Source organism: Xenopus laevis, chromosome 5L (genome assembly GCF_017654675.1).
Source record: "Xenopus laevis strain J_2021 chromosome 5L, Xenopus_laevis_v10.1, whole genome shotgun sequence".
NCBI classification, from domain to species: Eukaryota; Metazoa; Chordata; class Amphibia; order Anura; family Pipidae; genus Xenopus; species Xenopus laevis.
This window is the reverse complement of record NC_054379.1, coordinates 3,981,086-5,105,560: the sequence shown is the minus strand read 5'-3', so window position 1 is coordinate 5,105,560 and position 1,124,475 is coordinate 3,981,086. Positions and strand designations below refer to the sequence as shown.

The following is a 1,124,475-nucleotide window of genomic DNA, read 5'->3' as shown; positions in this document are numbered from 1 at the left end:
AATATTCTTATGTATGTTCTACTGGTCGGGATCCAGTACTGTTAACTGATTGTCAGTAACAGAGTAGGTCATTCTATGTTTTATCATTTACAGAATTATATGTGGGATTCCTCCAGGTACTCTGGTTTAAAGGCTAACTGTCACCTTAAACAGTCTCACCCACCTGAGGAGTGGACTAATAGAGCCCACGCTATGATTGGGGGAAACTATAGATATATATATATATATATATATATATATATATATATATATATATATGGACAGCACCTCATTCCCAGCAACTTGATTATATCTGCCCCTGTGCACGGACCCAATTGCATGTACAATAAAAAACAAAAAATGCCAGCACCAAGGGTCTTGTGTCCAAAAAACTTGTATTAAGACATGGTATGGTATGGTTTTTTACATACCGGGGCCGATTCACTAACTTCGAGTGAAGGATTCGAAGTTAAAAAACGTTGAATTTCGAAGGTTTTTTGGGCTACTTCGACCATCGAATGGGCTACTTCGACCTTCGACTACGACTATTGAAGGATTCGAAGTAAAAATCGTTTGACTATTCGACCATTCGATAGTCGAAGTACTGTCTCTTTAAAAAAAACTGCGACCCCCTAGTTTGCCATCTAAAAGCTACCGAAGTCAATGTTAGCCTATGGGGAAGGTCCCCATAGGCTTGGCTAACTTTTTTTGATCAAAGGATATTCCTTCGATCGTTGGATTAAAATCCTTCGAATCGTTCGATTCGATGGATGTAATCGTTCGATCGAAGGAATTATCCTTCGATCGTTCGATCGAACTATCTGCGCTAAATCCTTCGACTTTGATATTCAAAGTCAAAGGATTTTAGTTCCTAGTCGAATATCGAGGGTTAATTAACCCTCGATATTTGATCCTTAGTGAATTGGCCTCACCATGTCTTAATACAAGTTTTTTGGACACAAGACCCTTGGTGCTGGCATTTTTTGTTCTTTATTATATATATATATATATATATATATATATATATATATATATATATATATATATATATATATATATATATATATATATATACTCAAGAAAAATGCTGCTGCACACCAGGATTCCAATGCCTTCCATTGCATATATATTTATATATATATATTTTTTTTTAAATTGCCATTGCCAGAGCTAGTCTGCCTGCACTGGAAGGCAGCTCCCGGCTCAGGTGGCCATGTTGGGGTACATGCATGCCCATAATGAGCGAGTGACGCTGCCGTTGGCTTCAGGAGGAGCCCTCAGCTACTCAGACTTAATGTGAGAGGACCACGGAGAGAGTTCTGGGCAGGCTAGGGAACTGAACGTTAGAGATGTCGCGAACTGTTCGCCGGCGAACTTGTTCGCGCGAACATCGGGTGTTCGCGCTCGCCGGAAGTTCGCGAACGTCGCGCGACGTTCGCCATTTTGGGTTCGCCATTGTTGGCGCTTTTTTTTTGCCCTCTCACCCCAGACCAGCAGGTACATGGCAGCCAATCAGGAAGCTCTCCCCTGGACCACTCCCCTTCCCTATAAAAACCGAAGCCCTGCAGCGTTTTTTCACTCTGCCTGTGTGTGCTGAAGAGATAGTGTAGGGAGAGAGCTGCTGCCTGTTAGTGATTTCAGGGACAGTTGAAAGTTTGCTGGCTAGTAATCGTTTTGATACTGCTCTGTTATTGGAGGGACAGAAGTCTGCAGGGGTTTGAGGGACATTTAAGCTTAGGTAGCTTTGCTGGCTAGTAATCTACCTTCTACTGCAGTGCTCTGTATGTAGCTGCAGTGGGCAGCTGTCCTGCTTCTGATCTCATCTGCTGACTGCTGCAATAACAGTAGTCCTTGTAAGGACTGCTTTTATTTATTTTTTTGTTGTTTTACTACTACTACTACTACTACTATAAGAGCCCAATGCTATTAGTCTAGCAGTGTTGGGGAGTGGGACTGGTGTGCTAATCTGCTGCTCCTAGTAGTTCAGCAGCACCAACTTTAATTTTTTTTTTTAATATTCATTTTTTTTTTATTTTACTTTTTTTTATTTTACTACCGCTGTAGTAGTGTATAAGTTGACCTTTTAGGCATTATTTGCCCTGTAGGCATTTTTTGCCCAGTGTGTTATTCAACCAACTGCCATCTAGCTGTGTGACCTTGTTCACATTCTGTCTAAATATCCATAATATTACCGTCTCCAGAAAAAACACCGGAGTGACTTTTTTCAAGCAGCCATAATATATTTTACGTAATCCGTATCCATCGCTGTAGTAGTGTATAAGTTGACCTTTTAGGCATTATTTGCCCAGTTTTTTTGGCCGCAGCCACTGAAGCACAGAGGCCAGAAAAAATATGCCATATAAATGCTGAAAATAGTCATTTTTTGCCATACGTTGACTCAACGTATATGGCAAAAAATGACTATTTTCAGCATTTATATGGCATATTTTTTCTGGCAACTGTGCTTCAGTGGCTGCGACCAAAAAAACTGGGCAAACAATGCCTACAAGGTCAACGTATGGCAAAAAATGACTATTTTCAGCATTTATATGGCATATTTTTTCTGGCAACTGTGCTTCAGTGGCTGCAACCAAAAAAACTGGGCAAACAATGTCTACAAGGTCAACGTATGGCGAAAAATTACTATTTTCAGCATTTATATGGCATATTTTTTCTGGCAACTGTGCTTCAGTGGCTGCGTCCAAAAAAACTGGGCAAACAATGCCTACAAGGTCAACGTATGGCAGTTGTTTAAAGAGAACAGTAGATTACTAGCCAGCAAAGCTACCTAAGCTAAAATGTCCCTCAAATCCCTGCAGACTTCTGTCCCTCCAATACAGAGCAGTATCAAGCAGATTACTAGCCAGCAAACTTACTATCATCTGTCCCTGAAATCACTAACAGCTCTCCCCCTACACTATCTCTTCCAAGCACACACAGGCAGATTTTTCAGATACATTTTTGCCCTTGATCCCCCTCTGGCATGCCACTGTCCAGGTCGTTGCACCCTTTAAACAACTTTAAAATCATTTTTCTGGCCAGAAATTTTTTTTTTAGATGTTAAAGTTCGCCTTCCCATTGAAGTCTATGGGGTTCGCGAACCGTTCGCGAACCGCTCGCATTTTTGCGCAAGTTCGCGAATATGTTCGCGAACTTTTTTTCCGACGTTCGCTACATCCTTACTGAACGTATCTAAGGGATGAGGGATCAGGCAGCATAGACATGGAACAGGCCCGGGTCAATACCAAATGGCCAAAACGGTAGCAAATCAGAAAGCAGAAGTGTAGTCAAGGTCACAGGCTGGGATCAACACCAACCAGTAACATGGTACAGAATCAGGATTCAAAGAATGGTCAGTAACAGGCAGGGGTCAGTACAGGCAGCAGAATGGCAAAGTCAGGGACAGGCAAGGGTCAAGAACAAATATCAGACTTGGAAAACACACCCAGGAACTAGGGAATAGACATTTACTTTGGGAAGTGAATGTTTGGTTGAGATCCCTTTAAATGTTCAAATTTCACACCAAATTTGATGATGTCACAAGACACGCAGAAGTAAAAAGACGCAGGCATCATACACGGAAAAGACACGCATCGGCATGCAGGAGAAGTCAGCACTGTGAGTGTCCTCACAGGGAACACAGCGGATGTCCCCCCGGCCCACTGGACCACCAGGTACTCTTACACTGAGTTAATGTGATAGGGACTTAAGGGCATGTTTACTAACATTGGAGATAGATATCTGGAGAGATCTCTGGAGATGTTGCCCATAGCAACCAATCAGATCTTTGCTTTTATTTAAGTTATTTTATTTAAGTCTTTTTATTAAGTTATAGGTAGCTGTCTAAATCTAATTGCTCTAAATCTAAATGATTGGTTGCCATGGGCAACATCTCCAGATATTTATCTCCAATGTTAGTAAACATGCCCCTTAAGCTGGCCATAGATGCAAAGATCCGATCGTTTGAACCCTCAAACGATCGGACTTCCCTATCTCCAGACCTGTCACTAACCTTTCAGATCAAATAAAGTAGAAAAAGAACAGATCAGCGGATGTTCTGCCCCTACAGCAATCGTACGAAAGTTATGTCTGACAAAAGCTGGTGACACTAAAATTGTCAGATCGGCAATACACGCAGAGATATTATCGGCAGCGAAAGAAATTTTCTAAAGCGACCGATCGGCATGGCAGGACAGATGTTGGGACACTCCACACACGATCCGAAAATTGTACAAATCGAGGATTCGTATGCTCAGATCTTTGCGTCTATGGCAAGCTTTAGATTGTAAGCTCTGCTGGGGCAGGAACTGATGTCAATGGTTTAAGGAATTGAAATATCTAGTTTCAGTAATAGCTCTAGTAATTTGAATTAATCAAAACTAGCAAAAGTTGCTTAGTGCCCCACTGAGTATAACAGCGTGGGGGTTAAAAATCCCCAGGTGACCACCACCAGTTTTAGGGGTAGCACTCAGTTTCCTAGGAAGTAAAAAGATATGTTGAGGCTGAAAACATGATGGTGGGACTTAACTTAATGAAAAAAAGTTCTTTATGCCTCCATTTTTTTCTGTTGAGCTGTAACTGATCTATTGAGTCACATTGATGATGTATCATCTGCATTGCCAAGAGAGAATTGAAGACAAGAACAAAAGAATTGAGCACAGGCTTCTGTGTAAGGTTTTATGGGCTAGAAGTCTGAAAGGATTTGGACAAAACTGCAGAATTGTGAGAGTGAAAGCAAATTGGAATGTAGGAGGAACAAGACTTGGACAGGTGTCACCAACGACAAGTTAAAGCAGGAGAAAGAGGGCGAGAACATGGGAGAAGGATCTGAAATGGCTGTACTTTAGAAACATAGTAGTAGTTGGCAGTGTTACATTTTCTGAAAAGTGAAATAGTGTATAAGAGCAGGAATATGTAACTGGAAGTTGTAAGGAACATATGACAACAAAAAATTGTCCATCAAATGGAAGGTTTTAGCAAGAAAGTACCTTTGATAGCACTGAGCAGACACAAAGAGTAATCAAGAGTAATGTGACATTCTCAGCAGAGTCTTTAGAACAAACTGCTTCTACTTTTCTGTGAAGTTTATATTCAAAGGAGTTTCTACATTCATAGAGTAGGTTGTCAGTGCCTTGTGGCTTAAGGATTGGATTCAGGACCAAGGAAGAAGCTGTTGTACAAGAAATAGTCCGATTCGCGGTATCCAAGGTGTTTGTGGTTGTATCCAGGCAAAGATCAGGGCAGGCAGTGGTCAATCATATTCAAGAGACACAGAAGAAAGATCAGACATAGTCAGATATAGATTCAGAAGTAGAACCTATAGTCAGTCATTAAACCTGGGAGGCTGGTGTCTCTTTATTTAAAATTTTCGCACCAATCTGCAATGAGCTGACATCACATGGCAGTGTGTTGTAAAGTCATTCACATTGGAGCCACCTCTTTACTTCTTCACACAGAGCGCACCAGAGCACTTCCAACATAGGCAGGCTTTGTTCTATTTCTAAGTTAAACACAGACAAGCAGAAGTCCATTATGCAGAGAGTTTAGCACTGGAAATCCAATTATCGACCTTGGAAGGACTAAACATGAAGTAGCTTCCCTGTTCTCAGTTTAGCACAATAAATTACAAAAACCATGGATTTTCTGTGATTGAAACAATAGGCAAAGAGTATGTTTGCAGTATGCACAAGCTGTTTTTTAATTAATTGCCTTCTTCTTCTGACTCTTTCCAGCTTTCAAAAGTTCTGCCGCTGACCCCATTTAAAAACAAATGCTCTGTAAGGCTACAAATGTAATGTTATTGCTACTTTTTATTCCTCATCTTTCTATTCAGGCCTCTCCTATTCATATTCCAGTCTCTTATTCACATCAATGATTTGGACCCTAATAACCAGACTGCTGAAATTACAAACTGGAGAGTCAAATAAAAAGCTAAATAACTCAAAGACCACAAATAATAAAAAATGAAAACCGATTACCAATTGCATCAGAGTATGACTCTTTACACCATTCTAAACAAATTAAATGTGGCTATTTACACAGTTTTTTTTGGCATTAAACATTTTACATAGTATGATAAATAGGCCCTTTAATACACAGGGTTAACGACTCAATGCTTATGGCTTTATGGCTTAATTTATTACTTTGTATTATTTTTTACATATTATGAACATGTAGGGGCCGATTCACTAACTTCGAGTGAAGGATTCGAAGTAAAAAAACGTTGAATTTCGAAGTGTTTTTTGGGCTACTTCGACCATCGAATGGGCTACTTCGACCTTCGACTACGACTTCAAATTGAACGATTCGAACTAAAAATCATTCGACTATTCGACCATTCGATAGTCGAAGTACTGTCTCTTAAAGAAAAAAGTTCAACCCCCTAGTTCGCCATCTAAAAGCTACCGAACTCAATGTTAGCCTATGGGGAAGGTCCCCATAGGCTTTACTAAGTTTTTTTGATCAAAGTATATTCCTTCGATCGTTGGATTTAAATCCTTCGAATCAAACGATTCGAAGGATTTAATCGTTCGATCGAAGGAATAATCCTTCGATCGTTCGATCGAACTATTTGCGCAAAAATCCTTCGACTTCGATATTCGAAGTCGAAGGATTTTAATTCCCAGTTGAATATCGAGGGTTAATTAACAAACTATTTGCGCTAAAATCCTTCGACTTCGATATTCGAAGTCGAAGGATTTTAATTCCCAGTCAAATATTGAGGGTTAATTAACCCTCGATATTCGACTGAGAATTTAAATCCTTCGACTTCGAATATCGAAGTCGAAGGATTTTAGCGCAAATAGTTCGATCGAACGATCGAAGGATTATTCCTTCTATCGAACGATTAAATCCTTCGAATCGAACGATTCGAAGGATTTAAATCCAACGATCGAAGGAATATCCTTCGATCAAAAAAACGTAGGAAAGCCTATGGGGACCTTCCCCATAGGCTAACATTGACTTCGGTAGCTTTTAGATGGCGAACTAGGGGGTCGAAGTTTTTTCCTTAAAGAGACAGTACTTTGACTATCGAATGGTCGAATGGTCGAATAGTCGAACGATTTTTAGTTCGAATCATTCGATTCGAAGTCGTAGTCGTAGTCGAAGGTCGAAGTAGCCCATTCGATGGTCGAAGTAGCCCAAAAAAAACTTCGAAAATCGAAGTTTTTTTACTTTGAATCCTTCACTCGAAGTTAGTGAATCGGCCCCTTAGTGTTTTTGTTTATTCAATTAGTGTTTTTCTTTTTTTAACTCCGAGAGGCCTATTTATCAAAATCTGAATTTACATGTTGCCTAGGACAGGTCTTTTTAACTTCTACATGACCTTGCAAGCTTTCAGATGCGTAGGAAAGCCTATGGGGACCTTCCCCATAGGCTAACATTGAGTTCGGTAGCTTTTAGATGGCGAACTAGGGGGTCGAAGTTTTTTCCTTAAAGAGACAGTACTTTGACTATCGAATGGTCGAATAGTCAAACCTTTTTTTAGTTTGAATCGTTCAATTCGAAGTGGTAGTCGAAGGTCGAAGTAGCCCATTCAATGGTCGAAGTAGCCCAAAAAACACTTCGAAATTCTAAGTTTTTTTTACGATATTCGACCCTTGGTGAATCGGCCCCGTACTATTTGAAAGGAATCCTTCTTCTCCAGAATCCCCATCCTACCCCATACCAAGAGTGCTCAATGTTTACATTTCCATTGAACAGAGATGTGTGAACTACCAGGATTAGCCTTTCCGATTATTATCTCTCTGTTATAACACAATACATCTGTCTATAATTAAACGTCTTTTTATAAGATGTCTTAAGAAGCGACCAGCGATCTGTCTAGAATGAACTTTCAGAACTATCCACACTCAGCTTAGGTTCAGAAACAAAACGCTTCATAAATATTGTTCCTTTAAATTGACAATAAAGGCATGCATCAAAAGCAAATAATTGTTTACTCGATGAACTTTGCACGAGGAAACGTGACTCGAATGCCCTTTTTTTATTATTAAACCTTGGACTAATTTCAGAGGAATGAATCTGTAATTCATGGAACTTATTAACAAGCCTTTTTTATATATTGTTTTTAGAAAGAACTGCATGTCCTATTTAAACAATGTTCTTAAAACAGATTCAACTTTCCAATTTTCCCAAGGCAATGAAGAGCGTCAAATGGTACGAGTCTAGAATGACTATTGTCATGGGTGCATCGGTTGCTCTTGTGTTCAGCAGTTGCCGCCCCAGGACATATTAATAAAGATGAAATTTGTAATTAACAACCTCTAAAGTTATGGTTTATTTTGCAACTCTTAGATTCGAGGTAGTATAAGTAGGGTTGGATTTGGAATTGTATTTCAATGTCTTACCATCATTTGAGCTAAAGTTTTGCTCAACACTAAACAATTTTCAATCATTAGGCTGCGGTGCAATGAGGATGTACAACATCCATGTAGAGACAAGAATCCTGTGCACTCACCTATATTAATAACGACCATTTATTAAGACATTTTATGACCAATTCATCTCACAAGTGTTCAGCCGAGTTGAGACCAGGGTTCTATTCAAATCAGTGAAGTAGTCGGTCAAGTTATTCCATTTCCATCTAAGTAAACCCATTTTGTACAGACATTGCTTTGTGTGTGGTGTAATGGTCCCTAAAACTGTTTCCACAATGTAGAAAGCACAGAATTACCACAAATGTCATTGTATGCTGTAGCCTTAAATTCTGCTTTCCCTGGAACACGGCCCAAATTGTGAAAAACAGCCTCAGACCATCATTCCTCCTCCATTAGACTTTGCCATCAGCATTAGACATATAGGCAGGTAATGTTCTTCAGGCATCTAGCAAACCCAGAATTTTCCTCCTCCATTAAACTTTGCCATAAGCATTAAGGGTATAGGCTGGTAATGGTTTTCAGGCATCTAGCAAACCCAGAATTTCCCTCCTCCATTAAACTTTCCCGTCAGCATAAGGTGATTAAACAGGTAATGTTCTTCAGGCATCTAGCAGACCCAGAATTTTCCTCCTCCATTAAACTTTGCCATCAGCATTAGGGGTATAGGCAGGTAATGATTTTCAGGCATCTAGCAAACCCAGAATTCTCCTCCTCCATTAAACTTTGTCTTCAGCGTTAGGCGATTGAGCAGGTAATGTTCTTCAGGGATCTAGCAAACCCAAACTTTTCCTCTTCCATTAAACTTTGCCATCAGCATTAGGCATATAGGTAGGTAATATTGTTCATGTATCTGGCAAATCCAGAATTGTCCTCTTCCATTAAACTGTGCCATCAGCATTAGGCATGTAGGCAGGTAACGTTCTTCACGTATCTTCTAAATCCAGAATTTTCTTCCTCCATGAAACCTTGTTATCAGCATTAGGCATATGGGCAGATACTGTTCTTCAATCATCTACTAAAGCCAGAATTTCCCTCTTCTATTATACTTTGCCATCATCATTAGGCATAGAAGCAGGTAATGTTTTTCAGGCATCTAGCAAACCCAGAATTTTCCTCCTCCCTTAAACTTTTCCATCAGTATTAGACACAGAGGCAGGTAATGTTTTTTAGGCATCTAGCAATCCCAGAATTGTCTTCTTCCATTAAACTTTGGCTTCAGCATTGGGCATATATACAGGTAATAATGTTCTTCATGTATCTACCAAATCTAGAATTTTCCTCCTCCATCATCATTAGGCATATGGGCAGGTAATGTTCTTCAGTTCTTTGACTGTTTTGGGGTTCAATAGCAGTGACCTTTTCATCACTCCAATGTGCAGGGTGATATTGTGTGTGGCTGTTCACCCATAAAAACCCCACGCATTAAGTCAGGAATTCGGGAACTTGGCAGTCAGTGTTCAAACTGAAAACATGTCATTTAAGATACAGCGCCCTCATATGTTTAAATAAAAATGTGTCCATGGCCAAGGGTAATGAGCTGAAATAGATTAGTAGGAAATTCTGTATTTTACTGAAATATTTAAAGCCACATCCCATGAAAGTATTCAATCCAATTTATTGCCATATCACTGCATTGACAAACCTGCAAGAAAATGTCACCACTCCGTGTTTTCTTTATGCACTAATAATAGTTTTAGTCTTCATTTCAAAGTTTCTTTGCAAATAAGAAAAAAACATTAGCATGTTATTTTTACATTAATTGTATTTGTGTATATTGGGATAACATATGGTGCGGATAAGCTCCTGCGATGTTCAAAATTAAAATCAGAAATGTAGTTGCCAACTACGAGATAGCACTTCTGTGTTATTTCTTGTCTTACTAACCAACATTATATTTCACTGTATGTCTACTAAGGGACCAATTCACTTAGGGTCGAATATCGAGGGTTAATTAACCCTCGATATTCGACTAGGAATTAAAATCCTTCGACTTCGAATATCGAAGTTGAAGGATTTAGCGCAGATAGTGTGATAATTCCTTCGATCGAACGATAAAATCCTTCGAATCGAACGATTCGAGGATTTTATTCCAATATCCTTAGATCAAAAAGTTAGCCAAGCCTATGGGGACCTTCCCCATAGGCTAACATTGAGTTCGGTAGCTTTTAGATGGCGAACTAGGGGGTCGAAGTTTTTTTTAAAGAGACAGTACTTCGACTATCGAATGGTCGAATATATGATTTTTATTTTCTTTGTACTTGGAAAACACCAAATCCATATTCTTTTTTCTGCCTGGAGCTGACACCTGCCATGCGTCTGGGCCTTTTCTACCTCTCCTGCCTTTTTGCCTGTTGTTGAACCAATTTCTGGGTTTTCAAGGTTGGCATATTCTTGTTGTTGCTGCAGTAGAAATGCTGGGGCCCTAAAAGAATACCAGTGAATACACGTTGGTGTCCTATATTGTTAGATGAATCACTGGTCTCCTATAGCACTTAAACCCCTTAAGCCAGTGATCCTCAACCAGTGGCTCTCCAACCCAGTGGCTTCAAAGCAGGTGCTTATTTTTGAATTCCAGGTTTGGAGGCAAGTTTTGGTTCCATAAAAACCAAATGTACTGCCAAGCAGAGCCTCCTGTTGGCTGCCAGTCCACATAGGGGCTACCAATAGCCAATCACATACCTTATTTGGCATCACATAGGAACATTTTTCATACTTGCATTGCTCTCCAACTTATTTTACATCTGAACGTTGCTCATGGCTAAAAAAAAAAGGTTAGGGACCCCCACCTTAAGTCATAGGTGCAAAGCTGTAAGGTAAACTCAAGTGATATAACTGACTGTTTTGTATGTATCTGCCATATACAGACATTGATATACTGTATGATATGTGTGTTGTGTCTATTTTCATCTAAATCACAGAACACAATGACAAGTTATGTACCATTTTGCAATGCATGGATTTGCAGAGATGATTAGTTTGTTTCTTTTGTGGATGAGATCTAACAAATAATTTTGTAGACACATCAGCAGTCTTAACTAGGTTGTCATTTTAGGATGTTAAAGGTGATGGATTTTGGAGGGGTTACTGTAATGATTTTATCACTTAGCCATAAATAGGTTAGACGTTGTCAGTGCCCTGCAAGTTTGCAATTTATCAATGTTAGATTTTACATTCACACATCATCTATGACACAGCTGCTGGTTGCAGGTTACAGAAGAAATGCTAAGAACTGGTTTATTAATCGTGAACATTTGACTTTCATTAGAAATTGAGAAGAGTTTTACAATGATCAACAGTGACAATAGGATAAGAGATTTTGTGCTCATCAGGGTGTGCGGTTGTATGGATGATACTGTATGTGTAGAGATAAGTCAGGAAAGTATGTCTATATATGTGCACTGGGGATCATTCAAACGGGTTTAGCTTGATGAACTTTGATCTTTTTCTGGTCTAATTATGAAATATACTGTATATCGGCATTCATTTCTGTGTAATTGATTTTTATGCCACTTATGTTATTTCCTTATTGGAATGCGAGGATAGTGTTTCCCTGGAATAGAAGTGTGGAAGCTAGGATGGCCCTCTGGTTTATGAAAGAGAGGAGGTGAGTCTAAAGGTGGCCATACACGGGCAGATAATGCTGCCGATATTGGACGTTTAGACCTATTTGACAGCTAATCTGCCATGTATGGAGGCTTCTGACGGGTCTTTCCGATCCATATCTGGACATGATATCGATCGGGAAGGTTTGATTTTTCTCCCGACCGACCCATCGGAGCCCATTGCGCTTGTCATAATCCCATCATTCGGCCATTACCCCCGATATAGCCCTGCCGTTAGTGGCATATCGGGAAAAAGATCTGCTTGTTTGGCGATGTCACCAAACGAGCCGATCTTATAGTGTATGGCCACCTTTACTCTTTAAAACCCTCAATAAAGAAGGATGTAGTCCATAGTCTGGGTAGTAGGGCCCAGGTAGAGAAGCCTAAAGAACTCAAACCAGGGCAAGGGAACTATTTGTAAGAGGGTTCAAAGATTAAAACAAGGTAGTGATGGTTTATTTAGCTAGCAGCCTGGAGGTCCCAAGGTGAGTAATCCACAACCTTAGGTAGCCATGTGCATAAACGGTTCATTGAGTGCTGTAACCCAAAAATGACAGGTGGGTAAAGAGGTACTTTTGAAACCAACAACAAAACACTAGCTGTATCAGTGTTTGACATTTGTCCTTATCTCCAGACATAGATATGTAGAGATGATTGTTTTGATACTATAACTGAATGATTATTTTATACTACTTATGAGTTAACAGTAGGGGAGGGGTTGGACACTTGTTAGATGGAAAAGTCTGAAAACCCACTGCTGTGTGTACTTTACTGATTTAATAAGTGGCACTCTTATTGTCCTAAACTATATTCCAGTCTATAATTGTGCTTCTATTTATGGACTTGTGCATTTTAGTTGCAATCTTTAAAGCCACCCTACCACAATATTGTACTAATCAAGTACTATCCCAACATTTAGAGCACTTGCTACTGTGACTTGTAGTGGCACCTATACCCATGTTCCTCCATTAGTTCTCAAGATATCATTAAGATCAAAGGATCTGAGTTGCTCTTAAAGGAAAACTATACCCCCAAAATGAATACTTAAGCAAGAGATAGTTTATATCAAATTGAATGACATATTAAAGAATCTTACCAAACTGGAATATATATTTACATAAATATTGCCCTTTTACATCTCTTGCCTTGAACCACCATTTCGTGACTCTATCTGTGCTGCCTCAGAGATCACCTGACCAGAAATACTACAACACTAACTGTAACAGGAAGAAGTGAGGAAGCAAAAGGCAGAACTCTGTCTGTTAATTGGCTCATGTGACCTTACATGTGGTTTGTATGTGTGCACAGTGAATCTTACGATCTCAGGGGGCGGCCCTTATTTTTTAAAATGGCAATTTTCTATTTATGATTACCCAATGGCACATACTACTAAAAAAGTATATTATTATGATAATGGTTCATTTACATGAAGCAGGGTTTTACACATGAGCTGTTTTACTCAGTATCTTTTAATAGAGACCTACATTGTTTGGGGGGTATAGTTTTCCTTTAAAGTCAAATTTGGACTCCAGTTAAAAACGGACATTTCAACATATGATAAAATAAATCAGATTCCAGGTACAATTTTATCCTCTGTATAAATTGTTGTGATTAATTTAGCTGGACACGGTGAGGGTAATGTAATAAGAGGTGCAATATTTGCAACAGTTTCAATATCACATAGCAACTAATGAGCATATAGTTAATACTCCCTCCCTTGGGTCTAAATAAACCAATAAGTCACTTATTAAACACAGTATAGCTATAGGAATAAAGCCCCAAGAGTCCAGAAGTATTAAGTACATACATAAGTACAACCCTAACCCTAAGCCTAATATGGCATCATTCTTTTGAAATAAAGAGTGCAGCCATGTCAGGCCTTTCAAAGTTGATTATGATGGTCAGGTCCATGCAACGAATAAAGAGTTATAGCATGCCATATTATATATGGATTGTCCCTCGTCTCCAAAGGGCTATAGAATTTGTGAAATATTCTTGCATTTACTTGATATGTGTTTATAAACCCAACATGTGTCTACGTGATGATACAAAAAACACATGAAATACGAAAAGCATCTAAACTGAATATCAAATCCCAACACATAATACAATATAGTACCCTTTGTAACACTGTCTGGTAGGGTTTCTTATTTTCCAATACTATTCATTTTATGCTTACTGATAGAGCAAGATTTTTAACTTGAATTCCTATTATTAGTTAGAAGTCTATTGAAACTCAACTGTGCTTATCTCCCTGTGTGCCCTACATATCCCTTACTTAAAAGCACTAAAAGCAAAAGATGGCATTTTTATGCAGGTAAAATGCTCTCTAATAGGTTTCTTATGAGGGAGTGTTAATGATACTTTAACTGGCATCCAAAAAACATTGATGGTACAAAGCCATTTCATCATCACATAAGGGAGAATGAAAGTTTAAACCATGGGGAAGGGTGCAAAATGCTAGGCACCCCACAGTAATTATAATCAGTTACCTGATACTCCAGTTTGGTCCTCTTGTCAGCAGAAACTGCAGAGGACCAGGGTATATCTGTAGAAGCTATTTTAGCATGATCGTCTTCCCCTTTGGTCTTCCTTTCTTTGGGTTTGGGCTTGGGCCAGATTTGAAGAAGTGAATATGGAAAAAGACAAAGAAGATGGTGACACCTTCTTCAGAAGTACCCCGGCCATGTGTAGTTTTTAATAAACAGGAGCATCAGCCTGGGGTAACAGGCAAGCAATAATCACTGGGGTGTTCCATACATTTTGGGACAAGCCTCCCCAGCAGTTATCTTTGTATTGTACTTTACTCATTAAAAGCACCAATCTATGGGCACCAATCTTGTAGGGCAGGGGTGTCTACCAGTAGACCTTTAGCTGGGGATCAATAGATCTCAAGACTCTGTCAACAAACAGCTTTCCTATATTGAACATTTCATTCAAACACTTATTACATTAAGGTTAAATTAGAAATAGTTGTTTGTTAAATAAAGCAATATATATTTTCTCATAAATTAATATTACAAGTAATATTTTCCACGGAACAGAATGCTTACAATACTTTTACGGATGTACAGTAGATCATGGAACAACATTACTAAAAGTAGACCTTGCATTAGAAAAGTATGGGCACTCCTGTTGTAGGGAAATCATATTTTACTTTATCACCATATGTGAAAGGGAAAATTATATTGTTTAGCCTATGACATAAATTAATTTGTCCCTTGTACACAAAATACTCTATTCTAAAACAGTTCATTTGTGTTAATCCCCAAATCCCCTTCTCCTAGTTAACTATTTTCCCCCTCTCTATTGATCTGTCGAAATATGAACATGGATATAGAGTAGAAAATGGCGTAGGTTAAGTAGCTCAATCCATGAGTCAGCTACCATTTCAGAAAAAAAGAAAGGAATACCGTAAGCTTCCTAGCTCTCATAGAACAGACTGAGTTATGCAAAATACTGTATAAGCACATGATAATGACGAATCCTATAGAATCACAAAGCAAACACATCGTTTTATGAGCGCCTTCTTTAAGAAGAGAGAACTGGCCGAGAGGCATTTCATGAAACACATATTCATATTGCGGCAACAGATTATGAATTTCAAAGAGCAATTGATCTTAAAGAAAGGCACTTTATGCATGTCCTGCAGTTGTTTGAGTGCCTGAAGCAGCAGTTACATCAGAAGGAAGAGGCAGCTGAGGAGTTTACTACAGGATCTGGCACGTTGCTGTAGGGCATTGCTTCTAAAGAAAGCAACATGGAGCTCAAAAAAAGCAACTCTTTTAGCAGGAACAACTGTAAATGTGTCCTAGTGGAGGAAAAGATATTTAAAAAGCACTTTTGTATGGATTTACTGTAAATGTAATATGGAAAATGTAAGTAGTACGCACATTTTCACTCTATAATATTTCATATTCATTCTCAGTAGTTTGCATGATCCCAATCAGTTCCTGACTCCATAATGGAAAGTCTGGCTATAGTAATTTGGTCTTAATGTTTTAAAGAAATCGATATCCGAAGATCAATGCTTTCTTTGTTCTCATTACTACATATGCCTTTGTGTCCTCTTGAATGAACTATTATTGGAGATGTCCACCATTTAAGTTCAGTAAACTCCTTGTATCTGCAGGGTATATCACCCTCAGGGCCTGGAAAGTTCCTGATAAATCTCAATAGCTGTTGGACTTGACTTCATTAATGAAACATCAGTCTCAAACAACTCAAACCTAAAGGGGTTATGAGTCTAGCTTCAGATAAAATCCAAAACCTGATGCGGGTAGGCCTTCTTTACTGCAAAACTGTTAACAGAGATGTTGTCAAAGATATATAAAGTGTTAAAAAAAGGTCGTTCATCTCATGACCACCAACCTAAAATATCTCCTTTCTTACACCCTCCAGTCCTGATGGCATGACAACATAAAATTTATAGAGCTACCCAAGCTCTAGGGTGATGGTTGAGGAGAACTAAAAGTGCAGTGAATTGCCAAAGGGAAGAAAAAGAACCCAAAGAGGGTGTCAATGAGCTCCACTGCACTTACTCTGCACTGATACATGTGCAATGTGTTTGGGGCGATTTCAGGGGTTATGAACTATACGTGGGGAAGCAGGGTGGGGGGACTATCTAGGGTAGTAGGTAGGGCTTTACTTATTGGGGGGATTTATTCTTCTTTAAAGCAAAAGTGAAACGGAATGCTTGGTGCACATGCAGCTTTAGCTTTATCAAAGTTGGTGGCCTTTTTTAGCATTAGCATAAATAGCACTAGGTGCTATGGCCATGGTCGAGGCCCAGGGTTCCAAATGCCATAGACCAGCCAGTACAGGACACATCATTGCATTTTGTTGCACTTATAAAGCAGAGAGAGATGAAGGGGAGCGACATGATGCATCATGAGCACATTTTGCACCTATGCTGGAATTTTGTAAAAAAAAACTGCACAGTCAATAAAACCATTAAAAGTTGTTTGCATGCAGTCTCATTTCTGTTGTGCTGAGGTTTGACATGTGTTAACTGGGAATCCCATAGGAATCCCAGTGCCTTTCCTATATGATTTCTTCCAACACCCGCCTTCAAACTGCTCTTCATATAATATTCTTTTTTTTTCCCTTTCTATGTGGATATGCCAGCATATTGAAAGCTAGGGCAGAAATTACCTGTAAGCATTAACTCCCCATAGTGCCTACATTTCATTATAAAGGAAGGCTCCAAATTAGACCTATTCATGTAGGACCCAAGGTTGCTCTGGAACAGTAAGTAGGATATGCTTTGATGCAAGTGACAAAATGCAACTGGCTTGGTGCAATATGGATGGCTTGAGTTGTAGATGTAGGAGGTTTAAACTTCTGAGGTCTGAGTCAAATTCTCTAAAAAACCAAAAACTAGCATAAATGTTTTTTGCAAAAGTGTCCAGATGAACACTCTCTGTGTTATCTAAACAGACTCCCTCCTATCTCTGAAATTTCCATTGCTTAAGGCAAGGTATATTCTGAATATAGCTCAGATCTCATTATTGCGTCTAGTAACCACAGGGTGGCATCAATGTACTTTGCAATTAACATTGTAAATGACAGCGTTGCTTTTATTAATGGGATTTTTCCCTTCCCAAATTATACACCTCTTTTTGTTTTTCATTGTATTTGCAATCCTAAAAAAAGATTCAATGATATAATTATTCACATTTTGAAATAATGTTATTTATTCTTCAGTCATTTCTACAGAAGAATGCACAACTGCACGTACAACTGTATCTGCCTATCTATCTATACACGTTTATAATGAGGCTAATGGCACACTCTGCATTTTCTGCAGCTGTGGATTTCTGCCAGTGAGAGAAATGACAGATAGCACCAGTGCAGACTGTGATTGATATTAATGGTAATGGCCTGACACTGTAATCATAGGGCAAAGTACTGACCAAAAACCAGTGTGCATTTTAAGGCTGAAATCTCCTACATATGTGACAAGCAGCCGCCATTAATTTCAGTCTCAGTCTTTATTGCTGGTATTGAGCCAAGAGGAGCATCAACAATATGCAAAATGGACCTCGGCTTTCAGCTTTTACTGACATACCCTTATTGACTTCAGTGCTGTTCAATGGGTGTTTTGTCACTTGTGGTTTTGTGCAGCCCTTGTGTCATTGCTCTAAAGCAATATTGGAAGTAAAAGGTCTCAAAGCTGTACTATAAGTTTGAATTTCAGAAGAAACCTTGGGCTCCAGTGGTTCTTAAACAGGAAGACCATATTTATTGAAGAACAAAGAAACTCAAAAAGAAAAATGTAGTATACTGGAATAAGCTCAACATATCACAGGCACATTACAGAAATAGCTTATTGACTCTCATCAGTTTCACAATGGAGGTTATGACAATTCTCTCATAGGGTAATATCATGACAGTTGTTGAGACCAAGGGTACGGGATATCCAGTCTATATCCTCTGAAGTCTTTTTTCTGGTGGGTGTTGGATATGGAAAGGACCTCACACTTGTCAGTAGTGATGTTTCAGGTCAGGAAAAACTCAACCTGCACTAGACCCTAACCCACAAAACTTTAACCCACACACCCAACATTATCCCACAAAATGTTGCCATAGTAGGGGTTTCTTAATGCAGAAGAATCAGTTTTTTTTGTGGATAACAAGTTGTCTAATTATTTAGCAGTGTCATTCTGTGGCTACTAAAGCAAATAAAGTTCTGTCTTGTATAAAAAAGGGCATTAACTCAAGGGATGAAAACATAATTGTGTCTCTTTATAGGTCCCTGGTGAGGCCTCATCTGGAGTATGGGGGCAGTTTTGGACTCCAGTCCTTAAGAGGGATATAAATGAGCTGGAGAGAGTGCAGAGACTAAGTGCAACTGAACTAAAAGATTTTAATTATGAGGGTAGATTGTCACTGTTGGGGTTGTCTTATCTGGAGAAAAGATACTTGTGAGGGGACATGATTAGTCTTTACAAGTACATTAGAGGACATTATAGACAGATAGCAGAGAAACATCTTTCCCATAAAATGAATTGCCGCACCAGAGGCCCCCCTTTAGACTAAAGGAACAGTACTTTCATTTGAAGCAGAGTAGGGGGTTCTTCACAGTGAGGGCAGTGAGGTTGGGGAATGCCCTGCCGGATGATGTTGTGATGCTGATTCTGTTAATGACTTTATGAGGGGCTTGAATGATTTCTTGGATAAGCAGAATATCCAAGGCTGTAGTGATACTAAAATATCTATAGTGATATTTTTTCAGCCCAACTTCACTATGTAACGACAGTATGTATGCCTTGCTTAATTTTATAGAAGGATAGGGTCCCAATTAAAAATATCTTTTGTGTATGGTTATTGTGTTATAGTAGATATTGAAGAGGCTCTTGGATATGACAATATAGACATTTTCAGCATAATTTTGCCAAGAATTAAAGTTTCACTACAAAATAAAAACTTAGTGTCTGTATCACTGCTGTTCTCGGCTTGAAAAACAAATTCTAAGTGCACAGATAACATGTTGCAAGGTTAAATGTCGATCAGTCTAGAGGCATACTGCACACTCTGCATCATAACATCATTAAAATGGAATAGATGAGGGGACAATCAATACGTTCATGACACCTACAGACTTAAGATATTAGCTCCAAACTTCAACATAATATAGTGCAAATCTTTACTTCACTTAAATGCAAATTGGGTTCTAATCTGTGGTTGTATTTATTTTTACACACATTCCATTAGATGATGTTAAAACCTGCAAATGAAGAAAAGAGAAGTCCGAATGGTCATCAATTACGTGTCCTGAACTTATAATACTATCATTTCTCTGATCTCTTATGCGGTTATTCTATTGTTCCACTGCTGAATTCAGACATGGTGCAATGTCATGTTAAGATCATAAACACAGTGAATGGCCACCCACAATTGTTATAAAATCCTCAAAAAATTGTCATGGCCTTAGACTGGGACCTCTAAAACATTTTTATCTGTGAGAAACATTCAGCTGTTAAAAGAGTTGGGGAGCAACACAAGTTTAAAAAATGTTTCTGCTGGTTCAAAATAAGTGAAATGGTTGTCCATTTGGAAGTCCCTATGTGGCTGTCCAGCATATAGGAGACTCTGTTTGGCAATACACGTGTTTTTTATACAACCAAAACTTGCCTCCAAGCCTGGAATTCAAAAATAAGCTCCTGCTTTGAGGTCACTGGGAGCAACATCCAAGGGGTTGGTGAGTAACATATTACTCATGAGCCACTGGTTGGGGATCATTGCCTCAAATATGGTATGTGACCATAAGTTATTGTCTTCTTTAAAAGTATAAAAAAATAAATGACTGGTAAGAAGATTTTTCATTGGCATTATCCATGTTTACCCAAATTGCTGTTCAGGCAAATGTCCTGTTTGACATGCAACCTTGTGAAGAAACCCCAATTTCTTAAAGCAGACATTAAAAAGAGCCCCTTGCAGCTCATTGAAACTGTTATCTCACAACTACAAGGTCATCATTTTTAATAAGAATTCAGGTTCCTGATTAAAGTTTAACAGTGATCTCTGATATTGAAATGAAAGTATCACCAAATAAGAAGTGTTGGGAATGCCACCATCCTCCTTGTCATCACTTCTTGCTCTTTTCCAGTGTTCTGGATATTTGATATCCAAACCATTGTCATGTATGGACTTTTTTTTTATCATCTGACAGTTTAACCTCAACAGTATCATTTACACACCCCTCATAATGTTACAATGTCATAATATTCTTTATGGATTATTGCACCCATGAAATAGAGTGCTTCTTCACATACAGTATAGTCAATTAAACATCAATGTTTTGCTTTCTTGTGTTATACATGTATTTCAATTTATTTCAGCATCTGATGTTTTTAAGTCACTTTGAACTAAACTTTGTTCCCAAAGATTGATTGTGTGATTCAACAGAGCTTCATTGCATTAACTGCCACATGTTTATAGTCAACTTTCATTTAGGGGCTGATTCACTATGGGTCGAATATCGAGGGTTAATTAACCCTCGATATTCAACTAGGAATTGAAATCATTCGACTTCGAATATCGAAGTCGAAGGATTTAGCGCAGGAAATTCGATCGAATGATCGAAGAATTATTCCTTCGATCGAACGATTAAATCCTTCGAATCGAACGATTAAATCCTTCGAATCGAACGATTAAATCCTTCGAATCGAACGATTAAATCCTTCGAATCGAACGATTAAATCCTTCGAATCGAACGATTAAATCCTTCGAATCGAACCATTCGAAGGATTTTAATCCAACGATCAAAGGAATATCCTTTGATCAAAAAAACTTAGGCAAGCCTATGGGGACCTTCCCCATAGGCTAACATTGACTTCGGTAGCTTTTATCTGCCGAACTAGGGGGTCGAAGTTTTTTTTATAGAGACAGTACTTCGACTATCGAATGGTCGAATAGTCAAACGATTTTTAGTTCGAATCCTTCGATTTGAAGTCGTAGTCGTAGTCGAAGGTCAAAGTAGCCCATTCGATGGTCGAAGTAGCCCAAAAAAACCTTCGAAATTCGAAGTTTTTTTACTTTGAATCCTTCACTCGAATTTAGTGAATCAGCCCCTAAATGTGATGTCCACCTTTTGCAAAGTCCTACCAGTGGTAAGACTTTAGGAAACAAGTACTTTTGCATGTATGACCCTTTAAAATAATGCCTCCTTCATTGATTTTGGGTTCAGTGTGGATCCACAGCAGTGTGTGTGTGTGTGGGGGGGGAAGAGAATCAGTGAAGATAGAGCAGTGTTAAGAACTACTGTACATATGAGGGCTGTAGTCATAAGCTCATAATTAAATGAAAAGAAAACAGATAATTATTATATTATATTATTATCGCATGCTATTTGGGAATCAAGCTGTGTCTGTGTTTTTAAAGTTCTAACGTTAAAAAGGTTCTGTGCATAGAACATATTAAGGATAATTCACCCATTCTCTTAAGAAGGAATCTCAGCTGTTGTTCTCTGATGGTCTACCATCCACTAACCTACTGATCCATGACAAATATTTACAAAGACTCCCTCAAGCAGAAGATGAAGTTTTCTTTAAGAGCCAGGGGAAAAGGGATACATATGTATAGAACCGTTCATGTGCAAAATATTAACAAAATGAATTGGAAACTCAAACAAACACACAAACATGGCTGTAACCCTGCAGCTAGAAGCTTATATTTGTATATACGCTCATATGTAATAAATGTGCCTACTGAACTCCAGAGCAGAGCAGCAGATCCTGATGTAAATGTTCCATCAGAGATTGAGGGTGAAAATCTGCTGACCAAGAGCATTATTCTCTTCATAGTCAAGAGCAACGTTTGTACTTAATTCAATTCATACTTTTTCCCCCTGTTTTGGTCCCTGTATTATTCAGCTAACGGCTTTTACATTGTTGTGCTTGACATTTTTTTCACGATGGAATCCAGCATACCATGAAGTATACTGTCTCTACATCACACGCGATCACTCACATACAAAGCAGAACAAAACAGTCCTTTGTCTCCAACTGCATTATGCTCAGTATATTTAGAGATAAGTCTTATTCAACACTTATTTAATTATTTTTTGGTTGCAAATTACCTGCATTTTTAGTAAGACATTTTATTACACACACTGCATACTGGCATGCAACAGTTTTGAAGTTTGCAGTTGAGTCACTATGGGTCACGAGTTTTTTTTAAGCTAAAACTCAAAGAGGCTCATTTATTAAAGATCACTTTTTAGTGAAATCATTTTGAAATCACGATTAAGCTCTTTTCATTAAAAGTTCAGAGTATAAAAAGTACAGGAAAAAATACTGAATGATGCACAAAAAAATACTAATACCTTTAAAATCTCAAAAAATTTGTGTTTTCAAACAATCGATAGTAAAAAAAACCTCTAAGGGGGTTATTAATCAAAGGTTGAATTTTAGAGCTTTGTGAGGTTTTTTTATGAACTCGACTGAACTCACAACTTGAATGGTTTCTAATTTAAGAAAAAACTCTAATGGAAAAAACTCGTATCAGTGAATTCGGGGTTAAAAACCTGAAAACTTTACTAATCAATTTTTCCGTTGTTAAAAAAAAACTAGAATTGCTTGAATTGATTGAGTTTTTGAGTAAAACCCACTGAAAAAAAATGAACAGCATCTTCAAATGGTTCTAGGGGCCTCTCTCATTAACTCCTACATGACCTCAATAGGCAAATACAAGAGGTCCTCTGCACTCAACCGAATATCATTATATTTAGGACATTGTCTAAAGAGGACCTCTTGCATTTCTCTATATGACCTCAATAGGTTTTAGATGGTATATTTTCGGATTCAAGCTTTTTCCAGCTTCAGCATATAATAAATAATAAAAAAAAAACAAGTTTTTTTAAAAACCCAGAACATTTTTTGTTTTTTTACCCGAAAATTGGAGTTTTGAATGAAAAATACCCTTAAAAACTTGAATCAATGTTACCTTTGATAAATAACCCCCTAAATGTCTGAATGGCTAAAAAAAAGGTCCAATATGATCAGCGCAGCTCCCACTGACTTCTATAGGGCCTTGATTGCATTTACTTGCTAGTTATGTTAAATCTCAAATTTTTAGTTTTAGAGAAATAAAGAAGTAATTTTTAGAGCTAAATATAATTATTGAAAAAAAGAAATCTAAATGTAAGTAAATCGGCCCCACATACTGTACTCTAATTAGATTTACCGAAACTCACATTTTTGAGATTTAAGTGAAAAAAACTTGAATGGAAAAATGTGTCATCTATAAACTGCCGAGTTCATGTAAGAGCCAATAGGAGCTGCCCTAGCTAAAATGTAAGTGTTTTTTTTTCAATGTGAGTTTAATTCTCGTTTTTTACACATTTTGAGGTGAGCAGAATGTGGTTTTGCTGTGTTCAAGTTTTTTTTAGGTTTTAGCCTATTGAGTTTTGGAGATTCAATTGTTTTCATAAATAAGCTCTTGTTTGGGTTCAACAAATTTTTGAATATTTTCAACTTACAAAAACTAAGGCTGAATTAGTTTGGTAATTGATTTTGGCACAATTGTATTGAAATATTTTACAGTATATATTGATATATTGAGAAGATGGGAAATTACAATTCAGACTAATTAATTTAGGACTTTCCTTATTGGGGACATTAATGACAATATCACAGGAACTCATCTGCTGCAATTATCTGGCAACATGGAACACTTTTTAATTATAATTCATTGCAAACTCCCCAAGGTCTGAATCAAATAGTGGGGTAAATTAATAACGTGCAAATCTTCAGCGGTAGGTCAGCAATTTTCATATGCAGATGGCAATGAAAAAGAAAACTCCTGAATTCCACTGTAAAATGAATGTACACAAGTAGATAAAAATAATCAACGGAATACATTTTCCTATTTTATAGCTTATATTGAACACATATGTAAATAGCCCCATTCAAGCCTAATTTTTCATGTCTTTAGATGTGAATAAATACACGAAACAGACCTCAGAACTTAATTAACAATGTTAGTAGATAATTAATGCAACTAGTAAAACATTAACAGTATAATTTATATCTCAGTAGGTGCTGGAAGATTTGTGAAAATTATATTTAGATAACTGCTGTTTGTTTGATCTATTGCTTTGCTCAAATAATGACTAGTAATGCAAACAGAAACAATGCTTCGGAGCGATGTAAAATATTGATCTGATTGCATTTTCCATTCCGTGAGTATTAAATAACTGTAAAGGTTCAAACAGAACAGAGTCGTCATTTCTTGGACATTATTTATTACGCACATAAGCTCAGTTATCAGATTTAGCATTTTTCACCTATTTACAAGACTATGAAAACAAGACTATGAAAGCTGGAAAGAACAATCTTTATGTTTCAAATCTTCACTTTATTTATTAAGTGTCCATTTATTAAACATTAAATTTATCTGGTTTTCAATGGGAAAACTCAAATTTTTCGTGGAAAAAGAAAACTCAAATTTTTGGAGATTTAGGGGCAGATTTATTAAAGCTCAAGGTGAATTTCGAGCTATTTATTGTGTACTTGAACTAGGGAATAGTCCAAATTCGATTTGAGTTTGTAAAAAAAAATTTATCATGTACTGTCTTTTTAAAAATTCGACTTCGACCATTTGCCATCTAAAACCGAATTGCTGTTTTAGCCTATGGGGGTCCTCCTAGGACCAATTTGGAGTCAATTGGTGGACTTTGAAAAACTTTTTGGGAAAAATTTTGAATCGAATTTGATCGAATGCGCTATTCCTTCCATTCGTACAATTTGAATTCGGCCGAATATGTACCTATTCGATAGAAAATGGACTTATTCGACTTAATTTTGGTTGGTCTTTTTGAATTTCAATGTTTTTTCAATTCGAAATTCAACACGTAATAAATATGCCCCTTACTATACCCCTAAAGCTGCTTAACATACAAAACTGAAAATTCTCCATCTCAAACCTGTCGAGGTCACATAAAAGTCAATGATGTCCCTGAAGTTATTTCTTGATATCGTTGATTGGCGATGGACAATCCAATAAAGTCAATAATCCGAAAAAGTTAAATTTTCACAGCAAAAATCTGATAAATTCGCATTCCCGATGCATCAATCGTACAATATGAATTTACACTTGATTTTGTCGTGATGTTTTGTTGCTCTGACTTTTTCAAGAAAAATTATTGATAAATGAGTTCAATTCGTTGAAGGTAGTTTTGCCGACATTGTTTTCATAAAAAACGGAGATTAATTTGAGTTTTAATAAATAACCCCCTAAATATCTACTGTGTTTTGAGATATTAGAGGTAAGATGGCCAGAACCATTCTAATGTTTGTCGCATACAGAGAGAATACCATTGTTTGCAGCAGCAGTCTTAAACCAACGTCATGATTTTGCATATGTATTGACTTGATCCACTCCATTGTTTTTATGTTAGGTGCTCATCAAAACAGACCTCTGTGTCCATAAAAAATGCACAGTGCACAAATAAAAACCATGTACTTTATCAAGTTCACAGCCCTAAGTCTGATTCATCTAAATATGTATGATGTACTGCGAACAATTCTGTCCTCCAGGTCAGGTGAAATCTTTCTGCTTAGGTTTTAAGTTTAAGGAAACTGAAAGAATTTTTTTTATCTGTTATTTTTTAATATTAATACTAGTTAAATGCAAACATTCCAGAAATAGACTTACAGATGGTGCTATGGCTATTTCTCAAGATATCCCTGGCAGATTTTCTAAGATTTCATTAAATTTCAAAATTAAATGGCTTAAAGGTTGAGGCTGACATTGATGTGTTTTAGGATATGTCTCCCAAAAGGTTTCAGATTTTTCGATCATCGGAAACAACCCTAGGAATTAGAAAATCAAACAATATGGGATATTCCGAGAAGTGATAGATAGCCTGAACTGCATCCGTATGTCAGAATATCCATTTGCATGGATTATGCTGTGTATATGCAATAAACAAAATCATTTGGCTTCACCCAGAAAATAATTGAGCAACGTTGAAGTGTTTTGGGATATGTGTCCCAAAAGGTGTAATATTACGTTCAGGAATCCGAATGAAATTAACACCTTGGAATCCACCATAGAAAATTAAACTGTCTGGGATATTCCGAGAAATCATGGATAGCTTGGGCTGCCTCTGTCAAAATATCCACTTGCATTCATCATCCTCTGTGTGAGCAATAAACAGAAGGAGCCAGTTGGTTTCACCAACAAAACAATTGTGTTGAGTAAGGAAATCAATAATATCAGTGATATGTAATAAAAACAGAATAAAAATATTTTTTTTTCAAAAAGAAGAATCATCATCATATTCACTGTACACTAGCATGAAGAAAATACCTCCCATATGTAATAAAAGGCACAACATTTGCCCAGGAGTAGTAACTCATAGCAACCAACAAAAGCTGCTGGTGATTGGTTGCTATGCAAACTTTTCTCCAAGATATTGTTGTATATAACCTGAGGGGCAGATATACTAATATTTGGATTTCTACTTTTTTTCACAAATCTTTTTTTCCTCTAAAAATTTGTTTTTTTTCCCCCATTTCTCTAAAACTTAAAAAAATGTAGATTTATTAAGGGGCCCATTTATTAAACCTTGATTGTTTTTCTGGTCAAGGTTTTCAGGGGAATTTTAGAGATTTATCATACCCCAAAGCTGAGAAAAATCTTAATCTAAAATACTCCATCTCAAACCTGTCTAGGTCATGTAGAAGTTAATGGCAAGTGTCCCTGAAGTTGTTTCTTGACATCGTGACCTATGCTGGATAATGCAAAAAAGTCAGGGGTTTTGTGAAATAATCCGAAAAAGTCGAGTTTTCAGATGGGTCAATCGTGCAATTCAAATTGATGCTTGATTTTGTCACTCCAATTTTTTCAAGATAAATTATTGATAAATAAGTTCAATATATAGAAGGGAGTTTGGTCAACTTTGTTTTCATAAAATTAATTTGAGTATTAGTGAATAAGCCCCTAGTTTAGTGAAAAAAACAGAAAAACTCTAATATAAAACTTCACCAAGTAAAATCAGTTGAGGTTGCATAAAGTTAATGGGAACTGTACTAATCCTTTTGGACCTTTTTTTAGCCATTCAGGGTCTTTGGATTTTTTTTTGCTAGCATTTGTCATAAAAACTCAAATTGTTAGAGATTTTCATATTGATTAGCGGATCTATCAACTTTTTATATTCAGATCTTTTAATAACTCTCATGTTCTTTGTGGTTTTAGAGAAAATTAGTTGAATTGTGTTTTCAAAAAGCTTTAATGCAACTAAAATTTGTTCTTTGTGGTTTTAGAGAAAATTAGTTGAATTGTGTTTTCAAAAAGCTTTAATGCCACTAAAATTTGACATTTAATAAATGGGTCTCCTCATGTATTTGCAAAGCATATCTTAACTATACTCAGAAAATCAAATGTTTGTGCATATTTTTCGCTAACACTGTTTACTACATATCAGGGAATATACTATATATCCGGTATCTCATATATCTTGTATCACAAACATCTATACAACAAGGAAATATGCAACCATAAACAGCACCCCTCTATCTGTTTACAGCACAGCAAACTGCAGGGTAGTGGTAGTGGAAACTTAGCTTTTCTCCTTAAGAAGACCATGAGCTTCAATACAAAGGCCATCCATATGAAGTATGCCCATGCAGATTATCATTATTTCATATTTTTTCTACTGAAGACTGCATCGGTTTCTCTTCAAATAAGTGGTTTACACATGTAAATGTACTGTCAGAAGCTCTGATCATCTTCATAATTTGGCTCTTTAGTAGCAGTGGAGACTGTTATTCAGTAGGACTTGGCTCACTTTTCAAAGAAGAAAGAACTCAGATATACATTTGGTTGTTGTTTATTTTAGTTACTAACCATTCTTTGATGAATGAGGATGAGACCTCTAGTGGTCTCTAGCTTGGTGCAGACTTGGGAACTCTTCTGTATTTGCCAGGACCTTGCTTATATTTAAAAATCAAAACAGGGGTTGAGCAGAGGCCTGGTCTGGGCAAAATGGGGTGTGGTTATGGATAAACAGGGGTCTAGCCATAAAATCACATGTTCACATTGAGGGACATTGACATCTTTGTTGGTAGTCATGTTTTCATGTGCAACTTTTGATTGGACATCTATGTTAAGTAAACCAATCCTTATATTAGTGGTAAAGAAAAAATGATTCTCCAAACACTAGTTTTCAAGTTTAGCTTGTTATTCAGGAACACACCCCTGCATGTTGAATTTAGTGAGAATTATTATTGATTATGCCATCAAGATAATGAACTAACAATTTACCGTTCCTACAATCATTCATTAATGGTGAAAAATCCTTGCATCCTTTTGTAGACTGCTATCTATTAACAACATGCAATGCATGAATGTGCTACAGAGATGATGTTCTTGCCATAAAGTAAATTGCATATTTTGTCTTTTCACTGCGTGCTGATCTCTTGCTTTAAAACCCCTTGTATCCCAAAAGAGGTAATAAAATGTTGCTGTTTTCATGTGTCTTGCATTGACAGGTCTTTATTTTTTTATGACCCACTTTATTCATAAAGAACAACTTAGCTTTTATGTTGTATAACACAGGTTGACAGCTATGGATTTAAATTATAATTGAGGTATGTTCTGAGGCACAGCTGAGTACGTGAGTCACATGGTCAACCAAATTTAAAAATATCAACATATTTCTTGTGTTAAACTTGCGATGGGCAAAAATGTACTCATTCAAAAATAAATTGAGATTTAACAAACTTTTAAGTTGACAAAGTTTACAATTACCAGCACTATTTGTTGCATTTGTTGATGATGTTGTATACTATTTTCAATGGACATACAAACACATACAGAAAACTCTGGGTAAATCAACTGTGGAATATAGAAGGATTTATCAAAATGTCTTCATATTTATTTCCTTGTTAGTAAATAATTAATGAATTTGGAAATGACAATGTAAATATTGATGAACTGCAGATTTAATGTATAATTTAATGTTAAGAATTACAGCTGCACAATGTGAGGTTCCATATTGTACAGGGTGGAATTGTCGTGTAGTAGATTTAAGTAGATGTATTTCACTTGAGGTTTATTGTGGTTGGTCACACACATAGGAGGTAGGGGGGGTATTTACTAAAAATCAACTTTTTCTCCCTCTAAAAAAATTTGACCAAACCCAAATCATGCTTCAATTCAAATAGTGCAACTTTTTTGAATTGACTCTCCAAAAACTCGGATTTATTGAATTGTTTCCTCAACAACTCAAATTTATAGAAATTATCACACAAAGAACAGCGCAGAAAATATCTTCATGAAACATCTTCAGGGACATCTGCCATTGACTTCTACATGACCTCAACAGGTCTGAGATGGTGTATTTTCAGATTCAGATTTTATCAAAGGTCAAATGTTTTTTTTACCTCGAAAGACCTTGAAACTCAAATGGTATCTTATTTAAGAAAAAACTCGAATGTCTAAAATTCTAACGAATGTTACAGACAGAAAACTCAAATAGAATTTGAACGCATTTCAAATTGAGTTTTTATCAGAAGAAAAACTGTAATTTCAGGAGGGGTATTTACTTCTTTCAATAGGTCAGCACACCTCTGCCATTGATTTCTACATAAATTTGCCAGGTTTTAAGGAGTGACTCAAATTCGAGTTACTCCAGGGTAGGGGGATGACAAATCTTGGATTTGAATTTTAATCTGAATTTGAGTTGGTGGTTTTAAATTCAAAATAGTGAGTTTTGATCAAAAAACCAACTCGAAAATTAGAATTGGAATTTACCATTCAAACCTTAAATCTTCCCCTTAAAGTCAATTCTCTAAAAATTCAAGATTTAATTCTCAAAAAAAAAACCTATCATTTGAGTTTAACCCTTTAATAACTTGGCCAGAAAAATTAGAGGTTCATTAAATAGGCCCTAAGTGTTTTTAAGGGTGCATTAGGCTGAACAAAATGCCTTTAAGTTTTAAGAAATACAGCAAAATTCTGCCTCTTTTTTCAATGTTAAAAATAAAACATCAAGCAACATACGGGGAGTACACAAAACAGGCACAATTTTGTTTCTATGTCCTTCTTTGGTAGGGGCAACCTTTATGGGGTATTTCCATTTTTTGGTTTTGGAGATTTTTGAGGACTGTTTAATAATAAATTCCTAAATGCAAGTAAGATAGGGGAATGGTCAGTGGAGGAACTCCATGTTGTAGGTCTTAGATGGTGATTATATGTAAGTTCAGTGTGAAAAAAAACAATATTTCTAGCCATATCATTTTGAGGTTTCATTTCTCCTTTAAAAGGCATCTGCATTACACTAGAATTCTAGTAAAAAAACATACATTGTAAGTAAAAAAAAAATGTTTTCATTTGAACACAAATTTAGCTCTTTTTAGTCTTAAGTTGGGATAGTAAATATTAGTATGTTTTTTTGGGTTTTACAGCCCAATCAAGGGTGCCTAATGCTTTGCAAATAGAGATCTATTTTTCTGCCCGTTCATTTCAGGAAAATGATGTCTACTAAGCCTGTTAGGGAAGAGCTAGAAATGGATATCATTATGGATGCTGCTTCTTGAGATTATAAATGTAGTGAAATGTCTCTCTAATCTATATTGTGCTATACACAGTTGTATGAATCAGCTATAGTGTAATGACACTTCTCTCTACTTTATGTCCTTTAACCTTGACTGGAGCTTTCAACTGTTCAACAGACTTAAAGAATAAATAAAAAATAAAAACAGGTAATAATCTGACCAGTCATACTACACTTGCTTCTCACCTAAGTAAGTTTACTAATGGAATCAACCCTAAAGAATAGGCACCCACAAGTCTTCCAATTAAAGGAGCAAATCACCAGCCTGTTTACACTGTCAGGCTCAGCAATACTTACTGAACTACAGACTCCTCGGCATCGATGCCGCTACACGGAGATAGAAAGAGCAGCAGCTGCAGTGATAGATAATATACACTATACAGTTTCAGGAGAAATTAGATACGTTTTATCAAATGCATAGGGAAATACATCAAGGGTATATGCAATACTTGCATTCTGGGAGATTACTAGCAACTTATATGAAATAGGCTGGTGTTTATCTGCAGAACATTCTAGCAAAAAATAATGTTTACTTGTACAGAGGAGATAGATTTGGTTACGTGCAGGATATGCATCAACAAACCGTATGTGACTCAACTCCCGTGATCATTGCTTGGCTGTTAGACACCAGTTATATGTCAAGGTCTTGCTTTCGGAACTTCAAAACTTGTTGCATTTCCCTAAAGCCAAATCTAGACTTAAATTCAGTTACTTTGTCATCAAAATTGATTTATTCTGGGCTAAGGCCAGATACATGGCACTGACATATAGATAGCTAGCATTATTACAAAAAACTTTATCACCTTCATTTTACTTAACCTCAATTTTCTCTGATCAAGGTTTTTGGGACAAAAACTCAAATTTTCGGTGGAAAAAACTTAATTTTTTCTAGATTTATCATACCCCGATGCTAAAAAAAAAAAATTCCACCATCTCAAACCTGTTGAGATCCCATTTAAGTCAATGGGAGAAGTCCCATATATCTCAATTTGAAGTTATTGTGGTCTGCACTGGGCACTGGGTTTCGCCCAAAAATCAGACTTTTTCGAGTTTTCTGGCAAAAAAAACGAAAAAAAAGTGCAATTTGGAAAAAAAGGCCAAAGTTATTGGGATTTTGCTCAGTCTTTTCAAGTTTTTCATGATCCGATTAATTGGGGTAATATTGTTAATACATAAAGTCAAATCGAGCATGGGAGTTTGGTTGTTGTTTTTGTAATAAAATATGAGATCAATTTGGATTTTAGTAAATAACCCCCTCATATTGTCTTATATAGAATCTCACCAGGTTTTAGCTACCACATTTTTTCATTTGACTCTATCAACTTGCTGAATCTCAAAAAGCTTAAAAATATTGCAATATATGGAAAAATAATCCCTGATTGTTTAAAGGGAAGACATTTTTAATAGCTGTATGCACAAAATGTTTCAAGATCTTAAATATATTGATAATGGGTTGAGTGCAGAGGACTCTTGAATTTGTCTATATGTATTTTGTGGTCACAGCCTTATTGCACCCCCGCCTAATGGTTTTTAAAAATGAGTGGCGAGCACATCTTTTCCTTGTTTATTATAGTTGAATCTCAAAAATGTTTGAGTTTAGAAAATGTGAATTCGAAAAATTTTAGATTTCTTTCGTCAACAGAATTTTCTGAATTGCAAGAAAAAAACATGATTAATGTTACTTGGCCTTCCCACCTCTCCAGTCCATAAAGAACACTACCGCCAACCTTTTACACCTCAGCAACTGCTCCTCCTTTGCCATTCCACTCTGCCAATCGATGCACTGGCTTCCACTACCTTTCAAAATCAAATTCAAACTAATGATCCTGATATTCAAAGCACTTCATAACTCTGCCCCACCCTACATCTCTGAACTCATCTTTAGATACTCACCCAACCGCTTACTATGCTCCTCTACTGACCTGCTCCTCAACTTTTCTTTCATTACCTCCTCCCATGCTCACATTCAAGACTTTGCAAGGGATGCACCCTTCTGGAATTCTCTCCCACAGTCTGTCTGACTTTCTCCCAACCTTTCTGCTTTCAAAAGATCTCTTATACACACTTATTTAGAGAAGCCCCCCCTCACTCTGTTTAGTTACCAAATGCAATACCATATGCTACATCTCCCACCTGCTTATTTCTGAGCTTTCCTACTCCCACACCTTGTGTATCATTCCATTTCCCATTAGATTGTACAATAACAATAAAATGACAATAAAATATTCAATGCAATCCATTTTTTTGTTTATGGAGACATCTTGGAATAAAACAGATGGCTCAGTTCCCTAAAATACATGAAAAACAACAGTTATTAGTAAAAAGTCATAAAAAGGTGAAAGTATAATGAAAAACAACATCTCTTGAGTTGACCTTTCCATGGAAGAATGCTCAACTAAATGCTCAACTAAATCCCATTCATTCTTTCAGCCAATATTAGAAACTATAATGGTCCATTGACACATTCCCCTCAATAATTATGTGATTGCATCAACCTTTATAATGTCTCATTAAATTTAGTTTTGTAAGTTGCTCCGCATTACACACCCACACACACTGACCCTTGGCGGCATATTTATAAAACAAAGAAGGAAAAAGGATCTTTTTGTATTTGTTCACTCCCTTTAGTATATAAACTCTCTAATGCAATTCTTTGTTCAGATAATAGTAATGGAATTTCATTTATTAGAGTAAAATGACAAATATATGAGAAAAAACAAACGCTACAAATGCTGCGTGTGTTAAATTATATATATAAAGAGGAAATGGTAAGTAAGAATACAGAAAAATTACCAGCCATAAAGAGCTTGTGAATTCTAACACTGGTTAATGGATTGTGACTGTGCTTTGCTGCCCTTTAACTGCTTTTAAAAATGTTCAGATACATTAAGGATTCCTTTAATAAAAGAGGCTTCACAGTGTTCTGTGTTTAGAAAAGTTGCAGTTACTCGATGGGAGGTTAAGGTGCCATATTCAAATTGAAGCTGCTGACAGATTTAAACTCATTTGTTACATTTCAAATTTGTGTAATGTATATTATGACATATTTGCATGATATTGGAGAATATATAAATACTATAAATATTGTAATAAAGAGGCTATTTCAAAGTTGCATTGCACCCTTATTTCTATGCATTTTCAGTATATGTCTCAAAACAATAATTAGACACTGGGTGACAGAATTAGCTGGGATTTTGAGGTCTTCACTTCTGTTTTGAGCAGGGCACTATCTGTCTGTTCATCATTGCTATCTGCTATTCGTTCTGTGTATTTGTGGTTTTCCTCTGGTTTCTCTTCACTAACATAAAGGCAAATTCATTGCCGTATAACAGAAGATAAAGCATGGGAGGCAGGACAATGTAGATTTTAACTGCAGTCATTGTTTCCTAATTGAGTTGACCCTAGTGTGTGTGTTAATGTGATAGGGATCTGAGATTTGAAACTCCACCAGGGCAGGGATTGGTATGAATGATATACAATCTTTGAGTACTGTGCTATAATAGCATACTAATTATGAGATATTAACCAATAAGGGTGTGAATGCTGTACAATCTCTGAGTACTGTGCTTAAGGGGGTTGAGTTGTGTTTTTACTAAAAAACTTGAGTTTTCGAGCATAGTTTCAGTAAAACTCGAATTTTTCAGAATTGAAAAACTCAATTTTTTTGAGATTTATTATGCCCCCAAGCTGCCTGAGCCCCAAGCTCGAAACCAAAAATACTCAGCTAAAACCTGTCAAGGTCATGAAGAAGTCAATGGCAGAGGTCCCTTGAACCATTTGAATATGTTTTTAGCATTCATGATTTTGTTTTTTTTTCTCAGTGATTTGCTCTCTAAAACTTGATGAATTTGAGCCATTTTTCTTTCCCGATAACTCGTTCAATTTACGTATTCCAGTTTTCCCCCAATTGCATTAATTTAAGTTTTTTGCATTCAAGTTTTTTCATAAATAAGCAAACATTTGAGTTGTGAGTTTATCCAGGTAGAAAATACCTCACAAACCTCACAAACTCAACCTTTGATAAATAATCCCCGTAAAGTTGAGTTTTCCCTGTTTATTCCATATAATAATACGCAGTAATCCAACTCCTTATATTAGTCCCTCAGGAATCAGGTCTGTATTTTTTTGAATGATGTTGACAAAACGAAACAAAAAAAATTGAGAACAATACCTGAAGAAGTGCAGCAAACGGGTTGATCCCAACTTTATTGCATGGTGCTCGAGACTCTTCAAACCCAATCAAAGGGTTGGGACCCAAATGGTCCTTCCTGAGAAAGGAAAAGCCATAAGGGTCCATGTACCATTGAGTTGTCATGCAGAAGATCTGCCAGGCTGAGGTCAGGGCAGGCAGCACATAATCATAATCAGGAATCATGCAGATGAACTGGTCAGGCAGCAAGTAAGCAGAGTCAAATCCAGAAGGGTCCAAAGTAAATCAGCCAGGATACCTGGAGTAGAAACCACCTGCTAGCTGAGCAAGGAAGGCTTGGCTTTGAATCCTCATATAGACCTGTATAGGTAAAACCAAAAACTACATCATGTCTTCTACGTGCAAACCCTACAAACAACAGCCAGGAAATCCTCTTACACAAAGATGTTTTATTACTACCTGGTTCACTTACTGTATAGACTATAATGAAAAAAGGGAAAGTTGTGCTCACAAATCATTTTTTGCATGGTTGCTAGTGTGATTTGAACCCTAGCAACCAGATGGCTGATATTGCAAACTGGAGAGCTGCTGAATGAAAAGCTAAATAAGTCAAAAACCACAAATAATAAAAAATCAAAAACCCAATTGCAAAATGTCTCAGAATATCACTCTCTACATCATACTAAAAGTTAATTTAAAGGTAAAGAGCCCCTTTAAGATAGAAATAACAAGTAATGTTAAGAATAAAAATCAACTTCTGAACAGATCTGTACAGATATTTTTATGATAGTATTTTAAATCTCAGAACACAGATAATAATTAAAAAAGAGATAATAAAATATGAGCACCAATTGCAAACATTCTTAGAATATTTTCACATGCAAAAATTAATTCTGAAGTGAATCTATAATTTTTTCAATATGTCACCGGTTTGGCTCTAAAATAGCCTGTGTTTAAGGGATCAAGTAAATAAAGTAGGGGCCCATAGGGGTTAATCTGCCCCTATGGCTTTAAGGCCCTACCCTTTTCTCAGTTAGCAGGCAAAATCGTGTGTAGCTCAGTGTTATTGGTCAAGAGGTGTAATGACCACTTCCTGCCACACTGCAATATAGTGTGTGTAAGGAGTGGCCTCTTCCTCTTTGGCTGCTGGATGGTGATCCAGCTGGGTGTGCCCAGGGGAGCCTGGGTACAGCAAGGCCCAGAAAGCAATGTGCTCTTGAAAGAAGAAGTAGGGGACCAGGAAATCCTGTGAATGAGGTTTAGCTATAGTAGGGCAGACTTGTAATGAAAGGTAGATTGGGAAATAGAAAGAGCAGTTGAGGCTCCAACAAGGATTTGCAGCATGGAGTAGCTTCCCAGAGGCTCTGTGTGATGCCTCCAGTGCAAGGACCTCAGAGAAGAGGGTGTTAGGTTAGCTGCCAGCCTCCTGAACATTGCACTAGATGGGGATGGCATGCTGAACTACTGCAAATGCCTAATGGATGTCCTTCCTCAGCTGAATACCTATTACCTGAAGCTCTGTGTGCGTAATATGTGCCTCTCCATATGCTGTCTCTATCTAGAGCTCTTGGTGAGCCTGCCAGTTCTGTGTGAGCTGTGTAGTGTGTGTCATGTGCTAATACCTCATCTGTATACGTGAGTAAACCTGGGGACATTGTCTTTGACTAATAAACAGTTCTTTGTTTGCATCATAAGAACCTCCTGGTGCCCAATCATTGTATATTTTGTATGCACAGTAGCCTGAGTGTTTTAGTTGCACTACACCTTAGAGGGAAAGCTTCCATTTAGCAAAGGCCCGGATCCTGAAGAGAGAGTCCAATGTAACCCATGCTCCTACCTTAGCTGGACATAAACTATCTGTGGTGTGGATAGCCCAGATAAGCGTTACATAAATATCACATCTTTACTATTTGGGCTTTTGAGAGAAATTCTGTTTAGTCAGTTCTTGTTATTTCATCAAAATTTTAAAACCTTAATAGAGGTGAATTCATAAAACTCGCAAAGCAACCATAAACAGAAAGCTGTTTTTTTTAAGGAAAATAAAATCAATAATTTCCAATATTTTCCTCTGCATCCAGTCTCAGATGCAGAGATACTGGCATAATTATGTCTCCAGCCTCTCAAATTTTAAGGGACTAAACTCTATGGAACATGGTATTTTGTGTTGCTAATCTGATCATCTGATCAAAGCAGTTCCAGGCATGTTTTATCACTTATTTTTATTAGGAATACCTGAAACCACAGACAGTAAAAATGCCTGATGTATCACTGGCTAAAGCCCTGAAGACTCAAATCGCCCAAGTGGAAGTTACTTAATACAATGGTATTTTTCTTTGTAGGATTTCTCTTTGATATTGTTATCTGACACCCCAAACTGCAGAGAAAATACACTGAAATATTTATTATCCTGAATGCTTATGATAATATTTTGGATCTCCACACCTTTGGTCTACTGAAGAACATTTAAACATTAAATAAAGACAATAGGACTGTTTTGCCACCAATATGGATTAATGTAGCTTTGTTACCATCAAGTACAAGCTACTGTTTTATTGGTAAAGAGAAAAGGGAAATTGTTTTTTAAAATATATTATTTGCTTAAATGGGACTCTATGGGACATGGCTTTAGAGCTTTCTGTATGACAGGATTCTAGATAAGGGATCCTATATGTGTACTACTATCTATCTACACAACGTGCACCAGTACTTTTGTTTCTGGAAACCGCAGTTGGTTAATTTTACTCAGTAAATTATAAATTGATCTAATAATAAGGACCATTTCGCTTTAGATCTTTGGTAGAGTTGTTGGCCAGTTTGAGCCTCTTCTCAGGTGAAAACTGAAAATAGATAATTTAGTGATTATTGTGTTGTAATTGTCCCTATGTGGCTAAATCTAGTCGAGAATGGCACTACATAGTAGTGTTTGACTTCCATTTAATAATAGACTTTTCTTTTCATATGTAGCACTTGATTTTTCTAATTTCCTCAAGAATCTCATTAACACCTGGCATCACATGACATCAAGACCATTTCTCATGACTAAAAAGGTGTTTACATGCATACATATAGACCTACTAAATATAAATAATTGCTTTAGTTACTGAATACCATAGGGGAAATATAGCTTGCAGTAGAAAACAATTGAATGCAGAGTTTCCCTAAAAAATCATTAATTAATTTTGAATAAAATGGAGGATGCAGGGAGAAATGTACTTCAAAGTGTTTTCCACTTAAATTCACCTCCAAAGTAAACAAGGATATAAAGTATAGGAACTACCGTATAAAGGATGGAATCGTTTCCTTTCATAATGAAATTCATGTGAAAGTGGGAGAGACAGGCACATTTCCAGGAATATCTATCAATAGGGATAAGTGATGTGCACTAGAATCTCAGCATGCATTTTTTTTGAGAAAAAAATAGCATTTTTTCAAGGAAAAAAATATGGCAATTGACTCTATTACATTTGGCGCAAAAAACACCCATTGACGCCAAAACATTTGGCGTGAGAAAAAAGTGCCTAAACGTTTGCATTCACACAATGGCAGCTTTTTGACAAAATTGTCCAAATTGTGGAGTCAAAGGGCTTTTTCTCTATGTAAAAAAAATTCCTTTTGAGTTCACAATGAATTTGGGCAAATACTGTCAAAATTACTCCATAGCGTGAATTTTATTATGGTTTTAAAAACTTTCTGGCAAAGCATAACAGGCCAGTCTATCTATCTATCTATCTATCTATCATTATTATCTATCTATTTATCATCAATGTATCTATTTATCATCTATCTATCACGTGTCTATCTTTCTTTTTAACTGTGCCTTGGTTTTTATAGTCAGCATATCTTTCTTTGTAAAGAACTTATTTTTATTTGAAGTGTAACTATTGTATTTCCATTTTTTAAAGATTTACTTACCTTTTATTCTGATTTGTTCCAATAGCAATGTTTCTGACTGCAAGCATGCAGAATTTTAAAGTGCTTTTCATTTCCAAGCAAATTCTAACCACAGTCCATCAGTTTTTAAAATGCTCATTATTCACCTTGATGAAATATATTTTAAAAGCCATATATATTGTTGATGGCTCGTTTCAAGGTAGTTCAGTTTTTAAAAAAACCCTATAGATTATCTTGACAATCATGTTGCTTCAGTGTAACTACTCTTATTGCGCCTCATTAAAAGAGGTTTGATTTTTTTTTTATTAAGCAATTCACACAATATTCCATTTATAATCAAGAGTTATCATCTAAACTATTATGGATGCCATTGTATGGTTTAATAGACACTTTTAGACTGCTTCCATCCACTCCATTCACTTAATAAATCCACTCAATAGCACACTTGGATTTCAAAATTTTATTACATGAAAAAAGTTAATGCAAATAAAAAAGGAAATAGAAAAAACTCCACTGTGAGCTGTAGAGACAAAAGAGCCTTGCTGCCCTGTAATAGAGGAAAATGCTTTTGCCAAGTATTTTAATTGAAAGCTAAAATCATGGAAAAAACATGGAGGTTTAAGGAAATAAGAAGGTTTTGTCTCCATATTTTTAAGGAAATAAGGAAGGTTTAAGGAAATAAGAAGACCATCGTCTCCATAGTTTACTTTATACTTGGATTAGCAACATTAGTCTGGGCATTTCTTAGAAAGTATTTAAAATATCTAGCCTATGATTGTTGCTGACTGCTTTTTAATTATATTTCTTCAACTTGCATATGTCATAAACATGTAGAGGTCTATTTATCAAAAGTTGGATTTAAGTGGCTTTGGAGGTTTTTGAAACCTGACTAAACTCACAAACGCTAAAACTACGTATGTCATGAAATTTGTTAAAAAATCTGAATAAACAAATTTGAGAAATTAAGATGAGCGATACGCTAGAAAATACAAATACCTCGAAAACCTCCAAAAATCTAGTTTTTTGGACAATTCCTAGTAAAAAATAAGTTCAAAAACCTCTAAAAGTTCGAATTGATTTAAAGTGGTCCAATAGAATCAGTGCAGTTCCTATTGACTTCTATAGGACCTTGAAGACTTTTATCTGGCAAAGTTTTGTATTAGTGTTTTTTACACTTAATAAAGCTCAAATTTTTAGAGCTCTTTAAAAAAAAGAAAACCACAAATTGTTAGAGATTCATGGAAAAAAAATAAATTGAAATTTGATTGTTAGTAAATGGGCCCCTTAGATTTTTTTTTTTGGTAGTTGAAAAGAATGGATCGGTCACTTGGCATAGCTATGTGTAAATGAAGATTATAAAGAGAGAAGTTGGGTGAGTAAAGACTTGGGTATATACAATAAGAGGTCAATAATAACAGGGATCAATTATGCAAGTCACGCTAAGGGGTCCATTTTTAGGTTGTGAAGTTATCCTTTGTTAAAAAAGCCAGGTTGGGCAAACTTCCGAAGATTGCTACATTTTTTTTCAGAACGAAACCTCACATGATTAGTAAACTCACAAAGGGATTCATTAAAGATTGTTTGTGCCGAAATGATCCAATGAAATTCCAAAAATTCAATGTTGTAGTGAAGTACAACTTAAGGGTATGTTTTATCTGTACTCATAGAAAAAAATGTAAAACATTAACCCAGTACAGTGGGAAGAGGATTTGTGATGGGTGTTAAAATGGAAATGTCCCAAATAGGGAAATGTTTGATACAGGATCAGAGTGTGACTATTTGAGATGAAAAGTAACACCTCTGCAGGAAGCAATTTTGATGTAGAATTCACAAGTGATGCCAAGCTTGACAAAGAGAGATATTGCAGTTTTACATACAATAATACAATAACAAGTACAATAAGAATAAACTGAGTGCACTGCTGGCAATTGTGATATCAACAATCAAAGCATTTCAGAAAATGTACTTTGTTCATAGTAAGCAACAGGAATTTATAAAAACAAAAAGTGATGCATCCTAGCTAAAAATAAAAAGTAAAGTATTCTAACCACCTAATAAATTTATAGATTAGAACCTATTTCTGTCTTTGGGTTCCCACAGATTCAACGTGTGCTCTTTGCACATCCATATAGTTGGACAAGGAACCACTCATTCCATTCTGCCTCCTGTTTTGAATTGAATGCAGAGGGTATATTCAGTATCAGACTGGCCCACCAGGATACCAGGAAAACTCCCGGTGGGCCCAGGTGTTAGTGGGTCCTCTTGTTTCAAAACATTTGGCCTATTTCTTGGTCATTCCCTATTTCTTTATCGGGAAAAATGCTTAATAATGGGAGAATATTGTAAGTCTATATAAAAGACATACGATAATAAAGAGGTTGAGTGAGTAGAGGATGAATAATAGTTTGGAAAGGTCTACTGTCTAAGGTTTACTGGTGGGCTCACGGTTTTAGATTTTCTGGTGGGTCCAAGGTCTAAGGTTTTCTGGTGGGCCCTGGCATCCCAGTCTGACATTGGGTCTATTTATGTAGAAGGACCCTGAAGCTACTGCCACCTTTAAAGCAGTGAGTGTTTGATTCTGTGTTTGATTGTGTGTAGACATTTTTACTAGGGATGGGACAACATTTTGCCTTGTAAATTCTATCTACAATTTAAGCCTTGTATGCTTTCACTGAAAAAAAACTGCAACTTGGTCTTGTACAATGCAGAAAAAAAAACTATTATGCCATTATTATGCACTTCCACGTCAACCAATCATATCAGAGCCCTCCCAGACCTCCCCTTGTATAGGAGCTGTCTGGGCACAGGTTTGGAAGAAATTGTCCCTTTTCCTATGAACAACAGTTGTAGCATAGTAGTAAGAAGATAGGGCAATGTTGTGCTATTGTAGAGCTAATAATGCCTTAGACACAATATAATGTCACCTTCCCATTGTATTCAATGAATTTCAGCATCAGTTGACAAGGAAAGTGGTTGTTTTTTTTGCATCTATTTTCTGTTTGTCGTGCAACACAATGTACGGCAATTTTATTGCAAGGATCTGTAGATTTTTCCTGCTGGCAGAACCGTGAAAATGTGAAAATCCCTAGTTTCTTCTTTTTACAGGCAAAATAAATCTTGAACTTCTTTTAACATTTAAAAGTGTCTCCAGCACTGTAGTTCCTTTCTACAGCAGTACTTACAAAGATACAAGGAGTGCAAGGAAAATATTAAGGACACAGTACTGGAAGGAATATCCAGTAAGGGTTGTTTTTTTCCTCTTCCAAGTAGGGAATTAGTAGTCACACACCATGTGAACTGAAATAAGTGGCACATTAATTAATAGTAAAATTGAAAAAGGGCACTTTTTTCTAGAATATTCCAATCTCACAAAGTGGTGTATTGAATCTATGTAATAATACTATACTATATTGGAATTACTCTTTTAGCCCCCTTATTTTGTTTAAACCTCGTGCTAGTGTGCACTGCTTCTTTCTACAAATATTAACTGAATCCTGTGTATAAGTCAGTGGCAGAGGTCCCTATCCTATTTTAAAGTTTCTGTGGTCTGTGCTGGAATCAGCCTGAAAATCCGACTTTTTCGGGGAAAAATCTGAAAAATTATGGCTTTTCGGAAAAAGCCTGAAAATCGAGCAATTCTGGAAAAAACTCATACAAATCGCACCCAAACTGATTAAATCAAGCTTTTTCAATAATAACTAAGGTTAAATAGTGGATTCTGGTTTGGTCAGACTTTTTTTATTTAAAAAAAACAGAAAAATTCAGATTTAAACCCCATCATGTCAGACCATATCTCACACATAATACACACTGCCATCAAGATCAACAGGAATTCAGTGAATGAAATAGTTATTTTAATAGATTGCATTAAACTGTTACTGCATTGTCAGTTTCCAAAAGGTTCACCTAGCTTTTTTCAAATATCTGTGCAAGAAAACAATGTAGCTTTACTCACCAAGGTTGTTGGAAAATGTAAGTCCATCAGATTTAACGTTATACAGATTTGATCATTATTGACCCAGAGGAAGAAAACAAAAAAAACCCCTATGACACATGAACCAGTTTAGCCTCAAGGATGGAAATTAAGAAGCTTCCTGTTCCGGCCATGAAATTAGATTTCCTACCTGGATCAATCAGCATTTCATTGTCTTAATCAAGTGTACAATATAACCTTGAACACCTCCAGCTGCAAGAAATTCTCCAGTTTCCAAGGGAAGAATGAACAATTTCAATTTGTTCACAATGAACTCTGAATGAAACAGGAGATGTTGAAGCCATGTTCGTAAATGCTGTGGGAAAACAATGTAGAAATACACAACAGGGACAGAAGCTGATTAAATCATGTATGATTAATTATTAAAGGGGAAAGGTGAAAGTAGCAGAAGCAGCTTACTGATGAAGGTTACGTTACATTCATGGAAGATATATCCACTGTGGGATGAGATGAGTAGAGGGCAACTTCATGCCATGTAACATGGGACATGTTGATATATCTGACTGCAAAAGATGCCGAGTCAGTGGTTGTAACTGTAAGGTAAAACAACAATATTTCTGCTTGAGATGACAACTGATTAAATTAATGTATGCCATTTTGGGAGATAAATACATACATTATTAAAGGCAAAGTAAATATGGGTTAATTTAATTTAAAAACAGAGGGTTTCTGTACTCCACCCCATTACTTGTATTTAGGGATGGGCGAATTTGAACCGTTTCGCTTCGCCAAAAATTCGAAAAAAGGCGAAATGACGCAGACGCCCATTGAAGTGCAAAATTGTTTTGACGCGCATCTTTTTTTTTTGACGCACGCCACCATACAAGTCTATGGGCGTCATTTTTTTGGCGAAACAAGGCGCAAAAATTTGCCCATCCCTACTTGTATTAACCTTGTATATCTTCCAGGTGGTCAGGGAATTGCACCTGTATGCATACAGTATGTACCGTGCACATGCAAGACTTAAAGAGGGAATAGAACACCAACCAACAGCTGTAAGTTAAATTCTGTTGTATAGTTGGAACAAACTTTATGTAGATACCATGACCTGACAAGTCAGTACATTAAAATAGATCATTATCTGGCCTTAATACCAAGGATAAAGTTAGTAACATCTATTTACCATAACTGTATTTATACCTACTGCATTGTGTATTCCTTTTCTTACCACAAGGTTCTGGGGTTCACTCATTTATGACTTCAGTAAATCTTTTTCTGTTCCTGATTCTTTTCATAAGCAGCATCTGCTCTTGCTTAAGCATCAATTAAAATGCTCACACAGGGACTATCTATAAGGCTAGTCCCACCAAACCTACCCTAGTAGACAATAGGTCTCATTCTTTAGTTCCTGCTTTACAAATTCTGATATGCTGCTTTTGCATTCTCTGTAGTGATGGGCGAATTTGTGGCATTTCGCTTCACCGAAAAATGAGCGAATTTCCTTTGAAATTCACGAAACGGTGAAAAATTAGTAAAACGGCATCTTGTTTTTTACGCCAGTGTCCGTTTTTGACGCCGGCATCCGTTTTTTGGACGCCGGAGTCCGTTTTTGATGAAATTGTGCCGGTGTTCAAAAAAACGGACGCCGGCGACCATTTTTTTTATAGCCGGAGATTTTTCGCAGGTAAATTTTAGCGGCGGTTTTGCGAATTTATTCACGGGAATTTGCTGAATAAATTCGCCCATCACTAATTCTCTGTTCACGTTATTATACTTTGTCTTTATTCTGGAGGTCCCTTTTCCCTGAGTTGTCTGCTGCTACTTATTGTGTTCCTCATTCCATCACTCCATGTTTGGTCTTCTCTTGTCTTGCTTTGATTTCCTGGTTCTTGACCCTTTCTATTAATTATTATTAATTTTATTATTTCACTTGCCTGATGCTTAGTACTAGTCAGTCCAGGTTTAGACCTTCTGCCATCCAATCAAATCTTTGAATTCTGCACCCTCGCAGATGATCAGGGAATCTCATACAGTAGAACCATACAATAAAGAAATGGCAGAATACTAGGTTGGACCCAAAAATGATAAGCACACAATCATGGTTGATTTGGGTTCTCTTCACATCCCTAAGGTGTAGCTTGCCAAATTATTTAAGCAGTTGTAGAACGGGGGGGGGGGGGTGGAATTTAGGATGTATAGGGAACACCATGGTAAATGACACACCAGCCTAAAATAATCTTGATATCTTATATACTGTAATGCGGTGCTATTTTTTCCAAATGACTTAGATGTGGGAATTTACAACTGCACACAGATTCTGTACATGTCCGGTGTGGGAAGATGTTCTTTGGACCAGATGATTGCAGGCCTTGCAAAGTCAATGTCAATTTTTATATTAGAGAGGATATTAAATGCACTGGTTAAATACTGAAGAGTAATTTGTCTTATCACGGCATTTAAAACAAATACAACTGATTGTTTGCTTCCTGACACCTGTCAAAATGTCAGCAGTTTATTACAATTAATTACTATACAACTGTCATCAATCTATTAAAAGACATCTTTGCTTATGAAAGGAAGAATTCTAGCATACCGAGTTGCAGTGGAAGAATGTAATAAAAATTATCAACAGAAAATAGTTTGGAAACTAAGAATTAATATTAATATTGTTAACACAGATTTTTACATTAGGGATTTACAATGTACATGGTGCAATTTATAAAGCCTTTTTTAAGAACTTAAAACCTTGTCTGCTGAGGTGCAAATGATGTTTTTATTATTTACTGCCATAACAATTTGCATTAAACAAACATACACACCAAGATAGCAACTAGACATCAGTGACATCTGCAGAATGTACTGTGTAGCATGACATTAGGAGGCCCATTTAACAAAATTCTCAGTTTAGGTTTTTGAAACCAAAATTACTAATTTTCTCTAAAATCACAAATGCCATGTACTGTATCAAATTATCCAAATATAAAAAAACACAAACCAAAAAACACCACTGAACAATCCAAAAAAGTATGAATATCTCTAAAACCTCAAAAAATTTGACCATTTTGGACAATTGCTAGCAAAAAAAAAAAAAAAATCACAAAACCTATAAAAGTCCAAATGGCATAAAAAGGTCCAATAGGACTAAATCAGCTCCCATTGATTTATATAGGGCCTAGATTGCTTTTATTTGCCAAAGTTTTGTATTAGAGTTTTTTGTGTTTTTTACACTTCATAAATATCAAATTTTATAGTTTTAGAGAAATAAAAACCACACACTGATTCATGATTCATGGAAAAAAAAAGAAATTTGAATGTTTGTAAATGGTCATAATGCAAGTTTACAAAAGGATTCACTTTATCCATTTTTTTCATGCAGTTTTTTAACCCATACATTTTTTGCTGTTAATGAAAGGAAAAACAAATAAAACACCTTTTTTTCTCAGAAAAGTTCAAACATTCAAAATGTTCTTTTTGTTTTGTATATTTACAAGTTTATCTTTAAGAATATGTTTAGGATCAGTGATGGGCGAATTTGCGACGTTTTGCTTCGTGGGAAAATTCGCAAAACGGCAAACAATTCGTGAAAATTTTTTTTGATGCCGGTGAATTTTTTTGGGCGAATTTTCGCGGGCGTTTCGTGAATTTATTTGCTGATGGCGAATCGTTTTGCTTCGCGGGAAAATTCGCGAAACGGCGAAAAATTTGTCGAATTTTTTTTTGATGCCGGTGAATTTTTTCTGCCGAATTTTCGCTGGCGTTTCGTGAATTTATTCGCTGACGGCGAATCGCGCAAATTCGCCGCAAATTTGCGCCTGCCAAATAAATTCGCCCATCACTATTTAGGATATTTTACCACATAATATTAATACAATGGTCAGAAGTTACCAAGGAATTCCCTGATGATGATCACTGGATTCCTCTATGAATTTGAATATTTGTATATTTTGGAGGACAGGTGGCCTAAACATTCCAATTAATGAATGAGAAACATTAATTCACATAGAGGAATGAGTGAACTTTTTTGTCTGGTAATTTTTTTTTTGTTGAAAATGTTTCTAAATCCTTGGTAGAATTTTGCCATGTGTTTTGTTTCTTCCATAAAGAGCAGTTGTAGCATAGTGGAAAGGAGCGTCTCTAACAAGGTAGGGCAATTTATATGCTATTTCAGATTTAAATACTAGGGATGAGTAGGGATGGGCGAATTTGACCAGTTTCTCCAAAAATTTGCCGCCGGCAAAATGTCGCCGAAGCCCATTAAAGTCTATGGGCATCAAAAAAATTTTGTCGTGCGTCTTTTTATTTTGACGCACAACGCCATACAAGTTTATGTGCGTTATTTTTTCGGTGAAACAAGGCGAAAAAATTCGGCCATGCCTAGGGATGAGCCAAAATGGTCTCAAGTTTCGCCGTAAAAAGATGCCCATAGCCTCTAATGGGTGGGAAAATGGGTCAAAATTTTTTTTGTCACCCATAGACTTCAATGCATGTTGGCAAATTTTCACCATTTAGCAAATTTTTGGACAAAGCAAAATAGGTCAGATTCGCCCATCACTAATAAATACAGCTTGAATGCATTGTAATTTCGCATTCCTGTTGACTTAAATTGATTTGGCGAAACTGCTACCAAATTTCACCAATTTGCTGTTTTGCTAATTTTATATAGTAACATAGTAAGTAAGTTAGGTCGAAAAAAGACACACGTCCATCACGTTTTAAGTCTATATATAACCTGCCTAACTGGCAGTTGATCCAGAGGAAGGTGAAAACCCCATCTGAACCCTCTCCAATTTGTCTCAGAGGGGAAAAAATTCCTTCCTGACTCCAAGATGCAATTGAATCAGTCCCTGGATCAACTTGTACTAAACTAGATTTGCACTAAATTAGAATGATTGCGAATCAAATACAGAAAGCCATTTCATAAGTGTAAGGTGAATTTAAAATATAGAAACTTAAACATAATTCACACTTCTATTTTATACTTTAGCGTTTTGGTCTGCTTTTTTATCATCAAAGTTTTGCAATGTATATGCATTTTCTTCCTATCAATTTTAAGCTACTTAATGTTTTATTTTAGGAAAAGTATCCTGGAGCTGCAACACCTGCCATATCATGCTGTTTACTTTGAGATGACTGCATTATAATAGAGACCTATTCAGATTATAGAAAAAAAAGTTTTGATTAAAGTTTTCAGATAGCTCTTTAGAATGAGTAATATTGTGACTTATAGATGTATAGACGTATAATAGGTGAAATATAGTTTCCACAATTTAGCACAGTCTGCTAAATTGATACATTCAAGTTTATTTTCCAGAGACTAAGGGGCCCATTTACTAAAGATTTGTGATTTGTAGTGATGCGAGAATTTATTCGGCAGGCGCGAAATTCGCTGCAAATTCCCGCTATTCGCCACCGGAGAATAAATTCACTAAACCGCCGTGAAAATTCGCCAGTATCAAAATAAAAATGGACGGCGTCGTCCGTTTTTTGGACTCCGGCCCATTTTCGCCGGTGAATGCCAAAAGTGAGACGCCGGCGCAGTTTCGCAAATTTTCTTCACCGTTTCACAAATTTCGCTGGAAATTTTTCGGCAAAGCAAAACGCCCCAAATTCGCCCATCACTAGTGATTTGTATTGTTTTTAGAGGTATTTGCATTTTTTGACTCATACAGCATTATTTTCCATTCATACTTTTTTTATTTGGATCTTTTAATAAATGACATGACATTTGTGGTTTCAGAAAAGTTAAGTGAGTTTAGCCATGGTTCCAAAAACCTCTAAAATCACTCAAATTCAATATTTTAATAAATAGGCCTCCATGTGATGTATTAAGATTTTCCAGCTCAGAGACAGCAAGGGATGACTGGTCTTTTAGAATGTGCCCGTGAGATGTATGGTTTAGGGAATAGTCTTCAGAAGTCTTCTCCCTGACCTTCCAAAACCAGGTCTTCACACCCTCTGTCTCTACGTGTAAGAATTACTTAAATTGTAAAGTTACAGTCTTACTGACCAAAATAGGGGTGTGTTCTGTGTGGCTAATTCACAAGTTAATCAAGTATCAAAATCTCATTCTTTCAATCAAACAAGTCATTTCCATAGATATTGCTTTTTCCAATAACAACTTTCAAGTCAAACTCACTGCCTTCCCTCCCTACACTACATTCCAGACACACCTGAACTGTGAACTCTAATTCTGCCAATATTTTGCACATTTCACATGTTTGCATATTTATTGTGTATTCTAAGTGCCTTTTTGTGATCTGTACTAGCTGGAGCCGTCTCATCTCACTGTGTATTCGTATGCTGCTGAGATGACAATAAAGTTTACTTTTACTTTGACACTCTTAATTTATTTTGCATTTGATTAGAATACAAGAATAAAATGAAGTAGATATACAGTCAAGTTTGGCTCATACAAACTCAGGAACTCAGTATCCATCTACTACCTGACTAGGGGTTATTAACAATCCTTCAAAGGACCAGTAACATCAAAAACATTTTTTAAAAAATTCGTTAGAATACAACGAAAAAAAACACCAAGACAAATTAAAATTTCAAATTGCAAAGCCTTTATTAAGAAATAACTTACCGAAACTCCACTTCCTGTCCTCTTCAGAAACGGCGATATGGCGACTATCCATAGTGCAGTGCTGGATTTGTCCTCCCTGTGTAGCTCCCATAGTCTGACAACCGGAAGACGGTGCTGGAAAGCGGCCTGGCTGGATGAAGAGCTGAGGTGCCCTCACAACATGGTATCTCCCTCCCCGGCCCCTGGGTGCTTCACATGCAGGCGGCAGTTGTCGTTGGCAGTGACCGGGAGCTGAAGTTTATTTATTGGAGCTGGAATTTTTTTTTTCTCACTGAGCGCTCGTTGGTTTACTGAGGAGCTATCGTGAGTTTCCGTGGGATGTAACTTTGGCGGCGTACAGTGAGGAGGATTCGCTGCTGGGGCTGTGTCTCTGCTTGGTGGCTGAGCGGGGGAGACGGGAAGGAGCCAGAGCCATTGGAATGTGTACAATGCCACTCACTTGGTGGAGGATCATTTCTTTGCTGCTGCTAGAGAGTGTGCGGCTGGTGTCGGGCCGGTGTCTATGTGAGGCGCAAACGTGAGCGCACACCGACAGCCGCACGCTTTTTTCACAGGCAGCAGCAGCAGCACTCGGCCATTGTCATGCACGGATCTGCATCCCGCCGCTGCTCAGAAGCCTCCTTAGTCCCGCTCTGGAGAGAAGCCTATGGGATTGTACCGATTCCCCCTTTTGGTTCCACTCAAATCACCAGGGCTCACCTCCTCCTCCTCCGGTTTATCACCACTCCTCCTTTCACCTCCGTCACTCCGGCTTCAGCTCCCGGTCACTGCCAACGAAAACTGCCACCTGCATGTGAAGCACCCAGGGACCGGGGAGGAAGAGACAATGTTGTGAGGGCACTTCAGCTCTTCATCCAGCCTGGCCGCTTTCCAGCACCGTCTTCCTGCTGTCAGACTATGGGAGCTAGCCAGGGAGGGCAAATCCAGCACTGCACTATGGATGGTCGCCATATCGCCGTTTCTGAAGAGGACAGGAAGTGGAGTTTCGGTAAGTTATTTCTTAATAAAGGCTTTGCAATTTGAAATTTTAATTTGTCTTGGTGTTTTTTTTTCGTTGTATTCTAACGAATTTTTTAAAAATTTTTTTTGATGTTACCGGTCCTTTAAAAACAGTTAGGAACTGATAAACGTTTAAATTAATTTATACAGCTGTGATTGGTAAATACTATTTTAATGTTAGCCACCATATGTAGGAAAGATATTCATATATTGGCCCCATACATATTACTACAAGGTCATGCATACAATGTTTATACTCCATGGCAATTTAGTGAGATGTATGTCTGAAGCTATGCTGAAATTGTTGCAGCCAAGCAGTATGGTATGTATATTAATAAGTATATTAATAAACCACAGGGAAACAAGCCATGGCTAGTGATGGGAGAATTTGAGCCGAAAAATTCACGAAACGGCGCTGGCGTCTCGTTTTTGACGCCGGCGTCCGTTTTTGAAGCCGACGTCTGTTTTTTTGACGCAGGCGTCCATTTCTTTTGGATGCGGCAACATTTTTTTTGACACCGGCGAATTTTTACCATCTAATTTTCGTGCCCGCTTTGCGAATTTATTCGCCGGTGGTGAATCATGCAAATTCGCTGTGAATTCGAGCCTGCGAATAAATTCGCCCATCACTATCCATGGCAAGTGATGGCCCTGTTTGTGCATAGACATTGAGGAAGGTGCTGTTCTCTCTCAGTACTACAGCACTAGGTAGTCATAGAAGGATGTGCCTGAGGACTTTTTATATTATATGTATATTATGTGGGTCTTTCTGCAGCAAATTTCAGATTAGTTCAAATGTGCAGAATCATTGATGGATATAATGTGATTTCATTTTGTTTTTAAATGTTTTTACAGTCAAGTAGCTTGGCATGCAGCATGAGAAATTTACATGTCAATTTTGAAGTAAATAAGTTGGGTTTCATACCTGTATTAAATTAATGTGATGCCCAAAGCTGCATCTTTTATTCTCAACATTAGTTACCCTGGTTCCTCTCCCTAACCACAAATAAGAGAAAAATGTAAAAATACTGATTTAGCTGCACCAAATATTCAAGTGGAGATAAACTGTTATAAATTCTGTTTTGTCTCTTTTTCTGTTCTAATATACAAGAAGCAACTGAACATATTAAATCTCAATATATAATTATAATATTTATTATTATTAGTCATATTCTATGCAACTTTTTTTTTTTCTGAAAGTTGGTTGCTGTTGCTATTAATCCATGTATTTGAAAATCATTAAATTATGAAACATAATTCTCCTTTTTCAAATTTAATTTAGATTTTTTTCAGAGGTTTTCAGAGGGTTTTATTTTTACTATGTACACATTTTAAGCAAGCAGTTGAAGGCATACCCCTAATTAACATGTTAAAAGGAAAGGAGTAAACTTATTAGATGCGTGTTGCTTCTCATTTAAAACAAAAACATACAGCTATCATCAAAAATGTATGGAATCATGGGCAATTGATAACCACTTAGAACAATGACAGAAGATGAAGTAGCAAAGTATCCTCCCATAAGTGCTCTTCAGATCTCAAACGGGAAATCACTCACAGATAGAAAAGTTCTTAATCAACATGATTCTCTCAAGTAAATGAGATGAAACAGATCTTGAGGAATCAGCCCTTATATTTCTTCTTTCTGTAAAAATAAATAGAAATTAAAATAGCGTACAAATTTTATGTATAAACATAATGGCATGGAAAAAAAAAACCTTACAGAGTCTTATAATAGAGGAAGGGTAATTTACATAGGTGTGCCAGTTTACCCATTTTAAAATCTGCATCTGGCTTCATTGTGTGTGGTATTCTACTACATAAAAGATAAATATCTCAATTAAATTCTGAGGTGCGTATTGGGTGATACCAGTGACAACACTGTTAAGGCAGCTTTCTTTGATGGAGGTCTCTCCTTCTGTCATACCCGTAAACACTACTGGCTGTGTGGGAGGAGTAGGAATTCTGCTCTCCCCTCATTGCTGCTTTAAACTAATCTCTATACTATGTTCTGCTTGTCTCTTTCTTTTCAGGTGTATACAGTTCATCTGTTCCATCCTCTCTCTGCATGGGTGGCTGTTATTTACAGACCTTCTGACAAATTTCTCTGAAAGCACTGCAAATATTTTGGGTAACTTCAATTGTCATATTGATGACTCCTTTAAAACCTGTCCATCCCACTTTCTCTATCTAACCACCCCTTTGATCTCCATCAGTGGACAAATACTCCCATAAGTATGGTCCCATCCTAGATATGGTTAGTGCATAACACTAACACTGATGATGCAACTGTTCTGCCCTTTCCTCTTTCAGTTTTTCTTCTGATCCTTATTCACTGGTAAATACCTACAACTCAGTTCTGTCTGCTGCCATCAATACCCATGCCCCTCTGCTTCTACAGCCACAATGCAGTTATGGATAAAATATAAGACATAGCAGCATAGTAACATAGTGTAGGGGATCAGAGAAATCCTTCTCCTGTTTTTCTGTCTGTGACATCATCCAGCCCATACAGGCTGGAGAGTCATCCGATTGGCTGGGCGCCCCAGCGCATCCTTGGGAGAGAGGCTGTGACTGACTTTGGAGCCTTTTGTACAGGGTCTCTGACAGAGTTTAACAGGGGTTGTGTGGTGAAAGATCCAGCCAGAAATAAGTCTTGTGAAACTGTCCAAGCTGTTGAATCTGTGGAAGTACAGAAAGAGCCCATCCGGTTCCCTGCCAAGCTGCTAGAGACTTAGAAGGAGAAAGGTGCCACTGGTGAGATTTATCCTGCTGCAGAGCTGCCTGTGATCTCCAGTGTGACTGCCTCTGAGAGCAGCCTTGTGAGTGAGCCACCCAAGGGAGGATACTGGCAAGGATCCAAATGTAGGGCCCCAACTTGAAGACAGGTCTTTTGTGCATTTACATGCTATGTGGGAGTGTCTGCTAAGTTCCAAAGGGAGAGGTCCTTTTGTTAAAGGTAGAGCTCTGGGGAAGGGACATTTCAATTGAACTGAACTGTATGGTTAACCCCTTCCAGAGGATTGGGAGTTTGATAATAAAAAGGACTGTGTTGGCGAAACAGTAAGGTACCGAATAGTCAGTTAGGTAGTGTCCTACATGTCCCCAGTGCAGGAGTGCATTGTGTATTAGATTGCCCAAGTTCACTATTGTGTTTATATAACGTTTATATCTGTTTAATTTGCAAACTTTGTGTTTTATCTGTCCTAGTGGAAATTCCCTGAGTTGTGCTCCTCAGTGTTCCCTAGCTGGAGGCACTGCTCTGTAAATACCAGATCCCAGTACTTTTCATATGCAAAAGGGACTCAGGGCCCCTGGATTGCCAAGGGTTAATTGCGATTTTAAGAGACAGTAACCAAATTAGGGTTACAAAAGTAAGTTAGGTTGAAAAAAGACACTCACCAATCAAGTTCAACCTTTTAAGTCTACATACAGTATAACCTGTCTAACTGCTAGTTAGGCAACACAACTAGCAGACATAAATTAATATTAGGCTAGAGATAATGCAGGTTGGAGTCTTTCACTCATGAGCATATGTAGATATGCAAAAGCATTTTGTTTGACACAAAAGTTCCATGACACATACTTTACATAAATAAGTGAAAATAAATGCAGGTTTAATCATGCTGAGAAGTATATTTTTGGTTTAAGACCAACAAATAGGGTAAAACATGTTGACAGTATGATAGATGCAAAATGTATTACCACCAACTATTGGACTATCATGTTTGTTTGCATCCACAAAGTCACAGAACTATATTCATCAGTGGTACCCCTGGTGAAATCCCCACAGGAGCCATTTGGTCCTGATAAGCAAACACATAACTGCTTCAGAGATAAAATCAATAAACTGACCGTGTCCAACTCAAACAAATGGTGAAACCTGACTTCTGTGCTTCTGTATGCAAATGGCAGAGCGAATGTAGAGGAAATTGATTACAAAAGTGGATTTCCACCACTATAAATTTCTTATAGCCTCCATTAATGTTGGGATACCCAGGCTAAAAAAGACTTATATAGTACACTTATAAATAACAAATAAATCCAACCCATGGTGCTTATTTTCCATATTCATATTACTTCCTCATCCCTCTACAAATGAATCACTGACGTCTGATCATACCCCCCCCCCAGGACTTTGCTGACTTCTTTAGAAGCAAAGTAGGTTCTATCCAGAAACTATTTTCCCACCCTTCAGACTGGCTACTAAAGTCTTTAAACAGAGAAGCCATTCTCTATTTGCCAACTCCATTCCTGGAGCATATCTCAATCCCCGGGGAGAAATTACAGGCCAGAGTGACCCTTTTCCAGCTTTTCCTGGTCACTATACCACAATACATTGTTTTTAGTGGCACACCTACTAATGACACATTTTAAACTTACCCCAATATATAGTTTAAGAAATAAAACTAAATACTGGAAAATAGATTGTTTTTGCAAAAAAAAAAAATACCTTAAAATTGCTAATCTAAAAATTGTTCTGCAACATTACAATGTTAAATGTTGGTAAATATTACACTGCAAAATGCAAATTCCTTTCTTTATTTTGGCCAATTTTTATTATGTATTACTCCATTTTTTCTTTACATTTCCCAATACTTTCAGCACAAATTCCTTTTTATGCTCTTTTCTTTCTACCACATTTTACGCTGTAGTTTTTAAAATGCACAATCCGTCTGTTGTTGACAATTTTTTTCTGCACCATTTAATTTGTATTTATCACTACCCATCTCTGGCTCCAGTTCTAATTTTGTTATCTCTTGATATAATGCTTTGTAACAGTCTGTTTTAAAATACTGAGTTACAATATTGAGTATTATGTGATTTGTATTGTCGAACTTTCATTTCTAAGTTAGCTGCTATGGCTAAAATGTTTGAAAATGTTGAGGTTTTATGCTGTTCTTGTATACCAACCAAATGGAGCTAAGTGGAGTTCTGAGGCAAACAGGTTTTGTAATGTCAAGCTTTAAAACTGTGATTTACTATAAATGGTCTGCTTGAGTTTTAAGGTTAAAGGATCTCAATATATGTTTTTGACAAAAACAGTCTAGAGTACAGTGCAAAATTATACAATTCATGTTACCTGAGTGTTTGTTATTTATTAAGCTATAAAAACTAAAAAAACTTGAAGTAAAGCCATTTTTCAATTCATATTGTTAAAAAAATATATTTTAGAATTATTAGACCTATTACAAATGATAAGTAGAATAAGAAGATGATGCTTTTTTAATAAATAAGCAAACTTTTGAATTTGGTAAAATTTTTAGTTTATTTGATTTTTTTTAAAATCAGAAAATTCATATATTGATAAATAAGGCTCCCCATGTAAGAAATGTAGATATTTGGCATTAGTTTGGTATAAGGCTTTATATTCACATTTACAAATACAAATTCTGTGTGATGGGATTTTGTTGATGAGTCACTGATGCAGGCAATTAATTTGTCCAAAGGTAAACAAAAGCTCAGATTTTGAAAAATAAAAATATTTTGTAGCTGCAGAGGGGAGTTTAATTGATGTTTGTTGTGCGTATGTCCTTTTAAAAAGAAACAGCCCTGTCCTGCTGTATGATGGAAATTATCTTTATAACAAAGAATAATGGTACAGCTTCAAGCTGGTTAAACCACTGGATGATTTGGTTCCCTTAATGGCATTAACCAGCAGAGGATGTGAGATGAAACCAAAAATTTGTCCTGGGGCAATGTTTTCCATCATTTGTGAAGAGCTAGAAATGCCCCCCACATACTTTATAATTACCTTTCAACTTTGCATCCTCTATAATAAGTATTTAGTACATTTTTATATACCCAGCTGAGTTTCTCCAGGGTTAGAATGCAGTATTTTCCTAGATGTATTCATTTTAGAGATTCATTTTAAAAATAGCTTAGTCTAGGCTTGACTTGAAAGGTGGTTTCCCATATTTTGCAGTCTTAATCATTTTGATGGCCAAGCAAATGTATGTTCCACCCTTTACAGGTTGATTGGTTCCAGGCAGAAAGGTCCCTAACTGGACTATGTGCATCAGAATTAAACAAATGGAAATATTGGTAGAATGCAGATATATGTTGTTTCATTTTATCTGCTTGGAGACAAAGACGTTAATTGTAGACTTTAGATAAAGTCCCCATTTAACAAGAATAAGTAACTAAGTGGTTGAAATAGGAATTGGAATGGTGATTACACATATTGTAATGGTGAGATGAGTCTTCACTACATTGGATCAAGCTAAGGCTTCATTTTTGTCTGATAGAAAGAGTTTCAGTGGTTACTGCTTTCTCTTGGCTCTGCCCAGTAGAGGAGTCAGAAGTCAAGCTTAGTCTAGCAGAGCAAATTTGTCATATATGTATGTCTCTGTTCATGATGTCTCAGTGTTGAGATATATAAAGAATTATGAGATGTCAATATTTTTTTTACAGGAAAAAAAGTTTTAAAATAGTTTGATCAATGAAAATGAATATATTTTAGTATTTTTTGCCATAATAAGAGTACAGAAAAGTGAAACCAATTAATTTAATTACTTTTTCATCAAAACATTGTAATGAATACAGATAATTACTGTTTTTATCTGAAGCAGTAAGGTGAGGTTGTTGGTGCAAAATTAGCCTTGGTGCTTTCTTCAGCTAAGAAAATGTCCCTCCATCAGAACAAATGCACAAACTGAAATTGATCTAGTTTGTGAAAAGACAGAGTAACACACTCTAAAGTTTTGACAGCTTTCATCAGGCAAACTTCAAGAAACAAATGCCTTAGGGAATGTGTACAAACTGCTTCAGTAAAATTGCCTTTGCATGGACTATAAAAATGTAACATATTCCAAACAAAGGGACACAATAGAAAAAAAGATCATGCAACATGAACAAAAAAAGTTGGAAAAAAGGGGCTTACTTCTAAAATTGTGTCTAAGTCCTCTAAACCTACACTTGCTATGATTACAGTGTTGATTCATAAATTGCAACTATGTACCTATTATATACCCAGTACTGGACAACTTTTTATAAATTTAAGAATCAATATATTAAAGCTTACATAATAAATACATGTTCCTTTTATCCTATTACAGAACTTAAAATTTTTCTGTTAGTTTTTTTTAGAGGGGGGAATAACAATTTTTTGAGATGTATTATACCTCAAAGCTGCAAAAAGTCCAAAAGTCGAGTTCATGTAGAAGTCAATGGCAGATGTCCCTGAAGATGTTTCTTGCCCTTGTGATCTAGGCTGGTTTTCATCCCATAATCTGATAAAGTTGATTGTTTGCAGTTACAATTTGAGTTGAGTTTTTGCAGCATCAGTACAATAAAGTTGAGTTTTTGGAGTGTCAAAAAAAAACTTGAATGATTCAAATTGATCCCTCAAATGTTGATAAATCTTCCCCTAAGTCTGCAATGAATAGCATTTAAGAGGATTCATGTGCTACCTTTATACCCTTATACCTTTATACTGGCAATGTTTGATGTTTGCCAAACTCTAATGGTAGGTCATAGGTAAAATAAAATAAATACAGTCTGGTTAGAGACTCCTTAAACCAACTTGTAGATGGTTGTTGATGTTCAAGTCCCAAAGTCTTAATTCGTTTTTGATGCTGCTATCCGAACATAGAGAAAAAGGGGACATGCAGAAATCAGCCTAGAACAAAAAAAGAACAATATCCCTATCACCAAGAAAGCAGAGCCTGAAAGTGATCAAAGGTCTGTAAACCACAAGATGATGTTGGTGCACCTTTGAGGCCTCAGCATTTTTCAGAATTCTTGCAATGGCTTAATTGCATCCTTTCCCACATTTAAAAGAACCAATTAAATATTTATATTCTCTTGATGTACTAGATCTCAATTCAAGGGGTTGCAATCTCTCACAGCCCATGTTAACAATTAATTAATAAAACACCAACACAAATGTTCTCAGACAGTAAAATGTTTTTTTTTTTTTTTTGAAGACTACAATTGGTCCATGCAGCATTAAAAAGCATTTCAAAGGGAATAACATGAAAGCAGCAAACAAATTTTAACCAGTAACCAAATGTATTCAAAGAATAGGAAAATACAATTAGATTTTCATGAGCACAGGTGGCATAAGACATTATCTGCAATACAAAAGATAAGTGAATGTGCTCCTAACTTATTGTTTTTATTAATAACAAAAGAACTTCCAAGAAAATGACATCGATTATTTGCTGTGTTTTTATGGGTTCTCTTTTCACCTGAGGCATTTATTCACTTCAATAAACCTGTAATAACTCTGATCAATGGCTCTGTTCTGCCTTGATCTGTAAACATCTTGATCAAAACACAGCTGACATAAATGCAGAGACCATTTCAGTAAAACTCTGCCAGCAGTATGATCATCAACATGTCAAAGTCAGAACTCATAAGGTCAGATCCTGCATATTCACTGCATTTGAATCAAATGGAGCTATCAAATCTGGCCAAAGCAAACAGGGAGTAATTTGGAGTAAAATTATTATGTGTTATCTCATGTCAAGCTTCTTAAACAAATGTATTTTTCTTCATATTCCACCAAAAGAGAAAATGATATGGCAAACAACGCCAATCAGTTTGTCATCCTTTGTCTGAAAAGACTTGGCCAATATGCAGTCCCATTTTTTAATGAACCTGTTATGCGTAGAATCAGTAAAGCTTATTTCCATTATTATGTTAATCTATACATGATGACCACCTCCGTTAATGTTTCTATTTGGTCTGTTATAATTAATGGAAATTAATGGATAGATTTATCAACATTTGGATTTGACTTAAAAATAGCTAATTTGAGTTTCCAAAACTCAATGTATAAAACGTAAAAACTCAAGTATAAAAATGTGGCATCTAAAAGCTAGACGCTTCAGTGCCACAAGACCTGGAAGAGAAAATGGAACAACTCCAACAGGATATCATAAAGGTGAAATTAATAAAATTTACACGCGACACCAGGGACTACGGAAAAGGCAAAATCTACTCGTGGAGAGACACAAGGCACTTGCATCGAAAATTTCTGGCCTCCTCTGTGTCTTCAGTCGTCAGGGCCTAGGTGGGTACATCTGAAGGTGGACGAAATTCCCCGCCTCATTGCAAGATTTTGCGGTTCCTTTTTTAGGGAGAGGGCATCCAAGATGCACTGGAAAACCAGGAAGGGACAACACAAGCGAGCCAGTCAGCCTGCCAGCCGGTCACAAGAGATAACATCACAGTTAATCAATGTTTTGACCTAACGCACCCTGCCTTTTTGGTCAATGTGGACCCTGCCTTTTTGGTCAATGTGGACTTAATCAAGTTCATTAGGGAATTAAAGCTAAGCTAAAGTGACCAATAGTGTCCAATGTTGGATCAATCTGGCAACCGTTGGCAATATATATCTATATGTACTGTATCTTCAGGATGTTTTACCTAATCTGAAACAGTGTTTAAGTGATACCACTGAATATTTGAATAGACTTGAGAATATAACCGTGCCACCAGGTGAGTTTGTATTGTGTTCCTTGGATTACAAGAACCTTTTTACTTCAATACTCCATGATGAGGGGATTGAAAACATCCGAATGTACCTGCCCCATGGAAGTCTACACAACCATATGATCAATTTTATATGTGATTTGCTTGATAAGGTGTTGCAAAAAAAATATATATATAATAATATAATATAAAATATATAAAAAAAAAACTCTGTTTTAAAGAGGAATATTATCTACAGCTACAAGGCTGTGAAAAAGGGAAAAAAAGAAAGGTTAGTTTGTCCTTTAGGTTTATCTCCACTTCCACTCCCCACTGTATATAGAAAATCTCAATCGCAAACGTGGACCAGCGCATGGGGCAACTGAGAGATCAGAAACACAATACTTACAAGTCCCAATCTGGGGTTAGTACATATATTATTTCCCCGGTATGGATCCTCCTCACAGTGTACCTTTAGCTCCAGAAAGGAAACATAAAAATTTCCATGTAAATTTTCTAATTGATTACCCTATATATATTTTCCACACCATGTGTTCCTTATACTTGACAAAGGGGCATGGCCCTGAAACATTGCACTTCCTCATAATTAAAAAGCAAGGGTCTGCCCTGGAAGGGTTCTTAAAAATCAATGTTAGCTACAGTGGTTTAAAAAAATATTCGCACAAAAATAATAATTCCAAAAACAAGTATTTTCAAACCAGCATATATTTAATTTACCATTTTGTAATTTAATAAACAATTAAAAGAATTCCATGGTCCTTTAATATACACTGCGCACTGTTGACCCACAATCTGTCTTGATCACAGGTTCAAGTGCTGCTATTGCTAAATAAAAGCTGTCCTACTGTCAAAAATTTGTCCTAGTGAATGACATTATGAGCAGTAATCAGCATGGCTTTATGAAAGATAGGTCATGTCAGACAAATTTGCTTTCATAAAATGTGATACTGTGCCACACAAACGACTGCTTTCTAAATGAAGGTCTGTTGGGCTTATTGAAGTCGTTTGCACATGGATAGAAAACTGACTACAGGATCGGGTAGATGGTAGTTGAATTCCTTAATGACTCCAAGATGCAATGGGACCAGTCCTTGGATCAACTTGTACTATAAGCTATCTTCCATATCCCTGTATTTGTAGAGGCTTCCAATGGTTTCTTTGCCTCTGGATCAACTTGGAATTTGTCTCTGAAAACTTAACAGCACAGCAGGCTGTAATATACAGTATATAACAGATATATTCAAATTTATTTATAAATGTTCTTAAAATAATATAAAACTCTTTGAATTGTTTTATTAAATTTGTGTTTAATTTGCATTTATTTCCACAACTTTTCTCCTAGAATGGAAAGGTGTAGCGCTTCGTTTTTAAATTAGTGATGTGCACCAGTAAACTATAAATAAGAGATGCCTTCTGTCTCTAAGGTCACTAAGCACCCGTATGATGATTTGCTGCTTCACGCTGCGTGACTGGAGCCAGGATGCGTTTTACCTACAGATCATATACTATGAAGGGAATGGTAGTGAAAACACATAGGTTGCAGTTGACAGTGCATCACAAAAGCATTTATAGCTTGAATGCCAATCCTAAATCTCTATCTAGCAAAATTAATTTAAATTCCATTGGTCTCTGAAGGCACCTTATAAAATATATTTTTGAGCACCTGCTGAAATGTAATGTCTGTTTTTATATTTTGCATTTATGTAGGTCCTTCAAAGATTTATTTTCTCAATTACCAATCAAAAGTACTCATAAAAGTGCACTCAGTGAACTGTGAAGGATTAGGTCTGTCTGTGAAGACAGATGCACATACTACACCTTGCACATTAAACTGTTTTATTCGAAACCATTCATGTGCCAAATGATGGCTGACAAACTAAACGGCTCATAATGAACTGTTTTGAGACACAGAAAACCTTAAGTTTGAGTTTAATTAAGTCAGAGATCAATAAAAATTGCTTTAGGCCTCGTTCTATGAAGTTTAGAAACCTGAGATATTTTACCGTTAATCAGAATTTTAATTATGAAAACACTATATAGTACGTATGATATTTTACCCTTTTTTTGGCATGAATAATCCATCAACTTCCCATCCAGTTTTTTAATAGTACCTTATGTTCTTTGCTAATAATATACATGCTCCAATGATTTATTTCTTAATAAAAAATATAGACCCTTTGAAATATGTTATTGCTTTCTTTTCATTTTTTTTTTTTGAAGAACTGAACAGGTAATGTGTTTTTGCAGTTGGTCAATATGAAAATGAAAATTGTGCTAGTTCAGATGTTATTAACCTCTTGAAATTGCAAATTCAAGATGTATATAACTGAACAACAATCATACACAATAGGGTAAACAGGAAAGTTAATCATTATTAAAAATAATTTTAAATGACATGGCTATAGACTAATAACATTGAGTTTTTGCATATTTATAAAACAGTTAATTAGTCTTAATTAAAACATGAATGATAACAAGTGAATATGTTTCTATAATTTATTGTCATTTCAGGGTTTGACATTTGTAACTGTGTTATGTTTCTGTCACGGTCGGCACCCTAAATCCAGAACCAATGCTAAGCACCCTGTTCTCAGCTCTTGCTTCTGCCTTTAACAGCAGCTTTTCACCTTGGAAGGAGCCCTCGGCAAATCAGATGCCGCCAGGTCTTATTAAGAGAGGTGTGAAGCAAAGGGTTCTGGACAAGCAAAGGGGCACAACTATAAAGCAAAAGTCTTTTTGGCAGAAGGTCACAGTACAAGGCGTAGACAGAAAGCGTAGTCAAATCAGGCCGGGTCGGGGCAAGCAGAGTCAGACAGGCAAGGGTCAAACCAGGAGTTCAATCAGGAGGGATACGGATATAGAAGAGTCGGTTACCAGGCAGGGTCAGGATTTCAAAGATCAGAATCATCAAAACAGGCAAGGGTCACAACAGATATCAGATAACAGAATCACAGATCAGAAGCACCAGGAACTCAAAAGAATGAACATTTAGTGGGCAGTGAAAAAAATCCAAAATGTCCCTTTAAATACATTTAACTTTCTCGCCATTGCGCGCTGGCGCACATGCGCCTATAAATACAGAAGAGGCTCGCCGCGTGCACCCTAGTTACTGGTGAATACTGAAGTGGAGCGGCGTGACAGGCGTCCCCAGGGACCACTAGGGCAGTCAGTTATTACAGTTTCTCTTCTTGCAGTAAAATAAAGGTACATTATGAGTATGAGCGGCTGGTAGTCACAGAATTCAAAGTGTGTAGGGGAATCATTTCCATTAATGACGAATTGATTAATTTAAAATGTATGCATCAGTATTAGTACTTGTTTCTAGGATGTATGTATCTGCTGATGATAGTGCTTGCCATAGATGTAGATGTGCAAAGCAGAACGTTTCATCAAATCTGTGGGGACATGTTGGAGGGAGGTAATTAGTTAAATTTCTGAAAAGAAGATTCCAGTAAGCTATGCTCTTGGGATGTGTTTGCTAGGAGCAGTAAATGCTGATACCCCCTCCAAAAACAGGAGAATACTCTCTTGTTGACCCCCTTGGTGCCTATGTTGTACATTCGTACAAACTTCCAATGCAGATCCTGAGTCCCCTTTGCAAGGTGAAAGGGTACTGGGAATTTCTTTTCCTGGCAGTGCCTCCACTTAATGGGATCTGGGTATACACCTGTGGGTGACCCCATTAGGAAAACATTCAACACACACTTTACATTGTGTAACAAATATAACTTTATGCAAAATTTAAAGTCAAAGTAAATCTTCATTTATATCAACATAAATGAACCACTACTAGTCCATTCTGGTACCTCCTTGCCAGGCAAAATTACGCACTATACTCCCTTTGGCAGACAAAGAGTCTCAGTCCCTTTTCCCAAAAAGAGTACCAGTGTCCCCAGGTAGCACTACCTTCCCAAATACCATTACTGTTGGACAAGGCATTTGCTCCCATGTGGCAGACACACAAAAAGCCTGAATCATAACAGTAGACCCGCTGGATCCTTTTCTTTTACTACCCTCCCTCAGACACAACTCACCCTTCAGTTTGGGACCTTTCTGGCAGGTTTGAAGCTTGGATGAACATCTTGTGTGCTCGTACTTTGGAAAGTGATGGGAGCTGTAGTTCTGCAGTTTCAAACTCACAACAAAGGTCCCAACACTGTCTATATCACAAACACTGAGAAAGCCTCCTCTGCAGAACTACAGCTCCCATCACTTTCCAAAGCGCGAGCACACAAGATGTTCATCCAAGCTTCAAACCTGCAAGAAATTTCAGAAGTGCAACTAAAGTCAATGGCCATTTTTGTTCTTGTGGTTCTTCTTGAGCCAAATGTATTGACATGAGTGGGTTCTTTTTCTCTCATTTTTTCTTGCCCCGAATGCATTGGAGTTAATGGCCAATTTTTTCTTGAGGTTCTTCCTGAGCAACACGTATTGACATGAGTGGGTTCATTTTTGTAAATGGCTAAGTTTGTAATAAAAAAATATACTCCCCCTGTATAAAAAGTCATATAGGGTAAGAGAGATTTACAGTAATATGGGAAAAATGGTGGAATAATAAAGAATGGTATATGCTAGTATATGGAATGGTAGTTAAGCCAATAGGTTGATTGTCTCAGAATAGTCTCAGTAGGAGGCAATATTTGTTGATTTATGTAAATATTTTCTTTTTTTTATACATTTAGCTGCTATAATTGGACATATGTAAATGACAATTTTTGTATTGTATGACAATTTGTATGTATGACAATTTGTATGACAATGTTTTTATCTGACTTTAATATGTACTAAATTGTGACAGAAAAATCGAGGTACACCAAGAAGCTGATTTATTACATTTGATAAAATTGCGAAGAAAAAAACCCAGGGAAGAAAAATGTGCTAGCTAAAACCTAGAGAACTTGTATGTATGTTAATGAAAGGTGTGTACAAGGTTTTTTTGTAAAAAGAAATGGAGCTATATGATTTTTGATGAAGTTCTTTTTAAACTAAAATTTCAAAATAAGTAAATAGGGATCTTACATAACTAGAGTGGATGTTTATAGCTTTAGTCTTGGGTGCCAATTAAAAGTAAAAAAAAATTATACTAAATGATAGATTTCCCACTTAAAAAATAGCCCTATCTTTATGGTACTTGTATTACAAATCCTGCAGTGTTACTGAAAACTAAGTATAAGTAACTAAGTATAGGAACAAAAACAAAATTTTGACAATAAGGAACATATGATTTTTGAGCGGTTACCTGTTGGCATGGCAACACGGCTATATTTTAGCAACTTATCATATACAGTATTCTCACTTTTTATTTAATAACTTTTATTTGTAAAAGTAAAAAAAATCCTCCCCCAGACTGCATAGGCAAATTTCTAAATATAGTTTAGTCTTGTTATGAGAAAAGAATTCATATGACTGATCAATACTTAGTTGGGGCTATTGGTTCCGCACAGTTGTTGACAGGAGAGACCTTTTAGTGAACTGGCACATAACTGTCTCAGAGATTCTTGTTTTATTTTTATACTTTAATGTTCACCTTTCTGCTTGTTCTCTGTTCTGAGAGTTTTATTCAAAGCTAGAGATTTTTTTTTGTAAAAGAATTTCTAAAAATTAGATGCATGTAAAGGAAAAAACAATCTTGGATTTCCATGGCAAATGTAACAGCTTACTCTGGTGGTCTAGTGGGGGGACGGCAGGGACGCCTGCCGCCCCCCTCAGCGGGAACGCCATGCGTCCGTCCTGGTCCTGCGCTGGCTAACTAAGGGCACGCGCGGCGCATCTCTGCTGTATTTATAGGCGCATGCGCGCTGGCGTGTTGACACCAGCACGCAAGGGCGCGAATTTCAAATGTATTTAAAGGTTTCACTGCCCGTTATATATCATATCCTGGTGCTTCTGAGCCTTGTGCTATTGTGTTCTTGATTCCTGACCTGATTCTGATTTCCTGTTTTGACCCCTGCCTGGCTTTTGACAATTCTGCTCTCTGAAACCTGACCCTTGCCTGTTATCTGACGCCGATCCTGCTAAATCCCTTCTGATTGATCACCCGGTTTGACCCTTGCCTGCCTGACTAAGTTTGCTAGCTGCCTGCCCCATCCCAGCCTGATTTGACTACATACCTGTCTTAAGCCTTGTACTGTGACCTTCAGCCCAAAGACTTTGCTATCTGGTTGTGCCCCTCTGCTTGCCCAGAACCCCTTGCCTTGCACCTCTCGTTTTAAGACCTGGCGGCATCTGAATAGCTGAGGGCTCCTCCCGAGGCCAAAGGTGGCTGCTACAGGAGGAAGCATGAGCCGAGACCAGGGTGGCATCGGTTCTGGGTGCCAACCGTGACAGCAAACTGTAACGCCACATTATTCATCATTGTTTCAAAGGTTAAAATATAATGGGGCACATTTAAAAAGTGTGACATCTCCAGACAGACTCAGTGTTGGAACGGGACACCAGGGGCCCACCAAAAAAATCTTATATCGGGGGCCCACTCTCAGTACTATTTTCTGCCTCTCCTCACTCAACCTCTATTCTCTTCTTTTCTTTACATACTATAATCTATTATTACATATATTTAGCCTCTTTGTTATGGAAATAAGGAATTGCCATGAAATAAAACAAATGTTTAGGAGCAGGTGGGCCCACTGACACCTGGGCCCACCGGGAGTTTTTCTGGTATCGCGGTGGGCCAGTCCGACACTGGACAGACTTCAGGCTAGGCAGAAGAGGCATATGCCTAGGGTACAATGATTTGGAGGGCACTAGAAACCTAGGCATGTAATGAACCTCTTCAGCCTAGTCCTACTTCTAATTCTAGTCCTGTGAATAAGAAGCAGAATTATCAAAATGTGAGTTCAGAGCTCAACGAAAAATAAACTCACCCACTTTCTGTTCAATCCAATGGGATTTTTAAAACTATGCATTAGAGTCTATGGATAGTGATGGGCGAATTTGCGCCGTTTCGCTTCGCCGAAAAATTTGCGTCTCGTTTTTGATGCCGGCGCCCGTTTTTGATGCCGGCGCCCGTTTCTCCGACGCCGGCGCCCGTTTTTTCGGAAAATTTTTTTTGACGCCGATGAATTTTTGCCGCGAATTTTCGCGGGCGAATTAACGCCTGGCGAATAAATTCGCCCATCACTATCTATGGACGCTTTTTCGAAGTGAAAAACAGTGCTCATCCCTAGTGAACTAGAATTGGAAGTGAGTGAGTTTTTCTATGGTGAGATCTCAGTTCACATTTTGATAATCTGTCCCTAAGAGTCTTCTTTTCCTGCTACCAGATCGCACAGGGAAAAAGGTAGAATAGTGGGAACCAAGGATAAGGGGGTAGAGTCGTTTTGGGTGCAGCATATTAATTGACCCAGTTGTGACACTGACAATTTACTAAAAAAAAAAAAAAAAAAAACATGATTATGCCAGATTTCTGGCATCTTAGCTCTCACTGACAAATTCTTGTCTTTTTGTCAAGTGCATTATTAATTATTGTTTTATGGAGTTCATTTGTCAACATATATTCACAAATACAACTGTATGGAAAAAATCCGCTGGCATATTTAACAAAGTATTGTGTAAGTGAATTTGCAATGTCACCACTGAAAGCCTACTGATAAATTGACTTGAACGTTGGCAGAGTTATATGAGAAGAAAATTCTTACTTTAATATGTTCCCCAATAGAACTGGAAAATGAATTTGTTACTGAGAATTTTATTCTCTTTGTTACATATAAATTTGCCGAACCACAACAACGTACTGTACTGTATGTGACCCATAATAGGTCATAGTGTACATGTTGCGATAAAAAAATCCATACTAAAAGCCTTGCATGTGCCCGGCAACTACAGATGGTTGACAAATAATATAAACAACTTGCACATTGCTATTGAGTCATTTTATGGTTTATAGGTTTTTGTAACTGCATAATATATGACTATATTGTACCTGTAAAGTATATTATATGTGTAAACAAGAAAACAAAATAATTGTCTGAATTCTACAAAGTCTTATGCTTCTCCAGAAGGAACATCTGTAACACAAGCTGTGACTTTGTTTTGTGTATTCAGAGAAACTGTATGGCGCCATTCAAACAAGATGCCAAGGCCATAGTTGTTTGAATGACCAAGTTATAGTAGTTGAAATTAACTGACTATCATCAAAAAGCGCTGTGTCCATAAATAATAAAACTACTGCATCTGAGGGAACTGCAGAATTCAGTACTCAACTGTAACATAGAGTTTCCAGCAGATCAGCACAATCGGAGCTTTACAAAGCTGAATCTAAAGGGCTACAAAGAAGAGAAGTGTAGTAACCATAGGAACCAGAGATGAGTCAAAATCCTGTGTATAATATGATCAGACAAATAATTCCTCCTCCTCCTCCTCATCATCATCAACTAATGCCAGTTTTAGATAGTTTTTATGTGTTTTCATGCTGTACTACTTAGTACTACATGTCTTATTAGTTATTTGTGGTTCCAGTTTTCTACTCTTGTTGCAGAGTAGATTGTGTTGTTATAGGACTAGATACTGTCATGTTCGGCACCCTGATTCCAGAACCAATTCTAGGCTCCCTGGTCTCGGCTCTTGCTTCTGCCTTTAACAGCCGCCTTTCACCTTGGGAGGAGCCCTCAGCTAATTTGATGCCACCAGGTCTTATGAAGAGAGGAGCAAAGCTAAAGGTTTTGATGAGCAAAGGGGCTCAATCATTTCACCAAGGATACTGGATGGAAGACAGGCCAGACAGACAAGCGTGGACAGGCAGGCTGGGCCAGCACAAACAGATAACAAAAATAGTCAGACAGTCCGGTTCGGTGCAGGTAGAGTTCAGGGAATGGTCAGACAAGCTAGGATCAGGATTGGAGAGTATAGAATAGTTAGCAGGCAGGCAAGTGTCAGATTGGAGAGTTCAGAATAGTCAGCAGGCAGGCAAGGGTCAATATCAATAGATCAAGCAGGTTTCACAAGGAATAAACACCCAGGATGCTAACAAATAGAACCTAACAACAGGCAATTTCCTCAATACAAAAATGCCTTTATACACCATTTGAATTTCACGCCAAGCATGATTATGTCATCACGCCAGCGCATAAAACACAGAAGTGCGCGCTGCAGGCGCCACTAGAGGGAGCAGGACGCATGCGGCGGGCGTCCCCGCTGGAGGCCACTGGACCACCAGGGTAACCTTTCGTTACAGATACTGATAATTGTGCATTGTGTTTTTCGATCGTTCAATGGCCAAATTCGGTGAAATATACTTTGATATTTGAAGTTGAAGGGGCACATTCACTAAGCTCGAGTGAAGGATTCGAAGTAAAAAAAACTTTTTTTGGGGGTACTTCGACCATCGAATAGGCTTCTTCGACCTTCGACTACAGCTTCGAATCGAACGATTCGAACTAAAAATCGTTCGACTATTCGACCATTCTAGTCGAAGTACTGTCTCTTTAAAAAAAACTTTGACTACCTACTTTGCCACTTTAAACCTACTGAGCACCAATGTTAGCCTATGGGGACCTTCCCCATAAGGGTTCTAAGCTTTTTTTGATCAAAGGAAAATCCTTCGATCGATGGATTAAAATCCTTCGAATCATTCGATTCAAAGGATTTAATCGTTCGATCGAACGATTTTTCCTTCTATCGATGGATAGAAGTAGTTGCGGTAAATCCTTCGACTTCAATATTCGAAGTCAAAGGATTTTACTTTGATGGCCGAATATTTTGGGTTAATTAACCCTTAATATTCGACCCCTAGTAAATGTGCCCCTAAGAGCCTCTAAAAGTCTGAATGGCTAAAAAAAGTCCAGTAGGATCAGCGCAGCTCCCATTGGCAAAGTTTTGCACTAAAGTTTTTTGTGGTTTTTACAATTTATTAATCTCAAATTTTAAAGTTTTGGGAAAAAAACAAATTGGTAGAAAAATATTGGATTTGGGAAAAAATAAATAAATAAATTCAAATGTTAGTAAATAGTAAATTGTGGTGTAAAGCATACAAAATATTTTTAACATCAATCTCTCAAAGAGGGGGAACCATTGATTTCCTTTACCTTTTTATGATATCCTAGTAGGTTAAGACTTTCCCATATATCAGGTATGCAAAACTAAAATAAAACATTTTGGGGCACATTTACAAAGCTCGAGTGAAGGATTCGAATTAAAAAAACTTCGAATTTTGAAGTGTTTTTTGGGCCACTTCGACCATCGAATGGGCTACTTCGACCTTCGACTACTACTACGACTTCGAATCGAACGATTCGAACTAAAAATCGTTTGACTATTCGACCATTCGATAGTCGAAGTACTGTCTCTTTAAGAAAAACTTCAACCCCCTACTTCGGCAGCTAAAAGCTACCGAAGTCAATGTTAGCCTATGGGGAAGGTCCCCATAGGCTTGCCTGGGATTTTTTGATCGAAGGATATTCCTTCGATCGTTGTATTAAAATCCTTCGAATCGTTCGATTCGAAGGATTTAATCGTTCGATCGAACGAATAATCCTTCGATCGTTCGATCGCAGGATTTGTGCTAAATCGTTCGACTTCGATATTCGAAGTCGAACGATTTTAGTTCCTAGTCGAATATCGAGGGTTAATTAACCCTCGATATTCGACCCTTCATACATCTGCCCCTTAGAATTATCAGTAGTTGTACTATCAATATAGGAAACATTGTAATACTATAAGCAATGTTATATAATTAACTACTTGCAGACGGTAAGCTTCTCATGATTAGACAATGTTAAGCAGGGCTTTAGTTGCCCTTTACAAATAACACACACAGTACAGTGTATAACTAGCAAATAATCTAATAATTCATATTTACTTTACTGTAGAATTATTCCTGTTTGCTCCGTTCAAGCCAATTATATATGTAAATGACTATTTCATCCATTATGAAAAGGTCATATTAGAAGACGGCCTTGCTTAACTTCACAAAGTCTTCAAGTAAATGAGTACAAAACAATATAAATGATTTGGCCAGTAAAAAAAAATCAGCGTTCCATGCCTCTGTGAATCAAGTAAGTTATTCAAGTAAGAGTAAGAAACTGTCGGCAATCCAGCAGTATCAATACCATAGAACTCATCATCGTACTGATAGATAAGCTGGTGAAGGTTTCAGTACAATGGTAAAAATCATACCGGAATCATTGCTACAACTGTATTGTTTACACTCAAGGTTGTGTTTTTTAGAAGATGTAAACACTGTAAAGAATTCCATTCAAGTTCTGAATATGTGGTCTACTGAATTAAATTGCTGATCTGCCCAATGCTGTCCTGCATTCCAATGAGATATAATAAGGACTTCTCCATAGGATAACACAAATTCAGAATCCTTGACCAAGGGTAATGGTTATTATTATTCCTCAAAAAAAGTCTCAGGATTGAAATAAATAAATAGGAATCACGTATGGCAAACCCAGGGGAGTGACTGGATTTCTGTCTAGATGTGCTCTTCTGCCTATAACATCCACCTCTGGTTTGGGCCTGGCACTCAGCTACTTAGGTGCCACCAGGACTTACCGCACAAGAATCCAGCAACTCCCACAAAGGCAGACAAGGGTGACAAACTTTACTCTGGGGAAGGAGCTGGCTATAGTCAGACAGGCCAGGTCAGAACCAGATAACAAGAGCAAAATGGTGAGGCAAACTCAAGGTCAAAAACAAGTCTGGGGCAGAACCATGAAGTTACACAGGGGACACAAGCAGAAGTCAAAGGACCAACAATCACAGGGAACAGAGCACCTAGCAACATGCTTGACCTATAACCGACACTGAGTCGGTGCAGAGCAAGTGGTTACATAGCCAGACTAATGGCTAATACTGACCACCTGTGCCCAGATTAACAGCAAACGAAACAGGCATGCCTACTTGCAAATACAGGGATAGCAATGGTGTAATAGTGTAACATACGGTATCCCAAAACCCAGAACAAATTCCAAGGTTCCAGTCTCGGCCCGCTCTTCTGCCTTTAGCAGCTGCCTTTGACTACGGGTGGATCCCTCCGCTACTCAGATGCCTCCAGGTCCAGGGAGAGCTAGGGAGAGTGTCCTGAGCAAGTACAGGGACTGAATGTGTACACATAGGACAGGGGAGCAGTTAACAGAGTCAAGGAACAGGCTGGGTCAAACCACACGGGCAATGCAGTACCAAAGGGAATAGCAAGAGCAAGGTCAAGGCCGCAGGCTAAGGCCAAACATTGAGAAAATCCAATGCGTTATCAAATCAGAAAGCAAGAGAGTTGTCAAGCCAGGCAGGGGCCAGTTCAGGCAGCAAGAAACAACATCAGGGACAGGCAAGGGTCAATACATGAGAAGCACACTTAGAAACCAAACTAGAAAGCACCCAGGAACCTAAAGGGACCTTTATATTGGACAATGGAATCTGGACAGATTGCCATTTAAATATTTGAATGATATTTCTGGATTTCCCGGGAGCCCTGCACTTGGCAAAGCACACATCACTTATACAGTTGGCGGCGGTGTCCCCGCAGGCGACGTGATGGGCGTCCCTGCCACCTGCCAGGTACTTCTATTACAAATAGCAGTGAACTAGGACATTAAGGGGCAGATTTATCAAAGGTCAAAGTGAAATTTCTAATTATAAAATTGGAATTTTGAGCTAATTTTTGTGTACTTCGACTAGGGAATAGTCCAAATTCGATTTGAATTTGAAAAAAATTCGAAACCTCTAATTTCGAAATTTATCATGTACTGTCTCTTAAAAAATGCGACCATTCGCCATCTCAAACCTGCCGAATTGCTGTTTTAGCCTATGGGGGACCTCCTAGAACCTATTTGGAGTCAAATGGTGGAGTTTTTTACTTCGATTCATATGATTCTTATTTGATCAATAAGGGACCTATTAGATAGAAAACTGACCTATTCGGCCAAAAAAAAAACTTTGATTTCATTTCGGTTGATCTTTTTTAATTGGAATTTGACGTTTTTTTAACTCAAAATTCGACCCTTAAGGTCAAAGTGAAAATTCTAATTAAATAAATTAGAATTTCAAGCTAATTTTTGTGTACTTCAACTAGGGAATAGTCTAAATTCGATTCAAATTTGAAAAAAAATCGAATTTCGAAATTTATCATATACTGTCTCATTAAAAATTCGAATTTGACCATTCACCAACTAAAACCTAAAATCTAATTGCTGTTTTAGCATATGGGGGACCTCCTAGAACCCATTTAGAGTCAATTGGTGGACTTTGAAAAATCTACTTTTTTTTTTTTCAAATTCGAAATTTGACCCTTGATAAATCTGCCCCTTACTGTCTGCTCATATAGAGTATAGAAAGAGAGACAGCATTGATAATACCAGGTCACTGGTTCAAGCCCAGGCAGGAAGTTAAAGCATTGCCCACAAGTGGAGCACATTGACACTTTCACCTAAAAGCACCCCTTCTTTTAAGGAAATAATAAATTAGCTATATCCATTAATTATATCTTGAAGCAAGTAGCACCTTCAAATTTGATTGCGGAGAATATTACAACAGGAGCTTAAGCCCAGGGGCGCTTCGCCAATGAGACGAGTTGAGGCTGTCACCTCAGACAGCAGCGCACCACTAGGTACCAGGGGCAGCTCCTGGTACTTTAAGAGCCAAAATTCAGCTCTTCTAGCACAGAGAGTGCAGATAGGCTCTCTGCGCTAGCGTACTGGCCCTCTTTGCCGCCCTCGTGGACCCCTTGGACCCCCTCAGGTGCAAAAAGTTAAGCGCGTGGGAGGGGGCGGCAGCAACTGCTGCTGCCTCAGGTGGCGGAGGGGCCAGGATCGCCCCTGCTTAAGCCTCAAAAATATTTTGCTATGATTGTATTATTTAATAAAAATGGTTTATGTCTCCCTTACTGTATCCCTATGCAAATACTCTTGCCTTGTCATGCTCTTGCCTTGTCTACCACCTGGGTGCCCTCTTTGATGAGACTGGTTTTAAGTACTGCTCAGCCTAAGCATTGGGAATAGGTTGTACTAAACCCATATAAAAGAAGAGGACCTTTTGCTAAATATTTTTACTATCTGGTCGGTGGTGGCATCATTTAGAAATGGGGTCTATAGATTTAGGACTCATAGCACTTATAATAGTACAGTTTTTTAGATATATAAACTGAGAACTTTCTAAGGCTTTCCGTTTTTATATGTAATGTATTTGCATATCTTCCTGGTAAAAGATTCTTCAGAGCACAGAAAACAACATTTTTCATACTCAGGTCATTGGCAGTATTAGTTATTTTAATAGACCTGTCACAAATGATGACTAACAATCTGCTGAATTTTCTAATTAAATATGCAAAAACAATGTTGTTCTGAATAGCAGCAGAATCTAGCAGAAAGGAAGTGATTTAAATGCATGGACAGGTCCCCTCCTCCAACCCGCATCCGCTGTGATTCTCATTATAGTTGTACGTTTTTGCAATAGTTGAAGGAAAATGCTGCATTGGATTAACCAGAAGGGGAAAGAGGCTGAGATGGTTAAGGCAACATTTAATGGTTTCTTTTTGGTTGAGGTATGAGCACCTCTATGGACAATAGCAGGTACATCTTGGGTTTCTCAAAAATGATTTAATATGCGATATCCACTGAAGGTCAGCTCTTTGGTTTATTCCAGTTAAAAAACATACAAAACATACAGTGCCAGCACTATGGTCTTCTTATGTGATCTTAGTTGAAGGGTTCCGCAATTACCAGATTGATCAAAAAAAGTGATGAACAAATCTGTCCCGTTTTGGTGAAAAATCATTTTTGTAGCACCTTGTTTCTCTTTTGGGGCTATCAAATAAAATTGTGAAGGCAAAATCACATGCATTTTTTGCTCAGTACACTGCTTCACACATGCCTTACATTGTTAGAGGAGATCATATCCACTAGGCTACAACTAGTGATGGGCGAATTTGTCCTGTTGTCAAAACTTTTCACTGCAAATTCACAAATGTATTCGGCGGCGGTGAAACATGGAAATTCGCCTCGAATTCGCACATGCTAAAAAAATGTGCTCATCACTAGCTACAACTGCTCTTTTAATTAAAAAAAAAAGGTTCCCATGCTGCCAGTTTTTTTAAAAACACGTCTGTGATATGGACAAAGCGATAAATATAGAATATTAAAGACATGACATTATTTATTAGTTATAGGGGCTGATTCACCAAGGGTCGAATATCGAGGGTTAATTAACCCTCAATATTCGACTGGGAATTAAAATCCTTCGACTTTGAATATCGAAGTCGAAGGATTTTAGCGCAAATAGTTTGATCGAACGATTAAATCCTTTGAATCGAACGATTCAAAGGCTTTTAATCCAACGATCGAAGGAATATCCTTCGATCAAAAAAACTTAGGAAAGCCTATGGGGACCTTCCCCATAGGCTAACATTGAGTTCCGTAGGTTTTAGATGGCGAACTAGGGGGTCGAAGTTTTTTCTTAAAGAGACAGTACTTCGACTATCGAATTATCGAATGCTCGAACTATTTTTAGTTTGAATCCTTTGATTCAAAGTCGTAGTCGAAGGTCGAAGTAGCCCATTCGATGGTCGAAGTAGCCCAAAAAACACTTCGAAATTCGAAGTTTTTTTACTTCGAATCCTTCACTCGAAGTTAGTGAATTGGCCCCTAAGTATATGAAAACAAAATTATACTGTCAATGGTCACGTGCAAACAGTTCATAACTTGTTTTGTCCGTATGGTTTCAAACTCAAATATGAATTCCATAGAACTTTTTGCAATAACTGTTTCTCTGTTTTACAATGAAACCGTCAAAATGAATATTTCATAGACCTTTAGAATGTTTACTAGTCTTGGCATGTTTTCTGCCTAGAGCAGTCACCTTAGGTCTTGCATTCATCTGCTAAGATATTGCCAGGATTACAGCAATAAGGTTCCTACAAGGGCAGCCAAGGATGTCATATGTAAATCACTTAAGTGGAGTGGAGCAGGAGAAGTGAAGAAAGTAAGCCTAAACAAGAAAGAAATGGAGCAACCAAAGCTTTTATCCTTTTCAGCTCTACTACAGGAGAATTATATATATACTGTATAGAGAAACATTACAATAAACAAAAATAAATATCGAGTTCCAATGATATTCATAGGCTAATAGACTCAGGAGGAAGAAGGGTCCTGCCCTGTAGAGCTTACAAACGAATCAAGGTGCGTAGCCACTTCTTGGTATATTATTTGAATATTCCTATTCAGACTTTTGCAGACACATTCAAATGTACCTTTAATTAAAGTAAACAGAAGACATTAGTAACAATTGTTGGTTTCCTTGCTAAATGGATATCAGGACTTTTTGTTTTGTTGTATCACGAGAGCAAGTCGTTTATGTCCCAGGTATTATCTAGCAAACAATGGAATTCTAATATTTCTAATTCTAACTGTATAAAAAACGTTACATTTCTTATAAAATAAAACATATTCACATTGAAAGCACAGTAACATATATTCCCCTGGACATTTCATGGCATACTCACGGGCAGTGTCGGACTGGGGTCCCTGGGGCCCACCAGGAAACCTCATCTCAAGGGCCCACCCCCGGTACAAAATAGTGTCCACTAATATCAAAATTAATATTTTTATTTTAAAAAAACTGGAATGGCCATAACAATATTAAATTAAAATAGCAGTTTCATAGTGCAGCACTCGCTCTTTCTGAAAGCACATGACCAGATGGTAACCATCAGCTGACCGCCGATTTTCTACATTTTCCCTTCCCAATCCGCATCATGGTTGGTCACACAACACAACCACATTCCCAGCAACAACAAAAGAAGATTCCATTGAGCAAAGCAAAAACCCACAGATGGAGTGAACCCGCAGAGTGGAAACTTGTATTTTAGGTTTTGCCCCTTTAAGGAAGTTTAGTCATTTTGCAGGTCAGGTAGCTGCCAGTACATGCATAATCTAGTATGTATGGTGAAACTTGTCTTATCCTAAATATTTAAGGGAAAATAGAGAGTAGGGAATTGTAAATGTGAAATGAACATAAGTACTGTGATCAAGAGACAGCAGTTTCTTTTAATTTATTTACAGTATAGACAAATATTCCTGCCAATATAGAATAGATTATCCTGCATTCAACCCTGTTTATTTACCCATACTGCAGGAAGAAATGCCACTCTAATGAATCATTAAAACCTAATTTCAGATACAGTAGCTTGTCAAATCTAAAAATCCAATAACTTTCTCTTTGTAAAATCGCTACATCTGTATGAAAACTTCAGCTACCATGAGCTCCTGTGACACCGTGCAAGAAGGAAGGCAGAGAGAGAGAGGGAAGAAGGATTTAGTTGCCATCTCTAGCTGTCAATGTTATCTCTAGTTGCTGCTAACAAATGGTGCTGTGCTGACCAGACACGCTGCCAACGGGAGAGAGGAGGACAGACGGGAAGAAGGAGGGAGGCGACAGGGGGTCACAGGGCAACACAGTACATGCAATTTCATGGTCAAATGCAGTGTTTTAAGGGGGGCATCGGAGGGGAGAAACAAGGGGGGAGGTAAAATGAAATACCAGAAATACTTGACTGTGCTGCAGATGGCGATCGGAGTGACTCCTTCCAATAGAGGGTATGTGCTGATTGTGGAGCTGCTTTTGCTGGAGACTTGTGCGAGGGAACAGGACGGGCCAATGATTGTCAGGACAGCCCTTACACTCGGTTAATCTAAAGCCGCACCTAGAATTATGTGGGAGGGACTCCGACTCTTGTCTTGGCTGCCTCCTGCCTGAAACGTAGAATTTACTTGCAGGCTGCAGCCAGGCACACCGCAGACAGTCCCTAGCAGAGCAGGGTCCTCAGCATGCAGGCAGCTGAGGGCGGAAGTGATTGAAGCGGGCGGCGGTGGGCCCTATGGCAAGTACTTACCGGTAACATTTGTGATTTAATTTTAGTGGGGCCCACGCCGCCCACATATGTGTCACTAGGATCGCACAGTCAGGGGCCCACCGAGGCTAGGGCCCACCGGGACTTTTCCCGGTACCCCGGCAGGCCAGTCCGACCCTGCTCACGGGATAGCCCCATCCCAGTGCTCCCAATAGAAGGACCCTCTACAAAACTTTAAAAGCCCAACCCCAATCTCAATCCGGTGTCTTTTTGTTCTTCTGCCTCAGAAGGAAGCAAGTTTTTCTTTTTAGCCTTGGGAAAACATTATGGACTACTGGGAACCGTCCTAGAGATTGGGGGTTTTGGTTGTGGAGATCTTTTATCCCCCTAACCTCATTTGTATGGAGTTCTCAGTGTTCCATCTTCAGGATCAGGTGGTCATGGTGGTGTTATGGCTAATATCAAGTCTTTTGCTCTTTCCACCATTCCTGTGCTCTGATATGGAACACAGAGACGTGCCACTGCCCCCATGAATTCACAGCACCTGCACCCCTTAGTGTCCCTGCAGTTCTGCACATAGTCTTCCTATATGATCCCTATAAAAATGTGACATTAATAGGTTATTTAGAAATTTAAAACCATGTTCTGAAGAATAAAGAACATCGCTAGTTTAAAAACCCCTGTTTTTATTATTTCTATAAATTTCACTTTCTTTTTCTGACATCCCACTGAGGAATTATACTTTATTACTGTCTGTGTTATTTTATCCGATGAAACATTACAAGTTTCTTTCAGATAATGCATTCTACTCATTACAACTCTCCCCCCCCCCTTTACTGGTTTTACTACTAGTCCTTTATTATTCTGTAACTCTATTATAGCTTTTCTCTCTTTTTATTTGTAATAATATTATTCCATTTTTTCCTTTCTAAAGGTTTCATTTCATTTTGTACTAAATCACAAAATGTTCTTACATATGGGCATTTACAATGTTTTAGGCAGAATGCAGCCTTATTGTTCAATCTATATTCCTTACTTTTCTGTCCTGTTTTCCTTATAAAAACGTTATCTTAACCATTCTTAAATATATAGCCTTATATTATCACATATCATTAGCTTTAACTCATCAGCTGTGATGTCTTTAATTTATTATTCCTTTGCTTGCCTTACATATGTATGTTTCTTTGGTCTTTGGTTTTATCTGTATTATGATACAATTATAACGTTTAAGTTGACAAATGTAAGATCTGGGGTGGAACGTGTTTGACAACAATAGCCCAATGTTGGGAATTTAAGCAAATTTAAAGTATTGTAGGAATGAAATAATGGAAGTTGTGTGTTCAGAGGTAGAGTTTGCTAGAAAACCTTCTGAACAGAATAAAGAGCACCATGGCTTCCCAGTAGTAAGTGCTACTAAATACAATTTCTGTTGCGCTTCTATAATATAATGTTTCTTTTAATTCAGACAAGTATTCAGATTCAATTTAGTGAGAAAAAGTTATCTCATGGTTTATCACCTGAAAACTCATGGAAGAGATTCAATTCGAGGAGAAATAGCTTATCTCCAAATTCAGTTCCAGTATTTTCCTATAGACATTTTCCCGTAGAGTTTTCACTAGTGATGGGCGAATTTATTCGCCAGGTCTTGATTAGCAGTGAATTTCCGCATTTCACCACCTGCAAATTATTTTGCGAAACTGATGTGAAAATTCACTTGATAAATCTTCTTCTCACTGAATTGAATCTGGCCCAACGTTCATTGATGTATTGATGGGTGAATAAATTCGCCAGACACAAATTTGCTGTGAATTTCCGCATTTCACCACAAGCAAATGAATTTGCGAAACTGTGGCGACAATTCGCTGGAGAAAAATCTGGCGCATCAAAAAAAAATTATTTGGACACCCATTGATTTTAATGCATTTGGACCAAATAGTCGCATGTATAAAAATTGTCGCTCACGTCAAAATTATTCGGATGCCCAAAATTGATGCACGTCAACATTATTTTGATGCCAATTGACTTCAATTTGTTTCACTAATTTTTCGCTGTTACGTGAATTTCACAGTAAAAGGGACAGATTCGCCCATCACTATTGACATGCCCAAATAACACATGTATATATAGTACAGCACAATTAAATTACAGATTAACCAGAATAGAATGGGAGATGGTCTTCCCATAGTTTGGAACTTTCTGGATAATGGGTGTTTGGATAACAGATCCCATTCCTGTAGTTATTTAAGATCAATATTCCCAAGATCAGTCTTGTTGCAACCAAAAGTTGTGTGCACAGTGTACTGTACGGTATACTATACACAAAAACAGTTACAGAAAATATAAACCATTGTATCATTGATGCAACGATTATAATAGTTAGTGAAAAGCAAATCTGTCCCATTTTGCTTCGCCAAAAAATTTGCAAAACTGCGAAACAATTTGTACAATTGCGGAAAATTCGGCAATGGGCATTTTTCCTTATGGTGACTTTTTTTTCCAAATGCATTTAAGTCAATGGGCGTTTTTCTTATGGTTATTCTTTTTCTGCTGCAAATTTTTACCGCAGTTTCGCAAAAAAAATTAAAAATTCGCACATGGCAAAACCTTTAATTTGGGATATGTACATCTTCCATTGACTTATACATGACCTTGCCAGGTTTTAGATGCCAGGTTTTCTCAATTCTGACTTTTTGCAGCATTGGGGTATGATAAATCTCTAAAAAATTTTTGGGGTTTTTTTCACAAAAAATTCGAGTTTTTGCTCCAAACAGCCGGACCTGAAAAATCTGAGCTTTAGTAAATACAATATAATGTCCACAATCATTTACTCATTCACCACAGTCATTGTGAAAACTCCAATCCAGTTCTTCACCTGAATCTCAAGTTTCGAGGTATGGCATTCCGCAAACACTCAAAGGAATATGCAGGACTTTACTGTGGGGCTACAGCCCCTTTTAGTTTCAGTGCTCACCAAAACATTATCAAAATGTGCCTATAGCCCTAAATAAAGCTGAGTGAGCCCCCATTATCATTTATTTTGGCCTCAGTTTTACATTTTACTTGGATGTAATTGTAAAACGTGTGGAATGACAGGTCACTAGCTATATATTGCCAGCTTTGAAGTCTATGAAACTGATATTCCCTTCTGACTGAAGTTCACCCAATCTATTGTTTTTTCCCCTAGCTCTCTAATCAAGCTTTTTCTGTCTTCTCTGCAATTAATTTCCATAATGCAATTTATTTAGTTCCCAACGCTCTTGTTATCAGCATTTAATTAGTAATCTGTATTATAAATACATTGTAACAATGTCAAGGGATGAGTACCCTGGTGGCAATATACATTGTACATTCAGTACATAAACTTTGACGCATTAAAATATCAAAGACGTTGTTAATATTTATAGCTACACAGCATACCCTGTAGGTCAAGTGGATGGATGCAGGTATGGGATTTGTTATCCAGAAATCCATTGTCCAGAAAGCTCCAATTTATGGAAAGGCATCTCACATAGATTCTATTTTGTTAGTCCCAGTCAAGGTGATATCTAGATCCAACAGCTAATTCCTAGCCTGCATTATTGGAGGTGTCCACTTTGAATTACAATATATACACATCAATATGGGATTTAGCCTCCAAATGCAATCCAAATAGTATTAGGTAACAAATAGCCATGCAATAAAAGTTAAGTTAAAAGGCAATATTTATTCTCCACCATGTCATATGTGTTAAAACCATTTAAAATAAGCAGCGCTGCCTTGGGGATAGGGATCCCTCTACCCCACTTATCTAACACTATTAGATACAATTGGATATGGGGAACTGCATGAAATTTATATCCCCAAGGCAGCGCTGCTTATTTTAAATGGTTTTAACACATATGACATGGTGGAGAATAAATATTGCCCTTAACTTAACTTTTATTGCATGGCTATTTGTTACTTAATACTATTAGGATTGCATTTGGAGGCTAAGTCCCATATTGACGTGTATAAATTGTAATCTATTTATATCTATTTTATCCAATTTTTTAAAATAATTTCCTTTTTCTCTGTAATAATAAAACATTCGCTTGTTCTTGATCCAAACTAAGATATAATTAATCCTTATTAGAAGCAAAACAGCAAAAATGTAATTTATATTATACATGTAATTTTGGGGGATATTTACTAAAATTCGAATTAATCTCAGTTTTTTTATGAAAACAAAGTTGACCAAACTACCTTCCACAAATTTATTTATCAAAAATTTTTTCTTGAAAAAATCGAAGTTTTTTTTGGCTACTTCGACCATCGAATTGGCTACTTCGACTACGACTTCGACTTCGAATTGATTGATTCGAACTAAAAATCATTTGAATATTAGACCATTCGATAGTCGAAGTACTGTCTCTTTTAAAAAAAACTTTGACTACCTACTTTGCCACATAAAACCTACCGAGCACCAATATTAGCCTATGGGGAAGGTCCCCATGAGCTTTCTAAGCATTTTTTGTTCGAAGGAAAATCGTTTGATCGATGGATTAAAATGGAAATGCAGCAAATCCTTCGACTTCGATATTCGATGTCGAAGGATTTAACTTCGATGGTCAAATATCGAGGGTTAATTAACCCTTGATATCACAAATTTTTCCGATTTCGGGGAATTTCGGGTATTTGGAGCTTAGTAAATAACCCCCTTAATATTAATAAGTGTCAAGGAGAACATCTGAATACAGTGTTGGCCTTTTCTCAATTAGGGAGCCACAAAAAAATCTTCTATTCGCATATGTTTTTAGGTAATTAAGACAATGCAATACAATGTACCAGTGGTGGAACTAGATGTTACTAGGCCCTGCTGCAAATTCAATTTAACAACCCAAAACAAAGTTTACCTATCCTACCAAGATACACTAAAAATTGTTTATTAATAAGGGCCTTACTGGGCCCAAAGTTCTACATCTAAATGTTGTTGAGGTCATAAAGAAGTCAGTGGGAGCGGTGCTTATCCAATTGTACCATTTTTATTTAATTTGAGTTTTGAGGGTTTTTTTGCTAGTAATTGCATGAAAAATAGGTTTTAGTGTTTTTTGTTGACTTATTCGGATTATTCTGCTTTTTTTTTGTTTGTGCTTTTTATATTCTGATCTTTTAATACATATAGGGCCAGATTTATCAAGGGTCGAATTTCGAATTGATAAATACTTCGAAATTCGACCATCGAATGGCTTTACTTCGAATATCGAAGTCGAAGTTTTTTTCACTGAATTTGACCGTTTTGTGGTTTAAGTAACGATGAAATCCTTCGAATCGAACGATTCAAAGGATTTCATCCATCGAACGATTTTCTTTGACTAACATAGCACTTCGGCAGGTTTAATTTGGCAAAGTATTGAAGTTGAAGTTTTTTACAGAGATAGTACTTCGATTATCGAATGGTCGAATATTCGAACGATTTTAATTTGAAACGAATTCGATGGTCAAAGTATCAAAAAAAATTTGTTTGAATTTTGAATTTTTTTACTTCCAAAATTCCCTCGAATTCACTTCGACCCTTGATAAATCTGCCCCTAAATGACATTTGTGGTTTTAGAAAAAATACATTTTTTTCATGGTTTCTAAAATTTCTAAAGCCTCTAAAATAGAATTGTGGTCTTTAACGGGGGATTTCCTAGAGAGATCCAATTTTTTTAATTTTTATGTCTAAAAAACACAAATAAACTAATTTCCACAAATGTCAGTCATTTATCAAAAGATCCAAACTGAAAAACCATGAATGGGGAAAAGTTGCAGAAAAGCCTTGAAAACCAAGACTTTTTTGACTTGTCACATAATAACTATAACTTTTTTTTATTGTCACACAAAAGTCAGCATCAAAAACACCCAAAAACCTCAAAAACCACAAAGCAAAGAAAGATCTTCCAGTTGTAAAAGGGCAATTATTAAGTCCTAAAAAATTGCTACTTGTTGCACAATAACTATGACTTTTTCACATTGTCACACAAAAGTCAGCATCAAAAACACCTGAAAACCTCTAAAATCATGAAGCAAAGAAAGCTCTTCCAGTTGTAAAATGGACATCTTCCATTGACTTCTACATGATTTCAACATGTTTTTACTGGAGTATTTTCAGATTTGTAATTTGTTGCAGTTTTGTCACAATGGGGCACATTTATTAAGGGGCCGATTCACAAAGGGTCGAATATCGAGGGTTAATTAACCCTCGATATTTGACTTGGTATTAAAACCTGGTTAAAGTCAAAATTTTAAAGAGACAGTACATGATAAATTTCGATACTCAAATCTTCGAATTTTCTTCAAATTCAAATCGAATTGAAGAAAATGGATTTTGGACTATGGACTATTCCCTAGACAAAGTACACAAAAAATAGCTAAAAATTTAATTTTTTTGAATTTGAAAATTCACCTCAACCTTTGATAAATCTGCCCCATAATAAATCTCGGTAAAGTTGTGCTTTTTTAATTTAATTGTTGAACGGAATGGCACTTTGAATTTTGTGCCTTTTTTACCCTGCCTGTACATCATAAGTGAAATTCACAGAGCAGACTTAAAAATGGAGGGGCAATACAAAATACAAGGATATATCTAGCTGTTCTTTTGGGAAAGAAACAATTTAAAATAAGCCAGCAAAACACTGAGAAATTCTGTTCTAGGCCTGGTAGTAATATACAGTATGCTTGAACAGCTTGCAATCCAGTAACACAAAGTCTCAAAATAATTTGACAAGAAACTAATGTAATATTTATACGGTATGCAGTTTCCCTTTGTCATATTAGAAATCACTGTGCACAAGACTTGGCATCACACCAGGGGGTTACTGAAGCAGAATATTAGCCCTAACTTATTTTTCCCCCCTGCAATAAAATCTCATTGAAAAAATACAGTGTTTTTCTTAAAGTGACAATGTCAAATGGAGAGTTGTCCAATGACTGGAGAAAACTCATCTAAATGTTTTTACACTTGACTAAATAGTGAAATTATGAGAGGGAGAGAGCTAATACGTTACTGTGTAATCACTTACAGGAGCCGTTTAGAGAAAATGAAACGAGCTGTGGATCACTTGCACGCAGGAATGGATTTGTTATTGTCATTTTTTTAACTGCTTATTGGTGCCAACTAAACCACAGAGGTATTATGGTATTAATTCTGCATGTGCTATGTGCAAATTATTCCGAAACGCAAGCTAAACATTTGATGGGATTCTCATTTCAAGTTCTTAACAGACTACTAATAAATTAAGCTTTTTAATACAAATGTTTCCTTAAATACTTTAGAAATGCACCATAAATCCATAAAGATACCTACAATGCTAAAATAACATTAAAGACACAATTAACAATGGAAACAATGAATTATAATTAGATTAAATCAATTAAAATTCAAAAATATATTTAGCATTTGAGATGTTTAATGCCTAAGGGGCATAAAGTGGTATAAAAAATTAATCTCCACTAGTGATGGGCGAATTTGCGCCATTTCGCTTGGCTGAAAAATAAGCGAATTTCGCTGTGTTTTTGATGCCGGCATCCGTTTTTTTGGCGAAAATCATGCAAATTCACCGCAAATTCCCGCCTGGCGAATAAATTCGCTCATCCCTAATCTCCACTAACATGCTGGCTTAAAAAAGTCTGGTAAATATTTTCTATGCAGCCACCTTTTACACAGGTATTTTGTACCACTTCTCACTTCAGAAATTCTTTGGTACCACAATTTATCACCAATATTTTAATAGCTACACTGGGCAGCCTATTTATTAGAATCATATGGGGTTAATTATCAACATTCATTTTTTTTCCATCCCAATTTTTTTGAGCTAAAAATCATGAATTTCAATAATGATTCTAAAAACAGCTAAAATCATGAATTTTAATAATGATTTTAAAAACACATTGTTTACTAAATATGTTAACAATGTCGGCATCGGAAAGCTTGCAAGGTCATGTAGAAGTTAAAAAGACCTGTCCTAGGCAACATGTAAATTCAGATTTTGATAAATAGGCCTCTCGAAGTTAAAAAAAGAAAAACACTAATTGAATAAACAAAAACACTAAGGGGCTAAGAGTTTTTTTTGGGCTACTTCGACCATCGAATGGGCTACTTCGACCTTCGACTACGACTTCGAATCGAAGGATTCGAACTAAAAATCGTTCGACTATTCGACCATTCGATAGTCGAAGTACTGTCTCTTTAAAAAAAACTTCGACCCCCTAGTTCGCCATCTAAAAGCTACCGAACTCAATGTTAGCCTATGGGGAAGGTCCCCATAGGCTTGGCTAACTTTTTTTGATTGAAGGATATTCCTTCGATCGTTGGATTTAAATCCTTCGAATCATTCGATTCGAAGGATTTAATTGTTCAATCGAAGGAATAATCCTTCGATCATAAGATCGCAGTATTTGCGCTAAATCCTTCGACTTCGATATTCGAAGTCGAAGGATTTCGATTCCCAGTCGAATATCGAGGGTTAATTAACCCTTGATATTCGACCCTTAGTGAATCAGCCCCTTAGTGAATCGGCCCCTAATTGAATAAACTTGTGAATTTCCCAACTCAAAGATGTGCTTATTTTTTTTTAAAAAAACTTGAATATAAAAAACTTGATCAAATACAAATGTAAAAAAAGCTTGAATGCAGCAACTTCATATTCTAATCATCATTTTCAATGGGTCTACCAACTCTCAATAAAAATTCTAAAAATTCAAAAGACTTGGAAAAACTCAAATTGAAAAAAAAAAGTGTACATTTTGCCTAGGACAAGTCCCGTTAATGTCTACATAAATAACTTTTATATTTGGATTTGAGTTTTTTGCAGTAAATCTCTAAAATTTGAGTTTATGAAACTCTAATTTGGATTTGTGAGTCTACGTGCAAAAATCTTTTTGGTAAAAATGTCGATAAATCAGCTCCAACGTCTTAGGTGGTGTACTGAGTCATTATTTTGCATAGAAAAACACTATATTCATCATCTTTTAAATGTAATCAAATACTGAATCATCCAAAAAAATATGTGTCCTACAGTATATTGATAGGAATCTGAACCAGTGCTTCCAGTGACATAACTTCTGTTTTGGTTTGACTCAACACTGGATACTGATATACTGGACTCATTTTCAAGTTTGAGGTTTTTCTGAAAATAAAAGAGTTTAAAAAAAGTTTTTTTGGTGACTGACTTTTTTAAACAGAATGCTGCATTTTTTTGGGAAACTACAAATCTTAAAAAGTCGATCTCTAAAAATCCCATTATTTGTAAATGTGCCCCTCAGTCAGCCTCTTAGGGGCCTACTTACTAACATTCAAATTTCTATTTCTTTTCCTCTAAACATTTGTGTTTTTTTTTAAATTCTCTAAAAATCTACAAATTTAGATTTATTAACAGTGAAAAACTCTGATACAAAAGTAAAAGCAGTCAAGATACTATAGAAGTCAGGAGGAGTAAAGTAAAATAGGAGCTGAGCTGAAACTATTTGATATTTTTTAGGCATTCTGACTTTTAGAGGTTTTCTGATATTTTTGGCTAGTAATTGCCAGAAAAACTTGAATTTTTAGATGTTTTTGTATTCTACAGCTTTTTGTATTGTATCGTACTTTTTGTATTCCGGTCTTTGAATAGATTACTCTGCATTTGGGGTTTTAGAATAAATGAATTTATTCATAGTTTCAAAAACCAATAAAATGAGAGCGTTGAGAAATGGGCCCCCCTGTCTCTTCTGCTTGTTTATGATTCAGAAATGTGTGTTAAAAGTTCTTTCATTATTCCTTTAGCTATTTTGCATTAATAACATTGCTGTTATTTTTAATAACACTAAAGTAAAAAAAAAAAACAGTGTTAAAATAACAGAATACTCACAGTAAGGGCTGTTTATTAATGTATTGTAATGTATTAATTCATGTTAACAAATAAGTTGTGTGGATGTATTTATCGTGCAGGAAGGGAACATATTGTGTTTTTTTCTTGCAAGTGAAATGCAGACGCATGAATTGCAAAAGTGACATTTTGATGCCCCACATGACCAAATGCTTAAAGACAACAGACCTGTTCATTATGATTTAGTGCAGATTAGTGAGAGTATTCGAGAGCACTTGATGACATTTTGAAATTGAGAAATCTTTTCAGAAAAGCAGAAGAGGCTCTACTCCAAGATCTGATCCACATACAGTAATTTGAAATACTAGGCCATTATGTTCAAGGACAGGTCCTTTCGGACCACCTGAAGACAACTCAAACATTTCTCTTTAGTGGAATAAAATATTCTCTTTCCCAGTGATCCTGCTGTAAGGATTCAGCTTTACTCTCATAAACCTTTATTATCGTAGGTTTTAGTCATCTAAATAAATGGCATTGTTACTGCATGGAGCGTGGTGTAGTCTAAACCGTTTGTGAATTTAAATTCCCATTTGCATATAAAGCATCTGTTTAAAAGTGAGCTCCTTTGCTGTATGGGACAGACAGGAGACGAAGATAAAACGAGACACTGCGGAACAGAGGAATATATAAAGAAAATGGCATAGAGGGGAAATTGGCCTATTTTCTAGTGAACTGTAGGTAGTTACTGAGATTTTACACAAATCAAAATTGTCAAGGCATCAAAATACCAATCAATTCAATGTTTTCCCTTGTCTGAATGAAAAATGCAACATTGATTGGCAATGCATTTGCTATGACATTTATACACTACATTATTGACTAAGTTATAGCAAGTGCACGTTATATTACACTATAGGACTTGATAATTGGAATGCTTGGGATTTGGGTTTTCTGGATAATTTGGAGCACCATTTGTTAAGTATACTAAAAACATTTAAACATGTGAAACCTGATAGATAATTGGAGTGTATCATGGACAGAAGGCCCTGTAGCTTTGCCTCTTTACCTGCCCACTGGGTGAGGAATAACTCCCAGCAACTCCCTGCAAAGCAAGCAAATTGCAACTCTCAAGCTCAGGCTGGGCCCTCATGGAGTTAGCAAAAGAAGGGTGATGCTGAGATAGATCTCTGAATAAATAAGTGAATAAATAAGTTGGGTGCCAGTGGTTCTTCAAAATTAATAAAAACTATGTGCTATAGAATAAGAATAGTGATGCCAAACTTTCCTTTGAAGTATACATCTAGGGGCAGATGTATCAAGGGTCGAATATCGAGGGTTAATTAACCCTCAATATTCGACTGCCGAATTAAAATCCTTCAACTTCAAATATCGAAGTCGAAGGATTTTGAACAATTCGTTCGATCAAACGATTAAATCCTTCAAATCGAACAATTTGAAGGATTTTAATCCATCGATCGAAGGATTATCCTTCGATTGTTAGCAAGCCTATGGGGACCTTCCCCATAGGCTAACATTGGCCTCGGTAGGTTCTAGGTGGCGAACTAGGGGGTCGAAGAAATTTTTAAAGAGACAGTACTTCAATTATCGAATGGTAGAATATTCAAACGATTTTTAGTTCGAATCATTCGATTCAAAGTCGAAGGTCGTAGTCGAAGGTCGAAGTAGCCAATTCGATGGTCCAAGTAGCCAAAAAAACCATTTGAAATTCGAACTTTTTTCCTCTATTCCTTCAGTCGAACTTAGTGAATGGGCCCCATAGTATTCTGACTCCAATTGCTGTGGCTGATGTCCCGTGGGACCTCTCTGCCTGGCCTATATGGAGCTGGTAATAATCACTGAGGGCAATCTTTGCCATATAACTGAACTCACAGACACTTGTAATCTACAGTATAAAGGTGCTTTATTTGTGGTTGGTGGACAAATGTTGGCGTGGATGTACAAATGCTGAATATTTTCCTTCCTAACCTTTGGAGACATTGCTCACTCCTGGAAGGCAGGAACACAAGAGGGATGATGGGAGGAACTGACATCACACATAAGGAAAGGAAATAGAAGGGTTTTGGAAATAAGGATAAAAACAGCTTACAATATAGCTTTGATCAGTAGGTGGCAGCACAACAATGAGTATCGCCACTTTCCATTCATTTCTATGGGATTTTTAAAAGAGTATTTATCAATGGGGAAAGTTAACCCTTTGATAAATACAACTTTTAAAACCCCCATAGAAATGAATGGAGAGTGGCGGAATTTCACTCTAGTGGACTTAGTTGATGAAAGGTAGAACAGTGGAAGCTGAAACATCCTTCACCTTTTCTCACTGCTTCCCATAGTAATCTAGTGTATGGGGCACATTTACTAAGGGTCGAATTTCAAAGTTAAAAAACTTAGAAATTCGACCATCGAATTTTATACTTCGAAGTATTTTTTTGATCGAAAACGGCAATTTTCAAAGCTAAGTAAAAATCGTTCAATTGAACAATTTAATCCTTCGAATTGAATGATTCAAAAGATCATACAAAAAAAACCTTTGACTTCTAAAAACTTAGCCAAAGACTCAGAGAGGTTCTAGGAGGTCCCCCATAGACTAAACAGCAATTTGGCAGGTTTAAGGTGTCGAAGTTGAAGTTTTTTAAAGAGACAGTACTTCGATTTTCGCATGGTCGAATTTGTGAAGTTTTTTCAATTCAAATCAAAATTTTGGCCTATTCGATGGTCGAAGTACCCAAAAATTACTTTGAAATTCAAAGTTTTTGAATTTGAAAATTCACTTCGACCTTTAGTAAATGGGCCCCTATATGTAACTCATTCTCATAGATTATAGGGCTTCACCCACACCCTCAAGAGGTGCAGGTTATTAGACCACTGCCTGAGTGGATCCATCATTAAATTTAATAGCAAAAGATTTTATGGGAAGATGTTAAGTGATAAATAGTATATGTACACTGTTTACAATCAAAGAGTTTGTAGTTCAATGTACTGGAAATAATCAGTGTTAGTGAAGCAAAGAAAAATACAGATATAGAGGCTTATTTCTCAAAATTGGAATTTGTGAATTTTAGAGTTTGTTTTAATATGAATAAACTCTAAGGGGCAAATTCATCAAGGGTCGAATTTCGAGGGGTTAAATCCCTCAAAATTCGACTGGGGAATAGAATAGAATAGAATTGAATAGGCAATTCGGGCGAATTTACGCGCTGGCGAATAGTCGAATTGGCGAATATTCGCCAGGTGAATAGGCGCTCGATCGAATATTCGCTCGAAGGATTTTCATTCGATCGAATGCCTTTTTATTCGATCAAAAACTTGGAAAACAAGCCTATGGGACTTTCCCATAGGCTTTTAAAGTAATTCGGTAGGTTTTAGGTGGCGAAGTAGGCAGTCAAAGTATTTTTAAAAGAGACAGTACTTCGACTATTGAATGGGCGAATAGTCGCAGCGTTTTTGCGCTCAATCCAGTACTTCGACTATCGAATGGCGAATAGTCGCAGCGTTTTTGCACTCAATCTATTCGAATCATTCTACTTCGATAGTCGAGGAGCACAAATTTCAACGTTTTTTTACTTCGAATCCTTCACTCGAAGTTAGTGAATCGGCCCCTAAATATTACCAGCCATTTATGCTATGCTTATTGTTATGGTATGCTTATTTGTTAAAAATACTTGACTTTACAACAACTCAATTAAAACTGTGAAAAAAACTTGAATGCATCAAATTCTCATTCTACTCATCATTTTCAATGGGTCTACAAACTCTCAAAAATACATAAGAAATCTAGAAAATTGGGACAACTCGCATTGAACTCACAAATTGTCACAATCTTTTAGATACCCGAAGTTTTTAAAAATTTTTGTGCTTAGAAATATTGACCATTTGAGTTTTACAAACCTTAATTAGAGCTTTGTGCAAAAAAATTCCAACCATGGTAAAAATTTGAATCTGAACATTGATAAATCAGCCCCATAGTTCCTAAAACGAGGGTAAAAGAAAAATAGCTGCTAATGGATTCACATTAATAGGAAATGATTAAGGGGGTTATTTATCAAAGGTAAAATTTTAGAATTTTATATACCTTGAATGAACTTGAATGGTTTCCTTAAAAAAAAACTTGAATCAGTGAGTTTCGGGGTAAACAAGAGAAAACACAAATTGACCGAGTTTTAGGGCAAAACCTTTTTGAAATAAAACTTGAACATCATGAAGGCTATTTGCATCTTCAGTTGGTTCAAAGGACCTCTGCCATTGACTCCTACATGACCTTGACAGGTTTTAGATGATGTATTTTTGGATTCAAGCTATTTAGAGTTTTTTTTAACCGGAAAATGTGAATTTTGTCCAAAAACTCAAACCTTAAGAAATCTGCCCCCTTGTGTTTCTGGAAAAAGGGGTTTGAAAACAAATTACTATCCATCCAATATTAACGAAAAGCACATTATGATGCAATAAGTCTTATTCAAATCAGGAATTTGCAAACTGTACAATAGAGGTAGAATCAACAAGCTTCCAGTTCTTTAATAGGGATGAGTTGACTGAACTATAAGCACTACAGCACTATAAAAGAACCATCATTCTGACTTTCTTTAAAATGCTTGGAAAGGCTTTGTGCCCCCCGCCCCGCATACATCTTCAGAGATTCCAGAGCCTTAGGCAACAAATCTTTTGATAACGTAAGCAGTGCTATGGTTGATGCATGAGGGGTGCTCGCATTATTGCCATTGATTTGTGTCACTTAGTACTCCCTTGTCCCCTTATTTATGTTGGATAGAAAGACAAGACATTATATTTTATCCAAGTCATATTACATTATGACATTGCACAGGATTTCAGATCTGCAACATAAGCCTTTATTGATTGCAAGAGCTTGCATTTTTTATTAGAACTAGAATCTTGATCATGGAAAAACTCTTTCTTTGATACTGGCACTGCTTTGAGATTTTTACCTCTATGCCCAGCTTATTACAGAGCTGCTCTGTCTTTTGTGCCAGGAGCTGGATGCACAATGCCAACTCTCTTCATACACATTTGCATTTTTCCTGCCAAAAAAAAAAATCTACCCTTCAAGCAGGCTTCACAGATTGTTGATAAACCTTAAATGTTAAAAAAACAAACACATATATGACTTTCTTTGACCTCTAATATGTCCTTTCAAATGTCAATTACACAACAATGTTCCAATAGCTAAAAAATGGAACATGTCAGATAAAACTTAAAAGTGCTTAAATACTGTAAGGGGCACATTTACTTAGGGTCGAATATCGAGGGTTAATTAACCCTCGATATTCAAACGTCGAAGTAAAATCCTTCAACTTCGAATATCGAAGTCGAAGGATTTAGTGATATTCGTTCGATCGAACTATTAAATCCTTCGAATCAAATGATTCAAAGGATTTTAATCCAACGATCAAAGGATTTTCCTTTGATCAGAAATTGGCTAGAAAGCCTATGGGGACCTTCCCCATAGGCTAAAATTGATGTTTGGTAGGTTTTAGGTGGTGAAGTAGGTGCTCGAAGTTCTTTTTTAAAGAGACAGTACTTTGACTATCGAATAGTCGAACGATTTTTAGTTGGAATCGTTCGATTAGAAGTCGAAGTCTTAGTCGAAGGTCGAAGTAACCAATTCGATGGTTGAAGTAGCCAAAAAATACTTTGAAATTCGAAGTATTTTTTATTCTATTCCTTCACTCGAGCTAAGTAAATGTGCCCCTAACTCTTGAGGGGGATTTATCAAAGTTTGTGTTACAGTTTTTTATGCTCCAAATGAACTTGAATGAATAGGAATTCAACTCACAACTTAAATGGTATCTTATTTAAGAAAAAAAAAGTTTAACTTCTGATTGGTTAAGGTTGAGACAAGTTAAATATCAACTAAATATTCGTCTTTAACTCTGGTGATGGCATTATTTCATACTGAAGGTGGATTGCTTCAAGGGTAAAACATGTGAAATGGACAGGCCCAGATTTGTGGAGAGGCAAAAAAAGGCCCCGGTCTAGGGCAGCAAAATTTTAGGGTCCGCCCAGCCGCATCTTAAGGAGCACTGGGGACTTAATAGAGTGTTACAAGCAAAAACCACTCTATTGTGCACCCAGCCTGGACATGCAGCCTAGGGTCCCAAATAAGTAACTACTCACAGGGTGGTGCATGATACATTGCCACCTCCATTAATTACATACAGTATCCTACTCCTTTAATACGATATTCTATTTTTTTATGGGTTCTTTGTTAGCAGATGAGTTGTTGGTTGTTACTACATGAGTAGATACTGAGTGGATTCTCAAGCTTGAAATGTTTTGTGCTTTTTTCTTGTCCCAGCACTGTTTAACTGTGATGTTTGACTGCATTAAAATTACTGCTGCATCATAAAACCTGTTTTCACTTCTGTCCTCAACTGTATCAGTTGTGAAATAGGTCATGTTGTTGTCACTGAAGCAAATAATTGTTGCAAGAATGGTTGAATTTGTGGCGTAGAAGATGTTCAAAGCATTCTGGTGAGTACATTTTAGGGAGGGACTTCAGGTCACAAAGAATAAGGAAATCATTGCTCATTGCCAAAATCTTCTTCTGGGCGTCTTCAACTTTAGAAAAAAAATCACATTATCTGATTTTTTCGTAGCCACAAAGCAGAAACAAGGTGCCATGGGAAAAACACCCAAGGCCTCTAATGCAGATTGCTAAAAAATGATGTGCGACAAAAAACTGTAAACTGTAAATAAATTTTCACCTATAGATTATAATGTAGATTGCTACAAATTGACGCACATTGTCATGCCCATAGACTTTAATGTAGTTTCCTACAAAATGCTGCAAATTTTTGTGAATTTTTCGCTGTATCACACATTTTTTGTCAGTTTCCCGAATTTCCCAGTGAAACGGGACAGATTCATCACTACTCATTGAGAATTTTAGGATTTTATTTATCATGTTGTTCATTAAAAAATGCAGAACCGTCTATCTACCTTTAAATAAACAAACCCCTCCCTTCTCTAAGCAGCAACCTTTGAGCAGCTCATTATCAGGGGTTTCTCGGTGAACTGGAAATTAGTTTTATCTGTTCTGTGGGACTGGAAGTGACCGTAATTACTAAAGTGAAATTGGGTTTATATTCTTATTTAGTGCCAGAAATAACAACAACCCTCTCACCCCATTTAAACACATCATTATTATTTTTTATACATAGAAATGATTGTTGTGACAATGTCCCATTGTTATTTTTAAAATAATGTTTACTACACATATAGCAAAGTAAAATATGATTGTAACCCCTTTTTGGCCATTCCCCTGTGCCATAGGTTATATAAATAGAGTCTCAGTTTCCCCAAAGAGCTCTTAAACTGTCCCCTTGTAGAGCTACCTGCCCAAATACCTCTCCGGCTGGACAGAGGTAGTTGCTCCCACATAGCAGGTGTATGAACAACACCTATACCTTTAACAGGGAAACATGCTGGATCCTTTCACTACCCTCACCCAGGGGCTCACACAGAGCTGGAATAGGCATCCACAGCAATGAAATCTTCTGAGACTCCAAGCTCTACTAGCCGAGCACACACCATGAATCTTTAGTTAGGGCATGCTCCCAACAGTAAAGCCCATCTGACTGGCTTCCATCTCCAGGAATCTCTCTCTTATTCTCAGTGCCATTTCTCACAAACATCTCAATTATCAGGGTCCCATTATCCTCGAGCCCACACAGGGCATCTCCAACTATGTGGTGTCTCTCCATAGTCCCAGGGCCTTGTAAGGAACCAAATCACAGCTCCATTCGACTTAAAAGTAAAAACTAGCAATGGCTGTTAGCACATGGCAACAAAGCTATATCAAACAGTTACACAGCAGCCACACCTTCTGGAAACCTCCAGTATCTGCCAAAACACAGTGCACTGAGAAAAGGGCTCCTTCCCCCTCCCTTCACTCTAGGTCCAACCTGTAGCTGGCCAGGCAGGAGATTTCCCACCATGCAGTACTTTATAAAGGACCAGATGGGAATTAACCCTGTGGATCCCTACATTATATTAATTTCCTCCTCAAGCTATATTTTGTATTCCATCAAATTGGAGGTTTGAGGTTATTTTTCAAAGGTCAAGTTTGTGAGGTTTATTCGAACTTTGAATAAACTCACAACTCGAATGTCTGTTTATTCATGAAAAAAAAAAACAGAATGTGAAAAACTCGATTGAATGCAATCAGGACTAAAAACTTGAATTGATCTCGTTATCGGTGAAAAAAGCCTTGAAGATCTCAGACTGATTCAGTCCACCGAAAAAAACCTGAAAATCATGAAGGCTAAAACATCTGCAAATGGTTCAAGGGACCTTTGCCACTGACTTCTACGGGTTTTTGCTTGACATGTTTTAGTATTTAGTATTTTTGGATTCTGTTTTTTTGCAGCTTCAGCATAATAAATCTCGAAAAATGTGAGTTTTTTATTTATCCCAAGTCTTTACTGAAACTACCAGCAAGAAACTCAAATTTTCAGGAAAACACAACTCAACTTTTATTAATAAACCCCCCTTAATTATTTCTTTGTCCAAATCTTGTGGCTCACAATAGACATGTAAGTTACATATTGGCCTCTTACAGTCAAACTTGGCCTTGCATTCCCTGGAAGATGAGACACCATTACTACTACTGGTTGTAGCACCGGCTCAGTCTTAATTGTCTCATTCTGCACCAGCACACAGGAAAAACTTGTTTAATGGCTTCTGTTAAGTGAGGCTCATATTCTTCATCCTCCATGAGGCTGAAGCAAGAGTCAGTCTCATTTGTCTTATGCCTTATATATCCCATCCCCTTACTATTTATGGGGAATTAGAAAAGGGAACATTTTAAATTCTTTTCATTCTCTGTTAGTCTTTGCTGCAACTATTTAATTTGGAACATTTACAAATTGGACAGGAAAACTGGAGCGCTCAATTTCACTGTAATATTTGTTTCAGAGACCACAAATTTTGTTTCTTTCAAATGCAGTCTGAAACAATTTACCTGCTGACTTTGTTCCAAAACAGCTGTTTCAGAAGAGAAGCAGCTGTATCTGCATGTTGGCCACAGTGCCAAGTGCCATTTAGTTGGCAGGATATAGTTGCTGTTTTTGCACCTAATGCTCCAAATTATGAAAATGGATCCAAAACAAGTTTGGCTCGAAATAAACAAACAGATTTTAAAGTTTATGAACACATAGGTTCAGGCAACACTCATAGATTCCAGTAAAGTAGTAAGACAAAATGTCCTATGCTGAAGTGTGTCCTCAAACCTCAGATTTATTGAAGAGTTTGTCTTAAACATGAAAGAGTTGCTTAAACATGAGATAAATCACATTCATTTGTGCTATTTTCTGCCCCAGAAAACATTTTTTTCCTCTTAAAACTTCTTTAGCATCTCTTTTTTTTTATGCCAGTGCCTGGGCATTAAAGTGTTGTCTTTGATTCTGCCTTCAAAAGCTGCTGTTGAGGTTGGATGGATTGAGAAAAAAAGGACAAAGCTAATCAAAGTATTCTCCCTGCTAGAGAATTGAACTCTCAGGTCATTTATCACAGCTCAGAGTTTTATCTAATGTGTTTGACTACATTCTTCTTTTGGGCAGATGGCTACATTCGTAAGCTATTAGTCTGTTAGAAAAAGTCTTTGCAAACATTTTTGATATATTTGCAACAACATTTTGACCACATCCTGCTTGTGGTTCTGTAGGACTGTGTTGGGTCCTTGCTGAGGTTGGACGAAGGGTTTACATAACATCAAACACAATAACCTGGGTGTGCTTCTGAAATACTTAAATACGAATGTATTTTCTGTTACAGGTATGGGGCTGATGTCACACAGACAATGTTCTCAAGACATTAAATGCCATAATTATTTGTTATAGATAAGTGAATTTGCACCAATGAGCGAAGGTGGGGGAAAGCTGGGGGCTGGGGGTGGAGAAAGAGAGGGATGTGATGTCAGGGGAAGAAGCAGTTCACTTCCTGATCTTCTGAGCAGGAAGGAACATCACACCCACCCTCCCCCATTGTGAAATGTCAGGAGTTTCTCTTCTTTATGTTCTCATATGTTCTCTTTATTTATTTATTAACAACTGAATGTGGATGTTTTCCTGAATGCACTATTATATTGTGGTGTCAGTACAGTTATACAGTATTAATGTGAGAGTCTGCATTGTATTAATTCATGTTAAATGAATGTCAAATGCTTCATCCAAGGACCGTTTAAACCATATGGGGCAGATTCACTAAGGGTCGAATTTCGAAGTTAAAAATACTTCGAAATTCGACCCTCGAATTGAAATCCTTCGACTTCGAATATCGAAGTCGAAGGATTTAGCGCTAAACGTTCGTTCGATCGATCGAAGGATTTTTCGTTCGATCGAACGATTAAATCCTTCGAATCGAACGATTCGAAGGATTTTAATCCAACGATCGAAGGAAAATCCTTCGATCAAAAAAAGGTTAGCAAACCTATGGGGACCTTCCCCATAGGCTAACATTGACTTCGGTAGGTTTTATCTGCCGAAGTAGGGGGTCGAAGTTTTTTTTAAAGGGAAAGTACTTCGACTATCGAATGGTCGAATAGTCGAACGATTTTTCGTTCGATTCGTTCGATTTCGTTCGTATTCGAACGAATTTAACCAATTCGATGGTCGAAGTACCCAAAAAATACTTCGAAATTCGAATTTTTTTCATTCGAATCCTTCACTCGAGCTTAGTGAATGGGCCCCTTAATGTCAGGAAGGAAGTTTTTCCCTCTTGAGACATAATTGTCAGTGGCTTCAGGCATGGTTTTTTGCCTTCCTCTGGATCAAAACAGTGGATATATTATAATATATTTTAAGTTTTATTTGTCACAGCAGCAGTAGGCACTAGCTAGAGTACTGCATGGGTACATTTAGAAGAGGAAGAAAGGAGGTTGGGTTGGGTTGATTGATACAGACGCTACTAATGCTTGTACTATATTTCCTATCATCGACACACTGCAGATTCAGGACCAACAGCAGGGCTTCTGAACTTCTTTCCTGTTGGGAGATGTAGCTCCTGCTAGTAGCTGAATTTGGGGGCCATCCTCTCTGTAGGTAGAGGCAGCTTAATGCTCAGTGCTGGATATATTGACATAGTGCTGATCTCAAGTCTTCAGTAAGGAATAGCAGAGCATAGTAGCAATCAGGAATTCTGGTTTTAGAATAGTCCATTGGGTTAGGCTGGCAAGGTCTTAATTGTTTAATAAAATGTAAATACATGATGTGGCCATTTATGGCTCCTTGTGTTTCAGTAAGGAGCCAGTGGGATGGCTAAAACGAAGAGTGAATTGAGGAGTACCATTGTCACTGTGATATGAAATTTTTTGTATGATAAGTGGCATATACCCTATGCAGTTCATAGTGCTAAACTCTTATCGCATTAACCAATTTTTCTTTTCATTATGAGAGTTTTTGCAAACAAACAGCCCATTGAAACTGTCAGTAAAGCTAACTTTTCACAACTAGATTCATCCTGAAAAGTCTTAATGCAAAGTTTGTTGCGTTATCTTCTTATTTCCCTTACACCAACTTAAACTGGCAGAAATGCATTTTCTTGTAATGCTTCAACCTTTTTTGTTGTTTCTGTCTTTTATTCTTTCACATGTGCATTTTCACAGGTGTTGTAAGGGGAATTCTAACTAGGCCAATCTATATTTTATTTCCATCAGTAGTTAATAAGTATTTTTTTTTATCATCTAGGGGGCAGATTTACTAAGCTCAAGTGAATAATTTGAATAAAAAAATATTCGAATTTCAAAGTAATTTTTTGGGTACTTCGACCATCGATTTGGTCAAATTCGATCGAATTCGATCGAATCGAATGATTCGAACGATTCGAAGTGAAGACCGTTCGATTATTCGACCATTCGATAATCGAAGTACTGTCTCTTTGAAAAAAACTTCGACTTCATACTTCACCACTTTAAACCTACCAAAGTCCAATGTTAGCCTATGGGGACCTTCCCCAGCACTTTTCTAAATTTTTTTGGGGTTGAATAAAAATCCTTCGATCGATCGCTTAAAATCGTTCATTTCGAACGATTTAATTGTTCGATCGAACAATTTTTATTCGATGGTTCGATCGAACGTTTTGCTCTAAAATCCTTTGAATTCGATATTCGAACTTGAAGGATTTTACTTCGAGGGGTTTTTAACCCTCGAAATTCGACCCTTGATAAATCTGCCCCCTAATGTAGTTCCCCCTTTTCTACTAAATATAATTAATTCTCAATGTCTAATTTTTTTCCTTATTTTTTTAACATAAGTATGTGTATTACATTTGAATAGTACTACATACATGTTTCTCACAAACACCTCAACACCTTCAACTATCTCTGTATCTATCTCTTCCTTATTTGTCTTCCTTATAGTGTCACATCACCTCTAAATTAACTGTCATTATGCCTCTTAAAGACATGCAGTACTGACCCATCTTTTAGGGTGTGCATTTTATATGGTTATATTACATATTTATATATTTTAGGACATAAAAATATGTATTACAGTCATTACTACAATTACATATTTTAACGTATTATCTATTAATCATTTCTGAGAGTTGTTAAGTTTTAAGGCACAGGGACTAAGGACTTTGCAGATTTCTTGTATTTTGATGCCCTGCTGGTATTGCTGAGCATAGTCAATTATTCCATGTTGCCCGGAGTAAAGAAGGTTGTTTCGTTGAAGCCTTATACTGTATGTGCACCCAAGAGATTAACATTTCAGATATAAGTCCAGAATCCTGTTATAAAAGGCATCATTTTAGATGATATTTCCATTTATTTTACATGTAATGTATGAACAATCATTCATAATGTATTGTTTGCCTTCTCACTTGTTTGGGTGACCGATTAAACATATGAAAGGGACAACAGAGCTTTTTTAACATACTTCTTTGTATTTGTTTGATGAAATTTCCTTTTTTTTCTTAATTATCAGGTTACAAATGTAGCTGCAGTGCAAAACTAGCCATCAATGTGACTGTCAACAAGTTTCTTTTGTTACATCTAGGGATGAGCAAAATATTTTGCTGCATTTCACCTCGGAAAACACCCATAGACTCTAAAGATCTGTAAAATATTTCACACCGTTTGAAAAATGTTGCACAGCTTGAAAAATGTCACAGGAAAAAACCCCATGTTGACTTCAATGTGTTTGACAGTTTTTTTGCAGTTTTGCATTACACTATTTGCACTTTACATTGTCACTGAAAGGCACCGGTTTCATTGTGCCAACACCACCCAGGACATAACTGCACCAACCCAATACTAAATTCCAAATATGTATAAATAGTAGACACTCTTAAGAGTGGGGAGATTAACCTGGGTAGCTAGAAAGAGCAGACTGTGCTCCACTGAGGAGGTGGAGTAGTTCCCCAGGTGGGAACTCATGGGTAGTTATACATGGAATTCCTTATCTTACCCTTGAGGCAGCCTGAAACACTAATATCTTTGTGAGTAATACCCCAAAGTGAACGTGGTGTATGTTGTACCAATGTACCTGATTTATTGACTGACTGAGATATACAGTATTAACTGCTACCTGTTTAATAAATGGTTATTTGGTTCAAGAACCAGTGATACCCATGATTTTATTAAACATTATGTGCTAATAATTACAGTTTAGTGGCATCTGACCCCTTCCTCCAACTGTGCAAGGCTCATCTGATTGGATCATAAATATAACGCAGCTTGTAAAACAGCCAAGAAAGGGTTACAGTGGATTTTGCTTACAATGTTCAGACTATAATATTGTCTTCAGAGCTGTGAATAATAAGATGTTTTGCAGAATCTGAATCTGACCTGTGACATTTTGCTTGTTCAATATTAGTCTGGGACTTCCCATTGACAGAGAATTCTGCAAACACTGTATTTAGAGCATTTCGTTTATATATTTCCATGTTGTATATAAAAAAGCCAATACAGTTGGTCATGCTTGGTTCAGAAGGGCACGACCATGTCATTATTTCCTGTTTTTTGGAGCTGTTGTTGCTGAACCCCAAGTGCTGGGGAAAATGGTGCCAAATGTTACCAAACTGCAGCCAAATTGTGTTTCTATTATACAGAAAGCTCTGAATTATAGGTGGGCCTTCTCCCATAGACTCCACATTTTTAAAAAATGATTTCCTTTTTCTCTGTAATAATTAAACAGTAACTTGTTGTACATGATCCAAACTAAGATGTAATTAAATCTTACGGGTGTCAAAACAATCCTATTGTATTTTTTTAATGTTTAAATGTTTTCTTTTTTTACCAGACAATGTATGAAGGGCAAAATTGTGGAAAGATCCCTTATCTGGAAACCCCCAGGTCCCAAGCATTCTGGGAAATAAGTCCCATATATGTATTGTACCAAATGATAATTATAATTCTTTATTTTATATCCAAATTCTGGCATACTTGGTCACACCAGTTCCCTTGGCATATTTAATGTGTTGTTTACTTCCCCAGCCACTGTGTGCAACGTATAATTCCAGATGCATGCCACATGTAGTATTTTCACCTTAATCCCATAGATTTAGCGGTTCCTCAGTTAGAATAAGCACAGAAATAGGTCCAGTTGCTATCATAACCTTTTCACGAATAGTCATATAATCGTACACACAGAGGCCCATTCACTAAGTTCGAGTGAAGGAAAAGAGGAAAAATAGTTTGAATTTGGAATGGTTTTTTGGCTACTTCGACCTTCGACTACGACCTTCAACTTCGAATCGAACAATTCAAACTAAAAATCGTTCGAATATTCGATAATCAAAGTACTGTCTCTTTAAAAATTACTTCGACCCCCTAGTTCGCCACCTAAAATCTACCAAGGCCAATGTTAGCCTGTGGGGAAGGTCCCCATAGGCTTGCTAACAATTTTCTGATCGAAGGATAATCCTTTGATCGATGGATTAAAATCCTTTGAATCGTTCGATTTGCGCAAAAATATTCGAATTAGATATATAAAGTCGAAGGATTTTAATTCGGCAGTTGAATATCGAGGGTTAATTAACCCTCGATATTCAACCCTTGATACATCTGCCCCAAACAGTTACTATTTTTCAAGACATAGTAAATGTTAATTTTTGTGGTGACGGCAAATATCATGGCTAAACTATATGCTTTATGACTACTACTATTTGCTTATATAAAGAAGTCAGCTAAATTCTTTAGCCTCCTTATGGAATGTAATAAATGTGGGAAAAGCACCCCCTAAAGAGTAAATGAGCTGCCAATCCACTGAAATCAAACCAAAAATAATCCCAATCCATTTGTCAAGGATTAGGTAGGGGGCGCTGTAGAGACTGAAGGGAAAGGGCGAGTCCTTGAGGCAGGAGCTGTATGTGCCTAGGGAACACTTGAAGGGAAAACAGGAACAGGTTGATGAGGGCGAAGAGTCAGTCTGGATCAGGTGCAGAACAGGACGGAGAGGGCGAAGATCAGGAGTGGACTAGGCAGGAAGAAGAGGGCGACGACTCAACAGGAACAGACTGGACGGGGCAGGAGTGGAACCGGAACAGACTGGATGGGACAGGACGGTGCGGGCGTAGATCAGATCAAACTGGGGATAGAGTGCAGAGGGAGACCAGAGCGGATAGCAAGACAGGAGCGGATAGCAAGACAGGAGCAGAAGGAGACTAGAGTGGATATCAAGAGGAGACTGGAGCAAGATAGCAAGAGGAGACTGGAGCAAGATAGCAAGAGAGGACTGGAGCAAGATAGCAAGAGAGGACTGGAGCAAGATAGCAAGAGAGGACTGGAGCAAGATAGCAGAAATCAGGAACAAGCAAGGCAGGGTCAGATCAAGGTCAAGGCTGGGAAGGTACAAGATAAGGTAAAGCAGGACAAGACAAGGACAGGCAGACAAGGCGGAAGAATAATAAGGGGCAAGAGCTAGAACTACCTAGTTAGGAACGCTGCCGCAGTACTAGGAAAACCATGCAATGCTCTGGCAAGGAGTGGTCTGAGTGCTGCCCTTAAATAGGGAAGAGTCAGCCCTGATTGGCTGATTAAGCTAGGCAGCAGCTGGGTTGGGGCTGTAGATGCCAAACAGGCTGCAGCTGAGCTGGGGCTGGAGAGGCCAATCAGGTGGCAGCTGGGCTGGGACTGCAGAGGCCAGGTTACACATAGCGAGCAACCCTACAGGCTGCTCACCTGGCCAGATGGTTAAGGCATCGAGCCAGAAACCCAAAGGTCCCCGGCTCGAATCCCAGCAATATCTGACACCATTAAACAAAAGAAACCAAGGGATTTCACACTCCAATATTAGAAATATTAAAATATTTATTAAGTAATCATATCATAAAAAAGGCCAATGCATTTCAACCACAAAAAATGGTCTTTATCTTTTCTATATTTTTCTCCTGATTTTTGTGGTTGAAATGTGTTGGACTTTTTTATGATGTGACCACTTAATAAAGATTTTTTTTATCCTTATATAATCCCTATCGTTTATTTTTATATCATCCCTTTGCCTCTTTGGTAACCTCCTTTTGGAAAATGGTAATAAAGTCAACAATGTTATTGAGGTAAATGCATTAACCTGAATATTTGGAGGTATGGATCTATACAGAATTATACAGTTTTCCGGATCAGATGTTTTCTACAATATGGTCAACTATTTTTCAAGGTTAAAAAAACAAAAACTGCATAACACTTTTTCTACAATACGGTCAACTATTCATCAAAGTTACAAAAAAAAAAAAACCCTTAAAAAAACCCCATTTTTTTTTATCCTATATGAAACATATATATGTTTGTGTTTCCTTTAGCTTGGCTTCATGATGATTTACTGGAAGGTAATTTCCCAGAGAGTCCATTTTAAATAATACAAATTTTTTAAAAATAAATTGGGCGTAAATAAATTGCTTATTTATCCATATCGTCGGCAAAACAATAATATTTTTTACAGTGGATATAAATGATGAAATATGAATCTAGGGCTACAATTTAGTACCCAACACCCTCATCTTATCACAGGGTATATGTAACAGAGCAACATCTGAAAGGCATCAGGCCTGAAATTCCTGTGTTTAGTTAATTAATAGAACAAGTTAATAAGGCAAGCACTGGAACAGTGGTGGCGTTTTTTTTAGGAGATTCCCTGTTTTTTTCTAGCCCTAGATTCATTTTCACTATCAAGATCAAAGTGAATTAAACATAGAAAGCCCAGTGGTGCTGAATTTCAACTCAAACTTTCAAATCTACAGGAGTGACATATTTTGCAGAAGTTGAGTTTTTATAATAAGGCCAGATTATCAAAACTGTCCATATTTTCCAACTTCCTTGTCTTATATATAGTTCCCTTAAGGTCAGCAAGAAAATTCCCCTCGGCAGTAGTTGGCAGGAATGATTTTGTGGTACAGGATGTAATTTGGCTTATGCAATTTATTATAAATAGACTAGTTTTGTGATTGAGTATCTCTGCAACTTTTACTATATTTTCCTAGTGATTTTAACTGACTGTGACTTTCTTATCAACAGACCTGATTTAGCTGAACTGGATGAATGCTTCAGTGAACTGGTACACAGACAGCTAAGCCACATTTCATTCATCTTGACTGCGGAACTTTTAATGCAAATCTCCCGACTGATGGCACAAAAAGTCTTGAGATGAAGGAAAAGAGGTTTGACCTTCAACAAAAGAGAGGGAGGTTTTGTTGACACATACATTCAGTAGCTTAAAAAAGAGCTGAAAACCTTTTATTACAGAAGGACACTGAAAGCTATAGTGAGTAATTTAAATACTGGTAGGTTATTGATTGAGGAAAAAACCCAGATGTCATGTTTTCTCAGCACTGCAATACATACCAGCAACTTAATATTTTTACATACTGCAAATTGTGCAGAACATCATTTTCTTTATTCTACTAAAGCTAATATTTGTACAATGCAAAATCTCTTTTTTACCTCAGCAGACAAACTTTGTCTTACATCAACATTAAGGGGTTATTTATATTTTTTTTCTGACCTTTTGAATAAAAAAGTCCAACCAAACTAGAATCCACGATGTGCCCTTATTTATCAATAAAACAACTCTAACAAATCAGAAAAAATCGGGAAAAAACTAAACTTTTCTGGATTGTCCCGCAAAAAAACTGATTTTTTTGCATTTGTTGCCTGAAAACCATGAAAAATGTGCATTTTCGTGGAAAAAACAGCTTCAAACACCATAAACGTCAAATATTTTGTGAGGCTTAAAACATCTTCAAATGTTTAAATGGAGAGTTTTAGATGGTGTATTTTCAGATTTGGACTTAGAATGGATTTGGGGCATAATAAATTGTGAAAAAAATTTATCCTTTTTTTACAGCAACTTTTCCGGGTTTTCAGCCTCAAAACGGATGCCGCAAAAAAAATTGTGCCTTAATGAATAACACCCTAAATGAACAATGCAGTTTTATGATGGTCCAATATGTGAATTCCAACTGGTCATCAATTTATGAACAGGGACATTTTCAAACTGGCTCCAGTACACTCATAAAATAGTATTTTTAGCTAGAGCAATTGTTTTGCATTGGGTTGGTACTAGGCCTATTTTGAGACAATTTTACAAAGGAAGACACCCTTAAATTGTGTACATTATGACTAACCCAGTATCGTACCAGGAAAAGTCCTAATGTGCACAAATTTAAGTGAAAGTGGCCTGTTTCTCTTTGTCAAAAATTTGTGAAACCACACCAAACTTTACCACATATGGTAAGTCATGTAATCATTGTCATTTCCAATATCTATATAAGGAGCATTCAGGACTAGGATAGATAAGAATACTGTATGTTAAGAGACTAATTGGAAACTAAAGAAGTTAAAGGGAAGTATGTGTGATCTAAAGGTTTTTGGACCTGCCTGACTAGTCTCACTTTTTACTGTTAATACAACCTCGATGAAACTCTTCAACTGTTGCTATCAGGAGATCAAAGCTATCGGTGGGGAGCTACATTGGGTGAATTCTGAGGGTGAATGGATTTGAAATCAAAACACTTATAAGACATGATAGGTCATCAAAATGTTATGATAGGAATCCATTTGCGTTGACTGTCACTGGTACATTTCTTCAAGGAACCCTTGAGATTTTGGAATAATAGAGACATGTCTCAGCACAGGCATTTCATGCAGATGCAAGAAATCTTCAATGACCATAGTAATAAATGCACCATGTAGGGTGCCAGTAAATGCAAATGAAGAAACAGTTGGCTGCAGAATCTGAGCCTTTGAAGAACTGTTCAGATATCCAGAGACCCAAGTGTTTTGCTTAATTTATGAATCTAGTTGCAACACTGAGCTAAGCAGAGTGAATTTATTTATGTGTAAATGAGCATTAAGGAGCATTTTCATAACCAGCATTGTGTTTCACATACAGTATATTGTATATACATGAACATATCTGTAGAGGATAGATATTGCTTTAGATCTGCCCTATAAGCCATATAGCTGATTAAAGAAGGCTTTTTGTTTTAACTGAATTCAGAATTGTTAAGGCTTGTGCCTGATTCTAAATGTTGTGTTGCTTTATGGAAACCTTCTTTCCTTTCTGGTCAGGTCCCATAACAATATGGCAAACACTGAACGCAATTCCTGCCTAAAAAGACGCTTATTTGCAAATACTCAGCTCTTTGTCTCTCTGCCCTTTGCAAACATTGTCCTTATTAAACTACAGTTCTATGAATCTTGCCCCTGTCTTTATTGTGTTCCTTGTTCCTGACTGTATTTTGCATCTGGTAAAAGGAGCCATGTCCTTACCAGAACAAAACATTTGACTGTCAGAGCAACACAGCCATCTAGTAAAAAAATAAAAAAGGGTCTTACCTGGTTCCTCAAACAACAAAGGTCACGGCACTTCCCAGTGTCTGCTACTTCCTGTCTGTTTGTTTTGTAATATCCTGCCTGGAGTTGAACTGGGGACCGGGTGTTCCTGTGCTGTCTGTGTTGACATCGCTCTATGTGAGCAGACAAATAAGGCCCTGTTTCACTTCTTGTTTCACCTGTTACCATTCTGGCCACAGGTGGTCTGTGTAAGCCATTAGTCAGGCTATAAAACCCCCTACTCTGCATGCACTGCCCAATATAGGTCTAATTCCTGATAGTATGATTTGTGTCTGAACATCTGTTCCTGACCTTGTCTGTTTTGACATTTGCTGTATCACTGCCTGAACCAACCCTTGCCTGTTATTGACCATTCTTATGGATCAAAACTTTTTACCATGTTACGATTGGTTTTGACCGCTCCCTGTTTATTCTGACTACACTCCTGGTTCCTGATCCTGTACTGAGCTGTCTGATTGTTTCTGACCCAACCCATTCCATGACTAAGGTCTCTGTTCCCCCTCCTTCCTGTATACGTTACAGTTCCCTTGCCTGCCCAGAACTACCTCCTCAGTTCTCTCACCTGGTGGCATCAGAGTAGTGGAGTTCTCCTCCTGAAGTGAAAGGCGGTTGTTAGAGGCAGAAGTGTGAGCCAATACCGGGACCTTGGGGCTAGTTCTGGGTTTTGGGTTACCATACGTTACAGATTTCTTTCCAGGTCCTGTCTGACCCAATATCTTGCTGCCTTCTTCAACATTGTTGTGGGCCTTCTGTTTATAAATTAAGCCACATTTGGGGGTTTTGATACTATTCTGCCTCCATTTCCTCAATGTTTTAGAAAGTTGCAATGCAATAGGTAAGAGAGAAAAAGGTTCCTCTCTTTAGTCTTTATTACACTTGTCTATAAATATAAGACAACATAATGATTATTCTATCACACAAGAACATAAGAAGATTTCACTGTATTTTAAATGTAACTGAGCAGCCTGCAGTCCTTGAGGAATTCACATGGTAAGTCAAGGTAAGCAGACAGACTTAGGACTTAAATATATGATATACTTCATCAGTTGTGGGAAACGCACTGTTGAGCCATACAGGGAATTGGAATATTTTGTGACAAAGTGACCCAGTTTGTTCATGAGGGGAAAGAGTCATTGGATCCACTTTTATTTAACTTGTTCATTAATGATTTAGGGGAAGGTGTTGTAAGTAATGTATCAGTGTTTGCAGATGACACAAAACTATCAGCCCAATTAATTCCATCCAGGATGTGGCACTTGCAACAGGATCTTGACAAACTGGCAATCTGGGCAGCTAAGTGGCAAATGAGATTCAATGTTGATAAATGTAAAGTCCTGCACCTGGGATGTAACAATATCCACTTATACCCTTAATGGGACTGCACTAGGCAAATCCATAATGGAGACGGAGCTTGGAGTCCTTGTAGATAATAAACTTGTCTGTAGCAAGTAATGCCAGTCAGCAGCATCAAGGGCAAATAAGGTCTTGACTTGTATTAAATGGGGCAGAGAGTCACGGGAGGAGGGGGTCCCACTGTATAGAGCACTGGTAAGGCCCCATCTAGAATATGCCCTACAGTTTTGGTCTCCATCACTCAAACAGGACATTATTGTATTAGAGAGGGGACAGAGAAGGGCAACTAAGGTGAGTATGATAAGGCCAGCAATGATACCTGAACCTTTGTTTTTTCATTCCTTTTTTTGATCATTGTTTAAGCTTGCATGCAGCCCCTCTTTTCAGTCCAGGGGGCAAATTTACTAAAGGGCGAAGTGACTAACGCTGGCGAAAATTCGCCAGCGTGACGCCATTTCGGAACTTTGTCGATTTAATAACGGTCGCCGGCAAAACTTCGTTAGCAAAGGAGATAGACACTAGCGGTACTTCCCTCCCTAACGGCAGGCGAATTTTCGCTCTGGCAAATGGACATAACTACGCACATTTACTAAATTGTGGATTTTACTGAACGTTTCCTCTTGCTCCACACTTGTCTTCTCCATCTCAGACCAGGCGAAGTGCAATAGAGTATATAGGACAAAAAAGAAAATAGAGTAGGATAGGACAAAGTTATCTGAAAATTTTTCTAAGTCCCGAAAAATGCTAGCGTCTTTTCCGTTTTTCCTTTTTTCAGAGTGATAGACTGCAAAAGATCGTAACTTTTTTTGGGATAACCCCCCTACATTTCCTTGCATATGGCACATAAACTATACACTGGGCTCATGTGTAGGGCAATATAACAACTCTATTGTCTTTATTAAGGTTTCCCTGGGCTTGTGTAATGTAATGTATTTGCTGCAACATATACGTCCATTCAACTTTAACTTCCCGCTGTATGTAAATTAGGAATGCTAGAGCAACTTCGCTTGGCACAGTAACGCTTGAGCAACTTCGCCAGCGTTCGGCGCCCTGGACGCAAGCTCGGATTTTTGTGAATTAGCTTTGTCCTGGCTAATCTACATCTGGTGAAGTGTTGCACTGTGGGTGAAGCCGTCACTGGCAAATTTTTGGAGGTTAGTGAATTTGCCCCCAGGTCTCTCCTGTCTGTAGGGTGTACATAGGAGCTGGGAGTTGCAGATCTACTCTACCACAATCTGCTAAAATCAAGTAGGACTGAGTGGGAGGTGGGGTGGTGGCTGAGCTTCCTAGGGCACCTGGCTGGCTTGGCCCCTCACTGGCACCAGCGCTATTTAATTAAATTACACAGTACCATGTTTATTAACTGTGCACATAGACCCTCCTGCAAGTTGCACAACTTATTGCACACCCATAATGGAGTACAAAAGAGACTCCTCCCAAATTATGCAATGCTGGCTTTGCTCTGCAGACCTGCAAACTGGAAGGGTGGGACATCATCAGCACATGGGTATCCCAAGGAACACCTTTAAGTTTGCTCGCAATATAGAACAAATGCTGGGGTAGGTGAGGTGCTAGGGAGCCCATAGTTAGCTCCTACTTATGATGATTTTGGAAATCACAACCATTAATAAATGTGTGTGTATATGCAAGTGCAGTGCAGTCCTGTACAATCAAGCTTGAATTATATGTTGTTTTTGTCAGCTGTGCATCTAGGGGTATCATAGTTTTACAAAATTAGCCTTCAGTACTAAGCCTTCAAAACGAATATGGGTAGAAAGGAGGTATTTTTATACTTAACTTACTGCACCAGTGTAAAGTTTTTGAATCTCTATAACAGTAATGTCCTTCTTGGATTTCCTAGGAGTGTCAGTGGCACTGCACATGCTCAGTGTGGTCGGTCTGGGCAGCTGTAAAGAAGATAAGCTTTGGGGTCATCACAAATCATCAAGCAGAAAATGAGGTTCATCTGCCATAGAAGCAGATGCTACAGACTAATTATTCAATCCTGATGCTAATTGTACAGCTTTCTGGGCTAATCAGCTGTACTGTGACTTTTATATTGTATATATGTACTGTATATTGTGAGTGGGTCCCTAAGCTTAGTAAGTGACAGCAGCACAGAGCATGTGAATCAGTTAATCAGCAGAAAAGAAGATGGGGAGCTACTGGGGCATCTTTGGAGACACAGATCTTTACTTTAAAGGACAGGGGGCCTTGGACAGAATTCAGCAATTATATTATGTTAAGCTTTAGTTCTCTTTTAAATTCACATAGTCCATAGGCCAAGGATACTGAATTGACCCCATTACTGCTTTATACTCATAGAAAAGAAAATAATAGAAAAGGTCTCTGAATTTTAGTTCATTATATCAGTTTGCTCTATTTAGAAAATCAGTTTCTGGAGTCTATAGTTAAGATCTTCAGTGGATCAAAACGATATTATGTGCGGGGGCCTCAGGAGCAACAGTCTTTTATAATGCAAAGATACCAAGGAGTGCAATGCATTGTGCTTGAAATGGAAGGAAAGATTAACAGTTTTCAATCACATGATGGTGAAGTTGAAGTACATGCACCAAATACCAAATGGCAGTCCACAAGGACATATTTATACTTAAAGGTGAAGCTAACTGTTCTAAGTCACTTTTTATTTGCTCTTCATTAATAATTGTCAATGTTATTGTCTATGTTATTTCCTCTTCTGCTAATTTTCAGCATGCAACTGAAAATGATATCTGGTTGACAGTGGGCTACCAACATTAACACCCAATACACAAACTGACTGTGAGCTTTCAGTGTTATTTTTATATTTTATATCGGTAGGAGGGTAAAGGTTTCGCTAACCTTTATGTTCTTTGGTTTCATTTTTCCTATGTGAAGGTATTCTGTTGGCAGTTCAGTGACTATAGAAAAGGGTAAAGGTTTTTCATGCCCCAGTGAAAGTGTTAGCCAGCTAGGCTGGGTCCTTAGCCAGCTAGGCTGGGTCCTTTTTCCCATAGTGGAGGGGGAGTTGTTCCTCAGAGGTTATAAAAAGGGATGTTGCCATGTGTTCTGTCTGTGTCCAGAGCACCCATTGGAAGTGGGGTGTTGCTATTTGAGCCTGAGGTGAAGGTAGGCCTCAGTATAGAAGTAAGTGAGTGTCAGGTCAGAAACTGTAATAAGTCACTACAGGAGTGACAGATCAGTTCAGGAAAGTTAGTGAGCAGCTCAGGCTCTGACAACGAGCTAGTGAAGGGTTAGCACCCTTCGGTGACATTGCCGGCAGGTTAGGGACTCAAGTGGTCAGGCTCAGGGATAGAGAGATCCTTGGAGTGTGAGACCAGCTGTGAGTTTGCCTTCAATGGGGAATGTGCACCAAAGGCAGGAAAGGCGGCTCAATTCACAAAGCTGACTAACAAAGGATCAGACAGTATCTGTGAGTAATACAATTGTGTAAATGACCTGCTGCCACTACTTGCTTTGTGAAGTGTAACACCATTTCAATAAATGTTCTGCTGTTTTAAAGAACCACTGGCGCCCAAAGTTTATTTGATCAAGAGTGAATACTGTGTGTGCTTATACCAGTGTGGTAATCCCTTCCTCCATACCATAAGTGAGGGCCCCACCTTAGGATAAAGAGTCTAATTATATTGTGCCTACCGCGAGTTGCTGGGAGTTGGACCCCTTGCCCGAGTACCGAAACCAGTGGATAGTAACCCAAGGGAAGGTTTAGGAAGACCCTGACCCATCCACCTGTTACATATCTTATATTTTTTTTCAGACTTCTTGTTTTCAACTTCTATTCTGACTAAACTTCAGACTGGTTGGAAGGGTAAACGGCACCACAATCACTCTAAAGTGGAAAGCTCTGAACAAAAAGTTACATATATATAGAAAAAAATTGAAAATTCAAATTGAAAATTGTCTTACAAAATCATTGTCCTCAGGGCTGGATTTGTGGTGAGGCCACAAAGGCCTGGGCCTACGGCAGTGAAATTTTAAGGGCTGCATGCTGCCCAGCCGCATTAGCTACACAGAGTTCTCCAGTGTTATGGCGCATGCAAGCATGCTCGCATGAGGCGAGGGTGCATGCGTGGATGGCGGGTGCTAAGACCTTGAGGCCTCAGGGTCCCGTGGGCGCACATCCAACCCTGATTGTCCTTGATCATACTAAAAATAAATAAATATAAAGTTGACCTACCACTTTAATGCGCTGAATTCACTAATCAAAATAGCTTTTCTAAATATACCTTACAGCTATGAAATTTCTCCTGTAGCAATAAATGTATCTGCTACCCTCTCTCCAGCACATGACATAACTGTCAATTCTAACTGCCATCTCCATATTTACCTGCCTGGCTGGGATGGCTCAGCAAAAAAATTAAATGGCAGAATAAGCTGGGAACTTTGTGTAGTACCAGAACACATAGGGGGAATTTTACTAAAGGGTGAAGTGACGTCATTTTGGAACTTAATGGATTTACTAACAGGTGCTGAGATAACTTCCCTAGCGAAGGCGATAGACTCTAGCGGTACTTCGTACCCTAACGCCAGGCGAAGTTGTGCTCTGGCGAAAGAACATAACTATGCGAATTCACTAAGATTGAGATTTGACTGAAACTTTCCTCTTGCGCCAGACTTGCCTTCGCCACCTGAGACCAGGCGAAGTGCAATAGAGTAGATAGGACTTACTCAAAAAATAGTTAAAAAACGCTGATGTCTTTTACTTTTTACAGGGCGATAGACTGCAAAAGATTGTAATTTTTTTTGGGGTACCCGGCTTCCCCCCTACATTTCCTAACATATGGCATATACACTTTACAGTGGGCACATTTGTTGGACAATATAACACCTCTATTTTATTTTATTAAGGTTCCCTGGCCTTGTGTAGTGTAATGTACTGACTGCAACATATACGTCCATTGAACGTTAACTTCTTGTCGTATGCAAATTAGCCAACGCTAGTGTAACTTTGCTTTGCTTGCTGCAGTAATGCTAGCGCAACTTTGCAAGCAATCGGCGCCCTGGACGCAACTTCTGATTTTCGTGAATTAGCGTTGTCCTGTCGAATCTACGTCTGGTGAAGTGTTGCGATGTCAGCAAAGACCCCACAGATCCATGAATTGTTGCAGGACTGTCCAGCTGTGGGCCCATGAACCAGATGTGACCCTCCAAGAAATTTAAATGAGGAAAATATTAACACTTTAGTAATCACTTTCCAGAGCCCTATTTCCTATCAAATTAATGGTAGCATCATGAAGCATGTCACAGACATTCTTTGAGTAAAACACATTGGAAATATGGTTTGTGCATCTTCAGAAAGAAGGTTGGCCAGATACAGCATGTCGCTACTCCCACATTAAGCAAACCAGGTTCTTGTAATTAACATCTGGCAAGCCTAACCCTGGCATTTACATCACTGTGTCTACTTCTCATAGTTTTTTGACTGCAAGGGTTGGCATGACCCATAAAAGTTCCAATGTCATCATTTATCTTAAAAATACAAGGGGTCACTTATGGATGAAAGTGAAGTTGCATTTATGCAAAGGTTCCCTACATTCAGTTGCATGTGAAACCCCATTCATTAATGTACTTGTAATTCCAGAATGACACTGGATTTCTGGGGAGAAAAACAATTGCAATCGAAATTGCTCTTGTTGTCATAAATGAACATTATGGTATATAAATGCTTCTGTGTATAACCTGTAATAGAACATTGGAGCAATTAAAGTGTCCTTTTTTGGTTATATAAAATATCCCAAATACAATCACTGTACATTATTACATTAATGGAAGGGTGAATGTCTTTATGTCATGGTTTTGCATGAAGTAAATAGTTGAGCTCATTAGAAACATTATGCTCTTATCAAGTCAATGTGATCCACTGAGGCAGGACGTCAGCACAGTTTAAAGCAACTCAATGAACAATGTGTGGGGGGAGGCGGCTGTAAGTGCTCCGTTATAGCTGTAAACTGTCAGTCTAAATGAGATCATTTGAAAAAGGCATATTGAATCATGTTCTTATGAGTAAGCAACAAACCTAAAAACTTTAATACTTTTTTAAATTATGAAATTAGGTCCAAAATCCCTGCCGTATATCTCTCTATATATACTGTAAATACTATCTCTTGAGAATAGTCCCATGGTTAATGTGAAGAACATGTAATATTGATGTGGATTGTCTGTTTCTTCATGGAGCACATTTATATTCATGTTAAGCTGTGAAACAGGCAGTTTTGATCTGGGCAGTTACTCTAAAAACCTGGATAGGAGGCAACCCTACATCACCATGACCACAATTCAGTAGAAAATAAGAAAAAGAAGAAAAACTGATAATGGTTCATTTTGCAGCAACTGGAACTTCACCTAGATGTCATGGAAGTAGGGTTGATGCTTCCATTCCTAAGCACTTTCACTAAGTTGTGTTGGAAGTCTGAATGGCTGTACTGCCAAAAATCATACGTACTGTAAGTGTGATTCTCAGGAAACTGGGTCCTGGGTATGAAAAGCAAATTGTTTTTTAAAAGGAGTCAGCATCTTTTTAAGGACACCAATAATTTTCCGTCCCAGTAAATTACCTTCTTTGACTGCCATTGACCCACCACTGACCTTCCCTTGTGCATATGGTGGAGAATTAAGTCCCTAAAAGAAAGGCCACAAGGCCATTGGCACCAGGATTTGTAGACTTAGGAGAAAGTGATTGAAAAATTTTGCAGAACAAGATATGATCAATAGGGTGGTTGCCGAAGGGTCAGTAAGAGTTGTAATCTCAATATCAGATACAAAGTTGGGCAGAAAAAAGGCAAAGTCCAGGTCAGGAGTCAAAATCCAGAATTTTAACCATATAAATCACACCAAAAACCTATAGCAAAAGGAGACCTACCATGGGAATTAGAGTCCAAACAGATCTTATACCTGGACTTGGGCAACAAAATATCAGATAGGAGTGGAAATTGCAGCATGGGGGCAATGAAATCAGCCAAAAAAAAAATATATATATATATATAGGGGCCAATTCACCAAGCTCGCGTGAAGGATTCGAAGTGTTTTTTGGGCTACTTCAACCATCGAATGGGCTACTTCGACCTTCGACTACGACTTCGACTTCGAATCGAAGGATTTGAACTAAAAATAGTTTGACTATTCGATAGTCGAAGTACTGTCTCTTTAAGAAAAAACTTCGACCCCCTAGTTCGCCACCTAAAAGCTACCGAACCCAATGTTAGCCCATGGGGAAGGTCCCCATAGGCTTTACAAGGTTTTTTTGGTTGAAGGATAATCCTTCGATCGTTGGATTAAAATCCTTCGAATCGTTCGATTCGAAGAATTTAATCGTTCGATCGAACGATTATTCCTTCGATCGTTCGATCAAAGTATTTGCGCTAAAATCCTTCGACTTCGATATTCGAAGTCGAAGGATTTTAATTCCCAGTCGAATATCGAGGGTTAATTAACCCTCGATATTCGACCCTTGGTGAAACCTACCGAGGCCAATGTTAGCCTATGGGGAAGGTCCCCATAGGCTTCCTAACAATTTTCTGATCGAAGCATAATCCTTTGATCGATGGATTAAAATTCTTCGAATCTTTAGATCGAATGATTATTCCTTCGATCGTTCGATCGTAGGAATAGTGCTAAATCCTTTGACTTCGATATTCAAAGTCGAAGGATTTCAATTCGGCAGTCGAATATCGCGGGTTAAATAACCCTCGATATTCGACCCTAGGTAAATTTGCCCCTAAATAAATGGAATATGGTTGTTCTGTGTCCAATAAGGATTAATTATATTTTAGATGGGATCAAACACAATGTACTGTTTTTTTATTACAGAGAAAAGAAAATAATTAAAAAAAAAATGTGAATTATTTTATTAAAATGAAAAAAAATCGTGAAATGGCAAAAAATTTGCAAAGCGCATTGAAGTAAATAACCTGCAAAATTATTTTGACGCACAACAATTTTTATGCACAAAATAATTTTGATGTGCAACATTTTTTTTATTGCAGTTTCGCAGAAACACGGGCCAAGAGACGTGAAAATTCACCATGCTGGGTGAAAAAATTCACCCATCCCTAGTAATGGTGTTTTTAAGAGAAATTTTATGAAACGTGTTATTGTAATAGTAATAGTCTAAACCCCGTCTGCTTTTTTCAAAACATTTCATTGATCTTCTGCTTGAGAATTTGATGTTTCATAACTAAAGGCAAACATTCTACAAACAATGAATAAATGTATTACTTACTGTCCACAATACAAATGATATGAAATAAAAGGAAATCATAAAGATGATTTCTTTTTAACTCTGCATCATCAAACCTGCTTAAGAAGGTTATTTATAGATCTGCATTGACAGATTAGAAGATGCCTCCATTATACGTTCAAATGTTTGTTGAACTTCCAGTGCCCTTATTAAAGACCCATAATAGATACATTCCTGAAAAATGTGTGATGCTGCCATTAACAATGTGCTATTGTGTGCGCAAGGATATTAGAAAAAGGTTTTATCTTCATTTCCTCTTCATTGAATTATAATGTATATCATAGTGTAAAAACTGAAGCCGCGGCAAATAGCTAAGACACATATAATAAAGGTTGAATTTTAGTGGTATTAAAGCTTTTCAAAGCCAAAATTAAATTCTATTTCTCTAATACAATGAAAGCCATGAAAATTATTAAAAGAATCGAATATAAAAAGTACGAACAGAAAAAAAAACAATGAATGATCTGAAAGAAAATATTTGTATATCTCTAAAATCTCTTAAAACGTTTTTTGACTGTTACAATTGAAAAAAAACCCAAAACCTCTAAAAGTCTGAATGGTTAAAAAAAAGTCCAATAGGATCAGCACCCCTACCAATGAGTTTTAAGGAACCTTGACGGCTTTTAGTTGGAGGCATTTTGTATTTGAGTTTTCTGTGGTTTTTACACGTAATACATTTCTAATTTATTAAACCAAGCTCGACCAAACTCACATCCATGATTTTATCTCATTTATCAATAAAATAATTTGAAAAGGTCAGGTAGGGAAAAGACTCAATAAAATCGATTTTTTCACGTTAGTCGCCCAAAACCCCACAAGAACACCATTGTTCATGTAGTGGTTTGATATAATTGTTCTAAATTTATAGATCTGGCTTTTCGATCAAAAACTGTGATATACCATAGTGTAAATAATTAACTAATTATTGGATCCCAAGGAGACCTACTGTATGTCTCATTGGGATCCGGACTGTATCCCAAGGAGTTATTATGAAACTATTACATAATATGCACATTGCCATGCTACTGGCTGCAATCAAAGTCCCATTTTCAATTAAATTTTTTTTATTTTTTTCTTTGTCAAAATAAAACAGTACTTTCTAGTTGATTCCACTAAGATATCATGGATCCATATTGGTGGTTAAACAATCCTACTAGGTTTAATGTAACTGATTTTGTAGCAGTCTTAAGGTATGGTGAACCAAACTACTTGAACTTATCCAGAAAAACCTGAGTATTCTGTATAATTGATCTCATACATGTACTGCAATTTAAATTGACCCTGTTCCACCCCACACACAGTTTAATATGATCATATAATAAAACCCTTGAAAACCAGGTAAAAGCATTTCGCACATGAGGATAAATAGTCACATTGGAAATTAAATTCAAATGTGCACTTATGTAAATTTAAAATAAAGACAACTTATATCACCTCTGCAATTCTGAAGCTTCATAACAACCTTTGATGTTAACCTGATGCAATAAAATGGCATAGATATTGCTGTAAACATAATAATTTTACATTTTGTTACAAATTGAAATATTACATTTTGGGCTGAGAAGTTTCATGCAGTTCAATTTTTTTTTATCTTTCAACACGTTTTCTTTTATTATTTGTAAGCCCCCTTTTCCGTTAAACATTGACCCATACTAAAAGACAAAAAAATGAATCCATAGTTATGGATAAGTTAACTTCTCAAATAGAACAATGTATTTTCTATAATATCATTTTATAATGTTGTATGTTGCAATTTAGACATTATTTCTGTTTATTTATATTTATGAGTCTTTTTAATGAAAAGCAGTTATATAAAAAAAACAATAGTTTCTGAAATCTATGGAAGGAAAATGTGCATTTAAACATTATTTGTGATTAATATTTGCTTAAAAACATACCAGTAGAGAATTACCCTTTGTTAAAGGATTTTCATGATTTTCTTAGAATAGTTTTTATTACTAAATTATACTGTGTACATTGTAAGTAATTCATTCTACCATTTAAAATTATATTCTTGAAGCAATAAATGTATTTTTTTAAGTTGTTTGTGGGCAGCCATCTTAGGTTAATGTGCCTGTCATGTGCTTCCAGAAAGAGCCAGTACTTTTATCTGAACTGCTTTCAGATAAGCTATCGTTTCTCCAACTCAATGTTACTGAAGGAGTAACGACTTGTGCTCTTCCCTGTTAAAGTCTGCATACTGTACAAGTTACAGTGACACAAGTGGTTGTGTTGAATCTGATTTCAAAGGAATTTTCTGTATTTGTACATTCAGTAACCTTTGGAAACATGACTTGTTTTGAAAAAAGAACTTGAATAGCTCACAAGTGCTTGATTAGTCAGAAATGATGCCATTTTATTGTGTTACTGTTAAACAGGCACCGAATGAAATAAATGTGTCTGGTTATTGTTTATCTTCACAATAATCCCTTCCTTTCTGAAAGCACTGGGGAACTGCTCGACATGAGGAATTCTAGTGCATTATTAGACATGAGCAATGCAATCGTTCCCCATGGGTAATGCTTCGTGCTGTTCCAGTTAGGAAGGAGGTTCTGCTTCGAGAAGCTTGTTGACAGGCTCATAGATATGAGAAGAAATTCTTCTCTAAATATACAATACCATCGTTGTAGAGCTAACATACAATAAAAAAAAAAATTTAGATGAAAATGCAAACTCATATATTCATGTAACCGCCAACACTGTAAGTTCAACTCTCACTTGTAAGTTCAAGTCTCATTCTGGTGCAGATCACAGAACTTGGGCAGATGGAACAGCATATTAAACTGGGAAACTCATTAAAGCTTAGTCTTCATCTGCAACTTTCTTAAGGTTGGAAGAGTTCAATTATATGCCACCGGTCTAGGAGATACAGCAACATGAATCATTATAATGACACCAAAGAACCATAAAGGGCAAATATAATAGCAGATCAAAGGTAGGGGTTGGTTGACTTTTCCTTCATGCTTTCTTAACACAGAGCTGTGATAATTATCCAAGTAACTAATTACAATTAACTAGAAAGTATTGTGTTAAAGTTACTTCTTTACTACTGACTAACTTTTTAAAATAGTTTTTTTGTAATATTTTCAGTTATATGAAATCTTGTGCTTTCATTTTCTATTAAGAACATACTTAAATAAAAATTACACAAAACCCAATGCATAGACTTTTATATACTTTTTTTTAAGGCAAGATTTTGTCACAGCAAATGAAGTACAGTACATTTAGGTAATATTATATTCTGTAAAATCATACAATGGCTATTTTTGACATAAACGCAATCGCATGTCGACATCAGTTAGGAATTTTTACAAATTGAACAATTACACAGAGTCCAATTCATAATTCTAAGCAATATGCACAGATTAATTATATAAAAAATATGTCTGAAATGTGACATATTACATTTGTATTAGGTTTTTTTATCAGGTTTTTAATGCCAAGTGTATGGGTGTGTGTATTGGAACAACTGGTCCTTTAGCTGGATAAAATGAATCTACGGTAAGCTAACCCTTACGTTTCTGATTTAGCGAGAAGGTATATTTAACATGTCTTCTTCTATTGAACAAACAAGATACTTCGCTATGCTAATGGTCTTTACATAGTTAAATAGTTAAGTCGGGTTGAAAAAACCAAAGTCCATCCAAGTTCAACCCCTCCAAATGAACCACACAAAGATGCTCATACCGACCTATCTATACACTCACATATATAAATTATATATACACTAGTATATATATATACTTATTGTAGATTTTAGTATAAAAGTAGCCTTTGATATTATGTCTGTCCAAGAAATCATCCACACCATTCTTAAAAGCATTACTGAAATCTGCAATCACAACATCACCCGGCATTCCACAACCTCACTGTCCTCACTGTGAAATACCCTCCTTCACTGTTGAACATTCTGTTCCTCTAATCTAAAGGGGTGGCCGTTGGTGTGTTGATCATTTTTATTGGAAAAATGATTGTCTGGTATCTGTCTATAATGCAATCTAATGTACATGTAACGATTAATCATATCCCCAGGTAATTGTACAAAAAACAACCCCAAGTTAACCTCATAATTTAAATCCTCCATCCCTTTAATCAGTTTAATTGCACTTAGGGGCACATTTACTAAGGGTCGAATTTCAAAGTGGTAAAACTTCGAAATTCGTCCATTGAATTGTAGAAATTCTATAGTCAAAGGTTTTTTTTTATTAAATTTAGCCATTTTCGATCTAAATCGTTCAATCGAACGTAGAAATCATTCGAATAGAACGATTCAAACGATTTTCCAAAAAAAACTTCAACTTCTAAAAACTTGGCCAAATACTGCCTATAGGTTCTAGGAGGTCCCCATAGGCTAATAAAGCAATTTGGCAGGTTTAAGGTGGCGAAGTGTCGAAGTCGAAGTTTTTTAAAGAGACAGTACAGTTTCGAATGGTCGAATATTCAAAGTTTTTTCAATTCAAATCGAATTTTGGCCTATTCGATGGTCGAAGTACCTTAAAATTACTATGAAATTCGAAGTTTTTGAATTTGAAAATTCACTTCAAATTCACTTCAACCCTTAGTAAATGGGCCCCTTAGTCTCTGCACTCTCTCCAGCTCATTTATAGTCTTCGTAAGGACTGAGGCCAAAACTGCACTGTATAATCCAGATGAGGCCTACCAGGGACCTAAAAAAAGGAAAAATTATGTTTTTATTCCTCAAGTTATATCATATTTTTTATCCAGACAGAACAGCCACAAAATGATACTGCCTGGAATGAGTGTCTTATCTACAGAAATCCCTTGATCATTCTTTATTAAGGAAACCCCCAACACACTGCTATTTTGGGGATGATTTACTAAAACTCAAATTGATATAGTTTTTTTCTGAAAACAAAGTCGAACTCCTTTCCACAAATTGAAATAATTTATCAATAATTTTCTCAAAAAAAATCGGAGCAACAAAACACAGCAAAAAAAAGTGAGCGTCAACTTTTTCAGATCAGCGGATAAAAAACCCCACTTTTTTGTATTATCCAGCACAAATCACTATATCAAGAAACAACTTCAGGGGCATCTGCCATTGACTTTTACATGACCTCGACAAGTTTAAAATGTAAGTTTATTCCACAAAAAAATTGAGTTTGACCCCTAAACACCATACAAAATTGAGGTTTAATAAATGGGCCCCTTGATGTATAAGTGGCATTTATATTATTTTTGTCAAAGTGCGTAACCTTGCATTTATTAACATTGAACCTGATATTTCAGTTTGCTGCCCAATTTTCTAGTTTAATCAAATCTCTCAACTTCAATTTACTCAAATCACTGGAACTTATAGTTCTGTAAAATTTTGTATCATCAGGAAAAATAGACACGGTACTTCAATGTCATTGATAAACAAATTTAAGAGCATATGACCAAGGATAGATACCTGCGGTACTCCACTAACAACACTGGTTGAATTAGAAAATGCTCCATATACCACCATTCTTTACAACCTACTCTTCAGCCAGTTCTCTATCCAAGGTTGGCTCAAGGTCCCAAATGGAACAAGCCCCACAGTTTGGAATCAAGTATTACAGTATGCGTTGTGTTTTGCAGTAATATATCAAGGAGAAATATATTCCCCCTTTTGAAATGAGCTTATTGAGTTGGGCTTGTGTAAAAAAGGCTCAATAAAAAATATCTGAACCTATAGTTGTTTTTTGACCCTGAGGGGCATATCTGGGACACACAACTACAGACAGTGCAGGATCAGTCCACTCTAAAACTATTAGGTCCACCTTACTTGGAAGTTGTGTTATGGTGACTTCCCTTTGCCTAAAAATCATAGCATCTGTCAGTAAATCTAAATATTCTAGAGCGGTCAAAAGATATCATACAGATCTTATAATTTTATTTCGTAAAGAATATGTAGAAACTCTATATAAAGTAACGGTTGTAGACACCTGATCTTAGGTCTTGCCAATGATTTGTATGTGAAATCTTGCTAAAAACATTTGCAAACCCAAGCCAAGGGGTATACAGCCTGGGTATCACTTATGACAAGATTTATAGAATATTATTTTCTAAGTAAGATATTTCATATAGCTCAGACTGAAGGTCACATAGTAAAATATTTGTGTTAAACGCAATGTTATTGCTTTAGACCAGGGATCCCCAACCTTTAGAACCCGTGAGCAACATTCAGAAGTAAAAGGAGTTGGGGAGCAACACTAGCATGAAAAATGTTCTTGGGCTGCCAAATAAATGCTGTGATTGGCCATTTAGTAGCCCGTATGTGGACTGTCACCCTACATTGAGGCTCTGTTTTGCAGTACAACTGGTTTTCATGCAACAAAAACTAGCCTCCAAGCCTGGAATTCAAAAATAAGCTCCTGCTTTGATGCCACTGGGAGCAACATCCAAGGGGTTGGAGAGCAACATGTTGCTCGCGAGCTACTGGTTGGGGATCACTGCTTTAGACTGTCACGGAACTATATCAAAATGTGAGAAAGAAAGTTGTCTCGTATATTTTAAACCTAGCTATTGGGTAGGGGTGCAGTTGGTCAAACTGTAAGAGTTCTTCTAAACTGTTGCGCATATTCACTCTTGAGAATTATAGAAATTCTGTACACTAGAAAGCCTATCTGGAAAGCAATGCTCTGAGCATCAGTATATAGTAGTTCTTCATGTACACTTCAGTGCATCACCAGGCTTGGTTATTTCTCACTACTCACTCTAGCAATATCCCAGCAGGATGTCCTGTCTATGGTTTGGCATCTGTCAGGCCCGGGATTTAAAAGCAGGTAGTAGTTTTTTTAATGCTGGAAGAAAAATGTTTTAACCCCAGGAGAAATAAAGGTTTCTTTGGATGGAGAGTAACGGTGCCTAAATATTACATGTGAAAATAATGTTTAAAGTCTCCTTTCTCAAGATGTAGGTTTTGCCAAACACTGATACTGTATATATAATAAATATTTGTGAAATCCAAGGCTTAATCACACAGGCCAAATGTATTATACACTACAGTGCACAATTGCATCAGCTGGTTAATATAGTGATATCAAAAACCTTAATTTCCCTTTGTTGGTTATTAATAAATAGCATCGATTTACCTTTATCTGTGCTGGTTATGCTTTATCTTAAATCTGGGTTTTAGAAACTGGTGGAAACTCCTGCCTCCTTCTGCATGTCCCATGAATCTCTGTATGATAGCAATGCAGTGATTGGACCGGGAAGTTTTTGAAGGCCAGCATAAGTAAAGGGTGTGGGTCACAGTTATTCTCCCTATATCAGCTATAAGTAGACACAACAATTCTCTATGACCCAGGCATTTGACACCAAAACAACTCTAACCTTAGGATTTTTGTTAAACCGCCTTTATAACAATGTAATGTCTGTGTTAAACATAGTTTATGTTAACAAGCAAAGAGTGACTTATTGGAATGGGTTGTAGGTTGCTGTGCTGTGGCTTAAACTGGTCTTATGTTCTACCACATTTTGGCCCTTCTTTTAAATGGGCATTAAGCCTGACACCCACAATAGGAGTGAATATGGGTGCTATTGGTACTATGAGGATTAGTACATTGACAGGAGTGTTTATTAAGAAGATAAATGTTACAGTGAATTTATGTGTATGAATACTCACTAAATATTTCTGGTTTGCAAAAGGTTGAATGAATGAATGAATGATAGGATGAAAACCCTTTGGACTGCACCAACATGCTCACCAGGAGTGTTTCATATGATATTGAAATTTATAAATGTTTTGTGACAGGGGAACTAATCGTCTTAATTAATATTATAGACTACAATTATGGAGACTCTTTGTCAGGCTGTATGTGTTTAATGGACTTTCCTTAAACCCCCCTTGTGTATGCTGCCAAATGTTCTGGCCACATCCCAGTGCATTAAGATCTATACCAAAGATATGATTGTTGTTCCTGTTCGGTTAAACGCAGTGTATTAAGATCTATGGAAGAGGTAGGCCGGTGACCTTGCTGTATTAACGACAGTTAACATTTCCCTACTGTTTTATAGTACTCCAACCAAGTGTTTATGTGTTGATTGAGTGTAGATTGGGTGGCCAAACAGGTTAGCGTGAAGAATACAGAGGCTGGAGTTGCTCTGTGGGCCCCAAACGCCCAGGACTGCTACATTCCCAGGTTCTGTGAGACCCCAACCTGATCATTTTTTAGTAAGCCAATGTTACTCTGGGGTGGGCCCGGCAGATGGTAAGCGGTGCAATAAGTTACAGCTGTGGAGGGAGTTTCCAGCAGTGGGGGTTTACTACTGGGTGGTGGCAGTTGGCCCTTCTTGTGGGGACCTGGTGGGCCCTGGATCCCCAGTCCAACAGTGTGTGCAACTGAAAATTAGATTTATGGATTTTCTTAGAGGGCATCTTAATTTTGGGCAGAAAACCTTTTCTTTATCTACAGTATATGTCTAGGTCAAACGTCAGATATAATCATCAACTGAATTGTATTTTATCTAAATTAATGAGCTCTCCAAAAAATACTTTCACCTTCATAGACTGACCCATTGCTGAGCTACTGGAGCTGCAAGAAAACTCTGAAATTGCAAAAAGTTGCTCATGACCATTTACTGAGCTCTCAAACATGTAGCTAGACAAAAAAAATCTAATTTGCTTAACAAACTGTAATATTTATAGACAGGGTGTCTGTAGTTTCTTAAAACTGTAATTAGAAATTTACAAAGGGGCTAGTAAGCAAAAAAAAAACCAGTACTATACCTATTCTTTATCATTGAGTTTGCCTTAATGAAATAAGGTATTTTCTTTATTGAATTCTAATCAGTTGGACAAATCCTTGTTTTCAATTAAATCCCTTGCAATATAAAAAAGCAATTAATTTCACCATACCATAATAAAAGCAGCGTTCCACCCGTTAAAAAACAAATTGTTTGAAATATGTTTGTATGGCTATTAAAATGGGTTGCCTGTTCAAACATCTCTTCTGAAAATGTAGCATAACTGCAATTAAAAAGTAAATTAATAAATAAAATCCTCGTATATGAATCATTACTTTGATGATTAAAAAGTAATTGTTTGTCTAAATAAACAGTGTGACAATATTATTCATTTATTGCACACAAAGGTTGTACACCTTGTGCGGCATGAACCTTTTGTCCTTTTTACTGATCGAGATTAAGCATAACTCAATAAATGCTTCTATTTATTATCTAGACAGAAATATCAGAATAAATGGTCATGGCAAATAAATTGAATCAGTGACATTATTAAAATATTATTGTCGGTCATCATGAGCACCTCAGGGAAATCCACAAATGCTACTTTGAAGAATTGTTTTGAAATAATGGGTGTGGCAGAAGAAGATCAAGGCCATGACGTTGTAAGTAATTTCTATCTACCATGGTGATGTTTATAAACTTTTACACTGTAAGGAGTGTAACTCACCCTGGTGGTCCAGTGGTGCGGCGGGGACGCCCACCGCGCTGCTCCTAGTCCCGTGCCCATCCTTCGTCTTAGTGTGCGTGCGGCGCGCACTTCCGTGTTTTATGGCGCATGCACAAAGGCGCGAAATTTGAAAGTATTAAAGGGGTATTTCAATATGTTGTCAGTTGCCCCTGATAGGATTGTTATCCTGGTGCTCCTTAGCCTTGTGCTTTCTGTTCTTGAACCCTGATCCTGTTGTTAATCCGTGTTTGACCCTGCCTGTAAACTGACTACTCTGAACTCTGAATATTGACCCTGCCTGAACTTTGACCACTCTTTGCCTGATCCCATCTGCCTGATTGATACCCGGTTTTGACCCTTGCCTGCCTGACGATTCTGTTATCTGCCTGCCTCGACCTGGCCTGTCTGACCATCCGCTTGCCTTGACCTTTGTACCGTGACCTTCGGCCTAAAGACACTGCTAAACAGCCGTGCCCCTTCGCCAGCCAGAACATCTCGCCTTGCACCTCTTGTTAAGTCCAGGTGGCACCCAAGTAAGCTGAGGGCTCCTCCCGAAGCCCAACGGTGGTCACACTACTGGTGAAGCCGAGACCAGGGTGCTTGGCACTTGTTCTGGTTTAGGGTGCCGGCTGTGACATACACATTTTAAAATTGCACTTTCCAGTTTTAGTCACTCATTTGAAGGTTATGAGTGCGGAGCAAAGTGGTAAGTTTTTTTTTTCAATTTAGGTAGGTCATAGTAATACTTGATGCTTAAACCTCTATTTCACAAGTATTTTCCACAAAAACACACTTCAAGAATATTTCTCTCTAATTTGAGATTTCAGATATTATGAGAAAATTTGATCTATTGCCAGATGTTGTAGCTTATGTGTTGTGGATATAAGCAAACCCCAAATCCTTTCATATAGAGGAAGGCATTTCAGACCTAATTAAGCTGTGATAGCTGTGTTCTTGGCTACCTTGCCCCAACCCCTTTAGTTTAAGGGCACTTGGTGGCCTGCCTTGGGGGAGTTGCCAAGGTACTCTGCATATCTTTAGGAGCATTATAGTTCAATTATTGCCCATGGTCTATAAAATGTTTTCTATTAATTCTGATGCTGATGAGACCTCTGGTATCCAACCACATCCTAGTAAAATGCATATTATCATGCATTATTATTTTGCAAAGTGTAGAAGTCAAAGTTTTTTTTAAAGAGACAATACTTTGATTATCGAATGGTCGAATATTCAAACTATTTTTTTTAAAGGTTTTTAATTTTGCATTTTAAACATAAAAGAAAACAATAAAAATTAACAATAATAATAATAATAATCGTACTTGGCATTTTCAGAGAAGACTGGGTACAAGTGATATCATAACACAGTGATTGACATTACCAATTCAATATATCGCAGCTTGCAGTCAAAGTTTAATCGTCTGACAACGATACCTGGGGGTTGACATCCAACCAAGGGGTCCATATTTTCCCAAACTTGTCAGGAGTTCCCCGAGCATTATAGGTTAACTTGATTAGTGGAAGGGAGACATTTATTAAATCAATCCACTGCTGGAGTGTGGGGGCATTAGGACTCATCCATTTCATAATAATTAGCTTTTTTGCATAAAACACCATAGAACGTTGTAAAGTTCTAGTTTTTTGCAAGGGCACCACTTCGTCAATTATACCTAGAATACAGACTTCAGGAGTACAAATTCCAGGGAGAGACAGATGTTCATTACTATATTGAATTACCACCTTCCAATATGACAGTACCCTGGGGCAGTCCCAGATTAAGTGCAGGAAGCCTGCCTCTGCTGTACTGCACTTGGCACATTTAGCCCCTTCTGAATATTCAAACTATTTTACTTCAAATCAAATTCGAAGTCATAGTCGTAGCATCCTATTCGATGGTCAAAGTATCCAAAAAATTACTCTGAATTTCAAATTTTTTTACTTCGAAAATTCCCTCTAAATCACTTTGACCCTTTATAAATCTGCCCCTTTATGTGTTCAGGGAGCATTTAAAGGAGAAGGAAAGGTACCAAAGCAGTTTATTGTCAATAGATTAGCCACAATAGTGCAAACTATAACGCTATTTATTCTGTAGATGCTTTACCATACCTGAGTAAACAGCTCTAGAAGCTCTCTGTTTGTTTAGTATAGCAGCTGCCATATTCACTTGGTGTGACATCACTTCCTGGCTGAGTCTCTCCCTGCTCACTCATAGCTCTGGGGTCAGATTACAGCAGGGAGAGGGGAGGGAGAGGTAGAGAGGTGCAAACTGAGCATGCTCAAGCCCAAGCCCTGGAGGTTTAAGCTGAAAACAGGAAGTCTGATACAGAAGCCCATGAGTACACAATAGAAGGAAAGAAATGCTGGTTTATTTCGACAGAGGACTCGGAGCAGCATTACTTTGAGGGTTTACTGATGTATTTATATAGACCTTTCTGGTAAAGCTTATTTAATTTTAGCCTTTCCTTCTCCTTTAAAATATTTTTAGACAAGGGCCAAGTTCAATAGAAGACAGTAAAATTAACAGGTATTCAAGCACACTTCCAAAGCAGTTTAAGGTAAAGGTCATTAATCTTTTCACATATGTACACCTCATCTGAAGTATAATCAAAAATATTTTGGAATGAAAAGAGCACTCTTTATGCCAATTGCAGGCTTTTTTGTTGTTTGCACATGCATGGGCCATTGTAAATGACTCCTAACATTTTTAGTTATAAATAGTGATGAGTGAATTTGTCCTGTATCCCCAAAAAACCTCGTAACGATTTTAAGTTAATGAGCGACACTTTTTTTGTCTCACTGAATTTTTGGTAACCATTTGTCCATTAATATAATTTTGCTCAAGTTTTTTCTCACTCCAAATGCATTAGCAATGGGCGACTTTTTGTGGTGACAAATGTTTGCAGCAATTTCCTAAAAAAAATTGCAGATGGCAACATGTGGAATTTCTCTTAGGATCCATGCCTGATGAAAATATTTGCTCATCACCAGTTATGAAATTATTGGACACTTTTTAATATAATAACTATTAACCATACCCCCTAGGTTTGGTAATAACAATCCCCTCAATGTTAGAATCTTGTTTATTATCCTTCCCAAAACTAAAATAGAAGGTAAGAAGAATAAAAAAAAACCAATATTACAACAGGTTTACCTTCCACCTTGGAATACTAAATAACTTGGAGTAGTTAAGAAATTATTAATCACAACCCATTACAGACTTATTTCTTCTCCACAGACTCCAGTTCATTTACATTTTGGTTCTAACTTCTGTGTAAAGAAGCTGTGAAACCATTAACATTTACAGCACTTGATAGGGAATATGAAATATAAGATGACCTACTTTGCCAAAGAAGTAATTAAATATAACTTCCTTGCCCCCTGGGAATGGTAATATTACCACTGCTGGAGCCAAACCTGTTAAAATACCCCAAAAAAATCATAAATGATGTTATTCGAGGCATATGCTTGTATGTTCTTCATCAATTAGGGACACTTTACTCTTAAATGTGATGGACTGGTATTTACATTAAATATAACTGAGCGTTATCCACATTCTTCGTACATTGTGTTCCAACTGTATGTTTTATATGAAGACATTTAACTTTAACAATTATTTTGGATTTATAAAAACTAATTTATTCTCCTCATTAAAAAGAGAGAATGGTAAAAGTCTTTTCTAGCTCAGTCTAGGGTAAAAGGGGAAGTGTTATCAAGAGACAATCACCTAAAAATGTACAGTACCATCTTTAATAATACATTGGGTTATTAAGAACAAATATTTAAGACAACGGACAGTCTCACTGACTGCCAATGCTAATCTAAGATGAGATGTGAATGGGCTATTTAGGACATGGAAAATAATCATTTAAGAGTTTAATGTTAAATTCTAACATATATAATTCACGGAAATACCATTTTTTTAATACTGTGTGGACAGCCTCACTTAAGGCTCATGTCATGCCCGGCACCCAATACCAGAACAAATGCCAAGGACCCTGGTCTTGGCTCGGCTTCACCAGTAGTGTGACCACCTTTGGGCTTTGGGGTGCCACCTGGACTTAACGAGGGGTACAAGGTGCGGTGTTCTGGCTGGCGAAGGGGCACGACCGGATAGCAAGAGTCTTTGGGCAGAAGGTCAAGGACAAGGCATCTGGTGGAAACGGAACAGACCGGATCAGGACAGGCAGATAACAGAATTGTCAGGCAGGCAAGGGGTCAAAACCAGATAATCAGACAGACTGGATAAGGCAGAAGGATGGTCAGACAGGCTGGGTCGAGGCAGGCAGATATCAGAATCGTCAGGCAGGCAAGGGTCAAACCGGATTGTCAATCAAGGGGTTAAGCAGGAAGAGTTGTCGTAGGCAGGCAAGGGTCAGGATACAGAATGCAGAGTAGTCAGGAACAGGCAGGGTCAAACACGGATAATCAGTCAGGATAGCAAATTCAGGAACAGGTAGCACAAAGCTCAGGAAACCACAGGATATGATCCTATAACGGGCACTGGCTACAGGTCTGAATGGGTCTTAAATAGGGATCCAATTGGCGCCAAAATGTGCACAATTTCGCGCCGTTGCGCGCTGGTGCAATCATTCCAGCGAGCCTGCGCCATTAAGAGACACGCAGGCGCACCACACACCCTAGGAATCAAAGATGGCGCCGGCAAGGGCAGGACAGGAGCGGTGCAGCGGGCGTCCACGCCAAGGACGCGGCGCGAACCCCGCTGCCCACTAGACCACCAGGGTAAGTTTCTTACAGCTCACTTATAATTGATGTGAGAGTTCTAGAAGTATGTAAGGTAATAACAGTTTATTAATAGTCTGCTTAATTTACAGCAATATATATGTAAAGCAGATAACCAATAAATACTACCTTATTGGTTACTAGATCTAAACTTTGTTCTCCTGGTACAACTCTAGTTGATTTTCTCCAGTAGAGGAAATGTATATTATATGATATCAATGTTAGTAGATGACCATAACTGTATATTAGGACAGGCATACTGTACAGTATCTACAGAGGATGCAGGGGTAATGAATTCTTCCCTCTGCTATTGAATAACTTTGAATTACTTGTTGGTTTTGAAGATCTCTCCCCTATAAAAGTGACAGCAAAAAAAGATCCTATGAGAGCAAAGTTTGGCCAGGTCCCTTTCCTCAAGGAACACAACCAACCAAGAACTGCCAACCTAGAAAAGTATGACCAGAGAAAGTTTTTCCCCAAAAAGACTTTGATTTTTCATAGTCCACCAATTGAAATAGGTTCTATAAGGTCCTCCATAGACTAAAACAGCAATTTGGCAGGTTTTAGATGGCGAATGGTCTAAGTTGAATTTTAAAAGAAACAGTACATGATAAATTTCGATATTCTAATTTTTGATTTTTTTTCAAATTCAAATTGAATTTGGACTTATCCCTAGTCGAGCTACACAAAAATATCTCAAAATACGAATTTGTTTAACCAGAAAATTCACCTCGAACTTTGATATATCTGGCCCTTAAACTCTATCCACCATATGTCAGAAAATCCCTAAGTTTGCCAAGGAGCAGTTGCCCATAGCAAGCAATAAGATAATTGCTTTTAAACAGATGAGGCTACCTGCTGATTGGTTGCTATTAGTTACTGCACCTGGGCAACTGTAGAGACTTTTATTACATAACCCCATACTTTTCTAAAACCAGGAATGCCATGAACGTTATTAAAAGATTCCATTATAAAAAGCACGAAAGGAAAAAACTCTGAACGATGAGCTAAAAATATGAATATCTCTAAAATCCTCTAAACTCTGAGTTTTTCAGAAAAAATTAAAAGCCAAAAACCTCTAAAAGGCTGAATGGTTTAAAAAAAAGTCCCATAGGATCAGAGCAGCTCCCAATGAATTCTATCGAAACTCAACTGCTTTTTCTTGGTGCAGTTTTGTATTAGAGTTTTTTGTGGTTTTTACACATGATACATCTTGAATTTTTTGAATTGTAGAGAAAAAATACAGTTCATGAAAAAAAGGAAATCCTAATGTTATTAAATCAGCCCCTAAATGTAAAATCATCTAAGTAAAATACACAATCCTCCAGACTAAATAAACAAGTTATGATAGAAATATATGACTATCCATTTGTAGGTAAAAGTTATATGAAACATTTATTAAACCCCCCCCCCAGAATAGTCCTTAATCTTAATATTTAATGAAGATATAGAAAATTGCTATTCATTTTGCTTGTTTTTGTGCAATTTCCTTTTTTTAGCCAGTTTATCATTCATGACAACTTGATTTTGAGCGTTCAGTGTTTATATTTACTCTCTGTGATTGCGTGAGACTAATTCCTACTTATTGAGCAAGCAATAAAAGACTGACATGTGGAACATGACAACCTTTGGAAAAAATGATTAAGGCCTTTAAGGAAAAGCTATTCACAGAATAATACATAAGCTTTTAAGCCATCTAAATATTTGGAGCAATTGGGGTCTACTTAGTTTTATCACAAAGGCTATATATTCTTGCTCTCAGCAAAATGTTTTTTCAATAGACCAGAACAATACAGAGTAATGGATGCCCAAATCCTTGATTTAAAGACGACTGACATATAAAAGTAGTATGGTATTTTATACCATTTTAACCTCTCATCATATTGAGCACAGGCTCATGAGACAATAATGTACAGAGTGTAAGTGCATTGGACTAAAATGAAATAAATACACAAACAGACATTATTAACACTGGTACGAATTCAAAGATAAAAGGGCAATATAAACCAAAGTTCAATGTCAGTTCACTGCACTGAGAATTTGATGAAATTATGCTCTGTCTATCACTAGGAATAAACTATATCATTGACAGCCATAGTATTTATTCATCTGTAACTTTATAGCACTAAATTGTAAGTGGGGCAGGCATGCCAATGCTTAAGGATTTGATGTCTCAGGCATTGCATGGAATAAGCTGTAGGTATTCCATTGTTAACTGTTGCAACATGTCCCCACTTGTATATTCTTTACAGCCACACTGCTCTCTAACTTTTCTATAACCAACAGCAGTGTTTCTTCTGGTTCTGCCCAATCAGCCCAGCTTTCAAATAACCTCATGACAGAGCAGCCCATGAGCAATGGTTAGGGTACCCCATATGTCCTATAATAGGTCCCATCTTCCTATCTCTTGTGTGCAAACCACCTGGAACACAACATTTGTTTCAATATAGAATAGAGGGACACTATTGAAAATAAACTTCTTGTTAGTGCCTGGGCTGAACAACTAACTAACCAGACTAACACCCACATTTTCTCCACTTATTCTCTCACTTTATACACCTGAGGAAGCTACACTTCTTGTGGGAAAGATCAGACCAAACTTAGGCGCTGCCACCTAAAGTAGACAGTACAATGCATAGATCAATGAAAATATAATTCACCTCTAGTGATCAGTGAATTTATTCAGCAAGTTTTTCTGCAAAAATGATGCCCATAGACTCCAACGGGTGAAAAAAATTGTTGTGTAAAAAAAAAAAAAAAAAATACCACCCATAGACTTCAATGCAGTTTGGTGAATTTTCGCCATTTTGTGAATTTTTGCTCATCACTATTCATCTTTTTACAAACTGTTTTCCATGAAAGATCTCACCCTGAACTCATTTCAGATACAGTAGAACTCCAATTTTACATTTTCCCTGGGACCGCTAAAAATCTGTGTAAATTCTGTGAAAACAGAAAAGTTTTATTTCCAGAAAACATACATTTCAGGGTATGTATGTTCTATTGTACAGGTATAGGATCCCTTATCCGGAAACCCGGTATCCAGAAAGCTCCGAATTATGGAATGGCTCCCATAGACTCCATTTTATCCAAATAATCCAAATTTTTACAAATGATTTCCCCTTTCTCTGTAATAATAACAGTAGCTTGTACTTGAACCCAACTAAGATATAATTAATCCTTATTGGAAGCAAAACCAGCCTATTGGGGTTATTTAAGTTTTAAATGAATTTCTAGTAGACTTAAGGCATGAAGACCCAAATTATGGAAAGATCCGTTATCCGGAAAACCCCAGGTCCTGAGCATTCTGGATAACAGGTCCCATATCTGTATAGGATTTTTGGTCATTACTCTCTTTGGCACCAGCCATACGTTTTATTTTAGTGTCTGTAATCCCATACTTGTTTATGAATCTCTCACTAAGTACACTACTTTAGTGTGTCACAGTAAAACTCAGAACTCAAATTTGAAATTATGCCACAATTCGATTTTTTTTGCACAAAAACAAAAAGTTATGTTTTCAAAAACTTTGGTTTGGTTTTTATTAAGCACAAAATCGAATGTAAAACTTCAGTATCTAAAAATTGACGAGTTCATGTAGAAGTCAATGGCAAAATTCAGCATTATCATTGTAACTATTGTTACAAAATTCAAGCCATTTTTTAATTAGAAATTATCAAGTTTTTTGAGTTTTTTTGAGCTTGTAAATTCACAAATTCAAGTTTTTTTAAGTCTATAAACTCGACAAATTAAAGGTATTCAATTTTTTCCACGATTGTCGTTTTTCAGATTCAGATTTTTTTTAAATAAATGAGCAAACATTTGAGTTTTTATTCAAAGTAGAAAAAACCTCTAAAACCTCAAATTTTGATAAATAGGCCACCCCATGTGAAAAAACTTTATTTATTAAAATTCTAGATTGTGCTTCTCCCACAGTTCAAGAAAAGTGTGTCTAAAAGTGCAAACTCCAATATTTTCAAATTGCATTTTCCCTAACAGATTTTAGTTTCAATTGTCAAATGTTATAAATTCATAAGTAATCAGTAGTGTAGCTCATGTAAAAGACTAGTACATTTTCTTATTGATATTTGAAGACAATTGGAAGACATTCTCAGTGCATTGTATTGCTATAGGGCAAGGCTATTGCAATAACTATACAATAAGTGCGCTCACAGTAGTTACAACGATAATGCAGAATGCCATATATTTTCTGTCAACTAAATTAATGTCATGTAAGTTATTAAAGAGAATTAAATCTAATTAGTGTTAATAGGTCTTATCCTTAAAAATGTATGTTTCAATAAACACTTATAATGTGTTCAGCAACTTGCTACATGCTCTAAAGAGAAATTTCAGAAAATCAAGTGAAACAACAGTTTTCCGTTCTCCAAATTATGTTCAGAATTTGAATTTGAAATTTAAAAAAACAAATCAATGGCAGGTGTATTTTCTGCATTCAAGCTGATATTCTTTTTTAGCCAAATTGTAAAAATTGATGACAAAACAAAAACGGTGGTACCATGTTTGGCAGTAGCAAAAATAACAAATAAAAAAACAAACAAATACAAAAGTATTGTAGGAGTTATACCTATGTTGGCTAACAATTAAAATACACTGCAAGCTTTCGGAGCACCAAGGTCCTGTAAATAGTCAAGGGGTCAGGATTTAGTCAGGTCACATAGTGTGACATGAAACCTGACCCTAAATTAAGGCCCTGTTGAATAACTCCATACATTTGAATTCATAAATCTTTTTTTCCCTTTTTAGAATTATTATGTCCTGAAGCCAGTGATTTTGATTGCAGAAATGTTGACCCACTTGTGTGTCACATGATTTGGTCTTGATCTTATGTCTGTGATGGTTCATCCTTGTGCGTAATTTTTACCCTGTTTCGCCAATGTAGTTGCCTCCTGTAGAGCACTTAGTACATGTATTCATGTCTACCACATTGGATGAAGCACACAAATAGTAGTCCTGAATGGTGTAGACTTTTTGTCTATGTATTTGGATGTATTTGTACATTGAACATCTGTTATAGGGAAATGTACCTGCTTTATTTGCTTGAGGAAGAACCCTTCTAGCAATTATTTTCTTCAGATTAGGAGGTTGTGGCAGGACTGCCGGAAGCACACGACGGCGCTGCATACCTTCCTGGCGATCGCTATGAAAATCCAAGATGGCGTCGTCCATGCTGAACACATGGGTGTGGCGTCACTGCATGATGACATCATTGCTGGTGCCAGGAGCATCTGTTGCAGGTCTCATTTTTTTTGTCTTTTGTTTTTATTGCAAGTGTTTCTCTGGGTAGTTGAGTTACTCTGTGGATTTGATCATCAATAGCCTGCTGATGGTTTCACTAATTAACAACAGTTTTCTGTAAGGAATGGAGATGTTTATCTCTGTCAATAAGGTTCGAGCAAATCTGGTTGTATCTCAGAGCCTGGCTAAATTAAATTAAAATTAAATTGCTGTGTTTATCATTTGAAGTTGAAATATTTAACAAAAAAAAAATACAGAAAAATAAAATACCTTGAATGCTAAAAATACATCTTCCACTGACTTGTATAAAAGTTTGCCGTTTTTTGCTGACTTTTTATTTAATTGATAAATATCATGGAACAACTTTAATTTAAAAGAAATTACATATCTGATCATGAGTGTTAGTAATTAGTCCCCAATAAGCCATGTACAATTCTAGCACACGTTAGAAGACAAATCTGAAGACATTGAAATATATGCTCAATACACTATATTGCCATTGAGCAATGATATTGCTAAATTCTGGGGTCACTCACATTAGTTGCAATGATAATTCTGAATTCCAGACATCTCCTTTCAGCTGAATAAATGTCACTTTGGGATTAACAATAATGTACATTATTAAAGAGAATTTACTTTAAGTAATGTTGATATGCCAAGGCATTCTTTTTACTGGATGGATAGGGTTTATAACTGTGGAAAACATGCCAGTTGTGAGCATAATAAATGATGTGTATACAATAAATATACAATAAAATTACGTGTTTACACATATTAGTGTACTGGATACTTCTTTGCTTTCATGGAAATTTGTGTAAAGCAGTAAACAGCATGTTGGACAAAGAATGAAAAATCAGCACAATCTATCCAGGGGCCCTGGACATGGCTATCTGGGGCTCATTAGTGTGGAACTGGTCTATTTACTATGCTGAGTGAAGATGGTCACTTCCTGCAAACCAGCAACTAAATGAGGTTATTATGAAGAAGAGCGTGGAAAAATCCCCTGCAGCATACAGAGCTGTAGAACTGACTCACATACTTTGATTCATACTCTATGTTGGAAAAATGTGTAAAAAAAATGTTTCCACAGCAAAACTGGTCAGAGGCACAGAAATGCATAAAATTCACCTGGCAAGAGACTGACCTGAATGGATTTTCAGACCCCAATAAAGTAGAATTTGCAAGGAATTTTATTCTGTTGACCATATCGTATATTGACTAGTTTCTAGACACTTGGGGGCAAATGTATCAAGGGTCGAATATCGAGGGTTAATTAACCCTCGATATTCGACTGGGAAATTAAAATCCTTCAACTTCGAATATCGAAGTCGAAGGATTTTGCGCAAATCCTTCAATCGAACGATTCGAAGGATTTTAATCCATCGATCGAAGGATTATCCTTCGACCAAAAAAAGATAGCCAAGCCTATGGGGACCTTCCCCATAGGCTAACATTGACTTCGGTAGCTTTTAGGTGGCAAACTAGGGGGTCAAAGTTTTTTCTTAAAGAGACAGTACTTCGACTATCGAATGGTCGAATAGTCGAACGATTTTTAGTTTGAATCGCTCGATTAGAAGTCGAAGTCATAGTCGAAGGCCGAAGTAGCCCATTCGATGGTCGAAGTAGCCAAAAAACCACTTCGAAATTCGAAGTATTTTTTCTTCTATTCCTTCACTCGAACTTAATGAATGGGCCCCTTGTATAGAGAACATGACATGAGGGGGATATTCTTTTTATTGTTGCCTTCCTAAGTTTTTGGCTTTTGTTCTGTTGGCTTTTGTGGGTTTAAATTACATACAGAAAATTCTAATTAGATTCTCTGTATTGCTGAAACTCCACAAAGATATTGGCAGGTAAGTCCTACTGTATATACTAAGGGAACAAATGCTGTGTGCTTAATTATACTGTAAAATCCCAGGAAACATCACTTCTGAGCATTTAGAATAACAGATCCATACCTGTACTAACCAATGTATTCATTCTCTGTTGCTTTTTGTTTAAGGAAAAGTAGCAGCATATTTGCTCTTCTGAAATCTTCTCCATAATTCCTTTTTATAAGTAATTTGTCCCTTTTACCTTTCCCATTCTAGTATGTGTCATTATACAGACCTGTAATAGTTAATAAAAACAGGCAAAGGTATCATGAAAAAAAAAAAATTCTTCATCTAAATCAGACACGTAACAGCCCCCTCCCTTCACTAAGGTCTGGAATCAGCCATGTGGAAAGTGGTCACAGCCTGTGATGCCCTTCTCCAAACCCTGGATGATAACAGCCATTCCATGTGGAGGGGTTAAAGCCCAAGGAGGGGGAACTTAAATTTCACAGCAAGGCCCCTGACAGTTGAAGTGGAGGTCACATATACATATACACAAACATATTTATCCTCACAAAACACAGACCTGTTGTACCAACAGAATAAAAAACTTGTGATGGGTTCAAGGTAATATCAGCTTTCAAACAAAAAGTCCAAACATGAAAAGGTTGGATACTCTGTTTATCAGATATAAATATCTGGTCAGGGGCAGATGACACAGTATTGATGTTTAGTATCTATGGAATCCATGAGAGAATTAATAACTGAAGAATATATCATCTCTCTCCTATGTTCCTATAAGGAGTTATGGTCATTATATTCTTGGCCCAGTTCCTACTCAGAGGAGATCATAAAAAACTCAATCTGTATCCTGCTAGGCCATGACCCCTTGCATTTCTGAGGGAGGGGGAGTGTGCAGTTACTCAATAACTCATTGATAAATAGTCAGCTCTTCTGACTATAAATTGGATTTACTTGGATGGACCAATTGCTGTTGGAAGTTCATCCTGTTTGTTTTGTCCTTGCCTCCAGGACCAGGGATTCTATACCTTTAGATAAAAGTATAGGTCTCTATGTTTTCTCCTTTGCATTGCACAACTGTTTGTGATTGTATTATTGAATGTATGTCTTTTTGTAACATATTTTGCTGATTTGCACTGTTTTACCTTTTATAATATTAAATCTAAATTTAATAAGTTTGTCTCTGATGCCATAAAATACCCTAGTCCAAAAGCGTTTACCTGTGATCCTTAGCCCTCTGCTGGAAATGCTAGTCTGTGTGTTTGCTAGATAACTCTTTAGTGCAGGGGTGTCCAAACTTTTTGCAACAAGGGCCAGATTTGGTGAGGTGAAAATGTGTGGGGGCCAACCATTCAGCCTGACATCCATTTCGAAGTAGCTAGCTTGTGATCAGGATCATTCACTCATGGAGATAGACGCGTGCACAGCATTTAGGAAGTGGAGTCTGTTTGGCCCCCGGGCCGGACTTTGGACATGCCTGCTTTAGCGGCTGTGGAATGTAACTAATGAAGGTATCTCTTTTGAAATTGGTGGCAGCAAGTTTGTTATGAGTTTGTGAGTGTTGTTTGGTGTTTGGGGTGCTGTGGTGCTAGTCTAACCTGTGTGCAAGGTGTGTGAGAGACTGAGTTAGTGACCCCTGATAGCCACACCTAAAGTCAGAACCAGAAGCACCGTAATTGTGATAGTTTGCTTAAGTCATTTGTTGCTCACCAAGGAATATCATTTTCAAGCTACTTTTCTTATGTACATGAAAGTACCAATAGAACCTATCTGCTTTCATGCATTCCCTTACAGTACTCTGCACTTTGATGCCTGAGATATACCTTCAACTGGCCCACAATAAAGTGATCATCCTTGTTTCTCTCTCTCAGCAAGTTAGTCTCTTCATGTACAAGGCATCAATCCTACATATTAAAATGCTTAAGAAAATTCTCTGCCCATCACCTATTCCCTAAGGTATGCATGTATTTCATCTAACAAGAGTCTGTGCGACCTCTTCTGCTCTTACTGTCTTCATTTCTATTCAGTTCATTAAGTGGATTCCCTTTTGTCTGCTGCATTTAACAGCATTTATGGGTTAGACTGGGGCACACTGTTTTGTACCTTTCTCCTATTCTGGCCTCACTGTTTCACAATGAAAAGAAATTCAAACAAATGTCTCAATGATATTTTGGCTTCTTCATTGGGGGGGGGCAGACTTTTTCTCTTGGCCTTCTTGTTAACTTTGTACAAAGGTTGGCATTTCTTGAAGCCATGAAATTATGTTACTCGTTATTGTTCTTATTACTGTATGATGTACAGTACCACATGTTAGCTGTGCAAACCACTCAGTTCCGGTCATTTGTGCAAAGTCCTAATTTCAACAGTTTGCCAAAATGCTTTTACTTGAAATTGGCCACTGGAGGCCACCGTTTCACATTAAAGCAGAGGTTTGTAGACTTTTTCTTGGTTCAAGCTCTCATTTATGGTAAAACATTCTTTCAAATACTCCTTAACTGTTTACAAAGCTACAGATTGATGGATCTATAATCTCAACTGTCTCTTTGCTATCATTTTTGTAATGCTACAAGACAGCAAATTAGAATTCAGCCCCATATCACAACCTATTTGGCCTTCAGAGTGGCTTCAATCTACAGATTTGGTTTTGTATCGAGGCTTCAGTACCACATTTGGGGAACCTCTTCAGTAGAGTATAAGGATAGGTGATATATTTGTGCTCATCCAAATCCGCAAACTAGGATCACTTGGCAGAATAACCCCATAATAATACAATACATAGAGAAAATATATCTTTAATGCAAATATAAAGCAAGTACCTACAATAAATAATATATTTTCTCCCTTTTTATGTGTGTTAACATATTTACATTTTTGTTGCTTTCTGAATTGGTACTTTCCAAATTACACTGAATTACTGGTGGTGGCGGAAGAGTTTGCTAATCCCTAATAACTATAGTTGGGCTACACACATTCAACAGAAACCTTCAGAATTTGAATTGAGAATAAGTCAGTTGAATGAGAGAACATGATTTTACATGCTTAAATAAAATACTTCCATAGGGTCCATCATTAAACTTGCATTTTCCAACAGCCAAATTAAATTTTATGGTGATAACTACGTTTGGAACCATTCCTTTATTGTTATCACTAAATTGGATATTAGTAATTCATTATTTTGCTACCAAGTATCATTATTTAGCTTAAAGTATGGAGGACTAGTAAAAAAACGGGTATCAGGTAACTTATACCTGATAGAAGAGTGCAAGCAACCAATTCATATTGTGTTGTGTATTACACTTGAACACTTGGTGTTCCTTTGGTCTGTAGTAGAAACATCTCTATTAAGATTCTGTCTCCCATGCTATATAATGCTGCAGAGAGGTCAGAAAATATTAGCATTTGAACAATCACTTCTATCACTTGTTATAAGAAGGTCAGTGATTGCATGAACCAGAGCTATTTCAATGCAATGCCAGTCCCTCAGGCCTTACAACAATAGACCATATATTTTATGTCATGAAATGACAAGTGCATAACAATTTCCAGCTTGTCTTTATTATAGCATGCTCTGGAATAATACAATCTTTTTCCCGGCACAAGTTGCAGAGTGTAGCCAGCAGGGGCGTAACTATAGAGGAAGCAGACCCTGCGGCTGCAGGGGGCCCCAGGAGGTATATGGGGCCCCATGAAGCCCTAATTAATTAATAATTTCAAGGTAAAATGGATAACCTCTGGCTATGTTGGGGGCCCTAAAATTAATTTGCTGTGGGGCCCAGTAACATCTAGTTACACCACTGGTAGCCAGACCCAGACGCAAGCGTTTTTTAAATGAACACTAAGGGGTGAGCTTATTTCTGGGGTCATAGTAAATGACCCTTGTGGTGTTCAACAAGACTGGAGAGAAAAATATATCCTACTAGTGAAATCATCATATTACCCACTCAAAATAACCTAGTTAATTTCCTTCGTACAAATCTCATGCCATGTATTAGAATATAAAGTATCAATAGAGGTCAGGTGATTTTGGAAAGCACTTGCATGTGTCTTCTCTTCACTGTCTGATGAAGTGGATGTTTCAGCAGTTTGTGAGATGAACTTCTAATGAAATGCATTACTGATAACACAGAGAGTGGATCACTGCGATGCTATCTCAGCTAAGTAATTAATCATTTAGTCACTTTGTATCTCAATTACTTGTAAAATACTGGATAAGTCAGAATGCTATTTTTGTATTATTGTGATGTTCAAGCAATCAATGGAGACTGCAAATCCTGAAATGAATACTTATCTTTCAGATTGGTAACATAGCTGCACTTTACAGCCTTGCAGAAATGCAGATAGGAATCGAATTATTTCATTTGCACTTGCACCCAAGGTAGGGTGCAAAGTGCGAATATAGGTGCAAACTGCATTGTTTTTTGTACATTTCCTCCCTATTATACAGGTTGATGAATGACCACAAGACCTCCATGAGCCCTCTCTTTGCCACCAGCTAGTGAGACGTGCAGACAGCATCAGATTAGGCTGGCAGGACACTGCGGAAAAACCCAGTGGGTCCCCAGCCATGCTGCCTTCCCTCTCCAATCATGGTGAAGTCTAGGTGTAGGCAGGAAAGTGCTGGCAGGGAGTGAGCTAGAGAGTGGTGGGGCAACCGAGTCTGTGTGGGAGCCCTGGTGGGGGCCCTGGTGGGTCCAATGCTGAGTGTCAAATACTTTGAGATTGATCACCAAGGGACATAATTTTGCTCCCGTTAGTCATCCTGCACTTGCAGCAGGGATACAACCTCTTTACTAAATAATAAACAAGAGAGCTACATGTACATGGGTCTTTCTGACTTTTTAGTTTTTTCCCTTTTTTGTCACTATTAGAGCCCAAAAGACTTGCATATGTCACTTAATTCCTTACATGGACTTCAGGAGCGATCCTGTCCCTTTTGATTGACATCACTAGAACTTTCACTAATGGGACTTCATGACCAAGTATTTACATCTATTTGTTGCAGCACTCACAAAGTGACCAGTAACTTCTACCTGCTGATTGGTTGCTGTGGGTTAATAGAGCTGGAGAAACCTTACTGAATTTTATAACATAAAGCATAACATATAACACCTACAGTATATTTGTTAACTTCACAAAACAGTACATCTATCTTCTTTTTGGGGTGGGATTTGCCCCATTGTAAGGAACCCAGACCACATTGGTTAGATTTCTTATCTTAAAACCATACTCATCCTGCTGGGCTTAAGACTATAAAGCCCATGACACACACAATGTTCTGACCACTTTGGTGATCTCAGGGAGAGCCCCCATGGTCAACCATCAATCCCCAACAGTCATTTCTCATTCAAATGCGTTTCATTTTAATTCGGTTAATATAATCCACACTGATTGCAGAACAATTCTATATTTTGTTTAAAATATTTCAGAAACTCAAGGAAACATGCTCCATGCTACAAATAGACTCTTCTTCTGGATACATGTCCCATGCATTCTAGATAATAGGCCATATGCCGGTATATAATCCAGCTTCCCCAAACATGTATTAAAATAAACAAGCTTAAAATAGAAAGTGAAATGAAAAACTGATTCTGACTTATTTCTTTCTAGATATCCTCAGGAGGCTAAAGGAATACTGATTTTTCTTCTTCTGCATTTATTGAATTTTGACTGTCATCTGAGTTGTTTATCAGGGACTTGTTTGTCTCAATATAACAGAACATATTTCCCTCACAGCATGCACCATCCTCAGTTTGTCCTATTTCTTTAGAAGTTTCTGGCTTAAATTTTCCTTTCAGGCCGATTGTGCAGACAAGAAACGGTGAAGTTTTACAAGTAAAAGTAAAAGGCTCACTTTTCTTTCTTGGCTTCACAATTACATTTGTGGATCATCACTTTCCTTTGCCCAGAAATAAGTTGACTGGATGTATAGAAAGATGGATACGGTGTATCCCAACCATCAATCAAAGGGTGTTAACACACAAAAATGTTATTAGTTTCCCCAAGAAACCCCATTTACAAGATGATGTAATATAATTACCTGCATTATTTTGGCAGAGCTGTGTGCATTCCAGAAATTCTGTAAAGAAATTTCTTATTGCATCTATGAAAGCACAAAGAGTGTGTATCTTCTGAATGGATTTAATCACTTTACATTCATCATCATCTTGCAAGAATGAATGATCTACTTGAATTGGTGTTTTTATCTCTTGTTACCTTTACTGAAATTCACTTTAAAGAATAAAGGTTCAAAAGGGTGACTGGTTTTGGTTTTACTCAACAGTAGCTGACTCTAGTCCTTTACTAGACTGAACCAACTATGATGTTCTAATAAGTGAGCGTCACTATTTTGGTTTAAATGGTGTAAACAAGTACATTGAGGCCTATTTATCAAAATTCTCATTTCAGTGGTTTTAGAAAGACAAAGCAAATTTGTGATACCAGCCCAATCCTTGGCTGATATTTCACCAGCTGGGACTTGAAAATGCTGCCCAGATAGCAGCCCTAAACTTATATATTAAAGCTGCTGCTCCAATATATTGTTACACGGATCTCATCCATTCAGACTTAAAGGGATACTGTCATCGGAAAACATGTTTTTTTTTCAAAACGCATCGGTTAATAGTGCTACTCCAGCAGAATTCTGCACTGAAATCCATTTCTCAAAAGAGCAAACAGATTTTTTTATATTCAATTTTGAAATCTGACATGGGGCTAGACATTTTGTCACTTTCCCAGCTGCCCCTGGTCATGTGACTTGTGCCTGCACTTTTGGAGAGAAATGCTTTCTGGCAGGCTGCTGTTTTTCCTTCTCAATGTAACTGAATGTGTCTCAGTGAGACAAGGGTTTTTACTATTGAGTGTTGTTCTTAGATATACCAGGCAGCTGTTATCTTGTGTTAGGGAGCTGCTATCTGGTTACCTTCCCATTGTTCTTTTGTTCTTTTCCCATTGTTCTTTTGTTTGGCTGCTGGGGGGAAAAGGGAGGGGGGTGATATCACTCCAACTTGCAGTACAGCAGTAAAGAGTGATTGAAGTTTATCAGAGCACAAATCACATGACTTGGGGCAGCTGGGAAATTGACAATATGACATGTCAGATTTCAAAATTGAATATAAAAAAATCTGTTTGCTCTTTTGAGAAATGGATTTCAGTGCAGAATTATGCTGGAGCAGCAATATTAACTGATCCTTTTTGAAAAAAACATGTTTTCTGATGACAGTATCCCTTTAAAGACCAGCAATGTTTAATTCAGATCCAATTGTTCCAACAAAAGAAAACCCCCTCTGAGAAGATTCTAGATTATTGCCAGGCCCTAAACTCATACGTATCCTTCCCTGCACCTTATTTTCAAAGTGAATTGTACCAATTACCAGTGTATTCAGGTTCTATAAAACAGCCAATTATCCCACTAGAAATTCCAATACACATGCTCAGTTCAATTGCCAGAGGAGAGGTCATCAGGATTGGACTTAAGTTAAAGAAAACAAAGCAGGGTGACGCTGACACATTGCTATAAAAATAGGAAACTGACAGTTGCACTTTAATTGATATGGTATTCACTGTTTTATTGACAGGAATCTCCTCCATGCTTCATTGGTTTTGCTGTAATACAAGCTTGCTTTTATATGATCAAACAATACTTCTTCTAGGGTTTATTGCTTAATTACTTGCAACTCAGTGTATTTCCCAGTGTATCACAAGCAGTAAATGTCAGCCACTCGTTCATGAGCATCCCATAACAAAAGGATCTGTTCACTCTGCACGCTGTTCTTACACTGATGGCTAGAAAATAATAATTTAGTGCTGATTCCTTACATTCTACCAACAGACTGAGCAGCAATTCAAAAATGCCAGATCATATCTTATAAATGTTAGTACAGGTATAGGATCCCTTATCTGGAAACCCGATATCAAGAAAGATCCGAATTATGGAATGGCTGTCTCCCATAGACTCCATTTTATCTAAATAATCCAAATTTTTAAAAATGATTTCCTTTTTCTCTCTAATAATAAAACAGTCGCTTGTATTTGATCCCAACTAAGATATAATTAATCCTTATTGGAAGCAAAACCAGCTTATTGGGTTTATTTAATGTTTATATGATTTTCTAGTAGACTTAAGGCATGAAGATCCAAATTATGGAAAGATCCGTTATCTGGAAAACCCCAGGTCCCGAGCATTCTGGATAACAGGTCCCATACCTGTTATTCATTATTGCCTTAATTGAATAAAGATGTATTGGTGGATCTTGTGTTATGATCTTGTTGCATCAACAATCTCCATAAATTTAGGAGCAAATGTGTTCAAAAGTAAAAATGCATTTTTCACGTGAGTTTGCTGAAGTTGAGTTTTTGAGTATAATCAATTAAAAAAATCTTAAAATTTCCAAATTCAAAGTAAAAAAAGAAAATCAGCCTTCCCAAATTAATATATTTATAAAATCATTGTTTTAAATTCTTTTGTTTTAAATTGGCGTGAAAGTGGAAAGCACGGCTCATTGCTTGCTTGGCAGCAAAATAAATGCAGGTGTTCTCTTTCACTAGGTTCCACTGGATACAAAGCATTATTTTGTGGTAATTATCCAATAAATCCAAATGAAAAAAGCAAGTTTGGGAAAAAGTCACGACAAAATCACGCGTCAAATCATATTGTGCAAGTTTTTCAATTTGACACTCGAAAAACGCAATTTTTTCAGATTATCGAATGAAAACCAGCGTGAAACACTTGAAGATCATGAAGTCAAGAAACATTTTCAAATTGTAAAATGGATATCTGCCATTAACGTTTACATTGACAGATTTTAGCTGGGGTATGTTCGTTTTTTTGTCTCAGTTTTGACTCATAATAAATTCCAAAAAGGTTTAGTCTTTTTTTCCTGCACCTTTTTCAGATTTTTTGCAACAAAAAGCCTGACCTGAAAAATTAGAGGTTAAATAAATAAATAAATAAATAAATAATAATAATAATAATAATAATAATAATAATAAACTATTATCTAACATTTGTCCCATCTGATACTCCAATCACTGGAAACTCGAAGCTTTGCATTCAGTCTTGACACCTGTAGGTGTATTTTATTTGTTCAAAATGTGCAGTTTGCTGTAATACATATACTATATGTCTAAATTATGTCAAGGGAGATTGATTTTTTTTTTACTTCAGCCAAATTCTTTGATTATTCACTTCATTACCTGATATGTGGGACCAATGAGAAAATGCCTTTTACTCATTACTTTGTATACAACTTCTGGAACCAGTGGGACTTCCCTAAGCCCATAAACTGTCATATGCTCACAAAACACTACCTTCTAGTCAATGGTTCTTCATAGGACCGCTATATTTAAGCATATGCATTATAGTGGGCTTTATATTTATTACATGCCTACAAGAACATTCAGCCACTAAGGGACCTGGGCAGGATGAATGAAGGTGGACAAACTCCCAGTAGACATCATTAATGAATTCTCAGACAGGCTTGGTGTGAAATTATGTACAGTAAGCATAATATGCAACTTCACAACATACTGCAGTGATGCCTGCAAAGTTATATACGAGTTTGTTAATTTAAGAAATGAAACATTTATTTTACGTTTAAATCCCAGAACTGAAATTCAATAAAAAATGCATTATATTTAGGCTGTAAAACTCTGTGAAAGTATGTTTATTTTTGCCAGAATACTGTACATTTAAAATAACTATCCTAGCCAAGTTTGCTTCCAGCATATATATGTTTTCTGATAATAACCCTGATTCATTTTGGCACATTACATTAACAGAAAATTCAGAATATTGGTAGGCTAATGTAGTTTGCAAAACAAAAACATTTGGTAACCACCAGCCCAGCTTGTACCTGTATATAAGTATACATTATCATCTGTTTTAATTCTCTTTTGCTTTAAAATAAGAAAAAAGTTTCTTTTCCAAAATTAAAATAAATTAAACAATATTGGTACAAAGCCATTTAATACAATTGTTTTTAAAGACAGCTAAAAAAATTCAGAAGTATTTCCAAATACACATGTCCTTAAAACGTCCAGCATTACAAGTATAGTATATTGCTTCTGGGTAGTATTTGCATATTTCGGCGGATTTGGCAAGTGTTACATTTTTGAAAAATATGCTGAAAATGTTTATGTCACATGTTTAAATTCCAGATTTTAAATCCAATTAAAATGTGTTATATCTGTAGGCAGCAAACAAAATGGATTATTAGTATATTTTACAATGTCATATTGAAAAAAAATCTAATTTTACTAACTTTACATTTTTAAGCATTTTCCTTCACAAGCTTAACGGGCGTGTGGGACTGGCCTGTTGGGGTACCGGTACTTTTCCTGGTGGGCTATGACCTTACTGGGCACTTTGCTCTTTCCGGAACAAAGAACATTTACTCTTTTTCCTTTTCCAGGTTCTGCTTGTGTCTCATTTACTCCCAGCAGTCAGAAATATAGGAAAGAACTTGGTTAGGTGTCTGTGAAGGGGTCAGGGAAATGACATTGGTCAACTATATTGCCACAGAGAAGCAGGAGAATCCAGGGAGGCTGTAAATTATATAGAGTGACAAGGGGAGAGCTAATAGATTCCTTAAAAAACTTTATTCCAGCACAGGAATAGAGATGTTCCACATGCACATTGTCTGTCTGTATTTATTGTACACCTACAAAGCTTGTCCTAGCAATAATGTTACAAATAGTGATGGGTGAATTTCTGCATTTCGCAGGTAACAAATAAATTCATGAAACTGCGGTGAAAATTCACAGGTAAAAAATCAGCCGCAACAAGAAAAAATTCACGCGTCAGAAAAGCTGCGAGCATAAAATTGTTGCGCCTTTAAAATTATTCGGACTCCCATCGACTTAATGCATTTGAACAAAATAGTCGCAAGTATAAAAATTGTCGATTGTGTCAAAATTGTCACACGTCACAATAATTTTGATGCCCATTGACTTCAATTCGAATTATTCACAGTTTAACAGCACAGATTCGCCCATCACTAGTAACAAACAGTACATGCAGGACAACACAGTTCTCCACATCGAATTAATCCTGAAAGTGTCTTAGGGATATCAGGGTTTTTTCTCAATAAGAAGAAAAGTTTTTTGGCTGGTGGTCCCTTGATATCAGGAACTGTGGTGGGCCCTTGTAATACCAGTCTGACACTAAGCATACATTTTTGCTCTGAATAACCGCAGACAAATTTTTAATACAAACCAAGTGCAAGTGCTCCTTCACACCAGGTGTTTTGTTGAGTTATCATTGTTGCCAGTTGAAAATGCAAATAGATGTACTTTGGAACTTGCAAGGGTGGGCATAACATTTCAGCTGAATGAAGTTATGTGGCCTGAGGAAGCTGTGTGTCTGTTTTCTACTAACCCAAAAAGGAATGCACCATTCATTATCTTTCATTGAAGTTTTAAGTGAGATCAGACCATCTAATAATGCCTAAAAATAGGCAACCCAAGACCATCAGCCAAAAATAGTGGTGACCAATTCCAAAAAACCCTAATTTTAAATATCATGTTGTAGATAGACAAAATAGAATGCCAAGTTAAAAAAGTATAATATAAGAAAAGTATTGCAAACTTGACAGCAAAGATCCAAATAGGCTCATAGCCATACATGGGAGGGTGGCAGTCAAAGGGTTAACCATACAGGTGTTAGTTCTGTCAATTAGCTTATAGGATAACAGGTGTACCTGATTGCTAACAGGTAAGCAACATGATTGGTCAGGTGGTAACAGTGAACCCCTCCATAATCAGATCCCAGGGCGGGTATACTTGCCATTAAGGAATCAGCTCTTGAGTAGGGATTGGCGAATTTATTCACCAGGCATGGATTCGCTGTGAATTTCCACACTTAGCCAAAAGTGTTTTTGTGAAACTGCCATGAAAATTCACCATGGAAAAATTTGCCATTGACTTTAATGCATTTGGACAAAAAAGTTGCAAGTATAATAATTGTCGCTCTGGTCAAAATTATTTTGACCCCTATTGACTTCAATGCGTTTCGCTAATTTTTACGCTCATCCTTAGTCTTGAGACATCCCTTAAGAATCTGGAGCATGGTGAGCTTCATAACAGTGGCAGCTGAGAGGTAACAAACCTTCCTCCCTTCCCTAAAAGAAAAAAAAATTTATATGTATATTTTAATAAAAAATTATTTGTAGTAGCCTGAGGAAGTTTCTGTTTTGAAAGAGATTTATGAATAATTTGTCAACTGCTTTTGGCTGAGGGCTGGACAGAAGTTTTAAATATTGTTAAGGCAGCCTGAGAACAAGGGTACCAGGTGGGCTGGTTGAGACATGTTTCTGGAATTGTATATATGTTAAAGTTTAATAATAAATTTAAATAAATCAGGCTGCCGGCTTTTCCTCCAATAAATTGGTGTGTTGTTTTTATTTTGGTATCCAGCAGTGCTTACCATTAGGGATGTAGCGAACGGCGGAAAAAATGTTCGCGAACATATTCGCGAACTTGCGACAAAACATGCGAATAGTTCGCGAACGTCGCGAACCCCATAGACTTCAATGGGAAGGCGAATTTTAAAAGCTAGAAAAGACATTTCTGGCCAGAAAAATGATTTTAAAGTTGTTTAAAGGGTGCAACGACCTGGACAGTGGCATGCCAGAGGGGGATCAAGGGCAAAAATGTATCTGAAAAATCCATTGTTGACACAGCGCTGCGTTTTGTGCTGTAAAGGGCAGAAATCACACTACGTCACTCAGGTGATGTTTCTGGACACGGAATGTGAAAAAGCTCACACAGCTAGGTGGCACTTGGTTAAAGACTGGGCAAATAATGCCTGCAAGGTCAACGTATACACTACAGCCGTTGGATACGGAATATATTATTGCTGCTTGAAAAACGTCACTCGGGTGGTGTTTCTGGAGACGGTATTATTATTGATATTTAGACAGCTAGGTGGCAGTTGTTTGAAGAACAGATGCAGATGAGAGATCAGCAGCAGGACAGCTGCCCACAGCAGCTACATACAGAGCACTGCAGTAGAAGGTAGATTACTAGCCAGCAAAGCTACCTAACCTAAAATGTCCCTCAAATCCCTGCAGAGTTCTGTCCCTACAATACAGAGCAGTATCAAGTAGATTACTAGCCAGCAAAGTTACTAGCAACTGTCCCTCAAATCACTAACAGCTCTCTCCCTACACTAGCTCTTCCAAGCACACACAGGCAGAATGAAAAAACGCTGCAGGGCTTCAGTTTATATATGGAAGGGGAGTGGTCCAGGGGGTGTGGGGGTGGTCCAGGAGGGAGAGCTTCCTGATTGGCTGCCATGTATCTGCTGGTCTGGGGTGAGAGGGCAAAAATAAGCGCCAGCTAAGGCGAACCCAAATTGGCGAACGTCGCGCGACGTTCGCGAACATTCGCCGAACGCGAATAGTCGATGTTCGCGCGAATTAGTTCGCGGGCGAACAGTCCGCGACATCCCTACTTACCATCCCGTGTTCTGGGTATCACTGTTATGTCCTGCCCAGCTTAATCTAAGGTGAAGCTTTATGAACTGTAAGTTTCTTTAATTAGCTCCTGTATGTTGTGCCAATGTAGAGTTACAATTTTGTCAGATGCTGTAGCTGGCATTTACAACTTGTTATAAAAGGGGTTTATTTACTGAGTTCCAAATAATTATTTAATATTTAATAATTTAAAAAACTTGATTTGAGTTTTTGTCTCCGAAAAAAACTAGAATGTCAGGAAGGCTGCATCGCCAAATTGATCCCTGGACCTCTCCCATTTATTTTACAGCAAATTTGAGTTCTTAAAGGGCCAGAGTATGATAAATCTCAAAAATTTTATTAAAACTCAAATCGAGTTTGGATAATTTCCAATTCAAATTTGAGAGTTTTGACCAAAAAAAGAAATTTCAAAATTCAAATTTGAATTTTTCACTTTGACCCGTAATAAATCTGCCCCAAAGTGTTCAAAACTTATATGCAGAATTGACTAAAACGCTTTCTTTTATAAATATCCTGTCAAATTTCAACATCAGGTAAAAAATTTTTGACTGGGTATCTGTTTTTTTTCTCACATTATCAAATGGTAAAAAACAGTGTCCTATAATTCTATATAACCCATTTAAATTCTATATATCTAAGTTAGTAAATCAGACCCTAAAAATTAAAAGATGAAATTCCTCTTTATTTTTAGGCTACTATAATTAATACTGCATGTTTTCAAGGATACAGTCTCATACTCTCTCTTTACCCCTTTTCTTAAATTTTTTGAAACTAGAGGAAACTGTCAGAATTCAGCAGAATTTAACTGGTATCTGGAATCACTGATATGCAGGGGTAAGAGCTCTGTAAAACAGACATTTGCAGCGTGCATTGGTTGAATTGCATACAGAATAAATTGCCCAGAGATGTCCAACTGGACACTTGTGGGCAAGATTTAATCCTCCAATTACTTTTTACAACCCACCTACACTCATGTTTTCTACAGCCTGCTGTGTATGACATCATTTTTTTATAATCCAGAACCCAAACATGTATTTTCAAAGGTCGAATTTCAAATTTATGTAAATTTTTTTTACTCTAATAAATGTGAATATATTCACAACTCATATGGGAGTTATTTAAGAGAAAAAGTGAACGTCTAATATTCAATTGAATAGTCCCAACCAGAAAATTTGAATCAAATTTCGAATTGAGTTTTCCCTCTGAAAAAATTCTAATGTAATGAAGGCAATTCAAATTTTCAAATGGTTCAAGGGACCTCTGCCATTGAATTGTAAAAGAACTCAGCAGGTTTTAGGTTGTGAATATTTGAAAGAGAACTGTTTCCATGGTTGAGGTGTGATAAATCTCACTTTCAAATTTAACTTCAAATTGGGGGATTAAAATTTGAATGTGTGAATTTTGACACCAAAAAATATTTCAAAATACTTTGAAAATTCAAATTTGAATTTTAATTTACTATTAATCCCTTAATAAATCTGCTCTACTACATGGAAGAAATTAGAATGATGATTGGCATGAAAAATAATTTCTTAACAAGTTGTGGTTTACTGTTTTGCTTTTGACTTGCTTCATTCTACTAAAATAAAGTTAGAACCAATTGCTGACATTTAAAATAAGACTTATTATAATTTTACACTTTGATTTAGTATTTGAAACAATCAAGTTTTATGTATTATGTCCCTCCACTTTATGACATCTTGTTTTACAATATAAATGAGCAGTATTTTTTATAATTATCTGAGAGAGATGGAACAACACTACGAAAAGTTATTACCCTTTACCTGTTTCTCTAATGTATGGGGAAAATGACTTCAAGTCCTTGTAAAATCTTAAATAGCTTCAATAGATAATTATGAACATGGAATCTAACAGCAGAAAATACCCGACTGTCCCATCACGTTATTCCATATAAATCCAAAGACTGGTTTAACAGTGCATTATTTATTGTTATTCTACAATGTGGTCATCAAAAAAGATGAAGAGTAGAGCTTCTTGATCCTTTGAGTAATTTTACAATATTTTGTCTATGTATCATCATTTATTATTAATCCAATTACAAGAAACCTAAAAAAAATAAAAGTAACCTAACTAAAATGTATTTATCTCATATTTAATTACCAAAACAGATGGGAAAACCTTTCAACAGCACACCAAAAAAAATTACAGCACAGGACATGGTTATCTACTCACACTAACACCCAAACAAGTTTTTTTTAAGAGACATGCATCTCCAGTGTGATAAAATTAAGAAGTAGGAGAACTGATGAGAGAAGCTAAATAATATCAAAGAAATAAAAGTGGTGGAGCAAAGAAGAAGCGGACAACAGGGCACATGGCAGCAAACAGAAAAGAGACAACGTCACAAGAAATTGAAAATGTTAAAACATAAATAAACAAATCTAACAGAGAGAACACGAACATAAAAAATGTAGTGAGATGCAAAAACAAGGTAATATTCCATATATTCGATTTACATATTCTCTATTCAATTTTACATTTTTCTAAAAAAAAAGTATAGGGACATTCTCAAAATACTTCTGTAAAAACAGCAACTTCTGACATTGTAGATGTGTAGACAGTATTCTTATGGCTGACACACTCAAATGAACTTACTATGCAAAAAAAGTCCACATTGTCAAAATACTTCAACTCAAATCCCTTTAATTAACTGAAGAGTCAAATCACTTTATATATTGTCTCCAAAGAATTATGTCCAGTGCTTTAAAGATGGATCGCACTTGGGGGCAGATTTATCAAAATTCAAGTCAATATTTATTCTGTGATTCCAACTTTTCAGACACAAAAAAATTGCAACTTGAATGTACAGGATTTAAAAAACTTGAAAACTTGAAAAAATTTATTTGGCATTTACTATAAATGCTGGCAAATGTTTATAGAAGTTGATGGAAGGTGTATTTTCAAAATTCAAGCTATTTTAGCTTGAGTTTTCAAGAAAAATTGGTGATTTTGTGTAGACTAATTGAAAATGAATAGTAGAACGTGTTTTTTTTTTGCACAATTTTACATAATCGGTTTTTATTCAGGTTTTTTCATTAGTAAACTAGCAATGGAGAAATTCAAGCTTTAAAGTGTTTTTTATTTGAGTTTTTACAAATTTAGCAATGCCTGTTTGGGCAAACAAAGATTGGCAATTTTTTTTTTTGGTGTGATTAGTAAACTCACTTGGGGTTGGTTTCTTAATGATTGCCTGAACATGAAAGTGTGGGCAATCATAAATGGGCCCTGAAGTGTCTGTGGTTATATATATATATATATTGTAGAGATGCAATAATTAACATATTATGCATTAGAGCAACTAGAACTAGAACTGCCCATATTGCTTCTCATCTGCAAATTGTGGCATTGCCAGAAATGTTTACATTGTATCTGTAGGCAGCTACAGAATGCAGCATGAATAAAGTTTAACAATGTAAATAAAATGTTATTGTTAATTATCTCCCAACTGTAATATATACTCTTTGTGTGACAGTGCATTATACAGCAAGAAAGCTGGTTGGACTTTTTCCAGTGTTTAGATCAACAAAACTTTCTTCAATAAAAAAAAAGCACATTATGTGATAAAATGAAACTGGATGAACATGTTTTTGTAAATTGTTTTCTAATTAAAGAACACATTGAGAACTCATCATGGAACATTACAATATTATAAACAAGTGGGAAACGTCATTTGTTGCTTTATATCCACTTAGATGCCTGGTATCACTTGTTGTTTGGAAAGCAAGCAATTTCCTGGAGCATATGGCTCTAAATATAAAAAAAATTGGCTTTCCTAAAATAAAACAAGTCTTAATTGCATATCTGAGTGAAGGGCATCACTTATGCCTCAGACCAGTCTTTGGATGCAATGCAAAGGCTATTGTGCATATAACATGATTTCCATCAACATGCCAACTCCTACATGGAGTTTATAGGTTTGATAGACTATTTTGATGATAAAATGCTGTTGAAATGTGACAACCATTTGAATCAGTTTAAAGAGATAATTTTTGTAGCATAGAACTGTGGCTACTCTTCTGGCTGCAAAAAAAAATATCAAATGTGTTTATCCTTTCTACTGATCTGAAGATAGGATACATTAAAGGAAAACTATACCCCCCAAACAATGTAGGTCTCTATAAAAAGATATTGCATAAAACAGCTCATATGTAAAATCCTGCTTCATGTAAATAAACCATTTTCATAATAATATACTTTTCTAGTAGTATGTGCCATTGGGTAATCATAAATAGAAAATTGCCATTTTAAAAAATAAGGGCCGCCCCCTGGGATCGTAGGATTCACTGTGCTCACAAACATACCAACAAACCATACATGTTAGGTCACATGAGCCAATTAACAGACAGAGTTGTGTCTTTTGCTTCCTCACTTCTTCCTGTTACAGTTAGAGCTGCAGTATTTCTGGTCAGGTGATCTCTGAGGCAGCACACAGAAAATCACAAAATGGTGGCTCAAGGCAAGTGATGTAAAAGGGCAATATTTACTTAAATATATATTCCAGTTTGGTAAGATTCTTTAATATGCCACTTAATATGATATGAATCTGTTGCTTAAGTGTTCATTTTGGGGGTATAGTTTTCCTTTAAGGGGCAGATTTATCAAGGGTGGAATTTCAAAGTGTAAAATACTTCGAAATTTGACCATCGATGAATTGGAATATCGAAGTCGAAGTATTTTTCACAGAATTTGGCAATTGAACGATCAAAGTAAAATCGTACGATTAAATCGTTCGATCGAAGAATTTTCCTTCGACCTCTAAAGACTTAGAAAAATGTTGTAGAAGGTCCCCATAGGCTAACATAGCACTTCGGCAGGTTTAATTTGGCAAAGGATTGAAGTCGAAGTTTTTTTAAAGAGGCAGTACTTCGATTATCGAAGTCGAAGTAAATTCGAAGTCAAAGTAAATTCGATGGTCGAAGTATCCAAAAAATTACTTGAAATTTAAAAATTTTTTCAACCCTTGATAAATCTGCCCCTAAACACAATATTGCCTCAAACCAGGCTACAATATTCTTTGTTGCCAAATGTCTTTGTGCGATTATTTGTGGTAGAGGGAGGCACATAGGTACTCACCTCAGGAGCACAGATCTGCACCTGGCTTCAGCTGCACATATTCATGTCCATGTTGTCCAGGTCCATGTTGTTCATTACACAGAAGAAAACCCAACTATCAAGATGGTGCACAACAGCCCTGCTACTCTGCATTTCTTAAACAATTACATAGTTAAAAACAGTTCTGATACTTTCAATTCATGGAATTCTTTATGGGGGAGAATGAACATTGGAGAGGGCCTGGGGTTGTAAGCATGATTTAGTTTTCCTTCAAATCCACTTTTTCAGGTTTTTGTATTGCATGATACTGTTTATCACTTAATTAAAAGTCATTTGTAGCAGTTCTTTCTCCACCTTTCATTAATTTGGTCCCTCGTCTGAGTTGTCAGCTTCTATTTCATGTATCATGAACTTTATTTACTGATTTTTATCATGGGATTCAGTTACATTTATTCATTTGGAGCACAGTTTAGCATTAATTTCAATAATGTATATATTTTAACAAAAACAATATCCCATAAATAATAATTCATTAGCAGGTTTTGCATTCTACCACTTGGTGGAAAATGTCATAAAATAACAGTTTTTTTTTGTTGTTGATAAAATCCCAAGTAACTGGAATTAATAAAAGCAGTCATTTCAGTATTCTTGCTTTTAAACATAACAATAGTTTCCCAGGTATGATCTACCCTTGCCTGCTTCGAAGAACTAAGTACTTGTATCCCAAAATATCTAAAGTTAGTGCCTTTAAAGAGTATAAATAGTATGTCCATGTGTTTAATATGAGTACTGTCCATCAAAAATAATAACAGCTCTTTAGCTGCAGTGCATACGTTATATTTTAGTAGAAGAAAAGGTATTGTATAATGTATAATGCATGTCAATGCACATATGACTCAATGAGAAGTTTTCTGAGAGAAATATAATTCACCATTTCTTGCTCTCTCAAGCTAGAATTGATAGCTTAGCTTTGTCATTTGGAATGATTGACAGTGCCAATTTTTAGTATTCTAGTTTCACTTTTAAATGGAATAAGGTTTGAAGCAAGTCAGTATAAAAAAATTATTTTAATGCACCTATGCTCTTTAAACCCTTATTTACTCCCAACCCACCCAATAATGCCATACTATACCCCTTTAAACTGCCCTAAGGAAGAAGCCATGGAAATGCAAGGACTTAGGGGCCGATTCACTAACTTCGAGTGAAGGATTCGAAGTAAAAAAACTTCGAATTTTGAAGTGTTTTTTGGGCTACTTCGACCATCGAATGGGCTACTACGACCTTCGACTACGACTTCGAATCGAACTATTCGAACTAAAAATCATTCGACCATTCGATAGTCGAAGTACTGTCTCTTTAAGAAAAAACTTCGAACCCCTAGTTCGCCATCTAAAAGCTACCGAACTCAATGTTAGCCTATGGGGAAGGTCCCCATAGGCTTTCCTAAGTTTTTTTGATCGAAGGATATTCCTTCGATCGTTGGATTAAAATCCTTCGGATCGTTCGATTCGAAGGATTTTATCGTTCGATCGAAGGAATAATCCTTCGATCACACTATTTGCACTAAAATCCTTCGACTTCGATATTCGAAGGCGAAGGATTTTAATTCCCAGTCGAATATCGAGGGTTAATTAACCCTCGATATTCGACCCTTTGTGAATCGGCCCCTTAATGTTAAAAATTCCTTAGCAGATGTCATTTATTTTCTGTTTGAGATAGATAATTGAAAGAGGAATTATTTTATCCCAAGGGAACACGTAAGGATGGTTTAAAAGATATTTTTTTGGCACTAGTCTTGTTCAGAAGTACTCACCTTCCAATTCTAATGTCCATATATCAGCTAGTGGAAAGAGTTGAGGAGAACTTAAGATGTCATTAAAAGTTATAGTGATACCTGTCAAGAATTGTAGCCTATTCAGTATATAATCTTTGGGGGCACTTACTGTAAATTGTTGTTAAGGATAACTTCTGAAAGGTTCAGCTGCACTTAAGAAGCAGAAGAAGTTTGTACTTGACATTTTTCCAAGGCAGCAGTTCAACACCAGTTGTTCAACTAAGGAACCAGAAGATGCACTTGAGACCAATGCAGTAAGCACAAGGTTAAGGTTCATAGTAGACACTTTAATTATTGTATGGAACTAAGACTGTGTTGAATAATCTGTACATAGGTCATTTGTTGCTTTATTTGAGGGGTAAGTCCAACTTGGTAAGCAGTACTACTAATAAGCAATAAGTTCACTTCTTTAGGATTCTCAGCCAACTACAACAGGGAAGAATCAACAATTCTCCTTTTTTCCTGGGATAATTGTTGTGCTTGCCAGAATATTATGTTAGTTGTATTAAGGATTTGATGGTGAACTTTTTCTATTTGTCCGGTGTTTTAATGGCTGAGATATCATTTCAATGGAAGTAATAAAAGTCAAATTTTAGGATACTGATTCTTTACCATTCCATCTACATATGTTACTCATCTCATACACATCTCATTTTGGTCCTGGTTCAAATGAATGGAAAATCTGCTGGTTGATAATATGTTTATGGAAACCTATTGGGAAATCTGGAACTCATTAGACATCTTTTTTTTACTAAAGTAGATCTAGGCCTTTGTGTTTTTTTTTATAAAATAAATCTCTCAAGAACCACATGTTTTATAGGATTCATACAAAAAGGACATGTCCTCTTTTATATGCCCTCCAACTATACCAAGGTCACTCTATCATCCATTGTTACTGTGGTTTGTTTGTAGCCATAATAATTTGTCTTTGTTCTTGGCAGGATGCGATTCTGTTACTCGATAGTAATGAACTTCTGAGTATTTTCTTTATGTATTAAGTTTAATATTGATAAAATGTTCACGGCACTATAAAAACAAATAGAAATTAGCAAATACTTTATATTCATCACAGTACACGCTTCACATAGTGAAAGGGTAGCAGCTGTTAAGCATCCCTTTTATAAGCAGCCGCAGCTTGATAATCTGCTTTCACAATCCCAAATCAAACTTCTTAAGAGTATTCTTAAGAAAACGTACCAGGAATAATTACTAACAGCAGAAATGAGGTACACCATTGGGGACAGATGTTGTACCTGATTATACATGAACCATAATACATACGAAGCAACATAGCGTTTGTTTCATTTGGTGACTTTAAATGATGTTAGGACGGCACTATTTTAGCATAAAAAAATGATACGTGTAATTTATAAACCAAAGTAAAAAAAAAATACATTATGATAGGGTCAGGTTAAAAGGATAAATTTTTATGTGAGTGGTACAGAAACTGCTTTATTAAGTTCTAATGAGCATATTAATAGCTAAATGTGATCTTGTGAAAGCTCAAAAAAATGAGAAAAGTAGTTCTTTTGTCCCGTTGCTTATAATATAAATTTCTTCTTTGTTGCTAGGTTACAAATTCTAATCAAATTGCAAAGTCTCTTTAAGGTCCTGTTAGCACAACAGACTTGAGAACACAGACAATTTGTCTGCATCTGGTGATGTATATTGGTTTTACTATTCCAGTATGTGAGTAGTGTATTTAATAGCCCCTCAGCGGCCAGGAACTGTGATGGGTCACAAACACACATTAAAATGCCCAGGGAGAAGCAACCTTAATACTCAATGGGAGGCATTTCAAGCCATTGTTTAGCAATAGATAGCTAACAACAAACATATTTGTACAACATTCTTTGTTACTAATGAATGGAAAATGGAAATGGCTTTGTACTTTCAATGACAATTTTAACTAGCTATGGTTACAATGCTCAAACCTGAACATAAACCTCATGTAACTCACCTATGGGATGTTGACACCTCTGTAGAGCATGAAAAACCTTTCCTATAAGATTGCTGAAATATTGATTTTATTTGTAGCTGCTGTTGGCTCATCAACAAAAGCAAGCAGAAGAGTAAAGTACTAATATAGGTGCAAAATTGTGCTCTACACAAAGATGCTTTGCTCCTATACATGGCCCTTCCAACTAGTCAGTGGCGTAACAATAGAGGAAGCAGACCCCGTTGTTACAAGGAGGCCTGGACTACAGGGTCTGCTTCCTCTACAGTTAGGTGGAACCCTCCCCAGTCACTCTCTTACCTTTGGCTGGGGAAGGGTTGCAGGCTGCTCCGGAGCTGGGTGTGGGTGGGGAGTGGGCAGGGTGGTGCAGACAGATGGGTGGGTTGGGAAGTGCAGTGCCCACTGTATATGACAGTCCCAATGGTGTATAGCAGATATGTGCAGGCCTGCCCAAAACCCAAGAGACCCCTTGGTTTTGGACTGATGGTTCCCAGGCTCCCACTCAGCCAGCAACTTTACTATGTCCTGCTTCTGCCTCCATTCACTTCTTTTGTTAGATCTGCTCATGTGTGCCCCCCCCCCATATGTGATATTAGAGAGGGGGCAGGTGCAGGTCTGTAAATACTGAGGTAACTGGGTTATGGTTGGGTGTGGAAAATAAATGGCGGGCTGGGGACGGTCGACTTTTCGTCAACCTGCACATCACTAGCGTATTGATCGACTTCAGTGAGTGTGCAGAACCTGTTCAAAAAGTATTACAGCTAACGGACGGAACATTTAGAGTTCACTAAGTGAACATTTGGAGCTTACAAAGATCACAGCTAAATAAGTACACACCTACTGCTAACCAAGAGAACATTTGGAGTTAACCAAGTAGACATCTACAGATAATCAGGTAAACATCCAGAGCTAACCAAGCGAACATCTAGAACTAAGTTCACATCTACAGCTATATTGGAGAACTGGGCAGAAAACTGGAATATGAGAATTGGCGCCAAGACTTAAAGGTATTTAAACTAATTTTTGTATTTAATCTGTGCCTGGTTATCATGATTTGTCCTGAAACCTAGCTATATAGACTGTATCCACTTTTGGTTGATTCTTGTGTATGACCCTTGATTGTTCCGACTTCTGAATCTTCGCTGCCAGTCCAGACTTTGCTTGCCTATCGTTCTGCTGAATTGCTGCCTGCCATTGACTATGGACCCGACTTAACTACTCTCTCTCTCTCTACTCCCTGGTCCCTCGCCTCGGCTTAGCCTCACTGGCTTTTCTCCACTCACGGCTTCCCCCATATCATCCCCGGGTGGGTTCTGTGTTGTGTGAGCCGCTTGTGGGTCCTTATCATCCAGAAGAGGTCCATCGCCTAAACTATCCGGTAAGCCTGACACCCCCATAAAGTCTGCAACTACAGGGTCGGTCTGCTTCCTCTATAGTTTAACTCAAAGGATAAAAACATAATTTTCTCTTTAATTCATCTCTGGTAAGGCCTCACCTTGAGTATGTAGTCCAGTTTGGGGCCACAATCCTTAGGAAGGATATCAATGAGCTGAAACTTAACTGGCAAAAAAGAGTGGAAGAATTAATCTACCTGTATGAAGGACTATCAAGGTTCATTTTGTTTGCTCTGGAAAAAAGGTACTTGTGAAGGGACATGATTACGCTTTAAAAGTACATTAGAAGACATTATGGATGGACAGTGGGGGTTTTTTTTTCATAGAAAAGAACAAAGAGTGAGAAGCCACCTCCTCAAGTTTAATTTAAAAAAATAATATTGGTTCTTCACAGTGAGGGCAGTGAGGCTGTGGTATTGCCCTGTTGAGTGATCGCAACTTTTCTCCACCTCTTCTTTCCCCTTCTCCACCCCCTCCATAGGATAATTACAAATGAAAACAGGATTCCAGCCTATGGAGGGATTGCGGCGGCCCCAGCCCAGTGTGACTGAAACAACTCAGGAAAATGATTTAATGGTGTCGGAGGGTAACCTTTACTGAGGTTTGCCGGGCTGGGGATGGCTTTTAGCTGCTTATATTCCTTGTGAAGCTTCTTTTCACTGATACCGACACATTCTTATTTTTAAACTTGTCAGGATCACTTCAAGAGTAGCTTGGGTAGCTTCTTAGATAAGCATTATAATGAATGCTATTGTCTTGTTTTAGAATGTCAATATTTTTGCCAACATTACTAGATAGATAAAAACATTTGCAAGCAATAAATAGCAGGTAGTTTTGCTTTCATGCCTTCAAGATGCCTACTTTCTACGAGCCAGAGGAGCAGCTGTGTCAACCACAATATGCAGTGCACCAAGTAGATATGATCTGAATTTATTTAGGCATGATATTAATACAACAAGATTCTCACAGACCCTTTTCATCTGCTAGTTTACATTTTGTATTCATCCATAAAGCATGCTGGAGACAAGTCTAAAGAATGCCAGTAGTATCATCACCTCTATTATAACTGATTTGTTGTTGTCATTAGATGATTATTCATCTGCTAAGAGTATAATTGACTATAGATTTACAATCAGTGTTGAATCCAGTGAATTCAATATGCATGTATAGCTTTTAGTAGACATTCTGCAATCTTGTTAATAATCACAGTGCTCATTGGTTTGTATAGATTCTTTCTTAAATAAGAGTATACATGTTTTTTCAAGCTTGCCTGGTTCTGGGTGCAGCAGTTAAAGCTCATTATATCATCGGGAGTGTCAGGAAAATATTTGTGCATTCACTGATTGATTGACACCAATGAAAATTCAGCTTTCCCACTCCATTAACCTATATTTCTGCTGTTCGAATGAGCAAACAGGGTCGGCATCTGATGCATGGTTTTTACCATGTCAAATAAAACAGCACTTAATAAAACCCTTTGTTTTATTTTAGAATTGCGATTTGTTTTGTTTTTTTAATCCAATTAATTATCAGTAGTGATGGGCGAATTTATTCGCCAGGCGCGAATTTGTGCGATTCGCCGCCAGCGAATAAATTCGCGAAACGCCCGCGTAAAAAAAAAAATCGCCAAAACGGACGCCGGCGTCAAAAACGGGCACCGGAGTAAAAAAAAATGGGCGCCGGCATCAAAAACAGGCGCCGGCATCAAAAACGAGACACTGGTGCAGTTTCGCAAATTTTTCGCCATTTCACGGGAAATTTGTGAATTTTCCCGCGAAGCGAACCGGCGCAAATTCGCCCAACACTAATTATCAGAAAAGAATGACTCCAATCTACAGTAGACGATAGTTTGAAGCTTATGATGTTCATCTAAATTAGTAATATTCCTTTTTATTTCATTTTCATGGAAATGAATTAAAAGATTATTATTGTAAACCATATATAACAGCTTCTGAAAAATATTGTTTAATCATGAATTCCTGCATTTCTCCATAATTAGGCAGGATCACCACATGTAAAGTGATTTTCATCTGGAGATCCTCATTCTTCTTGATTAAGAGGTATCTTTGGACGTTAAACGCTAGGTCATCTCTGCCGGACAAATTATATTTTATATTATATTATATATAGCCAATAGTAAGTTTGGTTGGTTTGGGTACTTTTCCACCTGGTGAAACATGCTGAAAGAGAATATATCCCAGACACCTCCAACCTTTTAGATGATGAACTATTGATTAGAGAAGGAAATGGTACATCTATTCGACAAGACATCTTTATGGAAGCATAAGGTCAATGGCACATTAAGTGATTTTCAGAAGTTTTGAGAGTCACATTTCTGGCACAGAATTGACATCTACTGGTCAGATGTACATACACCAAAAGAATATTTCTGAACATTTTCTAGATTTTCTTATGCTGACTTTTTTCAAAGTCTTTTAACAATCAAATACACATGAGGAATTCATATTTGCAATATGCATCTCACTTTTTTTACATGTAAATCAAATTTTTGAATCAGATATCCTGACATAAAAAAGTTTTGGTTTGGCTAGAAAGATAACCAATTAATACAGGTATGGAATCTATTATCCAAAATTCTTAGGATCTGGGGTTTTCTAGATAAGCTCTGAATTACATTTATGATTTCATATTGAAGCAAGAAAAAAAATAATACTTCTAAAAAGTAAAATTAAAAAAATGGCACTTGCAATATCAGCATCTGTTTAAATCAAATTTTAAGATGATGTGTCTCTTTAACTATGCCAGTAATAGAAATATATGTAAATCTGTTCTGGTGAATGGTATCTAGGATTTCAAGTGCATAGTTAGTAATATATAATTCAATCCTTTCAAAAAAGAAGGAAATTAATCATTGTTTTTGACTTGTTTTCTCAACCCATTAAATATTGTCAGATGTCAAAAATAAGCAAATCGTTCATAAATCTATCTTGCAATCCCTGGATGTCACAGCACAGTGTAAAATAATACTGCATCAATGTAAAGTGAATGGCACTCACATACTAATTTATGTCCAACTATGATCATCCATCATAGCAAAATCACTAAGTTGATTTTGTGACAAAACATCTTCTTCTAGTAGACAGTTTATTCTTCTTATAATGCAACTGTGGTTAATTGAACCCATCACTATTTTCTGTCCCCTGCAAGGAAGCTGTTACAAACAGTGTCCCAAACCTAGAACAAGAGTAGAAGATAGAAGAGTACAGACGGAGCTTAGCAAAGCATATCAAGTGGCGGGAACCTTATGTAAACTTGCAGTAGCCCTAGTTTCAGTAGCAAAAGCAGTCTCCTTATGGATCGACAGCTTAAGCAAAGCTATCTCAGAAGGTACAGATACAGCCAACATTAGTGCGGGATTATCTGAATTGAAGATGGCAGTAGCTTTTATGTCAGAAGCAGTAGTACAGTGCCGGGCCATGCTGGGCAGGCGCCCTAGGCAGGCCCGGCAGTCTCAGCGCCTATTTAGTGCGCTTCTGCGCATGCACAAATTTGCTCTTCTGCGCATGCACGAATTTGCGCTCATGTGCGCATGCGCAGAAGCGAACAAATTGCAAAAATTACATTGAGTCAGCCAGAGAAGGGAACCGGACTTGGGGTAGGCGACAGAGGAGGTACGTGCCTGGCGCCGTCCCAGCTTTGCGCCCTAGGCACGTGCCTACTCTGCCTACCCCTAGTTCCGGCCCTGAGTAGTAGATTTAAAATGTATGGCTTCCTGACCCATGGCAGTGTCGGCATCAGCAAAAAGAGCCCTATGGCCAGATCTTGGAGTGCAGATGTGGCGTCTAATCTGCGTCTGTGTAACTTGCCTTGTGTTGGAGTAAATTTATTTTGATCTAAGTTGGAAGCGGTCATAGCAGGGGTGATCCTACACAATTTTCCGCCCGAGGCGGCCTTAGTTTTTGCCGCCCCCACCTCCCCACGGCACTCACCTTCAGCACCAGACAGGGGTCGGGGGGTCCATGTTGCTAGTGCAGAAAGCGCAATTGTGCTCTCTGCACTAGAAAAGCTGAATTTCCAAGTTGAAAACCGGTGAGGTCTCCCAGAAATGGACCTCATGGCTTCTCCAGACAATGCTCAGCTGCCAATTTTCTTTTCAAGAGTTTTCATCCCTCTAGCTCAGGGGACAGATGCATTCCTTCAGCCCTGGACGTTCCTTATAGCCTATGTGTTTTCGCCAATACCCCTCCTCCTTCAAGTCTTACTTAAGGTTGTTCAAGAGGAAGCAGATGTCCTTCTCTTGGCCCCTGATTGGCCTCATTGCCCATGGTTTCCCCTGCTCAGAAGACTGGTAGTAGTGGACCCATGGCCTATTTCTATGAGGGAAAATTTACTAACCCAAGGAACCAGTGTCTCATTTCTGACCCACGCTCTCTCTCATTGATGGCATGGAGGCTTGTAGCCTTGGGGGTTTCTGAAGCAGTGGTGGCTTCACTGCTTAAGGCAAAAAAGAACTCCACATCTACCACATATTTGAGAAAGATTTATCCTATGGAAATTGGAGAAGGCAACTCCCATTCTTTCCACCGCCTTTACCTCAGGTTCTAGAATTCCTGCAGGAAAGATTAAACAAATGGTTGCAATACAGAATGCTTAAAGTTCATGTTGCATCACTTTCAGCTATGATAGGGATAAAATGGGCAGAAGACCCGTTAGTGAAATGTTTATTCTCAGCCACAATAAAGATGTGTCCTCCAAAGAGTCCTTGCCATTAATATCACAGGGATGTTTATCTCTAGATAGGGCTGTTTACTAGAACATTCATTTGTTAACATTAGGGTGTCTTGGGAAGCCGCCATGACGAACCAGCAAATAGATCCATGATATTGATGATGATATTAAATACACAGTATGTTTTCAATTCTAATGCTTTCAGCGCATATTCTTTACACACACCCACTAAAACTATATATACCAATATTAATATTCATGTAGATTTTAGTATCACTATAGCCTTGGATATTATGTTTGTCAAAGAAATCACCCAAGCACCTCTTAAAGGCATTACTAGAATCAGTCCTCACAACCTCATCCGGCAGGGCATTCCACAACCTCACTCCCCTCACTTTGAAGAACCACATAAGTTGTTGCAAATTAAAGTTATTTTCCTCTAAAGGGAGGCCTCTGTTGTGGTGATCCATTTTATGGAAAAATAGATCTCCCGCTAGCTGTTTGTAATGCCCTCTAATGCACTTATAAAGAGTAATCATGTTCCCTCAAAAGGGTCTTTCCTCTAGAGAAAATTAGCCATGGATCATGTGAATTTTTTTAAACAAAAAAAAAAATGAGTATTGTGAAATTTATGAAAATGCCACATTGTGACAAATCCATAAATTCCTCTTTATTATTAGCTATAAACGTAATAGTTTTAACAGTATTCTTTATAAATGCAATTCCTTTGACCTGGTCCTCAAGTAGGAGTAGCTGAGGGAGAAGTAAAAGTTCTAAAAAACTTTGAAGAAGCAAATAGCTATTAAGAATGGTCCAATGAAATCTAAAAAAGGTTCAATGAAAGTGTTTGATTGATAAGGTGACTAGAAAAAAAATACATCTAAAGATAGATGACTGCTCTTCATCTACTTCCAAAAGTTATATTACTTTGTGAGGAAAAAAGGGAGAAATAACAACTGTAAATTATTTAGAGTACAAAGTGCACATCAAAGGATCTAAATGGATTGATTTATGGATTAATTCATTAAAATTCTTTGTCAAGGAGAAAGAGAGCAATTCAATTATGGTAACGTTTACTGGACATCACCCTTGAAGTTAAAGTTCTGTATATACAAGTACAGTCTATGAAGGTTTTAGTATTTTATCCTTGTGAAAGCAAGGTATTTAGTTAGGTTTTCTGGAAATTATTCAACAAGTCCCTTAGATCTTTATTTTTTCTAAATTATTATGCCTTTATGTTCCTTTGTGTTCTGGGAATGACATTGAAGTAGCTGCAAACAATTCCATGCTGGTACTGAAAATTACCCACAGTCAATACAAATGCCGAAGTACTGTAGAGATCCAACAAGGGGTTGCATGCATTGCCTGTAGACAGTTACAATTGTGATAACAAAACATTCAGAAATACAGTAGGGGATTGCATTAAGATTTTATCTCTTTCTTTGTATTTGTTGTTAAAAAAAATACATTTTAAACAATACTATACTGCACTTGATCACAAATACTTTATAAAAAATGGAACTACAGTAACTATAATGTCTTCTCTAGTACAGTACAGGTGACAAAACCTCATCCACAAAGATAAGGGTATAATAAATTGTATGTAAAAAAGATCATGGGGCAGGTTGACATTTATCATTTATCAAAACAGATCTCTGTGTGAAATCATCGGAAATCATCCCTGAATCAGTTGAACACCATTCTGTGCAGTGGGTGTTAAAGCTCAGAGTTGTTTGCAGTCATATGGTATGGCTACGCTTGTCCACACTGGAATAAACCATTCTAGTGCAGAAAAGAGATTGTTATATTGTATGTGGAAGGATCTGCATTTTCTTCTTAAACCATGACCATTGTGATGATGAACTTTGTAAACTGAACTGCCAAAGAGTAAATCAATGGACTTTAAACAGGTTGGCAGCCCGTTTTGAAGAAGAAAAAACACCTGCTGTGATTTAACCAGCAAGTTACTTAATTTTCTTAGGAGGAAAGGAAGTATTGACTCTTTGTGATGATGAGTTGAGATCAGTTGCTCAAACATCATTGTGGTCACATGATTTAACTTCAAAGGTACCTGATTTTCTTGAACCCTGGCCATCATGATGATGATCTTGTAAACTGAACTTCCAAAGAGCAAATCAGTGGACTTTAAATGTTTTTGGTTTTTTTTGAAGAGGAAAAAATATATGCTATTATTTAACTGCAAAGGTACAGGGACCTGTTATCCAGAATGCTTGGGACCTGGGGTTTTGCAGATAACGGATCTTTCCCTAATTTTGGTCTTCATGCCTTAAGTCTACTAGAAATTTATGTAAACATGAAATAAACCCAATAGGCTGGTTTTGCTTCCAATAAGGATTAATTATATCTTAGTTGGGATCAAGTACAAGCTACTGTTTTATTATTACAGAGAAAAACAAAATAATTTTTAAAAATTTGGATTATTTGGATAAAATGTCTATGGGAGACAGCCATTCCATAATTCGGAGCTTTCTGGATATTGGGTTTCTGGATAAGGGATCCTATACTTGTACCTGATTTTCTTTGGGTAAATTAAGTTGTGACTCTTTGTGACGATGAGTTGTGATTGATTGTTCAAGCATTGTGATCACACCTGTATGGGCACTCTTGAGTGCCATGGTGGCCTAAACTCTGTTGTGGTTTGTTTATTACCTAGTATGTATTTTAATAAATACTCAGTCAGTCCTGCACCCAACATTTGTATTTTGATATTTGCTTGTTATCGTTATATGCAGTGTGCTTATCCCATGGCTACTATCTTAATTCACTGGGGGGAAGGCAATATATAATTTAAAATGTTTTTACACTTGAGAATAACACATAAAAACAATCCATGGTTTTAGGTGTGACAGGTTCATCTTAAAGACATATCTGCTGCTGACAAGTGAAAAACAGTTGCTTGCTTCTAAGCAATGTAGGTCACAAACATATAAATATTTGTATGCAGTGAGATTCTAGAAAGATAGCTGTGCCAAATGAAAGAAGCTGTAAATTACAGGAGGTTTTGGAGATTTTTTTTTTTGCATGCTAATAAAACTCTCAAACTTCGTTTTCCTAGATTTGCATGCAAAGGAGGCAAATAATGACTCATATGGGAAGGCATTAGTAAAGGGTGTAACAGATGTTTTGTTTGATTACCACAGCATATTGCTCCATAGGCCTAATTTTGCAGTTATGTTGTGAGACAACAAATTGCAGAGAAGTAACTTTTGAAGGAAACAAAGCATTTATACAGTGTATGGACAGATAAACAGAGCCGTAGTAAAAAACAAACAAACTGGCTTAACCATTTGTGCATTATATCGACACAAAAAGGGAAAGTCAATCAATCCTTAACAATGTCTATATTTTTTGAAAAATTGTTGCAGAGCATTTCTTATGTTTTTGTATTGTACGATGTATTATTTTGCTGCTTATTTTTATGCTGAATGTAAAAACATTCAGAAAATATTTAGGCTTAGGGCTTCATTGACTTTAATAGTAAATAAAATCAAGATTGCTACAGATCAGAAAAACTGATGGCTAGAAAAAAAAATCAAGAAATTTGGAGTATCCGGATTCCAAACTCACCAATTCACAAAGGGGGTCCATGCCACTGGTCCCAGACCCTCAGTTGTGGGAGAAGACATTTATTAATGGAGCAACAAGGATTGGGCACTCAAGTCCATCCACAAAGACCACATAAATAACCTCTGACAAAGCCCTATGCGTTTTTTGCTAAAAAGGATATGACCTGTCAGTAATGTTATTGTAAATACATTTTTTACTTGCCCACCTCCTTGTTGCTTCTTCTACACATATCCCAACCATTGGCCAGTATAAAGGCTGTCTTCGTATAGTACATATAGTATAAATACTAATGGGGGCAAGGGCCTTTTTAACTCAATGAAAGATACGGACTGGACAAAATACAGAAAAACGAGTAAGAGAGAAATATATTTTGAAAAAGGCTATGATAAATGTTCCTCTGCATGTTTGGTAGGATAAATTACTTGTTATTTACTCTTTCTTCAAATTTCAATTTAGTAGGAAAGGGGGTGGCTATTAGATCTGTTTTATAATTTATTTTTTCATTTTTAATTTATTTTTTCTTTATTAGAATTATTTTTTCTATTTGCTTATATTGGTAAAAATGATCACAGTTGCTGTAATGTTTACAGACGGTACCATAAGATGACATTTGTCCTTATGTTGTCTCTGGAAAGCATTTTTGACACTTCTGCTGCTGATTGGTGGAACTCTTTTGCACTCCACCAATTACTAAGGAGATGTGTCAATAGCCCCATCTGTTCCCCTTGAATCAGCCCTCTGTCTCTTAGTTGTCTGTGCAAAAACGCACTAACTGACAGATTTAACTAGTGATTTGCGCCCAATCAGCACAGGATTTTTTTTTAAAAAACGGAATTAAATAAAAAATGTTCTTTATATTATCGATTTTTATTTTCTCGTTTGATGTCATGAAATCTCCCAACTAAATGGTACAAGATATAGTACATTAAAGTTTTACAAAATGAATAATATAGTGAAACAGGGAGCTAGAGGAGATTTGAGTGTTTCTGAACAAAGAGATATAGCACATTTGGGGATTTATTTGTAATGTCTGAAGGCTGTTTTCTTACACAGTCACTCAGTCTGCTTTTAGCTGATAAAAGAGCCGACTGGAAGGCCAGCTGTAGGAGTTATATATTGACCTTCACTGCAAATGTCTGGGGGAAAAATACAGCTCCTCATAGCCACTAGAATAGCTTCACTCCAAAGCAGATTATTGAGCATTAAGATCCTTGTGATATATTGCTTTGTATATGAATAATAATCCATCAATTAATATACTTTTATTTTTACAAGTTTTATTCCAGATATTACAAGTCATTCTCTTATTCACAGAATTGTTTCCCCACATTAAATTCTGCACAAATATTTTATTCAATTTTGTATATGTAATGTTTGCAGAACCTTGGCCAACCAAAGCTATTTAGATATAAAAGACCTTTAAGTTTGTGTCATGGTTTGATATTAAAAGATTATTTTATATTTTCAAGTTTATTGGACCAATATTTATTCAACTGAAACATTTCTGCTTGGTGCATCCACTGCAGTCATATGAAATGAATCTTTTTTGTGAATCTGTTAGGTCAATATTTGAATTCAGGCAAATTAAATTAGCTATGCAAGCCACTATTGAATTAATGCCAGAATATAAAGAAACTCTGTTACAGCATGTGATATATAATCCTGTTAGTGTTAGTTAAAAAGAGTCTCCCACTCCCTGGTACATATAATTAAATGGAATAACTGACTCCTTTGCTAAGACACTCAAACAATTCCAATGTAATAGATAAAGTACAAAGATAATTTCCATATGTGTTATAGTATATAGTATAAAACCATGTATCAATATTCTAATTTTTGTGGTTTGCCATGTAATTTATTAAAACATCCGAATACAAAAAGTACAAATGAAATTAAAGAGGCTGAAAAATTCAATTACTAGCCACAAAAGTATGAATGGCAACAAAATAGGTTTAGTAGAATCACACCTCTCCCATTGACCTCGACAGCTTTTACTTGGTGAGTTTTGTTTTTTGTGGTTTTTACACTTAGAGGCACATTTATCAAGATTTGAATTTCGAATTCATGTGAGTTTATATTTAACTCACATAAATTCAATTTTACTTGAATGTCAGGACGGCTACAAACATCTCCAAATTGGTCACTGGACCTCTCCCATTGACTTATACAGAAATTCAGCAGGTTTTAGGTAAATAGTCGAAATTGAATTCTTAAAGGGCCAGAGTAGGATAAATCGTTTGGATAATTCCCTAGTCGAATTTGACAGTTTTGACCATATAAAAAATTCAAATTTAAATTATTAATTTGACCCTTAATAAATCTGCCCCATGATAAATCTCAATTAAAAAAAAAAAATATGAGAGAAAATATGATTTGTGAATAAAAATAGAAATTTGAATGTAAGTAAATAGGCCCCTTTTGAACCATTAGTAACAAGAACATCTACCTGATTTCTCTTATTAATAGTGAATTTAGCCTCTGGATAAAATCAGAAATACCCGGTTAAAATGATGTCAAGTCATGTCAAGGGCTACACAAAAGAATATTAAATCAAAGGCAATTTATAGTGTATTCATCTCTTTCAAAGATCCTTATTACCAAGTTCTTCACCAGGACATTTGGCGCGTAGACTGGGGGGAATCTGGGTTCTTCATGAGTGTGATAGTATTAGCTGACATATATTAATATTCTCTTGTAACGTTTAAAAAAAAATACAAAAACCTCATGCTTTCCATGACAGACTACTGTAACATGTCACTAGTTGGCCTTGCAGAATCACATCTCCACCCATTGCATTCAATCCTCACTGCTGCTGCTGCCTAAATGATCTTACCTGCATCTATATCTCCTCCACCATCTTACTACTACTAAAGTCTGTTTTTTGGCTTATTAAATTCTTATCCTGTGTTTAGAGCCTTTCATTCTTCTGCTCTTCTTTATTTATCAGCTCTTATCCCACCCCCCCGTATACTCCCTTCTGTGCCTTGTTCTCAACCAAGGGCAATCTACTGACCATACAATTCACCAAAACTGTCATACATAAAACATTTCTCATTGATTGCACCCCACCTCTGGAATGATCTACTGTCAGGAAAGCTCCCACACTAACATTTTTCTCTAAGCTGCTTAAAATCACCTTCTAGATTAAGAACTTTGTGTTCCTCTGCAGCAACACACTCTTGACCTATGCACTTATACCTTATCCCCTTTTTGTTTTTGTTTGTTTCTTTTTTCCTTATATGTTGTAAGCTCTTTGGGACAGGTATATCTTCTCAACCTTATATATATACTGTAGCTATTTCTTATTTATAATAACTAAACCCCTGTTTGTGGAAAAGCCTTGTAAAGCATTGTGTACATGTGTGGTGCTACAAGAATAAATACATGCTGTGTCCTAAAATTGCTCAACCCAAAATGAATGGTCAATCAAGAGATGGGGCTTGACATGATTGATAAGTACATACGGCATGCAGAAAAAAAAAGTTTCTGATGTATCTCTTTACTGCAAACCTTATTAATTTCTACAGAAATAGTGTTAACTGCATTCCTCAAAAAATATTTTATTCAATGCTGTAGACATAGTTCATCTTATTGTATTTTAGCAAAACACAATGTTTGTGTATACTTACCTTATTTTCCAATCATCCTTCTACTGGTTATTGGTCACAAACACATTACTGTTATCAGAATTTTCCATCTGGGCTGAAGATGAATTAAAAATTGATGACAATGCCTCAGTGTTATAGAAAAATAGGTTTTGTGCACATATATTTCCTCTGACACTCTCAATAAGTGTGAATGTTGCTGCTTCTGATCTTTTGATATCATAAGACTTAATATTTCATGAACCCAGGCAGGCAGATCCTGTATTGAATTTCTAGGGATGTTCCTTTTCCCACAAACATGGAGGTAAAATTTGCCTTTCCCAATTCCAGCCAAAAACCTTCAATCATCTATGGCCACCAGCCTAAGTAGACTAATGTATAATGGAATCAAACATTTAATCATTCAGCATGCAGTAATAAACCAGTTGTGAATCATAAGGAATCGTAAAATGCCTACTTAATTGGCGGAATCTAATAAAAATTGCAGAAAAAATATCTGCAATGTCAAAATTTTTTCTTTGTGCCTATTTAAGATTTGCAAACTCCAAGTGCCTAATCCACCAGCTTGCCCACCTGACTGCAAAGAACCAGCTGGCACAATGGTGGATGAGCAAGGATTTAAAGAAGAAGGATTTAATCACTTATGTAGTGTTGTTTTTTATTGTATGTTGTCCATAGGTTTAACTTCTATGTTGTGGAAATCCCCTACTGGTTTGAAATCCCCTGGTTTTGCCAGCTAAGAGCTGGGCCTATGTAGTATACTGGTTAGGTGTTTTTATTTGTTGGGGAAGTTTGAGTTCTCCTTTAAGTTTCTGCCCTACAGATGGAGTGATAATGTGTATGAGGCAAAGATAACACAGGCAGCACACACTCCATCTCAGAGTAGAAAATAATGTTTGCCAGATACATGGGCACAATTGCTCCATCTGTATGTTTTCTTTTTCAGGTAATCTTTCCTCCAAATATTCTTCATGTCTGGTGCTAACATAAGGAAGACCATCATCAAATGGAGTCTTGTCCATATTGCCATGGTCTACATGTCTTTGTCACTCGACTGGGGCAATACATTTAGTTTATTCATGTTTTTGTAACCAAGGCTTAAAGAGGGAAATACACTTACATGTTTTTTTAAAAAAATGTATGTTTTATTAAATATTGGACCAAATTCACTGTTTATTATGTGGAAAATCATGGATGAGATTCAATTTGAGGAGAAAAAACTTTTCTTCTAATTCAGTTGCAGTTTTTTGCAGTTGCAGTTGTAACGTGATAAATCGTAAGATCCATTTTTCTGAATTGAATTGCACCTCAAATTGAATCAAGACTTTTCACTCCTTTTTCTCATTGGACCTGGCCCATTATGCCATTGGCCAAACAACATCCCAGTATTAATTAATTAATTTAAAAAATGCCGTTACAGAGAATGTTGTGGGAGTCTTCCAAGTTCAATAGATGAAGTAATGTAAAAGGAAGTGCAACTGGCAAATGTGCTTCAACACAACCAAAAGATGCATTGCTCATTCCCTGCCCCATGTACATAATAAATGTAATGCTAAAATAGGTATGTACCATTATTATTTATATTTTTTACTGGTGCATGTTGAAAAGAATTGCGTTATCTTTCATTGTGCTCTGTTTCTTATTATATGGGTGGTGTTCTCTATTAGGTGAACAACATGTGCCAAGACTTTTAGAAATTTTGATTTTTTAGTACCTTGAGGGTTTTCCATGGCAATATCTCTCTCTCAGGGAGGATTCCTGAAACAAACTGTGATCCAATGCTTGTCATTAGTTCTATTAGATACCATATCTGCTGAAACCAGCAGAGAAACATGTAATCACTGTAGTGTATCAGGTTCCAAATGAGAAGTAAATGTATTTTCCAAACTATTAAATGAACCAGCCTATTAGATTGATATCATCAGAATCCCAGTTCCCAAATTCATCATAGAAAGGACATCTATTAAATGCAGAATCTGGAAAGGTCCTGTCTGAAAAGATGAACCAAGAAATGTGTCCTGACGTAACACAAGCACAAATGGAAGATACCACCTGGCCAGCCATTCCTGGCACCAGTATAGACCTTATAACCATTGAGTTACTGGGCTGCATAAACAATTGTGTAATTTATGGTTCAGTGCAAATTCACATAGGATCTGTTTCTCTTCTGGATTCATTCCAACTGTAATTTAGCAGCACATTTTTCTTTATTTTGAATAACATACATATGGTCTTTGTAAGGTTCAAATTAATGGACCTACATCATCTTTCAGCATTAGCTCTTGTGTATATCTGTGTTATATCTCTTTCAAGTCAATTCTGAGAACCTTGTCTGCTCTTGGTGCAGAGACTGCCTGTGACTGAATATTTCATATGTACTCGTAGAAACATTTTCTTCACCATTATATTCCCTTAAATTTCTCATTTATATTCATGTGCCCACATTCGAATAGTGTCACATTCTAAATATATAATGTAATCCTTGCATTATCATGGCTTTTGTCTGAATATATTTCTGAGTTAAGCTCATGAACTTATTTACAATATGCAGAGTAGACTGCAAATAAGAGGTGCAATCCATCATGTTTTTCACATTTTACACCATAACTTGTGCATAGTACCCATTGGGACAAGTCTTTGCACTGCAGAATGGAGCACAAATATCTATAGCTCCCCAGAGAATACAGCACTGCCTGCATTCAGAAGCAGTATATTTAGAAGGGGTTTGGCTGAGGCTGGCATGTTGAAAATGGTGCTTCCATCCATGATGTTGGCGTCTATGGCCGCAATGTCTAGCCGAGTCTGCTAGCCCTGTCCCCCCATGAGTCCGTGCATCGGGAGGGCAACTAAATGGCAAATGTAAGGACAGGGGAGGGACAGAGGGGTGAACAACAGGGATAGGCAAGAGCTGCATATGGGAATGAATCTGAACTAGGGGTAGGAAGAAGAATAGGCAGAAAACCTACCTGCGCCCCCACATCATTGTACCCTAGACAGGTGACTCTTCTTCCTACCCCTAATTAAGGCCCTGGTAATGACACATGATGTTATACTGTTCCAGTTTGACATGAAATTCAAAATAAAAATACCTAAATTAAATGACCAATCATAGATCTTACTTAATAAGTTACTGTGAGTGCTTTAATTGTTATATTGACTTGATCCTTCTTCTTTGATTCTGAATATGCCAATTTCTGCCTGCCTTGAACTTTGCCTGACTTCGACTTTGATGCCCTTGACCTCTTAGATATCATGTATTGGACCTAACCTGTCTACCAGAACTGAACTTCCTCCTTGTTCCTGACTTTTACCCCAGTAAGGGACATGATGACATCCCCTCTCCTGCCCCCAAACTTATGTGTTAAACCAACATGGATGAAAGTACCATGTAAATGAGAACTAAGGGGTATGATTGTCTGCTCCTTAGTACTCTTATACTTGTGTCTGGGTCATAAGTAGTTATTAGCCCTATTAATAATTAGCACTATACTGTTTTAATTTTGCATGATTGTGAAAAGGATGCCTCGCTTAAAACAGCAAACAGGGCCTGATTTATCAATAAAGATGCTAAAATAATTACCCGTCTACTAAAAGCAAAGATCTGATTGGTTGCTATGTGAAAATGTAGCATCTATGGTAGCCAGTTACCAACAGCCTTTTACCTGAAGTCAATATGTGTTTGTTTTGTTTTTTGGTATTTTTCTTATTTTTAGGTTATTATGGCAAATCTTGATTTAATACACTGCTATTGCTCTTTTGCCTTCACATTGAACCCCATAATTGATTCCCAGCTGCAGCAATTATAGGCAAAAATGTAACCATAAATTATGTTTATACTATCAATGCTACTGAACTCTTGTTTTCTTCATTGATTGGGTTTTTGGTAACAGCATAGTAATTAGTCATAAGTACTGGTTATTTAGAAAATGTGTTTTTCCAATAAAGTTTCAGTTTTACACAAAGGCTTTTTCATGTTGTCTGTATTAGAAACCATAATTTTATTGAAATTAGAGTTAAGCAGTTTAAAGGCACTGTATGGCCAATGGCAAGTAGGTTTGATCTCTTATACTCCCTAAACATATCAACAGAGATAAGAGACCCAGCAATTGCTGGAGGGTAAATAGTATTTAAGGGGTCTGGTTGGTATCTAAAGGCTCACAAAAAGCACACATTGATCATATTGGCCATTTGTGGTCTAGGCTATTTTTCTTCCAGTCACTTAGGCGCAGATTGATCATGGGTCGAATTGAAAAATGTAATTTTTAAATTCAAATTCCGAGGTAATTTTAGTGTGCTTCAACTAGGGAATAGTCCAAATTTGAATTCAAATATCAAAATTTATCATGCACTGTCTCTTTAAAAATTCTATGTCGACTATTCGCCATCTAAAACCTGCCAAATTGCTGTTTAAGCTAGTTCTGGGAGACCTCCTAGAACCAATCTGGAGTCATTTGGTGGACTTTTAAATATGTAATTTTTTGGGGGGAAAAACTTCAAATCGAATTTGATCCAAATTCAATTCAAACGATTGAATACAGCCCATTCACCCTGAAGTTAAAAAAATGTATTTTTTTAAATACATTTTGGTTGGTCTTTTTTTATTTGAATTTCAAATTGATGGGAGTTTAAAATACCTCCCATAAACTTGAAATTCGACCCTTGATAAATTTGCCCCTAAATATCTTGGCTACTTGGACTCATAGAAACCAGTAGGAAGCAGAAGATTTCTTTGGAGTTGTGTACATACATATGTTGCCTTCTACTGAGCAGCTTCATGTTCAAACAAGTAACATTATAATTCAAAACAATACATGCTTTGTTTTGTCTTCCCTGGAAATGCCTCAAAGAGATTTCATTTAAAAAATACCATCATTGCCCCCCTTCATCAGCAATGGAAGATGGGCTCCTACACCAGAATAGACAACTATTCCTCTAGATACAGTATATAAAAATGAACAGCTATAACTCTATCACATCATATCCTTCCCCTTTGAAATCCATAATATGGTAGATTTTATTGCATTCATTTGCCCCAGAATTGGTTTAGGGCTCTGTGGCCCCTTCAAAATCTATGCTGCAATTCCAAACATTATATTGTGGTTATGCCGGTGAAGGCTACAAGATGGTTAATATTTGTTTTGCAATGTATTTTGACTTCACTTTTCTTCCAAGTTGTTTGCTTGAGACAGTGATATCACAAAACAAAATCACCAGTAATTACTGTGGCAGGAATGTGTCTTCTAAGTAGCATTCTTACAGATTAAATTGCAATTTCTGCAGAGATACAAGATAAACCAGCTTTCCTTTTGCCTCGTTATATCTTTCTACTGGACTGCTTAAAGATCAATACCTCAATAACAAGTTTCAGAACCCTGTAGCATTACCTAAAATGTTTATTTTCTCTCCAAATAGCATAAAAGAATATACTATGGTATGAAGCTTTCTAGCTTTTAAATATCTTTTTAATTGAATCCATTTTAGTAAGAAAAATCTAGCAGAAAAAAAAAACTCTTTTTGGTGAGTAATGAGATTAAAATGTGATCCAGCTGTTTGGAATCCCAATGACAACAACGATAAAAACATGCTTTGCTAAAAATACAAAAGGCTTTGGAATTTAGAATATAAATATCTTTACAATGTTTTTATTTGATTTGTAAAGCTTCTTAGTATATTTATGAAAACAGATGTCAGACACAAACTAACTGATTCCTGGCCTATGGGTTAAAAAATCTGATTATTTGTGATTTAGCTACCTGTATTGATGTATTGATGTTGATGTATTGATTAAACCAAACCAGATTACCATTAACTAGATAGATAGATAATCTACTGTGTAAACATAGTGCATCTTTGTTCTACTGCACCAAGCCCCAACCAGTGGCGCATGAACAACATGTTCCTCTCCAACCCCTTGGATGTTGCTCCCAGTGGCCTCAATGCAGGGGCTTATTTTTCAATTCCAGGCTTGGAGACAAGTTTTGGTTGAATAAAAACCAGGTGTACTGCCAAACAGAACATCTTGTAGGATGCCAGTCCATATAGGGACTACAAAATGGCCATTCAAAGCACTTATTTTGCACCACCCAGTAACATTTTTCATGCTTGTGTTGCTCATCAACTCTTTCTTTATCTGAATGTTGCTCATGGGTAAAAAAACCTAAGTTGTGTAAAACCCAACAAGAAAAGCCAACAGTTTTGTTGAAGGTGCACTGAGTATAAACATATAATCCATTATAACACTTTCTAGCTCCCCACAACAGTGGGCCCCTGTTATTTATTCTTCTCTGAATCATCTAACCATACTTAATACATTGGGCTGAATCAGGTTTTGATGCAGAAAATATGCGCACCAAGTTTTAAACAGTTGACCGGCAAACTTTACCTGTGTTTGGTTAAGAAAACATTTAGAGACCAATTTATAAACATTTTCATGGTTTTAGAGGTTTTTGAAACCATGAATAAACACATTTTTTCTAAAACCATGAATGTCATGTAATTTATATTAAATATAAAAAGTAGGAATGGAAAATAAAACTGAACAATGCCCCAAAAAAATATGAAAAGCTAGGTTATTGCACAATTACTAGCGACCCCCCCTGTTAACCTGTAAAAGTCTAAATGGCTAAAAAAAAAAGTCCAATAGGATGAGCACAGCTCCCATTGACTTCTATGGGACCCCGACTGCTTTTACTTTTAGTTTTTTACACTTCATAAATTTTGGATTTTTTGAGATTTTTTGAGATTTTTAAAAACCACAAATTTTTAGAGAAAAAAAAACATAATTCATGAAGACTAGAATAAGAAATGTTTGTAATGTTAATAATGTTAGAATGACCATGAACCTCATTTACTAATTGCAAGTGCAGCACTAGGTCATCATCATCATCATTAGAGTTTAATCGTAGTTTTAAATAATCTCTAAAACCACTAAAATAAGACTGTTAATAACTGGGCCTTTATGTACAAAACCCTTATATCTCAGTATTGATATCCTAGTTGATAGTAACTAAGCAGATCAAGTCTTGTAGTACTTGCACTCAACCATAAAAAAGGTTCAGCCTTTTAACTCATTCAGAGGCCCACATCAAAGGCATGAAGAGTCAAAGAACATTTCACAAATCACAGCAACCTTGACCAAAAAGATTTAATTGAACCAAATACACATGTCTCCTTTTAGTGATCAACAGGGGGGGAAATTGAACAATATCATATTGGTTGATGTCCCTGGTGTTTGACTTACTTCTCAGATATCAAGTAATCCATTAATAATTAACATGGGGAAATATATTTACTAAACACTGTGTTAAGGTGCACGATACATATTATTTGTAGCGGCATTGTATTAAATTCCTTTCTTCTAATATATTCTGTTCTGCGTGTGCTCGAAAGTTATTTTCTGTTATAATAACATATAATTATTGAAATGACTTGGCAGGTTGTTATCGCTGTATGTAATACAGTTTATAGGTCTATCCAAGAATGTGCATTAGAACATACAGTGGATTAAACTACAAGAATAATGAAAAGCTGTCAGTCCTGAGCTGCAAGTTTTACACTGAACGACAAGCGAGAATCTTTCTACAGTATAATTACACCAGTGTTTTGGAAGGTAATTGTTAGGTATAAGTGTTGAAATAAGTGAATATAGATTATCCTGTAAATTGTATACCTAGTTGGATAATCCCTTGGGTATTTGAGTAGGTCTGGGACAAATCGTAGCTTGACTGTCAAATCGATAGTTTTTCTAATAACTAAAGATATCAATCTGAATAGTATTTTTCAAACTTATAATGACTACATACATCTTAAATACATATCAACAAAAAGGAGCATTTTTATAAATTCCAATGCCATTTCAGCTGTACAGGTATGGGACTTGTTATCCAGAATGCTTGGGACCTGGAATTTTCCAGATAATGGATCCTCATACCTTAAGTCTACTAGAAAATCATTAAAACATTAAATAAACCCAACAGGCTGGTTTTGTTTCCAATAAGGATTAATTATATCTTAGTCTGGATCAAGTACAAGGCACTGTTTTATTATTACACAGAAAAAGGAAATATGTTTTAAAAAATTTTTATTGGATAAAATGGAGTCTATGAGAGACGGCCTTTCCGTAATTTGAAGCTTTCTGGATAACGGGTTTCCATATAATGGATTCCATACCTATATTATAATTTAGAAAAATTTTACATTAATACAAAACTTTAATTCTAGGATCAGGGAGAAGCTAAAAATAAAAAACGTGAATGTAAAACTATATTGGTGCTATTCAACGAAGGTCAATAAAGCATGAGATTAATTATCAACATCCCTTATGTATATATTTATATATTTCTTGATATCACCCAACTCGCCGTCATTTAGCATCTCCAAAATCAAAAGTGATGAAAAGTAGTAACGGACATGTTGAATTGAAAATGTGAGTTCATAGCTTAAATCAGAAAATATAAGGTATTAGGGCTCATTTTTGACTTCAGTTGCCCCTCCACAATCCCCCCTTTAGTTAGTTGCACGCTAAGCCCCATTCTTAAAGGTATAGGCATTAAATGTGCTTTATGCATTTCTGTATAGTTACATTTGCTCCGGTAAGTCCTTTCTACCTTCCATTCCAACTCAAACCCTACTGCACCTATTGATACAGGGAAACCCTGGAGATATTGCCACCTCCTGACCAGACTGTAGCTCTAGGTACAGCACATTTGAATCAGAGGCAATGCCCCATTGTGATCTCAAGGATGATGGAATTCCCTGCAAAGCAACTGCATTATGGGGTCATAATCTTGTCTATTGCACTCAAAATTGCACTTTGTAAGCAGCAAATTAAACATGTAGAATTTCACACTTTTTCTACCTGAAAAGTGTATTTTATGCCATTTTTATACCTTAGTAGTTCTTCCCTTATGTCAATAAGGTGATACAATCAGTTAACATTTGCCTTGTTATGCTATGGACTCTTTGCCAATGGCTGCATTGACCTAATGTCAGCCATGAGCTACATATTTACATCCAGAAAAAAAAATCCATACTTGAATAATGAAAAGGTACCTCAGATAGACTTGTACTGTATAGAGGCTTGCTAGGTTTTACCACTATTTTTTATAAAAATTGTTTTTCATACAGATTTTTATATTGATAAAGCTCAGCAATTTGAGTTTGTAACAATCAAATTCAAAAGTATTCAAATTTGCAATTTATTTCAAAGATTTTAGAGAACCATGTAAAACTCTAATTGTAATAATTCTGTCCCTTTTGAGTTGCAATCATGTCAAATTCAGTATTAATTTTGGTTGGCCTTTCAAGGAAAAAAAACACAAGAAGTCCAGTTGATTTGACTTATTTCTACAGATATTCCATGACCTGGTGATGAGAATCTTCACAAACATTAATTTTGGTTACACACCAAAAGTCACCGTAAAAAAAAGTTGGAAAACTTTTTGACTGATGGGACACAGCAAGGAAGTAAGTAAATAACAGAGTGGTACATGATCTCAATGTATTCATGGTACTGACACATGTCTACATATACAGTAGGAAGTATAGATGAGATTGTGTTGTTAAAGGTTGATTCCATTCTGTATTTCACAGCATATGGGCACAGGTATCAAGCTGAGACAGAGGTGCAGGACCTATCTAGTTCTAGTTCTAGTTCCCCATTCACAGGGACCCTGCTTGGCAAGGACCAGCCACTTCTTGCTCCTCGATAGAACCTCACCCGCTAAATTAGCTGGCCTACCACCATCTCTCACCACCTACAGTGATCTTCATGGGACTAACCTGTCACTAGCTCACCTAAAGTTGATCCACTATATGGTACCTCATTGGTACCTCATTGAGGTTGTAAGCCTCAGGATCCTTGATGTAATTCACATCAGTCAAAAGGAGATGGCCCCCAACTAGCCCTATTTAGCTAATCATTGAACTTCCAACCCAAATTTCAAACTTTGACACTTTGAAACAGGATTGAGTTTACATCAAGTTTTATATTCCAGTATATATTCTAGTATAGAGCAACTTTCATTGTAATGAACATCAATAAACTCATCTCCTTAAATTTAATCAAAACCAAGGCTTCTAGCCCTTTCCTAATGTACAGACTCAACTGACTTGCCTTTGATCACATCCTTTTTAATACAGTCTCATTAACATTTCATTACTCACATTGCTTGTTGCATTATGTGCACAATACAGCAGGATACGCTTTGTATAAAAACTGGCCACATTAGCTTCTTTTGCAAAAGGAAATGGACCCCAGTGTCTATCAGTAATGCATGTATTTTCTTCAGTTATTCAATAGTGTCATTTTTGTTATTTTTTAACCACATCTGTTGAAAAAAAAAAGCATCTCTATTCTTTGTTTGATTTTATACCGTTATTTGAAAGATGTTGTATATTCATGGCGAAACATTTAAAGGCATGTAATCAACTATTCCAGATAACTATCCTGGACATTCACTATGAAATTTATTTATGAAGTTGCAGGAATTGTGTAGGCTCACAATGTTAGAGCTTCTAATTTTTTTTTTCTTTCCAATATTACATTGCAGTGCATACTATAGTTCTCTTTGGCATTGTCTAGTATTCCCTAAACATTTAACTTTTTTGTTTTTAAACTTTTTTGTAATTTTTCGAGATTTATTAAAGCCTGATGCTGCAAATAGCCCAAATCCAAAAATATGCCATTTCTGACCTGCCGAGGTTGTGTACAAGTCAATGGCAGAGGTCCTTATCCTATTGTAAAGTTTCTGTGGTCTGCACTTGAATTAGCCTGAAAATTCAACCATTTTGGGCCTGATAAATTCTGGCTTTTGGGAAAAACATTGTACGATTTGGGGTTTTGCTTGATTTTATCAAGTTTTTAACCCAAAGCAATTAGCGTATATAATCGAGTATAAGCCGTCCCGAATATAAGCCGAGGTACCCAATTTTACCTCCAAAAACTGGGAAAGCTTATTGACTCGAGTATAAGCCTAGGGTGAGAAATGCAGCAGCTTCTGGTACATTTCAATCAAAAAATTGAGGGTTTCTGCTCCCATTGGAGGTGCCGGCATCTCATTTTTGGATGCCGGCGACCATTCTTGGACGCCGGCGAATATTCTTGGTGACTATTTTTGGACGCCGGTGACTATTCCTGGACACCCGTGACTATTCTTAGGCGCCGGCGACTATTCTTAGACCCCGGCGACTGTTAATGTAGGTGCTATAAACCTGCCATTGACCAGGCACCAATGGAAAAAGATGCATGGACTCCCAGAAAAGAACAATATGATGGGGCTGCAGGAAAAAATGCACTAAATGGTTGGAAAGCAGTAAACGTTTAAGAAAAAATGCATGGTTACAAAACAAGTAACAAAAGTGATTATAGTTTGCCTACAGTATCAGGTAAAAACAAAGCAATATAGCAGAAACAATACAATTTTAATCTATTTTTTGTTCCCCCTTTTGTTTTAATAACATTTACCTTCTTTCCCTGACATTGGTAAATCTCCCAGGTCAGGTGAGTAAAAATGTCAATATCTTGTAGATATTTGGAAAATGTCTTTCTATGTAAATATATATAATTTACATAGAAAGAATCCGTGTCTGCTTAATTTCATGTGTTTATTTTAGCATCCAGCCATGGGATCTCTCATGAGGAAGCGATTCCAAAATTAATTATGAAGCTGTGAATTCAGATGGCCACTATATCATGGAGTATGGCAGCCCATCAACTATTAACAAAGAATTTCTGCGACAATGATCCCCGAGGGTTACTGGGAACTTCAGTTTTCTAAATCCATACCAGGTTAGTTTAATGTTCATACTGTCATCTAGCTAGTATTACCAGCACATACGTACAGATAAGACTCCTAGTGCAAAATATCCATACTAATAAATGCTTACACAGGTTCTAGTAGTCAGCAATGTACAGAGAATATTTAATAATTCAGATCAGTCCTCGTCCTAGTGAAATTTACAATATAATTTCCGTATTGAAGGTAAAGAAACAAATAAAACACAGTAGGCAAATTTTATCAGCAACTTTTTTAACTAGAAAGAAACTGGAGCACCTGAGAACTAGAATAAAAAACCCATGCAAATGCAAGGTGAATAGATAAACTCTATGCAGCAAGTGTGTAATGTGGAGAAAAATAACTTTTGTAGCCATTGGCCGAATGAACCCCTTAGGGTACACATCACTGTCACAAAACAGAAGGAACTTGTAGTTGCATAGCTTATCCTATATTAATTGTTATACAAACAGAACAAGGTTTCCTGCCTCTTCTCTTCAGGACAGAAATGTTGTACTTCACAGAACAGACACAGAAATCAACCTGCAATAGAGGTGCCCTCTACAAAATAACACAATCTATCTAGTCCTTGTTCCCTATACATTGGATCTCTGTTTAGCAAGGTACTGCCAGGGTACTGATCCCTAACTTACTCCTTATTGAAGCCTCAGCTGCTCAACTAGCTGGCCTACCACTATCTCTCCCCACCTACAGTGAGCTCCATAAGTCTGACCTATCACTAACTAACTCAGTGATCCCCAACCAGTAGCTCGCGAGCAACATGTTGCTCTCCAACCCCTTGGATGTTGCTCTCAGTGTCCTCAATGCAGGTGATTATTTTTGAATTCCAGTCTTGGAAACAAGTTTTAATTGCATAAAACCAAAGTATAATGCCAAAAAGAGCCTCCTGTAGGCTACCAGCCCACATAGGGGCTACCAGATAGCCAATCAAAACCCTTATTTGTTACCCTAAGGGACTTTTTCATGTTTATGTTGCTCCCCAAATCTTTTTGCATTTGAATGTGGCTCACGGGTAAAAAAGGTTGGGGAACCCTGAACTAACAACTGTTGAGTCAACAGTGAGGTTATCAGCCTCATACTCCTTGGCACCATCCACTCTTGTCTTTTAACATCATTCAAAGAGGAGGTGGCCCACTACTCTTCCCCTTAAATAGACTAGTTATCAGGACTGCCCCTGCCATGAGGCAAGGTGAGAACCTTGCCTCAGGCAGTAGCAAGTGGCCGGGTACAAGGCACATCAAAAAACGAAATCACTAGTAACTAGTGATTAGTGAGTTTTTCTAAAAGGCATGTATTCACTGTAAAATTCTGTTTTTTTTGTAAAACCGTGGCAACAATTTACACTTCAATACATTTTGAAAGATAAAAAACACCTACTGACTTAAATACATTTGGAGTGAGAAAAACTCCCATTGAATTTAAAGCATATGGTGCCCATTGACTTTAATGCTTTTGAAATGAGAACAATTTGAGAAAAATGCCCACTGACATTTCGCAATGTACAGATTTGCTCATCCCTACCGGTAACTTTATGAGCCAAATTTCTACCTAGTTCTAGGTCTTCACTTGTGGTGTGCCCTCTTGTGTCAAAGAACTTGCTCTAGAATCTTCTCAAGTGGGTTCCCATATAGTATCACTTCTACAATACTTTTTGTTTTTTTATTTGCTACATATAATGCCTGGAACAAAAATAACAGCTATTTGCACAACAAATATCATATAATATATTTTTGAACTATTTTACCCCCTATGAGTGCTCTAGTAAAAAATAAAAAAATAAACCCCACACTTCCAGTCAACAATGTTAGTTGCAATGTCAGTATAATTATATAGCTTTCATAACTGCATAGGTATATATAATTGTGAACAAATTATTTCTCTTTATATTTTTATTTGTGTATAAGTTGCAGCATGTTTAAGGGTCATGCTCTAAAATCCTGAAGTAGAATAAACGATCTTTCCTAGACTAAATTAGAACCATTCCTACATATCCTTAAAGATTGTTCTTAAATATCCTTACAGATTGATCTACAGGTTCTGATATTGAGCAAACGTTGGCTGGTAGCCATTAATAGATTATTGAGTGTTGCTGTCTTATCTTTGGCACCATCTCAATCAATCATTTCAATATATGACCTTATTACCCACTAAAATACTAATTACACTAACATTTAATTCACAAAGCAATTATGCTGCACTTTCACATCTGTTACTTTTTACCACCTGTTAATTGTCTTCTTCTCTAGAGATTTTTCACTGCAGACTAACTTAAATTCTGTCAGGTCCATATGTCTTACTAACTACTTGCTGATTCTGATCCTTCTTTAACTTGGTCCCTAAAGCTTTCAGAATTCATTTCTGCTGCTATGAGAAATAGTAAACTGCATTGTGAAGTCAATTACATTCCTCATATAACAGATTTTTCCATGTCTTCCTGTTGCTATCCTTCAGCATGGTCTTCCCAGATGGTGGGTTTCTGGTGGAAGCCTACAGCCATGTACCTTGCCTGGTGAAGTTCACATTTTCAAATAAATTATAGGCCTTTTTGTTCCAGTCTTGACTATTGCCTTTGTCTACAGTATAAGTCAAATGGTGCCTGACCTGTGATAAGGTACCTTTTTATTCCCCAGATAATTATCATTGTGCACTAGGGCACTTCTACATGGACTGACCATATCCTCATATTTGAGCAATGGAGGATAATAATCTACTCTAAACTCTAATGTGTTTTTTGACTATCATTTTAACTGTAAATGTGATGCTTCCTTTTTTCTCATCATATATCGACTTCCTTCCTTATTATTTTTTTGACTTCCCTACATCTCTTGGCACTGCTACATCATTCCCATTTTTCCTTTTAAAAACTTGCCAAAGTTTTTCTTGTTCATGACATTTACTCTTTTGTTGTTACTACTTCTATTTCTTTTACCCCACAGAAATTGAAATCAAGCAATGATCAGCTGACTTCGCCATGCGCTTAGAAATTATGTGCTGAGCACATATATGGTCAGAAATGTTTACCAATACAGTTTTTGGGAATAATGAAGAACCTTAAGAAGCATCTATCCTTGATGAAGAATATTCTGAAACATATGGGACAGTGATAAGTAGTGGCACATTTTATACTTCTTAAATGGTACAACTAGCAGTGTATATATGAGGAGTTCCATGTGCATATCATATTGCTGTCCTTTTTGTAACCAAATCCTGCAAAAGTCTTCCATTTTTTTTATTAATATTTGCAAATATGTTTATGCATGTTTATAAACAACAGAGCGAGTTGAATTAATTTGGTTTACCTCAACTGGAAAATTTTAACTATGTACAGCCAGTAACTTTGTCTATGAGGAGTCAAACATACTCCATGAATGAGCACTAAGGAGCATGCACTTGCTTAAGTGGTCAATTTATGTGCATTATCACACTTTTAAAAAATACAATTTAATTTTGTAGGATGATACTTTAGAGAAATCTGAATTACTACTAAAATGGAGCTTTCACAAAGTGAATAAGTACAGTTAGTTGCAATGTTTTTCTAATTCACTAAGAAGAATAATTTCTGTAAAAAGACCCACTAAAATACTTTTCTGGCAGATACATTAGGCAAAGCAGTTACAGAAGCACACAAAGACTGAAGGCCTCTGCAACTACTTTCAATATTGTGTATATCTCCAAAATCAACTTGTTCTACACTGAGTGGTCAAACATCATGGACAGAGGAGCAAGAGTAGTGGTCCATAAGCAGGCTCCCTAGTTCTAATTCAGGAGGACTTCTGTCTGGAGTTGGTTGCACTCTGCCGTGTCCTTGGTACAAGGCCTAGTATGGTTTGCACCCACTGACATCTGAATGACATGCAGTTTACAGTATGAGTATAAATGGGAGGGGACTTATACATTCCTCCCCGTGCCAACCCCTTATAAATACAGTTCTGCTGAACACATGCAGGGCTGAATTCATTGGGGCTCTGGCAGATCTCTGCTTGCAAATGGGTACAAAGCATTCAAATTGCAAAAACATGGAGGATTGGGTCAGTTTTTTTGGAACTTGCACCCTAACTTGCATGTTGTAAATGACCCCCATCAAAGTTAGTGAGATTGGTAATTCTCTCATCAATTACAAGGGCATCAAGGGAAGCTACAGTATATTTTAGTCCTGCAGACAAAATCCATTAACGTGAAAATCCTGCACGCTCAGCCATGTACAAATAAATTTACAATTATTTAAAGCTGTGCTATGTCAGTTTATAATATCCACTTACAGAACAAGAGATTTCCGCTGCTGCACCTGATTTGTGATCTATCACAGATGACATTATCTCCTTGGTTGCACGGCTTGCTCTCTTTCTACAACCGAGTGAACATGATTGCTGTGAGTTTTAACCACGTCCAACAGCATTTAGATGTATCTGCTCCTATTAAATTAAACTCTTCAACCAAGCAGCTTTTAATCACTTTAATTCCAACATATGTAAACAGTACTTTAATTGTAATTACATTTTACACCCATTATTTACTATTTCCTTAGAATGATGTCTTGAAAATAATGATACACTGGTCTCATACTTCAAATTGTTTGTCCTCTCTCCCTAATAAGAGAGCCTTAAGATTTATAAACAACTACTGAAATTTGGTCATTTTAATTTTTATCTGAATCATTACTTTGAGCAACTTCTTAGTGGAGAAATTAAATATCGTAAATTGTGATTTCAGGTTTATACATTAACATAACTAATTCATGAATAAAAAGTGCATCAAAACAAGTTTAACTGATTTATATTTGGTGAGTCTTTTTTAAGATATGCCCACTGCAGTTGATTTTTCAATAAAAAACTGCTAAAATTATTCTTAATTGTTTTGATTCCAAAAAAATGTTGTTCTGATTGTACCTTGAATTGCAGATCTTTAGTGATGTTCCTATTTTTATTGACTTATGGGTCATTGTATGATATGTACATTAGATAGAGTTTGAGGTTTTTTTTTCTCTCCCAGATTATTGTACATGAGAAATATCACCAAACTTTCCTCTGCTTTTTTGTTATCATTTGTCAGTTGAATATTCTAGTGCATGAAAATGTCCAAGAAATTTTTTTGATATGTAAAGTGATTCAACAACTCTTGAGGAGTGAAGTAGAGTAAGAATGTTTTCCTTTCAAACAAATGCTTATATATTTCCATGGCTTTTAAATCCTCTTGGCAGCTTTAAGCTCCCAAATATGTTTGTGTAAATATTGCCAGTGAGATGGCAAAAGAAAATGTAAAAAGAATAATGGCTAAACATCTGAAACTCTCTATTTGTTGGTGAAAAGTAATTTTGTGCTGCAATCAAATTACATTTTTAATTTTGATTTTTAATAAATATTCTCTTCATTTGTTTAATAGGAGAAAGAGCCCTGTAGTTAAAAAGCCTTAATTAATTTAGGTGTCAGTGTTAAATTGAGATGGTAGCAATTAATATTTTTGTCAGAATAAAACACAAAGCAGGGTAATGTACAGTACATTTTACACAGCAATTTATCACCCAAGTCACCAGGGCATTTCACTTAGGGGCAAAATCATGTAGAAGTCAATGGCAGATTTCTCTTACTACATCTGGAAGATCTTTCTTTGATTCATGGTTTTAGAGGTTTTCAGGTATTTCTGACGGTGGTTTTTGGCGACAATATGGAAGTCACAGGTTTCGCGACTGTTCTGCAACTTTTCCTGTTTGTGCTTTTTCAGTTTGAATTTTTTTAATAAATTTCATGACATATGTAGTTTTAGAGAAAGTGAGTTTAGTCATGGTTTTACAACCCTCTAAAACCACAAAAATGAGAATGTTGATAAATAGCCCTTCACTTGTCCACACCATCCCATATATCAAAAATGTATTTTATTTATGAGTAAATATAATGTATTGTTATTGCTACTTTGTATTACTTATAGGCCTCTCCTATTCATATTTTAGTTTCTTATTTAAAGCAACGCATGGTTTCTAGGGTAATTTGGATCCTAGATTGCTGAAATTGCAGCGGGAGAGCTGCTCAATAAAAACCTAAATAACTAAAAAAAACACAAAAATTAAAAATTAAAACCAATTGCAAATTGTCTCAGAATGTCACTCTCTATATCATAGTAAAAGTTCCTTTAAAGGTGAACAACCCCTTTAATTCTGCACTTCATTTTCCCTTTCAGCCTCGAAGGAGTGTTTCATCATCCAGTCATTTCTCCAGAGAATATTATTCCTTTTTTCACTTCTCCAATTTGCTCCAAGATCCTGTGAGATGACAAGTCCCATTTTTGGCAGTATTTTTGCTATGTATTTCATTTTTATTCCTGGCCAAAAATATCCAAGTTTATTGGAAAAATTTGTATTGTTTTAGAGTTCAGGGGTGATGTTTTTGTTTCCAATATCAAGTTATGAATAGTCCAGCTGTAGCTAGGATGTGAATAACTAAAACCTAGTGAGCAAATTTTAAGTGTGATAAATCAAGGTTTTAAAGAGCTCATGTGTAGTGATGGGCGAATTTATTCGCCAGGCGCGAATTCGCGGCGAATTTGCGCGATTCGCCGCCAGCGAATAAATTCGCGAAAATTTGCGGAAAAAAATTCGCCGGCGTCAAAATTTTTTTTCGAAAAACGGACGCCCGCGTCAAAAACGGGCGCCGGCGTCGGAAAAACGGGCACCGGCATCAAAAACGGGCGTCAAAAACGAGACGCCGGCGCCGTTTCGCGAATTTTTCGGCGAAGCGAAACAGCACAAATTCGCCCATCACTACTCATGTGGGTATAATATATATTTCATGTTATCATCTAGCTCACATGATACAATATATAGTAGAGGATGTTGTGCTCTGTCTTGCAAATCAAGACTCCAGTTCTCAAGTGCCTTGTATGTTAAATGACCTTTGAAGAAAGAGAATTACAAAAGAGTGCAAGGCATTATGGGATATAGAACCTTGGAAGAAAAAGAGCTGACTAATTGTACATTGTTTCAAGGATACATGTAATCAGAGTTGTGCAGAGAATGTAAATTGGAGAGAAAGGTACTGCTTTTGATAGCAATAACATTTACAAACAAGTTTAAAATTATTGAACATTTTTAATTAATTTATATTGGATAGTTGCTTAGAATTCCATTTATTTTACTATGCAGTTTATTTGAGATTGAATACATCTAAATTTCATCTATTCCCATAAAACATATAGCAGTCATAACTTCAGAAAGTGAGAACATTTAGGTAGTACTTGCATTGAAGCAGCACATCTGTACAAAATGAAGAAATTGAAAGAGTCATTACTTCAGAACAACATTTTGAAGAATAGCTGTTTTATTATATTTTTAAGTGATAATGACTGTTTTATGACATAGTCATTTTTCATGATTTATTAAAAAGTGTCAAAGTGTAATAAATCAATCAATAGTTTGCAGCTTCTAATGCTAATACTTTTATTATACTTCATTTAAAAATCACAAATGACTTTGAAGAGGGATATACTATTACTTTTAAAGTGAAAATCTAAACAAGAAAATATTTTTTCAAAGTGATTGTTGGGTCATAAAAACTGCAAGGATGAAATATTTTTAGCTTGCCTTAGATGAGGGATAACTCTAGAGATCAACAATCACATCCTTCTCGTATTCTAACTGGTCATCTACTGTCTTCGATGCAGCCTACTTACCACTGTTCTTTCTGATGCCACAAGTGTTCATAGTCTGCCATCAGCGTGGCTATAAAAACCCCTACTCTGCACTCATTGTCTGTTGTAGGTGCTTGGTCCTTGGTGCTAATTTCACGTTCATGATTCCTGATCCCTGATTCTTGCTCCTTGTTGTATTTTCTGGGTCTGGCCCTTGCCTGTTCCTGACCTAGCATTTGTCTCATGTCTCAATGGTTATTTTCTTGTTATGACCCCAGCATGTTCCTGATCTAGCATTTGTCTCACGTCTCAATGGTTATTTTCTCGTTATGACCCCAGCATTTTCCTGACCTAGCATTTGTCTCATATCCTGACCTGGCCTGCCTGACTATTAACAATGATTTAGGGTAAGAATAGGATGCAAATTTCCTGTTTAAGATATTCTCAACAAATTGGCCTGTAGAACAGGTAAGAGGTGGACACTTACTTAATGTTCTATACATTTTTTAAAATGAGGGGTTATGTTTAGTTTTACATCAGATATGGATATTCCAGTAAATATTATCATAAGGATTTTAAAAGTTTTAGTCCTCGCTCTAGGGGTCAATACCTAACTTTAGAGACTTTTGTGGGCCCCATAAATAAACCATATCATACCCAACCTGAGTTTAATCACTTTAAAAATTTTGATAAGGTACTATAGTTTCAATAACTACTTAGAGGGCTATTTATTTTATGTAATATAAGAGATCATGCCTTTTACAGAGATTTAAGAAAACTGCAGTAAAAAAAATTAAATCTTCGATTTTTTTTTCAAATTTGAGTATTAGAAATTCAATTTGCAAGATAAAAAAAATCTAATAAAAAAATTCTGATAAAGTACTATAGTTTCAATAATTACTTAGAGGGCTATTTATTTATTTTATGTAATATAGGAGATCATGCCCTTTTCCGAGATTTAAGAAAACTGCAGTAAAAAAAATTAAATCTTCGATTTTTTTTTCAAATTTGAGTATTAGAAATTCAATTTGCAAGATAAAAAAAAATCTAATAAAAAAATTCTGATAAGGTACTATAGTTTCAATAATTACTTAGAGGGCTATTTATTTATTTTATGTAATATAGGAGATCATGCCTTTTTCCGAGATTTAAGAAAACTGCAGTAAAAAAAATTAAATCTTCGATTTTTTTTTCAAATTTGAGTATTAGAAATTCAATTTGCAAGATAAAAAAAAAATCTAAACCATTTGAGACCTGGCAAACCATTTGAAATCTGGCAAACTTCTATATACTGTAAGTCAACGTGAGGGGGCACATTCACTTAGCTCGAGTGAAGGAATAGAATAAAAAATACTTCGAATTTCGAAGTATTTTTTTGGCTACTTCGACCATCGAATTGGCTACTTCGACTACGACTTCAAATCCAACGATTGAACTAAAAATCGTTCGACTATTCGACCATTCGATAGTTGAAGTACTGTCTCTTTAAAAAAAATTCTACCACCAACTTTGCCACCTAAGACCTACCGAGCATCAATGTTAGCCTATGGGGAAGGTCCCCATAGGCTTTCCTAGCTTTTTTTTGATCGATGGAAAATCGTTTGTTTTGAAGGATTTAATTGTTCGATTTTTCCTTCGAACATACGAACAAAGGAAATGCGGTAAATCCTTCGACTTCGATATTCGAAGACGAAGGATTTTACTTCGACCCCAAGTAAATGTGCCCAGAGGTGTATATTCAACCTTCAAGCTATTTTATTTTAATTTTTTTTAGTTTTATTGAGCATTGATATTTCTAAAAATTTATGTAACAATTTTATTTTCTTTACTGTAAATTATTTCCAATAAATTGATTAGATCAAGTTTTTTCATTTTAGCTTTTTTTCAGAAATATGTTAGCAGTCAAGGAAAAAATCTCTACAAAGTTTTAAATTTGAAAAAACGTGACTTCAAAAAATATTGAATAGACCTTCCCGTGTTAATTGATCTCTTGCATTGATATAAATATTTATTTCACACTTTAAATAAATAATTTATGAATATATAACAATTGTTTGCATTGTTTTACCATATTACTGTGTAATTTGCAACAAGGTGCACTAACAAAAGAAAAATAACAGAAGGCAAAGCAATTACTGTATAAACACCAGTAAACAAAAGGCATGACAAAGGTGGTCCCAGTGTTTTTAGTGGGTAATAAGAATTACATGGGGACAACAGGAGGGTGATAAAGCAGTTGCAGCAATTTGCATTGATGGTCAAGCTGGCAAATGCATGTAAAACTAAGCTGCCAGGATGCTTATCTACTCATTTTAATTAGAGATGATAGTTTGTGTGAATTCATTTTAATTAGCATTAATTAGCTTTAGAGAAGTGAACGAAATTGGGTGACTACAGGCAGTGGAGTGAAGAGGGAAGTAGTAAAGTGAGGGAATTGAGAGACATATAGGGGTTGGGAGTAGGGATGTAGCGAACCGCCGCCGATGTGTTCGCGAACGCCGTTCGCGAACACCGGCATAATTTGCGAACTGTTCGCGAACTGTTCGCGAACTTCGATCATCCTAAAATCGTTCGATTCGAACGATCGAAGGATTTTAATCGTTCGATCGAACGATTTTCGTTCGAATCGAACGAAAATCGTTCGATTTTAGCGATCGAATGGTCGAATGGGCGACCGATTTTGACGCGAACGCCTATTGGCGAACGTCGCGCGACGTTCGCGAACTTGCGGCGGACGCGAACAGTCGAAGTTCGCGCGAACTAGTTCGCCGGCGAACAGTTCGCTACATCCCTAGTTGGGAGTGGTGGTGTATGACTGACATTTTTTGATGAAAAGAACAGCCTTTTCTGTACAAATACAAATTATATTCTGCATTAAATATTATTGTTGTGCTGTACTGACACACAAAGGGGCACATTTTATATGGAGGATGAGAATAAGTTTTATGTTAATGCCATGCTGATGCCCCTGTACTGATAAACTGAAGGAGGCACTTACATACCAAAGGTTTCAAATTATTTGATGGCAACGTTTGAAGTATATTCAGTCATCAAACAAGTGATCACTCAATAGAGAGCCAAAAGAATGACAACTTGGGGCGTATTTGAGATTGTTTGTGCCTTTCGGAATGAGTAGTCCTTAAGGAAACCCTGAGACTTTCATAACTCATGCTGGATTTCATGCCAAAATATCTCAGCATGGCCTCTCAACGTCAGCACCTAAAAGCCGCTGAAGTTTTTCTTCGTTAAAAAAGCCTGATCATTTAAAATGATTAAGATTGCTGAGCATGAGCAGTGTTAAATACCACCACCTCCCAGTAAGAAAGCCAGGGGTTTCCATTCCAATGAGAATTAAGAATATAGAAGATGAACTGGCCAAGAGTGAAGACCAGGGAGCCTCAAAGTTGTAAAGGCCGTCCTTAAATACCTAATGAAGTTGTGCATATGCCATGTGTGTGCCACAAAGTACAATATGATGATGCCTATACTTGCATGATGGTGGTGAATACTCAAGCAGAGGCAGTATAAGGGAAACACTGCAAAGGAAGATACAAAGGCAGTCTGCGTGTGTCTATTGAGAGGCAACAAGGGACTCACACACTCACTCACACTCTTAAACACAGACAGACTGCCTTTGCAACTTCTTTTGCAGTGTTGCCTTCTACTTTATAGATACTACTTGATGTATGGTGAACCTGGTCCTGTGGCCTGAATGACCTGCACCAAAATGAAGGAAGTTTGGACACAAGGGGTGAGTGTGGTTACACAACTATTTATGAATTCATGCTGAGTGCATGCCTGTGCTACAACACTACTGGAGACTATCTGAACACAAAAGCAGACAACCCAAGGAACCCAGTCACTATATGCCTGACATACCTGTTGAGTACCCATGGAACCTGGCGTGCCCCCCAAATTTCTCAAATGAGCATGCATTCCAAACACAAGGTCAAATCAATTTTGCGGTCAACAACAACACAAGAATGTTCTACAATAATCCAGTCAAAGCCTTGACTTTAAGGGGCAGATTCATCAAGGGTAGAAGTGAATTCGAGAGTTAAAAAATTCGAAATTCAAAGTAATTTTTTGGATACTTCGACCATCGAATAGGATACTATGACTTCGAATATTCGATAATCAAAGTACTGTCTCTTTAAAAAAAACTTTGACTTCCAAATTAAACCTGCCGAAGTGCTATGTTAGCCTATGGGGACCTTCTAATGCAAAGTTTTTTGTAGTCGATCGATTTATAGTCAATCAATCGCTGAAATCGTTCGAATAGTTCGATATGAACGATTTCATTGTTCGATCAAATGATTTTACTTTGACCACAAAACAGTCAAATTCGGTAAAAAAAACTTTGACTTCGATATTTGAAGTCGAAGTATAGCCATTTGATGGTTGAATTTCGAAGTATATTTCACTTCGAAATTCAACCTTTGATAAATCTGCCCCTAACTGAAAATCTGTGGCGCTATTTCTATGTTCAGCTGCACAAGTTTAATAAATATAACTGGGAAATGGGTTGCAAACAGTGTGCAAACCTGGCACAAACATACCACAAAAGACTCTAAACTTGGTATTGCTGCATAAAGGGGTCTCTAGAAAATGTTAAAGACATTGTTATAGTCTTTTTAGAATTTTTTATTATTCTGATTAATTTATCCTATTCTGTTATTAATACGTGCATTTGCAAAAGATTAGATTGTACAGAATACTAAACAAATGAATTCAGCTTTTGTACTTGGACAAAATAATGTTCTTTTTTTCTGGCTTTACCCAGTAATGATGCTTGTGGTGCGATATCAGCGCCAGTATATTTTTCACTTCAGAACTTGGCTGGTAGCCACGCTCTTTCAAAGTACTGTAGTGTAACTTGCTCAGGCAAAAGAATTGTACAACTGGGATGGAATTTTCCTGGAGGGCAATGTAGCAATTAGATTGATGAATGACCATAGGTTTTAATTAGAAGGCCAGGTACACATTCCATATCATTACTCCAGGAAACAAAGCTAATGCAGTGCTTAGTGGCAGTTTTCTTTATACGCAGTCAATAAGTGACAGATATGTAATCTTTTTTTTTTTTTTCCTTCTACATAGTTATGCTTTATATTTTAAATGGGAAATAACCACATGTTTATTTTTTCAATGAACTTTTCAGCGCCGATACAAAAGCATATTGTAAATGAATAAAGCTGTTACATAGAGTTATCTCATGAAGCTCACCTGAAACACGGCCAATAAAATAAATACATTTGCAATGTAATTGCATTTCAAACCAACCACTGTTCATTTCGCATTCTTTAGAGATACTGCATTGGCTCGTGGCCCTGGGCTCTAATCACATTTTGAAATCTCTTATAATAAAGTAAATAGTGTAAGATAAAAATGTTCTCACAATGAGAGGATTAACTGGGGCCATGGTGTCGATACACTAACGCTGATAAACTGATGTCTTCTGCTGCTGTTGGGCAGGAATACCAACAAATAAAATCATGTTATAACAGCAACAATAACTGATTAAAAAGGAGAAGCAGAGCCCTATAATAGGTCTGGGGATTCACCTATTTAAGGGTCACTGTAATACAAAATTACAATTATTGTATTTTGTGTTGTATTTTTCCACAAGCTTTATAATTTCTGGGTTATTTTCTGTGACGGTGACATTAGGGGGGTTAATTATCAAAATTCAAATGCTAAAAACTCGAAAAATTTGAGTATTTTTGACTATAAAAAAATCTCAGACCTACCGAGATTGTATATAAGTCAATGGGAGAGATCCCTTCCTATTTGAAAGTTTCTGTGGTCTGCAATGGGATCAGCAAAAATCCAAAAATTCTGGCTTCTCTGGGAAAAACTCTACGATTCGAATATTCACTTGTTTTTTTTTTTGGGTTTTCCCCGATTCGATTAAATCTGTGATTTTTTTTAAAATTAAAAATAAGGTCTAATCATGGATTCTAGTTTGGTCTGACTTTTTAGATCACAATAATCAGAAAAATTTGGACTTTGATAAATAGGGCAAAGATGTTAAGGTTCCATATCTTAATAACATTTTTCGCCCCATGATGCCTTATGGGAGAATCAAAACTCTTATTTTGGTATCTAGGCAATGCTGTGTGTATGGTATGAGACAAGTAAATAGCTTCTGATTTCAGAAGGCTTCACATTGCATATAAATTGCTAGTGAAGGGCTTTTTGGCTCCTTTGAGCCCTTCTCCCTCTAACCAGGTTCAGTTTCCCATTCAACTAAAGTGAGTCATTCATCAGTTGACTTAGGTCTACAAAAGTCTGTAGTGGTGCAATAGTAAAAGGTTGATGAGTATAAACAAACTACCTAACCAAATCTGGAAATTTGTGGCCACAGTCCCATGAATAGGTGACCTTACAATAAAATTGATACACATGGGTACTGACCATCTACAAGAAAAAAAAGTATCTCACGGTAATACAGATAATTTTGAGATAAAAATAAAGCTGTGTGATATCAATGGGAATAGCATAAATGTCAAGTGACTATTACTCAGCAGAGAACAAAGTACTTTTAGAAACTCTTTCGCACCATCACAAAATAAATCCATTAAACAAAAATTATACAATTTTTATAGAATACAGCATTTCATTATTTAAAGAAAAAAGACAATTTTAAGGAAAGCCAAACTAAATACATCTGGATATCTGATCAGGATAGATGGACCAGGTGACTCTTTTTCTCTGCCCATATACTGAACATATTGGTTTCTTTATTTTAATGCTACTGATAACATTGCAGGTTTGAACATCTATACCCCGGCATAGGCTAAAGACTTCTATGGATTTTTGTCAGATGTACATTCTGGGAAAATGTATCAATTGTGTCTGGATGATAATGGATAAATCAAGAGACATGCTAGAATCAGAGATCAACGCTAAAAATATCAATTTACTTAATATGCTCCTTACCCTCTTTCTAAGTGAATGACATGTTGACTTCTTCTAAACAACTTTGTATTAAGAACAATAAACTGAGGATTAAGTTACTCAGACAAGTGAAGATGTTTATGGGATGCTTGTTCAATACCTTTCATAACATCTTTTCCAGTAAACATAAATTTAGAGGGTCTAAGTAAGAGTTCTTTAGAGATGGAGCCAGCGCAGAACATGAGGTTTTTAATACATATTATTAAGGAAATTGCAAGAACACAAAAGGTCATGTCAAAATAATTTTCTAAAGGACTCTCGTATTTCTGTAACAAGGAGAAGCTTTAGCAGCTGAAAAATTGCATGAAATATTTACCAGCTTATGTGTAGGTAGATAACTTAAATAGCATTCAAGGGGTTATTTACTAAACTCTGAACTTATCTCATTATTTTATTAAAAAAACCATGACCAAACGCTCTTGCCTTATTTGATTAATAAAAAAAAACTCAAATTAATTGGATTGGGGAAAAAACAGATAAAAGCAAGCAAAAAATGCTTTTTTTTCAGAATCACTCTATTTTTTTGGGGTTTTGCCTGAAAACCCCTGAATTTCTAGGATTATCGTGCTAAACCCAGTGCAAATCATGATATCTTCAAATTGGGATAGGTGCCTCTCCCATTGACTTATACAGGACCTCGACAGGTCTGAGATGGTGGAATTTTGGGCCTTTTGCAGCTTCGGGATATAATAAATCTCAAAAAATTTGAGGTTTTTTTTCCACAAAAAAAGTTGAGTTCTTGCCCCAAAAAGCCTGACCAGATAAGTTTGAGGTTTAGTAAATAACCCCCTCTATGGGGCAAATTCACTAAAGCGTGAAGTGGCTAACGCTAGCGTAAATTTGCTAGCGAAGTGGACCTACTCTAGCGCTAGTTCGAACCCTTACGCCAGGCGAAGTTGCGCTATGGCGAAGGGACGTAACTATGCTAATTCACTAACTTGCGGATTTTCATGAACGTTAACTCTTGCGCCAGACTTGCCTTCGCCAACTGAGACCAAAAAAGTCCCAAAAAACGCTTTATTAAGGGTGATAGGCTGAAAAAGATCGTACATTTTTTTTGGGGTACCCTCCTTCCCCCCTACATTTCCTAACATATGGCACCTAAACTATACAGTAGGCACATGTATAGGGCAAAATAACAACTCTATTTAATTTTATGAAGCTTTCCCAGGCTTGTGTAGTGTAATGTATTTGCTGCTTCATATACGTCCATTGTACTTTAACTTGGCACCGTATGCAAATTAGGCATCGCTTTGCTTGATGAATTAACGCTAGCGCAACTTCGCTACCATTCGCCTCCCTGAGCACAACTTCACATTTTAGTGAATTTTAGTGAATTTGCGTAGCGCTGGCGAAACTACGCCTGGCAAAGTGCGGCGGAGTGTGGCGAAGCTGTCGCCGGCGCAACTTCGGATCTTAGTGAATTTGCCCCTATGTATCTTGGTGTGATTAATAAGTCATTTATTTGGAATAAAAAGATTGCCCTACAATGAGCTTGAAATGTATTTACTCATCATTGCACAGAACTCTGTATGTCTGATATACGGTAAGCTATTAGACTCAGCTAGTGTGCCTTGTTCTTTGGTACTGCCTTTCACCCTTTCACCTGCCAATGATGTAGAATCTGCACTGCTGACTAGGGAGTTACCTGGTGCCAATGGAAAAACATCTTCTTCAAAAAATATGGTTTCAGAGTGGAATGTGGTCCTGCCATGAAAGGCTGGATGCTGTTGGAGAAAAATATTGTGCCTAACCTTGGGAGCGTTCAATGCAAAATTACTCACAACCATTTACTTAATATGAGACAGTTGGGAAACTGATTTTCACATTTTTTGTGCATGTGACTTGTTTATAAATAAAGTATGTTCAGCATTATCTTAAAGAAAAAAAAAATATAAGGGCTTTGATTATTGTCATAAATAATATATGTGTGGGTGCTGCCATTGATATTGGCTGAGACAAGAGAGTTCATTTACTTAATCCCCTGCCTCAAGAGCTATAGCACTAAGGACCTGGACACCCAAGCAGTTTTTTGGCGTATTTTCGGCGCGGTCCGCTCCATGGTTTTTAAAAAAGCTGACCACCGCGGTTACAAGCCTACGCAATGGCACATTACTCTATCGTACAGTATTTATGGAGTAGTCAGCTTTTTAAAAAAACACATTGCAGACTGTGCCGAAAAAATGCATGTGTGTCCGGGGCTAAAATTGTGTACACTGTGGGTACAATACAGTATTGTACTTATAAACTGACATAGATAGGGTTCCCACCCAGCTTGTATTTGACCAGCCTAGTCAGCAAAAATCCAGCTAGGGCCTGGTTGGTATTTAAATTTAAAAATTTAAAAACCCTATAAATCCCTCCCTACACTGACTGTCTCTGCTGCCGATTACACCTTATAAAGAAGAAGTCTCTATCCTCCCATTTCCCCACCCACCACACCCATTTCCCAGCCACATCCACCCTTTTTCCCTGCCTAGCCCCTCAATTTCCACACCCTGTAACATCATTACCCCACCCCCAAGCCGCCCCTCAACCCAAAGTCTAGTGAGAAAAGGTGGCAACCCTGGTAAGGACAGATTGACATTGCACCAAGATGCACAATTTAGTGGGAATCTATTGGGTGGGATATGGGATGCCTATGTTCCTACCCCAGCTTGCTCCTTGTTAATGCAGTATTTTTGTTTTTGTTCTCTGTCCAGCTGTTTATAAATGACCACTATTGTCTATAGACAGGTCATCCTGTGAAAAAGCAAATTAGATTATAATTTTCTTTAGAGAATGCTTCAACTGGGGAAAATTCTGCTCCAACAAAGTGCACTGATATAAGAAAAAAATTATGACAGTATGGTAATTTTAGTTTTGGCTCTCCAGAATGGAGTTGGCATCACTAATCTGATTACACAAAGATTTGCCAGTGTCTGTTACATTTTAGTCAGTCTCTAAAAGATCTGTAAGATTCATTATGTTTGTTATCCCCAGCCAACCTCAGGTGCAATTGCACTAAAATTTAATGAATAAAATGAAAAGCTGAACAAACCAATTTGACCATCCCTATGTATGACGCTAATATCTGGACACTTATCTTAATTGATAGTTGCTTGGCTACCCAGCCTGAGTGTGGCCAGCATTACATGTGAAGATTGTTCCTTAAGTAGAAGAATCACTTCTATTCATTTGGATTTTTGATGCTTAATTTTTTTGCCACTATAACTTCAACAGAAAGGTCATTGCTTCTTTTTTGAAAGACTTTTTTAGACTCTTGATTTGTTGGGATTATTTGCTGAGCTAAAGATTCAGCACAGGCTTCAGGTTAAATCACTGCAACAAGAGAAATAATGGTTCAAATTGAAATAATTTATCATCAAGGGAATGAACATTTTGGAAAAAAATCCTTCTTTCTGTCTTTTCTTAAAGAAATACAAATTTGGAAAGAAAATAAATGTAAAAATAAAAACCATCATATCAAGTTCAGGTACAATCAGAAGCTAATGTTCACACATTAATTCATTTTTTTCATACTTTTGAAAATATTAGCAGTTTTTAAATTTCTAATACACTGAATTGTTATTAACAGTGTGATCTGATGGACATTTTCAACAACTGTCTACAGCAGGGCTGGAACTAGGGGTAGGCAGAAGAGGCACTGCCCAGGGCACAACAGTGGTGGGGGCACAGGCAGGTACAGCCCTTGTCCCCACTCTGAAGCTTTAAACATTCCCACTGGCAATTTGCAAATACAAGTATGGGACCTGTTATCCAGAATGTTTGGGACCCGGGGTTTAACAGATAATGGATCGTTATGTAAATTGGATCTTATTCTTCATACCTTAAGTCTACTAGAAAATCATGTAAACATTTAGGGGCAGATTTATTAAGGATCAATTTGTGTTTTCCATGAAATTCAAATTTTCATGGTTATTTTTTTGATCAAAAATGAAATTTTCAGGTTAAAAAACCCAAATTTTTCAAGATTTATTATACCCCAACCCTGGAAATAGCTTGAATCTGAAAATACACCATCTAAAACCTTTCAAGGTCATGTAGGAGTCAATGGCAGAGGTCCCTTGAACCATTGGAAAATGTTAATAGTCTTCATGATGTTTGAGTTTTTTTCGGAGGGCTTTGCTTAAAAACTTGAGCAATTTGAGTTATTTTTTTCCGCCAAAACCTCTATTAATTTGAGTTTTCAGGTTGTTAACCTCAAACATGAGTTTTTTCCACTAAAGTTATTTCTTCAATGAGAAACCATGCCAGTTGTGAGTTCATTCAAGTTTATTCAAGGTCTAAAAAAACTCTAAAATTCAACCTTTGACAAATAACCCCTAAATAAATCCAAAAGACTGGTTTTGCTTCTAATAATGATTCATTTTATCTTAGTTTGGATCAAATACAAGCTACTGTTTTATTATTACAGAAAACAGCAAATCATTTCTAAACATTTGAATTATATGGATACAATGGGGTCTATGAAAGATGGCCTTTCTGTAATTCAGAACTTTCTGGATAATGGGTTTCTAGATGACAGATCCCATACCTGTACAATGAATAAAAGTAAAGAACCATGATACCTATGCCCTCCCCATATAATGTGGGCCCATTAAAGAAAATAACATTGAAAAATGTGCAAACAGTAAATCATATGCTCCAGACCTCTAGCTGTTTCTGAACAGCAACTCCCAACATCCTACCAGGGTTGCTGAGAATGGTACAGTAGTTGAAAAACAACTGGAGAGGCTGCTGAGTCAACATCTCTGATCGACTTAATTTCCAGCACAATGTGTGTCCCACACTGCCCACAAACACCTGTTTTAAATAGCAAGACAAAACATGGGAACTAGCAATTAAGTCCAATAACACTTCCCACATAATACATCTATGAATAAAAATATACTTGACTCTCATTTCCCCTTATCTAAATGGAGTGCCCTCTAGAAGTGATAAACTTGTGGATGAACTGGCAGTTATTCAACATAATTTCCATTAATGCTGCAAAATTATTACTTTACATCCTTCTCAGGTCACAGGGGTTCATGGTCGTCATCACCATAATTTGACAATGGCAACTTCCACTTCCCAGAAGCTTTAGAAATCGCTGCTATTATTTACGGGTCCAGCTGCAGAGAAGTTTAACCATCTTTTCATGGAATCAGTATATTAATTAAATGACATCTGGTTTTTTTTCACCTTCAGTTGCCTCTGTTCCAAAATGATATTCTTTGCACCCATAAATAACCAGACACATCATCAGCGGAAGAAAGGATAATAAAGAGAACAACAAGCTAATAAATAACCAATAATATCTGAAATCACATTACAATGATGTTGAATATTTATACAGATATGAACAATGATTTCCTAAAATAGTAAATAATGTTTTCCTCCAGGTAGGAGAAGGCAATAACTAATGAATAACATATATAGAATAACAAAGACATCAATGAATTCTAAAATTCTAAATTTTTGCAGCATCTCAAAATTACCTTTATGCTATACAAAACCAGTATTGATTTGCATCATTACATCATAGAACGGCCTTTTTAATGACAGCATTGTGCAATTTCTTCCAGTCTTTAGTTGACATAGCATTAAGGTAAATGCTGTATTTAGGTCCTCTGGCATCCTAGGCACCAGATCTAAGCGTGCCTCCATTGTACGGAAGTGGCTTCATGCACATGGCTCAACACGTCACTTCCGGTTATTTAGGACTCATTTACAAGAGCAGCGTGTAAAGTGCAATTTTGGGTGCAATAAGCCATTTTCTTTTCCATAATCAAGTCTTTTCCCCACAATTCAAGTTTCATTGCATCCGAATATGGGTTGTCTGTGGTCTGATCTAGTGATGGACGAATTTGCGCCGTTTCACCGAAAAATGTCCGAATTTCGCGCGAAATTCGCGAAACGGTGAAAAATTCGCGAAACTACGCCGGCGTCTCGTTTTTGATGCCGGTGCCCGTTTTTGACGCCGGCGCCCACTTTTGACGCCGGCGTCTGTTTTTTCGGAAATTTTTTTTGACTCCGGCGATTTTTTTCCACGAATTTTCGCGGGCGTTTTGCGAATTTATTCGATGGCGGCAAATCGCGCAAATTCGCTGCGAATTCGCGCCTGCTGAATAAATTCGCCCATCACTAGTCTGATCCTTAAAAATGAAGGGGCCCTATTGGCTTGTTAACAATTGCAGCCTCTATTGCACTCATGGTAAAATCAACACAACTTGTGCACATATTGACACTATTCATTGAAGTTACTTGCACCTCAACATGATTCCTGTATTTGTGTCAAGTGTCATTGCATATAACCAGTCAATTTTGATGAATTCTGAGCAAATAGGCAAAGGTTGCTGAAATTGATGCAATGCCCACCACAACACTTCTGAGCACAACTGTGTCCAGTTCATATGCATGAGAGCAATCCAGGCACCAGATCTAAGCGTGCCCAGATTGCGGCTTCACACACATGTCTCAACACGTCACTTCCGGTTATTTGTGATATCACTTTCATCTACATTTTTTAGTACAAAAAAATGTAATCTATTATATAGGCACCTGATGGCCACCCCTAAAGCTGCCACCCTAGGCACAGGCTTCACCCAAACAGTTGGTTTATATTGTTGCAAAAGTTGGTCTATACTGACTTCTTGAAATATAGATGGAACTCCTTTATAATCACAAGAGCAATGTGTAAAGTTCAATTGTGGGTGCAATAAGAATAAGCCATTATTTTATCAATAATCCAATCAATATTGACCAACTCTTGCGATCAAACTAGTACTCCTTCACAATCTCAAGAGCAGTGTGTGAAGTGCGATTTATGTTGAAATTCTCCATTTTCTTATCCATAATCAAGTCTTTTCTCCACAATTCAAGTTTCATTGCATCCACATTTGGGTTGTCTGTGGTCTGATCCTTAAAAATGAATGAGCCCTATCGGCTTGTTAACAATTGCAGCCTCTATTGCACTCATGGTAAAATCAACACAACTTGTGCACATATTGACACTATTCATTGAAGTTACTTGCAACTCAACATGATTCCTATATTTGTGTCAAGTGTCATTGCATATAACCAGTCTATTTTAATGAATTCTGAGCAAGTGCACCTGTTGGCACAGGCTGCGTCAATAGGCACAGCAGATTTGTGCCTAAAGAATAACACGCAGATGTCATTTGAACACTGCTGAAATTTATATGATAATTATGAATTCCCAGATGGAAGGAAACAACATTCAAGTACTTTTTACAGTGAAATAGCTTGACTAACATAATAAAATAGGATTTGAAATATTTTGGGTGATGGGTCCCCTTTAAGAACTGTGAGAACAGATTATAATACTATATGATACTCATGTTTTATGTCCATGATTCTGATCCATAATACATCTTCACACCCTGGAAGTAAGGACTGTTTTTAGATTCGTTGATAAGTTGATTTTATGATAATAAATTTACCTAAAGTTCATTTAACTAATCAAATGAAGGTTGGATTTCAATTGTTCAAGACAAAATACTTGGACCTTCATAGGTTTTCTGCGCTTCTGATTAAATAATTAACCACCTCAGTGCACCCTATGATCCACTGGGATCTCTGACTTGATATATTGTTTTGAAGTGCAACTATTTGAATAAATGCTGTTATTGATGAACCAATTATTGTCTTCTCTCTGGTTCGTTAACTTGATGTTCAACAATTACATTCATCTTCAGAATTTTGGAATGTGATTTAATTTTTGACTTGCTGCATTTTATGGCATCCCAAGACAAAAAGCCAGTATTTTGGTATTTAGTCTTGCCGAAAATACATTATAATTTAGAAAAACTATTTAAAAAAAGTATTATACATATTTTTTACATTAATGCAAGATAAATACAATCAACAACAACTCAAAAGGGATTTTATTCAAATTTGCTCCAAACTTAATAACATTTCAAAAAAGCATGTATACTGTAACTTCAACATGACAATCAAATCTTTTATTGACTCCCTGAGACAGCCCTGCTTTAAACTTCTACATTCCCTAGAAAAGCAATTTTACCAGTTATTAAACAATTAAAACTAATGAACTTTCTGCCCCGACAGGCTCTCCTAAACGTATAACTAAAATAAGAGAGAGATATTACCTCATCCTTTTGTTTGTTTTTTTCCCTGAAGGATTGTGTGAAAACCAAAACAACATCTAAAGAAATGCCGGTGGGAGATGCATCAGAATTCTTACTGAGTACATTTCAGACTATTAAAACATCGGAATGATAATACATTGCACTTTTTTTTTTGCATGTGGCTCTGTACGAATGCATGAAACGCTCAAAAATATTTGGAACTTAGACTTTGCCAATACCCTCAATTATTCTCTGGTGCACTCTTTCTTTTGCTGTGTCCCCAGCAGTTGAATTGCACAAAAAAGAATGAAATTTTCCCCTAGTGTAATACTTATGGGGTTATTTATTAAAGTCTGAATGCCCAAAAAAAAAAAACTTAAATCTTTTGAGATTTATTAAACCCAGAGGGTGGAAAAAGTCTGAATCTTAAAATCCGGCATCTCAGACCTGCTGAGGTTGTATATAAGTCAATGAGAGAGACCCCTATCCTATTTGGAAGTTTCTGTGATCTTAGAAATTAGAAATTCAGAAAAGTTTGGAAAACATCCTAAAAATTCAATCGATTCGGGGAAAAAAATCTAAAAATCGCATGATTCGGATTTTTGCTAATTTTTTTTGTTTGTCCCCGATCCAATAATTTTTTTTTTCATAATACATTAGGTCCAATCGTTTATTCTAGTTTGGTCTGACTTTTTCCAATTGAAAAAGTCCAATAAATTCGGACATTGATAAGTAAGGCCCCCGTGTGTACCTTCTAATCATACAAGATCATATAGGAAATCACACAGAATACTGAGTAACATGAAAGCATCACCATGCAATCCCAAGAGTAATAATAATGATAGAACCCCACAGAAGGATCTTCTCCCATATGTGACTACACGCATCAGAGGAAATAACAGGAAGGTTGGCACTTATAAACACTGGTAATAAAGCTGTAACATATGGTATTCCAAAACCCAGAGTAAACCCAAAGGTCCTGGTCATGGCTCGCACTTCTGCCGATAGCACCCATCTTTGGCTTCGGGAGGAGTGGCCCTTTGCTACCAGGATTTAACTCGAGAGGACCAAAGGGAAAGCTCTGGGTGGGCAAAGGAACCGCAACGTACAACAGAGAACAAGGAGTGAGGTCCGGGGACAGACTGTAAGGTACCAATACAGGAAGCAGAAGCGTAGCCAAGGTCACAGGCCAGGGTCATACACAGATCAGAAGCGCAGTATAGAATCAGAATCAGAAGAATAGTCAAACGCAGACAGGGGTCAGTTCAGGTAGTAGATTGGCAAGGTCAAGGTCAGGCAGTGGTAAATAAACAGGATCATATGATATAACGCACCTAGGAACTATGGAACATAGACCTATACTGGGAAATGAGTTACAGCAGAGTAAATGGTTTTATAGCCGCCGGTGAAATATCGCAGATGGCCATTAAAGTCTATGGGCTTCAAAAAAAATTTGTCCTGCAGCAAAATTATTTTGACACGCGTATTTTTTTTTTTTTGATGCACAACGCCATACAAGTCTATGGGCGTCATTTCCTCGGCGAAACAAGGAGAAAAAATTTGCCCATCCCTAGCCAGTCAAATTGCTTACACAAATCACTTGTGGCCAGATTGGCAACAGGTGAAACAAGCCATGCTTACTAGCAATTACCAAGTATAACCATATGAGTGAACCAGGGGCATAGCTGTCTGCTTGCATATACAGCAGTGGTAATGCAGAAAACACAGGAACACCATGGTCCCTGGTTCAACTCCAAGCAGGTTATCACAAGAGCTTCTTAAAAAGCTTTCTCAAAACTTCAAGAATCTCTAAAGGGGTGACAGGATTTAGAAAATATTTAGGACACAATTATCTTTATATATGAATACCAATTCATACAAGAAGATAATGTTACCACTTTACATGAGTCCAAATGAATATCAGATATGTCCTCTAAATCCTGTAGAGCAAGGAGTCCTCTCCCCTCCATCGTGCCTGTTGAGTCCTGTACCATGACTGTATGCACAGGGCTAACAAGTATGTAAACCCTCAGTATTATTATTATTATTAGGATTATTATTCATAATTAAATATTAAGTCCCTGCAGCCTTGTGAATGTCACCTTGAAATAATATACTAAATCTTTCTGGTTGAGCACAAAACTGCCTAGTTTACACGACATCTATAGAATGGAGCCAAATATTTTTTTATAAAGCTCATTAGAGAGAAAGGTGCATTTGGGGACCTTGATAAAGCTCTTTAGAGCAAAATGTATGTTGGGCACTTTTTTATACATATTCTTTATCTGACAACTTTCACAGTAACTTGTGTCCAATTCATGAAAACACTTGTACACAATTGTCTGTGTTTTAACACATCAGATTCAATTGTTCTAGGCCCAAACTTGATCTTGGCTTGTGGTTTTAAATGATTCTTTAGCAATTTAAGTCACTAAGATAATAATTTCGTTTGCGCCCCCAGTGATTTGGCAGCTTGCACCCCCAGTAAATTAAATTTTATAATACATTTCAAATATTTTGTGCAGATGTCATTACAGCTTTACAGGGGTTGAACAGTAGTACCAGGTAGAAGATACAGCTTTTAATAAAGCTTTACATAATATATTCCTTCTGTTTTTATTAAAAAAGTAATAATCTGGACTAAAAATGTATTATATTATAGTGCATATAGTCAGCACATGACATGGATGTGAGACTTTAATTTAGCCCTGCGTTAAAGCAAACACCATGAATAGTTACTGTAAATCTAGATTGGAAAGTGAAATAAACAGATAGTTGTATTATTTATGAAGTATTGTTCTTCTTCATACTTTGTCTTAATAGCGAGTAAAATGATTTGTATATGCATATGAGGGCACAGTAATCGGAATAAAAGACAGAATCAAGAAAAGAATGGTCGGATTGATCACGGTATTAGAAAACAAAACATGTAGGTAAAATCTATTGTCTTCATGTAAAATGAGCATTTTAGGAGTCCTGCACTCTAGTTTCCATGGAAACAAAAGCTAAAGCACTGCGTTATACTGGATGGGGTGTTGAAATCTTGCAGTAACTCTTTAGCAGACTATGCAATATTATAAAGAAAAAATATATATATTATTAATAATTCAATGAAAAATACAGTTTCTTTCAGCTCCTCTATTGCTAATTAATCATACCAAAAGCATCACAGAATCATTAACATGATCATCAACACCCAGGGTTAGAACTGTAGTCAGGGCTGGATTTACATAGTGGGCGCCCCTAGGCCCACTTCCGTTTGTCACCCCTGTCCCCTCCCCTTTATTTGTGCATATTTTCATCATCTGGACTGGAGAAATGGGGACCTGGTGGTCCAGTGGTGCGGTGGGGACGCCTGCCACGCCTTCTTGCTTCCCCTGGATGCACTGGTAACTAGGGCTCACATGGCGCGCATCTCCTGTATTTATTAGCGCATGTGCGCTGGCGTGTTGACGCTAGCGCGCAATGGCGTGAAAGTTTTAAGTATTTAAAGTGCCAGTTTTTCACTGCCCATTATAGGTTTCTTATTCTAAGTTCCTGGGTGTGCTACCTGTCTGGTTTTTCTGTGATCTGATATCCTGTTGTGACCCCTGCCTGCTACTGACGATTCCGATCTCTGTAATCCTGACCCTGTCTGGTAACCGACTCTGCTATATCTGTATCCCTTTCTGATTGATCTCCTGATTTGACCCTTGCCTGCCTGACTCCATTTGTATTCTGCCTACCCCGACCCAACCTGATCTGACTACACTTTCTGTCTACGCCTTGTACCGTGACCGTCTGCCCAAAAAGACTTTGCTTTACAGTCATGCCCCATTGCTCATTCAGAACCCCTCGCTTGGCACCTCTCTTAATAAGACCTGGCGGCATCTGATTAGCCGAGGGCTCCTCCCGAGGTTAAAGGCGGCTGTTAAAGGTGGAAGCAAGAGCCGAGAACAGGGTGCTTAGCATTGGTTCTGAATTCAGCGTGCCGACCGTGACAGATTAATGATATCTTAGTTGGAATCAAGTACAAGCTATTGTTTTATTATTACAGAGAAAATGGAAATCATTTTAAAAAATGTGGATTATTTAGATAAAATGCAGTCTATGGAAGGTGGTCATTCCATTTGCAGCCTTCTGGATAACAGGTTTCCAGATAATGGATCCCATACCTTTATAGCTATTCTTGCATATATACATATTCCCCTATAATAAGCAAAATACAGCAAGAACATTTTTAGGAACTGTGAAAATTGCAATCATAATGTCACAAATATGAGAATACCTTAATTTAAGCAAGCAGGGAAACGGACAGTAATGCATTTCCTTCTAAATCTAAATTAAATATAATGGAAGTTTAGTGCTGATTTGATTAATTATACAACTTCAATTAATTGTGCCTCCCCACACAAACACAATTTGTAGCAATTACTTTATTTGTAGCACACACTTCCTTCATAAGAATAAAAATACTTTAATATTATATTACCATATCGGTTTTTTTTTGGGTTGCAGCTTGTGTATGCTTACTGCTAGCCAGCTAATAGCCTGACTTGTTATTAATTAAAGGTATCACTCCATCAGTCATCTTTGATGACACCAGGATAAAGGTTAGCAGCCCCATAATCAACAAAACAATTCAGCAAATCAAGAAGACGTGCCCTAGTAAGCTATGTATCCTTCGTTTCATTAAAATGCAATTATCCCTGATGGACTGACAGCTATTAACTCAGTGCCTGATTCATATGACCAGGAATGTGTCAGATTTAGCACAAATCCACAATGATGTTTGCACCCAAAGCAAATCATTGGAATTCTGGGACTCTGTTCTGTATTATACATGTGTCAGTATTTGAAACTTTAAATAACTGCTTCATAGAACATACATAATAGTATTACTTCCACATAAAGCCATATTTACTTAATTAAATTGTTCTTGTACTTAATCCCCCCCCCAGTATTTTCTAACCTATACAATTTGGGAGTTTAGAAGTGCCATGCACAATTCTATCCAATTGGACACCCCAGCAGTTCTTAAATTAAATAATCCAGTAGATTTGCTAAAAGATAGAATTATCAAGTAAAAAGTTAAAAAATGATGCAACCTGAGAAAAAAATTCTCAAGTATTTTTGGATTTAGGATAATTGGTTCAAGAAATATGTTGTGATTTCTCGCTCATGAGGCGAAACAAGAGAAAACAAGTAACTTTTGCTGATTTTGATAAATCGGTAATTTAGCTTTATCCTTCTAACATTGTTATATTGTTATATAATTATATAATTTTAGACAACAGTGTCCACTGTGACCCATCTAGCAATTCCAAACACTCATGTTGTTATGTTATCTCCTTTTCTTGTAGAAGAATGCAGGGATAGAAAAAAAATCCCACTCCATAACACTTGAGCCTAATCAGTTACCGGAACATGGATTCTGTAAGCCTTGCTACATGTTTATATATCAGTTTACAAAAAATTACTATATGAGCAACTTTTTTATTATTGGGACTTTAGAAAGTGTTATGACAAATTTTATGACAAAAGCTGACAATGTTTTAGGATTCAAACAAATTTAATAGGAAACTATCATTTTTCTTTAACATAACAAAGAGAGCATATACAGGTATTAAAAAACTCTGTTGAAAATTTGATTTTCTTCGAGAAAAATTACTGATAAATGAGTTAAAATCATGGATGGTATTATTACTTATCAGGGAATGAAAAGAATATTGAGAGGGTTGTGTTTAAAGGGGACCCGTCACCCAAAAAAACTTATTCAAAATCCTGTTTTATTACATCAGTCAAGCAAAATTAACTTTAATTACACTATATAAATTATTCGAATCTTGCTGCCTTCAGTCTGGGAATTCATAATTATAACAAGCAGGCAGGAGCCATTTTGTGGGACACTGTTATTAAGACAAGTCTTGTATCATCTCAGAATCTTGTTTGTGCACCAGAATGGGGGACCTGATGTCCATCCCCATGTCCTGGTTACACAATTAAATGGTGAAGAGATTGGGGGGAATGTGGGGAGAGCAGTGACATGTAGGAAGTGCTGAATGGAAAGTGGAAGTAATTGTCTGCCCGCCTCTATGCCCATGGCATAGAGGAGTGGCAGACAATATTTGATTGACAGCTGAGATTTTTAAATGAGCTTACAACAGCTATGAATGCTTTAATAAAAAATAGAAATTGGATTTCATGTTTAATTTGAAAAGGACTTTTCTTATGCAGATTTTTGTGTCTGGGTGACCGGTCCACTTTAAGTGTGTTGATAACCTCTGCATCAATACTGTTACCGCTTTTCTTGCATGATCTACCTAGTTTCTGAAGTTAGAGGTGCTGGCTCTGAAATGCTAGGTAGGTTACCTGACATGTAATGTAAATACCTTAGAGGATTGTGAGTATCAAAACCCTGATTTGCGCTTAAAGAGAATAATCCTGTGTTTTGTTCAAAAACCTTCTGGTGTCCAATTCTTTTATTTTTTCATGCAGCACAAGTGAGGTGTAGTTGCACAATACCATGTCCTTCGCCCTGCCATGTAGCAAAGGCTCATCCTGTGTAAAGAGGGTCAAATGTAACCGGTGCTTTGTCTGTTTCCTAGCTGGGCAAAGTCTATCCTAGCCTAGATGTTGTTACAGTTAGTTAGGGTGAGATTTGGGATGATACATCAGTACTCAATTCAGTTCATAATATAAGGGAACTCCTGATTATAGGCTGAACCTTTCAGCTGACCAACGCTTGGAACTTCAAGTGAGCCTTGAACTGCAAAAATATGACAACTGCTATAAAAAAATTTGCCCCATTTTGTGCCCCAAGATTAACAAACTAAAAATCCTGATGAACTCACTGTTCCAGTTGTATATGTTATATTTTTTTTACCAAATCTCTCCAGCAAAACATAATATATGATGTTAACATGGATTTTGAGTCCTTCAAAGGCTTAATGGATTGAAACAAAAAAGCTTGCAGGGCAAGAATCAGCTCTGCTTTATGTTCTCTTTGGCTATTTCTGTAGCATGAGTTAGTTGCCAACCCTTGATTAAAATATGAAATTTTTATCATTATCAATTGTTTTGCCCCAAAGCTCAATTTATATCTAATGGTGCTGCCCTCTTGTGGTCTGTGGAAAACAGTTGCCTCCCAGACAAGAAGGAAAGTCTCAGGACACAATTATTAGCATTATCTTTCAACCATTGTAAGTTTTGGATAAACCATTTCCCTGTAATAGAATTCAGCTTTAAGCATTTTTACAACAGGCAGTATCTGTTTTGGGGGAAATTATATATTTTCATAAGAAGCAATATACAATCTTTAACAGACGTTTATGTTTATTCATACAGCCCTTGAGGGAGCCATGTAGAATATACACCTAGAGGTTCTTCCTGATCATATAGTGCCATATCTTCACACAGTCTTTACTACTGATCTGTTTTTCTTTCAAGTTTTTAAATTCTGCAAAACAATTGCATTTTGTGCTCACAGAGGATTTATTACCTAGGAGTTCAAAGCCTCCATAAGAGTTATATTTATGACAATTTAACCAGTCTCACTATGTTCTTGTCTTTGTATGCTCTTATGTACCCACTCCTTGCCTTGTATGATTTGTAACACCGAACTGGTGACAATATATATTCTAAGACTTCTTCATTGTACTTTTTATTGTTCTATTTTTAACATGAACAGATGAAGTGAATAATATTTTACCCTTCAACAGAGATGTGCTAATACAATATAACATCAACTACATTGTTGAAAATGTTTAATGTTTAAAAAAGTTACTCTGGCATTTTAGCTGTCACTACAATGTGGATTTATTTTTAATCACCTGTCGGGATTGGATTAATTTTTTTTAGAATATGTTCTAACACCCTTTTTTTACAAATTGAGATTTTTTTCTTTAAAAAAAATAATGAGCTCACCATCTAAAACCTGGTGAAATTTTTATTTTGATTGTTTTTAGAAAAAACTAAAAAATAGCAACGATTATAAAGAACACAAATGTGATTAAGAACATACACACTTAAAAAAAAAAAAATAACCCAACTCTAATGGTCAATGCCTATCAGTTTTTTACCTATTTTTGAAACACATTTATTGAACATTCTCTACAATTTAGTTAATTTTTTAGTTGATATGTATTATTTTTTATTAGAACACCCTTGTTTTTATTTCAATGACCCCACCCCAATGATCAGTTTTTCTCACAGTTTTCCCATGCAAGAAAAACCCCTTAATTTTTTTCAAAAGCCACAGCTAAACTCATAGATGAATCTCTATCATGCAAAAAAGTAGTTCTGGCAAGAAATTTTGCTAGGACTACTTTAATTACAATTCGTTTTCTTACTGCCTCTTAAATGTTTTATATTTTATTTGTGAATATCTCAATTTAACAGATTTTTCCAAACAACACTCATGTTGTATGTCTCCGATTTACTTTTTTCCACCATTTGGAAAACATTCCTCTATAATTGTTCTTAATCTGAAAAGTTGAAAAATTTCTAGACTTGCATGTGCTATAGGAGAAGACTTGCATTTTATTTAAAGGGTTTCTAACCTTTGTGGTGTTTAACCAACCAACCAGCCTGAATACATACAATACAGACATGCATTTGTTCTACTGCTTATTTATAAACGTAAAAGTTTTATCACATTTTGTGAGCAATTATTTTTCTTATTCACAGAAAATATATTCAGTAGTACTGTGCTAGAGAAGGATGTGTACATCAAACATATAAATTACATCAAATACTTATACAAGACCACCCTGCTGGTAAAGCTCTTCTTTGTTTGGCTGCAATTGTGTTACAGGGGCTGCTGTAGTCTTCTATAGAATTACACATACATTGGACCTGTGTGGGACAGGCAGAGCCAGGCATGATTTCCGTTTAATCAAAATAAAAAAATTGGCCAGTTATAAATATAATTTTATTGCTGTGATATTTATATAGTACTGACCATTCACATCCCCCTATCCCAGTGGAGCTTACAATCTAATGTTCCTATCACATTCACACAATAACCCTGCCTGTATGGGTTTTTTGGAGTGTGGGAGAACATACAAACTCTTTTCCAAGTCTGGTGCACCCAGATGGAACTCAATGTTGGAACCAAGGATCTACAGCCAGGTCCAGGGTTGTGGTAACTCCAAGGTTCCCCAACATCAAAAAGTGCAGTCATTATTCATCAAAAGATGCAGGAATAATGTGTTCGTCATAATGACGCATAAATCTGTCCCATTTCACCTCTCCAAAAAATTTGGGAAAGAGTGAAAATTTGCAAAACGCATTAAAGTAATTTGCTGTTTTTTTCCAGTAACTTTTTTCAAGCCACGTGACTTTTTTTTTTCAATACATTGTAGTCAGTGGATTTTTTTTTGCGGTGAAACCTGCTAAAGTTTCATCCATCACTAGTTGGCAAACTATTTGCTTAATAACGGATAAGATACTGGACTTTATAGCAAATCATAATACTAGGAGTCTCTGCCAGCATGGTTTTATGCATAATAGATCTTGCCAGACTTACTTAATTTCTTTTTTATGAGAAGGTGAGCAGAGACCTCGATTCTGGGATGGCAGTGGATGTGATTTACTTTACTAGTTTGCTAAATCATTCGTTACAGTGCCACACAGAAGGTTACTGGTTAAATGAAGGAATGTTGGCCTGGAACATAGTATTTGTACCTGGATAGAGAACTGGCTAAAAGATAGACTACAAAGAGTGGTGGTAAATGGAACATTTTCTAATTGGACCAGTGTTGTTAGTGGAGTACCGCAGGGCTCTGTACTAGGTCCCTTGCTTTTCAACTTGTTTATTAATGACCTGGAGGTGGCCATTGAAAGTACTGTTTCTATTTTTGCAGATGAGACTAAATTGTGCAGAACTATAGGTTCCATGCAGGATGCTGCCACTTTGCACAGTGATTTGTCTAAGTTGGGAAACTGGGCAGCAAACTGGAAAATGAGGTTCAATGTTGATAAATGCAGGTTATGCACTTTGGCAAAAATAATATAAATGCAACTTATACACTAAATGGCAGTGTGTTGGGAGTTTCCTTAAATGAGAAGGATCTAAGGGTTTTTGCAGATAACAAGTTGACTAATTCTGGGCAGTGTCATTCTGTGGCTACTAAAGCAAATAAAGTTCTTGTATAAAAAAGGGCTTTAACTCAAGGGATGAAAACATAATTATGTCTCTTAGGTCCCTGGTGAGGCCTCATCTGGAGTATGGGGGCAGTTTTGGACTCCAGTCCTTAAGAGGGATATAAATGAGCTGGAGAGAGTGCAGAGACTAAGTGCAACTAAACTGGTTAGAGGGAGGGAAGAGTTAAATTATGAGGGGAGACTGACAAGGTTGGGGTTGTTTTCTCTGGAAAAAATGCGCTTGCGAGGGGACATGATTAGACTTTACAAGTACATTAGAGGACATTATAGACAAATAGCAGGGGACCTTTTTACCCATAAAGAGAATCACCGTACCAGAGGCCTCCTCTTTAGACTAGAGGAAAAGAAGTTTCATTTAAAGGAACAGAGTAGGGGGTTCATCACAGTGAGGACAGTGAGGTTGGGGAATGCACTGCCGGTCGATGTTGTGATGCTGATTGAGTTAATGACTATAAGAGGGACTTGGATGATTTCTTGGACAGACATAATATCAAAGGCTATTGTGATACTAAACTCTATAGTTAGTATAGATATGGGTATATAGAATTTATGTGAGAGTAGGGAGGGGTATGTTTTTGAATGCTACATTTTTATTTGGAGGGGTTGAACTTGATGGATTTTGTCTTTTTTCAACCCGATTAACTATGTAACTATATAAGTATGTGGAAGTGCAGGAAGATGTTCAGACACAAGTACCAATATAGGCCTCTATTGCATCTATTTTAGAGATCCCACATTCATATCTAAATCTATTTAACCCCTTATAGCTTCCTCTTTCCCACTTTTTTTCCTTCTTTTCTTGAATTTACTTATAGTGTATTTAACACTGAAAGCTCTAGTGCACCAGTGTAATTCTGGAATTTAGTTTAAGGTCATTCTGTACAGTTTTGCTTCAAACATTGTTCATTACACTACACGAGGGCTCATTATAATTGATAATGTCTTTTAACCTATCTTAAACTGACAGGCCGATATTTATTAAAGGGCACATTCAAAACATGCAGTCAATATATGTACCCACACGATCAGCATATATATCAAATATTTTCTCTGGTGTACAGTTGTCATCAGTACACACAACATAGACTGCACCTTGTGAGCTGCGAAGGTCAAAACATAGCATAGCACTCGCATTTGTATTCAACTTTACAATTCAAAGATTCCAGAAAATATGCAGTAATTCGAAAATTGAGTAGACTTTTTTTGTATTTGATTTATTAGAAAACAAAATTTTTCCCTCACACATAGAGCTGTACACGTACAAGAAGAGAAATTGTAGGCATATTATGTAGGGGCAGATTTACTAAGCTCGAGTGAAGAATTCGAATTTCAAAGTATTTTTTTGGGTACTTCGACCATCGAATGGGTCAAATTAGATGGAATTTAATCGAATCGAATGATTGGAACGATTCGACCATTCGATAGTCGAAGTACTGTCTCTTTAAAAAAATACTTCGACTTCATACTTCGCCACTTTAAAGCTACCGAGCTGCAATGTTAGCCTTTGGGGACCTCACCCAGCACTTTTCTAAGCCTTTTTTGATCGAATAAAAAATCCTTTGATCGATCGCTTAAAATCGTTTAATTCGAACGAAGCAAAGTAAATCTTTCGAATTCGATATTCGAATTCAAAGGATTTTATTTCCAGGGTCGAATTTGAGGGTTTATTAACCCTCGAAATTCGACCCTTGATAAATCTGCCCCGTAGTGTCCAGACTGGCTAGGATTCAAACATTGGTTTGTGTATTGTCTAACATGTGCATTTCCCGGTGGAGGCAGTGGAGGCTTTTGGAGTTCAATTCTGCTGTCTATCCTGACAGACTTATGCTACCTCCTCTGTCTCCACCTCCTGCTTCATTAAGGCCAATTGTCTTTTAAACCAGACTTTTCCTACTCCCCATTGCTTGATCACTGAGTCATTTCCCTGATGTTGTACTTTTCTCCTGAATTCCTGAACTTTTTGAGTTCCTTGGTTCCAGAATTCCTTAGATTCCTGAGCAAGTCAATTCCCTTTTCTTTTCTGCATAATTGATCTCCTGGTTTTAGTATAGTATATACAGTGCCCCCTGGAAAGCTTTGTGGAAAAGGAAAATGAAGGTGGAATAATTGGTTATTTTTCATGGATCTAGTTCCATTGAAAGCAAACCTCAACACCAAAGTGTTCAATGACATTATTGAAGATAAAGCCCAAATGCACAAAATGAGGTCCATACCAATTTGCATAGATGCAATCGGAAGACTTGACTATTCCACACCGAGCCCTGACTTGAACCCAAAACGAAGGCAATAATTCAGCATATAGTGAAACATCTTTCCAAAAGAGTAGAGACTGTAATAGCAGTTAAGGGAGGTTCAACTTCATATTTTGCCGTAATATGTTAAACATAAAAATGTCTGGATATTTTTAATTATAGTGTATGTCAACTTTTTGATGCAATTTTTGGGAATGTTATTAAACTAAATTTTAGTGGGTAAAGTGTAGGGTAGAGTGTGTGAATGTTATAACTCATTTACAAAGAAATGAGTAAAGTGTGCACTATCCTTATATCCACTATCCATATACCCAAGTGTGTGTTTTAGAAATTAAGGTGTCCTTGGCATATCAAAATATCCATCAGGCTAGGACCTTTCATTTTAGAGTGTCATTTTGCTTCGTTTTCCTGTATTTTAAATCTTGTAGAGCTTTTCTTCAAATATTGTACCTTTTAAACTGTGAGGTCAGTCTCACTAGAAGAACTTGGAAATCTAAATGTATAAAACAAGCAAGATGACTTCTGAATATTTAATAGTGAAAAAACAGGAATTAATTTTAACAAGGGTAAATCTTCAGTAATATGACAAACATTGTTAACTGGTAAAAACATGTCATGAAATGAAAAGAACATTCATTTTGGGAATGTAAGATGGTGATAAGAAAAAAGTTTTCCTATTTCCAGTTATAGCAACTTATAAAGTGGATTTCATTATTTTAAATGGACTAGACCAGTAAAAACCTGCTGCAATTATAGATTACTGAATTAGTTACTATACACATATAATTATTTCTGTAAGCATTAATGATGAGTACATTTCCTCGAAGTATGATTGTACATTATATCTCTACTTTGCAGGTGTATTATTTTAAAAGAGGGAGCTGCAGCTAGATGTGGGTAACTTCATTGTATTCATGTATTCATACATAGATCAGAACTTAGGGGCAGATTTATCAAGGGTCAAATTTCGAAGTGGAAATTCGACCATCGAATCCTCCGACATTCAAATTCGAAGTCAGAGGATTTTATTCCTTTGAATACAAAAATTGTTCTGGAAGGTCCCCATAGGCTAACATAGCACTTCGGCAGGTTTAAGTTGGCGAAGTATTGAAGTCAAAGTAGTCAAATAGTTGAACGATTTTTACTTTGAATCGAAGTCGAAGTAAATTCGAAGTCGTAGTATCCTATTCAATGGTCGAAGTATTCAAAAAATTACTTCGAATTTCGAATTTTTTTACTTCGAAAATTCCCTCGAATTCACTTTGACTCTTGATAAATCTGCCCCTAAGTGTTAGCCTTAGCAAGTAGAAAGGCAGCGATATTCAGGTAACTTTGAACATAAATCCATCTGTTACATTCACAATATAGATTTTGAATGAGAGTAACTTGTAATATTGTGTAGCAACATTTTAGCCAGACTTAGGGTAATTAGTCCATATATCTGTTTCAAAAATCCTTGGTTTTCTCCAGATTTTTTTTTTTGACTACTCACTTAGCCTGTACCTCCCAGACTCCTCCTTTCTGATTCCCCTGGTCAGAGAGCTCCCCCAGTTGGTGGGTCATTACTTAGTGTACAGCACCTGTGCTAGTTGATTTACAGACAGCCTCTGGTATTCTTCCCATAAGATGGGTCTCTCATTCTGGGAGATACTGTATGTACCTTCCCTCTAGTGTTTTCCCAGCCACTATGTCACAATAATAATATATTTTTATTGTATTTATTGAGTTGTGTCTATTACTTCAGACAGGTCCCAGCTTGGCTAATTATAGAATAGAGTGTCCTGTTGCCCCTGAATTTTAATACAGTAGAGGCACCTGATATACATGGCTGCTTATCCATAGCAGAAAAGGGCTCTTCAGTGGTTTATTATTATAGTGATTCTTCCTGCCTGTCTTAGACTTTGTGCTAGAGCCTGTTTTATATTTAATACCATTGTTTACTTTCATATGTTCAGGCAACTTGTATTTGTATAAAACATTCATGAATCAGGATTAGGAAGTTCTAGTGATCACCTGTTCTGGAGCAATTAGTGCAAAGGGTAAACTAGTCGACTCTAGTTAAATAAAAACTTTAACTGGGACTAGATTTCCAAGACTCCTTCCCTGCTTTGATGAGGAAGAAATACTTTTAAATGTTGTGTTTTATTACCTTGATAAAGGCCCCATGTTGGTGCTGCTAAATATGATTATATGAAATGTACTTAAAGGGGTGCAAATAATATGCAATAGTATAAACACAAAGGGGCAAATTTACTAAGATGCGAAGTTGCGCCAGGCGCAACTTCGCAGCACTTTGCCGCACTTCGCCAGGTGTAGTTTCGCCAGGGCTCCGCAAATTCACTAAAATCCGAAGTTGCGCACAGGGGTAGCGTAAGGTTGCGAAGTTGCGCTAGCGTTGATTCGCTATATAAAGCGAAGTTACGCTAGCTAAGGCTAATTTGCATACGAAATTCAAATTTCAATGGAGGAACACGTATCAGCACTACAAATGCCTAGAAAACCTTCAAATCAGCAAATAAAAATTTTATTTTGCCCTACACATGTGCCCACTGTCTAGGTAAGTTGCCATGAGTCAGGAAATGTAGGGGGGAGGAAGGGGAGCCCCAAAATATTTTCGATCTTTTTCAGCCTATCAGCCATCATGTAGAAAATACGCCAGCGTTTTTTGGGACTTTTTTTTTAAACAATCCCTATCTACTCTATTGCGCTTCGCCAGGTCTGAGGTGGCGAAGGAAGTCTAGCGTAAAAGGTAGCGTTCAGTACACTGCGCAAGTTAGTGACTTTGCGTAGTTTCGTCGCTAGCGAAAATTCGCTGGCGTAAGGTTCGTTCGTTAGTGAATTTGCGCAGTAGCGAAAATGCCAAACGATAGCGAAGTAACGCTAGCGTTCGGCGCTTCGCGGCTTAGTGAATTTGCCCCAAAGACACTCACATACTGAATCTTCTCTTTCTCTGAGACTTAATTTTTAACGCAACACATTTTCCCTATTTAGTTTTTTCCCTTTTACAATATAAAATCATTACTGACCTTCTTTATTGATGCAGGTAATAATAATAGTGCAATGCAAGGTGCTAGATTTTCCGTTTCTATGTTTTATTGCTATTGTAAATAACAACTATCTTCAATACTTATACATGTGAAATCTGCATGTTTACTAGTCCCAACTCCTGGAAATGGTTACTAGTGATGGGTGATGGGTGAATATGAAATGAATCTCTGCATTTCACTGCCCGTCTTCATGAAACTGCGCATAAAAATTGACGCACGTCAAAATTATTCGGACGAACATTGACTTTGATGCATCTGGACAAAAAAATCGTGCATATAAAAATGTTGCTCGCGTCAAAAATAAAAAATGAATTTTTTAGAATTTTTGCTGTTTCGCCCATCACTAGTGGTTACTTGTACACTCTTACAAATAGAGACTCCAATTGAAACATGTTTTCTTCAGGATCATGTTAAAATCTTTGCTTTCTTTATTTATATAAATATATTAAAAGTTGTCAGCATTGTCTGAGTGCAATAAACAATTACTGACACGTTTTGTGCCCCATTTTCTGGCACTTCCTCAGAGTATGACATAATATTCACAATTTACAACTTTATCCCTAACTTTAAACAAAATCTTAAAGGCATCATCACTTAAATGAATTCATTTAAGTTGTATTACCACTTAACTGTATTTAATATTTTTTATTTTACCATTAAAAATGTAAAAACTGTTCCAAACCATACCTACAAAGCTGGTTGAAATATGTGTCTTGATTTCATTGATTTCATTGTATTGATATATGAAATACGTAATGCTTAGATAGCACATAGTTCCATTCTCATTTTATTTTATCTCACTCTGCCATACCCTCTTCTATTTTGCACCTCTCTCAATCTTTATAATATTTTATTTCCCAATCTTTATTAAGACCTGCTGTTTCTATGTTGGTGAACATTCACCACAGCTCTCATCTATTGAGTAGCTTCTCTATATCTCCCTTCCTTTTCCCTAATTTCACATGTTCTACACCTTGAAAGGAAATATATGTTTCATTACCATTATGTACATTTAAAATGTGTTCTGCTATATATATTTAAGCTGTGTTCTACAATTCTATCTTTTATCCTCTATGTACTTCTTCCAAAGTACGGACATCCTCACTTGTAGCCAGATAGATCATATTCTTTGTACAGCAGTTCATATAAAACCTACATTCATATTCTTTTCCTATGACCATACTCTTAAACATACTGGAAACATTGATGTAACCCCATGCCTTACATATCCATGTTTATACCTTAAAAAATTCAATGGATTGTATCTTTCTGGGAGCATACTAACAGATAGATATCTAGCAGTTTTTATTATCAGTATTTTTCCAATACAGTGAACCATGGCTTTTCAACTTCCATTAATGGGTCTGAAAGTATCAAATCTCAATGTTTCATAATTATTCTCTTAATATCAGATACTTCACTGCTTTAATCATATAATAAACCTTACTCCTCTCTCTTTTCTTAACAATATTATAGCTCCTGTTCTTTTTTTCTTTTTTTCTTTTTCTACTCTCTATTACTACCTGTTTCAATAAAACTCCCTGGTCAGTACTGCATGTTCATATGCTTTTTTCAGAGTTGGCACACTATCTCCCCTCTCTACTAGCCTATCCCATATATACATATGCCCCCTCTGAAAGGGATTGCAAGTGGAACACACTCAACTCAGCTTGAGAAACTGTCCAATCCAGATGCCCTACAGAAGAGGCTCAGGGTGACAGCTAGTTCACAGAAACAGGGAATTCCTTTATATATGTAAATTTAATACCATATTCATTATTATTACAATTTGTCACAAAATGTTGTACCTGCTCTGTACTCCCTTTTCAAATAGTAATCAATAAACCAATAGTACATAGCTATACATCCCTTCAGGGTTGATCCGTCTCCAAAGATGTGGCACCTCTCTACCCACCTCATGAAGAGGTTGGTATATGAGAGTGCAAACCATGCCTCCGTTGCTCTGCCACACCTTTGGTGATGGAAATGCCCTCCGAACATAAAATAGTTGTGAAATTGTATAGACTCTAAAATAAATTCATTCTGTTCTAGAGTATAAGTTGGTATCTTGAAACCAAATTCTCATTGCTTGTAATCTTAAATGTTCAATAGATGAATATAATGCAGAGATGTCCAGTGTCACCCAAAGAAGGTAATTGTAATAACTTACCCTGGTGGGGGTCATTGAGGGTTCCTGGGAGCTAATCTGTATCCTGTTTTGTGATCTGATTTGTGTGTTGACCCCTGCCTGACTTGATACTGCTGTCTTCTGTGATTCTGACCCCTTGCCTGGTAAACCGACTATTCTACTCTCTGTAATCCGACCCGTGCCTGTCTTGACTCTTCTTGATTGATCTCCTGGTTTGACCCTTGCCTGCCTAACTCCGCTTGTACTCTGCCTGCACCGACCTGGCCTGATCTGACTATGCTTTCTGTCTATGCCTTGTACCGTGACCTTCTGCCCAAAAGACTATGCACTACCGGTGTGCCCCTTTGATCGTTCAGGACCCCTCGCTTGGCACCTCTCTTAATAAGACCTGGCGGCATCCGATTAGCCGAGGGCTCCTCCCGAGGTGAAAGGCAGCTGTTAAAGGCGGAAGCAAGAGCCGATAACAGGGTGCTTAGCATTGGTTCTGAATTTAGGGTGCCGACCGTGACAGTGATCTCCCCACATCAGATTCTGTAACTTGTTAATTATATCCCCACTGTCTTTGACAAATGAGGGAAATTTCATATATAGGTTTGAGTAATTTTTCTACATACTCCCCAAGTTTCTCATTAAGGGACCCCATTAAGGGGGCAATAGGACTTCCTCTGAAGATCTTTTCTCTGAATATGCCTCCCAAACTAGCATTAAGATTCTCTGAGATCTGTCATTTAAAAATTAGGTCTTCTCGTCAATCATTTTGAAAACATAATGTAAATTATTTTCTAATTAAAGTAATTTATTATGACTTCTATAGAACCTTGCTTTTACTTGCAGGGTTTTTTCATGCAAATTTTCATTTTTTTTCTTTAATAAATCCTGATTATTTGATGTTCTGAAGAATATTCAAGAATATTTTAGAACATAAAATGTCAAAATGATTTAATGCAATAAACCAGATGCCAGTCTGTGGTTCAAATTCATTGTAATATAGCTAGGCAAAGGTCTAGGGAAATAGAAAACCTTATGGCTCTTTTATTTTTGACTTGGTAAATTAACTGGCTTGCTAAGGTCATTAAATGAGACAATGCATGCCTGAATTATCTATCTAGGTATTTTGCTAGGTTGGGCTGATCCATGAGTGTTGCCCCTAGGCAGGTGCAGACTTTGAAAACATTTTACAGATTTCTTAAAGAGCCCTAATCATATATTGACCTGGGAGGTCATCATTATGGCCAAATACAAATACAATAATCTGACAACTTGTTGAGGGAATGGAAGCTTAAATCTGTATTTGTATCTGTTATTTTTGGCAGCATGGTTCTTTGACAGACTTATCAAAAGTCAATGTAAATATTCCCTTTTAAAAGTGTTTCCATCTTTTTGTGAATGTACTATGCACTGACCATTTATGTAGCTGATTCTGTGCACTTCTTTATGAGATTTCTTTAAGTACTCACTAAATTAGAATAATGCAATGATTTATGTCCCAAATAAAATGGAGTTAAATAAAAACAGCAAATATTGTATTAAGAAACATTTTATTAACAAAACAATAAATTCCACTTGCTTAGCATTTCCAGTAATGGATAGATTGGCCTTGCAAATAAAAAAAAAAGAAGGAAAAAAAGATAAACAAAAATAAATGTAAATATCTATCACACAGAACACATTAAAGGGGCATTGGGCCTCTTGATTTTTCATTTTTTTGCGAATGGATCAGTTTACACTTTTGTATTTTGTTATAAAGGCAACACATTACAAAATTGGGAAGCAGCCACCTCATCCAGACAAATGACAGCATATAATTGGGCAATGAAACATTTGCAGGGTATAGAAGGTCATTAATTACCCTTGTATTACCAGAAGTACTGTAACGCATTATATCAAAGATGTGCACTACACCAGGCAAGCAGATGGATAACTCGAGATAGTACCTGTACCATGAAATCTGATAAAAAGATTCAAACATACAGTGATATAGTATTTCCAACACATATTAAAGCATCATCTTTTAAAATGTTAATACAGTCTGTTATGGTGTTCTTTCCCCAAAATTAATTTAGAAGAAAATAAAAAAATGAATTTATATATATATGTTTATATACACATAAAATATCTTGATAAAAGTGACTTTTTTTTGTAGTAGCATTAAAATACTCCACATTTGATACATTTTTAATATATTTTTTTTTTCTATGATAAATTTAAGGTATAGTTTTGGCAAGACTAGTTAAGGGCATTTGTAATTACATAACCTTTCACCTTTGCTAAGACCTAACACTTTTTCCTACCTATAAAATAACTGTCTTTCCCTGAGTACAGCTGGTGTCCAGTTAGAAATTCTACACAGAGCAAGTGCGAACATACGGTGTTCTCTCCAATATACTTTCCATGAATACAGGCTATTAGGTTTAGGAATTGAACAAAAAGCCCTTTTATATAGTGTTCTGAAGTATCTAACATATTTAGCAACCCCTAACAATGAAGGATTGGTAGTATTTTGGTCAACAGTTGGTATGTTGGCTTAGTGATTAGCATGATTGCCTTGTAGATCTGGGTGCTGAAGGTTCTGAGACATTTTGACCTGACCACTGTCTGCAAGGAGTTTCCATGGTCTCCTCATGTCTGTGGTTTTCCTTCAAGTACTCTTGTTTCCCCTCATACTCCTAAAACATACAGGCAATTTATGGACTCCTCATGAAATGGTTCCAGTGTATGTGTTGTGTAAATGTGATCGGGACTTCAGACTTTATTAAGGCAGGGGCTGATGTGAATGAAGAACAAGCTTTGTACATTACTGTAGAACATTTCAGTTTGATATAAATAAAGTATAATAATAACCATAACTTTTGATACAATTTTAATCATTGTTTTGTTTGCCTGGTTATTAAAAGTCATTTTATTCATTTTGGCTGATTTATTCTTGTTTCCCCCATTTATAATATGTGAACATCTCTGGTGCTGCCAGAGGAGCTTTATTTACTATCTAAGGTTAAATTATAATAATCACTGTTGGGTTAATATATAAATAACAAGGCTAAATATTGAAAAGTTACCTTTTTATTTGTTCCTCAAAGAAATAAAACTAATCTAAAAAATCTAAATTGTGTTAGTTGTTTTAATATCATTGATAAACACAACAAAAAATTTTTGTAAACAAAAAATATTTTTCTTTTTTCAAAGAGTTTATTTGTCCCTCCTCTAATGTCTGTCATACAAAAAATGTTTAGATTTGTGTAACTAAAGGATATAACCATTTTAGGAATGTTTAAAAGGGTATTTTCATTTAAAAAAATGGGGGGAAGTTAAACTTACTTGCAAAGGTATAGATCTGTAAATTTTACTTAAATTTGGTCATTTTTACAGGAGACTAAAGACCCCTTTATACGTCCTCACCCAAAACACACTGTAACTTGGCTGCAGTGAAAATTAGGCTATTGTGCTGTAGATTTACATTATTATATACATTCATACTTATTCCGCTGCATACTAGAATTCAAATTAAAAAATAAAGAGAAAGAGATTATCTGTTTTGGATGACTGCAAAAAGAAAAGAAAAATGTGTCTGTTGCATCAGACATCAGAAAACTTTCTATACCTAGCAACACAGAACATTTACTTACCAAAAATGGCTGAAGAGCAGATATATTTTGCATTGTCTATACAACAGGCTATAAAACATCACTTATCACAGTTCAGAAAGCACATATAGATGTGTTTTATATAAACATATGTAATAACATATTAAGCGTGCATGAAAATCTCCCAAATGATTGCATCTATCCTTCTTGTTTATTTTGAAAAAGTGCCTTATATTTCATATTTCGGAAAATAAGGCCTCCATAACACATCCCTTAGCAACCAGAAAGGGGCTTTGTGAAAGTATTTAAGTCTTCCGAAAAGCCAGCACGTTTTTTTTTACTTAATACATTTCAATCATTGTTTCATTGCACAGTACAGCAAACCACTGACGTTGGCAGGCTCAGGCGATTCTTCGCTGGCACCAGAATAAACTTACGTTTGGAAAAAGCACTAGCACTTTGGCTGAATCCAGAATCATAGGTAGCTTTTTTTGTTTGTTTGTTTTTGTTTTCTTAAATTGTGCCTCAATGCTGGAAATAACTCCAAACTTGAAGAATGTTTGGAGCCGCAAGTGTCTTTCCAAAGCATTCCTGCGACATTAAATGACAGGCAGAGTAAATGAACACTGTGGATATTCGGAATTTTTGTTTGGCTCCTGTTTCTGGCAACCTAGACCATGATATCTTCTTTTTTTTTTGTTTGTTTTTTAAAACAGTCTCTCTTTACTAATTTCACCCCCGTCTCTTTTTCAATGTGCTTCGTAAAAAGTAAAGTAAATAAGTTTGTTAATTTTATGTCTCAGATAAAATGAAGACTATTTCTATACATTTGTCCATTAAGTGGCTGGGATCAGACATAATATTCTTTGTCCTTGTTTTTCTTGTTTTTGTTAGAGCTTTTAGCACTACTGGGTTGTTTTTCCTTAATCACAGCCCCATTGGACTGCGCTGAGTTACTGATGTAGTTTCGACTCTCATCCACATGATACGAGCCTTCATCCCTGTTTCGGTATTTGTACATGGCGTAGAGGAGGATGAGGATGCACAACGCAGCTGCTGCCACAATGCCAACTACCATGCCTGTTGTACTGCTGGATTCTCGAATGACTTCAGATGGGCCTGGAATTCCATTGGCTTTAGTAGGATTTGCTGAAAAAGTAAAAAAAAAAGAGAACTTTTACAATTTGGTAAAATTTCAAAAAGACAAATTTAATGGTAAAACAAAATTTTAATGTATAGTTATGGAAACCAAATAAAACAAAAGCAGTATTTACTACTGATAGACAACTGATTTGTGGTTGGGGTGGCCCAAGCATCAAACACAATGACTTCCTATGATGTTTTTGTGTATAGGAAGTGCCAATTTCTAATCTCTGTTAAGATAAATTTTGGGATATTTTAATTATTTATTCTTAGCTATGATAATAAATTGAAAACCAGATACAGCTTTAAGTTCTGAAAGATTCTAAACTTCTGTTTTTAATATTGTAATGCCGCCAGCTTCCTATTTACTCCATTGGGCTTATCAGTCTTTCTCTGCCGCATTGCTCATAGTTTCCCTCCCCCCACTCTTGCTTTTCTAGCCACTTAAATGATTTGGATTTATATATTCTGCTTAGCTGTCCTTTTGATGTTAATTTAGTTAACATATTAGTACAATGAATGGAGTAAACATAGTTATATCTAATCTAATGTTTGCATTGAAGAATGGACTTATTTCTCTTTATAGATTCAAAACATGCCTTTTTAATGCCAAACATGTTAACATTTCCAAGCTATTAATTTTTTACTATCATATCAATTCACTCCCTTTGCTCATTTTTCGTTTTTTCTGCTGCTTTAATATAAATGTTTTTTTCAGGAACTTGTTAAAGGCCAAAACAGTATTTGAAGTAAATGAAATATGTTTTTCATTTCGCATATCTAGACTTATATTATATATACTGTAGTAATTACAGTTGTTAAAAGTATCTCTATTGGGTGGCAGAGGTCTTCTCATGTGTGCCATGTAGACAATTGAGACCTCAGAAAGATTTTTTGTAATGTTACAATAGCAGGGTCCATGTCAGCCAGTAAATACGTGCCTTGCTTTGGTGTAGCTTGGCTTGATACCTCTCAAACCTTCAGAAAACATAACTTCAGCATGATCATTAGGGATGTAGCGAACTGTTCGCCCGCGAACTAGTTTGCGCGAACTTCGACCGTTCGCGTCCGCCGAATGTTCGCGAACGTTTGGGAACGTTCGCAGTTTGAGTTCGCGTTCGATCGTTCGACCATTCGACCATTCGAATTCCTTCGACCGCTAAAAATCGAACGATTTCCATTCGTTCGAACGATTGTAAGCATTCGATCCAATGAAAAGCATTCGATCCAATGGCTTCGATCGTTCGATTCGAATGAAAATCCTTCGATCGAAGGATTTTAATCATTCGATCGAAGGATTTTCATTCGAATCGAACGATTTTAGCGGTGTTCGAAGTTCGCAAACTGTTCGCGAACGTTCGCATTTTTTGCCGTTGTTCGCGAACGGCGTTCGCGAATAGGGATGTAGCGAACTGCCGTTTATGTGTTCGCGAACGCCGTTCGCGAACACCGGCAAAAATGCGAACAGTTCGCGAACAGTTCGCGAACTTCGAACATCCGCAAAATCGTTCGATTCGAACGATCGAAGGATTTTAATCGTTCGATCGAAGGATTTTCGTTCGAATCGAACGATCGAAACCATTCGATCGAATGATTTCATTCAATCGAATGGCTTTGATCGTTCGATTCGAACGAAAATCCTTCGATTTTAGCGGTCGAAGGAATCGAATGGTCGAATGGTCAAACGATTTTTGTTCGAATCGAACGCGAACACATATTGGCGAACGTCGCGCGACGTTCGCGAACATTCGGCGGACGCGAACAGTCGAAGTTCGCGCGAACTAGTTCGCCGGCGAACAGTTCGCTACATCCCTATTCGCGAACACCAAATCGGCAGTTCGCTACATCCCTAATGATCATACTCAATAGCAAACGTTTAGTAAAACTTTTCTAAAATGCTATAATGTATGTCTGTGCCATGACCACAATATATCATTTTATATTTAATTAATTAATTCAAAAAATACTTTGCCCATTTCAGTAAGACATACCAACTAATGTTTGTTAAATGTTCTCACTTCCATAGTTGCTGGTTTGTTTGTATGGCTGGATTGATGTTAAACTGTTCTAATATGTAACCCCCTTGAAATGTAATCAACTTAGTCATACGCCCAAACGTATAATTATGACCAAGACTTATTGATGGCATTGTCTCTAAAACAATCTTACAACAGAAACAAAAGGAAACATAACTTTTGGCAATTTAAAATGTATCTATTAAACAGCATTTTCTTCAAAATGAATCAGTTAATAGTGCTGCTCCAGCAGAATTCTGCACTGAAACCCATTTCTCAAAAGAGCAAACAGATTTTTTTATATTCAATTTTGAAATCTGACATGGGGCTAGACATTTTGTCAATTTCCCAGCTGCCCCTGGTCATGTGACAGTTTCCCTTTAAGATATCAAACAAATTTAATGCAGCAAAAATTAGAACAGTTTTTCCCAGCTTGGCCTTATTCAAGAGATTCTATTAAATAACACATTCTGGTTTTTATTACATTTTATAAACAAGCATTGCATTAAAACCATTCTTCCTTTTTTTAACATCCTCCAGGAAAGAAACGTCAATTAATGTTCACTTTGTGACATCTCAGCTTGATTTGAAAAAGGCAAGTTTCTATTAACAATTCAGATTTATAATAGGAACAAGGAAATGCATTTAAATGCAAGCTAAATCAATGTTTCACCTGCTGGAACGTCTCTCAAAGTAGGCACATTTCCACAATTATCTCACTTACCTCTTCAGTCCTCTTATGGAAACAATGATTTGATTGATGTTACCTACTGCCTTTTAAAAGTGGCATTGAAATGGCCTGAATTAATTATGTAAACTTGTTTTTTGGCCTTTAAAGTAAATTATACTTCAAGTTATGAACTCAATGGACCTCCACTTGGGTGTAAAAAAAGTAACAACATGCAGAGCTCTATTTATAAAGCAGCAACTACATCACTATAAAACTGATGTCTTCATTTGAAGTTGTTTTTGCCTATTTATAATGTTTGAATAAGCTTCTTGTAAGGGAGGGGGCGATATGAACATGTTAATGGAAATGGTGTTTGAAAGAATTGGCAAAAAAAATGTGTTCCCTATTGGCTTTAATGCATTTTGCTAATTTTTTGCAGTTTCGTAACTTTATCAGCAGTTTCACAAATTTTTCGGCAAAGCAAAGAGGGACAGATCCGCTCATCACTAGTAATTAACAGTAATAAACTCTTTCCCTCCTGTATCAGTCAGTACGTGTATGTAGCCTGTATGTATGATAATCTCACCCTCTTATTAACAAAAATAAAAATAGACAAGTTGGAAAAGTCTTCTACCATTTTTTCCAACTTTGATGTGTAATGAAAAGTCCCATTACTATTTCTGGTTGTTTGCAGGATTGATAACATTTGTCAAAACAATTGAATGAACAATTAACGTACTTGGCACACCATCATGAGTACCATGGAAAGAAACTCCAACTCAGATTTATATACTCTCAAAGATTATGAATGTGGACTCACAGCCCTTTACTCACTGTCATTTCTCAATAATACACTGCACCTACTGTAAGACTTGGGGGCAGATTTATCAAAGTGTGAAATTAGAGCTCACCACAGAAAAAACTTGCCCACTTTTTTTTTTTTTCTTATGGGATTTTGAGAAGCAAATTTATCAAGTGGTGAACTTTTAACCATTGATAAATCCACATCAGAAAATTGCATAGGAATGAATAGAAAGTACATGAGTTTTCTGCGGGGAGCTCTAATTTCACATTTTGATAAATCTGCCCCTTAGTCCCTTTGCATATTGCCTATGTATATTTCTCTGTCATCTACAGAAATGAATAGTGTTCTGCAAGCACCAGGTGCAAATGACTAATTATTATGCTGATTTGTTTATTTTCAAAGAGGTCTACATGGCAAACCTGGTCAGAATCATCCAGCTTTTTAATACACAGAAGAAAGACAATATTGCACATATGTTCAACATTTTTAAAATGATTAATATTTAATAATGAAACCACCCATGCAAAAGACACTATTTTGTATAGCTGACAATTTTGTAATCTAAAGGAATTGTTTACGGGCAATACTTTAATTTGTGGTCTCCTGGTTACCAGATCAAGATCTGCTTTTTGAGGACCAGTGACTTACAGAATATGCATATCAATAGATCTTACATAGATAAAATATCCAGTGATGGTAATAGCTACACATTAATACAAAGGGTATGCTCCATACCTTCTCGAAAATTAAGGTATTCTATTCTATTCTTCCTGAAAAAATTGTAGCTGGATCTGACATTTAGGAATGTAGCCAATAACATGAACATGAAAATCCCCATGCATAGCTTTTATAATTAAATATATTTTAGAGATAAGCTGAATTCATAGTTCTTTTTAATTAAACACCATGTTTTTTGTATGCAAATGATCTATTGATCTTTATTGCATGCCACTAAGCCTTTCAAAGTTATTATAATACCTGGCTGTTCTTGAAATTGGACTTGGTTTCAGGAATAAGCATTGGCCACTTCCACATGCACTTTTCATTAATATTGAAGAAAGAACATTGCATATTCAGGCTCCTGCAGAGTTGGTGAATTGAAATTAGTGTAATAGCATTATTTTAAATGAAGGAATCATTTTTCTTACTGTGCTCATACTGGGATTGTGTAAAAGAGATTGAACAGAATATTTGTCTGATTACTATGAAGGAGAATGTTTTAAGCAATAATGCATCATTGTCAGCAACTGAATGTAATCATCTACATAGCTCATTACTTACTGACGGATGTATTAGTATAATAACCTTCAAACAGAAAGTTCTAGTAAATTAGAATCTTTTGGTACATCATTTTTCTTTATATAATTCTGATATGACCACTTGTATACATACAGTGAGCCCAGTGGTGCTAAAATCTGGCAGCTAGAGCTAGTGAATAATCACTAATCCTAGCACAGAATTAGCCAAAAAACTGATCCATAAGATCATTCTCCTTGAGCTTTCCATTATTCAGATTTTAAAAAATGACTAGAATGATGAGTATTGTACATTTAAATGTCTATATGTCAGTTATATTATCTCAGTTTTAACAGGTAAAATATCAGCAAAACTAGAACCCTACATGATGAAATATAGATATTTTAGTTCAAAAAGGAGTGTCTATATATTTCCATGAAAGGCTCACTTAATTCCTAGGCTTCTCCAGCCTTGAAAAACCCTTCCTGAATTTAAGAAGATTTGATATATCAGTATGTATTTAATATATCAGTAAAGCAGTTAAACAATTCCCTCACATTGACTGTCAACTTGACTATATTTGCAGCTTATAAGTCATGATTGAGGCAAAAGGGATTGCCTCCCAAATGTTTGGCTGGGGCCTGGAAGGCTGGCGAATTCCATTGGTCAAGAACCATATAGGTGCATCTTCTACCAATGGATATTCAGAAGGCCTTGTTTTATATGATCTTTGGCTTAGAGCTCAGCCTATCAGATCAGCTCAATTCTGGCTAATATTTCTGTGAATAAAGGTCCAATTAGTTGGTAAACTTTACAAATCAGTGAATCTACCCATGTTTAGCAATTTAAACGTCTTCATTTGCACTTTCAAATAAGTTAGAAGTGGTAGGACTTGCATTTATAATGATTTACAGTACATATAAAAAATCTTTACGAGATTTTTCTCTTTAGGAGCATGCAATAGGAAATATTTTTGTAATTAAATAGTGATTTAAAGGTTTTTTTTGCATTGTATTTTCCTTAGTTGTTTATGTAAGAAAACAGATACAAAATTATTTTTTGAATTTGCAAATTTAGTCCAATATTTGCTTCTTAAGTTTCCATAGAATTAAGAGAGTCCTCCAGAGTCAATTGATTTTTCCATAGAATTAAGAGAGTCCTCTAGAGTCAATTGATTTTTCCTGATGAGTACATATAAAAAATCTTTACTCAATTTTTCTCTTTAGGAGCATGCAAAAGGAAATATTTTTGTAATTAAATAGTGATTTAAAGGGTTTTTTTTAGCATTGTGTTTTCCATAGTTGTTTATGTAAGAAGACAGATACAAAATTATTTTTTGAATTTGCAAATTTAGTCCAATATTTGCTTGATTTTTCCTGATGAACCCTTAACGCAATTGCACGTAGATCAGTTCCAAACAGTTCACCCACAACAAATTGTACAACAAATTTCACCCTATTTCAACCTATTTTAATGACATGAACATTACCTTGAAAGCACACATCTGCAGAATAAGAATTTGAAAAAAACATTGTGTAGGGCTATTTTCATTTTACCAAGTATCAATTCACATTGGATGTAGGGTCTAATTTTAAATAGTAGTTTCATAAAACTCTACCACTACAAAAATTAGTTACAATGCCAATGAAAATGTAAAAACAGCAGGTAAATGCTCCTGAAACCACGGAGTGTGCCATTTCCATTGGAGTCAAATGAGCAGTGTGAAACGAGTTAAATGCAGAATCAGGTTTTATCACGCTTATCTAAAAATAATTTCTATAAAACCTAGTGGCTGTAATGGTTGAGGAGCTGCAGGATGAGGCAAGACACCAACCCACAAGTAGGTTTTTTTTTAAATTTCTATTTTTTGAGGCTTTTTCTTTTGCTGGAAAAATAAGAGCATGTGATGGAATGGGGAAAGATCTTCACACTAAACGGGCAAAGGGGCAGCACACAAATGCAAGGTTAGTAATCTATATAGATAAAAGTTTTAGGAAAGATCATCCTTTGTTGGTTGTGAGTGACAAGGCCCTGGCTTTCAGCTATTTTAGTGAAGAAATCCATTAAAAGGATTCCTATGCTTTATTCAATAATTGACAAGCTTTGTGTTGGACGTGTAACTGTTTCTCAGAGAATAACAATTCTATCTTTTTATGGATCAAAGTTTTCAGTTTCATGTGCTATAAGTGAGTTACAATTCTTTTATCTTCTGTTTTATTATTGTTTGCCTGTATTTTAAATGAAGCATAAAAATGTGTCACTGTGGTCTTGCTTATCGGTTCTTCCGCCTACTGAAAAATCCCTGTTTCAGCTCCCATTTCATTTTTATGGCCCCCATTTTATAACCAAAGGTCTGCGTGAGTGTTTTTATGATTTTATTTTATATTCCTATTTATTTATTTGTATTGAAGCAAAAAAGTGAAAGTCTTTTTTCCACATTTCTTTTTTAAGGTAATATATAATATTTTATGTGTATTACTCTATAAAAGCTGAGTCAAACATTTGTCTCATACCTCCGTCTCCTTTCACATTTTAAGTTCTACTGAGGAAGGCCCTCTTTAACTGCTGCATTGGTATATAAATGTAATGCACCCTTCTGTTATACCGTGATGATGAATATGTTGGTTATTTATAAATACATCTCAAATACATATTAAAAAGAATAATAGTAATAATAATTTAGTTCATACTAATTAGTGTAATGGCGTATATGGGGGAAGAAAAAGTGCTGTGCACTTGATATTTTCACATTTTCATAAATGTTTTACATCTCAATATATAGTGATATCACTGGAAAATGTAATGTAACCCCCCCCAAAGGCCTAGGTGAATATACAACTGAATTATTTCGGAAATTCGTATCCTAGGGAAATCAAATGGCTGTGAATCATCTGATTTTATTTTAGCAGCTTTGTTCAAAGGACATATAACAAAGAAATAATTTACAGAATGAAGGTGATTCATTCATCCTTTTGTCAGATGTGGTGATGACACAATATGGATCTGCTTTTTTAATGCACATTGTCGCCTTAACTACTGTGCAATCTCAGTTGCCATTTTTATGTTTTACCAAGTTGTATATACAAAAAGGATAATTTGAAGTGATTAAAGTAATATTGGCGCAGGTTTTCTCCTATAAAATTGACTTCAATTTACTCTAATCTCTTTTCAACTTTGAGCCAGTCCTGAAAGGGGATGAAACCTCTTGTTTGCATATAAATATGGTCACTGTCCAGGGTCCTACTAGGTAGGGGTGCTGCTGCCATGAAGTGGATTGAGAAACAAAAGACCACTAGATGCCAAGGGTGGCAAAAAGCCACACCTGGTTACTTAAAGGAGAAGGAAAGCTACAGAGGCATTTTATTGCCAATAGATTAGCTGCAATAGTGCAAGCTAGAATGCTATATTTATTCTGTAGAATGTTTTACCATACCTGAGTAAAAAGCTCTAGAAACTCTCTATTTGTTTAGGATAGGAGCTGCAGTATTAACGTGGTGTGACATCACTTCCTGCCTGAGTCTCTCCCTGCTCTGGGCTCAGATTACAGTAGAGAAGGGAGGGGGGAGAAGAGAAGCAAACTGAGCATGCTCAAGCCCAGGGCAATGAGGTTTAAGCTGAAGGCAGGAAGTCTGATACAGAAGCCCATGAGTACACAATAGAAGGAAAGAATTGCAGTGTTTCTTTTGACAGGGGACTCAGAGCAACATTACTTTGGGGGTTTACTGGTATATTTAGATGGACCTTTCTAAAAAGGCTTACTTAGCTTTAACCTTTCCTTCTCCTTTAAAGAGCTGAAATTCCAATTTTTAAATCAGAATCTCTTCTAGTGCAGAGATTGCAGAATCGGCCCTGTTACTAGGCCACGCTTGAGAATAGATAATATTTTTCCCGAGTGGAATTGCTGATTTGCTTTTCTTTGTAATGCTACACTAGTTCTACCATTGACCAGACAACAAATGGACAACAACTCATATTGTAAATGTGAATTTTGGATTACGGTGAAGGTCTTAAATAGAACCCAATTAGTTGCTTTTTAATATATGTAATATATTAAATACAAGTAAAAATGTACTTTTGCAAAAAAACACATCCCAATATAGGCATTCAGCAAGTGTCTATCATTCTCTGGGTTCACTGAACAATGCCCATACATATTGTAAGCAGAAAGCACAAACCAGTGATATTTTCTCACTTGATTTACATTGCGCAAAATATTGACACGTTTGGATTCCCATAGGATTGATGCCAATGGGGATTGAAAAGCTTTGATGTTTTGTGCTTTGTAAATAAGGTGAGAACAAATCACTTATGCTGGTCCATGAATGCTGAAAACTCTTTCATCCGTGATTTGAGTTCTTTGACTCTTCTTTACTGTTCCATTGGCCACAGTTACAATACAGCACCTCATGCAGCTAACTAAAGAAACAGCTCCAATAATTTTGCTTTGCACTTCCAACGATGCAATGACATTTCTTATACAAGAAGAAGCAGCCTTAAAAATTGGTTTACTTCTCCAAATTCACCTCTTTCTGGTGACCTTCAGAGAAGAACTTAGAAGAATGCTAGGTTTATGTGTGGGCATTGTGTGTGTAGCTTTGTATTGAATTTGTTGCAGTCAGTTACAGAATTACAGCTTTTAAATCTGACATTCAGCACCAAGTTGAAGAATCTTTCAACGAAAAAAAAAAAAATCAACAATGGGGTTTTATACTGACAAGAGAATGGAAAAGTAAAGCGTCTCTTTGATTTCTTTAAACAACTGTGGGCATTTAAAGTTTTCTTTCAAACCCCAGAATAGGAAGTGAGGGCTTCCGAATATTTCCTCACTTAGAATTTGTATTAAAGGGAGCACAAAAGAGCATAGAAGCTTTTAGAGTCAAATTATTCAAGTGAGCACTGGATTGTACTCATAAGTTCACTGCCACATATAAGAAATGACACAAACTTAATGACAGTGCCAATGAATAAAATAGCATTTTGAAGGGTGTGATTCTGTTGGAGTTTAAGAGAATGATATAATGAGCCATCGCAACAGTTTCCAGACAGATTTCTTTATTTCTCTTTCCCTGCTATAAGCATAGATGGTATTGCCTATTTAGATTCAGAGGACCTACTGTACATACTGTGCATTATATTATTTTCTGAATTTATATTCAAAACCTTTTTGTTCACACACTGTGTGCAGAACAGTGGAATAGGACATATGGAATATAAGTGCCTCTTTATGGGTATAACTTGGACATAACTGAAAGAACAGCTGTCTCAAGACTAGATTCTCTCTCTCTCTCTCTCTCTCTCTCGGGCGCATATTTACTAAGGGTCGAATTTTGAATTGAAAAAACTTCGAAATTCAAATTCAAAAAGACCACCAAAATAAAGTTAAAGTTTTTTTTGGTCGAATAGATCCATTTTCAATCAAATATGTCCGTATTCAGCCAAATTTGAATCATTCAAATCGAAGGAATAGCGCATTAGATCGAATTTGATTCAAAGTTTTTCCCAAAAAAAAAACTTTTTTCAAAGACCACGAATTGAATGGTCAACGTCTTATTTTTAAAGAGACAGTACATGATGAATTTTGATATTCGAATTTTCAATTTTTTTTCAAATTCAAATCCAGACTATTCTCTAGTCGAAGTACACAAAAATAGCTCGAAATTCAAATTTTTTTCATTTGAAAATTCACCTCGACTTTTGATAATTCTGCCCCTAGGTGTCAGGAACTCAATGGTTTCAAACCAGGGACCTGTTGTATACCTGCCACTGCTTGTTGTATACCTGTCACAGGAGGCAGTGTGGCAGTCGCCTGACCCTAACATAATATCTTCTGTGACACTTCCTCCAAGTCTATCTTCTCTGAGTCACACCCCCCCTATCCAGCTATGGGCAATAGCTTGACAAAGAGCTGTTTAATTCCCCTTCCCCATCTCCCCATTGCTGGATCATTGACCAACCTGTCTTATCCTTGCTTTGTGTCATGTTTGTGATCTTGATTTTCTTCAGTTCCTTTGATCTTGTTCCTAACCCTGTTCCTCTTGTTTCTGTGACACTGCTCCTGCCTTGTAAGTCCTGCTCCTGTCCTTCTACTCCATTGTCCTGGTTTTGACCTCAGCCTATTTCTTGACTCCACAAGTCCTCTGCCTGTCCTGACCTTTGGCTTATTCTGAGTAACTTTCATCTGCCACCCACCCTTGATTTTAAGCCTGTCTTAAGGATTCTTGCTGCCATCTCTTAACCTTGGCCTGTCATAAAAACTTTGTTTTTGTTTGCTGCCCGGCCAGACCTTTTCCTTAACTTGGATTTGTGTTTCTCTCTGCAAGTCCATTTTTTCATTCTTTCTTTAATAAATATTCATATAACTTGCAGTTCTTGTATGGGTGTGTGACTCGCCACACAAATCAGCATTTATTTGTAACACTAGGTCCCACAGTAATGGATGGTTTGGATATTATTTAGGGCTTAATGGTTATTTTCTGTTCTTGGAAAAGGAAATTTAAGAAATATCTGCAGTTCAGATGTTACATCATCAGTGGGGATAAGGGATAAATCCTCTAATTCTCTTTACTGTTTTTCAGAGAATCCATAAGATAAATCCAGGAATATTAGTTCATCTCACTAAATGCTGTGACATCACTGCCTAGTGCTCCACAATGGTGGACTGCAAAGTCCTGGGCAGTTGAACAGAACAGAACTGGTTCATAATCTAATCCAAGATGATGCCATGTAGTATGTTGAAATAAGCATTATGAAATGATGAAATGTTTATGATCCAGGTAAGTATCAACAATAAAAATATAGTATTTTGAGGGGAGAATCAATCATTTGCGAAATTATGGAAAAATAAGTAGACTTGTTGCTGTCCATGGTACCGAAGGGATTAAACAAGCAAGTAGTTGGAGCACAGTTTATTGCAGACTGCGCTATGCAGCTTTTGAGTATACAGCGGGAAAAACTCTTTTTCGACCAACCAAAATTAAACCCTCCCTAAACTTTTGCTCACATCAGTCATGCCGTGGAATAATGTTTTAATGACCAGAAATAATTGCAAAAGAGCTATATTTAATAACCCGTTGCTGCTCACAACCAGAGGGGATGGTTGAAATAAATGTATTTTGATAATCAAGTTTGATTGTTAGAATTGATTATCCACCATTTAATTGAAGCTGATGCTAAAGCACTTTCAAGATCAGAGATCAGCACAACGATCCTGCAGGCAATATCCAATCTACTGCTTCGTCCAGCTATTTTAATGGGATTTCTACTTGCAAACTGCCTGGCTTACTTGATTTTCAAGATCTTTTTTTTTTTTAATATCCTCTGCCATTGTAGTGTCTTCATATGTAGTGTCTGTAATTCTGTAATCTGAGAGCATTTTCCTTTGCTTGATATTTTAATCAATTGCATTATGTATGTCAAGTTCTGTTACTGAGGGTATTATGTAACCCACGTCATGGTGGCAAACTGGGATAGCTGGGAATATCGCTCCACATATTATTTGTCTATTTGTTCTAAAGGGAAAAGTATGATTAACATTTAATATGAGCTTTATTTATGGAAGTAAGTAGCTTTCTTAATATGGCCAATTAAAAAGTCAGTGCTGTTTCTGAAACAGTCAGGTTACACTTTATATTGTTAACTTGGGCTGAAAATGGCACAGAAAAGACACTTTTCTAGGATACCATACATCTATGCCTGCACTGATATTCTCCTACACCAGTGATCCCCAACCAGTAACTCATGAGCAACATGTTGCTCTTTGACCCCTTGGATGTTGCTCCCAGTGACCTCCAAGCATGTGCTTCTTTTTGAATTCCTGGCTTAGTTGCATAAAAAAACATGTATACTGGCAAACAGAGCCTCCTGTTGGCTGAAAGTCTACATAGGTGCTACCAATACCCAGTCAAAGCCCTTATTTGGAATCCCGGGGGAACTTTTTGCATGCTTGTGTTGCTCTCCAACATTATTTTATACTTGAGTGTGGCTCATGAGTAAAAAAGGTTGGGAACCTCTGTCCTACACTATTTAGCAGGGAAGTTTAAGGGCATAGAAATAGTTTAAAATAGAGTCCATTCATTTATATAACATCTTTATATCAAAAATATGTTATGAGGTGCATCTGGGCATGTTGTTAATTATATAAAATAGTAAAGGAAAATAGTATATTTTAGTGATGGGCGAATAACTTCTCCTAGCACAAATTCTCAGTGAATTATCACATTTCGCCTCCAGCAAATACATTCTCGAAACTGCTGCGAAAATCCTGGACGCCCATTGTCTTTAAAGTGTTTCACTCATTTTTCGGCTGTTACGCAAATTTTGTGGTAAATTCACAGATTTTTCAGTGAAGCAAAATGGCACAGATTCGCCCATCACTAGTATATGTCTCTTTAGGGTAGGAAAACATATACATCATAGGGATAATGACCATGAAAGAACAGATGCAAAAAAATAAAATAAAACCAATATATAAATTTCAAATTGGTAATTTAAATGTGTATGATTAATATTCATTCAGTCATAAAAAAACCACTTGCCAGAATGAAAGACAAGGAGACTATTGTTTCTGTTTAACATTTGCCCAATTTGCCTCCTGCTCAAGGGTTTGTAATTACCCTAACCCTGAAATATTGTCCCTGGGGTGAAAGAAGGCAAAGCATTTCAGAAGTGGCAATTTACTTCATAATAAATATGCTCCGTGTAAGTTATAGTAAGTTACAGTCTGTGTTTTACATTTTTTTCACCCTCCCCTTCCAAGCTAATCTAGGTCATCTAATTTAAAAGAAATGGCCTTGGCACTAAATGATTCATTTATTATCTAATGTTGTTAAGTGCTTTTTTCTGCATCTATTAGGAGATATTCTTTCTTACTATGACATTGTTTAAATGTCTTCACCTTGAGATATTTAAGCCTTCTTTAATGTATGTTACTGCTCAGAAATATGGATACAGATAAAGTAATCATTACATATAACACAGGTGTAAATGTGGTTTTTAAAAGAAGTATGTCTTCACTGGTAATTTCTACTATGTATATCTATTTAAATGTATACTGTTAAGTTAATAAATAGTTTAAACACACAAACATTAGAGAAGAATTGTGCCCATTGCAAAATTAAGTTCAAGCATTAAGTAAATAGTACCCTTTGTGTGTGGTACCTACAGACACTCAAGGGGTTATTTATTAAACTTCAAATTTTTCTGGTCTGGCATTTTGGGACAAAACTCAAATTTTTGGATGAAAAAAAGAACTAACATTTTTTGAGATTTATTATACTCCGATGTTTCATAAAGCCCAAATCTGGAAGTCCACCATCTCAGACCTGTCTAGGTCCTGGAGAGGACCTATCCCAAACTGAAGTTATTGTGGTCTTCAGTGGGTTTAGCCCAAAAATTCCAACTTTTGTCAAGGTTTAGGGGAAAACTCGAAAAAATCAAGCTTTTTGGGAGAAAAGTCAGAAAAAATCAAACGATTCAGGTTGATTTTCTACAGATCTGATTAAATTGAGTTAATTTATTAATAAATAAGGCAAAATTGGACATGGGAGTTTGGTCGAGCTTTTTTTATTGGACAATAAGATAGAACTAAACCCAATTGTAGAGGAATCATTACATGAGTGGGAAATTCTGACCCACTCATGGATACCGATGAGTGAATGTCGAAAAAACATGATAAGCCTCATTTCTTAATGTTCTGGGTGTAAGAGATAGAGCATCACTCATGTCATATTGATGACTGGCTCTTACTTAAAGTCATAAGGTTGATTTGCCAGGTTCTGTAATGTCATCAATGGTCTGAAAGTCTTGATCTGGGCTACTGGTTAAATCTAATTTTTAATGACTACCCCAATTGCTTATTGACTTAAACCAGCAGTTATGACACAAACTGACTGTACATATAACAATCAATCAATTTTTGTGTTCCATTTGACAAATTTATATCTTGGCAATGCTGTACGCTGGACCTTCTTGGTGTTCTTTAGCTTGGGGTGGTATTTTTGCTTGGAAACACATACATTGCTTATTGTACAACAGTTTTAAGGTAAAAAGAATAAAAAAGATGACTAACCTAACCCACCTGAGCTCGGCTCACATGGATCAATGTCCTCATCATCATCACTGGGACACTCAGCAGAAGCCACCAAGATGTCATCAGTGGTCTGTAAGAGAATAACAAACGGGAATGTTAAAATAATGTGGATCAGTCATTTTCTCTGTAGGGAAACCAAGCATCTAAAATGATTTCAATATATTGAACAAAAACTAGCAATACTTTGAGAATCAATTGTTAAGTATAAAACGTTCTTTATAGGAATCACACTCAACATTACTTTTCCTCCAGAACAAGGGTAACTAGGTCCAATATATCAAAGTGTAGAAAGTGCATTTCCAGGGCACTCAGGATTTATTGTTTACAGCCCTGAACATGTTCAATCAAAGCACAGTGTATCAGGGTCATGTAAAAAATGTTTTCATTAAACAAGGTTTATGGAACATTCCCTTTTTTCCAATGAACTCTAAATTTTAGGGTGCAGCTGACTTCACCTACCATTGTTTTCCTTTATAATGAACACAGTCAAATTCATCGAATTAAAGAGCACAGAAAGCACAGCAACGGAACTGGCTATTTTGATATTCAAAGAAATACTTATTTTCCAGCATAAAAATGTGGCTAGTTGACCAGTGAATTCTACCTGATGATTAGCACATACTAACCATGGCCTGTAGGATCATATTTGTACATAGGTTCAAGCCAGTATAGAGCATAAAAAATGCTGAAATTGAAATAGAAGAAGGAAATAACTGTAATCCGCTTGAGGAACATAATCGTATTCACTAATTAGAGTGCATTGTTAATTTCATAAAATATACAAGGATCTGTTCTACACAATGTCAAACCATACCAATTTTGACTACAGAGCCATAGATCTTGCTGCATATTAACTTTGAGATGCAAAGTAGCTTCATTGGAAAACACAGATCTGTGTGAAAATGATTGATGTTCTTTACAGTTTCAGTTATGGAAGACCAAAATCTTTGATTCTCTCTCTTTGCACTGGGGTTTTCTATAAAAAGGACAAGTGGACGGTTCCCTCTTTTTTGCCACTCTCGCTAAACGCATAATAGCACTTGAAAGGAATGTTCTCTGTCGACATTGTTCTTGGTGGGAACCAGAGATGTATGTGGTGGTGTCTAATCAAAGGTAAATTGGACAACTCCAACTGCAAATTATTGAAAGTAGCAGAATAAAGCCAGAATAGATTATCACATTGATTTTGCCATACCTTGCACAGCATCTGTGTGATTTGTGACATGTTAATCAATATACAGTGTATTTCTTTAAGCTATTTTTGGTGTACTTTGACTAGGGAATAGTCCAAATTCGATTAGAAAAAAATAAATAAAAAAATTTGAATATCGAAATTTATCATGTACTTTCTCTTTAAAAATTCATCTAAAACCAGCCAAATTGCTGTTTTACCCTATGGGAGACCTTCTAAAACCTATTCGGAGTCAATTGGTGGACTTTGAAATGATCAAATGCGCTATTACTTCGATCCAAATTCGGCCGAAAATGGACCTTTTAGATCGATAAAAATGGACCTATTCAACCAAAAAAAACCTTTGTCTTAATTTTGGTTGGTCTTTTTGAATCCGAATTTCGAAATTTTTTCAATTCAAAATTCGACCCTTTATAAATTAGAATCGTATGATTCGAAGTAATACCAATTGACTCCAAGTAGGTTCTAGGAGGTCCCCCGTAAGCTAAAACAGCAATTTGGCAGGTTTTAGATGGCGAATGGTTGAAGTCAAATTTTTAAAGAGACAGTACATGATAAATTACGATATTCAATTTTCGTTTTTTTCTTTAAATTCAAATCGAATTTGGACTATTCCCTAGTTGAAGTACACAAAAAATGGCTCAAAATTAAATTTTTTTCATTCGAAAATTCACTTCAACCATTGATAAATCTGAACCTAAGTGTAGTGTAGTGCTCCTAGAATACATACACTCACAAAATTTAGGCACTGTGCTATATTTAATACATTCTGCACTCAAACATGAGTTAATACATATAATCTAGACTAATATTTTATGGCACACACTCTCAACGCTCTATGATTAATTCTAGAGCATTGTCTCTATTACCTTCCCCTTTACTTGAAGGAAATAACTGTGGGTTGTCTGGCATGCAGAACCTTTAAATGCCAGTAAACTTAAATGTTTTAATCATATATAAGAGATGCATAAAAAAAATGTTAATTTTGCTTGGGATTTATGTGCCAGTTAATAGGGTTGTAGCCTGTAGGCAGTTTGACTGATGAATAGACCAATTATGATTTCTATATTGTGGACTAAAAGTTCTGTAACTTTCTTCACATTTCTCTTCATTAAGCTACTGAAGAGACTGTATCTGTGATCTCCCTCACCGTCTCGCTCTTTGGAGGCTAGTGCTACACTGTAAGCAGCAATAATACAGATAATCATTTATCTTTATTACAGAGCTTTCATTATAAATGACTACTTTTCACTCTTTTTTTGGGCAAAGCAACAATTGGAGCGTGAGAAGTGAGCCAGGGACTATACACAGAGACACAAGACACAAGATATAGTTTAACTAATAAGTAAAACAAAATAGAACTATTCAATATTTTACAATTCGTTTATAGTGTAATGTAAGCAGAAATATGTGTACAACCGCCCACCAGGAAAACACGGTTTCTAGGTAAAATAAGTGTTTCTGGGAAGTAATGTTCTAAGCATCAGTATAAAAGAATGAGACATAGAGGGAATATCTTTAAAAACTACACATTGGTATTTACATTTTATTAAATATTTTCTGGATCCCTAAATTGTAGCTCGTCTTACCTTAGAAACCCACTCAGTCCTCTGGATACCTTTAGTAGCAGGACACTTTGGTTACTCCTTTCTTCTAAAATAGCTGCCCTGCTTCTTAGCAGTAGCTGACCTACAAGTGCCACCTTTCCAATAAACCCGAAAGCTGTGAATCATTTATTTTGTAGTTCAATTGCAGAAGATCATAGGGTTCACGTACAACTAAAAGCTGTGGCCAAAATTTGAGTTGGGATTGCGTCGCTTCAGTCACTCGCCATTTAAATGTGATAAAATCTGCCGAATCTGTTGACACAGCCAGTTGTGTGAGTATCAAAGGCACAGTATCAAAGGCACACTGGTTTGAACCAGGGACCTGTTATATTTCTGCCACTGCTTCTTCTGCTTGGGCCACAGGAGTCAGTATGGTGTTAGCCTGACCCTGACAGAATATCTTATCTGCCTCCATGTCAATTTTCCCTAGCCACCTGTGGGCAATACCTCATTAAAGGGTTATTTAAGCCCCCTTCCCAAACTCCCCGATGCTAGATCATTGGCCATTCTGCCAACTCCAAGCCCTGAGTTCCTGAATATCTTGTTCCTGATTCTGTGACCATGTTCCTGATCCTGTTTCTGATCCTGTTCCTGTCTTGTCCATGCCCTGTCCTTGTTCCCAGGGGCGTAACTACAAACAGACCCTGTGGATTCAGGGGGGCCCAGGAAGTATAGGGGCCCCATGAGACCCTAATTAATGAATAATTTTAATATATATTGGCATCTCTGAGAGTTTGGGGGCTCCTCATACTATTTTGCTGTGGGGCCCAGTAACATCTAGCTATGCTACTGTGTAACGAATATAGTATACACTGGTGGTCCAGTGGCCGTCGGGGATACCCATTGCGTGCCTCTTTCCTCCTCTGCGCGTGATTCCTCTATGGCCCTATATTGCCTGCCTGCTGACTATTCTGAACTCTCCAATCTGACCCTTGCCTGCCTGCTGACAATTCTACACTCTCCAATCCTGATCCTAGCCCTTCTGACCATTCCTTGAACTCTGCCTGCACTGAACCGGCCTGTCTGACTATTCTTTTAATCTGCTTGTGTTGGCCCGGTCTGCCTGTCCACGCTTGTCTGTCTGGCCTGTCTTCCATCCAGTATCCTTGGTGAAATGATTGAGCCCCTTGGCTCATCCAGAACCTTTAGCTTTGCTCCTGTCTTAGTAAAACCTGGTGGCATCCAATTAGCTGAAGGCTCCTCCCGAGGTGAAAGGCGGCTGTTAAAGGCAGAAGCTAGAGCCAAGACCAGGGAGCCTAGAATTGGTTCTGGAGTTAGGGTGCCAAATGTGACACACTGCTTGTTCCCTCTGGTTCTGACTCCTCAGTTTGACCATGGCCTGTTTCTTGATTGACTTTTGGCCCATCTCAAGGACTTGTTTTAATGCATGCCCTTATTTACACTCATTTGCAGAGATCTATACCAGTTTTTTTTTTATTAAAAGTGTTAGTTGCACACAGCAAATTAGCTCCTGTCCATTTAATCTACAACAATAGCCCTAACAAATACAGAAGTGCAATAAGTGTGTCTGTCGATAAGACAACATTTGAGTGTATTAACGCCACTGCACTTTTGGCTGAGTGTGTTTATATAGAAGTGCTTATTGAATCTACTTTACTCAATGGTAGACTTTAGCAATTTGCTAAGATAAGATAAGTTTGAGCTGGGTGCACATTTTCGCTTGTGCAGAGCATTGAAGTACCATGCAGATTTAATTTTATCTAAAACTGAGAAAAAGTTTGTAAAGAATTTTCTGCAAAATACACTTATGACTGTAGAGTTTATGAAGATGTATTGACTTCAGCTGGATCTAATCGCAAAGCTTTGCAGACATCACGGCCCTTTACAGAAAATTCAATATTATCCATTAACACAAGTTTGAGGACCAGGTAATATATTTTTAAATTGCTCCTCCTAATATAAAAATAGATCAAAGATATCTGTCATGCTGCAAGAGTGGTTGGTTTTTATTTAACAACTGCTCCTGCTTTGTCTCTAAAGCAATTAAAGAAAAATATTAGAACAGACCTATTTATACATAGAGTAAACCCTCATTATATCTTCAGATGTTCAGCAAAACATACCGGCATAGGTGTTTCTGTGCCGGGAACCTTATTTAACAATACATCTGAATTCATATCATATATACGTGCACAAGCAGGTTAATACAAAAAACATGGTCCTCTAGTGGTCAAACTTAGTGATGTGCGAATTTATTCGGCAGGTGCAAATTTGCGGTGTAAAAAAAATGGATGCCGGCGTCCGTTTTTTTTGGACGGTGGCGCAATTTTGGCAAAAATGGATGGAGGCGTCCAAAAACGAGATGCTGATGCCGTTTCGCGAATTTTTCGCCATTTCGCAAATTTCGATGGAAATTCGCAAATGCCGAAATGCCACAAATTCGCCCATCACTAGTCAAACTGTCATAAAAATGGTAGACTTGCTTGCTCTTACATTCCCTTGAGAAAAATGATACACATCCTGGTTTTTAAATACATTTTAAGTCAGTAGAATGTCTTTTTGAGTGGCCCCATACAGAAAGTATAAAACAAACAAAAAACATTTAATTAATGATATTTAAGACTAAATGATAACATATTATGTTTCTCCTAAAGTTAGGAGAAAGATTATGCTACAAGGAAGGTAACTTGGCTTCCCCTATTTGTCTTCTTTTCAATCAGGAAGGCAAGGGACACATTCTTCAATTGAAATATCAATACAGACTGAACCGTCATTCCGATAACAAGATTTTAGATGTAGAAGAGGACCATCAAAAATGTAATAAAGCCAAGAGCTTCCTGTTCGATGTAGAGCTTAACTAGCCTAATTTAAATCAATAATCATAAGGCCAGGGAACATGGTGATTAAAACTTATTGTGATCCGTTTCTAACACATGTTCAGTCTTTAACTCTTGGTGGCCTTCAATCTTAAGCAAGTATAACAGAAAGGTACTTTAGACTAGGGTAATGCAAAACATTGCTCCTTGTGATACATTAACCAAAATGAAAACACTCATTTATAAATTCTGAAAGAGAAGAAAACACAAAAAATGGGCAAAAATGCTAGAATGCAAGATAGGAAAAATGATATCTGCTGCAATGTGCATCTCATATTGTAAGAGGTTTAACTGGACTATGGTAGGGTACTAAGATAAAGCTTTTTTGCTTGTTAGCTTAAAGTAAAATATATTACTCCGTTTCCATTCATAAACATTTACTTTTCATAGATTTTATGAAATGTAAGATATTTTAAAAAAAACAATCCCGTTTTTTAACTAGTTGACAAGGAACTTTTTTTTCTGTTCTGTTAGTTTTATGATCTCAGTAACATCCTGCTGGGTTCTATTACTATCCACAATGCGAGACCAGAGCCAGCTCCCTGTTCTGAAGTGAAGAGGAAAAATGAATTCAACTTCTCTCCAAAGAACAAAAACATAACAATGTAAAACTAAAATTAAATATAGTAGGGGCTAAAAATGTATTATTTTTACTCGAAACCAGTGTTTTCAACCTTTCGTTTATCCATTCTGCTTATCGTAGTCTCAACATTTTCAATTATATTTGGGTTTCCAGGCAACAATGACTATTATATAAATATTCAAATTGATTTTACAGAAACACAATGCGTTGGCATTTAAAGTACACTCAGTGATTTGCAAATTTCCTATTTTGAGAAGCGCTAATTTACAGAATATTTAAAGGATTTAATGTCCCAGTTGATGGTTAAGAATGATATTTTCCCCATACTATATTGATTCTGGAACACTCTAGCCATACAACTCAAATAGCCATTTTTATTGGAGGAAAAGGGGGTTTCTTATTATTCTTTATTTATATAGTCACATGTACCTAACTCTTTGCCCCAGTGGAACTTACAGTCTAAAGGGAGCTTAGTATTATGAAAATGGAGAGAGGAAATCTGCCTGGGGAGCAGGGATTCATAGAAAATGGCATTTATTTCCCAGGGCAATATGCTATCAAAGATCGGCTGCTTGACTAGAATCCCAAGGAATATTTGAACCTAATTTTTCATACTTTAATTTGAGAGTTGCCTTGCTAGGTGGCCTAGCTGTATGCAACACTTCAAGATGTTCCTCTATCCTCAAGAGATTGACTCTAACCAACTAGATTATATTGGGTGAACATATAGAACCAGGAAACAATATATTACATCAAGTCCTATCATCATGATATCTGTTGCCTAGTTTTCCCTTTTATGACTGACTCTACATTTTGATTTTTATTTGCATAGCATAGGCAGACTTGTTTCTCTTGTGCTGAAGTGTCAATATGATGTAGCTTTGCAGATATGTTTTCCTGCCTTGGCACTTTATGTTGTGAATTTACGCATATAGAACATTTTCATCCTCTGAAATCCACTGGGCTTTGCCAACTGAATACTAATGAGCAGAGTTATTCTTTCATAATGAAAATGGAAGGGAAGCATTCCTTTCTGGCTAATTAATGCTAGCAGTGACAAACACATTTTAACAGTAGTTTGAAATAAAGTATGTGAATTCCCCATAGAAATTCTAAGAGCGGCACTCAGAACTGGGAAAAAATCATCTGAAAGTGTCTTTCTTTTCAAGCTTAATGTCTCAAAATATTCATCATCCTTTTTTTATGAATATAGTATAAAATGGCTGTCTTCAGTTCTGTTTGGTTTGAATAGACACATGCTATGGGGTCGGCACATTATACGAACCATAGGTATAATACAGAAATGGACAAATTAAGTACAATTCATATATTGTATATCCTTCTAAATTGATTTTATGTATAAAATCAGAATTTTCCACTGTAAATGAATAAAACATAAAGCTGCTTATATTCAATTTATTCTGCTATGATAAAATACATTTTCCATAAAAGTAATGCCCTTTGTGCATTTTTTTCAGGTAGATGTTATTATTTTACCTCTTAAACGAAAACAAAAAAATTCTTGTCTGTTGATTTTTATGTATACAAAATGATTTTGACTTTAGAGAAACTTCCTCCATAGATTCACAACAGCAACGACTATCTTAGCGGTCTTTGATCCCCTTAAAAGGTACCTCACCTATAAAGTACATCTAAATTAGATCGTATGTCCTCTTACTAAAATACCCTTATTAATTAAGTAGTCATTTCCTATACTTTTTCCATTTCATCTTGCCAACTGTAGCAAATTTGGTGGGATGGTCCCATCAAGTGGGCCACAAAGGGCAGTATATAGGGGTTACAACAGCAACAAGTTTGTTGTAAGGCTAAAGCCAGGAGCAACAATGTGAGCTCAGATAAAACAAATCACCAGTAGAAAAGCATGGTCCGGGTGTGCAGTCGCTAAGGGGAACCTTTCACCAAGGATATTAGTAACTCCTATATATATTGTATAGGCCAGAATACACTACCTGGTGAACTAGAGTTAAATGTATGTTTTCACATTATCTCAGCAACATCTTGTTTATTATATTATAGCAGTATTGTTTACTAAAGGTAAGGCATTAAAAGGACTTTAAGAAGAAACAAAATTATGCTTTTCTCCTTAAGCCTCTACCCACTGCAATTCCATTCATTAACATAACAAATATAGCAGCAACAAGGCCCATTTATTGACAAGCACTGTTCATTATATCATAAAGCAGGTTTTTAATAATCACGAGAACATTTATTTATCATGTGTGTCAGCTAATAAGCCAAGAATAGCTCTATTTAATCAGGCGCCTACATAATAAGAGAAAACATGTTATTTTCTGCCAGCATTTCTGGATCATTCAGTGATAACAAAAATGTGTCCTTTTCATACATATAGAAACCACTGCAAGTTTATTATCTTATGTATATTGTGTATATTGTGTAAAAAGAAAGAACATAAGTGCAGTTTACTTATTTTATAACCTTGCACCATAACGACTCAATTATTCAAGCTGTTTTCTGTCTGCATGGTCAAGAGTTAATTATTATATGAAACCTAGAGGAGTTCTCTCCCATGTCCTCCCTTTTTTGCAATGTCTGAGAGATTAGGTTAGGTTTAAGGTCTTACTTAAGCTCTCCCAGCCACATCATCCCATCCAGAAGCCAAGGACACATTGAGCCATCACATACTGTATACACTACATTTTCTTTCTCATTATTCAGTTCACTTTATTCTTTTGTACATTTCCTGTATAAATTACATACCCAGATGGTCCCTTACATACACTAAACACAATCATTCACTCAGAATTCCTTCCATAATGGTTAGTACATATTTTTATACATAGAGCCTAAAGATGGCCATACATGGGCCAATAAAAGCTGTAGATTGTGTCCTTCTGGATATCAGGCACATATTAGTCAAGCAGATTTGATTTTACCATCAGAGTGAGAACCACATTGGCGTGTTGATGAAGTCCTCTCTCCAACAACCGGCAGTGGTGGCAATTATGATCAGATTTTTGACCCGAGTGCCAAATGATTGCATCAGCCCAATATTACCAACCTCAAGGTGGGAATATCAGTGAATAATCTGCTCATTAGTTGAGGTCACCAAACTAGGTTACATGTATGGCCACCTTTCACTTCTTCCCTATTAATGGAATTAAATTGAATTTATTTAACACAAAACACTGGCTGAAAACTCCTAAAGCAATTAATCCTTTTGCTCCCCCACAAAGACCCAAACCCACAAAACAAATAAAAATAAAGAAGTGCAAAATAATCGGTTCAAGGTAAAGATTTAGTCACCTGAGATTATAAGGTAGAAAGGTAGGCATTTACACAGAGTATTGATTCAGGTCGCTAATGGAAGTGACATTTAATTCCTTTTTTTATCAGTTACAGTAGATGTGCCTTAATTGAATAGAATTGCAATAACTATGGCTTTGCATCTCCTTACTTATTCATCTCTTTACATGAACAGTTAATTGTTTACTCCTACCATTGACTAAATCAAATTTTATTGGATGTGATGCAGGATTAGTGGTTAGAGTCTCAAAAGGCATAGTGTCTCTGTATGGACATATTGAAAGTGACATATTTAGCAGGTAAGGCCCTCTGCTGATTTAAGTGCAAAAATCACTAATCTCTTTGCATAGATTTGCTGTGAGTCCTAGTTCAGGTTGTCTGTATTTAATGTTTCTTTAAGTGACTATAGTGTTGTTCCTGAGTAAAATCTTTTCGATTTAGCAAGACCAATCTAGACATACTTTAGTTCAGGAGAAGTACTTAATTATAAAAGAGTATTAAAGGGATACTGCTAACGTTGACTGAATAGCTGGATACCTTTGCAAACACCTTTCACTTGGGTAATAAATGACTCTCTGTAGTTTCTGTTCCTCAATACCCTTAGTATAATTGAAGTTTAAATTTTGCAATCTATTGTATTAACATACAAATGAAAAATTAAGGGAAATGTTGTTTTCCCATACCATATAGACCCATTTGTATTCTCTGCTTCGTACAGCAGTTAAGTGTTTATTTTTTATTTTGTAACATGACATGCATATTCGCAATGAGTAATATCCTTTTACATAATACATTTAACTCCTAACAATTTACAAAATAATTTAAAATAGGGGCATATTTATTAAAGCAAAGCAGAACTATAACAGATGCATCAATGACCAATTTTTTTAGTTCTGTCATTTTAAAACATATTTTTTTTTTGTGTTAAAACATGTGGGATTGTTTGGAATTTAAAAGAAAAAGTCTTCAAAGCTCAACATGTATTTTAAGGAGTGCGGAGTTGAAAGCATAGCTTTGAAATCAAACAAGTTTGCTTAGCTAATTAAAAATGTTTCAATGATAAAAACGATTAAGACTTCTGCCGCATCAGCACCAGCCCTTTTATCAGAGAAGCTCTCGACCACATGTTCAGCAAATGTTGCCAATGCGTCATAGGGGCATTTCTAAAATAAGCTCTAGAGATAATATTTTTGCATTTGATGTATTAAAAAAAACTAGAAATGTACAAAATCTCTACCTTCTGGCAATCATAACGACAAGTTGGTTTAAAAGTAATTATATATATATATATACATACAGGTATGGGACCTGTTATCCAGAATGCTCAGGACCTGGGGTTTTCCGGATAATGGATCTTTCCGTAGTTTGGGTCTTCATGCCTTAAGTCTACTAGAAATTCATGTAAACATGAAATAAACCCAATAGGCTGGTTTTGCTTCCAATAAGGATTAATTATATCTTAGTTGGGATCAAGTACAAGGTATTGTTTATTATTACAGGTATGGGACCTGTTATCCAGAATGCTCAGGACCTGGGGTTTTCCGGATAATGGATCTTTCCGTAATTTGGGTCTTCATGCCTTAAGTCTACTAGAAATTCATATAAACATGAAATAAACCCAATAGGCTGGTTTTGCTTCCAATAAGGATCAATTATATCTTAGTTGGGATCAAGTACAAGCGACTTTTTTATTATTACTGAGAAAAAGGAAATGATTTTTAAAAATTTGGATTATTTGGATAAAATGGAGTCTATGGAGCCATTCCGTAATTCGGAGCTTTCTGGATATTGGGTTTCCGGATAAGGGATCCTATACCTGTATATTTTTATAGATACAGTCCCAGCCTAAATATATTGTTTTAAAGTAAAAAGAACAGTCATGTTGGGCTTCCATTTTCAATATGGAAGTTGGTAGAAGACCATGGATCAAATTTATTTCGTTTTTACAATTACTTGTGCCCGGATTGCAGAGAGAAAAATAAACAGCTTTCATGAGGAGCTACCAAGAAAAATGTCTTGCTTTCCGACAGACATAATTCTGCCCTACTTTGCAGACTTTCCACCGGGGAACTAGACACTGATGCCTGTGGTTGTTTGCCCTTAGGCTTTCAAGTTAGTTGAAGACATACACAGAGCTTTGGGTTCAATTGTTGTCCCACAGCATGCTTACAGATTTAATGTTTGAGGGTTCTTCCTTTCCACTTAATACTATGGTCGGGGAGGGGTTGGAGAGTTTTGTATTTCAGGAGATGATATTGAAGACACACTTGGGTAAGGCAGAATTTTAGCAGAGATACAAAAAATAAATTGAATGGAAGATACACATAAAAATATAAATTCTCTTGAACACAGAATTGTATATTTATTACACTGTAGTGCAAACATACATCCAAAATATATTTAAGGATGTAACTAACATTTTGGGGTGCCTGGTTTTGTCTTTACTAATAAATAACCAAGGTTTAGTGTGTATGTGATTCCTATCTTTTGCCATTTAATATTTACACGCACGCATATACACTGCTTTTTATCGTTTGTGTTGCTTAAAAATGTATAGTTTAGCCATAGAATGATGACATTTGTGCTGTCGGACTTAAGAAATGCTGGCGCTCTAGTTCAATGTAAAAATAAAGTAAAAACCATGATATCAGTTTTCTTTTTCTCTCCCGTTCCCAAAGGTTTACTCTTTTTCCTGCAGGTATACAGAAAATTTACTATTGATAGTATCATGCCTAAGGCTGGCCCATGGGCAGAATCCATAATTATGGATGGTTCTCTTATACAAGATCTCCATCCGAGAAAAGAAAAAAAAAAAAAATATTTCTGCCAAAACAGCCTGTATTTTTAATATTGATTTTTTTCCCTCCAATCTATTTTTTTCAGATTTTGCTTTAGATATTCTGAGATTTGCAGTGGCACTTTTGGTTTATTTAATGACATTGCTTTAAAGGGAGTAGAGTGCAAATCTTAAAGGGGTTCCTTAGAAAGGTTATTGAGTAGTGTAATACAATACATGACCTCTATTGCATGTTTGGGAATAAAGATTCACAGATATATCCAATAACCTAGTTTACAATTGCTTTAGGTTCAACATTTTGCACATTTAAACTTTTTTGTACCTGCAAGCTTACTTATACAATACATTGCTGTTTACAAGCGGGCAATCCATTGCATTCTAAATTCAGAATTCAATGGATTGTATTGACTTTGTTCCATCAAGTGCAATGTTTTTATTAAGGGACCTTTTTGAACACAAGTGTAGCATGCCAAGTGCAATTTTGACTGCAATTCACCATATTATTTTACCCACAATGCAGCATAATTTTGGTCAGGTGTAGTGTTGCATCTGGGGCACTTGATGTGGCCATTGCATGTGTTTTATGCAAATTGGATGCAAATTGAGTTTAGCATTCCAAGAGTACAAGTTGCTTTACTTCTTGAGCACATGTTCAAAAATAGCATTTGCCGGATGCAAGTCTGGTGTGTCTATTGATGCAACCACAGTGGGAAGCTTAGAACTACAGCCAGGTCCACAATGGTTGTGGCTCCAGGGTTTTCTAGTGTCAATTGGTTCAATTGTATACTAATATTCATTGAAGAGACAAGAGGGACATAATTTGAACCTACAGTATATGGAAATACAGCAGCATGAAGGGACACAAGGCCATTAATAAATTGTGTTAGCATGTACTCTCCATTGTGTCCATTTTGGAGCACCCACAGTTACAGTAAGTAAATTTAAAGTGCATTTGTAAGTGCCTGTCCCTGGGATATATATGAAATTGACTTACTGAATTTCATTTGGCCAAAAAACAATAGACACCATAGGTTGAAACATACCAATCATTATAATTTCAGATCATGGCCATGGGACAATTAATAGAATAGCACTCATTCCCATCATCTACATATGATTGATAGAGGCACAGGAGGCACCCACCACATTTCATTGGCTAAAAGGTGTAATTTTGACTGGCAGGTGTTTTGGCTCCATCTATTTGAATTCAACGACATTGTAGGTACATGGGGAACTTGTATTTATATTTATGTTGAGTTCTTCTCCTGTTACCTTTTATTTATAAATATTTATTTAAGATCACTAAATTTAGCATCATATCAAACATCCAACCAGTAGCCTATAATGGAAAATTAATGTTGCATTTTGCTCCAAACAAAGCAACACAGTCCATTTGGTTCCACTATAGTGAACTATGATCAGCTTGTGGCACCATGTTGAGCCCTCATTTTGCTTCATAGTCTACTCCATTTGTATGTTGTAGGCAGCACAAGGAGAGAGAAGAAACTATTAGCGCTTGCTACTAACTGTGACAAAAAGATTAATGGCACATGTAGAAACACCTATACATGTACAGTACAGAACTAGACATTATCTTAATGTATGCTGTTAACACATAATGAATCCCTATCTGGCAATTTATAGATCAACATGAACAATAGGCATTCCTGCTACTACTATTTTATGGCCACAGGAAAAAAATATTCAAATCTGTCTTCCAACTGGGAAATGTTTCTGGGTGTCTCTTGCTGTGCAAGTAAATAAGCTGTCACTGTGAGATTTATATAGTTAAGATTCAAATCCATATATAAGCTTTTTACAAGCATGTCAACGAAAAATCTACATCTGTTTGTCAGGTTATGATTTATACATCAAAGCCCATTTGCACAACTGTTTCTGCTGCTACTCAAAGTTTTCATTTATAGGTGAACTAGACAGAGCTTTTATTATGGCCAGGAGGGTGCATTAAAGAACATATTACTCAGTGCTATACCCCCACTATCTCCTGTTTTCTCTATGAGTGTCCCTTCCTCCTTAGAAAGCCTATCCCTGGTATTGTTTAGTAACACTTTCATTATGGAATTTACAATGCAGAATATCATTCTTTTAAACAAACCTGTATTCAGAATAGTCAGCAGTTGCCTCCATTACTTGGGAGGTGGTCGCGCATTCCACATGGCAAAACCATACAATACATACAAATGAAGGGGACTTAAAGGAGAAGGAAAGGTTACAGCTTTATCAGAAAGGGCTATATAAATACACTAGTAAACCATCAAAGAGGCCTCTGTCAAAAGAAAACCACAATTATTTCCTTCTATTGTGTACACATGGGTTCTGTATCAGACTTCCTGCCTTCAGCTTAAACCTCCAGGGCTTGGGCTTGAGCATGCTCAGTTTGCTCCTTTCTCCCTCTCCCCATCCCTCCTTCCCTCCCTGCTGTAATCTGAGCCCAGATCTATGAGTGAGCAGGGAGAGACTCAGGCAGGAAGAGATGTCACACCAAGCTAATATGGCAGCTAAACAAACAAAGAGAGCTTATAAAGCATTATGCTGAATAAATATAGTGCTCTATCTTGCAATATTATGGATAAACTATTGTGAATGAACTGCCTTCTTCTTTAAGGAAAATGGAACATAGAGCACATGGCATTTTATCAGTGGTATTTCCAATAAATTTTTCTGAAAAAAGCAAATTCATTTCATGTCTCTGTTCTCTCGGGCAGATTTACCAGAAGGTGAAAAATAAATTTAAAAATCAGTTTTTTTGACATTTTATGAATTTGAAAATCTGCAGACAGAGCTAAATTGTGTTGATTTCAAATGAAAAAAAGGTTCTACCCCAGAGTTTGTACTGTTGTCATGGTGGTTCTTTAAAATGCCTACTTTGTATATGATTTGCCATGTACTTTTCAGTATGCTGTGCAGGATGGTGGATGAAAACCAAGATAAGATGTCTGAAAATTCCAATTGCCATACAATTCATAAACAAGTGTTGGAAATTCATCAATAAAGTGTCCATAACATGAAGCAAGTTTGGAAGTCTTATTTATCAAATTTTAGAAGTGTTAGAGGCTTTTGAAAGCATTACTAAACACATTTTCTCTAAAATAACAAATGACATTTAATTTATTAAAAGAAAACACACGAAAACCTCTAAAAATTTGAGTTTTTCATAAAATTACTAGAAAAAAAATGTTGAATGTCCAATAGGATTGGCGCATCTCTAGGATTGGCGCATCTCCCATTGACAAAATTTTGCATTAGAGTTTTTCATGGTTCTTACATTTAATACATCTTAATATCTTACACTTAGGGACATATTTGTCAGGGTCGAATTTTGAATTTGAAAAACTTCGAAATCCGAATTCAAAAAGACCAACCGAAATGAAGATAAAGTTTTTGTGGCCGAATAGGTCCGTTTTCAATTGAATAGGTCTGTATTTGGCCAAATTACAATTGTACAAATCAAAGTAATAGCGCATTCGATTGAATTCAAATCGAAGTTTTTCCCCAAAAAAACTTAGATTTTTCAAAGTCTACCAATTGACTCCAGATAGGTTATAGGAGGTCCACCATAGGATAAAACATCAATTTGGCAGGTTTTAGATGGTGAATGGTGGACGTCGAATTTTTAAAGAGGCAGAACATGATACATTTTGATGTTCAAATATTTGCATTTTTTTAAATTCAAATCAAATTTGGACTATTCCCTAGTCGAAGTACACAAAAAATAGCTCAAAATTATATAAATTCTCATTCGAAAATTCACCTCAACCTTTGATAAATCTGCCCCTTAATATAATTTTTTACAGTTTTACAGATTACTAGAAAAAAAATGTTGAATGTCCAATAGGATTGGCGCATCTCTAGGATTGGCGCATCTCCCATTGACAAAATTTTGCATTAGAGTTTTTCATGGTTCTTACATTTAATACATCTTAATATCTTACACTTAGGGACATATTTGTCAGGGTCGAATTTTGAATTTGAAAAACTTCGAAATCCGAATTCAAAAAGACCAACCGAAATGAAGATAAAGTTTTTGTGGCCGAATAGGTCCGTTTTCAATTGAATAGGTCTGTATTTGGCCAAATTACAATTGTACAAATCAAAGTAATAGCGCATTCGATTGAATTCAAATCGAAGTTTTTCCCCAAAAAAACTTAGATTTTTCAAAGTCTACCAATTGACTCCAGATAGGTTATAGGTTTTAAATTCAAATCAAATTTGGACTATTCCCTAGTCGAAGTACACAAAAAATAGCTCAAAATTATATAAATTCTCATTCGAAAATTCACCTCAACCTTTGATAAATCTGCCCCTTAATATAATTTTTTACAGTTTTACAGAAATGTAAAAAAAAATTTAGAGAAAAAAAAATATGATTCATGAAAAAAAAAAGAAATCTGATTGTTAGTGAATAAAGAAACATAAAGATAACACATCTTCTTCAGGACAAAACGCTTGCCCCGAGGAATATGCTATGAATGGTGAAAGCAAAACTCATTAATTGTTGAAGACCACTGTAATATTTATGTAATAGTTATTATTAAATAGATTGTTTGCCTTTGAGTTAAACTTCAGTATTATACAGAGAGTGATATTCTGAGACAATTGGCAATAGGTTTTCATTTTCAAAATTTGCGGATTTTTTTTACTGCACTTTTTGCGCCAGTGTCCATTTTTGACGCCGGTGTCCATTTTTTGGACACTGGTGTCCGTTTTTTTGAACGCTGGCTCACAATCGCCGCCGAAAATGTGCCGGCGTCCAAAAAAACAGACGCCGGCATCCATTTATTTGCCGGCGGCGAATCACGCAAATTTGCGCCTGGCGAATAAATTCGGCCATCACTAAATTTCAGCAATCCAAAGTACTCTAGTAACCATGCATTGATTTAAATAAGAGACTGGACTATAATTAGGGGAAGGTCTGAATCGAAATATAATTAATACAAGTTTCAATAACAATACATTTGTAGCCTTACAGAGCATTTGTTTTTTAGATGTTTTTAATGACCCACATTTGAAAGATGGAAAGAGTCTGAAAAAGAAGGCAAATAATTAAAAAAATTATGAAATGAAGACCAAAGGAAAAGTTGCTTAGAATTTGCCGTTCTATAACATACTAAAAGTTAACTTAAAGGGGAACCACCCCTTTAACTACCTTGTTAAGAATAATGGCTAAAAGCACATTTGTGCTACATTCCAACACAATATGAACTAGAGCCAAAATAAGATTTCATGATCTAAACATCTCTCTGTGCCCGTGGTATATCTTTTCTATTTACAACACCATTTTGAAAAGAAAACAAAGACTACACTGTACATTAAATCAAAGTCCTGATAATGGCAGTGTCTCTTAAACACACGTAGCAGTCACCAAGTCATCCACTCGGTCTATTCCTACGAATCCACCAACAAATAGGTTGTATATTGTACATTACACACATATCTGTTAGACATTTGATTTAGGCATGCTTCATTGCTAACGGCAAGCAGGTGACATACACAACTTTTATCTCTGCCAACGGTAACGAGAGAAGAAAAAAAAAAGGTTACGCATGACTCCGACAAGAACGAAAATGGTCAGAGATGAAAGCTTTTCTGCAGATATAATAGGATTAGCCATGCAGACCGTCTATCAGAAGCTGTTTGAGTCTTTGCTGCCTATACGTTGCTGGGGCAGACATGCTCTATAATAATCAGAGAATTCTAGCAGGGAGCAAATGTCTCCTGCTGAAAGCTCCAATAAAAGCGGATCTGCTCGTTCCCCAGTACCGTGAAGCACAATTGGAAGCTATAAACCATCCTTGCATGCACAAATGTGATTTTTTTAATATTAATGACATGCAATCGCTTCACGTACGTTTTCCGTTTTACGGATATTAAAAAGCAGAAATCAACATTTTTGTTTTCACTTGCTAGTCTCTTGCCACCCCCTCCCCGGTCTCCATGTTGGACTATTTTTGTCTTGTTAAACATGCTCATCCCTGCATGCTGCAGTGCTCGCTCTGTGCTCTGTATCGGCTGTGATAGAAGAAGCTACCTGGGAGGATTGACAGTGCCATCTCATATCCATGTCTGCCTGGCTACCCTGCGCGCTTAAAGGGTTTTTTTCTTAATTCTTAATGGTAATCCTAGGAAATTTTAGTCCATCCTCTGAAATCAATACTGGTGACAGAAGAGCTCCCTTTCTCAGTGGGAGATCAGGATGATAAATTGCCTGCGCATCAGCCTGGCCTATCAGTGCCCTGCTCACAGATTGGAGTCGGAGCACACAGGGAAGCCTCCGTCTGCCACGTGTCATGGGGTAACCAATGGCTGGCAGGGAGCTGCGGAGCAAGATGCTGCATTTTGCTGAGATGGTGAGAAGGGCTGCAGATCACAGTCATGTGTTTTAATAAAGCAGTCAGCTTCTGACTTACAGACGCACGCTTCAATTCACAGCCTCTGCTTGTGCCGTTCCCTTTTGTTGGGCAACCATACTGCTGCCTAAAAGACATTCTCCAGTTATTTTTACTATTATTCCCAGCATTCCAGTGGGCTGAAGATGCTGGGAGTTGCATTCTAATGGACGAAAGGAAAATTGCCATACAACGTGAAAGTAAAGATGCTCAATTCTACTCCCTAACTGCTGTTAAACTACAGCTCCCTTTGGTTCTCAGTGAATGATAGAACATAAACTGGAAAGTGGCCCCTACACTGGGTATTTCCCTAAAGGCCCCACCATACAGTATCCAATGATGACCTTCTACATGTTGAACAGGCAGATGGGCCCTTTTTAACGCTAAACTTCAAGCAATTTGCATGTTGATCACTGAGTCCTTTGTAGCCAAGTCAATGTCCCAGTTTAATCAATGGGAAGCATGTATAAGCTTTTAAACATCATTGTATAGCAATTAGAAAACAGTCATTCACTACATTAATATTCCCTGACAAAAAAAATATTGATCGATTCAGGGCTCACACAATTACGCTGAATTATGGTCCTTTGCTTACAATCTGTTTAGTTTTCTCCCACAAACTACAACAGGATAAATGGGATTCCCCTTCAAAGTTTCACAAGTGGGTGTTACCCCTATTTAATACACAAGCAAATTATTCTCCTACCCTTCATGAATGGGAGAGAGTTCTCTTATGAATTGGCTTGTCAATAGTTTTACAGATGGAGTTGTTTTATTTACACATTCAGAGAGTAAAAAACACAAGGGCAGATTTAAAGTGGCCAGAAATACCATCCACAGGGACATTGCCAACTTACTAACAGGCATAGAGGACAATTCGTTAAATAAACCATTGCTAATGAAGTTTCGCACCATATCGCCAGGCAAATTTTCGCTCAGGCAAACGATCATTACTCCACAAATTCACTAAAGAGCGAAAGTGTGAATTTTACAGAACGTTACCTTTACCAAGTTATACCTGGCAAACTGATAAAATGAAGCTACATCCTCCTTAATGTTATGTCAGTGACATCATATCCTGTATGCTGAAGAGATGAAGCTACATCCTCCTCAGTATTATGTCAGTGACATCATATCCTGTATGCTGAAGAGATGAAGCTACATTCTCCTCACTCTTATGTCAGTGACATCATATCCTGTATGCTGATAAGATGAAGCTACATCCTCCTCAGTCTTATGGCAGTGACATCATATCCTGTATGCTGAAGAGATGAAGCTACTTCCTCCTCAGTATTATGTCAGTGACATCATATCCTGTATGCTGAAGAGATGAAGCTACATCCTCCTCAGTATTATGTCAGTGACATCATATCCTGTATGCCAAAGTCTCATAAAAATAAAAAAAAGTGGGATTATCTTTAACTAATTGTAACTATTAAACATTTTTGTTTTAACATTTTGTTTACCATTTGAGGGGGTGCCACATTTGTTTTAGGGTGGGCTCATGTCTAGGACATTAGAGGATCTTTTTTGTCTTTATTTTGCTTCCTTGGATATGTGTAATAATAAGTGGCCACTTCAAAAATTTGCACCAACGTCTATAATAAAGATGTCTATACAACCTATATGTACCCGCCCTATTCAAGTTGACCTAACAAAGTTTGCTAGCCAGAAACGAACATTAGCGAAAGTTCACTATGCAATGCTTTCGCTGACAGTTTACGCTAGGGAAACTTTGCCAGCGTTCGCCAGTGATTGGAAATGTACAATAGCAGCAATTATTTCCCTTACTTGTTGATAAATAAGCCAAACTGCATAAATAATAATAATAATCACAAATGTAAACATTTTGATTTGATGCCAACAGTATCAAAATGTAATTCTCAAAATCTAGACCAAAACAATTGCTCTATATTTAAATACTTGATTTATTAGTGGTGCTCACTGTCTCATGGTGACCTGACAAGTTCCATTATTTATTTTGGTCTCAGTAGATTCAAGGTTAATTTTTTTTCATTTGTAACATGATTATAAGATAAGTCTAAATTGTGGCAACCAGTGAGCGACATATAGCGAAGTTGCCGGACCTTGTAAAATGTAATTGAAGGCCATACATCAAACTGCGGTGGGCACAATGCAATACATTTGAGTTACCCAAACACATGCTTTACCAATTAGACATGCCATCAGTGAATTGTAGTGCTCCTTTAGGCTGTTAGTTTAGAAACGTTCTACTATGTCTGATTCGAATTGTATCATACAAAAATACTTATGAACCTTTTGGTCTGCAGGTATATTTCATACAGAATCCAGAACTGTGGAGGGTCCAAACTACAGAATAAAAAGTGCTTGTCTTAAGCCATTGAACATTATTTTACACCAAGATGGAGCTCAAAAATTGCATAGTCCTTGTGGGTTATGTAATAAAAGGCACCAAGTTTGCCCAGGAGCAGTAACCTATAGCAACCAATCAGCAGGAAAGATTTATTGGTCACCTATTAAAAAGCAATCTTATTGGTTGCTATAGGTTACTGGTCCTGGGCAATCGTAGTGCCTTTTATTACATATGGGAGCTTGCCTTTTGGCTTCCAATAAACATTTAAAGAGTAGAGGTCCGAATAGACGAGTATATCTTCACTCAAGAAAATAATACAATAAATAATACAATAAAAAAAAGTCATCCAAGACTCAGCAGGACATTTTAAAATGATTATCAAAATGTGTTGGCTCTGTTACCAAACCTTCATGTGCTGCATAGTCCAATAGATTTTAGATGATCCTGCGATCCTGCTCCGTGCTAAATCCCTCTCTAATATCAATAGATATTCTAGAACATTCAGGCATTATAATATATATATATATATATATATATATATATATATATATATATATATATATATATATATATATATAATATATATATATATATATATATATATATATATATATAAAAGGAAGACATTTTTTCCCCCTCTGAGGCAAATTGGAGAGGCTTCAGATGGATTTTTTTTGCCTTCCTCTGGACCAACTGGCAGTTAGGCAGATTTAAAAAAAAAAAGAGGTTGAGCTTGATGGATGTGTGTCTTTTTCCAACCTTACTATATATATATATATATATATGGCATACGACCAGGTAAAAATGGTTCACTTTCAGATTGAATTTCATGTTGCACTTGATGTGCTTAATTCAAGTTCATTATCATTTGTTACAGTGAATGAGCTTGGCAGGCTGCTCCAGTTTGGAAATAACGGTGCAACGTGTGACAATTTTCCCATCACCTTGTGCTCATTCTTTTTCCCATTGAGCCAAAGCTGAATAAAGAAGCCAGAGAATTTAATGGGAAGGTGTTTTTTTTTTCGACATGCCGGTGCAGCGTATTTCCCATTAGGAGATATATGCGTACAAATGTATCATGTAAGTGAATACATCTTCATAACCTATTTACACAAAATAGAATATTGAAGCTAATGTAATGGGGGGGGGGGGTAATTGAAGTCAAAAACTCCACATATTACATATGAGTTAAAATCAGAAATATGTTTTCCTTCATAAGTGAGAGCAAACCCCTAGCTGGACTAACATAACGTTTAATGGATCCCAAGTGATGGAACAACTGTTTCTTGTAGATAGTATAAACCTATATGACTATTATAAATGGTTTTTTTTAAGTAATTTCTAAATTGTGAGATTACTGGTGGATGTTGCTGTGACACACTGAGTCAATATAACATTCCTTTAAATCACAAACTATATTTTATACTGCCCTTGTAAAATAACTGTAATCTATGCCACTATCTAAGCAATGTCTTGTGGTTGTCTCAGTAAATGCAGTAAAATTTAGGGAGTTATTTACTAAGCTTTGAATTTATCTGGTTGGGCTTTTTGGGGCACAATTCAAAACTGCAAAAAGCCTGAATCCGAAAATCTTCCATCTCAAACCTCCCAAGGTTGTGTATAAGTCAGTGGCAGAGGTGCCTATGTTATTTAAAATTGATATGGTCTGCTCTGGAATTAGCCCAAGAATCAAAAAAATCTGGGCACATAAATTCATAAAATCTACTGATTTGGGAAAAAACCTTGGAAAAAATGTATGATTCGGTTTCGCTCAATTTCATCTAGTTTTTACCTGAACCAATTAAATCGAGGTTTTTTTAATAATTAATTAGGTAAAATCGGGTATGGGAGTTTGGTTGTGTTTTTTTATTTAAATAATGATATAAATTAGGATTTTAGTAAACAGCCCCCTTTGTATTATATATTCCCTGCAGAGGAGTGCTTTGATAGCTTGTATGCATTCTATAGTTTCTATAAACACATTACCAGATGATTCTAAATTGTGGTACTGGTACAACTTGTGGGTTCAAAGATATAAATAAGAGCTTAGGTTAATTATAAAATGATTAACTAGATAATTCTAACGCTGAAGTATTGTGGCTCTTACACCACCTTTTGATGTTGCTGTAGTATAGTTATGCTATGTATACAACAAACAGGGAAGGTGATCTTATTACAGAATATAGCACCAATGGTGGCTTATCCAAATCTGTAAGGGTCATTGACGTTGGCCACCTGGTGCTGATTTAAAAATTCTCAGCTGTTACACATAGAGTTGGATTGGTGCCTAAGGGCAAGAGCTAAGAACAGGGCTCCATGGTTGGCCTGAACTAGGTGGCAATTCCTAACTTATACATCTGAATGATGCACAGGTTGGGAACAGGTAGTGGGTAGAAGGGGGTGACATCTATTTTTCTGCGCCTCATGAACACAGCTCTGCCAAAAGTAGGAATTGCTGTACTCATGAGGGGCCACACAGTCATATACACTCTATTTTTCACATTTCTGCTCTGTCTTTTACATTTTTCTTTGCACTTTGCCTCCTGTGCTTCATAAGAAGGACCGATCTTATTAAAGAGGGAATTTAAATACTGCATTTATGGTGTGCTCCATGATAACGAAGCTCATGCATTGGGTGCTCCATTAATAAAACAAATGAAACACCCAGCTAGAAGAAGAGGCCCTTAGGGATTATAGAGCACACTTTTGTGCTCCCAATAACTGCTCTTGTGTGTATGAAACTGCATTTCTTTGGTATTTTATTTTAATCACATATGCTAGTATTTATCAAAGTGTGAAAATAAAGTTCAGTACAGTTCACCAGAAGGTAACTCCCTAGCTCTCTATTGACTTGTATCACATTTTTAGGGACACATTTTGTTTCCCTAAATAAGAAAACTCTATATTCAGCCCTTGATAAATAAACCTGTATGACACAGGTCCATCTGCTTTGTGCCAACTTTTGCTCTTCTGAGAAAAATAATCATTCAGCAAATGCAAAAATGTATCAGTTTCAAAACACATTTTTTTTATTCATCATGCAAGCACTAAATTATGAGCCTGAATCCTATCTCGATTGCTAATTTCCTGGAATAGCGTTTTCTGACTAAAATACATTGAGATGTTCAAAATAATTTAAACAAATCCCTAACTTGTAGGTGGAGGGCTTAATGCGGAAGGTTGGTGGGAACAAGAGAGCTAATTTGACATGAATTAATTTGCAATGAAGGTGCCTCGTGTTAGAAGATAGTTTCCATTATCTTTGATGCACTATTTTTTTCTCCAGAATAACACAGTGACAGATTATTAATATTCATTCTTCAAAGTACAGATGGACTTACAGAACAAATTAGCAATAACTTTGATTTGTTTGCTGCCAGAGATTTATAGACTGGCTAATAGGCACTGCTTGTCGAGCTGTATCCAGCCATGCAGAACATCTGCTGAATACCCCAGAAAAACAATCTCAAAAAAATTAGCGTTTATTTTAATTTTTAGAATATCAATTGGGTTTTTATGATTTATTGACAAGAAAAAAAAAAAAGCTGTTTCTTCAGGTTTGCAAACTATGAAGCCAAACTGGAACAAGGAAAAACAAATATTCAGGCACAATTGTGTATACAGTATAAAAGAGTCCTATGTCAGGTCAGCTCTTAATTATGGGACTCTCCATCTAAGGGTGATACCCTATATACGAAAAAAGTAAAGGGTTTCATACTTTCATTTTCTGTAGAATGCATATACAGGATATTATGCACTGCATTATTAATATGTTTAAATCATTAATTAAATCATTAATATGCCATAGGGTTTACTCTGTGGAGGCTAAATTAATCTCTCTCTCTCTCTCTCTCTCTCTCTCTCTCTCTCTCTCTCTCTCTCTCTCTCTCTTTCTCTCTACATATATATATATATATATATATATATATATATATATATATATATATATATATATATATATATATATATATATATATACCGATAATGTACTATGGGGGTCATTTACTAAGAATCAAATTTTTTCCATGAATCGCAAAAAATGTGTGGTTTCCTAATTTAAAAACAAAAACTCAAGATTTATGAAGTGCAAAACCATAAAAAATACTAATACAAAAGTAAAATTATCCAAGAGAAGGAACTATCAGACGAGTTATTAGTGTCACTAATACAGAACTTTGCCGGATAAAAGTTGTCAAGGTCCTGTAGAAGTCAATGGGAGCTCTAAATCATTTGGGACACTAGGAATTGTCTGAACAACTCAATTTTTTAGAGGTTTCCAAGGCATTCATATTTTTTAGAGCATATTTTAGCGTAATTTTCCATTCTTACTGTTTTTCTAAATAAATCTCAGAACATTCGTAGTTTTAGAGTTTGTGAACTTAGTTGTGGTTTCAAAAACCACTACAACCAAAAAAATAAGACCGTTGATAAAAAGGGACCCAGAAGTGAATGTTTTTAACTCAGCAAGACATTACATATACAATTATTAATTCAGGAAAGCAAAGTGAATCAAGCAGCTCCAGGCAGTATTTTTAAACTGCAATGTATTTATTTAGCAGTGTAGGCACCCTACATGTTTCGGGCGTAGCCCTTTATCAAGTGTCATGTAGTGTGCCTACACTGCTAAATAAACACATTGCAGTTGAAAAATACTGCCTGGAGCTGCTTGATTCAATTTGCTTTCCTGATATCGTATCCCAAGGTGTGACACAGACACCTGAACCTGCAGCCATAAGGAACTGAACAATAGGGTCTGAATCAGAAAAACCTCTCTATTACAATTATTATTTCCCCAAAAGTATGGAAACATTTGAGTTAAGCTAACAATGTCAAAGCTCTTATATCTCTTTCTCCCCATTGCAGTCCCTTTAAATCCCATTCCTCTGTCTTTAATTCATACATAGGGGATTTGAGAACCCTTCATATGATCATAACTGCTACAGTCTGATGGGTTGATATGGATTACTAGATCTAGTGCAAACTTAGCATCTTTTTTCATACTGAATAGGAAGATAAATTGACTTTCCTCAAATCCCAGGGCAATGGCACCAAACCTCCTCATTACTGTATCCCAAGCAGGGATTCTCAATGTCACCCAAATCATTTACGTGCGATAAATCAGTAACTAGTCACATCACATTTCCTTCTTCATTAATGTTCCTAAAATATTGTTCGACTCTGCTTTCCCTTCAGTATTGTGCAGAAAATTGGGTTATGCCACATAAATATTAATTCATTTGCTGACTGGTTTAAGGCAGAATTGCATTCCTCAACCTTATGGAACAGGTGTCTAAAGAAAAAAACTTCAGATTACTGATGGTATCATTAAGAGAAATCCTCTGTGTATCCCATCAGGAGAATGTACCCTTGAATCCAACAATGCTCATCATTTGCTTTCTAAAATCTCTGCATTTCCATTACTAGAAAACTGAAATATTCACAGTATATTGACAATTTCTAATATTTATTTATTTTTCCTTAGCCAGATGTGTTACATTTTCTTAATAAAATGAGTGATTAAATCTTTAAAATGTGACTTGAAGGCAATTAAACCCACAAAACAGTCTACCTGGTCAGCCTCCAACTAAAAATAGTCAAGGGAAAAAAATACCGTACCTTCCTAAAATATCCAGACTCCTCACAATTTTTTTATGCAATAACAAATCAATGACATTTTTGTTCTCTGTGATATTTTTGTTTCTTGTGATAGTGATAGATATTTTTTTTATAAATATATCTATATCTTTGTAAATGTGATATTGATTTAGATTTAAAACTTTTGAGACTCGAAGCATTCAATTAAGCAGAATTATCAAGGGTCCGAGTGAAAATTTGAATTTCCAAATTTGAATTTTTAATTTTTTTTATGGCCAAAACTGTCAAATTCAACTAGGGAATTGTAAGAATTCAATTTGAGTTTTATAAAAAATTCTAATTAGATTTTTGAAATGTATCATACACTGGCCTTTTAAGAACTCAAATTTGACTATTCTCCACCTTAAACCTGTTCAATTGCTGTTTTAGCCTATGGGAGATGTACTAGGATCAATTTGGAGTTGTTTGCTCCTTCCTGAAAATTGTGTTTGTTTTTCTGAGAGAAAAATGTAATTGAATTAGATTCGAATTTTGATTTGAATTCATTCAAGTCTGCGGGCTGATCCTAGTCACCCGAGTACTAAAAATTAGATTTTTTTAAATAAATTGCAGTTGGTCGAATTTCGAGTTTATGGGAGTTTAAAATGACTCCCATGAACTCGAAATTTGACCCTTGATAAGTCTGCCCTATCTTCTTTTTCACGGTAATACTTGTACTTGATCCCAACTACAATATAAATCAGTGATTTTTTTTTATATAATCTGACTTTTAAAAAATCATGAATTTTTCGGAAATTATTAAACCCCGAGGATGAAAAAGTCTGAATCAGAAAATTCGGCATCTCAGACCTGTTGAGGTTGCATATAAGTCAATGGGAGAAGTCTCAATGATTTTTTGATGTGAGCTGGGTTTCGTGCAAAAAAGCATAAGAAATCTGAGTTTTCGGGTGAAAAATCTCAAAAAAATCGTGAAAACCTGATTTTTTTTGCAGCAAAGCAAATTTTTGGGAAAATGTAATAACAAAAAAGCGTGAAAAACCCGAGCGGATTTGATCGGAGTTTGTAGCAGAAAATATTGAGATAAAATCAGACTATGATAAATAATCCAAATTACAGAAACATCTCTTTTTAATAAAACGCTGAGCATTCTGGATAACATGTCCCATAATTGTACTATAGTAGTGTTTCTGAAGCAAACACATTTTTTTACCAGTGCAATATGAAAGTATCATATTTAAATGCACGCAAAACACGTTGACATTACTGTTCCTTTAAGTCTTTGGGTCTCAGGAGATTTTCTCCAGATTGTTGTGGTTAGTCGAATGATGCCTGAGAACTTTAAATAGAGTCATGGGTTCTTAAAGTGGATTGAGATCTGAGCATAAATCCATCATTAGACACATTTTTTGTTCTTCAGTATTTGCCTTATGTTTGGAATCAATTTTCTGGGAGCAGTACATCAGCTACTGTATATAATTGTTTTTTAACTCTTATTATTCAGTTGTTGAGCACTAAAGTAAGTGGCTGCCCTAATGCAGTGAACTTCATAACCTCGCCGGAGACTGAGGCAATCAAACCATCAACTGGTTGGAAATATGGAAAGATAGCTATGAAACATTTTGTGCCAATTTGAAGACATGAAATAAAAGGTTTCGATTACGCCTCCATGGCTACTTTGTTAAAAAAAAATGCTAGGGAATAAAATTGCTGTCTTTGACAAAATGTAACTATTGCCACTGCGTTCCATTTGCTCATACAAATGATATGTTTTAAAAGGAATCCAGTTACTAAATTACTAGATGGAAATTACAGATGGCTGGGAGAATATTATAGCAGCATGCTTTTTTTGTACAGAAAGATAATTGGGAGAGGTAAGGTAACACAAAAAGCTGTTTACTGAGCCATGTACCATAATCATAGTACCTCAAACCTCCCCATTGTGTTGGCTTCACCGTGTAAAAAATGATTTTGAAGTATTCAATAAGGTGCTTATTACTGTGATTTTTTTACATTGTTGATACATTAATTGTTATTTACAGTGCTTGTAAAGTTTGTATTCAGTGTCTTCGAATTTTCCTCTTCCAGACCTCTAACTCTGTTTATTTTCCTCTGCCTTACCATGGTCTACTACTAACTTTTTCCCAGTCTGCTCCTGCTCTTTCAGTCTATAACCCTTTTATTTTTTTCTCCTATGTACTCTCTCCTGCTCATGTAGTTTGTTCTCTTCCATTATACTTCATAGGATAATAGAAGTTGCACCCATGGTGATTGGTTGCTGAGTATTACTAGAGTTAGGGGGTTATTTATTAAGGTTAAAGTTGTGTTTCTCATGAAAAGTCAAGTTTTCTACATTATTTTTGGTCAAAACTCAAATTTTTTGGGTTGAAAAAAAACCTTGAATTTTTCAAAATGTATTATACCCTCAACCCTGGAAATTGATTGAATCTGAAAATACACCATCTAAACCCTGCCCAGGTCATGTAGGAGTCAATGGCAAAGGTTCATTGAATCATTTGAAGATGTTATTAGCCTTCAATCAATTCGAGTGATTCAAGTTTTTTCCCTTGGAAAACTCAATTAATTCAAGTTTTTGGGTTTGGCAAATCGAACTCGCTGATTTGAGTTTTTTCCATTTGAGCTTTTTCTTAAATAAGATACCATTGAGTTTTGAGTTCATTCGAGGTACTGTATAAAAAAAACTATAACATTTGACCTTTGATAAATAAACCCCTTAGTGTAAATTGTTCTGTTTTCATCTCAATTAGACTTTGCTGCACATTTGGGGGAGATTCTATTTTGTGCATTGGGAGTGACAGAATCAATCAACTCTAAAAATGTCAACCTAAACTTGGACCCAAACTGAACTGAATGTATTTTGTTGCATCAGGTGGAAATGCCTGCCAACTGCATGCTTCTCTTTCCAATTTTGTATTCTGTTTTTTTTCTGTTTAATGACCTGCAGTCTGAATTCCTATACAGAAATAGAAACATGGAGCTAAGATGTTCCACATACTATAATCATTATAAGGTAGTCATCATCAGATTTCACAAGGGCTTTTGCTTCATGAAAAACAGCTTGGGCATATCATTCCGAAAGGAGATAATGTCACTTTGCTATGTTATGAAACTGTGGAGTCAGTACGAAAACCCTTCCACTCAAATTCTCAGTTTATAGTTAAAGTAGGAGATAACATAAGCTGAGGAGTTGGAGTTAAAGAATTTATATATTGACAATTTACTGTAGCAATTCAAGTTCTCCTTCTACTACTAAACCTTTCATATTTAAGGGGCAGATTTATCAAGGGTCGTATTTCGAAGTGGAAAATACTTTGAAATTCGACCATCGAATTGGATTACTTCGACTTTGAATGTTGAAGTCGAAGTTTTTATTAATCGAATTTGGCCATTTTCGGTTGAATGAAAATCGTACGATCGTATGATGAAATCCTTCGAATCAAGAGACAGTACTTTGATTTTTGAAGTCGAACTTTTATTTTGAATCAAAGTCAAAGTAGAATTTAGGCCTATTCAATGGTTGAAGTACCCAAAAAGTTGTTCGAAATTCAAACTTTTAAACTTTGAAAATTCACTTCGACCCTAAGTAAATCTGCCCCTTACTGTTAGATTTGATAAGCTCATACAAAATATCTCACATTACCTCCCATCACATCACCATTTCTTGGGTGCACATTATTTCTGCTTCATATCCTCCCTCTCTACCCTCCATTTGTTACCTCCAGTAACCACACCAAACCATGACTTGCTCCAAGTCCTCCACCTCTTAACTTATCCTCTTCCTAATATTCTATTGTCACTCTAAGTTATTTCAAGCCTTCCACTTATGGTAACAGTTGCTATCCCTCATGTTTCTCTGAATGTGTCCTGTGCTACCACCCACTAATCTTTTTTATTCCATGTTCTCATGTAGCTCCATGTAGCTCATTATTGTTCTTCTTATGACACATCTATTTTACTCATGTACCTGCTCAAGGTCATCCCACTTCTACTTTGGCTTTGTCATTTCTCTTTCATTCATCAACCCTCTATCCTCTCCAATCCTAACTTTCTAACTTTCTACCATTAATCTTTTCTGCCTTTCATTTACTTTAGCTTATCATGCAGAGCAAGCTATTTTCTGATGGAGGTCAGAGGATAATGTACATGTTTCTCCCCTTAGCAGTAAGGATTGACTTTGAAACTTTTTGAAACTATTGAAGCTGCTGGTCTGCTGATTTGCTTTTATTATGCATGACAAAATATAAAATAAAATAGTACTAGGCAAGATGGGGAACTTTCAATAGTTCAAAAGATTGCAGCACATGTTTTAGCACAATTGCTACAAGTGTGTGCCATCCTACTACTTTCAACATATTGAGCAAGATGGGGAACCAGATTGACACTGATTACTGGCAACAAAAGGGTTAATTCTACCACTATGTTCCCAAATGGCAAAAACCCCAGCAACTTTGCATTATCATATGTGCGCAAGTCACAACTTCCACTGGCAACTTTAGTTTCCGCATCAAACTGTGCTAAGAACATTGGGGCATCCAGAAGTTCCATGATTATTTGTTGACCTATAGGATTAGCAGTTGCCATGCTGTCTGTTATAGTTAGAGGAACTCAAGTCTGTATGACAGTCAAATTGCCTTTTAATTAATTTTGTCTCAGAGTCTCTAAGCGCACACTTAGCTCTGTGCCGGGATCCTTCACTTTACAATTAGCTGTTGTGCAACATGGGACTATGTGTCCTTTGTCTTTCCTAACCAACGTTCACTAAAGGAACAAGGATAAATTTAGTTGAGCAACTGAACCCACTACTGTGAGACCTTGCGAGAAATATCTACATTTGAATGTCAATCTAGTTAATATTCTTGGCTATGATACAAAGAGTAACTTCTAAATCATTGTCAGAGTGTTTGTTCTTGTCCTTCCCAGTGATGGAAGTGTTGTACTTGGTAAAACAAAGCTTATATATTGGTTTACACATGTCAAACTGTCCATAAAATTGCAACTGCAAAGTCAGCTTTATTATTTTTTGTCAATAATAGTTGTTTATAACTTTTTTTTTAAATAATACATATGCAAACAAACATATATATATAAAAGATATATAAACGTGTCACATTGGGTTCTTATCACTTTCATCTCCATTTCTATCATTTGAAATCACTCTCTTGTTGCTATAGTGACTACAGAATGTGGAACAGTGTGTTTATGGAGGTTGCAGTTGTCATAGTAACCAAGTTGTTCAGGTTTTTCCTATATAACATTGACAGCGAAATCTGAAAGCAAGGAATTTTACTGGTAGAAATCAAGCTGATTGATTTGTTCTTTTTGTTTGTCTGTCTGCCACTTGGTCTATTTATATACACACATGACCCTTTGAATGTCAAATTTTGTGTAACATAAAATAAAGCCTTAACATTTTCTGCTGCTTCTATGTTGCTCCATTGTGCAAACTAGGGATGCACCAAATCTAGGATTCAGTTCAGGATTTGGACATTTTAAGCAGGATTCAGATTAGGCTGACTCCAAGGGGTTTATTTATCAAAGTCCGAATTTATTTCAATATTTTCTGCCACAAACTCAGTTCAAATCAGCTTGGGTTTTATACGCTTATTTATTATTAAATTTTTCTGAAAATTTGCTTTGCGAGAAAAATCAGATTTCCACAATTTTTTTAGATTTTTCCATCATATTTTCATGGTTTTTACAATTTTTTCAGAATTTTCACCCGAAACTCTGAAAACTTTTGGGTATTGCATGAAACCCAGTGCAGATCAAAAAATATATATACATATGAATCTAAGTGAGATATCAGTGAGTATTTTTGTTTTTTTCTGTAAGGAGAATATTGATTATCAGTATTGGGATGACAGTTGCTTGCTAAGGACTTGGGTGTCCAAGTCATTCTGAAAACTAAGAGAGTGTAGATGTATTTTAAGTTTTTGGGAGAACTTTGCAATCTTTTCTTACTCAAGCACTTTCTTTTGGGACTGAGCAGCTATCTTTATTGGAAAAAGACAAAAGTCCATCCAATTTAAACTCTACAAATGTTGCATGACAATTATATTCTACCTGTCAGGGCAATGCATATGACAGTTTTCAAATCCTGGAAAATGTAATTCTAAATAAGAACATATGTTTTATTTTATTAAAATTTACTCAAACCAATCACATTTTTCTACTGACTTTGGGGCCCATTTACTTAGCTCGAGTGAAGGAATAGAAGTTCGAATTTCGAATGTTTTTTTTGGCTACTTCGACCATCGAATGGGCTACTTTGACCTTCAACTATGACTTCGAATCGAACGATTCAAACTAAAAATCGTTCGACTATTCGACCATTCGATAGGCGAAATACTGTCTCTTTAAGAAAAAACTTTGACCCCCCTAGTATGCCACCTAAAAGCTACCGAAGTCAATGTTAGCCTATGGGGAAGGTCCCCATAGGCTTAGCAATTTTTTTCTGGTTGAACAAAAATCGTTCGATGGATAGATTAAAATCCTTAGAATCGAACGATTCTAAGGATTTAATTGTTCGAACGAATAGCGCTAAATCCTTTGACTTCGATATTCAGAGTCGAAGGATTTAACTTTGACTGTTAATTAACCCTCGATATTCGACCTTAAGTAAATTTGCCCCTTTATGTTCCTATTTCCATAAGAACTAGTTGCATCTGTAACAAAAAAAAAAACCTTTCACTGGATTTCAAGGATGTATAAATTCAACACAACAAGATGGCTGGTTCCCCCTAATCAGGTCAGATACTCTGATCTTCCCCAACAATGAATGTTTTGTAGATCTCACAGTAGAATTAATCAGCAGGTAAGTCAGAAAGATATATTCACCCGCAAACATGATTGATCTGCCAGCACCCATGAGAGGATGAGCTTAGAGCGTACACTGGTGGTGGTGAAGCTTGGAGACAGACTTTGAGTATTTTTGCCTGAGGATATTTACAGAAAATAAAAGAGAAATGCATACTTCACACAACCCGTGTGAAAACATTCAGGAAATAAAGTGATTACTGATGTAGCAAGTGCATGTTAATGAGTTATGCTAAAGACGTCAGCTGCCTCAACTGGAATTAACTATTCACAAATTATGTTTTTCTTCCTGTTGTTGGAGTGGCTTCACAGTCTCAATAATTATCACTGGGAGGGATGCCTCATATTCCAGATTGTGATATACGCTAGTATACTGAAATAAAATCAGACTGCAAAGCTATATAACTTGGAGAACTTTCCATTGGAGTTTCAGTAACAGTTGGAACAGACTTGTATGGTGCATTTGGCTCAACACACTTTGTTATGTTCTTGTGCACTGTGAGCTAAAAAGTGGGTTGCCATTGTCTATAGTTTACCCAGAGAACACTTAAACAAGGCAGAAACATCTAAGAAGAGAGAAATACAGTCCTCTTTACTCAGGAGATGTTAATTAAAAGTATTGCACTTCCACCTCATATGCCATAAAACTGCTTATTTTATACAATAATATACCGTATATACTCGAGTATAAGCCGTCCCGAGTATAAGCCGAGGTACCTAATTTTACCTCCAAAAACTGGGAAAGCTTATTGACTCGAGTATAAGCCGAGGGTGAGAAATGCAGCAGCTTCTGGTAAGTTTCAATCTCGTTTTTGGATGACTATTCTTAGGCGCCGGCTACTTTTCTAAGCGCCGGCGAATATTCTTAGGCACTGGCGAATATTCTAAGCGCCGGCGACCGTTTTTTGCGCTTGACTCGAGTATATACGGTACACACTGAGGGGCCTATTCACTAAAACTCAAATTAATCTATTTTTTTCTTAAAATAAAATTGACCAATCTCCCTTTCATACATTGAACTCATTTATCAATACTTTTTCTTAAAAAAAGTCAAAAAACACTGCGCCGATTTGTATCATACGATTCACACTTTGAAAACTCAATTTTATGAAATTGTCGCTGTGAAAACTTGACTTTATTGTATTATTCCCCTAAAAACTTGACCAGAAAAAAATCAAGGTTCAATGAATGGGCCCCTGATTTATATAGTCAGTGAGCAAAGTTAATGCATTTTAGCACTGAAAGTACACTTCAAGTGTTTGTTTTTGGTAAAAAATAATATGTGTTGAAAAAATATTTTAAACAAATGGGTACATTATTAATTCCAAACAACTTATGGTGATGAAAAAAATAAAGAGTTCATACGTGCAGAGGTGATAATTATAGCTAATTTACGGCAAATTCTTGGCTGCTTGCTAATCAGGCTGGAAAAAAATAGGAGAAGCACATATTAGTTGTCATATGTTAATGGAAGCATTTGCTGGATCTATTTATCAAAAATGGAAGTAAATATACAGTCAGGAAACATATGTTCTATGTTGACATAAAAAAGTAGATTTAAAACAGATAAGGATCTATTTATTAAATTATATTGATGCAAGTTAAATCTTTCAATGGCAGTTTTTGGCATCAACTTTTTTTTCTCAATCTTTTTTGTTTTCATAATGGCATTTTATAAAAAAATAAAAGTTTGCCACCTTAAACCTGGTGATCATGGGAGGGGGAAATTGATGTAAAAAATTGCATTTGTTTAACATAGATTTCCCAGATTAAGTCTTGAGTATTAATAAATTAGCCCTACAGTATATTATTTTGCTTAATTTCTGTTTGTGCACTGTCAAGCTTCTTCTATACACAAATAGTGTTATACAGTGTACTTTCATATGTACTGTACACTCATTAGTACAGAGGCTTAGAGAGTACAAAATGCTAGCATAATAGCAGGGGTTTATTCTTAAAGTGATTTTGCTTGATTAAAGGGATTATTTACAAAAACTGCCTTTTTGTGGCAAAAACATTTTTTTATGGAAAAAAAACTAACATTTTTTGAGATTTATTATACTGTTCCCTGATTCTTCAAAAAGCCCAAATCTGAAAATCCACCATCTCAGACCTGTATAAGTCAATGGGAGAGGCACCTACAGTATCTCAATTTCAGGTTTTCGCATGATCTGATTTATTTGGGTTATTTTATTAATAAATAAGGTCAAATCGAGCATGGGCATTTGGTCATGGTTGTTTTTTAATAATATATGAGAGAAATTCGGATTTTATTAAATAACCCCATAAACTCTCTTGATCTCTAGGATCAAGTAACAGCAAGAAGACTGACAAGGTTAGGTTAAGCAGACTTCTGACTGGTGAATTCTCATACATACCTTTTTTTAGTTTTTGATCATCTACCTTAGAGAACTAGGGGGTACAGTGGGACAACATTTACATCTTTAGATTCCCTTAAAGCTCTCACATTGCCAAGGAGCAGCAGCGGCCAGCTGGTAAACAATATCACTATGGAGCAATCACAACTTACATATTTATGGCCTCTCTTCATAGTATGGGAAGCACATTACAGCAACAGATGTGGTCTACAGTTGGGGTCCCCAACCTTTTTTTAGTCGTGAGCAACATTTAGATGTAAAAACAGTTGGGGAGTAGTGATGGGCGAATTTATTCGCCAGGCGCAAATTCGCGGCGAATTTGCGCGATTCGCGTTGAGCGAATAAATTCGCCAAACGCCCGCGAAAATTCGCCGAAAAAAATTCGCCGGCGTCAAAAAAATTTTTTCCGAAAAACGGACGCCGGCGTCACAAACGGGCGCCGGCGTCAAAAACGGGCACTGGCGTCGAAAAAACGGGCGCCGGCGTCAAAAACGAGACGCCGGCGCCGTTTCGCGAATTTTTCGCCCATCACTATTGGGGAGCAATACGAGCATGAAAAATGTTCTTGAGTGATGCAAAATAAGTAATGTGACTGCCAATTTGGTAGCCTCTATGCGTTTGGTAGTACACCTGTTTTTATGCAACCACAACTTGTCTCCGAACCAGAATTTCAAAAAACAGCATTTACTTTGAGGCCACTGGGAGTCAACGGGAATGAAGAGCAACATGTTGCTTGTGAGCCACTAGTTGGAGATCCCTGCCCTAAAGAATGGAGCAGATCATGTGATAACATGTGTTGCATGGTGGTTTCTGTTTAATGGGTAAATATGATTTGTTTATAGCTCTTAAATTTTAAAGCATATGAAATTATCAGAACCAATAGTACAAAAACAGATTACAAATAACAGAGACAGACCTATCTCATAACATAATATCATTTAAACCTTATGTTGTTCTTGATTTTTGCTTAAAATGTCCCGATTGAACTATGTTTATGCTGAATATAGTTACAAAGGTAGATTATAACTATAATTATACATATAATAGATAATAAAGTAGCACTTTCCTCAAAAATATAGATTCTTGTCTGCAAATTGCATTTTGTACAGTTTCTTTATATGCATGAAAAAACATTTGTTGCAGTGCTCAAGACAAAAATCTGACATATCTTTGGATATAACAATCAGAATAATTTAAACTAAGCCATATCCATTAATATATAAAATATGCATAACAGCTCAGATTGATATCGCATATGGGAATATGCCAGCAAATGTGCTGAGATTCTAACGTTAAAATGAGATTGTTAAAAGCTTTGTTATGGAATATGCTCTTGCTCCAGGCAGAAAGCTCTGATGATTCTACAATAAGTTCATTTGAAGCAAGTCATTACTAGACACCACTCTGAAATAAGAAAGTGCCATATTATCCATCGTGATACTAATTCGGCAGTTAGAAAACAGATTCTTAAACTCAAGCATCATTTATCAAGTCTATTTATGTGGAGGGGGATGTCTTTTCTAGGGGCAAAATGTGGAAATGTGTTTAGCATGAAATGTGGTCTCAGAGTTCTAAAGAATAAGTCAAATTCCTGTTGTAGGAAATGGTATATGTGTATTGGTGCATGTGAGCAAACACTAACAGATCAGTAAATACATATCACTACAGCAGTGTATTTGGTTAAAAAATGTTTTTTCCTCAATGCATCATGTAGTTGTGCTATAACAAAGATAGTGGCTACACTAATGAGTAGGCGTAAGGAATCATGGACAGGTCAATTGTGGGAATAAAAGTGCACTAATTATTTAATACTTTTATTGACTTAATGGAGACCACTAAAAAAAACTCTGTTCCTCTTTCTACAGTACCTACATTGCATTCTTACCTCTATGTTGGTGCTCAATAACAATGTATAAATTAAGCAGAAAAAAAACCCATGTCTTGACTAGGGATGTCGCGGACTGTTCGGCGGCGAACTTGTTCGCGCGAACATCGGCTGTTCGCGTCCGCCGCAAGTTCGCGAACGTCGCGCGACGTTCGCGTCAAAATCGTTCGACCATTCGATCGCTAAAATCGAACGATTTTCGTTCGATTCGAACGAAAATCGTTCGATCGAACGATTAAAATCCTTCGATCGTTCGAATCGAACGATTTTCAGATGTTCGAAGTTCGCGAACTGTTCGCATTTTTTGCCGGTGTTCGCGAACGGCGTTCGTGAACACATTATCGGCGGTTCGCTACATCCCTAGTCTTGACCCGGTGTTATATTTTGACCCATCAAGCTAAGCTCATTATATGGTGGCAGAAAGCAGCTGCTTTGAAGAGTGCAGTGCCTTTGTTTGATTCCTACTTCAACTCAACACCATCTTGAGCATTGAATCTTTATATGTAATGAACATCTTCCCCTTTGGGTAACATAACTGTCATTTTTAATGAGCAGTTTTAGAGAAAAGTGAAATGCAATAATTTCTGCACGTTTCACCACCTTGAACCCATAAACCTATTACAGTAATAATTCATCTTTCTAAATTCCATTAAGTGGGGTATAAAATGGGATCTGCAGTAGGGATGGGCGAATTTGACCCATTTCGTTTTGCCAAAAATTCGGCGCCTGCAAAATGACGCAGACGCCCATTAAAATCTATGGGCGTCAAAAAATTTTTGTCGCGCTGTGAAATTGTTTTGACGCGCGTCTTGTTTTGAGTCTATGGGCGTAATTTTTGAGGCGAAACAAGCTGAAAAAATTCACTCATCCCTAATCTGCAGTAAGATCTATTTCCAAGTAAGAAAGTATTTGTTAGTGGCACTACCCCTGTATTCCTTTGTTTACAACATGATTTTAATTTATTCAGTCAAATATTTGTGTATGCTATTTGTGTTATTTTTATAATTTATTATTAGGATTTGTTGTTGTAATTTAATTAGTGCTAATACAAGAAAAATATAGTTTGCAATGAATTTTAGATATCAATAGTAAATCAGTAACTGGTTTTGTTTGCTCAGAATCCTCCATCAATGTGTGATGGGGAGGCCCATATATCAACATTCTCATTTTAGTAGTTTTCAAGGTTTTTGAAACCACGAATAATCAAATTTTCTCTAAAGCCATGAATGCAATGTAATTTATTAAAAGACCCAAATATAAAAAAGACTAAAGGAAAAAAAAAAAAGAATGCTGAACAATTTGCTGAAAATATGCAAACCTCTAAAAATGTCTAAAATGCCTCTAATAGTCCAAATAGCTATAGGACCAGCTCCCTTTGATTTCTACAGGACCTCAACTGCTTTCACTTCAACTTCCATAGTTTTGTATTAGAGTTTTCTGTTGTTTTTTAACTTCATATATCTTGAATTCTTAGGGGGTTATTTACTAAAATCGAGGGATGCACCAAATCCACTATTTTGGATTTGGCCAAACCCCCGAATCCTTTGCAAAAGATTCGGCCAAATACCAAACCAAATCCGAATCCTAATTTGCATATGCAAATTAAGGGTGGGAAGGGGAAAACATTTTTAGTGATTTCCCTCCCCATCCCTAATTTGCATATGCAAATTAGGATTCAGATTCAGTTCGCCAGGGCCGAAGGATTCAGCCAAGTCCGAATACTGCTGAAGAAGGCCTAATCCTGGCCAAATCCTGGTCAAATCCCGAACTGAATCCTGGATTCGGTGCATCCCTACTAAAATATAAATGTATCTCATATTTTATTTAAAAAAACCATGACCAAAATCCCATGTCTGATTTTAGCTTATTTGTTAATAAATAAACTCTATTTAATTTAATCGTGGAAAAACTTGATAAAATGGAGCGAAAAACCCAAATCGCCCAAAAACGACGAAAAAAGTCAGATTTTCCAGCTAAACCCATAGCAGACCACAAAAAATGAAAAATGAGATAGGTGCTTTGACAGGTTTGAGTTGGCAGATTTTTGGATACTTTTTGCAGCATCAGGGAATAATAAATCTTATAATAAATCTCGTCTTCAATGATTAATCAGCGAGTCCAGTTGTTTTGGCTTTACCTATACTAGATATTATGGTCAATATTTTCTAAAAATTCAATGGCTTGCATAAGCTGTGTTATCTATGCCAAGCTGCTCAATGCTAGTTAGTAACATCATTGAGGAGTGGAGGGAAAATAGAATATGGAGTCTTACGTATATTCTTCTTTTTTATAATGGAATAAAAATCCGGCTGCAGCAAAGAAAACCTGTTTACAAGAAGCAAAGACTCGAGCTGTTAATATTACTGCAGCTTTGCGTAGATGCCTTTTCAGTGACTTTGTTTCTATAGCTTTCACGGTCCAACTTTATTTTAATTGAAATGCAAAATCTTAATGAGATCATAAATGTTTACTGTATATTGTTATCGAAGAATTGACTATTGAGAAGCATACAATTGCTTAAAAAATGTAAAAAGCACTCATTACAGTAAAATGGATTCCCTTGTGCAGATAAAGCCGAGATTAACATAAAAAGAATGTCTATCTTTACCTTGTAATTTCAGATATAAGGACATGCATTGATTTGTTTAGAAATATGCAACCATGAGACCTCGGAAAGCATGATTCTATACATATTAATAAGCAGCTGAGCACTCACGTGCAGCATTATGTGTGTTGCTTGAGGGCTTCTTCTAAGATTTAAACTCACTCTCATTTTCCAACACATGTTCTGCCTAAACAAGCTGGATAAAGCTGTATGAAGTGCATTTTATATAGAGTACTGTTTCATGCATTCCATGCAATTGGACACTTAACTAAAGAACTTAATAGGGGTAATTTACAGACCCCCTGGGCCCAAGTGCTAGAGCACTATGGGATGCAAGAGCACATGTTGTGTTTACTTAACAATCACTTGTGCCCAAGGAAATGATGCACTCTACACAAAGTTCTCGATATCTGGTGTAGAAATGGTCTAGACCATCTTTAACTTATGTGTCAGACTATTGAGGGCAGTTAGGGGGCTGGCACCCTCCAATGAGTTGAGTTTGTTAATGTCTATCTATCACCTTTCAATCATATGCATGTATATTCTTCACCTTGGTATGTATTAATGCAGAAACATTGTGCATTTGGAGATCTTAAGCTTTTATCCTATTTAGGTTGCAGGGCACAAAGCAAAAGCTGCCGTGAGAATATTTTGATAGATCTTCTTCAAAGCTATTGCTTCAGTATAAACACAAATCCATCTTTCCTCACAAATTTGCCCTCCAGATTCACCATCATGCTCAGTTCCTTCATTTAAAATGGAACCAATTTAATTCTGCTTGGCCAAAAATCTGTTGCTTTTGTTCCAAAACATGCGATCCCCACGGGGCATGCTGCAATTTCTGTTTAAGTGGCTCAGTGTTATCATGGAAAGCTCCATTTGACTGAGGAAAACAAAACACCATGACAGAATTATTTTTGGTAGAGAACCATTTATAGAAACTGTTTGTAACAGATGACAGCTGCTGTGTATTGAGCTGAATATCTTACATTCAAGCTTCTAAACTAGGTCAGCTATTAATTGGAACATGTAATGGAATTCAATATAAAACTTTTCTGATTTCCGAGGTTAAATATGTGAAATTTGTATACAACACTTCAAGTTCATACTCTAGACAAGTAGACTTAACAGCATATGCAAAAAAAAGGAAACATTAATAACTTGAATTTGTATTTCTTGTTTTTCCTCAAATACAATACAATCCATTGACACTAGATAAATGGGCTGCACCCAGCATATGTTTTAAACTCTAATATCACTAATATTATTACTGTATTGAGAAACAGAGTGGATAAGGCTGAACTCAATGCCAATTTCAAGAATAAATCTGTTTGTATGTTCTACCTGCATAGTTTCAAAAGATTCTTTGGAAACCTTCATAGAAGACATCTTGCTGGATAAGGTGCCCATTAAAAGAATCAAACCATTCTTTCAGGAACCAGCCAAGTGACTGGATTGCAGTGAAGGATAGTGGGTCATTCAACATATTATCAGTTTAAATTCAACCAGAAAAATGGTGGAAGCAATTTTATTGGCCTAAAGTACTGGCCCACATAGTTTCAGTCAACAGAGAGCTTCCAAGATAAAGTTACTCTACCTATTGACTATGTAATCAATCAGTCTCATTCTTCAGAACATTCACCCATACTATCCCCTGATTTTACCAGTTATTTGTACAAATATACAATCAATATTACATATAATTAGAAAGTCTAAGATTTAGACAGCACTACTAACCTGACCAACAGGTTCCCTTGTAGGTGATTTCCTAGTGCTAGATGCCAGTGTTGTAGTAGTTTCCATAATGGATGTGGACATTTCTGACTGCATAGCAGTGGCGGTTGATTCTGTAGTCATAGATGAAGGCAAATCACCAACAAGCCTGACGTTTCCCTCTATTACGATGTCAGGATTATTTTCAGCTGCCATATTCAGAACTTTCAAGCCATTGTAGTAAAGGCCAGAAAGTTGACCTTGAAATGGTTGTCCCTGGTCCTTCCCACCGATTTTTATTGTTGCTTGGCTATTGAAGATTGTGAGCTGGCGCCCTGTAAAGATAATATTACATACATGCAAAAATGTTGATTGTGAACTTTATATTCTATAAAAATGAAAAACAGATTTTTATGGCGTGATTAATGAGGCCAATAAATTATAAGATCGGAATCAGGCTTATAATTCATTGAAATTTGTGAAGTGACCATGGAATAGCTATATGTAGATACTGATATGCATATGAACTTTTTGCTTAAAGGCCAATCAAAGTTTTACATACATTTGTTTTTATGGTATAAATGTGTTAATTTCAAACTTTTTTGGAAAGGCTAGTTGGGTATAAAACAGGTCAATATTATATATTTTTTTTCCATCCTAATATGTTGGTTGATATAATGATTTATATATATATATATATATATATATATATATATATATATATATATATATATATATATATATATACTTGCAGAACATAGCTCTCTGATTGGCATTTAGCAAGACTATCAATTAAACCTAAGTGGCTTCAGTAATGATAAACATACCAATGGTGAGTTCATGGCACAATGGCATTAAACAAAAAAATTTGTTTAAAAAACAAATACCAGTACTATCACAAATACATTTTAAGCAGTTTTCTGCACATGAAAAGCATGCACACAATTTTTAATTATTTCTCTTTTTCTTTTTTAAATTACGCTTTGCTCATAAAAATCTCCTTAAAAGGATGCTAATGTTAAAGGGACTTCATTTTGATTGGCAATCCATTTTGCCCACTATTTAGGATTAGTTTAAGCCAAGATTTTTTTCTGGACCATAAAAACGGCATAAAAACTACAATATTTAGTTAATAATTTAGATGCTAGAACAGGAATGTAGTCTGTAAATGATTTAACATGATTGGTTAAAGTTATCTATAGGTTCCTTCATGAATTGAGTTAGTGGGAGGTTATATTTTCAGTCCCTTTAACCTTAAGTTAACAGGGTACGATTATTAAACATCAGATGCTTCTAAAAAGGCGTCAAAATTATTAAACACCGTATACAAATATTACTGTCTACATTTTTACTGTTTTAAATGTTTTTAATTTAGTTTTACTGAAAATTTATGTTTTAGGTTTATTAGAGTTACAATCAAATACTACTTGGTTATGTTCAAATTATTTTTATTTGAAGTTTTAATCAATGTTTTTACCTTTGTCGAGTAGCCAATCATCAACTACTCGACCAAGTCGATATGGAATTCGCTGTCTAGCAATCGCCAGGCGTTCGTTATCATTGTTTCCTTTAAAGTTTAAAGAGACATTTCATTGGTTAAAATCTGTAAGGTCAAAGGTTAAAAGTTAATACTTAAAGCTTGAGCTACACAGTTGCCACATGACTTTTTGAAATTTGGATTTTTTTAAAAAATTGTAGCTAGAACATATCATGGTTCAGACTTTTCATCCATTCATTTATTTTATTTTAGCAAACAAAATTATGCCTACGTTAATGGAAAATTAGAAATCTGCACTTGAGCTAGGTTATTAAAATTATGTTATCGACAGACCCAAAAACATATTTAAGCATCATATAAATGGCTTTACATGAAGAGTCACTGTTTTTGGTATTTGTTATTATCTAGTTAAAAAAAGTTCAGATATAACATATTTAAGTTTCCAGGATACATCCAACCTCTTCATTCAGGTTAGTCATTAAATAAAAAAGGCCACAGAACAGAATAACTTGTTTGGATTATACCATCAATGCATCCATGTCATATAGTTATAATTAAAGTAAATTTCTGCTCAGAAAAAGTAATCCACAAGATTCAAAAAATCACATGGTATAAATGCATATAGATGTCTTTATTGGCGTTAATTTTGTATGTTGGTACAATCTACCATGGAAAAAGGATTTGACAAAAGTTATTCCTGCAGGAATTAGGTATTGATCTGATTTCAGTGAACTGTGTACTAATTATGCTTTACATTTCAGGTATAGGATGTGCTTGGAAATACACTGCTATTATGCTTAATGGGTTTTGCCTAGACTGTAGATGTAGGCCTGCACATTGCAGAAGAACATACAGCTAACTCTTAAAGATATCTCACTATCAACTAAATTGAAAACCCTATTACCCGATTATTAGGGTTCTTAAGAACAATTGCATTCCACTGCAATTTTAAAATACATATTTATATGCATTTGATCCACATTAAAAATATAGAAATACATGTTGAATCCATAAAAAACACACTTGTTGGTGTTAAAAATGCATATGCTGTAATTTCAATATACGTGTTTGAAATTGTTCAGCATACACTTGACTGGATGCACATTTCAGTGCTCATGTGCGAGAGCCCTCACAATCTAAGATGTGTATAGTTTCAGGTAGAAAATATGTGTTACAAAGTCTGTTTTGCAAGCATGGGTGAAAAATGGATGAAAAAAAATTGTTGTGCGTCAAAACTTTGTCGCACAATTTGTCGTGCGCAAAAAAATGTTGTCGTCCATAGACCAATAAATTACAGCAAATTTTTGCAGTTTCGGAAGTTTTCGCCCATTGATACAAATCACATGAAGCCCAGATATGAACAAGGGAAGAGAATGCTGCACAAAATACATTAAATCTCTACCAATCTGCATGCGACCAAGTGCATACATGTATACAAAATATGTTGGTGCTCCCTTTCACCAATTGGGCACAGGCACGATTCATTGTTCATATATGTATAAATATGTAACAAGTAGGGTGCTAGCTAATAAACCCCAGTAGGGCTTTTTGAGTTTGAATTTTTAGGTTTATTTTTAAAACTCAAATTTTTTAGTCCAATGCAGCAAACAGCCCGAATCCATAAATCCACCATCTCAGACCTGCCGAGGTTGTGTATAAGTCAATGGCAGATGTTAATATACTATTTTGAAGTTTCCAACATTTCCGGTCAAAAATCGGTGAAAAATTCTGGCTTTTCAGGAAAAAAAACTAAAAATTCAAGTGATTCAGGAAAAAACACTGAAAAATCATATAATTCGGGTTTTTGCTTGATTTTATAGAGTTTTTACCTGAACCGATTAAATCAAGCTTTTTTTAATAAGGTCAAATTGTGGATTCTAGTTTGGTTGGACTTTTTTTATTTAAATATAAATATTTTCCTCTTCCCTGCTATTATGCATAACAACCTTATATCCACTTTGTTATGTTAGTGTTGCAAGTTCAAGCCAAAAGTTTTGTTTTTTGACTCAGCAATCAATAAATTACATTATAAACTGGAAAAATACCATTTGCATGCCTTTCCTTATTATCCACTTTCCGTTCCTTGCTTATGAGAAAGAATAGAAAATCAAGAATGCACTTTGTAAAATTGTTGGGGGAAGTAAAAGCAAAATTACAGAGGATTATGAAAGATTCATTTTGGTCTTTACATAAGTCAGGAATGATTAGGCACAGTCAAATTATTACTGTGGAAAAGGCCGTCACAGTACATAAAAGACAAAGAGGTAATGTCCGTTGTGAAGGGCAGAGCTGTTCTTACATACATTTCCATATAACGTATTCCCTTTTAATTAACTTATTGCACTGAGAAGCACTCTGAAATGCTTAGGACATAGTTGTTACTAGTAATCTCTTCTTTAACTGGATTTTAACATGGCATTTTCAAAAAGGACACCATCTATTCATTTTTCTCAGTTGCCGATCCCCATTAATTAATTCTATGTATATTTCCCCTGCTTTGGAACCAGCCCTTATTGTCCAAGCCCCACTCTCTGTAGCACACACACACATATATATATACAGTATATATATATATATATATATATATATATATATATATATATATATATATATATATATACACAGTATAAATAAATATTTAAGTTGGACTGAAAAAAGACCAAAGTCCATCAAGTCCAAGTCATCCAAATGAACCCCAGTGGTGTTGGTCAACTCAGTGGCATTGCATTGGCCAGCTTCTGCATGGGGATATGCATTTAGAATTTAAGGGCTTTTATTACATATATAAATGAAAGGTTACATTTTAATTTATTTAGGCATACTCCTCTTCCTAATTAACACAATTGATGGTGCAATCAGTATGTGGGGGCACTGTATTGGAATTTCTTTATTCCTCATATTAATTCCAGAGGGGCACCTATTTGATTGGAGTGACAGAATGGCAAGCTTGGGTATTGTGCCAATTATCGGAGGTCTCTTATGCAATTACATTGCTCCAGTGGGGTTAAAAATTAATTGAAAGATGAACATACATTTTGACTGTAAAGAAAGGACGACTTCATGCCACGAGATAACATCTTTAGTAGCCAATATGTTTGTGTTTATATATCTTATCTATATATAATATATTGTTGTTGCTGTTGCTAAAGTGTTATTATTACCAGGCCATATGACACACAGAATCAAATTATTCTATACACAGATAAAGCCTGGCATGTTGCAAAGAAATACTTGGCATGTTCTTGTAGCTTGGTGCCAGCAATGCCAGTCTTTGAAATGAAATAAACATGCAACTCCTACTCCATGTTCCAAACAATGGCTTGGGAATTTATAGACAGTTATTAATAGGTATCCATACCTAGCTGAGCTTTAAGTGCCAAAAATCAGTGAAGCAAATAAACAAAGGCTGCAGCCTTCTATTCCTTTGTTCTTCCTTTGCCATTAAAAGTGGCACCATCCATCAGAGTGCTGCCTGACTGCCAGCACTCTTCTAAGCTGCTCAGTGCTAAAAGTATGAAATACATTCTGTTTAGTGTAAATAAATGATGTTCCTTTAGCCCTCCTCTCAAATGAGATATGTGTCAACTGATATGAAGCAGCAGCCCCCCCCCCCCTTCAGGATGGGGATCTCATTATTATAGAACAAATACTGTCAGGTTGGTTGCAAAGCAGTTAAAGGGGTAACAACATAATTAAAGTCCTTGTCCCTAGGAGCAATGCGGTCTCTCTCTTCAACAGTCTGTTGACCTTCAGTATATCTGACATACAATGTATGGTCTAATAATAAGTCTGGAGAACAATTTCTGTAGGATTCTAGGAGCTGATGTCCAACAACAACTGGATGTGGGGACCCAGTGGCAAAGACATTTTCTGCACCATTGTAAAACCAACCTGGACCATATCAAGACTTTTTATACTGATCTCAATATCTCTGTTTGCATGGTGAGAAGCATTAGACCCTTTTTCTGGAAGTCCAATCTTTGGTGAGACTCCCACTTAGCTCATAACATTGTTCTCCCAAACTGGTCCTTAGGCAGGTGTAGGAACCATTCTTTTTCACACTTTTTTAGGAACCAGTGGTTTAGGCCCTGCCTGTGCCTTAAGCATAGTTAGTTTGTATCTTTCTTATATCTTTCTTATTTTGTAGCAATATGATTTTTTGCCACTGGGAAATACATTCTCTACACAATTGTAAAACCAACCTGACAATTTGGATCATTTCAAGAGTCTTCATACTGATTTAAATTTGCATGGAGGAAAGCTCATCAAACTCAAGACATTATTCTTGAAGCCCCAGCCACTGAAGTCAAATCTGTGGTGAGACTCCCCCATAGATCATAACATGGTTCTCACAAACTGATCCTTAGGTAGGTGTCGGAACCAGTCTTCACACATTTTAGGAACCAGTGGTTTAGGTCCTGCCTGACCCTTAAGCATAGTTGTCCTGTAGCCTTCTTATTTTATAGCAATATGAAATTCAAGATGCATCATTGCCTCCATTATACATTCTATAAGGAATGTTCGGGGGGAAAAAATCAAAGATTTCCTAAGAGTACAGAATGCTTTAGATAATATTTTATTGTGTTTGTCTTCTTGGATTAACATGGATTTACTTGCAACATTAATCCTAATAAAATGTATCTTTCAAAGGGATCTTGTTCTGTATTATGTTATCCATCAAATAAATGTACTACACAAAAACGTGAAACGGCAATACAATGCACAAATTAACCTATCTGCTTGCTTTCATTTTCTATATAAAATATCCAGTGTGATGTTCATTTCAGCAAAAGTTTTAAGTGCTGCGTATTTTCCAATATTCATTCGTGTCAGTGCTGATAGGAATGAGAACAAGTGATGTGCATAAAGCTTTCTTGGGGACATCTCTTTGTTGCCAAGATAAAAATCATCTCTGATGTGTGAATACATTTAAATGAGACTAAAAAATTACAAGTTCGTTTTTTAGGAATTATGTTTGAAAAGGGTCTACTTTCACTTCTGGTTTAGCATATTAAAGATTTATCATGGACATAATAAAATTGGCTGCCATGCTAAAATGTTATGCAACACAGTGTAGAGCAATGTGTTGACCCCCCTGCCTGACAAATTTTTGTCTGAGGCACAGGGTGATTATGTGAATTTCTTAATAATAAAAAGACACAACCAAATGAAAGCCTTCAATACATATCAAGAAGCAACCAACCAATAAATACATGTCCTCCCCCATGATATAAAATCCTTTTATTATAAGATGTTGAGGACTTTGTTCAACAGTTCTATAAAGTCTATGATCCTGGAGATCCTAAATCATTCCCAAAGCCTAATGTATTTGACTTATTTTGGCATTATTCCAGCCCTATTCATAAGTAGGCATTACAGTAAGTCATTCATTTTGGCCAAGAATGGAACAGGACAAAATTGTACCACTATCACTATAGTGAATGTATGTTTTATAGTTGTATCCCAAAATTCTACTGCCCAATCTCTTCTAAAAGCCAAGAGAATGGGCAGCACCTTCTTAGGACATAACAACATGGGCAGCCAATCGAACTGTCTTGTCTAACAATGAATAATAACTGACCTGAACATTGGCTATTGTTCTGATTTAGCACTTGTTTAAAGCAGAATTAGGGAGATCTGAGTTTGGATTACCAAAATATTCACAAGGTTTCTATTTACTAGAAGAGTAACAGAACACATCAGAGAAGTGATGATGCACCAGAAAGATCATTATACATCAGACTGACTATAGTTCAGGATATAAGTCTCCTAAATGATACCTGTTAATTTTTATTGATGAAAACTTGGTAATAACGATTTTTTTAATTTTTAACTTTTGACTTGAAAGACACTTTTTCAACCCTTTGTTTTGCCGATTGGAATATGAATCTGACTGGAGCTGAGAAGAGCTAGTTGAGGTGCCAACATGAGTTGAAGTGTGCTTGTTTCCAAGGAGAAGTCCTGAGTGGAGACATGCAAGCTCTCTAAGCTAAACAAATTCCAAGATCATGGTTGAACTGAATCTGAACCCTTTTTTATCTTTAAAAAATCGTCACAAGATATGCATCAAGTATTCCCACCTGTGCACCAGCTTTGCCATAGCTGATGAAGGGTTCAAATTAGGTTTTCTATTCAACTGAATCCATACTCCTGAATTTAGGGGTTCAGCCAAACTGCATCCCTACTTAGAAGTTATATGACAAGTAGGGATGTCGCGGACTGTTCGCCCGCGAACTAATTCGCGCGAACGTCGCGCGACGTTCGCCAATTTGGGTTCGCCTTAGCTGGCGCTTATTTTTGCCCTCTCACCCCAGACCAGCAGATACATGGCAGCCAATCAGGAAGCTCTCCCTCCTGGACCACCCCCACACCCCCTGGACCACTCCCCTTCCATATATAAACTGAAGCCCTGCAGCGTTTTTTCATTCTGCCTGTGTGTGCTTGGAAGAGCTAGTGTAGGGAGAGAGCTGTTAGTGATTTGAGGGACAGTTGATAGTAACTTTGCTGGCTAGTAATCTACTTGATACTGCTCTGTATTGTAGGGACAGAACTCTGCAGGGATTTGAGGGACATTTTAGGTTAGGTAGCTTTGCTGGCTAGTAATCTACCTTCTACTGCAGTGCTCTGTATGTAGCTGCTGTGGGCACTGCTTCTGATCTCTCATCTGCTGACTGCTGCCTGTAACCTAATAGTCCTTGTAAGGACTGCTTTTATTTTCTTTTTTGTTTTTTTACTTTGCTACTATAAGAGCCCAGTGCTATTAGTCTAGCTGTGTTGGGGAGTGGGACTGGTGTGCTGCTCCTCCTAGTAGTTCACCACTACCAGCACCAACCAGAGTCAAAATTGTTACAAAGTATCTTATTTGCACCTGTTAGCTGTTCTGAGCTCTCTGCCAAAAGCTAATTAAGTTAGAAACTGTTTTTTTTCTGGCTGTTCAGTTCAGAGAAAAGAGGGACTGGTGTGCTGCTCCTCCTAGTAGTTCACCACTACCAGCACCAACCAGAGTCAAAATTGTTACAAAGTATCTTATTTGCACCTGTTAGCTGTTCTGAGCTCTCTGCCAAAAGCTAATTAAGTTAGAAACTGTTTTTTTTCTGGCTGTTCAGTTCAGAGAAAAGAGGGACTGGTGTGCTGCTCCTCCTAGTAGTTCACCACTACCAGCACCAACCAGAGTCAAAATTGTTACAAAGTATCTTATTTGCACCTGTTAGCTGTTCTGAGCTCTCTGCCAAAAGCCAATTAAGTTAGAAACTGGTTTTTTTCTGGCTGTTCAGTGCAGAGAAAAGAGGGACTTTCCAGTACAAAAGAGGGACAGGGGGTTGAGTGGTCAAAAGAGGGACAGTTGGGAGGTATGCAAGTGCCACCTAGCTGTGTGAGCTTTTTCACATTCTGTCTAAATAACAATAATAATTCCGTGTCCATAAACATCACCTGAGTGATGTTTTTACAGCAGCAATAATATATTCCGTATCCACTACTGTATACGTTGCCCTTGCAGGCATTGTTTGCCCAGTCTTTAACCAAGTGCCACCTAGCTGTGTGAGCTTTTTCACATTCCGTGTCCAGAAACATCACCTGAGTGACGTAGTGTGATTTCTGCCCTTTACAGCACAAAACGCAGCGCTGTGTCAACAATGTATTTTTCAGATACATTTTTGCCCTTGATCCCCCTCTGGCATGCCACTGTCCAGGTCGTTGCACCCTTTAAACAACTTTAAAATCATTTTTCTGGCCAGAAATGTCTTTTCTAGCTTTTAAAATTCGCCTTCCCATTGAAGTCTATGGGGTTCGCGACGTTCGCGAACTGTTCGCATTTTTGGACGCATGTTCGCGAACATTTTTTCCGCCGTTCGCTACATCCCTAATGACAAGCCCTGACATAAGATGATAGTCTATGATATAAAACAATTGGTGTATAAATAGGTAGATTTCAATAAGCCTTTATGCCTTCTACATACATTTCCCTTTATCTTTGTCATGTACAATGGCTAGCTTGGTTCTGATTAAAACAGTGGGGGTAATGTATTAAAGGCATAACGTTTGTTACTGGTCTAGTAACCCACAGCAACCAACATTTGATGATACATTGTTGATACATTGGGTTACTAGACTTAAGCCTTCTATAACATAAATGCATCAACTTCCTAAGGTCAAGATGCACTTAATCATTAAAATGAAAAAAAAATAAAAATAGCCAAAACATTTGTGAGGTGAAAATAACATTCACGATAAAACATTTTGGGGCTCGTTTATAAACTTTGCGCAGGGCAGAATGATTCGCACATTGAAAATATTTGCCCTACGAATGGTTATTTTTATAAAGCAGGATGAGTGGTGTACTTACAAACAGAATTGCGAATTTTTTTCATACTGTGTCCAGAAGAGCTTTTTAAATATGGCGAAAAATGCAAATTGCAAACAATGCATCTGAGTTACACCACAACTTTGGTGGTGGAGAAAATATTTGCAAAACAGTTTTGCAAATTGTGAATTAAAGTTAAAACACCTGTCTCATTTGCAAGCCATTTGAAAAAATTTATTCACAATGAGAATTCGCAAAAACCAGAAAGACAGCAGTGCAATATTTTAGCTTGTATTGATCTAAATAAATGTCAATTACCAGTTTCAATATATACAATAGCTGATAGGGCTTTCACTTTAATGTGGCTCGGATTTACAAGATTCAAATGTGTTGCCTTCAAGCTTAATAATTTATATCCTTCATAGCCAAGGTTTAGTGTCATAAGTTAAGTATTCTGGTGGTGTCACATTCTTGTGGTATTTGAAATGAGATGACATTGATCGATTTCGTTCTTGTTCCGGAGTAATGAGCACCTTTGTGTAATATGACATTTAGAAAAAACATGCCCACATCATAAGTAGCATAAATGCAGTTCATAAAACAATCTACTTTATTACATCTTCCGGCTATATTAACTCAAGTAGAACTTGTTTTTCTATATGAATCCCATCAATGCAAAAGTGCATGGTAAGTTGAATAAGTGGCATTGCAATAAGGAAGCTTCCCATACAGTTTGTGACTGTTGTATCTGTATTACAGGTATGGGATTCATTATACAGAAACCTGTTATCCAGAAAGCTCCCCATTATGGAAAGGCCATCTCACATAGACTCCATTTTATCCAAATAATCCAAATTTCTACAAATGATTTCCCTTTTCTCTGCAATAATGAAACAGTAGCTTGTACTTGTTCCAATCTAAGATTTAATTAATTCTTATTGAAAGCAAAATTAGCTTACTGGGTTTATTTAGGGGCCAATTCACTAACTGCGAGTGAAGGAATAGAAGAAAAAAAAACTTCGAATTTCGAAGTGTTTTTTTGGCTACTTCGACCATCGAATGGGCTACTTCGACTACGACTTCGAATAGAAGGATTCAAACTAAAAATCGTTCGACTAGTCGACCATTCGATAGTCAAAGTACTGCCTCTTTAAGAAAAAACTTCGACCCCCTAGTTCGCCACTTAAAAGCTACCGAACCCAATGTGAGCCTATGGGGAAGGTCCCCATAGGCTTGACTAAGTTTTTTTGGTCGAAGGATAATCCTTCGATCGTTGAATTAAAATCCTTCAAATCGTTCAATTCGAAGGATTTAATCGCTAAATCGAACGATTATTCCTTTGATCGTTCGATCGCAGTATTTGCTCAAAATCCTTCGACTTCGATTTTCTAAGTCGAAGGATTTTCATTCCCAGTCGAATATTGAGGGTTAATTAACGCTCGATAATCGACCCTTGATGAATTTGCCCCACAATGTTCTCACTATTTTCTAGTAGATTTAAGGTAGGAAGATCCAAATTATGGAAAGATGCATAATCTGGAAAAAGTTTTTTTTACTATAAAATCTGAAATTTTCTAGTGGAAAAAAACTTCTAGTTTTTTTAAATTTATTATACCCTGAGGATGTAAAAAGTCCAAATCTAAAAATCAGCACTTCGGACCTACCAAGGTTGTATATAAGTCAATGGGAGAGGTCCCTATACTATATGGAAGTTTCTGTGGTCTGTGCTGGAATCCAACTATTTCAGACTTTTCTGGCAAAAATCTTAAAAATTTTTGCAATTTGAGAAATAATTTGAAAAAAAATGGATTCTAGTTTGGTCTGACTTTTTCAGACTTTTTCCATTAAAATGACTTTGATAAATAAGACCCCCTATGTAACATATGTATTGCAGGCATTGGGTCTATTACCCAGAATGCTTGGAACTTGGGAGTTTCCACATAAGGGAATGCACCTTAATTTAAACCCAAGATTGTAAGTATGGAAGATAACAAAACCCATACCTCTGGGGTAATATACACATATGCATATTTTCCTTGTGTAACTAGACAGGAGCAACAACACATAATTGTGAGGAAGAAGCAAGACTATATTATGAGCCAGCTAATAACAATTTCTGAATACTTTCTTCTGGAAATTTTCTTCTAAGGAAGAGCCTTTCTTTATGCCTTAAATCATTTTGCTGATTGCTATTGGTACAGGTAGAGGATCCCTTATCAGGAAACCCGATATCCAGAAAGCTCCGAATTACGGAATGGCTGTCTCCCGTAGACTCCATTTTATCCAAATAATCCAAATTTTTAAAAATGATTTCCTTTTTCCCTGTAATAATAAAACAGTAGCTTGTTCTTGAACCCAACTAAGATATAATTAATCCTTATTGGAAGCAAAACCAGTCTATTGGGTTTATTTAATGTTTAAATTAATTTCTAGTAGACTTAAGGCATGAAGACCCAAATTACGGAAATATCCGTTATCCGGAAACCGCCAGGTCCTGAGCATTCTGGATAACAGGTCCCATACCTGTACATTTTAAACCTTATATATAAAAAAACATTCCATCAAGGTCTTTATTTACTAGCAAGTGACTCAACAGTTCCTTGAGCCTTCCTCACAATTCAGATCCAAGTGCTCAACAGAGGGGAAGCTTAAAATACCAAGCTACTATCACATATTAAATAAAAGATCTTCTCTGGTAAGAATATGTTTTTTAAAGGGTTTCCTTATAGCCTTAATAACAAAATTTACAAAAATGTTTATAAAACAAAACTTTATCTGCCCCAAAAGAGCCTTTTTGTGTTTTCTTATTCATCTACATAAATAGATGCCCATTTACTTTATAGCTTAATATATAAATGCCATAACCAACAATATGGAAACAAAATGTGCCTTAGCATTCACTCTTTGGAGACTGAATGCTAAGGCTGCAAAGAAATGGCAGTGGTTTATAAGAAGACTCCCTATGGGCTGCCTGTTGTGGTATCTTGCATGTCACTATTATAATTAGCTCTGTTATAAAGATACTCTAGATCAGTGGTCCCCAACCTATTTTACCAATGAGCCGAACTCAACTGTAATAAGTGTTGGGGAGTAAAACAAGTATGAAAATGTAACTGGAGGTGCTAAATAAGGACTGTGATTGGCCTATGTGGACTGACAGCCTACAGGAGACTCTGTTTAGCAGAACACCTGATTTTTATTCAACCAAAACTTGCCTCCAAGCCTGGAATTCAGAAATAAGCATCTGCTTTGATGCCACTACGAGCACTGCTATCTATCTATCATCATCTATATATTTAGATGTATATCATTTCCCCAAAATAGAAAAGGCAAAGTTGTTATCCCATTAGGAATTTAGACATAGGCTGAATTTACAATACTTCCTATTCACACCATTTCACTTTCTCAAAAGGCAAGTCTAATGCTCCCCTGACGGGATTTCCATCTTGTCTTTAAATGTTACTTCCATTGTATAATCTTTAGTATAGGGAACAATCACAAAAGGATTGATAATCAGCAGGAACTGGGCTTTGGGATTGCAGTCAGTTAACAGACTATGCAATCTTCGTCTTACTGACAGATAGCTTTCACACAATTCACCAGTGTACAGAAATAATACCTGCATTATAGGTACAAACAATGGAAAATAGAAATACTGTGTCCAGCTTATACTTACCATTCACATCCATTCCATTCAATCTATTATGCCATTTTAAAAAATTGACCATGCCTAATTATATACTCTAGAGTTAAGATATGATGATAAGTAATATTAAAAATGCATAAAAGGTAGCCAATACTGTTGACGTAAACACTATTGGTGTTATATAGGATTAACATACATATAAAGTAATATGGTGCACTATTGTACAACAGGTCGCATCATTTATATCAGTGGAAATAAGTGTTCTTCTGCTCTATTTTAACATGTTGAGCCATGTGAGCCAAATTACTTGATAAAATGTGCTTTATCTGTAGGCATTTATGTTTGAAGTCATTACAAAGAACATTTTACAGGTTTTTACATATTACCCTGGGTGTAGCTTTGCCGTGTTAGGTTTGACAACATCTGCAGGTGTTGGGTCCACAAGCAGCCCACATCGTTTGAGGAGATCCTCTTTTTATTTATATGCAAAATAAATGAAATCTTGGAAAAATCCAAGTGGCATTTTTGAGTTTTTCAGAAAAATCCAAGTGGCAATTCTGACTTTTTCTCTTTTGTATCACACACTATAAAACAAAGACCACCCACTAGGTTTACAGCATCCCAAAGTAGATGGTGACCAGATCCCAACTGCAGACTAACTTTACCATATTATTTATCAAATTCAATGTTTACAATCAACATATGAAATAATGGACGCAATGGAATAAAAGAGACCCTTCATGATTTGTTTGTAAAAGTCTTCTGAATCCTATTGTGTCATTAAAGAACCATATACCATCACAAAGAGTAGGGAGAGCTTACAAAAATACATGCAATGGTATAACATACCTATATAATAGCATTACTAAAGTTGACCAATGACAACTTTTGAGAAGCTGGCTTTCATTATTCTAACTGCAGTAGGCCAATTAACATTGATTTGTTGCTATGGGATTCTAGAACTGAAGCAAATTTTGTACTTGACATTTAAAGAAATGTTAACTCTCAAAAAAAAATGCATGACTGTTTTCACTTTTGCAATTTATATTAATATATATTTTATACTTCAACATTTTTGCAATTTTTACACTGCTAATATAATGACATTGAAGCAAAAGTGTCATCTGCTGGTCACTTCTGCCAAACAGCCTGACAGTTGGGAGAAAAAGAGTAAACTCTTCTAATGCTTCTCTACTTGGAAAAGACCAAAAAAATCAGATTTTCTGTGGTCTTTTCTAAGCATAGCAATGTCAGAAAAGTTACTTCTTCTTCTGAATGTGTTTTCCAACTGTCAGTCAAATAAGTAGAAATTACCAGTAGATGGTGTTGTTGTTTCAATTTAATTTTATAAGCTTTTTAATTACTGCTATTCTAGGGAAAAATAATTTATGTGAATTGAAAATGTACTTAAAAGAGCACTTTAATGAACTTTATATTACTTTGTTTTGAAGGTTTACATTTTCCATTCAATTTCCCCTATACAATGGATTCTGGGTGTCTCTTTTCAATATGGAAAGTAAACCAGTCAATTGATGTACCAGAGCCAATGAAACTCAAAATACATTGGACTTGCCATATTGTGTTTAGAAGTTTAACATATTGTGTCCAATGGGTAATAGTTTTTCCTATTTATCCTTAAAAAATGCAGCCAACTTAAGAACATCTGTCTTGTGCTGTGCAAGTTCGCAGCATGCATCTAATTATGCAGGTGCACAAATACAAAATGACCTTTAAGTGAAGCAAATCTGCTGCAAGTCAATAGGTTACACTCGGTGTCAGCAGGAAACAAGCAATAGGTCTTGGTCTGATCTGCTGTTGACTCAGAATGTGGTGTTTTCATTTGAGAATTTATGCCTTAGAGATATTTTACTGTAAAGCTGTGATGGGGATGCTAAATTTTGCTCTCACTGTCTTTGAATGCTTTTGGCAAGGTATGTAGCTACTCTAAGTAACAAAACAGATGCTAAGGGAAATTACAGCAGATGGGAGTTTTAGTACTATGGAACTATTTCGAGCAGTCCATTTAATGAGCCTATGACATTGAATGTCCTTTTTTTTAACTTTATTCTGGTATGTTCTTAAAAATAGTGATAAATATCCCCTCCTTTCAGAAAAAGTTGCCTTGGCAAATGATAGTCCATATATCCTATAGCAAGCTAACATTTGCACTGCAGCCACAGAACACTTCCAAGTGCTCCACCTAGTGATTCATGTTGGATTTTTACAAAGTTATAATACATCACTAAAACACTATTCAACAAGATCATCTTCCTTCATGAATGTCAAACAGTAGAGTAGGATTTAATGGTTCAGTATAGATCAGCAAAGTGTAGGAGCCCCTTTATTGCTTGACTTATGCCATTTTTTTAAGGGAAATCTATTTCAAATGCTGTAGTGTCTACAAAATTTGTGGTGCTCCATACTTAATACCAATACAAATAAAACAGAAGACAGTAGAAGGCTACCAATAGAACATCGTTCACTTTATCAGTGTAGGCTTCACATACATTTCTTAAGTAAGAGGGAATAATATTACTACTTAAGACAGGGACTTTCTTATTCCTTTGAAAGATCTAAGAACGCTGAATGAAAAGCTTTTTTTGTGTGTTCCATCCTAATTAGGTAGTTTAAACTAATAAAACATTAGTACTGGGTTAGAAGAAATAGCATTTACGCTAAGTCCTTGGAGTGAAGGATGGGGTCAACTAAAGGGTCGCGAATTTATCTTGCAATAGAATTTAAAAGTTTGAGAAAAAAAGCCCCAAATTCATCAATTAATAAAGTGATAATACATTTATTATATGTATGATATTTATTACTTTTCAGAGACAGGTAACAAAACTGGGCAACTGTATATGCATTTTTTTTTACACAGGCATCACCATATCTACACAGCAAGCTGTTCTTTTCTTGTATTTGCGTATCTTTCTCTGCCTACCTTTCCCAGCCTTCTCCTCCTCCACCCACATCGTCAGTAATCTGTACCAACATGACAGCTGCAGCACAGGCTTTACTAAAAATATTTATCACTTTGAGATGAACAAGTAGAACCGCCCTAATTCAAGGCTATCCTTTCCCACACATTCCCATGCATTCATTTCCAACCTTGCCTTTCTAGTGGGCATGCAGCCTGCTAAATATTTGTAGAATTACAATTAAAACATGTTAAATGTTGATATTTTTATAAACCAAGGAAGCTGCTGATTTTCTCAGATTGGAATGTATGTGCCAATGAGTTTTGCACTACATATTGCTCACAAACATCCTGAAATCCTTTTACTATTTGTAGATCCATACACTGACATAACATGTTGGTACAGGTATGGGATCCTTTATCTTGAAACCTGTTACTCAGAAAGCACAAAATGAAGAGCATCTCTTGTAGAACACATTTTCAGCAAATAATTCTCATTTTTAAAAAATTATTTCCTCTTTCTCTGCAATAATAATAATAAATCATATTTACTTGATCCTAAATAAGCTGCATGAATGCAAACTGGTGCAAAAACAATTGTAATGGGTTTATTTTTTTTGTTTAAATGATTTTTCAAGTGCAAATCACGTTCAAAGTACAATTTCAGATGCAAATTGGACAGAATTGTTCTGAAAATTCTGAGGTTCACTAAGGTTCACTGAAACACATTTTTAAACTGTAGGGGTTGCAACTGCGGTTGTGGTTCATAAATGAGCCCTTACAAAGCAACGTTTTCAAGCCTGCATGGGTTCAAGTCCTTCCTTTATGGTCAGAGCACATGGGGAGGCCCATTTATCAACATAATATCGTATTGAAATATCTCCATGCAAAAAGTAAATTAAATAAAATAAAAGCTGGATGATCCGAATAAAAATATGAAAACCTCTAAAACCTCTGGATAAAAATCCAAAAATGTCTGAATGGCTAGCAAAAGTGTCCAATAGGCAGAGTTTTGTATTAAAGTTTTTCATGGATTCTACACTGGGAGGCACAGTTATCAAAGGTCGAATTTCGAAATCATGTGAGTTTTTAAAAACTCCCATAAACTCCCATGAACTCGAAATTCGACCAATCGAAATTTATTTAAAAAAAATGTAATTTTCTAAACTTGGGTGAATAGGACTGATTGACCTGAAAACTCAAATTAAATTTTAATCAAATTCGATTTGTGTTTTAAAAACTCTGAAAAAAACTCGAATGTCAGGAAGGCTGCAAACAACTCAAAATTGATCCCAGGACATCCACCATTGACTAAAACAGCAATTTGGCAGGTTTTAGGTGGAAATAGTCGAATTTGAGTTCTTAAAGGGCCAGTGTATGATAAATCTCAAAAATCAAATTAGAATTTTTAAAAAAACGTTTCAAAATTTCAAAATTTTCAAAATGTTAACAATTCCCTAGTCGAATTTGACAGTTTTGACCAGAAAAAACGTGAAAATTCAAATTTTCATTTCAAACCTTGATAAATCTGCCCTTTTTGAGAGAAATAAAAAACACAAATGTTTAGAGTAAAATTTTGACTCTTGATTTGGTTTTTTTAAAAAATAAATAAATAAATAAATAAAAAGAAGCTCGTATACGCTATTTATTGTCATAATGAGGTCACAGATATATAGAACTATTGCTGTATAATCCTGGAATAATTCCAACAATATGTAGCACAACAAATATTTGATAACCCTTAAAATCTGACTGTATTTGGTCTCAAGGCTGTACTACTAGAAAGATACATTAAATACTCCATTGCCCCACCCACCTTCCCTGTCCTCTATCCAATGTTGTTTCAGGGCTTCTGCTACAATTTTGTCTCCTCTGATTTAAAGAAACATACATATGCAATACAGTTATAAAGATGTGTTAGCTGAAAAGTCACAGATTTCGGCAAGTTAAAAAATAGCTAGAAGTTTAAATTGAACTTAAGTCCTACAGTTTGGGTGACAAACTTTGTTTTTTGTTATATCTTGAAATTAATGTTGCATAGTAAATATGGATAACCCTTTTTAACATTTGCTAAGGACTAATGTAAAAACAGTGGCGCCGATATATTAATATTCTGCTTTCACCACGGATCTCATTATTTGCAGTATGTCAAGCAAATCCATAGGTCAGCTGTATCATATGTGCATTCATGCTGCACAGTGTGAGTTGCGGAGTGAGTGTAAATTAATTAATTAGCTCAGGGAAGGCAAAACAGATTGATCACAACAGAAAACACACAATAGGAAATGTATGAGATATACATTACGGCAGGTTTAGAATGGTTATCTTTTAAAGAGTCTTTTAAAGTTTGGAAATAACTGCAGGATTCTTTATTATTAAAGAAAAAATGTAATATTGTAAGAGAAAAAAAAAATCAATACTATTGTAGACTAAACATAAGAACTTATAAAGCCATTCCCATGGTGCACAGGAGTATCAGGGCATATGCTGGACACAGGGGGAAGCATCTATTTGAAAGTACAGTCATAAGGGATCTACAAATGAAAAGTACCAAGAAGCTGTGTCTGTTCTACATTTCCTTACTGTGGTGAAATGTTTGTTCCTTCAGAAGTAGAAGAGACCTTCCCTGCAGCTTCACAGTAGAGGCTTTCTCACTCTGTTGGGAATCTGCCGGAAAATGTCATTTCTAGCACCCTGTCAACTCTGGGTGCACCGGCCATGCAGCTGGTTACTCAGAGGGGGCTGTCACTCACCATATTGAAACTATGCTGATAAGTGCTACAAGGGTTTGCATCTGTTTTGTACATTGTCACTATAGTTTTATGATTTAAGGACAAACAGATTAGATATGGACCACCAGGGGTTTAGAAAAAACAACATCTAGTAAATCTTTATAGAAGCTAAGAAAAACCTGTGAATGGAACATAGGTATGTTCATATATATATATATATATATATATCTATATATATATATATATATATCTATATATATATATATATATATACATAACACTCCAAACTCAATATTTTGTGGGTTATTTACTAAAAGCCTAATTTTACTAAAAGCCTAATTTATCTCATTATTTAAATGAAAAACCATGATCAAACTCCCATATTATTAATAAAAAAGCTTGATTTAAAAACCCAATAAAATCAAGCGAAAACCAGAATAATAAGATTCTTTGGGCTTTTCCCCCGAATTGCTCGATTTTTTTCCCCGAAAAGCCCAAATATTTCAGAATTTTGCCTGAAAAGTAGTGATGGGAGAATTTGGGGCTTTTTTGCTTCACTAGTAAACTATCGAATTTCCCGCGAAATGGCGAAAAATTCGCGAAACGGCGCCGGCGTTTAATTTTTTTGACACCGGCACAAATTCAGCAGAGAAAATTTCTGTTGGAAAATTTTTGCAGCGGTTTCGCGAATTCGCACCTGGCGAATAAATTCACCCATCGCTACCGAAAAGCCCAAAATGGTTGGATTGTTGGGCTAATTCCAGCGCAGACCACAGAAACTTCCAAATAGGATAGGGACTTCTGCCATTGATTTATATGCCATTGAATTATATTCGGATTCTGGCTTTTTGCAGCATCGGGCTTTAATAAACCTTGAAAAATGATGCTTTACATACTGATGCTGACCATCATGAGTAAGCTAGGTCTACAACCAGCTTGAGGTGGTGGTAGCTCCAGGGTTCTCCTGTGTCAATATATGCAAAAGTATGCTTACAGAATGTCCACATAGTGGCTACCAAATTGCCAATCACAGTTCTTATTCGGCATCCACCTGGAACTTTTTTTATGCTTTTCTTGCTACCCAAGAACAATTGAATGTGGCTCCCAAGTTAAAAAAGTTGAAGACCCCTGCTCAAAGGTCTCTAGGGCAGCATCAATAGGTGCAGCATATTTGCTCACAAAGTATCATATACAGTCATTCATTTCTCATCAAAATTGCATCTGATTTGGAAACACTCAAGCACAACTACCCTTTGCCCTTTAATTAAGCTAGAATTATGGGTGGAGAACCACTAAATTGTAGGTAAAAAATGCATCAAAAAGTGTCTGAAATTGCAGTTTACACTTGCAGTCATAAACGACGCTTATATTTTTTATTAAAACAGTGGCCCCAGAGCATTTATCAGTACAATTTCTTATTAGCTCTTAACAGGTTAGCTGGGAATTTTGCTGTTGGAAATCTAAAGGTTGCCTACGTGTCACAAAGACTATATACACCCATAGAAATATTAGTAACTTGATTATCTTAGATATAGATGGTGATAGGTGAAGTCTTAATTAAAGGAACAAAATAAAATAATCCAACGGAAAAAAGTGTTTGTGTCACCGAATTCCACATCATTTGTGATTTAGTGTTGTCTGGAGTCCCAATGCTATTTGTACCTGGGACACATATATATACATTTACTTATGTCTTTTTATAGCACTGAAACATTTGTATAGACAACACTTATAAAACGATATAAATGGAAGGTGACAGGGAAGTGTCCTAGATTTAAAAAATAATTTCTTTTAAATTGCTGGTTGGTGATTTTAGGCAGATGTTAGCGGTGACTGATAAAGAGTAATGGTTCCGTACAAAAGTGCTGATTGTACAGTACAGGTTGGCATCTAATACAGGCAATTAAAATGACATACTGTAGGTTTTCCCATGATGTGCATTCATCAGAATAAATGGTGTGGAAGATGGCTTGGTGTTACTTAAATCACAAATATTTATCATCATTATGCGGCGGCTGAAAGGCAATGTATGCAAAGCTACAGAAACTATTAACCCTTGAAATCAGGATAAACTTGCAACCAGGACCTTTATTGCATCCACGAATAAGAAACGGAGTCTGTGAATGATTTTATACTGGATAATAAGGCAAAGCCTAGTGGTGCTGCATTTAAATCTGGGTCAGTTGATGAACGGAAATTTATAATGATCCTAGAACCTGAAATAATAACAGTTGTTCTCCACAGTGTCAAAGCTCTTGACATTACTGTTCTGAGAAAATGATCTAATTATGGTTAACTCTGAATAAACAAAATCATGATAAAATGGCCAATTGATTTTCTGCTTTGCTTGTTGGGCAAAAACACTTTAGTAATTCCCTGCCCACCTACTGCTTGAGGCCACTACACTCATGATGAAACATCAGAGGACTCATCAATTTAGCACACAGATTAAGGATTAAGAGACAATGAGGTGAAAGCAGGTCCTCACAACCAACAAGGTCAGCCATGTTAAATATATTCTACATGGACATTTAGATAATTCCATTATCCTATCAGATATTACAGTTGGTTTCAGTATGTTGAGCATTGTTAATGATCCATAGGAAATCTGATATTTGGTGTCCAAACATTAGGTTTATAATTTGTGGCTGAATATTACATTCACACTCATAATACTCATTTCCAGAACATAGGACTCCATAAGGACATGCTAATTGCTAGTATTAGACATATAATGACATATTTATTAATATTTAATGCATGAAGAATAGATGTATTTACTGTAGCATGCTACGTATTGATGCTAATAATTTGTACCTCTCAATTATAATCAATTTGGGGACCTGTTTACAATGCTTTTCTACTTGAGAATAAATTCAGAATTGAAACCACTTCAGTGTATTATAGGTATTATAAAATGCCAAGATCTCAGGATGATGTGTGTCTTCTGTCTCCTTGTTTACTTAATTCCGTAGATTCAATGGATTTGGAATTAGAGATGTCTGAAGAATCTATGATTATATTTTTCAACTCAGACAGTGCCAGTCTAGGATGCCAGGAAACCTTTGATTCCAGAAAACCTTTGGCCATAGGCCCACTCTCCAATCTAGTTTTCCTCCTGTCCTTACTTAACCTATTTATTGCTTTAATATTGGTTCTAGCTCATGCTCTATCTCAAAAGGTTCTAGCCCAATGTAATGCAAAGGGTACCCATTCCTAACTTCATCAGTAGTGAGTAGTGGGCCATAATCTTTCAGCTAGTCATGGGCAAATTTATTTGCCAGGCATGGATTCGCTGCCAGCAAAACTCACGGTGGAAAATTTGCCGCAATAAACAAAAATTGTTGCATGTCAAAATTTGACTTTAATGTACAGTATTTGGACAAAAGAGTTGCACGTAAAAAAAATTGTCACTCATATCATAATTGTCACGCATCAAAATTATTTTGATGCCCATTGACCTAAATGAGTTTTGCGAATTTTTTGGTGTTTTGCAAATTTTTTTGGAGTTTCGCAATTGGGACAGATTTGCCCATCACTACTTTCAGCCCCTCTACTTTAGGGAGACATTCATTAAGAGGCAGGTTCTACATATCATCTCTGAGAAACTAGCCTAGGGACATATACTATGAAGGGGTTGTGTGAATAAAGCAAGTTAATGTAAAAAAAATATATCTTCTGGTACTTTTTTTTAACTTCTTTACAGTTAGTTATAAGACTTTGCCATTGACTAAAAAAGCAAATAATTCTATCAAGACATGCTGAGTTTCCAGATACTACGGGCAAGGAACAGCAGTACAAGTACCCAGGATTAAATGCTATTACATACTTAAATTATGTGCCATTCTTGCTTGGTGTACAGTTTGATCCAGTTTATCCCTATATACTTGATTTTTTACAGAATATGAAAAGAAATCTATGGCACTGCAGCTGAGTTAATATACAGGTTGCCTAAAATGAATAATGTGGACTTGGAACATTTTATAAGCCTGTTAGAGTTCTATGCATACTGTATGTAATTTCCAAAAAAATTTATTATTTAGTATTTCAGTTCAAGACATTAGAGATTTGTTGTTGGCCCCAGATTTAGATTAATTCTCAACAAATGGTGGTAACCATGGATACTCAAAAAGCAGAGGTTTTCATGCCTAAATGAATGTGCTCTTATGTTGAAAGTGAATGGTACATGTGTTTATCTAGTTTATATTTCATGAACACTTCAAATACATAAAGCTGCTGTAGAATATATACATCAGAAAGTGAAGACGATGAGATCTTCTCTTTTATATCGTCGTTAGGGAAGCAATAAATCTCCTTTGTGATTTTATTGGTAAATGGTAAAATTATTTTTTTCCAGGAACAAAACAGCAATGGGCTTCCTTTTAATTCTAACGTGTTCATTTTGGAAGTAATTATCATGCTTGGAATGGTGGAAGATATTTCCAATTTGGAAGGGAACATCAAGACCAACATTGTCTTTTAGGCTGCACCCAAATGTCTTGTTAACCTGGACAACCATTGGTATAGATCTGACATCTGTTGGGTCCACTCTGTGCATATAATAAGTCTATGGGAGCTCTACTGGACTGTGCTTCTTGAAGCAATTCTATCTTTAAAGCTATTACAGTACACTTATCTGAGACAAATTACATGAGAACCTGCACTAATGCAAGCCAAGATATCGCCAGGGTATTGTGCACATTCAGCACTATCCAGATGAGCTTTTATGCTTTTTAGTTTACATCCATGACATGCTGGGTACCTACAGAAAACCCAGCAGCATAGCCTTTAAAAGGTGTTCACATCATTATGATGCTTCATTGCCTTGATATATGAACCTGTCAAAGTCTGATCTAAACTAGTGCTCATGAGATAAAAACTCGTATGTGATCAAATCATAGGTTTACTTTTGAGGTGTATGTACCATTATCTTTCAACAATTAACTATTTTATAACTTGGAATACTCTCATTATGGGCTTATGTATTAACTTGGTGTAGATTTTCTAGAATCCAGGTACCTATAGCAACCAACCAGGTATTTCAGTTCATCGTATTTGAATAAGAGTGATCAAAGTTGCTGATTGGTTGCTGCAGGCTAATGGACTGAGGGACGTTTGCATTAGAATCCCACATGGATTTAAGTGCTTAATAAAACCTCACAACACACAAAAATTTTTTTATAATGGGTAGATAATTATATGTAACTAGAACATCCAAATGGAAACTTCCAAGTTGATGATCAGGGACTGTGTAGTAATTATCAATTGAAATCAGCACAGTTCTGAATCATTGATTAAAGAACGCATTATAAATATTCTGTCTCTCATGCTAGAAATTATTAGTTATCCTTCAAATCATACAAATCAGTAGAGCTGATATTTAGGGGGTTTTATACTAAACTCTAGTATGGCTTTTTTAAAACTCTAATTTTTCAAGATTTATTAAAGCCTAATGCAGCAGACCTCTCAGACCTGCAGAGGTTGTGTAAAAGTTAATGATAGAGGTCCCTATCCTATTCTGACGTTTTCAGTGGTCTGAGCTAGAATTAGCCTGAAAATAGAACCTTTTTCTGTCTTTTTTTGGGCAAAAATCCAAATAATTATGGCTTTTCTGGAAAAAGGTAGACAAATAGGGCAATTATGTAAAAACCTAGAGAAAAAATCGTATGATTAAGGTTTTCGCTCAATTTTATCATATTTTCCTGAACCAATTTATACGTTTTTTTTTAAATAATAAGGTCAATTCGTGGATTCTAGCTTTGGAGGGCTTTTTTTTACTTAAAGAGAATGTAAAGACAAAAAAAATAAAATCCCATTTTTACTTTCTTTAATGAAAAAGAAACCTATCTCCAATATACTTTAATTAAAAAATGTCTACAGTTTTTATAAGAAACCTGACTGTATGCAGTGAAATCTCTTAATTTACTTGCTCTGACTGCTGCAGATAGGAAAATTTAGATGGTCCCTAACTGCTCTGCAGGGAGAGGATCATACTTTCAAATGGCAAGGGGGAGGGACTTTCCAGAACTCAAGCAGCTTTTTTTGTTTCCTGTAGAGCAGTCAGCGATTCATATCTGCAGCAGTAAGAGCAAGTAAATTAAGGGATTTCACTGCATACAGTCAGGTTTCTTATAAAAACAAATTACATATTTTTTAATTGAAGTATATTGGGGATAGGTTTCTTTTTCAGTTAATAAAATAAAAATTGTTTTTTTATTTTGCCTTTACATCCTCTTTAATGTTTCCAACTCAGCTGCAGGGACAAAGATTATTGAGCAAGATTTAAACAGATAAACCGGAAATTCTATTTGGAGTATTTTTTTGCTGCTGCCACTGGTTCTGGAGAGTTGGACAAAGTTTGAATTAAATAATATGAAACCAATAAAATCCACATTAGATTACATAACAACATGGGACCAAGTGCAGTCTGTATATTCTGATTATTATATAGTGGATAATGTACCCCCTACTGTAATTTATAAAGATATTATGTTACCGAGGAGTTATGTGACCATATAAAAGCACGAGGCCGCAGGCCGAGTGCTTTTATACAGGTCACATAACTCCGAGGTGACTATTAATATCTTTATAATTTTCTGTAGGGGGTACATTATCCATTATAATCTACAGTGTTTTTACTTTTTTTATTGTCTCCCTGTGTGATTCTTCTCCTTTAAACTAAGTTCTGTGGCATTCTGACCACATGGTTGCAGTTGCAGTCATTTGGCTTTAAGCTAAAAAGTGGCAGAAGGGGAAAGGCACGAAGGGTGTAAAATGCAGGGGGGTGGGCACCTCCAGAGATGAACTGAGTGAGATAAAGAGGAGATTGATGGCAAAAGAGGTACGTGAGTGGGAGGGACAGACGCAGCGAGACTAAAGTTTGAAGCTGGGGGGTGGGAGCAGCAAACAGATCGAGACAAAGAGTAACAGGGTGTGGGAGGGGCAGATGGAGTGTGACGAAGAAGGAGGGGGAGCAGTAGAGAGAGGCAGACGGAGAAATATTGAAGTTACCTGGATTGGAGCGCTGAAGAAACAGGAGCAAACGGTGACAGGGTGTGGGGGGGCAGAGGGAGGAGCAGCGGAAGAGGAAGCCCGAGGCAGACGAAGCAAGATCAGTAATGGAGGGGGAACAGAAGAGGAAGAGAGACAGAGGGAGCAAGCATCAGAGGGTGGGAGACAAATGGAGAACGGGGAGGTAGGAAAGGCAGCACGACCTTAATAGGAGGCGCGAGAGAGCACGCATCGTGAAGGCGGAAGTGAGGCAGACAAAGCAGGAGGAAAGCTGTAGGGAGAGTGCAGCACTGATAGCTGCTGATGCATTAAGCTATAATCGGCGCGTTACGACGTCAGAACGCGCCGTTTATAAGGATATAATTTATAGTCTGGTCCCATAGGGAAATGACCAGACTGTAGATTATATGGCACATATTGTTTGACTTTTATTCTTATTATTATATGGCAGATATTGTTTGACTTTTTTTTATTGTTTATTGTGCTTTTATGTCATTTATGACGATCCCTAAGCATAAGCCCAGACCACACTGAGCATGTGCATGGTTTGGTCTTGCAAAGATGGTTTAACAAACTTTGAAAGCACAAATCATTGTTTAATTATGCTTCTGGTGCAGTAAGTTCATGTTTATGTTTAGTATACAAAATACAGCATTTCTAGCATTGACCTATTTTAGACTATAGTTTCCCTTTAAATAATCAGAAAAATGGATTTTAGTAAACTACCCTCTGATACTGTATAAACTGTATGTTATAGTACAGCACTGAATCAAATGCATGTCTATGACAGAATATGACTGCTACTTTGTGTATTGTTTCCATCTTTTCTTAATGTTTTCTGATGCCAACTATATGAAATCTATTCTTAGGAGGCAGGCTAGGGTAAAGTTGAAGGTTTGTTATGGCTTTCTGCACCAGGTAATCCCAGGCTTCAAGGTAATTCATGTTTTATCTTCAGGTATCCGTAATCCTAATTAATGTATCATCTGTACTCCATTTTCATCTCAACCGAGCACAAAGTCATCATTTGCATGCATGTATTGTACTAATGTGTATTTTATATACATATGTTATACCACTCCCACAACCTCTCTAGAATCTACCATGGCACTGCTGTTGACTGGCCATTTGTTTGGTTGCCTGATATCCTAGGATTTGATCTAAACTAGAATATTTGAAAATGTTGGTCATCAGAGTGAATTAATATAAAGATATTTAGGCATTGTACTTCTGTGATAAGCCAAGGAACTGACACTTTTCCCTTTTTTGGTCTATTTTGATCAGATATATGGCATAACAGAACTCAATGGGAAGCAGGACAGGAACACTGTCATGATGGATTAAAGGAAAAGTGTCAGCTAGTCCTTAAGTTACTTAACTATGGAAACACCCTAGTAGAAAGCATTATCTTTTAAGCAAGATTGGGTGCTACATAAATCCTTTTGTTATATAGTACACTTCCAGTGAAAACACCATCAATAAGCGGTCTATTTACTAATATTCAAAAAAAAAATTTTAAACAAATCCTATTTGTCTCTATTTGTCTCTAAAAAAAATCATGTTTTTTAAACTTCTCTAAAACTCTAAAACTTCAAGATTTATTAAGTGTAAAAACCACTAGTGATGGGCGAATTTATTCGCCAGGTGCGAATTTGTGCGTTTCGCCGCCAGCGAATACATTTGCGAAAAGCCCGCGAAAATTCGCGTCAAAAATTCGCCAGCGCCGTTTCGCGAATTTTTCGCCATTACGCGAATTTCGCGAATTTTTCGGCGAAGCGAAACGGCGCAAATTTGCCCATCACTAAAAACCACAAAAATCTCTAAAACAAAACTCCTCCAAGTAAAAGCAATCCCATAGAAGTCAATGGGAGCTGAGTTGATCCTATTGGACCTTTTTTTTAACCATTCAGACTTTTATAGGTTTTCTTATTTTTTCCACTTGTTATTGTCAGAAAATCTTTATTTTTTTGATGTTTTAGAAATATTCCTATTTGTTTTCAGATCGTTCAGCACTTTTTTGCATGTATAATTTTTATATTCAGATCTTTTAATAACTTTCATGGGATTTGTGGTTTTAGATAAATAAACTTTAATTGTGCCTAGTAGAAGTAAATCTAGAGTAACTGGACTTGCTGATTAATTATTGAAGACATTTCAGTACTCATCCGAGCAGCTTCTTCAGTTCAACTGACTTTTGAAACCTCTTCAATGATTAAACAGCAAGTCCATTTACACTTGCTGTTTACACTTTATTTCTACTAGATATATCGTGACCTGGATGAACGAAAACCTTCAAAGACAAAGTTTAATTGTGGTTTCAAAAAGCTCTAATACCACAAAAATTTGACCTTTAATAAATGGGCCTCCATGTGGTACTCTTAGCATTAAAACATGCAAAGAGAAGAAGAAAGGAAAGAACCTTGTTTTAATAGTTTGATATTTTTAATTTGTACTTTTAGCATTGTTACGACTAAACTGAAAAATATATCATGAACCTTGCTTATAATCCACAAAGGTTGTTTTTAATTTATGGTTTGATTAATGAAAACTGTATAATTCTGCAAGTTATTCCTCCCCAAATATACATGAAAATGTGACAAGATTTCTAGGGGTTATACTACATCAAATATAATGAGATTCGGTACCTGAGGGCATCTGCGTAGACAGAACATTGTATTCCACAAGCTGTTCATTTTGCACAAAGCACTACCTAAAATCCTATAATTATTTTGCAAGTAATTTTTTCCTCAGAGAGTGATATTATCTAAAAGACTAATGTTGGACACATTGGCAGGTTAGCATAGTTAATTAACTTAGACATGATAGTCTCACCATGTGACTACCAAAGTCCACCCAACATAGGTTTAACTCTAATTGATGAGAAAATACTGTCTGTTTATGTATCTACAGTAAGTACTGTCTGTAAAAATCTTATGAAATTGTGTATTCTTCTATATAGTTTTGGAGCACTGTACCTATGCATTACTTGTATTATAATTTGATATTATAATTGCTCTACACAGAAAATATGTAAAAAATAACATTTTGTCAAGCAAGTGGACTGAGGCACCAGGCTTAACAATAGCTAATAGAGTTTAGTCTAAAGCAACTGGACTTTCTGAGTTTTCTTGAATAGTTTCACCACTCATCCTAGTGGGTTCTTCAGCCTTAACTCTACTAGACTTAACTCTACTATGTACTGTATGTCATGACCTGGATAAATGAGAATCTCCATAGACAGGCTGAACCGGTTCCTAGTGCACTTGCCCAACTCTCAAAAAGGCTTTAAGTTACTGTAGAGTTTAATTGTTAATGTGTGCATTTTACTTGTTTTTTTTTGCATTTTCACTTTTGTCAAAACCTTTGCATTTATGGTAAATAAAACAAGATGTGGAATACTGGAATTAATCTAGCTGTAGCACAACAAACTTATATCAAAGTATTTTTGGCCAACAATGTATAATCTAAAGAACTGAAACCTATGTTACTTCAGTCAAATGTTCTCCTTTATCTCAAGCAAAATGATAACTAAAAATGTTACTATTCTTCAAGTATCTTTTTCAATTACATTTCTTACCTGCAGGATAACGTTCTATTACCGGCCAGTTGTCTACGTGCAAGGTGGCATTACCCCCACTTCTCGTAAAACGTACTGTATGGTATGTCCCATCATTTATGATTGCATTAACTTCTTCAATTGATATGTCATCTGTTCCCACATTAAATTTCACTCCAATTTTCCCTTGGTGCTAAAAAACAAAACAACACAACAGTAAGTAATTAGCATTTGTTTAGAGAGAAGGCAAATAGTTATATTTTTATTATTTGTTTTATCTAATCAATCTCTTCTATTGCTCTCTTATATATACATATATTTATGTATATATGAGAGGAAATCATTCCAGTAACAGTTGCACAATACCTGGGGGAATAACCTTGTGGGTTGTGTATTATTTAAACTAGAAATATGATGTTCCAAAATTCTTTAGAATATCATCACCATCATCAGACCTTCATAAGGATTTTGAATACTAAAAAACATTTGCTAAAATTCTGATCAACCACTGTGAAGGATTGATACAATACATACAAAAAGAAGAATACCATTCCCAATGGATATCACAGCTTGGCAGCATATAATTTTGTCAAGGAGGCAGTATACCCAATTTTCAGTTTTACTTAAATGGGTAGCGCTTGTGCTGTACATACTGTACTTTTTACATATTGATTGAATTATGAAATAGCTCTGTTATTTCTTGGACTAAAACAAGGCAGAAACTGAAAGCAGTTTCACCTTCCACTCACCAGTACAGTGACCTCCTCATTATCTCAAATACTGACAAAGATTTCTCCTGGGGAGGGGTGGAGTTTATTTTACAGAGCTCATTATCTCACAAGGTGAGAGTTGTGGAGATGGAGTAAATGTTATGAAATGTTACTGCTTTTCAGTAAGGCAAATCATTTTTTACAGATCCGTGAGAAAATTAATTTTTTTTAAAAAATAGGCAGAATTTTGTTTTCACATTTGGAAAATTTTAATATACCAGGCAACAAGGGGGAGATTTACCAAAGACTATAGATATCACAAAAAATGTGAGTTTTTCCATGCTCGCTAAATTATTTAAGAAAAAACATTTCTAGAATGAGAGCAAAAAGGAAAGTGAAAGAGTGGAGTTTGTTTTTACAAAGCGCGTTATCTTACAAGGGGAGAGCTGTGAAGATGGAGTAAATGTAATGATATGTTACTGCTTTATAGTAAAGCAGTTACAGATATTTTTTTACAGATTTATAGGGAAAAATTAGACAATATGGATATTTCAAAAGAATAGGCAGAATACATTTTAAACACAGATTCTACTTGTTGTGCTCATGTTGAAGAAAGCTGTATATACAATTCTCTAGTGCCCTTTAATATTAAGAACAACAAACAAATGCAGGACTCTACCAAGAAGAAATGACATATCCTAATTCTCAAATTCCATCCTTTCAAACCTGTGTCTTTGTTTTCAACTAAAGTTTTCTGACGTGATGGTAACATACAGTATACTTTATATAAATATAACTATGGTTGGTCAATACTAAATGAAAGAGTCAAAGTAAATGAAAGAGCTAATTAGAAATAAAATCTTAATGAACTAATGATGTACTGAACTTTATTCAGTGGTTGCCCTAATTTTAAAATGGATATTTCCTTGCAAAAAGATACATAAGTAGGTCACTTATTTATTGTAGCTTAGGATAGTTTTAAATTAACATGGAACTTCTGTTTCAAATGTTGGTTTAAATGGATCTCAGCTGTAGGTGCAATGAAACTCAGCCCTTATTAAAAGGACAATTCTGAAAATAATGCCAGTTCATCTCCACTGTAAAGAGAGTTGATTGCCCCATTCTCTTCTTTTATCTTATGTGTAGGTGGTGGTTTTATAAGATATTATGCGAATGGACTTCTTTATTATTTGCTGCACTTTGATTCAAGTTTATGCTTCAGTTTATGCTGCAGTTCTCCAGTTGGGAATTTAAACATAGCTTCCCTATTAAATGGTTAGTTGTTTGGAAGGTTAGAAGTTGAAATAAAGAGGTCAACTGCTTTAAAGCAAAACCCTAAGGATCAGATGACATTTAGTAATAAGCATACTGTATGAACATCACATGTTGTATTTGTACAACAATTTTCAATAAACCTTTAATACAACTTTTAGTGGATAAAGGGATATTGCATTATTTCATATAAACCATCTCTGTGGTCTACTACCATATGCAGCTGCAATGCCACATCACTCTAAAGATATAGTAATATGCAGTACCAACACCACCAGGGTACATTACAAACTCTTCAGTGAAAATCATTGGTGGCTACACAGGTTTGACATTCAACACACTCTTTCTCTCTGATACATTAATAATATAATTTAATCCATTGTGTTTACTCATTCTACACTGCTCATATAATGTAACTACTCAAACCCAGATTTTAGGTGCAATACAGATATTTTGCCATAATTGATTTATAGCTAATTGCCCAAACTCTTTGCTACTGTTGAACTTAACTGTATCGGTCATTCTTCTTTCTTTCATTCACTGTTAGAATATTCTGACTTGAATTTTAAAAATGTTTAATGCACCAGGTAATAAGGAGGAGGTTTACCAAAAAAGCTGGGTATCACAAATTACTAGATTGAAAAAAAAAACTTTTCTAGACGGCAAAAGAGTGATCTAGAAGGAATGATACAGCACTTTTATTTTACCCAAGTGACACTATAAAAATATACATACTGTATGTGAGTGTTTGAAAAAAAAAAATCTTGAGTATGTAAAAAACTGTTACGTATAGTAAAACCATCAATATATACTCAATTTGAGTCATTTTCCTACACATGTGCTTTGCTGATATGCTGTCCTTATGTTTAGGTGTTTGTGCCAGATCAAATCGATCATCATTAGTACAAACTTCAGTAGGCATATGCACACATCATCAACCTTCATCACAAGTGAACGTTCGTTTGATCAGTGAGTTTGATGTTTCCTATCCTTTTTACAAAAAGCAGCCATCGTCCAGATTCCAGATACACAAATAGCTTAAAAAGCTTTGCCTCGTTAATTAAAATTGCTTAGGGTTTGAATTCCCAGAAAGCAGAGGTGCCTCTTTTTAAAGGGACTTTTAGTAAAATTCTTTATTTAAGGAGCAACATTTTGGAAATATTGAATATGAATGCTAAATATTTTTCAATATATTTTATAAAAATTGCTCTAACATAGATGAAAAACACAGCCAGGGACTTAGGATCTATGGTGCTGGCATACTGGGGCATTTGAGTCAGCACCATAGATGCTACATTGCCTGACAGGTAAAGGGATAAATATAAAAGCTAAAATGTTTTGTATAATGACTATAACAAAAAGATTTTATGACAACCCCATGAATTCCCTACATTGTTTTGTAGAATGATGCCCTACTGAAATAGTTGCATCTCGTGGCCTTCTTCTCGTTTTCCCAAAAGTCAGGGATTGATGGACTATTGATGGAAATGTGCCAGGATCCCTACCCTAAAATGTATAATTGGGTAGGTGGTAGACCTAGAATATATCAGCATATACTTAAGTTTGAAATGTTACTTTATAAGCCTTCCCTATGAATGGGATATTATTTAGACCACACACTTTGTATCCATTATTGGCATCTAGGATATGAGGTCCTAATGTTTATGTAGACCAGACACTTTGTATCCATCATCGGCATCTAGGATATGAGGTCCTAATGATTGCTAAAAAAATATATACTGTATAAGTGAATGCTAGGTGTGGTGTATTCTACAAATATTCTACAAATACCCATCATCCTTGTTAAGAAATAAAGGAAAGACAGGCAAGTTACAGGCAAGCATCTCCAGGCCTACAGCCATTTTTAACTATCCTAAAGGAGCTACTATATGCGAACTTTACATTTTTCATACTGTAAGTAGATAACTTGAATTGTTGGTTACTAAGGAATGCTTAGTTCTATAATGGAAAACATCCAGATATCTCTGCATTACAGTTGTAGAGAGAGCAAAGCATTTGATATACCTCTGGTGTTTTGCTGTTATACTAAAAGAATAGATAAAGTCATAATAAAATTATTTTGCCACCAATACTTATACATGCAGGCTACACATTTCATCCTGAAAATCAATCAGCTGCAAAAATATAAAAATTCAGCTGAGGTTGAGCTATGAGCAGATGCATAGTGAGGGGCTGAGGGTAAGAAACACTGGTGAATTTAAAAATATCAATGGAGAAAGCTGCAAGTTTTGTTTTACAAAATATGGTCAGTTTAGGTTTCATTTACATTTCTAATTTGCTTTCAGTGCAAGGTAGCAAATTAAAATAAGAATGCCATTAGACAAGACTGAATTTGCAATTTACTTCCGAAGGAAAATCTGCATAAGCTCCATAAAAATTACTATAAATCAGCAAATTGCGGAAGGTATTTTTGTTGATACAATAAGTGTATTTATCATGACTACCTGCTTAATTTATGTATTCACTACATGATAATGATACTTTGCATAGTTAATGTTCCTCTGTAATCAGGAACAAGGCATTCTTTATGTAAATATCTGGATTTTGACTAGAAGGGATGGTCTGCTTGCTCTGTTATAAAATTCATACTAAGCAAGAATCCTGCTTAATATGATGATTTTCTATGCTGACTCAGTATCATGTTCTGCTAAATGTGATAGGGAATGTATTTTGGAAATACATTAACTCTGTATAGGAGCCAAGCTCTTCTGCTAAAATGAGCCTTGTAATAAAAAAAAATGTTTACAGAATAAGTAAACAATTTTATAATCACAAGTTTAATTTTAATGAAACATCAGGATAATGTTAAAAATGAGTAATAATTAAAGCCAACACATGAAAATCAACATGGCATGAAACCAAGATAAATTATTTTTCTGTGTAAGATTCCCTCTCAGCCCTGAGCAAGATAGAGCAAGGGGCTGATTCACTAAGGGTCGAATATCGAGGGTTAATTAACCCTCGATATTCGACTAGGAATTAAAATCCTTCGTCTTCGAATATCGAAGTCGAAGGATTTAGCGCAAATACTGCGATCGTACGATCGAAGGATTATTCCTTCGATCGAACAATTAAATCCTTCGAATCGAACGATTCGAAGGATTTTAATCCAACGATCGAAGGAATATCCTTAGATCAAAAATACTTAGGAAAGCCTATGGGTACCTTCCCCATAGGCTAACATTGACTTCGGTAGCTTTTAGCTGCCGAACTAGGGTACTTTGACTATCAAATGGTCGAATGGTCGAACGATTTTTAGTTCGAATCCTTCGATTCGAAGTCGTAGTCGAAGGTCGAAGTAGCCCATTCGATGGTCGAAGTAGCTCAAAAAATACTTCGAAATTCAAAGTTTTTTTACTTTGAATCCTTCACTCGAATTTAGTGAATCGGTCCCTAGCTAATGTAGACTTGCAGGACCAAATGATAGAGACTTGCTAGTTGTAATAGCTATGACAAACTAGAGTTCAAAATGTTTTATATACATTAGAAAACATGTATTGTAATGTATGAACTGTCTTATCACTCAATGGCTCCAGCGTGGTTATTGTCTTCTGCTCAACCAGTTCACTTATTTATATCATGTTGGAGAAACTTCATTTTAACAATAACTAGATAACTTGCTTATGATTTCTTAGGAGGAGCCATGCAAAGAAATGGGTAAAAGATCATATGAATGATGGACAGTAATCTATATAATTTTGAACAAGGATGTCCAGGCAACTCTACAGCTGTAGATTCTCAAATCACCTACAAGCTACTAAAACATTTGCATGCCTCTAAACATTTTTTTTTAATTGTTTGAGTATGTTATATCCCTAATCAGATATTATTCTATATACAGGTTCAACAGTTTATCCCAGGAAATTTGAATAAGGTAGAGTTGTATGTTGTTCTTCCAAATGTACATGTTTTGGCATATGTTAATAAATACTGGTCTAATTAAAAGCAATGAAGAAAAGAACATGTTCAAGTTGGCTTTTCTCCAGACTCCAGTGACACAAACAAACTTTCTGATCTGTGAAATATTCAGGAAGATAGGCCAATATAAAATACCATTTTGCAAATGACAACAGCAAGTCTGTATTTAATTAAGAATGATTCTTGAATGTAGGAGGTGATGTTAAGTGGTGAGCAGATGCGAAAAGCTCTTTTGGCCCACAGCACAATATCACTCGCATTAAGAAAGTGCAAATGATTTGCAGAAATGCATAATTAAATCTCTCGCTGTGAAATACAGTATTTACCCCTTCAGCACTGACAGATAATGCCCCGTAAAACCCAGCACCTTTTCGTGATAATATCAGGTTAGTGGAATAAGATTTCTACTCAAATGACCAGAACATCTTAACACTAGCCAACAGCAATTGTTAATGGAAACTGTACAAATGTTATAGCTTCAAAGAGATTAAGCATCGTGTGTATTAGATATAATATCCTATTTGTGTTAAATGACTTCCTCTGCACTGGATCATTATTTCAAGAAATATGTAGCATGGGTGTTTGGCTTCAGCTGGTATTTGTGTGATGAACTGCTGATATTTCCACCACCCAGCAACCACCTTCAAATACAACTGTTTTAGAAGTCACAACAGCACAGGGCTTCCAACGGTACCAACAGGAACCCACTAATCCTACTAAATCTTATATTCAGGTAAAGAATCTCTTATTCAAAACCCGATTCTCCAGAAGGTTTTGCATTCCAAGAACGTCATCTCACATAGAGTCAATTGTAGCCAAATAATCCTAATATACTTTTATTTATTTTCCTTTTTCTCTGTGATAACAAATCAGTACCTTGTACTTGATGGCAACTTGGTTACAAGGCTCCATAATAGTGGCAAAACAATACTATTGGGTTCATTTAATGTTTATATGTTTTTAGTAGACTTAAGATACAGTGATCCAAATTACAGAAAAAAACCTGTATCCAGAAAATACAATCATTTTCTAGATCTTATACCTTTAAATAAAGAACAATGCTAGTAGGGATGCACCGAATCAACTATTTTGGATTTGGCCAAATCCCTGAATCCATTTTGGAAGATTCGGCGAATACCGAACCAAATCCTAATTTGCATATGCAAATTAGGGGCAGGAAAGGAAAAAGTGGGAAAAAATTTGTTTGTTTCCTTGTTTTGTAACAAAAAACACATAAAATCCCGCCCTGCCCAAAATTTGCATATGCAAATTAGGATTCAGAAGAGTCCTGCTGAAAAAGTCGAATCTTGCCCGAATCCCGAACCGAATCCTGGATTCAGTGCATCCCTAAATGCTAGTTATTTACTTTTACAGGTATGGGATCCATAATCTGTAAACCCATTATCCTGAAGGCTCCAAATTAAGGAATATCTGCCATAGACTCCATTTTTCCAAATAATCCAAATGTTTAAAAATGATTTCCTTTTTCTGCAAAATAATAAAACAGTAGCTTGTACTTGATCCCAACTAAGATATAATTAATCCTTATTGGAGACAAAACGAGCCTATTGGGTTTATTTAATGTTTACATGGTTTTCTAGTAAACTTAAGGTATTCAAATTTTAGATAGATGCATTATCCAGAAAACCCCAAGTCCCAAGAATTCTGGATAACAGATCCCATACCTGTACCTCAATTAGAAAAAGACATGTGAACCCAATGTATTTCATGAATGCAGGATACCTATGTACTGAGATAAAACTAATATGTGGTTATAGTTGACCAGTGCAAACAAATGTTTGTATGTTTTGTTGAAAAAGGTCACCAAATTCTGAAAGATCTTCTCTGATATATAATGGATACTGTGTGGTCCAGGAAGAGTGTTCATATTACAGTAAACAATTTGGCAATAAATTACACCATTACATATAGGGGTTATGGAATAAAAGGCACTAAGTTTGCCCAGGAGCAGTAACCAATAGCTACCAATCAACAGGGGGCATTTGCTGGTCACCTGTTTAAAAGCAAATCTCAATTGGTTACACATCCTGGGTAAACTTAGAGCCTTTTATTTCATATGGGGGCTAGAAGGTAATACTTGTGCAGGAACAATCAGAAATTGAGTTTTCAAATTTTTATGTAAATAAACATGCAATAAATGTCCCTACCTACTGAAAAATGAAGGCCGCTTATAAATAGGATATATCTTATCTACATTCACTCCATCCCCACCTTAAATCTTTACATTAAGGGGCAGATTTATCAAGGATCAAATTTCGAATTGAAAAAACTTCAAAATTTGAATTCAAAAAGACCAACTGAAATTAACTCAAAGATTTTGTTTGGTCAAATAGGTCCGTTTTCGATGAAATAGGTCTGTATTTGGCCAAATTTGAATCGTACGAATTAAAGGAATAGTGCATTTGATTCAAAGTTTTCCCAAAAAAACCTTTGAATTTTCAAAGTCCACCAATTGACTCCAAACAGATTCTAGGAGGTCCCCCATAGGCTAAAACAGCAATTCAGCAGGTTTTAGATGGCGAATGATCACAGTTGAATTTTTAAAGAAACAGCACATGATAAATTTCTATATTCAATTTTTTTTTTCAAATTCGATTCAAATTTGGACTATTCCCTAGTCACACAAAAAGTACACAAAAATAGCTCGAAATCTGAATGTTTTTCATTCGAAAAATTACCTCGAAATTTGATAAATCTGCCCCTATTTGTTAGTATGATGTAGAAAGTGATATTTTTAGGCAATTTGTAACTGGTTTTCTTTCTTTATAATGTGAGGTTTTTGAGTTATTTAGCTTTTTATTCAGCAGCTCTCCAGTTTGCAATTTCAGCAATTTGAAAGCTGAAAAGAGTCACAAGAAAAAGGCAAATAATTAAACAACTATAAGAAATAAAAGTTTCTTAGAATTGGCCATTCTATAACATATTAAAAGTTAACTTAAAGGTGAACCACCCCATTAATGCCTATATCCTTCTGGTTCTACACAGTCACCAATTTGCTTCTAAATATCTATCCATAATCAGTTCAAGAAGAAAAATGTATATTTTCGATCACTCTAGGAAAGGATATAATATAACGAAAAGTTCCTTTTGTCTTTTAAAATGCGCATAACACACTGTATTCAACTTCTTCATATATTTAAGTTTCTACTGGTAAAGGATCTCTTTCATTTAGTTCTTATAGGCTTGACTCATATGTTTTATGATACATTATTTACTTCCTGTCCCAGAGCGTGTATTTTAAATTGCTAAATATGTTATTTTCTGCGTATTTGCCTTGGGGTTTATTGAATGGAAATATCTTCAGCAACACTGATGACATTTCAAGCTACAGTACAAGTACAGGAAGGAATTGTGAATGTGAACAATATTCCCCTTCGCTGACATAACATTTTATGAACAGAAAGATAAAATACCTGCTGAAAAGTATAAGCGAACCTATAAAAGTTATAAATGATTAAAACCTATTTTCTTACACTTTGAATGTCTTTATTAAAGTCCTACATTTATGGAGATAATGTTCGTAATCTTTCCATGTGTCAATAAATCCAGGAGGAATAATTCATACTCTGTGATTCTTCCAGCAACTATTGTACAGGAAGTGAAGCCTTTTTTTTTTTTTTTTAAAACTCAGCATTATTTGTATTTTTATGAGTTTCCCTTTGTTACAGTATTTATTACAGGCTTCATATGGTGGACCAAGGAAAACATTGCATGCCTGATACATTTTATATTGTTAGTGACTTTTCTTGATGCCTGGTGGCTTCTGATTGAAAGTGATGCTCCTGGGCAGTCATTAGAAAACCATTTACAGGTAACATTTGTAATTGAATTGGTATGAGTCTGTTATGCCCAATGGGGCTGTTTACTGTTATTCTTGATAATAATTAAAGGCACTCTTGCTTAACTGTACCTCATGTAGGGAAATACATACATATACCAGCCATCATTGTCAAATATACTTTGTATCAGTAATGGCTATAAGACAATTTCACACATCTGTGAGTTTCAGCCAACACCTTACTGTGCTGAGTTTGCCCTTGCTATGCTGTCCATAACAATTGGTTTAGTTAGAATTGTGACATGAAAAAAGGTTATTTACTAAAATCCAAATTTATCAAATTGTTTAAGTTAAAAAAAAACTCAGTCCAAACAATAATACATGATTTGACCTTATTTATTATTAAAATTCTCAATTTAATCAGTTTGGGTAAAAACTCAATAAATTCCTGCAAAAACCAGAATCTTTCAGAGTTTTTCCCCCCAAATTGCTTGATTTTTTGGGGCTTTTTCATGAAAAGCCCAAATTTTTCAGATTTTTGCCCAAAAACCAGAAAAGGTTGGATTTTAGGGCTAATTCCAGCGCAGACCACAGAAATTTCAAAATAGGATATGGACCTCTGCCATTGACTTATGCACAACCGCGCCAGGTCTTAGATGGAGGATTTGTGGATTCTGGCTTTTTGCAGCATCAGGCTTTAATAAATCTTGAAAATTTTAAGTTTTTCCCCTAAAAGCCCGACAGAGTTTAGTTAATAAACCCAAAAATATCTAATTGGTTGCTATGGGTATTTGAACTGGGACAAACAATGATTCATTTTAGAGTAAACACCTGGAAGGACAAATAATGGATGGATTGCAAGAAATATTTTTCTTAGGACCTTATTTAATGATATAATATCACAGAAGGCAGCGTGAGATCTTACCTATTTATACATCTGTATAATGATTTCATGCCATTGTATAGCCAAAATGAAATCCTTATTTCAACAACGGACAACAATGAATGTGCTATTTATTTTACTTTTAAACTTACTTTTTAGGGGTGTCAGATATTTGACACACACTTTTATAAGGATGCCCTTTAATATTGGAAACACAGACTTCCAAAATGCTGCCACAATTAGCATTGACTGTTTTGCATATAGTGAACGGCCATCAAAGAGGAACTGCTAATCAACATGTTTGAAGTTTTACCAGGGAGGAGTATTGGCACTAGTATTAAATAAATCTGCTTAGAAACTAGGACTTGGCTGGGTGATGTGAAATTAGCATATATATGAATTCAACCTTATTTTCAGGTTAGGAGAAGGTGCTGCATGAAAAATCAATTTTTGTGTGTTATTAATGTTACCTGGCATCCTGAAACTCAATAGGGGACACAAGCAATAGTATTGTAAAGTCACTATTTCAGTAAGAAAAACATCTGTAAAATGATGTTTCATCCATACAGCAATAATCATCTTTGCTTTTTTTTTAAATTTACAATAAATTTAAATTCTTAAAATATCTGACAGTAATTTGTCTAATTTCTTTGAACTAATCTTTTCTGAAATAGAACAGGACACATTCTAATACTCATTTTGAGATAATACCTTCTCTTATAAAAATTCCTGCTGTAAAACCTGAAGCTTTCTGTGCGTTCAAATCCTCCTCCACATGTCAAAGGACTTGCAGACATGACAAATGACAATATGTCTCCTTTTCTCAGCAGACCCTTCGGGTTCTACACCTTTAACTCGTCTGCAACCTGTCAATGTATTCCCTTACTTCACCTAATTAAATGTCTGGAAGACAGAATGCAGGCTTCTTCAATGCTAATTATGGCTAATTACCTCTGTTTTACTTTCCTCCTTCCCTAACTGTGCTTCTATACTAAAAATGGCTTGAGACCTATGAAGAGAAAAATTTGACATCTAGAATAGTTGCGTCTGATAAGTCTCAAAATAATAGCTCAGAAAGAAGGTACAGCGGCAAACCTTGTAATGTCTTGTGTTATACCAGTTGGCGTGTGCTATAGCCATTAAATATTTCTTTGATATGTATATAAAACTAGCATTAGCAGGCATGTGCAGTTGTACCTATAGCTAAATTACAAGTATCATATCAATATAAATGGATGCAAACACAACTTTCACTCAGTGTGCTGTGATTTCTAGGCTGAAATAGAAGCAATTAGAAAACACAGCTCATAGTGGTGGTTCCATCCCACAGGGCACTATATCTAGCACTCAGCATGCAGGTGAAACAGTCTTGATGGCTCATTACTGCAGGTTTATAGCTCTTTTTTCTCAGGATCGGTGCAGAAAATGTACAATAATCTGAAGACCTAAAACCCAATAAAACACAAATGCTCATATTCACATGCATTGACAACACACATACACTCATGGTATTCTGGACCATTTTTGGGGTTATGTAGCATAAATGTGACCTTTTCCTGTGACATTAAGGGGCACATTTACTATTGGTTGAATTTCAAGGGTTAATTAACCCTTGATATTCGACCGTCAAAGTAAAATCCTTCGACTTCAAATAAAGTTGAAGGATTTACCGCATTTCCTTCGTTCGAATGATGGAAGAAAAAATAATCCGTCGATTGAACAATTTTCCTTCTATCAAAAAAAGCTAGGAAAGCCTATAGGACCCTCCATAGGCTAACATTGGTGCTCGTTAGTTTTTAGGTGGCGAAGTAGGTGTTTTTTTTTTAAAGAGACAGAACTTCGAACGATTTTTCATTCAAATCGTTCGATTCGAAGGTCGAAACAGCCAATTCAATGGTCGAAGTAGCCAAAAAAATACTTCGAAATTCGAAGTATTTTTTCTTCTAATCCTTCACTTGAGCTAAGTAAATGTGCCCCTATAAGTCACTTTCTGTAGAGCAAATATAACAATATACGGTTAACATTCATGTTTTTTTATAGAATATAAACTCCTAAATAAGTAGTAAAGCCAGGAACATAATGGGCAGTATTTGCAGTATTTTTGAACCCCCTGATTTCACCACAAAGAAAATGACAAATGTGAAAAGTTGGCATAGAGGAGGTGGTTAATGACATACAAAAGTGACTTCTCTATCTTTTAAATGGCAGTTGGACAATCTGAACCTGGAAAACTTTCTGTTGGTAATAATTCATTCTTGTGCTCTCAATAAATTGGCGAAGATTCACTGGGGAATGTTGCCTGGTGAAAAGGCGCGACTTTACGCCAAAGCAAGACAATTTTTACCAGTGAGAAGATAATTTGTGATGTTTGGGGCATTTTGGTCCTGACTGCTAAACTACTATAAAATGTAGGCACTGTCCCACTGAAATCAACCTATTTTCCATTACCATAAAAGTAATCCTGTTACAGTTCTTGAGATTTAAAAGAAAAATCTAGGTACTGAATCCAAAATCCACTGTGATTGGCCATAATGCTTTAAGTCTCCCAAGGGGGATCAGTACAACAAAAATATAACCAATGGGACATTCACTTTAATTATTGGAATATGCACCATTGAGGTACCTATTTAATATCCTTAATTTAAAAAAAAATATATTTTGAAATGTAATTAGATATTATTCACTGTAACTGGCAATAGCCATGCAGAGATATGGTTGCTAAGTAGCGGACAGTTTAAACCTTTAATTTTAAAGGAGTAATTACTGTTGCTAAGTTATTTTAATAATGTAGTTTTCCTGTTTAATCTTCCGTTATATTTTTTTTAAATGAGTTCTGTTCTATTTAGTCAATCTATTATAATTACTTCTGTGCATACCCCACAGAGGGCAGTAGTGTTACATTCATACTACCACTTTCAGTTTAAAAGGGTTATTTTCAAAGGTCGAATTTTAATTTTTCAAACTTTATTCACAATTCAAATGTCATGCTATTTATAAAAATATTTGATTGTCTAAAATATGAGTGGATGGTCCCAACCCAAAAACTTGAATCAAATTCAAATTGAATTCTAATCAAGTTTTCCTCGGTAAAAAATAACCTTGACTTTTGAGCATCCAATTTTTTTTTTGACTTGCAACATTTTTTTGACGTGCAACATTTACAATTCGAACCTTAGTAAACCTGCTCCTAAATAATATCCTTGAAAGTGGTATTAGTTTAAAATTCTAGAGGTGTACAATCATGACTTTGTTCTAAGGTGCAGTGTTTTATCAGATCTGGAATGCTCACCCTTCTGGTGTACACCCGTTATGGGTGTCAGGTGCTTAATCTGGATGACCTTTTCCTAGCCAACAGGTCCCGTATCCGATGCAAAAATAAATCAGTAACATACTGTACATAAGGGTCCTTATCTTGTATGTACATGGGCTAAATAAACAAGAAATCCACTTGCTTCAGTGGGTTTTTTTTGCATTTGTTCTAAAGTAAATACTTGGAATATACCCACTTAACTTTATAGACAATTAGCCTAATGACATTTTTCAAGAAAACACCAGTGAAAAGCAAATATGCCATGCTGCCAGGTCAACTTCCAGAAAGGATAATGCAATTTGCCTTTGCCATTCTAAATACCAGTAGTGATGGGCGAATTTATTCGGCAGGCTTGAATTCGCATTGAATTTGAGCAATTCGACACCGACGAATAAATTCGCAAAATGGCCATGAAAATTCACTGGCGAAAATTCGCCGGCATCAAAAAAATATTGTCGCCGGTGCTGTTTCGTGAATTTTTCACTGTTTCGTGAATTTCACAGGAATTTCGTGAGAATCACGCAAATTTTTCGGTGAAGTGAAACGATGCAAATTCGCCCATCACTAAATACCAGTCCTCCAGTCACATGGAAATGATCAAGTCAGATTATTAAATGTAGATATATATCTAAAAAAGACCAAAAGATCTGCAACAATTGCATTTGTTAATACTGTTTAACATGTGCCTCTGCATGTAAATTATACAGTATTTATATTGAAAACTTACAAACATGAGCAAATATTGGGTCCTTGGGATGACTTACTGTACCTCCAAGTTCTTGTTCTAAGAATTTATATTCTGAGATACATTATAAATATATCGCAAAGTATACAGCAACAACAGCAATAATCAGTAGGGAACACATGTTGATGGAGATAACACCATGCATGGGAAAGAAGGTTGGTGCTTTATTGATTGCTAGCTAAGCCCAGATGGGTCATTACAGGCTGAACATACAGATACATATTTTTTTCTTGCAAAGCTTAGATCTGCTTCCCAGAAATACAAACATGATCAAAACACAACATATCATTACACTGCACCAATGTTGTTATCTATGAGTAAGTATTGTGGAAATATTGCTGAATTCAGCACTCTGTCATTCTATATCAATGAGAGTAAAGTATCAGTGAGTTGTAGGCTCTACCACATGATAGCATGGTTTAATGAGCTCAGAGACAGACATTGGCGTCTCATGTTACCACATTCTAACACCCCAAATACTCTGATACAAACTCTGCAGTAGTTTCCTTTGGTTACATGGAAAGAATACTTCGAAGGGAATAATATAATAACTATGGATTGGGTCAATAGGGTATGACTGTGCACCTCTTTGTATAGAGAACCATGAAATGTTACTAAGGGGAAAGTTTCTAAAAGTCAAATGCTAAAACTGTAGATGGTTATAGGAATAGTAAGGAAATGGTAGTAAAGACCCATATCCTTTGGGGAAGGCTTTATTTCTTTGTATCTCATTCCACAAGCTCAATACCTTGGTACCACCATCAAAATTGATATACATACCAAAATGTTTATATGGTTAAAGGAAAACATAAGTTTGTATTGATGCAGGGCTGATGTTCACTTTTTTCTATCTAGCAGAGAACAAATCTAAAAGATTGTATTATTTGATAAGCATCTTTATCATCAGGGAAAAATATAGCCAATTTAGCACCATATATATATGTTTAGCACCATATATATATATATATATATGTTGTTTTTTGTTTTTTTGTTTTTAACAATGATTAATTTTGAGCACTGTGCAAAGTTTTTCCAGGAACCAGCAACTCTGCAATCATTAGTACTGTTTCTATCAATATTGACCAATCAGTCCTCTTAATAGAATTCATGACTTCTGACCTTGTTTTAATACGTAACAAAAAGTTCCAGCTCATTCAGCTGCAGGCATTTTGCCCATTCTCAGGAAACAAAAATTCAAATGAATCATTGATAGAAAAGGTAAATTAAAACAGTATCGGTGTTGCTGAGCTTTCGAACCCATGAGATCATGAAAGGTCCATTAATCTCGCAAACAATGAACCTGTCTCACTTTTAACAAAATCTATATACCTCAGCCTTATTAGAGTCATTTATCCACATTTTTTTTCAAAATAAAAGCTACTGGGTCGTCTACTTTTAGATTACGGGTGGAAAAAAAGACATTCTTAAATATGCCACCTGAATACATACAGTAGATTTCTACTTACATTATTTTGTACTTGGGGAAATCGCAACATAAAACATTATTGGGGTTGAGGGTGATCCATATTTTAATATGTGCACTTGATAGCATGTTCTATATCATTTTCCCAGCCAGAGTTTAAAAAACAAAACAAAACGTCCACTGTCTACAATAAAGATGTTCTCCAATTTGACAATGGACTCATGGTAGCAGTAGTAAGAAAATTAAGGGATCTTATTTGTCTAATAGTTTCTTTAGGGTAATGTATTTATTGGGATTTAGCTGGGTTTCCTTCCTCTAAATACCAGGCTGGCTTTTGTTACTTTTACAAGCATGTAAGTCAGTATTCATGTTCAGCCTCATTTAGCTATGGGTATGTGTTTTCAGTGAATTCGTCATAGACACAAAACGAGCTTATTCCTAGTAGTCTTTTGATGCTCTCTTTAGGGGATCATCAGTAGAATTATTTGTAAGTGAAATGATAGTGTCCAAAGTCTTCTGAACAACCTTGATTTCTTTTTGAAGCGTGCACTTCACAAAACACACTAGATAAAGAAACCTTCAAAGCGTGCTACGCTCACAGGCTACTTCAAGAATACTTGTGTTTCTCTTCAATAATAATGCGGCAACTGCTCTGGATTGATACCCAATGCAGTAATTCCTATATGTATCTCATCTTCTTTAAGGCAAGGGCCATTTAATATATCAGATATATTATTGCATAACAGTGGACATCAATGGAAAACAGACAGGCTAAGCGGATAATAGGAACATGAAAAATGAATGTTTGCCTTTTTTTTCTTTTGCTTCAAAACTGTTTTTTTTTTTAAATACCCTATTGAATGATGGGTAACAGATCCTGTACCTGCACTCCTTTCTATACTACCAAGATATTAGGGACAATATCTATACATTTTCTAAAGACACTAATTTATAAAGGATCTGAAAGGTTATCTGACAAAAATAAAGGCAAGGTATGGATTTTCAATGTGAATTACAATAAAATAGTAAATTAGCACTTACATCCATTTATTTTTGTATGTATGAGTGACACATGCCATGATTTCCTCCTATGCGAAAAACAGTTACTATTTAGTTCAAGGTCCATAAATGTAAATATAATCATGTATGTAGTCCATGTCCAAATCAAAGCCAAACTAATATTTCAGCATGAGTCTAGTGGGAGAGAAGTATCATATCAATGTGCTAAACGGCAATCGGTATCACATATTTAAACCATCACATATTTTTGCATTGTCATCTTATCCTAATGTTTCTCATAACATTCAATCAAAGTCACAAACAAGATGTTCCCTCTGCAGGGGATTTCCATTCTTATCTTGGTCAAGCAAATGATATTGTCAGTAATTCACTCTATTTCCGTGAGTTGGCTACGAGCCATTTGTCTTTCTGATAGACACATACAAGGTTGTTTCTCCTGTCCTCCACAGACATATGCAAACATGGCATCAGTTTTGGCTATTCATTTGATGATTGTACTTACAGAGCAATATTTGAATGAAAGTTGTAACTTAGATCATTGTCATATGCAGAATTTAGTCTGATTTTCATGACATATATGGAATATAACTGGGTAATTACATGTGATTTCATCTATTAGTTATTTGTTCTTTAGAATCATTTATTGATTTTAAAAATATTATACAAGGCTTCACATGTGGCCTTTGAAGCCCACAGGAGAATTGCATCCATCTCAATACATTTAACCTTCTTAAACTTAACAACGGAAAAGTAGTAAAACTGTAGCACAAGCACTTTCTTTGACGTCTCCTTAACATTGTTTCTGATTAAAAATATAATACAGTTGGAAAATTGGAGTTGAATGACCTATATACATAATACAAGCATAGCTTTTTGGGTGCAACCGTCTGCAATAGCAAAATACAATAAATCTTTAGTTAAAATTGAACTGTAGGCAGAATATGGTTACATGAACAATTACTGCTGCAAAACCTTGAATCATAGCTATTTAGGCAGTATCTAGTAGAAAGAAGTCAAATGCAAATAAACTTTTAGAGCTCTCAATAAAAACTCGAAAGGGTTATTTACTAAATTCCGAATGCAAAAATCAAGAAAAATTTTTTTTTGATTTTTTTTTTTGTTATAAAATCAGACTTTTAAAAAATCACAAATTTTTCAGAATTTATTAAACCCAGAGGATGGAAAAGTCAGAATCCCAAAATCTGGCATCTCAGACCTGTCAAGGTTGCATATAAGTCAATGGGAGAAGTCCCAATGATTTTTTGATGCACGCTGGGTTTCATGCAATACCCCAAAGTTTTCGGGTTAAAATTCCAGAAAAATCATGACTTTTGTGAACATCGGATGAAAAAAATCCGTGAAAATCTGCTTTTTACCCGCAAAGCAAATTTTTGGGAAAATGTAATAAATAAACGTAAAAAACCTGAGCAGATTTGATTGGAGTTTGTAGCAGAAAATATTGAGATAAATAACCCCCTAAAATTTCAGTAGCCTTTGACTTGATTCTTCTAGATACTGTTCATCATGACCTGAATAGATGAGAATCTTCATAGACACCTATTTGGGCAATTTCCACCTGAAAAAAAAGGAACAACTTCATGGGTCCCTTGAACCATCTTGTCTTTATCTAAATATCAGCAATGAATTACTGGTACATTTACCCTTATGAATCAATTCTAGTACCCCATCACCTTGCTTCCATCCAAAGCGGTCAATACATAAATCCAATGTGTAGGTGTAGATAAAAAGAAGCGCAGCGTTTCTGCTGCAAAAGGTGTCTTTATTCACAAACACAAATCTAATGTAGCTTTAGGTTTAGCTTCAAGTAGGCCAGTATATGATTTTTTGATTTTTCACCAGCTTCTTATATTAATTAGATTAGGGGTTTGTAAGTGTTGTTATTTGTAATGTTACTAACTAACTGATTTCAGCTGCTAAGGACCACAAGGGTCACACTCTTGAGTTATATGATCAATGCTCCATTTTGTAAAAGGATTAGACTGATAGAAGGCCTTTGTGAATGGATAAGAAAGATAATGTGAAAAAAAGGTTTAGGCCATTTACAAATTAAAGCATCTTTAAGTATTGTTTTCAATGTGGTCTAGTGCTACCCATCACATCAACATCTCATTACCAGGGGAAACTCACAAGAAAATCCTCTTAGGAAGAATCAGTGATTCAGATTCAGAATCAGATTCAGAAACAACTGGTATTTCATATATGTACAGTATATGGAATCTAATACTAATTTGTTTATGAAAATCACTTCACACTTCTGGAAGAGCATCTTTCCTCACATGTACAAAAGTGACAATTAATGAGAAGTGCCTTATCTCCTGTTATCTGAGGTGATAATGGAGACTGGCTGAGCATTGCTAGATGGCTGTAGGATGCCTTTTCAGGGCTTTCACAAGATCAGCAAATGAAAGGGGAGCTCTCACTAAGGAGTTGTTTTAATGAGGAATGGAACAGTTCTGCATTGTGCTAATTTTCAAGAGATGACCGCTAAGAATTCCAGATCCTACCGACCATTCCAGGGAGGGGACAATTACAAAATATTTCAGCCTCTAAAGAATTAAAGATTGTTTGTTCTACCTCAAACACCTGTGAAAGCATTTCACTGCATTTATTCAGAAGGTCTTTCATGTAATCAGAATGATACATTTAACATCAGTTGAAGCTATCTGGGTTTAAATGAAAAATTTAATGATTGCAAAAATTCGGCTTTCATTTTTTTTTTCAAAGGTATTAATACTTATAATGCATTTTTACCCTTTTCAATCTCATAGATAATTTCTGTGGGTGTTTTCAAGTATAAAAGTAATATCACACGGATAACCTTCCTGCAGTCATTATGTTCATGCAGAAATCAAATAGAGAAAAATGGTTCCCTTTGAATCGATGCACACGTTGCACATGTTTGTTCAGAATATCCGCAGTGAACCCAGAAAAATGTTACTTCCCCACACCAATTGACAATCACAATGAGGTTATAGCCACTTTGATTTGGACCTACAGTACTAGACACACATATGATGGGCCAGTGATGGGTGAATTTGCGGCGTTTCGCTTCGCCGAAAAATTTGCGAAATTCACGAAACGGCGAAAAATTTTCGAAACGGCGCCAGCGTCTCGTTTATGATGCTGGCGCCCTTTTTTTTACGTCGGCGCCCGTTTTTGATGCCAGCGCACGTTTTTGACAGATTTTTGCCGCAAATTTTCACCGGCGTTTTGCGAATTTATTCGCTGGCGGCGAATCGCGCAAATTCTCAGTGAATTCGCGCCTGGCGAATAAATTCGCCCATCACTAATGATAAAGATACGGAGAAGCAGACGGCAGACGGCACTTCTGAAAATGGGGTTTATTGGAGTAACTGCTGATGACACCTTACACGTTTCGGGAGTTATCCCTTAATCATAGGTAAAGGCCATCACTAATGATGGCCTTGATGAAGGTATCTAGGAAAAAGTAAAAGTCTATAAAGTTGCTGTGTACCACTGTATAAGTCAAAAGTTTATAAGTACCACTGTATTTACACAGCAGTTTAAAGAGATTGTTCATCATTGACATCATTCTCTGCCCCATTGGATGTTACAATATAAGGTAGCTATCACATTCATTTTACGGTCATTTTTATCCTGAGTCAATACATTTGTCTCTATGTTTTTGGACTATGAGAGGAAGGATGAAAACTTACACTGACACACATGACAACATTCAATACCTAACACATAGTGCCCAGGTCAGAACTGAACTCAACTTGACAGTTAAAAGCTACTGGATATCTTGTTTTAGACATCCCAGCATTAAATCAAAGAGTTCAGTATATTCATTAAAACCTTTAAAGTTATTGAAGAAAAAAAATAATTTGAAATTATAAAATTCCCGGAGAAATAATGCCTGTGGTTTTGGACATATAAGACCACAAAAAGAGTGTTCGATCAAGACTATGGTGTATAATTTTTTGCAATGCATAGTAGCAGTCATGTATTCTAGTGATGGGCGAATCTGCCCCGTTTCACTTCGATGAAGAACATGTTGAATCTTTTTTCTACATGTTTCACCTAGTGTGCCTGGACCTACGGTACTTATTGCACCTGTCTCCATGGCATTCACACACGTTGAGGCTACAACGATAATGATTCATGGAAAGTAATTTAGAAACTGCAAATTCAGAACCCCCCACACTGCATATTTGGATGTAGAAAAGGTAGACACATGCAATTTGCAAACCTGGGTTTTTAGGGCCCAACATACCATAAACCCTAAAATAGAAAGCTGCATAATGGTATGTCCATGCTCTATACTTTTATTAAGTTTTGGATAATGCCCCATTTTACAGTATATCCATACACAGATGTATTTTGCATTCTGATGTTAAGCTGTCATAGATGCATAAATGTCATGCAGAATTTGTAGCGGCACAATAGCCCTGGTATGTCACTCTTCAAAATTTCCTTCAAAATTTTGCAACTACTGACTGGCACTCCAATGGCATATATGTGCTAGAAAAGACACACATTGATAGAGAATTGCATCACTAATGTTCAGGCACTTAATTATACTTTATTATATGGCGAGGTAGCTGCAGATTGCAAGCTTTGTAATTAAGGTGAAAAAAGGACTGTGTGAAAACATGGAGAAATAATTTTACCTTGGTCACTGCATCCTCGTTAAAAATGACCACTGCTAAATAATATTAGCAACCACATGGATACACATATTAAGGATAGACATAGAATGCTTGGGTCATCCAATCAGTCAATGGTTATATAAACCATATAAACCCTAACTCCCAGTATCCTTGGCTAGCCAGAAATTGTTAGAGCATATGCGATTTAGAGTTCATAACTACCAATTCATCATAGCCTTGAGGATTTCCAACCTAAACACACTGGCAGTTTTTGACAGCCAATGAGAAGCTGGAAGCCTGCTCATTGTACATGCTTGCTCATATATATTGTTATATAGTTAAGCTGGGTTAAAGAAAGAACAAAGTCTATCAAGTTCAACCCCTCAAAATGAACCCCAGTGCACATATTTACATATGCACATTGCACCGACCCCTCCATACACTCACATACTGTATATAAAAAACAAGAAAACTACTAATACAAAACTTCGCCAGGTAGAAGTTGTCGAGGTCCTATAGAAGTCAATGGGAGCTGCTCTGATCTTATTAGACCAACCTCTTCATACACTCAAATAAACTCTATACACCATATGTAGAATACTTGGTTCCAATTAAGCCTTATATGCACCTGAAGCTCTGCCTATGTCCATATAAGGCAGATAGATCAATATGAGAGAGTTGAGCCATGCACTAGCAGGTTAACTGCAAAAGTTTTAATCACAACTTAAAAAAGGGCTTTGCCCGAAACATTTTGTGTGATTAAAACTTTTGCGGTTAACCTGCGAGTGCCTGGCTGTACTTTCTCATATTAAACTATATACACCAATATCTATACTAAGGAGCCCATTTACAAACAAATGAATTTAGATTTTTTTCCATGAATCTCTAAAAATTTGTGGTTTTCTAATGTTTTTTAAAAAAAAAAGCTCTAAAAATTAGAGATTAATTCAAATATAAAAACCATGAAAACTACTAATATAAAACTTCACCAGGTAGAAGTTGTTGAGGTCCTCTAGAAGTAAATGATTGCTGCGCTGATCTTCTTGGACCTTTTAAATCAATTGGAACATTAACGGTTTTTTTGGATTTTTTTTCAGCAAGGAGTTGGACAAAACAACTCAAATTTTTAGAGGTTTTTTGAGGCATTCCAATCTTTTAAGGAATCGTTCAGTGTAATTTCATACTTTTTTATTTGGATTTATTAATAAATCTGATGACATTAGTAGTAAAACCACTAAAATACGACCTTTGATAAATAGATCCCCAATTGCAGATACAGCAAAGTCTGAAAATCTAAAATGTTTCCGCTAAAATTCAGCACCCATGCCTCAACTAATGCTATCAATATTCAGGCCTGCTTTAATCAGTATCATTAACAAGTTAAGTAGCCTGTTGTTTTTATCCTTCATCTATAATTATCATCACATTTATCTCTGTAGGCAGATGAGTTAATGAAATATATGATATTTTCTCCTGCTTCCCTACTTTTCCTTACAATTCCTGTATTCAGTTTAGTTATGCACTTGGTGGTTCCATCTGCATGTTTTCAGTATGCAATCTGTCTTGCTTCAGAGTTCTAAAATATATCTCATTACCTTTAGATGAGATCAACTTTTATTAAACAAACACAATCACTGTACAGTTAATCTTCTAGCTCAATGTTATCAAGATGAGAGATCTGCCTACTAATCTATTTGTAATTCACAGACTTTTGGAATAAGAAGAAAATAAGAACCTTCTCCCGACCTGCCTCTAAAGAATGTGAGGACTTTTGATGAATATTTGAATATCTTTACCTTGTACATGACTGCAGTCTGCAAATATATGGTTCATTAAATGGAAACTATTCTTAAAACAAAAAAGTTTCCATCATATAGGTTACTTTCATATATACTCAGCTAAAATTTTATACCATTTCTGAAATAATCCAGTTACTCTTTACTAGTCCGTTTCTCAGCAGTCAGTTTATCTACATGAAGGATTTGTGTTAAAGTCAATGTTTTCTAGATGGACAGTAAGCTCTAATACATCGTTGGTCTGGACTCCCTTTAATGCATTTGCAGTAAATGTCCATCAAAAAATTTGACTCCAACACAAAAGCCTTCAAGCAGAGAGACAGATTGTTGAGATGGAAATAGGAAGAAGTAACTTGATCATTTCCGAAACAGTACAGAATTTTAATTGATTATATGTAGAAAGTGTCTTATTTCTATGAGATGATGCATGTATTAAATGTGTTTTATGACAGTTCCCCTTTAATATATCATTAATAATGACTAATTAAGGTTGAATAACATTTCAGCAAGCCATTGTGACATTTGATCATCATCTTTCTTTATATAGCCTTTCTGGCTTGCAGTACATCTTATAGCAAATATTTTAAAAGGTTATCAAGAGCAATATACAATGTATGTACTGTACCTCAACTAACCAAATAAAAAGTGCATAAATGCAAATCCTCAGCCACATATAAGAGATGCATTTAGAAGATTATTTATGGACAATTAAAATTCAATTCTAATAATCCCATGATTGGAACAAAAACTCACACATTTGAATTATATTTTCAAAAACTCAAATATTTGGCATGAGAAACATAAAAAAACTTGAATTTACAACCTTGGCATCAAAAAGCATTGAAGTTGATGTAGAAGTCAATGGGAGTTGCTCTAGGAAAAATTCAAGCAATTTTTTAATTCAAGCTCACAATTAATTGTATTCAATCGAGGTTTTTATATTATATTATTTAGTAAATAAGCAAACATTTCTGTTTTTTAATTTTTTTAATTTATTTGAAGTAGAAAAAACCTCTAAACCCTCAAAAAAATGTTTTTGATAATTAAGCCCATTATTAAGAGTAATATAAGAAATTCCCCACGTAAGATTACAATAGGAATCCAAAGAAAACAAATAAATACATTATCATAAGCAAAGAACTTGGGACTCCAGTAGCATGGTGGTTTAATATAGAAACTGATGTACTGGGAAGGCAGAACACATTCGATGGCTCCTCTGTTAGGTATTAATGTATTTAATGACCTTGGTTAAATGTCAGGACAAACATCATTTTACTTTCCATTTAATATAACACTTTTGAGAAGAAATATATGTGTGTGCTTCTCTTTCAGTCAGAGAACTCGATTTCTTTATAACAAATTAACCACACCTCTTCTGAAATATTAATGCTTCCAATAAATGTTATTAAGAGTACTGGAATCTGGGCAATCATGCATATGTATTACCATCTATATTGAAAGCCTTTATCAGTGCCAGAACTTTTGATTAAGTTATGATTCCCTTGTCATCTGGCTATAATATATTGTATATAAAACTTTATCAATGTTATCATTGAATAGTAGGATATATAAATATATATATATATATATATATATATATATATATATATATATATATATATATAAAACGTAGAAAGTGATGGCACTCACAGGATACAAAAACAGGCAAATGAGGGTAAAAATAAAAGTACGTTTACTCATCCAATGTTTCGGTCCCACACAGGAACCTTTATTAAGGAAACACAGTGCCGTGTGAGAGTTCACATTAAATATCCAAGGAGAGGCTAGGTGATCATAGAGCCCACCCACAATGATGACATCATAATAGCAAGAACACACCTGTGAAAGTAAAAACAGCCCTCTAGTTATAACAATAGGCCCCCAAATGTTGTTACCCATATGAAGGCCAACTCAGGCATCTTAGAAACTCACTCTTGAGGTCATAGGGTAGCACGTAGATGAGGTCTCAAGATACTCTCACCAGTGTTTTTTACAGTAGAGGTGGACAAGCTGCCAATCGGCAAGCATCAGACTAGAGCAATACATACAAAATCCTCCCCTCTTGGCAGGAGGCATTATAGACCTCTGACCCAAAGCCATGAGGTCTGGAAATTACCTAAACTGCCTTGTGAATTATCATGGCTGCATGCCCCAGTGTTGTCTACACTGGAGGTGTGCCATGGATTGAGAATAAAGTCCCAATAGTATCCAGCAGCTTAAGAGGGCAGAAGCATAAGGTTATGAGGTGAGGGTATCTTGATGCCTCATCTACGTGCTACCCTATGACCTCGGGAATGAGTCTTTAAGATGCCTGAGTTGGCCTACATACTGTATGGGTAACAACATTTGGGGGCCCATTGTTTTAACCAGAGGGCTGTTTTTACTTTCACTGGTGTATTCTTGCTATTATAATGTCATCATTGTGCGTGGGCTCCATGATCACCTAGCCTCTCCTTGGCTATTTATTGTGAACAAATAAACCTACTTTTCTTTTTAACCTCAATTGCCTTTTTGAGTGCCATCACTTTCTACGTTCTACTAATTATTTTATGCACGAGCACCCAGGTATTGACTATCTTCAAGATGTGTGGCCCATACAAGCTGTATATATATATATGTTGCATGTTAAACTGGGCAGTGACCTTTAAAGTACTAAAAAGAAAACACAGATGTAAAAATGTAAAATGATATTATTTTTAAGTGATACTATATCTGCTTCTTTCATTTCACAGAATTTCAAAATATATTAAAATATCAATATTTTAGTTTTTTTCAGTTGTACCTTCTGTATATATTCTATAGAAGATTATATGAATTATGTAATGTGAAGAAACACCAGTGTTCTGCAGGAACAAAAAACGAAATACTGTCAATGGAGACAAATGTATTACTATCTTCTGTTTTTATTTGTGTTTGGAGATGGCCTTCCCATAATTTGGAGCTTTCTGGATAACAAGTTTCTGGATAATGGATACCATACCTGTATTAATGGGAATAGAATGTCTAATCAACACAGTAATACAAAATCCAGAGACAGGAGCAGAAATAGGAGTTTGAGAATTATCATGAAACATTTTCTTCAGAAGTATTTCCTGATACTTACTTGTATTGTTGCTAAGTTGTTTGCTTTGAATGAGACATTCTCTGCAGCAAATAATTAATTAATAATGATGGGTGAATTTGCGCTCGTTTGCGTCTCGTTTTTGACGCCGGCGCCCGTTTTTTCGACGTTTTTTCGTAAAAACATTTTTGACGCCGGCGAATTTTTGCCTCGAATTTATTCACTGGCGTTGAATCGCGCGAATTCGCGCCTGGTGAATAAATTCACCCATCACTATTAATTAAGAATTGTCATGTTTTACATATGTGGATTTAGCCTCCATGCCCATTCCATGGTTTAAAAAAAATGCAAATATGAAGAAATTGTAATATTTTAAGAAGGCAGACACCTCTAAGGGGTTAATTTTGGGAAAAAATGTCCATGGCCCTAATTATAAGTCCAGGACACCCACTTATGTTCTACAGGCATTTAATATGCAGACAGTCAAACAACTAGAGGAATATATTAACCAAGACAGGTGTGTCCTATTTAATGTATTACTAAATTAACGATTAAATGTGGTTAATTTATATGTACATAAACTGCAAGCAATATTTCTTTATTTTTTACTGCAGGCAGTACAAATTGTAGCTGAGTATCTGCTAAAAGAACACAGTGAACAAAATCATATCTGTCAGCAGTTTTACCATATTCTCTGAATTATTTTATTTGAAAATATGTGATAAGCATGGTATATTTCCTTATCATAATAGTGCAGAGCGGAAGATTTTTTGAAAGTAGGGACAGGGGTATATCTTGGTAGTCTTGTTACTAAATCTTCTGCCATGCTTTGAAAAAAATAACTCAGCTTTCTTGAAAATGATTGGCGGGAACCCATATGACTGTAGATAGTAGCCGCACAAAATTTGTTTTTGTTATGCAACTGTGTTTCCTTGTTTGTTACTGAAGAAACCCCAAGTTTTGCTGCCCAAACAACCTGATCTGATATTTAATATGCATATATGCTATAGCTGTTAGACAGATTGTTAATCAAACAGGTCTAAAATGTCATCTGCCTATGCATCATGTCAGCCAATAGATGGTACACTGGAAGGTTTGGTTAGTTGGATACTAACTAAAGTAGTTGTATCAGCCAATGCATGATTGCCTTTAAGCACCATTAGCAATGTAAGTTGATAGTCGACTTACTCTAGACATCTAGTGCTCAAGTGTTCATGGTACAATCTTCTATATTACCATCAATAATGACTAGTGATGGGTGAATTTGTCCTGTTTCGCTTTGCCACGAATTTCACAAATTTGCGAAACTGCCAAAAAATTATCAAAATGCCTATTTTGACGCCGGCAAAATGGGCACCATTAAAGCCAAAAAAACGTTGACGCCGGTGTCGAAACTGTCGCCGGGGTCAAAATGTTCTCTGAACATGTGTTGTTCTTTGACGCTGCAAGATTTATCAAACAGAGCAAGATCCAGCAGTTAGTATATCAGCTAGATACAACACTTTGGGCATTAATACTCTATATAGAGCATTTGGGCATTATATATCTGCTGGCCATGACCTTATTCAAAATGTTTCCCTAGTTTCTGTCCTGATAGTATGCAAAGAAAACTGATTTTTTCCGATTAAGTATAAATTAGGGGAAGTTTTCTTAATTTAATCAAATAATTAAGAAGGTTTAATTTAAATACACTGAGTGGTCTCCTGTTTAATAATCTACATCAGCAAGATATTGGATTAAATCAGCTAGAAGAAACACTTTGGTTATAATGGAAATTTATACTTTATAAGAATCTGCATGGCCAAATCTTTATTCATAAAGTGCCTATTTTTCATTGGTTTATGTCCTGGTATTATGCAAAGATAACTGTTGTTTCCTGTGCAGTTTCAATTAGCTAAAATGTTCTTAATTTAATGAAATCATGAAGAAGGCATCATTTAAATACACTGAAGGATATCCCTTTTAATCATCTACACCACTTACCAGCAAGATATTGGATTAATGCCCCAAAGAAACCTCACATTCTTATGCCCGAAGGAGAAGCAGTATAAATCATTGTCCTTTGTATGAACCGTCACCTTGTCTTTGCAAATCACTTAGTTATTTAGCGGTTAAATTGCCCACAATGTAATGTAAATGAACAGGTAGCCAAAATGAACAAATATCTCAAATTTTTGCTTGAAAAATGTTGGTGCTATATTTGCCTTTAGCTACTTACTGTGTTAATTTGTCTTTCAATCAACTAAACCATGCAGAGCGTTTACAAGTATTTATAAAAATACAATTAAAAATTGTAAATAACATTTATAAATATATTCTGACATAAAATTGACACCGTTTATAAAACAAGAATGATAAATATTGAGGAGAAGTTACAGTATATAAGCGATCAGATTGTAAGAAATATTTGCTTGCAAAAAAATCACTCCTAAACATGGTCATTTTAAGTGAAGACGTGCATGAATTTAGAAGCTCATAAAGTTGAGACCTAGTAAAACACATTTAATTACTTTTATTCTATAAACTTCCTAATGAACATTGACTTTGTTCTGCTCAGATAGATGAGGCGAGAGTTATCTTGCTTTCTCATCTTTTTAGATTCTACAGCTGAATGCGCAAAAAGAGTCAACTGTAATGTCAATGGGGACATGGGGTCACTTTTCACTTACAACCAAACATATGTGATACCTGATGGGATACCAGATGTGGCACCATATGTGATAACAGATGTAACTATGTAACCTACTCAAGTCTATTTAACTGACCCTGACCTTTAGATTAAGTAGTAGTAGTCTACAACAGGGCAGAAATTAAAATTATTTTAAAATGTAGAAAAGATTTTATTAATTCTGGGTCAATGTATAAATTAATATAATTTAACCGGTTTAACACTTACTATTTTTTTAGGATAATGTTTGATTACTATTCCTTGCATCATCCATTGGTAGATACTAAGTTAAATCTTTTCTTGTCTCTTCTATTTATTTGGGCTACTTGACTTAAAGGAAAACTATACCCCCCAAACAATGTAGGTCTCTATAGAAAGATATTGCATAAAACAGCACATACATCCTGCTTCATGTAAATAAACCATTTTCATAATAATATACTTTTCTAGTAGTATTTGCCATTGGGTAATCATAAATAGAAAATTGCCATTTTAAAAAAAAGGGCCGCCCCCTGGGATCGTAGGATTCACTGTACTCACAAACATACAGATGCAGCCACTTTGGTTTGTCTGTTTGACACAGAATAACTAAACACAGATATCCCATTTATCTCATTTAACACAGAAAACTGCGTCACAACATCCCATCTAATTAAAGCATTCACCATTGTTCACAATGGTGCTTTGGTATGCTAATGGAAAGGTTAAATGCATTAAATGAGTTAAGATAACTTTAGATAACGCAGTTTCTTCAATTAACCCTGAGTCATGACGCATTTATCTCACAAATCCAAGTGGCTTCATCTGTACCAACAAACCATACATGTAAGGTCACATGAGCCAATTAACAGACAGAGTTGTGTCTTTTGCGTCCACACTTCTTCCTGTTACAGTTAGAGTTGTAGTATTTCTGATCAGGTGATCTCTGAGGCAGCACACAGACCATCACGAAATGGTGGCTCAAGTCGAGAGATGTAAAAGGGCAATATTTACTTAAATATATATTCCAGTTTGGTAAGATTCTTCAATATGCCACTTAATATGATATGTAGTAATGGGCGAATTTATTCGCCAGGCACGAATTTGCGCGATTCGCCGCCAGCGAATAAATTCGTGAAACGCCCGCGAAAATTCGCGGCAAAAATTCACCGGTGTTAAAAAAAAAAAAAATTCCGAAAAAACGGACGCCGGCGTCAAAAATGGGCATCGGCGTCAAAAACAAGACGCCGGCGCCGTTTTGCGAATTTTTCACAGTTTCCCGAATTTATCGGCAAAGCGAAATGGCGCAGATTCGCCCATCACTAATGATATGAACTATCTGTTGCTTAAGTGTTCATTTTGGGGGTATAGTTTTCCTTTAATAAACACCCATAAGAGGACTAACGTTTAGACATCAATAATGTCTTTTATGACCTTCCCAGATAGAGCACAAACTAAAAAATGTCCTTGCTGACTTAATAAGATAAGGTACAATGATGAATAATGCATGAGTAATAGTGAGGTTAATTTACTTAAAATCTCTACTTCAATTCCTTCCCAGATAGGGGCCACATGTCCACATCAATGCCAATTATTGATGGATAAATTCAACCCAAAGTTGACTATTTTATACCTTCAATTGCATGTTAGCCACAACTCCCTGCAATGGGGACATTTTCCAGCAGAAGAAGTTGTACACCATCTTGAGAACCCATTTACGTTCCTCCATAAAAAACACATAAAAAAATGCTACTGAAATTAGAGCATAGCCACACTGCTATATTTCAGAAGAAAATACAATTTCATTATGAATCTTGTGCTATTTCTTTATTTAATTAGAGCATCAAAAGTCGTTCTATCTTTGCATCCTTTCAGATGAATTAATAAAACCATCTCAGCGCCACAAATTTAATTCTGCTTAAATTAACCTTATTCTGTTCAGCTCGTGCTTTTAATTCTAGTGACAGGATGAGGGATGTGCAAAGTGAAATGATTTCTGCAAAATAATGGGGAAAACATGCTGAGTGAAAGATTGACAATGATATGAGTTGAGATAATGAAATTACTCCTGAAATGCACTAGAAAAAACTAGATTTATATATAAGAAGGCTCAGATTCATCATCCTCTTCTAAATTTGTTTATTTATGAATCAAGAGTTAGGTATAAAACACTCAAAATTTTTCCATGAACTAACACCATGGGCCAAATTTAGCACCAGTACTGGTAAAGCCCCTGCAAGTTCCAGCATGTTTTTCTATGCATTGACTTTTCACTAATGTCATCGATACAAACAGCTAAGCAAACTTTGTAATTAGTCAGGTTCAGACTGACAGTAATTCTAAGGTTCTCTTTAGTCAGTGAATGCAATTGTATGTGACTCATCAGAGCCGGCTAATGGTGTATATTGGTTGCAAAAAAACTTGTATAGACGCAATTCTCTTCATACGTAGTGTTAATGGTTGTCCATTTTAGGTTAGCCGTTGCATTTTTAATGGGCTATTTAAACACCAAAGCATGAAGGAAGGAGAGCCTTGACAGGGTTTGGAAGGCAGGGAGGAAACGATCATAGTTGGGTGGGAGAAGACCTACCACATAATCTTTCAGCCAGGATGTGCTTTCAAGTTCAGTTTGTCAGAAAAGAGAGAATTTCCACACAAAACCACATTATGGAGGAAAAGATGCTTATGTGGTTGTTGGGATGTTTATGTCTTTCATCTGGTGACGTATTGAGATACTGTAGTAACAGCTATAGGCAGGGCTGGAATGCTTGTCAGAGTTGGAAGGGTCTGGTATTCAACTATGCAATTGAGTTACGATTAGTCTACTTGTATATTGGTCCCAGGAGGTAGGAGTTCAAAGTTAGACCTACCATGCTTTCACTTGCCCACCTAAGTGCAGTTGAGCTTGGAGTATGACATGATAGGTGGCCAGTTCACTCCAATGGTGTAGGCTAGAATTCCTGATTATTGATATTATTGTATTATTATTTAGTCAGAAATGTGAAGTTTATTAATTACTGTGTTAAAAGTTTGTGACCTTTCACCTTTCTTGTTTATGTTATACAACAGAAGAGATAGAAGATGGCTGGTTTTATTTAAAAAATAACTGAATGACTGGGAGACTTGATGCTGCCCTCGTCAATGAGCCCTCAAGTGCACCGTAAAGGACAGTAAGAACATAAGTGTCACAAAAGTATATGATTAAATTTAAAAAAAAAATACAGCTAGGCTATGATATATCAGGGTATGTCTCAAATAATATTATTAATTTCCGTTTTCCGACAATAATCAAATTCATGTCACAGAGATGCCACGGTAATGTATTTCTAAATTATCTTTACTTAATTACTCTCTGACTATTTTGTCAGCTATGACTTAATGCAGGCAGTACTACCTTCTCCCCATCAGCATAGCTGATCTCTTCATTAGTCAGTGCTTCTTTTGACCTGTCTCAGAAATATGTAAAATAATCAAATCATAGAAATATTTTTAGCAGTTTCAGGGAGACTCAAAAACATTTCCATATCAGAGTTAGACTATTGGAAGATGGAGATGGCCAGGCATCATAAAGCATCCATCTTTTTGTAAGGTAACAGCCATCTTCAAAATTCACTCAGCCAGAAAATGAACAGCTGCCAGTGTTGATCAAATAGAAAGAAATGAGCCATTCTTGGGTTTAAAAACTGTTTTCTTTGTTGTGTTGGAGAGGAATACAAAATGCAAACTCATTGTCAAATGACACACTTTTCGGTAGGGTTTTTAGATCAAAACCTGCTGTGGAATAATAGAATTAAAAACTGATGAGGTCTAAGGGTCTTTTTTTTTTGTCTTGTTTTAAATTTTGTATATGTCAATACAGGAAAGAAGATCATTATACACATAAATTCATGAAATGTACAGTTTGTTCCTTAGAAGGTAAACGAGTGTAATATGTTAATTTATGTTAACGTATACTGTATCACTTATAATGCTGCATAAATTATTTAGGAATAGAGTCCTATATATTTTTCATTTAAACTGTTTATTTTGGACAACTTTACTTCAAAGACTTTTTAATGTTTTCTTTCATCTGTCTTTTTTCAAATGTGTTGGCTAAGGTGGTCATGGACAATCAACTGCTGTTCTACACTACTGGCTAGCGACTGGTGAATCGGACCCTTTTTGCAAATTTTTGACAAAGTGAAAATTTGCAGAAATGCATTGAAGTTTATGGGCAACCAAAATAGTTTTGATGCGAGACAAACTGTGCAACACATTTTTTACGCAGTCTGTGGACGTCATTTTCGCTGGCGAAAACTTTCTACTGGCTGGAATTTTTATTAGTAAGAACTACAGGTACCCCAAGTAAGAAAATATATTATTTATTAATGAAGCTGAAAATCTGCATGGAAGGGAGCTTGTGATCAAAAATATTTCTCACATTATGGATTAACTTTAATTTGTGCATATTCCTATTTTGAATAAATTGAAAAGTGCCCCATGTCATAATTAAAACATTCCCCATGCTGTGGATGAAACACATGAATGAAAACGATATTGGGTGTTGATGTGTCCACCTTGTGTCCATGTATTGTTACTTTTGCCATTATATATATATATATATATATATATATATATATATATATATATATTTTTTTTTTTTTAATTGATAGCTATTAGTAGTGAACACGATGCCTTGTAAAAGCCTTGAATCGATGCCTAAGTGTGTAGTCAGGTTAAATTCTTGGCAAACCACCATAATGATTTAAAACTTAATACACATGCTCCTGTTTAATTTCCCAGTGGATGTTGGTCACTTTATTTTTAATTGAAAAAGGCCCTGAAATGATCTTTTGGCAGATCTTAAGATGTGAGCAGCATGAGCACTTTTAGCAATGAGTATTTCTGAGTGATAAAAGTTTTTAAAACAACATCTGAGCTGTAACGAGTAACAGAGTAATCCATGGTATGGATAACCGAGTCATATTTGAGCTAAACACGGTATCTTTTGAATGTCGGTAAGAGATTTTATCTACAGATAGTATCTATATGTCTGAGTGAAGCTACTTAGGGATCACTGTAATCTCTGAGTCTCTAGCTGTAGCCTAGATAAAGCTTTCAGTTTCTAGTGGCAAATATTAGAAAATTCCTGACATATGCAGTGAATCAGTAAGTGGAATGTTCTAGATAGGCCCATATTTGAGCATTTCTCATTAGTAAAATGTAAAAAAATAAATATGTGAGCTGAAACATGATATTTTAGGTTTCCTTCTACTAGGAAAATATAAAAACATCCAATTAGACTTTTTTTAATTTTTAATATTCACTCCTTTTAATACATGACAATATTGTACCAGCTCTGTAAATCTTAATCAATTGCTATTAGAAAGAGGGTGGCTGCCCTCCCTTTGGTGTGAGTAAGTGGGCAAAAACAGAAGGCACTGAAGCAAGTATGAATGACACATTAGAATGAAACACCTTATAGTTCTCATATCCAACAATAAAAATGCTACAGAAGTTTAGGAATAAAAATAGAGCATCCATCTGCTAGTGCAGGGACACTGATTAAAGTGTTCCAGTGAAAAGTAGGGCAGCCTTGTTACAGAAAACTTCATCTTGACTCATTGATAAAGTGATCTGCAAGAGATCTAATGAACAATTCCATTGTTGTTGGCTTTGAACTAAATGCTCAGTCAATATATATATACATAATATGTATACAATACCAGCACTAGTGTATCCATTTTCTCCTTCTACTATTTGGAGACATACATACAGTATATGGGGTTATTAACTAAAACTAAAAGTGTTCTTATCATTTCAACAAAACAAACTCGCCAAAGTCCCATCCATGATTTTACCTAATTTATTACTAAAATAATTTGGTTTGGGAAAAATCTCGATAAAATTGTGAAAAACTCAAATTGTACGAGTTTTTTTGGATTGAACCCCCAAATCGCTCAATTTTTTCAAATTATTACCCTAAAACCCTGAATTTTTTTGATAATCGTACCAAACCCAGAGCAGACCATGATATCTTCAAATTAGAAAAGGGGAATCTGCCATTGACTTCTACAGGACCTCCACAGGTTTGAGGTGGAGCATTTTCAGATTTGGACTTTTAGCAGCTTCTGTGTATAATAAATCTCAAAAAGTTTTTCTCAAGAGCTTTGTTCCTCAAAACATTTTGCATTTTCCCTTTTAAAAGCCTTACCAGAAAAGTTTGAGCTTTAATAAATAGAAAAAACATAAATAAAAAAAACCTTTAAGAGCAAATTCTAAAAATTATTAATCAAAAAGTTAAAAATTATTATCGAAAAGTATTAACGTTAACTGTAGCTTGGTAGATCTTGTGTTACATTGAAAGTTTCTCTTTAAACATCAGAACACCAAGTTGGGTGATCTACTAGAAATGCTTTCAGGTTAATCTAATTTGAGTTCCACTAACAGAATTGGCGACCCCCGCCATGTGTATTACTCGTAATAACCCTGTTCTGGTATAGGATTGAGACTGGGGAAAAATTCCACTATACACATCTACTGCATATTAGTGATGGGCAAATCTATGCAGTTTTGATTCGCTGAAAAAAAAAACCGGTAAAAATAAACAAAAAGTCAATGGGTTTCAAACTAATTTTGATGCGCATCAATTTTGAAGCAAGCAACAATTTTTATACATGTGACTATTTGGTCCAAATGCATTAAAGTCAATGGGTGTTCAAATTAATTTTGACGCCGGCGCATTGTTGTTGCAGTTTTGCAAATTAATTTGCTTCCGGCAAAACGTAGAAATTCACCGTAAATCCGTGTCTGTCGAATTTATCCACCCATCACTACTGCATATCATTGTTGCTCATTTTATGGAAAGTGATATCATGTCTTTCCCAGCTGCACTTACAGCAGTAAATAATAACATTACATTCCTTTATCAAGTAATACTTCCTATATCTCATTCTTGGCAAGGCTAAAATATTTTTTGTCCTTTTTAATTAAATATTAAATAAACTATAGATTATATATAGACTTTTTCAATTTAAAGATCAAAGCCATGCATTCCTTGATGCTCATGTTCTTCTACACAAAATCCATAGTGTGTGTGATACTGGCCCTTGCATACACACAAAAAAAAACTATTAAGATTCTCTATGGCCCGTTCTTGGATTTCAGGCAACACTTAGAGCCATAATCAAAGGAGGCATTACGCACTGGGGTGTCAGAAATGGAACTGAGAACATATTCCAACCAAGGTCAGAAAGTTCAAATGAAAGCAAAATAGAACAGACAACCTGAGCTGAGAGATAAGAAGCAGAATTCCTAAAGACTGGACAGACAGCAGCGAACAAAAGAGCTCAAGGAAGCAAAGATAGAAAAATGGGGAGGGGAGGAGAACAACACACAGAAAAGAAATATTCCAAGACCGGCTGCTTAATTCACGTTTCACTTCCTAATTAACATTGTAACCAGATGGTTCTTGGCTTCTGTCCAAAGCCCAAATCACCGGTATTACTGGGGTGCCAGAATGTGCAACACTCACGGCTTTGAGATGGCATTCCATTAGCTCCGAGCAAGCAGCATTTCAGTGTTCAAACAGAGTGGGAGTTCCACATAGATATTAAACCTTTAGAGACATCACTTGCATATATTGTCATGCTGGAAATACACCTTGAAATGTCATGTTTAACAGCTGCTTAACTCCTTCAGTGTCATGTAGAACAAATGCCAGCTTCCATGCGAGTGGCTCTTGCATTACCAACAATGTTATTGTCCTTTTGTGCCCACAGAGCATATGTGGTTCCCATTACGTTCTCACGAGTCAACAAATGGAGTAAATGATCTCATTAAGAGGGACGCCATCAGCAAAATATAATATTTGAATTGTTGCTTAAAATGTGTACAGTTTATTTGAATAGAAAGCAGTGATTTAATTATACATTCATTGATATACTTGAATAGGGCAGCATATTTTATGTTACTCATGTAGTTATATTTAATTTAGAACAGCAATGTGTCCTGCATTGAGCAGTTAAGATAATATTTACACAAGGATTTGTCACAGTGAAAAGGGCAATTATGTACAAAAATTAACCTGCTCAGAACAAATGCTACTCTCAATGCACATAGGCATGGTTCTGCTGCTATTAGGCCAAAGGATTTCACTAGCATCCGACTAGGGAGACCAGGGCCCACCAGGCCAGCAGCCTCAGGGGCCCCCACACCATCCCCCAGACCCCCCATCCTATCTGCAGCAAACCAAGCTCCACCAACCCCTCAACCCCCACCCACCATGCTGCTAAGCTTTTTCTGGCACGTCAATGTGACTAGGTCATGGAGAGAGTCCAGGAAGTGGAGCTGGGCTGGCGGGACCTAAAAGAGCTTTGATTGGCCATATGGTAGCCTCTATGTGGAGTGGTAGCCTACAGGAGGCTTTATTTGGCAGTATGCAACCAAAGCTTGTCTCCATGCCAGGAATTTAAAAATAAGCACCTGTTTTGAAATTACTAGGACAACATCCAAGGGGTTGGTCATCAACATGATGCTCACAAGCCACTGGTTGGGGACCACTGCTCTAAGCAAATATATTTTCAAATTTAATTGCTATGGTTTTTCACTGGGGATATCCTATAAGCCAAGGTTCCTCAACCTTTTTTACCTGTGTCACATTCAAATGTAAAAAGAGTTATAGAGCAACACAAGCATGAAAATGTTCCTGGGTGGTGCAAAATAAGTGCTATGATTGGCCATTTGGTAGCCTCTATGTGGACTGATAGCCTACAGGAGGCTTTATTTGGCAGTATGCAACCAAAACTTGCCTCCAAGCCTGGAATTCAAAAATAAGCACCTGCTTTGAGGCCACTGGGCACAACATCCAAGGGGTTGGTGAGCAACATGATGCTCACAAGCCACTGGTTGAGGAACACTGCTCTAACCAAATATATTTTCAAATATATTTTCAGGAAAATTCAAGGGTTACAATTGTGTCTCTCAATTTATGTAAATAACAGCACCCAAGGCATAGAGTGTTCCTATTTTAAGCTTGTGTGCTTGGTCAGCATAGACACCATTGTCTCATGGAAGCCAAAGAAGTAGGCTATGGCCATATGAAGAATTTTGCACCAGAAAAAAAAAACAACTGCCTCCCTTTGATATGCAGATGTTTTTTTAAGCAATCTAGAAATATATTTCATTGTTTTCTACAGAGCACAATGCTTAGAATACATTGCTATCAACCCACCTTGGAAGTTATGTGGGGGAAAGGGCACATCGGCAAATGGTTGGAGCATATCAGGGCATGGCTAAAAACCTTCTGAAAATTACATTCAGGAAGATGACATCTCTGGGAATGCGACCACGTGAAACATAAAGACTATAATGAGCTTCATGTTACAGTTATAAGTCTCTGTGTGAAAGCCTATTGTTTCATTAATCTAAATAAAGAATATATAAATATATACATATTTAGTATATATGTGGCATGCACATGTATGCTTTGTCTATAGCTGGGAGATCCTGAATTTGGATGAAACAGTGTTTAAAAGTTATCAAAATAAAGCTTTGTCACAAACCCCAGAGGTTGAAGGCTTTTGTACCTTTGTGTTTACACATTAGCTGCTGGAGAATTAGTATTAGAAAGTAAGGCAGAAAATCAATAGTATTGTCAACACTGCAAAATAACCTTTGCAGTAAGCACTGAACCAGTAAACACAGAGAATTGCGACAGATCGAGGAGAATTATGGCAAGGAAAAAAAATGTAATTCCCCGAAATTGGTGAAAAACTGGAAGCAATTCAAACATGTTTCAAGTATAAAACTGATAAAGTGATTCTAAAATGTATCTATTAGGTACAGTTCACTGACATTTAAATATCACATCAAAAAAATCTATCACAGGTATTCTGTCAGAAAATCAAACATAATTCAGACCATTTCACTGTGTCATTTCTCAACTTCAATAGCTCAATTTACACAAAATTAGTAATAGTCTAACTTCAAAAAACAGATTTCATTATATTAGCACTACAGATCTGCCGAGAAGCCTTTAAAGGAAACAAATCCTGAAAAATAAGGCAAGTTTTTACGCCTGTGATGAAAAAGCTCCCAACATATTGCACTTTCAAAGCAACTTTTTACTGCAACATAGATCATGGAGCAATTGCTCAAAATTGTCTATCTGACAGTCAAAATCATGGCTGTTTCTGTGTAACTAGCCACAATATATTCTTGTATGCTTAAAAAACAATTGGAACGCGCCAAAATAATGGTTGTGAAAGTTGCAGACTTCTCCTTCAATACAAGTGGTCATACATTGACTTATTTGAACCCACAAATCTGAACCTATTGGAAAGCAAATTCCAAAAACCATCTTGTGATACTGAGAGAGAATAAAATTCTGTGTATGCAGATTCCCCTGACTTGGATGGATTCTGTTCTCAGGCTAGACTTGGTAGCACTACCTTGACCTTGAGGAAGAGCCATTTCATTGGTTATTTGAGCAGTTCTTCGGTGCTGTGATATCTCTCTGCTCTTAGAATGGTAACACCCGTTTGTGCTGTAAGCTCTTATGTCATATTTATAAAAACTCTGTGAGTTCTTTGTTTAGAAGTTCTGACTCTTTGTGAGTTCAGAATCCACAGAGCTCATGTCAAGTAAACGTTCCCTTTTCACCTCAAGTGGTCTCCTATTGTCGTAGTTCACAACAATCCCATAAGAGCACAGCTGGCCTATTCAAACAGAAACCCCACTCTGCCAATGTCTCCTACTGGATAGTGATGGGCGAATTTTGCGAAACAGCGAAAAATTCATGAAACGGCACTGGCGTCTCATTTTCGATGCCGGTGCCCGTTTTTTTGACGTAGGCGAAAAAAATTTTTTTGACGCCGGAGAATTTTTTCGGGCAAATTTTCACTGGTATTTTGCGAATTTATTCGCTGGCAGTGAATTGCGCAAATTCGCAGCGAATTCGCGCCTGCCGAATAAATTCGCCCATCACTACTACTGGACCATGTTGGAGCAGGTCAAGATTTCAAAATGATGCACCCCTAGGCCAGTATAGGATGCCCCCTTCCCTTGTTTGTGATGCAAACACACTCCTTTCACATGCACATGCATTACCCACTGCATGGGGCTCACTTCACCACAAAACCAGCCCTCCCATCACCCACTACATTGCTCAAGAGGGAAAACAGAGCTGGGACTGAAAAGTGTGACGAAAAGCACATAGCCAATATAACTACAGTCTTTGGAATGATATAATAAAAGATGCACCAGGTAGAGTAATACATGGCAACAAATTCGAAAATTGGGGGTAATTTACTGCCCGATTTTCTATAAAATGGGTGGCCAATAAATGCTACTTGCTGATTGGTTTGAATGGGTTACTATACTCAGTACAAACTTTGCAACATTCATTACATTACCCAAAAATACCTCATCTAGTTTAACAAGGGAAATATAATATGTTAAGAGATGTTACACTGAACCAAATCAAATTGGACTAACTAATGAATATTTGATAAAACACTGGGCCTATAAGGTGAGATTAAAAATAAAAACTCACAAAAACATGATGTTCTTTTGATGGCTTCAGGACAGAGGAGGAGGCTTGAGAAAATATTTGAAGATGTGTTAATTGCTTGATAATTATGTAAATGCATGAAGATTTACAGCTTTCACTGAACCAAGGAGTCACAAGGTACCGTGTGACTGAGCTAAAGCAGTGTCAGAAAAGGCTTACTCCAAAAAAGGGCATTTTTTAAAATCTTGTGAATGTGCAAAAAGTCTACTAATGTCCTTAGTAGCCTTTACACTGATATGTTATTTGTTCTTAATAAAATAAAAGATTCTAAGAATCAAATTATGGGGTCTTCTTTTAGAAATGAATTGTTAGGAAGAAAATTTGACGTACGGACATCCAACACCTAAAATATTTTCGGTGGCCCTGTTTTCCCCCCAGATGGGGATTATTTGTGTTGTTTGGCCTCCTTTAATAACTATGGACCACAAGCTGCCCATAAAAAGGTCTAGGGGAAGAAACTGGCTCTTTCGGTTATGTTACACGGACATTTTCGGAGTGATCCAACGTGATGTGACAAAATGCATGCGACAAATCGCATGTGACGGAAATTAGGTAAGAGATGATGTCGGATGAAGTCGCAGCATTGATCCGACGTGACACGACTCTCGGATGCAGACGCTGCACACTGCGTCTACATCTGACAGTCGTGTCGCGTTGGATCAATGCTGCGACTTCATCCACCATTTCTATCTCTTACCTTATTTCCGTTGCAAGCAATTTGTCACATGCATTTTATCGCAGCATGTCGATTCAGGTCTACAGATGACCTTCCACATGTGTAGACGCACCATCCAGGGATCAGAAATCCCATAACAGACTATTCAAACTGCAACCCTGGAGTCCAAACCCCCCCACCCAAGGTATGTTGTGTCATTCCGGAGAAGAACTGTCGCTAATGTATAGTGATTTTAATAATGGAGTCAAAATCTTATCCTTAATAATGAGGGGGACAATATCTTTCTGTTGAAGGAGGAAAACTGAGTTGAACAGTTGAAGAATTAGGAAGGCAAAGAACAAGGGTTCTATTAATGGACTGTTGATAATTTAGGTTAAGAAATAAGTAGTGATGGGCGAATTTATTCGCCAGGCGCGAATTCGCGGCGAATTTGCGCGATTCGCGGCAGGCGAATAAATTCGCGAAACGGCCGCGAAAATTCGCCGAAAAAATTCGCCGGCGTCAAACATTTTTTTTTCGAAAAAACGGACGCCGGCGTCAAAAACGGGCGCCGGCGTCGGAAAAACGGGCGCCGGCGTCAAAAACGGGCGCAGGCGTCAAAAACGGGCGCCGGCGTCAAAAACGAGACGCCGGCGCCGTTTCGCGAATTTTTCGCCGTTTCGCAAATTTCGCAAATTTTTCGGCGAAGCGAAATGCCGCAAATTCGCCCATCACTAGAAATAAGAAAACACACAAAAACTTTCCTAGTGTTTTACTCTTATTAGAAATACATATTGGTGGTCCATCTTTAATACCTTTCCTCCATTAGCCATTTATAATAAATTAGAACAGTTAAAATTAGAAAGAAAATAATTGTAATGAATAACTAGCAATAACTTTATATCATGTTGATACAATGAAGCAGTATGTACTGACCGCTGACTGGCTCTTAAATGGGGACAAACAGTTCTTTAGGAAAAATGTATTTGGTTTTACTGAAGAAACCAGGTACGCAAATCTATGGGTTGAACATTCCCCTACTAAACTTGGTTCTCTACTAGGATTTATGGTAGGAAACAAACCCCAAGCAGTCTATGCTACCTCTCCATGGAATATATCTCTCACTTCCAGAGTCATTTTAGTAACAAGTAGGTTTATACACTACTCCTGGATCCCCTGACACTGTGAGAGCTAGTGAATTTATAGCGAGCTAATTATCCTTTAGGTTAAGGACTTTAAGATTTTACCCTATGAAGAATGCTATACAAATGGGAATAGGAGAGGATCCTGGATGAAATATGCCTACCCACAAATAATTCCCTGTAGGGACCTATAGGATATCCTATCCCTATAGAGTTAATCCCTACCTTTTGTATGTAGTTCTCTTTTCCCTTGTTATTGGGCCAAGCCCTTGTAACTGGTAAAGTGTAACACCCACACCTATTGGACAAAGAGTGTAATGACACTCCCCTGCCACACTGCTATATAGTGTTGTGCAGGGAGTGTCCTCTTCCTCTTTGGCTCCTAGTGCTGCTGCTAGGTGAATCTCCACTGAGCCTGGGATCACCATAGGCCCCAGTAAGCATTTACCCCAGAGGGACCTGACACCTTTGGTGCTAAGTCGGGGACCAGGTAACCCCGTGAACGAGGACCAGCTAAAATAGTAAGATACTGTTATAGTTCTCTCTAGGAGAGAAAGACAGAGAGGTGTAGCATAAAGAGCAGCTGTCGCTCCAACGAGGATTGTAGTAGGGAGTAGCTTCCCACAAGGCCTGTTTGCCTTTAGAGCAGGGAACTCAGTTGATAGGCATCTAGGTGAGCAAAGGACTACCTGTACCCTACCTGATAGATCCCGATCCCCTCACTGGCAACGTCGGTTGAACTGGGAATTGATGTACACCTATCTGCAATATCTTTTGGGAGTCGCACCTGTTTGACTGTGAACCTTGTACTGTCCAAAGTGATTCCACCTGCTGTGTCCTCAGTATATTTGTAAGTAAACCTGTGGTCATTTGCCTCTGGCATAATAAATCTGTGCTCCTGTTTTACCTTTTTAAAGAACCTCCTGGCGTCCATTATTCTATTTGCACTTATATGCCTGTGAGTTGTAGTTCAACTACAGTTTAAAGGGGAAGCTTCCATTTGGCGAAGGCTCTGCCCTGGGTGAGGATTCGCAATGTAACCCATGCTCACTACCTAGCTGGTCACCCTTAACTTCTAATTGGCAGATTAGGCCAAGAAAGCGTTACATCCCCATCCCCATTTACCAGCTCACTGGCTCTGCTATTTCTCCAATGACATCATTGCTTCAGCCATGCAGTTGGACTATTTAAACTGCTATAAACAGAGCTAGTGCAAATCATGTAAAATGATTCAGCAATAAATGTATTCTAGAACGGAAAATAGTAATTTCAAAACTGTATTCAATCAGTAGGGAAGAAACCACCTAGTCATTATTGTAATTATAAATGCAAGTCGATATTCTTTCTATTGCATCTGTACTACCATGACTCGACTCCCCTGAAAACTGGGGAAGCTCTACAACTCTATTGAACTCTCAAGCTGACAAATTCAATATTTTGCCAAACATTAGTTCTTGGTGGCCCTAAACAAAGGTTTTTGGACCTTTATGTTCTAGATAGGTCACTTCTTATCTTTCTTCAGTGATGAAATTGCTCTTTAGTCCGACACAGAGACAGCAAGGACAACCCTGAGAATACATTGAACTTTGCATTCAAATCTAAAGAAGTATCAGTGGATCCCCCTCCATTTAAAAATGTATAATTTGTAACATCTCATGAACTGTGCTAACCAGGGTTACTTGAATTAAAAATCATAAAATAAGGATGTCTAGACTGTTGCTCAACTTCTTTTTTCCAGAATTTATGATAGGCCAATTTTTTCCTAATGAAGAAATAACACATTAATTAGCAAAGTGAAACTTCAGATTATTCTGCTTGCCAAATGTGTCTGCAAAATGGGCCTGTTGAAGGAAACCATTTGGTGTTTTCAAACACAGAGAGAGAAAAAAAAACCCAATGACTAATCAAGCAGAAATGTATGAACATCTGTGTGTAGTCAGAACAGGCTTTGAAGTGATTTCCTTTTGAAAGTCAGAAAAGTGGCAAATTCCCTATAAAGAATGAGCAACATAGTAACATAGTAAGTTAGGTTGAAAAAAGACACACATCCATAAAGTTCAACCTTAAGTCTATATATAACCTGCCATAACTGCCAGTTGACCCAGAGGAAGATAAAAAAAAACATTTGAAGCCTCTCCAATTTGCCTCAGAGGGGGGAAATTCCTTCCTGACTCCAAGATGCAATGGGACCAGTCCCTGGATCAACTTGTACTATGAGCTATCTCCCATATCCCTGTATTCCCTCACTTGCTAAACACCATCCAACCCCTTCTTATACCTATCTAATGTATCAGCCTGTACCCCTGATTCACTTCCCAGCTCTCCCTGTAACACCCCTTTCCCTCCTCTAATCTCATTGGCTCCCTCCTGTCTGCTGGGAGGAGCTACTGGTGAATAAAGCATCCGACCCTTCCTTGTACCTATCTAATGTATCAGCCTGTACCACTGATTCACTTCCCAGCTCTCCCTGTAACACCCCTTTCCCTCCTCTAATTTCATTGGCTCCCTCCTGTCTGCTGGGAGGAGCTACTGGTGAATAAAGCATCCGACCCTTCCTTGTACCTATCTAATGTATCAGCCTGTACCACTGATTCACTTCCCAGCTCTCCCTATAACACCCCTTTCCCTCCTCTAATCTCATTGGCTCCCTCCTGTCTGCTGGGAGGAGCTACTGGTGAATAAAGCATCCGACCCTTCCTTGTACCTATCTAATGTATCAGCCTGTACCACTGATTCACTTCCCAGCTCTCCCTATAACACCCCTTTCCCTCCTCTAATCTCATTGGCTCCCTCCTGTCTGCTGGGAGGAGCTACTGGTGAATAAAGCATCTGACCCTTCCTTGTACCTATCTAATGTATCAGCCTGTACCACTGATTCACTTCCCAGCTCTCCCTGTAACACCCCTTTCCCTCCTCTAATCTCATTGGCTCCCTCCTGTCTGCTGGGAGGAGCTACTGGTGAATAAAGCATCTGACCCTTCCTTATACCTATCTAATGTATCAGCCTGTACCACTGATTCACTTCCCAGCTCTCCCTGTAACATCCCTTTCCCTCCTCTAATCTCATTGGCTCCCTCCTGTCTGCTGGGAGGAGCTACTGGTGAATAAAGCATCCGACCCTTCCTTGTACCTATCTAATGTATCAGCCTGTACCACTGATTCACTTCCCAGCTCTCCCTGTAACACCCCTTTCCCTCCTCTAATCTCATTGGCTCCCTCCTGCCTGCTGGGAGGAGCTACTGGTGAATAAAGCATCTGACCCTTCCTTATACCTATCTAATGTATCAGCCTGTACCACTGATTCAGGGAGACAATTCCACATCTTCACAGCTCTCACTGTAACAAACCCATTCCCAATATTTAGACGGAACCTCTTTTCTTCTAATCGGAATGGGTGACCTTGTGTCAGCTGGAAAGACCTACTGGTAAATAAAGCATTAGAGAGATTATTACATGATCTAGAGTCCTGCGCAGGTCCATTTTCTGGAACCCGTACATGAGCTATACTGCAATCCGCAACCCGAACCCGCATTCTTACCCGATTGGACCCGATATCTGACCCGCAAGTACCTTATCCGCAACCCAGACCTGCGGCCCGCTGACCATCACGGATCAGGAAGTGCTGTCATTGTAAACCGGAAGTGACATCATCAGAAGTAGACATGGTCGGAAAAAAGGAGTAAAAATCTCTATTGAGAAGACCCTCGGCCTGACCCATGGCCCGCAAACCCGCAGAACCACCGTCCCGATTCTATACCCACACCCAGAACTTCTACACACAACCCGCAGGGTACCGCAGGTTTTTGCAAGTCACCCGCGGGTACCCATCCCACTGCAGGACTGTAATATGATCCCCTTATATATTAATACGTAGTTATCATATCACCCCTTAAGCGCCTCTTCTCCAGCGTGAACAACCCCAACTTGGTCAGTCTTTCCTCAGTAGCTCATATTCAAATTTTGCTGCTTTGAGGGAAGAACATATTCACAGAAAATATAAAAAAAAATACACATGCGATATAATATTCAAAAGTATTCACATGGATTTCTATAATGTATGGTATGACACTTAAGTGTGATCATGAAGCTCTATACCATAGAACTAGATCCATCTTATTCTAGTAGAATATAACATATAGAAGAATGCTGTTGGCTCTTATCTTGTACCTTATTCTCTGCTGATTTGATCAATAAACAATTGAACAGAAGTGTTTAAATGTTAAATGTTTAGAAGGTGTGTTTTTACAAAGTATATTAAGGGTCAGGCGAGCTACAAGGGCATCATCTCCCAGTGGATCAAAGTGGACCCCAGCCCTTTGTTATTTCCATAACAAGCCCATAGATCATCTGTAATATTTATTATAATACACAAGAACCATGAATATCCTGTAAATTATATCCTTATAAATGGTGAGTTCTGATGTCATTTCTGTCACATGACTCACTGAAATTTGTGTATTATAATAAATAAAGTACCCCCAGTTGCAAAATATGAGGATATTAAAAACTATCTCGGAGTTCCATGACCTGTATAAAAACACTCGGCCTTCGGCCTCGTACTTTTATATGATCATGAAACTCCTCGGTAACTTATAATATCCTTATATTTTACAAGAGGGGCTACTTTATTCACTATATAATATTTAGCATAGGTATGGGATCCATTATCTGCAAACTCTTCATCCAGAAAGCTCTGAATTACAGAAAGGTTGTCTCCCTTAGATTCTATTTTATCCAAATAATCTACATTTTTAAAAATGATTTCCTTTTTCTGTGTAATAATAAAACAGTAACTTGTACTTGATCCCAACTAAGATATAATTAATCCTTATTGGAGGCAAACCAACCTATTGGGTTTATTTAATGTTTACATGATTTTCTAAAAGACTGAAGGTATGAAGATCCAAATTACATAAAGATCCATTATCTGGAAAACCCCAGATCCCAAGTATTCTGGATAACAGGACCTATACCTGTATGAGAGAGGCTGTATCACCTAGAATGCCTGAATAGTTTTTTTAATTGTGCACTCTAATGTATGATCATTAGGGTCACACATTCTGAGCCTTCCTTCTTCTTGTTATTAATGAATGGCCAGAAGTTTCCAGTTCATTTGCATGAAATATTAATTAGCTAACCAAACCAACTTGTATTTCTGCTAACTGGTATTCACTTTCCATCGTTCATTTAGGAGGCAAAAATGTGACATCGATTTGAACAAATGGCTCTATAATCTATGACTATAAACAAAAGGACACCTCGAAATAAAATATACTGCAGAAGTCTTCTCTGAGTTCACTTTATTATCATGTGAAATAATTAAGCCATAAATCTCTATGTGCAGAGCATTTCCTGGCAATTGCTTGCCTGACGGATTGGAGAGTAAAGACTCTGCAACGCAGTCACAAATTTTAATGGGAGTAATAGACAAAAATACACTGCAGATTAAAGTCCCAAATTCCCCACTCATCTTATTATTTTGAATTCCACTAAAAAAAAATATAATATCACTTTTAACAAGGAAGGACAATTCCAGCATTTTAAATGCCAAGAATGACTGATAATATGAATTCCAACGAGGCAGCGGCTATTCTTTAGTAAATCAAAGCCCTGTCATAGGCTCCAAGGCACCTTCTTAGACAGCCATTAATAAAAGTATCCATGTGTATATAGTGTCTAAAAACATTTGGCTTTAGCTGTTATCTATGTGTATATATCTACTTCAGTAGATGTTGGACTTTTTCCAACATTTCAGACTCTCCTTAGAAGAAAACATTGGGGTTATAGTCCTCCCGCCACAGTTTCATGTATATCTAATAATATTTGTGGCATTCAGGTAGCTAAGTATTCACAGCACAGATTAATAATAGAAATGGAGACTGACAACACCTTTAAATGTTCAATGAAGCTTGGCTGGCTTTTATTTTTAACAAAATCACAGCTTCATCATACTCGTCACATAGAATTAGCAGTCCCAATTTAACACCCACATTGGTGTACAAAGAAACACAAATTCCCCCGACTTACAGCTTCAATGTACACAAGTACTCAAAGTCCTCTGTTAGACTTTCACTGACACTCAGTCTCTAAGGAGGGATTTTACCTTCCTCTCTCTACTCAATTGGAGCTCTCTCCAACACTTCAGCTCAGTGGGGAATCCCAATCCCACCTCTTTCCTGTACATGGAGGTGTCCACAGGCCACTCACCCTCTTCTAGTACAAGACGATCTCCAGGGGGTGCACTGAGGTGTAGTCTCACCCCTCTTTTTAACTGCAGCCTAATCCCCTAGTTACCTTTACCTGGGCAGCTGCAAAACACTCAGAGGCCCATTTATCAAAGGTTGAATTCCGAAGTCATGTGATTTTTTTTTTTTAAATTTGAACATACTCACAATTCGACTGGGAGGTTATTTAAGAAATAATTTGAATAGCTAATATTCAATTGAATGGTTCCGACCCAAAAATTTGAATCTTATTTGGTTCATATTCTCACATTCCAATTTACATTCCAATAAGGGGATTAACATTCGAATGTTTGAATTTGAATTGACTATTCAACCCTTGATAAATGTGCCCCTTAATGGAGCATGGACTGGAAGGCCCACCCTTCTCTCCTCCATTCACTCCAGGGACCCGTTATCCAGCTTTTCCTGAGCCGGCAATATACAAATACAATACAGCCACTCTAGCTACAACAACAACACACATATCTTCCCTGGAGTTTTATATTTACAAGTCTAATACCGATGAAATATATACAACATTGTGCACTTTTCAACCACATCTCTTACACATTCTATACAACATTATAATTCTATTAAAAGCTCCAAATCCTCTTCATTTTATTTTTTGTAATAATGCCACAATACTGCACATGCTTTTCTTTCACACACATCGAATATTTCTGATCCAAGTTAACATTTTGGTCTTTGGAAAGCAGGGCAATCAATTTAATGTCATTTCCCATCAGAGAAAGCAAATGGTAAAGGAGCAGACTTGGTACGACAGTTATGGTGTTGGTGTTACTTACACATTTAATTCATTACTCTGTTGCCTTAAAATTAATCAGAAGAGTGACAGGACCCTGAGTGTTAGCCAGATCCTTCTACAGCTTCCCTCTGCTCTCTACAAACAGCATTCATTATTCATGGTTCTTCTGGAAGTTTTCTAAGTGAAATAATTCTTCTGCATTGTGGAATGGAAAGGAGGTTGATTGACAATTCTGCTTCACAGAAGAGTTGGCAAGAAACAAATTAGTAGTAAAGCCAGCCAAGTCATTTTCTCGTTAGTTGTTCGTTGACACGACAGTGCCAAATGTCTTATCAAGAGGAATAGTCAGGACAATTTCGATCAAGGCTACAATTTGCCCCAGCCCAACCTAGCATGCTCAAATTCATCCAAACCCTTTTGGTGTCCACAATTCACACACCCTAAAATGGAACCACTGTGGAAGGGTTTACTAATCAGGCAAAAAAGTCCCCCAGTTATTTTCCTCCCTTTCCCCTGCTTCAAAAAATACAATTAACATGTAAACAATCGATACATTCAAGTTCTCGCAAGAATAAACATCTTTACAAGCATTCTTCCGCACTTATTTTTGCAGATCTAATTGATTTTAACAGTTTTGCAACAATATTGTAACTTTCCTGTGAGAATTAGAGGTGCAATATTAAACAGAATTATTCTGACACCCATGAGACAAGTAATGCAACTTCTTTGAAAATAAAAACGTTTTAAAATTCAAATACTGTTCAAAATAGCGCAGGTGTTACGAATCTCAAGTGTTTCGTACCTTTTTTTATTTCTAACTGTTATTTCAGAAGGTCACTGTCCAATCAGAATAAAACTTTAATGTAGTTAAATTGCCGCAATTATTTAAAGGACCAGTAAGAGAGGTAAACTTTGAAATGCCATCCATTGGATAATCTATTTATCTATCTATCTATCATCTATCTATCTATCTATCTATCTATCTATCATCTATCATCTATCTATCTATCTATCTATCTATCTATCTATCATCTATCTATCATATCCGTGTGTGTCTCTCTCTCTCTCTCTCTCTCTCTCTCTCTCTATCTATCTATTATCTATCTATATCTATCTATCTATCTATCTATCTATCTATCTATCTATCTATCTATCATATCCGTGTGTCTGTCTGTCTGTCTGTCTGTCTGTCTCTCTCTCTCTCTCTCTCTCTCTATCTATCTATCATCTCTCTCTCTCTCTCTCTCTCTCTCTCTCTCTCTCTCTCTCTCTCTCTCTCTCTCTCTCTCTCTCTCTCTCTCTCTCTCTCTCACAATCTATCTATCTATCTATCATCTATCTATCTATCTATCTATCTATCTATCATCTATCATCTATCTATCTATCTATCTATCTATCTATCTATCATCTATCTATCATATCCGTGTCTCTCTCTCTCTCTCTCTCTCTCTCTCTCTCTCTCTCTCTCTATCTATCTATTATCTATCTATATCTATCTATCTATCTATCATATCCGTGTGTCTGTCTGTCTGTCTGTCTGTCTCTCTCTCTCTCTCTCTCTCTCTCTCTCTCTCTCTATCTATCTATCATCTCTCTCTCTCTCTCTCTCTCTCTCTCTCTCTCTATCATCTCTCTCTCTCTCTCTCTCTCTCTCTCTCTCTCTCTCTATCATCTATCTATCTATCTATCTATCTATCTATCTACTTATTCAGCCCTGGCAATTGTAGATATCCACCAGTTATTTTTCTGTACAATGAAAGAAAATATACACGAGTTATACATCAATTGAATCATCATTTCAATGGCTTTAAAGCAGCATCTGTCTGTTCATATTCACTGCTCTGCTGGTTGGGACAATGAAGTCAAAGCCAACTTATTAACAGAGCTGGAGAAGAGTTGACTTCTGCCTCTTGTTTTAGAATGTGAACCAGAGATCAATTACATTTCAAAATAACTTACAACCCACAGAATGCAGGTATGGGACATGTTATCCAGAATGCTCAGGACCTATGATTTTACGGATAAGAGATCTTTCCGTAATTTCTTAACTTACTAGAAAATAATTGAAAAATGAAATAAACCCAATAGAATTACTTTGCTTCCAATAAGGATTAATTATATCTTAGTTTGGTTCAAATACAAGCTACTGTTCTATTTTTAAAATCTTTAACAATTTTTGATTATTTGGATACTTATGCACAAATCATGTTCATTGGAAAGTTGTAATGCGCTATTTTTTGTGCAGATATCAGCTTTATTTATTATACCAGCACTATGCATGGATAGCCTCATTATCAAGTCTTTGTCCTGGGCGCCTTAAGAGAAGGAGAAATACACTTATGAATATGTGGAAAAAGTAAGAAAACATATAACAGCAAATGTCATGTTAGATTTTGTAATATAATTCTGTATAGCTTTCCATTCATTGATTGGTAAGAGGATCAAGATCAAGATAAAGAAGCAAGATAAAGTCTGCTTGCTTCATCCCCATGTCTCATATCTCATGTCATCAACTGTCAAATGTCATCTAATACACATTTCTTTTTTTGTAAGGAAACATATACTCTTTTTAGAGTTTGTATGTATTTCAGTAAAGTCTGTCATAAAGCTTATCTCATCAGAAGGTATCAGTGTTGCAGTTTGGAGGACTCTTCCAATAAACTGGACTTTTCATAGCCATTGCAAGTGACCTTCATATTGTAGTTACTCCAACTATTAGCTTACCCTGATATTTACGATCGGTGTAACCATGGTGGGAATCAATCTTATCCTTATAACCTGCCACTCATTCCATGACTATGCAACAATGCCCATGGGAATCTAATCACTTCTAATACTTCTTGGTGGAGTCAAGAGCTGCTTATCTAGGTAGCCATAAACCTGTCAGGAGGACCTTTCACATGATCTAGCTGTCCTGTACTAGTTCTGCACTAAATATATGCTCCACAAATGACTATCCTCCACTTAGGGAAGTCTCTGGCAAAAGCCTAAAAAAAACTAGGGGTCATGCCTTGACCCAGGAAGGGGAGCTCAACTCCATCCATAAACTAAGGGCCCCTGCAGTGGTAAAACCTTAGGGGCATGCACAATTAATGAGGAAACAATTTACCAGTCCCCTACAATATAATGACATTGACTCCTGTCTCAAAATGTGCAAGTATTACATTGCTCTCTACATATGCGATGGTCTTGCTGTATTGCTTAAATCATGAAGAGAATTCAATGGAGTGAGCTCACCAAGACAAGTGGGGGGCTCAAGTGCTTCAGACCTTCAGACCTTTCAACTCAAAAGAAAAAGAATCTCAACAAAGACAAACTTAAATGTTTTTCACCTGAATGGACACAAAGGGGCCAATTCACCAAGCTCAAGTGAAGGATTCAAAGTAAAAAAACTTCGAATTTCGAAGTGTTTTTTGGGCTCCTTCGACCATCGAATGGGCTACTTCGACCTTCGACTACGACTTTGACTTCGAATCGAAGGATTCGAACTAAAAATCGTTCGACTATTCGACCATTCGATAGTCGAAGTACTGTCTCTTTAAGAAAAAATTTGACCCCCTAGTTCGCCACCTAAAAGCTACCGAACCCAATGTTAGCCTATGGGGAAGGTCCCCATAGGCTTGCCTAACTTTTTTTGGTCGAAGGATAATCCTTTGATCGTTGTATTAAAATCCTTCGAATCATTCGATTTGAAGGATTTCATCTTTCGATCGAAGGATTATTCCTTCGATCGTTCGATCGAAGTTTTTGCGCAAAATCCTTCGACTTCGATTTTCATTCCCCAGTCAAATATCGAGGGTTAATTAACCCTCAATATTCGACCCTTGATGCATCGGCCCCTTAATCAACAGCCTATTCTGTAAGAAAAGCAGGCAACAGAGCCTTTACTTTACAATATACTTCTAACTTAATCATTAAGTATAAAAAAATATATATATTTTTTTTTTTGAAAACAGCTGAAAATCGTGAAATTTTCTCACAACTCTCTTCTTTACTTAAGTTAATATTTCGACTTTGTAATCCTTATCCCGAACCTCTGAGCTTAGTTTCAAACACGTCAATGACTTCATATTTTATTAAAAGCCTTGCGGAAAAAAAAATGGATGTGATCAGAGTCAACTCACACTGAAAGCTGCAAGCAGCCATACGCACGGCTTCATTTTCATATATTTACAAAGTTCCAAGCTTCACACAAAAGTTTGTTTTCTACGTTCCATGCCTGACTGGCGCTACTTCCCGATTCTAGACACACTTTCCTCCAGAGAATGTCATCAATAAATGAAGAGACATGCTGCTAACACAGCTGCTCTTCACCTAACCGAACCTTCATTAGCTGATAAGTGGAAGAGAAGAACAAAAGATAGTTGGCTTGAAAGAAAATGGAGATCTATTTTAACACCTTAACGCTGTTCTTTGCGATAGTCGCGTAGGGAACGGGTTAAGAAAGTGGTAATTTCATGCAGTACTCTGTTTGAAATATTTCACATTATATATTAATAAGGTGTGTGTGTGGGTGGGGGGGGTAAAGCCTTATTATTTTCTAAAGAATTGAGGAATGTGCAAATGATCATTAAGTAAAAAAAAAGTCTAATTTAATAATTTACGAAGAAGCAAAAAAAATGGAAATGATGATGCTATAACATAAGGTAATTAAGTCATGTAAGACAATGCCTGTGTTTTCCCATCCTTTACAGTTATTTTAATTGCAACCCCTTGAGTCCGATTGTTTTGAAATACTGACAATATGCGTTGGATATTTTAGAACAGAATTTCCTCCTTAATGATAACTGTTGGAACAATCAATCCCATGATACCACGGTTGTGAGGCATTCGGCTATTTCTCCATTGATCATGTTTAACGTGGGTAAAATATTGGACTGTTCTGTGCTATTTGTTTCTAATTGCTATGTTTTATTATAAATACTTGGCTAAATTGTTGCAACGTCCCCGAGATACTCATTCTGATTTTTACAATAGCCGTAATATACAAAAGATTAAGGCGGCAATTAGAAATCAGGTATTTCTCCTAATGTACAACTCTGATGAATGCCGCGGTTTTTATGAATGTTCTAACCTATTAATTAGGGACTGTTATGCATCTTCAGTATCTGCAGCAATAAGTACTGGGCATCAGAACATAATAGAAATCTAAAGTCTGTCTCCACGGATCTCTGTAATGAGTTTAAAGAACCTCCATTGTTGATTCAAGGTATAGCCTTCAAATGTAACCCCTACTGCTCTACAGGATGCAATCCAATATTGAAAGCACTCAACTGTAATGCACCTCCGTATTAGGATCATGGAAAAAAGAAAAGTGAGACCTGGGCAGGGCACCTTTTAATAACATTTTTAATATTTTTCATTTAGACAGATGAATGGAAGTAACATTTAAAGAAAATGGTGCAAGATGCCAATAGAAATATAAGCCCTACCAAAGTATATAGAATTCCAGTAACAAAAATAAACAATAATGATGGGAGAGCGAATACTCACAGTTCACCCCAGTCTATGGGTGCATGTATATGAAGCAAAAACAAAAATAGTTTCTTCAAAAAAATCAACGAAAACTGCTTAAAAATACAAAAACATATATTAGAACAGAAAAGATGAAAGCCTAATGCGTTTCATGCCTATTGGGGCACTTACTGGTTGATTTTTTTGGAGAAAATCACAATTTTTGTTTTTGCTTCAGACAAATGGCGGTTCCTAATACCTTGCCAAAAAAATCTCAAAATTCTCCTTGATGACCCAATATTGCTGTACATTATATTCTGAAATTACAGTCTTAACTCAGCAGATCCAAGCAATACCAAGTAGGAAGAGTATTAATACTCTTGACTGAGTGATATGACAATACAATATCTATAAACATATTGTGAGAGATGAGGATCCAGAGCTACTGATGGGCAAAACTGTGGTGTTTTGCTGAAAAATTCACAAATCTACTGAAAAATTTGCTAAACAGTGAAAATTTAGTCAAATGTATTGAAGTCAAAGGGCGTCAAAATAATTTTGACATGCAACAATTTTATACATGCAACTATTTTGTCCAAATGCAATGGGCGTCCAAATAATTTTGATGCATGCGACTATTCTGATGCACAAACATTTTTTTTTTGCCATGCTGGATTTTTCGCAGGCAAATTTTTGCAGTTTTGTGAATTTATTTGCTGAAATTTGCCGCAAATCCATGCCTGGCGAATATATTTGCCTTTTACTATCCAGAGCAAAAGTTGGATCACAAAGGGGGCTTGAACTAAATTCCTTTATTTCTTAAAAACATACAATCTACTGTATAATAGGGCAGCACTGTGGCTTAGTGGTTACTACTGCCAGAAATTCGTATGTTTGATTAATTGGCTCAGTGATATGTAAATCAAAAACACATTTTCTTGTTTTTGAAGCCAGTCTATATTTGTACTCAGGCAATGGTAACAGGCTCCTAACAATAATATTGAAGTGCAGTGTATCTGTATTAATCATGTTATAATATCTCCTAGGAGGGAAACAACAATTTCAAATACATATTTTCTGGAGAAGTCAATTGCTTATAATTTGATCTGGCGCATCTTATATTATATTATTTTCTAATTAGAATGCTTGTATGTACCACTCCAAAGGGCACACATGGGGCTGAAGCCAATAATAATACAATAGTTTGTCTCTTGCTATATTATTCTCAATGGGTGTTCATTCTGAAATTCTAATTTGATGCATTTTGCGATTTACCAAAATTGCAAGGCAGTCTCATTCCTGACATAAATCTGCACAGGTACCATAGCTGGTCATGAATGCTAATAGAGGAAAGTGTATAATACCAGGTACTTTTTTTTTTATAGTTCTTGGCACAACTTAATTTCATGCCCAGAGAGCTTGTTTATTTTAAGATAAGCACCTACTAGCAGGAATAAAGGGAAAACTAAAATACAGTCAATTACTGAGGATATTGTATTCTGTGTGGAACATTTTATATATGCATCATAATAAAACATTACCAAATTGACTATTTTTATACTGTTTTTTTTACCCCCTCCAATTCTAAACTCAATTCTTCTATTTGACACAAAACATACAATATGAATGCCTCATTGGGGTTCCACTCCAGCATGTATGTAATGCCTCATTTGATGCTCCGTGTTGATCCTATTGTTATTGAAGTCTCATCTTGAAAACAATTAGAAGGGAGTAAATCTCAATAAGATGAAGAATAAAACACTTCTGCAAATGGTCATTGTAGCCCCATAGAATCAAAGTCAATGTTCATGTTGGGTATCAAAGAAAAATAAATGTTGAGTTCCTCAAGGCTCTGTGGTTCTCACTTACTACCACTTTGTTAGAAAACGTATTCACTTGTTTGGACTTCAGTATTACCTTTATTCTGATGACACCCAATTCTACTTGTTTATTCTGACCTCTCTCCTTCTGTCCTTTCCCAACTTACAGACTGTTTCACTGCTGTCTCCTCCTCCATGTCACAGCACCACCGGTAACCGAATCTTTCTAAAACTCATTCGATTTTCTCCAAGATCCTCCCCTGTCCCTCAGATCTCACTCACAGTTAACAACATCACATTTCACTTGACCACACAGACCTAGGAGTTATCATTGACTCTCTCTTTTTCACCTCACATCTAAACACTCGCAAAATCTTGTTGTATTTAAATACATAACCTTCCCCGAATATGTCCTTAACTCAGTTCAAATACAACCAAAACACTTAAAACACTTATCCGGTCTCTTATCTCCCACCTTGACTACTGCAACTTACTTCTTGCAGGTTTTCCAACAAGTCCACAACTCCAATCTGATCTAAATGCTGCATCTAGACTCATTCATCTATCTCACTGCTCAACATCAGCTGCCCCCCTATGCATATCCCTTCACTGGCTCCCAACTACAAACACTCACATTCAAGGCCCTGAACAAGTCCCTGCCTATATTTCATGTATGGTCTCAAAATACACCCCTTAACGCAACTTTCACTCTGCTTGTGACCTTCTCCTCTCTTCTCCTCTCATCCCTTCAGCCCATTCTCATCTACAAGACTTCTCTCAGGCTTCTGCTTTTCTCTGGAACTCTCTGCCTCAAGCTGTTAGACTCTCTCTCCTTTCTTCCAAACTTTCAAATGCTCCCTAAAAACCCACCTTTTTAGGGAAACAAATGCAATGTCTCTTAATTAATCAGTCATAAATCAGTTATAAATCACAAATTTGTTCCTAAAATCCCTATGTCTCAATAATAACCTAACCCTTTAGTTTGTAAACCTTTGCTAGAAGAGCCCTCTAAAACTATTGTACTCTGTAAACCCTTGTTTGTTATTTACTATTTGTTCCCTGTTTGTTATCTAATGTAAAGCACTGCTTAACTTGTTGGTGCTATATAAATAAATGATGATGATGATAAATGACAAGAGACCCCTTGAAAGGAAAAACTCTTTGAATTCTTAAGGGAAGAGAAAGTAGATGCAAATGAAAGCTTGTGCCTTATATTATCTGGTATGAGATTAACCAGTTATACATAGATCAGAATAGCCTGTTTTGATATATTTTCTATATCTTTCATTAAAAAACACACTCCGAGCCTTACAAACGAGGGGTTAATGAAAAATTCCAGACAGAGAAAGAAAGGCCGTTCTTAGGACATGTTGACGCAAGCACTTGTGAATGTTGCCGCTGCATGGTGATAGAAATCACGCTGATTTAATCAGGCTGAAGAAAGTCCGCGTTGTGTTAGAAAAGGCTAGAGTTGAAATATGAGTGAATAATTGCAATAAATGCAGTTAAAATTACAGTTAAATCTATGAATCTGTGTATATGTACATATTTTCATCTATATGTGTCTACACCTTTTCATATATATATATAAATCCCATCTACGGGGCATCTATTTATCATCTACCTATTCCATTAGAAACACATGTAGTTGATAATGCAAGAAATCAGGCATTAGCCATTTCACTTTCAAGGGCAGCAAGAAGAGATTTAGGAAATGGTTTCTCCTTAAGGCCAAAGAATATTGTTTGGCAGTTCACAATTTCAGTGAAATAGATGCTAGAAACATATGGAGTCAGAGTTAGTCGTTACCCAGTTATTTATTTTGAAGTAACTGTATTCTACCGGCAGATTGAAAAGCAGAAAGAGATGATTTTGCTGGACAAAACACTTTGCCAGTTAATAAAATCCACCCATTGCGGGGCTTAGATCATCCTGACAAGTCAATATGTTCATGTGACCTTAGCGCTTTGATTTTATCTTCATCTTTTTTGTCCGACTTCCCTTTTGGCATCTGGATTTCTCATACATCAAGCAACAATTCTGACTGCAATTTAAGATCTCATCATCGGGTTATTGGTTCTGCAACAATACCATAGTTTTCCTTTTTTACTGTGAATAATGAAATCTGCGCCTTTCTGTATTCATTGGAAAATGGCATATTTTTTATTTATTTTCGGAATATAAACACATTTTCCGGTAATATGAGCAAAGAATAATACGTACCTTCCCTTAACGGAATATTTTACTTCTTATGGTCTGATTTAGAAATAAATATGGCTTCTAAATCCAATATTCCAAGAGTCGTGTTGGATGAGAATTATTTATTCCGATATAAACAGTTGGAAGCTTGGAGATGTCAACAGCATTACCAGTTTTGGCATATTTCATCATGTAATGCCAGCTTTGCAACTGCTTCATAACAATTATTAAGAGTCTTGGTTATCAATTGACACTCATCAGACAGAGACTTTTAGAGATAAGCACATTCCCTTTAATGAGCTGTATATTTAGGATGGTTAAATTGACTTGTTGTGTCTGCATATTTATGGTTACAAGATAAGAAGCAGTGTTGTTCTTTCAGTGAACTCAGTATATTAAATTCTTGTGCCCTTGCGTAAATCCATTTATCTCACTGTGTCTTTTATTCTTGTTATAGGACCAGTATATTAAAAAAACAAAAACAATGACCAAAATGTTGCATGGGGCTTAAGTTGTATACCTCCAAAATATTCACATTGTTTTTGAAATTTTAGCTCTTAAAAATGGGGTGCTTTCAAATGAGTTGGGCTTGGGTTGAATCAGGATATGGATAGACAGGTACATGAATGAGGCTTAGGTTGACCAAGTACCTCTAAAAAAATGTGTGGTTTTCCTATTTCTTCAAAAGTTCTAAAATTTTGAGATTTATTAAGTGCAAAAACGACAAAAAACACGATTAAAAAAAAAGGGCCTAGTAAAAGTTATCAAGACCCTATAGAAAACTGCGGGAGCTGCAATTATCCTATTGGAATTTTTTAAATCAATTTGGACTTTTAGAGTTTTTTGGATTTTTTAACTAGAAATTGGCATGAAAAACTGGAATATTTCAAGGTTTTTGAGGTATTCTTATTTTTTTAGTGCATTGCTCAGTGTAATTTTTTATTTGAGTCTTTTAATGGAGAACTAAAGCTTTACCAAAGAAATAGGCTATAAATGTTGTACATGATGTTTTGTGCTTCTGTACCAGCCCAAAGCAACCACAGCCCTTTAGCAGTAAAGATCGGTGTCTCCAAAGATGCCCCAGTAGCTCCCCATCTTCTTTTCTGCTGATTCACTGATTCACATGCTCTGTGCTGCTGTCACTTACTGAGCTTAGGGACCCACTCACAATATACAGTACACATAGAATAGAAATGTCACAATATAAGGCTGATTAGTAATTAATACACATAATTACTACATGGCAGCACAGAAACCAGTGCAATTAGCATCAGAATTTAATAATCAGCAAACCTGTAGCATCAGCTTATATTACAGCCAGGGAAGCTCATTTTCTGCTGGATAATTAGTGACGAGCCCTAAGCTTAGCTTCTAAACAGCCAATCAGAGCCCACTGAGCATGTGAGTGTCACAGACACTTTCCAAGATGGTGACCCCCTGTGACAAGTTTGAAGTCCTGGATCATTGCTGCTATTGACAAGCTCAAACTTTAGCCCCGTGCAATAAGTTCACTATATAAAATAGGCCATTTTTAGCCATATTCACTTTTAACAGTTAGTTCTCCTTTAATAAATGTCATGACATTCTTAGTTTGTGAGTTTAGTTGTGGTTTAAAAAACCTCAAAAACCACTATAATCCGACCTTTGATAAATAGGCCTCCACGTGTCCAGATGTTTTATAAATCAAGAAGGAGTAATGAAATTTTATGTACAAGAAACAATGTCTTATTTATAGGTAAATAGCAGAAGCTGTTATAATTCTTGGCACCCCATAGATGTCTACTTAACTGCTCCATCAGGTCTTCACAGATGGCACTTTCCAACTGTCAATGGAGAATTCCTCTGGTGAGTTAAGTAATAAACTGTGAATTCTGACATGCAGTTTAAATGGCTCTATGTACAAAATGATATAAGCTGACCATATATTTGTAGCTTTACTAGATTTCCCAGCTCTCAATAACCTTAAGACCAGTGTTGCTTTACACGGACCATTAAGTTGGGAACTCAGCTATGAGTGGCTGATTAGGCAGCTTATATCAACCAATGCATGTCCAGCTATACTTTCCAGTTCATTTATTCATTCATTCATTTTAACTTTGAATTAATATTAAAAGGGAACAGGCTTCACAGTTGAGTGACATGTATTTATCAAGATTGATGGGTATTATAAATTCTTTTTAACGTTTTTTGCACATTTTGTACAAGGCATTGATCTAAAATATATCCACAGTAATATCACAAGTCATGAATGCAAGCTGACCAGTCCAAGATGAAAAACACTCTACCATGTTGATTATGTTGTCATCAATATGTTCTGCTGTCTAAATGTACTTTATCTATAATGAAAAAAAAGTGTGTGACGTGTGTGATGTAATTCACTAAGATATATGGGGTAGAATTAAAGTTGTCTGCAGGAACCAATTTGAGATACCATTTGATGGTAAATTGGATATTGGCATTTTTAATAATTTATCTGCACTTTGATGGTGATTTACCAAGATGGTAGAAGACATTATGGAAGTGAGTGGTCATTAAAGTTATTGCCCAAAACACAAATAATAAACCTTAAAGCTCGTAAGTATCATGTGCATGCCTATGAAAATGTTTTATTTCCAGCCACTAAAGCAAATCATAGATCAGTAACCTTCAAAATGAAAACAATTAGGCAATGGCATATCATATAGCGCTGTTAGATTCGATGCAATATAACATTACAGAGGCAGTAAGGAACATTTCATGGATATTATTGTACGTGGTGCATTATTACAAAAGTGATTGATGTTGTTTAAGCTGGTTCTCCTGCCCCATCTGAGCTTGTTGTTGAGAAATTGTTTATACACATTTTAGTTAGATAATAAAAATAGCCAAGATAGTCTCAGCTAAAAACATCTCCCAAGCTGAGAAAGACATATAAGTAATCAGTAGATCTACATTGTTGAAGAAACAATTTAGAAAACCATAGTTTGATTGCCTGGGAATCTTTAAAGGGATACTGTCATGGGAAAACATGTTTTTTTTCAAAACACATCAGTTAATAGTGCTGCTCCAGCAGAATTCTGCACTGAAATCCATTTTTCAAAAGAGCAAACAGATTTTGTTATATTACATTTTGAAATCTGACATGGGGATAGACATTTTGTCAATTTCCCAGCTGCCCCAGTCATATGACTTGTGCTCTGATAAACTTCAGTCACTCTTTGCTGTACTGCAAGTTGGTCTGATATCACCCCTCCCCCCCAGCAGCATAACAACAGAACAATGGGAAGGTAACGAGATAGCAGCTCCCTAACACAAGATAACAGCTCCCTGCAAGATCTAAGAACAACACTCTATAGTAAAAGCCAAGTCCCAAATAGGGATGTAGCGAACTGTTCGCCGGCGAACTAGTTCGCGCGAACTTCGACTGTTCGCGTCCGCCGCAAGTTCGCGAACGTCGCGCGACGTTCGCCAATAGGCGTTCGCGTCAAAATCGGTCGCCCATTCGACCATTCGATCGCTAAAATCGAACGATTTTCGTTCGATTCGAACGAAAATCGTTCGATCGAACGATTAAAATCCTTCGATCGTTCGAATCGAACGATTTTCGGATGATCGAAGTTCGCGAACAGTTCGCGAACAGTTCGCAAATTATGCCGGTGTTCGCGAACGGCGTTCGCGAACACATCGGCGGCGGTTCGCTACATCCCTAGTCCCAAAGAGACTGATTCAGTTACATTAAGTAGGAGAAATAACAGCCTGCCAGAAAGTAATTCCATCCTAAAGTGCAGGCACAAGTCACATGACTGGGACAGCTGGGAAACTGACAAAATGTCTAGCCCCATGTCAGATTTCAAAATTGAATATAAAAAAATCTGTTTGCTCTTTTGAGAAATGGATTTCAGTGCAGAATTCTTCTGGAGCAGCACTATTAACTGATGTGTTTTGGAAAAAACATGTTTTTCCATGACAGTATCCCTTTAATGATAATGTGGCATATTAGTGATGACTAGTAATACCATTCCCCATGATTGGGATGCCCATATACTAAAGGTCTAATTTTAGTGGTATTCAAGCTTTTTGAAATCACAGTTAAACTCTATTTATCTAAAAGCAGGAATGTCATTAAAAGATTTGAATAAAAAACCTTCAAATGAAAATAGCTGGTGAAAAAAATCATAAACAAGAACATTTTTAAGAAAAATTTGTACAACAATGAGGGTTTTGAAAGAATGAAAGGCTGATCTTCAAAAGAAAAGAAAGGAAACTTCCATTGACTTCTACATGACCTCAACAGCTTTTACTTGCAGTACTTTTGTATTCATAGATTTCATAGTTTTTACACTTAATAAAGTATGATAAAATCACGAATTACGCAATTATACAAAAAATGTGTTCGTTTGAGCTAAAAAGTATGATTCAAAGAATCAAATGTTTTAGGAACTTTCATAAATTGGCCCCTTAGGGGGTTATTCATCAAAGGTTGAATTTTAGAGCTTTGTCAGTTTTTTTATACTCACAACTCAAATAGTTTCCAATTTAAGAAAAAACTCTAATTGAAAAAAACTTGAATCAGTGAATTTGGGGTGAACAACCTGAAAACTCAAATCAATCAAGTTTTCCATGAGAAAAAAACTTGAATCGCTCAAATTGATGGAGTTTTTGAGCAAAAAAAAACATAATGAAAGCTATCAACATAGTCAAATGGTTCAAGGGACCTCTGCCATTGACTTCTACATGACCTTGACAGGTTTAAGATAGAGTATTTTTGGATTTAAGTTAATTTTTAACAATGGGGTATAAATCTAAAAAAAAAAATCATTTTTTTAACCTAAAAATTTTAGTTTTTGACTGAAAACTACCCTTGAAAAACTTGAATTTCTACTAGACAACACAACAGCCTTTGATAAATCTGCATCTTAGTGTTGAATTCCCAAGCTTTTAATTGGTAGAATGACCAAAAGCACTACATTTAGCTAGCTCTACCGAACATGTCATTAGATTAACATCATGCTCGACTCTAATAGGATGATGAGATATGGTTGCATTCGGTGTATCGTTATTGTTTACAAATAATATAAATATAATTAAACATATTTATAAAAATGCAACTTATTATGTAGCACTATACAACAGAAAGGACTATGCATCAAGTCTACAAGTCTAAATACTGATATATACAAGAAGTACATTCATATAGAATACTGCCATAATATCCTTGTGAGATTTTAGATTCTCTCTAAGAGGTTTAAATGAAACTTCTGTTTGAGCAAATAGCTTATGCTTGAATCAGAAACTATTAAATCCATTCAATGTAAATCTAATTTCCTGCTCAGTGGATTTGTCTAAGGTTCACACAAACAGTAGCTCTCTAAGGAAGGTCTGATTGACTTTATTAACCTAAAGTATTCTTAGATGCTCTTCTACTTAGAGGTACTTGACTTTTTGGTTGGGTACATACAGACATTTAAGGAGGAAGCCATTTTACTCTCCGAGCCATAATTAACCAGGAGTAATATAAAGGATAATAATACATTGTCATCTATTCAAATAGAAAGAAGATGGATTTGATTAGCTCAGAAATAAGCAATATATACCATGAGTGCTACTAATAATAAAGTGGGGACATTTTTGGTATATTTCTGGAACAAACAGTAGATAGAATGATTATCTGCAACTATAGCCTTGACCTCTTTGGTGAAGCTTCAGATAAATCCTACCAAGTCTTAATCCTATTCAATAATTAATGAATGAGATTATGTGTGTTTGTGTTGGCTAAGTCATCACTTTGTGGATCCTGAGGGCTTACAAGTTTTCTGCATTAGATGTGTTTTGTTGTATTATTAACAAACTGCCACAGGGAATAAGAGAAAAAAAATACAATACATACACTAGTTACATTTCAAACAATATGCAAGGGGATAATGAAAGGAATAGTTGCAGGTCTTTCAAGTTATGGGTCTGAGAAACACGCAGCAGCCAATTATTTTTCTTTTCCCACTTTTTTTTAATACCACCTTTGCAGTGGGTCATTCATTATATTTATTTCCTATTATTTTCATGGCACAAAGGAAAAATAAAGAAGGCAATTTTGAGTTCCTTTAGAAGACAACAGTGACACAAGTAATTCCCACTGTCCACAAAAAAAGCCAACAGTATGACCAAGAGATGACAATTCCCCTTGTCAACTGGCAGTTAGGCAGGCTAAAACAAAATTGTTAAAAGGTTGAACTTGGTGGATGTGTCTCTTTTTTCAACCTAACTTACTATGTTACTATTACTACTGTCTTAACGAATGTATTGAAGACACAGAGGAAATCTAGTGGTGCGTCTAGTTTTTGACTACTGTGCTGAATAAGTAAATAAGGAAATATTGGAAGAGACATGGGGCAATTGACCTTGTCATGAGTTTTGTAATGAGAATTAAGATTATGGCATGTAGACCTTTGATTGACCCTACTTAGTAGTGGTGTCATTTCCTACTGCCATATAACCTGCAGTTTTTTTTTTCCTTCAATTTGAGAAAAGCGTGTTTTTGAATTTGAGTTTTCCAAATTCAAATGAAATAACATCCTGGCATTTTATATAAGTCAGCCTGACATAAGTTAGCTTAAATTTGAAACATTTGTCAGGTATTTCCATTTGAGTCATTTCTCGATATTAAGTTTGGAATCATGGAAAAAACTCAATTCGTTTTTGTGATAATTTTATGTGATCAAATATCTATGAAAGTCAAAATTGAAAATGTATAAATTTATGTGATGTATATATATATATTAAATATAGCTAAATACTCAGTAAAGCAGTTGTGAATCTTAGCAAGTCTTACCCTGACTAAACTCACTCCATCATTCTCACCAGTTATTGCATTAGCAGATTATGCAAGACAATTCCATTGATGCACTGAATCCAATATTTTGGATTCGGCCGAACTCCCGAATCCTTTGAGAAAGATTCGGCCGAATACCGAACTGAATACTAATTTGCATATGCAAATTAGGTTTGAGAGGGGAAAACATTTTTTACTTCCTTGTTTTTTGACAAAAAGTTATGCAATCTCCCTTCCCGCCCCTAATTGGCATATGCAATTAGGATTCGGATTTTGTTCGGCCAGGCAGAAGGATTCGGCCGAATCGAATCCTGCTGAAAAAGGCAGACTCCTGGCTGAATCCCGAACCGAATCCTGGATTCGGTGCATCCCTAATAGTTATAGATGATTTGTTCTACTGCTGTTTACTTTGCTATGTTGCAGCAGCACTTGACATCCAAGGTGTACAGCTGCAGGGATCAATGCATAACCAGTTTCAGATGTTTGTTGTACAGTACAGTACAATACAAAGCTGAAAATGCAGGACTAGGCTTTTTTTTCCAGAAAGGGATGACATTATGCTTTTAACTTGCAAAGGCTCTAAGCCTGTGTGAAACATTCTGCAGTGGTCGAAGGCAATTAACTTTAATACACGGTATTCATGGTGACATCCATCACTATTGTTTGAGTTTATTAAGCATGTAAATGATCAGACGAGGAGACCAAAAATAATAAGAAAAATATAAAAACATTCAAATTCAATCGAAACCCCTGTTTCATATTAATTCCATTTCTGCCATGAATTTCATAGGAGAATTTAATTGGCAACAATAAACAAATTATTTGCTAAAGTTAATGAAGCTCCAAACACAAGGTTAGACTCCAGAAACAACTTGTTCTTTTATTAAACCTCTAATCAAAAACAATTATATATTGCTTTTCCCCTTCGAATTGTGGTGTCCAGGCTAACTTGATGGTCCTTGTCTCTTACACCAGCCTTTCAGACAAAGTAGCATGAGCATCTACAGAAAGAGCAGGCTTTAATAATTGAGAATTAGGCTTAGTGCCATGTAACCTGATGAACATCTTCTCCATTGTAGTAATTGGTGCTCTTCAGGATTACAGTGTTAATCCATAGACTCATATTGAAGTCTACTCCATGGATAGTGCAGGTGAACATCTATTGTTTAGGTTTACATAAATAAATGTATACATGGTCACAGGAAGGAAAAAAGGAAGGAAGTGAATAAAGGAAGGAAGGAAGGAAGGAAGGAAAGAGGGAAAAATAAGGAAGGAAGGAAGGGAGGGAGGGAGGGAAGGAAGGAAGGAAGGAAGGAAGGGAGGGAGGGAAGGAAGGAAGGAAGGAAGGAAGGAAGGAAGGAAGGGAGGGAGGGAGGGAAGGAAGGAAGGAAGGAAGGAAGGAAGGAAGGAAGGAAGGAAGGAAGGAAGGAAGGAGGGGATCAAGATCAGTTGTGGGTTTGTGAGATGCTGCTTTCTTTTCTATAATCCAGGGCTGTTTTAATTATCTCTTGCCTTTGTTTTGCAACAATATTTGTCTAATTGCTTTAATTGCTAAAGGATGACAAATATGTGTGAAAATTTTCTTTTGAAGGTGTCCAGATTGAATTTGTTTAATGTGTTATAATAAAGTAGGAATAAAGATAAATCCAGATAGTAAATAGGTGGACATAGCCAGATAGTAGACACTTTTTATAAATGGACTTCAGGACCAATATCTTATGTTACAAATGCCATTTTTATGCTGCCTTCATGTGCATCACTATTGCTTATTTGTATGTTGCTGGGTTATAGTCCCTTTGCTGTAATCATACAGTGTCTTACAAACATCCCAGGCATTAAAAATGCAAATACAAACTCACATATAAAATCTAGCCTCAAGCTGTAAGCCTAGGCAATGTATGGGATTGTAATAAAATGTCTGATTTTTATGTGAGGGAAAATGGTAAAAAAAAACAATGTATTATTGATCTTTTTGTTTAGTCAGCAGCTGCTATATGTTTGTACAGCTCAATACATATAAATAATGCTTTTATTCCATTTTATGAAAAAATTGTACATCATCATTGAGCTGAAGTGCTGGCTATCGAGCCATTCTTCACTTTACCTTTTCTCTGTATTTGTATGGCCTATTACCATGAACACATATCCAAAGTGATAAGGGTATAATGAATAACAACATGGCAACACACAGTTCCCAGTATTCCTCATCAGCCTAATGTAATTCTTTGAGTTCCAGTCCAGGTTGGATTTTACTAGTGAAGGGCGAATTTGCGCCTTTTCACTTCGCCGGAAAACGGCGAAAAATTCACGAAACGGCGCCGGCGTCTCGTTTTTTTGACACCGGCTCCCGTTTTTTTGACGCCGGCGCCCGTTTTTTAGGGCGAATTTTCGAGGGCGTTTTGCTAATTTATTCGCTGTTGGCGAATCGCGCAAATTCACCGTGAATTCGCGCCTGGCGAATAAATTCGCCCATCACTAGATTTTACCTAAAATATCTAGCAAGTATTAAAGAATATATGTCCTTTGTGCTTTTATACTGTATATGCTTTGCCCCCAAAAGGTCCCAAAAGGCCCAAGGCAAATGTACTTTTACCCTTTCCTATAACTGTCCCTATGTCCCTAGTGATAGTTTTACCACACAGGCGACTGGCCAAGTCAGCTATAAAGAAACAATACGTTCAGCCTACAGTGTCCATATTTCCCTGGCTAATCAGAGAAGGCCAGATATGGAGAATATTGCAGAGTATCAGAAAATGTTTAATTGGCTGACTTGCTAAACTCCTGATCTACATAACATATCTTATCTTTTCTCATGCTCTTGTTTTTGCTTTTCAGATCCAGTATTTTGGAATTTTGGACACCATCCAACCATTTGCCCTGCAATGTATGCAAGACTTCTCTGTGTAGAACGACTTTATCTATTCACACATATCACACTTGATTACCCTTACCAAATTTGCTTTCTCTCTCTCCAGCAACACGACTTGAAGGACAAATTGTGCATGCAATAAAGATGCTAATAGCAGGTTGAAGAAAAAATATATATATATTGGGAAGAACTTGGTTGAAAACAGAAAGATACACGATAGTACACTTGCACACTTACTTGCAATTTGCCGAAAAGTACTATTACTATTACCTCCAGTAACAAAAGGCACAGCTGCAGGGAGCCAATTAGGTTTGTCGGGAGTCCAAAATGTTTGCGACTGAAACACTCCCTCACTAATGGTTCTAAGGATCAACAGTAATAACACTGTCATGTAGCCACCAGTCTGACTTTCAGCCGCTCATCAGCCTATAGTGAAGATTAATATGGGACTCTGACTGTAACTCTTCTAAGAGCAAGTTTTTCTGCTGTGTTTTGCCTTTGCTTTTTTTTTATAATTCTATTAAGTTGTACAAGTGAAGAATGCATATGTAGAAAACAGGTACATTCCTTTATTTATAGAAGATACTTAGGGTTCATCAACAGTATAAAAATTAAGTATGTGTTTTAAGTATTGATGAGCGAAAAATTTATTCGCTGGCGGTGAATCGCGAAAATTCGCCTCGAATTTGCGCCTGGCGAATAAATTCGCCCATCACTAGTTTTAAGTATGTGTTTTACAATGGCAGATGGAGCAGTCCTAATTTCAACATGATACACATAATACGTAAGGCTTGTTACTCATTTCTTTATTGGAAAATGGTGGAGCTGTTAGATGCTAGATTGGGAGTCCCCAACCTTTTTTTTTTTACTTGTGAGCAACATTCAGATGTAAAAAGAGTTGGGGAGCAATGCAAGCATGAAAAAAATGTTCCTTGGTTGTACAAAATAAGTGTAATTGGTCATTTGGTAGCCCCCATGTGGTCTAGCAGGCTACAGAAGGCTCTGTTTGGCATCAACCATGGTTTTATGAAACCAAAACTTGTCTCCAAACCAGGAATTGAAAAATAAACATCTGCTTTGTGGCTACTGTGAGCAACATCCAATGGGTTGGTGAGGAACATGTTGCTCACACGCCTCTGGTTAGGGAACACTGTGCTAGAGGCTTCATTGCAAATTGTTCCATTATTTTAACTGTGCTATCACATTAATGGAAGGAATTGTTCTTCACCAACTATTCTTTCTACTGTATATAAAGTCTCATGACCACTGTGACAGGTAAGGGCAAACACAAAAATACATACAATTTCGGCTATACAGTATATATATATATATATATATATATATATATATATATATATATATATATATACACTTCTGTACATTCAACTGTGTCCACCAACAATCCAATGAGCAACTGAATGTTAAGCATAGACTGTATTTGTGCTGTTTAAATGTGTACATTTATAAGAATTAAGACACCCTCATCAGCAGAAACATCAGCAATGGTACTCTTTCATAAATCCAAATGTAACCACTGACCTTTTCATCATACTTTTAAGTTGACAGATAATACAGGATGGATTTCATTCAGAAATATGCTGTGAGCATATGGATGAAATAAAAGGTTTGTGTGCATATGCTGATGTTCACATGGAAGGAGACTCTATTGAAAGCTGCCTAAAGGCAGATAGAAGGAAATACTGCATAGAAGGCAGCATAGTGGGAATCTCCCATATCAGTGTTCCCATCTAGGATTGTTTTTTTACTTCTTAGGGTGTCAGCAGGTTCTAGTTCAGATTAAAAAAATCTCAGATTTACTGTTGATAAATTTAAATTCAAGGTTTCCTACATGTGAGTTCTATCTAGTTGTTTGGATTTTTTCTCTCTATTACTGATATAATCAGCAGACTTTGGGGTTATTACACTGGAAGTCTTCCATCCTTCCTAAAAAGCACAAATGAGTAGAGATGTCGCGAACTGTTCGCCGGCGAACTTGTTCGCGCGAACATCGGGTGTTCGCGCTCGCCGGAAGTTCGCGAACGTCGCGCGACGTTCGCCATTTTGGGTTCGCCATTGTTGGCGCTTTTTTTTGCCCTCTCACCCCAGACCAGCAGGTACATGGCAGCCAATCAGGAAGCTCTCCCCTGGACCACTCCCCTTCCCTATAAAAACCGAAGCCCTGCAGCGTTTTTTCACTCTGCCTGTGTGTGCTGAAGAGATAGTGTAGGGAGAGAGCTGCTGCCTGTTAGTGATTTCAGGGACAGTTGAAAGTTTGCTGGCTAGTAATCGTTTTGATACTGCTCTGTTATTGGAGGGACAGAAGTCTGCAGGGGTTTGAGGGACATTTAAGCTTAGGTAGCTTTGCTGGCTAGTAATCTACCTTCTACTGCAGTGCTCTGTATGTAGCTGCAGTGGGCAGCTGTCCTGCTTCTGATCTCATCTGCTGACTGCTGCAATAACAGTAGTCCTTGTAAGGACTGCTTTTATTTATTTTTTTGTTGTTTTACTACTACTACTACTACTACTATAAGAGCCCAGTGCTATTAGTCTAGCAGTGTTGGGGAGTGGGACTGGTGTGCTAATCTGCTGCTCCTAGTAGTTCAGCAGCACCAACTTTAATTTTTTTTTTTTAATATTCATTTTTTTTTTATTTTACTTTTTTTTATTTTACTACCGCTGTAGTAGTGTATAAGTTGACCTTTTAGGCATTATTTGCCCTGTAGGCATTATTTGCACACTGTTTTCTTCAACCCGCCATCTAGCTGTGTGACCTTGTTCACATTCTGTCTAAATATCCATAATATTACCGTCTCCAGAAAAAACACCGGAGTGACTTTTTTCAAGCAGCCATAATATATTTTACGTAATCCGTATCCACCGCTGTTGTAGTGTATACGTTGACCTTGTAGGCATTGTTTGCCCAGTTTTTTTGGCCGCAGCCACTGAAGCACAGAGGCCAGAAAAAATATGCCATATAAATGCTGAAAATAGTCATTTTTTGCCATACGTTGACTCAACGTATATGGCAAAAAATTACTATTTTCAGCATTTATATGGCATATTTTTTCTGGCAACTGTGCTTCAGTGGCTGCGACCAAAAAAACTGGGCAAACAATGCCTACAAGGTCAACGTATGGCAAAAAATGACTATTTTCAGCATTTATATGGCATATTTTTCTGGCAACTGTGCTTCAGTGGCTGCAACCAAAAAAACTGGGCAAACAATGTCTACAAGGTCAACGTATGGCGAAAAATGACTATTTTCAGCATTTATATGGCATATTTTTTATGGCAACTGTGCTTCAGTGGCTGCGTCCAAAAAAACTGGGCAAACAATGCCTACAAGGTCAACGTATGGCAGTTGTTTAAAGAGAACAGTAGATTACTAGCCAGCAAAGCTACCTAAGCTAAAATGTCCCTCAAATCCCTGCAGACTTCTGTCCCTCCAATACAGAGCAGTATCAAGCAGATTACTAGCCAGCAAACTTACTATCATCTGTCCCTGAAATCACTAACAGCTCTCCCCCTACACTATCTCTTCCAAGCACACACAGGCAGATTTTTCAGATACATTTTTGCCCTTGATCCCCCTCTGGCATGCCACTGTCCAGGTCGTTGCACCCTTTAAACAACTTTAAAATCATTTTTCTGGCCAGAAATGTCTTTTCTAGATGTTAAAGTTCGCCTTCCCATTGAAGTCTATGGGGTTCGCAAACCGTTCGCGAACCGCTCGCATTTTTGCGCAAGTTCGCGAATATGTTCGCGAACTTTTTTTCCGACGTTCGCTACATCCCTACAAATGAGTCACAGTTGGAGATCCCCACCATACTAACTTCTATATGGTATTTTCTTCCGGGTCTATTTCCATGTGAACATGAACATCTGCATATGGATTTATCATTTCATGCATACGTTCCCAGTTGGTCACAGCTCTTGTGCAGTCTATAGTTGTAGTTCCTGTTTGAGACCTGTCAGGAATACCATCAAAAAACAATTTTTGGGCACCCAGTGGTATAATTAACAATACAAAATACTGACTTTCTAAGTCTCAGCAATGATTAGGTCTCCAACAGTATTCATTGTTTCCTCTGATGGTTTTTCAGCTTAAAGGGCTGTTAAGAAAATGTACAGAGTATAATTGTGTTACAATGCTAAAAGCAACACTGTGCTGCTTAATAAATTAAATATCCATTTTGCATTCATACTAACACAGAATAGAGCAAACAACTTTTTCTTACGTTGAAATCAAACTTTGCTAAACTGTCTCTATAGGTGAAATCTCAATGTTTTGCATATTTACTTTCGACAGACATAACCATAATAGTTAGCAATGCTAATGTGTTACTGTGTTCTTTTTAATAAAGTTCTGCTGCTTATGAATATACAAGTGTGTAGGGAAATGTCCTGCACTAATGTAAAATTAATGTACAAAAATATGCCTACATCATCAATATTTGTAATTATTTTTATGCCATTTGTTGGTATGTGAATTGGTATAGTGAGACAAACAAACAAATGGCAGACTTATTAAAACTTTCAGACCATAGTATTTTTTTCAAATATTTGAAACCTCTGGTCAATGATTATGCCAATCACCCCTGGGCACATAATTTGGCAATAACAGAGGTCAAGAGAAGAAAACCCTTTTTGTTTTTGTTTTTTACACAAAAGAATAGGTTGGACATTCTTTTATTCAGGTTGTATATTAATAATAATAATAATAATAATAATAATAATAATAATAATAATAATAATAATAATAATAATAATAATAATAATAATCTGTTTATTAAACATACAAGAAAAATGCTTCAAGCTCTATTTTCCAATCCCATCTTAGCCTTTGTACTTACAATGGTAATGGAGTAAACTGTGACTTAATACTGGGGGAAGGGAAGATTAAAAACATTTTGACCTTCATCAAACAGTAAAATAATTAGCTACTAAAATAGATTTCTCTCTTCATCCCGTAATGTGCTTACTACTATCTCACAATTTTGGCAGTTATCTTCATTTAATTATACAATACACCAGACACCAATTGTGTCATGAAATTAGAAATTCACATAATACCGAAAAAAATGGATCTGCCCTACTTTTATCATTCTTTGTCCTGCGAAACTAAAATCGACAATAAGGTCACATTATCAGCACGTGTCTAAGACAGCAACATATATATATATAACCACATTGGGTGTTCTTGATGCCAGAAAGGCAATATAAGCACTGAAAAGAAAACCCTGAGCAAAAAAAGCAAGCACGTTTGGTCGATACGGGCCTGCTGATTTGGTCTTCAAGAAATGACCCTCAAAAGTAGGACATGGACATGGTTAGGTTTTCTGCTGTGTGATGCTGGTGTCCTGGGTCCATCAGGTCCCAATAAACATTTGTTTGGCTTTCCTATCACATTCCAAAAACTTACTCCACAAACACACAGGTAAGTTATTCATCTCCTGTCCATAGTTGAGGTGTGACTTTGACTTTGATTGCTCTACAGGGGTATCAACTAATATGAATAATTAACAACCACAAGACTCCATATAGACTAAATTTTGGCTATAATTTCTTCATCATATTATTGCAAGTAGTCAATTAGCAGTAGTTTGGATTTAAGATGTCAAAGCTTTATCTCCAGCATCCTCCAATATCTAATAATGGATCACCAAGTAGAAATTAAAGGTGCTAGTTCCATAACATATCATATATCTAACATGTTAAAATGTTCAATAAATAACCACACTCCCATCCGGACATAGAGATAGGACTATTCTCAATGAATAATTTAGATAGATCTTATATTAGCAGCCTATCTGTTAAACAGCAAATGGAAAGGAACGAAAATGATATATAATGAGATTTTTTTTAAAGCCTCAATTTCTATAAAGCAGTAGTATTTTTTTTTATATGACTGTGACATCATTTTCCATTTTTCAATGTTCTTTTTCGCTGCCTGTGCAGTGGGTGAGATAAAATCATTTCTGCTCACTTGAAGGGATCATCAGAGGATCTCCTGGAATGCACAGGTCATTAATCGCCATGCTTTCACTCCAGAAACAACAAGCTTGAGTGAGAAAATAAAAAAGAATATTGAACATGCCAATCCCAACATCGACAGATTGCAAGCTCTCAGGAGCAAGCCTGCATCCATGTTTTATTTAAGCCATGTTTGTGAAATTTTCCAGAGTATTATTCAGTAAAGGACTCTGACACTGTTGGAATCCTGTATTAATTTTATCTTCATCTTTTAATGTGTCCAACAAATTGTCACGGTGCCATTGAAGGAATATGGTTCACTGAACTGGAGCAAATGACCTCAATGCTTTATCACAGAACCGTCAAAAGCAAATGCAACAAGAAGAAATCAAATAAATAGTTTAGATTAAAATGAAAAATAGTTGGTGGGGGACGGGAATTATGATTTGGGCCACCTAGAGATGGAGCTAATTTTGGTGAGGCATCTGGTGCATGGGAAATCAGTAGGGCTGTCTGTGTCTGAGGCATCACTTGAGTTTGTTTTGTTGTCAGTGAACCAACAAATAATTCAGTGGGAGCTTCCCAGTTTTAGTTGACATGTTTTTTTTCATTTAAATTAGTTTTAGATTGTTTTCAAATAATAAATATCAAAACTGTAAGCTTTAAAAAATTACAATTTCGGAAAAATAAGATCTGATGGACCTGCTTGACCAAAATCTTGTCAAAATCATCCAGGTATCAAGGGAGGTTTGAAAACGGTATTGGACGAGGAGTATTGATGCAATTCTTGTCCTACTGTTTTCCATAGACACCAGTGTATGATCTTATCATTTTCCCCATGGCTAAATTGGGCCCTAAGCCTTGCAACCTCACCATCAAGCAGATCTGAGAGTGTTTTCCCACCATTGAGTATCTTTCAAAAATGGCTGATCATTGGACCATTTTTTAGAGGGTCCACAATGGCACTCTTTGCAGGAGGGAAATTTCCTTGAAGTTCTTCTAGTCTGTTCAGGGAAACTCCATAAATGTATAGCAGCACAAGTATTCCCCTATAACAGGAACAATTTTGCTGTAACATGTAAAGGCCCTTTAAATACCCGATCTAAACAAACATAAGTAAATCTGTTGGAGACTTGATTATGTTGAAGACTATCCTTTCCAAATAAGATATACAATACCATCAATAACCTAATCTAATTTGTGGTACGCAGAACAGTATATCCTGTATGTATATGCCCGGGTCACAACTGTGGATATTACACAATAACTAGTAATGAAATCTGTTGTGTGAAAGTTAATGTTCTGCTATTGCTATTTCTGGATAATATTACCTAAGCATGTCACAGATTTCTCCTTTTCATCAATATATTCAAACATTTTTTTTTTTTTAGCCGCCTCTAATCTTAGATCAGCTCTTGTCTCCATCAATTTTGATTTACAGGATAGTAATTGATTTTGTAAGGCATACTGCTTTCAAAGCATATAACACTTTAGGGATCGATTTTCAAATCCTCAATAAACTGAGGCATATTCATAAGAACAGAATGTTTATGTTTCCTAACCTTCTGTTGTGCCAAGGTTCTAACCACTGATTTTTTTTTTTCCATGACAAAACAAAACAAACAAATTTGGCATTGGGGGAATTTAATATGATACTGGATGCTTTGGGACAGAGAGAACTGTTAGTAAAGTTTCATTTTGGCACAGTGATGTCAATCAAGTGACACATTGAATGATGTGATTCTACGGTTCTGTGGCACCCCTGATTCTAACATTCACTATCTGCTTAATTTTGAATTTCATAACAATTATCAGGCCCGGATTTGTGGCAAGGCCACCAAGGCCCGAGCTTAGGCCGGCAGAAATTTAGGGGCAGCAGGAGTGCAGGAAGGCGAGGGAGATGGCGAAAGGGAGGGGGCGGGATGGGAAGTAGAAGGGCGCTGGGAAGGGGGCAGGGCGAAGAACATAGCCTGCCTTGTGGTGCCCGGTATGTAAACTGGTGATGCTCACACAAGAATGGGAAAGACAGTATTTTAAAAGACAGAAGGACAAAAAAATTAGCATAGACTCATTCCATTCTTGCATGTTAAAGGGGTTGTTAATTTTTAGTATGTTATAGAATGGCTAATTCTAAGTAGCTTTTCAATTGGCCTTCATTATCTATTTTTTTTTATATGTTTTTAATCTTTTGCCTTCTTCTTTTGACTCTCTCCAGCTTTAAAATGGGGGGTCACTGACCGCATCTAAAAAACAAATGCTTTGTAAGGCTACACATTTACAGTTATTGCTACTTTTATTACTCATCTTTCTATTCAGGTGTCTTATATTCATATTCCAGTCTCATATTCAAATCAATGTGTAGTTGCTATGGTCATTTCCAGCTGAAATTACAGGAGAGGAAACAGGAGAGCTGCTGAATAAAAAGCTAAATAACTCAAAAACAAGTAATAAAAAATGAAAACCAATTTCAAATTGTCTCAGAATATCACTCTCTACATCATACTAACAGTTAATTGAAAGGTGAACAACCCCTTTAAAAGAAAAAAATTTCCCCATGCAAAAAAAACCCCAAAAATTATTTTCCATCCTAACAAAACCCATATCGAAATTGTACTGCAGATTTGCACAATTGGCCCATTCACCAGCACCACCCAAACACTGCCTTATAGTTTAATCAAGCTTAGAGACTGTAACATCCATGCTAACCTTGCATTTCATTTGCCTTTCAGATGGAGAACTAACAAGAAAATAAAACCGATGGGCATCTTTATGTATTATCTGATTTACATAAATATAATGACACTGCAATATCGTTAAATTTCAATTAAAATCATTCTGTGGCTACAATTTTGATTTTTTTTCCCCAAACAATAAATATGAAGAAATGCAGGCAGCGAGCACATTTTAATGATCATTTATGTGATTTCCAGAAAATATTAGGTTCCGAGCCATCTTATTTTATCTTTGGACAGTAGATCAGGTGTTGATTCCAGACACAAGCAATTAGAGGACTGGAAAATATCACAAGCAATGCTCCTAAGGATTGTTCCACTGAGAGAAAGTGAAGGGGGTGGGTGGGAATAATAGCACCAAACCACTGCATTCTCCCCTGGTGCAAGAGCTCACAAGAATTATTGCTTGTCAAGCAAAGCTACATGCAGGAATGCACAGCAAACCTTGCAATTAAGTAGTTTAGCTGTGGCATTACTCGTTGGATAGCAGAAGGTATTTCTAAAATAAAAAGAGCAACTCATTTAAAATGTTTGCATTAAATCATAAAAGGAAACATCATGCCATTAGTAAGACTCAATAGACATAAAAAATACATTTCTACTGTATGGTGGGGAGATAAAATGCACTGGGCATGTGTTTATCCCAATTTAATTGCCCACATGTCAGCTCCCTTCAACACCTTATTTTTCCATACCTCACCCACAGTAACAGTCCTGTAATATACACCTGAATTATCTTAAAGGGCATGTAAAGGCAAAAAAATGAAATCCCATTTTTACTTTCTGTACCGTTTTTATAAGAACCCTGAATGTATGCAGTGAAATTCTCCCTTCATTTACTGCTGTGGATAGGAATTGTCAGACGGTCCCTAACTGCTCTGCAGGGAAACAATCATACTTATGAACAGCAGGGGGAGCCCCCGCCTTACTTCCCATCCATGCAGAACTCAAGCAGCTTTGTTTATGACGATCCCTAAGCAGCCCAGATCACACTGAGCATGTGCACAGTCTTGGTCTTGCAAAGATGTATAACAAAGTTACAAGATGGTGACCCCCTGTGGCCAACTTTAAAAGCATAAATTATTTGTTTGATTAGGCTTGTGGTGCAGTAAGTTCATGTTTATATTTAGTATACAATATACAGCATTTCTAGCCTTATTCTATATTAGACTTTACATGCCCTTTAACCCACCTCCAGCACTGAAGAGACCTAAATAGCACCCTAATATCCTGTAACTCTCAAGCAGGAAGCTTTGGGCAGAATATGGGGAGATGCCTTCCTATTGGCATTATAGGGCTTGGCCATGGTGTTATTGGGTATAAACAAGGCACATCCAAAATACAAAATCACTAGGATAGGTCCAGTAGGTCTCTGAAGTTGCCATTCAGTTACTGGTAAGTGCATACTTTTGCCAGTTGCCAGCGCAGTTAGATATATTGTATTTATTCTCAGCGACAAACTTCAGTGTTGTGGGTTTTCACATAATTAATTCTTCTCCTTGGAGAGAAGAAGGACTCATTGCATGGAGAAAGAACAAACCCTACACTAAAATGTTGCAATATTTTTTTCAGAGCATAGAAAACCCAACTGTTTTATGATTTATTAAAGATTAATTCAAGTATTTAGTCACATGCTTTAGTAGAGCCTAATTCCACTAAAATACCAGCTTTTGGGGTAAATGTGAACCAACTCTGTGTTGGGTGAATGGTAAATGCACCATTTGCATAAATTTTATCTCTTTCTCTAGCTATCTCTCAACCATCCTGGCCTTAAAGGGAATATTATTTGTGTGTATATATATATATATGTATGTGTGTGTGGCTTAATAACATTACATTCTGGTTAATGCCAGAAGGTTAGTATTGGATTTCCACCAGCTCAGCAATAAGCAGCTATTATCTTCAAACCTGTATTTGATGTGACTCTACTGTAAGCTCCATTTCAAAGAGCTGCATTGTGCTTTATCCTATGCAGAGATTATTAGCACTGCTGCATAATAATAATAATAATGTCGACTACAAAGCCTGCCCATGTGTTGCAAGCAACTCCAAATAACATTTGCAAGGCAATTTAGAAAGACATCTTGTAGAGCCCAAACCTTGCAGTTTGCTAGTGAAAGGTCATTATAAAACCATTTTGCTCTTGGTTTTATAGCAACAATTATTATTATTTTTTTTACTTTGCTTTTCAAGTTATTTAAAGATAAAATGAAGAGACCCATAAAATCCAGATTGGGTATGCTTTTAGCGACTTCTCTTCTTTCTCTTATACAAGGAACTATACAAGGAACTACATCTAGCTTCTAGCCATCAATTACAGTGACAGTTTCAGAAAAGCAACACACAAAAGGCTCTGTCTGTCGTCTCACAGAGAAAATGGTCTCCGTGTTGTAGATTGGAACTTAATGCATCACCTACAGTACCATTATCCAATCATCTCTGTACAGATAATGCAACATAAACACAGAGCGTTTCGGGTGCCTATGTTCCCTGAGTTATTTTTTTCCCATTTAACAAAGCAATCACTGCATGCCTCGGAACGTGGGAGTTTCTTAATGCAGTACCCCCTAAGGTATAAAACGTCTGCTATTTAAATGACCATTAGGAATTTAGGTATCTATGATTATGAATCACTTAATCACACATCTGCTCAGATTTTTGTCTTCTTCACCTTAACAAATGTAATGCAGGCGGTGGTAATTAATATTAAAAAATCTGCCATTTTCCCGCTGTCTCATTACAGATACAAATTGGAACAGATTAGTGATATTGTAAAACTAAATTGCACACAGTGTCATGTAATGTAGGGTTACTGTTATGACACACTGTGTGATTTTCCAGCAAGAATTCATTTTAGGAAAAAGTTACACGAGAGTGATGCCATCTTCTAGCTAATAGCTCCTTCTCATGGCTGTAGAAATAAGAGAAACCTTGTACTTGGGGACGATGGGACATGCAGATTGGTTTCCTGGTACATTAGAGTGTTTTACAGAGTGTGGGGGCAACTAAAGGTAGTGATATGTGTATTGACAAGGTACTGACACGTAGTTGGGCATAAAACTGCCATACTGGCTGAGCTTTAAGGCCTCTAGCCCTTAGACACAAACGCATTTTAGAAAATCCAACCAGATTAGACATTATAGACAGCAAACTGAAAAATATATTCCCTGCACTCACTTATATCAGCATAGGTCCCCATTCTATTTCCACCACAATCAGTGAAGCTGAAACATGCCCTTATACATTCAAATTCCAACTACTTCTTGGCTAGTCATACCTCTTTGTGGTCCATGATTCAGTACTGTCATGCCTAAATCAGAACTAGTGATGGGCGAATTTATTCGCCAGGCGCGAATTTGCGGCAAATTTGTGCGATTCGCTGGCAGCTAATAAATTCGCAAAAAAGGCCGAAAAAAAATGGGCGCCGGCGTCAAAAACGCAAAATTCCCAAATTTTTCGGCGAAGCAAAATGGAGCAAATTCACCCATCACTAATCAGAACCATTAGGGGCATAGGCTAAAGAACATTAATGCATTTAGTAAGAACATGCTATGTATTTCTCTCCACTAAAGAAAACAGGAATTAGGGTGCATTTTGGCCACCGAATTGCTTTCCTTTGGTTCAATCTCCTAAATCATTGGCCTATTAATTAGACATTATTATGGGTGCTACAACATGGACCTGGCCACTGCACAATATCTGTGTATATTATATGATTGTACCCTCTATGCAACACCTGCCTGTCTGACTGTTTCCTTCTTCAGACATCCAGATCAGAGGCAGATCAATGTTCTTTTGTCACTCCCATAGATAGTTGATTGGGCACTATCCTACAATCAGCAATGGCAACACTAATTCTGGACAGTCTCATAAGGTTCATACAGCAGGGCATCCTCCATAGAGAGCCTACATTATGGTCCTCCACAGACCAGTAGTGATGGGCGAATTTGCGCCGTTTCGCTACGCCGAAAAATTAGCGAATTTCGCGCGAAATTCGCGAAACGGCAAAAATTTTGCGTTTTTGGCGCCGGCGCCCGTTTTTGGCGCCGGCGTCCGTTTTTCGAAAAAAAATTTAGCGCGAATTTTCGCGGGCGTTTCGCGAATTTATTCGCTCAGCGCGAATCACGCAAATTCGCCGCGAATTCGCGCCTGGCGAATAAATTCGCCCATCACTACAGACCAGCCATATATATGTATTTTCTAATGGAAGACACATATTTTGTGACAATTTAGTCAGAAAGGTGTAATTAGGGAGAACCTTAAAGAATTGAATACAAACTTCTATAGGTATAATTGGAGAACATGCAATATTGAAGGCAAATGCAGGGATGGGTTTAAGGTAGGGCAGCAAAGGCATTTGACCATGATATCTTATAATGTTTAACAAGAAATGTTTAGTAAATATCTAACCTGCAGCTCTCCAGTTTTTGTTGATCGCAACATCAGTTTCAACAAAAGTCTTAGGTTTTATGCAATATCCCCCTACCAAGTTAGGGCACAGCTTTGTTGCACCACCAGGGGTCCATTGTTCTCTAAATATTGCACTGGGTTAAGGGATACTATAATCATTATAAACTATTAAAAAACTAATATAAATGTTTCCACTTTAAAACACAAGGAACAGCTTAAAATATACACAAAAGCCTAAACAAATGAAAGAATTAAGATAATTGAAAAATATAAAGAAATGTGATGGCAGCATGACCTTGCTAGGGTAACTACTGATGGTAGAATCAATTAGGAGAGGCCTAATGTAGTGTGAAAAAAAGTAAGTTGGTGCAGAGCTTGACAGCAAGACTAGTGGTAGAGGGATTGAAAATGACTTTGAAAGAATGAAAGGTGAAGAATAATGAGCAAGCATTGGAGTCTGATGGCGGGCAGGCCAACCTTCTCTAGATATTAAGGAGTTTGCAAGTTCAGCGAGTGCTACCAAGTTCTCCTCTTGATAATGGAGTTCAAGGGGCAATGTTTCTGAAAACTTGATTATATCTAAATGGGCACAGTGGCAGCATTATGTAGCATCTGTCCAGAAATAAAATGTAAGGATTTTGTTCTCGTTTTTATAGTCATCATTATGCTGTTATTTCTCTAGTCTTCCATGAAACAATACATAGAGGTAGATTAACAGGGTGCTATCCTGTTGAAGATGGTAACTGTCACTGCTGAAGCAAGCAATTTGGGTGTCTACACCTATGCCAAATCTCAGTATGGCTCAGCCCCAATGCTCTACAAGTCTTGAATAACCTTCACAGACATGTCCTACCTCTAGGTCATGGTGCTATACAATTCATATTTTTAAACCAGGTGCATCAAAGCAGAACAAAAGAAGTTTTGTATTGCATATATAAGAGAAAAATGAACTTCATACCTAGCACAGCATGCCATCATGAAATTACTCCTCCACAGTCAACTGTGTAGACTGTAATGTGGTGCATGGCTAGGTTGAGGGGTTATCCTGGGCCAAATGAAACTATACCTACCCCAATGAAGATCCTTCCCTTAACCCCTATACAGACCAACACTTCAAACTAAAATGCATCTCATAGTTCCCCTATTTATAGTTAAACTATGCATGCAGAAAATGAATAAATTACCCACATGTCCTCTGCTGAACATTTGAAAGGCATATTAACACAAAGAAGTATCATGTATCTTGCTTCCCTAAGAACTTGATCAACCAGGCTACCTCCTTTATGTTAATTGTTTTCCAATTGATTCACCATTATTTCTATCATCTCAACTGAAACCTTAGAGGCTGAGGATATCTTCCATGGCCCATGTTATTAATAAATCAACAACATTAATGGCAGAGTTGCATTTATAAATATAAACAATGCCATGTAATAACCAGACCAATCGGAACATTAAACCCAGGAATACCAGTGATTCTACAGTTTATATAGTTACTGATAATGTCAGGTCTTCTGAAGCAAGTGTCCTGGAGGTATTGTCTGGCTCAAACAATACCATAACATTACTGTAGCATAAAATGTTTTTTTTAAATTACATGAGTAAATGGCTTCAGATATAAAAATACCACATGCGATTTTATTCACACATAATAACTATTTATAGTCAGTAATTCATAATCCTGTGGATTTCTTGTTAACAGAGCATTGTTCCTATATTCCGCATGCCTTCTCAGTCCTGAATGCAGATTGTATTATTGCTCAGCTATGGAAATTAGTTTGAGGTGAAAGCATACCCAAGCGGTAAATCAGGCACAAAATTTAGCTTTATTCTATGTCTCTACACAATAATTACGGACAGTGCATGTATTATTTGTCTTGACCCCCTCACCCCTAGAAAGCAAGCGATACAATATATATATATATATATATATATATATATATATATATATATATATATATATATATATATATATATATATATATATATATATCAATAAACTAGACAAAGGACATTCTTTAAAGGAGATATATTGTGTAAAAACAAAAAGCTAGTTAATTATACTATACTATTATAATTGTACTGTACTAACTATAGAAGGAATGTGCTTAATTACACAATACTGTATGTGTTTGGAGCTGATTGATTGAAAAATTCCACCAAAACCCAACTAGTCCTCTGTCATCTGTTCCACTTCCTGCCCCCTGAATTCTCTGGCTGTGAAAGGAAGTTGGCGGCACTCAGAACACTGCACTGTACGACAGGAACCAGCAGCTACGCTGACCTGATAGGGAACTGCAGCCTGTCTTTGCTTGTGTGACTGCAGGGCTGTGATTGGCTCCTCCTCCTCCTACTGTGCTTCTGGCAGGGACCGTTAGGGCACACCCACCTCTCATTTGAAACACAGACATGGACTGTTACAGACCTACAGGGAGCTCCAATAATGGGGGCATTTTTTTAGCCTCAAGTAAAAGCAGAACTGTTTGTTATTCATTATTGCCTACAAAATTATGTTTTTTTTGCATATCCTATATGTCTCCTTTTATTGATATCAAGATATAACCTTAGTGGTTCACAATGTACTAACTGCTGATTTGTAGTTTTTTTTTGTACCCCAATATGAATAGGGATGTAGCGAACCGCCGATAATGTGTTCGCGAACGCCGTTCGCGAACACCGGCAAAAAATGCGAACAGTTCGCGAACAGTTGGCGAACTTCGAACATCCGAAAATCGTTCGATTCGAACGATCGAAGGATTTTAATCGTTCGATCGAACGATTTTCGTTCGAATCGAACGAAAATCGTTCTATTTTAGCGACCGAATGGTCGAATGGTCGAACGATTTTGACGCGAACGCCTATTGGCGAACGTCGCGCGACGTTCGCGAACTTGCGGTGGACGCGAACAGCCGATGTTCGCGCGAACAAGTTCGCCGCAGAACAGTCCGCGACATCCCTAAATATGAATCCGATCAAAAAAAAAAAAAGACTGGCCCAAGACTGCTGATTCCTAAGTAGGACTGTTTGGTGGAAACTTTTTTCAATATGTTTTCTATAACATTAATGATGACCCTCAAGCTTGGCTGACTTCTTACTTCCCACCCATGTTATTGCACAACTTAAGACGCCCAGAAAGCCCTTCTTTTATAGAAACCTCTGCAGTCAAGCTGAAGAATCAGGCAATCTCCAAGCATGTAATCACATACTGTAAATCTATTTTTCTCAAGACCCAAAGCAATCAAAACATCTTTCTTCACCGGCAGCTTTCCCCATTCCCATGCTGCCTATTACAGGCACTAACAATGTCAATTGGGCATTGCTTAGGAATATGGAAGTCAGCATTAGCAAGCATCTGTCATGGACAACATATATCCCTTTTATATGAACTGGAAATGTCAGCTAGTGAAGGTGGTTATTTGTTTGCCATCATTATCCTTGAAAATGGTCTGTTTATGTACAACCTTGCCCTTTAAAGATGTCCCTTTTTTGTGTTTATAATGTGAAATTATTTTACCTTGTGGCTAAACATACATTTAAATCTTCTAATTGTGTATCTACTGTATATACATGTAATTGTCCGAATAAATGGGTTGTGCCTATTATCTATCTATCTATCTATCATCTATATATCTGTCATCTATCTTTCTATCTATCTCATTGCCTCTGTTTGGCTACATATCACATCCAGTTGCATTTAGGGATGCATTGAATCCACTATTTTGGATTTGGCCGAACCCCCAAATCCTTCGAGAAAGATTTGTCCAAATACTGAACCGAATCCGAAGGGGAAGGGGAAACATGTTTTACTTCCTTGTTTTCTGACAAAAAGTCATGTGATTTCCCTCCCTGCCCCTAATTTGCATATGCAAATTAGGGTTCGGATTTGGTTCGGCCTGGCAGAAGGATTCAGTGGAATCCGAATCCTGCTGAAAAAGGCAGAATCCTGGCCGAATCCCGAACTGAATACTGGATTCGGTGCATCCCTAGTTGCATTACTTACATAGTTCTACATTACTTGATGATGAGTCTACGTGAAGCTTTAATTGCCTTAAGCACACTGAGGTAGAAAACATTTACAGATGCCCATTGATCAGTCTTAGCTTTCATGCATTTCTCTAGCATGTTCTATTATTCAAGGCAATTAATGCACCGTATAATAGGTTAAGCTCCAGCCAAGTGTAACATCTAAATGTATGCAATATTTATACAACTAATTTCCCTGATGCAAGAACGTTGTTGTTTTATTTTCACCTTGACAAAGGGACAATAAAGGTTATAGATATTTTGCATTTATATCTTTGAATGTATGGTTCTAGACAGCATGACAATATGTTCACTCTTATAGAGATCCTTGTACCCTTGCAGGTACTTATACTCAAGTTTTGCATCTCTGGCACCATACAATGCTCTGCTCTACTAATTATCAATGCTCATTGGTACTATACATATGGGCAAGGAAAGTGATAATAATGTGTTTTATGTAGTCCAGTGTCCCAGCTACTACTATACAGGTAGATTGGACAATTACATCCACTGTTAAATCTGTTTCAACAACAACAATTGCATACAGTATATCATCAACCTAGAGGAAAGTAGCAACTTGCCAAGTCTCAATGTTCACCAAAAGGTCTACATTTTTTGAGGTTCCATATCTAGAACCTCAAAAACCAAACATAGAATGCTTAACATTAAATCATGTCCTTATAAGTCAAATAGCTGTTTTACCTGGGAAAACTGTTTTTTTTTTAAACACAAGATTTATGTATTGACTGCAAAAAAAAGGTTTTCCAAAAGAAGAACATTTTTACATATATTTACAATGAATATTTTCAAAAGCTATGGGTTTACACATTGCTACTTATCTTCCAGCTTCCTACAGCACAATAATCACTTCTCATCACATGAACCAGTTATATGTCTTGCTCTGATAATATATAATCCAATATTAGTGATATGACACAACTACATGGAAGCATTACTGAGAAAATATGCTTATGCCTTTATCTGTAGGTGAGATTCTGATGGAAAGCCTAAGGTTGTTCTTAACCGCAAATGTATCTACCAAGAATTACTCAGTATCTGTCCTTTGCACTTTTTCATGAATACATAAAAACTGAAATGCATATTGTTTTTATCTTTGGGTCTTTTGCAGCCGAAAGCCTCAAACTGTTTATCACTCTTCATTTAGTGATTCTGGTGGCTTATATAGTCAAGCATAATCAAGTGCATATAAGCAAGAACGTTATAGAGCTAGTGGAATACTTAGGTAAACCCATGATAAAGCACTTACAGGTGCAGCAGACTGGCACATAACCAACTAACACCAGCAATGTCAAACTAAAATCATTGATGTTATAGCTTTAAAGTCATTCTATCATGCTGAGATTTATCTGCTGTTGCATTTGCATATAACATTCTGAGAAATGCACAAATATTATAGGAATATATCACCAATCTACTCGTAATTAGATTTATATAGCCTGACCATCATACATTTATATAGTCTGACTATATAGTGCCCAGTTTGTTTTTAGTACAAAACAACCTTTTTCATCCAGGTTATTCTGGTTCTACATGTCCTGACTGCCCTTGATTATACTCACACGGCACTTGTCTCTGCCCAGGGGGGCTGAAGCCATGAATAGGAATAAGAAATTGTACTGTTCCATCAATGTCCCGGTGATTTGTAATGTTTCCTTTCTTGCAGCAAATTAGATAAACAGCAAATTATAAACATGGAATCCCTGATAATATTTCTGGTATTGACATTGAATGTAGTAATGGAATGCGTTCTTAATTCCATTTACATTGAATGGCAATGGGAAGACTTAGCACAAATTGTTGCAAGTATAACATTAACACATTATTTTTTCTTCATTCGAGTGTTGATGTCACTTTAAACAAAGGGCATCAATAGCGCCAAGCCTGCCATTTTATATTAAAAATATCTAAGATCCCTATCACATTCCCACACAAGAGTCAATTTAATCAGAAGAGTTAACTACCTTCAGGTTTTGGAGTGTAGAAGTTCCCAGATGAAGCTCACACAGACACAGGGAGAACAAAAAAATTCCTTGCATATAGTGCCCAGGTCATAATTTAACTCAGGACCCCACCAATACAAGGCAGGAGTGCTACCCACTAAAGGTGGCCATACATGTATAGATCCGCTCGTTTGGCGACGTCGCCAAACGAGCGGATCGCCCTCCGATATGCCCACCTTGAGGTGGGCAATATCGGGCAGATCCGATCGTGGGTCCTAGGGCACAACGATCGGATCCTAGCGTTCGCAAACAGGCGGTCGGATCGCGGGACCGCATCAACAAACAACGAACTTTCAGCCAGATCTCGATCAGGGAAGCCCGTCGGGGGCCCCAATACACGGGCCAATAAGCTGCCGGCTTCGTCTGTCAGCAGCTTTTATCGGCCCGTGTATGGCCACCTTAAGACACCTTGCATTACAGATTGGTTGTTGAGTGCTATGAGTAATATAATAAAGGCAAATTTTGCCAGTGATTCACAAATACTAACAAATACATTATAAGGACTTCCTATCTCTACATCTATCTATGTATCTATCATCTATCTATCTATCATCTATGTATCTGGAAATGGGTCATGTATATAAAAGCATTGAATGATCAACACAAGCTAAAATTAAAAGGGTTAAAATCATTTTTTTTACCTTTTTGATTTCCTCTTTAATTTTCTTTAAAAAATATTCCTATACATCTGCTTCAGTTAATATAGCCATGTGTGATACCGTAAATAAAGATCATAAACTAGTTTAATCTATACTGCAATATGAATGCTTCACTACTTGCTCTCTTGCCAAACCCAGCCTCTACGATCCTTTTATATTCATAAACATCTATTACTTTCTATCATTTCTCAAATAACCCATATGCTACACACAAATTATATGAAATCAGCAGGCTGCGATACATTTCTGAAAATAACAATTTTGTCCACTTTGAACCATCTTACTGAATCCATATTTCTAAAAAAGCTGAGTTTGCATTCCAGGCAGATAAAACCTCTGGTCAAGTAAAATGTGGATTTACGAAATTGAAAATAAAATAATCCATAAAAAATCTATAGCAATTTGTGGTATGCTGGCAAGTTTCATGTTATTTTCAGAAACTTTCTAAAATATATTAAAGGAAATAAATTCCAAATATCATAAAGTTCTGCTTAAATACAACCATATATTCTGGGTAATGGAAATATGGTATATGCATAAAAGGCATGTAAAATCATGGCATAGCAATCATCCGAATGCCTCTAATTAAAGGGCAGTTAGCCCATGAAAAATGGCACCAAGATAAAAAAAATATGGAATTAGTATGGTTCTTACTTTAAGACATACGTTTTTTTTATTCTGTTGACAAAAATATGAGACTGAATGAAGGTTAAGATGAAGTGAAAGAAACTTGTAGAATTTCACTTTATTTTACATTAAAGGATTTACATTTATCGGTAAATATCTGTTATTCATATGAGTGGGAACTGTCATCTTATCCCTTGCCAGATAAACCAGTTTTATGTTGTGCATTGACTTCAATAGCCAATATATGATGAAAATGACAGAATGCTTGCTTTGTGTATTGGGCACCACTATTTTCAGAGTTCATTGTTTTTATCATCTATCATGAACTCATACTCATTGTCTCTGGATAGGGCTTTAGAATGTTATAATGAAAACACTTGACCCCACCAGAGCTTTAAGATCCAACTGCATCCAACCCATCTTGCTCTGTATCGTTTACCCTTGTTCTTTATCATTGGTTGTCCTACCTTCTTTTATGGAGACACATACTAGATACTTAGGGGCAGATTCACTAAGCTCGAGTGAAGGATTCGAATGAAAAATACTTCGAATTTCGAAGTATTTTTTTGGTACTTCGACCATCGAATTGGTTAAATTCGTTCGAATTCGAACGAAATCGAACGAATCGAACGAAAAATCGTTCGACTATTCGACCATTCGATAGTCGAAGTACTTGCCCTTTAAAAAAAACTTCGACCCCCTACTTCGACAGGTAAAACCTACCGAAGTCAATGTTAGCCTATGGGGAAGGTCCCCATAGGCTTGCTAACCTTTTTTTGATCGAAGGATTTTCGTTCGATCGTTGGATTCAAATCCTTCGAATCGTTCGATTCGAAGGATTTAATCGTTCGATCGAACGAAAAATCCTTCGATCGATCGATCGAAGGATTAGCGCTAAATCCTTCGACTTCGATATTCGAAGTCGAAGGATTTCAATCCGAGGGTCGAATTTCGAAGTATTTTTAACTTCGAAATTCGACCCTTAGTGAATCGGCCCCTTATTGTGTACACATGGAGTGGAGTGCTCTAGGTGCATATCATTGCTTGGATTGGCACACAAGGCAGGGGTTATTGGATAAGCTGGACCACTTGCATTTCCAAAAAAATAGCATGAAGTGGTGAAAAGATGTGATGGTAAAATTCTCTGAAGGCCTTCTGAAGTTCAGAGTAGTTTTGAGCCAGTAGTTGATTTTACTGTTTTATCCAGACAGAACACAACCTTCATTGAGACCCCTAACTGTTCACATTTCTAGAAAGTACTCACTGCCATCAGGGAAGGTCTCTACCCATCGAGCAGTCTGGTAATAAATATAATTATTGGTCATAAAAGGTACAAGAGTTTTGGAGGAAGGTTCCATAACATATTAAATTGTGGTGGTAATTTTTCTTAACATAAAATCAATGCTTCTCTGCTTATTTTGTAATTATCAAACACTCTGACCGTTGTTTGGGTAGCAAGCGGATGATCTTATTTTTTGTTGCATCTGCAGTTATCTCTTTCATTCCCCTAATACAAAGCCAGTGGTCTACAGATCTAAAATGGCAGCAAACTGTAAGTGATTTTAAAAAAGAGTCTTAATAACATGCATCTGGGAAATTGTAAGGGGCAGGAGATGGGACAATTATGCATCCTTCCTTGCCCCACATGAATACATGGCACAGTAGTGATGTATTCATAGTGGAAGTGTAGGTTTTTCTCCTCAATGACAGCAGAGCAGAGTGTGACGTGGCTGCACAAAGTTGGCTTGTACCTATTTTTTTGCACTTTGTACCCAACCTCAATTACTTTAAATGAGGCCTAATATGTTTTTTTCACTATAGTTATTAAATATTTAGGCCATCATTCACTTTTCAACTTGAACTTCAGGGTCATGGATTTTAAAACACTCGGCATAAGCTTTATTGGACCTCATTTTTGAAAAATAAACAAAATGCACAAAAGAAAAAACTGAAGTAGAGGTGAAAAAGCTTTAACTTTTTATCAAGGAGAGTTCATCAGTTTGCAATATAATGTTTACTGGTGTGGTACTGCAGGCAATTAAACCAAGGCTAATTCATTTATTAAACAGTAATAAAATCCCTTCAAGCTCTGCATATTCTATAGGGCTGACTTTTATTAAAGTCTAAAAAAGAATCTATTATGCAAATTACTTCTGTAGAATAATACAGATTTTGAATAGAACATTTTACCGAAGAGGTTTTATTGGAGTTATAACATATAACTCTTTGTAGCTAAATGCAGGTATGGATCATACATTTTTTAACAACAAAAGTCAATTCTCAACAACAGAAGCTATTTGAATGGCTGCATTATTGTGCATTCAGCATTTAGGAAATGGGCAGCTATTACAAGCAATACATGGATGCTCTCTCAATAGCTTCAAGGAAGATCAGACAAAAACTAATAAAATGTTTATGTTTTGATTCCAAACATTGTAATTTACAATTTATGGCCAATGCAGTACTGTATGTAACAAACATCAGGATTCATGACTACTACATGACTTGTAAAGACCCAGAGAAACTATTGGAAAACATCCACTAGACACCCAAAAATGAGTGTGTATTATTTGTTCATTATGTTGTTCCTTGTCTAGAAGCCTTGATGGCAAACACCATCATTGGTACTTGATATCGTAAACTGACTACCTAGATCCCCAGTCTTTGCAGTGACCATTCCTCCAGAAGCTGCAGTGCTGAAACAGTAAGAACAACTTCTATATTTACTTTCCACCCCATTTATTTCCATATTTTCCATCATTTGCATTCAACAATAAACTTCTACAATAATAGCTCCTTTAAAATCAAATAGCATAGAATGAAATAGTGAGTGGACTTTAATGGCAAATGCGGTTATTGAAACAAAATTATGACCCATAACCATAAACAGACCTCATTCACACAACTCTTTCCAATATATCAATTCTTCAACACAAATTAATACAGTCAGTGATTACTGATCATTGGACACAACCCAGCACCCTACAAAGAGTATTATTAAGCTGATTACTGATTCATGTGTTGAATAGAAATAATGTAAGACTATACATAACAGAAGACAAGCCAAAAGCTCTGTTTTTCTTAAGCTTTCTGTTTCTACACTTCCTTTTTAAGTTTTGTCTCTTGGCTTCCAATGATTTGCTCATACACTTAACCAACCCAGAGGTAACGTTTCTTGAACCACAGCCATTTCTTTTCATCAAACTGAATTACTGTATGCATCAGTAAATGAATGCTGAGTTCCGGGAACAAGCACAAGCTTGAATCAAAGATGGTTCAACAAAACATAAGTGGAGGTTAGTTTAATAAAAAAAGAAATACCTGTTGATTATAAACATGAAACGGCAGAATACACAGCATGATTATTTGTTGTGATATCTTTTGTATTACTAAAACAACAAACCCTATTAGACATCAAAACTAGATGACACTTGATAAACAATAAAGACCCAACCACTCTATTCAGTGGCCAATTGTCCCTTGAATTTCATCCCTATGTATCTATTTTACAGTGTACACAATCTTTTCAGCCTAGTTGATGTTGTTTTTAGATACGGCAAATTACACTTGAACTGATATGCACCTGCACAGTTTCTCCTACAATCAGCTATTGTAGGTGTCATCCTTATTTTTACTTTGTAGGTGTTGTAACACCTAAGTTGTCACAGCTCTCGTTGTGATACTTTATTTATACTCCCCAAAATGTTACCATATTTTCTAATGTCAAGGGACGTCCTCTTGAAGAATCTCATGCAAAAAGAAAGAGTTTATTATATGGTAACTAATTTTAATTCCATTCACTTCTAGGAAAAAACTATTTTGCTCCAAATTCACCTCCTGTTCTTCTCTTTTATCAATAGATTTCACGTGATAAACAGTGAGATAAGTTTTTCTCACTGAATTAAATCTGGTAACTTGTCACCACTTTCCTGACTTGTGCTCTTGGTATTCCCAAATACTGGGATGATTACTGTCCAATATCGATGGGCAAATTTGTACCGTTTTGCTTCGCCAATAAAAATTTGCGAATTTCCTGTGATATTTGCGAAATGCAGAAAAATTCGCTAAACGCCGCTGGCATCTCATTTTTGACACAGGCGTCCATTTTAGCCAGTAAAAATGCGCCAGCATCCAAAAAAACGGACGCCGGTGTCAAAAACAAGAACGCCGTCGGTTTCACAAATTTTTGGCCGTTTCGCAAATTTCACGGGACGCCGAAGAATTTTCACAGCAGTTTCACAAATGTATTTGCCCACAGCGAAACGTGGGAATTCGCAGCGAATTTGCGTCTGGCGTATAAATTCACCCATCACTACTGTCCAATAATTGAGGGGAAACATAGAAGATGACCTTATCTGGCCCCTGAAGGTAAGCTAATATTAAGAGGCACATTTATCAAAGGTTGAATTTGGCATTCATGTGAGTTTTTAGAAACTCCCCTTAACTCCCATTAATTTCAAAATTCGAAATTTATTAATAAAATCGAATTTTTAGAAACTGGGATGAATTGAATAGACCCAAAAGCTCAAATTGAATTTGATTTAAATTTGATTTGAATTTAAAAAAACTCGGTTTGAGTTTTTTTTCTCAGAAAAAAACTTGAATGTCAGGAAGGCTGCAAACTCAAAATAGATCCCTGGACCTCTCCTATTGACTTAAAGAGTGATTTTGCAGGTTTCAGGTGGCAAATAGTCAAATTCGAGTTCTTAAAAGGCCAGAGTATGATCAATCTCAAAAATCGAATTTGAATTTTTTTAAAAACTGGAATCTAATTTGAATAATTCTCTAGTCAAATTTGACAGTTTTGACCATAAAGAAAAATTGAAAAATGTTATCTTGAATTTTTAATTCAACCCTTGATAAATCTGCCCCCAAATATTGCTGAATTTGTTAACCATGGTTGTGTGTTTTGTAATTGTAGTGTCATCACATCTGCATGGCTTTTTAGTTTTATATAATGGATATTTTCACAGCACTTTTCATAATTTTCATTATTAAGAAGAACTTTTCATAAACAAGTGACTTGAGTCTTATGTTCAATAACAAAGGAATTAGAGAGGCTTGTTTAAATTCAGTTTTAAATCATAATGCCTGTAAGTCATGTTCTATGCTTGTAGATATTTTAAACTTGGGACTTGATTACAATGTTTATATCTAAAGATGGACCATACATTTGGCAGTGTTTTTTTTATCTTTACTGCTTCACTGTCTGTTCCTATGAATAAGGGTTTTGCTATCGGATATAGGGATTAATGGTTCATATATGAAAGAATATTCAATCAGGGATGAATTTGTTGAATTTGGGTTATTTATGTACAGCAGGTTTGTGTCAATGACTTAAGGTGCTGCATTTGCTTATTAATTATTATAGATGACATCAAAAAATATAAAAGAAATAGGGATGGGCGAATTTGACCCATTTCATTTCGCCAAAAAATTTGCCGCCGGCGAAATGTCGCTGACGCCCATTAAAGTCTATGGCTGTCAAATTTGTTTTGATCAGCATTTTTTTTTTTTTTACGCATGCCACCATACACGTCTATGGGCGTCATTTCCCATGGCGGAAACAAGGAAAAAAAATTCACCCATCCCTAAAAAGAAACAAAAGAGAGGTGACTTGGGAAAAATGTTCTACACCAATCCCCATTGCTTTGGTCCCGATGATGAAAATTTGATTGAATTAAAGGGAGGGGATGGGGTGATGAACAACATAGCCAGCCCTGGCGACCAATTCATTAGATCAGTCTATGTGAGAAGCTAGAGATGTGTATCTAATTAGACTTTTGGATGATCAGACTCTCAATCTAGTTGATCAGTCTCTGAACAAGAGGGTAGCTGCTGAGTTGCGCTTTAATGGGGCCAGACTCCCATGTTGTGCCACAAATGGTCAGGGAACAACAACTGCATAGCTCATATGATTTATTTTTAGGGATGGGCGAATTTATTGCCGTCGGCAAATAAATTTGCAAATTTACTGTGGAGATTCGCTAGCAGAAATTCTGACACAGGAGACAAATCCGATGCTGGCGGCAAGTATTCAGACACGTCTTGACGTTAATGTGCGTCAAATCTCGCCGGCGTCTGAATTGTCGGCTGATGCCGGCATCAAAATCAAAAATTTTCGCCCTTTTTCAGAACTTCGCGGGAAATTCGCTAATTTCAAGGCGAAACGGGACAAATTCGCAAATCACTATTTATTTTCCATAAAACTCTGATACACATTATTAAATAATTAAATGTTTTACAAAGTACTTACAATATGAAGCTCTAAGTAATCCCCCAGTCCAGAAGAACTGTCCACTCGTACTAAAACTGCTTCTTTTTGAAAAGTGCTAAATCCAACTGCCAGCCTGTCAGCGCGAGTGCTCGGCCTGTCATTAGGAGGCCATGTATATGTGATTTGTCCTCCTCCTTTGCTAAATATATATGATATGCCAGCTGTAAGAGAAAAGAAACAACAACAACAGCATAAGACAGGAGCCAATTCTGCAGAATACAGTGATAATATACTGTACATGTTTTCAAGTCACAGCAGGTATTGCTTCTCATTTGTTTCAAATTAAATAATCTTGATTAAAGGAATGTAAGAAATATTGACAGCCTCTAGAGAAATAACTATTTACTTTAAGTGGTGTAAGCCCTGCATGCAAATGCCATTGTATTGCTTCATTATCAGTACTTTATAATAGGGAAAGGAATGGACCAAAAAATCACTCAAATGCACTAATTCTTGTAATACAAAAACAGCAGGACAGATACAAATCTGTTATCCCTTTTGAAGAAGCAGATAATAACGACCAAGAGGCTTTCTTTTTAATTACAGAAAACGCATTAATATGCCGCCCTCCATCTCTAATTGGAGAAAAAGGCCCTTACACAAAGGAAACTGTATTCTCTTCAATTTGAAAGAATGGCAAATCCGCCAACAAAAATATCTGAATATGGCACATGCTTCAACCTATCATAGCATTTTTTCCAAAGGAAACATGGGACAACAAAAAATACAAAAAGCGTCTATAATTATAATAATCAATGATTTAAAAAAAAAAAAGAATTTAAATGTTGTGCTCTGCATGGAAGAGATTATGCAATTACTTATACCCAATACATTTTTGGTTGATGCTTACAATTACACTGTACATTTTGAATGTTATTTTGAAATTGAAATCCCTTTTATTTTTAAATATATTTTAATATATTATCTATAATTTTGTGATTAATATCTGATATATTGTGCTTGGCCATTAGCTATGGTGTGAGCCTTCCTTTTCCTGTCCCATTTGTTTTAAGGGTTTGATTTCAACACAATATAGAATAGAATACAATTAGTTTTCAATAAATGTAATGAGTATGTTTAAAAATAACTTGATGAGGTTAGCAGTATCTAATGTCCTAAGAAACTATCATGTTCAAAGAGAAGTGGCAACAGTTTTTATAGAATTAAAAGCCACAGAACTTTTTTTACATTTTGTTAAAAATATTTTTCTTTTTTTTCCCCAGTTTTATTTTTGGTATACTTCTGCCCTTTGACAGCGATGATCTTACTATCAGCCCTTTTTGTCTCTGGCTTGGAGGACAGTGAGTGACTGGTGAGACAGAACCATCATTCACTCCTACAGAACCAATCAATCAATGTCAGCTTCACGCTGAAGCCGATTCGGAGAGAGAAAAAAATCTTTTGAGGCTTTGCTTTATGTCTAGCGTACCTCAGAGCATAGTTGTCCATACCATGCTGAAGAATTTGATAGCTCTATCAGATAGACTCATCACTCATTCCTGCAGTCAGGTTAGCTTTAAACTGAAGCAGATATATATATATATATATATATATATATATATATATATATATATATATATATATATATATATATATATATATATATATTTTATAAACTTTACCTCTAGTTGTCTGTGAGCTGTGTTGTATAAAGTCCAGTTTTTGCTGGTCAATAAATGCACTTTTTTCTTAAAGCACTTATTTTTATATTTACTGAAATTAGACTTTCTTTACAGTAAACCCAGCAGCATGAAAGGACTCCTAGTGGCAGGGCACTATTCATGCTTTATTTACCAGTAGGTCTTTTCAGCTGACACAAGGTCACCCATTCCGATTAGAAGAAAAGAGGTTCCGCCTAAATATTTGGAAGGGGTTTTTTACAGTGAGAGCTGTGAAGATGTGGAATTCTCTCCCTGAATCAGTTGTACAGGCTGATACATTAGATAGGTACAAGGAAGGGTCGGATGCTTTATTCACCAGTAGCTCCTCCCAGCAGACAGGAGGGAGCCAGTGAGATTAGAGGAGGGAAAGGGGTGTTACAGGGAGAGCTGGGAAGTGAATCAGTTGTACAGGTTGATACATTAGATAGGTACAAGGAAGGGTCGGATGCTTTATTCACCAGTAGCTCCTCCCAGCAGACAGGAGGGAACCAATGAGATTAGAGGAGGGAAAGGGGTGTTACAGGGAGAGCTGGGAAGTGAATCAGTTGTACAGGTTGATACATTAGATAGGTATAAGAAGGGGTTGGATGGCTTTTTAGCAAGTAAGGGAATACAGGGTTATGGGAAATAGCTCATAGTCCAAATTGATCCAGGGACTAGTCCGATTGCCATTTTGGAGTCAGGAAGGAATTTTTCCCCCTCTAAGGCAAATTGGAGAGGCTTCAGATGGGGTTTTTGCCTTCCTCTGGATCAACTAGCAGATAGGTAGTTAATAAAAAAAATAAAAGTTGAACTCGATGGACATGTGTCTTTTTTCAACCTTACTTACTATGTTACTATGGTACTATGTTACTATGTAATATACCAGATGTTCATTTTTGGCAATTGATGTATGCATGAAAAATTATCATTTCAACAGAAAAGTTGAAAGCCATATATGTTGGAAGCCATACATATTGGTGGATAGGCCCCCAACAAGTGCCTTTCCTTATTAATAGCAAAGCAGACCCAATTAGATGTCAATGGGACAGTATTTCAGTCCCATACGTGGACTAATCAGATGCCAATTTGGTCAAGAGAGGTCATATTCTAATCTGGAATTTGCACTTCCCATCACCATCAAAGTTGATCTTCTGAGCCATTATTGTAACATTCCTAGCATCAGATCACCTAAGTAGCATCACCTTAAACACCCTTAAGAATTGCTCTATTTCTGTATTTTTCCAAAATGATTTGATATACACCTGGTATGCAGACCACAAATTGATTGAGCTTCTCTGGAGCTCCAAGTGTCTCTAAGTATTTTCTTTTTTGATGCTGTTGCGCTTTCAGCTTTGTCTACTGAAGCACATTCCGAATGATCTCATTGGGAATATTTACTTCCCCGTGCACCAATGACACTGGTTTTTATGTGTAATATGATTCAGACCTATTGATAACACTGGTTACTTTGTAATTCAGTACATATATTATGTTTGATTTACGTTTGATCAACTTTCTCAATTGTTTTCCCTAATAATCTTGTTTGATTGCATAACATCTCTATTATTCCTTCATTTGGCATTCCTGGCATTTGTTCTTTTTTCTCTGTTCTTGTTTTGCCTTATTCGGCAATGTGTTTTTTACTGCTTTGCCTCTACCTCATATAGATAAATGTCTACAAAGAAATATCTACAGATATCTATATGTGTCCCAACCTTTATTACACATGAGCCACACTGAAATGTAAAAACCAGTGGGGAGGCACACAAGCAAGAATAAATTCTTTGGGGGGCCAAATAAGGGCTGTGATAGGCGAATTAAGAGCCCCATTGGACTGCTAGCCTGCAGGAGGCCCGGTTTGTGTAAACATGTGTCTTTATGTCTCCAAAACTTAAATTTAAGCCAGGAATTTTATGATAGGGACTTACTATGAGGACACTGGGATCAACATCAATGGGATTGGAGAGCAACATGTTGCTCACCAGCAACTAGTTGGGGATCACTGGTGGAGATGACTGCAGATCTGGAAGCATCTGCTTAAACAAAATATTTTCAAAGAGAAAATCTACAGGATATTCTTTATGAAATCACATTAAAAGTCCATCTCATAGATTTTATATGGATTTCTTTACTCTTATCCCAATGTTATCATCGTTTTTACACAAAGAGGGTTATTTACTAAAATCTGAATTTATCACATATTTTATTTTAAAAAACCAAGACCAAACTCCCCTGCCCGATTTTAGCTTATTTGTTAATTGAAAAACTCGATTGCGGAATAATTAAGCAAAACTGAAATAGTTTTATAGCTTTTTCCCAAATTGCTAAAATTTTTGAGTTTTTCCACAAAACCCCCGAAAAAGTTGGATTTTCAGGCTAAACCATGTGCAAAGTACGAAAACTTCAAATTGAGATAGGTGCCTCTCCCATTGACTTATATAGAACCTCAACAGGTCTGAGATTTTCAGATTTGGGCTTTTTGCAGCATTGAGGTATAATGCACCTTTTTTATTCTCTAACGATTTGAATTTTTAAAATTTTAACATGCAGATTTTTATAAATAACTCCCATAATGAATCTCGAATTTTTATAGTTTTAGAGAAATTTTAAAACCCATGAATTATAAATATAAATTTGTGAAAAAAGGAAATCCAAATGTTAATATTTAGGCCCCTTAATATTAAACAGTGTCTCCAAGAATGCTATTTACCATTCACTATTTATGCTAACTTGCTGTTAAATATCTATATTTCTGTTGGCCCCTCTGAGCTTTAGCAATACTGTTTATCTCATTTTCCATGTAGGCTTTCACCTTCTTTTGCTAAATGATACAATATGAGCCCCAGTTGCATTTGAAATTGCATTTCTTGACGACGGCAGTCGTTTTAATCCCTCGTCAAGTGACAAAGAGAAAGCATTAAAGCCCCAAACTAACACCAAGATTGGCATCATGATGAACAAAGCTTTCTTTCTAAACAAATTCACAAAATCTAATTTGTAATCTGCTGGGATTTCTATAATCCCCAAAGCATGCTGTTCTTATGCTATTACTCTGGGCTGATTTGCAATGCTCAGCTCAAGGTTAATTTTGGGTAAGATTGCACATTTGTTTATTCTTCTACTGATACGCTAGGTTGCACTCAGTACACTCTTAGCTCAGCACTAAAATATTAAAAAGAAAACTGGAACTTTAATATAACTTTAGAATCATTACCGGAGTAAGGCTGAATAGCATTTCAGTTACAAATACACAAATTACAGCTCTAGAAGACAAAGCAATAATTTCTGCAGTATAATTTTATGTTTAGGAATCAACTCATTCTGAATTTCAGTGTTTAACGCTATAATCTTATTACTTCTATATTTATATGCTGTATGCCAGAAGCCATTGTCTGTGAAGATCAACATAAAATTCTTTATCTATATTGTTTCAAACTTGTTTTCTTTTTAACTACTGGGGGATTGTCACTCTTCTTTCTCTTAGGGGGTTGAGCAATGCCACAACTAACAGCTGGGTACCCCCCAAAAACAGAAATGTAGCATGTCCTCCCTACATCCTCCTGTTTCCCAGTCAAGGTGAGTGGGAGTGGAATTCTAATCCTTCAATGAATTAAGCTTATAAATCACCTTATTATAAAGCTGATTGATAGCACTGGCTAGTTTCATGTCTGCTTAGCTGACTGAAAATCAGTAATGCTTTCAGTACTGGCCTTGGACCAAGCAATCCATCCATTTGTTTTGTCTATTACAGATGTAATAGCACTCGATCAGTGAATAATTCAGCACATGTCTGATTACTTTGAGATTATTATCATTATTTCTACTACACATTATACAGTACTTTTAAGACTAATTTCTAAATTACCTGAATCAGATGTGTGTGAGTATTAAAGGGAGAAGGGTTAAAGTTCTGTTTGCAGAGGCCATCAACAGTGGCCCTTCAATTGGAGAACATTTGAAGGAGGTTAAGCCTCCTCAAATCCTCTTTATTCCCTGCCTAGGAAATTCCCCATTACAGATAAGGAGTGAAATTTAAAGAGAGTCTGTCATAGGAAAACGTGCTTTTTTTCCAAAAAACTATTTTGTATATTGAATTTTGAAATCTAACATGGGGCTAGGCATGTTGTTCGTCTCCCAGGTGCACTCAGTCATGTGGCATGTCTTCAGTTCTGCAGCCATGGTTTCTCCTAACCATCCCTTTCCAATGGTTCAGCTCCATATTCTTTATCGAGAATAATGGATCATACAAAAATTTTGTAAACTACATCTAGACGTATGGCTCATGTTCTAAAGGGGAAAAGCTTTCTATAGCATAAGCTTTAATATACTGAATGTACATTACAAACATACTATGGGTTATATTTAATCAGATATCTCTCAACCCAAACTATGCTAATTGGATTGTGTAGGCAGCTCTACCAGGTTACAAATAAATGAATAACTGGTAGTCAATAAGCTTACAAAGACTTCTAAAAGAGAAAGATTTATATTGTCGAATAGCTCTTGACCTCACTAACTAAATGCAGTTCCTACCACTCAGCCACTGATGTTCCATAAAAACCAGTAAATTTGTTATACAGGTATGGGATCTGTTATCCGGAAACCCAATATTTAAAAAGCTACAAATTACAGGAAGGTCTCTCCCATAGACTCCATTTTAATCAAATTATTAAAATTTTTAAAAACAATTACCCTGTAAAAAGAAGACAGTACGTTGTAATTGATCCCAACTAAGATATAATTAATCTCTATTGGAGGCAACAATCCTATTGGGTTTAACTAATGTTTAAATGATAGTAGTAGAGATAAGGTATGGAGATCCAAATTATGGAAAGGCCCCTTATCCGTAAAACCCTAAGTCTTGAGCAGTCTGGATAATAGGTCCCATATCTTTAACATATTAGCTTCATATGAATAAGATACAGTATGGCTTCTCCATAAATTAAATATGTTGGTAATGCTCTTGTCTTACTGTTATCTTAATCTCAATTAAAACAAATGACAAAGGGCAACTGTTAAGCCAAACCATTGTCTAATTTGCTGTTCAGTCATGTCACTTTGTAAACATTCAGGTAAATAAACCATGTCACTAAGCACAACACATTTTATTTTTCCCTAATAAAATACAGAGCATGTCTGTGAGTAGTCAGCACATGCAAAACAACTCTACCCTCAATGTCAAGATAAAGAAAAAGCTAAAAATCAAACTCTGAGCCAAGTGATCTGGAAAGTGCACAGACCAAACGAATCAATCAGAAGGAGCTCCCTCGATACAAAATGTAAGACTGGGACACCTGAATATCTTTACTGTTCAGGAAAGCTGTAGACACGTGCAAGGTTAATAGTATACAGCAGGCTAAACATCACTTTACATCTATTGCATCTTCTTTATCATTTTCTTGAGAAAAAACATACTCTCTGCGGGTAATTTGTTAAGACTATGTAAATGCAACGATTTTGCCACAAGTTTCCTATTATTATTATTATTTTTATTTTTCCTAACACAGCGGTTGCAAAAATAAGCTGCTGACTTGATCAACCCATCATTGGGGCAAATTCACTAAGAGCCGAAGCGCCGAACGCTAGCGTTACTACGCTAGCGTTTGGCATTTTCGTTACTGCGCAAATTCACTAACGAACGCTGGCGTAGATTCGCTAGTGTTACTTCGCATCCTTACGCCTGGTGAATTATCGCTACGGACGTAACTACGCAAATTCACTAACGTGCGCAGTGTACTGAACACTACCTTTTATGCTAGACTTCCTTTCGCCACCTCAGACCAGGCGAAGCGCAATAGAGTAGATAGGGATTGCTTCAAAAAAAGTTAAAATTTTTTCTAAGTCACAAAAAACGCTGGCGTGTTTTCTACATTATGGGTGATAGGCTGAAAAAGATCGAAAAAATTTTTGGGGCTCCCCTCCTTCCCCCCTACATTTCCTGAGCGCAACTTCGGATTTTAGCGAATTTGCAAAGCGCTGGCGAAACTACGCCTGGCAAAGTGTGGCGAAGTGCGGCGAAGTGCGGCGAGGTTACACCTGGCGCAACTTCGAATCTTAGTGAATTTGCCCCATTGTGTTTGAAAAGTTGATCATACTACATATTAACTGTAAAATGAGCTTTTCCTACGTACAGTATCCGTTCTGTCAGTTGGATTGTCACATATTACAATCCTTTGTCCATTAATCTTTGAATTTCCCAGGGGGCCAATCTGATGCCGGGTTAGCCGAGGCGAACGTCCATTCTGTAATACTCTAAACTGTGATGGGTCTATAAACACTAAAGGACTGCAGATTGGAGGCCTTTTCTATCTGTATTTGCTTGCTATCTTATGAAATGTGTCAGATATGACAAAAGGGACAGGGACCAAGATTAAAAAAGACAATGAATGATGAAGCAAACCGTGTCGATCGGAGGTTGCTTTACCCACGCGCGCTTAGCATGAGATGTACAAGGATAGAATTACAGTCTTACCGTGTTCTTGTTTCATGAGTCAGACAAATCAGATTGGAGGCAATTAGAACAGGCCCCAGTGACTGCTGAATTGTATGAGTTTGGAAGTCTTCCAGAGCTAAGAAATTCCAGAACCCAGAAGCTAAATATTCTGTTTTAATTAAAAGTCTACACTGCAGAAGCTAAAAGGTGTAACATCTTTGTTTGAAGATGCCTACCTAGTTTGAGAAAAGTCTCACGGCAGCCTGAAATGTTGTTGCTTTTGCTGGTGCCTATTGTGCCTAGAGCTTCAATAATGTATATTTCTACTCTTGATAGATGATCATTATGGTATGTGCATCCTCTTTTTTCGATTTTTTTGAATGAGGCAAGCGCTGAAGACACTTAGTTCGGCACTTAGGTTCCTACCTATTTCAAGTGGTCATGCACTGACTCACCATCCAACTGGAAGACCCCTTTGGCTGGAGAATTGGCAAGAGGGGTAGCAACCTCTACATATACAGGTATGGGAACCATTTTCCGGAAACCTGTTATCTAGAAAGTTTAGAGAGGGCTGACTCTATTCTATCAAAAAAATGTAAAAAATATTTTCTTTTTCTCTGTAATAATAAAACAGTACCTTGTATTTGATCCAAACTAAGATATAATTAATCCTTATTGGAAGCAAAACACGCCTATTATAGTTTATTTAATATTTACATGATTTTTTAGTAGACAAGGTATGATGATCCAAATTACAGAAAGATTCCTTATACGGAAAACCACAGGTCTGGAGAACAGATCTCATACCTGTATTACATGATAGTTGTGCCTTTAGACTCACAGACTGACTCACAGACTTTATACAAACTGTTGAGACAATGTCAACCTAGAAATTTACCTAAGCAAATATCGAGAGAGTCAAATGGGGGTCACTGACCCCATCTGAAAAACAAATGTTTCATAAAGCTACACATGGGGAGGCACATTTATCAAGGTTCAAATTTTGAATTCATGTGAACTTTTTAAAACTCCCATGAACTCAAAATTCAAAATGTATTAATAAAATCGAATTTTTAAAACTCAGATGAATAGAATCAACCTGAAAACTCAAAACAACTCAAAATTGATCCCTGGACCTCTACCATTGACTTAAACAGCAATTTGGCAGGTTTTAGGTGGTGAATAGTCGAATTTGAGTTCTTAAAAGGCCAGAGCATAATAAATCTTGAAAATCTTGAAAATTGAATTCTATTTAAAAAATTCTCAAATCGAATTTGAATAACTCCCCAGTCGAATTTAACAGTTTTGACCATAAAAACTCAAAAATTTGAATTTTGAATTTTCATTATCAATTTGACCCTTGATAAATCTGCCCCGTATTGTTGTTGCTACTTTGTTTTTTTTTTAATCTTTCTATCCAGGCCTCTCCTATTCATATACAAGTCTCTTATTCAAATCAGTGCATGGTTGCTAGGGGAATTCGGACACTAGCAAGTTGAAATTGCTGGAGAGCTACTGAACTAAAATCAAAATAGCTACAAAAACCACAAATAATAAAAAGTGAAAACCAATTGTAAATTATCTCAGAATATCCCTTTCTAAATCATATTAAAAGCTATTTTAAAGGTGAACAACACCTTTAATAACACTTGTTATAATAACTGTAGGAACATTAATGACATTTGCAGGCAGATTTATCACTTGACCGAAGAGCCTACAATTTATGTATATAAGATTAAAGTGAAAAACCAAGTGCCAATTTAGCATAGTCCTACAGGTATTATTACACCTAGATCAGAAAAAAATATCCCGCTGCCATGGCTGCATTTGGGCTCATGAGAATGTCAACTTGGAACTGGAGATTATCTTTTTTTTCCTCCCTCTCTTCAGTGAAAGCTGATTATGTATTCTAACATAGAACAGATCTTTGAATGAACATTGCTGCCGTCCTCTAAAGCTTGCTATCTCTGCAACACCTAATAGAGCTGGAGGCTGAGCAATATTCTGCTGATTGTTGTGCTTGTAATGTTGCAAGGGAACATCAGATGGGGTCACTGCAAACAAGAAGAAGAAAAAATGGGGTCAAGGCCCTAAAAACGACGCTCATCACTGCTCTAGAAAATGTAGGTCAGACACCCAAATGCAATTGCCTTGGCTACGTCAAGCAATGGAGCAGATTACTATATACTGAATATTGTACACTTACATTGTAAGGCAACTGTATGTCTCTTGCCCATTTTAAGGAATAAACAACAGTAGATGAAGTCCATGTTGCTGTATTTTCTTGCCCTTTGCAGGAGGACATTGTGCATGAAAGCTATTCACTTCAATGAGATGATTGGGTGTGTATTAAATACTGATGTTACTAGAGGATTCATAGTAAAATCCTATATTTTGGACACCCCTACTTTCACAAAACCTACAAAAATATGATTATAGGGCCATTAACATAGAGCCCAAATGTGAGGTGCAAGAGCACTAAGGGAAACAAAGATGCTGCATTGTGGGTAGAAAACGTGAGGACCCAGGATTTGAGTTGTTTGCAAAACAGGATTCCCTGGTTAATAGATGTAAGATGGTTCAATATATTGGTCCGATCTGCCTATTGTAACTTTTCTATAAGACATTGTCTCTTGCATTGCGTGTACAGACCCATTAATGAGGCACAGAACCACACGCGCTTAGAAGCACAAAATCCCCGGAACAAAGCTCTCCAGGTTTATATCCAGCATTTTAATATTCATGCTGCAGCAGCTCCGTAATAACTTAAGCAGAATGTGACTCTTTTATTGTACAATAGAGCTCAAAGTGCCATTCAGAATAGAATATCATTGGACTTTCTCTTATAGGTACAGTTTTTTTTAACCTCATGGTGATCGGCACAGACGAGACACAATTATCTCTGTCCATAGTAAAAGTGGGACTGCATTTACTAGTATTCCCATGCCTAGTTTTAGGGTAGGACATAGAAAAACTCCAAGGGCAAAAATATCAATTGGTCTCATTGAAATTTTTAAACAGGACAGCCTGTGGGTCATTGGCTGTTATTGAATTACAATTTCAGAAATCCTGCTGACAGCTGAGGGTGATGGGAATTGTAGCTGTATAAAAACTGCAGTATAATAGTTTGGACATTTGTGGTGTAATTTTTTTTTCTGCTGAAGCTGAACCCCTAATTTTGCACTGTACAGGGCTCCTTCTTCTCTGTCTCCAGCCCTGAGCACTTGCTATATTTTAGATCTGGGTGTAAATCCTCAGCAGTTATATTTCCAATAAATATAAAACACACGCTCATTTAGGGGTAAATTTACCTAGTGTCGAATATCGAGGGTTAATTAACCCTCGATATTCGACTGCCGAATTGAATATCGAAGTTGAAGGATTTAGCGCAATTCGTTCGATCGAACGATCGAAGGATTTTAATCCATCGATCAAAGGAGTATCCTTCGATCAGAAAATTGTTAGGAAGCCTATGGGGCCCTCAGTAGGTTTTAAGTGGCGAACTAGGGGGACGAAGTATTTTTTAAAGAGACAGTACTTCGACTATCAAATGATTTTTAGTTCGAATCGTTCGAATCGAAGTCGAAGGTCGAAGTAGCCCATTCGATGGTCGAAGTAGCCAAAAAAAACATTCGAAATTCGAACTATTTTTCCTCTATTCCTTCACTCGAACTAAGTAAACGGGCCCCTTAGTGTTACAGAACACTGTGTATCATTCACCAGTACAGAATAATTGAATATTAAAAAAGTGTGACAATACAGGCCTCATCTAGCCCAAATTCAGCCAATGTAACAACATGGCAGCCCAAACACATGCACATAGTATTACAGAAGATATAGATTTAGTTATACCAGCCCCTGTCATTCTCAGCAGTGGTATGGTCCAGGGCAGAACAGGCTTTATGTTCCTACCTATGGCGTTTCAGTTGTAGTTGAACTATAATTCCCAAAAAGCTTTTTTGTGGGTTTTGTGGTGTTCTGTCGGGTTCTGTATTAAGCCTCCTCTCAAATTTTCTTTAAAGAGGAAGTTTTTTTTATTAGCATATCTCTGGTACAGCATGCTCGTGCTCATGTGCCTCTCAATTCCTTTTTATTCATGAGTGCCTCCTTGTAGATTGTAATTTTTTTAGGACAGAGACCATGTTACCACCATGCAAAAAAACTCTTAGCATGTACACACTTCATTTATATTAACTGTACCCCTGTTTATTTATAAATAAATACAATACAACAAGGATATAATATGTTGCTTTCATAATATTGTCCTACTGCCAGCATCTTGACCTACATCATACTTGCTTCTCCTACCTCCAGCTGCTGATCTGTGAAGAGCCTTGACAGTTGCCCCAATTTAGAGAAGCCATAAACATTTTTCATTGCATAGAGTAGGTGGTAAGACAGGGCCCCATTGTGGCCAGGCTATCTCACCACTTCATAACTTATGCCCCAGATTGACACACAAGCAAGTGGGTGGGTGCATGTGTGCCTCTAAGGGATGCCACCTTTTCCTGACATACGGGCTGGGCAGGGGGCAAGACTGGTGATGTCACAGGACCGGCCAATGATGTCATGGGGTGAGCCAGGTGTCATCATGGGGCAGGGCTATAGGGCTATGATATGGCAATCAGTGATTGTTCAATCGTCCCATCAGTCTAGGATAGGCAGTTTTGTCCTGGGCAGCCCTTCCAAAAACCTGTCTATCTGGGTCACAACCAGACAGGTGGCAACCCTACTGTCTCCCCTGCCCGCACTTCATGAATACTACATTTCCAATACTGTATTCATGGGGATGACCATAGGTATGAAGAAATTCACCAGCACACAAGATGTGCATTAGCAGGGCAAGCCTTTGCAACTTTATTAAAGGAAAACTATACCCCCAAACAATGTAGGTCTCTATAAAAAGATATTGCATAAAACAGCTCATATGTAAAACCTGCTTCATGTAAATAAAACATTTTCATAATAATGTACTTTTCTAGTAGTATGTGCCATTGGGTAATCATAAATAGAAAATTGCCATTTTAAAAAATAAGGGCCGTCCCCTGGGATAGTAGTATTCACTGTACTCACAAACAAACCAACAAACCATACATGTTAGGTCACATGAGCCAATTAACAGACAGAGTTGTGTCTTTTGCTTCCACACTTCTTCCTGTTACAGTCAGAGCTGCAGTATTTCTGGCCAGGTGATCTCTGAGGCAGCACACAGACCATCACGAAATGGTGGCTCAACGCAAGAGATGTAAAAGGACAATATTTACTTAAATATATATTCCAGTTTGGTAAGATTCTTTAATATGCCACTTAATATGATATAAACTATCTGTTGCTTAAGTGTTCATTTTGGGGGTATAGTTTTCCTTTAATGCAGTTTGACATTAGTGATGATTGACAAAGGGGAGTGTCCACGAAAGATTGCACAACTGTGCCGAAATTGAAACATGTCAAAATAAATTTGGCGCCCATTGCATTTCGCAAATTTTGCATTTTGGCGCCCAATGGATTTCGCAAATTTTTTGGCGAATCGAAACGGAACAAATTCGTCCATCACTAAAGGTTCTATTCCTCTATTATTGAGCACCAAGATAAGACTTTTGGGTATGTAAGATGTGCGATTACCTAACCGAACCCTTTTTGGAGATGACCATAGGTCTCATGCACCCTGCCTTCCTCATTGTAAATGAGCCAATTCAGTTCAATTTACTTGAACATTTCAGGGATCATAAATAGCCCATAAAGCCTTCTTATTAACACAGTACATTTTCCTTCACTGTATCATCAGTTAAAGATCAAATGCAATTTCTCTTAGTGAATCCTGTTATTTGTCACCTCGGAATTCAGCTCTGAGAAATGACAGCCAATTAACTGATCATTGATTAATTATCTCATCGATCTGTAGATCATGCAAAAACCCTGGCTGGGTAAGTCAGCTCTGAAATCCCAGTGAGTAGAGAGGGAGAGGGAGAGAGGGAATGACTGTGGCTCTGCATTATGTGCAAAATGTTAATCTCTTTCCCATGTCTGACAGAGAAGGAAGCTGCTGATAAAATGAAGATTGAAATCAAAATTAAAACTGTCAATATTACAGGAACTGGAGTTTTTCATCTTTCCGACACATTGCCGCTGAGATTGAACATTTCTCCAAATAAATTTTAGCAAGTGACAAGCTGCTTTTTATAAGACCTGATAAAATAATGATAGATGTGCCCCTATTGCCTGAACTGATTAAAAAAGAAAGAAATAAATAAACATCCCAAATTGCAGCATATCGAGACATTTTGATAGGGGCAAATTACCTAATGGTTTTTTTTTTTTTACAGAATTTACATTGGAAAATAAATATATATTTTAGCATATTTTAAACATAAAAAGGTAAAATGGATTTTCAATGGAAATGTCAAAACCGATGCAAATTTCCATCCATTTTAACAAGCAACTTGGGCTGCAAAAGTTGCCTCAATCCCAATAATGTTTTTTTTTTCTCCGTTGTTTATGAATGAGCCCAAAGGTATATATTGGGGTATGTGTTTTACATGGTAAAATCAATTTAGTGCTGCATGTCTTCTGCAAGGGTTTTATGAGAATTGTAAAACAATGCTTTTTCAATCAGAAAACATATTATATTTCCGACGGCAGAATCATAACTCTGAACTTCTCATAAAAAGTCAAGTAAGGTAAGATATTATTATATACAGTGAATATCAGGTGTACTGGAATGGGATCTTTTATCTGGTAACCCGTGAATCCAGAGAGTTCTGATATAAAGCCATTCCTAGTCATTTCCAGTATAAACAAATACTTCTATAAATATACTTTCTTTTACAGAAAATTCTTTAACAAATTCTTACTTTTCTCCTTTAGCTATAGTTGTCCTGTTCAATTTCCCTCAGATGTGGTATCTTCTCAGAATCCTTTAAACACACATATATTACCTCCATAATTAAAAAAGGCATCCCTTGGTCCCTCTCAAATTTACAATTATCCAGCTATTCCTCAGCTCCCCATCTGCTCAAAATCATTTGAATGTACAGGATAATTTATAACAAACATCAATCTTCTAGACAAAAATCAATCTGTTTCCCAACAATTATATTGCACTGAAGCAGCCCACATCAAAATTACAAATTATATCTTCTCAGCAAAACAAGGACATGTAACTGTTCTACTTCTCTGTTGTCCCTCTGCTAGATTTTCCAGAGTACATTGCCATAGTTAGCCAATATTTAGCATACCAGCTGTTGTACAACTATAACTCCCAGAAGACCCTTTCTACAGAAAGAGTGTGTGTGTTTTCAAAAATTGAGGAAACAAAGGTGATCTGACCAAATGGATCAACCTTTTACCAGTTCAATGTCTTAAAAGAGTGCTTAGACCCTCAAAAAATGTTGCTTCTTAGAGCACGTGTTTGCTGCTGTCACTGGAGCCCAAATATGATGGATCACAAAAAATATCAATGACCAGTTAGTAGTCTCCACACTAGCCTGTGCCCCAAGCATGAGTTTTAGCTTTATTGTTCTCCCTTTCTCATAAATTGGATGAACATCTCCTGACAGTCTGAAGCCTTTGTTTTTTAAACCAAAAGTTTTTGCATTTCCCCAAAACAATAACCCAAAAATATAAGATGGCAACATCTTCCAACATCAAACCCAAAATTATAAGATGGAAACATTTTTTAATTACCTCAAAAAAACGTACCCAAAATCATAAGATGGTAAAATATTTGAATTTCCTCAAAACAAGTGATGGGCAAATTTATTCGGCAGGCAAAAATTCACTGCAAATTTGCGCGTTTCACAAACATAAATTTGTGAATTTGTCCGTGTCAAAAAATTTTTCCGACGGCGTCAATGGTTCCGACGCCGGTGCCAATTTTGACTCCAGCAACAATTAATGGATGCCCAATGATTATAATGGGCTTCTAATGTCGCTGGTGGCATCAAAATTCACATTTTGCTAATTTTTTGCTTGCTTGCCGAATTTTGCGGGGAAATTTGCGAAAATTCCTGATGAAGTGAAACGGGACAAATTCTTCCATCATTACTCAAAACAATAGCCCAAAACTGTAAGACAGCAACATCTTCCAATATCCATGGTCCATGGTCCAGAGGAGCTTAAGACCCCTATCTCAATTTCATAAGAAATCTATTAACCTGCCTGTATGATTTTGGAGTGTGGAATTATATCCGAGTTACGAGTACTATGGATGTAATCCCAACTGCAGTGCTAACTATTGCGTCTCAATTCTAGTGCCAAAGGATATATTTCACCAGTCATCTTTATTATTCTGGGATCACACATGTAGGATAAAACAGATAATGGATTCCACCTTTTTCACAACCCGTAAAATGCATCACATTCAACAGAGAAATTGAATATAATATTAGCTACACAATTAAACATGGATTGATAGTATGTTATGATTAACAAGTCCTCCTGCCAACAAGAAATTTGGAATATTGCGGCATTTTACTACAAAGCTGATAATTTAATCTTATCTCATATCTGAGAGAATATTAGCCTCCACACTACTTTCACACTGTCTTTGCTGAGAACCTGTTTAAAATGCATATAGATAGTTGACTTACAATTCAAACATATTTTTCCATATTCAGGGTACATTCCAGAGAGATGCCAAGCAGTTATATTGTTTTACTTGATTTTGATGAGATGTTGCTAATAAGAAAAATATTTTCATTTATACATTCTACTGGGTAACATCTATTATCAATATATTATAACACTGAGCCATTGTTTACATTTTTTAGCTTTATATAAAAATTGTCTCAATGTCCTTAATATATTGATAATGGATGCAGAGGACCACTTGTCATTAACTGCATGAATTTTGTGGTCATAGCCTTAATTTACCACCACCTAATGGGGGGGGGTTAAAATTTAGTGGTAAGCACAACTTTCCCTTTTTTGCTATAATTTATACAGGAGCAGTGGCAAGCTCCATGTTGTAGCTCTCATCATTCTCAGTCCCAGTCAGGTTATCCCAGTGGTAACCAATTAAATTGCAACCATTTGGGAGTCTTAATCTTGAAAACAACAAGTTACAGGTAAAACATAGTCCTTGTGTAAAATGCATAATGAAGCAGTAGAATTTGTAATGAATCAGATGAAAGTGAGTATAGGACTGGCCACTGGCCAGACTAGGGATGAATGACTTAGCTGGCCATCTTAAATATATTGCAATATATGGACAAGTAGCTTAATGCAAAAAATGTCTCAACTTCCTTAATATATTGATAATGGGTTGAGTTTAGAGGACCTCTTGTCTTTGTCTGTTTGACAATTCCCACTATAGTTTTTTTGCAACTTGCAACCCTACAACAGCTATTGCAGATGTATATATGCACCATATGGCCAACAGTCAGTGGACATTAATTATTGAAGTTGATTATTTATACCATGCACTTCACTGCTGACACATGTGCTACATCATTCAATGACATTCTTGGCAATACTGTGTTTCCGGTTGCAGCAGAATAATAACCCAAAGCCAATAGTAAGGGCTCATACAGGATGTGTTTGCTGATATAGGAGAAAGGGAACAAAATGACCTGCAGAGCTCTGACCTCAACCCAACTGAACACCTATGGGATGAATAGAAATGCTGACAATACTCTTGTTGCTGAATGTACACATATGGAACAGGCATCCATACAATCAATAAAAACACAGCACAAAATGCTTAGGTGGGAAAAAAGCCACAGCCTACTAACCAGATCACATCTCCAGTCTTACTTCAATGCCTTCTAAAAAACAATGAACACTCCATAAACCATAACATTCCAATCTCATAAATTTAGTCAGCCCCTGGTAATTGCCCAATGAATACACTTGTATTAAGAGTTCCTTCCTATGCCCAGGATGGCCTAAACCTCCCTTCCATTCCATAATCTAGTAGAAAGCCTTCCAAGAAGAGCAGAGACTATTATAGCAGCAAAGAGAGGACCAGTGATATGATGTTACTTGACTAACCAAAAAAATAGGTACAGGTACAAGACCTGTTATCCAGAACGTGCGGGACCTGGGGTTTTCCGGATAACTGATCTTTCTGTAATTTGGATCTTCATACCTTAAGTCTACTAGAAAATAATAAATAAAGGCTGCTTTTGCTTCCAATAAGTATTAATTGAATGTTGGGATCCAGTACAAGCTACTGTTTTATTATTACACAGAAAACGTTTTGATGATTTGAATAAAATGGAGCTTTCCGGATAATGGGTTTCCAGATAACGGATTCTATACCTGTATTTTAAAAAGTAAGCCACCTTAACAGAATATGATATTTGAATTGATCCCAAAGTGCAATGACCTTATTTAAGTACATAACCTGCAATGTTGTTCTGGTAGGTAGGCATCATGGATTGCCTCCATGACTTCTAATAGATTAACATTTTATAAAAGATTATAAATAATAGAGTTATGGTTTATCAGTAACATTATTTTATCTACAGACACATTTCTAATTTACGATGCTTGAATAGTAATGCTTAACTGGTTGGACGGGTTTCCGTTGAAACTAAAGGACTCCCATTGAATTGGTAGTCATTGTTAATCTGGACATTAAATGAGTTTAAATTAGCATAAATCCCTATAAACAAAGACAGATACACATAATATAATAGATACAGAGAGAAGTAAAACAAGGGCAGACACGGAAGATAAAAAACGCATGCAAGACAAAGTGTAAGAGTATTTACAGTCACTCACATAGAGAATTCAGCCATTTTATAGAATATAATCCTATAGACAGGTTAATATTGTGCAACTTCATCAAATTGACAGAATGTAATGGCTTTCTTTATCAAAGTCCCAATTTATCTGACTATTTAAATGAAAAAAAAAAGTCCTACCAAACTAGAATGCACCATTGGACCTTATTTATTATTAAAAAAAAAAAATCACAATTTTATTGGATTGAATCTATCGTAAATTCGAATAGTACAATTACAATACAGTTTTTTTGGATTTTTGTCGGAAAAGCCTGAAATATGTAGTATATTTTTGGGAAGTTACACAATTAATATCTATATATTACAATAATGAAAAGGGACACTTTTGTTCCAGTTCTATCCAAATTTTCTTAAAATTGAGCATAAATAAACCCTCCAAGACCATTTTAAAAAAAAAATCTATATTTTAAATATAGATTTTGAATGCATATTGCGTTCATCAATCATTCTCCCGAACAGTTTCCAGCAAACAAAAAATTAACATTTTGCTGTTTTTTTTTTCTTTTGACTATTCTGTTTTGTTGTGCGGTGAGCAGTGTACTGGCACAATACTCTCTATTACCTCCACTGGTTTTTCTAAAATTCACATGCTGATTGCTTGAGCTGTAGAGGGTAGACATTTATTATTCTATGATTAAGTGACAACTGATTTCAAACTGTGGTCTGGCATACAGAACATAGACAGGTTGTTCACTTTGCTGGCATTAAGAACATTGTTCTATGCATATTGCTTCATTATTTGAAAGTAAAAACACTCAGGAAACAGTATTGATGCAATTTAGGAGAAAACAGGCAATTATGTGTTCTGTTTCTTGAATTCCTGTGCCTGGAACATAGCATTTAACCCTGACTTACCAGGCATAACCTGGCAGTTGCAGTACCTAATACCTCTCAACAGACTTCAGGCTCTTCAACAGGCAAATATCTATATTCTATTTATGGGTTGCCCTATAACTATGAACTATGTTATTAACTATGATATTAACAGATCCTTCTTAATTCACTGCCCAAACATCTTCAGCCCTAATACTGCAATATACTCAATTTTCAGTGTGCAGTAGAATAACAGACAAAACAGAAGAGAAGAAGAGAGCTGAGCCCCCTGATACATCTATATTACAAAAATAATATATAACAAACATATAAAAATAGAGAGTATGAAACTAGAAGTAATTCAAATGGAAATATAGGAAAATAAAATGTTAATTCATAACAGCATCAGTAAAATAAACTGGTACAGGTATGGGACCTGTTATCCAGAATGCTCAGGACCTAAGGTTTTACAGATGAAGGATATGTCTGTAGTTTGCATATTCATACCTTCAGGCTACTAAAAAAACATGAAAACATCAAATAAACCCAATAGACTGGTTTGCCGCCAAAAAGGATTAATTATATCTTAGTTGATGTGTGTCTTAAAATGTAAATATTTGTAAAGAGTACTATGTACTATATCTTCATAAATTGAGCTACATGTTATTAGAGGGCTCTCATCTGAGTATGTTATATAGCCCTGGTCAACTTTTTGAAAAAATATATAAAATGAATGGTCATGGGTAACTACATCCGTTTATTTATCTGAATATTTGAGACTTGTGCTGGTCAACACCAAACTGATTAGATCCCCTTTAGAGAAGAGGAAGGAGGTATGAACCAAGATCAATTTCAAAAAGTCTGAACATGGCAGAGGTTTGGAAAAAGAAAAAAGGGAGGAAAACTGTTGAAACCAGTGCTGGTACCATGACTTATTCATAACATAAATTGGTTTTGTAGATAGAGGGTCACAGTTCAGGAAGTATTAATAGTGTATTAATAGTGTCCAACTGGAACCCATAATGGATTTGTATTGTCCTCAGGTCTGTTCAAGGCTTTTTTTATTTACTTAATACTAAATCAGTTGACCACCATTTGTAAAACAGGACATCTACACCATATTCAGACTTATTGAGATTGATCCTGGTTCATACCTCCAAAAGATATGAAAATGAAAGAGCAACAATGTTAGAAAAATACATTTTGTTTGTACTGATGTATTTACAAAAACAATATTAATACCATTCCTGCTTCATTTACCCTGCAGAATAATGCATGAGGCACAAGACAAACGTTTAGGGTTGGGGCACAGTCATTGTGTTTCTCATAACAATGGGCAAACCTCAGTGGGGTTTCCATTTCTTTGTGAATGGCATTGATTTACCCCTACCCCCAGCAAGCTGTCTGTCAAAAACCCTGTAATCAGTCACACTTGTAAAGGTGCAGCATCTCATCCTCTGCCAAAGCTATAATTCTAGCTGCTATTAAATCTGTGTAGCCTGTGCAAACGAGCCCTAAATCTGTCACTCGGTGAGTCATAACTCAGCTGCATGGTGGGAGAGTGATCATGCAGGGGTCAGTAGACTCATTAACCAGTCAAAATGCAACCAACACTTACTGCTGTCACCAAATGAGACTTCTGTCAGGTTGCTGAAAAAGCCAGATAATAGGCTATAAAACTCAGAATATTTTCGTCCTTTTTTTTTTGCAATTTCCTAAAATGAACTCTTACAAGTAAACTTATCGGACTGAAAAAGCCTATTACTTTAAATGCCAAGGCCACATCATATAGGGACAAATGGACCTGTCTTAAAAACGTTCTTCCCTTAAAGGGATAAACAAATAAATGCTTTCCTTTGCACTTCCATTTCCATTTGTGAACCTTTTCCCATTCCTGTTTTCTTTTATTTGGAAGTAACATTTTGTGGGTGGATTGATGCCTCCCTGTTGATATTACACCAATTGGTCTAAATTAAGAGGCCCATTTAAAAAAGGGCAATTTTTGTGTGGTATTAGGGCTTTTTGGAACCACAATTAAACTAATTTTCTTTAAAACAATGAATGCCATGAAAGATATTAAAAGATCTGAATATTAAAAGTATGAACAGATGAGCTAAAAAATGTGAAAACTATCGATGAACTAATTTTTTTCTCCAGTCATGGATTTGGGCGGAATTCCGCAATTAGTGATCTGCCAATTTTTCATGAAACCACTGCAAAAATGTTCAGTCGCAGAGACAAAAAAAAAGTTGCCACAAGAACAAACTCCCATTGACTTTAATGAATTTGGAGCAAGAAGAATTGTTGTGCATGCAAAAAAATGTAAAAAATTTTGATGCCCATTGACTTCAATGTGTTTTGCAAATTTTATGCAGTTTCACAATTTTTTTCAGTGAAACAGGACAGATTTTCTGATCACTAATAAAAAACTCTAAAAATTATCTGAAAACCTCTTAAAAAGTCTAAATGGCTAAAAAAGGTCCAATTGAACTAGTGCAGCTTCCAAGGACCTTGGCTCCATTTACTTGCTGACGTTTTGTATTGGAGTTTTTGGAGAGCAGTAACCCTTAGCAACCAATAAGATGTTTGCTTTTAAACAGGTGACCATTAAATTCTACCTGCCAATTGGTCGCTATGGGTTACTTTTCTTGGGCAAACTTAGCACCTTTTATTACATAGCCCACTTAGGGTTTTAGAGAGATTTTAAAAACGACATTTTTAGAGAACAAATACAATTTAATAGAAAGAATTTTAGTACATCAGCCCCTTAATAGTCACTGTCAGGACACTCATTCTATCAGGACTGACTGTACATGTTGTTGAGAGTGAACTTTTCCCGTATTAACATTAACTTTGATTCCTATGTACTCGAAAACCGTTTTACTTCCAAATAATTTGTCGTATAATTGTCCCTTTTTTTCCCTAAGTGCAATTTAAAAGCTGAATCTAAATAGGATGGTTGTATTCTGGGAACAGTCATCCTTTTAAACGTGTGTTGTGAATATTAACATACCCCAGTAAATTAGTTTGCACTCATTATCATAAGCAATTACTTACTGTTTAGATGCTTCCACTGTTCTTCTGGCAAGTAATTTGCAAGAATTAAAACACAATCTGAAATACTTTTCTACATGGAACAGAGAGATTGTGTTAACTACAAAGGTCAGGTCTGTATGGCTACCTCCTACATGCCGATCTTAAGAACATGATTGGGTACACTTTTTATACCCCTGGTTTATGCAAATGAAATTATAGTCTTCATAACAATGACATCTTCTTAATCTCTATGTTTACAATATATGTGTTAACTTCATACAGCAGTGGATAATTTATATCTACACAGGATTTCATATGTACATGAAGCACCCACACACTGCAATGGAATAATGACAAGACAACTCATACGGACACAGAAGAATATTGTTTCTAGGAGCATGAACAAAAGAATGTTTAGCATTTGCACAATGTCATTTAAAAGGAGGTGGCAGTCTAAATTACCCTAATCTAGCTGTCATTTGCATAGACTAAGTGGGTTATTTATCAATGTTCTGTGCTTTCGGAGATTCAAATTTATTTGAGCTAAAAGTATGAATGTGAATAATGGTTTAAAAAATCACAATTTTATCATATCTATTAAGCAATAAACCTAAAAAATACAAAAAACTTGAATGTAGAACTTTGGCATCTAAAAGCTTGCAAGGTCATGTAAAAGTCAAGGGAGTTGTCCTAGCCAAAATATGTATGTATTTACATTGTATATCTATATCACTACTTATGTACACAGCTGTAGAAGATTATCTTTTTTTAAATTTCCATGAGCTCACTAAAATACAAATTCAAGATATTGGCGTTTTTGCCACTTGGTCAATTTTATTTTCAGGTTTTTTTAAATAAATAAGATACATTCATGTTTTTATAAATTGTGAGTATATTTGAACTAGTAGAACACTAAAAATGACCTAAGTTATTTTTTTTTTGATAAATAGACCCTTAAATATATATAATCAGTCATATAATGTCTAAAAGAACTGAAGTTTAACAAAAGAAGGAAGACCCCAGGTTGACTATTCGTCGTAACTAGAGCAACACAAATTAGCAGAGGAAAAATTCACTGCCTATTCACTGTGGAAAAATTCACTGCCTATTAACTTAAATGCGTTTTGTGAATTTCTTGGCATTTCACAAACTTTTTGCGAGTTTCACAAATTTTCCAGCGAAGCGAAACTGGACAAATGCCTTCATCACTAATCGTAACTGAATAACTCAAACTTAGCTTGTTAATATTGGTGTAACCTTTATAGTCTTCTGTAACATTTTCCAGTTCAAGTAGGCTTAATCAAGAGGAATTCTGGTTTAGGGCATCTCTCTGAATAATGTGACTATAGAATTTAATGGCTCTCCTGCTGCCTGGATAATTCCACCACTGGTATATTTTGACTAACCACCCGTTTTTGTGCCTCTTGGAATGCTGACTGTGGTCTAGCAATTATAACAAAGCAGAAAAACGAATAAGGTCAGCGTTAAAGAGGGTTAAGGGCAACCATGCCTGGCTGCTTAGGCATGAGCACAACTGCAACCCAAGTCAGTAACAGTTTCTGAATTGGCTGCCAGAAATGTTAGCCTCATTCAGTCTCATACTGGGACGATGGGACACTGGGAAGAACTCCAGTGAGCTCCAGCCCTCGTGGGCCGAAGGGCCCAGAACTGATCCTCACAGCCCCGGTGGGCTCAGACCCTCCCAGTCAGACAATGGTCTTTGGATATTATTTGTAAGTTGCCCTATGTCCTAGTAGTTGACTAAATGGATAATAAATTGAATAAAACCTAGTGACTGTGATTCTACAGAAAGGTATGATGTCAATGGTGTCATCGGTAGCATAATGTAATGGAGCTACATACAGAAATATACATTTGCAGATGGATTTGATGTTTACTTGCCAAGCTACGCGTTTAATTCTGGATCAACATAAGGGAAAAAAATAACAAAATGGTAGGAAATTGTAGGAAATTGTAGCAAAAGCAACCAGGGAGACATACAGTATTATTCAGAAGCCAGCAACTAGACAGACAGAAATGATTTCATAAAAGGTTAACCTGCTAAAGACTGCAGTAGCTGGAACACGATATGCCACCGTAAGGCTGAGTCTTAATACTAATCTTGTTTGAAGAGGTTTATAAAAAAAAAATTTTTTTCTTTGATTAGTGAATATTATATGTTTTTTTGAATTTAATTATGTGACTTTGAGATAAATAGACAGCAACAGACAGATAGACAGATGTGGTCATTTGCGGTTGAATAAAAAAATAATGTTAGTTGGTAATAAAGTAAAATTCACTTATCATAAATCACTTATCAAAGGCACTGATTGCAACCCACAAGACGGCCTGATTATTTCATGAAAAATCTAGTGGTTTGTTCCGTTGGCTCTCAGCATGCTCATAGAAGACACTAATGAATGCAATCTGTATCACTGTGCTTGGACTCTACTGGACTGCCTTCATGTTATAAATAATTGTGCGTTCTAAAATATATACAGGAATATCTTTAAAGCTTGATGCCTTAAAAAAAGGAAAGGAATTGAGTAACTGTTAAAGGACTTCATTTTACCTCATAACTCATATACTAACATCAATGTAGGAATTTCTATATACTGCCATTCTTTAATACTTAGGTGTATTTGTGGATCTGCTTATTTTCTGTTTTTTTCTTTGCGTTATAGTTTCCCTTGAAGGGACACTAAATTTTGAAATGTTCTAACTCATTTGTGCTTAACACGTTGGAATATCTGTGCTAGCATTTTGTTTATCTATACGTATTACTGAGGAAACTTAGATTCAGCTGTGCTTGGTCTTTGTCATGACTTCCAAGTTTTAAAAGAGAACCTACAGATGACCCCAAGCCCCTTAAAAGGCCTCCAATCCTGCTACCAAACTTAATTCTGAACCTTGTTAAGAAATGTGTCTATAAAGGCTTCCATTCATCCAGGGCATGGTATATCTAGGAGAAGTAAACCTAGGGCAGCTGGATTTGCTAAGTAATCATTGAAGACACTACTCATCTGAGCACCTTCTTCAATTCAACTGAGTATGGGAAGTCCTTGGCAGTTAAACTCTTCCAATAATATAATCACAATGGTGCAAGAAAACTATTCCGAGAGTTGATAACTGAAACTCATAGAAGTTGTTTATGCTGTGAATTTACTGTGATAGAATTAGCAGGTGTTTCAGGCCTTAAGGCCTTGAGCTTTAAATAGAAGCATGAACAGTTAAAGTAGATCCACACCTAGCTTCAACTGATGATGCTTGGTGATTGCAGGGGACCCAAAGCATGTGACCATCCCACTTTTCTGCTCTGTATTTTTTTAGCCAGGCACAGTAATGCCGCAAAGAAAGTAGCAGGTCATGTCCCCCCATACAATTGTAAGCAGGTATCTCTTTAAGGCTACCTGCATATTATTAAGTATGGGCTATTGGTCTGTAAGGGGCAGATTTATAAGGTCAAGGTAAATTTCCCAATGAAAATTTTTTTTTTCAATTTCAAGCTATTTTTTGGTGTACTCGACTAGGGAATATTCCAAATTCCATTCAAATTTGAAAAAAAATAGAAAATTTAAATATTGCAATGTATCTCTTTAAAAATGTGACTTCAACCAAATGCCATCTAAAACCTGCCGAATTGCTGTTTTAACCTATGGGGGACCTCCTAGAAGCCATTTGGAGTCAATTGGTGGACTTTGAAAAATCAAAGTTTTTTTTGGAAAAACTTTTCATCGAATTTGATCGAATGCGCTATTCCTTCGATTCGTATTATTAGAATTTGAGCGAATACGGCCCTATTCGATCGAAAATGGACCTATTTGACCAAAAAAAACTTTGACATGGTTAGTTTTTTTAAATTCGAAATTCGACCCTTGATAAATATGCCCCTAAATGTTGCAACTTTTATTACATCACCTCAAAATACCAAAAAAGAAGCTTTAAAAAGTCTCAAACAAAAAAATATAATAGTAAGTAGATTTTTTTCTTATAATTGGAAGGTTTTTTTTTTTTAAGACTAAATGAAGCTAACAGGAACATATTCATCTCAAGCAATGCATGACCATGACCTTTAACACAGGCATCACCAAGTTATATCAGTTCCGTACAGTCATCCCCTAACGTGTATTCTGTGAAACCTTAGTAAAAAAAGGATTCTCCAGTGGCTCTAGAAAGGCTGTCACTCACATTCAACTGCAGTTGGCCTATTCTGTAATGTTAAAAATATCTGCAATATTAATCCCATGACTGCACTCATAATCTAGCAGTTTCTTTGGCACCAATAAATTGCTTGGCTGGCAATATCTACAAGAACATCACGCCGATCTACATGCGGTGTTTATAAATAGATTCTTTTTTAATTGTAGATCCATAGTTAAAAAACGTCTTTATGTCTTAGCTGTGCAATCAATAAACAATGTCACTAATTTCTGCTAATTACATAGTCCATGATTCTATAATGATTATTAATGATGAAGAGATTAATTGCAATTATCACTCAGAGTGGCAAAGCATGAATATCGCAAGTGGGAAAGTTACCTCTACCCCTCCCCAAATTTACTGAGTGCCTTTAATGTTTCTTTTGCTATTCAGCCAATGCGAACTTCTCTTTGAATGACCTTGCTATGTAAAAGCATCTAGATGTCTCAGGGTAGAATGCATGAACGTATCATGCAATGTGATCATGGCTTAGACCTTGAAGCTTACATCTTCAATATTTTAATCTGACTGTTTCATTCTCAAAGGAGAGCCTACCTTTACCTGAGGAAAATCTTCTGACCCTCAACGGTTTTCATAGAAGCTAACTAACAACGTCCTTAAGCTACATTCTCCTTGAACATAATTATGTTGAATTTCCTTGTGTAAGTCACCTTTCCTGGATGTACTGATAAGAGAAATAAAAAAAGTGATTTATGGCTGCCTTCTAGGAAGTTGCTTATGGTAAATTAATCACCAGCCTTAAAATGTATTTACTTTCGCATGTACACAATTCTGGAATATTTATTGTGCCTGCAATGACCATAAACTGAAAGCAAGCACAAGAGGCCCCCACATTTCTAACGGGTGATATTTGCTAAAATATAGTCATCTGAGCTACAGTATGTGAACAAAGGAGGGAGGAAGAAGCAAAAACAAAACCATTAAATCCTAAAGCGAATTCAGTCATGAATTTGAGACATTGTTTACAAAGATTCACCCAACAGGAATAAGAATTTTCATGGGTTTGCAGAAACAGCAGCACAAAATACTTGACATGCTCTTTATAAGTGTGACACCATGTTGCTGCAGCTTCTTTTAATCAGGCTAGAAATTTAGGGGCAGATTTATTAAAGTTCAAGTTGTGTTTCCCATGAAATTTGAGTTTTTCAGTTTTTTTTAAATCGAAATTTCTGAGATTTATTATACCCCTACCCTGGAAATAGCTAAAATCTGAAAATACACCATCTAAAACCTGTTGAGGTCATGTAGGAGTCAATTTCCGAGGTCCCTTGAATAATTTGTTAACAGCCTGCATGATGTTTTTTTCAGAGGGTTTTGCCTGAAAACTCAAATTATTCGAGCAAATCAAGTTTTTTCGCTGAAAACATAATTCAAGTTTTTGGATTTTCGCAACTTGAACTCACAGAATCGAGTTTTTTCCATTCAAGTTTTTTCTTAAACAAGAAACCATTTGATGCGAGTTCACTCAAGTTCATTCGAGGTATAAAAAAAATTTGACCTTTGATAATCCCCTTTATGCCTCGTTGATGAGATATTATATTGAGTATCTTCTCCCTTCTGTTTCTCTGTGGAGCAGAAACCTTATTGGGTAACAATTTTTCAAACTTCAGTATTTAGAGGGTCCAAGGCCTCCAAACCAAAACTATCTTGAAATCTTTAGATTTGGGCAGAATGGTGACCCAGTGGATAGCTCGTCTGCCTTACAACACTGTGGTCATGAGTTTGATTCCAGCTTAGGTTTGTATGTTTTGCCCATGTTTGGCTTAGCTTTCTTCCACATTTTTAATCATTCAGGCCTCATAAAACCAAACTGATTGTGATAGGGACCTTACATCAGCTCCACTGGAGAAGTGATTGATGTATGATATCTGTAAATGTGTTTGTGCTATATTATAGATAATAATGGTGCTCTATTTAAATCTTTCATTCACACCAGTTGCCCCTTTATCTGTTCTTGTCTGTTACTCATTGCCTCCCACTGCCTAGTTCTCAAAGCTTATCTGCATCCCACTCCCACCCATGCAGGCAGGCTGAATACATTTCCATTGACAGACAGCTCCTCGTACTATCTGCTCTACTAAGTAACCTATCCATATCCACAGCTGCTTTGCAGATCTGTTTTTATGACTGATATGGTTTAAACTAATCTTTTATCCAGAACTTCCATTAGTTACGCACAGAACCTGTCGCTATTTTAATAATACAAGTGGGAGACAGAAGCAAAGGGATAGCACAGGAGTATATATATATATATATATGTGTGTGTGTGGGGGGTGATACACATATCTTATGAATTGAATCAATAACTTAACAATGTATAAGTATAGAGAGCCAGGCAAAGAAAACTAATCATCCAAGGTGATCTACTTAAGCATAATTATTTTCAAACATGGCTGGCCTTTGACCTCAAGACAGTCGCTTGTATTTATGTGAGGTCTGCATTATCACATCACTTTTACTTCAATAGCTAGATTAAAGGGGTGGTTCACCTTAAAATGAACTTTTAGTATGCTGGAGGCAGTAGTATTCTAAGGCATCTGTTTGCTAAAGTGCAACAGAGCGTGTTAATGACTTGAGACAAAAAAATTGACAGAGCTGGTTCACTAAACCGCCATCACTTCTTTAACCACAGATATGTTTGGGCACATACACTATCCAATGATTTTGTGCAGTACTCTGAGCTACATAAGATGGTTTGTGAGGGTTATTAAATCTAGCACAACAATGATCTCCCAGCCATGGCAAAATTGATGCCCTTTATGTGAAATGTCACAAAATGACTAGTGAGTTCAATGTTATATTGGTTTTTCAACTTGACCAGTGTCCATTTTCTAATTTGGGAAGAATGATGCATCTACTTCTTAGAATAAGTATATCTGTAGCATACTAAAAGATAGTTTTAGGGTGATGCTCTCCAGCCAGGAAACCATCTTCAAGGTGTTTGTATGTCCTTTCTGTTCTGTGTGTGTTTATTGGGCTCTTTAGGTTCCTCCCTTACTCCAAAACAATTACAGGCTGGGAAATTGGCTCCTAATAAAACTGACACTAGTGTGGGTGTGAATGTGATAGTGACCTTAAATTATAAGGTCCTCTGGGCCCGGGACTTATGTGTACAATAGGAAAGAGCCACAGCAGATATAACGGCAAAGTGAGTTTATTTACACAATATGTTTTGGGTGTAGTACCCTTTATCAAGTGCCCACCTGCTGTGGATCTTTCCTATTATACAAGTTAAATTTGGATCTGGACAGGACATGAAAGGAAAAGCCTTGATGGAAGGTATTGGTTGTGTATGGAAAAGCATTTGTTTAATCTCTGTTAAGCGATGTGGAATATGTCAGCACTATACAAAAAAAAGATATTAATAATAAATCCCCCTTTATTTACTTGAAAAAAGCCACTAGTTCTGTCAATCCCTGCACTGGCTTCCGTTACCTTTCAGAATCAAATTCAAATGAATGACCCTGACATTCAAAGCACTTCATAACTCTGCCCCACCCTACATCTCTGAACTCATCTCTTTATACTCACCCAACCTCTTACTACGCTCCTCTACTGACCTGCTCCTCAACTCTTCTCTTATTACCTCCTCACATGCTCGCATTTAAGACTTTGCAAGGGCTGCACCCCTCCTCTGGAACTCTCTCCCACGGTCTGTCCGACTTTCTCCCAACCTTTCTGCTTTCAAGAAATCTGTTAAAACACACTTCTTTCAAGAAGCCTCCCCTCACTCTGCTTAAATACCAAACGCAACACCACATACAGTACCACATTTCTCACCCACTTAATTCGATCTTGTCCACTCCCAAACCTTGTGTATTACTCCCTTCCCTTTAGAGTGTAAGCTCTTTTGCACAGGGCCTTCCTCACCTTTTGTACCTGTATTGATTGTGATGTATGTAACTCCATATGTTCTATGTATACAATTCATGTGATTTAGTTGTATAATCACATTTACTTTACAGTGCTACGCAATATGTTGGCGCTATATAAATACATGTTAATGATAATAATAATAATAATAATAATAGTTCAGAAGATTATTGCTCAAAAATGTGCTGCACCCATTGAGCTACAGTATAAAACACATAGATGACAAAATTCTCAAAACTGCCATATTGTTGCCATATTATAAAAAATCTTCCATTGGTCACATACATAACATTCCTTGAGCTAAATACATATAATTAGAAATGACCTGTTTGGCCGGTCAATACAACTATAAATGTGTATGTTCTTTCTATGCAAAATACAATTATTGATACTTACATTGCACGTAGAAAATATATCAAACATGTCACAAATCATAGTCTGAATGGAACATAATAGAATATGATTAAATAGCTAAACCATTTTTCATTTTGTCACAGTAATTTATAAAACACTAACAAAGCACATACTGTATATGCCGTAGCTATTTACAACAAATTCAATATATGATTGTAATTTATATACAGCACAGATGAATGTTGGATATTTTGCAGAATGTTTTCTATTGGAATACTGTAAATTCTCATTATTATAAAGACTTCTACTTAATTGAAATGCTTAAGAACATATCCCTGTTCTAAGGACTTTCCACTGTTAATGTGATTAGCATATTTGGTATCTGTGAATGTATTAATCAGCCAATATAGGCAATTATTGCTCTGCAAAAACAGTTTTATCTCCATTTCTTGCACCAATCAAAACCGCACAAATTTGCTAGTCACAATAGCTATGTTTTAGTGAATTCAAATGTTACTAATAAAGTAATTCATGTAATTTCCAGGGTGACAGGGTTTTTTCCTAGCAGGAAAGGGATAACGTAATCTTACAGAACAAAAAGATGTGCCGAGAACATATTAGAAATGCTGCCTAAAATGACACGCATTATGTTAATTCTAATGAAATGCAAGTCTATGGTGGAGCTTTCAATTCATTACATTTATTTTTCTGTGTGGTGGCAACATAGTAGCAGGGGCAATATTAAAATACTCCCCAGAACGATATATAATTCGTCATTGAAGAAAGATGATTTTTAATTAAGAGATAACAAAATTACTTCTAAATCAATCCATTAATTTTGAACAAACAGCTATATCCCCAAAGGAATCCCCTTGAAAAATGCTTGTCAAGTGTAAACACCACACAACTTACGGGGCTACCTGAGATGCTAGCCAATCAACCCTTAGTGAGTCAGGTGGCCAAGAGAAGCTAAGCATTATATTGTCCTTTTTGAGCAAACTAAACTCCCATTAACCCTGTATATAAATCAGTAAGCCAATATAATAATTGAATATAAGATTTCAAGTGTCAAACTCTTCAAGTCCCAACTGTAGCAAAGGTAGTGACCCACCAATTACTTTTCCTTGATTAAGAACTCCAGCAGTAACCTAAAGTGACTCAATGGGCAGGTGTGAGGGACAATGTTCTGCATGGTCATTGGACAGCTATAGTCCCTGTCACTTCCTGCTTTAACCAAACTGTAACTCCACCAACCTCAAGCCTAGTATGTAACTTCATTTCCTGTACGTCCTAACCCAGTCATGAGTCTCCATCCCATAGGCTCCACTCCATGTTTGGTAAGTATAATTATAACTAGGGATGGGTGAATTTTTTCGCCTCGTTTTGCCGAAAAAAGGATGCCCATAGATTTGTATGGTGGCGTGCATCAAAAAAAAAAGACGCGCGTCAAAACAATTTCGCCACGCGACAAAAATTTTTTGACGCCCATAGACTTTAATGGGTGTCTGTGACATTTCGCCGGCGGCAAATTTTTGCCGAAACGAAACGGGTCAAATTCGCCCATCCCTAATTATAACAATAAAAAAGTCAAAATTTTCATAAACCTGCCCCCATTAGTGATGGGCGAATTTATTCAGCAGGCGCGAACTTGCGGCGAATTTGCGCGATTCGCAAAAAAATTTTCGCCGGCGTAAAAAAAACTGGCACCGGCGTCAAAAACTAGATGGGCGCCCATTACTAGCCCCCACGTTTCATCCTGAAATGAGTATATAATCTAAATATATTTTTAGATTATATATATAATTTTATGGTGACATAATGAGCAATCATAATTTCAGCTACTCAATAAAATGTTTCCTGACATTTACAGACAGAACAAGTCCTGTCAGAAGAAGAAGTCACTGGGAGGGCAAAGCTGACAAGATCACGAGTTTGTGGCAGGAGACTCACAGCAAGTGTGGAATTGTGTCACTTGGCACAAGCCACTGTAACGTTTCCTAATCTTGTCTGCCAGCTGCTTCTACACAAAGAGAAAAGGCAAATTAAAATGGAAAAAATCACCTGAAAAAAATGTTAATACTTTTAAGTTCCAGTCATCATCTTACATCCCACGTAGAAAATGATAACAGATATTGTCTCTTTCTGCGTTTCTCCTTTTTTATGGTGTATTTATGGATCAGTGAGAAGTGTACTCAGTGGAAAACGCACCATGTACATGTTCCCAGAGAACCTTAAAATGGATGCTATCATGTATAAGGAACAGCTCAAGCGACAAAATTTGAAAATTACATAGTAGCGCAGAAGCACAGCAACCTTCAATAGAAAGAAAATGTACAGTTGCTTTATTTGGTTTATTAAAGCGGCAGAGTGTGCTGGATGATAATACATGTATAGGCTATATATTCACTTAATTACTGATACTGCTCATACCTAATAACAACTACACAATGTCTTTGGAATTACCAGCATCACAACATATTGGGTTTGATTATGCTGTAAGAAAGTATAAAGCTGGGAAGCCAAACAGATATGTAATATTTAAATACACAAAATTAAAAATGGAAACCACTTACAACTTCTCTTGGAATGCCATTGTCACTATAAATATGGAAATATAGTATAAAAAACTGTCCCCCACAGTGGTATGATGTCCATGGTAAAAAAACAATGCAGCTTAAAAAACAGCTTGAATGACAACAGAAGAGTAAGTTCTTATCTAGTTATATTAAAAAGAACTAGTGATGGGTGAATTTATTCGCCAGGCGCAAATTCGCGGCAAATTACCACGATTTGCCGCTGGCGAATAAATTCACGAAACTGCAGCAAACATTTCAGGGCGTCCGAAAAAAATGGATGCTGGCGTAAAAAATGAGACACCAGCACCGTTTCGCAGATTTTTTCGCCGGGACAAATTCGCTCATCACTAGTGGCTACCCTATTGGGCCACTCATTGATTTCATTTCCATGAATGGCGAGCATGTACAGTACATGAAAAGCGATTAAAAAGATCCAAGTAGGCAACTAATTTGTCCCCCAGCCAATGCCTGTATCTCAGGTTAAAAGATTTAGAACCATTATACTGAAGGTTACCGAATTTCTGGGACAGTTTTGTGGCCAGATATCTGTTGGAGATGCAGTCGAGGAGGCCCATACATGGGCAGATGAGCTGCTGACTTGGTCTGAAAGGGTTGAATCCACCCATATATGGTAAGTTAAACCTTTTCCTCCAACAATTGCTCTGAATAACCAAACAAGTGGGATCCAGTAAAAGCAGAATATGATTGTGGCCAATGTGGTGTTTGCTTCAACAAATAACAAAAACTAAACAAGCAACAGACCTTTCATTAAACATCTTTGAAACAACACAATATATGCTTCTCACTATCTATCTCTCTCTCTATCTATCTATCTATCTATCTATCTATCTATCTATCTATCTATCTATCTATCTATCTGTCTGCCTATCTATCTATCTATTTACATATCACTTTTTCCACACCAGTTAAGTCAATTCTAAACTTCTGCTCCCAGCATTCGTAGTTAATTGAGATTGTGGATGCAAGCGTCAAGGGCCAAAATACACAACAATCCTTCCATTAGGCAATTTCCATTTACCTGCATTGAATTTAAGATCTGAACACTTATGCACACCACAGGCTATTGTTAATATAAACTAGCATATCTCTTTGTTGGGGTAAAAGAATAATCCCACATGAAGACCACCATAATTCCTTTCTAATTCAATTCTGTTCTAAATTCCTTTCCTGATCCCTCTGACAGTGTCTTTCAGGATAATGTTAACTGGCTTATCTTAAACATGGTACTGTGACTGCCGCCATTAGGAAATGTATCACTATCTTACAAAACACTGGTTGGATTACTGAATGAAGGGACATGTTTTTTGCTTAGATAAAGTACTTTTCAGAATCGTACAATGTCTCTTGATTATTTCTTTAATTTTCTATTAGCAGAAAGAATTCCAAAGCATATACCTTTGTGTTTAGGTGTACAATATTTACATATGAATGCATGTAGGCCAGTCATCACTGCAATACCAAACATTATCATATAACATTTGCAATGTAAGGTTCAAGGCTCAGGGGTATCTTTATGATACACAGATTTCAGGTAATTCAGAGATTTCAAAGAGACACAATTATAACAATATTGAATTACAGATAATATACCGCTTATTGCAAGATAAGAAGCTGTACGACTAAATAAAGGCACAAGCCTGCAAGCCAAGCATATTTTTTGGAGTCATAGAAATCCAAAATTATTTCTAATATCCTTATATTTTAAAGTAGGGGGTATAGTCTTAATTATAATAAGCTAATACGTTTCAATGATTCACATGACCCAAGTGACATTACTTTTGGATACATACAATACACAATTTGTGTATTATAATTATATTAAATACAGGTGGTTAAAAAGAAGTTCTGATGAACAAAAATAAAAGTGATCTGAATGGGGTAATTTATCAAAGGTCAAATGTTCACGTTCCGAAACCAGAAAACTCAAATTAAATGAGTTTTCTGCAAGAAAAAACTCTAATCGCTCAAATTATTCTAGTTTTTGGGCAAAAACCTCCAAAAAAAACTTGAACATGATGAAGGCTATTAACATCTTCAAATGGCTCAAGGGACCTCTGCAATTGACTCCTACATGACCTTGGCAGGTTTTAGATGGTGTATTTGTGAAATTTGAGCTACTTCCAGGGACGGGCATAATAAATGTCAAAAAAATTTAGTTTATTTTTATTTTTTTTTAAAAAACTCAAAAAATCCACTCGAAAACTTGAATTTTTGTGAAAAACAACTAAAACCTTATTAAAGAACCCCTGCTATTGCATCTGCAGTAATTAGTACATCATTTGAAATTGTTGCCTTAGTTCTATAACTGGCTGATTATTATGACATTGATTCTTTTTTAAAATAAAGTACAAAAAGTTGACTTTGCTTGTTTTTACATACTTTATAACTAACCTAATTTCCCCTAAACATATCATGCCTTTTTATGGACTACTGACAACTGAAAGTCACAGCTACAAGTTTGGAGAAATTTGTCACCTTCTTAGGCACCAGAGGCGGTATAGATATTCTGTCCAATGGAACATTAAACTTTATTTTTTTCAACAGATTTTTTCTCTACAAACCTTATATATTCTGAAAATGTGATATGAGCAAAATTCCCTAATATGACTTATATAGCTTTCTGCTTTTTTAACAGTTTTATGCTCTCTTGTGAATTTTTCAACATCTTTTCATTTCTTCATTAAAATTTCAATCATGCCTGTGCTAGGGGGAAAAGATAAAAATAATATAAAACTACAGTGTGGAGAAGACTTTAAGCCCAAAGGATTAGAAGGATCCGATTCAGATTGCAGTGCTAGTCAATTTAGCATTAGAAAAAGGAAAGAAGTGTTTAGGGCTTGTGGGAAGTACAGGAAGTAAGTTACCCCCTTTAGCTTTGTTTCTCATAGTTAATCAATTTACTTCTGATATACTGCAGATACTGTTTTGAAAACCATCTATTATTTTTCAGGTTAATGTCAAAAGGTTTAACTCCCATGACACTGTAATGTATTTCCTGAGATAGCCAGTGAACATACACAAGGGCTGAGCTCTTACAATACCAATGGTGTAGGATATTATCTATAAATTGTAAAAAAAAAAAAAAAAAAATTCTCCTTGGTGAAGAAGAGTCTTAAGTTTTCCTTTAAGATTTATTTCCTTCAAAATATAGCCTTTTCTTTTCAATTATTTTTTTATCTTCATACTTTGAAAGACAGAGGACACGCCACGGGGTGTACATACTATAAGAATCTCTTAAAAGAATCAGCTTTCAGAAGACCTTTCTATTTAATTGAAATGCTCAGCATGCCTATAGTACTATGTATCTATGTATTTAGCACAGTCACCAGCAAATAAAAGTATATTTCTAAATCTAAATCACACTGTGCACAGAAGAGCAGATTATAGCACAACTTTTAGTGAAAACAGAGCAAAATTGCCATGAGATCTGGATAAGACTACGCTAGTAGATGGTTTTCAAGTCAACAGATGGAGCACAAGATATTGAAAAGTCCCCTATGAAGTTTTCTGATCTGCACAAGGCAAATGTAATCACTCTGAAGTCTTTCATACTGAGGTTTAGATTGTCATTTCCCACTGTCCTCCTATAATGTATGATTTAATGTGAAAAACAGGAAAGGGACTGTTAGAATTTCCTCTCTTAAATAGTTTTTCATTTCATATGCAATTAATATTGGGTAGTTAAGTGCCACTTGGGGGCACATTTACTAAGGGTCGAATTTTCGAAGTGGTAAAACTTCGAAATTCGACCATCAAATTGTAGAAATTCGATAGTCAAAGGTTTGTGAATTTAGCTGTTTTTGATCGAATTCAAATCGATTGATTATAGAAATCGTTTGAATCGAACGATTCAAACGATTTAATTGATCGAACGAACGATTTTCAAAAAAAAAACTTAGACTTCTAAAAACGTAGCCAAATACTGGCTTTAGGTTCTAGGAGGTCCCCATAGGCTAACATAGCAATTTGGCAGGTTTAAGGTGGCGAAGTGTCAAAGTCGAAGTTTTGTAAACAGAGTACTTTGATTTTCGAATGGTTGAATATTAGAAGTTTTCTCAATTCGAATCAAATTTTGGCCTATTCGATGGTCGAAGTACCCAAAAATTACTTCGAAATTTAAGTTTTTGGATTCGAAAATTCACTTTGAATTCACTTCGACCCTTAGTAAATGGGCCCCTTAATGTAAACATGTACATTAAGGGGCCCATTTACTAAGGGTCGAAGTGAATTCGAAGTGAATTTTCGAATTCAAAAACTTCAAATTTCGAAGTAATTTTTGGGTTAATTTCCTTACAATTACAGATTTTGACTGCAAATGAAGTTTTTCCCCTGTTTAATTTTTTTTAAATGAATGTAAAGTGGGATAAAGTTTTTTCTAATTTTAGTCAATTTAGTCAGCATGTTTTCCAATTTTCCCCATTGAGTTCTTTCACCTAATAATCCATTTATACCCCTGAGTAGAATTGGGCAATTCTAAAAAAAAAATCTTTAATTTGACCCGGATGAAAAAAGTGAATACAATCATGATAAACCCAATAACAGCAAATTTCTGGGAAATAGAAATGTTACTGATTGTTGATAAATATGCCACATGATGAATTAAATAAGTATTTTATTTAAAATTTTGCTGCTTTGCTAAATATTAGACATTAGTTTTCATCAAAACAAATGGATTATACCAAGATAGTAAACATACATCAATTAATTTTTCATGAGCACCGTCTATAACGAATAGAGAACACTGCTCTATAATTTCAACCCAAAAAAGTCCACGTGCACAAAATGATCTGCATTTTCCATAATTATAACAGAGCAGAACTTACGCTTTATCTTTTCACTGAGTATTCTCATCTTTTTCTCTCAAGTACTGATATTACTAAGGCTGTGTTTTGTAGCAAGGTAATGGGGGTCCTCGCTGCGGCAGAAAGGGCAAACAAAAGCCTAGTATACGGGATGAGTTTTATCAAAACAATAATTTTGCAGGAAAGTACAGGTATAGTTCTATTACTTCTACAAACGTAAAAAGAGATCCAAAAGGACAAAGTAAAATCATGGTTACAGCTTGCAGTGCAAATATAACATGAACGACCCTTTTAACATATTATAAATGTACACTCTACATGTCATTTAGAGGCCTGACTTGCCCTTAGATAAAAAAAATACCATTAATTCACTGGTTGTTAATTTTCGCCTAGTGCCTGAAATGATTTAAATATTATAGGTGACTAGAATGTATACACCTATCACTATAAACTAGGTTTAATATTATGAACCATAACAAGGCATATAGGAGCATACAGAAGCATAATGGTCCACCTTAAGCAGGAAATAACTGAAGACTAGAAAATGTAATGAAACTCATAATCACTCATAATCAGGCAAACCAGTAGCCCCGCTGACCTATATTATTATTTGTGGAATGATTTATAGAGTGTGGATCTGATTTACTCAGCACTGATCTCATTGAAGTAGAACATTTCCTTTTGGAATTGCTTCTCCCTTCCACTAAGGGTTTAAATATAACTAGATATTCCCTAATTGCCCATGATTCAATGAATTTTAGTGGTGTGTTCACCCAGTACTTGCAACTAATGGACATAACATTAAAATGGTTCAAAACTGTATGTGGGAATACTATGAAATGTCTTTATATTCACTGTTTCCCTAAAGTCATGGATCTCTGCCAATTCAAAAGGTTTTGATATCCATGACCTAGATTTGTACCCCCTATTCCAATAAGCCATTGCCATTGCATATCAAAATTAGAAGAAGCATTCTCAGTAGACTTTTTAGAAGGCAAAATCCATCAATTATTTAATTTTAGTCTCAAGAGCTAACTGAAGAACATTTAATGAATTTGTGTTGTAATTCTCTGAACATGGTTTCAAACAAGCAATTTTGTTCCAGCCAATGTGAATCAATGCCAGTCACAGCAAGATAACATTCAAGAAGCATCCACTGAATTCATAAATTTTACGTATGTGTGTGGGGAACTGTTTAATCTTACATTCCACATAAAAATGGAGAGCATTTTGCTCATAAGTTCTAGTGAATGACTATAATTTACATTGCAGGTTTGCATCGTTATTCTACTGCTCATCTCTTGAAGGCCATAGACCAGGTATCTTTTTTTTTTACAAGCCATGGAACTATAGGGATGCATATTAAATCTGAACAGTGAAAATATATAAGAAAGCAGAGCAGGGTGCGTTGGTGCATATGGGTATTCAAGAGGATTCACAACTATTCAACACTATCCATTTAAGAGAAAAAATGGGGTCAGATGCTTCACAGAAACCCAGTTCATGTGTCAACTAGTGATGGGCGAATTTGCGGCGAATTTGCCGCCAGCGAATAAATTTGCGAAACACACGAAAAAATTCGCCCGAAAAAAAACGCCGGCGTCAAAAAAAAATTCCGCCGGCGTCGCAAATTTTTTGCAGTTTCGCAAATTCACTAGTGTCAACTATGAGATACATGGTTCTCCTCAAATCCAGTAAAGTCCGTAAGTATCACTTATGATACAAGATAAATTACATTTAAAAGTCTAAATTTTCAGGTAAGTATCCCTATGTCTTGAGGCCATATGCCATTGTATTTTAAAAATACCTGAAGGATCTCAGCGTAAATATGTATAATGGTATATATTGATATCTACAGTACCTTATATAACTATTAATTTAAAATGAGTCTGGATACAGTGATTATGCACTGGTTAGGTATGCATCTGCAATGACACTGTAGGGTTTCAGAGATTGATGCAATGTCCCCTTTAATCTGAATAATTCTAAAGCTAGTTGCTGGGATCATAAGTTTATCATGTAGCACAGCCGCCCATCAATACCATACAGGCCCTTAGGGAGTGAAAGTAATAATGAGATGGCATGAATGGTGTTTCAGGCTCTAGGGCTAAAAATGTGCTAATAATCTGGGTGTAGAATTTCTGTATAATTATTTCTCATGTTGAGTAGAATTTGGATTCAGTGACCTAAATCTGTGGCACTTTGTCACTCTTGTTTTCTTCTCGTCTCTATTCAACTGACCCAGCATTCTGACTCTCTCCCCCTTTATTCCTTTCTCTTCCTTCCTACATGCTGCTTCTCCTTTTCTTTCTTCTAGACACCGCATAAATCAATCAAAATATGAGAAGTCTGAGTGTCTTCCAATTAACTGTGTAGAGATCTTGGAGGCCACTGTCAGCACTTTGGTCCTAAGGGATTTAGCTATATAGTAGCTTGCGGTGTCCACTAAAATAATTCACCTTTTCCTAATTCCCAATACTCTGTGTTTTAGCTAACATATTTAACTATTCTACGGGAGATATTTTGCAACCTCTTGCAAATGGAACTCTCATTTCTTATACAAAAACAATTTGTCAAATAAGGCAGATGCTATGACATTAAGAAACTCTGCTCCTTGGTGCATGTGTTGAAATCAATAAAAGTATGGCCTAGATCTGGGAAGCAGCAAAAATATATAAACTTCGGTCCAACTGGATGCTATTCTAAGGAGAAATTGAGACATTTAGATAAATCAGCAACAAAGAAAGGTAGCAAGCTTGGAACTCATTATTTTTCATTGCATAAAGAGATAAAAATAGTCAACTTTGCACCAATATTAAAGAATACCTATCCGTCTGTCTCTCTTTTTCTTTCTCTCTCAATCTAAATCTTTCCCTTTCTCTAGCAATCATCTATCTATCTATCTATCTATCTATCATCTATCTATCTATTCATACCTAGAGACCTGAGATGAAGCTCTTTGCATTTCTAGATTGGAGGTCAAAAAGTTGTACCTCATTCTGCCAAGACATCACCAAGGTTTCCATTGCACAACTTTTATTACATTCCCTCAAAACTTTTGGGGAGGTATTTTGAAAAATCAGAATTTTTCTGATTATATAATTTAAAAAAAGTCAGACCAAACTAGAATCCATAATGTGACCTTATTTATTATTAAAAAAGCTTGATTTAATCGGCTTGGGTAAAAACTTGCTAAAATCAAGCGAAACCCCGAATTTTTGTTTTTTTTGTTTTTTCCCGTAAAGCCTGAAATTTTCAGATTTTTGCCAGAAATGCCTGAAAAGGTTGGATTTCTAGGTTAATCCTAACGCAGACTGCAGAAACTTCAAAATAGTATAGGGACCTCTGCCATTGACTTATATTGGCAGGTCTGAGATAGCGGATTTTCAGATTCTTACTTTTTCTGCATCAGATTTTAATAATCCTCTAAGAGATTTGCCCTAAAAAGCCTGACTGATGTTTAGTAATTAACCCCCTAATGTCTAAACATGTTTGCTCAATTTGCACCTTGCCCAATATGGATTCCAAATCCACAGCAATTTGCTTTCACCAATATGAGTGTACTGTAGGATACAGACACCCCCTGTCTCCCTCATTCAGAGGCACAAATTAAATTTTTCTTACTATAGTTTCATAATTGCAAAAATTGCTTCCACAATTGCAAAAAACTTTTAACATCCTTAAATTCAGTTAATGAAAACATCTCAAATCAATACAGAAAGCAGACATACAAAACTGTAGGTGTTTTCTATATGAATGAACAGAACCTGAGATACCAGAAGGAGAAATAAGCCGCATGCTGTACTCATCTGGCATTGATTCGGAATAGGACATTTTTGAATTATGTAAAACAGCATGCTGCTGCAAGAAAATGCATTTTCAATTAATGCATATGTCTTTGTGTTTCAACTTTTGGGCATAAAAGAAAATGATTAGATTCATATCACAGCTTCCATGTACCGCAGATAAAATCTAATCACAATAAGGGCACCAGCTACAAATGAAGTCTCTCCCTGACTTATATTTATTTGGAAAACTTTTCAGAAATGATATATATGAGTCTCAACGAGAACGATAAATCCTAAGCAGGCAGATGTAGTAGTGTGTCACATGTGGAATGGGCACGATGCTGTAGCTGAGATTTGAGGAATCGGCCTAGGAGTGCAATGTGACAGCTTAGACATAGTTGTTCTTGAGTGCATCTCATATATCTCAAGTGTTAGATGTACAGTGTTTCTGCAATCAGGCAAGTGCCATCAGATAATATCTATGCTCACATATGCACTCAATCACAGAGTAGAGGCATGTCAGCTGTAAATATTTTATGGCTGCATTTCTCTATATGCAGAAGATTTTTGACCAATTTTGCAAAGGGATTCTAACCTACAGCATTGCAGCAGGTGAGCTACTCAACCCTGCACCCCCCAAAAAAATGTACAATGCTGATTTTATTAGTCCAACCATCGCCGTTTTATTATCCCTTTAGATATTTGCATGTTGATTGAAAGATGTTTTCCAATAGATATGCAAAAAAATCCTAATGTCATAGGATAACTGTGGTGTCATCAGCCTCACTGTAGGGTCCCTTCCCCTCGTAGCCCCCAAACCTGTGGGAAGGTGAATTGTTTCACACACATAAACTAAATTATGCATCGTTCAGGACCTCCACAAGACTCTCTATGCTGCTGAGCCCCTGGCAGCTGCTGGTCTCTTTTAGAGACTTATTTAAATATTAAATATATATTTACTAAACGGAAGGAGAATATATAGGGACATTTGTATTGATATAAATATGAGGTTTATTATGCTGTAGATGTTTCAGTACTACAAAGAGTATAGTATTCTATAGCTAATTCTAAGCCTTCTAAGACTTCACGTTGCAGAAAACAGATTTAGTATTTAACAGATCATCCAGGGTATAGTGTTAATTACTTTAGAGAAGTGGAGAAACCTTTTAATTGGATAATATGGATCTGCTCAGAGAATAAATTTGCCTGGAGAACATTTAAATGTATTTATAGGTGTGACCAAAGGGACTGAGCTAAAGCTCAACAAAGAATTAGTCTAGACATGTTATACCATATATTTTGGACTTTGATAACACACCAAGGCCATCACAATCATTTAGTAGTGAAGATGTGCCTTCAAAAATGCTCCCCATCTTCTTTTCTGCTAATTAATAGCACATTCTCAGGGCTGCTAACAGTTATTTGCTTATTTGTCAGCATATTTACCCAAATCATATAAATCAGTGCCCCAAATCTTATCCTAAGTGATCTTCAGTCTACTGTCTTGGACTCCCTCTGTTCAAGTCAAGTTCAGAGTTTGGTAAACTATACAGTAAATGAAGAGATGACTGACAGCTCAAGCATTGGACTGCATGAATGCCAAAGTCTTGTAGAAACCATCTTTACAGATGACTTTATTGTCTTTACTTTAATCAGGTTTAATACCTGGCTCACAAGAAACACTACTCAAAGTTATCTTATTTGGCAAATGATGAGTGCAACTTGATATTTGCAATTTTGGCCACCTATCTAAGGTAGTTAAAGAAAAATACTAAGACTATAAGTAACCTTGGAAGAAAAAAAAACAATGAAACTCTGAAGACCAAGAACCTGATATTTATTTACTGTGGTTATAGTTTGGACGTCCTACATAATCTTCTCTTCCCCTTGCCTCACAGACCTCCACAGAAATGCAAGCTCCTGCATCTGACCTGGCATAGAGTTTTTATGTGTGAAGACATCAAAAATAATCCGGATGTCAATGCACGGGGGAATGGAAAGGAAATTTGAAGCAGCATTTACCTACGTTTTTTACTAAAGCACAGCCCATGTGATATCACAGAAAAGTATCAGATTTTGGGAAACAGAAATCACTGCAGAACAGTTATGCATTATAGATGTTTAGATTCCAGCTCGTTGCTCTGTGTATTCTTTGTGGAATGAAATGAGATACCCCAAAGGGAAAAGAGCAAGCAAACTGCATAAAATATCCAGGGCTAGTGTGAATTCTTAATGAAACACAAAATAGCTCCTTTCATAATGCTTAAAAGGGAGCAATTATTTCAAGAGCTTTCAGTTAATCCCCAACAAATTAACCGAATAAAACAATTACTTTTATCTATATCTGTCAAATAAAATCACACATGTTGTGTTCACATAATAGTTACATTACTAGGAATGGATGTCAGATAAGGCTCTTGCATGTTGGTTGGTTGCACATAATCGCTACAACATTGGAAATGAATAGCAGAAAAAAAATGAAAGGAAGAAAAAAACAATAATGTTCACACCGGATGGAATTAATGTTAATTCTGTTGCCCCCTTTCCTACTACTTTTGAATCCAAAAGTGAAGAGCGGAAGCCCAAGGAGCAGTGAACGTTTTCATTCTAAATCCCCACCGTATCATTTTGTATCCAAAAAAAAGGGCAAAAAAGTTTGTACTCTGTGCCTTGAAAATTAACCACAGGCTATTTTTAGGCAAAATAAAACACAAAGACCTGCAACCCCCACTCCATGAATACAGCTTTGTTTGTAGCTCTGTATTCATGAGAGGTGGGCAGGGGGGGTGCAGATCATTTAGACTCGAAAGTGATGTGTAGCCTACAACAGAGCCCTGTACTTACCTAATGCCATTGGCGCTATAGGTTTAGAAAGAGCTTTAAGGGTACATTGTTGTCCCCTCTTAGTGTTCTTCTACTTGTATCAGGGGGTCTCTGTAAATTATCCCTAAAATGTATTTACTTTCAGGTGTTGTTTTATTTTAATTTTACCACTTACTGTACCTGTCTGCCTATTTTCTTCTGTCCATCACCAGGTTTGTGAGAGTTTTAAATCCTAGCCGATACTAAAGCTTGTACAATAACATTTTAATATCTTTGTTTCTCTTACATTTGAATTGTTTACTGCTCATAATGAAACAAATATTGTTTTACTGGTCTGCTTTACTGTACATAATGTTCTCAGGCCGGATCTCCAGGGGACCATTCATTTCCTTAAAATTTCTCAGCTGCATTAAGTCAGCTCTCTATTGTTTCACTTAACATGGACCACAGAATTATGGCCCATCATGTCCATGAACGAAGTTAATTGGCAATATTCTTCCCCCAAAGAAACAATAATGTTTTGCTGATGTGTACCTGTAAAGCCCTCTATGGGAAAAGCGTGGTTGTTGTTTGTGGTTGTCTATGGAAATGTACAACTCATACAGTATACGTGTGTGTGTGTGTGTGTCTGTGTGTGTCTGTGTATCATTTGAATGTGATGTAAGGACACTCCAACAATTATCAGCAATGTCCAAGAACAACTACATGACTTCTGGCTGGGCAACCCTATGCCTGGGAGTTTGGAAGTCAAGTATTATGAGTTGTTGTAGAAAATTAACCTCCAGCCTTGTTCTTGGACATTGTTGATGGTTGTTGTACTAGTAGTGCAACCATACAGGTGTACCTACTTAATCACGTGTAGCTTAAGACACAGTGGTAGTGTGTTCACCAGTCTACAACAAGGTCCCTAAGAAGTCCATTACTTATCAGCCTACAGAAATATGAAATGTTACTGTTTTTGTTTTGTGTAAAAGGTGTAAACATGAACAGAGACATGCCGGGTGATGTTGTGATGGCTGATTCAGTTAATGCCTTTAAGAATGGCTTGGATGATTTTTTGGACAGACATAATATCAAAGGCTATTGTGATACTAAGCTCTATAGTTAGTATAGGTATGGGTATATAGAATGTAATTAAAAGTAGGGATGGGTGTATGTATGGATGCTGGGTTTTCATTTGGAGGGGTTGAACTTGATGGACTTTGTCTTTTTTCAACCCAATTTAAGTAAACACCTTTGTGTTAATTTATCCAATCTCCTTCTTTACTATATAAGACCATGATTTATATATACTGTAGAAATAATGTTTGAATTTAAAAAAAATATCTAAGGTTTTTTTCCTCCTCTCAGTACCATAGATATTCCGTTGAGTAATGAATTTCCATTACAAACAAGTCAAACACCTTTGCGTTTTGCAACACAAAGTCACAAAGTGCAGAAGATGGAAATGTGATTTTGCGTTGTATGGGTATGACCTGTATTTTCAATCACAATGGCACAGGGTGGGGGAAGGATGGAAGTTCTTTGGCACCTACATTATATTCGGCACATTGAGTTCTGCTGCCATTAAAACATGCAGTTATTTCCAAGGTTCGCACTCCATCAATAAAGAAAGGGAAAAGGTGATTTAAATATAAACAAAGTCATTTCGAAGAAGCTACGCTCTGCTCCCTGCATTATCTGGAGGAAGACAAGATGTAGATAATATTCTTTAAAAATGCTCAAATTCACTGTTAGAGAGGAAAATGTTATCTGCATTTTAGCAACAAAACAAAGTCAGCTTTTTGCTTATTTCCTTTTTTTTTTTTTTTTAATTAAAGCGGCTCTGGCATAGAATCATTTATTAAAAAAAACATCAATAATCTATTATTCAGCAGTAAACCCTACAAAGCAGGTTTCTTAGCAGAACGGCTTTATGTCTTTTAATCCTTCCATTAGCTACATGGGCAATCATGATTACAGATTAAGGCCAATTTATTTATTTAGCGTACAATAGAAAATGTAATACATTTTTCGAGCAGTCAGTGAAAAGGATATTGTCTCGTATTCCTCAAAAGCCACTGCAGTCTCCCAGTAACTGCCTTCCAGTTTCTCAGTTTCATGTATTATAATCTATCTGCTTCATCGGGCCTATGCAGCTTCATGGTATCTCACTAGGAAATCTCATGTTCCTGGTTGCTTTCAGGTGTATAAGATGAAACATGAAAGAAATTAATGACAAAGGCGATCAATAGGAAATCTATCAGCAGAGAAATCTGCATCTCTGTTTGTATCTGGAATAACAGTTGCAATCAAGTAATTTATAGACCCTTTCATTTAAATGATTTGCAATATAAACAATGCAATATTATACCTAATCATTCTTTATACTTCAAATGGCGCTCAAGTCTCCAGATCCCAGCAGCAGAACTTAAAAAGAGTACTTAATAATAAATCTGTTTGACAAATATAGATGGAGCTTTGCCTATCTCAGATGGTTGGATATTCTAAAGTGGATTTCTAATTTGATGAATATGGCTTAAAATAATATGAATTGTGATCTATTGTGCCAATATAAGCTATCTTAGAAAATATAATTATGTGGGATAGGCAGAGCTCCATCTGTAGGTTCCATCATTTTCATATCGTTTTGAAGATATAAATGGTTTATTGCATGTTTTGAAATTGATGACTATTTCTTATCACTGACTCATGCTGGGAGCTTGTTAGACTCACAATTGTTTTCTCTCTTGATTATAAATCTTAGAAACCATGGAAGACACAAAATACATACATCTGTTTGCGAAAGAGGTTTATGAACAACCCAATACCCTGTTTTTGTTGTTGTAAGGACAATTGCAACAAAAAAAAGAAGTGTAAAAGGAAAGGAAGCGAGAATTTTTCTAAGGGCTGTTTATTGTTATGTAGGAGATGCTTATTATTTAAATCAAGGCTCTGCACAGGGACCTTGATAAAACAGCAAGACTTAACACTCTTAATGAGTAATCAAAAAGCTGCTTTATTTGCACTGAGCTTTAAATTTAAGGGGGGTGCGTATAACTAAATTTCTTATTACAACCATTCATTAACTTCTAGATGGAATCTAAAATCCTGCACCCTATTTAAACACCGCAATTATCTCTTTAGGAGGGCACATCACCCAAACAGAGAAACGTTTCCATCTGAATGTAAATGGTTTATAGTTAATAGACTTGATGAATTACAGTTAAAAACTCCAATTTGTGCTTCGTGGCACCGCTGTGTACAAAGCCATTGAAATTCTTGCCTCCCCCTCAAATGCTTTGGTAAATGACAATAAAAGCCCTGGCACTCTATACCTTGCAATATTCTGTAACATGTTCATATCAGCTCCAACTGTTGCATATTAATGATTAGTTCATTGTAGGTGGGAAGCAATATACTCCTTATGCTGTCATTGTGCAATGCCGCTAGAGGCTTCATTTTAATGCATTTGACAAAACCCCCGCCAAGGTGTTTCAAAGATTTATAGATTTATTTTTTTATAACAGAACCTTTTACTCAAGGGTTGTACTTTAGTGTGTGTTAAATGTATTAAAAGTGAGTTGTCTGCACAGCCACAAAGAAATGGCATTGAGATGCAAGTGTGTAAACATGTTTATTGAAACTCAATCTGACAAGTTGCCACTGCTCATAAAAGAGAACCGCAAGTTAACAATTTTTTCAACAAAACAATTAATGGCATTAAAACCACAACTTTTTGACATTTCTTTAATAAAAAAAAAAGCACAAAAAACTTTCGTACATATAGGGGCCGATTCACTAAGTTCGAGTGAAGGATTCGAAGTAAAAAAACTTCGAATTTCGAAGTATTTTTTGGGCTACTTCGACCATCAAATGGGCTACTTCGACCTTCGACTACGACTATGACTTCGAATCGAAGGATTCGAAGTAAAAATCGTTCAACTATTCGACCATTTGATAGTCGAAGTACTGTCTCTTTAAAAAAATCTTCGACCCCCTAGTTCGGCAGATAAAAGCTACCGAAGTCAATGTTAGCCTATGGGGAAGGTCCCCATAGGCTTGCCTAAGTTTTTTTGATCGTAGGATATTCCTTCGATCCTTGGATTTAAATCCTTCGAATCGTTCGATTCGAAGGATTTAATCGTTCGATCGAAGGAATAATCCTTCGATCGTACGATCGCAGAATTTGCGCTAAATCCTTCGACTTCGATATTCGACTGGGAAGGGGTTAATTAATCCTCGATATTCGACTGGGAATTAAAATCCTTCGACTTCGAATATAAGGATTTTGTGCAAAAACTGCGATCGAACAATCAAAGCAATAATCGTTCGATCGAACGATTAAATCCTTAGAATCGAACGATTCAAAGGATTTTAATCCAACGATCGAAGGATTATCTTTCGACCAATAAAACTTAGCCAAGCCTATGGGGAACTTCCCCATAGGCTAACATTGGGTTCGGTAGCTTTTAGGTTGGCGAACTAGGGGGTCGAAGTTTTTTCTTAAAGAGACAGTACTTCGACTATCGAATGTCGAATATTCAAACGATTTTTAGTTTGAATCCTTCGATTCGAAGTGGTAGTCGAAGGTCGAAGTAGCCCATTTGATGGTCGAAGTAGCCCAAAAAACACTTCGAAATTCGAAGTTTTTTTACTTCGAATCCTTCACTCGAAGTTAATGAAGAGTTTTTCCTATTTGTTTAGTGATTTAAATGCAAATAAGTAAATTACAATTTTTATGTCTTTTCTCGAATGTATTCATTCGTGTTTATTATGTTCAGATTTTTCAATAAATATATGGAAATATATGTGCTTGTTTTAAAGTGTGAGTATTTGTGGTAGAATACAAATTTTGATAAAGAACCCCCTATTCTTGAGCACAGATCGACTTTTGATATTGGCACTTTGGCTAACAAGGTTCGGTTTTGAATTATTATTTTCATTTTTGTTTACATTCATCTTGGTATAGTGGTTATACTGTACTTAGACAGCCAGGATTTGAGCTTCATGTGAAAGTTCCCAAACTATTGGATTCAGAAATGGTATAGCAGAGTAAGAGGGTGGTAGTAAAGCAAGATGGCATTTGTAGTTCAACAGCAGCTGTTTAAGCCTGCTTTTCCACAGGCCCCATCAAAATTTAAAATTGCCATGGAAGCATATTATGTGCTCAACAACACCAGGAGGGGATAATGTTGATGTTTAGGTAAATCTTTATCCTGAGTCTTTTTAGCTCCTACAGTTATAGCAGATGGCTTATAGAAATGTTTTGCACCAGCTACGGGAGGTCTAGTATAATGTTGGACAGCATAACAGAACTTGAATCCAAAGAAATCTCTGGAAAATACCTTGCCTCAGTCATCAATATGGGAGGACACTGAGCTATTCATGAGAAAAGTCTGAAAAAATCATACAATTCGGGTTTTAGCTTGATTTTATAAGTTTTTACTCAATCAAATGTATTCAAGTTATTTTAATAATAAATAAGGCAAAATAGTGGATGGGAGTTTGATGGAGCTTTGTTTAATTAAAAAAATGAAATAAATTTGGATTTTAGTAAATAACCCCCATAATGTTAAACCTTAAAACTTATTCTATCAATTCATTCTGTAATTACTGGCTATCTCACTCTCACATAACAATGGCTGTTCCCTTATCTTCTCCCTTCTTTGAAGAATGTGCACATTCTCTTATGCACATTCTCTTATCACATATGGACTGACCTAGCAATCCCATTCAGTCAACTGTGTCCTAATTAGCTGACCATCAATCCATGTATTGGGCCCCACAATCAGATAGGTGTTGATTGATCATGAATGAAAACCTTTTATGCCCCATGCATTAGATCATTATCCAGCCAGGTTGGGTCTACAAATTCCCAACAAACTGGCCATTTGAATGATGAGTTGGATAGCAATAAAATGACCAACATGTTCCCAGCTCAGGGCTTATTTTTGTCAACAACCTGTAATCCTGTTTTTCTATTCTGTCTTACATTCAGGTTGTAGAATGATCCAGCTTCTCATAACAACTATGGTTTAGAAAAACAATTTTATATGGAAAATCTACCCAACATGCTAACACAGTAAGACAAAATAATTTACTCCTATACATTTCCTTAACCTGAACTAATTGTTTTTATAGTTTTTATTAATTCTTAGACCACATCACATCTTTAATCTACCTTTTTCAGCATCCAGTGATAGAAAAATAGCATATTGTAGGTCAAAATGCCTTCTGACAGAAACAAAACATACTTTACCATTTGATTGTTATTACTTAATAATTTCCTTTCTCCAGACACACTCCCATATACTTGAAAGATCAATATCAAAAAGAAAATGATAACTTTAATCTGACAATTTATTTATTTCTCTCCTTTGAAGCAGAGATTCAGACTTTTATAGCAAAATGTTTGTCATCAGTTCTGCTGTGTTCAGCCATCTTTGATCTAATGTTTGGAAAAAGGCCCACATAGGCTGCCGAAGTGCAATTGTTAGCCGATGGGGACCTACCAGAGCACTTTTCTAAGTTCTTTTTGATCGAATAAAAGTCATTCGATCGATCGCTTAAAATCGTTCGAATTGTTTGATTCTAAGGATTTTATCGTTCGGTCGAACGATTTTAATTCGATCGAATTTGATCGAACCTTTTGCACTAAAATCCTTTGAATTCGATATTCAAATTAGAAAAATTTTACTTCGAGGGTTATTTAACCCTCGAAATTTGACCCTTGATAAATCTGCCCCTAATTGTACATGATTTCAGGGCACATTTATTTCCTGTTGGTGCATTTGACTTTAATTGGGGCCTTATTTATCAAAATCCAAATTTTTCAGATTATTTAAATAACTAAAATCCACTTATTATTAAAAAAGCACAATTTAATCGGATTGGGGACAAACTTGATAAAATCAAGCAAAAACCAGAGGGTTTTTTTCCAATCGCTCAATTTTTTTTCAGGCTTTTTCCCAAAAAGTCTGATATTTTTTTAAGTTTCTGTGGTTTATTTCTGGAATTAGCCCTAAAATCTGACTATTGTGGAATTTTTGGACTAATTTCAGTGCGGATCACAGAAACTAATAGGCTAGGGACCTCTCCCATTTACTTACAGTATATACAACCTATACAATACGGCAGGTCTGAGATGCAAAATTTTCAGATTCTGACTTTTTGCAGCATTGAGCTTTAATAAATCCTAAACATTTTAGTTTATTTCCCCAAAAAAATCATATTTTATAGTAAAAAAAAACTTGATATTTTTTTTGAGTTTTTAACATTCAGACTTTTATAAATAACCCCCCCAAATGTACTACCATTTGTGTCTGATATTCTCAAGTACCTTTTTTATAACTGACCCAACTACCAAAAAAAAATTTTTTTTCCAACCTTTAATTGTCTTTCAATGTCTTTCCCATTGAAAAATCCAAGGACTCTTCCCTAATCCCCCTTAATTGGCCATGCCAATCCAAACTCTTGCTTGCTGTGTGTCTGCATTTCACAGCTCTTTCATTATATATTTTACCTTTCCAATAATGATCACATTGTCTCATCTAGAAATTCTCTGCCTCTCTCTTCCAATTCCCAGCTGCAGGACTGAACCATCATTTGCTATTGGTGTTTGGATCCACCTTGAAGAGACTTCACTGTACTGTGCCTTCATTTCCCGAATTTAATGTTAAATTCAGTAACTCAGAATAATATCTTCAGACCTGCATGTGTTCATAGATGTCCCCATCTATTAAATAAATCCTGTAATTGTCTACTATGATCTTTAATTGTATTCCACTCAAAGATCATTCCAAAGTATAACTGCATAACAATTAACTGAATAAGGAAATGTTGAATAAGAAATACTCTTCGCTAGCAGTATATTAGACTATATGAGACTAATTTATGAACACAAATGCAATTTGCAAAGTGCAACAATAAATATGTTTTTAAAACCTGTATATGAGTGCTTTACCTTTCTGAATAGAAAGCATACAATTTGATATTCATTTTAGCTCTTGTCCTTGCTTTCATAAATTAACCTTTCTATCTCTGACTAGAGCAATCAATTGTAAGTAGTGTGCAGCCTCTTTTATCTGCTTTAATCTTCCCTTGTAAAAATAATAGTTTTATTTAGAACATGTTTTGTACCGATACACATCCTATTATTATTGATTCCAAATAAAATCCTTTTTCTTTGAGTTTGGCCGACAGGAAGGAAATAGAATCTCTTTGCATTCCATAATCAGCCGGCATAGGGTAAATTCATTAATTTTTTAAAAGGAGTAGAAGGATTGTATGCAGAATTAGAAACCACAAATGGCAGTGATATTTCCTGGGCAAACCTGTTATTGTTAGCTCCTGTCACGCTGAGAAACTATTAGAAATTAAATTTTAAATGGAAATGGAAAAATGACTTGCAAGAAGCTTCAGGGAGATAATAATATATTGAAAAGGGAGACCAGCTTTCATACTTCTTATAATGAAAAGACCAGCTGTCATCTTTTTTTCTCTATATGCTATTGGGGACAGGGCAGAAAATGGAAAAAAAAAACATAATTCTGTCACACCAGGTACCACCATGCGATCACAATATAGACTTGTAGTTGGGTAAAATATCCAAGATTTTCATTAAAAAATGAAAAGATCTTGCTGTAACTGTAATTTAATAAATGCATGATTATTCTAAAGGTAATATAATGTTTTATTCTTCTGGTCTGAGGCAGACTGAATGCCAGCTAACTTTAGCTAAGGTCAGGTTGCTCTAAATACTAAATATTTTAACAAGGTGAAAACTGATACGGTTGTGTAAAATAAAGGACTGTATCTAACGTTGTATCAGGCATTGTATTATTATGACAGGCTGATCCCTGAAGATCAGGGCAGAAGCCATCACAAAGGATATTTTTACAAGGTATCTGGCTATCCGATATCTCTACATTAATTGTCCAGACCAAAATAATAATAATAATAAAAAAAAGGTTCTTTGGTGATGTAGCCTTCCATTAGAGTGGGACATCTATAAGCAAGATGGAAATCTTATATTTTACAATTTTACCTTCATATGTGGACTATGATGATTTGCCAAAATGCAAAAAAAATGCAAATTGGTGAAAAGTTTGCAGAATGAGAATTGCGACTTTTTGGTAGCAAATTATAGTGGAGTCTATTGATGACTTTTTTTGTAGCAAATTATATTAGAGTCTACGGGCGACTTTTTTTCTCCCTACAAATGCTTTAAAGTCAATGGGAGTTTCTTTCTCAAGTTTATTCTCATTCCAAATGCATTGTCAATGGATGATTTATATCAGCAATTTTTTATGGCAAATTTTTGTTGCAGTTTCATGTAAAAATGCACCAATGGCGAAATACGGAATTTCGCAATGAATACATGGTTAGTGAAAAAAAATCGGCTCATCACTATTTACTAGTGATGGGCGAATTTATTCGCCGCCAGCGAATAAATTTGTGAAACGCCCGTGAAAATTCGCCCGAAAAAATTCACCAGCGAAGCGAAACAGCACAAATCCGCCCATCGCTACTATTTACCATAAATATTGTCATTGTTCAAAATGAAGCTATAAAGATTTAAAATCCCTTTCATACTTCATGCTGATCAAGTATGAGAAACCAATTTTATGGGGGGGTATACAAGGACATGCCAATATCTAAAAACTAAGGGTTTGAAGGGTTGAAGTGAATTCGAGGGAATTTTCTAAGTAAAAAAATTCGAAATTCTAAGTAATTTTTTGGATACTTCGACCATCGAATAGGATACTACGACTTCGAATTTACTTCAAATTAGTTTAGAATTAAAATAGTTCGAATATTCGAAGTACTGTCTCTTTAAAAACTTCGACTTCAATACTTTGCCAAATTAAACCTGCTGAAGTGCTATGTTAGTCTATGGGGACCTTCTACAGCATTTTCCTAAGTTTTTTGAAGTCAAAGTAAAATCATTCGATCGAATGTTAAAATCGTTTGATTAGAAGTATTTAATCGTTCTATCTAGGGATGGGCAAATTTGACCTGTTTTGTTTCGTCAAAAATTCACTGCCGGCGAAATGTCGCAGACACGCATTAAAGTCTATGGGCGTCAAAAAAATGTTGTTGCGCGTGAAATTATTTTGTCGCACGTCTTTCTTTTTTTTTTTGACGCACGCCGCCATACAAGTCTATGGGCGTCATTTTTTCGGCAAAACAAGGTGGAAAAATTCACCCATCCCTAGTTCTATCGAATGATTTGACTTTGACTGCAAAATACACAAATTCGATTGTTTAGTAAATCGTACTTCAAATTTTTGAGTATTAGGCTGTTATGGTTCAGTATGGACAAGTTAGAATTGTTCAAGTAATACAGGTACAAGATCTATTATCTGGAATGCTTAGGACCTGTGGCTTTCCAGATAAGGGATCTTTTCACAACACAGATCACCATACCTTAAGTTTGCATTTAATTAAATATGAAGTATCCCAAAAAGATACAACATGGATTTATCATCTTAGGTAGAATCAAGTACACCATGCTGTTTCATTATTAAAAAGAAAAAGGAAATCATATTCAATTTTTTTTAATTGTTAGCTTAAGATGGACTATACACACACACATATATATATATATATATATATATACAGGTATGGAATCTGTATTCTGGAAACCCATTATCCAGAAAGCTCCCGTATTCCATTTTATCCAAATAATTCACATTTTTGAAAATTATTTCTTTTTTCTGTGTAATAATAAAACAGGACTTTGTACTTGATCCCAACTAAGGTACAATTAAGCGTTATTGGAAGCAAAACCAGCCTATTGGCTTTATTTAATATTATAATGATTTTCTTGTAGACTTATGGTATGAAGATCCAAATTACAGAAAGATCCATTATATGGAAAAATCCAGGTCCATTTGGGATAACAGGTCCCATACCTTTATATCCTTTTTTGAAAACAACAGCCCCTCTTGTTTTATGGCAGATACACATGGCAGGTAATATTAAATAGCAATTGTTATATTATAAATAATAATAACTATTCATTCATCTATACTGTTCCTTTCACAAATAATGTTCCTGTTTTGTTTAGCAATTCAAATCCTGAGGGTAGAATGAGACTTGCCACCTTTAATGGAAGATTATCTTTGGAAATAAAGCATCTGCTGTTTGTACGGTGTAGACGGAACTGTTGTGTGTGTCTTTTAGAAGGTGATACCCATTTCCAGACTGTACAGAAAACCTTATCAGAGCCCTCTGCCTGTGAAACTCATCTAATCACATAATGGATCTCTTTCCTAAAGCGTTTATCCTTTTATCTTACGTTTTATTATACCACCAGAAGGCAAACAGCAACAATGGAAACATCTTGCACCTGAAAAAGGGTTTTAAAGCCTTTCACAGCACAGGTCAAAATAAACCCGAATAAACACATAAGCAGATTGATCATTGATATTATTAAAACACTTTGCTCCAGTCTTTAATAATTTTGCAAGTCCAGCATGCTGCATATGTCTTCTACTTTTGTATTATTGTATCACTCTGTTTAGGCTTGCTTCCTCCAAAAGATCTCAAAGCAGAGAAAAAAAAACCAAAGTATTGATGTCCAGTGTTAATCGGATTTTCAAAGGTGTCCAAAATGGCACTTATCTAATTCAGCAACGAAAACAGAGTAAATTAAATTCTCAGAGGATCAGGACTGTATTATGCCAACATGAAGCAGCAGACTGGGTTATTGCTTTGGTGCCAAAATCCCCTGGCAGCACTGACTGAATTATGTGGGACTAATCGCATCAGCTATAGGGAGAATTTCCAGGAACCTTACTCAAAAGCTAGAATGTACCAGATCGCTGAAGAACAAAAGCTCCTGCTAAAGAATTGGCCAGAAGGGCAATCAAAGAAATGCTGCCATATCCTGAGAAAAAAAAAACGATTAACGTGATTCTGAACTTAAAATATCACTGGAAATATTTCTCTCCGGAATAAGTCTCAGCGCTACACCGAAACAGGGAGTCTATTGGTTTAAGTGCATTTCATCAGGGAAGTGCTGCAGAAAATTGATGGTCTTCTATTAAAATGCAAGGAAATTCATTCGTTTTTAGATATATTTATTTTCCTGGCTTTGCTTCAGTGATATTTTTGCATTTTACTTAAAATAATTTTATAACAAGAGATAGACACAGTTTGGCTGCAGAATGAATGTCTTGGTTGACAAATAAGCAATTACTGTGAAAACAGCAAAAGGACATAAGGCTAAATTTCAATCAATCTCTCATTCAGGTAGAAGAATAACCTGGTGTCTCATTTTGTACCTCAAAATTATTAGATATTATATTATCCCAGTCTGTTACTGAACTTCCTGGTGTATATGAGCTCTGTCAAAGTGCTGTGTACATTTGCGGTGGTATAATAATATATGTGTGTGTGTCCTTCCCTGAGCAGAACATTGGAGGTCAGTGCTATTCAGTTTTTCTATACAGTAATCTGATTAACCGACATGCTTCATGTTTACAGGCTGTATTATATTTAAATGATGCAATATGAAGTAGTCTCAGGAGGTCTTATATCCCGAGTATTTATTGCAACAAGCGTACGCAGCACTTTACAAAGCATTAGAACATACAAGAGTTCAGATAACACAGATAAAACATTACAGTACATGAGTGGTAAGTCATTAAAAACATACTGTAGTTGAAATGAGTTCTCTGTCCTAATGAACTACCAATGAAGTAGAGGAGACATATAGAAACAAACATCAGATGCATTTTTTATGAGTGGGTTGGCAGAGAGTAGGGGTCCCCATGAGTTTTTCCCGTGAGCCACATTTTAATGTAAAAAGAGTTGGAGAGCAACACAAGCATGAAAGAAAGTCTTTGGGTGTGCCAAATAAGGGCTGTGATTGGCTATTTTGTAGCCCCTATGTGAACTGGCAGCCTACAGGAGACTCTGTTTGGCAGTACACCTGTTTTTTATCCAACCAAAACTTGCCTCCAAGCTAGGAATTCACAAATAAGCCCCTGCTGTGAGGCCATTGAGAGCAACATCCAAGGGTTTGGTGAGCAACTGGTTGGGGATCACTGCTCCAGAGGAACATACCTAAAGTTCCAATTACAAAGTGTTTCCTAAGAAGGCTTGAGAACAGAATGTGGGAATTTTCTGACACAAGATTGTAGAGAATTCAAAATGCAAGTAGCAATCAAGGAATTGGTTTTATGTGTGCCTCAACTGTAGTGATGAAATGATTGGACAACACCTGAGTTGAGGCCAAGGCAGAGAGGGAATATATAGGTAGAGTAGACATGATATACTAAAAGGACGAAAGGAATACAGAGCCTTGAAATGAGGATGTATATCTTCTGCATCACTTGACTAGATAGCAAACAACAAAATTAGAGGGTTTTTTACTAAAATCCGAATTACTATAAAAAAATCTCAACCAAACTCCCATGCCCAATTTTGCCTTATTTATTAATAAATAACTAGAATATATTGGATCTGGAAAAAAAAACAATAAAAACAAGGGAAACCACGAATCGTACTTTTTTTCAGACTTCTCTCCCGAATCGTTCCATTTTTTGGGGCTTTTACCCAAAACCCCTGAATTTATCGGATTATTGGGCTAAACCCAGTGCAAACCACAATATCTTAAAATTGGAATAGAGACATCTCCCATTGACTTTTACATGACATCAACAAGTCTGATATGGCAGATTTTCCGATTCATTTTTTTTTCTAGCATCAAGGTATTATAAATCTTGAAAAATTTGAGTCAATTTTTTTCTATGAAAAATTCAAGTTTTTGCCCCAAAAAGCCTTACAAGATAATTTTGAGTTTTGTAAATAACCCCCTTAGAGGAGTAAAGTAATTTGGACAACAGCATTAAACGTGGATAGCAGTGGGTGGAGAATTGAATGCAGTAAGGGTAGGGTCAGATTTTTTAGCAGTACATGTACATAGAAAAGAACATATGTTTCAATGCCCATGCAAAAGAAACAGCATTTCTGTGTTACTATGAATCAATAGTAAGGAGGGCTTGCAAATCCCTCTTTTTTTACTTTAGCCTGAACAGCAGTACTGAAATCAGAGAAATAGAAGAGGAATTATTTGTTGTCTGTGGTAAGAGAAGCCAAAGGATTTGATGGACATTTTAGAAAGATAGAACATTGGGGAAATATTCAATAGTTGATTAGGATCTAATGCTGTAGTGCTCTCGGAAAAATAGGAAGAGAACCAGGGTAGAGCAGAACCATTGAAGATGAGTGACTGGAGGTTATGTAGAAGGATGGAGTAGTCAACCCTATCAAACACTGCAAAAAAGATAAAGCAGCATGAGACTATTATAGTGACCTTGGGTCCTTTGTAGAATGAATATAATTGGTCACCTTGGTTTAAGCTGTTTCAGCTGAGGCTCTGTTTGGAAACCTGGTTGAAAGGGATCAAGGAAATAGCTGACATTCAAAAAATTCTGCAATCAGATGTCAGCAATCATTTCTAGGAGGTTTGGATGACAGAAGAGAAGGTACATTGGCCTGTAGTTAGCAAGTTGGATCAAAGGAAGGTTTTTATGGTAATGAAGGCATGCTTATTGCCCCATTCCCTACAATACCACTAAAAACCTCAGGATTTACTGTTACAGTTATAACAAATCTTTAATTCTTAATTGTTTCAATCAAAACAAACATAGACAATGAATGTCAGCAAGAATAATTATTCCTCCCCAAAAGATTTTCTTTTCTTTTTTTTTTTGCCGCGTTGAGCTGTTTCATTACATTTCCTAACACAGAAAGAATGGAAATCTTCATTAAACACTTTTTCTATTATATAAAGAAACAATGCCACAAGGAGAAGCTAAAGAATGGAGCAACTGTTTGTGGCTTCCCAAAATATAATTGAAAGGACTTCAGCTTTCAAAGGAAAGCACAATGAAGTAAAAACACTTGAAATGACAAAATGTATTAAGTGAGACCTAGCTGACAAAATGAAAACGGTTCCAAAACACTAGAGAAAAGGTTATTTAAAATACAGGAGAACTTTAGAGCATAAATGTGCTTCTAGTGTAGGAAAGAGTCTATTAGGACAGCCTCATGGAATACTGTTAAGGACACTGGAAAAGCAAAGTATCAACATACCATACATTCGCTGCTTGATAACCATCAAACCATACTAATAAGTGAATACTAGTCAATTATTAGAACCAAGCTTTAAAGGAAAACTAAAGCCTAACTAAAGAAGTAGGTAGAAATGTTGTACATGATGTTTTGTGCTTCTGTACCAGCCCTTTAGCAGTAACGATCTGTGTCTCCAAAGATGCCCCAGTAGCTCCCCATCTTCTTTTCTGCTGATTCACTGCTAGTGATTGGTAAATTTCTCCTGTTTAGCGAAATTTGATCATTTTGCGAAAAAATTTGTGAAACTCAATGAACATCTGAATAGCATTGACGCACATTAAATTTAAAGCGATCGACTTTTCACACGTCCAAAATTTTTTGCCGCCCGGAGTTTTCTCAGGAATTTTGCAAATTTATTCGCCGGCAGCGTAACATGGAAATTCTTGGCTAATTTGAGCCAGGTGAATTTATTCGCCCATCACTATTCCCTGCACATGCTCTGTACTGCTTGGGGACCCACTCACAATATACAGTACATATAGAATAGAAATGTCACAATATAAGGCTGATTAGTAATTAATACACATAATTACTACATGGCAGCACAGAAACCAGTGCAATTAGCATCAGAATTGAATAATCAGCAAACCTGTAGCATCAGCTTATATTACAGCCAGGGAAGCTCATTTTCTGCTGGATAATTAGTGACGAGCCCTAAGCTTAGCTTCTCAACAGCCAATCAGAGCCCACTGAGCATGTGAGTGTCACAGACACTTTCCAAGATGGTGACCCCCTGTGACAAGTTTGAAGTCCAGGATCATTGCTGATATTGACAAGCTCAAACTTTAGCGTCATGCAATAAGTTCTCTATATAAAATAGGACATTTTTAGCCACATTCATTTTTAGGGTTTCGTTCTTCTTTAAGAATTGCCTCTTAAGCTAGACTGTAATAACAACTACTACCCATTCTGAGTATGGTTCACTAGTTATCAATGAGTACATGCTGTATGATTAACGTAATACCAGCAACCAAGGTTAATGTTGGTTATTACTTTTTTGTAAAACAGGGCCTCAAGCCATAAAGAGTAATATGTTCTAGTGATATAGTATATACTTAATAATAATACGTTTAGCCTGATGAAAGAAATAATTTTAAGATACTTTAAAGTCACTCATCAGTTGCAATGAATACACAAAAGTTGCTTAGATTCAATTTCTTTCAATTTTTTGTGTTGTATTCCTTTTACATACCCTTTACACAACCCTTAATCATTCCTTTCTTCATATTCTATGTAACAATCATTGTTAATGTTTCTCATTATCAACAAACAGTGAAGCTGATATCTCCTCTGCGGAGTTACCTCTATCCCCAAAAGACGTTGCCTTCGTTTTTTGCTGAGATAAGACGGTAAAAATGTCAGCAAAGGAATCAACAGCAAATAGTTCTATGATCACTTGTTATTACCTTACACTGAGTATTTTATGATCATGTCCCACTAGTGGAAGCCATAGAGCCTTCTCATGTATAAATGCAAACATACTGCCTTTTTAAAGGGGAAAAATATACTTATGGTGTACAGTACGTATGATATAGATTTGCTTTAAGCCTGGGGCATGAGTAAAGAATATATGACCACTTCCTCATGATATGCTTCGTGACATTGTAGCCAAGGAACTTCAAGTGCCTGAAGGCATCTCTTGGGTGTTTTGAAAATATTTGTATTGAACAGTAAGGTCTCTTTAAAAAAAAGGCTGGTTTAAGCTGATTTAGTAGCATTTGTGGCTTTTCGATGTGCAACTCTGATCACGACTTCCATTCCATTAAATTAAACGGGAAACATCATTAAAGCTTGAATGTTTTCTGCTGCCTTAAACCCCTTTCTTCTTCAAAAACGAGAGTATAAAAAACCTGTCTATAGTTTATAATGGAAGACATTTTATTTATTCATACTTTCTAAATTTAATTCAACTGTTTGTATGCACTTAGTCACAGTAAATATTTATGCACCTGAATTAGAACCTGTATGTTTAAGCTTTTCACATCATCAATTCATATATTAATTATATTATTGAATGCTTTTCCTATCTATTAGAGCCAATATGATTTGAAATGTGTCTATATACAAATATTTGTGTGTGTTTGAAGAATTTCCAAGGGTTTCCCTTTTCCCTCAAAGGATTGGGACCCAGGGTAATTGCTCCTTTTGATTGCAGCTCTAAATACATGAATTACACATTATTGGTTTACAATCCAATCCTAATAATGAATGAGAGCAGAGAAAAGTCTTCTTTAGCCTAAACAATTTAAAAATATATTTTCTGGTTTTAGGAAGGTTTAAAAGATCAGATTACATCTTCAGTGACTTTAAGGGTCAAGTCACATGATTTAAAATAACTAGATTAATTTCCTTGGTCATCTTCTTTTGACCTTGACCTTGTAATATAAACTCTTTGAGCATAAGATACCAATTGTTTGAGTTTAAAGTCTTCAAGGCTGGTACTTAGAGAGCATTAATTCTGAAAAAAATCCTTAAATGTGGGGCCATTTTTTAAAGGTTGGATTTTAGTGGTTTTAGAAGTGTTTGAAAACTCAACTAAACTCCCAAACTATAAGGGGCCCATTTATTAAACCTCAACTTAATCTGGTTATCTGAGGTTTTTAAGAGGAAACCTTGAGTTTTTTGTGGAAAAAAATCTAAAAATTTTTGAGAGTTTTGTATCAGAGGTTTAAGTGTTTTTTTCATGTAATAAATATCACATTTTTAGAGGTTAAAAAAAAACTAGACTTTTCAGAGATTCGTGGAAAAAATCCAATTAATTTGTTAGTAAATGGGCCCCTTGTAGTCCCTGTATTTAAGGTCATGATAAAAACTGAATACCAGAATATTTTGGGGCACATTTACTTATTTAGGGGTACATTTACTAAGGGTCGAATTTCGAAGTGAAAAAAATTTGACCATCGAATTGCAGTAGTTGGATATTCAAAGTCAAAGTTTTCTTTGATGGCCATATTCGATTGAAGTCAAATCATTTGATCAATCGATTAAATCCTTCAATTCGAACGATTGGATTGATTTAATCAATCGATCGAACGATTTTCAAAAAAAAAACTTTGAATTCTAAAAACTTAGCTAAATGTTGGCTATAGGTTCTAGAAGGTCCCCATAGACTAACATAGAAATTCTGCAGGTTTAAGGTGGCGAAGTGTCGAAGTTGACGTTTTTTAAAGAGACAGTACTTAGATTGCCGAATATTCAGTTTTTCACTTCAAATCAAAGTCGAAGTCGAATTTGGCCTAGTCGATGGTCGAAGTACCCAAAAATTACTTTTTTTTTTTTTTTACACGTTTTTGAATTCAAAAATTCACTTCGAATTCACTTCGACCATTAGTAAATGTGCCCCTTAATGTATTATTTATTTGCAAATTAGAGTTGATAATTGTGTCAGGCACTAATGGTGGTATTGGTTATAATTATGTTTCCACTTGTTTTTTTGTTTATTTTATACACTGCAAGTTGCATGTTTGTTTCATAGTGTGGCACAATTTTGGAGTTGCTAATTTGCATACAACTGTAGATTTCAATGTGCTACAGGTTGGTTCTAGCCCTGCCCACCTCAGAAAGTTTAACATAGAGGACCAATTACATGAATATGACTTCTCCCCTTAGTAAAGTACTTTAAAAGAATTGTTCATTAAGCCTGAACTCACATTGTACCTTACTTCTTGCAGATATCTTAAGTGCTTTATCTGGATATGAAAAGATAACTCTTCTGAATTAACGGATATGTTATTGGCATTCATCTTTAGAAATAATTAAGCATTCAATCAGATTGGAGCTCACATTAGCAACTATGACAAAAGATCTTTCAAGAAAGCTGAGAAATTATGCCATACAGAGAGAGAGAGCTAATTATGGATCAGATTTGCATTCTGAGCCTACAATAACTAGTACAGATTTTTAGCATGTTTATTGTTATGAAATCAAATGTGTCAACTAATGACAAATATTCAAAGAGGAAATAAATACAGTGCGCTAGAAGTACACAATAATCTGTGTGTGTGACTTGACCCCTAATGAAATGTAGCCATGCTCCTGTATCGTGTGCTTTGTTTCACTTCTAATGCATCGAACTATAAAGGTAGGATGAAAATCTTCACCCAATGTCATGACCAAAATGTATGACATTATTTAGTATGTATTTCAGGACTTTATTTCAAGCTGAGTCTCTGCTGGTTGGGAAAGAAACAACTCATTCCTTTAGTAAAGCTGCCATTTGTGGGAGAATTTAACAAACATTTCCCAAAATATTTCATAAGTTCATAAGTCTCCAAAAAGACTTTGGTATGACATTGGTAAGTGCTGATTATAACCGATGACATCGCTATGCACCAGTTCTGAAGATATAATTTACATGTTATTTATGGTACTTGTTTAAAGTACCATAAATTTGCGGCGAATTTGTGCGATTCGCCGTCAGCGAATAAATTCGTGAAATGCATCAAAAATGGCCGCCGACGGCAAAAAATGGGTGCCTGCATCAAAAATGGGCGCCGGTGTCAAAAACAAGACCCTGGCGGCGTTTCGCTAATTTTTCGCTGTTTCTTGAATTTTGCGCAAAATTCGCTAATTTTTTAGCGAAGCGAAATGGCGCAAATTCGCCCATGACTAATTATAACTGCGACATCACTTAGTACCAAGGATATCATTTACAGGGTATTTATGGCTCTTGTATCATGGGGCAGATTAATCAAATTTCGAATTAATGTGACGTTTTTTTTTTTACTGTAATAGATTTAAATGTACTCAAAACTCAAATGTTATCTTATTTAAGAAAAAACCTAAACGTCTAAAATTCGAACAAATGTTACTGACCCGAAAAAACTCAAATTCAATTTGAATTGAATTTGAATGAAACTCGATTTGTTTTTCCTCAGAAAAGAAACTTGAATATCTGGAAGGCTATTACCATCTTCAAGCGGGTCAACAGACCTCTGCCATTGACTTTTAAATTAATTCGGCAGGTTTAAGGTGCTGTAGCTAAAAGCAGAAGCAGCAAATTGTTTTATTAATGCACTAATCTATGCAAAATAGTGACTCAAATAATGGCAGTACCACTTAATTGCAAGAAAACAATAAGATAACAACACACTGTACAGTTGTTTCACGTTCCTGACAATAATTGGTTTATTAGCATCTAAAGCAAGATGTCCTAAATGTTTCTTTAGTACATAAAAAAAAATAGTTTGAAAGCTTTAGAATGTAAATGCTGCTGTCGTGATTACTGTCACTTGTTTTCTTTAAGAAGGAAATCCAACAAAGCAGTAGTAATGTTTACTTGAAAAAAATTAACAATTCCATAGTTATTCAAAAAATGTAGGTGTCATATATATTTATATATAATCAATATTATATTGACAGTCACTTATAATGTGATTGTCAGGCCTGGGTGTATTACAATGAATGGTCAGTAATCCCCCAGTCAATTCCTCAGGAATGGGACAGCAAGATTCTTCTTAGGGTTTTATCACTCTTGGGGGCAGATTTATCAAAGGTTGAGGTGAATTTTCTAATTCAAAAATTTTTAATTTCGAGCTATTTTTTGTGTACTTCGACTAGGGAATAGTCCAAATTCGATTTGAATTTGAAAAAAAATTGAAAATTATAATATCAAAAATTGATCATGTACTGTCTCTTCAAAAATTCGACTTCGAATTCACCATTTAAAACCTGCCGAATTGCTGTTTTAGCCTATGGGGGACCTGCTAGAACCCATTTGGAGTCAATTGGTGGACTTTGAAAAATCTACTTTTTTGGGGGGGAAACTTTGAATCGAATTAGATTGAATGCGCTATCAATTTGATTCGTACAATTGAAACTAGTTGACTAAATATGGACCTATTTGGCCAAAAAAAACTTCAACTTCATTTTGTTGGTCTTTTTGAATTCGAATTTCTAATTTTTCAAATTCGACTCTTGATAAATATGCCCCTTAGACTAAGAACTAAAAGCAGAATCCAATAAAACTAAGCTACTGTAGAACCTCTCCCAGCAATCACAACTGTATGCATTGAGACAGTGAAACTTCGTCAGCACTAGCATTTCTAAGCAAACTTTCTTCCTAGCAAAACTTCAATAGCACACTTACACTCTGGAGAAAAGGGGAACATATTGTAAAGTTCGCACTTTAGTGAATTTGTTGAGTAACAATCATTCGTCGGAGAGAAAATTTGCCTTGCGAAAGGGCGCAAAACGTTGTACCTTCGCTAGCAAATTGTCCTCTACGCCTGGCGAATTTTTCGATAGCAACGGCCACTTTGCCCTTTACTAAATTTGCCCCTTAGATGGATAATTATACAAATCAAGCCTTAAGTAATGATAATTACTGCAAAACCATAAGCACGGTCTCCGTGGGTATATGTAAGTCATGTGACCAATCAGGATTTAATGCTTCAGCTTACAAACATTTCATATTATATGAAGTCAACATTACAAACTCCAATATAACTCAGCGTGTAAACAACATACCTACTGGGAGTAATTACAATTATAAATTTTACCCATTGTCATTTGGTAGCAGCCAGACTGTGCATGTTAGATATGTATTTCTTATGTTTCAAGCTTGCATTTTGAATTAGAAATCTTCTAATTAGTGCAATTAGTCTAATAAAATGTGTTTTAAGGAGACAGTTTATCCAGAAAGTATAGGAAACAATTACACCACGTTTAATTACTCCAGACCCAGCTGTTTTGAGTTTCCCAGTGTTTATCTCTTGACATACTTGGTTTAGAGTCAGGAATTATCAATCAATAAAATAACTTGTGATTTTTCAAGTTAAATATTCAGCGCAAAATAAAGAACTTTAAACAAACACTGCAGAACAATATCCCTTAACATTTCCAAAACATAAAATTACACTTTCATAATTAGTTTGGACCAAAATCAGAGGCATCAAAACCATGGTCAGACACTACACGTATATATCATGGCATTCTGTTAAATGATTGGTGTTTTGATTAGTTATGACTATGAAACATCTCTCCTGAGTCATTGGACTGATGGCTTTATCTACATCAAAATTATACAGAAGATCGAGAGAAGATTGAAAATGTTCTTCTAATGCACCCAACTGTTGACAGGCTATATGACCATATATTATTCCAAGAATTGTTGACATTTCTGGTATTTTTTATTTAAGGATTTAAGGATTTTTGGGATTTTGTATTTAAGGATTATATTTTAAGCTGTGACCGCTGGGAGTGAAAAAGGTTATGCTCACCCTTTTGATACCATTTGTGGGAGCTCTTGAACATAAAATCACTGATACATTACAAGCTCATAATTCTACTTTGAGGCTAAGGCCAGAATGACTGTTAGAAAACTCATAAAAATCCCATCTGTCGGTGTTACATGTAAAATCAGGAGAGGTAGTTGCAAATAGCATAACAATGTATTGTGGCAACAAGAAAAACAAAAATTTAAATATTGTAGTTATGATCAAATAAATCAAGCCAAAATTCTCATCACTAAAGTCTGTCCAACATGTTTACCATATTCCTATATTTAACACATAACAAATAAAAAAGTATGCAAATTAAAATATATGTTCATCTGTAGTGTGATTATATCTTTATTATTTGAATCAAGCGTACAGGACTGATAACCTTGTGTACTGTTTACTAGAGCACTATAAACATAAATGACTTTTATAAAAAAAAATTTTATAAATAGAAAAAGTCTATTTACTGACAATATTAAACAGGAACCTAGTACAGTGTGTCTCAAATTGAGAAGCAAAGCTCTCTCATTCTTGCAACATTGGTGAGATTTGATTGGCCACTTTCATCCCCAGAAATATCACATTCAAACAGGAGAGAGCTGGGTATTGACTATGACACATGTCCAAGGTCTTGGTTTTAAGAGGTTTGAATCTCTGGTGTAGTAAAGAAAGGGTGGCTAGAATGGAATTACTCAGTCTCTATTTATTTAATTAAGACAACCCTTTTTATTGTTTCCATAGTTGACAATAAACAAAGCATTATGATGAGACACATTGTCTGTATAGAGAGCACTTTCAATTGACCTTCCATGAATACCAGCTGATCAATGCCATTTTGTCTTAAGACCAGTCTGCTCGTGCCTACCATTCATGATCTTTATGTTTTCTATAGTATTTATATCACCCATAACAGCAGAGTCGAACCTATGGAAGTCTTGCAGGCCCAGTTATAGAGAGCCCACGTGATGATAAGCTTCTATAAGTCAAGCACAATGAGAAAGACTGGTTTAACAGCTGAAATGTTGACTTTTTATTAAATTCATCTTTTTAACCAAGATAAGACCTGTGAGTATGGATTTCCTTCAATACATAATCACAGGTACGTGTATATCCAGATAAAAATATTTTTTAATTAGAAAATACTTTCAAATTACTGAATATTTTTGAATCAGAGTTTTTCAAGCTCAACGGTTCACAATTTATATTAAGAAAATACTTGGAAGTAAAAAAATTGGCAGTTAAAACCGGGTACGTTTCTACTGAATATCTCCTAATGGCCTTATATATTTTGTGTCCCTTAGGAATTAGGGACACAAAATGTGTAAGGAGATGTTCATTTCTTAATGTAAACTAATAAAATTCGATTTTTTTTTACTTTTTAATGGTATTGCTGTAGGTTTATTCCTCCCCCTGAGCTGAGTTGCGGCTGGTGCACATGGACCACCATTTCAACTTGGTGAGTGTTTCAGCATTAGTTATTTGTGACACCTTATACGTTTTGATTATAATAAGCTTATACTGAAGTAAATGGAAGGTATTTTTTTCAACATCTAAGATGTTTTATATTTTGCGTTTTTTTCTAAATGTGCATTCAGCTATAAATATTTCCATCCATCAGACAAATCCATAGGGAACATTTTTAAAAAGTCAATGGCATCCTTTTAATAAAACTTTCCAACTAAAGCAATATTTGCATTACGGTGATAGCAAGAATTTTACCCATCATGACCTAACTTCTCTTCCAGATGAATTATGCTTCTCTCTCTCTCAGCTCTACCAAGCACAACCAGTGAATGACTGTTTTCATGCTGTTTAGGGAATTATTACTGCAAAACATGTTATTTCTAAACAATCAGCAAAAGTGTATGTTCCATTATTCTGTTCCTTCCACTGGAAAGCTGAAACATATCTTTGCTGTTTTGTTATTAACAAATAATTTCACTTAGCAGGTACATTGCAGGCTCCTGACTTGACACATTATGCATCTCAAATATACTGCACTGTATTAAATAATGCACCGTGCAATGATTTATAAACCCGGTGGTTAGAATTAAAAGCACAGCATGCTAAATTCGGACCTTTTTTTAATGCTTTTAAGCCTAATTTCCTGTAAATTGTACATCTACATTTAACCCTTAGGTGGAAATAAACACTGGATATCAAACATTTCTGCTGACACTATGCACTTTGTATAAACAAATGATTTAAAAAGACACAGTCATCAAAGTATAGTTTTTTCTTCTGAAAAACCATGTTATTCTGAGCACATTAATAAAGGGTTAAAAAATAAACTTGGGTATTTCAATGGGTATTTGCTTCACATGTTAGTCATGCTCGGCTTCTCCTTTCTCCTAAAAAATGCTGCAGTCCCGTTATGCTTTAAAATCGAGATGATAGCTTTATTTGGAATTGAGAATTATGTCACAGTGGTTATTGCTCCTGTCTGAAGCCTATTGCGTACAACATTGCAGCCTTTAGGGCAATGGCACATCTAGAAGATGGAAAATCGTGGATATCCTACGTAAAATATAACTGGAAAGAGCAAATGTGTGGTCCATAAAACAGAATAAGTAGGACACAATGAGACATTAAAAAGGGAATGGCATCCATTTTAAATAGAGATGTATACTGTTTAAGATCCAGCTAGATAAAGTAAGAAAAGTCACAAACTTTCCCCGGTCTAGTAACCCTTAGTAACAAACCTTATGTTTGCTTTTAAACATATGAGCTTCCTGCTTATTGGTTGCTATAGGTGACCTTTTATTACATAGATACTATATTAGTAATCTCTAGTGATGGGCGAATAAATTCGCCAGACTTGAATTTGCCCCGAATTGAATCATTTTGTTGGCGCGAATAAATTCGCCAAACTCCTGCAAAAATTCACCAGCGTCAAAAATATTTTGACGCACTTCGGAAAAGTCGCTCGCATCATCACTATTTGGATGTCCATTGACTTCAACGCAGGCGTCAAAATTTACATGAATTGACGTGGGTATCAAAATTCGAGTTTCCTGAATTTTCTAGTTTTCGGCGAAGCGTAATGGGAGAAATTCGCCCATCACTAGTAATCTATCTATCGGTCTATCTGAATTTATTAGTAGGCATGGGGTCCTAAAATTAGTCCACTCATCTTTGCATGTGTTCCACCTGACTAGTATTTGCCCATTCCAGGTAGTAAATCATCAATGTACCTTCCTGTAAATCTTTCATTCCAGGTCCATTTCTTTCAACCCTGAACTGCTCTGCTACCCTACATAGCCTTTTCAGCCCCACATTCTTAGCTCCAACCATCTACAGCTCTCAGACTCCTTTCCCATCTTCAATCTGCTCATGCAACTTCACCAACCCGCATTGCAACTTCACCACTCCGCATTGTGATGTCACCCCCCCTGCCCCTCTCCTGCATTCCGGTAATATGCAGAAGAAGACCCTAGTGTTTACCAGTACACATGCAACCTCCTTGATTAATTTCATATTTTTTAAATAGAGTCATCAATTATTATGGAAATCTTTTGTTAAAAAGGGACCCTGCAAATAACTTTTTTATTTCTACTTTTCTTTCCTATTAATTACATTGGCATCAAACATCATACAATATCATCAAGGTGGAAACACTATAATTTACCCCAGACACATCTGTGTTTAGTTTTGATTCATTTTCGTTCTGGTTTTCATATCAACAAATGATTCTGCTTTAATACAGCAAATTGGCAAAGACTTGTATGACTGTTTACCTTGTAGACTCAATAATCAGCAAGTGACAGAAAGTGCTCTGTGCTGACAGTTGCTTAGCATCAGAAGTCATAGTTGGCACCAAGACACCTACTCCTGTGATAACTAAAGACGGTGGGAGGTTGACCATCTGACATTTGTCTTGGACTCCGAAGAAATGGCCTTGCTACCCCACCGTGCTGTTGCCAATTTCCATCAGTAATTGCATATGATTTTCTGTTGCATTGTCTCCAACTGTAGTTTTTTAAATCACTAAAGAGCTGTGTTTTCTGTACTTAAAGGGATCCTGTCATCGGAAAACATGTTTTTTTTCAAAACGCATCAGTTAATAGTGCTGCTCCAGCAGAATTCTGCACTGGAATCCATTTCTCAAAAGAGCAAACAGATTTTTTTATATTCAATTTTGAAATCTGACATGAGGCTAGAGATTTTGTCAATTTCCCAGCTGCCCCTGGTCATGTGACTTGTGCCTGCACTTTAGGAGAGAAATGCTTTCTGGCAGGCTGCTGTTTTTCCTTCGCAATGTAACTGAATGTGTCTCAGTGAGACATGGGTTTTTACTATTGAGTGTTGTTCTTAGATCTACCAGGCAGCTGTTATCTTGTGTTAGGGAGCTGTTATCTGGTTACCTTCCCATTGTTCTTTTGTTTGGCTGCTGGGGGGAAAAAGGGAAGGGTTGATATCACTCCAACTTGCAGTACAGCAGTAAAGAGTGATTGAAGTTTATCAGAGCACAAGTCACATGACTTGGGGCAGCTGGGGAATTGACAAAATGTCTAGCCCCATGTCAGATTTCAAAATTGAATATAAAATAATCTGTTTGCTCTTTTGAGAAATGAATTTCAATGCAGAATTCTGCTGGAGCAGCACTATTAACTGATTCATTTTGAAAAAAAAATTTTTTACCATGACAGTATGCCTTTAATCAATAACTACCTTTTGTTTTTTGCAAGGCCATCTTATAAAACATGCAACATTAGCTGAAAATATACATGAATATTTCAATTTCATGAAATTGTAATGACACCATTTAAGTCATTTACCGTTGATTACTTGGTGAAGCGAATGTAAACAAAAGCCAGAAGTGCCCCAACAACAAAGTGTTCAGTGAATAACTGATAAGTGCAGTTCCGAATGTCAGAAACACAATAGGGCTTATTTTTTGAAGATTTAATCCTTTATTTTGCTAATCTATTTTTCACATTATCAGTTTTTCTTTAAATTCATTCTTTTTTAATTTTTTTTTAAAGCCTGTTAATTCCCTTGTAAAATGTCCTTTTCTTAGCACACTAATAAGATTCCAGCGAAGCTCGGAGAAAACTTTATTACCACGGGTATATCAATTTTACGCTAACAGGTTTAAAAATCTGATCCTATCTCCTGCGCTGTTGCTAATATTGATTGTTCTTCAAACAAGAAGAATTTTCATGACTTTAGAACCAAAGAAATGAAATAGGTTCTGCAATGTCATCATGTGCTAGATCCAATTGCTTTATCTAATTGTCACTTGATTTATCCCGCCTTGCCGTGTGTCTTTATAGCAATTTTCCATCACCACAGCATTTTGTATTACATAAACTCTTCATGCACAGCAGAGCAATAGACCTGAATGATTGGTCGAGATATTAAAATTAATAATAAGCAGAAAGAAATGAGGGGGGAAAAAAACGAAGCAAATGCAGAAATGATGTGAGGAAAGCTCAAGAACATCAGTTCTGATTAACGTGGAAGAAAAAGAGGCATTTCACATTTTTTGAACTCATAAAAGATTAAGGAGGAGATGCATAATCTAAGCTTTAAATATATGACTTAAAATACTATACTAAATTAACAGCTGGAACATATTAGCAAAGAAAAAAAAGAACCTGATTACTGGTTTATCCCTTACTGTCTAACAGTAAATTCAGTATGTGTTTTGGGTAAAGTAATAAAATGTACTGCATTTCCACCAACCAATCAGATGTCTACTTTCAATCAGGAGTCCATCAAATGCTACTGTATTATTATATTATTATTATTATTATTATTATTAGACTTGTATATTTGGCCACAATGTGCTATATTTTCTACATCCACAAGGCCAGCATAATTGTGCCACATTGTGCAATTGCATTGGATGCACTAAAATGTTCACAATTTTGATTGTATGTCTTTTTCAATTGAAGGTCATTACCACGTTCAGGCTGGAGGTTGCTCCAGGTCGGACTGGGCCGGTGGGCCCCGCTGGCCAGACCCACTATTGCTGCTGCCCTTGACCTCCCTCCCTGGCCCCAGCCATGACCACAAGCAGAAACAAGGTACACCTGGGGGGCCAGAGGTGTCTTTTTGGCTGGGGGATGGGGGGGGGTTTGGGGCCCTGATGCAGCAGCCCCAGCCCAACCCCGATAGGCATAATTACATGCAACTTATCAGATGCATTGGGAGGGTGCAAATACATGCAAATGCTACAAGTATGTTTAGGCACAAGTACAACAATGTGATCAATGATTGCCTCTAGGGATGGGGAATTCGACCCGTTTCATTTCGCCAAAAATTCGCCACCGGCAAAATGTCGCAGACGCCCATTAAAGTCTATGGGTGTCAACATTTTTTTGACGCGCATCTTTTTTTTTGACGCACAACGGCATACAAGTCTATGGTCTTCAAAAAATTCACCCATCCCTATATACTTCCATTTTGGGTGACTACACTTGTGGATGTGTCCCTAAAGGGGTCTTATAACTTTTATTACATTAACATCATAATGTTTCCCATGTTAAAAGAGTATAAAAAACAGCAACTTTTATTTATGATTTGGTTCTAAGGTAAAAAAAAATTAATAATTGACTTGGGAATCAAAGTTAGGAATCAAGAAATTTCAAAATGATTCTAAAATGATGCATTATTTCAACTTGATTTGCTGCAATTAATTATGAAGTGATTTGTCCTTCACTAATTTACAGCAGAGATGAATGAATCGGTTGGTAATTCCTGCAGACGCATTTCTGAAGTTTTGGCTGATATGCACTTTTTTGGGATCAGCGAAAGAATTGGTCATTTTTAAATTAGTTTTAACTGATTAAGTCCTTTCTGAAACTGCAATGACGAAGACAACAATTACATGCAAAACTGAAATTGTTTTCTCTTATTTATCAAATGCATCATGATTAGCTCTTTGCTCTTTGTATACAGTATCAGTCTCTCCATATAAAGCATGTGTGTGTGTGTGTCTATTTTTAACACATCTATGTTTTGTGTATTTGTGTGTGTATCATGGTATTCATTAGTGACGGGTTGGGTTTTTCCTGACCCGCAACTGACCCTAACCTGCCCTCCCTCAACCCGCCCGCATCTGACTTCCTGGTTCCTTATGACATCACAAAAGTGGCGGGGTGAGCAGGTGCTCGGCTATAAAACCGAAAGTCAGAAACAGGCATTTGAAGGTGGCGGGCGGGGAGAGCAGGAGAAGAGCTCAACCCACCACCCACGAAGAGAAGTGCAAGGTCAGCCAGAACTTGTCTGACCCACGGGTCCCGCGCATATCGGGCCGGCCCGCACACCACTAGTATCCATGTACAGGTGTGGGGCCTGTTATCCAGAATGCTCTGGACCTGGGGTTTTCCAGATAATGGATCTTTCCATAATTTGGATCCTCATACCTTAAGTCTACTAGAAAATCATGTAAACATGAAATAAACCCAATAGGCTGGTTTTGTCTCCAATAAGGATTAATTATATCTTAGTTGGTATCAAGTACATCTCTGGAAATGAATACAAAAGGGAAAAGCAATTAAAGGCAACTAGAAAGGAAGAATAAAATGAAAACTATAAAAAGAAGGTGATAGAGAGAAAAACTGGGAGTGGAGACTGGAGGGACTGAGAAAAGAAGCAAGATAGTAAAGTTACACAAGTAGATAGCAAGAGATTGAGTGGGTGGTGTGAAAAAAGGCAGAGAAAAGCAGAACATCTGAGCCAATGCAAGATGGAGGGAAAAAATACAAATAGATAGTTAAAGAAAGATTAAATATTATTACTTGAAACATATGGTGTGCCCAGAAAGAATACTCCTCCAAGCCAAATGATGTGATATGAAACAAAATAAGGACTTCAATTCAAGGTTCTTTTTCTGCCCTACCTCTTGTTATCAGGTGTTATCATTGTTTCCAAACCCTTAGTACATACAACCGCAAATATGTTGTTATTATTATACTATGAGGAGTGTCTGATGGCTCTTTTTTCCTCTTCAGCACCATATTCAAGATGGTGGCGCCCATACTTTATGTGTGGCGCATAACGCCAGAATATAACATCATTGCGCTGTGGTTTGGCACTATATCCAAAATAAAAGGATGCCAAAGACTTGGGTATAATGCCCGAATATAGGTCTTACTTCAGTGAGTTCCTGAGTGCACTATAATTATTATATTGACTGATTTCTGATTGGTTTCTGACTCTTCCAATTAAATCTGATTATCCTGATTCACTGCCTGTCTTGATCTTCTTGCCTGGACTTCAACCTTCATCTGTTTGACCCTTTGTATACCAAGCATTGGACTATTTCCGTCAGTCTACACAAACTATTGTGCAATAGATATACTAATATGCTGAAGTATTACCTAGAAGTAAAACATGTAGTAACATTTATATATTACAGAAAAAAAACAAATGGCTTAAAAATGAGCTTGTCCCTGAGCATGTGCCACACTTCCTTATGGCACAGATTGTGTTTTTAAAAGAACAGCACAGTCGATTCAATTCCTTATAGGAAAAATAATTGTATTTTCTAATTAAACTTGGCTTAACAGCTTGTTCTTTGCCACATGGTCATCCTGGAAAACATTCTGTGGACTGTTCATTGCCTAAAACTCAAGATTTTCTTGTAATTCTTGTGTCACTCCTACAAAGTTCTATCTTATTAATACTTATCTCATCTAGGCATCATTTAATGTGAACTCAGAAATGGATGTAAAGTTAATGACTAGGGCGAACCAGTGCAGCAGTTAGTTATAAATGAGCAAGGTACGTCCAACTGTACTTTCTAATTGCTTTTCAAGGTCCTCTCGGATCTTCAGACCATTGCCTGTATTCAATTGATCAGAGAGGCAGACAGTGCAATACTAATCGTACATGAAAGGCTTCTAGACGTTAGATGTCCAATCTCTTTTCTTACCCTTAATCACTTCTCTTCTCAAAAACATTTCTCTTTTAGGCCTTGAAGATAAAATACTTAAGGGGAACACAACTGTTTAACAGAAAGTTGTGTGTCTGCCATTGATGAAATGAGCACTCTAAATCAATGTATGAGAATGTAATCCCTCTTAAAGTGGCCATACACGGAGAGATCCGCTCGTTTGGCAAAGTGGGGGTTGGATCGTGGGACCGCATCAACAAACAGATGCGGCCGCGATCCGATGGGATTTTTCTTCCCATCCGATCTGGCCGACTTTCGGCCAGATCTCGATCGGGGAAGCCCATCGGGGGGCCCCATACACGGCCAATAAGCTGCCGACATGGTCTGTCGGCAGCTTTTATCTGCCCGTGTATGGCCACCTTTAGAGTATTCAAAGCAGCATTTGCATCCAATTTATAGGGCTGAAGTCCGGAGCACCTATTGATGCAACATACTATGGGTACCCTGTGGCTACCACTTGAACAAGTTGGGAAACCCTGGTAATACAGGAGCAGGTTTGGCAGCAAGTTCCTTACATCATTGAAATGTTCCTTCCAATGCATCTTCCATTGCAACTTTGGAGCACATGTCTGTTCCTAAATGACCCATGTAATGTTTCTAAACATTGTAAGAATAATTATATTAATTCATTACTAAATTACCTTTTAGAATACCCTCTAGCTATAGTTTTGCTTTAATGGTGACCTTAGGCACACTGCTTAGCTCCAGCGAGACATGGGGAGGCCCATTTATCAAAGGCTGAATTTCGAATTATTGTGAATTTTTTTAATTCGAATTTATTCACAATTCGACTGGGAGGTTATTTAAGAAAAAATTTGAATGTCTAATATTCAATCGAATGGTTCTGACCCTAAAAATTCTAATTGGATTGAATTAGTATTCGACTTGTACGACTAGCGTTTTTCTAAAAATTCAAATGCCAGGAAGGCTATTAACATCTCCAAATGGCTCAAGTCTTCTGACATTGACTTATAATTGAACTTGGCAGGTTTTAGGTATTTTATACTCAAATTAGGATTGTTTTCATAGTCAAGGTGTGATAAATCTTATATTCAAATTTACATTCGAATAAAATGATTAACATTTGAATGTGTGAATTTTAGGGATACACTGAATCCAGGATTCGGTTCGGTATTCGGCCTGGATTCGGCCATTTTCAGCAGGATTCAGATTCGGCCGAATCTTTGTGCCTGGCCGAACCAAATTTGAAGCCTTAAAATCATGTGACTTTTCGTGACAAAACAAGGAAGTTAAAAAAATTTAGGCGCACACTTCTCTTTTTCCCACCCCGTCACTGATTTGCATATGCAAATTAGGGTCGGATTCGGTTCGGTATTAGCCCGAATCTTTCACAAAGCATTCAGGGGTTCAGCCGAATCCAAAAAAGCGGATTTTGTGCATCCCTAGTGAATTTTGACACTCGAAAATTAGAATTTGAATTCAAATTTTCTATTCGATCCTTGATAAATCTGACCCTTAATTATAACCAGTAATTTCCGAATTCTCTTTATTTTATTTTTTTCCAACATGCCAAAAAGCAGACTGTGAAAGGAATATACATGAATCTAGGTTAAACTAGCTCTTTTGTTTCGATGTATTACGGAACGCGATGAGGGACAAATAAAAGTAAACTTAGGTGCAACTTCTACAATCAGTTTTCATTATCATTGCATTTCAGTGTAGAGCCAAGGCAAGCGATTCCTAACAGGATCATATTAGCATTTAAAAGGTTTGCAGCTCTGGCTTATAGGCTGGCAGGTGCCACATAAATTTAAATGCTGGCAGAATTATAGGAAGACAAATTGGGTTTCAGTTCATTGCCATTCACATTCGCTCGTTGAAAAAGTGCCATCCAGTGTGACAAAGTTACCTTTATGACTTCAATCATTTAAATCACTTTCTTCAGTTGGAAAACCCTGACTATTTAAAGTATAGCAGCCCCCAGAAGTTTGCATGATGCTGAATGATGCCGGCAGAGAATGTGTTTTGTTTGTGGAGATTTCTATGTTGCGTTGGAGCGCGTGTGTTTACACTCAATCACTTGGATCCTCGCCAGTCACCTCTCACAGGCCTATTGTCTTCCAAGGAACAGCAGATTCATTCAGAGCAAATGCGGTGGAACATCTTTTCTCTTGATTCAGCTCTTCACAGTCAATAGGACAATAGAAGGCTTTCTATATGGTTATTTGTCTCAATATCCCAATCTTTCTACAATGTGATGGTCATTATTTACTCTACTTCATTTTAAGCCGAGGAAATAAACTATGAAGGTTTATAGGCTTACCACGCTCTCTCATAATTTCTTGCAGCTCATATATATTTTTTATTTTAAGTGCAAGATTATAACTACCATAACAATCATTGCTACTCAGAGCGATATCCTGCCATTGAATTTGAGGTGCTGGTACAGGTATAGGATCCCTTATCCGGAAACCCGATATCCAGAAAGCTCCGAATTACGGAATGGCATAGACTCCCATAGACTCCATTTTATCCAAATAATCCGAAATTTTTAAAAATAATTTCCTTTTTCTGTGTAATAATAAAACAGTAACTTGTACTTGATCTCAACTAAGATATAATTAATCCTTATTGGAGGCAAAACCAGCCTATTGGGTTTATTTAATGTTTAAATGAATTTCTACTAGACTAAAGGCATGAAGAACCCAATTATGGAAAGATCCGTTATCCAGAAAACCCCAGGTCCCGAGCATTCTGGATAACAGGTCCCATACCTGTATTAGATTATTAGTGATGTGCAGTAGGAAATTATCTGACACTCACCCTATCCTATTCCTTCTCAACCCTAGGTCTGACAATCTGACTATCTGTCTACCTATCTCTCTCTCTCGGGCAATGTTTCAGGCTCCGTATCCTATAAATTTAGCTTTCTCTTTAACACATTCCATTTCCTGACACCTGAGGTGTATTTAACCCTGTAATTCACCATAAATGATACTTATATGCCATGTGTCTCTATCCCTGAGAGATACAAACCCACATATGAAACCTCTTAGCACTTCAGCACTTCCACTATACGGTTTCTAATTTTAATGCAATTTACTGATTCTCTTGACGCATTGGGAACCACATTCCACCTTGAATGAATATATTTAACCCTACGGATTTCAGCCCTGTGACTTTGCCAGCTGTTGTTGAGTTACAGATCTCAGCATCTGTTGCCGGGGAGGTTAGTCACTGTAATTCAGCAAAACTAGAGATGGGCACGTTTGAGTTACAAGAAGCAGTAACATGGTACTGGATTAGCCCAAGAGCCCTCAAGAGCCCCTGCAATGTATTTATATGCGTTTGAAAGCCTCCAGGTGTATAAGAAGCTGAATGGAAGTTATTTACAATCGCAGCACAAAGTACATATCACTGAATTTTCAAAGTCTTTGGCATACTCACTTGTTATCCCTTTTAGAGACATCACAGAAAAAGGAAATTACCGTATATACTCGAGTATAAGCCGTCCCGAGTATAAGCCGAGGTACCTAATTTTACCTCCAAAAACTGGGAAAGCTTATTGACTTGAGTATAAGCCTAGGGTGAGAAATGCAGCAGCTTCTGGTAAGTTTCAATCAAAAAATTGAGGGTTTCTGCTCCCATTGGAGGTGCCGGCGTCTTGTTTTTGGATGCCGGCGACCATTCTTGGATGCCGGCGAACATTCTTGGATGCCGGCGAACATTCTTGGAGACTATTCTTGGACACCGGTGACTATTCTTGGATGCCGTCGACTATTCTTAGACGCCGGCAACTATTCTTAGGCACCGGCGACCGTTTTTGCGCTTGACCCGAGTTTAAGCCGAGGTGGAGTTTTTCAGCATATTTTGGGGGCTGAAAAATTCGGCTTATACTCGAGTATATACGGTATTTTTAAAAAATTTGGATTTGTATAAAATAGGGAAACGGTCTTCCTATAATGTTGGAGCTTTACCAGATAAGGGATCCTGTACCTGTATTATTATGAGGAATTGCCACTTCTAGCACAACGTCATCTTTTGAGCCGGAGAAACAGGTGGATGCTTCTCGCCTATAAATTCAGCATTGCCAAAAAGAAAAAAATGTATTGAGCAGCAATCCTGATAAAAAATATTTGCTCTGCATTAAAATATACAAAGGTCGAAGCTTTACACGTTTCATCCGCAACCCCTTAATTATTATTGTTTTCTCGCACGCGAAACGCGTAAGGTTTGTATATTTTCATGCAGAGCTATTAAATCTCGTTTTTTATTGGGGTAAAAGAGATGCTGCCCAGTACATTTTTCTTTTTGGAAATGAGTGTGTGCATCAATATTTTGCATGATTTTTTTTTATTGTGCAAGGTGAAAGAAACAAATGGCAACCCGTTTTTGGCTAAATAACACAACAAATCTCATCTGTGGCCAAGCGAGTCCTGATGCTAAATATGACTTGTCCTCCCATGAGTGAGACTGATTCCAAATGAGCCTTGACAGGCTTGAGTCCTTGTGTGTTTGCTGCTGCTGCTGCTGATAAGCTACAATGGATAGTTGCTATTTATTTAGACCTTGTAAAGGCACAACAGTCAATCAATAGCTCCTCTATGTTCTGAGGCAGCAGGGCTTGTATTGAGATGTTTATCAGAAATCCATCAGCCGTGTTCTACTTCTGAATCCAGGACTGCAGCCTGTCCGCCGACTAGATCAAACCCCTCGCATTCCTCATGATGACAAGTCATGCTGACAGGAGCTCCAATGTTATATAAACCTTTATACATAATATGCATATTTAACAACGCATCCAATTAACTACTCTGCTGACTGAGATTAATTTATTATTCATTTTACTCAAACTTATGTTAATTCTTTCGCAGCAGACATTAAAAAAAAAAAAAAAATCAACGGATGCAGCATATTGGGATTGTTAAACACTAGTGTAAAAAAAAAGTCTATGTAATTAAAATTAAGGCTCAAAAAATGCCAGGCGAGGAGTGAAGTTTTCCGACGACGTCAGATTAATTTATGCGCGGCGTGTCGTAGTTATTGATGCAAGGCCTGCTCGGCGTGACCGAGTAATCCACAAGATTTATGCTCAAACAAGGAACATGTATTTGAAGACTGGGATTGGAAACATAAAGACAAATGTAAAAAAATATGTTTTATATAAAAATCTTATTGTCACCTCTGGGTTCCACCACTGATTTCATGGAAGCGATTTAAGCATGTGGCTCAAGTAGAGCTTCTCCACCAGCATTGATTGCAGAGGTGAAGGAACACTCAACTGATATGAATGCCAACTGCCATCGACTGATGGTTTCCAAGTGCCCCTGATCATTGCACAGTAACATTGGGTTGGTGCAATGAGGCTCCATGCACATTCTGCAGTTCAGTTGATCACTACTGATCAAAAATGGCGCCGGCGTTTCGTTTTTGATGCCGGCGTCCATTTATTGGATGCTGGCAAATTTTTTTTTTTGACACCAGTGAATTTTCACAGCAGTTTTGCAAATTTATTCGCGCCTGCCGAATGAATTCGCCCATCACTATTGATCACTGATCTATATGGAGTCACGTGGAAATAAAACGGGACTTGGTTCCCAAGCGACCACACTGACCTGTTTTCAGGCTAACAAATCTGTTTCTCCATTAAATAAAATCCAATGGCATGAAAGCTGGATGTGGCCACATGATGACTTAGGTTTGAGCAAATTCTACATACACCCATTCTATGAAACCTTTTCCTTGCTCTACATTTCTTATATTTTTTCCAGTTATTTATTTTTTGACTCCTATTCAAGCCTGAAACTGAAAATGCCCGCGGCTTGTTGGGATCACTGGCTCCGAAAAAAAAATTAAATTTAACTTGAGGTTTCAATTTTATTGTTATTTTCTCAACTGATTCTCTTTATTTTGGTCACTGTGGTACTTATCTTGCCTGTCCAAACTGCTGCCTGGTTGCTAAGGTATTTAAGATCTGGCAACCAGATATCACACAAAACCTCAGGAGATGGTTCGAGACTATAGAGAGCACACATTCCCCTCACCTACCACCCGTGAATACAACACCGCCAAATGCAGTTTTGGAGAAACATGACCTTTATAATGTAATTAAAGGGATACTGTGAAGGTAAAAATGTTTTTTTTCATCAGTTAATAGTGCTGCTCCAACAGAATTCTGCATTGAAACCATTTCTCAAACAGATTTTTTCATATTTAATTTTGAAATCTGACATGGGGCTAGACATACTGTCAGTTTCCCAACTGCCCCCAGTCATGTGACTTGTGGTCTGATAAACTACTGCAAGTTGGACTGATATCACCCCCTCCCTGCCCCAGCAGCCTAACAACAGAACAATGGGAAGGTAACCAGATAGCAGCTCCCTAACACAAGATAACAGCTGCCTGGTAGATCTAAGAACAGCACTCAATAGTAAAATCCAGGTCCCACTGAGACACATTCAGTTACATTGAGTAGGAGAAACAACAGCCTGTCAGAAAGCAGTTCCATCCTAAAGTGCTGGCTCTTTCTGAAATCACATGACCAGGCAAAATGAGCTGAGATGCACCTACACACCAATATTACAACTAAATACACTTGCTGGTTCAGGAATGACATTTTATATTGTAGAATGTACAGTTTAAACTGTGTAATTTAGAAATAAACCACTACACCATAAAAATCATGACAGAATCCCTTGAAATGGGTTGTTCACCTTTAAATTAACTTTTAGTAGGATGTAAAGATTGATATTCTGAGATAATTTGCAATTGTTTTCAGATCTCCAGGTTAAGATTTCAGTTATCTAGTTACTAGGGTACAAATTCCCCTAGCAATCAAGTATCAATTTGAATAAGAGACTGGAATATGAATAGGAGAGGACTGAATAGAAAGATAAGGAATAAAAAGTAGCAATAACAATAAATGTGTAGCTTTACAAAGCTTTTGTGTTTTAAATGGGGTTAGTGACCCCCATTTGAAAGTTGGAAAGAATCAGAAGAAGAAGAAGGCAAATAATTCAAAATCTAGTTTCTTAGACTTGACCATTCTATAACATATTAAACGCTAACTTAAAGTAAACCACCCCTTTAAGGTGCATGGCACAAGGTCCAAAAACATGATTATACCTATTTTTTTTTCCAGGTTGTACCCTTCCCTGCGCTCAATATACAACCAATTGTATTATTAGTAATATTACAGAAGAAAAGCAAGTAAAAAATGATCTTTCTGTATAATAGATCCATGCCTTGATCTATAGTAGGAAACGGAAACAATAAAAATCACAGCTTTTTCTGGAGTGGAATAATACAGGTATGGGACCTGTTATCCAGAATGCTGAGGACCTGGTGTTTTCTAGATAATTGATCTTTCCGTGATTTGGATCTTCATACCTTAAGTCTACTAGAAAATCATATAAACATGAAATAAACCCAATAGGCTGGTTTTGCTTCCAATAAGGATTAATTATATCTTAGTTGGAATCAAGTATAAGCGACTGTTTTATTATTACAGATATGGGACCTGTTATCCAGAATGCTTAGGACCTGGGGTTTTGTGGATAAAGGATCTTTCCATAATTTGGATCTCCATACCTTAAGTCTACTAGAATATCATATAAACATGAAATAAAGCCAATAAGCTGGTTTTGCTTCCAATAAGGATTAATTATATCTTGGGATCAAGTACAAGTTACTGTTTTATTATTACAGATATGGGACCTGTTATCCAGAATGCTTAGGACCTGGGGTTTTGTGGATAAAGGATCTTTCCATAATTTAGATTGTCATACCTTAAGTCTACTAGAAAATCATATAAACATGAAATAAACCCAATAGGCTGGTTTTGCTTCCAATAAGGATTAATTATATCTTAGTTGGGATCAAGTACAAGTTACTGTTTTATTATTACAGATATGGGACCTGTTATCCAGAATGCTTAGGACCTGGGGTTTTGTGGATAAAGGATCTTTCTGTAATTTGGATCTTCATACCTTAAGTCTACTAGAAAATCATATAAACATGAAATAAACCCAATAGGCTGGTTTTGCCTCCAATAAGGATTAATTATATCTTAGTTGGGATCAAGTAGAAGCTACTGTTTTATTATTACACAGAAAAAGGAAATTCGTTGTAAAAATGTGGATTATTTGGAAAAAATGGAGTCTATGGGCAACGGCCTTTCCATTATACGGAGCTTTCTTGATAACGGGTTTCCAGATAACAGATCCCATACATGTAATTCATTTTAGGTGAGCCTCCTTCTTAATAACGTAGCCTCTACAGAGAGCCCTATACCCCAAATGTCCAACCTGCTCCTGTTCTCTATTTGTCTAATAAAAAAATAAAATTTTTAGCCGATCATGCAATAAAGCTTTGTATAGCAAACATGTATCAATTCCATGCAACGACTCTATTCCCCATTCAGTTTACTTACTTGGACTAATTGCCTGGCAATATAATAGCCACACAGCAGAATGGAATGGGATCATTAAGGATTTATAATTAACTGATAGTGAAATTCATACCATGGCTGTCAGTGCTTGAGAAAAAATAAAAAAGGCCGAACAAGCGGCGGAATGGAAAGTCTGGCACTGATAGCAATATTATTATTATTATACTTGTCTTGCTATTAATTGTAATGGATTCCAATGGACTATGGTCTGGGGTTTTGTCCAAATTATGTGTTTCTGTTATTGCTTTTTCCACAGTATAATCAAAAAGAAAAAAAATAAATAAATTGTATCGAAATCTCCCAGCACTGAATTCCCTCCCCCCATGTCTCTCAAGCATTGTCTCCAGGACCTGTTGTAAAGATGGGGGGCTCCTGAACTAGGTCCTTAGCATTGCAGGGGCCCCTTGGAGGGAACAATATAGAGAAAGACTGATATTTTTAGTATACAGGTGTCCCATATTGAGGGCTCCACTGGGAATGCTGGGAGTTGTAGTAATGGTCTGCGGGTTGGACAACCTTGATTAATGTGATCAACACAAATAGAAAAAAACGTACTCAGCCAGCAGCCAATTAGCATTCTAATGCAAGGGATATGTGTAGTGACCAATCAGAGCTTAGCTGTCATTATTCAACCTGCTGATATTGGTCACTGCACTGGGGCAAAATTTGTTAGGGCTCTTACACACGGGCATTTTTTCTGCACCCCCCATGCAGGAGTAGACGCAGTCAATTATTGGTAAGGGGCTGTACGCACACAGACGCATGGAAGCACCAAAAGCAGGTGGGATGCAGCATGTTGCATTTCACCTGCGTTCGGCGCATACATGCGTCTGTGTAAATACAGCCCCGTGACAATAATTAAAGGGATACTATCATGGGAAATATAATCAAATCAGTTAATAGTGCTGCTCCAGCAGAATTCTGCACTGAAATTCATTTCTCAAAAGAGCAAACAGATTTTTTTATATTCAATTTTGAAATCTGACAAGGGGCTAGACATTTTGTCAATTTCCCAGCTGCCCCCAGTCATGTGACTGTAGATCTAAGAACAACACTCATTAGTAAAAACCCATGTCCCACTGAGACACATTCAGTTACGTTGAGAAGGAAAAACAGCAGCCTGCCAGAAAGCATTTCTCTCCTAAAGTGCAGGCACAAGTCACATGACTGGGGGCAGCTGGGAAATTGACAAAATGTCTAGCCCCATGTCAGATTTCAAAATTGAATATAAAAAAATCTGTTTGCTCTTTTGAGAAATGGAATTCAGTGCAGAACTCTGCTGGAGTAGCACTATTAACGGATTCATTTTGAAAAAAAAACCCATGTTTTCCGATGACAGGATCCCTTTAAGTGCGTTTACTCCTGTGCTCCCCTGCGGGTGAGCGGAAGAAAGCGCAATGCAGGGGAGGGCAGCAAAAAAACGCCCATGTGTAAGAGCCCTTATAGAATGAAACGCAACATAATCAGCCTCATTCACTAAAGCTTACATGTATCAATGTATGCAACCAGGGAACACCCATGTTCAGCCCAACCCCCTGACACTATTAAATGCAGTACCATTATTAAAGCAAGGCACCCTTTTTAGAGTACCATGTAGGGCCCTAAGGGGAGACATTCTGCACCCCATAGACAGGGCCATCCTGCCTGAGGCGGCCTTCATTTTTGCCGCCCCCACCTCCCTATGGTACTCATCTTCAGCACCAGACGGGTCCACGTCGCTAGTGCAAAGAGCGCAATTGCGCTCTCTGCACTAGAAGAGCCGAATTTCCAGGTTGAAACCCGAAAATTCGGCTCTTAGTTACCAGGAGCTGCATTTTTGCCACCTCTGGCAACCGGGGGGGGGGGGCGGAGTGCCCCTACCCATAGAGCTCTTACACAGGAGAATAACTACAGAGGAAGCAGACCCTGCCGTTGCTGGGGAGCCCAAGAGGTTTAGGGGCCCAAGAGGCCATTATTTATATACAATTTCAATAACTATTAGCAAAACAGGTCATCTTCTTGACATTTTGGGGGCCTGAAAAATAAAGTACTATGGAGCCCGGTAATATCTAGTTACGCCACTAGTAAACAATCCCTATTTTTGAATACATTTGAAACATCCCCATTCATATTTAAGGCCCTGGATGTGCAACATACTATAGTGAAGGATGATTTAAATTCGGCAATAAAGCTGACAGTAAGATAAAGAGATGCGGCTGCACATACTGCGGAACGGCTGCGTAACACTCTGTCCTCAGTGTCATAATGGAGAATATTAGTCCATCTTCAATGGAATCTTTCAACTTGTGACAGGCATTTATACGGGTGTTACGGTTTGTAAATGAGTGTTTTGTTACATCGAAATTAAATATGACTGCCTCAAATTAATTTCCTTTTCCTTGAGAAGAACCTTTGCTCAGCGCTGGAGACACAATGCTCCACCAGAGTCGGATCTGGGTAGAGTTCGGCTTTATTCAAAGGTAAAAAACGTGTGTCAGCAAAGTGAAGAGCCCATAATTGTGTACACTGGTCTTATCTCAGGGCTTTTGTCATGATTTGTCCCAGACTCTTTCTTTCTCTGGATACTGGTGTGGGGAACGGGCGCAATGGGTTAGAGACTCGCTGGAAGCCAAGTCAGGCTGATAAGAATTTGCAAAGGTTCTTTTCTTTTTTTCTATCTTTAAAGGACTAGAAATGCCTGAAATAAAAATGAGTCATTGGGATTTACATAGAATTAAATTCAACTTGGTACATGTTAGGATGTTTTACAGGTTGTAGTTCTGTTTGAACTTGTCGTTTGATCTTGCTCCATATTTTCTAGCAGGGGTAGCAGAGCAGTACAGACCCTGAACAGCAGATTTTTAATGAGCCCCTCACTGCTCTAGCAGTTGCCTGGGGTCTCAGGAAATAACCCATAGGTTATGGACACACATGGTGACCGCTGTGTAAATACGCTAACGTAATGTGCCATTGCCTAAGCTTGGACCAGCTAGCGTATTTACGCAACAATCATCTTTTTTTAAAAACTGTGCAGCTGACTGCACCGATCTGCGGCGAACATGCGCACGTGTGTCCATACTCATATAATTTCTTAGATATGAAATAAGATCCAGCTTCTCCTGAGTTGTTAGCCCAGAACATGCTATATAAGTCCAGTAAAATATCAAAAAGGGTTGGCCAGCGGGACACCAGAAAAAAGCCCAGTGGGCCCAGCTGACCCAGACTAGATGCCCATCTACCCTCTGCCAACACTCCCCTGCCTACTGTCCCCCAATCATCAAAAGTAAGTTAAGGTGTGTGCAAAGGAGGGGTAGGGGCTGAGCAGGTGGCTGGTAGGGTCCCAAGAGGGGGTGTGGGGGCCCCTGGTGTACCAGCCCCGGTGAGCTTGACCCTGATGCCTAGTGTACCTGCCATGACAAATCAGAGTGGCCAGTGGTGGCGGGTGATATTTTTTTTTATGAAGGCCAACAATAGTAATCTTCCATAGGAGAACGCATTTTTAAATGCACATACAGTATATGCGGTTTGTTCTCTTTTCTATTCATTTCTATGGTTTTTGTTAGAAACCTACTTATCACTCATTGATAAAAACTTTTAAAAATCCTATAGAACTGAATAAAGAGCAGAGGAATTTGACTATAGCAGACTATTGAGAGCTCTAAATGCACTCATTCATAAGTATGCTCCTATGAAAAGTCTGAGGTATGTGCAATGGAGCTTGAGATGATATTAGTTGTGGAAGTGAGTGCTTATTTCAGTTACAGAGAGCTGCATTAGAAGGAAGGGCCCTGTGTGAGGAAGGGTAGGCAGGAGATAGAATGTTAGGGCAGTGAAGGGTTAAGGGTAAGCCAACTAGAGAGGAAGGGATGAAGCAGGAGAAGGGGATAGTGTGATAGAGGGGAGAGCAGGAGTGGAAGTTCATGCCTTTTCCAGTAGAGAAGGCCAACAAGCAACATACCACCTTCCCGCCTTGTTGTTTGGGTTAACTGATGGGGAAGGATGGGGTTCAGTATGGGTTAAGTTGTTTGTCACAGCTGTGGAGGAATGCTTGTCAGTGGTGGGGGGCTTATGCCCCAGTTTTACACAAAAGTGTGTGCCAAGGATGATTATAGTCTCCTCGGGCAAGGGTCCCTGGGCGATTTTGTCCGGCATGGCAAGTAGCCCAATTGGTGGTGTTTTTTTCTGCTTGGCAAGCATTCCATGTGGGGGTGAATATTGCTCTTCTAATATTGCAATTAAATGTAACGTTTAATAACAATTTTAAAAATAAAGCTGTGGCCTGTTAAATCCCAACATGGTTGTCTTCATTGTTACCAGCTTAACGATGCTCAGTCATGTCTGGTCCTTACAATTCTCTCTGGATGCTCTCTAGAAGCTTTAAAGAACTTTCACCACCTTTTCTACTACAGCTACTGGGCTCTTCAACCCCATAAACCAGCGGCGAACATTTGTTTTGATTTTGACAGTTGTTAAATACTGAATTAATCAATGCCATTTTGAGACTGCGGCAAAAAAAACCCCAAAAAAGCTGTCTAATTAGTTCCCAGTTATTCAGAAAATTATGACTTTTTTTCTCCCCTCTTCGTTTTACGTTTTAAATCCAAGTGGACGTTATACATTTTAATGGCCATCTGTTTCGAGGAACTTGGGAAGGGGGGGAGAAAAATCAACACTGAAAATTACAGTTTTACTGGAGAAAGGGAAAAGATGGCGGACGACAGCACAAAAGAGCAGAGGTCCATTGGCAGATGAAAAGGTTATTTTGGAAGGAGGTCTCCTTGTATTTATCACTTTAATAGGCGAGTCCATTATTCAAAGGCATGAGTTACATTGCATACACTGTTTGAGCATATCTTGAGCAAACGGCTAATAAGTCCTCTTTATTACAAAGAGCTAATTGCTGCTGACGAGCAATGGATCTCGCAGAACTTCACTGTCAGAGACGGCACAAAATATGTGGGAGGCAGGAATGGTGAAGACAGGCCATTCTTTATTTCTGACATAAACACATTACTCTTAATAACAGGATTCATGTCTGTCACATCATGATCAATTGTATTTTCTTTTTAATAATATTTTATGGCCAAATTTCACTACAAACTGAATCAAAAGTTCACCTTTGGGATTGGCGCTCTTATTATTGCTGCTGTTGGTACTGCTCTTGTTTGGGGGGGTTTTAGGCGGTGAAAGCACTGCAGTATGGGGTGAGTTCAAGAAAAGCATTTGATATCTGCTCCCTGAGCACAAAGATTTCTGTTCTTGCTGTCTATACACAAAGTTCTAGTTTTCTGCCCACCCCCTTTAAGGACAACTAAACCCTAAAAATGAATGCAAGTAAAAATTTCCTATTTTCTATAGTGAACTTATTGCACGAGGCTAAAGTTTGAGCTTGTCAATAGCAGCAATGATCCAGGACTTCAAACTTGTCACAGGGGGTCACCATCTTGGAAAGTGTCTGTGACACTCACATGCTCAGTGGGCTCTGATTGGCTGTTGAGAAGCTAAGCTTAGGGCTCGTCACTAATTATCCAGCAGAAAATGAGCTTCCCTGGCTGTAATATAAGCTGATGCTACAGGTTTGCTGATTATTCAATTCTGATGCTAATTGCACTGGTTTCTGTGCTGCCATGTAGTAATTATGTGTATTAATTACTAATCAGCCTTATATTGTGACATTTCTATTCTATGTGTACTGTATATTGTGAGTGGCTCCCTAAGATCAGTAAGTGACAGCAGCATGTGAAGCAGTGAATCAGCAGAAAAGAAGATGGGGAGCTACTGGGGCATCTTTGGAGACACAGATCTTTACTGCTAAAGGGCTGGGGTTGCCTTGGGCTGGTACAGAAGCCCAAACTATAATTTACAGTAATGTACAACATAAGTCTACTTCTTTAGTTAGGCTTTAGTTCTCCTTTAATATACAGCTTATGTATAAATACACATGGCCAATTTCCTCCTCTCTAATTTCAGGCATTCTTCATTGCCTTCTCCTAAAACACACTGTATATCACTAATGTTCTTCTCACTCCACTAAAGGACTTCATCTTCTAAGTCAAGCTTCTCATCTACTCTTCTAAATTCTGTACTCTAAACTCAAGGACTCTTGTCTTCTAAACAAAAGGAGTTTGGGCCCTTATTATAAATGCAAGACTCTTGCCTATACTATAAGCACAGCGTAATTCTTTTCTCTTGTCCAATTTAAAGGTGTTTATCTTCTACACTCTAAGCAAAAAGACCTAGAGACAGAAAGCTCATATCTACCTGACGTACAGAGTATTTTGTTTTTAATCTTAACAGCCATAAAGAAGGCTCTGATATAATACTCTTTAACTGGCTCATAAAATATGTTGGTATCACAGTGATGGACTGTCTAAATGGAAGTTGTCTCCTAGAGGAAGATCTAGGATATTTGAGTTAAAAGGTGGACAAGGGGGAGAAGGGCACTATTGTTAAATGAAGTCTAATTTTGGAGGGTAAAGCTTTATAATATGTGTGTAAGTAGTAAGTACCAGTATTGGAAGTGAGAAATGAATGATGATACCAAACAAACAAATGCAGGATTTGCTAGTTGCAACCCACTTAAGTTGCATTCAGACAAAAATACCAATAACATTTGTTTTCATTCATCCCATCCGGTTATTCTATGACCAAAATGTTCTTCTCTGCTACATTATAGACCTATGGTTCTCCGCTTCTTCTCTCTAATTATCATCTTCTGCTATTCAGGCATAAAGCACTTCGTATTTGTTTAAAGGTAAGGCAATAATCTACTCCTAACACACATCTATACATATAATTACTCACCTTCATTTACATATCTGAAGTACAGTAAGTTGTACTCCATAAGCACAGATGTCTCATATTCTTCTCTATAAAGACTAGACTCTTATCTCCTGTTCCTCAAACATAAGTCTTACATCTTCTTTGTGTTAGCCATACATTACTAATCGTAAACACATGGCGCAGAAGTATCTTATAGAGACAACTAGATACTACCTGATGTTCCTAAAACAATAAAACCTTAAAATGACTAGAGCACAGATGCCCCAGACTGTAGTTTGGAGCAATCAACAGCCACAGCTTATCAGTACTGAACATCAAGATGAAAAATGACTTTGAACATGTGTTTATTGTCACCAAACAACAGGTTGGGAGGAAAGGAATTGCTCTTGTCCATGCTTTCTGTCAAATGTGATCTAATGTGATTTGTTCATCTACCCGATGACACATCTTTTGCATGCCTGAGCTTGCCTTCACTTATAAAAATGGAACAATCACCTAGCATTACATGCTCTTTGGCCAGGACTTGCTGACTGTAAATTGAAATGCTTCCATTATATCCAGGCAATGACTTTGTTTGGATGCCTAAAATAACTCAAAATCGGACCCTTTCTCATTAAAGAACTACAAAATGTCACATCCCGCATCATATCATTGTATACTGTCTTGAATCATGTACAGTGTACAACATAATATTCTTCTATTCGCTCAGCTTGCAAAGAGAAAGATCATTTGACATACTCCTGGCATTATCTCAACCAACAAAGTAGCATTATAGTCCTAGAAGCTTTTCATATCCACGTATATACCACAGCTACATCTGTTTGGCTTGTATCTTTTCATACACATATTCAAGACCTTTAATGCCTTTTGAAGGTCTCTCCAAACCTTCACATACCCTCCATAGGAGTATCTTTGTAGCACCCCATCCCATTCCTTCTAGATGCCACTTGCAACAGTTAGACTCTCTCCAAACCTAGACTTATCTTAGTATATATACATCTCATTCCTTCCAGATGCCACTAACAACAGTTAGACTCTCTCCAAACCTAGGCGTATCTTTGTAGCACCACATTCCATTTCTTCCGGATGTCACTAGTAAGAGTTAAACTCTCTCCAAACCTAGGCTTATCCTTGTATCATCCCATCCCATTCCTTCCAGATGCCACTAGCAACAGTTAGACTCTATCCAAACCTAGGCTTATCTTTGTATTATCCCATCCCATTCCTTCCAGATGCCACTAACAACAGTTAGACTCTATCCAAACCTAGGCTTATCTTTGTATCATCCCATTCTTTCCAGATGCCACTAACAATAGTTAGACTCTATCCAAACATAGGCTTATCTTTGCATCATCCCATCCCATTCCATCCAGATGTAACTAGAAACATTTAGACTTTCTCCAAACCTAGGCTTATCTTTATATCATCCCATTCCTTCCAGATGCAACTAGTAACAGTTAGACTTTCTCCAAACCTAGGCTTATCTTTGTATCATCCCATTCTTTCCAGATGCCACTAACAATAGTTAGACTCTATCCAAACATAGGCTTATCTTTGCATCATCCCATCCCATTCCATCCAGATGTAACTAGAAACATTTAGACTTTCTCCAAACCTAGGCTTATCTTTGTATCATCCCATCCCATTCCTTCCAGACGCCACTAACAACAGTAAGGCTTTTTTCTTCTATCACCACATTCCTTCTGGATGTCACTAGTAAGAGCTGGGGGCACATTTACTTAGCTGGAGTGAAGGATTAGAATGAAAAAAACTTCGAATTTCGAAGGTTCTTTTTGGCTACTTCGACCATCGAATTGGCTACTTCGACCTTTGACTACGACTTTGAATCAAACTATTCGAACTAAACATCGTTGGACTATTCGACCATTCGATAGTCAAAGTACTGTCTCTTTAAAAAAAACTTTGACTACCTACTTCGCCACCTAAAACCTACCGAGCACCAATGAGGACCTTCCCCATAAGCTTTCTAAGCTTTTTTTTGATAGAAGGAAAATCATTTGACCGATCGATTAAAATCCTTCGATCGTTCGATCAAAGCATTTGCGGTAAATCCTTCGACTTCAATATTCGATATCGAAGGATTTTACTTTGAGGGTCGAATATCGATGGTTAATTAACCCTCGATATTCGACCAATAGTAAATGTGCCCCATAGACTCTCTTCAAACCTGGGTGTATCGTTGCATCACTTTATCCCATCTTGTGTCTTTCCTCAGCCTCTTCCTGATGTTCTTATGGGTAGGTCTAACTACTTTGTTTTACTGCACAATAAATGCTCACTCAATAACTAATAAACGCACCTCTTTCATTCATTCAAAAACAATGAACGCGCCACCATTATTGAGATACACAACTGACTAAGACCTCTGCACTGCATTTGTTCAAAAATAGAAGGAAAGTACAAATCTATTACAAAAGTCTGGTATGATCTGGCTTATATATTTGTAATCCAATTTTATGCATCAGGAAATGCAAAACATAAACTACCTCTGCTTTACAAATAGGATAAAACTGCTAAATATGTATTAACCTTGTAGCACAGTTTTTATCTTCTAAAAAGTATTGAAATATCGGAAAACCTCAGGTGAGAAATAAACGTTCGAAAATAAATAATAGAGGGAAAGCGGCAAATAAATGTAGCACTATGTTAAAAGAACCTATTTATCAGAAAACATTTCCCCCCCATTCACGCAGCAATTTTCCAACTGATTGATCTTCCCAGTTCAGCACAGGCTTAAGCAGAGTATCCTGTGGTGAAACAGTGGTTTAGCAATAAAACCTGCGATTGTGTGTCTCCACCAATCAGATAATGGCAGTGCTACAGTTAAAAGAACTTCTGCCACTGAACGTAATCAAGGTCATTATCTGAATGAACACCCACATTATCACTGCAAATGCAATAAAGGGAGCTTTTATATTTTACCTAGAAAATATAACAGAAAAAAAAGAATTTTATCGGGAAAAATCCATTGCAATATAATTTGACACCACGCTATTCATACAGTTGCCTTTTGTATATAACTGGCAGAAAGCGTTACTACAGTTTAGATTATTCCTCCAGACATCTTAAAAAGGTATCCGCCATAATTATCTAGCTTCCAGCTCAGGGGCAAATTCACTAAGCGCCGAAGCGTCAATTCGCTAGCGTTGGTCATTTCCATGAACGTTGGCGTAAATTCGCTAGTGTTACTTCGCACCCTTACGCCGGGCGAATTTGCGCAACGGACGTAACTACGCAAATTTACTAACGCGCGCAGTGTACTGAACGCTACCTTTTACGCCAGACTTCCTTCACCACCTCAGACCAGGAGAAGCGCAATAGAGTAGATAGGGATTGTTTAAAAAAAAAGTTCAAATTTTTTCAAGTCCCAAAAAACGCTGGCGTCTTTTCTATATTATGGGTGATAGGCTGAAAAAGATCGAAAAAATTTTTGGGGCTCCCCTCCTTCCCCCCTACATTTCCTAACTCATGGCAACTTAACTATACAGTGGGCACATGTGTAGGGCAAAAAACATTTTTTATTTGATGTTTTGAAGGTTTCCCAGGCATTTGTAGTGATTCTACGTATTCCTCCATTGAAATTTGAATTTGGCGCCATATGCAAATTAACCATCGCTAGCGTAACTTCGCTTCGCTTAGCGAATCAACGCTAGCGCAACTTCGCAACCTTACGCTACCCTGAGCGCAACTTTGGATTTTAGTGAATTTGCGGAGCGCTGGCGAAACTACGCCTGGCGAAGTGCGGCGAAGTTACGCCTGGCGCAACTACGAATCTTAGTGAATTTGCCCCTCAATCTCTAGTAGAGTCTCAGAAATAGCAAGCCGGGTTTCTTATAAAAATGCAATGCCTTCTAACAGCCACCGTCCCCGAAACTGGGTCAGCAGCCATAAATATGCAAAGGTTAAGCAGGAGATGCAAGTCTTGTAAATGACAATTCATGAGCGTGTCAATGAGGCATGGCATAAAATGAAGAAAAATAAAACAATGGGTATTATTAAAGCCCATTGAAAGGGAGGAGGGACGCAATACAGTATGAAAACTATTGGAAGTATCACATTACCGTGTATGTAATAAAATCAATCAGATAAACACATTCCTTTATACTTTGATTCTACGTTGATTTTGTCAATCTTCTGGTTATCCAGATGGTTTTAGCCAAGCGCCAGGATGAAATGCCCATGCAAGCCATATTTTTTTTACGTGGCATTTAAATAACAAGGGACTTGCTGTAGTGAAAATCAATGGCAGAGAATGCTGCGAAACGTTAGGTTAATGCAAAGAGCATACATGTTTCTTCCTCTGCCATAAACCACGTAAATCTACAGCTGAGAACCAACTCCTTTGTCTATTTTCTTGTGATTTTTTTTTTTTTGGAGCACGGCTTCCAGACTGGGAAAAGGACAAAAGAGAAGCTGTAAACTAGACGATTGTACGCCATCTCCCACTGGCAGCAAACACAGCAGCTTACACCTACATTTACTCTATGAGACGTACGCTAAGAACGTGCCTTGTCTGTTTTGGGTATGTAAATATGTACGGCTACAAAATCAAACCACGTCGAGAGAAATAATAGTATGAGAGATCTTACACAAGGAACCTGCGTTATCTCCTGTATTCATTAGTACAGATGACTGCCTTTCTCATAAACAATCAATCATTCTCATTACTGAGAGAAAAAAAATAAAAAATAAAAAAACACCTGGAAGAAAATGTAGATGGATAAAAAAAATATGGAAAATTCAAAAAAAAATAATTTTACTGTAAAAGACAGTAGGTATTTGTAAAGTGGACAAGGTTGGTATTATTTCTCGATGTGCTCATCCTCTAGAGCAGTGGTTCCCAACCATTGGCTCATGACCAACCAACCCCTTTGGATGTTGCTCCCAGTGGCCCCAAAGCAGGTGATTATTTTGAATTCCAGACTTGGAGGTGCATAAAAACCAGATGTATGGCTAAACAGAACCTCCTGTAGGCTGACAGTTTACTTAGGGACTACTAAATGGTCAATCAGAGCCTGTATTTGGCATCCCCCATTAAAATATTTCATGCTTGTATTGCCCCCCAACTCTTTTTACATCTAAACACTGCTCATGGGTAAAACCACCTCTCAAGAGCTTATTCCTTTACACTGCACTTCATGAATAAATTAAACTGATGGAATCAAAGACTCAAGGAAGTCACATCCCATTGTTATACTGCAACAGACCAGTGTTTAAGGAGATAACACTAATCCTGTAAACCGAGGGCAGATAGGACACCTCCATGTGCCACAAGAAAGTCTCCAGAACGGGTCTCTAAGGATTCCATATTGACTGCAGCCTCAGCTAAATGAGTTATGACTGTACTGTGTGTCTGTGGAACAGTCAACTTCTACAGGGCTTGAGGCAACATAAGAGATGATGTTGCAGTTTTTTGTTTCCTGCACCCAATTATGTCATATAGGGCCATGCATGTGTGACCCTGGCTGTGAGGATTTCGATGGTTCAAGCAGAGTAATCTCATGTCCGAAAGATTCTTTGCTTGGCAAACATGCAACTAAAATAAAAAAGGGTCTCAAAGGAAGTATCATTTCCCTATATAAGTTTATTTACCGATTTTTAGCTGTAGGTGAAGAACCTTCCGGAACATTCAGATGGAGCTGAATGCAGTGCAGCGGCTCACAGTTATGATGTTAACAAGATGACCCATGAATACATTGTGAAGTGTTGTGTAGTAGGACCCAGGGACAGGGAAAGTCAATCTACACCTGCCTCCTACTTTGTGTTTAACCTGGGGTGCCACTAAAGGAGCAACTATTGTATGTATGAAATCTATTATACGAAAACCCATTATCCAGAAAGGCCTTGTGAAACACGAGGAGGCCAAATTCAGTAGAGAGAGTCCATCTTGCTACAATTTTCTAAAGTGTGAATGTCATCCTTTCTAATTTGCCCCTCTCTAGTGATGTAGATGAGCTACATCTGCCCGTAATTCCTTGCGTGAAAGATAAAGCCTCTCATTTTTGGTTTTAAGCAGTGCTTTGTGTGTAGCAGAAGACATGTGCATGCTTTTTTGACTTCAGAAGACTTTACACTTCCAATGTGAAGAGCTCATTGACTCCTTGTAGACTTTTTTTTCTCGCCCTAACCAGAAAGGTTTCTCCACTGACCTATAATAATAATAATAAAACGGTAGTTTGCACTTTGTAACTGTAGGGTTTGTTTTATGTTTCAATGTTTTTTAGTAGGTTTAAGGTATTGTGACCCAAATTACGGAAATATCCCTTATCCAAAAAGTCCCAGGTCCCAAACATTCTGTAAAATAGATCCCATACTTGTAATATACTTCCCTCTCCTGTTGGAACTGATACTGAACTCAAAGTTTAGGTGGTAAATTTACAGAGACAACATATATTTTAATGGCTTTTCTAAAACAGCAATAGTCTGGGTACCATTTGAATTAATATTTATATCACATAAATAAATTCTAAAAAGAGTGCGATTCTTGAAGTTTGACATTACTAGAGATGAGCTCACTGCAAAGGATTATGTCCAACAATGGTAATCATTGATACGCTGCTATGGATTCTCTCTGGGTGTGACATTGCCCCAGTGTTTATAAATGAACCTGACATGTGTAGAGTTTTGTCCAGTTGTACTCAATGCCTCAGAGTCAGTTTGAAAGATCAGGGATGAAGCTAATGGTCTATAACCCAAGTGCAAAACATGGTGCAGCTCCCTCTACTTATTGCCCCTCAACTGAGTTAATAGTTCTAATTATTTATGCCAATGTGGACCTAGATCCCTGGGCCTGTGTAAGGTTTCAATTTCTGTAAGGACCACACTTATATAATTATTTCTCTTTGGTCAGAAGAATAATGAAATATGATTATTTTTTTCTAGCCTAAGGGACTTTAGTGTTAATGTGGGCCCATGAGGGGTTTGCTATGGACACATGAATCTAAGAGCTGTCAGTGATAAATGACTTGCTGCAAAGCATGAAAAATCAGCTCCAAGAGTTTCACCGAAAAGCCTTCGGTCAACTCAACACACAAGTGAGAAGGTTCAATGTACATTTGCAGTGATTAAACAGAATTATCTGGAATGCAAATGACATGCTAGGAAACTGCAATAGGCCAATTTATGTTCAGTGCAGGCTGAGTCAGAAGTTGGACTTCAATTTCCAACATGTTTTAATTATTGTAGCTACCAGTTGCAGTCCATCAACATCTGGAGACTCTGGGTGTGGCCTTTTCATAAGCTCATGTTATTCTCATATACCCAAACTACTTATCAACTTCTAGAGGCCTTCAGAGAGGATGAATGGTCAGCATTGCCTCACAAATGAAGACCCATCTCCCCTAATTTGACAGCAGAGATCTCATTGGCTATTAGCTTGAGGAGTGACATCAGTTTAAAACACACCATCTGGAATAATGAAGGAAAAACTGAAATGGCGTTGAAAGACTAGGTAAAGCACACCTAAACCACAGAGGTCCATCGGCTACATTTTTTCTAGATTAAAAAATAGCTGGAGAGTACGGCAGTGACCAACTGAATATATCATGGCTTTGAGTTTCTTTCATCTGCCAAACAGATCTGGAAACGGAAAGAAAGTGGGGGTGCAGTTGTATTCTGTATTCTTTCTACTGGAAATTATGCCGAAAGACAGAAAGACAGATATGGACAAGTCAGTCATAGCAAGAGAGAGAGATGCAGAGGCAGAAGAGAGAAGGATAGATGATAGATAGAGGCAGATGGAATAAATATAAACCTAGAGAATATAAAATGTACTAAACTACAGTATAAAACAGTCCGTTGTTCTAATGACCTAGTTTTCTTCCACCCCCACCTTCCTTTTTCTTTAGCAATAATGTTCCTAGAAACTGTACAAAGGCCTCCAGACTCCAGAGAGTAAGCTCTTTCTGCACAGAATAGAAATCTGCATTCCCAGTCTATTCCCCCTTGGGAAACTGCATCAAGTTCCGTATGAAAGTGATTCTGATTGTCTCCGACTTGCCCCGATAATAGGCAGGAAGACTTGGTTAACGTTAACATTTTTCAGGTTTCGAGCCTCCGGGTCATGCAAATACTATTGATGCACATTGGGCAGAATCATTTCCTAATTTAACCATAACATTAAAGGGCTGCGAGTTGCGCTTTTCCTCTTTCTCTCTCCGACACCAGCCGTCTGCCGGTGCTTTGCCTGTTATTATTATTAGTATTTGGCTTTATGTTCGCCCTGACTTATATGAGATTGCCTTCTGTGAAAGCAAATGGGGGGTAATTAGGTGAAATAGGTGCAATGGGCGATGCCTCTGTACAAAGGCAATAATAAGACTCCAGGCAGGAGCCGGCAGAGCCCTTTGTCTGTGGGAAAGATCCAAACTCAGCTGCACGTAAACAAATCTCTGACATTAACGGAGCTTTTATCTATAGATATTACAGCACCTCGTCTTTGCCGGCAATAAATGAAGGCAGAACAACGGGCAGGTTGAACCAGTGGGTCAAAAATATACAGAGATATAAATAAATAAAGGAAAACTATTGGTAATAATGTCAGATGGACAATTAGAGTGAATAGCAGTCTCTAGTAGGCACTTTACAGAAGGAATATCTACAGTAAATCTCAGTTTCCATTTATGGCAGTCCATGCAATGCTCTGCACAGCCTCCCTATGTCTGTGTTATGTAATGTAACGCTCTGCAATTATATGTAAATAAATATATATATGTACAGTCTTGCTGTGAGTATACTGAACACCAAGCCATACGTTTAATAATTCAATGTTCCTCGCTGAGCCCCAGTGTCCAAGCGTTAGATGTCAGTGCTCTGCTCTCTCTCTGGCTTGCTGTGCACTCCTGTACTCTCTATTGTAAGGCTCTGCATAGCTTTGCAGATTTTGGGGCTTTTGACTAAGGATTAACTCTTGTGCTTTGCAGTGCAACGTTCTGCATATAATTCCTCCCATGCTGGGCAATAAATAGAGTGCGATGCTCTGAGCTTATCTTCATAGGGCAGTTCTCTGCATACCTGTTTTACCTTTATAAGCCGCTGTGCTGTATAATATAATGCTCTGCATGGAGTTCGGGCTCTGCTGTACAGTGCAATGCTCTGTGTTTATTTCCAGTATTCCCAGTACATGCAATGTATGAACTATGGGCTTTGCACATGGTGCAATGTGCTGCATAACTTCAGAAGCTTTGTGTGCAATGCTCTGTGCCCAATTCACGCCATGCAGTAACATACGCCTCCCAACTGATGCTCATCACTACAACATTACAGTCCACTGGACAAACTATAACTCTCAAACACCTCCCCAATGGTCCCAAAGCAAACGTATTCTCTGTGGTAAAACAACCACCTAAATAAACGGATTGACACACTTTTGATAACTGACGACTTTCCTATATCAGAAATATAAATCAAAGGTAAAAAACAGGGTCTTGGGAGCAAGGGAAATCCACGGCCAAGGAGGGATTAGATCCATAAAAAGACAGGCAATTGCTGTTAACCCTTTCTTTACTGGCAGTGCAGAGAAAGTTGGGTGTAGCCTACATCTACCAGGTGATGAACATTCAATTGGTTGGCTGTGCAGTTAACCCAAGCAGATTCACATAATCTACCAAATACTTGACCCCTTTTTGGCCAGAAGTCAATGGGAATTTAGAGGACCCCTAATCTTTCTATGTTTCATATTTGAAACTTCTAATGGGTCGGTCAAGCCAAGAACCTGATTTAGTCTCTGTGGACTGGCAGTGCAAGGGTTAATCCCTATATCTAAAGGTAACCAGATCTGTAATTGGCAGTGGATAGGGCCCTTAAACCTGACACACAATTAACCATTTCATATTTGAAACTTCTCATGGGTGGGTCAAACTAGAAACCGGATTTAGTCTTTGTGGGCTGGCAGTGCAAGGGTTAATCCCAATTTCTAAAGGTAATTAGATCTGTAATTGGCAGCCTGACACACAATTAACCATTTCATATTTGAAACTTCTCATGGGTTGGTCCAACCAGAAACCGGAATTTAGTCTGTGTGGGCTGGCAGTGCAAGGGTTAATCCCTGTATCTAAAGGTAACTAGATCTGTAATTGGCAGCGGGTGGGGCCCTTAAATCTGAGACACAATTAACCATTTCATATTTGAAACTTCTCATGGGTGGGTCAAACCAAGCCGCTGATTTAGTGTGAGCGGGCTGGCAGTGCAAGGGTTAATTCCTATATCTAAAGCTAACTAGATCTGTAATTGGCAGCCTGACACATAATTAACCATTTCACATTTGAAACTTCTCATGGGTGGATCAAACTAAAAAACCTGATTTAGTGTGAGTGGGGTGGCAGTGCAAGGGTTAATCCCGGTATCTAAAGGTAACTAGACCTGTAATTGACAGCAGGTGGGACCCTTAAACCTGAGACACAATTAACCATTTCATATTTGAAACTTCTAATGGGTGGGTCAAACCAAGCACCTGATTTAGTGTGCGTGGAGTGGCAGTGCAAGGGTTAATCCCTATATATAAAGGTAAGTAGACCTGTAATTGGCAGCCTGACACATAATGAACCCTTTCACATTTGAAACTTCTCATGGGTGGATCAAACTAAAAACCGAAATTTAGTGTGAGTGGGGTGGCAGTGCAAGGGTTAATCCCTATATCTAAAGGTAAATCGACCTGCAATTGGCAGCCTGACACATAATTAACCCTTTCATATTTGAAACTTCTCATGGGTGGGTGAAACCAAGCCGCTGATTTAGTGTGAGTGGGCTGGCAGTGCAAGGGTTAATCCCGGTATCTAACGGTAACTAGACCTGTAAGTGGCAGCGGGTGGGGCCCTTACAGCAAATAATCATTTCTCCGTTTCAAGCGGAAGAAATACAAGAGATTTCGGGGTGCGTGTGTGTTTGGGGGGGACCCACCGTTTCCTCCTCTCAGAGAAGCCGGGGACCTGTAGATGGCGACGGGCGCAGACAGATGTTTCCCGCCGTGATGAATGTGATGAGATCCGAGGTTGGAGGCCCCCCAGGACACCCCGAGGATCCAGCTGAGCGTTAGCGGCACAATCCACATGGCAAAGCGCAGACTGGCGCCCCCTGCACCCGGATCAGCGCTGGAGTTAAAGTGATAGTGTTGCTGCATGGAGTAGTCAGACCCAGCTCAGCCTCCCGGCGCAAACTTTTCCTTTTACACCTTTCAGCTCTCCATCCAAACAGACATGTGCGCGACCCCTCCTGCTCTCAGACATAAGGGGGCTCCTTTATTTTATTCCCTTCGATTTCTGGTCCAACCAAACCAATCCCGGCTCAGGCTCATAGTCCCAAAACAGCCCCCGACCCCTCTCAAGCGTCTCTCCAGGTCACTAGAGGGGACCCAGCTCCCCAGAACAGGTGCCAAACTGAAGCTCAGCCTTTTCATCAAAGATCCATAGTTTGTACAAGTTGCAGCAGAAAAGGGATTTCCTCTAGATAAAAGCCAACCATAATAATCCACAGGATATCCACAGCCAACACTGATACACAAGCCACTTCCTAAAGCTTTGCTGAGAAATCACAATTGATCTTCTCTCCTGGCTGGAACATCTCACAGTCTTGAACCACAGCAACTCAATGACCAGCCTTCCCTCCCCAAACAATGTGAGTGGTCTCAGAGTCACAGCAGAAGACGTAGCCAGACAATAGTGAGACCTTCTGAAAGAATCAGGGGAGAGAATATGCTTCCTAGGAGAAGCCTATGCAAATCTGCAGTCTTCAAACAGCAAATCACTGAAGCCTGGATGCAATGCAGAGGAAGAGCCTATGTGAAAGAGGGAGGCTGAATAATGGTGTGAAAAAAAAAAGAAAAAAAAAAAAAGAAGCTTCTCTGATTCCCCCGCTATTATTATACACCTAGAGCATGTGCTACTCAGTTTTCTGAATTGTTCACAGAAAGAGCACCAGGTCTCTGCGCAAGGCAATGCTGCAGATGGATTTATCTCCCCTTCTCTGCTATAGATCAAATATTCTAGGATCCTCAGATTACAATAAATATATATACGTTAACCCTTTGAGATTGAGAGGTTCAGCAGCGCACAACAAAGACGGCACAGCTTGGCTCCATCCAGAGGTAACCCCACACCTACTCTGCTCCCACTGGAAACTAACCAGGTGTGTAGTTAGGAGAGCAGAGCCCAACACTATCAGCAAAGCTCCTAACAGCACTTTTGACTTTTAGAGAGAGTGACAGAGCGCAGATTGTTTATTGGCGCAGTTTGGGACTTCCTCTGTTTTAAAACAGCCCCAGTATTATGTTTATTATTTAGAGGGTTACATTGCAGTATTTCGTTAATGTGATGTGCTTCAGAAATCACTGCTGAGTTTTTATTCAGCGCAGAATCGCTGTGCTAATTCCAGCAGCCGCTGAACACAGCTGAGGTGCTGAAAGGGTTAACGCAGGCAGCCTCTTTCTCCCTCAGCACCTGCGTTAGCAAGTCGCTGAATCGGTTAACACAGGCGGCCTTATCCCTATATCATTCCCAGTTGCTATCCAGAGCTGAGGTGCTGAATCAGTTAACATAGGCAGCCTGGTCGCTATAGCATTCCCAGCTACTGTCCAGAGCTAAAGTGCTGAATTGGTTAACACAGGCAGCTTCATCGCTATATCATTCCCAGCTGCTATCCAGACCTGAGGTGCTGAATTGGTTAACACAGGCAGTCTCATCGCTATAACATTCCCCGCTACTGTCTAGAGCTGAGGTGCTGAATCGGTTAACACTAGTGATGGGCCAATAAATTCGCCAAGCACGAATTTGCTGTGATTTTCTGAGTTTCGCAATAAATTCGCAAAACTGCGGAGAAAATTATCCAGCGCATCAAAATTGACGCGCATTAAAATTATTCGGATGCCCATTGACTTTAATGCATTTGGACAAAATAGGCGGGCATATAAAAATTGTCGCGGGCATCAAGATTGACGCGTGTCAAAATAATTTTGACGCCCATTGACTTCAATTAGTTTCAAAAAATTTTCGGCATTTCGCAAATTTTTCGGCGAAGCTAAACCGGACAAATTCGCCCATCACTAGTTAACACAGGCAGTCTGATTGCTATAGCATTCCCAGGTGCTGTCCAGAGCTGAGGTGCTGAATCAGTTAACACCGGCAGCCTCATTGCTATAACATTCCCAGCTACTGTCCAGGGCTAAGGTGCTGAATCAGTTAACACCGGCAGCCTCATTGCTAAAACATTCCCAGCTACTGTCCAGAGCTGAGGTGCTGAATCAGTTAACACCGGCAGCCTCATTGCTATAACATTCCCAGCTGCTGTCCAGAGCTAAAGTGCTGAATCAGTTAACACCGGCAGCCTCATTGCTATAACATTCCCAGCTACTGTCCAGAGCTGAGGTGCTGAATCAGTTAACACCGGCAGCCTCATTGCTATAACATTCCCAGCTACTGTCCAGGGCTAAGGTGCTGAATCAGTTAACACCGGCAGCCTCATTGCTAAAACATTCCCAGCTGCTGTCCAGAGCTAAAGTGCTGAATCAGTTAACACCGGCAGCCTCATTGCTATAACATTCCCAGCTACTGTCCAGAGCTGAGGTGCTGAATCAGTTAACACTGGCAGCCTCATTGCTATAACATTCCCAGCTACTGTCCAGGGCTGAGGTGCTGAATCAGTTAACACCGGCAGCATCATCACTATAACATTCCCAGCTACTGTCCAGGGCTAAGGTGCTGAATCAGTTAACACCAGTAGCCTCATTGCTATAACATTCCCAGCTGCTGTCCAGAGCTGAGGTGCTGAATCAGTTAACACAGGCGACCGCTTACTTCCCCGCAGCAGCAGCAACACCCAGGCCTCCGCTGTGCTTAATCGCATCCAATAATTATTATAGAGACTGATCTACCCATTTTTTTTTCTTTCTTTCCAGAATGACTTATTGTGGAAGCAGATGGGGTACATTATGGAATTACTTTTGTTCCTGAAATCACCCCCATACACAGTTAACACATTCACTGAGAGGGGTGGGGGGGATCTCCGTGTAAAACGCACACCCCCAGAGCCACATATGCTTCTCTTACAGAGACGTGGGCTGCTTGTTGCTTGTAGGCACTGCAGAGGGCATTGTGGATGAAGATGGAGTTCCATCACTTCACTAACATAATCTGTTACTACATAGATACTATAGAAATGTTAATTACTCATCCGTCCTATGTAAATATGCCAACAGAGCATGTATAGTAATAGAGTAATAGAGCAATAGAGCAATAGAGTAATAGAGTAATGGAGAAGAGAGGGCATTAAATTAAACTCACTTTCTTCAAGGAGACATACGTTTATACACCAGGCAGGTGCGTTAATATGAATTTCATGTCTCCGCCCACTCCAACTACCATTCCTACACTGCCAAACTGCACTCGCGGGTAATCCTTTGAATGAATTATTTCGTGAAAGTCACATATTTGTGTGTTTGTGCGTTGCACTTTTTTTTTTTTTTTTACACGCACACATATATATATAAATGCGGAAGGGCAGAAAATCATTAGGGTAAAATTGATCTGAACTAAGGTATCAATAAAATTTATGAAGCATGTCATTAGAGTGTATATAGAACTGCAGAGGTCCAGGGACCCAAAACTAAATGAATGGGCTCATTTTGCCTTTAATGAGCAAGACCCATATGTGCCAGTAAGCTGAGTGTATATTGGAAGGCTTGTGCATGGCAGACTGCTAATTAACTGTTTGTGTCTACAGTAACAATATATGCAACTTCACTAATTAGTAAAACCAGGAGGCAAGCCAACAGCCGCACAGAGGAGGTCATTATTAATGGGCAACCAAATGATTATTCGACTAAGTCCATTGAGTTACTGTCAATGACACAATTTGTGATGATGAGACAAAAAGTTTTGCCTAAATTCAGGGCTTCGTGCTCTAATCACATAAACAAGAGCTAGAGATTAAGGGGTAATGTCCTTGATAAAATCGTTGCTTCGGTGACACCCATTGGGCTGCATAAGGCAACTTTAGATTGGGGCTAACCCCTATATCTTCAACTATGGCCAAGCAGAAACTGACATTAATGTTGAAATTTGGAAATTGGTTCAGTTTCTTGATAGACCTAATTTGTTATTGTTTTTGAGCCAGGGCTGCTTAGTAACAGTTTACCTTTAAGTTTTTAATTTCCTAAATACTGCGAGTGGGTGGGTGTTTAAAGGGATTCCGTCATGATTTTTATGATGCAGTTTTTATTTCTAAATTACACTGTTTACACTGCAAATAATTCACTCTAGTGAAGTTGGAGCCCGAACTGGTTTGCTAGTGGGTGGGGGATAGCTGTCCGACTACTGCGGAACTGCAACTCCCTACATCACAACATTCTCTTTTTTGTTCTTAGTCTTTTTCAAACCTGCGGGAGTCCTCCAACACTTTCTCAATTGAATTATCTCCTACCGCTTTCTATATTGATAAATAATTCACTCTACCATATAAAATTTAACTCCCGAATAAGTGTACTATTGGTGTGTAGGTGCATCTCAGGTCATTTTGCCTGGCCATGTGATTTCAGAAAGAGTCAATGCTGCACTATGGATCTGCTTTCTGGCAGGCTGTTGTTTCTCCTACTCAATGTAACTGAAGGAGTCTCAACGGGACTTGGGTCTTTACTGTTGAATCTTGTTCTTAGATCTACCAGGCAGCTGTTATCTTGTGTTATCTGGTTACCTTCCCATTGTTCTGTTGTTTGGCTGCTGGAGGGAAAGGGAGGGGGGTGATATCAGTTCAACTTGCAGTACAGCAGTAAAGAGTGATTGAAGTTTATCAGAGCACAAGTCACATGACTGGGGGCAGCTGGGAAACTGACAATATGTCTAGCTCCAGGTCAGATTTCAAAATGTAATATAATAAAAACTGTTTGCTCTTTTGAGAAATGGATTTCAGTGCAGAATTCTACTGGAGCAGCACTATTAACTGATGTGTTTTGTAAAAAAACATGTTTTCCAATGACAGTATCCCTTTTAAATACAGTACAAATGAAGGTTTATGTGCCCAATGCATTCTGATACTGATACTGATACTGATACTGATATTGATACTGATATTGATACTGATTGATGTAGGGTGCCTGAACCGGTGCTGCTGAGATCTCCCATGAGCGGTTGGTGATCTCCATGTAATTAAGCTTGCACACCCACCATTCCCAAACTAGACATTCTATCAATGCCTTTTTCTTTCTACTCTATGTGCTGTTTAATGCCTTATTTTTTACTCTTTCTTCTCAGTTCACTTTCTACTCTCCATTCATCCAAGGTCGGACGGGACCATTGGGACACTGGTAAAAAACTCGGAGGGCCCCATGGCTTGTGACTGGGGTTGGTAGACCCCCAGTGTGCCCTGGTCATACCAGTCCAACACTGGATTCATCTATAGTGATGGGCGGATAAATTCACCAGACAAAAATTTGCGGCGAATTTCCGCATTTGTCGCAAGCAGCTAAAAAAAAACCGCACCGACAATTCGCCTGCGAAAAATCCGCCACGTCCACAAAAAAAAATATGCGCGCACGTCAAAATTATTTTGAAGCCCATTGACTTTAATGCATTTGGACCAAATAGTCACGTGTATAAAAATTGACGCTCATGTCAAAATTGACACATGTCAAAATAATTCTGACGCCCATGACTTCAATGTGTTTCACGAATTTTCAGCTGTTTTGTGAATTTTCTGCACAGATTCGCCCATGACTATTCTTCGATACTTCTCTCTCCCACCTAACTTTGCAGGGTACATTAACTTTGCTCGAGTGAAGGAATAGAATAAAAAAAACTTCGAATTTTGAATGTTTTTTTTTGGCTTCTTCGACCATCGAATTGGCTACTTCGACCTTCGACTACGACTTCGACTTTGAATCGAATGATTCGAACTAAAAATCGTTCGAATATTCGACCATTTGATAGTCGAAGTACTGTCTCTTTAAAAAAAACATCGACCCCCTACTTCGCCAACTAAAACCTACTGAGGTGCAATGTTAGCCTATGGGGATGGTCCTCATAGGCTTTCTAACCATTTTTTGGTCGAAGAAAAATTGTTCGATCGATGGATTAAAATCCTTTCGAAGGATTTAATCGTTCGATCGAACGATTTGCGGTAAATCCTTCGACTTCGATATTCGAAGTCGAAGGATTTACACTCTGCAGTCGAATATCGAGGGTTAATTAACCCTCGATATTCGACCATATGTAAATCTGCCCCTGGGTTTTACCAATTCTCCCCTGTTTTATACCAGTTGTTTTGCTCCCACATTGTAGAAGCAGGTGCAATTTTCATTTTAAGGTCAGAAACAGCAAAATAAGATTAATTCTAAAATGATAAAAAAAAACAAAGCCAAATGAAAGATTGGGTTGATTAAGTCTATGGCATTCTTATTTAAACAAATACATACATTCTTAAAAAGTCTAAAACTCCCTTTTGTTATGTGGATTTCCAGTGCCTACAGACATCAAGGGCAACTTAAAACCGTATTATTCTGGTATTCTCTGTAGTGCTGTGTATGCAAAATATTTGTTTAGTCCCCAATTCAGAAATGTCCTCATCCAATTCTTACTTCCTAAGATCATTTCGCTTTGCCTTTATGTAGAAGTGATTTGGAAGGTAAGCTTTATGCAAGGACATGAAAATAAATACAGAGAGAACTGGAGAATCAGCCGCAAACACTATGAAAGGCAATGGCTCATGAAAAAGAAATATTTTTTTTTACTGCCGGGATTAAGAAAGATCCTCTTTTTACTCCTAAATCAAAGTTTTTGTTATTATTTCCCCAAAGAAATATCCGCATAAGTATTATGGTTGGAATAAATTGTCTCTTAAAGAGCACCAGCGGAGACACAAACAAATTCACTTCCCTTCCGATCAATAAGGCAAATAAAGCCCCTTTTTTAATTGTACCTCCTTCAGCTTTATTGATAGATCACGAAAAATGCAACGCAAGAGAAAGATAATGACCTTAACTAGAATGGATTTTCAAGTTGACGTTCCCATACGTTGCTTTCCGGACAGCCGAATACTTTATAGAGGCAGTAAACGAAACAATTCAATCCTCCATGTTGTCACCTGACTCTCTATGTATCTCATGTGACATTAAACAACTGGTATCTTTCATTTTCATGCTGGAATGAGCCAGAATTATGCAGGGGATGGGCCACATACACAGCCAATGTATAGGTAACATGATGTCTTATGGTTGAAGGATGGCTTGTCCTCCCAAAAACATTGCTAACACCTACCCTTAATGAATAGGCCATTCTACATCCTGGTTGGTTTCTTGTTTTCCAAGGAGCAAGTGACAAGGAAAGTTCCAAAACCCTAAACAGTAGTACCTCTTACCAGTTGCTATACTTTTTTATATAGCCTATATCATGCAGCTTTCCAGCACAATCTGCCTTCAATGTATATATAATGCTTTCATCAATGTAAAGTAAAAGAGTGTAGAAAGGATGGAAAGTATTGGACAGGTGATATATGATGGCTATTGGGCTGAAAAAAGAACCATACATATTTTGGGGGGATTGGTAAGTGGCTATGGACTATTTTTTAAGCCCCCTAAGGGATGGCCACAATGAGGTTTACTTGTCCTTTAAAGGAATTGTTCAGTGTAAAAATAAAAACTGTGCAAAATAAATAAAATGTTTCTAATATAGTTAGTTAAGCAAAAATTTAATGTATAAAGGCTGGAGTGACTGGATGTGTAACATAATAGCCAGAACACTACTTCCTGCTTTCCAGCTCTCTTGCTTTCCACTGATTGGATACCAGGCAGTAACCAATCAGTGACTTGAGGGGAGGCCACATGGGTCATATCTGTTGCTTTTGAATCTGAGCTGAATGCTGAGGATCAATTGCAAACTCACTGAACAGTTATGTCCCATGTGGCCCCCCTTATAGTCACTGACTAACTCAGAGTTAGAGAGCTGAAAAGCAGGAAGTAGTGTTCTATTCTGTTATGTTACACATCAGTCACTCCAACCTTTATACATTACACTTTAGATTAGAAACATCTTTTCTTTCTATTTACCCAGTTTTTATTTAAACACTGAACTGTTCATTTAAGAATCTCTCATGAAATGTAGCTTAGGTGAAAAAAGAAGAGGGATTGAGTCATCTGAACTCCCACAACCCAGACCTATTCATCTAGTGCAGTTATTTCCAACCTAGTGGCTCATGAATAACATGTTGCTCCCAGTGGCCTCAACGAAGGTGCTTATTTTTGAATTCCAGGCTTGGAGGCAAGTAGTGGTTGTATAAAAACCAGATGTACTGCCAAACAGACCCTCCTGTAGGCTGCCAGTCCACATAGGGGCTACCAGACAACCAATCACAGCCCTTACTTGGCATCTCCAGGGACTTTCTCTATGCTTGTGTTGCTCCTTAACTCTTTTTACATTGAAATGTGGCTCCCAGGTCAAAATGGTTGGGAACCCCTGATCTAGTGTATCTTCACAAAGACTGGTTTCAATTGCTTGTAAGATCTAGACAGGAGGTAAGTTTAGTATTTATGTGTGGTGGTGACAGTTGACCGTAGCTGACACTTAAGCTGGCCATAGATGTTGAGATTTTTAAAAGATCAGATCCTGATCGTGAGACCACGATCTTCTCAGAACGATCGTACGAATTTACCATCAACTAAAAAGACCAATTTGCCAGGAAAACAAAGGGGAGCTGCCTGCTTGGCCCTGCAAACATAGAGAGATTGCACTGGGACCGACAAAGATTGTAGAGCTGGCCGATCAATTTCCCGACAGATGTCGGCCGAAAAATCGTAAGATGTACGATCGTTCGAATACCACTAACCACACGATAATTGGTCGGGCTTCCCTAAAATCGGTCGTTCGGCAAGAAGAATCGTCGCATCTATGGGGAGCTTTACACATTTTATTTATCCAGCTGTGAGGATTGTAATAACAGCAAATAAGACTTTTCCACCCGAGACCATTCTTAATCAAGTCAACTGGCACCAGATGCATTAACCATAAAAGGCCACTTTTACTACACATACTATTAATTATATATAAGGTACTCATTGAAACACATTAAGTATTGAAGATAATCTCAAAGCAAAGAAAAGCCAAGAATAATTGCATGTCTATGATAGTCAAGGCAGGGGTTTCAGTTCTTCTGATGAGAAGCCATTCCTAAGAGATCTTCTGTTAATACATAAAGCCATTGTGTTTCCTGCAATACTCACTAGTGTTTTCATTTTCTTCTAATTTTTTTTCATCTATATACATTTATTTATTTATTAAAGGGTTTGATTTCTGGATCATACCCTCATCAGTGTTTCAGTAGCCGCAAGTATCACTTTTATTGCAAATATTTCACCTGTCACACCATATAGCCTACAAGCGTTTCTTCCCATTCAATTTGTTATTGCGAAATTAACCTGTTAGAAACCTGAAGATAGGAAACAGCCTGGGTTTTTAGTACATCAATAAACTCTACGCGATTAACAAAACATAGAGGTGTAGGGATATGATTTCTTATTTCATAAATTAAAAACAATTCTATCAACACAGCATGTTGGAATGTATTCTGTGTAATCACATGGTTGCTAAGGCTTTATTTCGTTCAAATCCAAACGAAATGAACTAGTTGAAACAGTGTCATTTCAATATCTCCATTAGATGACGTGTGAACTCTACAGGCACCAGGCTATTGAGGGAATGATTAGAAAGGCTTATAATCAGCTTCATTCATCTAGTACCAGGGAGAGCTCCATACTCTTCTACTTAGCTATTTATTAACCTCCTTAGCCTGTACAACTTCCCCTATAGCTTTTTTTAGGAAGTACTGTATAAATCTGTGTAGATATCTAATTCCAGCCATTCTACTTTCTTTATCTACTGTAAGGGCAGTTTTGAGTGGGGTGCAATGATATAGCTGCATGGAGTTCAGTGATTCCTGTAGACCTGCCTTATTTTACAGATAACAGAGGCCCCAAGTACATCATTATCTATCTTCCTATCTATCTATCTATCTATCTATCTGTCTGTCTGTCTGTCTGTCTGTCTGTCTGTCTGTCTGTCTGTCTGTCTGTCTGTCTATCTATCTATCTATTATCTATCATCATTATCTATCTATCCATCTATCTATCTATCTATCTATCTATCTATCTATCTATCTATCTATCTATCTATCTATCTATTATCTATCATCATTATCTATCTATCCATCTATCTATCTATCTATCTATCTATCTATCTATCTATCTATCTATCTATCTATCTATCTATCTATCTATCTATCTATCTATCTATCTATCTATCTATCTATCCATCCATCCATCCATCCATCCATCCATCCATCCATCCATCCATCCATCCATCTATCTATCTATCTATCTATCTATCTATCTATCTATCTATCTATCTATCTATCTATCTATCTATCTATTATCTATCATCATTATCTATCTATCATCATTATCTATCTATCTATCTATCTATCATCTATCTATCTATCTATCTATCTATCTATCTATCTATCTATCTATCTATCTATCTATCTATCTCTCATCATCGCTCTCTCTCTCTCTCTCTCTATCATCATTATCTATCTATCTATCATCATCACTATCTATCTATCTATCTATCTATCTATCTATCTATCTATCTATCTGGACAAACTACCGTTGTTCTCTTATTTTCTAAATTCTGTAGAATGACAAGAACTCTGCTTTGTTATTTTGGGGAAGTACAATAGTTGGTGGTCCAACTCAATACAAAGTAATAATGATGGTGCTCTCTGCAGGGGGACACCTGTAAGATCCCCAAGTATCACATAAGTACAGAAAAAGCGGGGCATTCAAATAATGAAAAAGTCTGGGAATGTTTATTTACATAATACCCAACGTACTTTGACCCCCCCCCTAAATAGTGGGGGTCTTCTTCAAGGGCACAGAAAAAAGAAGACAATCATAATGTGTAAGTTTGCTGTGCCGCAAGCAAGAGGGGGAGATGATGTCATTATTTAGGGGGGTGGAAAGCACTTTGGGTATAATGCAAATAATTATTTTCTGATATTTTCTTTTTACAATTTCAGTGCTCTGCTTTTTCTGTATTTTGGAGGGTCTATGGTCAAATTTAGAAGATCACTCAGTACAGAAGGATCCCCCCATCATGATTTTATTGAAAGGCGGTGACAAATACCTTTGTGGCTTCAATGTGCTCAGACCCGAAATGTCATTAATTAGGGCATTTCATGGGTTTCTGAAGGACAGATTTGAGGGTCAGTACAGCCAGTCAGATCAAACAAACAGTGACATGGAGCATTGCCTTGATGGGATGTCTGTTAAAGGCTGATTGTTGCAAAATCAATCTAATGGCTAATTCATTCAAGATCTCAGGGCCAGCTCATTTAGGGATTCCTCAGGAGTGCTACTCAGTGATCATTAGGCAAATGCAAATTTGAAAAAATGCTTTAAAAGTGAAATGTCAAACTACTAGGCCATCCCAGCTGCTGTTAACTGATATTCCAAGTATCTTTAGACAGTGGTAGCACCAGTACTTCTTAAATGTGAATTCATCATTCTGTAGAAACTCACTGTATTCCCTTGTCATGTCTGCACTGTCACATTCACCCAAGATACAAAGCAAATTCTATTAATACAAATCTGGAAATGCATTGTTGAGAAGATGTTCTTGCCTTCTATGGGGATGAATAGCTTGTGCTTTTGGAGGATCAAACCTTAGGGTTTATTTTACCATTATCTCCTGCAATTACAACTGTTTAAACAATGAAAGATCTCAGTTCTGCACAGGTATAGGATCTGTTGTCCAGAATGCTCAGGATCTGGGGTTTCCGCGTAAGGGATCTTTCTGTAATTTGGATCTCCATACCTTAAGTCTACTAAAAAAAGAATTTAAACATTAGGGGCCCATTTACTTAGCTTGAGTGAAGGAATAGAGGAAAAATAGTTAGAATTTCGAATGGTCGAATATGGCTACTTCGACCATCGAATGGGCTACTTCGACCTTCGACTACAGCCTTCGACTTTGAATCAAACGATTCAAAGTAAAAATTGTTTAACTATTCGACCATTCGATAGTCGAATAGTACTGTCTCTTTAAAAATTTATTCGACCCCTAGTTCGCCACCTAAAACCTACCGAGGTCAATGTTAGCCTATGGGGAAGGTCCCCATAGGCTTCCTTACAATTTCCTGATTGAAGGTAATATCCTTCGATCGATTAAAATCCTTTGAATTGTTCGATTCGAAGGATTTAATCGAACGATTATTCCTTCGATCGTTCGATTGTAGGAATAGCGCAAAATCCTTCGACTTCAATATTTGGATTTTACTTCGACAGTCGAATATGGAGGGTTAATTAACCCTCCATATTCAACCCTAGGTACATGTGCCCCTTAAATAACCTCAATAAGGATTAATTTGATCTTAGTTAGGAACAAGCGTTTTGTTTTATTAATACAGAAAAAAAAGAAATAATTTTTAAAAATCAGAATTATTTGCTTAAAATGGAGTCTATGAGAGATGGCCTTCCCATAATTCGGAGCCAACTGGATAATGAGCTTCAGGATAATGGATCCTATACCTCTGTATAGGTTTCTTAAGAAAATACAACTAAATAAAACAACAAGGTTCTGCAAATATCAATGTCACTAAACTGCTAATTGCCCTTCTCTGTGCAATAATTTGCTCTATTTGATTGATAAACTGCTGGGGTATAAAGCTATTAAGCGTATTCACCAGGGTTTCTTTTAGATATAAACAAATCAATGAATTCTGAATGCAACTTTTAGCTCACAGTGAAGCATTAACTCTGCATGTCCACAATAAGTCTCCGACCCGCCATGCTTGTGAATAAAATACACGGCATGTTGATGTACTATCTCAGGGAAAAAAATGCATCTTTAAAGTATGAGCAAAGTGCCGAGGAATTCTATTTTCATGTGCTGTTAGATAAATTTCACCCAGTATAAAGCTGTCATGAATAAATTAATTTTTTGTGATCCTTTATTTACAATAACCAAAATAGTCTGAGAGTGAAATGTAGGGTCTGATTTACCAAGATTTGGGTTTCTATTGGGTTTCATTTTCGTAAAAAACATTTTTTTTTAAAAAAAAATCTCTGAAACCTAAAACTCAAGATTTATAAAGTGTACAAATCCTGAATAACTGAATACAATAGTTTGCCAAGTAAAAGTAGTCGGGGTCCCATAGAAGTCAGTGGGTGCTAAACTGATCCGATTGGACTTCTTTTTTTAAACATTTAGAATTTTAGAGGTTTTCAGATTTTTTTTGGTAGTAATTTTCTGAAAAACTCAAATTTTTAGAGGTTTTAGAGATATTTGTATTTTTTAGCACGTCGTTCAGTGTTTTTTTTCTGTTCGATATCGTTCTTGATATTTTAATAACTTTCATAGCATTCTTGGTTTTACAGGGATGAAGAAGATGCATTATTTTAGGATTCGGCTGAATCCAGAGTTCTTTGTTAAAGATTTGGCCGAATACAGAATAAAAGCTGAGCCCTAATTTGCATATGTAAATTAGGGAATGAAGGAGCAAAGAGAACCATGTGCACCTCTAAAACAATTTTGACTTCAGTGGGTTCAGCCCGGCATTTGGAATTGGGCAAATCCGAATTCTGCTGAAAAAGGCAGTATCCTGTATTCGGTGCATCCCTAGTTCAAAATGTCCTAATATAATTAAAAATTGACCTTTAATAAAAGTGAAAAGTGTTGGTTTCAAAAAGTAGAAACATGAAGGTACCAAGGAGTTGGGAGAAACGGGAGAGGGATCAGAATTTTGTCAAAAAGAATCCAAGGAGAATCAGCATTCCAGTATTATTATAATGATGATGATCATTCATTTTGGATAGGAGGTAGGATACTTATCTTTTTGGTTACTTTAATGTAATATATCAACTGATTTTTCTCAGAGTGTTTGATTTCCTTTATCTTCATTCATTTTCGAATAAACCTTGATAGGGTTTTTTTGTCATGCAGCAGTGAATAATTCAGTTTGATGTGTGATATGGCATGGCACAATATAGAGAAACAACTGAGAGCTGTCATTAAGCAAGAACTTGAGTTTAAATACGGTACATCATGTTGAAAGTCAACTTCTATTGCATCTGGAGTGATCTGCCTTCCTTCTGTATAAAGATGGGAAACCCCCAAAACATATAAATATTCATAAATAAAGCTGGCTGGAGTAAGGGGTGGTACTGCAGATTCCTTGATTTAACAAATATATCAAGCATGTAAGAAAATAAGACAAGAAATAAGGAGATTCTAAAATATCTTCCAAATAGAGAGGCTACTTTCAATGCAGACGAGCTGGAAATCAGGGATATTCCAACTATGACCCACCTCATTAAATGCCGGGAATTGCAGATAAAACAGTTTGCCAAAGGGCTGCAGTTTGGACATTAATTATGTATTATATCTAACAATTGTTAAACAATATATCATATCCACATTCTGGGAATCCAAAGCCAAATGCCCTTTCTGCTGAACCCAAACACTGGGCCTGTTCTCATCAAGAACTGAAATTTTAACTAGAAACCACATATAAATAAATACATTTTAATCAATCACCAGTGATTAATGAGCACCAATATATAATAAATAAGTGCTGCCACAGAAAATAAAATCAATAATTAATAAAAAAAATGTTTGTTTTGCATTAGAGTCTATATTGTTGCTGCGAAGACCACAAAAGGACATACCAAGTACGCACACAACACAGGGATATATCCTTGAGAGCGCTTACAGGTATAGAAATAGAAGCCAGACTTCATGTGAATGAATGGAATGTTCTCCATTTTCAAAATAAATGGCCATCAAGCAGGATAAAAAGCAAACTTCATGTGTAAATAAGATAAATGTCCATTCAATCACATTCCGCCCTTCTAACAATGACCATGTGCCATAATATACATTGCTTTTAGAGAACTCTAGGATTTATAAAAATCCACAGGTGGATTAACCGATAGGACCAGTGGATCGGTCAGGAGACCAAGGGAATAGGCAGAGGGTTACAGTCTATAGAAATTTTGACCTAAACATTCTATTGTCCCACTATGCTGAAAGTGGAGAATACAACATTAATCATCAACTGGGTATGGTGAGCAACAGGCCACCCAAATATACTGTCACATTGTTAAGGTTGACGGTTGCATTTTTCTGCTTTTTGGTACTGGCAGTCTGTTTTGTCTGGAGCTTGTACAGATGTATTATAGCAATTTCATTCTTGCTCCCTAAACCTGAGTCCTTTGAATGCAAACTCAATTTTGATACATACTGTACATACATTTTCATTTCTAACTACAAAATCACAGGACAAAACACTGGAATCTGTGGCGTCAGTTAGATTATTGGAAATTCCAATAATTTTCATAGACTATTGAATTTTCTACTAGAATAATTCTACTCTATATTCCATTGGGTATGTTCCAGGATCCCAACAGCACAATGAGTCCATTAAGCATTAGACCAGCTTTGGGTTGTCTATATGAAGCATGGTGTTGTCATCTTTTTAACTGTTTCCATGTTTCCATTGTCTTTATAAAAGGTGTTTTTCATGACAATCAGAAGTTTATAGGAAAAGTAATTTATCAGAGAAATTGTTCCTCTCCTCTCCAAGGCATTAAGCCTGCAGTAAATGATAAATATAACATGTCTCCAATAAAAGGATCTTTACAATCAAAAACAATGGGAATGTCCCTAAAAAAGTGATACAACATGTAATGGCCATTTGGATGGCAAACTATGCAAAACAGTTCTACTGCGGTTCCAGTGGTGCGAATAAAAGTAACAATTATGATAATAAGGACCATTTTTATAAATGGGCTATAGGGACAGGCCACCAGAACAGGGGTCCCACCATCACACATTTCATCAGGCTTTGCAGCATGGCCATTTTAATTCAATTTAGTCTACTTTAGGGTAATTCTATCACAATTTTTTTGAAGCAGTTGGAGTCTGCCAATGCAGTCTTTACTTTGGGCCCACTGGTACCTTAAAGCAGCCTGGACATTTGCTGACCTTTTTGCCAATTTGTAGCTCTTTGCTAATTAATTAAACTGTTGTCTTGATTAATTCACTTTAATTTTTTTTGGTACAACTATTCTAGTTCTGGTGGGTAACCTACTGCAGTTGGCGCACATACTGCACCCACCAACTGTCCCAAAATTGGGCAACTGAAAATAGGGTATTGCTGAAAGTTGGCAGGGTATAGGCAGAGTGAGGTGTTGCTCAGTGCAAATGGACATGGCCTGTGTCATTGTCGTGATTCAAAATGTCATGATTAGTGATGGGCAAATAAATTCGGCAGGCGCGAATTTGCAGTGAATTTCCACAAAACCGCCATGAAAATTTTCCGGCGGAAATACAAAAAAAATTTGGATGCACGTCGGAAAAGTTGCGTGCGTCAAAACCGCCGCATGCCAACATTATTTGGACACCCATTGACTTTAACGCCAGCTTCAAAATTGATGTGATCGTCAGAATTGACGCAGGCGTCAAAATCCCCGTTTTGCAAAACGGGACAAATTCGTCCATCACTAGTCATGATTTTAGGAACCTGGAATGTTGGAAGACATGGTTGCAACTGATATCAATATACACTGCATCAATATACTGCAGAAGTTATGAACACCACAGCATCAAATACAGAACTTACAACATGATCGAGTTGATTATTGGAGAGCAATAAATTGTGCTCCATCTGTACATGGAATTTCTTCTGATTGTCCAAGCTCTTCATTTCTAGGTGTCCTTCACCAAAAGTCTAACTGACAGTTGGGTGCCAATAACATCACAAGGCAGCCTACCAATTCAAGTGCTAATAAAATGTTCCTCTAAATAAAATCATTCTCTCCTTTCACCGGTTGCTTCTTTTTCATATATTCTGTCTATTTTTTCCTTTTATTAATACATGTATAGTTGTTTTTCTGATAACACAAGTGGCAATAATTGGAGGATAACACACAAGAGTGGGGGGAAGACACACATCATTCATCTCACAAATAAACGCAGTAACATAACACACATGGTATGAAACAGAATAATATAATAAAAAGCTCCATGAGAGATCTGTCAGATGTTGAAGAGGATGAACAGCTAGTGCTCTGAATTGCAAGTGTGTTGGTCGCACAAGCAGCAAAATTAATGAATGCATCAAGGGAAAATGGTGTCAAAGATCATAATAACTTATGTCAAGAAAGGAAAAAACTGTATTAGAAAAGAAGAGCAGAGGTCCCAAGTATAAACTTAAGGGATAGACAGATTGTTAACTGGATAGTTACTTAAAACCACAAAACAAACAACAACAAAAAAATAGATTTTTTTTTTTAAATTATCGACCTTCAACTGGAAGCAGAGTTAACCATAAGTCTGCAATGTATCTGCTTTCAAAGAGCTGAACATAGTGTGAAATATACAAACTACAACATATTTTAATTGATAGCAACATATCAGTAGACAGCATGATCATTCTAATTCAATTTATTCTACTTTAGGGTAATTCTATCCCAAATTTCTTGAAGCAGTTGGGGTCCACCAACACGATCTTTATCCTGGGCCCACTGGTACTATAATGCAGCATGGCCTTTTGTTGACTTTATTGCCAATTTGTAGCTCTTTGCTAATTAAATATTACAAAGAATTTTAATTGATAGCAACATATCAGTAGACAGCATTTACAGGTCAGCTGATTGAAATCAAGGATCTTATTGGTTACCATGGGTTACTAGACCTGGGAAGACTCAGTTTTATTGTGTTGCTATAATAAAAACCAGAAGCTGAACCCCTTAGCTGCAGAAATGGTCTGTAACTGAGCCTCCATGATTCACTAGCTCTGCCAGCTTCCATTTACTAAATGGGGCGATGTTTTAAATCTCCAGTGGAATTACTGCTTGACCACCTGATCTTGAGCTTTTATTGACTAATTCACGGGTATAATGTGAGCCTCTTTATTTATAGAATTGGAGTCATGTATCCAGCCTTCTACTAATTAGACCTAACACATCACTGTAATGCCATATACAAATTTGTTTTAAAACATGAAATATTTCGATGAATGCAGTACATAAGAAAAAGAGGCAAAAAAAAATCACTATTATGAGTGATATATCACAGTTTATTTGCCCTTTGTCTCTGGTATATATGTTGATTTTTTTTTTGTTTTACATTGATTGGATTTGCTATAAATTTCTGTATTTTCTATTTTTAGAAACCTGTTATTCATCAGATATACAATCACTTCTCTGGACTCTTTCACATAATATCTAATTAGTCTGAGTAATCTTCAAATATATCGCAGCTCATACTGATGTTGTATTGAACTCAACTGCAATCGATGACTTGTAAACACAAACCCTGAGGTTTTATTTTTTTTTCCATTGTCATATTTTTTGAAGTTCAGTTTTCTAGTAATCTTACAGACAGAACTTTGGCATACGTCTTTATTTTTCACTTTTTTTGTTTTTGAATTATTTAACTGGTTTGAAATTTAATTATTTAACAAGCAGACAGTGGATTGGAAGCTAGAATGGAAGAGGGGAAAAAAGTTCAGACTTTGAAGAAAAGCAATTTAAAAAAAAAAGCATACTCAGCTGAACTAGGAAGCAAGGAAAAAACCATGGTAAGGAAATGACAGGAAAAGCCTCAAATTGCTTCCTATTATGGATAATAAGCATTTCTGGACTAAAAATACTAGTGAGCAATGGAAAATACATATGTGTATTTTTTCATTGGAAAGTTGTTAATGTATGCGGTAAGTATAACTATTCCCATTTTTTGTAATTGGATGGCATTAGATACAGCTTTTCTGTCCTGAAAAAAATGCTAACTTAGCCATTTTGGATATGAGGTTATTATTATTTCTAGTGGTTAAGGGTGAGCAATTTCATCTATTGCAGTTTTGCAATGTTTTGCCCAGAAATTCCCACTTAAAATTTGTGCAAATTTTGGCCTGTGTTTCACAGAGGAAATTTTTTTTTCAGAGGGAAAAAAATGCAAGAAAAACAAATGTTTATTTTATTTTTTTTTATATATATATTTAGTATGCTTTTCGGCAAAAGGTCTGAAATGAAGCCACTAATATTGTTGTTAATTAGAAGTAATGAACTGTGTTCATTTGTATCAAATAATAAATGATCACAATAATCACTGGGATTTGTACTGATTAGGGCTCTAGGCTAGAGTACTGCAGCGGGTCAGGTACCCGTGGGTTACCCCAAAAACCCGTGGTACCCTGCGGGTAGAAGTTCTGGGTGCAGGTAAAGACGTGGTTCTGCGGGTTTGCGTGTCGCGGGTCAGGCCGCGGGTCTTCTCAATAGTGATATTTACTCTTTTTTTATGGTCACGTCTACCGATGACGTCACTTCCGGTTTATAATGACAGCACTTCCTGTTTTACTCCTTTTTTTCTGATCACGTCTAAGTCTGATGATGTCACCTCCGGTTTACAATGACAGCACTTCCTGATTCTTGATGATCTTCGGGTCGTGGGTCCGGGTTGCGGATAAAGTACTTGCAGGTTGGGTCGGGTAGCGGTTCCAAGCGGGTAAGAATGCGGGTTGAGGATTGCAGGTTGCGGGCATGGGTCGGGTACAGGTCCCAGAAAATGGACCCACGCAGGACTCTACTCTAGGCTTGTTTTATTTAGCTAGACACTTCTGCACAGCATTGTGAACATTTTTCATAAATATATAGTGTAAAAGTATAATGCCTTGCTCTAGGTGATGAAAATGTATCTGTTATCCTTCACTAGCAAGAAAAAAAGTGCAATAAAATCTCAAGAGCTATTTTCCCATTATAGTTAATAAAAATCTTACAGTATACGGATGAAACTGTAATAAAACTAATGTCATCAAAACTGGTAAGAAATCATAGCAGATCGTGATGAGCTAATCTGTCCTGTATCGTGGGAAGATTTGCAAAACTAAGGAAAACATTTACAAAAAAAGGTGAACATTTGCAAAATGCTTTGAAGCAATTTTTTCCATGCAAATTACATCTCAGTGGGGTTTTAATTTTGGTGGCATATCAATTAGCACAAAATACATTGGGGTCTATGGGCGTTTGCTACTTTTTTCTAAACAGTTTCGCAAAAATATTTGTTGATGCTTTAAAAGAGGAATCCATATCCGGCAAAATTTTTTGCTAATCACGAATGTTGATAATGATTATCATAATGAGGCAAAATAAGGTTTATTGAGATTATAATACTTCTATGAACATGTGTTCTACATGGGACCTGATTTACCTTGTTTTCTTACAATTGTCTGCAGTTGGAATGGACTTTCCAAGATCAGCGGGTTCTAATCACCGAACTAAGAACAGTCCGTATCCACTCACTCACAACCCGCACCAGACCCAAACCCTACCTGCACTTCTATTTATAGATCTGCACCTGCCCCATCCATCCCAACAGGATGCCCAAAAAAGGCAGACATGCATCTATAAATAGTGGCTACTGGAAACAGAAACTGGCACTGTAAGGTTGCTTAACCCACACCTGCCCGTGACCCGCAAACAGTTTGTGGAAGTTGGTCTGAACCCACCCAACCCATGGGTCCCTCATGTATGGTGCCAACCCACACATCAGTATGGAGTACAATTGCACACCCACCTACTTTTTATCCCAACTTACAAAGGTGTCTCATAATCCACTACTAAAAGCTCTGTCTGTAGGAAAGCCCAATTAAAGTCTGTCTTTCTACCATAAATATTCAACAGGTGTCATTGCCATTAGGGTCACTGTGGTTCAAGAGAAAGTTTTTATTGCATGATTTCTTTTTATAACCAACTCCTTATTGATTATCCTTGTGACCTCCACATGCAATTAGGGAGGAGCTCATTATACAAATGTCTTTATTTCTCCTTGTGCTCAAGGGAAGCTTACTACAGGGGGTAGACGGATTGTACTAACTAAACCAACATTCACAGCTAAAATATAACTAAAGCAACAGCTCTAATGCATTTTTTATTACCAGCTCTATTGCGTGGCCTGAGGTTTAAGATAGGAGCACATTGTCCCTTTAATTTAGCCGGTAATGTTGTGGGCAATTTTACATTTAGATTTTCATGGGCAGTTCCGGATGTTGCCATTTACAATCCCAAGGCAAGATCAATTAAGCAGTCATCCTATGCAAAGTATTGTCTTAGCTACACAATGAGTGCAAAGAAACCCTGACCAAAAAGTTGTGATTGCTAGACCGTAAAAAAATAAACAAGGTCTCCTTTTTTCATAATTTCATATTTCAATCTTCTGAATATCTATATCATTATTACCTGCCATTATAGATTTAGACCTGGTATGGTTTTTTTTCCCTACAATGATAGTAGGGGTCCCCTTGTAAAAAAGACTTTGGTTAACATATTTTTAAAGTAATGCAGTTGCCATGTTTGTTATAGAAAAAAAAAAGAAAAGGGTGCTTTAATTATTGCTAAATTGCCATATACCTGTCATGGTTGACAACAGAAGATGATCTGATAAAAGCTGTTGGATAAAAAAGGAAAGATTTATATGTTGCTGGAAAATCAATCGTACAAAGCATTAGGCAGCACATGAAGCACACATCAATTGTTGTACGGCAGCGAAAAGTGACATATGGAATTATTGCATAATTCTTCTACCCTGCATAATAAAAATTTACACTTTCATTTATGGGGAGTCTAAAAATGGAAATAAGTTCCTTGTCTGCATCTCTGCCTGAATAAATAGTAGTTTTAGCATCTTCAGTATCCCTGCAGAATATTGTTTGACTACCCAGTGTCCCTTCACATTGCTCTCCTCTTGCACATTAATGGGCAGTGGGGATGGGCAAATATTTTCTCCTTGTTTTGCCGCAAAAATGACGCACATTGACTTGTATGGCGTTGAGCGTCAAAAAAAATGATGTGTGTCAAAAAAAAAAAATGTTGACGCCCGTAGATTTTCATGGGTGTAGGCTACATTTCGCCGGCAGCGAATTTTTGGTGAAACGGGTCAAATTCGTCCAAGCTGAATGGGCAGATTTATCAAAGGTCAAATTCATGTGAATTTTTGTTTTACTCTAATAAATTCAAATATACTCACAACTTGTATGGGAGGTTATTTAAGAAAAATGAGAACATCTAATTATTGATCAAATAGTTCCGACCCGAAAATTTGAATACAATTCAAATTGAATTTGAAACGAGTTTTCCCTTCGAAAAAAAACTAGAATGTCAGGAAGGCAATTAACATATTCAAATGGTTCAACAGACCTCTGCCATTGACTTGTAAATCACATTCAAATATACCTTCAAATTGGGGGATTAAAATTTGAATGTGCGATATTTGACACCAATAATTAGAATTTACTATTCAACCCTGAATAAATCTGCCCCTAACGTCTATTGATTAAACCTCAAATTATTCTAGTCAAGTTTTTAAAATGGATAAAAAAGAAAATTTTTTAGAGATTTATTATACCCTAAAACTGATAAAAATCGAAAACGCTCCATCTCAAACCTGTTGTCACTTTCGGCACCCTATATCCAGAACCCAAGCTAAGCTCCCTGGTCTCGGCTCTCACTTCTGCCTTTAACGGCCGCCTTTCACCTCAGGAGGAGCCCTCGGCTTATCGGATGCCGCTAGGTCTTAATAGAGTTAGGAGCTAACGGTTCTGGACGAGCAATGGGGCACGATCGTCTCACCAGAATACTGGAAGGAAGAACACCACCAGGAACAGGCAGGCCAGGCAGCAGAAGCAGAGAGTCGTCAGACAGGCCGAATCAGGATTGGAGAATGTAGAATAGTCAGTGAACAGGCAAAGGATCAGGATTGGAAAGGTCAGAATAGTCACAGACAGGCAGGGTCAGGATTGAAGAGGTCAGAGTAGTTAATCAGGGACGTAAGGGTCAATACACTAAAGAGCAATAGGATTCACAAAGAATATAATACCCAGGAACAAGCTAATTGAACCTAACAACGGGCTATGTGAAAATTAACAAAGCCCCTTTAAATACTTTTGAATCTTGCGCCATTGCACGTGATGTCATCACGCTGGCGCATAACCCAAAAGAGCGCCACTGCGAGCACCATAGAGGGACTGGACGCAGGGACAGCAGGACACATGTGGCAGGCATCCCTGCTGGAGACATGGCTGGGGACCCCACCCCCCACTAGACCACCAGGGTAAGGTAAATTCCTTACACCAATTGAGGTCATGTAGAAGTCAATGGCAGATGTCCCCAAAGTTGTTTCTTGACATGGGGATCCACTTTTGTTTTCGTCTGATAATCCAATAAACTTGAGTTTGCTGTGACAATACGATAAAGTCGAGTTTTCGCCGCGTCAATCATATGATTCAAACTGACACATGAATTTGTTGTGAGGTTTTTTTCACACCAACTTTTTCGAGAAGAATAATTGCTAAATTAGTTACATTCATGGATGGGAGTAAGATTGACATAGTTTTAAAAATACCCCACCCCCAAAAAACACATTACAGATTTACATAGACGGATGTTCAAGTGCACTTAGAGGCAGGTTCACTGTCCTGTCCTTTTCCTGTACAAAGATTATCGTGGTCTGATCCCACAGGAACTCCCTGACTTGTATAAGTGACATGGGGATGTCTACCTGCCTCTACCTGCTTCCCCTCATGTCTACATCTCTTGCAATCTCCTGCAATGCTGCAAAGACAGGGTGAATGTAGGTCTCTGTATTCTATTTTGAAGTGCAAAGACCTACATGAATGTTTGTATATACAGGGCAAGGCACAAAATGCAAAAAACATGGCAGATATCTCATTGTAATCGTTGTACCCTCTGAAATGTTGAGTCTGTTTATTTGCTATTTACCTATCAAAATTAACTTTTTGTACTGAATTGCGGCAGTCTTCAAAACTTAATAAAAAAGCTTTGTTTTATTTTCTTATCATGATTTGATTTTTTTTTCCTGACATTAATGCTCTGAGCTCCTTCATTACTAATGACTTTTGTCTTGTCCCAGTAAAACTGCCTGCCATCCCTACAGCTGTACTGCAATCTAATAATAAAAGATTAAATATTGATATTGTTTCCCAAAATGTGTAACTAGCTACGTCATGTCTTTTAGTGCTTCGTAACTCAGAGACAAAGGCTCTAATAAACATAGAGAATGTTAGCGCGTTTTCAGGACAATATTAAAGGCATACGGCAATGCTGAACTCACTCTTTACAAAGTCTTGTCTGGTACTGAAACCTCAGGGAATAAAATATATTTTAAACAGCTGCAGTTTTACTGGCTCCAGTTGACCTAAGCTTGTGTATCTCTTCTCCCACCTTCATGCTGGATTTGCATGCTTTCAAAAAGGAAGAATGAATGATTTGGACATTAGTCTGGAGAACTATTGCTCTGTTCTGAGGTAACCAAAAATTCAGTCATAAAACAGGTGTCAGGACTCTATGGAGATTTGCCACAATATTTCTTTGTTCAGCCACCGGAGGCTTTCAGAGAGCTTCACATCTGCATCATTTTCTTTCTTATCTTTCATCTTATTAAAGCCAAGTGCCAGCAATTCTTATATCAAGGGTTTATTTAAGTCAACCTCCTCGTCCTGCTCTTTGCCAAATCATTAAGCCAACCTGTGCTCTAGCTCCTTTGTTCCAGAGTTTCAGGGTTCCTGCTAAACTTTTCTGTCGAATGTTCATGAGTTCCCTCTAGGGATGCACCGAATCCACTATTTTGGATTTGGACGAACCCCTGAATCCTTCGCGAAAGATTCGGCCGAATACCGAACCGAACCCGAACCCTAATTTGGATATGCAAATTAGGGATGGGAAGGGGAATTTTTTTTTACTTCCTTGTTTTGTGACAAAAAGTCACGCAATTTCCCTTCCCGCCCCAATTTGCATATGCAAATTAGGATTTGGATTCAGTTCGGCCGGGCAGAAGGATTCAGCCGAATCCGAATCCTGCTGAAAAAGGCCGAATCCCGAACAGAATCCTGGATTTGGTGCATCCCTAGTTCCCGCTACTGTATCTTCATAACTGATCTCCTGGTTTTGACTCCTGGGGGCAGATTCACAAAAGGGTGAAGTGGTTAATGCTAGCGACTTTTCGCCAGTGTTACCGCCCCCAGGGACATTGCCAATTCACTAACACACGCAGGCGCCAATTTGTTAGCCAACAGGACCATTGCTAGCATTCATTCGCACTCTATTCCCATTGTTTTATTAAATTAAAAATGATATCTTAGTTGGGATCAAGTACAAACCACTGTTTTTTTATTACACAGAAAAAGGAAATCTTTTAAAAAAATCTGAGTCTATCGGAGACTATGGGAGATGAACTTCCTTATCCAGCTTTCTAGATAATGGGTTTCAGGACAAGGGATCCCATGCTGGTACAAGAAAACACATAAGACACCTTGGTGAAATTAAGGTTTTGCCAAAAATCAATAGACTCCCTTTTAACTAATGATTTTTTTGCAGTTGGTATTGATGATGTTGTTCATTCAGTTTTAAGTATAACATACATACTGTATATCATTTTGTATGGTGAGGTCCTTGAATGCATGATTTCCTAAATAAATAAACAGTTTGTTATTATTGGATTTTTTTTTTCCGTTATTGGACAAGACCTTCACTTATGTTTTTTTTTTGCAGAAAAAAATACTTCTTTCACTTAAAATAAAGAATGACATCAATATATTGTGTCATTTCATATAAAGAATGCTTTTATTTTTCTCTTTTCAGTCATACAATTTAGATTTTTTTTGTGAGTCGAAATGGCAAGTACATCTCCACTTGCACACTGGGACAATGGGAGTTGATTTGAGTAGTAAGTAACACAGTGTGATCACACATTTGATGTCTTAAGAGAGTAAATGAAAAACAAACACAAATAATGTTATAAATAAATATATACATATTTAGGTTGAACGGATTAGGGGATGTTTACACTCATTTTAACACATTGGATGATGTCATAGTGGATGGCAGTGGATGTGATTTACTTAGACTTTGCTAAAGCATTTGATACAGTGTCACACAGAAGGTTACTGGTTAAATTAAGGAATGTTGGCCTGGAACATCGTATTTGTACCTGGATAGAGAACCGGCTAAAAGATAGACTACAAAGAGTGGTGGTAAATGGAACATTTTCTAATTGGACCAGTGTTGTTAGTGGAGTACCGCAGGGCTCTGTACTAGGTCCCTTGCTTTTCAACTTGTTTATTAATGACCTGGAGGTGGCCATTGAAAGTACTGTTTCTATTTTTGCAGATGAGACTAAATTGTGCAGAACTATAGGTTCCATGCAGGATGCTGACACTTTGCACAGTGATTTGTCTAAACTGGAAAACTGGGCAGCAAACTGGAAAATGAGGTTCAATGTTGATAAATGCAGGTTATGCACTAAATGGCAGTGTGTTGGGAGTTTCCTTAAATGAGAAGGATCTTGGGGTCTTTGTAGATAATACGTTGTCTAATTCTGGGCAGTGTCATTCTGTGGCTACTAAAGCAAATAAAGTTCTGTCTTGTATAAAAAAGGGCATTAACTCAAGGGATGAAACATAATTCTGCCTCTTTATAGGTCCCTGGTGAGGCCTCATCTGGAGTATGGGGGCAGTTTTGGACTCCAGTCCTTAAGAGGGATATAAATGAGCTGGAGAGAGTGCAGAGACTAAGTGCAACTAAACTGGTTAGAGGGAGGGAAGAGTTAAATTATGAGGGGAGACTGACAAGGTTGGGGTTGTTTTCTCTGGAAAAAAGGCGCTTGTGAGGGGACATGATTAGACTTTACAAGTACATTAGAGGACATTATAGACAAATAGCAGGGGACCTTTTTACCCATAAAGTGGATCACGTACCAGAGGCCACCCCTTCAGACTAGAGGAAAAGAAGTTTCATTGGAAGCAACGTAGGGGGTTCTTCAGGGTCAGGACAGTGAGGTTGGGGAATGCACTGCCGGGTGATGTTGTGATGCTGATTCAGTTAATGCCTTTAAGAATGGCTTGGATGATTTTTTGGACAGACATAATATCAAAGGCTATTGTGATACTAAGCTCTATAGTTAGTAGGGAGGGGTGTGTGTATGGGGCTGGGTTTTCATTTGGAGGGGTTGAACTTGATGGACTTTGTCTTTTTTCAACCCAATTTAACTATGTAACTATGTAACTATAGTAGTTTGGAGCCAAAAAAAAACACACTGGTGGTATATATGGTTTGCTTTTGGAGTGTGAGGTATCTTGACAAAGGTCTGAGCTATAGACTAAAACGTTGCTCTTCCCAATAAATGTTTTTCATTTTCTACAAAATCTGGTAGTGCTTTCTGCTTACTATACACACACACACATATTGTAGCACATTAGCTGGGAAAACTCTAAAGAGGCAATTTCTCTCTCTCTCCATAAAGGCACTATGAGACAAAGCAAATGTGAAGAATAAAAGGGCCTGTATTCATTGAGGCTGGAAAAGCTAGTACATGTGTTGAGATTAAATTCACTAGACACAAGTTAGTTGGTACAACATGCTAAGGGAACCTATAGCTGCTCAAAAAGCTGGTAATTCCTAGATCCCTTGCTTTTACGCACCTTGTAGGTTTCACCTGATAGTGTGAAAGAAATTCACCGGCACACAGGTTCAATCCAAGCAGGGACAACCCTTGCTATTTTTATTTTGCGTAGGTGCAACGTTTCGGGGGTAAACCCCTTTGTCAAGCATGCTTGACAAAGTGGTTTACCCTGAAATGTTGCACCTTCGCAAAATAAAAATAGCAAGGGTTGTCCCTGCTTGGATTGAACCTGTGTGCTCTTATCGTATATCTACGATATACAGTAATAATCATACTGGTGCAGGATATGTCTTTTGAAGAGCAGGAGTTAATTTTTTTAAAACTATCACTTCCAAATGGTTACAATAGCCTCTTCACTGACAAATTATCAAGGGGAAGCGGTTTAATAAAGGCAGAAGTGTAAAACCAGTCTTTCATGTCAAATAAATAATACTGTCAGCTCATGCAGTGGAGATATTTGGCTTGAGCTTTCTGCTGCAGTCTATTGTTCTGTAGCTTTTAAACTCTTTCTTCCCTAATAATAAAGTTCTTCCAGAAAGCTGCTGCTGGCATGCAGTGTTTATTTCACTCGGTGATTCTGTTGATTTACAGCCAGAAGTTGGTCAAATCCATTGTATATTTTTGATAATGCACATTTATGTACTTCTTAATAGCTCATCTAAGTTTAGACATTGAATATTGTGACTTAAGTGGCACGAACTTGTTATATAATTGAAACAATAACATATAAGAAATACGTCTAGTGAACATTGACATATGGGCTTCTTTATAATAGTGTCTATTTTTGTATTAAAATTCTATATTGTTTAATGTGCTGGTTGGTAAATGTAATCCATTTGGCTGCCCCTAATAAACAATGTCTTATTCTACTTGTGTCTTAATGATTCCTACTTGGTTCGTACTTGGAAAAAAATTAGTAGGAAGTTATAAGCCAATAGGAAAGGACCGGAGACGCCATAACGTCTTTCTTCCCTTGTTATCAGTTGACATGTGAGTGGGCACATTTGTGGGCCAAAATATAAACATTGTAAAGGGACCAGGTGAAGTGTCTCCGTCACCAATAATGAGTGAATTGACAGTTACCAAAATTAAATATTGATTCATGTAATAAAGCAATTCCGCAAAGTATGAGACCTGTGTACATCAGGATGTGAATCAGTTCAAAACTCAAATGCATTCACATATGCCACATCCCTGTGAATCATAATTGCCAGTATTCATCCAGTGGTTAATGTCGGCCTTGAATTGTACTCTGCAAAAGCTATATGGCTGTCTAACAATTACTAAACAGTGGGGGAAATTTGTAAACATTAACACAGAAAGACTGGAAATTGTATGCAAAAGTGCAGCAATTATTTCCCCCTGTTTTGCAGTCTTTTTACATCTAATACATGCAGTAAATATGTACACTGGGTGGAAAACACTATGAACATTTGCTTGGTGTTATGCTAATCACATATTTTGTTAAATATAAATATTTCTTGTTTATTGCTTGTACTATGAACAATGTCTAATCTGTGGGGCCCTGTCAGGTAAGGGGTCCGGGCAAATCCCTCATTCCCTAACAATTCTCCTGTAGATAGAAATGCCTTATTGGCATCTAGTTTTTCATGGTTAAGGGACAAAGAAAACAACTTTAGATAATGACCAAATGAGGAATGTAGATAATTGTTGACACAATGGATAGATAGAGATATATAGACACAGAGAGAGAGAGAGAGAGAGAGAGAGAGAGAGAGAGAGAGAGAGAGAGAGAGAGAGAGGGGGGGGAGGGATGGATAGATAGATAGATAGATAGATGATAGATAGATAGATATTGATAGATAATAGATATTGATAGATAATAGCGAGATAGACAGATAGATAGATAGATAGATAGATAGATAGATAGATAGATAGATGATAAATAGATAGATAAAAATAAAGAGATAGATAGATGATAGATAGAAATAAAGAGATATATAGATGAGAGAGAGAGAGAGAGAGAGAGAGAGAGAGAGAAATGATAGATAGTGATGGGCGAATTTGCGCCGTTTTGCTTCGCCGAAAAATTCGCGAAATTCGCGAAACGGCGAAAAATTCGCGAAACGGCGCCGGCGTCTTGTTTTTGACGCCGGCGCCCGTTTTTGACGCCGGCGCCCGTTTTTCCGACGCCGGCGCCCGTTTTTCCGACGCCGGCGCCCGTTTTTGGCGCCGGCGCCCGTTTTTGACGCCGGCGACTTTTTTCGGAAAAAATTTTTTTTGACGCCGGCGAATTTTTACCGCGAATTTTCGCGGGCGTTTCGCGAATTTATTCGCTTGGCGCGAATCGCGCAAATTCGCCGCGAATTCGCGCATGGCGAATAAATTCGCCCATCACTAATGATAGATATATAAAAATAAAGAGATAGATAGATGATAGATAGATAGATAAAAATAAAGAGATAGATAGAAGATAGATAGATAGATAGATGATAGATAGACTGATCGATAGATGAGTCTTAAACATGGTAAGCATCTGTGGTTCCATGGAGAATGGTGGATTATTATAAACCTGGTTTCTATGGTTACCAAGAGAACTATGAGACAAGGTTGACTTTAAGATATCTATATATACATGTACAAAATTCAATGGAATTGTCCTGTTTATACTGCACTGAGTTTAATGACATTTTGTACATTAACATGGTCAATACCAGGTGGCCCTCTGTTGGTAAAGAGTCCTCCCTCTTTGGTTTTCAACTTATATAGGTGTAAGGCTTTGCCTGCCAATATATTGATGGGACTGTAGAGAGAAAAACGGTCACAGGTTGCAATAAAAATATCAACAATTGTGAAATAATGTAATAATGTGCTTTCTGTGCTTTCACTAATTATGTTTCCTAATCAAGGTTATCAGAAGGTTGGGAGCCCAGGCAAATGGTCCCCTGCCCTGCCTTAAAACTCTCAGTGGCCGCTGCTCAATAAGAAAAAAACCCCATATATATATTCTCTGAGCTGTTTTTGCACAACTAGGAAGTGACCCAATGAAAAAGTGATAGTGCCCTTCAATCAGACATGACTTATATTACGGAATAGATGCGAAACTTGACAGGTTACAGCTTCATGTCATTGATGGGGAACTGTAAACTTTAATAATTTGCTGTTAAGAGTATTTTAATGGGAAGTTTCTAAATAAGTTTTCCAACTTCCAGTAAAGAACTCTGTACATTAAGGCTGTTATTTATGATGCTGTCTGCAGATTGGCAATTGCTTTGTTTCACCGTCTGCATTATATACAAATGCGGATCCTCGTCATCTTCAATAAATTATCCCCAAGCTGTTACTCCAAGTAGCTTTAAACACTAGTTCCCAGCAGTTCCTGTCAAACCCTATGAGACCTTTCTGCTAGGCCAGTTTTGATTTCTCTGATTGGCTTATTGATTACATGCACAGGAAAAGCCTCATTTACAATGTGTGGCAACCTTGATATGAGCACATTAACTAGTCGTAAGCTGTTCTCAGGAAAGCACATACTTTCTTTCTGTGGAAAAAGCTAATTATTGGTTATGCTACTTTAATGACCTTACATCTATCACTATAAATGATTTTAAACCACTCTTTATGCATATATGCCCTTTAATATAAAGTATAATAAGATCAACCACCCATACATTAAAGTTGACATTGCAATGTTTCAAGAACTTTGCAGCACTGTGTACTTTTAGGCTCTTGGTGTGAGGACTTGACTCCAGATCCACATGAACAACTGGGTCATTGTGACCCTATATGAAGTACTTTACTTTAGTGTGAAACAGAGTCATTTATGGCTAAATTTGGTTTTATTCTGGTGATTGAGGCTAGTGTTGATAGGCGAGCCATTGGAGCGTCACTACTAATAATCTGACTAGGTTCACTTGAATTATTCTGTACAGTTTTATCTCTAAATTAGACTGTCTTCAACCACAAATAAAGTTTGGTGGCTTAGATTTCCCTTGGTTACAGTATAAAGAGGGTGGCAATGTGACCTAGAGCACCTGTAGCAAATGTCTAAGCCAGTCCTACACTTTGTATCTGCAGATGGACTTGTTGCTAGTCTTGCAATTTCTACCAATGTTCTCATCCATTAAAAAGCCAAAAGAATGCTATTTGGTCAAACCCAAAACACAAAGGGGGCTACTGACTAATATTCAAATTTCTCTTTTTTTAACAAATAAAATTTGTGGGTTTTTTATTATTTCGCTAAAACTCTAAACATTGTCATGTAAAAGCTGTCAAGGTCCTCTACAAGTCAGTAGGAGTTGTCCTTGTCCTATTTGTCTATTTTTAATCAATTTTACCTTTTAGAGGTTTTTTTTTTTTTTTCACTTGTAATGACCCAAAAAACTAAAATGTTTTCTAATTTTAAATTTCAAAGATTGTAGGGAAATAGAGTTCAATTGTATTTTTAAAAAAAACTCACCAAACTAAAATCACCAAAATGAGATAAATGGGCCTCAAAGTGTAAAATCCTGTTTGCTAATGACTTCATAAACAAAAAATCAGCAAACTGCAAAATCTCGCTGCATTTTTTAATTTGCTAAAATTGTTTGAGAAGCAATTATAATGGATATTTCCCCGATGTCATCAGATTTTATTAACAAGGTACCTGACTGAATATTACTAGGCAATAAAGATCCCCTAGCAACCTCAGCAGCTCAGTAGCTTTTGCCAACTGACTGTTCTCCAGGCCTTCTTATTTTTAGTTCTATGAATAATCGTTTTATAGGAATTCCACTGCAGCTGCTGGCTTGGATCCCACTCAAAAGCACCAGAATTTATATGTACAACTTCGTTGCTATGCTACCAAAAACTATTTACTGGAAGCCATGATTTCATTACATATGATTGATACTTTGTACAACCAATGATTAATACTAAAGTCCCATCAGATATAGTAGGGGCAGTGGGAGAGTTTTTTTGGAGAGGTTAGATGACCTCTAAATGTTTATATTATTGTGTGTCTGGTAGCTAATGTATATAACTTTACAGTTATCTTTTCTGTCATTTTTACCACTTGCTTTGGAAGATGTGAATAATTGTTGGTAACATTGAGAGGTTTATTTACTAGGTGCAAACCCCACAGTAACCAGCAATTAGTTTTTTTTTAGTGAAAACTCAAAGCAAATTCTTCAATATGGGTAAATGCACTGGCGCACTCGAGTCTCTTCATTAGAAATGAATTCTTTTGATATTTACTTTCTTAATTAAGATATTACAATATAATAAGTATATTCCTATCAACAATAATAAACAGAACACCCTGATATGCTGCATTGAGCACCTACTTTGCTAACAATATACCACTTAAATAATGAATAAAGTACAGTATTCAATAAGCATTTTGCCTGACTCATTTCCCCATGCTAAACAACAATAAACCCCCACACCCATTGTTGACCATTGACCATCAGACCAGTGTGTTGGATAACAACATTTTGTAGTGGCCCTTTGAAAATCTAGCCAGTTATGATATTTCAGGGTTTTATCATTTCAGCTCCAAATATTGTCACCATCACACACACTTTGCATATTCCGTTTCTTCTAAGCTTTGCTGAAGCTTGGATATTTTCTTGCATAAACAGTTTATTTACTAAAGCTGCATGAAAGAATAATTGGTAAGTGAAAAGCACAGTCCCAAGGAGACTCTCATATTACAATATGTTGATTGTTCCCAACAGCATGTTAAAGTTATGCAAATAAATGTCATTTAAATGTCAGATTGCCCATGGGCTTAAACCACTGTACAATAATTTTCTAAAATGCCCCAAAGACTAAAGGCATAGAGTGAGTACAGAGCTTGTATCCATAACAGTGAATCAGTTTAAGACTGAAAATGTATTCCCGTTCTCCAAAAATCTGTTTTAGCCAGTTACCAAACATCTAGGGTTCTCTATCTAAAACTACCAAGGAATAATGGACCTGCTTACCACGGCAACATTTCTGTAAAAATATTATGGACCAAAATGATTCCCTCCCAAATCAATATTATATTCTGTGTGCCTTGTTAGAATTTACCCTCTATGCCCCTGCCAAGAACATAAATCATTTGCACTATTCTTCCTTGTGTCTACACTATATTATCTCTATACACCATTCCAACAAACACAATGTTTTCTTCTACAAGTGGATGCAAGAACATACAACTCCATTGCCTCATCACATTTAAGTCTGTTTGTCTTTTAGGTCTGAACTGGCCATTTTATATCATTTGACAAGACCAGCACCATACATTTAGAGCTTTGCTATGCATAATATTTTAATTACGGTATTATATACGTATAGTGGCGATTTCCATTAACATTCAAATTTCTATTTATTTCGCAAATCTCTAAAAATTCAAGATGTTTTCTAATTTCTATAAAACAAAAAAAACTGAGACAAGTAACAGCTTTTGAGGTCCTATAGAAGTTAATGAGAGCTGCACTGACCCTATTGGACCATTGTTCACCAATTCAGACTTTAAGGTCAGATTCTGGGAGATTAATCACCCCGGCGATAAATCTCTTTTTCGGGGTGACTAATCTCCACAAACTGCCTTCCCGAAGTTGCCTCACGAGGAAACTTCAGGCGACTTTGAAAAATAAAGTGCTACAAGTGCCTTCCCACCGGCGATTTACATTCTAGCCGGCGGAAGGGTAGGGGGTGGCAGCTCGGGGAGATTAGTTGCCCCGAAGAAGAGGGGATTTTGTCATCAGGCGACTAATCCCCCTGAATCTGACCGTATGTCTTTGCCCTTACTACTAATTATCAAAAAAAAAAGCTCAAATGTTAGAAGTTTTTGAGGTATTTGTAATTTTTTTTGGATTGTTCAGTGCTCTTTTTCGTTCATGCTTCTTAAATTCCATAGCATTCATGGTTTTAGAGAAATAAATTTTATCTGTGGTTTCACAAACCTCTAAAACCACTAAAATGAGAATGTTGATAAATATGCTCCAGGGAGGCCCATTTAATAATGGTTGAATTTTAATGGTATTAGATCTTCTTGAAAAAAAAATACCTCTAATATCTCTAATAACACTAAAATTCAATTTTTTTGGCCAAAAAAATATACCAAAACCTCTAAAAGTCAGAATGTTTAAATACAATAGGATTAGTGCAGCACATATGGAGTTCTATGGGGCCTCGAATACTTTGACTTGGAGAAGTTTTGTATTAGAGTTTTTATGGTTTTTACACTTTCGTGTTATAGAAAAATTTTGAAAACACATTTTTAGAGAAAAAATATGATTTGTGAAAAAATAGAAATCTGAATTTTTGTAAATCAGTCCCCTATAAGTATAATCTTGGGTTCGAATTATAGCAAACCATAAGCACTCTGTACTGAGTGCTTTGTGTTGGATTGTCCACTGCCTTCAAGGAGAGCCCTTACATTATAAACCCTTTACATTATAAACCGGTCCATCTAGACCACGACTACTGAGCAGAAAAAAATCAAAATTCTATTTGTTCCTCGTTTCACTGAATTTAAGCCATCTTTTTCCCCCTCTTACCTACACGTCAATTGTTATTTAACATTTTCAACTCAAGAAAGATTTTTGTTTTCTTTAATTTTTTCTAAAGTGATGAATTATACTTAATCTTAGCAGGAAAAAAAGCAGAAACCCGAATCGCCTGCCAATTCAGCAGCCTATTTTACATTCTGTGTATGTTGAAGTTAATGCACGTTGTATGTTTTTAAAGGTCAGCTAAGTTTGTTGTTTTTCATCTCCGTTGAACAAAAAGAGTATTTCAAAGGTGGGAATAAGTGATTTCTACATTAAGGTACAACACAGTGGTGCTTAAGGCTAAAATTACCTAACCGGCATGAAGAAATAATTGGTTAGTGAAGTACAAAGTTACGAGGAGCCTCTCATGTTAGAATATGGCCATTGCCCCAAACAGCTTTCACAACATATTTGGAGGAATTCTTGAGTTTTTTTTGTTTCATCAAAGAACCGTGCCTGTTTACAATAGATATCAACCCAGCACAAAGGGGATATGTAAGGTAAAGCAACCGGTGAAAAGGCAATTTAAAAGTTAGTCGCTAATTATGGTATAATTAATTAGGAAAGATAAGCATCAAAATTGCACAGAACACAGTGGCCTGGTTTTCCTTCTGATTGAAACAGTTTCTATATGACCAGCGAATACAAACTGTAACAATTAGTCAACGATGTCATGTTGGAAATTGTTTTTTTCTTCACCAAATTGAAAGGCAAGTCATAATATTATGTCTCTCTCTATTGTACCATGTTTTTGATCTGGGGCTGAAAAAGAACTGTCTTTGTGCCAGATCTATATTCCAAAGTATATTTCATTTTAATGAGCTTTCGAAAGCTCCGCACTTTATTTAAGCTATTCACTTCCAATTTGAATTGTATTAGACTTTCAATTTATAGTCATTATGTTGAATTTTTTTTAGAACTGCGCATGTAATTTTACTTCAAAGCTGGGATAACTATGAGCAGTACTTCTAAATTCAATATTATTAAAAGTAATATGTGTGTGGATGGAGTACAGTCAGCAGAGGCAAATAAGGTTAAGGGAGGAAAACAACTTTAGATCCCATTTTTATCTTTATTGCAGAGATCGTGGACTGTTATTTGGTAACTGTAGTTTCCCTTGTCGAACTTCATGATAGCACTCATCGGGATAGCCCCTCCCCCTGCTCAGAAAGACCCTCCCCAAACCTTTTAAGTGCCAACCCACCAAGAGACCCACCTACTGGCATCATTTTTGTCCCTTTTGCCTTTGCGCCCATTGGAAGCAAAATTTTCTTTTAATTTGGGAAAGCATTGGGCCTGCTCATAAGGCAACCTAAGGACAGGCGTTTTGGTCCATGGGACCTTTTTGTTCCCCAGCACACTATCTCGTATCTTGGAGCCTTCTGCTTTAACTCCTGGATCAGGTAAGGCACTGGTGGGCAGTGTTTGGTACTCCTTGACTGTTTCAGTTGCCTTCCTTATTGCTGTCAGAGCATTTGGTGGCAAGTGCTTGTACCCTCATTCGTGTGCCCTCTCAGCCTGCCCAAAAGGTGTCCTGTTGCAGTGGTGTATGTGGCCCTACACCCCATTTTTGTGGTTGGGCGAGGGAGGTGGCAGTTAACTTAGGGACAATCCGTAATTAGGCATAGTTAGTTAGAGGCGTGAGCCTTACTGCCTTCTGTTAAGTCTTTTGTTTTCTTTGGTGGAGTTAGTTTAAAAAAAAAGTTGCTCTATAGCCTTCAGCCAAAATGGCGGCAGACATGGGCCCTTGCAGGAGGCGCCAACACCAATTATCCAGTTTGCCTCTGTGTAACCTCAGCAGTTGCTTTTGGCTACCTGCATTTGGAGACAGCAGCTGAGTATAATCAGTCCACTGGCTATGTGACCCCCCCCCGCTGAGTGCAACCAGGTGATTCCTGTGCCACACCGATGGCCCTGCCCAACTCAGCAGACTAGAATTCTGGTTCAGGTAAGTGCTGCTGTTGTCAGTAAACTTGTGAGGCCTGTCTGCCTGTTAACATTGAACCTGGTGTCCTGCAATATGTAGCTTTAAGGGGCATTTGCTGCAAATTTTCGTGTTTTGCAGCCGGCGAACAAATCCGCAAATTTGCAGTGGAAATTCAACGAAAAATTTACTTTAATGGGCGCTGGCGTAAACTTTGAATCCGGCGCCTATTTTGACACCGCCTAATTGTCAAAATCCGTGTTTCGCTAATTTTTCACGTTTCACAAATTTTGCGGGAAATTTCTGAAATTCGTGGCAAAGCGAAATGGGACAAATTCGCCAATCACTAGTGGGCTGGAATTTAACATGATCTTATGCTGACCTGCAGTGTGCTGAGTCCGGACTATTTGCAAACCTGACATCAGTAGCCCTAATGAATATAAATAGTGATGGGCGAATTTGCGCCGTTTCGCTTCGCCGAAAAATTCGCGAAACGGCGCCGGCGTCTCGTTTTCGACGCCGGTGCCCGTTTTTGACGCCGGCGCCCGTTTTTCCGACGCCAGCGCCCGTTTTTGGCGCCGGCGTCCGTTTTTCGAAAAAAAAAATTTTTGACGCCGGCGAATTTTTACCGCGAATTTTCGCGGGCGTTTCGCGAATTTATTCGCTCGGCGCGAATCGCGCAAATTCGCCGCGAATTCGCGCCTGGCGAATACATTCGCCCATCACTAAATATAAATAAGTGGGCTGGCAAGAAGTGCGCTCCTATTTTGTTCTGCAGTATGATATGCTTTGGCCATTGCTCACCTTTAACAAGTAGCCCTAATGGATGTAGATCACTGGGCTGGCTGGCTGCTAGGTCCTGAAGCCACTTGGATTTGTGTGTTAAATGTGCCATGACTCGAGATAAACTGAAGAAACTGTGTTATCTAAATTAATTTAATGCATTTAACCTTTTCATTAGCATACCAAAGCACCATTGTTCACAAATGGTGAACTCGATAATTACAGTTTTCTGTGCTAAATGGGATAAATGGGATAACTGGGTTTAGTTATTCTGTGTCAAACACACAAACCAAAGTGGCTTCATCTGATGCTTGAACTAAACAGCAGCTAATATAAACTATGTATAACATGTTTCTGTGACATGGGGTACATTGGGGTCTAATACCGATGATATGTCTTATCATGCAAATGCGTTGCCCTTTAATAAGGTATGGCTTAATCAATTAAGCAGGGAATTTAATTTATTACATGGCAGTATTTCTCCCTGTGGTAGGTAAGTTTTACATATTGTCTTGATAAACACAGGAGGAGTTTCTGAAGCCCATTGATTGCGTGGGTCACAATAATAATAAGTATTCCACAATAAAGTGTTTGGGGCCCTTGAATGCAAGTTTTTCCAGATTCAGTAGCCTTGTATTGCAAATCACTATCTGCATCAATGGAGGGCCAAGCAGTTTGCTTCTTATTCCAGTCAAATGTGCAGTATAATTTATTATCCATTGCTGGGGCTCTGGGGTTGGACATTGTGCTCTGCCAAAACCAGTATCTCAGGGCCCTGACCGAGGCATATGTAATAATCTGCTTTTATAAAGCACGCAGTTTAACACATGCTAGCACCATGGCTCCATGCCCTGCATGTGGATTTTTAATGGATAATTTTATGTTTTGCTCTGATATGGTTAGGATATCTACAGTCATCTAGATTATAAATGCTCTTCCTAAGAAAGTGAAAAACTTTGAAATCATGGCCAGTACAACACTTTTAGGGTTGCATCAGATACCAAAAAATATTGTATTTTTAAGACCCACATAAGAGATGATAGATAGTGAAGAATTCGTGGCGATTTTGCGCGATTCGCCGGCGGCAAAATTTCCTTTTCGAAAAAACGGACGCCAGAGTCAAAAACGCAGTTTCGTGAATTTTTCGCCGTTTAGCGAATTTCGCGCAAAATTTGCTAATTTTTCTGCGAAACAGCGCAAATTCGCCCATCACTAATGATAGAGTACGTATTAGAAGGTAAAATGTAAAGGTCTGGCAGTAATACCAAAAAATACTGCTTTGTACACAAAGTCCTTGGTGCCAGGGATCTTTTAATTGCATTATCTATCTTACAGTCTATATGGACTTATTCTCATGTAACTGTCTGTAGGCAGGTATCTCCTGTGTTGTGTGTGGGGGTGTAAAGAATAAGGAAACACATTTTTTCTGAGCAGAACAGAGAACATAAGGGGTTGCCAACAAGGTTTAAAATTAGATTACTCCCAGCTAAAGAATTGTAGTTCAGTTCCTGCTATTTCAGTGAAAGTATTCATTTCTCAAGCTGGGAACTTTTCTGGAACAATGAGAGGGGCAACCAAGTGGAGCTTTTTAATACATAGATCTTCTATCTCTTGTTTGGAAGGTGATCGATTGAGAGCTATATCTTGAACAGTATTTGTAAGCATGGTAAAATTAAAATACCATTGATGTTATACATATATATATATATATATATATATATATATATATATATAGAATCCGTAGAAAAAGGTGCACACCAGGATTTTTCAATAAAACTTCAAATTTATTAAATAATTTTAAAACAGGAACCGGCCAACGTTTCGGTCATTCTCTAAGACCTTTATCAAGACCCTGTTCACATTAAAATAACAGTGCTTAAATACCTAAAAACATGACACTCACCACTTTGTGCACGCCCACATGGTCATGTGACTATGGAAACACCTGCACCAAGAGAGCAGAGAGACAAATAAACATTGTGGCAAATGTGTACACAACACTTAGACATGGTCTCTTTCTTTCAGACTATTACAGGGCCAAACGAATACCACGTGGTTTTCGTATTCACAACGTACCCACCATCGGGAGAACGAACCCCGACTTCTGTCGAAAGTGGATCGGGGTTCTAAACCGCTGCTCATTCGACCTCATGATATTGGTCGTTGAGGAGGTGTCAGGGGAACTAACGAAGGTGCGGAAGTCTTTGGCGGAGTTTGAAGCTACACACGCTAATGAGCTCAAGAACGGAAGTGACAGGGAACTCCTGACCCGCACGGAAGCTAAGGTGGAAGCGTACAAACAAGATTTGCTAAAGTTCAAGCGAGAAAAATTGCGCAGAGTAAACGAGGATTACACTAACCATCGCGTGTACCGCTGGCTGAGCGGTGATCGCCAGCCATTTCAACACAACGTCCGGTTTAGGAGAACACCACGTTACAAGCTGAACAAACCCCTAAACTCGGTGGACACCAGTTCGGGTGATTCAGAGGGAGATGAGTCCGCACTTCCGGGAGCCCAGCCGACAACAACACCGTTAGAGGCAATGGAGCGCCCAGTGGCCCCCCTTTTTTTAGAGAAACCTCAGCATATCAAGGATCGGCCGCCTACAGGCCGCGGACGCACAAATACCCCACGAGGAGGGGAAAGAAGGGGCAGAAGCCGCAACAGGGATTAGATGTCCCAATCTTCAATTTATCGCAACACTCCTTGACAGCATCAGAACTTAAGCTACTACAAAAAGGTTTGTCTTTCGTTCCTACCCGTAAATTTGATGTATTTAACTGGGAAATAGACTGTTTCAAATTTTGCCGTACTCTATGTCTTAAGGACCACTTTAAGAATACTATTCAAATGGATATGGCCACACAACCTTTGAAGTTAAAAAGTCTCTTCACACCGCCAATGATTAACCCCACGATAAGGTTGTTCAAACAGGGCATTGAGAAAGTGGGGGCTTCTGGGGTAGATAATGGTTCCCCTCACGACAATCTTTCTAAGGCCGAACGTGCTGCCATCAAATCCCTCAGGATGGACAATAACATTGTGATCCGCTCAGCGGACAAAGGTGGGGGGATAGTTATCATGAACTATCAGGACTATAGGGATGAAATACTGTGTCAGTTATCAGATGGGTGCATTTATAAACAGCTTACTGGTGATCCTGTAATGATATTTAAACGAAAGGTTGATAACCTAATTAACACTGCATTTGATTGTAATGTGATTGATAAAACTTTATTTGATTTCTTGAAGCAGGATTTCCCTAAGTGCCCTATTCTATACACTTTGCCAAAAGTACATAAGAGTCTGACTAGACCTCCGGGCCGCCCTATCGTATCTGGCCGTGATTCCCTTCTTCATCCAATAGGGATATATCTTGACAAAATACTCCAGCCAATAGTACGTGATACGCCTACATATCTGCGTGACACTCCACATCTACTTAACTGTATCCGTGAGTTATCTATCCCCCCTGACACTACAATATTACTTGCAAGTAGAGATGGCGCGAACTGTTCGCCGGCGAACTTGTTCGCGCGAACATCGGGTGTTCGCGCTCGCCGGAAGTTCGCGAACGTCGCGCGACGTTCGCCATTTTGGGTTCGCCATTGTTGGCGCTTTTTTTTGCCCTCTCACCCCAGACCAGCAGGTACATGGCAGCCAATCAGGAAGCTCTCCCCTGGACCACTCCCCTTCCCTATAAAAACCGAAGCCCTGCAGCGTTTTTTCACTCTGCCTGTGTGTGCTGAAGAGATAGTGTAGGGAGAGAGCTGCTGCCTGTTAGTGATTTCAGGGACAGTTGAAAGTTTGCTGGCTAGTAATCGTTTTGATACTGCTCTGTTATTGGAGGGACAGAAGTCTGCAGGGGTTTGAGGGACATTTAAGCTTAGGTAGCTTTGCTGGCTAGTAATCTACCTTCTACTGCAGTGCTCTGTATGTAGCTGCAGTGGGCAGCTGTCCTGCTTCTGATCTCATCTGCTGACTGCTGCAATAACAGGCAGATTTTTCAGATACATTTTTGCCCTTGATCCCCCTCTGGCATGCCACTGTCCAGGTCGTTGCACCCTTTAAACAACTTTAAAATCATTTTTCTGGCCAGAAATGTCTTTTTTAGATGTTAAAGTTCGCCTTCCCATTGAAGTCTATGGGGTTCGCGAACCGTTCGCGAACCGCTCGCATTTTTGCGCAAGTTCGCGAATATGTTCGCGAACTTTTTTTCCGACGTTCGCTACATCCCTACTTGCAAGTATGGATGTGGTTAGTTTGTATACCATAATACCACATGAGGATGGGATAGCTGCAGTTAGGAAGGCGTTAGAGGAATTTGATTCCTATACAGGCCCCCCTATCTCTTTTGTATTAGAACTACTTGAGTTGGCTTTAACGTTAAATTACTTTCGATTTGAAAGCAGCTTTTATTTGCAGGTGGCAGGCACGGCGATGGGGGCAGCCATGGCGCCCTCATACGCCAATCTATTTATGCACCTATACGAGCAGAAAGTGATTATCCCTCGGTTTGGCGACAAAATGCTGTTTTTTCATCGCTACATCGATGATATGATTATTCTCTGGACGGGCACCTTGGATGAATTTACGGGCATGGTCAATGACTTAAACTCACTAGACAGTCCAGTTAGATTTACTTACGAGATTAATTTACAAAAAATACATTTCCTGGACATTGAGTTGTCTTTGAATGACCAGGGCCTATCCTATACCCTCTTTAGAAAACCTACCGACAAAAATGTTTTACTCCATTATGGTAGTTGCCATCCACCTAATATGAAGCGATCCCTCCCAATTTCACAATTCTGCCGAGTAATACGCAATAACTCTTCAGAACAACAAACTCAAAAACAGCTGCGAGACATGTGGGTCCGCTTTAAGGACCGTGGCTATCCAGATAAGGTATTAAATGATGCCTTAGTGATAGCACGGAACAGGATAAGAGATGCAAGTAAGGCCAAGAAAAAAGAACCAAAATTGGTCTTTACTACCACCTTTAATGCAAGCACTAATAGAATTAATGGTGGAGTGAGGGACCATTGGAAAATCATTGAGGCAGACTCCGATTTATGTAAGGTGACGTCTGGTCCGCCAATGATGTGCTATAAAAGAGGCACGAACCTCAGAGATCTGCTTGTTAAGGGGGATCCAACTGATTGTTACACCAATAATCCCAGCAGCTGGCTAGGCGAATTGAAGTTAGGCTGTTTTCGCTGCCCGTGCTGCACTTCATGTAGGTTCATGTCTCCAGGCACATCTTTTCTCCATCCACAAACAGGTAAACGTCTAGCTATTAGACATCACATTACCTGTATTACCACGCATGTGGTTCATTTAAGTACCTGTCCTTGCGGCCTGGCGTATGTGGGGAAAACAGATCAGACACTGAGATTGCGGATGGATGGACATCGATCTGCCATCAGCACAGCGTTTAGGGACGGTGTAACCAATAAACCTGTCGCCAAAACATTTCTTAGAAATGAACCATAGATTACCTACCTTCAAGTATATAGCTATTGATCACATCCCGCCTCTGAAACGCGGGGGGGACAGATCCAAGGTGTTACTCCAACGTGAAACATTTTGGATACGTAAACTAAATACTTTAGCCCCTTTGGGCCTAAATGAGCATTGCTCTTATTTATGCTTTCTAGAGCAACGTTAAATGCCTGGTTTCAATGTTACAAATACCATATCCTAATATGTTTCAGTTTTCTGCATATGTCTAAGTGTTGTGTACACATTTGCCACAATGTTTATTTGTCTCTCTGCTCTCTTGGTGCAGGTGTTTCCATAGTCACATGACCATGTGGGCGTGCACAAAGTGGTGAGTGTCATGTTTTTAGGTATTTAAGCACTGTTATTTTAATGTGAACAGGGTCTTGATAAAGGTCTTAGAGAATAACCGAAACGTTGGCCGGTTCCTGTTTTAAAATTATTTAATAAATTTGAAGTTTTATTGAAAAATCCTGGTGTGCACCTTTTTCTACGGATTCTAGATCATGCAGCTTTTCTAGGGTAGCACCCAGGTATGTGATTTCTATTTTTGAAACTCCATTGGATGGTGTGCGTTAGAACTTCGAATTTGTATATATATATATATATATATATATATATATATATATATATATATATATATATATATATATATTGTTTTATTATTATTATTGGCCTGTGAGACTGTGCATAATCATTATTATATTTAAAGTTATTAGTCAGGCATAGTCTATGGGACTAATAAAACTAACAAGAAACACTGCAGGGCCGATTAACAAAGACAGGTGCTAAATTGCAGCAATGCCCATTGAAACCAACTTTGCTTTCGTTTTTTAACTAGTAGCTGACTAATCCAAGCTAATTGCTGATTGGTTACTATGGGCAATTTTGCACCTATGTTAGTCAATGAGCCTTGAATGAATAGTATGCCCCTTTCAGTTCCTAATTTAGTTAATCGCAACTGTCTGTTACCTTAACTATCTACATAATGCAAATACTGATTAAATAAATTGTTCCTGAAGTCAAATTCATCTTCCAATAGGACACAGGGCCACGAAGATGAATCAAATTAGTCTGGATTATAGTGGATCAAATTATAGTATATTATATACATATCCACCATCGTTGATCCAGACTTCACCCTCTGTGCTCTATAACTAGTGATGGGCGAATTTGCGCTGTTTCGCTTCGCGGAAAAATTCGCAAAATGGCGCCCATTTTTTACGCCGGCGTCCGTTTTTTGGGAAAAATTTTTTTTGACGCCGGCGAATTTTCGCGGGCGTTTCGCGAATTTATTCGCTGGCGGCGAATCGCGTAAATTCGGCGCGAATTTGCGCCTGGCAAATAAATTCGCCCATCACTATCTATAACATAAAGGAACTGTATGGCACTATATAATATTTACTTTATTTCACATTGCAAAGTCATCTGTCCATGTTCAAAATATATACATAGATAAGTCTGGTTGTACATAGCTATAACCATCTACTAAGGGAAGACTTGTATCTGTGGTGCCTCTTAACATGGCGCAGGAAGTTGAACATTTCACAATAATATTCACATTGTAATTCTGCCGTTAAAGGGTTCAAAGAGTTGTGCACTTTTTCCTTCATCAACTAAAGTTAACACCAATATAAATTTTACAGGTATAAGAGCTTTTTGAAACCACAATTAAACTATATTCCTTTAAAATCACAAATTCCATAAATGTTATTAGAAGATCCGAATATATATAAAAAGTGTGCACACAAAAAAGTGCTGAAAAAAATACAAATATCTCTAAAAACCTTTAAAAACTCTCAAATGATTACTAGCGGAAAAAAACTGAAAACCACTAAAAGTCTGCTGTTACTTAGAGAAGTTTAGTATCAAGAGTTTTTTGTGGTTTGTACACTTAATAAACCTCTATTTTTTTGTGTTTTAGAGAAATTTAGAAAAACTTTCTTTTTTTAGAGAAAAAAATATAATTTTCGACAAAAAGGAAATCCAAATGATAGTAAATAGTCCCCAATGTTCCAGCAGTATATAACTGTGAATGTATGTGGACTCTCTTTCCTTTGCTATTTATTCTCCTTTCACACATTATGGGTCAGATTAAATTCACTGAGAACAAGTTATCTCACGGTTTATCATGTGAAAAGTCAAGGACAAGTTTCAATTCAAGGAGATAAAAAACTTTTCTCTTAATTCACTTCCAGTCTTTTCCCATAAACTTCAATTTAAATTTCACGTGATAAACCGTGAGATAAGTTTTTCTGAATTGAATTGCATCTCAAATTTATTCTCTTCCATGACTTTTCATATGATAAACCTTTTTCTCACTGAATTTATTCTGGCCCTACGTCTGAGGTTTCACTGGATCCTTCTGATGTTGAACAGGTCTTGTTTTTTTAATATTGAAGTTCAGCTTATGTTTTCTGGAGAACATGTGTTGCCAACAATATGAAAGATGTCTATTTATTATGAGTGTCTCTAGGAATGTCATTATTTCATAGCACTACAAACGTATACTCTTTATTGGAATTATAGTTCCATCACGGTTGAAAGGAAAAAAGTTGGACAGCTCTGCTCTAGAGTAATGCATGATGCCCATGAGAAAAGTTTCATTTCTTGTCAAATCATGTTATATTCAAATACTATTTACATGTGGCATTTATGACTAATAGTATTATGGTTCATGGGAGTATATTATGGCGGTACCGTCTCTTTTTAGTCCCATTTTAGGTTAAAACTGATTTTTTATGAACCTTGAAACCATCACACAGTTGTAAGGTAGACTCTTTTGTATCTTTCCAGGCAGCATATTTATTTGTTATTTATATCTTGTTTGTAACACAACCAAGGCTATTGTAGGACTAATACTAACTTTCAATAACTCACTACATTAAAGATGTTTCTTTAGTGTAAGCGGTCAACCCAGGACAGATTTTTCACAAAGAGCTAAAAATAATACACTCAGCTTGGCGGCATCCTTTTCATGTGTTTTAACTTTGAAAAGGCATAAAGAAAAAAGCTCTTTGCCGCGGTCAGGAATCTAAGAGGCACTGTCTCTTTTGATAAGAAATTTGCTACAATAATTAGAAAAAACATTCAGAATGCAATTGACTTTCTTCTTCCATGTAAATGTCTCTGTAGATTAAGTTCTGTTGATTCCTAATGAGGCAAGCTATTACATTTGCTTATCAATTTATCAAACATTCCTCATTGCAAGTAATTTTGGAGGTGTTCTTTTCTTATTTAATATCTTGCTATCATTTACAGGATGGTTACAATTTTAAGTTAATTGATCCTGAGATGTGTGTAATGGCGTGTAATACGCTACAACAAACCATTTTAAGCTAAAGTTCCATTTGGCAGTAAAATTAATATTTTGGGCTTTTCATGGTTAGATATCTTTGTAATTGTCACTGTTTTAAAGGGAGTTCTGACATGTACAGCTACAATTTAATATATTATATGAAATATTCCCTATTTTCTAATTAAGAAATGGTGACTTCCAGTGTACCAATGTAGTTGTAGTCCTGTTTATACAGGAGTATCACCCTTAAACTGACAATTTTATGGATATTTTCTCCAAGTTTGTCCAGTGGATCATTTGTTGTATTAAAACACATTAACAATTCATGCACAAAGGTCTTTTATTGATTGGCTAGACTTTATATACACTTTTCTTAATATGCTTCCTTCTATAAAATTATTTGAAAAAAGCAAACAAGGTTTGCAAACAAGCTGCTTGGGTTGCAAGGGCCAAATGTATTAAATCAGGGCAGTATTTATCCTTTGAAAATTATACATTCAGGGAGAATTTTATTTAAAAAAAAGGTGCAAGCCCCTAAGTAACTGGCTTATACAAGCCAGAAGACAAAAAGACAACTTCCACTGGACTATAAGTGATCTCTAGGGATGAGTACATATTTGTGGTGCCATGGGATCCCCTTGCATTTTGTTTTGCCCCTTGCCTTCTACATCAACCAATCAAATTGGAGCTCATCCCCAGTCCTTCTCCTGTCTATCTAAGGAACAATCCAGATGCCATGTGTGGAAGACATTAGCAACATGGAGCCACTTTTTTATGAAAAACAATTGTAGTGAAAAGAAGCTGTCTAACAAGGTAGAGCAATGTATATTTCATTGCAGGACTAAAATGCCTTAACTGCAATGTAATTTCACTTTCCAATTTGGGGAAATTTCACGGTTTCACGGTTTCACAATTTTTTTTCACGGTTCTGTGTATTTTTCAGTGAAACAGATCTCTTATACCTTTAAGCAAAATAAAGTATAAAGATATGTGTCCTTGGGTATTACTTTCTTGGCTAATACAGGTATAGGATCCATTATCTGGAAACCTGTTATCCAGAAATCTCCAAATTATGGAAAGGTTGTCTACCCTAGACTCTATTTTAACCAAAGAATCCACATCTTTAAACATGATTTCCTTTTTCTGTGTAACAATAAAACAGTCGCTTGTACTTGATCCCAACTAAGATATAATTAATCCTTGTTGGGGTGAACCCAGCCTATTGGGTTTATTTAATGTTTCTATAATTTTCTAGTAGACTTAAGGTATGAAGATCCAAGTTATGGAAAGATCTGTTATTTCGGAAAGCCCCAGGTCCCAAACATTCTGGATAACAGGTCCCATACCTGTATGTGTACAAAGGTATTATTAGTGATGGGTAAATCTGACCTGTTTCTCTTTGACAAACATTCATGAAAACTTCAATAAATCACCAAATGCTTTGAAATTTTTTCAACTTTTTTTTTTTTTTTTACTGTACTTTAGAGACTATGGGCGGTTTTTCGCCATGAAAAGCTGCAACATTTTTCATGTATCCGTAATTATTATGTTTTTTAATAGAAATTACCATAATTCATTAATGTATATACAATATTTTCACATTTTGAGTTACTGGCTTAATACAGGGCTGCTGTTATTCTTGCCCTAGGCCCTGTTGTTTTCTTGTTGAACCTATAGTAAGCTTCTTCTATTCTTGTCTTCTCCTCTGCATTGAGACATCAGACAGCATTAAAGAAAGTCTCCCACTGGCTAATCAATTAACTACAGAGGAAATCCAGAGACAGCTTAAAAGCAACAAGGCTCCTCCCATGCCAATTTGTCTGCTCCTCACCAACATTAGAGAAAACAATGGCTGAGCAAGCTGGAAGCTGATGTTCTGCAACAGCTGTTGTGCCCCGGGGAGTTTACTTATTAATTAGTTTATACAGCTTTACCTTTGTTCCCCTGAGCTTGTCATGCATAATTACATACCTAAGAGATGCAACCTTTATCTTTGCTTGTATTGAGTATGCATGTATAGAGCTCTCTGTCATCCACACAATTGAGCAACTCAGTGTCCTTGTAAAAAAATAATCTTCAAAAATTGACCTTATATCGAAGTGTATAGAATGTGTTCTAATCTTACATATTTCTATCTATTAATAATTCTCTATAGGTTTATGAGTTGCCAATCAATGCACAAACATACAAGCATACTTAATTCTGCATTTAACTTTTGTATTCTTCAATATTTCTGCTATTTGTGTCTTTCTAAGCAGTTCTGGATTTTATAGATAACCCTCAACACACATGCTCCAATTTGTCATACAATTCGGTTGATTTCCATCCAAGCTGTATAAGCATTTACTGGAAAACCAAGAAATACTTGAGCTGCATTGTCCCACATTTCGAGATCAATCTAGACCAGGGATGCCCGTTTCAACTATAAAAGAGTTGGAGAGCAAAGCAAGCATGAAAAAAGTTCCTGGGGGTGTGAAATAAGGGCTGTGATTGGCTACTGGTAGCTCCTATGTGGACTGACAACCTCTAGGAGGCGATGTTTGGCAGAACATCTTGTACAAAACTTGCCTACAAGCCAATGATCCAAAAATAAGCACCTGCTTTAAGGCCACTGAGAGCAACATTCAAGGAGTTGATGAGCAACATGTTACTCACAAGCCACTGGTTGGGGATCACTGATCTAGAGACTGAATGGTTGCATCAGAACAAATGCATTGCATATTGCATTGATACCTTGCAAATTAAAGTTCGATAAACCTTTATATGGCCCAAAAGTTCAGGTAAGGAATTAACACTTTGAAATGCTAAGATTATCTTGTAAAAAAAAATATAACATCTTTCAAGAGACTTTAGTGTTCCATTTGTTGTTAGCCTCCCTTAAATTAACAACAGCTTATGGGTTTAGCATTAATTTTGAGTAAAACAAAGGTACTTATGTATACTTGTGACACATTAAGGGGCCGATTCACAAAGGGTCGAATATTGAGGGTTAATTAACCCTCGATATTCGACTGGGAATTAAAATCCTTCGACTTCGAATATCGAAGTCGAAGGATTTTAGCACAAATAGTGCCATCGAACGATCAAAGGATTATTCCTTCGATCGAACGATAAAATCCTTTGAAACGAACGATTCGAAGGATTTTAATCCAACGATCGAAGGAATATCCTTTGATCAAAAAAACTTAGGAAAGCCTATGGGGACTTTCCCCATAGGCTAACATTGAGTTCGGTAGCTTTTAGATGGCGAACTAGGGGGTCGAAGTTTTTTTCTTAAAGAGACAGTACTTCGACTATCGAATGGTCGAATAGTCAAACGATTTTTAGTTTGAAACCTTCGTTTCGAAGTCGAAGTCGTAGTCGAAGGTCATAGTAGCCCATTCAATGGTCGAAGTAGCCCAAAAAACACTTTGAAATTCGAAGTTTTTTTACTTCGAATCCTTCACTCGAAGTTAGCGAATCGGCCTCTAATTGTTCAAAAGCCATCACTTCCAAGCAAGTATGCTACCATTTTTCATAAATTGGCTGCAGTTTCATTATTACATCAGAAAGCCATGCTTCTGAAAAATAGAAGTATGCAAGCATATAAGGCTCTTTGTACAGACCCAATTCCAATATGTTTAAACAAATCTATATTTTTAAATACAATTTGAATTGTTCCTAGCTTGTTTCCATAGACAATTCCCTGGCTCAATCCCACCATATGGGCATTGATAAAACTGTAAGGAACTTCATGCCCTTACATTTCATGTACGGAAGTTTTTTTATTCCATTCTGTTTGATTCCATTTTGTTGCATTTCTCCTTCTGTTGCTAAATACGGAAAATCTGTATTGAAATGTCAAACTGAATGGTGCTTGTATTGCTTAGTTTTGATTTTTATGTGGTTGGTTTTGCATATTTTCCTGAAAATAGGTTCTATATTATATGGATAAAATAGTTTAATACAATAATATTTTATAAAATATTTTTTTTTATAAAATAAATGTTTTAAAACATTTTATCAAATAAATATATTTAATAACATTTAAGATGAAGATGTTTTCTGCTCACCATCCCTACCCATTGTAATGGAAAAAAAAAACTTGGAGAAGTGTAAAAAAGCTCTTTGCAGATGGTGTTTCAGCTGAGCCAGACACAACCAATTGATTTGAACCATTTGCCTGTGAGGCCCATCTGTCAGAATTGGGTTCATTGATCTAATGGTTTGTTAAATCTTCAGTCCACATCATGAAACGTTTACTATCAGCTACATGTTTTATGTATGAAAGGCATCCTGTACAGACCACTTTAGTACATTATGTTCTTTAAGAAGAAAACTATTTAAAGAGTTTTTAGACAGCATTTGTCTAAAAACTGAAAAAAATATTATTGATCTTTGAAATTTATTTTATTCAAACAAAAAAAAAAACAACAAAAAAACAAACTAATCAGGACTCAGGTCCAATGTTAGACCCAATAAAATTGTTTTGGGTCCTGTAAGGATTCAATATATCTTAGTTGGGATCAAGTACAGGTTATTGTTTTATTATTACAAATTATTATTAAAAATCGGAATTATTTTATAAAAATGGAGTAGATGGACTTCCTGTAATTCAAAGCTTGCTGGATAATGGGTTTCCAGATAACAGATCCCACACCTGTAGGTAAAATACAACTCAGTTTAATTTTAAATAGATAACATCATAGGACGAGCTGATAAAAATAGATATCCCAGGATTTAATTTCCACGTGTTTATGTGTTTTCATATATCCTTTCTCACTGTTTATTGTCGAGCTGTGATCTGACTGGAGAAATGCATTAGTATAAGATACTCATCCGAGAAAAGCCTCCACCTGTGTAACAAGCAAACAGTAGGATTAACCATTTGTCTGTGTATTTGTGTGCTCGAACAAGGAATAAAGCTGAACAGCCCTTCCAGTCTGTTCCATAAAAATGTAATTGGCAGTAAACCAATGGAACAGCCTCACATCTGCGTGCTAAAGTCAAACTAAATAGCTTTGTGTTTTTTCTTAAATTCTTTTCCCACTTAAATGACTAGAATGCTGAATTATTGTACAGGTATGGGATATGTTATCCAGAAACCTGTTATCCATAAAGCTTTAAATTACAGAAAGATTATCTCCCATAGACTCCAAATTATCAAAATGATTAAAATGTAAATTGTATTATATGTATTTCCTTATAGCTCTGTATTAATAAAACAGTACCTTGAACTCGATCCAAACTTAGATATAATTAATTGTTATAAGAATCAAAACCAGCCTATTGGGTTTATTTAATGTTTACATGATTTTCTAGTAGACTTAGGGGCCCATTTATTAATCCCTGACTGTATCTGGTCAAGGTTTTTAAGGGGAAAACCTTGATTTTTTTGTGGAAGAAAAACTACAATTTTTAGTGGGAAAAACAACTTAAATTTTTAGATTTATTATACCTGAAAGTTAAAAAACTGAATCTGAAAATACTCCTTCTTAAACCTGTCAAGGTCATGTAGAAGTCAATAGCAGATGTCCCTGAAGTTGTTTCTTGATATTGTGATCTGCACCGGATAATCTGATAGAGTTCAGGTTTTCATCCAATAATCCGAAAATGTCAAGTACGAATTGACATTTAGGGGAATATTTATCAAGGGTCTAATTTAGAGTTTATGGGAGTCTATAAAACTCCCATAAACTCAAAATTTGAAAAAAACGGCTAATCAAAATTTATTAAGATATTCAAATTTTTTAAATTTGGGCGAATAGGATCGACCTGCATACTTTAATTGAATTTGAATCGAATTTGATTTGAGTGTTTTCACCAAAAAAATTCTACATTTTTTTTTTAAAAAAAATTGATTTTCAAAAGTACAGCAAACGACTCCTGATTGATTGTAGGAGGTCCCACATAGGCTAAAATACCAGTTCACAGGTTTTTAGATGAATAGTCGAATGCAAATTCTTAAAGGGACAGTACAGGATAAATTTCAAAATTTGAACTTTTTTTAAACTCAAATTGAATTTGGACTATTCATTAGTTAATTTCACTAGGATAAACTTGAAATAAAAATTTAAAAATTCTTATTTTCAATTCCCTTGATAAATCTGCCCCTTAATTTTGTTGCTCCCACTTTTTTGAGAAAAATTATTGATAAATTAGTTTTCATAAAAAACTGAGATTCATTTGAGTTTTAGTAAATAACCCCCTTATGAAGATCCAAATTATGACAAGATCAGTTATCCGGAAAACCCTAAGTCCCAAACATTCTAGATAACAGATCCCTGTACCTGTATGTGCATTATGACTGCTAAACTTACACATTTTACAAAATATAATAGGATTGTAATACGATTATGTCTAAATTCTTCTTACAGAAAGGCTAATTTTATGTAACAGTGTCATATGATTTAATTAATCAAAGTACAGAAACACAAAGAGCACCTATTTCTTAAAGGGATCTATATGGCTTTATGGTTAAATTTAACCAGATGATAAATTATAGAGAATATATATTATAGAGAATATAAATTATTGAGGAGTTTCATGACCATATAAATACACAAGGCCGGAGGCCTCGTGAGGTTACTTGTATTGTTACTTATATTACTTGTAATATCCTCATATTTTGCAACTGGCGGTACTTTATTTATTATAATACACAAGTTTGAGTAAGTCATGTGACAAAAATGACATCAGAACTCACAGTTTATAACCGATGACATCAGAACTCACCGTTTATAAGGATATAATTTACAAGATATTCATGGCTTTTGTGTATTATATGTTAATATGCGATCTATACTATCTATGTGATCTTATCAAATGGTCTCATATCAATATTTCCATTTAGTATCTTTTTCCAGAAGCAACAGGGATGGACTATAGAAAGGGTGTAATTTCATTTTGAATAATCCAATCATATATATTAAAAATAAATTTATATAAAATATTTTCAAAGATACCTGTTCAGGGGACTAGTTTCTCTATATCATTTATGGCAAGTGATTGGGGGGGATTTTCATGGTCGGGTTAAGAAATAACGATGATAAAATTAAACACATGTGTGTTGGCACCTACAAATTACAGTAAATTACAGACAAAGACTTTGAATTGCTAATATGGTGCATAATTATGCAATATGTTGGTTAATGCTATGTATATAACTAGCAGATATCAATATTTATTGCAGTATTTGCCAGCGAGATGCGTCAATAGACCTATAGAACATGGATTTCCCAGATCAAAACAGTTTCACACTCTTTGAAATGCATTTCAGACGCCACATTAGAAAAATTTTTAATTATTGATGATGACATTTTTCCACACACAGATTTTTATCCATTTCATTGGGCCAAGCCAGATGTTCTATTATTGTGAGTGTTGAATAATTTGGGGAGCAAATACATAAAATTAAAAATTAGAGCTTTTATTTCACATTTCACTTTGGACTGGGGACCTTTAGGGAGAAACTTGTGGAACACTTATCCCTTCCCCCTTTAACATGCAACTGAATGCCAGTAAAGGGACTGCCCCCTTGGAGAAACAGGGAATTTTATATTTTTATTTTAGAAAAATCTAAACCTAAAACAACATGAGAAAATGTAACCTGCTCATGGGAACCGCATATAATATTGGTTATTTTTTTTTACTACAATTCCATCTGTATCATGTTTAACAAACCAAATATTTTTGCAGACTTCTGTTTGTTCAAGAGAGCTCATGCAGTTTACTCACTTCCAAATACAAACAAGCCAATAAATAAAAAGCAGCAATGTTACTGCTATTCCCTTATGTTGGAAATAAATGAACAAGGTTCGTGTGGAGGCTGAACAGTAGTTAAATAAAGCACCAAAGTGTCTTAGGGCTGTAAAACAGCCTGGAGGGGATTAGAACAGATGGACTTTCTACTTAATGTCATATTTGTTCTATTACTACTTTGCACATAATTATCAACAGACAATATGTTGGAAGCAAGACCTTTAGAGACAAGGCACCAAAGTAGGCAATAACCATTAGGTACATGTGGGAGCAGAAATCAAAGGTCAAGTGACAGTTGATAATGATAAATGTATTCTATGCATTACTTCTGATTAAAATAATCATTTGTGTTCTTTAGTTACATTGCCTCTAATTGACTGTGCCTTATGTCGTTTAAAAAGGTTTCTCTTTGTGGATGAAGCCTTACATGTCAGTTTATACCCAGGAGACAGGGTAGACAGAAGGAAATCAGCCTGAAGTCATGCATAGGGATGAATGAGCTTTTTTGTCTGGTATTCGAGGCAAAATTTACGTTTTGCCAGCAGCAAAAATTTTCACGAATCCACACTAGAATTTTTTGTATTTTATTTCTCTGAAAGATAAAAATATATATACAGATGAAGCCACTTGGATTTGTGAGATAAATGCGTCATGACTCAGGGTTAATTGAAGAAACTGCGTTATCTAAAGTCATCTTAACTCATTTAATGCATTTAACCTTTCCATTAGCATACCAAAGCACCATTGTGAACAATGGTAAATGCTTTAATTAGATGGGATGTTGTGACGCAGTTTTCTGTGTTAAATGAGATAAATGGGATATATGTGTTTAGTTATTCTGTGTCAAACAGACAAACCAAAGTGGCTGCATCTGTATATATAAAAAAAAAAAATATATATATATATATATATTAGAGCTTCTCATGGCTGCACCAAAATAATGATTTTTTTTGTGCAGGAAAAAAATGCAGCGAATACATCAGTGTCATTATTAATATTTCACCATGCATTTAATTTTGCAATAAAATGCTTTTTTTGCACCAGAGCCAAAGCCTTCCCAATAGTTCCAATGCATTTCATGAAATTACAATGGAATTTTTGCCATTTTGTAGATTATTCCCAAAATTGGTCAGTTTTGCTCATCAGTACTCATATGCCATTGAACTGGATTTGGGTAAATTAATAAATTGGATTTTTAGAGATTAAAGGACTGATTTATCAAAATCTGAGTTTGGGTTTTTTCACAATTGTAAGGAAGAGGGCAAGGAAAAAACAAATATTTTTCAGAACCTCAAATAGTCAATATTATAAAAGAAGAAGTAAAGCTGTTCAGGTTCAATGTAAGTTAATGCAAATTGTATATAACAACTTATCAATTTATTTATTTTCTCAGTTCATTAGAACATTCAAGTTTTTTAGTCTCATTGAAAGTGATTTTCAACCCTTTCTGTAAAAAAAATGTGCACAGGAATATGCTGTCACATTTTTAAAATAATAAGCAAAAAATCAAAAATGTATTTGAGCATACTTTTTTTTCTTCAACTTCTAAAATAAGTAAATAGGCCTCTTTTCTCTTTATAGTACAAGTAATACTCCTATTACCATTGAAATAGTATTCATGATATTCAAGTTTAATTATGCTATTTAGATTTTATTTTGGGTTTCCACCTTGAAATCAACTTCAAGTTGTCAACAATAAAAATTTGCAACTGATCTGCTTTAGGGATGTAGCGAACTGCCGATTTGGTGTTCGCGAACGCCGTTCGCGAACACCGGCAAAAAATGCGAACGTTCGCGAACAGTTTGCGAACTTCGAACACCTGCTAAAATCGTTCGAATCGAACGATCGAAGGATTTTAATCGTTCGATCGAACGATTTTCATTCGAATCGAACGATCGAAGCATTCGATCGAATGCTTTTCATTCGATCGAATGCTTTTCATTCGATCGAATGCTTACAATCGTTCGAACGAATGGAAATCGTTCGATTTTTAGCAGTCGAAGGAATTCGAATGGTCGAATGGTCGAACGATTTGTATTCGAATCGAACGCGAACTCAAAATGCGAACGTCGCGCGACGTTCGCGAACATTCGGCGGACGCGAACGGTCGAAGTTCGCGCGAACAAGTTCGCCGGCGAACAGTTCGCTACATCCCTAATCTGCTTCCCTCAAACTTGAAATTCTAGATTATTTATTTTTGTGACTTTGTACTTATACAGTATTTCTGATCAGATCATCTCATAATCTTGCAGTCTTTCCTAACTACACCTTGAAACGATCAAAAGAAAAGTAACTGAAAATTTATAAAGATTTCTCTGAATAATCTGAAAGAAATGAAAAGCCATTTTGGTAATTTACATCAACTTCCACAACAACCTTATTCAGAGAGACAGACAGGACTGCATACAGTTTGTCTTTTTCTGTGTCTGCCATTATATTTGGGTTGTAAAACCTAGTAAAAACATTTCCAAATACATAGTCGAAATTCCTTTATATATCTTTTTTCCGAAGTATCCCTTCATTCTTCCTCAGAGGGCCATAAAGAAGACACATTGTTTAGTTTCTCATGGATATTAATAGTGAGACATATACACCGCCTGTGAATGTATGCATAAAAGTATGCCTGAGTGTACTCCAATGAGCAGTTTGCATTTCTGCTGGAGCAGCTGCTCCGATAACGGCCAGTCAACCATTACTTATCTAGAGAGGATGTTCCTTCCTTTGAGCAGATTAATGCAACCTAAGGAATCTTCACGGGATTGTTGCATTGACAGAGGGGTTGTCAGTTCTTTTACATCATATTACAGTTTACTAGTCCTGCAGTCTCATATGAGCGCACCTATTACTGATTAGTGCAATGTAATATATTTTAATTTCAACTCTGCAGAAGGCTGCATGGTTATCTCGCTCAGGTTATTAAGATTGCTCAATATAAAAAGGCAATTGCCTCATTATGTGTGATGATGTTTTTGGGTATTTGCTGGTGGCCACTAAAGGGTCATGATTTAATAGGAAAAATCAAGCACTGTATAAAATTATATAAAAAAAGACGGAAAGCTGTTGTTTTATGTTTCATAAGTTTAAAAGACTACAGAATATTTTATGTTCCTGAAGTAATGTGGCACTGCTTGCCGTGCATTGATTAAACTTCTTTATGGATTTCTGTAACAAGAAACTATTCTGGCCTCTTGTTTTAAGAAAAATACATTGTTTTTACCATTCTGGCCCATTCAGAGATAGACATGATGATCAAAACACCCTTCTTCATGTGTGGCACTTTCCATTGTGACTTGATTGGGGAAGACATTTACAAATTTAAATGCGGTGAGTAAAGTACCAAATAAAGACCACAGTTGGCTACTTTTGCCCATTGTTGCCCTACTTTTCAATGGACAGAGGCCTGCTGCTTTCCCTGACTGCAATAAAATGCACATTTCTTATTCAAATGAAAAGAAAGTGCCCCTCCCATGGCAAATTGAGTTTATATTTCAAAACATGGTGCTACAGGTCTTTGTAAACAAGTTTTTAATTTCTTCCTAAATACTGGTTGCATTCTTTGTACCTTTTACAGTATGTCTTCTTAAGTCAACCTTACCACTAGATTATCTATAAAACATAGGTGAATAACCTTTATAGTATTAGGCTCAATCTGACTTGTGCTATCTATCTATCTATCTATCTATCTATCTATCTATTATCTATCTATCTATCTATCTATCTATCTATCTATCTATCTATCTATCTACAGTATATACATATTATTGAATCTATAAATTCGTCTTCTGGATTCACATACAGGTACGAGACCTGATATCCATAATGCTTGGGACATGAGGTTTTCCAGATAAGGGATCTTTCTCTAACTTGGATCACCTTACTTTAAGTCTGCTAAAAAATAATTTAAACATTAAACACAATATAATTATTTTGCCTTAAGGATTAATTATACAGTATCTTAGTTGGGATGAAGTACAATATACTGTTTAATTATGACAGAGAAAATGGTAATCATTATTAAAAAATTGAATTATTTAATTAAAATATAGTCTATGGAAGATGAGCCTCCCATAATTTGTAGCTTTCTGGATAACGGGTTTGCAGATAATGGGTCTCATACCTGTAGTATATTGTGTTTTTGTTGGTATATAATATTTAGTTTTTCTGAGTTCTTCAATCTGTAACACCCCTGAATGTTTGAGCCTACCCTAGGTGGAATCTTACTTATTATGCCAAAAAGAACCATACTCATCTGTAGTTTCTAGCCATTTAGTGTTTCTCTCTTTTAGTTAATTATATTTCTTTTGCCCTACCTAAAAAAATAGATTTTATGTGTAGATTACTATGTACCAAATGACAATTCTAGACTTTGTTTCCCCCAAAATCATACATAAGAATAATTTTATCATAGTCTGGTAGATTGCATGTTGATGTAAAACAGATTGTGGATCCTACAGTTTCTTATACAGGAAGTACAATGGTTTAGGTTTCTTTTGAGGCCTATATTTTTGAACATAAACTGTGTCAATTGATTCTTTCAAATAAAAAGTATATTCTATAATCTCTGGGAAGATTACAAGTATGTAAGAAAATAATTTTTTCTTGTATCATGGGCAGATGGCCTCAATGGCTCATAAAATGAGTACCGATATAAGAAATTCAGTCATAGTTTTTAGGAGCACACATAAATATTGACCCCAAAAGCGCCCTTCAAGCTGGACTTTAAGATGTCTCTGAGAGAAGAAATGTCAATTCTCACCATAACTAGCCATTAAGCCGAGCCTGCTGTGCCACTGCACCAGTCCTTCCCCAGCCAGAGGGGGCAGCATCATAATTTGGGAAGCTTTGTTCATGTACTGGATTTTATTTATATGATGATGTCACACAGAGAAGTCTGTGGAGGCCTTAATAATAATAATAATAATAATAATAATAATAATAATAATAATAATAATAATAATAATAATAGTAATTCTTTGGACAGCTAAATCTGGCCCATGGACTTCCAACTGAAATATATTTTTAGGTTGTAAAATTGTGGAACAAGCTTTAGTAAATTTGCCCTCTTGCTTTTTCTCTAAAAAGTCTGATACTTTTAATTCAGGATTAAAACTATTTCAATTCTAAGATGGAATCTCCTGTTAACCATTATGCCATATAGTTACATATAGTTACATATAGTTAGTTACATTTCTGGTGGAAAGGTGCCAATACATATTTTGATTGCTGTCAAGGGACCACAATGCAAGGAGTTGAAGACATAAATGAATAGAAGATCTCCACTCAGTTATAATTACTCTAAAGTGAATCAGTAGCATTGTGCTATGTGTATAATACAAACATTTACATAGATTAAATCTCTAAAGTCAATAATTATTCATGGTTCTGCTGTGGAAGTGTTGCATGTTGAATTTGTACATGAATAGTATATTACATGCACGGTATGGGTTAGTTAATTTAAAGATTATTCATTTTCTGCTTGGAGATCAAGAAAAAGCCCCTTGTTGGAGCTCAGTGTCTTTGTGGACTCATTGTGCAATATACTAAACCTGATCACGGCTAATTTTCCCTGTTTTTCTCTCTTAACATGTCAATTAAAAATTCTCATAAAGCTGCTGCTTTGTACTAAGCTTTTACACTCATCCTTCAGGAAATAATGTACAATCAAGTTCATCTATCAAATATATATATGTAGTAAAAAGTTTCTTGAACTGAATTGTTACCGTGAGTGCTCTCATTTTCCATTGGATGCATGATTTTTCGGTTAGCACCCGACTATTAGTATTGATGAGATATATATATATATATATATATATATATATATATATATATATATATATATATATATATATATATATATATATATATATATATATATATATATGTTGATGAAGGGTCAGCACAGTCTGTAATTTGTGAATATATGCTCTTTTATTGATACAGCATCTTATCCAATGTTTCGGTCCCACCTGGGAACCTTTTCAAGCATATATTCACAAATTACAGAGTATGCTGACCCTTTATCAACATATACCACAACTATTGGTTGTGCACCTCAGGCAACTCCAAAGTTTGAGTGGGGACACTTTTGGGATAATTATATATATTGCAGCATATTTATTTATTTATTTATTTATTTTAAAGTCCTGAGTTTGATTCTGACTAAGCAGAGAGTCTTTATGTTTCTGTTATCTTGGGCAGGTTTCCCCTTGGTTCTCCAGTTTTCACCCACAGTCCCTGAACATAAATGTACTGTAAGATACTATAATGAAATTGTCGTTAGTGTGTTCCTCAATGGAACAGGAATTCATTTGTTTGTAGAACAACAAATGGAGCAAGCTTAAGTGAAGCATCTGTTACATACCTCCACACCCTTTTTCCTTTGGAATCAATGGCTCCATGTCAAATGAGTGCACCAGATGCATCAATAAATTTGATATTTTTGTGAACAATGGAGCACATTATTATTATTAGCACCAAGGACTGAATTTGCACAGACATCAACCGCTTAAAAACCTTGTACAAGGTAAAAGCCTTACATTTAGGGGGTTATGTACTAAACTCTGAATGCAAATTCTTTTTTATTTTACCACTACAGAAATTCAAAGAAGTAAGTGGGCAGCGCAGATGGAAAATTAATTGGGTTCAAGCCTAAGCTTGTTTGTTTCTTCACATATAGTAATACTACATATTCAAAAACAACAATGCAACAGTCACCCTAGTTTTAAAGATTATAGAGCACCGATCTCCAAACATTCAGAAAAGGTTTGCCTAATTTTCACTGATGTCTCCTATATCCTAGCTTGGTTGACTGGACCTGACCAACATCTTAAAACATGATCCTACAAAATAATGATACTTCATATGAATTGCTTAGTTGGTTTAGAGGCACCTGGTCTAGCCTTAAAATAGCTAAAACAGCTGTAGAATTTTTAATGTCATCATGACTCCATGTAAAAATGTTATAAATACCACACAGCTATGAATACCTTTAGGCTGTCAATCCTGTGTAATAATAAATACTCTAAAGTTCATATTTGGCTATGAAGATCAAGAGTTAAAATGCTAAACGTCCTTCAGAAAGAAAGCTATTACTATTGACATGCAGAGAGTCTGCACCTTACGTAACCAAGGCCATCTCCCAATCATCTCAGCTCCACAGCCTGGGAGCATATCAGAGAGCCAGCTGCTCCAGTTAGAAAATTGTTTTCTCAGACGATGCATCTGGATTCATTGATTTGCATCCAAACTGTCACTTAATAAAAGTGCCTTTTCTGTTGCCCCATGCATAACATGAAGACAAGCTGGACAAGACAATATTTTCTTTCCATTTCTCTTGCTGTAGAAGGTGAGATATTTACTTATACTTGGCACAAGCCCAGTAAAAAAAGATGTCACTGAAAATGTGTTTTTTTTCTGAAGTTTAACAATAAAAGTCATCCAAAGTAATGTCTATAATTCTCATTGATTAAATCTGAGAGTACAATCTTTTTTTTATAATAAAGAAGAAATAAGAAAAAAGTTCATGTGACCCAAGAAACAATATGAACATCACTGATTATTGAAGGCATTAAAAAGAACAATATATACAAATACCTGTATATAATTCACACGTTCTTCATTGGAGTTGCACCATATGAAAGAACCAGCTGAATATCTTTATTTGGAACTGTAAGAGGCCTACTTATTACAGGGTGAATTTTTGAAACCAAAAGGTTTTTGAAACCAGTCATGCATATATAATTGCAGGCAACATATCTCCCTGCTGGCTACTGCCCTGAAACCACTAAAATAAGACTGTTGATAAATAGTCCTCTGTATAAATTGGTTAAAAAATATTCAGAACTGGATCCACGTCAGCCACTGCCCTTAGAGGTTTTTTAAAGCACTACTAAACTAATTTTCTCTAAAACCATGAATGTCATGAAAATTATTAAAAAATCCAAAGCACGAATGGGAAAAGATGCAGAAAAGTCACAAAAAGTTTGACTTTCGTATCCAGTGTCAATAATACAAAACCCCTAAAACCTCTAAAACCATGAATCAAAAAAAGATCTTCCAGTTGTTGTAAGGGTCATCTGCCATTCACTTCTGCGTGTTTTGACATTGAATCCCCAAAAAGTCAGCCCTTTTTCACCCGCAACTTTTTCAGATCTTTGGTGTCAAAAAGCCAGATCTGAAAAATGGCGACCTATTAAATCAGCTCCCAAGATGTTTTCTGCATTATTTCTTGTAAATTGGTATTATTTATTATACCTTGGTAAGATCCAAATAGTTAAATAAATATATAGAATTGCTTTTATGGTTCTTTCTAGATAATTTGTAAAAATGTTGCCTAATAAGTCAAACTGTATTAAAACTAGTGGGTTTGTCTTAAAAAGCTTAATTAGATAGAAGAGAAAGAACATTTATTAATGCCAAAAACTCAAACGATTTGAGTTTTTATTACTACAAAATCCAAATTTAGACATGCCGAGGTTGTATATAAGTCAATGGGAGAGGTCCCTATCCTATTTTAAAGTTTCTGTGGTCTGCGCTGAAATTAGCCTGAAAATCCTACTATTTTGAATTTTTCTGGCAAAAATCTGGGCTATTTCCAGAATTCAAAAATATCAAAAGATTTGGGAAAAATCTCCGAAAATATTGCATGATTTGCTTGATCTAACCGAGTTTGTCCCCAATACGAGTAAATCATGCTTTTTAACAATAAATATGATCCAATCTTGGATTCTTGTTTAATCTGACTTCTTTTATATAAATACTCAAAATGTCTTTCTCTGACTGCAGAGATTGTGAAATATTAGTATAAATGGGAAATGGCATAGAAAATGAAAAACTGCATTTTGCAATTTATGGTTGAATAATAGAACTTTTATCATATTCATTTTTTGGAATATATTTTATATTTTTTTAATCATTTTTTTTTTTAAAAAAATGATAAAATATGCCACTACTTTCCTTGGTGGATGAGGTGCTACAAGCCAATTGTTACAGCATCTACATCCTACTATGAACGATTCATAATAATTAAAGCATTATACAGGTTACTATTTTAACATAAGAACTAATAATGAATTTATACTCCCACTTAAAGAATGACTGTATGGAGCATGGCATCAGCATCCCTAAAATATAATAATCAATGCATAACTTTAATTAGTGTACATGACTTCCATCATGGACAAAATAATAGCTCACAATTAAGGTCATTTCTACAGGACTTTTTAAAGGAAAACTATACCCAAAAATGAACAATTAAGCAACACATAAATTACCAAACTGGAATATATATTTAAGTAAATATTGCCCTTTTACATCTCTTGCCTTGAGCCACCATTTCGTGATGGTCTGTGTGCTGCCTCTGAGATCACCTGACCAGAAATACTGCAGCTCTTTTTTGAAGCAAAAGACAGAACTATGTCTGTTAATTGGCTCATGTGACCTGACAAGTATGGTTTGTTGGTATGTTTGTGTGCACAGTGAATCGTACAATCCCAGGAGGCAGCCCTTATTTTTTAAATGGCAATTTTCTATTTATGATTACCCAATGGCACATACTACTAGAAAAGTATATTATTATCAAAATTGGTTTATTTACATGAAGCAGGGTTTTACACATGAGATGATTTATGCAATATCTTTTTATAAAGACATACATTGTTTGGGGGTATAGTTTTCCTTTAAGTAAAAAAGAAATATAATGCACTTTGTGCCCAGCATCCACTTTAGGGAGTCTTAATGAATGCAGGTAGTGATCATGTTTTTATGTACACAGATGCCAAAATTGACACTCTGAGATGGGATAAGCCGACCGGTGTCCCATTGGCAGGGGGTATGGGATTTTGGGAGTTGTCAATCAGCAAAGAGCCCGACAGCCTGCCCTTAGGACTATTTTAATGCATCAAATCAAACATGTATGTAGATGGAGAAGGTGTTTGTTTATCCTTCTGAGAATGACTGATACATGAACTTATTCTCACACACATGTAATTATATCAGACTCCGTAGGAGGATGCATTGAAATAGCTGCCAGTTCATGACTGTTTTATTTGTATTTTTTGAAACCTGTGCCTTGACACCGGCAGGCTTTTTATTGTGTGCAACTGTGCAATTAAATTTGAAAAATGACATAATTAAAAAGAATCAAGCACAAAGGACAACTTTAATTTGTTCTTTTATCCTCTGTTAATCATTTTTCAAAGTTTAATTTTGTCCCTAGGGGGCCTATGTACCAAAGTCTAAAATGTTCATGTGTTTCCCCATACTGTAGCTGCAGGGAATGCTTATGTCAAAAATATTTTCATGCAAAATTGTACTTTACACAGAAGAGTGCTATTATTTTTTGAATCCAGTGCATGTTGCATGAAATGACCATGAAATTATCATAAAATATGAAACCTGCTTCGATAGACACAATAATAGATGTATCCTCGCTTTTTTCCTAATATTTAGGGCAACCTCTAAGCTTAACTGCTTAACAGCAGCCCGGAGCACACTGAGCATGTGCAGTGTCACTGACTAATCACGTCAATGCAAAATATATAACAGTAGGGCTGGAACTAGGGGTAGGAAGATGAGGAACCTGCCTAGGGCTCAACATTGGGTGGCACTAGACAGGTATCTCTTAAAGGGGAAGGAAACCTAGTCGGCGCAAACCCCCCACCCCCCCTCCCGTTTGTTGCCAACCCTCCCTCCTCCCCCCTGGCCTACCCGTCCCACTGGGCAAATGCCCCTAACTTGTTACTTACCCTTCTGCGCAGGTCCAGTCCAGGGAGTTCACCAACGACATCTTCTTCCACGCGATCTTCTTCCTGCTGTGAACGGCGTTTTGGCGCATGCGCAGTAGGATCATTTCGCCGGTACGGATCTACTGTGCATGCGCCAAAAGTCACGCGCATGCGCAGTAGATCGTACCGGCCAAATGATCCTACTGCGCATGCGCCGTTCACAGCAGGAAGAAGATCGCGTGGAAGAAGATGTATAACAGATATATAACAAAAATGGAATATCTATGCCTCTTTTTTTTCTCTTGAAAGGAGCTCAATACATGTTGGGCTGGTACCCAAGATAAAATACATGGCAGGATTGTATCCTGAAATACCAGGAGTTTGGTTTAGAATATTTTGCTTCTCCACTAAGCTGGTTAACTATAGCTTGTTATCTTTGCACATAAAACATTAATTTTCTTATTTTCCTCTGCACAAATGTGTAACTTATATTTCTCTCTTCTAACTTTATACTTTTACCTAATGGCAGTTCAACAACCAGTAGTGCTAACTATTTATTAAAGGCTGCATTGGAGTATGCATAAATCATGCTTTGTCAGCTTCAAAGCTGTCATTCGGAGCGGCCATGTTGCCTTTCATGCCGAGAAATTCAGCAAAACACGGGGGCTCTGCTATGTGGATCTGATTTGCATACGGTTGTCTCCTTTTAATATATGCTTTCATAAAAGCAATGTAATTAGTGATTTTCAATTTAACTTCAAAATTGTCAAATTTCATTTTGATTACCTCATAATTACAGTGCAATTGCAAGCTGAAAATCATTTGGACTCCTGCATACAACACGTCTGTGAGGTTTGATGGGAACTAATGAAGCATGGGAATTGAGAGGTGCTGAACCATTACATTTATGGTGCATAATTCCATGATATTAGAACTATGTTAGACTGGCTCTTTTACTAAATATTTCTTAACAAATCATTTGGATGAAATTCTAACATACTGTAGGCTCAAAGAATGCAGCAAGGTTATCAAAACATTAATCAGAAGACAAGGATGGAGTTTTTGTAATAATAAGTTGCTTTCTCCAGGAAAAACCTTAACAAGATGATGCTTCTAAGCCTGAACAACAACTCCTTTGATGTTTCTCCCAATGGCCTCAAAGTTGGTTCTTATTTTTGAATTCCAGGCTTGGCAAGCAAGGTTTGGTACATAAAAACCAGGTGTACTGCCAAACAGAGCCACCTACAGTTTGTTAGTTCACATAGGGGCTACCAAATCACATGTTTATGTTGCTCCCCAACTCTTTTTAAATTTGATTGTGGCTTATGGTTAATAAAGGTTGGGGACCCCTGCTGTAGAGGAACAATACATTTCATGCATTTGAGTATCTAACTTTAAGGAGAAGCTCCCGCAGGCTACAATACACATCACATACGTTCCTCTGGATTAGCCATGGAAAGTTCTCCTCATTTATAAGGATCCAGTGTAATCACTAAAGCAAACTTTAGGGTTGGACTTTCAGGTATCATAAATACAGGAAAATTCATACAGTATAGTCACATACTAGACTTCCAAACAGAAATGCACAAAACTATCAGACAGGTAATGGATACAGATACAGAAATGGTTGTGCATTAACAGGGGCAATATTTATTCCATACATCTGGTCATAGAAAGAATATGTTCATTAAAACCAGCTCTTGAAATACATGACATGTCAATCAAGTATCATTCTTCACAGACATCCTTTTGATCAACTCTGACGACACACAACAAGATTTTATAATTTAGGATTTTAGTGTATGTTTATTGGTCCTACCTGAGAAGCAATTAGGGTGATCAACCTACTATAAGTTTTAAAAATGTAAAGCTAGGAATTATACATGCCAGTACTGTCCATAAATACAGGTATTGGACCTGTAATCCAGAATGCTCTGGATCTGGAGTTTTCCAGATAAGGGATCTTTCTAATTTGGATATTCATACCTTAAGTCTACTAAAAAAATAAATAAACCCAATAGCCTTGTTTTGCCCCCAATACAAATTAATTCTATCTTAGTTTTGAATCAAGAACAAGGTACTATTTTATTATTACAGAGAAAAATAAAATAATTTTGAAAAAAAATTAACTTTTGGATAAAACAGTTTAAAGGAGACTGCAAGTTGGAGTTTTCTGTATAAAGTGTTTTTGGATAATGGATCCCATGCCTGTCAAATCATCCAACTCATCAACCTGCAGGACATTTTGTCAGATGAGTACATGGTCAATCATTGAATTATTATCTGACTCTGTCTCCTGTTCCTTCCAGACTACAGAATTTGAAGCACAGCAACACACAGGCACACACAAAACAATTGACTCGGGTTAACAAAGAAATGCATACATACACTATTCATTGGCAGGCTATACAATATATTAGTCTTAGGAATCCCATCATGTGGCTCTATTAAGGAAAGTCTGATTTTCAACTAAATTGTTTCAATCTAAAAAAGTAAAGAGTCCTGAAAGGTGAGCTGAAAATATTCTGTCTGTCTATGTGTCTTTACTCATGTATGTAGCCAGTAGAGCAGCACAATCTGCAAACTAATAAGTGCACATTCCACAGTGACCACTTTCCACTGGACCGTCTATAGAGCTATAATATGAAAGAGCACTTGTATAAATAATAAACTGCCTTCATTGTAAAAAAGGCCATGAATCACAGGTCACACAGCTGCACAAGTGCTGTTTATTATTATGACTCTTTATTCATATACAGACACAGTAGCTATGACACTCCTGGCCTTTGGGCTGTAAGTAGTTTTGGGGTATTGTAGTTCAAGAACATATGATGAGCCCCATGTTTGACCTCCTCATTTTGGGACATTTGTTGTACAGTTAGTAAACAAAGTGCTAATTGGTAAATATTCAAGTGAAATGACTTATTTTTGTGGATACTCTATTTATCAAAGCCAACATTTCCATGAGCCATGTTGTTTGTATGTCGGAGAACAAATTGGCAGGATTTATCGAATATTACACTGGCACTATATCTGTGACATGATCTCTCTTTTTTTTTGGAGAAATGAGGATGACAGAGTAACGACTTTACTCATAATAAAGATGCTCAGCACATGAAATCTTAGGTTTCTGAGGATTAGATCTGCAGTGAGGACCACTGACCTGGAATGGGTTCTGGAATACCCTGAGACCAGCATCTGTGAAAATCAGATGGAGTGTGATAAAGACTTGGCGCCAGTATTAAGTCCTGGCACAGCTTTCTATCTTCTGCCAACAAATTTTTTTTTTTCAAATACAGTGTAACAGTAATTAATCTGTTTGTTAATTACCTTTTGTTGTTTAAATGGCAGTGTTAATGTTGTGTAACAATTCATTAAACACCTCTGCTTTTTCCTAGTTTCATACTAATGTCAATGTGGTTTTAATTTATTAGCTGGAACGTAGCATCTCTATCTCCTGTAATATCTGGGTGCTATGAGTTCAGATGACCTTGATCATATACATGCACTTGCACCAAGGTTTTAAGCCTTGGAAACCTTCATTTTATTAGGCTTCAGGGTACTATATGACACCATAATACACATTATAAGCCATTTACCTTAAAAGCCAAAGTGACAAAAGGTGTTTAGAGCTCAAAATGCTTATTAAGTGCATTTTACAGAACCATTTGACAAAATGTTAAAATTTTCTGCAAAATCCACCTCTCCTGTGGAAAATAATCACAATTCATTTAATCATACTCTTCATCCATCAAAAAGTAAAATTATTTTTTTATGAATACATATGGCAGAACTGCTCTGTTATTTCAAATGTTTTGCATTGGGAGCTACTCTATAATTATGTTCCAGAGGCAGAACAGGAATATCTATACATCACTAGTACTAACCATTCAAATAAACACTTGCAGAGGCATTCAGCAGCCTGGGATATCACATTAATTGAGTATTTTAAGTAATAGATCACATTTGATGAAAAGAACTCCACTTTTTTTTGTCTTTAACTTACCTCCTAAAAGTAAAATGTTGCTCAATTAAGATCTAAAACAACCTACAAAACTGACAGTAACGAATACTCTGTTGGCCTAATCTGCCAAAACAGAAAACATAGAAAATATAGCTTATCTTTATATACTGTGTTCATCTTCCTTTTTATTCCAACTGAAACAAAAAGTAAAGGGGGGATGAAGAATGTTTAAGACACATGTTTACGACACATGCAATATGTGGGTTTCAAACTGTTTCAAAGTCATCTCATGCACTGAATATATCGGGACAATGGGAAATGAATGGACAGAGCTACTAAAACTTTAGAAACCTTCTTATTTTCACTTGCCCTCACAAGAAAAAAGGTCAAGTTCAATCTCTGGGTTTCTTGCTTTTTTGTGCTTTTACTATTTCTCAGAACAATTTTCTCTGAGAGAATCGTTCTTGACTTGGCAAGTTTCTGGTATGCTTTCCGGAAACTAAAAATTTCAGCTAATAGAATTTTCCTGCATTTCTCCCAACTTTGCCCATTGATTTTATTTGTCTTGTTCATTTGAATTCATAAGGTTATTCTTTAGTAGTGATGGGCGAATTTGCGACGTTTCGATTCGCCGAAAAATTTGCGAATTTCTTGCGAAATTCGCGGCAAAAATTCGCCGGCGTCAAAAAATGTTTTTCCGAAAAAACGGACGCCGGCGTCAAAAACTGGCGCCTGCGTCAAAAACGAGACGCCGGCGAATTTTTGCTGCGAATTTTTGCCACAAATGTATTCGCTGGCGGCGAATCGTGCAAATTCGCATCGAATTTGCGCATGGCGAATAAATTCGCCCATCACTATTCTTTAGTTAAAAAGCAATGGGCAAAGTTAAAATAAAAATGATTCTTAAATAGGTATGAGATTGACCATGGGATTCTTGCTGAAGGGATGGAAAAAACAGAACTTTTTGACTTTTGAAGCATTTTGGCCAACATTGATATAGGAAGAAAAATATTCCTTAGCCCTTAGCAACATGTCAAGGGTGCAAGGAGATACTTTAGGGGTTATGTAATAAGAGGCACTAAGTTGGCCCAGGAGCAGTTACTCATATCAACCAATAAGCAAGTAGAATTTACTGGCCACCTGTTTGAATGCAGACATCTAATTGGTTGCTATAGGTTACTGCTCCATCACAAACTGAGTGCCTTTACATAAATGGATATAAGTTTAACCAAGGATAAGAAATTGTCTCTTGCACAGTGCTAACCTGTTTTTCTGTTGTTGGTGGCCCTTGGAGGAATAAAAGATACCTTCTTTTTTCTTATAACTCTTTTTGAATCATCTGCCCAGCGTTGTTGAGACATGGTAAGAAGAAGAGTGCAAGTTTAACCAATCAACTGAATCACTACTTCTTAGAGGCCATTTACAACCTTGGGGTGCAAGTGCAAGAGCATGCCCCTCAGTGGTAATTTAAGAGCACTTTAATTGCCAGGGGCTGTGGCTCTCAACACAGATTGTAGCCCTTTTCTTCACTTTTCACACTGTGTGGGGCATTGTGTATGTGCCCCTTGCATAAAAGGATTACAGATGTATTTGATGAATTTTATATGTGTGAGATCATTACAGGAAGAATGATATACACAATATACACACTATAAACCTATAATTTGACTTCTGCAATGTAGACTTTTCCCAAAAAGCTTCAAACTGTAAGCTTTTTGCTGAACTATCCCAGAATGCATTGGGTTTGTAAGGGAGGGGGAAATGAGAATCATGACAACCACAGCATTTGAAATACTTAAAGAAATGGTGAGTAAAACCTACTGTGTTATTCTTAAAAAACTGCCCATTGCCTGTCTACTTCACTTCTTTTACAATGATATGACCATATTAGAGGCACTTAAAGGGAAAAAAATTGGAAGAAAGACTCTACTACTCACAGGATAGATTTTCTTTTTAATGAAGGGGTTGATGTATCCAACTAACAGAAAATAATAAATAGCTAAAATAAAGATGTACATTCTGCGATGACTAATTTACTGGTATTTATGAAAATGCAATAAAAGTCAGTATAAAAATAGAGTTGAAAGCCTTTTAATGGCTCTTCAAAATTATCAGTGGTATAAAATGAACAAGAAATATTGCATATTTTAAATAATCATATTTGTGTGTTTTATGTATTGTGCCTACAAATTATTTTATTGTCTGATGAAGCTGGAAGATGGTTATAATAGGAATCCTTTTTATCATAAAATGTGGGATGTGCTTTAAATAAAGTGCATTGAAAATACATGAAATTTATACCCATGGCTGATGCCTGTGGTTGAAAACACCCCCTATCTATAACCCCCCTCCCCATAAAAGTTGACAGCAATTAAGAAGCATGATATTTTGTGTTTGTAAAGCAACCAATATATATGATGGAAGGCTTGCAAATAGTTCTTAATTTTGTGATCATCAAGAATATTTTGGGTACCTTTCTCATGTTTATCAATTTAATTTTTCTAGCCACAGTAGAATATAATCTTAATGATGCTACACATATTCTTGACATAAAGAGCACTGAACACTGTACATCTAGAAATTGATGAGGGATCAACTTTAAATATCAAGTAAAGGTTATTTAAAGTAAAATACAATCTTACAAACTATGCCAAGCATGATGGAAAAATTCCCCGACACAAAGATTTTTGTTTTGCTCATTTTTTTTTTTGAGAATTTTCTTCAGGAGGTTTTAGAAATGTATTCATTTTTATATTTCTATTATATGCAATATCCTTTAGTGCCTGAACATTTTTTCTCTAGGCATATTAGTAATAACATTGCTTTTTTTTAAAAAAAAAAATGTAATGTTAATGTAATATTTATTAAATTGTCGACAAAAATGAAAAAAGTCAAAATCAAATTTGCTTTCTACTTAAAAGATTATTTAAAGATCAAAATGTTATTAATTTTACAACAATTTATTTTAACGTTCCTCACAGATATACGATTTTGGATGTTGCAGTTTCCTTAACAGAAACAGTAAATTTTTGCTTCCTCAAAAATTCTACTGTCTATTTCTCAAGTGGATTCTGAAGACAATTCAATGGTCTCCCACAATTTCCTTTTCCCCAATAAGGTATCTTTTCTCTTCAAACACAGCTCAAAATGGTGGTAAATGAAAAGAACAGATGAACTTGAGACACACCCTAAAATGATGGATGCTTTTTAAACCGATTTTTAAAAAAAAAAAATCACCAAATTACAATTTTTGGTAATATACTGTATTTATAGATTGTTTAGCAGGTGATAAATCACTTAAAACCTGCTTATTACTATTGCTCATAGTCTGTGGACACTAAATTTTGATTTGTGCTGTTCTAACAGAACAGATGTCAAACAGTAATCTGAGACATTCTAAATTCATTATACTTTGTGGAAAAGATATGCAAACCCACTGTATCTACAGTAGCTCTAAAGCTTAAGGAATTTATAGCTATATGAAAACAGCAATTACAGAATACATATTTAACAAAGGAAAGATTTTATAGTTTCTTTCTAGTATAAATATGTTTTCTAGCCACAGGGAGAAATACAGTACACAACTTTCAGTTTCAAACTGAGAGGCTTTGAAGATAAATTATTACACGAAATGTATTAACATTCTCATTTTTTTAACCATAAAGAATTTCTAACAGAAAATGGATACTCGTTACATGACATGGCTTATTCAAAAGGCAAGTCATTTGTGTGTTCAAGCAAAAAGTAGAAGGGTATTAATGTAGAAAAAGCACAATAAAAACAGATCTTGAAGGAACAGACAACAGCTTTGAAGAACATTGATTCTAATGAAATTAGACCAGCGCTACCTCTTAAGAAAGCAGATAGCTAAACAGGTTAAAGAACATACTTAATTTAATGTTTCCTGTAGAATTTTAATGACATGCTAAACAATGACTCCACTAGAGGCAACATTTAAATTACTCAGGCCAATGACATTAAATTTCCCATAAAGTCACAGACCTTATCACCCAGAGGATGCAAAAAAAAAATAACTAGGTTATCAAAATTAAGTACCAGAAAGTCAAAAGTCTATTGAAACAACTGCTTTGGCCTGAAAGCAAAGAATGAAGATTCACTGTATTATCTCTGCAGATTAAGATGTTAATATTCCACATGGCTTTATGGAAAAAAGAGCATCTGTCCCATGTTCACCTCTAGAGTAAAAGGCAATTGAATCTAGAATCAAGATATGCAGGATTGAGAATGCAAACTCATATTGATGTCCAATCAATGGTACATTTGTTATGAAAAATTCAGCAAATCTGAAAATAGTCTTTGTTAGACAGACCAGCTGCATATGCTTGGTTCCAGAAGGAGGACAATTTTTTAAAATAAATCTTTTTATGACCTTGTTACCACCCTTCTCGTACTTGTTCCCACCTTCTTTATGTAAACTTCAATCTGTTTCAAGTTTATGCTTAAATGTGTTGTAGCCAAGTTGCTCAACTCAAACAGACTTGTTTGTAATCCAGGGGTATTATTTTTGTTGGGGTAGTGAATAAGAATCTGTGAGAGAAGTTCTACTAGGGACACAACTAACTTTAAGAACTGAACAGAAGGTCCAGCTCTTATATCTGCAGGAAACTGCAAAGATCTCCCTTCTACCATATGGAATGTTATACCATGTTCAACACAAGATGGTCTGAAACCTTCCAAGAAGTAAAAATGATATGGTGTGTTGAGTCAGTTGACCAGCCTCTACAGCTAAAGGAGTGACAGGACGGACAGGCAGAGTCCTGACTGACATGAACACATAATGCTCTGGTTGTCCAGCATATTTATAAACTGAAATGCTCAATATGAGCCCAAAACTGATAAATATTATTTTTTTTATGTTCAGCTTGCTCTCTTACACTCTCTGAACCTGTCAAAATATATTTTTATTGCTTTGCTGGACAACAATTATATTTGTCAAGCAACATAATTGGCACTGAAGGTAGAGAGAATCTCTCATCATTCCAAATCATTTGGCAACCAGTTGTATTTAAACCTGTGTTGTCACTAGCACATTTTTCTCTTTTTGAATGCCGGCTTTGTTACATTTCCCCATATGGTGAGAGGGTATAACACTTAATATTCTGTAAAATGTATCAATTGCCACTAGTGTATGGTAAAACATGAACAAGGGTATTGTCCATATTGAAGTTAAAATGATGGTATAATGATAAAGATTTATAGAAAGAAATTTCAGATATATATTTGTGGATTTACATTTTTTTTTTAAAGAATTTAAATATCCAGTTAATAATCAGTTATTTCAATTGTTTAGATAAATCAATTAATGTGGCATGAATAATGAGTATATTCATATGTTGCCACAATTCAATTTAGCAGCAATTTCAATAAATGCCAGCACAAATTGATCCTTGGCCATTATGAATATGATTTAAATATCACATAACCTTAAGAATCCAGCCATTTGTGTAAATGGTAAGTAAACAAGATTTTTATAGATTTAAAATGTCCGACAATAGTTTTAATCTAAAAACAAATCACCAATCCATCCTTTTCTGAGGTCAATGATAGGACATGTTAATTTGATTATAGCCATGGCAGTTGGGGGATCCTTCATAATGAACATAGAAACCATGATTGTTAAGAGAATTTAGGAGCCAGTAGTTTATTGGGAAATGTACAACACTGATCTATTGATCTGGAATCAATAGACATATGCAGAAAGCTGGATTTGACAGTTGACTCTCAGGTATGTATTTGGGTCCATTTCCATGTTGATTAAGTTACAAAATTCTGCTCACGGTTAACTTTATCTCTTTTTCATATAAGAAAAACATTTTGGCTCTCAGAGATCTCAGTGATCTCCCAGGGTGTACATCTTGAACCCACTTATATTCCTCAGGTTCACCCTAGCATTGACATATATGACTTACTTTATCTGTTTCAAAAATTACTATTAATTAGGGATGCACCGAACCCAGGATTCTGTTCGAGATTCTGACTTTTTCAGCAGGATTCAGGTTGGCAGAATCCTTGTGCCTGGACGAACTAAAATCGAATCCTAATTTGGATATGTAAATTAGGGGAGGGTAGGGAAATCACGTGACTTTTCGTCAGAAAAGAAGAATGTTTTCCACTTTTTCCTTTCCTGCCCTAATTTGCATATGCAAATTAGGCTTCAGATTTGGTTCGTTAATCTACCGAATCTTTCACCAAGGATTCGGTTATTCGGTTGAATCCCAAATAGTTGATTCGGTGCATCCCTACTATTAATCAGATCAAATTTTAGACCACTTACGGAAGATTCAAGTCAAAAGACTTTAGAGTTTATCGTTGCCTAAGTAATACTTCACAAGGATACTTTTCCCAGTTGAGGTCCTAGATCCTATGTAGTGACTCAAAAGAAATTGTACAATGGTTCCCTTCCAGTCCTGCCAACTGTTGCATACACAGACAGCATAATAATAATAATGTAATCATCACAGACGTATACTGTACAGATGACTTCACATCTTTCTTTTCAAGGTAACTCATATGCATTGTAGTGTAGATAATGAAAAGTTAATATGAAATCACTGGAGCTTAGCATTAGCTAAAGTTTAAAGTGTCACTAATATAAAAATATATTGTAATGGGGAAAAAATTATATTATAACCTTTAACCCACGCATTTTTCAAGCTTGGTTTACATGATATTTCACCCTGATAATTAGAAATAAAAACCTTAAATATTTATTACATTTAAACCATTTCATGTATAAGTTGATTGGAAATTTCCTATCAATTCTTTGTAAATTACTTCAATTAATGCAAAACAATAGATATACAATAAAGGAATTAATTAAATATGATGAACTTTACAACTTGATATTGATTGAAAAGAATGAGGTAATGAGCCAATTGCTGTGATTCTTATTAGTGATGAGTGTATCTGTCCACCAGAAAAAAAATGTGTTTTTGGCTATAAGCCAATGGAGTTTTTTCTAAAGTAATGGGCGTTTGTTGCTTAGCTTTTTTTTTAAGCATTATGCATTGAAGCCAAAATGCTTTTTTTCCCACTGTTTTTTTTTTGTGCCAAACATTTTTCCTGTGAATTGCTGCTGTTTTGTAAAAAAAGTATCCCTTGGCTAAACATGGAATTTCACGACAAATCCATGACTGGCGTGTGTTTTTGCCACTTTCAAACTCGTGACCTCAGTCAAAATTAGCGAGTATTCTGCATTTTCACAGTGTGTGTTCTGGGAAAGGAAAGAAGTTTTGGTTGGCCAAGATGAGAAATGATTCTGATACTATCCCAGGACTCACAGGGCACCTGATTTTGTCAATTGCCACAAGCCAAACATTTTTGTTCATGCAATAAAATAGTTGGTAGTGATGGGCGAATTTGCGCCGTTTCGCTTCGCCGAAAAATTTGCGAATTTCGTGCGTAATTTGCGAAACGGCGAAAAATTTGCGAAACGTCGCCGGCGTCTCGTTTTTGACGCCGGCGCCCGTTTTTTCGACGTCGGCGCCCGTTTTTTACGCCGGCGCCCGTTTTTGACGCGGGCGTCCGTTTTTTCGGAAATTTTTTTTTTGACGCGGGCGAATTTTTTCCGCAAATTTTCACTGGCGTTTCGCGAATTTATTCGCCTGCCGCGAATCGCGCAAATTCGCCGCGAATTAGCGCCTGGCGAATAAATTCGCCCAGAAAGTATGGCAAACTCGCACAGGTGCTCAATTGCTTGGAAGGATCGGCACCCTCCTCATACAACGAAGGAAGAAAGCAAATGGCACTCACAGCATGTTCAAGCAGGGAAACCCTTGCGTATATTTATTTGCACACGATGCAACGTTTCGGGGAGGTCCCCTTTGTCAAGCATATTCCAGTGAAACAGTGAAAAGCTTTTAACACCACACGTTCACAGTGATTGTCAGTTACAAAATTGAATAATTAATCGTGTGACATCACAAGTGAAAAAGCAAAACAAGTTTAAAAAGTCACAAAAAAATCCAAAACAGGACGCATAAATACAACGTGTAATGCATAAATACAAGTAAAAGTGAAGTGAGATCAAAAATTCACGTAAAACATATAGTACAAAGAATCATTTCGGCAATCTCATAAAAAATCCAAAACAAGACCAAAATGTATCTATTCCACTAGTTTCTTAAACAGTCTTACAAGTACAGGATTATTAAGAGATAGTAGCAAAGCAATCAGCCACAATGTCAAATATTAATTATAACTAACAATACTTTGTTGCTTTTTCATTTTTCTCTTACCCTACAGGAAGGGAATGCAAAAAGAAAAGTCTGACCCTGCAGGGAATTCATGGGACAGCTTGTCTTGATTATCTAGAAAGATAAAACATACATGTAAAATCATAAATAGCAGGACATACTAAAGTCCTCATTTAACCCTTTAGGGTACCTCGTCTGCAGTAGCCAAATCCAATAACATTCGCGTTGTAATAAACATTTCTTAATATCACATCCTGGTTTACGTATTACTTTCTCCAGTATCTGCCATCGAACCTGTGAGGTCCTGTGGCCGTGACTAAAAAAATGTTTGGCTAACAAAGTTTCTTTCTTAAATTTATCACCTAGTCTGTTCTTTTGCTGCCCATCTGTTTTAGCATCAAGAGGCAGGGGCTGGTAAGTACGTATATTAGACTTGTGTGATAAATTTAAGAAAGAAACTTTGAGTGCCATTTGCTTTCTTCCTTCGTTGAAAAAATTCGCCCATCACTAATAGTTGGTAAGATATTAGAATTTTGTATTACGGTTAGGGACTATTTGTTCCAGATGGGATAGTTTATCTCACTATTTGGGGCATATTTAGGGAAAGAATTCCACATCTTCACAGCTCTCACTGTAAAAAATCCCTTACATCTAAATATTGGGAAGGGGTTTGTTACAGTTAGAGCTGTGAAGATGTGGAATTGTCTCCCTGAATCAGTGGTACAGGCTGATACATTAGATAGGTATAAGGAAGGGTCGGATGCTTTATTCACCAGTAGCTCCTCCCAGCAGACAGGAGGGAGCCAATGAGATTATAGGAGGGAAAGGGGTCTTACAGGGAGAGCTGGGAAGTGAATCAGTGGTACAGGCTGATACATTAGATAGGTACAAGGAAGGGTCGGATGCTTTATTCACCAGTAGCTCCTCCCAGCAGACAGGAGGGAGCCAATGAGATTAGAGGAGGGAAAGGGGTGTTACAGGGAGAGCTGGGAAGTGAATCAGTGGTACAGGCTGATACATTAGATAGGTACAAGGAAGGGTCGGATGCTTTATTCACCAGTAGCTCCTCCCAGCAGACAGGAGGGAGCCAATGAGATTAGAGGAGGGAAAGGGGTGTTACAGGGAGAGCTGGGAAGTGAATCAGGGGTACAGGCTGATACATTAGATAGGTATAAGAAGGGGTTGGATGGTGTTTAGCAAGTGAGGGAATACAGGGATATGGGAGATAGCTCATAGTACAAGTTCATCCAGGGACTGGTCCCATTGCATCTTGGAGTCAGGAAGGAATTTCCCCCTCTGAGGCAAATTGGAGAGGCTTCAAATAGGGTTTTTTCCTCTGAATCAACTGGCAGTTAGGCAGGTTATATACAGACTTAAAAGATTGAACTTGATGGACGTCTGTCTTTTTTTCTACCTAACTTACTATGAATGTATGTTAATACTTACTATGTATTTATTATGCTATGTAAAAACAGCAGAATAATACACCACACATCACCAGGCTTCCCCGTATAAAAAAGCCATTAAAAAATGTAGTTTTTTCTTAGAGTGACTTGTGCTGTAAACAATGTAAAATAACAACGGCTAAGCTGGCATTCCTATGGTGTAAAATTACACATTATTAGTGATAAATTTGCTAATACATATGCCCCTTGGGCTTTGACCTTGTCCTAGTCTAAAACATCTCTACCACCTCGGTGTATATCCATGAACCTTCTACTGACATCATCAGTATGTGTAATGGCTTTGTAAATGTTTTTCCATAGAAAATATAAATAAATAGTTTTCCTATATCAAACCATTGTTCAAAAATATAGTATGTGGAGCAGATATTCATTTCCGCTTTGCACCTGCATTTTGTTCTTTTTAGATCTGTGATTACAATGACTCCTTTCTTTATCTGATTAAAACAAGCATAATTGGTTCTCCTCTGTTGGTGGGAAGAATCTGCGGGCACACGATTACTGAGAATGACAAGCCAGCTTGTCAGATGCATTTGTTGTTGGTTTTTTTTTTATAAGCCACTGAGGGCAATTGATGAAGGTTCTTAATGTTAAGTAAACAATGGGAATGACAGACACCACTGAGAGGGATAGAAAAAAAATGTTACATACATCAAATGTATCTTGATTTTTTTTAGATTATTTTGAACCCTATAGTAATAAAATGTAGCATTAATTATGAAGTATTTATAAAGGTCTGACATAATTTACTTGCCTTCACTAGTGATGGGCGAATTTATTCACCAGGCAAGAATTTGTGGCAAATTCCCGCAATTCGCCGCCAGTGAATAAATTCACGAAACCGCCACAAAAATTCGCCGGCGTCCGTTTTTTTGGACTCCGGCACATTTTCGCCAGCAAATTGAATTGAATACCAATTTATAGACTTAAAGGTGAAGTCTAGTGATGGGCGAATTTGGGGCGTCATGGGCGAAATGGTTTTTGATGCCAGTGTCCATTTTTTTCAAAAATTTTTATTAATTTATTCAATTTCCAACTAAATCCTGAAGCAGAGTTATTGGGATGATGCATAGGGCTCTGTTTGGCTTCTGAACTCTTTATGTGTTAAATATATACTTAATCCTGTTCACACAGTCAATCATTTTATGCCCAGGGGCAGGACAACTTATGTACTGGTATGCTTCTTCCCCTAGTAAGTTGACCCGAAATGAATAGACCATCTCTAGATTCATCTTTCTGTGTGTGTAGGTTTCTACTTGATAATCTTAAAAGAAACATAAGATGGTCATGCATCATTAGAACAAATTAAAATACAAGCAGATGATAACGGATCCTACCTATGAGATTACATTTTGAAGAAAATCAATATATGAGTGAGACTTGTCAATAAACTGCATCATAAAAAAAGAGGGGGTCTTCAATAAGAGACCACAAAGTAAAAAAAACAGTCAAGAACTTGTGTTCTTCAAGGCATCTGAAATAAGCTTCACTGGGATTTTTCTATGCCGAAGTCTATACAACTAATAAAAATGAAGACATATGGAGTGTAGGAATGAATTTTTAAGACCGTACGCAGCTCAGGCGATAAGTGGGAGGAGGTTATGAAGGATCTGGGTTGTGATAGCTGGAGAAAACCACAAGAAACTGTTGTAAATAAAATATAAAGTGTCTGGAAGCTCATTTTTTTACATATATAATATTATTAATATATAGTTATATCTTGTAGACAACATCATACAGTATGTGGCTATAGTTTGTCCGTAAAGAAAATGTCTTCTCTTTGGATTTGAGTGTGACCTGCCTGCTATTATAGATATGTTATCTATGAACACTAGTGGGATTATTTATCAAAGGTCGAATTTCGAATGTATATGAATATTTTTTACTATAATTAGTGATGGGCGAATTTGCACCGTTTCACTTCGTCGAAAAATTTGCGAATTTCGCGCGAAATTCACAAATCGCTGAAAAATTCACGAAACGGCGCCCGTTTTTGACGCCGGCGTCCGTTTTTTTTCGGAAAAAATTTTTTTGACGCCGGCGAATTTTTTCCGCGAATTTTCGCGGGTGTTTCGCGAATTTATTCGCTGGAGGCGAATCGCGCAAATTTGCCGTGAATTCCCGCCTGGCGAATAAATTCGCCCATCACTAACTATAATAAATTTTAATGTACTAACAACTCGAATGGGAGGTTATTCATGAAAAAACTCAAATGTCTACGATTCAATTGAATAGCCCCAACCCCTAAAATTCGAATCAAATTTAAATGTCAACGAGGCAATCAATATATTCAAATGGTTCAACAGTAGTGATGGGCGAACTTCTCCTTGAATTTTGCGAAATCGGAAAGTTCACGAAAAAAACTTGAAATTTGGCTGTTTTCATCAAAAAATCGTGATATTTGGAAGTTTTTACAAAAAAATCGTGAAATTTGAAGGTTTTCACAAAAAAATCGTGAAATTTGAAGGATTTCACAAAAAAATCATGAAAATCTGAAATTGATGCCGGTGAATTTTCACCCGCAAAATTTTGCGGGAGATTCACGAATTTATTCGGCAGTGCGAAACGTGGAAATTTGACGCAAATTTGTGGCAGGTGAATTTATTCGCCCATCACTATTCAACAGACCTCTGCCATTGACTTGTAAATGAACTCGCCAAGTTTTAGGTGGCAAATATTCTAAATAGAACAGTTTCCATAGTGGAGGTGTGATAAATCTCACATTTGAATTTACTTTCAAGGTGGTGCTTTTAAATTCGAATTTGTGAGTTTTGACAAGAAAAATTAATAAATCTGCTATAAACTCTATTGAGAATGTCCCAGGTGAAGCATACACTATATCAGCTTTCACCCATTCTGTGTGTATAGCGGCAAGTAATATAGATTGCCTTTCACATTTACAAAAAAAAATACCAGTAGAACAAAGTAGACTTGGTGACACTTTGGTGACATTTGCTTATTGTCAGATAAGTATTTCTATACAGGTAAGCCTTTAGTGAAAATCTTTACTTTATTTTTGTCCTTGGAACAAAAAGGAAAAAAACAAAAAGAAAACGCATTTCCATGGCACATCTGACTAGAGTATGTTCATTGTTTATAAGAAGAGGTAAAGCCCCTGTGTTTTGCTGAGAATTATCAGCATGGAAAAGTAAAAGAAACAGGCACATGAATGGTGAGGCGAGAATGAATGGGAAAGGAGATTTGTTCTGTGGCCAATTCCTATTTAAAGCAACATAGCAAAAGTGACAGAGATAAGTCCTGAAACAATTCAAGCTCTGCGCCCGCACACCTCTCTGCCAGGCGCTGCCAGATACCCTCATTCCTCTTGACAAGCCAATGTTGTATTTTTTCCTGTTTTTTTTTTTTTTATTTCTACTGGACAGTTGAAAGAAAATATGTGGGCATCTGTTCCATTCTGTTTCTGTTTAGTTCCAAATGCACAGAAAGCTATGACTTGGCAGCTGCACAAAAGAAAGGCAGGCGGCATCATGCCAGGCTGAGCACAGACAAAGCCTCACATTTCAGTAATGGCTGCTGTATATCTGTTTTATATCTGTATGAACACACATACTGGTAGAAAACCTAACGGCATAATGAAGTTAGGAGAAATGAGATATATTGCATACATATTGACACACATACAAGCATACAATTAGGGTGCATATATTAGTATTTTGGGAGGTTTGCCTTAAAGTTCACCTTGGATTTACTGTGTACAACTCTGCAAGGATGAAATCTTCCAGGTTCAATAAATCATATTGTCCACATCAGTGTCTGAGTACTGGGCTTTTGCTTAATGGACAACTAAAGTGTAGATCACAATCCCTACTGTACTTGTCAGTGGACAAATCTGTCCATATTGGGCAGCCTGACTCGAAGTTCACAATCAAATCTTGGATAATTTGCTCACCTCTAACCCCATCCCACATCTATGTTGGTTTCAGAGGAGCGGGGTGCAACATGTTTGCCTATTGCTAAGAATTGTTACCCTGAACTTTCCTGGAAATCCACCTTGATCTGTGGGCTCAAGAGAACCTCAGTTTAGTCAGTGACGCCAATGATAATATTAAGATCAGTATAAGAACAACCAAGACAGCAAATACACAATATTGTTTATATCAGCATAGCACCATGAGTGTGATCCAAACCACAGGCCACATTTTGATCCCTGAAATAACTAGGTTGAATTATTTAGCTATATCCCTCCTTAATAGTGATGGGCGAATTTTCGCCATTTCGCTTCGCCTGAAAATTCGCGGATTTCGCGCAAAATTTGCGAAATGGCGCCAGCTTCTCATTTTTGACGCCAGCGCCCGTTTTTGATAGACGCCGGCGAAATTGTTTTTGGACGCCGGTGAATTTTTTCGGGCGAATTTTCGGGAATTTTTCATGAATTCGCTCCTGGTGAATAAATTCGCCCATCACTACTCCTTAATTCTAGATCCCAGGAGCAGTTTCAGCCTCTGTTGCTATGTGTTCATAGCTATGTATTGTCTAAGTCTAGTTGCCCTAAATTACTGTAGGTAACTAATCTAGTAGCAAACCTTAGACCTGTGATCCACAGCCAGTGGCTTATGAGCAACATGTTGCTCACTAACCCATTGGCCTCAAGGCAGGTGCTTATTTTGAACAGCAGCCTTGGAGGCAAGTTTTGGTTGCATAAAACCAGATCTACTTCCAAACAGAGTCTCCTGTAGGCTGCCAGTTCACATAGGGGCTATCACAGTCCATAACTGGTACCCTCAGGCATTTTTAAAATGGTAAAAATTGGGAATTACTTCCTTAGACAATGTCTTAATATTCTGAATAATGTTGGAGAAAAAATCATCCCTAAATACTAACTCCTGGTGACTGCAACCAAAATGCTTCCCAGAATTTTAATTCACAAACAAAAAAAAAACATTCTTAAGCCCTGAAAGGTTAAGAATTCTCTGAGTAAGGAATATTTTAAACTTTCATGCATCATTCATGAGCAGTTTCTCTAACAAGAGTTGGCATTCAGTGGCCTGGTTATATTCAATGTTCAAACACATTGCTGCTTTGGTTTATCAGCAAGGCACTGGTGTCAATAAACTGCAGACGTGATTTTGCATATCACAATAGATCCAACATTTCAGATTTGCTCAGAGTATATGGGAATATTTAATGTGCAAATTGAAGCATTAAAGTATTGGAGAAAGCATGGTCAGATGTTTTAAAAAATATTTAAATTTCTTACGGAAATATCCTGTCCACAGTAATAATAAAGCATATCAGCATTTAAAAACACTCAATATTTATTAGCAAAGCGATGGAAGGAATGGATGACTTGATAGAAACTTTAAAATGCATTGCAAAATTAAGAATAATCTAGGAAGCCAAGATGCTTTCAGAAAATGGCGTGCCAAGGTCATGCTCCCATTGTTTGGAACTCCCTGGTTTCGGACCAGGGACCTATTGTATTCCAGGCACTGTTCCTCCTGCTTGGACCACAGGAGGCAGTGTGGTGACAGCCTGAAATATAAAATTTTCTGTGATGCTGCCTCCATCTTCCAGGAATCCTCAACCTCTGGATGAAGGCAATTGCTCATTTAAGGACTATTTAAACCTGCATCCCAGACTCCTCTGGATTATTGGCCTTACTGCTGACTCCAAACCTCTAGTCATGTTGTTCCTGACCTTGATCCTAATCTTGCACCTGACCTTGTTCCTGGCCTGGTTATTGTGTTCCTGATCATACTCCTGTTCCTGAAACTGTTCCAGTAATCTTGTCCTGTTGCTTTCCTGTTCCTATCTGGTCCCTGTCCCTTCTGATTTTTGATCTCCCAGTATTAACCTCAGCTTGTTTATTGACTCTGCATGTACTCTGCCTGTCCCGACCTTTGGCCTGTCCCTGATACATTTGTGTGCCACCTGCCCTTGACCCATGGCCTGAACCTGAACTTATTTTTGCTGCCTTGTAATATTCCTCTTATCTTTCTTTATTAAAACTGAAAGTTATACAGCACATTGGCACCTGTGGGTCAATCCTTAAGGTGGCCATAGACATAACAATTACAATCGTTCTTAGAAAAGATCTTTCCAAGAAAAATCGTTCGTTTCAATACACACGTGTAGAGCTGAATAGTCAGATATACATATAGAAACAATAGAATTCTACCTGTATCTGACGATTCAGCACTAACAATGGCCAATATTTGGGTCCCTTCAAAGGCACCCGATCAAAATTTTCCGTCCAGCCCGATTGACGTGCTGACCGATGTCCAAGTCTTCTGCCGATATCGGCGAATATTAGACGAAAATTAGTTTTGTACGATGTTATCTGTGCGTCTATGGCCACCTTTACACCCACGTGCAAGTGAAAGTAAAAGTAATAAAGATAAAATAGGACCATGCTTTATTTCTAAAACAAAACATGATGTGGTCCAACTTGATTGGTTGCAAGCAATCATGGAAACAAATCAGAAGGCATAACTTATTGATATCTGTAGAAATATGCCATAAAGGTAAAGAACAAAACCACTTTTTGTTCATTCATTGTGGATGTGGCAACATTCTTAGTCACACATATTGCAATGAGTTTGTAAGAAGATGTTAGCAGACTTACCTCTGGACTTCTAAGGCTCATTTACAAAAGAGAAGCAAGGTACAAAATGTATACAACTCTTGAAAAGCCCCATGTTATGTAAACTCAACAGATCATATACTTCACTCTTTGCACAACGCTATAGATATGAAATTGTTGGCATGTGGGCAGGACTGGCCATCCTATTGTTTATCATTACTTGCTTGTCATGTACCTTGGAAGATACAAGGACTCATTGAACTCACGTCCCTGTCAATGCTGGTATTACATACAGGGCTCTGCACTCTACCTTTTTTTAAACAGGCCCTTAGTCCTTCTGGTAAGTACCTGATGATAACTATGATCTTGAAATACATTTGTGCATAAGTTTAATATATGTTATGTCGTATTCAGTCATGTAAGTAAGATGATCCAGGGTCTGCTGAATGATATAAAGTATGGAAGTATATGTGCAAGTTCAAATCTAAATATTTTCTGAGTACTTACCTGCATATAGGTTATGCCTAGATCTGCCCAATTTCTTAAAATGAACCAAAAACTCAGGGGGGAGGAGGGCATAAAGCAACACTAAAGCAAATATTTGGTTGCCCTACTTGGAAGCCCCGGTGGTTGTATCAATGGTTTTCTCCATCTGTATATTTCCAGCTGTCATGCCTTTCATATAGTATAAAACTACATACTAAAAGCAGGGTGCCATAATCATGTATAAAAATACAGAAGAAGGTTATTTGTTTTGTACTTCTCTCCATTCCCACCATATGGGGCACTGCAATCAAGAAACACCTTAAGATGTAATTCCAATCTGCGGAATATGTATAAAAACTGCTACATGTTCCCAGCTTTTAAAAATTTGCTGTTTGTGCTGTTGTGCCCCCCCCTCCCCAGTTCTCAATGAATTTATTAGAAGCCCAAGCACAAAATAAATGTCGTGATCCTAACAGGGGATAGTTGAAATACTTTCTTTATTTATACAAGAGACCAACACACAACTGAGACCATTGCTCTCTGACTTTGATTGCTGCTTTTGTATTTAGCTCAGTAGTCCCACAAAAATCATATATCAATGACTGCCTATTAATGGTTTCCATTTAAGGCAACTTAAATATCCCTTTTACCCAGTTTTGCATGGGTTTGATTCATGAAGGGACCTAAAAATATCTCACACGTGATGGATTACCAGCTGAGACGAATAAAATTGCTTAGCAACTGGTTATATGAAGCTTATGTTAATATTAAAAGGACCCCCTGTTAAATATATCATTAAAAAGAATCACGTTAACATTTTTTTTCCTACGGTGAAATAAAATCTAACATAGAAGAAACTGAAATTCTAGCCTCTTCCAAGATCTTATGCCAAGCCGCATTAATCTGGAGTAAATGTCAAACCAATATGTAAAAAAGGTTAGTTCACTTAACATTACTTACATACGCGAAAGACAAAAGCCAAGTCTACAAAAGGGTAGGCATTTGAGCTCTGCGTGACTGCGCGGCTAGTGGGAGTGCAGTTTGTTATTCTTAATTGATTTTTATGATGCTTTCGGCAAAATGTAGCATGCATATCTTTTACAGCTCTAATAGTTTTATTGCCACTGTGAGGATTGTGCATAATTTTGTATAAAAAAAAAGCATATGTGGAAATAATATGATACCTTTTGGAAAATCACTGGAATGGATTGCTATGGCTTCCCAAGGTGAGCATGCAGAATACAGTCAAGATAATTATTACAAGCTTGTTGCTGCCTGACAGTTTCTTTTCTGGGTAAAATGCCTAAGGTTCCAAACGATGTATTTTTTTTTTTTTTATAAAAACATGATCGTAAAAAAATCCATTGGAGATGCCAACGGGGAAAAATGCGTTTCTTTTTATGCAGGAATGGTCATTTATTTGAATTACATTCTGTAAGAACACCAGATATATAGAATGTATATTTGTTTGAGTCTAGTCAAATACAATGAACATAAATGTATATTCAATGTAAGTTGTGCCTATTGATCTAAAATTTTGCCCCAGGAAGAATGATTCCGAGTCAGCAGGTGTGTGGGATGGTCTATGTAGTTTCAACTCACATGGCACAAATATATGGGGGCAAAGATCTTTATATAGTTAATATTAGGGATACATTTAATCCACCTTTTTTGGATTTGGCAGAATAGTGAAACAAATCAAAATATTAATTTAGATATCAAGATTTGAGCTAAATGCCCCTTAATCCTGCATAAAAATATGTTGCCTTTGTCATCCAGTACTTTAAAGTTGCATGGATTGAAGGATTTGGATTCAGGTTGACGGACTCATTTGGCCAAATTAGAATTATTTGCTGGTATTCAACTGAATTCCAAACTAATTCCTGTATTTAGTGCATGCAAGCTATTACACACGGCATTAGCACTAAATTACTCCAGTGCAGTTAGCTATAGCTGCCAATCAGATATTTTCTTTCATTTTCCTGAAAAAAATGTTTCACCACTCATCTGAGCAGGGGAAAAAACTTAGCTTTAGACTTAACTCTCCTACATACTGTTTATCACTGAATGGTTGCTATGGATAACTGCCTGTTTAACAAGGGCTTCCCACAGATCTGAAGGCTCATTCATAGTGATGGGCGAATTTGCGCCGTTTCGCTTCGGCGAAAAATTTGCGAAATTCGCGAAACGGCGAAAAATTCGCGAAACGGCGAAAAATTCGCGAAACGGCGCCGGCGTCTCGTTTTTGACGCCGGTGCCCGTTTTTGACGCTGGCGCCCGTTTTTCTCGACGCCGGCGCCCGTTGTTGACGCGAATTTTTTCCGCGAATTTTCGCGGGCGTTTTGTGAATTTATTCGCTGGCGGCAAATCGCGCAAATTTGCCGCGAATTCGCGCCTGGCGAATAAATTCGCCCATCACTACTCATTCATGATTGCATGCACAAGTAAGTGCAAAGCACTATAGTGAACACAAAATAGCTGTCAGGGTCTAGGGGTTCTAGTAAAGTTGGAGTCGGGACCAAAGAGGAAGCTGTATACAGAAAGTCCAATTTGCGGTATCCAAAGCGTTAAGAAAGTTTGTACTCATATCCAGGCAACAGATCAGGGCTGGCAGTGAATAGTGAAGTCATAATTAAGGCAGAAGGTCTGGAACCAAAAGAATCAAATCAAAGTAGCAATTTAGGGAACTTCAACAATAAAGGCCTACATTCGGGCATTGAACCTGGGCCTCTGGAGTCCATTTATTGTGAATGTTCATGCCAAAACATGATGAAATGACATGACACCCCCCCACATCACAGCGCAGCACAATGATGTCACGATGCAGCCATGACCATGAGCACGGCCATCTTAGAATAGAAGCGGAACACTCTGCAACTGAGCACTCCTGACAATTGCATGCACATTGACACCATTCATTAAAGGTACTTGCACCCATATAAGATGCTTTCACTTGCGAGTAGGGGTGAGCAAAATATTTCACCACGTATTGCTACAAAAAAGTCTAATGCAGTGGTCTCAACCTCTTTTTTTACCCATGAGCCACATTGAAATGTAAAAAAATGTTGAAGAGCAAAAAGTTCATGGAGGTGCCAAATATGAGCTGTGGAAAAACACCTATTGACTTCAATGTGTATGGCAATTTTTTTGCCATTTTGCAAGTGAAACGGGGCAATTTTGCACATCACTACTTGGGAGTAATTGACGGGGGTGCCTAAACTACTGCCCTGTTTGCTTTGCTGAATATTGTGCAAGTGCGTTCTTCAGTCCAAAAGTACCCTGGAATTACCACCAGACTGGATGCTGTTAATATCAAATTTGATAATTTTCCACCTTGAAAATATTTGCCGCATCCATAATGAGAGGGATGCATCTATCAGTTCACTGTGGGCAAATACAAATGAGATACAAACACGGTTGTGTGAATCCAGTCCACTTTGCACCATGAAATCACAATTGTAAACAAGCTCTATGATTCTGACATGGGTTTGATGCTTCATTTAGCTCTATAAAATGCTGTTCGTTATGAGAAAGTAATGAGACCAATGTGGTGAATTCTAATCTGACCATGTGCAGACACTTTCTGGTTCACATCCAATGCCACAGCAGTTAGTAATTTATATTTTCATAGCTTTGGGGAAGGTGACAGCCATCAGCAACAAAACTTTAGTCAAGTGACTGCTCATAGTTACTTTCCCCGCAGTGAAAATTCACCACGGTCAGTTTCCTCAACAGCAGGCAACGGCTTTTAGAAAACTTTAATTGGCTAGAACAATTTAGAGACATCATTTTCTATTGAAAATGGAACAGAAATTACAAGTATAGCAACTTTTCAAAATTTTAACCATTTCTGAAAGATATGAGTTGTATGCTACACTTATGCTAAAGAAAATACAACTGTAGTTTTCTCATACTATATGAGGAAGCAAAAAAAAAAAGCTGATTGAGGTAATTAGTGTAATCATGAGTTAAACACCCTGCAGGGTCTTCAAAGAGCCACATTCCCAATCAAATGGCTCACCTGACACTCTCTAATGAGCTCCATAGGCTGCTATTGAAATGAGTTTAGACAAGTTGACAGTGGAGAATATACATATAAATGAATGAAGTTGTCTCTTGTAAACATTGATCAGGGATCCATGAAAATAAAAAAAAGAGATCACTACCCATAATATATCAACATTTCAGGGCACCTAATTAGCCAAACAAAATAACTATTGCAATTATAATCACTCGCTAAAGAGATGGCACGTCTAGACCACAGACCCCAACATCTGGTTCAAACAGTCAAAACAAAAGCTATCAGGCCTTTCTTTAAGAGATTCGAATAATGTTTGTGGTTTGAGCCCAACACTGTTGAGTCTGGAATCCATTGCCGCATTATTGTCACAGGACTCCATGTAGACATTAATAAATGCATTGCAATTGTAATTCCTTCTGTATTAGTGCAATGTGCATATCTTAATTAAATTTGTGGTCGCAGACCAATTTCTCATGATTCAATAAGACAATGGATTGGATTTGATACAATGAGTTTGAAAATCTAATTATTTTTACATTCTAGTTCCACTAGAACCTTCTGTGTTTGTAGGGTCATCAATCAGCATTTCCAGTAGCCATAATACATTTCTCACTCATCTTCTTTAGGGATGAGCAAAATATTTCTCACATTTTCGGTGAAGCAAAATGAATTCGCTCACCACAGATTCGCTCACCACTAACCTTCTCCTGTTTCTTACCATGTTATGGGAAGATGTCCATGATGGGGTGACCATGTGTGTTTTCCAACACGTTACTGGATTCGAATTAGGAAAAAGACATTATCTAATAATCAACTGATATAGATGATTTACCCATTGCTACAATTGATTTTATAGCCACCATTCGTTGATTTGAATAAACCAATTATACAATGGTCTCTTGAAATTTGAGCAAAAATCAGGGCTGAAGCTATGGGTCGGTAGAAGAGGCATATAACTAGGGTGCAACATTGGAAGGGGTATGAATTCCTTCCCTAAAAAATATGAATCGTTCTTCTCTGGCGAGTGGGAGTAGAGCAGAATAATTGTGGTTAGCAGGTAGGTGAGTGAGAGGACAATAGCAAGCAGGGGAAGATCTGCTGGGCCAAGAGGCAGGGTGGTGAGTAGAAGTGGGTGCAAAAAGTGTTTACATTGGTTGCCAATACCTATTGGCCTGGCTCTGGTTACAATCAAACTTCCAAATCCCTGTCCCCCAACTGTCTCCTTCTGATCTGCCAATTGTCTTAGAATAGCATTGTCTATATCTAGAAGTAACTTTATGGAACCTTACATAACTCGTTTTATGCAGAAAAAGGAACACTTCCCTACTCTACTAGTATGTGTTATACTAACGGTATCAATAATACATCCAATAAACTCCAGTAGAGTAACAAGCAGAGCTTTCTGGATTATCCAGAGGATGTGCTCGTATGATTCTTCATCCGCCATCACCCGAGTGACAGTGAGCGTTGCATTATTAGCTGTAGATGCAGGAGTTTCCTGATTTAATTTGGTTTCTCAGAAATAAAAACTGCACGTTTGGGACTGTGATTTAGAATCACGGATCCGCCAGACCCTGAATACAATGCTCCCTGCTCCTTGGATTAAAGATATTGTCAAGTTAAAGCTCTAGATATATTCTATTTAAATCTCAGAGACACTTCTTTTCTATCAACTCTAGGCCGTGTTGACTTTTTTTTGTTTAGGCTCTTATGTTGCTGAAAATCCGCTTTAATTTGATATGAATCTGCTGTCCAGTATCTGGACTACATTGCGCCTAGCGCTTTTTCATGTTAAGGTTCACGTTCAATCTTGGCTTCTTTCAACAGAGCTGCAAACATAACAGGACACAACGATTTAATACACAGTATTCTCAGCCCAGTGCAAAGCAGAAGCCCAGGTAGACTAAGTCTTTAATAGCTGTAACCTGCTGACTGCCGAACAATAGATGCAGTGCAATAGAGTGCGTTCCGCACAACAGCCATTAAGATAATTACAAATAGAGAAAGATTCCCAATAACCATTATTCACGTTTCTAATGTTTGGGGCCCAGCAGTAAAGAACATTATAATAGGTCAGTATATTGAATAAACCATGAGGCGTTGCAAAGCTTTGCAAATATAACCCAATGTATATCTCTTTATTTCTCAAATGAACTTTAAATTATTCATTAGAGAGGCACGTGCGCGCTGGAAACGTGAGGAATCCAAAGGCGACCAACTTCGTCTTTTGGAAGGCAGGCGTACAGATTTTAATTAGAGTCATTTTTTTCTTAATATGGGCCCGGTGCTCTTGTTATTGAAAGAATTAGATCTGTCATATTTGTTTGATACAAATGCTGATCTTTTTCTAAAAAGGTTTCCTCTCAAATCAGGCTTGTTAAAGTAAATACCATAAAGAGAGAATTCTGTTCTAGTTAAAGTAATGGATATTAAGATTAATTTACTAATAGTGGGGTCGGGGTGCTAAATGCAAGCAAGGCCTGCAAAGCCCAATGTTTTCAGTCACTTTCACCCTGCCTCAAGGGTTACACCTGCCATGTGCTTGACCACAGTCAATTGCATCAAAAATGCAAAAAAAAAAGGGTAATTACATCAATATGGACTCCTTGGAATCCTGTACAGCTGTGATACATGCTATTGTCTTGCTACCACCTCCTGCTGGAAATAACATCAACTGATCAATTTTCAGTGCAATACTATCAGATTTGCATGGAAGTACATGTGCAACTCGGCCAATTTTTATGCATCAGCTGCAATTGTGTTCAGTACATCTCCCCCTAGCATCGGATTCAACAATTATGCTGGAATCATGGGGGAAAACACTTTATTGTGGGAAAAAATATATATGGCGAGCTTGAAATTGTACTTGTAATTGTAAATGACCCCTTTAGACACAAGTCTTTGTTTTGCGGTGATATTGCAGAGACCTGTGACTTTCCCATGAATGCTGCACCACCTTCATTTAGAGGAATTGGAGTTTTGGAGCAGCACGTGGGTGCTCCCTGTGATCCCCCCTAGCTTGCACCACCAGATCCAAGGTACTAGGGAGCCCTGCACTTAAAACTGCATGTGGCAGGCATTGAACACAAGACTCCATTGATCCCTGAGTGCTGTGCTTTCCACCTTGTGTCGGGCTTTTATAATGCACAAGGTGCAGAGTTCAGTAAGTCCCATGGGTATTCAGGGGTTCTAAGGGATGCAATTTTGCACCTCTTTCAGCTCTACTGACTGGGGATGAGTACATTTTTTCGCCTTGTTTCGCCCCGGAAATGACGCCCATAGACTTGTATGGCTTTGCGCGTCAAAACAAATGACGCATGTCAAAAAAGTCTGACTCCCATAGACTTTAATGGGCATCTGCGTCATTTTGCCGGCAGCAAATTTTTGTCGAAACGGGTCGAATTCGCCCAACCCTACTTGTGACTAGCAATTAGTAAATGAGGTCCATTAACCTGTGAGCAAGTTTTAAGGGGTCATTTATTAAGTGCAATGCAGAATGCACAGCACAAACTAACGCAATAAGAGATGTTTGTCAAACTTTGCACATTTCCCTGCATTCCTTTGATTTTTTTTTTGTAGGGCAGAGACTTGCATTCCCCCACTGAATAAAGTGCAGCCTGCATGTGACTCAAGAGGAATGGGTGGGGCAAGGAACAAAGGTGCCCTCCCCATCGCTCATTCAGATCCACAAGTCTGGTATTAGGGGCTGAGCACAAACAGACCCCAAAATGAGCAGTAAGGGGCATGCTTTTGCAATTTGTTTCTAGCATTTGTATCAGTGGTCCTAGTCCAGGTTTAAGTCCCCTGGCTTTAAATTGAAAGGTTCTAGGTTTAAATGCTATAAACAATATGACAAATCCCACAGTTATAGTGTTTTCATTGTTTCAACTTATTTGCTCAGTTTTATTTCTTTTTTTTTTTTTTTGTCTGACAATATCTCCCAAGTTAAATAAGTCTTAAGCTCAAATATAGTCTCGTTGTCATACCTTACCTCCATGATTTGCTTGTTGGAAATGCAACGCATTTCAAGTGAAACAAACTATTTCACTACATGGAAACACAATTAGTGGGATGGGATATGTACTGGTTATCTAATAAGAATTATTTGCATATATCTAATCAACTCAGATTAGGGTATAATTGTTTCAGAACAAGCTTTCATTTTCCTTCTACTGGTTGCATCCTTACAATGAATATATCATTTTTAGTGCTGTGGGACATAGTTAAATTCGTCTGAAGAGAGAAGTAAACACGATAGTCATTTCATGATACCCCGGGCTCTTGAATAAAATTCATCCAAAAATGAATTTAGCAACAGGAAATCTGTTGGCGTTTGCATTTTTATTTGTTATCTTAATTTATAGTACTCTCCTTTGGTCTGTGTTCAGTAAATGCATTATGTAATTATGTCTAAAAGCAAGTCATTTTTTTCTTTGGGTGTGCAGTCATGTAATTATCACTTTGGGGAGGAATAAGGGACAGAACTATCTCAAACAAGAGTCACAGAGTTTGCTCCAGGTTTAGTAACCCATGGAAACCAATCAGCAAGGATTTGCTAGTTATATTTTGGAAAGTATATATGTATTATTAAAACCAAATGAAACTTTTAGCAGTTTACCAAGTCTTGTACACTAGATTTATTATGGCCATTTATTTTCTGTTGAGTAGGAGGTCTCTTAAACACAATCACATTACTCTATATAAATATAAAAAAATGTCATGACAACTGATCGATGGTACCATTGGCTGCCTTCACTGGTCCATGTGGACATCTTGCCTTCGTATAGAAACAAATTCTACATTACACAGCACCTTTGAGTTCAGTGGCGTGGCAAGAAGCACTCACATGTGGTCTTGTCTTCTGTATGGTAACATGTCTCCTCGATTTGATTTCTTATATTGCACGCCATCAAATAATTTAAAAGAGGACTACATAAACCAGTGTCAGTCTGTTGAAAAGATCTTTAGTGGGTTTAGATTGGAGCAAATGTCCTCACATTGTGGAGCTTCCCCTACAAAGCACCAGATTTAGGGATAAATGTTTATTTTTGTATTGGTTATTCCTTTATCTAATGTTGGATGAAGGCATTGCGATGGCATTGAAGGGGGTACACACATTTTAATGGTATTGAATCTAAAAAAAATCCTGCCTATAAGATTTCCAAGATTGTCATGCTTTTGTAGGACCAGAATGGACTCATTGTTCTTTGCCAGTATCCTAAAAACATTCCTAATATACTGGATTGTTGAGCCTAAATAGACCTTAAACCTAGGAAAAATCAGTACATCCCAATTATTTTAGTCAAGAATTGGATAACCAAAGCATATTAACCTGCCTTTATGGAAATAGGTTGATCTGAATGAAGTTGTATCTCCTCACATTGATGATACACCATTCTGTATTTCTGTATTGGAAAGAATGACTGAAACCCAATAGTATTACAGTTTAGCTCTCAATTCCACAAAGCTTTTATGAATGAACAGTTTGCTAAGCATCATGGTAGCATTTGGGCAAACTGCCTGGCTGAGCTTGGAAATGTCTGGTCTCCTTAATTCTAATGTTAGCATTTATCAAATTCTAGTGCTTAGCATTATAGTTCCAAATAGTGATGGGCGAATTTATTCGCCATCGCGGCGAATTTTCGCGATTCGCCACCAGCGAACAAATTCGCGAAATGCCCGCAAAAATTTGCGGCATAAACAGGCGCCAGCGTCAAAAAAACGGGCGCCGGCGTCAAAAACGAGACGCGCAAATTCGCCCATCACTAGTTCCAAACTGATATGTCTTTTAAACTAACCGTGATGCATTGGTGAATATAGATTAAGAACTTGTGAAGGGTTAAGCAATCAATAAAGTCTTGCTTTAGACTGTAAAGCTGGCCATAGATTTTTAAAAGATCAGATCCTGATCGTGAGACCACGATCTTCTCAGAACGATCGTAAGATGTACGATCGTTCGAATCCCACTAACCGCACGATAATTTCGAAGGATTGGTCGGGCTTCCCTAAAATCAGTCGTTCGGCAAGAAGAATCGTCACGTCTATGGGGAGCTTTACACAAACAGAAGGAAAATATTTTCACTAAATCTTTATTCTTCTTCTTGATTTCAGCTTGCATCACAAAAACAATAATCACAGCATGGACATGAGGGTTCGTTTAATTAACTTTACGTTATTACATGAAACATTTTAACATGTGCATTTCACGTAAGTAACTTTGAAACTAATTCTATATTTGTGAAAGTTAAAAGTAATGTTTTAATCGGCATGACCACGGTGCTTTTCAATAAAGAACACAACATTCTTTCCAAAAACATCTTGTATTTGGGGAGTTGTAAAATCTACGAGTTTAAACATTAGGCTGGATTTACTGCTCAATATATTTTTTTTTTCCAAACAATTTGAGTCGTGTTTTCTATCTCAGTGGTTGGCACATAATTGGTTGTGCAGCATAAGCTTTCATCCTCCAAACGGAATACTATTGTTTAGACAAGTCGCATGCAAAAATGGGACCTTAATGCGTCTATCGGGATTACATCCTACTTGTGCACTTGTTCGAAGTCAAATCTCATGACAATTTAAATGTCAATAACTGAACCACAGGTCTTGCTTTTGTAAAAAACTGACTTTTTTAATTTTATATAAAAATAAATGCTGAATGTGCAATGGGAACGGCTGGGTATTATTATATTCCATGCACAAATAAATCTGCAAAAAGTCCATATAGTAAAGAATTCTGTTGGGTAATTAAATTGTGATATTGAAAGTACATTCTACGTGTACTTCTCTGATGTGGACTTGAATGAATAATAAAAAAGTACAAAGAAATGATGAAGCCAGCTTCCCATCTTCAGCAATAAGCTAAGGTTGATTTGCTGGACTGATTCAACCATAAGAGGCTTCTGCTGCCAGACTGCTCTGTAAAGCTGTGATCGTCGATGCGTTATGACAACAGCGGCCTTTCCAGCTCACGTCTACTCAGCAGGTTGACGGGCTTCCCCAACTGACTCTGTGTCTTCACATGTTAATAAGCATTAAGCATTTATAGAAGAGGTTTTAGAAAGCAAAGATAGGTTGCCCAAGCCTGAAGGCCAGTTACTGTATGTTGGAATTCGGTGAATGCATAAGTTCATTCAATTGCCATGCTACATCTATGCCCTTATATATTGGGCACTACACATTGACACAAAGATAGACATCCTCTCTACACTAGCTAACTTGCCATTATAATAAGGAGTCTCTGTTATTTTAATAAAGTGTTCCTGTGTGAAAAAAAAACATCCACAGCATATTGAGCTGTGACCTTTAAAAGAGAACAATTAAAAATGTAGATAATTTTTACACTTCTCGGAAATTCTGAACAGTTCCAAAGTGCTTTCTTCTGCTATGTCACATTGAAAGTGGGCATTTCTATCCCTTGCTCTTCATACAATGAAATTGACACCCAAGGTACAAAAATAGGATAGACCTTTCTATTTCCTAAATTCTTATTCTTAATTTCTAAATTCTATATGATTAGGAGAAAAGAAGGGATGTGGAGGTGCATAGATGTCCCTTGCAACAGTAACAAACGTACCTGGTGGTCTAGTGCGGGAGACGACAGGGACGCCTGCCACCCACTTGGCGGGGACGCCCTCCACGTCGTTCGGATCGCTCTTATCTTAGGCCGCAGGCGCCTGTTCTGCACAATTTAAAGGTGATGACGCCAGCGCGCAATGGCGCAAAATTTGAATTGTATAAATAGCTCATTTCGGCTTCCAGACCTTGCCCGTGATAGGTTTAATCCTGTGGTGTTTCAGTTATCTGTATTCTGATCCTGTTTGATTCCTGTTGTGACCCCTGCCTGGCTATTCGACGATCCTGATTTCTGAAACCTGACCCTGTTATCTGACTCTGATCCTGCTAAATCCCTTCTGATTGATCACCCGGTTTTGACCCTTGCCTGCCTGGCATCATTTGTACTCTGCCTGCCTTGACCCAGCCTAATCTGACTATGATTCTGTCTAACACCTTGTACCATGACCAAAGACTTTTGCTTTACAGTTGTGTCCCTTTGTTTGTCCAGAACCCTTCGCCTTGCACCTCTCGTTATAAGACCTGGCGGCATCTGAGTAGCTGAGGGCTCCTCCCTAGGCCAAAGGCGACTGCTACAGGCGGAAACATGAGCCAAGACCAGGGTGCTTGGCATTGGTTCTGGGTTTAGGGTGCCAACCGTTACAGCAACCCTCTGACCATCCCCTAACTTGTTTGTCATTATGATTCACAAATTATGGCATGGCGGGGATGCAGGCCACAATGGGCATTAGGACAAGAGAATTAGGGAAAAACATCCCTTCAGCATTCAGCTATCCATTGATAGGGTGGCAGTCTGGACATCCCTCATTCACACACCTTAATGAATAAATGATTTTTAATAATTAATGGAAGATGGAAGAGCAAGTTTTAAATACCTACCTGCAAAGGTTTACTCATTAAGTAACCAAGTTTGGGCAATCTGTGTCTAAATCACAAAATTATTTAGTATTATAAAATGAAAGCCTTACCATATTAATATCTGACAATGCTCACTGTGGGCTAACATCATGGAAAATGCCCCTGTTAGCCTATGATTAAGTGTTTGTGACACAAAACGCATCAGGCTAAGGACACAATAAACTTTCTTCACTTTGAACTACTGCCTGGTGGAAGTTTGCCTTCATTGAGTGCTTGCTCCTTATTGATTGTTCGATTGTGAGTGGGTCCGTAAGCTCAGTAAGTGACAGCAGCACATGTGCAGTGAATCAACAGAAAAGAAGATGGGGAGCTACTGGGGCATCTTTGGAGACACAGATCTTCCCTGCTAAAGGGCTGTGGTTGTCTTGGGCTGGTACAGAAGCCCAAAAAATTATGCACAACATTTCTAGCCTTCTTTAGTTAGGTTTTAGTTCTCTTTTAAGTATATTTTTTCTGCTAAACTGCAAAGCCTTCACAACATTTCTTCACAATGGTCTTCTCCAATGTTCCTCTTACCATACAGCAACCATATTTCTCACTATCCATGGCCATTTTCCATCTTAAACCATTTTCTCCTGCTGTCCCTTATCCATGGAATTCCATCCCTGAATTCCTCTACAAAATATTGTTTATCTTCTTCCTCCTGTTACCACATGACACTTAATCCAGGACCCATATCAATGCATTTATCAGCAAAGGAAACTCCTGTTTTTCACAAGTAATTATTTTAGTTATAAACAAACACTAACAACCTGCCTATAGATAGAATTCCCTATGCATATTTTTGCATATATTTTGAAGCTTAGAACCTCACAACAGCTGAATATTTGCTGCAGTTATAAAATGGTCCACATATGTTTTGGAATTTAGCAAAGCAAGTTCCTAAACTGCAAAAACATACATAAATATTTATAGCTACAATTTTTTAGCATCTCTTTTTGTTAATTTAAGCCTTTTATGTGGACAGAACATCCCTTTGTATTGTGGTTTTATACTTCAGTCAGTGAGCAAGTAACTAATTCCCATTCCACAAAGCAAACACTATGGCAGTCATTCCCTGGTATTCTTGGAGTTGTAGGACAACAGAAGCATTCATGGAGATCCTTAAAGTGATCCTGTCATCGGAAAACATGTTTTTTTTCAAAACACATCAGTTAATAGTGCTGCTCCAGCAGAATTATGCACTGAAATCCATTTCTCAAAAGAGCAAACAGATTTTTTTATATTCAATTTTGAAATCTGACATGGGGCTAGACATTTTGTCAATTTCCCAGCTGCCCCTGGTCATGTGACTTGTGCCTGCACTTTAGGAGAGAAATGCTTTCTGACAGGCTGCTGTTTTTCCTTCTCAATGTAACTGAATGTGTCTCAGTTGGACATGGGTTTTTACTATTGAGTGTTGTTTTTAGATCTACCAGGCAACTGTTATCTTGTGTTAGGGAGCTGTTATCTGGTTACCTTCCCATTGTTCTTTTGTTTGGCTGCTGGGGGGGGGGAAAGGAGGGGGTGATATCACTCCAACTTGCAGTACAGCAGTAAAGAGTGATTGTACTTTATCAGAGCACAAGTCACATGACTGGGGGCAGCTGGGAAATTGACAATATGTCTAGCCCCATGTCAGATTTCAAAATTGAATATAAAAAAATCTGTTTGCTCTTTTGGGAAATGGATTTCAGCGCAAAATTCTGCTGGAGCAGTACTATTAACCGATTCATTTTGAAAAAAATGTTTTTTCCCATGACAGTATCCCTTTAATGTAAGGAGAGTTAGCAGAAGTGTTACCGATTTTCCCAATGAGTCGTTAACCATACACAACCGTGAACATTGCACTGCAATAGCTGAGAATCCGCCGTGCTGCATTTTTACATTAATGCATTGTGACAATGTTATGATGTTACTTATTTGCTGTGTCAGATCAACAGCCCTCATCTCAGTAAATATGACATTAAAGTCAGCAACATGTTCCACCCATTACATACGGACCGCGGCGCTACAGATAAATGAAATGTGATAAAACAAGTCTGGTATAATGGGAAAGAGAGCAAAAATGACGCTTTGTGTTTCACTGTAATAGTTTCCAACACTGCTATTATACAAATTGAAAGTCTAAAGAAAACAGCTTTCGCTCTGCAGCCTGCTGTTCCTAATACTAAGGATGCTCAACTTTCTGTTTGGTACGCTGCTTCCAAAGGCAGGAAAATAGCTTTCATAAAAGCTTGAATTAAGACTGAAAAATACATCCCTTCCCTTCAAGAATCGCCCGCAGTGGATATAGGGAATAATACAAAAAAAAAAAAAGATATACATATAGATGTGTCTATGGACATACAGTAAATATAGCAAATTGCAGGGTATATATGAAGGGTCATAGGCTACAGGTAGTGCAATAATATCACTACTGATACCATTTTGGAACATGGGGTGTTACAGCCAATCATTTCTCTATTACTTTGTTACTTGGGCGTCTACCTTCAGTCCTTCTAAGCACTGGATGATGCAATGCATAACTCCTATGTCTTTTGGACAGGCTGGTTGTGGAGACCTAGTTCGCATTATGATGTAGCCTAGGTGATGAGCCTATACCAGTTATTATCCATGCACACCGTGTTAATAATACAATCACCCAGAAGCCACTATGACATTATTCAGAGACACTCTCAGAAAAGTGAGAAAATGATCATCACAGCACATATTCACCTCCTGTGCAGTCAAAAGAGCAAAAGCCATATGAGTAGTGAGGATAACAGCCTCAGTGAAGGGATTTTAGTTTTGACCATCAGTTACTAGATAGAGTAGAACAATAACATTTTAACACATATAGCTGGTAGATCTTATTCTTCACCATTAAGTGAGTGATTATTAACCAGTCCTGTATGAGAAATAACTGGAAAACCTCAAAGTATGTTCTCCTCACATTGTGACAACATTAATGGTGATATTAGGGACATCCTCAATCTATGAAGCTTTCAACATCAATGTTCTGTGTGCCAAGACAACTGTTCTAGACTTTAGATGCCCATATAGACTATCATCTATCATGCCTTCTTTTGACGTGAATTTAGTCAATAGTGAAGCTGAGATTTGAGGTGAACCACAGCCCCCCCCCCCGTGTACTCAGTGAGGAAGTGACTAGGGCGCAAGGTCTTGAGTGTTGAGGAATATCAATTTGGAAAACTTGCTTCTTCTATTTATGATAACACTAGAAAGATATTTTTTCAATATATAAAATATGGGAATAAATCCCCAGATCTTACATTGCTGTCCTTGCATGTGCTTTACACTCATTGACATTTTAAGGGGGACAACTTATTATGGCATTAAAGTACTGATGTACATTATATTTGAACACCTTTATAAATATACCCTTGATTCATAGCAGTCATCAACCTATTCAAGGACCAAGCAAAGCAACAAGGTAAATATACAACTTACAGCTGATAATATGATACTCAATAAAGTTTTTACAGTTACCTGTTTTAACGTGGTCTTTTAGAACAGAACCTTGTTTTACTACCACTTTAAGGCCCTACACAACATTTTCAGAACAAATAAACATGACCCTTCTGTCTCAGTAAAAATGTCAACTACATTAAAGGTAATCGCAGTAAAAATATATGACTTTTTATGTGATCCTGTAGAGCAAGGGGCTTTGACCATTTTATTAGATCCCGTGTAGTATTTAATAAACTGTGGACATATTAAATTAACATCATGCACAATAGCAGAGGTCATTGGTATATCTGTTCCTCATCAAATTGCATTTCTCTGCTGGGAAGGGCAGGGCTGGCACAATGCATCCATTTATTGCTATGAATCAGTTAAGGTCAAAAATAGGACCTGTATGCATAGCATGACCTTGTCAAAAAGTAGAATATGCAATTTGAAGGCCTCTGCAAGCACATATTATATTTAAAATTTCTTTGTAAAAGCATTTCTTACCTTTACGGAGTTCTTTTCTATGGAGCAGTATCAGTAATATCACATACAATCATGTAAAACAATATCTCATGCAGACATCAGTAAACATTGCATTAAATTTGTCCTAATTAACACAGTATAGTCCCAATTCAATTAATGTGCAATGTATAAAATATAAATAACAAAAAAAAAGTCAGGTCACGTTTCAATAAAGTGAATATTTTCTTGCGCTAGCTTTCAAATTTTAATGTGCCCTTGGGGAAATAAGAAATGGTTCTAGAAATACAGTTTTTAAAATGAAGTTGGAATTTTAAAAAAGATTCCAGATCAATCCTGTGTACAGACAAGTTAAATATATTTGATTTGAATATAATCTTCATGGGCTGACTATGGAACTGTATAGTGGCTGCGAACAAGGCTTGCCAATTATTTCTTAGTACAATATTTATAACCTTTAAATTAAAATCCAAGGGCAAAAAATTGTTTTCTATTATTTAAAGAAGGTAATAGTGTAATGAAGCAGCTTGACTGTAAGTTAGCTGAAAATAACACCGGTCTTAATGTTTTTGTTTTTCATCGTGAACCAATAAGCTTGATTTATTTATAAGAATTCAGGTCTGTGAATCGGCTACACCACTGTATAATAGTATAACTATAAGTTGACTACACAATACAACTGTATCTAAAATGAGAAGACTCAACATTGTGCCTGAAGCCACCAGCTCTTAAGAAAAGTACTCACGGTTATTGCACAGAGGTCCACGGAATGAGGTCATGCTACAATCACAGCTGAATCCATCCCATTGTTGCAAGCAGACACCTTGGTTTGCGCAGGAATCTTCTTCACATGTTGTGCTCGGGCCTAATCAAAACATACAACATGGGCTTGCACATTGAAAGATACAAACACTGCAATTTCTTTAACACAAATTTTACATACAAGACAGTAGTTGCCAACACATTTCACAGTATCTATTGCCGATACATACATTGGGTTCTTTAAAGAGTTTAAAAGACCAATGCCGTTCTCTTAAATGGTAACCGGTGCCCTGGTTAAAAAGATGCACTGAAGTGGAGTGGATGTTTAATCCATCTGTTTCAGAAAACAGTCTCCGTTTTTTTATTTTCGTTGTTGATGTAGTTATGGTGGAATGTAATAAAAGTCGTAGATGAAAAAGAATTTTTGCATAAATAACACAAATTGGTATTTGAATATGGAATATATTCCGAGCTTAACATTGATTATTTTATGTGTAGCACATTTTTAAAGAGCTGCTGGAAGGTGGTGCAGAAGGGTCACTACGTTTGTTAGTTTTCAAAACCTATATTAAGGGGCCGATTCACTAACTTCGAGTGAAGGATTCGAAGTAAAAAAACTTCGAATTTCGAATTGTTTTTTGGGCTACTTCGACCATCGAATGGGCTACTACGACCTTCGACTACGACTTTGAATCGAACTATTCGAACTAAAAATCGTTCGACCATTCGATAGTCGAAGTACTGTCTCTTTAAGAAAAAACTTTGACCCCCTAGTTCGCCATCTAAAAGCTACCGAACTCAATGTTAGCCTATGGGGAAGGTCCCCATAGGCTTAGCTAACTTTTTTTGATCGAAGGATATTCTTTCGATCGATGAATTAAAATCCTTCGAATCGTTCGATTCGAAGGATTTTATCGTTCGATCGAAGGAATAATCCTTCAATCGTTCGATCACACTATTTGCGCTAAAATCCTTCGACTTCGATATTCGAAGTCGAAGGATTTTAATTCCCAGTCGAATATCGAGGGTTAATTAACCCACGATATTCGACCCTTTGTGAATCGGCCCCTAAATTTGTGCAGAGGGAAATATATTTTCATACATTTTCCAAAATTACTTTTATTACATTTATTAATATCTCCATTTATATAATATCTCAAACCATGCTGCTAGTAAGTAATGTGCAGGTCAACCTGTACCTGTCCCTCCCCAACCCCATCCCAATACATTCCCAACCTAGTCCAATGTCTCTCAAAGATTTTACAACTTACACTCGACCTGTCCTTATGACATCAACCATTGATGAGGTTTGGGAGGTTACATCATTAAAGGGACTGGGTATGGGCAGAGATGTCACCAGGGGATTGAAGCCCTACAAGAAGTCTGGCCAAAGCATTGTGGTAGCTAATCAGCCGGAGCTTGCTAACTGTATGTTCCAGGTGAATCTGTGGATCATGCAGGGTTCTCGCTGGACTATAAATCACTACTGTGAATCCCAAAGTGATTGAAATATCAACTGGTTATATGTAGTAAAAATTGATGGCCCTTGGGTGGGATTTGCATGTTTCCAGCCCAGTTTCATGATGCAGAATTTTCGAGAGCCAAAAGGCATGACTGTGTTGTTTGCAGTATAAAAACGTCAGGTTGAAGCAGTATGCTAATAAACCATATAAAATCCTAAAAAAACACACTAATTTAATAGATTTCTGAAACAGATAACATTCACTACAATTCGGGCACCTTTTTCATTGCAATGGCAGCTCCTGTTTCATGGAATAACCACAAATCTATTTCTAGAATCCTGTATATTTGTTTTGTTTGATGAAGTAAAGAAAACCCTTTGATAACTAATTTCTTTTTAATAAGAGAATAACGAGCAGAATGAGTTTTCATTAATCCTTTAACTGCCAGTGGGCACAGCTGTTGCCAAGCAATATTTTCCATTCATTTGAATGAACCCAGGAAACATAGAATCTAAATCACTGCCAACATTTTTTACCAGTGGCTTCGATTTTATGTTGCCAGTTATAGGGTTAAAGAGTTAACATACTGCACGGCAGATGCTTAAAAATGTTGGCAAGTATTGTTTTTTTTGTGTGTGCTTGTATCATTTATTTTTTAATAAGTGTTCAGATGCTGGCATGCCCAACTGTGAAATAAAACAGAAGAACAAAGCTATTTCCACCTCTAAATCTGGATCATGTAAAAATAAAGAATGTCGAATTGTATGATCAAAGCAGTAAGGCTATCACTATAAATACAGAGTCAAGACTGAAAGCCTTAATGCAGAATAGACTAATCATCAAGGGTTTGCACTGAACTGTTTCAAAACAGATAAAAGGAGAAGGCTTACATGGGAGGAGACACCTTTAAAGGGAAACTACCATCTGAAAATTAAAGGAGGTCATTCAATTATTTTAAAAAATGTGGTCCCATAGAGACTCACTTAATGTATATGTATTTTAAATAGAATTTCTGATACCTGTTTCTAACTCCTTTTGCTGATGTAAAGGTTGTGGTTTAATGGCAATGGTTTGCCATGGATCTAAAACTGAATCCTACATCTGGAATCTCCGTCACAATCTTGGTAACTGTACCATAATTATGGACAAATGTATTTATAATAATCAGGCTTGGATACTGTGTTCCTACAAAATGATATAAGGGTCCAGGTTCAAACCAGAGATAATAAGTTATCTCTTGATTTATCACGTGAAAACTTATGGACAAGAGGACTTGAGGTGAAGACACTTTTTCCCTAATCAGTTTTTTCCATCTATACTTCAATAGTAGTAATGGGTGAATTATTCCCATTTTGCTTCGCCGAAAAATTTGTGGAACGGTGAAAAATTAGCTGGAGAATCGTGAAATCTGAAAGTTTCAGGAAAAATCGGGAAATTCGGACATGTTCACCAAAAAATCTTGAAAATCTGGCAGTTTCACGGAAAATCAAGAAAATTGGAAATTGATGTCCGTGTCCAACTTTTCTGATGCACGTCCAATAAAATTTGATGCTGCTGAAATTTCGCAAGCGAAATTTTGCGGGAGATTCCCTAGTTTATTGCCCAGTGGTGAAACATGGAAATTCGCCGCAAATTCGTGGCAGGTGAATTTATTCGCCCATCACTATTTAATAAAGTTTATAAAATGTTATAAAATGTCCGTGTTATAAACTGTGAGTTGCATTTTTTCTCAAAATGAATTGCATCTTAAATGAAATGTCTTTTATGAGTTTTCACATGAGAAATCTGGCCCAAAGTTTCATCAGGTTTATGACAATAAATGTGGGTACTGCAACCACGAAAGACCAATGGTTACACAATTTATGAAGCAAGTTAGTAGCATAGACTAACGTAGAGTGCTATTGGTTGAGCTATGATAAAGGAAGCATTCCACGTAATATTAGTGATGTCGATTTTAGAAAGTACAGACACAAAAGGGGTGATCGTTAAGCCCTCGGGATATTATTGTTGATGTCCTATGACAGCTGCATTTGACTCTTGTCATCACTTGGCCAAAAATAAACCTTTAAGGAAACACCTTCTGGATACTAACCAGGTTGTCTTATAGTATTTAACTCCTATATGTTTTCAGAAGATAGTTTCCCTTTAACCAAAGGATGGACAGACAATCATATAAGGATTCCCCATGTGCATTGGGTTTCAGTCTTGGGTAAAACACACAGTGCAATCTACCTTGCAAGTCAGCTTTCATCAATGCAACTTTGAAGGCAAAATAACAAAAAAAAAGTAAAACGTATTAAAAATCAGTAAGCGTTACAGAAATGGAAGCAAACACAAAAAGCAGTCACAATTCATGGCATGCAACATTGTAACAGGCAAAAAATTCCATGGAAAGCAAACAAATTAAAGATAGCCATAAATCTCAAGGCAAAGCAAAATGAGAAAGTGGTAATTTGCGAGTATTTTACTGCAAATATAAAAGGTTAATTGAGCTGATGATATGTAATGAAGGGAAATTAAAAGTTTTTTTTTTTCTTGATTTGAAATGAATGCATTAACAAACTGAATGCATGGCTGCACCCTGACTGGCCATTTGTCATGTTTAGATTCTGTGCATTCTACGCTCTCGTTAGCACACATTATCCATCTCCAGTTTTCACTTCTCTGAGCTCTTTGCAACGCCTGGTTCAATTAAGACCATAACCCATATTAAGGCCGTGAATGACCTTTTCAATCAATTACGGGACAAACACATATTTACTTCTATTTTAATGAGCTGCCCACAAGGACGTAATGTTTGGATAGAAGGGTCCTTTTAAAATATATCAAGAAGCTTTGTATATTCTTATATAGTCTATGAGCATTTATCTTCAACATCATTTCCCTTACGTAGACGTAAACCAGTATTGTATCAAGGTATTAGCTCAGCATATAGCAGCTTCTTTTCAGTGCAATCGTTTGCGGCATACCCAAAAAGCAATTCATATTAGGTGCAGGTCTTCATGTCCTAATAAATTTTTCTACTTTTTATATTTGTCTCTTTATTTTTGGAGATCCTCACATCCTTTGGATGCAGGGCCATAAAACCCAAGAGGTATGGGTGCTCTTCTATTGAAGCAAGAAATATGGTGGCTGTCAGGCATAAGCATGAATCTAACAAATTTAATTGTGTATTCAGTGGTTTGTTCTTGCAAAGGAAAAATAAATGAGAGGGAAATTCACTTACAGATTTCATTTTTAACAAGTATTTTCTTATCTTGTGTCTTGTAACTATTTATATCCGTTCACTCAATGATGTTAACGTGGGAGCATTCCTCTTTCCTACAGAAGAAAATCACCTGCCATCTGTTTTTTTTTTAAAATGTTGGTGCTGCTTTTGCGCCCTGGATGTCTGGTTAGTTTTAGGCATCACCATGGGGCCGATTTACAAAAATTTGAATTTCTATTTTTTCTTTGAAAATTTACATTTTTCTATTTCTGTTTAACTTCAAAAATTTAAGATTTGTTAAGTGTAAAAATCAATAAAAACTCGAATAAAAGCAGTTGAGGTCCTATAGAAGTCAATGGGAGCTGCGCTGATCTTATTGGACCTTTTTTTTAACCATTCAGATTTTTAGAGGTCAACAGAATTTTTTCATGAATAATTGTCTGAAAAGGTTGCATTTTTAGATGTTTGATAGATATCAGTATTTTTAGGTCATTGTTCATAATCTTTTCTGTTTGTGCTTTATATTATATGTTCTTTTGATAAAGTTCATTGCATTTATGATTATAGAGATTTTAGTTTTTAATTGTGGTTTTAAAAAGCTCTAATAATTCAACCTTCAATAAATGGGCCTCCATGTAGGAACTCACATGCATTTAAGGCATTTAACCAATTTTATTGAGCCACAGACTGGCTTCCAATGAAGTTTAACATTTTGAATTGGACAACCCTCCTTTCCTTTGTCCCATCCTGATGAGGGGGGAGTTCCTTTTCTGTTGTTATTCAATATAGAGCATTCTCTTTCCTACATATGAGAAATATTATTTTTAAATGTTTGCCTTTCAGGAAGGTGCCATCATTTGTGGTAACAGAAGAAGATAATGAATGCAGCAAGAACATCTTTTCAATGGAATATAAAATATTGTTCCATTCTATGCAGTATGCAGTATACTGTACAAGTAGTTTCTCTGTGTAGTTTTGCAAACCCCATGTGTATTGTGTATTTCAGTCTGTTTCATTAAAGGTTGCAATCTAATGGTATTTACATCTTAGGTCACAATGGGCTTCCTTATAGACTCTTGTGCTATAAAGTGCTTAAAGGGATCCTGTCATGGGAAAAAAAATATTTTTCAAAATTAATCAGTTAATAGTGCTGCTCCAGCAGAATTCTGCCTGCCAGAAAGCATTTCTCTCCTAAAGGGCACATGTCACATGACCAGGGGCAGCTGGGAAATTGACAAAATGTCTAGCCCCATGTCAGATTTCAAAATTGAATATAAAAAAATCTGTTTGCTCTTTTGAGAAATGAATTTCAGTGCAGAATTCTGCTGCAGTAGCACTATTAACAGATGCGTTTTGAAAAAAAACATGTTTTCCGATGACAGAATCCGTTTAAAGTGATCCTGTCATTGGAAAACCTGTTTTTTTCAAATCAGATAAGTGACTTGTGCCTGCACTTTAGGAGAGAAATGCTTTTTGGCAGGCTGTTTTTCCTTCTCAATGTAACTGAATGTGTCTCAGTGGGACCTGGATTTGACTATTGAGTGTTGTTCTTAGATCTATCAGGCAGCTGTTATCTTGTGTTAGGGAGCTTCTATCTGGTTACTTTCCCATTGTTCTGTTGTTAGGCTGCTGGGGGGAAAAAGGGAGGGGGTTGATATCACTCCAACTTGCAGTACAGCAGTAAAGAGTGATTGAAGTTTATCAGAGCACAAGTCACATGACTTGGGGCAGCTGAGAAATTGACAATATGTCTAGCCCCATGTCAGATTTCAAAATTGAATATAAAAAATCTGTTTACTCTTTTGAGAAATGGTTATCAGTTCTAGAGCAGCACTATTAACTGATTCATTTTGAAAAAAAATTTTTTCCCATGACAGTATCCCTTAAATTATATTTGTTAAAAATATGGTTATGATAGTCACTATGGTTAAATGGTTATCCACATTAGGGATGGGTAAACCTTTTCAACTGTTACAATTATGCAGTGAAATTTTTATTTTTGCCAGAATTTAGATTTTTTTTTTAAATATTTTTGTTTCATTTTGCCAGAAAAATAAGTAAGGCCATTATTTCGGCCATGTGCTTTGTTTTACTGGGAAGACAGCATGGGTTTTTTTTGCAGCAGAAAATAACGTCATCATTATTACAATTCTGTTTTTTCCAGAAAAGAAACCCATCTTTTTGTGCCAGGAAGAAAATCAGAAAAAAACACCATCATTATGTCAGTATTTGTTCATTGTCTTTTTTTCTTATGCACTCCATCCTGAGTGACTGCACTGCTGTCTCCAGGAGAGAGACTAAGCCACAATTCTGGTACCGCTGAATTAACAGATACATACTAACACACACAATCACATACATGTTAATGACAGAGAAGACCTTGCTTTTCATAAATTGAAAGGCACATTAACACACATACATATGTAGACCTGCATTGCAGCTGTAAATGAAATTTGATGTTTCATTTGCCATTCATTTATATAATTGGAATAGTTTGAATATTTTCTAGCATATGTAGACATATGTTGCACAACTGCAACTGCTCTGTGACATGAACTTTATACAAATGCAAGTTTTAAAGCATTTTTAAAAATGTGCATTAATTAGTAGAAGTAATCCCCTTTACTTCGTCTCTCTCCTGATTTTTTATCCTCATTAAGAAGCCTGTTAATTTATTCCTACGTAGGAAGTGTTAGATGCGGGGGAAATGTGATTTCTTTACATAAAAACGACGTATTGCATCATCTAAACCTCTATATCAAATAGACTTTAAAAAGACGGAATGTGCCAAGGCTATTAACATTTCTGTACTGACTGCCAACACAGCATTATGCTGGCATACCCTTCTTATATTTTTGATATAATTAAAGCTTGGAAATCTCCAGGCCATAAAGCATATCATTAATTTATAATCCCCACAAGTTTAAGCACATATGTTTAGATGAGTTAAACACTTTCTGCCCCTGAATATGGCCTTTTGTTGTTTACTTTGCCTATTATGCTTTGAGGGCCTCATTAGCAATTACAATGGTTGTGCCGTGCTGTTAATTCTTAGAAAATTCCATTTGAAGTGAGTTTGAGCTATGGATTTGTTTCCATATTGTTGACATAATTGATGTAATAATAATGGAAATGCACAATGAAAGAATCAGTGAGTGTTTGTTTGTCCCACAGACATGATGTGCCTTAATTGTTGTTAAATAAAGTTGTCTGAGCTCATCATGGAAACGAGTCTAGAACTAGACAAATTAGACCCAATACTTGAACCTATAGCAACCAGATGAAAACATAATTATATAAGCAATCATCTTAATGGTTGCTATGGGCTATATAAATTTAAGATGTTTCCAACATTGTCAAATAAGTGCTAGTGAGTTTCTACTTGTAAATCTAAAGAAAACCGCTATTTGATACTGCTAGGGATTTACATGTGAATGGCTGAAAATAAATTGTCTATTCTTGACAGTCATTTATGCATTCTTCCTGTAATAGTTTATTTGTCATCCAACACCCAACTGGATAGTGTCCCTCAAGGAACTATATCCCCCAGACCTTGAGTTATAATGGATCCCTGTTGGCCTTCTCGTTTTCTGTTAGGAACACAATAGAAACAGTTTAAAATAATCAAGGTTTCGGTGATACTATATTGGGATTCTAAGGGCATATAAGGCCCTTTCTAACTGTTACTACTTAACTTTACAACTATGAATGGAATACATTTTTTTAGGGGACAGGTCATGAGCTTTTCCTTCCTTCCTTCCTTCCTTCCTTCCTTCCTTCCTGCCCTCCTTCCTTCCTTCCTTCCTTCCTTCCCAGTTCCATAGCCAAAGGATTTACCATGTCATTGTTAAGCAAGAAGGGTTCAAGAATGTGGTTTCCACCAAATCTGGTAGCCCTACTGCTCTAGCAGTGAATTGTAATCTCTCTTTGAAATAAAAGGATATATAAGACTGTTGACTGTGTTTGGAAAGTTCAATGAGTCTGAATTTCAAGAGTCTTTCTGGATGAGATCATCGAATGCAAAATAGTTTAATTTGTATTTTAATTATTTCTCGCCCTTCTTCAACCGCTCTTATTCTCTCTTTTTCCTGAGAAATTAAACTATATCTTACAAAAATGCACAGTGATGTGTGTTGAGGAATTGCATCATAAATGAATAGATATTAGTTTTCCTCTGAAAAAAGTATAAATAAGCAGTAGTTATTTTTACTAAGGTTTTTTTTTTAGGTAGTTTTAGTATTTAGAATTGGATTAGAATTAGAATTTGGATACCTAACATTTTAAATTACAGTCCCTCATTAGAAAGATGATTAATTAATTAATTATTGAATTAATAAAATATTAATTATTTAAAAAAAATAATAAAGTTGAATAAATTATGACCATTAGGAAGAAACTGTTTTTTTAAGTCCCTAAAATGTATAATGAAAATGTACAGTTGTAAAGATTCCAAAACAAATATCTCAAATGTTTCCAATAATTATTATTGCATTGTTGTTTTTTAATAGTCCAAATGGCAACATGATGTAAATGTCTGAATTCACTTCAGCCTATGAGCAACAACTTCAGCAAGAGTTTCAATTCAATTCAAGTGCAGTGTTTTTTCCTGCCAAGTCTGTACGTGCTTCAGCTGCCACAATCGTATATAAGGAAGTGAGTTTGAACTTATTTTTATCTCACACACAGAGATTAGTCGGGGCAATACAAATCTGCTCAGGTAGAAAATATATAGATTTAAGATCATTGGAAAAATTACAATGATTGTGCAATAGCAGAACTTTTACTCAGAATGAAAAGTGGGAGATTTTTAATAAACAATAAATATATTTGTGAATTTACAACTGAGTGTGAGTAAGTATTTGAGAGTTTAGAAGAGATCCCCAAAGATGAAAAGAAGCAAAGTTGAAGCCGATGCACATTTTTTAACATAAAATTTATGATTGCTTTGACTTTTTGATCAGAAGCAATGAAAGTGCTCTTCAGACCAAGACGTCAAGGCATAATACATTTCAAGTTAAAATATAATTTCTGTGCAACAGATTTATGAGACTGATATTTGTCAGCGATACTGTATGTACATAGAGAAAAACACTTACAGAAATGCATAACCTAAACCTTAACAGGTATTGTATTAGTAGTTCAATGGCCATAGCATGTGTCACAGCTAGGTACAGCTTATTATTATAAAATAAATGATATTAGAAAATAATCCAAAACACCTTTTGATATTTATTTAAATAGTCTACATTGAGCACCAAGTAGTTTCACGGTAACTCAATATTTTATAAGACCCTAGCTTGAATTCTGTTCTTCTATTCATGTACTACTATTGTTTTTAACTCTGTGAGTAGATGAGATGAGGAGTAGAAAAGGTAAGGAGGAATCATGACTTTTATTGTGAAGTGGATATTGGAGACATCCCATTCAACCTTTAACTTGGGGGATAATTTTAACATATTAAAAATAAAAGAAAGACTTTCACTTGAAACAGCATAAATGGTTCTTCGTGGTGAGGGCCCTGAGGATGTGGAATGCGCTGAGTGAAGTTATGATGGCAATAGGGTATTATCTCTATTTTAACAAATTACCCTTGTTTGAGGGGTGGGTTTTTATGAGATTTTTAAACTGCAAACGAATGAAAACTAGGAAAATATGTCAGAATATATGTTTAAACCATGATTAGCAAAGGTGTAATGTGCATAATGCTACTTTAATCAACTTTTATTCTTTCTCTTTTTTTTATACAACTCAGTTGGCTCATTTAGGAAAAAACTTGTCAAGCATATTTCATTTATTCAACTGCATTCAGGAATACAAAAAAAATCCTGTGACCAGGTAATGTTGAAGTCCTTAAGGAACCCAATTAAATGATTGGGATAACTCAGTGGAATTAAAGAAACTAGGAAGAACAACAGAAATAAGTAAGAGAGATAAGTATCATGAGGCAAGTCAGAATAAAAAAAAATCGGAGGACGAAAAGAAGAAGTTTGATGGAATTCAATCAAAATACAGAACAGTCCCCACTTGAACCAGAGAAAAGTCATTACCGAGTCTAGCAAATAGATTTTGCAGTTTGAACAAAATTGACTACTAGGTTTCTAATCTAGCACAAAATCCAATTAATGTGTGACACTGTACAGTTGGGATATTTTCACCTTTTTCTAATCTCCATCAGGTAGACAAGTCGGACTAACAAGAAACCTGCAGTATCTGTCTGCTTAGTGGTTAAAAATGCAATCAATGACATAACATGAAGGGACACATTTTAATTTACTTTGTTATTTAATTGTATTGATTTGGAATATTGCCCGTTGAACCATGAAACTCAGAAAAACTGCACATGTGCATCTGGAGACTAATATATTATTTTGTAAATGTCACTGGAGACTAATATATCCAATCTAACATAATTCATTGGCCTTTTTTATTTTAATTATTTTTAGTTCAAATTCTCATTTATGAAATATATAAAATTCCTTTGGCAAACTTAATTAAACATTTATGTGTTCTCTGATTTTAATGTTTCTTTTAAACTTATTGGCACAGATTATTTTATTTCTATTCTTTTTTTAACGTTCAAAATATAGTTAAAATATTAATTTCTCAAGTTTTGTAAATTCTTTTTAGCACTGGGAACATTCTATTAGGACCTAAATATATGTGTGGTGTAATCCGGTTTAGGAATTTAATATGAGCAGTAAATAGTGATAGGCGAATTTGCACCGTTTGGCTTCGCCGAAAAAAATTTGCGAATTTCGTGCGAAATTCGCTAAACAGCGAAAAATTTGCGAAACTGCTCCAGTGTCTCGTTTTTGACGCCGGCGGACGTTTCTGATGACGGCGCCCAATTTTTTTTACGCCGGCGGCCGTTTTTGACACCGGCGTCCGTTTTTTTTGACGCCGGCGAATTTTTGCGGGCGTTTCGCGAATTTATTCGCTGGTGGCGAATCGCGCAAATTCACCACGAATTTGCGCCTGGCGAATAAATTCGCCCATCACTAGTAGTAAATAGGCAGAATTAAACACAGAATCCACAGAAGTTTGGACTTTAGATTTTAGGGCAGATTTATTAAAATTTAAACTGAGGAATGATGATATATTCTCAGTAGTTATTGTTTTTTTTCACAGGTATTAACACTTTCCCAACTGTCAAGAACAGTTTCCTGACAGTCAGAATTTCTTTATTATTTATTATTTTGATTGTGTAAATTTATCAGAGCTGATTTAACTTCTTGGAGGAGTCAATGACAGCCGTTCCAACCAGTTTGGAACTATAATGTCCAACTGATATGGTAAATCCTTTAAAGGTGAGCAGATGTGTTCTGCTTTCTTTAACTCAGCCATATTGAGCACACATAATGGAGTTGGCAATTGGTGGGTGGTTGCTCTTACAAGTTGAGTGGGTGATAGTGAGTAGATTAGGCAGATGTGTTGATGTCCTTTTTTAGGGCACCAAAACCTTTTAGCCTTTGCTTTGGATGAAACTGATGAGAATACTTCTGGATTTCCCAGCTCATAGTGGATAAATCTTCCCAGTCCCAGGACTCTAATATTTACAGCTACAGCAGTCCAATTATGAAACTTTTAAACTACATAGTAAACCATTTAGCCAAGTTATTATTATTATTGATTGCTTGAGTCCTTGAATCTGAGCATATTGTTGGTCTGCTTTACAATGCACAATTCAATGCACTTCAAGTACCACTGATCATGGATATCCACAAAGAGTGAGGATGGGTGCCAAGACATGGGGTATGGGGTGATGCCAATGGGATGCTGAACCTGCTATAGCAGTTGTTTGACAGGTATAATATCAATAAAAGATGATTTGTAACAACAGTCATAGACAAATGGATTATGAACTTGTCATGTTACTCACATGTTTAGCTCCTCTATAATATTTACATGGATAATCTGCACATCAAAATGCTGGCTTACATAATAATTTCTCTTAAGATAAGAAATCTTTGTTTTCAATAACAAAAAAAACCCCTCAAATATTGTGTTTTCTCCTGTTCACAGTAATTTACACTCTAGTTGGTTTTCAGTGGCTCAAAAATGTGTGTTTGCTAATTAATTATAACTGAAATTTAAATGCTAAACATGCTTATTTTATTGCTGTATTCCAAAGGCATTACTAACATTTCTGCATAATTGTGTTTAGTGAAAAACAAAGCATTTTTTTTATTTACTTCACTTGTGTTCTAATTAATTCCTCCAGTTTACAATTAGCAATTACCACCTTAAAAGCAAATTATTATTTTTTATAGTTGGTCTTTATTATATAAGAGGAGAAGTAGGGAAATAGGAATTAAACAATTCTGCATTACCCTCTGTTTCTCAGATTGTAAAGACGGTGGTGAATCAGTGTCTTGGCTCCACTGGTACTCGAATGTTACTATTAAACTCTTATATTGGGTGTTTAAAAATGGTGGGATGGTTATGAACAATATAGTGATGGAAACACAAAACACACATATTCTTTGTATGTAAAATATTTAATTAATAAAAATCAAACAAAAGCCAAAGAAAAATAAACATGCCATGACAAAATAAAATATGGATCCTCTGAATAACAAAAACATTAAATCAAAGAAATGCATGAACAGAAAAAAAAATTATGTGGAAAATAAAATGTAAATGATTACAACAAACATTTATTTCAGTAATACGGTTTCAAAAAAACATCAATACCCCCCACGATTAAAGAATGGTATTTGGAGATGGGGTCCACTATGCGAATGGAAGAACTTTTAAGCTATACTTCCGGGAAACAAGAGGGGGTTGTGAAGACCTGGTCAGCTTGGGTAATGTTCATGGAATCTGTACCCAAGGAGGGAATAACCCTGGACTAGGAGCGCATACACAGTTCCAATAACTTGGGTGGTATATACAGTAGGCAATATCAAAAAATGGATGTTTTAAGAAAAATCTGTTGCAGAACGGCTGAGCACTCTTTCACTTTCCTCTGTTCTTTCTTTTTTATTTTTGGTTTTACTATCTTTTCTCTATCTTATAATTTCTGAATATTGTTGAATCCTTTCGATCGTACCTGTTTAATCATATAATATTGTTATAGTACACCTCAAAATATATGAGGTATGGTCGAACTAGTACTATTTTTGGGGAACCTATCAAGCATCTGACACGCCTCATGGTTTGCCAACCTTTGATACTGTGATAATGTGTTTCTGAGAAAAACTTATTGTGGATGTACTCATTTTGTATAATGTTTGTACAGGATTCATTTTCTTGCTATTTGAATTTTTCTCTATTGTAAAATGCCTACTTCTTTAAATAAAGAATATACAAAAGAAGCTTTCTCAAAAAAAAAAAATCAATACACTTTGTAACCTGTATTTTATAAAACACAGTGATGGCTTGGGCATTAAAAGAATCAAACAATAAGCAGTTTAGGCTTTTGATATATTGTGTTTGGTGTGTACGGGTATAACATTTATGCTACACCATGGGATTGTTTTACATATTAAGCAGAAATATTCACAGCATACTGAATATGGATGCAAGGGGAACATTGAATGTAGGGTCAACTGAAGGTTGATACTGTGTATGTGTTTTAGGATCTATAAACAGGTTTTAATGATCATAAATATATATTTGTTGTATATATACAGTATGCATAAAATTTTGTGCTTCAGCACTACATAATATACATTACTGGTATTTTATGGAAATGTTCACTATGTTATATATAGCTAAATGTGTTTATTTGTCCTACTAGAAGGCTGTATGGTGTATCAGCATCCAAAACGAACAAAAGTAATAAAATTATTAATCAAATTTCTCAGCAGTGAGTAAAATTAAACCCAATGGATAGCACAGGTTAAAAAAAGATGACAATTACTTTAATCTTTCAATGCCCATAATCAAAAGTGAATGACAGGGGGCCCTTCTGTTGCACCTAAGGGTTTAAAAAATCATGAGGGTCGAGTTTTTCATGCCACCAGCTACAATCTCCTCTTTAAAAAAATGTTCCTATGCTACAAGAAAGTGATCCACAAATGTTTCTTTTTTTCATCTGATTTGAGAGCATTCCTTGTTAACCGATGTGAAGTCAACCAAAGTTAAATTTCAATCATATCAGTTTAGGATATAATATTCATATTAAAACATAATACAGAGTTGGCTTTATTTAATTCGGACCCAGAATTATTGGGAGAAACTACAAGGTTACATTGTACAGACATATTTTGTCATGAGCAATAATCCTGATTATTTTTGTAAATTACAGTTATTTTAATACAGCATCTCCTTCATTAGACTTTTTTGTTATATGGCATCCATCACTTCAACATTTCTTTTTGGCCTACAAAATATTTTAAAGGGGAGGTAAAGATTTTGTTCTGCGGAATCTATTCACAACCTTCTGTAATAAAAAGAAAGTCATGGGAATCTGTTTTAAGAAACATTATTGAGGCATGTAGTATACATAATGTGTGCCCTGCTGGCATAGATAAGCCATCTGAGAAAATGCCAATCTGCTCCCATCTGCGCCATGTTGTTGTGCACTGAGAGGTATGGCATTTGCCCATCAGCATGCATATGCCAATGTGTATACAACATGAGGTAGACAGGAGTAGATCAGGCTTTTTTCATAGGAGAAAACTCTATTTTGTCACTGGCCGTAGAGTTCTCCATTGCAATTCCCCATGGCTGCCAGGCAGATATAGTAAACATAAATGAGAAGAAGGTGATTATTATAATTATAAGAAAGACAAACACAATATTTTTAGATATTTTACATATCCAGTGTGCTTGAATAAAGTAATGTCTGCTACATGTGTGTATGTAGGCTTTTGTTCTGAATAATGGACCACGAAAACCATCAATTATATAAAAGAAGATTTCACATAATTTTCTTTTGAGGACACTTTGATATATATATATTTATTTTTGTATTCAACTATATCATTCTGATAATTAAAAAGACGTTGAAGACTTGAATTATCACATAATTGTTTGAAATATATGGAGTTCTCATAATGGCAGAAGATAAATATATAGAGTGGTTAAAACTGTGTGTACCTTCACATCCTTCATCAATTTGTCCAGTACACAAAATAGCATCTGAGATTAGGTTTGGAAGGCGTCCATTCAGATCTACAGAAGCAAGGCAACCTTGGAATCCTTCCTTGGCATGAACCAGCTTGGGTAAGGTTTTGTACATTTCTTTGGAAACTCCTCCAATATATAGGTTACCTTGGATGAAAACAACATTCAGACATTATTATGTATAACAAGTAGAAAATGAATTTAGTTATGGTGGGTTGATTTATTATCATATTTCAGGACTGAAACTGGAATAAGATACAGCAAAATCAGTTAGGGTTAGCAAAGATAGGGCCAGATTCTATTCAGTGAGAAAAAGGTTCATCACATGAAAACTCATGGATGAGATTAAATTTGAGATAAAATTCATTTTTAGAAAAACGTACTTTACATGAATATGCTATTATGTCTATAGGAAAAAATTGGATCTGATTTTGGAGAAAAGTGTTTTTTCCTCGAACTGAATCTCATCTATGCATTTTCACATGATAAACCACAAACCATAACCTTTTTTCACTGAATTGAATCTGACCCATAATCTGAGAAATATTTTCTGCAATAAAATAGAATAGTGGGGGGAGGGGTTGTAATAGTATGCACTACTCTGCCTGAACCTCCATGTCATCTAGTGTTTTCCAACTATAAGAAGCAAAGCACAATATGTCATCTCTCTGTGTGTGTGATTTCTGATGATGATTCACTATAATGAGACAAAATGATTCATTACAATTTTGAAACTATTGTTTGATTACATCAATTGCAGAAAGAACATCTAATAGGCATCTATTCACACAGCCGCTATGATTAGCATTTTGGTGACAGTGAACAGATTCCAAAACACAAATCTATAAATCATTAAAGTTACAGATATAGCAAAGGTGATATCAATAACAGCAAAATAAATAATTAATTGTTGACAATTTTGATAAACAAAAAAATGCAATCCGGAATCATTAAATATTTATTTTCATTCTTAAGAAACAAAACAATTTGAATATTTTCTTGTGAGTGGGTAAATTGGGCATAAAATGAATCATACAGTAAGTACAATGATCACTACATTCTAAATATTGTCAGCCAAAACTTCAAGTGTTCCCAGCTAGTCATAAGCTTTTAAAAATAACAGGCTAAGAGGGTGATTTATCAAAGTTTGGATTCAGATTTTTTCAAATTTTCAATTTTTTCTGCAAATTTGAGTTATATTATTAAAAACTTGAAATGTTTGGTATTTTTTAAGTACAAAAAACTCAAATGTAAACTCAATGGGAGTTGTCCTAGGCAAAATTCAAGCCATTTTTTATTATACATTTTCGAGTTCTTGGGTCTTTTAAGCCTATTAACTTAACAAATTCGAGGTATTCTAGTTTTTTCCCTTATTATATTCAGTTGAGTTTTTTTACATTTGGATCTTTCAATAAATGAGAAAAAAGAGTTTTTTTCGAAGTAGAAAACAACTCACACATGAACTTTGATGAATAGGTCTCTAAGATTAAATTTCCATACCTGTCACCAAAGCAAGCTTTATAAAGAGCAAAGTTTATCTCTGCCACCAAATGAAAAACGTTGGTCAATTACCAGTTAGAAATGTGTATTCTACCTAGTCCCCTATCCAGAATCAAATATAAGTGTAACAGGAATAGAATAAAAATATAATATATGAGTGTTACCAAATCATGTCACTGGATATCCTTAATAAAATCCCAAAGTCACATCCTTGTGACCCTGGATAATTCCCACACTCCCAGGATTACTCGGACCGGGCAGTTTTAATTGGTGTTTGTCACTCTGAGTCCCATGAGAAAAAAGGTGTTAAGTCTAGATTTATCAGGTAAATAAAAAAGGATGTGACCTTTCCTCACTTGAGGCACCTCAAAACAGTTAAATAAATTGCAAATATCAGCCCTACAAAATAAGCTGTTATAGTGTTTTAATTATACAAATTATGATATTCGACTGGTTGTTGAGTTGTCAGATACCTATATAAGAAAGGGCTATTTACACAAGTATTGGATCTTTTATCTGGAAAGCTGTTATCCATAATGCTCCAAATTATGGGAAGTCCATCTTCACAAAAGTCCATTTGTTTAATGTTTTCATGTTTTTAATAGATGTTAGGTACGTTGAACCAAATTTCATAATGAATGCCAGGTCCCCAAGCATTCTGAATAATAAGTTCCATACCTGTACCAGGCCAATATAGCTCTTCCGCCTAATAGATATTAGTTTAAGGTAGAGGATAAATGTCACAGAATCTTTTTATGATCAACAAAATGTCATGGAGGAATGAGTCTCCATAGTCCCTGGTGTATGAGACCCTAGTGTATAAGGGTTCCCTGGGAAAATATACATAGGTGTCTTTTGGACCCCTTTAAAGAATAGGAACATGGGGACCTCAAGTTAATATAATGAAAACAGCCAAATGCATAGATTGGGCTCCACCATATATTAACTTATTTTGGAATAAAGAAGTTAAAACTAAATAAAAGGAATTACAGTTTAAGAGTTTAAAGAGTTTAAAAGTTAGTACTGAGCTACTGGAGAATCAGATTCCACTTCTGACCCTCAGTTCCCAACAGAAAATATATGTTTGCACATCTATGGTGTGCAGTCTCCAAAGAGCTGGCAGTGAAGCCAAATACAGCAAGATTCTCAATTTCCATGACTCTTACATTTATAACCACATAATATTGGAATTTTAATGAAACCACTGCTGCATGCTTAGAGTCAAGGTACATTAAATCATTCCCATTGCATAAACCTAGGGACTTTTTTTCCCAATTAATAAGCATCCAGTGACACTATACTGAGTCGTTTTTGAAGCAATCAAGAGAGCTTGCTCATTATTTTCTATGGCTCAGAGTTGAGCTTATTGATTGTTTCCCCTGTTCCAAACTAGTTTTTCTACAAAGAAACTAATTTGGTAGTAATATATCCACCTAAATAATCCAAAGCAACACACAGATATACAGTAAATACACGAGTTTTATCCAGTGGATATCATCTCATTTATGTAGCAAATGAAGGCAGTTAATAAATCTAGTCTAGTCTGCCCCTATAACATCCCTTGCTTTGGCTTATAGTCAGAACAGAACAATGTCTAACAACTTAACTGCTAATTGTGACTTTTATTAGCCCAAAATTATTTGTAAACAACTCTTTCACTAAGGTTATGATATCTCATGTTACTTTTTAACTTCCTTTACCAAATTTAAAGCATGGCCCATAACTCCTCTACCTAATCTCAATTCTTTTGACTCTTTTTTTTTGAACTTCATCAAGACTACCTATGGGACACAGAGACTTGCATTTGCCCCATGAATACAGGCCAATATTTTTCTTTTAGAAAAACAAGCATCCCTAAAAATTCATCAACTTTTTAGTTTTTAAACAAAGCTGAAAATGATTTTTTTAATAGGACTGAAATAATAATAATACATGTTTCAGTAAAATGAACAATATTACATTTTTGTAACCAATTTCCAACCTTGTCAAAAATTACCAGTTAGATTTTAATTTTGCACACAACTAGTTCAGTAGAAATGAGAAAAATACATTGAGCTTGTGTTATTTTGAGGAGCAGATATTAATTATTACTTTGCAGTTCTAAAAATCCATGTAAAATGGCAGATTATGCATGTTCATCATCCTTGCTCCTCAAAAACATAGTGGAACCTCAAGAAGATAAACATCCAAAGTCTTTGCAAGCAGATACTGTAGTTCCCAAGTTGGAATCAAAGGAAGGACCCAGTGCTGCAAGGCCACATTGTTAATCCATCAGACCCCTCATACTGATCAATTCACATGATTATTAATTGCAATATAAATGTATCTAATTCATGACTTTGATTAGTGTGACGAAAGGTTTCATTAAAAGAAACTGAAAAACAAAACTAAAGCCATCTGTCTCATGCCACCTACCATGTGCTTTACAATGTAGGTTTATTTTAAGTGGATATATCTGAAGATAAGTGTATTATATCTGATATCATTTTTCTCTACTAAACGTTAATTCTATTTACTTTACCACTTGAAACAAAGGTAACGATAAGGAAGGATGTTAGCTCTTTTAGAAGACAGCAAATATAATAAATAGGAACAGGTGTTTGGCCAAAAGCCATAGGTCAAGAGAAGATCAATGTAACCAGGAACACTGTGACATTAAGATGTGATAAATGTATTTCCTCTCGCACAGACACCAGCTGTGAAAGGAGACGCTCCCTTTAGAGGAGCCTCTGAGAGAAAATGTTTTTACTACATGAAATCAAAGGAGAGGGTCAAGCAGAAATCGTTTGAGTCACCAAATGTCAACGATAAGAATCATTTCCCAATCTCAAGAGATGCATCTTCAGAGATGAGGGTCTTCTGCTGTTTGTCAGAGTTGACTTTTAACAGTAAATACAGTTTATATTGTTTGTATGGCATATATTAAAGTGTCTGTAAGGAGCCTCTAAATCACTTTGTGGTGTGGTAGGAAATATAGCCAATTGGTAAGAAAAGCTGAGCAAGTTAAGTTAATCATGGCATATGCATCAATAATGGAGGAATTATGGCCCTATAATAGTTCGCCAACTGCTGACTTCCATTATCCAGCAGTAGAAACTGCACTTTAACAACAGCTTATGCCTATATCCAATAATGGGACTTCTAGCTGGATTTACTCTGGTTATGGGACCAGTATTCATGAGATTGCAGTTTCCAACCTATACAGCTTATGTTGATTGCCAGTCTGCTGTATCCATAAAAGTGCTACAGAGACTGAAATATATTTGCTACCATTGCAGGAAATAGCTCTGTCATGAGCAGTTTATAAAGCCTAGCACTAAGATATTACCTGGTTGGGTATAATAATTTAAAAAAAATGGTAATATTCCAGGTAGCATACAGTATATAATGTTCTAATTTTGTAGGTAACAGTCTTAAAACAATTTCATTGAGAGGTTCCCCAACTGTAAGTTTATTCACATACTATAATCAATAGGGAAAGATGAAAACTTGGTACAGGTATAAGATACATTCTCAATCTGTGGCATGGTCTTTATTTTAGCTTTATATCATATCTGCTTTCAGAAAACTTCAGATACCCAAGGTTGCGCTAGTACATCCACTCTATGGGCAACTATCATTTTGAAAAACATCTTCTCATTGTGGTGTTCCTGAAGAAATGAGGCCACAAGCCAAAACCATTAATACAGATCAACAAGTTTATTAGATAGACTCTTATTACAAATGCTCATTCATAGTTACTTACAGTATGGACTATGAGGCATATTGTCCACCCGAATAAAAAATGATAATGTTGGAAGCCACCTCAGCTCCTGGACTTTCTAAAGGTCAACAGCCTATGGCCATGGAACTACTTTAGCAAATGTAACAGCACAAAATGATATTTTATTGTAAGGATTGCATCCTGCTATGCATTATCTCTTTTATGTAAAGACCAGGCTGTTAAGGTGTTCTAAATTACAATTTTCTAATGCCAACATATGTTCTTGCTGATCACAGCTGAGAGGCTTTATCTGTCTGCATTTTGTCGGAAATTGAAGGCAATCATGTTTAAGTATACATTATACATGCTGATGTATACTACACTCTCATAATGCCTTGGTATTATTTCGTTAATCCAACTGTCTTAATATCCTATGGAGCAGGAACTGAAAACCTATGAAAATTTTAACAGTTTCACTGGTCTTAAAAACCGAATGGCATACCACAGAGATTTTAATATTGTCTCCCTGCAAATGCCAAAGTGTTTTTTTTTTAAAAAGCAGTGTGCATTTACCATTTATTTGTTGAGAAGATAACGGTAATGTCAGCATAAATATTTATTTTAACTGTTCCCCAGTCTGCTCAGAAACTAACACCGTTGTACTGTATATTTCTGAAATCTGTGTATTTATGTTAAAAGTGACTCTTTCAATACCTCCAGTCTGAATCTGCTTATTTCCAGTGTGTTAGGCGGAGAATGGCTTGCAAATATTTGTGGTTTTGTTAAAGCTGGGGAAAAAAATCTTGAGTAAGTGTGTCTAAATAGACATCTTACTAGGACATCAGCTGAAGCAGCAGGTTTTAAATCACCACAACTTTATTATAAGCTTGACCAGATAGAACGACGGAAAATAGTGCATGCTTATTTAAGGAAGCTCATCGCTGACCTTCATCCATCGAGCTAATGTAGAGATCGGTTGCCCTTATACTTGGAAAATAATCAGGAGGTCTTTGATGATTATGCAGCTATATTATTATATACACTGTGCAGAATGGAACTTACGGTGCTCTAATGATATCTCTACAGCACCATCGGCGTCTAAGGGTAGCTAGGGATTCTTATTTATTTCCCTAAATAATATAACAGTTTGTAGAACCACTAAGAGTGGTCCTACATCATTTTATAATACATTTCTGTTGTAATTACCTTTACAAGCCCTTTTTAAGTTTCTAAACCCTATCTGATGACAATTAATGGAATTTGTATTCTTAATTTTTTAACAACGACCATCTTATTTCCTCCCATAATATACATATAACACAACCTGTCTCTGGTGAAATTAATTACTTGGATAGGATGTGAAACTATATCTTAATGACAGCATCATGAAAGCCACAAAGCAACGCTCACATCCTGGCCTGACTTAACCACAGGCATGGCAATAAAAGTATGCCCAGGGTGGAGGAAAATGAAACCTAAGACAATAGGACAAATCCCATTATGCATTATTATAGTCAAGGTGTAAGAGTGTCAGAAACATGGGATTGCTGCTTTTAGCTAGTTAATGGAGTTCAATAAATTGAGAGCAGGGAAAGAACAATGTCATGGAAGACCTTAATAAATGTTGGGATGGAGTGCTTGTGTCTTCATCCAAAACAGCAGAAAATAGACGAATGGCGCCTCTTTGGGAGGATAGGTGGCAACTACACTGTTCTGTAGTTAATAAATATAGGTTTAAATGATTGCCATTGGTGTATTTTCTGCTATTTTGATTCACCAATAACAGTAAGCCCATGTCAATAGAGCCCCCATTTTGATGATTAGCAGTTACAATGTTGAAGAGGGTTGCTGGTCTTTTTGCGTGTCTTTATATGTAGCCAAGGCATTCCATGTTGGTGGCATCTGACTATAGGAATGAATATTTTCACTAATGTTCACACTGAATGGACAGCTGAGCTCACCTTTTAATTGGGAGATTATTTTACCTTCTGCGCACATTTGAAAGGGTTAACAAAGCCAAACAGTTGTTTCTTAAAATAACCCCATGATAAAAATTGAAGAGTTTCATTTTTATAAGAACATAGTGATGCTTGCCCTTCAACTGGAACCCCCCCCCCCCCCCCCCGTCAGATTCCCAAAGTCATGCATTATTCTACTAAATAAACTGGGGTTCTTGGAACAAACACAGAACTCATTGTCCATTCGCCATAGCCTTATTGATTTACCATTAGTTTGGAGACTCATTAACTCATTAACTTGTAGACAGAGTCTATTTTGTTATTTCCTTTCCTTACCCAGTAATTGATCCAACAAATTCTGCGCTAGGACTTTTACATCACGGAGAATATGAGATTCTCATTATCAATAACTCGCATAGGTAAAATACCTAAATAAACTGGAGATTAAATTCACTACTTTAGGTGGTGGGAGAGTAAGCTTTCATAATATCAGAGGCATGCAAAAGCAAATATTTTTGAAAACAAGATCCGTTCACATAAAGATCAGAGGAGACTGTTATGCCCATTGGTTTTTTCAGTGCTACAAAAATTGTGGCATTAATTATGTATGCCTAGTGATAAGGCTTTAATAGCATGCTGTGCTATACTTAGACATTATCAGAATCTGTACTTAGCCACAATTGTAATGGATTTTAATTCACCATCTACAGAGGCAGACTGTGTTTCAGTTGTAAAAATACCCACAATACTCAGCCTGCTGAAATGGACTTTCAATGCCTCTGTCAAGGCGGCTTCATCTATATCTAAATTACATTGACCTTCTATGTTTTGGTCTTCAATCCTGGGCCCCTCACCACCACCACCACCCTCCCACCGACCCTGCTCTTAGGAATATCTCCATATTATTGCATTTTATTTATGCCTTTGCTTTTCTTTAAATGTCAAGATACATGTCTTTTGTACATGAGTCTAATTAATATGTCTGTTTAGGATAAATTTTCCTAATTTCACATGCAGTGAAGAATGGTTCCAGTTGACACCCAACCCTACCTCCTTTAACGCCTGAACCCCTGGCCTTAACTTTGCCTCTTTTAACTATGAGAGGATTATGCAAGACCTGCCGGCTAGTTGATATACAAGGGCTCATTATTGTTCCTTTCACTTACTACAGCGTTGGGAGTCAATGTATAAACAAGCCATACCCTATTATTATCTTTTTGACAGAAGACAGTACCAAAGTGTATGTAAATTTGTGCCCAACCAAGATAATAATTTAAATATAATCCAGTCGTGTCCCTGAGTTGTCATAGGCATTTCAATCAGACATGTTTATTAAACTCAGAGCAACATAAAGCTCCTCAAGCCACCCATGGACCTAAAGAATAGACTTGATTTTCTGTAACACAATTTTCCACTCTCATAAGAATGCATTTAAAAATAAAATGGCAGCAGAGGCCACAAACATAAATACAAAGGCTCAGTTAAGTGGGAAAATTCCTTGTTCCTCAGCCAATTCACAAAAGTCTATTCATTACAAGCATAAAGTATCACCTTGTGGTTGGACATATGCAGCAGGAGGTATGCAGGTCCCTAGTCTGTGGTTATTAGCAGCCAAACTGTGAGTCACAAGGTGAAGAGAATGCAGAAATTAAATGCATCTCATTAGTTGTAAAGGGTTGAACAGTTTGTGCTGGTGGAACAAGAGGAGCTCAAATTAGAAAGTGCACAGGCCAAATAAAAGCAAATTTACTGCACAGTGGCTGAAATAAAATGACTACCTGCTCTATATTAAAAGCGAACCTAATTTCACTCATAGAAAAGGAAGGTAACAAACTGTACAGCTTTGTAGCCAATCTTAACAATAAAGTAAAATGTTATATTTCTCTATGCGTGTGTTTTGATGGGTAGCAAAGCAAATCTGTTGGGTCTAATAATGCTTTGCCACTGCTTATGAACTCAAGTCAATTCTGGTTTAAGGACACTGGCACACAAAGCAGATCAGATTGTTCTGATGTCCATGTGATTTCCAGCTATGGTGGGTAGGAGGCAACCTCAGAATTGGGCCTCCATTTGTTTTGATTTTAGTTTCTTCAACCCACACAGTCAAGTGATTATTGCTTAGAAGCATGCTTCCTAATTACTGATTTAGACAACAAAAGTGCAAAGCATAACAGAGACAAACCAGTCAGATAAGGTGGCTTCTTGTTGTTCTAGATGAATGGCCAATTTTGCATTTATACCTCTGGGACAATGACTAGTAAGTTCATAGATGACTCCATTCCTGTGGAAGATCCCAACTGCTAGAGTTGTCTCCTGTGTCCCTCAAACTGTATTGGTCTTTCCTCCATGTCCTCCATGTTGCCATTTGCAGTCTAAAGTCATGTTCTAGTGACCAGTAGGGAGTCGGCCAGGTGAAGTTGGGAAAATCATATTTTTTTTGTTGTTTTTCCACCCAATATTAATATTTAATTCTGTTTAGAGGACTATTGTTCTGATGCTTCACAAGCACTACACCACACCTTATGTTAGTTAGGAGAGGAGGAAGAAAAAGCAACATTTTAGCCCTAATGGTAACAGGCAAGCACAGATTGGAAGAATTGAGATAATTGGAAATAAAACAAATGTCCATGAAAAGAGGCAACATGACATGCAACCCTGAAATAAAGAAATGCCTAAGTCATTCAACTAGAATTTAGAATTGATCTTCACATAAAAAATAATGTTCCTACTGTAAAACTCTTTAGTTTCTAAATTAATCAGGACTCCTCTCACGTCAAGCACAAGTCTGCTCCCATATCTTGCCCTGATGAGGTCTAATATGATGAAAACGGATTCTAAGGACAAGGAAAGGGCAATACAGTGGAGTGGGTTCCAAAATATGAAACACCCTCCAGTGTATTAAATCTCAAACTTTTTTCCCAGGCCAGGGCTCCTGGAAAAAAATGCATTTGTCTGGGGATCTTTGCTACTTAACACTATGTTGGCATCTTTTTGACATTTTTTTAGTTTCCTTGGAGCTTCCTAGGCTAGCACATGCTCAGTATAGTACAATCAGAAAATGTTTCTATTTTACGCATGTTTGGGAGTTTTTAGAGTATGGAAAAAAGATTGGCACTGCAATTTTTTCCTTACAAGGGAATTGGTCCTTAGAAACATGATAGAAATTCAATACACTGGGAGGTGCCTAATATATTAGCACCCCCAGTGTATTACTCTTTCCTTGTTTTTTTCCTTGGGGTGTGAAACTAGCACTAGGTGTAAGTCAATTCCATGCACAAGCAACACATGGGACCTACTTTGCAGCTAGTGAGTAACTGAATGTCATTTATCTGATCCAGCACACTGGTGCTAGAAGCTGTTTGTAAGGAATGTGTAATGGCCAAAGCACCACTGTGAATGGTGTTCAAAGCTCACAAAACAGCATGTGATTTTATGCTTTGCACTGCTACTGGGGGTTATAATTAGGCACATATTCAAGCCAGTAGCTATAATGAATACAACCAAGCGGCCTGTGGAGATGTGAAACAATTAAACATGTTATCATATGCTGCAGTGATTTCCACCATTTTTTATTCACAAAGTTCAATATTATCCAGTGCCGTCCAACTGGTGGCCTGTGGCTACTGTGACTGTTTACCTTATGTATGTTTTATAATAAATCAGGACTGAGCTTAATTGGCCATTGTATTGTTTACACCTTAGATTCCGACTGTAACCCTCTGCATTGTTCATACCTCAATACTCTGTATTGTTCAGGTGTTCACACCTCATACAGACTGTAGGAGTGGTGCCATCTTCTTATATAGTACATTATATACTGTTTATCTTTGCATGGTCTTGTTAATTAATGTGGAAATGGTCTTAAAGGTTCTCCCAATAGTATGGGTGTGGTTTAAAGTGGAGGTGATTTAAAATCGGGAGTGGTCAATACTGGTATCCATTGGCAGTCCTCCAACATGTAGACCAGAAAATGTCCATCTTTCAGAACCACAGAAGTTGAACAGCACTGAATTTACTATTACATGGTGGGAGTGAGTCATTGTGAAATCAACCAACAAAGGCACCAGACCACCTGCTTCAGACTGCCACCTCAGGGGCCCACACCCAAACCCGAGCCCCCCACTCCAACCGCAATCCCCATATGTTTCCTTGTGCCCCACCCCAGTTGAAACCCCCACACCATGCACACCTTGTTATTTTTGTGGCCATGTGGGGAGGCCATGTAACCAAAATTTTATGTTACTGCTCCATCCCCTCTCCATCCTGCCCCTTACATCATTGGTTGTTATTGTCTTGGACAAAAGTTGGCAACCCTACCAGTTGCTTTACACCTTTGTATATATCTCTACTGAAATCCGGCAGTGCCACATACAGAAATACAAAGCGAGGGGCAACTCTTTGTGCTACACATTCTAGAAAAGCAAAAAAACGCTCTATGCCAAGGTGAAGAATGAACCATAGTCTTCCATAACAGCATTTTTGCAAATAATTACATTTTTCTTATCCTCAAAAGCTTTAGTGTCCCTTAACAGGCCTGCATTTTGAGCCCCATGAATGATTTAAGATGTGATTTAATGTTTTGCGTTCTGGTACCTCATGATCAATCCACTCTTCATGTTGCCACTAAACACGAGGCATGGCAAAGATGGAAATGCAACCCGAAAACATAGAATTTGCACACAATGGCACTTTTATGCCAAGAGCATCATAGATTCTATGTTTGCCAGCATGTGAAGGGTTAAGAGCATAGTAGGAAACCTTAAAGGATTTGTTTGACAACATCTGAGTCAAAACCTGTTGTTACACTTGCAATGACAAACCTACCACACACAGAGACCCACAAGCAAGAACACATGATTTTCGTTTTAACGCTCAATTATAGAGAAAAGACACAGTCCCCAGACAGTAAAGACAATACATTGGAACAGGATCAGACAAGCAATCGGAGATAGGGACTACAAACTGCCTTTTCTCCCCTCTCTATTCCAGACTTGACCTTTACACACAAAGGGATTAGGCAGAAAGGTTAAATGTTCTGACTTTCACATCTGTCATCCATCCCACCACAAGGTTCTTGAAAATTTGGACAAGCCACTTGATGTTCCCAAACACGGGCAGATTTAAGTTGCAGATTCAGCTTCTTTAGAACCAAGTAGGCAGTGATTGGTCAATTGATAATCCCGTCGAAGAAAGAGCACCAAATTGAGATGGCCCTTACAGGTCTCTGCTGGCCCCAATGAATGATTCCATGCTTAACCCTAGATTCAATGGCAGGCCTACTGCCCAAGGCAACCCCATCCAGTAGTCATGTGCTGCTTGACAAAAACCCAACCTGCACCCAACCCTAACCCATACCTGGAGAACCCACACCCAACCCTAACCTGCTGTGTGCTCCTATTTATATACCTGCGCCTGCCCCTGCTGTGATGTTACAGAGGAGGCGGGGCATGCCAGTGCAAGTATATAAAAAAGAGTGCATCCAGGTAGAAGTGGGGCACTAGAATGTTGTAGGTGGGGTGGATTCAGGCTTCAAGTTGGCACATGATTACTGTCCAGCCTCATCGCCCATCCTCCTGGCGTAGGTTTGCATTCACAAATAACCTTGAAATAAGACACTCACACTATTTGACACACCAGAACACCAACAACTATTATGGGGACATGAGAGTAGATGAGAAAAGAGTTAGGTGCCGGACACCCTTCCCCCAGGGTTATGCCTTAGGCATGTGACTTTTATATCTTTCACTAGTTCCTGCCCTGCTTGAGTTAGTTGGCCAAACCAGGTCTGGATTCACTCAACTGTTGACCTTACCAAATAAGCGGATCTGGCCATGTATGACACCTTAAGTCTCCCTACATTCCAAAACAAAATTGCACACTTTATGCCATAGGTCTGAACCGTCCTAAACACACCCTACAGGCAGGGCCGGAACTAGGGGTAGGCAGAAGAGGCACGTGCCTAGGGCGCAATCAAGTGGGGGCGCCAAGAACGTACCTCTTTCTTCAGCCTACCCCTTGTCTGGACCCTTTCTTTCCCACCGGCGCTCTCTTCCCCCTTCACGAATTAAAATATTTCCGGCATGCGCAGTTTATGCCACAGTTCCTGACACGCAGTTTCTGATGTGCACGCATGCGCACTTCCGGCTGTGCGTGCATGCGCATTTCTGGCCGCACGCGCATGCGCACTCGAAGTCCGGCGCGCAAGGGGGCGAAGAAGGCTGCCGGGTTGCCTTGGGCGCCCGGCTGTCTTGGCCCGGCCCTGCCTACAGGCGCCATTTACCCAGAGCCTGGTAATATTTCTATGTGCAGAGCAGGGTGCAAAGTGCAAAAAAACATGGAAGATTGTGCCTGTTTCCCGCACTCTGTCCAACGCACACACATTTCATGAAAGATATCTGACAAAAAATAAGCTTCTTTGCCATTATTATCTTTAAGTCCCAGTCACTGGATTCTCCAGCATCAATAAGAATTAAGCTTTTTGCATCCTTAGTGGCGCCGCAAGATCCCTGACAATGTTACGTGGGAGGCCACAATCTGGCGGCACATTCACAGGGCAGCAGGGCAATTACAAGCGCTTGACTTTAAATATGGAACAAAGAAGGAAGGACTCATAGAAATTCCTTAAGGAGCACTTGCTTTTGTTGCTTAGTAACTCAATATTTAGCCGGTAATGAAGAGTTTATCATGTATTCTTCGTCTGCCCTCTTGTGGGGAGAAGCCTCCTCGTTATTTTTTGTCTTCGTTAACCCGGCTCGGTCTTTGCAAGATTTATAAAGACTGATCGTTTTGACAATAATGATTCCTTTCTATTTGAATTTTGTCTTTCTTTAAATACAGATTTATGTAATAGTTATTAAATGGTTGTGTAATATATGGAAATATATTCATTATACGCCTAATAATGTACCCTCATCAACAGCTCTACTAATATTGATTTTATCTTAAAGGATTGTTCTGAGTTACAGATATTATTTCAGCAGGTTCATTAGTGGAGAATAACGAGATAAATCATAACGGTGCATCACACACGCCCTCTTCTGGTAACATGTGTAACTGCAACATTGTATATTTTATTACATTTTATTTTTGCTTTTTGATGTCTCTCTAGATGTTTTGTGGGGGATCAATATACTCCCAATCCACATATTTTTCTCCCCTTTTTATTTTTTACCTTTCATGTGTCTTTTAATAAAAAAAAACAGGTACAAGCCACTATGTTTCTCACTTTGCACTCTGCTCCATGGGTAAGCACTCAAAGGCCCAGGTCCTGGCATTCAAAATTAGCAGCATGCAGCCACACTCCCTTCCCAGAGACTATTATCCACTGTTACTATAGACACCATCTCTCCCTACTATACCTGCTATCCCACAGTCACACTCCCTTCCCAGAGACTATTATCCACTGTTACTATAGGCACCATCTCTCCCTACTATACCTGCTATCCCACAGTCACACTCCCTTCCCAGAGACTATTATCCACTGTTACTATAGGCACCATCTCTCCCTACTATACCTGCTATCCCACAGTCACACTCCCTTCCCAGAGACTATTATCCACTGTTACTATAGGCACCATCTCTCCCTACTATACCTGCTATCCCACAGTTACACTCCCTTCCCAGAGACTATTATCCACTGTTACTATAGACACCATCTCTCCCTACTATACCTGCTATCCCACAGTCACACTCCCTTCCCAGAGACTATTATCCACTGTTACTATAGGCACCATCTCTCCCTACTATACCTGCTATCCCACAGTCACACTCCCTTCCCAGAGACTATTATCCACTGTTACTATAGGCACCATCTCTCCCTACTATACCTGCTATCCCACAGTTACACTCCCTTCCCAGAGACTATTATCCACTGTTACTATAGACACCATCTCTCCCTACTATACCTGCTATCCCACAGTCACACTCCCTTCCCAGAGACTATTATCCACTGTTACTATAGGCACCATCTCTCCCTACTATACCTGCTATCCCACAGTCACACTCCCTTCCCAGAGACTATTATCCACTGTTACTATAGACACCATCTCTCCCTACTATACCTGCTATCCCACAGTCACACTCCCTTCCCAGAGACTATTATCCACTGTTACTATAGGCACCATCTCTCCCTACTATACCTGCTATCCCACAGTCACACTCCCTTCCCAGAGACTATTATCCACTGTTACTATAGGCACCATCTCTCCCTACTATACCTGCTATCCCACAGTCACACTCCCTTCCCAGAGACTATTATCCACTGTTACTATAGGCACCATCTCTCCCTACTATACCTGCTATCCCACAGTTACACTCCCTTCCCAGAGACTATTATCCACTGTTACTATAGACACCATCTCTCCCTACTATACCTGCTATCCCACAGTCACACTCCCTTCCCAGAGACTATTATCCACTGTTACTATAGGCACCATCTCTCCCTACTATACCTGCTATCCCACAGTCACACTCCCTTCCCAGAGACTATTATCCACTGTTACTATAGGCACCATCTCTCCCTACTATACCTGCTATCCCACAGTTACACTCCCTTCCCAGAGACTATTATCCACTGTTACTATAGACACCATCTCTCCCTACTATACCTGCTATCCCACAGTCACACTCCCTTCCCAGAGACTATTATCCACTGTTACTATAGGCACCATCTCTCCCTACTATACCTGCTATCCCACAGTCACACTCCCTTCCCAGAGACTATTATCCACTGTTACTATAGGCACCATCTCTCCCTACTATACCTGCTATCCCACAGTTACACTCCCTTCCCAGAGACTATTATCCACTGTTACTATAGACACCATCTCTCCCTACTATACCTGCTATCCCACAGTCACACTCCCTTCCCAGAGACTATTATCCACTGTTACTATAGGCACCATCTCTCCCTACTATACCTGCTATCCCACAGTCACACTCCCTTCCCAGAGACTATCATCCCACTGTTACTATAGGCACCATCTCTCCCTAATATAACTGCTATCCCACAATCACACTCCCTTCCCAGAGACTATTATCCACTGTTACTATAGACACCATCTCTCCCTACTATACTTGCTATCCCACAGTCACACTCCCTTCCCAGAGACTATTATCCACTGTTACTATAGACACCATCTCTCCCTACTATACCTGCTATCCCACAGTCACACTCCCTTCCCAGAGACTATTATCCACTGTTACTATAGGCACCATCTCTCCCTACTATACCTGCTATCCCACAGTCACACTCCCTTCCCAGAGACTATTTTCCACTTTTACTATAGGCACCATCTCTCCCTACTATACCTTCTATCCCACAGTCACACTCCCTTCCCACAGACTATTATCCCACCGTTACTATAGACACCATCTCTCCCTACTATACCTGCTATCCCACAGTCACACTCCCTTCCCAGAGACTATTATCCACTGTTACTATAGACACCATCTCTCCATACTATACCTGCTATCCCACAGTCACACTCCCTCCCCAGAGACTATTATCCACTGTTACTATAGGCACCATCTCTCCCTACTATACCTGCTATCCTACAGTCACACTCCCTTCCCAGAGACTATTATCCCACTGTTACTATAGGCACCATCTCTCCCTACTATACCTGCTATCCCACAGTCACACTCCCTTCCCAGAGACTATTATCCACTGTTACTATAGACACCATCTCTCCCTACTATACCTGCTATCCCACAGTCACACTCCCTTCCCAGAGACTATTATCCACTGTTACTATAGACACCATCTCTCCCTACTAAACCTGCTATCCCACAGTCACACTCCCTTCCCAGAGACTATTATCCACTGTTACTATAGACACCATCTCTCCCTACTATACCTGCTATCCCACAGTCACACTCCCTTCCCAGAGACTATTATCCCACTGTTACTATAGGCACCATCTCTCCCTACTATACCTGCTATCTCACAGTCACACTCCCTTCCCAGAGACTATTATCCCTCTGTTACTATAGGCACCATCTCTCCCTACTATACCTGCTATCCCACAGTCACACTCCCTTCCCAGAAACTATTATCCCACTGTTACTATAGACACCATCTCTCCCTACTATACCTGCTTTCCCACAGTCACACTCCCTTCCCAGAGACTATTATCCACTGTTACTATAGACACCATCTCTCCCTACTATACCTGCTATCGCACAGTCACACTCCCTTCCCACAGACTATTATCCATTGTTACTATAGGCACCATCTCTCCCTACTATACCTGCTATCCCACAGTCACACTCCCTTCCCAGAGACTATTATCCACTGTTACTATAGGCACCATCTCTCCCTACTATACCTGCTATAACACAGTCACACTCCCTTCCCAGAGACTATTATCCACTGTTACTATAGACACCATCTCTCCCTACTATACCTGCTATCCCACAGTCACACTCCCTTCCCAGAGACTATTATCCCACTGTTACTATAGACACCATCTCTCCCTACTATACCTGCTATCCCACAGTCACACTCCCTTCCCAGAGACTATTATCCCACTGTTACTATAGACACATCTCTCCCTACTATACCTGCTATCCCACAGTCACACTCCCTTCCCAGAGACTATTATCCACTGTTACTATAGGCACCATCTCTCCCTACTATACCTGCTATCCCACAGTCACACTCCCTTCCCACAGACTATTATCCCACCGTTACTATAGACACCATCTCTCCCTACTATACCTGCTATCCCACAGTCACACTCCCTTCCCAGAGACTATTATCCACTGTTACTATAGACACCATCTCTCCCTACTATACCTGCTATCCCACAGTCACACTCCCTTCCCAGAGACTATTATCCACTGTTACTATAGGCACCATCTCTCCCTACTATACCTGCTATCCTACAGTCACACTCCCTTCCCAGAGACTATTATCCCACTGTTACTATAGGCACCATCTCTCCCTACTATACCTGCTATCCCACAGTCACACTCCCTTCCCAGAGACTATTATCCACTGTTACTATAGACACCATCTCTCCCTACTATACCTGCTATCCCACAGTCACACTCCCTTCCCAGATACTATTATCCACTGTTACTATAGACACCATCTCTCCCTACTAAACCTGCTATCCCACAGTCACACTCCCTTCCCAGAGACTATTATCCACTGTTACTATAGACACCATCTCTCCCTACTATACCTGCTATCCCACAGTCACACTCCCTTCCCAGAAACTATTATCCACTGTTACTATAGGCACCATCTCTCCCTACTATACCTGCTATCTCACAGTCACACTCCCTTCCCAGAGACTATTATCCCTCTGTTACTATAGGCACCATCTCTCCCTACTATACCTGCTATCCCACAGTCACACTCCCTTCCCAGAAACTATTATCCCACTGTTACTATAGACACCATCTCTCCCTACTATACCTGCTATCCCACAGTCACACTCCCTTCCCAGAGACTATTATCCACTGTTACTATAGACACCATCTCTCCCTACTATACCTGCTATCGCACAGTCACACTCCCTTCCCACAGACTATTATCCACTGTTACTATAGGCACCATCTCTCCCTACTATACCTGCTATCCCACAATCACACTCCCTTCCCAGAGACTATTATCCACTGTTACTATAGGCACCATCTCTCCCTACTATACCTGCTATAACACAGTCACACTCCCTTCCCAGAGACTATTATCCACTGTTACTATAGGCACCATCTCTCCCTACTATACCTGTTATCCCACAGTCACACTCCCTTCCCAGAGACTATTATCCACTGTTACTATAGGCACCATCCCTCCCTACTATACCTGCTATCCCACAGTCACACTCCCTTCCCAGAGACTATTATCCACTGTTACTATAGACACCATCTCTCCCTACTATACCTGCTATCCCACAGTCACACTCCCTTCCCAGAGACTATTATCCACTGTTACTATAGGCACCATCTCTCCCTACTATACCTGCTATCCCACAGTCACACTCCCTTCCCAGAGACTATTATCCACTGTTACTATAGGCACCATCTCTCCCTACTATACCTGCTATCCCAGTCACACTCCCTTCCCAGAGACTATTATCCCACTGTTACTATAGACACCATCTCTCCCTACTATACCTGCTATCCCACAGTCACACTCCCTTCCCAGAGACTATTATCCCACTGTTACTATAGACACATCTCTCCCTACTATACCTGCTATCCCACAGTCACACTCCCTTCCCAGAGACTATTATCCACTGTTACTATAGACACCATCTCTCCATACTATAGCTGCTATTCCACAGCAACAGTACCTTCCCAAAGGCTGTATGCCCTGTTACTACAATTTGGGATGGGCAAATTTTTTCGCCTTGTTTCGCCGCAGAAATGACGCCCATATACTTGTATAGTGTCGTGCAACAGAAAGAAAAAAAAAGACGCGCATCAAAAACAATTCGAATTAGGTGAATTTTTGCCGAACCTAGACGGGTCAAATTCGCCCATCCTTAACTACAATAGTTGGTGCTGCCGTGGTCAGACTATTTCTCGGTTGGGTTCCCAGTTTGCAAGGGCCATGAGTTTTCTGCATGAACTGTATATTGAGATATAATTCAATAAGATGTACAACAAAACACACTTACTTTTCAGGTCGAGGTTCCTTGCTCCCGCTGTACTTTGGGTTGTGATTTTAGTGTCGATCTTTACAGTATGGAGGTTGCTTGTGTCCCTGGAGATCATAACATTGTGCCATTGATGGTCATTTAAAGGCTTATTGGAGCTTCCTTTAATCAGATTTGCACCATTCCCCAAGTTAAACACATAATGCAAATACCTGCAAGCAAAATGTTAAGAATGAAACTCAACAAACATCAGTATAATATTTTTTATTCCTTGATTCCCTTTTCTGTTGTATTATGTAAGTATTAAATCATTGTATAATTAAAGCAGCCGTCATAAATCAGAAACCCAATTTGATTTGTGATCATTAACACAAACGTTCGATATGTTTAAAACTATTAATGAAGAAAAAAACCCCAGCAAAATATTATTAGTTTTACACCTGTCTCTTCTCAAGTGTAATCCTGCATCTTGGACTGTTGCCATTGACAACCAAGTCAATGTTTCACATATTCACAACATGAAACAATGTAATGTGAATCTTAAAAAGATGCTGGATGGAGACATCAGCATGAGGTTGAATAGATGGTCCAATGAGGACCTCTAGTGGAAACTGTGATGAACAATGCATCTTTCAGTTCTTTGTTTTATTTTCGTCATCAGTTCACTTGTAAGCTGCTGAATATTGCACATCAAAACAACAACACCATAAAAATGTCTCATTAATTAATGAATACACTGTACATTATTAAATTATGTCATTTTCTTGCTACATAGTTGCCTTCACCTGCTTGTACTTACCCTTTAACCAGTTCAACTACAATGAAGTCATTCCCATCCCCACTGTTATAGAGAATAAGCCCATCAGGAGATGTTGTCTTGAACTGGAAGAAAAGGTGCATGGAAGTGTAGGCTTGGAGAGTGGCAAGGGCAACGTAGCTTTCTTTCGTCTTGAATGTGACTGGATCTGCAATGATGTTCTTGAAGACAAAGGGAGCATTCAGTTCACAGTAGTCGATGTCACCGTTCTTGCACAAATCGATGTAGGCCATGCCGTTAAACGTTAAGCTCTGCAAATGCCCAATAAAGTTGGAAGGGACAACAGACAGGTAACGGCGCTCTGTTATTATTCCAGTCTCAATGTTGTGGAACTCCAGTCTTGTGTGATCTCCGGCCATTTGACCTGTGGAGAGAACACAAAACAGGACATACATCTTAAATGTTGCCTCTGTACACGTGGTCTTGTTCAATAGGAACATCATCCGCCTCCTAAAGTGAGAAGGGTCAGATTTAGCAAAAGACACTGCCTAGAAGTGGAACATTTCCAGCCTGGTCGCAGAAATTTTGCTTCAGATGATATTGTAAATAATCGACCAACTGACCCTACCAGCCACTTTTTTCTCCCTTTATGGGACACAGTAGTAGGCCTTATATTTCAGAACCACTGAAGTGATGTTCAAGGTACTGTAAGTTAAAACAAAATTATAAAAACTAAAACCAAATCTGTTTGCTCAGATGCCAATAGAGGTCCTATCCTATTTTATTTTCCCAGCTTTGGGCCAGATTCAATTCAGTGAGAAAAAGGTTTATAACATGAAAAGTCATGAATGAGATTCAATTTGAGATGCAATTCAATTAAAAAAAAAACTTGTCTTACAGTTTATCATGTTAAAACCTTATTGAAGTCTATTGGAAAACATTAAACAAAATTTGGAGAACTTTTTTTCTCCTGAAATTGAATCTTGTCCATGAAATTTCATGTGATAAATCGTGAGATAACTTTTTCTCACTGATTTGAATCTGGCCATTTATATGAACCTTGGAGAGACAGAGGTTTCCAAATGAGAATAAAAGGTATTCAAATGCCTACTGGTGCTTATTATTTACATGGAACTCAACTCAGCTTTGATGTGTCTACTGCAGTGGGAATAATGAAAGGAAATCTCTGACTGGTTGCTATGGGTCATAGAATTGGGGCATATTTGCCCAGTGTTAGTAAATGTGACATCACTGTACCATATTAGCTCAGTGACATCTGTGTCATCAGGCACATGCATGGAAGCCAAGATGGGCAAAAAACGCCCACTGATACCCATGTTTATTATAGGGTTGCTTGTCTTGTTCCTACTGATCACTCTGCCCATGGTAGGTGCTCCCTTGCTTGCTCTGTTCATGTATTAGCTCTTGCCTGAACTTCCTCCAAGGTTTCAGCTAAAAAAAAACTATAACCAGTGGTCCCATTGACTCCTTTGGGCCTCCACTTGTCCTGACACTATAAAATCTCTGAGGGGCCCCTCCAGAGGATGGGGACCCACAAAAACTTTCCCAAATTAAAACTGTCCTTGCAGGCAGCAGAATATGGACCTAAAGAGGCTTTTTACTCCTGCTTATGCCTACAGTATTTACTATTTCTTGCACTTTGTACAAACAGGACCTCCTGTAGAGCTGTAATAAAGCAATTTATGAGCAGAAGATTGATTGTATTTTAGGACAATATCATCCTCATTATTTTTTTAATGTAAAAAGTTTTTAAATATATCTTCATGGATGTTTTTTTCCCTTGTCCTTCTGTGTTGTGTGAACTCTATACAGGTCTCCCACCTTCAGATGTATTCTGCATTTCTCATTCACTACATATACTTATTGAATGGACCTGGAAAACTGACCAGCCACAATTATTGAGACACCTCCATAGCACTTTTTTTTCTTGTTTTTTTTTTAACATTTAAAAGAAACTTCCATTTTAATACGGACTGTGTTCCCAGATCTCCCGTGAATGTTGATAAAATTGTGCAGCACAGCATAAATCAAGCTGCTCTCTAAAACTGATTTAACATAATAAGCATTTTATAGAAGCACATAAAATAGCAGGGAAATGATTAAACTGTCCCTCAAGGTCTTTCATTGATCGGTTATCTTGGTAAATACAAGTGGCTCCAACATTATCAAACCAATCTCCTTCTGCATTTCATAAAGATACCCTAAAGCTGATCCTCATGTTTGGGACTTAATAGTATGATCATCTCTCTGGATTGTGGTAGTGCTCGTTTTTATTAAGGTTAGTCAATCTGGACATTTATTTATTTGTTATCTTCCATTGGTATATAGAACTAACAGGAGCCACACTGCTCTCCTTCTTCCCTTTAGATTCATTTGTTCACCATTGACTACCACCACCATCCCTTACTACTGGGCCATTTACTAAGTGTAGGGCAGGGTGCAAAATGCAAAAAATCCACAACCCACCATGTGTTTTGCAGTTTACACACGGCCATTAACTTCTTTGAATTTCTGCAAAGACCTTCCTTCCCCAATGAATATAGAGCTGCCTGTATTTCCAGACCAATATTCATGAGGAGTAGGCCTTCTTCCTTCTCCCCCAAACCATATCCTAACTTGCATGTTGTTCAGATGGAAAGTTAGGGAGTGCCAATGGGTGCATGATGCAAAGGAGCCCTATACATACCTCCTGCCCTATGGCAGTCAGTAAGAACAGTGCTGCCTTGCATCCGCTGCTAATTCTCTCTACACCAAGGGGTCTATTTATTAAAGGTCGAGTTTTGTTTTTTTCGAAAAAATTCAAGTTTCAAAAAATTCGAATTCACTATTTTCTGGTGTTTGACTCTGGTTTTAGCTCGAAAACATAATAAAGTCAAAGTTTTTCAGCCTATAAACTGAAATAAATTCAAGGTATTTATAAAAACTCATTATGATTTTTTGAGTTTAATTATTAGTAAATGAGCCAAAAATGTGTATGGGAGTTGGGTCGCGTTTGTTTGTGGTAAAATATGAGGAAAAAAAAAAATATATAAGTAATGCCCTTAGTGTTAGATTTCCAATCTAGTGCAAGGTGCACAGCACATTCAAGCCCCTTCACACTAGTGCTTTTTAAATGTGCACTAAGAGGAGTGCTTGGAGGTCATAGTAAATGAGCCCTTATTTCTCATCATTTGTCTCCACATGTTCCTAGTTATCTCTTTTTTTATTCACTTACTCTCTGTTACTTTAAGGGGCACAATGACTAATTTACAAAGATAGGTGCTAAATTGCACCAGTGCAATTTTCTATAGAAATCTGTTCTTTCATACTTTGCTTTCTAACTGGTCATAGAGTGATCATAACTAGTAATTTCTGATTTGCAATGGGTGAAATTTACCACCCATCTTTTCTAAATTAGTCCTATTGTCTTTTTACAACATCCACATCTACTGCCATCTCCTGCCTTAAAATAGTTTTACTGCTCCATACCTCTGGAATCCCACCAAAAGATACATTCCCTCTTTCCAACTATGATCACATCCTGCCATTTGGAACACTGGTGTGGGCCTATCCCTAAGCCATTGTGAACAGCAGTGGCTGTATTAGTATTAATTGGTCAACTCTATGGGGAGGGACCTCCTTTCTCCCAATCCTGTTAGTATATATTTTTATTTATTGCAATGGATGCCCCTGCACAATACCTAATGCGTACCTCTAGATAATGCCAAATGTATTTCCTATCGTTACTGTTTTGAAAGTTAAAATTCACAGGTTTCCTTTAACGATCCAATAAAACTAAAACAAGGAATTTTTACTACCTAACATCACTATGTCATGCCTGGAAGGGGAGACAGTAAGAAAGGAGAAGAAAGACAGAAGTGAAGAGAAGACAAATTGGAATCATCATCGGATAGGGGAAGACGTGATCATGAAATGTAAAAACAGATAAAGAAGAAAATTAACTTTATGATTTAAGGAAACTGAAGAGAAAATGAACAAAAAATGAGAAGCAAAAAGCTGGAAAGAAAATGGACTGTCAATAACAAGGAACAGAAAGATATGCAGGAAGAGAAAGGGAATTCATGAGAAGTTGAGAGAAGGAGACTAAAGGACTTTGGCCCTTTGAGGAGCAAAGAAGAAAAGTAAATTAGAATTGCACATTGGAGACACATTGAAGGGGTTAAAGAGACACTTGAGCACAACATCGGGACATTTAGAAGAAATAATATTTTTAGAGAATGGTGGCACATGTGTAACATACATGTTCATGAAAGTATCTCCTGTGTTGAACCACCAACTGTTAAGAACGATATCCATAACAATGGAATGTGTGGATCCAAGGTTTCAAGGGTTGTTGTTTCCATTTTATTGGTGCCAAAATATTTATAGCACAACTTAGACTGAAGTTTCGGTTTCTCTGTAGTGCTAAGCTTTAGTACAAATTATTCTGTTCTCTTGTGAGGGTATTTATTTGGCCTGTCTTCATTGAAAATAACAGCTTGAATGCTGATTAAATGCTATTTTAGCATGAAAGCCGTAAAGCTCTGTGGCTAACACATCTTCAATATAAAACTTTTTTCATTTCACTACATTTAAGTGGCCTCTGTGGATTCGTTGAGGGCTCATCAACTGCAGGATTAAGTGCTATTTATAAACAACTGCACCTGGGTTGATCCTCAGCTTTGCCAATGGCCAATTGCCTTTTGAAGCTCTAGTATCACAAGTGAATCCTCTATCTCTACAACAATATTTAAAGAAAAAAAACTTTGTAAGTGAACTGTTTTAATATCATAAACAATAATAAAACTATATCGAAAACAATGAACTCTGAATTATAAAGTTGAGTTTCATTGGGAATAGTTCATCCAGAATTGATCTATGAATCAAGTAAAAAGTTCCAAACTGTGGTACTTTAAGAATATATATATATATATATATATATATATATATATATATATATATATATATATATATATATATATATATATATATATAGCTAAAAAAGGAATATTTTCAGTAAAAGAATAACACACCACACTCTAAAACACAAATTAAATAGGGATAGTTTTAAAAGTTGTAAACTACCTAATATAGAATTTTTAATTTAATTGAAACATTTAATGTTCTTTCTTATATGAAAAGTAATCATCAAGAGGCAGGGGTTTAATTAATGCGCATCTGATGTTCCTTTTTATTAACATTATAAAAGCATAAAGGCTTATGACAAACTGTTTGCGTTTGGAATGTTTTTATTTCCATCACATGAAACAGTTTGCAAAAAAGAAAAGGGGAAAAAAGTGCACATGCTCTTGGCTTCTCCATCTAGAAAACAACGTCTAGTAAATGCACAATCCGTCGATTTTTCCATTAAGGAAGGATATGTTGATATATATTTTGCCTCCGCTGTGCAGTCATTAGCATTGAATTCTGCCAAGGAGCTAGTGCTTTTCAGATGTATAATATGATTTGCTCCATTATCATTGTGATTCATGGAACACTTCACATTTCTATGCCTCATGCTTTTTCATCTGTCAGTTTTGAAAATGGAATCCAGTGGATATATCTTGATCTAAGGTAGGTCAAAGGCCCTTTTTGTTTGAAGGAGAAGTCTACCTTAAAATAAACTCTTTGTAGGATCTTGATCAGTGGTTTAAACTTGGAGAACAGCCTTATTCCTGAGGCTTTGTTGTAGGACTTTTATGAAATCCACACCTCCCATTTATACAGTAGAAGCCACACCTCCCATTTATACAGTAGAAGCCACACCTCCCATTTATACAGTAGAAGCTATTAAACACACCAAATTGCAATTGACCTTATTTTTATTACTTACTATAGTTGTTTAAATATTTAATTTTTCTGTCCTACATTCCAGTTTGAAAATTAGAATGAAGGTGGCCATAGACGCACAGATAATATCGTACAAAATTATTTTTTGTACAATGTTCGGTGTGTGTATGGTGGGAAAAGAGCCGGCCGATATTGGCAGAAGACTTGGATATCGGTCGGCTTGTCGATCGGGATGGACAGAGAATTTTGAATGGGTGCCTTTGAAGGTACCCAAACATTGGCCATTGTTTTAGTGCTGAATAGTCAGATACAGATAGAATTCTATTTGTATATATTATGATTCAGCTCTACACATGTGTACTGAAACTAACGATCTTTCTTGGAAAGATCTTTTCCACGAAAGAACGTAATTGTTACATCTATGGCCACCTTTAGACTTCTCTTCAAGGTCAAGGCCACCGCGGATCTTTAAAATGAGGATATGAGCCTCCAAATACAATCCTATTTTATTTCCTGCTGATTGACAGCATTTCTTTTGCCCTGATTTTGATTACCTAAGCTTAAGGGTCATTATTTTTATAGGGCCGGCATATAATGGGTCAGTAATAGTATATAAACTTAAAAAATATCCCAGTTATGAAATATTCTAAAGTTAATTACCTTAAATTACAAAATGAATGAAAAAGAGTTTAAAAATGAACTAGAGGAAAAACGAGATAAGAATGAATTGGTTCCTTATCAGTCCTGCAATGTTGCAACCAAATGATATAGGGTCAGCTGAGATCCTTGCACTGCCTGTAGCATTCCCTTTGTGATACTCAACTCTGAGCGCTCGTTCTTCATTGCTGGTCAGAGGTCAACCCTGAAGATTGGTCTTTATGTTATTACAGCAATAGATCTGTGTGTTCCATGGAATCTTGCCTCTGGCAAGTCCACCAGCTGCTTGGATTTATCAATGGTCTAGCTATTTATAGAGTGCTCCTTATCACAGTAGACAACTGTAGATGAAATAATGGCACAGGTGTATTAGCCACTTATTTGGCATTGGTTAAATGGCTTGGTGGAATGTTAATTAACATAAAAATAAAGAAATAGAGTATGTGCAAGAAAAAATTAGTAAGGATTATCTCCTTGGAAACTGCTGTTGGATGATGTTTGGTCAGTATTGCAAAGTAAGCCCAGGAAGATATAAGCAGGTGTTTATTAAAATAATACAGCAGCCCATGTAAATGTATCTTTATTAGCATGGACTTAATACCCACAAAGGAACACAGGCATTCTGTCTAGAAATAATAGTCATATACGTACCTGTCATTCCTTGTTGATCATCCACCGTCAACTTTAAACTCTTCCCTCGTCTGATCACACGTACTGTGTGCCACTCATTATCATTGAGGTTATAGCCAGCATAAAGTGTTTCTGGGCCTTTGCCTGTAGGACATGCCAAACAGTCATTACTGAAGCACAGCACAACAATGAAACAAGTGAACCTCTTACAGAGGAAGAACAGAATTGCATAAATACGATAGCCATTGCCAAATATACAGAGAGACGAACAGACACAGAGTTTGAATTGTGCACATCCTTTCTGCATTTGTTTAGTTTAACATAGAAAGGCACATTCAGGCAGCCTGCGAGGATTAATGTACTGTTGCAATCTTACTTTTTTCAATTACAGGAACCTTCTAGAGTATTGATTTTTGGAAATATTTACAACCCAAACAGTGGCGCTGACTGAGAGTAATGGAAGTTTTAGTGCGCCTGGTAAGCCATAGGTTTCTGTTTGGCTTATGGGGACTCATTCAAGCATTTTATGTTGTAGATGGTGCAAACTAATTTGAAGTATCTGACACAACAAGCCGTATATTTCTCCATTGAAAGTTAAAAGCATGGATATTGTGCTGCAGTACCAGGAATACAGTCCACTCCATCTGTAATGTGGTTAGCACTGCTGCCTTCTAGTATTCTGACTCTGAATTTGATTGTGATTAGACTACAGTTACAGTCTCTAACTGTAGAAGATAAATGCCTCTAAACATTAACATTAGAATATGTGAGGTCACACATATAGGGGCAGATTTATCAAGGGTCAATTTTCAAGTTCATGGGAGTTCGTAAAAACCCCCATAAAATTCCATGAACTCAAAATTCAAAAAAAAAAGACCAATTGGAAATTTTCAAAAAAAAATCTAATTTTGCCAATTCAGTTGAATGGGATTGATCCGCAAACTTGAATCGAATTTCGAATCGAATTTGAATCAAATTTGGTTCCAATTCGAACTGAATTCGAATCAAATTCAAATCGAATTTGAACTCGAGTATCAGGATGTCTCCAAACAACTACGAATTGATTCCAGGATGTCCCTTATAGGCTAAAACAGCAACTCGGAAGGTTTAATGTGGCAAATGGTCCAATTCAAAATCTTAAAGCGGCAGTACACCATAAATTTGATTTTTTTTTTAAAAAACTTGAATTGAATTTTAACTATTCCCTAGTCGAATTACACTAAAATAAACTCAAAATTCGTGTTTTCACTTCAACCCTTAATAAATATGCCCCCTAATGTACAACCCCCTCAGTTTCTTGTAGACCACTTACATAGCCCCCAGTTGTCTTTAAATGGAATCTGACATTGAAAAACAAACACATTTTTTTTTAAATAATTTGTAAATAATTTTGAAATCTGGCATGTTGTCAGTTTCCCAGGTGCCCCCAGTCACGTGACTTGTGCACTGATAAACTTCAGTCACTCTTTACTGCTGTGCTGCAAGTAGGAGTAATACAAACCCCCTCCACCCCGAGCAGACCTTTAACAGAACAATAGGAAGGTAACCAGATAAAAGACCCCTGACACCTGCATTGCTCCCATGCCCCACCTAGTGGTAGATATAAGAACAATACTCAATAGTAAAAATCCAGGTGTAGCTAATCCAAGTTCCTTCTTCATTTACATTTAGTAGAAGAAACAATAACTGATCTGAAAGCAGTTCCATCGTGAAGTATTGGCCCTTTCTGAAAGCACATGACCAGGCAAAATGACCTGAAATGGCTGCCTACACGCCAATATTACAACTAAGATACATTTATTGTCGCAAGAATAAATTTTTAAATCAGATTACGTGCAATGTTCATAATGTAATTTAGCAATACAAATATTCCATAAATATCATGACAGAATCCCTTTAATTCTGACAGCACTGATTTGTTGACGTGCAGTGGGGAGATGTGCGCTATGGATGGTTGATTTACATAAATAGAGTTTATGTGTAGCTATTCCTGCACAAGTTAATTAAAGGCTTTTAAAAGAAAGTGCTCAATATTACTGCAACTCAGACAAATGACTTTCACCATCGCTATCAAATTTGTATTCATTTTAATGTCTGCCTTTTTGCCCTTACTTAAATACATTCTCCACGATGTACAACAGCACTTGACCTCAGGTGTACTAATCAGCCAAGTATTCACTGTAGAAACTCTTTACCATTGAAATTCAGCCATTACATCGCATTTAACCATTTCTAAGAGTATATTAGAGTTGAGGCACCACTACTATGCAAAGAACAACAACCCAACACTCTGGTTTATTAGACCGAAATTCTAACTGAACTGACCTAAGATGCAATAAATGTAATGAAGGAACACATATAACTTGCATACAACCCCTTGTAGTCCAAAATTCCGCCATTGTTTGAAGGAAGAACACATATCTAGTATAGTAAATGTTACGGCAATAGCACTGAAGTTAAATTGCATGCTATAATGGAGTTCATGAAACATATTAAGGGGCAGATTTATCAAGGGTCGAAGTGAATTCAAGGGGATTGTTGAAGTAAAAAAATTCTAAATTTGAAGTAATTTTTTGGATACTTCGACCATCGAATAGGATACTACGACTTCGAATTTACTTTGAATTTGATTCAAAGTAAAAATGGCTTGAATATTCGACCATTCGATAATCGAAGTACTGTCTCGACTTCAATACTTCGCCAAATTAAACCCGCCGAATTGCTATGTTAGCCTATGGGGACCTTCTACAAACTTTTTCCAAATCTTTACACATCGAATTAAAATCCTTCGATCGATCGCTGAAATCCTTTGAATCTTTCGATTTTAATTGAACGATTTTAATTCAATTGATTCGATTTTAATTTGATCGGTTGCCAAATACTCAGGAAAAAACTTTGAATTCGATGGTCGAATTTCGAAGTATTTTCAACTTTGAAATTCGACCCTTGATAAATCTGCCCCTAAGGGTAAATTTTTATTGCAAAGAAGTCACTAGTGATGGGCGAATTTGCGCCATTTTGCTTCGCCGAAAAATGCGCGAATTTCGTGCGAAATTCGCAAAACGGCGAAAAATTCTCAAAACTGCTAGCCAAAACTGAAAACAATGATCATAATAAAGATCTAATATTAAAGAAAGTGGTAGACTGCACCTCCAAACAATATGGGGATGATTTATCAGCGTTCAAATTAAATTTTTTGCTTTGATTCAAAAAATTTTTGCACAAAAACTCACTTATACAAATTATATTTTCAAAAACTCAAATGTTCCGGATTTATTAAGCACAAAATACTCGAAGAACTCAAATGTAAAACTTCAGCACTTAAAAGCTTACAAGATCAAGTATCATGTATCAATGGAGGTTGTCCGAGGCAACATTCCAGCCATTTCTTTTATTTGAGATTTTTGAGTTTTCTGGAGCTTGTCAACTCACAAATTTGAGGTATTCGAGTTTTTTTACTAGGGTTTTTCTTAATAAATACTGTAAGAAAACATTTGATTTTTTTGAAGTTGTGTTCATTTGAAGTATAGAGAAAAAAACCCTCTAAAACCTCACAAATTCGATTTTTGATAAATAAGCAAATATGTCATCATAATAAACACAAACACACTTTTATTATTATTATTATTATTATTATTATTACTATTATTAGTAGTACATAAATACAAATTTATTAATATTAATTTAATTAGTATTAATTACATAACTTATATAGACTAAATGAAGGTGTTGTGAGGGTTTTCTTTATATAGGGATATTTATGATCAACAGACTTGCAACTTTAGGCGCTACCAGTCAATGGCTACTAAAGTGATAAAAAGTATCATCTTGTAAAAAAATATGTTATTTACTCAAGGGAATAAAGAAATATAATCTATATAGATCCCTAGGAAGGCCTCACCTTGAGTATGCAGTGCAGTTTTAGGCCCCAGTCTGTAAAAAATGATATTAAATAAGCTGGAAATAGAGCAGAGATGGGCAACTAAAATGAAACAATTCAGCTATAAAGAAGATGCAAAGTTGAGCAGTCTTACTAAATTAGAGGGCATTGTAGACTGATAGAGGGAAACTATAATCGACTATGTAAGCATGATATAGAATGATACCTAAAAAAGTAACCTACAATAAAGAGAGCCTTAAAATATACCAGAATTAGCCGTTCATCTAATGACACCAATAGAAATGCCAGACCAGATGCAATAAGCCTTTCTTTTGGACTGCAGGGTAAATAGTCAACTCTAGACGCTGCTAATGAAGATTCTGCTGAAAATTGTCCAAGACTGTTGTTAGCCAACAATAACAGTAGCAATATAATATTTCATTGTAAAGAGAATAATCATAGAGTGTGAATTGCTACACAAATTATCATGATACAGAGGGGACACTGGGGCAAGAGCATGGCGCTGAGAAACAAATGTCTTGTCTACTACCCTATTGAGAATTTGCACCTTCTCCTGAAAACATTCCTTATCCCTTGCTCATTATTGTTTGCAAAACTATGCCTCTTTGGTATTGGGCAGCGTGGTTTTAATTACTGTTAAATAAAGGTTATGTTTTAACACACTGAGGGGCAGATTTATCAAGGGTCAAAGTGAATTAGAGGGAATTTTCGAAGAAAAAAAAATTGAAATTCGAAGTAATTTTTTGAATACTTTGACCATCGAATAGGATACTACAACTTTGACTTTGAATTTGATTCAAATTAAAAATAGATTGAATATTCGACCATTCGATAATCAAAGTACTGTCTCTTTAAAAAAAACTTTGACTTCAATGAAACCAATCCAAATTAAACCTGCCGAAGTGCTATGTTAGCCCCTGGGGACCTTCTGGAGCATTTTTCTAAGTTTTTGGAAGTCGAAGTAAAATTGTTAGATCGATCGCTGAAGTCCTTCGAATCGTTCGATTCGAAGGATTTAATCGTTCGTTCAAAGGATTTTACATTGACCGCAGGATACCCAAATTGGATGAAAAAAACTTTGATAGTCGAAGTCAAAGTATTTCAGTTCAATGGTTGAATTTCAAAGTATTTTTAACTTCGAAATTCGACCCTAGATAAATCTGCCCCAATAGTTACTGTTTTGCCAAACTATGTAATGTAAAGTGAACATCAGAGTGCTGATTGGGTTTGGTCCAAATCCCTCTACCTAGAAACCAGCAAGTGATTGGCCAAAGAGCTGAAGGAGAATTAATACAGCCTGAAAGTAAGGAGGAGTATTATAGGAGTATATTAGTTGCCTCCAAATGTAGTGATGGGCGAATTTATTCACCAGGCGTGAATGTGCAGAGAATTTATGCGTTTCGCAGCCGGAAACTGCCGAGAAAAATCCGCGATGGATGGTTGATTTACATAAATACAGTTTATGTGTAGCTATTCCTGCACAAGTTAATTAAAGGCTTTTAAAAGAAAGTGCTCAATATTACTGCAACTCAGACAAATGACTTTCATCATCGCTATCAAATTTGTATTCATTTTAATGTCTGCCTTTTTGCCCTTACTTAAATACATTCTCCATGATGTACAACAGCACTTGACCGCAGGTGTGTTAATCAGTATTCCCTGTAAAAAAGCCTCTAGTTTTACCACTGAAATTCAGCAATTACATCGCATTTAACTATTTCTAAGAGCAGATTAGAGTTGAGGCACCACTGCTAGGCAAAGTACAACAACAACACAACACTCTGGTTAATTAGACCGAAATTCTGTGTGTTTCACAGTCTAACTGAACTGATCTAAGATGCAATAAATGTAATGAAGGAACACTTATATAACTTGCATACAAACCCTTGTAGCCCCAAATTGCACCATTCTTTGAAAGAAGAACACACATATCTATAGAACAAGTTATAGCACTGAAGTGAAATTGCATGGTATAATGGAGTTCATGAAACATTTTAAGGGTAAATTTGTATTGCAAAGAAGTCACCTTGGGCAAATTAGCCCATCGTTATCCAAATGACCCCAAAGAGTTCTTGTATCTGATCACTGTTCCATGCTCAGCACATGCAAATCACAGACTTTAATGGGAAGCAGGGCACTAGTGTGCGTTCTGTATCAATGTGTAATGCGCATTATGCACAAGCCAGGACAGCAAATCACTTGCGGAGAGGTGACTGGGTACAAAAACCTTATAGGGTATAGAAATATTGCACGAGACAAGAGGAGTTCTGTCTTGCAGAAAAAGGATTAAGCTAGTGCGTTATTAGGGCTACTGGGAAATGTCAGGACGCCATTAGTAATGGGCGAATTTGGGGCATTTCACTTTGCCACAAAATTTGCGAATTTCCCGATAAATTCGAGAAACGGCAAAAATTTGCGAAACTGCATCCTTTTTTTGACCAAATTGCAGCGGCGGTTTTCGTGAATTTATTCGCCGGCTGCGAATCGCAGGAATTCACCGCGAATTCGCGCCTGCCGAATAAATTCGCCCATCACTATTGAACTTTGCTTTGAATCAAGTGTAAAGTGCAAAGATCAGCTCTGTGGCTGCAAGACAGCCCAGTAGTCTTGTGTCTGCATGTTGTGCCTGATTGTGCTACTTACTCTATGCTTCTGAATGACATACAAGCTATGGGGTTTAATGGAATGTCACCTTCAATGGAATGTCACCCACTAGTGATGGACACATTTGTCCTGCTTCGCCCAAAAAAATTCTGTGAAATTCAATATACGGCGAAAAATTTGCGAAATGCTAATTTGACGCCCGTGTAAATTGTGACGCTTGCAAAATGTGGAAATTGCACCTGCCGAATTTATACTATCACCCACCACTCTTCCATATGAATACAGCTTTGATGGTGGCAGGCAGTGTTATACTAAATTGTATCTCCTCGTGCTCCGTTGCAAAGAGCTGTCCCTTCAGTTACACAACATGGAACAGGGTAAAATGTACAAAAAACACAGCTTTATTATAGTAAATGTTTTTTTTTGCAAATTGCAACCTGCCTGCTAGTTTGTAACCAAAGCCTGGGACTGGAAATCTTAGCAATAGTTTCCGGTGGTTTCGACAACGTGTTTGGATCTATGAATTTAATACAGGGTAAGTTGGAGTAGTGAAAATAAACATTGGATCTACAACAACTTGTATAAGAGTTTGAAAGTTTAAAGCTGGTGGCTGAGAACCCAAATGTTTAATACACACATATAAAGCTTATCATAAAAGTGTCCACACTCCAATATCTGTGTTTATTAAAGTGTTTATTCCCTAAATTGGACCAACATTTTTGCTCCGACCTGGGGCCTTTCTCAAAGAGGAGCTGAATTATTAGCAAAATGTATGTAATAAATGTGATAGACCCCTCTATTGTTGCAGAGGGCGATATACTGCTTAATTAGGCCTCAGACTGACTATTGTTGCTTTGTGCATTTATAGTTGATAGTTAACTTTTAGTATTTTACAATTCTGAGCAACTTTTCAGTTGGCCTTTCTTTTTACTTTTTTTTACTTTTTGAATTATTTGACCACATCAAAAAAAAAAAATGTATTGTTATTGCTATTTTTTTATTAATCATCTTTCTATTCAGGCCTCTCCTATTCATATTCCAGTTTCTCATTGACATCAATGTATGGTTGCTAGAGTAATTTGGCCCCTAGCAACCAGATGGCTGACTGATGAGCTGCAGAATAAAAAGCTAAATAACTCAAAATCCACAAATAATAAAAAAAATGAAAAACAATTGCAAATTGTTTCAGAAAATCCCTCTCTACATCATACTATCAGTTCATTTATAACAACACTTTTAAGATTGACACCCCTGCAGACCATAGGTTGTAGCCAATTGAAATAAATGAAGTATAGATGTTTTTGGAAAGCATCAGACAGAGGGCAAGGACAGGGTCTGTACAGTTGGTGTGTAGTTCAGCTGCAAGACCAGCCAGGGAAAACAGAAGGGTTCTAGTAAGGGATTCACCCAAATACGTAATGATTAGTGATGGACGAATTTCTCCCATTTCACAGGAAATTTGCGAAACAATGAAAAATTTACGAAACTCGAATTTTGATGCCCGCATCAATTTTGACACTCGCATTTAACGCCGGTATCAATTTGACGCCATCGTTAAAGTCAATGGGCATCCGAATAGTATTGACGCACATCAACTATGACGCAAGCGACTTTTCCAACGTGCGTCACAGCATTGTACGGGGTGGTGTTTTAAGGGCCAGATGCATGGAGCATATATATACAGAAATGGAAAATCTACTGTGAAACTATTTTAACTTTTTGTGACCTTAATTTTAAAGGTGAACTGCCCCTTTAACGGAAGTATTATAACTTTTATAATGTATTTATGTATTTATATATTAAAAGGTATTTATAAAACGATATACACCCTGATGTATAATGTGCATGTGCCTGCCTCTAAGCTACCCAAATAGCTGCAGCCTTTCTCAGCATCTATTTCTATTATTGTTCATATTCTCTCAGTCCTGAATGGAACATGTATCTAGATGGCTTTATACTGACAGTAAGAGACCACAAGATGTCACTAGTTTTCTACCAATTATTAGTGTACATTGCCGGCATTCTAACGCTAGATGGTGTGTGTTGTATTTTTTATTTTATTTATATAATGTTGGACATAGAAGCTTTGCAAAGGATGGATGGCACCCAAAATATTGTCGCGAGACCATTCATTCTTCCTGTTCTTAAGCTGGAGGAGGAATGTTTTTTAAATATCATGGGTAGATCTGTGGACATCCCATATGAACATTATACGTATATGTTTGCACTTATGGACAGGAGTGATTACATTTATATATGAGTTCAGTTACATTAGTTATGATATGCAGGATTCTTTCCACCTCATAATTAACAATATTCGGCATAAGTAGGGATGGACGAATCTGTGGTGTTTCGCTTCACCGAAAATCATTTTGACGCGCAACAATTTTGACACACAACAATTTTGTCCAAAGGCATTAATAGTCAATAGGCTTCCGAATAATTTTGACGCTCGTCAATTTTATGTGCGCGACTATTCTATTCAACAATTTTTTTTTTTGCAACTGATTTTTCACAGTGAATTTTGCTGTTTTTCACTGGTGAAACGCGTAAATTCACCACAAATTCATGCCTGGTGAATTTATTTTACCATCACTAGGTATACTGTAAGCAATTTTTCCTTTAATGGCTGCTCAAGAAATGGTGGACAGAACACTCCAAACTCATTGTAGTACATTTCTTTTTGACTCAACCTCAATTACAGATACTACTGATTTGGTCTTAATGCATCTGCCTGTGTCCAACTGTAGGACTGGTGGGCCACTATAACAAACAAGGGAAAGTTGTGCTCACCACTAATTTTTAAAACCATTAGGCCTGGGGTACAATGAGGCTGTGACCACAAAATACATATAGACAAATACAAGAGTCCTCTGCACTCAACCCATTATCAATATATTTAAGACAGAGACATTTTGTGCTACTGAAAAATGCCTTACAAAACAGGGATTGTTTGTCCATATATTGCAATATATTTAGGCTGAACAACTACGTCAAAGTCATCCCATATCTGGCCAGTCCTACACTCAATTTTCATCTGATTCATTAAGAATTCAATTGCTTAATTATACATTTTACTGGGACTGGTGGGCCACCCCAGCAGCAGCCACCCTCCAGTACCTGCACTCCTACCTTCTTCTTTTAGCAGGTGGGGGGGGGGAGTTGGAAGCTGCAGTAGGCTTTGCGCATGGAGCAGGTCTGGGCTGGCGGGGCCCACGTGGTCCGGAGTTTTTTCCCGGTGCCCTGCCGACCCAGTCTGACCCTGCCTGTGTCTTATATCAAAACAATTGTCTTCTCTAATTATGATCTGTTCGAAGTCAAAAGGTTAATGATATACTGTAGCTGTTTATACCATGACTGACTCTTGAGAACTAAGGATTCTGGCAAAATCAGCCCAAGTTTTTCCTGTTTGATGACCTGCCCAAACAAGCAGAGCATTCCATGTATGGAACACTATTCCCAACGCTGTTATCCTCTACACTGGACAGAGGTCTTGTCAGTGCCTAGCATTTAAAGGATGAGTAAACCTTTAAAATGAGTGAATGTAAAATTGATGAGAACTTTTGCAATGTACATTCATTGTTTTTTTTTTAAATTCAAAGATGTTAAAGGATACATGCACTATGAAAGGGAATGTAATGTCTACAAAAATCCTATCTTTACTTTCTTTAATGAAAAAGAAACTTACCGTATATACTCGAGTATAAGCCGAGTTTTTCAGCCCCCAAAATATGCTGAAAAGCTTAACCTCGGCTTATACTCGGGTCAAGCGCAAAAACGGTCGCCAGCGCCTAAGAATAGTCGCCGGCGCCCAAGAATAGTCGCCAGCGTCCAAGAATAGTCGCCAGCGTCCAAGAATAGTCGCCAGCGTCCAAGAATAGTCTCCAAGAATATTCGCCGCCATCCAAGAATGGTCGCTGGCATCTAGGGATGTAGCGAACTGTTCTGCGGCGAACTTGTTCGCGCGAACATCGGCTGTTCGCGTCCGCCGCAAGTTCGCGAACGTCGCGCGACGTTCGCCAATAGGCGTTCGCGTCAAAATCGTTCGACCATTCGACCATTCGATCGCTAAAATCGAACGATTTTCGTTCGAATCGAACGATCGAAGCCATTGGATTGAATGAAATCATTCGATCGAATGGCTTCGATCGTTCGATTCGAACGAAAATCGTTCGATCGAACGATTAAAATCCTTCGATCGTTCGAATCGAACGATTTTCGGATGTTCGAAGTTCGCGAACTGTTCGCATTTTTTGCCGGTGTTCGCGAACGGCCTTCGCGAACACATACTCGGCGGTTCGCTACATCCCTACTGGCATCCAAAAACGAGACGCCGACACCTCCAATGGGAGCAGAAACCCTCAATTTTTTGATTGAAACTTACCAGAAGCTGCTGCATTTCTCACCCTAGGCTTATACTCGAGTCAATAAGCTTTCCCAGTTTTTGGAGGTAAAATTAGGTACCTCGGCTTATACTCGGGACGGCTTATACTCGAGTATATACGGTATCTTCAATATAGTTTAATTAAAAAATCATTTGTATAAGAAACCTGACCATATGCAGTGCAATTCCCCCTTCGTTTTACTTGCTCTGGTTGCTGTGGATAGAAAGTTCCTAACTTTTCTGCAGAGAAATAATCATACTTTCAAACAGCAGGGGGAGCCCCCCCATCACCTTACTTCCCAGAACTTGAGCAGCTTTGTTTGTTTCCCTGTAGAGCAGCCCGTGACTGTGTAGAGATTCCAATCTGCAGCAGTCAGATCAAATAAATAAAGGGGGAATTTCACAGTCAGGTTTCCTATAAAAATGCTACAGATTTATTATTGGCGATAGGTTTCTTTTTCAGTTAATTAAGTAAAAATGGGATTTTATTTTTGCCTTTACATCCTCTGTTTCCAACTCCAGCTGCAGGGACAAAGATCATGGAGCCAGATTTAAACAGATAAACTGGGATTCTATTTGGAGGTTTTATTTTTGCTGCAGCCACTGGTTATGGAGAGTTGGAGAAAGTTTGTATTAAACAATACAAAAACTATAAAATCCACATTAGATTACATGACGACACAGAACCCAGTGCAGTCTGTATATTTTGATTATTTATCAGTCTTGCTGTATCGGCTTCTGGCAGATATTATTTGACTTGTGCTGTTTGGATAATTTATGATGATCCCTAAGCAGGACAGACCACACTGAGCATGTGCACAGTCTTGGTCTTGCAAAGATGTATAACAAAGTTACAAGATGGTGACCCCCTGTGGCCAACTTTGAAAGCATAAATCATTTGTTTGATTAGGCTTGTGGTGCAGTAAGTTCATGTTTATGTTTAGTATACAAAATACAGCATTTCTAGCCTTATTCTATTTTAGACTTTAGTTTCCCTTTAACATGAATGAATTTTATTTACAAGTGTTCCTGACCACTCTGACCACCAAGTAGTCAAGGAAGTTGTCAGAAGAAAGAATGAGGCCTGCTCCGATGTTCTTCTGGCTAGGAAATATTTGAAAAAGTTTTCTATTTATTTTCCAAACCAGAAGAACAGCTCAGCCTTATTTCTTTCAACTGACAACTTCCTTGACTACTTGGTGGTCAGAATGTTCGGAAAATGACCAGATGTCAAAACAACATTACCTAGAGTTTAGATACATGAGCAATGCCCCATATAGGAGTATCTGAAGGTATTCTTCTGAACAAATTCTAACGTTTCTTCAACCAAACATCTAATCAGGTACAGGTCTGATCTGTTATCTGGAAACCTGTTATCTAGAAAGCTCCACATTATGGAAAGTACAGTATGTCTCCCATAGACTCAATTTTATCCAAAAAATCTATTTTTTTAAAAAAATGATTTCCTTTTTCTCTGTAATAACAAAACAGTATGATTTTCGAGTAAACTAAAGGTATGAAGATCCAAATAACTGAAAGATTAAGTTGTAATCTAGACTGTGCTATCTATATTTGGAAGTTCTTTCCAAGTAGGGGGCCTGCAGCAAACTGCATTGTTTTCTAACCAAATAAAGTACATTGCAAACTCCTGAACTTGTGACTAAATAGACAAACACTCTTTGTATTCGAACGATTCAAACTAAAAATCGTTCAACTATTCGACCATTCGATAGTCGAAGTACTGTCTCTTTAAAAAATACTTCGACCCCTAGTTCGCCACCTAAAATCTACCGAGGCCAAAGTTAGCCTATGGGGAAGGTCCCCATAGGCTTCCTAACAATTTTCTGATCGAAGGAATATCCTTTGATCGATGGTTTAAAATCCTTCGAATCATTGATTAGATGGATTTAATCGTTTGATCGAATGATTATTCCGTTGATCATTTGATCGTTCGATCGTAGGAATAGTGCTAAATCCTTCGGCTTCGATATTTGAATAATTAATTAACCCTTGATATTCGACCCTATGTAAATCTGCCCCTAAATCTGCTTAAAATCATTCACACATTAAATACACCTAAGATAATTTTCCCACAAATAAGAATGAATAAGACCTTAGCTAGGATCAATTACAAGGTCATTTTTTTGTGTTGTTAAACAGAAAATATATTTTTTTTAAATTTCAATTATTTGATTAAAATGGGGACTATGGGAAATGACCTTCCTGTAATGGAGAGTTTTTCCTGGTAAAAGTATATGTTTTTATTGTTGGTCTACTTTGTTTCACATTTATGAAATATTTTCCTGACATTAAAATTATTTTTTTTACAGAATTCGGAATTTGTACAGGTTTTTTTTAAAAAAAAAAAAATCATTAAATATCTTACTTACCAAATAGTGGTACTGGGACAACAAAAAGTTGGCCTGTGCTAGACAAATATGGCTACTTCGACCATCGAATGGGCTACTTCGACCTTCAACTACGACTTTGAATCGAACAATTCAAACTAAAAATCGTTCAACTATTCGACCATTCGATAGTCGAAGTACTGTCTCTTTAAAAAATACTTCGACCCCCTAGTTCGCCACCTAAAACCTACCGAGGCCAAAGTTAGCCTATGGGGAAGGTCCCCATAGGCTTCCTAACAATTTTCTGATCTAAGGAATATCCTTCGATCGATGGTTTAAAATCCTTCGAATCGTTGATTAGAAGGATTTAATCGTTTGATCGAATGATTATTCCGTTGATCATTTGATCGTTCGATCTTAGGAATAGTGCTAAATCCTTTGACTTCGATATTCAAATAATTAATTAACCCTCGATATTCGACCCTATGTAAATCTGCCCCTAAGTCTGCTTAAAATCATTCACACATTAAATACACCTAAGATAATTTTCCCACAAATAAGAATGAATAAGACCTTAGCTAGGATCAATTACAAGGTCATTTTTTTGTGTTGTTAAACAGAAAATATTTTTTTTAAAATTTCAATTATTTGATTAAAATGGGGTCTATGGGAAATGACCTTCCTGTAATGGAGAGTTTTTCCTGGTAAAAGTATATGTTTTTATTGTTGGTCTACTTTGTTTCACATTTATGAAATATTTTCCTGACATTAAAATTATTTTTTTTTACAGAATTCAGAATTTATACAGATTTTTTAAAAAAAAAATATCATTAAATATCTTACTTACCAAATAGTGGTACTGGGACAAAAAAAAGTTGGCCTGTGCCAGACCTGTCCACTCCCCATGCAAATCAACTAGGTGAAATGTCATTTCTTTTATACCCCTGCCCACTCCTCTCTGATGTCACCAAAGGGGGTGGGGCAGGAGTATGTATATGAATAAGCAGCCAGGGAAGGAAGAGGAAACAGAGGGCATTGATGGGTGGTGGACCAAACCCTGTCCACAACTTGCCAAAAGAATATCATGCAGAACAAGCTAGGTTTCAGGCCCGCCCACACAACACTATTTTTAAAGCTTTTTTCCACTGATCCTATTTTTCTTTTTGATACATAAAAAAATCTAGGTTGAAGCAGTCAAAAAACATTTTATTTTATAGGCAAAAAAACTCCAAGTCTGTTCTCAAATATGTCCGTTGACCTGGGTAAAAAGTTGTACATGCATTTTTTCACATTTTGGGAGATTTACAGAGCAAGACTATATGGGTTATGCAAATATCAAATGTTTTCTCAACTTCAGATTATCTTAAATTTTGTAACTAGTGATAAAATGTAAAGAGAAGATGTTTTTGGCCATACTTTGATAAATCTGCCCCTTAGTTTCCAAGAATATTAGTACTATACTTGGCAGCTTTATTATGGGGTTGAAATGGGGATTGCCTTTAACTAGATGCAATGGAAACCTTATACTCTTGGTAGATATTTCTCCTGCTTTAGCTGACTCGAGGATTCGGATGGTCGGATCTTTGCGTCTATGGCCATTTTAAACCTATAATCTCCTGCCTTTCATGTCTCAGCTACGGCACATAGTCAGCCCCCTGTATATCATACAGTAAAATTCCATCTCACAGACTCAGTGATAAGGTTTCATCTCAGGCTTGATTCCCTTGTTTGCTTAGTACATTGCCTTTCCTTTCTTGCTATAAATCCTCTGCCTGATATTCCTTTATGTGCAGAATGTTCTAACCACTATCTTTCTATGCTACGTTATTTGTCCATAGTGTATAATGAGATGTACTTTACAGAGTCCCATCACAATCATTTAGCAAATATTTGACCATTTTCCATCAACAGATGCAGAGCAGATGATACCACAGATGTACAGAAGTCCGGCAGTAACAACTTTTGGAATAAGAGAGATATAAAATCCCTGGTTTTTAAACAAAGCTTAAAGGGATACTATCCACTCAAACTACCCTGCAGAATTGAATTTAGTGCTTATAATAAAATAAAGTGATGATATCTCTGTATACAGCTATTGTCCCTTGGATGGAATATCCTATTTAGAGCTGTGTTTGCGTTTGAACTCCCCTCGTTGTTTGCTTATTGTTTTGCCACATTCAAATATAAAAAGAGTTAGGGAGCAACACAAGCATGAAAAAGGTTCCTGGGTGCCAAGTCAGGGCCATAATAGGCTATTTGAAGGACCCTATGGGGACTGACAGCCTACAGGAGTCTCTGTTTGGTAGTACATCTGTTTTTTATACAACCAAAACTTGCCTCCAAGCTTGGAATTCAAAAATAATCACCTGCTTTGAAGCCACTGGGAGCAATGTCCAAAGGGTTGGTGTGCAAAATGTTCTCCATGAGCCACTGGTTGGGGATCACTGCCCTATGCCATTATGCCTTCTTGTTAGAGGATAATAACACAAAGTGCTAATTAGGGATGATAAGAAAGCCCATAAACATCCATCCCGAGAGACAATGGAATCTGGGTTTTCTAGTGACATGTTTATTTTATCCTTTAGTTCTTATGTGCAGAACACTTGCATCTAGGACAATTACTGTCCTCTACATCTTGTGCCAAGTAAAAATTGAAGAGTGCAGTGCTGTCTGCAGCAGGTACAGGTCTCAACTTTACTTTTTGACACCTAGCACCCTCTGGCCTGTGCATGGCACACAAGTTAGGGAATGTTCCAAGGGAACCTTAGGTGCCACTCGCCACCCAAATTATACTGAATGCAGGCAGTATATAAAGATACCCCCAAAAATGCAAAGGGCCCTTACTTGACCAGTGTGAACACTGCAGCTTGCAGACTGACGTATATGCTCTTATAATAATATTTTCCCTTATACATATATTATGCACTCTACAACCCTTGTGACGTCAACAGCTAGAAGAATCATCATTCCATTAGTATGAAGGAACATCTCTGAAACTGAATGATATTTATATATATGCCATTACCCTTTTCTCTGTAGCTAGGAGACTGTGATTAGAAGGCACAAAATAAGCCATGATTAAATAAATAGGTCACATTTCTCCGCATTATAGTTGGAGAACGCTGTTCCATCTGTAGGAGTTAAACTGTATATTTCTTACTGAACACAACAGAAGTAAACTGCAAAAAACTGCCAGATGTCTTTTCTCCTCCTACGGAATAGATGCTCTAATTGGAATACATAAAAGTAAACATAATTGAGAAACATACGGGAGTGCTGATAGTCTCTACCACAGAATATTTTGCAGCCTTAGCAAAAGCCGCTAAGAACTGCTAACTAGACTATCTTTGACTATTATAGGTATGGGACCTGTTATCCAGAATGCTCAGGAACTGGGGTTTTCTGGATGACAAATCTTTCTGTAGTTTGGATCTTAATAACTTAAGTCTACTAGAAAATCATATAAACATGAAATAAAGCCAATAGGCTGGTTTTGTTTACAATAAGGATTAATTATATTTTAGTTGGGATCAAGTACAAGCTACTGGAAAATATTTTAAAAAATTTAGATTATTTGAATAAAATGGAGTCTATAAGAGACTATTAGTGATGGGCGAATTTATACGGCAGTCATGAATTTGTGGCAAATTCCCGTGATTAGTGTTGGGCAATTTATTCGCCAGGCGCAATAAATGTGCAAAACTGCAGTGAAAATTCACCGGTGTCCAAAAAAAAATAACAGACGCCGATGTCAAAAATGAGACGCCGGCGCAGTTTCACAAATTTTTTGCCGTTTTGCGAATTTTGCAGGAAATTTGTGAATTTTTCGGCGAAGCAAAATGCCCCAAATTCGCCCATCACTACCCGTTTTTTTTGGGCGCCGGTGCATTTTCACCAGAGAATGTGCGGCGGCATCCAAAAAATGGACGCCTGCATCAAAAACGAGACGCCAGCACAGTTTCGCAAATTTTTAATTTTTAATAGTTAATTTGAGTTAAAAAAAAGACTATTACGTTTACACCCGCATATGAACCACTGTGCATTTACAACATAAATATCGATCTTGAGATCACTCTTACTCGGATTTTATATTTTTCCAAGAAGCCACTTTAAAGGCACTAATAGAATCTGCCTCACTGCCCTAAACTTTAGAACCATTTACAGTCGGTTAGTTGTAATTTCAGTTCCGCTCAAATCTATAGCGGTGGATCAGTTTATTCTTACTGGTCATTTCAATGAGGTTGTCAAATCTTGTCAGTAGATACTGTAGGTAAAACTCCTTGGAAAGTATTCACTAAAAGGGAATATAGTTGCATCATCTGAATGAATGAGTAAGCACAATCATAATTAAAGGGGTTTGTTCACCTTTAAATTAACTGTTAGTATGCTGTAGAGAGTGATATTCTGAGACAATTTGCAATTGGTTTTCATTTTTTATTATTTGTGGTTTTTGACTTATTTAGCTTTTTATTCAGCAGCTCTCCAGTTTACAATTTCAGTAATCTGGTTGCTAGGGTTGACATTACTCTAGCAACAACACATTAATTTGAATAACAGATTAGAATACGAGAGACCTGAATAGAAAGAAGCATAATAAAAAGTAGCAATAACAATAAATGTGTAGCCTTACAGAGTATTTGTATCAGTGAGTCAACAGTGACCCCATCTGAAAGCTGGAAAAAGTCAGCAGAAGAAGGCAAATAGTTCAAAAACGATAAACAAAGAAATAGTAAAGACCAATTGAAAGGTTGTTTATAATAAGCCATTTTATAACATACTAAAAGTTAACTTAAAGGTGAACCACCCATTTCACTAGTCTAAAGGTCCTTTAACTGCCACCAAGCAAGTGGACAGCACATAACTTGTGTGTATATCACAGCCCTATGCAATCTAGCATGTACAAAGTATATCTGGTCTTGTCTTTTAGACTGGTTCCCTTTATGTATTACACCCAATCACAATAATAATAATATCACAATATGATTTGTTTGCCAACACTTTTATGAAAAAGCACCTAAAACTGACAACAATCACTGGGATGTTCCAACAGTAAAGACTCTGATCATATTTTAAGACCATCATGAGGTCAAGCTACCATTTGTGACCCAACAATTAGTTAATCCCTTCATTACTGTACCATGGTTCCAGATATACACTGATAATCTTGTTAACCTGTTATAATCCCAAGGATATTTACAGATATGTTCACCCCACTCTAATTGCTTATCAGCCTTGGGGGTCAAGAATATGTAAAGTTTGAAAAAATAACTTTCCTCAAAAACCTCACATTAAGTGGCCTTCAGTTTGAGCCTGACTCCTATCCAATATCTGAGGATACAAATCGATGGTCAAATTTCGAAGTTTTGCCACTTCGAAATTCGACCCTTAGTAAATGTGCCCCCAATGTCTACAACCTCAAGCAATCTTTGCATTTTTATTCATTATCTTATCTGCAATGGATTTTACTAAGTGAGCCCTTAACTATGTATCCCAAGCTTGTAGAGTGTCTGTTTCTATGGGTTACACACCTGAGATATTGATGCACAGCTTTCAGTAACAACATATGGTGATTTGTTCTTGATGTTAGAGAATTACAGATTATTACCTTAATGCTTTAAATTCATATATTAATATATCACATAATGTTTTATTGTTGATTGCTCATTGTGCCACCCTCACTCATAATCAGAGTCAAAAAAGAACATTACATGGAATCTCTAGCACAAAACATGAAAACTAGTGCTGCTCCTCCTTCTGCTGTCCAACTAAATTGCAACTCCCAGATGTATATGTATATAGTACAAACTAACATTATCAGGGTAAAAGGGAGAAAATCCACTTGCACCTCAATAAACATGAGCATTTTCAGTGCCACGCACCCTTATGTTGGCATGAGAAAAGTTGATTTAAAGACTACGGGCAACATGTAAGTGTGGGCAAGACCTTACCCAAGGATTGTGAGTCTAACAAGATTCTAGAATAACATTGTGCATGCCAGTTCTTACATGGTGGCATAGTCTGACATTGGCATCATACCACTAGGCTCACTGTTAAGTGGACATCTTTAATTCTTCCCAGTAGTAGGTGCTGATCAGAACTCCATCACTCACAGAAGACCACAGATTCCATGAATAACAAAAATACCTGGTAAAACATCATCCTTGCAGCCATAGGACTCACAGAGTTAACATTAAATGAATGAGATGTCTATATTCATTGAGATAAGATCAAAGCATTAACTAGAACCCTAGGTACCCATAAGATAAACACTGCCCTCTGCATAAAGGGCTTTGCCTAAAAATATTGTTATTAAAATTCAGGCTAAATTTACAGACATTTAGGGGTAGATTTATGAAAGACTGAGTTGTGTTTTCCATGAAAAATTTGAGATTCAAGTCAAATTCAAATTTTCTGGTAAACAAAAATTAAATTTTTTCTAAATTTATTATACCTGACCCTAGAAATAGCTCAAATCTGAAACTACACCATCTAAAATGTGTTGAGGTCATGTTAAAGTCAATGGCAGAGGTCCCTTGAACCATTTGAAGATGTTAATAGCCTTCATGATGTTAGAGTTTTTTTCGGAGGTTTCAACAAAAAACTCGATCAATTCGAGCAATTTAATTGCATCAAGCATTGGAGTGAAGTTCGGTTTGTGCCAGTCCTACTACGAAAATTTGAATGCATTTATTGCTTCCTACAAGCTGAAGGTCTGGGGCTTGTGCACCTGGATCCATCATCTTTATTGGTAAGTCAACCCTGCCATTTTCCACTACCAATACTGGATATTTGTCTGTATTTGTTGAATAGTCTATGGGACCTGTTATCCAGAATTCTTGGAACCTGGGGTTTTTTCAGAAAATGGATCTTTCCTTAATTTGGATCTTCATACCTTAAGTCTACTAGAAAATCCTTTAAACATAAAATAAACCCAATAGGTTGGTTTTGCCTCCAATAAGGAGACAGCCTTTTCCTTAACTCGGAACTTTCTGGATAAAGGGTTTCCATATAATGGATCCAATAATTGTTCTGGTTAACTGGTCTAATTATATTCATAACAGTGTATATAAAAGTAGAGCCAGTGGTTCGGTTATAAGGATGGGCGAAGATTTCAGCCTTGTTTCTCTGCGAAAATTATGCCATAGACTTGTATGGCATTATGTGTAAAAAAAAAAGCAATTTTTAGCAAAACGAAACGGGTCAAATTCGCCCACGCCTATTCGGTTAGTGTTCTGGGATATGTGTAATGAGTATAGGTTTGCTAAATCCCTCAGTACATACTGTATATATTTTCTTCAATGACTTTTGAAAGAACTCCCCTACTTATATAAGCATACATTTTATTTGAAACATATATATCCCACAGAGAAATAAAAAATTCTAAGCCTGCAATGGGATGAATAATTTGAAATGAAAATGTCTTGAGCTGAAAATGAATATTTTCTATGCACTTTATTTCTGTACAGAAAGGTTGAAAAATTCCATCGTCAGATGTCTGCTAAATCCTGAGATAAAATCTTTTGTTCCACACCTTCCTTATGCTTTAGCAGCTCGGAGTAAAGATTGACTAATGTACTATGCTAATTGTGTTTTACATAATCTAACATGGAACCCTTAATGCAGAACTGCCTTTTAATTATTCAATAAAAAGACAGGATAATTAGGAGTTTTTGTTCTAAGTGATTATTCATAAGAAAGAACACTTGGTAGCCAGTTCCTCCTGTGTGCAGTCAGGCTTCACATCTAAAGCTCACTTTCTACTTTTTAGAATTCTCAGATCTACAAACTCTGTCGTCACTACACTACACCGGGGAAGAAAAGAATGGACACAGGCCAAAGAAGTTGTCAGTTTACTATAGATGGATTAAAGTTAATCCACCAAAAACAAGAGTAAACCCCCTTTGCTTTGGAAATTAATCGAGTGCCGTTCTGAAGCCAAAAAAGCAAACCAAGAGTTTTCTTGAACGGAAGTAGAAACTAGACATACCAATGCAACCACAAAAGTCACTGTAACTTTTTTGAGTGAAGTGAAGACAACCAAATTTTCCCAAAACTTCTTAAATAATATTGCACACTGTTTTCATGTAAAGGTATGGGATCTGTTATCTGGAAACTCACTATCCAGGAAAGCTCCAAATTACAGAAAGGCCATCTCATATAGACTCCATTTTATCCAAACAATGGATATTTTTTAAAATGATTCCCTTTTTCTGTGTAATAATAAAACAGTAGCTTGTACTTGATCCCAACTAAGATATAATTAATCCTTATTGGAGGCAAAACCAGCCTATTGTTTTTTTTTTTTAATGTTTACATGATTTTCTAGTAGACTTAAGGTATGAAGATCCAAATTACAGAAAGATCCCTTATCCCGAAAACCCCAGGTCCTGCACATTCTGAATATCAGGTCCCATACCTGTATACGTTTTCTAATAATAGTACTTATTTCACTTTTCCTGTCCTTCAGAGCTGCTGTATTTGACCAACGCTCTCAATTAAATGCTGATTTATAATGATTCCAATATAATATTAAGCCATTTAAGTAAAGATCTGGGAATGCGCGACTTTGTAATAAAGGTAAGTACCCCACGTTCAATTTTGTTTGGAAACCCATTATCCAGAAAGTTCATTGGAACTGGAAAGCCATCCAAGGATAACTGGAAAGCCATCTTCCATTTTAATCAAATAATTCAAAATTTAAAAAAAAAACTCCATTTGACCCCATCTAAAATAGAATTAATCCTTATATGCAAGGCAAAACAATTATTTTGGGTTCATTCAAAGTTTAACTATTTTAGTAGACAAAGTATAGAGATCCAAATTATGGAAAGAACCATTGTCTGGAAACCCCCATGTAACGATTGGAATCCCAAACCCAGAACAAACCCCATGGTCCCAGTCGCGGCTCAGTCTTCTTCCTGTAGCAGCCGCCTTTGGCCTCGGGAGGAGCCTTCAGCTACTCAGATGGGCGTCATTTCTGCGGCGAAACAAGGCAAACAAATTCACCCATCCCTAAATATGGTACCAAATAAGGAACAGTATAGTCAAGATCACAGGCCAGGGTCATGACAAGCAGTGAAATATCAGACAGCCCAGAAACACCAGGTCCCAGGTTCAACTCCAGGCAGGATATTACACCCCATGTCCCAATCATTCTGGATAATAGGTCCCATACTTGTATAGAAAAGAATTAGGAATTATAGGGAGACATGCTTAATGTACCCTTGGTCATCTATGAATCCAGAACTGCTGGTTTATTAGCACCAGTCCCAAAGCCCTTGGCAAGCTGCAACTGAAGCCATTCTTAAAAAAACGATTATTTGGGGGTAGGATATTAACGTTCCATTTAAGTCCAATATTTGGTCTGTTTATGTGTTGTTTACACTGTTTTCTTGTTTAATGAGTGCTAAAGCATTGCTTAGATTGCATACTATATTTTGCCAATGGATTATTAAACTTTGCCAAAAATGCAATATGCAATCTAAGCTATGTTTGGCACTCATTCGGGTTATGGATCATGGTATCTCATATCATTCCTAGGGATAGGCAAATTTTTTCACCTCGTTTCGCCGAAAAAATGACGCCCATAGACTTGTATGGTGGCGTGCGTCAAAAAAAAAAGACGCGCGTCAAAACGATTTCGCCGTGCTACAAATTTTTTTTGACGCCTATAGACTTTAATGGGCGTCTGTGAAATTTTGCAGGCGGCGAATTTTTAGTGAAGCGAAATGGGTCAAATTCACCCATCCCTAATCATTCCTAAATTGTCTTGCAACAAATAAGATGGTTTTCATTGATGTTCTTAACAATGACCTGATTTTTTAGAACGTGTTTATTTTATCAAAGTAAATCTGCCTATATATGGATTAATATAACCTGCCAGCTCTTGTTGTCCCATTGTTATCCCATTTATGGGACAAAAATGACGGCATCCCAGGCTGATACATTGTTAATGTTGTCCTCTTCTGAGTAGTTTGCAAAGGCTCCAAAAGTCATCTAGCCTACAACCAGATCAGCTCAATTTAGCCAACTGGGGCATGACTAGTAACTATTGACACCCATAGATTCTAAGGGGTGAAATAAATTGTTGCCGTACAGTCTAGAATATGCCGTACAGTTTTGGTCTCCATCACTCAAACAGGACATTATTGTATTAGAGAGGGTACAGAGAAGGGCAACTAAGCTGGTAAAGGGAAAATCTTAGCTATGAGGAAAGACTGGCCAAATTGGGGATGTTCACGCTGGAGAAGAGGCGCTTAAGGGGTGATATGATAACTATGTATAAATATATAAGGGGATCATATAATAATCTCTCTAATGCTTTATTTAGCAGTAGCTCTTTCCAGCTGACACGAGGTCACTCATTCCGATTAGAAGAAAAGAGGTTCCGCCTAAATATTCGGAAGAGGTTTGTTACAGTGAGAGCTGTGAAGATGTTGAATTCTCTCCCTGAATCAGTGGTACAGGCTGATACATTAGATAGGTATAAGGAAGGGTCGGATGCTTTATTCACCAGTAGCTCCTCCCAGCAGACAGGAGGGAGCCAATGAGATTAGAGGAGGGAAAGGGGTGTTACAGGGAGAACTGGGAAGTGAATCAGGGGTACAGGCTGATACATTAGATAGGTACAAAGAAGGGTTGGATGCTTTATTCACCAGTAGCTCCTCCCAGCAGACAGGAGGGAGCCAATGAGATTAGAGGAGGGAAAGGGGTGTTACAGGGAGAGCTGGGAAGTGAATCAGTGGTACAGGCTGATACATTAGATAGGTATAAGAAGGGGTTGGATGGTGTTTAGCAAGTGAGGGAATACAGGGATATGGGAGATAGCTCATAGTACAAGTTGATCCAGGGACTGGTCCCATTGCCATTTTGGAGTCAGGAAGGAATTTTTCCCCCTCTAAGGCAAATTGGAGAGGGTTCAGATGGGTTTTTCGCCTTCCTCTGGATCAACTGGCAGATAGTTAATAAAAAATAAAAAAATAAAAAAAAGGTTGAACTCGATGGACATGTGTCTTTTTTCAACCTTACTTACTATGTAAAAGAATTTTGTTACCCATAGACTTTAATGCATGTCTGGCTAATTTTTGCTGTTTCGAAAACGTGAAGCAAAACTGGTCAGATTCGCCCATCACTAAAAATATGCATGATTTCCCTGTGGTAACAGTTAATCCAAAGATATGTATAGAAAAATGATAAATTAGGGACATTCTTTTATTGGACAGTACAACTAGGTAGCTAGCATTAATATGTATAGGGAAAGTATCTCAAATTATTCACTGAAAAGCAATAAAGTTCCTGTACAAAAAGGAGTTTTTATTCCTCCAGTACATTACAAGGTAATCAAATGTAGATTTCAAAAGGGACTTTCACAATGTATCCATCTCACCGAGACTCTAGAAATATGGATTATATATTTAATGATAATAGGCCACTCCATGACCTACACATTTCCAAATGTATACTTACCTTCAGGGAACAAATTTAATTCCACTGCAGACTCCCTTACGGAGTTCAAAGTCAGCCTTTTTATTTCATTCGGGCAAAATTAATATTCTGCTCACTTTTTTCTGATAAAAAGGGGCATTTCCTGAGAAAAGCCGGAGTCTTTTCTTGCTGTGTATTATGTATACCTGAGTACTATAATGACTATCTTCATTCATGTGCCCCACTGAAACATTTATGCAGCATTATCCCTAGATCTACCTCCCTATCTTTTTCATATGCGATGCATCAGGTCTTAAGAGTTCAACTCTGAGTAATTTATTCTGAAAAGCTATGTAGGTTTGACATGTTATCTTTTGAAAAAAATAATTCTATATGCAAAACACACATGCACACATCAAATGCCGTGATTTGGCTGAACTGTGTCCTTGAATCTGTCTGTCATTCTATCTATTCCTCCATCTCTCTCTCTCTCTCTCTCTCTCTCTCTCTCTCTCTCTCTCTCTCTCTCTCTCTCTCTCTCTCTCTCTCTCTCTAACATCTATCTATCTATCATCTCTCTCTCTCTCTCTCTCTCTCTCTCTCTCTCTCTCTCTCTCTCTCTCTCTCTCTCTCTAACATCTATCTATCATCTCTCTCTCTTTCTCTCTCTCTCTCTCTCTCTTTATATATATAAATATAATATACATACATATATATAATCTCTCTCTCTCTCTCTCTCTCTCTCTCTCTCTCTCTCTCTCTCTATTATCTATCTATCTATCTATCAATCATCTCTCTCTCTCTCTCTCTCTCTCTCTCTCTCTCTCTCTCTCTCTCTCTCTCTCTCTCTCTCTCTCTCTCTCTTTCTCTCTCTCTCTCTCTCTCCCTCTCTCTCTCTACATATATTTTATTCGCCAGGCGCACATTCGCGACAAATTTGCCAGTTTCACAGCCGGCGAATACGGTTACAAATTTGCAGCAAAAATTCACCGGTGTGAATGCTGGAAATTCGCAAAATTTGTGGCGAAGCGAAATGGGACAAATTTGCCCATCACTAAGGGTAATACCATGATATAATTTTTCTGTTTCTTCACTGAACTTTGAGGAGAAATGGCTCTTCCATTGGTATATTTATTTGGCCTGTTATTTTGCATTCTAAATACACAGATTCCTTGAGATGTATAGTTACTGTTAAATTCAGTCAACTTTTAAGTCTGCAAATGCACTGCTCAATGAAACCTTCAACTAAGACCATATGGAACCTATAGATATAATGTTTTTCTATTAAGTAGGTCAAGACTGACAAAATGGAGTCTGTACAGCTTTAATTTATTCAGTCCAGATTTCCCAAAATAAAGTGCAAGGCATTAGTTGTGAAAGGGATTCTGTCATCGGAAAACATGTTTTTTTTTTAAAAACACATCAGTTAATAGTGCTGCTCCACAGGCCCGGATTTGTGGAAAGGCCACCTAGGCCCGGGCCTAGGGCGGCAGGATTTTAGGGGGCGGCATGCTGCTCAACCACACCCACATTAGTTCAAAAACACTGGGGATGCGCAGAAGATACAATAATTTTGTAAGTTTCCTGTGCCCAATACACATTGCTCCAGTCATGATTATGAAAATTTGCATGAATAAAAGGGGGGGCACGGGCGACGAACGGCAGTGGGCCTAGGGGCGCCTGCTATGTAAATCCGGGCCTGCTGCTCCAGCACAATTCTGCACTGAAATCCATTTCTCAAAAGAGCAAACATATTTTTTTATATTCAATTTTGAAATCTGACATGGGGCTAGACATTTTGTCAATTTCCCATCTGCCCCATGTCATGTGACTTGTGCCTGCACTTTAGGAGAGAAATGCTTTCTGGCAGGCTGCTGTTTTTCCTTCTCAATGTAACTGAATGTGTCTCAGTGGGACATGGGTTTTTACTATTGAGTGTTGTTCTTAGATCTACCAGGCAGCTGTTATCTTGTGTTAGGGAGCTGTTATCTGGTTACCTTCCCATTGTTCTTTTGTTTGGCTGCTGGGAGGAAAAAGGAAGGGGGGGTGATATCACTCCAACTTGCAGTACAGCAGTAAAGAGTGATTGAATTTTATCAGAGCACAAGTCACATGATTTGGGGCAGCTGGGAAATTGACAATATGTCTAGCCCCATGTCAGATTTCAAAATGAAATATAAAAAAATCTGTTTGCTCTTTTGAGAAATGGGTTTCAGTGCAGAATTCTGCTGGAGCTGATTCATTTTGAAAAATGATTTTTTTCCCATGACAGTATCCCTTTAAAAATGCCATGGCCTATGGTTAAAAAAACAGGTTCAATTAACATTTATAAATCTGTAGAAGCCAGTCCAATGCATTAATCAGGGGAAGGAATCCCTAGCACTGATCTCTTACTTTACGTTCCTAATATTCAGGCATTTCATAATTTCTAGGGCTTTTCTATACTAATGCCCTTTTCATGCAAGCCCTCAGGTAATACAGAACAACGAAGAGCATACGCTTGCTGGAATTCCCTATTCCCTAAAGTAATAATTGATAAAGGAGGGTCTAGAGTAGTGATGAGCACATTTTTTTGCTGGTCATGGATTCACGGCAAAGAAAAGATGCCCATTAACAAAAAGTTGTTAAGACAAAAAAGTCAGTACAATAAAAAATGCACATTGACTTTAATGCATTTGAAGTGAGGGGAAAAAAATTGTTGCTTATCAAAAAAAATTGACTTCAATGTATTTTGTGGATTTTTCGTCATTGCACAAATTTTTTAGCTGTTCCACCATCAAAATCAATACAATTTGATTGCTTATTTCTATAATAAAGCATTATATGTTACTTGTTTTGTGTAGGCAACTTAAACGTGTATATAATATTTTCAGACACCGGTAATTTTTGAGTGCAAGACCTTGATGAAAAAAACTGGGAAAGTCAGAACCCACATGCCCCTCCTGGGTTCCGTGTATATTATAAAAGTAAAACTTGTTAAAATAAACCAAAAAAATTATATAAAATATATACACAATATAAAACTGTTATATTTACACCCTTTGACTTCAGGGTTCTTTGATCCTGCCATGCAGCATGTTGCTAATGATATCCCCTTACCTGTCTTCTCCGGGTCAATGCAAAAAGTATTTAAAAAAATGGTGCTGTTTCTGGTGAAGATATCCTGGTCCTGAAATCATGTACAAAATCACAAGAGGTAGATCTTATACCAGAATACATATTAGTGAAGAATACTTGCTGAATTAAATAAATGGCAATAACACCAAGAAATTAAAAATATGTATTTAAACTTCAAGCACATTTGGGGCAAATGTGTCCATTTTTGAATGAGGGTTTTTTTTAAGCCATTTTTTCCCTAACAATCACAGTTTGAAAGTGGGGGGAAACCACAATAGGTAGAAGATGCCTTGAAATATAGGAGCAGCAAGAGTTTTTTTCTACACCAGGTTTAGCAATGCAATTAACTATTCTTCTTTTCAGACTTCCTTTCAGGTAAAACGATTGGCCTATATTTTTGTGAAGGATCTAGACAGAAGCTACAGCTTGATCAGCATCTTTTATTGTCAGCACCAATTCCATATTCCACCCCAGTGATCCAGAAAAAAGGGCATTCGTTGGAAGAAATCAGTATCAGGGTTTCAGTAGCCTGGAACTGTACGTAATTCCTCTTCAATTAACTTTTAACCATTTATTCTAAATGACTAGGGATCGTCTGGGAATCTTTGCAGAAGATTCAAGTAGAGGACTTACTTTTGAAATTGAAATTCACGAAACAAACAGACGAGTTTTATTGTAAGCTTCATATCTGGTTGGTGTCTGCACCTATTTTATACTCCTATAGGGTTTACTTCTCAGCGTCTAACCAAATACATATATTGTTAATGTATAAAAGCATATCAATGTAATGATATAAACTCACCAGAACCTGAGGGAACCTTCTCATTCATAAGCACAGTTGATACATTTTTCTTTTATGATTATGGAGAGTCATCATCGAACTCTCTACTGATGAGAACCTTTTATGCACATCTATATTTTGTCCTCCATTAGCTGATTGTGCCTTTTTATGTCAAACTTACAAATTTACAACCTATAATAAGTTTTCATTGAATCAAGTCATTTTTAGTACAATAGCTTTAGTGCTCAATGTCAAACAGTAATGCTGCTAATAGAGAGAATACAAATATATCTTTATCAAAGGGGGAATTCGGACTGTAAGATTATTTTTGTTACAATTTTCATAATAAAGGCAATTCATGCAACACACCGATCTCCTCCCCATGTTAAAACTTAAATGAACAAACACATTTTAAACCTCAGTTATAACTTACGTGCAATGCACCAATATATAGGGGCCGATTCATCAAGCTCGAGTGAAGGATTCGAAGTAAAAAAACTTCAAATTTCGAAGTATTTTTTGGGCTACTTCGACCATCGAATGGGCTACTTCGACCTTCGACTACGACTTTGAATCGAAGGATGCAAACTAAAAATCGTTCGACTATTCGACCATTCGATAGTCGAAGTACTGCCTCTTTAAAAAAAACTTCGACCCCCTACTTTGGCAGCTAAAAGCTACCGAAGTCAATGTTAGCCTATGGGGAAGGTCCCCATAGGCTTGCCTAAGTTTTTTTGATCGAAGGATATTCCTTCGATCTTGGATTTAAATCCTTCGAATCGTTCGATCGTAGCATTTGCGCTAAATCCTTCGACTTCGATATTCGAAGTCGAAGGATTTTAGTTCCTAGTCGAATATCGAGGGTTAATTAACCCTCGATATTCGACCCTTGATGAATCGGCCCCATAGTATTCATTTTAGCAAAGAACATGCATGTTCCATGGGTTGAGATGATGTCACATTTTGTACTAAATAACATCAAATTATTTTTATTGCATCAATTAAAGCAACCTGCTAGGGGAACACCGGAATTACCAACAAGTATAGACTTTCATTATTTCCAGGGTTCACTTATCAGTGTATAAGTGCTCATCAGAGCAGGTTAAAGGGGTGCATTGGTGTGCAAAGGAGCATGTATGGATGCAAGTATTTTTCTAAGGAGACTCCTCAATTTTTCCATCCAAATTAGTACTTTGAGCCTTATAGTCATTTGTAGGTCAATTTTTATTGTTGTCTATTGAGGGCCTCTAGTTTAAGGCATCGTGGACTTCCCATTGTTAAATGTAATTAGGATCCTACAATACAGGTATATCAAATTAGACATCTCTTGAGCAGAAGTAGGTCATATGAAAATGCAACACTTTTAACAAACTAGTATTTTACCCTGTTCTAGACAAAAAGTTAGCATACCTTTCGGCTGGTGTCATCATAAATGTAAAGGTTCACAGGAAAAGTACATTTGCCATGACATTTTATAAACCTGTCGGTAATTTTATTTTACAGATATTCTTTACTGTATACTGCATAACCTGATGCTTAACCACTATCTACTTTTGACAACAATTATTAAAAGAATGTCACTGTCATCATCCTGGTACATTTTAATCACCGTATAGCTTTCAAAATGCTCGACCTTTAAAAAAGTTAAAGAGCCCCAAAGTCTTTAATTCTCGCAATGCATGTTCTTCTTGAACTTGTTTTTAATAATTTAAAAAGCCACTAGGCATGTTAATGCTTGACTTCATGATTTGAAGTGATTTATTTACTTTAAATTTCTATTTACTGCACTTGAAATGAATTTCAGGATGTGCAACCTTTCGAAAAAGCACGGCCATTGTCTGGTTTAACCAAAGGGTTCTATGGAAATATCACTTCTTATCTTCTAGGTACAAACTGTAAAACAATTATGGAATCAATTATTTGAAACTCCTGTTATACAGAAAGTTCTGATTATGGGAAGGCCATCTCCCATATAGAGTCCATTTTAAGCAAAGAAATCTAATCTTTAAAAAATATTTCCTTTTCCTTTATAATAAAACAAATGTTATCTTATAATTGAGGGTAACTAAGCTATATAAAGCCATATTTGGTAACACAATCTTTTTGGGCTTATTTAATGTTTAAGTGGCCGATTCACTAAATTCGAGTGAAGGATTCGAAGTAAAAAAACTTCAAATTTCGAAGTATTTTTTGGGCCACTTCGACCATCGAATGGGCTACTTCGACCTTCGACTACGACTATGACTTCGAATCGAAGGATTCGAACTAATAATCCTTCGATCGTACGATCGCAGTATTTGCGCTAAATCCTTCGACTTCGATATTCGAAGTCGAAGGATTTTAATTCCTAGTCGAATATCGAGGGTTAATTAACCCTCGATATTCGACCCTTAGTGAATCAGCCCCTAAATAATTTTTAGCAGGCTTCTAGTATGGTGGAAATATCCCTTATCCGGAAAAAGCCCAGGTTCCATGCATTCTGGCTAATTGCTTTTATACTGATGTATTTTTGCTGAAACTATGGATCCTGTGTAGTGTAGTCATGGTTTTATCCACTGGTTCTACATCTGCTGATGGTAACTTGGCACTGCATAATCCCCAATAAGGGTGAAGGCCTGTATTTGGGAATCCAATCAAAATACTCCCCGGTGGGTGAGGTTCAGTCTATGGGGTATCCTATGTAAATGTAGGAGTGATACTGGATATTTCTACCCAGAATTTTTTCTGATTTGCATATAAAGGGGGGGGGCATCTCTTCAATTAACTGTTGTGGATCCCCTTCCCTGGCTCTACGTATGCTGATTGTAAAGCCTAAGCACAAAAAGGGGGCACACTTGGTCTGTAGTTAGGAATCTGATCAACATACTAATTTGGCTATGCTTTGAAACCCAGTGTGAGAGGTTCAGCCTCTGTGGTATTCCTTGGCAATTATTTCTACTTTACATATGAATGGGGATGAGAACTAAATTTCTTTTTTGTGGGTCCACTTCCATGGTTTCTCCTTTGCTGATTGGAAAAACCCAACAATACCCTGATGAGTTTATGATTAGCATACTAACCTAGCTGTGATTAAAACCCCATTGGTTCAAGCTTAGACTTTAGGGTATTCCATGTCAATGGACATTTTAGGAGCAATTCTGGGTTTCCTTCCCAGATTTCCTTCTGAAATAGATGAATGCTTTACATGATATAATCGGTAAATACGTAAATAACCATTGTTTAGCTTTTATTATCACTTAAGCTCTAACATTTCAGACACTATTGTTTTCTTAAATTTTCCAGTCTAATTTTAATTGTCTAATTTTCTTCGTCTTGACAAGGGCTGTTTGTGTTAATAAACTGTATGTTGTGCATTTTAACAGTATTCAAAATGGCTGCCTAAGGACAAACTCATTATTGTAAAACAGTTATTGTCTCATTTGGGATAACTGGTCCGAAGCATAATGAGATTCATTTGAATGTTTTGTGCTCAAAAGATGAGGTACAATTAAAATGCAATATTTACCTGTTATTTGCAAGAAACACTGCCAAAAATGAGATAATCAAGAAAGTATTATCATGTTTAATATATATTTAATATTTTATAGGGGAACATTGGCAGAAAATATGCTGCCGATCAGCTGGACAATTCTGACATATCAAGGATAGACACATTTATAGATAAAATATTTAACTGACACCATTGCCTATCCAAAATGTAAATAAAGTAACTCAGTTTCCCTACAAAAGATCTTGGATACAATATCCTATTCTGATATGGTAACATAAATTGTCCCAGAGATCTAGATTTTCAAACTGTTGCTATCAACTGCTGGCTATTGTATGAGACTAAGGGGCCGATTCACTAAGGGTCGAATATCGAGGGTTAATTAACCCTCGATATTCGACTAGGAATTAAAATCCTTCGACTTCCAATATCGAAGTCGAAGGATTTAGAGCAGATAGTTCGATCGAACGATCGAAGGATAATTCCTTCGATCGAACGATTAAATCCTTCGAATCGAACAATTCGAAGGATTTAAATCCAATGATCGAAGGAATATCCTTCGATCAAAAAAAGTTAGGCAAGCCTATGGGGACCTTCCCCATAGGCTAACATTGACTTCGGTAGCTTTTAGATGGCGAACTAGGGGGTCGAAGTTCTTTTTAAAGAGACAGTACTTCAACTATCGAATGGTCGAATAGTCGAACGATTTTTACTACGAATCCTTCGATTCGAAGTCGTAGTCGAAGGTCAAAGTAGCCCATTCGATGGTCGAAGTAGCCCCAAAAAAACTTAGAAATCCAAAGTTTTTTACCTACGAATCCTTCACCCGAAGTTAGTGAATCGACCCCAAGAAAATTACAAATTTGTGAAAAGTTTTTTTTAGCAAGATTTAAGTGATCCATCAGTGACTTGAAAAAAGATGATATTTTTTCTTCTGTTTGGCAATTTCTTAGTACTTCTAAAAGGTAAATGAACAGTTATTGCTGACACCAACATTACCTACTGTGTTACTGTGTACATAGAGTAGATGAATAAGTAAGTGGTAAATTCAATTTGGTTGTTGAAAAGAGGACCTTATATGGGCCACGTGGTCTCACTTCAGTAGTAAGATGGCTTGCAATGGATAAACTAGCTGGTGGCTCCACTGTCTACTGACAACTAGTTAGTGAACTGTTTATCTGTTTAAACTCAGGATCTGGCGGAAGCCATATTGTATGCCAATGGCGTAAATTAAAAGTTACTGCTTGAGCAAAGTATCAGTCCATTGACCTGCACACTAATTCCACTGCAGATCCATCTTTACTAATGTAGATATTGAAATGAATACTGAGATAGGTCACTTGTTTGTTGACCTAGCCAAGCCAAATATCCCTTATTAATGCTATTCAATAGAGGCATTTAAGTCCAAACATGTTCCTTACATAGGAATTGCTACTATGCAATTGAGTGCCCAACTCACATGCACCCATCATTATGCTGGAGTTATGGGAAAAACAATTGGGTACATTTATCAAAGAGTGAAGTTCCGCCACTAGAGTGAAATTCCGCAGCTCTTAATTCCTTGCTATGGGATTTTGAAAGGCATATTTATCAATGGGTGAAAGTTCACCCTTTGATAAATACGCCTATAAAAATCCCATAGAAATGAATGGAGAGTGGCGGAATTTCACTCTAGTGGCGGAACTTCACTATTAACTTGACTCTTTGATAAATATACCCCACTGAGTTATGTGTTATAAAAAAGCCAATTGTTTTCAGAATTGTATTTTGTGCTCCGTTTAATGACAATTTTACATTTAAATCTAATGTGTTGTAAATCTGTATAATATTCAGTTGTAAATGAGCCCTATGGTACTGTATTCCAAGAAACTTAGGACATAAGAACTCTGTGACTACTTTATATAAAAAAAAACAGAATACAAAAGATATTTCACAAATGTCTGAACCTCATTATGTATAAACTATTGGTCTTAATCACACTTTAGAGAACCTCTATGTACTTGCAGTTATCCTTAGCAAATTTAATTGGACCTCCCATTCCTCAGTATTAAATATAAAATACTTTTGGCATGGGATTCATATAGTAGAACTGTATTTTCCAAAGAACTTCAATTACAGAGACAACCACTTCTAAGAGTATTTTTGCATTTCTTTAATTAGGTTTTGTTCCCAGACTGTCATTTATGATATTTCTCTTGATATTGCTTTGTTACCCTTTTAACCTAGTGTTAATTACATTTTTTTATAGTAATATGATTCTGAAAATTGGGTTTGGCATAAGGCGGAATCCATGGATTTCTAATTTTATAGATCTGAAGTGTTATACATGCATTTATTTTCTCTATACAGCTATTTAGTATTTCATGGTGGAGTTATGTTTCATGAATTTTTCACTTAAATGGTCACTAACCTATAGTAGTGTACACCAACATAAATGCTCTGTATATGTGCATGTGTATACACAGATGGGGCACAGTTTAGTTTATCTGTCTCCCAATGCCCACATTCATTGTAGTGTAAGTGTGTGAGTAGTACAACAGCTCTATTGCTGAACCCTTTCCTAGTCATAAATAGATGAAGCTGTTCTGCAGCACACAGTCAATGCAAAGAACACTGAAATTGTAGACATACAGGCAAACAGACATATGTTTCATATCCTACAATAGAAAACAATAGCTACTAATAGCGACTGCTGCACAGCGGGGGATGCCAGTGCCATCTTTGGAGTGATGATGTGTGTATTTAAAGGAGAAGGAAAGGTTAAAACTAAGCAAGCTTTATCATAAAGGTCTAAATAAATACTCCAGTAAACCCTCAAAGTAATGCTGCTCTGAGTCCTCTGTCAAAGGAAACAGCACATTTCTTTCCTTCTATTGTGTACTCATGGGCTTCTGTATCAGACTTCCTGTTTTCAGCTTAAACCTCCAGGGCTAGGGCTTGAGCATGCTCAGTTTGTTCCTCTCCCCTCCCTGCTGTAATCTGAGCCCAGAGCTATGAGTGAGCAGGGAGAGACTCAGGCAGGAAGTGATGTCACACCAAGCTAATATGGCAGCTGCTATCCTAAACAGAGAGAGTTTTTAGAGCTGTTTACTCAGCATAAAGCATTCTACAGAATATCTATAGTTTACAGCTTGCACTATTGTGACTAATATATTGGCAATAATCTAGTAGATTTCCTTCTCCTTTAAACACCATTGATGCCAATGCCATTGTCTGATTATAGGTCACTGTTAACTTGTTTTTGTTACGATTCTCATTGTGTGAGTTTGTATTCTGAACTATCCATACCTGATCTGTACTTTGACTTAGACTAAGGGGCCCATTTACTTAGCTCGAGTGAAGGAATAGAGGAAAAATAGTTTGAATTTTGAATGTTTTTTTTGGCTACTTCGACCATCGAATGGGCTACTTCGACTACGACCTACGACTTCGAATCGAATCATCGAATCAATGTTAGCCCATGGGGAAGGTTCCCATAGGCTTTGGTAGCTTTTTTAGGTCGAAGAAAAATCATTCGATCAATGGATTAAAATCCTTCGAAGGATTCGAAGGATTTAATCGTTTGATCGAACGAATAGCGCTAAATTCTTCGACTTCGATATTCGAAGTCGAAGGATTTAACTTCGACAGTCGAATATTGAGGGTTAATTAACCCTCGATATTCGAACTTAAGTAAATTTGCCCCTAAATCTCTATTTGTTATTTTGTATTGGACTTGATTAAAGAGCACAGAAAGAGCAAAGCCTATCCTTCCAGTAATAGACTTGCCTTGACCCAGTCCTCTTCCTCAGTTCTAACTAAACTCTTGGCAGCCACTGGCCTTGCTAGTAAGATCGGGCTAACCTACAAGCTGACACCAATTGCAAAGTTCTACCATGGTAGCCATAGATTAAAATGTAGAAAAGTGACAGCCGGAAAAAGGTATCCAGTCTTTTACATTTACCAATTACACAGGAGCAAATGTATGAAATATTGAGCTGGGAAATGCAGATCCCATTTAATAAAACTTTCATTACGGTCAAGAAAATAATTCTGACAGTCAGAAAAGTGTTAATAAATTGACATAGGTAGCATGTTTGGTGGGTCAGTTCTTCAAAAAGTGTTTCAACTGCTTTGAGTAATCAAACACAATTTTATGCGGGTGTTACCACTCAGGGGGTTATTTACTAAACTCTGAATCTCATTACTTTATTAAAAAGTAACTCCCATGCCCGATTTGACCTTATTTATTATTTAAAAAACTCAAATTAATCTCATAGGGAAACAAATTGAGAGAAAATCCAAATCAACCGATTCTTTTCAGGTTTTTGCCTGAAAAAATCATACTATTCGGGGTTTTCGATCGGTTTTATCAAGTTTTCCCCTGATCTAATTAAATTGTGCTTTTTTTAACATTAAATAAGGTCAGATTGTGAATTATAGTTTGGTCAGACTTTTTTATTTTAAAAAATTAGAAAAATGTGCATTTTGATAAATAACCCCCTATATATTTGAAGGTTTATATCCAAGAGTGAATGGTGCTTTCATGTGCTGCATATTGTAACACAACACCTCAATACAGAAGTGCAACAATTCAATAAACGTACAGTCCATTTCCCCCTTTCAAAGGATATTAGTCATTTCTGTTAATCATTTTAAATACGTTAAACAACTATATTTCACATATTTGAACATTTCAAAAATGATAAAATATCTAGTAAATGTATAAAAGGTTTTAATACAACAAGGTCCCCTGTATTGACGTAACTCTTTACATATTGAGTCTTTGGAAATACATTTCTGCATGCTTTCATTAAACTATAGTTTGTAGATTATTAATACATGTCTATATTATGTATAAATAAATACGATGATGTCAAAAGAGCAACTATTTCTCTTAATCTTATGTTAATCTTATGCAGTGAAGTCACTAATGCCGTTTATCCCTTACAGACAACAGGAGTCATTGACTTGAAACACACTCAAAAAGGGATAAACAGCATGACTTATTTGGCTACTTAAAAAAACCTTTGATAACTAAAAATAAAATCCTAAAAAAAAAAATCTATGGAAGTGATTTCTTTGCGTTCAGTACAAACTGGTGAATTTTTATCACAATTGTCACAGTTGTAAAAAAATGGGATTGTAACTTTTCATTTTCATCAACACATATATATCATATTAGAGCAAGGCAAAGGAAATAAGAAATGTTGAATAGTCACTTACTGGAATTACAGTTAATCCTGATACAGTCTAGATAGGGAAGAATAGATGAGAAATGAAAATTTATCCTTCAAGGTATTAGCTGCAGACATCCAATAAAATTACAGTCCACCCTTCCGGGGACAGACACATGCACCGTGGCCATTATCTCTCTATTAAATCACAGCTACTATGAACAAATTCGTAAGTTCAAATATATCCATTATTATGGCCATTGCAAACAGTACTACATGGAAACAAATCCAAAGGGAAACTAATGTCTATCTGAGATGTAAGATCAAGATAGGAGGCAACGTTTTCCCCATATGTGCAAGAACAGATAAATATTGAAAAATAAACGTTTGCTCCGTCACAATGGGGTATAGAGCCCACCAATCTAGGATCTGCCATCTTTGAAGGCAATGATCAACCTCAAGGGCTTAAACAGAACTGTGGGGCAAACTTGTGTATGGCAACATAATTATTACCATTTATTTATAAAGCTGAAAAATTATCAAAATATAAAGATCCATTATTATATATCAATATATCTACATCCACTCAACATCTATCTACATACCTCTAGCACTATAAATCCCTTTTTTTAAGTGGAAAAATGATGGTGTTTATGTATGTATGTGTGAACCTGAGTGGTTGTACTCACTGGACCTCATATGAAGTGTCTGGGTCTAGTGAAATGGAAAGTCCAAACCCAATTTGACACAGTTAAAGGGATCTACACCTTCCATAAAAGTGTCCTATTGAGCTCCCTAGTTCTCTAAAGTAGATGGCCAAAAACTCAATTGAAGCTACGAGAGAAAACACCAACGAGAATGCAGATTACCAGCTTTATTTTAGTCACCTTGCTGGCATCTTACATATGGAGACTGTTGTTTAAATTTGGCTTCAATAAATTACACTCTTATAAATGTGAGATGACATACTACTGTTTAATTGTTTTATGATAGAAATCTGTGTTTAAAGATTTCTTTTCCAGAAGAACAAGATGGAGCTAGATTTGAACAGACCAAATAGGATCTCATTAGAGGATTTTTTAGTATTTTAATTGTGTGCAGGAGACAACCCCAATGTTGCTGCACCTAGCATTGGCAATTTGTAGTCCTTAATCTATTTAGTAAAGTGAGGTAGAGCAATAGTGCTTTGATCCCTCTTCATTGAACTTCAGTTTGCTCAAGGATTTGGCGATGGACCAAATTGTTTCAAGAAAACTGTGTTAACATGTATTTACTGAATGAAATTCTAACTGAATCCAATTTTTTATCTCCATTAAAATAGAAAACAAATGTATATAATAAATGTATAGAATAATGGGAGGCTGAGAAAGCCTTGATTTGTTGATCTGCAACTGTGTAGCTCTGAATGGAGTAAGGCATCAGCTTAATTTTTAAAGTCTTTAGAAAAAACATGTTTAATGAATTGTTATACTTTTTCCTTTTGATGCACCTAAAGGGTAGATGCATTCTAAAAACCAAGATTTTGTTTCCATATAGCAGAGTCTGTCATGTGTCGTCAACCGCATCAGAAAAGTGGTGGCAGACAGTCTGGGACCAAAACATGCACAAAACCTCTTCCCACAGAATGTGCTTTCATTTTGGGTCTAGAACAGTTTCCTTTTGAAAGGGAATTCCCTTCATGGAACCAGTAGAGGGAGGCAGAGTAGTATTTCTCATGAGTTTTCTCTCTTTTACATTAGAATGGATTAATCAATGTTCGTCCTCACAATGAAATTTACTAGCTTTTCGGTGCTATAAATCATTCATTTCATGATTCATTTTAATGCCAATATATTACTACACATTCTCTTTTTGCCTCTAATAAAAGAAGAGGATGTGGTGATTTCAAAGTGGGGGTGTCATCTCTTGACATATAACTCTTACTGACCTAGGAAAAAAACTATTTGTTAAGGGCCCTTAAGGTTGACGGTTTACATGTGTGGGTCCTTAAACAGAACATGTCAATTTCCAGCTCCCTTGTAACAAATACACACACAATCTTGTTGGGTCTCTCTGCTTCAGAAGCATTCTTTCTGTGGAAGAGTTTGTGGGAATTGTATTCACCAGACTGTTTGCTAAGGGTCGCAGACCTTGGGCATTGAAGGTTTATGTTATATTGGACACACAAAAGAATTGCAACCACAAAACAAAAGATATTTAAAAAAAAGATTTTAGTATAAAAATGATTAAAAAGGAGAAGTTTCTGTAATACAGGACAGTAATAATGACATTTTGGAAGCAAGATTACATTTTTGTTTAAGAATGGGAACCTCTTGGACTTTCCTGCATCATTCCAAGGTACATGGAAAAAATGCTGGGAACAGTAACTCATAGCCACTTGAAATATGCAATGTTCATGTGTCTAGTGTAAACCCACCTTGAGAAATGAGCTGATGCATTTAAAAATTGAACACTGCAGGGTAGTTGGCCTAAAAGCTGATTAAAAGGATCTTAAAGTGGTCAGCATATTACCTTGACCACCAATCTTAAATATTTCCAATTAATGTTATCTAAGTTCCATACTATAATTTTTTTTCCAAGGAAATGTAGATATGTGTTGACCATCTCAGCTTCTCTTTTTAACCATATTGTGAGTCATACATTGGCCAAGCAGAAAAATAACAGAAAAGCAGCAAAACAGAAGGACTAGAAATGAGAGAAGTCAGGCAAAAAGAAAAACATGGGCTTGTGGACAATCATTTAGTCTACTCCGATGAATGTTACCTAGATTAACAGTTAGTTTCACTCTTCCTGCATCCAGCTCCAGACGCAGAGTGTCAGCAGACTCCCTGGAAGTGGTGGCCATCAGTATACCGTAACCTCGCTGAGAGCAGAATCTCAAGGAGACATCTTCTGCCTCGGTATGCATAACCACGGGCAGCTGGATCTTCATGAACTTACTTCCATCATAGCTTACCATAGTTGCCTCTGTGGGGGTGAAACAAATATTATTTAGTTGTACAGTAAAATGCTAATGATAAAAATGTCATACATTTCTCTGGAATGGCTGTTTTTTCAGTTCTAAACTTCTCAAGAGCTCAGAAATGACCAGGCTATTCGCATCAATAGATCAATAGGGCATGGTAGCATTTTTTGTATATCAATTCAGGGCTGTGAAAGTATAAGGAGGACTAAATCGTGATGGGGACGTAACATACTTTTTCAAAATGATTTCCCAGTGATATGATGGACTCTCTACTCCCTCTTTTTAGTTCACGTAAAATAATAAAATAATTATATATTTATCAGTTATTGTTTAATGTATAGTATATTGATATTTATGAGATGGATATGCCCTTCACTCAAATATGCCATGTATGTATATGTGTGTATCACTGAAGGGGTTAATGTTTTTATGGCGGTGTGTCTTTTATACCTTTTGACGTGGACTAATGGCTTTGAGGAAGTGGCCATAGAAACAAAACACGTCAATCATGAAGTTTCGATGTGTGCTCCATGATTTTATCAATTATTTAATAAAGGGATGTTTTAAGTGCCCAGCTGGTGCTCTGTGTGAAAAGACTTTTCTCTATTGAATTACACATTCCAGGGGGCAGTTTTATGCTTATCAGCACAGCGAGTGAGCATGTATTGACTCAAGAGTGCTTCCTTATTGCAGGTTAGCATTTTTTTGTATAAAATATTTCAATCAGGAGACTTACTTGAGTATATTTAGTATAAGAGAAGATACCAAAAGCCTATTAGAGTTATAGCAAAGGGACCAAATAATTAATATGTATATTCATATAAGACTGATAAGGCTGAAGACAGAAGCCTACCAACCATGACTTGACCCAATGGCTTCCAGTCTCCTGACATTTTCACTTGACACATAATTGTTGAATTTTTTATCACTAAGGTAGCTTATTGATAAAGTACTTAAATTCACTATTTCTGCTGAATATGATTTTAATTCCATATCAGCAAGGGGAGTAGAACATAAAACTCCAGCAATATTTAACAAGCACGATTGGCAAGAATACAGAGCATCCAGCATAAATATAGAAGCTGTCAGTTTCCAAAATTGATAAGAGAAGATAGATTGCAAAGCATAAAATACAAGCCAAACCCAAGGCAGGGAAGATAGAAGAATGAAAGTAGCACTTTTAATATCTATTTACTTGTATGACCAGAGAATTCCAGGCAATCCAAACCCCCCAAAAAGACCTTAAAATCCTCCTACCAGTGAGACGTGCCTAACAAGAGACAATGAGCAGTAAAACATGCAAACAGAATGATCCACAAATGGAACTGCAGATTGGAATTTTTTATGTGAAGTCATTATATAATCAAGTTATTTTGACAAATGTTTTATACAGTCGCAAAAGCTTTTCTCGAGACATTAATTTGCTAATAACGCTAGCCTCCATTTAATCCTACATGAACAACTGTATATAATCAATTAAATGGAGAACATATATCCCATTACTAATGGCTGTTTTTATAACGGTGTACAAAATGATTTATGCCACAAAACTGTAAAAAAAAAAAAAAAACAGTATACGATAGGAATATTTATAAAGCTCAGCTCCTTTCTTTACTTGGGAATTATTGTCATTCAAAATCCATTAGAAAGACCAAATCTAAAAAGATATGGGTTTACCAATCATTTTTTTAAGTATGTCTCCTACTGTCAATTACATCATTCTATTTGCATGTTTGAATGTTTGAATGTTTGAATGTTTGAATGCATCAGTGTATTACTTTAGGGGTTGGATGGCCTTTTAGCAATTGAGGGAATACAGGGATATGGGAGATAGCTCATAGTACAAGTTGATCCAGGGACTGGTACCATTGCCATTTGGAGTCAGGGAGGAATTTTCCCCCTCTGAGGCATATTGGAGAGGGTTCATAGGGGTTTTTCGCCTTCCTCTGGATCAACTAGCAGGTAGGAAGGTTAAAATATACGTAGTTAAAAGGTTGAACTTGATGACGTGTCTTTTTCAACCTAACTTACTATGTTACTATGTAACTATACTTATGTTCCTGTTGTGTAACCCATCCAAATCAGTGGGGTAAATTCGTCTACCATTTGAGTAACTTAGAATCTTAGCGGGTTAATTATCAAAGGTTGAGTTTGTGAGATTTATTTATGAAACCCCTGAATGTAAAAAAACGCAATTGAATGCAATTGGGGAAAAAACTTGAATACCTCATATTTATTGAGTTTTTAGGCTAAAAACTCTAATACCTAGAATTTATCGAGTTTTTAGCACAAACCAGCGTAAAACAAAAATATCATGGAAAGGCAAAAAACATCTTTAAATGGTCAAAGGGACCTCTGCCATTGATGTCTACATGACCTTGGCAGGTTTAAGCTGGAGTATTTTCAGATTCAGCCTTTTAGCAGCTTCGGGCATTATATATATCTAAAAAAAATGCACGTTTTTTTGTGGCATTACCAAAAACTTTAATTTTTCTAGAAAACACAACTCAACCTTTAATAAATAACCCCCTTAATGTGTGTGTGTGGAATATTTCTTCTCTGCATGAAGTGTTGGACACTGGACTGGAGGTTACTGGACCTACCATGCAATGGAGGGGGTACATTAAAAATATTTAATATTCAAGGCCTTTTAGGTTGTTGCATTTGAACTATAGTTGCTGGGATCATGAGATTAAGGGTTCAAAAACAGCTGGAGTAATGCAGATCTGAAAGCCCTAATGTAAATACTAAAAATATTTAACAACTGCAGGATAATATAAGGTGTCCCATGTACTTTTGTTTTACTGGTGCTAGGGCCCCAGTGCATATGTCCACAGCTCAAAGTGGCCCTCTCAACTTAGATAAGTAGTTGTCAAACATTTCTAGTTCAAGTCCCATTTGGAGGTCAACCCTATGATGAGGATTTTTTTACCTTATCATAAAGTTGTATGGTCCCAGTGTTCCAGAAACTCTATTTGACCAAGTATCTCTATGGGCAATCCCTGTAAATCTCAGTCTAAAACTAAGGCTCTGGCACTGCTCTAGCCCTCCAGGATGGAGGCTCCACAGCATGGGAGGCTACTGATTTATAAAGATTGACTAAACATTTTTCATTTGTCTGAGCAAATGGAACATGTTTGCTTTGTCTGAGCAATTTCCTTGGTCTTAATGAAAAAGCTGTATTTAAAAAAAGTCACCTTTAAGCAAATGTACTATGTGGCATAAAAATATACAATAAAAGATCAGCTAAATGTCAATATATTCAGATTTTTTTTCTATGCATGATATTTTATTACATTCCCCCTTATTGTTTACAAAATTGGTTTGGGGGTAACTTTTAGGGCTCCCCTAACCTTTTGCCACCACCACCTCCACCCAACACCTGCATCTCCAATTGCTTTTGTCTGTCTGCAACTGGACTGAATTAAGTGCCCTGCATGTGGCACATTGATGTATATTGGAACATGCAACCTTGTTTGGTAAAGGTAAGGAGATGAGAGTTCCACTCTACAAATGCAGTTGACCTCATTTTTAAGTACATGAATTTCTCCTCATTTTTATCTTGCACTACAGTATATGGTGACTACTCAGTGCAATATATGAATTGTTTGTCCGTTAAGTGTTTCACTGCCATTCCTACCTGCAAAAGTTTTTGCCTAAAGATAGTCTCATACTGTGATCAACAATAACGTCTGAGCCAAATTATATTGATGTGACATCTGCCATTCCATCTGTGCTTTTCATAAAAAAATTCCAACTAGTCCTGAGATTATGCTGAGGTTTTGTGTTCCTTGTCTAATCAGGGAAAGATCATAAAGCCCAAATAAATCATGTTTTCTTTATAAAAGAAGAGCTAAAATAATACAAGTACATATTGTTACTTCTAATAAATATCTTGTGTTCTAATTCAAGTTAAGCTGGATTTAAGAAAGGACAAGACATGTCCAGATCTGGCATCTGCCAGGAGCTTTTCTATTACATACAAATGAAGAAAAATTTTCTAAGCTTGGTTAGTGCCTAGGGCAAGGGGTTTGTATCTGCTTTTGACACCAATGGGGTTCACTAACTGCCGTGAACTGTTGGTGAACACGTGGGTTAGTTAATGGAGCTACTGGCAGGTATAGTGATGGGGTAGCTCAAGAGTTTTTCAGCACCCATAAACTTAATTGCATTGGTAACTATGTGGAAGTATAGACACAGGCACTTTAATTGATTATATCAATATGGGCTCTCCATTGTATCTCCATTGTATCCATTTTGGAGATCCCACACTGGGAGGTAAGTTCTTAATGACCTCACATTTCAACATGTACTTGTACATTAATATACAGTAGCTGATAAAGTACAGCAAGTCAACAATATTTTTTAATACAGTTTTAAATCTCTTTATGATTAATGAATTTACATTAATCCTGGGTCAACTCATGATTTTGAATGATTCACAGTCCAGCAAACTCTACAGATCAAATGGTATATACTGTAAGTACGGCAAGCATAAGGCCATCTTGGAGAAAATGGCAGTTAATAGCATGAGAATGCATCGTTACTAAATATTCCAATGTTCAGTCCAATCTATAGCAAAAAGGTCAACCTATTTCTCAATGAATCTTTGTAGCAAACCATTCAATCAGCAGCCTGCAGAGCCATATTCTAAGCTACATTTAAAAAAGGACAATGAAATGCTTCTGTATGAAGCCTAGTAAATCCGTTTGTTTACCTTAATAATATTTAATAGGATTATAACCTATAGATGCTTTTATGATTGTATAACCAGTTATTGCATGAGTTAAACTCACCACGGGAAACATGTTCAAACTGACAATTATTTCAGAATTTAGTAAGAAATCCTCTCTCAAAGGCATTTACTCATGAAAGGCTCCAATCCAGAAACCTGATGCCAGATATCCTATAGTGAACTGACTTTGAACTTCATTGCAGCACAATAAATTCCACATTTAAAAAAAAAGGGAGAAGAAACAAAATCTTATCAAATAAGGATTTCTAGAGCAGCTTTTATTTTGTATAGTGGCAGAATATGCAGAATATGCTTGACTAGATAGCTGAACAGTCTGGGTTTGATTGATGTGTTTTTCTATTTTGCATCAGAAGCAATTCCAAGATTTTGCATGCCTTAATCATATGTCATATTCTGTATCGCAAAAAGAAAGAAGACTAAGCTTCATCATGTCTTTAGGTCTAATTGCATCTCTCAGGGTAATAGGGATAAGACATAGAATAATACTTATTCTAATAATTTCCTATCTCTCCTTGTCTATCTCCTGTCCATCATTGCTCCTCCTACTTCTTCACTGTAATGAAATAGATCATGATCAAGTGTGTATACCAAAACTGGTATTTAATACTGTAACGTTATGATCATTACAATTGCGACGTCAGTGGAAGTGATGCAGCAACATGTATAGAATGCTAATTTCTGCAGACAACTGAAGTAGGTAATTAATATTTTGGTAACCATAATTTAGGCAGGTGACGCATGGATGTTGATGAAATGACGTCCATCGCCCTAACTTGTTCTGTATCTATAACAAAATGTTCATTTCCATATTTCCATGATACTCTATGGAGAAGTGTGTTAGCTTTTATATGGGCTTGGAGGAGGGGTCAAGTCAAGGATGTTCTTGAAGGAAGGATCTTTGAAAAGGTAAAATTAGTTCAAACTGCAACGGGTAGCTGGCTAGTTTACCTCCATGATTGAGTGAAATGGTGACCTTATACTGTATTTGTATACCTTATAAGTATGGATTCAGCCTTGATTAGAATAGACTGAACACCCAGGCACTATTTGACCTTACCTAAAAACCATGTACTAAATATAAAATGCAATTACCACAATTCTTTTTGGATGAAAAGTAGATGGGTGGCTAACATACAGGTACAAATTGGAAGGGAAAAAGTGCACAAGGTAAAGGCATTGTGCAATAGGTACCAGGATAAGACTAATGTGCTAGTGCTCCAAAAAGGTAGACTCTTCTTGTTTTTTAAGAGATTAAGAGGATGGAACACACAGTGAGACAAATAACAAATGAAGAAATGTAATGAGGAGCAGAGGAGAGAAGGGCTTTGAAAGTAGTATTTTATAAGCTATCCTCTGCTTAACAGGCAGCCATGCTAAGTTGCTTTAGTTGGGGTTGGACAGGTTCCCTCTTGGGAGAGGGCAGGAAGATCCTTATAGGGGAGTTTAAGATTGATGGCAGGGGTGAGAGGTGGGAGTCAGGAAGACCAGTTAGTAGGAGATTGAAATAGTCTAAATGGGATAGGATATGGGCATGTACATAAATTAATAATACAGGGTGGTATTAAGCCTTTAGCATACTGTACAATGTATAATGTACGGCACATAAAATTGAAATCACTAACAAACTTTCTTGCTCACTGCCCATAATGAAGCCTTGATTGATTCATTCTTCCCCCTACTATCACAGCCCAAACACAATTGTAATACACAACTGCTCCCAATGTGAGCGCCACTACAAACAGAGCTACAGCTAATCACTATATTTTCCTGATCGGAAATGTCTAACCAACACTTCACAAGAAGGGGGATTTAAACTAGTGATCTCCACACCCATACAATCCATATCTAAACTATAGGGCTCATTTACAAACCCTTTTTTTATGTAAACAAAAACTACATCTAGATACTAATCACCATATTTGTATCTCCAATGTGCACTTCTTATTTCCATCATTCTGACATTCTATTGGTTGCCTTCTAAGTAGGTTCCACTGCAACATGCCTGTGATGTACCAATTTGAAAGACATTTTTTCTGTTAGGCTAATTAAGGTTCAATATATGACACACAACTCTCTTAATGTCCCTTCTGTTGTCTAGAGTCAATAATGGCATTCACATCCAATTCAATTGGCACATTGTGCAACCCTGGAATTGCTGCCAGGTCTAGTAATCTATTAATAGTAGTCCAGGGTTCCCTTGTGTCCAACTGTGAGAACTTTATCATAGAAATCTGGACGGGTGTATTGTCAGTTGCCACAGGTTGCTAAGGAGCACATATGGATGCAAGTAACTGTGAATTTTTGTATCCATTGCGTTGTATTGCAGTTTAAGTTGCACTTATAAATGATCCTTTTTTTTTACCCAATTGGAGTCTATGGGTGTCATTTTTGCGGAAAAACTTGGCAAAAAAACATGTCACTACACATGCACAATTGTGTGTTACCGCCTATAGCATCCTAGGAGGCGGAAGTGATGACACATGCCTACCCTGTCCACAGATTCTGGCATGTTACAGATTTTGGCACTGATATTCTTGACTTAGAATGTTTTTTTTAATAAAGTTTTTACCATTCTTTCTGCACTTTTTGCACCGATGAAGATCCTTTAGGGGTCAAAACATGTAAGTTTTTTTTTTCACTATGTAACTAAAAATGTTTTATTTAACATACTTTTATTCTTTGATCCATAAGTGTGCAGTCCTTTATATGTGATAGTTCCCTTTACAATATCACTTAGGGGCAGAATTATCAAGGGTCGAATTTCGAATTCAAAAAACTTTGAAATTCGAATAAAAAAAGACCAACCAAAATTTATCAGAAAAATCTAAGTTTTTTTTTTTTTTTCGGGTGAATAGGCCGTTTTCATTCGATTTCGAATCGTATGAATCAAATTAACATCGTATTTGATCTAATTTGATTCAAAGCTTTTTCAAGAAAAAAGTAAGATTTTCCACCAATTGACTCCAAATAGGTTCTAGGAGGTCCCCCATAGGCTAAAACAACAATTCGGCAGGTTTTAGATGGCAAATGGTTGAAGTTGAATTTTAAAAGAGACAGTACAATTTTTTTCAAATTCGAATGGAATTTGGATTATTCCTAGTCGAAGTACAGAAAAAATATCTCCATTTTTTAAAAAAATTTTGAAAAAATTTTAATTCTAATTTTCACTTCGACCCTTGATAAATCTGGCCCTAGATATTACCATTGAAGGAAGTTGAGTAGTCTAGTGGGCCACAGACCTCATACTTGTCACTTGAAGATCTAAGGACAGTTTCAAGTAGGCAAGAACAATATTTATTTAAGTTATGTGAGTCTAGCAACTACAAATGCTACAATGACTTCACAAAGCCCATGCCACATACAGTACCATTCCAAAAAGATCTACAGGGAATATTGTTCTTTATCGTCTGTGTAACAGCTGCATTTCCACCCAGGATAGGTATTAGCACCAGGACAGGTACTGTATTATGACTGTAACAATCTAAAACCACAGGAGATTGATTTTATAACTTACAATACCTTAAGGGCTGAACAAAATTATAGCTTTATAGAGCTCTTTATACCATTAACTTTAACATATTTTTTCATACTTTTAATACGTGCTGATGTGCATAATTTAAGGGTATTATACATTTATTGAATACAAGAATATCAAGGTTTTTACTGTGGATTAATATAGCACATCACATACTTTTGTAATGTGATGCCTTGAAGGGAAATAGCTTAAAGGGTGATATTCTATTGGAAGAGACAATGTGTGGATGTGTGCAGCAATTGATTCATAGTAAAATACAGAATTTACTTAAAGTACGACTTTTATAGCTCTCAAGTTAACATTACTTACTCTTTCACCACTGGGCACCTCAACTGATTTAAAGTACCAGTAACATCAAAAAAAATGTTACATTTTTTTTTAAAAACTTTAAAATCACAAAGCCTTTATTAAGAAATAACTTACTGAAGCACCTCTTCAGAAAAGGCGACTTGGCGATGATCCGTCCTACACTGCTCAATTTCTCCTCCCTGGATATCTCCCATATTCTACTGACAGCATGTGAAGTCGATGTCGGTGGGCTTCCCAGCATCAGTAGTGCCGGCAGCACAGGAGGAGGAGGTAGAGGCACTGGTTTGGCCTCGGCTCCTCCCCCCCACAGGCTGCAGGTTCTCCCGTATCTGCACGCCTTCTGTAGCCAGTCTGGAAATCGGAGCAACCATCTGTTCACTCACCCTGGCCCATAGGCATGGCTTTCATTCTCAATGGAGGGGACTATCACCACCACCACTGCACCCCACTATGACCATGGCTTACCACATGCCTACCACAAGGAGGTCACTGGCATGGGACAGAGTCTATCTCCGCTCTCAGGATCTAGCCAGTTATCCTGTCAAATCAGAATCCGGGAATGAAGCCATTTACATAGAAAGGCAGTGACAGGACAACTGTCCGGATCCCGGAGTGGAGACAGACTCTGTCCCATGCTGGTGACCTCCTTGTGGTAGGGGCTGTATAGATTGTTCATAGATGTCAGTCCCTATCGTCCCTCATTCGGGTGAAGCTGCCACTGACATTGCCCGGTATCCGCTGGTGGGTGTGATGGTGGTGATGGGGGAATTTGTCAAACTTGGGGGTAAAGGCTGCAGAGGGGTCAGAGCAGTGTATGTGCTGCTCATACTCATGCTGGGAGGGGCATCGGAAGCCATGGTCAAAGTGGGATGCAGTGGCCCCGTTAACATGTGATCGGAGGTTGTGGTGGTGGTGATAGTCCCCTCCATCGAGAGGTTAAGCCATGCCCATGAACCGAGGGTGAGCGGACAGATGGTTGCCCCAATTTCCAGACACTGCCGACAGAAAGCGTGCAGACACGGGAGAACGTGTGGCCTGCGCGTGGGGTGGGGGGGAGCCGAGGCCGAACTGGTGCCTCTATCTCCTACTGTGCTGCCAGCGCTACTGCTGCTGTGGAGCCCACCGACATTGCCTTCCTTTGTGGCTTTGTGTTCTTCCTCCGGCCTTCTCCGCAGGGCACCCCCCTGCAAGTCCGAGCCACGGTGTTCCTCTTGTGACGAGGGCTACAGGGCATTTTTGCTGCCCCTGGTACCTAGTGGGGCGCTGCCGCCTGAGTCGACAGCCTCAACTCGCCTCATTGGCGAAGCACCCCTGCGTCCGACTTACGCTCCTTCACATGCTGTCAGTAGAATATGAGATAGCCAGGGAGGACAAATCGAGCGCTGCAGGATGGATCGTTGCCCTGTCACCTTTTCTGAAGAGGAGCGGAAGGGGAGCTTCGGTAAGTTATTTCTTAATAAAGGCTTTCTTAAAGTTTCATTATGTCTTGGTGGGTTTTTTTTGATGTATACTAACTTATTTTTTTAAAAATTTTTTGATTGTTACTGATCCGGTGATTCTTGGTATTTGACTTAAAACTAAGCAGAACAGGGTACTATAAAATGCATATCTAAGGCCGTAGATGTGAAAGCCATAATTTTCAATGGAGTGCACGGTCAGTTGACTCTACAGTAGTCTCATGACTTGTAACCAAATGTGCCTCTGCTGTGACCATGTTCATCTTTCAAGAAAATTGCATTGAACTTTGAGGGATAAAATTAAATGATGAAATAGCACTGAACTTTGAGGGACAATGTGACACGAAGACAAGCAAATCAAAACTGGATGATTATTACTGACCCTTCTTCCCACATATCTATAAGGATAAACATTTTTTTCAACAATAGCTTAGCTCTGTAGACTAATATCCATTTTCTTGGGTGCTGTTTGTTAACCTGCATTGAAAACATGTTGTTTCAAAGGATTTTCTGGAGATAAATAAGCAATTACTGAAAAGAAGGGAAGCTGACAGAGGTCTGCATCAACCAAAGATTCCTTCTAGTCTTTATGATAGATGTCTTGCATATAATACCTAAGCTGGAATTGAACCCAGGGTCCAATCGCTACAAGTCCAAAGTCTTACACACTGTCAGGCATGCTCGGAGTGCTCCGTTAATAAGTGCTCCACACGAGATCCAAGATGGCAGCGCCCAGCATGACATCATCACGCAGGGAACAGAGCTAAATTCGAAAATAAAAGGACTTCTATGTCACAGGTTCAATGCCCGAATATAGGAATTGCTTATTGTATTCCTGGGTGTTCTTACATTTATTATAACTTATTTCCTGGACTTTTGACCTTGTCTGAACCGTGGACATTGATTCTATATTGCCTGCCTATTGAACTTTCGCCTGAATTTTGATTACGTCTACTCCTGATCCCTTTTGGTTACCGCAAACTTGGACTTCTCCAATAGGAGCCGCTAGGCCCCTTGACACACACCAAGTTGTTCATCATCCTTTCCACAAAGTAAACCCCCCAACCTTCTTTTCAGTATCCCACTCAAAGCAAATTGAATGTATTAAATTCTAATGTAATGGTATTAGCTGATCCTAGAGTGGTTTGAAGTTTTTTCACCAGCGATCCCACAGATAACTCCGACTATTAATATATACAACGGTTCCATTCTAACTTGTCAACTGGATTGAGAAATTAAATACCCATGTCCTTTTTTTTGCAGAGAGGCCTGTAGGCTAGAGCAATGAATACAAAATAGTTCTTTAGATATTTCATTTTGAGCTTCAATCTGTAACTTGCAAATGTTATATTACATATATTTCTGAAGAATCACTTTACATAGCAATATGTGCCTTTTCTTGTCTCTTCAATGTCATCCAGTGTGTGAATGTACATAAGGCAGTGTCTCTGAGCCATGCAATTGTGCTGGGACATTAGAATTGTGCTTATTGCTTAGGAGGTGGACATGTGCCAATGGTCATTGGAATATGCTGCAGTTAATTGAATTTAGGGGCAACTTTAATAGACATTGCTGAATGAATAGGCTGTTTATTAAGATATTTTACTGCTTTCTTATGTAGGAAAGTGTTGCATAGAAAGGTAAGGGAGTATGTATGTAAAACCTGATTTAGTGCATACCCTTCAAGGTATAGCCTTGTGAGTATAAAATTCAAGGATTGTTTATGTAGTGCTCTGTTGAAGTTCAAACCAGGCACCTGCTGGTTGTTGGTTGCTCTCCCTGATTCCTGGGCTAGGAAAGCAGCCATGGAGTGTCTGCCTGTGTCCCTGGCTTCATTAAATCACCCTAGCAGCCTTATTGGTTGGGTTGAGTCAGCTGACTATGCCCTATATAAGCCCAGCCCTCCTCACATGCTGTGCCAGAGCACAAGTTAATGTTGGAGCACTGTGGCCTATCGAACAGATTTGCTCATCACTATTGATAAGTATGATTCATGTTGGCCTCCTCATCCTACCAGTAAACTTCTAATGTGGGGGTACCCTGCTTGTTTATTTTTTCATTCTGATAGAACATTGAAGGTTTTCCAGGAAATTAGGAATTTTCTTTAGAAACAATATTCTTTTTTGCCATGATTTATGCAGGGGAGCATATTTATTGCCATTTAATGCTTGGGTTTGATATTGCATAAAAAGAAAAAGATCTTAATTTATCTTGCATTTTCTGGATAAATTGCTTATCCAGTTGCTTTTTATGAGCAGGGTTTAAAAACAAATAAAAGTTTTGCACACAAAAATAAAATCCTCCCAAAAAAAGCAATCAATGCCAGAAAACGAGAGTGAGATTAAGATCCTAATCATCAAATGGTAATAAATACAACCCACAGTTTATCCTTGCTGAACCCACTCAACCATTTTTTACTACGCAACCGTGTTCCTATTATTTCCATTACGCTGGTTCCCTAAGATGAAGGCAATAGATTAACTTTCTGCAGATGTCTGTTCATTGGACGTAACAGGGAGGAAAACAAAAGACGAAGCAGAAATTCGTTTTAGAAATTGCTCTGTCAAATACATTATTGAGATGCATGTATCCTGCTTATTTGCAAATCAGCATATGCTGCAATGTGTCAGCTGTTTTTGTCTTTCTTGTTTATTTGCACTTGGACCATATGTAGTAGCTGTATTTTGCCACAGGGTGGTACACATTGCATGCTTAAATGAATGGTTTTGTAATTCATCTGACAGTTTGGTTAAGTCCTCTGCCAGTTACAGTTCACCAGCGATGGAACAATCTGGAAACATCAGTATCAGTTACCAACAGCCAGAAGATTATGATCATATTGCACTCCTGGCTCTCACTTAAACACTCACACAAAGGAATGATTACATATATATATATATATATATATATATATATATACATACAGTATATATGGCAAGGGCAACAAAAGTGTCTGTCATGATATAACAGTCATTCTTTTATATTTAAGAAAAAGGTGAAATCCTTCGATAGCCAGTCATGGTCATGATGAACTTGACTATAATGGGTTTTGTTTAGTTTTGGGTATACTGGAGGAATTATCTCTGCCAACATATATGTACTGTTTTATGGATACCAGCCAGTTCTTTGTTTGTCCAGGCTTAAAAATGTTATCTCCACTTTCCTTCCTGTTGTTCTGATCATTTGTCGTAAAGAACAGAACCAATAGAAAAGAGGCTATAACATGCACATACAGTATGTATGGGCTAGTTGCTGAGATACCATATAGCAGGGGTCCCCACCCGTTTTATACCGTTTTATATCATGAGCCACATCCAAATGTAAAAAGAGATGGGGAGCAACACAAGTATGAAAATAGTTCCTGGGGATGTCAAATAATGGCTATAACTGGCTATTTGGTAGCCCCCTATGTGCACTGGCAGCCTACAAAAAGGTTAATTTTACTGTACATCTGGTTTTTTAATTCCCAGCCAGGAATTTAAAAATAAGCACCTGTTTTGAGGGCACTGGGAGCAACATCCAAGTGGTTGTGTACAGTACAACCCGTTGCTCATGAGCCACTGCTTGGGGACCACTACCATTTCGATCCCCAACCAGTAGCTCATGAGCAACATGTTGCTCTCCAAACCCCTTGGATGTTGCTCTCAGAGTCCTCAAAGCAGGTGCTTATTTTTGAATTCCAAGCTTGAAAAGCAAGTTAAAATTGCATAAAAACTAAGTATAGTGCCAAGTAGAGACTTTTGTAGGCTGCCAGTCCACATAGGGGCTAACAAATAGCCAATCATAGCCGTTATCTGGCACCCCAAGGGATATTTTCATGCTTTTGTTGCTCCCCAACTCTTTTTACATTATAATGTGGCTCACGGTTTAAAAAGGTTGGGGACCCCTGTTTTAGAATCATCACCTTTTCTACGATAAAAAAGGTTGTTTTTCTAAATTTTTATTGTAGTACTATAGTGAAAACTGATATTTGAAAAAAAAACCTCACCTCTCTCACAAGAGCGACCCAGGTATCCTGTTCCAGAACAATCACAGACATAGCGATTCCACCCATCTCTGCACACACCATTGTTCTTGCATGGATTGTTGATGCAGGGTTTCGTTGTTTCTCTTGAGCATGAAGGTTTTACTCCAGCTGTGCTTTGTTGTTCTGCCAACTGGCGAATATCTTTGCTCTGACCATCAATAAACAAGTCTCTGATGCAGCCAACATATCCATAATTAAGAAGAGCAGTCCAAACTTCCGTCGGGAATACCAGACCAGCTTTATTTTCAGGTAAACCCCCCAAATACAAGTCATCATCAAGGTCAAGAATTTCACTTTCACCAGGGGCTGTATAGGGCGTGCGTAAAGTATTGACAGAAATGGTACCTAAACAAAATGTAAAAAGTGTTATTATGCAGTAGAACCTTAAACAAACCTTAAACTCTCATTTTTGAGATTTATTAAGCACAAAAAAAACTTGAAAATGAAAATAAAAAGCTTTGGAATCTAAAAGCTGACAAATTCATGTTTAAGTCAGTGGGAGAAGCAATAGCAAAATTCAAGCTATTTTTTAATTCAAGTTTTTGTCTATAAATCAAAATTTGGCAGACTCATTGAAAATGCTAGGGAGAATGACATTTCACTGACTGGAATTTGGTTGATCTAAGTGCATAGTCGAGAGTTTCAATTTTTTTTTTTCAGTTTTTCAATTTCAAAAACTTGAAAATTAAACTTGTCTCTGTTCATAGTCACTAATACTGTTCATTTGAAGTTCGTAGATAAATATTCTGATGAGGCAACGTTTTGCCCCCCTATGTACTTTTAGGGGGTTCCCTGGACATTCCTAACTGTGAAACAATTTAGCACTTAGAGATAATGCACTAAGCCAGGGCCTTCCTCAAGGAACTACTTGCTGACCATTCAATACTCATGGGCCTGCTTACTCCCACACTACTAGCCTTAAGATGAACAACATCAATGGCTTGTTTAAAATAAAACAACGTGCTGGATCACTCATTACTTTTGTGATCTCATCATTGATTCCCACTGATATATTTCCAACATACTAACAGTATGTATAGTAGAAACTATAAAGAAACTTGGAAGGTTGTTGATAAACCAAAAGTTCTCCTTTATTTATAGTAGTACACAAGAATCATGTATCCTAGTCGCAAGTTGGTGGAACCCCCTTTTTTCCTCTAGCTTTCCCTAGAAAGGCTGTTGTCCCTGTCTAAGTCACTGCCAGAAAGGCCATCTCCCTCTTTTTAGACGTCCATGTTATTACCAACTTTGAATTTGAATAAAAAACTTGCTCACCACCTTACAAGCATAACTATTATGCATTGCCAACATACCAACAGCATAAATATTATACAGATTAATTTTTCTAATGACCCTTTTTATATATGTCTTTTTTCTAACATCCATGTACAGTCCCTGGTCTCCCCTTTGCCTTATGCTCTTCTCCTCACCACTTCTTCCCACTCACTGCTTTATGACAATTTCTATTCTGCAGCCATCTTCTGGAACAGCGGTTGGCAAGCAGTCAGGCATTCCCATAGGCTCCAAATCATTACACATTCACTGAAGCCTCTCCCTTTTATTTGGGTATATAACCTAATCCTGCAAAACAAACCAACTAATTGTCATGAACGGCACCCTAAATCCAGAACCAATGCTAGGCTCCCTGGTCTCGGCTCTAGCTTCTGCCTTTAACAGCCGCTTGTCACCTCGGGAAGAGCCTTCATCTAATTGGATGCCACCAGGTCTTATTAAGAGAGGAGCAAAGATAAAGGTTCTGGACGAGCAAAGGGGCACGATCATTTCACCAAGAATACTGGATGGAAGACAACACAGCTTGGAAGACTGGCCAGACAATATAATGTGGAGTTCAGAATAGTCAGGCAGGCCGGTCAGTGCAGGCAGAGTTCGAGCAATGGTCAGACAGGCTAGGATTAGGATTGGAGATTGTAGAATGGTCAGGCAGGAAAGGGTCATCTTGGAGAGGTCAGAATAACAGGCAGGCAATGGTCAGATTGGAAAATTCAGAATAACAGGCAGGCAATGGTCAGATTGGAAAGTTCAGAATAACTGTCAGGCAATGGTCAGATTGGAAAATTCAGAATAACAGGCAGGCAATGGTCAGATTGGAGAGTTCAGATTACACAGGGAGGAAAGGGTCAGGATACAGAGTTCAGAATAGTCAGGCAACAGGCAAGGTCAAGACCAGAAGAAGAAACAGGATTCACATAGAAATAAGCACATAAGGAACTACCAAATAAAACCTACCAATGGGCAATGAGTTTTCATTCAAAGCCCCTTTAAATACTTTGAATTTCGCGCCATTGTGCATAAAGCCGGAGGCGGGCATCCCAGCCGGAGGCCACTAGACCCCCAGGGTAAGCTCCTATCATTACACTAATCTAACCCTTAAGCACTACTGCCACAGACCACAGACATTCCAGATCCAAACTCTCCTGTCCCACAAGTTAAAGACACCTTAGGTTTACACACCCTCCCTTTCATTTCTGACTGTAAGCTCTTACGAACAAAACCATCCCCCCCTATTGTTTTCCAGTGATTTACAACTATTACAGAACCTGGTTTACTATTTAACTACATGTACTGTTACTATGTTGGCATATTTGTACAGAGCTGCTGGAGACAAATATACTACTATAAATAAATGTAACATTTACAGCCAATTAGTACACATTCTGTTTAACATAGCGTATCTTATCTGCAGGCCTCTGCATTTACAGACAGATGTGGGATTTGCCATTTCTCTACACTCTCTATCGCCCTAACAAAAAGAGGCCACAGATAGACAGTAGCTCCATAAATGAGTCACTATTCATATGAGAAATTCTTTAGGGGGATGCATTTAAATACATTTTATATGTTTACAATGCCGCAGCCTTCTCATATAGCTGCTACTTTAATGTGCGGGGTCACTTCTCTGGACAAAGAATTGCCTTTCTAATATAGCTCTATTTCTATCCATTCCTGCCTAGCTGGCAATACTGTACAGCAAGCCCAGCCAAACAAACCTCCCACAGGTATGTTTAATGAGCTTCTTCACTGATTCATTATCTCAGCAATTCTGTCTCCATAAACCTGGTTTCAAATAACAAAGACAAGCTACTAGCTAGATCTACAGAACATTCAGCATCATTGCGGCAGCCCAGCTAACAAAAACTGCCTAGAATTTCCATTTGGTGATTAACTGTACTTTTCTACTGAAACAAATCCCTTCGAGTTAAAATGCACTTGCACTTTAACAATCCAAACTCATCCCGTGACTATTTAATTAGTCGTGCTAATTCTTCCTTTTTTTCAATTTTCCCAGTTCCCCCCAAACCACTAAAGCCGTTTTCATCGAAATCAGAATAAATTGCCTCAATTGGGCTCAACAGTACATTTAAAGTAAATGACTCTGTTACTTGATAGACAGTAAATTGGTAACAGGAATTATTTTAATACTTAAAACGTCTCTAAAAATGCACCAACTTCTTCTTTTAGTGATTAAAATATTTTGTTAAGCCCCATTAGACTAGAGTGTGTAGAATTTGAAAAAGCTATTATTTTATCATTTTTGTGACTTTGGTAAAGAAGGTAATATTTTCATAATCAAATTTCTCAGTTATGCAAATCTAGAAAATAATGAATAGGTTGAAAGGTTTCAAGCTGCATCGGCAAATTCTTCTTATTTAAGAGAGGCTGTATTTTCTCAGTTGCTAAAAATTACAATTTGTTGAAAGTATTTCATATATCTGCCGGTACTACCTATCTATATCTTATTAGAAAATCATATATTTTACAAGTATTACCTGCAGATTTTTTTTTCACATTCTAGTTGCTATTAGAATATGTGACCTCCTTTATTTAACTTGTAATTAATATTTTATATTAGTAAGCAGTAATTACATATTTCGTTTCAGCTGACCCAGCTAATTTGATTCCCTTAAATTCAACTTCAATGCTCAACTTTCTATCAAATCATAAGGATTTTGCTTTTATTGATTAATTATTAAACAAAAAAAAATTGAACTCAATGAGCATTTTTTTTCCAATCTACATGACATTTTTTATCCAGCATCTTTATCAACGCACAATACATTGGAGTCAATACATCTGCATTTTTTTTCACAGGCAAAATCTGGTGGAACCGCTACTGGAGATAAAGTTGGCATAATTAGTTGTTACAAGATGTGAAACACCTATCTCAATGGTGTCCAGTCACTGAGCAATGCAGCTGCAGATGAATATATTAACATAAAAGGAGTACACTTATCAACATGCATTAACATGAAAACATGTGGAACCAGAACAATATTAGAAAGATTAAAATGTGTTATGCAGTAGAATCTTGGGTTACTCCTTCAGAAGAACAGAAAAGCAAAAGGTGATAGCGACCCCTTAATGCACATGGGAATGTTGCTTATTTGACTGCAATGTAAAATATGTTTTAGATGCAAGACAAGGAGATAAGAAAAGGAAGAGTCTAATAAATCATGGGCACAGGATTCCAGAAGACAATGTTGATAGAAATGTAGAGCTTTAAAGGAATATGAAGATACAATCATTTTTCATGGTAAATCTACTGTTTAGCATTAGACAATATGACGGGTAAAATGAAATAACATTAAAGAAATAGAGCACAAAAAGTAAGAAGGAAGAAGGAAGCCCTCTTTGATGGGCTAAGGTTGGAAACATCTCAGTGAAGGTCAATTGGGCCCTGTGATGAGGGATTAAATGTAAAGTGATTATAGAGAAAGGCACTGCACCTCTGATCTAATGTGAGCAATTACCCCATCCATAAACAAATTTAGAATGGGGTGGTGCTCTGTTGGATGTTAAACAACATTTCCATTTGAATATCAGAAAGAAAGAAACCAAAGAGCCAACTAGATGCATTCAGTAACACAACCTTCAGGATTTTTTCAATACCATTTATATTTGCAATGGTGGTCTATGGTGCACTAGATCATGTAAATACAACCTAATTCATTTTTAAAACCATATTAATTTATAATATGAAAACCAGTGCCGGTCCAAGTCGGCCAGGCGCCCCAGGCAACCTGGCCGACTTCGTCGCCCCCTGCTGTATTGAAGAGCGCATGCGCCGATTATGCGCGAATGCGCATGCGCAGATGACACGCGAATGCACATGCGCCAATGACGGGTGAATGCGCATGTGCCAATGACACGCGAACGTGCCCAGAGGACGTGCGCATGCGCAGAGGACGCGCACACTCTCAAGTGGAGAAAAACTTCTGCCACAGCTTCTGGAACTAGGGGTAGGCATCGGAAGAGGTATGTGCCTGGCGCCCCTCCACATTTGCGCCCTAGGCATGTGCCTCTTCTGCCTACCCCTAGTTCCGGCCCTGATGAAAACACTATGTATGATCAATGCTAGACCTGCAGGGTGGCCACCCTATGCTTCCCATAGAAACAGTTTGTCCATGAGCTCATTAAAGGGAGTTATAGTTCACTTGATGAATATAGCGTGACTATTGAGCTGCTTTGCTTAGTGAAGGACTGTGGCAACTAAAAGTACATAGTCCATGTCTCAGGGGTCCCAGCATTTTCCTGTTGTTGCCCCACTCATATTCCCGCTACCTCCTTTACTGCAATTGCCCACCGTAGCAGACACTTTTCTTGGTGGTAGTATGAATATCTGTGTAGGAGGGACAGCTGGTTACTCAAAGAACCTTAGCTTTATCTGACATCATTGTTGCAGATCAACATAATAATTTTGATCTATGACCTGCAACAGTGATGCCAGAATGGAACACGATTAATGTCCCAGATAGAGTGCAGCTTGTGGGAGTGGATGGGAAGCATAGGGTGGCCACCCTGCAGGTCTAGCATTGATCATAAATGGTGTTTTTATGTTATATTATAATGTATTAATAAACATGGTTTTAGAAATGAATTAAGGTTATTTTTGCATGATCGAGTGCACCATAGGACACCATAGCAAATTTAAATGGTATTGAAAAAGTCCTGAAGGTTGTCAATTTACTGAACTGATTGCCGCTAGTTGGATCTTTGCTTTCTTTCTAATCTTCAAATTTAAATGTAGTAGATGTAGAGTGACAGGACTAGCTGTGTTATAGTTCACTGACTGTAAGCGACAGTGCTAGGGTAACTTGCTGAGCAGTTCTTATCTCAAGAGTAGTAGTGTAGTTATTATTTAGGCTTGTACCTACCCAAGAAGGGACACAGCTAAGCAGGTCTAAGGTAGCATGGATACCTCTAAAACCTGGTTGACAGCTAGTTGGTTGAAACTGGACACCTGTGGAGAAGTTTAAGTCATGGCTGCTGTGTATATCTGACATGTTGGTAGAATTCTTGAAAACAAAGAGCTATTTATTAATTTGTTATGCATGTTCGGTAACTACTGTACATTAAATAAGCATAAAGGGATATGGTTGGTGTGGATAACAAGCCTATTGGATATTATCAGTAATTTTTCAGTTAGAGTGTATTTAACTTGCCGGTTAGAATTGTGACCAGGAATAATAAGTCAAGCATGTTTCTGGGAGGAATAAGGTCTGTATAATTCTAGGTTCCTTCATCTGGCTGTAGACTGCTGGTAACCAAAAGGGGACACATTATCATGCAACTTAAAATACATTTTGTTGCTATTGTGTGAACATATTGGGAAAATAGATACAGTCAATAACTGTGAGTTTCCACTAAGGACAAAATATCCATAGGGTATCCCTAATAACTGCAGGCCCGGATTTGTGGAGAGGCCACCAAGGCCCGGGCCTAGGGCAGCAGGATTTTATGGGATGGCATGCTGCCCAACCACACCCCCATTTCTCCAGTCCTGATGATGAAAATTTGAGCAGATAAAAGGGAGGGAACAGGGGCGACGAATGACAGTGGGCCTAGGGGTGCCCACTATGTAAATCCGGCCCTAATTAACTGACAAGTTTAAGCAATGGCATTAGCTTGTGAAGGATTCAGGCTGGATCTTCTCTTTAAAATCTAGTGAATACAATGTCAATATGTAGGCCACACCGGTTCTCACCTAGCTTGCTGAGAAATGATAATAGTGTTAGCCTCCTATTAGATTTGATTTTCCAAAATATGGCAATATAATTGAAAGGCAGTATAGATATACAAAAACCATAAATATTACTGTAATGGAACAACTTGTAACTAGAAGCACACATGTTCTGTGGGAATGACTATTCCATTAATATGGTATGATATACTCAGAGTGAGGTTACTACCACATTTTCAGTAGATCATGCCATACCATCCTAGCTTATTTGTGCATTCCATTTCTGCTGTACTCAAGAAATCAAATTTTCTCATTTAGGAACAATAAACGCTATCCATCAGTTTCCATTAGTGAGGGAGCAAGAGCATATTGCTTTATATACATCTAATTGGAATCATCTATCATATGTCAATGAAAACTGTTATTTGAGGGTTTTTTTGAAGAAATCTCCACAAATCACAAAATGTACAGATGGATCAGATATGATTTGTGTATTTGAACCACATGGCCACACCCCCTTTATATAATGAAATGAATGTGTGCAGAAAGTGATAGCTGCATCGGACACCCCAATCCCATCTAAGCTTGTCTTGAAGAAAAAGAAGGTATTTACCTGATCGTCCATCGCGCTGAAAATCCACATGATACCACTCTCCGTCATTTACTTTTTTCTGTATGGCTTTTATTTTGATGGTGCCAGATCCCATGTCTAAAAGTAAATACAGGTGACCATCAAGCATCTCAATTGCAAAAAAATCAACCTTGATCATCTGAGGGTTCTTTGCATCCTTTTGGTGCCGCGGCTTGCCATGGCTGAAAAGTATTAGGCCATTGGGTTCAGTTGTGCGAAAGTCAAATGATATGGAGCCTGTTTTCTTAGCATTCCATTTTGGCAAAGAGATAAAAGACTCAGGAGTTTCAAAAGTGATTGGGTCCAGTGTGGCAACATTTTCGCATTTAAATGCAATCACGCCGTGAACCTTCATTTTGGCGTCACCTTGCTTTGCAAGTCGAGATAATTCTAGTCTAACGTCATTGTTTTTATACACGACCTGAAAATGAGACAAATAGATGAGTATGTAAGTGTTATACTAGGTGCAAAGTACATTGCAACTCACTAAATTTACTCTATGGGATCCATTTACTAACAATCAAATTTAGATTTTTTTTTACATAAATGTGTTTTTTTTGTTGTTCTAAAAATTCGAGATTTATTAAGGGAAATTCAATTTTTTTTATGGTCAAAACTGTCAAATTCGACTAGGGAATTATGCAAACTTGATTCGAGTTTTTAAAAAAAAAAAAAAAAATTTTGATTTTCGAGATTTATCATACTCTGGCCCTTTAAGAGTTTGATTTTGAATATTCGCCACTTAAAACCTGCTGAATTACTGTATGAATCAATCAAAGACAAAAAATTAAAATCGAGTTGATTGAATTCAAATTGAATTTGATTCAAGTATTTGGTCATTTAATTTCTTCCGTGTTTTTAAAATTCAATTTTTTTTTATAAATTTTCAAAGTCGAATTTTGAATTCAATCAAATTTAATGAAGATTTAAAAAGTCGACCCTTGATTAAATGTGCCTCTAAGTGTAACAACCACAAAAACCACTAATACAAAACTTTGCCAGGTTAAAGTTGTCTAGGTCCTCGACAGTTTTAAATCAATTTGGACTTTTAGAGGTTTAGAAATTTTTCGAGGTATTCGTATTTTTTATAAATGTCATGACATTCGTGGTTTAAGTGAGTTTAGTTATGGTTTCAAAAACCAATAAAATGTGACCTTTAAATGGCATGTAAAGTGTAAAATAGAATGAGGCTAGAAATGCTGTATTTTGTATACTAAATATAAACATGATCTTACTGCACCTCAAGCCTAATCAAACGAATGATTTATGCTTTCAAAGTTGGCTACAGGGGGTCACCATCTTGTAACTTTGTTATACATCTTTGCAAGACCAAGACTGTGCACATGCTCAGTGTGGTCTAGGCTGCTTAGGGATTGTCATAAACAAAGCTGCTTGAGTTCTGCATGGCTGGAAAGTAAGGCAGGGGCTCCCCCTGCTGTTCATAAGTATAATTGTATCTCTGCTCAGCAGTTAGGGACCATCTGACAATTCCTATCCACAGCAGTAAATAAAGGAAAATTTCACTACATACAGTCAAGTTTCTTATAAAAAAAACTGTACACATTTTTTACTTAAAGTATATTGGAGATAGATTTCTTTTTCATTAAAGAAAGTAAAAATTTTATTTTTTTGCCTTTACATGTCCTTTAATAAATATGCCGCCACATGCCATTCTGGCACAAGACAGAAAAATGAGAATCTCCACTAAGCAAAACAGGCCTTGCTGAATGAAATCCCATAATTTAGCACTAGTGTGTCCCATGGTATAGCTAAATATTCATACTTTGTCTGGATATACTTTTGGGTTGCATGTACTGAACTAACATCCATATCTGTCACATTTAAGGTACAAAAGCTTGCATTTTGGACCCTTTTCTTCTACTTTTCACAGGTGGCAATTCATTAAGTTTATATAGCTTCTGCAGCCCAGCCAGATACTAAGGTTAATGTTCCACATGCTGTTTTCTTCAGCAGCCTAAAAATGCAGGGAGATTAAATGCTAATTCTGTTCCTGTCCACAATTTGCCTTTATTCTAGAGCAGTGATTCCCCAACCAGTGGCTTGTGAGCAGCATGTTTCTCCCCACTTCCATGCATGTTGCTCCCAGTGGCCTCATAGTAAGTGCCTATTTTGAAATTCCTGGTTTGAATTGAAGTTTTGAAGGCACAAACACACAGGTTTATACCAACAGAGCTTCCTGCAGACAAACAGTCCACTTGGGGATACAAATTATTCTATCACAATTCTTATTTAGATCCCCAAGAATTGCTTCCCTATTCCAAACCCTATCATAACAAATAAAGCCCCATACAGTGTGACGTTAGCCTGAAGTGAGTGGTGTGAGAGACTGAAGACCCATTGTATTGCATGACCAACCCTCCAGTTCCCATCATATGTAGCCCTCTGCAACATCTCTAACCCAACATGCAATGCGTCCCTCTACCAAACCCTATGTGTAAAAATAAATAATGAACTGCCAACCCCAAGATTTAAGACACCTGGAGATCCTTGAATTATTTCAAAGCAATGTCTCGTAACCTTCTAATTGACCTTTTGAACAATAGAAGCTACATTACATCTTACTACTTATTATTCTATGGGGCAAACAGAAACCCTGAGAGCTACTTATGTTAACACTTGGGTGTGGAATATGGCATCAAAGCACATCTTTATTTTGGTTCTTTCTCAATGGTTGTGTGATTGTTGGCACCCTAAATCTAGAACCGATGCCAAGCACCCTGGTCTTGCCTCATGCCTCTGCCTGTAGCAGCCGCCTTTGGCCTCGGGAGGAGCCCTCAGCTACTCAGATGCTTCCTGGTCTCAAAACGAGAGGTGCAATGTGAGGGGTTCTAGACAAGCAGAGGGGCACAACTGTTAACAAGAGTCTTTTGGACTGAAGGTCACAGTACAAGGCGTTAGATGGAATTGAAGTCAGAACAGGCCAGGTCGAGGCAAGCAGAGATCAAACTTAGTCAGGCAGGCAAGGGTCAAACCAGGTAGTCAATCAAAGGGTTGGGGAGTTGGATATCAGGCAAGGGTGAGGATTCAGAAGACAGGATTGTCAAATAGCCATGCACGGTCACAACAGGGATTCAAAAAAGGACCAGGAAACAGGAATCAAATAGCACAAGGCTCAGGAGCACCAGGAAACAAGATCCTATCATGGGCAAACAGGACCAGTGCAATGGCCCTTTAAATACCCATAAGGCTTCACACCATTGTGCGCTGACATCACATGCCAGCGTGCCTGCGCCTATAAAAATAGCAGAGGCATGCCGCGCATGCCCTTAGTTAACCGGCGGATCAGTAAGATAGTGCGGCGGGCATCCCCACCGGCCCACTAGACCATCAGGGTAAGTAGATTTTGTTACAGGTTCATTAGCAGACATCATGCTTATATAATAACTGTCTAGTGTGCTTCGTATCAATCCCTATCCATTTTTTAATGTTGGAAGTTCAGTTGATAAGATACAAATATACAGTATATCACTATGTTGGAAAAGTATAATATTACAAATGTATCTACAAAAAGCTAAATTAAAATACATTAGTAACAAAGGATTTTAGTGCTTGTTCTAGAAAAACCTGGAAAGCTGTACCTTTAAATTCAGATAACACTGGCTTTGCACTTATTTCATTCATGATAGCTTTGAATTCAGGCGGAACATCCATGCCACTGAACTTAATAGAAATAGTGTTTTTTCCCATACATATATAACACTGAAATCCTCAGTAACATTGTGTTATAGCGTTAAACCCAAATCAGAAATGTCAGAATAATTATTCTCATAGGATTAGGCTATTTTATGTGTTGAAGGAGGCTACAGGGAGTATGTATTTGTCAGGAGATTTTAATTAAATGCTGATAATTGGTTGTCGGAGGAGCCTAGCTTTCATTATGTTCCTTCTATGATGATTTTATTATTAAAACACTCATATGAGGAGGGATATAATAAAATCCATTAATGGAGAAAATGTAAGCAATGTAAACAAGTTTTACACAACACAAAGTTTGCACATTTTATAAGGTGTTGTTACTGGACTACAAATCCCAACATACTTTATCAAGGGTTACAGCATGCTGGAATCTTAAGGTTAGGGCATTGGGGCTGCATTCTTAAAGCTACACTGTTCCATTGACCACAGAGTCAACTGCACAATGGTAATGCAAGAGAATTCTCCAATAAGGATCCCACATGTGTAAATCTGGCTACTGGAACTGGAACTGGAACTAGAAGCTTTAAAAATAGTTTCTCATAGGGCTGGTAAGAAGGATTCTCACTGGTGAGTTCTCATGCAGACTTGAAGTTATTACAAATATAGATTAGAACTAAAAAAAAGCAGAGGGGTTGAGGCTTGTTAGGAAATACAATGGACCCTCACAGTGATCCCTATTTGGGAGCATCTTATCTTATAAAAAACAACAATACTGATTGGTCACCCAGTGGTCTTTAGTATAGGTGCTCTGATTCAATTCTATTGAGTGCTACAAATACATACAGGAGCTCTAGGTCCAGATATATCAAAGATCAAAATGGACAAACCAGTAGTTGGGTTCTATTTCCTTTATTTACTGACCGTTTGCGTTAACAAACTGAAATATATATATATCATGGCAAACAGATGAGCTATTTTCCGCACTGGAACAATCAGTTCCATCATCGAAAACAAATTGTGAAATAGAAAAATGATCGGTATCGCTTACGAGAGGCTTCCATCTATAAATGATAGCAATTAATGATAAATGGGCCCCTAAATCATCAGGAGACTGTTCTTACTAATCAGTTTTATTTTGTGCAAGATAATGTCAGATTAATTCTTCATTAACCATTGAACATCTTTTGCAGCCCTCTTGTGTCTCACTGCTGGAATATATTATGGAATATTATAGGACATTGGTGTATCTTCTACAGCTGCCTGTGAGACAAGTGTAGGCAATAAAATGAAACACAGTACTTATATGTCATTATATCAATGTATATATAATTTGTCTGTATTTCTCTTATACAAACAATTATCTAAGCTAAATATGTGTTTATATTGATATGCTGTTGTTTGGTTTAAAGGGATACTGTCATGGGAAAATATGTTTTTTTTCAAAACACATCAGTTAATAGTGCTGCTCTAGCATTATTCTGCTCTAAAATCCATTTCTCAAAAGAGCAAACAGTTTTTTTATATTTAATTTTGAAATCTGACATGGGGCTAGACATTTTGTCAGTTTCCCAGCTGCCCCCAGTCATGTGACTTGTGCTCCAGTCACTCTTTACTGCTGTACTGCAAGTTGGAGTGATATAACCCCCTCCCTTCCCCCCCCCAGCAGCCTAAAACAGAACAATGGGAAGGTAACCAGATAGCAGCTCCCTAATATAAGATAACAGCTGCCTGGTAGATATAAGAACAACACTCAATAGTAAAATCCAGGTCCCACTGCGACACATTCAGTTACATTGAGTAGGAGAAACAACAGCCTGTCAGAAAGCAGTTCCATCCAAAAGTGCTAGCTCTTTCTGAAAGCACATGACCAGGTAAAATGACCTGAGATGCACCTACACACCAATATTACAATTTAAATAAAATACACTTGCTGGTTCAGGAATGAAATTCTATATTGTAGAGGGAATTATTTTCAGTGTAAACAGTCTAATTTAGAATTAAAAACTATATCATAAAAATCATGACAGAATCCCTTTAAGCTCTCTTACCAAAATATCAACATTAAGGGGAAGATTTATCAAGGGTCGAATTTCGAATTTGAAAAACTTCGAAATTCAAAATTTGAATCGAAGTTTTTTAATGGCCGAATAGGTCCATTTTCGATCAAATAGGTCCATTTTCGATCGAATCTGAATTGTACAAATCAAAGTAATAGCGCATTCAATCGAATTTGATTCAAAGTTTTTTTAAAAAAAATGTTGATTTATCAAAGTCCACCAATTGACTCAAAATAAGTTCTAGGAGGTCCCCCATAGGCTAAAACAGCAATTCGAATGGTCAAACTCAGTGCATGATAAATTTAGAAATTCGAATTTTCTATTTTTTTTCAAATTCAAATTTGACTATTTGGACTATTTGGACTATTCCCTAGAAGGAGTACACAAAAATTAGCTCAAAATTCTAATTTTTTAAATTCACATTTTCACATCAACCTGATAAATCTGCCCCTAAAATGATTGCATGAATTAAGATGAATGCAGAGCAATATAATCTCAACCAGCCAGCTGGGAGGTCTGGATGTCAACCCCCAGACTTGGGGGGTTTGTCTAAATCACCCACCTGTTTCATTCTTTTCAGATATTTATTACATTAAGGTTACATAAGAAACAGATGTTTAAATATAGCAAAATGCATTTTCTCATAAATCACTATTTAAGTAATAGTTTCCAGGGAACAAAATACTAACAATGATTTTATGTATGTAAATCTTAATGGGATTTCTAAAAGTAGACCTTGCATTAGTAAAGTATGGGCACTCCTGCCTATAAGGTCCATATCACACCAACACACTCTAGGGTAAAATTCATTAACAGCCAGTTAACCCAACAGTATGTTTTTGGAGTGTAGGAGGAAACAAAGTACACAACCCATGTAGATACAGGTATGGGACCTGTTATCCAGAATGCTAGGGACCTGGGGTTTTCTGGATAAGGGATCTTTCCATAATTTGGATCTCTGTATCTTAAGTCTACTAGAAAATCATGTATACATTTAATAAACCCAATGGGCTGGTTTTAACTCCAATAAGTATTGATTATATATTAGCCGGGGTCAACTACAAGGTACTGTTTTATTATTACAGAGAAAAAATTAATCCCTTTTAAAAATGTGAATAATTGAATTAAAATTAAGTCTATTGGAGATGGCCATCCCATAATTCAGAGCCTTATGGATAAAGGGGTTTCTGGTTTCTGTACACAGAGGAAAACCCACGTACATACTGGGAAAGTGTATCTACACTCAGAACCAAAGTGCTGTAAAGCAGAAGAGCTAACTACTGGGCCACTGTGCTGCACACTCACACAATTCTGAAGACAAACAGGAAGAACCTAAAGGGAATAAAATCAACTGATTCCTGGATTTTATCCACTTCCGTTTCCTTCAGTTTTCCAGTGCTTCCGAGTTGTGATAATGAAAGGACTGATATAGCAGTGCTCTTAGATGCTAAACTCTTGCATTAAGGGTCCTTATTTCATTATTTTTTAATTTCCCCTTTATAGAATGCTCAGAAACTATCCACAATTTCAAAATTACAATGTAGCAAATACTTCATAATTGCCTGGCGATACAGAACTTGCACCGATGCAGCCCGGGGATGGATTTAAAATGGAAGAATACTCATATGTTATGCTTATTCAATGTTCTCATGCATAAAAATATGGCACCATTTAAACACACACAGATGTGATATTCTATTAGTCCAAATGCATATTCAATGCACACATGTACAGAGCCGAGCCAATGCTAATGTTAATTTCATTTAGGTAATCTGTCTGGCTATCATTCTCAAATTAAATCCGTCGGCAATTTGATTGCTTAAAAGCCTTTTTGCACAAAACCATTTGGCTGACGTGTGATATTAAGTTCTCTGCATCTCAGAGCTTTTCATGAAATTCTAGTTAAGCCCTGAACTTTTATTCACAAAAATGTCTGAAGGTCACAGGCACAATTGTGCATCCGGTAGTACCACTGCAAGCCGGCATGTACCAACAAAAAAGAAACATTCATATCATTTTCAATTGGCAACAGGAAAAAAAAATGATAAAGAGAATGAAATTATCTAAAGAGATGGAAGTCAATTTCTTGTTGAGACTGAATTCAAAAACAGTTTTGTTGTTGTCTTCTATATAAGTAGCCACAAGGATCATCAGATAAAACTGTAACATTTTAATATTATCTGCAAGTCTAACGATACTCTGCAACCAAGGTGCTCATTTTCCAATTGGTATTCTGTAATTAAACAATTGAGCTGCTAATTAGCTCTGCTCTGTTTTCAGACCAACATCATTTATACAGGATTTTCCCCCCGGTGCTCCGTCCTGCACGGAATGTCAGCTATGCCCCTTCTTCCCTGATGAATTTTCCATCTTTATTAAGACGCTATTACCCAGAGATCAGAATCCTGCTTATATTACAGAAGGAAAAAGAGATACAGTTTTAATGAGAAAGTAGATGAGTTATCATTCAAGAAAGGCTTTGCAGGAAACTGTAGAGAAGACACTTTAATGAAAAATTAATTCCAGTTGGACAAATATAGGTTATGTAATTCTGCAGGAATTACTTTTGCAGAACATTTGGAACAAAAAGATTTATTTTACCTCCATCAACGTGTATAATATTGCTCACTCTAGTAGAGCACAAGACGTCACAGAGCATCAGGTTGACTTTGAGGAGTATTAGCATTTGACTGGAGGATACACCATGCTTAAATGCAAGCTTTGTAATGGGGGATGTTGGGGTGATGTACAGTACAACATGATATTTTCTGTATTGTATAAGATAACCTAGGATAAAAGTAGATTACAACAGGATTACTTTTCAGAATAGATGAGTGAGATCTTCATGTAAGAATTGGATTTTGTAGAATCTGTCATTTTGTGTAATGGGGGAGCTTTTGTTTAGGCACATAGGGGTATTTCCTTCATTTAGCTGGCTATGACTAAAGTCAGGCTTCTCATGATGCCACATTTTTTAAATATTTTATACTAATGGTTGGGGTTCCAGATCAGAAGTTAAATTTGCTGCTGACTAAGTATTATCATGCCCAAAAAAGCAGATGCTCCAAGTCCATCCCTTCTTACTGTCCAGAAGAGAAACATGGGCTAGATATAATGCATCTTATTTTTCAGTTTTTTTTAATCAGTCTACCCTGTACCTGGAATTTTCTGTTTAACAGGTCTTTCCATAATTTGGATCTTCTAGTCTACTAGAAAATCATGTATACATTAAATAAACTCAATAGGCTGATGTTTTGGATGCCTTTGCCAACTCTGTGTGAGTCTGTCTGCTCAAGGGTATTCAAAGGTTCCAGCTTGTGTACCCTGTGTGAAGACAGGTGTTTCTGTGTACCTGTATTTGGGCAGGAAAGCTACATGGGGAAAGCTAGGAGCTCTTCAGAAAAAGTGACTGTGACTCTCTTTATCCATCTAGAGTAGAGTGTGGCACTTAGCCTGTTAAAGACTGTACCAGGGTGGGACTACCACATGGGATTCCCAGGGCATGTGATATTATGTATTTGCATTTTACTTTTCTGCAGTTATATAAAGTTTTATCTGTGTTACTGCAATGGTGTGGCTAATTATTGTTTCCTTTTGGGGCCACCCGCAGGTGTATCCTTGGAGCCCACTGGGTGGAGGCACTACCATTGAGAAAGGTCCACAGTACTCTTTAATATAGCAGTGGGGATTTGGGACCTGTATATGGTAAGTTATTGATGATGTACATCCTATAATCGCTATAAAAAGTGGTGACCAAGATTGCTTTTGTCAGAAATTGATTAAATATGCATATATTATCCACCATAGCAGCACCATAACATATTAATTAATCATTAATTAATTCACAATATACTGACACAGGTGAAGGAAGGTCAATTAGAAGAGGGAGATATTCTTTTATAAGACCATGGGAGAATGTCATTAAAAGTCGCATGGCGTTATTTAAAATGGTGCCTTTGCAAATGCTTAGCACTGTTCTCAATGTAAAATCAGTTGCTGGCAAATATTACATTGTGAATTTTCACCTGCTCTGGTGTTTCGTTAAATATTTTGATGCTAAAAAGACTTTGCGTAGTAATTCCATATGCTGCGAATATTCGCAAAAGTAATTTGTTTGCAAACTTTGCAATTAAGTCATTGAGGTCTTTAATCAGTCAAAAAGGACACAAACATGGTTGCCAATGTTCACAAATGTCTTTGCACAGGTTTTTTGCTCTAGCATACCAATTACATATTACATTTCCCCCCATGACTTTCAGTAAGTTATTATTAGTGTATTATTTAATAGAACCACATAAATGTCATGGTGGTGGAGGAATCTCCTCTGCTTCTTGAATGTGTTTTTTTACTCATCCCCATTTTTCTTCTCATGTCCCTTACCCCTTTCTCCGTTAGTGCTGCTTCTGTTGAGCCTTTATCAAACAAAGGCTTAGGACATAGTGGCCTTTGATATTCTGACACAGTTCCCTACAGGATTTCTGTAGTGACAAGAGATACTATATCTTCTTTTAGTGGTTGTCAAAGTAGATCTTACAGGACCATCCAACAGTGGCGGTCCTGGGACTTCAGCAGCTGCTGAAGGTTCATAAGTTGAAATCTGTTGGTTGTCAAGCCCTACCAGTGCTAAAGATCGTCATGTACCTATGCAGCTGTAATTGGGTCTTCTTGCAATGATACGGTAGAACTTAGGGTGTCTGTGCTTAATCTGCCTGACATAAGCATGAAAGACATCATGGTCTAGAAAATTGTTCCACTGCAATTACTCTCTGTGATTACTAAGACATTCAAGGATGATATGAGTTGCCATCAGTCAGAAAGGTTGATGACATTTGTATGAGAAAGCAGGCTTTAAAAGAGTTTTATTTGAGAACCATACTATTCTAAAGCACATTAAATTGAAGATCACAAGTGTACTATATGCATTATAAAAAATACATTTTCAGGGATTCGGTCTCAGAAAACAATAGCTTTAACATAAAACATCAGTGTCTTATTTCCTGGATGTTTTTCACAAACCATCACAAGAGCTATTTCTGATAGTTATCTTTCTGAAATCCAATCACGAACATTTTGAAAATGATATATCATTAATATTTATTTTGGTTTATTTTAGTGCTTACACAGTCCTAAACAAATCAATATAATAACCCTATGTATATATGTATTTTTTTGGGTACAGCATTAAATGAAACAAATATATCCATATCAGTTATCTTAGCATAATATGTTTAAAGTACAGGTATGGGACCTATCATCCCGAATGCTTAGGACCTTGGCTTTTCTGGATAACAGATATTTTCATAATTTGGATCTTCATGCCTTAAGTCTACTAAAAACTCTTGTTAGGCTGAGTTTCCTTCCAATAATGATTAATTATATCTTAGTCTGAGTCAAGTATATTACAGAGAAAAAGGAAATCATTTATAAAAATGTGGATTGTTTGGATAAAATGGAGTCTATGGGAGTCAGCCTTTTCTGTAATTTGGAGCTTTCTGGATAACGGGTTTCTAGATAACAGAGGAACGTGGAAATAACAGCATTTCTACCATTGTACAAGAATCTGAGGTTACAGAACCAGCCTCTATCCCCATTTATAAAATCGAATTAAAGTATAGTAAATAGTATATACATGAGACAATGCTTGACCCTAGACAAATTTTGTTTCAACATGAATTATATTGATTTTTTTAGGACTGTGTATGCACCTACAGTTACAGATACATTTTAAAAATCAGGGGGCAAAAAGTGCAGCAGTCGCTAGTATTCATCATATTTTATTAAAAGTAACAGATCCACCAATATTTCGGGGCAAATTCATCAAGGGTCGAATATCGAGGGTTAATTAAACCTCGATATTCGACTGGGGAATGAAAATCCTTTGACTTCGAATATCGAAGTCGAAGGATTTTGCGCAAATACTTTGATTGAACGTTCAAAGGAATAATCGTTCGATCGAACGATTAAATCCTTCGAATCGAACGATTCGAAGGATTATCCTTCGACCAAAAAAACTTAGGCAAGCCATAGGACCTTCCCCATAGGCTAACATTGAGTTCGGTAGCTTTTAGGTGGCGAACTAGGGGGTCGAAGTTTTTTCTTAAAGAGACAGTACTATCAAATGGTCGAATAGTCGAATGATTTTTAGTTTGAATCGTTCGATTCAAAGTCGTAGTCGAAGGTCGAATTAGCCCATTCGATGGTCGAAGTAGCCAAAAAAACATTTCGAAATTCGAAGCATTTTTTCTTCTATTCCTTCACTAGAACTTAATGAATGGGCCCCTTGTTGTTAAATTGTGCTAAAAAGAAGTCAACTTAGAGAGACCTCTTGAGGTACTTTATATTCTGTGTTCTCTCTTATCTACAGCTACACGTTTATCTTTTTTTTATACTTGTCAAATTGGTATGATTTTGAACTTGTTTTCCTCCCAACACTTGGTCCAGACCAGGAGTGAGTGCAGAAAATAAAAAGGGATTACCAGAATTTTACAAATATCCTTAAGAACATTTTTTTTTTATAAATATATATTGCAAAGAATTACATTTTCTTTAAGTGTATTCACATTAAAAAAATGTAGTCATGGACCTAATCTTCAATACATTACAGAAAAAACTGACCAGAATAAATGATTTATAGATAATGTACTAGTAACAGGATGACTATAACTATCAACCATAACTCAGGTCACATTATGAAATGTCAGACTGATTTATTGTACACTATGTTGTTATAATTCTTTATTTAATTGTTAGACGCTTTTATTTCACCTTCCTTTTGAAGAAATCTTTTTATCTGAAGCTTATAGAGGAATGATATATAGTTAATGAAATAAATCATTTTCTTGATTACATTTCTCCAACACTGATGATTAAGTAGACTCCAACTGATCATGTTGGAAATGTATTTAGCTGATGTTCACAGTGGATAATTTATTGATTCAGCTCCCAACCCCTTGCCAAACACACTACCTCTGTTGGTAACTACCATAAGAGTATATTGGTGTATTTGGTCCTGCCCTTTGAAGCAGAAGCCATTTCCCACACACAAAGCCCAGAGTATTTTCAGTCGTTGACCATTGTTTCATTATTGAAAAAAAGAGGTCCTACTAAATCAAGGGACAAAAAATGAGGTGAAAAGGAAAAGAACTCTATCAATTATTTATATATCTTCTCTAAGCAACTGGGTCTTCTACTTCTTCTCCTGAGATCATCCTGTAGTAAAGCAGTAGTCAAAAATGTTTTTAGTAAAAAAATCTTTATTAGGACATATGTAAGCCTGACGTGATTGTTTTAGTTTTATGAAAACATTCTTGGCTACTGCTTTATTACATTTGAACTGGGGGTTACCCTGATAAGAGACCATCTTTTAATAACACTTTGCCTTTCTTGATTTTGTATATTTTATTATTCATTTGTTTAATTTACGATTCTGGACTTTTCTCCAAAAAATGGAGCTACACACCAGCATTTACATGGCTTCTTCTCCTGAGATGAAAACACATATACATCATACATACATATAACTTTCGGTGCACAGACGTAAGACAGAATGTCAGACAAGGTAACAAAGTGAAAAAGAAGTCCTATTTACTTCAGTGCAGTCAAGACACATAAACGTTCTGGGTGCTAAACACATTACATTGATACTGTACATGGGTAGAATACCCAGAAACAAATGGAAAGTTTAAAGACAGCAGACAGACTGTAAATAAAACACAGTGAAACCCAAGCAATGTAACAATAGAACTACTGTAGAGAGAAAGTGGCTATTCTGTAGCAGTCTAACCTCCTAACTTGATATATGTTGTACTCAGGAAATAAATCAAAGAGGATATAAAAAAGAGCAAGTGTTACTACACGTAATGGCTGGCCTAAAAATATGCTCACACATTGTCTCCTTCCATTCTATCTCCCTGCACGTTACTGACATCAAAGAACGCACTGCCCTACATCTGGCAGTACACAATCCTCTTTTGTGGCTGAATCTTTCTGCAAACACTCATAGCAATGTGGGAAGGCTAAAAGGAAACTTATCAACTATTAACATTTCATTTCAAATTCAGCTGGCATTCAAGTAAATGTGCCGGGTGGCTTTTATACTTTTAAAACCTTCTCTGCTGCCAAAGAGAAAATCTGCTTTTATTCTATTCCGGTTGGCCGCCTTCCAAGCCATCCAAAGGATCCATTGTCATCATGTCTTTAAAACATGCAAAATGCCACATGCAGTTGCTTTAGCCCAATATGACAGATGCATCAGATCTTTTTCCAATTACCCAATCTAATACACCAGAAGAAGGCTCCTTGATCTAAGCAAAATATGATTAATCAACATGACTGAAAACAGATTGTCCTGGACCCCCTAGCAATATATTGTGGTTGCACCTAACCAATTTCCATTGAGTTGACCAGGTTAAAACCAGAAGATAAGTGAATTCAAAGCAGGAAATTATAGTTCCCTCATGTATATTCTATCATATTCAAAAAGCCATGTCTGAATTGACTAATCTATTGATATTTAGTAGAGTAGCAACACCACAAGATTGCTGCTTTCAAGGAATGGACAGATTTCCATTCTTATAACTACATTCTAATCATAGCTTCTTTGATGCATCCAGATGGGTCAGTCATTGAATGAGTCATTCTGACAGGTCCACCTGTTCTGGAGGAAGATCGTGAGCATTTGCAATGTTGGGGGTTCTTGATAATTGGAGCTGAGATAACTTGCTGTAGGCATCAACGACATTAGCACAGATTTTCCTCCCATCATTTGTCTTAAACTGGCACTTTCAATCATTAAGTGTGAAACCAGATAAAGAGCATTGCATATTACAGATAATGAGATTAGTTGCATAATAACGTCTTATTACAGATTTCTTTATCTTTATTACCAGTCTCATCAAAGCTGTGTTCTATGTAAATGACCTGCTGTGTATTCTTGATATTATAGCAGCATAACTGTGCTGTTAACCAAGTCCCACTTTGTGAAGGTGTTGACAGCAGCACAGGAAGTACAGAGAATTTGCAACAGTGGGGTTCCTTGAGGTGCTGAATTTACAATTCAAATCCATAATCCACTTATATTAATATCTTGATATAGTTCTAATATAGTGCTATAACATTAAAACATAATCATAAATTAAAACCAGTGTCAAAATCCTCAGTAGCTATCCAATAAATAATGTTTGTTGAGTAATCCTTCCTTGCAAGACTCTGCTTATATTGTAATGGGGTATTGTCTATATATATAAGACTCATACTATATAAGAATTGCAGATAACATAAATCCATTTTGAAAGCAAAACAATTTAGAAGCATGGGGCAATCGTTCCGCAAGTAATCCATTGCAACCAATCACAATTTTGCTTTCATGAATCAACTATTACTTTCCCATAAACTGTCATTTTAGTTTTAGTTATAGAATCTATTGTCTTCCACCTACAATGTCTCTTCAATTCAATGAATCACTTTTATATTTTGAAAACATTTTTTTTGCCAATTTTTCATTATGCTTTGTTCATTTTCTCTCCTATCTTTAAATCCAGTACCTTGCTATGATATAATTATAACCACATACCCTATAATTTCATGCCCTATAATTACTTTTTATATTTAAAATAATGGTTTTTTTTTGCAACAATAATCTTACATGACTATGAAGATTTTCATTCATCCAGGTCATGGTATATCTAGTATAGGTCAATCTAAAAACAACTGGACTTGCTGAGTTGAATGATTACTCAGCAAGTCCAGTTGTTTTTAGATTTACCTATACAGGTATGGGACCTGTTATCCAGAATGCTCGGGACCTGGGGTTTTCCGGATAATGGATCTTTCCGTAATTTGGGTCTTCATGCCTTAAGTCTACTAGAAATTCATTTAAACATTAAGTAAACCCAATAGGCTGGTTTTGCTTCCAATAAGGATTAATTATATCTTAGTTGGGATCAAGTACAAGCTACTGTTTTATAACTACAGAGAAAAAGGAAATCATTTTTAAAAATTTTGATTATTTGGATAAAATTCAGTCTATGGGAGACAGCCATTCTGTAATTCGGAGCTTTCTGGATATCGGGTTTCCAGATAAGGGTTCCTATACCTGTACTAGATAATAAGCTTACATATTTTCAAAAATGAGTTTTAAAAAAAAAAATTGATTCTCATCTATTTACTTACATTTTAGGATGTGAAACTTATTTTTTTCTAAATTAGAAACTATAAAATACAAAGTTACTACATTGCAACAACACATTATAAATTAGCAAATTTAAGTTTTTTCGCTTTTTCTATAGCTCTCTGGCTTGGCATTTAAAGGGCTATTTGATCACTAGTAGTGACCTGAGGACAGAGTGAAAGATACAGTAATTAGGGAGAGGCTGGATAGGACGATAAATAACTATAAACATAATCACAATACAAATCTAATCTTACAATCTGGTTGCTCAATCGCTTTAGGCAAAATAAAAGTAATTTCAAATATTACGACAACAAATAATTATTTATTTCTTAGATTCTTAAGCTGGCCATAGATGTTGAGATTTTTAAAAGATCAGATCCTCATCGTGAGACCACGATCTTCTCAGAACGATCGTTAGATTTGTCCATCAACTTAAAAGACCAATTTGCCAGGAAAACAAAGGGGAGCTGCCTGCTTGGCCCTGCAGACATAGATACATTGCACTGGGACCGATAAAGATTTTTTGACCTGGCCGATCAATTTCCTGACAGATGTCGGCCGAAAAATCGTAAGATGTATGATTATTTGAATACCACTAACCGCACGATAATTTCAAAGGATTGGTCGGACTTCCCTAAAATCGGTCGTTCGGCAAGAAGAATTGTCGCGTCTATGGGGAGCTTTAGTTCTCATTCTTCTATAAATATATGGTCTTTTTGACATCAATATATCCTTTAATGTGTGCTTCAAAAACTGTTATTTTCCTTGAATATCATTTCCAATGTCAATAGCTATTTGTATTGTGCATTCATAGAGCAATGTTTCCATATATGTTCAGATCCTAATAAACTGGCAATTGCTGAGCTGAGCTTTGTGGAAGTAATTTCCCATAACAGTGCTGGAGTTACCCCCACTGTGTTTGGCTGGAGGATAAAGAGGAACTGTTCAGCAATACAGGAAGTGGGGTGTCCAAGCAAATCTAAAAATTGCTTTATTATGTGAGAATTCAGAGAATGTGCTGATCAACATTTGAGTTTACTCACTGAACACATACAGAAGCCCAAAGCTGACTGGGAGCAGGCCAGCCAAGCACAAAAACAAATCAAGCTATTGGGAAGATCTTTGATGGCCTACGTTCACAGGGTTGCGTCACATCTGCAGTATCCTACTCAGCAGTAGTGATGGGCGAATTTATTTGCCAGGTGCAGATTTGTGCGATTCGCCGCCGACGAATAAATTCGCGAAACGCCCGCAAATAAATTCGTGAAACACCCGCAAAAGTTCGCCGTCATCAAAAAAAATGCAATTTTTTGGACACCGGCGCCGGCGCATTTTTGTTAAAAAATAAAACGACTCTGGCATCAAATAATGAACGCCGGCGTCAAAAATGAGACTCCGGCACCGTTTCGCAAATTGTTCGCCGTTTCGCGATTTTCATTTGATTTTAATTTGCATATGCAGTATTCGTTCAGATCTTTTACAAAGAATTAGGGGGTTTGGCCAAATCCCAAGATATCTCATAAATCCCAAAATCCCAAAATAGTGAAATCGTTGCTTCCCTAATGATTAATGTATGATATACTTATTTGTAAATACATTTTTCCACCTAGTTCTTGTTATTCATTTTAGGGTTTAAGATTGATAATTAAAAAAAAATGAATGAAAAAATTCTCCATCCCATGTATATTTATTTGGGTTAATAGAAGCTCCTTTATACAAGGTTTTTATATATCTCTGATCTTGGAATTAAATTTACAGTATTTTGTCTTTACAGCATATCTTGTTTAGGTGGGAGTTGATATTTGTAATGGAAGGGCTTCCTCACCATATCCTATTCCTCTTGAGACCCCTGATTTCTATAGAGAACATACATAAACACTAGCTGCTATTGATTTCAAAGGGCATTTTGTCAAATGCAGATAAACATTCTGGGACATGTTGTGCATAGTTTTATCTCTTGTTTTAAGACTTCACAAATGCTGGATATTCATGACAACATTTCCTCAACATTTCCTCTATCAACCTATAAAACTCTTCACTCAGTTAATTTTTTACTGGCGTCTCAGTGCTTTCAGATATCCTCTTAAAATGTTTTTTTTGGTGGTATCAGATGAACAGCTGGCCAATTCTGCTTAGCTCTTCTACAAGCCTTTAAACACTCTATACCGTTATGTTGGTCAGATGAGTTTTTTACTAACACTGAACCCTGTGATTGGGCTGCACTGCTGTACGAAGCATATTTACCATCTGTATAAAACAGCTGCATATCTAAAAAGCACTGTATCAAAAAATATTTAATTACATTTATAATGGGCCAGCAATACAGTATGTGTTGTTACTAAATAAACTATGTGTCAAAGGTAATGTGTCCACCTACAACTTAACTTAATTACTCAAATAGGGGTTGGACTGGTATTGTGTGTTCTGATGATATGGTACCCCATACTTCCCCAAGATTTATTTTAAGAAAACAATCGATCAATGAATTGTTTAAAGTGATAAACTTAAATACACATACAATAATATGTGTATTATAGTTTTGGGGTCACTACTAGGGATTCACTGTATCCAAAATTAAGCATTTATTTTCCAGAATCCTAAGGGCCTAGCTGAACTGATTACAAAGCCATGTGACTTTACATACTTTTTAAAAATCTCTTTTTCTCAATATATACCAATCATTTCTTTGCATTAATTTTGTAACTTGCAGTAGATGAATAAAACTCAAGCTGATTGGTTGCTATTGGTGATTTCCCTGCTGCATCGTAGCACTGATGTTAATAAATCAGCCCAGGAGGCTGTAGACTGGAAACCTAGACAATAAACTAGTGTTTACAGATGGAAGAAATAATGTTTCATGTTAACCATGTGATCTTTCCTGGTCATAGTCATGTTTTACAACAGAAAATTTACATAATGCCAAGGGTGACCATCTGTCATTTCCCCAACAAATCAAATTGTCTGATTACTGACTGGCTTTTGATACTCAGAAATCCTGACATGAGATTTAACATTCTATATATACTCACTCTATTTATATTGTTAAGTGGTTTTATTTTAATTTATCTGTGAAAGTAATTCATATAATGTATTTTAATCAAATGCAAAATATGCTCCTGTGGCAAGTACTTTAAGTACCAATATAATTATCCAACTGAGTTATAATAATAGTAATATTAATTCATAAATATATTACAAGATACAAGGAAACTCTTGGGGGCCTATTTATCAACAGTCTCATTTTTGTAGTTTTGGTGGTTTTTTAAACCACAAGCACAAACTCACAAAATCTACTATGAATGTCATGAGCTTTATTTAAAAATGCAAATTAAAAATGCACAAACCGGAAATTACACTGAACTCTGCGCTAAAAAATATGAATACCTCAAAAACCTCTACATTTTTTGGACTATTCCTTGCAAAAAAAATCCAAAAACCTCTAAAATTCCAAATCTATTTTAAGTGGTCCAAAAAGATCAGCGCAGCTCCCATTGACTTCTGTAGAACCTCCACAACTTTCTTGTATGCTTCATGAACCGTTACATTTTTAGAAATTTGTGAAAAAATGTAAAATTCAATTTTAAAAAATTACTTTTATATAACACTGTTAAGGTAATGGCCAACAGCTTTGACAATCATTGCCTATGGTCTAAGGCAGTGATCCCCAACCAGTGGCTCAAGAGCAACATGTTGCTCACCTCCCCATCTGACGTTAATCCTAGTTGCCTCAGAATAAGTGCCCACGTTAAATTTCTGGCTTGGGGGGCAAGTTTTAAAAGCATAAAGACACATTTATTCCATGAAGAACCTCCTGTAGGCTAGCAGACTACATGGGGTTACCAAATAGCTATTAACAGCCCTTATTTGACATCCCCAAGGAACTTGATGCTTGCATTGCTCCCCAACACTTCTTACATCTGAGTATGACTCACATGTAAAAAAGGTTAGGGGGTATCTATTCTAAGGGTATTTTATTATAATAATCAAGGACCCATTATAGAGTAACTAAAAATAATAATCCCTGAAATTAATAAAGCACCTGTGGTTAACCACTCAAGAGCAAAGCACACAGCCGTCCTTAGCATATCTGCCAGATAATTTATCTGGCCTAGTTGTACTGGGTAACCAACCTAAACATCTCAAAATATAAAGCTATATTTAAGCAAGTAGAGAAGGTTTAGTTACAAATCTGAACAGTACTCCTTACATTTACCACGGATACCTAATACTTGTTGAGAACACATTTTAATGTGAACATGTGCATTGCAAGTACCATACTGATAAAGTCACTGGCATCATTTCCACAAGCACACCTTCATTTATACTAGAATGTGCTATAGACCATGAACATCAGTAATATTAAAAAAAAATTCCATTTTCCCGAATGGAAGGAAAGGGACAAATCCAGTCTCAGCTAGAATATGAGAGTGTCTCATTGATTGCAAAACCATATTTGTGATGCAGGCAGATACCTTTAATAAGCTGCTTTTCCAAACATTATCTCTAAAGGTGTGGTATTATGTGAATTCCATCCCTTTGTACCGAGGAGCTCACAACAGGCAAGAAGAACATGTTCTTTGATTATGGGACCACATGGGGAATTAGAGCATGTACAATGTTTACATCTGAGGGTCCTCAGCCTGACATTTTTATTCCATATTGAGGAATTGAGGAAAGTAATGGAATGTACTGTTGCCTGGAGTTAGTATTTCAGATGCAATTATTGTCATCTTTGTGAGTTACAAGAACAAAGTAAATTAATATCCATAATTCAACAGGTGATTGATTTCATGGCTGCTTCTTAATCTATGATTTTTATGTGCCTTCAGGGCTGTAAATCCAAGGATTGCTAGCAGCTTTGGGCCATCTGGGAACATCTTCTAGCACGGAATAAAACAAAATGTGAACAAATCATAACAAATTTTTGAAAAGCCAAGGTGCAAATTTACTCATTCTCAGCAGGAAAAAAAAAACACTTTTCTCCTGCAGAAAATCTTTAAGTTCATTTTTCTTGCCTGTGTTTTTCAATAAAAAAGATCCATTCAAATCTTTTGCCACATTATCCTTTGTGTTTTTGAGTTAAATTATTTCTATTGCTCCATTTTCTCTAGAATTGCTTTACCAGTACCTAGTACACATGGAAAAAAATAGACATGCTTAAATGATGAATCAAAAAATGAATAAATGCTCCATGACATTTCTTACATGGGACATAATGGTAGAAAACTCTAGAACAAAAATCCTTGGGCATTTTCATGCATTTTCATGCTACATGTATTGAAATGCTCTGTGATATTTTTTCATATTTCAGATTCAGAAAAAAAAATCTAGAAAAAAGTACTTAGCATTTTAATGATAAAATAATATAGCAATGCTCTGTGACAATTCAGGTAGAAAAATCTTGAAAGATTTTGAAATTTTCATAAAACACCCCATTTTTGGGACAGATGTTGGGTTGGACTATTGATTGCATTTATGACTTCATTTCAAAGTTGCAAACCCCTACATTGTGTGTTTGTTAGTGATTTTATTTTGGGATGATCTTAGTTACCAGTTCCCTCTTAAAAAACATAAAAAGTACAACTTGCAAATACTTTAAAGTAAGTTTCCATTTCTTTGAGGCTGAAGAATTTATTTTTTTGATCTAACAAACAACTGTGATTTCACAAAATCTGTGCCAGCTCAGGAATCCAGGAAAAATACATGTTGCACATCAATGAGCCAATGAAGGGGAGTAATGAATCAAAATAGACTGCAACAATGACTAAGTCACTACTTTACAATTTAGTGGCATTTGTGCACCTGGAAATTGCAGGGGATTTGGAAAAAGACAGGTTTATAATAAGCGAGTATATAATCTGTTTCATTATGAGACTGTAACCTGCATTTTAGCTGAACAGCCAGAAGAGAAGGCCCATTATTTGAAGCTGGTGTGTTTCCAAAGTTACGAAGCAAAACAGAGAACAATTGGGGTCAGACATCAATCATTACATTCTTCCAAACTTTCGTCAACTATACCTTAATAATTAAAAACGATATATAAATATAAAGATCAAATAGCATCTCAGATCCACAGCCTGATGCTAAAAGAATGTATTTTTTTATTGCTGCTAAAATCAGGTTTATGATTTTGCAAAATAAAAAAATGCTTTTAATTTCTCCTTGCCTGTCACTTGATTTATGAGGCTGCCGTTGTAAGTGGAATGAGGAATAAAAAAAGAAAAGCTCTCAGATGGCTTCTGAAGGACTCTGAGGTTCCAGTAATTGCATGAGGCAAACTAAATTGCAGACAGTGATGGATCCAGGTCTGCTCTGAGGATAGAGAAGAGACAGCATTCTCTGCACACCCTAAGCACAGGAGATCCACTGCATTGAAATTGTTAGATCTTTTAGTGTATACACTAAGAATATAAAACCTGTGGATACTCAGTTCCCAACAACCCCCCAATATTTACTGTTTTCTCCCCACCATTCCTTTCATCTTGGGACCCTTTACTCTCTATAGCAGAGGTCCTCAACCTTTTGTTACCTGTGAGCCACATTCAAATGTAAAAAGAGTTGGGGAGCAACACAAACATGAAAAAATCCCTGGGGGTGCCAACTAATGGCTGTGATTGGCTATTGGTAGTCTCTATGTGGACTGGCAGTCTACAGGAGACTTTGTTCGGCAGTACAACTGTTTTTTTATGCAATCAAAACTTGCCTCCAAGCCTGGAATTAAAAAATAAGCACCTACTTTGAGGCCACTGGGAGCAACATCCAAGGGGTTGGTGAGCAACTTGTTGCTCAAGAGCCACTGGTTGGGGATCACTGATCTATAGGGTTCTTGGCAAATAATTAAAAAATATGTCTGGATAATCAATAGCAATACATCTTGAGGTGTTTTTATTTGTAAGGCATGGATCTGTGAGACCACTGATGCATAGACAATTAATCCATACCTTCTATTGATGTTGGCTCAATTTTGGTTTCAGGATTACACTCATAAGGCTCATATGAGTAATACACAGTAACTTGTATATTTATTTGCAGCATTTCTCATTGTAAAATATTTATTGAATGCACTTGTAGTGACCCTGGCACTCATCTCAAGCTATAAATGAAAGTACGACAAGGGCAATTGCCTCAGATAAATGCCGAATTCTGATTGCACCGACATGCAGCATAATTAATAATGATAATTGTTCTGCAATCAGATTGACCTTTGCTGAACTACACATTTCATTCTTGCTATATATATATATATATATATATATATATATATATATATATATATATATATATATATATATATATATATTAAATTATATTTAAAAAAAAACACACTGTACATACTGTACCTTCATATACAATACTTATGTATTATGTATGTGAGGGGGTAGTACTGAATAATGTTTAAGGTTATGTATTTGAATGTGGTTCAATGAGCTGCCAATCAGTTTTTTGTGTTCTTCTCAATAGAAAGCTGTTGCTCCACACTGCACTAATAAGCCCAATCAACAGTGAATTTGTAGCTGGAATCTGATCTTCTCCACCTATGCTTTAAAACCAAGTAACTGATGAGTAGCTTATGGGGCATTCTATAAAACTGAAATCTTTAAAGCGATAGACTCAGAGGACTCATATGTCCCACCATAACCATGCCATGATCACTAGGGATGAGTAGTGATGGGTAAATTTATTCCCCAGGAATGCATGGATTCACAGCAAATTTCCACATTTATTGTGAATTGTTTCGCAAAACTGCTACAAAAATGTCCTGCCGAAAAAATTTGCCTATGTAAAAATTGTTGCACGTCAAAATAATTTTAATGCATTTGGACAAAAAAATTGCATGTGTAAAAATAGTGCTTGTATATAAATTGTTGCCCATCAAAATTATTTTACCTCCCATTGACTTCAATGCGTTTTGCAAATTTTTCGCAGCTTTGCTTTGCCATACATTTTGCGAAACTCCGAAGAATTTGCTTTGAAAGTCAATAGGCGTCAAAATTTTTACACGAGCGACAATTTGCCCATCGCTAGTGATGAGCAAATTTTTTTTTCCAAGTTTTGCTGTGAAAATGATGCCAATAGACTCTCATGGGTGAAAAAATTTGTCGCGTTTTAAAAATTTGTTGCACCATTTGTCACGTGTAAAAAAAACTGTTGTCGGCCATAGACTTCACCACTTTTTGGAGAATTTTCACTATTTTGCAAATTTTTGGTGAAGCGAAACAGGTAAGATTTGCCCATCACTAATGATCACCTGTTTTCATTTAATTCACACTGTGTCATGGTATGTTGTGTGGGTGAACAACAGGATTGTGTTTCTGAATGTGGAATGTATTCCCTGCTATTAAGAGGTACAGTAGCATCTGCTATGGTAGCTGATCCTAAAAGGGGTACGACTTTTTGAGCCAATTTTTCATTGTAGGGTTGTGTGACCTGTTTATATGCACGTTTTTATTGAAGGTATGAAGACGTCCTTCAGACACTGGTGCATAGGATTTCTACTAGGGTTGCCACCATTCGGGACAGGTGATCTGGGCAGAGGGGGTGTGTCATTGACATCACAAAGTGAACTGCTGATATCGTTGTGCAGACTACTGACATGGTGTGGTGGGGATATGCCATGGCAATCAGTGATTGGAGTGACAATCTAGGGGAATCTCCTAGAAAAACCTTCTGATTACTGAGCTGTCTGGGACAAGTGGCAATCCTCATTTTGAATCATATTAATAATTTTTTTTGAGTTTTCCCTTACAAATACTAGTGCTTGAAAATGTTTTTTTTTCATAATCAAGCTTGATAAATCTGCCCCTTTGTGTATGAGAAGTGTTTGACTTAAGTAATTAGTATAATGGCATATAAAATTGAGTAAAATTGCATATAGAATGACTAAAAGACCTTTATTACTTGCATTTGTACCTATAGTCATAACTGTCATCTTGCAAACCTGAAGCTACGATGTGCAAATAGATATAAATGTGCTACGGAATAGGATTGAACAGGTTTGTTTATGTGCTCATTACAATGACTAATGCCACTACAACATTTTAGGTTTAACCATGATTATTTCCCCAGGACAAGGAAGAAGTCATCTTGTATCAACCGACTTATGCTCTGACTTTCAATTTCAACTCTTTCCAAATGGTGATTACCCTTTTCCTTTTCCAAGTCTGAATTACTTAGCCCACAGCTCTTTTTCCAAGTGCATTAACATTATACGCTGGCTATTAGCCACTTTGGCTCCTAGAAGGTTGTCTGTTTGATTCATGCTCTCAATGAGCGTTCTTGTGCTATTGCTACAGAAATGGACCATTAGTTTTATGGAGCAATAAGCTATACCAAGTAAAGATGAAAGTGTTTTGTTTTTATTTTCTGATGTAACAGAGTGTATTTTTGTGTTAGTGTCTGTGCACGTTTGTCTGCAAGTGTATGTCTTATTAAATGCAAAATTTTGGAAACCATAGTCACAAACTCACTTTTGAAACTGCCAGTTATCACCTTATCACTGAATGCCTTGACCATTTTATAACATTTTATAGTAATGTTCACCCAGATTAAAATTAAAAGCATTTGTAACAGAGCACGTGCTTAATAGCCCTTTAAGGTTCAACAATGCAAAAACACAAGTCTTTAAGCAGGAGGCTTTAAACTGCTCCATAAAATAAGCACAGAATCTGGTTGTCTTTAAGTCGTTGTTAAATGTCGAAGCCATCTGCAAACTTCACAGTTTCTTTTAGTACATCAGCAACATATAATGAAAGATCTCACTACTAGAGACGAAAAAATGTTTTTAAGAGACATGGATCCCCCCGCGAAATTCTGCATATCGTCATCAGCAATTTTTTACCCAAAACCTTTGTCGCAAAAAAATTTTTGTAAAAAAGTGTGATAAAAGACATTGCAAAAAAACACCCACTGACAATGCATTTTGCATGAAAAAAACCTGTACAAGAGGTAATACGCTGTAGAACGGTTATCTAAAAAATAAGAAATTGTTTCTTGAATTTATGGTCCAGATATCTGAGCATAATAGAGGCAAATAAAGGACATTTCTATTAAATTGTATGGATTTTGAAAGATGCTACTCTTCGATACAAACATAATAGTCAACTCATTCACTTTGATGGTATATTACTCTTAACAGTAGTTTACCCCCTTTATTTAGATGTCGAGCGGAGAAAATTGCAAATTGGAATAGTAATCTTTAAATTGGTTTTTATTTTATTTTTAGCTTTGCTTATTTTCATGGTATCATATGTTACTTTATTGAGTTTTTTTTATATAATTCATGTGAATTCAAACTTTACATTGTTATCTGAAATGTTCTAAACTTTTTGTAACCTGCAATTAACCTGTTGAAATTAATCTAAAAAAAGACTTGACTTCAAGGCAAGAAAAAAATGTAGTTAAAAAAAACCCCAATGACTTTTAACGCTTTTCGGTTCATCGCTACTTACTACTGTGGTAGTAGCATTTATAAACCTTTAGGAATTAAGCCATGATGTAGCATAGGTCATAATGGAACAACACCAGTTTGTTTTACCTTCTACAACATGAAATGAGGAAAGACAGTTTTTTTCATATTTTTTAATCATGTAAACTTCCTGTTTCATCCAAATATAACTGCAAACATGTCCCCTACCCTCCTGTAAAAAATTTTCCTTTTCCCCAAATCTCTCCCGAAAGCGAGTGCCCCGTGTTGGTTGGAGGGGTCTGCACCTCTCCCAATTTACTATAGCAAGAAGAATACCAAACACTGAAGGCATCAAGCTTAAATTTCTGTTGGATCAATTGTTTGACTTTAATGGAACCAGACGAGCAACATCAATATCTTTCTGGCACCACAGGAGAGAAACATAGCAATCTCCACTGATTGGGATTAGGTTTTTTCTCTAACTTTGTAGCAAAATTGCTTTATTCAGACAAACATCGTGATTCAAACAGGCAGTGCCTTTTTGAATTACAATGTGTGCCTGAATAAAGCCATGTAGCACTCTCTGTTGATTTCTCGGTAAGCGCTGGGCCAGCGGGTTGTTTACTTAAACTTGTTTTTGTTTCATCATATTTTACCAGAAAATAACTCAACTTAACCCCCATCCACAAATTTGGCAAATTTACTAATAATTAAACTCTAAAAAATCAGATTAAAAAAAACTCAAAAATTCTATTTTTTATTAATACCTCAAATGCTTTGAGTTTATCAGCTTAAAAACCTTGAATTTATTGAGTTTTCGAGTGACAACCAGTGTCAAACACACCAAAAAAAAAAAAAGGACCTCTGCTATTGACTTTTACATGAATTCAACAGGTTTTAGCTGGAGTATGTTTGGATTAAGATTTTTTTGCTGTTTTGGGGTTTAATAAATCTATAAAAATTTGAATTTTTTTTTTTTTTTTTACAGAAATCAAAGCTCTTTTATAAAGAGATCCCTTGTGTGTCTGAATACATTTTTTCAAAAGCAAAACGGAATAACTTGACATAACACTAGGGGGATTATTTATTAAGGGTTGAGTATTTTTCAGTCAAAACTTGAATTTTCGGTTTAAAAAAAATTACATTTTTAGAGATTTATTATACCCCGAACCTGGAAATAGCTTGAATCTGAAAATACTCCAGCTAAAACCTGTTGATGTCATGTAGAAGACAATGGCAGAGGTCCCTTCAACCATTTGCAGATCTTTGCAGCCTTCATGATGTTCTGGTTAATTCGAGTGATTTGAGGGGTTTTTTTGCCGAAAACTCAATTAAGTTGAGTTTTTAGGGTTTTTCACCCTGAATTCACTGATTCGAGATTTTTCCATTCAAGTTTTTTCATAAATCAGGAAACATTCGAGTTGTGAGTTCATTTGAGGTATAAAAAAACCTCACAAAGCTGTAAAAATCAACTTTGATAAATGACCCCATTAGAGGTTATGGTCTAGAAAATGAATCCCTGGATAACAACAGAGGCTACATAATTTATTGTTATTGAGAAGGCTGGTTTGAAATTTGAATTCGAGTAATGTGTATAGTATAGTGGCTTATTTCTACTTTGAATAAACACTAGTAGGCCTATTTATTAACATTCAAATCTCTATAAATTTGTTAATTTTTTTAAAACCCACAAAAAACTTCTACAAATCTTTAGCAAGTAAAAGCAGTTGCGGTCCTGTAGAAGTAATAGGGAGCTGCACTGATCCTATAGGTCCATATTTTAGCCATTCTGACTTTAAGAAGTTTTCATATTTTGTTCACTAGTAATTGTCTGAAAAAATTAAATTTTAAGAGGTTTTAGAGATGGCATTTTAGACATGGCATTCGTGATGTTACAGAAAATTTGTTTATTCGTGGTTTGCGAAACCTCTAAAACAGGCCTCTAATTTTGTGAATGTTTGTTCTATTATTAAAAATCTGAATTTAAACAATTTGATTGACTAAAAATGGGAAAAAATCATTTGAATACCTCAAATTTATTTGTAGTTTTTTTTGTATTCAATAAAACTCTTTAAATTGGCTATAGATAGCTCCCACTGACTTTTACATGAACTTGGCAGCTTTTGGATGCCAATTTTTTTTTTTTATACATTGTGTTGAGACAGCGAGTTGGCAAATTATCTATGCAGATTGCATGAGTTCAAGGTTTGTGTAATCACTTGACCCCTTATATCTCTTTGACACAGCACTTCCATGAAAGGTCTAATTACTTGTAAATGGAATATATTGCACAGATGTATTTTGCTGCAGAAGGAAACATGCATTTAAACAACACAATGACTTTCACAAGACCTACTTAATTAGCAAATGGCTTATGGATGGTCTGGAGTGGGCTAATCATGCTTTCAGACACTCTTGTTCTATCACAGACAATTTACCTCTCCTTCTTCAAAATCCAAATTAGCTCTCTATATGCGTGATTAATTGTAAAAAGATACTTGAAAAATAGCTTAAAAATAAGCTGCACTTTAGCATCCATAGCTCACAGGAAAGTATCAGCATTAATAGCACTCTCCATAAGATGGCATTTAATGTTGAACAAAGTTTATTTTCTAAGTGAAAAGAAAACTTGAAAGCAAATTGTAAAGTGGTTTTATGATTTCAGTTGATAGGCCGATTTGCCTCATATTTATTATTAGGGTTTATTGTAATTGTGTTAAAGTCACATAACTTTACTAAGTCTCTTTGGTTTTTGCAGTTCTCTCTCAGAGTTGATCAGGATGGTGTTTTTTTGGTACAGTGTTATTAGTCATATTATTGGGGGATGGAGATATCAGTTAAAGGGATTCTGTCATAATTTGTATGATGCAGCTTGTATTTCTAAATTACCCTGTTTACATTACAAATATTTCACTTCACAATAAAAATTGTATTCCTGTACAAAGTGTATTTTTTAGCTGTAATATTTGTGTGAAGGCCTTCATTTCAAGTCATTGTGCCTTTTCCTGTGCTTTTAGAAACAGTCAGCACTTCATAATGGAACTGCTTTCAGATAAGCTGTTTCTCCTGCTCAATATAACTGGAGGAGTTGCAGTGGGACTTTTAATATTGAGTGCTATTCTCATACTGACCAGGGAGTGGTTATCTTGCTACATTCCCATTATTCTGTTGAAAAGGGAGGGGGTGATAACACTCCAACTTTCAATGCAGCAGAAATGAGTGATTTATGTCACATGACTGAGGACACCTGGCAAACTAACATGTCTAACCCCATGTCAGATTCAAAATTCAATTTTAAAAAAATGTTTGCTCTTTTTATAAAATGGATTTCAGTGTAGAATTCTACTGCAGCAGCACTATTAACTAAGCTATTTTCCATGACAGAATGCCTTTAATGTGCTTTGAACCTTAAAATGAGAATAAAACCATATAAAACAGAACATTATTTATTAACTGGGTATTTCACCCAGAATCACTGTATCATTGAAGCTTTGGTAGCTTACGGCTTTGCTAGCATATTGGCTTAACATGTGTGCCCATTTGTAAATGGTGGGCAGCTTCCATTTGTTCCATAATGTGTGTTGGGAAAGGCATTTTATTACACATCCTCCAATTCATATGTAAAAAGAAGTGGTTTATAGAAAATACAGCTCTGCATATTGCAATTCAGTTACAAGTAAGTACATGTATGGGGCCTGTTATCCAGAATGATCGGGACCTGGGACTTTCCAGATAATGGATATTTCCATAATTTGGATCTTCACACCTTAAATCTACTAGAAAATCATGTAAACATTAAATAATACACCCAATAGGGTTTGCCTCCAATGAAGATTAATTATATTTTAGTTGGGATCAAGTACAAGCAACTGTTTTATTATTGCAGAGAAAAAGGAAATCAGACTTAAAAATGTTGGCTTATTTGGATAAAATGGAGTCTAAGGGAGACAAGCTTTCTGGATAACGGTTTCCATATAACGGATCCTATACCTTCTTGAGTCAAGAATACTATTTCCAAGAGATTTCCGTATTCTATTTTTATATACGCAGTCTGTGCACATTTATGCTCCAAGAATTGTAAATAAGCTCCAGAATTATTCAAGATGAGCATAAGAGTAGGGTTTACTGGCAACAAACTGAAAAAAGGTTGAATATAATCTGGCAAATATGAAGGCATTCTTATTCTCCTTCAGAATTTCAGTAAGGAAGAGCAAGAGGGATTGTTTGTGTGCATCTGCATGACCAAGAGCACAGAATAAAAATCACAAGGCGACTGTGAAGGGAGTGGATGGACTACAAGCAACGCGAGGCCTGATAATTTTGCCCTGGAGAAACGTTGCAAATTAAGTCATTTGTGATGTGCACCACTTGGAAATTATTGGTTTTGGTGGAAGAATTAAATCAGGACTTTCACTCTTGTGCTAAATAAGCATATTATAGCACAAGCTTTATTTATTTATTCTAATGAGATAGCCTCCCTGTCAGAAACAGGGATTTGAGACAGAGCATTGACTACGTTCAGCTCTTGAAGATTGCTAAGTGTATAACAGGAGTCCAGGACTGAATACACAAACCTACTTTGTCACACTGTAGAATCAAAGCTATTTCTCATTGTATATAGTGATGGGTGAATAAAGGAGCAAATTTGTGGTGAATTTCTGCATTTCGCTGCAGGCGAATAAATTTGCGGAAATTCGCCGGCAAATCAAAAAATTCTCAAAAAAAAAATTTCAGAGGCATTAGAAAAGTTGCTCGCATCAAAACCGTTGCGCGTCAACACTATTCGCATGCCCATTGACTTTAACGCTGGCCTCAAAATTAACACTGGTGTCAATTTTCGAATTTCACTAATGTTTCGCCGTTTCACAAATTTTGCAAGAAATTTGCAAATTTTTTCGGCAAATCGAAATGGCAGAGATTCACCCATCACTAATTGTAAACACTGATGAGCAAAAATATTTTACCATGGAAAAACACCCATAGACTCTAATGTACAGTGAAAATGTACAGGGAAAAAAAATGTTGAACGCCAAAAAAAAATTCCCATTGACTTCAAAAAGGATCAGATTTGCCCATCACTATACATAATCTGTTGTTCAATTGGAGCAGTGCTATGCTTATATATGTTAACTATAACAAAGTACTGTACATACTGTATGGCATGCAACTAGTATGATATAATGAACTAAAATATTATATTTGCTTCTTAATTGGTTCTATGAGAAATAATATTTAAATGGCCTTTTATATATTTATTTGATTATCATTTACACGCAACAATTACTTGCTATATTAGTCATACTTTGTAAAAACGATAATTTCTTATGCCACCTGGCTCTGGTAACACAGTTGTGACTCAGTGATGAATTCCTAAGCAAACGACTACATTGCAAGTACACCACCTTATTAAAGAATATTCAACATTAAGTACAATGAACACAGCTTTTCAATTGGTTAAATATTTTTGCCAAAATGGTTACCAAGGTTTCATGCCCACCATCATTTTCCCTGAGCAGCTGTTGCACATCAATATCCTCTCCCCATCACTTAGTTATTAGTGGAATCTCCATGAATTCCTTTCCTTTGTACTGACTGAACTGTCTGTTTAAATATTCAGTACCTTAACCAATGGGACCCAGAGAAAGACGGTATGAACACTTTAATCAGATGATCTGACATGTTCTCACACACAGGAGTTGATATCACAAAGACCTTTGTAAGATTCCGGTATCTTTGTTCTTGTGCCAGTCACATCATTCATATGCATAATAGCTATGATTACAAATTAACATTCTATGATTAAAAACAATGAATCAAGGCTACCCCCCCACCAGTCACAATATGAATGTTCCCATTACAAGAAATATAATTATTTGATAAAATTCCGTTATTTCTAAAGGAAAATATACAATGGACTTTAAGGACAAGCCCCCTATGGTGGAATTTATTTAAAATGTTCCTTTTTTCATTAACAAGTATGGTGCAAGTGACAGATTTCACATACACTGTAATTTTCTGCTGTTCTTGTTGTAGTTGTCTCTATTTTATATTGTTTTAATGTGAATGCTTATCAGTTGGTCTCTGGCATATTTACAGTTAATAGTGCTGCTCCAGCAGAATTCTACACTGAAATCCATTTCTCAAAAGAGCAAACAGATTTTTTTATATTCAATTTTGAATTGGGGCTAGACATATTGTCAAGTTCCCAGCTGCCCCAAGTCATGTGACTTGTGCTCTGATAAACTTCAATCACTCTTTACTGCTGTACTGCAAGTTGGAGTGATATCACCCCCTCCCTTTTCCCCCCCAGCAGCCAAACAACAGAACAATGGGAAGGTAACCAGATAGCAGCTCCCTAACACAAGATAACAGTTGCCTGGTAGATCTAAGAACAGCACTCAATAGTAAAAACCCATGTCCCACTGAGACACATTCAGTTACATTGAGAAGGAAAAACAGCAGCCTGCCAGAAAGCATTTCTCTCCTAAAGTGTTGGCACAAGTCACATGACTGGGGCAGCTGGGAAATTGACAATATGTCTAGCCCCATGTCAGATTTTAAAATTGAATATAAAAAAATCTGTTTGCTCTTTTGAGAAATGGATTTCAGTGCAGAATTCTGCTGGAGCAGCACTATTAACTGATTCATTTTGAAAAAAAAAATTTTTCCCATGACAGTATCCCTTTAAAACATATTCTTATTTTCTGCTATACATCTTGTTTTTTAAAGAACAAAATCCCACAGTAAAAACGATCAATTCCTCCTGGCAGTAGTATATTTTGGTGAGCGTGTATTATTTTAATAAATATTTTCTTTGCGTGCTTGACGCCTTTCTTTAACGTTCACACTAGAGTATTAATGTCTGTCACTAGAATATTTAGAGTGATATGTTGGATACATTTTATCACAGGTGACAGGAGTCTTTTCCAGAGGCTTCTAGCACTAAGACTTACCTATTGATAAGTAAAGGCAAGTGCTATCTCTGGGTTTTAGAAAGTCGTTAATGAAAGCATGCTAGAAATTAAAGGTTTGATGGAGATGTGACGACACAACTTTAATGATGTCTTGACTATATGGACATCTTGTTGACCTAGTTGGTGTAACATGTACAATAATAAATGCATGGATACCAGACAGGGGTGTAACTAATAAAAAAGCTGAAGCTCAGATACTTTGGACAAATAGAAGTAGACCTGATTGCTTCAGCCAATATCACACATTTCTAGAAGTTGAAGTCATATGAACACATGATTAATGTTTCCCGAAAACTCCTATGCTATGGCGTTGAAGGGTAATTAATTGCATTGTGGGAATGTATCATGTTTTGCATTTCAATTTTTTTTTGCATCATGTTTTGCATTTCAAAGACTGCTACTAAGAAAAAGCAACATTACTACCTATCAATTATGATATAATGCAGCTAATTATTTAGCGGATGCCACGCTTCCACTTTAAGGTGCTATAAAAGAACTAGACTGACTGTTTTAATGTAGCCCAGTAGATCGTAATAAAATATGCAATTTGGGTACAAGTGCAATGATTGCTTCCAGCATATTTTCTGCTTTATACAGATTTTGATCAATTAAACCAAGGTTATACCTGTACTCAAGAGGCATTACATGTTTTAATGAAACCACAAAAATTGCCTCCAGACACTATCACTTTCAGAATAATTCTCCAAGTAGACATAACAGAGCTGTAAATCACTTTATCAGACTACTCCCTGGTTGCTCAGTGTATTTTTGAGAATAATACCATCAATTTCCCATAATTAACCATTCCACTACTTATTCGATGATAGAGACATACAGTATAACAGGACAGCATTAAACACAGTTTTTGCTGCCTGTGAAATCAGGTTAAAAAGATGAAAACATTCATCATCTGACTTTCAAGTTCTGTATAGTACACAAGTTTATCCAGTCAGCTTTTTGATCTAAGTTGCCCTTTTCATTGTAAATAAAGGCACTCCCATAGATCAAATGCCAGAAAAGGTAGAATCTGTATTGCCTTTAGACTCTCCGTTCTATGGCCAGGGCTGCAATCAGGGGGGGACAGGGGGGACAAGTGTCCCTGGCCCGGGCATGAAGGGGGGCCCGGCAGTGCTGCAGTTTAGAAAGAGGCCCCCCTTGCCAGCGCCGAAGATCTTGCGGCCAGCAGAACAGCCGAAAATGCGGAAGTGCCAAACAGCCGAACTACTGAAGTGCCGAAAAGACCTGAAGTCACGAAAATAGCCGAAGTCCTGAAGCAGCGAAAAGACCCAAATTCACAAAAGGAGGCAAAGTTGAAGTCCTGCAGCCACAAGTTCAATTCTACTGAACACCAATTTGTGTTTTTTTTTTAATCCCTTGGCCACCAAAGTATTATTTTAATATTCTACCAAAGTATTATTTTAATATTTTTTGGGGCCCCAATCTTTTTTTAACTTGTAAGGGGGGCCCTGGCGCCAATATTTTTTTTAAAAATTATTTTTTTTGGGCCCCAATTTTTTTAACTTGCAAGGGCGGCCCTGGCGCCAATGTTTTTTTTAAAAAATTTTTTTTTTTTGGGGCCCTGGCACCAATGCTTTTTAAAAAAGACTTTTATGGGGGTCCCTGGCACCAATTTTTTTTAAACTTATAAGGGGGCCCTGACCATCAATAGCTTTTTATAACTTGTGTGTGTGGTGGGTTACTTTTTTAGTGCTGATGTCTGTGTGGTCTTTTAACTGTGATGTGGAGTGGGCAGGGTCTGGGGCTTGGGCGCCAGGGTGGGTGGGTTGTACGGGACCCCTTGATTTTTAATGGTGGCCCTGTCTATGGCACTTAGGGTAATAGCATTATTCGAAATTGGCAAAACCTCTGTGTTGCATCATTTTTCCAAAGTTGCCTCGTGGGGAACCTTTGGGTGATTTTGAGACATGTAGATTTTACCACTGGCAATTTAAATTATTGCCAGTGGAGAAGCATTTTAAGGAGACTTGATGCCCACAGCAGAGCCAATTTATTGCTGGCAACAAATCTTCCCATCTTTCATTACACTTAAAGGGTGCACATAACGCACATAAAACTTTTTTTTTTGCATAATGAAAAAAATCTGAATAACCTTCCAACATACAGAGCTCCTCAGTCCCCTGCATAATAAAAAAAAACATATAATTATAAGCAGTGTTCTAAGATATTTCATTAAAGATTTACAATGATATTAAAGTTACTTGTTAAATGTAATGGCAGTTGAAATCAGTGTTTGTTTCTTAATTTCTGTTCTCTGGTTCTGTGCTTTAAAGCAATGTAACAAGAGTCTGTTCTCCTCCCAGACAGATGCCGCTTAGCATTTTCAAATAACTTTTAAACTTGGAAAGTTGTTGAGAATTATGATTTTTTTTAAAAAAAAAAATCAAATAGTGCGAAAAGTTCTGATCTAAAGCACAAGCTCAAATCTAACTGTATAATTTATACTATAATAAAAGTAAATTCTGCCACTGCAGTATTAAATAACATTTCCAATGTTTAGACATAAAGTCTGCCGGTCTCATCTGGTAGAGAGCATAGAGATGGCCTTTAAAACAGTTATAGTGATAGTACTAACCGAAACATTGCCTTGTCATTATCTTGGCAGTACATCTTAAATCTGCTTTATTGCTTATCAAATCTTTCCCTTATGAGGAACAGTTATTTATGCACAGGGAGGTGGTGACCTGGTTAGGTAAGGTTTCTAATAATATTCAGCACAAAATTGTGTTTTTTTTTGCTTATGTCGCACATGCCTTTGTGTAATTTGTTCTCGCTGATTGAAAATCCACCAGTGTTAACTTCTGCCGATGAAAATATCTCATAGAAATAACCATGACGAGCTTTAACCTTATTATTAGAACCTTCCTGTCTAGCCCAGGAAAGAAAGAGGAGGTGCACATTTAATTAAAACACAGATCTTCTTAATCACTTTGTTACAGGAAAAAACTGAACATTAATTCTAGTTATTCCATTAGCAACCTCTTAACAGAAAAATGATGTCCTCATATGCCCTCATGCAAGGTCCTGTATATTTTAGCATGTGCTTCAAGATCAAAGATGCACACAAGGACTCTCTGGATTTGGATGCAAAATGCAGATATATAACTAGATACAATGGGGCAAATTCACTTAAGGGAAAATTTTCGCCAGTGAACGCTCCTACACACTTTGCAGAACTTTGCCAGGCGTAAATTAGTTGCCACTAAGCTAATACTCTAAAATGTGAGGTTACGTTTCAGTGGCCGAGCGCTGAATCTTTCACTAGCATTTAATTTTGCTTAGCGAAACTTCATTAGTATGCTTACACTTAGGTCATTTTGTATAGGGAGGGGATATTAAGGTTGTATAGACGTCTTTATTAGAGATGTTGGTACAAATGCTTGAAGTATTCACTTATTATTTCACATGTCTAAGGAAGCAAAATAAAGAATAAAGAGATCATCGACTGCCCTAGACATGAGCCCACCCTAAAACAAATGTGGCATGCCCGTCCAATTGGTTAAAAAAAAATAGGTTGCCTCAAAATCTTTAATAGTTAGGACTTTTGAAGGCAATGGCGCTTTAAAAAATGAAACAATGGCAGCATTTTTTAACAACTTTTATGAGTTTCCGGCATACAGGATATGATGTCACTGACATAAGATTGAGGAGGATGTAGCTTCATCTTATCAGCATACAGGATATGATGTCACTGACATAAGATTGAGGAGGATGTAGCTTCATCTTATCAGTTCGCCTGGTCTAAGGTGGCAAAGAAAACTCTGGTGAAAGAGGTAACGTTCTGAAAAATTTGCACTTTAGTGAATTTGCAGAGTAAAGATTGTTTGCCTGAGCAAAAATTTGCCTGGCAATAGAGCGCAAAACTGTGCTAGCAATGGTTTGTTCCGATAGCGAATCGTCGTCTATGCCTGTTGGTAAATTGCCGATGCCTCTGCAGATGAAAATTTTTCGCAAGCGTTGGCCACTTCACCCTTTAGTAAATCTGCCCCAATGTCATCAAGTAGCAATCTATCGTTAGTATGTGGTCCTGCTGAAGGTGCTCTGACTTATGAGCTTTATACTTGGAAATCAGTTGCCTTTTAAGACATAGTGGGGTCAACAAAATGATAGAGTGAAAAGTATGCCAGAGAGAACTCTAAGGTGAGACCTGAAACAGTATCTGGAGTGAGGTAGAATCATTTGGTGGTTGTAACACATGCCCCCCTTCTGCTTTAGGTGCAAAATCAGACTGGAGCCACTGGTCCTAATAACCAGACCGGTCAAGCTTTAGTCTTGCCTCTTTGGTGCATTGGTGCAATAGATTTGCATGTTGTGACTTCTGTGATAAATGAGCCTTACTGAGTGGAAATACAGTGAAAATTAACACTAAATAGAATTTCTCAGCTGCATTTGTACAGTAGCACACGTCTCTGTGGAAATGATAGGGCTAAATCAGCACACGTATACACGCTACATACTGCAGACTCCATATCATCAATTAGTGTGTTGAAAACAGCTCACAGAGTGACCCCCAGTGGTTCATGCTTGGTCTGTTTGCCTTGACCTTCTCTCCATCAGCAATGCTCTTGCCCTGTGCTGTGCACCCTGCTATACCAGGGATTAATTTTACAGGGCCTTGGAGAATAGTTACAAAATAACAATGATAAATAGCCCTCCCCACATCATCAATGTTGGTTTCAGTTAAGGCCATGACATTTTTCAGAAAAAGATGATTATTTCTGGTTGCTCATTTTAACGAGATACGTGCTATTTTAGTGAAAAAAAAAGTTGAAGGTATCTGAGAGGGTTATGGTTAGGGTAAGGCTTGATATTGCAGTCTATGCCAGATATTTTGCTAATAATTAAGTAATTAATGTGAGATGTTTTAAGAGCATTTGAATTAATTTAGGCATAACTCTACCCACATCTGTAAATACTGTTCCTCACCCACTGATGTTCATATTCCTGATTTCTACAACATTTCTACAGAACCTGAAAGTGCCCCCAGTGACTCCGCAGGTTAACGCAGTCAATAACCTGCACTTTACACTCTGCTCATAAGGTGGAAACAAGGAAAGAAAAATATTTATTTCAAATGCATGGACTCTCAAAGGAGTCCATGTATCGCCTTTAAGCACAACAAAATGACATAATTGCTTTTTGCAAAGAGAAAACATTTTAGGTAAATCTTACAGGTTTTTGGACATGCACTTCATTATTGTACAGGCATTTGCTTTGAGCAACTAAATTGCACGATACAGTCTCATAGGAGATTAATTCTCTGGCTTCCTGCTAGGCTAAGGAATCAAACTATCATATTTTTTTTTCTTATACTAAAAGTAAAATCTCATTTATATTGGAAGTGAGAAAGATTTTCTCACATGCGATAAAACCGCAGTTGGATAATTCTGGAAAATGGAGTTTTGTAAATGATGGTTCCACATAACTGCCATGAATCTTTAATATACGCTACTTTATGACTCCTGCAGAACAAATTTCTTTCCTTGGGCTCAATCATATTTAAAATAGGGGAAAGAGAGAGAGAGAGAGAATAAGATGAACAGTTAATTAACTTACCCTGGCTCTTTGGAGATGTATTAAAGTGTAAGGGCATTACAGTATTATAATAGGTGATGCTTTTGCTTACAAAATTAAAGTTTAGAAAATTGAATTTTTTTTAATGTAATAACTTTATTGTGTTTAAAGTTTGTATTGGCTCATCCAGCACCAACAGATACACTAGTCTTTGTCCTACATTAGAAGGTTTTGCATTCTATAATTCTGTAGAGACAGGTGTGTGTAGAACTTGACTTCTGTTTATCTTCTTATAAATTCAAACCATTGTATTCTACACATCTAATCATCTAATACGCAAAGTAAATGTGGACCTTAAAGCCCAATCGCAAGCTTAATGGCTGTACCCATGGCTACACAGCAGCTTATTTATATCAACAGTGGTAGAGCTTCTAAAGCAAACAGACAATTGTTAACAGTATTGGATAACTGGTTTTAAATCCATATTGGTCCTTTAAGGCAAAAGATGATGGATTTGAAAGACACCTTTTGCCCATTTTTGTAAGAAGGAAATTTCATTTAAAGCAATCAAGGCAGCCATGTTTGGGAACTAGTGTACTGGCACTCCAAAAGGGGATAGTTTCATTTTAATTTGGGGTCAATTGAGAGGTAACACAAACCTGCTTCTTTTAGTGTCTTATTAAATTGTTGTCAAGTCCAAAACTATATTCAAAACATTCTTTCAAAGTTAAAAAATTATTCTTTATTTAACATAAATATTAAAACGTAGGCATACAGACCAATTGATGTTCTGCCTTAGGCGTTTCGTACCCACCGGCACTTATTCATAGGCATTAATGTTGTTTCATTTGGTCACAAAATTTATACCCCAGGAGATCCCTCCCCAAAAATTTTAAACCAATCACGTGTTGCCACCTCACATCTACTCTTAAAGTAACATACACATAGTCCTCAATTTGGTCATATTTTCATTATTTTTCATGCCTATACTAGAGCATAATTATGCTAAATAAAGAATAATTTTTTAACTTTGAAAGAATGTTTTGGAATATATTTTTGGACTTGATTTATGTGCCCTTTTGAGCTGGGGGCTATATTCCAATGATTTTGGCCCTTTTTGAAAGAATTTATAGACTGCAGCAGTTGGTCAGTAATTTTGGGTTTATTAAATTGTTGGCCCAATTTAAACTACAGTATATTTGCATGGCTCTCTAGCCTGAATGTTGCTGACTGATAGGCCATGTGGGTTCCAGGGGAATTTTGCCTGCCTCTTGTTTTCTGCTGCAAAGCTGCCTATTCACTCTACTCCATTGCTCTATTGCTCCACTGGGTTAGATTCAGAGGACCTCTTGTATTTGTTCACTGGGTCCAACATTTCTTGGTACAGTCTCATTTAATAACACTGTTTCCCCTATCCATTTCAAAGTTCACTGTGGCCCCCATAAATGCATGACCGACACAGTGACCTCCTCAGTGACCCCCCCATAAATGCATGACCGACACAGTGACCTCCTCAGTGACCTCCTCAACCATAGGTCCTTCACACACTTTATAATGAGTGATGCCTGGACCTCTTCTAGGTTGCTGCCTGGGTGATTTAAAAATGTGAGTAGTGATTGGGCCCAATAGACTAAAGTGGCCTGAGCCTACTACATTTTGTGAAAAACAATGGATAAAACATGCTATAGGCCTAAGCATCTTGTCCAAGGTTACAATTCAAAGCAATTCTAGACCTCAAGCTTGAGGTCTAGAATTAGAGACAGATCATTAAAGGGCCATTAACACCATAACATGAGAGGTCTCCTTTTCTTCTGCAAAATAAAAATTGTGCTTTTGCTTCGGCTGTATTAATATCACTTATATAAACAATCCTTACTGTAGGGCTCACATTGCATAACAGATGTGCTATTTAGAATGCACACCTAGAGGGTAGAAGCTTTTTCTTATAGGGAATATGACTTTTGCTGCCAAACAAAAATTTAAAATTTGCCAGTGCTCGACAGACACATATAATCATATTATATTAAACATGTTTATTAAAACAAAATCATCATTACCCTTTAATAAATAAATATAAATTATAAGATTGTTATCCAGATATTCTCAGTTGCATGGGACAATAAGGGGCACATTTACTAAAACTCGAATTAATAAAAAAAAATTATGAAAACAAATCTGACCAAACTCCATTCTGTGATTTTAACTTATTTATCAACAATTTTGAAAGAACATCACAACACAATCAAGCTTGAATTTCAATTGTACAATTGCCGCTTCAAAAACTCAATTTCATTGAGTTTTCTCTGCGAAAACGTGCCCTTTTTGGATTATTGGCCGAAAACTCTAAATTTTTCAGATTATCCATCGCAGATCATGATGTCAAGAAACAACCTCAGGGACATCTTCCATTGACTTCTACATGACCTTGACAGGTTTGAGATGGTATATTTTCAGTTTTGGATTTTTAGCAACTTTGGGGTATGCCAGAGTTTCCCCCCTAACAGCCTTAACCAGAAATAATTGAGGTTTAATAAATGGGCCCCTAGGCCTAACAACCAGAAACAGTTGTTAAATTCCAAACTAGAGAGCTGCCGAACAAGGGGGCTTCGTTCAAAAATCTACACAAAAAGACCAATTATAAATTGCAAAAAAAATTTACTGTACATTTTTTTGAAGCTTATTGCATGCAAAAGGCACTTAGAGACTATTGTTATCTTTTATTTATATAGTAACAACCAGTTATAAGCAATTCTACTCTTTACATGAATGTTCATCACAGTTTCTGTCCCAGTGGAGCTCAGAAAGTAAAATAGCTACCATGGGCATGAACCTCTATTACACTAAAAGCCAATTAGCCTGCTTGCATGGTTTGGAGTGTGGTATTAAAGTGGAGTGACAAGAGAAAACCCTCTCAAATATGGAGAGAGCATATAAACACCATGAATACAACATCCAGGCAAGGAAAAAACCAAAGACTCCATTGTTCCAAAGGATCAAAGCTAACCGATGTTCTCCAGTCTATTTTTCCCATATTATTGTATTATTGCAATGTTATTTAGTTGTACTAAAAATACAATCTGCAAGGCACGGCAGAATCGCAAGTTTATCCTTAAATCCCATGGTGTATTCTTCTCTAAAACTGTGTTATTAATGCACATTTGTTTTCAGAGTGATTCTACCATGAAATAACCTATATTACTGAATATTCATGCGACAATGTGCATTCAGCTGAAAGTGCTTAGCAATCCGCATGACTGAGATCGAATGCAATAATGTATGGGATTTAAATCTTGTAACATTACAGCACAACGTTTGTATTTAAAAAAAAGACAACTATAGTTTAGTGCCATTTGTATATTAAAACACTGAAACATTTTGATGGTAACAATTCTAGTAATTGAACATTAAGGGGCATATTTATCAAGGGTCGAATTTCAAATTGAAAAAACGTTGAAATTCGAATTCAAAAGTACCAACCGAAATTAAGTTGAAGCTTTTTTTGGGTTGAATAGGTCCGTATTCGATTGAATAGGTCCATATTCAGCTGAATTTGAATCATTCGAATCGAAGTAATAGCGCATTCGATCGAATTTGATTCAAAGTTTTTCCCAAAAAAACTTCCAATAGGCCTCTTAATTTCAATTTCAAGAAATTTCAAGAAAATTCAGCAATTAATTGCTGTTGTAATTTCCATTTCAGCCCATGATTCTTTAAATTAGTATAAAAAACATTCTCTTATATGGTTTTAAAGGAGACAAAAAAAATCACTGGATGATGCAAATCTATAAGACACCCCCCAACCAGTGATTATTTTTCCTAACCTGACAATCTCCAACCTATGCTTGAGGGTATTTTTTGTGCTCCCATAATCACCTTACTTGTGTACTGCTCATGCACCTAGATAAATCAAGTACCTAAAAGAAATGAACAAGATGGACACTGAATGGAAGGACCCTAGTCACAAAAGGGTTGTCTAGCAAACTGGCCCTTCCTTCTTTCCTTTCCTATAGTACTATCCCATGTTGCATGAATAATTTAAACATATCTGCTAAATCATTAAGGTTTTTACTGAATTTATTACACAGGGAATGCAACCCTTTGTGCCCTTCTTTCCTTCCCATTAATCTATACATCTAATAACCTACTCATTAATATCAAAATAAGCTCAGTATACACATACACAAGTAAAACATTTCTAATCTACTTTCTACTTTTCTTTCACTGTGCCAAAATTGTCTTCCTACTTTGCATTTTAGAGACGAACAATTTTAGCAGTTTTCATTCTGGAAGACTAGAATATATTCTTGCCTCTTGCAAAAAAAGATGGAAATATCAAATCTGTTTCTGCTTCAGTAACACTGAAATCTGTCTCCTCTCTTTCATTTCAGACTGGACCACACAATCTATTTATATTCTTGTATTCCTGAAATATGTGTCCCTTCTTCCAATCGTGTATTGAACTGTTGAATTTATTTCTGTGCTTGTATAGCTGGGCTTTCTGTGCACTGACTGGACCACCCAATATATTTCTACTTCTTTATATTGGCTTTTCTATAATGAATGGACTAACAGACCTGCTTTGCACTACTGAAGTCTACTGTTGGCCTCAGGAACCAGAAGTGGATGTTTCCTGTTTTGTACTGAAAACCTACATTATTGTGCCAGACCCGTTTCATCTTTTATCCTTTACAGACGTAATTAAAAGCATTAAAATGCACAAAGGCAAGGTATTTTTAAAGCTTTGTAACAATAGGTAAGGGATCAGGAAAAAATATCCAGAAAGTTTTGAATTAGAAGTACATTTTATGCAAATAATTCTATTTTAAAATTATTTTCGTATTCTCTATAATAAAAAAGTAGATTTCATTGTAACAAAGCGCCATAAATCCATATTTGTGGCAAAATAATCAAATTGGGTTTATTTAATAATCACATTTTTTTTTTATAAATCTCAAGGTATGCTGATGTAGATTATTTTGTTATGACCAATAGGAAGCAGAGCAATCCAAGCCTTATATATTATAAAATGAATGGATCTAGCACAGTTCATAGCATGAGCTTTAATTTATGCAAACAAGAAAGTTTGGGTATCATTGCCCCCCCCTTATAAATCTGATGTTTAAAAAAGTGTTAGTGATAACCCAAATATATTTTAATTCATGTTAAATCAATTCCTTCTTATTCTCAGTTTATATGCTTCCTATGAGACAAATCACATGACCCACAAAAGGCTTCATAGCTACTGTTACATAAATTATTCTACTTCTTAACACTACGGGGTTAGTTACTAAACTCCAAATGCAAACATCACGTTTTTTTTATATAAAATCTGACTTTTAAAAAATCATGAATTTTTCAGTATTTGTTAAACACTGAGGATGAAAAAGTCCTAATCTGAAAATCCAGCATCTCAGACCTGTCGATGTTGCATATACAGTAAGTCAATGGGAGAAGTCCCAATGATTTTTTGCTGTGCGCTGGGTCTTTGTGCACTACCCCGAAGTTTTCTGAGTTTTTGGGTGAAAATTCCAAAAAAAAAAACCAAAACGTGAAAATCAGAAAAAAAAATCGAGAAAAACGTTTTTTTTCCCGCAAAGCAAATTTTCTGAAAAATGTAAAAAATAAGAGTAAAAAAATGAGCGGATTTGATCGGAGTTTGTAGCAGAAAATATTGAGATACATTCGGACTTTGATAAATCACCCCTTTAGTGTATGGACACTATAGTGTATGGACTATAAACTCAACTTTCAATTGGAAGCACCTTGCTAGCAGATTTGAAATAATGGTAGTGGTCTGTAGAGGTGAATTGACCAATTAGAATGGAAATATTCTTATGGGGATCCATTCATGTTGCTTTTGCCTTCATGGCAAAACTTTTTAAACAGGGAGATGATTTTTTGGACAGACATAATATCAAAAGCTATTGTGATACTAAGCTCTATAGTTAGTATAGGTATGGCTATATAGAATTTAATTAAAAGTAGGGAGGGGTGTGTATGGATGCTGGGTTTTCATTTGGAGGGGTTGAACTTGATGGACTTTTTTCAACCCAATTTAACTATGTAACTAACGAACTATGTAACTATGTAACTATATCCATGATTGAACCTTATTTATTATTAAAAAAAAAAGCATGATTTCATCGGATCGGGGACCGACTTGATAAAATCAAGCAAAAACCTGAATCATGCATTTTTTCAAGCGTACGATTTTTCAGTCTTTTTCCCAAAAGCCAGATTTTTTTGGATTTTTGCTCGAAAAGTTCAAAATAGTTGGATATTCGGTCTAATATTAGTGCAGACCACAAAATCTTCCAAAATAGATAAATCCCATTGACTTATATACAACCTCAGCAGGTCTGAGATGCAGAATTTTCAGATTCAGACTTTTTCCATCCTCAGGGTATAATAAATTCCAAAAACATTGAGTTTTTTTCCACTAAAAATGCAGATTTTATAGTAAAAAACCCCTCAAGTTTTGATTTTCCGAGTTTTAAAAATCCGAAATATTTGGATTATTGCACGAAACCCAGTGCAGATCAGGATATTTTTGGGACTTCTCCCATTGACTTATATACAACCTCGGCAAGTCTGAGATGCCGGATTTTCTCATACAGACTTTTTCCATCCTTGGGGTATAATAAATCCAAAAAAATCAAAGTTTTATTTTAACTACAAATTTGGATTTTTTTTGTCAAAAAGACTTGCATTTTTTGAGTTTTTTGAGTTTTTTGCATACAGACTTTAATAAATTACCTCCTTATAGTCCTACTAAAAAAACTGTATCTGGTAAAGAGCTGCTTGACCTGACACATCTAAATTAACAGCCCATTGGTATACATAGCAGTAACATAGATGTCTTGTCTTGAGCAATATATATTATTTATGTGCCAATCATTTGTGTTGATATTAGCCCATTTGTGTGGATAAATTGTAACATATAAATGCACAGGATAACTTAAATAAAGTTCTGAAGGGCACAACATTTAGAATAAATGATATTATATAATACCTTAAATCTTAAAACAATAGACAAGACACATCAGACGTTTTTTAAGCATTTTGTTAATCAAATAATGTCCTTAAGCTTTGCTTTGATGTAGAACATTTGCATCCTACACAATATCTCTGTCAATGTTTTCCACCAGTCAGCATAATGTGAAAAATATACACGCACAACTTATTAGAGTAGCAGAGAAGTTAATTTACTTTCTGACTAAATGCATTGCAGCTAATTCTCAATTGGTTTCAGAAGTTGCTTCAGTTATTACATTATGTTTTGGTTGCTAATAAAAATTCATAATATCTCAAATTATCCAGTTACGACGACTAACAAAGTGCAATGGTCCTGGGTATTTTGATTGAAAACAAAATATTCTATAAGTAAACCATTTGCTAACACCCAAGATAAATATGGTTTTGCATGAACATTTCTCTCCGTGGCAGTCCTTTGAAAAGGTCCCTATGCCAGTGAAGTTTTTGCACAGCCATGGTCAACAAGGAAGTGATAGACCCCTATACCATGTTTAAGGTTATCCTACATGTTTTGTTACACTCAACACAACAGAGTAGATCATTCTGTAATCAACCTATGTCTGTATATATTAAAATAAAATCCCCTCTCCCAAAAGTTTTCTGGTTTTGTTGCACCTTATTGGGCATTTGGAAGTTCATGTCAAGAATGAATGGAATTGAGATGCCTCAAGATGATTGCTTTTCAAGTTAACCGTGACTCCATACATTGATATAATTACAGCCAGCAAAGTAAGGCTATTCTATACACACATTACATTTGTGTACCATAAAAAACAGTGCATACTAACATTGGGCAGACATTGCATTTTTGGAATAAAGTAGAGCACTAAGTTTAAATCTGCCAAACATAAACAAAATGGCCTGCTTTGTCATCAACATGGATTTATGCAAGCATAGTTATTATCAAGTACAAGGTACTGCCCTATTACTTCAGAGCAAAACAGTCAACCATGTTTTAATTGGGACATAATAGGACATGGCTATCTCATATTTCTGAGATTTTTCTGTAGGAACAATGTCATGAATTTGCACAGAATGAAATGTGTCTGCAACATATATTTTCCCTCAGCAGAAAGGGAAAACCTTTGGGATTCCTTGTTTTCTTGTTCTGCCAAGACAGCAGCTCAGTTCATTTCATACTGCAATATCTAGGATAGAGGTGATATTAATTCAGTATGGATGAATCCTACTGCTTGTCTTTTCTATATTGCCAACTCCAAGTGCCAGAGGCTTATGGCATGGATGGACAGTTTTAATACTTAATCGTTTCTATATTATTACTGGCTGCATTGTGATACAAAAGGCTTATGGCTATTTTATTCAGGCTCTGAAGACAAAGCAAATGCAAAGTGTGCAGAAGAAAAGAAATATGTACTAAGAGGGTTATTTACTAAAATCCGAATTTATCTAATTTTTTAAATGAAAAAAAAAAAACTACTACCAAACTCCCATGCCCAATTGAACCTTATTTATTATTTAAAAAGCTTAATTTAATCAGTTCAGGTAAAAATTCGATAAAATCAAGCGAAAACCCAAATCATATTATCTTTTCTGAGTTTTTTTCTTAATCACCTGATTTTTCAGATTTTGCCTGAAAAAGCACAAAAATGGTCCGATTTTCTAGCTAATTTCAGTGCAGGCCACAGAAACGTCAGAATAGAATAAGGGCCTCTGCCACTGACTTATACACAACCTCGGCTGGTCTGAGGATTTTTGGATTCAGGTTTTTTGCTGCATCAACTTTAATAAATCTCGGAATTTTTTTTTTAAAAAAAAAAACCCTAAAAATCTGAGTTTTGCCCCAAAAAACCTGACCACAGTTTAGTAAATAACCCCCATAGTCTAGTTTTATATATACAAAACTATTTTGTCAACTGTTTGGCTTTTGTACAAAGCCAAAGCAGCTACTAAAGAATGCAGCACTAAATGGGGATGGTGCTATGCACAAAGGGACTCAAAAGCCCAAAAAGTTTTTGTAAAAAATCAAAGTTATAAAAATTGAAGGTTGCATTTTCTCTTTTTAAGTTTTAAGATTGTGCTTTTATTGCCTCAATTTTCTTCAATTGCAATCTTAAAACATAAATTTACAAAATCAGTCAAAAATGTATCTTCAACTAAAACATGATGAGCTTCTAAAGAAGTCAATGGGAGGTGAGTTTTCAACAATCAAGCTATTTTATTTTTTGTGTTATTCCAAACAATCACATTTATAAAAAAAAAGGAAGGAACATTGCAATTTTCATTGTGACTGATTTTTTTTTTTCAATTGACTTCATCCAATCAAAATTTACCAATTACAATTTTTAGTAAATACAATACCAATTGAGAGGAGAAAATCATATGCGACTGAGACTAGAAAAACCATGAATTGATAAAACTGATCAATCTGCCTTTTTGTAATTAAAAACATACATTACATACAGTAAATAACAATTTGGCACCAACTCAACAACCTGTAGGAAGCATTGTAAAGTTAGGAACCTACAGTATTTATTAACATTCAAAATTCTAGTTAATTTTATTTCTCTAAAACACAAAAAATGTAAGATTTATTAAGTGTAAAACCAACAAAAACCTCTAATACAAAATTACTGTATGGCATGTAAAATCTATCAGGGTTCTATAGAAGTCAATGAGAGCTGCACTGATCCTATTGGACCTTTTTTGGCCATTCAAACTGGATTTTCTTTTCACTCTTGTCTGAAAACTTTTAATGTCTTCCAGTTTTTGGTTGAATGTTTCTATTCTGATCTTTTAGTAAATTACAAAACATTTGTGATTTTAGAAAAAAAGTTCATCGTAGTTTTGAAATAAAACCACTAGAATTTAAGGGGCAAATTCATCAAGGGTCGAATATCGAGGGTTAATTAACCCTCGATATTCCACTGGGGAATGAAAATCCTTTGACTTCGAATATCGAAGTCGAAGGATTTTGCGCAAATACTTCGATCGAACGATCGAAGGAATAATCTTTTGATTGAACGATTAAATCCTTCGAATCAAACGATTCGAAGGATTTTAATCCAACGATCGAAGGATTATCCTTCGACCAAAAAAAGTTAGGCAAGTCTATGGGGACCTTCCCCATAGGCTAACATTGGGTTCGGTAGCTTTTAGGTGGCGAACTAGGGGGTCGAAGTTTTTTCTTAAAGAGACAGTACTTCGACTATCGAATGTTCGAATAGTCGAACGATTTTTAGTTCGAATCCTTCGATTCGAAGTCGAAGTCATAGTCGAAGGTCGAAGTAGCCCATTCAGTGGTCGAAGTAGCCAAAAAAACACTTCGAAATTTGAAGTTTTTTTTCTTCTATTCCTTCACTCGAAGTTAATGAATTGGCCCCTAAATGTTGATAAGTGTGCCTCTTAGTTTTCATTAATGTAGTGATGTGATAAAAGTGAAAGAAAGCATCTGATTGGCTGTTATAGGTTATTACACTGCAGCACACTTGAACCTATGTTACTAAATAAAGGCTTGAATATATGCAGCAAAAAAATAACTAGGAATAACTTGGAATATTTTCCACATTTTTAAATAAATGTCATTTTAGTCATAACTGTCGAAGAGAACAAAAATGTAACTGAAGAAAATTCTTAAAATTTATAAATATTTGTGCAGCAGAAACAGACAGTGAATATCTTTATATTTAGCACATTTTCATGTCTTTTTGCAGGAGAAATAAATACTAAAAATTATCCCCGTATTTTTCTAGAATTAAGACAAATCCCTTTTCAACTCTGCTTAACTCAGCATTACATCTTGCTTTCAATCCCAAAAAATGTAGTGTTTTGAAAACAATGTCCCTTTAAATTACATTTTGTGAATTTCAACAGGGAGAATGAGCAAGCAGAGATATAAATTCAGTTTTCAGTTTGCATTTTATTAGCTGTAATAAAAACTGGATATCCAATAGGTCTGACAGCTCTTGTTTGCACCATTGATCACACAGCAAAACCTTGAGTAGGTGGAAAATTAAACGAAAAGGGATAATGTAGTCAAAATTGTTTTTGTAACTAACTGCTATGAATTTATTATTGTTTTCTGCACTTACTTAAAGCAGCACTTTTATCATAAGAACAACATATTAAGCTATTTTGCTTTTACAGTGTTGTATTGATTCAATATTTTTTCCTACATGGAAAACGTAACAGAGGAAATTGTTTTCAAGGCATGCTCTGGATTAAGACATAACCGTAGAAATGCTAGAATCAACTCGCTTGATTTATACCAAAACCTGCGCAATTATCCATTATGACTAAAATGCATAGATGCAACTTTGCCTCAATGATGCTGGGATTGCAGGAGTAGCACTGCATTGTGGGTAACAAAACATGGTGCATTGAATTAAAACTTGCTCTTTGTACTTGCAGTCATAAATGACCCCTCAGAGGACTCCCACACCAGTCAACGATTTCTCAAAGCCAACTCCAGCTGCAACTCCTCCCATGTGCACTGTACCTTTTACTTCTGGAGGTGGGAGATGAGTCAAGTGCTAAAGTGCCTGACAGGTGGCAGATAGCTCAAACTGCCACCCATGCCTTTCCATTTACTTTGTACAAGCGGCCTCTACCAGAAGGAGGGAAGGTGAAGTCAAATGCCCAAAGTTTCTGAAAGGCAACACCGGTAGGGACTATAGGGGCCGGGACCTACCAGGTTTTGGCCATCCTGTCCAGTCTTACCCTGATTAAACCTTAATAACATGTTAAGGTTTTCTGTCATTTGCAGTCCAGAAATAATTTAGTGAAGTGAGGTTAATCAATATAGAATGTATTTTTTAACTAAAGCGCTAAAGCGTTTCATAAAGCTTTTGTTCATGATAAGACAAACAATCAAGGATCAAACTTCCATTCTGTGGTTAGCCCTTATTCCATGACTTGGGGGAGAGTAGATCAGCTTTCTGCAGCAATACCCAACAGTTTCTCTGAATAATATACTAATTTGTTAAGGATCAGTTTAATTAGGGTACTGTGAATCACTGATTTTTTCTTACCGTGACCAATTCACACTACATTTCTCAGATTCAGCTATGGAAAGAGTGAGATCTCAGCTGTAAATTTTGAACATCTGTCACAGTCCCATAAAAGATTCTCAAGACCTTAGATAATTCACTTCATGCCAATTGTTACTAATAGGAATATATTCTTTGGGATACTGGAATGAAGAAATAAATCAGTAATGCATTTGTCATTCTTCAAAGCCTGCATAGTAATATCTGAGCCAGTAGAACCTGAAAGCAATGTTGGGTTAGCTACACTTGTATTTAGAACAACAATGACATTAAAAATGAGTCTTTGGTCCATATGCTGCAGTACACAGCACACAGAAAGCCGCTGGTGACTGATACAAACATACACACAGAAATAGTTTTGAAGGTGGGATTGACTCACTGCTCAACAAAATGAGACACACAGACTAAAATATGTTTTAGTATAGGGGTAGTTCACCATCCAAACACTTTTTTCAGTTCACTTGTTTGAAGATTGTTCACCAGAAATAAAGACTTTTTTTCAATTTTAGTTTTGACCATTTTTTCAAAATTCAAATTGATCCCCTCCCAGAATTGCTTCAGAAACACATAAGAAGGTAAAAATGAAATTTTGAGCTTCAGTAATAGAAAAATGATCCCAAATAAAAAATATAAAGTAATTGAAAAATGTCTTTATTTGTAGTGAACTAGCTGAAACCAACTGAACTGGGAAAAAGTGTTGGAACGTGAACAACCTCTTTAAAGCTTTAACTGCACTTATTGTACATAAGAGGAGTCAACTTTTTAAGCTTTTCTCACCTCATCCATGTCTGAATTCTAAAGGGAATCTTACTACTGTTGCTCAACCACACTAGTAACTCCATTAAATTGCAAAATAATTTCTCCAGTGAGTTTCTATCTTATCTTCATACATCTGACTCCATGTTCCTTGTTCCTGCAACTGGATTTCAATTTCCATTTTTTTATAAGTACATAATAGTATGATAGCATTATTATAGTATAAGCATAAAGCTGAATTTACACAATAATGTAAATTTGCAAAATGACTAGTATAAGTAAGCAGCAACTTGCTTATACAGTATCTGTAAATAAGGCATTGGTGAATTGGGAGAACTGCTTTAAGGCTGTAGTTTTGTAATCAGAGATTTTGGGATTACGTCCATGCAATGAGGATTACAGTTGAGGAAATTGGCTGAGCCATAATAATGTTTACTTCACTTTTCACCAATTTCACTGACACACTTCCTCTGAGGCTACAACACTTGTCTGTGTGTCCCTACAGAAGTTACTCTGTTTAAACTCGAAAATCTAAGTAATGTCACTTTAAAAAAAGTTTGGCTAAGTCAAAGTTTTTTCTATTAAATCGTTTGATCGATCGATTAAATCGTTTGAATCAAAGGATTTAATAGATCGAACAATTTTACTTTTAATGATATCTGCACTCGATTCTTTAGACACACACAAGTGTACTGCACCTATTGATGCTGGGTGCAAATGGAACCCTGTAGCTTCCACCTGGTCCGGAAGTGGTGTTAGCTCCAGGGTTCCCCTGCATCAATAGGCATAGCAGCACTTAATTAAGAGTGGAAGGCAGGAAGGACTGAATGACATTGAGTACAGTTATAGGATGAAAATACTTTGGTTTGTGCTACTGCCACATAACAAAAAGTATCTATGGTACCACTCAAAAAATAAAATAAATATTAGATAAGTGAAAAGAGAAAACACTCACAGTTCACCTCAGTCCCAAGGTGCAAAAACCAAAAACACTGTATCCAAAGGGTGTGAAGGACAGACCTCTATTCTTTGAGGCCATCCGGTATGCTATATATGCATTAATATACACAATATACTATATATGTATATATACGAAAGGTATAAAATATATTGGGAAACCTTATCAGACTATGTATTGTAAATTTTAACTTTTTTGGCTTTAGTATATTTTTCTTTCTTTACAGATAATTTCATTTGCAATTATTCTTTCAATTATTTGTTCATTTTTTCATTTATATATATCACTTTTCATTTGTCTATTTTTGTTTAATTTTTGAGGTGTATCTTTTGTTATTTAGGATATGTATGTAACATTTTATGCTTTCACCACTAGGTGGAACTTCACTTATTGTGGAGTGGTAACATGTGTTTGTAATCTTGTGATTGGTCACCGCCCCTATATAACAGATGTACAGGGGTGTGCCATTTAGCCTATGAGTAAGTGCCCCTATAGGCACGAAACGCATTAGGTCTCCATGTCCTAATAAATTTTTCTACTTTTTATATTTGCCTCTTTATTTTTGGAGACCCTCACACCCTTTGGATACAGTGTTTACAGTTATAGGATCCCTTATCCGGAAACCCGATATCCAGAAATCTCCCAATTACTGAATGGCCATCTCCCATAGACTCCATTTTATCCAAATAATCCAAATTTTTAAAAATGATTTCCTTTTTCTCTGTAATAATAACACAGTAGCTTGTACTTGATCCCAACTAAGATATAATTAATCCTTATTGGAAGCAAAACCAGCCTATTGGGTTTATTTAATGTTTAAATGAATTTCTAGTAGACTTAAGGCATGAAGAACCAAATTACGGAAAGATCCATTATCCAGAAAACCTCAGGTCCCGAGCATTCTGGATAACAGATCCCATACCTGTACAACTATACAGAAGGAGCACATTTTGAGGTTTTATGAATATTGGGGCCACTGTGTGTTTTTCTCTTGACAAATGCATTGGAATCAATTGGTTTTTTTTCTCTCATGTGTCTCCTTGCGTCAAATGCATTGGGTCAATAGGCATATCTTCTCTGCATATTTGTTTTTACAAATTTTGCTTCAAATCAGTAAAAAGCAAAAAAATTAATTCATCCTTACTAAGTACCCATTTTAGTCACATATGTAGCCATATAGAAATTATATGGGTTAATTATGTAATTACAGCTGAAAAGAAAAGAAACATACAAAACAAAAAATACATTCAATTGAATTTGTTAATAAATTGGAACAGCAAATATACATCAACAATGTAGATGACTGTGACTGATGGATAATTTCACTTTTTGTGAAGGAAATATTTCTTATTCCTGGACAAGGGATGCGGGTGCGTAGAGGGTCTTAAAAAATACCCATTGTTTGGCATCTGTATTTAAACATGGTCTACATAAAATAGATTCTTTGTTTTCTCATTTTTTAAAGCAATACAAAAAAAATGTTCAGATATTATGCCCAAAAACCAAATGAGCTTCAATTTATTTGAAGTTGTCATGGTAAGTTAACACTTTTAAATTAAGATACTGAAGAAAGCAAACCGAGCAAAAATTGTAAAATGATAAATAGCTTCCAGATACTCAAGGCAAAAAAACAAATTGTCATTCACACATTTGAAGAATATCTGTGTGAGAAAGAACGATCAACACCTTCAATAAGGAGTGTGCAGCAGAAACGTACAAATGGAACAAGTTTTTTTTTTTTAAATCTAATTAGAGTTTTGAAAATGTGATAAAGATAAAAATACCCACTGTGTTTATAACAGTTGGGGAAATTAGGGTGTTTATTTTATATTCAACACTGGGTGGCTTAAACTATGGAATTGTATATGATACACTTGCATTCACATAAGTAAGGCTTTGTGGGTGTATGAATGCATGAGCTCAAGGAAGATATTCAAAAAGTAGTAAAGGCAGTAACTTCCATTTTATAGTCACAAGTAAATGAATCATTTCAACCAATCGGCATTTTTTTCACAGAAGCCATAGCTTATTCTTCTGCAACATCTGCTGCTCTTTCTCAAGTCAGTGACTTGAGAAAGTGACTCGATTTGTTAAAATTCCAGATCTGCACAATCACAAGTTGATGCATTTTTTAAAGAATAAAGTATAGTCTCCTTTCCCACAGCTACCATGCATATCATAAATATAATCAAGTAGGAAGAAGGCAAAAATCTATTTTGATCCACTTTGTAGAATTTCGGAATTCCAACCACACATACAGTATTAATGAATTAGAATTCATTAGAATGTAATTCATGTCTTGAAATGACTTATTGAGTAATCTACGTATGTGAATAGTTTGTCCATCTGAAATGTTAGCCTTTGTCATTTTGTTTACGATATGCTCTGTATAAAGATTTTGTAAGCTTTTGTTTTTTTTTATTTATTTCTGCCCCTAGCATCCTCTAAAAATTATACTTCAATACATCTATTCAATATATCTCTAGATATATTTCCTTACCCTCAAGGCGATTCCATACGTTACATGCAGGATGTTGCTGCCTTGCAAAGAAATTTAACTAAATTGGGCAGCAAAAAAATGTGCAGCAAATGGGCAAAGGAGGTTCAATAATAGGAGCAAATGTATGCCCTTTGGTAGAATTTATACAAATGCTAATTATATACATTAATGGGGTATTTACTAAAACTCAAGTTTATTTAATTTTTGCATTAAAAAAAAGTCACCCTAACTCCCATCCACCAATTTAATTAATTTATCAATAACTCTTCAAGAAAAAGGTGAGAAAAAAGGTTGCAACAAATTTGTGCTTCAATTTGAATGTTACGATTGACTTTATCAGATTATCGGATGAAAACCATCTTTTATCATGATGTCAAGAAACATCTTCAGGGACATTTGCCATTGGCTTCTACTTGGCCAACACATGTTTGAGATTGGGTATTTACTGATTTTCAGCAGCTGTGGGGTCATCTAAATCTCTAAAAATGCAAGTTTTTTTTTTCCCTCTAAGAATTTGAGTTTTCCCCTTTAAAAAATGTGAGGTTTAATAAATAGGCCTCTTAATGTGTTGGAGGCTTCTTTAATTGAGAAGGGTTTGGGGATTTTTGGGGATCAGAAACTGTATAACTCTAGGTGAGGTTGTAGTATGCCCTACTGGGTGATGTTGAAATCGTAAATTCTAATAATAATGTGCACAGATCACAAACTCTTCATAGAATCCTGCCAAAAAGAAATTAATTTAGTGCCTGCTCTATAGAAATATGAATGGCTGTAAGGGCAAGGTCCAAGTTCCTAGATGTCTGGGGGGTGCAGGACAAGGGTAATATAACCAGAACACTCCAGTGTGCTGTAGAATTCATGTTTTATGATACAGCTTGAATGATAATGAACATTTCAGCTATTCTATAGCCTAAGACTAGTGAAACCAATATACAAAGAAGCCACACATAATATAATATGACAAGTTCACAGAACCATGAATAATATATTTAGATTCCTTTGTCTTCAGGGAACAATGATTGGTCACTTAACAGCTTACAAACTTTGTCTCTTAGCAGCAATTATGATCATGCACATAGAAATCACATCTAATTGAATAACTGGAACTTTATATGATAAACATTTTAATATGCAAACATAAACAGGAAGACCTGTCACTAGCAGAACTAGAATATTTTTAGGACATTTTATTTTATATAGCAACCAACTATTATTCTGACTGAAATCTTGTAAGTACAAAAAAGTGCAAATAAACACGTTTTTTCATGATATTATCGAATTATAAAACATTTAAATGTCAAAAGCCAGAATTGCTCAGTCTTATCGATTTCCTAAAAATCCCAGTGTTCTGCTATAGAATAAAGACAGAAATATACAGTGCAGTTCCCACGGAAGAGCTAATGAATTTTCAAGTATCATGATACATTTGAAAAATAGAACTTGCTATTTGTTAAAGTGAAGCCCCTTGTGAAACATGTGGATCCTATCTGACTTCAAGGCACAATTAAAATTGATTTAAACAGGATAACCCATGCAGAGCTGTTCTTAATCATGCTAATTACTAAAAAAACAAGGAACAACACATTAATCCATAGAGAAAACATTTTTTGTGTATGTCGGAGTTATGATTAGCTGGTAAAAGACAGATAGGACTTGCTTGTCAAAATGTCATGATAGTAGATGAACCTTTACAATTTATGTGAATAAATTTGCTCCTCTAATTTTCCCACATGGCCCCACATAGAATGGAGGCATACTATACCTACATTCCCCATTGCTCTTTGAAGTAGTGAAAATATGCAAAGAGAAAACCTCAAAGCTAATAATACAGAAGATCTGAAGAAAGGGTGGTCTAATAGTCATTGATTCTTCTATCAATCAGTTCTCTTGACTGAACATGTATTGTTAAAATCCCGTAATGATTTCCCTACAAACATCAATTAGGTTAAGAATTAAAAGTGAAATTAATCTTGCATTGTGGTCCTTTCTTGATGGTTTTCCATGCAATAAATATAAGGTTATCTACTTTTGGGTCTGTCTGATTAGCTGATACCTATGCTTATTGACTCAGTCCTAAAAGTCAGTGTAATTAATACAGTCAAGATCTTGTGCTTCAGTTGTCAGTCTGAAAACCTACCAGTTCTCGGAATAGAACTGCAAGAAGAGAAACCCTCTCTTGAAATCCTGTGTCAAACTGTGAGAGTTCTACCTAAAAGGTGTGGAAAAGGCTGCCTAATATGTAAGACTTGTGAGCAAGAATGACATTTCCCTTTTGAATTAAGTTGACTGGACCTTCTTGCTGACTCTTTGCAACTCTCTGGGAACATCTGCACAGCTTTATCAGTCATGTGTTAAATTCTGACTTTCCCAGCAAAGGTGACTTCTTATATAACAAATTATAAACTATTAATCCAAAAATAGCAAATTAAATTTTTATTGCCAACCAAGGGAGTACAGTCATTTTTAAAAAAAAAAAAAAAAAAAAACATTTCAAAGCAAAATGTACCCCCTTAATTAATTAAGTGACTTTGCATTGCTTAAAACTCTTTTTTTCAACACCGCCTGTATCTTTCTCTAGGCTAGCATTTCTTATAGCTATCTTTGATGTTAGGCACTGGGAATTCAAGTGTCTCCTACTGCAGAAATGAAGCAAAATAAATAAAAACTTGGTTCAACTAGGGTGCATTTAAACCCTTTAACACTGATACTCAAATGTATGTCTCTACAGATAATGCCATGCCTCTAAATATACATTGGCCTTAAGTCCCTGGTGGCAAGAAAATTATGCCTTTCAAGAAGGTGATCAGTAAAATAATCCTTAATTTCAGTTATATAAATATCTCCCTCTTTTATAATAGTGTAAAGGAGGTTGCATGATTTTACATTTCACAAATAATGACCTTTGTATATTTTTTACATATTAAAGAATCTTGATGTGATTTATTAACGGAACATGCAGAACCATGAGCAAATAAGGCTAGATTATATTCCAAAACAACTGATTTTAACTAGTGATGGGCGAATTTATTCGCCAGGCGCGAAATCGCCGCCGGAGTCAAAAGCGGCCGCCGGCATCAAAAACGAGACCCCGGCGCCATATGCGAATTTATCGCCGTTTCGCGAATTTTGCGCGAAATTCACGAAACGGCGATAAATTCGCAAATTTTTCGGCGAAGCGAAATGGCGCAAATTCGCCCATCACTAATCTTAACTAAAGAAAATAATATAAATCATCAAATTATAAAGGGTCGCTTAATTACAAATGCAATTTCAAAAGAACCTGATACCAATGGCACAATGGTGACACAGCACCTGCTGGTAATGCGGAATGCTGGAGCTACTACTACCCTAAACCTGGTGGTAACTCTAAGGTGGCACAGTGGGTTGTGTCAATAGGCACAGCAGACTTTCAAACACCCTTTTGAATGCACATTCTATAAGTGATGCAACCCTCACTCCCAACCCCCAAAGGGCCAAAAGCAACTTGCACCTAAATGGTGTCAAAGAGCAAGTTCATCCATTGTGATACATTGTGGTAGATTATGTAGAGTAATGGGCAAAACACTAAATTATGGGTAATAACATGGATATTTGCATGCAAAAATGCACTTGGCCAAAATTAGATTCATTGCAGTTGTATGAGATGATCATTCACAACCACAAGTATAGGCCATTGACTTCCATTGATAAGTGTAGAAGCTAGTTGGTGAACCTGGAATCAATTATCACAAAATTTAAACATATGAGGCCAAACTGTATGTTATCCAGTTGCAAAAATGGAACCCTAGGATAGTGTGAACAACATTATAATTTCAATATGCTGAAATGAACCCACATAAGTAGTGCATAATCATCCCAAAAATGTTGGACAGTGTTGTCCTATACAATATTATGGATTCTTCCATAAAACAGAGCCATCAAATACTCAGATCTCTAAATAATGTTAAAAACTGTCATGAATATTTTGAGTAGCCTCTTTTTGTTGATGAATTCTTATAATGCATACAGTTTAATTTCTTGTTCACTTCATTAAATCCACTTCATGTTTTCTTGTATTTAACCAAAGGAAAGGACAATTTGAAGGAATAAGATGGAATAAGATAAAGTGACATCTGATACTATACCCCAAAGACCACAGTGTATATATCCAGTACTGGAATGAAACAAATACTTATTCAGGTACAATTCACTGAACGTGCAAAAACATGTATCCTGATACCATAATTAAGGGTTCCTTTCCCCTTTAAATTTCTGAGAAATAAGCTACTTATATTTACCCTTATTTACAGTTCAATTGATTTGTTTCCTTTTATTCACCAGTTCACATGAATATGTCTAGTTTAAAGAAGTAAAATCAATAGACAAGAATCAATATGTATTGCAATCCTTATTTGCATTGTCCTTGATGCCTTCAAATGATACTGATATTTAAGGGAGGCACAATCATTACAAATTAATCTTTTATAAGAAGTAAAATCCAGTTTCTCGTGAAATCTGATTCCTAATATCCCTTTCTTCTGTTTTATAATTGTGTAAACTGCCTTAATGCAAATATGTTGTTGATTTTTATAGCTATAGTTATATGCTTCGTGAAATACATCTGCAGAAGCTCAGTTTTCCTTCAGTACACTATAAAACACAGGCTTCTACATTATAAAAAACACATTTTTCAGATCACAAACAGATTTGATTAAAACCCGAAAAATGGAAATTGGTGAGTAAACCAGTAAACCATCACTCCAGACCACCGATTGATTTGGTTTAAAGGTCAAACAATTACTATGAGATTATTTTTTTTTACTGGAATCATTTATTCAAATTGAATTATATTTATTTGCCAGCTGTGTATTCCATATTTTTTTTATAAAGTATTACTGTTTCTTTCACATTCTTCAGCATCATATCAACCACCATTTTTTTACTATCATAATGGCTACTCTTGCTCCGCTTTCTTGTTTCAAATTTTCTTTTCCTTGCTGTCCATGCCTGGTTTTACCAAGAAAATTCATTTTTAAAATATTGTTTAGGTATAAGTGTTCAGATAAGCTCATTAGGTTTTACCAAGAAAATTCATTTTTAAAATATTGTTTAGGTTTAAGTGTTCAGATAAGCTCATTAAGACAGGTCAATCTCAGGTATAACCACCCTTACTGAGAATCACACTCATGATAATCAATTCCAGAAAACACAAGAAAGTTCATTTTCTTACTTGATTTTTCTGGCATGATTGTGTTTTTTGTTTTTTTCCAAAACACAAAAAGCTCTCTGTCTAAAACCTGGTGAGCTTTTTATTTAAAAGAACACAGGACATATAGCTATTGATGCCAGAAAACATGAGTGAGATATGGAACTCCAGTGTGATTTTTGGCAGTGATTATCCTGAGCTTGAGGCTAGTTAAGTAATATACATCATATAGCCCCCAATGAAAAGAAAAGCAAATATAACAATAAAGCACCAATTTATTTTGCTGCACTATTAAAATATAACACTGTAAAAAATGAATAGTATGGTTACATGCTATCTGGGACTGAGTGCAATGCTTAGGTCTATTAGCACTAAGCAATTATTCCAAAGCAGAAATGCATGTTTACTCACTTAAGGCATTTATTTGTGCAAATATACCAAAATCATAACAAAACAGTGTTAAATAAATTCATTAATTACATACCACATGGCAGTGTCTCATCCTTGTTGCCACACCCTCCTGATGCATTTCCCACCATTGGGTGCTTCATCAGAGGAGATGTGGCTATTACTAATTGCATCCCTTATAGAACTAAAAAATTCTATTCTATGTTTTGTTATGATTTTGGTATATTTGCACAAATAAATGCCTGAAGTGAGTAAACATGCATTTCTGCTTTGGAATAATTGCTTACTATTAAAGAACACACAATAGTAGTGTCCTGTATAAAATTACAGTATGAATTTGTTCAAATGAAAAGGGCAAGAGTACCAAGAAGTGGAAAAGTAGGGGGTCCTGTCTAATTTTAAAGGGGTGGTTCACCTTCAAATTAACTTTATTATGTTACAGAACGGCCAGTTCCAAGCAAATTTTTAATTGAAACAAAATAAAATAGACATAAAAGAAAGTTTGTTGATGTAACAAGAACTAAAGCCAAGGGGCACTCTATTGAAGACCAAAAATGTAGTAGGAAAGGAAAGGTTCCCATCCTTGAGGCAGAAAGAGAATTTGATTCTATATGGCTTTTATCATTTGATCTTTTGTAAGTGCATTTTGAAGATTTCATTAAAGCTTTGTGTGTGTTATCACCCTTGGGACAAATTTGCTAAGTGGCAAAAATTCGCCAGCGACGGCTTCGCAGGCAGCGCAAATTGCCAGGTGAAAATTCGCTCAGACAACGCTAATTCACTAAGATGCGAAGTTGCGTCCAGGGTGCCGAATGCTATCGAAGTTGCTCTAGCATTAATTTGGCAAGCAAAGCGAAGTTGCACTAGCATTGGCTAATTTACATACGGCGGGAAGTTAAAGTTGAATGGACGTGTATGTTGCAGCAAATACATTACATTACACAAGCCCAGGGAAGCTTAATGAAATAAAATAGAGTTGTTATATTGCCCTACACATGAGCCCAGTGTATAGTTTATGCGCCATATGTAAGGAAATGTAGGGGGCAGCCGGTTACCCCAAAAAATTTTACGCTCTTTTGCAGCCTATCACCCTGAAAAAAGGAAAAGACGCTAGCGTTTTCTGGGAAACAGAAAATTTTTCAACTAAATTTTTCGGAAGTCCTATCTACTCTATTGCACTTCGCCTGGTCTGAGGTGGTGAAGGCAAGTCTGGCTCAAGAGTTAACGTTCAATAAAATCTGCATCTTAGTGAATTTGCATAGTTACGTCCCTTCACCAGAGCGCAACTTCGTCTGACGATTCTCTTTCATTAGTGAAGTTACGCCTGCGAAGTACCAAATGATGTCACGCTGGCAAATTTTCGCCAGCGTTAGTCACTTCACCCCTTTGGTATGTTTGCCCCTTGGAACGCTCCACTGCTTTCTTTTGTTTCAGATTCTCTGCATCACAAGGGATAGGAAGTGACACTGTATTCACAAGTTTGGGAGTAGCAGCTCTGTGTTTGGAAGTTACAGATCCTCCGTATTAAATACAGGTCATCTCGTATGGAGCTTGTTTGCTGTTCAACTTTTTAATTGGCCTTCATTTTTTCTTTTTTATAGTTTTTCAGTTATTTGCCTTCTTCTTCTGACTCTTTCCAGCTTTCAAATGGGGGCCACTAAACTCATCTACAAACAAATGCTCTGTAAGGCTACACTTTTATTTTTACTGCTACTTTTTATTACTCATTTTTCTATTCAAGCCTCCCCCATTAATATTCCAGTGTCTTCTTCAAATCAATGCATGGTTGCTAGGGGAATTCGGACCCTAGCAATTTGCATTGGGGGCTATATATATATTACTTAACTAGCCTCAAGCTCGGTATAATCAATGCCAAAAATCACATATTGCTTAAAAAAGTTAATAAGTAAATAATAAAAAATTAAAACCAATTGTAAATTGTCTCAGAATATCACTATCCACATCATAATGAACATCAACTCAAAGGTGAATGATCCCTTTAATTCAAAGAGAATGTTCTATTTTGGCCACTGTGACTACATGTGATGTGACTGTCTTCTATAATTCTAGCAGTCTTTTAATGTAATTATGTAATTGGATAAGGATAACCTAATGCATACCTAATTAATAGGTAGTCTATTTAATCTTTCAGATGATTAAAGGCATATGCGTTTGTCAAACTATACATACAATTATTATTATATGTACATTAACAATTATTGTTGTTACATGAGTAGCAGCTACCATATTGATTGTGTCTCCTGGGGCATTTGTAATAGTGTTCGGTAGAGTCAATTAAAGCACATTAAATACTAGACATGGCAATCAAAATGAAAGTGCCATTTCAAATATATATATATATATATATATATCACTGTAAACAAGGAGAGAAGGGATATTTGCCAAGTACTATATTTAATTGTTTTCTGTATATGTCATTATACAAATACATTATAATTATTATTTGTGGAATATAAACCTTACTTTAAATTGTATAATTTCTCAATAAATGGGCAACTTGCATAGTTCTCTTGCATAAGACTATAACAGTTAGTAGTATTTGGAGTTTAAGATCATTTATTTTAATCCTGTTGATTAGTGAGATGTTTTGCATTCCACAAAACAAATTGGCTGAATAGATGAACTGATCAATCAATCAATCAATAGATATTGCTGGTTACAGATAGACAGACATGCTGGTAGGTAGAGAGAAATAGAGAACATTACTTATGAAAAACACTGTACAGCTTCTGTAACTCTGAAGGTTATGCAGCAGAATAGCTTGACTCATTTATACAGTATATTCGCTCATTAAAAATATAAAAATCAACAGCATTCTTTTGAAAATAAGAAAAACTGTACTGTATGCCATGCATCCAAATTAGTTGATTGGTAAAAACCATAGCAACGCCAATTAAACTCGTACCAGTTTGACCATTGAGGTAATTAGCAAGACACTGCCTAGAAATAGCATTTGGTTTCGATTGATGTGTCTCGATAAGGTCAAGGAGGCATCTCACAATGACTAAATAATAAAGAAATTAAGAATATTTAATAAGAAGCAAATTCTGGTCTAATTTTAAAGGGTTGTAAGTATCTGACTCACAGACAGGGAAAGGCTTCTGTAGATGTAACAAAGTTGCCACTGGATGCTATCATTACATCTCAAGTAAAACTACAATATATAGTATCCGCCTTAATACTCCTGAATATATTATTAAGCTGCCAAGTTGTGCAAGGTCAAAATTGGGTTCACCGATAACGAATGTATTTTGTAGTGCAAACAACGTTTTGTGGTTCACCTAAAGATTAATGTACATTTTTGGTATTATTGCTACCTGCTGAAATATAAAATCTTATATTAGTAAACATGGGATTCAATTCTGTTCTGTGGGGTTTGAAAAAATGGAGTCATGATGTATTGGTAAGAATATAATAGTTTACAATAGATTATAGATCACACAGTCATGGAAGTATCAATAATTCTCCCTTTGAAGGACACAGGGATCCCTAAAAGTAAAATGAAAACAATATACTGTATGTAAAATGTAATCTACATTTTTATTTAAAAAAAGGCATATCTTGTTAAATAAGACGAAATAGAGATGTGGTCAACTTCCCTTGGGGTTGAATGATAAGGTCTCAGAGGTTTTCTGTTCATGAAAATATACAATGTCCCAAAGTTAAACAAGAGCAAAGCTGATCATGATCATGTTCCCGCAAAGAATGTTTTATTTGAGAAACACATCTATGCAGTTGGTAAGAGCTAAAAATGTATCTCCTATAGATAACTAGTGGACTATCCTAGACATTGAAACTGGGGCATCATAGTTGATGCATTTGGTAACATACATTTGGTGGGGGGGACGACTTTACTATAGCGACAGTTCAGTTCAGTTGCTTTGTCTTTATATGATGCTTAACTCACGATTTGCATCTGTGAACAGGGAATGATGTTCTCCTGTATAGTCCATTGGTCTGGAAGGATGATTTAGACCTCAGTGTTCAGGAATTTAAAACTGGCCTATAAGGGGTGCCAGCAAGGATTTATAATGTAGACTTCTCTAGTTCAGTCTAGCTCAGTCTCTAGTTCTCTAAATCAGTCATATATATATATATATATGATGCATTTAGGGGTACATGAGGAACTTGGATGAGATTTACCTTAGTAAAGGAGGTACTAGGGTGAGATTTGCCTAAGAAAAGGACAGTTCAACCTAATCCTTAAACATAACAAGCTGCATAACTGTGCAATGGTATAAATGCATTCCTCTTTCTGCCATGTGCTCAGGGATGGGGCCTGTTATCCAGAATGCTCAGGACCTGGTGTTTTCTGGATAATGTATCTTTCTGTAATTTGGATCTTCATACCTTAATTCTACTAGAAAGTCATGTAAACATTAAATAAATCCAATAGGCTGGTTTTGCTTCCAATAAGGATAAATGATATCTTAGTTTGGATCAAGTACAAGGTAATGTTCTATTATTATAGAAATAAAGGAAATCATCTATACAAAAATTTGGATTATTTGTATAAAATGGAGTCTATGGAAGACGGCCTTTCCATAATTCGTAGCTTTTCTATAAAGGATCCCATACCTATAGCTCTAGTAGTGGAGAGAACTTTCAATCCATTTAATTTTCATTTGTTAATGTAACACGAGGGTACTTCTATGGTTTGTGGTCTCTGGGCCTTTATCAGGTTTACATGCACAATGCCACATGTCACCTTAGCTCTTTATTAGGACTTTTTTCTTTGATCTCCTGAAATTGACTGTTCTACGAACGTTTAACATCAAGTCAATAAGTGCAATAAGGTAATGTTGTTTGCCCAACTTGTATCCATTTTACGTGAAAAAATACTATGAGGTATTTTCCAAAGCCAGAATTTCAACTCAACTACACCAAACAAAAACAGTCAATTAGATGCCATAGTGTTAATGGCAATCTCCTAAAGTGAAGACAAAACAACAAACACCAAAAAAACTAGAATATATTATCAAAACAGAAGAACAGACTCAACTGGGATTTAATGCCATCAATATCATGAAACAGAATAAGCTATAACATAAACAAATTAATGGAATATCGTTAGTGCTGATTATAACCATAATTTGATGGCCACTGTTGCTAATATAGTTAAATGCGTGTTTATTACAAATTTATGTTATGAAAAAGATAAACAGGCAGCATCCGAAATGGGAGTTTTCAAATCGCTGATTGTTTAGATTTTTGCTTAATAGCCCCAGCTGTGTTTCCAAAACTGTTTTAATAACAAGCAGTACTTGAGAGAGAGAGAGAGAGAGAGACAGAGAGAGACAGAGAGAGAGAGAGAGAGAGAGAGAGAGAGAGAGAGAGAGAGAGAGAGAGAGAGAGAGAGAGAGAGAGAGAGAGAGAGAGAGAGAAACTAAGAAGGAGTTAAAGGGATACTGCCATGGGAAAACATTTTTTTTCAAAATGAATCAGTTAATAATGCTGCTCCAGCAGAATTCTGCACTGAAATCCATTTCTCAAAAGAGCAAACAATTTTGAAATCTGACATGGGGCTAGACATTTTGTCAATTTCCCAGCTGCCCCAATTCATGTGACTTGTGCTCTGATAAACTTCAATTACTCTTTACTGCTGTACTGCAAGTTGGAGTGATATCACCCCCCTCCCTTTCCCCCCCAGCAGCCAAACAAAAGAACAATGGGAAGGTAAACAGGGATGGGCGAATTTGACCCGTTTCGTCAAAAATTCGCCGCCGGCGAAATGTCACAGGCGGCCATTATAGTCTATGGACGTCAAAAAATTTTTGTCGCATGGCGAAATTGTTTTGAGGCACGTCTTTTTTTTTGACGCATGCCGCCATACAGTCTATGGGCGTCATTTTTTTGGCGAAACTAGGCGAAAAAATTCGTCCATCCCTAAAGGTAAACAGATAACAGCTCCCTAACACAAGATAACAGCTGCCTGGTAGATCTAAGAACTCACTCAATAGTAAAAACCCATGTCCCACTGAGACACATTCAGTTACATTGAGAAGGAAAAACAGCAGCCTGCCAGAAAGCATTTCTCTCCTAAAGTGCAGGCACAAGTCACATGACCTGGGGCAGCTGGGAAATTGACAAAATGTCAGATTTCAAAATTGAATATAAAAAAATCTGTTTGCTCTTTTGAGAAATGGATTTCAGAGCAGAATTCTGCTGGAGTAGCACTATTAACTGATGCGTTTTGAAAAAAACATGTTTTCCGATGACAGGATCCCTTTAAGTATAAGGCTCTAAAGGTCGTACATTGACTTGCCATCCTTCCTTCGTGCATCATACATGGCATGCAAGAAAGCATTGTACGAGGGGATGTCCATGTCCAACCGGTGCTGTATGCAAGCATATCAGTGCAAGCACAAGCATTTGTGAATGGCTGTTTTTCTACTGAGATATAAATTAAATCCATTTTTGCACAAACAATTCCCATGAGATGGCAGACACTTTATTTCAATCAATAAGAAGGACTCTACTGCATATCATTTTTCATGAGAAATTTCATACAACCCATTTAAGGCCGGGATGTTGGGGAATTGAAATCAGACCATGGTCAGTAAGACACATGATACCTAGCCTTATTACCTTGACTGAAAATTAATTAACAAACTTGTAAACCATTCCAGTAACTCCCTGCTTTCTAATGTGCCCACTATACAACATATTGAAACATGTAAGGTATCCATGCGGCAGCGGAGCCATGGCAAAGCTTAAAAAAAAAAAGTCTTCATAGAACAGGATTTATTTATAAAACCTGAAAAGCCACATTTCATTCATTCGATTCCGCTGTACGTATATTAATAATGCTCAGCTTTACCAGAGTTCTAATATCACAGAAATGTTCTTTACCTTTTGTATTCTATCTGAGGGTATTAAGCCGTAGGAGACATGAATGAGCTGTACTACAGGAGATCCTCTTAATATACTTGTATATTCCAATCTACCTTGCAAAGACCACTGAAATATTTTCATGGCATAAATCAGCACAGTTATATAAATTGCACTCAAGGAGAAAATATCAGGCTCCAATATTCAAGCTGTTTCTTTTGTAATTCCCTTCTGTTAATATGAGCCTACATTTCAATTCAGTGCACGTGCTGGCCTTGTATACAATGCAATTATTCATTTTGCTACACTGAATACTGTTCAGGGTGCATTCTGCAGACCCAGCCTTTTATTTTTCTTTATAGGAAAAGCTTCAAGTAGTTAAAATTATTACTAACCCTCTGCAAACAAGTATAAATAATCTCATTTATCCCATTTTATTTTTAACACTGGCTTTCATGGTTTGTGATTTTTTGTAAATTAAATGTGTTATTATTAATGGGATCTTTTGAGGTTACTTTGGCTTGGAGGCTTGCCTTGATTTGGAGGGCTCCCTTTACGCCCTCCATGACCTTCATTTTAGGGTTAATAGTCTTCTGTAAATGAAAAGCAACCCTGGAAACTGTATGTTATATAAGGTATATATTTTGACAGAGATCACATTTTTGAGTCTAGCACTACATCTTATTGGCTATCTGAGTGACATCGAATTAAGACTCTGTAGTAGTTGGATTTGGCACCCTCAAAAATGTAGTAGGGTTATATTTATGCAACTGTAATGATTCTGGTGACAGACCCTGGGGAGCTAGGAAAAGTGCAGTAGGGGTGTGCTAGTCAACCTTAGTCAGAGCACTAATGTAAGAAATGAATCACTGTTTTGTTGCTTAGCTGAGGCTAAAAGCATGTATTAGTCAACCCAAGCCACATTTCAAATCTATGAAACACATTACAATGTTGGTTGCTTACCTGAAGCAGACATTGTGATAAAAAACCCTTGACCCTCCGCAGTACAATATAGGCAATAAAACTAGTGCAATCCCTTTAGCAACAGGGGCCTCAGAATAGGGCTACAGTCATGTATTTTTAATTTCCAATACCATTTCCCAGGTTAGACACAATTAACCAAAGGGGTCTTATCCTCAATTGCAACTTGGTGTTGCTGGACCTGGACCTGTTTTGGCATTTAAATTGAAAGAGGGTAACAATCCACTGAGCACCAGATCAAAAGATTTAAAAAAGTACATAGGAAACTATGGAGACAGTGATCATAAACATATGTATATAATATTTACCTTTTTGCATATATCATTTTAGACATCTACCATTTCTCAAACATCTATTATCCATTTACTGTAATACTACTTATTAAATACCATATTAACACTAAATGGAACATTATCTCTAACCATCTCTACTAAAGCCTTTTTCCCATTACATATCATTTTTCTTATATACAGTTTGGGGGTTATTTTAGAGCTTTGTGAGTTTTTTATACCTCGTATGAACTCACAACTCAAATATTTTTCGATTCAAGAATAAACTTGAAAGGAAAAAACTCAAATCAGTGAATTTGGGGGGAAGAACCCAAAAACTCAAGTTATTCAAGTTTTCTGTGGGAAAAAAACTTAAATTGCTTGAATTGAATGAGTTTTCATGCTAAACCCACCAACAAAAATTCAAACATTGTGAAAGCTATTAGCATCTTTACATTGTTCAAGGGACCTCTGCCACTGACTTCTACATGACCTCAACAGTTTTATGTGGTGTATTTTCGAATTCAAGTTATTTCCAGCTTTGGGGTATAATAAAATTAAAATTAGAAAATACGAGTTTAGACTAAAAATACCCTCGAAAACTTGAATTTTTCATGAAAAAAATGAAAACCCCCTTAATGTATGTTACAAACAATTGGAGCATTAGCCATTGAAGTATTCATGGACTGGGACATTACATGGATTATTGGGAAATGTACAGTTTTTGCACTCTATCAGTCTAACAGGCCCTAAAGCACAATTTCCACAACAGATATTCCATGTAGTTTTTCAAAAACCTGCCACAGCACAGCACACAGATATTTGTTGGTGTAATATGTTTAACTAAAGAAACTAGTGATGAGCAAATCTGTCCCATTTTGCTTTGCCTAAAAATAAGCAAAACTCCAAGACAATTTGTGAAATGGCGAAAAATTCCTGAAACGCATTGAAGTCAATGGACGTCAAAATAATTTTTACACGAGCAACAATTTTTATAGGCGTGACTCTTTTGTCCAAGTGCATTAAAGTCAATGGGTGTCTGAATAATTTTTATGTGCAACAATTTTGACGCGCAAACAATTTTTTTGTCGCAGCAAATTTTTCCAGCGCAAATTTTAGAGCAGTTTCACAAAAACATTTGCAGTCAGCAAAGTGTGGAAATTGGCCCCAAATCCATACCTTGCATATAAATTTACCCATCACTAAAAGAAACCTGTTATAATTATGATAATCAACCATCCTAGGGTTCAATCTACAATTCAATATAAGAATCAACTGGAAAGGATTCAATATACCAGTGTTTGATCAAAAATGTTGAAGTTCAACTGATGAAACCAATCTATTCTAAACCTCCCCATAGACATGACAATTCTTCTTGCCGAACGACCGATTTTAGGGAAGTCCGACCAATCGTTCGAAATTACCGTGCGGTTAGTGGGATTTGAACGATCGTACGTCTTACGATTTTTCGGCCGACATCTGTCAGGAAATTGATCGGCCAGGTCAAAAAATCTTTGTCGGTCCCAGTGCAATCTCTCTATGTTTGCAGGGCCAAGCAGGCAGCTCCCCTTTGTTTTCCTGGCAAATTTGTCTTTTTAGTTGAGAAGTCGTTCTGAGAAGATCGTGGTCTCACGATCAGGATCTGATCTTTTAAAAATCTCAACATCTATGGCCAGCTTAAGCCACCAGGCATAAACAAAGCATTTTTTAGCCACAATTAAAGGTTTTGTAATCAAAAAGACAAAAGGTTTTTTTTTGAAAATCTAAAGTTTGATAACATCAAGTGACCTTCCGCAGACACATACAAATGAGAAGTGCAAGTGACCAATTCCTTAAGACCGTAAGGGGCCCATTTACTAACAACTGAATTTCTATTTTTTACATGAATCTTAAAAAAATTGTAGTTTTCTAATTTTTTAAAAAAAAACTCTAAAAATTCGAGATTTATGAAGTGTAAAAACTACAAAAAACTCTAATCCAAGACTTTGGCTGGTAAAAGTTGTTGAGGTCCTATAGAAGTCAATGGGAGCTGTGCTGAATTTATAGGATGGCTCTAAATCAATTTGGACTTTTAGAGATTTTTGTATTTTTCTTTTGCTAGGAATTGTTTAAAAGACTCAAATTTTTAGAGGGTTTTAAGGTATTCATATTTTTTAAATTTTTTAAAATAAATCTCAACAATATTTGTAGCTTTACAGTTTAGTCGTGGTTTAAAAAACCTCTAAAACACTAAAATCCAACCAAAATTGTCATTGTTAGGCAATTTAGGCTTTTAAGGAGTGGGTCATTTGCAGTTCTTGCAGTTTGTACTTAAGGAAGGTCATGAAATTTGATAGAAATATTTAGATAAAATTACTCTAGTATCTTAATGATAAGACCTAGAAGTTCAATATACTTTATTGGTCTTTTCACAGTTTCTAACCACCTCCCAGGCAATTGACCTGTATACAGTATGTATGCTTTCCACTATCTTGATATATAGATGATAGATTATAATTTATATGGTAGTATAACTAATTTTAACATATAATTATGATCTTATACAGTTTAACATGCCAAGCTCAACCAAACTCCCATCCATGATTTTATTTTATTTATCAATAAAATAACTCGAAAAAGTCAGGTCGGGAAATTTTTCATATCTGATGCCCAAATCACAAGATTTTTTAGGGTTATTGCCGGAAAAAAACCTGAATTTTTCAGATTATTGGACAAAACCCAGCGTATACCACAATATCTTCAGATTGTAAAAGGGACAATTTGGGGTATAATAAATCTCGAGAAATACAAGGTTTTTTTCCACAAAAAAATTAAGTTTTTGCCCCAAAAAACCCAGAACAGAAAAAATTATGGTTTTGTAAATAACCGTCTATTTTTTGTTCCTACATAATGCTGAATGGTTAGAATAGATATGAACAACCTAGGTAAGAATGAAATAAGCCAGGAATTGGCAGTAGTCCCCAGTGCTCAAAATTCAGTCTGAGCCCATTGCATACGCAAAAAACTAAAAGACCTAAAATTTCACTATACAAGGAAAAAATGTGCAGGCAACATGTCCATTCATTTCTTTATTTTTCTACCATTGTCTTTAAAGTCATTTATAAAAATCTATGTATAGTTTATAAAAATCAATTTATAAAAACTGTCAATCAGATCTTTCCTGAGTCAATATTTCTGTGTTTTAACCTTTCTTTTCATTTGATTTCCATGTAGTTTATCTTTCTTGGTCTATATTCCTTTATTATCATCCATCAAATGTACCAAGAGCATTGAATTGTGCCCTTTCCTTTATTTAATGTTATTATGTTTAGTTGTATTTCCTGTTATCTTTATTGATGATTCACGTGTGCGCTAACATTTTTGGGGTAAGTAGCAATAAATAAAATGCATTTTTGCTCTTGTTTTCATATTCAAGTCTAAAGCTTTATAAACCTTGTTTGGGACCTTTGTGTAGACTTTTTTTTTAAATATCATTGGTTACTTTTTTGATCCCATAACTTGCTTTGAGGAAAAACACCCAGCCCACTAGGAGGCCACCATCAATTTACTTAAAATTTGAATAAACTGGTTCACACTTGGTGACATGACTTTCATCAGATTTTCATGCCATAGGCTTTGTTTCCCATTCAATCCCATTCAAATTAAAGAGAAGCAGTTGTCAGAAGAGATTAGAAATTTAATCTGTGCAGTTTTTCCTAGTAGTGATTAAAAACACCCAGGTTCCACACACAACCTTTATGTTTTTTATTACATTTTTTATTTGTATATTTGATTATCAGATTTAATTTTTTTGGTTTGACATGAGGGCTGTTCTGGTGTATATTTTTAATCAGTGCTTCACAATAATTACTCTATTGTTTATATCTTATCTCTTTTTATTTAGTCAATGTCACATATGTTGCCTTGCCAATGAAATAGGTGCACTGAAGGTTTTACTGCTACTAAGCCCTTATGTCTGGGTCTATTCCCTTAAATAATTTAGATTTTTCAAACTGACCACATAATAACTCTTTCCATTCCCTTTAACCTCTACAGTGAGCAGAGCATGTGTGTGAGGGGAGGGGAGAGCCATTCAGAATTTTAGAGAGTAGACAGATATGGGGTGTTGTTACACAGGAAGAATTCATGGCATTCATTAATAGTGCCCTATAGATGCTGATTTTGTGCTGCCATAATGTGTTTTTGGGGATCTCGCAGTTAATTTGGTTGCAAAAAAGTTAAATATTTTGTTGAGAGAGGGAAAGAGGGTGGCATGTGGAGGTTAGTGTAGCTTGAACTAAGATGCTATACTTGGGTTATGAATCAACAGAAAAGGAGAAAGCAGCCCAATAGCTTTCATAATGTGTCTTTTTATTACAGCAAAAACAATCTATACCTTAGAAAAATTAAAAAATTTGCTTATTTTAACCCCGCACTGCATTGAACTTCTGCTAGACTGATACTTCTCACAGAACAATGCAGCTCTCAGTAGTATTGCCACTCATTCTTTATCTCTTATCATAAAAACAAGCTACACCTAACAGCTAATGAGGATAAGAAAACCTGAAATGTGCTTGTGCTTATATTCAAGCCTATGAGGATGGAACCAACCGCATTTGGATCAATTTTTATCCCACAATTCAGGTTGCCCTGGGTCAGATCAAGGTAGGAATCAATATGAATTGACCATGAATGAGAATGCCACAAATAACTGAAAAAGTAACTTTGGGATGAATCAATTCCTTCATCTCCATCATGATCAATCCTTGTTTCACTTCTTTGAGTTTTGTCATTTTGAAGAGATTCCTACATATTTGCTGCACAGTGGGGACCTCTTCTTTGGTTTACTATATATTATAAAGCTTTGTTTCTGCCTAAGGAGACATTCCTATAATTTGTTCTATATCCATACCCTTCCTACAACTGCTCAGCTATTCAGAATGCATATTTTTATGCTCAAACAGCCTTCTTCTCTGCCAGACACAGTTCCGTTACCTTGAATGTTAAATGTTTAAAACCAGACGTTGCTTTAAAATTACGTGGTCTATGATTTTAAAATAGGCAATAAATCTTTAATATTGTAGACCATAAAGAATCAGCATAAATGTTAAAACATATTACAAAGAAATTCAGCATTTAGTTTCCAGTATAATCTACATTTCCATATCTACTATGGGAGTAAGACTTCTGCAAATCATTGATATTTGTTCCGTTTTATCGATGATATTGTATGATGATTAAGTCATTGCTGTTGAAAACAAAAGGACTCATTTACAATCACATCTAGGTGCAAAAATGAATTCACAGTTGCTGGGATAGAAACACCATGTGATTCTACTCACTTTCATTTATTCTGATTTATTTTAGCACTGAGGGCCAACGGCTAGATAGGCCTACCTTGGTGCATAAGGTGCAAGGTGCAGACAGTGCAGCTAAAAGTGTACATACATGACCAGTTTCTCTACCCATGTAGGGACTAGTCCTGTCCTGAATATCTGCATTTATCTTTGTTGTGTTTGGTTAATAACAATAGGGCCCAACACAAGTTGCCATTTCATGGGAAAATCTGCTTCAGCAAATAAGGAGATTTTCATGTGTATGTCCATTTTTAGATGGCTATATCAGCACACTATGCTACATGAGTAAAATAGCATGCAATTGCAGTGTTTTAAGAAACCCTGCCCAGCTCTTGCCCAAACTCGACTCGTTTGCTTGCATGCACTAGTTCGGCCAATTTGCACACAATTTACTAACCAAGGAAAATCTTTGAACCTCTGGTATCTGGTTCATACCATACCTTTTATGAACCTGAATAAGAATATATACTTAAACCTCAGGAGGATATTATGGTATGGACACTTTGTGGTCTAGATTACACAGAGGAATAACACAGCTGCAATATATGAGTTTTCCTTTATAAATTCCCTTGCCCATCAAGACAAAACAACATAAACAAGATTAGAAATTCAGTGAATTTCAGGTTTTAAAATGTGCAAATTGTTTTGCAAATGCTATACAGAAACTGAGAAATGTGCTAATCTTTATTAGACAGTGCTAAATGCAAGGTCAGTATTTGGGAGTTGAGATATGTTGATAATCCTCTAAAGCAGTGGTTGTTAGATTTTTTATTTAGTTCAAGTGCTCCTTGGAGGACCAATTTCTGTTCAAGGCCTTAGCTCTTAAGAAGGTTACTGATATAGGAAGCCATTGGCGTATCAGTCATAAAACCAAAGCCAAATAAATATATAGGATATCCAGGAGCTGGCATTTCTTTTTTGTAATTTTTGGTTCATAATTGTTTTTTTTTTTAATTTTTTTATGCAATCAGATGTTTCCCATGGATTAAATAGAGATTGAATCCACTTTCCTGATGAGTTTACTATTCAAAATATGTGGGTGTAAAAAAGAATAAAAAGAAGTTTGATGCAACTCAAGACTACATAGGATCATGTCTATAACACACTAAGGTCTGCAGTTGTGCCAAATTATGCCGGCTATAGTTCCAGATGCATTTAGGACAGAAAAAAAAAAATATCACCTAGTTAATAAAAGTTCACCCTATCTACTTCTTGCTCTTAGATGCCTAATCTAATCAAGGTAAAGGCTGTATTATATGACCCTAAGGGAGAAATACTATGGTGAGTGGCAACCTTTTCAACCCAAAAGGTTGTGTGTGTCATTTACTATACCCTGGGACAGAGCTAAGAGCTAGAGAGCTGAGCGGCACAAGTGCATTTCCCTTAGTACTCAGTTAAGAAACACTTGCCCCTGGGGGTATGCTCTGCTCTTGCTGCTTACCACAGGCAACTCTTAAATCAAGGGGAATGTTGCAGGTCTCTGTGCTCTGAAAAGAATTGAAAAAGTCTACTGACATTCTTCAAATGCAGCATACAATGTGCAAAAAAAATGGCTGATTGTGGCCTTTGCACATTGTAATTGCTCCCTTGTGTTAGGACTAGTTAATGCACTATTGTGTCATATGATATATGGTCAAATTCTCATCTATAGTGAAGACTGACCTTTAAAAACAAAGTACATTTTACATACAGTATGCTCTTGTGAGCTCACCCATAGGGGAAAATTCACTATGATTCGTAGCTGCGCCATCGTCCGCTTGGCCACACTTCACCAGACTTAGTTTCGCCAGCGCTACACAGATTCACTAAAATCCGAAGTTGCGCTCAGGGGAAGCGTAAGGTTGCGAAGTTGCACTAGCATTAATTTGCCAAGCAAAGCGAAGTTACGCTAGCGAGGCTTAATTTGCATGCGGCGCCAAATTGAAGTTACAATAAATGTATATGTAGCAGCACAACACAAGCCTGGGAAACCTTCAAAACAGCAAATAAAATTTTTATTTTGCCCTATACAGTACATGTGCCCACTGTATAGTTAAGGTGCCATGAGTTAGGGGGGAAGAAGTGTAGCCCCAAAAATTTTTTCTATCTTTTTCAGCCTATCACCCATAAAAAAAGAAAAAACGCCAGCGTTTTTTGGGACTTAGAAAATTTTTTAACTTTTTTTGAAGCAATCCCTATCTACTCTATTGCACTTTGCCTGGTCTGAGGTGGCGAAGGAAGTCTGGAGTAAAAGGTAGCGTTCAGAAAAATGCGCGCGTCAGTGAATTTGCGTAAATTCGCCAGGCGTAAGGGTGCAAAGTAACACTAGCGAATTTACGCCAGTGTCCGTTAGTGAATCGGCGAATTAACGAAAATGCGCTACGCTAGCAAATTAACGCTAGCATTGGGCACTTGGTCCTTTGCCCCATAGACTGTCATTTGTACCATCAAGTACATCATAAACTATGATCCATAGCAGTAAAGGCTGCAGCACTTCCAGTTGGAACTGGACCAACCATTGAAACAGAAAAACTGGTACATGGGGTTGGGTTAGGAGCAAATGGAGATGAAGCTAAAGTCATCCAGCCACACAGGGAAAACATAGGGCCTAATGTATAGGATGGAGGAGGACTATGCAAGATATAGGTAGTGTTCTTCCACTGCCTGGGTGGAACATAAAGGTTTGATTATATAATCTCAAGCATTGTTTAATTTTCATGATACATTACTTTGTGCGGATTTGATAAAATATGTGTCAGATATCATACTTATTCAACGACAGGTAAAATGCACTCATGAAACTCTCAAAAGACTATATCAAGATACAAAATACAATAAAAATAGCAACAAAAAAAGTACCTCTTTCAGGCAGCCCATGAAGTTGTTACTGACTGGCGACCCAGGGAGGTCAGCTGTGCTGGGACTACCTCCAACATAGAAAAAGTCATCTGATCCCAACATGGTGTAGTCTTCCTGCGTGTAGCCTGTTGTGGTCAGAATTCCATCCACTGAAATTGTCACCTATATAACAAAGCACAGGGAAAGGACACGCTATACTCAGACCTAAATACTGCATTTCTGGGATGTGCCTGATTTTAGACCTAGTTTGGAGATCCATTTTCATGTCTGTTTGAAGTTTGGTCTTAGTTTCTAAAATTCAACTTCCCCTAAGAGTTCTAAACTGCTGTTGTCTGATCAATGAGCTAGTGTCAGTATTGTCCCTACAGCAACTGAACAGTTATTTAGCAGACACAAAAATGGTGTTAGTAAAATGCTTTCTAGGTTAGTTTAGCTGTTGTACGTATTAGTAAGTTTAGTAGTCTGTCATTGAGAATAACGTGCATTTGGGAACATAAATGATGCAAAGCTGGAATAAGCACCACCACTATTTGCACTGGAAGACGAACACGCAACTGCAATTAAACATGCAAGTGTTTAATTAGCATGCAAAAGGAAAAAATGCAAATAAAACTGTTAGAAGCACATTCTGATGTGCCCGCACTAAAGAACACAACAGATTCGGAGGGTAACGAACACAAGGGAAAAAAATATTGCTCGTGATGAATAAAGATGTATGGATGTACTACAACATTGCTATCATTTCCAAGGCAAGCCATTGTGCCATGCTTCATGAATGGTTGGAATCTGGCTGAGCCAGTAGCCACAAAGGCTAGCCAAATATAAGCTTTAGTTTGGTTAATCACAGCTTGATGCAAACGGTAGTAACATTAATGAAGCCCTTACATGTGAGTCAAATAAAAGTAACAAAAGAAAAACAAAAAGAAAGAAAAAAAAAACAACTTGAGAGGGACAGGTAAAAATAAGGAGGTCAACAACAGATGAAAAGAAGGAGTTCAAAGTAAGCAGAAGAGTACCAACCGCAGTTCCTCTTTAGTAATGATGTCTTCAGTTAAAAGAAAGAAAGAAAACACACGGCAAACCCAAAATAAGAAACAATTAGAATGATATCTACCGAACAATGTAGTTTGTTTACCATAGCGTGTCCAATGCCTGAGTGCTTTGTGGAGAAGGGGGGAGAAAGGAAATTAAAAACTGTGAACATAATAACGATTGTTACTTAAAAAATATGATGGTTACTACCATGTTAGTACATTTTTTTGATTCAGGTAACGGTTAGTAGAATGAAACATTCCATGAATGACATGTTAGTTATTAAGCATGTTAGTAACATAGAATAAAGGGCAAAAGAATCTTACAAGGAAAAAAGCAGACTAACAAGTAGGCCTCCACCGAGGCAACCGCAATATAATTTGTCCTGCAAATATATTTTATAACTTATCAGCTCTGTACTGAACAAAAACAGACACATGGTCACATTACCCTTTTTTGTCATTGCGCTATACATCTGACAGACATTAAAAATGGCTAAAGGCTAATTTGTGCCTTTATGCTACAGGCTGGCCTCTGCCTTCACAAGAATTCTACAGCTCTTTTTATGAGTAAATATTAAATTTTTCTTTTCCACAAAAAAAAATTACAATTTATATTTACAACCCCCTACTACTGAATTTACAGCTCTCAAGGAATCCTTCTCAACTCCAAAACTTCTTTCGGTCATATTGATGGACTTTAGGCTCACAGATTACTGCAATGAAACAAAGCAAAAAAAGATCCTGACACATATAATGAGTTGAATGGATTTCTGCAACTGCCTTGTAAAACATGCACCAACTATGCTGCTTTTCTATTATCAAGAATTTAGTATTAATAAGTATCTTAGTGTTTTTTACTGTCCATGAGCAGAGGCAAATCAAGAAAGTGTTTTGTTTTAACTTTATGTTTTTTTTTAAACAATGTAGCATTTAGCAAGGTTTAGTTGTGTGGGTATAAATGAAAGCTAATTTTATTTTTGGAGATTTATTATGCTCCAAAGCAGAGAAAAATCGAAATCCAAAAATACTCCAGCTAAAAACTGTCGAAGTCAATGCCAATGGCAGATGTCCCTTTTACAATTGGAAGATGGTTTTTGCCTTCATGATGTTTGAGGGTGTGGGCTGGTTGAAACCATTTTTTCCAAAAAAAAAAAAGTGAGGTTTTCGAATGACAATTTGAAAAAAGTTGTACAATTAGAATTGTCACGCTATTTTGTCAAGACTTTTCCCACATGTACAATTTTCATTTGGATTTTTTTTTTTAAATTAAGCCTAATCAAGGTTGGGAGTTAAGTTTTTAAAATCATGAGAAAAATTTGAGTTTTAATAAATACCACCCTAAAATTCCAATGCAAAAATAATAAAATAAATGCAAATGCAATTATATTCTTTATTCCTTGATCCTGTTAAGGGATCAAACCACTTCTTTTACTTGGTGCAAGGAAAATAAAGGATTTGTCTCATTCATTAATTATCAAAACCACTGGGACTACTGAAGAATCTTAGAAGGTAGGGTGTGCAGCTAACCGATCGATCCATTTGATGCCAACAATGATAACGCTAAAGAAAATGACACCCTACTGATAGCTGAGAAGAAAGAAAAATATTTTATTTTCTCCACGTTAAAGCCTTATATCATGAAGCATGACATAAACTATAACCTTTAAACTGGTGTTTTTCAAACAGGTTTTTTTTTTTTCAAAATGTATTGACAAAAGTAGCCTAAAAAGCTAAACTTTTTAAACCAGGGATATGCATAGGAGTTCAGTTTTAACACAGCCAGGAATAATTTAACAAAGCCTTTTTTAAATGAAAAAAATATTACAAATTAATGCATTTCATGTTGGTTTACAGGGTGGTGTTAGTATACAGCATAAAATGACAGTTTTGTACATTTTGGGCCTTATTTATAAAAATCCAAATTTTTCTGATAAATTATTTTAAAAAGTTTGACCAAACTAGAATACATGATTTGATCTTATTTATTATTATTAAAAAAAAGCACAATTTAATCAGATAAGGGGAAAAATCGATCATCAAATAAATCTAAATTGTATGGTTTTTTTTTGTTTGTTTCTGAATTGATCGACTCTTTTTAGGCTTTTTCCCGAAAAGCCCAAATTTTTCATATTTTTAGCTGAAAAGAAAGAAAAAATTTTATTTTCAGGCTAATTCCAGCACAGACCACAGAAACTTACAAATAGAATAGGGACCGCATTGACTTCAGACGTCGGCAGGTCTGAAATGCCATATTTTTGTATTCAGACTATTTCCATCCTCAGGGTATAATAAATATCAAAAAATTCATGTTTTTTCCCACTAAAAAGTATGATTTTATAGCAATAAAAACCTCAAATTTTTCTGGTTTTTGACATTTCAGAATTTAATAAATAACCCCCTTTGTGTACAACCACTATAATCTATAATGATTAAACAAGTTTTTAATGAGAGACCAAAATCCTTAATGTATCATATTAAAATCAAGTGATGTTAAATGAATTATCAGAATAGGTGTTAGTATATCCTTGTAGTGTACAAGACAACAATAAAAAGAGATTAAACATGTCAGCACATTATATATACAGTCTTTGCATACTATATATGATATATATTTTTTCAAAATTGTTTACTTTGATATTCAGCCATTAAAGTTTTAATTTTAATTAGAGTAATAGGCATTTCTTATTATTAACTACATTTACATTTAAAATGTCATAACCATAAAGTTTTGAAATATCTGTTGAATTATTTATCCTCCCAAAATGCACTGATAGTTTATACTGAAAGTCTTTTGGTAATGCAACATTGTTACTATTAGAAAATGCCTATTTTGCTTCATAATAAAGAAGACTTAAGACTTCATAACAAATGCAAGGCACATAGAAGTGTCATAGAATGATTTTCTGTACAGGGTGCTTGTCAACAATTGGATGCCATGAGTCTTAGCATTTTTTATCAGCTGCATAATTAAAAGTTACTGGACTTCTCAGCTGTCTCTTTAGGGCCCTTCACCAAACTTCACACATATAATGAAAGTATACATCAGTTAGGACCACTTCTGATACCTCTATATTACTTTGAAGGCTAGCATCTACTGGGCATGTTTTCTATAACATTATGCCCTTGTTTCCTATTACCATATACTATAAAGTAGTGGTATAAAGGTATGAGAGTGGCAATAAAGAGTAAAATATATAATAAAAAAATCACTAACTGCTGCCCATCTCTCATTCAACTCCTCACTACTGTCAATCAAACAGTCTGGGTCATGCAACCTTCCACTGTTTAATTGGGAGTAGGGATGAGAGAAATATTTCTTAGAGTTTGACCATGAAAAAAAAAAACACTCATTCACTCAATGAACACCCATTGGCTTCAATGTGCTTGGTGTATTTTTTGCAGTTTTGTGAACCTTCAGCAAAGCAAAATGGGTCAGATTCACTCATCACTAATTGGGAGTTGAACCATGGCAGATTGACCTTACCTTGCCAAATGATAAACCAATTCAGTAATAGTAGATAAGCCATTAGTGATAATCATTGTACTGCTTTAAATAAATACATGTACTGACTTTAGACAAAGGACTTTAAAGTCTAAAGAAGTTTTACCATAAAATTTAGGGCTGAATTTTGGAGTGATTGTAACTCACATGCTATGCACACAGTTGTTGCTGTAAAAACAAACAAGACAAAAGTAACTCTCTCCAGATGTATTTCCTTCAGTTTTATTGTTCTCTATTGGTTACCAAGACTACAACAATAATGGAACTGAGTGTTGATAGAAATAAATTAGTTATTGTATTATATGTTTGACACATCTTTGCCAGACACATTAGGAAAGATGGCACACTTTAAGAAAAACTTATTTTAAGGTTAAACTCATTAACATTTAAAAGAAGTCTATGGGAAAAAATGCAACTGAATTTGGAGATATGAGGGGTAATTTATAGAGCAAAACACTGCGCAAAGTGCAAAAAAGACTGTTACTGGCTATTTTTGTGCACTTTTAACACTGTGTTCTGCCTTTCCTGTTTTTTCAGCAGGTCCCTGCACTTACTGTATTATTCAGCACTTTAGTGGTCAGGGGCAGGGCAGGCAAGTAGGCACCCCACATCTCGACCCCCGACTCCCATCTGAATGATGTGCAAATTAGAGGGCAGCTGGATCTGCAGTCCTTACTTCATGTTCTATGGCAGGTGGTAAAAACAGAACTCGACTGCACCTCCTGACTAGTGATGGGCAATCTGACCCATTGTGCTTCACCAAAAATGTGCCAAAAGGCATTGAAGTTTATGGCCGACAACATTTTTGTTAATGCGCGAAAAATTGTGAGGCAAATTTGTGGGCGTCAATTTTCTGCAAAACTTGGTGAACCATTTTGCTCATCACGACCCTGTGATCTGCTCCTTGCACCAGATTTTCAATATGTAATGCTAATATTTACATCTAAACACTAATAATGATTAAATAATGTCACATTATATTATAAAATTTAATCCACATTATAGGGACGAACCAAAAAGCCTAATGTGGAACTTTTCATAACAATTTTATCAGAATAAAATTTTTTTTTTTTAAGAAAACAGATGTTTTGCATGTGTCCATTTTTTTGGTAAAATATTGTTGATAATTGTAACTTAGATGCCGTTCTAATGAAAAGATGAAAATAGAAATATAAACTTTAATTCTTTAAAAACATTTCTAATAAATTCTTATTTAATGGTAACAATGACTTGACTGAGGGGAAGAGGAATAAATGTACCAAAGACATATTATAATGTGTATGTATACATTTTACAAAATCCCCTATTTGTCCCCCCTTCTAATTCCAGGTCAGTTTAAAGCACATCATGCCAACATTTTGTGTTGTTTTTTGGGGTGCAACTGTGATGGAAAAGAATTATTAGAATTATCTTGTACTTGCTAAGGCTGATTTACATGCTCATAACAGAGATGAACAAATAAAGATCTATATTATAGGACTCGTCTCGGTCCTATTACTTTCTAGATCTGCCCCTGCTCAGGTGTGGCAGGATAACCTTGTGAGGAAAAAGAAATCATCTGAAATAGATTTTGTACTTAACTGTATCTTAAAACAAGTAAATCATTCTTTCATCCATTTTACTGTTACCTGACGCAGATTCCTGGTTACTTTCACATCATGCCAGTTATTGTCATTAAATTTTCCATTCACTGGTTCCACCAAAGCCTCAAAAGCCCCTGACCCCAAATTAATGACCAATGAGACGGCTCCATTTTTCAATGCCAGATTGACATAATCTGCTGATTTTCCTGTGTGAAGCATCAGTCCGTTCCTCTGAAGGGTTTTAAATGACAGTGTTATTTCATCGCTGCTACTTTGGATTGGGTTCTGCGACAGGTCATAGCAGAAATATTCAGACCCTTTAAATGTAGCAATATATTCTTCTTTCCCTGCAAAACATAAGCATGTATATATGTCAGTTATGAGGCCGGAAAACGGATAAATTAAAGTACAAAAGGTAGAGATTTCTTAGAGCAACAAACAATTACAGTATAGATAAATATTCTGTTTTACAGATGATTCAGATGAAATGTCTTGTTTGGAAGCTCAAAAACCAGTCCATAAGCTTGCCATTAAGACATGCTTACTACTCTACCCAAAACCGCCAACTCAACAGATTTGCAAATAGTACTTCTGAAAGGACACAAATAAATACAAATCTGAAGCAAGTAGTGTTTGTAGTTTTTTTGCACATGGATGAGATGAACCATGTGCAATTTTCATTGCAGTTGGTCATAATGTGCCAAATGCATAAAGAATGTAAAAAACAAAGTTGCCAATAGTCACAATTTTAATGTTTTATATAGGTAGGAATCCAGAATATTGTATAAATACATTTTCTTTGAATTTTTTTTGTAATCAGTTTTATTAACAAATCGGTAGACTTACATACATTTCTTGTACACTGTGCAATACCAATATTTAACAATGGTCTTGCATATCATTCTCAGTTATTATACAGTTTTTCATATGAACCAAATATTACAGTTAACTGTATTTGCCAGTCTTCAAATCTCAAACAACATATCAAAACGTATGTGCTGCTTCACATTTGTCCTTATAAAGGTCACTTTTATTACCAATATGTTTCCCCTTTTCTATTTTATTATAGGTGTTATATCTGCTCTATCCAGATTTGGTAAGTATTCCCTAATTTTTAATTAAGGTCTTATTAGACTATATATGTCTAAATCCCTGATATTGTATTATGTTATTAATCGATTCCTGCTATATATTCTTTCCATGGCAGCCAGGTTACCAAATAATTTGCATATTTATTGTATAAAGATGCTGTTAATTCCTCCATGGTGCAAATCTCATTCACTAATTGAAACCACTTTTCTTTACTTGGGGTTAATGAAGATCTCCATAATAAAGGAATCTGAGCTTTGGCTGCCATAAGAAGTTGTCTTAATAGGTCTTTCCTTAAATACCCAACAGGTTCAAAATTATGAAATAATAATATAGCTGCCGCATCCCTCTTAACTTGTTCCCCAATAGTCAACGAGCATGTATCTAGTACTTCCTTCAAATATGGTTGGATCTTAGGACAACTTAACCATAACCTGGATTATTATTACATCTCCAACAAAGATCGTTATCCATTAACCCCATTTTCATTAGTACGACTGGCGTCCTATACCAGCGAGATTCCTGCAACCGAGCGAGATTCCTGCATTACTTATGGAACATTTACTTATTACTAGAAACACTTTCCCCCATTCACATTCAGATAATGTAATATTCAATTTTTTTTCTCATTTCTTAGTAAAAGATGGATAAGCAGGGTACTTCCTATCTATAAGTATTTGATATATTAATGATAAGGTATGTTTCAGTGGTATGTTCGATCCACATAGTTTTTCAAATGCTGCTAATGGTCTCGCTATAGTCCCTTTTAATTGCATTTTTTGCAAAAAGTTTTGCACCTGGTGGAACCTCCAATGATCTCAATTTGACCATGTCGTTTTCATTTGTACTGCTTTTGGAACTTGCTCTGACTCTGATCCTAGAAAGAGTTTCAATAACGGATTGTAAATACCAAATGCCGTAGCAAATCCACTGTCTAATTGACCAGGTAAAAATTCTCCATTATTGCATCAAGGGCGAGGGATAATGGGTTAGATTGAATTTGGTATTAACCTTATGCCATATTTCTAAACAGTTTTCCATTAATATATAAGCTTTAACCTGTTGAGGCACACTACCTTTATGTAGCCAAGGTAAGCTATGTAGCATATTCCCAGTCCATAAATCTTCTATGGTACTCCATTGAAAACATGTGTCTACATATATTTTATTTGTAAAAAATATCTATCACCTCATGCTTCAATGATCATGATTACACATATTATGCTAGGAAAACAACAAAACAAGTTACCTTTATTTTAAACATTACTGCGATCAAGTTCAAATTGACCAAAATGAAGTCAAAAGATTTACTTCTGATTCACTTTCCTAGCATAGACTATAATTATAGGGAAGTCAAAGGCATCATTTTACTGTGAGCAGCAAGCTGAAATAAAATCAGCTTCTTAGGGGTTTAGAAAGACTGTCAAAAGCTTTTAAGGAGGTTAACTGGTCTGTATGTATCACACTTTCCTTTGGTATTTAAGGCTAAATCTTTTGAGCTAATGGTATTTTCTGGAGGGGGAAAAAAGCCAATTCAGGCAGTCTGAACATTTTCATTGAAAAAGGCATCGTGTGTCACTTTAGAAATCCGACCAGAGCAATGGAATCTGTTTAACACAACTCAGAATTTTTTGTTATCTGAATTTTCATGGTTCTGCCACCTATATCAGTCACTAGGAATATATTAACCCCCTTAATGACCGCCTTCAGCTGTTTCTATTGAGCCCATTGTAATGGCCTTGAAAGCTGTGCCGTCGTCAAAACAAAAAAGGTGTCATTTGGGCCTGAAAAGAATTGGAACTTGAGAGGGGAAATTACAAATCTAATCATAAGGAATTAATGTAACACTTTCTGCCTGATTTAGTTGACTCCACTCTTCTGCATTATTACACATTTCTAATCATTTTCCCATTTTCTATTGTTAAAACCAATCAATGTCATATCCTCTGTATTATAATAATATATGTTAGTGTACACATTTTGTTATCATTTAACCTGTATTCAATCACAGCACAATAAAAACGTAATCCAGTTTTAACCAGTGCATAGGAAAAAGGCATTATTTTCCTTCACTCACACTAAGCACATACATAATTACAATTATTTTCAAATGCATTACACCCAGGCAGGATTCTGTGATGCCTCTCTAGGGTATAAACAGTACCAGGACTTGAAGATACCAGGACCTTAAGAACTTTGAGAAGATTACTTCTTTATTTGCAAGCATATACTGCAATGCCATAAAAGTCAAGGTGCTCTGCACTTGCAAGATGTGTTTTTACATTATTGTTCCACTGTGTATTCAGATAGCAATTCAGAACTAAGTAGAGAACTAGGTAGAGAATGAAGTCAGAATTTCATGGATGTGCACAGGGGCAGACTGGGCCGGCGGAAAACCAGGAAAAAAACTGGAAACGGCCGCAGGGTCAGACTGGACTGGGATACCAGTAAAAAACTTAGTGAAAAAACTCAGTGGGCTGGTCCAGACTCACTCCCCACACCTGCCTGAAACTATGTGCTCCCTGTTCTATCCCCACCCCATCAGAAGAATAGCAGGGGGTATTCCCCTCACTTAGTGAGGCCACAATGAAGGGTCAGAAAGGCAGCTGAGACTTGTAAACATTAGCAAAAATACATAGAGGGGAAGTGCTTGAGCAAAATAAATGGAGTGTGAATGCTCCCAACTATCCCATGAATCTGAATGCTTCCCTTGATCATCTGGCTATATGAGTGGAGAAAAGGGAGGCTGAAAGGTTGTTTTACACCCCAAAATCCAGGAGTTATATCAGATGAGGATTATTTCCCACCAAGAATCCCTCTGTCTATATGGGAAAGCCTCTTGACCTCAAAGAGACCATTTCTTAAGTGACTGGGTGTTTTCATGCAGTCTGCATTAACTTTACTCTATTTGAGCAGACAGCTAAGGTCCAAGTTCACTGCTATTGGTATCCCTGTATTTGCAAGTAGGCATGTCTTGATTCGCCTGCTGTTAGTCTGGACATAGGGATTATATAGCCAGTCAATAGTCCTATATAATAAAATATAATCCCTTGCTATGCACTGACTCACCACCTGTTATAGGTCAGGTTTGGTTGCTCCTAGCTTCTCTGAATGCTGCTTTGCTGACTCCTGATATCTGCTCCTTGTGTGACTTCCTGGTTCTGACCCGGCTTGTTCCTGACTTTGAGTTTGACTCACGATTCTGCTCCTGTTATCTGGTTATGACCCAGCCTGCCTGACTGCAGCCAGCTCCCTCTTTACCGGCTCCTTCCCCAGTGTATACGTTTGGTTCCCTTGTCTGCCCCTGTGAGAGTACTGGATTCTTGTGTGGAAAGTCCTGGGCCATGCCCAACACCAAAGGTGGCTGTGATAGGCAGAGGAGCATGCTTAGACAGGAATCCAGTCACTCCCCTGAGGTATGGGTTTGCCATACATGACACCACATCACCACATCACCAACCTCTTCACCACATTCGACCATTTTTGGCTGCCACCAGCTGCCCTATGGTGTTCCAAATGTAGACAGACTAGATATCCGTGATCTGAGTTGTTTATTTGTATTTATTATGTTTATTATGTATTTAGTATGTTTATTTGTATTTATTATTGTAGTTATTTATTTGTGTTTATTTGTTATATTAATTTATTGTTCTATTGTGTAGTGCTGTGCACATAAGAATGCTATATAAATAAAAATATACATACATTTTCTTATAATATTATATTCCAGTATAATTCTTCTATTCTGTCTCTACAGGCCTTCTTTAAGTCTTTTGTTGTGGTTCTTGAACAAGTGTCTATTTTCGGGTGTGAAATAATGTTACATGAATAGCCTAATCTAATTGAGTGTTTGTAAAAGTTCACAGGGTATATAAATAGTATGTGTGTGCGTGTGTGTGGGGGGGTTCTTTGCATGTAGGGGTACATTTATCCTAATGTATCCTTACCTATATCATCACTATGGTATATATATATATATATCTTCACTCTGATTGTCTAGTTACTGATTGCAGAATAGCTTCTGGAAAATATATTTCATAAGACCCAGCTAATTAAAATGATCACTGACAACTCCGGCATATTTGCTATTAACAGGGGAAAAAAACTTGAGAGCAATAATTTCAGAAGAATGAACAGGTAATTAGGAGCAGAACTCCTGTTTATTGCTAGCTGTGGGCGACTGCCACATTCCCAAATTATTATACAGAAACCGCACATACAGATATTTCAAATTGTAATGATTATTGTAAGTAAATTGAAGCTTTGTGAGACTTAAACATCATAAACCCAGAAAAGGGAGTGTCGCATTATAGAAAAACATTTACTAAATATATATATATATATACATACTTTAAATTAAGCAGTGAATTTCCACACTTCGCTGACTGCAATTTTTTTCGCGCAACTACCATGAAAATTCGCTTTGGAAAAATTTGCTGCCACAAAAAAAAATGTTGCGCATCAAAATTAATCGGACCCCATTGACTTTAATGCATTTGGACAAAAGAGTCGCATGTATAAAAATTGTCACTCGCGTAAAAATTGTCACATGTCATAATTATTTTGACTATTTTGTTTCGCAGATTTTTCGGCAAAGTGAACCAGGACAGATTCACTCATCACTACTAGCTTCTGCAACTCAACCCTTTTGTTTCTACAAATTCTTACAGCAAAGCAATGTTACATTGTTTGTAATTAATAAAAGGATTACTATTACAGACAACATTCCTGGTCGTGCAAATACAGAATTTTACACAATCGCAAAACATCACTTGGTGATTAAGGGGCCGATGCATCAAGGGTCGAATATTGAGGGTTAATTAACCCTCGATATTCGACTGGGGAATGAAAATTCTTCGACTTCGAATATCAAATAGTTCGATCGAACGATCGAAGGAATAATCCATTGATCGAACGCTTCGAAGGATTTTAATCCAACGATCGAAGGATTATCCTTCGACCAAAAAAACTTAACCAAGCCTATGGGGACCTTCCCCATAGGCTAACATTGGGTTCGGTAGCTTTTAGGTGGTGAACTAGGGGGTCAAAGTTTTTTCTTAAAGAGACAGTACTTTGACTATCGAATGGTCGAATAGTCAAAAGATTTTTAGTTCATATCCTTAGATTCAAAGTCGTAGTCGAAGGTCGAAGTAGCCCATTCGATGGTCGAAGTAGCCCAAAAAACACTTCGAAATTCGAAATTTTTTTACTTCGAATCCTTCACTTGAGCTTGGTGAATTGGCCCCTAAATGTGAGGTGTGCTTGAACCAACTCGTGAGCAGTTTGTACCTATGCCAAAAGGAACTGTATTTTCAACATACATTTATTGGAGATTTTTTATGTTTCATTGTAAAGTCAACTGAATCGTGAGATCACAAGTGTTTTATGAGTGAACCCTTAAAAATTAGAGAACCCCTAAAATTGGATCTGTCCTAAATTCTATAAAGGTAACATCAGTTCAGAAGTACAGAAAGATGATATGTACTGTATCTTTATATATTCTTTCATCTTTTATTATACTCTATTCCTATAATCAATGTTTTCCCAGTTCAACAAGTGGCATCTTCCTATAGTATATCACTAACCTTTTTCACAACCTTTTCTCATAATACACTTATTTTTTTAATATACTGCACACGTCAGCTCCATGTTCACACGGTCTCCAGGGAGGTTGCTGCATCATATGGATTGTAGAATTTAGAAACTTTCCAATAAGTGGAGTGATCTAGGTCAAAGTTTGTCTCTAAGGCACAACATGTATTTAATTGTTGCGTTTGAGTAGATTAATAAATCTGTGCTATGCTAATCTATTCAATCATTTGAATACTGTTTTCCATCAGCAGTGTATAATAGATTGAATAACGTAGCAGGGGAAAAATGCAGTGCTTCTATTCAGTTCATTGGTGTCCTGGTTTTCACAAGAACACAATGTCTTGTTAATTTTAGGTTTATTACACTTAGAAGTTGTGCGGCTGTGTTACTTAGCAACAACACACCTGGAATATTCAATATCTCAGAAAGCATCAGCGTAGTGATCAGCTTTCATTTACAGAAGAGTTTGCCATGGAATATACAGGCCCTGAGTAAGAAACAGCCAGGGCATATCTTGTTACATCAGCAAGTGTAAAAAGTTAAAAAAAATAATAACAAAAAAATAAACTATTTTTAGAAAAAATATTCTGTTTGTTCATCATTAAAAAAAGCTGAGACTAAATTATGCACAAATCAAACCATTTATTATGCATGACTTATACTGAATGTGCTATAAATGCACTATAATGCTATTAAGGCTAATTAGTATGCATACTGTGCATATGGTAAAGCACTTTGTTTTAGGCATTATCATAAGATCCGAAATTATGAATTTTTACCACTGGACTCTCATATTAAAGTGGCTTTCGAAATCGGAATAATTATACTTAACAAGCTAGAATGATACATGTGTTGCAACCCTCTTTCAATAATTACCAAGCTAAGAGAGAAGCGATAGTCAATTAAAAAGTAAATTTTGGAAAAAGTGATTATGATATGATGTGCCTTATTTTTTCCCCTGTTGTTTCTGTTTTCTAAATTGACAATTTAATGCATTTAACAACATGATAAATCTCGAGTTGATTTAAAATTATCCAATAGGATCAGCGCAGCTCCCACTGACTTCTATAGGATCTTAACCATTTTTATCTGGTGAAATTTTGTATTAGTGGCTTTCATGGGGCAGATTTATCAAAGGTCAAATTTTGAAGTTATGTGAATTTTTTTACTCTAATAAATTCGAATGTACTCCCAACTCAAAGGGGAGTTTATTTAAGAAAAATCTCGAACGTCTAACATTCCGTGGAATAAGAAAGATCCAAAAATTCAAATAGAATTTGAATCGAGTTTTGCTCGAATGTCAGGAAGGCAATTAACATCTTCAAATGGTTGAACGGACCTCTGCCATTAACTTGTACATGAACTCGGCAGGTATTTGTTGGCGAATATTCAAATCAGAACTGTTTCCAGGATAATAAATCTTAGATTTGAATTCAGATTCAAGTTGGTGCTTTTAATTTTGAATTTTGACCCAAAGAAAATTTGAATTTACCATTTCAACCTTAATAAATCTGCCCCTTAAACATTTTAAAGACTATGCAATTCAATGGATATTCATTGCACATACGTTTTAGTGAATTCACTTTTAATCCTTAGTTATGTTTCATTACATCTTCAGTAGGTTAACAAAGTGTGTGATCCCTACATCAAGGGGCCACTTTATTCTGCAATGTGTTTTTTTAGCACTAAAACTCACAAATTTGAATTTGTGTTTCTAAAATTCGAATTTTTTAAATTAATTTAGAGCAAACAAAACGGAATATAAAAACTGTAAATGGGGAAACAGGATGGCATCTGCCTATAAATGGGCAATTTTGAGCTTTGACTTTCTTTATAATTCTACAGTATGATCAAATATTACTCTGTAATTTATTATTGTTATATAACAGTTAAAGATGGTTATATAACAATGGTATTTTGGATGAAATGTACGGAACTTAACTAGAATGAATCACCCATTAGACAACTTAATGAACAATATAGCATTTTGAGGGAACCAAAGATTATACAGTGACAGTGAATTATATATATATATATATATATATATATATATATATATATATATATATATATATATATATATATATATATATATATATATATATATATATATATATATACTGTATATATATATATATTTTTGGCAAATATAATGATTTTATAAGTTAAACTGCAGTATTTTTATAAATAAAAAGACAACTTTACTGCATTAAAATTGAAATGTTGCTGAATACATCAAAACAAAACTATTTTATTTTGCAGTATGACTGTATATAATGATATGGCTACATGTAAATACATATTTCCAAATAACCATAATTTACCTTGTTGCATCCATAAGTCAGGGGGTGCTGTACAGTTAATTTATTATATTTCAGTAGAACTGTAGTAATGTCTCAAGGTACTGTATTCAAGTGCAATATACTGCTTCATAAACATTAATGAAGGGTTATTAACTAAAATTAGAATTTATCTCATTTAAATACAAAAACCACAACCAAACTCCCATAACCGATTTAACCTTATTTATTATTGAAAAAGCTTAATTTAATCGGTTCGGGTAAGATACATTTTTGGGATTTTTGTCCAAATAGTTGGAAATGGTCGGATTTTTGGGATAATTCCAGAGCAGACGACAGAAACTTCAAAATAGGATAGGGACCTCTGCCATTGACTTATACACAACCTCAGCAAGTCAGAGATGGTGGATTTTGGCTATTTTGCTGCATCAGGCTTTAATACATTTTAAAACATTTGAGTTTAAAAAAAACTAATAATTTGAGTTTTGCCTCAAAAAGTCAGACCACAGTTAAGTAAATAACCCCCTTAATGTAGAACAATTTAAAGGAAGCATTTTCCAAGCTAAATTATAATATTGCTAAGTTTTGTCTCGTGGGGTCATTTGAGTTTTTTCCATCTGTATAAATAGGCACATCATGTAATATATTTATGTCTACACAGTATTCTTATTACTTGTCCTTTTATAGTTTCTTCTGAGGTTTCTATTGAGTTATATATGAATATGAAAGAATAAAGAATTGTCTTGCTGGCTTATAAAATGTGTTGGGTTATTTATGGAGAGATAAACATCTGTCTTGCTGTGTTGCAGAGCTATCCTTAATATCTATAAAGAAATTTGTTATTTGCAAATTCCACTTTGATACAAAGAACTAGTCTTTCTTTGTCTGTCTGTACTTGATAAGTCTCCATATCAGCTCATAAAGTTCTTGGGGTTTATTTACCAAAGTGTGCAAATATTGTCCTCTCTTTTCATCTTGAATCAGCCACTAGGTGTTAGGGACCAAGAGTTTCATAGACCTCTAGTAATTAAAAGGGATTTTGAATACTGTGGCTTTTTTATCACTGTTTATATCTCAGTTCTGTCTTTTTTTCAGATCTGTCTTTTTTTAATTTTCAGTGGTAGCTTAGACCTTGTGACATTTGGTACATAGCATAGGAGATATAACCATAGCAACAACTCCTTCAGTTACTCAGATGTCCAAAAGTATAGCATGAAGATCCTAATTCCGGTGTCCCCACATTTAATATAAAAAGAATTGGGCAACAACACAAGCTTGAAAAAGTCCCTGGGGTGCCAAATAAGGGCTGTGATTGACTATTTGGTAACCTCTATGTGGGCAGACAGCCTATAGGAGACTCTGTTTGGCAGTACACCTGGTTTTTATGCAACCAAAACTTGCCTCCAAGCTTGGAATTCAAAAATAAATATCTGCTTTAAGGCCTCTGGGAGCAATATACAAGGAGTTGGTGAGCAACATGTTATTCGTGAGCCATTGGTTGCGGATCACTACACATTACACAGTTGAAAATGTTTTCTAATGTCATTGCTTTGTACAGTGGATTTTAATTTAAAACCAGTCTAATTTATTTATTTTGAAGGGTCCATAGCTATACTGACTAAGGACCAGAGCAGGAGCCAATGGGAAATGTGTAGGAAGATACATGGAGTGTTGGACCATTGGCCTGACTGTTGCAAAAAAAAAAAATGGCTTCTTATTTCCAACAGACCCTCACTCCAGTCAGTAGGTATAAGCACTGCCTTCCCTTCTAAATTAAAATTGTAAAATAAAAATACTGAATATATATTGAATTTTTTTTTGTTTTGAGGTACTGTATAGTAACAAAATCAGCACAAATTATGTTGTATTGAGACTTTTGATACCCTTTTCTGTTAGGATTCCCCTACCACCAACAGAAACATATTTACGCTGCCTCATACTAAAAAAAAATATGAAATAATAACAAGTGCAAAAAAGCATAACTGAGAGTGATACAGAGTCAATGAAATGTTTCAGTGTGTGACTACCCTTCAATAAAACAGAGCTGATGCAATTTTCTGCTCATTACACCTCAGTGTGGTCTGGAGATCACTTGCTCAAAACATACTGTAAATGCAGAAAATAAACTTCTTGTGGCGGCAGCTGCATCCCAGCACCTGTGCAAAAAAAAAACAAAACACCCTAACGCTTATTCTAAGAGACAGTAACAGGTTTACTGTATATTGATAAGGTGAATATTATTTCACTCAAAAATATAGATGATGTTTTTCAACATCTCCACAAAACTGTTGTAAAAATTTTTATTTACTGATAAATCTCTAAAGAATTTTCCTAAAATGCTTAAAAGAGAAGAAAAGGCCAAAAGTTAGGCACGCCTAAGTGATTCTATTTACTTACCTAACACCCCCGGCCGGTGCTCCTATCAGCAGAAAACTGCACTGGCCTGGGGTTATTCCAGAGAGCACCATGGAGCAATAGTCTTCCAGCTTCTTCTTTCTTCTTGTGGCCGCACATGAAATTTGAAGAATGAAGAAGCAGGAAGGTGATTGTTCTGTGTTGCTCGCTGGAAGAACCCCTGGACAGTTGCAGTTTTCTCCTGATAGGAGCACTGGCCTGGGGTGTCAGGTAAGTAGATACAATCACCTGTGGGTGCCTAACTTTTGGCACCCCAAGTAAAAACACCTTTCCTTTAATGTAAGCATAATTAAAATACTGTACGAGAAGCTATATGGACCCTCTTATTGGCCTAACACCTTACAACTTTGCTTTGTATCCATTATACAATGGAAGCTAAGGTTTTGCAATTTCCTTGGCAGTTTCTCTTCATGATGCAGAGCAGAATGGTAAGGTGAGAGTCTGAAGACTTTGTACCTTCACAGAGATGTGTTACTAAGTGCAACACTTATATCAGTATATACTATATAATACAGTATATAACATATTTCGAACGTTCAAATTCATTCTCAAAGGTGAGCTAAAACTGTGAAGTCGTTTTGATTGTCAAGCAGAGGTGAGCAGCTAATTTGAATTTCAAATCAATTCCCTTCCGTTGAATTTGAACCAGAGCAATCTGCTCACCTCTAATTTAATAGTTTCAGTTAAGGTTCTGTTTACTCAGTTGGGCTCATTAAAGGTTTTAGCACATACAGTACGTGAGGGCAGAGGCATAATGACATGGAATACTACATCTGACTGAGCACAGATTTTACAAGTGGGTGCTTTACCATTCTTATAGCTAAGTGAATGTCATAAAGGTCATGTATCTATGATGGATATCCGGAGAGGATGCTTTGGGCTGAATTTACAGTATATCATCATGTTATATTATACCAATCTTGATTTAAAGATTCCTTATAAAGGTGTGGGAAACACATTATGCAGAAAGCGCCGAATTATGAAAAGGCCGTCTCTCATAGACTCCATTTTATCCAAATAATGCAAATTTTTAAAAAAGTATTTCCTTTTTCTGTGTAATAATAAAACAATAGCTTGTACTCGATCCCAACTAAAATATAACTAATCCTTATTGGAAGCAAAATCAGCCTATTGGGTTGATTTTCTAGTAGACTTCAGGTATGAAGATGAAATTAGAGAAGGATCTGTTATCCAGAAAACCCCAGGCATTCTAAATAACAGTTCCCATACCAGTAGTCCATGAGACACATTTTAACTGTTTACACATATGTTAATGTCTGACACCGACTAAATGGCACCCAAGCTTAGAACTTGGCTAAGCTTTCACAATTGGCCAAAGCTTTCACAATTGCCCAAAGCAGCATATTCTCATCTTAAAGCTCAATGAGTGAGTAGAAAAGACAGTGCACCTAGTAACAGATTTATTAACATTTTAATTCAACTTGGTTTGTCTTTTTGTGGAAAAACTTGCAAATTCAAATTCTGGGATCAAAAACTAATTTTAAATATTTAGTAAGTGCAAAAACCTTGAAAACGTAAATCTAATATAGCATCTAAAAGCTGGCAAGTTTATATAGGAGCCAATGGGATTTGTGTAAGAAAAATTCAAGGTCTTTGAGTTTTGATTTAATTTATCAATAGTTTTTATTGGCATGTATAAGAATAAACCACCAGATTAGCATAAAACAATGTTAACAACCAAGATCATAATACACATGTCACACATGTCAGTGGGTATAAATTCAATATAAGTAGTATTAGACAGTGTCAGAATATTATGAATAACATAATACAGTCAATGAAATGTGTAGTATCAAAAAGGCAATGAATAAACTTTCAAAATGTACAATATGAGTTTTCAAGCCTAATTGGAAATTTGGTAGCGTTATTGAAAATGATGGGTACAATGTGATTTCACTGTGTTCAAGGTGTTTTTTTCCATGTTTTTACATGCTTGAGTTTTTCTTAAGTTTTTTAATAAATAAGCTCACTTTTCCAGTTTTCTTGTTTTTAAATGATAAATTGGCCTCCAAGTCTTTATCTCATGAGATTAGTAAATGTGTCCTTATTTGAACTGCTTATGAAAACAGGTGTATTATTACAATTATGCAAAACATTTTGATTAATTATTTCTACATATACCTTGGATAAATATGTTAATCTTTAAATTTGTAAATTATCAAAATTCAGTAATTAGGTACGTTCTAAGCCTCTCTGACCTCTGTTCAGAGCCTGTAGGAGAAAGTTAAAATATGCTTAAAAAATGCATACAGTTGATGATTTCCCCCTCCACTCTTTCCTTTTTATGGATGTGAGGTCTGGTGTCTTCCATCTTAAACCCAAGCTAAATATTTCCATCATTTCCCATTTCACAATTTTTCACAACCCTTTACATAGAAATACTGAATATACTACCCATGTAAAGGCTAATCTGTTTACTTTCAATGCAGGCATACTAAATATTATATTCGCTTAAGAGTGAAAATATGTTCATGCATTTTCACAGGGATGTTGTGTTTATGTTATGTTAAGAGTGTGTCCAACCCAAACTTATAAGACTTATATATATACAGTTAACCCACTAGAGACTGCTGCTGCTGCTCAACTCTTCTGCTATTTGCATGTAATTATCAAGATCCTGTGTCATATCAGATCATTTGTTTAAAAAATTATTTTATTACCACAACTAGAAATTTGAGGTTATAATGCACTTATGTCCAATACACAACAATTTGAAAGAACATACTGGAGAAAGACTATACAACTAATGGAAATATTAATCATACAATACCATCTGACAGTTGTTGGCCTGAGTTTCCCTTTCACATAGGATATTCTTTATAAGGCAATTAATACAATATCACATATCATTGCATAGTAATATAGAATTTTTTTTTTAATAGATTGCTTTTATAGTGCCCTATTTAGTCCCATATTGTTTACATGAATAGCTTTTAAGATAATAACTATCCACTTAAGCTGCTACTCTACACTCAAATGATCCTCCAGGCAAGTGCATAATATTGAGAAATCATTCTCAAGTGAACTCTAGAAGGCTACTTGTAGGAGAAGGACAACAAAAGACAAACAGGAAACATTTGTCTTATTTAAATAAAATACACAAACACAGGCAATTGCTAACAATGACTACTTTGAGTAGAAATACATACTTAGAAATGTTATCTTCCATTTAATTGACTTTAAACAGGGAGGAAGTGCAAATAGATCATGTGGTATTCTTAGTCCACAAGGACCTTGCTCTGGCCACATTGTAAACCTCATCAAATTATCTTAACCCTTGGTCACTGTCATACCTCCCAACATTTTGGAAGTAAAAAGAGGGACAAAAAAAATTTTCCCGCACATAGCGCAGCAATTTTTTGGCCACACCTCTTTCTGTGGCCACACCCCCTAATTACCATGTTTGTTTTACTAAAATTTGGCAGGTTATGAAAGTTTGAAAATATTTCTCCTTATCTAAACTGTGTTTTTATGTCTCAAAATTGTTACAAAGTATCTTATTTGCAACTGTTAGCTGTTCTGGGCTCTCTGCTAAAAGCCAATTAAGTGAGAAACTTTGTTTCTTTTTCTGGCTGTTTAGTGCAGAGAAAAGAGGGACTTTCCAGTACAAATGAGGGACTGCGGGTTGAGCTGTCAAAAGAGGGACTGTCCCTCCGAAAAAGGGACAGTTGGGAGGTATGCACTGTATATAAAGGGCATAGATCAGGGGGTGAGGGGTGCAGGCTTAGGAGTATAGTAGACAACAGTGACGTAGAGTGATGTCAAATTCACCCAACGCATTTCAACCAGTTAAGATTGTCATCACGGGCAAAAGTATATAAAAAAAAGCTGCCTCTTTATCTCTAGATTTTTCCCCCAATGAATACCTTAACTTGTTGAAATGCGTTTGACATTTTATTTGATGCAGCCATTTAATTAAGGTTTTTCTGTTTTTATTTTGGAGTGTGCAATCCCTATTTATACGTTCATGATATTAGCACCTCATTTATTTATTAGGGTGTGCATTTCTCACCTGCTGTATGACACTTAAATAATTGGTGTCAGTACACAACGTTTGTGGCCATTTATCATTTCAGCTGTGAAATAAGCCTTAAAATGAGAAACTACCCCTCAGCACCCCTCATGAAACAAATATTTTTCTAAAAGTACATACAATTGGTATTGGATAATTCCTTCATTATTGCTCTGCCTTTATTAGAACTGATAGAAGTATTTGCATGTCAACAAATCAAATTGCCAGGTGCCTGTATGCAAAAATGGCACATTATTCCTTATTAGGAACAAATTATTGTCTAGTAAAGCAAAGTAAGTGGAAGATAATTCCTGCCGGTAACATAACTATATTTCCATTTAACCAATCTTTTATTTCCTTATATATTAATAAAGCATAATGCTTAGTCTCTTATAATCTCTTTCAGATAAATAGAAGTGAATGTGTAGAACAATTTGTACATATTTTACTGCTATTTAGTTGTCACAATATTTTGTTAGTGATTCAGGAGATGGGTTTTATATGAATAGGAAGCAATCATACAGCAATCATACAGGATACTGTACATTAGTAAATTATTTTTGCCAAATTGAGCAAACTGTATTTTTATATTATACCCTTGCTAATTGTTTCACATTTTCACATGCAGCATGTTTTATGTCTGTAAATTATTAATGGTAAAATTATAGAATTACTCAGATTTGTTTTTAAAAATGGATATAGCTGGATGTATTTAAACCTTATATTTCAGAATTAGGGGGCCATTTATCAACATTCAATTTTTTACTGGAATTTGACGGGTTTTTCTCTCAACAGTTCAAGTTCTGTAAACGCTAAAGTTATTAAGAACAAAAAACGAAAGAACTTGAATATAAAAATGTGCATTCTAATAACTGGCAAGTTCACATAGAAGTCAGTGGGAGTTGTATTTGTAAAATTCAAGGAGTTTTGCAATTTAAGTTTTTGAATTTGGCATTGATAATGATGATGAAATAAAATTAAATTGTTTTTATACAAACACACTTTTGAAATATATGCTTTTTTAATAACAAAGTACACATTTGACATTTTCAAGCTTTTTTGGAAACAAGAAAATTTAATTTTTGAGAAATCAAAATAACATCAACAAAACAAATATCCTGTAAATTGTTACATTGATATTAATATATGAAACATAAAATAAACCCCATATTCTTTAGACTAGGGGGTTATTTACTAACGTCCAAATTATATCACATTTTATTAAAAAAAATGACAAATTCTCATTCCTAGTTTTAGCTTATTTATTAATAAAATAAACTCAATTTAATCGGATTGCGGAAAACTTTCAACAAAATCGAGTGTCAACCCGAATTGCTCAAATATTTCAAGCTTTTTGCTGCATCGCGGTATAGGTCTGTAAGAAATCTATTTTTTTTTTCAAAAATGTCATATTAAAGTGTATGGGTGACTTTTTTATCGCTGTGATATTTTTGTAGCAAAATATACTAGAGTCCATGGACAACTTTTTCGTCTCTGCAATTTTTGTGTCTTGTGACTTTTTTGTAACAAAATATATATTATAAACTAGGGGCAACATTATTGCTCTCTATACGTCAATGGGAGTTTTTTTATCAAGTTTTTTGTCACCCAAATGCATTGTCAATGGGTGGTTTTTCTCACTCCAAAAAAAGCATTTTTTTCACGCTGAATTTCGCTGCAAATCAATGAGTGTCAGAGAAATTTGCTCATCACTAAAAAGGACAGCGAGTTCTAAATTGTTGTTTGGTATACAACCCCAGATCAAGTTAATGCAAAGGAAGGGCTGCCTATCGTGATAGTTGTGCCTCAAAATGGTTTAAAGAATGTAAGACTAAAATAAGAGCTGGCATCTGGAGGAATGTGGCATTAACAAGGTTTTTGTGATGTTATAAAAAAATATTGGGATTCAACTTTTTTTTCTCCCTGAGTTTTAAAAAAAACGTTGATTTTGAACATTAATACATTGTCCTGCTCGACTCAATGTCCCATTCTCATAAGAAAGTAGTAGTTTGTAGGCAAAATACATCCAGTCAAGCTGGGTTTTACCATCTCAACTTTTTTTTCAACTTCACTCAATAATGTACATCCTTTCTGACAACAGGGTGGGTACAAGTTTGCCTGATTAGGGACATAAAGTATTCTATTTAAATTTAGCAAATTTGCTTTATTCCAAACTTTAAAGAACCCCTTTTACTACTGAATGTGTGTTACTACAGCTCACTAAAAATTGTCTCCTGTAAACAATAAAACAATAACGATAGCAAATTAGTATGAATGTATCAGGTAAAAGAACATTATCTCCCACAGGTAATGTTCAAGTTGCTACTAATACAGTACATTGACTGAACATCCCTTGTTTTTCCCACCACACATGCATCAGTACAGGATTAGCACAGCATGCCCAGAGGTTTGGATGCAATTATAAACATGGAGCAATTTTCTGGTCCTAATTAACTTCAGTTAAAATAAGAATTGCATAACAATAACTCTTCAAGGATGTTATGTTAAGTCCAGAAAATTAACAGTTCTTGCATAATGAGCTCTCACATTTTTCATTTAGTAACTTATTTTCATAAATGGAAAATAGCCAGACAGGAAGATGCTGTGTCACCACTTCTAATCAGCACCACATGGGTTGGAACAATATTATTTTGTATAATTAAAATGCAAGCAGCCAGCTGTAGTTAGACACCTTCTGTGACCCCATATCAAATAAAAGATGAAGCAGCAAAAAACAAGGGGATTTATATTTTAAGATCTGTCATTTCTGTCATCTGATTAGTATGCAGCTACTTTATGTTTGGAAATCACTCATGGCTAATTATTAAGGGTATCTCTCTAAATTACATCTCTCTACACTGCAAATATTTGTCCATTTGTCTATCTGTCTCTCTATAAATCAATGAGTTTATGAGGCCTATTTATGAAAATTCTAATTTGTGTTAGAACTTTTTTCAACCATAACTAAACTCAAATTTTAAAAAAGGATTGCATGTCTACTTATGTATTAAAAGATACAAATATAAAAAGCACACATGAATAAAAATGTGGAACAAATCCAATTAAGTATAAAAAAGTGATCCAAAAGTCAAAGGGGGAATTGATTTTTTTCAAACCATGCAACATTTTTTTACTATGCATTAGAGTCTATGGATGTTTTTTTTTTTTCTCTGCAAAATATTTTGTCCATCCCTATTACTTATATCTTATTTGGGATCAAGTACAAGGTACTGTATAATTATTACAGAGAAAAAGGAAATCATTTTTAAAAATGTGAGCTGTTTGATTTTAATGGAGTCTATGGGGCAAATTCACTAAGATGCGAAGTTGCGCCAGGCGCAACTTCGCCGCACTTCGCCACACTTCGCCAGGCGTAGTTTTGCCAGGGCTCCGCAAATTCACTAAAATCCGAAGTTGCGCACAGGGGTAGCGTAAGGTTGCGAAGTTGCGCTAGCGTTGATTCGCTATATAAAGCTAAGTTGCGCTAGCGAAGGCTAATTTGCATACGGCGCAAAATTCAAATTTCAATGGAGGAACACGTATCTGCACTACAAATGCCTAGAAAACCTTCAAATCAGCAAATAAAAATTTTCTTTTGCCCTACACATGTGCCCACTGTCTAGGTAAGTTGCCATGAGTCAGGAAATGTAGGGGGGAGGAAGGGGAGCCCCAAAAAAATTTCGATCTTTTTCAGCCTATCAGCCATCATGTAGAAAACACGCCAGCATTTTTTGGGACTTAGAAAAAAAATTGACTTTTTTTTAAACAATCCCTATCTACTCTATTGCGCTTTGCCAGGTCTGAGGTGGCGAAGGAAGTCTAGCGTAAAAGGTAGCGTTCAGTACACTGCGGAAGTTAGTGAATTTGCGTAGTTTCGTCGCTAGCTAAGATTCGCCTGGCGTAAGGTTGCGAAGTAACACTAGCGAAACTACGCCAGCGTTCGTTAGTGAATTTGCGCAGTAGCGAAAATGCCAAACGCTAGCGAATTAACGCTAGCGTTCGGCGCTTCGCACCTTAGTGAATTTGCCCCTATGGGAGACGGGTCTTCTCATAATTCAGAACTTTCTGGATAACAGGTTTTCGGTTAACAGACCTAATACCTGAATTGTGCCAAATGTGCAATGAAAATATCTCTATAGTTATTAAACACCTAGAGGCAGAGTTAAGAGCTTAATAAATAAAAACTCACCAACATTCTGTTCATTCCTATGAGATTTTTAGAATTGTATATATCAATGGGTGAAAGTTAGACCTCATCATTTGATAAATATGGTTCTAAAAATCCCATAGAAATTAATAGAATGTGGGTGAGTTTTTATTTATTAAGCTCTTAACTCACATACTGATAAATCTGCCCCAGAATGTTCTGTATGTCATCACTGTATCCATCGATTATGATGTAGAGAATTAATGAGAAATGGTTTAGTTGGTGCATATTGTTGTTTCTTGATAATGATCCAGGTGAATTAATGGAGTTCATATCAAATTTTTTATTATTTTACAAAGTATTAATAAAAGGAAAAACATTTTGATTTAAAGCACAATAGAAATTATTACTGTATAAAAGGTTATGGAAATAGTTCATAGAATTATTATGCTGAAGGTGTGGAACAGTAAAGAAATTATTTACCCTTATTAAATACATGCAAATTTTACCACAAACTAAGTAACAAGAAAATCAGGGCATAGATTTGAGTCATAAGAATCAATTTACGCTTTAAAGCATCACTAATTAATTTAATTCATTGCAGGTCTTCTCATCAAAATGGTTTTCTAAATGAATACTTTATAGATTATCTCTTCTTTTTCTTTTACACTATAGCAACTCCAGCCAGGAAAGCGACAGGATCATCCTCACATCATTCATGACCTTCCCTGGTCTGCCAATCACACTAATCAGAAGACTCTATTCTTAGGCAAACAGTTAAAAAAACACTTAAAAGCAAACTGAGTTGCATATGTAGAGATTTCTTCAGTATTTTTAAAAAAAGGCTTGTAAGTAAAAAGGAAGAACAGTAGCAAACAATCAACAAAAAAAGAATACACCTAAAATCTGAAGTCTAATCATAATATGTATGGGGAGGAGGCCACAGGAGGAGGCCATAGGATAGAAGAGGGTAGACTAAGTGCAATTATTTTTGTACAAAACACATTAAGGATAGGCAAAGTCAGACAAATATGATTGTTTTTTATGATGAGGTGAGTAAGATGCTAGACAGTGGGGGAGAAAATGAGTGTTTGATTTCTTGACCCACAAACGACTGCTTTCTAAACTAAGGTCTGTTGGGCTTAATGAAGTTGTTTGCACAAGAATAGGAAACTGGCTATGGGATTGGGTGCAGAGGGTTGTTTGTAAATGGTACATTCTCTACTTGGAGTAAGGTTCTCAGTGGGGGTCCCTCACAGGTCTGTATTATGTCCACTTTTATTTAACTTTTTTAGACTTAGGGGAAGGTATTGTAAGTAATGTATCAGTGTTTGCAGATGACACAAAACTATCAGCCCAATTAATTCCATCCAGGATGAGGCACTTGCAACAGGATCTTGTCAAACTGGCAATCTGGGCAGTGGCAAATGAGATTCAATGTTGATAAATGTAAAGTCATGCACCTGGGATGTAAAAATATTCAGCCACTTTTACCCTTAATGGTACTGCACTAGCAAATCCATAATGGAGACGGAGCTTGGAGTCCTTGGAGGAGGGGGTATTTTTCCACTGTACAGAGCACTGGTAAGGTCCCATTTAGAATATACCGTACAGTTTTGGTCTCCAGTGATCAAACAGGACATTATTGAATAGAGAGGGCCCATAGAAGGCCAACTAAGCTGGTAAAAGGTATGGAGAATTTCAGCTATGAGGAAAGACTTGCCTGTTGGGGTTGTTCACACTGGAGAAGAGGCACTTAAGAGGAGATATGATAACTATGTATAAATACTGTAAGGGGATCGTACAATAACCTCTCTAATGTTTTATTTACCAGTAGGTCCTACCAGCTGACAAGAGGGCACCCATTCCGATTAGAATAAAGGAGGTTCTGTCTAAATAATTGGAAGAGTTTTTTTACAATGAGGGCTGTGAAGATTTGGAAATCTCTCCCTGAATAAGTCATACTGGCTCATATATTAGATAGCATTAAGAAAGGTTTCGATGGCTTTCCTTATTGCCATCTTGGAGTCAGGAAGGAATTTTCCCCCATCTGAGACAAATTGGAGAAGCTTCAGATGGTTCTTTTTCCTTCCTCTGGATCAACTGGTAGTTAGGCAGGTTATATATAGACTTTAAAGGTTGAACATGATGGATGTCTTTTTTAAACCTAACTTACCATGTTACTATGTTTACTAGAGGAAGGTTACTTGTACTCAGAGGAAACTTATGCAGACAACATTAAACTCATTGACAGTGCCTATGTTGGAATCAAACTTGGGGACATTAATCAGTGCTAACCACTGAGCAACCACAGATACAGGAAATTCAGATTAAAAGTAAAAGTCATTTTTAGGCAGCAATACAAAAATAAACTTTAAAACTGGGCATTTCTTATTTTTTTGTTTAATGAATTATTTATCTTTCTAATCTACCTCTTCCAAACTTGAAGTTTCTATTGTTATTGGGTTCAAGAGTCAGAGACCCTAACACCCACAAAGGTGACTGAGGGGGTTATTTACTAAGACCAAAATCCAAGATTTTATCTTATTTATCAATAAAATAACTTGAAAAAGTCAGGTCGGGAAAAGACTCGATAAAATTGAGGGACAACTTGAATCGTAAACAGTTTTCAGATTTACTGCATGAATTGCTTGATTTATTCACGCTATGTTCAAATTGTAAAAAAATATGTCATTGACTTCTACATTACCTCGACAGTTTTGAGATGAAAAATTTGAAACATTTGAGGTTTTCTTTCCTCTAAAAATTAGTTTTTGCCCAAAAGACTCGATCAATCAAGCTTTAGTAAATAATTCCCTATCTGTTTTAGACCTCATTAACCAAAAGTGGTTAGGTACAGCATGTATATAATGACTTTCAATTGTTTTCATTCATCGTATATGTACATATAAGGTACATGTTTACTGCCGTACAAGTGAAATAGTTGACCACCAACAGTCAACCATATGTACAGTTGAAAAGGGAGCGGATATAAGTTTCAAACTGCACATTCTGACATCTTTTTGTTAGGCATCAAATATTATTAACACATGTAATTGCAACATTAATGTTTCTGGGAATTCATTCACAGTGTAAGGCATAGTGCTTTGGCCTTGAGCATTTTTAAATAGTGCCGTAATTAGGGTTGGAGAAAAATATATCTACCAGTATTGGCACTTTAATTATATTATTCTAAATTAAAAATCTAAAACATTTTTTTGCATGTATTAAAAAAAATCACTTTGTATACTCTTTTAATGCATACTTTACGCAATAATACTTTTTTAAAAAAATGTTTTTTATGCTACAAAAATAGGTCATAACTGTCTAATGAATAATTTTACGTTGTGAAACATAAATTTTGCTGCTATTTATGCATATTTTGTTCTGTGTATGACTTTCATTCGATTGTCCCATAAGATTCCACCAGCCAGAGGTTCATTTTCCATGCTGTTTGACTTGCTAACACAAATCACAAGAAAGTTGACACTGGTTGTTTTTCCCTAGTCATTACCAGACTGTTCCTCACTGCAACGAATGGAGTGTCATGTGTGCCATCTGTGCCAGATGCATATTTTCATCTGCCTCTATTTGTACAAGGTTAGTAGACATCAATCTCAACTGTGTCTTGGTTTAGGGAAATAAGAAAAGCTTATAAGAAAAGCTTAAAAGACTGAAATGAAATGTGTTTTGTAGATTTGGATTGCCAAAGATAAGAGTTATGCAAGCCCACACATTTATACACTCCAACATAAGTAATTGCTAAAATAAAAGATACATCATCAAACGTCTCCCTGCGTGTACTTCAATGACAATACACAGTTTTATCTGATGTTTGAAGAATTGCTTTTTGGCTTTAAACTGTAAAGGAAACCAACTCACAACCTCACAGCCTATTAGTATATGATTTCCATATTTGCTTTCATCCATGTGCTTTCATTCACAGTTGGACAGTTGATGTCTCCTTTGATTTTCATGCAAACATCTCCTGTTCCTCATTAAACCCCAACAAGTTGAGCAACCTTCATTTCTGGATCATATTCCTATATCAAGTCTCTTGGATTTTGCATAATTTTGCATGCACCTATCATTAGGTGTGCAGCGCAGTGTATTTTATAAAAGTCTTAATAATGATTTACAATAGATAGAATTTATTTATACTGAATTAAACCTTACATTTGAGTAAGTATAACTTATCAGATTTTGGGATAGTTATTTGAGTCCAATGTCCTTAGTGTACTTATAATGCTGGGCAAACGTTCTATAGCAAACAAAGTATTGTTGCCCAGAAAAAATCCTTGAATGAATAAACAGACAGTAGACAGACCTGGTTGAAGAGATACAAAGTTGTTGCTGATCTTGTTGTTGCTACAATAACATTGTACAGGTCAGCATTTGGGTTTGGGGGTCTCCTTAGCTAATACTGCACAGGTCAGCATTCAGGGTTAGAGGTGTCTTCAGAGCTTTACTATAAAAGAAAGCCTTGACTTTTGGTTAGTAGCTTCCTCTCGCACCCATGAGTGAATGCCAGGAATTTAGATCATTGCTTGATTATGAGGAACCTGAGGGTCATGAACCAAAGAGCTTCCCGATTGTGCTGCATTGATGCAGAAGTGGCTTGAGCTAAGTAAATCTATTTAATTCTACTATTACTTGTGAGTGTGTGTAAGTTATTGCTCACTAACAGTTCATCAGAAGCTTTAATCATTGATCCTGTATATTTGTAGTAATATTTGTATTAATAATAATTATTAATTATTAGTAACAGTTCACTCCTTTATTACAAGGCTCAATGACATATTAACGGCCTTCCTAACTAACATAGGATTCATTCCTTCAGAAACTCAACTGCTTTTAATATACTTTCATCCCTCAGTTGGTCTAGTGCTGCAGTTGCAATAAATACATTCATTTGAAAGACCTCTGCTTGTTTCTACTAATAACTATTTGATAAACAACCTTCCACCCTCCCTTGAGCAAACTATTGTTTTCCGAGATTTCCATTTGTACCAAATGAGTCACAGCTGATACAAGTAGATTCATAAACGACCTGCATGCCACCTAGTAAATGTGAAGTGTAAGCATATAGGTTTCTGCTTGAATTACATTGCTCATATATACCGAGCCTACAAAACTATTTATATGGCTGTTTGTTTTCTAATGTCAGAGTTTATTTCCAAGAAGAAGAAGAAGAAGAAAAAAACACAAGTACGGTCTCAGATGCAAAGTAGCACAATGCATTTAATTAAAATAAAGAAAATTATAGTTGTGCGTCCTCCCTAAAGCAATAATAAATAGCAATCTGCTTCATCTCATAACTCACATACAAAATCTACCAGAAGTCTTTCCCCCACCCCTCCCATTTCTTGCTCTGCCTCAAAGGTCTCCAGTAATTACCAGTCAGTTGTTTGAAAGCCTAGCCCCAGAGGCCTGTGAGGACTTACATTTCCAATGTTATGAAAACTCTGAAATGCACTAAAAAGACAGACAGCAGCAACTTGCTTTAGTAAAACAATACTGTCTGCTACTAGATGCTGAAATGTGCTTGCGAGGACGTGGTTTTCTTTCCAGAATCTGATAAAATTGTGAAAATGAACAAAATTGAGGCTGCATCTCCTCATAGGGTTGGATTAGAAACCAGTGAATAGTTTTAAAATGAAATGCAGGTCATCAGGTTTCTTCATTTCGAAGACATTTTCATTTATTTAGGAAAACTGCATATTGCATTGTCATGCAAACCATTTCTATTTTGTCTCCTAAAAAGTCCTGCTTGCTGCAGTATGGTCATTGTAAATCAGTCTGATCTTTCAGAGTGGAAGCAGATGATTTAGACTGTCAATCAATATTTTTTCTTCTAATTGGTATTGTTTCTGTCAGGTATAAACTCACCATAGATGTCAAGGGGAATTAAGGCCCATCTTCTTATTGTGTCAGGATTGGCTTGTATCAAAGGTGCACACAGCAAAGAAAAAGGAGAAAATATATGCAGGGACAATATATGGTGTCATTTTATATTATATCTCTATGAAATATCATTTATAATATCTGCCAACCCTCTTCTAAACCAAGAGGTCGCGTTTTTTTTGTGCATAAAATGAAAGTCCGAATCCAAAAATCCATGATCTCAAGCTTGGTTCAATAAATTTGAGTTTTAGTAAATAACTAGCAAATTTAAACATGAATTTTGTTATTTACCCCCTTAGCTCATATTTTTAATAAACCAAGCTCGAGCAAACTCCCATCCATGATATTATTTTATCAATAAAAAATCTAGAAGAAGTTGGGTTGGGAAAAAAACAAAAAAATTTAACAAAAACTCAAATCATACAAATTTTTTGACTTCCTGAATACTCCCGAATCACTTGATTTTTTCAGGTTATTGCCTAAAAACCCCCGATTTTTTTGATTATCAGGCTAAACCCGGCTCAGACAATGATATCGTCTGACATCTGCCATTAACTTCTACATTACCTGAACAGGTTTTAGATGGGGTTTTTCGGATTCTGGCTCTATGGAGCATCAAGGTATAATTAATCTCGAAAAAAAAAAATTTGAGTTTTTTTTCCACCAAAAAAATTAGTTTTTGCCCCAAAAAGTCAGACCAGAACAAATTGAGGTTTAGTAGTAAATAACCCCCTAAATAAACTCAACATGCTGGATTTGCTTCCAATAAGGATTAATTATATCTTAGTCGGGATCAAGTACATGGTACTGTTTTATTATTATAGATAATGTCCGGATAACAGATCCCAAACCTGTACAAAAAACATTGGACAGGGGCTCAACATAAACTACATTGCCTACTCCCCATTTGCAACTATAGTCCTTTCTCTGTGATGTTGTTGAACTTAAATACAACTTTATTTTTCCTTATTGTACAATAAGCTGCTCAGTATTGATGTCACCATCATCTTTTATTCTTCAATACAAGAACGTATCCTGTTAAATTAGAGCTCTAATTAAATCTCCACTGAAGTTCTTAAACTTGTAAGAATAAATTATTCAATGCCATATTATTGATTTTTCTTCTTTTCAGATTACTTTTACAGGTGCTCTGTGCAGTTTGAAGATTCCCACTGGTCACTATTTAGAGTGAAAAGTCAATATTTTAGACCTATATTTTACACAACCCCAAGATGTAAATATTTATGAGTGGGTATTTATAAATAGGAAATTTGGGGAGCAAATGTTTCCATTTCTAGTGACCCATAGCAACCATTCCGATGTTTTAGGTTTTAAATAACAGATTAATAAATGATGTCTGCTGACAGGTTGCAGTGGGTTTCTAGATATGAAACAAACCTTTTATTACATAATGAGAATGGCCATCTGTCCTTGTGTTAATATAATATTAATATGTATATGGATTATCAGTATGCACATGATGTTAGATGATCTTTTCAGCTTTGGTAAAATACAGTTCTCAGTATCAGCAGAATCATAACTCCTAGCATAGTAGAAAGAAAGGTAGTCTATAGCAGATTGAAGATAATATATTTAGCATCACTGGTACAAAGAACAGCAGTGAATACAGAAGTATTTCAATCCAGGAACAGACACAGTCAGCAGAGGACTTTTGTACAGAAATATAGGGGGTTATTTATCAAAGTCTGAATTTATCTAAACATTTCCAGCCACTCCGTTCTAATCCGCATGGGTTTAGATTTTCCCGCAAATTTGCTTTGTGGGGAAAAAAAATCAGATTTTCACGATTGTTTCGGATTTTTCATCCTAAAAGTCTGATTTCTTATGTTTTTTGCCCGAAAACTTTGGGGTATTGCACGAAACTCAGCACATATTAAAAAATCATTGGGACTTCTCCCTTTGACTTCCAAATTTTCTGATTCTGACTTTTCCATCCTCGGGGTATAATCCCTATGGGTTTTTTCAACGTATTTATTATTCGATTTTCCCGAAAATTTGCTTTGTGGGAAAAAAAAATCTGATTTTCATGATTGTTTCGGATTTTTCACCCTAAAAGTCTGATTTCTTATGTTTTTTGTTCGAAAACTTCGGGGTATTGCACGTAGCTCAGCACACATCAAAAAATCATTGGGACTTCTCCCTTTGACTTCCGAATTTTCTGATTCTGACTTTTCCATCCTCAGTGTATAATAAATTCTGACAATTTTGTGATTTTTTAAAAGTCAGATTTTATACTGAAAAAAAATCTAAATTTTTTGGGGATTTTTGCATTCGGAGAATAGCAAATAACCCCCTTATTTTATCCCAAATATCTCTCTAGCTGGTGTCCATGACTTTCTAGGAAAGCAAATAGGTGTTTTGCTTAAATCTCATGCCAATCTGAATCCAGATTGGGATTCCTGACACTACTGTGGGCCCACTATGGTGGTCAGGCCCAAAGTTTGGAAACCACTGCTTTAGAGTATATTAAACTCATATGCTGAATGTGGAATCTTACAAGTTTTTTGGATGATTCCTAGCCATATGAGCAAATGATCCTATTGAAACAGGCTAAATCAATCAATAGGCTTAAACTGTTATTTATCACTGCACATAGTCTCAGGAACTTTAAAAACATGCACAAAATAATGTCTGGTCTGAGTTACAGAATCCCATAGTAGATTATGGGCAACATAATTTTTTATATTTTTCCAATTCAACTAATGAAACTTGTTGTTGAGCGATATAAACCATGGGCAAACATTCCTATTGTATCAGTCTAAATTAGATTCCATAAAACTTTATAGATTCATAATAAAGTTAGAGAATCTGTCCGAGTGTTTTTTCTATTATCTTACAGTATGAGAGCTGAAGGGTAAGTTTAAAATGGTAACTATTGTGTCAATTAGGGTACATTTCACAATGATGTGTTTGTAGTGGGTGCTTTAATTATTGTTTACTGAACCACTGAGATTTCTAAATGTTTTCACTTACTCAGTGTAATCTTGCTGTATTGTATCACTTCTTTTGCAGAAGTTTAAAAATGGTTTTAATTACTGGGCTACATAATTTTGAGAAAATACATAATTGTACACTACAGGAAAACAGAAGAAAGATATGTAATCACTGGCAACAACAGATGCCCTATGAAAGCAAAGGGTGCAATGCTGAATGAGGCTTTCTGACAAACAATACCACCATGGGCATTTATGTCTGAATGACAGGGATATCGACTTGCTTTAAAAAAAAAAAAAGCGAAACATTTTAAAAATAAGTTTCAATTAAAACAGCTGAACAACAGAAAATAAAACAGGAAAGTGAAGCAACAAGTGCATCAAGTAAGTCAACTAGCAAGATCAACTAGAGATGTGCCCCTAAAGATGTTCATGTGAAAAGCAGATAAGACAACTCCAATATGAGTTGCATGAAAATATTCCTTAAAGCTGGGTCAAGCAGATGTAATTGGTCAAATTTAAACCAGAGTCAAAAATAGTTCTTTAAACAGCTGAGCACTGTTGGCATCTGAGACAAATGAAGGAGGTGAAGTCTCAGGAGTAACACACAATAGAAATGTTTTACCTGTAACATTTTTAAAACGTAATATCATTTTCCCAGAAACTCACTACTTTACTAAGCATGGTCCAATTTCAAGAAAATAAAATTGTCACATAAGGTTCCCTAAATTCAGAACAAGTGCTAAGCTACTCAGATGCAGCCAGGTCTTAATTTGAGAGGTGCAAAGCAGATATTCTAAATGAGCAAAACTGGAATCAAACAGATTTTGCACCCAGATACTAAGCAAGCTAGACCTACCAAAGGGCAATGATTACCAGTCCAAAGCCCCTTTAAATATTCAAAATTTGCACCAAAATGTGCTCCATAGGAATCACAGCGGCAGGCATCCCTGCCGGCCCGCTAGACCACCAGGATGAGTCCTCACAAAAATTCAATACTATAGGTTGCTGATAGAATGCCTTTAATTTGATTTATGCAAATTTGAACACAACAGCATTTTAGTTCACTTATTTGAAAAACAGAAAGTATTTGAAATGGCATACATTTTTGGATGCACCATTTATTTCAATTTTTGGGCTGTTTATAAATGCATTTTTATTTAACTTTATTTAGAATTTCTTGAATCTAAACTTTTTTTTGCCCTAATGTAATATTATCAGGATTGAGGCTAGGCATGGCATATTTCAAACATTGAATTGAAACATTCGGAAAATATTTTTGCCTATTTATAATACTTAGAAGTCCCTAATAGACTCAAGTGGGTTAAATATGTCCTTTTTATCTTTTGGAATTCAATGCTTGGCCTCCATTATTGAAAAAAAATTGGGCTGACTTTGAATTAAATGACAAGACATATAATGGAAAAAAGAAAATTTAGAGAAAGATCACTATGCTAGCACTTCTTCTGTCATACAATGCAACATATAAGCAAAATAGATACATCATTTTGGACAGGAGAAGTACATTTCTGCAACTTAAACAAAAATAAGCAAGATGAGATGAATGGATTTATTCTCCAACCAACATTTTAGTAAAATTATACTTTTTGGAAATCAACTTTCAAAGGTACTTCAGCAAAATAAATTACTTGCCATAATACGGATGTAATGTCCTGTGCTTAAGAAGAGCTATTATAAAACAAAAAGATTTCAGCACTGTTATAGATCATCCTACTGGTTCCTGATCTCCCTTTAATTAGGTTTCAAGAAAATTGCTTGATGGAAATTTAAACGATGTCATGGTTCAGTTTACATTTTGTCCCATATGGCGGTGAAGGATTCAAATGTTCACACAACTGTCTTCCTTTAAATCAAAATGAATTGCTGGAAGGCAATGTAAACTAAGAGGAATATATGTGTGATATGGGATCACATGTTATTTAGTTACCATAACAACAAGGGTAAAATACACGGTGGACTAACTACGGAAGGGCTTAACTGTGCGTGCAATGAAAATTCTGCAGAAGGTACAGAAAAGCCTTTTTTAATTGGTATAAGGCAGTGCCGAGAAGCTTCTGAGCTATTTCTCTGACCAAAGATCAACTTTTTATTTTGATCATTATCTAAGAAGAACACAGCAGGGGTAATATGCACTATATATATATATATATATATATATTAAAAATATGTAATGTATACATCAAGCATATACATAAATATCTACAGAGATTTCATCAATTATCCATCGTGTTTATTTAAATGTGGACTCCTTGAAGTTCTGGTCTTAGAGACAAGGTTGCCAAGAAATAGTTCCTTTACGCATTGAGTGGTGAGGTGGTGAGTTCAGTTGTGGAAAACTTCCAACTTTTTCTTTAATATAATACTTTATCTTCTACAAATAACCAAGGGAACTGAGATTATTATTGTGCTATGATGCCATCTGGGCTGTGTGGTTTGTAGTCATCATGTCACACTCAGTGACTGTTGGGGTAATCAGTATTCATTTTTATACTATTCATATAATGTTTTCAAATAGATATAGATATTACTACTTGTTAAAGGTATAATGGTTTAACATGTAACAGCACAGATTAAAAAAAACTAAAAAAAAGCTAAAAAAATTAGCAAATAATAACAGTACAAAGCATATAATTAATAAACCATTGACTTTTTTTTTTAGCCAAAACCAGGGCACACTTCTCGAATACTAATTTTACCAAGTTACACTAGGAAGTGAACATTAAGTGGGTTATTTAAAAAAAATCTGTCATCTCAGACTTGTCAAGCTCATGTATAAGTCAATGGGAGAGGCACCTATCCTAATTTGAAGTTATCATGGCCTGCACTTGGTTTAGCCCAAAAATTCAACTTTTTCTGGGATTCTTGAGAAAAAACTCAAGCAATCGGTTTGTGATTTTTCACAAACCGATTATTTTTTTTTTCTATTATTAACAAAAATAAAATCTTACAAATGTTTAGACAGGGCAAAAAGAAGGTTTACTTCAGGCAATCCCCATAAGGGATGAGATAGTTAAGGGCTTTTCATGTTTTACAGCTGGGATGGAAAGTATTTCCCTGCTAGTTCAATAGTTGTCCAGGGGTGTAAGTGTTCTCTAGTTTATAAAAAGGGAAGTCCTCATATGCTTGGACCCTTTAAATGATCATGATCCTCACTTTTTTTATACTTATCTCCACTTGCTGGAGGGGCTGGTTGGTGCCAGAAAAGACTACTATATGGCAGTAGGTCTCAAAGAGAGGGCCCACCTGTCCATGGTTGGAACAAGGAAGCAACCAGAGTATGTCATGTAGAATAAAAGTGTTACACATATTTAAATGTCTCATATATACAATTCAAATTTACAATATCGTGGCAGAAGTATCAGCTACGTTTTATACACTGCTCAATCCTCAGGCCCACTTGTTTTCCTAAATACTTCTAGTTTCTGGTGCTACTACACTGGGGTGGTCTATGGTCTGCCCTTGAGTTACTAGAACACAATGAAAACCCATAAAAATCCTAGGCAGTCATTTTGCTATTAACATTGATTTTCCTGCCTTTTTTCAGTAATAACTACTCTCTTATTTTTAAATACAAAAGGCTAATGTGTTTAATGTGGTAAAATGTGTTTAAACAGGACAATGCTAGGAGATTTTTATAAAGCTTTTTAGATCAGGGGCATCTAAATAATAAATCCCATTTCAGTTTCAACATAGATTTTCATATATGGTTGTAGTCTACTGTAACAGATTTAATAATGATGTTATAAGGACAACAGAAATAAATCTGTATCACAATCTAATTTATTTTTTTTACATGAGATATCAATGACTAACATTTTAGCTTGGTACTTAAAAACAAATCACCGGATCATAACGTCAGGAATATAATCAAACTATGCATTAGAAAATAAAATCTTATCATCACACTTGGTTGGGCAGCTTCTTCCTCATTTATCTCTGTCTAGTTTTCATGAAGATATTCAGTACAATCTGTACTAGATATTATTAAAGGATAATTGTCCCTTTTAGAGAAATTTTCCTCATTTCAAGAAAAAGAAAATCTCAGCAGGCGAAACAAAAATATGGTGTTGAAAATGTGGCTGTACTTTAATTCTTATCAACTCTTTACTTGGGAGAATGTGTAAATTGTGAATTGCTTTTCAGAGAAAGATGTCAAGTGGGAACCAGATAACCTTGACTTTTATAGGTCCCGCAATCAAGGATATGTTTAAAGCGAGCATCAAATGTAAGTGGAAATATATTTCTGTTCATTGCATTGTCTTCATTAAATAATGCAAGGTACTTAATTCTCTTGAGCAGATTTCTATATTGTGATGAGAACGTTAACATTGTTAAAGAAGTGGATGTTTTGTGATTGATAAGACGTCTTTTGCTGTGTAGAAATGACTCTATACTGTCATGGTGTGGCAATGACATGTTACCCTTTACAATGTAATACAGCTGGAACTTTGTATAATAAATTGCTAATTACTAATATGATCATTTCACAAGGGAGGTTTGTCTATAGCACATATGACTGCAGAATTTACATTTTAAAGTGGCTTATAAAGCTGGGAATTTACTTTCATTTTTAAATCAGTGTGGATATAAAAAAAAAACTTTGCCTAAAAATTAGAAAAACTTTGAGAAATTGTGCCAAAGTTTTAATTGCACTAGAGTTAAAAAGTGAACACTAACACCAAAAAATGAAAGTGTTTTAAAGTAAATAATATGTAATATACTGTTACCCTGCACTGGTAAAAGCTGTGTGTTTGCTTTAGAAACACTACTATAGTTTATATAAACAAGCTAATGTGTAGCCATGGGGGCAGCCATTCAAGCACAGGATACACAGTAGATAACAGATAAGTACTACTATAGTTTATAGAAACAAGCTGCTGTGTAGCCATGGGGACAGCCATTCTAACACAGGATACACAGTAGATAACAGATAAGTACTACTATAGTTTATATAAACAAGCTAATGTGTAGCCATAGGGACAGCCATTCAAGCACAGGATACACAGTAGATAACAGATAAGTACTACGATAGTTTATATAAACAAGCTGCTGTGTAGCCATGGGGGCAGCCATTCAAGCACAGGATACACAGTAGATAACAGATAAGTACTACTATAGTTTATATAAACAAGCTGCTGTATAGCAATGGGGGCAGCCATTCAAGCACAGGATACACAGTAGATAACAGATAAGTACTACTATAGTTTATATAAACAAGCTGCTGTGTAGCCATGGGGGCAGCCATTCAAGCACAGGATACACAGTAGATAACAGATAAGTACTACTATAGTTTACATAAACAAGCTGCTGTGTAGCCATGGGGGCAGCCATTTAAGCACCAGGTCAGCACTACATTATATACTTTCAGTTTTGGTATTACTGTTCCTTTAATGAACATTTTCTGCACATTTTTCCTGTGCCAAATGCATTGGTACCATTGGGCACTTTTCCAGGGGAAACAAAAAACATGGTGAAATTCTAGTAAAGATTTTCAAAAATATTAGCGAATTTTAAAAACGCTAATTTCACAGGGGTTGCTCAGCCATAACGACAACATTAAAGCTATAGAGACAATCAAATTAAGAACTAAATTAAATGATAAATAAATCTGTTTACCTCTTATCAAGTGGAAATATATAAGTAAAACAGTGGCTCCAAAAACATGGTTCAATCGAAAAGCAATCTAAAGCAGTTTTACCAAAGCTTGACTTCACCAAAAAATTTGCAAAGAAATTTGCAAAACAGTGAAAAATGTATGAAATGCATTGAAGTCATTAAGGCATCAATTTTTTTTTTTTTCCGTGTGACAATTTTTTCTCACTCCAAATGCGTCATTGGGCATTTTGTTTTGTCGCAACTACATTTTTGCAGCAGTTTTACAAAAAAATTTGCAAATGGCAAAGTGCAGAATATTGCCGCAAATCCATGCCTGCCAAAACAAAATCTGCTCGTCACTATCATAGTGCCATCGGCAAGATCAAAGAGCACGAACCCCAAAATAAATCATTCAAGCAGACTACATCTATTAAGAAGCATTCAAAACACTTAGCGTGCACCAACTGGATATTTGCTACAACATTAAACTGTGTGACTATTATTGCACTTAATCCTTGATTCGTTCCCTTCAAGGGAAATGTGATTTATAATGAAAATATATTTATATATTTTCTCTCCATTTGTCAAGCATTTTAACTTATAGAGCTGAAATACTCCAATTTGCATATTGCTGAGTTCAGCATTAGACATAATTGTAAAATTATGAAATGGCAGAGGTCTACTGTACATGGATTCCTTTGGCAGAGATCACAGACATTTGGTGTTATGGTTGTTAGCTGGGCTGTGTACCTAGAAGTCATAAGATGCCAATTAATTGATGCATTTAGCAGCGTGCTCAATCCATGACGTAATTTCAAGATCTTTGTATCCTGCAGTCAGATTTTTCACAGAAAATATTTTCTCTAATACTGTACATCAAAGGACAATAATTTCACTCTAGATTCAGGCATGACACTATTCCAAAACAGCTTTGCTTTTATTTGCTTATGAAGCTTTTAGATGTGGGAACTGTGTGAATAGTCAGTTCTACACTCCAAGGGATGCTTAGAAGGAGAATATTCGCTAAAAAAAAAGACTTCAAGAAGGAGATCTCTGATGAGGAAAATAATCTCAGGAGGAGCCATAATTGGTGCTTTAGGTCAGCCGTGGAGAACACTTGTGTGGTTGTAAATGTCTGAGCTCCTTGGTTTTCAAAAAGCACAGACATATATATATATATATATATATATGCTGCAGGCACTCAAAAACATAAACTGCGACCTTTAGAGAAAGAATTGCACAAACCGAGCATTAAAAGACAGATTATTTTCTGTGGTTGTTTGATGATTGAGTTCACATTTTAACTCAACAGAAAACCAACTAGATTGTAGAAGGCATTTTCAAAACATATCACTCTTAAGTGGCCATACATGTAAGGATGCCAAGTGAGCATCAGCAGCCCAACCAAAAATCCCATAAAATGTTATATATTTGTCTGCATATATATCAGATAAATTTCATTCAAAATACAACCTTGACAATTAATCATCATATTCAGATTCAGATGTTTTGCTTACATTATAAGAATAGAAAAAAACACCCAACTAATATTACTACCTGAATCACATTTGTTCCAGTGCTGGGGTCAATATAAAGTAGTTCACCTCTGTAAGGAAATGCCATTAAAAACCAACACAAGATGACCAAAAATTTTCATCTATTAAAGCTGAAGAATATCCACCAATTTGACAATAAATGATATCTTATTTGACACAATGGGGCCCGCTTACTAACAATCAAATTTAGATTTTTTTTCCACGAGATTTATTACGAGTAAAAAAAATCCTAATATAAAGCTTCACCAAGTAAAGTTGTCGAGGTTTTATATAAGTTGATGGGACCGTTATAAATCAATGTAGGCTTTTTGGAATTTTTATAGGTATTCGTATTTTTTTGGAATCATTCAAAGTACTTTTCCCTTTGTCCTTTTATTCTGGATCTTTCGATAAATTCCATGGCATTCATGGTTTTAGAGAAAGTGAGTTTAGTCGTGGTTTAAAAAACCACGAAAACCACGAAAACGAGACTGTTGATAAATAGGCCTTCACATGTGAGGAGGATGGGTGAATTTGACCAGTTTCACTTCGCCAAAAATAGGGGGGGGAAATTCGCCAAAATACATTAATACATTATTTTTGATGTGTGGCAAATCTTTTTTGATGCATTTTCTCTCATTGGAGTCTATGGGCATAATTTCTGATTTGAAACTTGTGAAAAAATCTGCCCATCCCTAATGATAGATAAATAAAGCCAAAACTGTCCCAAATGAAATGGCAGATGGAGAACAGTAACACTGAAGTTTTGCTAAGCTTGAGAGAGGCTAATCGCTCAATGTGATTCAGAGTAATTTATATCAAGCTCCTACTCAATGTGTCTGCAATAAGCTGTATAACATACAAAAAGACACAACCTTATTCAACCAGTGGTGCTCATTTATCTAAACTAAGCTAATTTGCCCCAGTGAAGTAACCCATAGCATCATCAGATTTGATACAACAACTGCAGGTAGACAAATGAAATAACATTGGGAAGCTATGAACCCCAGAAATACAAAAACCTGGGTAATTTTGAAGGATACAAATTTTGTACAGACCAAGCACCAAGTCAAGTTGAAGTGGTTGTCAAATTGCGCAACATTTTGGGTAAATCATAAAAATGATATCATATGATATTGAACTTGTCTAGTTGTTGTGTAAGGGGACATTTTTGAAACCAGGTTAAAGATAAGATAAGATAATCTCTCCTGGAAGAACTGTCATTAAATTATGTGAAATATTTAAAGTGATTAAAAAAGACTATTTTTAAAACACATTATTAAAACATTTCCTAGACTATGTATAACTGCTTCTCTCTAAGATACGTTTTATTAGATGCTTTCATTTATGAGTCCACAATTCCTGCCCATGTAATAATGAATGATTATTGGAACGCTGATGAATAAGTCCCATCCAAATTCAATAGAATGTGTCTTATTTATTTGTAGGGATAGAAATAAGAACCTTTGATTCACTGTCACCCAACATTCTAAAATGTTACAATAAACTGGAACAAATGTGTATTTCAAGTCGGAAAACAGATGTCTTTTAATTCGCTCAACTAAAATATCTATCCATCTAGCTAGGGCTTTGAAAAATGTTTTCAATTTGAATTTCAAAACAAATAGGGATTCGGTAAAGCAATTGTTTTTTTTCCAGAATCTGTATTTTTCAAAGTGGACAGAGATCGCACAGAAATGCTGTTGTGACTTGTCTCAAATGTTCTTTATGAGGCTTCTGTACTGAAATATAGTTCTGTTTACAGGTATGCAACCTTGATCACAAATCACTTAATTGGACATTACTAAAACAAAAACACCATAAGACTTCATCTGCATTGTTATTCCTTCTCCTGCTTAATGAAGTGGCCACGATGCTTACAGAAGGTACGAAATGCAATTATTTTTAATGGTGTTGCAAATGCCATCTGAGAGATGGCCACTATTCTAAGAAGATTTATGCCATTATAGAAGGATTTCTACATGGTCTGCAATCAATAGAGGAGAGGAATAGCACAGCTTTCTCATTTAATACTGAAAAACAAAAGGCTATGAGGAATGAATAATGAGCATCTACCGTAATATATTATCAACAAAATAGTTATAGCAGCTATCATTTATGGCATCTATCTATCTATCTATCTATCTATCTATCTATCATCTTTCTATCAATCTATCATCTATCTATCTATCTATCTATCATCTTTCTATCAATCTATCATCTATCTATCTATCTATCTATCTATCTATCTATCATCTATCCATCCATCCATCCATCCATCCATCCATCCATCCATCTATCTATCTATCTATCTATCTATCTATCTATCTATCTATCTATCTATCTATCTATCTATCTATCATTTATGGCATCTATCTATCTATCTATCTATCTATCTATCTATCTATCTATCTATCTATCTATCTATCTATCTATCTATCTATCTATCTATCTATCTATCCTACCTTCTGCCAGCTGCTGTATATTTTGTTTAATGACTTTTAGATGTACTCACAAATGTTACTTGGACCCCATGGGGTCTATTTGCAAGTATTACAAGATGTATAATGAAGATGGGCTTCCTGTAATTCTGAGCTTTCTGGAAATTGGGTTTTCGGATAACGGATCCTATAACTGTAACAAATAGGGGTTATCTACTAAAATCCAAATGTAATTTTAATAAAAGGAGCTTGAGCAAATGCCCATCACAGCTTTTGCCTAATTTATTAATAAAATAACTCTAATAAATCAGATCTGTAAAAAACCTGATAAAATCAAGCGAAAACCCAAATTGTATGACTTTTTTCCAAGCCCCTTCATTTTGTTTTGCCCAAAAAAAACCCCAAATTTATTGGATTGTCAGATTAAACCCAGCGTAACCCACAATATCTTCGAATTGGGATAGGGACACTTATCACTGATACATGACCTTGACAGGTCTGAGATGGCGGATTTTTGGATTCAGTCTTTTTGCAGCATCGGGGGAAAATTAAATCTCCAAAAATTGTACGTTTTTTTCCACGAAAAATTCAAGTTTTTGCCCCAAAAAGCCAGACCAGATAAATTTGAGGTTTAGTAAATAACCACCATAGTGTTACTTCAGTGAAATATAAAGCATATGAAAAGTCTTATTTAATAGTTCTGTAGCTTCTTCCAAATCATTAACATACAGTATAAAGTATAAGAAATCACTTTACTACTTTTTTAAGCCAAACATACACTACTGAGGGTTAGAGAACATACTTTAGTGGGGTAGAGAACATTCCAAGGTGTCCCAACATATCACTCCCCTTAATTGACTGGGTTAATGGGAAGTGTTAAAAGAGTTTTAATAAACAGCTTTATAGCTATATTACATTGATTCATGCTGTCTTAATTGACTTGCCAATTAAGTCTTATTTTTTACCCTCTTATTGATATTTAACATAAATATAAAACTAAAAATTATATCCAAATCGGTCTCAAATAAATCCAAAAGTGCCATGTGAATGCTTGCCATCCAATGTATTGTCTCAACACAGTGTAGTCCTACATAACAGCTTAATAAATTGTTAAAAATTTGTAATTACATGCAGAGCTTGCAGTCTAGACTATAGAACATCAAATAAGAAACAAAGTCATTCTTGTTAGGGGATCTAGACAGGTTTGAGCAATGAAGATCTAAGATGTTACCTTAAGACATTAAACAATTCAATAAATCAATTAGTAGCTTTTATGATAACATTAGTTCTGAATTGTTATTTAATTGCACGGTTTGTTAACAACAAGTCTTTAATCTTGCCTAATGACTCTGAAATCAATCTAATTAGTAGATGTTTCTTACTTTTTTTTATATTTCAGGACAATTACTGTGCAACATGCAGTCTACATAGATGGAGAAGACTTGAGTTGGTGCATCTGCTGAACATTATGGTACACCATATATTGCAGTAGTAATAAAGCTGGGGAATAGGAACATGATTCTGCAATCTACTAATCTTCTTAAACATTCATATTGGTTAATACTTCATGCTTTCTATTGTGAAAAGTAACATTGATTAAACTTGTATTACCTCTAAAGCTACAATAGCAATTGCACACCTACCCAACACAACCCCATTTGAGAAGATGAGAGGGTATTAAAATAGATAATAGTAATATTTATAATAGTCTACAAAAAAAAAAGATTTAATTTGTGGGATCTGAGTAATGGTCTTTAGCCCTGCTTAAGATGTTTTCCCTAACATGCCACGATCTTGGTGAATATCGTGAAAATGAAAATTTAATATAAGCTTCATCTTACTTAAATAAAAACTTTTCTAAATATTATAAATTTCAAATTCTGACTCGTTTCTGAAATAATTAAGTTAATCTTCGCTCTCCCTATTCCTCTCTTCATGCAGGAGTCTGATTATGAATGACAGTTAAGTCCAATGCTGGCCTGGGGGGGGGCTATTTTTACCTAAAAGATCTATACAAGTACACTCTTTTAAAATTACCAGAAATATTGCCACTCTGCATGCAGGATTTGTACCTAAAGGTGGCCATACATGGAGAGATCCGCTCGTTTGGCGATGTCGCCAAATGAGCTGACCTCCCTCCGATATGCCCACCTTGAGGTGGGCAGTATCGGGCTGATCCGATCGTGGGCCCTAGGGCCCAACAATCGGATCCTAACGATGCCCAAACGGGCGGTCGGATTGCGGGACCGCATCAACGACCAACGCATCAACGATTTTCTGTCCCATCCGATCGAGATCTGGCCGAAGCGGTCGGGGGGCCCCATACACGGGCCAATAAGCTGCCGACACGGTCTGTCGGCAGCTTTTATCGGCCCGTTTATGGCCACTTTTAGTCAGTTATTTTGTTAGATTTTATTTGCGCTGGAGTCCGTTATTTGAGTTATAGTAGCTCTAAGACATCTGGTAGAAAAGAGAGTCCCCCCCTAAAACATATATTGGATTTAACTGGTAATCAACATCTGAAGCCAAACTCCTGCAAGAAGACAGAATGAAGAGAAACAGATGCTGAGAGTGAAGATGTGAAAATAAACTTGATTATTTCAGAAACAATACAACAATTGATCAGATTTAGAAAGTTTCTTATTTCAGTATGTTGAAGCATGTATAACATTTTCATTTTCACAATAGTTCCCCTTTAAGGAGGCACTTGTGTAACACCAGTTAGGAGGTTATTTATCAAGGTTTTGTAAGGTTTTTTTCTACCTCAACTTCAACTCAAATGTTTATGTTTATGAAAACAACATGATTGTAAAAAACTTTATTGAATGCAATCAGGGGAGAAAACACAAATACCTCCAATTTATCAAGTTATGGTTAAATATAACCTTGCATACCTCGAATTTATCAAATTTTCAAGTGCAAACCACAGTAAAAAAAACTGAAAATCATGGAGGCAAAAAACATCTTTACCTTGACAGGTTTTAGCTGGAGTATTTTTGTAATAGGGCTGTTAGCAGCTTTAGGGCATAATAAATCTTGAAAAATTCAAGATTTTTTTTAATCCTGAAAAATTCAAGTCTTTAGTGAGACTACCCTTGAAAAACTCTAATTTTTTGAGAAAACACAACTTGACCTTTTATAAATTACCCTCTTAATGTATCAGGCGCTAAGGGGAAGACACACACAAATGGCAAGTAGTGGGTGCAGGCTATGTAAAACAAGGCCCTACAAGAGAATTATTTTATTTTTAATTTGTAGGAGGCTTTTATTTTTGGTTTGTAAGCAAAGAAATAACTCTATCACTCTCAAGTAATTGAAGAAACTTTCATCTGTGACAAAGATGAGAACAGAATCAAATATTCTCCTTTATTACCCTCCCCTAAAAATGAGTGAACTCAGTATAAATAAAGTAAAACATAAAAGGAAAATTTTAAGGTACATTTGCTGCATTAATGGCATTTTCAGCAGTCATCTTCACAATGGTGAATATAAAAATGACTGCCTATTTGTGTTTGTGTATGTTCAGTAAATGTTTGTATTCAGTTTACCCACTCAATATTTCATCAACTCAGCATTTGCCAAGAGCATCTTAAAGCAGTTCTTTGTTATAATAGTACATTATCCAAAAATATCCCCATCATAATCATACTTGCAAAATGGTCCATGCAATACAACTATTGGTCTAATCTGATGATACATTTCAGCGGAATTAGTTAACACCACAAAATCAAGCTGCCGTTTAGAGTTGGCACTTTGTGCTACATGTTTGCTTAAGTTTTGATGTCCTCAGGCAGAGTAAAATGAAATGTATTTTTGTGACAATACCAGTACAGTTTGGAGTTAGTCAGAGCTTGACGTCTAAAATGTTGATTTTTTTTTTTTACCGTATAAACTGCCAAGAGTAGACAATGTGTGAAGTTGTCTTCCTTAACTTGGGAAATTTGCTTTAAAAAAAAATAAAAAACATGTAATGTGCTAATGTTCAAATTAAGCCAACAAATACCCAATATTTTCATTCAATCTTTACTATTTTGTACCCTTGCACCTACAGAGGACTGGATTCAACACATCATAAAAATTGTTATTATGTGGGTAGTTTTGTTAAAAAAAACAGAAATTTGTGGGCAAAATCTTGGGATGCGAAGATAAACTGTCTAAAAATGTACTAACAGCACTGATACAAACAAATGAGAGAACTAAGATACAGTGAATATTATATATATACAATTATATATATGAATTATGAGTGATACTTTCTATCTAACTGACTTTTGCTGTATTATATGCAGAGCTTGCATTGAAACTGTTACCAATAGCAACCAACCTGTAGTGACCTTTTGTAGTGAACTGCTGTGTAGTGATATTCGAATAAATTTGGCAGGCATGAATTCGCTGTGAATTTCCGTGTTTCACCGGAAAATTTGCAGACGTCAAAATTTTTTGGACGGGTGTCGGAAAAGTCGCTCGTGTCAAAACCATCACGCATCAACACTATTTGGACACCCATTGACTTTATTGCCGGCATCAAAATTGCCATTTCGCGAAACGGGAGAAATTCACCCATCACTACTGCTGTGTTAAAATACTTAAATGAGTATTACAATTTTTTAATGCAACGGAAAACCTTTTCCTGGTGTTTCATACAAATTCTGATGTTCTAAGATTATAAGGAAAGGAAACATTATTCATATTAGTGCCTATATTTCACACCTACTATTAGGCAATATTTACAGAACTGGAGTAGCAAAAAAGGATCGGAGCTAGACTACTACCACTGCTATAATGCACAAGGATATATAGTTTAAAATCTTAAAAAAAACAGCCATGCCATTTTACAACTGAGAACACCATCATATGATCAAATGACTCTAGTCTCCATGAAAAACATAATGATATTAGAATGCAACTGTAGGGACCCATAGGGTTAATGTGCCCCTATGGCTTTATTTCCCTGTCTCTTCCCTAGTTACTGGGCAAAAGCTCATGTATCTAGTTTAAGTATTTGCAAATCCAGGTTATTGGCCAAGAGGTGTAATGACCACTTACTTCCACACTTCCATATAGTGTTTGGAAAGGGTTGGATCTTCCTCTTTGGCTGCTGGTGTCCTGATCGACTGGTTGTTCCCATTGAGCCTGGGTACAACAAGGCCCAGTAAAGTGTTAGCCCTAGAGGGACTGGGATCTCTTGTGTCTGAGTTGGGGAGCAGGGAAACCCATGAATGAGGTTAGCTAAACAGGGTTAGTTCTGTCATAGACTCTCTAGGAGAGTAAGGTAGAGAGGACAGATAGTAAGAGCAGTTGGAGCTTCATCGAGGATTGCAGCAGGGAGTAGCTTCCCAAGCTGTTGAATTGAATAGAGTGAAGGGGCCACAGTGGATAGAGTGTCAGGTTTGGAACTGCTTTCCCTGACCATTCCACTGGGTGGGAGCCAGACCACTTTGAGGTATATCTGCAGAAGGAATGGATGTACTACCTGACTACCTTGCCTGATGGGACTCACTTTTCTCTGCTGTGTAATGTAAAATATTTCCGATAAGGATTAATTAAATCTTAGTTGGGATCAAGTACAAGGAACTGTTTTATTATTACACTGAAAAAGTCATTTTTAAAAATGTGGATTATTTGGATAAAATGGAGTCTATGGGAGACATCCTTTCCGTTATTCAGAGCTTTCTGGATAACGGGTTTTCAGATAACAGATCCCATACCTGTACATATATAAATATGTTGGTAGCAATTGACCTGTTATAGTTCTTGGCACATCCAGACCTTCACAAAATCTTTGGTGTTCACATTTTAGCATTAGTTCATAAACTGTGGAGCTCCCATGGGGCTCAAAGTTGTGGATAAGGCACAGCATGGTGGAAAGTTAAGGTGACATTGGAGGGTGTATTTCATTTATCTCCATGAAATAATGAATGTGATAGATAAAAAAAAACATTTCTGATACCTGGTTATAGACAAAGGGTGGCCCAACAATACGTCTGACCACAAAGGGGTCTGAACTTTAAAAATGAAGTAAACAAGTACAGCATCTGAATATAAACCAATGGAATTATACAACATTCTGTTTGGAACACTCAACTGTCTGTATATTATGACTACTATACTACTCCTGCTACTACTATGGCCAGAAGTAACATAGTAATATTGCAAGTTAGGTTGAAAAAAGACACACATCCATCAAGTTCAACCTTTTAAGTAAAAAAAAAAAAAAAATATATATATATATATATATATATATATATATATATATATATATATATATAATAAAGCCATGAATATCTTGTAAATGATATCCTTATAAACGGTGAGTTCTGATGTCATCAGTTATAAACAGTGAGTTCTGATGTCATTTCTGTCACATGACTCACTGAAATTTGTGTATTATAATAAATAAAGTACCCCCAGTTGTAAAATATAAGGATATTATAAGTTACCTCGGATTTCCATGACCTGTGTAAAAACACTCGGCCTTCGGCCTCGTACTTTTATATGGTCAAGAAACTCCTCGGTAACTTATAATATCCTTATATTTTACAAGAGGGGGTACTTTATTCACTATATATATATATATATAACCTGCCTAACTGCTAGTTGATCACGAGGAGGAAGAAAAAAAACACATTTGAAGCCTCTCTAATTTGCCTCAGAGGGGAAAAAAATTCCTTCCTGACTCCAAGATGATAATTGGACCAGTCCCTGGAAATAGAAGTGCTAGTGATATAAAAATATCAGCGACATGTAAAACAAACAATGTTTCTTTTTTATTCTTTAATTTGCATTTGTTTGGTTTAATTTCAGTAATGCATACAGTGTTGTTCAACAAATCCAATGAGCAAACAAGCCTTTACTCTAACAATGATTTACTTTCTTTCTTGTTTACTTGATTGATTTTTTTTTTGTGGCTTATCCAAAGCTTTACTGTGGAATAAGCTGCCATTTGCTGATAGCTCTTGATGAGGCCATTTTACCAGCAAAGAAAAGAAACTCGAGTTAAGATATCACTTGCAGACAGAGACTGTTGGCTGATCAGTTTCACTGAAACATTTTATCTGGAATAATGTTAAAAATTCTGATTGGATAATTACATGAATTCTATATCGCATTATTCTAAGGACAATAAACTAAGCCTAAATAAAGTATATTCCCTATCTTTCCTTTTGTGTTCTAATTCCATATAGTTTTCTGAACAACCTCCAGCCAAACATCTAAATATTCTTGAAGGAAGAAACAAGCAAATGTAAATATCTTTAAACCTCCTAGCTGCTGATGAACTCAGTTCAAATTAAAGAAGAAATGACCCTCAAAAGAAGTGATAGTGTATCTACTTTTCTTAGTAAAATCAAAATATTACAATCCAGATCAATCTGGGTTTGGAACTGCCACTGAGTGAGGTACAGGGATCCGTGCCTGACCCAAACCCGCTAACCCCTAACCTGACCCGTTCCCACCACCCAACACATTAGCCTATCCAGAGCCACTACCCGACCCAGACCATTTAAGTCAAACTTACCACACGACCCGGGAAACAAAAGTGATATAATCTTAGACCGGAATTGATGTCACTCCACTGCCCATTCATCCGGAAGGGTAAGAAAAAAATTCTTGCAACACCAGCGAGGGTGGACCAGTGCCGCAAATCTGCTGTGTACCCAGATGAGTTACCTGTGGACTACTCGCAAGGTCACAGAATCAGAGATTTTCTACCCACCACCAGACTGCTTTGTGGGTATTCCGTTGGTACCCGCGGGTACCTGACCCAGTGCAGGACTCTAAGGTACATTATAGCCCTTTGACTTAAGCTGACTCTACATGGGTTGATTCTCAAATAATCTATTTCTTAGCCCAGCCAACACAATGTGCAAATGTGCCTAGTATAAGCAGCTAGTTTTAAATCTGGAACAGACCTACTAATAGAACGGGTAATGTAAGTGTGTTTAAAAACTTAGGCCTGAAATGTTGATATATGTTTATGTGTGCATATGAACATGGCATAATGTTTATCATATGAAGAAGTGCTGGAAGTAAAAACAAAATCAGATCCCAACAACATCTTTCCTCTAGGGCCCTCATATGTTTTGTTCTGCCACCAAATGCAATCTTTTTATCTTCCCTCATTTTAAAAGATTGCATGAGTTTGCAGTTACTGAATGTTATCATAACAATTACGTCGAAAGAGGAGACGTGTCATCGTTGGATCATTCCAAGTTTGATGGAACTGATTAACATGTTCAATCTATTGGTTAAATATCAGTCAAAATAAGTGATTAAAATTGCCCAAGGCTACAGGATTCATTATCCCAGACCAGGCAAAATAATTAATGGCATAGGATGTAAAATAATGTATAAGGCTAAGGCAATATTATTTTTCCTTATTTTTTTTCAGTAGGTTCAATCGACATTGATCATATCCACTTTCTGGTAGCATGAACACTTTTGTTCAATCAATAATCTATAATTCTGTTACACAACAACTGCAGTAACAAATAGCAATGACCATTTTGGATCAATGTTAAATCATCATTAGTAAATTAGCCCCTCAATGTCCTACAAGGGCGGTACACATTGAATATGGTATTCCAATGGTTTGAAAGGTTTGAATAAGGTTCAGTGGCCACTACACTTCTGTGTTTTACACTTCCTTGGTGTAATTATTATTTTTGAGCTGTTCATAAAGTTATAATACTTTGTCCTAATGGTTGAGAAGGTTCTTTACTTACTCTTGGACCTGGATGATCTGGACACGGGATATCCAACATCATAATGAAATGATGGAAGAAAGTTTGCAAACATATTTACAGACCAGCTGATGTATCTAATAGATAAGGGAATTAAGTCAATTACCATCCTTAGTCTTATTATTTCATCAGCACGTGGTGGTCATGATCTCATGAATAATAGCTTCTAACAATCAAGTGTTATAATCTTTCTTCTATAAAAAAAACCCAACATAAATATGTTAAAGGAATACTGTCATGGGAAAAAAATGTTTTTTCAAAATGAATCAGTTAGTGCTGCTCCAGCAGAATTGTGCACTGAAATATAATATATATTACTATATTCAATTTTGAAATCTGACATGGGGCTAGACATATTGTCAATTTCCCAGCTGCCCCAAGTCATGTGACTTGTGCTCTGATAAACTTCAATCACTCTTTACTGCTGTACTGCAAGTTGGAGTGATATCACCCCCTCCCTTTCCCCCCCCCCCCCCCAGCAGCTAATGGACAACTAAGATAAAATGCTTTACTTGAATGAACAGCTGCTGTCATCAACAAATATAATAAAGGATCGTTTCAGGAGCTAAAGTTATCTGAGGTTAGGTTTAATCACATGAAATGTTCATTGCATAGTACTGTAAGTAAGACGCGGAAAATACAATTAACATTATAATAAAAATATTGAAAAATTAGACATAACCTTGTTGTTTTTTACCAGTCTCACCTACTTTTCTATCTTCAGGTTTGTCAAAATGAATCAGTTAATAGTGCTGCTCCAGCAGAATTCTGCACTGAAATCCATTTCTCAAAAGAGCAAACAGATTTTTTTAGATTCAATTTTGAAATCTGACATGGGGCTAGATATATTGTCAATTTCCCAGCTGCCCAAGTCATGTGACTTGTGCTCTGATAAAGTTCAGTCACTATTTACTGCTGTACTGCAAGTTGGAGTGATATCACTCACTCCCTTTTTCCCCCCAGCAGCCAAACAAAAGGACAATGGGAAGGTAACCAGATAGCAGCTCCCTAACACAAGATAACAGCTGCCTGGTAGATCTAAGAACAGCACTCAATAGTAAAATCCAGGTCTCACTGAGACACCCTCAGTTACATTGAAAAGGAAAAACAGCAGCCTGCCAGAAAGCATTTCTCTCCTAAAGTGCAGGCACAAGTCACATGACCAGGGGTAGCTGGGAAATTGACAATATGTCTAGCCCTATGCCAGATTTCAAAATTGAATGTAAAAAAATCTGTTTGCTCTTTTGAGAAATGGATTTCAGTGCAGAATTCTGCTGGAGTAGCACTATTAACTGATGCGTTTTGAAAAAAACATGTTTCCCAAAGACAGGATCCCTTTAATAACAGAGCAGACAGAAAACACGAGAGCAGAAAACCAAAACCCTCCTGAGTTTGCTGTTTTTCATAAAGGCAAAGGTTGGTGAAACTGACTGATTAATTCATTCACTTTATCCCCAGAAGAATTTTCTGCTGTTGTCTATTTTAAAACTATATGTATAAACGTACAATGGTATGGCTGGATTGCACATATATATTACCCAATGCTGGCAGAGCCCATCTACTGCTATCCAATGATCTTCTGCAGAGCTGAGTCCTCTTTAGAGAGGTTTGTGGTAGAAGCAAAGGAACTGGAAGGTGTCACTTACTACTTAATTGACCCCTATTGTTAAGCATCTACCACTTCATTATTCCAGGTTATATTCAGTAATATAAACTATAAAATGCATTTGAAACACCTGTTTTGAAATCAGTGCAGCTTTTTACAGCACAATAAATGACTCCAAAATGCCAAACCTTTATTTAACAAGAACTGACTTCGAGTGTGATGGAAACACAACAAAAAATATTTTGTTCTTAACAAATGTAAACCAGGGTATGAAGCCTGCAGCCTTCCAGCTGTTACTGAAATTCCATGAGACCCTCAGGGGATAGTGGGAGATGTAGTGCACCAATAGCTAGAGGACCTCAAGGCAGACCTCTCTGGTAGAAGCCAAGTCATTATTTTATTGTTGATTTTCTATCCGCACTGTTCATGCTGCAGCATTTAGACATGTATTTCAGTCTATGAATCATGAATCTAAATCAGCAATGTATGATGTCAAGCAGGGAATTGGACTGCAGGCATCTGAATGCTGCTTTATTTTGTGCAGCAAACTAATAAATAAGAGTTTGGCGCAAAAGTGACACACTGGAGGGATTAGTATTTTAGCAGTTAAGTGTTTATTAGCAACACAGAAATACCATACAAATGAAAATGTATTCCAGTCTCTGATGGAGCCGGGAAAAAAAAAACCCATAGTTACAGGACTTGTCAAAGGAAAGTAGAAAACAAGTAAAGCTTTAATATGCTGCACATGAAGTTGGAGTCAGAAATAAAAGATTCATTGCAGAGAACAGTCAAAGACGTAGGTGCTGATGTGACTATATAGACAAACCATTAGAGGTAGAAAAAGAAGCCCCATAATAATAAGCCTCTGAATGTTCATATACGTCAAGGGAAGTATATCTGTATTTATTATTATTTTATATATATATATATATATATATAGTGATGGGCGAATTTATTCGCCAGGCGCGAATTTGCTTCGAATTTGCGCGTTTCGCCGCCAGCGAATAAATTCGGCGTCAAATTTTTTTTCGAAAAAAACGGACGCCGGCGTCAAAAACGGTCGCTGGCGTCAAAAACGGTCCGGCGCCGTTTCGCGAATTTCGCGCGAAATTTGCGAATTTTTCGCCGAAGCGAAACGGCGCAAATTCGCCCATCACTATATATATATATATATATATATATATATATATATATATGAACTGTGAATTCCATTACTCTCCCTAAGATTATTCTCTTAGGGAGAGTAATCAGGAAATGCATTCAGTATGTGGAGCAAACTCTTGTTCTACACAAGCATTACACAAGGTCGATTTTTGCCCCTCTGCCATCCTGAGGTGGCTTTCAAATTTTAAAGTTGGATTTGTGGTCAAAACTCCCAAATTCGAGTTTGGAACAATCCAAACTGTAATTCAAGTTCAAGATTTTTCATACCTGGACCCTGAGAACAACTCGAATTTGACTATTTGCCACCTAAAACCTGGCGTGTTCATGTAGAATTTAATGGCAGAGATTCAGTGACCCCTTTGAAGATGTTTATAGCCTTCCTGACATTCAAGTTTTTTTGGAGACTTGTCAAAACACATCCGTTCATTGCCAACTGATTCAACCCTTGAGAAGGTTTTATTAGAGTATGCTGCTATACTCCAAAGTCTACAGAATGTTTGTGCTTGTGCACTACACTCAATAAAAGTTAGAATTGCACGTCTAATGGCATCATATACAAAAGGGTGTATTTATTAACAATGGAGACAAACATCACCGGTGATGTTGCCCATAGCAATCAATCAGCAATTAGATTTGAGGAGTTAGAAATTAGAAAACAAAAGCAAAGATTTGATTGGTTTCTATACAGGCCCGGATTTGTGGCCACAATGGCCCAGGCCTAGGGTGGCAGAATAATAGGGGCGGCATGCCGCCCAACTGCTTCCCGGGGAGCACCGCTCCCCAGCGCTCCAGTGCAGGCGCGCATGTGCGCTCACACCGGAGCATACGGGTGGGCGCTAGGCCTCGGGACGCCCGCCCACTAAATCTGGCCCTGTTGCTATGGGCATCACCACTGGTGATGATTATCTCTAATGTTAATAAACATTAGACTTTTGGCCACCTAAAGTTAGACTTTGAACCACACTTTTTTAGACTCTTCTGTCAAGATGTGGTTCAACCTTGACAATGATATAAATATGACATACAGTAGGACAGAGCTTCTCGCTTTCACCTTACTAAAGAACAGTTTTAAAGATTCTCAATTTTAATAATCAATGTTAAGGTGTCGATACAACAGAATCAAACTAAAAATATGATCTGATTTCTTGTTGTGAGCTGGGATTTATAGCAATTGCTTCTGATGATATTGCTGTTTCTATATAAATATATCTGTAGTAAAGAAAACCTGAGCAATACCAAAGGACAAACTGGATTAAGAAAAGCCTATCTATGCTGACTGATCAGTTTTATTTTTTATCAGCACTGCTTCAAAATAGTACAGATAGGCCTTCACTCCCCACTAAGTCTGTGCAGCTCCAGGCATTTTATCTGAACCACCTACAGAATGCCTGAATTGCTTTCATTGCTGGTTTTTCTCTAGACATGCTCTTTACAAAATAGTCTGTTTCTTGTAATAACAAAGCTGAAGGAATTCAAATAAATATCATAATTTGGAAACTGAGTAATTCTGCTATTACTTAAATAGAAACACTGACACTGTAAAATTAAAGCAACACCCCACTTAAGAAACTGTGTGCTACACTACAGAGCTGAACCATAAAACATATATATAAAGGCATGGGACCTGTTATCCAGAATGCTAGGGACCTGAGGTTTTACAGATAACGGATCTTTCCCTAATTTGGATCTTCATATCTTAAGTCTACTAGAAAATCATATAAACATAAAATAAACCCAATAAGGATTAATTATATCTTAGTTGGGATCAAGTACAAGCTACCGTTTTATAATTACACAAAAAAACTAAATAAATTTTAAAAATCTGGATTATTCATATAAAATTCAAATAAAATGATGGCCTTTCCATACTTCAGAACTTTCTGGATAACGGGTTTCCAAATAATGGATCCCATACCAGTATATACTATATATATATATATATATATATATATATATATATATATATATATATATATATATATATATATATATATACAGTCAGTTCGTATGGACGCACACCTTCAGCCAAAAACTTAACCTGGGTGCTAGTCGAAAAAATCAATGTATAGTCCTGCAGTGTGACAGCACTCCAAGGAATTACAAACAAAAAGAAGTTGATGCAAAGGAGGTTTTATTAAATCCGACGTTTCAGCTCCATCTTGGAGCTTTCATCAGGGAAAGAAACAGAACATAGTGTCCAGGGGAGAGTTTTAAAACCGCCGTTTTGGCGCCAAAAGCTGTTGCTAGGCAACCAAAATAACAACATAGGTATGTGCGGGGAAAATGTAGCTCAATGTTCCCCATTATAGACCTATTCCTGAATCGCATTCTACCCACTTTCCCAAGTTCATACATCCGCCTGTTCTTTAGTGCAGCATTCTGACACAGAAACAGCGCTACTGAGTGGGCGTGTCTAACGCCCCGTCCATGGTACTGTAGAGGTGGGCGGTTACTATGACCCGAGGTCTAGTGGGCGGAACGGCCGGTGCTCTGTTTTCATACACGCCCCCCATTGCCTAGCGCAAAACACCTAGCAACGCTTAGCGTCTAGCTTACAGGTGCTGGACAGAGAGGCGGCGCAACCTGTCTGCAGATTACGCAGACAGGAAAACTCCGCTCCTCGACTGTCCCCATTTGAAGCGCAGGGGGGATTCTTTGATCGCCGTATTGTCCGTCACTTTGCCCCCTCACCCACTTAACAGGACCAAAGAGGACTTGGAAGTATGCATGCGGATAAGACCACGGGAAGAGGTGGGAGGGCAGCAAGGATAATAACCATACCACCCTTAGTGCGCAGGAGTCATTGGTCAAAGGGAAGAAATAAAAACAAACAAGGTGTAGACACTACAGTGAAACCAGTACATAAAATCTATATAATAACAATGGGCATATAATCAAAAAGGAATATATGGGGCGGCCATACTGCGATGCCCCCCCAGTTTAGATGAAGCATCCTAAAGGCAGGGTCTCATTCAGTCCTCTGGGGGTCACCGTATCCAGTCTGTGGATCCACCGTGACTCTCTCCTTAGAAGGGCTTGATCCCTATTGCCACCCCTACTCAGAGGGGGTTGAAAGTCAATCGCCATGCATTTAAAGGTTGGAAGTGTGTGGCCTTTCGCTAGAAAGTGCTTTGCCACCGGCTGAAGAGCTTTGCCTTCTTTCAGGGCCTTGCTAATCGCTGATCTGTGGTTGCCGATCCTCTCCTTCAGAGTGGTGCAGGTCTTGCCCACATAATACAGTCCGCACGGGCAGGTGATGATGTATACAATGTGGGTAGAGGTACAGCTCAGTCTGTAGCGTATTTTATATCTCTTACCTGTGTGTGGATGTGGAAAGTCTGGTCCAGATAAGAGACATCTGCAGGTCACACAGTCGGGGCATTTATAGCAGCCCAGTTTCATTTGTTTGGAGAGCCAATCTGGGTCTTTACAGGAGGTTCCGTCAGAGTCAGTTCTGACCAGCAAGTCCCTCAAGTTTTTGCCCCTCTTGAAGCCCATAATCGGTCTCTTTGCAGTATGAATGCTCAAAGAGTCATCCATGTTGAGCATAGGCCAATGTTTCTCAATGCTGCTTTTTAGTAATCGAGAGCCTGTAGAGTAGGTGGTGGTAAAGATCATCTGGTTATCAGACTGTTTTGTGATTGCAGGCTTAGCCAGAAGTTCCTGCTGTGAGTGTTGAAGTGCCCTGTTGAGTTGGACAAATAATAGATCTTGCGAGTAACCCCTCTGCAGAAATCTAGCAAACATGTCGCGTAGTTGTTGTTCTGCCGTCTTCCTAACATTATTATTACGAATCACCCTTAAAAATTGCGAGTAGGGTATCCCCCTTGTGGTGGCTGGGGGGTGGTTGCTGGACGCGTGCAGGATGGAATTTCTATCGGTCGTTTTCCTGAACAGTCTGGTGCCCAATGTGGAGTTATCCAGAAATATGTTTAAGTCCAAAAAATCAATGTCAGTTCTGCTGTGATTAAGTGTGAACTTAATTGGACTATCTAAGTCATTGAGCTCTTGGTAAAAGCTTAGAAGGGATTCCTCTGTGTCAGTCCATATCAGAAATAGGTCATCTATATAGCGAAAGTAGGCTAATATAGATTTGCCAAGGTGAGGGAAGATGTTGGTTGTCTCATAATCCAGCATGTAAATGTTGGCGTATGACGGAGCGAGGGCACTGCCCATAGCTGTGCCTGAAATCTGTAAATAGAAACGTTTTTCAAATCTAAAAAAATTCCTGGACAATGTTAGTTCAAGAAGCTGGATTAGTAACTCAACTGGGACATCCCTTGGAGGCGCTGTTAGGAGAGCTCTTCTGCATGCTTCGATCCCCTGATTGTGTGGAATGACAGTGTATATATATATATATAGAAACGCTAGGTCAGTGCACCCAGAAAACAAAAAAAATGCCTAGGTGCAAGGACTTAAAACATTAATGATAACAAACCAATAAATAGTCCGCACTCATAGGTCTTACTTGAAAATTTGGTGTGATTTATTTATAAATCACACCAAATTTTCAAGTAAGACCGATGAGTGCGGACTATTTATTGGTTTGTTTTATATATATATATATATATCTTCTTTCTTCTTTTTTCTACACAAATAGATAGATAGATAGATAGATAGATAGATAGATAGATAGATAGATAGATAGATAGATAGATAGATGGATGGATGGATGGATGGATAGATAGATAGAGATAGATAATAGATAGATAGATAGATAGATAGATAGATAGATAGATAATAGATAGATAGATAATAGATAGATAGATAATAGATAGATAGATATAGATAGATAATAGATAGATAATAGATAGATAGATAGATAGATAGATAGATAGATAGATAGATAGATAGATAGATATAGATATACATAGATACAGATGTATGGAGTTTAGTTGGTGGGTTTTGCTGAGATCACCCCCCCCCCAAATTTCCTCTCTAGGACGACTGCAAATAAGAAAAATGTAAATACTGACAATTTCTGTATTTCTGGTAACTAATGTTAGTTAATTGTTATTATTTAATGTTTAAATTCAACTGACTCTTCAACATGTTTCTGGCTAGTTAAGAAAATGTAACAAATTGTTGTATCAAAAAATAAAGAAAGCAGAACTGTGATTGGACTGGTAGATAAGACAACTGATATATATATATATATATATGAATGAAATGAAGCTTAAGCACAGATGGCTGCATTAAGCTCAGAGAGCCCTTTATTGTCTGCTCTAGGGCAGAACTCTAAACTGAATCTATATGTTCCAAGCAATTTGCTAAATAGTTCAGTTGGCTTCAGATAGATATACAGTTGTATAGTGCCTGGAAAAAACATGGGTTTAAAGGCTTGCACGCTGTATGAAAAAGAGATCCAAATTACAGATAGATTCTTTATCCTGAAAACACCAGATCCCAGGCATTCTGGATACCTGTAGTATAAGAGGTGAAAGCACATTATGGTATACTGGGTCAACTGGACTAAGCCCCACTCATGCCAATGTTAGGAGAACAAATCATCATCATCATCATCATTTATTTATATAGCGCTGTCAAGATACGCAGTGCTTTACTGCAGTTATAGCAAACAGGGAATAAATGGTGGATAACAGACAAGGATTACAGAGTACAATAGGGTTTACAAACTAAAAGGTTTGGCTACAATTGAGACATTAGGATTGTATAAACACTTTGTCATTTTTGATACAGCAATGATTAATTAAGGTACATCGAATAGGCCTCTTTAAACAGATGGGTCTTTAAGGAGCACTTGAAAGTTTGGAAGTTACCCACATTTGTGCTTCTACTGCTGATTCTAAATACTGATTTGCCTTTTTAATTAGTTTTGAAATAAAATGTGGGTAACTTATACTATGCTCTTGGAAAGTATAAAAAAAAAGTAAACTTTAATATGCCTGTGCTCTTGCACAATTCTTCAAACAGCCCACATCCAAACTTACAACACATGGTTGATGAATTCAGAATCTGTTGTATCAGATTTTGGAAGGGAAATGTATATTTTGCTGCCATAATAGAAGTTTTTAGCCTTTCAAAAAGTTTGGAATTGTGCAAGATTTGACGACCACCCTTGGCACTCAGTTTGTTACGTGCTCTTTAAAGTTTAATGAGGCTTAAATATTTCACACAGCAAGATTGATTTCATTCTGGTCTTTCTGCTTCACTGGGATTTCTAGCCTTGGATAGACTTGCTAGTGATATTTATCTGACAGAAAACTACAAAATAACTTACAGACAAATACCAAAGGAAAATAAAGTGCAAAAGTTCATATCAATATAAGTGCAGCCTTCGGTCTTTCTTATCCTTCATATAATGTGATACAGGAAATTAAATGCTAGTTGGTTAACACTGGTGGTCAGTTCCACTTCTGGACAATATAAAATAATACACAATTGATTTTGATTGTTCTGTAAAAGTGATATTTGCATTCATTATATTAATAGGCATGACCACCAGCTTCTGCAATCCCTGTGCAATTCCTCCTGACAATTAGCAAACAAAAAACCTGGTATTGTACCTGGAGATCCATCTTCCATGTTGGCAATGCCAATCTAATTTAGCTTTATAATAAAAATGTATTGTCCCTAATTTTTAAAAGCGCCAACACAGCAGCAATCTTGCTTGGCTGGTGATGATCAACTATGGATTGGACCACATATATATTAACAAGACATTATAGAAGACATGAACATTCAGAGAACAGTGTGAATTGAGAGTTGTTATGTGGAGAGAAGATAAATAAATCTGGATGATTATGATTTTGAATAGTGATGGGCGAATTTATTCGCCAGGCGCGAATTCGCAAATAAATTCGCGAAACACCCGAAAAAATTCGCGGCAAAAATTCGCCGGCGTCAAAAACGTCGCCGTTTCGCAAATTTCATGCAAAATTTGTGAATTTTTCGGCGAAGCGAAACAGCGCAAATTCGCCCATCACTAATTTTGAATGCACAGATGTTAAAAGGAGGCTGCTTGTTGGGGTTCCTATTAGTTGAAGAGTAAAATTGGTGGCAAGAGGATGAAGCACTAAAAAGGAGAACCAGCATAGAATTATAGAAGGGCTTATGAGAGTATAAAGAGTATAAATACAATTTTCTATTTCTAATGAGATAAAAAGAAAGATGCATCAGACAGTAGCAGTTGAGATGGGCTTAATATGTTCACATTAGTGATGGGTGGGTTGCAAAAAACTTAAGTCTAACCCACTCTTAAATGACTCACATCTACCTGAACAAAAATAGGTGATCAGCACCTATTAGATATATGAATCAATGCATGAGTGATCTCTAGTGACCAAAACAAAATGAATGTACTCATGCATTTAGATAAAAAAAACTAATTTATTGAGACATATTAAAATCCATTAAACTCTACAAAAGAAAGTGTTTCATGCTTACCCAGCACTTAATCATAGGCATCTAAGGAGCAAGTGAAACAGTTCAAATATTTATACACTCTCAATAAAGCCTCCCACATTAAAAACCAATAAGGATAACACAACTCATCTGTTATATAAATGACTAATACACATACTGTAGCATCCATATTCATATAATCACTCATATTGTTTATAGATCAAAACCATCATATAAAATATCCAATAGATTTCTTGTCTGTGTAGAAGACTCTTCAAAATACCAGGTTGACAAAAGACACTACATGACACATTTACATCTGTTATAGTTCATACACTAGCTCGGCTGTATCTGAAGAAAATGATGCAAAACAAATTAAATGAACAGATCAAAGCACAGTCTGCCTAAGCTTCTTAACAACAATCGGAGTAAAGAGACGTAAATGAGTAAAAGTTAACAAACCTATATTTTCTGCAACTGATAAAGGCAGTAATACTTTTTTTTGCATCTTTCATTTCTATTTATATTTTGAGGAGGCCCATTTATTAAAGGCAGGATTTTAGTGTTATTAGAGTTTTTTGAAACCACGATTAAACTAATTTTCTCTAATACTACAAATTCCATGAAAGTTATTACAAGATTTTAATATAAAAAAGTACACATGAAAAAAAGCTGAAAAATCCCCAAAAAATAATAAAATCTCTAAAAAATTACCCGCAAAAAAGAATCTGAAGAACTCTTAGGGGCCAATTCATTAACTTCGAGTGAAGGAATAGAAGTAAAAAAACTTCGAATTTCGAAGTGTTTTTTTGGCTACTTCGACCATTGAATGGGCTACTTCGAACTTCGACTACGACTTCGAATCAAAGGATTCAAACTAAAAATCTTTGACTATTCGACCATTTGATAGTCGAAGTACTGTCTCTTTAAGAAAAAAGTTGGACCCCCTACCTCGCCACCTAAAAGCTACCGAACCCAGTGTTAGCCTTGGGGAAGGTCCCCATAGGCTTGCCTAACTTTTTTTGGTCGAAGGATAATCCTTCGATCGTTGGATTAAAATCGTTCGATTCAAAGGATTTAATTGTTCGATCGAACGATTATTCCTTCAATCGTTCGATCGAAGTATTTGTGCAAAATCCTTCGACTTCGATATTCGAAGTCAAAGGATTTTCATTCCCCAGTCGAATATCAAGGGTTAATTAACCCTCGATATTCGACCCTTGATGAATTTGCCCCGTTAAAGTCTGAATGGTTAAAGGTCCAATAAGATTAGTGCAGCTCCCTTAGACCGCAACTGTTTTTACTTTGTAAAGTTTGTATTAGCATTTTCATAGTTTTTTTACACTTAACAAATCTGAATTTTTTTGAATTTTAGAGAAATAAAAAGAACAAAATTTTCAAAGAGAAATTTCGATTCATAAAAAAGGGAATCCAAATTTTAGCATATTGGCCCCTTAGAATTATATTTATTAATTTATCGATTTAACCTAGCACATAACAGATTTTGCATTCTGCCACCAGGTAGAACATGTAGTGAAAACTAACAGCAGAGAATATTTACTTTTAAAATCCTTGGAAAATTACCCGCTGAGGTCCTTGAGATATCTGAAAGCAGCCCTCCAAATAAACTACTATACATTGGAGCACATTGCCTCCATACACAAAAATATTTGTATTTCATGACAGTTATGCCACTGGGTTAACAAGCTCATAGTTTAAGTTTATCAGAATTTTTAATTTTAAATAGAGGACAAAACAGTTTTTCAACATTGTTGACATCACCTGAAGAACCACTTTATCTACTGCTTCCATCTTCCCTTCTAGGGTATTTCTCTTGCTCTCATGCATATTTGTATTGGTTTGTCAGTATCAGAATTCCTAACACACTTTTACACTGGTAAGTCACTGTTCTCAAATTCTAAGTCTGTCCTCAATAAATGTAGTAAATCCATCTTAAATGGCTACTTAGGGCAGCTTTGACCAAATTAAAATTTCTGAAAAGTCCATTACCATGTATCATGGCCTTAAGTAAAAGTTTTAATACAATTGTAGTAGCCATGTCAAAACCTTAGAAAAAAAATACTAACATACACAACTTTCTTTCCATACAATCATCAATTTGATGGACTTCGATGGTCAGTTCTTTGAACAGCATATTATTGGCCTACTGTATATTTCAGCATTACTATGATTTTTACACTCAGAGCCTTTATATTTAAAGCCTAAGCCAAAAGGGAAATTTCAGTTGTAAAATCCAAATGAAATCCATTGATTTATAAATATAATTATTAACGCAAAAATGTGGATAAATGTTAATTTTATATCCTGGACATTGTTGGAATTTTTCAGGTGCAACTTGGGCTCTAATTACCCCTTGAAGTAATGTAGTATTAATGAAAACAACCCCACAATTTTACTAAGAAAGTCATGGTACAGTACTTTCCTTCCATACCCTTATAATAAAAAGAATGTTAGCGTTCAGTTACTCTAATAATGATAACTCTTAGCCTTCATGATAGTTTATTGCTTCATCATCTTGACCAAACAAATAATTGTGTCTGGCATACAGAACGTTTTCCCAACTGGCCTGCCGCAGAGAGTTTCGAGCAACCATAAAGTCAAGCTTGTGCAGCTTAATGTCACATGAGATTGTTAATTACATAACGAGTACAAGTATTACTACAAATAATCACACTAATACTTCAAAAAGGTACAATATAAATCTTGAAATTTAAAGACTTCACAGTATGGGAGATGCCGTAAACCATGCAAAATATTATAGCAATGCTAGGGAGAATGGGTAAAATTGCTTTATGAAAGAGCAAGAGATTTCTTTTTGAAACAGTGCCTGACATGTATCTGGATTACAGTTATCATTTTGCCAAAATGAAATATAAAAGGCATCAACACACAGCAGGAGGAAAATAGTATTTTTAGCTCCTATTTTCCACCATTGTTCCCTCAGTCAGCTATGTTTGCAACTTCAATCACCTACTGTAATATCTTCTTATTGCGCATTTGCCTTAAGCAAAAGTCTACATGTACATTTTGTTCCATTTTACAGTTTTCCCACTTCAGCTCAGCGGTTCACAAGTTCTTTATTTCCCAGTCTAGCAATGAAGTGAGGTCAATGGGAACCCAGCAGAAAGTCATGTGTTCTACAAAACAGTTCAAATTGTGTACATTTAAAGAGCATGCAAAAAGTGTATTTAACCACTTTAGATACCTCTGTGATTCCAACACCTGACCTATCCTGTCTGGATAGGCTTTACAAATTGCAGTATGACAGCACCTTGGCTTTTTTTAAACTTCACGTATCTTTAGATGGATCAAACTTTATGTAGGTATTTTGTTACTTATGACTCACCTTGACCGAATTGGCCTCTTCGACACATTGTAGTATCTCATGTCTCCATGGTCTAGTACCTCATAGCAAGGAGTTGTTTGCTTTCCCTATTCTAACTTTATTAGATGTATCAAAAAAAATGTACTTATGATAATTATTAAACGAATCTAGAAACTTCAGACAGTATTAATCTTGATCAAATACACTTGAAAAGGCCCATTTATCAACATTTCCATTCTAGTGGTGTTTAGGGGCTTTTGAAAACACGATTTACCGATTTTCTCAAAAACCCAGAATGTAATTTATTTAAAGATATAAAGAGTGCAAATGAAAAAAAAAATGCGCTCTAAAAATTCACAATTTGCACAATTACTAGCGAAAAAAATCTGAAAACCTCAAGAAGTCCGAATGGCTAAAAAGGGTCCAATAGGATCAGTGCAGCTCCCATTGACCAAAATAAGATTATGGGGTATAATTATCAAAGAGTGAAGTTAATAGTGAAGTTCCGCCACTAGAGTGAAATTCCGCCACTCTCCATTCATTTCTATGGGATTTTTATAGGCGTATTTATCAAAGGGTGAACTTTCACTTTCACCCATTGATAAATACTCCTTTCAAAATCCCATAGAAATTAATTGAGAGCTGCGGAATTTCACTCTAGTGGCGGAACTTCACTCTTTGATAAATGTAGCCCTTTGTGAGAAAAATATCAAAACGAATGTTAGTAAATCGGTCCCTTAAGGTCTCCGAGTAGTTTGCCGGTCTGGAAAAATAATCTTGAAGGCTCAGACAGTGTTATCTATTGATCTATTTTTTTCTGATCAATTAACTGATCAATTTTTTGGATAAAAAATCCTTCACAGTTCAATTCAAAATGAATATTCCAGTAGAATCTTGAGAATCAACTTTGTACATCTCTTTTATTAAGTATTCAGTAATTTCCTTAAATAAAGTGGTGATTTATTCCTAAAATAAAGTGGTGATTTATGGAGGCCCAAATTTTTCTATATCCCATACCAGCTGATATTTTGGGTGGTCTGGGAAAACAAACCCTAAAGGCTCAACCCCTCATCCTGATTTCTTTACAACATTTATCAAATCTAGCAAACTAGCTGATCAATTTAACTGACCTATTTGTTCATTTCTATTAAATTCACAATTTCCTGCCTGATTCCTGTATCAAATTTTAATAAATTTGCCTGACGCAATGGAAGATTCCTGTAAAATCTTGATAAAGATGATAGAAAAATAGATTTAAAACCATTTGTCCATACTGTCCTTTATCTGAAATGGCATTTCTTTTTTGCTTTTCAGCTGAGGATTTATTTCCCGAACAATTTTACAAAGCTCCCAATATCAGTTAACTTCCCTGATTTTCACCTTTATTAATCTGAAATAAAGGGTTTTTTGTCACACTGATTTGCATTACTCTTGCTGAGTCCTGTTTAAAGGCGTATATATTTATTCAATAAGTAGATTTGATGAGTATATTGATGATATACAAAGCAATTTCTTGGCAGTTAATTTAATGTGATTTATAAAGCTGTCAAAGATGTACAGCATCTTTCGTCCATATATGATAGGTCTAGTCCTTTATGGGAATGACAGGATTAAGAAAGTATAAGATTTCAATTGTATGCTAATATAACATAGGTGCAGAAAATTCTATTTTAAGGATTCAGATTAATAGGAGCAAACGCTTTTATGGGAACTTTTCAAATTGGTAAAAATCCTTTTCCACTTTACTACAAATCCGTAGTAAAAGGGAAAATCATTTGAAAATATAAACAGCTTGTTCTTTTTGTTTGCTTGTTTGTTTGCACATGACAAAAGTACAAGAATTCATTAATCAGCCCTTTTATGTTTTCCAACTTATTGACTTATAGGCTAAAGGTGCATTAGGCCACTGTTTCGAAGAAGATTGATAGGTGTGCAATCGGTAACAGATATACTGTAAGTAGACATTTTAAAGATCTCTTAATGTAAGTACAGACTGATTCAACGTGTAAAAGAAACTTATGCCAGTCATTAAAAAATGACCGTACCCTTATTATGCAGAATATTTCCCATTGTGAAATGTAATGTTCTCGGCTACCAGCATTCAGGCCTTTAAAGGGATACTGTCATGGGAAAACATTTTTTTTTCAAAATGAATCAGTTAATAGTGCTGCTCCAGCAGAATTCTGCACTGAAATCCATTTCTCAAAAGAGCAAACAGATCTTTTTATATTCAATTTTGAAATCTGACATGGGGCTAGACATTTTGTCAATTTCCCAGCTGCCCCATGTTATGTGACTGGTGCCTGCACTTTAGGAGAGAAATGGCAGGCTGCTGTTTTTCCTTCTCAATGTAACTGAAGGAGTTTCAGTAGGACATGGGTTTTTACTGTTGAGTGTTGTTCTTAGATCTACCAGGCAGCTGTTATCTTGTGTTAGGGAGCTGTTATCTGGTTACCTTCCCATTGTTCTTTTGTTTGGCTGCTGGGGGGAAAAAGGGAGTGAGTGATATCACTCCAACTTGCAGTACAGCAGTAAAGAGTGACTGAACTTTATCAGAGCACAAGTCACATGACTTGGGCAGCTGGGAAATTGACAATATGTCTAGCCCCATGTCAGATTTCAAAATTGAATATAAAAAAATCTGTTTGCTCTTTTGAGAAATGGATTTCAGTGCAGAATTCTGCTGGAGCAGCACTATTAACTGATTCATTTTGACCAACCTGAAGATAGAAAAGTAGGTGAGACTGGTAAAAAACAACAAGGTTATGTCTAATTTTTCAATATTTTTATTATAATGTTAATTGTATTTTCCGCATCTTACTTACAGTACTATGCAATGAACATTTCATGTGATTAAACCTAACCTCAGATAACTTTAGCTCCTGAAACGATCCTTTATTATATTTGTTGATGACAGCAGCTGTTCATTCAAGTAAAGCATTTTATCTTAGTTGTCCATTAGCGTAAAAAATTTCTGGCAGTCTGTTTAACAAATTGATGCATTTATCAAAGCAGATCTGTGTGCCATTTAAAAGGATTTGAGCAGTTGGATAACATTATTTAGAATGTCTGTTAAAGTTCTGTGCACTCTGACACCCCGTGGCCCAATCTTAAACTTTTAAATTTATGAAGTGTAGAAATCATGAAAAACTCCAACGCAATACAATCAGTCATGGTCCTATAGAAATCAATGGGAGCTGTGCTCAACCTATTGGACCTTTTTAACCATTCAGAGTTTTAGAGATTTTCAGATTTCTTTTTTGCTAGTAATTGAATGACCACTTGGAGGTAAATAAAACCTAATAAAATATAAATGCTAATAAAAACAGCATTGTGTAAGGGAAGTAATATAGTATTAAAAGGGTTGTTCACTTTTAAATTAACCTTTAGTATGATGTGGCGAGTGATATTCGGATCAGTACAAGATTACCGCGCTTGCACACCCTGGCTCTCCACGATAGATGACCCGGTGCACTGTGATGGAGGCCTCGGCAACCTCAACGATACGAATACAGGAACAATTCACTGGCACTCGAGGGTTCTTTCTAGGTTCTTGATGCTTGATAAAGGGGTTCACCCCGAAACGTTGCACTTCTGCAAATAAAATATAGCAAGGGCTTGTACCTGCTAGAAAGAACCCTCGAGTGCCAGTGAATTGTTCCTGTATGAGTGATATTCGGAGACAATTTACAGTTGGTTTTCAGGTCAAATTATTTGTGGTTTTTTGAGTTATTTATCTTTTTATTCTGCAGCTCTCCAGTTTTCTTGCTGCTTTAGCGATCTGGTTGCTAGGGCCCACATTACCATAGCAACCATGCATTGATTTGATAAGAGACTTGGATATGAATAGGAGAGGCCTGAATAGAAAGGTGAGTAATAAAAAGCAATAACAATACATTTGTAGCCTTACAGAGTATTTGTTTTCAATTGGTCAGTGACCCCCCATTAAGGAAAACATTAAGGAAAACTGAAAAGTTGCTTAGAATTAGCCATTCTATTACATACTAAGGGGGTTATTTATTAAAGGTTGAGTTGTGAAATCTCGAAAATTTTAATTCCTGTTTTCAAGATTTATTATACCCTGATGCTGCAAGTCAGAATCTGAAAATCTGCCATCTCAGACCTATCAAGGTCCTGTATAAGTGAATGGGAGAAGCACCTATCTCAATTTGAAGATACCATGGTCTGTGCTGGATTCAGCCTGAAAATCCAATCTTTTAAGGGTTTTCAGAAAAAATCGCAATCTGATTAAATTGAGTTTTTTTAGCAGTAAATAACCTGAAAATGGGTATTTGGTCAAGCTTTTTTTTATTGATATTATAAGATAAATTTGGATTTTAGTAAATAATCCCCTAAGAGTTAACTTAAAGTTGAATCACCCCTTTAGCGAAAACAACCCCACACTTACTGAAAAAGTCTCATTAGTCTCCTTAAAAAACCTTATGAGGCCTATTTACTAACATTCAAATTTTTATTTTGTTCACATATCAATTTTTTTCTCAAAATATTTTTGTGTTTTTTTTTATTTCTCTAAATCTTAAAAAAATCAAGATTTATAAAGTGTAAAAACCATGAAAACCTACTGGACTCTCCATTCAGACTTGGATTTTTCTGCTATTAATTGTCTGAAAGACTTTCATATTTTCATATATCTTAGTGCACCATTCAGCATTTTTTTCATTTGTGCTGTTTATATACAGATGTTCCAATAAATTACAAGGCAGTTTTGATTTTCGAGTTTAAGTGTAGTTTCTAAAAAAACTCTAAAACCACTGAAATGAGAATGTTGATAAATGGGCCTTTAAATCATAACGTAATGATCTTCTACAGGCACTTTCTGAATTAGGAAGAATTATTTTCTATGCTACTACTGTTTATTGAATCAATTAAACTGTCAGATATGATCAAATTCAAAATTATTGCATTTATATTTCTAAAAATGTTGATGTATACCACATGTAAAAAAAAAAGAACAAAGATTCATCATCTATACTAACCAGTAAAACGAAAGATTTGAAGTATATAAAACATAAAAATTATACATTTCTTTTAAAAAAGAGTCGTCTGAGCGGGCAGCTGCCATCCAGTGTTAATATTTCCATTGCAAAATTAACTTTAGTCAAGGTTAATTAACTTCCTTCCTCTGCCATGTCTGAGTTCAATGTCCCTGAACAGCATGACTTTAATCCTACTGGAAATTGTGAAAGGGCAAATGAAATCCTTCATCATCATCGACAAAGGAGAAATGCTATATTTCAGATTGCAATGTAACATATTATTGGAAAAGTGCCTTCTTTCAATATCCGGCCAATAAATAACACGCCAGTGACACTTTTTTATCTATATTAAATGGGGCTCATTTTGACGTGTAAGATATGTGTCACTGATACAAATTGTTTGCTATGTATGATGTTCCGAATGGTGCTCATGAGACGCCAGTCATAGTGCTATTAATATCACCACTGTCAGGCTTCTGACAGTTCATGCAGTGCACTGCAAACTTTAATTAAGAGCCACGCACAGAGAGCAAATATCAGTTCACATGACATGTGCATGAAGATAATTGCCAACAAGAGATGGAAAATATATTACGAAAAAATGTTCATGACAATAATATTTTTCATAATTCTTAGAAATGTAAAAATATTAAGAGATTGGCAATAGTCATGTAGTAGTCAACCTTACATCGCTTATTATTATAATGGTTGGTAGCAGTCATATTTACATGTATGGAATGATGCCACAAAGCTGGGGAGTAAAAATCAACCTTATTATATATTAAATTATTATAAACAGTATTTGTTGTATTTTAGGGGCATATTTATCAAGGGTCAAATTTCAAATTCAAAAAACTTCAAAATTCAAATTCAAAAAGACCAACTGAAATTAAGTTGAAGTTTTTATGGGGTCGAATAGGTCTGTTTCCGATCGAGTAGGTCCATATTCAGGAATAAGAATAGTGCATTAGATCAAATTCGATTCAAAGTTTTTCCCCAAAAAACTTTGATTTTTCCACCAATTGACTCCAGATAGGTTTTAGGAGGTCCCCCATAGGCTAAAACAGCAATTTGGCAGGTTTTAGATGTCGAATGGTCGAAGTCGAATTTTTAAAGAGACAGTACATGATAAATTCCGATATTCGAATTTTCAATTTTTTTGAATTCGAATTTGGACTATTCCCTAGTCGAAGCACACAAAAAATAGCTCTAAATTTTTTTAATTCGAAAATTCACCTAGACCTTAAATGTATAAAATGATGCCACAGAGTCAGGGAGTAAAAATTACGAGAAGGAATTGAAAATGTACAGCATGGAATAAGGCCCTGTATGCATAAAAATGCATAGTGCACTATAGAAGTAACATTTATTATGATATAGACAACTAGAAAATGGCATTCTAAGACAATATGCAATTCTTCTTAATTTTATATTCTTTGTGATGAATACTGCAGCTCTCTATTTTGAAATAGAAATTGTTATCAGGTTCCACAACTCCCATTTACTCTAGCTATTAGGCAGAGATAGGGCTTAAGTCAAAGACAAGTAATAAAAAAATCATGATTGAATATATCACTTACTATGGCAGGGGCATAACTACAGAGGAAGCAGACCCTGTGGCTGCAGAGGGGCCCAAAAGGTATAGGGGCCCCATGAGGCCCTAATTCATATACAGTTTTAATAAATATTGGCAAAACAAGTCAACCTCTAGACATTTTGGGGGCCTGAAAAATAATTTGATGTGGGGTCCAGTAATATCTATTTATGCCACTAAACTATGGACAAACCATTCCTATTATGTTTACAGGGGTGGCAATTTCTTCATTAATGTTTGCACTAAAATCATGGCAAAAACTCAAATTCAAATGTTGGCAAACCTTTTAAACTTGCCACAATTGCATTTTTGTCCCATAATGATCATTTTGCATTTTACTAAAAATCAGAACGAAATCATACTTTTTTAAAGAAATTAAAATCTCAGCAGATATAAAGTAGGAGGATTTTCAAAAATACAACAATGGGGGAAAAAAACCCACAATCTCTGATTGCCACATTAAACCGTGATAAATGAAAAGAAAACTATGATTGCTTTTCTTTTGGTCATGAATAGAAGCAAACGCAATCATGTATCAATGTTCTTAATATTGATATTGGTTAGTGCAGAGGATCTCTTTTTTATCTTTACATGAAATACAGTATATGGTGGTCACCTCGCATTGAGTAGTGAGCACAACTTTCCCTATACTATTAGTAAATACTATGAAAGAATATACTTGTCATGAGCATGCCAGAGACCTCACTTCAGCAACAAATCCAGAATGGCAGCACCCATTCCTATAACATTTTGGTGTGTAGTGATGTGCTGGCATGTGATGTTATTGCGCCATAGTTTGGTGGGCAAATTTGAAATATAGGTTATTTTCCTGAGAGTTCATATGTGCTCTATAATTATCAGACTGCTTTCTGGTTCCTGACCTTCCTGCCTTAACTCCTGGCTATGTTGATTGCTGGCTTCCCTTGACTTCCTGCCTGGATACAGACTTGTATACATTGAAGTGGACTATGCCCTGCACACTAGCTTCCTCCTTGATCCTGACTAGTGACTATTTGGGTTGTTAGACTCTGACAATATCCTCTAATGGTGCACAATGCATGACTCAAGCCCTGAGGCTTAGAGGAGGAGAAGAGCCACACCAAAGAAACTCAGCTGTATTTAGATAGGGCTTTAGAAACTCATCTTACTGATAATGTAGAATGTAGAATGGTTCCTTTATGCTAGACATAGCCAGATATACTCAAATTTTATCTAAATACACTTCATATAGAGCACCATGCATCTATGCGGATGTTCCTAAAAATGCAGGTTAGGGTACAAGTTATAAGGCCACTGATATACAGTAGCCCATTCAGTATAAAGATAAACACAACATCTGTGTTGCAGAAAAAAAAAGCAAATCATTAAATTTGTATCTGACGGTTTACAGCCAAGTATGCTAATTGCTATAATGAATGGTGTATCATTGCAATTTGACATCCCTTTAGTTTAAACACAATACAACAGCGAATTGTTTTATCATATGTGCCTTATAACAAATGTTCCTTATTCAAATTCAGCTTTTGCCAAAAGCACCAGCTGTAGACGGAACATTTTGGGGAAAAACAGCTGTTTCACACGCATGCACCCTACTACAGATGTTACAGATGAGACTGATACACTATGTGATACTTATTCATAGAAAACATTAACAGACCTTTGTAGCACAGCAAATAAATTCCCAATGTTTAGCTATAATAGGTAATAGGCTTTTGGAGAACTGTTACTGAGTTTTAATTTATGATTTGTGGAATTCTGTATATTACTGCATTATCCAAAGTAACGGCAAACCGTCTCAGATGGTAATTTAACAACAAAGAAGTTTTGTAGTGCAACTCAAGCAAAATATTGACTCGGTTACAGTTTCATGAATAGAGCAGTCCGTATCAGTATAGCAAATAATAATCTCATACTTTTTTTAAGTTTGATAATACTAAATAATTTATATCCAGATGTCACTACATATTTTCAGGGCATCTGCATCAGAATTATAGAGCCATTTCTATTTAATAAGACAATACTGCACTACCACAATAACAGGTGAGTTTGTGAAGGAAAGGACCAGGGGTATCACTGTGACATCCAGTAGCCACAATGATTCCGTTACTGACACTACTCAAATGGAAACTGAAAGTTAGAACAAATTGGCTGTAAAAATGCTGGAACAACCATTAGAGATAAGCAAAACTGCTCCATTTCAGTTTGCTAATAAATGTGAAATGGAAACATTTTAATGACATTACATAATATGTATTGGAGTCAATGGGTGCAATTTCACTGTATTTTTTCCTTGTGCCAAGTGCATTTGAGTCAGTGGGTGTTTTTTCATACTAATATACAATAGTTCAAAATACTGCGATATGAATGTTGTGGTGCTCTATCCGGAAACCTTGCTGCATAAATGGGTTTCAAAATTCAACGTTTCGGAGGTACAACCTCTTGTGAGAGCACTTGTGAAAGGAGGTTGTACCTCCGAAACGTTGTGTGGAGATCTCAAATAAAACCACTGAATTTGTAGCACAATTGTGCCATCTGATTTTTTATTTTTCACATGGTTTTTTCATGCCAAATGCTTTGGATTAAATGGGTATTTTATCCTGCATTTTATTCCCACTAAAAATTCCCAACTAAAAAACATTAAAAGCATGGCAAAATTCTAGCTCAGCTTTAAAAACATTTTGTACAAAACAGCAAATTTCTCTGCAAATCTGCATCATGCGAAAAGGTTTGCTCATCCCTTACCCCCATATTTCATCCGGTCATTCCAAAAGCTCCAACATATCCTACACCTTGCATGCTGTTCAAGTGTGTTATCCTGATTGATCAGAGCAACAGCAGGGGGCACCTCTTTAAATTTGTAAGCTAACTGACCCCTTTAGTTTACACAACAACAAATTACAGTGGAACACAAGAAGCTAAGGAAAACCTGGACTTTTTTGGAAAAACAATCTAGTCAAGCTACTAGAAACTGACTGAAAAACTGAATGCTGCGGCTTAGTTATAAATAAGTGTACCGACCCAGAGAATTTCTATAGAAGCTTATTCATTGAGATCTACTTCCTTTTCTGTCTTCTTTACTCAAGGACTTGGCAGATTTATGCAGAATAGAGTGTGAAAGTAGCTTTTTGAATCTAAGTTGGGCTCCCATTGTCCTGAGCATGTGTCTGCTTGAATCAGAATGAAGAGAAGACAGATGAAGCTAAAGAAGATGGAGATGATGGACTTCAACTTATATCCCAGGTAGTTTTAGTGAACAGTTATAGCAATTATAATTACTGGGGGAGGGAGGATAACATTTTGGCACCCAACCCCAGTGGTTGTATGGTTTGGATTAAACTATGAAGGAAAGAGACATTCTTTTCATCTCCAGAACAAAGTACTATTTCCATAGAGTAAAGTAAGGTCTTGTATAACACACTACCACATATGGGGTAATAAAAGGCGGATCTGTGATACTTGTTGCCTCTAGCCCTACAAGATGGAATTTGGCAATCAGGCAATATTACATTGAATACGATTTGCTTTTTTATATTATATTATATATTATATTATTATAATTGTAATGGCATTTGAAAGAATCAGTTGGTTTATTTTTGTGGGCTAATTCCAAGATTCCAAGAAGATGCTCAAAATATCAGAGGAGCAGAAAATCTAATGGCGTTCACAATGCAAGAGCACAAGCTTTCGTAACATTATCCTGGAACAATATAAACTGGCTGTAAGTTAATTTGTAAAGAGTATTAAGGTTTGCAGTCACAACACATTTCTCCTCAAAGGAACTTGTCAGTGTAAAACAAAAACTGGGTAAATATATGGGATCTGCAAAATATAAAAATGTTTTCAATAGGGTTAACCAAAAATTGAATCTATAAAGGTTGGAGTAACTAGATGTCTAACGTAATAGCCAGAATCTAGATTCCTACTTTTCAGTTTTATTTTTACACTGAACTGTTCCTTTAATTCCTTTTTATTTAGATCTAAATAAGATACTATCTCTACATCTCATTTTGATTTGTAGTAGGGAAATATGTTTTTCCTAAGTGTTTATTTTATACTCAGCCTGATGCCCTGCATGTAACATTTTCATTATTGTGTTTTACTGTTTTCTGAGCAGCTTCCTGTACATTCATCAAGGCAGTAATTCCAATTTGCTTTATAATGCACTCAGAAGTCAATAACTGTATTTGTATTTGCACATGGAAGGAATGTAAATGACATGCATTCGATTGATGGTCCACTGTTTCCATTTTATCTTAGACTAAGGTTTTGATGCATTTTGAGGTTTGTCCTATAAAAGGAAGAGGGGTGATATTAATTTGAGTTTCCTGAGGCAAAAATTCGATTTTTTTTTTTTAAGAAATTTATTTAGGGAAAGAACATCCAATATCCATTAATTTGCCAGCTAAAATATTTGAGTTTTTGAGATTAATAAAAACATTTTTTTTCATTGAAATATTTGGAGCTTTTTTTTTTTTTTAAATAAGCCTATTTGACATGTTTGAGTTTTTTAATGCTAAACAAACTTGTAATTTCTGATTTTCAGAAATTTTAATGTAACCTATTTTTATTTATAACAAATAAAGCATTCAATATAAAGTGCTCCACAAATTAGAACTGTTTTTTTTTTGGGGTGTCCTATTGCAAAATACTTACTAGTAAATAAAAAACCTAAACTATTCACTGGTCCCTCCAATAATGAATGTGAACTGCATTTGATTAGTGATGGGCGAATTTATTCACCAGGCGCAAATTCGCGGCGAATTTGTGCAATTCACCGCCAGCGAATAAATTCGCGAAACACCCGCAAAAATTCGCTGAAAAAATTTGCCGGCGTCAAAAAAAAATTTTTCTGAAAAAACGGACGCCGTCGTCGAAAAAACGGGCGCCGGCGTCAAAAACGAGATGCCGGCGCCGTTTCGCAATTTTTTCGGCGAAGCGAAACGGCGCAAATTCGCCCATCACTACATTTGATTTCATAACTTATTTCAGCTGTTTGTCTGCCATGGACAGCCATGTTCCACTTCCTTTTTCAGTCTTTTTTAACAATTGACCAAATTTTAGACCTTCACTTAGAAAGGGGGTAAATGTTTTGAAACTGCCCATGTTGCTGGCTCAACAAGAATTTTTCCGTCGGGTTTATACCATAAGCTGGGTTGTCTTCATCTGGAAAAAAATACATTGTATAGTGGGTCACTGTACTTATGAATAATCTAATTAATTAATTAAATCATTAATTATTAAAAATAGATTTAATTATTTCTTGTTAATAAAATGCACTGTAATTGTTTAAATATAGGAAGAATGCAAATAATTCTACACCCAGGAATAAATAACACTTAGGGGGTTATTTACTAAACTCCAAATACCCGAAATTCCCCAAAATCCGAAAAATTCATGATTTTTTTTTTATAAAATCGGACTTTTAAAAAAAATCACAAATTTTTCAGAATTTATTAAACCCGAGGGCTAAAAAGCCAGAATATAAAACCATGACATCTCAAACCTGTCGAGGTTGCATAAAAGTCAATGGGAACAGTCCCATTGATTTTTGGTTGTGTCGGGGGTTTCTGGCAATTTCACAATGTTTTGGAGCTTCCTGGTTAAAAAGAAAAATCGGAGATTTCGGGGGAAAATTCACGAAAAAATCATGAAAATCGCAGCTTTTCCCGCAAAGCAAATTTTTGGGAAAATGTAATAATAAATAAGCGTTAAAAACCTGAGCGGGTTAGATCGGAGTTTGTAGCAGCCGATATTGTATAAATTCAGACCTTGATAAATAACCCTCTTAGTTTCTCACATACACATTAGAAACATTTCCAGCTTTCTACAAAATTGTCAAGCTTTGATAATCTATAACTAGCAACAAAAACAAATAAGATGTTTGCAAAATTAATGCCCAATTGAAATCAATAGCAAAAAAGTATAAAAGTTTTGGTAGACAATTAAACATCAATTACAAGCATCTTGCTATTGAGAATATGAAACACTTTAATAAGCTCAATTATCTAATTATAGCTTAAAATGTTTTCTGCCAGAGATTCATTTGGCAATTATTGTAACAAACCTTCATAAAAATATATGCAAGGATTGATCACAACAAATTAAAGTCCTTCTGTTTACTGAAAGGAGAGAAAGATTGAGATAGTAGTTTCCAGTGTTATGTTTTCTGTGTAGATCTCTTACAGCTTTATAATTCCTATTTGCAGTTTAGCATTTATTGTTTACTGACACTAAATTATAACTTCAAATGATTGCAGTAAGGGCAAATGTCTGGCCAATCAATGTCATTTTAATGGCTAATAAAACACAATATGGGACTAAATAAATATTAAAGAGCAAAATGCACAAGACTGATTGGCTGAATAATCTTGAAAACGTTTCACTACTTACAGAGAGGCTTCCTCTTCCATTCTTCTACTGAAGATGATGAGTGGTGACAATGAATGGTAGGGAATTGGCTTTTTAGCCATTTAGGGGGTTATTTACTAAACTGAATGCAAAAATCACGAACAATTTCATGATTTTTTTTAATAAAATCGAACTTTTAAAAAAAATCATCAATTTTTCAGAATGTATTAAACCCAGAGGAAGGAAAAGTCTGAATCAGAAAATCCAGCATCTCAGACCTGTCAAGGTTGTATATAAGTCAATCGGAGAAGTCCCAATAAAAGGAAATTAGAATTGTACGAATCGAAGGAATAGCGTATTCAATGGAATTTGATTCAAAGTTTTCCCCCAAAAAAACTTAAATTTTTCAAAGTCCACCAATTGATTCCAAATAGATTCTAGGAGGTTCCCCATAGGCTTAAAAAGTAATGTGGCAGGTTTTAAATGGTAGAAGTCGAATTTAAGTCGAACAGTACATGATGAATTTAAATATAATGATCTCTTTATTGCCCCAGGGAACAGCAATATCATGGTAAGTTTGGTTCCCTGCTTTTAGATCCTTATAACTAAAAGTGGGTCTCTTTATTTTAATTTTGAGTAGTGAGCATACTTACATATGTAATTTGTCTATTTCTACTGTATATAAACATGACTTGAAATTCTTTTAGTTGAAAACTCTAACAAAACTTTCCCCTTCTGTCTGAAGAATGCATTCCTTTGATGTGATGGGCTGAACCATTGGTTGATTCCCATGTGTTGTGACTTTATGTTTCTTTTGTTTTGTTGGTCTTTGTCCTTTTTATTTTCCTTTCACAAATGCCATTCAAACTTAATAGGCATTTGTGGTGATCTTCCCAGACAAAGTAACGGTAAAGCTACCAGGCAGTGCAGTCACAGCAAACATATTTCTCATAGGTTATATGGGTGAAAAAGCAGAACATTTCATTACAGCCTTCCTTTATAGATGTGACAGCAGATCCCTATTATAACAGTAATGCTTCAGTTACAATATCTTCATAGGACGGGAAATGACTAGACTAGACTTTGGGACTATGGTTAAAACCTAGCAACATTCTACTTATGTAGTGATATAGTTTTTAATCAGTAGCATGTGGCACATATAAGCCAGGGGAAAAGAAACTGTAAAGTGATGCTCTTTTGGTGAGTGATAGCACATAGCTTTGCCCACAGTCCCTAAAGAATAGTAGGTGCCATTGCAGGTGCTGATATACCAAACTGGTGTACAAATGATTAAATATAAATATATAAGTTCACTACAATATTTTTACTTGATGTGACAATAATGTCAAGAATAGTGATAGGTAAATTTGTGGCGTTTCTGTTCACCAAAAAATTCTCGAATTTCCGGCGAAATTCAGGAAACGGCAAAAAATTCACAAAACGGCGCCGGTGTCCAATTTTTGGACTCTGGCATCCGTTTTTTGGGCTAAATTGCCACCGGCGTCCAAAAAAAGGACGCCGGCGAACTTTTGCGGCGGTTTCGCGAGTTTATTTGCCGGCGGCATATTGCGGGAATTCGCCGCAAATTCGCCCATCACTTGCCAAGAACTTAACCAAATCGTTAAAATGTCCTCACAATGTTACCCCTCTAACAACCCTTTGTCTTCTGTTCCTCAGTTCTCTACAACCCCATTTTCTTGCCACTTTCCCTCCTGTTGCTGCTCAACTTTTCAGTCAATTTTCTTCTTTCATTTAATTTTCTTTCTTTTTCTGCTCTCCTTCCAGCAATCTATCATATCCACCAGTGTCAGAACAGAATAAGAGTCCCCGTTATCTACATTCTCATTTTAGCGGATTTAGATAAACTTATTTTCTCAAAAAATCGTGAATGCCATATAAAAAATGTTAAGATCTGAATATAAAAAGTAAAAATGTTAAAAAATGCTTAACATTGGGCTAAAAAAGACAAAAACCTCTAAAAACTCTAAAAATGTGAGTTTTCCAGACAACTACCTCTAAAAGTCTGAATGGCTAAAAAAAAAAACCCGGTCCAATAGGATCAGCGCAGTTTCTGGAATTTGAAGGTTTTTAGATAAATAAATAAAAAACAGGAATTAACTAGGCATTGATAAAGGAGGCACTGGCTATAGAACCCTAGTCCTGTGCCCAGGACACCATAACTACTGTTAAAGTTTTACAATATTCTGGAATGTACTAGAGCATTTTTTAGGACTTGATAAACATATACACACACATATACTAATGACTTTTATATTTGTCTCAGATGTCTCACCCTGTTCCCCCATGTCATACCATTTAATCAGAGTAATATCTTACCTTTTAATTAAAATGAAAACTGTATATGCTGTGCTTTGTTTGAGTGTGTGTGTGTGTGGGGTATGTCAATAAAATTTTGCTTCACCTGTATATAATAATCCAATTAATATTTAATGAAGTGCCTAAAACTGTAATTTTAAAAAGAAAACTTAATATTACTGAATCTCCCCATAACTATTATAAACTGCAACTAGCAGTGGAGGCATATTTATTTCCAGACATTTTTTTTTAATCAATGTATCGTGATCTGCGGAACATGTGTCCCCCTGGTGCTTTATTTTTTCTATAATGAAAGTACAGCGATTCCTCATTTCGGGAAACCAATGGTGAAATACTGCAATATATCTGTCATTACAATAAACACAGAGTTCATGAATTCTCTTGTGTGAATTGTCAGCATCAAATGACTTTATTTGACATTTTGCTTGTAATATTTTTTCAACAAGCAACCTAATAACACCTTGGGATATCTCTAGAGCAAATCTGACAGTACCATTGTGAAATAAATTTCTTCCTATTTGTAAGCAAAATCGCCTGTAGAAAAACTTCTTCTGTCGGTGCCAAACTGTTAGGTAGTGGTTTGTGCAAAGTGCCTTGTGGTGTACAAGGCAAAAGGAAGACTTTGATATGGTTATTTACCCTTGGATGAAAGCTGCACTGATTGATAAATAAAGTACCTCTCTTATCATATAACCTTATTTGATATGTAGCCTTTTCTTGATGGTGGCAAAGGCTGCATTTTCTAAAAAAACAGACACCTAACCTTCAGCATATATTTACTATTAGCCATGTCAAAGATTGAGAAGTAAAAACAGAAAATATTTATGATTTTCAGCACACCAGGGGCGCTATTGTTTTACTGTTTAGATTAAATGGATGACCTAAAATGTATAGTGAAGCAATATAATTCTTAATGTATCAGATGCAAGTTGAGTGTAGGAGTTACCAACTTCATATTGTAGCTTCCACCCTTTCCAGTTATAGTCAGATGACCCCATTGCTCTTTTTGCCTAGTAGATTTATAAGAGCTCACTCTTTCAAAATCATCAGAAATCCTGTCTCTCTACATGCAGAATTTGTGCCAAACAGTTATTTAATTAGATTTTTTTTGTACAATATTTAAGTGAGCTCTAATACATCTGCTAGGAAAGGGCCACCTAACAAAAGACATATTCAATTTAATTTAAACTTTTGACTGCATGAAGAGAGAGACAGATGCAGAGAGGGGGATGAGTGAAGGGAAATTTAATTATTTTAGAAAAGGTACAGAATTCTAAAAGTATTATATTAAGAAAGTTGCAGTATGATGAAGCTTATACTAAATTTTAATTTTCCAGATAGCTTCCCTTTACGTATGTTTCTATAAGGATTTTGTGTTTTAAGAGTATATTTGATGGATGGTGAATGCAGGGTTTGCAGGGAGGTATAATCTGGAGAAGGCACTGAAGTTGAGAGAGAGAGTGTGGCTAAACAGATTTTATATGGCAATTTACTGTAGACACAAGGTCACCCAAGACTGCTATTGTCATACAGCATATGTCTTTCACCAACTGCCCTTCCTCTGCCATGCCAATTGGTCAAATTCAATACTAATTAGGGATGTAGCGAACCGCCGATAATGTGTTCGCGAACGCCGTTCGCGAACACGGGCAAAAAATGCGAACAGTTCGCGAACAGTTCGCGAACTTCGAACATCCGAAAATCGTTCGATTCGAACGATCGAAGGATTTTAATCGTTCGATCGAACGATTTTCGTTCGAATCGAACGATCGAAGCCATTCGATCGAATGATTTCATTCAATCCAATGGCTTCGATCGTTCGATTCGAACGAAAATCCTTCGATTTTAGCGATCGAATGGTCGAATGGTCGAACGATTTTGACGCGAACGCCTATTGGCGAACGTCGCGCGACGTTCGCGAACTTGCGGCGGACGCGAACAGCCAATGTTCGCGCGAACAAGTTCGCCGGCGAACAGTCCGCGACATCCCTAATACTAATAACATTCAAACTATTGACCCTGATGTAGTTCTAGTACTGTTTACATTCTTCTATTTATCTTTTCTTCAACACCTCACTCATTACCTTTTCATATTCTTGCTTTCTCTGGAATTTTCTCCACGTTCCATCAGGTTTTTTTCCAATTTCTAAATGATGACTTAAAATACATTTCTTTAAAGAAGCTTGCTCTCATCTAGCCTAGCTTTCCTTCATGTTCACTGACACCTGCTAAGTGCAATTCTCAATGTGCACTTTTCTGACTCCCAATCTTGTCCATCCCCACACCTTGTGCCTCTTGGAAAGATTATGGCAATTTCCATTTCTACATCATTTTTCAAAAGTAATATTGATAATATTCAAACTAAAAATGCATTTTGGTAGCTCCAACCATGAAAAAAACAGTTAGATTTTTATTCATGAAACAAAGTGCACGACCTTGTTGTTTTGGGAAATAGACATGTCAAGTGATGTTACAAGAAGCATCAAGGTAATTGGTTAATGTAACATAAAAAGCTAGTAGCATATCTTTTTGAAAGTCCATTCCCAACAAGGGAAATAAATATCTCTCAAAAGATACTTGCTCATGTGTCTTTCCCCATGGGGACTATTCGTCAAATATTGGGTCATTTTCTGCTGCTATTTAAAGGTCACATATTTCACCTTATCCAGAGATTGTTAGAGGGACTGATATATCAATGACATGGTTTAAGAGTATTTAGATCTGTGGTTCAGGCAAACTCTGTCACCATATATTGTTACTTGAGTAAGTGGAAGTGCCAAGACAACAAGAGGGATCTCTGACAAAGCAGCGTGTCTGTCACCCACCTGAAGAGCATCATAAATAATTATTTCATGTTTTTTTTCAACATTTAATGCTCTATTTTTGCGTATTCAAGATTGCATTTGACATGGAGTGAACCATAACTCGTATGCTTTATATATAGTTGGTCAGTTTAAAAAAAAAAAAAAGACTAAAAAAGTTGAATAAAGTGGCAACATTTGAAGCACGCTGGGTTATTTTCTTCGTTTAAACAAATGTTCTGTTCTCCTTTATCAAATCAGCAACCTTAATTGACTTTACCTGAACTGAACCATGTTCACTCATAAAAAACAGATATATGTGTGAAAACTGGAAAAAATAGAATGTTCTAAGGCTGAAGCAGCATATGGGTGGGAGGATTTGCTGTTTGTAGAAAAGAAAATGATCTGCTGCAGGGGCCCACCAGAAAACACCTGACTTCAAAAAACTGCACCAGACACTGAATATTGCTGGACTGTATCCCTGTGTTGGAAACATGTTTATAAAAATGAGTTCCTAATACCATATATGAATTATAATAGTCAATAGCTATAATTTCTAGAGTTATTAATTCACATGTAAACTGCAAGGCTGCTCAGAACCCAGGTCAGTCTGTAGCATCTGAATAATTCATCCAGTAACTGTGCCCGACTAGTGGAGAATTTTTAGAGCTGAAGTGGCCACCAAAGTAAGGAGACATTTAAAGGCATGGGTGGGGTGGGAGGTATTGCTTTGTTGGCATTAACATGACATCATTAGAAGACATCATACCTATTGAAAAAGTATTAGTGTGGTTAATTTATCCGGACACAATAGAAATTTACAAGGCTGTATAATGAAGAAGAATTATAGATATTCATCGTCATAGAAAGTAATAGTTCTGAAGACATCAAGTTCATTGTTCTTTTTTCTTTTGTGTGTCAATAGTTTTCTGGATAAGAGGTTTCCAGATAACTGACCCCATTCCTGTACTCTGTGCAAGTATTAATAATACTTGAATTTATTTTTACCAAAATGTGAACTGTACTTGGCTTAACTTGAGGGGTCATTTAAGAAGACTCCTGACCCTGACAAAAGTAGAAGAGCACTATCTGGCAAGAGGTGGGAGCTTAGTTTTGGCAGGTGCAGGCCAGCTCTGGCTTTACTATCGGCTATTGAGCAGGCTGCTAAGTACAGGGCCATTCTTTTAATGTCACTTTTTAACTTGCATGTCTTATTAGTGTGCAATTTAGGGGAGGGGTAGTACAAATTAGGTGGGAGGGGAGATGCCTATTTGCCTCACCACACTTGCTCCTCATAAAAATAGTGCTGCAAAGGGGCTTGTACCCATTTTCATGTCTGGGGGGACACCAGGAAAATACCCGATAGTCCTTGTGGACCCTGCTGACCCAGACCAGCCTTGTGTGTCATTGCCCCCTGACCTCCCGTCCAGCCTCGTTTTCGGGGCAGTAAGAGGAAGGTACATGTCGGGGTCATGGCCGGAGCAGGGCGGGGGGGGGGAGATGCAGTTGGGGTGGGGGTTCCTGAAATGGCAGTTCCAGTGGGCTCTGAACGCCCCAGTCTGACACTGCCTGTTATTTTTGCACTTTGCATTCTGCCTTTTACTTCTCAAATGGCTCCTTTTGTCTTTAATATGGATTCACAATATAGCTTATGGTTTCCACTTTTGTCAAATTGTATATACTGTTGCTTATTTATCAGCATAGGTGCTAATTTGCACAACTAGTGCAGTTGCCAACATCAACTAATAAGGAATTCATTTAAATCTAGTACAAGTTGAAAAAAAAAAGATTGGACTGGAAGCTTTGGCAAATGTACTTTGTGCAATTTAGCACCCATTTTTATAACTCTGTCCTACTCTGATTGAAAGGAAAATGATTTATCTATGCCTGAAACAACAGTCCTATGTTGCTGTGCAAGTGGATTTCTATAGGGCACACAGCAGAACTATAGTCTCATGAACATTCATATGATCATTTACAGTATATGTCTCAGGGGTTGCATTGTTTGCACTTTTGGTGACACTGAGCTTGCAGATTATACTAGATACGTAACCAAAACATACATATACTTGGGGGCAGATTTATCAAGGGTCGAATTTCGAAGTGTAAATGTGCACCTATGTAAGGGACTTTATATGTGATTTTTAGGAAATTGACTATTCAGAAGGCCACTGCTCCTTGCCCAGTTTCAGCCCACACGGGATAAGAGCCCATGTTATCCTTTGGCACTTGACTTTCTCACAGGATTCTACTTTGTGCTTTGCACTGCCTCATGGGGATTAATCTTTCCCTTCAGCAGCTGCACTGACAGGCCTGAACATCGATTTTATTCCCTTTTTTATGAGGTTGGCATGACAGCTTTTGCCCTGCAGCAATATAATGTTCAAAGAAGCAATATGCCTTTGTGTGCCAAAAAAGCCTCTCTCCTTCAGAAAATGAGGTTCCAAATGGATGTTCACTCTGACAAAACGAATAATAAAAATACTTTACATTTGTTTAGTCCTTCTTATTACTACAGGTCAAGGAACAAACTGCTGGCCAATTATTGCCTGTATTATGATCAAGGTGATATGAACTAGAAATGTCATTGTGTCAATATTTGCAATATAAAGCAAACCATATGAAAGGAATATTCTCATTGCAATAACAAAACTCTGTGGCAAGTATTGTAGTTTTGAAATATATAATGACTGCTGACTACTGGAAAAGTTATTGGCAAGATTCTGTACTTGCAAGAAGGAATATTTGTTCATGGATATTTCAAGAAAATAGCAAAATCCCTGTCTTGTTTATGGCAAAGTGACTCCCAAGGTCACTGTCCATCAGACAAAGCAGGAACAATGACCCTTATAGGAATGGCTCATTGCTGCCTGGGACATAGAGGGGAGCTGAACCAATGAGGCGAGTTGAGAGTTGAGTTTAGGCCGCACTGGATATGAGGGGCGGCAAAAATGCTGCTTCTGGTATTTAAAAAAAAAAAATTCTGGTTTTCGAACCACTAGCACAGAGAGTGCAATTGCCCTCTCCCAGACCCCCTCACAAAAACATGAGTGCGGGGGGAGGTCGAGTGGCAGCAGCAGCAAAACAACTCAGGTAGCAGAGGGGCCAAGATCAACCCTGGGGACACTATCAGGCCAAAAGTGTAAAGGCACCTGCTTGGGCAAAACTTCATTCTAATACCCATGATTTTAATACGTAGTTAGCATAGACTCTAATTTAGGGTGATTATACCTTGCCCGCACATTCCAAATGATTCACCAGGTGTTGGGTTGAGGCCAGGGCTCCTCCTTTTCCTACATCAAACTTACACATTCTGGCCTGGCATCATCCAAACCTAAACTAGACTATCAGGCTGCCAGTTGTAAAGCAGAATTTATGACTTCAGAGAATCTGTTAGTATTTTTCAATAGTCAAGTTTCATCGTAGTTATAAAAAATCCTGCTACACCATGACAATGTTAGGCTTGTGGTTGACCACTAAGGAGATGAGATATTTGTAAGCATAGATGGATACACGTTGTTGTACAAAATGTCCCAATACGTTTAGCAATGTAATTGTATTTACAACTTTTGCGTTTGGAAAAAAAGGATGATGCCTTTCAGAGGTCCAAAAAAAGAGCATTGCTTGTCAGGCCTGTGGCTGATTTAATAAACTGAGAGAAAGGAGGATGCTGTGAATTGTATTGAAATGATGTAAATAGTGATGGGCGTCAGAAATATGTTGACTCCGGCGGCAGTCCCGACGCCGGCGACAATTAAATGGATGGCCATTGACTTTAATGTGCATCAAATGTTTTTTCAAATGCTTTTCACAAATTTTTCGCCCGTTTAACAAATTTTTCGCCCGTTTCACGAATTTCTCTGGAAATTAACAAATTTCATGGCAAAGCAAAATGGGACAAATTCGCCCAACACTATATGTGAATGATGTTTGATCCTAAAGTACATGAGAATATGTTGGGACTATATAAATAAAGAATATTCATATGTTCTTAAGGATAAATCCACAGACATTTGTTAATGTAGATTAATATGACAAAATCATCACATTATTTAAAGCATCTACGTGGGCATGTTGCCTAGCTAGCAACATTGGGGGCCCATACATCTCGAGTTATGTCATTGTGGTTCAAAATTAATTACAAATCAATCACATTTGTTGGCAGAAATCAAATCATAGAACTGTGACACAAAATGTAATGGAGTTACTGAAAGTAAACGCATGTCAATACAAATGAATACATGTTTAAAGAAATGCCACCATGAATAGAGTCTCAGCTATGAAACACAAATCATTTCATAGGCCAATTCATGGCTCACTTCATTCACAGATCTGATTCACAAATTGGCTCCATTTAAATGTGATTCATTCACAGGCATTACAATGCTGTGACCTCCAACAACCACTGAGTGAAGAAGAATGCAAGGAGATCAGTTCATTGACAATGTGATTGCCCCCAGGCTAGTGATGGGCTAATCTGTCCCTTTTCACTTCGCTGAAAAATTCACAAAACAGTGAAAAAAAATCGTGAAATGGGGAAAAACTTTGTGAAACAACTTGAAAAAAAATACGCAAAACAGTGGAAAAATTCACAAAATGTCGAAAAAAATCATAATTAATTTCATTGGCAGAAAACTGTCTACAGTATATGAATTGGGTAATCAGGAACATGGGGAATAATAGAAAAGTGCTAATTAAATTAAACCTACATAGTCTTCACATTGATTAGATAGAATACTGGCATTCAGCTGAATGTGCATTTCAAAACACACTCGTAACTTAATCAAGAAAAACATTAATCCAATAGGAAAGAAGTGAGTAAGGCATTTAAGAACCCTCTTATTTTTTATATTTATTAAAGTCCAAATGCCAAATATTCAAGTTTTTTTACTATAAAAAAGTGGTAAAAAAACAACACATTTTTCGAGATTTATACCCTAAGGATGGATAAAGTCTGAATCTGAAAAATCTCAAACCTGCCACAGTTGTATATAAGTCATTGGGAGAGGTCCCTATCCTATTTGAAAGTTTCTGTGGTCTGCACTAGAATTAGCCCAAAAATCTGACTATTTCTGACTTTTCGGGCAAAAATCCGAAAAATCTGGCTTTTTGGAAAAAAAGTACAGTAGTATGTTTTGGGTTATCGCTCGATTTTATCAAGTTTGTCCCTGATCTGATTAAATCATACTTTTTTAAATAATAAATAAGGTCCTATCAAGAATTCTAGTTCAGTCGGACTTTTTTTATTTAAGTAAAAATTCGGATTTTGATAAATAACCGCCTTAGTTTTATTGACTATTCAGTATTTTGTTGGAACTTCCAAAAATACAAAGAAAGTTAGATTATTGTAAAATTCCAATTATTTACACAAAAGATGAAATTGTGTTATGGGCTTTCAAATCTTTGAAAATTTTGAAATTCGCTGATTTGTCGGCGAAGCGAAATGGCGCAAAATCGCCCGTCACTAGCTGTTACCACAGTTGTCTATAGAGAATGCTTAGCTAAGACAAACAATGTGAAACACAACTATTGGTACAGGTTAAGTACATTTTTATTTAGATATCTTGGATACGCTGCCACACCCCTAAGCACAATATTCCCTGAGCCCCTATTTAAGCAATGTATTCATTATAGATAAAATGTACTTATAGGTAGGAAATAGGTTCTCTTTAATCACCTGTGGGAAGACATTTACACCCCACAACTTCGTTAATATAGTGAATATTATTTTATTTTCCATGAAAAGGGAGTATGTCCATTGGGCATAGAAAATTCAGAATATAAAGCCTCCTACATTCTTCAAAGCAGTGGTGTAACTATAGAGGAAGCAGAAACCGCAGTCGCATGGGGGGCCCGGGGAACTGGGGGGCCTGGACTGTGGGGACTCCTTCCTCTATAGCTAATCGAAAACCCTCCTCCCGAGCCGCTCTCATACCTGCGGCGAGGAAGGGGGATGCAAGTCTGGCGGGAGTGGGTGGTATCAGGCGGTGAGTGGGCAAGACTGGGGTGGGATGTGGACAGGGTGGATCCAATATGGGAAGTGGGTGGGAGGATGGGGATCAGAGTGTGCCTGGCACACGTCTTCGAAGTCATGAACTATATGTATCTTTAAAGGCTACAAAACACTCTCATCTTAAATATAACATTGCCTTTATATTCGTTTGAGCATGTTTAGGTTCCCGTACACCTTACTGGCCTTACACACAAGGTTCTAATTCAAATATCATTTGCATCGTCCTGTTTTATGTACTCAGTTATGGAAGCCTATTACTCTTCTCCCAGGGCCAGCCATTTGGCTATAATTTATATACAGCGCCTCACAACAAATCGTTGCTCTCTGTACTCTGCACAAATACTATTTACCAGTGTTGAATAGTCATCCACGCATAGCCAAATTTTTATAGCTAATATATTGTCAGGGGCAATGAAAATAGCTTCAGTTGCTGCTTTAGCATTTTTATTGTCACTCCTTTCTTATTATGCAATAACAAATAATTTATTGAGTTATTTGCCTGAAGGAAAATGAAACAGGGCTTGCTGAATTTACTGGTTTAATGTTACAGTCCTTTAAGGAATTACTTATGCTTACATCAAAAATTGAGTCGTTAACATAAACTATATGATATTAACATAATGAGCACAGCTAGAGGATACAGAAATGAGAAATGCAGCAATCTCTTGGCAACCTAAAGTTAAGAATCGGGAAGAAAAATAAAAATATTAATATAATGGAGATTATGTTGTGCTACTCCCTTGACTTTAATTTTAATGGCGACTTGAAGGTAAAATAATACAAAGTAGAAACAGGGAAGAGCCCCCATCTTTCGATCTGTCTATCTGTCTATCTATCGCTCATCCTATCCACCCATCATATTTGTTTTAGATCCTTTTCTTGATACTTTCATAGAAAATACAATGAAATAATTTTGGTATTGGCTGCAGCTTGTTTGCCTCATAAGACTTGATCCATTTGGACATCCATGCTTAATTACGTTTTTTTTTGGTCACAAATTCGTATGTGATCTAATCCCAAGGACAAGCAAAAAATACAAATTATCTATTACTTTGTTGTTGAGTCTTTTCTTAATACTTTCATAGAAAATAAAAAGAAATCATTTTGGGGGGTTATTTATCAAAATCCAAAAATATCTCATTATCTTCTACTCTGACCAAATCCGCACAGGTTTTTTTCCCCTTATTTATCAATAAATGTTTCTGAAAATTTCCTGTGCAAGAAAAAAAACTGAACAAAAATTGTGAAAAATTCGAATCATACGATTTTTTGGGATTTTTGCCCGAAAACTACAAAATCTTTGGATTTTTGCACGAAACCCAGCACAGATCAGGATACCTTTGGGACTTCTCCCATTGACTTCTACATGAACTCAGTAGGTCTGTGTTGGAATACCTTTGTATTCAGACTTTTAATTCCCTCAGAGTTTAATAAATTCCAAAGAATTCAAGGTTTTCTTTCACTAAAAATGTGGATTTTATAGTGAAAAAAACTATAATTTCTTGAGTTTTTGGCATTCAGACTTTAATAAATAACCCTCTTGGTTTTGGATGAAGCTTGTTTACCCTTATAAGACTTGGACATCCATGCTTAATTACAGTTTAGCAAATAAATGATGGGTACATAATGCTTTGATCTGTTTAGGTTTGATTATTTAAGAGCTAAAAATCCCATTGACCAATAACAACATCGTTCAAGTTTTTTGTTTTTGACATTTGTATTCTTGTTTTCTTTTCTGATCTAAACAAATCCCAAGGACAAGCAATACAATGTATGGAAGGAATTGCATATTGTTTACTTTTTTGGAGGGTTACTTAAGGTATAGATTTGATTCAATGTCTCTGAACAGAAAGAATCCATTTATCATCTTCAAATGTAAGAGCTTTCTCTATAGTGTTCCTGAAACAAACCCTAGAATTATGCAGAGAGCATCTCAAGGATAATCAGTTGTGTATAACACCATACCCATAAATAATAAGAAAATGCTTGCTATAAGTAGTGCATAGCAAAAAAAAACAAGTTATATATTGCTCAGCAGTTGTTCCTTTGCAGCTTTTTATAACAAAGATGCAGTCCAGTATACTGAAAGCCTCTAGCTTTCCAAAAATCTATTCCGGCTGCCAATAAATCACAACTGTTTTACCATATGTCACTTTGTACTGCCAAGCATTACCAGCCTGTTCTACTTTTAAGCAAATTTCATTATATTCTAGCTTACAGCACTACTCATTAAAAAGTATTATTAAAAAAAATGTCAAGTTGTTTCGGTGCAAAATAAACCTGTGTTTTCGTTTTTTGCTCGTAAGATCATGTGATTTGTATTAATAATATATCCTTAGCATCTCTATTCCAGGAAAGAATTATCCTTTTGAGGCCGTTCCTTCCTCCCTATGACCTTAGTCACCATTTAAATGTGCATCTTTTGGTAAATTCATTTTTCTATGGCTGATATGCATATAATGCAAGAGATTCTCATCTGAAAAATGTGTATTGATATATACAAACCACTTAGTGATGTAAAAAAAAATGCAGTGCTTGCTATTGCTCGTTCCAGAGATTCTCTCCTATTTTTATTTGAAATGAAAGAAAGAAAGATGCAGAAATGTTTTGGCTCATTTGAAAATGGCACACAACCTATTTTTCAACCATTTGATAATGATAATATAGGAAGATGGTCTGATGAAGCAGATCTGTCAGATGTCAGGAATTTCACATACACAAGTATTTATAGTCACTTCTTTTCTTTAAAGAGCTATTTGACTTTTGCATGCATGCCTGAGTCCGTCTTATAAAATGTAAAACTGAATACTTGTCCATACTGGGATATAAATTTTTCTGAAGTTGATATAGTTTGTGATTAAATTTACTTAAAGGGATACTGTCATGGGGAAAAAAAAATTCAAAATGAATCAGTTAATAGTGCTGCTCCAGCAGAATTCTGCACTGAAATCCATTTCTCAAAAGAGCAAAGAGATTTTTTTTATATTCAATTTTGAAATCTGATATGGGGCTAGACATTTTGTCAATTTCCCAACTGCCCCAAGTCATGTGACTTGTGCTCTGATAAACTTCAATCACTCTTTACTGCTGTACTGCAAGTTGGAGTGATATCACCCCCTCCCTTCCCCCCCCCCATCAGCCAAACAACAGAACAATGGGAAGGTAACCAGATAGCAGCTCCCTAACACAAGATAACAGCTGTCTGGTCGATCTAAGAACAGCACTCAAGAGTAAAAACCCATGTCTCACTGAGACATTCAGTTACATTGAGAAGGAAAAACAGCAGCCTGCCAGAAAGCATTTCTCTCCTGAAGTGCAGGCACAAGTCACATGACCAGGGGCAGCTGGGACATTGACAAAATGTCTAGCCCCATGTCAGATTTCAAAATTGAATATAAAAAAATCTCTTTGCTCTTTTGAGAAATTGATTTCAGTGCAGAATTCTGCTGGAGCAACACTATTAACTGATTCATTTTTTTTTTTATTTTCCCATGACAGTATCCCTTTAAGAATATATCCATTATCCAGAAACCCATTATCCCAAAAGCTTTAAATTCTGGAAAGACCGTCTCCTATAGACCCCATTTTTTCCAAATAATTCTTTGAAACAATTTCCTTTTTCTTGTACATTATTTGAGATGAAACTAGCCTGTTGGGTTTATTGAGTTTAGTTTACATTACTTTTTAAATTATTTTATAGAAGACTTAAGGTTTGCAGATCCATATTATGGAAAGATCAGGTCCCAAGCATTCTGAATAACAGGTCACATACCAGTATGGAAACTGAAAGATGATGTTTAGAATCAGAAACTGTCCCTGCATATAGATCAATACCAATCCCTACATAGACCACATAAATGAACAGAGCAAGCACATAACATATGAACACTGGTAGACAGATCCATAAGTGATGACAATTGTGATCTCAAGATGGGACAGAGGGAATCAGAACTTCCAAAAAAATTATTTAATGCACTGCCAACTGCCCCCAGGTATGAGATATCTATACAAATCACTCTTTGATTGTAAATCATAACAACAATATGTTAAGTTATTGGCCAAATACGACCATATCTCAGTTCAGAATCAACTGAAACACTGATTCAGTCTCTCATCATCTCCTGCCTTGATTACTGCAACCTACTCCTCACAGGTATTCTAACAAGTCACGTTTCACAACTCCAATCTGTTCTAAATGCAGCTGCTAGACTCATTCATCTATCTCACCGCTCAACATCAGCTGCTCCCATATGTATGTCCCTTCACTGGCTCCCAATCTCCTCTAGAATCAAATTCAAACTACTTACACTCACATTCAAGGTCCTTAATAATGAAGCCCCTCCCTGTTTTTCATCTCTGATCTCCAAATACTCTCCTTCACGCAACCTTCGCTCTGCTTCTGATCTTCGCCTCGCTTCTTCTCTCATCACTTCTGCCCATTCTCGTCTAGAAGACTTCTCTAGGGCTTCTGCTTTTCTCTGGAACTCTCTGCCTCGAGCTGTCAGACTTTCTCCTTCTTTCCAAACTTTCAAGTGCTCCTCAAAGACCTACTTGTTTAAAGAAGCTTATTAGTGATGGGCGAATTTGCGCCGGTTCGCTTTGCCGAAAAATTCGCGAATTTTGCGCGAAATTCGCGAAACGGCGAAAAATTCGCGAAACGGCGCCGGCGTCTCGTTTTTTCGGAAAAAAAAATTTGACGCCGACGAATTTATTCGCCTGCCGCGAATCGCGCTAATTCGCCGCGAATTCGCGCCTGGCGAATAAATTCGCCCATTACTAAAGCTTATTCAATGTACCTTGATTAATCAATCAATGCTGTATCAAAAATCACAAATTGTTTCTAAAATCCTAATGTCTCAATTGTACCCTAACTTTTAGTTTGTAAACTCTAATTTATAGGGCCCTCTAATCATATTGAACTCTGTAACCCGTGCTTGTTATCCACAATTTATTCCCTGTTTGTTATAACTAAGGTAAAGCACTGCGTATCATATCGGTTCTATATAAATAAATGATGATGAAGTAATCACTTCGATTTCATCCACTGAAGAAGGGTATTTTTAAATTGGTATAGAACATGTGCTTTCCAAAGTTAAATAAACATAATCTAGTTTAGATGATTCAACCTTAAGGGTTTCATTGATAGGCTCCAGGTTTTTAACCCCTGTTCCAGAAGGATGTAACATCCCTAAGGCACTTACTTATTCAGTATGGCAACACATCCACTTTCACATAAAATAGACTCTGTTGGTGACGACCTTCATGTAAGTTGGAGCTTTCTGGATAATAAGTTTTTGGATAAGAAACCCTATACTCTTCTAATCCTGTATGTAGGGAATTGTACCATGCCAGACTGTTAAAGGCATTAATTAGATAGATGAGTAACTTACTACTTAGCCTTACCCCTATTTCTTTCTACTCCTGTACTAGTGTTTCTCTACACATTTTTGTTCAAGATTTGGATTAAGGCTTTCTGTCATTCTGTTTTTTCTAATCTCTTCAATTTTTTGGTCCTTCATCTTTTGTCCCCTTTTTTTATCCTGCTTTTCCCTCGTACTATTCTTGTGACTTTTACCTGTGGGTTGTAATTATTATGAATTTCCCTTCAGATCCATCCACAAACCTTGCTACCAGATAAAATTACCCAAAAAACCCACTTTCACATCTGTCAAATTCCTGTCTTTGGGTTAGCCTTGGTATTTCAAATATTACTGTGTGAATTTTTTTGATTATAATAATAGCCAAGTGTATGTAGAATAAGTATTTTCTATGTTACCATGCAGAGATTTATGTAACACTGCCTAAATAAGCTGATCAATTTGTAATTGATTTTACCATTATATTATGAAATAGACTTAAGAAGTCTTTTACAACTGTGAATGCATATGGGAATTAAGAAATGTTAAACCCTTAGATTAACTAAAACCTTGATGAAAAAATGCACATTAAATATTATTGGAAGCTATTACGCGTAAACTGAGATATTATATATTTGGGGATAAGTTCAACATTGCTTCATGCACTCAACAAATAGAATGTTGACCTACATATAATGTCGTATCTAAACACCTTTTGATTTAGCAAAAATACACTTCAAACAACATTTAAACCCAGGGGTATTAATAAAAGCCATTCTATAAATATGGTGTTCGGAGAGGTGCTACTAAAGAATAAATTACCTTTAGGTAAGGCATAACTACATGTTATGTACATTTTTTCTGAAACATTTTTTTCTGTCTTTTATCTTGTATGTATTATATATTTTTTTATTGAAATTTACTTGTATGGATATATGTACAATTTAACAACTGAACTCTGTATTTTGAATTTATGCAATTGTTGAGTTTTTTATTTTCTCTTGGCTGAGTTCTTTCTACTAACCTTCCTTCTCAGAATTTCCAGTCAAGGCTTATGTGTGCACGTGTTTATTAGTTAGTTAATTAGAAGCTAGTGCTACTGCTGACTTTTATAGAATATATATGATGTGCAACATAGGTGCTGTCTGCCTCAAAACATCTCATTCCCACACAGCTAAGAAATCTATAAATTCACCAGACACTAATTTGTGGCGAGTTTCCACACTCACGTCAACATTTCCATAAATCAAAATTATTTTAATAACCATTGACTTCAATGCAACTTCGCCCATCACTTGTCATATACCTGCTTAGCTTGCATGTACCCAGGTTCTTATAAAACACTCCCTATTTCTCTGCAGATGGCCCACTTGTATTGTGAAATATTGGTTATGTTGACACTCCTAAATAATAAACACAAATCAAATAAATACACACAGGAGCTAAATGCATTTCACTAAACATTGATGTAATAAAAATAATGTATTCCTAATCATTAAACATAATCAATAAACTGTGGATAAACAATATATTAATTTTTGGCAGTTATTTACTAAACTCCAGTTAGACTTTTTGGTGAAAAACTAAAATTTTTCGATTTTTTTTTAACTCAAATTTTTTTGAGATTTATTAATGCCCGATGCAGCAAAAAGCCTGAATCTGAAAATCCTCCATCTCAGACCTGCCATGGTTGTGTATAAGTCAATGGCAGAGGTCCCCAGCTGAGATTAGTCTGAAAATTTGACTATTTTGGGCATTTTATCAAGTTTTTACCCAAACTGATTAAATTAAGTTTTTTTAGAAATAAATAATGTAAAATTGGGTATGGAAGGTTTTTTTTTTTATAAATTCAGATTTTCAGTAAATAACCCTCCCCATATACATGTGTGAATAGCACACAATTAATACTGTAGTTTCGCTTTAGTTTAACTCTTCTGTTTAGCTTATTTTAAAGATGGAAAGACTAGAGTTTAGGCTTTGTGTTCTCACCTTGCAATGCATCACTGGACTGCAAGGCACTTGACTAAAAACTATTATAAACTTGAGGTATAGAAACATTTTTTTTTTTAAACTAGTTAATTGCAAAACAAATATGAGTTAATATCACACTCTGTTTTGATACATAAGCATACTTATTTGTTTTTAATATATGTCAAACAAATGTGCTGGCTGACCAAGATTAACTTCAGAATCTAAGAAATAGGTAACCACGGGATATAGTTGCTTGGATACAGACTGATTAGTGAAAACCACAGAAGAATACAAGGAAATTCTACCTGATCCTTTAGGGCCATTCGTCAAAGCCTGTTATGATGGCAGGGAAATCTGAGACTTTGGTAATGTCTTACCCAATGACAAACTGCAAATTTGCTTTAATATAAGGACAGTATGACATCAATAAATATTGTGCTATTAGTATTGTGTTCACTGTTCAACCATGGACACATTTAGCAGCAATGAACAGCAAGAGTGATAGTGAAGGATAGAACATGAACCCTCCTGTAGAAACTGAAGAACTGGAAGGGCAAGGATGGTAATGAATTTAACAATAAGCAATTTTTAGGGACGGGAGATTTTTTTCGCCTTGTTTCGCCGAAAAAAATGACGCCCATAGTCTTGTACTGCATCGTGCGTCAAAATAAAACAGACGCACTACGAAATTTTTTTGCTGCGCAACAAATTTTTTTTTGACGCCCATAGACAATTTTTGGGCGAAACGAAACGGGTCAAATTCGCCTATTTTGTATTCCACGCAGTTCACCATTTACTGGCATGTTTAAATAGTGTATTTGACAATACTATTATTGATGTCTTCCAAAGTATGTTCTATGTGTTCAGTTACAGTTACAGACTGGAGAGGATTGTTGGAATGTTGAACATACAAGTCCACATTTATGAAGTCTTGCGCCAGAGTCCCCCATAGAAGGTATTTAACTCTGAAGTCTGTGCTTTTTCAGTGCATTTAGAGTGAGTTCTAGGTGGGTGGCATGACATCCACGCTAGGGAGCTGCCAAGGAGGCAAGGTAATAAGCAATGTACTTACTTACCACTTGCCCTGGCAGGTTTAAGGGTTCTGCCTTGCACCAGACAGCACTACTGTATACCCTGCTTGGTACAACTTCACAGTCTATTTCTCTAGGTGCAAGAGCTTTCATACATGGGCCTCAAGGGTCATAATTTTGCAGCACTGGGTTCCAATAGCCCAAAATATGTTGTTTCCATACTGGAACAATTCAGGAAATGCATTGTTAGATGTAAAAAGTTTGGTTATTTACCCATTTCATTAAAATATATATATATATTTTTCATTAGTCAAGACAAGCCAAGATGGTTGTCCATTAAGAAGAGACAATTAAAGCTTACATTGTCATTACACAAAGCATTTTTCCCATTTGCTTTGCTAAAAGCAAACTGTATGTTGTCATAAACCCAAGGGTGAATTAATACTTATGTGAGTTATTTCTTTATAAACTCTTGAAAAGGCAGGAGAAGATGACAGATACAATGAGACTTTTTTTATCTCACATATTAAGTCTCCTGTTTGACTCTTTGTGGGGTCTTCTTGCGCTACAAGCAATGGATTCATTGCTACAACCAAGCTTAATGTCAGTGGATTTGTTTGCTCACTATAAAACAGTTTAAAAAAATCAAAACAAAAGTGGAGCAAGTTCATTTGCTAAACAAATGAAATGTGAAAACTTTTAGTTTAACATTAAGTGGGAAGGGCAATCTTTAATTTCATAACATTTTATTTTGATTCCCCATAGACAGTTACAAATTATTTTGCATGTAAAAATCGACTGAGTTACTAAAAACTTTAAAGCTAGAACAATGACACACATGTATATTAAAGGGGTTGTTTATTGAAGGTTGAGTTGTTTTTTACCCGACAAATTTTTGCCCGAAGAGTTTTTGAGGGTATTTTTCAGGTTAAAAAAATTTAATTTTTCAAAATTTATTATACCCCAAACCTGGAAATAGCTTGAAACCTAAAATACTTCAGCTAAAACTTTCAAGGTCCCTTTAACCATTTGAAGATGTTATAGCCTTCCTGATGTTTGAGTTTTTTTCAGTGGGTTTTGCCTAAACTCAATTAATTTGAGTGCTATGCTTTTTTACACCAAATTCACTGATTTGAGTTTTTCCTAAAATCAGAATACATTCAAGTTGTGAGTTCATTCAAGGTATAAAAAAAACCTCACAAACCTCTAAAACTCGACCTTTGATAAATAACCCCTATGACTGTATAAAACAAAATGTTGAATATTTCTTGCATCTCATGTTTTTATTATGCAAACTGATATGTCTTGAAGTGCAACATTATCTCTACCTATTCAAGATCATTGACTATTTTCTTTACACTTACATTGATAGCAATTAGTATTCAATGCAAACATGGTCAAGGAAATTGACTAGCTCTGAAAAGCCATCAATCAAAACATGCCAGACAATGGACAGATGCAAATGATTTATTTGCTCTACAACCACTTCAAAATACATTCCTCATCATACATTCCTCATCATATATAGCCACCTCATACACTGGATGCAGCATAAATGAATCAGTGAACTTATTAGTGAGATATTATTTGCTCATGCTCCATTTTATTAGATTTCAAATATATCCCAAATTACTACGAACTATCATATTAATGCAAAGGTGCTCTCTTTAGGTCATTTAAATGTTCTATGCAGGGCACCCCATTGCACCATATTTCAACTGAGTAGAAACATAATTAAAACTTGAAAGTTCTTATTTAAAGAATAGTTTTGCACTATTCCACAAGTTTCATAAGTGACACAATTAGGAACAAATATGTTAAATCATAAAATATTTTAATATATATTGAAATTGCTTCAAATGCTTTTGAAAATGCTTACAGTATTGAAATATCACACATTACTTTTTCAAGCAGTTTGCAATATCTATTTTTTTTAATAAAACAAAGTTGACTTAACTCCCATCCACAAATTTAACTCATTTATCAATAAAACTCTCAAAAAGGTCAGAGAGAAAAAATGGAGCAACACAATAGAGAGTCAATTCGAATTGTACACTTTTTTTAAATTGCCACTCTGAAAACTTGACTTTATTGAATTGACACATTGAAAACTCGACTTCAGATTATCGAATGAAAACCAGCGCGGATCACAATGTTAATAAACATCTTCAGGGATATCTGCCATTGACTTGCACATGACCTCGACAGGTTTGAGATGGAGTATTTAAAATAATGAGAAAAAATGTGATTGTTAGTAAATGACCCACTAAGTGTAAAAACCACAAAACCCACTAATACAAAACTTTACCAGGTAAAAGTGGTAGAAATCCTATAAAAGTCAGCGGGAGCTGTGCTGATCCCATTGGACCATTTTAAATCAATTTAGACTTTTAGAGGTTTTCAGATTTTTTTTCCCCACTAGGAATTGTCTGAAAAGCTCAATTTTTTTTAGAGATCTTAGAGGTATTTCTATTTTTTTCAGATTGTTCAGCATAATTTTCAGTTTGTACTGTTTTAATAAATTCCATTTGTGGTTTTAGAGAAAGTGAGTTTAAACGTGGTTTCAAAAACCATAAAAACCACGAAAATGAGACTGTTGATACAGTAAATAGGCCTCTCAGTCTTTAATTATTTTTCAGTGTGAAACATGATCTTCCACTCTCTGTCGAGAATATCCAATACCATAAAGACTAAAGCATATTTATGTATCCTCAAAAGCACCTCTTCTTTTAAGAAAACTCTACTTTGACCCATATTTCCTTATACAGAAGTCTGTTTCATTTCTTTTACCAATTTAAGCTATACAAAAAAAATGTAAATAGTTTTCTGTTCTTAAGCTTGTTATGTTTCAGGTTCATGGTTACATTTTATGGTGCAATATTCTCATTTTAAAGAAACTCAGTGCATATGGAAGTATAATCAGATGGCAAAGTCTTGTAGCTTCCCCTCACAAAACAGCAGTCCTGCCATGAAAAAAATTGTAATTTTATGGAAATATTTAGCAAACAGAAAACTATCCGGCATAGCAGTGCATGTGAATGAAATACAATATTCAAATTGCTTTGGGAGACAATGTAGTCAGAAAACTAAGATTATATCCTTGTGCCAGTAGCTATTTTTCTGTCTGTCACATTGCATATTGAAGAACAGTTTCAGCAGTAGCAAGCAGAGGGCCTGCAATTTTTAAAAATTTAAATAGAAAATCCTTACTATAGGCCATGCAAGTTGTACTATTAAAGGTATTTATGACTTGAGAATTCAGAACATGTTCTGTAGCCTGCTTTCAAAGTGCATATGATATCCATATTCAATGCACCAGTTCATTTAGTAGTCAGGTCATGCACTTGTTAAAATAGATGTCATTGTCAGATTGTGATGTGATACAGGATATCTTCTGCAAAATCCTAGAAGCCACAAAGAACCTCGAATATGCAACTTCAAATGAGTCCATAAAAGTACATTTTATTCTCTCCACGGCAACATTTTCTGCAATTATAAGTCTCATAAAACAACCACAGGTAGTGCACGAGCCTTCCTCGATCAGATCAGAATTGCAATTTTAAGAAATCAATTATACACAAGATGTAATTACTTATTTCTTTAACACACTGTAATTTATTTTTCCCAGAACTATATCATAAAACATTAAGTAAACAGTGCAGCAGATTGTAGGCTGCTTTATTAAATAATGCTTTAGTGTCTCTCTTCTTTTTCTGGTGCCAGGACATGGTTCATGTTTGACCTTGTCCATTCCGTAATAAAAGAAAGAGGTAAGGGAGGTTGGTTAGGTGGGTGGTTTACAAAGAAAAACATACACATACTTTAATACATGTAACTGATTTTCTCTCTTTAGGTACATACATGTATGGGACCCGTTATCCATAGGAATGGGCGCATTTTTTCGTCACGTTTCGCCGAAAAAATGACGCCCGTAGACTTGTATGGAAACGTGCATCAAAAAAAAAAGACGCGCGACAAAATAATTTTTTTTGACGCCCATAGACTTTAATGGACGTCTGCGACATTTCGCCAGCGGCTAATTTTTGCCGAAACGAAACGGGTCAAATTCGCCCATCCCTAGTTATCCAGAATGTTTGGGACCTGCAGTTTTCAGGATAACAGATCTTTTTGTAATTTGAATCTTTATACCTTAAGTCTACTAGAAAATTATCTAACATTAACTAAACCAAATACCGAATATATCTAATTTTTTTATTTAAAAAATCCAACCAAATTCTCATGCCTGATTTGACCTTATTTATTAATTTAAAAATTCAAGTTAATTGGATTGGGGAAAAAACCCTAAAAAGTTTAGCACAAACCTGAAACTTCAGTTTTCCCAGACTTTTTTCCAGAAAAATCACTCCATTTTTTTTGGATTATTGGTCAAATTTCTTCATATTTTTTAGGTATGAGGTACAGATGCAGCCAGCCTGGTTTGTACGTCTGGCGTGCTGTAACTAAGCTGGATAGGCGCGCTACTCAGATACTACCTGGGTGCCAGCACTGGTTATTTGCAATAGAAAGAAAGCTTTCATTTCAAAGAATGATTTGTGAGAGCACATGTATTTAGCCACTGATAAGCCCTTTGTTATTGTTATCCTTATCTTTGTGACCTGTTTCCTTATCTTTGCTCTAACTTCTGCATGCACCGAATAGACCAGATTCCATTGGTGTTTAAGTTCGACGGGCCCCGAATGCATAGTATTATGTGGGTTGTGATCGAAGTAGCCTTTGTGATTAAGTCTCTTGCGATAGACATTCTCCCGGTTGAATAGAAACCATGATTATGTGGGGCACACAGTCTGTATTTCGATTTAACTCTGGCACCATGGACAGACTATGAGTACACAAACTCAGCGTTGCTAGGGATCGCTGCTATAGTGACCAAGACTGTGGCTCCTTATGAAAATGGGAGCACTATGGCCAAAGCGGCTGGTTGTTTCCTACTAAAATAATACAATATGTGCATTGCTATGGATCGTAAGTAAGCCTGAATAAGGGAGCACCACCCCTAAATCAAAGAGAAACAGACAAATGGTGTGCAGGGTTATATGGATAAATAGTAGCACAAAAGAGAAAAAGATTAACCCTTAAAGTTGCACCACCCCATCTTTAAATCCGAGGACTCAAGGAACAATAAAACTTAACTTTTAATAAATAAATTAAAACCGTAAGTCCAGAGGAGCGTTTAAAATAAGGTTAGGGACAGGGAGGCAAAGAACCCGAATTCAAATGGGCAAAAAAGTACACAGCATACAGTGGGTGTTTGGGATGTCAAAGAGTAACCCACGAGCCTACAAATGTAAATACTGGTAAGTCACATACAATCATTTAACAGCCATAAGTCGGGGTAAACCTTGTATGATGGCTTTTAGGCCTTAAAATATCCACCACCCCTTCACCCTCAAGCACACCCTCCCATAGCCAAAGAGAGAGAAGCCAGTGTATTATGGCTGTATGTCGATTAACCCTGAATTAAATCAGGTAAATTAAATACATAAACTGCCAACCCTGGCATGCGAGTGCTGGTAGGCAGCAGAGTTCAGTTAATAAGCCATAGACTGAGATAGGGATTAACACAAAGCGCAATCAGGTCTGGTGCACCACCCCTTCACCCTCAAGCGCCCCCTCCCCTTTTCCAAAGTAAACAACCAAAGTAGCCGTATTCAATTAGTTTTAGATTTGAATGGAGGTAAAGATTCTATCCCAGCCACAAAATCACCGTCGAGAACCAACCCCTTCACCCACAGAGCTTCCCACCCGTTTCTGCTGTGAAGCGGTAGCCCAAAGATAAACAACCAAAGTAGCCGTATTCAATTAGTTTTAGATTTAAATGGAGGTTAAGATTCTATCCCAGCCACAGAATCACAGTCGAGAACCCACCCCTTCACCCACAGAGCTTCCCACCCATTTCTGCTGTGAAGCGGTAGCCCAAAGATTCTTTGTAGATTCAGCCTCCCTGCCTAACAATTCTAAAATGCGCCTGACGCGCGTTTCACCTGCATCACAGGCTTTGTCAAAGGCCTGGTGCAACTTTAAGGGTTAATCTTTTTCTCTTTTGTGCTACCATTGCTATGGATCGCTGCCATAGCGACCTAGATGGTGGCTCCTGATATGGAGGGGCACACTCTGCACGACAGCCTTATGCTGGCCATAGATGCAAAGATCTGATCGTATGAATCGTCGTACGATCGGACTTTCCCATCTCCCGACCCGCCACTAACCATTCAGATCAAAGTCTTGCCAGTCAGATTAAAGAACAGATCAGCAATGTTCTGCCCCTGACAGCAATCGTACGATATCTATGTCCAACCAAAGCTGGTGACAGTCTCCCACTGAAAATCGTACGATCGGCAATACACGCAGAGATATTATCGGCAGCCGACAGAAATTTTCTAACCTGTCCGATCGACCAAACGACCGATCTCCGCTGGACGAAAAATGTCGGGACTCTCCACACGGTCCGAAGATCATACGAATCCTCGATTCGTACGATCAGATCTTTGCGTCTATGGCCAGCTTTAGGCTTTGATAGATATGGCTATGGGGATCCGGTGCTCCTCTGGACACACCCACAAATGTACTGCGATAGGTCAGGAAACCCATCTATATTATCTCCTGTCAGTTACTGGAAGAGTCTGGGGAGTGGCTTTACTACTGGGACGGTGCTCTGCTGATCATTGCTCTAATGTTCTTTAACTCTTGAAAATGTTTCTGTCCTTCTTTGTTTCTTCTACATGCTAGAGCCAATCTCCCTATACCTTAATGGCAATTCTAAAAATAGTCCACGATCTGAAATGGACGCTACTGTCGACTAATTATAAATCTAGAGAATTATATCTTTGATTATTTCCTTGGACACTAGGACATGCCTCCTCTGACATCTTGTAAGAAAATCATTACTCAATAAGACAACAATACTAGGCTATAGAGAAGACTGTGGTCAATCATACTGAGGAGATTAGTCAAAACTAAAGTCTGTGAACTCAGCCAGAAACATATTTTTAGGAAAATAAATATAACTCCTGTCTTACAAAACTGCCATTTAGATCAAAATGGCAAAGCTACGAATGTGTAGTGAGCTTTTATCTGTAGACTAATATGTAGGTCATTGATCCTGATACTTGAAGTACTTCCAACCCTGACTGACTTTTTCCCTTGTTTTATTCATCTTTATGATGTTTATTTTTTTGTCATATTTTCCAATTAGACGAATCACCCTGTGACTATTTTATGGTGAAAAGCTCATCCTATCAGGGGGTAAGACAGCAACCAGCTGTGAAACATAAATACAAATTTATTTTCCAGGTTTTATTTATTTTGTAATGCAAAAAAAAGTATTGGCTTAAGAAATAAAGCAACATGAAGTGGCTTCATATTATTTTCCTTCATTTAATGGAGTTTTGTGCATCTATAGAAATGAATCTAAATTTATAAGTTTCACATTTTTTCTTACTAAAAAAACTCAATGTGTTTCTGACTGATAGTATCAAAAATATGACAAATATAGCAAGCCTCAGAAAAGCATCACATATTTGGAAGTGATTACTGAATAAATCTCCTTTGCAGATGTGGAGCACAAATAATTATATGCATGAGAAGCTGTCCTTTTGTTCAAACTGCTATCATTTAATCCTTTGGATCTCATGTCCTAAAAGATGCAAATGTGCTTTAACTTCCATTCTTTCTGATTGTATTTAAACCAGGCCTTTATTCTGGGCTGTGACACTGCAAAAAACACATTCATGTCTGAATCCGTTTTTTATTAAAACCTTGTGTATGAACCCAATTAATAATATCAAAAAATATTAATCAAATGCATTAAGTTGAGGGCATCAGAACACAATCACATGGGCAGTTTCCCAGACAGTTCAATAGAGCTTGGACATAGCAAGTGGTATTGAAGCAGGAATTTGTTGAGTTTAACCAATTTCTTTTAAAGGGTGTTATTTATAGGGGCAGAATAACCTATTTCAATATTTGCAAAAATAATGTAAGTTTTTTTTTATCTGTAATGCAATCATTTTTTTTAATGCAATAATTACATTATAGTTTACACACCAATTAACAAGGTAGCTGCATTAACAAGGTAGGCAATGTATATGCTATTGCAGAGCCTTAACCACAATGTAATTTCATCTTCCCATTGACTCCAATGCATTTCCAAGGGACAGATTTACCCTTGTTAATTATTGAGGTTAATCTGGTCTTATTGATCATGATCTGGTAAAAAAATAATGATCAATTATTGATCCATTATAAAACAATTCCATTTATTGTCAATAATTGTTATTTTTTTGATCAGATAAGGATCAATCAGATCAGACTGATATCAATAAATAGCAATGGTAACTCTGTCCTTGAATGTAGAAGAGAACTAATGATTCCTGGGCTTATGTTAAGAACTGGCTTACAAAAGTGTCTTAAAATGTGTTAGAAAGTTCTTTTTCTCCTCTCTCTTATAGAAGTTTCTAGCAAATGATTAATTTAAAAGACTTGCAGGGGAAATTTCACACTTTGTCACAAGAAGTGACAAGGTCAGCATTTCAAAGTAGTGCACCGAAGAGCATTGTACCCATAATAAAATACCATCCAAGTGTTAGCTAATAGCTGTGAAGATGGCAAATTATAAAACACTTGTGAGGACCCGAGGGCTAACGCCTCTGTTCTGTGGCATACTAATGCCAACTTAGAACAAAATTCCTTACAAAAATATTTCACCTTCTTCTGATACAGTCTATAAAGAAATAGGTTTTTTTTATACTGGTGAGAATAAAATATTTTTAAAAATTATTTATTTTGTTTACAGCTAAGAAGACCAAAGAAGAAGACCAAATAATCAAATGTAGAAGACAAGCTGGTTCTTACAAAATTGCAGTGACTCTTAGAAATTAGTAGAAGGCATTTATTATGTGGTTGCTCATATTGGATAATTTAGAAGATAACTGCTTAATGTTAGATCGTTTTTTTTGTGGGACATTTATGTAGGATGTATGAAATGCACTACAGAATATTGTAATCTTGCATTATACGTAAAAGCTAATATTCTCTAACATTTCAAGCTCATTTTTCAACTTTGAAGAGAATAAATGTGGTTTTGAATCTCAGCAGGGATTCAAAATTAAATACCAACATCTATTGAAATTGCTGCATGTCACACTAAAAAAACTGTGTGATGGATTAAACATAAAACATTTTAAACTCATTGAAATAATTTTGCTGTCTGCAATTTTACTTTGATTTCCTAGTCTTGAATGCAAGCCCTACCCTTTATGCTCCACATCTCTGGGGTCCTCCCTGACATTGGGCATCTGACTGCAGTACCCCTTATACCCCCAATAGTTACCCTGCTCATTAAAGGGATACTGTCATGGGAAAAAAAATCAAAATGAATCAGTTAATAGTGCTGCTTCAGCAGAATTCTGCACTGAAATCCATTTCTCAAAAGAGCAAACTGATTTTTTTATATTCAATTTTGAAATCTGTCATGGGGCTAGACATATTGTCAATTTCCCAGCTGCCCCGTCATGTGACTTGTGCTCTGATAAACTTCAATCACTCTTTACTGCTGTACTGAAAGTTGGAGTGATATCACCCCCTCCCTTTTTTCCCCCAGCAGCCAAACAAAAGAACAATGGGAAGGTAACCAGATAGCAGCTCCCTAACACAAGATAACAGCTGCCTGGTAGATCTAAGAACAACACTCAATAGTAAAATCCAGGTCCCACTGAGACACATTCAGTTACATTAAGAAGGAAAAACAGCAGCCTGCCAGAAAGCACTTCTCTCCTAAAGTGCAGGCACAAGTCACATGACTGGGGGCAGCTGGGAAATTGACAATATGTCTAGCCCCATGTCAGATTTCAAAATTGAATATAAAAAAATCTGTTTGCTCTTTTGAGAAACGGATTTCAGTGCAGAATTCTGCTGGAGTAGCACTGTTAACTGATTCTTTTTGAAAAAATGACAGGATCCCTTTAAACATTAGTTGCATGTACTACAGTATATTACCCAAAACAAAGTATTAAAATGAGTAAATTGGTAAATCTATGATTCCTGTCTTGCATTTCACTTCAAGCCAAGTAATGGTACAGAGATATATCCCTCCTAAATAAATTCAATTTTATTAAAGGACAACAAAAGCCATATTCACTGGGGGTGAAAATGTGAATTCAACTGTTTTTTTCCAGCTATTGCCAGTGGAAAACCTGCCAATGCAATGTGCTAAAACATCAACAGACTAGAAGATATCTTTCCAATAGTCAAAGACCCACAAATCAAAAAGAAAGTTCTGGAATATTACAGTTTAATGTAATTAAATATGTTGTAAATGTAATAAAGGATCTTTAGTAAGATTGGATTGGTCTTAACATTTTTATGATTTTTCCCAGTAACATTAAAAAAATGGTTTAAAAATGTTTTTGTAATTTACTCAAGAAACAGCAGACATTCTTTGCTAGATATGTAGTTAAAAAAACTATATTTTGGTATTAAACATAATTATTCATGTAGTTTGGGCCCTAGGGGGCTTTTTTTTTGGTCACCTGAGAAGTATTCAGTTAAAAAGTAATAACAAGACTTTGCTAATTCCACTGACAATTTCACATATTTTAATAAAAAAGATCCAGCATATTTATCTTTAGTTGTTTCCAAAAGCCATTTCAATATGACAGCAGAGTTTTGCAGATATTTTAGATCAGTACTTTAGATTAGAGAACAAGCAAAATAAAAGCTGTTCCTACTTTAAAATTCCTCGATGAAATGTACTGATTTTCTCTGACAGAATGGCATAAATCTGCATCGTCTTCCCAGAGCAAATTCAAAACCAACTTACAGCACCATTCGTAAAAAGTCAATTTACCGTGAAGCATTCTGTGCTGCAATGTTAAGATAGAGACAGTATTTCCTCTCAAACCAATTTTCCCAAGTGAACATAAAACTAAATATAAGTTAACAATACAAACAGACCATTATGTATAACATAAAGGAGCATTCCTTGGGCACCCGTTTTGAGATGTTTTGTTAACTGCTCCATATTATAGAGAGGCTGAAATGCTATGAAAAGAAAGGTTATTAGCAAGCCAATGACCATCAACAAAAACATCCAGTCAATAGTTTGATTGTTGATAATATAACACTGAGCAACTGCTATAGCAAGCATCTACATTTCAGCCACTGTACCTCATCTATTTGCAGTTCCACGAATTTTTGGCGAAGCAAAACCGGTCAGATTTGCCCTTCACTATATACAACACAACTGATCTCTTTGTATTGAAATTGAAAATCTCAAATCTATACAATCTCTTGCAAAGTACAATAGTTCAGATATATATATATATATATATATATATATATATATATATATATATATATATATATATATATATCAGAGGTTTACAGTAAAGAATTAATTTACACAAAATTAATTTACACACAACCCATAAAGAATTAATTTACACAAAAACCATAAGCTCTTACCAAACCTGTAAGAGTACAGAACAAGAAAAAAAAAAGTCACACTTTTTGCAATGTTTTCCCCAGGGGAAAAACATATTTGTCGCACAATTTGCTTTTACTGGTGACCTACATAAAAAGGAAATGAAATATTTCCTCCACTAAGCAACACATAAATAGACAACATTATAATGTATTTTTTCAGTCCCAATACATTAAGGACAATTTTCAAAATTTTAAATGGTGAAAAAACTCATTCATATTTGTCATGGATTAGAGTGATTTATATCACACCATAGAAGCTACACATATTAAGGGGAAAAGGCACAGCGAATTTTCTGTAGGCTATCACCCTATATCGTTAGCTGAGTTTTTCCTTTACAATAAATTATGTTGTGCAAAAGCCCACGTAAAATGTGATTTTCCTTCTCCCCTTTTTTGTGGACTATATTCAGGCATTGAGAACATTTTAACCCTAAGGAAAATTTTGAAAAATATCTGTGACAAGGATGTTAGCACACAAAAACGTATTTTACTTCATAATTAATGTAAATAGCAAGAATATGATTTTAATAAATTTTACTCAGGTTTGTGTTGACAAAACATTATGCAGTAAATAATATCTTATCATAGCAACCAGCAGTGAATTAAATTGAACATGAGTTACCATGGGCCACTTCCCAGAGACAACAACAGAAAAAGTTGTGCTCCTTGTTGCACTTTTTCTGGGAGATAATTTTATATCAACCCTGTAGACATAGGAAAAGTCTATAGGGTTGACATACTGCCATTTGGTAATTGTATTGGTTGGTATGGGTTACTTTCACCTGAACAAATTTGTGTGCCTATTATTACATATAGGGGCATATTGTATATCTGGGCTCCACTCAATATTTACAAAAAATGTGTAGTGATGGGCAAATTTATTCGGCAGGCGCGAATTCGCGGCGAATTCACGCGTTTCGCCGCGAGCAAATAAATTTGCAAAACGCCCGCGGAAATTCGCGGCAAAAATTCGCCGGCGCAAAAAAAATAAAAAATTTCGCACGAAATTCGCAAATTTTTCGGCGAAGCAAAACGGCGCAAATTCACCCATCACTAAAAATGTGGAAAATATGTAACAGTTTTTGTTTGTTTTGGTACCAAAACTATATAGGTTCCAAAAGTATAGAATCAAAATGTTTTGGTTCTAGAAATGTTTCCAAGTGCTTACCAGTAGCTGCTATAAGATATTTGTTCTTATGTAGAGGAAATATCAGTGAATATCCTCTATATTTGGTTTCATTTTTCATATGTACATCTCGTTAACATGTTTATATTCTTCCTGCAGGTCTAGGTCATTCATTAAAATGTCATCTATTCATGTTGTTTCTGGCTAGAAAAGTTATACTTAGAATCCACATAATGATTAATAAAGGATTCATGCTTGGCTGGAATATAAAACACAAAACAATAACAAATAGATTTTTCCAGGGAAACTTTTAAAATTAAAGAACAATAAATGTTATTGCCATGGTAACACATGATGATATTCAGTGAATGTTAGATAGAGCTGTCCTCCTATGAAGCACGAAGAAAAATAACACTAATGAAGAAAAGTGTATTAGGTTGTCTAGTATTGTCAAGAATCTGCAAAACTTCGAATTAAAATTATTCCTAAGGGTTTTGTAAACTTACTTGCTAAACTTTTGAAAATATGAAAATTGGATCAGCATAAATAAAGACAGAGCGAGTAATGGTATGCCCTGAAAGCAATTCATCATTATTCCATGTAATTCCAGGGTTTCTTCTGTGGACTGTGTTAGTAGGTACCTATTGTAGTGGAACTGTTGGACCTGGGTCAAGGTCACAAGTGGTTAGGTGGAGTCCTTTGATGATTTTTACTATTTCTTGTTCAACATTACTACTTAATGTTGTACAGACATCTAGAAATGTGGCGACCACCCTGTTGGTTCATGTGAGGGCTGCAGAATTCCCAGTCTTAATTGCCAGCCTATTAAAGTAAAAAGCTCACATGTAGCCTTAAGCATGCTGGGTTGCATAGCTTTTTCATAATGTGAAAGATCTTAGCAGGCCTGAGACAATAGCAGGTGTACATTTTTTCTCTGTATTGGTCCCTTTTAGAAGTTAATACTTACAGTTAATTCAAATAAACACATATAATAGGTTACTGACTGTTCAGGGCAGACCTTTCAAGCTCAGTGAAGCATGCAATAGTATTTACACAAGAATTGTTAATTAGGCTAACTATACAGATGCTTTATTTGTGTACAATGAAATCTTTAGTTATATACCAACTTATCATTAATTACCAAACTAAATACCAAGAATTTCCCTAAAAAAACTACAACTGATGGAAATTCCCTTTTGATGCCTTACAGGATATTTGTCAAGTTGATTTCCTGACTTATTTTACTTCGAGTATCAAAGATCTGTAAGAACATTATGGGGCATATTTATCAAGGGTCGAATTTCGAATTGAAAAAATGTAGAAATTCAAAAAGACCAACCAAAATTAAGTCAAAGGTTTTTTTTGGTTGAATAGGTCCATTTTCAATCAAATCGGTCCGTATTTGGCCGAATTCGAATCATACGCATCGAAGGAATAGCGCATTTGATTGAATTTGGTTCAAAGTTTTTCCCCAAAAAAACTTTGATTTTTCACAGTCCACCAATAGACTCCAAATAGGTTCTAGGAGGTCCCCCATAGGCTAAAACAGCAATTCACAGGTTTTAGATGGCGAATGGTCGAAGTCAAAATTTTTAAAGAAACAGTACATGATAAATTTTCAAATCAAATTTGCATTATTCCCTAGTCGAAGTACACAAAAAATAGAGTGAAATTTGAATTTTTTTCATTTGAAAATTCACCTCAACCTTTAATAAATCTGCCCCTATGTTTGATGAATAGAACTATTGCCTACTTTTGCCAATAGTTTATGAGGTTTCTTCTTCAGATATCTATGATAACATTGCCTTTGATGCTATTCTTTCTGGGAAATCAGCAAACTGATCATAACAGGGACTCTAAAACTATGGTCACTAATGGGTCCCAATGATGAGTCTGCATAGTCCCTTTTTCCTATTGATTTCTACCATAGATATTATATATCAAACTTAGGCACATAATTCCAAACAAAAGATTGGGTAACAAAACGACTTATAACACAATTGCGGTGCACTGAAAAAAATGTTAAAGGGGCAGTATACCTTCCATTTTCAACATATGTTTAAGGCTAGGGATTGGGCTAAACATACTTTTTGTCCATTGTTTTATTGGCAATTTTTTTTTATTTTTTGTTATTCCTAAAATAAACAGAGTAAATTCGATTACTCACGCACAAATAATCCCCCAGCACAAAACAGTCACAGTAAAAGGGGAAGTGAGAGGGTTGTATTTTAGTAATCTTATTGTCTACACCTGCAAGGACCAAATATTGAGTAATTTGCCATTTTGACTTGCTTAGCTCAAGCAGTAACAAAAACATTTTTCTTGTGATTAAACCAATAGGCAGCTCAAGTCCTGACTGCACTCATGTTGAAAATGATGTATACTGTCCCTTTAAGGAAGCCTGCTATAGCTCCTGTCAATAAAAAAATCCCATACATCAATCCTCTTTCTGTAATGCTCTTTTTCAGTAATGGTTACAAAAATAATGGTTATTTAGACCTGCCCAACATTTTTTATGCAACACATTGTATATTGTGGATGTCAACTGTATTTCTAGTTTATTCCTAGATATAATTTCCAACTTTAAAGCAATTGTGAAGAGAATCCATTTATCTACTACTTTTACTTTTAAAATGGCACTCCATTGTTTCCAGTAAGCTTTGCATAGGATGAAATCCTCTCCAAACAAAAGATTTGATATAGGCCTGTGGAGTTCCTAGAATATTCTGACATGATCCTGCAAAATATCTCAGCAGCAGTGAACCTTAATTGCTTTCTGTTGCTGAGAAACTAATTAATAGTACACTCTAGAGACAAAAGGGAACTGAATTTGAATTCTATATTTTTAATTGTACCGCTAGAATACCCTGCATCTGAGATATCATAATGGAGTTTACAATATATGTATTAGCCTTTGAATTCCTTTGCAGCATTTTAGATGCAAGAACATGTAATATTTGCAGCCTACTGGAGGCTGCCATATATGAAAAAGACATGATTATATTATTCATTTAAATCTATCCTTAATTCATTGTCACTTCACTAATTACAAAATATTAATATCAGTAGAAAGCTTTGTATCATAGTGACTTAAAAAAATTCCTTTAAGAGGAAACTACAGATTTTTTTTTTAAATATAATGTGTGGTTCTGGTTTGAACCCCATGATTTTTCAGTTATTCAGAAATAGGATGACCATGATTACAATGTAATAAGGGGAATTGCTGGGCCTAAAGCATTGACTATTTGTTTCTATTTTTTTACTTTTCAGTTGACAAGGGATCCTTGTACAAAAAAGATGATGATGATGTGGTATTCCTACAGTAGTACCCATGGCTAGTGAAGTTCAGGAGCTGATCCCAGGTCTTAGGTAAGGTGTCTAACCACCAGTGATTATGTATTTTCCTTGCTTAAGGCAATGGTATAGGTATCTATGTATCAATGCTACATTGTTGTTGTCTACAGCATTTACTGTATAAAATATGGATAAAACAGAACCCTTGAATCACAAGCTACAGTATATGACAATCCTATATCGGCCCACTATTGTCCTGTTAAGAGGAATATTATTGTACAAGTGTTTCATGGCATATATTATGTTGATTTAACCACTGTTATTCCTGAGAAACACACAAGCCACCGTGAAGGATGTTAAGAGGGCTTAGGCATGATTGCTCCTGATGGGAAAATTACAGATATTGTACATTTTCAGACTTATTTACTTGAAGCATAGTGACTATAAAGCTAAGCTGCCTTTGAAATGTCCATTCATAAATAAAATATATTTATTCTTACAGTTTAAACAGTAATAACTGCAATACTGGAAACCAAAGTTCAAGGCAGCACAGTACACAATAAATACAGACCTCTGCAAAAGGACAGTCTAAATTGTTAGTACCCATTTATGGAACTTCAACAACATGGAATTTTGTCCAACACAGTTGCTAAAACAGCAATTTGCTCACATAAATGCATTTGAGTTGTTGTTGAAACTTAAAAACTGTCCCAAAACAGATGAAGAAATGCTCTATAATTAAAGCTAACCACATCCATAATCCCATGCAATTTTATTGTGTCTAATTGCAATCTGATTGTCCAGCCTGGTCAGAACAGAAAAAAATGTAGTGATGGGTTAAGGGCCCCTGGGAAGCGAGCCTGAACAGGTAGAGATGGAGGGGACATGACTTGGGAATGAATATGGCTTTGGAAGTGTTGGGTATGGGACCAAGGGAAGCATTATGAGAACTGCAGTTTGGGCAGAGAAGGGCCATATGCGATTTTAAATGAAGGTGACCAGGGAGTAGGAAGCCATTTTACCTTGAATTGCATGGGGAGTGAGCAACTTACCCCCACCCACCCTATTTGGTGAGAGGTAACCAGCTGTGGCTCCTCTGCAGGGAAGCAAACACAAAAGGGGGATATCAAAATGAAAGCATACATGAAGTGTGAGGGATAGGCCAGGAGTGAGGTTTTTAGAAAGGACTTCTAGAAGGCAGGTGTATCATGTGGATTAGGAGGTGGAGGTTTTGCCTCATGCTTAGTAGTGGGTGCCTTCAAGATAGTAGGATTAATATATTTAAAGTATGGTGTTACTCTAGGGGCCAGCCTTCAATGGCTTAAGGGTGCATATTTATTGTCTATAAGATATTTCTGTTTAATGTGTTATGAGTATTGATATTGTACCGGTATTTTTATGATATATTTGTTAATAAACTCAGATGTACATGGTTAGGCCTTCAGGAGAGATCTGAGAATTATCATGTGGGTTATCTGATAACAGCCTTTAATGAACAACTGGGAATTTATTGGACTGTTGAACCTTTAGTATGGTAGGCTGAAAACCCACATATGGAGATTTTAGATGACCTGATAAGACTGGTTGTCTTTTTGTCTGGCCAGATTTCAACAAGCAAACAAACTTACTGACACATAGGTCATTCAGATAATTTTCCCTCCTTAAGATGCTTTCTATTAAAAACTCAAAAGATGAACAGCAAAGACAGCCCCATATCGTTGTACCCCATTCATTCTCCATATTAACTCTCTATTACACATTCAGCGCTAGGGGAAATGTATTCCTCTAGTGATGTGACCTTTAGTTGGAGGTAGTTAATCTTCGAATTATCAGCAGGCCATGTATTACCACAATGAAATATGAAGGCAAACAGCTGAATTAGTTGCAGTATACTCATCAACCTTTGAGACTGGGAAAATAGGTTAAACAGAAAAAATTTCCATTCAAGTAATTGTACTATAGTCAATGTCTCTTGAGCATGAAAAATGTATGCACTTCAATTATAATTCCCTTTGACCTTTACATTTAATTTCACAGACTGTTTCATTTCTGTTGCATTCATAATACGTAATAGAAAGTGCCACCATCTTCCGATAGTCTTAATATTTTATAATGAGTCAATAATATTTTATAAGCAGATTTTATCTGCCCAAAGAAAACAATTCAATTCAAAGAGCTACATCTGTGAATGAAAATGATAATGTTCCCAATAATTACCTCATCCAACAAACCTGTAAAGGAAATTTGGTTCTAGAAGCTAAATTAAAAATTCTCAAGGGGAATATGCTGTACATCATTTCAAATATAGGTTTACTATGATTAATTACACTTTCTTTCTCTCTGTAACTTGTAATATTCCACTGCGATCATTGTTGTAAATTGAATATCTAAATGTAATGCCTATAATTATTTCTGAAGCTAACGCTAAAATACATGTTGTCTCATATGACATTGTCTACACAAGCACACATATACACACTTCTGCACATACACAAAAGTAAAGAATTATGCTAGTGATCTTGATGATTGCTTTCCTAAGAAAGAAAATGCTATGTATTGCAATTCTGGCATGCTGGTATACGTAGTTCTAGACAGTTGGATATATCTAAGGGCTGATTTATCAATGTTTGACTTCAAAGTTTTACCATGTTTCAAGTTTTTTTCACTAAAGCCACAAATTAGAATTTTAGAGTTTCAAAATCTCAAATTTTAGATATTTGTTTGGTAAAAAATTCACAAATTTGAATTCATTTTCAGGAATACAGATGCAGCCACTTTGGTTTGTCTGTTTGACACAGAATAACTAAACACAGATATCCCATTTATCTCATTTAACACAGAAAACTGTGACATAACATCCCATCTAATTAAAGCATTCACCATTGTGAACAATGGTGCTTTGGTATGCTAATGAAAAGGTTAAATGCATTAAATGAGTTAAGATAACTTTAGATAACACAGTTTCTTCAATTAACTCTGAGTCATGACGCATTTAACTCACAAATCCAAGTGGCTTCATCTGTACTTTGCTGATAGGGAGGTGCATTAGGGAGGTGGATATCAAATGTTGGTAGGCAAAAAGTGTGCAAACTGGGACAGTAAAAACAAACAAAATATATTTTGAGGAACCAGGTGTTAAGAGTGGCATAGGGAAAAGTATACCCTCAAACAACATATATTGCTCTGTAGGAGAGGTAAGAGTAAAGATTTAGCAAGGAATTTTTTGAACAGTAGATCAGATCAAGTGTGGCTAATTGAAGCCTTTCTCCATACTAGATTACCCCCCCCCCCATTGTACTCCACTGTGTTATTTTTATTTTATGAGTACAATGTCTATCTAGTTTTTTCTTTCTTTGTCATGAGGTTCTCACATAAATCAGGGTGTTTGGTGAAATGTATGTACCTCAAATAGTACATTATTCTTTTGTCTCATGAAAGGGATATGCAGCAATGAACATCTGTCATACAGTATGACAGAATCCATCATTTGGCCTACTTTGTAATTGGCTCTCATCATTCCTAACTGTCCAGTCTGTAGGACAGATAAGAACTTCTGATTCATGGTGAGGAGTCACTACTGGAATTCAAATTGTAGATTTATTTTGTGAGACAAATGAACAATATGGAAACCAGAGGAATGTGGGGTGGCACTTGGACAGGCTCACTCACCACTCATTTGTAGTCAAATGTAGTCAAATTGTAGTTTGTAGTCATGATTATGACCATCTCCTGGGGGAAACGTTAAAACATGTCCGTTATTCTGACTCAAAAGACAATGGATCTAAACATTTCATTTTGGTATGACACCTTAATCAAATGTTTTATGAATTCCAGGTTCTTTACTTGGAAATAGACTTTTGACTATATGTCCTGTTTAAATGGCACACACATTTCAAATATTGGGCCAGATTCAATTCAGTGAGAAAAAGTTATCTAATGGTTATCACATGAAAACTCATGGACAGGATTCAATTTAAGAAGAAATAAATATTTCAGTTTATTCAGTTTAGTTTTTTCCCATAGACTTCATTAGAATTTGCTGAATTGAATTGCTTCTCAAATTGTCATCATCATCATCATCATTTATTTATATAACGCCGACAAGATACACAGTACTTTACCTTAGTTATAACAAACAGGGAATAAATGGAGGATAACAAATGAGGGATACAGAGTACAATAGGATTAGAGGGCCTTACAAATTAGAGTTTACAAAGTAAAGGTTAGGGTACAATTGAGACATTAGGATTTTAGAAAAAAAAATGTTATTTTGATATAGCAATGACTCATTAATTAAGGTACATTGAATAAGTTTCTTTAAACAGGTGGGTCTTTAAGGAGCACTTGAAGGTTTGGAAAGAAGGAGAAAGTCTGACAGCTGGAGGCAGAGAGTTCCAGAGAAAAGCAGAAGCCCGAGAAAAGTCTTGTAGACGAGAATGGGCAGAAGTGATGAGAGGAGAAGAGAGGCGAAGAGAGGCGAAGATCAGAAGCAGAGCGAAGGTTGCGTGAAGGAGAGTATTTGGAGATCTGAGATGAAATATAGGGAGGGGCTTCATTTTTAAGGGCCTTGAAAGTGAGTGTTAGTAATTTAAATTTGATTCTAGAGGAGATTGGGAGCCAGTGAAGGGGCATGCTTCTCATCCACGAATTTTCATGTGAGTTTTCATGTGATAAACCTTTTTCTTACTGAATTGAATCTGGCCCATTATTTGACAACTTCAACAACCCTTATTTATTTATTTTTTTTTAAATTCTTTATTTATGTTTTTTTTTTAGTGAAGTAACAAAACACATAGAAATAGGACATATACAAAAAGAGGTGTCCTAAATGTAACTTAATTTAAGTTTACATTTATATTATAAAACATGTTTATATCATACAAAAAATGCCTATAAAAAGAGGTAAAGGACCGAAAAGGAGAGAAAAAAACAACCCTTATTTATGAATGTTACAATGTAAAGTTTTATATAGGAAAACTTTCCTTTCATCAATCTTTGATTCCTTTTGAAGGTAAAGGGGAAAAAAACTAAACATCTAAAAAAATTCCTCCACATTTTCCCCTGGCAAAATCTACTGTAACATTTCTCTTTTAGTGATACTTCATAATATAGCAATAGGCAAATTCAGATCATTACACATTCCTGCTGAAACGGAGCTGACTGGTGGCCCCCGGTGACATGACTTTAACCTTGAGACAAAAGGTACGCAACGATGACTGCTTGATTGAAGGCCTGTACGTGTGTCTAAATCATCAATGTGAATTATGACCCATTTGACAGCACCTGAATGCTTGCGTATCAATTATATGGGTAAAGATTTGTGTTCTGCCACAACAACCTGCGCATACAAAGTACAATTCATAAATGACACATTCAGTTCAACAAAATCAGCTGTGGCATCTTGTATTGGAAGACAATTATAGCAGAACTAAGTTCTTCTACGCTTAATATAGAGCAGTGAACTACCCTTTTGGAGCACAGATTTTTGAAGCAAATGATTCATTATTAATGATTACATTTTCTAAAATGACAATATGCTGACTCCCCAAGTCAAGGCAACTGAAATAAGACTATGTATTGGAACTGCTTCAGTGGTTACAGCCATTTGCAATGTCTTCAATGATCTTTTTTGGCAGGAAACTCTGACTATTCCCTAAAATACCCTGAATGTGCTAAAACCGAACCATTCAGAGCCAACTTCTGCATTCACAAGATCCTCTCCCCCTTCCAAACCATATATCTTTACAATATGAAGAATAGAAAACCGACTTAGTAAAAGATCATGGAAATTTCTCAGGAACCAGGTTTAGTGTGGGAGGTATAATATCATTTTCTTGCTAAACATACTCCCTTGTCATTCAGTCTGTCATTATAACTGGAGTCATTGAGCTTAATGATATGTTGACATTTTATAACGATGCATAAGTAATATCTTGGCCTAAATAACAATGTATATTTTACATTTTCTAGTACTGTGTTTTTTTTAAAAGTAATGATGTGTCATTTATATTGACAAAGAGGATGACACTGTAATTTATATTTAGCTGAGAATTTCTGTAAAACAATATATTGCTTTAGCTCAAACAAAGCAAGTACTTTTAACAGAGATATATAAATATTTTGACTTGGTATTCATATTTACATTTTGTCTAGTGATGGGCGAATTTACTGGGCAGGTGCAAATTTGCGGCGAATTTCCACGTTTCACAACCGGCGACTAAATTAGTGAATGACCCAAAATTCTGCCAGTAAAAATCGCCCGCGTCAATTTTTTTATTTACGTTGTCGACAGTTCCGCCGCCGGTGACAATTAAACAGATGACCATTGACTTTAATGTATGTGTTAAAAATTGTCGCCGGTGTCTATTTTGACGCTGACAAATTGTCGCCAGCGTCAAAATACGGGACAAATTTTCCCATCACTAATTGTGTCTGTCTGTCTCTCTATTTATCTACCTCTTTTTCTCTTTTCTATCAATCTCTCAATTATTTATTTCTATGTCATCTATCATCTATTATCTATCTATCTATTGATGATGATATGTCTATTATTTCTCTTCACACATTATATCAATATTCATAATAATGTGGATAGTCTTGAAATGAATACTATAGACACTGGTATTTTAAGAATTTTATAGCTGGGGCAAATTTATCAAAGGACGAGTTTAACTTGACTCCCCTTTTAACAGCAAACAGTCTTCAAGAGAAGTAATTTAATATATCACTATGTTTGCATAGAGACAATGGGACGTATACAAAGATGTACTTAACTGTACATTAAAAAAAGGAGTTGGGAATCAAGTATACCTTGGGGGACAAGATTTTATAAGGGTTAGGGCAGGGTGCAATGTACAAATAAAATCTGCACAATTTGCCATGTAAATTTTTGAAGGTCTCTGCACCTCAAAATAGAGTACAGAGATACATACTGTACATATACAGAGTTCACATATTTATAAGGGGTTGAGTAGAGGGGCATAGGGATACCCAACCACTCTTACCCATCCCCTTACTTGCTCAAAATTCTTTCACAGGTCTTTGTTTTTCCTACCATAGAGCTGCCTGGCCAATCTGGGGATAGGTGTAGAGTGCAGGCAGACCCCAAATGCAAGTACTTTTAAAATGAGCACAATGGGGGTTACACTTTTGTGCCCCTTAGTGCTCCAACACTTGCATCTAGGGTGTAGTAAACAAACCCTTATATCTAATAAACAATAATAGAGTCCAGTAAAGCCAATGGTAACTTAAATAATGAAGCAACTCTCTAATAGACAGCGATTATCCTTTACTTCTCCTTCAATGTATTTCATTCATAAGTACAGGAATAAGGATCAATACATATGATATTTATACTTGCAAATATAAATATACTTTAAAACATTGCATTGTGTATAAAACATTAAATTACATCACAATTTAAACCTGTCTACTCATTAGCCAGGAGCGCATTTAATATAAAGCCATAATATGATCCTAAAAGCCTGTATAGCAAGCACATTAAATTCACAGCTGTAGATGTATCATTATAAAGATAAAACATTTATTTTTAAGAATCATTTTAATGCAATGGATTCTATACCGTTGATTGTATGTATCATGATCATACTAAGATACAGTTACATTAAAACAAAAGTCCAAACAGACAGAAATAAATACCTATCCGTGACGAGGACTATAAGTCAAAGCACTATGACTTCAGTACATACAAAACCATGTTATTTTCCCTAATAGCTAAATTAAGGCAATGCTGATGTAATTACATAAATGTATGGGTAGAGTCATTATGACATTATTAAAACTATGGCAATGTCAACTAATACATAAAATGGAAAGTAATTACATTATTTTTCAACACTGTTGCAAGGTCAGGTATTGAACAAGGTACATCAGGTCCTTCAAATTCATTATTTAATTGTACACAGAGATTATGTATCCCACAGGCTATTTTATGTATTTAGTTGGCTGCACCTTTAGGAAAATGTTGGATTTTTCAAATAAGTGTGAATTGTTTCCAGTTATTAACCCTTTGCTGACTCTTATAAAACTGATGCTTTTTTTTGAGTAGTCAGAAATCATTAAGGTCTATGGGTTGTTCAATAATAGAACTGAGCTCTAACATCACACTGAATAAAATTAACATAATACAAGTTAATGGATGGGATTAACAATACAGAAAAACGTTGTCCAGCACAAAATATTTATAAAATATTGAATTCACCAAATTAGGTTTATTTTTAATGGCCATCATAAGAAATGACCGATACAAGCTAGATTTGCTTGTCTAGAAAATTTAGAAGAGGAACAAAGTGTTTTCAGCTATCCTGTCTAGTGATGGGTGAATCCGTCCCATTTTGCTTCGGCCAAAAATTTGTGAGAAAGCAGAAAAAAATTATGCTGCAAAATAATTTTCAATTTTAACATGAGCGTAAATTTTTATGCATGCAACAATTTTGACGCACGCAACTTTTTTTGCTGTAGTTTTTATGTTGGTTAATTTATACCACAGTTTCGAATTTATTCGCAGGCAATGAAATGTGGAGATTAGCCGCTAATCCATGCCTGGCAAATTTCTTCTCCCATCACTAGTACTGTCCTTTGATGTATCTCCTGTTGGGAGTATATGAACAAGTGAAAGAGATCTTGAACAGATAACACCATCATATGATTGCCCCATCAGTTGATTGCTCCTTAGCACTAGGTAGTACTTATAGTATAGTATATAGTACCTAATGCCCACCCCTGCAGAAAGAATTAACAAGCTATCTAAACAGAACATGTATAGTAACAAAGATACTACTTAAATAATAAAAGTAGGATTTAATTCTCCTAACTGTCTTTTAGTATTGCATAAAATACTGATATCTCTGCTGGTCCAGAAGAAAACTATGATTATGTGCCGACAAATAAATGTTATGTGAATTTGAGTAAATGGTCGTTTTTTTTTTAAAGATAGACATTTACTTCTGCATACACTATAACAAATCCTTGGTTGTTTTCCATTTTGGGGAATATTCTACCTGTCTGAACTCTGAAATATACTCATATAACTGCTCTTTATCCTGAGCCATTAACTGCAAAGCTTTTCTAAAACTTACTTTCATTCCTTTAGTGAAATTTTAGCTTTCCCAGGGCTAGCATTATGCTGACTACTGTATATATCATTTGCTTATCCCCTGCTGTATATGTTATATTAGAGCTGAGAGAGCTGGATTTGAGTCAAATCACAGTTGGAGCAATACATTCACACACTGTGAGTGTCATTGTACCTTCAAAATTCTAATTTATATGTATAGTGAGAGGGTGAAGTTTGCTGGCATCAGTAACATCGTGTTTCAGGTCACTACATTGATGACAGCACTGAAAGTTTTTCATATTCATATTTGAGATGCTGTAAATCTCTTGGAGTCTCTTGGAGGGTCACATCTGATCCATGGGCCTCCAGTTGGATAGGTCTGATCTGAATAATAGTACTGACAATGGAGAATTCTTAACATGGTTAACAAATAAGCCAGTATTAAACTCTACTACATCCATCTGATAGAAGAAGATAATGGAGTCTGACAAAGATCTACAATTCCACATGTATATTATAGTGTTGCTTTTCAACTTTACAAGAAGCAAAAATGCCCTGTTTTCAAATTAGCTTGTCTAAGAAATGAACATGATGTTTCAACAAACACTCTACTATTACATCCCATTGACTGCACTGTTGAACCTTAAGCACGGCTTACTGAATTACTCAACTAACGTCTTTCTTTTCTCTTTATCTTCTAAGTACTATTCACTTTACATTTGTTAAAAAGGCAGAGGAACATAGGAAGGAGGAGAGAGAGGAGAGGAAGCTTTTAATTCGAGTATTAAAATGTATAGTGCTAATAAGGACTCAGGGGGTTGCAATGAATGCTGAACCATCTAATGAGGTTTCTGAAACATATGATGATAGTGATAATGTTCACAGAGACACAGGATTTTAGCAATAATAAAAAACAGGACTGTGATTAGTTCAAGTAATAATTATGGAAATAAGCATAGAGTTATCTAAAAACAAATTTAATTATACAGATTAAAGGTTATTATAAGTATACTAAGGGGGTTATTTATTAAAGTTCAGGGTTGTCAGATACAGTTTTTTAGTGCCAAAAAAATAGAATTTTTAGAGGGGGAAAAACTCAAATTTTTCCAGATTTATTAAGCAGAAAACAAAAATAAGAATCTGAAAATACTCCATCTCAAACCTGTCGAGGTCCTGTAGAAGTCAATTGCAGATAATATATCGTAGTCTGCTTTGAGTTTTGTATGACAATCCAAAAAATTCATGGTTTTTTTAGAGATAACTTGAAAAAAAAATGAGCAATTTGGGAGTCAAATCCAAATAATTCATACAATTTGAGTTTTTTCATGATTCTATCAAAACTTTTCCTGAACCAATTTTAGAGTTATTTTATTAATAAATAAGGTAAAATCGTGAGTGGGGCCTTGATCGAGTTTGTTTTATTGAAATTATGAGAAAAAAATATTTGAGTTTTAGTAAATAGCCCCCTGATTGTGACCACTGTTGGAATTGCATTGCTGGGAACATACAAGAATGGCACTTGTATAAGAGCTAATCCATTTGTAGCAATTCATTGACAATAATGAAAAAAATATAAGCAAAAATGTTTTATATTTTTAGATTCATCAATCTATAAAATATAGTAAATAAAAGAATGAAAAAAATCCACAGATAAAATCAGTCAGTGTACTTTGTATTTTAAACATTAAAGCTATTGTAAATTTCAGACACCTTTTTACATAATTATTGAAAGTTAATGTAACAATGTGATTTTTCATTATGATCAAGTCATTCATAAATATGCAAAAAAATTTGATGTAAAAAAAAAAAAACTTGATCGGGTTTAATCTTGATTTAGTTTTAGCAATTTTGTTTAAAAAAACCCCCAAAAAGTTAGAAACTGATATAGCAGCCTCCCTGGTTAAACAATTCTCTGTTCTATTAAAATCATTTTAGCTATACAATTCATTAACATTCTACTAGTGATGGGCGAATTTATTCGCAGGCGTGAAACACCAACGAAAATTTGCGTCAAAAAATTCGCCCACGTCAAAAAAAAATTTCCGAAAAATGGACGCTGGCGTAAAAAACGAAACGCAAATTCGCCCATCACTACATTCTACTTCAAAATGTTATAAAATGGTATATAAAGATATATATATATATTTATATAGGAGGTGCACACCCTAAAATTTTTTATCAACTTGCCCGGTTGCTGGTAAATAAGGTAACAAAGTAACATAGTAACGTAGTACCACACTCAAGGGAACTATATATATATATTTACAGTATAATGTCAAGCTCAAAATACCCTATTTTCAGAAATCTGCAATCTTGGGAAAAGGGGGGTCCTGTATCTATAAGTGTCAGCTTATATGGCTTCATTGGACCTGAAGAGATGTGTAGAACATTTTATACTCAAAAAAAGACGGTGGGTGATTTTACAGAACAGTAAGTACAGAACATAGAAACTGCAAAGCAGCAATCTCTGTTGTCCATTCACAAGGGTTTGTTCTTTGACATCATTATTGTGGTTTGTGGTCATGGTTTGATGGATTGATGCATAGCCAAGTATTGCATTTTTTAACTGAGAATAGTAGGAGGTATATTAGCTATATTATTATATAAGTATTATCTTTACAGTTCTGACAAGGAGCTCAGTAAGTCGATCATTCCAAGTATTTAACAACAGGCAGTTTCTATAAGGGATGCCTCACATCTAAGTGAATTAGATAACTTACAATATATTGTGTCTTTTATATTGTCCCAATCACAATATTTTTGTCATTACAGTATTTAACAGCTGTAATATCTAAGATGTATTTGTCCTACAAACAAAAGACTCATCCGGTTTGTCAAAGAAAAAGCCCACTGCCATAAAGCACTTATTTCATAACTACGCACATTACATACAAGCAGACCTTAAACCTGGCAGATATACCTGGAATACCACATCATGTTATGCAATAATATGGGAAATCAGGGTGTGATATCAACTTGCTAAATAACTGAATGCCTTTAATTTTCTAATATATAAGTTCTAAATATTTTGGGGCCCTACATGAGGAGAGCCAGCAAATGAGACTGTGCATAAGGTATTAACACACCAAAAAGTTGTACCTTCAGATAAAGCTGGGCAGAGGGCGGGCATGATATCATAGGGGCATAACTGTGATGTCATGTGGTGGGTCAGGCGACATAGAAGATGGGCATGTGACATCAGACGGATTGTCGATGATGTATGATTGGAGATTAACCAAATCTGGAAAACCGAGCATGCAGTTTTGCCCTGGACAGCCTATCCGAAACTGGGTTGCCCGGGTGAAAAGCCTAGGTGGCAACCCTAGGGGCACATTTACTAAAGGTCGAATATCGAGGGTTAATTAACCCTCGATATTCGACCATCGAAGTAAAATCCTTTGACTTCGAATATTGAAGTTGAAGGATTTACCGCATTTACTTTGATCAAAGGAAAAATCGTTCGATCAAAAGATTCGAAGGATTTTAATCCATCGATCAAACGATTTCCCTTCAATCAGAAATTGCTTAGAAAACTTATGGGGAAGGTCCCCATAGGCTAACATTGGTGCTCGGTAGGTTTTAGGTGGCTAAGTAGGTAGTCAAAGTTTTTTTAAAGAGTCAGTACTTTGACTATCGAATGGTCGAATAGTCGAACGATTTTTAGTTCGAATCGTTCGATTCGAAGTCGAAGGTTGAAGTAGCCAATTTGATGGTCGAGGTAGCCAGAAAAAAACTTTGAAATTCGAAGTTTTTTTGATTCTAATCCTTCACTCGAGCTTAGTAAATGTGCCCCCTAGTGTGCACATTAAGTATAAAGTATCTATTATTCATGAATATGGTGGGGAGGTCACAGTTAGCAGTAATACGGTAGCAACTTACCTACATCATTTTTTCAGGTGTGCTACTGCTATTGGTGCCTTTGATATGTTATATGATGTTAGATTTCTCTATTAGATTACTGTTTACTTTGCCGCCTGCTACAGTGCAGTTTTCATGTATCTAAAATGTTTTTGATATATTGAATGACTGGATTATGGGGTGTGCAAGGTATATACGCCAGGTTTAATAAATGTCCCTTTGGACCTTGTGGAAATTGATGGCCCAAGTGATAGTGGGTGTTTTTCTTTGTTTTAGAGTTTTAGTCTCCATGATACCCATTGAGCACCATCACCCCAGGGGAGCTATATATGTGTGTAGATGGTTTTCAAATCGATACAGGTGTGTAATCTCCTTGTCTATAACCCATACTGTATATCACAACTTGTCAGAGGAAGGTAGTGGTTTGAAAACACCTGAGCACAAAGCTTTTACAGTTGACAGGGAGGTGTCAACTTCATTCAATCACCGTTACATCTTTCTGAGATCCATCAACCTGTATAATTTCTGCCTTTGAGTGGTTATTTCCATAATATTTCAAAACAAGGAAGGCCAGTGACTAGCTTCCATGACTTTAATGTTTCATTGAAATGCACTCTACTACATTCCCTTAAATTAACTTTTGTCTTTGTAAAGAGCAACCAACTCTTTACACCAAGTATTATCCGGCAATAAAATAATGTTTGTTATCGTAACACTTCATGCACACTAGGAATAAGGAAAATGTGATAGCTAAATTGAATTGCACTTGAAGTATAGCTATTTCAATAACATTGCAGCGTCACATTTTATAGAGCTGGATGTAATATGTCTATTAAAAAAAATAGATCCTACGGCAAGTCTTCTGGTTGCTAGGCAGCTGTGATGTTTAAGAAACCAGAATGAAACAAATGCATGGAACCTGTTGTGTCCAATCAACAGTCAATCAATCTAGGATAAAGAAAGCTATTATAAAAGAGCCTGACCTAAAGAGAAGGATGAAAACTGGCATGGAGAATACTATACTAGGACATACATAAGTGCATTGCTCTTGTAAGTACCTCACAAGCTACAGCAACAAATTTAGCATACTAAAATGTAGGCATCCGTAGGTGACTAGGGGTTCCTGACCAAAAGGCTCATTTTAGAATCCCCTGTGGGTTTGCCTGGTTCCATGAATTGGCTTCTCAATGGCTGCAGAATCAGAGAAACAAGCAACTATGGGAACTGCCTTCAAAGAACTTTTACTCCACTACAGCAAAAGTAATTTTAGAACATATCTGACATGTCAAGCATTGTGAATATAAATGCAACTTAAAAAGGGGTATCTTAAATTTAAATGAGGGCCAAACTCACATACCTGATTTTTATTTTTTTATTTATTATTTTTTAAAAAAAGTTTGATTCAATCTATTCAGATTAAAAACTTGATAAAATCGAGTGAAAACCCAAATCATAAACTTTTTCAGGTTTTTTTGCCTGAAATGGTTGGATTTTCAGGCTATTTCCAGAGCAGACCACAGAAACTTCAATATAGGATAGGGACCTCTGCTATTGACTTATACACAACCTTGGCAGGTCTGAGATGGCAGATCTTCTGATTCAGGCTTTTTGCTGCATCAGGATTTAATACATCTCAAAAATGTGTGTTTGTTTTTTTTAAAAAAGTGAGTTTTGTCCCAAAAAGCCCGACCAGAGTTTATTAAATAACCCCCTTAGTATGTTACAAGATATCCTATTCTTATAAACTTTACAATTGGTCTAAATTTTTTATAGTTTTCTTTTTAAGTATTTTTCTTCCACTTCTGATTCTTTCCAATTTTCTAAATGCTAGGTCAGTGACCCCAGTAGCCAAAACAATATTATTGCAACCTTTTTATTGTTTATCTGCTTATTCAGGCCCTCTTCTATTGTTATTCTAGTCTATTTTCAAACCACTGCCAGGTTGCTATCTACCAAACAGCTGCTGAAATTCCAAACTGGAGAGCTACTGAACAAATACTGTTTACAACATATTAAATGTTAATTTAAAATGAAATATTCCTTTAAATGAGGATATTACATGAAGACACTAATACCCATATTGCAAGGCAGGGCTTTAAAGGGGTGGTTCTGCTTTAGGCTTTAAGAAAGGCTAATTCTAAGCCTACATTTTTAAATAATTTATACTTTTGGAATTATTTGCCTTCTTCCTCTGACTCTTTCCAACTTTCAAATGGAGATCCTTGACACAATCTAAAAACAAATGCTCTGTAAGGCTACAAATGTACTGTTATTGTTACTTTTTATTACTCATCTTTCTAATCAGGCTTCTCCTATTCATATTCCAGTCTTTTTTTCAAATGAACACATGGTTGCTAGGGGATTTTGGATTCTAGCAACCAGATTGTTGAAATTGCAGACTGGTGACCTGCTGAATAAAAATCCAAAATAACTCAAAAACCACACATTTCCCAGAATATCACTCTCTACACCATACTAAAAGTTAATTTAAAAGTGGACAACCACTTTACTGGGGCAATGACCAGTTGAACCATATCCCAAAACCTTCAAAGATGGAATATCCTGCCTTTCAGTATCATAGAGGCAGATTTATTTAAATCCGAGTTTATGAAAAAACATGCGGACAAAGAAAAAAAACACAGCAAAACTCAACTTTTTTTCTTAAATGCTAGCTTAAGAAAAAAAAACGATACAAAATATTCCTTCCTGCTTTTTTTTTGCTGAAAAGAAGTTTCATGCCAGTGAGAATCTCATTGTCCCATTCATTTTCAATGAGTTGTTAGAGAACCTTTCCATTGACTTCCGTACAACCACGCCAGTTTTTACTTGGCGAATTTTTTTCTGGCGGCATTTCGTGCTTTTTTTCTTTAACTTTTTGAGGTTACAAAGAATATTCTTGAGTATGTTCGTACTCAATTTTTGATAAATCAGCCCCCTAATAAGCAAATACTAATTCTGTTTACTTCTGTATCTGTATTTAAATTCTAGAAAACCCTCCTGAGATTAGTCCCCCATCACCCGTCATCCAACCGCATTAATAATGACTAACACAGCTACACTCACTCTAAGTAGAGTGCATTTTTACTGTTCTATACGTGAAAAATATTGCTAATTACTTGTTTCCCTATTTTTGGCAATCCTTGAAGACACTAGAAAAAAAGGAGAAAGTGAATGAGGTAAGAAACTTAATATGCAGAATATTCGAGTTTAAATGGCAGGCAATTTATCTCCATACATCAGTATGTGTCAAGAAATGACAGAGTTCCATTGTTCCATGGTTTCTGAATATTTTAACCACTAAAGCTGCCCTTGCACTTATATTTTTTTTGATGAACAAGCACTGAAGGAACACTAATTGCTGTCTACCAGCCCTGAGTACATTAAAGTTTTTCTTTTACGCTCAATCAAATGAAGCCGGCATATGTATCTAAACAAACAGAGGTTCAGCAGCGTCTGTAGTTTGACATTTCTGCATTTTTGATTCTCATTGCTTCTGCATTCGTTTTTATTATTTGCAAAAGTACATGACATTTACCATGATTTAATAAAAGTTACTTGAGATGATTCTGGTTAAATGTCAAGCCCTAATGAAATCTATGTCAGAATAACATAAAGATTCAGTCATATGGTTAAAATAGGGAAATAGCCAATTACTGATCAACGTGTAGCAATATAAGGCCATGTTGTATGCGGCATAACACAGCAACATTGGCTGCTATTTGTAAATAATTGTTTCTATTTCTGTTTAGGCTAATGGAACATGGAAAACTTTGACTCACTACTATGTTCAGTTAGAAAACAATAAAAAGAGGTCAAAACACCTTATCCACCTTTCACTGCATTCTTTAACTCTATGGAAATGCTCAGTCTTGGCCAGGGATGGACTGGGCCACCAGGACACTTGGAAAAACCTTGTGGCCTCCCAAACTAGACTCAGTCAGTACTGGAAATCCTGGATGCACCCTTACCTGCCCTCTGGCTGAATATCACTCATCTCCCCTGGTGCACTGTAGGTGAAACCCAAGCTCAGAGCTCATTATCTCTTCACTACTGGTCCAATAAGAAGCCTAGAGTCATGTTTCCTAAGAGATACTAGATTGCCAAAAGTTGAGAAATATGAAATTCTGTATGTGCCTAATCTACAGGCAGAGGAAAATTTCTCATTTGCAAACAAAGGAAGCACCCACAATAATGAATGTTTTGTGATATCTTCTGCAATAAGGGAATCGGGTACCATATTGATTTTTGAAATCAGAACTATGATTTTCTTATAGTGATTGGGATGTCCATAACTTGGCCAATCTATGGCTACCTAACTGTTTTATAATGTTTCCTTCTCCTTTAAAGATGAGTGTGATGCCCATATCAAAAATAGATATTTTCATGCACACAGGATCTTTGGCATGGGTAATACATGGAATGTTATTTACATGTAAATGTAAGATTAGGAAACATCGGTGCATCTGATTTTATTCATAAATATTTCCCCTAGTGCAAGCAACCACTTTCCTCCATGTGCAATAAACTCATACAAGCTGGGGACTCAGGATGGAATATCTATAAAAAAACAATAACCTGGAGCATTTGTGAAACATATTTCTTAGACATTCCTTGTGACATGGTATTTGATTATGCTAATACAACCACTCTGTTTAAGATATGCCCTTGAGGCTGTTGAATACCCAGTTCTGATCACTGAAATATCATTCCAATGGCTCCTTATGTGTTTTTATTGTAGTCATAAAATTTGAAGATGACTTCTCTTGATTTCTCCTTAAATATGTACAATAGTCAAAGTTTAGATGAAAGGTAAACCAATCTGAAAAGATCTGCATCCCACCTGATGTGGTCCTTGTCAGGATCTTCCACCTAGCCACATTTATATCTCTCCACTGACCAGTTATTGGCTGAGAAACTTCAAATTATTTTGACACCACATATGGGCCAAGAACTTGCCAATAACTTGCAGACTGAGTCAGCTTAATTCTCTTGAGAACATAGTTTTACCACAGGTAAATTTGCATTTTAATTCAGAATAATTTTATTTTCCATGATTAAATTTTTGTTTCCAAGATGTCCTATGCATTATGGTGTTACATATTTTCATAGGGCAGATTCAATTCATATTTAAATGTAAAATGATTCAAATAAAACTAAACATAACAAAAGCCACGCCACTATGAAAACACATAGGGGCCGATTCACTAACTTCGAGTGAAGGATTCGAAGTTAAAAAACTTTGAATTTCGAAGTTTTTTTTGGGCTACTTCGACCATCGAATGGGCTACTTCGACCTTCGACTACGACTATCGAAGGATTCGAAGTAAAAATCGTTCGACTATTCGACCATTCGATAGTCGAAGTACTGTCTCTTTAAAAAAAACTTCGACCCCCTAGTTCGCCACCTAAAAGCTACCGAAGTCAATGTTAGCCTATGGGGAAGGTCCCCATAGGCTTGGCTAACTTTTTTTGATCGAAGGATATTCTTTCGATCGTTGGATTTAAATCCTTCGAATCGTTCGATTCGAAGGATTTTATCGTTCGATTGAAGCAATTATCCTTCGATCGTTCGATCGAACTATCTGCGCTAAATCCTTCGACTTCGATATTCGAAGTCGAAGGATTTTAGTTCCTAGTCAAATATCGAGGGTTAATTAACCCTCGATATTCGACCCTTAGTGAATCGGCCGCATAGGGTTCACTTCAATTTGAGGGCATTCAATCTAAACATGCTTTGCATTTACATTGAGTGCATTTGTAGTTTTAATCAGTCAAATATAAAACGAGGTATGCAATTAAACATATTAGTAGCTATTATAATCAAATTTAGAAGAGTTTTTTCAGTTTTTAGTTTACATTTGAGAAGATTCTTAAAAGGGATATTATCAGTATATATAAATATATAAAGGGAACACCCTGAACACCCTGATCAGCAATAGACCCTTCCAAAGGACACATCTCTTGAGTTTAGAAGAAAAACGGTTTAATATGTCAAGGGTTGAAGAATGTGAAGCAAGCGAGAAAATATAAGGTAACTGAAATGAATACCTGGTGCAATGGACTTTTTGGAGTCAGAATGATATTTTTCCTTTAGGGAAGCAAACAGGAGACAGCTTCAGATATTTTTTTCAGCTTCCTCTGAATCAACTAAAAGTTATGTAGGATTCACTTGGGCAAAGGTTGAACATGATGGATGTATCTTTTATGTAATTACTGTATGTAGCTATGTAACTAAAGACAGTTTTAATGGTTTGGGTTTAATTCAGTACCATTTTGACAGCAGTCAGGTGATCTTTTACCGTCATCAATATGAGGCTCTCCTAGAACCTATTTGGAGTCAATTGGTGGACTTTGAAAGATTCTCTCAAGAAAAACTTCTAATCAAATTCGATTGAATGCGCTATTCCTTCGATTCGAATGATTTGAATTTGGCCGAATAGGGACCTATCAATCGGAAACCGACCTATTCGACCAAAAAAAAATTAGACTTAATTTCGGTTGGTCTTTTTGAAATCGAATTTCGACGTTTTTTCGATTCGAAATATGACCCTTGATAAATAAATATGGCCCTTAATGTACTTTAATCGGAAATCCTTTTTTTGTTTGGTAAATAGGAAAAACATACCTTGACAAATATTTACAATTTCTAGTGTAATATTTTTTATCTTGCACTTATAGTGAAGAAATTCATTTTACAATTTTAAGACTTCATTAAAGGAGAACTAAAGCCTAACTAAATATGTAGCTAGACATGCTGTGTGTTATGTTTTGGGTTTCTGTAACAGCCCAAGGCAACCACAACAAAGATCTGTGTCTCCAAAGATGCCCCAGTAGCTCCCCATCTTCTTTTCTGCTGATTTACTGATTCACATGCTCTGTGCTGCTGTCAGTTACTGAGCTTAGGGAGCCACTCACAATATACAGTACACATAGAATAGAAATGTCACAATATAAGGCTGATTAGTAATTAATACACATAATTACTACATGGCAGCACAGAAACCAGTGCAATTAGCATCAGAATTGAATAATCAGCAAACCTGTAGCATCAGCTTATATTACAGCCAGGGAAGCTCATTTTCTGCTGGATAATTAGTGACGAGCCCTAAGCTTAGCTTCTCAACAGCCAATCAGAGCCCACTGAGCATGTGAGTGTCACAGACACTTTCCAAGATGGTGACCCCCTGTGACAAGTTTGAAGTCCTGGATCTATTGCTATTGACAAGCTCAAACTTTAGCCTCGAGCAATGAGTTCACTATATACAAAAAAATGTTTTTCATCATATTAATTTTTAGAGTTTAGTTCTCCTTCAAAGCTGGAGTAAATTACTGTTTCTGGAAGAAGGTTCATTACCTGTTTTTTTCACCGTTGCAAATTATAAAATGCTTAGAAGGTTCTTAGGTCTGCAAAAACCATATTATATCATAATTAGTGATTAACAAAATTTCCACAAACAAAAATTTACCCGTAGACTATAATGCATTTTGGCAATTTTTTTTTTTGTTTAGCAAATTTTGGTGAAATGGATCAGATTCACCCATCTCTAATCAAAATATTTAGAAAGTAACTATAGAACATCAAATAGAAACATACAGGTACATGGAGCTTCTGCAAGTTCTCGGCTGAGTTTTTTGACCAAACAATGATGATGAGGTAAATGTATAAATAATCCCAGTCTCTGTGTTTCTTCTTTTCTATTGTATCCTCACAAGTAACAAATATTAAGACAACAACTTGAATACGCTGTGCGCGGTTCAGTGCTCCATTTTCATCAGACTCTAGGAAGTTATTATTCAGGGGATAATAATAATACGGAAATATGTGTTGACAAAAGTGGTAATAGTTATTGATTTGTCCCATTAAATGTACACCTCAGTTGGCTGTCTATTAATGCATTAAACATACACCAGAGCTGGCTGCTTATTTACTTGTTTGCATTTAGAAGTGAGTGCCTAAGTCTAACCTCAGGAATTTCCTCTAAGGTGATAATTGCTATATTTGCGGACAGCTCTTCTCATTATGCCCTATGATAAATGAGCTGCTGGACTCATAGAAATAGGAATAAATGTCACGAAGAAGTAAAGTAGGCAAAATATAGATTTATGTTTCTCAATAAAATCTGAGAGTCACATTCTGATATCATTTTCAGCCTTTTCTGCTGGCGTATTTTGTCAAATAAATTAGTACATTTTATGTGAATTAATAAAGACTGTGGTACAGTAGATAAAACCAGACAAAGACACACAAACATAAATTGGATTGTACAGTATGGGTCTGATTTACTAGAATTTGGATTTTTATTTTTTTTCTGAATCATATTTTTTTTTTTATTTCTCTAAAACTACAAATTTGTATTTAAATTCAGGAAAAAAATAAAAATCCAAATTCTAGTAAATCAGACACATACTGTACGTATGTGTCTGATTTACTAGAATTCGGATTTTTATTTTTTTCCTGAATCATATATATATTTTTTTTATTTCTCTAAAACTACAAATTTATATTTAAATTCAGGAAAAAAATAAAAATCCAAATTCTAGTAAATCAGACACATAGGGGCAGATTCACTAAGCTCGAGTGAAGGATTCGAATGAAAAATACTTCGAATTTCGAAGTATTTTTTTGGTACTTCGACCATCGAATTGGTTAAATTCGTTCGAATTCGAACGAAATCGAACGAATCGAACGAAAAATCGTTCGACTATTCGACTATTTGATAGTCGAAGTACTTGCCCTTTAAAAAAAACTTCGACCCCCTACTTCGGCAGGTAAAACCTACCGAAGTCAATGTTAGCCTATGGGGAAGGTCCCCATAGGTTTGCTAATCTTTTTTTGATCGAAGGATTTTCCTTCGATCGTTGAATTAAAATCGTTCGAATCGTTCGAAAAATCCTTCGATCGATCGATCGCAGGATTAGCGCTAAATCCTTCGACTTCGATATTCGAAGTCGAAGGATTTCAATTCGAGGGTCGAATTTCGAAGTATTTTTAACTTCGAAATTCGACCCTTAGTGAATCTGCCCCATACTGTACGTATGTGTCTGATTTACTAGAATTTGGATTTTTATTTTTTTCCTGAATCATATATTTTTTTTTATTTCTCTAAAACTACAAATTTGTATTTAAATTTAGATTGTACAGTATGTGTCTGATTTACTAGAATTTGGATTTTTATTTTTTTCCTGAATCATATATAAATTTTTTTATTTCTCTAAAACTACAAATTTGAGATGTATTTAAAAACATGAAAAACTCACCAAGTAAAAGCAGTCAAGCTCCCATAGAAGTCAATGGAAGCTGCACTGATCCTATTGGGCCTTTTTTTTAGCCATTTAGACTTTTAGAGGTTTTCAGATTTTTTGCTACTAGTAATTGCAAGAAACACTCGAATTTTTAGAGCTTTTAGAGGTTTTCATATAGTTTAGTGCATCATTCAGTATTTTTTCTCCATTCATATATTTTATAATTTAAACTTTTAATATCTTTCGTGGCATTTGTGGTTTTAGACAAAATTTGTTTAATTGTGGTTTCAAAAAGCTTTAATACCACAAAAATCGACTTTTAAAAAAATGGGTCTCCAATTATATATATATATCTTATATAAAAACATTTTCCCTGAGGAAGATAACTATGATGTGATCAAACTGAATTTCTCAGTTACTCTAACTGTGCCTGTTGAGTGCAGTATTTTTTGTATTTCTGTAGACATTTTACCGGCACCCAGGCATGCTGTGTTTTTGTAAATGAGTGCTCCTCCATGTTCCATATATATATACACTTGTGTACATCAGCATTTAATCACTATGGGGCAGATTTACTAAGCTCGAGTGAATAGTTTGAATCCAAAAATATTAGAATTTCGAAGTAATTTTTTGGGTACTTCGACCATCGAATTGGTCAAATTCGATCGAATTCGATCGAATCGAATGATTCGAACGATTCAAAGTAAAAATCGTTTGACCATTCGATAATCAAAGTTCTGTCTCTTTAAAAAATCCTTCGACAATACTTCGCCAAATAAAAGCTACCGAATTGAATGTTAGTCTATGGGGACATTGTAGATCTAATAAAAATCATTCGATCGATCGCTTAAAATCATCGAAACGTTCGATTTCATCGTTCGATCGAACCTTTTGCGCAAAAATCCTTCGACTTCGATATTCGAAGGATTTTACTTCGAGGGTCGAATTTGAGGGTTTTTATTTGACCCTTGATAAATCTGCACCCAGATGTAAACTTTTCTGGTTTGCACCCAGGTATAAGCTCTTGGATGTGTGTGCTTAAGCCCTCGTTTGTATATATATATATATATATATATATGTATATATATATATATATATATATATATATATATATATATATATATATATATATATATATAGTATATGCTGTAATTATAAGTGGATATGCAAAGATAAATAATGCAAACATGACATATATTTTGGATTAAACGCTGTGAATTATAATAGTGTTACAGAGTAGTGATGAGCAAATCTGGCAAAAACTTCTCCAAACATTTTGAAGTATATGGTCATTTTTTTTTCATACCGTGCAACATTTTTTTTTAAAAAAAACATCCATTAGAGTCGTATTGTAGTTTTTTTTCTATGTGAAAAGAAGCAAAAAATTTTGTTTATCCTTATTACGATTACATAGAAGTGAACAATAATCAGTGTTGGTAAATATTAAATATTTATGGAATTTGTGTTTGTTGTCAGTATCCCTCTATAATATTTGTGTAAATTAAGTACTAGAATCCCCAGTTTACATCCCTAGATTTTACATTTTCCCCAAAATGATGCTGTTTTTTTGTGGTTCTCTATAGAATGTTGCATTTTTTTTCTTTCCCGGATTTTACACTTTACGAGGTTTACACAATTTTGATGTGACCCCCTGGAAACCATAAAATCTGGCTTCTAGAAAAGATCCAGAGTTGATAGCAAAATGTTCAATTCGGTGTTCTGACAGTTTCAGTATCAGCAGTTTATCATGTTTTCTTTTCTTTTTTCTTACTACTCTCGACTAGGAAAATTAGCATTAACACGTTTTGCAGATATATATATATATATATATATATATATATATATATATATATATATATACAAATAAAGTTTATATTATATATATATATTATTATTAACATGTATTTATATAGTGCCAACATATTTTGTAGCACTGGTATATATATATATATATATATATATATATATATATATATATATATATATATATATATATATATATATATATATATATATATATATACACAACTCCATTGCTCTTTGTGAAAGATGTTTCTTTTTATCATTGCTATAGCACATTTACTTTTATAAAAATAAAATAACAGGCAAGTGATATCTTGTTTGGTGATAAAGGTTGTTTTGTAATATAAATGCACATCATGTTCAGCAGGGAAAATGAAGGCAAAGCTGTGAAGTGAAAAACTGGAAGGAAAACAAAAGACAAACTATATTTATATTCAATGATTGTGTTACTGTATACAAATATGTTTTATAGTCTTTACTTATACAATGAACAAAAACAAAACAAGCACACGGCTTGGGTCTTTCTTATGGCTTCTAGTACTAATACTCATTGCATTTCTGAGCTTAGAAATCAGAGCAAATCCTCATATGGAATATATACAAAACACATCAATTATTAAAAAGTATTATCATGTCTTCAAGGTGCATTAACTCTTAACATTAAAAAGATCTTCAGGATATTAAAATGCACCATCATTTATTTCTGTATACATGAAAAGGAAATGGTAGGAAATTATTATTACATTTTAGAACAATAGTGCTTTGATTATATGGAGGCGCTGAATCCACTATTTTGAGATTTGAGCTGAATCTTGAACTAAACTTTCATTTGCATTTGTATATTAGGGTAAAGAAGGGTTCGAAATAATGCAGTTTCCTTGTTCCTGTGAAAGAAAGTCACATGATATTAAGGATTTAGATTTGATTCCATCAGGCACTTGGATAGACTCCAAATTCCGAACCGCTAGCCGAATCGTGGATTCAGGGCATCCCTACTTGAATCCTATATATGCTCCAGACCCAGCAATCAATGTATATTAAGATATGTGTTTTTACTACCTGCTTTTACTACCTGTTGAGTAGTCAACTTGGTTATTTTTTTTTTTATAACTTGTTTTTATTTGAAGTGATAAAGCAAAATCACAAGACATACTTTTACATGTTTACATGGAGTAGATATTACAGTGATTATGGTATCAAACATAAACATTTCAATAACAATTTAAACATCCAGCTCAGTTATGATTAATAGCATGGGGGGTAGATCCTATAATGGTTTATTCAGATAAGAGGTCAGCAATCTGTTAGTTTGGTGACTTCTGGGAGGTGCGGTATTGGGTTGTAGTGATTCTTGTTGTAATGCTGCCAAGTATTGGGATGATTCCATGATCAAAGGGTGGCCTTTGAGAGTTTCCATATCATACCATGGTGTATGTCTAAAGGTGTAGATTGTGAGGCATTTGATCCGTTGTGGGAGGTGTGCTATATAGGTAGACCAGGTGTTGAAGAATTTCGGTGTATCGTGTTCTTTCCTGGTTACGGTTTCCAACCAGTCCATATGGAATATGTGATGTAATTTTTGTTTTACTAATATCAATGGTGGGGGATCAGTGTGTAGCCATTGTTGCAGTATTGTTTTCCTGGCTGCTGCAGCCAGTCTTCCCATGAGGTGCTTTTCAGTTTTTGTTATTTGTGTGAATGAAGTAGAGTTGCTGAATAGGGCCCATTCTATATGTGCTTGGAGAGGTTTCCCAATCATCTGTGCACCGTATGAGATGACTTCTTTCCAAAAGGATTGCATTAAAGGACAAGACCATATGGTATGTATTAGGTTTGCTGCAGGAGTGCGGCATTTTAAGCATTCGTCCGAGGAGAGGTTACCCATCTTATATCTTCTGATTGGAGGTCAACTTGGTTATTTGTCTTAATTCATCGAACTAAAATTTACATAATTACAATTTTTCAAGTGAAAGTTCAGTACCTTGATTCAGATTTACCTTGAGTCATGGCAGAACTACAGTAACTGTTTGCAAGACAATGACAATTTTAAAAGACCCTATACGCAAACATTTTTAGTCCACAAATTTGGAAATCAAAACATAAATGACATTAGCCTTTCCTACTCTTGACTTATAGCTAGGAAAAAAACAATTTTCAGCATGGATAAAATATTCCGTTCCAAGGCAACTGTCAAAGCAATAAATTTATAGCAATACAAATGGTAATATTATATTGTTCATGTATTCACAGTACAAAGTCCCAAGGTTAAAGGCTACATGTCACAGACACTCATTTAACTCTGAAAGAAATGCTGAATAAAAGCATCAAGTAAATTAGAAAATGATGCAGCTATGTGACCGTAGATCTAAACTATAATTTAAAAATCACTCACCTTAATTATAACATATACTTTTTATTGCTTAATATGTGCACTATTAAATCCATGAATTCACGCATTATAGTTTTAATACATAGCATGGAAGAATCTGTCAAATAATTAAAATGTACATTTTCCTTTAAACCTCAAAATACAGAGCTTTTTCGCTGTAATACACACACAAGCACAGCCTCATACTGTATATGAAGTATATGCACTATTGCAATCAAATGTGTCCACGTGTGATCAAAACATTGTAAAACTAGTTTTAGGAGACTTTCAAAAGCCTATGACTGCTATCACTTCTGCTGTTAAGAAGATGTCATTTTAACCTCTTTTCATCCAGAAAATTAGCATACCACAACTAGGGGTGCCCAAACTTTTCAACCCAATTGTAAGAGACTTGCTTAATATCATAGACTTCTTTTTATGATACATAAAGCCTTTGTAAGAGATCTGATAAAAATTCTCAGGTCAATGTAAAGACTTGAGTTCTGAAGGTAAAGGGTATTTTATGCAGCACATATACTAATCAGATAAACTACAGATAGAGCAGTATCAGATAATACATCAGGGTTCTGCAGGGCTTCCTCTGTGTAGTTATAAATGCCTAGTTTTCAAGATCTGGTCCATTTGTACAGGGAGAAAGAAACCCATTTGACAGAATGGCCTGGGTTAAGGAAATTGTAGTACTGTGTGATCTTACTCAGTGTTCTATGTAAAACATTAAATACACATGCATTTACTATTTTTAGCCAAATAAAAAGGGTTGTAAATCACTAATAGGCTATACCTGCCACTGGTGCAGTATAATGTTCATTGTAGAATTGCTAAACATCATCCTCTTACTGTTCCAAGGGTACATCACTCTAAAAAGGTTGACTGTCTACTGATAATGGCCTCCAAGTCTGCTTCTGCATGGTATCCATCATAATTATGACATACATTCAACAGTAACTTGTTAGGTCATACAGAGTAAGGGAGCAATTATGTAATGGTGATATTGCCATTCGTAGCAAGAAGTACAAAAATGCACACACAAGAAAAGTATATTGATGACATTGTAGTGCATAAGGTAAAATCCCTTTTTCATTTCCTGTGTGGCTTTTTTAGAATATCATATTCAACAATTTTAAAGAGAAATGAGTATTTATGGCCATGCATATAAGGTAGATTGGTATAAAGATATATTGATGACATATTGATGATGTAGGTATATTGATGACATTGTGATGCATAAGGTGAAAACCATTTTCCATTGTCTGTGCTGCTTTCTTTGACTATTATATTCAACAACTTTAAAGAGTACTTATGGCCATACATAGAAATACAGTCATTGGTAAAACATTATTTAATGTAAAACTTGTATATTTCCTTGTACATTTCCTGTACACACTTTTAGACTAGCTAGTAGACTCTCCATTTCTTCTACTCCCCCCATTAAATTTTTGCTTCGCGGGATTTTCACTATTTTTTTTTGTTTTTTTCACCCAAGAACTCAGATTTTGTATGCTTTTTGCCCAAAAACTCTGGGGTTCGGGGTATTGCATGAAACCCAGCTCACATTAAAAAAGCATTCGGACTTCTCCCATTGACTTATATGCAACTTCGACAGGTCTGAGATGCCGGATTTTCTGATTCAGTCTTTTCCATCCTCGGGGTTTAATAAATTCTAAAAAAATCATAATTTTTTAAAAGTCTGATTTTATACTAGAAAATCACAATTTTCTCTGGATTTTTGCATTCGGCGTTTACTAAATAACCCCCCTTGTGTTCTGATGGCGCATACTTCATAGATAACTCATGTAAATAGAAGATGCCTTGCATGATTATCCCACACTCAAGAATGTTGAATCACTCTTTAATTCGAGAGCAGACCCTTAGAGATTAGACTATGATTCCTTTCAGTTGATTCAAATCAGTGTGAATCATGGCAACATGATGTGACAAATACATCTATATAAATTAATCAACGTTATGGTTTGAATCATATAGAGGCAGAACTTCAATGTATTCTGATGTTTAAAATCCCTATGATGTGTACTAATCCCAAAACAATATGTTAATGAAGTTACTCAGTGGATAAAACACTGGTTGGTTGAACTGAATGAGAGGTTTGAATTGGGTTTTATTCTATTGTTCTCTCTCTGTGACCTTGGGACAGGCTTATACAGCAATGAAAGCCATCAAGACTCCCCCCTTAACCTGTGCTTATTCAGGCCTTTGTATGTTACAGTGTTTTTAACATGTCTCAGTAAAGAAGTTTGGATGAATGGGATTCAGCATTAAGCTTCATTGATTTTTCCTTTTCCTCGTATACATTATGTCTGGAGCCAGAACAGTTGACAAATGGGTTTCAAGTTAGGTGCCAGATAAATCTCAATCTTTTACTTTCTGCATATGTTCATTGGGTTTGATCCCCGTGATCTTCGCTTGTGACTGTCTGCAAATCATTATGCCCCCTTGTACATACCATTATTCAAATGTAGAAGTTGTATAAAGAAAGGATAGACTGGGGGTAAAATGTTGCATGAAAGAGGGGATGGCGGGTGCTTTGGAAAAGTCTTTGACATAAGTCTACTGTATATCTAAAACCAGGTCAGGTTGTTCACTTGCCATTTCTACACACTGCAACTCTCTCCTCTATTTCCCCAAAAATCTAAGGACAATAACTGTGTAAAAAGTTACATATATAAACTTTGTAAGCTATAAAGCAAATACAACAATCTCTGCAGTTCACAGAATCCCTTGCCATTGTAATATAATCAATTTGGAATCGGAATCAGTTAATTTTTGTGCCTTTCCACCCTCAATGCCCATATCTGCCCCACCATGAACAGCAACAAATGCCATCTCAGCCCTACTTGTAATTATAACTTATATTTTTACTATTTTTGGAAACTTTTTGTTCATTTTCATTTATTTCCCAATCAATGTGAAGTCCTATGAAACACATTGAGGTTTACCCTTGTTAGATGCTTTCTTTCTCACTCGTGTTATTTAAAAAACTGTATTGACCTTGTTTAGCTTATTGATAGAAATGGTAAAGGTATAGGCTCTATTTTCTGCAATGTTTGGGACCAGGGGTCTTTCTGTAATTTGGATCTTCATGCTGTAAGTCTGATAAAAATCATTTTAACATTAAATAAACCGAACAGGATTGTTTTGCCACCAATAAGGATTAATTATATCTTAGTTTGGATCCACTACTAGGTAATGTTTTATTATTACAGAGAAAATGATTTTCTTAACATGTACTTGTAAATGTAGGAGAGATGACTTTCCTATAAATTAGAGCTGTCAGGAGTATGGGTTACTGGATAACACATCCCATAACAATAATGCTATAATGCTAGTTCAAGATTTTGGTTTTGGAACAGAAAATCACAAAAATCCATGCTTGTTAATACCTACAGTGATTTATTTGACTGCTATGCCTTATTCTGTAGTAGGGGTCCCCAAACTATTGTACCCGTGGGCAGCATTTAAAGATAAAAAAAATTGTAGAGCAACATAACCATGCAAAAAGTTCCTAGGGGGTGCAACATATGAGATATCAATTGGCAGCACCTACAGTATGTGGACTGGCAGCTATTGGATGTTTTATTTGCAGTACACCTGGTTTTTATGCACCAAAACCTGCCTCCAAGTCTGAAATTCAAAAATAAACTCCTGCTTTGAGGCCACTGGGAGCAACATCCAAGGGGTTGGTGAGGAACATGTTGTTCATGAGCCACTGGTTGGGGATCACTGTTCTATAGCATTAGAACGTCTAATCTGAAATATACATATTTATATAAAATTATGATAGCTGCCATCAAACAGAGAAATATGAATTACAGAATTAACTGTATCATGTTTAGAGGGCAGAGTGGACCCATGCATACTTTGCTGCAAACATTCATTACTCATATTATCTGGAAACTAAACAGTGGGCACACACAGAAGGTGCTTAAAACAAGCCTACAAGCATTACTATTAATGCAAATGGTTTGAATGTAGTTAAAAAAAAAAAGCAATCACGTCCTACTTATATTTCCGCCTAAGTCCCTGGATCCCAAAGCTTTTAATACTAATGTACTTCAGCGCTGCTTTTTCTGTCAGGAAATAAACTAAGGGGGAAAAAAAGAAAAATCTCAGCATCTACACAAATGTCACAAGATCCAGTTTGTTTCCAGCAAGAAGTCACTAATGGCAGATATAGAACAACGTATATTAACGGTAGATCTAATATACAGTCTATAGCAAGCAGAATATTATATTTACACAGTAGACTGAACATTGTGTCCCTGTTCTACATGTACAGATAATGCTAAATAGTAATAAAAAATACATTTATAAGTGTCTATGAGTGTAGATACACACTAGGGCTCATTTATTAACACAGCCAAATTTGACCATGGGCAGTTACTTATAGCAACCAATCAGTGATTAGCTTTTTAAAGTCATCTGCAAGAAGAACAATGATTGCAGCAATTTGATTGTTCGCCATGGGTTACTGCCCATAGGCAAATTCACCCAGTGTTGATAAATGACCCCCACTGACTTTATATTTAGGGGGCTATTTATTGAAGTCTGAATGCCAAAAACTCAACAAATTCTAGTATTTTTTTTACTATAAAATCCGACTTTTTAGTGGGAAAAAAACCCTCAAATTTTTCAAGATTTATTATACCCCAAGGATGCAAAAAGTCAGAATCCAAAAATCCAGCCGAGGTTGTATATGTCAATGGGAGAGGTTCCTATCCTATTTGGAAGTTTCTGTAGTATGCACAGGAATTAGTCCAAAAACCTGATTATTTCAGGCTTTTCGGCAAAAATTTGGAAAAAAATCAAACAATTCAGGAAAAACCTCCCAAAAATCATACCATTCAGGTTTTCGCTCGATTTTATCGAGTTTTCCTCCCGATCTGATTAAATTGTGCTTTTTTTTAAATAATAAATAAGGTAAATAAGGTAAATTTGCTCATTTTCACGTAAGTTTCGCAAATTTTTTCGCAGACGGCGAAACTTGGAAATTTATTGTGAATTTGCGCCTTGCAATTTATTCGGCTATCACTAATATATATATATATATATATATATATATATATATATATATGCATATGAGCAGTTACCACAGAGTAGCAATCTGGCATAACCTGCGGTATCATTTTGGGATAACACTGTACCTCTGTATTTGTCTGTGGTCAGAAAAAGCATTAAGGTTATACAGCAAATATAATGTTTGTACAGTGATAAACTTCTGTTCAGTATAACTGCATATCCAAATACATTTATTTTACAGATTTCTAAAATGAAAGCCAGCGCCAAAGGCACAGGGATGGGTACTCACAAACAGTCAACTTGTATGTAAAAAACTCATGAAGAACATCTCCTGGTAGAACATTTTTCTAAGTCCCAAAAAACGCTGGCGTCTTTTCCTTTTTTTTTTTTACGGTGATAGGCTGAAAAAGATTGTCAATTTTTTTGGGGGGTAACCAGCTTCACCCCTACATTTCCTAACATAATGGCGAAGTGTTGCGATGTGAGCGGAGCCGTCACTGGTGAATTTTTACAGGTTAGTGAATTTGCCCCTTAGAGCTCAGCATTGATCTGCTTTCACATTTTAGGCACTTAACACTTGCCTGCATTCTTGACAGTAGGAAAGTATATAGTAAATTATATAATTGTTGGGAACCCTTTCGGATTCCTCAGTTCAGATTTGGCATATCTGCCCCTATTCCTAAACCAGCACTCACATTCAAATTGTGACTAGACTCAACTCATCAATGTGACTAAAGTATAAAAACACATCAAGGAATCACTACCATTTGAGAAATAAGCATTACTTTTCATGTCTATTATATTAACCCCTAGTTCACAAGAAGCTGTATTTCAAAAACATTATTTTAATAATCAGAACAAAAGTGTGATGATGTTGGTGCTGGGACTAGATGGATCACAACATAATCTGAGGAACTCTAATACCACATATCCATTCAGACCATTTGGTAAGAAACGAGAAAGAAAAATGCCTTCACAATTTCCTTGTGTCATCGCTAATGAAGCAAGTGGCATGAACATGTACAAGGATGTTCAAACAACAAATCTCACTGACACATATGACTATTATTAATACCAACTACGGTTTTTTTGGCAGAGAAAGTGTTCAACTTTCAATGCAATCTGTCCTACTTTCTCTCACATCTTCTTTATGCATTTCACGTTTAACGACTATGTTGAGTCTTGCCCAGCAACTAGAGGGGAGCTTATATCTTATCTACTGAAAGAATGATTGGTACTTCTACTGCTACTTTAAATTCATTCTGTATTATGTGATAGGCCTAATTCCTGGTAACATGTTAAACTACAATACTATATTACTTCTGGAATCTGGGGAAACATAGGACTAGAAAGTGACCTTTTTCTACTTTTGCTCAACAAATACTTTAGGATTTTGTTTTTGGTTAACTGTTATCTTTTGCTTGTTGTTCTACCTATTCCATAGTGGATGCCATTTAATTACATTTTGTTTTACTGCCTTTTTACTGATTGTTGAGCATAATTGTTAAACATCTTATATTTGTGTATTCTTTGGCCTTCAATTGACTGCCTCCATGTATATCATTCTTACAATGAATGACAAGCAAGGCAAACAGGTATTCAGAATGATTTATAATCCATTTAGCTTCTATCTCATGGAATTTGATATCAGATGACGTAGATATATATATATATATATATATATATATATATATATATACACACATAAAGCTTTGACAGCATGAAATCAGCCAAAGCAAAATCAACAGAGCAACCTCTAATGTAATAGACTGAGGGTTGTTTTTGAAAAGGACAATTTCTTCTTTGTCATCAGCTAAAGATAAATAAAGGACACATAGCAATCTTAATTATGGACGGGTTTATTGGGGGATGAAAAAGCTTATTCGTTTTGCCATGTACAACTCTTTCCTAATGAACTTGCTGTTATTGCAACATAGCTATCAAAAGACAAATTTTTGAAAGCTGATAGACCACCATCTATCACATAGAGGCTAGTGAAATTTCGCCGCCGGCAAATAAATCCACGAAAATTCGCCTGCAAATCGAAAAGTTTTGGATGTGTATCGGAAAAGTTGCTTGCGTCAAAACTGTCACACTTCATCATTATTTGGATGGCCATTGACTTTAATGCTCGTGTCAAAGTTGACATTGGCACTTTTGCAAATTTTTCATTGTTTTGCTAATTTCATGGGAAATTCTAAAATTTTTTGGTGAAGCGGAAAAAAAGAGGCTAAACCTGTGTTTGTATATGTTTGTAAAATATAGTTAATGGGGGGGTAACTTATGGAGATTTTGGGTGCAAGGTGTAAAAGCTTCCCCCCGTGTTTTCTGAAGGAGATGCCATGAGAGGTGCAGAAAGCATCACTGATGTGAGTAAGTCAGCCCTATATTTGCCTATACCTGTCACAGGTAAGTGGTAGGTGATAAGTACAGGGCTCAATTGCGGTCTGCACCTTCTGGCTCTTCCTACATAGAATGCCTGACCTGCAAGTTATGGGGCAGGATGGGGAGTGGTCTATGTGCCTCCCATCCTTCCCCCTCATGAATACAGCACTGCCAAATGCACACAACAGTGTATTCAGGAGGGTGATGCAAGTCTCTGTAGCAATTTTATAAAGGCAGGGTGAAAAGTGCAATAAAATATGGTGGATTGCACTTGTTTTTTTTTTTGTTTGTTCAAAATTACCCTAATGTGTGTGTATGGGCTGGAAGAAAAAAATAAAATTATGCCATTTAGGTTTTATTAATATTTTCTACAAATGTATAGACTAGGGAATGGGGGGTGCTACATCTAGCGCACAAAGTATGCAAAGCTCACCCCTCATGCAGTGGATGCAATGCATCATGAAAAATGTCTATTGTGCTGTCACTTTATTCTTATATGCAAGTATAAACTGCTTTATATGAAGGCTGGAGTGATTTGTTGCAATTTGATGGAAGCAGTGACCTCCTTCTCTGGACCATTTAACAACCAAGATTTAATGTAGTCATAATTAAAATGACACCAAGAGGAATATTGGAATCAGAAAAGAAGTGTTGATGAGTTAATGCTCATTTTAAAATATACAACAATGCACTTTTCAACTGTAGAAGAGTTCCTCAAATCTGCCACATGACATCCTCTTGAGTGCTTCTTGTATAAAGAAGACATCATGTACAATAATAATTGAACTAATTTTGCCTGGAGTTATCCATTTTGAACACCTCTAGAGTGCATGGATTTCTTTTTGACAGAGCAGTTTATATTATTTATTAAAAACGGTTTGATTCCACCTAGTAAGTGTTTCCATGACACAGCTAACAGATATTGTTTGCTTGCCCTACAGTCACAGAATTTCTTCATATAAAGCTCCAGAGAGGACACAGCATATGGGTCTACTGTATATTCATCTAAAATGCACCATGACACAAAATGCAAAGTGAAGTCCAATCAAAATCTTTTATTTTGCCTTTAAGAATGGCTTGGATGTTTTTTTGGACAGACATAATATCAAAGGCTATTATGATACTAAACTCTATAGTTAGTATAGGTATGGGTATATAGAATTTAATTAAAAGTAGGGAGGGGTGTGTGAATGGATGCTGGGTTTTCATTTGGAGGGGTTGAACTTAATGGACTTTGTCTTTTTTCAACCCAATTTAACTATGTAACTACTGTATGTAACTATGTAACTATTTTGGAATGTGGAAAGAGAAACTACAATACACTGCTAAAAATGTCAATATTAATTATGATCATGTAAAAACATACACAGCATCCAATGCCTGATGTGTCTTGGGCACTTCTGCCCTCAATCATTGGTTGTCTATAATTAAATTTGGAATCACCTGAAACATGTCAGATATGGAGGCTCTGGATGTTTTTAGGTGTTCGATCTTGCCCACTCCCACACCTTGGGGCAAATTCACTAAGCGCCGAAGCGCCGAACGCTAGCGTTACTTCGCTAGCGTTTGGCATTTTCGTTATTGCGCAAATTCACTAACGAACGCTGGCGTAGATTCGCTAGTGTTACTTCGCACCCTTAAGCCTGGCGAATTTTTGCTACGGACGTAACTACGCAAATTCACTAACGCGCGCAGTGTACTGAACGCTACCTTTTACGCTAGACTTCCTTTGCCACCTCAGACCAGGCGAAGTGCAATAGAGTAGATAGGGATTGCTTCAAAAAAAGTCAAAATTTTTTCTAAGTCCCAAAAAACGCTGGCGTGTTTTCTACATTATGGGTGATAGGCTGAAAAAGATCGAAAAAATTTTTTGGGGCTCCCCTCCTTTCCCCCCTACATTTCCTGACTCATGGCAACTTACCTAGACAGTGGGCACATGTGTAGGGCAAAATAAAAATTTTATTTGATGTTTTGAAGGTTTCCCAGGCATTTGTAGTGATTCTACGTATTCCTCCATTGAAATTTGAATTTGGCGCCGTATGCAAATTAACCATCGCTAGCGTAACTTCGCTTCGCTTAGCGAATCAACGCTAGCGCAATTTCACAACCTTACGCTACCCCTGAGCGCAACTTTGGATTTTAGTGAATTTGCGAAGCGCTGGCGAAACTACGCCTGGCGAAGTGTGGCGAAGTGCGGCGAAGTTACACCTGGCGCAACTACGAATCTTAGTGAATTTGCCCCCTTGTGTATTACTCCCTTCCCTTCAGACTGTATGCCTATGCATAGGGCCTTCCTCACCTCTTTGTACCTGTATTGATTGTGATTTTTGTTACTCCATATATTCTATATATGTAATTCATGTGATGTAGTTGTATAATCACATTTACTTTACAGTGCTACGCAATATGTTGGCGCTATATAAATACATGTTAATAAATAATAATAATAATAATCTGAATAAATACTGATGTTTTTTAACCAATGCCTGCTGTTTTAGTTACCTTTTCCTCTTTCTTCATGATATGGCATGACTTGCAACACCAAGAAATCAAACACCAGACACATTTGGAGGGCTGCCTCTGTCTAATGATGATTTTATCATGGCTGATCTGAAATATTCATAGTTTTCCCCTACCCGACTGTCTGTGTTTACACAAGAACATCATGGGAAGATTAATGGTCTTTGATGCCAGTTCTTTCCAGCAACCAATGAGCTCACAAGTCATTAATCCATGCTATGGGACTATATGCCTCTTTATAAGATGAGATTTATAAAGCTAGCTATCTTTATACTGGATGCATATATTATTACATGATGGCAACAAGGGATTGTATTATGTTCTAAATGGTTTGTAAGATAGAACGAGTAATTTCATCCAGGAAAAGTTTTTGTTTTCTCTAAAATAGCTAATCAAAGCTCACCCGTACTGCTTTATTGGCATAACATATGATAAGCAAATTAAAAGGTATTTTTACTAAGCTAAACAATAATTTCTTTGAACAAAAACATTTAAGGAGTGATACTCCCAGTTCCTCCAATTTCATTGCTGAAATAATTTTTGTCTTCAGATTTGCCCATGGCAATTAACTCAATGATTCAATCCTTAATTGAGAAGGATCTAGGGATTTTTGATGACTAAAATTGATATGCGCATAAAAATTGTCATGTGTCAGAATTATTCAGATGCCATTTGACTTTAATGCATTTGGACAAAATAGTCACGCATATAAAAACTATTGCGTGTCAAAATTATTTTGACGCCCACGGACTTCAATGCGTTTCGCTAATTTTCACCCTTCACTAGTTGTGTTGGAAGATTCTATTAATGCCTTTAAAAGTGTCTTGGATGCCTTGTTGGACAAGCATTATATTCAAGGCTATATGGATCTTCCAAGTATAGTATCCAGAGAGCACAACACTTCTAATGGTATCATCAAGTGATTCATTTCAGGAATGTCCAGCACTACTTGTTTGGGCCCAATAGCATTCACCAGGTGCCTGCAGGTGTCCACAGGTACTTTTTTTCCTCTATATTTTGAATTATAGGCTGCTATAGTATAGAAATCTTAAGATCTACAGTTAGTTAAGTATAGGTATCAGTATACATAGTTTATATATGTAATTGTATGGATAGGTCCGTATAGGTACTCTATGTGTAAGCATGTAAACTAAGGCTCATTTGGAGGGGACGAACTTTATAGACTTTGGTCTTTTTCAACTAAAATTAACTATGTAACAAGAGGGAACAGACTGACACCGGTGAAACTAGATCGCTGTGTGATTTTAAAAACTTCACAAAATAATGAAGGCTTAACAAAAATTAAAATTGAATATAAGCTTCAACATACTGAAATAATCAATTTATGATTCTGTCACATTTTTTGAATTGTCAAGTTTATTATTAAGTTTTATCTCCCTCTCAGCATCTTGTTCAATTTATCACGCTTCATGCAGGAGTTGTTGACAGTTAGAACCAATATGACTTTTAAGGGGGCTTCGTTTTCCTAGAAGATGTATTAGAGCTCACTCAAATTACTGATTCCAGCACAAACAAAATCTAACATAGTAACTGACTTTGGCACAAATTCTGCATGTAGAGAGATGCCTGGTGATTTTAATACATCTTCTAGGCAAAAGGAGCACCGCCTGAAAGGTGTATTGGATCTAAATGTCATTCAAATTCCCAACTTCTTCATGAACAGAGAATGAAGAGAGACAGATGCAGAGGGGGGTATTAACGAGATTATTTCAGGAAGGGGTTAAAACATTTAATTGGTTATATTTAGAACATTTCTTATTTATATATGATCGAGCATATATTATATTTTCATCTTCACAATAGTTCCCCTTAAATATTAAATCTGAAACTCCTGTTTAAATGTGTGTTATGATCATTCATAAAAATATACATATTCATATACATTATTAGCCATTTCTGTTCCCTTTTCCACAAAGGTAAACGTGAAGCTTTTTTTGTATTTCTATAAGCACAACCATATGCAACTTAAGTAAATTCCATATTTATGGTGCCATTACAGATATTTGTAGGCTAATTTATTTATGGAAACTCTTATTTGTAACGAACTAGGAGCAGCACAAAAGTTGAATATTAATGTTGAACATAACACAACTCAAGGTAATGAAGCCAAAGCTTGTTATTTACTGTACATGAACAGTGTGCTTGTTGCACATTTTCTCAACCAATTATTACCTTTTACCCCAATTTATATTCTCCATACATGGATGCTATAAACTACAAGAACATCATCTAGTTCTGTAACCTGCCGTGAATAGCTGAGCTTGATAATGTTTATAAGAATGAGACTAAACCCTAAGCTTATGCTGCATCCTTCGTTAGGATGGAATATAACACTGCAACAAGCAAGGGCTTCTGACTTCTCTGAGGAAACAAGAAAACTGAAATTCCCATGAAGCAATGCTCTGTTGCCATAGCAACGTTCCAAGGTAGTACAAAAGGGCTCATCTTTATGCAACACAGTTTTTCTAGAATCTATCATTCTGAATCTGACAGCGTGCTATCGTTTCTAGTCTGCAGTGACATTTCTTATGAAATACAATGTAGACGATATTTAAATATCAAATCATTCAATGTGGCTCAAGCAATACAGGGAAGGCATCTAGAAGAAAACGACTTTGGAAAATAATATACCAGTTATTTCTAGCCTATGTGTTTAATTTGCAGGATGATGAACTCATGGAATTCATAAGGTTATTTGACCTGCATATAAGATTGTTACCTAATGCAGTGTCGGACTGGGACACCAGGGGCCCACCCAAAAACCTTAGACCAGGGTCCCACCAAGAAAATTTAGACCAGGGGCCCACTCTCAGTACTATTATTCTTCCTCTCCTCACTCAACCTCTATTCTCCTAGTCTCTTTTAGCTATACTGTACATACTATAACCTATTATTCCATCTATTTAGCCTCTTTGTTCTCATTGAAACAGGGAATGGCCATGAAATAGGCCAAATGTTTAGCAGCACGAGGGGCCACTGACACTTGGGCCCAACGGGAGTTTTCCTGGTGTTCCGGTGGGCCAGTCCGACACTGACCTAATATGTCCATTTCCTCACACACAAACCCAAATAAAAACCAATAAAATAAGTGCATCTTTATGAATTCCACAAGGGAATTAAACCTAAAACCAGAGCCAACATTAGGGAAAATGCTCCTGGTGTCACTTTACAGGTTATTATTGCAATACTAATGTGCACAAGACAGGCTTTATATTTGCCATTAGAGATCTGAAACATGTATATGGTGATTTATTTGTGTCCTTCTTCCATTGTCTAGGAGACATTTGCTGATTAAATTAAGTCTCATGCTCTGCTGTTTTCTTTTGCTTTGTGAAATTACTGATCAGAACTGAATAAAACACAGCTTTATCAAGAGCAAAGGTGTCACATTTCCTCATTACCTAAATTCTTTATAAACTGTCCTCCCTAGTTCTCTAAGTAAGATATCAATAAACATATTTACAGATTCAAGAGAATTTATCACTGAGAATGCTGCTTTCTAGCACTATGTCTGTCATTCTGTTGTTATCATAAATATGAAGTTCATTGCCATATTTTGGCTGTTATTGAACACCCAAACCAAGAAAATGGCAGTTTAGGTTTAAGGTGACATTTACTACCTACCCAGTAGGGTGCAAAGTGCAAGTATTGGCCACAATGTGTCATGTTTTCTGCACATTTTTCCCTTTACAAGGTACATTTACCACCTACTGCCTTTATTCTGCATCCAGGGCCACTTCTGCCATGAGGCAAGGTGAAACCCTTGCCTCAGGCGGCAGCAAGCGGCCTGTTTCAAGGGGCGGCAAAAAGCCGCCTCTTGTAACTTTAAGAGCCGAACTCCGGGTTTTAACCCGGAAATTCGGCTCCGCTAGTGCAAAGAGCACTGCATATAATGCTTTTAATGTTGATCATCGACAATTATGGACTTATTTATCAAAAATTAAATTTGTGTGGTTTTAGAGTTTTTTTTTATACTTTGAATAAACTCACAATTGAAAAAAACGTGAACGTTTATTTATAAAAAAAATCTAAATATAAATACAATTGTGGGTAAAAAACTTGAATACCTTGACTTTGTGAGTTTGCAACCTCAAAAAAAAAACGTATCTTGAGTTAAAAAAAATGGCTTGAATTTTGCATAGGACATCTCCCATTTAGTGATGGGCAAATTTATTCGCCAGGCGCGAATTCGCTGCAAATTTGCGCGATTCGCCGCCAGCTAATAACTTTGCAAAACGACCATGAAAATTCGCCAGAAAAAATTTGCCGGCGTCAGAAAAACTTTTTCGCCGCGTCGAAAGCTTTTAAATGCCGAAGATTTACATTCAAGTTTTTTGTGCTTAATAAAAACCAAACATTTACGTTTTTGAAAAAATAACATCGCATTTGAGCAAAATAATTAAATTGTGGCTAAAACATGAATTCAAATATTGATAAAGCACCCCCTAAACTCTGCAGCTTGGGCATATTTTATGCATATTAGTGCTTTTCACTTCTGTCCAGGGTCTTTGTTAGTGATGGGCGAATTTGCGAAACGGTGTCGACGTCTCATTTTTGAAGCCAGCATCCGTTTTTGACTCTGGCATCTGTTTTTTGGATGGCGTCTAATTTTTTTGTGCGTTTCGCAAATTTATTCGCAGGCAGCGAATCATGCAAATTTGCCGCAAATTCGCACCTGGCGAATAAATTCGCCCATCACTAGTAAATGACAAAAGTGTAGGTTTATAAGCCCTCCTGTGGAAAGTCATCTGTTAGTATCCTCCCTATACAGAATATTCAATGGCAGGACAAAATCAGATAAGGTCAGATTTAAACAGATCAAGAGGGATCCTCAATGCAGGTTTCTTTTTCTATTTCAATACTGCTTTAGGACTACAAGTCTTTAACCGTTCGTAATATATATGGTGAAATTTGTAGTCGAGGAACAACTTATTCACTTTTGGTTGAGCAACAATGTTTAAATCCTATTTAAATTGGCTTCATTTTTTTATGTATTAAGGGTAACTAATCTTTTATGTTAAAATAGAAAATGAGGAAACATATTTTTAGCAAGATACAGTCAGCAGCAATTAATCTCTCTGTGTAATCTAAGCAACAGATAAGTACATGGTTACAACTGCATATATTGTTCATATAAAAGAGATAAAAATACCAAATTAATACAAGAGCAATTAATATATTCTAGCACAATGAGAGTAAAAACTTCCTCTGAAATCTAACATTTCGATCCAAGCTAAACAGTGGTCTCGTGTGTACAAGATATATTGTTATGTGAAGTCGAAATGAACATTGTTACATTGAAAGAATCAATGGCTACTGAGGCAAAACAAGTCTACAGTTATTGGCCTAGATGCTCAAAACTATGTTAAGACAGGGGAAATAATGTGATATTATTGAAAGTGAATGGGCTTATTTTTGCCACACAACACCAAATCATCAAAATGAGGTCTATTATAAAATAAAAATAAAAATAATATTAATGAATTTACAATTCACTATAAAAGTATAAAGTAAACTAAAAAATTATAATTTCTGTCTGTTTATCTGTCTATTAAAGTCATTAATGGTGTTCTTATAAGAATGCCCTCACGTATTATGAAAAAATATGCTGAATTACTATAGTGTTTGTATTACTACAGTGTTGACTGTTGAGTTGTATAATTGTCAATACCAATGAAACTGAAATATAATATATATAATTGAAACCAAGCAGGCTGTGTTTTATTAATTTAATAGGATAGCCATAGGCCATAACTAGAATAATAAACACCAGTTTGCTTTCTCTGAAACTAAAATAGGAAATGGACCTTTCTTGGGGTTATTCAGTACTTGTGTGTTAAATGATACAGAAGGCAACTGCTGGATTATAACTGGATTGCTCAACTCATATCAAGGGAAAAACAACTAGGGATGTAGCGAACTGCCGATTTGGTGTTCGCGAACGCCGTTCGCGAACACCGGCAAAAAATGCGAACAGTTCGCGAACTTCGAACACCCGCTAAAATCGTTCGATTCGAACGATTGAAGGATTTTAATCGTTCGATCGAAGGATTTTCATTCGAATCGAACGATCGAAGCCATTCGATCGAATGATTTTCATTCGATCGAATGCTTACAATCGTTCGAACGAATGGAAATCGTTCGATTTTTAGCGGTCGAAGGAATTCGAATGGAGAAATGGTCGAACGATCGAACGCGAACTCAAAATGCGAACGTTCCCAAACGTTAGCGAACATTCGGCGGACGCGAACGGTCGAAGTTCGCGCGAACTAGTTCGCGGGCGAACAGTTCGCTACATCCCTAAAAACAACACATTGAGCCTCTCAAACTATTGTGTATTCAGTATTAAGTATCTATCTTTATCCACTTCAATTTTATAAATATTCAACTGAAAGTAAACAGGATGGAAACCAGTTTTTTTTGGGCCTGGATGAAAATTAGCCAATGCATCAGTATAAAATGGGACAAAATGAAGCAGCTCCATTTCATTTGGATTGCTCAATTTTTGGAGAAAACAACATACCAAAATGTTGGGCCACATCCAGTAGAATAACTGCTCCAAGGTAAACAAAATAGTTTTAAGGCACTTGCATAACTGTAGCCTGTTTCTAATTATACCCCAATTAATTAAATAGAAATAAGCACATAGTCAATATTATGATAGATGAAACATAGAAAGCTGGGTTCAGAAAACATTATTAGTAACCGGTATTCATGAGTTGATTGTGAAAGGCAGAGGGCTGTCTCAGTACATTATTTCAGGAATTCTCACTTAAGTACACAAGTGTCTTGTTTCACCAATACTGTATACTTTTTTCATTCTTTTACAAGTATAGTGAACTAATTGCTATTTTCAGCACAATCTACCCATATTTTATCACAATGTAGGCTATGTTTTTTTGCTTCAAAATGGAGATTTCATGGAACTGGAGACCACTTGAGGTAAACGTGTATTTAACACAAGCTCCATGGATTCTGAACTCACAAATTGTCAGAACCCTGAACAAGTGAATCACAGACTGTTATAGATGTATGACATTAGAGCATAAGGGAGTTAAAGAGAGTTACCAGTGGGAGAGCATAGAGATATCTCTTCATAGCATGCTCTTACAGCCAAACAGGTGGCTCTGCCCTCAAGACCAGGGTACTAGTGACCTAGGCTAGCTTGAGAGCAAAATTCTTCCAAGTCAGAGGGGTTCTCAGAGGAATTACAGCATTTTATATAGAGGCAATTGCACCATTTATCAGAAGAGTCAGGATAGATGCAATTAGAAGTTATAGGGAAGCCACAATGTTTGGACACAAGTACGATACTGAATTGCATTAATATGGATGCTCCATTGTGTCCATTTTGGAACAGCAGAAGTTGTGTGTATTTCTTACGAGCTGGAAAGATTCAAAAATATTTTCGATATTTCTATGATGTATTAACCTTCAAGTGACCTGAATGCCAACAATTAATAGAAAAGAAAAACAAGATGATGTGAATGGGTGTGAATGAGTGGGGACCTCATATAGAATATGCTATGAAATTATGATCTATAGAATTATCTGTCCATATAAGAATGTTCTTGTACATGGATTTATGTTTTGATGCAAAGAGCTGTTCTTATGCAGGCACTAAGGGATATTTCCAAAACAATCCCTGCTTTCAAGTCTCCGGGAATGTTTTTGCATGGAATATGATATATTGTTCAGAGTATTACAAAGTAAACCATGATTTCATAATTTTGCACTGTAAATATAAACATAAATATAATGAGTATATTTTAATGGTGCTAAGAGGAAGGTAATTATGGCTAGAGCATATTTAAAATACATATGTTATCAAAACCCTATCTAGAAACACTTAGATGATTTATGACAGACACAATGACAACCCATGCCCTTTCATCTCCAGTGTGAGACTAAGCATGTGGATGTGCAGTTCTGGTTCACATCCCTGACATCTGGTTGACAAGAGGCATGACAGAAACATGGTACAAAAGGAAAAATAAGAGTAAACAATGTTTACTAGAAGTCTGTTCTTAAATGTCTGACTACTCAGCAACATGTCGCAGCTTGTCAATTTAATTGCAGCCTCAGAAGTGATTAAAAAGTCTAAATCGTGCTGGGAATGCAGTTTGAGGATTCTAAAATCAGCCAGTAAAAAATGCAATTTCAAATGTGGCCTCTACTGATGTTTAAGAACCTGTATTACCTTTTGCCAGATTTATTTTGTACCATTTTATTTAATCAGAAGGCTTTCAGACCACAGACTGTAAAATGTTATATGTAAAGAAATATTCCCGTTTCGTTTAAGGTTACCAAATCTCCCTTTTTTCAGTCGAGATGATCAATGATAAATGTGTAATTCAGGATTTCGGAACACACCCTGCACCGCACATTCTTACGATTGACTTCCTATTGTCTTTCTAGGCAAAACCAATGAAAAAAAAAATAATGATAAATGATTCTATTTACAAAACCACAAACATGTATTATAGTTTGTCTAAAAAAAACAACAACACTATGGGGCCGATTCACTAACTTCGAGTGAAGGATACGAAGGTAAAAAAACTTCGAATTTCGAAGTTTTTTTTTGGCTACTTCGACCATCGAATGGGCTACTTCGACCTTCGACTACGACTACGACTTAGAATCGAAGGATTCGTAGTAAAAATCATTCGACTATTCGACCATTCGATAGTCGAAGTACTGTCTCTTTAAAAAAAACTTCGACCCCCTAATTCGCCATCTAAAAGCTACCGAAGTCAATGTTAGCCGATGGGGAAGGTCCCCATAGGCTTGCCTAACTTTTTTTGATCGAAGGATATTCCTTCGATCGTTGGATTAAAATCCTTCGAATCGTTCGATTCGAAGGATTTTATCGTTCGATCGAAGGAATTATCCTATCCTTCGATCGAACTATCTGCACTAAATCCTTCGACTTCGATATTCGAAGTCAAAGGATTTTAATTCCTAGTCGAATATCGAGGGTTAATTAACCCTCGATATTCGACCCTTAGTGAATCGGCCCCTATGTGACTTGTTGACAATATGTAAGCAACGAGCAACAAATCTCCAGCTACAGTTGTTATGACACATCTAAGAGAAACCTAAGCCTCCCCTATTAAGTCAATTTGACTGTCAAATTTTAAATAAAAATGTTATTGTTGTTAATAAAATAGGTTTCAGCTGTAGTTTCTAGATCTAATCTGGAAAATGTGGCCTAAATTACATATCATTTTCAGATGTCACTGGTCTCAACTGGGAAAGAAAGAAAAATGTACTTCAAGATAATACAATTTTGCGCGCAGTGATTTATTTGAAGAGTAGATGCAGCTTAAGCAAATTTAATGTTTTTTTTTATTGAATTTACTTCCAAACACCACCCTATTTATTGTCCCCAACAGTATTGTTATTATTATTATTATTATTATTAAAGACAGTTTACAGTCTTGTTTATGTTACTAACTGGAATTGTCTTCATGTCCTTCGAATTACTTATCAATCAAAAAAAGAGGTTGATTGCAGTGATGGGTGAATTTCGAAAAAAATCGTCAATTCCCCACGAAATGCAATTTTTTACTCCGGCGTCAAAATTATTTTCCAACACCTGCGACATTCAAGTCAATGGGCACCTATTAATTGTCACCACGGGCATCAAAATGTTTTTGACGCCGGTGAATTTTCGCTGCAATTTCATGAATTTATTCACCAGTGGCGAAACACGGCAATTTGTCGCAAATTCGCACCTGGCGAATAAATTTCCCCACCACTTGTTGATTGAGCTTTTGGTGCCATGCAATTTCCAGCATAGAGAATTTTAAATTTGCCATATAATCCAAGTGGGCCAAATAAAGCCAAACTGACTGTTTGGCCCTATGATGAATCATCACATAACAAGGCAGGCCTTTAGGAGAGGACTATATGCTTGGCTTGTTTCCTGGACGGAGAAAGGATATTCCAACCAGTCAAACTGTGAGGTCCACTGTTTGAGGAGGGTAGTTGAGATGGCTGTATTTTTGGCCCCATACATGTGGGACAAAAAGTTGCCTTCTCCTACCGACCAATACATTGGCCACCTGTGTATGGCCTTTATTATTTAGAATAATCTCTCTAGTGACTCACTAGAGGTCATTTATTCATTATTCCATTTTTTGTCCTTTAAGTATAGTGGGGCTCATATATAAACCCTGGGCAAATTTGCCCCTGGGCAGTAATCCACAACAAGCAATCAGACAATTTCTTTCAGTGTTCAACTTGCAGCTGGATGAAAAAAGCAAATCACATATTTGTTGCGATGGGTTACTGCCAGGTGCAAATTTGGCCAGGGTTTACAAATGAGCCCCACTATTCTTAAAGGACATGTAAACCCCCAATAGAAAATGTAATCAGTGAACAGCCCCTTTGAATTCTTTAAATGCAGCATCCACTTAATCACTTAGAATTCCTTCTCTTCCTTTAACCCACTCAGCGCCCTCCCTTGGCAATTTACTTTGGCTGTTAGCTACTGAGTATGCTTAGTTCTTCTCAACTCAGATTACTAAACACATCCTCCTGTGTAGAAGCCAATGAAGAGATAGCATTGCTGGGTTCCATAGAAACCCTGCTCTACTTGTGTACTCTGCTGGAGAAACTTGTTTTTTCTCCTGAACTTAGCTTAACCATTATAGTGCTCATTCCAAGCAGGACTATATATCAAAGAAAGTTTTGACTGCATGACTTTATAGCACACATCTGTTGTTTGCAGATGTAAATGTCACTGATGATGAGTCAGAGGGAAAATGGCTACCATTGAAAACTGCTATTTGTTTTAGGAAAATGTGATGGTGCTGGTGAACAGAGGGGATATGTACAGTACAAATGATGCAGTTTGGGTGGGGGAGACATGCCCAAATTATATACATGATAGGAGAATGTAGGGTGTAATGTCCTTTAACTGGATTCTATGTATTCAAAACAATTCATCCTAGTGACTTTTAACAATTCCAGGAAGGAGACTTTCATTAGTTGATAACATGATATACTACATCAATTTTAGAAGTTTGGGGTAAGATGTAGTGATGGGCGAATTTGCGCTGTTTTGCTTTGCCGAAAAATTAGCGAAATGGCAAAAAATTAGCGAAACGGCGCTGGCGTCTCATTTTTGATGCCGGCGCCCGTTTTTTGATGCCGGTGCCCGTTTTTGCCGCCAAATTTTTTCAGGCGAATTTTCACGCTCGTTTCGCAAATTTATTCGCTGGCGGCAAATCGCGCAAATTCATCGTGAATTCGCGCCTGGCGGATAAATTCGCCCATCACTAGTAAGATGCCCTTTTTTTAACGTTTTATGTGGTTCCGCAACCTCCACCTGAGACATATTTCTTTGTGCTCCAAGAATGAAAGATTGAAAGATTTGAGCCTGCTATCAATGTTGCCATGTCTGTGCTCAGCAGCATTGAATTCACTGAGGGTGGGGGACACTTGTGGAATGTCCCCAGCATGTGCGTCATTCAAATGCAAAGGTTATGGATAGCCCATTATGTTTAATGCATTTGGACAAAATAGTCGTGCATATAAAAATTTTCGCTCGTGTCAAAATAATTTTGACGCCCATTAACTTCAATGCGTTTTGTGAATTTTTCGCCAATTTTTCGACAAGACAGATTCGGCCATCACTAGTTATGGAGCACCAGGGCCACAAGGCTCTTGAACCTGGGGGCAATGGAAAATGACCTTTGTTTTCAAGTGTGAACTGATTCACTTCATGCGAGCTGTGGCTGTAATTTTCAGCTGCAGAAAGGCGAAGGTGGAAATCTGGCTATTCTCTAATGGTCTCCTTGCATTCTGCTAAATACATCCCAATATATTGAAAGTCTTGTGAAATGACTACACTAGAAATAGTCCATTAACTAAAATAATGAGTTTGTGTGTTCCTATAAAATGTAATTCATTGGTTTAAGACCCAATATTTCTTTCTACAATACAGCCTTATTTACTTGGAACAGCTGTTCTCATAGCACAGGCTTCCCATAGGATTTTAAAATTACCTTTACTCCCAAAACAAGTTATTTCTGTTAAATATGCAATTTTATGCTTACCTGCATCTTAAGACTGGAATAAATGCTCGAGTTGTAAGTTTATGAAAGGGAAGAAAATAGACATATTGGAAGAAATCTGTGGAATATCTAAGCCAAGCCAAAATCAGGATACTAAAGTAAGTTTACAAAAGTGAAGCTATTGGTTTGTACAAATCATGCTTTAATAACTCTCATTTTTATTTTTTTGTTTTAATACCAGTTATGAGAACATTGTTTCCAACTCCATTTTACGCTTGCTCCATGAAATTGCTCATATGATCCATGTACAGTAATTCATAACCTATGACATAAAACTGCTGAATTATGGCATTGTGAATTTTTTCTGCCTTTTTTATTTCTCAGAATATTTCCATTCAGGCATATATTCTTTTAGCAAATTTAACAAAATTTGTTTGCATTATCATGTTTTCTAATGCAGTACCAGTAATATTTATAGCGCTCTTTAATATATATAATTTTGACTTCAGCTTTTAACAATTTTTCACAGAAAGTACTGTGCATGGCTTGAAATGATTGCTGTTTTTCATAGAGTGTATAATTTTCTTTCTTAGCGAATACCAAGGCCTGTTTAAAGTCAAAGATTTGTATATGGTTTCACCTGTCAGGCTAGTAGCCTGGCACCCGCTAATCCCTTCCTCTATGCAGGAAAAGTAAGAAAAACAGAATTTTTATATGCAGAGAAATTGTGCAATGCAACGCCCATCAAGGTCAAGAAACAAAAAGAGAAAGGGAAGTTGCCATGTGTGTTGAAAGCACTGTAAGATTGCAATGAACCCAGTCTATTGTCACTACAGAAGAAGAAAGTAGCATGAAGATACCAACTTAACATTGCCATATGCATTGATATATGGATAGATAGAATGATGACTTTTATATAGTTGTGGCCATTGAAGACAAGAAGAAGGCCCTCAACAAAATATTGCCCTTTGGAGCTATAGCCAGTTGTAACCGGCAAGAACAAATAGTTTTCAATAAAGGCTCCTGTGTGGCTTGTTCTCATATAAATAAACACAAATGGGCTGATAACCAAATTAAATATAAACCCAGCTTATAAACAACTCATAGTTATTTGACCATTAAAACATTATTGTCTTTTAATGATAGAATTTTTTTTTTTTCAAATATAAAATAATCACCAAATTACAGACACATCTGCTATCCTTTAAAAAAAGTAGGAAATAAATAAATAATACATATAGGTATATATTAATCCAAGGCAAAGTCATGTACCTCCTTGGCCATTATTTCTTAGTGGCGGAGTAAGATCATATACAAAATTCTTCAGTTTGGTACTTTCCTTACCATTTAGCCAGTTGCTTTCTTTATATCATGAAATACAAATGTATTAGGTTTAAAACTTTAGAAATATTAAAAACACCCTTGATGAATATGAAATAAAACATGTTGTTCCAAGTTTTTGCTAGTGAAACATATCCCAAAAATATTCCTCTCCATTCCTGACTGAAAACATCAAGGGGTTGCATATAGGCAATTTGCATCTGTGTTACATCTAACACAATAAAAATTAATATATCACGTTTTGAAGTATGTTTGTGTCATTGAACAGCTGTTATTTAAATATGGTGTTTTCTGCCATAACAGAAAAAATACAAAAAACAGGTATGGGACCTGTTATCCAATATTCTCGGTATTTGGGGAAATAAGATAAGTAATCTTTCCAAAATTAGGATTTTTCTTGAAATAGCCTAAACAATTGAGCGATTTGTGGAAAAAAATCTGAAAAAATCATAAGATTCAGATTTTCGCTCACTTTTATCTAGTTCTTCCCTGATTCAATTAAATTGTGCTTTTTTAATAATAAATAAGATCAAACCATGCATTTTAGTTTGGTCAGACTTTTTTTTTATAAAATAATAAGAAAAATTTGGATTTTGTTAAATACTCTAAACCTTTAATAAATCCAATAGGATTGTTTTTCCTCTAATAAGGATTAATTATATCTTTATTATCACTAAAGTAAAGAAGAAAATCAATTTTAAAATCTGAATTATTTGATTAAAATGGAGTCTGTGGGAAAAAAAATTCTTGTAATTGTTTCTGGATAAAGGGTTTCCAGTAGGGATGGGTGAATTTGACCCATTTCATTTCCCAAAAAATTTGCTGCCGGCGAACTGTCGCCGACGCCCATTAAAGTCTATGAGCGTCAAACAAATTTTGTCGCGCGTCTTTTTTTTTTGACGCACAACGACATACAAAAACAGGGCGCCCATCCCTAGTTTCCAGATAACAAATGCTATACCTATCTTTGCACAATGTGATCCACCTAAAAAAGGGACTTAAATTGTCCCTAAACTCATATTTTATAATCTACGTAATTCTCCAATAAAATGTATAATTTAATTGATATTTCTTGCTAGAAACCAATGGGAGAGACACTAGACATATACAAACGTTCTGGATGATCGGTCATCAGGGTCAAGGAACATGAGATGCTATCCTCTACTGTCAGGTTGCAGTATAATTAAAAACACTACACCATTATCTAATGATATAATTAGCAAAGTCACTGTAGTTTTAATTATACTAACAAATAGAATTATTAATATTACAGGCAGCATAAAATTAGAGTTGCATGAGTCTATATCAGAGCTTTTTGAATTGAATACATAATACAGGTACACCTGATGAATTAAGGTCACAGAGGGTTAAGACAACCCCCACCCATTTTGTGCACTAGATCTGTTCAGCGAGAGCAGTAATTTCCTCGTGTGAACTTGTCTTTTTGATTGTTCCAGTATGTCATTTAAAGGTTGCATATATTCTCTGAATTGCATGTTTGAATGCTTTGCATAATTCATTGCTGCATAACGATGCTTTTTAAGAAACTCAGCTTAAGATAAATATAAACTGTGGCAGATATGTAAATGTGAGCTGTGGCTCTTAGTTATGGAATGACAATAGTAATCAGTAAGTGGCAAAATGATACGCTCCCAATCTTCAACAACGCCTTCTTTAAAATGAGATTTAGAGTTGTGGCAATAACAATATTCTGAAATTATAGGTTTGTCTTATTTCATTTTCTAGAAGCATTTAACAAAAACTATTAAAAGCTGCAAATCCTGTTCATCTTGGTAACGATTTACAAGCATGCAGCTCATAGTCAATGACCAGTTACTATAGCATTAATACAATTATAACTAAACTGTTTTGAAAAAAAACAAATGATAAGGTCACAGGTTTTGCAAAGGGGTGTCTGCCTTTCACTAACCAGTTATTTTGGCCAATTTAGATTATATTGTATAACTTAACCATGTAGAACAAAGGTTGGCACAAATCAGACCTCAGTCGAAAAAAAAATGCAGCTTAAAAAAGATTTATCAACAAAAAGTATTCCATCGTATTGTGTTACAAAAAGTCTGATGTGTTTCGTGCTTCTCCTGGGCACTTAATCATATACTGTATGACTGTCTGGGCATATATGATGGTGAAGAGGGTAGATGCTCCACCAAAAAAAAGAGAAATGGTTGCATCTCTTCTCTAATAAATCCAATGGTCAAAATGAACAGAACAACACTTTTTGGATACCATTGTCCAGATAACAGTAATGGCGGCCTGTTATAGTCCCCTTTCAGTGAGGTTAGTGTTTAGCTTCTTTTGACATATCTGGGCAAAACTAGATACTTGTAAATCTTAATCAGCATATACTGTATGCATACATACATACAGTACATATAAAAAAATGTCGCAGCTATTCTCAGTGTTGGGGGAGATGATTTACTAATATCTAGGGCCAGATAATATAAGGGCAAAGATGCATTTCATTACGCCAATCTGAAAAGGAGACCCACTGGCCTCTTATCCATGACACTTTTCTGTGTGCCAGACACACATTTTGCAGTTGGCGGACCGCCAATTTTTTGTAGATAGACTTGGATAGACTTGATAATGGCTGCCACACTGGCAATACCAAACAGTTCTGTTGTTACCATTCCATAGTATTCACAGATCCCGATTTTCTTACTTGCTTACAAAACTGTAGAAAGTTGAATTTATCATGCACAAGTCACGTTTTTATTTGTCTCTTTTTTATCTGGGTCTGCATTTAAAGGGATGCTGCCATGGGAAAAAAAAATTTCAAAATGAATCAGTTAATAGTGCTGCTCCAGCAGAATTCTGCACTGAAATCCATTTCTCAAAAGAGCAAGCAGATTTTTTTATATTCAATTTTGAAATCTGACATGGGGCTAGACATATTGTCAATTTCCCAGGTGCCCCAAGTCATGTGACTTGTGCTCTGATAAACTTCAATCACTGCAAGTTGGAGTGATGTCACCCCCTCCCATTTCCCCCCAGCAGCCAAACAAAAGAACAATGGGAAGGTAACCAGATAGCAGCTCCCTAACACAAGATAACAGCTGCCTGGTAGATCTAAGAACAGCACTCAATAGTAAAAAACCATGTCCCACTGAGACACATTCAGTTACATTGAGAAGGAAAAACAGCAGCCTGCCAAAAAACATTTCTCTCCTAAAGTGCAGGCACAAGTCACATGACCAGGGGCAGCTGGGAAATTGACAAAATGTCTAGCCCCATGTCAGATTTCAAAATTGAATATAAAAAAATCTGTTTGCTCTTTTGAGAAATGGATTTCAGTGCAGAATTCTGCTGGAGCAGCACTATTAACTGTTTCATTTTGTATCACTTGAGAATATGTTGATCATAAAATATTTTTTAGCATCTGGCATAACATTTTTTTAACATTCTAATTTGAAAAATTATAAAGTAATATTTAGTTTGAACAAAAAATATCACCACTGCCGAAAGAAAATACAAAAATATTTTTATTAACGTGAGAAATTTTTCCTACAGGAAAAACACCAGCAGGAGGAAAAATAACTTTTTAAATAATTCTGCCCATAAATTTCACTTTTCTTAAATGATGAGTACAAAGAAACAACAAGCTATCTAATTTTTAAATATATACATTTATATTAAAAGTTTATTTTATCATTAAAACAAAATGTTTGCATCACAGACTTTTTTAATTTAAACCTTGTACACTATAAATTATAAATGTTCAGAACAAATTAACAAAGGATATCTTTTAATAGAGCATGTGCAAGCAGATGGCAAAACAGCAGTTTTATGGATACAGTAGGAACATTTATTTGATTTACTTAATCATATACCTCCCTGATGATAATGCAGTTGTCAGGGCAATTTGTCACAAGTGGATTTTATTGAATTTTCTTGTATCTCAACAAGAATCATTAAAGAGGTCACTGTCAATAATAATCTTTAAATTTCCATTTAATTTTGTGTGCATGTCAGAAAGAGAGACACAATGAATGGTGGTGTCATTGGCTTTAACGCTGGCATGGATCATGATTCCATGATGTGTTGCACTTGGATGCAGAGGTTTATGCAGACACACAGCACACAAATTGACAAATTTACACACACACATATATATATATGCTCTTTTTTGACTTCTGTCTTGCATAAAAAAGGGCATTAACTCAAGGGATGAAACATAATTGTGTCTCTTTATAGGTCCCTGGTGAGGCCTCACCTGGAGTATGGGGGCAGTTTTGGACTCCAGTCCTTAAGAGGGATATAAATGAGCTGGAGAGAGTGCAGAGACTAGGGGGCACATTTACTTAGCTCGAGTGAAGGATTAGAAGGAAAAAAACGTCTAATTTTGAATGTTTCGAATAATCGACCATTCGATAGTCGAAGTACTGTCTCTTTGAAAAAAACTTCGACCGCCTACTTCGCCACCTAAAACCTACCGAGGTACAATGTTAGCCTATGGGGAAGGTCCCCATAGGATTTCTAGGCAATTTCTGATCGAAGGAAAATCGTTCGATCCATGGATTAAAATCCTTCGAATTGTTCGATTCGAAGGATTCAATAGATCGATCGAACGATTATTCCTAGAATCATTCGAACGAACGAATTGCGGTAAATCCTTCGACTTCGATATTCTAAGTCGAAGGATTTTACTTAGACGGCCGAATATCGAGGGTTAATTAACCCTCGATATTCGACCAATAGTAAATGTGCCCCGTGCAACTATACTGGTTAGAGGGAGGGAAGAGTTAAATTATGAGGGGAGACTGACAAGGTTGGGGTTGTTTTCTCTGGAAAAAAGGCGCTTGTGAGGGGACATGATTAGACTTTACAAGTACATTAGAGGACATTATAGACAAATGGCAGGGGACCTTTTTACCCATAAAGTGGATCACCGTACCAGAGCCCCCCCCCCTTCAGACTAGAGGAAAAGAAGTTTCATTTAAAGGAACAGAGTAGGGGGTTCATCACAGTGAGGTTGGGGAATGCACTGCCGAGTGATGTTGTGATGCTGATTCAGTTAATGACTATAAGAGGAACTTGGATGATTTCTTGGACAGACATAATACAAAGGGTATTGTGATACTAAACTCTATAGTTAGTATAGATATGGGTATATAGAATTTATGTGACAGTAGGGAGGGGTGTGTGTATGGGGCTGGGTTTTCATTTGGAGGGGTTGAACTTGATGGACTTTGTCTTTTTTCAACCCGATTTAACTATGTAACTATGTAACTATGTGTTTCAATCTTAGAAAAAGCAATGCTGGCTAATAAGAGCATTCATTAGGTAACAATATATAAGAACTTCCTTGAGTTAAAGTTGGCATAATCAAAATATGCTGTGGTAGTGGCATTTATATTCTTTGCTTGCTACATTTTACTCCTGATTACATTAAGCCAAGGTTTCGATTTTTAGAAGCTGATGCATGACATGAAAACAAAGCCTTCAAGGTGTTAGTCGAATCTATAAGGATTTTGATGAGCTTTTGTCTGTCTTCTTTAATAATGTACTGAGAATGGCTTCCTAAGGGAGAGAAATATCTCACTGGGGAGAATAAAATTTAGCAGCTTCTTCAAAATGAAAGATATAATGCAAATATACATTCTAATTTAAACTTTCACTGCCGACAGGTCCTGTAACACATTGTTTTGTATTTCAGTAGTTTGAAGGAAACATGTTCTGTAATACAATGAGATTGCAAACTTGCTCATAGGGTCTTTTTTTGGTGGCAGTTTTTCGTATTTATATAGATCAAATTGGAGAATCCTTAATGATTCCTATCAGTTTGCTCTTTATTCCATACATTCCTTTTAAATTGTATTTTAGTGCTCATTTAGCATTTATGTTCTAATCCACAGGATAAATAATATATCCCGCATTCAGGATACTGTGTTTGATTCAATTCATTATTATAAATTCAACCTTTTATAAGAATGCTCAAAATAAAATTGCTTGTATTTTGAAAATACACATCTCATTGGCTTCTATAGAAACCTGTTTTAACTGTTGAATTTTTCCATTCCAAAAAAATTGAAAAGTTTCAAAAAAAATTTTGGATTGGGATTTTTATTGAATCTGTCCCTAAGGGTTAAGATTTACTTGATTTATTTGTCCAAATCCAAATGTGGAAAGTATGTATTTGTAAAATAATGGATTTTATGTTCATGTTGGAAAAAAAATGGATTTTGTGTTTCCCTTTTTACAAACAATAATAGATGATTTGGAAGATATTTGGAGCCTCAACGTGTGTATGACTCTTCATGGAGGCTTCATCTGAATTTAAATTCTTTATGTATCATCTCTAGTGATGGACAAAATGCTTTGAAGTCAGTGGGCGCCCAATTAATTATGATGCCTGTCAATTTCTATGCCCGTAACAATTTTGATATGCACGCCTATTTTGTCCAAATGCATTAAAGTCAATTGAATTTTGACGCACGACAAGTTTTATGTGCACTACTATTCTGATGTGCACCCAATTTTCTGGATGCGCAAATTTTTCGCTGGCAGATTTTTGCCGCCGTTTCACCAATTTATTAGCTGGCGTCGAAATGTGGAAATCGGCAAAAATTTGCGTCTGGTGAATTTATTCGCCCATCACTTATCATATCTAACATATCATATCTAACAACCTTTATATCTCTACGTGACAGATCAGCAGCCAACCACTCCGTAGAAGACCTAAACAATTCCACTGTATTTTGCAGGGTATGTGCCCCTTTGAGGCATGCAATGCATACAACATCCCTTTGATTTGTTTGGAATGTTTTTTCATATAAAAACATTTTTTTACTGTACTGCTTCAACTGTCATTTGGATCTGGGCCCAGCATTCCTAGTGTCGAGTCCATACCATTTTTGACACTGGTTTATTGAAAGGAAATATTGTTAGTGATTACTTAGCTAGCTTTATGAAGTGTATCAATTCACATTTATTTATGTGTTTTGTTCACATTGTAGGTGACACTTTTTGGATTCCACTACACATCCTTTTGTATTTCAGAACAATAGAGATGTCGCGAACTGTTCGCCGGCGAACTTGTTCGCGCGAACATCGGGTGTTCGCGCTCGCCGGAAGTTCGCGAACGTCGCGCGACGTTCGCCATTTTGGGTTCGCCATTGTTGGCGCTTTTTTTTGCCCTCTCACCCCAGACCAGCAGGTACATGGCAGCCAATCAGGAAGCTCTCCCCTGGACCACTCCCCTTCCCTATAAAAACCGAAGCCCTGCAGCGTTTTTTCACTCTGCCTGTGTGTGCTGAAGAGATAGTGTAGGGAGAGAGCTGCTGCCTGTTAGTGATTTCAGGGACAGTTGAAAGTTTGCTGGCTAGTAATCGTTTTGATACTGCTCTGTTATTGGAGGGACAGAAGTCTGCAGGGGTTTGAGGGACATTTTAGCTTAGGTAGCTTTGCTGGCTAGTAATCTACCTTCTACTGCAGTGCTCTGTATGTAGCTGCAGTGGGCAGCTGTCCTGCTTCTGATCTCATCTGCTGACTGCTGCAATAACAGGCAGATTTTTCAGATACATTTTTGCCCTTGATCCCCCTCTGGCATGCCACTGTCCAGGTCGTTGCACCCTTTAAACAACTTTAAAATCATTTTTCTGGCCAGAAATGTCTTTTCTAGATGTTAAAGTTCGCCTTCCCATTGAAGTCTATGGGGTTCGCGAACCGTTCGCGAACCGCTCGCATTTTTGCGCAAGTTCGCGAATATGTTCGCGAACTTTTTTTCCGACGTTCGCTACATCCCTACAGAACAATACATGAAATAGTTATATTGGCTAATGTTTAACAATGCATCTATATTTCTGTGGTCCCTGCTGAGCCAACTACTGTATTTCTAGCTTAGATTTCTGAAATATTTACAAATATTGCAAATAGAAGTTGATGGTATATCATCTTTGTTAATATAGCAGAGTAATGCATAATAAAATCAAACCTTTTCCCTGTGTATCATTATCATTGCCTCATTACAGTAACATCAGAAAACTCTCTGTTTCCATTATGTGAGAACTCCACTTCTGTAAAAATGAAATGAGTTCCGTTTGCTGTCAGTTTGGATAAATGGAATCCGATGCACTATATTTCACATAAATGTCAAGGAGATTCTACTATACCTTTTCCACTTTCAGATAATTATAGCTGGATTTTAAACTAATGCCATAAGCATGAAATGTTGCTCCTAAAACGTAACACTCTGGATTTAGCATTGAATATTGGCAATGGTTGAACCATTGATAATATTTTTATAAACAGTGAGACACAGAGGATGTCCCTTATATAGTGGAAATAATACCTGGAAGAGGATACAAAAACAATAAAATCTTAGCCTACAACAAGGTTGCAAATCCAGACAAAACACATTACCAACAACAGCTCAATGAACCATTTCAGACAAACTAGTGATTTGGGGGGATAACAGTGTTTGTCAGTGATAAAAAGTGATTGCAAGGCAATCACTGATTGGTTTACTGGTCCACTAACTTCTGCTGAAAGCACACTAAATCAGTCCTTAGCCCAAGGAAAAAAGGAAACATTTAATGTCCCTTTTTCAAATGAAACATCAAGAAATATGTTTGTTTCTTTGAGTCTTCAAACAAAGTCAGGTGTAGGTGACTGTGTCTGTTGAATAACATTTACAGTAATTACTGGACCTTCATTTTACTAGTGAAAGAGAGACTCTTTATATTATTTGTTTTATTCTACAATATTACAAAAGGATTACCAAGATAATTAAATGGTTTTGTAAATTCTCCCTGCTATTATCTCAGTTTAAATAGGACAGCAAATAATAATTCCTCTTGTATATGGTCTTAATTTGTCATCAGGGAAAGAATAACAGTGAAGATGTTTTAGACTGGGATTCAGTTAGTTGGAAAGCCAAGATAACATTCCTTCATAGTATTTTCTTCCTACTGGATGAACAGGACAGATGGTCAGAATGTTATTCTCAGGCTTAGGTTGGGATTAAGAGGTACATACAGGTTTATGCATGAAACGTGGATAAATTGTGTTGGGATTTTAAATTGATCAGCTGCACAGACTGCACATTTATAGTATAGTAGTAGTAGATGTTTGTAGTCTTGGCAGTTAGTTGACAGAATGGAATAAATATAATTATTTGACTAAAACATCACATTTATGACGTGAATTAGAAACTTAATTGGAATTATGTACAATGTTGCTACTCAAAAGATGCCATCTGAAATGAAACCAATGAAAGTACCTTATGAGGAAAAAAGTTTTCTTTTTTGAATGTCATTTTCAAAATTCTATCGAGAAAAAGAAAACCCCATTTGAACTTGATTTTGTTTTTTTTGGTTTGATTTAAGGTTTTTTTTATTAATAAATCTGAAAAGAAAAACCTACAAAAAATATTAATTCAAAAGTAAATTAAAGTTGTTGGTTTTTTTGGCCACAATTTTCTCAAGTCACAGAAATAGTCTAAAAAATAGGCATTTATTAAAATTTAGAGTAATGTGAATTTTTTTAAAACTCTTCAAATAGTTCAAGGGACCACTGCTATTGAATTCTACATGAACTTGGCAGGTTTTAGTCTAATTCGAATTTTGAAGGGGTCCGACTGTAATAAATCTCACATTCGAACTTGAGTTTGAATTTAAGTTGGGAAATGTATAACTCAAAGTTGTGAGTTTTTACCAAAAATCCCAACTCAAAAACTCAAATTCAAACCTTAGTAAATCTGTCCCTAAGTGTTGAGTATAATCAGATCTAACAAATATTGCATCTCAATGGGTAATCGTGGATGTGCATGCTGAGCAATACACTGTAACTGCAGCTACAGTCAAAGCTTGTATATATCGATGGTGGCCTCTAGAACGAGCAGCAACAATTAATGACTTTTTTCTCACCTACCACCCCCTTATCCAGTACCTGGGGGTGCAAAATATTTTATAGAGCATTATATAGAGCATTATCCTAGTAGACTTCTATTTGTGACAACACATGGCACATGTGAGACTGGTGAGAAATGTTCAATAAAAATGAAAAGCTCAATATGTTAATCCAGAAGGTTGGAACTGGTTGGATTTCCACCTCAAGCAACTGAAACATGATTGTAGATCTGCCTGTCAAATTAGTAATATACAAATAATTCTACTTTAATCCTATGTGATCAAATCACTGCATTAGTATGGGACACTCATACACAAACGCACATGGCAGGCATGCAATGGAATCAATCACTAAATGAAAGGTCAGTCTGGTCACATTATTTTAATCATTAAATTCCCAATTGCTTGAGTGCAAGGCATGTTGCTGAAATGGGTAGGAGAGCTGACAGATTTAACAGCCCATAGATAATGCATTGTGCTCTCTCCATTAATAGAGGTTTAAAGCTACAAAGTTATTGTGCCGTATTATACAATACTAAGCAGAAAGCATTTGCTTGTGCAGGATTAACTCAAATTAAATACCCAGCCTATACCTGTTTATCAACAGACTATATGAACAATAAAATAACAGTAGGCTCATCGCTCACAGCTGTTATTTACAATACAGAATTGTCAGGCTGTAGGTGGCATTTAAGACACATACAGACAGGTTTGAGCTAATGTGCACACATCATGCTGCCATATAATCAAACTGCACTGGAGTCATTGATAGCACCTGGGTAAGTAATGGGACAAAATGGATTCAGTGCCGACATCACAGAATTAAAGGATACTATGAAACTGACTTGTTCTTTCTAGACGTTTTTTTTATAGTTCTGTTACCAGAAAGTTCCATCATACACAAGAGAAAAGGCATTTCCTGCCCTGAACTGTTTCCTGTGCCCCACCATACACTGAATGAAGTGCATAGGGCCATGGAGAATGCACTGGATTTACAGTAATTTACATATAGGTTGTGTAGATTTAGAAGCTTGCATTAGCTCTCTGTCTTGGGTAGCTTAAATACAGAATAGATTTACAATATAATTTGGTGCCTTTCGAAGACCCAGTAAAGCCAGGAGAAAATGAGGGAACACCAAGCACACATATATTGGAGTTTGATATATGATTATAGAAATTGCTTATGGAAACTGGCTCTCCGGCTGCTGGTGAATTCAACTATGCCCTCTAAAAAGTGACGTCACTTAAACAAAGTGCAGTGCAAAATGTGTTGATAGCTCTGATAATTCCTTACTAAACCCAACATAATTGGGGGTGACAACGTGTTAGTCTACTGCCAGTGACTTGTTGTTACCCCAGACTGCTACTCCCCAAAAACCTCACTGGCCCAGGCTACATTATTGTACACCTTAAGTATCTTGATGCCTTCTCCCATTTTTCCCTGCACCACCATGCAGTACAGACCTTCATTGTTGATTTCCAAAAGAAGGGAATTTGTTGGTGGTCTGTACAAAGGAGAAAAACATGTGTGACTAACTTCCTTGTCATTGTTCTGTTCTTAATCATCACAACCAAAAACAAAAGAAACAGGTAGAACTCCAACAGATTAACTTCTTTGTTGATTGCAGTACTGCTCATCCACACAGTGATAGTATACTTCTATCTTGTATATAGTCTATGTATCTATCTACAACAACAATGTATCATCTACCTATCTCTATCTACCATTCAATACAATCTAGTATAAATAGATTACTGTAAAAATAATGTTTTTTTCCTAAAGGCATTGCCAACATTCTCTTTTAAGACTGCCCCCAGAACAGCATGAATGATCAATAAATGAGCCATACGGACATTCAGGCCTGTGTTATCGATCGATTCCCATTCTCCTGTGTAGATGCATTGAACACACACAATAGCCAGTCCTGAGGGCAAATTTAGTCTAATTATTTATTTTGATGACACATTGTTCATTAACAATAAGTTTTGTGCCTTCTCAAATTAAAACACAACCATCAAATTGACAGACATGCCGAAAATCCCCAGATAATATACTGTATCCTCTGGATATAATACTATAGCTACCAGTGATAATTTTCAAGGAAGTGCAAATGATTGTTATTGGGATTAGGAGAATGACACATCTAGGAAAGTTTTTTTTTTTACTATAGGCACTTTAAATTAGCACAAATGACTTTACTGTAGAAGGTAAATTTTATGCAGAACGTTACTGTTTTTTAAGTACCTACCAAGGCAACAAAAATGTATTGCGGACCATTTGCACACTAACCATGCAATTTGCAAGTACAGCTGTCAAATGTGATAAATAATAACATACTTAAGATTTCCTCTAAGAATATAATGGGAAAAATTGCATTCATTGGTGAGTTGTGGTTTTTTTCTGTAAAATGTATTCTTTCTTGAATAATAAAAGGCATAAAGAGCTGACCGAGTGCCACCATAGACATTAGAGAGGTTGAAAAATGTGTTCCCTTGATATTCATATATTAAAAGCACAGGAATGCAAGTACAATATATATATACAGTATATATATATATATATATATACAGTATATATATATATATATATATATATATATATATATATATATATATATATATACATATATACATATATATATACTGGACATGTAGCTTAATAACACCAAGATAATTCCACATTTTTGTCAATCCATTCAACTCAATAGAAAAATTGCTTAGCAGCACATGACACCATAGGGATTGCAGACAAAGGGGCCTATTTATTATGCTGCAAATTTATCAAACACAGCATGCTCCTTATTGTAGGAAATTGCTGTTGAATCAACATATGACCTGCCTTACTCATTAAGTCCCCACCATCCCCAATTGTTACAACTGGAATATGTATTTTGTATATTGCATTTCTGCAAAAGAGCCAAGCTTGCCTACTACTGCCAACTGCTTCAGCTGCCACATTATTTGCCAAAGCTACAAGATGGGGGAAAACTCAAATTATTGGGGAGGGGTACCAATATATTAGGTACGTTCAAGTGGATCCAATGTCTTTGTGGTTCGTACATTACTCCATAGGTCTTTGAACTATTCCCTTTAATGAGATTGCACAAAATAAAATGATGCCTCCTATGATCTCCCAGTATATAATATTGTGCTTTTGACCATAATGTTTATCTAAACGTATCTCTTTTTTTTAAACAAAGATGGTGTATAGTTGTGAATTTGTAATTTGCCTGCATTTATCCAAAGTGTCCTTGAGTACTATACCATGACGGTTTATAGCAGTTGATGCCAATTTGTCTAGGCTTAATGTATTCCAGAGACATTCCTTCTGCTGAGGGTCACAGTTGAGAGGAATTCCCAAAGCTGGTGACTTGTTTTTCACATTGACAGGCACTTAACCTGCTCATATTACAGCATAATTCTACCTAACAGTAATAGGGGTGTCCAAGGCCTTTCATGCAGGTAATGGGTGACTCATTCTAATATTTCTAATATTTTATATCAAAGAGAAATATATTTCAGCAATTAAAAGAGGATGATATTTTGGGATACCTGCATTAGTATCCACTGGGGAAATATATTACACACCCTCCTTGTAGAAAAATGCTATCTGTTATAAAGATTGTAATACTTTTTGGAACATGCACTACAGTTACAATTTTTGAGGTTTTTATATCTTATTATCAGTGGTTTTCACTTGGTTTGTAGAATACAAACTATTCACTATGGCAGATGGGTAGCCCAAGGGTCTTACTATTGACCATAACTATTATTTCCCAGTGTTCTCTATGCATCAGTCCCAATTTGCAGGCTCTTAAAAGGATGAGAGGCATTGACTGAGACCATGGTCTTACTGTGGTAAACCAAAGCTATTATATTCCTATGGGACTGGATATGAAGCCATGATCACATAATATAATATAATATACCCCATTGTTTCATATGGCTATTGTCACGTGGGATTCACATTTCACATTTTTATTTGCTGTTTAATGTCTGTCCCAATCAAGTCAAATCAAAACCAGAACGTTCTAGTGCCTTTCTGCTGTTTCCATATACTAATAGATGCCTTTATTCACCAACAGGCCATGGTTGGATTTACAACTGGAAAGCCCCAGATTGAAGACTGTTTGATAAACAGTTTATTTAAGGGTTTATCTAATCTAGACCTTTTTATATTTTTATTTAAACACAATGAATTTACAATTGTTCAAGATCAGGTACAGATAGTTCATAATAATAGCCCTGATTCTGAGCTCAATCATTTAGTCCTTCTTGGTACTGCTTCTATATTCATTTAAAAGGAGGAGACATACTCACCTAGACTACCATCTATGATGTGGGCAATATGTTAATTTATATCCATGTAATAGATCCTAACAGTAGTGGATACTAATGAATAGGAATGTCTAAAGAAAAAAAATATTTACTTCCATTTGAAAATGTGAATATTTGAACAGCATTTTAAATTAAGATGATATTTTTCTATCCAGGCTTAAAATGCTTGATAAATGGTTCATTATTATTGCAATTGTGCACTGGAAGAATTGCATCTATTTAGTGATATTAATACCGCATTCTCCATTATCTCAGTATCTCTCTGCCTGCCTTACATTGTGTCTGTAGCCTACTGATTGACAAATTGAAATAATATCATACCGCATTAAAAACCAATCCAAACTATTTCTATAGACAGTTCAGCACTCCTTCTTGATCTTTCACAGCAAAAGCCTACAAAATATTTTCATAGGATCTGTTGCATCCGAAATAAACAATCAAACCTTAGCTCTGTGCTAAGATTTATAATACAACAATAACTTTCTTCACTGCCACACCACCCTTGACCTACACCAAGAACATCATTTGAATGTCAGAATACATTTATGTTTAGTTTAAATCTATTTTTTTATTGAAGACTTCTCTTGCTATGAAGCTAGAAATGTTTATAATTCTGAATGTGAATCTTCTTAATCTTTCTTATATTGTATATTCACCATTATTTATATATGTGAGGTAGCACATTTACATAAAGAGATATGCTCTTCTATTGGATGCCTGTAGATGTCTTCCTGATTGCTTTGCCATTGTTATGCCCACAATATTAATTTGATATATATATACTCATAAACAAGCTACCATTCCACCCCAACTGGGGAAAAGGGAAACTAAATATAATGCTGCAAAAATTATGGCATAATCTAGCATCTGTAGTATTGTGTATCAAGCTAAACCACAGTAAACAGGTTTTAGTGTAATGGCAGGTTAGGCTTTTAGATGGTAGGTGATAGACGTTAAGAACCTAAGTAGATCTTAGACAAACTATTTCTTGCTCTCTTTTACAATAATATCTTATCCTTCAAGAGTTAGCTTTTTCTATGTTATGAAAAAAAATTGAATCTAGAAGGAACCTACAAGCTACAAAGAATTTTTTTAGAATTTCCATTATATGATGAATGATAGGTCAGGCAGGGGCTCACTCATTATGACTAATCAATATCCGTAAAGGATTGATCACCAAGCACTCATGTGCGGATATTCTTAAAAACTGCAGTAGCTTGGGGAATTCAGACTGGACCTGTAAATATTAACGTTCTCTAACTTGGTTTGTAAGGGCGAATGCATGAATGAATGATGAACTGTCATGTCATGTATTGATTTCCATTGTTACAGAAAGAAGGTATAACATATGGGACCCCTTGATGCGCAGCTGGATGCTTCCAAAGTACAAATAAAGGTGTATAGCATCATGCTTAATTTTCCCATCTTTGTGGGGTATTCAGGTAAATGAGCCTATAAATAAAATAGAGTGGACTGTCTAAGATCCTCAGGTGACGCTCAGCATTCCATATGGCTAAAAATCACTGATATATATATATATACATATACTCACTCTACAACATATTAACATGGTAAAAGATTTACACATTCTGGAATATATGTAGTAGGGCTGCAAAATTTGGTCAGACAAAAGACACCTACATCCAAAATGATTTCATATGAAAATACAATTACTTTATAAAAGGTAATTACATAAGAATTACCTGGCCCATAGAATTTGATTTCATCTACAGATTTCTTGAGTATAACGGCAACTGGCTGTGTTCCTCACATAGTAAATTCACTACTTTTATTTCAGCCATGGCCATTTAATCCTAAATAAACCCAAAAGGATTATTTTGCTTCCAATAAGGAATAATTGCTTGTTAGCTGGGTTCAAGTATAATGTAATGTTTTATTATTAGAGAGAAATAGGAAATCATTTTTAAAAATCTGAAATTTTGATTAAAATCGAGTCTATAGGAGATGGCCTTCCCAGAAATATTTTTTTGGATAATGGATCTCATAACTATACCTGAAAACTAGGCCATACATGAAAGAATTTATTTAGGATCTTGAAAGAAACAATGAGTTTGAATGAACAAGGTTGAGGGTGGCAATGGAATGGAACTTATAAGTCTTGATTTAAAAGATAAGTAACACTAAAATATGGAAATATTGTCATAAAAAACCTTGCATTATAGAAATGTAAGGTTTTCTTTTAAAAAATATATATTGAATTGTGATGGGTGAATCTGAACCATTTTGCTTCTCTGAACATTCTCAAATGGTGAATATTCGCCGATATGCATTGAAGTCTATGGGCAACACATTTTTTGACATGCAACAAAAATTTTTTTGATGCCCAACAATTTTTTTCAGCCATTGAAGTCTATGGGCATCAGGTAAGTGAGGTATGATAGCAGTGAGTTATAGTTTATGGGCACTTCCAGTTCAATAAAATTGTTTGACTGTATGATGTGATGCTTTTATTACTAGGGCCCAGGATTATAAGAACCATGACAGCAAGACTTTTTAGTAACACCCTAAAGGGGTCAGGTATATACTAAAAAAATCTAGCCAAAAATTGGGATGCAATGCAGAAAGTTTATGGCTAACTTAAAGGGATCCTGTCATTGGACATGTTTTTTTCAAAACGCATCAGTTAATAGTGCTACTCCAGCAGAAATCCATTTCTCAAAAGATTTTTTTATTTTTAATTTTGAAATCAGACATGGGGCTAGACATTTTGTCAATTTCCCAGCTGCCCCAAGTCATGGGGCAGCTGGGAACTGATTCATTTTGAAAAAAACATTTTTTCCCATGACAATATCCCTTTAAGAATGAAACTAACACATTTCAGCCTGCTTATATCCATTAATTAATAATTAAATCCATAATTTGGGTTGCAAAAAAATCCATCCCTCCAAACAAACCCTAGTGCACATATATACACATACTTATACAGATCTATCTATACACTCATATACAATATGTCAACTAAATATACTATTATCTATACTAACTTATTGTAGCGCTTAACATCACAATAGCCTTGGATATTATGCTTGTTCAAGAAATTACTCAAGCTCCTCTTAAAGACATTAACAGAAACAGTCATCACAACATCATCCAGCAGGGCATTCCCATACCTCACTGTCCTCACGTGAAGAACCACCTCAGCTGCTTCAAATGAATGTTCAGTTCCTCAAGTCTACATATTGAACTTTTTGTAACAAGTGTAAATAAGATCAGCATACCAAAGATCTTAAACAAAAATATGATATGCATTGTTTATAAATACACCTAATATTCCAACTAAGTTTATTGATTAGATCTAAATTAGGTCTAAAAAATGGCACCTCAATGCACTCCAACCAGCATTGAGTGGTTCTTAAGGGACCACATTGTCTGATATACAATTATTTCTCTAAAAGATTAAAAAGCAATTATTTGTTGAGGCTGGGTTTAGCTGTTTTCAATCAATATTCTGAAGCCTGGATTTATTTTTTGCATATTGCATATAAAAAAACAAGTATCAGTCCTGAGGCTCTTATAGGGCTGTTTAATTAGTGTGTAAATAATGCATACAATACCATGAAATGGATATGAATAATATATGTTCAGTATTGCTATCTTTGCCTAGTCACACACATCAGGCAATGAGGTTGCTCTCCACTTCTTAATAAAAAGATGGATGTGGCCCCTAACACTATAATAATTTTCCAATTACTCCCTAATTTTGCATTTATCATTTTCTAAAATGGCTGTTTCTCTAGAAGGTTCAAAAGTGTGTACCATTTTTCTAGTGAAAAACTCTTCTTATCATGAGGAACAGAAGACAAATATCAATATCATAATTTGTTTAATTAAGACAAGAAGCATAGCTATGTGAAGCATGTAATAGGCTACAATGAGCTCATGATACATGGAAAATATTTGGGACAATAAAGCAGTTAAGCGGTAATAAAGTGATATAAAGCAGGTGATATATAAAGGATGCAAAAATATTCTGTAAAACTTCGCCCTTGTCAAAGCAGGAATAATGACAAGGAACAAAAGAGTAATGATGCATTTAACATACACCAATTCAGAAAGAGGCTTAGATATTTATAGGAACCTAATTTTGCAAGATTCAGAGATCTCTATTTCGATAATGTAATGTTTACCCCTAAACCTCGGAATCTCATGATTGGCTCTTTAGTTCATTATCTACATATTACAGTATACCTTTCTTTCCCCCCACTTGTCTATACTGATTTCTTTCCAGATCTTATCCAACCAGCCAGGAGGGTCATAAGTCCCAAATTGGATTGCTTAGCTGATTCTTATTTTCTCATTGGGAAATCACTGGCCCATGCTAGTTCCCATGGGTGCACATGGTGGGGTGGTGGGGACAAAAAAAGTGTGGTAACAGTTAGGGGCCCATTTACTTAGCTCGAGTGAAGGAATAGAGGAAAAAAATGTTGAATTTCGAATGTTTTTGTGGCTACTTCGACCATCGAATGGGCTACTTCGACCTTCGACTACGACTTCGACTTTGAATCGAACAATTCGAACTAAAAATCGTTTGACTATTCAACCATTCGATGGTCAAAGTACTGTCTCTTTAAGAAAAAACTTCGACCCCCTAGTTCGCCACCTAAAAGCTACCGAAGTCAATGTTAGTCTATGGTGAAGGTCCCTATAGGCTTAGCAATCTTTTTTATGTTGAAGAAAAATTGTTCAATTGATGGATTAAAATCCTTCGAATCTTGAAGGATTTAATCATCCGATCGAACGAATAGCGCTAAATCCTTCGACTTCGATATTCGAAGTCGAAGGATTTAACTTCGACAGTCGAATATTGAGGGTTATTCGACCTTAAGTAAATTTGCCCCTTAATCCTGTTTTGCTAACCTAAAACGGCAGATTATTTTAAATTAAAAAAAAATTCAGAATAAAAAATGGCAAATATCATTCTCAAAACATTCCAAAGGATCCCGTTTCACAGTTGGTTCACAAAGCAAAGAGTATATGCAAACACAAACAAAGCACACATCAATCTTTTATGACTTCTGCATGATATTACACTAGGTGAACTCATTTAAATGTTGACAGACTTCACTGGCTGAGGGAGTTACAAGCATTTGGCAGCAGGATTTGCTATACATCTATGTGAAAAATGAGCCCTTGTTCTTTTTATGTGCATTTTAATAAATGATCAGATTTGAATGTTTGCATTTTAATACAGAAATCTGAATTGCAGATTGAGATGTAGGCATATTTTGTGTTTGGATGTGGCTTTGACATTGACAAAGATGTGCCAAAATATTAAACACAATTGGAAACAGATGACAGGCAGTATATTCACTAAAAGAAATAACATTTTAAAGCTCTTTTATGAAGGAGTAGAAGTAAGCACTGGCATACAAAGGAGCACGATATTGCACCTCATTGAGCACATTTAGCTCTTTCTCCTTCTTCTTGTGTCCTGGAGCAAGGCTCAGGGTGTGCAAGGGAGTAGTGTACTTCATCTCTGCATTGAGATGCCATCAGTTCATGGATCTGCATGTGCTTTGTACAACAGGCCTTCCTTCTTGGGTCTCAGGAATGACAATTAAGTAGTGTGGATGAAGATGCCCTTTTGCTTCTCACTGAACTGCACCTTACATGGCAAGTGCAACTTGTGCTCACTAGTGTCCCATTGAAAGCTAGATAAAAATCTTTGTGCCAGTAGTGGTGCTTAGCAGTTTCTATAAAAAAATAATTTAAATTTACTGCCAGAGGAGTTTATAGCAGAAAATATTGAGATAAATTCTGACTGTGTTAAATAACCCCCGTAATGTGTTTCTGCACTGAACAGCTTGGGAATGTTTGTCCCAGTCTCAAGTGATCATGTGTGTCCTTCCACACATCCACAGCTTTTATTTAAGGACACCTACTGTATAGGTCACTAAATCGAAACTTCCTTAAATATATAGTTGCATTAAAATGCTTTAACTTGAGGCATGGAAACATAATTATGCCTCTTTATAGATTCCTGGTAAGGCCTCATCCAGTTTTGGTCTTCAGTCTTTAAGAAGGATATTAATGAGCTGGAGAGTGAGTGCAGAGACATGCAACTAAACTGGTTAAAGGGATGGAAGATTAAAAACAGTCAAGGTTGGGGTTATTTTTTCCTGTAGAAAGTGAACTTGCAAGATTACATGATTACCCTTTACATTAGAGGATATTATAGAAAGATAGCTGTGGATAATTTTTCCCTTAGAAAAAACAAACAAGAGCCCCCCTCCCCATAGACTAGAGGAACAGAACTTTAATTTGAAGCAGAGTAGGGGGGTCTTCATTGTGAGGGCATAGAGGTTATGGAACAACCTTCCGGGTGATGTTGTGATGGCAATTTCTATTAATGCCTTTAAGGTTGAGGGAGGGGCTTGAATGATTTCCTGAACAAAAATAATATCCAAGGCTATTGTGATACTATAATTTACAGTAAGTAGAGATATTGGTATATTTAGTTTATATATGTGAGTGTAAATCTGTGTATATATGGGATAATACTATGTGGTTCTATTCAACCCAAATAATGTAAATATGTAACTGATAACTCAGATCTTTCCATTTCAGGTCTGTTTTATCTGTTGATTTTTGTTTGAATCTACTATCTTATAAATGTAATAAGCCTGTAGATGTATAAATGTTTTTAGGGATCAAGGCTGACATGGCCATCTATTTTTCTTTCTGATAAGAATGCTCTTTTAAATTCTAGAAGAAACATGAACCTTCTAAAATTTCTTTGACTTACATGGTTAACTGACCAACTCGTTATAAAAAAAAAAAAACACACATTTGAATGACTCATTTTAAAATATGCTATGAAAATATATTAGGTACAGTAGGTTACAACTTGTGTCTATTACTAATTAGATAATGAACCACAGCTAGTAATTCCTAAGAACGATCTTTAAAAAGTCATATTTAGAAAGCGGCAGGTTATTTCAGATGGATATTACACAGTCACCAGAAATTTAGAGCAATACATTCTAGATACAGCATATCTACATATCTATCTAAGCATTTGGTGCTTTTGCCTTTGTTATCAAACAGACAGGAAATATGTGATCATTGCAAGGCAATGACAGTATTGTAATTATGATCCAAAGACAATGTATGGTTCTCCATATACATTTAAAGCAGATGCTGTTTAAGCACTTGAAATTCTAAGACAATTCAAAATAGTCTACATTTTTTTGCATGTTTATGCTTTAAAGGAATTATTGTTTTTTTTTTCGTTCTGCAACTCTTTAGGTCATGGAATTAAGGGAGTTATTTAACAAAATCAAAATGTTTCTGATGTTTTAAATAAAAAAAGTCAGACCAAACTAGAATCCACAATTTACCCTTCTGTATCATTAAAAAAACACAAAAAACTCAGATTGACAAAAACAGCGACTTTTCCTGATTTTTGTTAGAAAACTACCATTTTTTTGGATTGTCGTACGATCTGACACCCGAAAAGTACAAATTTTTGTGAAATTGGAAATAGGATCTCTGCTATTGACTTCTACAGGACCTCAACAGGCCTGCAGCCTCAGGGTATAATAAATCTCAAATTTTTATTGTTTTTACCATTTGGACTTTAATAAATAACCCCCTTAGAGTCTTACCTAGGTTGTTTGTACTAATTACCCTAGCAACTGTGTAGAAGTAGGAAGTCAGAATGGAAGATTAATAGCAAATGGCCCAAATAAAAAGATAAGCAGTAAAAAGTAAGTATAACAATAGAAATATATGCCTCAAACCCATAGGGATTTATTTGGGTTACCCTGTTGTAAAAAAAAAAAATCTTTAAAATGTCAAGTTAAAAAATGGGTTTCAGTGCTCTGAAAAAATCAGTGAGCACAAAATGTTGGATTTGTTATCCAGTAAAAGAAAAAAGGTTCTCAGTGCTTTTGCAAGATATTGTTTATGCACTTGGCCACGTCCACTGCATTTACTAGCTGGTCTCCCAGCTTTTAGATGCTGACTTATTTGAATTTTTTTAAGCTTAATATGTCTCTAACATTTTAGTTTTACAAACTTTCGTTTCGGAACCAAAAAAAAACTTGAATTGCTGAAAAAATTCAAATTCAAATATTGATAAATCAGCTCCTAACTGTCATGTGCCTTTTTTTGCTCTTGAAATCTAGTGAGTACAGATTTAAATTTCCACAGGAAAACCAAGGTTAGGATTAAATTTTAGCCAAATAATTATTTAATAAAGTAAAGGATTCAGTTTGCCAAATCCAAAAAGAATTGGGTTTTGTGCATCCATATTCGAAACCCTGTTTTTATCCAGTGAATTTACTATAATGACAGCTGGGTTTGAAAAACAATTCATATAGTTGAGTCAACTTACCTTCCTTTAACTACTTCTTCCAAAGAGTGAAATTGGACCTGGCTTTGATATCAGCAGTGATGTCAAAATCATGAAGTCTGCTATTTATATGTCACAAGCTCATATGGAGCTGAGGTCATACTGATGCCATTATTTTAATATACACGTATGATTCTGTATTTGGGCTGCATTTTAAAAAACTGTGTTAAATCTTCCTTGTTGTTTCTCCTATAATACCAGTATAATTGCTCCTGTTGCAAAAATGAGTGGCTAATACCAAAAATTGGCTTTTAGTTAATCATGTAAATTGTGTACAGTAATATGAGAATCATGTGGATTTGGTGTAGGTCCTACAAACCCACCACTTACGTTGGTACAAAAGTAATTCAAGAATATACAAAAGAATTGTATTGTAAAAGACTACAGGACAAATTAAATCATATGGGTTACTAGATATGGGCAGATTTTAGATTCAAAGCTGACATTATTTCCAAGGCTCACTGGTATCTATTGTAGTCTGTATGATGCAATTGCATGCGATTAATACTAACAAGCTGAACAGGTGCAATACTAGGTGCAAGATGCTAAGAAGTTTGTATAGGCAGTTCTGACTAAAAACCAAAATAATTTGGAGGCTAAATACCTTTAATGAAACACCATAAAAATACAAAATATGGATTTCAACTACATAAAGATGCAAAACCGGTATACTGTAGCTTTCATCAGAAAGTAACAATCAAGAATTATGCTATAGAGCCATAGAATAAAGTCACAATAGCAATTTTGTCAAGGTTTATACCTATTCAAAAAGCTTTAACTTAGCCAGACAATGATCGTTCTTCATTCTTAAATGACTTCTATTCAACTTGGAATATTTGTTTCTATTCTATGCTATCCATTATGACCTTTAATTTCTACTTTACTTGCCAGCTGAAATTTAGCATTATTTTCTATAACTGCTGAACTCCAGGGCACGCTTACGTCTGACTCGTCACCATGCGATGCCATGCGATGGAACTGAATGTGAAATTGCAGGTGCTAACTATAAGTATCCGACTGTCGGTTTTTCACGTTCAGTTCCATTCTCTTCTGCACATCTGACACATTGAATGCGTGTCAACGCATGGTGATGTGTCAGACAACAGCGCACCGCGGAGTTCAGTCCTAAGGGTCTGAAGAAGTGATTCATTTGAAAAAACTGAGACAAAAATTAGTAACCATTACCCTACCATTCAATAAATAAGCTCAATCTCAATGTCTTGGTGGGTTATTGCTCTCCTCTATTCTTATAAATACTAAACTCAAAATTGTCCCCTAACTGTAAATCAGAGTTAGAAATTTGCTTTTATCTTAGGAACTCCCCTTGACTCAAATCTAATTTTTTTGCCCCTATAGTAATAAAGAGGCCTTTATACCAACCAGCCATAGTTTAGCAGGGCCAGTAATTGCCAATTAACAAATTACAATCTCTATTAATCATTGTAAATATTTTTTTTGGGTGATCCAAGTATCAGAGTTCGATTAGTGCAGAGTTTCCATTTTGTTTTTTGCCATTATGTATCTTCCTGATATTAATGGCGTAGTAACAAGTACTACAGCTATCCTCTACAGAAACATACTTATACAGTACATCTTATAAACTCATATACATTATTGTCATCAATTGTAGTATGCTTTTCTATTATTTGTAATTAACAATATTTTCATAGGAGGATCATACTATACTTGTTATTTCAAAATACAGAACAATGGTCATTCAAACTACTTGGAACTGATGAAACTGTATGACTGGTGACATGAGAATAAAATATTTTAATTACTCTGAAGTGTTTGGTTTACAAATGGAAAGTGAAATTCAAAATCTAATTGACATGGTTTCAATTTCCTAATTTATTGATCAATTTGCTGATTTAAATTTTCAAAATGCAGCAAACTTACTCACCAATTGTCACCTTGGGAGTAATTACCATTTTAAATATAAGTTGATTATCTCTTGTTAATTTCAAGTTACTGACAGTTTACAGTATTCAAAATTGCTAACATGGATACCTGTGGGTAAACGTGTCCTCTTTTTCTCCTGTGTATATTTGATGTTCCTCAAATATAAGACACCTACCTGATTAAGCCTTTGAGCAAAATATTTTAACATTGACACACGTTAAGTAATTTTTTCATTAAGAAATAAAAATGTGGTACCTTTAGTTTTGCCTAGAAAATAGATGGAATGATTCCATGAGGAGAAAGCATTTCCAGACAAAAGAGAACAGAGAAAAAAGAAAAGAAAAGTAAAGACATACATGAATATATGAAAATGCAACAGACTGTTAAAATGAAACTGATGATGAGATATCTTTTCATGATCAAGGTTAAGTTATCATGCATTTATTAAGTACCAAGAGTCCTCATGCACTAATAAAAAAACAGACATGAAGAGATTTGGGTGACACAAGCAAAGGCTAGAGAAGTTAAATGAATACACAGAAAGACCTTAATTTCAAAACATCAGAATTAGGGTTGCTCTTTAATGACCCGGTCAGCCATGCATTGATGAAAAATAATAAACAATAATGAAATCTTTACTCAATACAATATGATAAACTGATTGTAATCTCAATCTAAATCACCAACATTGTTTTGTCTAGCTGAGAATTTCTATCCTGTACCCTTAGCAGATAACCATATCGGAACAATACACGGCTGTTTTTTTTGGTCCCAATTTGGTTCAGTTATTATATTGCAGAAAAGGGTATAAAGAGTGAGCAGAAAGGAAACAAGGATGTGGCTAAAGTAATGTGCACGGCTTTAAAGCATTTGCCCATCTTTGCAGTGAAGGACTGAAGCAGCTACAGAAACAATAGGAGACAATGAAAGCAGAGTGGAAAAGGAACAGAGCCCATACCTTGGTCGCCCATCATCAGGTGCGCCAGACCTTAAAGGGAAACAAGAGCATAGTCAGCAAAATACAAGGGAGCATGGGAAGATGTTGCCACAGTGACAAAAATGGTTTGTGACAAGCAATTGTTCTTCCTGTATGGCATCTGTCTCTTAATGGGAAAAACCATTTACAGTAATTCCATCCCTGGCAGACACACTCAGGGACAAAAAAAGAATTAAACTACAAATCAAACACTGGATGATCCTGCATGGCGGAATTTTATATCAACATATTACTTGAAATGAAAAAAAGAACAAGATAATTATTTGGCGTCTATAAGAAATAATTATACAATCTGCCTTTTGTGACATCATTTCTTTCAGTGCTCTTTCTTTTCAAATTTCTAGGATTTTAGCAGAAAATAAGGCATTTAGCAGAATCTTTCAAATGGGCTGGTTCTGGTCTTTTTCCCCTCATTAGGAATGAGTGTTTCAGATAATTGAAAAAAATCCTTAAACACTGAAATGACAATGCTGGGAAGTCTCTTTGTGAGGAGAGAAGGGCCTGTATCAATGGAAAGTAATATGTGCAAACCCAATGACCGGTTTTTCTAAAGGCATTGTTTTAATTTGTAGGGTTTTCTTTGGTGATGAATGTGTGAAACTTTTTAAGAGTATGACTCATATAGACAATGACGATACAGTAGAACAGGTCAAGTGGACCAGATGCCGGATTTTGCTTGGAGAAATAGTTTGCAGTTGAAAGAAGAAGTAACAGAGACAGCATGACTTCAGGAGAAGATAAAACTTGGCTGAGATTTAAGTCCAGCATTTGCAACATTCTAGAATTTAAGGACTGCTTCACTGTGTCATCTGCAAGTTTGGGTCAGGGAAAAACCAGTAGAATAGCTAAGAAAGAGATAACAAAAAAAGAAAATATACCCTATTTATAGGCTAATATTATGCCCCTTGTTTTGTCTCTACCTCATTGTGTGCTCATAACTGCCAGATTGATTTTCAGGGGAAAATAGTTCATTTCCTGAAAATGTTATTTGATGGGGAAATCAAAAGCTCACCTTCAGGATCGTTTGTTTTCATTAAACTGAGCCTGGACCACCATTTCAATTATTCAGATATCTAAGCCTATTGTATGTGTAAATTGCATTTATTTTTTCCTTTAAGAAAGGTCACTGAAATGTTGGGTTTCGACATTATATATATATATATATATATATATATATATATATATATATATATATATATGTGTGTATGTGCGTTGAAAGCTATAGAATATGTATAACTATAATATGAATATATATATAATATATAGGTGTTCTAACAAAAGTCATATTTAATATATTGAGAGATGGGAAGAGCTGCTGTCCTGACTAGGCCACCAAATAAGAAATTATGAGAAATGACTGAATTACATTAGGCCCATATGATCCCAACAGCTCTGAAGGACATCCATGGTCCTATGTGGCTAGTCCAAGGTAAGTTGAGTCGCCATACTTTAATATCTCTATATATTTGAGGGACAGCAGATATAAAATAAAACCTAAAAATACGGTATATTTTCCTTTATTTTTCTGGGGCTTGCTATTTGAAGCTCTTATATGCAAAATATGTATTTTCTAATACTAAGGGACACGTTCTTGTGCATGCCTATACTATTAGCTTCCTATAACATAGGCTAAAGATAGATTGTGCAATTCAAGCAATATTTTATCTCATTTTAACAGTACTTCTGATTTCAGTTCACCATATGAGGAGCAATTAGAAATCATTACCAACTATACAACCTTGAAAGCTATGAAAAGCAGTGTATTGCAGAATAAAGAGGCAATTACCTGTTCAAACTATTTTCCTATCACATGCTACTTACATCAAAAATATTCTTTATTGGTTTTTAATGGCCCTAGTAAATAAAAAATATAAATGATTTACTTTATTTTAATTACTACTGTCTATACATACTAGACCTACCCTAGACAGCATGGGGTGGTTTTTTGAGCCTAGGTTAAGAATCCCTGTTTCTAACTACAATGGAATCTTAATACATCTATCTTTATAAATATAATTCAAGAAGTATTCAGAAATATGGATTCAATTGGTCAAAATGATAAGGATTTCAGCTATCTGCTGGTCATGTGAAGAAGAAATCAGTATTAGCAAAATTATGCAATACTGTACAATGGCTCTAAACCATAATAAGGAAGAGCAATGTCCAGATATGTCTTAAACTAGTGGCTGTCTGAAAAAACAAGATCTACTCTTTGACATCCCTGCATTAGAAAGTTGGTTACCCCAGGTCCTAGTCAGGATGACTAAAAAGTAATATATTCTTTTTAATTTGTGCCACATTCAATAATTAATCCAAAAAGTAACAAAATATTTATGTTAAATTGTTGAATTATACAAAACTTAATATTATAACTGTACCCTACTGCCTTAAACCTTTGAAGCTAAGCTTAAAGATTTTCTCTGCAAATATATATTTGCAGTCATATCTGAGTTTAACCATCAAGTATTACTTAAATTCATGTAGCTGGCCCCATTATGGATTAGATTACATTTTAGATGGTTAGGAGCACTATGGGTTGAAATGTTTCAGTAGGCTAACTATGGGGATCACATGGCTCATTTCAAAAGTACTATACAGATTCCATGGTAACTGTACTCCAAACTCGTTCAGGCTACTTAGGCTGTTTATATATACATGTATAATGTATATAATGTAGTTTAGCACCTGCTAGCCATTATTTTATTCAAGGGTGGATTTTGTAACCTTGAAATGAATCAGTTGATCACTCAGATTCAGATGTTTTTGCCTTTGAAAGAGATTGTGTTTGTGAGTGATCACCTTGCCCCAAGGGCATTTTCTTGTGATGCATGGGATCTTTATGATGTTTATTTCCTCATATTTCCCACTCATTGGTGTTAGTTGGAAATATTTACTTAGTAGTTACCGTTTAGCACTAGTTGCCAGATTTCTCACCAAGACTATCCTGGAGAGGAACTCAGCATATTCTGGTCTTACTGCATCTCATGTAAAAAAATGTAAAGACAAGTTTTTCCAAAAGTTTTATCTATTTCCATCTAAACTGTATGGTTATATGTATGTTGCCCTTTAAAATAACTGGCTTGGACCTTGCTATTTACCTGCATACCTTTCCACATAGTAGACCATTCCTACTAAATATCAAAATGTCGCCATACTCTTGCATGTGATCTACTGCACTAATACCTTCTAAATAATAGGCTGGTTATTCCTCCCATGTGTAGGCATTTTTGAACATTTCACTGAAGACACTTTGGACCCATCTTTTAGGTTGGTTACATTTTAACCATATTTAAAAATATTTTATGTCTGTTATATTAGTATATGTAGCTAAAATAATCATTAATACTCTTTTTTTATGTTTTAATGCCCCTTGGTACTAAAGACAATGAGGTTAAAACTTAACAATAACATATGTAGCACGTACTGTATATGGGGCATCTAAAAATAATTTGCCTTAAAATGATATCAATTTATTTTAGCCTGCTAATGTCATGCTAAAATTGTAAGTGTCTGCAACATTACTAGGCACACTGCAGAATGTGCTTGGCACAGCAATATGGTACACAATCTCAGCTAAAGATAAAATAAATCATACTGTACTGCATTTTTCCCTTTCAGATATTACAGTTCTGCATTTAACTAAGATACTTACCATTGCTAACTAAAATCATAAGCTAAGGAAAACTTAAAGGGAGAGAGCTAAAGAAAAGAAGAGGTTGAAAGCACCCACCTTCTACACGGTTGTCTTCTGTAAGCACATGACAGGGAAGGAGAGAAAAGGAGAAACATTCAGTAAGCGGCATGCAGACCAGAACTTGCCATTGCATGTGTTCATGCAAGGCATCAAACACAACATGCAAATGCTCAGTTGCTACCATTCAAAGGGCGGGGGAAATAAAAGCAACAGAGAGGGTGGGTTCCACCTTTGGAAAACAATCTAGATGTCAGAACAGCTTGCCATTTCTGCAATAATTTCAGGACGTGTGTTTATTCCAGATCTGTACACGGTTTAGATATCTTAAGTGTGTTGTCATTATAAAATCACATAATCCCCCAAGATATTTTTTTATCATTTCTACTCCCTTTTTCTTCTATTCTATGGAATTCTACTAAAGCCTCTATATGCTATGATGGAACAAGCGTGAAGAATGGAAACCTTAAGCCATTCATGAGAATCACTATCTATGTTATCATTAGTCTTTCGAGACAAGCATTTTATTATAAAGATATCTAAAATTACAACATGACAGCACTGATGTATTAAATGCCACAATATATAAGTAAATATTCTTTTTTTTTTTTAGCAATCTCTTACTTATCAGTACCCACTGTTCAGACACAAATATATAAATGTAATTTTTATTTCTACTAACATGAAAAGACAAGTGTTTTATTATAATGATATCTAAAAACAGTATGACAGAACTGATGCATTACATTTCACAATATAAAAGTACATATTCCCTTGTTTCAGCAGTACCCACTGTTTCAATGCACTAAAATAAAAATGTAATTTCGATTTCTACAACATTTTCATTTGTCTATCAAAGGTGAGAAATACAGTTAGTGATGGGCGAATTTGCGCTGTTTCGCTTCACTGAAAAATTAGCGAAATTCGCGAAACGGCGAAAAATTACCGAAATGGCGCCGGCGTCTCGCTTTTTACGCCGGCGCCCGTTTTTGACGCCGGTGACCGTTTTTTACGCCGGCACCCATTTTTGACGCCGGCGCCTGTTTTTGACGCTGGCGTCCGTTTTTTCGAAGTTTTCTAATTTTCGTGGGCGTTTACGCGAATTTTCGTTTTCACGCAAATTCGCCGCGAATTCGGGCCTGGCGAATAAATTCGCCCATCACTAATTACAGTGACAAGATAAGTGCCATGGTTCAACTATGGGAACAAAACCATGCTCTTCCCCATCCGAAAAACCCTGCCCTGAGGAACAAGATGGGAATTCGTTCTTTGGACAAAAATACTACATAACCACTTTTACTCCCATATAAGCAATCATTTTAGAGGCCTGAAACTTCAGATCAATGCTTAGGTGACCAAATCGAGCTAAGTCATTGTTAAAATGAGTAAACCACACAGAAACAGACAGCTTTATTTTTGCTATGAAATTCAAACGTTTTAGTAAATATTGGCGGGAAAATGGTTTGAAGGTTGAAATACACCTCCCATTGACTTTTGTAGATGATCTCTAGGCTTTAGGTGCCTAAATTATTCATTTTGATTTTTTATTGATTTGTTTGATAAATCCTGAAAATTTGAAAAGCTTAACCTGAATGGTAAATTTTTCAAATTTTGGTAAAACAAATCTAAAAATTAAAAAAAATGAATTCCTTAGGGGCAGATTTATCAAGGGTCAAATTTAGAGTTTAAGGGAGTTTGTAAAAACTCCCATAAACTCCCATGAACTCGAAAACCAACTAAAAAACACCCAATTGAAATTTATAAAAAAAATCAAATTTTTCAAACTTGGGTGAATGGGATTGACACACAAACTCAAATTCAAATCGAATTTTATTGACATTTTTCCTCCAAAAGAAACTAGATTTCCAGGAAGGCTGCAAACAACTCCACATTGGTCCCAGGATGTCCCCCATAGGCTAAAACAGCAATTTTGCAGGTCTAAGGTGGTGAATAGTAGAATTTGAATTCTTAAAGGGTCAGTACATGAAAAATTTCGAAAACCAAATTCACATTTTTTTAAAAACTGGAATCAAATTTAAACTATTGCCTAATCGAATTCCACAAAAAAGTCGAAATTTTTAAATTCAAAATTAAAATTTTCACTTCGACCCTTGATAAATCTGCCCCTAAGTGTCAAAATATTTCTCTTATTCCATATAACCTTTATTTAATTATCTATAATCAATTATCAACATTGTCTACATGTATGACACTACACAAGTTCTACTACAAATAACAAATATGTTTCTACCCAGATCATAAATTGTGTATGAATATTAGGTTTGCAACTTTTTAATTTCTATATATGTTCAGATTTGCTATATAAATCTTTATTTTACATGGATGTGTCCTCTGCGGAACATCTACATGAATCATGTTTTATGTCTTTTATATTACCCAGGGCCAGGTTCCTACTAACAAGTAGAAAGGCTTTAAATAAGTGTGATATGACTTGTGTTCCTAAAACCACTGTTTTACAAATCCATTCTGTATTTAATTATTGATATGAACTTCTTTAAATAGTCTCTTAATATCCATTAAACGACCTACAGTGTCTAATAAATACATTCCTGTTTGTTGTGATCTTGATCCCAGTTCTCGTGATACAGGATCTGAGGATAAATCAGTAGTGTATATAATATATATATATATATATATATATATATATATATATATATATATATATATATATATATATATATATATATATATATATAATTATGTATATAATTGAGCAAACCATCCAACTGCATCTCTCAAAAATTTGCAAAACCTTGGAAAAATTGTGAAACATTTGTAATCATTGGGCATATTTGCATCTTTTTTGTGCAAAATACATTGGAGACAACTGGTGGGTTTTTTTTTTTTGCAACATCTTTTTCTGAGCAAAATACTTTGGTTAATGGGCATTCTTTCACTACATTTTCCAAAGCAAAAAGTTGCCACAGTTTCGCAAAGAAAAAAATAAAAATGCAGAATTTCACCACGAATATACACTTGGGGAAAATTTCACTCATCACTAGTATTCAGTAATAGAGTGTTTGCTTGATGATATGAGTCAAAACTTTCAAAGCACCTTTTAGACATAGACAACCTTAATTTACTTAAAATATATGGATTTCCAAATCTATAACTTGCAATTTTGATCAATAAAGTGACTGTAGCTAGTCGAAAATTCTATATTTTATACCATTATTATAAGTCCTACTTGACCACACAAGATCTTCCAGCTCACCACATGTAACCTCTATCATTCATTAGGCCAAAAAAAGGCATTACAACTGAAGCAGATCATACATTTTATTTTGATATGAATTAAATAAAAACCAGCTCTATTTCAGTTAGCAAATAACAACAAAGCAGCCTCATAATTAGCTTGTAAATTCTACCTTCATAGCAAGATCTCAATGGTATTTTTAAAAGCATAGAAGTGCTACAACTGGATATTAGACTGCAATCTTCTGCAGTGCATTGTTACTTAAAATCTCATTAGCTACTTACTGCTGATCTGAATCAATAAATGGTGAAGTGAGGATAATCGCTGTCTAGTGATTTTATGCTAAAAAGCATTTACCCTTTTATAAATTTTGCTTATGTATATAATTGAAGAGGGTTTATTTTGGTTGTGGAAAATCAGCAATAATGCTTCTTAGAAGTAAATACAGTTTACATTTTGTTCAATGCCCTGCGTGTGAATTACTGGTGCTGCTATTTTTTTTCTTTGGTATGTCAGAGTTGAAATTAATCAAAATGTCCAATGATAGAAATTTGCCAATACACGTTAATATATTGGGACAATAGCTTCATATCATTCATTGTTTTCTTTATTAATACAAGGTGACTCAGAACTGAAACAATACACTATAGTGCAATTGAGTTATTTTTTTTTATTATTTTAGACTTGTTTGTTGGAATTATTTCTTGAAACCCTACACAGGACTTTCAACCAATGAACACTGAGTTGTCAAAAATGAATAATTACAGCAGCTAATTGAAAATGAAAAGAGAAATGTTTTGGGAACCAAGATAGTCCAGGTATGGGATCCATTATCTGGAAACCCATTATACAGAAAGATCTGAATTATGGAAAGGTTGTCTCCCATAGACTTTATGTTATCCATATAATCCAAATTTGATAAAAAAGTATTTCCTTTATCTTTGTAATAATAAAACAGTGGCTTGTACTTGATCCCAATTAAGATATAATAAATCCTTATTGGAGGGTTTATTTACTGTTCAAATTCTTTTCTAATAGACTTTAAGGTCTGAAGATCCAAATAAAAGAAAGATCCATTATCTGGAAAAACCAAGGTCTCAAGCATTCTGAATAACAAGAGCATCCTTAGCAGCATGGCTACTCTGATGCTCTCCAAAGCAATGTATTTTATATTAAGTTGTAACTGGGCAAATGTACACATATGAAACCAATTACCATGGTTACCATATCATAGCCAGGATACATTCTAATACTTTATCTGGAGTAATAATTTAGCTACTGTATAGGTGATCATGTGTCAACTTCTCTTCACAGCATGAAATCCAGATATTGATTAACGATGACTAAAGATATGAATGTGGCTAATATTCCACCCACATATCTACTTGCTTCTATGGAAACTTAAATAAGGACTACGCTCGTATTAGTATTTGATGAGCATTTAAAAAACATTTTTCCCATATTTTTTTAAGGATATTTCTGACAAAAACAAGTATGTACCAGCTACTGTAATTGGTTTTCTATTTGTTATTGCCAGCCATGGTGCTCATAAACTGACGGTACTTAGTTTTAAATATTATTTTGTATTAGTAGGTTTTTGAGGTATTCATTTTTTAGCTCTGAGTTCAGCATCATTTTTCATTCATACTTTATTTTTTATTTGGAGTTTATAATAAATCTCATGACATTCATATTTTTAGGTGCAGATTTATCAAGGGTCAAATTTCGAATTTGAAAAACTTTGAAATTTGAATTCAAAAAGACCAACCTAAATTAAATCAAAGGTTTTTTTTCGATCTAATAGGTCAATTTTTGATCGAATTCGAATCGTAGGAATCAAACTAATATCCCATTCAATCGAATTTGGTTCTAAGTTTTTCCAAAAAAATCTTCGATTTTTCAAAGTCCACTAATTGAACTCCAAAACAGCAATTCAAATGTTGAATTTTTAAAGAGACAGTACATGATAAATTTTAAAATTCAAAAAGAATTTGGACTATTCCCTAGTCGAAGTACACAAAAATTAGCGCAAAATTCGAATTTTCACTTCGACCTTTAATAATTCTGCCCTTAGAGTTGGCGAGTTTAATTGTTTTTTCAAAAACCACTAAAACCACGAAAATTAGACTTTTGAAAAATAGGCCCACACGTAGGGGCACCTTTACTTAGCTCAAGTGAAGGAGTAGAAGGAAAAAAAACTTCGAATTCAAAGTTTTTTTTTGGCTACTTCGACTATCGAATTGGCAACTTCGACATTCGACTACGACTTCGAATCGAACGATTCGAACTAAAAATCGTTCGACTATTCGACCACCTACTTCTCCACCTAAAACCTACCGAGCACCAATGTTAGCAATTTGTGATCAAAGGAATATCGTTCAGTCGATGAATTAAAATCCTTTGAATCGTTAATTGATTTTTCCTTTGAACGAATTGCGGTAAATCCTTCGACTTCGATATTCGAAGTCTAAGGATTTAACTTCGATGGTCGAATATCGAGGGTTAATTAACCCTCGATATTCGACCCATAGTAAATGTGCCCCCTATTGATATGCCCAGTCTATGGGCGCCATTTTTGCATCTGAAACTTGGCAAAAAATTACGCTTTCTCACTATTCAGGATAAACGTTGTGAATGCACAGAAAAGTTTTCACTTTTGGAAAGTGGTTAATAATATTATACAACATAGTTTCGTTTTGGCAACACATATTTTACTTTATTGATTTAAAACGAACTGGCTTGCCAGAGGCATCTATTTCTTGCCAATGACTACCGTGCTAATTTACGCGACATTTCCTAAGCAGTGTAAACTTTAACCCCTTTGCTATCTATCTTAAATGTTGTGCCTGATTGATGAAAGTACATTATTTGTAAAGGTTTCTGCAATTGTTTTTCCCAAATAATAATGATAATATAAATCATACATCCTGGTCGATCCTAGATCATTTTCCAGTAAAGTTATTGCTGTTTTCATTTCATTTATAACAAAAACAGGAAAACTGGTCAATAAGAGAAACGTTGTTCAGTGTAATCACATTACACCATGGAATGCTTCACTGCTTCAAGATATTGGACAAAACTCTCTAGTGACTTTCTATTTTATCTGAATACTGAACTTGCCAGCTACACCTGTCTATCTACACAATACTTTATTATTGGCAGGTTCTCAGTCAGTAATTGAGCTACTGTACCTCTTGCCCTTTGGGCACTATTCTTCTAATGTCATGCTTGCACACCACACATTTAACTCCTTGCTTACCACACAAACACGTATAACCATTTCTTAATCTCTCTTACATATTTAGCTATTATATGATACAATACAAAATATAATTCATACCAGTTATCGTTCAAATGTTCTAGCATTAAAATGCATTCTTGTTATAATTATCCTTAGTTTCTGTTGTGCCAACATGTTATAAAAACCATCATCATTCATATCAGCCCCTGACCCAGTGATATGTCTCTGTCTAGCACGATTCGATCTTCAAAAATAGTCATCTTTTTAAACTAATATTGATCTTTTCCTCTTGCACAGAGACTTCAAAAACTAGGGACTTGATCCAATTTGATGAATGCATTGGTCAAGTTTATAAAGACATCTTTTGTGAAATTCAAGGTGCTTCCTGGTCTGGATATTCATGAAATTACAGCAGAGTTACAACCTCGTCAATATTTTATATATTTGTAAACATGTATGTAATTATAGAAATGTTTGGTCAAGTACCGATCAGTAATAAATACAGTGACATTACAAGGCATTAAAAAGGTGATTATACATGATGTGAATATGTATGTGACCTGCCTGAACTGCCATTATGTACCTTCTACATTATGGGGCCGATTCACTAAGGGTCGAATATCGAGGGTTTATTAACCCTCAATATTCGACTAGGAACTAAAATCCTTCAACTTCAAATATTGAAGTCGAAGGATTTAGCGCAGATAGTTCGATCGAACGATCGAAGGATAATTCCTTCGATTGAACGATTCGAAGGATTTAAATCCAACGATCGAAGGAATATCCTTCGATCAAAAAAAGTTAGCCAAGCCTATGGGGACCTTCGGTAGCTTTTAGATGGCGTACTAGGGGGTCGAAGTTTTTTTTAAAGAGACAGTACTTCGACTATCGAATGGTCGAATAGTCGAACGATTTTTAGTTCGAATCCTTTGATTCGAAGTCGTAGTCGTAATCGAAGGTCGAAGTAGCCCATTCGATGGTCGAAGTAGCCCAAAAAAACTTCGAAATTCGACGTTTTTTAACTTCGAATCCTTCACTCGAAGTTAGTGAATCGGCCCCTATGACTTTTATATGGTTTAAAATACATTTGTAACCTGCATGTAAAAACCAACAATCTAGATTATGAGAAAGAAAAAAAAATTGAACCTACAACTTCAAGATGAAAAATATGTCAATATACAGTAAGTCAGGAGAACAATTTTATTTTTAAAGTTGAATAAATAAAGATATTCAAAACAAAAGCAGTTTTTGTTGTTTCTAGTGATGGGCGAATTTGCGCCGTGTCCCGTTTTTGACGCTGGCGCCCGAATTTTTGCCGCGAATCTTCGCGGGCGTTTTGCGAATTTATTCGCTGGCGGCGAATCGCGCAAATTCGCCGCGAATTCGCGCCTGCCGAATAGATTCGCCCATCACTAGTTGTTTCCATAAATTAATGGGGAGGAGGGAGTTTTTGAGCACAAAAAAAACAAATTGATCAAGATTAATCAAAATTTTTTCTGAAGATCACATTTTTAAAATCTGGAATGAAAAATGTATACAAAATAATTTTAAGATAAAAGTACTCATTGCCCTAGCAATTAACTAAAAGGAAAGGGCCTTAAATCTAAGTAAGAGAATAATTTAATAAATATTTAGCCATAGATATTTGTTTGAAAACAAAGTTCTGCTAATGTCAGAGTGAAATAAAAGTGCATAATGTTTATGATTTAGCTAAAAGCCAGATGAATTCCTTCTTTCATTGTGCCTTTATCATTCACTGCATAGTTGTGGTAATTATAATTTGTCTACTTCTGTGCCCATTGTAACTCAAGTAGGATAAGAAATGAAGCAAAGCTTTATTGCTGCTCAGCTGATTCCTTGTGCCATTCAATTCATTTTCTTAAAGAAAGTACAGTAAAAATAAATTGGTCTGAAAACAAGTATGGCTGCTAATTAAAATGTGGCATAAACATACATTTTATTGCATGTGGCACAGAGAAAACAATTAGACAAATTGAAGCAGCTTGCTACAGCAACTGAAAACATTTTACCAAGTTAGAAATTTGAAAAGAAACATATTTTTATTTGTTGAGGGACATCTACTGTATTTTATACTCCTTTTGGAAAAAAAAAACCATTGGAAAATGTTTTTAGAAGTCAACATGCTTATTCATATAAGAAGGAAGCAAGGAAAAATGAAGACTGTTCATAAAGGATGTGCTGTAAGCCAATAGTCAAATAACACCACTTACATTTAGGGGGTTATTTACTAAAATCTGAAATTATCTCATATTTTATGAAAAAAAACACAACCAAACGCCTATGCCCTATTGGAGCATATTTATTAATTAGAAAACCCGATTTAATTGGATCATAGAAAACTTGATAAAATCGAGTGGAAACCTGAATCTTTCAAATTTTTCAGGCTTTTTCCAGAATTGCTCAAATATTTAAGTTTTTGCCCCAAAACCAAAAAAAGTTGGATTTTTGAGCTAAACCCATCGCAGACCAGGAAAATTTCAGATTGAGATAGATACCTCTCTCAGTGACTTATACAGAACCTCAACTGGTCTGAGATGGAAGATTTCCAGATTCTGGCTTTTTGCAGCATCAGGGTATAATAAATCTCAAGAAATTAGATTTTTTTTCTGAAAAAATACGAGTTTTCTAGTGAAATAAAAATCAAATTTTTTGAGATTTTAACATTCGGATTTTAATACATAACCCCCTTGGAGACCACCAGGCATAGCATTTGATGCTGTAGTAAATTGGAATTACTCCACTGTTTACATTATCCTGGATCTAGATTTATAGAGCCCACCAGTCAGTAATCATACTGCACATTTAAGAGATGATTCCATATGTCTGTACTGAGCACTTCTCTAATGCAGACTGCATGGGTCAACTAAACTGTGCAGCTGCAAGCAAATAGGCAAAGGGATCATTCTAGTCTGAATTGTAAATGTTTGAATATGACATGACTAAATGATATTGTTATGAATACAAGTAAGAAAAATCACAAGAATCACTGGAACATTACAAAAAGGGGTTATTCCCTGTTGCATCTATAGCTCTGGAATCAACAAGTGTGTGTGCTTGAGTACACTTATATATCTCAGTAATTCAATTTCTAACAATAACCCATGTCCCATCTGTAGGTACTACAAATTACTAGTTTAGAGTATACGTATGTACAGTATGTATTTTGATAGACTATTGGGTATCAGTTTCAGATAGCATGGGGTGGTGTCTATTGCTCTACTGAATTGAGTTAGTGTGCCAGTGATTGGATGCACATGTTCTAAATATTTTATCTTTCTACAAAATAAGAACGAAATATCAAAATACTAAAAATCTCATTATGTTGTAAATAGCCTACTAAATTACTAATTCCCATAACACCTGGTATAGGTAGTCACTTTTTAAACCTGGCAAACCCCTTTGAGATAAGCCCTTATTATATGCATCTGTTGTGCCATGATATTCACACACTTTCCAAGGTGATCTCTTTTTTTCAATTCAAAGATTATATTAAATGCAATAGGCATCTTTGATTAGATTGATTGTGTGCCATCTTGTGTAACCTGAAGTCTGTTTAGCGCTAGAATTATTGGATTAAGGCACTATGTTTAAATGAAGACAGACAGAATGCATATAACTGTGAAATTGAAGTAATATCTATATTATTGAGTTGAAAAATGAAGTTTCCAGAGACTGGGCACAATAAATGGATCAAAAGGGTGAACACTAAATGCATTTATGAAGACCAAGAAAAAGTATGTTAACTACCCTACTTGAACAGCTACAGTACTTCCCTCAACATAATCTCTGAACATACACACAAAGCTGAAAGGAAATGCTGCCAAATAGAAAGTTCTGTAAGGACTTCCCATTAAGTAGATGACCAATCACTTCCATCACTTGATATCAAGGACTTAGTTAGGAAGTATACATAAACATAATCTTTATGTGTAAAGATACTCACAGATCCGTGCTGCTTTGCCCGCGACGATCCTCTGTCCTGCACGGGGTCTGAGGCGCACGTCCGGTTCAATGTCCTCGATGGACGCAAACATTGTGACGTATGGGAGCAAGGGGTCACAGGTGTTTGTCGCCTGCGTCAATTCGGCGCTGTTACCAATGCAGGCGTGCACCTGATTCGTCACCTGCGCCAATTCTGCGCATGTTCCTTGCCTATTTAAATATGCCAGCGACTTTAGACAAGTTGCTATGTGATCTTTTGCTCCTGCAGATCTTAAGCCACTCCTGTTTTTCCTGATGGATTCTCTGGTTCCGACTTCGGCTTGTTTTTGGATTCCTGACCCTCTGCTGCCTGACCCGACCTTGGCCTGGTTCTCGTTTCCGATTCTTTGCTACCCAAACAGCCTGGATTTCAACCTCGATTCTGTCTCTGCCTGAACCCTGACCTTCGTCTGGTTCCTGGACCTACTTCCATCCATTGCCTATTTACACCATCTCTTCCCTGTTCTCACATCCAGGGATTTGTATTGTGAAATCTGAAGGTGTTGCTTGAGAGCATCTAACTGGAAGCATCAGAACCTCAGTACATGATATTATGAGTACATCTGATAATGATAAAAATAATGACTTTGAAGGCTAAAACCAAAGAGACCCTGCTTTCAAAATATGCCTAACTAACTAGACATACAGATGAAGACACTTGGATTTGTGTGTTAAATGAATCATGACTCAAGATAAACAGAAGAAACTGTGTTATCTAAAGTCCTGTATAGTGATGAGCGAATCTGTGCCATTTCGCGAAACAATGAAAAATCAGCGAAACGCATTGAAGTCAATGGGCATCAAACTAACTAAGATGCGCATCAATTTTGACTCGATCGACAATTTCTATACACGCGACTATTTGGTCCAAATATATTAAATGGGCCTGCGAATAATTTTAACACCATAAATTTTTATGCGTGGGACTATGTTAACGCGCCTACATTTTTGTTGATGCTGCAGATATTTTGCAGCCAAATTGTCACCGTCGTTTCACCTAAATTAATTTGCTTGCAGCAAAACATGGAAATCTGCAGAGAATTAGGGGCAGATTTACTATGGGTCGAATATCGAGGGTTAATTAACCCTCGATATTCGACTAGGAACTAAAATCGTTCGACTTTGAATATCGAAGTCGAACGATTTAGCGCAAATCCTGCGATCGATCGATCGAAGGATTATTCGTTCGATCGAACGATTAAATCCTTCGAATCGAACGATTCGAAGGATTTTAATACAACGATCGAAGGAATATCCTTCGATCAAAAAATCACAGGCAAGCCTATGGGGACCTTCCCCATAGGCTAACATTGACTTCGGTAGCTTTTAGCTGCCGAAGTAGGGGGTCGAAGTTTTTCTTAAAGAGACAGTACTTCGACTATCGAATGGTCGAATAGTCGAACGATTTTTAGTTCGAATCGTTCGATTCGAAGTCGAAGTAGTAGTCGAAGGTCGAAGTAGCCCATTCGATGGTCGAAGTAGCCCAAAAAACACTTCGAAATTCGAAGTTTTTTTAATTCGAATCCTTCACTCGAGCTTAGTAAATCTGCCCCTTCAAGTGTCTGGCAAATTTATTCGCCTATCACTAGTCATGTAAACTCATTGAATGCATTTAAGCTTTCCAAGAGCATAAAATACAACAATTGTTCACATGAGGCCCCTACTTATGTGCTACCTGAAATAAATGCATTTTTTTTAAAAAAAAGGCCATTGTAATTGAAAAGAATTACTTTAACAATCCTAGGACAGAGTACCTGCTTTTCTACATGATTCCTACGGATGAACCTGGCGTGAATGTTAATAGAAATCAATTTTTCTCATTTAATAGAGATCAATTTTGTCAGCTCTCTGACAACCCTTTTGTACTATTCTACATGCATCAAGATGAAATATAAATAATTTTAGATCTTCAATGATCTACAGTGATCTTCAAAAGCACATCAGACATTCATATAAGATGTCACCACTGCTCTTCAGTGATTTAAGCCTATCTCCATGTTTTCTAAATTAAATGAAGGAGATTGGATTGAACATTCCCTGGCCACATAAAAAAAATAATTTATTAAATAAGATTTGTCCATATTATGATTGATATGATGATATATTTCCCCCTATACCACAGTCATCCAGGTGAAACAAATGATTGTGATAAATCGGTATCTCTTGTTCCTGTACCTGCACACTAATCTTTCCAACAAAACTCCATTTACTAAGATCCTTTAAATAGCAGAACATATTATGTAGTGATAGAAAATGCCTTATCATTTACACCATTACCTGCCTCAGTAAAGCCTACAATCTATCACAGTTACACAATTAAGTCGGCTAAAGTGAGAGCTAAACCTTCCCCATCATTTTCAGAATTTTAGCCCCATTGAATGTCCCCTTACTGTATGACAATAAAAAAGCCAGAAATCATCAAACCCATAGGTTTATTTTGTGCCTATGGTTTTAAAACCCTACACTTCCTAGTTGCTGGGAAGATGCCCATGTCTAGTTTGTAATGTCCATCTCGCTACTTAATTTACATATTTCAGTTATTGGCCTAATGGCTTATGACCACTTCCTCTGTGTCTGGTTTGGCTTCTAGTTGCTGACCCAGCTGCATGTGCTTCAAGGAGCCTGGGATGAACAAGGCCCAGTAAAATTGTTGTGCCCTAGAGGGACATGTTTCTCTAGTGATAAGTTGGGGACCCCATGAATGAGGATAGTCAGTGACAGGTTAACATTGTGTCACGTTGTGATGTCTGATTTATTGTCCTGATCTTTTAACATCTGCAATACCTTGCCTCTGTGGATCTGTGAGTATTAACCCTGTGGATCATTTGTCCTGGACAAATAAACTTTGTTCTGTTTTGTTGCTGTAAGAACCTCCTGGCATCCTTTATTTTATTTTTAAGCACAGTAGCTTAGATGAGTTCTAGTTTAACTACACCTTTCTTTATAAGTTCCACTAAGCAAAGGCCCTGCCTTAAGTGTTTGAGTCAAATCTAACTCTTCCTTTACTGTTTAGCTGGACATTAACCTATATTGGCTTAAATTTGCCCAAAATAGCGTTACAATTATTGCCAGAAGTTTTCTTCCCCATGTCGGTTCTGGTTTCTTGCTTGGGTTGTGATGACCAGCATGGTCACTGCTGCTGAATGCTAGGTAAGCCCCACATATTTAGATACAGATAGAATGATACTCTTGTATTTCATGATAGAAAAAATGATTCAAACTTACATTCTCATATTATTTACCTAATCAGTCAGAAAAAGCTAGTAGGTTTGTAAATATGCTGAATGACAACTTTTTATTCCAGTTCAATTAAAGAACCTACTAAGAATAATTCTCTTTTGTACCTGTAATAACTAATAATACTGAACTCATCTTTAGCATTTGTGTGGGTGAGGGGCATTTAGGGAATAGTGATCATAACATGGTCTCCTTTGAGATTCTGTTGCAGATGCAATTCTACAGTGCTACGCAATATGTTGGCGCTATATAAATACATGTTAATAATAATATAAGGGAGTAACTAAAACACTTAATTTCAGACATGCAAACTTTGACAGTATAATGCAATTTCTGCAACATATTAAGTGGGAAATGCACTGTGATTGCCAACCCTCTTAATTTTTAAGGATTCATTGAGGTCTGGCATGGTGCAGAGAGACTGGCAAATTTCTAATGTGGTGCCGTTATTCAAAAAGGGATCCCGTTCTCAGCATCAAAACTATAGGCCAGTTAGTATGACATCAGTGGTAGGAAAGCTTTTCGAGGGGTTAATAATGGATAAGATACTGGACTTCATAGCAAATGATAATACTTTGAGTTTATGCCAGCACGGTTTTAGGCTTAATAGATCTTGCCAGACTAACTTATTTTCTTTTTATGAGAAGGTGAGCAGGGACCTCAATTCTGCGATGGCAGTGGATGTGATTTACTTAGACTTTGCTAAAGCATTTGATACAGTGTCACACAGAAGGTTACTGGTTAAATTAAGGAATGTTGGCTTGAAACATAGTATTTGTACCTGGATAGAGAACTGGCTAAAAGATAGACTACAAAGAGTGGTGGTAAATGGAACATTTTCTGATTGGACCAGTGTTATAAGCGGAGTTCTGCAGGGCTCTGTACTTGGTCCTTTGCTTTTCAACTTGTTTATTAATGACCTGGAGGTGGCCATTGAAAGTACTGTTTCTATTTTTGCAGATGATACTAAATTGTGCAGAACTATAGGTTCCATGCAGGATGCTGCCACTTTGCACAGTGATTTGTCTAAACTGGAAAACTGGGCAGCAAACTGGAAAATGAGGTTCAATGTTGATAAATGCAGGTTATGCACTTTGGCAAAAATAATATAAATGCAAGTTATACACTAAATGGCAGTGTGTTGGGAGTTTCCTTAACTGAGAAGGATCTTGGGGTTTTTGCAGATAACACGTTGTCTAATTCTGGGCAGTGTCATTCTGTGGCTACTAAAGCAAGTTCTGTCTTGCATAAAAATGGAATAAACTCAATGGATGAAAATAATTATGCCTTTTTATAGGTCCCTTGTAAGGCCTCACCTAGAGTATGCAGTACAGTTTTGGGCTCCTTAAGATGCCTTAACAGTCCTTAAGAGGGATATAAATGAGCTGGAGAGAGTGCAGAGACTAAGTGCAACTAAACTGGTTAGAGGGAGGGAAGAGTTAAATTATGAGGGGCGATTGTCAAGGTTGGGGTTGTTTTTCTCTGGAAAAAAGGCGCTTGTGAGGGGACATGATTAGACGTTACAAGTACATTAGAGGACATTATAGACAAATAGCAGGGGAACTTTTTACCCATAAAGAGAATCACGTACCAGAGGCCTCCCCTTCAGACTAGAGGAAAAGAAGTTTCATTTAAAGGAACAGCGTAGGGGGTTCATCACAGTGAGGACAGTGAGGTTGGGGAATGCACTGCCAGGTGATGTTGTGATGCTGATTCAGTTAAAGGAACAGTAACGTCAAAAAAAATTGTTTTAAAGTAATAAAAATATAATGCAGTGTTGCCCTGCACTGGTAAAACTGCTGCGTTTGCTTCAGAAACACTACTATTGTTTATATAAATAAGCTGCTGTGTAGCAATGGGGGCAGCCATTCAAAGGAGAAAAGGCTCAGGTTACACAGCAGATAGCAAATGAGCCCTGTCTGTCTAATGGTGTTATCTGTTATCCATTCGTTAACCTGTGCCATATAGCCGTTTTTCAATTTCCACCATTGCTCCACAGCAGCTTGTTTATACGAACTATAGTAGTGTTTCTGAAGCAAACAGATCAGTTTTACCAGTGCAGGGCAACACTACATGATATTTTCATTACTTTAAAACACTTTCATTTTTTGGTGTTACTGTTCCTTTAATGACTATAAGAGGGACTTGGATGATTTCTTGGACAGACATAATACAAAGGCTATTGTGATACTAAGCTCTATAGTTAGTATAGATATGGGTATATATCATTTATGTGACAGTAGGGAGGGGTGTGTGTATGGGGCTGGGTTTTCATTTGGAGGGGTTGGACTTGATGGACTTTGTCTTTTTTCAACTCAATTTAACTATGTAACTATGTAACCTACACCTAAATGGTAAAACAAGTCTATTATAAAATAATTTATACATTAAATAAACACAATAAGTTGGTTTTTCTTTCAATATGGATTAAATATATATTAGTTTGGATCAAGTACAAACTACTGTTTAATTATTACAGAGAAAAAGGAAATAATTTTGAAGAATTTGGATTATTTGACTATAATAGAGTCTATAGGAGACAGCCTTTCCTTAATTCAGAGATTTCTGCATAATGGGTTTCGGATAACGGATCCTTTACCTGTACTCAAGCATTTGAAGGCAAAACCGTGATGTGGTCTTTTTGACAATAGTCCTTTGAACCTTTGATAAATGAAATCCTAAATCAATATGGAGCTGTCCAGAATGAACCTCTAATACTGCTGGGGACAAGAAAATCAATGCTGTTAAAAGACATGTGCCATTTGCTGCTACTTCTACGGATAACAAAATAGGTATTGGTAAAAATTTTGTTCTGGCACCGTGTGTTTAGTAATATTTATATTAAGGGGTTCATGCTATTTAGGACAGGCATATTATTGGGCAGATTACTTAAAAAAGTACAAAAAAAATAGAAATTCATGTATTCTAAAGGAAATGTACGATAAAAGATAATTTAAAAAAATATATGTATTTCCATTGGGCATGATGTGGAATATCATCAACATGAGAGCGTTCCCTATTCCAATATATTAAAAAAGCTCATATACTTGCAATACATTATTTTTCAACATCAATGTCACCTATGTACCATAAACACAAGCATTTCCTTTCCTCCTTTAATTTCAGTTTGTTTAAAAAGATTATATTATTAATTTTTAATTTCACAAAAACAATGTTCCACTTCTACTCCACAATCTGTTAAATCATGATGCAGAACAGACATGTCAGCTCTCTGCACAGTTAAAAATCATATAAAACAGTGGTTAAGCGCCATTAGTTCAAATGTAAATTGTCAATGGTCAACATGCCACCTCAATAATGCCAGACTACCATAAGACAGTTCTCTTTTCTGAGTGTTAAAATGAAAACATGCCTGGGAGGCTTGAAATATAAACAGCTATAAAATGCGAATTATGGACTCGTCAATCTAACTTCACAGCTCTTCTTCAACGGGTAGTTAAGTTGTGCTATTGACAATGCCTTGGAGCTTCAAATCATCCACCATAGCTAAGCTCTACCATCTGAATGGCAGCAGATTCCTCTAACAGCTCCAAGATCAATAGATGTAGCCACAAGCATTCACAGAACAATTAATCTTTTAACAGAGGGTGGCCAGTCATGCCCAGATACCACATCAGATCACAATTGATGAGATCATTGAACTGGAAATCAGATGGATAAATCCCATTCTTTTGTTTCAGCAATAGTTCTGTCATGCTTTATGGCGAATATCAGTATTGAAGCTTTGTCAGTTAAATATATAATGATGTAGAAATAATTCACATTATAATTGTCTTTCATTTTTTATTTGGGTAAAAAGAAAATAAAAATAGTTAAACAAATTCTGACAAAATCATAGATAAATCATTCCAATGATTTAATTTCCAAGGATTGACCCTTGTTTCTTATTTTTAACCCTGATTTTCAACAGCACCACCACACAAACTTCACATAAACTTTTTTACAAATGGAAACTTTGTGATCGTTGTATTTATTAATGAGCAAAAGTGCCCCATTTTGTTTCATGAGAAATAAAATTGCAAAAATGTGCAAAATAATAGTGTCAAATTGTGCATTGGAGTCAATGGGCATTTTTTTTACACTTTTCTTGTGTCAAATGAATTGGAGATGAATTCTCCTGCCAAAAGTAATGTAGGCAATGTTTTTTTCATGTTTTTTCTTGTTGCAAATGCATTGGAGTCACATTTTCTATGCAATTTTCCATTTCATTGGACATATTTTACCATGTCAAATGTATTGGAGTCAATGGACATTTTTTCCAGCACCAAATGCATTGGAGTAATTTTGTTCTCAATTTTTTTTCTATACAAAAAAAACCTGTTTTTTTTTCAGGCAAAACAAACCACATAGGGAAATTCTAGTGTAGGTTTGTGAACATTTTTGCCACTTACAAAACTGCAAGTTTTTTCCTAAATCAGGCAATCATTCACTGATATATAGTTGCTTTTCTTTATGCACCAAAGGTTTATAATTATGAATTAGATAAACTATTTAAATCTATGAAATGTCCTTGTTAAATATCTTCTGTAGTGATGGGCGAATTTGTGCCATTTCGCTTCGCCGAAAAATTAGCGAAATTCGTGAAATGACGAAAAATCACGTTTTTGACGTCGGAAATGCGTCGGCATCCAAAAAACGGACGCCGGCATCCAAAAAACAGACGCCGGCGAATTTTCACCAGTGAATTTTCACGGCCGTTTTGCGAATTTATTCGCCGGCTGCAAATCGCGCAAATTTGCCACGAATTCGCGCTTGGTGAATAAATTCGCCCATCACTAATCTTCTGACGCAAATTAAACAGTTTACCTGCACTATAATTAAAGCTTATCACAAAGTAACTGTGGTCCAGATGATGCCAGCTGCAGTCCAGATTTGAACACAGGTCTGCTTACTAGTTAGTCCTACCATTCAGCATGCAGGAGAATAAATATGCATATATCTCAATATCCAGGTAAGGAATGCTTGCTTGTAAGATGTTTAAGGTAATTAAATTATTTTGAGCTGAATAACCTTATCAAAGATGAATGACAATCATGGAGGTTATTAGCTACTGACCAAAGGCCCATCAGCAGTAATTCTAAAATGTACAATTAATAAATTATTAAATAAAAAAAATGCATAAATAGTACAGGTATGGGACCTGTTAATGCTCGGGACCTGGGGTTTTCCGGATAACGTATCTTTCCGTAGTTTGGGTCTTCGTGCCTCAAGTCTACTAGAAATTCATATAAACATTAAATAAACCCAATAGGCTGGTTTTGCCTCCAATAAGGATTAATTATATCTTAGTTGGGATCAAGTACAAGCTACTGTTTTATTATTACAGAGAAAAAGGGAATCATTTTTAAAAATTTGGATTATTTGGATGAAATGGATTCTATGGGAGACAGCCATTCCGTAATATGGAGCTTTCTGGATATCGGGTTTCCGGATAAGGGATCCTATAGCTGTATAGGTACTAATACAATAAAAACTCTCCAAAAAAAACTGCTCTTTTAGTTGAGTCTAAATACAGAATAATGCATTCAAACACAACACAAATCAGCAAATGGGCTGGGATTATATGGTAGAGTTCTTCCAGACTGATTAAAATAAAGGGTCTGCAATTTCTGGCAAAGCTACATTCAAAAGTTTTTATATGTGAAATACTGATGCTGGGCCTGTTTATCACAGATGACCAGTTCCTGTTTTTTAAAGCTGTTCTACTTTTCAAATCTTTTCTATGAAATGAAAATATTACTTTATAGTCATAAGTAATGTATGCCACTAAAAAAACAGGAACAGGGCCAATTGTCAAAGAGGAAGCTCGAAAACCTTTAAAAATGTATGATTCTGAAAACAGCATTATATTTACTGATTATACTCAAATTTAAATGCACTTTAAATAAATTCATATATGGGAACTTATTAATGATTTATTGAAAGAATACTGCAATGTAGAATTTTACTTTGAGTTGATGATGATGAGTTTTGGTATTTTGCATTAAAACTAAAATTTTTACCTTGTTTAGCACTTACAAAATATACTCTTTTTTTTTCATTAAAACTGGATTACATGATATCATAAAAATTTTTATTAAAAATGCCCGGTAGTGTTCAGAAGATATTTTTCGAGATGAATTTCAACTCTTTGATTCCTTAGGGTATTTGAGCACAATGCTTTTGGCTATATGTGAATTTAAAATACAATAAAGACACTGTATTTTTCTTTTATGGAAAAACCAATATGATTTACTACCAGTGTAAGGGCTTAAGACTTACATTAGATTCACCTACATATCTTCAATAGTCTTCTTTTGCCAATATTTACTGGTATGAAATATATAAAATATATTTTTTTATGATAGCAGAATGTATGTGTAAGAAATACATTATAATATTAAAATATACAGCAAAAATATCTGTGTGTGTGTGTGTGTGTGTGTAATATTTATATATATATATATATATATATATATATATATATATATATATATATATATATATATATATATATATATATATATATAATGTACATTTTATATAAACACAAACACAGGACTTAAGTCCTCAACAGTAACCCCCCATGGAAATAATATATATGCAAATTCTAAAGAGCGTAGAATAGGTAAATATGTATTTCAGTTCCATTCTGCCAAAACTGACATTTTTTGCTTAAGTCAGTATACAACTTACTGAAAAAAAATTTGCTAAATCGAAATCTGCTGTAATTAAGTTTTGCATTTCTGTAATCTGTCCCTATTCTTTTTATTATTTACATGAAGTGCTCATAATGTATTCCAGCATGCTGGTACTATGGAAAAAAAGGCTAACAAATAATAATTCTAATAAATTTGCTCAAATGTCCCTCCCTCTGATTTTTAAATCCTTTGGGGCATATTTATCAAAGGTTGAGGTGAATTTTTTCGAATTAAAAAAATTTGAATTTCAAGCGATTTTTCTGTACCTTGACTAGGGAATAGTCCAAATTCGATTTGAATGTGAAAAAAATTTGAAATCTATCATGTACTGTCTCTTTAAAAATTTGACTTTGACCATACGCCATCTAAAACCTGCCGAATTGCTGTTTTAGCCTATGGGGGACCTCCTAGAACCTATTCAGAGTCAATTGGTGGACTTTGAAGAATCAGAGTTGATTTGGGAAAACATTGAATCGAATTTGATGAAACACTCTATTTATTAGATTTGTACGATTCAAATCCAGCCAAATACGGACCTATTTAATTGAAAACTGATCTATTCGGCCAAAAAAACTTCTATTTCATTTAGGTTGGTCTTTTTGAATTTGAATTTCGAAATTTTTCAAATTCAAAATTCGACCCTTGATAAATATTCCCCTTAGTGTTAAGGTTTGCACTCCTAAAAAAATCTGCTGACTTTTAATGGAATGAAAACAAAGTGGACTTGAGTGCAAATGCACAAGATAAGCTGGTTGATTTAACAGATTTTAATCAGCGAGGCAGTTAAATAATGCAAAAGGGAAACACCAAAGTGAAACGTGCCATTAGGAGAGTACCCAGATGCTCAAGCCATGGTTTTATGTTTGAGAGCGAAGCTTAATGGATTTCCTTATATTTAAAAGACTAAAAAATTGAACTATCCAAACAAAGGAGAACCCAAATAGGTACTCACAGAACAACATGTACCATCCCATGTGTGATGGGCTTCCCTTAGAGGGGTTGAACTTGATGTACTTTTGACTTTTTTCAACCCAACTTAACTATGTAACAGAGGCTTGATGTGCTTTAAATCGTCAATCAAATAGTCTCCTAGCGGCAAATTTACTTAAGGTTGAATATCGAGGGTTAATTAACCCTCGATATTCGACTGTCGAAGTTAAATCCTTCGACTTCGAATATGGAAGTCGAAGGATTTAGCACTATTCGTTCGATCAAACGATCAAACAAAAAATCGTTTGATCGAACGATTAAATCCTTCGAATCGTTAATTCGAAGGATTTTAATCAATCGAACGATCTGTGTTCGACCAAAAAAAGATAGTTAAGCCTTCCCCATAGGCTAACATGGACTTCGGTAGCTTTTAGGTGGCGAACTAGGGGGTCAAAGTTTTTTTTAAATAGACAGTACTTCGACTATCAAATGGTCGAATAGTCAAACGATTTTTAGTTCGAATCGTTCGATTCGAAGTCGTAGTCGAAGGTCGAAGTAGCCAATTCGATAGTCGAAGTAGCCAATTCGATGGTCGAAGTAGCCAACTCGATGGTCGAAGTAGCCAAAAAAATACTTTGAAATTCAAAGTATTTTTTATTCTATTCCTTCACTCAAACTAAGTAAATGGGCCCCCTAGTGTATGGAATTTCTCGACAAAGAAACCTCAAGGCTAATTTTCCTAAAATGTTCTACATAATCGGTACTTAATTATGGGACAGGGTTTTTAGTAAGAAACTACAAAGAAAATATAGCCAGTTCTCGCAAACACAATATAAAAAGTACAAAAAGTGTAACATATAGAAAAATAGAGTTCAGAAATAGCATGAAATACCCAGCACAGAATTGGAACTCTGCAGGGAGCTCGTCTTCCAGTGAAAAATTCAATAAGACTTTCTCTTAGGCTAAGTAAGTAAATAAAACAAAAGTGTAGGCTTACACAAACCATAGTTACAGTTTTATATTCACTTAAATATCTTGCTTGTGCAAGATATTCTAATATCTCTGTAATATTTTTATTATTCTAATGCTGAATAACAAAAGTGGCAAACATTTGGGGGTACATTTACTAAAACTCGAATTAATATCATACTTTTATGAAAACAAATCTGACTAAACTCCCTTTTGATTTTAACTCATTTACCAATAATTTTTATTGAAAAAATCGGAGTGACAAAACTTAAGCGTCAGTACATATTGTATGATTGTCGCTCCGAAAAAGTTTTTTTAGTTTTTGCTGCAAAAACCTTTTCGTATAATCGGCCAAAACCCCCACATTTTTTTATATTATCCAGTGCAGATCATGATGTCAAGAAACAACTTCAGGGACATCTGCCATTGACTTCTACATGACCTTGACAGGTTTGAGATGGCATATTTTAGGATTTGGATTTTCAGCAGCTTTGGGGTTTGATACATCTCTGAAAATTTTAGTTTTTCCCCCACAAAAATGTAGTTGCCCCCTAAAAACCCTAACCAGAAATAAATGAGCTTTAATAAATGGGGCCCTTGGTACCCTTCATATTTCTCCATATTTCCTCCATATTTTATGTTGGGAACATAATAATATTACCATCTATTCCTGTTTCTGGGGCCAATCTATGTTTAAAGATCTTTCTTTCCCCAGTAAACTTTGTCACTGGCAATGTTCCCACCTAATGATATATCAATAATTGCAATAATTAGGGATGGGTGAATTTTTTTCGCCTTGTTTCCCCGAAATAATAATGCCCATAGACTTGTATGGCTTTGTGCGTCAAAATAAAAAGACGCGCGTCAAAAAAATGTTGCCGCGCGACAACATTTTTTTGACGCCCATAGACTTTAATGGGCGTCGGCGACATTTCGCCGGCGGCTAATTTTGGCGAAACGAAGCGGGTCAAATTCGCCCATCCCTACCAATAATCCCCTTGACTGGCTATTAATATCAAATACAGTGATGAAGACAGAAGAGTCAGTCCGTATGGTTGGCTTCCATGGAGAAAGCTGGCAAGAAAGCAAGTATATTAAGTTGAACTGGTCTGGTAGTTGGTTTCTTTATTTATGTTGGGAAAAGACAGGGTAGAGAATCACAGTAAGAATAATTACTTAAGTAATTCAATTTTAATTTATCTGATGCAGGCTTTACACCTTGCCCTTTATCTTGTAAATGAGCCCCTATGTCATTGTTTGTCTACTAGATGCCAGAGTATATTGCACCAATTACCCATAAAATCTTCCACTAGTTACTATTTTTGTCGGTAGGTCAAGCTTTGATATTTTCTTGCCTGAGTGATGGAAATGAATGATGGATGCACCAAATGTATTATTGGCTTACTTTTTTACAACACTAGTAAGTTTGTGAGCTTGGATCAACTGAACCTTTTTTATTTGTTTGTTCAAAGGGGTTGTATGCTATGTTATTCTGAGTTGAGCAACATTGCGTAGTTAATGGTCATAGAAGGGAGGTGGAGCCTGTTTTAAAAGTAATAGAGAATAAGGTTCATGATTTAAATTATTTTAAACACATTTGTATGAGGAAATGATGATTCCTATCATTTTATGAAAATGTCTCACTACAGCTTTTTTAATGGTAACTTGTAACAGTGCAGGACCAAATGGTCAAGCCTGAAAGTGTGTTCATTAAAACTTCCACGGGTGAGAAATATTCATTTCTTTCACAGCAATGTTTCAAGACTTGCATTTCCTTGCAATAGTATGGTCTTACAATAAACATTTACTGTGAACCATTGGCTTATTGATCCGCATTGCCTGAGCCTTGTTAAAGAGCATTACACTGTATAACTCTCTAGAAGAGGTATGTCAAGTAGCTAGAGGCATATGAGTTTAACAGCCCTGTTCTATAAAGCCATATCTTGAGGCAAGGTTTACAGGCGACCTATGACATCCTCACAAGTCATACTCTATGACATTAGCTAGTAGCTCCTTTGTAATGCTAGTTATAGAAAAGGTGAATTTCATTTCAGATTGTATTATCTAAAGGAGAGATGGTCTATGTCATCAGACATCTTCAGCATTATGAAAACCCCCAGTAATTTCTGCATATACTTAAGGGCCAATATAGGTTGAATGTTAGAGTGTTTTTATTATTATTAGTAGTAGTAGTATCTGTTTTTTATTAGTAGTAGTATTAGTAGTATCTTATTTAAGAAAAACTCGAATGTCTAAAATTCAAAGAAATGTTACCGACCCGAAAACTCAAATTGAATTCGAAGACAATTTGAACTGAGTTTTTCTCTGAAAAAAACTTGAATGTCAGAAGGTTATTAACTTTTTCAAATGCTGACCTACTGAATTCAAGTTACTTCCAGGGTAGGGGGATGATAACTTTCGGATTGGAATTTCTAATTTGAATTCAAATTGGTGGTTTTAAACTTGAAATTTTGAGTTTTGACCAAAAATCCAACTCGAAAATTTGAATTTGAATCTACCATTTGAACCTTAGTAAATCTATGCATTGCAAGACTAGGGGGTCTTTTTACTAACATTCCGATTTCCTTATTCTCCATGAAAATGTGTGATTTTTATTCCTATAAAACTAAAAAAATTAAAGATTTATGAAGTGTGAAAACCACAAAAAACTCTAATACAAAACTACTCCAACTAAAAGCAGTCAAGGTCTTATAGAAGTCAATGGGAGCTGCACTGATCCAATAGAACATTTGTTTAGTCATTCAGCCTTTTAGAGGTTTCAGGTGGTTTTTTTTTGTTAGCAAACTAAATTTTTTAAAAGTTTTTGTATTTTTTTATTCAGGTTAAGCATTTTTTTTTATGCAGATATTTTAAAAACTTTCATGGCATTTGTGGAATTAGAGAAAACACGTTTAATCTTGGTTTCAAAAAGCTCTGATACCACAAAAATTTCGACCCTTAATAAATGAGCCTCCCCATTTAGTAATCTTACTTATATAAATAGGGGGTATTAAAGAAACTAAACTTTAAGGTGTCGATGCATCAAGGGTCGAATATCGAGGGTTAATAAACCCTCGATATTCGACTGGGAATGAAAATCCTTCGACTTCGAATATCGAAGTCAAAGGATTTTGCACAAAAACTTCGATCGAACGATCTAAGCAATAATCGTTCGATCGAACGATTAAATCCTTTGAATCGAACGATTCGAAGGATTTTAATCCAACGATCGAAGGATTATCCTTCGACCAAAAAAACGTAGCCAAGCCTATGGGGACCTTCCCCATAGGTTAACATTGGGTTCGGTAGCTTTTAGGTGGCGAACTAGGGGGTCGAAGTTTTTTTCTTAAAGAGACAGTACTTCGACTATGGTCGAATAGTGAACGATTTTTAGTTCGAATCCTTCGATTCGAAGTCAAAGTCAAAGTCGAAGGTTGAAGTAGCCCATTCGATGGTTGAAGTAGCCCAAAAAACACTTCGAAATTCGAAGTTTTTTTACTTCGAATTCTTCACTCGAAGTTAATGAATTGGCCCCTAAATGAGCAACAAGAAAATCAAATAGGAAAGGGAAGATGCACTTAATTATCAAAATTTTTTTATTATTGGTTTATAAAAACTGGCCAAATTGACCCATGGGCAATAACCCATAGCAACCATTGAGTGGCTTTTTTTTCTGCCAGCTACAGGTTGAACAATGAAAGCAAACATTTGTTTGGGTTACTGCCCAGTGCAACTTTGCGCAGGTTAAAAATGAGCCCCACTAAGTAGTATATGTCTTTGGACCTGCAGATAAAATGTAAATGCAGTAGAGGGAAGTGACTATATTTACTGAAAATGTTTAATGGATGACGTATTTTGAAGATTGACTTACAGTTACACTTCCTTTCATTAAGAAACAAAAACATGTGGTTTCCCTTTAAGTTCAGACATCCAGTATAAACAAAAGATTAGAGGAGGTATCTGCACGTTTGACTGAAACATGGGCCAGCCACTTCAGTTAACAAGCCTGTATAAAGGAGGATTTATGCACTTGCAGATAAATGGTTTATGGGATGCTCGAGTATGGGATGTACGTCAATTAAAATTTAACTGCCAGTTTCTGTATAGGACACAGATAGCAGCCATTTATGTCAATCGACCTGTTATAGGGATTGAAACACAGAGACAACTGGTTTACAGTGTGTTCTATTCACAGGCTTATGTCAATCAAAACATAACCGCCAGTTAGTGCAACTGGCTGACTCATGTCTTTACACCCTTCTTGGTTCTCTAAGCCATTTATTTTGCCTTTGCTGCTAATGCAAAACCGAATGCATTATGTCCTACCTGCGAGCACCTGTACATTCCGATTCATCAGCTGCTTGTTGTATGTCACTCTATTCTGAGAAAATGAGATGCCACTGAGGGTTTACGTATACAGCCTTTTATACACGGGAGCGTATTTATGAAAATTACAACTGGCAGACCCTGATTTCCAGCAGTTTGAATTTTATTGCATTTATTAACAATATTCTGACTGACAGTGGCAATGATTTGATGACTATGTTCAAATGAAATTCTTTGCAGTTGGGGGGACTCTACTCTATGCACAAGCAAAAAAAATTCAGGGCCTGTATTTATGTACACATATATATTTATACAAACACACACACACACACATTTACTAGCTTTAATGATAAGAATATACAGGTTTAAACTGCATAAACTGATCTTTACAGCACCTGCTTCTGAAAATAAAAAAAAATGTGTACAGATGGATATCTTATCCTTATAACAGGAATACGATTCCCTCCTTTGCAATGTGCAGAGATGTGTCTTGCTGGGCAGGCAGCAGCATGCAGCACGGTTGCCTAGTAACCCAGGAAAACTGGCAGTTGTTTGAGCTATCGTTCCCCAGGGAAACCAGCCGTTCAGCACAAGGTATTTTGCAATATCTCCTACTTAATATAGCATTTTTAATCTATTGCTTTATGTCATTTACGGTACTCAGTAGTTCCTAAAATATTGTAACTAAGCATGGGTTAGGTTATTTTTATTATCTTAGGGTGGGTATGTATTTTTCATCCCTAATTATTGGACCATTTATTTATATAACAAAATTGCTTATCACTGGGGCTCATTTACTAACATGGGGAACATTCCCCCAGTGCAGTTACCCATGGAAACCAATCATATTTTTAAGCTTTTATTCTTCCTGCAGCAGGTTAAACCAAGGTAACCACTGGCTGGTTGCTATGGGTTACAATGTTAATAAATGAATCCCTACTATCTTTAACAAAAACCAAAAATGAAAAAAAAAACGATTCACTTCAGCTGATATACCACTTATTTCAATAAAAAAATGTGTATTTCTCTAGTTCCCCTGGAATTACAGGCCTTTGAAGAGATAAAAACATTCCTTTGGGACATTACTGTTGTTATACTAATGGGAAAGATAAAGGGACCTGTGTATAAAGCTGTAGAAAACTTCCTTTTCCCCCACAGGACAATCTCTCACCCCCCTGACCTCTCTACCTCTCATTCTTTCATATCTTCTCCTTCCATGTACCATTCTTTCCATGATTCCCCTAATTTTTCCAAGCTTTCTTTGACCCATTCTTCTTCCCCATTCTCCCTATATGTTAATCTTATCTAGTCTCTCCTTTTTCTCCCCACCCCATGTGCATTTTCTTTAGAGAACTGTGAACCTTTAACTCCACCACCTCCTTAAAGAGCTCAGATGGTCAGAGCTTGGTTTTCCTATGGTAGGGACAGCTGGTATTCATCTCAGCAGTGCACCCAATGGAAGAAGGAAATGGATCTCCTCCCTTGAAAAGAATGAGATGGATCTTTGTTTTCTCAATGTGATAAAGTCTAAGTCCAATACCATCCACGCTTCCACTAGGGGACGTAATCTCTGATTTTGTTAAGCTTACTAACAGAGCAAAGGTGAGAAATAAGGTAGACAACAGGGTTGACTAGAGGTAAGGTAGGGAACATGGCCTGGTAAATAGCCCGGCATATACTTTTTAACAAAAATGTGCACTGACAGTGGGCTTAAGTCCCATGCTGCTTGTTTACATATGCAATATTCTTAATAATCCACATCATTTTAAGGGACCGTATGCTACTATGTTGTCTAATTTTTGGGAAAGAATATTTGAAACATAACAAATTTAATTTGTTTTCCCAAAAAAATCCGGTACACAAATCTGTGTACATTTTGGTAAGTTAAAAAGTCCACATTTTGCTCAATATTTCAAGAAAAAAAAATATCATACAAAGACTTGAAATCAAGTATTTAGAAAATAGATTTTCATAAATTTTAGGTCCAATCCCCTTTTGGGGAACAACAACATTCACCCAAAGGGGCCTTCAACCTGTGCCTAAATGCTTCCATATTGCTCAATAGTTCATGAAAAAATAAAATATTATACAAAGACTAGAAATAAAGTCTCTGATAAAGAGGTTTTCAGAATTTTTAGATACAATCCCCTTTTGGGGAACAACACACTTTTGTGGGTTATAACAATATTTTGTTGCCGTTACCAAGTATTATGTATAAGGAGTATCCTATCCAGAAGGGAAAATAGATATTCACCCAAAGTGGCCTTCAACCTGTGCCATTCTCTGGAAGTAAAGGAGTATTGATGGCCCAAGATGTGCCCTGACTGATCCATTTCAATATATTTATGTATACAAAACAGATCCTCAACCCCAAATGTTGGCACTCTAAAAAGATTTATCTGTGCGTCCCAGTAAAATTAAGCAATGTTTCTAATATTCAAGATGAATGAAAGAAGACTTGCTTGAGTTACCAAAAATGTCCTTAAAATGGGAAATGGCTTGAAATAATCAGTGGTTGCTAAACTGCCTCTTTAAATTTGAAATATTAGAATCTTAGTTGTTAGGCGGAAACAAGTTACTAGTAACTATGCCCTACTGTCCCCTGTTCTCCAGACATTATTACAAATATTATCTGGATCCCCCTAGGGTGAGTCCAATAGGGGGCGCAGACTTATAAGAGTTTAAACTGAGTAACATATGGAGGCTGCAAGATGCCCAGCACTGCACATTTATCATAATCCATCAAAAACATGATATTTAGCAAAAAAAATATATGCTAATGATTCCTTTTAAATTTCCATATTTAAAGGTACTACTGCAACATTTGTCCCACGGGTTTGTAAAACGAGGCCACACTTATTCTGCACTCCCTGACAATTAATTCATTTTCAGGAACTCACCAAGGGGTTCCCAATATGCTCCGATTCATTTTAAATACATTTATTAACATACATTTAGGTCATTAATCACTATACCTCACAGCCCGTAACTGCTACCAAAGGTTTTTCAATTTTAAACATTATTTGCCATCCAAAGATAAAGTGCACAGGGTTGATTTTTTTTAAAATATAAATCACAATGTTCAAATTAATATAGAGACGAGGTTGTGCTGCAAACCTACAGGCAGATTTTTTTCTCTTATTTAGCAGAGTTGGCCTGATGCTGTTAGACAAGGTCACCTGGAGCAGCTCTTGTAGTGTTTGCAGCTTTTGCTTGTGCTGTATCAGCTAAAGAACTGCATGTCATTTTCTCAGTAGGTTCTCAAAGCATGCTTACATGAACAATTCACCCTAAGAAGGAAAATAGTTGATTGTTCAATATTTACACAACAAATAAAGAATTTCCCAACAAGCGTTTGTCCAGACTATTTAGGAAAATGCTGAATTAGTATTGTGTTCATCGTTGGAGACTAAGTTCTTTTTTTTTTTTTGCTTATTGTGCATCCAGAGAAGGTGGCAGCAACAAAAACACACAGAGAGTTGTTTACTATAATCAGAATTTTTCTAATTTTTTTTTTAAAAAAAAAAACAACCAAACGTCTAAATGCAATTTTACCTTATTTATTATTAAAATGCTCTATTTAATAGGTTCGGATAAAAATGCGATGAAATCAAAAACCCGAATCCTACAATTTTTTCTGGGTTTTTTCCTAAATTGCTTGATTTTTTTTTGGATTTTTGCCTGAAAAGCCCGAAATTGTCAGATTTTCAGGCTAATTCCAGCATAGACCAGCCTAGAAATGTCAAAATAGGATAGGGACCTCTGCCATTGACTTATACACAACCTCAGCACTGCTTTTTGCAGAATCTGTCTTTCATAACTCTCAAAAATTCAAGTTTAAAAAGAAAATGAAAAAAGCCCGACCAGATAAATTGGAAGTTTAATAAATAACCCCCATATTGTCATTTACATCCTATATATTATTATTATCCTTTATTTACATAGCCCCAACACATTCCATAACACCATTTTGAACAGTTCAATGTGTTTCACGTGGTATATCACCGCACTTCCTCAGGAACCAAATTATTAAAAACCATGGAAACAAATCATATTTTATGGGCAATTTCGGTGATGGTTTGTTTCTATGATGTTTAAGTGGCAGTACACCATGCGACTGAACGTTGAACTGAACGTTGAACTGTCCATTATACATGCTGTATACTCATGGATGCTTGTGAGTAGCTCATTTTTGGCAATTCTTTTTAATTTCTAATAAAACATATTACACTATATTTGGCCTTATGTGCTTTATATGTGACAATGTTAAGAAGCAGTGAACATTCTTCGATGCAAGTAACAGGAGTTGAAGTGAAGAGGAACATTGGGTTTTATGAGATCTCTTATATTGCCTCATTCTTATTTGGTTCTGGTTGGCTCACAGTGGCTCACTGCTCTGATTGGTGAAGGAGGAGGATTGAAGAGTGTGTCACAGTGTTATATGTGCCTTACATTCTCAATTCAATGGTAGATTGGCACCTGCATCATACTTTGGAGTGAAGTCCAGTTTTTGTGTAGGAATAGTAAGGAACCCCACCTGCTTAACTGGTGAGGGAGCTTTTTAACAACCAACCCCCTATACTAAATAACCGTTATCTACTAGAACGGGTGTCAGTGCCATAAAAACAAATAAGTAACATCAATGTACAGTATATATCCCAAACAGATTTTTTTGATAGGTCTACTCTTCACCAGTATGCCAGTTGGCCAGTCCTGGAAATCTCTAAAGAGATGTCAAATCAATATACTGGCGGAGAAGACTAATACCAGGCCACATATACCAAATGTTTAGCAAATACTAGTGGAGTGTAATAGTGCTAACTATTGTGCTACCAAAACCAAGTAAAGGGGAAGCTGAAGCATTTACTGAATAAAACTCTGAATAAAACCTAGATGGTGTCATTATCTCAGAACTTTTAGACTTCTCATTAAGTATGATTTAGTCTTCATTTTATGCAATTAATTTAGAGTCTAATCTTGCCTAAGACACAATATTGATTATGTTTTGCTCAAATAGCAAGGTAATGAAAATGAGAAATTGCATCTCGAGCAACATTGTTTGTTTGGTGCAAATTATTTATCTGTAAAATATAAAACAAATAAAATATATATGTCGAGTGCAACCAAATGATTGAACTCCCATCCTAAAAAAAGTTAGAATTTAGCATAAAGGTGTCATAAACCTGCCCAGCACACTTAAGATATAATATAAAGGAGAAGATTCTTGCATACAATCTGTCACTTTTACTACATAGTAAAAAGGCAGTTCTTTAATTTAAACTCCATGGGAAAAAAATACATATATACATTACATCTGCAGCGAAATGCCTTAAAGCTAGTAAAAACACAAAACCCAACATGGGTTTATATTTGGTTACCATCTAGTAAAAAGGAACTAATTATTATTTCAAAAAATGAGCTGTTCAAAAATTATTAATTTTTTCTTCTGTAGGAGCAAAATTGTATTCTTTCTTTCAAAAAAGCTTTATGGATAATAGGTTTACAGATAGTAGACCCCATACCTGTATTTATACTGTTTTGGCATTTTACAGATTGTCTAGAGACAATCCCAACTAACATAAGGATTAAGTGATCCCCAGAGTGGAACAGTGATGTATTCTCTGTTATCAAAGGTATAATATTTGTCAAGAAATCTGTTGGGACTTTAGTCAGGATAACCTTGGAAGGGTGAATGTACCTACTGTGCATCAAGAGAATAAATTCTCCCCTATATGATGTATGGTTATCTGAGTAAAGGAATGCATGTTAAGGGGATGGTGCAAAATATAGACAAGAAGAAGTATTTACAGAATATTCCGAAGTGCAATGTTGAGGACAAAGTCTACTAAGACTCTCATTCACTGCACCTACAACATTATTTTAATTTCTTGTATTTCTTTAGATTTTTCTCACTGGATCTACTAGTTTGAGTTGCTCTTAATCCCTACTGTATAGTCTTTCTATACCCCACATCCATGACAGTGTGTTTACCTTAGCATTGTTATTCTGGGAAGATACAGGTAACATGAAACCAAAGTAATCTACATTGCTTATATGTATTTCTCTGTGGCATCTTATATTAATTATTAAGCATTTTCTGATGTTAGTCTTACAAGTCAGTGTTTGGCATCACATTATGTTTCTACTAGATTGTAAAGTTGAGCCTGATGTTTAGTAAATATGTCATCATATGATCTAGAATTAACATTTTCAGCTCAGTGCATTCTGGCCGTTGTTCTACCAACTCTTACTGCTTATGACTCCATATATTGTACATTTACAGCTAAGCCACCATTACTATTTAGCATTATATACAATCTCTTATCTAGAAAACAACATTTCATCCATGAGGCTGTTTCCTTATTTAGTTTAAAGGGGTTATCAACCCAAAACTATAAAATTGCTTAATGAAAGAAAATATCATTTAAACAACTTTCAGAGCTACATTATGTACAAATAGATCTTTAACAATACTATGTACAGGTATGGAACCTGTTATCCAAAATGCTTGGGACCTGGGGTTTTCCAGATTATGGATATTTCCATAACACTATACTATAAGGGGCCGATTCACTAACTTCGAGTGAAGGATTCGAAGGTAAAAAACTTTGAATTTCGAAGTTTTTTTTGGGCTACTTCGACCATCGAATGGGCTACTTCGACCTTTGACTACGACTTCGAATCGAAGGATTCGAAGTAAAAATCGTTCGACTATTCGACCATTCGATAGCCGAAGTACTGTCTCTTTAAAAAAAACTTCGACCCCCTAGTTCGCCATCTAAAAGCTACCGAAGTCAATGTTAGCCTATGGGGAAGGTCCCCATAGGCTTGGCTAACTTTTTTTGATCGAAGGATATTCCTTTGATCGTTGGATTGAAATCCTACGAATCGTTCGATTCGAAGGATTTTATCGTTCGATCGAAGGAATTATCCTTCGATCGTTCGATCAAACTATCTGCGCTAAATCCTTCGACTTCGATATTCGAAGTCGAAGGATTTTAATTCATAGTCGAATATCGAGGGTTAATTAACCCTCGATATTCGACCCTTAGTGAATCGTCCCCTAAGTCTACGAGAAAATCATTTAAACATTAAATAACCCCAATAGGCTGGTTTTGCTTCCAATAAGAATTCATTGTGTTAGTTGGGATCAAATATAAACTACGGTTTTATATTTACAGGAAAAAAAGAAATCACTAAAAAAAATTATTTGGATGAAATAAACTCTATAGGAGACGGCCTTCCCGTAATTTCTGGATAATGGGTTTCCTGATAATGGATCCCATACCTTTAAAATAGTTGATAATGAAAGCCTTATCTGTTTGTCCCTTGCTGTTCTCTGTACTTGCTTTTGGTTCTGATTAGATAAACAATTACCCTGAAGGAGTCTGGATAAAAGATGTCCACACGCTCCCTCATAGGAGACCCGTTTGGATCTTCCCACCCTGCAAGTGACTTAACTCCTAATTAAAAGCTGCCCAATTATTAAAATTCTCAGCAATTCACCTGGACGAAAAATGAAGATGGTGTGACCAGTGGGAGGGAAAGCAGGTTACGGGCCCCCTCACTAAAAAAATCTTTGGAGGGGCCCAGCACACACAAGGTGCTCCCTTCTGCACAAAACTTCGGCACCCTTGTCCCGCCGCCTGCTCACATAACTACACACATTTTTAAAATGGAAGCAGCCGGGGAAGGAGGATTTTCATGCTTTAGAAGCAGCTGACCCCATGGTCCAGGCTCCCCCACAACCATGGGGTCTACTTCTATAGTTATGCCATTGGGTTTGGCAAATGGCCCGAAAAATAGGTAAAATATCTCAATACACTGCAAGCACCAACATAAGATAAAATCCTAGGTTGTTATATCTAGGGATGGCACTGATGGACTGTAGGTAGTCACTCTGTGCCTAAGACATCACATGGGAACTAATATGAGGTGTGTGATGTTCTTATCATATGACTACTTTGAATTTTAATAAAACACATCATTTAAATCTATGTTAACAGCATTGTACTTGGAATAATCTGTAAATCATTTTAAACTGATTTCCAAAAGGCAGAAAGTAGAAAAAAGAGACATTTCTATCCACAATACTGCAATTGATGTGGAAAATCATCCACAGAATTTTGTATGATGCTCGACTAAATTCCAATTCACCGAGGATGAATTTTTGTCCGTGCAACGATTCACTTGAAAACACTGCAAAGTTAGCCAGTCCTAAATACCGAATGCAAAGCCAACGGGAGTTACCAGCAAAGCCAATGTCTTTCAAACCAAATGGGTTATTAAGTGACATTTAATGTCCTCGCCAACATAATTACTGTTATTAGTGAAAAAAAGAAAAGACCTTGTTGGCTGGGAGTCCGATTGTTGTACGCTGGGCAATAGCAGCTTATTTTTTAGACATTATAAGTAAATTACAGATCAGTCTCTCTTCAATCACAGTATATATTAATTTAGTCAGCAACTGTACATTTAAACTTGTCAGCCCAGAAAAGTAGAATCATCAGCATTATAGTTCTTTTTAAAGGAACAGTAACACCAAAAAATGTAAGTGTTTTAAAGTAATTTAAATATCATGTAGTGTTGCCCTGCACTGGTAAAACTGATCTTTTTGCTTCAGAAACACTACTATAGTTCATATAAACAAGCTGCTGTGTAGAAATGGCGGAAATTAAAAAACGGCTATATGGCACAGGTTGACTAATGGATAACAGATAACACCATTAGACAGACAGAGCTTATCTGCTATCTGCTGTGTAACCTGAGCCTTTTCTCCTTGGAATGGCTGCTCCCATTGCTACACAGCAGCTTGTTTATATAAACAATAGTAGTGTTTCTTAAGCAAACACAGCAGTTTTACCAGTGCAGGGCAACACTGCATTATATTTTCATTAATTTAAAACACTTTTATTTTTTGACATTACTGTTCCTTTAAGAAACAAGTATCATTATAGTTCTGCAGGTGATTACACATTATAACATATGCACAGTATTAACATATCCACCCAAGAAATTTCCCAGTAGCCTTTACAATTCTCAAATAAAAATTCTTAATAAAATGTATTGTTTCCCGGCCTTTGTAACTGAGTAAAGGATCTTCAACAATGATCTTTTCTATAACTACTTTATAAACAGAGTGAGAATCTACTAGGTTTACTGAGATATCAGTAAAGGACATAATTTTCTTTCCTTTCTGTCTTTTCTACATCCGCTAAACAGCACAAACAAAAAAATCTGTTGTCATTGCTTCTCCTGTCTGTCCTATTCAATTCTCAGAAATAAAACACATTGTCTTCTGTATCTGCAGAACAACCGGTTTAAAACCCATGTGGAAAACAAATACGAAAAATGGAAGCATTAGTTGTTTCCCTTAGTAATCAAACCTTTAACTTGCTGTTAACATATGCAACACATTCTTGAATATAAAAGTGCAAACTTTAAACATTTAGGGGGTTATTTACTTAACTCAATTTTTTCTGGTTGGGGACTTTTTAGAGAAAAAAAGATTGAGATTTAGGGAGTAATTTATCAAAGCCCAAATTTATCTCAATATTTTCTGCTCCGATCAAATCCGATCGGGTTTTTTACGCTTCTTTATTATTTTTCTTCTGTCTTAAAGAAATAAAGCCACTTTTTTAATAAACAAGCTTCAGCAAATTCTGTAAAAGGACACACACAACACCCTTAATTCCAGTCACACTCTCTGTGTCAAAACAGATACAATTGTATTACATTGAGGGCAAAGTGTGTTTAGCATTTTTATAGTGTGTGTGTGGGGGGTGGGGTATGTGCTTCCAGAATGTGAATTAAAAAGTTGTTTACATCTGGTTCAATGGACACCTAGGGGCACATTTACTTAGCTCGAGTGAAGGAATAGAATAAAAAATACTTCGAGTTTTGAGGTATTTTTTTGGCTACTTCGACCATCGAATTGGCTACTTCGACTTTTGACTACGACTTCGGCTTCGAATCTAACGATTCGAACTGAAAATCGTTCGACTATTCGACCATTCGATAGTCGAAGTACTGTCTCTTTAAAAAAATTTTGACCACCTACTTCGCCACCTAAAACCTACCGAGCATCAATGTTAGCCTATGGGGACGGTCTCCATAGGCTTTCCTAGGTTTTTTTGATGGAAGGAAAATCCTTCGAATTGTTTGACCGATTTTTCCGTTGATCGCACAAATGAAGTAAATGCGGTAAATCCTTCGACTTCGATATTCGAAGTCGAAGGATTTAACTTCGACGGTCGAATATCAAGGGTTAGTAAATGTGCCCCCTATTGTCACAACCAACTGTTAAAAGCCTGAAGCCATTGCGTGGTCCATGGTGGTGGCAACTCCAGGGTTCCCCAGTGTTAATAGGTGAATTACCCATCAGTCTTCAGAAGAAGTTGGATACAAGTACATAAATGAATTTCATCAATATACGCACTCCATTGCAAAATGTTACATTTGAAGCAAGAATCAGTTTCATGAGAAAAGCCTCCCCAAATTCAATTAAAGCATTTCCTTGTAGGCTTTATACTTTTCATGATTTAAACCATAATATTTTTTTCACATCAAATAGAAGCTCCCTCTTTATATCAGCAGAACAACAGTATCATGTGGACATCTGGAAGGAAACTAATACTGTATATACAGTACTTTCCCTTAGAAAAAATGAAATGATTAAATAGTGCTTATCAAGACATGGCTGTTCTGTACGAATATATATATATATATATTCTATAGCTGTCACAACTGTCTTGGGTTAGTTAAGAGCTGGCTCAAAGGGATGTGATAGTTACATGAGCAAACTTTGTACCTAGTGGTTTCATGGTCCATGACATTCCCTGGCAGCAGAGATCTTATGAAGATGGTGCCCTCTGAAACACCTTATATTGCTCAGCATACTGCCAGAGGTCAAACAATTAGAGACAAATTGATCCAACTTCTGAAGTTGTGAGGTCCTCTGACTTCAGGTGAATTAAACGAGTCAAGGCAATGAAGGCAACATGTTGATTGCAGAGAAACAGCTTGAAAACCAAAGATAGCAGCAGATTCACACAGTGAGGCCATGGACTAGATAACCTTCACCACTTTTCAGAACCATTCTAGGCCATAACAGATTAAGCCAGATGTTTTTAACATAATCAGAGAGATGGTTGAATAGATAGATGATATATTTTCATTGTGCATCAAAGCACCATTTCCTTCCCTTTATAATTTTGTTTCCTTGGTGTGCTATTTTTTTCCCATTGGCTTTGATTTCCCCTTCCATACCATTGCTTGTGTGTTATATTTTTTCTTCTCTAACCATGTGCCATTATTACTTGATTTTCTACTTTATGTTCCACTCTTTGACCCTGCTGCCTTGATCTTCTTCCTTGCAATACACTCCATTTACCTTTCCCACCATGTGCCATTTTATTCTAACTTCTCTATTTACTTCTCACCACATGCTAATTGAACTCCATCTCAAACCTTGTTTAACCCCCCCCACCTAGTCAGTACACTAGTAAACTTAGCTCCTTTCCTTACTGCTACATAGCTGACTGCCTATATTTTATTGGTTTAACTGAAGGAGAAGAGTATTTTTATAAGCCTCCTTCTTTTCATGTTGATAGTAGTTATTTCTCAGTTATCTTACAGGAAGGAGGATAGAACTGCACCACAATGTAGGAAGTCAAGTCCAATCACAAGAGAATAGATCAGAAAGACAAAAAATAAAATTGGGCTTGATGAGCCCCTAAATATTTGTCCCAAAAGCTATTGCCTCTTCTACATTAATCTAGAATAGATTGGTGGAACACGGTGGTCATGCAAATCCCGTTTTATCTGTAGGGCCTTAGAACAATCTCTCTTTCATTGAATTTAGTCACTGTTTTTGAATGGTTCCCCACAACAAAGAAACTTACTGATCCCAGCAGATGCTGAAACTATATTCATGTGCATCCAACATTTAAGAAAGCATCATAAAGCCTGCTGTTGTCTTCATTCCATATCCTTTTATCTGTTTCCTTTAACTGTAGTTTGTTAGTAACACAGGTCTACAATTAAGAAATATTTTTGCAAATACTAAACATTTGTTTAGTTCATATACACGGACCCACTAATTGTTAGTTGCAGCACATGCTGTTCATTTCTTCTTCTTCCTTCTGAGCTAGACAGAATAACATTTAGAGTTATCTTGGCCTGTTGTACAGGACACTTTATATCATTAATGTTCTTGCAGAAAGTGCAAACCTGGGCAAGAGAGGCATCTGCTATATTTACTTAAATTCAGCAGTTTTTTCATAACAAGGATAATGAAGAAAACCCTGGATCAGCACTGCAAGTTCACTTTGAATAACAATTAATGAATACTAATGAAATTTTAAAATTACTTTTAGCAAAAAACGATTATCGTAAGTAAGAGATTGATCAGATTGTAAAGCAGAACGATCAGCAGAGGATTATAAAACTGTAATCATGGCTTTATTTTTTTTCCCCTTCATCTTTAATATAAATTGTTTGAATTCGCAAGTTTGCTCAGCTAACTTCACTGATGTCTAATTGCAGGCATGTGATTGATGGAACAATTGAAAGATCAGACATTTCTAATTTGATAGGTAAAATGATAGCATGAATCATGTCCAAACAAACACAGATATCATTTCAGAAAATAGTATTTAACATGCAGTTGGGAAGTGATCTAACAGGCAGTATTTTAAGATGTCTTTAAGTAGCTGAATGTGGTTACACTTCTGAAGTGTTAATTAAAGTAATATACGGTAGCCTTTGGGCTCTTATGTGTGTTACTATGTGGTAGCTTTTGTATATGTTCCATCACAAAGGAAAGCAAGAGTCACTAGACCACACTAGGGACTTGTATCAATGGGACTGCTTTGAAGCACAAAATACAGATGAGACAATTCATGTTGTGTCTCATCTATTTTTGGAATTTCAGTGTAGTCCTGTCAGTACAAGCCCCGTAGAGCAGAACTGAGTTCTGTTTATTGGAGTTCCTGTGTATTGTGTTCCACCACATGGCAACACATGAGTTAATGGATCAAGTTCTTCTTTAAAGAACCATATTAATCTGACTGCTCCAAAACACCAAATACAGATGAGACACTTCATGTTGTGTCTACCTTGAGCAAATAATTGTTAGGATTGGCTGGGATTCAAGAAAGGAACATACAGGATTCTGACTGTGCTCCTCAATCATTATGCCAGGAGCTGGTTGAGTCATATTGAAACCCTTACTTGTCCTCACTTCCTTGCCTGAACATTGGTCTCTTATAGTCTGAATACTGTGGCTTGTCCAAAGTTCTTGCCCCCCTCCTGTTTCTGCACCAGTCCTGTTTCTGGGCCTATGTGGACTAATTGGCCCCTACCCTGCTCTGTTCCGCTCTTGCTTTTTCCTGTCTCTTAGACCACTTCATCCTTATCCTACAAGGCCTGCTCCTGACTGGTCACAATAGCTATTTGTTGCCATAAGGACTTACCACCCATCTACAATAATGTTCTAAAATGCTAAATATTTTACATGTAATCGGTCATTTTTTAGCAGCATTATGCATATCTATATATGTTTAGTTATTCATTTGATAAAACGTCTGTGAGCAAGTCATCGGTTCTGGTTATTAAAGCAATTGTATATGACCCAGTTTGCATTATTCAATAAACACTAAAATTGATATGACCATGGTAAATAATTTTAAATAAATACAAATGCCATTTGGTAAAGGAGATCTGCCTTAAGGACCCATTTTATCTTTAGAGGCTAATGTAACAATTGGTGCAAAGTTTGATTCAGTACCCAAAATATTCCCAACTAACTTTTGGGTTGGGGCTGTTTTTGTGTGTTGGTGAACAGCAGACTTTTCACAAAGGCAACTAAAATTCTGCCACTAAAACAGCTATTTGCGAATAATATCTCTTCACCTTTAAATTCTTAAAGATTCCAAGACAGAAAAACACATTTTACAAACATTTCTTTTCTGAAAAGGGACTTATTGTATCACAGAAGGATTGACAGAAAGCTTCTCTTAAGGTTCAATATGAATGTCAACAGAAAATAATGGTTTACTGCATGATTGAATAATGATTGATTGAATATGTACCTTGCAACTTGGATAATACAGTATATATTTTTTTTTCATGTAGGTGTTTTCTTTTATGGAGCATTTATGAAACTACTTAGCCCAAATGAATTTTGCTTCTACATATTTGTCATGTAACATTATTTTTATAAGAAAAAAAACATTAGATGTCATAACAGTGTATAATTAAAAAGTCATCCAAATTGGTAAGTGAAGCTCTGAGCATCTTGGGCCCATAATAGTCTCTTGGTGGGTCAAATCCAGCTCATGAGTCTCTAACTGAACAGTCCTTCTTTAGTATATAAAATCTTTCCCTTGAGGTTTTTCAAAGGGTTGCAAGGGGGTACTAATTGGAACAGTAATTCCAACAAGCAAGTTGAATATAGCAAATATTGCATCCACAAACCCATTTTCTCCTGTCAATATCATCTAAATTATTAACACTAAATAAATTGTAATAATGAACCCTCTTTAATCACAAGTTTCAACTAAAATTACCCCTTAACGCAATCTCAAATCGCAGCTGTTTCTCAACAGTTAGTTTTGTCTTTCAAAATATTGTACTTCTATTCTATCATACTTTTGCTTTTCATTTAAGTTTGAACAGTTGGATGCCTAACTATTTCAAAAATGTCTCTTAAGACTGCTAGCCTGGACCATGCATAGAATGTATGATGATTTCAACCCCATAAATAACCATATGGAAAATAAACCCAATTCCCATCTTCACTAAATGTTTTCTTTAAGCAGATTGTTCTTTTTCTGCATACCTGCATTTCCAAGGCTGTTCCAAATCTATGGAACTCTTAAGCTGCTTGGGGACTATAAAAATCTCTGTGAGGGCCAAATCCAGCTCTCTATCGTAGGACTGGCAGCCTTGTTATACCTTGCAATCTGTTTAAGGGAAAATTAACAGCCCTCTATTCCGTTCTTGAGCAGCCTGCCGATGATCATCTTTTTTCATGCCATATTTGTACATCATCAATGACTCCAAGATGAGAAGAAGTACAAAAATAACTGTGCCTGCTAGGCACTAATTAATTTCTCAAACAGAAAGCAAGATAGTCTGGATCAAGGTCAGAAAAGGTATGAAAATAGTATAGAGGTGTCAGATAGCTATTATGAAAGATAGGATTGTAGAGTCCTGTTATAGAGACCAGAACTAAGTGTGCAGCTCATTTTTATAAAGGACTGTGGGGTACTGGAGAAAACTTTGTGTTTTGGTGAAATTAGGTTTAATCACTTAAATACATATATTCCAAAAAAAATGGCCATGGCAAATCATGTTGCGCCATTACACGTTTGCCAATGATCTATTTAAATGGAATTATATGATGTACTTTGTGAGCCAAATGTTTAGATAAAGATGGCTGGTTAGTCAAATTAGAAGCACTGCCCACCTAGAGGGAATAACTATGCCACCAGATGCATCAGGCTTAAAACTGGTAAAATAGAAAACAAATTGAAATCAATGTTTTGAACAATTTTTAAATATTATTATAACTGCTTTAGTATGACCATTCAAAATAAATACAATGAATAAAAAGAACTCAAATAAAACTCCTTAAGGTCATAACTCATTTGTCCAAGTCACGTCCTTCTTATATCTTTAACGAAAGCATTTTGTTTTGTTCTTTTATATTTACATCCAGCACATACACACGGATCCTCTGTTCTCTCCTGGAAGTGGTCAAATAAATCTTTACCTTTTTTGCACAAACAAATCTAAAAGTTGTTTGGCCTTTAGATAGTCACCGAAGGCCTGCCTCCATGAACCTTAAGGAATTAAGGTGATTCTGTTCAATTCCACTCCATATGCATTAATGTGCAGTTGGCGCTCAAAGCAATAGACAGGGATTTTAACGGCATGCTACTGAATAGCAATATGATTGATAAAAATTAAATTTTGACATTTGACATGAACGACAGAGAGCACATACTATTTTTTTGCTGAAGTGCTTGAGAGCCTAAGAATTATTAAGCCTGAGAGCTAAGCTGTTCAAATCTTTTGTGTGTTGTTAAACTAGTTTATCTTTGAACACAGATTTTAAGGTTGACTACAATCATATAATCTCTGCTTATTAAGTTAACATACATTGCCTTTTTTAATGCAAATTATGATTTGCATTGTTTCAGTAGAATTTACCCTCCTTTACTTAATACATTCTGGCAATAACATCTTAAAATCCCTGCCAACACTTTTATTCATGTAAAACCTGGCTTTTTGTAGCTAAAAATACAATACCCAGCTTTAAACTATTATTCTTCCAAGTAAATTAAATTGAAGTTTCTCAAAATGTATGTGCTGGGTCAATTTAATGTGTTCCTCTAATTCAGCTATATTATAAAGAATAGAGCTTTGATTGAATATTCTTGATTTTAAATTCAAAAAATGAATATTAAAATGATTTTCAGAGTGTAACATTTTAATATTCTTGAAAAAATTAAATACAAGAAGAATTAGTATCACCTTGAAATAATGTGCTTTCTCTTTAGACTTCTATTACTTAAGACCCTTAACATGAAAAAAATATCTGAAGAATACTTTAAATATAAACACATGCCTGACATTTTCTAGTAACATTTTGGGGCCGATTCACTAAGGGTCGAATATCGAGGGTTAATTAACCCTCGATATTCTACTAGGGATTAAAATCCTTCGACTTCGAATATTGAAGTCGAAGGATTTAGCGCAGATCGAAGGATAATTCCTTTGATCGAACAATTAAATCCTTCGAAACGAACGATTCGAAGGATTCAAATCCAACGATCGAAGGAATATCCTTCAAAAAAAGTTAGCCAAGCCTATGGGGACCTTCCCCATAGGCTAACATTGACTTCGGTAGCTTTTAGATGGCGAACTAGGGGGTCGAAGTTTTTTTAAAGAGACAGTACTTCGACTATCGAATGGTCGAATAGTCGTACGATTTTTACTTCAAATCCTTCGATTCGAAGTTGTAGTCGTAGTCGAAGGTTGAAGTAGCCCATTTGATGGTCGAAGTAGCCCAAAAAAAACTTCGAAATTCGAAGTTTTTTAACTTCAAATCCGTCACTCGAAGTTAGTGAATCGGCCCCTTTGTGTCTTTTACTAACAAACTGTGTAACAAAACACCATTCTGATTTAAAGTGCACTGTTTGTAACTTTAAGTTTGTTAATTTTCCCCCTTACTGAGAAGGGATAGGACAATATATATTTAAAAGTGAAAAATGAATCAAGCAAGGTACATAAAAGTCACAGAGAAATCCTGCTGCCCTCAGCAAAACAGTTAAAACTGAAAAAGAAGTTCACCTTTTATGTATAAAATCCATAGCAATACTTGCAGCTAAGGGGAAAAAAGGTAAAATGTCCTTGAGTAGCTCAATCAGAGCTATGACCTAAATCCAACTGTGAAATTCTCCCTGAGGATTTTGGAAGAGCTTGAACAGTTTTTCTAAAAAAGAATGGTCAAATATTAAAAATTCTTGGTGTGCAAGACTGTTGCAAACCTGTCCCAAAAGGCCCATAACTGTAATTGCTGCCAATGGTGCTTCCAGCAAGTACTAAGGGCAGCTCAGGCGTAACCACCAGAGAGAGAGCTGAAATGTAAATTATTGGGATTATATAACTCCAATAGCCATAATAATTTTCCTGGAAAAGGGCCCAATTTTCTTAATAATACATGAATTGGAAAAAGTAGCACATGTTATATAGATCTCACCAGGCACCTCTAATGTCTTAATGAACATTGTCTCCCAGCACCCACCATCTTCCTTCTTCACTCACTGCGAATTTCCGCATTTCACCGCCGGCGAATAAATTTGCGAGTTCGCCGGTGATAATTTGCGGCGTCAATTTGCCAGCGTCAATTTCCGATTTTCTCGATTTTTTCGTGAAAACAATCTAATTGCTTGACTTTTTTTCGTGAAAACGGTTGAATTTCTCAATTTTTCTGTGAAAACTTTTAAAATTGCTCGTTTTCATAGTGAAAACGCTCGAATTGCTAGATTTTTTTGTGAAAACGTTCAAATTTCAAATTTTCCAGCGAAGCAAAACAGGTGTAAATTTTCGATTTTCTCGATTTTTTGTGAAAACATTTGAATTGCTTGATTTTTTGGTGAAAACGGTCGAATTTCTAGATTTTTTCATGCAAACTTTTGAATTGCTCTATTTTCTAGTGAAAACGTTTGAATTGCTCGTTTTTTGTGAAAACGTTCAAATTGCTAGATTTTTGTGAAAACATTCGAATTGCTAGATTTTTTGTGAAAACGTTTGAATTGCTTGATTTATTTAGTGAAACCATTCAAATTGCTCAATTTTTCACAAAAACATTAGAATTTCAGAGTTTTTTCTTGAAAACTTTCGAATTTCACGATTTTTTCGTGAACTTTCCAATTTCATGATTTTTCACAAATTTTTCAGTGAAGCGAAACGGGAGAGATTCACCCATCACTACTCACTGCTTAATGGGATACTGTCATGGGAAAAAAAATGTTTTTCAAAATGAATCAGTTAATAGTGCTGCTCCAGCAAAATTCTGCACTGAAATCCATTTCTCAAAAGAGCAAAAAGATTTTTTTATATTCAATTTTGAAATCTGACATGGAGCTAGACATATTTTCCCAGCTGCCCCAAGTCATGTGACTTGTGTTCTGATAAACTTCAATCACTCTTTACTGCTGTACTGCAAGTTGGAGTGATATCACCCCCTCCCTTTCCCCCCAGCAGCCAAACAAAAGAACAATGGGAAGGTAACCAGATAGCAGCTCCCTAACACAAGATAACAGCTGCCTGGTAGATCTAAGAACAACACTCAATAGTAAAAACCCATGTCCCACTGAGACACATTCAGTTACATTGAGAAGGAAAAACAGTAGCCTGCCAGAAAGCATTTCTCTCCTAAAGTTCAAGTCACATGACCAGGGGCAGCTGGGAAATTGACAAAATGTCTAGCCCCATGTCAGATTTCAAAATTGAATATAAAAAAATCTGTTTGCTCTTTTGAGAAATGGATTTCAGTGCAGAATTCTGCTGGAGCAGCACTATTAACTGATTCATTTTGAATTTTTTTTTCCCCATGACAGTATCCCTTTAATGTGTCCATATGTTAAATGCGCAGACCTAAGGAGTGCATGTGCAGATAAATACTGAGCAAGAGCTTGAGGTCATCCACAAGAATTTGTATCCCCAACTTGAGTGTCTAAAAAGTGGTTGAAGGAAAATCAATTAAAATCAAGATCATAATTTGTAATATTTTTATCAGACAATTCTTACATATGCTGCACATAATACACTGCAGAGGTCTAGCTGACAACAGAGGACACAGGTTTGCAGACAGAATAGATAACATTCCATACAATGTCAAACATCTTTATTTCATTATTTGAAGAAGGCAGGAAATTGGTGAATGTTATCAAATGCATTTTCATACAGGATTGATTTACATCGACGATTTTGATAGTATCATGTGACAACTATATTAAAGACATCCATACTTAACTCATAAGCACCCCTCAGAGCAGGTCAGTACACAAATATCACAAAATGATAAATCAAATGCTATAATGCAATAGATAATGCCTTTCTCTAAGAATTTCTTAAATTTAATTTTTTTTTTAAAAAAATTAAAGATTACATATATACATATTATTTCAGATGAGGGCTACTTATATTACTGCATGTTCCTGTCCTCTAAGCCAGGGGTCCCCTAAACTTTTGTACTTGTGACCCACAAATGTAAAAAAAAGCATTGGAGAGCAACCCATGAACTTGGGGGGGCAAAATAAGGTCTGTTATTGGCTTTTTGGGAGCTCCTATGTGGACTGGCAGTACAACTGGTTTTTATGCAACAAAACTTGCTGGAATACAACTTGTTGCTCTTGACCCACTTGTTGGGGATCACCGCTTTAAGCTGAAGAGTAAGCCTAGATCTGCACTTTTTTTGCCTGTCACCACACACATGTACAAAAGACAATAAACTTGACTTGATATTGCCTTGTGTACAACAAAGGGGCTAAACGTGATCACATGTACTAAAGTAACTTGAACAATTCGAATTTGTCAATTCTAATTACAATATGGTCACTACTACACAATTAGTTACTTAAGTGGACTTGAGTGTTTTTTAGCTGTTTGCAATTAGAAAACCATGTTTGTCCTCCATTTCCTGATAGTGGGCTAGCATGCAAAATAAAAATATCTGAAGGATATAGAATAAATGTTAGGTGGCAATAGGATCCTTAAAAATATATTGCAGGAACATAAAGTGTGGGCTAACCATTTAATCTTCAATAAATGTGCCTTCACCACAATGAGCCTTGAGCAACTGTGAGCACAAGTGAAACAATTAAATACTGCTTTTATGTTTTCAGTGATCTTGATTAAATCCCTGATTTTCAAGGATATAATTATTCAAGGCCTCTTATATGTCCCAAAGGACTGGGTTGAAAAGCTTTGCCATGTGAACAAATTGACATCTATATTGGGTAGTTTTATAAAGGTGACTTTGTGTTACTATTCTATTTATAATAAGGGAGAAGCGTGAAAGCTGGTAATTGCACCACAGCGATTACATATCTGTATTCAAAGATGATTTGTGAGATGCGGCTATCAGATGTTAACTTCACAACTATATGCACCAACTGGGATCAATATTCTCACCATAAGTGTCCAGTGCTAGGTTACGGTAATTAAGATGTAACATGGCACTTTGCAGATAAAATTCTTTTTTGCAAAACCTTGAAGAGATGAACAGTGGCTTTAACACCAAAATGACATGTGTATAATATGTTTACTACATATATATAATATAATATATAATGAGAATGTAAGCTCCTTGAATGTCGTATTCTGAAAATATTTGTATATAACATTTTGCGTGCATGTGCCAGTTGGTGCTCGCACGCATGAGCACAAGCGCAATTAGACAGAAGTAGCAGCGGCAATCTGAGAGAGTTGGGACCAGAGAAGGGGTAGGCAACAGAGATGGTAGATGCCAGGCACCCCCGTGTTTTACACCATAGGCACGTGCCTACTCTGCCTACCCCTAGTTCCAACCCTGAGTACAGGTATGGCATTCATTATCCGGAAACCCAAAGCTCCGAATTACAGGAAGGTCGTCTCCCGTAGACTTCCTTATAATCAAATAAATATGATTTTTAAAATGATTTTCTCTGTAATGATAAAAACAGAACCTTGTACTTGATCCAAACTAAGATATAATTAATTCTTATTGGAGGCAATACCATCAAAGTGGGCTTACTTAATACAAAAATTATTTTTACGTAGACTTAAGGTATGAAGATCCAAATTGCAAAAATATACCTTATGTGGAAAACCTCAAGTCCCGAGCATTCTGAATAACACGTCCCATAGCTGTACACAAGGTGTGTTGGTATTGGTGTGTGTGGGTACACAGATATGCAATATTTTGTGGGCATCGTGTTGAAGGGGGTCACACAACCTGATTTGTTTCTAAATCTAAGGGGCCCATTCACTTAGCTCGAGTGAAGGAATAGAGGAAAAATACTTTGAATTTCGAAGTGTTTCTTTGGCTATTTTGACCATCGAATGGGCTACTTCGACCTTCGACTTCAACCTTTGACTTTGAATCAAACGATTCGAACGAAAAATTGTTCGACTATGCGACCATTTGATAGTCGAAGTACTGTCTCTTTAAAAAAAACTTCGACCACCTAGTTCGCCACCTAAAACCTACTGAGGCCAATGTTAGCCTATGGGGAAGGTCCCCATAGGCTTCCTATCAATTTTTTGATCGAAGGATAATCCTTCGATCGATGGATTAAAATCCTTCGAATCATTCGATTCGAAGGATTTAAGCGCTTGATCGAACGATTATTCCTTGGATTGAACGAATTGCGCTAAATCCTTCAGCTTCGATATTTAAAGTTGAAGGATTTTAATTTGGCAGTCGAATATCGAGGGTTACTTAACCCTCGATTTACGACCCTAGGTAAATTTGCCCCTAAGCAGTAGTTGAAAAGTAGACGTAATAGTAGTACAGGTATAGGATCCCTTATCCTGAAACCCGATATCCAGAAAGCTCTGAATTACGGAAAGGCTGTCTCCCATAGACTCCATTTTATCCAAATAATACAAATTTTTAAAAATGATTTCCTTTTTCTGTGTAATAATAAAACAGTCGCTTGTACTTGATCCCAACTAAGATATAATTAATCCTTATTGGAAGCAAAACCAGCCTATTGGCTTTATTTAATGTTTAAATTAATTTCTAGTAGACTTAAGGCATGAAGACCCTTATTACAGAAAGATCCATTATCTGGAAAACCCCAGGTCCCAAGCATTCTGGATAACAGGTCCCATACCTGTACAGGCATATACTGCCCAGGAATACTGTTTCATCATAATATATTAGGGGACCTTTTATGAAAACAGCTTCTGTGTACCAAATGCAATTACAAGTACAGTTCGTTATGTCTTTTTTTTCCATTTATGAAGTCAAAATTATTAAAGTCAAAATCGGTGATCGTTTATCCCCCCTGTCTGTTTTGTGTATGCAAATTTTATGTAAATATAATAAATACTCCTTTACGTTTGTCAGTACAAACTTACTCTGCACAGCAGAACAGAACCATAGGGGATATATTTTAGGAACAGTACATAAAGCTACACTAACTCACTAGCAATCACTTCAGTCATCATCACCAACTTGGCCTACTCTGCATTAAGTTAAGTTCTAAGTTATAGCTTTTTTTCAACTTTTTTTCTAAGTTAAGACTGTCCCATAAATTGATTGCATGTAAATACAGACAAATCCGTGACATGGAGGAACTACCGCTGATGGAAGGTCAGAACTCAGGCAAATGTAAGCTCAGGCTTTCCAAGCAAGTGCTGCTTTTGCCTAACAAGGCCAGTAGCAGTTCCAGAGTCATCAGACAAGTTTAAAAATTGTAAATAACAATTACAAATAACCATAGAAATGTTTGCAATTTTTATTTTAGAGTATTTTAACTAAATCAGAATCCTGCAAACATTGTAGCATTATGACCATTTATGCAATATATTGCCAAAATATTCAAACATATTTCTGGCCAAAGGTATCCAGATGCTCTAAATGACATCCTCAACTGGAACACTCACTGCAGAACTCAGAGTCTCTGGAATCAGCATCGGGACAGGTTTGATTGGAGCATGGGGTTTTTATGGGTGATGAATCACACCCTTCCATCTGGCAGGTTGATGGATGAGTCTGGGTTGGGCAGATACCCGGAAAACACTACAAGAATGAGTAAGGTCAAGCTGTTGAGGTAGAGGAGAAAACTGATTTGAGATTCTTTTCATGGTTTGGGCTAGGGTCCAGTTTCCCAATGAAAGCCAACCGTATTATTGCCTATAGTTTATTGACTGTGCCTTCTACTTTGTTACAACAGCAAGCATACAGAATTGATATGCTGAGATGGGATTGAAAAAAACCTGACTGGTCTGCCTATAAAATAAACCTGATGCCAACCCAACTGTATACCTGTGGGGTGATCATGGAGCCAAACCTCAATATCTAAATAATGCTCTTGTGGCTGAATGAAGGAAAACCAAGTAGGGATGTAGCGAACTGCCGAGTATGTGTTCGCGAACGCCGTTCGCGAACACCGGCAAAAAATGGGAACAGTTCGCGAACAGTTCGCGAACTTCGAACATCCGAAAATCGTTCGATTCGAACGATCGAAGGATTTTAATCGTTCGATCGAACAATTTTCGTTCGAATCGAACGATCGAAGCCATTCGATCTAATGATTTCATTCAATCCAATGGCTTCGATCGTTCGATTCGAACGAAAATCGTTCGATTTTAGCGATCGAATGGTCGAATGGTCGAACGATTTTGACGCGAACGCCTATTGGCGAACGTCGCGCGACGTTCGCGAACTTGCGGCGGACGCGAACAGTCGAAGTTCGCGCGAACTAGTTCGCCGGCGAACAGTTCGCTACATCCCTAAAACCAAGTAACAATTTTTCAACATGTTGTGTTATAAAAACTCATCCAGAAGAGTAAAGGCTATTAAAGCAGCAAGACCAAAAGACACTAATTTCATATCAATAACCTTGGCTTGGGAATGAGATGATGGAAAAGCAGGTTGCCAGATATTTTATATAGTGTATTTTTTTATCTGTCATAAGGGAACACTTGGCTTAATCACTTACTTCTAGCACCAATTAATCCGGATTTGCCCATTATGCCTTGCTGTGCGCCCTAGAATATGGCGAATCCTATTACATTTAGATGTAGAGTTATCAAAGGTCGAGGTATATTTTCGAATGAGAAAAGCTATTTTTTTACTTCGACTAGGGAATAGTCCAAATTCAATTTGAATTTGAAAAAAATTAAAAAATTTGAATATCGAAATTTACTTGGATTATTATTATTTGGAGTCAATTGATGGACTTTGAAAAATCTAAGATTTTTTGGGATTGATGTTGAATCGAAATCGATCAAATGTGCTATTCCTTTGTTTCATACTATGAATACGGACCTATTAGATCAAAAATGGACCTATTAAAAACTTTGACTTAATTTCGGTTGGTCTTTTTGAATTAGAATTTCGACGTTTTTTTTTATTTGAAATTCGACCCTTGATAAATATGCCCCTTACTGTATATAAAATCATCTTTCTCTATACATGGCAATGGTAATGGGTGGACTGTAACAGTGCTACTCACTCATTGATATTACTGTTGAGTTGATCACTGACTGAAGCACGTATTTTCAATTAATTATTTAATTATTATATAAAAATCTGATATAAAAAGACACATAGATATTCATTCATATATTTATATGTATACAGATATATAGATATGTGCACACGTTTTATCTATATTTATATAAACAAATATCCTTTGCATGGCAATGATTATACCAAACGTACACATAAGTACAGTTGCCCCCATCGCTTACGGTATCTCAACTATAATTCCATAGGATGTAGAGCTGCAGATTTCTGTGTAGCATTTTAAAAAAAAATACTTATTTCTCCTACATTTCACAAGGATTATGTAAAGTACCTGATGAAAATGATAGCATTAGCAACAGCACTTTCCACAGCCACTTGAGCACCGGTCTCCATGAGAGCTGTAATTTTATTGTGATCTGCAACAACATTTGCAGCCAAAACACACAGGCCACCAGAAAAGCTGACACTTGAGATTAATGGCACAGCATGTAAATCTATTATTTGCAGCACAACACCAGGTTACACTTCAACCCAGAGTACTTTTATTTGATTTATATATTACAGAACAAATGTCCATGGAACTGCCCGTTAAATCGTGCGTTGGAGCCACTTCCTATCCCGTTCACATACGGCGAAGCCTCATTCAAAGCAAAATCTCTGACTGCTGCAAATTGCCATCTTTAAGTACAGTAGGGTGCTGCAATGTGCAATTTTCTCTGACATTAACATCGATAAATATACAACACCGATGAACCAGTGAAAACTCTTGACCTCCTCTGGTTTTTTTTTTTCCAGTTCTCGTTTAAACACAGATCTGCAGAGAATGCAGCTGAAAGTAGTCTGGAAGATATGGAAATATACTATGAGAATGGTGGCTTTTTTTATAATTGGTTTTAATTGGATAACAAAGATGAATTGCACTATTGGCATGATATCAGAAAGGGATCTATTATAAATGCATTGAATTTTAAGTGGGATTTTAAATGTATGCATGTTGTCACAGTTTACAATGAGAAGAACCCCCTGACTTTGATGGATTCTGTTCTTAAGCCTTGTTTACTACTATCCCTGGCCTTGAGTCAGAGACACCTGTTTGGCTCTAAGAGCAGTTCTTTGTTTTCTGTGCTGTGGAGCAATATCCTATACTCTCCCACTAGTAACTCCCTATTTACAAGTCTATAATACTTGAGGTCCCACACATTCCAGATAAATAATCTCTGATGCACTGAAAATTCTAATATACTGGGAGACTATTCTATCCTAGTTAAAGATTATTCCAAGAATGGTGAAGGAAAGCAGAGACAAATAAATGTAGATATATATAGAATATTTCTCAAGTGATGGAGCCATTGAACAAAGCCTACATACTGGAATAAGAATAAGAACATGTAAGTTAAATATAGTTACAGGTATGGGATCTGTTACCCGGAAACCCGTTATCCAGAAAGCTCCGAATTATGGAAAGACTGTTTCCCATGGACTCCTTTATAATCAAATAATCCAAATTTTTAAAAATTATTTCCTTTTTCTCAGTAATAATAAAATGGTAGCTTGTACTTGATCCCAACTAAGATATAATTAATCCTTATTGGGAGCAGAACCAGCCTATTGGGTTTATTTAATGTTTACATGATTTTCAAGTATGAAGATCCAAATTACAGAAAGATCCATTATCCAGAACACATCAGGTCCCAATCATTCTGGATAACAGGTCCCATACCTGTATAGGCAGATAAGAGAATTAGCATCAGAATAATCCACCAAGCAAGCAATGCAAACAATTGTTTTAATATCCTTTTTTATACTTTATTAATATATTGTTGCTATAGTGTTTTACAGAGATTACAAATCATTCACATCAGTCGTTACCCAGTGGTGCTAGTCTTAGTTGCCTACTATGGTTAAAAATGTACTTCCTTTGTATTTTTGGGGTGAGGAAGGAAATCAGAGACAAAGAGGCAGCATTAAATATGTTATATACTGTAAACAGACAAAGCACCTCTGTGGGTCGAGTCAAGGGGGTGCACACTTGTGTTCAGGGCAGCCATCAAGGGGGGACAGGGGGGAGAGTTGTAGGCGGCCCGAGGGTAAGGGGGGCCCAGCCATGCCACACTTACTTTATTGGCCGGGCCCCCTTCTTTTGAGAGATTCTGACTTCGGGAAGGCATAGACGTTTAAGGGGCCCTGGCCACCAATTTTTTTTTTTTTTTTTCTCATGTGGGGTCCTAGCCACCAATATTTTTTAATGGGGGGCCCTGGCCACAAAAGTTTTTTTTTATGGGGGGCCCTGACCACCAATATCTTTTTATTTTTTATAAACATGTGGGAACCCTAGCCACCATTATTTTTTTGGTTTTTTACTGTGTGGTGGGGAGCGGACCAGTGGGGTGGGGAGGGCGGACCTGTAGGTGGGGCTTGCGGTGGGCGCAGCCCAGGGGGCCCAGGAAATCTTGTCGTATGGGGCCCTGTGATTTCTGATGGCGGTCCTGCTTGGGTTTAAAGACCTTGCACCTCCGGTTGTGGGTGGTGGGCAGGTCCAGGTTGAGCTCTTCTTCCTGCTCCACCCGCCACCTTGCACTACCGGTCTTCAGGCACATTCATAGCTTCATTTAACCTTATCACCACAGCTTTACAATGGATGGGTCCTGCTTAATAACTGAGGAACGCAAATGAGATGACCACACTGGGAGATTTAGGGGGTTATTTACTAAACTCTGGTTGGGCTTTTTGGGGCAAAACTCACATTTTCAAATTGTTTTAATAACTCTTTTCGAGATTTATCAAAGCTTCGTGCAGCAAAAAGCCCGAATCAGAAAATCCACCATCTCAGACCTGCCGAGGTTGTGTCAATGGGTCCCTATTCTGTTTTGAAGTTTCTGTGGTCTGCACTGGAATTATCCTGAAAATCCGAAAAATTGGGGCTTTTTTGGAAAAAAGCCTGAAAAAAATCGTACAATTTTGGTTTTCGCTCAAATTTATTGAGTTTTTAGGCGAACCGATTAAATTGAACTTTTTTAATAATAAATAAGGTCAAATCCGGTATTAGAGTTTGGTCATTTTTTCTTATTTAAAAATGAAATTAATTTGGATTTTAGTAAATAACCCTCTAAATATAACAAACTTGTAGAATGGAAGTCGTGAGACAAATTAAAATAACAACACATATGTACTCAAGCATACTAATAGATGGAATCCTGATACAAGTGTTTGCTGTAGCTACTGTATATCCACTTCCCTATACATATTTTTAGATTTATTTACAGATATTTCAAAGCAAAAATTGTGACCTTCAGCAAAATGTTTGGAAAAATGCAACTCAATCATTTTCTTTTCTTACACCATATTCTTTCTATGGCCACACTGGGACGTCATGCACTGCAATTGGCTAGAAGCTGCATACAATTTACAAAATATTTTACCTGGAAATAAACACTATGATGTACACTTTATGTTTTTTTCCAAAATGTCCAGGCAGATAAACGAGGCAAACAATGTACTAAACGGCATCAACAACTTCTGTCCCTGACATTAATAAGCATCAATAAATAATAATATGGAAGCATAAAGTGAGCAGCAGTTTATTCAGAGTTTACATTGAACTCTACAAATCACTACAAATAGACCAACGGTGGCAAACAGAGATCATTATATGAGTAAGACTGACCAAATGAGATGCGCAGGGCTGGATGAACTTCCAGAGACAACAAGACAAGAAGAACATTTTGAAGGGAAATCAAATATTTATAAGTGCTAAAATCCAAGAACAAAACATTTATAATCTCAGGTGCCCAAACAAAGAGGGACCTGCGTGCTTAGGCTCTGGGTTTTAAGGTTACTTCAAACTTTACTTTCATTGTAAGCTCTTTTAGCATTTATTAATATTTGACATACCCTAAAGCTCCCTTGCACGCTCCAATTTAATAACTAATTGGAGTTGGAAATGAAGCTGTAAAAACAGATTTGTTGTTTGCATTTTGCTGCATTCTGCATAGAAAAATAAATATAAAAAACGATATATATATCACATACATGCACATCTTGTGTGTATATATATATATATATTTATATATATATATATATATATATATATATATTTTTTTTTTTTTTTTAATTATTATATATATTATATTATCTATATCATTATATAGGTAGAATACATAATGGGGTAAATTAAAAGAGCTTAAAGGGATACTGTCATCGGAAAACATGTTTTTTTCAAAACACATCAGTTAATAGTGCTGTTCCAGCAGAATTCTGCACTGAAATCCATTTCTCAAAAGAGCAAACAGATTTTTTTATATTTAATTTTGAAATCTGACATGGGGCTAGACATTTTGTCAATTTCCCAGCTGTCCCTGGTCATGTGACTTGTGCCTGCACTTTAGGAGAGAAATGCTTTCTGGCAGGCTGCTGATTTTCCTTCTCAATGTAACTGAATGTGTCTCAGTGGGACCTGGATTTTACTATTGAGTGTTGTTCTTAGATCTACCAGGCAGCTGTTATCTTGTGTTAGGGAGCTGCTATCTGGTTACCTTCCCATTGTTCTTTTGTTTGGCTGCTGGGGCGGAAAAGGGAAGGGGTGATATCACTCTAACTTGCAGTACAGCAGTAAAGAGTGATTGGAGTTTATCAGAGCACAAGTCACATGGCTGGGGGCAGCTGGGAAATTGACAATATGTCTAGCCCCATGTCAGATTTCAAAATTGAATATAAAAAAATCTGTTTTGCAAAATTCTGCTGGAGCAGCACTATTAACTGATTCATTTTGAAAAAATTTTTTTTTCCCATGACAGTATCCCTTTAACAAATAAATACTCATAATTAAAACCACTAATACTCATTGTACAGTGCTGCGTGTCCTAATAGTGTTTCAAAATTAAAATTATACATACCTACTATTGTGATTTTCATTGGGATAAATCAAAAAAGTTAACCCAGTCCTGTTAATCACTTATCTCCACCCTGGCCACCTCACATCTTTTTAAACCCCACCCCGCACATTAAAAGCGATTTTAACCCTATTTGGAAAGCCTAACATGTTTCATGCTTATCTAGCACAAGGGATGAGCAAAATATTTCATTGCAAAGCATAGAAGCTAATATTTAAAAACGCCCTTTGACTTCATTAAGTTAGGCTAATTGTTTGCGGTTTTGGAGAAGCAAAACTGGTAAGATTTGCTCTTCACTAGAAAGTACTTAATCATAGGCACCCATAGACTTGGGAGTACCTGCTAACGGCTATCCATATGAGGTTAATATAGGCAAAGATTAAAAAAACATTATCTTCTGTTTGATTTGTAATTTGGAGAATGCTGACGCTAAGTCCAGATTCGCTTCAAATGCAATTCCTCCTGCAGCCATCGCTAAAAGCGAAAGAACCAAAAGGGGAGTGTGATATCTCCAGGCAAACATGCTGCACAAATCTGCATTTCTACAGATATACAAAGGTACACCTTTAGCAAATTCTAATTAGTCCATTTCAACGGTTTTTAAATTTCAAATAAACTTTTCATTTTATGAATTTTGAATATTTTGCTTACCTTTAAAAAAACTGAACCCAAAAAACTGAACAAAACCATGAAAAAAAGATCTGAATGCATCAAATTTGTACTCACCAACCTAGCCTACAGACCTTAGTATAAGATGAATAGCGCTAAACCTATGGAGACTTGCAAAATTCATTTTTTGCAAAACCTTGTCATGACTGAAAAAGCCCTTGGAATACATAGTTACATAGTTACATAGTTACATAGTTAAATCTGGTTCAAAAAAGACAAAGTCCATCAAGTCCAACCCCTCCAAATGAAAACCCAGCCCCATACACACACCCCTCCCTACTGTCACATAAATGATATATCCCCATATCTATACTAACTATAGAGTTTAGTATCACAATAGCCTTTGTATTATGTCTGTCCAAGAAATCATCCAAATCCCTCTTATAGTCATTAACTGAATCATCACCCGGCAGTGCATTCCCCAACCTCACTGTCCTCACTGTGATGAACCCCCTACTCTGTTCCTTTAAATGAAACTTCTTTTCTTCTAGTCTGAAGGGGAGGCCTCTGGTACGTGATTCTCTTTATGGGTAAAAAGGTCCCCTGCTATTGGTCTATAATGTCCTCTAATGTACTTGTAAAGTCTAATCATGTCCCCTCACAAGCGCCTTTTTTCCAGAGAAAACAACCCCAACCTTGACAGTCTCCCCTCATAATTTAACTCTTCCCTCCCTCTAACCAGTTTAGTTGCACTTAGTCTCTGCACTCTCTCGAGCTCATTTATATCCCTCTTAAGGACTGGAGTCCAAAACTGCCCCCATACTCCAGATGAGGCCTCACCAGGGACCTATAAAGAGACACAATTATGTTTCATCCCTTGAGTTAATGCCCTTTTTTATACAAGACAGAACTTTATTTGCTTTAGTAGCCACAGAATGACACTGCCCAGAATTAGACAACTTGTTATCTACAAAGACCCCAAGATCCTTCTCATTTAAGGAAACTCCCAACACACTGCCATTTAGTGTATAACTTGCATTTATATTATTTTTGCCAAAGTGCATAACCTGCATTTATCAACATTGAACCTCATTTTCCAGTTTGCTGCCCAGTTTTCCAGTTTAGACAAATCACTGTGCAAAGTGGCAGCATCCTGCATGGAACCTATAGTTCTGCACAATTTAGTCTCATCTGCAAAAATAGAAACAGTACTTTCAATGGCCACCTCCAGGTCATTAATAAACAAGTTGAAAAGCAAAGGACCAAGTACAGAGCCCTGCGGTACTCCACTAACAACACTGGTCCAATTAGAAAATGTTCTACAGACCACTTGCTATTCATACCATACACCTCCACGTGGGGTCTATCAGGGTCCAACAGCTGGAGTCATTTGGCAATACCAATAGCTAGACAGAGAAAGCAGTTTTATTAAATCACTACCTTGTGAAATCACCTCACAAATACACTTACAGCATAGAGGAAAGAAAGTCAGTGCTGCATTTGATGATTTATGGATTAAACAAGATTCTATACATGTCCAGAATCCCATGCACTGGGTGTTATCTACTAAAGCCTGTGTCTAGTATGGCATTCTAGCTGTAAGGATATGTAGGGGACAGGAAGAATCCTTCCCCTGTTTGTCTTCCAGTGACATCATCCAGCCCAGTTGCATGCTGGATAGTGACCCGATTGGCTGGGAACCCCAGTGCATCCTGGGGAGAAAGGGTGTGCCTGACTTTGGAGCCAAAAGCACAGGGTCTCCCAGGAAGAGAGCTGAGAGAGCCAGCGTGAGTAGCTGTAAGACTGTGAGGTGCAGAGAAGAAGCTGCTGAATCTGGGGAGATTGAGCCCAGCCTGTCCCCTGCCAAGTTGCTGCAAACTCAGAAGGAGAAAGGTGCCACTAGTGAGACTGATTCTGCTGCAGAGCTGTGTGTGATCTCCTGTGTGAATTCCTCTGAGAGCACCCCGGTGAGTGAGCCACCCAAGGGAGGATACTGGCACGGATACAAGCGTGGGGCCCCATACTGAAGACAGCTTTTAACCCTTTACCTGCTACAAGAGAGCTGCTGCCAACATTCAAAAGGGAGAGGTACTTTTGGGGAATAAGGTAGCGCTACCTGGGGAGTAAGAGCTCTGGGGAAGGGACAAATCATTTGAACTGTGTGATTATTAACCCCTTCAGGAGGATTGGGACTGTGATATCTACCAAGGACTGTGATATCTACCAAGGACTGTGTGAAGCAACAGTTAAGCACCTAATAGTGGTTTAGGGAGTGTCCCACGTGTCCCCAGTGTAGGAGTGCAGAGTGTATTAGTTGCCCAAGTGTTTACTTTTGTTTATATAAAGTTTATATTGGTTCAAATTGCAAACTGTGTATTTTATTATTCCTAGTGTAACCCCCTGAGGTGTCTTCCTCAGTGTTCACTAGGTGGAGGCACTGCGCTGTAATTCCCAGTTCCCAGTACTTTTCAATGCAAAAGGGACTCAGGGCCCCTGGATTGCCAAGGGTAAGTGGTGATTTAAAGAGACAGTAACCAAATTAGTGTTACATTTTGGAGGCACTGCTGAGATGTCGACTGGGAAGCTGGATATGTTTGATGAAAATATGTCTTCATTTGAAACTCCACAAACTGTTCGCCAGTGGTGTACTGCATTGGGACTTAACCCTCGAAAGGTTGCCGCTGTAGGGCCTATGGTGCCCAGAGTGAAAGAAGAATTTATTTACCAAATTCTCGATGGGGAACAGACTTTTTACCGCCCAAGAGTGGCTGCGTCACGGAGAGATTCTGCTGGGGTCCTACTAAATGTTCTTATAGAAAGCCCTAAAGAGATAGATCGTGACCGGGTTCCCCCTGATATTGATGCTGAAAGTGAAGGGCCCTGGAAGATTGTTCTGCCTGATATGTCTGATGATGCAGATGAGTTAACTTCCCAGGGTGATGCCCTTACTACTCAGTATGCTGTGAAGGCACAGGAAAGTGTGTTGCGGGACAAGACATTGTTTGATTCACCAGCTGGGAAGAGTCAAGTAAAGAGATGTCCATCCTGTGAGAGCGTGGTCTCCAAGGGGAGTCGGCATAGCTCTGGTGGCCGGCTGGATACCCCAGAGATTGTGAGCGCGCTGGGACAACTGACTGACCAACTAACACAGCTGGCCTGGAATGGTAATTTTAAGAGACTTAAAGTGTTTTCCGGCACAGATCCTGTACCTACTGGTGAAGAGTCCTTTGAGAGCTGGAGAGACTCCACTGTTGTGTCCGTGAGAGATTGGACTGGCCCCGAGACGACTATGAGAAGGAAGATCCTTGAGAGTCTCCGCAGTCCTGCCGTGGATGTTGTTAAATCCTATATGGTTGGCCACCCTGATGCTACTTCAGGTGATCTGATTGAAGTCCTGGAGGTGACGTTTGGCCCTGTAGAGAGTGCTACAGAGATGCTTCATCGCTTCCACTCTACCTTTCAAAAAGAGAAGGAAGATTTGTCTGTTTATCTTGTGCGGCTAGAACAAGGGCTGAGACTGCTAGTGAGCCGTGGTGCAATTACAGACGGTGAAATGGATCCTCTGAGAATTCGCCAATTGAAGAGAGGGACCCTGAATAGTGACCCTGTTGCCATGACAATTAGAGCACACTACCAGGATAAGTTACCCCCTGGGTACATTGCTCTGATGGAGAGAGTGCGGCGAGAGGAGGCGGATGCCTATGTGAGGGTCAGACGAAGTCCCACTTCAGGGCATACAGAGAAATCCCCTGCTGATGCTAAACTGTTGGAGGAAAACAAGAAGCTTCGCAAAGAGTTGGAGGAGTTAAAAGCTCAACTGTCAGAGAGAGCCAGACCACCCCCAGCTGAGACTAAGAAAATTCCTAAGTGTTACCGGTGTGGCAAGCTTGGCCACATCCAGCCAAACTGTCCAGTTCCTGATGAAGGTGAAACCCAATCTGCACTGTGTAAAGTACGCCGCAGGCGTAGAAGTTTCTTTGGAAGATGTTACAAGTGCCAAGTGATGGGTCATCAGGCCCGGAATTGTAAGACTTACAAAAATGTTACAGTACAGAAGTCTTATTATGAGCCTTCCATCTGTGAGAGTGACTCCCTTGAAGAGGATAATGTGTTGAGTCGAGAGAAGACTACTGTGGAGAACCCTATTGGCATGAAGGTGGTCCCTGAAACCTCTGATACCCCCGATAGATCTAAAGGACTGGGTCTGGGTAAGCGCAGGTCTTCATGTAGGGCAAATGTTAGGGTCTCAGGTAACAGTAGTGACACCAACATTATTGATTGTTTTACTGTTCAGGCATGCCAGGGCATACGGCAAGCGAGGTCGTTGCTGGTTTGTCCAAGGGGAGAATGTAGGGGACAGGAAGAATCCTTCCCCTGTTTGTCTTCCAGTGACATCATCCAGCCCAGTTGCATGCTGGATAGTGACCCGATTGGCTGGGAACCCCAGTGCATCCTGGGGAGAAAGGGTGTGCCTGACTTTGGAGCCAAAAGCACAGGGTCTCCCAGGAAGAGAGCTGAGAGAGCCAGCGTGAGTAGCTGTAAGACTGTGAGGTGCAGAGAAGAAGCTGCTGAATCTGGGGAGATTGAGCCCAGCCTGTCCCCTGCCAAGTTGCTGCAAACTCAGAAGGAGAAAGGTGCCACTAGTGAGACTGATTCTGCTGCAGAGCTGTGTGTGATCTCCTGTGTGAATTCCTCTGAGAGCACCCCGGTGAGTGAGCCACCCAAGGGAGGATACTGGCACGGATACAAGCGTGGGGCCCCATACTGAAGACAGCTTTTAACCCTTTACCTGCTACAAGAGAGCTGCTGCCAACATTCAAAAGGGAGAGGTACTTTTGGGGAATAAGGTAGCGCTACCTGGGGAGTAAGAGCTCTGGGGAAGGGACAAATCATTTGAACTGTGTGATTATTAACCCCTTCAGGAGGATTGGGACTGTGATATCTACCAAGGACTGTGATATCTACCAAGGACTGTGTGAAGCAACAGTTAAGCACCTAATAGTGGTTTAGGGAGTGTCCCACGTGTCCCCAGTGTAGGAGTGCAGAGTGTATTAGTTGCCCAAGTGTTTACTTTTGTTTATATAAAGTTTATATTGGTTCAAATTGCAAACTGTGTATTTTATTATTCCTAGTGTAACCCCCTGAGGTGTCTTCCTCAGTGTTCACTAGGTGGAGGCACTGCGCTGTAATTCCCAGTTCCCAGTACTTTTCAATGCAAAAGGGACTCAGGGCCCCTGGATTGCCAAGGGTAAGTGGTGATTTAAAGAGACAGTAACCAAATTAGTGTTACAGATATTTTTATGTATAAAAACACACTTTCTTCAAGGTTTACAAGACAGATGTACAGTATGTGTACACATGGGGTTTAGGTTATTTGTAGCAATAAACTACTGCTCTGCTAGTGCTGTGCGGATGTCTTTGAATTCAGCAATCAAAGGAGGAGATTCTACTTTTATTTCACTTCAATAACTCTATCCATAATACCTTTTTTATTATATTTTCTTATCCCTTTGCAAAAACAGGAAATTCCTTTTTCCTGATTTAAATTATAATCAAGTTCTGAGCTTAGAGGAAGGTTTAGGGAGTCTTCGCTTCCTCAAATAAGTATATCAGTGTACAGCTATAAATTCTACTCTATAACATCCAGCGCAATGCAAAGGAGGAAACAATATTTCTAGTGGCTCTTTATAGGCAAAATAAGTATGTTATTTCTAAGTATTATGTTCATTATACTTATGCCCCCCTATTTTTTGTATTTAATTATTGAAATACAATGTCTAGCATCTCACTACGGTTGCAGTCTACCAATACATAGGGGCACATTTACCTAGGGTCGAATATCGAGGGTTAATTAACCCTCGATATTCGACTGCCGAATTGAAATACTTTGACTTCGAATATCGAAGTTGAAGGATTTAGCGCGATTAAATCCTTCTATTCGAAGGATTTGAATCCATCGATCGAACGAAATTCCTTTGATCAAAAAAACCTTGTTAAGCCTATGGGGACCTTCCCCATAGGCTAACATTGGCCTCGGTAGGTTTTAGGTGGCGAACTAGGGAGTCGAAGTTTTTTTAAAGAGACAGTACTTTGACTATCGAATAGTCGAATAGTCAAACGATTTTTAGTTCGAATCGTTCGATTCAAAGTCATAGGTTGTAGTTGAAGGTCGAAGTAGCCAATTCGATGGTCGAAGTAGCCAAAAAAAAACATTCAAAGTTTTTTTCCTCTATTTTCCTCTATTCCTTCACTCCAGCTTAGTGAATGAGCCCCAACGAGTTTTCCATTCATTACCTACTTAAAAGAGTTTCAACATGATTAGAAGGCACTATACTATGTTCATTGCAAATGCAATCCATAATTTCAGCTATAATGAAATAAAGAGGATCAAAACTTTGAAGACAAAATGCTAAAATGCTGGCTTGGATTTAACAAGCAATATATTTTGAATGATGTGTATGTTAAACATGAGAGTACTCTCACGCCACTTAACATAAAGTCTGACTAGATGTATGGAAGCCTCAATGGGAATGTGAAAGTCTTATTTACATTGTTCTGTGTTTTAAAGAATTAGACCTCGTCCCTTTAACAGGTCCACCTCTCTGCCCTAAATGGGGAGAAAATAGAAAGATGGCAGAAAAGTGAGAATAAGGACTAGAGGTCATATCTCTCAACAGATAGACTTCATTGGATATTCTGTCACATACATTACTGATGGACAAATTTCTCCCATTTCACTTCACCGTCAATTTAGTTGTTGTGCTAAAGTCAATGGGCGTCCGAATACTGTTGACACGCGGTGACTTTGACGAAAGCGGCGAGATTCAATTTGAGTTGCAATTAAATTTGGAAAAATTTATCTCACTGTTTATCATGTGAAAACTCTATTGAAGTCTACAGGAAAAAATGGGAACTGAGGAGAAAAGTTTTTTTTTTTATCTCGTCCAGGAGTTTTCAGGGCAGATTCAATTCCGTGAGTAAAAGTTATAACATGGTTTATCATGTGAAAAGTCATGGATGAGATTCAATTCGAAGACGACACTTTTCTCCTAATTCAGTTCTAGTTTTTCCCATTAGACTGCAACAGAATTTTCATGTGATAAACCATGAAATTTTCCTTACAAGCACTGCTCCAGTTCAGCTGGCTATGTTGGCATTCTACGGTGCCTATTTACTTACATTCATATTTCCTTTTTTTCCCAAATCATATTTTTTTCTCTAAAAATTAGAATTTTTCAAAATTTCTCTAAAACAAAACATTCAATATTTATTACGGGGGTTATTTATTAAAGGTCAACAGTAGTTTTACTAAAAACTTGAATTTTTGGGGGGAAAAAATTGCTAAATTTTTTCGTGCTTTTTCCCAAAAATCCCAAATATTTCTGCCTGAAAAGCTCAAAATGGTCAGATTGTCGGGCTAATTCCAGTGCAGACCATAGAAACTTCAAGATAGGATAGGGTTCTCTGCCACCAGGGTCAGACTACTGCAGATAATGGATAGCACACCAAAATTAATTTATTACAAAAAAGAAAAAAATATACACAAAGAAAATACACAAAACATAATCGAAAATCAAAAATGAGCCCAACGCGTTTCGACCTTAAGGGTCTTCATCGGGGCACAAAATAAACAAAAAATCAAAAAGGCCTTTTTGATTTTTTGTTTTTTTTTGTTTTTTTTTGTTTTTTTTGTTTATTTTGTGCCCCTGATGAAGACCCTTAAGGTCGAAACGCGTTGGGCTCATTTTTGATTTTCGATTATGTTTTGTGTATTTTCTTTGTGTATATTTTTTTCTTTTTTGTAATAAATTAATTTTGGTTTTTCAAATCAGGTGTGCTATCCATTATCTGCAGTAGTTGTATATCATTATGGAGACCCTTATGGGGAGTCACCTATGGATTAGCACCCTGTAATTCAATTTAAAAGGGTGTGCGCGCCTTCTCCATCTATTTTTGGTACCAGGGTCAGACTGGGCTGGCTGGACACCAGGAAAAAATCTGGCTGGCCCAGACTCTCCACTGCATAAAGCTGTTGCTGTGGCAGCAGTGGCATAACTACAACTAAATCTTCAGGGAGCCCAGGTTATACCCCAAACATTAAAACAATCAACTTGATATGCGCTTCCGTTTAAAAATAAATACACCAACTTTTAGTGTCCCCAAAATGTCCCAAAGATTCCCTGTATTCCACCGGGGTCCGGAGCCAGAGAAAATATCCCAAAGATCGCTTCCACAGCTGGCGATCGCTCCTGAGCTTTAAAACAGAAAAAAGACAAAGACCGCACCAATGTGAAATATTCTCAAAGCCGGTATCAGGGCCCTGCTTGGTTACTACTTACAGGATTTCCCGGACACGGCTCACACACAGGAACAGATCTGCAGTGCGGTGAGGCTCAGCTTGTCTTCCTAAGCGATGTCGCTAAAGCTTTCACAATCCCACGATATGCTGCGCTCGCTGCCCTTGCGATTCCGCTCCTGGACGTTCAAGTTGCCTCGTGTTCCACAGTCTCAGCGTCCTCCTATCCACTTCCCAGGTCACTCAGGGTCAGGTACTCACGGGTTGGTAAGAGGGTAGGGGGTGCCTTGTGCTAGTCTCATTTGGGTCCCGGCCGGTTGATTTCTTTATGTTTTCGTCTACGTTTTTCAGGCTCTCCTTTGCTTTTTCCAATTGCTCTTGCAGGGTTCGCACAGCCCGGGACCCAAATGAGACTAGTACAAGGCACCCCCTACCCTCTTACCAACCCGTGAGTACCTGACCCTGACTGACCTGGGAAGTGGATAGGAGGACGCTGAGACTGTGGAACACGAGGCAACTTGAACGTCCAGGAGCGGAATCGCAAGGGCAGCGAGCGCAGCATATCGTGGGATTGTGAAAGCTTTAGCGACATCGCTTAGGAAGACAAGCTGAGCCTCACCGCACTGCAGATCTGTTCCTGTGTGTGAGCCGTGTCTGGGAAATCCTGTAAGTAGTAACCAAGCAGGGCCCTGATACCGGCTTTGAGAATATTTCACATTGGTGCGGTCTTTGTCTTTTTTCTGTTTTAAAGCTCAGGAGCGATCGCCAGCTGTGGAAGCGATCTTTGGGATATTTTCTCTGGCTCCGGACCCCGGTGGAATACAGGGAATCTTTGGGACATTTTGGGGACACTAAAAGTTGGTGTATTTATTTTTAAACGGAAGCGCATATCAAGTTGATTGTTTTAATATTATTTTGGGGTGGAATCCCTTTGTATTTTGCGCATCCGGAGTATATTGTATTTTTGCGCAAGATTTATACCATTGTCTATACCCCAAACATGCTGACCTCTCCTATAGCTAGTCTGACAACCTCAGCTCTGCCCCTTCCACTCAATGACTTGTGGCGATCTTGGCGGTGGCAAACTGTGAGCAGGGAGATTTTGCTTTAGCTGTTTTATAGTTACACCACTGTGCAACAGCACTGCTTCTGACCTCCCTTCCTGGCCCCACGGCGGGACCTTGAAAAGAAAAAGGTAGTGGGGGTGGAGCAAGTTTTGCATTTGAGGGGGTCCAGGGCAGTTGTGGTAAGCCCTGAGACAACAGCCTCGGTGGGCCCTGGGCCCCCAGTCTGACTACCACTGACTTATACGCAACTTCGGCAGGTCTGAGATGGTGGTTTTTCAGATTCGGGCTTTTTGCTGCATCAGGCTTTAATAAATCTCGAAAAAATAGAATTTAAAAAAAACTGAAATGTTGATGTTTTGCCCCAGTAAATAAGTGTTAAAACATGAAAAAAAGCTCTAATATAAAACTACTCCAAGTAAAAGCAGTTGAGATCCCATAGAAGTCAGTGGGAGCTGCAATGATGCTATTGTAATTAAAAACACATTTTTAAAAGGTTTTTGAGAAATTTGTATTTTTTCTGCACTTTTTACTGTTCATATTTATATTCAGAACTTTTAATAACTTTCATTGCATTTGTGATTTTAGAGAAATAGAGTTTTGTGGTTTCCTAAAAAGCTCTACTACCACTAATATCTGACCTTTAATAAATGGGCCTCCACGTCACATAGACATAATGAGTGAGCCGGTAGACTCACATATGTCTGACCAATCATGGTTGCTCGCTCCAGGAGGTGCATTTTTGTGGCCCTTTTGTTGGTGGATGTTATTTTACTCTAATAGGTGCCCTTTAAAGCAAAAAGACCCCATCAATAAAACTGAATTTTTCCGAACATTTAAGTCTCTACTCAGGACCGTTAACACTCTGGGTATTGTGTACTTCTGTCTAGAAAGACCTATAACATTTTGATGTTATGAATGAGTTGTGGGTTGTTCCAGTTTTATTACCACTTTAACTGAGACCACAACGCCGATGATCAAAGTGATTGATTATCTATAAACTCATCCCTTATGTCCCATGAAGGTCATCTCGCTTGTTAACATGCAGCGTCTCTGCATTGTGCTTGCTTAAAATTCTCTAAGCTCTTTATGTCAAAAGTACATTTGCTAGCACAAGCTTTGGCGACTGTTGCCCAGGCTTCCACTCTTTGCTGCATACAAATGAGTAAACTTAGTATTCCTCCTGTGTTTACAGAGTCATGCTATTTGACTATTTTAAGAGCTTGGATACAAGTACCATCGGTTTAAGTGCTTGTGAATTGAAAAGTACAATTTCCTGGCATCAAATATTTGTATGGCAGTTAATGTGGCACCAAATAACTGTAACCATAATCGGAACTAGTACTGATGCTAGTATTTAATTTTAGTATTTGAATTTAGTATTCTTTTTTAAGCCTTTAACAATTTTTCTAATGCAAATTTAAGAAAAGGTGGGAAAAATTGTATTGTAGGACATTTCACCCTTTCCCTGCCAACAACTCTTCATCATTGGCAAGAAAGTTCCAGCAATGTAAATTCTGTGGTTTTGAACTATTAAAATAAATGAGAAAAATGTGAGAGACAGGGAAGACGTTAAAGGCGTAAAACAATATTATCATCAATATATCAGCATGGAAACCCTACTTTACCCTACTTTAATTTATTAGTTAATTTAAAAGTGTTTTTGTGACTATGTTACTTGGTTTCATGGGTAGTGATGGGCGAATTTGGGCCGCTTCGCTTCGCCGAAAAACTTGCGAATTTCCCGCGAAATTCGTGAAAAAATTTGTCCATCACTATTCATCGGCAATAAACACTAGTGGTAATTGCAATCTGGCAAAAGAGTAGGTTTTTAAACACCATTATATAGCTACTCATGTTTTTATGCTTTAAATAATTATATTACTACATTAGTCTTAGCCATATAAGTGCCATAAAGTTACCAAAATAGTCTATGTAGTCTTAATTAGAGGTGAGTGCAGTCATATTTAGAAGCCTGTTTACAAGTTTCTGCGTTTAAGAAAAAAACCACAATCACAAAATTGAACCTCGCCAGCTTTTACTTGCCAAGTTTTTTGGGGTTTATTCTGATTATTCAAAGTTCCAATGAGTATTCTTGAGTTTATTCGTATTCGTGGTTTTTTTTGCCCCATTTTTTCTCAAATTGTGGAAAAACACAAACTTGATGTTTGATAAATCAGCCCAATGGTGGCCCATTTATTAAAGGTCGAATTTTTTGTTTTAAAGCTTTTTGAAACCACATCTAGAAATTAAGCAGGTTAAAAGGTTGAACTTGACCTATGTTACTATGTTAATTAAACTCTATTTCTCTAAAATTACAAATGCCATGACTTCGATTCGAAGTAAAAATCGTTAGTCTATTTGACCATTTGATAATCGAAGTACTGTTTCTTTAAAAAAACTTTGACTTCAATACTTCGCCAACTTAAACCTGCCGAATTGCTATGTTAGCCTATGGGGACCTTCCAGAGCAATTTTCTAAGTTTTTTATATTCAAAGGAAAATCGAACGATCGTATGATAAAATCGTACGATCGTACGATCGGAATACAAACGTACAATGAATAAAATCCTCCGACTTCGAATTAGAATGTCGGAGGATTCTATTCGATGGTCGAATTTCAAAGTATTTTCCACTTCGAAATTCGACCCTTGATAAATCTGCCCCTTAATGATACTTACATAAATGCCAAAAGGAAAAAATAAGGTTTTTAAACACTATCCATTACAACCAAACCCATATATTAATGGCACCAAAAAGTATTGATAGTTAAAATCATGTTTTGGTTAAAAACTTTAAAAACTAAAATTCATTCTAGAACATTAGTCTAAACCACAGGCAATTGCAGTTTATCCTACTACTTTTTGTAAGAAGTAGTTTCCTCCTCCTCCCTCCTACTTTATAATGTGTCCCCCTAATTCTTTTAATCTTCTAATTCCAAAAATACTTTCCTTGTTATGTTTCAGTGTTCTTATTACCATCACATTCTTACTATTTTAAGTTGAACATCTTAACCTTACATGAAGTTTTCTTCTGATAAACGTTGTAATTTAGACACAGAAGCTCCAACACTACAAGCAAGAAATTGCCTTACCAGCAGTTTAGAAAACATCATTAATCTCTCCTCCAATTTTGCTATTAATATTATTTTCTATACAACCAAGTATTTTGCTCGTTTTTTCAGATGACATTGCCTACTTTGAAATCACACATACATAAGAAGAAGAATTATTCCACAGAAAGAAATAGGCCTGATCAGGGAATTACAAAACAGACTTTTTCTTACAGCTCAGTGTATTTGGTTTGCTGTACTATTGTTTTTAAATTTAAGTTACGTTGGCACATAAGGAAATTGTTACAGGTACCACCACTTTTGGAGATATAGCTGGTTGTTTTGGAGTGAAGAAAGAGAATTTGGTTAACATATAAATAACTAATATATTAAGTTAGGGGCTGATTCACTAAGGGTCGAATATCGAGGGTTAATTAACCCTCGATATTCGACTAGGAACTAAAATCCTTCGACTTCGAAAATCGAAGTCGAAGGATTTAGCGCAGATAGTACGATCGCACGATCGAAGGATTATTCCTTCGATCGAACGATTAAATCCTTTGAACGATTCGAAGGATTTAAATCCAACGATCGAAGGAATAGCCTTCGATCAAAAAAAGTTAGCCAAGCCTATGGGGACCTTCCCCATAGGCTAACATTGACTTCGGTAGCTTTTAGCTGGCGAACTAGGGGGTCAAAGTTTTTTTTTAAAGAGACAGTACTTTGACTATCGAATGGTTGAATAGTAGAACGATTTTTACTTCGAATCCTTCGATTCGAAGTCGTAGTCGTAGTCGAAGGTCGAAGTAGCCCATTCGATGGTCGAAGTAGCCCAAAAAAAAAATTCGAAATTCGAAGTTTTTTTACTTCGAATCCTTCACTCGAAGTTAGTGAATCGGCCCCTGAGTGTGTGGGCAAGGAAGCAGACATCAAATTCAATTGGTAAATGGGTTGAAAATGAAATATGTTAAAAAAAAACTCATAGAGAACAACTAAAAAGGATTGGATGAAGCTTAAGGGGCTGCAATATATGCAGTAAAGATGTATTAAAACAGAAACAATTTAGATGCCGCTTGAAACTAAGAGGAGAACATTCAACTCTCACTCCGTATACAAAGGGCTTTCTGACTCTTTTTAGACCTCTTTATATTTACCTCTTTGGATCTCCTCTTGGTTGTTCTTCATGACCTTTTCATCTATCTTGCTCTGAGGATATCTACAAGTTTTTGTTTTTTTTAATCGTTCAGCTGTAACCTTACTGTTAAGCCAGTGGTTCTGCATGTAACCACACATTTATTTAAAATAGTTTTATTTCATAGCTACATCTTTATTTGGGGTTAGAAAAAAAAGCCCATCAAATTCAACCCCTCCAAATTCCCACCAGTGCATTACCCAACTTCACTCTCCTCACTGTGAAGAACCACCTACTCTGTTTCAAATGAAAGTTCTGTTCCTCTAATCTAAAGTTAATCTTTTCCAGGGGAAAAAGGTCCCCCACTTTCTGTCTATAAGGTCCCCTAATCCTGTACTCTCACAAGTACCAGAGAAAACAACCTCAACGTTGACAGTTTTTACTTAATTTATTTACTTAATGTAGTTCAATTCTTCCATTCCGTTTACCAGTTTATTTTTTCACCAAGTCATTTCATTCATAGAGTAGCTGGGTTTCAATGAAATAATTTTGCATAATTTACTTTTACATCTTCATTAAACCTAATAGTTTTGTTTTAGGATATGAATTACTTGTGATTTACATTATGTCTAGTCTACAAGGTTACCAAGATACTTCAACCTAATCAATATGCACTCCTGGAATTCTATCAGCAGGAAAGATAATTGCTGATGGTAAAGCTTGTAGCTTACATGGATATATCTGCCTCTTGTGTATTAACAATGCTGTTACTAATTACTTTTATGGCAATTGCTTGGGGCATCGTAAGTTTAAGAGAGAATTTTTTACTATCCCATTGACCCCATATTTCTAACTCTCTTAAATACTGCTTATTTTTGGAACACAATGAGAAATACAATACTTTAGATCATCCTCACAAATTATTAAGGGAAGTTACTGGAGATACATTTTGCAAGATATTGCAGCACCATCATTTGATTTCTTTTCTTCAGTACTACAGCTCAGATGGGTTTAGGTTGTAGTTCATTCGGGTAGTTGGGTTGCAGGTTTGAATACCAGGCATTATAAAAACATAATACAATAGGAATGAAAACTGGACGATGTAAATATGAATTGACCTAAATATGAATCAAATTTTGGAGAATTTTATTATATCCTTACATGGTAGTTAAGTTAGGTTAAAAAAGACCAAAGTCCATCAAGTTCAACCCTCAATCCTATAATGAAAGAGGTTTCATAATAAGCCAAATAAATTCACTAGTTGACCCTTAATTGTTTCTGTAATATGAACTGTAAGAGATGAATGTACAATGCTATTAGTTGTGTAGCAATTTCTATGTTGGTATAGCTACTTCTGATTCCAGATTGTGCCTTGGCTTATCTTCACTACTGTGGTCTCTTTTCCCAAAAACTTTTTAATGAAATCTTAAATTGATTCAAAGTGTTTTCTACCAAGGGGCCAACAGGGAGGGCATTGCTGCGAGGACCAGTTACCAAAGTAGCTAATCATGTCAAGAACTTGCTTAAAGTTTAACTTAAAAAAGTTAAACTTTCAGGATTTCATTTTGTATAAATCTAATTTTAAAGTTAATTCAAAGAACAATCGTGTTGATAAAAGGGGCATCAAAACCTGCTGAAGTACTTGTAGAGGAGCACGTCAACCCAACAGGCAAGATGTTTAAATGATCTTAGCAAAGTGTAGATGGCACCACACTTATGGTAGGAATATAACGGAATAACAAAATACAGCTAGAATAGGAAGTTTGCAAGGTTCTATTTTCCAGTTCATGGCTGAATGAATAATGTGCTTTACAGATAAATTACTCAACACATATATACATTTTCCACTCCTACACTATTAAGAGAATTATAAAGAATTATAACAATTTTTACAAGACTATGGGAGCAGATTTATCAGAGATCCAATGGGTAGATTCTTACCCATGTAATCTTAGTAGGAATTTTAAAAAAGAGTATTCTATTGGTTTGATTGATATGATCGGAAAGTTTGATCAGTTCAATCAAAAATTTTAATTGAGTCCAAAAAAAAAAAAAAAGATGATCAAATCCCATAAGGCTATCAGTAGTGTTATCTCCCTGAATTGTAGCGTGTGTCTCTGCCCTTAGACATAGGAAGGCTCTCAACCAGCTCAACCCAAGATGAACAAATGAATAGTGATGGGCGAATTTGACGCCGGCGCCCGTTTTTTCGACGCCGGCGCCCGTTTTTGACGCCGAAAACATTTTTTTTGACGCCGGCGAATTTTCGCGGGCGTTTCGCGAATTTATTCGCCTGCCGCGAATCACGCAAATTCGCCACGAATTCGCGCCTGGCGAATAAATTCGCCCATCACTACAAATGAACTGTAAAGCTCACCAGATCCTTAGGGTAAAACAAACTGCAAAATGCCTGTGACAAGCAATAGCTCATGCCTGGAATGTGACGCATGTACTACGGACATGTTAAACCATGATCCCCAGAGATCCAAATATCCGGCACTTCTGCCATTGTGCCTATAAGATGGATTTTTCCATAAATAGAGTCACTTTTGTTGACCATATTTTTTATTTTCAAATAGTGAGATCACAATCAAAAGGAAAATCCTACACATAGGGGGTTATTTATTAAAATCTAAATGTTAAATGTTAAAATCTTGAAAAATTTGAGGTTTTTTTTACTAGAAAACTAACATTTTTAGAGGAAAAAAAACCTCAAATTTTTTATACCCCAATGCTACAAAAAGCCCAAATCTGAAAATCTGCTATATCAGACTTGTCGAGGTCCTGAATAAGTCAATGGGAGAGGCACCTATCTTAAGCTTTCATGGTCTGCGCTGGGTTTTTCAGAGTTTTTCGGGGTTTTCAGGCAAAAACAGAAATATTCCAACAATTTGCGAAAAATCACAAAAAACTTGGAATGAGTCTAGTTTTTACTCTTTTTTATCTAATTTTTCTGTGGTACAATTAAATCAAGTTTTTTTTATTAATAAATAAGCTAAAATCAGGCATGGAAGTTTGGTTGTGTTTTTTTAATAAAATATGAGATAAATTTGGATTTTAGTAAATAACCCCCTTAAAAACAGTACAGCACTCATATCATAAAATCCCTTTCTGTAACATATATTCTTGTTTCTAATTTAAACAAAGGGAATACTATACAAGGGGCAGTAAACCCAAATGAACAGGGCTTTTGCTTAACATACTTTTGCTAATTTTTTTAATTAGATGTGTATTACTTACAATAAACAGGGCAATAGGATCGCCACACGTGAGCTTAGAGTAAATGAGTACTTTCACTACTGAAAATATGAATAATAAATGAATTAACCAATCAATTTTTGATAGATTTGTGTATTTGGAAAAGTACTTCCCTTTTAAATGGGTGGTTCACGTATAAGTTAACTATTAGTATGTTATAGAGTGACCAATTCTAAGCAACTTTTATTCATTATTTATTTTTTAATAGTTTTTTTTTTATTATTTTTCTTCTTCTGACGCTTTTCAGCTTTCAAACGGGGGGTCACTGATCCCATCTAAAAAAACAAATGCTCTGTAAGGCTACAAATGTATTGTTATTGCTGCTCTTTATAACTCAACTTTCTATTCAGGCCTCTCCTATTCATATGCCAGTCCCTTATGCAAATCAGTGCATGGTTGCTAGGGGAATTTGGACCGTAGCAACCAGATGGCTGAAACTGCAAACTGGAGAGCTGCTGAATAAAAAGCTAAATAACTCAAAAGCCACAAATAATAAAAAATGAAAACCAATTGCAAATTGTCTCAGAATGTCCCTCTCTACATCATACTAACAGTTAATTTAAAGTTGAACAACCCCTTTAAATGAACCCTTGAATGTATAGCTGTACAAATTGCACACTTTCCCTCATGCTTTATACCGAACACAAGCCGCAAATAAACAGACAATAAATAGTGATGGGCGAATTTATTTGCCAGGCGCAAATTCGTGACAAATTCCCGCAATTTGCCGCTGGCAAATAAATTCGCAAAACTAAAGTCGCGAGCATCAAAAACAGATGCCGGCGTCAAAAACGAGACGCCGGCACCATTTCGCAAATTTCATGGGAAATTGTCGAATTTTTCAGTTAATCGTAACCCCACAAATTCGCCCATCACTAACAATAAATGCTGATTTATCCCAATATATAAGGGCTATGGCCGTACCTGTGCCGGGAAGGTTTTTTTCCCAAGGTGTATTAACACAAGCTTGTCACACAATACAACACAACACACTGCTGGTTCTCCAGCTAATTTTCAGTGTATATATATATATATATATATATATATATATATATATATATATATATATATATATATATATATATATATATATATATATATATATATATATATAAATATATAAATAGCAATACCCTAGTGCTAAACTGCACACGACTCAACATTTTTCTAGTTTATGGGGATCTTACACATATACAGAGCACTGGATCCCCAACATCCAGCATCCACTCTTCATTCTGAATATTTCACCTACGTGGCCGCTGTTTTTAAACCCTACGGCCTCTGTACTTTTCCCAGCGGCTGCACCATTTTCCTCGCTAATTCCTTCTACGTTGGGAAATGACACCAGTCAGAGAGCTATTTAACAAGCAGTGCATTTGTATCATTCTGACGATATTTTCCCCTCTATCATTTAAGCTCCTTTCCTTGCTGCTCCTGCAGTTCACCAGCTGTCATTTCCCATGCAGTGTAAACAAGTGGTTGTGAAGAGCTTTGAGGAGTCAGTCAGCGCCGCAGCATTTCTTTTTGTCATTCTTCACTATTGCAATGAGGCAACACAAAGGTGACGTGAGCACAGCGTCTTTCTCACAATGTCTTCAAAAGAAAAACCTTATGTGCAACTGCCTGTTCCAGTGATATGGGCCACAGTTGTGCAATGGTGTTTGCAAAGATTAATGTTCTGAACAATATACACGGATAAGTGTGTGGATACGGGTTTAGATGCAGCAGAGAAAACAAGGAGAAAACAAGGAGAAAAATCTTTAACTATAACCTGAAAACAGATGCAAAGACACAAGGCAGGTGGTCCCTGCCCCCAAAGTAATCGCAATTGACTTGGGAAAAAGTTGCCACATGCAAGGGCTCATTGACAGTCACAAGTTGAGCACCACTGTATATTGGACTAAAATGGTGGTTTTTAAGAAAAGTACTTGTGTTCATACATTCTCCTTTGCAAGGGGCGTTGCCAATATGCCCCTTAAGCAGGTCGGGACTAAAGTCGGGAGAAAAAACCCCCAGTCCAAGCCTGCCCTTTAGCTAGGGTTGCCACCTTTCCCACAATTGGAATCCCGGGCAGGGGGTGGTACCTGTGATGTCAGAGGCAGGGACAGTGATGTGAAGGGGCGGGCCTGTGATGTAAAGGGGCGGTTCTGTGACATAAAGGAGTGGACCTGTGACACGAAGTGGCGGGCTTGTTTCATGGCAGCCCGTGATTGGCCACAGCTCCCGAGAAGCAGGTAACAGGCTTGCCCAGTTTTTTGACTTCTGGGTATTTTCAAACCGGACAGCAGGTGTAAAAACCAGACTGTCCAGTTCAAAACCGGTGGCAACCCTACCATTAGCCTACTCTGTGCAAGTACTGGCACCAAGGGTCGGACTGGGCTGGCAGGACAACGGGAAAAAACCTGGTGGGCCCCAGGCTCTTGTGGACCCCTCCGGCCCAGATCCAGCATTGTAATCTCTTACTGTTACGACCACCCTTTGCCGGGCAGTTGCGGCAAACACAATCCTCTCGTGTGAGCGTGCGCACACACATGGCATACCAGTCCACACACGCGGTGTGCCGGCACGTCTGGGGGGGGGCAGAAGGGGCCCTGGGACAGCAGCCCTGGTGGGCCCCGGGCCCCCCAGTCCAACCCTGCTGTCACCCCTGGAACCTGCCTTCATCTTGCATCATTAACTGGAACCAACTTGCAGCAAGAGTTTGCTACTGAGTAACCCACAGCATCAAACGGATCAGTACATCCTACCTGCTGAGTGGTTGCTATGGGTTACTAGGCCGGTAGCAAATTTTGAGCTTTTATTATATTTCACACAAAATGCCATAACTTATCAGCACAAGTGATTCTGCTATGACATGTATGGGATCCGCTATCAGGAAAGCTCCGAATTACAGGAAGGCCATCTCCCATAGACTCCATTAATAATTCTCAAATTAACTAATAATTCTAATTTTTAAAAATGATTTCCTTTGTCTGTGTAATAATAAAACAGTCACTTGTACTTGATCCCAACTAAGATATAATTAATCCTTATTGGAGGCAAAATAATGCTATTGGGTTTAATTTGATGATCCAAATTATAGAAAACTACAAGCGGTCCTCTGCACTCAACTCAACTCAACTTGGGTTGAGTGCAGAGGACCGCTTGTAGTTGACTATGTATTTTGTGGTCACACCCTCATTGCACCCCCGCCTAATGGTTTTAAAAAATAGTGGTGAGCACAACTTTCCCTTGTTTCCAAATTATAGAAAACCCCAGGTCACAAGCATTCTGGATAACAGGTCCAATACCTGTACTTTTTTTGGGAGGGGTCTAAAGGTTCATTATATGTGTTATTACATGAAAATAAAAGATGTTGTTGGTAGTTTCCCATAATTCTCATTCAATTGAGTGTTGATGGTCTAGGAACCAAAACATTTAACTTCAAAAAGGTTTTAAAGTTTGCAATAAGCCTTGAGACAACAGAAACAACAGAGACAAACAAAAATAACCAGTGGATAGAGGAAGATGAATTCCAGCAATGATGTGATTTGCCAATGAAGGATAAAGTATTAATCTTCAATCCATTTTCAAATCCCATCAGTAGATTTATGGTTTGTGTGAGGGCTGATTGGTAAGCCAAATGCATTTGTTATTAATATATTCTCCTCTCTGACCTTGGTATTGGCATCTAGTAAATGAAATGATCATTTGATCGCACAACCAATAGATTGGAATACAATGGTCATCTTGAAATCCTATAACACATGCACTAAAAGCTATAAATAAGGGAGAGCAAATATGTTTTCTTCCCCTACCTTCAAAACTCTATACATTGAGAGATATATGGTGACACTTTCAAACTTTATTAGGAACTTGCTGCTCTCCTTTTAATAACCTAAAAAATTGTTATTTTCATTTGTGTGCCCCTTCCTCGCTGCAGACCAATGGAACACATGTGTGTTACTATTATCTCAGAAGATGTTGTTGACATGTGGGGGAGTAGGATAAGTCCTGACAAGATGGGACATTGTTAACATTAGTTTTTTCTGGACTTTGTCCCACCACTTGGCCCACCACCATCAAACCCAACGTCAACTCCTGAGACAGTGAGGCCATGAATTTTGTTAGTGGGTGATACAGATCAACAACAAGGGCTGTGGGTGGTCAGAGATCTATCTATTAATCTGTCATCTATCTATCTGTCATCTATCTATCATCTATCTATCTATTGTCTATCTATCTATCTATCTATCTATCATCTTTCTATCAATATATCATCTATCTATTTATATATCAATCTATCTATCTATCATTTATCTATCATCTATCTATCTATCTATCTATCTATATATCAATCTATCTATCTATCATTTATCTATCATCTATCTATCAATCTGGCATCTATATATCAATCATCTATCATCTATCTATTTATCTATTATCTATCTATCTATCTATCTATCTATCTATCTATCTATCATCTTTCTATCAATATATCATCTATCTATCTATCTATCTATCTATCATTTATCTATCTATCTATCTATCTATCTATCTATCTATCTATCTATCTGGCATCTATATATCAATCATCTATCATCTTTCTATCAATCTATCTATCTATCTATCTATCTATCTATCTATCTATCTATCTCTATCATCTATCTATCATCTATCTATCTATCTATCTATCTATCTATCTATCATTTATCTATCATCTATCTTTATATCTATATCTTTCTCTCTCTTTCTCTCTCTTTCTCTCTTTCTCTCTATCTCTCTATCTATATCTATCTATCTATCTATCTATCTATCTATCTATTATCTATCTATTATCTATCTATCTATCTATCTATCTATCTATCATCTATCTATCTATCTATCTATCTATCTATCTATCTATCTACTGTATCTATCTCAACTCATTTATTTTTGTAAGTCTTTTGTCCTTCAGAAGAAACTGAAAACTTTAAAGACTGCTCTATGCAACTTGAGGAAAAAAAGCCTTCACTCATAACTTATGAATCTGACCATCTGTCATCTCTGATGCTAAACCCAAGTGAAATAGATCCTAAGGCTTCCTTTCCCTTGCTCTCCAGTTGTCTCTTTAGGGAGAGTGCTCCTATGCGTAGTTAAGGTTGTTTCTCTGTAAACAGAGCACGAGATGGATGGCGCCAATCTAAACTTCAACAAACAAACCACATTCTTTTACTGAAGGCTATTTATGAGCAAATGAAAAACAAATTTATATTTAATATCATAATAATCCCCATGGTTCTGTAGGATTCCTGCTGGGCAACACATGAAATTCTATACCTTAAGAGAAGAATTAGTGAAACTTTTATTTTGCTATATCATTCAAGAATCCAGACCAGTGTAAAGTAAAATTAAATATGTGTGTCATAATTAGGTTTCTCTTTCTTCTTCACCTGTAGTAGGAATGTAAGGTGGCTATTGAGGTGCCTCTTGCTCTATCTGAGATTACTGTCCTAACCAAAATCCACTTGAAATTATGTAAGAGGAGTTGGCATTTTAAACTGCTTCAGAGTAAACCAAGTAACATTATACTAATGGATCATTGCTAAACTCATGCACATGTGATGGTGCATGTGACAACAAGAATAAGTGAGTCACATACATCAATGGAGGATTGGAGGAGAGGCTGCTGCCTGGGGAGAGAGCGATCAGTTAATTTAAATGTAATTATATGTGTGGCCTTTAATGGCTGAGGGTACAAGTTATTCCTGAAAAATGCATGTGGGCCCTGTCAATGGTTTCTTGCTACCAGATGGCTTTTGAATTTTTATTGGTGGGTGACGGAGCATATTCTCTGAGGCAGGAGGTTTATGGCTATAGGACATGGACATTCTATTTATAAAGTGCAGACTGAAAGGGGCACATGAGTTATGTGCATTTCTTATGTTCGTGTGTATATTTATATTTCTTACTGTATTTTATTTCGTATTTGTTTTATTTCCTAGTATTTATATAGCAACAATTATCAATGGTTTTGCATTGCTCGAAATATAATAAAGGCATGACTGACATCTATCCAATAATGAGGGGTGCTACCACCCACGCATTACCACCTATGTGTTACTCCTGTGGCATAACCCCACCATTATGCATGGCTTTGAGCATTTAGTTGGCGTTGAGCATTATAAAACCCTTCTACTAACATGCTTATCCCCTCACTCCTCTGCTCCTCCCTATATCTTTTCTCTTGTCTCACTGTACATTCCTGGTCATCTTCTCGCTGCTCTCAGAGTCACCTTCTCTTCCCACCATTCACATCCACTGCCACCTCTCGTCTCAAACCCTTCTATCTTGCTGCTCCTTACCTCTGGAATTTCATCCCTGAATTCCTCCATAAGGAATTCTTTCTTAATCTCTTCAAGAAAAAAGAAGAGTCTACCTTTTGGAGCACTAGAACATTAGCCTAGTCCTGTCCCTACTGACTATGTCTTACCTTGTGCACTTTTTCATCTCCAATTTGTGCCTGTATGTTAGCCTCCCATCCACTTAGACTGCAAGCTCTGTGGGTCAGTGACCTCCTTCCCACTATGGGGCAAATTCACTAAAGGACAAAGCGCCTAACGCTAGCGTTAATTCAATAAAGTAGCGCATTTTCGTTAATTTGCCGATTCACTAACGGACACTGGTGTAAATTCGCTAGTGTTACTTCGCACCCTTACGCCTGGCAAATTTGCACAACGGAAGTAACTACGCAAATTAACTGACGCGCGCATTTTTCTGAACGCTACCTTTTACGCCAGACTTCCTTTTTTTCTTTGGGGCTCCCCTCCTTCCCACTACATTTCCTAACTCATGGCACCTTAACTATACAGTGGGCACATGTGTAGGGCAAAATAAATTTTTTATTTGCTGTTTTGAAGGTTTCCCAGGCTTGTGTAGTGATGCTACATATACCTCCATTGTAACTTCAATTTGGCGACGTATGCAAATTAAGCATCGCTAGCGTAACTTCGCTTTGCTTGACGAATTAACGCTAGTGCAACTTCGCAACATTACGCTTCCCCTGAGCGCAACTTTGGATTTTAGTGAATTTGCGTAGCGCTAGCGAAAATACGCCTGGCGAAGTGCGGCGAAGCAGGCGATGGCGCAACTATGAATCTTAGTGAATTTGCCCCTGTGTCTCTTATAACATAGCACTTAAGCTCATTGTTCTGATATGAGCTCTGTGTATATTGTGTGATTTGTCTTCCCTGTGTATACTTTTATATATATATATTGTACTTTTGTGCATTGTACAGTGCTGTGACTCCTTAACAGCACTTTACAAATCAAGTTGTACATACATACATTTGGGCCTCTTGGTCCCTTGTAATGGAATAATAATCTGTGAACTACTTCAGTAGGTCATGAAAGGTAAGCCTTTCCTTCATGCATTATGCAGGCATGCTGGCAGAATAATAGATTATAACTGATTTCAAAAATTCAAGACGGTCTTAACAAAAAGTATTGAGATCAAGTTTTTCAGGGGAATTGAAAAAATGTTAAAAATAAATAAAGAAAAAAACTGTCGCGCTTGAATTGCTACTTGAGGCCATGGTTTGCTGACAGTCCTATGAGAGAAGGAACTATAGTTTATTCTTGGAAATAAGCCCATTTGCATGTATATGTACTGATAAAGAAGCAGTCTTTGCCATAACAATTGCTCCCATTCAGGTTTCCCGTGAATATATATATATACTGTTATGAATGCTTTTTAGGCCAGAGAAATGTGCTTGGCTCAATGAATCTTTTAGCCTGGAGAAATGTAGCTCTGATTTGCTCACAGTCCTTTCTAAACCATATCCATTAGATCATAAGCATAGTGCTTTTTGCCTGAGCTGGAAAACAAAGCCAGATTAATTGCTTGGCTCTTGCTCCTTAGCTTGGTTGAGGTGATGCACTCAGTCTCCTGTGGGGGAGTGGGATTCAGAACACCATTCCAGCTAAAATCCCTGATGACTTATTTATGAACAAGTGCAGCATCCGATCCTGAGAAAGAAGAGACAATCCATTTTTTTGAGACAAGATAAGCCACTATGCTGTCACTTAAGAAAAATTGGATCTTAGACGAGGGACGGACATGTCCAGAATATTACTTCAAGGCTAAATGTATGACATGGCTAGAACACAATGATAATCTCCCAAGATTTAAAAAGATCTAGGCTATATATTGAGCATAATACATTCACTTATATAGTATCAAACAAGAAAAATCTAATTCTCAGGCTGCAAAACAACTAAAGAATGCAAGTGAGACCCTCTTATCCAAGGAGCTGTCTCTGTGTATGGATTTAACAAGCTCTAGGGGTAATTTAGAACAGAGTGGGGGAGGCAGTGCAGACACTATGGGGTGCAAGAGTGTGACACTTACCCCCCATATGTAATAAAATGAAGTTTGTCCAGGAGTAGTAACCCATAGCAACCAATAAGACGCTTGCTTTTCAACAGGTGACCACTAAATGCTACCTGCTTATTGGTTGCTATTGGTTACTGCTCCAGGGCAAACTTAGTGCCTTTTAGTACATTATCCTCTAAGTGCTCATTCAGGCAGCATTTACTGCCATGGTCTGCACTAAACTAACTGTCACCTTAAGAAGAAGTCTAATCTGGCTCTTCTTCTTCAAAAAAAGGAAAGTATAAAGACATAAGGGGGCTTGCCTACATTGGTCTTGATCAATACCACAGGCATTGCAACCATGCATTTGGTGCAGCTCTGTATCTTTGTATTAAATGTTTGTTTTCATGAGCTGGGGGACTGTCTTTATCGGCAATTTAAGGACCAGTTTCATTGCAACCATGCTTTTGGTGCAGTTATTTAACAACTCAACTGAAGTATATTAAGCTAATGGCCATGGTATGTGAGGCGTCAGATGGCTCAGGCCAGCCATCACCAAGTTTCCAGGCCCCTAGGCCGGCCACTTTCTGCCCACCTCCACCCAAACACATGCGTGTGCACAATGTGCTCTCACCCATTCTGTTTGAGCCCTCCTGCAATGCACTTACGCTCCAGAGCTTCAGGTGTCTGGGCTTCAGATTTGGCTGGGCTGCATGCAGTCCCTAAAATGGTGCCGCCTTAGGTCTGGGTCTTTGTGGTCTTGTGGTCTTGTCACAAGTCCACATCTGAGGCCAGCCATAGGGCAGATGCAAAGAACAGGGCTCTGTTGTGTCATCTCCATCTCCATGGACGTAGGGGGTATCTCATGAATACAGCACTGCCAAAGACAGCACTGTATTCAAGGGGGTTACTGCAGATCTCTCCAAAATGGAGTACAGAGACCTGCAACAATTCTGCAACAAGGAAAAGCACCCTGCAAAGTGAAATAAGAATATTGCATCTGTTTTGCACTTTACACATTGTCTCGGAGGTCATAAATGAACCCTTGTGTCTTTATATTTCCCCTTCACTTGCAGAAGAGTCATATTAGGCTCCAGTCACAAAACCAGAAGAAGTCACATGAAAGGGACAACCTTACTAATATATGTTTTCCTTGTAAATCAAAAAAAGAAGAGGGAGACTGAACTGATGTTGCTGAGAAAGATGCAAAATTGAGTCTTTAAAACATTATAAAGTGGCAAGTTTAATTTCAAGTGTTGCTAAGATACTTACTACAACTGGTATTGAGCATTCTGAATTGACTCAAAACACACGGATTTCTGCTTGATCTGTGTGATCAATAAAATGTGATCAATATAGCTTTCCAAAAATAGAACAGAAGCCACATTTGCATACATAAATTCACGTATTTTGGAAACACAATATGATGGATCCTTGAAAGTGTAGAGGAGCAGTTTCACTGATCACAAAATAGACTAATAAATCACATTAGCAAACGTGACAATGGGAAACAACCTCCTTATGTACTTATTCAATGGGTTTGAAAGCAACAGTCAATTTAATATCAATTAAGGGGTATTTGATACATATTTAAGATCAACACATCACATTAACGGTCAACAGATTATTTTTGCCAATTTTAAAGAACACGGTAAACAAATCTTGGGTAGAAAACAACCCCTCCACAAAACAACCCCTGAGCCCACACCGAAAACTGTGTCTTAAGTCTTTACTTCCCATTAATGTAATTGATAGAAAACAAACAAAGAAAAAGAACAAAAGTTTTTGATGGACGTCATTGGCATGAGTCATGTTGCCATGACTTGAGTGTCCTGCTTCTTCTAAAATCAGATGCTACTCTGATGTGTACGTTAGGTAATATCATTGTATCCTTATATTTTATCTGTTGGCTCCATCTATACTGAGTGTTGTTATTCTCAAGGCCAATAAAATACAATTTAATTCCTTGGTCACTTGTAAAGGGTCAAGTTATACGGTTGGATCTATAATCAGAGCTCGCTTTTTATACATTCAACATCTCTTTCCCTCTCTTTCTACTGTTTCAGGAGACAATATAGAGATAAAAATGAAATAGAAGAATAAGTCATTTAATAATAAAAGATGTATTAACTCATCTGGCCAAGATGATTTCAGAGTCAATAGTTTTCCGCTGCATGCTCCCTCAACGCTAGACATAATATTAGAATAATAAATATTAGATTGAGCTTTTTGGTCCAAGGAAATTTTCTGGAAAACCTCATTTGATCTATGAAAAACCACAGGAACCTCTTGGAAATGTCCATGTTACTGTTTTTTTTGCAAGTTAAACCTCATTAATGATACCTTCAATGGAGCTCTTAGCATACAGTATAATAAATACATTGTGGGCCTGTGCCTCCCATACATACTTTTAAAGCTAATGATGATCTACAGAACAAGGTTAAAAAAACAATATACTTTGTCTGAGATTATATAAAACCACTCAAAGGGGAAATAAAAACCTTGCCATGCTTTCCACATTACTACACCCGTCCATTTGTTGTCCTTTTGTGTTTTTGTGCTACTGTGTAGCAGCAAGGTCATATCTACCCTATAGGCACTTGAGGGCCAGTGTTGAAGGCGACAGCTTTAGGTGGGGGACACACAAGTGCATATATGGTAAATAAAATACACACAGACATTTTTTTTACCCAGCATGCCACTTGATACTTGCTGATAAATTTTGCTAAAGGAGCAGAAGAGGAGAGGAGTAGATATGTACAAATTGTCAAGGATAGGGGTGAGCTATGGTCCAATCCCTAGGGCAGAACCACATCTAAATAGAGTTACGGCATAGGATCCATTATCCACAAACCCGTTATCCAGAAAGCTCTGAAATTATGGAAAGGCTATCTCCTATAGACTCAATTTTTCCAAATAATTCACATTTTTAAAAAGATTCTTCCTTTTTCTGTGTAATAATAAAACAGTAGCCTGTACTTGATCCCAACTAAGATATAATTGATCCTTGAAAACCAGCCTAATGGGTTTATTTCATGTTTACATGATTTTCTAGTAGACTTAAGGTATGGAAATCCAAATTATGGAAAGATCTGTTATCTGGATAACAGGTCCCATACCTGTATCACCTTTCTTCCAATTTCCCACTAAAGTACTGTATAATGGCAAATAGAATCAAGGAAAGTCCTTGCTTGTGGAAGAAATTTCTCTGACTGTTGTCTTTGGGTGATACAGGGTTGGCGTCAGTTATCCAGAAACCCATTGTCCAGAAAGCTCCGAATTATGGAAAGGCTGCCTCCCATAGACTCCATTTTATACAAATAATAAGAATTTTTAAAAATGATTACCTTTTTCTGTGTAATAATAAAACAGTAGCTTGTACTTGATATAATTAATCCTTTTTGGAGGCAACACCAGCCTATTGGCTTTATTTAAAGTTTACATGATTTTCTAGTAGACTTAAACTATGAAGATCCAAATTACGGAAAGATCCATTATCCAGAAAATCCCAGGTCCCGAGTATTCTGGATAGTAGGTCCCATACCTGTACTGTTATTAATCTTTTAAAAATGCTATAACTTATAAAGGGTTTGTAAATCTGTCTGATAATAAAGTGGCACTTTATGATATTCACTGAAAATAAATTCAGGTTTCCATCCATTCCTTGACTGTAGCCTTAATACTGTCTCTCAAGTGTAATGCTATTCCACAATGACACAAGGAATTCCATTCACAGTCAATCAAAGGCTCAGTAATTATTGCTGCCTCATCTATGTTCCAGCTCCTGTCCAGTTTTGCAAGTTGTTCTTCCAAAATTGGTGGTGTTTTTTTTTTAGAAACAATGAAACATATGAGTTAAAAAATGATTTTGAAAAATAAAACCATGTGTAAAGATAGGGTTACCGTGCATGTCATTGCTTCTGGGCTGTAATGTGACTTACATTTACTATGATAACCCAAGACTTTCAATTCATTACTCTGTATTGTAAGCAGTTGAGTTGAGTTGAGTACTCATGGAAGTAACCATGAACAGCTATAAAAACACATAGATTTAACGCAGAATACCTATATAAAATCAGAATTAATGGAGCACTATAAAATTTTTTTACCCATGAGCCATATTCAAATGTAAAAAAAAGTTGTGGAGCAACATAAGCATGAAGAAAGTACCAGTCAAAGCCAAATAAAGGCCATTTGGTAGTTACTATAAGAACTGGTAGCCTACAGGAGGTTCTGTTTGGCAGTACAACTGTTTTTTATACAACCAAAACCTGTCTCCAAGCCTGAAATTCAAAAATAAGCACCTGCTTTGAGGCCACTGGGAGCAACATCCAAGGAGTTGGTGAGTCACTGGCTAGGGACCACTGCTCTAGGGCAATTTTGTGACAACCTTCCTCTCTTAGTCCTCCTACTGAGTTATTATCCCCAAAAAGAAAGCTAGAAAGGACAGGGCCACCCATGATGTCATATGCAGGTTGATATCATGTAACAGACATGTAGGGGTGGTCCTTCCTTTGCACTCGCTCTTCTGTGCTGTTTCTTTCCTTTAATTGGCTTATTTTGGAAGGATGCTGATCCCTACCCAGGACTTTGAGAGGCCAGGTTAAGCTGGTGAGTTTCTAGAAGCTTCTATGTCTAGCTGACCACAACATATCTTCTACTATCAGCTACTGTATATAAGGAACTAGAAAGAGCTGGACCTAGAAGTTGAGAATTTGTGAGCTGACATCATAGAAAATGGTACCCACAGGGCTGTAAATAGAACCCCCCATGGCTAGAATGACTAACTATATGTGTTATACATACCTACACATCTACTCCCCCAAATTAAATTGTGTTTTGCTGTACAATGTAAGAGGCAAACCTGATGATCTATATACACGCATATATCAGTGTAAATGAACATTAAAAATAAAACAATCCCCATTCCCTGGTGCACATTTTTGTTTTTAGTGATTCATTTTTAATGCCTGATGCAATCACATCCAATATTTTGGGTAGGGCCTCCAACTTAAGGCAGAGAACCCATCCATGGCATTTCCTTTTCTGCCGTCTAAAACCTATAGGCTATTAGTAATTAGTCCAACGTGGAGCTCTGACCACAAACAAATCTTTCCCACAAACATATTAATCATTCATGTCCCTAAAAACACAACTGCAATTTTATTCATACAAAGCCAGTGCTCCTCAACTATAACACTCAACTTTTTTAAGGTAACAATGATATTATATTATCTGTAGGGAAAAAATATTACATTTGTGTTTTATCATTTTTAATTGGTTATAAAAGTTATTAAAAAAAAACTTCTCTTCTTGCCTAAGAAGGAAAAGGAGTGACATTTATAATTCATGTTATATTGGGAATACTGATCACATTAGGCAGCCTGGGAAGTAAGTGGTTGGATTTGCTATTTCGGCCACAGCCCATATGGTGTGCACTCAATGTTTTAGTTTAGACTGCCAATCTGTCATATATATATATATATATATATATATATATATATATATACAGTAGTGATTTTTGGCTGTCCCAAAACCTGCTGGACTCGCAGGTTTACCCGCAGGTCGGTGAGGTTCAGGGAGTTTGCCGCATAAAGTCTTTGGGTTGCGGGTGGGTTTGGGTTGAGCGGTTCCTTCTGCTCCCCCTACCTGAGACCTAACACTTTCGATCCTCCTTTTAAAGATTTGCGTCTGCCCCGCCCCTATTGTGACATCAATGCGGGGAGGGGCGGGTGCAGGTATTTAAATGGAGGAGCTGAGTCAAGTCAGGCCTGGTGAGGGTTGGGTGAGGGCGGCTTAGGGTCAGGGCCTGCTGGACCCACACATCACTAATATACAGGTATGAGACCTGTTATCCAAAATGTTCAAGACCTGGGGTTTTCTAGATAACAGATCTTTCCATAATTTGGATCTTCATAACTTAGGGCAGATTTATCAAGGGTCGAAATGAAAATTCGAATTAAAAAAAATGTGAATTTCAAGCTATTGTTTGTGTACTTCGGCTAGGGAATAGTCCAAATTTGATTTGAATTTGAAAAAAATTCTAAAACTCGAATATCAAAATTTATCATGTACTGTCTCTTTAAAAATTCGACTTCGACCATTCGCCATCTACAACCTGCCGGATTGCTGTTTTAGCCTATGGGGGGGGGCTCCTAGAACCTATTTGGAGTTAATTGGTGGACTGTGGAAAAAATCAAAGTTTTTTTTTTAAAAAAAAAAAACTTCGAATCAAATTCGATCGAATATGATGTTACTTCAATTTGTGCGATTGGTATTCAAACTAAAACGGCCTATTCACCTGAAAACAAAATTGTTTCTTTTTAATGCATTTCGGTTGTTTTGTTTTTTTTATTCGAATTTCGAAGTTATGGGAGTTCAAAAAAACTCCCATTGCTTCGAAATTCGACCCTTGATAAATCTGCTCCAAAATAAACCCAATTGGACTGGTTTTTCAATAATGATTAATTATATCTTAGTTGGGATCAAGTACAAGCGACTGTTTTATTATTACACAGAAAACGGAAATCAGTTTTACCAATTTGAATTATTTGATTAAAACGGAGACGGCCTTTCCGTGATAACCCAATAACGGATCCCATAGCTGAACGCAGTCACATTAATAAGAAATACAACAGCAATGCCTTTAAATCCATGTGATCAACACAATCTTTATGGCAGCCATTCCATCAGTCATTTATAAATCATATCAGCAATACAAATCAATATTGTAGAGGAAAGAAAAATCAAATCCCGATGCAAATACAGCCGGTGTGTTATCCCGTTAACATGACAAAAAGCTGTAAAGCTGCACTAAATCTCTGTTCATTTCAACTGGAAAGAATCCACTTCACTTACACGTAACACATGCAGGTATAGGTCATGTTGCTCACAGAATTCTATTTACTATAATTTGGGGGGATTTTATAATAATATATACACAACATATTTATGAAAATGATTATAGATTATATTTTAAGCACAATCTCGGTGTTGTGTTTCTGAAGCTCAGGACAAACCGTAGCCGTTGAAATAGATGAATGTGACTATTTGTATTCATAGACCAGATACTGAAGCTCCTGGGAGGGAATAATCTCCAGAATACAGAGAGGCAGGTAGACTTTAATCTGGAACAACGGTCGAATTGTCATTTTCTGCAGCAAAACATTCAATTACGAGTCTTGAAACAAATCATCTGTTTATTATTGTCCAGGGGAAGATGAAATAATTACTATTGAGGTTCTGCTCTGCTCCTCGTCCCACCCGCTAGAATTACAATCAAATGACGTTGTGCAGAATTGGTTCTTTTTTTATTTATTTATTTCTTTTTTACAGTAAAGGGTCAGCGGCAGCAGAAACGGAATAAATGGGATGATTATATCTGTGGGTTGAGTATCTGTAAAACAATATATTCCTCTGCTGTCCTGTTTGGGAGGAGGATGATTTATATCCAATACTGTATGTGAGAACAGGAGGCATTTGTTTTATGCATTAAATGCCTTATCTATTAACCGCTATGCAAAATAGGCCTTACATATTAAGGGGCAGAATTATCAAAGGTCGAGGTGAAAATTTGAATTAAAAAAATTAGAATTTTCGAGCTAATTTGTATGTACTTTGACTTGGGAATAGTCCAAATTCGATTTGAATTTGATCGAAAACTAACCTATTCGGCCAAAAAAAACTTAAAGGGATACTGTCATGGGAAAAAATGTTTTTTTCAAAATGAATCAGTTAATAGTGCTGCTCCAGCAGAATTCTGCACTGAAATCCATTTCTCAAAAGAGCTAACAGATTTTTTTATATTCAATTTTGAAATCTGACATGGGGCTAGACATATTGTCAATTTACCAGCTGCCCCAAGTCATGTGACTTGTGCTCTGATAAACTTCAGTCACTCTTTACTGCTGTACTGCAAGTTGGAGTGATATCACCCCCTCCCTTTTCTCCCCAGCAGCCAAACAACAGAACAATGGGAAGGTAACCAGATAGCAGCTCCCTAACACAAGATAACAGCTGCCTGGTAGATCTAAGAACAGCACTCAATAGTAAAATCCAGTTCCCACTGAGACACATTCAGTTACATTGAGTAGGATAAACAGCAGCCTGCCAGAAAGCATTTCTCTTCTAAAGTGCAAGCACAAGTCACATGACCAGGGGCAGCTGGGAAATTGACAAAATGTCTAGCCCCATGTCAGATTTCAAAATTGAATATAAAAAAATCTGTTTGCTCTTTTGAGAAATGGATTTCAGTGCAGAATTCTGCTGGAGTAGCACTATTAACTGATGCGTTTTGAAAAAAAACATGTTTTCTGATGACAGGATCCCTTTTACAATTTAATTTCGGTTGGTCTTTTTGAATTCGAATTTCGAAGTTTTTCAAATTCAAAATTCGGCGCTGGTTAAATCTGCCCCTAAATGGTGGCCTCTACTACTAGAGTAGTATAGTGGCTACTTCATTTAAACCTATAAACACACCGGGAAACAAGAACTAATTTGAGGGAAAAGCAATTCGATTTAAATGTACATAAACTCATGTTACTGGCCCTTTAATGCAACATAAATTCTAAATAGATAATCTTTTCCTACTTGGAGAATGTCCCCTGCTGAGTATCTAATGATTGAGTTACATTCTAGAAATGTGTTTATATTTCTGCTTAATTCATACATAATAGTCATACTGGATAATAGGGGCTTGTTTACAAAGCGAGTGCAAAGTGCAAAGGTCTCACTCAGTCTGCCATGTTTTTTTTACCCAGAATGCCGTATAACCTCCCACCAGCAGTACAGTAGGGTTCTCTACTTTTGTAAAATCTACCAAGGCAGATGCATTGATAAATCTCATGTAAGTTGCTTTAGCATTTTGGTTTCTGCCAATGTGGGGGCAACCTATGATGGGTGAATTAATTTGGCAGGCATGAATTTGCGGCAAGTTTACATGCTTTGCGACAATTCCGATGCCAGCGACAACTGACATTGACTTTAATGCATGTCAAATTGTCGCCGGTGTAAATTTTGACTAGGGATGCACCGAATCCACTATTTGGGAATCGGCTGAATCCCTGAAACCTTGGTGAAAGATTTGGCTGAATACCGATCCGAATCCTAATTTGCATATGCAAATTAGGGGCAGGAAAGGAAAAAGTGGAAAAAATTCTTCTTTTGTGTTGGAAAATCACGTGATTTCCCTACCCGCCCCTAATTTGCATATGCAAATTAGGATTCGGTTCGGCCAGGCACAAGGATTCGGCCGAATCCAAATACTGCTGAAAAAGGCCGAATCCTGGCCGAATCCCGAACCGGATCCTGGATTCGGTGCATCCCTAATTTTGACGCCTGCACATTAACACTGACGAAATTTCTGGCGAAACGGGACAAATTCGCCCATCACTAGGTGCAACTAGTATAATTACCAGCATGGCAATGATCAAGGTGCAGCTCGTAAGGTGCAAGTCAGTTATGTGTGTAGGGGTACCCTAGATGTAACATCTCCCCAATGGGAGTCAATTTTATAATCCACCTTGTTTTAGAAAATAATCCCTCTGGCATTTTCCGGTATTGTCTGGTTACATCCATGCCTCCCCTCCCCCCCCAACAGAAATAGTGTTGATGATCATGGTGGCCATGTTTTAATGGGTTGATATGACAACATGTATATGTTCTGCTTCCATACTGGGTCCCTGAATGGGGCTTACTGTTTTCCCAAAACTCTCACTTGCAACACTATGAGCAATAAGCCAGGGGTTTTAGTTTTATCATCATCATCATGCAACATTAATACAGAACTATAAGACACACCTTTTTTTTTTAGAAATTGAATTACATGAAGAGTTGGGTGAAGGGACAGGCAACAATTAAGACAGTCTAGATATGGGAAATATGGGTAGCGACTAAATGTAAACTACAAACATGCAGGTGTTTTTGGACTTTTATAGTCAACTGAACCAAATTCAGCTTTTTGTTCACATTTAGGAGGAGAGGAGGCTAATAGTCTTACCTTCACTGCAGTCTTTCCCCTGAAAACCGGTCTGGGAACAGTCACATGTGACTTCTTCATTCACAACAGAACAAATCCCACCATTAAGACACACTTGGTCTTGGGCACATGGGTTTGTTTCATCCTCCATCCTGATATCATTACTGGTTACCGGAGACGAGTCTGAGAAATTGACCCGGACATCACTTATCCAGCCTTGAAAAGGGCTATGGTCCTTGACTTCTGGAAATGTTAACTTTAACGTAGAAGAATGGAGTTCTGGTGGGATCCCACCTATAAACAGACTGCTGAACACCGTCATGTCTCTCCGTTTGGATTTCACCTCCACCCATTTGCTCTCCTTGTCTAAAATCAAGGTGGTGTTCTTAAAGTTTCTCTTGATGACCACTGAGTGCCATTTGTTGTCGTTTACCGCCAGATCGGTCAGAAGAGATGCTGGCTCAGCACAGAAGATGGAAAAGCTTAGCTTTAGTCTGCCTTCATATAGTATCAACTCCAAGAAATCACAGAAGCCCTCGTCATCAAAGTAAACAACAAGTCCACTGGATCTTTTGGTCTTCATGTTAAAACTCATCTCGCTCTCACAGCAAGCATTCCATTTAGGAAAGCGAGTCCACTGGCTTTCTGTTCCAGGAAACTCCAGGCCACAGCCAATGTCCACCATGCATCCAAGGACTAAGACCATCCAAATTATGAGCCCCCCTTGTTTAAGAACACTAGCCATTTCGGATGACTTAATGTCTTGAGGGTCCTTTAAATTGCGTTGATGTTCCAGATTGCCTCTTTAATGTAAATCTTCCTAAGGTATAAAATATATTCTTAGATCTTTACACTATTGTACAGGTAGAGTTTGACGGCCAATGGAATGCGTATGGATACAAAGCTGGAAGGACAGCCTTGGAACCCTAATGTTCAATTGTAACCAGCATGGTGGCTTCCAAACTAATCTCCAACGGCATGTAGATGTGGTGTAGATGAAACATCCAGATTTGGATAAACGTCTTATATGATCCAAAAGCTAAAGAGGCTTCTCTTTTCTATTCACACTACAGTTCCACTGAAGACTAATACTAAGCATGGATTATGGAGAAGATGCCATGGCAGTAAAGATGGTGACATGAATCATCACTCATGAGCTTCTTTTTTTTTCCCCCCACTCAGGCAGAAGATGATGTGCTGTCAAACAGAAGCAGCTATTTGACATGAAAATCCTAACAACTCTTCTTCTTTCCGTTCCACAACGATGATGAGATCCCATTCAGATTTGGTGTTAACGTGACCCATCAATCTGGAAATAATTAAAATATAAAAAGGGAGAACTGAGGTCTCTTGGTGAGGGAGGGAATGACACAAATACAGTTTTCCGGTCTACATAATAACAACTGATATGGCGTGAAGTCATTTAGTCAACACATATTAATATCCACAATACACAAAAAAAATCCATTATGGCTACCACAGCTTTTTCCTACAGGACTTTATCCGTTTTTATCTAAATCTCACACGCTATGAAGAAATCCATACAAAGCTATCAGTCACTTCCAATGTGTTTGGAAACACGATGAGGGAGAGGACTATCCTAGCAAGGTGCCTGCAAGCTGAGATGTTATAGCCTCAACGTTTCATTTTCACAAGGTGAAGCAGAACGTGAACGGATAACTGGATCAGATGTCATTGATATATGCTATAAAAAAAAAAAACCCTTGCCTGCTTTGCTACCTTGGAAAGATCTGCTCCTACGTAGGTGCTTCTGCTCCATGATCATCTACCGCTTTGCTTTAGAGGGACATGGCTGAAACTGTGCCTACAGTAAAAACTAGGGGATTCCATGAATATTCATATATTATGTCAGGAAAACCCCATACGTCGGATAGTTACAGGTGAAAAGCATTTTTATGATCCAACATGAGACATCAGCTTGAGGGTCTGAAGGCACCTCAAAATAAACATTTTTTGGAGGAAACATTTGTAAAAAATGATACATATCCATTCAGTGGATAGTTATAGGTAGAAAGTCATTATATGATCCAACACATTGATGGCACATCAGCTTAAAGGTCTGAAGGCACCTCAAAATCAAGGAAATATTGAGAAAATAATATATGTAATATTAGAAGTTCTCCTGAACCACTGTTGACAGGAGGAACAACAGGCAATGTGCTGCAAAAGGCAATGAACATATTAAGCTGCCGGTGGTTTCATGCATTTGCCATGTACATTTATAGGCTACACACTGCAGCTCGCTGTCTCATTAACACCCTTGTTTACAAGCAGAAGCTACCTCGAATTTATTTCACGGCATCCGACAGCTGCCTCTTAACAACACTGACCAGGGCAAGATGATCCTCGACCCACACGGCCGTCCGATGCCTTGAGTCAAAGTCCCTGAATTAAGGACTGAGCCGGCTCTAGAGCGAGGCTTCTCTCTACCAACCACAAGCATCGGGAATTGTGTTGAGTCGGATGGCTCCTAACCTGAACGGGTCGACTAAATAGTCGTGTCATTTGCCCAGAGTGGGAGCCATTAGCACATACACACGCGTGTGACTCCACAATCACAGCAGATATCTGCCTTCCCTCTCTTCTCTACACCCCCATGCAGCAGCAGCAGCAGCGGCAGATAGTGTCCATCGCATATAATAATCAGCACTAAAATCAATGTTGTCGTTGGGAAGAGAAAGTGGTCACAGACAAATGGACAATAAGGAGACAATTATTTACTGGACACGTCCCCCTAATAAGCTGAGACCATCAATCCCAATACCTGGGAACATTCATATAAGGGGTATTTCCAATCTTCTGGGGGATCCTTTATTGTCATATCATTGACTTTTTTTTTTTATTCTCTCTCTCCCTCCTCCAATTCCAATGAAGAAAGTGTCACAAAAACGACACAATGAGAGTCGGAGTTTGAGGGAAAAGCTTGGGATGGGCAACGTCAATGTTTCCTCTTATTTCATCACATCTCCTGGATCAGGGAACAGCTCCCTCTCCCTCTCCCTCGTTCTCTGGATACTAAATATGGGTGCCACTAGGTGCCCCTCTTTCAGCCTCTAATGCCCCATATACAGACAGACACACAGACACACAGACAGACAGACAGACAGAGAGACAGACACAGATGTACAGACAGAGAGACAGTGAAGATAATGCAGTTGTGAGAATGACAGGGGAAGCTCCATATCCCACATCCACTCACCCCTCCCATTTGCCAGTTACTCCTGTCGCAGCGACATTACAGAGACAACAGGAGAGAAGAAGAATAAAGAAGAAGAAGAATAAAATGAATCTCAGGGAAGTGGGAGAAGCGCTAGTGTCTGGGCTTTGCTGCTTCTTCTTTTCCATCAGCTCCACCTGCTCCTTGTGTAGCCCTGACAGTCGCACCGACACTGAGACACACACAGACAACTCTTTACCTGCGTCTTTGCTTTGTCGGCTAATAAGTGTCGCTGAAAGCAAATGGCCGGGTGTCGGGATGAGACGATCTCTCTGCCTTTTCAGCGGCTCTAAAGCCCGAGCTCCGGTGTCCGGGAGGGAAGGAGGGGGCGGGGAGGAGGAGCTGCTGTGACGCCTCTTACAGACTGGGGCGGGGTCAGGCTCTGCAGCAGCAGCAGCAGCAGCATCAGCACCACGGACAGCGCCGTCTCCTTCCAGCGGCTTCGGCCGAGCGCCCGAACACTTCCGACTGCACTCGGCTTCCCGGACAAATCGGAATCAGGGCTGGAAACTCTTTCCACATCGGACTGTGAAAAGGGGCAGATTTATGGGAGGTCCAGGTGAATTATGGGAGATCTCCTAGGGGGCAGATGTAGCAAGGGTCGAATTTCGAGGGGTTAAATCACTCGAAATTCGACTGGAGAATAGAATGGAATAGGGATTTCGGGCGAATAGTCGAATGGGCGAATATTCGAAGGATTTTCATTCCATCGAATGATCGACCGAATGCCTTTTTATTCGATCAAAAACGTAGAAAATAAGCCTATGGGACTTTCCCATAGGCTTTTAAAGCAATTCGGTAGGTTTAATCTGGCGACTTAGGCAGTCGAATGATTTTTAAAAGAGACAGTACTGTACTTCGACTATCGAATTGGCGAATTCGCACTCGATCTATTCGAATCATTCTACTCGGGCGAATTTACGCCAATTTGATTGTCGAGGAGCACAAAAAACGACTTGAAATTCGAGTTTTTTCCCCTCTATTCATTCCGCCCAAGCTTAGTGAACGGGCCCCCTAGAATCTGGAGTCAATTGGTGGAAGTTTTTTTTTTTTTTTTTACTTGAATTCGATCATATGCGATATTCCTACGATTTGAATTCGGCCCAAATACGAACCTGTTCGATCAAAAACAAACTTTGATTTGGGGCACATTTACTTAGCTCAAATGAAGGATTAGAATAAAAAAAACGTAGAATTTCAAAGTATTTTTTTGGCTACTTCGACCTTCGACTTCGAATCGAACTAAAAATCGTTTGACTATTCGACCATTCGATAGTCAAAGTACTGTCTCTTTAAAAAAAAACTTCGACCCCCTACATCGCCACCTAAAACCTACCGAGGTGCAATGTTAGGAAAGGTCCCCTTAGGCTTCCTAGCAATTTTCTGGTCAAAGAAAATCATTCGATCAATGGATTAAAATCCTTCGAATTGTTCGATTCGAAGTATTTAATCGTTCGGTCTAACGATTTTTCGTTCGGTCTTTCGAAGTCGAAGGATTTAACTTCGACAGTCGAATATCGAGGGTTAATTAACCCTCGATATTCGACCCTAAGTAAATGGGCCCCTTAATTTCGGTTTGTTTTTTTGAATTCGAATTTCAAACTTTTGACCTATTCGGCCAGAACCCTTAACGGCAGATTTATCAAGGGTTGAATTTCGAAGATAAAAATACTTCGGAAATTCGACCATCGAATTAAAATACTTCGAATTCGAAAAGCGTATTCGAAGGTATTTTTCAGCGAATTTGGGTATCCTGCGGTCGAAATAAAATCGTTCGATCGAACGATTTAACTTCGACTTCCAAAAACTTAGAAAAATGCTGTAGAAGGTCCCCAAAGACTAACATAGCACTTAGGCAGGTTTAATTTGGCCAAGTATTGAAGTCGAATTTTTTTTTAAAGAGACAGTACTTTGATTATCGCATAGTCGAATATTCAAACTATTTTACTTCAAATCGAATTCGAAGTCGAAGACGTAGGGGCAGATTTACATAGGGTCGAATATCAAGGGTTAATTAACCTCGATATTCGACTGCCGAATGTAAATCCTTCGATTTCGAATATCGAAGTCAAAGGATTTACCAAAAATAGTTCGATCGAACGAAAAATCGTTCAATCAAACGATTAAATCCTTCGAATCGTTCTATTCGAAGGATTTTAATCCATTGATCGAACGATTTTTCTTCGACCAAAAAAAGATTAGAAAGCCTATGGGGACCTTCCCCATAGGCAAACATTGCACTTCGGTAGGTTTTAGGTGGCGAACTAGGGGGTAGAAGTATTTTTTAAAGAGACAGTACGTCTACTATCGAATGGTCGAATAGTCTAACGATTTTTAGTTCGAATCATGCGATTCAAAGTCGAAGTCGTAGTCGAAGGTCAAGTAGGCAATTCGATGGTCGAAGTAGCCAAAAAAACATTCGAAATTTGGAGTTTTTTTTTATTCTATTCCTTCACTCGAGCTAAGTAAATGGGCCCCATAGTATCCTATTTGATGGTCGAAGTATCCAAAAAATTACTTTTTACTTCGAAAATTCCCTCGAATTTACTTCGACCCTTGATAAATCTGCCCCATAATTTTGGTTGGTCTTTTTGAATTAGAATTTCAAACTTTAACCAGAAACTGGGCAGATTTATCAAGGGTTGAATTTCGAATTGAAAAAACTTCGAAATTCGAATTCAAAAAGACCAACTGAAATTAGGTCCAAGTTGTTTTTTTTTTTATCGAATTGGTCAATCGGGCAAATCCAAATTTTACGAATCAAAGGAATATCACATACGATCGAATTAGATTCTAAGTTTTTCCCCAAAAAAACCAATTGACTCCAAATAGGTTCTAGGAGGTCCCCCATAGGCTAAAACAGCAATTTAGCAGGTTTTAGATGGTGAAAGTCGAAGTCTAATTTTTAAAGAGACAGTACATGATAAATTTTGATATTCGACTTTTCACATTTTTTCACAATCGAATTTGAACTATTCCCTAGTCAAAGTACACAAAAATAGCTTTAAATTTGATTTTTTTTTCATCTCCCCAAACTGATTTCCCCCTGCTATAATGAGAAAATGCCAGCGCCAATGCACTTGCGGCTATTCAATTTCCAAAGTCACATGAAGTTTCCTTGTGAGGCAACTTCGGACAACTTCGCAAATCAAAGTGCTGCGAGTGCATTGGCGCTGGCATTTACTCATTATATCAGGGGGAAGGCAGTTTGGGGAGATTGTTGCCTGGAAGAAGAGGCGATTAGTTGCCAGGCGACAAAATCTCCCTGAATCTGCCCGTGTGCTAGCTCCCTTACTGTCTCTTTAAAAACCTACCTAACGATCCTTCTATCCATCTATCTATCTATCTATCTATCTATCTATCTATCTATCTATCTATCTATCTATCTATCTATCTATCTATCTTTCTATCTATCTATCTAGCTAGCTATCTATCTCATCTATCGATCGATCTATCTATATATCTATCTATCAAATTTATCATGTACTGTCTCTTTAAAAACCTACCTAACGATCCTTCTAGCTTACTATCTATCTTTATATCTATCTCATCTATCGATTGATCTATCTATATATCTATCTATCAAATTTATCATGTACTGTCTCTTTAAAAATTTCACTTCTACCATACGCCATCTAAAACCTGCCGAATTGCTGTTTTAGCCTATGGGGGACCTCCTAGAGCCTCTTTGGGGTCAATTGGTGGACTATCTATGTTTTCTATCTATCTATCTATCTATTTATCTCTCTCTCTCTCTCTCTCTCTCTCTCTCTCTCTCTCTCTCTCTCTATATATCTATCTATTATCTATCTATCTCTCTATCTGTCTATTATCTATCTGTTTGTCTATCTATCTATCTATCTATCTATCTATCTATCTATCTATCTACCATCTATCTATCTATCTATCTATCTATCTATCTATCTATCTATCATCTATCTATCTATCTATCTATCTATCTATCTATCTATCTATCTATCTATCATCTATCTATCTATAAATAATATATCTATCTATCTGTCTATGTATCTATATATCATCTATTTATCTATCTATCTATCTATCTATCTATCTATCTATCTATCTATCTATCATCTAAGTGTCTATCTTTCTATCTATCTATATATCTCTCTCTATCTGTCTGTCTATCTATCTATTTATATATCTATCTGTCTATCTATTATCTATCTATCTATTATCTATCTATCTATCTATCTATCTATCTATCTATCTATCTATCTATCTATCTATCTATCTATCTCTATCTGTCTATGTATCTATAGATATACATATCATGTATCTAGCTATCTATCTATCAATCATCTAAGTTTCTATATTTCTATCTATGTTTCTATATCTATCTATCAATCTATCGTCTATCTATTGTCTCTCTCTCTCTCTCTCTCTCTCTCTCTCTCTCTCTCTCTCTCTCTCTCTCTCTCTCTCTATCCCTCTCTATCTATCCCTCACATCTATCTATCTATCGATCTATCTATCTATCATCTATCTATCTCTATCTATCTGTCTATGTATCTAAAGATATACATATCATGTATCTAGCTATCTGTCTGTCTATCTATCTCATCTATCTATCAATCATCTAAGTTTCTATGTTTCTATCTATGTTTCTATATATATATCTATCTATCAATCTATCGTCTATCTATTGTATATCTATCTATCTATCTATCATCTATCTATTGTATATCTATCTATCTATCTATCTATCTATCTATCTATCTATCTATCCATCCATTCATCTCTCTCTCTCTCTCTCTCTCTCTCTCCCTCTCTCTCTCTCTCTCTCTCTCTCTCTCTCTCTCTCTCTATCCCTCTCTATCTATCCCTCTCATCTATCTATCTATCTATCTATCTATCTATCTATCCATCCATCCATCCATCCATTCATCTAATTTTAAAAAGTAGACTGGGAAATGTTCCTGGATTAATCGTCTATCTATCTATCATCTATCTGTCTATCTATCTATCTATCTATCTATCTATCTATCTATCTATCTATCTATCTATTATCTATCTATCTATCTATCTATCTATCTATCTATCATCTATCTATCTATCTATCTATCTATCTATCTATCTATCTATCTATCTATTATCTATCTATCTATCTATCTATCATCTATCTATCTATCTATCTATCTATCTATCCATCCATCCATCCATCCATTCATCTAATTTTAAAAAGTAGACTGGGAAATGTTCCTGGATTAATCGTCTATCTATCTATCTATCATCTATCTGTCTATCTATCTATCTATCTATCTATCTATCTATCTATCTATCCATCCATCCATCCATCCATTCATCTAATTTTAAAAAGTAGACTGGGAAATGTTCCTGGATTAATCGTCTATCTATCTATCATCTATCTGTCTATCTATCTATCTATCTATCTATCTATCTATCTATCTATCATCTATCTATCTATCTATCTATCTATCTATCTATCTATCTATCTATCTATCTATTATCTATCTATCTATCTATCTATCTATCTATCTATCATCTATCTATCTATCTATCTATCTATCTATCTATCTATCTATCTATCTATTATCTATCTATTTATCTATCTATCTATCTATCATCTATCTATCTATCTATCTATCTATCTATCTATCTATCTATCCATCCATCCATCCATCCATTCATCTAATTTTAAAAAGTAGACTGGGAAATGTTCCTGGATTAATCGTCTATCTATCTATCATCTATCTGTCTATCTATCTATCTATCTATCTATCTATCTATCTATCTATCTATCTATCTATCTATCTATCATCTATCTATCTATCTATCTATCTATCTATCTATCTATCTATTCATCCCTCTATCTGGTATCTATATACATAAATATATATAAATAGTCTCAGACTATTATTTTCTACATCATATTAATAGTTAATTTAAATTAGTTAGAGGAGGTTCAGGGGAAGGTGATATATATACAAGCAGACGTGTATTTATCAGAGCAATAACTCTGCATATTTACCTAATAATTTGGCCACCGGAGGGCACATTTCATGCAATGGAATAATGTTCCCCAAAATTCAAGATTTCCAGATAAGAGGTCTTTCTGTAATTTGGATCTGCATACCTTACATCTGCTAAAAAGTAATTTAAGCATAAAATGAACGCAATAGACTTTCCAATAAGGATTAATCATATCTTAGTTGGGATCACGTACAATCTATTGTTTTGTCATTACAGAGAAAAGGGAATTTTTACAAAAATGTTAATTATTTGCTTAAAATTAAGTCTATGGCAGATGGACTTTCAAAATTTCGGATGCATTATGGATAACATGTTTCAAGATAAATACAAGCACGAGGATTAAAAAAGCTCTCTATTCATAATAACCTACTGAATTTAATCTTTATACAGAGTATATTGTCCCTTTATTTGGCAAATATTGAATATATGGAAGAAATAAACACATTGTGCCAATTGTAACATCCACATGTATCTACCATAGTTGTTTAATATAATAAATATAACGCCGCTGCCCTATTGACATGCGCTCCATGTATATGGGACGTTTTTTTTTGTATCATAAAACCATGTCAATATTCATATCTATTTGAAAAAATGATTGTGACACGGGGATATTAATGGCTGATACATAAGGAAGAAAAACTGTAGGTCTGGCTACATATGCCATATCTTCCATCATTGTGTCATGATCGTTCCACGCAATCACAAAACTAATAAAAGCGACTATAAAATATTCTATTGGCAAGATACAAGGCAGATAAAATCAGTGAACAATAAAAGGCATCCTGTCTATTTTTATACGCGGGTTTGTAGACTACAATTATATCAGAAGACTTGACGTCAGAATTATTCATTCATTTCAGATAAAACACACAGATTTGCTCACGTCGATTCTGATAGATTGAAAGCCTTAGGGGCATATTTATCAAGGGTGGAGTTTGAAATGAAAAAAACGTCGAAATTCGAATTCAAAAAGACCAACAGAACTTAAGTCGAAGTTTTTTACTTTTTGGTTGAATAGGTCAGTTTTCGTTTGAATAGGTCCATATTCGGCCAATTCGATTTGTACGAATCGAAGGAATAGCGCATTTTGTTGAATTCGATTCAAAGTTTTTCCCCAAAAAAACCTTTGATTTTTCAAAGTCCACCAATTGACTCCAAATAGGTTTTAGGAGGTCCCCCATAGGCTAAAACAGCAATTTGGCAGGTTTTAGATGGCAAATGGTCTTAGTCGAGACAGTAAATGATAAATGTCGATATTCGAATTTTGAATTTTATTCAAATTCAATTTGAATTTGGACTATTCCCTACTCGAAGTACACAAAAAATTGCTCGAAATTATAATTTTTTTCATTTGAAAATTCACCTTGACCTTTGATAAATCTGCCGCTTTGTGTACTTCGACTAGGGAATAGTCCAAATTCGATTTGAATTTGAAAAAATTCAAAACTACGAATAATCGAAATTTATCATGTACTGTCTCTTTAAAAATTTGACTTCGACCTTTCACCATCTAAAACCTGCCGAATTGCTGTTTTAGCCTGTGGGGGACCTCCTAGAACCTATCTGGAGTCAATTGGTGGACTTTGAAAAATCAAAGTTTTTTTGGGGAAAAACTTTGAATCAACTTCGATTGAATGCGCTATTATTTCGATTCGTATGATTTGAATTTGGTCGGATACGGACTTATTCGATCAAAAACGACCTATTTGACCAAAAATAACTTTGACTTCATTTCAGTTGGTCTATATGAATTGGAATTTCAACGTTTTTTTCAATTCAAAATTCGACCCTTCATAAATATGCCCCTGAGGGATGAGTTTCATACGGCAATTAAAGAAGAGAAGAGAATATCACCTGTCCAGACAAGATGAAACAAGTTCTAACCACGAACGATCATTATTTGTAGGTGGAAATCACTGGGTGGGACTAATGACTTGCAAATTAGCGTTTCGTTAAGAATAGGAAGAAATGTATCTCTACAAACTCTGAAATGAAGATACGTTGATGCGTGTACCGCCAGTGCTGAAAATATTCTCTGTGTTCCGTCTTCATTTCTTAATTGGCCTTTAAAAAAAAAATCTTCAATTGTAAAATTCGTTAACCAAGTGGATTAAATGGAATATGTGGGCAGGGTCAGGGGGTGGGAAATGGCAACTTGACAACAAAGAATATGAGATTACGGAATAAATGCGACAATAAGATTTACATTAAACCTGTATGTAAATAATTTCTGACAAATTGGAAATGACTGTCCCGCCCCCCTCAAACATCTGGTCTATATGTGTCTTCTCCTCATGAATATTTTATCAGCCTTAGATTTAATGCACATTAGGCCTGGGCAGGTTGCAGATAGGGATTCATCTATAGAGAGCAGGGAATTGAAATACATAAACTGAACCTCTAGGATCAAAGAAAGAATTGTAAAAGATGGCGGAGCCCATGCCCCGTGTGTGGTGTGTCATGGCAAACTTAATTCATCGCAATCAGCATGTGATGTCATCACTCTGCGATTTGGTGGCAAATTCAAACTATAAAGGATGCCAAAGACCAATGTTTAATGCCTGAATATAGGTCACACCTCTGTGAGTTTCCTGCTGGTGAAGGGCGAATTTCTCCCATTTCCCACAAAATTTGTGAAAAATTTGCGGAAAACCGTGAAATCGGAAAGTACATGAAAAAATCTGGAAATTTGAACGTTTTCACGAAAAAAATCTGACATTTTCACATAAAAATCATGAAAATCAAAAATTGACACCAGTGAATTTTCACCTCCTCCTTGGTACAGACTTCAGCACCATTACAGCTGTCAGGCCTAGACAGAGGACATATGTGGCAATGATATTTTCCATTGGCGTAACTAGAGTGCGCCGGGGCCGCCTGCAAAAAAACCTTCCCATCTCGCCTCCGTCACGCAGAGCCAGGCCAGGCTGGCCAGGGACCCTAGACAACCTGGACTGTCCAGGCGCCGGCTGCGCAAAATGCTGCTCGCATGCGCGAATCAACTTGTGTATGTGAGGAAGCGCTAATCGACGGGGAAACCGTGGGAGAGAGGGGACCAGACATGGGGTAGGCAACAGAGAAAGTATGTGCCTAGCGCACCCCCAGCTTTGCTTCCTAGGCAAGTGCCTACTCTGCTGATTTGAGGCGAGACCACAAAGGCCCGGGCCGAGGAGCGGTCGAATATAAGGAGCGGTACACTGTCAAGCCAGTTCCCAGAGAGCCTCGGGACGCCCGCCCATTAAACTCGGCACTGTTTGCCGACCCCTAGTTCTGGCCCTGCTGTCACGCCAACATCCCACCTCCACTCCAGCCACTCCCCGCCCAACTTGCTCCCCCCTTCTTTGCCGCAGATAAGAGAGCGGCAGGGGAGGAGGGTTTTTTTAATAGCTATAGAGGAAGCAGACCCCACTTTTCAGGCCACTCTGTTCCCCGGGCCCGTGCGACCGCGAGGTCTTCTTTCTCTATAGTTTTCATTGGGTAGATGCAACTAATGGAATATATGAAGTCCCGGCCATGTGAAGGAGGGGTTAATGCAGGGTACAAAATAGACACCCACCCCTGATTTATACAATGCATTCAGCAGCACTGTTTTCATGAGGGGCAGGAAGGCATATTCTTCTCCCTACATGTCCCCTAACTTTCACATTATTCAGAGTGCAAGTTAGGGGCTACTGATGGGCAGAACCATCCCGGAGTCCTGTATTTATCATCTGCCGTCGTTAAGGAGTGGCCGAGCAGTGATGTAACACATTTATAATTCAATGCTCTCTGCGCAGTGTCCTGACCCTGGAAATGCTTTTGAATGACCCCCCAAGAGTTGGACTTAACACTTGAATCCAAGGTCAGAGTAAAAGACCCCCACCCTATGGTCAAACCCCCATTTACAATTAAAGATGCAAAGTTTGGCCAGGAGCAGGAACCCATAGCAACCAATAAGATGTTTTCTTTTAAACAGGTGATCAGTAAATGCTTCCTGCTGACTGGTTGCTATGGGTTACTGCTCCTGAGCAAACTTAGTGCCTTTTATTACAAAACCTTCTAAATGTCCTGACCTGATTTCTTCCAGTCATAATATATCATTGACAAAAAAACCTTCATCTTTCCATTAGAGAAACCTTTGGAATGCTTCTGTGGAATCAGTGGTTTTGGTCAGTAAAGAGACTAAACTGACCCGTAAAGCAATAAAAAATGGTACTAGCCATTCTGATGCATGGACACACTATGGGGGTTATTTATCAAAGTTCAAATTTATCTCAATATTTTCTGAAAAAAACTCTGACCAAATTCGCACAGGTTTTTTGGGCTTATTTATTAATACACTTTCGCGAACATTTTGTTTGTGGGAAAAAATCGTGAAAAATTAGATTTTCATGATTTTCTCTGATCTTTCATCCGATTTTTAAGATTTTTTTTGATTTTCGACCTGAAAACTCCAAATTTTTCCCGAAAACTTCTGGATATTGCCAAAAATCCAGCGTACTTCAAAAAATCATTGGGACTTCTCCCATTGACTTATACACAACCTCGTCATATCTGAGATGCCAGATTTTCTGATTCAGACTTTTCCATCCTCAGGGTTTAATAAATTCAGAAAAATTCATGATTTTTTCGTGATTTTTGCATTCGGAACTTTAGTAAATAACCCTCTAACAGTTTCTTGCAAATAACAATGTATTGAAGCCAGTTACATTTTGCTTCTGGTATGGAAATGTACATATTTATTGAACCAGATGAACCACAGTAATATTTAATATTCTACTCTACAAATGGAATCAATGTCAGTTCCCTCACCTCTCTATTCTCTTTCTTATTTTATATTTTATATATTTTCTCTCAATGCCGTACTTTGTCTGTTCCTCTACATCAATCCTCTTTCCACCTCTACCCCCATCACTTATTCAGAGAACAGAAAACTATAAGTGCAGCTCCAGTGTTGCACCGCCATGTTCGTCTCTGTCATCTCCTGCTTATTTCCTAACTGCCGTCTTTACTGAACACTCCAGGGTGATGCAGCAACCCTTCAATGTCTAATAGAATGTAAAACTGCCACAATTAAGGTAGGATTTTATCTGAAGGATGAAGAGTCATGACTTCACACAAGTGGTTTCCACTATCAATAAAAGCAATTTCAGATAAGATTCCTCACAACCTCAAAACGCCATCCAGTATGAAGAATAACATTGCCGGTGTAATGGCTCTGGGTTTGTAGGGATTACTGTCAAGTCTACGTTTTAGGGGTATAAAGTATATTTAAGAGGACACGTGGCAGTTGGAGGACATAGCTTATTTGTAGCTGGGTTTTGTTTGAGTGCACTCAATAAGATGGGAACTGGTGACCTAGTAACTGTACTTAAATGGACAGTATCAACTGGTAACTAAATGGGACAGATTCACTGCGTAACTAAATAGGACAGACATTGGTAACCAACGGGACAGTCACTGGTAACTAAACGGGAATCACTGGTAACTAAACTGGTACACGGGTAACTAACGGACAGGGATCACACTGGGTAAACTGAGTACAGATCACTAAACAGATCACTAAATGGGACAGATCATCCAGATCACTGGTAGGGACAGATCACTTGGTAACTAAAATGTCACTGAGTAATCACTGACAAGATCAAACTAAATGGGACACAAACTAAATGGGACAGTACTCTAATGCAGCAAACAGATCACTGCTAGAAATGGGACACGAGGTACTACAGATGGTAACTAATGGGACAGATCACTGGTAACTAGGGACATGGGGACATCACACAGATGGGGACTAACTAAAATGGGACAGATCACTGGTAACTAAATGGGACAGATTCATGGTAACTAAATGGGACAGATCCTGGTAACTAAATGGGACAGATCACTGGTACTAAATGGTCACTGGTAACTAAAAGATCAGGACTAAATGAGACAGAATCTATAGAGTAAGTTAAAATGGGACAGATTGCATGGGAAACTAAATGGGACAGATCACTGGTAACTAAATGGGACAGATCACTGGTAACTAAATGGAGATCGATCAAAGGGGTAACTAAAATTGGGACAGATCACTGGGTAACTTAAATGGGACAGATCACTGGTAACTAAATGAGACAGATCACGGGTAACTAAATGGGACAGATCACTGGTACTAAATGGGACAGACACTGGTAATAAATGGGACAGATCACTGGTAACTAAATGGGACAGATCACTGGTAACTAAAATGAGGACAGATAGGACCATCACTGGAATGACTAGGACAGATCACTGGTAACTAAATTGGGACAGATTCATGGTAACTAAATGGACAGATCACTGGTAACTAACATGGACAGAATCACTGGTAACTAAATGGACAGACGATCACTGGTAACTAAATGGGACTCAGATCATTGGTAACTAAATGGGACAGCATCTACTGTACAGATCACTGGATAACGGGACAGATCACTGGTAACTAAAATGGGACAGATCACTGGTAACTAAAATGAGGACGGGTAACTAATGGGACAGATCATGGTAACTAAATGGGGACAGATCACTGGTAACTAAATGGGACAGATCACGGGTAACTAATGACACTGGGTAAATAAATGGGACAGATCATGGGTAACTAAATGGGACAGAAGATGATCATGGCTAAACTAAATAGGATCACTGGTAACTAAATGGGACAGATCGGTAAATGACTGACTAATGGGACAGATATGGGTAACTAAATGGGACAGATCACTGGTAACTAAATGGGACAGATCACTGGTAACTAAATGGGACAGATCACTGGTAACTAAATGAGACAGATCACTGGTAAGTAAATGAGACAGATCACTGGTAGCTAAATGGGACAGATCATTGGCAACTAAATGGGACAGATCACTGGTAACTAAATGGGACAGATCACTAGTAACTAAATGGGACAGATCACTGGTAACTAAATGGGACAGATCACTGGTAACTAAATGGGACAGATCACTGGTAACTAAATGGGACAGATCATGGGTAACTAAATGGGACAGATCATGGGTAACTAAATGGGACAGATCACTGGTAACTAAATAGGACAGATCACTGGTAACTAAATGGGACAGATTCACTGGTAACTAAATGAGACAGATCACGGGTAACTAAATGGGACAGATCATGGGTAACTAAATGGGACAGATCACTGGTAACTAAATGGGACAGATCACTGGTAACTAAATGAGACAGATCACGGGTAACTAAATGGGACAGATCATGGGTAACTAAATGGGACAGATCACTGGTAACTAAATGAGACAGATCACGGGTAACTAAATGGGACAGATCATGGGTAACTAAATGGGACAGATCACTGGTAACTAAGCACATGCTACCACAACAAAACCAGCAAAACATCATTCGCTCTCACATAACCTTCAGTGAATTATAAACAAGTAATTTAAACCCAAAACAGATGTTTCGCAATTTCCAGCAATTTTTCCTCCCAAAAGGCACATGCTGTTGTTTTGCTTTGATTTTAAATAACATCGCAGCTTCACTATTGCAAATTATAAATCAACAACTGGTCTTTTGTAATGCATGTACCTCTACCTATTACACACAAAATGAGAAAAATATGGCATTTTCAGTAAAAAATATTATTTTACATTCAGAGCTACCAGGGTTTCCCTTTAGCAGTGATGCGAGCCCTGTCCAATAACTTGAGTTAATTCCTGGCATCGTCAATTCAGGATCATTTTATATTGCAGATCCAAATCTTCCCACTTGAGGCACAGCTAGTTCCACTTGTTTTAATTTGGGTCAGTTTGTTTTATATTGCACTCCACATAGTTGTAAAGATGCTCCAGGCTTGAGACGAGCACATTTTTTTCCTCCTGATACAGATTTGAGGACAAAAAATTTCCATTGACTTCAATGCATTTGGCACAATAAAAACATCAAAAAACGCCCATTGACTCCAAGGAATTTGACACAAGAAAAAACATCCAACAGAGGATTGGATCAATGGGTGCAACAGAGTTGTCATTCTAGGGGGCAGATTTGAGGTGAATTTTTGAATGAAAAAAAATTCGAATTTGAGCTATTTTTGTGTACTTCGACTAGGGAATAGTCTAATTCAATTAGAATTTGAAAATTAGAATATCAAAATTTATTGTGTACTTTCTCTTTAAAATTTCGACTTCGACCATTCACCATCTAAAACCTGCTGAATTGCCCTTAAAATAAGCATATTATTTACTTAAATGTAAACTGATTGTGTTACCAGTTTCATTCCAATTCTATAGATTCAAAGTAGAGTAGTTTACCCTTAAAACTGTATTTAATACGCTGATCACTTCTATTAAGAAACAGTTACCGTACAACATTATTACCTTGACTTTTCATTGTGTTTCATTGCCCTCAGTTCCTTTCACGGCCATAAATATCAGATTTTATGCACAGGTTGGATGTGTGACCATTAATCCCAGCTGTGTGGTGCTGCTGAACATGTTTGCACTTTATAATAAATGAGGGTAGTAATAGTGTGAAGAGGATGATCTAACCCAATCTCCGATAATGAATATCATCTTCTGGGCTCTAATGGATGTTCGGTGGAGAGAAAAGACATTGAGGAGGCCTCAGTTGGTTATTTGTGCATTAGCCAATGAAAAAGGCCACAATCTGAACCTAATCAGGTTGAATGGCTTCATTGCCTCAATCTAATTAAACAGAGCTGGGGAGACTTAGAGTGAAACCGTTACTATATTCCGAATGTACTTTACATTTATCTTTAAATAATGTTCTGTGTTTTGTAACAATGCCAGTTTTTTTCCCTTTGAGTTTCAAACTCTTATTTGCTTTTGATCTTAAAACAATACATTCTGTATAACAGCAAACTGAATTAGTATTGTTGTTCTTGTTTTTACAATGCTGATCAAACAGTAATCTGGACTGTGAAAGGAAACAAGAAAGATACTATGTACAATTCTTTTGCATATAATTAAAAAAAATCTTAGAACAAAAAAAAAATCATAAAAAAAAACATTCTGCCCATGCTCGTAGAGTAGCGATATGAGTTAGTGTATGGCGACCTCTTCTAAATGCCGACTCCAGCGGTGAAGGACAATAATGTCAATGTTGTGGGAAATGGGTAGATCCGTGCAGAAAGTGGCCACATCGGGGTTGGGTGGAGAGCTAAGTGAGAAGGAAAATGGTGACAGAGAGATTAAAATAGGGTTGGTGGGGAACCGTTCATGGAAGGAGGGGGAATTAGATATTGCTGTAATCCAAGTCCCAACTATAGATTTTGATTGTTATGCCAAGCTGGTGCAACACTGGCTGGGTAGAAACCCTATGTCCAACCAATACCACTTGGTGTATGATTGTCACCAAAACCAAGAGATGCCTTCCCCAATGAAATCTCAGAATCGGAATAGTGGAGAGCAGGAACAGTGAAAACTTTAAATACAAAAGAATGAGGGAAAGAGAGCTTGGATCAGAGAAGATGTTGAGTGGGTCTCAGAACGAGCAGAAGAAAACTGTCGCCTCACCAATAAAGGACCCAGACACCCAACCTGTACAAGTATGGGATTGTTAACCAGAAACCTGTTATCGAGAAAGCTCTGAATTATAGGAAAGTCATCTCCCATAGACTCCATTTTTAGCAAACAATCCAAATTTTTTTTTTATAAGATATAATTAATCCTTATTGGAAGCAAAACCAGCCTATTGGGTTTATTTCATGTTTCCATGATTTTCTAGTCGACTTAAAGGGGACCCGTCACCCAAAAAAAAATGATTGAAAATCCTATTTTATCACGTTAGTGAATTATTTGAATCTTGTGTCCTGCAGTCTGGGATCCAAATTAAAGCAAAATCCATTATCCTGAAAACCCTAGGTCCTGAGCATTCTGGATAACAGGTCCTGTACCTGTACAGCAAGGGTTCCCAACCAGTAGCTCGCGAGCAACATGTTCCTCACCAACCCCTTGGATGTTGCTCCCAGTGGCCTCAAAGCAGGAGCTTATTTTTGAATTCCTGGCTAGAAGGTAAGTTTTGGTTGTATAAAAACCAGATGTACTGCCAAACAGAGTCTCTTGTAGGCTCCCAGTCCATATAGAGGATACCAAACAGCCAATGACAGCCCTTTTTGGCACCCCAATGGACTTTTTCATGCTTGTGTTGCTCTCCAAGTCTTTTACATTTAAATGTGGCTCACTGGTAAAAAAGGCTGGGGACCCCTGCTGTAGAGTATACGTATTCCTGTGTGTATTGCTTTCATGCACAACACCCCTAGGAAAACTCAAGTTGAATTCTAAGTTTCACAAGTTAAAAAAAAAACAAAAAAACAGCAAGTTCAGTTGTTTTTGCCAGAACAGTTTTCCGAGAAGAGGGAGGAAATCGGAGTTTTCTCAGCAGCTGCTGGAAATATTTGTCTTTTTAGCTCATTGTGTTTTATGGAAAGTTTCTGAATGGGATGACAATATGAAATCTGTTTCCAGTCTCAGAAGAATAAATGTTATGTATATTAAAGGGATTCTGTCATCCAATAATTAACTGTTTGTAACAAAAGCTTCAACTGTGCTTTATTATAGTTTTGTCATATAGGAGATTACTGTATTTCACATTTATTTCAAATTCCTTATGTGCCTCTCACAGTCATAAAGAAGACTTATGCAGGCGGTGGTTTTAAATGTAAACACACTTTTTTGGTTAAAGATAAATTTAATGCAGGTTGGGTGAAATTTATGTAGCGTTGCTATAATGTAGAGAAAAGATGTGGTCAATAGTGATGGACGAATACATTTGGCAGACATGAATTTGTGGCAAATTCATTGCAAGCAAATTAATTAGCGAAGCTGCGGCGACAATTTGCCCATGTGTCAAAATTGCCAAGTGCATAAAAATTGTCACAGGTCACAATTATTCGGACGCCCATTGACTTTGGCCAAATAATTGACGCGCATCAAAATTATTTTGAATCCCATTGACTTCAATGTGTTTCACGAATTTCATGGTAAATTGTGAATTTTTCGGCAAAACTGCAAAGATTCGCCCAACATTAGTGGTCAAAGCAACTCTCTCAGTCTTTCATTGCTTGGTAATCTATGGGAAATGCTGTGTCTGGAACATATACTGTAGCGGTGATGCTTGGACCTCTGCTCAGAAACAAGAAAAAAAGTGACTGGATAAAACCTAGAGAAAAGATATGTGTTTCCCAGAATGAGACATAACAAATGTGGGGAATAATAGGGGCTGTGTTGACTCGGGCTGAAAAGCCAGTACAAGTATTAGAATTAAATAATACCTGTAAAAAAGGATGGAGAGCTGGAATGAATCAATAACCAGGAGGTGAAAGGAAAGCTGGTGCAGCTCGGGGGGAGTAGAGATGGGCAAATTTGAAATTTTGAGGCCGGCGACAATTTGACATGTATTAAAGTCAATGGGCGTCCGTTAATTGTCACCACCATCAGAATTGTCGCTGGCCTCAGAACCGTCGAAATTTTGTGAATTTATTCGCCGCCGGTGAAAACGCAGAAATTCGCTGTGAATTTGCGCCTGTCGAATAAATTTGTCTATCACTAGAGCTGAGAAAAAACACCAAAAACATTGGGAGTTAAATAAATACTTGATTAAGTAGAGTTTCACTAGCAGCTGCTGAAGCATTTTGGGAAAAAAAATTGGACCAGTGTGTTCTGGTTTCAGAAGAATTTCCTTTAATGTCTTTGTTTTCATATGTTATATGTGAAATTGAAAAATTCCCAGTTTTGGGGAAAATCCGTAGGATTTCATGAGATCCTATCATTTTGACGATATATTCTAGGCTGGTTCCAAGAGCTGGAAGAAAAGTGAAAAGAGGATACAATAAAGAACACAACTGCCAGCCTTTCTAGCTGCCAGCTGCAATGCCTCAAAGCCCTTTGAGTGCCAAAAGTTACATGCACCGGCCGACAGGGAACCATGACTACGACCGCAGCAAAAACTGACAGGTGTGAGCGTGTTTTTCAGAAGCCGAGTGGATTACGCTGAAAATCCTTAAATAAATTGTAGATGATTTTGGGAAGTGCTAATAAGGGCGGCAGTTAGTGAGGAGCAAGGTGTCGTTGACTAATGAGAGAGTAGAGGTGCGAAGGTGAAAGGCTGCTGAGAATTTTGTGCACATTTTATTTTTGCTTCTGGTGCCGTTGTGAAAAGTTTATAATATAACAAAGCAGGAATATTTTTATAGATATGTGAGAACAAATTGTGCACATGTTGTGTTAATAGAAATAGAAGTAGCAACACCCTGCAATGCTACAAACCTGTTCAATCAGGCAAGTGGAGGACTAGAGCTGGGATACATTGTATAAAGTTTATTTACATGCAATAAAAATGCCCCCCTGCACCCCCTACTTCTCTAATGTAGATGACCTAAAACATAATTAAATATACTAGAAAAATCCCCAATGAGAATGCTGTTTCCAAGCACCCAGGCCACTCATCTGGCTGCTATTTTAGTTCTTCTGGGAGAGAAAAACTTTTTTTTAAGGAGCAGCAGAAATATGTTTAGAATTGCCATATTTTATTTATAATCAACTTCCTGCACCTGAAGGTTCAGCAGCTCTACAACTGTAATGATCCAGGTATTTCAAGTTATCAACGGAGCTCACCATTGTGGATTTTGTTAGGAGTGTCAGCGGTACTGCACATGCTCAGTGAGTTCTGAGCAGCTGTCGAATTTGCGGCGAATTTCAACATTCCGTCACGGACCAATACATTTGCAAAACTGCCGTGAGCGTCAAACATGATGCGGGCGTTAAAATTCACATTTTGCTGATTTTTTGTTTCGCAGGAAATTCTTGAATATTTCGGTGAAGCGAAATGGGACAAATTCGCCCATCACTACAGTGACTACGATTACTCTTGATCCCTCTGGTTACCACAAACTTGAACTTTGCCCTAAAGCTTCCTCCTTGGTCCGGATTTCTCCACTAGGAGCCGAGCGGCCCCTGACAGGAGCAAAGTAAATAATGATGGCTCCCCAGTTTGGATTAGGTCTGGGTTGGGAGAGGTTGGGTGAGGGTCAGCTGCTAAACCGCACATCACTACACGAATTACACCAATCAGGCAGTGTCTCATTGCAGGATTCTTTATGTTTGGTTGCTGACCCTGGAGAATTTTAAGAAGTAAGACCCTGATTAAATCTTGTGTTAAATAGAAAAGTACAGCGGTATGTGCAGTCCAGCAACTGAGTCAGGAGGGATGAGCCCTTATATCCCCAAATGGTACTTGGTTTGCCCCATCCTTCTCTTTTTATTGGTTATCTCTGATCCAGAAGTCTCCACCAAGATCAACATCTCATCTCATGCAATGATAACTAGGCAGAGACTTGACCCATGCACCCGCCTACACTCCCGCTAAACATAACATCATTGTAATAATAAGTATAACAAATGACTGTACACAAGAAACGCTGTTTTCCTGAGCCCCTTGTTGGTCTGTCCTTCCACAACCGCTGAGGCAAGATATCCTCAAGCCCCCCAATCCCTAGCTCAGAGGATACCTGCTGCCAATTCAGAGCCTCTTTTATGGCGCATTTTTTATGACCTTTTTTGCACTCCATCTACACCCATTGTCACCCACCTCATCCACTCAACTAGATCTGGGACAACAGAATAGATTGCCCTCCCAGCAGACTGACAATGAACTGCCAAAGCTGTAATGAATACCATACAGCCTCCACCAGCTCCACAAATGTACCTGCCTTCTCACCCTATCCCTAACTATCTAACGACAAACTAGTTTACCCCCGAACCCTCCAAGGCCACATACATGACAGCTAGCAAAGCAACTAACTAGAATAATAAAACCACCCCCAAACTAGGGGAGGGCAGGTGGAGACCTGTGTTTGTGCTGTCCACTCAAAATGGTGGCTAGCTAAACCTCCCTACGACTAACCTATATGCCCACTCCTCCCCCTTTCTATAAGCCCCTCCCCTTTACAACATTCCTGATGCTGAGCTCTCAGTAAAAGCACAACAGCAAACATGAAAATGAATAAGAACAAAGAAAAAAACTGAATAAAGTACAAAAATAATCATAGTTATTCTTTTGCTTAATTCTAAGAAACCTAAAAAAATAAAAATTCAATTATCCAGCAACATACATTGGGGGACTTTCCTTTATTTCCAAGCATTCCTTGTGGTGCGGGGGTCCTGCAAAGAGTTCAACACTGTTTTCACTCTGAAAACCTGACTTTAAGCAACTTGTTTCAAGAGACAGAACTAGAAGTGCGGATGGGAACTGACAGACATTGCTTTTACAATTCCAAATAACTTTCATTAGGCAACATTTTATTTTTGGGTGTTTACCCCCTTTTACTGTCATTAAATGAGAAATATCATGTCTGTCATGATTTTGATGGTGGGGTTTTTCCTACTACTGTATATTTCCCACTGAGCACACCTTGTTACCATTTGGATAAACATTTATGTTTTGTTTTAATTTTTTAAGCGATAGGAATGTTGTGTTGGCAGCCATATTAGTTCTATGCTTGCAGGAACAGCCAGCAGTCCATCATGCAAGTTCTTTAAGGCAGTTACTGCCTTAGCTCAATTCATATACCCCTGTCCTATGGGAAGAGCCTTTCCTAATAATTCCTCAGAAGAGTGATATTTTCATATTTGCCACTAGGTGGTGCATAGATGCAAAGTGAGCAGTGCAGGAGATTTCTTATCTTATAGATATAGATAGGTCCACCCACCTATCTGACCAATGACATAGTGACATGCCATAACAGCTGGTGAGGTTCTCAGCACTGCAAATATTTTGCAAGGCAGAGTGCTGTTTTAGAAAATGTCAAATATGTATGTACATTACAGATTTAACATCAAATTTTCCAATCAACTCCACGTATAGTAACTACAATTAAAAAAAAACAAACTACGAAGCAGCCAGTGTGACCACTAGATGGGGCTACACTACTAAAGTAAGCAGTATGGCAATTCTTTCTCATTTCTATAAGTGCAAACATGCAGTGAATTGATGTCTGGTTGTGCAAAAAAAAGAAATGGTGTGTACAGTCTATTTGTAAAAGGGACATTTCATCTGATAGGATAAACGTTATCCAGTGCAATACTAACAACATTAATACATATAATAATATCTAGCTAAAAAAAAAGCCGCCTTGAATATAGGACTTTTATCTCAGACACAATATAATAAAAAAGTGAGTCCCAAAAATTGCAATTATTCCTATACATCGATGCACCCATTAATGGGACCCCAGATGGTAATAGCTAGTGATGGGCAATTCGCGAAACGGCATTTTTTACACCGGCGTCCGTTTTTTTTCCGACGCCGGAATTTTCTATGCAATTTTTTCGCTGGCGTTTTGCGAATTTATTCGCTGGCGGCGATTTGCCCAAATTCGCCCATCACTAGTAACAGCATGAGCTACCCCGAACCTTTTACCAGTTGGTGAGGTACTGCCATAGGGGCTAAACCCTTTCTTCCTCCCTGGTGGAGCCTCAGCTAGTTAGCCTACCACTATTTCTCACCACTGACTGTGAGCTCTATGGAATGTTACCTACCTCTAGCTGACCTACCTATATAGTAACTGATCTCAGGATTACTGAGGCCATCTAGTGACTGCACCCTGTAACAACAACACCTGTCATCTCTGTAATACAGCAATATCCTCACGGCTAAATACAAATACAGATTAAACCCCTTTAACAAAGGAGTCAGAAAATCAGATAATCAGAAATAGACAAATTAAGCGTATCCGGGATCCCGGGGTAATGATTCATTTTTGACATGTCCTTAAAGTCTATGTAAGAAAGTGTGGCAATATAAATAATATGGTGTAGTATAATGTAGCTGAGTGTATAGTCATAATTTCTCTTTGTTCCATACACTCTGCTGACAGCGCTGCCCATATATTATTATTTGCAATTAACAAGTCATAAATGTGTTGCACCAAAGAAAAATGAACAAGAAATCAATTCTATTTTTATGACCAGTTTATCTTTAGGGTAATGTCATTTTCTATAACATAAATGTGCCGACTTGCATAAAATTGGATGTTTTCTGTCTTCATCTTCATTTCGTTTTCATCCTTATCTCTCCCTCCACAAACAGGAGCTCAGACCAAGACGTTCTTTGTCATGTTCAAGAGGGATCCCTTCATTCTAAGATTTGTTTCCATAATGGGAAATTTAAACTATTTAGATCATATTACTGCTAATAGCAAATAGAAATATATATGCATGGTTTTACTAGTGATGGGTGAATAAATACGTGGCAAATTTCCACGTTTAACTGCTGGCAAATAAATTCACAAAACAGAGGAAATTCGCACGCGTGAAATTTTTTTGGACACTTATCGGCTGTAATGAAGGCAGGATAAAGGCTTGCCCTCAAAACCGTATCTTAATCAAATGCTTCCACAATAAATGGCATATTCAGTGGCGTAACTATAGAGGGAGCAGACCACGCAGTTGCAGGGGTCCCCAGGGAACAGACTGTTCTGCTTCTGCTTCCTCTATAGCTAATAAAAAACCCTCCTCCCCAGTAGCTTTCTTAACTGGGATGCAAGTTGGGTGGGGAGTGGGTGGAGTTGGGCGGGGAGTGGGTGGAGTCGGGGCAGGATATGGGCAGGGCAAGAGAATAGGGATCAGAGTGTGGCGGGCCCTTCTGAAGATTTTTTTGCAGGGGGGGGGCAGGCACACTCTAGTTACACCACTGATCATATAATTCAGGGAACTCAGCCCATGCCATTATTTTTTAAATCTGAAAAATACACCCCCTTAATCCCCCAGCTGCATCCAAGACACATTCCTGTGCTACTTTCACCTACTTTCTGCCCTACTCTAAAAAAACATTTACTTAGAAAAGCTTAAAAGGGTGGTTGACCTTTAAGTCAACTTTTGGGGGCCGATTCATCAAGAGTCGAATATCGAGGGTTAATTAACCCTCGATATTCGACTGGGAACTAAAATCGTTCGAAGGATTTTAATCCAACGATCGAAGGAAAATCCTTCGATCAAAAAATCACAGGCAAGCCTATGGGGACCTTCCCCATAGGCTAAAATTGACTTCGGTAGGTTTTATCTACCGAAGTAGGTGGTCGAAGTATTTTTTAAAGAGACAGTACTTCGATTATCGAATGGTCGAATAGTCGAACGATTTTTACTTCGAATCGTTCGAATCGTTCGAATTCGATCGAATTCGATCGAATTTAACTAATTCGATGGTCAAAGTACCCAAAAAATACTTCGAAATTCGAAGTTTTTTTAATTCGAATCCTTCACTCGAGCTTCATGAATCGGCCCCCTAGTATGTTACAGAATGGCTAATTCTAAGCAACTTTTCAATTGGTCTTATATTTTCTTTCTTGTATTTTTAGAATTTTTCTTCTGACTCTTTTCATCTTTCAAATGGTGACCATCTAAAAACAAATGCTCTGTAAGGCTACAAATGTAATGTTATTGCTACTTTTTATCACTCGTCTTTCTATTCAGGCCTCTCCTATTCATAGTCCAGTCTCTTCTTGATATCAATGTATGGTTGCTGGGATAATTTGGACCCTATAAACCAGATTGCTGAAATTACAAACTGGAGAGCTGCTGAAGAAAAAGCGAAAAATCTCAAAAACCACAAATAATAAAAAAAGAAAACCAAATGAAAATTGTCTCAGAATATAACTCTCTACATCATACTAAGGGGTTATTTACTAAACTCTGAATTTATCTCTTTATTTTATTTAAAAAACCACAACCAAACTCCCATTCCCGATTTAACCTTATTTATTAAGAAAACCCTTGAATTAAACCAATTGGGTAAAAAACCAATAAAATTGAGTGAAAACCAGTCTGTTTTTATGTTTTTGCCCAAAAAACCCACATTTTTGGGCTTATCGTGCTAAACCCAGCATAAACCACAATATCTTCAAAGAATTACAGTATTTGCCCCAAAAAGCCCGACCAGATAAATTTGAAGTTTAGTTAATAAGCCCCTAAAAGTTAATCCAAAGGTGAACAACCTTTGAGTTATTTTAAGCCACCACCACCTGTTTAATGCCATACACTATGGGGCACATTTACCTAGGGTCGAATATCGAGGGTTAATTAACCTTCAATATTCTACCGTCAAAGTAAAATCCTTCAACTTCGAATATCGAAGTCGAATGATTTTCTGCTATTCCTACGATCGATTAAATCCTTCGAATTGAACGATTTGAAGGATTTTAATCCATCGATGGAAGGATATTCCTTCGATCTGGAAATTGTTAGGAAGCCTATGGGGACCTTCCCCATAGGCTAACATTGGCCTCGGTAGGTTTTAGGTGGCGAACTAGGGGGTCGAAGAATTTTTTAAAGAGACAGTACTTCGACTATCGAATGGTCGAATAGTCGAACGATTTTTAGTTCGAATCGTTCGATTCGAAGTTGAAGGTCGAAGTAGCCCATTCGATGGTCGAAGTAGCCAAATTCGACCATTCGAAATTCAAACTTTTTTTCCTCTATTCCTTCACTTGAACTAAGTAAATGGGCCCCTAAGTCTGATTTTTCACTCAACTTTTTTTTCAAGTTCCCCCCTGGGCCTCCACCCTCTAATGTAGTTGGGCCATTCACTGTAAATACACCTAGACCACAATATCTTTATTAACATTGTCTTTGGTGGAACATGAGCTATGGACCAGGAGGTAGAGTAGTTACAAGAACTAGTAATGGAATCAGCCATGGAAGTTCTTTTAGTTTAGGAATTATTGACAATTTTACATTGTGCTGCAGATTTGATTTGAGGTCAGTGTGAGTCCCGTAGGAGTAAAGCGCAATATAAATCACATGTCAGTAAATAAAGGTTTAAATGTTCTGCCTCTGGCACTGGACCTTCATTATTTCAAGTTTTGACTGAGTGATTCAAAGTTGTTCCCTTTCTCTTGTTATTTTCACCATTTCAGCTTTGGCCTCCTGATTCTGACACTGACCGTCTGAAATCAGATGTTTTCTCCTCGTCATTGACTTCAACATTCACCTGCATTCTCTTCCAACCAGTTCCTCTTGATCAGAGGGATAAGTTGAAATGAGATGTTTCTCATGAACAACAGTTTTAGTCTCCATCTCCTCATTCATAAACATCAAAGAGCCACCCTGTCTCAATACTTACCTTTATACTCAGACTCTCGATCTTGTTCATCTTCCAGTCTCTCATTAAGGGCCTAATTTATCAAAATCTGAATGATTATTTTAATTTAAAAAGTAAGACCAAACTAGAATCTACGATGTGACCTTATTTATTATTAAAAAAGCATGATTTATTCAGATCGGGGACAAACACAAAAAAATTGAGTGAAAATCTGAATTGAATGATTTTCTCAGATATGTTTACCGAATCGCTCTTTTTTTCTGGCTTTTTTCCCGAAAAATTGGATTTGGATTTTTGCACGAAAAGTCCGGAATAGTTGGATTTCCTGGCTATTTCCAGAGCAGACCACAGAAAATTCCAAATAGGTTAGGGACCTCTCCCACTGACTTATATACAACCTGAGTAGGTCATAGACGCTGTATTTTTAGATTCTGACTTTTTCCATGCTCAGGGCATAATAAATCTCGAAATAAATTCTGAGTTTTTGGCTTTCGGACTTTAATATATAACCCCCTAAATCTAGGCCTGAAAACACTGAAATAGCAAACTGGAGAGATGCTGAACAAAATGCTAAATATTTTTTTTTAAATGCAACAAATAAAAAACAAATGCAAATTTTTGTTTATTTAAAGGTGAACTAAAAGTTAACTTAAAGATAAACTAAAAGTGGCTTTCTGCTCCATAGTATTTAACTTCATGTAGAAGCTGGTTATAATGATGGTTAGAATGATATTGGAACTTGGCAGTCCAGGAGACTCATTCACAAAAGCAAGTGCCTTGGATGCAAAACTTGCAACATTGCTGCTAATGGCAATTGGTACTTGCACCTAGGGATGCACCGAATCAAGGATTCGGTTCGGGATTCGTCCAGGATTCGGCCTTTTTCAGCAGGATTCAGATTCAGCCAAATCCTTCTGCCCAGCCGAACCAAATCCGAACCCTAATTTGCATATGCAAATTAGGGGTGGGGAGGGAAATCGCGTGACTTTTTGTCAGAAAACAAGGAAGTAAAAAAAAATTCCCCTTCTCACCCCGAATTTGCATATGCAAATTAGGGTTCGGATTCGGTTCGGTATTCGACCAAATCTTTAGCAAAGGATTCGGGGGATCAGCCAAATCCAAAATAGTGGATGCAGTGCATCCCTACTTGCACCTATAAATGCTCCTAGCAACTTGCGGCAACTTGGGGGAACTAAGCCTGGATGTGGTGGTAATTCCAGGGTCCCCTTATAACTTTGCACTAGGTAAATCCTGCATGTAGAGAGTAGTGATGGGCGAATTTGGGCCGTTTTGGTTCACCAAAAAATTCGTGAATTTCCCGCGAATATGGGGCGGTGTCCAAAAAAACAGACGCCAGAGTCCATTTTTTTTTTACACTGGCGAATTTTCGTTGCCGAATTTATTCGCCGGCGGCGAATTGCGGGAATTCGCAGCGAATTTGCGCCCATCACTAGTAGAGAGACATGATGTCTGATGATTTTAATAGGGTGACCTCTAATACATCTTCTAGGCAAAAGGAGCCCCCACCCCTTAAAATATATTGGATATTGGATTATATTAAATTTTCATTTTCACTATAGTTCCCCTTTAATAAGGGAGAGGGCTTACACCTTGTCTTCCCAACAACTCTATCCTTTTGTGTTTGTTGTAAAACACCTATCATTGCATTGTTTTATTGTGCAGCCTCGGTGTAAAGTGCCACTTCTCTGTATCCCACACAATGTGATAGGAATTACAATGCCTTGCTCTGACCTTTGAGGGCTCCATTCTCTTAACCATAAAGTACTGTACAAGGAACCGTATAGAAAGAGCCTTTAACACATATAGATCCATTTGTTTTCAATCAGGGTTCTTCATGAAGCTTCAAATTCAATGCTCCTCTTTGTTGTTACAGGGAGAACTAGAATAGTTTCAGCACCAATATGATTCAATAGTGAAATAGATTTGATTCAAATGTATTTTCAACCCATTAACCTCGGGATATTTTCTATAATGAGATGTGTTCAACCAAATATTGTTCATACCTTGAAAGTACAAGATATTGAAAACCTTGTTTCTATTATCTTCTAAAGTTTTAATGATTTGTACCAGGACGAAAACCCATGTGCCTTATGGTCTTGTAGTTATAGAGTGTCAATTTGTACGAAAACTCGATTTTACAAAAACTTTTCGGATTATCCAGAGCAGTTCACAATGTCAAGAAACATCTTCAGGGACATCTTCTATTGACTTCTAAATTATTATTATTATTTACTAAATTCAACTTAATTAATTTTTTTTATGAAAACAAAGTCAAACTCCCTTTCACAAATGGAACTCTTTCATCAACACATTTTCTCAAAAAAATGGGAGCATCAAAAGGTTGCGACATAATAGAGCTTCTAATTTGCATTGTACGATTGATCGATTTTACAAAAACCCCAACTTTTCAGATTATCCAGAGCAGATCAGGATATCAAGTAACATCTTCAGGGACATCTTCCATTGACTTCTACATGACCTCTACAGGTTTGAGATGGAGTATTTTTGGATTCTGATTTTTAGCAGCTTTGGGGTATGATAATACCTAATAATAATCTCTAAAAAAAAAAAAATTATTTTCCCCCCATTAACCTCAACCAGAAAACATTGAGGTTTAATAAATGGGCCCCTCTGTGTTCCTGTTCAATCCAGATCCAGAAGTCTAATAGGGTCAATAGGTTCTTTGAATGACTAGGGATGGGGGGAAGGTTTTTGCAATTGTTTAAATATCCATAATTTACTTTTCTTTTGAATCCGTTACTGATACATCTATTGGGACCTTTAATTGGCAGTTATCACGGAAATAAATGGTTCCATTAGCATTCCATTACTGCAGGACTATTAGGACTAGACTAATGGGCTTATTTATCAAAAATCAAGTTTGTGAGGTTTTAGAGGGTTTTTTTTTACATCTTATCAAAATATAAAAAAAAATCAAATGTTTGCTTATTTATTAAAAAATCAGAATATAAAAAACTCAATTGAATACTATTGTGAAAAACTTGATTAGAAAAATGGCTTTGATTTTGTGCTCAATAAAAAACAAACATTCAAGTTTTTTTTATATTATTTGAATTTGTGCAAAACATTTCAAATTATGGCAAAATTTGAATAAGAATGTTGATAAATAAAAGACAAATGATCCTGAGCATTAGCCAAGCTTAACAGGGTATAAAAATATATATTTTCCCAAATATACATCAAAATGTCCCATTCATGGGTTTATTTATCAAAAATCTAATTTGTGAATTTCAGCCTTTCTTCTACTTCAAATAAACTCAAAAAGTAAAAAAAACTGCTTATGGTTGCTTATTTATTAAAAAATATGAATATAAAAAGCACAAGTGAATACAATTGTGGGAAAAAACTCAAATACCTCGACTGTGAGTTTACAAGCTCAAAAAAACAATGGCTTGCATTTTGCCAAGGACAACTCCAATTGACTTTGACATGAATGGTCAAGCTTTTAGATGCTGAGGTTTTACATTCAAGTTTTTGAAATTATAAATCAAATTTGTGAGCTTTTAAAGAAACAAATTTCAATTGTGGCACAAATTTCAATTTGAACGTTGAAACAATGTTTATGGCGAGACCTTATTTATTCTTTGCAAATTCATATAGATGCGACTTTCTTCCAGAGAGCAGAGCCCATGTGCTTTATAGGAGTTCAATTTCTAAGAAGAGTGTACAATGTATGGCAGTGTCAACACTACTTGGCAACCAATACTTTAGCTGGTGAAAATGATGTCCAGAACATGGGCCATGAATGGGCCGTGTATCACCCGTGCCGTCATATTGGATTAGGGAAAATAAATCATGGACTGAGCACATTTCAAACTCGTGTAGCAGATCGATGAGATATTGACCCAACTCTATTACAGGTGACGGCGAATTGGTAAGATGCTGAGATCAACTAATCTGATGACTGGTTAATATCATTAGCCTCACAGTGAAAAACCTGTTTGCATAGTCTCCGTGACAGCCTTGAATGGGAAGAATCGGAACCGCTGCTTGCCAATGATTTATCTAAGGATAAAGTGCAGAAGGTTGAAGGCAACAGAATAATATGGCTTTCTGAGGTTGCTCAGGTTCTTCATAGGTGCCCAGTCGGTGTAAATATAGACAATATATTGGATTGATTTACTAAACTGAGAGCATGGATTTCAGCTGCACCAATTAACTGCCGTTACAATAGATATTATAGTGCAGGTATAGGATCTATAATACAGAATGATTGCAACCTGGGGTTTTCCGGAAAAAGGATTTTTTCCATAATTTGGATCATCGTGTCTTAAGTCTGCTAAATATCATTTAAACCAGGGTCAGACTGGGTCAGCTGAGCACCAAGAGAAAGCAAAGTGAGCCCCAGCCTTTATGGCCTAGCAGGACCACTGTCTGGGATCTGTAAACCCCCGATGGCCAAGAACTGGCCATGACCTTCAGGCCAATTCCCCCTGAGATCTGTGGGGCCCATGAGGAGAGGGGCCATCTGGAGAGAGGAAGTGTGTGACGGGTCATGGGGGGAGTGGGAATTTGCAAAGGGGTGAGGTTGACGGGCTCTAAAAGTGGCTGCTTCAGTGGCCCCTGAACACCCATGTTGAACACCTGTCCAAGTACAGGTATGTGACCTGTTTTCCAGGATGCTCAGGATCTGGGGTTTTCCAGATAATGGATCTTTCCGTAATTTGATTCTTCATCTCTTAAGTTCATAAAAAACTATTAAGCTCTTAAAATCATGGAAACATGAAATAAGCCCAATAGGCTGGTTTTGCCTCCAATAAGGATTAATTATATATTAGTTGGGATCAAGTACAAGTTACTGTTTTATTATTACAGGTATGGGACCAGTTATCCAGAATGCTCGGGATCCAGGGTTTTTCAGATAACAGATCTTTCCATACTTTGGATCTTCATGCCTTAAGTCTACTAGAAAATCATATAAACATGAAATAAATCCAATAGGCTGGTTTTGCCTCCAATAAGGATTAATTATATCTTAAGCTCCCCATAGACGTGAAGATTCTTCTTGCCGAACGACCGATTTTAGGGAAGCCCGACCAATCCTTCGAAATTATCGTGCGGTTAGTGGTATTCGAACGATCGTACATCTTACGATTTTTCGGCCGATATCTGTCGGGAAATTGATCGGCCAGGTCAAAAAATCTTTGTCGGCCCCAGTGCAATCTCTCTATGTTTGCAGGGCCAAGCAGGCAGCTCCCATTTGTTTTCCTGGTAAATTGGTCTTTTTAGTTGATGGTCAATTCGTACGATCGTTCCGAGAAGATCGTGGTCTCACGATCAGGATCTGATCTTTTAAAAATCTCAACATCTATGGCCAACTTTAGTTGGGATCAAGTACAAGTTACTGTTTTATTATTACAGGTATGGGATCTGTTATCCAGAATGCTCGGGATCCAGGGTTTTCCAGATAACAGATCTTTCCATACTTTGGATCTTCATACCTTAAGTTTACTAGAAAACCATGTAAACATGAAATAAAGCCAATAGGCTGGTTTTGCCTCCAATAAGGATTAATTATAAATAAATATTAAATATTTGAATTATTTTATTAATATGAAGTCTATGGCCAATGATCTTCCTGTAATACAGAGCTTTCTGGATACCGGATCCTACACCTGTAATTCCTGATATAAAACAGCAAGCAACCTACTAACATTGTACGTGTGTGGCAGTTGCACCGAATGACAAATGTTGCACAAAAACAACCCGGTTGCCATTGAACTCGCTCGCGGTTGCGCCTGCAATTCAAACGCTCAATAAAAGACCCCATTAAACATGAAAAGAAAACGTATTCTTATGATGCACCAGATTCCTTGATCTGTTCTCCGTCAATTCGAGGAATAAATTACATTACGGCTGCCCCTAATGCCTTAAACCAGCTTTATGCAAACTGCGGCAGAATCTTCCAAACGAAATTAATTCTGAGACGTTGGCAACAATAACATTTCAAATGTCTGCTCTCCCGGGACTGGATTCTATCAGATACTCTGTGTGATTAATATCTCTCTCTATTGCAACAGACACGGGTGAGACCAGCAGGAAAAATCATCCGGCGCAACCTTCAAGCTTTGAGTCTTGAGAAGTTTCCTTTCTTCCCTGTTATTGTTACTTGAATGTATTTTATTTATTTAGCATTTATTACAGCTGTCGTCTACGGAATTAACAAGTGATCCTGTTCTCTAGTGATGGGCGAATTCCGCGTTTCGCCACCAGCGAATAAATTTGTGAATTTGCCACGAAAATTCAGCGGCGATGATTAACGACGCCCATTAACTTTGACGCCAGCACCCATTTTGATGCCGTCAAAATCGGCGTTTCGCGAAACAGGACAAATTCGCTGATCACTAATGTTCTCTATAGGGCTCATCTATGTATGTAGCTGATGTGTGCAAAGTGCAAACTCACAAGCCATCCGCCATGTTTTTCCCTCAATTCCAGCATAATTGCAGCTGCGGATGGATTTGTGTCCGAGGTGCTGAAACACTGGGTCAGACTGGGGCATCCGAACTTTTCCTGCATGAAAAACATTACATTTTATGTGGTGAAACAAAACAAATTCTGAATTTCTAGTGCAGGTTTGTGCAAATTTTTGTAACATGCAAAATGCTAATTCCTCCATGAATCTGTATCAGATTATCCCCACTGTTACTATAGACACCATCTCTCCCTACTATACCTGCTATCCCAGTCACACTCCCTTCCCAGAGACTATTATCCACTGTTACTATAGACACCATCTCTCCCTACTATACCTGCTATCCCACAGTCACACTCCCTTCCCAGAGACTATTATCCACTGTTACTATAGACACCATCTCTCCCTACTATACCTGCTATCCCACAGTCACACTCCCTTCCCAGAGACTATTATCCACTGTTACTATAGGCACCATCTCTCCCTACTATACCTGCTATCCCACAGTCACACTCCCTTCCCAGAGACTATTATCCCACTGTTACTATAGACACATCTCTCCCTACTATACCTGCTATCCCACAGTCACACTCCCTTCCCAGAGACTATTATCCACTGTTACTATAGACACCATCTCTCCCTACTATACCTGCTATCCCACAGTCACACTCCGTTCCCAGAGACTATTACCCACTGTTACTATAGACACCATCTCTCCCTACTATACCTGCTATCCCACAGTCACACTCCCTTCCCAGAGACTATTATCCACTGTTACTATAGACACCATCTCTCCCTACTATACCTGCTATCCCACAGTCACACTCCCTTCCCAGAGACTATTATCCACTTTTACTATAGGCACCATCTCTCCCTACTATACCTGCTATCCCACAGTCACACTCCCTTCCCAGAGACTATTATCCACTGTTACTATAGACACCATCTCTCCCTACTATACCTGCTATCCCACAGTCACACTCCCTTCCCAGAGACTATTATCCACTGTTACTATAGGCACCATCTCTCCCTACTATACCTGCTATCCCACAGTCACACTCCCTTCCCAGAGACTATTATCCACTGTTACTATAGACACCATCTCTCCCTACTATACCTGCTATCCCACAGTCACACTCCCTTCCCAGAGACTATTATCCACTGTTACTATAGGCACCATCTCTCCCTACTATACCTGCTATTCCAGTCACACTCCCTTCCCAGAGACTATTATCCACTGTTACTATAGGCACCATCTCTCCCTACTATACCTGCTATCCCACAGTCACACTCCCTTCCCAGAGACTATTATCCACTGTTACTATAGGCACCATCTCTCCCTACTATACCTGCTATCCCAGTCACACTCCCTTCCCAGAGACTATTATCCACTGTTACTATAGACACCATCTCTCCCTACTATACCTGCTATCCCACAGTCACACTCCCTTCCCAGAGACTATTATCCACTGTTACTATAGGCACCATCTCTCCCTACTATACCTGCTATCCCAGTCACACTCCCTTCCCAGAGACTATTATCCACTGTTACTACAGGCACCATCTCTCCCTACTATACCTGCTATCCCACAGTCACACTCCCTTCCCAGAGACTATTATCCCACTACTGAGGGGAATAATGAAGCCGAGATAACTTTAAATAGAAATTTGCTTTCATATTTACATACATACAAAAACTGAGATGCAGCTAAATTCTGTCCATAGAAAATCATGTTGATGATTCTAAGAAGATTTTATTAGGAATGATAATCTCTGCTTGTTTAATTGGGTTCTGGTCACTAAGGAAACAACAGAGACTTCTCACATCATCCCTTCCTTTCTGTAGTTACTGGTAGTGATGGGCGAATTTGCGGCGAATTTGCGCGACTCGCGCCGAGCGAATAAATTCGCGAAACGCCCGCGAATCTTCGCGAAACTTCGCGAAACGCCCGCGAAACTTCGCGAAACGCCCGCGAAAATTCGCGGTAAAAATTCGCCGGCGTCAAAAACGGGCTCCGGCGTCAAAAACGAGACGCTGGCGCCGTTTCGCGTATTTTTCGCCGTTTCGCGAATTTCGCACGAAATTCGCTAATTTTTCGGCAAAGCGAAACGGCGCAAATTCGCCCATCACTAGTTACTGGAGGAAAAACTGGTAAATACAAGTCACTGAAGCAGTTGACGGCTCGGCACATACAGATTAACTCTCAATGCACAGAATGAGTTGACATATTCATTGCAAACTTTAGCCTCATCACATTTCTTTGTTTGCCTATAAGTTCCATTAAATGCAGGGTCTTTGGGGCAAATTTACTTACTGTACCTCGAAAGTTGCGATAGCATTGGCTTCGCCGTATTTTGCCGCACTTGCCAGGCGTAGATTCGCCAGGGCTGCACAAATTCATGAAGATCCGAAGTTGCGCACAATTTACCGATCGATCGCGAATTTGCGCTAGTGATGTTATGATCAGCGGTTCTAAGTTACGCTAACGATGCCTAATTTGCATACGGCGCCAAGTTAAAGTACAATGGACGTATATGTAGCAGCAAATACTTTACACTACACAAGTCTGGGAAAGCTTCATAAAATAAAATAGAGTTGTTATTTTGCCCTACACATGTGCCCACTGTATAGTTTATGTGCCATATGTTAGGAAATGAAGGGGGGAAAGAGGGTAACCCAAAAAAATTTACGATCTTTTTCAGCCTATCACCCTTAAAAAAGTAAAAGATTCCAGTGTTTTTTGGGACTTAGAAAAAAATTTAAACTTTTTTTTAAAGCAAGTCCTATCTACTCTATTGCACTTCACCTGTTCTGAGGTGGCGAAGTAAAGTCTGGCGCAAAAGGTAACGTTCATGAAAATCCGCAAGTTAGCAAATTAGCGTAGTTACGGCCCTTCGTCAGAGCGCAACGTCACCTGGCAAAAGGGTGCGAAGTAGCGCTAGAGTAGGTCAACTTTTACGTCAAAATTACGTCACTCTGGCGAACTTTCGCTAGCGTTAGCCACTTCTCCCTTTAGTAAATTTGCCCCTTTGTCTCTTAGTTTGTCTGTAATAATATGTGAACGTTCCTATGTAGAAACAGTTGTTACTTTCCCAATAGGCAGTTGGCGGAGTATTTACTAAAACTCAAATTTATCACATTTTTTAATTTAAAACAAAGTCGACCTAACTCCCATCCACAAAGGTAACTCATTTATCAATGATTCTTCTAGAAAAAGTCTGTGTGAAAAAAAATTTGTACTCCAATTTGAAACGTCCGACTTTTTTGAATGGACGCCCCGCTCAGAAATCTTGACTTTATCGGATTGATGCTCCAAAAACTGGTCTTCATTGGATTTCCCAGCGCAGATCATGAAATCAAGATACATCTTCAGGGACATCTGCATTTGTGGCAAATTAACTAAACGGCAATTTTTTGCCTCTGAAGCCAAAATTTGCGCCACTTTGTCAAGCACAGATTCGCTACCAATTATCGAATTCACTAAAATGTGAAGTTGCGTCTTTGTAGCCGAACGCTGGCGAAGTTTCACTAGTTAAATTACTAAACTAGTTATTTCATAGCGAACTTTCACTAACGTTCATTTCTGCTTAGCAAAACTTTGTTAGTCCTCCAACGCTTAGGTCAATTTGAATAGGGCTGATACTTCCAAGTCATATATACGTCTTTATTAGAGATGTTGGTGCAAATGCTTGAAGTGGCCACTTATTATTACACATGTCCAAGGAAGCAAAATAAAGACAAAAAAGAGATTCTCTTATGCCCACCCCAAAACAAACGTGGCATGCCCCTCAAATGGTAAAAAAAAATAAAGTTAAAACAAACATTTTTAATAGTTACAACTTTCAAAGACAATCCCGCTTTAAAATATGAAAAAACCCCAGTGTATTTGAATTTTTTTTTATAACTTTTCGGCATACAGGATATGATGTCACTGAC

The 1,124,475-nt window shown here is 36.5% G+C and overlaps 1 protein-coding gene across 32 annotated transcripts; it reads right to left on the bottom strand.

Moving 5' to 3' along the window:
* Positions 1–227,447: 227,447 nt before the first annotated feature.
* On the bottom strand, positions 227,448–1,089,317 carry LOC108716082 (neurexin-1). 32 transcript variants are annotated; one of them, XM_041562451.1, is made up of 24 exons: positions 1,089,186–1,089,316; positions 1,085,770–1,087,057; positions 993,800–993,817; positions 990,031–990,060; positions 989,328–989,339; positions 806,317–806,618; positions 801,288–801,311; positions 800,153–800,314; positions 723,215–723,653; positions 715,584–715,967; positions 701,337–701,540; positions 698,623–698,649; positions 661,393–661,515; positions 654,337–654,718; positions 653,559–653,749; positions 633,739–633,912; positions 621,717–621,743; positions 618,005–618,124; positions 412,601–412,782; positions 317,197–317,368; positions 288,994–289,083; positions 287,541–287,851; positions 245,443–245,533; positions 227,448–230,656 (listed from the first exon to the last, which is right to left on the bottom strand). In XM_041562451.1, exons 2-24 carry the CDS (start codon positions 1,086,491–1,086,493, stop codon positions 230,358–230,360), a joined length of 4,488 nt encoding a protein of 1,495 aa, XP_041418385.1. In that variant the 5' UTR covers positions 1,086,494–1,087,057; positions 1,089,186–1,089,316; the 3' UTR covers positions 227,448–230,357. The 32 variants fall into 32 exon arrangements, with proteins under 32 accessions (XP_041418385.1, XP_041418386.1, XP_041418401.1 ...); XM_041562452.1 differs by having other exon boundaries at positions 245,452–245,533; XM_041562467.1 differs by lacking the exon at positions 288,994–289,083 and having other exon boundaries at positions 1,089,186–1,089,317.
* Positions 1,089,318–1,124,475: the final 35,158 nt, after the last annotated feature.

Excerpts from the sequence above, each read along its gene's own strand:
- LOC108716082 (XM_041562451.1), bottom strand. The coding sequence starts at position 1,086,493 with ATGGCTAGTGTTCTTAAACAAGGGGGGCTCATAATTTGGATGGTCTTA. Across the intron at positions 800,315-801,287 it reads CAGGCATTGGACACGCTATG|GTGACAATTTCAGTGGATGG; the intron begins GTAAACAAACTA and ends TTTGTTATATAG. Across the intron at positions 287,852-288,993 it reads TGATTGGCTACTCGACAAAG|GGCGCCAGCTCACAATCTTC; the intron begins GTAAAAACATTG and ends TTATCTTTACAG.